We start from the raw sequence: 1143551 nt of genomic DNA, 5'->3' as shown, positions 1-1143551 counted from the left end.
CCAACCTCCTAATGTATCCCTCTCCCCCATCTTTCCCGTTTGCTAAGCATAAGTTTGTTTTCTAAGTCTCTGAGTCTGTCGCTGTTTTGTGAATCAGTTGATTTGTATCAGTTTTGAGATTCCATATGTAAGTCATATCCCATGATATTTATCGACGTCCATCTGATTTACTTCACGTAGAGCATCTCGAGGTCCTTCTGTGTTGCTGCACATGGCAGTATTTCCTTCTTTTTTAAGGCTGAGTAGTATTCCATCGTAGATATGTACCGCATCTTCTGTATCCAGTCATCTGTCGGTGGACATTTTGCTTGCTTTGGTGTCTGGGTTGTCGTATATAGTGCTGCCATGCACGTTGGGGTGCGGGTAGGTTTTCGAACTATGGTTTTCTCTGGGTGTTTGCCCAGAAGTGGGATTGGGGGATCAGATGGTAGCTCTATGTTTTGTTATTGAAGGAGCCTCCCAACTGTACTCCCCAGTGGCTGTACCAGTTGCATTCCCCCCAGCAGTGGAGGAGGGTTTGCTTTCTCCATGCCCTCTCCGGAATTTACTCTAGGAGACGTTTACCTGATGGCCATCCTGACTGGCGTCAGATGATACCTCGTTGCTGTTTTGATTTGCAGTTCTGAAGTAATTGGTGATCTTCAGCATCTTTTCATGTTTTTTTGGTTTTGTTTTCTCCTTGTTTTCCAATAGTGGGAGTGCAGTGTACCTCTTGAAATTGTCTTCTGACAAATCCGGCCTGTTTTGAATTCTTTTCAATTACCTATCCTAGGACATTTCTTGAGCGCAGGTGTTATGTTTTTAAAGCCCTGCAGCCCTTTGTGAATCCTAGTGCCCAGAAGCACCTGTTGCCAAGTTGTTGTTACAGGAATCATCCACAAGGCGGCGGGCTTCTTCGTGCCCATCTCCGGTCCCTGTGGCAACCAGAGCCTTAGCGAAAGAAAGTGGTGTTCCTGGGTTGTACCTTGGAGGGGCACGTGCCAGAACCAACACTCAAGGGCTTTTGTCTCCTTCCTTTCTGCCTGTTCCCCTCACCCCCCGACGCGTCGCAAGCCTTGTCAAAGTGCCACACTGAGGGACGGTGCTGAGGGTCCTCTAGTTGGTACAACACAAAGGCAGGAGGCTGGAGGTGGGAACCCCAACGCCAGGAGATGTGGAGACCAGGTGACGTTTCAAAGCTCTTGCAGCCCAGAGGATCCACCCTCCTTTGGGTGCACTAGGCTTGGTTGAGCTATAGGAGGGCCTGCCTGGATCTGGAGATTGTGGTCCCATTTCGAGTGGACCAGACACTGCAGGTCCCCGGGGGGCTCATTTGCTGGCACATCCTCCCCAGTCCCCTCAGCCCCCACGACAGGCAGCCTGGAGAGCCAGCCCGCTGAGCCTCCAGGGACGTGACAGCAGCCCAGGTCCCCGAGCCTGTGGAAAATCGAGTACACGTCCTTTATTTTCTCTCCTTCTTTTTCTTTAACTGCATTTTTCTTTCATTTTCAAGCAACGTGAGGGACCATGTTGTGCCCCTTGCAGGTGTACAGCGTTGTGATTTAGTCGTACATATGCATATGTCTCTGCTTTTTAGGATCCTTTTCCTATATAGGCTGTGACAAAGTGTTGAACAGAGTCCCCCTGTGTTGTAGAGTAGGTCCTTGTGGAGTATGTATTGTATTTGTTCATGTATACATGTTAATGCCAACCTCCTAATGTATCCCTCTCCCCCATCTTTCCCGTTTGCTAAGCATAAGTTTGTTTTCTAAGTCTCTGAGTCTGTCGCTGTTTTGTGAATCAGTTGATTTGTATCAGTTTTGAGATTCCATATGTAAGTCATATCCCATGATATTTATCGACGTCCATCTGATTTACTTCACGTAGAGCATCTCGAGGTCCTTCTGTGTTGCTGCACATGGCAGTATTTCCTTCTTTTTTAAGGCTGAGTAGTATTCCATCGTAGATATGTACCGCATCTTCTGTATCCAGTCATCTGTCGGTGGACATTTTGCTTGCTTTGGTGTCTGGGTTGTCGTATATAGTGCTGCCATGCACGTTGGGGTGCGGGTAGGTTTTCGAACTATGGTTTTCTCTGGGTGTTTGCCCAGAAGTGGGATTGGGGGATCAGATGGTAGCTCTATGTTTTGTTATTGAAGGAGCCTCCCAACTGTACTCCCCAGTGGCTGTACCAGTTGCATTCCCCCCAGCAGTGGAGGAGGGTTTGCTTTCTCCATGCCCTCTCCGGAATTTACTCTAGGAGACGTTTACCTGATGGCCATCCTGACTGGCGTCAGATGATACCTCGTTGCTGTTTTGATTTGCAGTTCTGAAGTAATTGGTGATCTTCAGCATCTTTTCATGTTTTTTTGGTTTTGTTTTCTCCTTGTTTTCCAATAGTGGGAGTGCAGTGTACCTCTTGAAATTGTCTTGTGACAAATCCGGCCTGTTTTGAATTCTTTTCAATTACCTATCCTAGGACATTTCTTGAGCGCAGGTGTTATGTTTTTAAAGCCCTGCAGCCCTTTGTGAATCCTAGTGCCCAGAAGCACCTGTTGCCAAGTTGTTGTTACAGGAATCATCCACAAGGCGGCGGGCTTCTTCGTGCCCATCTCCGGTCCCTGTGGCAACCAGAGCCTTAGCGAAAGAAAGTGGAGTTCCTGGGTTGTACCTTGGAGGGGCACGTGCCAGAACCAACACTCAAGGGCTTTTGTCTCCTTCCTTTCTGCCTGTTCCCCTCACCCCCCGACGCGTCGCAAGCCTTGTCAAAGTGCCACACTGAGGGACGGTGCTGAGGGTCCTCTAGTTGGTACAACACAAAGGCAGGAGGCTGGAGGTGGGAACCCCAACGCCAGGAGATGTGGAGACCAGGTGACGTTTCAAAGCTCTTGCAGCCCAGAGGATCCACCCTCCTTTGGGTGCACTAGGCTTGGTTGAGCTATAGGAGGGCCTGCCTGGATCTGGAGATTGTGGTCCCATTTCGAGTGGACCAGACACTGCAGGTCCCCGGGGGGCTCATTTGCTGGCACATCCTCCCCAGTCCCCTCAGCCCCACGACAGGCAGCCTGGAGAGCCAGCCCGCTGAGCCTCCAGGGACGTGACAGCAGCCCAGGTCCCCGAGCCTGTGGAAAATCGAGTACACGTCCTTTATTTTCTCTCCTTCTTTTTCTTTAACTGCATTTTTCTTTCATTTTCAAGCAACGTGAGGGACCATGTTGTGCCCCTTGCAGGTGTACAGCGTTGTGATTTAGTCGTACATATGCATATGTCTCTGCTTTTTAGGATCCTTTTCCTATATAGGCTGTGACAAAGTGTTGAACAGAGTCCCCCTGTGTTGTAGAGTAGGTCCTTGTGGAGTATGTATTGTATTTGTTCATGTATACATGTTAATGCCAACCTCCTAATGTATCCCTCTCCCCCATCTTTCCCGTTTGCTAAGCATAAGTTTGTTTTCTAAGTCTCTGAGTCTGTCGCTGTTTTGTGAATCAGTTGATTTGTATCAGTTTTGAGATTCCATATGTAAGTCATATCCCATGATATTTATCGACGTCCATCTGATTTACTTCACGTAGAGCATCTCGAGGTCCTTCTGTGTTGCTGCACATGGCAGTATTTCCTTCTTTTTTAAGGCTGAGTAGTATTCCATCGTAGATATGTACCGCATCTTCTGTATCCAGTCATCTGTCGGTGGACATTTTGCTTGCTTTGGTGTCTGGGTTGTCGTATATAGTGCTGCCATGCACGTTGGGGTGCGGGTAGGTTTTCGAACTATGGTTTTCTCTGGGTGTTTGCCCAGAAGTGGGATTGGGGGATCAGATGGTAGCTCTATGTTTTGTTATTGAAGGAGCCTCCCAACTGTACTCCCCAGTGGCTGTACCAGTTGCATTCCCCCCAGCAGTGGAGGAGGGTTTGCTTTCTCCATGCCCTCTCCGGAATTTACTCTAGGAGACGTTTACCTGATGGCCATCCTGACTGGCGTCAGATGATACCTCGTTGCTGTTTTGATTTGCAGTTCTGAAGTAATTGGTGATCTTCAGCATCTTTTCATGTTTTTTTTGGTTTTGTTTTCTCCTTGTTTTCCAATAGTGGGAGTGCAGTGTACCTCTTGAAATTGTCTTGTGACAAATCCGGCCTGTTTTGAATTCTTTTCAATTACCTATCCTAGGACATTTCTTGAGCGCAGGTGTTATGTTTTTAAAGCCCTGCAGCCCTTTGTGAATCCTAGTGCCCAGAAGCACCTGTTGCCAAGTTGTTGTTACAGGAATCATCCACAAGGCGGCGGGCTTCTTCGTGCCCATCTCCGGTCCCTGTGGCAACCAGAGCCTTAGCGAAAGAAAGTGGAGTTCCTGGGTTGTACCTTGGAGGGGCACGTGCCAGAACCAACACTCAAGGGCTTTTGTCTCCTTCCTTTCTGCCTGTTCCCCTCACCCCCCGACGCGTCGCAAGCCTTGTCAAAGTGCCACACTGAGGGACGGTGCTGAGGGTCCTCTAGTTGGTACAACACAAAGGCAGGAGGCTGGAGGTGGGAACCCCAACGCCAGGAGATGTGGAGACCAGGTGACGTTTCAAAGCTCTTGCAGCCCAGAGGATCCACCCTCCTTTGGGTGCACTAGGCTTGGTTGAGCTATAGGAGGGCCTGCCTGGATCTGGAGATTGTGGTCCCATTTCGAGTGGACCAGACACTGCAGGTCCCCGGGGGGCTCATTTGCTGGCACATCCTCCCCAGTCCCCTCAGCCCCACGACAGTCAGCCTGGAGAGCCAGCCCGCTGAGCCTCCAGGGACGTGACAGCAGCCCAGGTCCCCGAGCCTGTGGAAAATCGAGTACACGTCCTTTATTTTCTCTCCTTCTTTTTCTTTAACTGCATTTTTCTTTCATTTTCAAGCAACGTGAGGGACCATGTTGTGCCCCTTGCAGGTGTACAGCGTTGTGATTTAGTCGTACATATGCATATGTCTCTGCTTTTTAGGATCCTTTTCCTATATAGGCTGTGACAAAGTGTTGAACAGAGTCCCCCTGTGTTGTAGAGTAGGTCCTTGTGGAGTATGTATTGTATTTGTTCATGTATACATGTTAATGCCAACCTCCTAATGTATCCCTCTCCCCCATCTTTCCCGTTTGCTAAGCATAAGTTTGTTTTCTAAGTCTCTGAGTCTGTCGCTGTTTTGTGAATCAGTTGATTTGTATCAGTTTTGAGATTCCATATGTAAGTCATATCCCATGATATTTATCGACGTCCATCTGATTTACTTCACGTAGAGCATCTCGAGGTCCTTCTGTGTTGCTGCACATGGCAGTATTTCCTTCTTTTTTAAGGCTGAGTAGTATTCCATCGTAGATATGTACCGCATCTTCTGTATCCAGTCATCTGTCGGTGGACATTTTGCTTGCTTTGGTGTCTGGGTTGTCGTATATAGTGCTGCCATGCACGTTGGGGTGCGGGTAGGTTTTCGAACTATGGTTTTCTCTGGGTGTTTGCCCAGAAGTGGGATTGGGGGATCAGATGGTAGCTCTATGTTTTGTTATTGAAGGAGCCTCCCAACTGTACTCCCCAGTGGCTGTACCAGTTGCATTCCCCCCAGCAGTGGAGGAGGGTTTGCTTTCTCCATGCCCTCTCCGGAATTTACTGTAGGGAGACGTTTACCTGATGGCCATCCTGACTGGCGTCAGATGATACCTCGTTGCTGTTTTGATTTGCAGTTCTGAAGTAATTGGTGATCTTCAGCATCTTTTCATGTTTTTTTGGTTTTGTTTTCTCCTTGTTTTCCAACAGTGGGAGTGCAGTGTACCTCTTGAAATTGTCTTGTGACAAATCCGGCCTGTTTTGAATTCTTTTCAATTACCTATCCTAGGACATTTCTTGAGCGCAGGTGTTATGTTTTTAAAGCCCTGCAGCCCTTTGTGAATCCTAGTGCCCAGAAGCGCCTGTTGCCAAGTTGTTGTTACAGGAATCATCCACAAGGCGGCGGGCTTCTTCGTGCCCATCTCCGGTCCCTGTGGCAACCAGAGCCTTAGCGAAAGAAAGTGGAGTTCCTGGGTTGTACCTTGGAGGGGCACGTGCCAGAACCAACACTCAAGGGCTTTTGTCTCCTTCCTTTCTGCCTGTTCCCCTCACCCCCCGACGCGTCGCAAGCCTTGTCAAAGTGCCACACTGAGGGACGGTGCTGAGGGTCCTCTAGTTGGTACAACACAAAGGCAGGAGGCTGGAGGTGGGAACCCCAACGCCAGGAGATGTGGAGACCAGGTGACGTTTCAAAGCTCTTGCAGCCCAGAGGATCCACCCTCCTTTGGGTGCACTAGGCTTGGTTGAGCTATAGGAGGGCCTGCCTGGATCTGGAGATTGTGGTCCCATTTCGAGTGGACCAGACACTGCAGGTCCCCGGGGGGCTCATTTGCTGGCACATCCTCCCCAGTCCCCTCAGCCCCCACGACAGGCAGCCTGGAGAGCCAGCCCGCTGAGCCTCCAGGGACGTGACAGCAGCCCAGGTCCCCGAGCCTGTGGAAAATCGAGTACACGTCCTTTATTTTCTCTCCTTCTTTTTCTTTAACTGCATTTTTCTTTCATTTTCAAGCAACGTGAGGGACCATGTTGTGCCCCTTGCAGGTGTACAGCGTTGTGATTTAGTCGTACATATGCATATGTCTCTGCTTTTTAGGATCCTTTTCCTATATAGGCTGTGACAAAGTGTTGAACAGAGTCCCCCTGTGTTGTAGAGTAGGTCCTTGTGGAGTATGTATTGTATTTGTTCATGTATACATGTTAATGCCAACCTCCTAATGTATCCCTCTCCCCCATCTTTCCCGTTTGCTAAGCATAAGTTTGTTTTCTAAGTCTCTGAGTCTGTCGCTGTTTTGTGAATCAGTTGATTTGTATCAGTTTTGAGATTCCATATGTAAGTCATATCCCATGATATTTATCGACGTCCATCTGATTTACTTCACGTAGAGCATCTCGAGGTCCTTCTGTGTTGCTGCACATGGCAGTATTTCCTTCTTTTTTAAGGCTGAGTAGTATTCCATCGTAGATATGTACCGCATCTTCTGTATCCAGTCATCTGTCGGTGGACATTTTGCTTGCTTTGGTGTCTGGGTTGTCGTATATAGTGCTGCCATGCACGTTGGGGTGCGGGTAGGTTTTCGAACTATGGTTTTCTCTGGGTGTTTGCCCAGAAGTGGGATTGGGGGATCAGATGGTAGCTCTATGTTTTGTTATTGAAGGAGCCTCCCAACTGTACTCCCCAGTGGCTGTACCAGTTGCATTCCCCCCAGCAGTGGAGGAGGGTTTGCTTTCTCCATGCCCTCTCCGGAATTTACTCTAGGAGACGTTTACCTGATGGCCATCCTGACTGGCGTCAGATGATACCTCGTTGCTGTTTTGATTTGCAGTTCTGAAGTAATTGGTGATCTTCAGCATCTTTTCATGTTTTTTTGGTTTTGTTTTCTCCTTGTTTTCCAACAGTGGGAGTGCAGTGTACCTCTTGAAATTGTCTTGTGACAAATCCGGCCTGTTTTGAATTCTTTTCAATTACCTATCCTAGGACATTTCTTGAGCGCAGGTGTTATGTTTTTAAAGCCCTGCAGCCCTTTGTGAATCCTAGTGCCCAGAAGCACCTGTTGCCAAGTTGTTGTTACAGGAATCATCCACAAGGCGGCGGGCTTCTTCGTGCCCATCTCCGGTCCCTGTGGCAACCAGAGCCTTAGCGAAAGAAAGTGGTGTTCCTGGGTTGTACCTTGGAGGGGCACGTGCCAGAACCAACACTCAAGGGCTTTTGTCTCCTTCCTTTCTGCCTGTTCCCCTCACCCCCCGACGCGTCGCAAGCCTTGTCAAAGTGCCACACTGAGGGACGGTGCTGAGGGTCCTCTAGTTGGTACAACACAAAGGCAGGAGGCTGGAGGTGGGAACCCCAACGCCAGGAGATGTGGAGACCAGGTGACGTTTCAAAGCTCTTGCAGCCCAGAGGATCCACCCTCCTTTGGGTGCACTAGGCTTGGTTGAGCTATAGGAGGGCCTGCCTGGATCTGGAGATTGTGGTCCCATTTCGAGTGGACCAGACACTGCAGGTCCCCGGGGGGCTCATTTGCTGGCACATCCTCCCCAGTCCCCTCAGCCCCCACGACAGGCAGCCTGGAGAGCCAGCCCGCTGAGCCTCCAGGGACGTGACAGCAGCCCAGGTCCCCGAGCCTGTGGAAAATCGAGTACACGTCCTTTATTTTCTCTCCTTCTTTTTCTTTAACTGCATTTTTCTTTCATTTTCAAGCAACGTGAGGGACCATGTTGTGCCCCTTGCAGGTGTACAGCGTTGTGATTTAGTCGTACATATGCATATGTCTCTGCTTTTTAGGATCCTTTTCCTATATAGGCTGTGACAAAGTGTTGAACAGAGTCCCCCTGTGTTGTAGAGTAGGTCCTTGTGGAGTATGTATTGTATTTGTTCATGTATACATGTTAATGCCAACCTCCTAATGTATCCCTCTCCCCCATCTTTCCCGTTTGCTAAGCATAAGTTTGTTTTCTAAGTCTCTGAGTCTGTCGCTGTTTTGTGAATCAGTTGATTTGTATCAGTTTTGAGATTCCATATGTAAGTCATATCCCATGATATTTATCGACGTCCATCTGATTTACTTCACGTAGAGCATCTCGAGGTCCTTCTGTGTTGCTGCACATGGCAGTATTTCCTTCTTTTTTAAGGCTGAGTAGTATTCCATCGTAGATATGTACCGCATCTTCTGTATCCAGTCATCTGTCGGTGGACATTTTGCTTGCTTTGGTGTCTGGGTTGTCGTATATAGTGCTGCCATGCACGTTGGGGTGCGGGTAGGTTTTCGAACTATGGTTTTCTCTGGGTGTTTGCCCAGAAGTGGGATTGGGGGATCAGATGGTAGCTCTATGTTTTGTTATTGAAGGAGCCTCCCAACTGTACTCCCCAGTGGCTGTACCAGTTGCATTCCCCCCAGCAGTGGAGGAGGGTTTGCTTTCTCCATGCCCTCTCCGGAATTTACTCTAGGAGACGTTTACCTGATGGCCATCCTGACTGGCGTCAGATGATACCTCGTTGCTGTTTTGATTTGCAGTTCTGAAGTAATTGGTGATCTTCAGCATCTTTTCATGTTTTTTTGGTTTTGTTTTCTCCTTGTTTTCCAATAGTGGGAGTGCAGTGTACCTCTTGAAATTGTCTTCTGACAAATCCGGCCTGTTTTGAATTCTTTTCAATTACCTATCCTAGGACATTTCTTGAGCGCAGGTGTTATGTTTTTAAAGCCCTGCAGCCCTTTGTGAATCCTAGTGCCCAGAAGCACCTGTTGCCAAGTTGTTGTTACAGGAATCATCCACAAGGCGGCGGGCTTCTTCGTGCCCATCTCCGGTCCCTGTGGCAACCAGAGCCTTAGCGAAAGAAAGTGGTGTTCCTGGGTTGTACCTTGGAGGGGCACGTGCCAGAACCAACACTCAAGGGCTTTTGTCTCCTTCCTTTCTGCCTGTTCCCCTCACCCCCCGACGCGTCGCAAGCCTTGTCAAAGTGCCACACTGAGGGACGGTGCTGAGGGTCCTCTAGTTGGTACAACACAAAGGCAGGAGGCTGGAGGTGGGAACCCCAACGCCAGGAGATGTGGAGACCAGGTGACGTTTCAAAGCTCTTGCAGCCCAGAGGATCCACCCTCCTTTGGGTGCACTAGGCTTGGTTGAGCTATAGGAGGGCCTGCCTGGATCTGGAGATTGTGGTCCCATTTCGAGTGGACCAGACACTGCAGGTCCCCGGGGGACTCATTTGCTGGCACATCCTCCCCAGTCCCCTCAGCCCCCACGACAGGCAGCCTGGAGAGCCAGCCCGCTGAGCCTCCAGGGACGTGACAGCAGCCCAGGTCCCCGAGCCTGTGGAAAATCGAGTACACGTCCTTTATTTTCTCTCCTTCTTTTTCTTTAACTGCATTTTTCTTTCATTTTCAAGCAACGTGAGGGACCATGTTGTGCCCCTTGCAGGTGTACAGCGTTGTGATTTAGTCGTACATATGCATATGTCTCTGCTTTTTAGGATCCTTTTCCTATATAGGCTGTGACAAAGTGTTGAACAGAGTCCCCCTGTGTTGTAGAGTAGGTCCTTGTGGAGTATGTATTGTATTTGTTCATGTATACATGTTAATGCCAACCTCCTAATGTATCCCTCTCCCCCATCTTTCCCGTTTGCTAAGCATAAGTTTGTTTTCTAAGTCTCTGAGTCTGTCGCTGTTTTGTGAATCAGTTGATTTGTATCAGTTTTGAGATTCCATATGTAAGTCATATCCCATGATATTTATCGACGTCCATCTGATTTACTTCACGTAGAGCATCTCGAGGTCCTTCTGTGTTGCTGCACATGGCAGTATTTCCTTCTTTTTTAAGGCTGAGTAGTATTCCATCGTAGATATGTACCGCATCTTCTGTATCCAGTCATCTGTCGGTGGACATTTTGCTTGCTTTGGTGTCTGGGTTGTCGTATATAGTGCTGCCATGCACGTTGGGGTGCGGGTAGGTTTTCGAACTATGGTTTTCTCTGGGTGTTTGCCCAGAAGTGGGATTGGGGGATCAGATGGTAGCTCTATGTTTTGTTATTGAAGGAGCCTCCCAACTGTACTCCCCAGTGGCTGTACCAGTTGCATTCCCCCCAGCAGTGGAGGAGGGTTTGCTTTCTCCATGCCCTCTCCGGAATTTACTCTAGGAGACGTTTACCTGATGGCCATCCTGACTGGCGTCAGATGATACCTCGTTGCTGTTTTGATTTGCAGTTCTGAAGTAATTGGTGATCTTCAGCATCTTTTCATGTTTTTTTGGTTTTGTTTTCTCCTTGTTTTCCAATAGTGGGAGTGCAGTGTACCTCTTGAAATTGTCTTGTGACAAATCCGGCCTGTTTTGAATTCTTTTCAATTACCTATCCTAGGACATTTCTTGAGCGCAGGTGTTATGTTTTTAAAGCCCTGCAGCCCTTTGTGAATCCTAGTGCCCAGAAGCACCTGTTGCCAAGTTGTTGTTACAGGAATCATCCACAAGGCGGCGGGCTTCTTCGTGCCCATCTCCGGTCCCTGTGGCAACCAGAGCCTTAGCGAAAGAAAGTGGAGTTCCTGGGTTGTACCTTGGAGGGGCACGTGCCAGAACCAACACTCAAGGGCTTTTGTCTCCTTCCTTTCTGCCTGTTCCCCTCACCCCCCGACGCGTCGCAAGCCTTGTCAAAGTGCCACACTGAGGGACGGTGCTGAGGGTCCTCTAGTTGGTACAACACAAAGGCAGGAGGCTGGAGGTGGGAACCCCAACGCCAGGAGATGTGGAGACCAGGTGACGTTTCAAAGCTCTTGCAGCCCAGAGGATCCACCCTCCTTTGGGTGCACTAGGCTTGGTTGAGCTATAGGAGGGCCTGCCTGGATCTGGAGATTGTGGTCCCATTTCGAGTGGACCAGACACTGCAGGTCCCCGGGGGGCTCATTTGCTGGCACATCCTCCCCAGTCCCCTCAGCCCCCACGACAGGCAGCCTGGAGAGCCAGCCCGCTGAGCCTCCAGGGACGTGACAGCAGCCCAGGTCCCCGAGCCTGTGGAAAATCGAGTACACGTCCTTTATTTTCTCTCCTTCTTTTTCTTTAACTGCATTTTTCTTTCATTTTCAAGCAACGTGAGGGACCATGTTGTGCCCCTTGCAGGTGTACAGCGTTGTGATTTAGTCGTACATATGCATATGTCTCTGCTTTTTAGGATCCTTTTCCTATATAGGCTGTGACAAAGTGTTGAACAGAGTCCCCCTGTGTTGTAGAGTAGGTCCTTGTGGAGTATGTATTGTATTTGTTCATGTATACATGTTAATGCCAACCTCCTAATGTATCCCTCTCCCCCATCTTTCCCGTTTGCTAAGCATAAGTTTGTTTTCTAAGTCTCTGAGTCTGTCGCTGTTTTGTGAATCAGTTGATTTGTATCAGTTTTGAGATTCCATATGTAAGTCATATCCCATGATATTTATCGACGTCCATCTGATTTACTTCACGTAGAGCATCTCGAGGTCCTTCTGTGTTGCTGCACATGGCAGTATTTCCTTCTTTTTTAAGGCTGAGTAGTATTCCATCGTAGATATGTACCGCATCTTCTGTATCCAGTCATCTGTCGGTGGACATTTTGCTTGCTTTGGTGTCTGGGTTGTCGTATATAGTGCTGCCATGCACGTTGGGGTGCGGGTAGGTTTTCGAACTATGGTTTTCTCTGGGTGTTTGCCCAGAAGTGGGATTGGGGGATCAGATGGTAGCTCTATGTTTTGTTATTGAAGGAGCCTCCCAACTGTACTCCCCAGTGGCTGTACCAGTTGCATTCCCCCCAGCAGTGGAGGAGGGTTTGCTTTCTCCATGCCCTCTCCGGAATTTACTCTAGGAGACGTTTACCTGATGGCCATCCTGACTGGCGTCAGATGATACCTCGTTGCTGTTTTGATTTGCAGTTCTGAAGTAATTGGTGATCTTCAGCATCTTTTCATGTTTTTTTGGTTTTGTTTTCTCCTTGTTTTCCAACAGTGGGAGTGCAGTGTACCTCTTGAAATTGTCTTGTGACAAATCCGGCCTGTTTTGAATTCTTTTCAATTACCTATCCTAGGACATTTCTTGAGCGCAGGTGTTATGTTTTTAAAGCCCTGCAGCCCTTTGTGAATCCTAGTGCCCAGAAGCACCTGTTGCCAAGTTGTTGTTACAGGAATCATCCACAAGGCGGCGGGCTTCTTCGTGCCCATCTCCGGTCCCTGTGGCAACCAGAGCCTTAGCGAAAGAAAGTGGTGTTCCTGGGTTGTACCTTGGAGGGGCACGTGCCAGAACCAACACTCAAGGGCTTTTGTCTCCTTCCTTTCTGCCTGTTCCCCTCACCCCCCGACGCGTCGCAAGCCTTGTCAAAGTGCCACACTGAGGGACGGTGCTGAGGGTCCTCTAGTTGGTACAACACAAAGGCAGGAGGCTGGAGGTGGGAACCCCAACGCCAGGAGATGTGGAGACCAGGTGACGTTTCAAAGCTCTTGCAGCCCAGAGGATCCACCCTCCTTTGGGTGCACTAGGCTTGGTTGAGCTATAGGAGGGCCTGCCTGGATCTGGAGATTGTGGTCCCATTTCGAGTGGACCAGACACTGCAGGTCCCCGGGGGGGCTCATTTGCTGGGACATCCTCCCCAGTCCCCTCAGCCCCACGACAGGCAGCCTGGAGAGCCAGCCCGCTGAGCCTCCAGGGACGTGACAGCAGCCCAGGTCCCCGAGCCTGTGGAAAATCGAGTACACGTCCTTTATTTTCTCTCCTTCTTTTTCTTTAACTGCATTTTTCTTTCATTTTCAAGCAACGTGAGGGACCATGTTGTGCCCCTTGCAGGTGTACAGCGTTGTGATTTAGTCGTACATATGCATATGTCTCTGCTTTTTAGGATCCTTTTCCTATATAGGCTGTGACAAAGTGTTGAACAGAGTCCCCCTGTGTTGTAGAGTAGGTCCTTGTGGAGTATGTATTGTATTTGTTCATGTATACATGTTAATGCCAACCTCCTAATGTATCCCTCTCCCCCATCTTTCCCGTTTGCTAAGCATAAGTTTGTTTTCTAAGTCTCTGAGTCTGTCGCTGTTTTGTGAATCAGTTGATTTGTATCAGTTTTGAGATTCCATATGTAAGTCATATCCCATGATATTTATCGACGTCCATCTGATTTACTTCACGTAGAGCATCTCGAGGTCCTTCTGTGTTGCTGCACATGGCAGTATTTCCTTCTTTTTTAAGGCTGAGTAGTATTCCATCGTAGATATGTACCGCATCTTCTGTATCCAGTCATCTGTCGGTGGACATTTTGCTTGCTTTGGTGTCTGGGTTGTCGTATATAGTGCTGCCATGCACGTTGGGGTGCGGGTAGGTTTTCGAACTATGGTTTTCTCTGGGTGTTTGCCCAGAAGTGGGATTGGGGGATCAGATGGTAGCTCTATGTTTTGTTATTGAAGGAGCCTCCCAACTGTACTCCCCAGTGGCTGTACCAGTTGCATTCCCCCCAGCAGTGGAGGAGGGTTTGCTTTCTCCATGCCCTCTCCGGAATTTACTCTAGGGAGACGTTTACCTGATGGCCATCCTGACTGGCGTCAGATGATACCTCGTTGCTGTTTTGATTTGCAGTTCTGAAGTAATTGGTGATCTTCAGCATCTTTTCATGTTTTTTTGGTTTTGTTTTCTCCTTGTTTTCCAACAGTGGGAGTGCAGTGTACCTCTTGAAATTGTCTTGTGACAAATCCGGCCTGTTTTGAATTCTTTTCAATTACCTATCCTAGGACATTTCTTGAGCGCAGGTGTTATGTTTTTAAAGCCCTGCAGCCCTTTGTGAATCCTAGTGCCCAGAAGCACCTGTTGCCAAGTTGTTGTTACAGGAATCATCCACAAGGCGGCGGGCTTCTTCGTGCCCATCTCCGGTCCCTGTGGCAACCAGAGCCTTAGCGAAAGAAAGTGGTGTTCCTGGGTTGTACCTTGGAGGGGCACGTGCCAGAACCAACACTCAAGGGCTTTTGTCTCCTTCCTTTCTGCCTGTTCCCCTCACCCCCCGACGCGTCGCAAGCCTTGTCAAAGTGCCACACTGAGGGACGGTGCTGAGGGTCCTCTAGTTGGTACAACACAAAGGCAGGAGGCTGGAGGTGGGAACCCCAACGCCAGGAGATGTGGAGACCAGGTGACGTTTCAAAGCTCTTGCAGCCCAGAGGATCCACCCTCCTTTGGGTGCACTAGGCTTGGTTGAGCTATAGGAGGGCCTGCCTGGATCTGGAGATTGTGGTCCCATTTCGAGTGGACCAGACACTGCAGGTCCCCGGGGGGGCTCATTTGCTGGGACATCCTCCCCAGTCCCCTCAGCCCCACGACAGGCAGCCTGGAGAGCCAGCCCGCTGAGCCTCCAGGGACGTGACAGCAGCCCAGGTCCCCGAGCCTGTGGAAAATCGAGTACACGTCCTTTATTTTCTCTCCTTCTTTTTCTTTAACTGCATTTTTCTTTCATTTTCAAGCAACGTGAGGGACCATGTTGTGCCCCTTGCAGGTGTACAGCGTTGTGATTTAGTCGTACATATGCATATGTCTCTGCTTTTTAGGATCCTTTTCCTATATAGGCTGTGACAAAGTGTTGAACAGAGTCCCCCTGTGTTGTAGAGTAGGTCCTTGTGGAGTATGTATTGTATTTGTTCATGTATACATGTTAATGCCAACCTCCTAATGTATCCCTCTCCCCCATCTTTCCCGTTTGCTAAGCATAAGTTTGTTTTCTAAGTCTCTGAGTCTGTCGCTGTTTTGTGAATCAGTTGATTTGTATCAGTTTTGAGATTCCATATGTAAGTCATATCCCATGATATTTATCGACGTCCATCTGATTTACTTCACGTAGAGCATCTCGAGGTCCTTCTGTGTTGCTGCACATGGCAGTATTTCCTTCTTTTTTAAGGCTGAGTAGTATTCCATCGTAGATATGTACCGCATCTTCTGTATCCAGTCATCTGTCGGTGGACATTTTGCTTGCTTTGGTGTCTGGGTTGTCGTATATAGTGCTGCCATGCACGTTGGGGTGCGGGTAGGTTTTCGAACTATGGTTTTCTCTGGGTGTTTGCCCAGAAGTGGGATTGGGGGATCAGATGGTAGCTCTATGTTTTGTTATTGAAGGAGCCTCCCAACTGTACTCCCCAGTGGCTGTACCAGTTGCATTCCCCCCAGCAGTGGAGGAGGGTTTGCTTTCTCCATGCCCTCTCCGGAATTTACTCTAGGGAGACGTTTACCTGATGGCCATCCTGACTGGCGTCAGATGATACCTCGTTGCTGTTTTGATTTGCAGTTCTGAAGTAATTGGTGATCTTCAGCATCTTTTCATGTTTTTTTGGTTTTGTTTTCTCCTTGTTTTCCAATAGTGGGAGTGCAGTGTACCTCTTGAAATTGTCTTGTGACAAATCCGGCCTGTTTTGAATTCTTTTCAATTACCTATCCTAGGACATTTCTTGAGCGCAGGTGTTATGTTTTTAAAGCCCTGCAGCCCTTTGTGAATCCTAGTGCCCAGAAGCACCTGTTGCCAAGTTGTTGTTACAGGAATCATCCACAAGGCGGCGGGCTTCTTCGTGCCCATCTCCGGTCCCTGTGGCAACCAGAGCCTTAGCGAAAGAAAGTGGAGTTACTGGGTTGTACCTTGGAGGGGCACGTGCCAGAACCAACACTCAAGGGCTTTTGTCTCCTTCCTTTCTGCCTGTTCCCCTCACCCCCCGACGCGTCGCAAGCCTTGTCAAAGTGCCACACTGAGGGACGGTGCTGAGGGTCCTCTAGTTGGTACAACACAAAGGCAGGAGGCTGGAGGTGGGAACCCCAACGCCAGGAGATGTGGAGACCAGGTGACGTTTCAAAGCTCTTGCAGCCCAGAGGATCCACCCTCCTTTGGGTGCACTAGGCTTGGTTGAGCTATAGGAGGGCCTGCCTGGATCTGGAGATTGTGGTCCCATTTCGAGTGGACCAGACACTGCAGGTCCCCGGGGGGCTCATTTGCTGGCACATCCTCCCCAGTCCCCTCAGCCCCCACGACAGGCAGCCTGGAGAGCCAGCCCGCTGAGCCTCCAGGGACGTGACAGCAGCCCAGGTCCCCGAGCCTGTGGAAAATCGAGTACACGTCCTTTATTTTCTCTCCTTCTTTTTCTTTAACTGCATTTTTCTTTCATTTTCAAGCAACGTGAGGGACCATGTTGTGCCCCTTGCAGGTGTACAGCGTTGTGATTTAGTCGTACATATGCATATGTCTCTGCTTTTTAGGATCCTTTTCCTATATAGGCTGTGACAAAGTGTTGAACAGAGTCCCCCTGTGTTGTAGAGTAGGCCCTTGTGGAGTATGTATTGTATTTGTTCATGTATACATGTTAATGCCAACCTCCTAATGTATCCCTCTCCCCCATCTTTCCCGTTTGCTAAGCATAAGTTTGTTTTCTAAGTCTCTGAGTCTGTCGCTGTTTTGTGAATCAGTTGATTTGTATCAGTTTTGAGATTCCATATGTAAGTCATATCCCATGATATTTATCGACGTCCATCTGATTTACTTCACGTAGAGCATCTCGAGGTCCTTCTGTGTTGCTGCACATGGCAGTATTTCCTTCTTTTTTAAGGCTGAGTAGTATTCCATCGTAGATATGTACCGCATCTTCTGTATCCAGTCATCTGTCGGTGGACATTTTGCTTGCTTTGGTGTCTGGGTTGTCGTATATAGTGCTGCCATGCACGTTGGGGTGCGGGTAGGTTTTCGAACTATGGTTTTCTCTGGGTGTTTGCCCAGAAGTGGGATTGGGGGATCAGATGGTAGCTCTATGTTTTGTTATTGAAGGAGCCTCCCAACTGTACTCCCCAGTGGCTGTACCAGTTGCATTCCCCCCAGCAGTGGAGGAGGGTTTGCTTTCTCCATGCCCTCTCCGGAATTTACTCTAGGAGACGTTTACCTGATGGCCATCCTGACTGGCGTCAGATGATACCTCGTTGCTGTTTTGATTTGCAGTTCTGAAGTAATTGGTGATCTTCAGCATCTTTTCATGTTTTTTTGGTTTTGTTTTCTCCTTGTTTTCCAATAGTGGGAGTGCAGTGTACCTCTTGAAATTGTCTTCTGACAAATCCGGCCTGTTTTGAATTCTTTTCAATTACCTATCCTAGGACATTTCTTGAGCGCAGGTGTTATGTTTTTAAAGCCCTGCAGCCCTTTGTGAATCCTAGTGCCCAGAAGCACCTGTTGCCAAGTTGTTGTTACAGGAATCATCCACAAGGCGGCGGGCTTCTTCGTGCCCATCTCCGGTCCCTGTGGCAACCAGAGCCTTAGCGAAAGAAAGTGGTGTTCCTGGGTTGTACCTTGGAGGGGCACGTGCCAGAACCAACACTCAAGGGCTTTTGTCTCCTTCCTTTCTGCCTGTTCCCCTCACCCCCCGACGCGTCGCAAGCCTTGTCAAAGTGCCACACTGAGGGACGGTGCTGAGGGTCCTCTAGTTGGTACAACACAAAGGCAGGAGGCTGGAGGTGGGAACCCCAACGCCAGGAGATGTGGAGACCAGGTGACGTTTCAAAGCTCTTGCAGCCCAGAGGATCCACCCTCCTTTGGGTGCACTAGGCTTGGTTGAGCTATAGGAGGGCCTGCCTGGATCTGGAGATTGTGGTCCCATTTCGAGTGGACCAGACACTGCAGGTCCCCGGGGGGCTCATTTGCTGGCACATCCTCCCCAGTCCCCTCAGCCCCCACGACAGGCAGCCTGGAGAGCCAGCCCGCTGAGCCTCCAGGGACGTGACAGCAGCCCAGGTCCCCGAGCCTGTGGAAAATCGAGTACACGTCCTTTATTTTCTCTCCTTCTTTTTCTTTAACTGCATTTTTCTTTCATTTTCAAGCAACGTGAGGGACCATGTTGTGCCCCTTGCAGGTGTACAGCGTTGTGATTTAGTCGTACATATGCATATGTCTCTGCTTTTTAGGATCCTTTTCCTATATAGGCTGTGACAAAGTGTTGAACAGAGTCCCCCTGTGTTGTAGAGTAGGTCCTTGTGGAGTATGTATTGTATTTGTTCATGTATACATGTTAATGCCAACCTCCTAATGTATCCCTCTCCCCCATCTTTCCCGTTTGCTAAGCATAAGTTTGTTTTCTAAGTCTCTGAGTCTGTCGCTGTTTTGTGAATCAGTTGATTTGTATCAGTTTTGAGATTCCATATGTAAGTCATATCCCATGGTATTTATCGACGTCCATCTGATTTACTTCACGTAGAGCATCTCGAGGTCCTTCTGTGTTGCTGCACATGGCAGTATTTCCTTCTTTTTTAAGGCTGAGTAGTATTCCATCGTAGATATGTACCGCATCTTCTGTATCCAGTCATCTGTCGGTGGACATTTTGCTTGCTTTGGTGTCTGGGTTGTCGTATATAGTGCTGCCATGCACGTTGGGGTGCGGGTAGGTTTTCGAACTATGGTTTTCTCTGGGTGTTTGCCCAGAAGTGGGATTGGGGGATCAGATGGTAGCTCTATGTTTTGTTATTGAAGGAGCCTCCCAACTGTACTCCCCAGTGGCTGTACCAGTTGCATTCCCCCCAGCAGTGGAGGAGGGTTTGCTTTCTCCATGCCCTCTCCGGAATTTACTCTAGGAGACGTTTACCTGATGGCCATCCTGACTGGCGTCAGATGATACCTCGTTGCTGTTTTGATTTGCAGTTCTGAAGTAATTGGTGATCTTCAGCATCTTTTCATGTTTTTTTGGTTTTGTTTACTCCTTGTTTTCCAACAGTGGGAGTGCAGTGTACCTCTTGAAATTGTCTTGTGACAAATCCGGCCTGTTTTGAATTCTTTTCAATTACCTATCCTAGGACATTTCTTGAGCGCAGGTGTTATGTTTTTAAAGCCCTGCAGCCCTTTGTGAATCCTAGTGCCCAGAAGCACCTGTTGCCAAGTTGTTGTTACAGGAATCATCCACAAGGCGGCGGGCTTCTTCGTGCCCATCTCCGGTCCCTGTGGCAACCAGAGCCTTAGCGAAAGAAAGTGGAGTTCTGGGTTGTACCTTGGAGGGGCACGTGCCAGAACCAACACTCAAGGGCTTTTGTCTCCTTCCTTTCTGCCTGTTCCCCTCACCCCCCGACGCGTCGCAAGCCTTGTCAAAGTGCCACACTGAGGGACGGTGCTGAGGGTCCTCTAGTTGGTACAACACAAAGGCAGGAGGCTGGAGGTGGGAACCCCAACGCCAGGAGATGTGGAGACCAGGTGACGTTTCAAAGCTCTTGCAGCCCAGAGGATCCACCCTCCTTTGGGTGCACTAGGCTTGGTTGAGCTATAGGAGGGCCTGCCTGGATCTGGAGATTGTGGTCCCATTTCGAGTGGACCAGACACTGCAGGTCCCCGGGGGGCTCATTTGCTGGCACATCCTCCCCAGTCCCCTCAGCCCCACGACAGGCAGCCTGGAGAGCCAGCCCGCTGAGCCTCCAGGGACGTGACAGCAGCCCAGGTCCCCGAGCCTGTGGAAAATCGAGTACACGTCCTTTATTTTCTCTCCTTCTTTTTCTTTAACTGCATTTTTCTTTCATTTTCAAGCAACGTGAGGGACCATGTTGTGCCCCTTGCAGGTGTACAGCGTTGTGATTTAGTCGTACATATGCATATGTCTCTGCTTTTTAGGATCCTTTTCCTATATAGGCTGTGACAAAGTGTTGAACAGAGTCCCCCTGTGTTGTAGAGTAGGTCCTTGTGGAGTATGTATTGTATTTGTTCATGTATACATGTTAATGCCAACCTCCTAATGTATCCCTCTCCCCCATCTTTCCCGTTTGCTAAGCATAAGTTTGTTTTCTAAGTCTCTGAGTCTGTCGCTGTTTTGTGAATCAGTTGATTTGTATCAGTTTTGAGATTCCATATGTAAGTCATATCCCATGATATTTATCGACGTCCATCTGATTTACTTCACGTAGAGCATCTCGAGGTCCTTCTGTGTTGCTGCACATGGCAGTATTTCCTTCTTTTTTAAGGCTGAGTAGTATTCCATCGTAGATATGTACCGCATCTTCTGTATCCAGTCATCTGTCGGTGGACATTTTGCTTGCTTTGGTGTCTGGGTTGTCGTATATAGTGCTGCCATGCACGTTGGGGTGCGGGTAGGTTTTCGAACTATGGTTTTCTCTGGGTGTTTGCCCAGAAGTGGGATTGGGGGATCAGATGGTAGCTCTATGTTTTGTTATTGAAGGAGCCTCCCAACTGTACTCCCCAGTGGCTGTACCAGTTGCATTCCCCCCAGCAGTGGAGGAGGGTTTGCTTTCTCCATGCCCTCTCCGGAATTTACTCTAGGAGACGTTTACCTGATGGCCATCCTGACTGGCGTCAGATGATACCTCGTTGCTGTTTTGATTTGCAGTTCTGAAGTAATTGGTGATCTTCAGCATCTTTTCATGTTTTTTTGGTTTTGTTTTCTCCTTGTTTTCCAATAGTGGGAGTGCAGTGTACCTCTTGAAATTGTCTTGTGACAAATCCGGCCTGTTTTGAATTCTTTTCAATTACCTATCCTAGGACATTTCTTGAGCGCAGGTGTTATGTTTTTAAAGCCCTGCAGCCCTTTGTGAATCCTAGTGCCCAGAAGCACCTGTTGCCAAGTTGTTGTTACAGGAATCATCCACAAGGCGGCGGGCTTCTTCGTGCCCATCTCCGGTCCCTGTGGCAACCAGAGCCTTAGCGAAAGAAAGTGGAGTTCCTGGGTTGTACCTTGGAGGGGCACGTGCCAGAACCAACACTCAAGGGCTTTTGTCTCCTTCCTTTCTGCCTGTTCCCCTCACCCCCCGACGCGTCGCAAGCCTTGTCAAAGTGCCACACTGAGGGACGGTGCTGAGGGTCCTCTAGTTGGTACAACACAAAGGCAGGAGGCTGGAGGTGGGAACCCCAACGCCAGGAGATGTGGAGACCAGGTGACGTTTCAAAGCTCTTGCAGCCCAGAGGATCCACCCTCCTTTGGGTGCACTAGGCTTGGTTGAGCTATAGGAGGGCCTGCCTGGATCTGGAGATTGTGGTCCCATTTCGAGTGGACCAGACACTGCAGGTCCCCGGGGGGCTCATTTGCTGGCACATCCTCCCCAGTCCCCTCAGCCCCCACGACAGGCAGCCTGGAGAGCCAGCCCGCTGAGCCTCCAGGGACGTGACAGCAGCCCAGGTCCCCGAGCCTGTGGAAAATCGAGTACACGTCCTTTATTTTCTCTCCTTCTTTTTCTTTAACTGCATTTTTCTTTCATTTTCAAGCAACGTGAGGGACCATGTTGTGCCCCTTGCAGGTGTACAGCGTTGTGATTTAGTCGTACATATGCATATGTCTCTGCTTTTTAGGATCCTTTTCCTATATAGGCTGTGACAAAGTGTTGAACAGAGTCCCCCTGTGTTGTAGAGTAGGTCCTTGTGGAGTATGTATTGTATTTGTTCATGTATACATGTTAATGCCAACCTCCTAATGTATCCCTCTCCCCCATCTTTCCCGTTTGCTAAGCATAAGTTTGTTTTCTAAGTCTCTGAGTCTGTCGCTGTTTTGTGAATCAGTTGATTTGTATCAGTTTTGAGATTCCATATGTAAGTCATATCCCATGGTATTTATCGACGTCCATCTGATTTACTTCACGTAGAGCATCTCGAGGTCCTTCTGTGTTGCTGCACATGGCAGTATTTCCTTCTTTTTTAAGGCTGAGTAGTATTCCATCGTAGATATGTACCGCATCTTCTGTATCCAGTCATCTGTCGGTGGACATTTTGCTTGCTTTGGTGTCTGGGTTGTCGTATATAGTGCTGCCATGCACGTTGGGGTGCGGGTAGGTTTTCGAACTATGGTTTTCTCTGGGTGTTTGCCCAGAAGTGGGATTGGGGGATCAGATGGTAGCTCTATGTTTTGTTATTGAAGGAGCCTCCCAACTGTACTCCCCAGTGGCTGTACCAGTTGCATTCCCCCCAGCAGTGGAGGAGGGTTTGCTTTCTCCATGCCCTCTCCGGAATTTACTCTAGGGAGACGTTTACCTGATGGCCATCCTGACTGGCGTCAGATGATACCTCGTTGCTGTTTTGATTTGCAGTTCTGAAGTAATTGGTGATCTTCAGCATCTTTTCATGTTTTTTTGGTTTTGTTTTCTCCTTGTTTTCCAATAGTGGGAGTGCAGTGTACCTCTTGAAATTGTCTTGTGACAAATCCGGCCTGTTTTGAATTCTTTTCAATTACCTATCCTAGGACATTTCTTGAGCGCAGGTGTTATGTTTTTAAAGCCCTGCAGCCCTTTGTGAATCCTAGTGCCCAGAAGCACCTGTTGCCAAGTTGTTGTTACAGGAATCATCCACAAGGCGGCGGGCTTCTTCGTGCCCATCTCCGGTCCCTGTGGCAACCAGAGCCTTAGCGAAAGAAAGTGGAGTTCCTGGGTTGTACCTTGGAGGGGCACGTGCCAGAACCAACACTCAAGGGCTTTTGTCTCCTTCCTTTCTGCCTGTTCCCCTCACCCCCCGACGCGTCGCAAGCCTTGTCAAAGTGCCACACTGAGGGACGGTGCTGAGGGTCCTCTAGTTGGTACAACACAAAGGCAGGAGGCTGGAGGTGGGAACCCCAACGCCAGGAGATGTGGAGACCAGGTGACGTTTCAAAGCTCTTGCAGCCCAGAGGATCCACCCTCCTTTGGGTGCACTAGGCTTGGTTGAGCTATAGGAGGGCCTGCCTGGATCTGGAGATTGTGGTCCCATTTCGAGTGGACCAGACACTGCAGGTCCCCGGGGGGCTCATTTGCTGGCACATCCTCCCCAGTCCCCTCAGCCCCCACGACAGGCAGCCTGGAGAGCCAGCCCGCTGAGCCTCCAGGGACGTGACAGCAGCCCAGGTCCCCGAGCCTGTGGAAAATCGAGTACACGTCCTTTATTTTCTCTCCTTCTTTTTCTTTAACTGCATTTTTCTTTCATTTTCAAGCAACGTGAGGGACCATGTTGTGCCCCTTGCAGGTGTACAGCGTTGTGATTTAGTCGTACATATGCATATGTCTCTGCTTTTTAGGATCCTTTTCCTATATAGGCTGTGACAAAGTGTTGAACAGAGTCCCCCTGTGTTGTAGAGTAGGTCCTTGTGGAGTATGTATTGTATTTGTTCATGTATACATGTTAATGCCAACCTCCTAATGTATCCCTCTCCCCCATCTTTCCCGTTTGCTAAGCATAAGTTTGTTTTCTAAGTCTCTGAGTCTGTCGCTGTTTTGTGAATCAGTTGATTTGTATCAGTTTTGAGATTCCATATGTAAGTCATATCCCATGATATTTATCGACGTCCATCTGATTTACTTCACGTAGAGCATCTCGAGGTCCTTCTGTGTTGCTGCACATGGCAGTATTTCCTTCTTTTTTAAGGCTGAGTAGTATTCCATCGTAGATATGTACCGCATCTTCTGTATCCAGTCATCTGTCGGTGGACATTTTGCTTGCTTTGGTGTCTGGGTTGTCGTATATAGTGCTGCCATGCACGTTGGGGTGCGGGTAGGTTTTCGAACTATGGTTTTCTCTGGGTGTTTGCCCAGAAGTGGGATTGGGGGATCAGATGGTAGCTCTATGTTTTGTTATTGAAGGAGCCTCCCAACTGTACTCCCCAGTGGCTGTACCAGTTGCATTCCCCCCAGCAGTGGAGGAGGGTTTGCTTTCTCCATGCCCTCTCCGGAATTTACTCTAGGAGACGTTTACCTGATGGCCATCCTGACTGGCGTCAGATGATACCTCGTTGCTGTTTTGATTTGCAGTTCTGAAGTAATTGGTGATCTTCAGCATCTTTTCATGTTTTTTTTGGTTTTGTTTTCTCCTTGTTTTCCAATAGTGGGAGTGCAGTGTACCTCTTGAAATTGTCTTCTGACAAATCCGGCCTGTTTTGAATTCTTTTCAATTACCTATCCTAGGACATTTCTTGAGCGCAGGTGTTATGTTTTTAAAGCCCTGCAGCCCTTTGTGAATCCTAGTGCCCAGAAGCACCTGTTGCCAAGTTGTTGTTACAGGAATCATCCACAAGGCGGCGGGCTTCTTCGTGCCCATCTCCGGTCCCTGTGGCAACCAGAGCCTTAGCGAAAGAAAGTGGAGTTCCTGGGTTGTACCTTGGAGGGGCACGTGCCAGAACCAACACTCAAGGGCTTTTGTCTCCTTCCTTTCTGCCTGTTCCCCTCACCCCCCGACGCGTCGCAAGCCTTGTCAAAGTGCCACACTGAGGGACGGTGCTGAGGGTCCTCTAGTTGGTACAACACAAAGGCAGGAGGCTGGAGGTGGGAACCCCAACGCCAGGAGATGTGGAGACCAGGTGACGTTTCAAAGCTCTTGCAGCCCAGAGGATCCACCCTCCTTTGGGTGCACTAGGCTTGGTTGAGCTATAGGAGGGCCTGCCTGGATCTGGAGATTGTGGTCCCATTTCGAGTGGACCAGACACTGCAGGTCCCCGGGGGGCTCATTTGCTGGCACATCCTCCCCAGTCCCCTCAGCCCCACGACAGGCAGCCTGGAGAGCCAGCCCGCTGAGCCTCCAGGGACGTGACAGCAGCCCAGGTCCCCGAGCCTGTGGAAAATCGAGTACACGTCCTTTATTTTCTCTCCTTCTTTTTCTTTAACTGCATTTTTCTTTCATTTTCAAGCAACGTGAGGGACCATGTTGTGCCCCTTGCAGGTGTACAGCGTTGTGATTTAGTCGTACATATGCATATGTCTCTGCTTTTTAGGATCCTTTTCCTATATAGGCTGTGACAAAGTGTTGAACAGAGTCCCCCTGTGTTGTAGAGTAGGTCCTTGTGGAGTATGTATTGTATTTGTTCATGTATACATGTTAATGCCAACCTCCTAATGTATCCCTCTCCCCCATCTTTCCCGTTTGCTAAGCATAAGTTTGTTTTCTAAGTCTCTGAGTCTGTCGCTGTTTTGTGAATCAGTTGATTTGTATCAGTTTTGAGATTCCATATGTAAGTCATATCCCATGATATTTATCGACGTCCATCTGATTTACTTCACGTAGAGCATCTCGAGGTCCTTCTGTGTTGCTGCACATGGCAGTATTTCCTTCTTTTTTAAGGCTGAGTAGTATTCCATCGTAGATATGTACCGCATCTTCTGTATCCAGTCATCTGTCGGTGGACATTTTGCTTGCTTTGGTGTCTGGGTTGTCGTATATAGTGCTGCCATGCACGTTGGGGTGCGGGTAGGTTTTCGAACTATGGTTTTCTCTGGGTGTTTGCCCAGAAGTGGGATTGGGGGATCAGATGGTAGCTCTATGTTCTGTTATTGAAGGAGCCTCCCAACTGTACTCCCCAGTGGCTGTACCAGTTGCATTCCCCCCAGCAGTGGAGGAGGGTTTGCTTTCTCCATGCCCTCTCCGGAATTTACTCTAGGAGACGTTTACCTGATGGCCATCCTGACTGGCGTCAGATGATACCTCGTTGCTGTTTTGATTTGCAGTTCTGAAGTAATTGGTGATCTTCAGCATCTTTTCATGTTTTTTTGGTTTTGTTTACTCCTTGTTTTCCAAGAGTGGGAGTGCAGTGTACCTCTTGAAATTGTCTTGTGACAAATCCGGCCTGTTTTGAATTCTTTTCAATTACCTATCCTAGGACATTTCTTGAGCGCAGGTGTTATGTTTTTAAAGCCCTGCAGCCCTTTGTGAATCCTAGTGCCCAGAAGCACCTGTTGCCAAGTTGTTGTTACAGGAATCATCCACAAGGCGGCGGGCTTCTTCGTGCCCATCTCCGGTCCCTGTGGCAACCAGAGCCTTAGCGAAAGAAAGTGGTGTTCCTGGGTTGTACCTTGGAGGGGCACGTGCCAGAACCAACACTCAAGGGCTTTTGTCTCCTTCCTTTCTGCCTGTTCCCCTCACCCCCCGACGCGTCGCAAGCCTTGTCAAAGTGCCACACTGAGGGACGGTGCTGAGGGTCCTCTAGTTGGTACAACACAAAGGCAGGAGGCTGGAGGTGGGAACCCCAACGCCAGGAGATGTGGAGACCAGGTGACGTTTCAAAGCTCTTGCAGCCCAGAGGATCCACCCTCCTTTGGGTGCACTAGGCTTGGTTGAGCTATAGGAGGGCCTGCCTGGATCTGGAGATTGTGGTCCCATTTCGAGTGGACCAGACACTGCAGGTCCCCGGGGGGGCTCATTTGCTGGCACATCCTCCCCAGTCCCCTCAGCCCCACGACAGGCAGCCTGGAGAGCCAGCCCGCTGAGCCTTCAGGGACGTGACAGCAGCCCAGGTCCCCGAGCCTGTGGAAAATCGAGTACACGTCCTTTATTTTCTCTCCTTCTTTTTCTTTAACTGCATTTTTCTTTCATTTTCAAGCAACGTGAGGGACCATGTTGTGCCCCTTGCAGGTGTACAGCGTTGTGATTTAGTCGTACATATGCATATGTCTCTGCTTTTTAGGATCCTTTTCCTATATAGGCTGTGACAAAGTGTTGAACAGAGTCCCCCTGTGTTGTAGAGTAGGTCCTTGTGGAGTATGTATTGTATTTGTTCATGTATACATGTTAATGCCAACCTCCTAATGTATCCCTCTCCCCCATCTTTCCCGTTTGCTAAGCATAAGTTTGTTTTCTAAGTCTCTGAGTCTGTCGCTGTTTTGTGAATCAGTTGATTTGTATCAGTTTTGAGATTCCATATGTAAGTCATATCCCATGATATTTATCGACGTCCATCTGATTTACTTCACGTAGAGCATCTCGAGGTCCTTCTGTGTTGCTGCACATGGCAGTATTTCCTTCTTTTTTAAGGCTGAGTAGTATTCCATCGTAGATATGTACCGCATCTTCTGTATCCAGTCATCTGTCGGTGGACATTTTGCTTGCTTTGGTGTCTGGGTTGTCGTATATAGTGCTGCCATGCACGTTGGGGTGCGGGTAGGTTTTCGAACTATGGTTTTCTCTGGGTGTTTGCCCAGAAGTGGGATTGGGGGATCAGATGGTAGCTCTATGTTTTGTTATTGAAGGAGCCTCCCAACTGTACTCCCCAGTGGCTGTACCAGTTGCATTCCCCCCAGCAGTGGAGGAGGGTTTGCTTTCTCCATGCCCTCTCCGGAATTTACTCTAGGAGACGTTTACCTGATGGCCATCCTGACTGGCGTCAGATGATACCTCGTTGCTGTTTTGATTTGCAGTTCTGAAGTAATTGGTGATCTTCAGCATCTTTTCATGTTTTTTTGGTTTTGTTTTCTCCTTGTTTTCCAATAGTGGGAGTGCAGTGTACCTCTTGAAATTGTCTTGTGACAAATCCGGCCTGTTTTGAATTCTTTTCAATTACCTATCCTAGGACATTTCTTGAGCGCAGGTGTTATGTTTTTAAAGCCCTGCAGCCCTTTGTGAATCCTAGTGCCCAGAAGCACCTGTTGCCAAGTTGTTGTTACAGGAATCATCCACAAGGCGGCGGGCTTCTTCGTGCCCATCTCCGGTCCCTGTGGCAACCAGAGCCTTAGCGAAAGAAAGTGGAGTTCCTGGGTTGTACCTTGGAGGGGCACGTGCCAGAACCAACACTCAAGGGCTTTTGTCTCCTTCCTTTCTGCCTGTTCCCCTCACCCCCCGACGCGTCGCAAGCCTTGTCAAAGTGCCACACTGAGGGACGGTGCTGAGGGTCCTCTAGTTGGTACAACACAAAGGCAGGAGGCTGGAGGTGGGAACCCCAACGCCAGGAGATGTGGAGACCAGGTGACGTTTCAAAGCTCTTGCAGCCCAGAGGATCCACCCTCCTTTGGGTGCACTAGGCTTGGTTGAGCTATAGGAGGGCCTGCCTGGATCTGGAGATTGTGGTCCCATTTCGAGTGGACCAGACACTGCAGGTCCCCGGGGGGGCTCATTTGCTGGCACATCCTCCCCAGTCCCCTCAGCCCCACGACAGGCAGCCTGGAGAGCCAGCCCGCTGAGCCTCCAGGGACGTGACAGCAGCCCAGGTCCCCGAGCCTGTGGAAAATCGAGTACACGTCCTTTATTTTCTCTCCTTCTTTTTCTTTAACTGCATTTTTCTTTCATTTTCAAGCAACGTGAGGGACCATGTTGTGCCCCTTGCAGGTGTACAGCGTTGTGATTTAGTCGTACATATGCATATGTCTCTGCTTTTTAGGATCCTTTTCCTATATAGGCTGTGACAAAGTGTTGAACAGAGTCCCCCTGTGTTGTAGAGTAGGTCCTTGTGGAGTATGTATTGTATTTGTTCATGTATACATGTTAATGCCAACCTCCTAATGTATCCCTCTCCCCCATCTTTCCCGTTTGCTAAGCATAAGTTTGTTTTCTAAGTCTCTGAGTCTGTCGCTGTTTTGTGAATCAGTTGATTTGTATCAGTTTTGAGATTCCATATGTAAGTCATATCCCATGATATTTATCGACGTCCATCTGATTTACTTCACGTAGAGCATCTCGAGGTCCTTCTGTGTTGCTGCACATGGCAGTATTTCCTTCTTTTTTAAGGCTGAGTAGTATTCCATCGTAGATATGTACCGCATCTTCTGTATCCAGTCATCTGTCGGTGGACATTTTGCTTGCTTTGGTGTCTGGGTTGTCGTATATAGTGCTGCCATGCACGTTGGGGTGCGGGTAGGTTTTCGAACTATGGTTTTCTCTGGGTGTTTGCCCAGAAGTGGGATTGGGGGATCAGATGGTAGCTCTATGTTTTGTTATTGAAGGAGCCTCCCAACTGTACTCCCCAGTGGCTGTACCAGTTGCATTCCCCCCAGCAGTGGAGGAGGGTTTGCTTTCTCCATGCCCTCTCCGGAATTTACTCTAGGGAGACGTTTACCTGATGGCCATCCTGACTGGCGTCAGATGATACCTCGTTGCTGTTTTGATTTGCAGTTCTGAAGTAATTGGTGATCTTCAGCATCTTTTCATGTTTTTTTGGTTTTGTTTTCTCCTTGTTTTCCAACAGTGGGAGTGCAGTGTACCTCTTGAAATTGTCTTGTGACAAATCCGGCCTGTTTTGAATTCTTTTCAATTACCTATCCTAGGACATTTCTTGAGCGCAGGTGTTATGTTTTTAAAGCCCTGCAGCCCTTTGTGAATCCTAGTGCCCAGAAGCACCTGTTGCCAAGTTGTTGTTACAGGAATCATCCACAAGGCGGCGGGCTTCTTCGTGCCCATCTCCGGTCCCTGTGGCAACCAGAGCCTTAGCGAAAGAAAGTGGAGTTCCTGGGTTGTACCTTGGAGGGGCACGTGCCAGAACCAACACTCAAGGGCTTTTGTCTCCTTCCTTTCTGCCTGTTCCCCTCACCCCCCGACGCGTCGCAAGCCTTGTCAAAGTGCCACACTGAGGGACGGTGCTGAGGGTCCTCTAGTTGGTACAACACAAAGGCAGGAGGCTGGAGGTGGGAACCCCAACGCCAGGAGATGTGGAGACCAGGTGACGTTTCAAAGCTCTTGCAGCCCAGAGGATCCACCCTCCTTTGGGTGCACTAGGCTTGGTTGAGCTATAGGAGGGCCTGCCTGGATCTGGAGATTGTGGTCCCATTTCGAGTGGACCAGACACTGCAGGTCCCCGGGGGGCTCATTTGCTGGCACATCCTCCCCAGTCCCCTCAGCCCCCACGACAGGCAGCCTGGAGAGCCAGCCCGCTGAGCCTCCAGGGACGTGACAGCAGCCCAGGTCCCCGAGCCTGTGGAAAATCGAGTACACGTCCTTTATTTTCTCTCCTTCTTTTTCTTTAACTGCATTTTTCTTTCATTTTCAAGCAACGTGAGGGACCATGTTGTGCCCCTTGCAGGTGTACAGCGTTGTGATTTAGTCGTACATATGCATATGTCTCTGCTTTTTAGGATCCTTTTCCTATATAGGCTGTGACAAAGTGTTGAACAGAGTCCCCCTGTGTTGTAGAGTAGGTCCTTGTGGAGTATGTATTGTATTTGTTCATGTATACATGTTAATGCCAACCTCCTAATGTATCCCTCTCCCCCATCTTTCCCGTTTGCTAAGCATAAGTTTGTTTTCTAAGTCTCTGAGTCTGTCGCTGTTTTGTGAATCAGTTGATTTGTATCAGTTTTGAGATTCCATATGTAAGTCATATCCCATGATATTTATCGACGTCCATCTGATTTACTTCACGTAGAGCATCTCGAGGTCCTTCTGTGTTGCTGCACATGGCAGTATTTCCTTCTTTTTTAAGGCTGAGTAGTATTCCATCGTAGATATGTACCGCATCTTCTGTATCCAGTCATCTGTCGGTGGACATTTTGCTTGCTTTGGTGTCTGGGTTGTCGTATATAGTGCTGCCATGCACGTTGGGGTGCGGGTAGGTTTTCGAACTATGGTTTTCTCTGGGTGTTTGCCCAGAAGTGGGATTGGGGGATCAGATGGTAGCTCTATGTTTTGTTATTGAAGGAGCCTCCCAACTGTACTCCCCAGTGGCTGTACCAGTTGCATTCCCCCCAGCAGTGGAGGAGGGTTTGCTTTCTCCATGCCCTCTCCGGAATTTACTCTAGGAGACGTTTACCTGATGGCCATCCTGACTGGCGTCAGATGATACCTCGTTGCTGTTTTGATTTGCAGTTCTGAAGTAATTGGTGATCTTCAGCATCTTTTCATGTTTTTTTGGTTTTGTTTTCTCCTTGTTTTCCAACAGTGGGAGTGCAGTGTACCTCTTGAAATTGTCTTGTGACAAATCCGGCCTGTTTTGAATTCTTTTCAATTACCTATCCTAGGACATTTCTTGAGCGCAGGTGTTATGTTTTTAAAGCCCTGCAGCCCTTTGTGAATCCTAGTGCCCAGAAGCACCTGTTGCCAAGTTGTTGTTACAGGAATCATCCACAAGGCGGCGGGCTTCTTCGTGCCCATCTCCGGTCCCTGTGGCAACCAGAGCCTTAGCGAAAGAAAGTGGTGTTCCTGGGTTGTACCTTGGAGGGGCACGTGCCAGAACCAACACTCAAGGGCTTTTGTCTCCTTCCTTTCTGCCTGTTCCCCTCACCCCCCGACGCGTCGCAAGCCTTGTCAAAGTGCCACACTGAGGGACGGTGCTGAGGGTCCTCTAGTTGGTACAACACAAAGGCAGGAGGCTGGAGGTGGGAACCCCAACGCCAGGAGATGTGGAGACCAGGTGACGTTTCAAAGCTCTTGCAGCCCAGAGGATCCACCCTCCTTTGGGTGCACTAGGCTTGGTTGAGCTATAGGAGGGCCTGCCTGGATCTGGAGATTGTGGTCCCATTTCGAGTGGACCAGACACTGCAGGTCCCCGGGGGGGCTCATTTGCTGGGACATCCTCCCCAGTCCCCTCAGCCCCACGACAGGCAGCCTGGAGAGCCAGCCCGCTGAGCCTCCAGGGACGTGACAGCAGCCCAGGTCCCCGAGCCTGTGGAAAATCGAGTACACGTCCTTTATTTTCTCTCCTTCTTTTTCTTTAACTGCATTTTTCTTTCATTTTCAAGCAACGTGAGGGACCATGTTGTGCCCCTTGCAGGTGTACAGCGTTGTGATTTAGTCGTACATATGCATATGTCTCTGCTTTTTAGGATCCTTTTCCTATATAGGCTGTGACAAAGTGTTGAACAGAGTCCCCCTGTGTTGTAGAGTAGGTCCTTGTGGAGTATGTATTGTATTTGTTCATGTATACATGTTAATGCCAACCTCCTAATGTATCCCTCTCCCCCATCTTTCCCGTTTGCTAAGCATAAGTTTGTTTTCTAAGTCTCTGAGTCTGTCGCTGTTTTGTGAATCAGTTGATTTGTATCAGTTTTGAGATTCCATATGTAAGTCATATCCCATGATATTTATCGACGTCCATCTGATTTACTTCACGTAGAGCATCTCGAGGTCCTTCTGTGTTGCTGCACATGGCAGTATTTCCTTCTTTTTTAAGGCTGAGTAGTATTCCATCGTAGATATGTACCGCATCTTCTGTATCCAGTCATCTGTCGGTGGACATTTTGCTTGCTTTGGTGTCTGGGTTGTCGTATATAGTGCTGCCATGCACGTTGGGGTGCGGGTAGGTTTTCGAACTATGGTTTTCTCTGGGTGTTTGCCCAGAAGTGGGATTGGGGGATCAGATGGTAGCTCTATGTTTTGTTATTGAAGGAGCCTCCCAACTGTACTCCCCAGTGGCTGTACCAGTTGCATTCCCCCCAGCAGTGGAGGAGGGTTTGCTTTCTCCATGCCCTCTCCGGAATTTACTCTAGGAGACGTTTACCTGATGGCCATCCTGACTGGCGTCAGATGATACCTCGTTGCTGTTTTGATTTGCAGTTCTGAAGTAATTGGTGATCTTCAGCATCTTTTCATGTTTTTTTGGTTTTGTTTTCTCCTTGTTTTCCAATAGTGGGAGTGCAGTGTACCTCTTGAAATTGTCTTGTGACAAATCCGGCCTGTTTTGAATTCTTTTCAATTACCTATCCTAGGACATTTCTTGAGCGCAGGTGTTATGTTTTTAAAGCCCTGCAGCCCTTTGTGAATCCTAGTGCCCAGAAGCACCTGTTGCCAAGTTGTTGTTACAGGAATCATCCACAAGGCGGCGGGCTTCTTCGTGCCCATCTCCGGTCCCTGTGGCAACCAGAGCCTTAGCGAAAGAAAGTGGTGTTCCTGGGTTGTACCTTGGAGGGGCACGTGCCAGAACCAACACTCAAGGGCTTTTGTCTCCTTCCTTTCTGCCTGTTCCCCTCACCCCCCGACGCGTCGCAAGCCTTGTCAAAGTGCCACACTGAGGGACGGTGCTGAGGGTCCTCTAGTTGGTACAACACAAAGGCAGGAGGCTGGAGGTGGGAACCCCAACGCCAGGAGATGTGGAGACCAGGTGACGTTTCAAAGCTCTTGCAGCCCAGAGGATCCACCCTCCTTTGGGTGCACTAGGCTTGGTTGAGCTATAGGAGGGCCTGCCTGGATCTGGAGATTGTGGTCCCATTTCGAGTGGACCAGACACTGCAGGTCCCCGGGGGGGCTCATTTGCTGGCACATCCTCCCCAGTCCCCTCAGCCCCACGACAGGCAGCCTGGAGAGCCAGCCCGCTGAGCCTCCAGGGACGTGACAGCAGCCCAGGTCCCCGAGCCTGTGGAAAATCGAGTACACGTCCTTTATTTTCTCTCCTTCTTTTTCTTTAACTGCATTTTTCTTTCATTTTCAAGCAACGTGAGGGACCATGTTGTGCCCCTTGCAGGTGTACAGCGTTGTGATTTAGTCGTACATATGCATATGTCTCTGCTTTTTAGGATCCTTTTCCTATATAGGCTGTGACAAAGTGTTGAACAGAGTCCCCCTGTGTTGTAGAGTAGGTCCTTGTGGAGTATGTATTGTATTTGTTCATGTATACATGTTAATGCCAACCTCCTAATGTATCCCTCTCCCCCATCTTTCCCGTTTGCTAAGCATAAGTTTGTTTTCTAAGTCTCTGAGTCTGTCGCTGTTTTGTGAATCAGTTGATTTGTATCAGTTTTGAGATTCCATATGTAAGTCATATCCCATGATATTTATCGACGTCCATCTGATTTACTTCACGTAGAGCATCTCGAGGTCCTTCTGTGTTGCTGCATATGGCAGTATTTCCTTCTTTTTTAAGGCTGAGTAGTATTCCATCGTAGATATGTACCGTATCTTCTGTATCCAGTCATCTGTCGGTGGACATTTTGCTTGCTTTGGTGTCTGGGTTGTCGTATATAGTGCTGCCATGCACGTCGGGGTGCGGGTAGGTTTTCGAACTATGGTTTTCTCTGGGTGTTTGCCCAGAAGTGGGATTGGGGGATCAGATGGTAGCTCTATGTTTTGTTATTGAAGGAGCCTCCCAACTGTACTCCCCAGTGGCTGTACCAGTTGCATTCCCCCCAGCAGTGGAGGAGGGTTTGCTTTCTCCATGCCCTCTCCGGAATTTACTCTAGGAGACGTTTACCTGATGGCCATCCTGACTGGCGTCAGATGATACCTCGTTGCTGTTTTGATTTGCAGTTCTGAAGTAATTGGTGATCTTCAGCATCTTTTCATGTTTTTTTGGTTTTGTTTTCTCCTTGTTTTCCAACAGTGGGAGTGCAGTGTACCTCTTGAAATTGTCTTCTGACAAATCCGGCCTGTTTTGAATTCTTTTCAATTACCTATCCTAGGACATTTCTTGAGCGCAGGTGTTATGTTTTTAAAGCCCTGCAGCCCTTTGTGAATCCTAGTGCCCAGAAGCACCTGTTGCCAAGTTGTTGTTACAGGAATCATCCACAAGGCGGCGGGCTTCTTCGTGCCCATCTCCGGTCCCTGTGGCAACCAGAGCCTTAGCGAAAGAAAGTGGAGTTCCTGGGTTGTACCTTGGAGGGGCACGTGCCAGAACCAACACTCAAGGGCTTTTGTCTCCTTCCTTTCTGCCTGTTCCCCTCACCCCCCGACGCGTCGCAAGCCTTGTCAAAGTGCCACACTGAGGGACGGTGCTGAGGGTCCTCTAGTTGGTACAACACAAAGGCAGGAGGCTGGAGGTGGGAACCCCAACGCCAGGAGATGTGGAGACCAGGTGACGTTTCAAAGCTCTTGCAGCCCAGAGGATCCACCCTCCTTTGGGTGCACTAGGCTTGGTTGAGCTATAGGAGGGCCTGCCTGGATCTGGAGATTGTGGTCCCATTTCGAGTGGACCAGACACTGCAGGTCCCCGGGGGGCTCATTTGCTGGCACATCCTCCCCAGTCCCCTCAGCCCCACGACAGGCAGCCTGGAGAGCCAGCCCGCTGAGCCTCCAGGGACGTGACAGCAGCCCAGGTCCCCGAGCCTGTGGAAAATCGAGTACACGTCCTTTATTTTCTCTTCTTCTTTTTCTTTAACTGCATTTTTCTTTCATTTTCAAGCAACGTGAGGGACCATGTTGTGCCCCTTGCAGGTGTACAGCGTTGTGATTTAGTCGTACATATGCATATGTCTCTGCTTTTTAGGATCCTTTTCCTATATAGGCTGTGACAAAGTGTTGAACAGAGTCCCCCTGTGTTGTAGAGTAGGTCCTTGTGGAGTATGTATTGTATTTGTTCATGTATACATGTTAATGCCAACCTCCTAATGTATCCCTCTCCCCCATCTTTCCCGTTTGCTAAGCATAAGTTTGTTTTCTAAGTCTCTGAGTCTGTCGCTGTTTTGTGAATCAGTTGATTTGTATCAGTTTTGAGATTCCATATGTAAGTCATATCCCATGATATTTATCGACGTCCATCTGATTTACTTCACGTAGAGCATCTCGAGGTCCTTCTGTGTTGCTGCACATGGCAGTATTTCCTTCTTTTTTAAGGCTGAGTAGTATTCCATCGTAGATATGTACCGCATCTTCTGTATCCAGTCATCTGTCGGTGGACATTTTGCTTGCTTTGGTGTCTGGGTTGTCGTATATAGTGCTGCCATGCACGTTGGGGTGCGGGTAGGTTTTCGAACTATGGTTTTCTCTGGGTGTTTGCCCAGAAGTGGGATTGGGGGATCAGATGGTAGCTCTATGTTTTGTTATTGAAGGAGCCTCCCAACTGTACTCCCCAGTGGCTGTACCAGTTGCATTCCCCCCAGCAGTGGAGGAGGGTTTGCTTTCTCCATGCCCTCTCCGGAATTTACTCTAGGAGACGTTTACCTGATGGCCATCCTGACTGGCGTCAGATGATACCTCGTTGCTGTTTTGATTTGCAGTTCTGAAGTAATTGGTGATCTTCAGCATCTTTTCATGTTTTTTTTGGTTTTGTTTTCTCCTTGTTTTCCAATAGTGGGAGTGCAGTGTACCTCTTGAAATTGTCTTGTGACAAATCCGGCCTGTTTTGAATTCTTTTCAATTACCTATCCTAGGACATTTCTTGAGCGCAGGTGTTATGTTTTTAAAGCCCTGCAGCCCTTTGTGAATCCTAGTGCCCAGAAGCACCTGTTGCCAAGTTGTTGTTACAGGAATCATCCACAAGGCGGCGGGCTTCTTCGTGCCCATCTCTGGTCCCTGTGGCAACCAGAGCCTTAGCGAAAGAAAGTGGAGTTCCTGGGTTGTACCTTGGAGGGGCACGTGCCAGAACCAACACTCAAGGGCTTTTGTCTCCTTCCTTTCTGCCTGTTCCCCTCACCCCCTGACGCGTCGCAAGCCTTGTCAAAGTGCCACACTGAGGGACGGTGCTGAGGGTCCTCTAGTTGGTACAACACAAAGGCAGGAGGCTGGAGGTGGGAACCCCAACGCCAGGAGATGTGGAGACCAGGTGACGTTTCAAAGCTCTTGCAGCCCAGAGGATCCACCCTCCTTTGGGTGCACTAGGCTTGGTTGAGCTATAGGAGGGCCTGCCTGGATCTGGAGATTGTGGTCCCATTTCGAGTGGACCAGACACTGCAGGTCCCCGGGGGGGCTCATTTGCTGGCACATCCTCCCCAGTCCCCTCAGCCCCCACGACAGGCAGCCTGGAGAGCCAGCCCGCTGAGCCTCCAGGGACGTGACAGCAGCCCAGGTCCCCGAGCCTGTGGAAAATCGAGTACACGTCCTTTATTTTCTCTCCTTCTTTTTCTTTAACTGCATTTTTCTTTCATTTTCAAGCAACGTGAGGGACCATGTTGTGCCCCTTGCAGGTGTACAGCGTTGTGATTTAGTCGTACATATGCATATGTCTCTGCTTTTTAGGATCTTTTTCTTATATAGGCTGTGACAAAGTGTTGAACAGAGTCCCCTGTGTTGTAGAGTAGGTCCTTGTGGAGTATGTATTGTATTTATGTTCATGTATACATGTTAATGCCAACCTCCTAATGTATCCCTCTCCCCCATCTTTCCCGTTTGCTAAGCATAAGTTTGTTTTCTAAGTCTCTGAGTCTGTCGCTGTTTTGTGAATCAGTTGATTTGTATCAGTTTTGAGATTCCATATGTAAGTCATATCCCATGATATTTATCGACGTCCATCTGATTTACTTCACGTAGAGCATCTCGAGGTCCTTCTGTGTTGCTGCACATGGCAGTATTTCCTTCTTTTTTAAGGCTGAGTAGTATTCCATCGTAGATATGTACCGCATCTTCTGTATCCAGTCATCTGTCGGTGGACATTTTGCTTGCTTTGGTGTCTGGGTTGTCGTATATAGTGCTGCCATGCACGTTGGGGTGCGGGTAGGTTTTCGAACTATGGTTTTCTCTGGGTGTTTGCCCAGAAGTGGGATTGGGGGATCAGATGGTAGCTCTATGTTTTGTTATTGAAGGAGCCTCCCAACTGTACTCCCCAGTGGCTGTACCAGTTGCATTCCCCCCAGCAGTGGAGGAGGGTTTGCTTTCTCCATGCCCTCTCCGGAATTTACTCTAGGAGACGTTTACCTGATGGCCATCCTGACTGGCGTCAGATGATACCTCGTTGCTGTTTTGATTTGCAGTTCTGAAGTAATTGGTGATCTTCAGCATCTTTTCATGTTTTTTTGGTTTTGTTTTCTCCTTGTTTTCCAATAGTGGGAGTGCAGTGTACCTCTTGAAATTGTCTTGTGACAAATCCGGCCTGTTTTGAATTCTTTTCAATTACCTATCCTAGGACATTTCTTGAGCGCAGGTGTTATGTTTTTAAAGCCCTGCAGCCCTTTGTGAATCCTAGTGCCCAGAAGCACCTGTTGCCAAGTTGTTGTTACAGGAATCATCCACAAGGCGGCGGGCTTCTTCGTGCCCATCTCCGGTCCCTGTGGCAACCAGAGCCTTAGCGAAAGAAAGTGGAGTTCCTGGGTTGTACCTTGGAGGGGCACGTGCCAGAACCAACACTCAAGGGCTTTTGTCTCCTTCCTTTCTGCCTGTTCCCCTCACCCCCCGACGCGTCGCAAGCCTTGTCAAAGTGCCACACTGAGGGACGGTGCTGAGGGTCCTCTAGTTGGTACAACACAAAGGCAGGAGGCTGGAGGTGGGAACCCCAACGCCAGGAGATGTGGAGACCAGGTGACGTTTCAAAGCTCTTGCAGCCCAGAGGATCCACCCTCCTTTGGGTGCACTAGGCTTGGTTGAGCTATAGGAGGGCCTGCCTGGATCTGGAGATTGTGGTCCCATTTCGAGTGGACCAGACACTGCAGGTCCCCGGGGGGCTCATTTGCTGGCACATCCTCCCCAGTCCCCTCAGCCCCCACGACAGGCAGCCTGGAGAGCCAGCCCGCTGAGCCTCCAGGGACGTGACAGCAGCCCAGGTCCCCGAGCCTGTGGAAAATCGAGTACACGTCCTTTATTTTCTCTCCTTCTTTTTCTTTAACTGCATTTTTCTTTCATTTTCAAGCAACGTGAGGGACCATGTTGTGCCCCTTGCAGGTGTACAGCGTTGTGATTTAGTCGTACATATGCATATGTCTCTGCTTTTTAGGATCCTTTTCCTATATAGGCTGTGACAAAGTGTTGAACAGAGTCCCCCTGTGTTGTAGAGTAGGTCCTTGTGGAGTATGTATTGTATTTGTTCATGTATACATGTTAATGCCAACCTCCTAATGTATCCCTCTCCCCCATCTTTCCCGTTTGCTAAGCATAAGTTTGTTTTCTAAGTCTCTGAGTCTGTCGCTGTTTTGTGAATCAGTTGATTTGTATCAGTTTTGAGATTCCATATGTAAGTCATATCCCATGATATTTATCGACGTCCATCTGATTTACTTCACGTAGAGCATCTCGAGGTCCTTCTGTGTTGCTGCACATGGCAGTATTTCCTTCTTTTTTAAGGCTGAGTAGTATTCCATCGTAGATATGTACCGCATCTTCTGTATCCAGTCATCTGTCGGTGGACATTTTGCTTGCTTTGGTGTCTGGGTTGTCGTATATAGTGCTGCCATGCACGTTGGGGTGCGGGTAGGTTTTCGAACTATGGTTTTCTCTGGGTGTTTGCCCAGAAGTGGGATTGGGGGATCAGATGGTAGCTCTATGTTTTGTTATTGAAGGAGCCTCCCAACTGTACTCCCCAGTGGCTGTACCAGTTGCATTCCCCCCAGCAGTGGAGGAGGGTTTGCTTTCTCCATGCCCTCTCCGGAATTTACTCTAGGAGACGTTTACCTGATGGCCATCCTGACTGGCGTCAGATGATACCTCGTTGCTGTTTTGATTTGCAGTTCTGAAGTAATTGGTGATCTTCAGCATCTTTTCATGTTTTTTTGGTTTTGTTTTCTCCTTGTTTTCCAACAGTGGGAGTGCAGTGTACCTCTTGAAATTGTCTTCTGACAAATCCGGCCTGTTTTGAATTCTTTTCAATTACCTATCCTAGGACATTTCTTGAGCGCAGGTGTTATGTTTTTAAAGCCCTGCAGCCCTTTGTGAATCCTAGTGCCCAGAAGCACCTGTTGCCAAGTTGTTGTTACAGGAATCATCCACAAGGCGGCGGGCTTCTTCGTGCCCATCTCCGGTCCCTGTGGCAACCAGAGCCTTAGCGAAAGAAAGTGGAGTTCCTGGGTTGTACCTTGGAGGGGCACGTGCCAGAACCAACACTCAAGGGCTTTTGTCTCCTTCCTTTCTGCCTGTTCCCCTCACCCCCCGACGCGTCGCAAGCCTTGTCAAAGTGCCACACTGAGGGACGGTGCTGAGGGTCCTCTAGTTGGTACAACACAAAGGCAGGAGGCTGGAGGTGGGAACCCCAACGCCAGGAGATGTGGAGACCAGGTGACGTTTCAAAGCTCTTGCAGCCCAGAGGATCCACCCTCCTTTGGGTGCACTAGGCTTGGTTGAGCTATAGGAGGGCCTGCCTGGATCTGGAGATTGTGGTCCCATTTCGAGTGGACCAGACACTGCAGGTCCCCGGGGGGGCTCATTTGCTGGCACATCCTCCCCAGTCCCCTCAGCCCCACGACAGGCAGCCTGGAGAGCCAGCCCGCTGAGCCTCCAGGGACGTGACAGCAGCCCAGGTCCCCGAGCCTGTGGAAAATCGAGTACACGTCCTTTATTTTCTCTCCTTCTTTTTCTTTAACTGCATTTTTCTTTCATTTTCAAGCAACGTGAGGGACCATGTTGTGCCCCTTGCAGGTGTACAGCGTTGTGATTTAGTCGTACATATGCATATGTCTCTGCTTTTTAGGATCCTTTTCCTATATAGGCTGTGACAAAGTGTTGAACAGAGTCCCCCTGTGTTGTAGAGTAGGTCCTTGTGGAGTATGTATTGTATTTGTTCATGTATACATGTTAATGCCAACCTCCTAATGTATCCCTCTCCCCCATCTTTCCCGTTTGCTAAGCATAAGTTTGTTTTCTAAGTCTCTGAGTCTGTCGCTGTTTTGTGAATCAGTTGATTTGTATCAGTTTTGAGATTCCATATGTAAGTCATATCCCATGATATTTATCGACGTCCATCTGATTTACTTCACGTAGAGCATCTCGAGGTCCTTCTGTGTTGCTGCATATGGCAGTATTTCCTTCTTTTTTAAGGCTGAGTAGTATTCCATCGTAGATATGTACCGCATCTTCTGTATCCAGTCATCTGTCGGTGGACATTTTGCTTGCTTTGGTGTCTGGGTTGTCGTATATAGTGCTGCCATGCACGTCGGGGTGCGGGTAGGTTTTCGAACTATGGTTTTCTCTGGGTGTTTGCCCAGAAGTGGGATTGGGGGATCAGATGGTAGCTCTATGTTTTGTTATTGAAGGAGCCTCCCAACTGTACTCCCCAGTGGCTGTACCAGTTGCATTCCCCCCAGCAGTGGAGGAGGGTTTGCTTTCTCCATGCCCTCTCCGGAATTTACTCTAGGAGACGTTTACCTGATGGCCATCCTGACTGGCGTCAGATGATACCTCGTTGCTGTTTTGATTTGCAGTTCTGAAGTAATTGGTGATCTTCAGCATCTTTTCATGTTTTTTTGGTTTTGTTTTCTCCTTGTTTTCCAACAGTGGGAGTGCAGTGTACCTCTTGAAATTGTCTTCTGACAAATCCGGCCTGTTTTGAATTCTTTTCAATTACCTATCCTAGGACATTTCTTGAGCGCAGGTGTTATGTTTTTAAAGCCCTGCAGCCCTTTGTGAATCCTAGTGCCCAGAAGCACCTGTTGCCAAGTTGTTGTTACAGGAATCATCCACAAGGCGGCGGGCTTCTTCGTGCCCATCTCCGGTCCCTGTGGCAACCAGAGCCTTAGCGAAAGAAAGTGGAGTTCCTGGGTTGTACCTTGGAGGGGCACGTGCCAGAACCAACACTCAAGGGCTTTTGTCTCCTTCCTTTCTGCCTGTTCCCCTCACCCCCCGACGCGTCGCAAGCCTTGTCAAAGTGCCACACTGAGGGACGGTGCTGAGGGTCCTCTAGTTGGTACAACACAAAGGCAGGAGGCTGGAGGTGGGAACCCCAACGCCAGGAGATGTGGAGACCAGGTGACGTTTCAAAGCTCTTGCAGCCCAGAGGATCCACCCTCCTTTGGGTGCACTAGGCTTGGTTGAGCTATAGGAGGGCCTGCCTGGATCTGGAGATTGTGGTCCCATTTCGAGTGGACCAGACACTGCAGGTCCCCGGGGGGGCTCATTTGCTGGCACATCCTCCCCAGTCCCCTCAGCCCCACGACAGGCAGCCTGGAGAGCCAGCCCGCTGAGCCTCCAGGGACGTGACAGCAGCCCAGGTCCCCGAGCCTGTGGAAAATCGAGTACACGTCCTTTATTTTCTCTCCTTCTTTTTCTTTAACTGCATTTTTCTTTCATTTTCAAGCAACGTGAGGGACCATGTTGTGCCCCTTGCAGGTGTACAGCGTTGTGATTTAGTCGTACATATGCATATGTCTCTGCTTTTTAGGATCTTTTTCTTATATAGGCTGTGACAAAGTGTTGAACAGAGTCCCCTGTGTTGTAGAGTAGGTCCTTGTGGAGTATGTATTGTATTTATGTTCATGTATACATGTTAATGCCAACCTCCTAATGTATCCCTCTCCCCCATCTTTCCCGTTTGCTAAGCATAAGTTTGTTTTCTAAGTCTCTGAGTCTGTCGCTGTTTTGTGAATCAGTTGATTTGTATCAGTTTTGAGATTCCATATGTAAGTCATATCCCATGATATTTATCGACGTCCATCTGATTTACTTCACGTAGAGCATCTCGAGGTCCTTCTGTGTTGCTGCACATGGCAGTATTTCCTTCTTTTTTAAGGCTGAGTAGTATTCCATCGTAGATATGTACCGCATCTTCTGTATCCAGTCATCTGTCGGTGGACATTTTGCTTGCTTTGGTGTCTGGGTTGTCGTATATAGTGCTGCCATGCACGTTGGGGTGCGGGTAGGTTTTCGAACTATGGTTTTCTCTGGGTGTTTGCCCAGAAGTGGGATTGGGGGATCAGATGGTAGCTCTATGTTTTGTTATTGAAGGAGCCTCCCAACTGTACTCCCCAGTGGCTGTACCAGTTGCATTCCCCCCAGCAGTGGAGGAGGGTTTGCTTTCTCCATGCCCTCTCTGGAATTTACTGTAGGGAGACGTTTACCTGATGGCCATCCTGACTGGCGTCAGATGATACCTCGTTGCTGTTTTGATTTGCAGTTCTGAAGTAATTGGTGATCTTCAGCATCTTTTCATGTTTTCTTGGTTTTGTTTTCTCCTTGTTTTCCAACAGTGGGAGTGCAGTGTACCTCTTGAAATTGTCTTGTGACAAATCCGGCCTGTTTTGAATTCTTTTCAATTACCTATCCTAGGACATTTCTTGAGCGCAGGTGTTATGTTTTTAAAGCCCTGCAGCCCTTTGTGAATCCTAGTGCCCAGAAGCACCTGTTGCCAAGTTGTTGTTACAGGAATCATCCACAAGGCGGCGGGCTTCTTCGTGCCCATCTCCGGTCCCCGTGGCAACCAGAGCCTTAGCGAAAGAAAGTGGTGTTCCTGGGTTGTACCTTGGAGGGGCACGTGCCAGAACCAACACTCAAGGGCTTTTGTCTCCTTCCTTTCTGCCTGTTCCCCTCACCCCCCGACGCGTCGCAAGCCTTGTCAAAGTGCCACACTGAGGGACGGTGCTGAGGGTCCTCTAGTTGGTACAACACAAAGGCAGGAGGCTGGAGGTGGGAACCCCAACGCCAGGAGATGTGGAGACCAGGTGACGTTTCAAAGCTCTTGCAGCCCAGAGGATCCACCCTCCTTTGGGTGCACTAGGCTTGGTTGAGCTATAGGAGGGCCTGCCTGGATCTGGAGATTGTGGTCCCATTTCGAGTGGACCAGACACTGCAGGTCCCCGGGGGGCTCATTTGCTGGCACATCCTCCCCAGTCCCCTCAGCCCCCACGACAGGCAGCCTGGAGAGCCAGCCCGCTGAGCCTCCAGGGACGTGACAGCAGCCCAGGTCCCCGAGCCTGTGGAAAATCGAGTACACGTCCTTTATTTTCTCTCCTTCTTTTTCTTTAACTGCATTTTTCTTTCATTTTCAAGCAACGTGAGGGACCATGTTGTGCCCCTTGCAGGTGTACAGCGTTGTGATTTAGTCGTACATATGCATATGTCTCTGCTTTTTAGGATCCTTTTCCTATATAGGCTGTGACAAAGTGTTGAACAGAGTCCCCCTGTGTTGTAGAGTAGGTCCTTGTGGAGTATGTATTGTATTTGTTCATGTATACATGTTAATGCCAACCTCCTAATGTATCCCTCTCCCCCATCTTTCCCGTTTGCTAAGCATAAGTTTGTTTTCTAAGTCTCTGATTCTGTCGCTGTTTTGTGAATCAGTTGATTTGTATCAGTTTTGAGATTCCATATGTAAGTCATATCCCATGATATTTATCGACGTCCATCTGATTTACTTCACGTAGAGCATCTCGAGGTCCTTCTGTGTTGCTGCACATGGCAGTATTTCCTTCTTTTTTAAGGCTGAGTAGTATTCCATCGTAGATATGTACCGCATCTTCTGTATCCAGTCACCTGTTGGTGGACATTTTGCTTGCTTTGGTGTCTGGGTTGTCGTATATAGTGCTGCCATGCACGTTGGGGTGCGGGTAGGTTTTCGAACTATGGTTTTCTCTGGGTGTTTGCCCAGAAGTGGGATTGGGGGATCAGATGGTAGCTCTATGTTTTGTTATTGAAGGAGCCTCCCAACTGTACTCCCCAGTGGCTGTACCAGTTGCATTCCCCCCAGCAGTGGAGGAGGGTTTGCTTTCTCCATGCCCTCTCCGGAATTTACTCTAGGAGACGTTTACCTGATGGCCATCCTGACTGGCGTCAGATGATACCTCGTTGCTGTTTTGATTTGCAGTTCTGAAGTAATTGGTGATCTTCAGCATCTTTTCATGTTTTTTTGGTTTTGTTTTCTCCTTGTTTTCCAATAGTGGGAGTGCAGTGTACCTCTTGAAATTGTCTTGTGACAAATCCGGCCTGTTTTGAATTCTTTTCAATTACCTATCCTAGGACATTTCTTGAGCGCAGGTGTTATGTTTTTAAAGCCCTGCAGCCCTTTGTGAATCCTAGTGCCCAGAAGCACCTGTTGCCAAGTTGTTGTTACAGGAATCATCCACAAGGCGGCGGGCTTCTTCGTGCCCATCTCCGGTCCCTGTGGCAACCAGAGCCTTAGCGAAAGAAAGTGGAGTTCCTGGGTTGTACCTTGGAGGGGCACGTGCCAGAACCAACACTCAAGGGCTTTTGTCTCCTTCCTTTCTGCCTGTTCCCCTCACCCCCCGACGCGTCGCAAGCCTTGTCAAAGTGCCACACTGAGGGACGGTGCTGAGGGTCCTCTAGTTGGTACAACACAAAGGCAGGAGGCTGGAGGTGGGAACCCCAACGCCAGGAGATGTGGAGACCAGGTGACGTTTCAAAGCTCTTGCAGCCCAGAGGATCCACCCTCCTTTGGGTGCACTAGGCTTGGTTGAGCTATAGGAGGGCCTGCCTGGATCTGGAGATTGTGGTCCCATTTCGAGTGGACCAGACACTGCAGGTCCCCGGGGGGGCTCATTTGCTGGCACATCCTCCCCAGTCCCCTCAGCCCCACGACAGGCAGCCTGGAGAGCCAGCCCGCTGAGCCTCCAGGGACGTGACAGCAGCCCAGGTCCCCGAGCCTGTGGAAAATCGAGTACACGTCCTTTATTTTCTCTCCTTCTTTTTCTTTAACTGCATTTTTCTTTCATTTTCAAGCAACGTGAGGGACCATGTTGTGCCCCTTGCAGGTGTACAGCGTTGTGATTTAGTCGTACATATGCATATGTCTCTGCTTTTTAGGATCCTTTTCCTATATAGGCTGTGACAAAGTGTTGAACAGAGTCCCCCTGTGTTGTAGAGTAGGTCCTTGTGGAGTATGTATTGTATTTGTTCATGTATACATGTTAATGCCAACCTCCTAATGTATCCCTCTCCCCCATCTTTCCCGTTTGCTAAGCATAAGTTTGTTTTCTAAGTCTCTGAGTCTGTCGCTGTTTTGTGAATCAGTTGATTTGTATCAGTTTTGAGATTCCATATGTAAGTCATATCCCATGATATTTATCGACGTCCATCTGATTTACTTCACGTAGAGCATCTCGAGGTCCTTCTGTGTTGCTGCATATGGCAGTATTTCCTTCTTTTTTAAGGCTGAGTAGTATTCCATCGTAGATATGTACCGTATCTTCTGTATCCAGTCATCTGTCGGTGGACATTTTGCTTGCTTTGGTGTCTGGGTTGTCGTATATAGTGCTGCCATGCACGTCGGGGTGCGGGTAGGTTTTCGAACTATGGTTTTCTCTGGGTGTTTGCCCAGAAGTGGGATTGGGGGATCAGATGGTAGCTCTATGTTTTGTTATTGAAGGAGCCTCCCAACTGTACTCCCCAGTGGCTGTACCAGTTGCATTCCCCCCAGCAGTGGAGGAGGGTTTGCTTTCTCCATGCCCTCTCCGGAATTTACTCTAGGAGACGTTTACCTGATGGCCATCCTGACTGGCGTCAGATGATACCTCGTTGCTGTTTTGATTTGCAGTTCTGAAGTAATTGGTGATCTTCAGCATCTTTTCATGTTTTTTTGGTTTTGTTTTCTCCTTGTTTTCCAACAGTGGGAGTGCAGTGTACCTCTTGAAATTGTCTTGTGACAAATCCGGCCTGTTTTGAATTCTTTTCAATTACCTATCCTAGGACATTTCTTGAGCGCAGGTGTTATGTTTTTAAAGCCCTGCAGCCCTTTGTGAATCCTAGTGCCCAGAAGCACCTGTTGCCAAGTTGTTGTTACAGGAATCATCCACAAGGCGGCGGGCTTCTTCGTGCCCATCTCCGGTCCCTGTGGCAACCAGAGCCTTAGCGAAAGAAAGTGGAGTTCCTGGGTTGTACCTTGGAGGGGCACGTGCCAGAACCAACACTCAAGGGCTTTTGTCTCCTTCCTTTCTGCCTGTTCCCCTCACCCCCCGACGCGTCGCAAGCCTTGTCAAAGTGCCACACTGAGGGACGGTGCTGAGGGTCCTCTAGTTGGTACAACACAAAGGCAGGAGGCTGGAGGTGGGAACCCCAACGCCAGGAGATGTGGAGACCAGGTGACGTTTCAAAGCTCTTGCAGCCCAGAGGATCCACCCTCCTTTGGGTGCACTAGGCTTGGTTGAGCTATAGGAGGGCCTGCCTGGATCTGGAGATTGTGGTCCCATTTCGAGTGGACCAGACACTGCAGGTCCCCGGGGGGGCTCATTTGCTGGCACATCCTCCCCAGTCCCCTCAGCCCCACGACAGGCAGCCTGGAGAGCCAGCCCGCTGAGCCTCCAGGGACGTGACAGCAGCCCAGGTCCCCGAGCCTGTGGAAAATCGAGTACACGTCCTTTATTTTCTCTCCTTCTTTTTCTTTAACTGCATTTTTCTTTCATTTTCAAGCAACGTGAGGGACCATGTTGTGCCCCTTGCAGGTGTACAGCGTTGTGATTTAGTCGTACATATGCATATGTCTCTGCTTTTTAGGATCCTTTTCCTATATAGGCTGTGACAAAGTGTTGAACAGAGTCCCCCTGTGTTGTAGAGTAGGTCCTTGTGGAGTATGTATTGTATTTGTTCATGTATACATGTTAATGCCAACCTCCTAATGTATCCCTCTCCCCCATCTTTCCCGTTTGCTAAGCATAAGTTTGTTTTCTAAGTCTCTGATTCTGTCGCTGTTTTGTGAATCAGTTGATTTGTATCAGTTTTGAGATTCCATATGTAAGTCATATCCCATGATATTTATCGACGTCCATCTGATTTACTTCACGTAGAGCATCTCGAGGTCCTTCTGTGTTGCTGCACATGGCAGTATTTCCTTCTTTTTTAAGGCTGAGTAGTATTCCATCGTAGATATGTACCGCATCTTCTGTATCCAGTCATCTGTCGGTGGACATTTTGCTTGCTTTGGTGTCTGGGTTGTCGTATATAGTGCTGCCATGCACGTCGGGGTGCGGGTAGGTTTTCGAACTATGGTTTTCTCTGGGTGTTTGCCCAGAAGTGGGATTGGGGGATCAGATGGTAGCTCTATGTTTTGTTATTGAAGGAGCCTCCCAACTGTACTCCCCAGTGGCTGTACCAGTTGCATTCCCCCCAGCAGTGGAGGAGGGTTTGCTTTCTCCATGCCCTCTCCGGAATTTACTCTAGGAGACGTTTACCTGATGGCCATCCTGACTGGCGTCAGATGATACCTCGTTGCTGTTTTGATTTGCAGTTCTGAAGTAATTGGTGATCTTCAGCATCTTTTCATGTTTTTTTGGTTTTGTTTTCTCCTTGTTTTCCAACAGTGGGAGTGCAGTGTACCTCTTGAAATTGTCTTCTGACAAATCCGGCCTGTTTTGAATTCTTTTCAATTACCTATCCTAGGACATTTCTTGAGCGCAGGTGTTATGTTTTTAAAGCCCTGCAGCCCTTTGTGAATCCTAGTGCCCAGAAGCACCTGTTGCCAAGTTGTTGTTACAGGAATCATCCACAAGGCGGCGGGCTTCTTCGTGCCCATCTCCGGTCCCTGTGGCAACCAGAGCCTTAGCGAAAGAAAGTGGAGTTCCTGGGTTGTACCTTGGAGGGGCACGTGCCAGAACCAACACTCAAGGGCTTTTGTCTCCTTCCTTTCTGCCTGTTCCCCTCACCCCCCGACGCGTCGCAAGCCTTGTCAAAGTGCCACACTGAGGGACGGTGCTGAGGGTCCTCTAGTTGGTACAACACAAAGGCAGGAGGCTGGAGGTGGGAACCCCAACGCCAGGAGATGTGGAGACCAGGTGACGTTTCAAAGCTCTTGCAGCCCAGAGGATCCACCCTCCTTTGGGTGCACTAGGCTTGGTTGAGCTATAGGAGGGCCTGCCTGGATCTGGAGATTGTGGTCCCATTTCGAGTGGACCAGACACTGCAGGTCCCCGGGGGGGCTCATTTGCTGGCACATCCTCCCCAGTCCCCTCAGCCCCACGACAGGCAGCCTGGAGAGCCAGCCCGCTGAGCCTCCAGGGACGTGACAGCAGCCCAGGTCCCCGAGCCTGTGGAAAATCGAGTACACGTCCTTTATTTTCTCTCCTTCTTTTTCTTTAACTGCATTTTTCTTTCATTTTCAAGCAACGTGAGGGACCATGTTGTGCCCCTTGCAGGTGTACAGCGTTGTGATTTAGTCGTACATATGCATATGTCTCTGCTTTTTAGGATCTTTTTCTTATATAGGCTGTGACAAAGTGTTGAACAGAGTCCCCTGTGTTGTAGAGTAGGTCCTTGTGGAGTATGTATTGTATTTATGTTCATGTATACATGTTAATGCCAACCTCCTAATGTATCCCTCTCCCCCATCTTTCCCGTTTGCTAAGCATAAGTTTGTTTTCTAAGTCTCTGAGTCTGTCGCTGTTTTGTGAATCAGTTGATTTGTATCAGTTTTGAGATTCCATATGTAAGTCATATCCCATGATATTTATCGACGTCCATCTGATTTACTTCACGTAGAGCATCTCGAGGTCCTTCTGTGTTGCTGCACATGGCAGTATTTCCTTCTTTTTTAAGGCTGAGTAGTATTCCATCGTAGATATGTACCGCATCTTCTGTATCCAGTCATCTGTCGGTGGACATTTTGCTTGCTTTGGTGTCTGGGTTGTCGTATATAGTGCTGCCATGCACGTTGGGGTGCGGGTAGGTTTTCGAACTATGGTTTTCTCTGGGTGTTTGCCCAGAAGTGGGATTGGGGGATCAGATGGTAGCTCTATGTTTTGTTATTGAAGGAGCCTCCCAACTGTACTCCCCAGTGGCTGTACCAGTTGCATTCCCCCCAGCAGTGGAGGAGGGTTTGCTTTCTCCATGCCCTCTCTGGAATTTACTGTAGGGAGACGTTTACCTGATGGCCATCCTGACTGGCGTCAGATGATACCTCGTTGCTGTTTTGATTTGCAGTTCTGAAGTAATTGGTGATCTTCAGCATCTTTTCATGTTTTCTTGGTTTTGTTTTCTCCTTGTTTTCCAACAGTGGGAGTGCAGTGTACCTCTTGAAATTGTCTTGTGACAAATCCGGCCTGTTTTGAATTCTTTTCAATTACCTATCCTAGGACATTTCTTGAGCGCAGGTGTTATGTTTTTAAAGCCCTGCAGCCCTTTGTGAATCCTAGTGCCCAGAAGCACCTGTTGCCAAGTTGTTGTTACAGGAATCATCCACAAGGCGGCGGGCTTCTTCGTGCCCATCTCCGGTCCCCGTGGCAACCAGAGCCTTAGCGAAAGAAAGTGGTGTTCCTGGGTTGTACCTTGGAGGGGCACGTGCCAGAACCAACACTCAAGGGCTTTTGTCTCCTTCCTTTCTGCCTGTTCCCCTCACCCCCCGACGCGTCGCAAGCCTTGTCAAAGTGCCACACTGAGGGACGGTGCTGAGGGTCCTCTAGTTGGTACAACACAAAGGCAGGAGGCTGGAGGTGGGAACCCCAACGCCAGGAGATGTGGAGACCAGGTGACGTTTCAAAGCTCTTGCAGCCCAGAGGATCCACCCTCCTTTGGGTGCACTAGGCTTGGTTGAGCTATAGGAGGGCCTGCCTGGATCTGGAGATTGTGGTCCCATTTCGAGTGGACCAGACACTGCAGGTCCCCGGGGGGGCTCATTTGCTGGCACATCCTCCCCAGTCCCCTCAGCCCCACGACAGGCAGCCTGGAGAGCCAGCCCGCTGAGCCTCCAGGGACGTGACAGCAGCCCAGGTCCCCGAGCCTGTGGAAAATCGAGTACACGTCCTTTATTTTCTCTCCTTCTTTTTCTTTAACTGCATTTTTCTTTCATTTTCAAGCAACGTGAGGGACCATGTTGTGCCCCTTGCAGGTGTACAGCGTTGTGATTTAGTCGTACATATGCATATGTCTCTGCTTTTTAGGATCCTTTTCCTATATAGGCTGTGACAAAGTGTTGAACAGAGTCCCCCTGTGTTGTAGAGTAGGTCCTTGTGGAGTATGTATTGTATTTGTTCATGTATACATGTTAATGCCAACCTCCTAATGTATCCCTCTCCCCCATCTTTCCCGTTTGCTAAGCATAAGTTTGTTTTCTAAGTCTCTGAGTCTGTCGCTGTTTTGTGAATCAGTTGATTTGTATCAGTTTTGAGATTCCATATGTAAGTCATATCCCATGATATTTATCGACGTCCATCTGATTTACTTCACGTAGAGCATCTCGAGGTCCTTCTGTGTTGCTGCATATGGCAGTATTTCCTTCTTTTTTAAGGCTGAGTAGTATTCCATCGTAGATATGTACCGTATCTTCTGTATCCAGTCATCTGTCGGTGGACATTTTGCTTGCTTTGGTGTCTGGGTTGTCGTATATAGTGCTGCCATGCACGTCGGGGTGCGGGTAGGTTTTCGAACTATGGTTTTCTCTGGGTGTTTGCCCAGAAGTGGGATTGGGGGATCAGATGGTAGCTCTATGTTTTGTTATTGAAGGAGCCTCCCAACTGTACTCCCCAGTGGCTGTACCAGTTGCATTCCCCCCAGCAGTGGAGGAGGGTTTGCTTTCTCCATGCCCTCTCCGGAATTTACTCTAGGAGACGTTTACCTGATGGCCATCCTGACTGGCGTCAGATGATACCTCGTTGCTGTTTTGATTTGCAGTTCTGAAGTAATTGGTGATCTTCAGCATCTTTTCATGTTTTTTTGGTTTTGTTTTCTCCTTGTTTTCCAATAGTGGGAGTGCAGTGTACCTCTTGAAATTGTCTTGTGACAAATCCGGCCTGTTTTGAATTCTTTTCAATTACCTATCCTAGGACATTTCTTGAGCGCAGGTGTTATGTTTTTAAAGCCCTGCAGCCCTTTGTGAATCCTAGTGCCCAGAAGCACCTGTTGCCAAGTTGTTGTTACAGGAATCATCCACAAGGCGGCGGGCTTCTTCGTGCCCATCTCCGGTCCCTGTGGCAACCAGAGCCTTAGCGAAAGAAAGTGGAGTTCCTGGGTTGTACCTTGGAGGGGCACGTGCCAGAACCAACACTCAAGGGCTTTTGTCTCCTTCCTTTCTGCCTGTTCCCCTCACCCCCCGACGCGTCGCAAGCCTTGTCAAAGTGCCACACTGAGGGACGGTGCTGAGGGTCCTCTAGTTGGTACAACACAAAGGCAGGAGGCTGGAGGTGGGAACCCCAACGCCAGGAGATGTGGAGACCAGGTGACGTTTCAAAGCTCTTGCAGCCCAGAGGATCCACCCTCCTTTGGGTGCACTAGGCTTGGTTGAGCTATAGGAGGGCCTGCCTGGATCTGGAGATTGTGGTCCCATTTCGAGTGGACCAGACACTGCAGGTCCCCGGGGGGGCTCATTTGCTGGCACATCCTCCCCAGTCCCCTCAGCCCCACGACAGGCAGCCTGGAGAGCCAGCCCGCTGAGCCTCCAGGGACGTGACAGCAGCCCAGGTCCCCGAGCCTGTGGAAAATCGAGTACACGTCCTTTATTTTCTCTCCTTCTTTTTCTTTAACTGCATTTTTCTTTCATTTTCAAGCAACGTGAGGGACCATGTTGTGCCCCTTGCAGGTGTACAGCGTTGTGATTTAGTCGTACATATGCATATGTCTCTGCTTTTTAGGATCCTTTTCCTATATAGGCTGTGACAAAGTGTTGAACAGAGTCCCCCTGTGTTGTAGAGTAGGTCCTTGTGGAGTATGTATTGTATTTGTTCATGTATACATGTTAATGCCAACCTCCTAATGTATCCCTCTCCCCCATCTTTCCCGTTTGCTAAGCATAAGTTTGTTTTCTAAGTCTCTGAGTCTGTCGCTGTTTTGTGAATCAGTTGATTTGTATCAGTTTTGAGATTCCATATGTAAGTCATATCCCATGATATTTATCGACGTCCATCTGATTTACTTCACGTAGAGCATCTCGAGGTCCTTCTGTGTTGCTGCATATGGCAGTATTTCCTTCTTTTTTAAGGCTGAGTAGTATTCCATCGTAGATATGTACCGTATCTTCTGTATCCAGTCATCTGTCGGTGGACATTTTGCTTGCTTTGGTGTCTGGGTTGTCGTATATAGTGCTGCCATGCACGTCGGGGTGCGGGTAGGTTTTCGAACTATGGTTTTCTCTGGGTGTTTGCCCAGAAGTGGGATTGGGGGATCAGATGGTAGCTCTATGTTTTGTTATTGAAGGAGCCTCCCAACTGTACTCCCCAGTGGCTGTACCAGTTGCATTCCCCCCAGCAGTGGAGGAGGGTTTGCTTTCTCCATGCCCTCTCCGGAATTTACTCTAGGAGACGTTTACCTGATGGCCATCCTGACTGGCGTCAGATGATACCTCGTTGCTGTTTTGATTTGCAGTTCTGAAGTAATTGGTGATCTTCAGCATCTTTTCATGTTTTTTTGGTTTTGTTTTCTCCTTGTTTTCCAACAGTGGGAGTGCAGTGTACCTCTTGAAATTGTCTTCTGACAAATCCGGCCTGTTTTGAATTCTTTTCAATTACCTATCCTAGGACATTTCTTGAGCGCAGGTGTTATGTTTTTAAAGCCCTGCAGCCCTTTGTGAATCCTAGTGCCCAGAAGCACCTGTTGCCAAGTTGTTGTTACAGGAATCATCCACAAGGCGGCGGGCTTCTTCGTGCCCATCTCCGGTCCCTGTGGCAACCAGAGCCTTAGCGAAAGAAAGTGGAGTTCCTGGGTTGTACCTTGGAGGGGCACGTGCCAGAACCAACACTCAAGGGCTTTTGTCTCCTTCCTTTCTGCCTGTTCCCCTCACCCCCCGACGCGTCGCAAGCCTTGTCAAAGTGCCACACTGAGGGACGGTGCTGAGGGTCCTCTAGTTGGTACAACACAAAGGCAGGAGGCTGGAGGTGGGAACCCCAACGCCAGGAGATGTGGAGACCAGGTGACGTTTCAAAGCTCTTGCAGCCCAGAGGATCCACCCTCCTTTGGGTGCACTAGGCTTGGTTGAGCTATAGGAGGGCCTGCCTGGATCTGGAGATTGTGGTCCCATTTCGAGTGGACCAGACACTGCAGGTCCCCGGGGGGGCTCATTTGCTGGCACATCCTCCCCAGTCCCCTCAGCCCCACGACAGGCAGCCTGGAGAGCCAGCCCGCTGAGCCTCCAGGGACGTGACAGCAGCCCAGGTCCCCGAGCCTGTGGAAAATCGAGTACACGTCCTTTATTTTCTCTCCTTCTTTTTCTTTAACTGCATTTTTCTTTCATTTTCAAGCAACGTGAGGGACCATGTTGTGCCCCTTGCAGGTGTACAGCGTTGTGATTTAGTCGTACATATGCATATGTCTCTGCTTTTTAGGATCCTTTTCCTATATAGGCTGTGACAAAGTGTTGAACAGAGTCCCCCTGTGTTGTAGAGTAGGTCCTTGTGGAGTATGTATTGTATTTGTTCATGTATACATGTTAATGCCAACCTCCTAATGTATCCCTCTCCCCCATCTTTCCCGTTTGCTAAGCATAAGTTTGTTTTCTAAGTCTCTGAGTCTGTCGCTGTTTTGTGAATCAGTTGATTTGTATCAGTTTTGAGATTCCATATGTAAGTCATATCCCATGATATTTATCGACGTCCATCTGATTTACTTCACGTAGAGCATCTCGAGGTCCTTCTGTGTTGCTGCATATGGCAGTATTTCCTTCTTTTTTAAGGCTGAGTAGTATTCCATCGTAGATATGTACCGTATCTTCTGTATCCAGTCATCTGTCGGTGGACATTTTGCTTGCTTTGGTGTCTGGGTTGTCGTATATAGTGCTGCCATGCACGTCGGGGTGCGGGTAGGTTTTCGAACTATGGTTTTCTCTGGGTGTTTGCCCAGAAGTGGGATTGGGGGATCAGATGGTAGCTCTATGTTTTGTTATTGAAGGAGCCTCCCAACTGTACTCCCCAGTGGCTGTACCAGTTGCATTCCCCCCAGCAGTGGAGGAGGGTTTGCTTTCTCCATGCCCTCTCCGGAATTTACTCTAGGAGACGTTTACCTGATGGCCATCCTGACTGGCGTCAGATGATACCTCGTTGCTGTTTTGATTTGCAGTTCTGAAGTAATTGGTGATCTTCAGCATCTTTTCATGTTTTTTTGGTTTTGTTTTCTCCTTGTTTTCCAACAGTGGGAGTGCAGTGTACCTCTTGAAATTGTCTTCTGACAAATCCGGCCTGTTTTGAATTCTTTTCAATTACCTATCCTAGGACATTTCTTGAGCGCAGGTGTTATGTTTTTAAAGCCCTGCAGCCCTTTGTGAATCCTAGTGCCCAGAAGCACCTGTTGCCAAGTTGTTGTTACAGGAATCATCCACAAGGCGGCGGGCTTCTTCGTGCCCATCTCCGGTCCCTGTGGCAACCAGAGCCTTAGCGAAAGAAAGTGGAGTTCCTGGGTTGTACCTTGGAGGGGCACGTGCCAGAACCAACACTCAAGGGCTTTTGTCTCCTTCCTTTCTGCCTGTTCCCCTCACCCCCCGACGCGTCGCAAGCCTTGTCAAAGTGCCACACTGAGGGACGGTGCTGAGGGTCCTCTAGTTGGTACAACACAAAGGCAGGAGGCTGGAGGTGGGAACCCCAACGCCAGGAGATGTGGAGACCAGGTGACGTTTCAAAGCTCTTGCAGCCCAGAGGATCCACCCTCCTTTGGGTGCACTAGGCTTGGTTGAGCTATAGGAGGGCCTGCCTGGATCTGGAGATTGTGGTCCCATTTCGAGTGGACCAGACACTGCAGGTCCCCGGGGGGGCTCATTTGCTGGCACATCCTCCCCAGTCCCCTCAGCCCCACGACAGGCAGCCTGGAGAGCCAGCCCGCTGAGCCTCCAGGGACGTGACAGCAGCCCAGGTCCCCGAGCCTGTGGAAAATCGAGTACACGTCCTTTATTTTCTCTCCTTCTTTTTCTTTAACTGCATTTTTCTTTCATTTTCAAGCAACGTGAGGGACCATGTTGTGCCCCTTGCAGGTGTACAGCGTTGTGATTTAGTCGTACATATGCATATGTCTCTGCTTTTTAGGATCCTTTTCCTATATAGGCTGTGACAAAGTGTTGAACAGAGTCCCCCTGTGTTGTAGAGTAGGTCCTTGTGGAGTATGTATTGTATTTGTTCATGTATACATGTTAATGCCAACCTCCTAATGTATCCCTCTCCCCCATCTTTCCCGTTTGCTAAGCATAAGTTTGTTTTCTAAGTCTCTGATTCTGTCGCTGTTTTGTGAATCAGTTGATTTGTATCAGTTTTGAGATTCCATATGTAAGTCATATCCCATGATATTTATCGACGTCCATCTGATTTACTTCACGTAGAGCATCTCGAGGTCCTTCTGTGTTGCTGCACATGGCAGTATTTCCTTCTTTTTTAAGGCTGAGTAGTATTCCATCGTAGATATGTACCGCATCTTCTGTATCCAGTCACCTGTTGGTGGACATTTTGCTTGCTTTGGTGTCTGGGTTGTCGTATATAGTGCTGCCATGCACGTTGGGGTGCGGGTAGGTTTTCGAACTATGGTTTTCTCTGGGTGTTTGCCCAGAAGTGGGATTGGGGGATCAGATGGTAGCTCTATGTTTTGTTATTGAAGGAGCCTCCCAACTGTACTCCCCAGTGGCTGTACCAGTTGCATTCCCCCCAGCAGTGGAGGAGGGTTTGCTTTCTCCATGCCCTCTCTGGAATTTACTGTAGGGAGACGTTTACCTGATGGCCATCCTGACTGGCGTCAGATGATACCTCGTTGCTGTTTTGATTTGCAGTTCTGAAGTAATTGGTGATCTTCAGCATCTTTTCATGTTTTCTTGGTTTTGTTTTCTCCTTGTTTTCCAACAGTGGGAGTGCAGTGTACCTCTTGAAATTGTCTTGTGACAAATCCGGCCTGTTTTGAATTCTTTTCAATTACCTATCCTAGGACATTTCTTGAGCGCAGGTGTTATGTTTTTAAAGCCCTGCAGCCCTTTGTGAATCCTAGTGCCCAGAAGCACCTGTTGCCAAGTTGTTGTTACAGGAATCATCCACAAGGCGGCGGGCTTCTTCGTGCCCATCTCCGGTCCCCGTGGCAACCAGAGCCTTAGCGAAAGAAAGTGGTGTTCCTGGGTTGTACCTTGGAGGGGCACGTGCCAGAACCAACACTCAAGGGCTTTTGTCTCCTTCCTTTCTGCCTGTTCCCCTCACCCCCCGACGCGTCGCAAGCCTTGTCAAAGTGCCACACTGAGGGACGGTGCTGAGGGTCCTCTAGTTGGTACAACACAAAGGCAGGAGGCTGGAGGTGGGAACCCCAACGCCAGGAGATGTGGAGACCAGGTGACGTTTCAAAGCTCTTGCAGCCCAGAGGATCCACCCTCCTTTGGGTGCACTAGGCTTGGTTGAGCTATAGGAGGGCCTGCCTGGATCTGGAGATTGTGGTCCCATTTCGAGTGGACCAGACACTGCAGGTCCCCGGGGGGCTCATTTGCTGGCACATCCTCCCCAGTCCCCTCAGCCCCCACGACAGGCAGCCTGGAGAGCCAGCCCGCTGAGCCTCCAGGGACGTGACAGCAGCCCAGGTCCCCGAGCCTGTGGAAAATCGAGTACACGTCCTTTATTTTCTCTCCTTCTTTTTCTTTAACTGCATTTTTCTTTCATTTTCAAGCAACGTGAGGGACCATGTTGTGCCCCTTGCAGGTGTACAGCGTTGTGATTTAGTCGTACATATGCATATGTCTCTGCTTTTTAGGATCCTTTTCCTATATAGGCTGTGACAAAGTGTTGAACAGAGTCCCCCTGTGTTGTAGAGTAGGTCCTTGTGGAGTATGTATTGTATTTGTTCATGTATACATGTTAATGCCAACCTCCTAATGTATCCCTCTCCCCCATCTTTCCCGTTTGCTAAGCATAAGTTTGTTTTCTAAGTCTCTGAGTCTGTCGCTGTTTTGTGAATCAGTTGATTTGTATCAGTTTTGAGATTCCATATGTAAGTCATATCCCATGATATTTATCGACGTCCATCTGATTTACTTCACGTAGAGCATCTCGAGGTCCTTCTGTGTTGCTGCACATGGCAGTATTTCCTTCTTTTTTAAGGCTGAGTAGTATTCCATCGTAGATATGTACCGCATCTTCTGTATCCAGTCATCTGTCGGTGGACATTTTGCTTGCTTTGGTGTCTGGGTTGTCGTATATAGTGCTGCCATGCACGTTGGGGTGCGGGTAGGTTTTCGAACTATGGTTTTCTCTGGGTGTTTGCCCAGAAGTGGGATTGGGGGATCAGATGGTAGCTCTATGTTTTGTTATTGAAGGAGCCTCCCAACTGTACTCCCCAGTGGCTGTACCAGTTGCATTCCCCCCAGCAGTGGAGGAGGGTTTGCTTTCTCCATGCCCTCTCCGGAATTTACTCTAGGAGACGTTTACCTGATGGCCATCCTGACTGGCGTCAGATGATACCTCGTTGCTGTTTTGATTTGCAGTTCTGAAGTAATTGGTGATCTTCAGCATCTTTTCATGTTTTTTTGGTTTTGTTTTCTCCTTGTTTTCCAACAGTGGGAGTGCAGTGTACCTCTTGAAATTGTCTTCTGACAAATCCGGCCTGTTTTGAATTCTTTTCAATTACCTATCCTAGGACATTTCTTGAGCGCAGGTGTTATGTTTTTAAAGCCCTGCAGCCCTTTGTGAATCCTAGTGCCCAGAAGCACCTGTTGCCAAGTTGTTGTTACAGGAATCATCCACAAGGCGGCGGGCTTCTTCGTGCCCATCTCCGGTCCCTGTGGCAACCAGAGCCTTAGCGAAAGAAAGTGGAGTTCCTGGGTTGTACCTTGGAGGGGCACGTGCCAGAACCAACACTCAAGGGCTTTTGTCTCCTTCCTTTCTGCCTGTTCCCCTCACCCCCCGACGCGTCGCAAGCCTTGTCAAAGTGCCACACTGAGGGACGGTGCTGAGGGTCCTCTAGTTGGTACAACACAAAGGCAGGAGGCTGGAGGTGGGAACCCCAACGCCAGGAGATGTGGAGACCAGGTGACGTTTCAAAGCTCTTGCAGCCCAGAGGATCCACCCTCCTTTGGGTGCACTAGGCTTGGTTGAGCTATAGGAGGGCCTGCCTGGATCTGGAGATTGTGGTCCCATTTCGAGTGGACCAGACACTGCAGGTCCCCGGGGGGCTCATTTGCTGGCACATCCTCCCCAGTCCCCTCAGCCCCACGACAGGCAGCCTGGAGAGCCAGCCCGCTGAGCCTCCAGGGACGTGACAGCAGCCCAGGTCCCCGAGCCTGTGGAAAATCGAGTACACGTCCTTTATTTTCTCTCCTTCTTTTTCTTTAACTGCATTTTTCTTACATTTTCAAGCAACGTGAGGGACCATGTTGTGCCCCTTGCAGGTGTACAGCGTTGTGATTTAGTCGTACATATGCATATGTCTCTGCTTTTTAGGATCCTTTTCCTATATAGGCTGTGACAAAGTGTTGAACAGAGTCCCCCTGTGTTGTAGAGTAGGTCCTTGTGGAGTATGTATTGTATTTGTTCATGTATACATGTTAATGCCAACCTCCTAATGTATCCCTCTCCCCCATCTTTCCCGTTTGCTAAGCATAAGTTTGTTTTCTAAGTCTCTGAGTCTGTCACTGTTTTGTGAATCAGTTGATTTGTATCAGTTTTGAGATTCCATATGTAAGTCATATCCCATGATATTTATCGACGTCCATCTGATTTACTTCACGTAGAGCATCTCGAGGTCCTTCTGTGTTGCTGCACATGGCAGTATTTCCTTCTTTTTTAAGGCTGAGTAGTATTCCATCGTAGATATGTACCGCATCTTCTGTATCCAGTCATCTGTCGGTGGACATTTTGCTTGCTTTGGTGTCTGGGTTGTCGTATATAGTGCTGCCATGCACGTTGGGGTGCGGGTAGGTTTTCGAACTATGGTTTTCTCTGGGTGTTTGCCCAGAAGTGGGATTGGGGGATCAGATGGTAGCTCTATGTTTTGTTATTGAAGGAGCCTCCCAACTGTACTCCCCAGTGGCTGTACCAGTTGCATTCCCCCCAGCAGTGGAGGAGGGTTTGCTTTCTCCATGCCCTCTCCGGAATTTACTCTAGGAGACGTTTACCTGATGGCCATCCTGACTGGCGTCAGATGATACCTCGTTGCTGTTTTGATTTGCAGTTCTGAAGTAATTGGTGATCTTCAGCATCTTTTCATGTTTTTTTGGTTTTGTTTTCTCCTTGTTTTCCAATAGTGGGAGTGCAGTGTACCTCTTGAAATTGTCTTCTGACAAATCCGGCCTGTTTTGAATTCTTTTCAATTACCTATCCTAGGACATTTCTTGAGCGCAGGTGTTATGTTTTTAAAGCCCTGCAGCCCTTTGTGAATCCTAGTGCCCAGAAGCACCTGTTGCCAAGTTGTTGTTACAGGAATCATCCACAAGGCGGCGGGCTTCTTCGTGCCCATCTCCGGTCCCTGTGGCAACCAGAGCCTTAGCGAAAGAAAGTGGTGTTCCTGGGTTGTACCTTGGAGGGGCACGTGCCAGAACCAACACTCAAGGGCTTTTGTCTCCTTCCTTTCTGCCTGTTCCCCTCACCCCCCGACGCGTCGCAAGCCTTGTCAAAGTGCCACACTGAGGGACGGTGCTGAGGGTCCTCTAGTTGGTACAACACAAAGGCAGGAGGCTGGAGGTGGGAACCCCAACGCCAGGAGATGTGGAGACCAGGTGACGTTTCAAAGCTCTTGCAGCCCAGAGGATCCACCCTCCTTTGGGTGCACTAGGCTTGGTTGAGCTATAGGAGGGCCTGCCTGGATCTGGAGATTGTGGTCCCATTTCGAGTGGACCAGACACTGCAGGTCCCCGGGGGGGCTCATTTGCTGGCACATCCTCCCCAGTCCCCTCAGCCCCACGACAGGCAGCCTGGAGAGCCAGCCCGCTGAGCCTCCAGGGACGTGACAGCAGCCCAGGTCCCCGAGCCTGTGGAAAATCGAGTACACGTCCTTTATTTTCTCTCCTTCTTTTTCTTTAACTGCATTTTTCTTTCATTTTCAAGCAACGTGAGGGACCATGTTGTGCCCCTTGCAGGTGTACAGCGTTGTGATTTAGTCGTACATATGCATATGTCTCTGCTTTTTAGGATCCTTTTCCTATATAGGCTGTGACAAAGTGTTGAACAGAGTCCCCCTGTGTTGTAGAGTAGGTCCTTGTGGAGTATGTATTGTATTTGTTCATGTATACATGTTAATGCCAACCTCCTAATGTATCCCTCTCCCCCATCTTTCCCGTTTGCTAAGCATAAGTTTGTTTTCTAAGTCTCTGAGTCTGTCGCTGTTTTGTGAATCAGTTGATTTGTATCAGTTTTGAGATTCCATATGTAAGTCATATCCCATGATATTTATCGACGTCCATCTGATTTACTTCACGTAGAGCATCTCGAGGTCCTTCTGTGTTGCTGCACATGGCAGTATTTCCTTCTTTTTTAAGGCTGAGTAGTATTCCATCGTAGATATGTACCGCATCTTCTGTATCCAGTCATCTGTCGGTGGACATTTTGCTTGCTTTGGTGTCTGGGTTGTCGTATATAGTGCTGCCATGCACGTTGGGGTGCGGGTAGGTTTTCGAACTATGGTTTTCTCTGGGTGTTTGCCCAGAAGTGGGATTGGGGGATCAGATGGTAGCTCTATGTTTTGTTATTGAAGGAGCCTCCCAACTGTACTCCCCAGTGGCTGTACCAGTTGCATTCCCCCCAGCAGTGGAGGAGGGTTTGCTTTCTCCATGCCCTCTCCGGAATTTACTGTAGGGAGACGTTTACCTGATGGCCATCCTGACTGGCGTCAGATGATACCTCGTTGCTGTTTTGATTTGCAGTTCTGAAGTAATTGGTGATCTTCAGCATCTTTTCATGTTTTCTTGGTTTTGTTTTCTCCTTGTTTTCCAACAGTGGGAGTGCAGTGTACCTCTTGAAATTGTCTTCTGACAAATCCGGCCTGTTTTGAATTCTTTTCAATTACCTATCCTAGGACATTTCTTGAGCGCAGGTGTTATGTTTTTAAAGCCCTGCAGCCCTTTGTGAATCCTAGTGCCCAGAAGCACCTGTTGCCAAGTTGTTGTTACAGGAATCATCCACAAGGCGGCGGGCTTCTTCGTGCCCATCTCCGGTCCCTGTGGCAACCAGAGCCTTAGCGAAAGAAAGTGGAGTTCCTGGGTTGTACCTTGGAGGGGCACGTGCCAGAACCAACACTCAAGGGCTTTTGTCTCCTTCCTTTCTGCCTGTTCCCCTCACCCCCCGACGCGTCGCAAGCCTTGTCAAAGTGCCACACTGAGGGACGGTGCTGAGGGCCCTCTAGTTGGTACAACACAAAGGCAGGAGGCTGGAGGTGGGAACCCCAACGCCAGGAGATGTGGAGACCAGGTGACGTTTCAAAGCTCTTGCAGCCCAGAGGATCCACCCTCCTTTGGGTGCACTAGGCTTGGTTGAGCTATAGGAGGGCCTGCCTGGATCTGGAGATTGTGGTCCCATTTCGAGTGGACCAGACACTGCAGGTCCCCGGGGGGGCTCATTTGCTGGCACATCCTCCCCAGTCCCCTCAGCCCCACGACAGGCAGCCTGGAGAGCCAGCCCGCTGAGCCTCCAGGGACGTGACAGCAGCCCAGGTCCCCGAGCCTGTGGAAAATCGAGTACACGTCCTTTATTTTCTCTCCTTCTTTTTCTTTAACTGCATTTTTCTTTCATTTTCAAGCAACGTGAGGGACCATGTTGTGCCCCTTGCAGGTGTACAGCGTTGTGATTTAGTCGTACATATGCATATGTCTCTGCTTTTTAGGATCCTTTTCCTATATAGGCTGTGACAAAGTGTTGAACAGAGTCCCCCTGTGTTGTAGAGTAGGTCCTTGTGGAGTATGTATTGTATTTGTTCATGTATACATGTTAATGCCAACCTCCTAATGTATCCCTCTCCCCCATCTTTCCCGTTTGCTAAGCATAAGTTTGTTTTCTAAGTCTCTGAGTCTGTCGCTGTTTTGTGAATCAGTTGATTTGTATCAGTTTTGAGATTCCATATGTAAGTCATATCCCATGATACTTATCGACTTCCTTTTGATTTACTTCACTTAGTTAGAGCATCTCGAGGTCCTTCTGTGTTGCTGCACATGGCAGTATTTCCTTCTTTCTTATGGCTGAGTAGTAGTCCATCGTAGATATGTACCGCATCTTCTGTATCCAGTCATCTGTCGGTGGACATTTTGCTTGCTTTGGTCTCGGTTGTCGTATATAGTGCTGTCATGCACGTTGGGGTGCGTGTAGGTTTTCCTACTATGGTTTTCTTGGGTGTTTGCTCAGAAGTGGAATTGGGGGATCAGATGGTAGCTTTCTTTTTCCTTCTTGCAGGAAACTCCAAACTGTTCTCCCCAGTTGTTGTACCAATTTATATTCCCTCCAGTAGTGAAGCAGGGTTGCGTTGTCTCCACGCCGTGTCCAGCATTTAGTGTTTTGAGACTTTTTGCTGATGGCCTTTCTTACTGGTTGAGGTCTTACCTCATAATTTTGATTTGTATTTCTCTAATAATATGTGATGTTGAGCATTTTTTCATGTGTTTTTTGCCATCTGTATATTTTCTTTGGAGAATTGTCTAGTTAATTCTTCAGCTCTTTTTTTGTTTTATTGTTTACATATAGAGCTTCCTGAGCTGTTTCTGTATTTTGGAGGTGAATCCCTTGTGGGTTGCTTCATTTGGACATGTTGATATTTTCCAGCATTTTGACGGTTTTGTTGTTTTGTTTATGGTTTCTTCTGTGCTGAACCGTTGAAGTTGAATTATGTCCCATTTTTGTTTGTTTTTACTTTCATTTCTGAAGACGTGGATCCAAAAACTATTTTTGCTTTTTATGTCTAACAGTTTTGTGCTTATATTTTCCTTTAAGTGTTTTAGAGTATTTGAACTTACACTTATCTTTAATTCATTTTGATTTCATTTTTATGTTTGGTGTTAGAGAATGTTGTAGTTGCATTCTTTTACGTGTAGCTTTCTACCACTGTCCTTGAAGAGACTGTCTTTTTCCATTTTGTATTCTAGCCTCCTTGTCGTAGTTTAAGTAACCGTATTTTGGTGGGTTTATTTCTAGGGTTTCTGTACTGTTTCATTGATCTATATTTTTGTTTTTGTGCCGTACCATCCTGTCTTGATTACTATATCTTTGTAGCATAATCTGAAGTTAGGAAGTCTGATTCCTCCAGCTCCCGTTTTTCCTTCTCAGGATTGCTTTGGCTATTTGATGTCTTTTGTTTTGGACCCTGCCTCAAGCCTTTGCAATTTTCTCCTGCTATCAGGAGCAGAGTGGGTGGTATAATGCATGGTAAATAATGATTTCCCTTCTGCAAACTCAGGGTCTACATTGGTTTACTTCCTGAAGGACTCTGTCTTCCAGCTGAGGAAGAGTGTTGGGTTTTCATCTTGTTTTTGTGTAACTTCTTGGACTTCATGATTTACAGGTTTCACCATATACCTTTTCATTCCTTCTGATACACAAGTAACATGTTTCATCATAGCCTGGCCTACATGATCCTCATAGTCCCAGTGTGGCTCATGATCTTGCATTGTGTTACCACTCACTTGATAAATTTGGTGGTGTGGATTGGTGGTCAGTAGGCCATGTGTGTGTTTTTTGTCCTTTTCAGTATACACTCCATGTCGTTCAGGGTACAGCAGTGGGCCAGAATAACTATGATATCCTACCAGGTCAGGGAGAGTGTTAATCCCAGCCTGATAAATTTGTCCCTAAGCTTTTCAGGATTCTCTGAGAACCTGCCAAATCGCTCCTTACAGATTTCTAGGTCCCGCAGTGAGAAGGGGACGTGCTGCACTTAGTAATTCTCCATTCTCATCAGTTTCTTCCCAGAGGTGGTAAAAGCCTGGTGGGGCAAAAGTGGGGGCTGCCTTTGAGCGCGATTGGAGCCCCACTGGGGAAAGCCCCGGGGCTCTGATTTTGTGGTTTCTGATTTGATGGGGTAAGGTGGGGGTGCGGGGCTGAAGACGGTGAAGGGGCAGAAACGGGAGATGGAAAAGGTGGCTCAGTGTACTGATGGCTAGTGGTGGTTGAAAGAGGGGTCTGGATCTAAACCTTCTTGGAGAGACACAGAAATAGAGGCTAAACACACACGACAGGAATCCCTCAGACCAGAGTCTTGACAGAGTTTTATAATGGCCTGTGCTTGTGGGACTTCCCCCATTTTGGGGCCTGTTTAAAGAACAGGTCCAGTTGTAAAATGGTGTAAAGTCAAGGGATTCATTCTGTGGCCACTTTGCCGGGTCACCCAAGGCACATTGGGGTCATTCTGTGTTGAAAGAGAAAACCAGCTTATTCTTTTCTAAACCGCCTCATTTAAATCGTACCCAGTTGTTAAGAATGCAACCCCGAGGATAGTCTTTTAGGATTCCCTGGGTGTTTTTCATGTTTACATATAAATTTGGGGCTAAAACTGGAGCTCCCAGGGGCCAGATGGAGCTGAGGCCTTGCGTAACCACCAAGGGGGGTCACAGAATTTCCTCCCCAGAGTTCGTGACACAAAGAAGGAGTCCCCAGGATGAAAGGAACAGGAGTGTAGGTGTAAGAATCAAGGGAGTGGTAAAGGGAGGAGGGATAGAAAAGACAGAGAGAGAGAGATTGCCGTTTCAACCTGTCCCCAGCAGGTGTCTATTTAGGCACCAGTCTGCGCACTTTCAGAAAGGGCCAGTGAAGGAGGGAGCACCCTGTCCACTGCCCACTGGGGTGATTAATCCTGGGAAACAACCATTTGTACGTCTCTGTGGGATTGTGATCCACAGGTGGGACTTCTATGCATGCGTACAATTTATACATCATACGTAGGACTCTAACCCTCAGGTAGGATTTGCACCCACAGGTTTTCATAGAAATCTGCCTTGGCCCTTTCCTGATGGGATTTCTCTTGGCGGCAGGAAAATAAAGGTGAGGATATTGTGATGATTGTACTTGCAAAAACTATAGGATATGAGGGTTGAACCTCTATCACTCTCAGAAATCTCCTGTCCGGGAGAGCCTGCTGGACCAAGACCTGCACTGCTTGAGGCGAGCCTCTCCCACCTCTGTTTGTCATCCATCAAGGTGAGTCGTTGTTGGCCAGAGGGAGCATGGTCTCACAAGCTGAGAGGAGTGGTGCTGTAGCTGCCCGATGTCCACTCTGTTGGAACAAGAGGACAGAGAAAGGGGAAGTAGAGAGCTATCAGGAGAGGGAAAGGGAAAACCATGAGGGAAAAAGGACAAAGGGGAGGGGAAAGCGTTGCCTGCATGATGGTACTGAGACTCTCAGGGGCCAGGAAGGCAGACTTACCAAACGTGGTTATGCTGAAACAAGAGGTTCAGGCGGCAGCTTGTCACCTACGGGGAAAGTGCGTTTGTTGGTTCCAGAGGTGCCTGGATTCTCTCCCAGGGAGGGGGCAAACGGCCTCATGGGTGTCCGGTGGAGTTGCCACCACGTACGTTACCGACCCAGATTCTTGGGACTCTTCAGTGAACAGAAATTGATGAGGCCAGACGAGAAATTCAGGCAAGGCTTTATTGGGACTCATGCCGCAGCACACGGGAGCAAAAAGAACAGGTTGCCTTGCTTGCTCCCTGAAGCGGGGCTGGGGGGTGAGTTGGTCCTTTAAATGGGGTGAGGGTAGGGTCAGATCCATGGTTCAGGCGGTAGGGGTGGCTTAGGTGGTCTGCCCACCCTCTTGGTGGTGTCGTGGGCAGGAATCGTGAGTAGAGCACTCCTTTTGCTCCCAGCAGTTCAGAAGTGGCAGTTGGGTTTTTGGTCTTTTTGTATATTGTTCATAATTTGCCCCATTTGCAGGTGCATAGTTATTTTTAGTCCCTTATGGTTTCTTTGTATTCTTTTGCTCAGGAGATGTTTGTCCAGGTGTAAGCACTGCACCAAAGGGTGCCAGGTCCCACCCTGTCTCACTAGTTCTTGCTGTATGGCCTTGGACACCTCCTGGAAGTCTCAAAACCTATTTATTTTAAGGATGCTGTGGTGAGGATTAAAGGTGGTTTCCATGTGACTGAGTGGATTCTGTAGGGCCTTTGGGGATACTGACATGCATAGTACACTTAACCCTTGAACAATACCAGCTTGAGCTGTACAGGATCCACTTACATGTGATTTTTTTTAATAAATAGTACTACTGGATCCCTGGTTTGTTGAATCTGCAGATACGGAACCATGGTTACAGAGGGTGGGTGAACTGTAAAGTTGTATGTGGATTTTCCATTGCACAGAGGGTTGGGATCCCTAACCCCTATAGTTATTCAAGGGTCAACTGTATATTCTGGATGATATAATTTCTGGGCTAAATGCTATGAAAAAAATAAAATTGGGTGATGTAGAAAAGAATGTGAGCAGAAGGCCTCACCGAGGGGGTGACATTTGAGCTAAATGAAAAGGAGTCAGCCATGGGAACATCTAGTGAAGAACATTCCAGGTGGGAACAGCCAGTGCAAAGGCCCTGAGGTGGGAACAAGCTTGAGTTTGAGGAATATCAAGAAGGATACAGCAGAGTGATGGATTTCAGATGTTTAAGTAGAGCCTAATGTCTTGCTTTGGCCCATTTGGGAAGGAGGGGCACAGGGGTTCAACAGCAGAGGGTGGGTCCTAAGCTGGACCACTCCCTCTCTAAGGGCAGGTGGTGCCATGCATCCTCACATGAACTTGTGTGACCTGTACTCCCTTATGGAGAGAGGAAGGAGGATCAAAACTTTGCATTGGCCTAAGTGCTTCAGACACGTGCTTATATTTTCATTCTCATGTGCACTGTGCCAGGTAGGAACCATTGTTATTCCTGCTTTACAGATGAGAAAACAGGTCTGAAAGGGAGCATTCCTTTACCCAAAGTTGTAAACTTAGTAACAGAAGTATCAACCTTCAACCTATGTTCCTTCAGGTACCAGCATGGGTACCTGCAGGTATTGGGGGTGTCTCTGTCCCCTTTGGGGACTCTCAGAGCCCTCAGGGCACTGGGCTCCAGTTGTCCATCACTCCTAATTCGTGATGCCAGCAGATCAGTGGTGGGTGCTTGTCCCACATTTGCTAGATGAACCCGCTGTGGGTAGGAGTCTTCAGGGGGTGGAGGGGTGGAGATGCACAGGGCTCCCTTGCATGGGCTTGCCATGTGGGACATCACTGGAGGTGAGCCTGAGGAGGCTTGTCTGGATGAAGACACCAAGGCCCTGCAAACATGAGTAGCAGGGTTCCCAGGGTACCGCACTACTGGAGGTGTGCTGTTGCCTGGGCTCCATCACCAGGTAGATCGTCTAGGCTGGTCCATGTGGGTCACTCTGCTCCTTCCCATGGCTGGGAGGTGCCCCCTCTAAATATAGCCCAGTGTGCTGAGCTCACGCCTATTTTCAGCCCAGGTTGGGAGGCAGCCAGGCCTTCCCCAGGCTCTCAGAGGAGCCACTGCTGCGTCTATCTGGTCCTGGTACTAGGCACTCTCATCGACCCCCTGCCTGCCCAACACCCACCATGCCGGAGGAGGCCCAAGAAGGTAGGAAATGACTGTGAGGGAGGGTAAGGCCCCAATGCTGTGACCCTGTGGACCATGGAGAAACCTGGCCCCTTTCTTACTGACCTCACTTGAGTAGTCATCAGTCACCGTGTCCTAGGTCAAGTAAAAGTACTGGCCCCCTATGTGTGAAGGAAGGGCCTACCATGCCCCGAATGCCTCCTCACCTCATACCTGTACCCCCTGCTAAGGACACCAGGGAGGGGTTAGGGGCAGGGGAGGGTCAACTACAGGCTGTGCCCAAGTGGGTATGGGCTGGGCAGGCTGGCCAGTTAAGCTCTTCCTTCAGGGAGGGCACTGGGACTGGGGGCAGGCAGTGGTTTTGCAAAGCATTTGGGCACATGACCCAGGGACTGGGATTGGATAGGTTTCTTGCCTCCATTGTGGGCCTGTGTGGCCCCAACTGGCTAAAGGTTGGGGTCTCTTGGCCTGGCCGGACTGACTTCTAGTTAAAGACTTTGGTGGCCACTTTCCTAATTGACTCACAGCATGCAAGATGTATGGAGGCTCAGAGGCGCCAGAGCAGGGACCTGGTAAGCTTTAGGTACAGTGCTGGCCAGGATGCAGGACCAGCTGCACCAAGGCTCCAGCTTGGCCCAACTGGTCAACTCCCCCCATCACATTTTTGACATTTTATACTGAATGGGAGGGGCCTGGCCCTGGGTGTGGGAGTGTTTGCTTCCTTTTGAGGGCTTTTTTTTTTGAATATTTATTTATTTATTTTTGGCTGCGTTGGCTCTTCGTTGCTGTGCGTGGGCTTTCTCTAGTTGCGGCGAGTGGGGGCTACTCTTCGTTGCGGAGCACGGGCTTCTCATTGCGGTGGCTTCTCTTGTTGCGGAGCACGGGCTGTAAGCGCCCGGGCTTCAGTAGTTGTGGCTCACAGGCTTTAGAGCGCAGGCTCAGTAGTTGTGGCGCATGGGCTTAGCTGCTCCGCGGCATGTGGGATCTTCCCGGACTAGGGCTTGAACTCGTGTCCCCTGCATTGGCAAGCGGATTCTTAACCACTAAGCCACCAGGGAAGTCCCTTTTTGAGGTTTTAAGGATGGCACTTACTATGTGTTCTTCCTGGAACAGAAAGAACTCAAGATCAATTTAAAAGTGGGGAAAAACACAGCCAAGTGCAGAGAATTTAATGCGAACCCCAATCCACCACCACCCAGACATAACGACAGACAGCACTGGTTTTTGTTTTACACATTTTTGAGCATGTCAAAGGTCAGTTTCAAGCAAATCATGAAGGTTAAGGTACTATTCTGAAAGTGTTAGACCCAGAGAGCCCAATCACCCTTGAGTCTACCAGGAGGTATCCCGCCAATGCCCCTGAATTTGTTATCTAGCTTCCAGCTAGGCATCTGGAGATCTTAAGGGGCCAAGATTTTTTTTTTTTTTAATTTGGCTGCATCGGGTCTTAGTTGCGGCATGCGGGATATAGTTCCCTGACCAGGGATCGAACCCGGGCCCCCTGCATTGGAAGTGCAGAGTCTTAGCCACTGGACCACCAGGGAAGTCCCAAAGGGGCCAAGATTTTAAGGGCAGGGGTGGAAAGCACCACCAGAAGAAAATATAATTTTTAGAAATCACAAAATAAATACTTCACTGGGTCCAAAAATAAGTAATTAAAATCACAAGAATGGTACACAGCCCCAGTGACTAAATGGGCAGAGGCTGTGAACTAGGAAGCCACACAGATATTGGTGAGGCTCCCCAAGCAAAGACCCCCAACAAAATTGGTCAAGAAAGGCCTTTTCTCATCTCCCAACTTAGCAAGTATATATGTGCACACTTATGTACATAAATTTTTTTCTATGGAGATGCCTGTTGGTGGCGATATTGTACTCTTTTGGAGGCTGTGGACAACTACTCCAGAGGACAATGTGATGATAAGTTAAAAGAAAAAGTCCCTGCTGTTTGACCCAGTAATTCTGCTTCTGGGAATCCATCCTTAATAACTATTGGGAAATTGGGGGAAAGCCTTTATACTCCATGACGCGTGTCCTTTTCCAGGGGTTATTAATTTAGGAAGGGGATTGGAAACAACCTAAATGCCCAGGCAGCCTCGAAGAGATACCTGAGGGGAGACCTCAAAGGCAAGTGGAACAGTTTGCTAACAAAGACGGGTCTCCGCTCATGATGTTGAGTGAGAACAGCAGGGTTCACAGCAGAATCACACTTAGTATGTAAAAGGAGGCAGAGCTGAGGCCAGGAGCAAAAGGCAAAAAGCTGGCTAGAATAGGGCTGCTTCTGCTGGGGACCGGGAGAAGGCCCCAGGCACAGGGTCTGCAGGGAAAACTGATAGCAGAAGCAGGAATGAACTTCATGGGCTGTGGGTCGAGTTCTCCAAGACTGATAAATTCTCTAGAAACGAGCAAGCAGAGAGGAATGCCTGAAAGTCCCTGAGGTACTTGGAAGGAAACAAATGTAAGTCAAGCAGCACCTTCTGCTACTGTGGGTGAAACAGGTGTACGCAGTTTTCACATTGTCTTGCTTCCAAATCACGGGTCACTCCTGAGTTGGTTTTAGGGGATCAGGAGCCAAATGCCCCTGCTACCTCTTCTGAGCCCCTGCTGCTGCTCGACGCCATCTAGAAGGGAGGGCATGACCTGCTGGCTGAATCAGCCCCACGCTGCCCCTGCAGACACCGTGGCACCGACAAGGAGCAGGGCACCACTGGCTCCTAATCATGTGCAGGAGGTTCGCCTACACCGGGTGGAGTCCATCAGCGATCTACACAGTGGAGGTGAAAGGGTGCAGGGGGGTGGGGCCCATGGACTGGGAGAAGGGAGGAAAGCAGGCGCACCTGCCGCCCTCCTGATCCCCCGTTTGCCCTGCAGGTTCACTGTGGCCCTACCTGGCCGAGGAGGCGCAGCCATGGGATGAGCTGCTGGGCATCCTGCGTCCACCGATGTGTACCCAGACCGGCTGCAGCCCCGTGCACAGCCGCGGCAGCTTCCTGCTGCTGCTTGCACTGCTCGTGCTCACCTGCCTGGCGTTGGCTGTCCTGGCCGTCTACCTGAGTGGTGAGGAGGGCGCAGGAAGCCAGTGGAATGGAGAGACCGAGGCAGTGAAGGGCTGGGAGGGTCGGGTGTTGTGGGGTTGCATGTGGTCTGATAATCCCCCCGTCTTAGTGCTGCAGAGCGAATCCCTACGTGTTCTGGCACACACACTGCAAACGCAGGAGGAAATGCTGCTCAAACTCCGGCTCGCCAGCCTCAGCCAGCTGCGGAGGCTCAACTCGAGTGAGGCCCGAGCACCCAGTTGAGATGCCACTTGGACCTGGGGCCTGGGGGTATGTGCAGGGGGGAATAAAGTGGCCGCTGGTAGCTTTCCCCTCTCCCACTACTGCTCCACACTACTTCCTTAGTGAGGTTTTCGTATAAGAGCCTGATCTGACCCCGCAGCTGTCTGCCTTTCTTGCCTTCTCAAGCTAGGCCTAGCCAAGCCTTCTGGTGCCAGAGCCCCACTTGGTGTGGCCCAAGGTCAGAGGAAGCGACACCAGCCTCCTGGCTCCTCTTGGGGCCTGTCAGCACCCTCTGGTGTCCTCCAGATAGCAGGTTCAGGAGTCTAAAAATAGCTGCCTACCCTGGTCACCCAAACTCTGCTGGGCCTCCCAGTGGGGGTCCAGCCTCTGCTCTCGAAAGACAGGCTGGGCTCTGAGTAGGGGGAGGAGGGCCCCTGGGGAGAGATTATTTTGGAGAGCAAAGGTGAGATGGAGATAGGGAGGCCCAGCTGGGCCCAAGCCTGGGTTGGTGGATAGGGAGGGCAGGCAGAAACACCCAGAAGCCAGGGCCACAGAAGACTGCACATTGTTTAATTATCTCTAAAATCTTTAAAACTCAGCATATAAATCCACTCCAGGTAGCCTCACCACCCCACGTTGTAGTGGCAGTTGTCCAGATACTATCACCTCCCCCCCGAAAGTGGGTCATCCCAGGGGAGCAAGGCCCGAGAAAGGGACAGCCCTCTTCTGCCTGCCCCACAGCCCTGAGACAGGGCAGGAAGTGGCCACAGGGCCGGCACAGGGGCAAAGCGTGAAGGTCCCAAGTGGCCTGGCCACCAGCCACCCACCCCCATGTCTGTTTTTGGTTTTGTCATTAAAAAAATAAAGCGACAATGCCTGGCAGGGACCAGGTGTTGCACTGTCTTCTGTTAAAAATACAGGCAAGGATGTGGACAGTCTCCTCTTCGGCTGGTCCTGCCTCACAGGATGTCTGCCCGCTTGTCCCGCACGCGGCTGCGCGCCTTGGTCCTGGCTTTGAAGGCAGCAGCGTTGTACAGGTGCTGGGGTGGGACAAAGAATGAGGGTCTAGTGAGCTGGGAGGAGGCAGCCCAGGGCTTCTCCTCCAGCCCCTGCAGAGCTCCAGGCCACAGGAATGGAGAGAAGACAAAGGGGCAAACCTTCTCAAAACGTGAGATTTTGCAGGCCTTCAGGGCAGTGGCATCCAGCACCAGCACAGGGCCCAGACCAAAGATGTCACGGAGTAGCTCGTTGTTCTGGGGGCAAAGAAGGCAGTGAGCTCAGGCCAGTCTGAAACAGCCAAGCGGGGTACCCCTTCCCCGTCCGCTTCCCCACCTGGAGGTGGTGGTGCATGCCGGAACCCAGAGCGTCCTTGAAGGCAGCATAGACCCGGCGCCGAGCCCAGCTGTCCACATAGAGCACCTCGAGCCCGAAGCGGACTGTCTCCTCCTCACACTCGCCGCCCTGCAGGGTAGAGGGGCTGTGACTGGGCTTGGCGGCTATGCCTAGGGGTGCACCCTCACTAGGACGCATCCCTTCTCACACGTACCTCAACAGAGTGCAGCACGGCCCGGAAGGTAGAGCGTTGGCGCCGGCGGTCAGCCTTGGCCCGATACTTGTTGCTGTCAGTGGCCAGAGTGCGCAGCGCGCTGCAGAGGGCCTCCATGTCCTTGTAAACAAAGTCCTCCTGCAGTGGGAGGACGTAGGAGCAGAAGCCTGAGCTCTGTTGGCTTTTAACGCAGTGGGGTCACCCAAACCCTTCCTTTCACCAAGAAAGTCATTTTCTTCTCTGCCTGACCCTCTCCTGCATCCCTTCTTGGCCCCTGCCTGCACTGGACACCTCCGCTAAGGGGCCCCATCAGAGCACCTGGCCTCTGTGTTGGGGCTACTTCCCCTCCATAATGACCTAAGGCTACCTTGTTTTCTGTGGCATCCCCTGCACCCAGCCTGATACGGGCAGGTGGTATCAGCAGGCACCCTCCCCTGCGCCCCCCCACCCCCCGCCATCTCTCACACCTCAAGGTCCCGGGTGAGCTCAAAGAGCAATGCGATGGTCTCGCCGGCAGCCATCCGCAGGTTCACACTTTCACTGGACAAGAGCTGGGGCAGCCGGGGCAGCTGCCTGGGGAAGGGGCAGGCTGAGCCATGTGTGTGGGCTGGGGGCCTTTCACCCTTCCCCTCCCACTCCCAGTGGGCAGTCACCCCTACCTGTCCAGGATGCGGCTGATATGGGCGCTGGGGCAGATGGTGAGTAGCAAGGCCCAGGCCTGCAGAGCAGCACAGAGCAAGCCCTGAAGGCTGACAGGGACCACTGGGGCTGTGGAGCCACCCACACCACAGGACCGGCTGAAAATGCCTTCCAAGCAGGTGAGGCAGGAGACCAGGTCCTAGGGGCACAAGGAGGCAGGGGAGTGGCTCAGGGGCAGAGCTAGGGCCTATGTGCTCTACTGCCTGTGCCTGAAGGCCACTTACCTGTACATCGGTGGCAGCCACGTAGCAGCCCAGGCCAAGAGCAGAAGCGCACTGCTGGGAGGAGGGCAAAGCCAGGCCGTGGTCAGAGGGTGAGCCTGGGTTCCCAGCCACGGGGCTCACCCTTGGAGCAGGGGAGCCTAGAGGCAGGTGGAACCCTTGTCTCTGCTTAGGGATTAGGTGAAGGAAGGGTGTCACAGGGCAAGGAACACTCACGTGGAGCCGGGCAGCAGGGCTAGCTGTGCTGTCACTGAGCACAGAGACCAGCAGGGGCTGCAGGCTGTGGAATAACTCCTCACCCTTGGGTCCAGGACCCAGCTGAATGCACAGCAGGCCTAGCACAGCAGCGGCAAGGGCCTGTTCCTCGCCCTTCCCTGCAGGGATGCCTTCCAGTCAGTCAATGCAGCAAGGGCCAGTACCCAGCCAGTTCAGGCCCCCCAGGTGCGCCCCCAGGCCCAACCTTTCTTGAGGCACTTTTCCAAGGCATCAGCCAGTGTGAGGCGGCGCTCCAGCCAGAAGTCGGGGAGTAGGTGCGCTGCTAGGGCCAGACGCAGGCTCTCAAGAGCACCCTGCCGGGTCTTGGCACTGGGGGAGGAAGAAAGGGGTTTTGTGGGCCAATCCTACCTGGGTCACATTTGGCATGGGCTAAGCAGGGACACAGGGGAAGGGATTGGTTGGAAATCAGGGGTACCTCTTGTCTGTGAGGCAGTCCACATATTCCTTCAACTTCTCCTCAAGGTCTTCCTGCTGACCCTGCTCATCCACGGCATCCCCCCCTGCAAGGCCAGCTCGTCATCCCCGCTTCTTGCCCTAGCCCACGGAGCCCCACTGAGTCCCTGCCATATTCCCACCCACTCTCACCAAAGCTTTCCTCTGCTGCGGTGCTAAGAAGGCTGGGACATTCACTGGTGGTGCTGCGGGCCTCACTGGCTGCCTCATCCTCACTGGAACCTGAGTCAGCTTGGGTACTGCTCCGGGCACCTGGGGAGGGTGGAATGGGGCACATGGTCTGCCTTCATTGATGAGCGACGGCTGGGGTTACCTCACCCGGCCTCATGACCCCACAAGACAGAATGCTGCCCTTTCTCAAGGCTGGAGTGGGAGGCACAGAGGCTGGTGCCGGGGACTCTGAACCAGGAAGCAAGAGAAAGGGAAAGAAGTCTATCTGCTGGGGAGAGTCACATGCCAGGCCCAACCTAGGATATCCTGGCAGGCTTGGTGAGCAGATCCTCCCTGAGACTAGAGCTTGCTTTAAGAAGGAGACTTAGAGGTGGGCAGAGGTGGAAGGGGCTGCACAGGCCCTAGGCCTCTGGCTCAGCCTGCAGTGGGGCATATCCAGGCGCTCCTGGGGGAGCTCAACCACCAGCCCAGATTACTCCCCAAAATGGCCAGGGCAAGGGTCAGGGAAGTCTGACAGAACCGGGGTTCAAATCCCAGCTCTACATCTTAACAGGGGTGTAACCAGGTCAGGTGCCTACTCTTCAAAGCCTCAGTTTCTCCGTTGCAAAAGAGATGAGAAGCACCTCTTCTGGGCAAGGTTAAGTGAAGACAATGACTAGACAAGTGACTAGTTACACTCTTCCGTGGGCCAACAAGCTCATCAGGTCACCCATCAGCACTGGGGGCAGAGGCCCAGCTCCTAGTGGATGTAGGTGAGTGCACCAGGCCTCAAGCATACTGTCTCCTGAGCCCCACTTGGTCCACTCCAGGCCTTCAGCCCTGGGTGGATGGACACACAGGCTCCTCCTGACCCTGGGAAGTGCAGAAAGCTGAGTGGCCCCTGACTTCATGAGCCCTTGAAAACAGGTGAACACAGGGGGCTGTGAGGGTCAGCAGAGCTGGAACACTTATGTGTAAGGGCAGCTGCTGCAGCAGGAGCCCCAGGCAGGTTCTGGTCACCAGGCTGGCCCTACTTCCAGGAACTACGTACATACTCCCTGTGCCTGCCGGACAAAGTCCATTACACACTGTTCACTCCTCTCTCACTACCCTAGCTGACCAAAGCAGCCCAGCCTTCCCTCATTTGTTTCACCATGCCATGGTCCCTCCAGATATCAGGCCCTCGCCCAGCGTGTTGCCACTAAATAGTGCTCTCCTCTTCACCTTCTCAAGACTCACCCAGAAGCCCCTCCCCTGAGGCTTCCTTGGTTCCTGTCTGGGACTGACACCACTCCGTGAACTTGTCCCCCAGGACTAGGCCTTCTGGAGTATTGCTACTTTCTTCAATGTCCCCTTGTAACCAAGCAGGACCCTATGGGGTCTTCCTGGGACAGACCCCTCCACCATATCCTCTGTTGTAGTTCATCTCTTAAGTTCCTAGACAATAGTATCAGATGCACATTTCCTGAGTTGTTTTAAAGGTGCCAAAACCACCACCAAATGGAAGAAGTTAACTACGTGATGACCATGAGCACGTAGCCCCTACACCTACTGGCGCCTAAGGATTGATAATGTTAACACCATGACACTGCCCTGTTACCTCACCATCGACCAGTCAGAGAATTGTGCACGAGCTGATCACATTTGCTGGGACCCCTCTCCCTCACCTCGCCTTTAAAAATGCTTTATAGGGACTTCCCTGGTGGCGCAGTGGCTAAGAATCCACCTGCCAATGCAGGGGACACGGGTTCAAGCCCTGGTCAGGGAAGATCCCCCATGCCGCGGAGCACCTAATCCTGTGCGACACAACTACTGAAGGCCACGCGCCCTAGAGCCCGTGCTCTGCAACAAGAGAAGCCACCACAATGAGAAGCCCCCGCTTGCCGCAACTAGAGAAAGCCAGCGCGCAGTAACGAAGACCCAATGCAGCCAAAAAGAAAAAAAAAAAGTGCTTTACAGAAACCCTTCAGGGAGTTCAGGGTTTCTGAGCACCAGCCACGGCTTCTCCTTTTATTGGCGCCTTACAGTAAACATTACACTTTACTTCACCATAACCCAGTGTCACTGATAGGGACAGAGTAAAAGGACAAAGCAAGTAATTAAATAGTTAATTCCAGTAAGGGATTATAAGAAAAAAGTATGGGAGACCCCTGTAAGTTAATGATCACTCAAGAAAGCAGGTTTGCTTAACCACAAACCCATGCAACAGAAGCATGAGACATGCTCCAAAACAACACAACAATGGTGGAATGTGACCCATATCCTGCCCAGTGAGCTACATAAATTAATGATTCCCAGGACACACTCCTCTGCATGCACTAAAAACAAAAATATAAGCAAAGGTTGACATTATACTAAAACTTGAAATGAATTATCATATTTTATTATACATTACTGCCTTTTTGCTCATTTCCATTGCACCATGACAGTCCTGCTTTGACCATGTAATGACAAAAAAACTCCTCACATGGAGGAGGAGCTGATGATGGAAGCCTGATGTCTACTCAAGGATGAGGAAGCAGGTGGTCTTCTCCCCCTCCCCACTCTCCCTTTGATTATAAAACTGTAGCCCACTAACTTGTACCCAATTAATTTGGCTATATTTGGTAAAAATGGTTATTTTAAAGAAAAAAAAATTTTTTCACGCCTACAAAAAGTTATGTTTTAATAAATATTAAATTTTAGTTTTGCTAATTGAGGTCAGTATCTACTGTCTAAAACTCACTTTTCAAGACAGGATTAAGATGGCAGAGGAGTAGGATGGGGAGCTCACCCTCTCCTACAAAGACATTAAAAATATACCTACAAGTGGAATGATTCACACACACCTACTGAATGCCGGAGGAACACCTCAGACTTCCAAAAGGGCAAGAAAACCACGTAACCGGGAAGGACAAAAGGAAAAAGAAAGGGAATTCCCTGACGGTCCAGTGGTTAGGACTCCACGTTTCCTCTGCGGGGGGTGGGGGGGGGTGGGGGGTGTCACAGATTCCACCCTTGGTCAAAGAACTAAGATTCCGAAGCAGTGAGACTCGGCTTAAAAAAAAAAAAAAAAAAAAGGCGGGGTGGGGAAGGAATCTAGACACTAGGAACCTAGTGCCCCAGGGAAGGAGCAGTGAAGGTAAACATATTCCAGCACCCTGGGAAGCCTGATCACTGACAGCAACCTTAGCCTAGACAAAGGGGAAGGTCCAGATCCTAAGAAGACAGTGCAGCAACGTGTGTGCAATGGCAAAAGGAGAGTAATCTGCACGTAAGGTAGGCACCTCCACCCTGTGCAGCACCCTGTGCACCAGAGCCTGAGACGCTCCTCTGTTGGTGGGGGCGGGGTGCTGAATATCAGGCTCCAGAAGTCAGACCAGGGTTGGCTGTGTGGAGACACTTGAAGAGGCTGGACTGTGGCAAATGAGGGTGTACTCCTAAGAAGCTTAGGTCCGGACTTCCCTGGTGGCGCAGTGGTTAAGAATCCTCCTGCCAATGCAGGGGACACAGGTTTGAGCCCTGGTCCAGGAAGATCCCACATGCCACAGAGCAACTAAGCCCATGTGCCACAACTACTGAGCCCGCGTGCCACTGAAGCCCACACACTTAGAGCCTGTGCTCTGCAACAAGAGAAGCCACCGCAATGAAAAGCCTGCGCACCACAACAAAGAGTAGCTCCCGCTCGCTGCAACTAGAGAAAGCCTGCACATAGCAACGAAGACCCAACGTAGCCAAAAACAAACAAAAAAACGCAGCAGCAGCCTAGGTCCACCAGAGAGGGAAGGCACAATTACTTGGGGGGCCGGGGGGGATATGGGAAGAGGGGTGGGAAAAATTAGGGGGCTGGGATTAACATTTACACATTAATATATATAAAATGGATAATCAACAAGGACCTGCTGTAGAGCACAGGGAACTCTACTCAGACCCTGTATCTGATAAAAGGAACTTTCCTGGTGGTCCAGAAGTTAAGACTCCACGCTCCCAACACAGGAGGGCCGGGGTTCGATCCCGAGTCAGGGAACTAGATCCTGCATGCCACAACTAAGACCCGGTGCAGCCAAATAAATAAATATTAAAAAAAATCTGAAAAAGAGCAGATATATGTAAATGTGCAACAGAATGACATTGCTGTACACCTAAAACAAACACAATATGGTAAATCAACTATATGCCAAAATAAAAGAAAAATTCAATTAAGAAAGAAAGAAAGGGGCTTCCCTGGTGGCGCAGTGGTTGAGAATCTGCCTGCTAATGCAGGGGACACAGGCTCGAGCCCTAGTCTGGGAGGATCCCACATGCCGTGGAGCAACTAGGCCCGTGAGCCACAACTACTGAGCCTGCGCGTCTGGAGCCTGTGCTCCGCAACAAGAGAGGCCGCGACAGTGAGAGGCCCGTGCACTGCGATGAAGAGTGGCCCCCACTTGCCACAACTAGAGAAAGCCGTCACACAGAAACGAAGACCCAACACAGCAAAAATAAATTAATTAATTAATAAACTCCTACCCCCAACATCTAAAAAAACAAAACAAAACAAAACAAAAAAAATTGGTTGAAAAAAATAAATGCTAAAAAAAAAGAAAGAAAAGGAAAGAAAAAGAAAAGGAAAGAAGGAAGAAAGAAAGAGGGAAAGAAATCCCTACTCTATTCCCCTCAGGCCTCAGGGACCTAGGCTGGAGTCACATCCATGGAGCTTAAGCAGGTTGGGTCCAAAGGCAGGACCGCTGTGGGCCTGAGCGAGCTGGGGAGGATGTGCCAGGAGATGAGCCCTCTTGGACCTGGAGTGCCTGGTCCCTTCTGGATGAGACAAAATCTCCAGATCAAGGCGGGCCCTCCTATAGCTAAACCAAATATAGTGCACCCAAAGGATGGTGGACCCTCTGGGCTAGAAGAGCTTTGAAAAGTCACCTGGGGGCTTCCCTGGTGGCGCAGTGGTTGAGAATCCGCCTGCTAGTGCAGGGGACACGGGTTCGATCCCTGATCTGGGAAGATCCCACATGCCACGGAGCAACTAAGGCCGTGCGCCACAACTACTGAAGCCCATGCGCCTAGAGCCTGTGCTCTACCACGAGAGAAGCCACCACAATGAGAAGCCCACGCACTGCAACGAAGAACAGCCCCCGCTCACCACAACTAGAGAAAGCCTGCGCACAGCAACGAAGACCCAACACAGCCAAAAACAAATAAATAAAATTAAAAATTTTTTTAAAATAGAAAAGAAAAGAAGTCACCTGGGCTGCACATCTCCTGGTGGTGGAGTTCCCACCTCCATCCTCCTTCCATAGAGTCCCCCACCAAAGTACGCTCAATACCCTCAGCATCGTGGTTTTACAGGGGTTGCGATTTGTCTGGAGGGTGAAGGGTAAGAGGGAAGAAGTAACGAGACACAAACCCTTGGGTGTTTCTTCTGGCACATTCTACTCTCAGTTACAACCCAGGAACAGGACTGTCTTTAACTAAGGCCCTGGTTGCCCTAAGACCCAAAGTTGGGCATGCATAACCCTGCCACCATGTGGCAGTTAAGAGTAACAACAGGGCTTCCCTGGTGGCGCAGTGGCTAAGAGTCCGCCTGCCAATGCAGGGCACACGGGTTCGTGCCCCGGTCTGGGAAGATCCCACATGCCGCAGAGCGGCTGGGCCCGTGAGCCATGGCCGCTCTGCAACGGGAGGGGCCCCAACAGTGAGGCCCGCATACCGCTAAAAAAAGAGTAACAACAACTCTAAAACCAGTGCTTCTGGATACTTAATATTCACAAGGCCTGTGGGGCTGTAAATAAATGATACCTGCCCTAGAGAAATGTCTGGGAGTAGGTAATCAAATGCACATTTGATTAGGTATCAGATGCACAGAATTCAAACAGAATTTTGATTAGGTATCAGATGCACAGAATTCAAACAGAATTCAAAACAGGGCTGACTTTCAAAACCCGATTTAAAGAGGTACATTTTACTCTCACTGTTTCAGAAAAAAAAAAAAGCACACAAAAACATACTCAGCATCGCTAATTATTAGAGAAATGCAAATCAAAACTACAAGGAGGTATCACCTCACACCAGTCAGAATGGCCATCCTCAAAAAGTCTACAAACAGTAAATGCTGGACAGGGCGTGAAGAAAAAGGAACCCTCCTACACTGTTGGGGGGAATGTAAAAGGGCACAGCCAGTATGGAGAGCAGCAGCGAAGTTCCTCAAAAAACGAAAAATGAGCAATCATATGATCCGGCAATCCCACTTCTGGGCGAATACCCAGAAAAACACCATAATTCCAAATGGCTCATGCACCCCTACGTGCACTGCAACAGTATATACAATAACCAAGACAAGGAAGCAACCAAAATGTCCATCGATAAATGAATGGATAAAGAAGATGTGGTACATATATACAATGTAATATTGGCCACAAAAAAGGACAAAATAATGCTATTTGCAGCAACAAGAAGGACCTAGAGATGATCACAAACATCTTATGATATCACTTATGTGTGGAATCTAAAAATTGATACAAATGAACTAATTTACAAAACAGACTCATAGATTTAGAAAAGAAACTTATGGGTAATTCCCCATGAGTCCAGTGGTTAGGGCTCTGAGCTTTTTTTTTTTTGGCAGTACGTGGGCCTCTCACTATTGTGGCCTCTCCCGTTGCAGAGCACAGGCTCTGGACGCGCAGGCTCAGCGGCCGTTGCTCACGGGCCTAGCCGCTCCGCGGCATGTGGGATCTTCCCGGACTGGGGCACGAACCCGTGTCCCCTGCATCGGCAGGCGGACGCTTAACCACTGCGCCACCAGGGAAGCCCAGGGCTCTGAGCTTTTACTGTCAAGGTCCGGGTTCTATCCGTGGTCACGGAACTAAGATCCCAGAAGCTGCGCGGCATGGCCAAAAAAAACAAGAAAAGAAAAGGAAAGAAACTCATGGTTACCAAAGGCGATAGAGGGCAAGGAGGGATAAATTTGTAGGTTGGGATTAACATGTACACAAGAATGTATATAAAACAGACAATCGACAAGGACCTACTGTAGAGCACAGGGAACTCTACTCAACACTCTCTCATAACCTTTATAACAAAAGAATTCAAAAAAGAATATATATATATATAACATTCTCTTTTTTGTACATGTGAAACTAACAAACACTGTAAACTATACTCCAATAAAAATTTAAAGAAAAAAAATAACAGGAAAAAAATTGTAAAAAACATAAACATGTGGAGGTTAAACAATATTTTACTAAACAACCAGTGGATCACTGAAGAAATCAAAGAGGAATTCAAAAAATACCTAGAGATTTCTGACGACAATGCTATGAGATTGGAAATCAATTACAAGAAAAAAACTGTAAAAAACACAAATACATGCAGGCTAAACAGTGCGCTACTAAATAACCAAGAGATCACTGAAGAAATCAAAGAAGAATAAAAAAATACATAGAAACAAATGACAATGAAAACAGGACGACCCAAAACCTATGGGACACATTGAAAGCAGTTCTAAGAGGGAAGTTTACAGCAATTCAATCTCACCTCAAGAAATAAGAAAAATCTCAAATAAACAATCTAACCCTACACTTAAAACACCTAGAGAAAGAAGAACAAAGAAAACCCAAAGTCAGTAGAAGGAAAGAAATAAAAGATCAGGGCAGGGGATTAGGGAAGATGGCAGAAGAGTAAGTCGCGGAGATCAACTTCCTCCCCACAGATACACCAGAAATACATCTACACGTGGAACGACTCCTACATAACACCTACTGAACACTGGCAGAAGACCTCAGACCTCCCAAAAGGCAAGAAAGTCCCCCGTACCTGGGTAGGGCAAAAGAAAAAAGAATAAACAGAGACAAAAGGATAGGGACGGGACCTGCACCAGTGGGAGAGAGTCGTGAAGGAGGAAAGGTTTCCACACACTAGAAGCCCCTTCGCGGGCGGAGACTGCGGGTGGCGGAGGGGGGAAGCTTCGGAACCGCGGAGGAGAGCACAGCAACAGGGGTGCAGAGGGAAAAGCAGAGAGATTCCCGCACAGAGGATCGCTGCTAACCAGCACTCACCAGCCCAAGAGGCTGGTCTGCTCACCCGCTGGGGCGGGCTCGGCTGGGAGCTGAGGCTCGGGCTTCGGTCCGGAGTACAGGGAGAGAACTGGGGTTGGCGGTACGAACACAGCCTGCAGGAGGTTAGTGCACCACGGCTAGCCGGGAGGGAGTACGGGGAAAAGTCTAGACCTGCCGAAGAGGCAAGAGACTTATTCATCCCTCTTCGTTTCCTGTTGCGCGAGGAGAGGGGATTAAGAGCGCTGCTTAAAGGAATTCCAGAGACGGGCGCGAGCCGCGGCTAAAAGCGCGTCCCCCAGAGACAGGCATGAGACGCTAAGGCTGCTGCTGCCGCCACCAAGAAGCCTGTGTGCGAGCACAGGCCACTATCCACATCCCGCTTCCGGGAAGCCTGTGCAGCCCGCCACTGCCAGGGTCCCGGGATCCAGGGACAACTCCCCCGGGAGAATGCACGGCACGCCTCAGGCGGGTGCAAAGTCATGCCGGCCTCTGACACCGCAGGCTCGCCCCGCGCTCCGCGCTCCGTACCCCTCCCTCCCCGCCGCCTGAGTGAGCCAGAGCCCCTGAAGCAGCGGCTCCTTTAACCCCGTCCTGTCTGAGCGAAGAACAGACGCCCTCCGGCGACACACAGAGGCGGGGGCCAAATCCAAAGCTGAGCTCCTGGGAGCTGTGAGAACAAAGAAGAGAAAGGGAAATCTCTCCCAGAAGCCCCAGAAGCAGCGGATTAAAGCTCCACAATCAACTTGATGTACCCTGCAGCTGTGGAATACGTGAATAGACAACAAATCATCCCAAATTGAGGAGGTGGACTCTGAGAGCAAGATTTATGATTTTTTCTCCTTTTTCTCTTTCTGTGAGTGTGTATGTGTATGCTTCTGTATGAGATTTTGTCTGTACAGCTTTGCTTCCACCATTTGTCCTAGGGTTCTATCCGTCCTTTTTTTAAATAATTTTTTCTCAATAATTATTTTTTATTTTAATAACTTTATTTTATTTTACTTTATCTTCTTTCTTTCCTTCCTTCCCTCCTTTAGGCAACAAATCATTCCAAATTGAGGAGGTGGACTTTGAGAGCACGATTTATGATTTTTTCCCCTTTTAGTCTTTTTGTGAGTGTGTATGTATATGCTTCTGTGTGAGATTTTGTCTGTATAGCTTTGCTACCACCATTTGTCCTACGGTTCTATCCGTCCATTTTTTGTTCGTTTGTTTTAATTTTTTTTCTTAACAATTATTTTTTATTTTAATAACTTTATTATATTTTATCTTTATTTTACTTTATCTTCTTTTTTTCTTCCTTCCCTCCTTCCTTCCTCCCTCCCTCCCCTTTTCTTCCTTCCTTCTTTCTTTCTTTCCTTCTTTCTTTCTTTCTTTTTTTCTTTCTTTCTTTCTACTAATTCCTTCTTTCTACTTTTTCTCCCTTTTATTCTGAGCCATGTGGATGAAAGGCTCTTGGTGCTGCAGCCAGGAGTCAGTGCTGTGCCTCTGAGGTGGGAGAGCCAACTTCAGGACACTGGTGCACAAGAGACCTCCCAGCTCCACATAATATCAAACGGCAAAAATCTCCCAGAGATCTCCATCTCAACACCAGCACCCAGCTTCACTTAACGACCAGCAAGCTACAGTGCTGGATACCCTATGCCAAATAACTAGCAAGACAGGAACACAACCCCACCCATTAGCAGAAAGGCTACATAAAATCATAATAAGTCCACAGACACCCCAAAACACACCACCAGACGTGGACCTGCCCACCAGAAAGACAAGATCCAGCCTCATCCACCAGAACACAGGCACTAGTCCCCTCCACCATGAAGCCTACACAACCCACTGAACCAACCTTAGCCACTGGGGACAGACACCAAGAACAGCGGGAACGACAAACCAGCAGCCTGCAAAGAGGAGACCCAGAATACAGTAAGATAAGCAAAATGAGAAGACAGAAAAACACACAGCAGATGAAGGAGCAAGATAAAAACCCACCAGACCTAACAAATGAAGAGGAAATAGGCAGTCTACCTGAAAAAGAATTCAGAATAATGATAGTAAAGATAATCCAAAATCTTGGAAATAGAATAGACAAAATGCAAGAAACATTTAACAAGGACCAAGAAGAACTAAAGATGAAACAAACAACGACGAACAACACAATAAATGAAATTAAAAACACTCTAGATGGGATCAATAGCAGAATAACTGAGGCAGAAGAACGGATAAGTGACCTGGAAGATAAAATAGTGGAAATAACCACTGCAGAGCAGAATAAAGAAGAAAGAATGAAAAGAACTGAGGACAATCTCAGAGACCTCTGGGACAACATTAAACGTACCAACATTCGAATTATAGGGGTTCCGGAAGAAGAAGAGAAAAAGAAAGGGACTGAGAAAATATTTGAAGAGATTATAGTTGAAAACTTCCCTAATATGGGAAAGGAAATAGTTAATCAGTCCAGGAAGCACAGAGAGTCCCATACAGGATAAATCCAAGGAGAAATACACCAAGACACATATTAATCAAACTGTCAAAAATTAAATACAAAGAAAACATATTAAAAGCAGCAAGGGAAAAACAACAAATAACACACAAGGGAATCCCCATGAGGTTAACAGCTGATCTTTCAACAGAAACTCTGCAAGCCAGAAGGGCCTGGCACGACATATTTAAAGTGATGAAGGAGAAAAACCTGCAACCAAGATTACTCTACCCAGCAAGGATCTCATTCAGATTTGATGGAGAAATTAAAACCTTTACAGACAAGCAAAAGCTGAGAGAGTTCAGCACCACCAAACCAGCTTTACAACAAATGCTAAAGGAACTTCTCTAGGCAAGAAATACAAGAGAAGGTAAAGACCTACAATAACGAACCCAAAACAATTAAGAAAATGGGAATAGGAACATACATATCGATAATTACCTTAAATGTAAATGGACTAAATGCTCCCACCAAAAGACACAGAGTGGCTGAACGGATACAAAAACAAGACCCATATGTATGCTGTCTACAAGAGACTCATTTCAGACCTAGAGACACATACAGACTGAAAGTAAGGGGATGGAAAAAGATACTCCATACAAATGGAAACCAAAAGAAAGCTGGAGTAGCAATTCTTGTATCAGACAAAACAGACTTTAAAATAAAGACTATTAGAAGAGACAAAGAAGGACACTACATAATGATCAAGGGATCGATCCAAGAAGAAGATATAACAATTGTAAATATTTATGCACCCAACATAGGAGCACCTCAATACATAAGGCAAATACTAACAGCCATAAAAGGGGAAATCGACAGTAACACATTCATAGTAGGGGACTTTTAACACCCCACTTTCACCAATGGACAGATCATCCAAAATGAAAATAAATAAGGAAACACAAGCTTTAAATGATACATTAAAAGAGATGGACTTAATTGATATTTATAGGACATTCCATCCAAAAATGACAGAATACACATTTTTCTCAAGAGCTCATGAAACATTCTCCAGGACAGATCATATCTTGGGTCACAAGTCAAGCCTTGGTAAATTTAAGAAAATTGAAATTGTTTCAAGTATCTTTTCCGACCACAACGCTATGAGACTAGATATCAATTACAGGAAAAGATCTGTAAAAAATACAAACACATGGAGGCTAAACAATACACTACTTAATAACTAAGTGATCACTGAAGAAGTCAAACAGGAAATAAAGAAATACCTAGAAACAAATGACAATGGAGACACGACGACCCAAAACCTATGGGATGCAGCAAAAGCAGTTCTAAGAGGGAAGTTTATAGCAATACAATCCTACCTTAAGAAGCAGGAAACATCTCGAATAAACAACCTAACCTTGCACCTAAAGCAATTAGAGGAAGAAGAACAAAAAAACCCCGAAGTTAGCAGAAGGAAAGAAAACATAAAAATCAGATCAGAAATAAATGAAAAAGAAATGAAGGAAACGATAGCAAAGATCAATAAAACTAAAAGCTGGTTCTTTGAGAAGATAAACAAAATTGATAAACCACTAGCCAGACTCATCAAGAAAAAAAGGTAGAAGACTCAAATCAATAGAATTAGAAATGAAAAAGGAGAAGTAACAACTGACACTGCAGAAATGCAAAAGATCATGAGAGATTACTACAAGCAACTCTATGTCAATGAAATGGACAACCTGGAAGAAATGGACAAATTCTTAGAAATGCACAACCTGCCAAGACTGAATCAGGAAGAAATAGAAAATTTGAACAGACCAATCACAAGCACTGAAATTGAAACTGTGATTAAAAATCTTCCAAAAAACAAAAGCCCAGGACCAGATGGCTTCACAGGCGAATTCTATCAAATATTCAGAGAAAAGATAACACCTATCTTCTCAAACTCTTCCAAAATATAGCAGAGGGAGGAAGACTCCCAAACTCATTCTACGAGGCCACCATCACCTTGATACCAAAACCAGACAAGGATGTCACAAAGAAAGAAAACTACAGGCCAATATCACTGATGAACATAGATGCAAAAATCCTCAACAAAATACTAGCAAACAGAATCCAACAGCACATTAAAAGGATCATACACCATGATCAAGTGGGGTTTATTCCAGGAATGCAAGGATTCTTCAATATACGCAAAACAATCAATGTGATAAACCATATTAACAAACTGAAGGAGAAAAACCATATGATCATCTCAATAGATGCAGAGAAAGCTTTCAACAAAATTCAACACCCATTTATGATAAAAACCCTGCAGAAAGTAGGCACAGAGGGAACTTTCCTCAACACAATAAAGGCCATATATGACAAACCCACAGCCAACATCGTCCTCAATGGTGAAAAACTGAAAGCATTTCCACTAAGATCAGGAACAAGACAAGGTTGCCCACTCTCACCACTCTTATTCAACATAGTTTTGGAAGTTTTAGCCACAGCAATCAGAGAAGAGAAGGAAATAAAAGGAATCCAAATTGGAAGAAAAGAAGAAGTAAAGCTGTCACTGTTTGCAGATGACATGATACTATACATAGAGAATCCTAAAGATGCTACGAGAAAACTACTAGAGCTAATCAATGGATTTGGTAAAGTAGCAGGATACAAAATTAATGCACAGAAATCTCTGGCATTCCTATACACTAATGATGAAAAATCTTAAAGTGAAATCAAGAAAACACTCCCATTTACCAGTGCAACAAAAAGAATAAAATATCTAGGAATAAACCTACCTAAGGAGACAAAAGACCTGTATGCAGAAAATTATAAGACACTGATGAAAGAAATTAAAGATGAGGGCTTCCCTGGTGGCGCAGCGGTTGAGAGTCCGCCTGCCAATGCAGGGGACGCGGGTTCGTGCCCCGGTCTGGGAGGATCCCACATGCCGCGGAGCGGCTGGGCCCGTGAGCCATGGCCGCCGAGCCTGCGTGTCCAGAGCCTGTGCTCTGCGGCAGAGGAGGCCACATCAGTGAGAGGCCCATGTACCGCAAAAAAAGAAAAAAAAAAAAAAAAAAAAAAAAAAGAAATTAAAGATGATACAAATAGATGGAGAGATATACCATGTTCTTGGATTGGAAGAATCAACATTATGAAAATGACTCTACTACCCAAAGCAATCTACAGATTCAATGCAATCCATCTCAAACTACCACTGGCATTTTTCACAGAACTAGAACAAAAAATTTCACAATTTGTATGGAAACACAAAAGACCCCGAATAGCCAAAGCCATCTTCAGAATGAAAAATGGAGCTGGAGGAATCAGGCTCCCTGACTTCAAACTATACTACAAAGCTACAGTAATCAAGACAGTATGGTACTGGCACAAAAACAGAAAGATACATCAATGGAACAGGATAGAAAGCCCAGAGATAAACCCATGCACATATGGTCACCTTATCTTTTTTTAAATTTATTTATTTATTTATTTATTTATTTATTTTGGTCACCTTATCTTTGATAAAGGAGGCAGGAATGTACAGTGGAGAAAGGACAGCCTCTTCAATAAGTGGTGCTGGGAAAACTGGACAGGTACATGTAAAAGTATGAGATTAGATCACTCCCTAACACCATACACAAAAATAAGCTCAAAATGGATTAAAGACCTAAATGTAAGGCCAGACACTATCAAACTCTTAGAGGAAAACATAGGCAGAACACTCTATGACATAAATCACAGCAAGATCCTTTTTGACCCACCTCCTAGAGAAATGGAAATAAAAACAAAAATAAACAAATGGGACCTAATGAAACTTCAAAGCTTTTGCACAGCAAAGGAAACCATAAACAAGACCAAAAAGACAACCCTCAGAATGGGAGAAAATATTTGCAAATGAAGCAACTGACAAAGGATTAATCTCCAAAATTTATAAGTGGCTTATACAGCTCAATAACAAAAAAACAAACAACCCAATCCAAAAATGGGCAGAAGACCTAAATAGACATTTCTCCAAAGAAGATATACAGACTGCCAACAAACACATGAAAGAATGCTCAACATCATTAATCATTAGAGAAATGCAAATCAAAACTACAATGAGATATCATCTCACACCAGTGAGAACGGCCATCATCAAAAAAATCTAGAAAGAATAGATGCTGGAGAGGGTGTGGAGAAAAGGGAACACTCTTGCACTGCTGGTGGAAATGTGAATTGGTACAGCCACTATGGAGAACGGTATGGAGGTTCCTTAAAAAACTACAAATAGAACTACCATATGACCCAGCAATCCCACTACTAGGCATATACCCTGAGAAAACCATAATTCAAAAAGAGTCATGTACCAAAATGTTTACTGCAGCTCTATTTACAATAGCCAGGAGATGGAAGCAACCTAAGTGTCTATCATTGGATGAATGGATAAAGATGATGTGGCACATATATACAATGGAATATTACTCAGCCATAAAAAGAAACGAAATTGAGCTATTTGTAATGAGGTGGATGGACCTAGAGTCTGTCATACAGAGTGAATTAAGTCAGAAAGAGAAAGACAAATACCGTATGCTAACACATATATATGGAATTTAAGAAAAAAAAATGTCATGAAGAACCTTCGGGTAAGACAGGAATAAAGACACAGACCTACTACAGAATGGACTTGAGGATATGGGGAGGGGGAAGGGTAAGCTGTGACAAAGCGAGAGAGAGGCATGGACATATATGCACTACCAAACGTAAGGTAGATAGCTAGTGGGAAGCAGCCGCATAGCCCAGGGAGGTCAGCTTGGTGCTTTGTGACCGCCTGGAGGGGTGGGATAGGGAGGGTGGGAGGGAGGGAGACGGGAGAGGGAAGAGATATGGGAAGATATGTATATGTATAACTGGTTCACTTTGTTATAAAGCAGAAACCAACACACCATTGTAAAGCAATTATACTCCAATGAAGGTGTAAAAAAAAAAAAGATCAGGGCAGAAATAAATGAAATAGAAACGAAGAAAACAATAGCAAAGATCAATAAAACTAAAAGCTGGTTCTTTCAGAAGATAAACAAAATTGATAAACCTTTAGCCAGACTCACCAAGAAAAATTAGAAATGAAAAGGGAGACATCACAACTGACACCGCAGAAATACAAAGAATTACAAGAGACTACTACAAACAACTATATGCCAATAAAATGGACAACCATGAAGAAACGGACAAATTCTTGTAAAGGTTCAATATTCCAAGACTGAACCAGGAAGAGTTAGAAATATAAACACACTTATCATAAGTAATGAAATGGAAAACATAATTAAAAGTCTTCCAACAAACGGAAGTCCAAGACCAGATGGCTTCACAGGCGAATTCTATCAAACATTTAGAGAAGAGCTAACACCCATCCTTCTCAAACTCTTCCAAAAAATTGCGGAGGAAGGAACACTCCCAAACTCATTCTATGAGGCCACCATCACCCTGATACCAAAACCAGACAAAGATACTACAAAAAAAGAAAATTACAGACCAATATCACAGATGAATATAGATGCAAAAATCCTCAACAAAATACTAGCAAACAGAATCCAACAACACACTCAAAGGATCATATACCATGATCAAGTGGGATTTATCCCAGGGATGCAAGGATTCTTCAATATATGCAAATCAATCAATGTGATACACCATATTAACAAACTGAAGAATAAAAAGCATACGATCATCTCAATAGATGCAGAAAAAGCTTTTGACAAAATTCAACACCAGTTTATGATAAAAACTCTCCAGAAAGTGGGCACAGAGGGAACCTGCCTCAACATAATAAAGGCCATATACGACAAACCCACAGCAAACATCATTCTCAATGGTGAAAAACTGAAAGCATTTCCTCTAAGATCAGGAACAAGACAAAGATGTCCACTCTCACCACTATTATTCAACATAGTTTTGGAAGTCCTAGCCACGGCAATCAGAGAAGAAAAAGAAATAAAAGGAATACAAATTGGAAAAGAAGAAGTAAAACTGTCACTGATTGCAGGTGACATGACACTGTAGAGAGTCCCAAAGATGCCACCAGAAAACTACTAGAGCTAATCAATGAATTTGGTAAAGTTGCAGGATACAAAATTAATGCACAGAAATCTCTTGCATTCCTATACATTAACAACGAAAAATCAGAATGGGAAATAAAGGAAATAATCCCATTTACCATTGCAACAAAAAGAATAAAATACCTAGGAAGAGGACTTCCCTGGTGGCGCAGTGGTTAAGAATCTGCCTGCCAATGCAGGGGAAACAAACAGGTTCGAGTCCTGGTCCGGGAAGATCCTACGTGCCGCGGAGGAACTAAGCCCATGCGCCACAACTACTGAGCCTGCGCGCCTACAGCCTGTGCTCCGCAACGAGAGAAGCCACCACAATGAGAAGCCTCTGCACCACAACAACGAGTAGCCCCCTCTCGCGGCAACTAGACAAAGCCTGCGCGCAGCAACAAAGATCCAAAACAGCCAAAAATAAAAATAAATAAATTTATTTAAAAAAAAAAACCCTAGGAATAAACCTGCCTAAGGAGACAAAAGACCTGTACTCCGAAAACTATAAAACACTGATGAAAAAAATCAAAGATGACATAAACAGATGAAGAAATATACCACGTTCTTGGACTGGAAGAATCAATATTGTGAAAATGACTATACTATCCAAAGCAATTCACAGATTCAGTGTGATCCCTATCAAACTACCAATGGCATTCTTAACAGAATTAGAACAAAAAATTTTACAATTCGTATGGAAACACAAAAGACCCCAAACAGCCAAAGCAATCTTTTTTTTTTTTTTTTTTTTGCGGTACACGGGGCCTCTCACTGTTGTGGCCTCTCCCGTTGCGGAGCACAGGCTCCGGATGCACAGGCTCAGTGGCCATGGCCCACGGGCCCAGCCGCTCTGTGGCATGTTGGATATTCCCAGACTGGGGCACGAACCCCTGTCCCCTGCATCGGCAGGCGGACTCTCAACCACTGTGCCACCAGGGAAGCCCTGCCAAAGCAATCTTGATAAAGAAAAACGGAGTTGGAGGAATCAGGCTCCACACTTCAAACTATACCACAAAGCTACAGTAATGAAGACAGTATGGTACTGGCACAAAAACAGAAATATAGATTAATGGTACAGGATAGACTGCCCAGAGATAAACCCATGCACATATGGTCACTTAATTTACGACAATGGAGGCAAGAACATACAATGGAGAAAAGACAGCCTCTTCAATAAGTGGTGCTGGGAAAACTGGACAGCTACATGTAAAAGAATGAAATTAGAACACTCCCTAACACCATACACAAAAAGAAACTCTAAATGGATTAAAGACCTAAATGTAAGACAGGACAGTATAAAACTCTTACAGGAAAACACAGGAAAAACACTGTTTGACATAAACCACAGCAAGATCTTTTCTGACCCACCTCCTAGAGTAATGGAAATTAAAACAAAAATAAACAAATGGGACTTAATTAAACTTAAAAGCTTTTGCACAGCAAAGGAACCATAAACAAGACAAAAAGACAACCGGCAGAATGGAGAAAACATTTGCAAATGAAACAAAAGACAAAGGATTAATCTTCAAAATATACAAACAGCTCATGCAGCTCAACATCTAAAAACCAAACAATCTAATTAAAACATGAGTGGAGGACCTAAACAGACATTTCACCAAGGAAGACATACAGATGGTCAAGAGGCACATGAAAAGAAGCTCAACATCACTAATTATTAGAGAAATGAAAATCAAAACTACAATGAGGAGTCACCTCCCGCCGGTCAGAATGGCCATTATCAAAAAATCTAGAACAATAAATGCTGGAGAGGGTGTGGTGAAAAGGGAACCCTCTTGCACTGTTGGTGGGAATGTAAATTGATACAGCCACTATGGAGAACAGTATGGAGGTTCCTTAAAAAACTAAAAATAGAACTACCATATGACCCAGGAATCCCACTACTGGGCATATATCCTGAGAAAATCATATATTTCAAAAACATACATGTACCACAATGTTCATTGCAGCACTATTTACAATAGCCAGGACATGGAACCAACCCAAATGTCCATCAACAGATGAATGGATAAAGAAAATGCGCCACATATATACAATGGAATATTACTCAGCCATAAAAAGAAACGAATTTGAGTTATTTGTAGTGAGGTGGATGGACCTACAGTCTGTCATACAGAGTGAAGTAAGTCAGAAAGAGAAAAACAAATACCATGTGCTAGCGCATATATGGAATCTGAAAACAAATGGTACTGATGAACCTATTTGCAGGGCAGGAATAAAGATGTAGACATAGAGAATGGACTTGAGGACACAGGGTGGGAGGGGGAAGCTGGCAGAAAGTGAGAGTAGGATCGACATATATACACTACCGAATGTAAAATAGTTAGCTAGTGGGAAGCACAGGGAGATCACCTCCATGTTTTGCGATGACCTAGAGGGGTGGGATAGTGAGGGTGGGAGGGAGGCTCAAGAGGGAGGAGATATGGGGATATATGTATGCACACGGCTGATTCACTTTGGTGTACAACAGAAACTAACACAGTATTGGGAAACAATATACTCCAATAAAGATCTATTAAAATATATATATATAAAGAGAAATGACAACAAAAACACCACATCCAAAACCTACGGGATGCCACCAAAGCAGTTCTAAGAGGGAAGTTTACAGTGATACATTTGCTACCTCTGAAAACAAGAAAAATCTCAAATAAAGAAACAACCTACACCTAAAGCAACCAGACAAAAACGACAAACAAAACCCAAAATTAGTAGAAGGAAAGAAATCATAAAGATCAGAGCAGAAATAAATGAAATAGAGACAAAGAAAACAATAGGAAAGATCAAGGAAACTAAAAGCTGGCTCTTTGAGAAAATAAACAAAATTGATAAATCTTTAGCCAGACTCAACAAGAAAAAAAAAGGGAGTGGGCTCAAATCAATAAAATTAGAAATGAAAAATGATAAGTTACAATGGACACCACAGAAATAAAAGGGTCATAAGTGACTACTACAAACAACTATATGCCAATAAGATGGACAATCTAGAAGAAATGGACAAATTCTGGGGCATTCCCTGGCGGTCCAGTGGTTAGGATCCTGAACTTCTACTTCCAGGGGCCCAGGTTCATTCCCTGATGGGGGAACTAAAATTCCACAAAATGTAGGGTGTGGTTATAAATAAACACTTTAAAAAAATTGTTTTAATTAAAATAAAAAAGAAATGGACAAATTCATAGAAAAACACAACCTTCCAAGACGGAACCAGGAAGAAACAGAAAATATGAACAGACCAATCACAAGTAATGAAATTGAAACTGTGATTAAAATACTTCCAACAAACAGGAATTTCCAGGTGGCATGGTGGTTAAGAATTTGCCTGCCAATGCAGGGGACACGGGTTCAAGCCCTAGTCCAGGAAGATCCCACATATCGTGGAGCAACTAAGCCCGTGCACCGAAAATACTAAGCCTGCACTCTAGAGCCTGTGAGCCACAACTACTGAAGCCCGTGCACCTAGAACCTGTGCTCCGCAACAAGATTAGCCACCGCAATGAGAAGCCTGTGCACCGCAATGAAGAATAGCCCCTGCTCGCTGCAACTAGAAAAAAGCCTGTGCACAGCAACAAAGACCCAATGCAGCCAAAACAAAACAATACAAAACAAAATGTGGTACATATATACAGTGTTACTCAGCCGTAAAAAAGAATCAAATAGGAATCGGAACCAAGATGGTGGAGTAGAAGGACATGCTTTCACTCCCTCTTGTGAGAACATCAGAATCACAACTAGCTGCTGGACAATCATCAACAGGAAGACACTGGAACTCAACAAAAAAGATACCCCACATCCAAAGACAAAGGAGAAGCCACAGTGAGATGGTAGGAGGGGCACAATCACAGTAAAATCAAATCGCATAACTGCTGGGTGGGTGACTCACAGACTGGAGAACACTTATACCACAGAAATCCACCCATTGGAGTGAGGGTTCTGAGCCCCAGGTCAGGCTTCCCAACCTGGGGGTCTGGCAATGGGAGGAGGAATTCCTAGAGAATCAGACTTTGAAGGCTAGTGGGATTTGATTGCAGGACTGCGACAGGACTGGGGGAAACAGAGACTCCGCTCTTTGAGGGCACACATAAAGTAGTGTGCACATCAGGACCCAGGGGAAGGAGCAGTGACCCCACAGGAGACTGAACCAGACCTACCTGCTAGTGTTGGAGGATCTCCTGCAGAGGCGGGGGTGGCTATGGCTCACTGTGGGGACAAGGACACTGGCAGCAGAAGTTCTGGGGAGTACTCCTTGGCGTGAGCCCTCCCAGAGTCTGCCATTAGTCCCACCAAAGAGCCCAGGTAGGATCCAGTGTTGGGTTGTCTCAGGCCAAACAACCAACAGGGAGGGTACCCAGCCCCACCCATCAGCGTCAAACGGATTAAAGTTTTACTGAGCTCTGCCCACCAGAGCAACAGTCAGCTCTACCCACCACCAGTCCCTCCCATCACGAAACTTGCACAAGCCCCTTAGATAGCCTCATCCACCAGAGGGCAGACAGCAGAAGCAAGAAGAACTACAATCCTGCAGCCTGTGGAAGGAAAACCACATTCACAGAAAGACAGGCAAGATGAAAAGGCAGAGGGCTATGTACCAGATGAAGGAACAAGATAAAACCCCAGAAAACAACAAAATGAAGTGGAGGTAAGCAACCTTCCAGAAAAAGAATTCAGAATAATGATAGTGAAGATGATACAGGACCTCGGAAAAAGAATGGAGGCAAAGGTCGAGAAGATACAAGAAATGTTTAACAAAGACTTAGAAGAATTAAAGAACAAATAAACAGAGATGAACAATACAATAACTGAAATGAAAACTACACTAGAAGGAATCAATAGCAGAATAACTGAGGCATAAGAACGGATAAGTGACCTGGAAGACAGAATGGTGGAATTCACTGCTGCGGAACAGAATAAAGAAAAAAGAATGAAAAGAAATGAAGACAGCCTAAGAGACCTCTGGGACAACATTAAACACAACAACGTTCGCATTATAGGAGTCTCAGAAGAAGAGAAAGAGAAAGGACCAGAGAAAATATTTGAAGAAATTATAATAGAAAACTTCCCTGACATGGGAAAGGAAACAGCCACCCAAGTCCAGGAAGCGCAGAGAGTCCCATACAGGATAAACCCAAGGAGAAACATGCCGAGACACATAGTAATCCAACTGGCAAAAATTAAAGACAAAGAAAAATTATTGAAAGCAGCAAGGGAAAAACGACAAACAACATACAAGGGAACTCCCATAAGGTTAACAGCTGATTTCTCAGCAGAAACTCTACAAGCCAGAAGGGAGTGGTATGATATACTTCAAGTGATGAAAGGGAAGAACCTACAAACAAGATTACTCTACCCTGCAAGGATCTCATTCAGATTCGATGGAAAAATCAAAAGCTTTACAGACAAGCAAAAGCTTAGAGAATTCAGCACCACCAAACCAGCTCTACAACAAATGCTGAAGGAACTTCTCTAAGTGGGAAACACAAGAAAAGAAAAGGACCTACAAAAACAAACCCAGGCCCACGCACCGCGATGAAGAGTGGCCCCCGCTTGCCACAACTAGAGAAAGCCCTCGCACAGACAAGAAGACCCAACACAGCCATAAATAAATAAATAAATTTAAATCATATGGGCTTCTAAAAAGACCTCTGCTTAAAAAAAAAAAACCAAAAGAATTAAGAAAATGGTCATAGGAACATACATATCGATAATTAAATCTTAAACGTGAATGGATTAAATGCTCCAACCAAAAGACACAGGCTTGCTGAATGGATACAAAAACAAGACCCATCTATATACTGTCTACAAGAGACCCACTTCAGACATAGGGACACATACAGACTGAAAGTGAGGGGATGGAAAAAGATATTCCATGCAAATGGAAATCAAAAGAAAGCTAGAGGACTTCCCTGGTGGCGCAGTGGTTGAGAGTCTGCCTGCCAATGCAGGGAACACAGGTTCGTGCCCCGGTCCGGGAAGATCCCACATGCCGCGGAGTGGCTGGGCCCATGAGCCATGGTCGCTGAGCCTGCGCGTCCGGAGCCTGTGCTCCGCAACAGAAGAGGTCACAACAGTGAGAGGCCCGCGTACCGCAAAAAAAAAAGAAAGCTAGAGTAGCAATACTCATATCAGATCAAATAGACTTTAAAATAAAGAATGTTACAAGAGACAAGGAAGGACACTACATAATGATCAAGGGATCAATCTAAGAAGAAGGTATAACAATTATAAATATATATGCACCCAACATAGGAGCACCTCAACACATAAGGCAACTGCTAACAGCTATAAAAGAGGAAATGGACAGTAACACAATAATACTGGGGGACTTTTAACACCTCACTTACACCAATGGACAGATCATCCAAAATGAAAATAAATAAGGAAACAGAAGCTTTAAATGACACAACAGACCAGATAGAATTGATATTTATAGGACATTCCATCCAAAAACAGCAGATTACACTTTCTTCTCAAGTGTGCATGGAACATTCTCCAGGATATATCACATCTTGGGTCACAAATCAAGCCTCAGTAAATTTAAGAAAATTGAAATCATATCAAGCATCTTTTCTGACCACAAAGCTATGAGATTAGAAATGAATTACAGGGAGAAAAACGTAAAAAACACAAACATGTGGAGGCTAAACAATACATTACTACATAACCAAGAGATCACTGAAGAAATCAAAGAGGAAATCAAAAAATACCTAGAGGCAAACGACAATGAATACACGACGATCCAAAACCTATGGGATGCAGCAAAAGCAGTTCTAAGAGGTAAGTTTATAACTATACAAGCCTACCTCAAGAAACAAGAAAAATCTCAAATAAACAATCTAACCTTGCACCTAAAGGAACTAGAGAAAGAAGAACAAACAAAACCCAAAGTTAGCAGAAGGAAAAAAATCATAAAGCTCAGAGCAGAAGTACATGAAACTGAAACAAAGAAAACAATAGCAAAGATCAATAAAACTAAAAGCTGGTTCTTTGAGAAGATAAACAAAATTGATAAACCATTAGCCAGACTCATCAAGAATAAGAGGGAGAAAACTCAAATCAATAAAATTAGAAATGAAAAAGGAGAAGTTACAACAGACACCACAGAAATACAAAGCATCCTAAGAGACTACTACAAGCAACTCTATGCCAATAAAATGGACAACCTGGAAGAAATGGACAAATTCTTAGAAAGGTATAACCTTCCAAGACTGAACCAGGAAGAAATAGAAAATATGAACAGACCAATCACAAGTAATGAAATTGAAACTGTGATTAAAAATCTTACAACAGAAAAAAAAAAATCTTCCAACAGGGGCTTCCCTGGTGGCCCAGTGGTTGAGAGTCTGCCTGCCAATGCAGGGGACATGGGTTCAAGCCCTGGTCTGGGAAGATCCCACATGCCGCGGAGCGGCTGGGCCCGTGAGCCACAACTACTGAGCCTGCGCGTCTGCAGCCTGTGCTCCGCCACGAGAGGCCACGACAGTGAGAAGCCCCCGCACTGCGATGAAGAGTGGCCCCCACTCACCACAACTGGAGAAAGCCCTCGCACAGAAACTAAGACCCAACACAGCCAAAAATAATAAATAAATTAATTTTAAAAAGCTGATGCAGCCACAGATAAAATAAAAATAAATTAAAGAAAAAAAATCCTCCAACAAACAAAAGTCCAGGACCAGATGGCTTCACAGGTGAATTCTATCAAGCATTTAGAGAAGAGCTAACACCCATCCTTCTCAAACTCTTCCAAAAAATTGCGGAGGAACACTCCCAAACTCATTCTGTAAGGCCACTGTCACCCTGATACCAAAACCAGACAAAGATACTACAAAAAAAGAAAATTACAGACCAATATCATTGATGAATACAGATGCAAAAATCCTTAACAAAATACTAGCAAACAGAATCCAACAACACATTAAAGGGATCATACACCACGATCAAGTGGGATTTATCCCAGGGATACAAGGATTCTTCAATATACGCAAATCAATCAATGTGATACACCACATTAACAAATTGAAGAATAAAAAGCATACGATCATCTCAATAGATGCAGAAAAAGCTTTTGACAAAATTCAACACTGGTTTATGATAAAAACTCTCCAGAAAGTGGGCATACAGGGAACCTACTGTATAATACAGAGAACTCTACTCAATATTCTGTGATAACCTATCTGAGAAAAGAATCTGAAAAGGAATGAATATATGTATATGTATAACTAAATCACTTTGCTGTACACCTGAAACACATCATAAATCAACTATACTCCAGTATAAAATTTTGTAACGTAAAACAAACTCCCAAAAAACTCTCACTTTTCAAATAGCTCTTTGTTGCTATGTTATATTATTGTAAAGGTTAATTAAGTTATTAAAAAGATATTCTAAGCTTGTTTCTAAAGCTGATCACTGTAATCTATCCTTGGATGAAAATTAGATGCCCATAATGTATAACCAGGGGATTATACATACAAGGAAAAAAAAATCATTTAGAGCTTCCCTGGTGGCGCAGTGGTTAAGAATCCACCTGCCAATGCAGGGGACACGGGTTCAAGCCCTGGTCTGGGAAGATCCCACATGCCGCAGAGCAACTAAGCCCGTATGCCACAACTACTGAGCCTGCGCTCTACAGCCTGCGAACCACAACTACTGAAGCCCGTGCGCCTAGAGCCTGTGCTCCGCAACAAGAGAAGCCACCGCAATGGAAGTCTGCACACCAAAGTGAAGAGTAGCCCCCGCTTTCTGCAACCAGAGAAAAGCCTGCGCGCAACAACGAAGACCCAACGCTGGCAAAAATAAAATAAATAAATTTGTTAAAAAAAATCATTTAAAAGAATGTGTCCAACCCAGATAAAAGGCCTCTTATCAGGTATTCTTAAGTACATCAGGCACAAAGAAACTGAAGAGAATCAACTTCCAAGAATTAAGGTACTTTTACCCTAATTACTAGAAGTGCCCAACGGAGGACTTCCTGAGCACTGATGTCAGTCTTCCCCTCCTCCGATCCTTACAAGTGCTGACCCTTTATTTCCAGTTTGCAGCAAGACGGTTCACCACTGGGGACACCTTCTGCACTACTCCTTTGTGGCAATTTCTCTGGCATTAACACCTCGTTGGGAGACTAGTTTAGAAGAGATAACATCTAGGGACTTCCCTGGTGGTCCAGTGGTTGGGACTCCGTGCTCCCAATGCAGGGCACCCAGGTTCGATCCTTGGTCAGGGAACTAGATCCCACATGCCACAACTAAAGATTCCGAATGCAGCAATGAAGATCCCACGTGCAGCAACAAAGACCCGATGCAGCCAAATAAGTAAATAAATATTAAAAAAAAAAGAAGAGGTAACATCTAAAGTTGTAAATCTTGATTAAATTGCACGGTGGATTTTGACAGGGAAACGAAACTTTTAGATAGCTAACCATTGCTCCAGTGGAAGCTGCTGTATCCTTGGAAATGGCTGCTCCAACAAGGGCTATCTTACAGGCGGGAGCCATTCCTCCAGCGGAGACTATTATCCCAGGGAAAATGCACCCAAGGGTAAGGAGAGACCTCCGATATATTCAGGAGCTCCTCTGTACTCCAAGTTACCCAGGGGGCCCATTTTCAGTCCAGCTAGCACCTGCAGAGGCATAAGTTACTAACCAACTGCCTCTAGGGTTCTGCCTCTAAGAGAAATTTATAATAAAAATCAAGAAACAGGGCTTCCCTGGTGGCGCGGTGGTTGAGAGTCCGCCTGCCAATGCAGGGGACACGGGTTCGTGCCCCGGTCTGGGAGGATCCCACATGCCACGGAGCGGCTGGGCTCGTGAGCCATGGCTGCTGAGCCTGTGCGTCCGGAGCCTGTGCTCCGCGACGGGAGAGGCCACAGCGGTGAGAGGCCCGTGTACCACAAAAAAAAAAAAAAAAAAACTATAAAAAAAAAAATCAAGAAACAACAATAAGAGGGCTTCCTTGGTGGCACAGTGGTTGAGAATCCGCCTGCCAATGCAGGGGACACGTGTTCGAGCCCTGGTCCGGGAAGATCCCACATGCCACAGAGTGACTAAGCCTGTGCGCCACAGCTACTGAGCCTGCGCTCTAGAGCCCGCGAGTCACAACTACTGAGACTGCGTGCCACAACTACTGAAGCCTGTGAGCCTAGAGCCCGTACTCTGCAACAAGAGAAGCCACCTCAATGAGAAGCCCGCACACTGCAAAGAAAGGGTAGCCCCCGCTCGCTTCAACTAGAGAAAGCCCAGATGCAGCAACGAAAATCCAATTCAGCCAAAAATAAATAAATTAAAATAAATAAATTTTTTTAAAAAAGAAACAATAAGAGTTCATGTGCTTTTTTTCAATGTCCGATTTAAGTCTGGCAGAAGTTGGAAAGTTTTGCTGAGGATTCTAAGCTTTCCACAAAGAAGTTTATTTGGTTAATGATCTCACCAGGGGGGATTTACAAATCTTATCCTACTGCTGCACCCCAGAGAAAGAACAGCATATAATACTGGCAGCCTGAGACCAACAGGGCCACACAGTGTACCGCCTGCGGAACAAAGCTGTCCCCGAGGCAGACCCACAGTGGAATTACTAAATAAATTCTATTCATAGGGATAGATGGGACCATATGATTAATTATTTAATAAAGGCTATAAAATTTTTTTCAGTAAAACCTGTCAATTACAAAGAAGTAAAAAAAAGTCCAACAGGAATTAAACGAAAATCTGACAGTATTTCAAGAAAGGTTAATAGAAACTTTTGAAAAGTATATGAATGTGGATCCCTCCTCTCTGGAGGGACAGGCCCTTTTGGCTATGCATTTCATAGCCCAGTCTGCCCCAGACATCAGGCACAAAATTCAAAAAGCAATGGCCGGACTTCCCTGGTGGCACAGTGGTTAAGAATCCATCTGCCAATGCAGGGGACATGGGTTTGATCTCTGGTCCGGGAAGATCCCACATGCCGCGGAGCAACTAAAGCTCCTGCGCCACGACTACTGAGCCTATGCTCTAGAGCACACGAGCTACAACTACTGAAGCCCACACACCACAACTACTGAAGCCCGTGCACCTAAAGCCCGTGCTCTGCAACAAGAGAAGCCACTGAAATGAGAAGCGTGTACACCACAATGAAGAGTAGCCCCCGCTCTCTACAACTCGCGAAAGCCCGCGTGCAGCAACGAAGACCCAATGCAGCCAAATAAACATACATTTTTAAAATAAATAAATAAATAAATATGTGGTAAAAAGCAATGGCCGGTCCTCAGACACCTATAAGCGACTTGCTCCAATTGGCTTATTCAGTTTTCAATAATAGGAATATAAACTAAAAGATTAAATGCACCCAAAGAAATATACAAAAGGCCCAAATGATGGCAGTAACTTGGTCCTCTGAAAAACCACTAAAGGGGAGGCTGGGCTTTCTGGGCCTATCTGGCCATGGTAAACCACAGGGCCCGTGGGTACCGAGACAGTGTACCCTACATGGACGAGGGGGCACTGAAGGAAAGACTGTCATCAATGTACCCTTTGCAAATAGCCAGGGCACTGGCAGAGGGAATGCCCCAGATGCCAGAAAGCGACAGGGATCCCTCGGCCTTTGATGGTTTTACAATCGAAAGACTGAGGGGGGGGCCCAAGGCCAAAAGGGGATCCACCTAGAGATACCATCTACATAACTACTGTGGAGCCTCAAACTTCAGGTGGTAATTGACGTGGTGAGCCACTTGATAAAATTTCTCATAAACACCAGTGCAACCCTTTCAGTCTTAACCCAAGACTGAAAGCCTTAACAACCATAGGAAATATGTAATTGGAGTGTCAAGAAAGAGACAGGGGCACACTTCCCTGGAACCCCTTTTGCGCAACATCAATGGCTGGTCGTTTTTACATTCCTTTTTGTTTGTGCCTGATTGTCCTCTCTCTTTAATGGAAGGAACTTATAACTAGATTAGGCGACACTTTGTTTCTCGAGGGACAAGGAAGCCACCCTTATCACTAAATGATATTAACCAAAAAAAAAGAAAAACAGAGTAAATCTATAACTAAAATAAAAGTCTCGGGCTTCCCTGGTGGCACAGTGGTTGAGAGTCCGCCTGCCGATGCAAGGAACACGGGTTCGTGCCCCGGTCCAGGAGGATCCCACATGCCGCGAAGCGGCTGGGCCCGTGAGCCATGGCCACTGAGCCTGCGCGTCTGGAGCCTGTGCTCTGCAATGGGAGAGGCCACAACAGTGAGAGGCCTGCGTACCGAAAAAAAAAAAAAAAAAGTCTCAATAAACCCCTAAGTATAAAACATTAAGGTTCCGGGCCTAGCCAAAAGCAAACAGATTGAGGCCTCAAGTAACTGCCTTCCAGATTTGTAAAATGTTTTGAAAAAATGGTTTGGGTCTCCAAGACGGTGGCTACAATCTCTTTTAATAACTCTTCTAATGCTTATTGCTGTATTTCTTTCTTTTTTTCTTAAATAAACTTATTTATTTTATTTATGTATTTAGTTTTTTGGCTGCGTTGGATCTTCGTTGCTGCACGCGGGCTTTCTCTAGTTGCAGAGAGTGGGGGCTACTCTTCATTGTGGTGCACAGGCTTCTCACTGTGGTGGCTTCTCTTGTTGCGGAGCACGGGCTCTAGGCGTGTGGGCTTCAGTAGTTGTGGCTCATGGTCTCTAGAGCGCAGGCTCAGTAGTTGTGGTGCACGGGCTTAGTTGCTCCTTGGCATGTGGGATCTTCCCAGACCAGGGATTGAACCTGTGATCCCTGCCTTGGCAGGCGGATTCTTAACCACTGCACCACCAAGGAAGTCCCTGCTGTATTTCTTTCAATTTGTATCTTTTATAAACTCATCCACTGATGCTTAACGTCCACAAGGGCTAAAAGAATAATGTTAATGGGCTTCCCTGGTGGTGCAGTGGTTGGGAGTCCGCCTGCCGATGCAGGGGACATGGGTTCGTGCCCTGGTCCAGGAGGATCCCACATGTCGCGGAGCGGCTGGGCCCGTGAGCCATGGCCACTGAGCCTGCGCCTCTGGAGCCTGTGCTCCACAATGGGAGAGGCCACAGCAGTGAGAGGCCCGAGTACCGCACAAAAAAAAAAAAAAAAAAAAAAAAAAAAGAATAATGCTAACAGGAGGGGCATTGGCTTCTGGTTCTTCCAACAGAGAAGGGACAGTCAGCCAGGTGTTTTACTTCTTCCCCAGGCAGGCCTACATTCCATCTCAGCAGAAAGTAGTTAATGATAGGTTGTCACCCATTACCCCCCTTTAAGCATAAAGGGTAAACACCTGGAGGGGGGAATGATACGGACAGAGTAAAAGGACAAAGTAGGTGATTAAATAGTTAATCCCAGTAAGTGGTTATAAGTAAAGAAAAAAGTATGGGAGACCCCTGTAAGTTAATGATCACTCAAGAAAGCAGGTTTGCTTAACCACAAAACCATGCAACAGAAGCATGAGACATGCCACAAAACAACAAAACAATGGTGGAATGAGACCCACATCCTGCCCAGTGAGCTCAGGTTAATGATTCCTAGGACACACGTGCACTAAAAACAAACATATAAGGAAAGGGTGACATTATACTAAAACTTGAAATGATTTATCATATGTTAGTGTATGTTACCGCCTTTTTGCTCATTTCCATTGCGCCATGACAGTCCTGGTTTGACCATGTAGGAACAAGAAAACTCCCCACCCGACTTGGAAAAGGAATTGATGATGGAAGCTTGATGTCTCCTCAATAATGAGGAAGAAGGTGGTCTTCTCACCCTCCCCATTCTTCCTTTGATTATAAAACTATAGCTCACCATGTTCTCCAGATGGCACCCTCTCACCCACCCCCTTGTAAGCCTCTCAAGTGTCCTACTCTAATAAGTCACTTCTTATCTATCACTTTGCCTCTCCCTGAATTCTTTCTGCTCTAACGAACGGGAGCTACTCGGACCACGCACACCCCACCCCCAATGCATTTCTGCGGTTTCATCAGTAGATTGGCTTTACTGCTCCGGGGCAAGCAGACCCACGTTTGGTTCAGTAACACCCTCACCCAAGCCCCACTGAAGTGGCGGCCAGGTCTGAGCTGTGCCTAAGAGGCATCCCTTCCCTACAGAGTAAACACATGTGTTTACTGCACCAGGACATGCTCCTCTGGTAGACCTGATAAGCGACTCTCTGGACTGCCTCCGGCTCCAGGGCTCTCATCAACCTTCTAGGTCTAGGCAGTCAAGGCCCAAATTTTGCAGCTTCCCAATCATCCCCTCTCTCAGTTCTCCGGGATAGCCCAGGCCTCCGGCCAACTTCCTAGTTCAGTCCAGGCAAGGATCAGGGCTTGGGGAGGGGGCTGGCTTCCTGCTCCGTCTGGCCTGTTTGTCCATCACAACAGACAACTTGGGTAGAGAGGCAATGTGGAAACCAACCAAGGCCGGGATGTGCGGACCAGGTGCGGGCGGGGAGCGAGGGCTCCGGGCAAGCGGTCGGCGCACTCAAGTTAGGCGCACACGTGGCCGCAGACTCCTTGGGCATGTGCAGGTCACGGGGAGAGTTGCGGGTGGCACCAGACCGGCCGAGGCTGGAGTCTCTACCCCAGGACTCTTAAGGACACCGACGGGAACCCACACAGGGCCCCAGCTCAACGTTCCTCAGTTGCCCAGAGCCCCCCACTTACCTCCTCCGCTGCGCTTGCCGCCTCTGCGGGGCGCGCTGCCTTTTCGGGCGCGGGGCATGCCGGGAATTGGGCGCGGCGGGGCGCGGGGTCAGGGACCCGGCGGGTAGGGGCTCCAGACCAGCGAGTCGCCGGCCAATGCGCTGAGTTGAGACTTGGGCAGACGACGGGAGCCACACGCCGCGCGCGCCACCATCTTCGCGAGGCGCCCCGCCCTGCCGAACGTGTCGAAGCGCCCCACCCTGCTAAATGGGTGGCCGGGAAGGCGAGTTCCTGGTCTCCCGGTTCATGGAACCTCTCCATGCGGCCGAAACTACTATTCCCAAGGTGCTGCGCGCGGATTACCGCCCCCCCCCCCTCGCTGGGCGCAGAGCACCTTGGGAATTGTAGTCAGCTCCCGGGACCCACAAGCCCACGACGCTCTAGCTGAACTATGCACCCACAATGCCTTGCGGCGTTCCCACCCCCTCGCCCAACACGTTTAGTCGTTAACTCTGTAGCTGCCCACGACGCAGGACCGGCATCTCTGGGTACTTGCAGCGGGACGCTCGCGACAGGAAGAGGGTGGGTTTCGTAGAATTGGGGAACAGCCAAACCTCAGGCAGTGAAAGAAAAAGTAACTTTATGATGAAAGCAGATTACAGACAACAGCTTAGCACTTAAAGACCTTAGCCAAGATCTCCTCAGGGGCCCACCTGCCCCTGGACGGGTCTCCTGTGACCATTCCATGGACGCAGTGAAGTGTAGAACAGAGCCCTGGGCTGGCAACCTTAACCTTCTGGAACACCGACTCTTCCTGGGGCTGCTTTCTTGTCAGGAGGGATGAGGTGATCTCAGAGGGCGTCTAGTTTTAAAACAGTATGTTTTTTTCTGGCCTCTTCCACTCCCCAGGGATCCCATGGGAAGTGGGGTATGTGCATGGGAGAAGTGACTGTAAGCTAAGTAGAACAAGAGTGGGACAAAGTCTTCCCTCCAGGACTGGAAAGATGGCAGCAGGAACATGAAGGTCAGAGGCAGGTGACTCCTGGCTTTGTTGCTTCTTCAGGCCTGGGCTCCTGGCAGGTAGGGCCAGCCCAGCCCGCATAACAACGGCAGCTGAAGGACTCCCAATCTCCAGGGCTGCCATCTGGCTCCAGGTGCAGAAAGACTTCCAGTTGTCCTGGGTCTTGGCAAGCACATCGGCCATGGCCATGGCACCGCTGGTGACTGCAGGCCATGGCTGCCCTGGTCACGTTGATCACATAAGGGCCCAGGGTGCTCACTAGGTAGTCATGGAGATGCCAGCACTCCTCCTGAGGAGAGGGAAGGGATGTATCAATGCTTCTGCTCCATGGCCCTGACATGGTCTTTCCCCATCTCTGGGACCCCAGCATGGGCTGTGTGGCAGGCTGGAGGGGGCAATGATCACCTCAGAACTGGAGAAGCTCAGGTCCCCCCAGAGCACCACGCCGGCTGCCCCCAGTGCAGCGGTCACACCAATGGTCTGCACAAGTTCATCCTGGAGGCAGAGAGCTGCTAAGCCAGGGCTGGGCTGGCCAGCTCCATCTGGCCCAACCTCCACCTTCAAGAACTTTCATGGCTCACTGCCATGATCCGATTCCACCCCTAGAGGAGGGCCCCTTGGCCCTGAGCCTCTGAGTGGCTTCTCAGGCCCTCAGAGAATGTCATGCCTCCCCAGTCAGACCCCTAGACTTCAGTTTTCACTCACCTGGGACAGGAACCTCCCAGAGCTCCGGTGTGTGAGGCGGGCATAGGCCAGGACAGGCAGGGGATGTGGGTGCCCAGCGAGGGCCACACGGAAGGCCTCCTCCAGGCGGTATCGGACAAATGCGTGGTGGTGAGCAGGTGGTAACCTGGGTGGGAGGTATATGCTGGGGAAGAGGGCGCTGGAGGCGGCCCAGAGCCAATGCAGTTGGGTATTGCGGGCAAGGGTGGCTGCATGGCAGTGGCCCGTGTAATTGGAAGCTGTACCATGCCAGCCATTGCCACAGGCTGGGAAGCGATAGAAGCCCCAGAGCCCATGGGGCTGCAGTGCCCGGCCTAGCCGCAGTGTGTCCTCCATCAGTGCACGGGCTGCCTGTTCAAAGCCGATACGGGCCTTGTAGAGCTGCTCCTGGGGGTCCAGGTTGGGGAATACCCGCTGTGCCCAAGCCCAGGAGGCTGTCTGGTAGACCTGGCGGCGGCCCCAGTTCCCAGACCAGAGTGGACACCATTCCTCCCAGTCCAGTACTGCCAGGCCAGCAAAGCCAGGTTGCAGGCTGTGGCGGATCTGATAGGCAGCCCGTGCCAGGTGGCGGTCAAGGGGCACAGCCTGGGGGATGCCCCCGTTGTGAGCTGTGCCCCTCGGCCCAAGGTAGGGATAGAAGCCGAGCTGGTTCTTGTAGAAGATGGTGACATTCTGGCCGTGGAAACGCTGGCCACGGTTGGCTGCAATGCCCAGGGCCTCTAGTGGCAGGTGCACGCCAAAGCGGGCCTTACAGTGTGCTGAGGGCACATTCCACAGCACCAAGAAGGGGCGTTCAGGGGCTTGCAGCAGGGGCTGGCCACATCCCAAGCACAGGGCCACCCCTAGCACCAGGGCCAGGCCTAGCTGCATGGTCATGCCCCAGGGATGGAAACCTGCAGGAGAGAGGGGGTGTGAGCTTAGACTCCATGGCCATGGCCACACCTTCCACACAGCAGAGAAAGCTGGGAAAACTCCTCCAGCTCCTCCTCACAAGAAAGGGAGGTGCGTAAAGCCTGGTTCCCAAGGGGTCTCATAGGCCTCTCAGAGCAGCCACAACCCAAGCTGGCTTGGGCAGCTCCCCTTCTGTATTGTCCATCTCTGCCATGGCACCACCGTGCCCTCTGACACCTCCCCCACCTACAGCTTTCACAAGTCCCCTTCTTTTCTCTGCCCATTTTGTTTCCTGCCCCAAGAACACTCAGCCCCCACCTTGCCTGGCTTAATTTCTACTCAGCACTCAGGTCTCTGCTATGGCATCACCTGCCCTGGGAGGTCTACCAGATCTCCAAGTGGAGTGAGGAAACTTGAGCTCCCACTGTCCCAGCATGGATCCTGCCACAGTATGCCTGCCCTGTCCCTTGGGCTGAGACCCTATCTGTCTAGTTCCCCACTGCCTGTGCCCAATCCAGGGCCTGTAATACAGCAGGTGCCCAGTGAATGGTGATGAGTGAATGTCTCCTTGTCCCCTGGGCCTGGCAGAGTGAGAGAGGTAAAAGGCAGGTGTCCCTCCACCCATGGCCCTAAGGCCGAGGTGGATCTGAGGGCCCCTGCAGGGACAGAGGACCTAAGACAAGGCTGGGAGATGAGGGTGGGGGTCAACAAATACACTGTCACAACCACACCCAACAGAAGCCTTTATTCAGCCACACTGAGAGCTCTGAGCCACAGCCATGGCGCCATCTCCACTGGCACTCAGGAAACATGCCTAGGCTGAAGCTGCCCTCGGGGGATAGAAGCTGAGGGATGGCCAGTGGGCTGAGGCTGGTACTGTCCTGGGCAGTCAACTGACCCAGAAAGACAGCATCTTGCCCTGGGTAAGCCCTCAGATGTCTTTCTCCATCCAGAATATGGGGCGTCTTCTCAGGTCTTGGTATTGAGTCTCCAGCAGGCTTTCTGGAGGGGGCCCTCCTGGAGGTGGGGGTAGGGTGGTCAAGGGCTCAGGCAGGGGTGGGGGTGGCGGTAATGATGACCCCTTGGGGGCTCTTGGGGCAGCTTGGGCAGTCAGGCTAGGGGCCCTGCAGGGTGGCCGGGGAAAGGAGGCCCTGGGGAAGGCACTGAGCAGGGTGGCAGGCAGCCACCAACTGGTGAAGACCAGGCCCTGCACAGGCTCACCCAGCTGGTATCCCAGGTGGGCGTAAAAGTGCATTTGGTCATGGGTGGTGAGGTGTAGCCGGCGGAAGCCCCGGGCCTGAGCAAAGGCTTCAAGGCCCTCCATGAGGCAGCGGCCAAAGCCACGGCCCCTCAAGGCTCGGGCCACCACCACCGTCTCCACTAGGAGGCTCTGGGGCCGGTCCAGCACCCGTGACAGGCGGGCATGGCCCACCACAATGGGGTCTGCCTCCGGCGTGGGACGGGGGCTCAGCAGCATCAAGCAGAGGGGGAAGGCATCTGAGGACTGGCCCAAGGAGTGCAGGCGGGAGGCGCGGCTGCGGGGCCACTGCTCATTGATGAGGTCGGCACAGGCATCCAGGAGCTCAGGTCGGCAGTGCACAGGCTCCAGGGTCAGCTCAGCCAGGTTGGGGGCTGGGGTCTCCTCTGGCTGGCGTGCGGGATCCAGGGTCAGCTCAGTTGAGCCAGGACTGAGGGTCATCTCTGGATGGCATGCAGAACCCAGGGTCAACTCAGCTAGCCTGGGGCTCAGGGTCAGATCTGGCTGGTGTGTAGGATCCAGGATCAGCTTGGCCAGGTTGGATCTCAGGGTCACCTCTGGCTGGCATGCAGGATCCAGAGTCAGTTAGGCTGGAGTGGTACTCAGGATCAGCACCACCTGGTGTATAGGGTCTAGGGTAGGAGTCAGCTTGGCTGGGCCAGGGCTCAGAGTCAGCTCTTGCCTACATGTGGGATCCAGGCTCAGATGCCAGGCTGGGAGCCAAGGTCATCTCCTGCTGGGTTCCAGGTGGCTCAGTGCCAGGCTGGGGGTTAAGGCCACAGTCTCCAGGCAGTGGTATCTCCTGAGACCAGAAGGGTGCTCCTCCTGTGGACAACAGCCATGCTGGGTTGTGCCAGAAGGGAGGATGGGGCTGGGGCAGGGAGTGGCTGACAGAGTGCTAAGGAGGGCCACGCATCCTGGAACTGGTGGGCTGCACCTTGTCCCCATACTCAGCTGATGGCACAGGTGACCTGGAGGATCCCATCCCCTATACCTGGGGGACCTGACTCAGGTGGAGAGCAGAGGGGATGGATCCTGGGTGCTCTGCCTTACACTGGATGGAGGCTGAGGGCTAAAGGCTAGGGCAGAAATCAAGACTCCAGGCCCCAGCCTTCTCTGACTACCGCTTTGTCCTCCCCAGGAGAGTAGATCCAGCCCTACACCATTGCAGCTGGCTGGCCATCAGACAGAGCATACAAACTAGACACCATGACCCCCTGCTTAAACGCTGTATTCCCTTCGGAGGGAACACAGCTTCCCTAGGAACTCCCCTAGGGAAGTTCCCTGTCCCACCCTTCTCCCTACTCCAGGTCCCCGCCTTTTTGACCACCTGGGCCATGCCTGCCACCTAACCGATATTGGGGTGCCATTCACCCACCCATCAGGCTCAAATTTCCCCTCCCTGGACTGCCTTCCCTACCAGGGGCACAGAGTCCCTGGCTCCCTCCCCAACACTGCCCAGCTCAGGACACTTTGACTGGGCATGGACCCAACTGCCCCTCAGAAAGGGCCCGGCTCACACAGCAATGTGGCTCCTGCAGGCCTGGTTCCCCACTGGCCTGTTTCGTAGACACCCTAGCTAGATAAGAACCACGGCTTCCTTCCTACATCCACAGGGGTGTCCAACGGCTACCAGGTTGGGGGCTCAGACCTCCTGACCCCGAACTCCATTGTGTGCCCATCCTACCACAGGCTCTGCTGGCAGAAGGGTCAATGCTCGGGGATTTCTAGCGATAGGTGGCCGCTGGGCCCCACCCTTCTACCCACCTGTTCCAGAGAGGATGCCCTGGCTCCCCTTCCCCACCTCCGCAGGAAGGCCCCGTGAGCTTGAGGCCAATTCCACACTGATCAGTAACAGGTAGCCCCCTCCCCTCATACCACATCCCACTCAGAGGGCTATAAGCCCCTCACCTGCATCAGCCACCTCCGCAGCAGCTGCACCCCTGGACCAGGAGAGAGGAAACCCCAGGACCGCCCCTGAGCCTGGAGCCCCAGACTTCCCCCTCAGGCTTAACCCTTTCTGTGCCAACCCCACCCACTGTGGGTGGGGCTCCCGGGTCCACAGAGAGAGGCGACAGTCTCTCCTGCCTCGGTTCTCCCCTTCCTCCCACTGGGTGACAAACCGTGGAGTTTGGGGGTGGGGGCTTCGGGAGCTTGACTCCGGGCGGCTGTGGCTCGGCATGCTCTGGGAGGGAACGACAGACGCAAAGAGGGCGTGCGGGGCGGCTTAGTCACTTGAGAACTGTACGCGCGGAGCGGACGGGGAGAGCGGGGGACAATGAGGACGAATACGCCGCGCATGGGGAGGGGGGCAGTACTGACATGCTGACGCCTGGCTCCGGGACGCTCCGTGTCCTCGCTCCACACGGATCTGTATCTCGCTGTCTCTGGCTCGGACTCCTCCGGCACGCGGCGCTCGCACCCTAGCGGTGAGGCGGACGCACTGCAGCCGTCACGGCCCGCGGCACACCACCGGGTCCCGGGTCTTCGGGGCGGCCAGCCCCCGGCCCCGGCCCCTCGCGTCGTAACACAGACCCGACGCAAACTGGATCTCTGCCCTGGTTCTACCTCTGCCCCTCCCGCCCTTGCTTATCCAGGCCCAGCTCCCAGTGAGCGCGAACCGAGCGCCAGCTCCATTACGGGTGGGCTGGGCTTCCATCTCGCCCCGCCTCGCCCCGCCCCAGACTCAGATAGGTCTCCCCCCAGTTCAGCTTTGTTTCGGCTCACGTCAGCCTCCTGCCCAGCGTGGAAACGGTCAGGTGGAGCTTCCTCCCGAAATTTGGGCCCAACCCTGAGAAGCAGCCGCCCTCGGACAGATATCAAATCTGAGCAAGAGAAAAGAATTTTCCTGTGCCCTCTGGATCCCAGCGCCTGCACGTTTTAGGTGCTCAATAAACAGCTCTTGAAGTTAGAATCATGTCTGCTTTATTTGTGAGGCTGTTACCTCTGAACGGATTCAGGCTGCAGTACAGGGCTGATTACCGTCGACATATAGTAGGAGCCAAAGGGCTCCATCGCTATAGAGGTAGAGGTAGAGGGTAGAGATTCAAACCCAGATTCACCTGGGTTTGAATCTCAGCTGCTCTATTTTCTGTCTGCAACCTTGGGTAAAGTGCTTACCCTCCCTGTGTGTGCCTCAGTTTCCTCATAGTGTCATGTTAGGATTGCACAATTAAGTTAGACTACTTAAAATGCCTAGCACAGGACTCGGAAAAAGTAGGCACCCAGTGAATGTCAGCTTTCTTCCTTCCTTCCTTCCTCCCTCCCTCCCTTTCTTTCTTTCAGCATGAGGGATCTTAGTTCCCTGACCAGGGATCGAACCCCCGCCCCCTGCAGTAGAAGCACGGAGTCTTAACCACTGGACCGCCAGGGAAGTCCAGAGCGTCAGTTCTTGTGATTGCTGCAGTTTAAAGACTGGCTCAATGTCTCTGGAAGAAATATTTTTAACTCTGCTGGGTGGGTGCCCAAGGCTCTAACACCTTATGCAACTATCTTGGTCTGTAAGCAGGTGTGAATGGGCTAGCATATGCTCATGACAGTGCCTGAGTGTACTTCTGACTGTGACCATGACTCATGTGACTGTGCCTGTACTTGAGAACGCTGTAGCCAGGTCCAGATTGCATTAGGTACTCAATGTGCGCATGTGCCAATCACCACATGCCTCACTGCTCACACCATGTTCCCGTCCACCCATGGTAGCAGCGACATTTGAACTCCACAGCCAACCGATCCTTGAGTGAGAGGGCACCTCGGAGGGTCAGAGGCCCACCACCAGGCGTGGACTCGATGGAGAAACTGGTGGGGCTGAGGATGAGGCGGGCCTCGGGGTGACTGGGGCGCCGAGCACAACGGCCATGGCCAGAGCACAGGACTTGACTGCACAGAAGAGCCCCACTGGTCACATTCAGGATGAAGGGCCCCAGTGTCATGTCAACATACTCCTTGATGGCCTGGCAGGATTCCTAGGTGGGAGGGGGAGCGTCAGGACACCACGGCCATGCACGGGTCCACCTAGGGCATTGAGGCACTCACCTGCTGGTCAACCAGGACTGCAGGGGTAAAGGGTGGGCCAGGGTCTCCCCAGTCAGCCTGGAAGCCCCACTCCTGCCCCCACCCTCACCCCCATCCTGGGCTTGAGCTCACCTTGGTTCTTGTGTTCTCCCAGCTCACCCAGAGCACCACTCCTGCTGCCCCCTGGGCTGCACTCTCCCCCAGGCTGTGCTCCAGCTCCTCCTGGGGAAAGGACAGCATAGCTCTGTGGGGCCTCCCTCCGTCCCCACAGCAGCCTGCTGTAACACTATTGCATGGGACAAATAATTCATAGCCTGCTCTAGCTGTGGTGACCAGAGGCAAGCCTGCTCTTACTCTAGCCTGTGAGTGCCATGCAGGCAGGGATGATTTCTTTCTGAAGAATGCTGAATTGTCTGTGCCTAGCACAGAACTTGGCACACAGTAGGTGCTCAAAGAATGTGAGAGGGAATGGATGAAAGTGTCCCAAGGCTAAAGTGCCCCAGGGCTATGTGGCCTCACTTACTGGACTAATGCCTGACAATGTAGGTTACAAGGTGGGTGGGGTCACAGGAGACTCACCAGGGGCAGAAAGCGGTTAGTCATGTCGTAGAAGATCTGGACGTAGGGCAGCACTGGCAGATCAGGGTACCCTGCACCCACGGCCAAACGGAATGCCTCACCCACACGGTGCTGCACAAACATCCGTGCCTTCTTCGTGCCCTCCAGTGCTGCAGGCAGGTAGATGCTGGGGTAGAGGGCACGGCTCTGGCCCCACAGCCACCCCAGCTGGTCATTCTCGGCACGGATGCCTGGTGGGCACTGGCCAGTGTAGCTGGGATTTTTAAAGTCATAGTTATAGCAATCAGGGAAGCCATAGAAGCCCCAGAGGCCAAGAGGCTGCAGTGCTTGTCCCAGCCTGAGGGTGCCTGCCATCCAGGCCCGCGCAGCCCCCTCAAACTGGTCCTGAGCTGCTGCCTCCACCCAAGGAGCTGGCCAGTCAGGGTGCTGCCCCTGTACCAGTGCCCGTGAGCGCTGCCGGTAAATGTCCTTGGTGTCCCAGTTGAAGGCCCAGCGTGGGCGCCATGCCTCCCAGTCAATAACTGCCAGCCCTGAGAAGTTGGATGCAGGCATGGCAGCCAGGATGTCCCGGAACGCGCGGGCCAGGTGGACAGCCAGGCTGGCATTCTGGGGCAGGCCACCGAATACGGGTTCCCCAGCAGGTGTGTAGTAAGGGTAGGTGCCCAGCTGGGAGCTGTAGAAAATGGTCATGTCAGGGCCGCGGAAGGTCTGCCCCGGGTTGGCCACCACATCAAAGACACTGACATCCACGTCCACGCCATGCCTCTCTAGACACCACTGGGTGTTTGCATTCCAGATGGTGGCGAAGGGCCGGTTGGGTACCAGGGGGTCCCTGGAGCCTTTGGCCATGCCGAGCAAGTTCAGGAAGAGGGTGCAGATGGGAAGCAGGTGGGCTGCCGTGGCACAGGGCAGGTCTAGAGAAACCTGGCCAGGGGAAGCAGAGCTGAAAGCAGGCCTTGAACTCTGACCCCTACTGAGGGCAGGCAGGCCAAGTCCCTTATTAATCCACCTCTGTTCTGGCTTCAGGTAAATATTGACCTGCAGGGTTCAGGGAAGTCAGAGGGCAAAGGAGAGGCATTGAGGGGAACATGGCCACTAGAGGGCACATCCGAGTTGCCTCTTGGGCCGACCTCTGCCCTCTGTCTCCCACAGGTCTTGTCCTGGCTTGCCCGCCCCCTTTCCCCAAGGGCCACAGAAGCCATGACATCTGTCTTGAGAAGAGTGGCTGAGAGCCAGGCCCTCAGCCCCCAGGCTGGCCGACTGACGGAGGCGGGGGCTTCCCTGTCTCTTTCCCCAGGAATCCTGGCCACCCATGCAGGAGGGCATGCTCAGTGACGCAGGAAAGGTCAGCCCAGCCCTCCTGCACACCCGCCAGTCTGCCCACTTGTCCCTGCTGACCTCAGGGCTGAAAGGCCTCATTCTCCAAACTTCCTGACCTCAGGGTGAGGGCCTATGCAGGGCTCAGCAAGATTCTGTTCCTTAACTCTGGCCTCAGCTGCACCGAGACTCTTGGAGGAAGAAGCCGCTGCTAGAAACCCTGAGCTTTTGTAGGGGTCACCCCACCCAGTCTGGGGGCGGGCTGAGGGGCGGGCCCTGGGTTAGAGGGCTGGGCCAGACAGCAGAGCCACCTCTGCACTCCTAGCAAAGTGCCCTTGGTAGGAGGTGGGGCTAGGCCGGAAGTGGCCCCTCCCACTCTGTCAGCACTGGGGCTGGACTTTGTGGCTTTACTTGGGATGGTGTGGGGATGGAGGCAGTGCTTGGGGGCCGTCTGGGTGGCAGATCCGACTGGGTGTGATACTGGAGTGTGGGTGCCTTCCCCACGTGCCTGCATTATGACACCTATGGGCCCTAGGCACTTTCACCTTTGCGGACCCATTCCTCAAAAAAACATTTTAAGGGAATGGTTAGGACTCTGTGCTTCCACTGCAGGGGACACGGGTTCGATCCCTGGTCGGGGAACTAAGATCCCACATGCTGCGCGGCCAAAAAAATACATATTTTTTTAAAAATATATTTTACGACTATACTGGCATAAGGACAGATATAATCCAGACTGAATTCATTATTTTATATTCATTATTCCTGTATTTTTTCTTCTGATTAAAAAAGATTAAAATTAAAACATTTTTGTGGGCCCGTATAAGTATTGTGGCCCTGTGCCTACAGTGCCTAGTGGATAAATCATCCCCCCTTTAGGGACCTGTGTCTGAAAGGAACTGTGTTCCTGAAGTCAGGGCTGCGGTGTCACCCTTTGTATATGTGCTGGATCAGTGACTGTGTCTGTGTAAAGCTCCAGTTAGTGGACATTTGGGACTCTCCACAAACTCCAGTAGTGTGTATGTGCAAGTGTGGGACCCAGTGCCTGGGACTTGGTGTGTGTGAGACCCTGTTTTATGACCATGAGACCCCATGTTTGTGTGACCACGGGTATGAGCATGAGTGTATCAGTGAAGACGCGCTTGTTCATTCCTTCGTGATTTTGCTTGTTTGCTGATTCAGACGCTAGCAACTGAGACCTGCTAGGTGCTCAGGCCCAGGCTTGCCTGCCAGAGTGGGGTGAAGGAAACATCATGTTCCTGGCCCAGGTGAAAGCACTGAACAGCCCAGTCTGAACCTGAGCTCATAGCCAGGTCACAGCTGTGTGGGTCAGGTCACAGGTATGTCTGGATAACCTGTGTGTTGGCAGGTTACAGATGTGGGCAGGGTAGCTAACAGGTATGCATGGGTCACATCTGTGTAGGGGAGGTCACAGCTGTGTGTGGGGTCACAGTTGGGTAGGGGAAGTCACAGGTGTTGGGGAGATAGGTCACAGCTCCTCCTTCCTTGCCCTCCCTCTGCTGGCTCCATCATCTTATGGCCTTATTGATCGACACCTGAATCTACTCTCCAGCCGGCCTCTCCCCACCTTGGTCACAAGCAGCCAGGACACAAGCAGCCCTACCCCCACCATGTGATTTGACATCTCCCTCCCAGTGCTACCACCCTCTCTATTCTCTGCCATCAGCAGCCAGAGGGATGAAGGATCACTTTACAACCTGAATCAATATCGATTTGGTGAGGATTGCTTTTCCAGGCTCTAACCACACAATCCCCTTGCCTGTATGCCTCTGGGGAGCACTCTCCACTGTCCAACATCTGACTTGGCCTTGGCATCCAAAGTGCATCTCCCTTTATGCTGTCATACCCCTGAGGATGGCAGTCTTTGCTGGTGTGGTTCATGGGTGCATCCCCAGCACCCAGCCCAGCCCTGGCACATGTGTGTGTTCAGTGTGTTCACTGAACAGGTAGGATAGTCACTATCATCAGACAAAATCAGGCCTGGTGCCACTCTAGGGCCACCTGCAGCATAACCCTCTGTCACACCCAAGCCTCAAACTCTGTCTCCATTTGTGTTCTGTCTTCCTCCAGCCTTTGCCCATGCTTTGTTCCCAGCATCAAGTTTCCCCCCCACCTTTCAAAACTCAGTGTAGGGACTCTCAATGTAGGGACTTCCCTGGCAGTCCAGGAGTTAGGAAACCGTGCTTCCACTGCAGGGGGCAGTGGTTCGATCCCTGGTCGGGGAACTAAGATCCCATGTGCCGTGCATGGTACGCCCACCCCACCCCCCCAAAAAAAAACCAACCCAACCTCAATGTAGAAAGCACTTCCTTGAGGCTACTTCCCGAGTCCTTGTGGCTGGGGTGCCCTCCTCACTGCTCGACAGTTTCTTGAGTACATCTCGAGCCGGTATTATCTGAGGGCAGGGGATCAGTCATCACTGATAGGGACAGGAGGAATCCAGGTGTGGGTCCAATGGCTGAGGGGAGGGGCAGGGCCCCACCCAGAATAACTCACTTCAGAAGCAGAGGAAGTGAAGCAGGTCAGAGCTGGTATGACAGCTCTGGCTGCTACTTCTCTCCCCTGGGACAGCTGGGGACAAGCTATGCTCTCCCATGGCCATTACAGGGCTGACTGTTGAGGATGCCTCCCCCTCACCCCATCATGCATCTCTGCAGTGGGACAGGGACTGGACCTCATGATTCAGGTCCCAATGCCCTGCTTGCCTCCCCCTGACCATACCCAGTGGAGGACTCTGAGCTAGATGGGGAGAAGTGCGTGTGGCTGAAGTCCACTGTCCTTGGGACTGGGGAGTGGAGGAGCCGCCCTTGCCTGTGAGAACAGCAGGGAGGAGTGATCTGGCTACCTGCCCAGCCAGGGAAGATCAAACATCCGCTTTCCCCTTTCTCCTTGGGTGGGCAAGGCGAGGCGACTGGCACCAGCCCAGCTGGGGATACAGTACCAAGTAGGAGAAGCACAATGAGCCCCACCCCTCACAGAAGGTTGTACCCAACTGCTTTCCAATCAATATGGATAAAGCAAGGTCCTTGGTGTTGGGGTAGACTGTGAGTCCCTCCACTCCCAGTGGCTCCTGCCCTAGCAGGACAGCTAGAGTGGGAAGCTCTGGCCTGCAGATCCCAGTGAATGCCTTTTACAGATGAGAAGTCGCCAGCAGAGAGTCTCACAGAGACAGAACTGAGCTCAAACCTTATATGGAAGACCCTGAAATCTCTCTCACATGCCCTGGCCCAGGCACAGACAGTCCAAGCAAAGAAGCAGTTGTTTCATATTTAATTTACAAAAGAGACCCCAAAATAATAATAATAAACTATTCAGGGGCAGGGGAGTAGGGTCAGGTCCTCCCCGGCCCAGCTGTGCCCCTCTTCCTCTCTGGCAGGGAGAGAAGGGGCCTCCCACGGGACTGTCCCTCCCCCTTAGAACAGGGGGTGGGAGCTGGTACGGACACCCTACTGGGCATCCCAGGGGGTTCTGCCCCTTCAGACTCTGGTTTGTCCACCCCTTGTGGGCTCCTACATGCCTAGCAGAGCCCTTGTGGCAGAAGCCAGCTTGCCTGGCAGCTGCGTGAGAGACCCTTACAAAGTCCAGGTGAGGGCCAGGACGGCCACAGCCAGCAGGCTGGTGAGGTGGGACCCAGACCAGGCCCCACTGGCACCCCCAGCTGCCCGCCTGCGGTCCCACTGGCATTGCTCGCCGCCCCAGCCTAAGTAGCACTGGCAGCGAAAGTGCGTCTGCAGGTGGTTGCGGTCGGCCCAACTGAGTTCCCCCTCTGGTCGCAGCTGCGGCTCACCAGGTGCGTGGCTAGGCACTAGGCGGAAGCTGCTGGCACTGAGGTGCAGGAAGGTATTAGCACTGGGGTCACGGCGCACACAGCGCCCGTGGCCGTGGCACTGGGCCCAGCTGCAATACTGGGCAGCCCAGGATACATTGACGACGTAGGGTACCAGCAACCGGGTCAGGTAATCCTTGAGGTACTGGCAGGTCTCCTGGGGGCAGAGGTCAGGGATCAGGGTCAGCTGTCTCAGCCCACAGGCCCAGATGGAAGAAACTCTGTTTACACTGTGGTGACTGTACCTTCTTTTAACAATGCACACACACACACACACACACACACACGCAAGCATGCCTGAGCCCTCACTGTTCCTATTCCTTCTAAGAAGGGGGTGGGGGCAGGGACTGGAACCCAGCAGGGCAGATGGGGCAGGGTGGAACTCAACAGCTGGTCAGGACAGCAAATCCCCCTTCCTGGGAGAAGGGGAGGGACTGTGTCTTCTCTGTTGGGACTGGGGCTCCTTGGGTGGGGGACAGATGAGGGGACCACTTTGAGGTTTGCAGCCAAAAGCACAGACGCTCTGCCTGTCCCTGCAGACTCAGCTCCAGTAGGCTGGGTGGGTCTTACTTACCATGCTGGTGGTGTACCCCGCATCACCCCAGAGGATGACACCAGCTGCACCCAGGGCTGCACTCTCGCCAATGGTGGAGATGAGATCCATCTGCGTGGGAAGGAGATGGTCACTGGGGAATACTGAGACCACAGGGTGAGAAGGACAGACAGTGTGAGAAGGCCCTCCTTCTCACCCCTAGGCAGCAGGTGTTTCACTTTCTCCTTAAATGTTTAAGCCGTTTCCACCCCCACTTCTGGCCTCCCATTCCCAAGCCAAGGGCCCACTTGAGCCTAGTATGTACCTATCAGGATGGACCGCAAAGTCAGAATACTAGGCCCAAGTCCCTGCTCTGCCTGGATTTGCTGGGAAGTTCTGGGTAAATTTCTCAGCATCTCTGGCCCTCAATTTTTGTATCCACAAAATGGAGATAACAATGCCACCCTTTCATAGGGTTACAGAGATAATGAGGTGAGGAGACGTAGAGTAGCCAGTAAGCTTGGGGGCAGGAGGCCTGCAGTGGTTTCCCAAGGACGAAGGCAGGGCCCTGGGAGGCACATACCTCGCTAAGCCCTGTGAGTCCGCGGCTATAGGTGGGCCTCGTGAAGACGTAGACCGGGAGTGCATGGTTGGCATGGTGGGTGTGAGCCACGCGAAGGGCCTCCTGAACACGGAAGCTGACAAAGTTGCGGCCATGTGTGGAGGAAGCGAGTGTCTCTTCCAGGTATACAGAGGGGAAGAGGGCCGTGCTCTCGGCCCACAGCCAGGCCAGCTGGTCATTTCGGGAGACCTCAACATCAGGGCAGCGGCCTGTATAGGTCTCCCAGTTCTGCACATAATCATGGTTGTAACAGTCGGGGAAGAGGTAGAAGCCCCACAGGTGCCGAGGCCGAAATGCCTTGACAAATCGCAGTGTCTCCAGCATGAACTGGCGTGCAGCAAATTCAAACTCATACTGCGCCTGCTTCACTATGCGGTCTGGTGGCCAGTCAGGGTGGCGACTGGCCACCAACTGGCGTGATAATCGGCGGTACATGTCCTTGTCCTGCCAGTTGCGTACCCACACTGGCCGCCAGTCCTCCCAGTCGATGACTGCCAGCCCTGCAGGCTCCTGTGTACGAATGTAGCGTTCCACATGTCCCTTTAGCATCTCCAGGTGTACCCAGAGGCTGCCATTCTGTGGCACACCACCATGCACAGACCTCGCCACCGAATCGAAGTGTGGATACATGCCCAGCCGGTCACGGTAGAAGATGGTGATGTTCTGGTTCACGAAACCCTCATTAGGTGAGGCCTGCACATCAAAGGCCTTCATGTCCTTTGGGTCCAGTGGCACCTTGTGGCGTGGGCCACAGTCTTGTGTGGGCACATCCCATGCTACCACAAAGGGCCGGCCTGTGAAGATGGGTGGTGCTGTGGGCTTCAGCTCCGTGGCCCATGCCACCGCCAACACCAGGGCCAGTGTGACGGCAGGGCCCAGGCCTGCCCACATGCTGGGGGCTGCAGGAAGACAGTGTCACCTGCCTGGCACTAGCTCAGGAACTGGGGGAAAGGTGGGAGACAGCAAATCAGTCTATAGAATCCTGGAGGTGTCCACCCCAAACCCATCCATACTCCCAAAGCCCATGCTGTGTAGGGCACCGTGCCCAGGGTTGTTCAGACCCTGTTATTGGCTATAACAGGTCTGAGAGACCACAGACCACTGAGGCGCAGGAACTCACTGCCAGGGCTCCTTCCTGGAGCAGGTAGCCTACAGCTGGGCAGGAACTTGTTAGGTCTGTGACCCCTCTGAGAACTGGATGAATTGAGCTATAGACTCACTGCCCAGAGACTCACACATGGCTGAATACCACCCAGGACAAGGTTTCTGAGAGCCCCAAACCGAGGCCCAATCTACCCTGTGAAGTACTCTTGGTCCTGAGAAACCACAGCATTTGGGTAAGGCAAGGCACAGCTGATGAAGCAGCTAGGAAGCTGTAACAGCCCCAGAGCTGGTATCTTTTTTTGCACCCGCCCAGCAGCAGAGCGAGGCTAATAGACTTTGTCTCAGCGCAGACACTCTCCCAAGCTTGGTGGAGGCCCCGCGGGGACAAAGGGGTGGTGGATCTCCCACGGTGGCGCTGGCAGACCGGCATTTCCCTCTACAGCTACCAGAAATGATCGCGCCCGCGGGCCAAGCGGTCCGGGGTAAAGCCCACTCCACCTGGCCTTTGTCCGGGACCCCGCCCCCGCCCCGCACGTGGGGGCTGAACCCGGCCCAGAGTTGGGGGGGGGGTCCTGGGCCGCCTCCCTGGGGGCTCAGAACAGAGCCCGCGGAGAGAGCCGCCAGGCTCGCACTGCCCTCCCTCACCTCGCGCAGGGAGCCGCCGGGACCTGCGCCATGGCCATCGCCATCCCCGCCCCAGCCCGGCCCGCTCCGGCCGCTCCACCAGGCACTGCCCCGGTTCGGCGCCTCTACTGGCTCCGCCCCCCCAGCCCGCGGGCCCTTTAAGAATTCAGCGCGGAGGCGGGCCCTGCGCAGGATTTGCGGCGGGGTCGGAAAGGTGTGCCTGACTTTCGGGTAGCCAGTGCTGCGTTTTGGGCTCCAAGGTCCCCAGATCCTCTGCCGAGGAATGTGACCATCAATCTGGAACCGTGAGACCCCTCCAAATGGGGCTTTCTTGTGGAGTCTCAGCCGTGAGGGCCAGTCAGCCCCAAATTCCCCCCCGCAGCCTGCGGCCGGTGGTACAGTCCTCGCTGCTCTGCGACGCGGCCAGCCGCTTAAAGGGACAGCATAAAGGACGGGGGTCGGGGAGGGAATAAAGGAGGTGGCGTTCCGTCACCCGGCCAGAAGGAGGTGCTGTGGGACCCCGAGGCCTTGGCCGGGGGTAGTAGTGAATCTGGCTCAGCATCCCTGAGCGTAGTCTCCAGTCCTGGGGCCCCTTTGTATGGAAAGGGGGACGGTGACCAGAGCCGACCTCTGGTCTCGCAGGACAGTAATGTGCCGCCCCCTACGGATCAGGGCTCCCTTCCCCCGACCCTGGTCTGAAGGGAATCCCCGCCCCCTGCCAGACTTGGGGAGGGGGCCTAGCACCCGCGTCTTAGCTCTTCCAGGACTGCGTGGAGGCAGTGGTTGTCCGGGCAACACGAGCTGTGGGTCGCAGCTAGGCCCGCCCGGCTGGGGCCAGTAAGCCCAGCGGGCCCTGGGGATAGGGCGTCCCCCTGCCCCCGACCTGCATCAGGCACAGGCCAATCCCTGGGCTCCCATCGCCTCCTGTCCAGTCTCTGGGGGGCCTGTGGGAGCCCCCAAGGCTTCCTTTCAACTCTGAGGAAGCTGCCACCCTTGCAGAAGTTCCTGGACAGATGGCAGAGAAAGCCGGCCCGGCCAGAGGGTTTCCCCTGGGCCCCTGCCCAGTATCCTAAGTCCTTTGGTCCTGTAAGCCCCTCCCTCTGGGGAGCAGGCTTGGAGCTGGAATGGGGGGAGTATTCCTTGCCTCTTCCTAGATCCGCTCCCCCGGGATCCTCAGCTCCCCAAAGGGCCCGGGTCTGTATGGCCAGCCCATTCCCCGCCCGCGCGACCGGGAGGAGAGGCAGGGAGCGCTGCTGTGAGCGCATGTACCAGGGTGCAGACCAGTCGCCTGCCCTGGGCTCACCTGTGTGGGAGTCCGTCGGCCCAGTAGGTCGGCGGCCTCCCTCCTTCCCGGGGTAAGTCTCCAGAAAAGCTACTCGCACCAGCTGCTGCCCTCCGGGCAGCCCGCCGGCAGCTTGATAAACCCCATCCCTCCCACCCGCTCCCGCCTCCCGCCCCGGCCCTTTCTCCTCACTTCCTGCTGCCCCTCAGAGAGGAAAGGGCCAGGAACATGCGCGGGGGAGGGGACCGCCTTGACCGTTTCCCTCCGGCGTGCCCTGCAGGCTGGCTGCCCGCCCCACCCTTCCCCTGAGTAGGCCCTGGCCCAGCAAACTGCACCAGGTGACAGGAAGGCTGGGAGACCTGGTTCAGGTGCCAGCCTCCCCCATGCTGGCAGCTTCCTTAACACTGAAAGCTTTTCTCCCCAACCTGCCCTTAAGGTTGAGGCCCATCCTCAAATCCAGCAGCTTGTGAGTGGAGAGGCCCTGGTGGTGGCGTTTTGGGGAGTCAAACTACTTGGGGGATGTTTGGCAGATGATCCCCCAAAGCAGGTGGTGAAGAAGAGAACCAGCCCTGGGGTGGGGGTGTTGGGGGAACTTACAGGAGCTGAGTCAATTTTTTTCCACTGAGAGCGGAAGCATCCCAAGTGTGACAGAGTGGACAATGTGTTGATGTGGGTGACTGTTGGGGGGAGGGGCAGGGCCTGGGAGGGTTCTGCAGGGTGCTCTCCTGCCAGAGGATGTTCCTGGGTGGATTTCACTAAGATGCTGCAGAGTAAGGGGCTCCTTACCACATGGGTGAGGAAAGGGGTGTATTCCTGTGGGAAGGGGGTGCCCATAACGTGGCTAGCTCCCAGGAGGGCTGCAGCAGGTCCCAGCAGACCCCTCCAGAGGTACAAATCTGCACACCCTCAAATCACCCTGAGCCTACCCGCCCCCCGACCCTACCAGCCCACCTCCTTCATGCCCAGGCCCTCTCTCCTAACAGAAGGCTGTGTAAGACTGGGGGACTGGGGGAGATGGGAACATATCCTGGAGTCTACCCTGATGACCAAGGAGTCCAGGACATGGCATGGGAGGGTGGTGTCCCTGGACCCCTGTGCTGGCTCCACAAGGGACACAGGCCTTAAAAGCTCCAAGGCTGGGGGCCCCTGGGGAAACAAAGGCCAGACCAGACTGTCCCAGGGCAGGGACACTTCCTCAGGAAGGAAGGAAGTGAGCACAGCCCAGTAGGAGGGAGTGGGGAAGCACAGCCATGACCCCCATTGTTTCCAGCTTTGGGGTCAGCTAGGGCAGGCCCAGCACAGGGAGTTCCCCCACACTGGGACAGTGGTGATGGGCTGCCACCCAGCATGGCAGAACCCTGGCCTTGGGGCAGTCAGTGGGAGGGACAGTGGAGGACGACGATAGGGCCTTATGCCTGGCATCTTACTGGGGAAACGGGAAGGTGCCCAAAGAAAAACTACAAGTCCAGGCTGCAGAGGGTGATCCTGCTTCACACTTGACAAGTTTAAACCTCCAAAAGACAGGTAGGCCAACTTCCCAGACCCAGCAGCCCATGTCCTTGAACTCCCTCCTCCCTTACTGGGAGATGGGCTGATGGCCAAGGGCTAGGCCTAGTAGAGAACCAGCCTCATAGCAGGACCTGAGAAGTGTAGGCCAAATGTCCACAGGGAGCAGACTGCAGGTGAGAAGACAGGGCAGAAAGGACCAGAGGAAGTATTGGGTAGCTGAGCTTTACCTGCTGGAACAGAAGCCCCAAGCCTACTCTCCTGGTAGTGCAAGTAGGTTTGGGCTGCAGAGCCTCGCAGTAGGTCAAGGGCAGTGGTACCCACTTGGCTGCTGTCCACCTAAGGCTGGGCCTTGGAGGTCCATGGGGCTCAGGCTGTGACCTCATGTGGCGTCAGCTGGCACAGCTGGGGGCAGGACAACTGTTCCAGACCTATGTGTGGTCACACTCTCACCTCAGGTCAGGCAGATGGGGCCAATCCCTACTGAGGTACTCCAGGGCCTTCCAATTCCAGGGGTCCCTGCTTATTGAACACAATACACAAGTATGAATGGCTCTCCATCCTGAGGGGGTCTGCAATGAGGTCTGTGTGAATACACTGCCACCTGCTGATTGTAGCTGGAATGGCCGCAGGCTAGGCTCATGCTCACTCTGGGCCTCGCTGGAGATGTGGGCAACAAGAGTCCCCCACCCAGGCCCACCTACTATGCCCAGGTGGTGGTCTAGATACTGGGTATCAAGCCTCAGAGATGTCATTCTTGTATGCAGGGTCTACAAATAATTTTATTGAACAAATAACACAACAGCCTTCCTAGATTGAGGGCTACCCTCCCTAAGCCATTTCTCACACGCTTGAAGAACAGAGTTTGCACGGTAAGGAATTAAAAAAAAAAAGTCATTTTTATGTAGAAATCAGACTCTGCCCCAACATCATGGACTAGACTATTTACAAGCTTTCACATTTTAAGTATTCCTTTATGATTGTTCTCTCCTTTCTGTCCCTACCCAGGGCTCCAGTACTTTTCTCTTACTGATCCTGAAGGGATGGGTATACTGTAGGGGAATGGGTGGTGGGCTCCTCAGAGCTACTGGCACCAGCCACAGGGTGCTGTTCCTTATCACAGGGTGGTGGATGTGTAAGGGCAAGGGGGATTAGACACAGTAGGTGGGATGTGGCAACACCCCATAGGCACAGGCATCCAGAGCCCTTCCTGATCCCCATCCTATGCCCTCTCAGTTGGGGTAGGGGTCAACAACTAGTTGCAGTGGGGAGGGATCAGCCCAGCCTGGGGTAGAGGGAGAAACCTCCCACACCTATTAACAGCCAGCAAACTGTCCATCCATCTGGGGGTGGGAACAGATGGGCAGGTAGGCAGGAAGAATCAGGCTTGTTCTGCCCCCAGCTTCTGTCCAACACAGGAGGAATCGAGGTAGCAAACGGCTGAAATGCTCCAACGAGAGGGTGAAGGAAGTGAGGGAAAGGAAGTTCCCACTTGTGTACAGCTCCCACAGCCCTGGGGCTGGAAAAAGGCAGACCTTACTTGTAAAGTGCTGTAGCCTCCAGCAGGGCTGGGCCCTAGGCAAGCTTGGAAGAATGCAGGCCAGGCAAGGGCACAGGAACCAGGCATTCCTGAACAGCATATGCCCTGCCATGCTCCTTGTAGGGATTGCTGGGAAAGGTGGACTGGTAACTCCGCCATCAGCCCTTGCCAGCCACCAGCCACCTCTTGTCCACATACAAACCAACACCCAACCAGCATTGTAGGACTGCCCTGCTCACAGTTGAAGGTTCCGGGCCAGTGGAATTTATTCACGGTTGTGGCCCCAGCCTAGGTTCCTCAGTGGAAGCCACACCTTGAGCCGGGGGGTTTCTTGCTGGGGCAGGGGGTGTTTATGCCTGCCACCCCCCAGGCTCACACCTCATAGAGGATCACAGGGAAATCCACGTGGATGCGGGGGGGATCCAGCTTCACGATGCCCTGCCATGGAAACAGAGGCTAGTGAGGGCCAGCTCAGGGCCCCTACTCCAGGAAGCCTTCCTGTTCCTCCCAGCTCCTCCCCCAAGAGCCCCCACCATAAGAGCAGACCCCATCTGGGTCTACCTCCACACAATCAACATAGGCTCTATGACCACTGCCCAGCCCCTCACCTGAGGAATCAGGTTCTTATGTACCCGCCTCAGCTTGGCCCGCTTCTGCCCGTTCTTGGTGACGATTGTCTCCTCATAGAACTCGTGAGCCAGATCCCCATCCTCGTCATAGAACATGGAGCTGTGCAGAGGGAGAGGGGAACGGGCTGGGCTGGAGCCCCAACCTAGTCATGGCAAATGCCACAGACCACAGGGAAGTATGCCCTCCCCCAAATGGGGAGGAACAACCTTGGTGGGAGGAAGGGAGGTTAATATGCCTGGAGAATCCCTTGCTTAGTATCTGGGGTATACCAAAAGGAAGTGGGGAGTGGGGTGGTGGCCAGTGCTACTCTGTCAGATTATGAGAAGAGAGGCCATACCAAAAAATCACTGGTTTGTTCAGCAAGAGTAGCCGTTCCATCAGGCCCTTGCCTTCACCCAGGGCTTCTAGAGTGGGCAGGATGGTGGCCTGGGCATGTTGGTCTCACTCCAGAAGACACTGCTGGCCCAGGGCCAAAGCCTGAGATAGCAGATGCCTGAGCTAGGAGGGAGCCTAAAGGGAAAAAGCCTGCATCCTCCCCCATCCAGGTGGTTGATGCAGCCAAACTGCCACTGTTGGGGTCCCCCTAGTATCTACAGCCAAATCTCCAGCATCACCTGAGTGTCACTCCCCAGGGCCCATCACAGCGAGGCCAATCGAATGCTCCTGTCTGGGCCGCTTGGGGGAGGGGGGAGGTCAGTGCTCCAGATCTGGGAAACATACCTGGGTGAGGGTCTTTTTCCCCAGGCCCCATCCCCAACGCTGGGGGCCAGTCCTGCTTTCCCGGCCACTACCCAGAGAGGTCCAACCCCACCACTGTGGGGAATGTAAACAGACAAAACAGAGGGTCATTCTCCCCGAGAGAGAACTGGAGGTGAGGGAGGATAGGAGCCTTCAGCTTGCAGGCTGGGATGGATGGGATGAAAGGAAGAGGTTCTGAAGTCTCAGGGAGGCCCTATCTTAGCTTCACCGTGAGGAGGGCCTGCCCAGGGACAAGCCTCAGGCCCACTCTTCTCCTCGGGAGACCTTCAGAGCAGCCAGGCCGCCAGGAACCGACTGCTCGGCTTTCCCCACCCCTTGTTCCTCTGGGAGCCTGAAATATGGGAACCGTCCTGACTCGGGTGTAGGGGGTACAGCGGCGGGAGCGCCCCATGACGCGGGGCACCCAGCCGCCCGTCTGTCCTCCCGGGGGCGGAACCCCACGCCCTTACCCGCGGCGCGTGAATACGAAGGGGGGCACGACTCGGCCTCGCGGTCGCACCAAAGCTTGCTCAGCGACAGCCGCCTCCGGGCCGCCGCCCCCCGCCGCCGAGGCGAAGGGCCACAGGCCCCGAGCTTTGGAGCCGCTGGCGCCCATGTCAGGGCCGCCGGCGCATGGCGGGCCCCGCGGCAGCTTCGCTCTCACAGGACCGTCCGCGCCGCCATGCCCCGCCTAGGCCTCCGCTCGCAGGTGCCGCCGCCGCCGCCTTCCGCAGGCTCCGCTGTCTCCACGGAAACCTCACTTCCGCTTCCGAACACTGCGTATGCTCCTGCCTCTGATTGGCTGCTTCTCTCGTCGGTCCGCGGGGCTGGGCTAATAGCTGCCCTCAGATGCTATGTATCCCAGCATGCACTGCGAGACGTCAGGTCCCAGCAGGCCACGCCCTCTCCAGCTGGGGCAGCTCAGTCTGGAAAGCGGTGGCTGTGTCCTCCACCTGGTTTCTTCGGCTTGTACTGCGGCTCCGAAGTCCCCGACCCCCAGAGGTCAGGCTCAGCGAGCCTACCCAACCAAAGCAGCACTTTAGGGCCTGACCCTAGGCCAGTTTGGGCAGTGCCCGTCTGCCCTCATTCTATCCCCACACCGTTTTTACGATCCCCACTGTGGCACGTGGCAAAGAAACTGAACCTAAGGAAAATTAAGGAATTGGCTTAATGTAGTTGTATATCTACATTCAGGGCTGAAGAACTTCAAATTCAGAATTCTTTCCAGATCCACCAGAAGCCATGCTTCATGAAGGCAAGAGTTAACATATCTGTACCTTCGGTGCCATGAGCAGTGTCTGATCCACAGTAGTTATCTCAATATTTGGTGAAGCGCCTTCCACAGCTTGGAGTGTGTGGTTTCCCTAAGCTCTGGCTGCAGCCGATGTTCTTTCCCCCACCACGACCTGAGCCCCGGGGTTTGAGTGATGACTCAGTACATATCCATACACCACATCCTTCACAAATTTGTCCCATGGTCCCACTTGAAAAGGTGCTCTGAGCCTGTCCATCAACCTCGGCAGCCACTGGCATGAGGGGCAACTGCAGATGAGGGCCCATAATAAAGAATCCAAAAGCAGGAGAATTCTTAAATCTTTATTTAGCCAATTCTCTCAGACCCCAGGCCCTGATGACTGTCACCCCCACCCCTTCCCCCACAGGAGGCATTCAACTGAGGCCACAAAATATTACATACATTCGCACACATCATCAAAAATACCCAAGGGAAAGACCCTGGCTTTGACTGGCAAACAAGGCACAGACCTGGGACAGTGCCCACACTCACACAGACCCTGGCACAGGGACATCCTCCTTGGAGGAGGCAGAGGCACTGTTGTTGCACCATGAGCCAGCACTCCCTGACCCCAGGGTGTGTGAGGAGCCAGAGGGTGCTGTAGAGGGAACCCTAGACTCTTTCTTGATGCCTGTCTTACCTTAAACACCCACCCTTGGTTCTGATAGGACTGTCCTGAGACCCCATCCAAGACCCGAAACACACAACCTTTCACCATAGGTGAGGGCCCTCATCCCTGCAAACATGACCCTATTCTGTTTGTAGGGTCTCCAAGATTCTCATATCTGAGACACAAATTAAGGAGACTTCTGTCTCCTCTACCCCTGCTGCAAGCTTGGAGCAGCTTCCCAGGGCAACCCTGGCCCACCATGACCCAGTACACAAAGGGCAGAAGGATGTAGAGCCATGCTCTGCTACACCCACTGGTGGACACAGGGGGCCAGCTCCTTCGCTGTTCTCTGGGCTCATTCCCCCAGCAAGAGAGGGCTTCCATGCACACTCATTCCTCGGGCCACATGGCCCTTTGCACACTCACACGGCACGCCCTTGGCGCTGCCTACTCTCCTCCTTCCACCCAGGGGTACGAGAGGTCACCCCAGGGGGCAGGCATGCAGGGCTTCCTGGATCTTCTGGCGGCAATACGAGTACTTCTGCAGGATCTGGCGGAGATGTTCCTCTTCCTCCCGCTGCAGGATGCGTAGGAAGTTGTGTAGCTCAGGCATGCTGAAAGCATCCCACTGTAGGGGGAGAAGGGAGACACAGGCTACAGCAGGCCACTGCCAAACCAGCAGGCTCTCCCCAAAGAACACCAGTGCATCCCGATCACACAACTAGGATGGGGCTTTCTAATGTCAGGTTCTTGCCTGAATGGTCTGTGTTAGGATTCCCAACAACAATCCATATAGAAGATGGGCCCCACAAAGTAGGGCAGTCACCTCGTGGACAGGCAACCAAACCAAACATTCCCTAGTTACTTTTGAACAGGTCATGCCCACTCTCTCTGAGTTTGATCTCACTCTGAAGAGGCACTACCTTGGAGCTGTACAGCTTCCAGGTAAAAGGTTCTAATGCCTGAAGCGGGTGCCTGCATGTTGTCCCGTGCCCATCTGTGTGGCTTTGACCTGGCCTGAGATCAGAATGCCATCAGATGGACTCCTGCATCTCCTGAGGACTTTCCACAATAGGAAAGAGCAGTGCGCCAAGACAGTTCTTCCTGGCTTCTTGGGACAAGCCCTAGACCTTGGCATGAGTTTCCTGGAAGCCTTCACTTTAGCTATAAGGCTCATGTATTCCTGGAGAGGCTTTGCAGGGCTTGTCTGCAGCCCTATTCCTCTTTCAAGCCTGCAACCCACCAGTCCTGCCCAGTCACAACCAAGAAACTAAGGAGGGCTGTTACTCACGTTCACCTCCCCAGAGTCATTCTCCTTCAGGACAAAGCTTAGGGCCTTCTCACTGGGCCCTGCAAGGAGCCGTAGCCGTAGGGGCTGCTCATCATCTGACAGCTTCCGGAGGTACACTGAGAGCCAGGCAGGGGGAAGGGAGTGTTTGATTAGAGGCAGACCCAGCCCCCTCAGCTCCTACGTGCACAGGCACATGCATATATACCCTCACACATGGTGGGGTGGGGTGGGAAGCCCACCTTGGCCATGGCGCTCAGCCCGCTCAAAAAGTGCAAACTTGCGGGGGTCATCCACCACCAAGAACTTGCGCAGCAGGGCCTCGATGACCTCGCGTGCCCGTGTGCGTGACAAGACATGCAGGTGCTTGACAGCATCCTTGGGCAGGTAGAAGGAGGTGCGGCGTTTCACAGCTGTACCCCGCCCTGGGCCCCGCCGGGCATCCTGCAAGGAGGGTGGCTTCTTGCTGGCGGGAACTGAGACAGGGCGCACCAGCTTCAGTTGAACCTTGATGAAGCCTGTGTAGGAGCCATCCTTGTTCTAAAGAGGAGAAACCAAACTATGACTAGATGCCAGATGAGATGGAACAGACTTGGGCACTACCAGTCCACTTGGGGCTAGGCTGGGTGTGAATAAATCACTGCTAGGGTCTACCCAAGAATACCTCAGCTGTGACCCTTTGGGCATCAGGCAAACAGTTGGGTTCCTGTCTCTCTCCAAAACAGGCTGTCAACTCACCAGGCTCATGAACAAGTTGCTGTTGATCTGGCCATTGTACTCCTTGATCTTCTGCTCAATCTCAGCCTGAGAAAGGTCAGGTGTCTCCCACTCCACGGGCTCATCCTGAAAGATGGGCAAGCATGGACATAGGATCCTTATGAAACCCATTCCTCTGCAATGCATGTCACGGGCAAGGAGGTAAGCCCTGGGTGGACCACTCTGAAAAATGGCCTGTGGGAAGCCTTTGGAAACTGACAACAAAGTTTGAGGCCTGATGAGAAGAACCCATCACTGCCCTTGGTTCTGCATGCTATGGATGGAGACAGCCAAGGCAGAATCATTTGGCTTCTCTGCCACCTGCCTGGAGCCTCCTCAGCACTGGGTGAGGCCCTAAGGATACCTTAAAACCAAGGCAACGAAAAACACAAGGCTAGGAGCCAGGAAAAGATTGGGGACTCTGAAAAGGAACAGCTTGATCCCAGCACCCTAGTTGGATGGGGTCAGGGTGTACCCTGGAGAAGACAGTCCACTTTGCCAGTCTGCCCTGGCCATGGCCCACTGCAGGGTGAGAGGTATGGGGAATGGTACACACCAGGAGCCCAGCCACCAGTGGGCAGGAGGAGAAGGGCAACATCTACAACCTTAACCTCCTTGGTGGGGGACTTGGGCCAGCCCTGCATGTCTCAGACATAGTGAGGAATCCACTATGACATGCCATTTGATCTTGACCCAATCTGCACAAAAGGCAGCTTCAGGCCAGGCTCCAATCTGCCAGAAGTTGGCATGGGCAGCCTCCTGGTAAAGCCTGTCCCACAACTGCCAAACAGGGAGGCTTATGTACCTCCTCTCTGCTGTCTAGAGGTTTAGCCCAAAGGTGTTAGCTTTACCACTCAGCCCTTCCTCTGTTCCTCCAGGGACTCGATTCTTGTCTGAAGGGTGGAGTATGGGCCAGGGCTTCTGCCAAACTCCCTTGGTCCCATTGCATCACCCTTACCTCCTGTTGACGTCAGATAGGCCCTAGTAGGAATGAGAGTGTCACAGACACAGCTGAGATCATCACTGACCAATGCCTTGTCCCAGGGGAGCTCCCATCAGAGGGTCTCCTGCAGAATAAGCTTAACCTTGTGCTCAGCTCTGAGCCCAGGACAGCCAGGCTTCTTCCTGACTACTGCCTTGGAGCGCCCTAAGCTTAAACCATCTCAAGGGGACAACAGGAAGGACAGATGAGGGGTTAGGGTAGAGTCCACAGCCTTTTAGCAGTATGCTCTTTATCTAGAACCTGCTGCTGTTCAGTGGCCAGCAAGTACATGGCACTGAGGACTGAGACTGGGGGAGGGGTGGGAACTGCACCCTATTTGCTTCGCCAAGTTTCCAAAAGTCTCCTAGATGGAAAAGAGCATTGAGAAGTGAAAACTCTAGGGACTTCCCTGGTGGTCCAGTGGTTAAGACCCCACGTTCCCAATGCAGGGGGCTCAAGTTCCATCCCTGGTCAGGGAACTAGATCCTGCATGCTGCAACTAAAAGATCCCGCATGCTGCAACGGAGATCCTGCGTGCCACAACTAAGACCTGGAGCAACCAAATAAATAAACAAGTAAATATTGAAAACAAAAGAAAACAAAAAAACTCTAGCAGAAACCTTGTTGGAGACAGTGGGAAACCCTGTAGGACTAGTAAGAACAAATGGTCTGGACCCTGGAAAACAAGGGATCTGGGAGGTAAAATAAGGGCTGGAGGTTGGGAATAAAGGGTGGATGTGTTTGTTCAGGCCCAAGGAGAGGGCCTGAGACAGGAAGAAGTACCCCAGTGGGAAGGAGTGTCAGGATGGAAGGGGTGCTAGGGGCAGGAGGAAAGCTGAGCAGACTAGTGCCAGGGCAAAAAGGAAGAGAATTCTACTTACACAACAGGGTGATCAAAGAGATGGCACTAACTCATTCCCCTTCCTTGTGATGGCTCTGAGCTCTAGCCTGGGTCCTTCCTCTTCCCTTCCTGGGTTATCCAGGAGCCCTGAGCTGGGATGCAGTGACCTCAGTTCCAGCCCCTTCCCTTCTCCAGGTGAACCTCCCTCAGTATCTTTATTCATAAAACAAGGGACTTGGACTGGAGGTACTGCACTGTCCTCCCAGGATTCTAGAGGAGTAAGAGTATCTTTTTCCATTTTCCGAAGCTGACTGCTAGAGGAGGATTCCAACAGCTGTCCCAGAGGGATACCATGGAATTTCCCTTCTGCGACACTATAGCCACCCACCTTCTACTCTGCCACTGTCCATAGTGACTGATGGTTTTATTTTACATACAACTTGGGACGCCCCAGCCTCCTTTTCAATTGGTTAGTGTCTTGTGGTTTTCTCACCTTTCCACAATGGAAGATGGCTCAGGCCTGAGTGACACACGGACAGTCCCAGGGATCCACACTCAAACCTTGTACCCAAACTCTGGGCTCAGCTTTCCAGGTATAGAATTTTCCCCTAAAGAGTTATCCACAACTCCCTTTTCTTGACTCATGTAAGGAGTTCTGCCCCACTGCTGCCAGGTATACTGAACTTTACTTCATGGTCCCCATCTCTCTTTCCCGATGCCCTGACCAGGGTGCTCTTCTGAGGTGTACCATCTCCGGAACAGTGATCTGAGCCTGGCGGCCACACTCATGGCACACATCACAGAGGTCTCTGATGATGGGGACACCTGGGAGACTCCGAGAGGCACAGCTGCTCCAGCACTGCAATTTATAGTCCTGGATTAGTAACCCCTATCTCTCTTGACCCCTCTCAGGGCATTTTACAATCTAGCCTTCCCCACCTCTTGTGGATAAAGTGCTCCTGGATGCTTACAGTCCAGAACAAGGCTTCCTTCCCATCCATTCCCAGATCCCCTTTCTCCAGGTCCGCTCTAACTTTACTATATATGCTGCCCAAGCGAGCACTCCTGGTCCACTGCAGAGGAGGGGAGGCTCAGAATCTTCCACAGTCCAGTAGCTGGTGACAGGCCAGGACCGGCAAGAGATGGGGACCACGCTGCCTCCATCCAGGAGTGCAAACGGAGGGGCCTGGACCTTCCCTTGCCTCTCTCCTAAACACCCTTCTCAATTCCCGGCGAGGACTCCTCCCCCTCCACTTCCTCTTGGTCCCCCAGAGAGGGGGTGGGAGCGCCCGCACGCGGAAATAGAGGTGTTAGTCTAGACTGCGCAGTCAGCCTTAGTAATCGGTGGATAATGCCTGTCCCTGGTCTACCCCATGCCACTTAGCTGCTTCCCCTGGTTCAACCGGTCTGTGACAGAAACAGCAAGGCCTCAGCTCTCAGTACCGACGCGCTGAAAGCCCAACACACGGTTCCGAGGGCTGGCCCACGCTCACGGCAGGCAACTCGACCCAAGGGCTGCCCACAAGTTCTCGACCAGGCAACTTACTGGGGAGGAGCGGAGTCCCAGCGACCGCCCCCAGCCCGCTTCCCGCAACCCCCGGCCCCCACCTGATCCCGGCGCGGCCTGCGCGCCAGTGAGGTACGCGCTGTGAAGTACTGCTCGAGCTCTGAGTCCGAGTCCTCCTGGCTGCAGTAACCACTGCTTGTCGTGCTACTCCAGGTCATCTCGAAAGAGGGAGTCCCCGCGTCCGCCTCGCCCATCGCCGCGCCCGCCGGTTCCAGTGCGCCCGTAGCCTCCCACCACCGCCCCAGGCGCGTGTGCGCGTGCGCCGGAACCAGTGTCCGCGCCGGAACCAGTGTCCGCGCCGCAACCGTTAACACTGAAACGTAGACAGCGCGGATCTAGCTCTCATCTCGTTGGAGGACGAATGTCGAAGGGCGGGGCCACACGCGCCTCGCCTCCAGGAATGATCTCATCGCTCTGGCAGCTCAGCTCAGCTTCGCCTCGCAGGCCCCACCTCCCACAGGAAACTAGTTGGAATGTGTGCGCATGTGCACCAGCGTGGCCTCAAGACCGGATGCGGCTGTGGGAAAGTGCGGAAATTGTGCTAGCTCGGAGCCTCGGTGGCTCCGGGCGGTAAGGGCCGAGTCAGCACCACCGGCACCCCTTCGAGCCCGCGCGCAGAATTAGCTACTCTCTGCCGCCAGGAAGTCGGCTATCAGAACGTTCATTGCGCGTAGCGCCAGGCGGCCCTAGGGAACGCCTGCAGTGTGGCCCGCTCGTCAGCGCATACCTGCCTTGCCTGTAAGCTCCCCGGTCCCGCGCTCACCACATTCGTGTCCCGCTCCAGCGCCGGTTCCCAGCCCAGGTCCCGGGGTCCGCAGCAGTCTAGGCAGACGAGCGCGCGGCAACGGTAGTGGCAGGTGAACTTGCAATCTGCAGAGAGGGCTGGCCGTGAGGCGGAGGAACCCCAGCACCAGCTCGGAGAAGCGTCCCGAGGGCAGAAGCGAAGCCCCGGGGTGAAGGCCGTTGCTCGCGGTGTTCTGCATGATCGGCCTTTTTTCAGGCCCCGTTACCGCCCACTGCTACGCAGATCTTAGAGTTGGTCCCCCGGCGTCTTGAAACTGGCGGGAAGGCCTCAGGCGGTTAGGGATCCAGGCCTGCTCAACAGTTGCATTTCTAGAGCCTAGGGCAGAACTTCCCCCTTCCTCATCAGCGTCCCTCCCTCCGCCCATTTACTTGAAGGGAAAAAATTAAATACTTTTAACCCAGTGGCCCCCCTCTAGTTGTCATTTGTTTCTACTCCCCTCACACCAAAAACTTACCAACACTGGTCTACAAACACTCTTAATTCCTCGCCTTCACCCTCTACCCATTCCGGTCAGGCTTGCCCCTCCCTCCAGGAAACTCCTGCGCACCGCCGAATCCGGCGGTCCCGTCTCCGTCTTCACCTCCTCAGCATCGTCTAATGCTTGCTCCCGGGGGCCCCCATTACCCCGGTTTTCCTCCCACCCCCCTGCAGCTCCTGCTCAGCTCCTTTAGTTCTGTTTCAACTTCTAGATCTAATGGTGGAGTGTCCGAGGCTCAGTTCTGATCGCTTCCCTTCTCTGTGTACGCTGACCTACCCCAGATCCAAGGCTTCCATCACTGACCTCCCCACTGAGATCAAATCCTATGTGTCACTATCTTCATTTGGATGTCTAATAAACATTTCAACCCAACATGCCCAGAATTTAACTCACTTTCCTACCCCTTTTAATTCTTCACTTTTCCTCACTCTTACCCTTGCCAGTGTTCCTCAGCTCACCAAAAGTCGCTACCATTCTCCCAGTTGAGGCAAAACAAAACCAAACCACCTCAACTCATCCTTGATTCCGCTCTTGTTTCTGCCTCTGACACACACCCAAATTGTCCTGTTTTTCATTTCCATGGCCACTTTATTTCTCCTTGGGAACACTGCTGTATCCGAGCCCTTGTTCATGCTTTGTGTTCTGTCACAACTCCTGTGCTCCTCCCAGCTAAATAAAGGACAAACTCCTGTACTAGATGAGAGGGTCTCCAGGCACACACAGGCTTGGGACACCTTCCTTAAGTTCCTAAATGGGCCAGAGCAGTGATTCTCAACCCAGGCTGCACATTAGAAGGATCTGTTTTTAAAAATTGCTGGTACACTCCCAGTGATTGAATTAGCAGGTCTGTGGTAGGGTCCAAGCATTGGAGGGCTGTAAAAGCATTCCAAGTGATTCTAGCTGGTATATAGCCAGTGGTAGAGCAACCTCTGCTTGCTGGTGATTCCTGGGAGGGCAGAAGCACCAGCTAGTGTGTGGCTGTGTTTCATGTTTTAGCACCTGGTTGACTGAACTTGCAATAGGTATCTGCTAAATACTCAAAACTCCTGCTTGCAGCGGGCCCACCCAAGGTTCTGACTTTTTCCAGGCCTTCTCCCATAGGTGAGTAAATTCCCTTCACGGCAAGGATTCTGCAGCAGGACTTGGCGAGTGAATCTTTGGGAAGGGACGGGTGTGGGAATATGAACTCAGAGACTGGTAGGCACAATGCCTTTCTCAAGAAGGGCCAAGGCACCCTTTAAAATTGAAAGCAGCACCTTGTTATTCACAGGCAACAGCCTCTGCCTATGTCCCAGACACAGGTGGAGCTTGGCAAGGTTATAAACCATCGGCCCGCACTCTCTTATGCTATGGGGTAAAGGTAACGGACCTTGTCCGTGGGAACTGAACCCGCCAACCCCCTCCGTCCCAACGGCCCTCAGCGACGGTGCTGCCCCTTGGCCACCCGTTTGTCTCCCGCCAGCGCACAGGGCCGCTACTCACGTGCGCACTGCAGGCCCTTGCGCACGACGCCCCAGATGAAGTCGCCACAGAGGTCGCACCATGTGTGCGTAGTGGGCCCCGCGGGCTGGAAGCGGTGGCCGCGGCCTGGGACCAGCTGCCTTGCGGCGTTGCGCGCTGTGCCCGGCGCGATGCGCAGCGCGTTGGCACGCTCAAGCCGGGTGCGGCCCGGGGCGGCGCACCGCGCGGGTGCCAGGTCCCGCAGCTCAATGAGCTCAGGCTCAGCGGACATGGCCCTCTCGGGCCAGGAGTCCCGCCGGCTCTGGGCTCAAGCGAGCGCGGGGCGGGCGGGGCAGCGGGGCGGGCCCCGATGCGGTGCCGCCCCCGGGATTCAGGCAGAGCGGCGGGAGAGCGGAGGAGAGAGGCGCAATGGAAACCTGGGCGCCCGGGCTGTGTCGGCCCGCAGGCGGAGTGGGGCGGCGGGCTCAGCGAGGGGCTGCTCTCGCGGAGTCCCCGCCCTCCGTTTCCTATCCTCCCTTCATCTAGCGAGCAATTCCCCTCCCCCTAACAACCACGACGACCTCAAAGGGCCACGCGGAAACAGGCGTGTTTCTGGAAGCTAGCTTTACTGTACTGGAGGAAGAGGGTCCTCACATCCGATCCTTGCCCCCGGCCCAGGCCTCCTGCCCCAGCTTGCTGAGGCTGCACCCTAAGCCTACCCGCCGGATGGAGCAGGAAGTGGCGAGCGCTTTGCTGGGGGAGATGGGTCAGCAGCTCTTCCCGTCTGCTATCCTCACCACCTGGGAGGCTGGGGCACTTGCAGAGGCCGGACTGAGATCCAGAGGTTCAGGGGCACGGGGTTGTATGGCATGGGTGCTCGGCCCTCAGCAGCTGCAGCCTTCACTTGGCTCTGTCACCCTGGGCTGCCGGGACACAAGCCTTTCCATGCTTCTCCCAGTGCTTGACTTGGCACTCCCTGCAGGCAAATGGGCCGGTGAGGATGCTGTGCTATGAGAGGTATGGCAGTGGGACTCAGGGGTCCAAGGTCCTAGGATACCCTCACCTGCTGCAATACCACTCATTCTGGCATCGTGAGCAGCGCTTGGAGGCCTCTGCATTGCAGTAGGCACAGCGGGGCTGCTCTGGAGCCACTGCCTCTAGCACGTCCAGTCTGTAGGTCTCCGCCCACCTGGGAAAAGGGTCAGGAGGACTTGGCTGGACCTGGTGGGTGGGTGGACGGGAGCAGCCCTACCCACATCCATGTCTTCTGCCTCCCTTCTACCCTTTCTGCCAGCTCAGCAGGCCTCACCTTCGTGCCTGCAGCCTCAGTTCCTGCTCCGAGGGGCTGAATACATGCCGCAGCTGATGCTTGGCAATAGCCTGCCACTTGCCTCTGTTCTCTCGCTCTAGCCGCTCCCAGATTTCTGGGATCTGGGGAAGAGAAGTGGAGAGTGGCAGGGAGGAGCTGGTAAAGTGGGCAGTGGTCCTGAACAACTAACTACCTAGTGCCTACCTGTTCCAACACCAGGTCCTTCTTAGGGGGCTGGGCTTCGGTCAAGGCCAGGTGGGCCAGGAAACCCTGCAGGTCTGCCAGGTTGGGCAGCTGGTCGAGAAGTGTGTCTGTGAGGAAGGCCCGAAGCTGCAAGAGTGTCCAGGGGAGGCCAGTGTGAAGCGGTGCTGGTCAGAGGGTCGAGGAACAAAGAGGGCCTGAGCTGGGCTGAGCTGAGGGTGCCAGTGGGATCCATGCCCTACTAGCTGCTGTGTCACCTGAGGCCCAAGGTGTGGAGAGAGGGCTGGGGCTGAGGTGAGTGGGCAAAAATAAACATCAAGGGAGGCATGGGGCAGTGCTGGGGCGGTGGTGACTGGTGTGGGAGGAGTTCCCTACCTTGAGTAGCTGTCCTTTGGCAAAGCTTGTGAGGCAGTAGCGGGCCCGGGCCTCAGGGCTTAGCAGCAGATTGTACAGGGCGATCCACACCTGCCCATCCAACTTGCTCAGCTTTTGCTGCTCCGAGGGGGACACTGTCTGCCAACGGCCGCTCTCAAATTGCTGCAGCTTGCCTGGGGAGAGGAACCAGCATACTGTGTGCAGGTGTTGCATGCTCTGTGAGTGAGCCAGCTGTGCGGGCTAGGGACTGACCACTGTCTGGGCACAGAATGTGCCCATGCTGGGGCGCTGCTCACTTCAGAGCAGGGTGAGTCCTCAGTGGTAGACACACAGGCCCTGCCTGCTGCAGAGTCCAGGTCTAGGCCCACTTTGGGTGAGGCATCCTGGTATTCTCTGTGGTCAAGGGGGCAAAGTTTTCTGCCTGTGTGCAAGCTGCCCACCCCATCAATCCTGGAGGATGTCCTGGAAGCAGTGAACTGGGGCTTAGGCAGGTGGAGGAGGACCTTACCGCCTTCCTGCCGGCTCCAGGGACTGTGCTCCAGCAGTTCCACCAGGAGACAGGGCAGATTGTGGGTGCTGAGCATGCGGCTCAAGGTGCTCAGGGAAAGGCTAGGGACGTGGATGGAGAGGTGAGCTGAGGCTACAGGCCCAGGCTACCAGCCCTCCACTGCAGGCCCCAGCTTAGCAGGACAGCCCACCTGTCCACACAGTCTGTGATGTAGCGCAGCACTGAGAGGGCCTTTAGTGCGATCTCAAATTCCATCAGCTCTGCCTGCTTCTGCAGCTCCTGGGGTGGGGCACATGGTGTTCAAGCTAGGGGAGCCTGGGTCTAGCCCTTGCCAACCCCCGGAAACCTCAGCCCACCTGCATGGGGGTGCCATACTGGGACTCCTCCTCCTCAGGGGGGCCACCATGGCCACTCTGGGCGACCAACAGAGTCAGTTTGCGGTGGCAGTAGTCCACCAGGTCCAAGATGGTGTCCTCTGCTGACTCACACACCTCCTGAGGGGCAGGTGGAGGGGAAACATTCTGCCTCTGATGCCCTTCCCAAACAGACACAACCCCCCTTGCTGCCAGACCCCGGCCTAGGCTAGCCAATGGGCAGGGCTGGTGCCTCACCTTGTGGAAGAATACTGTCTCCAGGAGGTTGATGATGGAGGCCTCATGGTGTAACTGTCAGATAAAGAGGAGGACAGGGCCCTGGGCTGCTGAGAGAGGGATAGGGGCTACCAGCTACTCTCTCTAGTCCAGGGCCCTCTGAAGGGGTGGGAAGGGGTATGAACCGATGGCTCACCACCATGTAAATGGGAAAAGTGTTTGGGGGCTTGAAGTCTTCCAGCCTGCACAGCACAGGGAACACCTTCTGCTTCCACATCTCCACTGCAATCAGCTCCACCACCAGCGTCGGGATCTTTGAAGGGGAGGGGAAGGACAGGGATGAGGTGGGCCTACTTAGCCTGGCAACCCTCCCATCTCTGGCTCAGCCCAGCCCAGCCCTCCTCAAACTCCCCTGGGCTCCAGACTCTCCTCTGCTCCATGAATTCCTTCCCGATCTCTCCTGCACCTTAGACCTTCATTTCCAGCTGCCTCCGACATCTCTGTGGGGGCATTCCCCAGGCTTCCTATTACTGGCCCTTGCCTTGTCCCCAGGCTGCCATGCTCCCCCTGCACCTGAGCCCTTGTCAGGTCCTCCCCCATTCAAGTGTACCTCTCAGGCCAGCCCTCCTGCTCATTCCCTCTCTTGTCCCTGTCCTTTCACTCTTTTTTTTTTTTGCGGCTCGCGGGCCTTTCACTGTTGTGGCCTCTCCCATTGCGGAGCACAGACTCCGGACACGCAGGCTCAGCGGCCATGGCTCACGGGCCTAGCTGCTCCGCGGCATGTGGGATCTTCCCAAACCGGGGCACGAACCCGTGTCCCCTGCATCGGCAGGCGGACTCTCAACCACTGCGCCACCAGGGAAGCCCTTGGCCTCACTCTTATTCAGGGCCCTTCACAGTGCCCTATTCCTACCTCACACCCCAGTAGGGCGCTCCACCTTTTCCTTGCAGAGGAATCTTTCTGTCAAGTGATATTTCAGGTCATCTACTGGTGCCACCTCCTGGCTCACATTCCAGTTAAGCCAATCCCTGGTTTCTAACTCCCTCTCTCTCATGCTGGGAAGGTTGCCTTCTTCTATGCCAAAGTCCCACCCCACTTTAGTGGGTGCCCCCCTCTAGCCCGACAGTCTATTCAGTAATGCCTTTAGAACTTGGGCCCTCCCCCTACAGCCTAGGCTGTTCTAGGATCCAGGATTATCTCCCTAATCAACTCACATCCTACACCCCACCTGGCATGCCAGGGTCCTGTCCCATAGGGCTGCAAAATCAAATGTGTAACACACTTTTCCTTTTCCTTTGGGGAGGACAGGGGTGCCAGCCAGAGGGAAGTGCAGGCACCCAGGGTGTTCCTGAGGGGTAGACTGGTGGGGATGGGGGGTGGTGAGAAGACAGGAACCCTGCCTGTGACTCCAACCTACCTTCCCATGGGTGACCAGCAGCTCCTGGATGGGCTCGCCCTGGCTGGCCGTGGCATCAAGGATAGCCTGCATGTTCAGCTTCTCGAGATTCTCGTGCTGCTGGTTCCACCTGCCCAGACAGGGTGTGCGTGCATGTGGGTGCACATGTGTGCAGTAGGAGTGGGTGTGGGGGCTGGGTCCTACTGAAGCCTAACCGGGGTCCAAGGTGGCTCAGGACCATATAACCCTGTCTCGGAGAGCTTTACCTCCCCACCGAGGGGCCCCTCCACGCCGGGCAACCCCTCCCCCCAATGTCAGGTCCACACTCCTTCACTCAAGGACTCTGACCCCATGACTCCACCTGACCCCGGATCCAGCTGTCTCACCCTCCGGAGCCCATCTCGCGCAGCTGGAAGCTGCGCAGTCCCCGCACTAGCACGTCAGCCTCCCCGGGCAGCAGCAACTCCAGGTCGCCCATGTCGGCTCAAGGGACAGGAAGCGGGAAGGTGGGGTTCGGCTGACCGCGAGCAGCGGCCTGCGCTGAGATGTGGATGCTGACACGCTTGGGGACCACGGTCTCCTGCGGGCCCGAAGTCTGGGGCCCTACAGTTGTAAAGCGGTTGCGGAGCGTGAGTCCTCGCCGCCATGGAAACGGTTAGCTCAACGCCTGCGCACTGCGGCCTGGGTCCCGCCCCTGCTGGCGGCCCGCGCTGGGTCCCGTCACGCCAGCGTCTGCCTGCTTGCCAGGCTACGGGTAGCAACCCTCCTTAGATTCCTGGAGCTTTCTCCCTCACAACTGGCTGCGGCTCACGGGTCTCCCTGAGTTACAGACTCTTGCGTTCTAGCTTCCTCCTCGGATGGACGTCAAGTCGGCCCGCCCCCCACCAGCTCTCCCTGTAGCTGCTCCTTCTCCGCCCACACGGATGCTCCTCTCCGTGGCCTCCTCGCTCCAGTATTCCTCGCGCGCAGCTCCACCTTGTTGGCTCTACACCCGAAATACTGCGCAGGGCTCACAGCTTCTGTCCATCCTAGGCCAGGCTGCCATCACCTCTCATGAGGTAACTACTGTGGTCTTTTTACTGGACCCATTTCCACCCTTGACCTTCCTGAGTAGCCAGGAGTCTTTTTTTTTTTTTTGGCCACGCCACGTGGCATGTAGGATATTAGCTCCCCGACCAGGGATTGAACCTCGGCCCTCGGCAGTGAGAGCCCTAAGTCCTAACCATTGGACTGCCAGGGAATTCCCACCAGGAGTCTTTTAAAGGTGTATATGAGACGTTACTTCCTCACATGAGTGTGAATCTGGCTGCCTCTGGCCCTCAAAATACTATGTCCAAAGCAGCTTACCAGCAACTCTGCAGAATCAGGCTCTTGTCCCCTCTCCTACCTCGGGACTTCATTTCTTCCCCCTCTCCCCCTTGTCTTCTACAATATGTTCCAGCCCCACGGGCTTCCCTTGGCTTCCTCATACATCCTAAAGTGGCTTTTGCTTCAGGGCTTTTGCACCTGTTACCTCTGTCTGGAATACTCTTCCTCCTTCAGAGTTCAATTTAAGTCAGTTCAGCTAGGCCTTCCTTGAGAATCTGATGCAGAGCAGCCTCAGCTCCCATCCCAACTCACTTTTCATCTCAGCTTCCCCATTGATTCTTTCTGGCTATTTATTTCAGTTTATAATTAGCAGGCACTTTTACATGCCCATTGTTGGTTCTGGCCACCAGATGGTGCTCCAGGGCGTCGGACCATGGCTATTTCTTTCACTGCGAGTTCTCTCTGGTGGCTGACTCAGAGGCAGTATTCAATAAAGGCAGGTTGAAATGGATGACTTTATTTATAGAAATGAGGGTTAACTTTGAGACAGTAATGGACTAGTTTGTAGGTCTAGTCCTCATGCACCAGGCAGGGCTTAGGAGGAGAGAATAGCCATAGCTGTGTGCCTGGTCCAGCCCCCACCAGCCTCACTTCCAGCAGATGATGATGTTGGGGTCATTTTCCAGCCGTTCATCCAGCTCTTGGTAGCTCATGCCTGGGTGGTGTGGTGGAGGTGAGGTCAGAAGCGTTGGCCTGGCCACCCTGCCTTGACCCCACCTCAGTGGTCCTGCCTGCCTCTACCTGTCTTGCAGCAGATCTCATCGTAACTGTGGCAGCCTGTGTAAAGCCTGGCAGGGTGGCTCCGCTCCTCCCGAGACACCCGCACGGGATACTTCTGTAGTCGCCGGATGAGGTTCTTCATAAGCCCGAACTGGATCAGCTTCCTGGGGTGAGGGTTGAGGAAGAAAGGGGTGATGCTCTGGCCAGGCCTCCTTCTAGCCAGGCCAGTCTCCCCTCCAGTTTTGTTTCAGTGACCAGACTGGACTTCAAACCCATCACCTCCAGGAAGCCTTCCTGGAGTAGCAGTGCCACATGATTCTGCTCATCAGGAATCTCCTGCTTTCTCTCTGACCCAGGGCTCGGGAGAGACACAGAGAGTGTACCTGCCCTCAGGCAAACCTTCCATGCCCCAGGGGATCCCCCTCTGACCGTTCATCAACGTGCTGCAGCTGTTGGGGGTGGCGGCCAATGAGATCTCTCACAGTAGTGCCAGGGCTCAGGCTGCAGTACAGCTGGAACACATCCCGGAGACTGGCCCTCTTGTGCCCTGTAGGCATCAGGGATCAGCTCTCCAGGTGGCCCTGCCCTCCCTGAGATGGCCTCCCCCAGAGCCTGCTAATACCTTGCTTGGTCACGTAGGATAGACACGCCTCCTGCAGGGACTTGTCATCTACTAGGTCCTGGACCTTGGGCGTCGGGCAGTACACATTGGAGTACTGGAGGGTAGCAGGAGGCACAGGGGCCTGAGTGAGGGGCTTGGAAGTCTGACACAGCCCCAATTGGGCTCAGCCACATGATCCATTCTCCATTTAATCAGACCCCAGACACACCTACCTGGAGGATGGACACCAGTGTCACAACGCCGTAGTACCTGGGGGAGATAGCTGTGCTCAGCTTCTGAGGGCCATGCCTTCCCAGCTCCCACACTCAGGGCCCCTGGGCTCTTCCTGACTGGCGACCCTGTCCTGAGTGTCACTGTTCCCCACTCACAGCAGGTTCTGGATGGCGATGCGCACTAGGTTGAGCTCCACGTCTGCCTCGGCTGAGATCTTCTGGACGTGGCGGAAACCATCAATGTAGGGCAGGATCTGGGCAGGGAAGAGCAGGGTAAGTAGGGGTGGGATGAGGCCAGGGCTGTGGCCAGCCGCAGGTCATGATAGCCAGGGAGGGCTAGCATACCTGTTGTGTGGTGAGGTCCCACTGTGAGTTGAAAAAATCCTCCTTGTCTTTGGTAAAGACAGGCACATCATACTCCTGGGCCACAGGAGGGTCAGGCCGCTGCTCAATGACCTTCAAGTGGATGGTGTTAGACTCATCTGCAGGGAACCCCACCCATATCCTCAGTGCCATCTATTCCAAGAGGCCATCAATTACCATCCAGTCCTCCCAGCCACCCTTGAGGCAGGCAGGTGACTCTGGGTAGGGCCATCTTCCCCTTTTATGGAGCAACAGACTGAGGTCCATACAGGGGAAGGAACACGCCCAAGGAGCAGAGCTAGAGAGCTCTACTGGCCTCCCCCTCTCCAGCCCCATTACGCACTGGGCCCTGGACATCATCAGCTCAGCTCATGGCTATTTCCTGGCCACCAATTTGTTCACGAGTCTTGTCCTTGACTGGGCTCACCTTCCCCTGACACTTTCCCATCCCTCCTTGACCCCTCTGCTGTCCTTACAGAGGCTGGGCCATACCGATGGGCAGAGTGCACCGGCCTGAGGCATTTAGCTCCTCCAGCAAGATGGTCATGATGGGCACCAACTTCTGTTTGCTCTCCTCCGTGGACACGAAGCTGCTCTCTAGCTGGATGGAGCATGGACAGCATGGTGGGCACACCCCAGGACCCTTGGCTGGCATCCTACTCTGGAAGGTTCCCGGGTCTGGAGGGCTTTGGAGACATGCGAACACCTTCCCTAACTCTGCCTGCCCATCCACCCAAGCCCATCCACCCAAGCCCATCGTGTTGCATACTTCCAGTGTGGTCAGGTAGCCAGCCAGCTTTTTGACGATGGGCTCAAGGGCACAAGTCTTGGCCTGGGCATCACACACGAAGCCTAGGTTGAAGAGCAGGGCATTGCGGCTGTACTTCTTGTGCTCGATGCACACGGGGCAGCCAATCAGTTTCTTCTCCATGGCTGTGCTGGACGAGGGGAACAGATGGGAACAGAGTCAGGCTCCTCTCACCCCCAAGTCTTTTCACTCCTCCTGGGAACCCTCCCAACCCCCCAGCTAGGGCCTCACACAGTGATGAGCTTATTCTGCAGCTCTGGCTTGGTGATGATGTACACCTGGACGGTGTCAAACAGCTCCCGGGAGATGAAGTCCTCGGGGACCTGTGGAAGGGAGTGCCAAGAATCCCCTTAGTGGACCTTATAACTAGGTGGAATACACAGGGTGAGCCCCAAGACCTAATCCCTCTTCTCCAGGGTTTCTCCTCTCTCCCATCTACCCAGGCCCACTCTTTTGTGTTTCCAAACACACATTATGTTCTCACCTACCTCCTGGCTTTTGCATACGCTGTACCCTCCACCTGGCACACTCCTGCCTCACCTAAATTCCGATGCATCCAGGGATACTAGTGGATCACCACTCACACCTCTCGTAGAACCTGGCACCTCCCCTGGGCCCCCACATCCCGATTTCCCACAATCACTGCCTATGTGAATGTTTGTTTGCCTTGCCACACCGGGAGCCTGGGACTGGGTCTGAATATACTCTTGGTTCACGATTTTCCGCGAATGAAGGGGTGGCGTGCCTGCGTGCAGCACGGGGCACTGGGTTCCACCGCTTCCAGGCATCTGGCTGAACTCCCCCGAGCGTCCCTCTACCTTGCCTCCCATGCCCCGCGAGCCCGGATGGCACCTGATAGGTGATCTTCGGTCCCAGCGTGGGGTGGAACTCGCTGAAGAATATGCATTCGATGCGGCAGCTACTGCCCATGGCGCTAGTGGGGCCGGGGTCCGTAGCTGGCGCCACTGTCCCTGGGAGCACCTGTCAGAAACAGCCCGGAGGTTTGGGCCGCCTGGTCAAGCACGCCTGCGCACTGAACACCCGTGAGGCCATCTGCTCAACAGCGCCTGTGCAGCGCGACTCAGCCGTGTGGCTGCGGGGGACTGTCCCAGGAAGTCCCGGATGGATAGGCGTCGCACCCGGAAGTTAAGAGGCTCCGCGACGGAGCGGCAGGGCGCGCGGCAGAGCCCCGAGTAACCCACTTTCTCGGGAGGGAACCACCTCGTCAGGTCGGCGCTGCGGGTGAGGCAGGCGAATCCCTAGCGTGTAGGGGAAGCAGGCCAGCGGCAAGTGGGGAGGCTGTGCGCAAAGGGACTCAGGCCATAATTTCGACGCAACTGGGAACTACAATTCCCGTAGTGCTTCACGCCCTTCCAGCAGGCGCTCCCGCCCGGCGACGGCGTGGTGCACGCTGGGATTTGTAGTCTATTACACGGCCTTGCCTATCTTACCTGGAAGGTGGGCCAGTGATCAGTGCCAATTCAGATGCGGGTACACGCTGACAGGCCACCAGTCCTCGACTATTCCTGGTGCCTGCCTTAGTACTGTCCCTGCCTACCTTAACTTTTTGGAAGAGAGTGGCATTCCTGCCCCGCAACCCTTGCTCCAGTGAAAGGAGTGGACAGCGGGCACCAGAGACCCTTGCTCACTCTGCTATGCTTTCAGGCTACAGCCGGCCTGGTTGACCATGGCCCTTTCTGTGGAGACCGAGTCGCACATATACCGAGCTCTGCGCACTGCATCTGGGGCTGCTGCCCACATTGTGGCACTGGGCTTCACCATCTTTGTGGCTGTACTTGCCAGGCCTGGCTCCAGTAAGTAGAATTCATAATTGACTTTTGGGAAGGAAAGTGTCACTTTTCCTGGGGAGCAGGGGCAATAGTAAGCCTTGGATCTGACTCCTGGGAAAGGCCTGGTTGGCTGAGGGACATTCTATGCTGGAGGAATAAGTGGGGTGGAATAGATGAGAGTTGGGGCTCTGCCAGCTTGGCCAGGTCCCATAGAGTACCTGGCTTCTCTTGTCTTGGTGCTCCACTTAGCTGCCTCTTGCAAAGTGCAGGGGGAAGGAGGGAGGACTGCCAGAGGAGTGGCAAAGCATGGCTTCTGATCCAGGGAGGGTCCAGGAAGAGATGATAGGTATGGGGTCAGTTTGTTGCAGCAAGAAGGGGCTTGCATTTTGGCAGCACCTCCTTGGGCGATGAGCTACTCATACTCCTCAGCCCGTGGGGATTGGCGTGGCTGGGTTCTTCTTGCTTCAGCTTCACGAGGCTTCCTCTTCTCATTCCAGGTCTCTTCTCCTGGCACCCTGTGCTTATGTCTCTGGCTGTAAGTAGTGGGCCTGTCCAGCTCTTAGGGATGGGAGGGAGCATAGCTATGGGTGGTGGTCTTAGCGCCCTCTAAATGTTAATGAACACTTAATATCTGTTTGGAGTAATGGGATGTGGGGTTAGATGCACTGTATGCTCCAACTCTTGCCTATAGTTTATATCCCACGCTTGAACTAGAGTATTCGAGATGCAGGGCAAATGGGTTTGTCTAAGCACAAAATGAGGCTTCGTCCACCTCCAGGCAGGAGGCTTAGAATATGCATTTGGGTATACCTGTGTCCCTTTTCACCTTAATTTATAGTGATGCACCTAATTTTCCTGAAACAGTGCACCCATGTGGCCAACTCTTGCCAAGAAATTGTATCCAGTCCTGTGTCAGAAAAACAAAGCTTGTGAATCATTTATAACTGCCACATCTCAAACCTTGTGTTTGCTGGGTAGCACAGCAGAGATGACATTTCAGAATAGCAGCTAGAAGCAGTGTGGAGAGGTACCTCCTGCTGGTTACTCAGAGCAGATGTTCTGTCCTAGATGGAATTCTCCACTCTTGTGCCACCAAATAGATACTCGTTAGTGGGGAGAGAATGAAGCGGAATCTGCCCACACTAGCTGGCAGCTTAGGTTATATCTAAAGCTTTCTTCCCTTCTGCTGGGCAGCACTCTCATTTAGTGTCCCATCCCTGTCTCCCCAGTTCTCTTTCCTGATGACCGAGGCACTGCTGGTGTTCTCTCCTGAGAGTTCGCTGCTGCGCTCCCTCTCGCGGAAGGGCCGAGCACGCTGCCACTGGGTTCTGCAGCTGCTAGCCCTGCTGTGTGCACTGCTGGGCCTGGGCCTTGTCATCCTTCACAAGGAACAGCTTGGCAAAGCCCACCTGGCCACGTGGCATGGGCGGACAGGGCTGCTAGCTGTGCTGTGGGCAGGGCTGCAGTGCTCAGGTGGGGTGGGGCTGCTCTACCCCAAATTGCTGCCTCGATGGCCCCTGGCCAAGCTCAAGCTGTACCATGCCACTTCTGGGTTGGTGGGCTACCTTCTGGGTAGTGCCAGCCTCTTGTTGGGCATGTGCTCACTCTGGTTCACTGCCACAGTCACTGGTGGGGTCTGGTACCTGGCTGTGCTATGCCCTGTCGTTACCAGCTTGGTCATTATGAACCAGGTGAGCAACGCCTACCTGTACCGCAAGAGGATCCAGCCATGAGCTTTTCCCAGAACTAGGGGAAGCCTGGATTTGCCCCTCAGTGTGGTAGCCGGGGCTGAGACCTCCTGGACTCTCTCAGTTGACTCGGTCACGGGACACCTCAGGCCCTGGTGCGGTCACGGGTAGCCGGAGTCCTTTGTGTGACACTATTACTTGCTCCTCATGCTGGAGTACCTCTCCTTTCCTTCTTTTTCTGCCATCCCAGAGGAGTTTATGGATCATGTGTCTGGATGAAGTTGGGTTTCAAGACTGCCCCCTGCCCACAGCAACTCAACTTGTGCTGGTATGTCCAGAAATGAGATAAGAGAAAAAAGTAAAATAAAATTTTAAAAGAGACTGAAGGGACTTTCCCGGTGGTCTGGTGGTTAAGACTCCGCACTTCCAATGCAGGGGGCGTGGGTTTGATCCCACGTGCCGTGAGGCGCGGCCAAATATATATATATATATTAAGACTGAAAAGACTGGATGGGAGGAACAGTCCAAAGCTGGGGATAGTTCTTGCTAATGCCATCAGCATGAAAAAATGGGCAGCTGGGCAAGATGGGGACCCGTCCCTGGCTGCTCACTGAGGGGCTAAAGCTCTCTTGGCACACTAGCCCCCCGGATCTGGCTAAGCACCCCATGCCACTCAGGGCCCTAGCAGGCCCGAGGGCTGTAGCTGTGAATGGTGCGGCTGTGTGTATTTCAGTCTCCCAGCTGCTCATATGTTGGAGTTTCTAGACTGTGGTGGTCAAATCTGGGCAATGACAGGATGGGAACTGGGGATGGGCTGCCTCCCTAGATGTCAGGCCCTGAGCACTCTGTCTTGGAGGTGAGTCATGGATAAGAACAACTCCTTATGATAGAGAGGCGCTTAATTATCAGGTCCTCCAGGCAGGGCCTCCTTCACCAGGTAGTGCAGGGAGGCAGAAAGTAAGTAAGAGCCTGAGGTGACAGCTCTGGGAAGACTGCTTGACAGTGGGCATGTGGTGGTGAGGCAAGGGGGAGTGTGACGGGGGGAAGGGGATGAGGGCAATGGGCTTTTTATCCAGCTGGAGTAGCTTTGGTGACCAAGCCCTTGAACCTAGAGTTAAGTCCCTGTCTAACTCTGCAGTTGAGCATGATGAGGGGGCTGCACAAGGTGGTCTAACAGAGCCCAGGAGCCATACCTCAAAGAACTGCTTTATTGATACTGCGAGGCTGGGCTTGGCTGCCCACTCAAGTGGTCCTGTAGAAAATACCTGGGAGCTGTGACTGTTCTGGCCCAGAAGCAGCTATGGCCACAGCAGAGGGAATCAGAAATCTTGACATGAATGTAGTCTCTTTGTGGGCGGGCAGGGATGTACAGCCCTGCACTGGCTCCTGCACTGGCTGGACCCCCAGAATGTTTTTGGCAAATCCTTGCCTTGGCTCAGGGCTCTCGGCAACCAGTATCAGGTGTGAGGGTTGGCTTAGGAGCCATGGCACCAGTGCCCCTGCAGCCACTTGCTTGAGGCTCCTTGCTGAGGTACAGTCTTACCTCAGATGGCCTGGGCTGGCTGTGCTTCAGAGGCCCCATGCCTGGCATAGTGGTTGTCTGGAGTTGGAACCAGGTAGCAAGAATCCTGGGTAGTGTTGGCGAGAAATAGCAGAAGTCTGTGGCAACCCCCAGCAGGCCTTCTTCCCTCTCCTCAGAGCAGTCAGTGCCCTGGAGTAGCTGAGAGTGTGTCAAGGGGGGCTTGGGAGAAGAGGTGCTACACTCAAGGTGGTCTAGAGTTACAGCTTTGGGGGAGCTGCCTCAAAGGTTATCAGGCTGGATTCTGGGACAGGCCCCTTCCCTGGGAGCGTGGGGGCCTTGTCTGACGGCAGGGGGCTATCCACCTTGGCCCCAGCCTCCTCTTCATCGTCTTCCATGCTGGGCCAGACGGACTGGTCCTCCACTCGCTTCAACCGCTCGTTGAGGGCCTTCAGAGCCAGTTGCCTGGGGCCAGGGGAAAGATGACAGGTCACTCAGGATCTGAACTTGGCTCATGCCCTGCACTCTCTCCCCCAGGAAACTGACATGCCGTACTGCTCACACTCCTCTCTCAGAACCCTATGGGTTCTCCTTCCCCATACAGGGCCCAGGGCTCCACAGGGATTGAATTAGGGCACACTCTGCCATCAGAATGAGGACCCAAAGGCTGTAGGGCCTTCCTTCCATAGCTGGGGCACCTCCAGGCTGAGAAGGCCAGCTGGGTGCTTGCCAGCCTGCCCACAGGCCAGCCCCAGGAATGGTTCTGAGGATGGTGCCTAAGGTTGGGCAAAGCTGGTGTCCCTGGGCAGACAGGTGGAAGGGCAAGTCCCTGGACATGTGAGTTTCTGCTAGGCACTGGCATCACATTCAAGGCATTACTTCTCCCCCCTCTCCTTGTTAGGAGTATTTTGAGCCTCCTGGCAAGGGTCTGTGGGGAAGTTTGGAACTCAAGCACCTGCCTTGGCTCTCAGCCTGGGAAGCAGGGCCAACCTGGGTCAGCTCACCCCTCCTAACTGACTCTAATATTCTCCTTCCGAGAAGAATCTCCAAACCCACCAGGACCTGTGTTAGAGCAGGAACACACAGCGTCCTAGCAGAAGGAGAGGAAGGAGAAACAATCCATGTGGGTAGGGCACAGGCCAGAGCCTACTGGTTTCACTGGGCAGACCCCTGGAGACCCCACTCTGCGGGGAGGTGGGAAAGTTCGCTAGAAGAAAGTATATACGTGCACTTGGGACCCTGCCCACCAGGAGTTGGGATGCCCATGCTGCCAGGTAACACTTCTACTAGTGGTCACTGTGGACCCCTGATGCCTCCAAGTCTGTGCCACCAGCATGGGGGACCTGTATAGCCTTCCATGTTCCAGCAGAAAACCAAAATCTCCACCATGCCAGGGAACATGACGAGAGGGACAACAACAACATAGGCACAGAAAGCCCCAGCACACTTCCACCCTGTCCTCCAGCCTGGCACCATGGCAACTTGGCACAGACAGGATGCTGCGACCCAGGCTCCCATTCTGGAGACTGCCTTGTCAATTCTGTTTAAAGCCTGCCAAGGTAGAGAGATGGTAGCATGCTAATCACTCCCTCACAAGGGTCAAAGGTAGGAACCCCTGCCTCCCACTATCACTAGCTCTTGGGTCAGGGAATGGCATGCAGCAAGATGTCAAACTGGTTGGTGGAGTAACCCCCACCCCCAAGCAAGGTAACAACCACAAGACTATGCCAAGAACCCACTTCCTGACACCCCCCACCCCAATCTGCCTCCACCTGTCCATTTTATTGGGGCTGCGTAGAGGTTTTTCGAATGTTCAGCCAACCCTAACAATCCCAGATCTCCACTGGGGGAGGGGCCACCACTGTGGCCTGGGATCACCTGAAAGCTCTGAGGACAGCTCAGTTTCTACCAGGCCCAGCCCTCCTGACCGCATCGCCTCCACTGGATAAGGTTAATAGAGACCTCGGTCTTTAGGATTCATCAGCCACAGAGACACAAACTGTAGAGCCCACAATTAAGCTCTGCAGCATGCCGTGTGTACTTTTCAACACCTGCCATCTTGGACCATAGTAATCTGTGGCCTTCCCCAGCTGGAAACTCCTTCAAGAAAGGGGTGTGGCCCACACTCCACAGCCCCAGTGGAGAGTAGGCACAGGGACAACTCCAGCTGAATTCATAAAGCTGCCTGCTAAGAACTCATTACACAGGTGAGCAAAAACAGAAGGCTTTGACAAATGCAGACAGTATGAACAGAGCCTGCTCTAAATTTCACTACTCAAGTAACTGCATCAAAAAAAACACTCAAAAATAATGTTGAGGGGGCTTCTGGTGGCACAGTGGTTACGAATCCGCCTGCCAATGCAGGGGACACGGGTTCGATCCCTGGCCAGGGAGGATCCCACATGCTGTGGAGCAACTAAGCCCGTGCGCCACAACTACTGAGCCTGTGCTCTAGAGCCCACGAGCCACAACTACTGAAGCCCATGCGCCTAGAGCCTGTGCTCTGTAACAAGAGAAGCCCGCGCACTGCAATGAAGAGTAGCCCCCGCTCGCCGCAGCTACAGAAAGCCCGCGCAAAGCAATGAAGACCCAACGCAGCCAAAAATAATAAATAAAATTAAAAAAAAAAAAAAAGAATAATGTTGGAAACAGAGCTGTGACCACTCTGGTAAGTCCACAGACCTGGGAGAGACAGAAAGAGATGGATTAAAAAAGATCTGTCCTGCCCTGGCCAAGGTGCATTCAGTGAATAATTCAGTTGGGATTCCTGATGGTGCAGATGGCTTGGTTTACAGATAATGAAAAGGTTGTCTCCACTTCCTGGTGTGGTCAGCAGGCTCCCTCGGTGGGTCATGTGGCTGTCCCCTGGGTTTGGTGACACATGCCTGCCAGAGTAGGCGGGGGTGGTGGGGGTGAGGGGGTGTGTCTAAGTCTAGTTATACCCCAGGCTTCCCTCTCAATAAATAAGGGGCAGAGAAGCACAACATCTGAATTAAGGCTCAGGAAGAGGGTGTAGTCCAGCGTTTGGAAACTAGGGTGGCCCAGACCATCTCTTAAGGATCCCATGTTTCCTTCTCTGTCCCTCTCTCACAGGGGAAGAAGGACCAGCAGGTTGTTTCTGGTTCCCACAGGACCAGTGTCTAGGATTTGGAGATTCTGAGACAAGGCCAGGGTTACGTGTACCTGGCTCTCCATTTGCCCCTCACACAGCTCAAAAGGAAGCAGGGCATTTCTTGAAACTTAAGCGGCCTGAGTGGTGAGAAAGGCCACTTTTACTCCCTAATTTTGGAAAGCACCTCCTGCAGCCCAGACACTTAAATGCTGAGCTCCAGGCCACAAGCTGGCTTTTCTCTTTCTGAATCCGCCCCAACATCTGACTGTAGGCTGCCAGCCTACATACAGCAAGCACCTCAACAGATGGAATGTGACTTGATTAATAATACTATCCTAGCTCGACAAGGTTTTGTAAGATTCCACAGTACCTTCTCCGCTCTGCGTCTTGAGGGTCTGTGCCTGGGAGGCTGATGGTGATGGAGGATGGGGCACCCACATCATAGCGCTTCACTGTCTTCTGGCATATCTTTACCTTCACCAGGAGGCCATGCACCAAGTTCGCCAACAGCCCCACCACAGGCTGCAGGATCTCAGGGAAGAAGGTGGCAAAGGCAAAGTGGTCGGCCATGTCGCCTCGGCCTCGGCTATGGCGCTGGTAGAAGCGAAGATACACCCAACTGGAGATCAGTCCAAAGCCATAGGAGGCCAGCGCTGGGCTCTGGAGCAGTGTGGCCAGCCGCAGCAGCAGCAGCAGCCCCAAGAGCAGCATGGGCACCACACTGACACGCACCTGAGGCACTCGCAGGACCACACAGTCCCCCATGGTTTGCTTGAGTGCCACCAGGACACCACCTAGGAAGCCCAGGGCGCCGTGGATGCGGACAGTGAAAAGGTACACCAAGTTGAAGGAAGCCATGTAGGTGAGGAGGTAGGCGAAGGCCCCCAGTAGCCCCACAGACACGTTCACCACTGAGAAGAAGATGAGCAGCTCCAAGGCCCCCCAGAGGGGCTCCAGCAAACGTCCAGCCACCACCACTGTGGCCAGGCTGATGGCCACATCCCACACATGCTGTTCCATCAGCCCATGGGTGGCCAGGGTCCAGATCCAGAAGTTGGGTGGAAAGAGGTACCCTGGGGTGACCGCCAGGCAGCCCGTGTCCACGGCGAAGGACAGCAGGTAGAGGAATAGTACCGCAGCGCACAGAGCCTTCACCACCACGCTGGCGCTGGACAGGATGGCCCCCAAGTGTTGGCGGGCGCCCGGTAGGGCGCGCTGCATCTTCCTGGCGGGCGTCGGCCTTAGGAAAGGGTTTAGTGGGCTAGGGGCCTCCCCGGGGCCTCGTCCCAGTCCGGCCCCGACGGGAGGCCCGGGTCCGACCTAGTCACTGGCCTATGGCCCCGGTGAAAGGTCCACTTCCGGTCGGGTCGACTCCGGTCCCAAAGGGCAGAGCCGGGCCTGGTCGCGGGGCCGGGGCCTAGGCCCCTCGCCGGGGATCTGAGGGAAGACCCTGGGCAGCTTAGGCACGCCTAACTGCCTGCTCTGTGTGGCCACCGCGCCGACCGGAATGGCGGTGATCTCAGGGCTCAATCTTCTCCATCCACTCTGGGGCCCTACGGTCGACGCGGGACTGGAGGCTGGTTCTGGGTCGGAGTCAAGTCTGGTCAGCTCCGCCTCGGCCTCGGCTTCGACCGTACCTCCTCCCTTCTCAGGCGCCGACAAACAGCGGCGCTGCGCCTGCGCGCTCGGAGAGGCTGCAGGACGCCCTCTGAACGTCGGCCTTACGGTTCCGCGGCATGCTGGGACATGGAGTCCTCGGCCGGAGCCGGGACCAGCGGATCTCAGGGTTCTGGGTAGAACAACAAGTCCCAGGAGGCTGTGCGCCGGAAGAGGAGAGTGTGCTTGGGAGTTGTAGTTCTCAGGACCGTTTCCGTCGGTTCTCCAGAGGTGGGGGAGGGTGAACGGGCATCGCTAACCTCTGGAGAGCAGCGGGTACCAGCGGCAGCACAGCTGCAGGCCACGCGCGTGCTGAATGTCCCGGAAGGATTGGCTCAGTGTGTGCCTGTTTATCTGAGTGGGTGTGTCCTAGTGGGCAGGTGTGCAGGTAGGAATGTTGGATGGTCCAGGGGGCGCGAACTCCTGGAACTTCCGCGGTCTGGTGTGTGCCTGACCCAGGTTGGAATTCTTGCTCTGCGTTTTGGCGGCTGTGTGACAATGGCCAAATTCCCGAACTTTGTTGAAACCCAGTTTCATGGACAGTAAAATGGGGATGATGACAGGACCTACCGTGAGGATCCAAGGGGACTGGCGTGTACAATGCCAGTCCACCCTGGGTGCTCAGTGAGTGTGTTGCCCAGGCTGCCCTTGTTACAAATGAGGTGGAGCCCATACCGGAACTCGGATCTCCAGCCCCCAAAGGGGTGAGACTGGACTTCTCTTAGTGACTCTCTTCCTCACCACAGTCGATCGCTGATCCTGATGAAGAGAGGTCTCTCCACAAACTTGGGTCAGGCTGGCCTTGGGTCTCCACCTCACTGCAAGGGTGGCTTCAGGTAGGTTGTGTCCTGTGCAAAACTGATTTTTGTTTTTTGTATATTGAGTTTTTTTTAATATGCATATAATTAAAATAAATATATGACAAAGTACATTTATAAAGTGCAGAATCCCTTCCTTTCCGCCACTGATCTCAGTACAACTGCCGACGTGTGCGCAGCCTTCCAGATCACAAAAGGTGTTGCTTTCCTTTACCTTTGGGCTCTGGGTTCCTGCTGCATGCCACCCCAGGGTAGGGTTGCCAGATATAGCAAATCAAAATACAGGGCGCTCAATTAGCATTTCAGTTAAACAATGAATAATTTTTTCAGTATAAGCATGTCTTCAATTTTTAGCATAGTTATGTCCCATGCAATGTTGGGAACATACTGAAGAATATTCATTGATTATCTGAAATTCCAAATTTGATTGGATGTTCTGTATTTTACATGGCAGGTCTACCCCAGGACCTCTGGGGCTGTTGCGGAGCATGGGAGCTGCCTCAGGGGTTGCTAGTTAGGCTTTGCTCTGTGGCCAACCCTTGCAGAGGGTGAGGAAAGGTGTCTTCACTAAGACCTGGAATGCCCTCTTTTATTTATTTAGCATCCAAGGTCCCCAAGCCACAGGCCACCTCATTTCCAAAACCTTTGCTGGTTTCTTGCATCTGGGAGAAAGGATTTCTCCTAAGTCTCAATTTGCTGATCTGCGGTATGGAGATAAACTAATATCCAACTCTAATGTGTGGTAAGTACTCAGCACAGGGTGAGTGCATAGTGTGGAGTGTGTACTGTAAGAGAGCAAGTGTCAGTAGTACTGGGAAATCTCTGCACTGGTGGTTATAAGTCTTTCCCGTTGAAAAGAAACTCGAAGGTCACACAGAATAGGATTGACTATTAAGAGAGTTGGGATTAAAATGAACAAGGGTGTAGGGCTTGCCAGAGGGAGGCCCGAGATTTGCTGAAATGGACTCAGAGCTGTGTTCCAGCGTGAGCAGCAGTGGCCACTGACAGCACCAGGCCTCCTCTGGGCTGGGAAGGAGCAGCCATCATGCTTGTGGGTGGGCCAGACCTTGGCCTCCTCTGGACAGCAGCACTGGCCCTCAAGCACAAAGTCATGGACTTGGGCCAGGTAGTCACTCTTTGCTCCACCTGGAGGACCTGCGTATGCCCTGGTAGTCTGATCCTATTGGCTAGAAGCCTGCATCTCACCTCCATCTTCTTTCCTCCACAGTCTTGGCCTTGAGCCTCTGGGAGACTTTTTTTTTTTAAAGACAGTTTTTCCTGGAGGCTTTTGATAAGATTATACAAGACAAAGGATGTCAAGGATCTAGCACTTAGGAGGCCTGGGAAGCGTCATGCCCTCCACCCACCAGAGACCTGGATTGCTATGGCCTTCACTCCCAATTAAGTGGTAAGTGGGGCTCTGAGGTCATGGCCACCTGTCTTCAAGCCACCCAGTCCTCACTCCAGGGCAGAGACAGTGTATGGGAACCATTTGAAGTGAAAATATGAACATTATTTAATAACTGATCTTTTGTAATAAACCATTTGAAAATATTTTACAAGGAATCACACACACAATATTTTACAAAGTTTCTTGACTTTTTTGTCGCTGTTGTTTTTCTGACTTGTCTGTACAAAATAGAACAACCAAAAAAAAAGGGCAGATAAAAGGAAATGGCCCCCCAGTCCCCCACAGATCCCCCGAGCCCGAGGTTAGGGGACAGCCAGGTCGGGTGGGTGATGAGAAGGATCAGACCCAGCTGGGGGTTTGACAACTACCTGATGGGGATTGCTTTGTCTGCTTTTCTGTTTTTTAAACTTAAAATATATATTAATTTATCTGTATATGTTTCTTTCTTTATTTTTATATTCTCCATTGAGCACCTGACTACACTACAGTTACACACACGCCCCTGCAAGACATGGCTGGCATCTAGGCTGGGTGTACAGCATGGGTGCCCACCCTGGCACCAGCAGTGGGCATGGGCCATACACACACACTGAGAAAGCGACAAGCAACGTGACATTAATTAACGGAGCCATTAATTAATGTATCACCCTCCCCCCTCCTCCCAGTCCATCTGAGCCCTATGGCCATATCCCCCTGCCCTCAGTCCCCCAATGGCCCCCAGGCTGGGATGCCTTTGCAAGAAATGACCAGAATGAATGGTGTGAAGAGATGTTCCCAGGCCCAGCCTGTGTATGTGCACAGAGTGTGTATATGTATGTGCAAGTGTGTGTTCAGCAGGGAGGAGCAGTTTGGCCAGGGAGTGTGTGAGTGGGAAAGAGACAGGCCTGAGTGTATAAGGGGCAGATTGGGGGTGGGATGACCCAGCTAGGAGTAATCAAGTCACCCCCGCTAAGGCAAAGGGTGATGCCTGGTGAGAGTTCCTCTGCTGAGGGGTGCAGGCAGTGGCATGTGGTCCCACTGGGGGCCTGACACTAGTGAGAAATGGTTACAATGAGCACCTGGCAGGGTCAGGGGCAATAAGGGGACACTGGCGGCTAGGTCAGGACAGAGGGGTCTTCACCCTTTGCCCCAGCATTTGGCACTGTTTGACATTCAGCTTTAGAGATGGGGGACCAGCTGGGTTACAGGTCACGTAAGAGGCGGACGGTGAGCAGGAGATGGAGTGTGCACATGCCAACCTCCCACCAACCCCTCACCCCGTATAAGGCTTTGTGAGCCCCCACCCTCACCCCACTCCAGGGTGTGTGTGTCTGTGCACGTCTGTGTTTGTGTGTGTGCCCTCCTGGGTATGTCGGAGTCCAGTTTCTGCCCTCAGGGCTCCAGGTGTGTATGGGGTTGAGTTTTAGCCGGTGTCACTGTCACTGTCCTGCCACCTGCTGGGCTTGGGGAGGGACAGGTGGCTGTAGGCCTGAGAGAGGCAGGAGCTCATTGGGGGCTGCCCCAGGACCTCTCTCCTGCCAGGACTTAAGCTGGGATGCACAGGCCTCAAACTGCCCATCTCAATTTCCTCCATTATTCCCAGATTTAGTCCTGGGTGTAGCAGAAGGGCCAGGTTAGAGGAGTCCAACTGGGGCAAGACCTCGGTCTTCCACACAAAGGGAGCCTCGGGGCAGGGCGGGCTGTGGAGGCCTGGTTTGGCACCAGTACTGTGGCCTCCCTGGCCCAGCCCTCCGGGGTGGGTGAGTCCAGTGGGAATGAGGGGTCTGGGGACACTCTGACAGTTCAGCAGCCAGACGTGGCTTGGGGGCCAAAGACCTGCGGCGCCTTCCTTCGGGACCCCCCCTCCCCCCAAGACGCAGATTCTCGGGGCCAGACGCACTCAGGTCCTTCAGTGAGGGAGGGGGGCGAGGCTCTAAGGTGGGAAGTGTGGGGCGAGGGAGCAGGGGAGCGGTGGGGAGGCCTGGTGGGGGGAGGGGCACTCAGAGGCGGCGAGAAGGGTGGGCGTGGACTTGAGGCTGCGGCCGGGGAGGCAGGCTCAGGAGGAGTAGCAGCTGCAGGGACACCAAGACGCCCAACGACGGTGGGAAAGAGGCCCCGCGGCCGCAGTCTGAGGTATCTTCCTGTGGAAAGAGACAAGGAGCAGCCGGTCTGCCCGGGCTGGGCGGGCAGCGGGTGCGCAGGGCCGCACTAGCCCTGGGGCAGGGGAGCTGCAGGTCAAGGCCGCCGCCCCCCTCCTCACCGTGGCGTTGTAGTCGAAGCAGATGTGTGGGCCTCTCCGGTATCGCGGTCTCTGCACCAGTTCACACTGCTCCGGGCCGTCCGCTGGGCATGGGTGGGGAGTCAAGGGGGCGGCGGCACGGAGGGAACGCGCTGGGCGGGAGGGGCCGGGGAGCAGCGCGGGAAGGATACAGTGTGTCTCCTTCTGCAGCAGCCGGCCAGCCTCACACTGGCTGCACAGCGGCTTCTCTGCCACCACGAAGAGAAGGTTGGTGTGGGTGAGTCTCTGTGCGTGGAAGAGCCTGGAGGCAGCACAGAAAGGCGGGGCGCTGAGGTTCGCCCCACCCCGCCGCCCCTCCCCTCCCCTCCCCTCCCCTCCCCTCCCCTCCCCTCCCCTCCCCTCCCCTCCCCTCCCCTCCCCTCCCCTCCCCTCCCCTCCCCTCCCCTCCCCTCCCCTCCCCTCCCTTCCCCGCTGCAGCCCCGGCCGGCCCGGCCCCGCCCCTCTGGCCTGCTCAGCGCGCGCACCTGGAGCAGTTTCCGCAGTCGATGATGGCGTTGTAGGCGGCGTTCACCGAACCGAAGTAGTACTGGGTCTGTTTCATGACGCAGCTGCTCTCGCGCACCTCGGGGTTCCCCTCGGCCTCCGCGGGGTCTGCGAGGGTCCAGAGCCCCTCAGCTGCACCCCTACACCCTGAGCCTCGCTCAGCCGTAAGCCCCGCCCTCCCTTTGGAGTAGGTCTCAGATTGGGGAGGGGCTTTGAGGAGGGACCTCCAAAGCCCTACCTACCTGCCTGGAACCAGCTGTGGTAGATGAGACCATAGAGAAGTTGCTGGAACAAAGACCTGCAGGGCATGGGTCACCGAGTGGGAGTGGTCAGCGAGGCCAGTACCGTGCCCCATTTCTTTCCAGCCCTCCTGCCCAGGGAGCACCCTCCCTCTCCCATTTCCCCTGGGGACTCACCAGGCCGCAGCAGAGGTCCACCAGGCTAGGTTAAGGAAGTCTGCAATGGTGGGCTGCAGTGGAGAGAGTGGCATGGGCTCCCACTGCTGCCCCTGGACCTGGTTCACCCCCAGCTTTCTCGTTAGAGGTAGGGGGTCATCTCTGTGGGCAGGTCTCCCAGTCCCCCCATCTGCAGGTCAGGCATTGCTGGGGCTCACCACAAAGATGCCCCGGGGTGCGGCACCCAGGTTGCCCGGGGGCAGGGGGGCACAGGCTGCCTGATAGTCGTAGGACTCCTTGCGGGTGTAGAAGGAGTTATTGTAGAGTGCCAGCATCAGGTTGGCATCCACCTCACTGAAGAATCTGCCCACCTGGGGATGCCGGGAGGCAGTGGTAGTCACAGGGCTGGCAGTGCCATATCCCCAGAAGGCTCAAACCCAGACCCTCTCCTTCCACCCTCTTCCTGACCCTCACCTGGTCCCACTGATGGTTCTGGTTTGACAGCACCAGGAATCCCCCATCATCAATGAGGACACAGAGCAGGTCCTGAGAGGTGGGAAAGGGGGAGGAAGATGGGGAGGGGCTCCAGCCCAGCCTTTCCTCCACAGACCCTGGCAGTCCAGTAGCTGAGTGGAGGGGGCACCATTCCCCCAGTTCTGGTAAAGCTGTGAAGTCAGGGTGGGATGTTGAGACCCACTGGCTAAGGGATGGGATGGACTAGGAGCTGCATTTGGGACTCAGGTGTCCAGGAGTGGGGTAAGCTAGGGTTCAGGGCACACGCACCTCGTTGTTAACCTCGCAGTCCATCTCACAGTGGCTGTTGGGGCCGCACTGCTGGGCAGAGAGCAAGGACCGTAAGTGCCCACCAGTTTTCCTCCTCCCATCACCCTTTATACATCGGGGACCCTGCCTCCCCATAGGCACCAGAGCCACTCTGAGTGGGAGGACTGGTAGGGGTTCCTGGGGACTCCAGAATGGGTGCTTCTGGGCTTACTGCCCTCATCCCTGACCAGATACCTTCTGAGGCTGGTCCTGGTGGGTACGGTTGCTGGCTAGCACCTTGAACTTCTCAGCCCAGGCCTCTAGGTCCAGCTTAACGCCTACCACTGTGGGGGAGAGCAAGGGGCCATCAATGCCCACCTACCTGGGCAGCACACTGCCCATTTTCTCTTTCCCTACCTCCGCCCTGGGTATTCACCTGCTGGCCTCAGTGTGCGTCCACCTAGGCTGAGCTCCACAGCCGTGCTGACGAGGATGCCCACCGTGTCATTCTCCAGCTCCAGCGGCCTTAACCGGGCTGGGGGTGGGTGAGGTGGGGTGGTCAGGAGTAGGGGCTGGCAGCCACATGACCACTCTGTGCTGGGCCCTGGGAGCCCAGGAACCCAAGGCATGGCTGACCTCAGCCTAAGCACCGGGCACCCAGCATAGCGTCTGGCACAGCCTAGCCCTCTCTTTATCTGCCCCATCTCAGCCAGCCAGCCTCGAATCTGAGAGGGACTTCAAAGAGCAGAGCCTCGCCCTGGCTGAACAGAGAAGCCTCAGCTTCCCACCTGCTGCTGTGCGCCTGGGAGGACACTCACCATCCTGTTGTGGGGGCTTGAAGACATAGCCATGGTTATCCAGGCTGCGGCGGTAGAAGCTGGCATTGAAGGGCTCAGGGGTCTCTGTCCAGTCCTCAGCTGCCCTGGTCACACAAGAGGTTGGTGGAGGGGTGGCTTGTGGGGGCAGTGGTCTCAGCAGATGAAAGAAGGCCTCTGGGCAGCGGGACAGGCGGGGTCCCAGCAGGGGCAGGGTGTCGGATAGTGGGGCAGGTCACTTACTTGTTGGGGAATACGCGAGTGATGCCACCATCAGTGGCGGCGAACACGGCCAGAAGGCTGTACCTGGGGGCAGCAGGGAGGTGAGGTCACAGACCTACTTTCTGCAGGGCACGGCCAGCGCCTCTGGGCCCATCCCAGCCTCCTGCCCCCACAGGCTGGGTGGTGCCTACGTGTTGAGATCCTGGTCCCGCCACACGCGCTCCACCAGCTGCTGTGTGATGCCCGTGTCCAAGATCAGGTTGTGCAGAAGGAAGTTGTTGCCTGGAACAGGAGGGTTGGGGTGGAGGGAGGATCTTCTTGTGGATCCCTGCCCACTCTCCCCGCTACCCCCAAGGCTCCGAACCTTCCCCATGACCTGGCCCAGGACCTGCCCTTGGTTTGGGCCTGCATGTTTCCACACCTGCCCAGTCTCTGGGTTCCTCTGGGCTGCCCCCTTGCCGTCTGGCACTGCCCAGACCCCGCTGCCCCACCAGTCACTCACACTGCTTGGAGTCTGGAGTCACTTTCTCCATGAGCTCAATGAAGTTCTTCAGGAACTCAGTGTTGTTGTCTGAGGCATTCAGTTCCTTGCAATACTCTCTGGGGGTGGGGAGGGGCAAGAAGAGTGGGCTTGGGGGAATGCACAGGGCAATAGGGTTGAGGCTTCCCAACAGGCCTGCCTGGCCATTCGCTGAGAAGCCCAGGCCTCAGGGAGGGGCATGTGTATTCTTACAGGCTGCAGTGACTATACGCCCAGCAGGTAACCAGGTCTGGACAGGGGCAGAACTGACCTGCTTAAGTGCAAGAAGCAGAGAATGAGGGTCTGCTTCCACCACCCAAGCAGGTTCTCCCTTCTGGGCATGGCCCTGCAGAGCCTCTCACCTCTCCTGTGTAGCTGGAGCTAGACGGTGCACCTGGGAGGCCCCAGGAAATGCCTCATGGCTGGCTCGTCGAACTGTGTGCCATAGCGTTCCGTGGGCACAGTGGGTGGAGTCCTGACACTGGCTTAGTTGGTCTGAGACCTCATCCTGCTGCTTCCTGGCTGTGTACCTTTGCGCAACTCACTCAAGCTCCCTGAGCCTTAGTGTTTTTCATCATACCACAGAGGGTGTCACCAAGTCAGTGGGAACACGTGGCTCCTTGGATTGGCTGTTCCCTCTGCCCAGGGTGCTCTTCCCCCAGAGATGGACAGGCCAAATCCCTCACCTCCTCAAGGTCCTCTCTGGGCTCAGAATGTGGGTCCAGAGAACGTAGGGGCTGAAGGGAGCAGGGAGATCTGCTTGGGGTTTTGCTCCCCAGGAAGTCTTGGCAAGCAGTCCTTCTACCCTGGTACATGGAGCTATCTTTCCTGCCTAATCCCTCATCCATACCCCTGCCACCAGAGACCTCTCACTGGCCTGCATGGCAGCAACTTTGTGGGAAATTTTTAAATGCTCTTCTTCCCGAGGCTATGCTAGGGCCCAAAGCTTGGTGAGGGCACCTGGGACTGAATCTCAGTCCCCACTTGCTCCCAGGGCCTTTGTGCAGTACACAGCCTGCACTTCTGTATGGGGGAGAACACACCTGATACACTTAGAGTGACACCCATACAGCTGAACTTGGGATACAAGTCACCTGCAATCCCTCCCCCTCACATAGTATGTACATTTACACTCACCCAACACATATTTATTGAGCTCTCCTGTGCCAAAGATACAGAGGTGACAAAAACAAACATGGTCCCTGCCCTCAGAGCTCCCTCAGGGTCCTGTGGGCCACACAGGCCTTTCCATACATTCCCACAGTCACCAATGCACACGGCCACCCCACATTTACACTTGGACTCTTACAAATGTACATGATGACTCACAAATACAAACACACATCTACAGAGAGTCACAGCGAACTTTGTGGGTGCATGCACGCACGTGCACACACATGGAGGTTAGGAGTGTCCAGAGCCCCCGTGTGGTAACTGAGAGTGCCCATGGATCTCTGTCAGTTGCACCCACCTGCCCTCATGCAAAGCCCAGGCCACAGGGGAGGGCTTCACCACCCGGCGGCCTGCTGGCCTCCTCAGATGTGGGCCAACAGACAGAGGGTGTGCACACGAGGGTGCATGCCAAGGATGGTCCAGGCCCAGGCCTGTGCTGGGCCCTGATCCCTTACTTTCCAGAGAGCTCTTCATAGTCCCCATCCCCTCATCCTCCTCCCGTCCTCAGTGAGCCACCACACCTAGATGGGGCACTGCCGACAGGGGCTCTGGCTGGCTTGGTCACCACACCCACACAAACACTGACTGACACGGGACAAGGACAGGTGCAGGGTGGGGGTGGGGTGGGGAGGGCGCCACAAACCAGAGCAGCAGCTGCCCAGTGAGGGGCGTGCTGCAGACAGCCGGCGCAGGGCAGAAAGGGCTCCTTCCTGGTGGCCTGGGAGGGCAGGGAAGGTCAACAGAGAGTCCAGAGCCCTCCCGTCCGAGGCCTGGTGGGAGCTGAAGCTATGGGCACTGGTGCCTGGTGTGCCTACATGGCCCAGGTATGCACACGGCCACACATACAGGGCTGTGCATGGCAGGGTGACACTGCACAGGACACAGACACATAGCTCCAGGCAGCAGTGCAGGAGGTGGGCCCAGGGAGGTCAGGTTGGGGGAGGACACCTCAGCAAGGCCACACGCAAGCTACCTGGGAGCAATGAAAACATGTCCTTCAGACTCAAAGCTGCTGGGGAGCAGGAACTCAAAATCTGCAACAGAAACGGGGGGTTATCCGGCGGGGGCTGGGGAGGCCGGAGGCCAGGGGGTTCAGAGCTGACGGGGCTGGAGGGACAGGGAAGAGGGTGGCTTGAGGGAGGGAGACACCAGCAAAGAGGAAACCCGCCACTTCCATGTTCAAGTTCGAGCCAGAGAGAAGAGGCGGGCGGGGAGGGCCTGTGGAGACTACAGCATCGCAGGAGGAGGGCAGTTATAGCCAATATGTTGCCCAGGCCTGGTCCTCTGTCGGCAGTGAGTCCCTTGGCGTGGCTGTATATGCTTCCATACGGCTGTATAGCACATATACACGGACATACACACACACATATATATACACACACTGCTATATATATGCATGGTCTGGGGGAGTCACCAGTCTCGCTCTTATCACATCCATAATGGAAAAAACCGCATGCTGAGCTTCCTTCCTCCAAAGAGACTCTGAGGAATGGAACTGGCTTTTGGCTGCGGATTTTTATCTCTCTTTGCTGTAGCTGTTTGCATTTTGGTAGGTCTTGCTTTTATTCTGTGTCAGGCATCAACATGGCCAAACCGAGGGGGTTCCTCACGGGCACAGACAGTCCAACCAGAGACAGTGTGGGCAGCTGGGGGTGGGCTGCAGTGCATTGTGGGGGTCCAGTGGTCTTCCCTGGGGTAGGAGGCTGGGTGAGGGGAGATCCTTGAATGTTCCCACACTGTGAGAGGAGAGTCTGGGAGCTGGGAGGGCACAGAAGCGCTGCTCAAACATGAACACCCTCTTGGGCCGGGGGCATGAGGGCACGTTCTGGTCTATCCAGCAGGCCTGTGTCTGGTCTATCCTTCCGGGGACGTGTCTGGGCTCAGAGCAGCAAGGGAGAAGCTGGGGGCTCCAGAGAAGGCATGGGGTGCTGTTGAGAGATCCACCGACTGGGCCTGTACGTGTGTGAGAGTGAGCACATATGTATGAGCGTGTATGTGCATGTGAGAGCACGTGTGTGTATGCATGAGTGTGTAAGCATGTGTGCATGTGTGCAAAGGTCCCTGTGTGGGTCTGTGAGTGAATCTGGGGATGTGGCTACTAGGGCTCCTCTGGGGCCTCTCCCTGCCCAGCTGGGCTGGCCACCTTGCTGGTCTGAGTCTGGGAGGTGTCCCTCTGTTCTCTTACTCTGGGCAATGCACCTTCCTATCCTTTCACCCAGATTCCAACCTCTTTTTTTTTTTGTTTTTTTTTTTGCCACGCGGCATGTGGGATCTTAGTTCCCCGACCAGGGTTCGAACCCACGCCCCCCCCTTCATTGGAAGCCCGGCATCTTAACCACTGGACTGCCAGGGAAGTCCCAGTGCTTTATTTTTGCAGAAGAGGGGTCTTCCCTGTTCCAAAATACTCCCACAGTGCACTGCAAGATTCTGGGGAGGGGGACTTTGGGTGCCTGGAGGAGCTGGGCAGTCACTGGTTGGACTGTTGCTTTCTGATAGGACTGTGAGGCGGGGTTTGGACACAAGCCAACAGGGAAGGGTTGGGGTGGGGAGAGGAAGAAGAGGAGAAAGAAAAAGAGGTGGGGGGAGAGGAAGGGAGACTATGCTATGGTTGTCATTGTTATCAGGGCCCTGCATTTCTGGGGTCACTGGGAGGGATGTAGGAGGGGGAGACAAGACAACTCAAGCTAGTGGGAGTAGGGTACGTCCTCCACCTCCACCCAGGCCAGTGGGGGCAGCTGGATCCCCTTTGCTGGTCTAGGCTGGACAGGGCCACTAGGGCTTCTTAGGGAGGCCCTACTTCCCCATGCGGACTGGGGACAGGACATCTCCCCATGGCTCTCCATGGCCCATCTGCCTCGGTGTTCCGTGGGGGGGCCTCTCTGTGCACCAGCGGCAGAGACCCTTGTGTGCTGTCCTCTCTCACTCTTGTTCTTTGCCAGGGCCTGTGAGTTCACTGCCTACCTTTTCCCGAAGTCTCTGGCTTAAGTACCTCTGAGTGCCAGAATCTTTTTCTTCACCCCCAGCCTGATTCCCTCTAAGCTCCTTTGCTGGCCCTTGGGGTCCAGAAAGATCCCCTTCTGTTCCCAGCCAGGCCCAGGGGCCCTGAGTCTGCCTTTATTTCCCAGGGGAACACCTTCTATACCTGACCACTCTTCCCAGGAGCAGCCAGCACCCCAGGGCAGGGCTGGGCCAGTGGGCCTTTACAAAGTCACCAGGAGTAGCAGGGGTGGCAGGGGACAGGGGTTTCAGCACCTAGGCCAGCGTTGGGTCTGCCTTGCTCTCCTGGTGGCCTGGCTGCTGCCCTATCCTGCCCCTGGGCCCCTGGGTCAGGGTGTGGGGCTTCCAAAGCCTTCTGTCTCCCCTTGGGAGGGCCGCCAGCTTGTGGAGAGAAACTGGAGAGATCTGAGGAGGGAGAATATCCCCGAGGAAGCCTCACATAAGCCCTTTTGAGGACTGATCTACCCCCTACATCTCAGGCCCCTTGCCCTAGTGGGTGGGAGGTGGTAGAGAGGCATCTAGCCCTGTCCCCACTGTTGAGTTGTCTTGGAGGGACAGAGAAGGTGGGGTGGGGGGCAGAGGCCTGCCCAGAGGGAGCCAGGAGGATGAGGAGAGGGCCTGAGCTCTCAGAACACGCCGGAGACCACCCTGCAGGCAGGGCCAGGGGAAAGGGCTGCTGGCTCTAATAGAGGTTTAGGGATCAGAGGAAAGGCAAGAACTAGAGGAGCCCGGGGGATGCTGGGGGGGGAGCCCTGGAGAGCAGGGGTTTGGCTGGTCCTGGGCAGGGAGGGGGGCAAGCAGGGGCGTGAGGGCAGGGGGTGGGGTGGGGAGAGGAGGGTGCACTGGTTCTGAATATACTTGCCCTTCAGTTTGCTGATTGGCACTGGGACAGTCCACCAAGAGAGAAAGCGAGGAAAACAAAAACAACACAAACACAAAAACAAACGAAAAGGGGGAGGGGAAGGGGAGGGGCACAAACAATATTTTATTCAATGGCTGTTTGAATGAAAATATTGTGTCTCATCATCATACCGAAAGGAAACTTCTTGCAAAAAACGACATGAGAGAGAAAGAGAGAGCGAGAAAACTCAAAGGAGATGAGCCCCAGTCAGCCAGGCAGGTGGGGGGCGCCCGGTGGGGCCGGAGCCCCAGCCTCCCTCCCAGTGACCTAGGGCGGTGGGCAGGCGGGGCCACGGGCTCCAGAGGCCTCTGGGGGAGGCCCAAGGTGAGCAGGACATGCAGGGATGAGCCACAGGCAGAGGAGCAGGAGAGGGAGGGAAGGAAGGAGGAAGGGCAAGAGACAGGGAGGGTGGGGGAGGCAGGGATGAAGGCCCGAGGAAGGGAGCAAAGGAGGGGAAGGGGTAGGAGAGAAGATGGAGAGAGGAGAGTGTGAGAGGAGAAGAGAGGGGGAGAGACTGAATGGGCAGTGGGAGGGAGGGGATGTGGGAGAGAGAAATGGAGGGAGTGAGCAGAAGGAAGCGGGAGGGAGAGAAGGTGCGGGTGCAGGGAGGGGAAAGGAGGAGGCAGGAGGGCGAGAGGGAGCGGGAGGGAAGGAGGAAGGGCAAAGGGAGAGAGTGAGGGGGCAGGAAGGCGATGGAGGCAGAAGGTGAGAGAAGAGGTGAGGAGGAAAATAAGGGAGGATGAGCGAGGGGGGACAGAAGATGGGGCAGGGTGGAGAGAGACCCGGGGGTGGTGCCACAGCGGGAGAGCGCTGCGCAGGGAGCAGGGGGCAGGAGGGATGAGAGGAGGGGGTGTCTTCCAAGAACTCAGCCCCCAGGCGTGTGTGGGGGAGGCAGGCTAAGGAGGGAAGACACGGAGGAGGAGAAACCAAAAACAACCTCAATGGAAACCATGAGAGAATGGTCTGGAACCAAATCTGAGAAAAGGCAAGCATGCAGAGTTCCACAGACTTTCCGATGGCTGGTGCCCCAGCCTGCGGGCGCCTGGGGGGCGGGCAGATTGGGCAGGAGGGGCCGCCTGGCCGCAAGCGGCTGGCTATGCTGCCTGGGGCCAGCCAGGGTGCGGGGCAAAGGCGGGGGTGCAGGGCGCAGGCAGGGGCCGGGCCACTTACACTTGACCTGCAGGATCTGGTCACTGAGGTTGGCTTGGAGGTAGAAGGTGCTGTAGGGCGGGAGCACTAGCCCTAGGCTGGGGAGGAGGGGATGGGAGGAGCACAGGTCACTGCTGGAGAGAGGCGGGCCCCATTGGCACCCTCCTCCCCACGGCTTTGGAGCTGGGTGAGAGGCCCAGGCTGTGGCATCCCCTCCCCCGACCACCAGGGACACCTCTCCCTGGTTAGCTGTGAGAGATTCAGGGCCTAGGGGCCTGGGTCCTCCACTTCCCGAACTCTCCTGGAGGCCTCAGAACTCCCAGCCCCAAAGCAAATCCCCATCCCACCCCTCGCCCCAGCGGCCTCCCCCAGCACACCACCTGCCCAGCCAGTCTCCTCCAGCTGGCCAGCAGCAGAGTCACAGGGGCAGAATACTGTCAGTGAGCTAGGCTGTGGGGATGGGGGTGGGGGTGTTGCCATGAGAGCGGGGTCCATAGTCCCCAGAGACTCAGGCCATGTGAGAGCCAGCTAAAAGCAGGGCTGGCACTATCACAGTGAGGGGCAGTCATGGGCTGGTGCTGGAGTGTGAAGGAGACCAGCTCTTGGGGCACGCAGAAGACAGTCAGTACACTCTCTGAGGCTGTGACAACTGCTGAGAGCAGGCCGGTGAACGTGCTGAGGATGACATCCTGCATGCACACATCCAGGGATACAATCCAAGGCGGGAGGGATGTAGAGAGGGTGGTGGGGAATGGGGAGGCATCAGATGCACTGTCGTGTCTCCACTGTGCGCTCCCAGGAGATGCTGCTTGTTCATGAAGGGCCAGCGAGGGACCCTTGGGACTGAGCACCCAGGAGTGAGAAGTAAGCAGCCCTGGCTGCTGGGGCCCCACTGGGATCGTGGTCACAGCCGCTGAGAACTGGCACACGGGGGTGGGGGAGGGAGGGGCAGCTAGGGCTCTGGGGCTGCCCTGCCCCTCCCTGCCTGCCCAGCCTGGCTCCACTCACCTGTAGTTGGTGCTCCTTATAGGCACCCAGGTGTAGTTCCGCATCACCTCGTCTATGTACCTCTGGGAGAAGAGGCTGGGTCAGGTGCTTGGGGTAGCAGGCTGGGGTGGAGTGGGGGGTAGGAGGGTGTCCACCCTGACCTTCTGTCCCCCTTCTGCCACCTTCTCACCTCATCCAAGGACTTGACCAGTGTTCTGATCTGTTTGTGGCCCTTGTTGCCATCGATCATGCTCCGACGGATCTGGAAGGGTCAGAGACGTGAAGGGTGGGGCCCCTACCCTTTCTGCTCTGGATGCCTGCCCCCATCCCTCCTCCTCTTCTTCTCCTTACCTCCTCCTTGTTCTCATCCTCCAGCTCTGCATCCAGGAAGTCCAGGGTCACAGGCTCCCGGAAGTTGGTGGTCTAGGGGAGGCAGGGCAGGAAGTCAGGACCTTCTCTCACAGGGTTTACCCCCCATCTGCAGGCTACCCATCTGGCTCACCTGGGGCTTGAGGTTGGGGTGCAGCAACACGTAGCCATTCAGGTCAATGGCAAACACGTAGCCGTTGGCTCCAAGCTGGGGGTATAGATAGAGGGGCTTAGGGCCTGGAGGGTTGGGCAGGGATTTCCTGGGCTCCAGAGCTCTTCCTCATCCTGCCTCCCACGCTGCTGGGGGGTGCCATCTGCCTTCCTGGGTCAGGGACCCCAACATGCCGCTCGGCCCCAAGCCTACCTCTCAAGCCAAGCCCAGCAGGCTGGTGCCCCTCATGCACTAGCCCTGGCCCATGCTGGCCAGCTCTGTGGGACCTTAATGTGATTTGGCCTTCTCAGCCCCTCCCCCGGGTTCTCATGGCGCTATCAGTCAGCGGAACCTCTCCACCTCCACTGGCCCCACAAGGCTGCTGTTGCCCTCCCCTCCTCTCCCCACTATGGCCTCTTCTTGGTCCCCATCTTGGTAGACCGCAGGGGGACGAGTGTACCCTTGGACTACCTGGGGTGTCCCTTCCAAGTGTAAGGGAAAGAAAAGCAGGACTCTGGACTCACCCCTTAGCTCTCTGAGGCAGTTTTCTCACTGCACATGGAGGCCAAAGACTTGGGGCCTTCATGTGGCTCAGGTTTGAGCATGCTGGCACGCATCTCCCAACCTTTTCACAACCAAGTCCCAAACTCTCTTTGCCATAGGCCCTGGGTCAGCCACATTGATCTGGCCCCTTCCCTGGCTTATGATTCTGTTTTTCACCTTCAGGCCTTTGCCCAGAGAGTTCCCTTTGCCTCCAAGGTACGCCTTCACCTCCTTTCTACCCAGGACACTCCTGCCTATGTGACGGACCAGGGGTCGACAAACTAGGGCCCATGGACCACATCTGGCCCGCTGCCGGCTACTGTACTGCTGTGAGATAAGAATGGTTTTTACATTTTTAAATGATTGAAAAAGAGGGATTTCTATTTCATGACTTGTGAAAATTATTTGAAATCCAAATTTTAGTATCTACAAACAAAATTGTATTGGAACATAGCCATGCCCATTTATTTATGTTTTGTCTCTGGCTGTTTCCTCAATGCAGTAGAATTGAATATGAGTATGAGTATTTAGGCTGGCAGAGACTAAAATATTTATAATCTGGCCCTTTACAGAAGTTTGCTGATCCCAGTTCTAGGCCCAAGATCACCTCCTCTGGAAGCCTTCCCTGACCGCCTGAACTCGGAGAACTCCACAGAGGTGTGGGAATCCCCATCAGCCTCTGCTGAGCCTGGCTTGTGTCCACAGGAGAGGCGGAACAGGGAGATGGGCAGGTAGACACTCACCGTGTAGTTGGGAGTCAGCCTCTTGATGTCATTCAGAGCCACGTCAATGCCCATCACGCCCAGGATCAGCTGGTTCTGGGAGCAGAGGCAGGGGGTCTGCAACAGGCTCAATTCCATGGGGGGAGCCACTGTGCCCAACTGCCCATGCCCATGGCCTCAAGCTGCTCTCAAGCTGCTGCCCCTGTCCAGTTTAGAGGCCTGCCTATCCACGCTCCATCCCAGACCTGTTTTGGGCATGCACAGCTCTCCCCAGGCATGACTAGCCCTTCCCCAGTGGGGAACCTCACCTTCTTTTCCCCAGGGCCATCCTGCGTCAGGTTGAAAACAGGGAGGGTCCCTGTCACCACCAACCCCAGCCCCTGAAGGGAGAGGAGGAGGATGGGTCAGACTCCTGTGGCCAGCCATGCCCCCACCCTGAGTGTTCAGAGCAGGGGTGTGGGGACAGGCCACCTCTCTTTCTCCTCTGTTTGGTTTACCACCATAAGGGGGCCCGCATGGGACCTGACCCTGTGGGCACATCCTGGGGGGAAGGTCACCAGCCCCACCCCTTCCTTGCCCCGAGGCCTTACCAGTGCATCCTCGTACACGTTGGTCCATTGAACCTGCTTGGCCTCCTTGCCCGCCAGCACCATGGGCCTGCCCAATACATCTAGATATTCCTGGGGAGGTGGTGGGGGCAGGGGTGGGGCGTCATGAGTCTGCCCCTCCCACTGTATCTTCCCTGTCCTGCCTCCCCATGTGTCAATTAGCCACCAGGGGGCGCTCTCATCACACAGCAGCCCATGGTTCCCACGACCCAGCGAAGCAAAGACAAGGGGCTGGGAGGAGGGGCGCCCCCACAGTCTCACCTGCGTGTTGATGCGAATGGCACCGATGGAAGGGATCTCAAAATAGTAACCTGTGAGGGAAGGGGAGGCAGAGGTGGGCCTGGGTGCTGCTTGGGATCCATGGCACAGGAGGCCCTGTACCCTGGGGTGTGTCTGCAGCCCTGACTGGTCTCTTAGGTTCCCTCTCTTTTTGGTGTCATTTCCTCTGAACTCATGTTCCTTTAGTGCTCCCTGCCATTACCCTGTGAATGGGACCAATGACATGGAAGGGGCTGTGAGTGTAGGGGTTTAAGGAAGCAGAACTGGGATGAAAGGAGGAGCCTGAGGCCTGAAGTCCCTCATTCTAGGATGGCAGTGACATTCAGAGTCCACCTGGAGGCCAGGCCCAATTGCATGGAGAGTTGGATTGACCAGAAAACAGATGCAGGAGCAGACAAGCTAGGGACAGATGAACAATGGACAGTCAGATAGGTGGAAAGAGGCTGGGTCAGATGGACAAGTTAGCCACATAGAGAGATGACCAGTCACATATACAGAAAGACAGACACTGGATGAACAAGCAGCTGGAAAGCTGGACATATGAAGGACACGTGGACAACCAACCCAATGGATTGGCAGAACACGGCAGGCAGGCCCTGGGGCAGTGACACCCGGACAAGGTACCTTTGTTGGTGCAGGCCATCCACTGCAGGGGTGTGACGTCATAGTTGTGCTGCCCCACGGAGAAAGTAAACACGCGCACCTGTTTGGGGCTTGAGGTTACTGCCGTGGCTGCCAGAGGACAGCCCTCCCCTGTACCGGGCCAGGTCAGGGCAGCCCCCACCTGGGCTGAGCCTCACCGTCCGGTTGGGCCAATTGTACTTCTCAAAGACGTCCTGTACGCGGTCCTCACCGCCGTCCGTGAACATCATGATCATCTTATTGCAGTTGGCACGAGTGATGTTGGACTGGGCAGGAGTAGGTGTGGGGTCAGGCAGCTTTCAGCCCCTCCCTGGTCCACAGGTGGGTCTCCTTCCCCGGAATGGGCCTGGCCCTCTGGCTCCCCTACCCCACAGTTGACAGTGCTATCTGCCCAACCTACCTGATGGGTGCTAACAAGGTCATCTATCTGGATTTCCCTGGTGTCACCAAGCCTGGGCCCTTGCCTGTCCCTGGCCACCCGTTCGCCCACCCAGGGGGCTCACATTCTGCAGCTGATCGAAGGCATACTCAAAGCCGGCCTTGTAGCCTGTGGTGCCCTTGGCCACCATGCCCTGCACAGCTTCCTTGAACACCTTCTTGTTACGCACGTTGGCCTGAACCAGGTGTGTGAAGCATGACACAGGCTGTGCCTTTTCATTGAACTGCAGGGACAGTGAGAGTGGTGAGTGGCCTCAGGCTGGCCTGGGCAGGCAGGGGTTGCATGGGGCAGGAGGGAGTGCCCGCCTACCGCCCTTGCCACTCACGGAGGCAACGTTCACATAGTCATCATCAGAGAGTGTGTCCAGCATCTCACAGACAGATGTCTTCATCAGCTTCAGGGTCAACCCGCTCACGCTGCCACTCCTGGGGGGTGGGTCACGGAGGTGCCTGGTCGGCCTCAGGTGTTCTCCTGCTGCTTCCCCATCATGTTCCCCAGAAGCAGATTCTAGTCCCTAGCCCCGCCCCCACCCCACCCGCCAGCATCGCTCACTCACACATCCACGATGATGACCATGTCCTTGGGCGACGAGGCCCCCTGGATATACCTGCCCAGGAGAAGCCTCAGTTAGGGCCAGCCTCACTGAGACCTTGTGGGTTCTTCCTTCCTTCACCCACGTACTGATTCAACATGTTTCTTTTTTTTAATTTTTTTTTTTTTTCCGGTACGCGGGCCTCTCACTGCTGTGGCCTCTCCCGTTGCGGAGCACAGGCTCCGGACGCGCAGGCCCAGCGGCCATGGCTCACGGGCCCAGCCGCTCCGCGGCATGTGGGATCTTCCCGGACCAGGGCACGAACCCGTGTCCCCTGCGTCGGCAGGCGGACTCTCAACCACTGCACCATCAGGGAAGCCCAATTCAACATGTTTCTATTGAGCATCCATGGCATGGGTCAGACAGGGTTCTAGGCACTGAGGACACCGCATTTAATAAAGCAGACAGTCCTTGCCCATGGCATGAGTGACCTGGTCCCCCAACATGTGAACAACCCCAAGGAGGGGTAAGCAGGTGATCCAGAGAGGCTAGGAGGCCTGTTCCATGGCCTCAGTGGCTTGTCATTTCCCCTGGCCCAGGCTGAGGCACCAAGGGCAGAGTCATAGCTGCGTATGGGATTGAACAGGTGGCAGAGGAGGAGGCCAGGGAGTACTGCAGGAGAGGCAGAGCAGAGGGTAGGGGTGTCTAGGGCTCAGATGGGTACAGCAGGGGCTGGCCAAACCCACGGAGGACATACCCACCCTCAGGAACCCCCACTAGCCCAATCCCTCAGTCCCGAGGGGGTGGAGTGCCGGGCAGTGGACGGGGGGCAGAGGCAGCTGGGAGGCCTGCCTGGGTGATGGGATCCATTTTCCAGTGGCAACGATGTGTGAAATGAAAATTGGATAGAGCTGGCTGCACCCTGCTTGGAGGCCTGGTTATCGGGATGGAGGGGAGCAGGCGGGAGAGCTGAGGGGGTGTCCCTGCCCAGCCCCTCCTTGCTTGCTCACCAGGGTCTCCTTCGGACATCGTACAGGTCGATTTTCTTGGGGGCTCGCCATGGGGTGGCTGTGGGAGGAGAGGAGGTGACTGGGGACAGGCAGGGAAGGGCCTTGGGCTGGTAGCAGGCCTTGCAGCAGTGGCCAGGCCACCCTGCAACCAGCAAGGTGACCGTCCCGCCCCATGCACCCCAGGATGAGGGGGCGGGGAGATGGAGGAGGGTGGGGTGCTGAGTGGACTGGGGAGATGGGCTAGTGCTCACCTGGATAATAGCGAGTGACTCCCGTGGCACTGCCGAAGACCTGCCACAGGAGTGTGGGGTCCTGCCTGCGGTTCTCAATGAATACATTCTCCAGGGCCTCCGTCCAGTTGAGCTCATTGAGGATGACGGTGGCTAGGGGGGAAGCAGGGGGCTGGGGTGGGAAGCGCTTCGGCTGTTCCCGCGCTGAAGCTCATCACAGCGACACCCATGCATGTGCCTCTCACTTAGAAAGCCTCACCTGCTCTCTGCCTACCCAGGTCTCCCTCACTTCCCAGGGCTCAGCTGGGGCTGCACCAGCTCCTCCAGGAAGACATCCTTGTTCTCATCCCAAGAAACAGCTCAGCCTGCCCTTCGGCCAGGCTCCACATGATCAGGCAGGGCAGCTGTGGCCTGTGGCCCCTGCGGAGGGGCCACCCAGGTGGCAGGGAGCTATGAGCTGGGATGCCCATCCAGCCTGCTGCCTGGAGCTTGCGGCTGGTCCCCTGGGAGCTCACCCACTCAGCATGCACTCCGGGCTGCAGCCACAAGAAAGCAATTAAGGGCTCGATGATGGTGCTGGAATTATTCAGCTATTAAGGTACCTGATAAGCTGGAAGCCACTCAGCTCCATGATTAATCAACTGGGGCCAGGAGCAGGCAGGGGTGGGGGCGGGGGCTCTTGGAGGGACACGGGCTGTGCAATGATCCTGCTGCAACACTGGCACGTGCACTCACACACACACACACACACACACACACACACACACACACACACACACACACACACACACACACACAGCCTGCGCTTGTATACTGCATGCAGGTATACAACAGGTGTACCTACATCTAACCTCTGTGTTTCCAGCCGGATGTGTCATCCCCTCACCCCCAAACCTACCTGCCCAGCAGCCTCACTGCTGCCATGGGCACAGGGTCACACATGCTCATACCTACACACCACTCTGCCCTTACAGGAGGACACCAATGGGTCCTGCTTTCACAACCCCCCACCACAAGTTACCCCACCCTCCCCCTCCCTCAACCTCTGTGGCTGCACAGGTGTGACGCCCTGGCCAGACCTAGCCCCCCACACACAGAGCAAGGCTTCTCTCAGATGGATGGACTCCATCCATCCGGCAACCCGGGCAGAGACTTGGGATGGCTTAAGCAGTATGCAGCCCCCCAACTCAGGACAGCCCTAAACCTGCCCAATGTGTGTGTGTGGCACATGTTCTCACATGTGCAGTGTACCTGTCTCTGCGTGTGGGAAACTCAGAAAAAACAGCAGGAGTTGGATACCTGCTACTGCCAGGCCTCTGTATCGCACCCCCTCCCCTGGGGGCTACTTCTTCCTCCAACTTCTCCCACCTCCTTTCTTTCCGGGTGGAGCCCTGACACCATCACCTGTCCCTGAAGATCCACTCCCCAAACGGGAACCAGAGCACGTCTTCCAAAGGCTCTGCTCTTCTTTTCAGAGAAGAAACCCTTAGAACAGATGAAGAGCTGTGATTTATTTTTTACTTTATTTTATTTTTTGGCTGCGCCGCCTGGCATGCAGGAGCTTAATTCCCCGACCAGGGATCGAACCCGTGCCCGCTGCAGTGGAAGCGCAGAGCCCTAACCACTGGACCACCAGGGAATTCCCAGAGCTGTGATTTAAAGATACAAATGCTCCAGGCTCGGCCCACAGCCTAGGGGGTGACAATATATTCTGGGGCATTCTTCCCTCTGCTCTCTCTCTCCAGACTGGGGGGCCTCTGCTGTCTTGTCTGCTGCCTAGTCCTCCCCCTCTGCTCTCACTCCCTTCTCTCTGGCCCTGCAGCTTCCCTTAACTGACCATAATGTGAAAACAAAACACATTTCTAGCATTGGCTGTGCCTACTGAACAGTATGTTATGGTCCCGTTCCTAATTTAGAAACTTAGTGAGTTGTACAATTTCTATTTTTCTCTTTAAGGAAAAAATAAAGTCAGGCTCTCAAATGTTTCACACAGTACTGTCTGCCGTGGGAGAGTCTGCCTGGCAGGTCCCACCCCTCACTGGACCTCAGTTTCCCCATCTGCACATGAGAGGCTTAGAGCAGACAGACCATTCTGGGAGCCCCTCTAGCTGCTGCTGGCAGAGGGGTGTCCCTGACTCAGGTCAAGGGCCGAGAGGAGACCTGGCTGGGCTGTCCCTTCAGGTAGCCATGACCACATGCACGCTCACGCATACACTGTGAGACACGCTTGTGCACACACTACAGCCCCCCACCTGGAAAGGGCGTGCTGCTCAGCCCTGTGACCACACACACACACTCATGTGCCCACACCCTCAGATCACACTGAGCTTGGAAATGGGGACCATGCCCCCCTCAGGCAGGCGATTACAGATTTAATTAAAAGTGACACAGTAAATAAAAAACATATAAAATGTAATTTGTGTGGGTAGCGAGGGGTGACTGGGGAGGGCGGTGTGGTTCCTGTTTTAATTAGCGTGCCTGCCTGTGATAGTGCCCCTCGACTGGCTCGGGCAGGTGGCCTGTGGGTGGCCCTTGTAGGGTGTGGGGGGCATCCACCCTCACTCCTGCCTGAGGCTGCCCAGAAGGCCCAGGAGGGGCCTCCCTGAGAACCCTGGAGGATTCCCTGCTTTCTGAAGTCCACGCAGAAGTTCTGGGACCTTTGCTTCAAGAACCTCCACCCAGTGGGCCCCTTGGATTCTGAGGTTACCCTGTAGGTGCCCACAGAATTGTGTCAGAACCAAGAGACTCCGGGGCCTTAAATCCTGCAGCTAGAGTTCCCCATTCAGTGTTTGACTCTTGGCCTCTTCTCCCTACACCTCCCAAGTTCTTCAGGAAGTTCATCCTCATGTCTGACTCAAATCCTTCTAGCTGTAGTGACCTGGTTTCCCCACTGTGCAAAGCTATACTGTTCCTGGAGCTTGGCATCTCAACCGCCCTCTACTCAATCCCCCTGACCTCCATCTCCACCTCCCCCTGCTCACCAGGGAGAAGGAGGGAGGTGTTACAGGGTTGGTGTCTGTGAATGAGAAGTTGCTCCCTGTCCTGTGCCCATCTGATGTGGTAGGTCCTCAACCCTTCCTGCATGGGGCCAGGGAATGGGAGAGGGTAGGGAGGAGCTGCTCTGGGGACAGGTGGGGACTTGGCCCAGCACGTGGGGGAAGAGTTGTGTGCATGCATTTGTGTGAGCCCATAGGGGTGAGAGGCTCGGTGTTTTGTGTCTTGCTGAGAGTTAGCTTGAGGCTGTGCCTGAGAGTGGCTTGAGGCCTGCATGTGGGCAGGTCTGAGAGGTGAGTGTGTGTGACCCTGGGTGTAGGGGGCTGAAGGTGGATGGGCACCTGGGACCTGGCAGTGCCCAGGCAGTGGGCCTTGCCCCCATGGTGGGTGGGAAGGGCTGCTCCCGATCACTCTGCACACTCACAGCCTTTGTAGATGTCCGTGGGGATCTGCACAGCCGTGTATGAATAGTTGACCTTGTTCTTGAAGTTTGAGTCCTCAACGAAGTCCAGCCGTAGGGTGCTGGCCTTGGACCCCCTTTCCACATCCTCACTCTCAGGGTCGTCCTGTGGAAAGGGACCCCCCAACCATGGCAGTGTCAGGGCTGGGAAATGGTGGAGTGGGGTTGGATAGAACTGCAGGCAGGGGGGGCCAGAATCTAGGAGATAGGGGCATCTCAGAATCAGAGACTACTGCAGAGACAGAGAGATGGAGAGACACAGGGACAGAGAGACATGGGGTATGGACCCCTTACCTGGAAAGCCCGTGACACCCACCTGCCCCACCCACCATCCCCACATTTGCTAAACCCAAATTCCAGAGCCAAGACCAAACCAAGCCCTTCCTCACATCCTTGAAAACCAATTATCAGCGAAGGAGGCAAATCTTGCAGCTAGAGAGGAGTGGGCTGCAGACACCCTGCTCATAAGGACTTGCTCTGTGTAATCACAAGGCGGCCTCAGCACCCCATCACAGGAGCTTTGCAACATACACCCCACAACTTGGTCCCACCTATCCCCTGCATGGAGTTCCTTTGGCACCAAGGAGAGGGCCCTAGCCCCGTCTGGGGGAGGGGCACCACCCCCTGCAGCAGGGTGGCTCTAGGGGCTGAGTTGGAGAGCGGGGAGTCCGTGGGAGAGCTGGGCTCGGGTCGGGGCTAGCACTGAGACCTGGTAACATCCAGAAGGAGGGTGTGTGGTGCCTGCTAGCAGAAGGACTATAAAGGCCCCCACTGACTTTCTAAAATGAGTTGCAGCCGTCTGACAGGTGCCAATTACAGCATCTCTCGGCCAGGCAGGCTGGGCATGCGCCGTGCGCCCCTGCCCACCACCACAGGCTGGCAGGAGTGGGTCTGCGACTATAGTGTTGATGCCGCAGCCGAGGTGGGGGGTGGGCAGGCACGGGTGCAGGTGTGCAAGGGGGAAGGGAAGATGGAGGTAGAAAGTGAAGGGGAAGATGAAGAAAAGCCGGATGGGGAGGCAAGGAGAGATGGAGAGCCACGCGAGGTAGGCGCAGAGCTGGGGGTCTTTGTGCCCTGGGAGGAGGGAGTATAAGCAGCTGAACCAGCCACATGTTCCCTCGCTGCCCCTCAACGCCCCTGTGACCACCTTCAGCACCAGGCTCAGCTCATTTCCTCTCCCCAGTGGATCTCACGTGACGGCCGACCCCACTGCTCACTGGGTCCTGGTCACACCCCTCATGTTCCTGCCGCCAGGCTGTCTGTCTGGGGAAAGGGTGATCGTGCCTCCCCACCCAGCCAGCTGTGCTCTCCCCACCCAGGGAGTGCTCTGGGTGCACCCTCAGGCCTGGGGAATGAATTACTGCCTGGATGGTGGGTGCAGCTGGCTGGAGGGCCTGCAGCAAACACCCTTTTCATCTATCTCTTCAAGATTGGATTTTGTAACAGCAAAATCCAAGCCATCTACTGCCCTGCCATTGCCCCTCACCCAGTGTGCCACCCCTCTGCCCACCTCGGCACACCCTAGCCTCCTAGAAGCTCCTGGATGCTGGGTAAAGCTGGGGCAGGCAGCTGCTGAGCATGGAGGCCAGAGCAGGGAGCCGGCCGCCCCTGAGGTGTGAGCCACTCACGTTCTGCTGGGAGGAGGGGGAAGTGCGGAAGAAGAAAGCCCCCGAAATGTCAGCGGCAGATGAAGGGCGCTGGAAAATTTAATCTCCCAACTTTCCCAACTAATGTGACATTTGGATTCTGTTCTGATAAGCTATCAGCTGGCGAACTTTTTCCTTCCTTCTTTCCCTCCCTACCCCCACCTTCTGGCTGGTAATTTAAAAGTAAATGGTCTAGAAAGATCTCTAACTGTACCTCTGGCAAAGATTAAAAAAACAAAACAACGTAACAGACAGGAGAGTTGGGGAATGTGTGCGTGCTGATATTTATACTGGGGCTGGGAGGGCTGGGATTTTGGCCTAACTGACCCTGGCCCAGCCCCACCCGGGGTGAATCTCCCTCCCTGTGCTGTCCCTAGCCCCCAGCAGATGTCCAAGGGGCTGGGGGCAGGGAGTCAGTGATTTAGAGCCAGGGGTTGGGGGCTGCTGGGAGCAGGGAGTCCAGGGAGGGGGCTGGGCACCAGACTGGCCAAGGAGACCCCTCAGTGTCACCCCGACGCCCAGGGGCTTTGTACGGTGGGCAACTGCAGTCTCCTGGTTTATATTTAATGCACTGATTGCTAAAATTACAGCCCGCTGCTGAGGGGGGTAAGGAATTAGATTCAGGGTCTAATTAAAGGTTTGTTCTTCATTTGAATTTCAGATTCCAGCTTTAATTTTAGCAACTTCTCTGGGAGCCACGGAGGCTCAGCCAAGGGGGAAGCACACCTGCTTTAGCCCACCCACCCCGCCTTCTCTGCGGCCCTGCCTGCCTGCCCTCCTGACGGCTCACCAAGGCCAGCCTGGCACCACAGACCCGCTGCAGGAATCCCTTCCTGCCTGCCCACCTCTTGGTGCCACTGGATACCTCCTGCTCGCCCCAGGCAACCCCCCAGGCCAACAGGCCCAGGAGTGGGAGCCTAGCTGTTGGGTCTTCTGCACCAGTCAGCACAGGTGGGGCCCCAGAGACTGAGTTGTGACACCTCTGTTTACAGAGGAAATAACCAGGTTCAACTACTTTTGCCTCAAAAGCAGGCAGATGAATTTGGGCCTTGACAGGTTCACCAAAACAGTCTGTTCCATGTGCCCTGCGCCCTCAGACACTCTTGTCTCCTCTGTAGACCCCCTCACACCCCAAATGGTCACACTTTCACGTGAGTCCTCTGGTGACAGGGACCTCTCTCTGTCACAGGGCCACCCAAGCAGACGTGAACCAGTCAGTGAGGCAGAAGAGCAGTGTAGCTCTGGGTTCTCCAGTCAGTCCCAGCGCCACCACTTCCGGGGTGGTGACCCCTGATGAGTCAGAACCCTCTCCTTCATCTGAAGAACAGGCACAGGGACTGGGCTGCCTCTACAGCTGGGGTGAGACTGACTTAGCCCAGGGCCAACACTGATCATGGGGCCAGGCTGTGGGGTGGTCAGCACGCGGAAGCCACTTTCCCCGCACCACAGGGAAGGGTACCTGCACTCACCTGAAATACACCTGCATCCCGGCCCCGCCTGCCTACCTCCAGGAAGCCCTCGCCACCTGCTCCCTCTCTCCCCTACTCTCGCAGCACTCAGCATCCCTCTGTCCTCCCGATGCTGGTACTTGAACTGACCTAGGGGAGGAGGTCCAAGAGCCTCACCACCCTGCCCAGGGATGGGGCTGGGCCCGCCCCACACTGTACAGTGAAGCTGTGCCCCTTGGTGCCACAGAGACACGGCCCTGGAGGGGTCAGGGCCTCTAGGGAATTGTGGGAGGTGTAGGGCGGGGACCTGTGCAGCCACAACTCTGCAAGGCCAAGCTCAGAATGCTGAAGAGTGCTGAATCCTAACACTCATTTTACAGCTGAGGCCATGAGGTCCCAGAGAGGGGGGTGTGGCTCTGGCAGCTCCCCATCCCTGCCAGCATGGGTGGGGGCACTTACCAGCTCAGCGTCGGCCTTGGCGTCATAGTACACTATGTCTTCCTCCTGGTGGGGAAGAGATGCCTCATCACTCATGGTCGCCTGAGGTGCGGCCAGGACCCCCAGCTCTAAGGCCTGGAATGGCCCCCTCAGATTCCTCTGGGGCAGAGACCGCCCCCTTACCCATCCAGAGCTGCCATCCAGGGAGGGCTGGATGAGGCAGGCTGGATGCCCCACCCACACCCCAGCCAGACCGTCCTCAGGAGCTCTCACAGGCACCAGGAGGATGTGGTACGCCGGGTCGGTACCCCTGGGGCTCCCTGACTCTAGGATCAGGGTCTCTGCACTGCAGCCCTGCTGGGAGGTAGGGTTAGAGCCAGCCTATCTGCAGAGACTCTGGCTGAGGCAGTACCAAGGGAGAATTGAGGAAGATGGAAAAATAGAGCCGAGTCTGGGAAAGAGTGAAATAATGACTCGACACCACATCTTCCAATTTCTTCTATTAAAAAGCCTGCTCATTACGAGCATGTACTTATTAATTATCTGTGATTTGTTGTGAAATGCAAGGGGGTTTACACAACAGGAGCGGGAGAAAACAAAGCCCGGCCCCTGTGCCTGCCTCCCAGCCCTCGCCTGCCTTTGCTAGCACCGCGTGTCCTGGCCTCGCCCGCCTGCCCGCCGCCTGGGTTCTCAGCCATCTGCACATCATAATCACCGGCCACCCCAGGGACCCGTAACACAAATGGGCTAATTTCATGTTTAATGATCTTTAATCAGAACTGAGCATGGCTGACAGCGGCTGCCAGAAGGTAAATCTGGTGCCATCAGGTGCCACCCGCTCAGGAGGGGCCACCCCACCCCTGCCTTGATAGGCCCTAAGGCCAGGACACAAGATAGGGCCACTGTCCGAGTCACCCTCCCCTGGTGCTCCTCAGCCCTGTTTTGTACAGCAAAAACCTGCAGCATGGCCCCGGAAGTCCCTTGTTCACTGGGAGCCTGTTTCTTTGTGGTCTGCAAATGGGGGTGATGACCAAGTGTGCTCCCAAGGGTCTGGCTGTAAAACAGCAAGCACAGAGCCAGCACTTACTCCATGGTGGGCCTCCCCTTGCCTGGGCCTGGCTGGGCCCCATGTGCTGTGTGATCGCAGGGCTGCACTGTTCCCTCTCTGAGCTCAGGCTCCTCATGGAGGGAGGGACTTAGCCTTGGTGACTGTCCAGGCGCTGGGTCTGAGGCCACGGTTTGAGGTGGTCGGTACCGGGGCTAGTCGTGGGGAACAGTCATGGGTTCTCTCCCACCAGAGGTCTGGGGGGTGCAGGCCACTGGCTGGACCTATGGGTATAGTCCAAGCATTCTGGAACATTGACTACAGGCCTGGCGCCATGCCTGGGCAAGACCACACCTCCTGATGACTGAAAGACCAAAGTTTCAGTCCTGTGAGGTATCTGCTGTGTCCAGCTAGGCCTCACACGCACTGCGGTACAGGGTTCTCCCAACAGCCCTATGACCCCGTTATACAGATGAGGAAGCTAAGGCAGGGATAAAAAAGGCGTTGCACCCCGGCTCCATTCTGCCTTCTCGACTCATCTCCAACCCCTCCCACACCTGCCCAACCACCAGTCCAGAGAGACTGGAGCTCAGGTGGGCCTGGGGTGGGGGTGAGGGCCGGGGCCCAGGCTCCAGGGTGCTCAGCCTTTCCCTGGGCCCAGCTCTGACCCAAGCGCGTAATGAAAGCTGACATTACATCAAACACAATAAGGAGTTTCGGTTGATGAAGATCATTCCTGAACACACAAACCTATTAAACCGAGGGGAAAAAATATCAATTCAACACAGTCGCTGGCGAAAAGAAAATGTGATTTGTTATCTAAAAGGGGGTTATAAACACGGCTCTGATGCTCTTTCCCTCTGTAATGAAAATAGGCAGGCACAGTGGGAGGACTGCAGATTAGAACATAGGGCTTCACTCACCAACTTTTTAGGCACATCTTCTGCAAGGGCGGGAAAGGGCATGGGTGATGGGTAGGGGTCGGTGGCTCTAGGCCTCCAGAGTGACCTTCACAGTGACCCTCCTCTGGGCTCTCCTCACAGACCATGCCTGGGTCCTGCCTGACCTGGGCTGTCCCTGGGACACCTGGCATTCACTTGGGCCACCCGTCCAGCTACTCCAATGGCTCCCTTTGTCCTGCTGTTTCATGGACTCAGTGGAGGATGAGATGTTGGTGGCATCAGCGACACAGGGGGAATGTATCACACAGAAGGATTCTAGCCCCCCCCTTCAGACTGCAGGTGAGGCTCAGGAATCTGTATGCAGTCTTGGTGCCCCAGGGACTCGGATACACGTGGGCAGGACTCCTCCCTACCTCTCCCATCTTGAGAGGGCCCATGTCCCTTCCTTGGTAGAGAGTGGCATTAGCTATGGATGGTGGCAGGCACGGTCACATGTGTGAAAATACATTGTAAACCCAGCTGTGGTCACTATGTTTGATATGATGTGGAGCTGGGGACGGGGCAGGATGGGACCATTAGGGTCTGGTAGGAGGGTCCCTGGAAAGGCCTCTGTGTCTGCTTTGGGCTGCAGGTGCCCCAGTGTCCACCACTAGTGCCCTGTCTCTGGGACACAACAAAGAGGTGGTACCACCTAGCGATTATGTGCAGGGGACTTGGCAAAGGGTCCTGGCCTCAAATCCTGACCTGAACATGTGAGCTCTGGGATCCTGAGCAGTGAGTGAAGACTGAGGCTGAAGCCTCACAAGTCCCTGTGGCCCCTGAGGACTCCTGGAGGTCACCTCTATCTCACCGATGAGGCAAGGGTGCTTGCTAAACCCTTCAGCCTCAGTAAGGCTTTACCTCAGGGTTTTGACTTTCCACTTGTAAAATCAGAATGATGATGCTAGGACAGGGAGTGAGGCCTCTCCAGAGGTTTGGGACAACCCAACCCAACCCATGAGTGGCCCCCTTAAGCTTGTAACTTCACAGGCCCGGGAGGGGTCTGAATGTGGAAGAAACCCTCTGGTTGGGGTGAAACGTGTGTCCTTAACGTCCAGGGTACACACCTCTGACACCCCCTCCATTACGTGGTATTTTAGGGGCCATTTTGCACAAACTGGGCAGGGAGTGGGGGGAATCACCCCCTCTGAACTCACACACATGCCTCCCCGCAAAGTGGATTTCTGTGCATATATGACACATGAGGAGTGGGGCTAGGGGGCCCACACGGCCCTTGTATAGATGACACACACACTCTCCTTAGCTGGAGCTGAGCCCAAGAGAGAGCATGAGGGATGCTGGCAGGTGGGCAGCAGGGTGAGGAAGTGAGAGTGGGGTGAGCATGGGGAATAGCAATTGGCAACTACGTTTGGTGCCATGGAAGGCGGCTGCTGTGGCTTGGTCAGACCTGACTGCCGCTTGCTCACCAGGCCCCTGTGCAGGACCCAGGCAGCTACCCGGCTGAGGATGCTTGGCCTTCCTGCCCTGGCTCACTGCCAGCTCAGCTCAGCCAACAGGACTGTTTTCTGAGAGAGCCGTCTGTCGCCGGCTTGGCAGAGAGGCAGGCAGCAGGCCCTGTGGCTGGGGCAGACCTCGGGCCGGGGAGCCACCTGTCCTGTCCAGCCGGCTCCTTGGCCTGGCCCAGCCTTCGCAGCCTTCTCTTTAGGTTCCCAGGCAGAGCTATGTCTCCCATTAGACTCCCAGGGCAGGGCTTTGTCTCCTGCAGGCCCTAGGGCTGGCACTGAGGCCCTGGAACCAATGGCCTCTCCTGCCTCCCCGACCCATGCCCTGGCCCAGTTCCTCCTTGGTGGCCGTCTAGATAGCAGATAATGCTGGCACAATGAGGTGCTGGCACCAGGCACAGTGTCCGGCAGGCGGGCCATCTTCATCCACCCTAAGTGTTATGGGCACCAAAGCACCTGCTGCCTGTCTACAGCGGCCATGGGAGGTGCTGCCTGCTAACAAGGGCCGTGGTGTCCAAGGGCTGCAGCCAGGGCTGTGGCTACAGGTTCGCTACCCTTGCCATGGCAAGGAGTGTGGGGTCATGACCTGGGAGTAGGGAGAGGAGCATGGCTTCACATCCAGATATTTTTCCCTCACTCTCTTGTCTCTCTTGACCTTGCAGACTCCAGGATCCCCCAAGTCCCTGGGCTGGTGTCAATGGTGTGATTGTGTGTGTGTGTGTGTATGTTTGTGTGTATGTGTGTACACCATTGCCCGTTTCTCAGAGGTCTGCACGCAAACCTACTGTGTGCTATTGACACAGGCAGGGCCACACCCTACTGATCATGTAGTGGATTCCAGTCTGGCCCCATGGGTCAAGGGTTTCCTCTGTGCCCAGAACTGCTGACTGCCATCCTCCCCACCTCAGAGATAAGAAGACTGAGGCCCTGGTCACTCTGTCCACAGGGCACCTGGCTGGGCACATGGACAGGTGATAGGCAGCACTGAGTCAGGCTCAACTGCTTCTGGCCAAGAGAAGCCAGATGGGGCAGACAGATGAGCCCACTGGGCCATTGGCCTGGGGGAGCATGCACTGGGAACCATCTGTGATGGGGGCACCAAAGGCGGGTGCTGTGGGCAGTGGGGGCTAATCCTAGAGTTGTGGCCAGAAAGAGGAGCTCTAGGGAGTTAACTGCAGTGGGAGGTGTTGCCCTTCTGAAGGAAGTAAGGGTATTCCTAAGAAGGCCTGGCTTGTGTAAAGGGCCTGAGCTTGTCACTGGGTGTGCTCCTGAATGCTGGGAAGGAACATGACTCCTTATCTGTCACCTCCTGAACGTTGTTGGCAAGGACATAGTTTCAAGGGTGGGTGGTATGCCTTCAAGGGACAAAACACCATCCTTTCTGCAGCCTGAAGTCCCCATATCCCCCCTGGCATGGACAGTCTGCACCCTGGCAGCTCTCCCTGGCAGCCCAGGCAGGGCTGGCTGGCAAGTCAGCTAATGGGCATCATTAGCACTGATGCCTTTTAGCCCGGCTGCTGGGCAGCTCAGCACTCCTGGGGAAGAGAAGGGCCCTGACCTTGCAGCTGGAAAGGAGGGGGCGCCTACAGCTCCACTCTGCCCAAGATACCTGTAGGACAGACAAACAGGCAGACTAATGGACTGGTGGGGGTGGGCAACAAGCATCAGGCAAACAAGGCTGGGCCCAGCTGGCCCTGTGGTCACACCCATAGCTGGGGGCATCTCAGGTCAAGCCAGGGGATGGGGCCAGCAGAGTCCTCTCCTGCCTTAGGACAGAAGCACCCAGAGCCTATGGGCTGGTGTGGCCAGAGATGCACCCGTACCATCACCAACTTGCACCTACATGGCCTGATGTGTGGACCGACCCTTTCACACATCACACCTGAGCTGACAGATAGCCCCCGACACCAGCTGGTCGTTTGCCAAATGGGGAAACTGAAGCCCAGAGAGGGGTGAGCCCTTGCTGGGTCCCGCAGGGACTGTGACCCAGTGTGCAGGGAGTGGGTCCTCAAGTAGCACCGTGTCAGCATCTCCTGGACACCCTGAGACCTGGGCCTTCCTTCCCGGTAGGCCCCCGTGGTGCCCACTCGGCCTGCGATAAGCCGTTTCTGTCTTGGAGTAGCTGAAAATCAGGGGTCAGGGGTCCAGTAGGATGGTCCTTGGAAATCTTGGGTTTTCTGCAGAGTCAGGGAGAAAAAACAGGTTTGGGGCCGAGGCAGCCTCTTCGTCTTCCTGTTTGGGGCCTACACTGGGAGGGAGAGAAAGCCAGGCTGAGGGCTTTCATTCCCTTATTTCCTGATTCCTTCATTCCCTCTCCTGTGCCTGCTCTGCGTGTCTGTCCTGGGTGGGGAGGGGAGGAAGCAGATACATCAGAAACAAAAGAAGGGACAGAGCGGGAGCCAAGGGTTCTGGATTCCCAGAAGGTGGAGGGGCTGATGGGCTGGGGAGCAGGAGCAGCCTCACTGGGAAGAGGTAAGACAAGCTGGGCTTCAAAAAGAGGAACGGGGGCTTCCCTGGTGGCGCAGTGGTTGAGAGTCCGCCTGCTGGTGCAGGGGACACGGGTTCGTGTCCCGGTCCGGGAAGATCCCACATGCCGCGGAGCGGCTGGGCCTGTGAGCCATGGCCACTGAGCCTGCGCGTCCGTGAGAGGCCCGCGTACCGTAAAAAAAAAAAAAAAAAAAAAAGAGGAACGGAGGGCATTCTGGGTGGAGAGATCAAGAATGGGCCTGGAGTGAGGTGTTCGGTGTGGCTGGAGCACAGGAGGGGAGGGAGGAGGCAGGTTGACGAGAGAGGCAGGGACAGCCAGATCCTGGGGCCTTGAGCGCAGGCTCAGGCTGGGCATTGCAGGGAGTTGCCAGGGTGAGGTTATTTGCAGGTGGGGGCACATCCAAGTGGCCAGGGAGTGCAAATGGAGGCTGCTGTGTGTATTTCTGATCAAGAGGCTGAGGAGGCACGGTGGCCCAGGGATGGGTTTGTAGTGCTGGAATGGGGAGCGAGAAAAAGCCCAGCCCCCAGCTCCCAGGGAGGGAGGATCGGTCCAGGAAGTCGTTAGTTCATTAATGTGTTCACTGTAAACAATCATCTGTTACCCACAACTCCATGTGAGCTCCCTGAGGGCAGCACCCAGCACCCACCAGGCAGCAAAGGAAGAGTGCTATGGTGTGCGCTCAGGGTGGCCTGGGGGGATGGGGACTGGGGAGAAGGAACAGGTTTAGGGGGCCTGCATCATAGGCATGCACCCCCTGGCACCTGATGGCACAGCTGTGAGACTCTGCCCCCAACAGGTGACCTCAGGTAGGTCTAACCACTCTGTGCCTCAGGGTTCTCATCAGTTAAGTAGGGATAATAATCCCTCCTGCCTCCTAGAGGTGCCAGGCTCAGAGCTGGAGTGAGTCAAGGCCTCCCCCGTCCCCCTTATTGGCCCCTGGGTGCCAGGGGGCAGCTCTTGGTGCCTCTCCCTGCATTTAGCACAGAGACCACTGGGAGGCGTGGCCCACATGCCTGAGTGGCTGTGGAGGACACAGCGAGCCCTGCCAACTGGTCTGGTCCCCGAGGGTTCCGTCATCCTTGGCATCGGGGGTTTCCTGAGTCTGGGAGGAACGCTGCCTCAGTCTCTCTTCTGGTTTACTGTTATCCTTTGACAGGAAAGGTGCAGGTGTGTCCAGTCTTGCCCAAATCAAACACACGCTACCTGAATATGTGAGCCACCTGGGTGTGAGGCTGGGGATCAATGAGGCTTTCCTTCCCTCCCCCACATTCTGGGCCCTTCTGTCCTCAAAAAGAGTCCTGCTCCCAGCTTCTCACGCCGCCACTTGCTCCGCGCCTGAGCCCCTTCTGAGCTTTGCTGGCGGAAGGAGAGGATTTAGTGGCTGTGACAGCCTGGTCCCCGATCCCAGCCTGGCAGCCTTCTGGAAGACAGGCTGCTGCTCGGGGAAGTCTGGGAAGGGGATAGCGTCCCTTTCCCCCAGCATCTCTTTCAGGTCAGTGTATTAAAGTCTGGGAAGTCCTGGAGTCAAGAGGCCTCTCTGCCCCAGGGGCTGTCCAAGGAGTCTGTGCACCTCCTTAACTACCAAGGGGATGCCAACTTTGGGGAGCATCATTTCAGAGCAGCCTATGTGCTCATGGGGGACTCCATAGCTCCTCTGGGAGCTGGGAGTGGAATGAGAGGTTCATATCTGCACCCTGTGTCCCAGCACCAAGGGGAGCCTCAAATGTTTGCTGAACATTGGGCAAAAGTTCCCGGCTCCACCCCACAGAGCCCTTGGTGCCCTTCCAGTGGGTCTGGGCAGCCTCCCTCTCCCTCTTCCCCTGCATGCACATCCACCCTTGCTGCGGGTGGGCAGGTCCTAGGGGCTGGGGAGGGCACTGCAGTTCTTACCTTGATGTTGTCCTGCCAGCGGTGGGCTTTCTGGAAGTTCTCTGCAGCGTCAGCCAATCTCTGAGGGACAGAGCACAGGGAGGTCAGAGACTGAGGAAGGTCTGTGCCCAGCCCAAAGCCTTCTCCATCCCCAGCAGTCCCTGGGGCCAGACTGGCTCAGGGACTCCCTGGACATCGTGCCAGACTCTCAGAGATTCCTTGATCCCAGACATTCTCCAGCTTGCTCTGTGGGCCCTTCCCCCACCCACATCGGGCTCCTACAGGAAAGGTGAAGCCTGCACAGACCTGAGTGGCATCTCCATGGGACTCCCTGGACTTCAGCTCAGCCACATTTCCTGCCCACAGGAAGGCAGGGGGACCCCTGAGGCATATTAAGACCCAGACCCTGGAGCCAAGCCCACTGACACTCTCTACTAGCTACAAACCAGTGTCACCCCAGCGTCAAGAGGAAGGCCTTCCCCAGCCAAAGAGGAAATGCCACAAGTGACAGAGTGCCTCGCTGATGCACCTTTGCCCCCGGCTTGCTCAGGGCCCAGAAGGAGGTGCCCACAGCCCACCTCTGCCCACCCAGGCCTGTCCCCACTGTCCCTGTCCTGGCTTCCTGAGCCCCCTCCCAGCAGGGCTCTCTAAGCCTTCTGTCCGCACAAGCCTGGTCCATCCTTTGGTGCTGGTTCCTGTGGCCTCCTCCACTGAGGCCCCTGTGCCTGTGAGCACAGCTGCGTCTGTCCATCCCACACCTTGTTACCCAATACACCTAGTGCCAGACTGTGCTGATGTGTGGAGATATGGCAGAGCCAGCCCTGCCCTCCCACAGTTCAGAGGAGAAAACAGACATAACCAGGCAGAATAACTAGGGCAGGACTAGCTGAGGTGCTTTGGGAAGCTCAGCATTGTGGGAACTTGGGAGGTCAGGGAAGGCCTCCTGGAGGAGGTGCTGGAAACTCGCTACCCTTTGGGCCTGAATCCTGACCCAGAGATTCTTACTTTGTGCCTCCGTAGATCCTGTCCCTTTAGGAAGTCTTTTTTTAAAATTAATTAATATTTATTTTGGGCTGCGTTGGGTCTTCATTGCTGCGTGCGGGCTTTCTCTAGTTGCAGCGAGCGGGGGCTACTCTTTGTTGCGGTGCATGGGCTCCTCATGGCGGTGGCTTCTCTTGTTGCGGAGCACGGGCTCTAGGCACGCAGGCTTCAGTAGTTGTGGCACGCAGGCTCAGTAGTTGTGGCTTGTGGGCTCTAGAGCACAGGCTCAGTAGTTGTGGTGCACGGGCTTAGCTGCTCTGCAGAATGTGGGATCTTCCCGAACCAGGGCTCAAACCCTTGTCCCCTGCATTGGCAGGCAGATTCTTAACCACTGCGCCACCACGGAAGTCCCCCTTGAGGAAGTTTTGAGGCTCCTGAGGACAGGACTGAGCCTGGCCCTCTAGGGTCTCCTGCAGAGCTGAGTGCAGTGAAGTCCTGTTCATCATAATGATGACTGTCACCCTGAACTGATCATCTACTGCATCCAAGCCCTCCCCCAGGCCAGGGACACATCACGTGTACCTGTCACCATTCACAACGTGCTTGACGTGTCCTCCTCAGATGAGGGTACCCGGCACACAGGTGGTGAGCAGCCTGCCTAAGGTCACAGAGGGGCTCTGGGTTGGGCTGGGGCCCTCACCACCAAATTTGCCTTGCCCAGCCCATGACCAAGGTCCGAAGGTATGCTCCACAGGGCCCACCATGCCTGGGGAGGAAAAGAGTAGCTCTTGGTGTGGAAGGGGCTCTGGTCCCCAACTCCCCGCCCTATTTGACCCCATGAGTGGAGCAGTAGGGTCCTGCCTTCTGGCCTCCAGCCCCCACTCAGAGGGCCCTGCCCCCTTGGTATTCAAGACAAACACTCCCATCCATCAGTCCAGGCCTGATGGCTTGTGGGCCCAAGAGGGGAAATTCTAAAATAAAGCCTGGCAGCTGCCCATCGGGGGAAATGGGAGACCAGCTTTTCCTCCCTTCTAGCGTGGAACAGTGTGGTGTGGCCTGGTGGGACTCCCTGTAGAGCCGCAGCCTCCACTCGCTGGGTAGGATGCCACCTCTGGCTGTTAGAAGGGCTGTGCAGAGCTATCCCTACTCCCGCTGGGCCTGGCTCCCCCTCCTCCTCAGGGCAAAAGCACTGAATGCTGGGAAGGCTATGAGGCTGGGGGACCTGGGGGCAGGGTGGGAAAGTCAAACTCCCTCACTTCACATTGCTGAGACCCTCCTGCCACCCCCACCTGTCTTTTTTGCAGGTTTTGTCCTCTGCCCACCTGTTACTGCAGTGACTGCTTGGGTGGGCCCTACCCCAATAATCCAGCTTCAGGAACCATAGGCCTCTCTTCTCCTAGATGGCTCTCAGGTCTTGCCTCCAATCCTGGCCCCTCCTGAGCTCCTGGATACCTTTCTGGGGTAACCCTTAGGCCCACCAGAGCTTACAACACCCCCTCTTAGAATGAGCCCCTCCACCCTGTGACCACTGCCCCTACATCCCACCTTAGTGTTCTTCACACCACCTTACTGATCATCCCCAGCCCAGGCTCCTGCGTCCTCTCTTGCTCTTCGTCATCCTTCTCCACACAGCAGCTGCAGCCTTCAAAATGTGGATCCTGGGGCTTTCCTAAGGCCCCAGGAGCCCCCCTGTGCCCAACTCCTGCCCCTCCCTTTCCATCCTGGGTCCTCCTCTCAGCCTAAACCACAAACACCCCCACCCGAGCCCGACCCCCTGATGGGTCCTGATTCACAAGCTGGCAGTGCCCTTCCGCAGAGGACATTACTGTGTGACACACACGGTTAACAACACTTGTCACTCCTGTTAATGGAGCACTGACCATGCGAGCTCGGCACCAGGCCTGGAATGGAGTGTGGGAGCCCAGGGAACATCCCCTGGGGCTGCATCTTGAGGGGTGAGTCTCAGGCAGTCACTGGATACCCCTTTTCCTTGCCCAGTGGCCCAACACCTTCCCAGGGATCCAGACCCTTCTCAGAGTGGGCCTGGAGCCATTGCCACTTCATGGACGATGAGGCTGGGACACATGTGGGAACAACCGGATCAGGTCCCTTGCCACAGAAAAGCCACACGGTTGATAGGGTTGCAAACACCAAACAGACACTAGTTGAAGTCTCCAAACTGGGCCATGGCCTTGAGGAGCTGTCCTCTCCAGCCCCTACCTCCCCCGCTGGCCAGCGGATGCCAGCTCCTTCACCCTTCAGGACTTAGGTCTGACCCTGGGATTCACAGGCCTCAGGAACATGGGGGCTGATGGCCCCTCAGGCTCGCTAGCCTAGTGGCCAAGGTGAGGGAGACCAGAGAGGGAGACCAGGGAGGGAGGGCCCCAGCCTCCAGCCTCCTTGAACTCATGGAGTCCCATGGGCTCAAAGGCCCGGGTCAGCCCGCTGACTCGTGAATAACGGAGTTGCAATAGCCACAGCGAAAGGATTACTTTTAATCCTCAGTAATGATCAAGCCATTATTATTTTTTCGGTGTTACAGATCAATCAGTCCGTCCCCAGGCACCGGACGTGTGGAAACTGCTAAATCCACAGGCCTGGTCGTGCGGGAGGAAGGGCTGAGGCAGCTGAACGGGGGGGTGGTGGATGGGGCAGTCTGTGGCTGCACGCGGTCCCTCAGGCCTGAGGGTGAGAGGGAAGAGGACGGGAATACACATGGCACGCACGAGGGGCCCCAGGTGGGGATCAGAGCTTGGACCCTGGAGCCTTGGGTTCAGACCCCAGCTTCCCCCTCCAGCTCTCAATTTCCTGCCTATAAATTAGAAGTAGTAACCTTACCCACGCAGAGGGTAGTTAGGTTCTTGGCAGCCCCCTTGCTCCAACTGCCAGTAGCTGTCCATAAAGCCCAGTGCCCTGGTGTTTCACTTGCTGGCTCTAAGCACACAAGCCTTTTGCCCACCTCTGGGCCTTCCTGGCATCCACTCTTTCTGCTTGGGATGTGCTCCCCATCATCTCAGTCAGTGCTATCAGACTGTCACCTCTCCTGGAAGCCTCCTATTGCCCTTGTCCTGTCCATGGGCTCCCCTCCCCTCTGCCAGGCACTCAGACTTGTGCTCCTGTCTTCACAGAGCCCACAACAGTCAGGCCTGCTCGGGGCTGGCTGGGAGACTGCTCACAGCCCTGCCTCTGCCTCTGCCCTGCCCCGAGGTTCATCCTCCTTGCGCTTCCCTCCCACCTCCCCCAAGTCCTCCTGATGGCCTGGGGGAGACAGGATGGGGAAGGACACTGAGATCCAGAAGTAAAGGGAGAACCTACAAAGACTCCTAGCAGGGCAGGGGCAGCAGTGGGAACATGGCTCACTTCATCTCAGGGCTCCTGCCTGCCTGGGGGAGATGTGCTCTGTTCCCATCCCTGACCCTGAATACTTGTTCCCTGGGACCAGCTCCCTGCTCGGGCTCTGGGCTCTGCTCTCAGAGCCAACTGCAGTCTCTGGCTCTCCTGCTACCAGGCCCCTGCACATTCCGCTCCCTCCTTGTGCACTCCTGCCCAGACTCCTCCAGCCTGTTTCATTCCCTCACCCTTGAGGCGTTAGCTTAGACCCCATTCTCCTCCTAACCACTTCCTGACCCATGGCAGGCTCCCATCTCTCCCCATCATGGAACTTAGAGAACCCTCTGCTTTTCCCCTTGAGCTGAGCTTGGTGGGCACTGTATCTGGCAGCTATCAAGTTTACAGTAACCTGGCCCCTGGCACGTAGTAGGTACACAATGAACATCTGATAAATCAAAGTCAGAATGTCTCTGATCCTGGGTAAAGGCTTGAGTCTGGACCTGCCTGGTCAGCTGTGTGACCCTAGGTGTGTGGTTTAACCTCTCTGAGACTTTTTCTTCATCACATCCTGGAGGGTGAGGGCTGCCTATGAAGGTGATGCTACGAAGTTGCTGATGGTGGCTTGCCTGGCCTGCGGTGTCTCCATCAGGGCCAAGGCGTTGGAGGGAACTGTGGTGGGACTGCTGAGCAGGGCTGCTCACGGCTAAGTCAATTACGATAACAGCGGGCATTTCAGAGGCAATTATCAGAGAGTTTCACTTAACAATCAATTTCCCTCAGCTCCGGAAACTGTTCTTACGGGAAAGGGCAAGAAAGAGGAGGACTGGGCTGTGGACAAAGCTCCCCTGGGGGAGCAACCCCCTCTACAGACACCTTTGAATTTCACTAAGTTCAAAGTCTCTCAATTGCTCTGGAGCTGAGATAGACCATGACCTAAGATAAGGGACCTGAGGCCACGGTGGCTGCCTCTCAGAGGCCAACACCTGGAGGATAAGGCCCCCCTCTGGAGGAGCGGGGCTTGGGCCTGGTGGGTTGGAGCCCTCAGGCTTCTCCACTCCATCCTCTTTGAGGTCCCACTCCTCCCCCCAGGTTGGTGACCCCACTTCTCCTTGGCCTCCTCCCTTCATCCCCCTCACCTGGAGCCCCCCCCACCACCCAGTGCTGGCCTAGCCTGAAAGGGTCTGGGGAGTAACTACCCATCAAACAGGATTTGTTTTGTGCAGCCCAGAGGGAAAGATTGAATGAGTTTTTTGGTCTTAATTGGTTATAGCTACTTTCTCTTCCAAGAGGTTATGAGAGGCTTAGGATAAAAGGCCCTGAACCCATGAGGCACAGGATATTGAGATATGTGCCAATGGGGGCTGAGCCTGGCAGAAGCTGTGATGGGGGCTCTGAGGTAGAGGTTGGGGGCAGCAAGCCCAGAGTAAAGTCCTAGCACCAAGTAGGTGCCCCAAGAACACCGCCAGAGGGTTGCAAAGAAGGTAATGATGACAGGATGATACCAGACACTGCCCCTGTAATTACCCTGAGCTGACTGGTGCAGTTAATCCAACGGCAGGTGGAAGACTGTACCTCTTCCTCACCCTCCCCACCCCACCCCTAGCAAGACACCTAAGAGGTGGCTTTTTTTTTTTTTTTTTTTGCGGTACGCGGGCCTCTCACTGCTGTGGCCTCTCCCTTTGCGGAGCACAGGCTCCGGACGTGCAGGCTCAGCGGCCATGGCTCACGTGCCCAGCCGCTCTGCGGCATGTGGGATCCTCCCGGACCGGGGCATGAACCCGTGTCCCCTGCATCGGCAGGCGGACTCTCAACCACTGCGCCACCAGGGAAGCCCGAGAGGTGGATTCTTTTGTTCCCCGTTCTGTAAGGGGACTGAGCATTAGTGCCACTGCCCCAGGCTCCTGGTGAGGAAGTGGTGGAGGGGGCATCAGTAGGCCTACCAGCAGTGTTGGATGCCGAATGTTCCAGGGACGGATCAGGTCTGGCCAGGTGGGGCGTGGCTGGTTGGGCTCAGGTGTTCCTTACCTGCTTCCCAGAGTGGTTCCTTTGCCCTTTCCCCAGGAGAAGGGATCAGTAACTGGACTCTCAGATGCTGTTCTGAGCCAATCCCCCCCATCCTTGGTGTCACTGGACCCAGTCCCTGGGAAGGGGTAAGCACCAGGGTGCCCAGAAGCCCCTGCCCAGCACAGCACTGCCACCACTGCTACCCTGCTTCCCTCCCCACCTGTGGGCCCTGTATTAACTCTGTATTGTGTACTGATAGATACTTAATGCAGATTTCCAATTTTCAGAGCAGTTATGGTCTAATGAGTAAATAATATACATATTTCAAACTGTCTAAAAAACATATCTGCATAATCAAAATATCTGCATAATAATGAAGCAAGATGCAGTTCAGCAAGGAAGGCACTGGAGCCCTAGGGCTGACAATAGGGCAAGATGCACAGGCAAGTGAGGAGTCCTGGTCCTGTGGGTCCATTCTTCCTGCCACCTCAGCCTGAATGGGTGTTTGTCTGTCTGTCTACTGCCTTCTTCAAGCAGGTTCACCCATGGTCAGGGACCAGGAGAATCCTAACTTGGCCCTGTTCTTGCACAACTTGTGCCTGGGGAAGGTGCACATGTGGGCAGACAGTGCCTGCTATGTGAGCGATGGGTATCCTGATGCCTCTGACCGCTCAGAGCTTTATGGGCACAACCTCACTCACCACAACCTTCTGAAGGCGGTCCTGTCCTGATCCCCATTTTGCTGGGTTCTGAGGGGTGAAGAGAAGTGCACCAGTGTGGGCAGAGCAGGCTGACAGGACCCATGACTTTTGTATGGCAGGTGATGAAGAGGTTGGTGGCTTTGCCTTCCGGTCAAATGTGCTGCCGACACTGGCACCTCCTGGGCAGCACCAGCACTCAGCCTTCTGGTGAGCCCTCCCACCTTCTCCACCCCTTCTCTCCAAAGTCCCTTCTTTCACCCGCTTCCTGCATCCATCCACACAGGACACACCTGGCTCCTGTCCCACAACACATCTGACCTACGCTTTCTGTATTAACCGTGCTTCCAGCTTAAAGATGAAACAACCACCGGAACAGATGAAAAACAAACAAACAAACACCCAAAACCCGGACCAAAATTCTAGCAACCGAAACTGCAGGGAAAACAACAAACACTCCTAGCTGCAAAGGGCGCCTGGTGGAGGGGGGAGCCATCACGTGAGGCCCACGCTGTTGTTAGCAGCGACAGGCGCCCTGACCTTTTCCCTCACCAGCCACACGTGTTCTCCACGAGTTGATAAAAAAATTAAAATGGAATTTTTTCTTAAAAAAAAAAAGTCAGAATACATGTAACAGGGAAAAACTCATTCGAGTTGTTCCCCTCTGGAAGGGGCACCCATCTCTCCAGCCCCGGGCCTGGGCTTGCTCGCTCCCTGTGGGCACCCTGGCCTTGGTTATCGATTCCTGTGCCCCCTCTGTCCCTGCCTGCAAGGGGAAGCCTGTGTTTTAATTTCCCAGGAAAAATATGAAGAAGTGAGGGGTGGCTTGTGATGAAGATGGAGATGCAGCTGGGGAACCTGGTGTCCAGAGGCTTGAATTTCAGACCAGACAGGATCATTCTGCTCAACCAAGGGCAGCTGCTAGCTTATATTTTGCCATGGGAGGACTTTTAAAAAATCCACTCTGTCCTATTACTGGTATGTAACCCCAAAGTGGACATTTTCACATCAGGAAAAGGAAAGCCATGTGCTCTGAGATGCTCCTTCCCAGGAAGGAAAGGAGGTGAAGCCACACTCAGGTGATGACAGAAATTCCACTGGCTTCAATGGACACTTTAGCTTTCAACAGGAACCGTGGTCAATACAAAAACGTGTCTACAGGGCAAGGGGTGAGGCAAGGGGCTCTGGAGGCTGGGCAGGACATTCGCAGGGGCCAGCCTGAATTTACAGAGCAGTTCTCAGGAGCCACAGATGAAGTCCTCTCTCAGGAGATTTCAACTCTGGCATCAGGCTGCTTCAGGAGGGGATGCATGTGGCCATGCACGGCCTCATGCTGAGGGCAGTAGGACAGGCCCGGCTCTTGGGGCCCTGCCCTGCCAGGTCACTGCTGCTGCTCCTAGGTCCCCCAGTGGGCACCTTTGAGAGGTTCCTTGATGACAGATAAGCCAGTAAGTCCACGTGCCGCATCAGGTCCGTGTTTGGGCTGTGGCCCCGGAGCCCTGCCATAGGGAGGCACCTTGGCCTTGAGGAGCCCGAGCCAAGGGCTGGGCCATGTGGACTCCAAGGCTGCTGGGACTCCTTCCAAGGCACTGCCCTGCTCAGCACCGTCCCTCAGGGTCAGAAGCCGCCAATCCAGCGGGCACCTCCTCAGTTCCCAGCATGAAACCTGCACATCTCCACAGTGAACCAGTCCCTGGTGACCCAGGTGAAATTTCTCATAAATTTGCCAGTTTTTTCAGTCTTCCTCCCTCTTTGGTGTAATTCACCAAAGTTTCTTTCCTTTTCACCCTTTTAAAAAACACACAGAGAGCATCACGTGAAGGTATCAGGCCCAGGGCTGTTGGCCACTCTTGAGATAGAGGAGCAGGCAACACGTCATTTGTCTAAGTGTACCACGGAACACGTCCTTTCCCCTCATCAGGCCACGTTCTAGAGACACACATGTGTGGGCATGGGTGTGTGTGTGCCTGTGTGTGACAATGCCCCTGCCACTTGGGAGGCCCGAGCTCCTAGGGCTTGGTGACTGGCCCAGCATGTACTTTGGGAAGCATTAACCTCTTCTCTCTGGACCTCAGCTTCTCAAGTCCATAACAGGCACCAGAAGCCCACCCGGCCCTCCCAGGGCTGTGGAGATGTGAATAAGGTATGGACAGAAGACAGGATGTAGACTCACCCGCGAAACTGCAGATACAGTCCCAGGGAGTGGGTTGCCCCTTCCCTCCCCTCAGCTTCACCCCAGGGGCCTACTGACTGCTCCCCTTAACCTCAGCTTTTCTCTTGGGCCTTCTGACCTTGGCTTGACCTCTTCCCCTCTGAAGCTCATGCCAACTGACTGTCACGCTCCTCAGCACCACCTTTGTCCACCGCCCCCCAGCACCCTGGCCTGGCCTTCAGCCCAGCCCTGCCCTGCCCCAGGAAGAGACCAAGGTCCCATTTCAGTGTCCTACTCAACCAACCCCATCCAAGCTGGGCTGTCCCTTCCCTAAGGTCACCCCTTAGAAGCTGCTCCCCTCCAAAGCCCCCTATTCCTGTGCCTCCTTTCTCCCTTCCAGACCAGACCTCTCCAGAACACCCCCCTCCCCTGCTCCAACCCAACTTCACACTCCCACCCAAGCTGCTTGGCATGAGCTCATCTGCCCCAGGCCCTCACACCTTCAGGCCTCCCACACAGACCCCTGTGTCCCCAACCAGTGCTTCCTAGATGCCCTGACCACTCTTCCCTTTCCTGTTGCCATCCTTTACAGGGCCCTGTGTGGCCTGGTCCCACCAAACTCGTCACCCCCACCATGCTGACCTTGAACTCTGCCCACCTGCCATGCTGAGGTTCCCTATACTTATTTGTGCTGTGCCCTGAACCTGGACTGCCCTTCTTGCCCCCTCCCCTGGCAGCTCTACCTCATCCGTTAGGAGTCAGTGCCCATCTACCTCTTCCAGGACGCCTGGTGCCCTTGCCAGGCTGGGTTTCCAGAATCCCCTGTGGTGTCTCCATCACTGTTGCATCTGACTCCCTCCCAGATGCGGTCTCTAGAGGGCAGGGACTTGATTCTTGGATTGGTGTGGCCGCAGAGCTGGGCACAGGCTTCTACCATGGCCAGTGGGGTGGGGGGGTGGATCAGGAGGTGCCCTTAGGGACCTGCCGTCTTGGAGGCCCTGGATTTCCCTGGGACGGAGACTCACAGACCAGGCCAGAAGCAGCACTGACAGAGCACAGGGATCCAAGGTGGTGCCGAGATAAAAGTGAGGGCAGGGTGAGGCTGAGTCTAAGTATGGGTCACACTGGGCACACCATGTTGAGGGGCCAAGGGGTTGCCTCAGGGGTCTGAAATGCTGACGTCTGCTCTCTGGGACTCCGACTCCACTCTGGACCTCATGAAAATGTTATCTACCAGTCCCACCCAGCTGCTGCCAAGTCAGTGATGAGGTGGTATTGAAGCAGAAGCCATAGGGGCCCTGTTGGAGTAAGAGGCTAGGGGGTGATGGACATGGGCCCCTCATCTGGCCAGGTCAGCCAGGAGTTGGGTCCCTGGGGAGTTCAGCACCCCCTGCCTGGGCCCCAGACGACTGCGTTCTCCTGATGTGCTCCAACATCGTCCTCCAGGAAGCCTTCTCGGATGCCTCTATGCCCCACCATGGGAGGGTGGTAGTTCCAGTGAGAAGGCTTTGATGTGACCTTCCTTCTTTCCTGTCAACAAATGTTTATTAAGCACCTACTGTGTGCCTGGCCTGTGTTAGGCATGAGTTAGGTCCGTGAGTGGTACAGACACGGCCCTGCTCTCATGTGATATACCATCAGTAGGGTCTTCCCTATCTTCCCACTACAATTCAGTCTCACTGTCCTGAGCACAGAACTTGATAGAGGCTTCTGCAGGAAGAGCTGCCTGGGGTGGCGACTTCACTGGCAGAATTTAAGGGTGCTAGGAGGCCTTCCTGCTACGAAATGTATTTCCACCTGAGAGCCTGAGCGCCCCCCACCAACTAGAACAGCAGAGCCTGAGCCCCTGCCTGTGAGGATAGCAGAGCCCAAGCCCTTGCCCAGCTGCCATGCTCCCTTCCCTTGATGTTATTTTTATACTTTTTCCTAAAACACAGCCTGAGCGGGCCCTTCTCGACTCTATTAACATTAGGAATCTAATCAGTAATCAGGCAGCTCATAATTTTCTGATTAGCTCTGATTAGGCCCAACCTCGGGGGGAGAGGCAGTGGGACGGTGAGGAGGGAGGCGGGCCCAGAGGGGCACGGGGATGTGCCTGAGGGGGCACTGGCAGGGCTGGAGGTGGAGGGCAGAGGGAAAGAGCCCCTGGTCCCACTGTCATTTGTCCTGGGGGAGGGTATGGGGTGAAGCCTTGGGTTGCACTGGGTCAGAGAGGTTGCAGGGGCCAGAGAGCAAGGGCAGCAGGGAAGGGGCCCCAGGCTCACCTTGCAGCAGGGACCCCAGGGCAGTTGGGCCGGGATTTTCAGGGGCCTAGCTTGATGATCATCACCTTCAATGTGGAGACAATGAGGCTGGGGCCCCTACTGCACAGTGGGGGAGCCAATGCCCAGAGGGACTGCCCAGGTGATGGTGCCAGTTAGGGGCAGAGCCTGGACCTGTACTGAGGCATCCCAAGCCAGGGCCAGGCCTCCCTTTTGCCTGAGGCCTGTTTGTCACCTTCCCAGCACATACCCAGATGGAACCCATGACCATGGAACCATGGTCATCCCTTGCTGACCATGAAGTCCCTCATCCACTGGACTTTCCCACAGGCCCAGATTTCTTGGTGCCACACCCTGGAGCTCTGTCAGGTCAGGGTCAGAGTGGCCTTGCCCCTGGCCCTGGCCTGGATCACAGGTCACCACCTGTTGTTGAATGCAACAATCCAGATGACCTCTGATGAAATGCACGAGCCCACTGGAGGAGGTGTGTACAGCTAATGCCATGCAAATTGGCATGGAGGCAATCAGCCTGACTCTAAAAGCTGCCCTACGGGCCGCAGGCTGGCTCATTGTCTTTTCTGTCAATTTGCATCTCATTACCCAGAAGGCTGTGCTCACTGGAGGTTAAAAGAAAAGGAGAATCAAGCAAGCCCCACTGCGTCCTGCCTCCAGCTAGGGCACAGCCCACATGTGGGACAGGGCTGCCTGGTGGACTCTCCCACGAGAGATACTCCACTGGAAGCCTTGACAGCCCTGTAACCCCATCACCATCACCACCGTTACCTCTGCCCCCACCAGAGTGTTTCTCTCAGCACTACCATCACCATTACCTCCATCATCACAACTGATCCCCACTTAACCACCATCAACATTCCCATGACTACCGCCAACATTCCTCATCACCACTGCCAACATTATTCCATCACCACCACCACTGCGACCCCTATCACTATTGCCAACATTATTTTTATCACCCTGGCACCACTCCCATCATCATTGCCAAAGTTATTCCCATCACCATTACCATTGTCATCCCCAGTGGGACTCCCATCACCAATCAGCAGTATTACTCCCATCACCGTCACCACCATCACCAGTAGCTCCACCATCGCTACCTTCATCCCCATCATCACAGTCACCAACACCATTACTGTCACTTCTACTACCATCACCGTCTACCACTGACTCCACTATCAACATCACCTCCACCACCACCACAACCGTCACTAGTATGGCCATCACTCCACTGTGGTACCTCCGCTAGCATCGCACATCTCCTTGTGATCACCACCACCACCACCTGCCCCATCACCTCTGCACCCCTGAGGAAAGTCTGATGAATGGGCAGAGACTACTCACTCTTTACCTTTCTCTGCCCATCACCCTCAGCATCCCTGGAAGGCTAGGGAACCTGTAAACAAATGATTCAGTGATCACAGACCTCATAAATCAACCACCCAAATCTGGCCTGGACACTGGTGCTTGTAACTGGGTGTCTCAGGAAGGAAGCCCTCACGGCCAGGGGGTGGGATGGGGGTGCACGCCCTCTCTGGCAGAGTCCCTGGGAGGTGGGGCTTACTTTACTCCCCTGATCAGCGGCCACAGTGCCCCATGGGGCGGAGCCAGGAGCTTTGTGTGTGACATGGGCGACTGATGCTAGTCCCCCTCTGAATCTTGACTACTTTGTCTCTAAAATGAGGCTTCTAATAGTCCTGACCTCACTAAGGCTGTGCGAGGATGAAGGCAAACAATAAGAGAATGTTGAGTATCTAGGACCCACTCAAAATGTCACATAAAACCTGTGGGAGAGGAGTGTGGTTAGATCAAACTGGGAGGGCTTCCTGGAAGAGGGAACAGCAGGCCAAATTTGAAGGCCAAGGCCAGATAGAGAAGAGGAGGAAGGGGACTCCAAATGGGAGCCTCAGCTGCGCACAGCTGTGCGGAGAGGAGGGCGGTCTCAGCCAGGGAAGCTGATGCAGGCCTTTGCTCCTCCTGAGCCTCCTTCCGTCCAAGGGTGTTCGTGGTCTCAGTGTGGCTGAGCCTCTTCCACAGGACATGGTGATACACACCTTGCTTCACACATATGGTCCATTTAAGCCCTATGAAGCCCAGTCATCATTCCCATTACACCAACAAGGACACCAAGGCTGAGAGATGAAGCCAAACCAAAAGGAAGTAGGGGCTCCCCCACAGAGGTCACCCGGAAGAGTGGGAATTAGAGCCACATCTTTCCACTCGGGCTGCCGTTCTGCTGGGTGTGGACGCCTGAGACTCCAGCCCATCGCTGCCCACCACCTTTGGTGGTAGCAGCGTGGGCACCACCTGGGACACAAAGCTGGGCACTGGTTGGCCCGGGGGCGATGCTGGGGGCCTGGGCAGAGGCGACAGGCAGACAAAGGCCTGGAGGCGGAGGGTGGGGTGGGCACAGCCTGGCTGCCAGGTGGAAACGTCCAGGGTAAAAGCTGCTCTGAATACTGGCTGCATCCCGCTGCTCCAATCAGCCTCGACACTCGGTTATTACGAGGAGTAAAGGCGGCCGGAGGGACAGCTGGAGCCTTGGCGACAACATTTAAGGCGTTTGTCAGAGCCGTGGGACATGGGCTGCCAGGCGCTAATGGCTTCTGCTCGCTGCTGCCAAGTGAGAGGAGGGCGGGCAGGTGAAGGCGGCCTTGCTCCTGCCCAGGTCCCGTGCCCAGCCCACACTGCGCGGCTGCTCCACAACAGGTAGGGCCCACCTGGGCCTTACAGATGCCTAGCAATGGCCACACAGCCACGGTGCCAGCTGGGGAGCGTGGGGCAGCAGCCATGTAGCACGTGCCTGCCTATTTGGGGCATCTCTGCCTCCACACCCGTATTCAGGCTGCAGCCCCTCTCCCCTGGGACAAGGGTCTGGGAGTCTGTACTCTACCATGCCACCTCCCAGGAAGGAAGCCCTGAATCCCAGCTGGCTAAGGCCACCTCAGCCCCTTATCTTTTCAGCCCTTTGGGTTGGACTTTGTGTGGGAGAGATCCTTCTAGTGATGGACCCACAGTGGACTCAGATCTATCCTGATTGGGTGATTTCAGTTCTCCAGGCAGGCCTCAGTTTTCCTCCTTGTGAAATGGGAAAATGGCACCATCCAGCATCACTGCATCAGTGAGAAAACAGGAGAATGCTGAGTGCTGGCCACATGGAGCCCGGTGGCACTTGGGCTTATTAGGAAGGGCCAGTAAGAGAGTCAGATGTCACCAGGAAAGGGGGAGTGTGGACCTGGGGCTGCCTGAAGAAGGGAGTAGCTCCTGGAGGGGGGCCAGAGCAAACTGCAGGGAAGGGCCAGGAGTTTTCCAGGGAGGAGAAACCCATGGCCAGGTGATCAGGTGGGGCTTTGAGTGTTCCTGAAATATAAATGGTTGGCAGGGAATTCCTGCACCTGGAAATGCACTTGTAGGACCTGTGCTTCACATGGACCTGTTGTCACGGCCACACCACTGAGCACTCACCGTGCCCCAGCACTGTTCATGAACCCCTACAAAGCAGGTCCCATTCCAAGCCCATTTTGCAGATGAGGAAACTGAGGCTCAGAGGGGGTTACTCAGTTTGTCTGTAGTCACGGCTCTTTGAGGGCAGGGTGGGGGCTTGTCGCTGGGACTGTGTAACTAAACCTCCCTCCCCCACTCATCGATTCACCCACGAGACATCCTCAGCCCCCTCTGAGACCCTGAACCCCCTCTGAGGAGGAAGTGAGCCTTTGGCTGGCTGTGGATCACAGAGCATGGGATGGGGGCACACTGTGGGGCTGGGTGAGGGACCCAGGGGACAGGAGGACACCTGGGTGGGCCTGAGCTCATCCTCAGCTTCACGGCATGACCTTGCACTTGTCATACTGGGTGGCCTTGGAGTTCTTGCCCCTTTCCCAGGGCACAGACTGAGGCTGGAGAAGATAGGAGGGGTGCCTGAAGAAGGTGGGGAGTGTGTGTCCTTGAGGTCACTCAGTGAGCTCTGGCCCCCAGCAGCCCTCTTCCACCTGTGGTCAGCCTCTGGCATGGCTGCCGAGCACAGCCTGTGACCCTCATGGCATCAGGGCAGGAGTGCTGCTGTGGGTTTATGTTCATCATTGTTGAGCTTAGTGATCCTCTGGGGGCAGCTGTGCTTGGCTCTGCCTAGATCTGAGGCTGTTGCCTGAGCTAAGGGCCTGGAGAGGGAGAAGGCCGGGACCAGTCCATCCCCCAGAGGAGCAGACTCTGAGTCCTGGGCTGGCTGGATTGGCCCCAGGGCCATCCTTTCATGCCCATCAGGGCAGGACCTCCACGAGCCATCCTCATCCCACTTCACAGGTGGGATCAAAGCTCAGCAAGAGGTGGGACTCCCCTAGGGTGGGGGTGAGCAGTGAGGCTAAGTGTAGAACTTGCTCACCATCCTCGGGTCTGTTTCCCTTCCCTGAATGCAGAGCCAGGCACTCTCTGGGGCTGGGGGCCTCTTTGTGTCCTAGTGCCAGCCCAGCCTCACCAAGGTACTCAAAGCCTCCAGGCCACCTGATTCCCAGACTCCTGCTGGCCCACTCTCGGGTCCTGGCCATGGGGGCTTTCCCTCCCCAGCATTTTGGAGCCTGATGTCATTCCCTTGCCCTGCCCCCACCCCAGAGCCTCCTAGTACTCTCCTACAGGAAATGGGGGGGCAAGTGGGACTCCTGTGACTGAGGACTCTTGGGTCTCCACTGAGAGAGGTCTGCCAAGCAGGAGGACTGTAGGGGAGAAGAGGCTTCAGTAGCTGATGGGAGAAGAGGTCTCTTCCATTCGACTATGTGGTCAACAGCTTTGTAATTCTGGGGGTGGAGGGCTTGGAATTAGAGAAGGAGGACTGTGTGCATTTGCACTTGAATGTACACACACGAGTACCTGCATGAGCGCATGTGAACACAAGTGCAGACATAAAAAAATAAAAAAATCCCATGTATGTGAATACATGTGCATATGAGCATGGGAACACGTATGTATATGCATGCATGCATGCAAACGTGTTCAGGCCCATTTGCACATGGTAGGTGGTTCCTCACCTTCATGTCCTGAGCTCACCTCCTAAGGCACAGGTGGGGCAGGGCTGCTTCCTGCTGTGGCTGGGCGTGAGGTAGCTCACTGGGCCCATGGCTCCTGGACCCACAGGGCCTACTGCTTGCCATGCATGCCTGGCCAAACAGGCCCTCTGCTTCATTTTGCCACCTGCCTCATTCACACCTAGTGATCTGCTCCTCAAATATGCCCTCAATTTGTCCATTAGTTTACCTTCCTCCCATCCCTCGCCCCACCTGTGATCACTTTGTTTTGTGTTATCTTACCCCAACTAACGCCACAGTATGGAATAAACAAAAAGGAGATGCCCAGGGCCCCTCCTCTTTCTTCTTTCAGCAACCATGTTCATGGCCTGTGCCTGCGCCAGAGACACAGGCTGAATGAGACTCGGCCTCATTCTCACAGAGTTCACAGTGGAGGGAGGGGCTTCCACTTGTCTCCATGCTCACCCTGCCCCCACCCCGCACTCAAGGTACAGCCAATACTAGGCTAGACACATACTCGGAGCAAGGAAATCCTGTGCACCAGTCCCACACCAACTCCCCACCAGGTGCTCTTGTGACTACAGTTATCACTTTTGGGGGCCTACAGTCCACTTGTGACCAACACAACCATGGGGGGTGAGGTTGGTGCTACTGGTTCATTTTCCAGAAGAAGGAGGCTCAGAACAATGTGGTTGAGTACTCCATGGCCACAGAACTGGCAGGAGGTGGGACCAGGACACACGCCTAGGTCTATTCAGGTGCTGAGCCCAGGCCTAAAGCAATGCAGCCTGTGTGGGCCACACCTGTGCGACCAGTGATCCCAGCACTGTCAGCAGCTCCTGCCTGTAATCCCTGGCAAGGAACAGATGGGGATCTGAGGCCTGGGGAGGAGGGACATGCTCAGGACTGGAGCCCAGGTGCCAGCTCCCAGACCCTGCTCCTAGTAAAGGTGGGAGGAGCTGAGGGGCACATCGTGAAAGTCTCCCGCAAACACCAATCCACGGGAAGCAAGACTTGGCTTCTGTGGGGAGTTGATCTAAATGTCTCATCTCTTGTGGTTAGAACACAGGGTCTCCCTTTTTCCTTTGGCTATCAGGAGGCTCAACTAGACCAAGCACCTGGTCCTGAGGTTGTTTATCTTGGCTCTTTTGTCTCATCCTTATTATTCATATTCTATGTTTTAAAAACCCTGTGCTTTGGTGAAGAGCTGCTCAATACTTTGCCGAATGAAGTGGGAAATAAACTAAATTAAACTGTGCTCCTCACCCCACCCATTCTCTACTCTTCCGGGAAGCAGCTAGACCCATGGGAAGGAAAACTGTCCAGGGGTCAGGAGGCCTCAGGGCTCTGTGGGGTGTCACACTCTCCCCAGTTTGTTTCCCCCTTCCTGGACCCATGTCTTCACCTTCCGCACCCCACAAGCCAAGGAGAGTGAGTGGCTCTGTGAGGCTAGACCGCCTGACGGGGGGCGGCAGGTCCCTGCTCTGAGCCACTGCCCTGCCAACGGGCAGGCCGGCATCTGGCTGGCAGGCACAGCCGTCTCCCTGGCAAATGAGATGCTTCTTACTGAGATAACGAATCGCTCCATTTAGATCCAAATTAACCTCCCCCAATTACCCCTTTTCTATCACATTTCACCAGATAGAAATCCCCTTCTGCCCGCAGACTGGGCCCTGCCCCTCCTCTCTCCCAAAGCCACAGCCAGGCCACATTCAGCAGCTCCAGAAGGGCTGGCAGTTGCATGGTCCTTCCATGGCCACATTTTTCTTTTCTTCCTTTCGTTTTTTGGGGGGTGGGGCGAGGGGGGAGGAATGGGAAGTTTCATGCAGCTGCCACTCTGAGGAGTGGGAATTTTTATTTTATTTTTTTAGCTCATTCTTTGAAATAAGGATGCAGTATGGGATCAATTTTTGATGACAGTGAAGTAAAAGGGGAAAATGGTAGCAATTTTCTCTTCTGAACATGCCCTATTTAATGGAAGGATGTCACAGTGGAGTTTTATCCAGAGGAGAGAGAGGGCCTGGTTCCCAGGGACACACGGTCAATCAGAGATGCATGGCAGGATCTCAGCCTGGGTGTGGCTGGGCACGCCCTCCCCCGCCCCACCCCATTAGGGTGGCTGCCAGGGTTCAGGACTTAAGGTGGGGAGAGACTGAGGCCACAGGCCTCCCGCCTCCCTGTCATCTTCTGGGGCCCAGCTACAGTGACCATCTGCCCTGACCCAGCACCAGGGTGGACCCTCCCTGCCTTGTGCTCTGCTGGTCTTGGCCTACATCACAATTCTAGAGCTGGGACCCCAGGGAATCCAGTGTTAATCAGGGTTATAAAATCCTGCCCAGCTGCTGCTGCTGCCTTCATGCTAACCTAGGGAGCTGAGCTTCAGTTAGCCTGGAACTGGGGGTGGGTGGAGAATAGGGGTGGAAGCAGAGAGGGGGAGGGTGTCGGACACCCAAGGATGGGGAGAATAAAGCTGAGCTGGCTAGGACTGGGGGCAGTCAGGGCACCCAGCCTCTTGTCTTGGGCTCAGGAAGGGGTAAGGAAGGGGGCAGAGGTGGGGGCTTTCTCACTGGGGGTGCTTCTCAGGGGATACTGCAGGAGGAATTGTCCCCTCCCAGCGTCAGAGGTGAAATGGAGGCAGACACGGGCTGTGTGGAGTCAGGAGCCCTTCAGAACCAGTCCAGCAGGAATCTTGGGTCCCCTGCTAGGTGTCAGGGGACCTGCCCCTGCTCCCCTCCTCTAAGTTGCCCCAGGTGTGAGGTTAATATCCCTGGGCTAGATGGACTGGGAGGCCAGGGGCCTGGTTGCCAGGGCCACATCTCCAGAGACCAGGAAACCCACCCCCAGAGTCCATTCACCACAGACCCCGTGAAACCCAGGGCACCCTGACAGTGGCTGAGCAGCACCCTGACCAGCCTTAGCCCACCCCTCCTGAGGTCCAGTCCCCTTGGCCACCTGTCTTCCAAGGCCTCCCTCTCCTTGCAGTGCAGGGACCAGGATCAGAATGAATTTGAGCTGTACCTCGAAGGCCTGAGCAGCTCAGCCACAGACGTCTCATTCGTAGATACATGCAGTCACGCCAGGCGGCTCGTGACCCGCAAGCACAGCACACAGTCACGCCAAACCCCTACGTGACCACACAGAGCCCACGGTTGTGGGCCCACGCAGCCACACGCCTGCGCAATCAGGGCCCCCGCCCAGGTGCGGTCCTTACAATCAACAACTTCGGCTTCACACAGTGAGAAGAGCACCGGCCTCTCTGGAGCCTTTTCCCGCTCACCACCCATGACCCACAAGAAATCCAGGGCTCCCAAAGTGACCTTACAAAGTCCTTACTGTGAGGCCAAAGCAGTTCTGGCAAGAACAGACCCTGCTGCCTCCTCCAGGTACTCCACGAAGCAGAAACCAAAGGGCAGGGCAGCCCCTGCCCACAAATGTCTGCAGGTCCCGGGAGGGGAGTGGGTAGGTGGTGGGCTGGGCCTAGCATCCCAGTGCCCGTCTGTTGACAGATGCCACCCAAAGCCGCACCTGCCACCTCCCTCCCCTCCTCGGCTGTGGCCCGGCCTCTGAAATAATTAGCAATTCTGCTCGACAAAACGCTGGCCCGATGGGATAATAAACTCCAACATCTGTCAGAAGAGCGAGCTCTTATGGAATTGCCAAGAGAAACATTTTTCTCCTCATTCAGTTCACATTTAAATCGAAAACAACCCCTCCAACTTTGCGCCAGGCTGGCGGCGTGGGGCTCCAGGAGCCCACAAGCTGCTCCGAGCCTGCAAAAAGGCTCGGACGAGTGGCGATCACTCACTCAAATTAACAAATCATTTTATTTAGAAATGAAGAGAATTTATAAGTGACGGATGGCTTGGGAGCCCTGAGGAGGAACGGAAGCCAGCCATCAGCCCTGCTGCTGTGCCGGGGGGCAGCCCCATGTCACCCCCCCTACCGCTCCCCCCCCACCCCCCACCCAGGCAGAGAGTCCCCCGGAGAGATTCGGTCACGCGAGCCAGCACTCCCCATCTTCACAACCACCCAGTGTGGTAGGCAAGCCAGGAGCTACGCTGCCATTCTGTGGTGGGAACTGAGGCTCAATGAAATGCCCAAGGTCCCCAGTTGCCCCTGCCAGCTGGAGAAGGACACAGACCCCACTCTGAGGGCACTTAGCCCAAAGCAGCCTCCTGGGCCTGCAATTCTACCTCTAGGCTGCAGGAGCTGTTGCACAGGGAGCACTGAGTCCTGTGTGAGTCCAGGGCTGGTTCTAGCTATGGACAATCCTTGCTTTATCCAATACAACTACACTCTTGAAAAGGAACCACGGAGACTTGAGTTCCGGGCCTAGGGCCTCCGATTCACTGTTTATACCATGAAGGATATAGACTTGGACTGCCAAGGGCCTTTCCAGCTATGAGGGCCTCTGAGGACCTGGTACCAAGCACTGATAAATGAAGAAAAAAAAAAAGGCTGACAAATAAGCCCCAGTTCTGGCCAGACCCTTCCTTGGGGGTCCCACAATGCCCATATGTCTTCCATCATACTCCTCCGATGCCTGTGTATCCCCATCAGTGCCTGCGTGCCCTAATCAAGGACTTCACTGCTCTGTCTATAATTTCCCAGCAGACTGTTCTTTCTCTGAGGCAGGGACAATGCTGGTTTTTTCCATCCCAGTGGCCCTAGTACCCAGCTCTTGGTAATTATTTGGTGAATAAACAAAAGAATGAATGAATGTCTAGCTGCACAGCCACTCAAAGGCATGAGACAGGGGCTCGATAATGCCTGGTTATCATGACACTCTCTCACCTCCATGCTTTTGCACCTGATGCTCCCTCTGCCTGGAACGCCATTCTCCTCCTCCTCTGCCTGGACAATTGTCTCCTGCCTCTTAATGCCCGGCTCAGTTGCACTCTGTGCTGGGCCTCTTCCTGCGTAGCCTCTCACAGTCATGGTTACCGTAGGGCAGGCGCCAGTCTGGTTTACAAGGCTGGCCATCCTGGGCCAGGTTCTCTTGAGGTCACAGTGGGGTCTGATTCCTCCTGTGTCCCCCCAGGGGCCAGAGCTGGGTCTGTGGGGGCTGAGGGCACGGCCGACCTCTGAGAGCTTCTCAGATTGAGCAGCTTGACAGGAGCTGCTGAAACAAACCCAGAAATACCCCTGGAGGGTAGAGGGGAGTGGGGAGGGGTAAGAAGACAGGAGGCAGGGCCAGAGGGACAGACAGGAGAGGAGAGAGTCCCGGGACGGCGGCGGGGGACAAAGTGCTGCAGCTGGTGATAGAGGCCTGGCTGAGACCTTTATTTCTCCTGTAGGCCGGCCACCTCTGTGCGTGAGGCCCAGAGGGAAAAAGTTTCTCCTCCCCATGACGTTACGACCATGAGCTCAGAGGCTCCATTGTGGGGAGACCCTGGATACACCTGCTGATTTGGCATTCCTCACCATGGGCCTCAGGGAGCCCCTTTCGAGGGGAGAGCAGACAAGAATGGGGGTGCACTGCAAACCCCAACCCTCTGTCCTGGACCCCATGGGTGCTGCAGGGGAGTATGGGGGAGACACTACACAAGCAGTAGGACCATGTCAGACTTAGATGGGATCTTGGGAGACCTGGGTCCAAGGTGTAGCTGGTGAGTCTAGGGCAAGTCCCTCTTCCCTTCTATGCCTCAATTTCCCCATCTGTAAAATAAGATATTCATCCTGGGCCTGCCTGCCTGTTGGTGCAGTGGTGCGGGGACTGGAGAGAGAAATGAGAAGGCTGTGACGGGGCTGCGTACCAGGAGTGACAAGGGCTTTCTAGGCAGGAATGTGTATGTGCGTGTGTGTCTACCCGCTACACACAGATAGATATCACATGTGGGCAAGCATGGGCCAAGACACACACTTATACATGTATTACCTGCACGAGTGTGCGCACGACTAACTGTAGGCACTCACGTCAGGGCCTGGGCCTTGAGTGTGCTCCTGTGGTTGTAGACCGGGAGATGGGACACGGGCACACGGTTTTATACACACACACACATTTGTGGGTGCCTGAAGCACACCCACACAAGTGCCTACAAGTGAGACGGGCCATGTTGGTGCAGTAGAAACCTCGAGGTGGTAGAGCTCTCTACTCCCTTCCTACCCCAGCTCTTCCGACTCTTCCAGCACACACCACACACGTCTCTTACACCCCCATGCACACAGGCTCTGCCCCAGAGAGTCCCGGCATCACCCCACTGGCCATACACATGGGCGTGCATATCCATCCAGTACCAACCCTGATGTGCACATGGGGCATGTTCCAGCCAGACACAACCCTCCATGAGCAGACACATATTCCACTTGTCTTTTGGCCTTGGGTGGGTCCCCCCATCATTGCTGTGAACTCCAAAGGGCACTTGGAGTTCTCTTTTGCCGACACCAGCAGTTTCTCAGGGTGGCCTGTGGCTGGGCAACCCAGGAAGATGCAGCACTGCCTGCCGTGCCCACCCTGCTTGTCTCACCATCTGCACAGAGGCCCTGCTGGGCACAGGCTGGTGTCTGCAGAGCTTGGGGGATGCTCCTGCCCACTCAGACTCCCAGCAGGGGCACGGGAGACCCCACTGATGCTCAGGAAGCTGTGTCCCTGGCAGGGAGATGGGGCTCCACCCTGAGCCAGGAGGAAGGGCTGTCTCCTCCTTCTCACTGCCTTCACTCCTGCTCACGCTCCAGGTTTGCATTTGTGGAGGGGGGCAGGGGTGCTGACACATGCCCCTGGCCTCCATGCTGTGATTGTCCTCTGACACCCCATTACACATCCTCACATTACTTGTCTACCCTCTGCCTTCCATCTGGACCACAAGGTCTCAGAAGGCAGGACCAGGTTTGCCTCTGTCACTGTGAAGTTCCCAGCAGCCAGCACAGGGCCTGGCGTACAGTAGACACAGGTGTGTACTTGGGGAATGAATGCATGAGTGGAGCCTGGCATGACAGGTTCAGGGAGCGTTGAGATGTGTTGTGATGGGAGGAAAAGCCCTCCATCCCTATCTGTATCAGCTTTGGAACTGAATGGGTCCTGTGGAGAAGCAAGGCAGGAGGAGACGGCAGTGAGAGGCAGGACCATACTTTTGCTCCTATTAGCCGGAAGAGGCTATACCACCCCTCATCCCCCTGGCCCGTGGGGGATGCACAGCCTCCTCCCCTAAGGTCACCCCTACTCTGCCATCCCAGAGCCACAGAGCATCTGTAGGGGAAGTGGGCACTGCCTGGGGGCTGGGTCAGGCCACAACACAGGCACTGGCACAGAGCAGGTGCTCAACATATGCTGTAAAGTGAGTAATACCCGTCTTACTCAAGAGGCTGCCAGGGCTTCCGGTGCCTGGGGTCTAGATCCCTATGCCTGGGGTTCGAGGCCTCCCACTGCCATTTCTACTTTGCTGGCCCTGCACTGCCCCCACCTGCAACCAGTCCCTGCTCAGAGCCCCTTCCTGCCTTTGCTTATGTTGTATCCCCATCTGGCCTGCCCACCCCTTCTCCCAGCCAATTCCCCAAATCCTGCCATGGCCCCACCCACCACTGTGGGGATGTCTCCCTGAGTGTTCCCAGGGTCGGTTGGCGTGGCCTCCAGGTCTGTGAAGCAGGACACATGCAGGGAGTGTCAGGAGGGTGCTGAGGGCAGCCCAGGAGGCGAGTGTCCTAGCCTCTCAATGCCCTCATCGCAGCCCCTTTTCTGGGGCATCCTGATGACCCCATGAAGGCCAGTGGTGTCCCCTGCCACTGCTGCAGGCTGGAGTGGGAGAATGAGGTGAGAGGGTGTGGGGTGGGCCCCATGGAGGCGCAGGCCCAGCTAGCGATGTCCCTGCTCCTCCCCTGGCTCGGGCCTGGATGGAATCCCTTGGCCTTTGGGGGCTAGGTGGGAGCCTGGCCTCTGGAGGTGGGAGAGGTACAACCTGCTGTGGCAGCATCTCAGGATGGGACGTGGGGGTGTGCCTGGAGGAGGCAGTGAGTTTATGGGAGGCTTTCTGGGCTGGGCCTGGAAGCCCTAAGATGGAGGCCCTCACCTGCAAACAAGTTGGGAGGTGACAGGAACATGGGGAGTTGGGGATTCAGTGTCTCCTGGGCAAGGGAGGACTTACGGACAAGGAGGTCTAAAAGTTCTCTAGAGGTGGAGCCAAGGAAAGGGTTCAGCAAGAGGGATCATGTCTGACACAAGGAAGAACTTCCAGATATTAAGAGGGCTCCAACTCTGAGATGGGAACCTGAGGACATGGTGGCATCTCCCTCCAGAATCAGGGTGAGGCTACTGGGCTGATGCCTGGGGCACGGGGGACAGGCCAGCCCGTCTCCAGCCCCCTAATTAGAGAAGCTGTTCTGGTTCCCTGACATCAGGGATCTGTGTCCTCAGCATCCCTCGGGCCCTGATCTTGTGAATCAGGACCTAAACTTGTACCCCTGAACTGAACTGGGAATTTGACATATGAAGCACCTGTGACCCAGTTGGTGACCCTGAGGCCCATGACACAACCCAGGGCTGCAGCTCACCTGATGAGTAACCCTGTGGGACACTTCCCCGACCTGCGACCAACAGAGCTCACAGCACTCTCACAGGAAAACAGGGGTGCCTTCTACTTACTGCAGTTGGGCATGTGCTGTCGTAGTCTTGAGTGATTCTGTGGGATGTGGTAGGAGTGCACAAAGGGCCCTCGGGAGCTGGTGCCATTCCTCAAATCTGGCTGCGGCACCCAGGGTTGGAGCCCTCAGAAATGCCTCCCTTGGCAGAGCTGGGAAGCCAGGGAGGGTGACACAGGGCAGGGGGCAGCCAGTAGCCTCCTCTGGGCCAGGCCTTGGTTCTCCTGGGTCCCCCATGGAGACCCAGGAAGGCCTGGCCTCCACTGCTTGCCCTCTGCCCCCTTCCCCCATCTCTCCTTCTAATGGGAAAATCACAGGGAAGCAAACCTTGGGGGGAGAAAGGAGAATGTTTTTAATTAAAAGTTTAAGAGAATTCACAACCCGAGGGAGGCAAAGCAAGAGAAGGCAGGGAGACAGTGGGGGTCGGGCACAAGGGAAAGTAGGCCACACCAACTGAGGGCTCTGAGCCCAATCCTTCCAGCCGCCCAGAGTCTACCGCTGCAGCAGGTTCTGAGCCACTGAGAGCTCTCAGTGCAGATGAGGCCTCGGAAACCTCTGGTTTTCCATCTGGGAATGGGTGGGGGAGGTGGGGGCAGCGGGCTCAGCAGAGATGGCTCCCTCTGTGCTGCTCCCTCTGCTTGGCCCTACCTCTGGGGCCAGGGAGGGAGGATGTTCTGCTCCCAGGGATGAGGTTGAGGCCTGGTACCCCACCGGTACCTCCCTGGCTGGAGCTGTCATGCTGGGTCAGGGACAAGGCCTGGGCCACATGTGACCCACTGTGGGTCTCCACATGTGCCCTGTCCACAGTCCACTGTTCCAACAGCCCCCATCTCACAGCTGGACCAGATCCTGGCTGGGGTGGGTGAGTGGGAGTGTGTGGGGGCTTGGGGTAACCCACCCTCTGTGTGACCTTGTCTAATGGGGGACAGTGGGCAGATAGGTAATAACGAAAGATCACTGGGGTTCTTATTAACCAAGTGTTTGCTGCACACCTGGGGCTCAGTCCGTCCATGTATGGCCACGTGTGCCAAGCAGAGGCCATGTGGCATCCTGCCTCGTTCCTGCCTACTCACCTCCAGCCTGCCTGCCATATACATGTCCACCATGGGCAAAGCCACTTAGTAGCTCATTAGTCTGAGCCGAGCTTGGGCCTCAGCAGTCCCTGGGTGTGAGCAGTAGTGCACAGGTGCCCTCAGGGCAGGGCTTGGTCAGGCCTGCATCATCCTTTCCTCCTGACACAGGAAGGGCTCTGCTCACTGACCTCCATCTGCTCACCAGGCTCTGGGTCTGGGATGTGTGTTGAGGGGGCCTTGTGCATGTATCGGTGCATGTGGGGGGCCCTGTGTGCAGGGAGGGGGCAGGGCCAGAGCTGACCCATGAGGTGTCTCCATGCCTAGACATCTTCTCCGTCCCTGTCCACTCCTACCGTTTACTGGGAGAAGGAAAAAGCAAGGGGAAAATATGACACATGCAATATTTTGCAAAATGAGCTAATTACACAGCCGTCACCCAGGGAGATGAGATTAGCGAAGAATATTTGATAAAAGGAGGCCTAGGTATGCACATGGGTGGTGGGGAAAGGCCCGTGTCATCATTGGGAGATTGTGGAGCTCTATCTCACACACACACACACACACACACACACACACACACACGCTCACACTCATGTGCTCCTCCACTACTACCCTCTCCCCAACAAGCTTGTATCTTTGGGTTGGGGCTTGCACTTGTGGTGGGGGTCCTGCAGGTGAACATTGGAGACTCAGAGGGTCTCAGCCCTGCTTCCCTACCCCAACCTAATCCAGCAGCCATAATGGACTCTGCGTGTTCTTCCATCCCCACCCCAGGGCCCCTTCACGCTGTTCCCTTTCTCAGAATGCTCTTCCCTGCCCTCTGAGAGGCAAATTTCTCCATCCCCCCAGCCTCAGCCTCAGTGCCACTTCTCTGTGCTCCCAGGTAACTGGGATGCTTTTCCATGAAATCCCAAAGTGAGGTCAAGGGACGGGGGTCTTCCCTGTGGCCCAAGCCCCCTCCCTGTAACAGCGATAACCCCATGGCACGCACATGTTTATGAGCTGGCCAACTCTCACCTCAGACGATCCTCTCGGCAATCCCGCCGGGTGGACTCTTATCACCCCATTTTTTTTATTTGGCGGTACGCGGGCCTCTCACCATTGTGGCCTCTCCCCCTGCGGAGCACAGGCTCCGGACGCGCAGGCTCAGCGGCCATGGCTCACGGGCCCAGCCGCTCCGCGGCATGTGGGATCTTCCCGGACCGGGGCACGAACCCGTGTCCCCTGCATCGGCAGGCGGACTCTCAACCACTGCACCACCAGGGAAGCCCGACCCCCATTTTATAGATAAGGAAATTGAGACTCAGAGAAGGGAAATCACCAGCAAAGGCTGTGCAGCTGATGCATCAGTGCTGTAGCTGAGACCTCACTCAGCTCTTCTGCCTCTTGATCCAGCTGCATGGTTCATGCCTCAGAGACCTCTTGTCTCCTGGGTGAGTCACCCTCAAAGGCTCATTTCTGGAAAGCCTACTGATGAAGTGGGTGGGGGTCTCATTCAGAAGTAAGGTTTAAAGGTTCAGCTCTGCCATGTGGCCAACTGACCAGGCCCCCAGGTGGTGGGACAGCCTTGGTTGAAGGGTGGGAACCCGAGTTCTCCCCAGGCTCAGGGCAAGTCGCTCCCCCTCTCTGACCTCTGTTCCCCTGTCTGTCTCTGACAGGCACCCCTCAGTACCAGCCACCAGCTAAAGGCTGCTCATCTCTGCCCTCCCCAGAACTGTGGCTCCCCCACCTTCCCACGCCTGCACAGTTCACACACGGATGTCAGCTTGCCTGGCTCAGGCCCCCTGAGTCCTCTCCTGGAGTTCTGATCCCCTGCCTGGACCCTGTCTCACTGCCTGTCCAACCATCTGTCCATCTGCCAGACTGTTCAGGCCTCCTCTCCTCTGACACTTCTGGATCTGATAACTGGGAACCCAGGGAGGAGAGGGCTGGTGCTGGGACCCGGGAGGTCAAAGGGATTCTCCATAGGGGGTGGAGAAGCCCCAAACTTAGCCTTCAATGGCTTGAAGGCTGACTCTGCCAGGAAGTCCTCCTGAGCTGTGCCAAGGGGAGACTGTGCTGGCCCATCCTAAGTCCCGTTCCCTGCCTGGGGCTGCCTTTGCTGCTTCCAAACACCTGCCCAGCCCAGGCCTGGCAGTCCTGGGGGTGAATGGGAGCTGCCCACTCACCCACCCACCCCAACCGGCCAGGAAGGGGCTGGAGCCTAGGCACCTGGGCAGCTGGTGGATGGGGCCTTGTAACCTCGGCTCTCTTGATAACTAGGCTCCAGCTGGTGTTGACACAGCAAACATGCTGCAACTCCCATTCGCCGAGGCATAGAGTGGGCAAACACAGGACGGCTGGAACAAAGGGCCTGGCAACCGTGACCAGCCTCTCAAACAAGGGCCCCAAGGCCTGTGCCAGGAGGCAGGAAGCATCGAGCAGCCTGGACATTGCGGCCCACAGAGGTAGGAGCTGGGGACTGGCCCTTGATGAGGCGATCAGAGAGGGGAGGATTGGCACGAGGTCCTACAGTCGAGGCTTGGCCCACATGTGGGGCGGAGCTGAAGGAGCACAGGTCAGTCTTGTCCGTTGGGGCCTGACCCACATCATACCCCCATGAGCGTCCCTTGCTCAGTTGGTGTCACCAAGGCCTGGGCATAAACTCTGATGACAGATCTGTGAGGCTATGTTTGTTGTTCTACTATACAGGCAGGAAAACCGAGGCTCAGAGAATGTGAGTTGCCAAGGGCTCGGTGCCACTCAAGTGTAGCGTGGGGGCCACAGCACTGCAGAGGGTGAGGCCCCTAATTCTTGGCCACCTCTTGGTCACATGTATTATGTGCCATGTTGCACCTTTCTGAGGGGGACTCTTGGCCAGAGGTCCTTTTGGGGGTGGTGTAAGGTCAGGACTGTGCAGGTTGTGGTCACTAGGTGAGGTCTCAGCTAGACTCCAAGGAACGACACCTGCGCTGGGCACAGCCCATTCCCACCTCTGCCTCAAGGCCCACCTCACGGTGCATCTGTGCACACGCTCTGCAGAGCCGGGCCAGCAGCGAGGCCCTCTGCCAGCACATGCATGCAGACGCCCGAACATGCCAACACGCACACTCTCTCTCTACCTCTGGCCTTTGTGCTTTGCTGTGCTTTCTGCCTTGGACCCTCTTCCTTACTCTCCTCTGCCTGGCTGTGTCTCCAGTAACCCTCCCCTCCCCCCAAAGTCCCCTAGGCCTGGTCAATATCCACGGGCTCACCACCCCGGCTCCATACATTGTGGCATGGGTCACATCACTGTCACCTTGAGCAAACTGTATTCCTCAAGAGAGGCGCCCTGCAGGTACACTGTCCTTGTACCTAGTAACCTAGGATGGCACTTGTACACAGCAGGTGCTCAGCACTCAGTAAACAGAGGCTGAAGGAAGCAAAGGACACCTGAGGCACTGGTATCCATGACATGATGAGACAAGGTCGACCTTGGGGGCCCCTGCCCAGGGTCACCATGGTACTGGGGGCTGGTCCAGCCTTCAGGTGTGGGCTTAGAGAGCTGAGGGATCCATGAGGGGCTTGAGGGCCTTCTCAGCACCCCAGCGCCCCCCACCCTGGGGCTAGGTCCAAGGCACTGTGCTCTCCCCACCAGCACCCCCACGACTCACTTCTTCTGCCACAGCAGAGGCACTGCTCACTGTGTATTTTAAGCCACAGAAAATGGGCTGAGAGAGGTGACTGGCTGCTCCCAGGACTGCCTGTATAGCGAAGGGGCCAGGCTTGCAGATACAGCGACCACTTCAGAACTCAGGCGATGAGCCCTGCCCCCTACCTTTGTCACCTTCCCATCCTCTCTCCCCACCAGTGGAAACAGTTATGCACAGGCTGCACCTTCCTGGCTCCCTTCCCAGCCCACAACCCTTATCTCAGCAGATTCAGCCTGAGTCACTTCTGCTCCCTCTCACTGTTAGGCCAGGGCTTAGTGCCTTCCTTCTTCCCTTTCTCCAGCTTTGGAAATCCCGGGCATCCCCCACCCCAACCTTCCAAGGCTCAGCTCAAACGCCACCTCCTCCAGGCTGTCTTCTTAGACTTGCCCCTCCCATGTCAGCTGATCTGCACACTGACCTCGTAGCTTGTTGTCTGTCTCCTCGAAGTCTAAGATCCTGGAGGGCCACTGGCTTACCCTGCCTTAGATGCACACTACCTCCCCCAGTCCTTGTACACAAGGATTTCAGAACAAAGGGCCAGACGCTATTAAAACTCAATTAAATTTCTCACTTCTCTGATCCTGAATTAGACTGGCTTGTCCCTGTGGCACCTGCAGGCCCTTTACTCTGCTTCCTAGCATCTGCCCCCCATTGCCAGCTAGGACTCCCAGGGAGGTGGACAGAAGCAGGAGAGGATCCTCCCTCAGTGCAGGCCTCTGGGGAGTGGAGTCCAGTGAATCACCCTTGGTCCCAGGGTGATTTTTCTCCATTTGGCCAAACCCACCCCCCACGCCCTAGATTCCCCCTCCTGTGGTGGGCAGGGTACAGGGGTATGAAAAAGGGAACTCACGGCAGTGATTCCCAGCCTGCATCTGTAGCCCTCTCCGTCCCAGCCACCCTCACCAGCTGTTCCCCAGGGTCCTCCAGTCGAGGTCCTGCCCTTAGGCCCTTGCTAGTGCTCTGCCCTCTGCCTGGCAGACCCTCACCTTTTCCCTTCCCAACCCTGGGCTTCTTCCTCTTTGCCCCAGCCAGCATGGTTCTGCTTTCTCCCAATCCCTGGGAGCTCTGGGAAGGGTGGGCACACAGGCTCAGGAGCCAGGGGAGCAGGGGGAATCGTGACCTTGTCTCGGCCAGGCAGTGGCTGGGCTGGCATTGTCTCTGAGCCTCTGTTTCCTCATCTGTAAAATAGGAATTCTGCCCCACAGTGAGTGGAGAAAGGCACCACGCCTAGGGTCAGGCTGGGAGCAGAGAAGGTTTGCTTAACAACTGAGTGAGCAAGTGAATGACAGGGAGACTAACTGCTGCTCCCAGGGGATGCACGTGGCATCAGGAGCAGGGCCATCGGGCAGGAGAGGCTCAGACACCCCCCCTTGGGGTGAGACTTGGGCCTGAGGTGCCTCAGCCATGCATCCCACAGGTGGTGGGCGCTGTCGGTCAGGGTAAGCAAGATGCCTGATGTGGCTGCAGTCAGCCTTTCCCCCTGACCTTTAGTCATGGGGGAGAACTGAGCAGCAGGGTGGGTGGGTGGGTGTAAGGCTGATCCACCAGGCTCTGTGGGCCTCAGGGACATCGCACTCCAGGCCCCTAGACCCTTCGTTCGGCTATAGTGGATGTGAGGAATGACCACAGCTCTTCTGACCCCTCCTGAGGCCCCTGCACCTTGGAGGAGGAGCCAGGAGAGGGGCCTGCTCCACAGGGGCAATCCCGGGACCAGGGAAGTCCAGCCCCAAACCCACAGCTCAGCCCTTCCTGACCCCCACTAGCTCGGGCAGGTGGGCAAAGAGGAGGGAATGACATATCTTCCCTGAGGATCCTCGGCCACTCCCTAGACGCGCTCCTCCTGCATTGTCTTCCTTGTTGTTCCGGGGAGGCCAGCTCCCTGTCCTGCCAGCTCAGCCGGGGGGACTTCGAGAGGTCTCTGGGTTCTCAGCCACCTGGCAGGGATGCAGGAAGGGGAGGCCGTCCCACATGCACGTCCACCAGCTGCTGGGAGTAGCATCTTTACTCAAAGCTCATGATGAGCCCCAGGACCCTGGGGTGTATGGAGAGTGGACCCAGGCAGGCAGGCTCCTCCAAGGGGCTCCCTCTGACCCCGATTCCTGAGTGGTCGCTTTCAGGCAGTGGTGCCCAAGGGCTCCCACACAATCAGCACTCAGTGGATGCCCATTCACTAATTCAACACTCCCCCATCCCTGGGGGCCCCAGCTGGCTCCTCTGGGTGGCGGTGGCACCTTGCCAGGATGCGGAGACGCTGTTTGGGTGAGGGGAGAATAATCAGCCGTAAACGCTGCAATCAGGGAGAAAAGGCTGCTCAGGCCCTCAGCGCCCACGCGCACGCCTAATTGGCTCCACGTGTCTGCAGCTCCTTTCAAGAGCAGGAAAGTGGAAGGGTCAAGATCTCTTAATGTTCGTAATGGAGAGGGGGCAGAAGCCACCGCCAGCCCCACATAAACACCTTTTAATTGCCCAGAGAAGGGTGGGTGGAGGCAGCCAATGCTAGAGAATTTCCTGCCTGTCTGTCCACCATTAGTGTGCCGTTTAGAGCTTCCCTGGTCTGGAGTCAGACCCCAGAGGCTGACCTCCAGCCAGAGCCTGGAGCCACAGCCCTGGCATCTGTTCTACAAATGTTCATGAGGCTCCTACTCTGGGCCAGGCCTTGGCAGCAGGTGATACCCCTGGCCATGTCTTCCCAGGGCCGATCTACTTGTCCAACCCCCATCAACGAATGCATCTGTGGATTCAGCTTTGAACTTGCCTCCAGCTGCCCCCAATGCTGAACTTTTCCCCCAAATCCTTGATGCCTCCTCCAGGCAGCCCCAAGCTTGCTATTACCCCCTTGAACTGAAGGGATCTTCTTCCTGCTAAGCCTGCTCTATTCTGTCTGTACCTCTCTGAGGTCCCCAATGTCCCCCTGCTTATGGCGCTTCTATTTAATATAGCTGCATCTCTCTGTCCCATTAGACCTGTGGTTCTCAACCAAAGGGCACTGTGCCCCCAGGGGACATCTGGCAACATTTGGAGACATTTTTGGTTCTTATAACTGAGGCAGTGGTGTACTACTGGCATCTAGCAGGTAGAGGGCAAGGATGCTGCTTAACATCCTACGATGCATAGGGCAGCCCCCCACAACAAAGAATTATCCTGCTTAAAATGTCAATAGTTCCAACACTGAGAAATACTGCATTAGGCGAAGCCTGAGAAAGGAAGCAGCGAGTAAGTGGGAGCTAGGCAGAACGTTCTCCCTCCTGACTGGGGTGGGGTGGGGGGCTCTGTCCCACAGCCCTGGCCCCTTGGCTCTCTCCCTCGCTCATTCCTCCTGCTCCTCTAACACCCAGCCCAGAGCCCAGTTCCTGAATGGACCCAGCCACTGCCAACAATGCATCAGTTTAACTGGGTTAAGTAGCCATTAGTGGCAAAAGCAGGGTGGCTGTGTGCAGAAGGGTTTTTAATTTTACTCTTTAAATGATGCTTGCTCCCCAGAGAGGCCACTGATGGTGGGAACGCTGCCCACTGGAGCCCCCAGAACCAGAGCCACAGACGTACCTCCCCCTGTCCCATCCATTTGGGCAACATGGGGGTGGGCTGAGAGGGCTGCTCAGTGTCTTGTCTCCACTGCCCAAGGAAGATGCTGCAAGGGTAAAAGGACTTGCTCAAGGTCACTAGGTCATCCCAGAGCAAGCCCCTGCCAGAGGGGACCCATCTTCTCTTCCTTTGGCCCTGTCCCCCTGTGGGTAGCAAGTGCCATGTGGCCACTAGCGGTAGCACGGAGGAGGGCAGTGTCGAGGGGCAGTATCTGGGGTTTGGAGCCCAAGTGCCTGGATCTATAGTCTGGTTTTGCTGTGAGACCTGGGGCCAGTGGTGTAACCTTGCTGGGGCTGTTTCCTCAAATATAAAATGGGGATGAGAGTTGTGTTGTAGGGAGGATTTGCAGAGTTCTGAAGTGTTCTGGCTCATCTTAGGCTGCACACTTGGTAGGCACTCAGAAAGAGGCCAGTAATCGTGGGAAGGAATTATTTCTGCCATTTTAGGGGAAATGTCCTGAGCTCTGAATCTACACTGAATCATCTGCGGACCACTGAAAAATATTGAAGCCCAGCCCCACCCCTACAGAATCTGCTATACTTGGTCTGGGGTGGGGCCTGGGCATCACGATTTAAAAGTCCTGCAGGCGACTCCAATGTGCCAACGGGGTTAAAAACACTACATGGACAGAGAACAGACTTGAGGACACAGTGGGGGAAAGGGGAAGCTGGGACGAAGTGAGAGAGTAGCATTGACATATATACACTACCAAATGTGAAATGGACGGCTAGTGGGAAGCTGCTGCATAGCACAGGGAGATGAGCTCAATGCTTTGCGACAACCTAGAGGGGTGAGGCTCAAGAGGGAGGGGATATGGGGATATATGTATACATATAGCTGATTCACAACACTGTAAAGCAATTATACTCCAATAAAGATATATAAAAAACAAAACAAAAACACTGCATGAAGGCAAAGGTGCAAAGGCATGGCATCTGGAAGGGTCTTGGCCCCTGGGACAGTGAGAAGTAGCTGAGGTGGAGCATGAGAAACATGGGCATGGTGGGGAGGGCAGAGCTCAGGGGCCAAGGTCTCTGGGTCCTGGATCTCAGCCAGGACTCTTCACTGCCTCTGGCTTATTTGAGGTTGGAGGTGAAAGGGTATCCCTGAGTTCAGGCTTCTAGCTGCCACACTGATGTCCCTTAAGAACCTGCTCTGGCCTGGCTGCTCTGGCCCTGGGCTTCCCATTCTCCAGGAACCAAGCCCACTGAGCCACATTGCCCTTGGCCTTGTCCTCTGAGAGCAGGCTGGAATGCCCCACACTGGGGTCACTCCTCACCTCCTCCTCCTATGGCCTCTCCCCCGAGCCACACAGCAGGGGTGCCAGGAATGGTGCTGAAGGTGGCACAACCTTCAGAGACACTGTTTTCACTGTGGCCTTTATAAATGATGACTCCTGGAGCTGTGAAACCAGAAGTACTGGGCAGGGACAGTCTCCTGTCCCCATTTTACAGAGGGAGAAACTAAGGCCTGGGATGGGATGCGACTGAGAGCTCCATGAAGATAGGAACAAGGCCTGTCCTTTCCCACTGCATCCCCAGCACCAGCCTGGCACACAGTAGGCCTTTAGTGAATGTTGAAGAATGGATGGAGGAAGGAATACAACCAAGAGATGACTTTTCTGAGAAAGGGGCTCTGAGAGAGGCCCCAGCTAGGAGGACAGGAGAGTCCTGATTTGGGCCCAGCTCTACCTCCAATGTGCTATAAGAACTTAGGCACCTCCTGGGACGTCCCTGGTGGCGCAGTGGTTAAGAATCCGCCTGCCTATGCAGGGCACATGGGTTCGAGCCCTCATCTGGGAAGATCCCACGTGCCGCGGAGCAACTAAGCCCATGAGCCACAACTACTGAGCCTGAGCTCTAGAGCCTGTGAGCCACAACTACTGAACCCACGTGCCACAACTACTGAAGCCCACGTGCCTAGAGCCCATGCTCCGCAACAAGAGAAGCCACTGCAATGAGAAGCCCGCGTGCCACAAACAAGAGTAGCTCCCGCTCGCCGCAACTAGAGAAAGCCCGCGCGCAGCAACAAAGACCCAATGCAGCCATAAATAAATAAATAAATAATTAATTAAAAAAAAAGAACTTAGGCACCTCCCTACCCCTCCTGGGACTCAAGACCCTAACAGAGCAGGCCTGGCTCAGAGGACCCATCTGCCTGGATAGCAGAAGTTCCTAGCAGGTTCCCTCCATATTTCCTAAGCTGAGACCCCAGCAGGTTTCCTGGACTTGGGGATGATGGTTGCCTGTGTTGCAAAGTCCCTGACCTGGCCTGCTCTGCCTGATTCTTGGCCTGGAAAAACACTCTGTGTAGCTTGGAGAAACCTGTTACAAACATCTGATTATCCCTGATAAGATGAGACAATGAACTTCCGTCCCGCGCTGCTCAGTTCCCTCCTTGCAAGCCCCACATTAAAATTCCAGACCAGAGCAAGGGGATTTAAGTTGGATTACTGGATGGGGTCTAGGGAGAGAGGGACACTGGAGTGTGGAGGGGTCCAGACCCCCAACATTCCTCCCTCCATATGTACTCAGGCTGCAAACAAATATGGGAAAGGAGAAAAGAGCCAGAACTTGATTAAAAGCAAATTTAAAACATAATTAAGACCAAAGCTCATCTTGAACAATTAGGACCAAGGCAGGAAAAGGACAGTCCTCTCCTTCGCCTAGGGATATGGACAGGAGCATCTTTTGGGCACTGGGGGCACTGCAGTAGGGAAAGCTCACTGGCCAGGAGAGTGCTGGGCTCCATGCACACCTCCGGACTAATGTGGGCAGTCAAGGGCCTGGCTCAGGGTCAGAGTGATCTGGGTTAAAATCCTGGCTCTGCCATGTCCTGGCCTAATGCATGGCAGGTCCGAGTCTCAGTGTCTCTCTCAGGGGGCTGCTGTGAGAATGACGTGTGACAGACTCAGCACACGCTGAGCACCTAATCAGTGAGTGCCTTTTCCTATCATTCCTCCCTTGAGAACCAACTGTGTACCAGGCCACGGGTGCCTGGGCTGCAGACTCAGTGGGAAGGAAGCAGACATCTGCACTGCCTCACCGGGCAGAGTCTGCCATGTGGGGTATAGGGAGAGAGTTCAGGTCGGGACCCCGGGCTTTGGGTTCTCCCACCCTCAAGCTGTCAGGATTGCCTGTTCCTCGAGGAGTGGGGAAAGAAGCTTGGGGAACGACTCCAGCCCTGTGATGCTCAGAGGGGATGGGCAGGGGCTGGGCCCTGGGCTCCATATGGAGAGGGCAGGTCGGGCATCTGTCACTGCCACCACTCGGCACCCCCTGGCAAGGCAACTCGTCCTGAAGCTGGGGTGGGAGGCAGGCCTAAAGGCATGAAGGGTGCCCCTTCCCAAATCTATCAGATGGTTTCGACACAAGTTCAGGGCTGGTGGCCCTGGGCTGGGGAGTGCAGCAAAGCAAGGAAGTAGTGGGCAAATAGGGGGTCTGGAATGAAGCAGGGAGAGAGAGACTACGAGACAGAGAACAAGAGAAAGGAGGGGAGAGTGTCCAGGTGGTGCCCAGTTCTAGGAAAGGCAAGAAGGTGGAACATGGCGTGCTGGCTACGTGAGGCAAGCAGATGGTTCCTACAACCAGGGGGACATTGTTGGACCCCCACAGGGACGGCCGGCCCAGCTGAAGGTTTGGCTTTGCCTCCTCCCCATGACAGTTCACTCCCCCAACTGTCCCCACCTGTGACTAGGAGATCCCCAAGGTCAGGCTGGGCCCAGCTCTGGGTCCTCCGGCTCCACACTGGGTGGGAGGCCCTCAGGGCCCACCTCCTCTGGTCCCAGGAGGCCAGCCTTTCCCTAGTCCATGATCCCAGGTCACACAGGGGCAGGCAGGGGATCTCAGGGGGACAGTAGGGCCCAGTTCCTGGAGAAGGGGGTCACAGTTCCCTCCCTGGGCCTGGATGTGGTGGGGGTTTGGCTGCTCTGACTTGACCCTGCCAGGCCTCTGGCCCAAGCCTGGGCATGGCATGTGAGGCTCTGCTCATTTAAAAAAAAAATTGCTTTACTGAGATACCGTAATATTCACCCACATAAAGTATACAATTCAGTGTTTTTTTTAGTGTATTCAGAGTTGTGCAGCCATCACCACAATCTAATTTTAGAATATCTCCATCACCCCCAAAAGAAATCCTGTACCCGTTCGCAGACACTCCCTATGCCCTCCCTTCCACCCTAGGCAACTACTAATGCACTTTCCGTTTCTATGGATTTGCCTATTGTGGACATTTCACGGAAATGGGATCACACAATAGGTGGTCTTTTGTGACGAGCTTCTTTCCCTTAGTGTAACGTTTTCACGTTCATCCATGTTGTCATGTGTATCAGTACTTCATTCCTTTTAAATGGACTCATCTCTCTGACACAGGCTTGGGCAACAGCAGTTATGCCTCTGATCTGAGGGAAGCTTGAACCCCCCTCCTTTCCTTACTGCACAACTTGCCCAGGGCACCTTACATCTCCAGAAGCCCTTTCCCACTTGCTCTCCCTGGGGTGGGTTGAGTACCGGGGTCTGTGGGCTTCAGAGACCTGGTCAGGGTGGACCAGCAGGTCCTGTAATCTCACAGGACCATGGTGCCTTGGAGCTCACAGGCACACTCAGTATACATGGGCAGACTAAGGCCCAGAGGGAGGTGGAGAAATCGTGGGCAGAATTGGAGCTCCAGCTCCCAGCATCATGTGGCCTTAGCCTTCTCTGCAAGGCATTCAGGGCCCTCCACACTCCGTCCGCCTCAGCCTGCAGCCCACCTTCCTGACAGAAGGGAGAGGTGGGGCCTGCCATCATACCCACACAGGGCCCCCGAGGCCCCAGGTCACCACTCACGCAGCCTACTCCAGATGAAACTATCCTGCTCCTGCCGCAGCTGCCCACAGTCCACATGGCACATTCTGCCAGTGATGGCCCAGCCTGAATTCAGAGGGCCAGGAGGGCTGTGTGTTCACGGTGGGTGGGGACATTGCCCTCACAGCGCAGGCCACTCTGCCTGGTCTTCTCTCAACCTAAACAACCGCACCTACCTTCAGGGCCTGCACCTTCCTGTCCAGCAGGCTCTCAATGTCCCCCGCCACCTTCTCCACCAACTTCTGAGGCTCATTCTCCTGCACCTCAAACAGATTCCTGTTGTCTTTGTAGATCTGGAAAGAAGCAGAAGCCTGGGGTGAGGCCAGGGTGGTCCCACATTCCCATGTCATGGTGCCCATATACCCTCTCTGCATAGCTCACCACAGAAAGTCCTCACCCCCACCTCAACCCTGGCTTTGGCCACTGAGAGAGAACAGGGAGGTCTGGGGTTAGGCCCAGTGCTCAGATAGACTTGGAAGAAGTGCAAGGCCATGAGCTCCACAACTTGCACTGGTTGTGTGTGTTTGGTGGGACAAGGTTGTCGCCACCTTCTCTGGGACTCAGGGTTCCTCCTCCAGGGGCCATAAGCAGCACCTCCCTGACCAGCTCAGGGTGGCTAAGAGCAGCAAAGTGGGGAGGGTGGGCTGGATGGGAGGCAGGGTGTCCGGGGGAGATGGAGCCAACAGACACACGTTGTATACCACATACCAACAAGAAGATGCTCTCACGCCCACGTGTGTACATAAACCCACACGCTCACACATGCATCACACACACAGCCACCTCTCCACACAGGCTCAGGAATCCATGCCCCCTTTCGCTGGTGCTCCCTCAGGGCATTTGCGGAAACTACTGCAGGAGCTCTGGGTGCCCCTAGGGGCTCCTCTGTCATTCTGGGCACAGAATATGGGGGCAGGGACCAGGGAGGAAGAGGCATATGGGGGGAATGAATCTGCCCCCTCCTCCTTCCTTGGGGGGGCGGTGGGGTCAGCCTGTGCACACATGCACTTGGGGGTGTAAATCTGACAGTCTGCATCTGCATGTGTGAATGTGTGTGTTATGGCTCAACGCACATCCATCTGTGTGCACGAGCCTGAGTATTGGGGTGGGTGGGGTTAGGGCCACTAGATAAAGCCTGGGGGCCGTATGGGAATTGTAGAAGCAGGTTTCTGTGGGCGTCTTTGTTCATGGCTGGGGTCTTGGGTGTGCGCACGTGCATGTGTGTGTGCACGTGCATGCGTGTGTGCATATGTGTGTGTATGCATTGCACACCCCTGCATGTGCCTCTGAGCCTGAATGAGTCCATGTGTCCATCCAGGTTACCCCAGGAAGTCTGTGCTGCAAGCTGGCTCCTTCACCAGAGGTCACAGGCTGGTCGCCACAACTGAGCTGCTGCCACCAGACTTTGCCATCAGGCTGTGCAGAAGTGGAGGGATGTGCAGAGACACAAAGAGGAGGTGACGAGGAGGAGATAAGGAGGTGGGAGAGGCCGCTGATGAGAGACAGACAGGCAGGGGAGATAAGGTCGGTAGAGTGACAGCCAGATGAGGGGAGATAAAGGCCTCTGGCATCTGACAGAGGGAGGAGGTGGGGGACCAGGTGCCTCCAGAGCCCTTGCTCTGCTGCCCACCCAGCACCTGGCAGTGCAAGGGTTAAAGCACCGCTCAAAGCTGGCTCAGGCAATCTCCTCCTCCCACCGCCCCCCATCCCTCCGGCATCTCTTTTCTTTTTGTCCTTCTCTTGGAACAAAATAATTTGTGGTGAAGTCGCTCCTTCCCACAGAGAAGCAGCGATTACAGGGCGAGTCGCAGGCCTGGCTACACGGCCAGGGAGGATGGAGGCCCTAAGTAGGCACCAGGCCAGGCTGTTCCCTGGGCCCCCCAGGGCCTGCCTCAGGACAGAGGCCCCCGGATGGAAGACAGCGATGGAGGCCGAGGCCAAGGAGGGGTCAGACCCTGGGGATCACTGAGAAATGCAGGGAGCCTGGTGCCTGGTGCCCACAGTTGGGGAAACCGAGGTTCAGAAATAGGAGAGGACAGGTCAAGGCCACACGACTGTGAGTGGAAAAACCAGTCACCCATCCTCCCTGACACCTTCTTCCCAGGTTTCAAGACATTAAAAATACACCCTTTCCCAATCTTGGACCATTGCCCCTGGGTGTGTTGAGGCCTCGTCTCAGCCACATCGGCTGAAACCTCGGCTGAGCACACCGCGGCCCACTGGCGTCAGCAGGGGGCGCAGCCACCTGGCTTCTCAGGGCAGGGGATAAAGTTTCCATAACTGACTCCCCTGTCAAGGTCATTCCCAGGTGCCCCAATCAGGGCTGTCCATAGTGACGGCAGCCCCAGTATTGGAAGCTGGACCATGCAGCCTCCTGACAACTCTCCTTAGGGAACCTGGGGGTCCCTCCCCTTTGGGTCCAGGATGCCCGTTGCAACCTGGCATGGTGACTGAACCAGGGCTCAGGGGCTGCAGAGGGAGTGGGTTTCCAGGTGGCAGGGTCACACCCGAGGACCCTGACAGTTGATGCAAGGGCTTGGAAGCAGGGACCCTGCTAAGAAATACCCCATCTCTGAACCTCAGTGTCCGATCTATTAAATGAGAGAACGGCAGTCCTCCCCTCACAGGCGGACCAAGGACCAAAAGATTCATGCCACGAGGAGCCTATACTATTGTCACTACTGCTATTGTTTAGGATCACCAGAATTTTGCAGAAGGAATCACAGTCCCCTCCCTGCCTCCACTCTCTCCTGGCTAGATCTGCACACCTAGGATCCAAAGTCATTGGCTCCCATTCCTGGGCAGGCAGCCTTGGCCTCCCTGGGTCTGTCCCCCTTCAGCCCCACCCAGGGATTCCTTGGACAGCACCCCCTCCATCAGCTATCCTGTCTTTGTCCCCAGCACCTTGGCCTCGGCCCTGGTGGTGATAACAGGGGAGCCTAGACACAGGATACCATGGATAGTGTACAGCTATGGCCAGCTCCCTTCCATCTCTCCCCGGGCAGCAGGCCTGTGTGCAGTGGACCCTCAGCCAACGCATATGCCCAATTCCATGTTCAGGAGCAGAGCTCTGGAGCCAGTGTGACCTAGGTCTGACTCCACCACTTTTGCCTGCAGGTGTGCTGTCCCTTGGAGCCTGGGGCTGCATCTGCCATGCTTTCTTCCTGGGTCTACCCAAAGACCCACCATGACATCCTTCTGCTGGGCCCTGGTGCCAGCATTCGAGGCCTCTCCAGCTCACTGACCTGGCACTTGCATGCAGGCCTCTGGGTCCCTAGCCCATGCTGATTCCCACTGCTGCACCTTTGCTTATACTGTGCCTACTTCCCCTCCGCCTTTCCCCGCTTATCTAAATCCTCCCTAGAGCGAGGGTAGGGAAATGGGCTAGAAGAAGCTTCTGGTGAGATGAGGGCAGAATTCCAGAACTGCAGAGGCTGGTTGAGCTACTAGCCAAGCCTGTCCCCCAATCCCAAATGAGCCCTTGAGATGTAACAGCCCTCGATCCTTCCATGCCAGGTGCCTCACCCCTCTCAACATTCCCCCTGACCTGCTCCAGTTGTCCCTGTCCCCTGGGCTGGGGCCCTGAGCTGAACACTGTGTCCCAGAGATCCAAATGACACAGCCCAGCAGATGGTCCCACCCTGGGGGATAGGTCATCTCTCCACTGATGTGGTCCTGGGAGGTGCTTTCCACCTGCAGGTCCAGGAAGAAGCCCAGGAGAGCCCAGGGCAGCTCCAGGGCATAGCCAGGGCTGGTTCCCCTCAACCCCAGCCTCTAGCCTTGGTCCCTGGGGTCAGCTTGGAAGCAACAGGAAGGCCAGGGTGCACCGGGGGCAGGACCTCAACAACCACAGCAGGACTGCATGCCCGCTGGTGTCCTCGGCCCAGAGAGGCAATTGGAAAAACCCAATGGCCCCCACAGCAGCGCAGCCTGCGTGGCCCCCGGCTCTGCACAGGCAGCCGGACCAAGGAGAGAAACGGGAGCCCACAGGTCTACAGGTTGTGACAGCTCCATGGCAGCCATGAGAGAGGAGATGGGGAATGGTAGTGGCACAGGGTAGCAGACTAGGGGAGAGGCTGGCTGGAGCCAGGTGGACACGTGGGGTAGGGCAGGAGACACAGCGACAGAGGGGCTGAGGAACAGGGAGAGCAGCGGCAGCTGAGGCCCCGAGGGATAATTCAGGAGACCGTTTGCAGCTCCTCGTTCCCAGGAGTTCCTGGCTCCCCCATCCTATACCGTATACCTATGGCCAGTGCTTGCCCGGGCATCCTCCTCCCCTTGAAGGCACCCCCTACCAGTTATCAAGACCTGTCCTTCCATGTCTCTCATCTCCCCCCCACCCACTTCCTGTAACGACCCCCCCCCACCCCCCGCCCCCCGGCAGTGTTGGCCCCATCCCAACCCTCTCTCAGCGCTAGTAATTCTTTTGTTAGGCAGCATGTCTGGCCAACTTGCCTTTTGGCCTCGGAATTTCCAGGGCCTGTGGGGGCCAAGGCCTCGTCAGGGGCCCCAGGCCCTCTGCCTAGCCTCCTGCTTCCATAGCTGTCCCTACATAAGGGGGAGGTGAGCATGGAGGACACTTGGAGGAACAGTTACCTTGGACAGGAAGCTTGGATGCTTGATGCTTGCAGGGGCAGATGGAGCCAGCCTCATTCTCACAGCTCTAAACAGTTCTGACTGGGAGGGGAATAAGGTCTGAGGCACCTGAACATAGAGACAGCCACCAAAGGAGACAAAAGGCCCCAGAACCAGTGACCTGGACAGGCCCCCATCAGACTGTTGAGGCATTTTGCTAAGTCCCAGAAGGTCGGCAGCAGTGGGGTCTGGACCTAAGCCAGCACCTAACCTGCCCAGGGAGAGGAGGAAGGTGGGAGAAATGGAGACGAAAAGGAGGGCAAGGACAGCAAGGGAGAGGAGGGGGAAGGAGGGAAGAGGGACTGTGGAGGCTGCAGATACAGCCCTGTTTGCCAAGTGATGGCTCTAGCCACCCAAGGGCAGGTGCTTCACAAACTTGACCTCGCTGATGTACAACCCCTGAGGAAAGACCGCTCTGATCACACCCGTTTAGCAGATGGGACACTGAGGGCCAGAGAGGATATGTTACACGGCAGAGCTCAGATAAGAATAGTCTGTCTTATCCAAAGTGTTTGCTTTAGGTCACACTCTGTGCAGTTCTCTTCCCTGCATTTGTCCCCAAACTTGAAGGTGAGGCACAGGGTATCAGCTGGGAATTTGGGGGGCCTGAAAGGGGCCTGGGGGAACCAGAGTGATGCTGAAAGCCTGAGGCCTGTGGAAGGCAGGAGGGCCATTCTGGAGGGGAGGAGGGGGAGGACCAGCAGAACCAGCCTGATCAACTAACCAACCACCCAACCCTGGGAGTAAAAACAGGCACACGTGCGAGGCTCCTCTCTGCAGCGAAGGTGAACGGGCCCTAATCTCTGGAAAATTAAATCAGAAAGAAAATGGAACGAGAAAGATTTGATGCAGGCTGGGCCCTGCTGCCGCCGGTCTCCTCAAAGGCCCAAGCTCAGCTGGGGGTTCATCTGGGTGCTTCAGCATCCTGCCCCCTTCCCCTGCCCAGGGTGCTGAGCAGGGCACAGGAAGCGTGGGGGGAGCTGAACCCCATGATATGACTTTCCTGGGGGATTTGCTCTTCTCCAGCCCCCTTTAGCCATGTCTCAGTGCCTGGTCCCTGGTATTGAAAGGAGCAGCTGGTAGGGGTTTTAACTGCCCAGCCCTCATGTCAACAGGTCTCTAGAGATGGTGGGCTGGCCTCCCTAGGCCGGCCTGCATGGGCAAGCACTGGAGTGGCCACAGGATCTGGAGACAAGGGCCAGCTGCTAAAAGGGGTACACTTGTGCCAGGGATCAGGGGAGCCTTAAGTGGGAGGATAGGGGGCTCATGGTGGCCCAGAGATCCTAAGCTGGGCCAAGAGGGAGGTGGAGGGATGGAGGGACTGGTAGTGACAAGCTCAGGGACCCCAGTCAGTCAGGGCAATGCTGGCCCCTGCCCTCCCGCCAGGCTGCTGCCCCTGTCTCCTGCCTTCGTGGGGAAAATCAAGGGTATTGACATAGCTGCTAATAATCACCCTCGAAGACCACAGGGTGGATGGAGTAGCCTGGTACCTGCAGGCCCTCCCACTGAGAGCACTCAGGTCAGATCCAGGACAGGCTGCACATCCTGGATGCTCCCCACACCCAACCAACCTTGAGCCCCACAGCCCAGTTCCTTTGGGGCCACTCACAGCAGGTGCACGAAAACCCTGACCCCGCTGCTCTAGGGACACACCAGGCCCTGGACTGTGTGTGTGGCAGAAAGTTACCTGGGGCAGGGGTTGTGGCTCTTCTCTGGCCCACCTGGTGTGGGGCTTACAGTAGGACAAGGGCAAGGGGTCCCCAGAGCCCTCAGAGCACACAGTTGGCACACAGGCAGTGGGTTATGGGCCACTCGGCTGCATGCTTCATCAGCTGCTGACAATCACCAGCTGCCACGTTAGGGTCCCACATGGCCATGCCACCCTGCCACCATCCTGTGGTGGGTTGGCTCCACAGTTAGTTAGCTGTATGTGGTGTCACGTCACAAGCAGGGTTTGTATATTGTGATGCTGGCTGTCACATTATTAATAACTAACCTTCATATTGAATAGGGATTTCCTAGAATGAACACTCTGTTTAGAGAGGGTCACAGATGCCTACCCAGGCCATTACACTGTGGCCCATGATGGGCTGTGACACAGGACACAAAGGCAGTGTTGACCTGGCTTTCAGGAGCAGATAAGGATGTGGCCCTCCTGGGTTGGTGGCCCATAAATGGCCCCATCTCCTCCCCACCCCCATCCCATGTCCTTACATCCCCACTGGGGCACTCATGTTCATGCCACAGGATCTTGTTGGGGTCTCTTGAGGCTGGGAAAGCAGAGATGGACCAGACCTTGTCCCTGCCCTCCTGGGACTCACCACCAGAGGGGACAGATGTCTATTTGGACTGCTAATGGCAGAGGGGTGGCAGTGGGGAGAGGAGTGCAGGAGACATGTGGGAGTGAGACTGGCCTGCTTGGGGAGGGCGGGGGCTGGGAGTGTGAAGGAAAAGACTGAGATGGCTTTTCAGGGGAGAGGCTATCTAAGCAGAGTTTGAAAGGCTGGGCAGGAGTTTGCCAGACATGGGGGTGACTGGGGTATAAGGGACTCTAGGCAGGAGTAATGGCAGGTGCCCTTGGGCTGGGGGGAGGGAATGGACTGCTCAGTGGCAGGAGCACAGGGGCTTGTGGGGGGGCAGAAGGGAAGCTGGGGGGACAGGTTCTGAAAGGAAGGGAGGTAGATACCCAGGTGGCTGGGGGTGGACTGGGGGGTGGTCCTCAGGGACGGAGGGGGTGTAGCCTAGATCACAAGGTGGGAAGGCCCTGGTGGCTCTATGGCCACTTGGCCCCTAAGAGGAAGCTGCTAGGAGTTTTCACCAGCAGATTCCCTTTGAAAAACTCACAGGGGCACAAAGCCCCCACCTCCACCCCCAGCAACGCCTCCCTGTTTTTAAAGTTAAAGTTTAGTTGACTGTCATCCATTACTGCAATTAGTACATTATGTCTAATTATGCAATTAGTGTAAAAAGTGCACTTGCTGCTGAGAATGGGAAATTACGCAGCCTCGTTACACTGTAAAATCCATGTCATAAAAAGGCTCAATCCCTTGTTTTTCAAAAGACACACAACCCCGTACAAAACAATAAACCAAATCCTCCCAGTTGAGCTAGGGCCAGTCTGTGCCAACCTCTCTGCACTTGCCCCCATGCAGACCCCCCACCTCTGCAAGGCCCTGTCTCACGCTGGCCCTGGGGCAAGGTAATGACCCACCACAAGGGAGCGCTGATGCGTGGCCCACTCCTAGGCGTGGTCAGTTTGCTCCTCTGAAACAGATGTGAATTTCTAAACTGACTTTAAAACCGTGGCAATCCTGATTATCCACCTGTTATTCCAGACCTGATTGGAACGTGGCCTCTAGTATTAAGGCTTGTATATATTAGGTGAGAGTGTCCTGGCCTCTACCCAGCTCCGAGAGTGAGAGGCAAGGTTCCTGAGGGCAGTACTCTGAGGTTCCTGATGGTGCCTGTGGGGAGAGAGGCATATTCCAGCTCAGAGGAAACTGGAGGAACTTTCTCACACTCGAGGCTCTCAAACTCTTAAGAGCATAGTCTGGATAGATAGTGAGCCCCCCATCACAGGAAATATGCAAGCCCACCTGTCAGCGATGCTGAGAAGGGATTCACTCACGGTCACCCTGCACAGTAGCTGGACTCTAGGCTGCCATCATTAAATAACAGCATTCCCATGGCTGTGTGCCTACATGAAGCTTGCAGTCTGTGATTCTATCTTCCCCAGGTTCTGGCTCCCTTGGTGGTCAAGGGACTATTTGGGGACAGGTGGGAGGGGAGAAAGGAATCTGACAGGGGTGTCTCCCTCCCACACGGGTGACAATGCCAGATGGCCAAGTCCACGGGAGCTGGGGACGGGGCACACTCTCGTGTACTTCAAAAGCAAATGCTTCACAGTCAGGTCTCCATCACCCACCGCCCAGCTCCAAGGTCAGAAGTTAAGGCTCAAGCATGGGCTGCTTAGTGGCTACCTAAGAAGCCCTCTCTCTGAGCCCCTTCTTTCAAGTTCCCAGCACTCCTTGAATCCAAGGTGCTTGACCCAGGCCTGGTGGTGGGGTGGTGCAGTGTCACGAAGACTCCTTCCCAGCCAAAAGTCTGCCCTGACCTCATGGGGAAGGTGCATGCAGCTCCTGCAGCTGCCACTGCCGAGAGCAGACAAGGCATTCCCAGAGCAGAGAAACTGAGATGTGGAGCCCCCAGCATCCCGGGGCCCCTGGGGCACTCGGAGCCCTGCAACAGCTCCCACCTGCGATGTGCACACCATCAGTCCTGGGTGTCCTGAGGTGTCGGTGCTGTGTACACCCCAGTGGGAAGCACTTTCTGAGAAGGAAGCCAGATTTTGGGGAGGGACAGGGGCCTGGACCCCACTAGAGGGATACCTGTTGCCTACACTCAACAGGGTCCCTGGACAGTCCCGGCCTTCACGCCTTTGTCTACTCAGGTAATCCTGGACAGCAGGGGAACTGTGTCATGGCCCGGCCAGGTGGACCTGCCATGGAGACTCTCAGGGCCCCCTGTCCTCTTGATTTACTCCAGGATAGCATGAGGATTGGGGAGGGGGTGAGCCCAAAGTGAATCAAACTACAGGCGAGATCCGGGGGCCCCTGCTTGCTCCCCCTCCCTGATCTGGGAGCCGCCGGCTGTTGAGGCAGCTGGGAGGGAAGCTGTGCCCAGCATGCCAGCTGGCACGGGGGAGTGTGAGTAAACATACCCGCACTTTCCCAACTCACAGAAGTCGCTGGGTGTTGCCGGCTGGTGTAGGCGCCCATGTTTACGGGAAACAGATTGTTTGTGCCTGTGTCTGGGCCCCCTCACCGCCCACCCTGGCTCGGCTCCCTCCTGCTGCCTCCCCACCCAGTGGCCCTGCCTTCCTTCCCTCAGGACTCTTCAGCCTCTCAACGGCAGAAGGACGAGGATGGTGATGACAGGCACTCCCAGGCCCATGTGGTCAGACAGGGCTCAGTGCATAACCCACTGAGTCATCCTCATAACAATCCTAAAAGGCAGGTACAATCACTGCCCTCACTTTACAGCTGAAGAAAGCAAGGCTCTGGCAGGCGGGGGAAATGGCTGGAGACTGTAGGCAGTGAGTGGAGGAGCTGTGACACCGGAATCCTCAGACCCCTGTCATCAGTTCCAGGCTCCAGGGTCCCTCAGTCTCACGCCCCCTCAGACAAGCCCAGTCTGCCCTTTACCTGGGTCACTACCTTGAGCAGCCCTGGCCCAGCGTGGTCCTAGACACAGACCCTGCCCACTCCCTGACACGACAGCTCCAGGAGCGAGTCCAGGGCCTGGGCACTGGCCTGCCATCTGGCCTCTTCAACCCCTTCACCTCTGAGGCTCTGTCTTCGGCTCTGTAAGGCCTGGTCTCTCCACTCTCAGGAGCGAGTGCTGGCAGGGTGGGGTGAGGGCTCTGGGAGCCAGGGCGGACAGAGGCTCCAGCAGACCCCCGGTGGGCCAACGAGGGCTCCTACTCATTTCACAGAGCCGGCTGTCATCAAGATCTCATCTAAGATGACTGTCCTTCAGCCCAGACCTGGCAGAAATTTACCCCCATAAACACCCTCATGATATGGATTTGAGGCTGCGCCTGAGGCACTGTTCCAAAGGCCAGGGAGCAAAGGACAAAGTCGGCTTCCTCTGTTCGCGTCACCTCCATTCTACCCCTCCTAGCACTGATAGCCCAGCGTGGGCAACCCTCTTCAGGGGCTGGGGTAGGGCTCTCAGGGACTCCACAGTGGCCAGAAACCAACCTTTCCTCAAGAGTCCCCAGGGAGGTTTCCTGGGTGGGGGGACCTCATCAGATTTTTCTTCATCCATCTCCCTCCCTTAGCTGTGACAAGGGCACCAGGAGGGCGCCCTTCTTATCTCACAGATGAGGAAACTGAAATACCACAAAGGTCCAAATCTGTCCAAAGGGGAGACCTTCCCACCCCCGAGTCCCCTGCACTCACAGCTGAGAACTGGCTAAAAAGCCGCGGGTCTGAATCCCCACCCTGCTCTTTACCAGCCATGCGGCATGGCCCGAGCTTTCACCCTCAGTGCCCGCACAGCCCTGAGCTGCCTCAGCCAGGCTTTGTGGGGTGCTCCTCAAAGATGAAAGGTCAAATGCAAGGTGCTGCTGGCTTCTCATGGGGCCTCCTTCCAGGGCTGCTGCCGAGGCCTTGAGAGCGTTCCCTGCCCCACACTGTCCTGCAGGGCCTGACTTTCCAGGCCTCATAGGCTGGAAGTCTGCCCTTTGCTGCTGAGATTTGCTGCTGAAGATGTCGCCAAATAATGACAGCGCCATTCACAACGAGAGGCCCTCGGGTTGGCTGCTCTCGTGAAAACACCGGATCTTGGCATGTCAGGTACACAGGATAAAGGCAGAGATGGAGGTAAGCCTGGGAGCGGCTGCAGCCTCCCATGGTATCAAGGGCCCCTTTGGGGGCAGAGTCATCCCAGGGCCCTACCTGCTACCCATGTGCTCATTATAGTTCCAGGTACATGTGCCTGACCTCACACAGCAGCTCACGCATCAACCTCACCACATTCATACCCAGTGCCCAGGAAGTCGCCTGCAGATCCTGTCCATGCTTCACACTTAGGGTGCCAGAAAAAGCACCACAGCCCAGACGGCCCTATCCACTGTCACTGGATGCCCAGCAGCCCCAGGCCTCGGTGAGTCTCTGTGGGTTTCCATCTGCACCTCAGAAGGTGGTCTGCAGCCATCGGAAATGTTTTAAGCAGTGAGATTTTTCTGGCCCCAGATGGTTGGGGCTACTTGAAGGTCGTGGCCCTAAATCTTCCTGTTGGACGTTGCACTGGAGAAGCTCCTAACAGCATGAGGGCTCAGGGGCTTGCTGGGGGGAAGGGTATGGCCTGACTGACAGTGGCCTCTGGATCAGCATCCCCAGGAGGGCTGGGCTCCCTCCTCTGGTCACAATGCCCAAGTGTCAGGTGCTGACAGGCAGTGGGGACCAGAACCTCGCTGGTGGTGAGTGTCCAAGCGAGTGTACGAAGGAGCACACCCGCACCTGGGCTATCTTGCTCACTTCCTCTGTCGGCATCTCCCAGGTCTATCTTAGTCCTTCTGCTAGTTTTTCTTTTATGTTTCTCCTACTTCCAATTTATAGGCTTTTCTTGAATTTTGTGTAACCTTGTTAAGTGCCCTTAAATCTTCTGCAGGATAAGTTGGAGGCATAAATAAACAAACAAACAGGATGAAGACACTGAGGCCCTGCACATGCTGAAGATACACTGGGGACACGTCAGGGACATGCATGCACTGAGGACACACACATGCTGGGGACACACACCCAGAGGGAACCCACTCTCTCCCACCATTCACAGGCTCTCCTGAGCCCTCATAGGAGAGTTGGAAAACTCCAGGGCGGTGACCACACAGGGTTTCCTAGAGCTGGGAGGCTAGTGATCCCCACACCCACTCCCAGCTGGGGCTCCTGGGCAGGCCCTGGTCCCTCTCTGCACCTCAGTGTCCCCTCACCTCACTGTGGGGAGAGAGTGACAATCCTTGGCATCCCCAGCTCCAGGTTCGCTCTCCATGAATGCAAGAACCTCAGCAGCCAACATTTATCTTCACCGTGACCATGCTCAGTGTTCACCATGCAGATGAACTGTGCAAACAGGACCCAGTGCTTGGCCACGCCAGTGAACACCGCGAGGGTCCTTGGTCTGAACAGCCATGAACTTCAAAGTCAGCGTGCTGTGCTCAGGGGAGGCAGAAACACTGCGCCTGGGCTCACACTCCAGGTGGGCCACCTCCTCACTGCCCAGCTTTAGGGGTTGCTTGATGGGGTGATGACTGCACAGGAATAGCTGCCAACAGCAATGGGGCCCAAGTGAGCTTCCGTGCTAGACGTACACAGTACCAAACCCTTATAGTCCCCAGTCATCATCCCCATTTCACAGACGAGGCAACTGAGGCAGACAGTAATTGGTGGAGCTGGGATTCGGTGACACAGACTAACCACATACTTGAACACAGACCTTGTTCCAGACCTCCGTGCCCACCCCTCAGAAGCTTGTCTCCATTCCATGGGATCCTGTGACCTTCCTCAGCCCCAATGCTGCCCCAGTCCCCCTCCTCTGGGAAGTGGCTCTGACTGCCCCCTTAGTAATGTCTGTGGGGCCGCGTGCCCCCAGGGCTATGAAAGTCAGTGGGGGTCAGCTGAGTCTGGTGTTTGCAAACCTCATCCTGCCTTGAATGTCCCTGAACAGCTCATCTCTCAAAGACATCGGCCCAGGCCGATGGGTATCCTGTACCCATCAGGATACAGATGGGTAAACTGAGGCCCAAGAGGGAGGGGTAAGCAGCAGGGCAGGGCCAGGAAGTCCCAGGCTCCAGCCACTGGCACTTCCTCTGTGCTCGGGAGGTCAGGGAAGACTTGCCAGAAGGGGGCTGTGAATGGATGGGTCGAGAGTGCCTACCTGGCAGGGGAACAACAGCAAAGGTGATCGTCCAGGCACAAGGGCCTGTGAAGAAAGCTGCCTGGGGTGGGGAGGTCCAGTGGCAGGGCAGAGGCAGCTCCGACCCCAACCCCTCACCAGGGCCTTGGGGGACGGTCTGCTGGTGTGAACTCTCTGAGAACCCATGGAGTCATCTGGTGGGCTGGGGGCAGAAGGCCTGGGTCCCTGCACATGGAATGACCTTGTCCCCTCTGCCCCCCACTTTCCCAGGCCTAGGCACCTCAGGTCTTAGCAGCAAAGATGCTCTGGGCTCCCGCGTCCTCTGCTCAGCAACCTCCAGCAGGAGGGAGTGATGCCTGAGCTTCCAGCTCTGTCGAGGGCTCCCTGAGCAAGAAGGCAGTGAGGGCAACGATGCCAGGAGGACAAGAGCAGAACAAACTGCCCCAATTATGTAAGGTGGCCCTACTTCCTCCTTAGCAGGGAGAGAACTGGAAAACTATGTTCCTCCTACCCCACTCCTACCTATGCCACTGCACCTGCTGGGAGATCCCTTACAGGGGGCCTACTGAGAGGTTCCCCCCAAGTAGGATCTCTGAGCCCAGGTCATCTGAGGTACTGGGGAAGGATCTTGGGGATGGACTCCAGTTGGCCCTCTTCCTGTGGCCTGCAGGGTAGGATCAGGGCAAGAGGCCTGGGTCAGCCCTGTTCAATCATTGTTCCTTGAAGGTGTCTGAGCGTACCCTAGCCCCTCTGGTTTTCTTGCCTGTACACTAGGGTAGGCAGCCTCCCTGCCTGCTTGCCCAGAACTCCCCTGCCCCAGACACCAGGGAGCCCTGGGGCACTCTGAGCCTCTCTAGAATGCAGCTATGGTCCCTGCCCTACCACATCCCCACCGGAACATGGCTGAGCTCTGCTCTTTCTGGTGCCTCGTAGGGGTCCAAGCAGGAAGGCCCTTCCTTCAGACCCAGAACCAGGCTAAGATGTCAGACCAGCCAGTTCCTCATGGCTACAGGACTGTCCCTGCCATATACACAATCTAGCCTCCAACCTGACCCCAGGGCCTGGACCCCTCTGAGTCGCTGTCTCTTTCCTGCATCCTAGGGCCTCTGGGGAGCACTGGAGATGCCTCAGGCCAAGGCCCCAACATGGTGTCCTGCCTCTCGGCCCCTGCCTGGCACAGGCATTCCCAGCATAGGTCCCTTTGCCAGCTGGGCCTGGGTATACTCTGCCCTGGAGGGCTGGCCTGCAAAACTGGCTGGGAACCCCCTCCTATATGGTCCCATGCTTTGCTGGGCTGCCAACACGCTGTGAAGACCTGGCTATCAGGCTCTTTGAGTTTATAGAGCTAGCAGTTTAGGGCTGCTAAACTGCACATTTTTCTCCTGCCATAAATCCAGGTGATGCCAGTGTATGTGCCTGAGTGTGTGTCCATATGTGTATGTTGGGAGGCATCACGTGTAGTTTACAGTGGGGTTTGTGTACACAAGTGTTCACCAGCCTGCACATGGGAAGGATGATAGTGTTGCTGTGTGTGTGCAATGCATGCGCAAACACGTGTCCTGCTGTGTGTGTCCAGGCACACGTGCGTGTGGGCGGAAAGCTCGCTATGAATGAGGTGGGATGCATCCTTCCCTGAGTGCAGCCCCGAGTCCCCTGCATCCCTCTGCTCAAGTGCAGCACACAGTAGGCCTCAGGAACATCTATGTGCATGTGACAGGCCCGGGATGTCCTTGAGCAGACCCAGTCCCCTACCCATCTTACCATCGTCTCAGAGGGACTGGAGCCCAGCACTGGTCACACATTCAGACTCAGGCCGGCCATACTGGGCTGGTGCCTCCTGCCAGCCACTGACCCCACAGACACAGAGACCCCTCTTGACGACGATGCCAGGCTGCATTAGAGAGAGCTCCAGGGCACACATTCCCTTCTGTGTGCGTGGGGAGGGACGATGGAATCAGCAGACAAGGCGGTCCTTCCTGCCCACCCCCACCCACAGACAAGAGGATGCTGAAGCACCACGAAAACAGTTGATCTCCTTACTGATAGTGGGTGAGAAAAAATTATCTTTCTCTGAACACTAAAAATAAAGCCCAGTTTTCCTGAAAGCAGGGCCCTTCTCAGCTCATGGCTTAGAGAGGCTTTGTCACTAACTCCAAACGTAGATTTGTTGGAGAAGCCAAGAGCCACTAAACCCTCAGCTGCCTCACCCAGGGGCTCAGCCTTGGGGCAAAATCGTGCCCCCAAACCCGTGCCACAATACAAACCGGAACTGGGCTGTGCAGTGAGTCCAGATGATGTTGTCCGAGGCAGGCAGAAGGAGGGCAACAGGAACCGGGTCCATATGCTACTTGTGCCCAGCTAATGGGCTGACAAATTAGCAGGTCTCCCCTCTAAAAGGTGATGAATGAGCAGCTGCCCAGGAGAGCTGGGGCACGGGCCACCTCCCCACCTCCTCCTCAGGCTCAGCTCTGACTTGGCATCTATGGGGTGCCCAGCCCAGTGCCGAGATTCCCCAGGGGTGGGGGCTGGGGGTGACTGTGGGTATGGGCAGGGGGAGGGCAGAAAGGGCATAAAAGGGCAGCCCCAGCCTTGGAAGACATCCCCAAATAAACCCAGGCGGGAAGCCTGAATTCCCTAATCATCTGGGCTGCTGTCACGCTGTCCGAAGGGTGCCACTGAGGAGGGAGGTCGAAGCATCGCCCTCCTGACTCCTCCTTGAGACCATCACCACCACACACACAACAGCCTGAACGCCATACAGAAAGAAGTGGCCGGGCTCGGGGGAGGCCTGTGGCGTGGGAGCCTGTGCCCTAAGGACTGACCAGGACGGGGAGGGACCTGACGCTGGGTTTCGGGGGCCACCCATGGAGGGGGCTCTTTCTCCCACACAGCTACAGGACTGTAGCCGCCTAAGCTCGCAAGGGCCATGGAGGAGACCCGTAGGCCAAGTGAGAAGCCAAGTCGAGGAGAGGTCCAGGAGCCTGACTCAAAGCAAAGGGCAGCCTCCAGTTAGTGAGTGAGCCCCCCCTCACAGAGGGGGTCAACAGAAGTTGGCCCCCAGGTCTCAGAAAGTCCTGTTTGGTGAGGGGTTGGACCAAATGGTCTTAAGCGTCCTTTCTGACCTGAAAGCCTGATATCCTCAATTTGTCCCCAAATCATTATATAGTTCCCCTCCTCCATGTACTCAGGACATTTCAAATGGGGCAGGATTTCCGCATACTGACAGAGGATTGGCCTGGCTCCCTTCGAGAGCTGTCTGGCCAGGTGAGGCAGGCCCTGACCCAGGTCCTCTGAGGACTCCCTGCTCAAACGGCCCCAAGCCCCCTGCTTGCACTGCCACCCCATATCCCCTCAGCCTGCCCCCCCCACCCCCCGTGTAAATAGAACCTGCGCGCTTTCTCCCAGGGGCTGATAATTCCTTGCCAGAACTGCTCGGACGTGAAATTGGAGTGAGACAATGTGTGTTTAAGGAAATGAATCTCGCATCTTAAGAGCCTCCGGGAGCCCGCCCTGCACTCCCATCACCCCGCCCACCCACCCAGAGCCAGGGAAGGAGCACTTGGCATGAGGGAGGAGAAAAGCGGAGGTGACACTCAGTGCCAAATTAGCAGCCGCCACAGCCAAATATTGTACTTGCCTCCAATCTTCTTTTATTTTTCAAAAGAAAAGGCTTTTACAAAGTGAAAGAGGCTGTTGGAACACTAAGGCTGATGATCGTTTTAAAAGGCATGCCCGCCACGCGCATGCCCATCCCAGACGTTCTCTTCCTCTCTGCTTGCCATCTCCTCCTTGCCCTCAGCCACAACTCCAAGGTGCCTGCCCCCACAGTCAGGCCCCAACACACCAGCCACACAGCTGACATCATGGGTGTTCTTGGCTAACGTGACCCAGGGTCTCTGGCCCTGGGCCAGCCCTGGACATGGGAAGGTCCTCTGAGCCATCTCCCAACCTGCATGGCGCCCCTGCAAGTGAGGAGTCATTTTTGGTGGGCCCAGAGCCACCTGGCCTACAGAGGCCTCAATAGAAGTGACCAGCTCATGGCCTCTGCAAGGTCTTCTCGTCCATCGCCTGCTGGCCCTTAGTACCCCCGCCAGCCATGGACAGCCACGCTGCCTCTGCTAGTCCCCATCATCGCTTTTATCCCCCTCTGTTAGATGCCTAATGGCACCTACTCTCTGGTCACTTTGTTGAACAAATAATACCTGTCATCCTGGAGTCCAGCCCCCAGAACCCAGGCTGCCTCCATGTGCCACTAATTTATTGACTCACCGAATAGGCTGAGCAGACAGCCTCTGCTTGTCCCTTCAGAGGAAACAGCATTTTCACCCCTGAGCCCCTGACCAAGTGCCGGGTTGATCTCAGTCATTGCCAGGAGCCAGTCAAACTTGATGAGGTTTTATCAACAGTGAAGACTTAGCCCACGTTTCCCATTTCTCCAAACCTGGGCGGCCCCAGGCCTTGGTTTCCTTGTCAAGGGAGAAGGCGGGGAGCCTGGTGGCTCCAGGGGTTGGAGGTCCCTGAGCTCTGAGCCCCCACTTGGATGGTGGCTGGCCCTGGCCCTGCCACACGTGTGTAGTCTTGGTGCTCTCACCGATCTGAGCCACCCGCAGATCCCATCCCTGAAGTCCCAGGAGGTGGGGGCCTGGCAATGCCCCGTTTACAGGAGGGGCACTGGGCTCAGAGAGCTCTTGGGACTTGCCCAAGGTCTCAGCTGGTAAGAGGATCCGAGGTGTGAGGCACCACAACGTGGATGCTGTGGTGTGCCGCCCAGACCCTCCCATCGGGACGAGGCCCTCACTCCCCCAGCAGCCAAGATGCTGCCTGCTGACGGCTCTCAGCTGAGTCCCCGCCCAGGCTATGGCCTGAGCAGAAGGGAGTTGCCTCAACCGCGCTCTGCTTGACACACAGGTCAAGTGGAGGAGTACAAAGGTCCACCTCAATCAGGGATGATTCTGAGGGGTGAGGCCACTCCAGTGCTCAATGTGGAATTGGCTGAGGCCTCTGTTACAGCTTTATCACAGCCAAACTTCTCCTGCTGCCCAATCCTGCCTGCTTTATCCCTCACAGGTGTGGTCCCTGAGAGTACTCCACCAACCAACACCTGCACACAAACCTCCATCTCAGTCTGATTCCAGGGACCCGACCTTGCTACAGCTGGTGCTGGGAGTGGTCCCAGGAAGCCGATTCTTAAGTGGGAGCCATCCTAATGGCACTGAGGGCCTCACCACAGTGGTCGGTGGAGTGCTGACAATCCTGGCGTGTGATAAAGGTACAACTGATCAAATGTTCACACATCGTGAACTGAAATGGGATACCTGTGGATGGGTGCAATATTTCAGGTTTTGAGAATTTCAGGGAAGTGTAATTATAAGGACTATGGAGGAGGATGGCTGTTGCTGAGGGCTATCAGTGCTTTGGAAAGAGATAATGAAAGGCTGAGTGTGATTAATCATGAATTTAAGGTGAAGTGTGAAAGTTAGAAGCCCCCTTGGCAGGATATAAAAAGACTCTCATCTCTTGCAGCCAGAGGCAGCAAAAGCTGAGGGTCAGGCACAGGACTTAATTAGAAGAGTGGCAAAGATTCAGAGGGAGTTACAGCCTCAATCTCAGCAGGTTGGCTACCCAAGGTCAGGACCCTGATTGGGAAGGAATGGGTCCCTCCCTGAGTTGTCAGGTGGGGGCATCAGGGTCACTGCACTTGAGAACCTTGAAACCTGCCTTAAACTCTCTGAGCCTACAGAAGTGGCTGCTCCTCCTTGTTAAAGGCTAAGACCCCCCTTGCTTAAAGATGATGAAGAGGCCTCCATGTTACAAAACAACGCACTCCCCTCCTTCCCACCCACCAGACCAAAAACTAGGATCAAATCACAACATAACCAACCCACCAACCCCAGGAAGCGCTGGGCCTGCTAAGGAAGAAAAAAGGACTATGTCCTGAAGGTACTGTAGTATCTAGCCAACAGCAGGACTGGATCCTGAGGTTGCTGGATCAAGGACAGTAGAAGATAAGGTTGGATATGGGAGAGGTAATTGGTATAAGAGCACTTTCTCATGATACAGAATCTAACACCCCAGAAAGGACCTGAAGAGATGCTGGAAACCTGAAAAAAGCAATGGCCCACACTAAGAGAAGTTGAAATGCCAGAACTCCCATAGCAAAGTTGAGAAAGGGATCAAAGGTTTAGACAAGTGGACGTACCAGAGTAGTTCTACCACAAAAGGCCAGAAAACCTCTCATGACCATGTTCCGTGGAAGGGCCCAGAGGACACTGTTTACCGAAGTGAGAAGGACTGTGTTGGTGAGAAGGGCACAAGCATCGGAGAGGAAAACATGCTACTGGCCTGTCACTTTAGGTTCCTCAGGCCAAGAGAGCAGCAGTCATGGAACAATAATTGATTCTCATTATCAAGAGATGCTGGGACAGGGAAAAATACGTTGGACACCCAGGTGACTCACTGGGGCATCTCTTGGTACTCCCCTGTCTAGTTTTAATGAAGGATGAACAAGGGCATAAGCCATGGCCCGAGAAGGGCATGATGGGCAGGGGCTCAGACCCACCAGGGATGAGGGCCTGGGTCAGGGTGAAGGGAATCTAGGATGGGTGGTAAAGGAAGGAGAGGATGCATACCAATTGTGGCCTCTGTGTTGGAGACCATAGCTCATCCTACTATTCTTCCTCTTGCAAGTTTCCCAGGAAAAGGGAACAACCAGAATTCTAGAGCAAGTGAGCTCCCACATGGACAAAATTTACTATATGAAGCTCGGGGTCCAGGTGACTCAAGAGGTGGGCTGTTGTGGGTACTGAACGTCCCCCTTCAGGATTAGTACTTATTCTCCAATTGCCAGATGCCGATGGCCCACAGCTGAGCCTATCTGGGACTCTCCCCTGACTAAAGGGAGACACCCCCATGCATGGTTATGCCCCCTCCCCAGGAGCAGCCTGCTCCAGTGACCAGGTAGTGCAGGGTACAAAAGCCAGGACCCCTGGCCTCAACCTAGGACAGCTCTAAGGAGCCATCCCAGCCCCAGAGCTCTCCACAGGGCTTGCTGAGACCTCCATTCAGCTGCATTGTGGTCAGCTTCTTTCCCTGCCCAGGCCTGCTCCACACATCCCCTTAAAAGTGTTTCTCAGAGCAGCGCCTCCCCCCAAAATAAACCTTCTGTGCGCAGATCCTAGCGTCTCACAGTCTGTTTCCCACGAACATGACCTAAGACATGCTGTCTGCCTCCACCATTGCCAAACCTTTGGCCAGGCTACAGAGGCTCAAGAAAGCCCTGCTGTGGTGGCTGCTAGACCTCTGGTCCCCCTGCCCCCCACCGCCGGCCTGCCTTCACATCCCCTAACCTCCGCATTCAGGCCCCACCCCCTTCAGGTGGGGGCGGCCCTGAATGCGGAGGTTAGGGGATGTGAAGGGCCTACGATTATTAGGCCCTTTTAAAGGTGAAGAAACCAAAGCTTTAGAGGGGAACTAGCTCGTCCAAGGACCTAGAGGTGGGAAGGGGCTGATCAGAATTTGAACCCCAATCTATCCCAATCTCCTCGACCACCATCCTGGTGACTTCTGTATTTTCTGGCAGAGTGAGAGGGGCAGCAAACATGCTCTGGGAGCTTGGAGGATACAGCTCACCTTGGCCTGGAGAGATGGAAACAGACTTCATGGAGGAGTTCTGGCAGGCAGATGTGCAAGGAAAGGCTTTGCAGGAAGAGGGAACAGTGAGGGAAAAGGCTGAGAGGCAGGCCTAATGGCAGGTAAGGAGCCCTGGTTTGGGAGGATAGGTCAGGAAAGGGAGGTGTGATCTGTGTGAAGGTGGTGGTGGACACAGACCAGGCACGGGTCCTGCATCTGTTTTGCCCTGCCCCCGCCTCGCTGTGTCCCATCTCCCCCCACCCAGGTTCTGATGCCTGCTCTGAATGGCCAATGAGGCCATCTGATTGGCTCATCAAGGGCAAATAATAGCTTTTGCTGAATTCAGCTGCAGCCAATCAGAGGCAATCAAGCACACAAGAGGCCTGATGGGCCACACGGGCGGGCGCCCCAACAGGCACCAGAGCTGGCCCCTCAGTCAGGTTCCGGAAGCTCCCCTCCTTGTGTGGGAGCACTCGAGTGGGGATCAGGGAACCAGGAGGCCTCAGTAAGAGAAGGGGAAGGGACCCAGCTGGGCTCCATGGCATTTACTTGGCACCTGCTGTGTACCCAGAGCTCTGGAGAAGCTGTGCACCGATGTGGGAGACCCAGGCAGAAACTACACTCACACCAGCACCCGCTCTGCAGAGCATCCAGCTCACGGGCCCCAGGACAGGGCCTCCTAGGAGAAGCTTTTCTGAACCCCAAAACAGCCTCCCAGCATTTGTCCTTCAGCTGCCCCCACTCCCAGCCCCCGCCCTCCCAGGTGTCTCTGTGCCGAGCGAGTTCTTGCCTCTTCCCTGAGGAGAGCCGAACGTCCAATCAGACCCTGGGAAAGCAATTTTTCAATCTCCAACTGCAAACACTAATACCGCTGAAGCTAATTTTACAGATTTCCACTCCGAGGCCTCGCCTTTGTCCCAGAATCCCTTAGCCCAGGAGATTAGTAGTTTAGAGACTGGAAAAAATAAGGTATTTTAAAATTCAGCATAAAACTCTCTCTTAGACTCAGTGAGCTAAAAAAGAAAAATTTTTTTTTGATTGGAAAAGAGCCTGTTAGTGAGCGAGGAGCCAGGTCCAGTCCCTGCCCTCCCGGGTGGCTGAAGGAGAGGTGCTATTCCAGCCCCCAGATGCCTACAGCCGCTGCAACAGGCTCAAACCTGCAGCCTAGGGAGGGGCAGAGAAGGGGGAAGAGTCAGGTGCCCGTCCTCCGTGCTGGGAAGCCACGGGCCCTCCTCTCAAGCCTCTGGGATGTGTGTACCCCTTGAAGCCACCCAGGATTTCTCTGATCCCAATCTCAAAGCCTGCTGAGCTGTAGTGAAAAGCGTTGGCCCCTCGGATAGAACAGGCCACAGGCACACTGTCTACTTTGCCAGTGAGGTTGATTCCATTCCAAAGCAGACTCCCTCTGGGCCCGGTTTTCCCATGGAACCAAATGACCAAAGTCTCTGGCCATGTGGCCCACCTAGCTCCATGCAGCCCAGCACTGCATCCTCTCTGCACATGCACATCCCAGGCCACACTCGCTTGGACACTCGCCCTGGTACAGGTAGGCGTGGGATGCGTTTGGTGGACCTCATTCCACGAGCACCTCTCTATGGCATCTCTCACAGATGGACAGCGTAATCACTCCGGCTCTCTGGGGGCCACAAGCTCAGAAACATCCTAATGAAAAATAAATGTATTTACAGGGAGACATCCAAACTGCCAGGACGAGTCAAAGTAATATGCCTGCGACCAGCACGCGGACTTTTATTTCTTCCCCCTCCACGCTTCAGAGCTGCTCCTGCGGCGTAGAGAGATAAATATTTTAAATAGCGACACTTTGGCGATGCACAGTTATGCAAGACAAGGAATAATTAGAAAATAAATTACTTTTTTTAAACACAGCGTTACAAACATCGGGCGCATCAGATTACTGGTTTCCACAGTCTGGGGCCGTGCAGCTCTGGAGGCCAGCGCAGCAAGGACCTTGGGGAGCAACAGCGCACCAACCTGTCCCCACAACCCCCAGACAGTGATGTCCCCTCCCGCCTGCTTGGGGAGGCTCCCAGAATGGAGTTGAAGACCACACTTGGCAGCTTCCAGAAAATCTCGGCGAAGGAAAGGCTTCCTCCGGCGTCTCACCAGCAGTGGCGCAGACTAAAAATAGTTTAATCTCCTTGAAAGCAAAAGGAGCAATCAGCAAAACAGACACTCGGGCCCACATGCTCCCCCCACCAATCCTCACCACACTCTGCCCCCATCTATCCATGCCTGTCACCAGTGCCAAGCATCCTCAACTTCTGACTGACCCCTGGGCAGCATCCTACGACCCTGCCCAGGAAGGCGGGTCTCACCCATCATCCAGGTGGCCTTATGTCTGTAGTCCCGACCGAGTTACACACATGGTATGTGTCCTTTAAACCTCACGATGCCACAGGAGGGAGGCAGGACAAGGAATGTTATCCCTGCTTTACAGATGAGGAAACTGAGGCACAGTGATGTGGAATCATTTGCCAAAGGCTAGAAATGATGAAGAAGGACTAGCCTGGGCTGTGTGCTGATGGAGGGGGCTCAGCTTCTGCAGAAAGGAGGCTGGTGGCTTTTAATTAGCACTTAACCTGAATCTCTGTGGTTGGCTCCCAGGAAACAAAAGCTGCCCAGGGCAAGAAGGGGCAAAGTTGGTAGGGTGGGGAATGGGAGAGGCTCACACATTCAGGGGATGGGACTAGCTCCTGGAAAGGCTGAGTGAGTCTGTTAAACAGATGTGTCTTGCCCACTGCAGCCAGGACGACATTGTTATTTCACCATTTTCACCCATTGGCCTGGGATGGGGTGAATACCTGTGTTCTGGCCTCAGCTCTGCCACCACCCTGCTGTGTGTTTGAGGGCCTGTCCGTGCCCTCTCTGGGCCTCTATTTCCCCCAGCGATTGGCTAAGATGATCCGAGGGACTGAGGACCTGCCAGGAACCCTGATGCGCTCCCAGGCTTGCCCCCTATACTCTGCCCCTCCTCACTCAGTCCTTTGTCCACCTGCTGTGCCTACCTGCCCCAAACCAGAAACATGGACAGTGTCCTGTCCCCCTACCTGGTTTTACATGAGAAAACTAAAAAACAGGCAGGGAAGTCACGTGCCCAAGATCACCCTACAGAGGTCAGAGGAGGCACAGCCAACACCGGGACTTGGCCTCTGATCCAGTCCCATGCCCTTCACGACATTCTTTGTAGCCTCCCCAAGAATGCTGCAGTCTCAGAGTTCTGAAGGCCTTCTGTGCCCTTTCCCCATCCTTCACAGAAAGAAGCCAGGACATAAAGCAATAAATTGGGCTCTGGCAGGTGGTCCAGCTCACCCAATCTCCCAAAATGCCAGCAGGGAAGTTGGGACTGAGGCCTCCTTTCCTGCTAAATATCTTTCCTGGTAACCAGCGGCTGTCTGCAAAAAGTTACTCTATAACCTTCCTCGGAGCTTTTCAAAAATAGCCTGTGGGCCCACTTCTAGAAGGCACTGCACTGCCCAGTCTTTCCTGGCCCCCCAGTCCATCCATTGACCCCTGGTACTCTGGTCCAGTCCTTGCCTCCTGCTCTAGCCTTTGGCCCCCAGTCTCGTCCCCGGCCTCCAGCCCCAGTCCAGCCTCTTGCTCCTGCAGCTCCATGTCCCTGTGTTGCTGCCTCAACATACAAGGGGTTTGGTTTTGTTACCTGCAGCTACTTCACATCCTTTTTTATCTCAACGTGACCCTGAAGGCAGAGACAACTCTCCCTCTTTCACAGATGAGGAAACTGAGGCCCAGGTTACCTGATTTGTGAGGGGGTTTCTTTTGGTCTGATTGCTCCCAAACCCTGCCAGGGGCCCATTCCCCCAGTCTTGGGAGAAGGAGCTCAATTTCAGTGGGCTGAAGTGAGGACTGAGGAAGGCGTCCCAGGCAGATGTAACAATGAGGGCAAGAGCATGGCCCTGGGGAGGCTCAGAGACCTGGGACTGAGCTGAAGAGAGGACCCTGACTCGCTCAGAACAGGCTGGGCTGTGTCTTTGGGAGCCACCCCAAAGGGATATGCCCTCAGCCACCAGCCAGATTCAGGGTACTACTCTGCCCTGGTCATGGGTGGCCTAGGTAACCCCACTTGCTGGTACCTACTGCCCAGGTAACCCCATCTGAGTGCAAAGACGGTGCTGTTGGGGGGCCACCCAGGGAGTGGCTGGCATGTTGTCAACCAAGTCAGAACTTTATCAGCCAAGCTCTTCCCCACTGCTGGCTGTGTCAGCCAGCCCAGCTGGGGCTTCCTACCACACAGATAGGGGAACTGAGGCTCAGGATGAAGGGCACCTGATTACAGGGAGAGACCCAGGCTACTCAAGTTCCTTGTGACGTTGGTTGAGTCCCCCACCTCCCTAATCCCCCCTCCTCTGTTCCCAGAGGCTCCCTGCTGCTAACCCCAAGCCAAGCCCTGGGCTTGACACACTCCCAGGCACAGGGCAGCAGTTCTCAAACTGTGTTCTCTGGAGCCCTAGGCAGTAGGCAGGGGGCCCCTGGGCTTGTGTGGAAGGTCACAGGTAGTGAGAGGGAGGTCAGGAGGCCGGCCCTGGCTTGCCACCTCCCTCAGCCAGAGAACCTCCTGTTCATCTATTCGCTGGCCGGGGCCCTACATGTATTTCGGCGAACAAATGGTAAGGGCTCAGTTGCTACAAGGGAGTGAAAGCAGTGGTGCCAGGTGGATTAAATTTTCATTCTTTCTCAAAACTCCCTGAAACAAAACTAAAGGGCTATTCAAAATGGTAAAAACCCATGGGCCAAAGAACATGTGGAGGAGGCACCAGGAACATTTTGGAAGCTAGAAGCAGATGGACCATGGGTGACTGACTCAGCAGGCTGTGGAAGGCTTACCTCTGCTGGCAGTAGGTTAATGTTGGGGAACTCCTTATTTGTACTGAGGTGGATGGACCTAGAGTCTGTCATACAGAGTAAAGTAAGTCAGAAAGAGAAAAACAACTACTGTATGCTAACGTACATGTATGGAATCTAAAAAAATGGTACTGATGAACCTAGTGGCAGGGCAAGAATAAGACACAGACGTAGAGAATGGACTTGAGGACATGGCGGGGGGGCGGGGAGGGGAAGCTGGGATGAAGTGAGAGAGTAGCACTGACATATTTACACTATCAAATGTGAAATGGATGGCTACTGGGAAGCTGCTGCATAGCACAGGGAGATCAGCTCGGTGCTTTGTGACCATCTAGAGGGGTGGGATAGGGAAGGTGGGAGGGAGGCTCAAAAGGGAGAGGATATGGGGATATATGTATACATACAGCTGATTCACTTTGTTGTACAGCAGAAACTAATACAACATTGTAAAGCAATTATACTCCAATGAAGAGATTTAAAAAAATGTTGGGGAACTCCAAAGACACAGCCCTGAAACCCCAAATAGGAGACTGAGAGAAACTTCTCTGGGGAACCTGCAGCTGAGGAGGGCAACATGGCCAGAGTACCCACGATAAACCCCAAGGTTCCCCCCACCATGCCTAGACTCCTACCTCCACCTCAGTGCTCTGTACATTTTGACTTGAGGTCCAGAGGGTTGTTAATCCCACTCCTCAGCTCCTATCACATTATCTTCTCTGTCTGCTTAAATATGAGCAGACGATTTGGAAGCCCAGACACTGGGGGGAGACAGGCCCAAAGAAGTCAGAGACCAAAAGAAACAAACAAAAACCTGAAGGAACCTGGGCTACATGGGGAGATGGAAGTGTAAAAAAAATGCTATAAATTGTGTATACAAGGGTTGAAGAAATAAATATATTGCAGATAATGAGAACTGGATTTCTCACTGTTGGAGAAAGCAGTCACCAGAAAGGAATGGAGGAAGACATCAATGAACCCTTTTGTGCTGGAGTGGAGTCCAAGGTTTCAGTATAGACTCATTGTTGTAAATGTATATACAGATAGACAGATAAAGATGTGATTATAGGTATGTGTGTATACATGGGCTATACATACACATATTTCCTAGTTCTCCTTGTGAGAGAGTCTAGAAGCACTGACATCCCACTAGCAGTGAGCACACTCAGCACCCAGATCTTGATTTCTAAATACCATTCACCAATAAATGGAACCAGAACTCCTTGAGAAGTGGCTGATTCCAGGGAAAATACAAGATGAGCTGAAGATCTTGTGGTAACAAAAAGTAAGGAAGTGATCAAATAAGGACAGGGGCATGTCAAAAGGGCACAGGAGCCAACCTAGAAGAACTCCCAATGCCAAAGCTAGAATAATTTGGGCAAGAAAATTATAATATTGAATTACCACCCATAGAATAAGTATTCATGAGTCCAAACTGACATAAATAAATAATCAAATAAATAAATAAACAAGGGAGAAGGGACAGTTCTTCCTTACAGAAGAATGCCAATTAATAAATGTAGAAGAATGAGAGAAATAGAAAAGTACCATGAGACCACTGCAGTAATAATTACTGCAGGCAAGATCTACCAGTGGATGCTAAAATTAATGGGCAAAGGTTTGAGAGAAATGGGATATTTGCATAGTCTCAAAGTTTCCCCCAAGAAATGTACTGATTACAAAGGGAAAAGGAGAACCAAGCAGATACCAGCTTAACCAAATGATCAAAGTTAACATCACCAATAATAAGATATATTGACATTATGTTCTCCCTGATATGATGCACTGAGAAAGACACATTATTTTCTATGGTGTACTTCCTAAAAATGCATAACCTCAGTCAAATCATAGGAGAACATTAGACAAACACAAATTGAGGGACAGTAAACAAAATAACTGACCAGGACTTTTAAAAAAGTATCAAGGTCATGAAAGACAAGGAAAGACATAGAAACTGCCAGAGATTGGAGGAGATTAAGGACACATGACAACTAAAAGCAATGTGGGATTCTGGATTGGATCATGGTTTAAAAAAAGGAGGCTAGTGCAAAAACTGGTGAAATCCAAATCCAGTTTTCACTTTGGTTAGTATTAATGTACCAATGTTAATTTCTTCATTGATATTTGTACTGTGGTTATGCAAGATGATAACTTTAAAGGAAACTGGGTGAAGGGTTAGGGAATTTCTCTACTATTTCGGCAACCTCTCTGTAAATCTAAAATTATTTCAAGACAAAAAGTTTTTTTAAGCTATCATCCTCACAGAGCTGACAGAATCAATGGCATCAATGAAATATGAGCAAGACGTTATTTTTTAAAAGGACCAAGAAGAGATCCTGAAAATTAAAAATATGGTAACAAAATGTAAAACACTATAGAAAGGTTGGAAGATAAAATTGAGAAATCTGATAAAAAGACACACAGTTGGAAAACTGGAGAGAAAACAGAAAAAAAGAAAAGGATCTGAGTTAAAGGTTCTAGAAGGAGAACAGAGAAAAGGGAAGGGAGGAAATAGTCAAAGAAATCATTCAAGAAAACTTCCCAGAACTGAAGGACACAAGAATCTAGTTTGCAAATGTCCACTAAAGGAATGATAATAAACCCCACCAAGGTATATCAGGGTGGAATTTCTGAATTGGCACAGGGAAAAAATTTGCAAGTTTCTAGAGATAAAAATCAGGTCACACAATGGATTGGGAATCCGAACCATACTGGACCTTTGCATAGCAACTCAGGAAGCTGGAAGGAATGGAGTGCTGCCTTAGAAATTCTGAGGCAAATCGTTCCCACCCTGGACTTCCACACCCACCTAAAATCTCTGCCAGGTGTGGGGGAGAGGGTGGGCTTTCTGAGACATGAAAGTCCCTGAAGTCTGGCTCCCATGTACCTTTGCTCAGGATGCTAATTGAAAATGTTCTCTACGCACCAAGGGAGAAAATCAGACACCAAGGAAGAGGAGTCTACAGTATGCAGAAAAAGGGACTCCAACTCAGAAGAGAGGTGAAGGAAATCCCTGGCACATGTCCGAGCCACAGGCTCTGTTCACAGGCACAAGTCAGGAGGCTCCAGACAAGACTTCTCTGGGCAGTGACCCAGAACACCAGATATACGTGCATGTATGAGAAGAGGTCAGATAGAAGGGCAGGGAGTTTGGGGCAGAATTAGTAAAGGTTCACAGAAAACTAAGCAAACAAACAAATACCAGACAGTTGTTACCTGCAGGAAAAAAATGTAAAAATTGTACCCCAAAGTGTGCAGTACGAGTCACAAAGTTCTGAACAGCATTTGCCCCATCAGTACAATGTTAACACTGAGTCCTGACCTGCCATATCACAATATGACACTGGGGTGGTGGGTGGTGGTGGAGGAGAGCTATGTCCTCCACTCCCCAGTGGATGTCCATGGATAATGCCTAAAACTGAACAATCATGAAGTAGCGACATAAGTATGTCATTTAGAGGTATGGAGCTCTGAGATTAGAAAGCGACAGCCTCTGGGGAGTTGGAGGTGGAGAGGAGGGGGCTGCTGTGCTCCTAACACAACATGCCTGGTAAAACTATGACTTTTCACCATGTATGAGTGTGATGCTGATTTACAAACCCTGACTTTAAAAATCCATCTAGAAATGTAAGAAAAAGGAAAAAAAAAATAAGAAAGGAAGAAAAGAATTGGTGAGGGGGAGAAGGATGGGAGGGAGGGAGAGAGAGGGGAGAATAATGAAGACAGAGGAGTCAGGGACAGGAGACTGACTCCTTTGACTCCAGCCTCTGGCCTGCAGACAGGGACCCCCAAAGGGCAGCAGCTGACATTATGCTCTGTTGACAGGACTGTCATCACCTCTGTTAACTTTTACCACAAATGAAGACAGTTCAGTGCTTCCATTCCCTCATCAGCGGAGTACACAAACCAGGGTCCTTAGACTAAAACACCAATTCGGCATTGATGACACCTCGCCCCCACTCCTCCACTTCCCCAAAGTTGGCAGCAATCAGAAAGCAAGTTGAGGGCCAGCAAACCACAAGGGTCTGGGAGAGAATGCCAAGCATCCTGGGGACAGTGGGGGACTGTGCTGGGTAGGGAGGAAGAAGCTCCGAGTCTTCCACAACGTCTATGAGGCCATGGAAGCACTCACTCCCTTTGCATCAACCTCTGCTGAAGCCTGTGCCAGGGTCATGTGGTCCATCTCATACAGAGACACAGACAGCCATGCCTGGGGAGGGGTGGAGAGAGAAACCACTACCTGAGAAGTGGGCCGGGTGGGCTACCAATGTCTTTGCCAACCTCACACCCTCCCTGGAATCCCAAATTTTCCAGGAAACACACAAATCTGTGATTCCTTCCAGTGGCCCCCTTGCACTGAACAAACATCCTGCCCCAGGGGCCCCTCAGTCCCAGGGAGGGGGATGACAAGTGTGAAGTCTGCACCCACCAGCCTCATGCAAAGTACAAGCTCAGATGAGAGTCCAGCTCAGTCTGGAAGAATCCCAGAGTGTTTGGCTCTCTTGGTGGGCGGGGGCCCCCAACAGATCTTGTGTCTCAAAAGGGAAGGTGGAAAGCCAGGTGAGTACCCAGGAGAACCCTGTCCATCACTGAGGTCTTGCCCAGGTCCAGGAACCTTCATGCCCCTACATGCCTCATTGAGATCTCAGACCCTTGGGGACCCAAGAACTCGCTGGCGCCCTAGCGTGTGGTGTTGCTCCAAAATTCACCCTTTTGTATCCCGAGTTCACTGGGCGCTCACTGCAGAAGGAGCCCCAGGGTCTCCAGGAAGCGAGGGGTGGTTCACCCAGTCCCACAGATCGACATAACATTTCCAGCTCTGCCAAAGGTTTCTGAGGAGGCTGTGTGGGCAAATATGCTGCTGCTGAAACTTGTGCAGGTGGGAGAAGCATGCCTCCCTGGGCAGCAGAGGGGCACGTGTCCTACCCCGGAAGCCCATCGGAGGAGGGAGGCAAAGGTCCAATCTGACGTCCCTGTCCAGTGAGGGAGCCCACCTGGCCTTCAGTCTGCTGTGGGGTGCAGCCACCACCCTCACCAAGCTGTGCTCTGGGGCAGAGACAGTGCAAGCCCCAGGGGGCCTAGCCTAAGCTGGGAGGCTGCCAGACCCTCCCTGACACGGATCAGTGAGTTTTCAGGGCCAGTCTCCTGCCTTTCCCCAGAAGCCTCCAGACCTCCGTTCCCCTTGAGCAGCTCCTCCACCACTTAGCAACAGAGACAATTTACATAATGCATCGAGTGTGAGAGCAATAATGGCTGGGGAAGCAAGGTGCCCGTTAGTGGCTCCTGGGGAGGGAAAATACCTGCTCCCACATCACCACTTCCTCCCTCATGGAACAGGGCCCTGAGGCTGCCGGGAAGTAGGTGCCTTGAAGTGCTCAGCTGCTGCCAAGAGGGGCCCAGAAGGGCCATGCCAGCCTCGGAAACAGAGCAACCTCAGGACAGAGATGCAAGAGGGAGAAAATTTCAAAAGCACCTGAGTTCTGAACATAACTCCCCCCAGCCGTGCTCCCGGAGCCCGCACCCCCGCGGGGCCGGGCCCTGCATCCGCAGCCTTCTGGGAGGAGGAGGCGCAGGCGCTCCAGCAGGCGGTAGGCTGTAGCCAGGAGGCCGGGGAGCCAGGCTGCAGCTGCCCGGGAGGCGGTCACGTTCAAACACAAAGGCGGCGAGGGAAGGGAGAAAATACATAAAAATTACAGGCACGGTAACTGCTTTTTATATAAATGTTCTTATAAAAAGTTTTCCCCAGTGTGAAAGTCCCTTTTTAAAAAGAATAAATTCACGGCACACCAATTTATTCCATGTCTGTAATGGAGCATAAGGAAGGCTCCTCTGTCAATACCTGATCAGGAGGCAACTGGCCGCTACCTGACCCGGCTTCCAGGTCTCCTGCACGACAAGGCAAACAGCAGTAGGCCCCTGGGGTCTGCGAGGGGCAGCAGGAGTGGGTGGCAGGCCTGCCTGCCAAGAGTCAGCATCAAGTGAGACTCTGGGCCTCAGGGCCAAGCCCGACAAACCCCATCGGTGCCCCAGGAGCTGCGCTCGAATGGAAGATTCAGAAAAGAGGCAGCTACAATCATGCTGATGGGGAGGCACACGGGGCTACGGGAGCTGGGGAGCATGGGGCTCTCCCTTTCTAGGGACAGGAGAGAGAAAGCAGTCAGCAGGCTGTGGGGTGGGAGGGATGAGGCCCCTGTGCCTGCCTGCAGGGCCTGTGGAGGAAGCTGGCTGGTGACAAGGCACCTGGGGGTTGCAGGTAGGAGTGGCCTGTCCTGAGCTGTAGGAAGCTCCCCGTGGACTCTAGCTCAGCTCTAAGCCTACAGGCACCCATACTCTTCCCCCTGCCCTGATGAAGGCAGCACTTCAGTGGACCCCAGCCCAGGGCAGAAAGGGCTGCTCCCCCTCACCAGGAGGCCCAGAACCTGGAAATGAGGCTCCTGCCCAGTGCCCCTTACCAGCCACAGCTCTCTCATCTGTGAAACGGGGACAAAGTGTGGGCGGCCTCACCACTGACTGGGGGCACTGAGGACGGACAGCTTGCACAAAGCTGTGCTCTCCACAGGGGTCACTTGGTCCAGCAGCCCAGGGCACGGATACACAGGGGTGTGAGGACACAGATCCACAAGCGACTGGCACCTTGCCCCCCTGCAGGGCTGCTGGGCACAGTGTCAGGCAGAGCGACTTGGGGGGATGTGCACTGTGCATGGGGACATGGTGCGTGCACGCACGCGCGCGCATGCGTGCATGCGTGTGTGTGTGAGCTCCTCACCCACAACTGAGATTTCTCAGCTTCACTAATTAATCGGTTAAGTAGTTCTCGCCTGCTCGGGTGACAGAGCTCGCGGCACCTGCCTCTCCGCAGTCCCACCCTGGCCTGTAAGCGTGCCTGCTCACACCTGCACACAGAGCATGCAGAACTCTGCACTCACCACATACACACGCACGTATATGCTTGCCTGGTCACACATCCCACAAAGCACACATGCATGTGGGATCACACGTTCTCACACACACACATAAACACACGTGCCTGGTCATGCCCCTACATGCAGCATTTCGTGCAGGCGCAGCCACTCCCTTCCACAGACACACAAACCTCACCTGCTCACGCTCCCGCTGGCAGCACACGCACACACACACAGGTTCACGTGTTCTCGCCTACATGTGCACATACATTCCCACACGCAGCATCACACTTCTCTCGTCTCTCTTCCACACCTGACCAGCCACATCCCACCTCACAAAGCCTCTGCAGGTCAGAGACTGTGTCTCCCAGTGAGTCACGGGACCAAGAATCACCAGGGGCTACTTGCCTTCTAGGTCTGACTGCCTGTGTTCAGGTGGACTCCTGTGAGGCCCGGGCATGATGAGCCTGCCCTTCTGGTCATGGTCTCCCTACCTCATATGATGGGAAGACTGAATTGGGCCCACCAGAGGTCCCTGGCATCTCCTGCCTCCTATGTGTACCCGAAGGATGCAAAAGCAGAAGGGAGGGGAGCATGGGACACCACTGGCCTCAGCACTGATCTGGAGGGCTTCCTTGGGGAGGGAGCTGTGGGCTGGCTTTAAAACTGGGGAGAGGCCTGGAGGGAAGGGGGATGAGTGACGAGAGAGGCAAGTGGAGTAGGAGGAAGAAGCTGGGAAGGCTAGTGGGGGGGCGGGGAGCACACACGGACGGCTGGAGGCCTAAAGGCTCCTCCTGCCCAGGCCACATACCTTGGCCAGGCCTTTGAGTCACTCCGGGAATAGCCCAGCCTCCCTCACCCCAGCCTGACATCTGAGTGCCAGAACACTGTGCAGCCAGCTCTTCTCCTGCGCCCTCCCCCGCAGCCCCTGCACCCTCCAGTCCCTCACAAAGAGCAGTCAGGGACCCTCTATGTGGGCCAAGCCTGGCAGGCCCTATGCAAGTTTACTTCTCTCAGGGCATCTGGCACTGAAGCTCTACCTTTTCGGTGCACTGGGCCTCAGTTCCCCTAGGTGGTCTGGATGGTTCCCACTGTTCTGTGGGGCGGGTTAGACCCCCAGTCCCTCCCTTCTCAGTCCTCAGATGCCTGCCCCTTTGCTAAGCCATCCACTGAAGAGTTACTAGCTGAGCACCTACTCCATGCCAAACCTTGTGGACCACATATCACATATATGTATGTTTGTACACTGCAGGCATGTATGTATATGTGCACCCTGTGTGTGTGCACAGCCTGTTTCTCCACCCAGACTGCACATCCTCTCAGGTGGGGGCCCAGCCCCTGCCTCTGCATCCTGAGGCTAGGGCGAAAAAGTCCTAAGGTCAGTCACTTGGCTCCCTGACTCTTGGGAACCCAAGGATGGACGGGGAGGGGGCCTGATGAGTCTGCCCAGGATCTACCCCCTGTCCTCATCCCCCCTAACCCCCACCTCCAGCCAGCCAGCTCCCAGCACTGAGAGAGAGGTATAGGAAAGATGGGGAGTTTGGGGCTCTGTAACCTTCTCCAAACACCAGATCTGCACTCACAGGAGAGGGGAGCCATGCTCAGAGAAGGTGGAGGGAGGCCAGGCTGAGCCTCCATGTCCTGCCTGGTCATGGTAAATGCTGCTCATGTTGCCCCTGGGGCCAGCTGTGGTTTGTCAGAACCAATTACTTCTCTGCCTCTGCCAAATGCTTGGGGCTCCACGGATCTCAGGCAAGTGTCCCCGTGGCTGCCACTGATCCAGCCATGGATGGGGGTGGAGGAGGGCGGAGGAATGCAGATGGGGTCAGCCATCCCTGGGGGCCCAGCAGGGAAACCCATTCGGTCCTCTACTCCATCCCCCATCTCCCACCCTTGATTATCCAGTTGAGCCTCCGGCTCTGGACATGCAGCTCCATCACTCTCCAGAGGTGGATGCAGAGGCCAGGGGAGAAGGGAGTACACTCTGGCCTCTCCTCAACAATCTGCAAGCACTTGGTCCCCATCGGAGCTGACCCCCAGCTGTTCTGCTGCAAGGTCAGCCTCCCTGGGGACCCCAGAAGAGAGCCAAGGTGTTTATCAGAACCCTTGCCATGGGAGGTGGGCCTTGCCTTAGGAAAGTTGGACAAACAGCCCAGATTCCCAAGACGGAAGGATTGAGGGGCATCCACTTCATGGGAGGGGCCTGCAGCAAAGCCACCGGTTCTCAACCAAAACTTCCAGAAAGAGCGGCGCTGTCCGCTGGTACGGTTCTGATCATGCCTCTGAGATCGTCTCTTTCTTAAACTGAGAGACCTCAGTCCGAGAGCTGCCACCCTCAAGACCCCAGAGCTTGGTGGCTTCCTACCACCCCTACTCCAAGGCCAGCCCAGCCCGGTGCCCTTCTCTGAGTCCACAGGGCCTGGGAGACAAGCTGCCGACTGGGTGACTGATTTGAGAAACAGACTCACAGGCCTCTTCTGGGTGCAGATGCCCTTCCCTTCACCCCCACCTGCTTCCTCCCCAGGGGGTGCCTCTGCAGCTGGTTCCCTTCCGTGGCCCATAGGCCCTGTTTCTTCAAGCTCTTGTGGCCTTTGTGTCTCTCCCAGTAAGGTCCCCCAAAGATGTCATGGTCAGAAGGTGCTACAGATTGAATGTTCATGTCTCCCCCACAGATTCATATGTTGAAACCCAGTCCCCATTGTGATAACATTTAGAGGTGGGCCCCTTAGGAGGTGATTAGGTCATAAGGGTAGAGCCCTTGTAAATGGGATTAGTGCCTTATAAAGGAGACCCCAGAGAGATCCTTCACCCCTTCCACCACGAGAGGACACAGTGAGAAGACAGCTGCCAGGAAGTGGGCTTTCACCAAACACCAAATCTGTTGATGCCTGGATCTTGAACTTCCCAGCCTCTAGAAACATGAGAAATTTCTGTTGTGTGTCAGTCACCCAGTTTATGGTATTCTGTTATAGCAGCCCAAACAGGACTAACAACAGGGCAGGGAAGAGGAAACCAATTTCCAAACTCCTGGGCTTCAGCAAGCAAAGGTGACACTTTGGGCACCTGAACTTTCTAAAACTATAACTAACTCCTGGAAGGGCAGGCAACTGATAGTGGAGGGGGTCACAAAAGCACCCCCACATTTGCAGCGCTCTGTCTGCAGCCCTTCCTTGCCCCTGCTCCCTTGAGGACAGGGGCTCGGATCCCCATGTCACAGATGGGGGAACCAAGGCTCAGAGAGGCAGGACAACATGTGCCAGGTCCCACGGTACGGGGAGGCCCAGCTCTGCCATTGCTCCCCACTTCAGTCTTTCCTCTACCACCCACCATTCAGTGTGGCCCACGGCACAGGCTCCAGGTTCAAATTCTAGTTCTGCCGCCTACCAGCTGTAGCAGCTCAGAAGACATAGCTCTTCTCTCCTGCCCTGAGCCATTCTCTATCCTCTGGGAGATGACCTCAGATGTGGCCCCACGGTGACCTCTTGGCACAAGGTGGAAGCTGCTGGCCCCTCTCCCGCGCCTGTATCACCAGGTGTGGGTCTGCTGATCCCACGCAGAGATGCCTCTCCCATGGACCTGTACCCTCCGCACCGACAACCTCCACAGGAACCTGGGCAACAGCTCTTTGCTGAGGCTGTCCCAGAACCCTGAAGCCTCCTAGCAGGGCTCCCTGCCCCTGTCTTCCCCTGCAAGACTCCAGGAGCAAGGGGCTCTGAGTTAGCCAGAGATGCGACCACCCGGGCATGCCCCTCTGGGGACCTTGCTGTCACCGTATCCTCCACCTGCTGTGAGGCTGTTCTGACCTAACACCCTCACACTCTGGGGAGGAGGAGGAGAGGCCTTGGGAGGGGCAGGGGCTGAGAAGGGCACAACTACTGGCTCAGCTTAGCAGCCCCAGAGGAGCCATCAGCTTGGGGGTGGCTCCAGGCAGCTGGTGCCCATGGAAGGCATGGCCAACGTGAGCCAGGGCCCCTGGGCCAGGTGTCTTGGGGCAGCCCTCCCCCAACATTGACCTCCCCGTGCCCCCTCTCTGGTGGGGGACATGTAGAAGAGGTGTAGGAGACCAAAGCCAGTCAGTTGGCTGTCAGGCAGGAGCTCCTGCCACAGACGAATTGGCTTTTGAAAAGCTTCTCAAAAATGGAATTTTCTCCTTCAGGCAACAACGGAGTATGTGCGGGGAGGGGCAAGCAGGAGGGCAACAACCACCCTCCATCTCCCCGCACAGGGCTAGGGAGAGAGCATTCCCAGAACTTACAGTGGGGAGGTGGTGCCAGAAGAGGCCACCCCCAGGGCAGGACATGGGAAGGAAAGAGGTGAGGAGCAGGCTGGGCTAGGGGGACAAAGAGGGGGTCCAGGAAGGGCTTCCGCCAGGCTCCAATGGCTCTGCCTCAGTATATCCAATTACGCTCACGTGGCAGCCTCACCACGTTTCAGACGCCCTCCCAGGAGCCCCCCCTCAGTCCCATGCATCCCTGCTGGGTGCTGAGCAAGAGGACCATATGGAAGGAATAATAAGACAATTAACTTTCCATTAAAGAACAATATATGTGGGTTTTTAGAGAGGCGAGCGGCAGCAATCTCTACCCAGCGGCACACTTCACACCCGCACCCCGCCCACTCCCTCCTCACGCACCCCACACCCCAATCATCTACACTAGGAGAGAGCAGGGTGCCGCTGGGCCTCAGCGGGAGGTGGCTGGAGGAGGGGGGTGCTGCACCAGGAGCAGAGCCCCCAGGATGATGGTTTGGAGGTTCCAGTAACCCTGGGGAGGGAGTGTGATGGGCCTGGGTGGGTCTCCCTCACCACCACTCTCCGGACTGAGCACATTAGCTGGGACAACTGTGCATGTCCTGCGTGAGTGCAGGTCCACCTGGCCAAGGTGGACTGACTCTTGGGACACATGTGAACCACAGTGCTTTGATAGAAGGACCAACTGTAGGTCTGGGGGTCACAACAACTTGAACTCCCATTCTGGCCCTCTCGGGGCTGCTTCTGTCCCCTGGCACCTTCCCCCACCCCAGCTTCCTTCATCCTCTTCTGCTGCCCCTCTGGCGTTCTGAGCTTCCCTGGCACTCCTGGACATTGCTGATCCCACTTGAGATGCCCAGAGAGGACCCCTTACCCCGAAGGGGGGCCAAACACAGCTCTGGCAAGCACCCCCTGAGCCAGTGTGTGACAGCGCATGTGTTTCAGGAACTGGCGGTACCAGCGGAGTGTGGGAGTGGAGGAACGGGGAGAAGGCTGTTTTTATTTATTTATGTGGTTGCACCGGGTCTTAGTTATGGCAGGCAAGCTCCTTAGTTGTGGCATGTGAACTCTTAGTTGTGGCATGCATGTGGGATCTAGTTACCTCACCAGGGATTGAACCTGGGCCCCCTGCACAGGGAGCGTGGAGTCTTATCCACTGCACCACCAGGGAAGTCCTGGGAGAAGCCTGTTTCAAGGGCACCTGCGGAGGGCCCTGTTCCTGCCTCCCTGAGCCCCTCAGAAAAGGGGTCCTCAATGAGGCCAGATTTTGGTCCTTGCCTGGAGCCAGCTCCAGATGTGGCACTCTGCAAATATTAATTACACATTCCCAGGGAGCACTGAGCAGACACGGTGTGGGCATGGCCAGGGGCAGACAAGATGGGCTAGGACTATGGTGCCGTCACTGGTTCAAAAATCCCATTTCTGGCTACCCACAGAAGTGGGGACACATGACAACATTTGTCTGATTCACCATGACTGTCCAGAGAAGCACAGCCGTGGGGAGGGGAGCAGGAGACTTGGGGTCAGGGATCTCTGAGTCCTGGGGTCTCGCTCTCTGTGGATGCAGCTCAGCAGTCCAGGGCAGGGACCGCCCCAGGCCTGCACCTCTGCCTTGATAGTTCTCACCAACCCCACCACTACCCAGGGCTAGCAAGTCAGGGCTCCAGGATGGGACTGGTGGGTAAAGACAGTCAACCACACCTTGGTTTCCCCACGAGTGACTAGCGGCATAGAGCCGGGCTAAGGCCATCACGGGGGCGGAAGCAGCCAGGGACGTAGGCAGGGCTCTGAGCCACTTCTGCCCTGAGACACGTGTGGGGGTTGATGTGGACTGAGAAATGCTCCCACAGGTCCAGACTTGGATTGAGCTTTCCCAGAGGATAGCCTGTAGTCCACAGACATGACCATCCCACGTCTCTGCTCCCATACCAGCTCTAGCCAGACAGACTTTCCTCACCCCCGACCCCCACCCCAGACAGAGGATCTTCTCACTTCCTTCTGTAGAGACCCTCCACGGAAGGTGCCTCACCGAAATCAGGAATCCGTCCCAGGGCTGGTGCACCTGATGAGCCACTGGTTCTTCCTCCTGTCTGACTATAATTTGTCCTGCTTTGCTTTCCCACAAGGTCCCCAGAGTTGTTCCCTTTCTACCCTGGACACCCAGTCAGAAGGGAATAGGTCCCTGGCTGTACCCATCAGAGTGACCTGGGCTTCAGAGTGGGGAGACAGGCTGTCTCCACATGGTCCCCCGTGCACCCCCAGGCACCTGATGAATTATTCTGATCAACCTCATTATGTGAATGAGCTCAGAGCCCAAGCATATGCTCTCTGCTGTCCCCCCAAAGGATGACAATATGGTGCTGATGGGCGAGGGTAGGAAAGGGGTTTAGGAGACCTCGCTCAGCTTCTACGGGCCCTGGAGGGGGCAGACTGCAGGAGAGCCCATACTTCTGTGGCCTGTTCACAGCAGGAGTAAGCCAGGGCTGGCGGGGCTGGGTTTACCCGGTGGGGCACGGCTCAGGAGCACCAGGCCACAGTGGGCACTCCTACTCTGTGCTGGCCCTGGGTTTAGATGAGGAAATGTGACATGGTCTTTGCAGACAGCCCCCACACTCCACCAAGGTGTGCCATGGTGTCCAGCCTGTAAATGGGCCACAGTCTGCACCCAACCACACCCCCATGGGGTTGTGGTGAGGTCGGGAGGAGGAAAGTGCCAAGACAAGGAAAATGCTCCTAAATGCCACCGTCTGCAGTTTCTGAACTCTTGCAGCTGCCAGCTCTATGGCACCCAGCTTCTGCGGGTCGGGCTGCCTCTAGGACTGGGGCTGGTGGAGAGGGCAGCCATGTTGGGGAAGAAAGCCAAGGATCACCCCAGTGGCAAGGTGTTTGGGGGCCCACCGAGGAAGCATGGAGAGGGGCGGGCCTAATGGGGACTGAGGCCATAAGCTTGGCAGAGGTGGTACCAGGGTCCACGGAGCATTGCAGCTGGGTCAGGGCTTCGATGCATGTGTCCTCCTGACTCTCAGAGCCTGGCTCTCAGGGCAGGGGCTGGCCACATGGGCCCTCTCATATGCACTTGAAGGAGAGCTCTGGTGGCTTTGTCAGGGGTGCCAGGGGTTGTGGGGAAGAGGGGCCGGTTGGCTCCCTCCTGCTCTCACAGGGTTGCCCTTTTCCTCTAGAACTCTTCACCTGCTCCCCGGCTGCCCACCTCACAGGGGTGTCCTGTGCCAAGAAGCAGCCCCAGAGCTGTCAGTGGGAAACAAGAGGCTAAGGAAGCAGGTGAGAAAAACTGGAGCAGGACAGAGAGCCACTGGAGAGCTGGCAGCCGTCGACAAGCAGAGGGATGCCAGAAGGAGCCCGGAACGCCAGGTCAGCACTTCTCTGCCTGGCCATAGCCACACCAAACCTGGCCCAGATCCCCTCTTTTTCAGGCTCATCCTGCCCACCCCAAGAGGGAAGGCCTAGCTAGAGGAGAAGCAGCGCCCTGGGACAGGAGTCAGGAGCCCTGTGTTCAAGCCCCAGTTCTGCTGTACCTGGCTGCGTGACTTTGGTAACCACTGGGAAGGTGGGAGTGGGGAAAGACGTGCTCATTGGTGAAAGTGTCTGGAATCACTCAACTCCCATCAGAAAGGAAGGGAACAACATATCCTGGGAATGAAAATGATCAATGAGGGAAATTCAGATTTGATTTCTAGAAGTGTATCTGTGTCAGCCTGTCCCCTGCCATTCTTAACACCTCATCCTCCAGCCAGATCTCCCAGCCACGCCATGGACCAAGAATGAGGATCAGAGAGGGTCTAGGACTTGCCCAGGAGCACACAGTGGGTATGCTGAGCTGGATTCCATCTCTGGTCCGCACCATCCAGGAAGCTATGGCTCAGACAGACCTGAGTCTCAGGCATGAAATGTGTATGTTATTTCCCCACTGGCAAACTTTTAGGGTCTGAGTGCCCACGACTATAAAATAAGCAGTATCCTTGAGCTGAGGATTGAAAGTACGGAAGATTCTTGACTGGAAGTGCATGGTTAACTCCTTATGTGGGGTACATCTTATGTCCCAATATGAAGCTCGGAGAGGCACATTACACACATTCCAGGGAACTCTCATTTCTTCATTAACCTACACAGCTGCACTCTTGGCAGTGCCCACTTAGAACCTAGTAAGTGCTGGGTGCTATTCCTGAGCATAAATTGACTTCTGTTCCGGAACAGCTTTTCCTACAGTGCCTTCTCTGGAAAGCTCTGCCGGCCTCCAAGTGTGGCTGAGTCATTGAAAGTTCACAGGAAGAGAGTACGATGGGGGTTACTGAAATTCAAGCCCAGTAACCAGGGAAGGGAGATTCAGAGAGGCTGGGCCACTGGGGTTGGGTGGAAGGACCCCCAGCAAGTTGATGGCTCAGACCCCCACCCGGACTCCCCCTCCTAGCTATGTTACCACCACATTAGCCACCCCTGATCAGCCCCATCCTGTGCCAGAGGTCCTACATCCACAGCCAATGTCAACACATTCACTGCCACCCCCATTTCCTGGGTACCTGCTACAAGCTAAGCATGGCGAAAGGCCCGAGGACACCACCTCATAGCAGCTGCCCCACAGACGTACCTCTGCTGACCTGGCCCTGGCCAAGAGAGACACAGGAACACAGTGGCGTATCTAATCGCCAAGCCGGGGGCCTGGACCCCCAATAATAACTCCACTTACTCTGCTGTGCCCAAGCCCACCATCAGTACGAGATCCCCATTAACCCCCTGTTCAGTTCAGGTTGCACTTTCTGGCCCAAGCCTCCAGTAAGAGCTCCTTAAAGTCCAGCACGTACCTGGGAGCCCCACCCCAAGCACTCCAAGAGCTCAGCTCTCTAAGCCTCTGCGTTTCCACGTAAAGAGCGACAGCTCAGGAGCCTGTGGCCCGACAGCGACACATTTTGCAGCCTTCTGGGGGTGACGGATGGCCTGCTCTTCACATCACTATTTCAAATATTAACATAATCTCCCAGGATGAATGTGGTCGCTCGCGTCTAATCAATCACCCCTCCCACCCCCGATACCTCATCTCACCAAGCACTCGCTTGCCACTTGTCTCGTGCTGCAGCTCCTTGGGCAGGCAGCACTGACTGCTCTCCGGGGTTGTTTGGCCTGGCCACCCCACTCATTGCGAGGACAGTCTCTCTGGCTTCCGTGCACAACTACACCCACAGGACCCTCCAGGACCTGGACTCCACTCCGTATGCTGCCTCAAAAACAGATCTCACCCTCCTGAAAAGCCTGACACCTACCCATCAGAGCCGACTAAGTACCACCTCAACATTGTGACCTGGGGAAGAGCAGGCCAAGACCCGAAGGAATCACTGTGTCTCTGTTTCCCCACCTGCCCCCATGAGTCCACAGTGTCCCATCACGCTGGGTCCTCAACTGCACCAAGCTTTCCTCACTCCTTATTGCTGAAGCCCTTCCCCCACTTCCAGCTGGAACAGGGTCCCTAAAGGGAAAGCCAGTGGCACCAGGCTTACCTCACGGAGCTGCTGCACACCCCCAAAGATCCGCATCACGCCATCAATCTCCTGCTCCAGGCGCCGGGCCCAGTGCTGCATCCTGTGTGCAGAGAGGAGAGGAGTGTCAGGAGGACCCGCCTGGGGCTGGAACAGCCCCGCCCCAGCCACCGAGAGGTGACACGCAGCAGCCGCCCCTTCAGAACCCAATTTTCACTAGAAGAGAAACAGAGGCTGGGAACCAGAGCGTGCCTCTGATTCCCTTTGAAGTCTGGACCCGGTGGCCCAGGCTCTCCTCACGTACTGTTGGACAGCCAGGGAGGGGAGCAGATTATAGTTTAAATGCACTGAGGGAGTCCAGCGGCTCCAAGAAGCCTGCAGGGAGACTATTTTTCACTGTGAAGAGCCAGCCCTTGATGCTGCTGCTCTGAACATGGGGACTCAGGATACCAGGGAGGAGGGGACGTGAGTGAGCCTGGTGTCTGCTGGATCTCAGAGCCTTCTGCCCCAAGGCTGGGTGGCACCTAGGCAAGGGGAGGGAACATGAGAGCTGCTGCCACCACCAAGTCACTGTGTAACCTGGGGCAGGCCCCTGCCCCTCTGGGCCTCATTTAAACAGTGGACATGGAGAGCTTCCTGCTCAGACGGCCCTCGCCTTTCCAGTACCCTAGTAAACAGAGGCTCATCACTAGATGCCCCATGTGAACTGTCTACCCACAGGTCCAGTTCAGACTATCCCACACCTTTCTGGGGGCCTGGCAAGCCCCATGAGCCCTTCACCAGAGCCACCAGCCTGAGCAGGTCTCCCTTGCACTGGTGCCACGCTGAGCTCGCTTTAACCTATCTGGGTCTCACTATCCTCCTCCAGAAAGTGGGGATAATTTGGGGCCACCTTGTAGGGTCTGAGAAGAACACATGGGAACTGGAGGGTCAAGGGTGCTGCACAGGGATCTCTGTGAGGGGACAGGATGGATAGGTGGTCACAAGGTCCTGTATTCTCAGCCCACGCTCATGAACAGGGATGGTGTCTGGGGAGAGGGCTGGCTTGGGTTCTAACCTGTGATCCCACTTTAGGCAGTGCCAGATCAGGTGAGCAAAATCACACCAGCGCTTGCCAGGGCCTGCCGGCCAGAGAGACACTCTCCACACTGCCAAAAGCACTTTCTGCTGTGACCAAAGCCCCTGCCCTAATGCATCTGAAAGGCATCTCAACTTCCCCTTCCCACCAGACACAGAACAAAGCCTTCCCCGGGAGGGCTCATAGGAGAACTACCACACAGACTGAAATATGCTCACAGGTTAATAAGCACATCCCGTGAGGCCAGGTAAGGGTGGGGTGAAGCCAGCCCCCAGCTTCTGGAAGGGTACCCCAGGAGCCATGGGATCCGGGAGATTGAGTCTGGCCCCAACTCCTGCCCTGGGCCTGCCACCTTCCCCACCACCCCTACTGCCACTCGGGGCCAGGACTCTTATAGCTCCCTGGGTCAGAAAAGCTAAAGTCTTTACCCCAGCCCCCTGCCCCATATCCCTGTGGCTGGGGGCTGGGCCCTTGCCATTGTGTGTGCCCGCATCGGTTGGCATGGGAACTCAGATCAGGAAGCGGGCGGATCACTAATTGCAATTTGCCAAGCTGAATGTCAGGACCGTGATGGAAAAAAAAGTCAACATCAAAAGAAAGAGGTATTGGGCTTCCCTGGTGGTGCAGTGGTTAAGAATCCGCCTGCCAACGCAGGGGACACTGGTCCAAGCCCTGGTCCGGGAAGATCCCACACGCCATGTAGCAACTAAGCCCATGCGCCATAACTACTGAGCCTGAGCTCTAGAGCCAGTGAGCCACAACTACTGAGCCTGCGAGCCACAACTACTGAAGCCCACATGCCTAGAGCCAGTGCTCCGAAACAAGAGAAGCCACCGCAGTGGGAAGCCCGTGCACCACAACAAAGAGCAGCCCCTGCTCGCCGCAACTAGAGAGAGCCCGTGTGCAGCAACAAAGACCCAACGCAGCCAAAAATAAATAAATAAATAAATAAATAAATAAATAAAATCTAGTTTTTAAAAAAAGAGAAAGAGGTATCAGCTTCAGCTTGTTGCTGGCTGAGACACAGCCTGATGCCCACCTCTGCTCCCCACTGCAGGGGAAAAGCTAACCCCAAGCCCAGGTGGAGGCCAGGCTGCAGGCCAGGCTATGAAGGGTGATCAGGCCTCAACCACCAGGGGAGGTTTTTTGCTGGGGGAGGGCAAAGTCCAGCAGAGAATGGAGAGCCTGCTTGTCCCCTGGCTCCAGGTCACCAGGAGCTGATGGCTTGGCCCTGGCTGAGCCATAAGCACCTGACAGTGTGTCAGGTGGCTGTTTTATGCTCCTGAGACAGAGCCTGGGATGCTGCTATGGGCCACAGGGACTGGCCTACCCCTGACACATCAGAACAGGCACACCCTCCTGGGGTCTAGAGGTGGCTCTAGCCCCTGGTCTGGCACGGTGGGTCTGATGGGTAGACCCCAGGCCCCAGCTGCAATGCCCACCATCACGATGCCAGGGAAAACAAGTTATTCTGATCATTCACCTAAACCAAACCCAACTAGGAAGGCAGTATGTGTCCAAGAGTTTAAAAGAACGTGATAGATCATTCATTTCATCATCACAGAGACATGAATTTGTGGGTTCCAGAGTTTGGCTGGTGTCCCAGTGCTGGTTCCAAGGGGTGACACATGGGACCCAGGAGGCCAGGAGTCAACTATGCACCTGCAGTGTTCTTGCCCAGAGGCAGGAGAAACCACCCACCAAGCCCGTACTAACCCTGGCCAGGCACAGTCATACTCACACCAACAGAAGGGCATGGGGGCTTTGAAAGGATGGGGGATGCATCAGGATTCGTGGCGCCACTGGGTCAAAGGCAAACTGACCAAATGCTGCCTGGGGTCCCATCAATATGGACCCAGGTGCCTGCATCTCCCATTGCTCCCTGGACAGACAGTGTGGCCCATGGGTCACCCGCCCCCCCCCCCAACAGGGTAGATCCCCCTGCTGGCTCCCCGCATCCCTGTGATTTTCCATGCGATTCATTGAGATGACACTGCTTATCTCCAAGTGTCTCTAAGTGCCAAATTAGCAAGACAGTGAGGAGAGAGAGTGTCTGGGAGGAGGCACGTGCAGCCGGGGACTGCAGCCGGCATGATGTCTGGTGTGGCCATGACAGCCTCACACCATTATGTCCTCCAATGTGCCCAAACCTAGTGGGGTGCAGGCACTGAGCCCCCATTTCACAAACAAGAAAACTGAGGCCCCTGACAAGGATAGGTGCGGAGCCATGTTCTACAGAGAGAAGCCAGACTTGTCTTCCTGGCTCCATCAGCTCCATGACCCCACCCTCCTAGGACAATGCAGCCTCTGGGAAGCCTAAGGGAGAGGCTGCCTCTGTCAGCTGTGTGACCTCGGAGAGTTCTTGCCCCTCGGAACCTCAGCTTTCTGGTCTATAAACAGGGAAGATAATGACTGGCTGAATACCTTTCAGGGCCAAATCCACACGGAACCTTGATGGGCAGTATTATTATTGGGCAGTCCCCTGAGGGCTAGAAGCTCATCAAATCCAGCCCTTCCTCGCTTCCCAGTGCTCAGAAAATCTTCCCTGAATGCCTGCTGGGGGGAGAGAGCACAGAGGGAGGGAAATGTGGAAAGGGTTTCCCTAATGGCTCTCTGTAACCCCCTGCTCCCCAGGCTGAGAGAGGCCGGGAGCAGGCACAGGGCAAAGATGTGTGTGTCCCAGGGCTAGAGGGTTGAGGGCAGCCCAGCAGGAAGATGACACCAGCTGCTGTGGGACTCCAGGTCTTTTAGTCTCCAGGGCATGTTTCAGAACCAAGAGGAGTACGTGAGGAAAGAGGAGGTGTCATCATTAGGCAAGCGAGCAAAATCATCCATATGTGGAGCGAGGAGCTGGAGCTGAGGACCCCCTTTAGCAGACAGAACTATCAAGACTCCCACTAGAAGGCTGGGGAGGCCCCAGGTCAAGCTACAAGAGCAGTGAAGGCCTCCAGCTCCGAGGCCAGATACACAGGCTCCCCCAGACAGGGAGGAAGAGGTAGGGAAGATGGGAGAGGGGAGGAAGGGAGGGGAAGGGAGGGGAGGAGAGGGGAGCGGAGGGGAGGGGAGGGGAGGGAAGAGAAGAGGGAAAGAGGCTGTATACAGATGCAACAGCATAGTTTAAACTGTTGCCAGTTGTTAATTTTATACGTGAAGTTGTTGATCAGAATGTGATTTAATTGTACAGTATAATCCAGGCTTTTGGAATAAATTATGCAGAAAACTCATCTATAATTAAATCAAAAAAACAGAGACAGGTGACACTGCACGTTCACCCTCAGAGGGCAAGGGTAGGTGTGGGCAGCTGGACCCTGCAGAGGGACGAGAGGGAAGGGGGAGGGCTTTGTTCAAGAGCAGACAGGGGAAGGCCCAGGAGAGGCTAAGGCCCAGTAGGGGCGAGGATCTCTGGACCCCCACCTACCTCTGCAGGCCTTCTCACCACTCCCAAGGAGGCGTTTTCCTTGCCATCAAAGACTTGCTACAGACTTCCTCTGCCAGGCAGACTGGGGGCCTAAGAGCAGTCTGCAGCTCTCCCCTCAGCTCAATCAAGGCAGTCATCGTAGAGGGGGAGATGCCGAGGGTAGAACAACAGGTGAGGTGGGAGGAGTGGAGGGCAGGGCAGGGCTAGGCTAGGGCAGGTGAAGGGTGCAGGGGAGCAGTCACAGGGGAGGCCACTTGCTGCCAAGGGTACTATGAGCCAAACTTGGCAATGGTGGGGGCCCACGGGTCTCCTGCTTCCCTTGTGACGGACTGGCCAATTATTCTTTCAACTCTGGGGGAGGCAATGATTTCAAATAAAATGCTATTTAATTATTCTGATCATATTTCAGCTGGCCTGCCACCTCCCACCTTGGTGCCCTAGCAGTCTTCTGAAGGGGAAAGAAAGATAGAGCAGGAGGCGGGGGTAAGAGAAAGACGGAGAGACAGAGAGACACAGACATGAAGAGAGCCCAAGAGAGCTGGTCTAGAGGGCCTGGGTGTCAGGTTCACCCCGTCTCAGGGGATTACTGGTGGATGGGCAAGAGGGCCACTCCCCATTCCAGCCTGGAGAGGCCAGCAAAGCTCAGAGAGCAGTCGTGGCCCCTGCTGAAGCAGGGCTTGGGACATGGCCAACCCCTCCCCAGGCCACAGTCCTGCTGCAAACAGCAGGAAGCTCAAGGCTGCACCCCAGGATCGTGGTACCTCCAGAGCCACCTCCCCCGAGGAGTCCTCCCCGACCACTCTGTGGATATCCCTCTCTACCTAGACTGAGTGCCCAGACTCAGCTCTGGCTCTTCCGTGACCTTAGACCAGATGAGCCCTCTTAGGCCTCAGTTTTCCCATCTGGAAAATGGAGATAAAGCTCACCACTTGTCTACCTCCCAGGACCCCAAACAGAAGCAGGTGGAAACCACTGCCTCATGGAAGGGATGACTGCCCCACACACTCATGCACACACAGACCCATCTGAGCGGCGGGGCCGCTCTCTCCTCAATCCTGTCCCCTTCCTCAGACCTGCAGCTCATTAAGCATGGGATGGCTGTACCTCCTCCTTGGACTGGGGCCTCTAAGTGGGCTGCAGCACTCCCTACACTACCTAAGAGACCCGACACAGGGGAGACTCCTTGGGAAAGGTAGGGCCTCCGATGACCAGAGCATCCTTCGTGCTTGTCTGCTCAGGAGAGAAGACTCTTGGCCTCAACATCTTTCAGGACTCAAAGCCCAGGGTAGGGCCCCCAACCTTGATTTGATCACAGCCTCCCAAGAAGAGAGGGCAAGTCTAGCCAAGGTCATTCACTCTGCAGAGGCCAAGTGGGCCAAGCCACTCCAGACCATTGAGATCAGAGTGCCTAGAGGCACGGAGACCAGTCAGCACTGACCTGGCACTGCACAAACCACAGTGGGGTGGGGGATGCACAGAGGCCTGGAGAGAGGGGAGCATGCTGGCTCAGCCAATTCACGTGGAATAAGGCTCCCCAGTTAGCCATCCACCACTTTACAAGCAGGGAAACTGAGACGCAGGACTCAAAGGGACAGGCTCACCGTCAGTGGATTTGTGATTCTGCTTAAGGGGCTCCTAGTGTAACATGGGGCCCCCAGGAGCATCGTCCCCACCCCACCCCCACCCAACCCATGCACACAAGGACGAAGGTAGCCCACTTATCACAAGGGATCCTCAGAGATCCCCTGGTGCTGGGGAGGGGCTGGTGCTGCTGAAGCTCAAATTAGTCCAAATCCATCGGCCTCGACTATGTGTGTCTTGGGACCCTGCCCAAATACTGCTCGTTAATGAGGTTATTAATTATGGGGCTGTCCCTTCCCTTTCTTTGTCGGGGGCGGGGGGGGAACCCTTCCCTTCCAGTGGGCTCTCGGCTGGGAGGCAGCAAGCCTGTGCCTCCCCGCTTAGACTAACAGTGAACAGTCATCCACTTTAATTAGGGCGCCAGGTCCAGCCCAGTATTTACTCCCAGTAGCCTGATAGGGGGAGGGGACAAGGCCTGGAACAAGGGAGCAGCTCAGGGCTGGGGAGCTGGGCAGTCCATTTGGCCCAGAGAGGGATGGAGAGTGTCCCAGGCGCACACAGCACTCTGCCTCACTCCCCACCATCAGTGCAGGACTGAGGGCCCATAGGGACACCAGCAGTCAGGGAAGCACACAAGGACTGGGGCAAGCCAGGGACATGCAAGCTGAGAAGGGGAAGGAGGTTTCCCAGGGGAGATGAGGAGGACAGCATGGAAGGCCCACCTGAGCCTGATTTCTGTTTCTGCCATGGTTAGCTGTGTGACCTTGGTAACATCCTTTCCCCTGTTTGGGCCTCAGGTAACTCATCTAGAAAGTGAACTGCAGCAACACAGTACTGTGTCAAGACTGCCACACCCAGAGCCACAAGGTTCCTGAGCAGTCCCTCAGCAGGACCCTCCTCACCAGGCCTGGTCTGGGGTTTCCAGCAGCAGGAGAAGCCCATAAGGGGCACTGCTCCAGCTTCCACGGGAATGAGTTCTGCCCAGCAGTCCCAGGAGAACCAGGAGAGGGGCTAGAGAAGGCACCAGGGAGCCGGGGAGAAAAAGGAGGTGTGCAGCAGGAAGGAAAACACCGTTCTGCAGGAGAGCAGGGGACTGACTGTGGCCCAGACCCAGGCTGGAGGGCTTGGCCAGGGTGGGGATGGGCCCTGGGGCCGAATCTCCTCCAGCCCCTGCCGTGTACCAGGTCCTGCTCTGTGGTCCACACCCAGCTCTGTGGTTTGGACTCTCCAGGTCTCAGCTTCCCTCTCTGCTCAAGGAGGGGTGGCCTGGGGCCTCCACAGGCCATGTGGGGATTTGTTTCCCAAGGGGTCTGACTGGGGCCTTCCTGCCTGCCTCACTGGGTCTGCACCAGTGAGGCCAGGGCTCTCAGTGCACTGCCTTAATTATCTTCACAGCAGTCAGATCATCCCCAGTCCTCAGAGGGAAAACTGAGGCACACAGCAATTGAGTGATGTGCCCAAGGTCACACAGCTAATGAACACCAGTCAGGATGATACACACCTCTCTTCAGACACCAGTCTTAAATGCCCAGCTGCGGCACGGCATGTCCACTTGGATGCCTAATGGGTCTCTCAAACTGAATGTGTCCTAAACCCAGACACGGACCTCCCTCTGGATCTCCTCCTCCCTTTTCTCTGCATCCCCTGCCTCCCCTGGCTCAGCTGATGCCAGCTCCTTGGTTCAGGACCGAAGCCTCAGGGTGACCTGCAACCTGCTTTCTCTCGCACCCACATCCAATCTCTCAGCAAGTCATGTTGGCTCCACCTTCACAGTCTGCCCACTGCCCTCCACCTCCCTGGCCCCCAGCCTGGCCTGGGCCACCATCATCTCTCTCCAGGACAAGTGCAGTCACCAGTTCACTGGTCTTCAGCTTCTGTCCTTGCACCCCCTCCCCCGGGCTGTTTACCTCCACACGCAGCCAGAGCCCCCTGTTAGAACAGTGTCCCTCCTCTCTCAACACCAGGCCACAGCTCCATGACACTAGAAGAAAGACAAAGCCCGTCCAGGGGCCATACTCTCAATGGCCTCCTTGATCTCGCTCCTCAGGCCACACTGGCCTCCTCGTTGTGGCTTGAATACACTCCTGCACTCCCTGCACAGCCTTTGTACATGCTGTTCCCTATGCCTGGATCAGTCTCTCCTCAGAAGTCCTCAGGGCTCCCCTCTCACCTCCTTCAGTGAAGTCCACCTTGCCCCCCATTTTAAGTTGTAGCCTCCCAGCAGCAACTGATCTCAGGTGCCCTCCTGGGGTTACCGGCCTCCTGGGCTGTGAGCCCTGAGGGAGGAGGCTCCTGCTCTCCAGCCTGGAGGAACAGGCACTTGGCTGAGCAAGCGCACCTCCCCAGAGGGGCCTGATCTCCCCGCCGTCCTGCCCAGCCTGCATGCTGCCGGCCACAGGAGCAGGCAGGTGGGTGTGCAGTGGCAGCCTGTGGAGGGGCTAGAAGGGCCGTGGCTGCCCCAGGGACAGCCACTTTCCCCGGCTCCTCTCTGTATGAATTATTAAAGCTCATTTATGATGGGCCTGCCCAGGCCTGTGGCTTCCGTGCATAATTCATGGCTCTCCCAGGAGGGCCGGGTGCTGGAGCAGCCACTTCTTCCCAGAAGCAAGGAAAGTGCAGGCACGGAATGGCCCAGACCCAGGCTGTCCTCCCCCCATCCCTTTCACCCTGTCCCGATCTCAGATAGCCCAGTACCTCTACCCACCCTGCCCCATCTGGGATTCTGGACACTGGGATTCTGGTTCAGTGCAGACTCCCCTCTCTGTGCCTCGGTTTTCCATCTGTGGACTGACGGAGTTGGTGGTTTTCAAACTGCAGGGAGAGCAGAATCATCTACCTCCACTCCCCAGGGGGCCGAGGACCATGGGTTCCCAAGGTACCAACACCCAGGTGTCATTGTTTGTGAATTTTCCAGCAATCTAGACCTGGGACTTAGCAATGAGCAAGAGGAGCTCAGGAACTAGTTAAGGCATCCCCAGAGAAAAGCAGAAAGTCCAGGCCAGGGACACAGGGTATGGAACAGTCAGTCACTCTGCCCAGGATCCACCATCTGCTCCCCAGGCCTGGAACCACCTGCCTCAGTCACTGACACAGATCATTAACATTTGGGGTCTGCAGAGCCTCCTTCTCTCCCCAGCATGTTCCCCAGGTAGTCAGGTACAATGCAAAAGTAACCCCTGCCTAGGCCCATTTAACAAACTTGTAAACTGAGGTTCAGTGAGGCTGGCTCTTGGAGGCAGGGGTAGATATGTTGACACAGCCCCTGTGCCCAGCCAGGTGCTGTGATGGGAGAGCCACACCCAAGCCTGGTCTCAGGAGGTGCACAGCAGGGTTGAGGCACCCGTGGAGGTCACCAGGAGAGTCAAGGAGGAACCCAGGGGTTCCAGCTCCCTGTTCTTGCCCCATGCCAGTAACTGAAACCTGACTGGAGGTGGCAAGATAGGCCCTGTCCATGTGTCACCAACCACTCCAGCCAGATTCTATGATTCACACATCCCCACCTCCCCTCCTGTACATCCTCCCCACTCCCCAGCATGAGTCAAATCCTCTCTGAGCCACAAATAGCCGTCCTCCATGTGCGTCCTCGACATGGCCTCCTGCTGTGAGGAGGACAGAAACCTCTCTAGGGATCCTCTATTTCTCCTCAGGGTAGAGATCCCCCAGGGAAGCTGGCAGTGTCCCAGAGGACACACTGGGTGCAGAGGAGAGGTGAAGCAAAGACCAGAAAAGAACTCAACCCATCAGGGCAAGCTTTGTTCTCTGGCCTTGTCCCCCGCTACCTGGCCAAGTCACCTCTGCCGGAAAGTCTTCCAGGATTTCTCTCCACCCCTTCCCCCAAACCCACAGTCCTTACTCCACTTTACCAACCCTTGCCTTAGGTTGGAGCTGCAGTCCGGTCCCATCATCAAGCTTCCTGCAAAACTTAGCTTGCAGGATGGCAAAGAAGAGTCTTCTGGAAATGCTTGGGGATAGATTTCCCTGAATATCCTCCCATCACCAGACTGGTACCTGCCCTGTCCAACCCCCTCTGCAGTGGGAGAGAGACTGGAGGGCAGGGCAGGGAAAGGGCTTCTAACTTCAGCAGGTAGCAGAGCACCAAGGAAAGGAACAGATGATTCAGAGTACCCATTGTGTGCTGGGTGCTGGGTGTGTGAGGCCACTGAAGTCACACAGCACCCATGGCTAGGTGCTAACTGATTCAGGCCCACTTCGTGGATGAAGACGGAGGCCTAGGCGGTGAAGCAATGCACTCAAGGCCACACAGCCAGTCTGTGCTCAACCAGAAATTGAACCCAGTAAAGGATGGCTCCAGAGCCCAGGTTCTGTCCCCTAGGCAATTAGGCTTCCTTAATCCCAAAGAGGACTTCAATGGCCAAGATTCAGGAAATAGGGTGCAGGTAAGGGCCACCCCTCATTTATGACCTTTTCCAGCTTTGCGAAGGGATCTACTCCAAATCAGGGCCCTCACTGCCTCCCCACGCAAGCCAAAGCTGGGTGCAGTCAGAGTCCTTCCTTTTACCCCACCAGAGCTACCCTGCTGTAGGAATGTTGTCTCAGCAGTGCAGAGCCCAAGCTCCCTCAAACCCCTCCCATGACGGGGGGTGGGGTGGGGAGGGGGAGATGCCCACTTCCTCTGGGATTTGCTCCTCACTAGTTAGCTCCGGGCTTCTCAGCGCAAGCCAAGCTGCATGTAAATCAAATGTGAGTACTCGGACCACCTTGACTCTCCATGCTCTATGGTGAATCCTTTAGCAATGCAAATCCCCTCTGTGAGCTGCAATGAGGAGGGGCCTTCAGGTGCCACCCCAGCGGCCCCACCCCTTCTGAGAAGTCCCAGGTTGGTGGCCAGAACAAAAGGAGCCACTGCCTGGTGAGCCTGTGTTGTCCTGAGAGATGGCTTGACGAGTAACAGGTTGGCCAAACCCAGTAGGGCTATCACAGACAAAATACTCTGCAGATGTTGCCAGCCTTCTATAGATTCCCTACTAGCTCCCTCACTCCCCATTCATTCATTCATTCATATAGTTACTGAGGCAGGCTCCAAGCTAGGCACCGTGTCTCCAAGGGACACAGTGGTGAGCAGGGCAGATGCAAGCCTGCCCTCGGAAGCTTGGAATTCAACCAGAGCAGACAGCTGATCTGATCCAGACTCAGTAAGTGGAGGGAGGAGGAGTCCGGCGAGCCTTGCGGGGGTGGGATGCACGGCAAGGGGCCTGACCCAGCCTAGGGGTCTGGCCAGGTAAAGGTGGCACTGCAGAGCAGCAGGGCAGTTCAGACAGAGGGTACAGCACGTGCAAGGAAGGCTCAGCAGTGAGCTGTGCGCACGGTGATGCCCTATGAACACCCTCAGACTGACTATGGGCATAAGCAGGCTGCTCCCACACTGAGGCCTGCAGCGCTCCATCCTCAAGGACATGGTGAGTGCCTCCATGTGACGGATGGTGAAGGACAGTGAGCTTCTGACACTGGGGAGATGAGGAGAGCGGGCGCAGTCAGTGGCTGGTAAACTAAGGGTTCAAAGAGCAGGGCTCTCTGCTCAGTCCTCGGCACCCAGCCTGGGAAGGCACAGCTCCACCTGGCCCTCTCCAGAGGCAAACATCTAGCTCTGACAAATCTCCACTTGGATGCCCTAGTCTGCATCTCAAATTCAATGTGTCCAGTACCTGATGGTCCCCTGGACTGACTCTTCCCCAGCCTCCTCCAGCTTACCTGGTGAAAACTCTGTCCTTTCAGATGCTCAAGCCAAACCCCTGGGGTCTCCTGAGACCCCTTTCCCTTTCTCACACCCAGACCATCAGCAGGTCTCACCACCATCACGGCCATCACCCTGGTGCTCCTCTGTTCACACCTCTCCCTGGGGGCCCCCACTTCAAAGTCATGCTAATTTTTTTTTTTTTTTTTTTTTTTTTTTGCAGTACGCGGGCCTCTCACTGTTGTGGCCTCTCCCGTTGCGGAGAACAGGCTCCGGATGCGCAGGCTCGGCGGCCACGGCTCATGCACGGGCCCAGCCGCTCCGCGGCATGTGGGATCTTCCTGGCCCAGGGCACGAACCCGCGTCCCCTGCATCGGCAGGCGGACTCTCAACCACTGCGCCACCAGGGAAGCCCCAAAGTCATGCTAATTTAATGGCCCAGGCTGTCCTGGTCCTAGCTGCCCTCTGCCCTCCTCTCCTCCCACTCTCCCCTTTTTCTCCTGCTCTAACCACTTCCCACCTCAGGGCCTTTGTGTTGGCCGTTCCTCTGCTTGGAACACTCTTCTCCCAGATACCCATGTGGCTCCCACTCTCCCCTCCTTCCAGGTTTTGCTCAAATGTTTTAGTGAGGCTCACTCTGACCTGCCTCCTCTAGTTAAACCCTCCCCCAAATTCATCCTGTCCCTTCTCCATGGCATCTGTCACCTTCCAACATAACATATCCTCTGTCTATATCACCTCCCCAGACTGTTGTCTGCCTGTCCCGTCAGTGCCTGGCACATGGCAGATGCTCATGAGTGTGGAGAGAATGAATGAATGGCAGGTTGTGGTGAGTGCCTGTGGAGGGAACAAATGTGCCCACAGTGGGGGAGGCACTGACTGGAAGAGGATGAACTGAGTGGGAGCCTCAGGTAGGACCAAATCCATGGGCTGTCCCACAGCCATGCGTCCCCCTCGCACTGACCTGTGGGCCACCCTTGCCCTGGCATTTGATTTGTTCTATGTTCACAATCATAAAATACAGGAAATATGATCCCATTTTAGAGTCCTTTTTTTTTAAACTTTAATTTTATTTATTTATGTTTGGCTGCATTGGGTCTTTGTTGCTGTGTGCGAGGGCTACTCTTCATTGCAGTGCATGGGCTTCTCATTGCGGTGGCTTCTCTTGTTGCGGAGCAGGGGCTCTAGGAGTGCAGGCTTCAGTAGTTGTGGCACGCGGACTCAGTAGTTGTGGCTTCTGGGCCCTAGAGCGCAGGCTCAGTAGTTGTGGCGCACGGGCTTAGCTGCTCCGCAGCATGTGGGATCTTCCCAGACCAGGGATCGAACCCGTGTCCCCTGCATTGGCAGGCGGATTCTTAACCACTGTGCCACCAGGGAAGCCCTATGATCCCATTGTAAAGGTTAGAAAACTGAGGGACAAAATGACTCATGGTCACATATGGGGCTCCAGCTCCTCCCCTCCTCAACCCCCGTACCCTGGACCATGCTTTCTAGCAAGCAGCAGGCGGACGGCGCAGTGAGGCCACCAAAGCCCACGGCTCTGGGTCCCTCTAGACGGCCCCGTGATGTCCCCACCCTTCTCCATTTTAGAGTCATGGCCTCCTCCATACGCCACCGGTCTGGAAACCACCTGTGAAATATATTTCCCCCAGCGCTGGCTCGGGAACCATGTAAATCACTCGGCTTAATGTCCTCTGGGATTGTTCCCCACCACCCCTCCCCAGCCACTCTGTGCCGGTGAATGTGGGGCGGCAGGGCATCAGGCAGGTGGGGCCCCAGTCATGGGCTGTGGGCAGCCCAAGGTACCCCAGGTGCTAGGAGGCACTGTGCAGGGGTGCAGCAGCCTCAGGGAGCACGTCAGCAGGAGAGGGATGGGGCCTGACTGGAGCTTCGGGAACTGGGGCTGGATCCATGTAGGCAAGCCTCTCCCCCACCCCACCCCTGCCCCTTATCCTTGTCCCCCTGTCAGCGGCTTACTCTCAGAGGAAGATGGGTCCTGATGCTCTCCCCGGGCCCCCACAGCCCTGACCAGGGGAGGCCCAAGGCCTTAGGAAGAGCTGGGGACCCTGAGAGGGCCTGTCAGAATTCAGTCTGGAGTAGGGGCTGTGTCTCATCACCACTTGGATGCTGCCTAGAGCACCAGTCATGTGTGGTTATTATTTATTTGGCCTCACTTCCATTTCTTCCTTGCTGACGATCTCTCCCATGGACTGTGAGCTCCCCGAGAGCAGCCCTGGCACACAGCTAAGGTTTGGAGAGGAGACTCAGGCGGGGCAGGGGTCGTCAGGAGGCGGGTCCTGAAACATGGGAGGGCCATGGAGCAATCAGCAGTGTGGATGAGGCATAAGCAAGTGTCAACACAGAGGGGCAGTTGGGAAGGAGTAGGGCAGCCGGCTGAGGAAGCCTGGCGATCTCCCTGGAACAGGCTGCAGACTCTGGCCACTGGCCACATGTACAGGCATCTATGAACAGCTGCCCCCCAACAGGTACAATGGCCAGAATACTCCCCAGAACCAGTACACTGGTCCCCACCCCCTTTCTCTGGAAGCCTCAGTTCTCCTTGCTGGCAGAGCAGCGCAGGGGGAGGGGTCCTATGTTCACCTTCCTATCCTCTATGGCCTTGGCTTTCCACCTTGGCTCACCTGAGTGGCTCTGGAAATATCCTGATGCCCAGGCCCTGCCCCACAAAATTAAATAACACAGCCCATGGGGCCCTGGACCCCACCTTCATCTCTCTCCCCCGAGCAGCCCTTGGAGGCAGCCTCTTGGCTGGGGCATCCCTTGTAAGAGAGCCGCAGGAAGGTGTGTGGGGTGGCCTTTGTTCTGTCGCACCAGCAAAGCCAGGGCCGTGTGGGACCCTGTCCCAGAACATGTAAAAGCTGTTCCAGCTTTCAGAGACGTAACCAGCTTGGCCTGTACACACCTGTGCTGACTCTCTGTTTAGCAAACATTTTTTTAGCACTTGGTGTGCGCTAACCTAGAGCTCAAGCCAAGGACAGGTGGTCGTGACCCCTGCCCACCCTCCAGGCACACAGTCTGGAAGGGGAGGCAGCAGGTCTACTGCAACACAAGAATAGGAGTGACTTCAGGGGGCCTAGGAAGCCCCTGTCCCACATAGGGAAGTCAGGGGAGGCTTCAGGGAACAGTGACTCCCAGTCAAGCACTAAGGGACAGGCAGAGGTCAGCCAGACCATAGGCAGGGTCCTGCTTGGGACTGGCAGGGCCCTTTGCAGCCCACCCAACCTCTCCCCTGCTTACTCAACTCTCAGTTCATAATAGGTGCTTGTTAAGCCCCCATGGACGGAGATGGCTGCTGCCCCGGTGCTGCCGGTCCTGAGGGCAGAGATCCCCTCCTGTGCCCACCACCATGCCTATCAGAAGCAGCCCCCTTGGCCATGGTCTCCATAGCACCAGCTTACAGGGCAGGACAGAGATGGCAGCTATGCAGATGGGGTGACAGAGGAGCACCGTCATCAGCTGCAGAAGAATCCATCACTCTAGAGGGTCCTGGGTATGATGAAGACACTGAGGCTGGAGGAGGAGAGCAGGTGGCTTGCCCAGACTCCCACAGTAAGCTGGAGACGGGCCAGGGCTAGAGTGGAGTAGTAAGAAATTGAGACAAGAAGGGTAGAGGGACAGATGTGATGGAAGAATATAGGAGGGTTGGGTACCCTGAGGGTCCTGCGGTCAGGAGCCTCTCTGGAGAAGGTGAGCTGCAGAAGGGCTATGTACAGCAGTGGCTGAATGCTCAAACCCAAGCACTGGGGTGTGAATCCTCCCTTCACCACTCACCATCTGTGTGATTTCAGCATCACTTAGCCCTGCTGAACCTCAATTTTTCTTATCTGTGAAATGGGAATAAAAATGGACTGATCTCATTGGACAGCATATGTGAAATATAGCACCCGAGGCTCAGATCACAGTGATTGATGATGTAGTTAAAATTACTTCCTTTACAAATGTTTCCTTGAACATGGACACTCTCCCTTTCCTTTCCCTCCCACCTTCTTCCTCTTGTCAGGCCTCTTGTCTGACCCTGAAGCACATCCTGCCTCCTCATTCTCCATCACTCCCCCTCTTCTCGCTAACAAAACCCAAGTCTGCAAGAATCTCTCCCACCTCCAGTCCCAAGGTGACCCCATCCTTAGCTCAAGGGTAAATCCTTATTAGCCTGAGCCAATCACAATGCACCTTCCTGATTGCCAGTGATTGGTTTAGAGTAGACATGTGACCCAGTGCTAGCCAATGAGGTGTGAGGGGAAATTGGCTAGGGGCTTCTGGGTGAGGTTTCCTAGCCTCCTTTTAAGAGGAACCCAGAGAAAACATCTCCTCTTTTACTCCTAATGTCTGGTACATATGATGCCTGGAGCTGTGGCAGCCATCTTGTTGCCATGAAGGACGTCAGTCAAGGACAGACAGCCACACCAAAAGTAAGGCCAGCCAGGCAGAGTGCAGGTGAAGGCTTGGTCCTCAATGACAGCCTATACGTACCCACCTCTGAGCTCCCTGCCAGAGGGCCTAACCATGATGAAAAAAATTAATGTGCTGGGATTTCCAAGGGGTGCACAGAAGCAGCCTCTTTTCCTTGCAGCCATTCCTTGGACTCAGTTTTTGAAGGATCAGTAGTCAGCTCAATGCCTACTCCTGGAAAGGCCTCTACAAACTGGGCACAGAGCTGGGGGAGAGGCACAGGGTGATAGGAGAGGCCCACAAGGGGTAGGGAGCCAGAGGAGGGCAATGATCTAGAGGGCTTCTTGGCCCAGTACTCAGGCTGAGCAGGCCAGCCTGGTATAGGGAAACAGCCAGAAGGTGGAGAGGTCAGAGCTCCTACCAGGACTTGCAAGTGGCTTGGCCTGGCTGGAGTCTAGTCACAGAGCTAGTGGCCAGAGACCAGAGCCAGCCCAGGAGGGCCGTCAAATGCCAGGTGAGAAGTGGGGCTCTGCCCATGGCAGGCTTCTGGGGTGCAAGGTCATAGCTTGCCCTCAATGAGAGATACTGCAGCATGCCTGGCAGGTCCGGGAAAGGAAGGGAAGACGCCTAGGTTCTCACCATGCCCACCTTAGCCTCAGCTCACAGGGAGAAAGGAGAAACGTCCGTCTGTGAGAGCCCTCAGTGCAGAGGCCTGTTCTGCCAGCTCATTTCTCTTTTCTAATAAATGAAGTTGTGGGGGCAGGGCTGAGGTGGGTTGTTTTGTTGTTTGTTTGTTGGAACCGGCAGCAGCACCAGGCCTGACCTTTAAGGCTTCAAATGTAGCATTTCAGGCAGCGCCAGAGGGAGGAGAACATAGGCTGAGCAGAGAAGTTATCAAAGCTAAAATGCCACGTCAGCCATGTCAGGCTGGAAACTCGCAGCAGAGCAGGGGCCTCTACCCATCTGAGGAACATTCCAACCCATTCGTGTCCACCCGGCGACAAAGCTGTCCTTTCCATGGGTACCCTGAAAGCCTCACTGACTCTAAAACGGCAAAGGGCACCAAGGTCTGCCCCAAAGAAACACCAGAAGCTGGGGGCCCACACCACAGGCACCTTGCTCTGCAGGGTTTGCCAAAGGAGGCCTCAAATCACTCCCGCATCTCATGGCAAAAATGTTTTTATTTAAGATAATCAGTTGTACATCATAGTGCAAAGACGGCTGAACGGGGAGCATCCTTTGAGCAGCCTGTACTGAGCCCTGGGTGGGGGACTGGGCCCTGCCCGCAGAATGTATGTAGCCAGCAGAAATGTGGGGCCTGAAGGCTCCTTCCCGCCACTCAGACATCAATTTCCCTGTCTGTACAACGGAGGTATCTAGGTCCCCAGGGGCTTCTGTGGCTGGGATATTCCTTCCCAAATCAGGGACCCAGGCAAGGCCCATTATTGCCCAAGGAGATGGTCGCACTCGGGCTCCCTGCCCCCATAGGGACTCTCACAAGCCCTGTAGGTGCCCAAGCCCTTTGCAGAAGTCCCCTCCCGAGATACCTAGGATGCTGGGCCATCCTAACACTGACAACACACAGGCCCTGAGAATGCCGGGAAAGCTCTCAGACATCAGAACCCATCAGCTCAGGGCCCACAGAGCCAAGGGCCAGCACCCAGCACAGGGCACTCAGACAGCCTTGTTTATGAAGACCCAGTAGGCAAAAATTCATCCTTGAAAGGAAGAGCTTTGCTGGAGGCATCCCAAATAGAGGAACATGAGGGCATCATCAAGCTGAAGCTTTTATACCCAAATTATGCCTGCAGCTGACTGTACAAATGTCTTGCTAGGAGCAAGAACCCCAAACCTACAGCAGATGCTTCAAGGGATGCCAGTCTCCCACCCTTGAGTGTGCAAGTGAGAAGCACACACTCCAAGAGAGAAAAACTGCCAGGCCAAGGTCACACAGCAAGGGTTTCCAGATTCCACATCGGAAGGGCTGTTAGCAAAGATGCTTTGTTTCACAAAGGACTCACCAAGCTTCGCAGAGTCCCAAGTCCTCTGGCATATCTAAATACCATTCTATTTGCAAAAATTTGAATTACAAGGATGCAGCCTCTGTGTGTTTCCCTTGCAGACAGTCATCGAGCCAGTTGGTAGATGATCAAACTTCCCAGCTCAGCCTTAACTCAGGCTGTTCTTGACATAAAAGTTTGTGAAACATTGGTCCTAACAAACAGGTGGCTTTATTTCCCACTGCCAACATTTGCCCAGCTGAGCCCTGGCATTAACTTCAAAGGGGGGCTCAGAAGGTGAGCACTGGGAGCGCATTCTGGGTGCAGAGATAAACCGTACATATGCCCACACATACATATGCACACCCACGCACAAGCACACACCCACATTCGCATTCATAGGCACACACACATGCACATACCAACACCTGTGTATACACATGCGCAGGCATGTACACACAACCTGCACATATACATGAAGCACACTCACACACACAGGCACACACATTTACATGCACTCACATAAGCACATCTTCATATACAAATGGACACTCACAAGTGTGCACACAACGTGAACATATCCAACACATGTGCACAAACACATATAAGAGCACAGACATATAGACACTTCCACACACAAGCTTACATGTGCACACAGGCCAAGGCAAGGACCAAGCACAGGAGGAAGGACCCAGAAACCACAATGGAGTCTCAGGATCCTGTAGGGCCTGGCTGGGTGGCAGGCGCTATGGGCAATGGGACAGGTGCCTGGCACTCAGAGTACGGGCCCAGCTGGACTGAGAACCCTCATAGATCCAGTCAGAATCCACACGCCCTTGTCATTCATCCCTCATGACCTTTCACACCCCAACCCAGCGAGGCAGTGTGATCAAGGGAACCCTGTTTTACAGATGAGGCCCCAAGACCCAGAGAGGCTGAGGAAGTTCCCAAGGTCACACAGCTGGTGAGAGGTGTGGCAGAGTCTCAGTGTGTGTCAACAGGGGACTCATTCAGAAAGGTTTGTCCAGCAGGGAAGGAAGGCACCAAGGCGGGAACAAGGGGCCCAGGGTCTAAGGGAAGTGGGAAAGAGGGGCAGAGGGGGTGACTTCTCCCCCTTTTTACCCACTCCTTTCCCCTTTGTTTAATGAGTCACTTCCAAGGTAGGGAGAGATGCTTAATAATCAGCAGGAAAGACTTCCCGTGCCCCTCCCTCTCTGCTAAACAATTAGGCTGATCAGAGCTCAAAGTGGGTCACTCTGAGAAGCAGCTTTGAGACACCCAAGGTGTGTCCAGAGGCCAGTATGGGAGGTGCAGGCTCCTCACACTGGGGGAGATGGGGCTCAGCTGGGCTAGGGTCAGGTCTCACCTCACAGCTAGAGCAAAGTGTGGAGAGGAGCAGGAAGACCTTGGACCTGTCTTCTTAGGCGACTGCAATGTCAGAGTCACAAGGTAATGGAAGAGAGGAAACTGAGGCCCAGAGAGTAGAGGAGACTGTCCAAGGTCACCACCATGCAAGCTATCAGCTGAAAGGACTGGGTTGGGACTGCCTTTGACAGAGGCCCTCCAGAGCCAGGCCAACCCAAGGTGGGGACGCTCAGGTCTCCCATGTGAAGATTTCCCACCATGTAATCCCAGCTAGACAGGGTTTTCTGCTCTGTAAGGCCAGATCCCTCACAGGCTCAGTCATCAGAACCAGCAGTGGCTAGGGGTCCAGCAGGCTGGACTAGCCCCAGAAGGAGGGTGAGGTGGGAGGGGAACTAGGTGGTCCATGAGCAGGACCAGGGCCAGGGACACCAAACCAACGGCCTGAGTCCCACAGTGGCAGGGCAGGGCTTGGCTGAGTGCTGCCCCAGCTCTTGCCTATGTGGACCTAAGTGACAGCATCCCTGAGTCCCTTGCAAGCCCCACATGGGCATATCAATCCGCATGGTCACTTGCACCGCCAACTCCCCCGCAACTCTTAGCCACAGGCAGCTCAGAAGGCTCTTCAGGTTATACAGGACAAGAGAGGAAGTGAAAGGAAAAAAAGCAGAAACCACACATACACCTCTCTCTGGGAATACGAATATTGATTCTGTAGCTCCTTGTTTAGACAGTAGGCACCAGGAAAAAAACAACAACCTGACACTAAGAGAAGCTCCCCAGTTGGCTGAAGGGATGCAGCCAGGGGTGGGAAAGCCCCCCACACTTGCCTTTAGAGCACCCTAGGCCTCGGTCTCCCTCCCCAGGCCTGAGGCCCTGAGCCCTCACGTAAGGACAGAGGTCACTTGTTCCCGAGGCAGATATTGAATCTGGAAGCCAGCGAGGTTGGAACTGGGTGGGGGGAGGAAAAGAGACCACGCCCCACCCAGAGACAGCACCACCCTCCAAGGCAGGGCACACGCCACATGCCGGCCTGCTTTGACTCCCAAACCCCCAGCTGCCCCCGTATAGTTTCCTAGCAAATAGAACCCTGGTTCCCCAGCCCCCCAGACCGCTCTTGTCCACACAACATGAAAACCCCAGCACCTATAAGGTCCAAGCCCTCTGAAATCCCCTCGGGCTTGAAAAACCTGCCCCAGGACTAGAGCACCCGGCCTCAGGTTTCCATGAACAGCCTCCACCCCCACGCCCCTGGCCTCTCTCTCTGGAATCCTACTGGAATCTGGAGGGGGAGATGGCATCTCAGAGTCTCAAGATGAAGTCCCTCTTGCCCACCCCTGCACGGCAGGCATGCCCGGCACATGACTCGAAGCCTCTGAAAGGGGGAAAACCTGGACTGGGGGGCTCCATGATCGCCTGTGTACACGTGGGAGGGGGGTGGAGGTAGGCACAGGGCCTATGAGCACCGGGCTGGCAGGGTGGCCATGGGCCAAGAAAGGCCTCCTCAGGGTTGCCTGAGACCCAGAAGAAGGCAAAGGGACAGAGCAGGAAAGGTTACAGTTGGGAGCCTAGGCGTCCCTCACATGTCTTAAGCCTCTTCATTTTCTTCCAAACACCCAGGCTTTGAGCTCCTACCCCAACTTCTTGGTCCCCTACCCAGATGTGCCCAGCCCCCTGGCAGGACAGCTAAGTGTCTGACAGATTAGTCCTCTCCCTGCCCTGCCCCTGGTAGCTGTGGGGCTTTGGGCAGGTCCCTTCATCTTTCTGAGTCTCAGTCTCCCCATCTGTGGGATGGGCATGACCATGGGGTCTGAGGGCGTAATGTGGACAAGGGGCCTGGCCTGAGCTCAGTGAGGGGAGGCCATCACCAGCCTGGTGACATCCCCCACCATAGTCAAGCTGGGCTTCAGGGAATGGATGAGGGAGGTGGCCCAGTGCTCGTCCTCACGGAGCCGATATCCCTGCGGGTGGGTACAGCCTGAGCTAGTGGCACAACCCAGAGGCCTCTGGAAGGTGTGGGTATGAGACCCTGAAGGAAGGATCTAAACTCCTGAGAAAAGCACGCAGTGATGAGGGGACAGCGTAAGCAAAGCAGAGGGATAGGAAGGCGCTCAGTCCATGGGAGGAATGTGAAGAGATTGGTGGATGGGGGCCCATCAGGCTGTAGCATCAGGGGTTGTTAATGTTATCGATAGCTGCCATGACTCCCACCCATGGAACCCTCCCTGCTCACCTGAGGTGACACCCTCTCCCACTAATTCTCACCACCAGCCTCTTAAGCAGATTCTATTATCTTATTTGGGGAAACAGAGGCAAGGTCATCCCAATGGGGAGGGTCAGCTCTGGAGACCAAAGCTTGAGCCTGCAGGGCCCACACCTGACACCCACCATGTCCCCAAACTGCCTCCTCCCAGGAGCTGGCAGGGACAACCTGCACACAGGCATAGGGGAGAAGGAGGCACTGAGGGCAGAAGTGCTCACTCCACTTGTGAGTCAGTCTCTCCCCGGAGACACCAGTGTGACAAAGAATCTGGAGGGAGACTCACCCGCACACTATGAGGGGGCTCGTCTTAAAACAGGCTACTCCCTTCTCAGGGGCTAGCTTGACATAGTTGGCCCAGTAAAGGTGGGTCCTGCAGGGGGAAAGCAGACAAGGGTCCGCCAGCCCCCATCCTCAATGCTAGGAGAGATGTGAGCCAGTTGTAGCAGCAGCCGGCCGTAAAGCCTCAGCCTCCTCCTCCTTCCTGTAAAAGCTGTTGGCAGGTTGTTGGGGAAATGGGGGACCCAGATGCGTGATGTTGCCTCCCTCTAACACGGAGAGCTACAGGGAGGTGAAGACGTGGGCTTGGAGGCCCAGACAGACACACGTCACCCACCATTAACCATAGCTATAGTGACGCATGCCCTGTCGTGGACACTCAGGAAAAGGCGCACGTACTCTGGCTGTCATTAATCTGCTGGGGGCCCAGACCCCTCGGGCTCCTTTCTGCTCCCCACCCACCCACCTACCCACTCCCAGAGGAAGGGAGGTACTGGCCAGCACCATCACTGGGGAAGAGTGGGGCTAAGAGGGTGCAGCTACCCAGGCACCTCAGCAGGACCCCACAGAGGGGACAGAGAAACCCAGGAATGCTGGAGAACAGGGGACAGAGGTGCAATAGAGATGACAGAAGAGGTGGGCAGGGCAGAGTGGACACAGAGAGATGAGACGGATGGGCAAGGAAGTGGGGGGAGGGGGATGGGAGAAGAGATGAGAGACCAAAGAAGGGGGCAGGGAGGGGGAAGGCAACTGACAGAATTGGAAAAGGCGACTGACAGAAAAGGAAAAGGCACAAGGAGAGGCAAAGCAGTGAGGGCTGCCCCTCAGCCAGCAGCAAACAGGAAACAGGAGGAAGCAGGTAAAACGGAGAGTGTGTGCTCTGACTCCGTCTCCCTCTACCTCACCCCAGACACATGAGTGCACATATGCACACACATGCGCCTGTGCACACGTGGCCTTCCCTTGTTTGAAAACCTGATCCAGGTCCAGGTGGGGTGAGAGGGCACAGCCCCCAAACCAAAGGTCTGTCCTCCCTCCAGCAGTAACTCCTCTGCCCTCCTCCACACCTGGAGGAGGTGGCAAAGGGTCTGCTTTGCCTGGTGGGCAGACAGCCATGTTGCCAAAGCGATTACAGAAATAACGGCCACCGGACCCTAAACCCACACTTGCTTAAAACCCAGCAGCTTGCAAAGCTGGGCCCTGTCACACTGCCAGACACTAAGGAGGAAATGACTTTCCCATCAAGGGCCCTCTCCACTAAGGGGTCGTCACCCTAGTGCCATGAAGCTGAGGGTCCCACTGCCCACCTCAGAAAGCCACCTGTACCTGTATCAAAGTCCCTTCCTAGCCTGGCCATGCTAACCCAGGAGAGTTCAGGGAGGCCACTGGCCCCGAACAGCCCCAGGGCAGCAGCCTCAGCCTTTCAGGTCAGCTCTACAGAAGTCCCAACTCCAACTAAGCATGGTCATGCAGGGGAATGTGGGGGAGGGACCCCCACTCAATTCCTCCCCCTTCCTGCCTCCAAGGATCAATGGGCGTTTGCATAGGCGGGACCAGGGCAGCTGAAGGGCGCTGGCTGTCGCCGCCAGCCCTGCGTGTTGTCGCACCGTTAGTCACCTCCCCCTGGACTCTCGGAGCTGTACAGCCCCCACCCCACCCCCACTCTCATTCTCTAATTATGGTTTTCAAGATGTGTCCCAAACCCTGAAATTAGTTCCAACTATACCGACAAGAGAAGAGCGTCCAGCTGAAAATGTGCCACTGCCATCACACCCGCCTCCCCATCTTCTGGCTGGGGACAGAGGGACAGGTGTCCTCTCTAGTCAGGGTATCACAAATGTAACATGCAGGCTCGGCAGCCATCTGACCCACCGCAGGTTACAAGGAGAGGGAGCAAGGTGGGAAGAGGTGAAAAGAGACGTCTACTTAAACCTTCACTCAAGGAGCTACGAAACGGCAAGAGGAAAAAATAACTGTGTCTTGACTTTGAGGAAAAAAGAACAACAAAAAAATAATGCTTTTGCTCTTTTTAAACACTGTGGCTTAAGTCCATTTTCATCACAGCAAATGAAAGACAATAATGCACCCACAAGCCTTGAACTTCCACAGGATTCTCTTCCCCCTGGGCACACCCCACATACACACACGAAAAATCCAGACAGCTGACAGAGGACACGTCCGTGTAGCACCTGTAATTTGCCTACTGATCACCCGCCTGAGCACAGCCAGGCTGTTTGAGGAGAGAGATGACAAGACGGAGAGAGACTCAGGCAGTGCCTTTCCTGAGTTTGATTTTTCCTCATCTGGGAGAACCTACAAGCTGGAGTAGGCAGAACCAGGGGCCCCTACCCTTGGGCAGAACTGGTCTAATGACGCAGAGCCAGCCTTTCCCTTTCCATGAGGACAGACCCTTCCTCTTGGCCACTAGCAGCCCGGCTACTCATTTCCCAAAACCCCTGTGTGGTCACTGGTGCAGGAGTCCAGGGACAGGTGGCTCCTCAGAGCGAGAGACAAATAACAGACAGCAAGGTGGTCACCGTGCCCCAAAGCCACAGGGGTGTCTGGGCACTGACATAAGGCTGGGTCATGGTGCCCATAGAAACAGCTGCTGTCCTAAAGGCCACATGCACTGAATACCCATTTGCAGCCCCAGATGCATCTGGCCAAGCTCACCCAGAGGAGGAAGCCCGAGTTTCCAGGCTCCTGGGGAGGGAGAGAAGGCTCAGAAGGACCACGGAGAACCAGCAGAAGCTGGCAGGGCCAAGAGATGCTATTACCCTGTTGGCAGGGGCAGGCGGGGGTCCTCCCTGCCATTCACCTTCTGCCTCCACCCCGGCACCTTCACCTCCCAATTGGGCTCTCCAGGGGACCCTTCCCCCAGGTTTAGTGGCGGGGGCAAGAACAGGGGACACTGACCTCTTCTGTGGCACTGGCCAAACAGTAAGGTGCTCGCATCCTCTGCTTCCAGCCCTCCCCCTCGAAGGAAAAGGCCAATGAAAACAAGTGTGGAGGTGCCCCCCACCTCTGGATCTAAAGCGCCAGGTTCCTACCCGGGAGGAGACAGGAGGCAGACGCTGGGCTCTGACTCCGCCGGGCAGAGGTCGTTGGCCGCCCCCTCACCCAACCCCAGTTTTCCCTCTCAACCCGACAGCGGCAAGGAAATCAGCTGGCAAGCTCGGACCCCCCAGAGATCTCGCTCTGTGCGGTTTGGGGGATGGGATGGAGAAGGGGCACCGCGGGGAAGTTTCGCGACGCAGCCAGAAGCGCCGGGACCCCGGCTGCCCGCCCTCTGGGCTTGGGGCCGCCGCCCCCGGTTGCGGCGGGCGGCGGGACCCAGCGCCCCGGCCCGGGCGCGGGCTGGGGGACGGAGGGGGGCTCTGGGCTCGGCCGGGGTCCCGCGGCCGGCCGAGGCCACTTACGTGTGCTGCTGAGGAAAGCTGTAGGCAGAGGCGCCGGGGGCGGCGAGCAGCGGGAGCAGCAGCAGCGGCGGCAGTAGCAGCGACAGCGGGCGCGGGGGCCGAGCCGCCGGCCGCCGGGCGCTGAGGCCGGGCCGCGAGCCGCGGCCGGGCCAGCTGAGCGCGGTCCGCGCCGGGCCGGGCAGAGAGGCGCCGCAGGTCCGAGCCGGCACCGCCATGTTTCCATTCAAGATGCGGCGCCGCGGGGAGGGGTGGGGGCGGCGGCGGCGGGTTGGGGGGGCGCGGGCGGCAGGCGGCAATCGCCTCTCCTCCTCCGCCGCCTTCTTCGCGCGGGGCCTCCGGGGCTGCCCGAGCCGCAGCACCTCTGCGGGCTTCGTGCTCGATCTCTCCGCCGCGCTAGCTCTAAGCGCTCTGAGCGCCGGGTCCCGGACTAGCGCTCAAATAGCGGCCGCCGCCAACCTGCCGGCGCCGCCCTCCCCGCTCCCTCCCTCCCTCCCTCCCCAATTCCCCGGCCGGTCCGCCCCCGCGCGCCCCCGTCGCGGCCACGCGCCCGCCGCGGCCTGCGCGCCCCTCGCGCCTCCCTGAGCCGGCCCTGCTGGCCCGCGTGGCCGAACCGAGCCGGGGCACGCGCGTCTTGAGCCCCAGCCAAGTCCGAATTTCCAATGTGCGCCCTGCCCCACGCCTCAGACTGCGAAGAGTCCCCGGCAGGCGCATAATGGCCCTGCTGGGGGCTCGACCTTCAACAGGCTTAAGGCCTGGAGTCACAGGTTTAATGGTAGAATGGCAGGCTTCAGCAGAGACCACTGTAGAGGGCAACGGAGCTGAACTCATACCACCAGGGGCTCCAGCTACCTTCAAGAGCCCTCTCTGGGGGAACTTGGGTCCCAAGGCTCTGACAGAAAGAAAAAGCCTGGGTGGGAACAGGTCCAGTTGCACAGTTGTGAGGGGCTGGGAATGGATGCAGCGCTCCGCAACCACTCATTTCACTTCCCTGGGCTAAGCGGGCACTGTGTGCAGACGAGCCCCAGCCCCCGAGGCTTGCACAGCCTCTATTTAAACTCCTCCAGTGCCAGTAAGCTCACCCCTGCACAATCCAATCCCTTCTGTCCTGGAGGCTCCTGGCTCTCCCTTGCTGCCGGGAGAAGGCTGGGCTGGTGTCAGTTCTGACTCTGCGGCTTGTGGGCCTCTCAGAGTCTCAGTCTCCTCCCTTGTGAATGCTTGTGTGGGTGCCCACCCCCATTTCCAGGATAAAGTGAGAATGGAAGTGAGTTGCTTGGTAAATTGAAACACTCATGTTTGGGGGAGAGTATCCCTGAGATTCCGCTGAAGTTGCCCTGGGGCCCTGCTCTGCGCCTGGCACAGATAAGATGGGAGAATGCTTCCTACCAGCCTGGAACAGAGCAAGACCCTCTAAGCAGTAACTGCCCACAGATTCGGTGCCTAATATGAGTGAGGGCCAGTAACCACCTGAGCAAGAGCTCCCCACATTATGATATCTGGGTGAGTCTCCCATCACCTACTTACAAGGCAGCCTAAAGAGGATTTGCAGTGGAGGGGGAAGAGTGGTAACCCCTGGACTGAGGAGGGCAGAGCTACCCCTCTCACCCAGACAGCGGCAAGGGAATAGGGCTCAGGACAACCTTTACTTGCTCCTTATTCCTGCCTGGGCAGTCCTACCCCTGCCTACCCTCACAAGGCAGGGAGACAGCTTTGGAGTATCCTCCTTCTCTGACCTGAGTGAGTCTTCAGAGGCCACACTGAGGCTTGCCATAGGTCCCAAACATATTGTTAAATGAAGGCAGTGCCCTGGGCCCCAAACCCCTGATAGGCCTTGGGGGCTGGTGAACAGGAGGGGCATAGTGGACTCTGGAAGGCCAAGCCAGGCCAGTTCTGTGGAGGACAAGGCAGATGCCTGATTGTGCAGATGTCCCCACCCCCACTTCTGGGCAGGGCAGTCCTTCCACCTGGACAGAATGATGGGGGCAGGGTGCGTCACAGAAGAGTCAACAAGCTTGAGCTAACCTAACCAGCCCCCTCCTAGCCCCTCCTACTGACAGTTGTCTCTAGCACCTCTATCTCCCCCATGCCTAGGGAAGGGCTGGCCCATGGTATCCTCACCCATCTGTTTGCTGGATAAATGCCTGTGCTTATGGCCCCAGGGAACCAGCACAAAGGGTATCACCCCTCCTGGGTGCCCTCTGGGGTTAGGTGGGCACCTTCTCAAGGCCAGCTCTGCAGGGGCTGAGTGAGAAATGTCAGGGGCAGCCTCCCTGCCCTTTGACACCAGGATGGCAGCACTATCCCCAAAGAGTGCCCAGGTCATCAGGTACCTGTACCCAGGCTGGGTGCAGCAAGTGGGCATTGGTAGTTGGGCATCTCAGTTCCAGCCTCCACAGATGGGCACCTAATTGAGGCTGCTGGTGCCGAGGGAAAGGCGGGAGATTTTGGTTGACAGGCCGTTAAAGGAAGACAAATAAGGAGGGGAGGTAATTAAGAGTAAACAGGTAGTAAGAGTCTACACACTCCAACTTCAGAGGCTCACAACATCCTCGGTCTCCTGGCTCCTGGCTCCAGCCACAGGTTAAAATCATGGGAAGAAAAATCAAGACTTCCTAGCGAATAGGGGGACTTCCTGGGCAGGAATATTGACAGGTTTGGCAGCTACCCATCTGGCCAGATGTGCCTGTGCTAGAAGATGTAAGGCAGCAGGGGCAAGTAAAGGTGCAGCCAGCAGAGAGAGGCAGGGGGCCTGGCAGGTGCCAGTTCTGCATGTGGGCTGAGGGGAAGTCAGCTAAGCAAGCCAGAAGAGACCGAGAGGTCTTTATGGAAAACCTACTATGTGCCAAGCAAGTCCCGAGGGACGAGGAAGCCTATCAGGAATGTCCAGGACACCTGGGGCAGCAAGATCCCCACTTCAACCTGCCCACCTTCAGCCTCCCTGCCATCACCCTTTTGCTGCTCTATAAGCCAGTGGGTTGGAGAGCTCCTGGCTTTCTTAGAGTTTTACCCCTGCAGTTCCTTCTGCCTGGAACACACTCTCTCATCTCTACCACTTGAACCCAGAATGTTTATGAACCCATAAATACCACTTATGCCAGGAAGCCTTCCTGGACCTCCCCTCAACTAGATAGGCTTCCCCACTCCAGTCCCTACTCTCCTGCCCCCTCCCTCCTGCCACACACACATGCAGCAGCCTCTGCCTTGGGTTCAGAAAAACACCTGCACCCAAGCTGGGACCCCAAGTCTCCCTTGTCCCTGTCACCACCTCAGGGCCCCACACAGAGCCTGGCCATTGGGAGGGCACAGGAAGTGTTGACATAAGGACTTTTGAGTGGCATCTCCAGGAGCCTGGGGCTATGCCCAGGAAGAGTAGTCTGGCCTGGGCATAAGGAGTGATAGCTTTGGCCTCAGATATCACAGGTTATATCAGCAAATCACTTTGCCTCTCTGAGCCTTTGTTTCTTCGTCCATATAATGGGAGATACGGTACCTGCAGGGATGGTCTGAAGACCCAAAGCATGTAACACGCTAAGGGCAGGACTTGGTACTCTGCAAGGCCTTAATGAAGGGAGACCACAGAGAGACTCAGGCATCCCCGGGAAGGGGTTATGGTGAGCAAAGAGACTCAGGCTCCAGACTGAGGTCGAGACTCTGTCCTCTGTGCCCCCTCCCAGGCACCGGGGCCCTCAGAGTCCTCAGAACTCCCCTTGGGAGGACTCTGACCTGAACATCTTCCCCAGGGGAGTGAGAGGCCCCTCAGTGCCACCCCTGTGTTCTATACACAGTGATGTGTATGGCACAGAGACCCAGATGCTTGGTTTGTCCCCTCCCCTGAGCCTTCATTCCACCGTGGCAAGAGAAAACGAGGACAAATAAAAAGGAGAAATTCTCCCCTCAGAAGAGAATTAGGTGTCTGAATGGCTTCCAAATAAATAAAAGTCTCCTCAGAGCCCCTGGCCAGCACTGACAGCAGCTCTAACTCTCCACAAGACGTGTTTTTCTGCCTCCAGGTGGAAGTGAAGAGTGTCAGCGGTGGGCGAAGTCAGGGTCTGAGGAGGCGGCCTTCCATCACCTCCTAACACCCCATCAACACCTCAGCGGAATGGCCACGGCAAATTGCCTCCTCTGATGGCCGCCCCTCCAGGCCCTCAGAGAGCAGAGAGAAACAAGTGCTGGCCTCCCCCACCAAGGCCAGGAAAGAGCTTCCCGGTCAGCTCCTGTCCCTGCGCATTGCTGGGATCCAGTTGTCAATTCTGTGAACCACCCCTCCCTAACTTGCTCATTTTGCAAATGAGGAAACAGAGACAGAGGGCTCTGGCGACGGTGAATGAAACCAACAAGCCAGGGATGTGTCCCTGAATGAGTTAGCTCTGCTCGATGTGAGGGCAGAGCGAGAAATGTTTCCTGAGAGGGGCCTCTCCGAGCGCAGGTCCACACCTCATGCTATCCGCCTTCCCCTCTGCACCTGAAAAGGCAGGAGAGATCAAGGCTAGACCCCAGGAAGTACCTCCTCGAGCAATGGGCTAGGGAAACACCCTGAGGAAAGTCCTCAAATCTTCTGCTTTTCTGCTAAAAGCATCTCTTGGCTTTGGCCCACTAAGCTTTTAGAGGATTAGCCTCTGCTAGGTGGTTGAGGGGAGGACAGGACCTGGCTCCACCATTACTTAATTTAACTGATGGCTGCTGCTCCTGTGAGGGGCAGTTAGCACTTCATTTGTCGAGCCTGGAAGACGGATGAGGCTAGGTGTTCTTCAATTACTGAAAGAAGTTGACGCTGTGGGAAGTGGCAGCAGGGCCACTAGGAGCAGTGCGTGGTGAGAGCCTAGGTGGCCCAGAGGCTGCCCTGCCCCCTTTCATGAGGCCCCTGCCTTCTTGGGGTGATGCCAGCACTCAGGACCCTCCCCCTGAGTTCCTTAGACACCAGACAGGGAGGAGAAGGGAGGCTTTCTGCCAAAAGCCAGTCCAGCCTTTCCCATTAGCGCTGGATATGGGTCTTTCTGCTCCCTGAATCAGGGTGCCACTGCAGCCCTTGCTGTTCTCCCTGGGTCAGGGCCTTTGAGATCTCATCTCCGGGGCCTGAGGTGAGGTGAGGCAGGGAGCAGGGAGGAAGGAGGCATGGACTCCTCCCCTACTGGTTGGAGTGGCCTGGAGTTGGAAATCCTGAAGGACCCCCTCTTGGCCTGGAAATGTTGTCCCTGAAGCCAGGCCATTAGCCTCAAATACAATCCAAGTGCACTTACGATTCAGCAACTACCCAGGCCCTGGGAGGAGAAGGGTATTTTCCAACCCAGTCCCCCATGAAATCTTCCTTGGCACTGACCCAAGGGGGAATGTGTGAGCCACTAGGATCTTCTGAGGAAGGTCATGCTGGATTGGAGGCTACTTTTCTGCCTAGGGGTATGGGGGAGGCTGGGGACACTCAAGAGAGATGGGCCTAGACTAGGCAGGCAGCAGGGCTGGGAGCTCCAGCTCCTGAGCCCACATGAAGGGGCAAAGCAGACAGGGCTGGGTGGAAACACACTCCTTCCTCTCCTCTGCCAGCATGAGGTAGTACCGGGTTAGGCAAATGAAGGGAGCATCTGGTCTTGATAGAAGGCACAACCTGTGAGGTATGGCAGGAAACAGGGGCAGGGATGGAAGTTAGGGGGGCCAGCAGAGCAGAGGCTGTCCTGGGACCATTGTACCCCAGGTGGGCTAGCTAAGAGAGAGACATCACTGCCCAGGTGTGGGGTGGGGAAAGGGAGGTTGTTTAGGGCACAAGTGCTGCAGGTGACCATGGCTTGCAAGGATTCTGGATCCCTCCCCAACTGGTCTAGGCAGTTGGGAAACAACCTGGATGTTCTGGAGACAACCAGGCCCCAGAATCTCTTTCAAAGGACAGCGGGAACTCTGTGGACACCCTCACTCTACTCTATAAGTTGACAAATTGAGCCTCAGGGATGCTCTGGGCCGGGCCTAGTGAACAGTGGCACCTCTGAGACCAGAACCCAGACCCCTTGAGTCCTTGCTTAGGGCCGTTCATGGCACTCTCTTATGGTCAGAGCTGGCCCATATCCCCATCTTGGGTGTCGGTTTTCTACTTGCTGATTAAGGGCCAGTACTGTGGCCAGCAGAGCAAGGCAGGTACCAGGACAGATACAGAGAGCACAGAGCCCCTCAGTGGCCTAGAAAAAGACCCTGGAGGTCTGGGAATTCCCAAGGCAGAGCCAAGCCCTCTTCCTGCAGAGTAAAGCTATCAGAGAGCTTCGCTGGGCTCCAGGCAGGCAGAAGGGGGTGCTTGGGAAGCTGCACCCAGGTAGGCCACTGAGAGTCTGGCGGAGGATGGAGAGGCTTCTGTCTGCTTATGTTCCCACCAGCTGGACGGCCTCTCCCCCTCACCTACCGCCACGGCCTCCCTGATCCCAGTCTGGCGGCTCCAGAGCACCATCTTGCTGAGGTCTTAATTTCTAAAGAGTGAGGAGGAGCTTTGGAGAGGCAGAGGCGGATGGAGAGACTCGCTGAGAGAGACAGAGAGAGACCTCGGGGAGGATCAGGATGTGGACTCAGCATTTTGCCACAAGCCACTTAGGCCTTGCCTTCGAATCCAAGCCAGCTGCCGTGGGGTGGCTGGGAGCAGGCCATGGACAGGAAACACCAGTGATGAGTCAGGCGTGGGGCAGGGCTGGGGGATGGTACTTAAACCCGGGGGGCAGTAGGTATGCCAGGCATACTCAGGCCCCTCGGAAGATAGGGCATTATCAAGTGTTGACGAATGACTAAATGACTATGTAATAATATATCATCTCCATCATGCTGGGGTCTGGGATGGGAGCCATGGGACCCCTGCAAATCCTGCAGATCAGATCCCTGGGAGTGAGATGGACCCTGCCCTCACAACTCCATATAACCTCCTCCCAGGTTCCTGTACTATTCTCCGCCAGCCATAGATCTCTGATGGGACTGAGGATTCCCCACAAGCCCCAGCCACTCAGTGCCCCCCACCCCCATACACACACTGTAGTGATTCTGCTAGACATTGCAGGGCAACTGCTGCCCTTGCAGGCTGGCCTCAGAACCCTGGCCTAGCTGCTCTTATAGAAAGCTGGGCATGTCTGGAATCTCCTCATCCCAGGCTCTGCTGATCCCCTAGCCCTCTAGACGTGCTTGGATCTCACTGAGAGTCTTGCTGCAGCTTCCTGGAAAATAGGCCCTGAGAGAGCTCAAACTACCCCCCACCCACTGGAGTGCCCCCACTCCCAACCTCCCCTGGAGACTAAGAACCTTATAGTCACTGTACAGAGAAAAAGGACTGACCCTGGTCACTGTGGCTTTCCTGTGATTTCCAAAAGAGAATTCTTTTTTTTTTTTTTTTTTCCAAAAGAGAATTCTTGATGAAAGTGAATGAGAATCATAAGCCCCATCATTATTCCTCCCTCTCCCCGAGCTTCTCCTTCCCCATTACACACCAGACACGGGGCCCAAAGGATGCCTAATTCTTACAGTAGCCTTTCAAGTAGATAGCATTATCCCCATTGAGTGGATGAGAAAACTGAGGCTCCAGTGGTTCCGAGTGAGTTGGTCCATCTGGCTGGGAAGCAATAGAGATGGGATCTGACTCCCAATCCAGCTCCTCCTTGGTTGAGGCACGAGGAGCATATTGTAATCTTTAAAAAAGAATTTAATAAGTCCATCTTATCTCAATATGCAAAGCTATGCACAAGGCATGCAAATGAGTACTTCCTGTCCACTCCCAGGGTAGCAGTGCAGCCTTTGGGTTTGACCAGCATTTAAAAGGCCTCCTCTCTCTTGCTTGGATGGAAACTCGCTGCTCTGCCTGCCAAACCCAAAGTACCTCTGGGCAGAGCTTTGCAGAAAGCAGTTGGGGATCTGTCCCCACAAAGCCTGTGAGCATGTATCGGATCCCGCGGGTAAGGCAAGGACCACCTGCCTCATGCCTTCCCCTTTCCCTCCATGGAGCCCCAGGCCCAGCAGAGATGAACATCTGCACTTCGGGATGCTCAAGGACGGGAACTGCTTGTTGCTGCGGGAATATGGGAAGGCTCTCTAGAGGTAAAGGAGAGGACATTCCAGGTGAAGGGAATACTGGAGAATTAGTAAAAGGTGTGAAGGTAGGATCCGCTCCGGGGAAAGCCAGTGAAGCATTTAAGGTCTGCTCTGTTTCCAGAAGTGAGGCTTCTCCATGATGAAAGAGCACATTGCACTGGAGCAGGAAGGCCTGGAAGCCGGGAGGCGGGTGGCAGGGCTGGCTACAGGCAGTGGTCACAAATCATGGGAGAAACGTCCCATGAGCACAGGGTGGAAAGGACAATCATCCAGCGCCTTGGCCTGATTCATGTCTGGGAGGCAGCGGACATCCACTGGGCCCAGGTAACCTTGAGTTCATTACCCAATGTCACTGCACCTCACTCTCCTTGAAGGTAAAATGGGTTTAATAAGCCCCCTCATCTTCCTCTCAGAGCTGCTGGGAAGCCACCGGGGGCTTGATGCTTTGATGCTGAGTCACAAGCTTGCATAGCAGGACTGCTCCCATGGTGTCCACCAGGTCCATGGAAGGAGGAGGGGCAATAGTGCCACCCCGTCCCTACATACTCCACCCAGTTGAGGCAATGAGCCAGGCCCAGCACACACCAAGCCGGGGGCAGGACTGGGACTGGAGCACAGTGCAGAGTGACGAGTCAGTGAGGTTGGGGCAATGGGCAGAGGCCTTCCTGCAGCTGCTGAGGTGCACAGGGAGAATGGGGTGGCCTGTGGAGGAATGTGACAGTTAGGGACAGGAGGTGGCTGGCCCAGGTCAGTTTAGAAGCTTATCTTCTCTTGGAGAGGTCCCGGGAAGGATCCCAGGGACAAAACTGATCTGCCCATTAAATGGTTCGGGGGTGGTCCATTGAAGTTTTGGGGGCCTCTTCCAGGACACTGGGTTTCCAACTATATTTTGATGAGCAGGAATTCATTTTAAACTAAATTTGATCAGATCCCCCATTTATGAGAGATTGAAGTGGGACTGCTCTGATGGAGGATGGCAGGGGTTGGGGGCTTCAGAGGCTCCCAGGACAGAGTTCCAGTGCACACCCCATGCCAGAGCTTGGCATAAGGAGGGACAGGAGCTGGGCACAAGGCTTCAGCTCTAAACAGGGTCTGGACTCGTTTCAACCCTCCTTGGATGACCTTGGGAAGGCTTTTCACAGCCGTGGGCCTCAGGCTCCCATCTGCAGAATGGGTACCTCTTAGCACCTTGCCCTCAGTTGTGCTCCTGGGCGGCCCTCCATCATGGAGAGGAGGCTATTTATTCATCCTCCTGAAGCGCTGAGGTTTTGCGAACTCATCTGCCGCCTGGCTCAGCTAATTGGAATCGCTTTCCCCCTTCTCCTCTGCCTCTCAGTAAATTATGCGAATTGCCCCAGTCAGAGTCCTGGGTGATGGACAGCCCTGTCACAGCAGCCTAAGTGTTTAAAGAGCAATTGTTCTAGGGAAGGCTGCCATTCCTCAAGCCTGTGCTGAGCAAGGTGCCACGGGGAGAGCCAGCCTGGCCCTGCCTGGGTGGCAGCCCCTGCTCCACCCCAGCCCAGCCACCACAGCCTGCTCTGCCTAGCCTGCCAGCTACTGGTTTCCAGTATGTTATCCTTGTCATAACAATCAGAGCAGCCGAGAGGTATTGCACTTAAACCCTCAACACACATTTTTATAACCTTTCTGTTTAATAAGAAAGAGACAGCTCCAATTAGCTGGGAATATTCTGCAGAAACGGGATTATTTTAAAAGCTCTGGCAATATTATAAAATAGCTTCAGTAAGTGAACAGCTGTTGCTGAGTCCCACCCGCCATGCGCACTGCACCACCCGCACTCTCTCACCAGGCAGGGGGCCTCTCTCCCCTCCCCAGTCGCCCCAGAGGCCCTGAGAACCCTGCTCTGGCTGGCAGTCACAGACCCCTCTTCTGGCAGCAAGATGTAAGCTGTGAGATGTAGAGCCGGGTGCTCTCTCTTCTGGGCTGGAGGAGAGGAAGGAGTAGCTTAGATCTACCTCTATGGTTGGACCATGGCCTTGCTGGAGTCCTGCCTTCCCTGGGAAAGCCTACGTGGGACATCATCTCTAAAGGGCCTCCAGTCCCCCACAGTTGCCCCATGACCTGGACATGTCCCCTGCTATGACAGGACTCCCATCCACTCAGGCTGGGCTCAGGTCTTCCCAGCCTCTCCGTCTCCCCAATCAAGGGGGCAGGGCAGGGTTATCTGGCAGCTCCGGTTCCAGTTACTGTGCGTTTTCTGAGTCCGCTCTGCCCAAGACCGCACCAGGGCCAGGTAAGCATTTTACCTAAGGGTTCCCTGCTCCTCCTTCTTGGGGCCAATTGCCATCCCCTCTTTGGAGCTTCCTCCACTCTCACCGACAGGCTGCCGTTTTCCTTCTCTCCGGGAGTCTTCTCTCTGTTTCTTTGCCCACCCCAGCTGGAAGTCTTATCAGTAACAGAGTCTAAGCCCCCAAAGCTGTGGGCAGGGTCATGGGGGTCCTGTCCTTTCTCTCTCTTCCCATGTCTGTGGTAGAACTCTGTAGAAAGGGCTTCTCAGCTCCCCCCTCCCAAAGCTATGGGGTTATATCGTACCACCAGCCTCCACATCGGCAGTCAGCCCCACCTGGGCAGAAGCTTGACACCACCTCTTTCCTGGAGCCAGCCCAGCCTCTGCGAGGAGGGTCTAGGGGTAGGGACTTCAGGGAGGCCCTTGGTCCTCTTTGGCCTGCTGGGCAGAGGGGCAGAGGGCTCTGTGTTCCTGCCCCCTCTGTCTGCTTGCCCCTCAGCGCACAACAGTGATCCCCATAGTACTAGGTGCCCCTCAAGATTCAGGCTGAACAGCAGATCATATTTGAACACCCTCCAGGGAAGGTTAAACTTGGAAAGGACCTCAGAGTTTGGCCCATGGAGCCTGTCACTGTATGGTTGGGGAAACTGAGTCCAAATGAGAGGAAGATCCAAGGCTATATTCTAAAACAGGATGGGAGGCAGGATCCAGGCTATCTGCCTCAGCCCTCGAATTTGACCTTTGTGGGCCCCGGCACAGCAGGTAGTGAGATTTGAACCCTTGAACCAGAGATGGTGGGCTGGAATGGGCCCTGCCTCAATTGCTCAGGTGACAATAAGCAACTCCCTCCCTCTCTGTGAGTCAGCAACTCAGTGAGGCCCTGCCTCTGAAGGCAGGACTCCTGGGGCTGAGGGGGGTGAATGCGACACCAGGGCAAGCTGCTGGGCAGAGCTGGGGTAAGAACTGAGTCAATGGGGCTCCTTGGGGTCCCCAGGTGCCCCACTCCTCCATCCCTGCCAAGTCCCCTCCAGGCCTGACCAGAGAGTGTGGGGCCTCAAGGTCTCTCAAGGCTCCTGGGAGAGCAGCCTCATGGCCAAGGGAACACCCACATGATGGGCCCCTCCCAGCACCGTGGCCCCAGCCTCGGTGACGCCCAGGTCTTGGGGTCACTGCCTGGGGAATAGGAACAATTTGGGGGCATCCTTGGGAGGAGACCACAACCCACGAACTGCAGCACAATGCAAATGCACCATGTGCTAAATGGGGAAAAAATGAATTTTACACCCAGACAAAGTGACTTTTATCATGTTAACGACCGTGGTTTGCTCATCATGTCTGCTGCAGTGAAATGGGGCCTGTGGATGTTTTTCTTTTAGTTCTGCTTTTAAATGAAGGCATTTCCCCCCTGTAGCAGACAAGCCAAGCCCCTCAGATTAGGATGACAGAAATGCCGATTCAGCAAAAACAAAACGGAGGAATTAAAAACAAAATCTTCATCTGTGCTTTCCAGCAAAAATAGAGCTCAGAATGAGGAGCTCGGGTGTGGCGTGAGGAGCCCTGGCCTGGAGGTGGGAAAGTGATTCTAGCCCAGCTCACCTCCAAGTCCCTGTGTGACCTGGGACATACCTCACCCATTCCTGACCTCAGTTTGCCCAGTGGTACCAGGAGAGCTGCTCTGCCCTGGCCCTTGAGCAGATATCCATGTCAAACTCGTCATGCTCAGTCTAGGTCCAGAACTGCCTCTTCCATTAGACTGGGACTTGCAGAGGGCAAGACAGGGCAGCGTCATCACTGAGTCCGTGGTGCCCCCAGTGATCAGTATAAGGCCCTGCATGGAAGGGGCACAGATGTTTGCGGATGGAGCCAGGGCTAGTTCCCTGACACCAGCAAGGAGTGTCCAAGTAGATTCCGTGAGCCAAGACCCTAAGAGTTCCCCCCACCAGCCCTGCACCCTGAGCATGTCAATGACACATGACAACTCCATATTGTGCTCATCAAGAGTCAGGAAAACACCATCTGATGCTTTGTACAGCTGCCCAGCCCGGCACCCAGCTCCCATGGAGGAGCCTGTGCTGCGCCCAGTGGGGGAGTGCTCAGCTAAGGCAAATGAAGAGGACTTCGGGGCTGGCATATCTGAGAAACCTCTGCTCTGACACCATGCAGTTCTGCTCTGGAAGGCAAGCCCAGGTCAGGCAGGCAGGGCATTTGATGAGCAGAGATCGGTGGACAATTAGCCAGCCCCAGTGGAGGTAATTAATCAACGTCTGAGGCCTTCCATCTGGGTCTGCTGTGATCACTGCAATGCCTATGCCCTGGTGGAAGTCAGGGCCTGGGCCAGGCTGACAGGAGTGGTCTTGATTGCTGTCAACATCGCCTTTGCCAGCACAAACACCACCATCACCACTGCCTCCAGCAGCTCCGTGTGGCCGTCACCATCACAGTTAACCATCACTCTCAGCCCCCTACAGTAGCATCATCACCCAACCAGGGATGTGCTGTCACCAGCTCCGTCCACACTCACCTGTGCTTATTCTTCCCGACTCAAGATGCTTTCCCATTGTCTCCTCATTCCATTCCTCCCAGTCTCGAAAGATACACTGGTGGCTCGCTGGTAGGGAGACCGAGGCGTAGAGAGGGGAAGGGCCAGGGTGGTTAAACCAGGGTGAGAATCTGGCCTCCTGGCATACAGCCTACCGTCACTGCCACCCCCTCCTCCGTTCTCCCAGTACCACCTACTCGCGCAGCATATACTTTCTCCCCACATCAGTCAGAATGGATTAAATCCGGCTTCAGTAACAACGACCCTAAAATCTTAGTGGCTTAAAATAATGATTTATTTCTTTTTATTGCTACTTGTTCTTCATAGGTCAGCCAAGGCTGTGCTCCATGTCATCCTCACACTGAGACCAGGCTGACTGCAGAGCCAAAGTCTAGAAAACAGTTATGGCAGAGGGAGAGAGGGCCTTGAAAGGTCTCACACCAGCGATGAACTGTTCTGTCATGGAAGTGTTGCTTCCGCTTGCCACTCATTGGTGAGAACCAGACCGCAGCCCCACTTGACCACCAGGGGGCAGGAAGGGGCAATTCTACCTTTAGCCTGGAAACAGGGAGAACAGGGGCATTTGGCAATTGCCCACAGTGGCTCTCAGATTTCCCCTTCCTTCTCTCCCTGCCTTCACCTCCCCGCCCCATGCGCCAATGTTCTCCAGCCTCCTGGCCCAGCAGGACTTCAAAGGTTGAGATGAAACTTCCTCCGTCTGCCTGGTATCCTGCTGAGATTCCTGCTCCAGGGAAGGATGACAGTGGGGATGAAGCTGACTGAGCCAGGAGGACCTGGGAGCCTGCCCTGTCCCAGTGGAGCCTTGTGGAAAGGGAGAGAGGGTCTGAGCTGAGCTTTAGGCAGTGACTCTGGCCACAGGTGTGGCGATGGTTGTAATGGGAGAGGCTCAGTCAGAGACCAGATAGTAGAGTCTTGCGAGGATTCAGAAAGAGAGAGGACGGACCAGCTGAGGGTGAGAGCCTCAGTGGAGAGGCCAAGACAGAGGAGAATGGTGAATGAGGTGGCTCTGGGTGATCAGAACCCAGACTGGTTCTGGCTGACTGGTTCTGGGGCTGTGAGACTCCTGGTCTGTGTAGGTATTTATATAAGGCACCATTTGGTGCACCCTAGTCACACACTGGTCCTCCAAACATCTACCTTTGCAGCCTGGCCTCCCAGGGGTTGGGCTGTAGGAGCAGAGATTGGGGGAGTGGGCTAGTTAGGGGCTCTGGAGATCAGGTCTGGAATTCTGGGGTCCAGCGCTAGGCTCCAGATTCCCAGTTTGGTGTTCATTTTGCTCCATTCCCATTGGCCAGGGCTAGAGGAGGATGGTGAGGTAATGGGATAAGGAGAGTCTGCATCTAAGCAAGGCCATATCCGATTCTCCCGGTGCTGGGGTGCTGGTGCCAGTGCAAATGTGGCTCTTTCCACATCATCCATCACTGGGCTACAGAAGGCTGGTCATGATCAATAAAACAACAATTATCCCGTCATTACTGATTGTGAGCCTGGGGCAGGAGCAGCAGCGGAGTGGGGAGCACTTGGGGTCTGGGGGAGCTTCAGATGAGGACAGTCCACGTCTAGTGTGTTGGCCCAGGTTGGGGGGTGCAGGGGCTGAGGATTGTGGAGGCTGCCAGGCAGGGCCGCCCAGCAGTTGGGGCAGGGCCCAGAACCTGCAAAGCAGGGGGACTGAGCTCCATCTGAAGGAGGTGGGAGGCGGGCCAGTCTCCACCAGACTGGGAGAGGAGGCAGCTCTAAGTGGGCTGACTGGCCCCTCTTACCCACTCTCCTCCTTCTGGTGTCTCTCTCTGTGAACAGCCCAGGCTTGGGGAAGGTAGTAACTGTGAGCAATCCCAGCCACCAATTAAGAGCTCTCCTCTGCCTGCCTATCCTTCTCCTGCATCTTCAGATCTTCAGCACTCAGCCGACGTCTTGGCTACCCAGGCAGGGCAGTGTCCAAGGCAGTGGGGATGGGCCTGGCTGCTCGGGTGGGAGGAGGGGGAGCAACCACCACTCTGGAACCTGTGTCCCAGCTCCTGAGAGATGCTGGGCTTCTGGCCGTGGAAGGAACCTGAGCTCCAAGCCCCTCGGAAGGTGGAGCAGGCCCATGGCCCGCTGACTCGGTGGAGAGGAACCAGGGCTGCACAGCCATGGTCACCTCAGTCCCCCCAGTTCTGTTCCCTGTCCTATTCCCAGCCTCACGGAGGGGAAATCTCTCTCCATCAGAGGGAAGGGATGAAAGGAGAAGTGATTTATTATTCTATTCCATTATGCCTGTTTCCAGAGAAACTAATTATGGTGCATTGTTGTATTAGATACTTTCAGAAAGATTACATTTTCTTACTTTGGCCGATAAAAAAAATTAAATCCATCAGTTTTCCTAAACACATTACAGTAAAGACAGACTTGCTCCTTGTAATTATTAATCAGTCGGATTTGGGGATGCAAAGCATTTGACTTAAGTCAATACAGTCACGAACAATGTCCCAGGATCACATTTGGTATTGAAACAATTTTTCAGTTTATTAAAAAGTCATTAATGTGGTTGGGGTGGGGGGTGCAGGGAGCTGGGCTAAGCCACTGAGTCAGGGCTGTGGATCTGGGGGGCGGTGGTTTGCCAAGGGGGCCCTGCGAGCAGGAAGAGACCCCAGGACTCTCTCATTCCTAAGCCCAGCTCTATGAAAGGGGTCTGTTCGGGGTGAAACAGAATGCTGAGAAGTCCGCCCCTGCCCGCACCCCAGCAACCCCATCCTATGCCTGTCCGGCCGTCCAGAGTCTGCCTTTCCAGACCGTGAGCTCCATCGGACAGAGCAGTGGCAGTAAAGGGTCCCTCTGGGAACAGTTTGGCTACTGAGCCTTGAGCCCACTTTCCGGTGGTCCCGCGCCGAGAGCTGAAAGTCCGCCTGACTCCCATAAGGCTGGGAGACAGGCCCCTTCTACCAGCTCAGGCCCTTGGAGCCCCCAACCGGGAACATGTGGCTATTTGGAAGGACACCTGGTGTGGCTGAGTGCCTTGTTCCAGTCACTGACCCTGCTCACTCAATCATTTAATTACTCCTCTGACACTTCCTACTCCCAGGAGGGATTTGCAGGGGTTTAGGAGGCTGGCGAGCTACAAGCTCAGCTTAGCCCGAGTCCTGGCCAGGGTGGGAGCTGAGGAGTGGCAATAGGATCCGGGCTCAAGTCACAGCTCAACCACAGGCAAACTCTTGACCCTGGACAAGTCAGTTAACCCTGCTACGCCTCAGTGTCCACTACCAGAGAAAGGGAGTGCTGCTGCCCGTGTCCTCACACGGGACAAGGGAGGTCATAAGATCTTGTCTGTCCTTCCTGAACTCTGTCATGCCACCCCTCTGCCCCTCCGCCCTCAAGGCCAGAGTCCTGGCTCCTCCCTCAGCGGCTACTTCACACATGTTGTTCCCTCTGACTGTAATACCTACCCCCTTCCATGGACCTAACTTCTGGAGAATTCCACTCACCCTTCCTTCTGGCCTCTGCTTTAATGACCTTCCACAAATCTGAATCGGGCCTCTGGGTGATCCCATGGCTCCTGGGCGGCTCCCTCTCATCACGTAGTGCCCAACCAGGATCTCATCTGCCCCCACTAGGCAGGGACCCCAGAAGGGCCAAGTCCTGTCCCTGACATCCATCGGCAGAGCCCAGACCTTGTGCCCTCCCTCCACGCGAGGCCCACCCTGAGCCAGCCTTGGACCTTGCTGCACTGGGCTGGCCGTTCCTTCCCAGAGCCAGAGGACCAGACAATGCTGGACCCTCTTAGGCTCTCTTGACCCAGTGCTGAGAGACCCTATCCAGCAGCAAGACCTCTCAGCTCTGTGCCGACCTCACCCCAGTGCCCTGCTCTGGATTTGCTGCCAGGGAGGGAGCCAGGCAGGGAGGCCAGCCCCACTCTCAGGAAACTCAGGATGAGGCAGGGGTTGGGGCCAGGACTTGCACTGCTCCCAACTCCTGGGTGGCCTTGGCTAGCTCTGCCTCTGTGTGCCTCAGCTTTCCCCATATGTATAATGTCCCCCACCCCATTAGCTGAAGAGAGATGGAACTGGGGATCAAATATCCAAATGGAAGGGAAGACTCCAGGATAAGAAGAAAGACCTGGGAGCAGAGCTGGGGTCTGAGCATCAGCATAACTGTGGGTGACTGGTGAGGTCGGGGCTGGGTCTGCTGCACAGGGTTGGGTTCCAGGCCTGTCCTACTCCCTACTGTTATGGGCCACAGGCCACAGAGAAGGAACGCTGGGTGCTGGGCACCCTGCCCCCCTCCCTGTACCTCTCACCTGCAGGCAGGTGGAATTGAGCGTGTTCCGGACACTCCATTTCCCAGGAATTTATGGAGGGCTTTATCTTCCCTCCTTGATCAGTGGTGAAGGAAAGGAGAGGGCACGCTGGACTCCCTCCCCGCCAGAGGGGCAAAGAACCGCAGCCTGGCCACCCTGGAGCTTGGAAAATACTATCTAAATCCCACCTCAGCAAATCCCCCTTCCCCCTATGGGGCCTCGTCAGGGCCAGGCGGGTATGGGGAGGGGATGGCAGCCATTTAAGCTGTCACCAGCTCCATCAGAGGATTTAAGTCACTGACACAGAGTAACAGCGCTGTAGATTACAGTGCAGGAGCCATGCGGGCACAGCACAGCAGAGGCGGAGGAGGGGTGGCAGGCGAGTAAGGAGGTAGGGGCTGAGAGAGGCACTGCCCTGGCACCTCAGCTGGGGGGCGCTCTACAGCTGAGGCGGGCTCAGCAGCAGGGAGTCCCTGAGCACCCTGCCTGCCCCTCCACTCAGACCAGACACCCACACACACAGAAGCCCCCACCCCCCTGGGCTACTCCAGGGCCCTCCTCAGCTGGGGACCCATCCTGTGTGCCCTCCAGATAATGGCTGGGATCGCAGCTCATGTCTCTCCCAGGTTCCCTGTGGATCTTGGACCCAGAGGCCTCACAGCCACGGGCACCCCTGTGAGTGGGTGGGGGCAGGGGGCTGGGGGTACCTGGCAGGGAGCCTGCCTGCTCCCTGTCACAGGCGCCCAGCCATTGTCTTTGATTGCACGGTATTAGCCGTAAATTACAGCCTTTGGGAGGCCGCATGTAAAAATAAAATAAAATAAGTGTCAAAAGACAGAGAAAATATTGATTCTTCAGGGAGAAGAAAGGATGCCTTGGTTAAATTAAAACTTTGAGAGGAAGGAGAGTGTGGAGAGGTGGTCCCCAGGACTGGAGAGCAGCCCAGGGTGTGGTGGAGGTTGCCTGGGAGACCATGATTCAGTTTGTCAACAAACTCGCTGGTCCTGAGATCCTGGCCTGTCCAGGCCAATGTGGAGGAGACATAGGCAACATGTGACAGCACTCACTGGGGAGACAATAGACCCTTGAGACTCACCAGGAGGGACCCCAGGCACTGATTCATAGGCAGAGTGGCATCTGGGCTCCGGCAAGGGCCTGGTCAGTGTGTAGGAATCCTCCATGGTGCTGAGGCTCATCTACTAAGTGATCCTTCCCTCCGAGCACAGGAAGAATCCCAGGCCCGCCCCACACACACCCTCTGCCTGGGTCTGAAGACTGTAGGGAGGCCCACATTAGAGCCCAACTTGCCCCACCCATCCAGTTCTCCCTCCACAAACACTCCTCTTCTGGTCTCCCATCACCCTCTCCCACTGAGAAGGACGAGGAGATTTCCCAAGGCTGCCTCAGTAAGGGCAGAAACAATAGAAAAATAGACTGAAGGAGAGACAGAGGCCCTGTCTGGCTGATTGCGCATGTCCACAACGACATTTCTGCAGCAGGCAGTACTTCCTACTGGGGTTTGATACAGATCCCAGACCTATAGCACCTTAAAGCCAAGGCTGGGGGGACACAAGAGCATGCGGGGTGTCCGGCCCAAGGGGACAGACAGGAGCCCCTGGAAGCACTGGCTGATAAGGACAGGAGCAGCAGAAAGTGCCCCCCGCCGCTCATCAAAGATCGCCTAGACCTCCAGGGGGCCCCCCTTGAAGAAACCAGAACAATTCTGAGGCCGCAGCTATTTTTCTAGAGGCCCCTGGACCTCAGGTTGGGGGACTCATTTGTTTCTTCAAGGAGCAAAATTCACTAAAAGGACAGCCCACTTGCAGCAACAGCCTTTGGATCCTTCACTCATCCACAACAGCCTTGGGAGGAGGGAGACTCCAAGCTAGCCCTGCCAAGCTCCCTTTCCTGTTCTGAAGGGGGTCACAGCAGGGGAATCTGTAGGGTGCTTGCCATAAGGAACAGAAGAACTGGGAACAACGAGGGCTGGGCATCTGGACAAGGCCTGACCTGGCTCCTGCCAGGGGTAGGGGAGAGGTTCTTGCGGGTGAGACACCTCATCACCAGGGACACCTGCCTCCCCTCACCTGCAGCCCCTGGCCCCACCCATCTAGCTGCTCCCACTTCCCTAGTCCACTGCCCAGTCCTTCTTGACCTCAGAGTATGGCAGGATGGGACACTGAAGCAGGTTGGCTGAACAGGTCCTGGCATGGCCTGCATCTGACACCTGCTCCCTATCACCTGTTCCCTGCCTGGGAATACCTCCCCTGGTGAAGGTGCCCACCTGACACCAGGCATCTGGGGTGAAAGATGCCTGCCTTCCTGAAGTGGGGAGGGGTGCCGCCTCTGGTGCCAGAAACTCCCTACCCATCTTCCTGCTCATCAGTCCTGAGGCTGGCCATGTTTTGTCCTCCATTGGCACTCAAGGCCAAAGCCTAGCCCGGGCCTCCTCTTGCCACTTAGGCTCCCCAGTCCTGTAGCCCATGTCCTGCCGCCCTGGACGCTCACACTGGATGACAACTCCACGACTCAGGAGGTGCTGGGGAGGTGACCCCTTAAGGGTCCCACCGGGACTGGGCCTAAAAGTGCCCTCCTCAGTGCTTACACCCTCCTCAGCAAGTCCCTCCACCTTTGGTGTCCTTGAACTCGTCCTCCCCTCTCTGCAGCTTGGCCCCCAGGGTGGCCTTTCTCCTCATCCCTCCTTCCTCAGGCTCTGTCACCCCAGAGCCTCTTTGAGTACCCTCCTTCTAACCCCTTCCCCCCACCCCAAACCCCTCCCCTGACCAGCCAGGGCTATGCTGGTTGATTTCACCTTGAAGCGCCCTTATCACAGTCTCCATCTCCTGCTGGCCTTAGCTGGAGCAAAATTGTTTTCTTTGTGGCTGCCCTGAGCAGTGAGGCCAGAGTGGGTGCAGGGATGGGAATGGGCTATGGTGGGTGGAAATTCAAGTCCTGAGATCCAACGGTCTCCTCTGCTTCCTCTCCCTGCACCCAGACCCTATCCCTGCCCCATCCCCACCCCTAGACCCAGGTACAGGCCTGGCCTACCTTGATTTGTTGCTCATGCCCACACTCACTTACCCTTCTCACCCGGGCTGAGCTGACCTAGCGGACCCTTGGGATGCTCCCTCCCCCGTGTGAGCACACTCCTCCAGCCCCATGGGCTGGGACCCACACAAGCACATGCCCACATTCCTTTGGACTCCCGTTTTGTACTTGTGCTCCCCTTTGGGCATGCACACACTCTGCCACAAAAACATGTGCCCACTTACTTGTGCATATGCCTAACACAGAGCTCCAGAAGGTCAGAGCCCAGAGAAGCCCAGCAGTCTTCCACTCCCCTAACCCAGTCCAGACACCTTGTTGTACAGATGGGAAAGCAGAGGTCCAGAGGGGTGGAATGGAAGCAGACATCCTGGGTTGGAGGTGGGGTTGCAAAGTCTCAGGGAGGGGTTAGGGGTCCAGTTGGTTTCCCCTGAGCTTTGAAGAAAGGCCTCTCTGTTGGGCCATTCACCTGGAGACATTCTTTCTCCAGGCTTTTTTTCCTGCCCAGAGCAATCAAGATCTCAGTGCTCTGCCCTGGAGTACTCCAGTCCCCCATGTCTCTCAACTCCTGCCCTCCACTCTCTCCTCTCTAACTCAGCTTTCTCTCAGAGCCACCTCCCCATGAGGAAAATAGTCTCAGGCCCCAGCCATGCTCTGGAGTCCCAGCTCCAGGATCCTGCTGTGTGACCTCAGGCAGGTCACCTCACCTCTCCGAACCTCCATTTCCTCAGCAAATAGGGATGATAAAAAATCTGACCTCACAACCTCACGTGATCTTATGAAACTGAAAGACTCACCTGGAAGGGACTTAGTGCAGGCAACAGGGTCCTGTACCGATATAGTAACAGCAGTGATAAAAACAAAGCTGCTGCCCTTCCCTGCTCACCCTCCCCGGCCTCACCCTCAAGGATTTTTTTCTTCTCTATCAAACTCCTTGCAAGAGTTGCCTGCACCCTAGCCACCACTTCCTCTCCATGCACATATACTCCTAAACATGCATGCCCACCCATGGGAGTGTGCCCCTCAAATCCACACCCCCATCTAGTACTCGCACATGCTCACACACATGCACACACAAATGGTAAGCAGAATATAATTCATTTGTAAAGGAGACTCCAGTCGTGCCATCCATCTTAAGCTAAAATTCAATACTTCCCAGCGTGGCCCACCAGGTCTTGATGAATGGAGAGGACAAAAGGCTCCATCCCACGCACCCCATTCTCTGGAACAGATGCCAGCCACCAGGGGCTGGTGGGATGGAGAGGCAGGGCAGCGTCCCAGCCATCCAGAGAGGTGGTTCTAACAGTCTAGCAGCCCAGCTGGGGCCAGAGCAGGAACTACTCCAACTTCAGCCTCCCATCTGTGGCCTCCCAGGGGTTCTCTGATTCTACTTTTTTTTTCTGGACCCTTTGGAGCCAGTGCAGCCTGACCAGAGGGTTGGCTGAGGCCCTCCCAATTACCTGGATGCCAGCTCCCACCTCCATCCCCAGCACCTCTTCCTCCCTCAGCCACCCACTCTGAAACAAAAGTTCCCCTTCCCTGCTTGCATCCACCTCCTTAGAGCCTGTGGCTACTTCCCAAGTACTCCTGACCTTTGCATATACTGTCCCCCCACCCCAAATTACCATTCCTTTTCTTCTTAACCTGGAGAAGTTCTCCACATGATTCAAAGCCCGGTTCAAATGCCCTTCCTCCAGGAAGCCAGAGCCCTGACCCTCCTGGGAACAGCTAACTCCCAGGCAGTCAGGGTGTCAGAGCCATAAGGCAGGACAGGGTGAGGGAGGGTCCACCATGCAAGTCCCTGCAGGCCAAGGAGGGGGCTCAGATGCAACGCAGACAATGGGGGGCCATGGAAAGGATTAAGGGGCAACACCATGGCCAACGTGAGGTGCCTGGGTGTGGCTTTAAAAGGACGATGGCTCAACCTTTCCCCACACTAAGCCTGGGTGAGGAGCCCGGCCTTGGCCTCTGCAGTCAGGGTCCTGCTAGCTATGCGAACATTCCTCCTCCGCTGGGGGAATTTTATGGCCTGCGGTGCTTCCTCCGCAATGGCCTGTGCTGTTTACGAACCCCTCTCCGGCTTGGAAATAGACTGCCTTTTCTGAACGATTTTCTCTTTTCACATTTACTAAACATTGATTTCCCCCCTCCTGCGCCTCTAATAGAGCAGAAACCAATACGTCTTTGTTTGCTTTTCTTGCGCGTTTGGGGTGCGGGAGGCGGCGGCAGGGCCAGGCGGCTGCCCCGCGCATGTGCATCCCTCCAGGTGGCACTGCCCACTGCTGGCGCTCCGGCTGCCCCAGTACTGTTGCGCCCCGCCCGCAGGGAGGGTACCAAGTCTGGGACACTGGGTCGGGGCACACCGCAGGCCAACAGAGCAGACCAGGAGCCTGAGTCTCCGAGGCTGCTGTGAGGACTGGTAGCGGGGGTACCAGGAAGGCAACCGGTTCCGGTCGCCTCCCAACTCTGATGCAGTCCCATCAGCAGTGCCTCACCTCCTCCAGAGCCTCTTGTGAAGTCCAGGTGCTTCTGGTTGAAGGGCCCATAGGGTCTGGGGCTACACTCAGTAGTGGCCAAGTGGGGATGGGGTGTTCATTCCTTCTTCCCTTCATGCATTCAGTCACCAAAGGTATCTGAGCCAGGCCCTGTGCTGGGGGCTTGGCAGGGGGGACAGTGAGCAAGACAGGTGTGGTTCCTTTGTATCCTGGTGCTGCACTGCCCCTCGCACCACTGAAGAAGCAAACAGACCAAGGCAGGGAGGAAGGATAACTGGGTGTGAAAAGATCTCAGTCACCTGTGACCACAGCCCAATTCACACATTCCCCAGGGCAGCAGGCTGTGCAAGCCCTCCCCCCCATAGTACGGGAGCCCATCTTTCTGCCAGACAGAGCCCCTGATAGACCGGGATTCACAGGTGACCTTGGCAATTTCTTCCTTTTCCGGGCCTCATTGTCTCAATCTGAAACATGGGTCCAGCACCCAGGTGAGCTAAAACTGCTGGTCAAGGCCCGTGCTGCCCATCCCTACCTTCAGGAGCACCCAGGCTCACCAGCACCCAGTGACCCATCCCAAGACAAGCTGCAAAGCCCTATGTTCAAATCATACTCTGCCCTTATTAGCTGTGAGATCTTGGGTACTTCTCTTCCCTCTCTGGGGCTGTTGATGGTCCCTACGTCATAGGGTTGTTCTGAGCATCAAACGGCTTGAGGAAGCTCAGCTGCTGAAACCCAGTAATGACTCCACTGAGGGAGAGGGTAGAGGGGCTCAGAGAGGGGAAAGTGGGCCTGGGGGAGAGGTCCCAAAGGATGGGGAAAAACAGCCCCTGGCCTCTCTGTCCACTCAGAGTGGACATGTGGTTACATGTCCACCCAGAACTCCTATGAGCTTCACAGCAGCCCTGTGAGGGGCCATTTATAGATGATAAAGGTGGGAGCTCAGAGAAGGGAAGGATCTTGCCAAGTCACACAGCAAGAGAGTGGCAGCCCTAGGACAGGGCCCAGTCCTACTAACTGGGTTGGGAGGTGTGTGTGTGTGTGTGTGTGTGTGTGTGTGTGTGTGTGTGTGTGTGTGTGTGTGTGTGTGTGTGTGTGTGTGTGTCTGTAGTCATTGGATGTGTCAAAGGAAAGAGAGGGCACATCCGGCAGGCATACCTGCTGGGAGCAAAGGCCTGGAGGCAGGAACATGTGTAACACAAGCTGGGGGAAATGGAGATCAGGCTCAATTTCCAGACTTCCCGGGAACTTGGCTCTGACTTGTTTGTGGCCAAGTGAAATGTAGAAGAGGCCTCCACGGAGTTGTGGCTTATGGAGAAGGGAAAACCAGAGGCCTTATGGGCAGACACCAGGGGAAGGAACCAGGCTAGGGCAGGTGCAAAGAGAGACTTGGGCAGACGGAGGGGCAAAAAATCAGACTAGGAGACCCACTGACAGGCTGGCAAGTAGGCAGAGAGATGGGTAGATAGAGGGGATGCACGGATAGATAGGTAGATGATGGGCAGATGGATAAACAAGTGGACAGACCAATGAACAGTCAGAGAGCACTGAGCAGGATTCAGCAGAGCCAAGAGGAGGAAAGGCATCCCAGGCAGGAGTACCTGTGTGAACAATGGATCAGAGGTGAGGCTGAGAGTGACCTCTGGGCTTTGGGCAGTGGGGGAGGAGGCTGGTGTCCTACTGCGGTAAATCTCAGAGGCCCAGGGCCATGAGGAAAGCAGGGTGGGCTGGCCAGTTGTTGGGAGTTGGGAGAGGAGGTGATTGCAGTCCTCCCACGACAGGGCAAAGTCAAGTTCTCAGGGGGGTCCTGTCATTTATATCCCCCTAGGATCACTGCACTCACAGCCCTGTACCCTTAGTGCCCAGTGTATGTCTGGACGATGGACCCAGATCAAAATGCCTTCTCTGCACCAGGCGTCAGGTGTTTGGGTCGGCCTCTGGAGCAAGGCTGTGACCACCCGGGGCCGACTGGGGAAGGTGGTGGGCAAGCTTTGGCCACTCTGAGGAAGCCAACTGCAGCCACAGCACAAGGATAGGGGCCTGGACCAATTAGGAAAGAAAGGGAGGCAGCAATAATTAAAAATTAAAATCCAACAAGACAGCAGTTTAAAAATGGAAGGGGCGAGTAAAAACAATTAGCAGAGATGAGGCAATAGGGCGGGCACAATACAAATGGAGCTGAGCACAAAGCACTAATGACATCAGAAACCTAATTTTTACAGTGTCAGGGCTTTGTGATGAAGCACTGGGTCTGCTCCCCTAAACCAGGCCTCCAGCTGTCTGAGGGCCGAGGGACTCCATCTCCCTCCACACAGGTCCCTTTCAGAGAGGCCTGAATGGAGGGGTCAGGAGGCAGAGGGCATGGGCTGGTGGGAAGGCTTGGAAGTAGGGGGGCCAAAGGGACAGTGCTGGGAGGCAGAGCTGGGAGGCTGGGAAACCAAGGCATGAGTTCGTGGTGGGGGGCAGCTATTGCCCCCTCAGTTTCCCCACCAACCAGGCAGCAGGGGTGAAGTCACAGTCCTCCGCAGCATCCCGTTGCCACAGAGACCAGGCGACCCTCCTGGCAGAGGGAGGCTGAGTCAGTTTGAGTAATGGTGGAGAATGCTGCCACTGATGGGGAAAAATGCATCTTCATAACAGGGTGAACCTTTTGGAAAATGGAATAAGTAAAATAATTGAGAGAAAGAAAATTGAGTTTTTATTGCTTTTTAAGTGTTTAAGTGGAGGTTTCATTTAGGGAAATTATCGTTGCTTTTATTTTTAGCCACCCGGTGGGGTGAGGTGGGGCCTGGGGGAGTTTGATTCAGGGTGGGGCTTGGGTCTCCCCCCACCTCCCCAACAGGAGCCGCAGGGGCAGCTGCATCTCACAAAAGAGAGAGGAAGCTAAGGCTGAGGTCTCGCTGGAGGGCCGCCTTGCCTCCTGTGTCTCTTGGGTCCTGCCATCTGGCTGACCACTCGCCTCCTCTTTTGTTGGTCCCCTGACTGTGTTGGAACACCCCCTTCACCTCGACAGCTCTTGCCACACACTCTCAAGTGGGACTGGTGCCTCCCCCTGAGCTCCCTTGCTCCCCTTGTCATCTCTGACCCCTCCTGAGTGTTCCCGTGTCTCCTGTCCCCAGTCCTGTATGGCACCACAGTGGAGGAGGAGAAGGGGGCTCAGTGAACCCTTACTGACTGGCTCATCTGCTCCATGGGAGGCGGGGGTTGGGGAGGGACTCAGACGGTCTGTGGACCTGATGCCCGGAAGGTGCTGGTTGAGCCTCTCCAACACCTCCTGCCAAGCCTGGGTGTCTACAGTCTCATCCACGCTTCCTATCCCCATTCTCTCCCCTGTCCCAACTCTGCTGGAACCCTTCTATACCCTGAAATGGCTCAGGTGAAGGCCACCAAAGACCCCACTGAGCAGATCACACAGTGGTTGGGGTGGCCTGCCTCTCCAGACCCCACTGCCCCCTACCCTGTGTCCCATGACTGGTCTGGCTGCTACTTGGGGTAACACCCTGGGTCTAGTCCTGCACTCCCTCTTCCATCTCTGCGATTGGTCTCTCCAAGGCTCCAGTCTTCCAAGGATCTCCCCGATGCCCTCCTGAGCCCCAGATGGAAGTCCCTGCTGGCTGGTCTTCACTCTTCACTGGCTCCACCATCCTCCTTTGCTCAGTTCAATCCCTGATCCATTCTTTCCACAGACCCTCTCATTTCTCTCCAGAACAGCAGCTTCAGCGTTCCCTGGTCTCCTGCCTCCATGCTTGTTTTCTCTGTCCCAACAGCTTCTTTCAATTTCTCAACAGTGTCAAGCTTTTCTCGACCCCATGGCCTTTGCTCGTGCTACTCTCTGCTGAGAAAGTATTTCCCCCTCACCTGACCTGACCAAGTACAGGGGGCACTCTCACCCTTAAGGTCATGAATTAGGAAGCACAAACCATGATTCATGTTACCTCAGTCACAAAACAGAATTTACTGGCACAAGTAACTGAAAAGTCCAGGTCTATGAGCTTCAGGCATGGCTGGATACGGGTGCTCAAACATTATTACCAGAACACAACCTCTCTATCTTGTACTTCCTTGAGTGTAAACTTCATGCCCAGTCAGGCCCTCTCATGTCCTGCTGCCTCAATGTACCTCATGCCCTGCCCCTAGCCCTAGCATCAAATTCACACGACCATCTCAGAAAATCAGTATGGTCCTGGAGATGAAGGAGGCCAATTGGCCAGGCCTGTGCCAAGACAGAGAGATGGGGGAGGGCACTTGCTTATCCCCAATCCATGGAGAGAGAATGAGGGGGTCAGGGGTTCCCAGGGACAACTGGGAGTGAGCATGTGAGCAGGCCCGGCCTCTGTTGAACTTACACAGTGCCTTAACTCCCCTTTCCTTGATTAATTCCTTGAGGAGTGAGCCTCTTCTTGTCTGGCCCCCTCTAGGCTGTGAACCCAGAGGGAGTACCAGGCTGTCTTGCTCACTATGGGATTCTCAGTGCCCATGAGGGAGGGGGAGCCCCTCATATTACAGATGGGGAAACTGAGACAGGGACTTGGCCAAGATCACACGTCTACGTTCATGCTAAGGTGCCCTATGCTCTGCTCCTCATCTCCATCACTCCCTCCACCAACCCCTCCTCCCACTGTTCCCACATCTGTCTCCCCCACTTAAACCATCCCCATTCCTGCCTGTGGCCTCCAGCTCTTCTTATCTGTCTACTCATCTCTCCAAAACTCCTTCCCTGGTGTCCACACTCTGTTCTTCACCTCCTGCAGCCTGACTCCCTCCAAGGCCCTTGTGGCCCCACTGACTCTGACATGCACACAGCAGCCCCTCATCCGCATGCAGCTCGTCAGCGACGGCTCTCTACATCACACACCTGCCTCCCCTCCTGCCCCCTGGCCACACTGTCTCAGGCCCTTTAGACATGTCTTCTTCTAGCTGCCCCTGGACCATGGCTGTCCCCACGGATTTGTCCCTTGCTGCTGGTCTCACACCTCCTCTCCCAGGCCATCCCTGCCTGTGGCCTTATTCCCATCCTGGGGCCTGGTGCATATATTGTACTCCTTGGTCCTGACCTCTGCCTCCAGTCACCCCATGGGACAGCTCCACGGGCATCCCTTGAATGCCTGGAGCTCAGGGTCTATCCCCAGACGTGCTGCCCCCACCCACATCCAGTTCATCCCTCTTCCTGGCCCTGAAGCCCCTGCAGAGACCAGGTTACAACACGCTGTCCTGGACAATCCAGCCTCCAGATGGACCTTGGCTCCCTATTGTCCTTAGAACCAGCCCAAGCTCCTCAGTGGGCCCCCAGGCCCTCCCACTCCCACCACGCTGACTTCTCCAACACCACCTACATATCCTTACTCTGGCCCCTCATCCTCACAGATAGACAAGGTGCCATCTCTGGAGGGTGTTCTTATCAGCCCTCTGCCCGTGCCCCTGCCATCCCCCATGCCCAAGCATCTTCCCTCCCTGACCTCCTCCTATGCCACTCCTGTCCCTGGTTAATCACTCTTATTCTCCAGCTTTAGCTCAGGGGTCACCAACTGCAGGAAGCCTTCTGGGCCCCTCCCCCGAGCCAGACTCCTGAGTCTCCTCCACAGCTGTAGGATGCTGATCCGTGTATGCATTGTCTCCTGTAGTACTCTGCCCCCTCAAGGGTAGACAGTGGATGACTCCTCTTGGTATCTGTTTTGCCAAACCCTGAGCCTGGTGTGCTTAGCACACATCACTGAATGAATGAATGAATGGATGGATGGATGAATGACTTTCCAGTGATAGGGGCTTTCACACACAGGGCCAGGTCTCCTGTGTGCAAGATGTGGCATGTCAAAAAGACCCCCTGGGCACCCTTGGCAGAGGCCAGGACCAGCATTGACACTGGAGTAGGATGTGAGGTGTCCTGGAAGCTGGATGCTATGTCTATATCTCGATGGCTGGCCCTGCTCCCCAGGAGAGGACCCCTGGGAAGCTGAGAGGACACAAGTGCGTCCTCCTGTCCACCTTGGCTCTCCTTTCCATCCTTTCCATTCTCTCTGCCACCACCCAATCCTGGTCTGGCCCCTTTGGTCAGTGACCCCGTCGTAGTTCTTTTCCCCTCCCCTTGGCTTCTGCTCTCCTGCCCAGGGTGCATTCCACAGCTGGCTCTGGCAGCCACCCCTCCCTCCCTGCCCTGCCAGCTCCCATCCCCTCCCTGCAGCCGCCACAGCCCCCATCTCCCACGGCACTGCCATCCCTCAGCTGGTACAGCTGCTTTCCTCCAAGAAGTTAAGTTGAATTGAGCTGCTGTTTAATGACCTGATGTGTTCATTGCCCACGTGACACGTTGGCAGAGGTGGCTGTGGTGGTGGGCAGGCAGACACCTGCCTGCCCACCTGGGAGCGCAGCAGTGCAGGTGTGCTTCCCAGAGAGGCCAGGGCAGCAGGAAAGGAGTGCACGCACCCACCCACCAGCACACACACACACACACACACACACACACACACACACCCCTTGCTGAGTCTCCACGTGCATAAACACATGCACGCAGTCATGTCCCCACACCCACATCAGCTTACAGTGCTTTCAGCTGCAGCCAACAGCTGTTATTACCACCACTCCTGGGCCTGGCATTCAAGGCCACCATGATCAAGCCTCAGCGGACCACTCCAGCCACACCTCCTCAAGGTGTCTCTGGACCCAGGGACAGAGGAGGGGAGGCTCTTCATCTCTGTCTATTAGTCTCTCTGTGTCTGTAGTGGTGTTTGTCACTCTGAGGGAGCCCTCAGGGCAGACGCTGTACAGGCACATTCTCTCTGAGCCTGAGAAGGGGCACACTGTCCCCCCTCCCCATCCATGTCCTGGGCAGCACCTGGACTTGGACTTGTCCGGAGCTCATCCTCAGCACTGGAGGAGGTAGAACTCAGAGGAATGAGCCCTCACTGAGCACCTACTCTGTACGGCGCTTTCACACCGCTGTTGCCTCTGGTCCTTGTCACAGTCCTACTCCCTGCCCACACACCTTCCATTCCTCCTCCTCTCACTGACAAGGAATGAGGTCCTCAGGCAGTGCCCTTCCCAAGTCACACCCAGCCTGCCTAATTCTCTCTGGTGTATCTTGACTGTTTTGCAGGGTTGAGGATAAATCCTGGTTGTATCTCATCTCTGGGCCAGGCAGGAGCTGGGGGTAGGTGGGAGCATGGGCATCATTGTCCTTTTTGCCCACTGCTGGCCTGGGTTCATCTTGCCACATTCAGCTGTGATACTCTGGTCCTGCCTCCTATGATCAAAGTCCGTGTGCCAGGCAACTCCTCAGGTCCTCACATGCCCTGCAGCAGAGGTGTGACTCACGACCCCATTTTACAGATGGGGAAAGTGAGACTTTGAGAGTTTAAGTGACTTGCTTGCGAGGGAGCTCACAGGTAAGAAGGGGCTGAGGTCTGAATTGACCCTGGGTCAGGTCATCAACTGGGCTGGCTGACACCCCACCCCTTCGATACAGATGGGAAGACTGCAGCCCTGAGGCCAAGAAAGAAAGATGCATGGTGGCCCTGAGCACTGCAGCTGCGGTACTCAGTGCATGGTGTTCTTTCCGGAACTAGAGGACAAAGCCGAGGATTTCCTGGGGATCGGACTCCAGATTGCAGGGAGCATGTGTCTGCTGCTGGGGTTGGAGTACAGACGCTTCCAGGCGGCAGCTCAGATTTGCATCCGTTTATGTGCTCTTTACTAGGCCCTCCAATCTCCACTGTAAAGCAGCCCCCAGGGGCCTCTCTTTGTAGGGTGTCATTAGCTGTTCCTCCCCTTTGGAGGGAAGTGGCCAAAGGGTTCTTTGTCAAGTGGCCCTTGAAGGTTGACCTTGGATGAGTGAGTACAGTGGCCACTGCCCACAGGCCCCCAACTCCTTTGTTTCCCTAAGAGAGGGCATGGCAGGGGAGAGGAAGAAGGAGGGAGAGGAAGTGAAGGGGGGGCGATTGGGAGGAGGATAAGGAGGCTGAGGGGGAGGGAGGGGAGGAGAGAGGGAAGGAGGAGGAAGGTGAAGAGAGGAGAGGAAGAGGGAGGGGAGGGGAGGGGAGGGGAGGAGGACAAGCCAAGCTGACCCGAAGAGAGGCTGGAGGGAGGGGGAGGCAGGCCGCAGGGGAGTCAGCGATGGCTGCAGTAGACAGATAAGGCTGGGGAGGAAGACGCGCTCCACCGAGGGGAGCGCAGGGATTAGGGGCTCCAAGGGCCTGTCCTGGGCCTGTGAGTGGAAATTCAGGAAGAAGGGAAGCTGCGCTAATGAGAAGGGAGGAGAGAGAAGAGTGATCCCACTTCAGGGGACCCCTGTGTCCTTTGGGAGCAATGAAAAAGGCCCCACCCCCACTCCACCTCGGCTGGCTGCTCAGTGAACTGTCTAAGGGGGGCCCAGGTCTCTGGCCCAGGCGGGGCAGCATGGAAGATCCCCTGAGCTCAGCGCTCTCCCCCAATCAAAGAAGACAAGTCATGGCTATGGCCCATCCTCTTCATGCCACCCTGACATGCCCGCACCCTGGCAGGCGTGCGTGCCAGCCCATGGCCGCAACAAGGACTGTCCCTGTCCTGGTGGGGTTTGGCTACGCTTCACACGTGTGTCCTATACAGCCGTGTCCTCACACACTCGTGGCCATGCAGATCTCTGGGGTTCCTATACTCTGCTTGGTGCCTGTGGCCTCTCACCTGGGGTAGGTGAAGGCACGCCGGTACCAGCCGGGCTGGGCCCAGTGCCAAGTGAGGGAAGAGCCTTGCATGGCATGCTGTCATTCTCAGGGCTAGATTCTGAGGACACCCCTGTTCTCAGCCCCTGAGGCAGGCCCCTTGTGGAGGGCCCTGGGCTCCCAGACCCCAAGCCGGAGGAGCCCAGGCCTGAGGCTCCCTGAGCTCACACTGGTCGTGGGGCTGGGCCTGGGAACCAAGTCCCTCCTGGCCAGCGGAACAAGCTCTGTGGGGGTGGGGGTGGGCCTCTGGCCTTGCTTGCTGTGCTGTGCCCAATTCCCAACCCATGTGGGCATGCAGTGGGGCACTCACAGATATCTGGGGTGCATGCATTCTGAGCTGTTAGAAGCTCAGTCTCCCAGGGGCTTGGTGGGAAGGGGTCCCTCTTCTAGGCCCTTTTATTTTTTATTTATTTTTTAACATCTTTATTGGAGTATAATTGCTTAACAATGGTGTGCTAGTTTCTGCTTTATAACAAAGTGAATCAGCTATACATATACATATATGCCCGGATCTCCTCCCTCTTGCGTCTCCCTCCCACCCTCCCTATCCCACCCCTCTAGGTGGTCACAAAGCACCGAGTTGATCTCCCTGTGCGATGCAGCTGCTTCCCACTAGCTATCTATTTTACATTTAGTAGTGTATATATTGTCAGTGCTACTCTCTCTCACTTCGTCCCAGCTTACCCTTCCCCCTCCCTGTGTCCTTAAGTCCATTCTCTATGTCTGCGTCTTTATTCCTGTCCTGCCCCTAGCTTCTTCAGAACCTTTTTTTTTTTTTAAGATTCCATATATATGTGTTAGCATATGGTATTTTTTTTCCCTTTCTGACTTCCTTCACTCTGTATGACAGACTCTATGTCCATCCACCTCACTACAAATAACTCAATTTCGTTTCCTTTTATGGCTGGGTAATATTCCATTGTATATATGTGCCACATCTTCTTTATCCATTCATCTGTCGATGGACACTTAGGTTGCTTCTGTGTCTTGGCTATTGTAAATAGAACTGCAATGAACATTATGGTACATGACTCTTTTTGAATTATGGTTTTCTCAGGGTATATGCCCAGTAGTGGGATTGCTGGGTCGTATGGTAGTTCTATTTTTACTTTTTTAAGGAACTTCCATACTGTTCTCCATAGTGGCTGTATCAATTTACCCACCAACAGTGCAAGAGGGTTCCCTTTTCTCCACACCCTCTCCAGCATTTATTGTCTGTAGATTTTTTGATGATGGCCACTCTGACCAGTGTGAGATGATATCTCATTGTAGTTTTGATTTGCATTTCTCTAATGATTAATGATGTTGAGCATCCTTTCCTGTGTTTGTTGGCAATCTGTAGATCTTCTTTGGAGAAATGTCTATTTAGGTCTTCTGCCCATTTTTGGATTGGGTTGTTTGTTTTTTTGATATTGAGCTGCATGAGATGCTTGTATATTTTGGAGATTAATCCTTTGTCACTTGCTTCATTTGCAAATATTTTCTCCCATTCTGAGGGTTGTCTTTTGGTTTTGTTTATGGTTTCCTTTGCTGTGCAAAAGCTTTGAAGTTTCATTAGGTCCAATTTGTTTATTTTTGTTTTTATTTCCATTTCTCTAGGAGGTGGATCAAAAAGGATCTTGCTGTGATTTATGTCATAGAGTGTTCTGCCTATGTTTTCCTCTAAGAGTTTGATAGTGTCTGGCCTTACATTTAGGTCTTTAATCCATTTTGAGTTTATTTTTATGTATGGTGTTAGGGAGTGCTCTAATTTCATTCTTTTACATGTAGCTCTCCAGTTTTCCCAGCACCACTTATTGAAGAGGCTGTCTTTTCTGCACTGTATATTCTTGCCTCCTTTATCAAAAATAAGGCAACCATATGTGCGTGGGTTTATCTCTGGGTTTTCTATCCTGTTACATTGATCTATATTTCTGTTTTTATGCCAGTACTATACTGTCTTGATTACTGTAGCTTTGTAGTATAGTCTGAAGTCAGGGAGCCTGATTCCTCCAGCTCCGTTTTTCTTTCTCAAGATTGCTTGGGCTATTCGGGGTCTTTTGTGTTTCCATACAAATTGTGAAATTTTTGTTCTAGTTCTGTGAAAAATGCCATTAGTATTTTGCTAGAGATTGCATTGAATCTGTAGATTGCTTTGGGTAATAGAGTCATTTTCACAACGTTGATTCTTCCAGTCCAAGAACATGGTATATCTCTCCATCTGTTTATATCATCTTTAATTTCTTTCATCAGTGTCTTATAATTTTTTGCATACAGGTCTCTTGTCTCCTTAGGTAGGTTTATTCCTAGGTATTTTATTCTTTTTGTTGCAGTGGTAAATGGGAGTGTTTCCTTAATTTCTCTTTCAGATTTTTCATCATTAGTGTATAGGAATGCAAGAGATTTCTGTGCATTAATTTTGTATCCTGCTACTTTACCAAATTCATTGATTAGCTCTAGTAGTTTTCTCAAAGCATCTTTAGGATTCTCTATGTATAGTATCATCATGTCATATGCAAACAGTGACAACTTACTTCTTCTTTTCCGATTTAGATTCCTTTTATTTCTTTTTCTTCTCTGATTGCTGTGGCTAAAACTTCCAAAACTATGTTGAATAAGAATGGTGAGAGTGGGCAACCTTGTCTTGTTCCTGATCTTAGAGGAAATGGTTTCAGTTTTTCACCATCGAGGATGATGTTGGCTGTGGGTTTGTCATATATGGCCTTTATTATGTTGAGGTAAGTTCCCTCTATGCCTATTTCTGCAGGGTTTTTATCATAAATGGGCGTTGAATTTTGTCAAAAGCTTTTTCTGCATCTAGTGAGATGATCATATGGTTTTCCTCCTTCAATTTGTTAATATGGTTTATCACATTGATTGATTTGCATATATTGAAGAATCCTTGCATTCCTGGGATAAACCCCACTTGATCATGGTGTATGATCCTTTCAGTGTGCTGTTGGATTTTGTTTGCTAGCACTTTGTTGAGGACTTTTGCATCTATGTTCATCAGTGATATTGGTCTAGGCCCTTTTAGAACTGTGAGGGACCTGCCTAAGGCGGCCTTGTCCCTGGGGGAGTCCATCTGCTCAGACCAAGAGTCAGGGAAGGGCTGCTTAGTGTCAGTCCCACGGGATGGAGATAGTACCTGCTGGTGGAGAGCCTGGCTGCTGGGAGCAGCTGATGGAGATAAATGGTCCTGTCCTGGGTGGGGTCAGGGCTGGGTAAGGTGGCCTTGGGTCTGATGGAAGACTCAGGGCTGTCCAGGAAGTCGAGGATGCCTCCTGCAGTGGATCTGTCTGGGCAGCAGGAACCCGGTTGTCCACAGCCTTCCAAGGTCACCTTCACCGGGGCTGAGAGTTTGGGAGAGGGGAGGGGCTGGCCACACCCTGTTGCATGTGTGGAAGCTGAGGCTCTGCTGAGCCCTCAACTGCCCAGTGGACCAAGCCCCATCCTGGGCAGGAAGTGGGTTTTCCTCGGTGTCAAGTAGACCAAGACTCTCCTCACAAAGACCTCAGGGTGAGAGGGCTGGCCCACTAGAGGCTGGTCCCAGGCCTCAATTTTTCTTCGTTCATTCATTCATTCCCATGCCTGCCCCTGGTATCCTTTCTGGACTGCTATAAACTCCTTTCCACCCAGGGAGGCCAGGCCCTCCCCTCTGCCCTGGCATCTCTTTGCCCATGTCACTCTCCTTCTGCTACATTGGCCTATTGGCTGTTTCTTCAGGAAGACTCTGGACCTTTACTTTTGCTGGTGTTTATTTATTTATTTACTTACTTATTTTTCCAATCTGGAACCCTCCTGCCCCAGGTGTCTGCACGGGCAGCAACTCTTGACATTGCCAGTGCTTCAGGTGCCCTCTCCTCCTTGATTGCCCCTCTGAAGTTGTCCCCTGCCATTGTCTATGTCCGTACAATCCTGGTTTGTTTCCTTCAGAGCCTAAACATACTTTGTTTGCTGGTTCATCTGTTTATCATCTGTCTCTCCCAGGCATTGGGAGCCCAAAGGAGAAGGCACCTCACCAAGCCCTCCCCAGGAGCCAGGTGCCAGCTGCTTTCTTTAGTGCTTTCCATGAGTGCTCAAGTCCCCAGGGCTACTCAGGTCAGTATAAGGTAGGACCTCTTCACAGGCCAGTAACAAGACTGTTGCTAGAGCAATGGGCTGCCCATTTCTGAGGGTCCCATTTAAAGGATTAAAACTTTGGATCCAGGTTGTCAGACGGAGAGCAGGTGTCCAGGACCCCAAGGACCCTACACACCCAGAAATCAGGTTCCCCAAGCCCTGCCTGGGCTAGGCCCTGTGGCTGAAGCCTGGAGAGGATGCACATGAAGATTGGCACCAAATCTGGGTACCTCTGCCCCCAACGTGATGGAGGTAAATGAGAGATGTCTGGAGCTGTAGTGGATGACAAGGAGGCTGGTGTAGCCTGAGTGATGCAGAGTTTGGGGAGGGGGACAAGGCAGTGGGAGATGAGATGCTGGTAGAATCTATAATCCCTCTAAGACACCCACTGCCCTCTGTGGAGAGGAGGGAAGATGTGCTCCACAGGTTGCGGTGGTGTGGGGTGAGGGGGGGATGACTTCAGGGCCCATTTCAACCTCAGCCCACAGAGGGGCAATGTCAGAGCCTTTAATGCCACCCTGGTTCTGAATCCTGGGTGGGGAACCAGCATGGGGCCATGGAACCCCACCCAACAGTCGTGGCTCCTCTCCCCACCTACTCCACCATCTTCTCTCTCCCTCTACACTCCCAGAGTCCTCAGGCTCCAGCAAGGGTCTTCCTGGTTACTGTCTAGGGATCAGTGGGCCTGGTGTGGGTGTGGCTGTGGGTGTCTCCAGTAGCCTAGTTCCTGAGTACCACCCCAGTCTCTGTTCTACCCAGCTACTACTCCAACAGCCCCCAGGGGAGGTGCTGGGAAAGGAGTCAGGGCCACAAGCCCCTCATTTTTTTGAGATGGAAGGGGGTCCTGTGGCTTGGAGAGAATGTGGCCCCATCTTTCCTCAGCTCCTTGGAGCTCTGGGGCCGCTGGATAACCTCAGGGTCTCTTGGAAGGATAAGTCCATAGCTCCAAAGAGAAAGGATGGAGTGGGGCTGAATATGGCTTCCACTGCTGCCACCTGATGGCCGAAAGAGGCAAAGCATCTGCTATTCCAATTCCCAGAAGGAGGTGGAGGGGACACTCATCAGGGTTGGGGGCAGAGGAACAGGTAAGACATGCACCCCCCCACCCGCGCCCCGTCTCCCACTAGCATCATGGTCAGGAACCTGGGCCTTCACTTGCTTTGCATCAGAGCCTCCCCAGGTGCTATCTGACATGTGCCCACCAGAATATTCCAGAATGTCTTCAAAGCAGATCTAGCGTCAGAGGTGGCCTGTTTGGCCTCCACTGTATTAAGGGAGGACCCAGGGCCTGAATGACATCCAGGGCCATGCCTGATGGGTCTTAGTGGCAAAGAAGAGGGGGAGGAGTGGGAGCTGGGAAGGAAGTAGGGAGCAGGGGCAGCAGGGAGATGGGTGCAGCCCAGCCGAGCCCTGCCTGTCCTGTCCTCGCTTTACTCACAAATGCAGCTGGTTCTCTGTTTGCAGGACCTGAAGTGAGTCCCATGAGGCTCTCCAGCACCCTGAAGTGCCCTACTTGTGTTGTAATAAACCCCCTCCCTGCTCCAGAATGGGGGGTGGGGTGGCTTGCTCAGGATCCACAGGCCTCGGCCAGCTGGTCTCAGCAGAGGGTCCTTGGGAAGGAACAGATTTCCCTTCCTGCTACTCCTCACTTCCCCACCACTCTGACTGCATCAAGGTGATGTCAAGGTCACCAAATCTACTGAAGGAATTATGGTGTGGCAGGCAAAGTTAAAACTGGATACCAAAAATGACCTTCTTAGAGTCCAAGGGAAAAAAAATCAAATGCATCCCCTCAAGTGGACTTTCTTCTCCCTTTTCTCAACCTCCAGGAGGCACGTGCCACCCTGCCATCCTGTCCTCCTGGTCTCTCTCTCTCTACCTGCCACAGAACATGCTATTTCCCCAGTGGTACATTTCCTAAAATCTCCATGATTCAGTTAAGAATAACCTCCAAGAAAAGATGATGTTGAAATCGCTGGATGATAACCTGGGGGAAAAAAATTAACTTGGCTCCCTACCTTACACCTTAAAACAAATACCAGGCACTTCCCTGGTGGTGCAGTGGATAAGAATCCACCTGCCAATGCAGGGGATACAGGTTTGATCCCTGGTCTGGGAGGAACCCACATGCTGCGGAAGAACTAAGCCTGTGCAGCACAACTACTGAGCGTGTGCTCTAGAGCCTGCGCACCACAACTACTGAGCTTGAGTGCCGCAACTACTGAAGCCCACGCACCTAGAGCCCGTGCTCCACAACTAGAGAAGCCACTGCAATGAGAAGACTGTGCACCGCAACGAAGAGAAGCCTCCACTCACCACAACTAGAGAAAGCCTACTCGCAACAACAAAGACCCAAAGCAGCCAAAAAAATAAAATTAAAATTAAAAAAACCAAAAAAACAAATACCAATTCCAGTTGGACCAAAGCTAGAGGGACTAAAGAGTGAAGAACAAATTCCTAGAAGAAAACAAGGGGATTTTTGTACAGCTTTTATTTGATATGACCTTTTCTAAGTATAACAAAAAAGCAGAAAAGCCACAAGAGAAAAAGTTGGATACATCTGACCACATAAAAATCAAACATTTCCATGTGGGGAAAAGAAAAATCAAAATTTAAAGACAAACAACAAGCTGACAGAAAAAATTACAAATCATATATATATACAAATATATATATGTATGTAGATATATATATGGGCCCCTATAAATCTGGAAGGAAAAGACCAACAATTCCAGTGAAAACTGCATGGACAGAAGAGAGGAACGTCTAGTCACACCAAAGGAAATCCAGAAGACTCACCCACTGAAACCATGCTCAACTTCCTTCCTCTGAGAGAAATGCAAATTAAATAGGCACAGCTGTGAAAGGTTGATGCACATTTCTGGTAAGCACAAGGGAAAGCAGAAACTTGTAGTCTGTTGCTTGTTAGAGTATAAATTTTGTAACCTCCGTGAAAGCAATTTGGCAATATCTATCAAAATTTAAAATGCACAGATCCTTTGGCCTAGCACTGACCACTTCTAGGAATTTATTCTGCAGATAAACTCACACACATGTGAAATTACACCCCAGGGTGTTCGCTGTGTGATGTTTCTAAGAGTAATCGATTGGAAACACCCTACCCTGAGTAGCCTGGCTGAGTAAATATGGAGCACCCTCACCATACATTCTATGCAGCTATTAAGACGATGAGGGCAAGGCAGTGCCACATGCGGTGTTGTATGAACAAGGTGTATATGTATAGGATGTTAAACTCATGTTTTTTGGGTTTTTTTTTTTAAGGCTTGGGATTCTTTTTTTTATTGAAGTATAGTTGATTTACAATATTGTGTTAGTTTCAGGTGTACAGCAAAATGATTCAGATATATATATATGTATGTATTTCAGATTATTTTCCATTATAGGGTATTACAAGATATTGAATATTGTTCCCTGTGTTATACAGTAAATCCTTGTTGCTTATCTATTTTATGGATGTAACAATGTTTTTTTAAAAGGAAAAGAGTAAGTGTTCTGGAACCCTGCTAGTACCCTCCAGACCTCTCAGCCCCCATTCCCCGCCGCCCCCACCCCCACCCCCCATCCCACGAGGTTGAGCTGCGTGGGTGGCATTCACTTGGCTCTGCCCTCTTGGTGTTAGGTCTGGACAACGGGAGCCCAGCAGGAAGTTAGCAGGCAGAAGCAGGAGGTCATGTTTATTCCCATGTCCATGTTTATTCCCCTCCCAGTCCATCCTCCTCTTGATTTTTCTGAACAGAGATCTGGTCACATCCCTCCCTGTTCAAAACATTCTGTGGCTCACCACTGCCCTCTGGATAGAAGCCAGATTCCCACCACAGACCATGGACCATGGACCATGAGGCCCTACCATGGCTTTTGAGGGTCTGCTCCTGCCAGCTGTCCATTCTCTATACTTCCAAACCTCTCCCAGACCCTGGTCTCAGCATAGTTCCCTCTGCTTTCAACACTCCTCCCTGCCCCAGGGGACAGCCTCAAAGGACCTCCTTGTCTTCTCCTGGCTGCTGTGCTCCTGCCCTGAAAGCAGGGAGCACTCTTCCCTGCATCCTACCTGTGCTCCTGGAATGCAGTTTGGCTAAATGGACAGAGGTTCCCCAAGGTTCTTGGCCTCTGAAACTCTTCGGAGTCTGTTCTGCTGCAGGGCCCAACTCTGGTCCTTCCAGATTTGGGGAAGAAGGTGGCCTGCTTGACTCACCTCTGGGAGGCTGGACCAAAAGAGGCCAGAGAGGACCCAGGGGACTGGAGACCAAGGCTCAAGGGAGAGGCCTGGTAGGACAGGCTATTGGTTGGGGCGGGGTAGGAATAGGACTGTGTACAATCAGTAAGAAGCCGTGTTTTTAAAAATAACTCTGCTGTCAGCAGTGGTGAAACAATATAATAAATATGAGAAATAAATCTCATTACCATGTAATGAGCTGCCTTATTAATGTGTTAAACTTGTAAGAAATGCTTAAGTGTATAATTGGCACCTAATGAGGGTGCCAATTAGGAATCATTATACATTTCTTTTAAAAAAATCCTAATTGGCAGGGGGGCATTTCAATCAATGCCACAGAATTAGCTCTGCAGGGACCCCATCCTGGAGGTGCATCTGGAAGCTGTACCTGCAGGGCCACACATTGGTGGCTAGCCCCACTGGAGCCCACAGCAAGGTCAGGGCCACCTGGGTTCGATGTGCCCCAAACCCACCAGAGACCAGGACTCAGTTTCTCCTGGGCCACCAAATCCTGCTACCGATTAAAGCCCATCTGAAATAGTGCCTCGTCAGGAGGTTTCCCTGTTGCTCCAGCCAGATGGGGGCACTTGGTCTGTCTTGAGGCTTCCAGAGGCCAAGGGCTCACTGAGCACAGTGACCATGGCTCTCCTCCAGTGCCCGGCACACAAAACCTCAGCATCCCTCACTCAGCTAAATCTCATCCTGGCCACCTTTACAAGCAGCCCCCATCTGCCTGGCAGGGCCAGGGGGAGGTGGGCAGGCAATGGAACTCAGAGTGGATTCCATCCCTCTTGCCTCCAGGACTCAGCCTCCCTTCCCAGGAAAAGTAAAGCCGAGCAGATCTACATTCCAGGCCAGGCCGGCAGAAGAGAAGTGTCCTGAGCAGCCGGAGCATGCTTAATTACCAAATTAATGACCACATTAGTCACTTGGGTCATTGCCAGAGGGCTGGGAGGAGGGCAGGGAAGGGGGTCCACGAGGGGCAAGGCCCAGTCCGGGGCAGGGCGGTGGGGAACCCTGGCCCAGGCAGTGGGCAAGAGGGCAGAGACAGAACACTGGCTGCAGTCTGAGCCGATGGCTTGGGCAGAATGGGAAGCAGTAGGCTGAGAGTCTTGGAAGCCAAACTTGGGGGTTCCAGAGTTCAGGGAAGACTTGCAGGCCTGAGAGTGGAGGATAGAGGGGCCACGGAGGCAGTGGCAGGTGGGGATGGTGGGAGCTTGGCTGGGGTGGCTGGGAGGTCCAGGAAAAGATGGCCAGGTGGACTGTGTATAAACTTGGAGGGAGGGAGTTAATTGGCCTTGGGGGCTGCAGGCCGGGGGAAAGTGCCAGTTTCTTGCCTGGAAACTAGGAAGGAAGTCGACATCTCTGAACCCGACAGAGAATGAGATGAGGCAAGGGGCCAGCCCCTCCCCTGCGGCCTGTGGACCCCCAGGCCTCCGGGGCCCTGACCCTGTGACTCTTGTATTAGGAGTGACTGGGGAAGGGGCCAAGTAGCTTCTGCCACCTGCTGATTTTCAGGAACTATCAGGAAACTGAGGGATCCCGTCCTTCCCGATGGAGAAAAACACAAGGCCACTGAGTGGAGCCAGTTAGAGGGCTCTCTGGCCCCAGAGCTCAGGCCCGGCCCTATTTTTCCCTCCTGGCCCAGCTGCTTCCACTTACCCCTCCCAGGCCAGATCCCAGAGGCTGGGCTGTGTTTACAGGAGGCCCCAGGTCAGGCCAGGTGTGGAGCAGGAGACTGCCCCTTGACCCTGCTGGAAGTGGGGGACTTGGTATCTCTGGGGAACTGCCTTCTTCAGAGAGAAGGAGATGGGGGGACATGAATTGGTGGTTAGTTTCTGAGTTTTACCAAATAAAGTAGAATCTAAGAGGAAAAAACAGTTGCTGGGTAGAGGCAACTTTAGATCTTGAGCTCCTTGGGAGAGTTCAGAGGGCAAGACCAGAGTTTGAGCCAGGAGGTACAACCCGAACCAGGTGGACCTGCAACCCCAGGGGGCTGGAAGGCTGAGTCTATACGTGATTCAGAAGTTCCCACTTCTGTGAAGGCCTGTACCCCTTGGACTACCGTTTGGATCTTTAGTGTGTTATTTATTTAACAAATTATTTACTCAGTGTTTCCTATGTGTCAGGCACTGTTCCAGGCCCTCTACAAACATGAACTCTTCTTTTTGTTCAGTTATAATGTGCTTTATTACTTATCATAGATCACGACTTCCTTTGTTAATCATCAAATATGCATTCATGGCATCATTTTCTTCTTTTTTAAATAAATTTATTCATTTATTTATTTATTTTTGGCTGCGTTGGGTCTTCGTTGCTGCACGTGGGCTTTTCTCTAGTTGCGGTGAGAGGGGGCTACTCTTCGTTGTGGGGCGTGGGCTTCTCATTGCAGTGGCTTCTCTTGTTGCAGAGCACAGGCTCTAGGCACCCGGGCTTCAGTAGTTGTGGCTCGCAGGCTCAGTAGTTGTGGTTCACAGGCTTTAGAGAGCAGGCTCAGTAGTGGTGGCGCACGGGCTTAGTTGCTCTGCGGCACGTGGGATCTTCCTGGACCAAGACTCGAACTCATGTCCCCTGCATTGGCAGATGGATTCTCAACCACTGTGCCACCAGGGGAGCCCCATGGCATCATTTTCAAAGGCTTCTGTCCATTCCCAGCGCAAAATATTAATCCACCCTCCACTGCTGCCTTTGGTTTATTTCCAAACAGATCTGTGATGTAAACAACTTTATGCTCTGGATTTTTCGGGATATGGAATCTCAGCTCACCTGAGGACAAGTGGTCATGCCCTGCTCCCAGGTAGTCCTGTGGGTAAAGTGGGCCCTGAGAGGAGAGGGGGCTAAAGGACCTAAGGACTAAGGGTACCTTTGGGTAGATTTCTAAGGGTGACCTCTAACACAACCCTAAACCCACCATGTGGGAACTTCCTGGTGGTCCAGTGGTTAAGACTCTGCACTCCCAATGCAGGGGGCCTGGGTGCGATCCTTGGTAGGGGAACTAGATCCCACATGCATGCTGCAACTAAGACCCAGCACAGCCAAAATAAATAAATAAATAATAAATAAATAAATATTTAAAAATAAATAAATAAACCCACTGTGTGATTTCCACCAACCCAGCAGCATCTCCCGTAGGCAACAGCAAGGCCGCACCTATTCCAGGAGGAGCTCAGCCCCTAGGAATCAGGCCCAGGGAACCTGCGCTTCTGGAAGTTCTTAACCCAAACCTTCACGCTACTCAGTGGTCTCAGGTGTACTCTGACTGATAACTCTAGCTCATTGCTACTGGATACAGGTCTGAGAGAGTAACATCTGCACCAACAAAAACTTATTGAAGATGCCATTTCGTGAGCCCCACAGGAGAATCATAACTTAGAGTGGGGTCCTGATTCCCCCCAAATTTGTATGCACTTTAAAACTTTGGAAGAAATGTTTGCTGCGTGGTTCCCATGCAGTTTCCCATTAGTATTACATGATGAGTATTTAGCAATAACATCACCTGTGCCCTCCCCACAGAGACTGTCTATTGAACTGGGTGGGAGTATCCGCGTTGTTTTAACTCCAGGTGATTCTAAGTTTAGGCCCGGTTTAAGCACGAGGACTGCTGGGTACAGTGGTGAGAGTTGCTGCCTGTCTTTGGTCCTTTTGCCTTTGGGGAGGCATCAGTGTCTGCTCTACATGGGATTGGAAGGGGCAGGGCAGTGTGGCCCAATTACTCTATGCTGTAGCAGAGTTTTTGGACATCTGTGTGAGGGGAGAGCATGTGTAGGCAGGAAAGAAAAAGCTCATAGCTTGTTCTCCATGCAGGAGCTCATTGTTCCTGAATCTCTTTTTCATACAAACATGAACTCTTAATCCTATCAAGTATCTCTTTTTCATACAAACATGAACTCTTAATCCTATCAAGTAGGACCTGTTTTATACTTTACAGATGAGGAAACTGAGGCAAGAGGTTCAGGGATTTGCCAGGGGTCACATGGTGGCTGAGCTGGGATTCAGACCAGCTGGTTCCTGCAGCAATGGGCATTCAGGTGAGTCCAGTTGTCCCGGGCGGGTGCGGGGGGTGGGGGGGTGTCTCTGGGACACCTGGCACCAGCACCACAGTGGAAGGCAGAGCTGATTTGCCATTAGTTATACCCCTCTTCATAGCTGAAGGAGGGCCTGGGGCCAGTTACACCACCTCTTCTTCAGAGTCAGGCTGCCTGTGGCACTTTATCATCAGTAACCACTTTGCGGGAACTGCTTGTTTCCTGCTATCTGCCTTGTTGGAGATGATGCATGCGGATGAGATGGTGCAGCTCCTGCCCTTCCCAGCCATATAGCTTAGCTGCCGCAGGCAGCAAATGCCCCATCTCATGTGTTCACTCATGGGGATGCAGGAGATAAAAGGAGGGGGACTCTCGGTGACGTACCCAGGAACCCACCTAAAGTCCAGTCCAGAGCAGGACCTGCCATGGGGGAGACAGGGATGAACCAGACCCATTCAGAGTGTGACCTAGGATTCCCACAGAGCTGGGTTCAAATCCTTTGTGACCGAAGACAAGTCACTTAGTCTTGAAACTCAGCTAAGGTGGGATAGCTAATTGATCTCATAAGAAATCAGTGGCAAGAAGCCTCCATAATGGGGGGAGGGGAGAGACGGTTTTCGTTTTTCTGTGTGATACCCTGGTGGGCACTGATCTGAGGTGGGAGCTAGGATTTGAGGTAAAGATGGGATAGGAATTTACAGTAGAGATCCCAGGGCAGGCACATGTGGCAGTAAGAAAGTTCCAGGATGGAGTGACCTGCGGATACCATGTGCTTGGGCCACGACCACTAAAGGGCATGGCCCCCAGCCTCACCCCTGCCCAACCTCCAGCAGCTGAACCTGTCAGCAGGCCAGCCCGGTCAGGGACAGGAGAAGGTTGGCTTTCTCCCCTGCCTATGGAAAATGCCTGGTGAAGTAGAGGGGGCCCCAGTCCCTGTGCCACCATCAGGGTTTGGCACAGACCTTTCCTGTCTCCAAATGCCCACAAGAGCTGCTCTGCTGAATGGTGAGGCTTTGGGGTTCAGTCTTTATCCCCTGCTGGGAGAAGCTATCTAGATACCAGGACAGGGCCCACAGCTTAGACTTTCCAAAATGGGTGGGGACCATCCATAATAAAAGTTCAAAGAAGTGCACACATTTATTGAAGTCTTTCCACGTGCTTTTTATATATTAACTCATTTAATTCTCATGAGGCAAGAACCACTTACCAATCCTCTGTTCATTGAATAGCCCTGAGCACCTACTAGGTACCAGGCTCCATTCTGGAGGCTCAGGACACAGCCATGAGTAGACATTCTCCGTGACCCAGTCCCAGTCTAGACCTGCTCCTGGCAGGAAGGAAGCAAACAGCTTCAGTGCATCAGCCACCCAGACTCCCAGTCTCCTGAAAAAGGGCTCAAGGCCAAGTTTCATCCACAGCACTCCTCAAACTGGCCCCACAAGCCAGGCCTATAATCTGGGCCTACACTGTCATCTGCTGGTCACATTGGGAAGGGCTCCAAACAGAGTACTCTCGCTTTCCTCCACCAAAGGAAACTGGTCCACTTACCCACTGAGGCTTGGGCAGCGGACAACTTGCGTGTGGGAACAGGCCTCCTGGGTCCCTCTGGCGGAGTGGAGGTGAGTGTGGTCTCTCTGGGGGAGTCATCCAGCAGCACTCTTGGCCTGGTGATCCTCACAGAGCAGTCTGACAGATCCACTCGCCTAACAGCACCGGCGTGAAGAAAGGGGGTATTCAGTAGAGAGGCAGAGAGGGTGTGGCACATAGGGCTGGCCCAGCACAAGGTAGGCGCCCCATGTTTGTGGGGGTCATCTCCATCGCTAGTGTCATGGCTGTGAGGAAGCCCATCGTCCCTTACACCTTTCCCCTGCCCAGCCCGAAACGTCCATTGTGACCTTGTGTCCAAACCCGGCACAAGGCCCGGCACAATGAAAGACTTGCCTTGCCTCTGGTCAGAAGTGATGTTGCGTCTCTTGTCACTTCCTAGAGAGGGGTGAGTTGTTGCTGTCATCATCGCTGTTCTGGGTCACAACGCTGCGTAGGACTCTTCTAAGGCCAACCCCTTCTGGGTGCCCCTCAGCCCCAGAGTCCAGCAGAGGGCCTGGTGTGGAGGAGTTAGGAATGGTTGAAGAGAATGAAAAAATGGTGAGAGGAGGGGGCAGCTCTTTCTTCAGAGAACATTCTTACCTTCTTTGGGAGTCTTGGGTGTGAGCTCTGGGGTTAACCCAACTGAGGTAAAATCCAGGCCCTGCCACGTGCCGTTACCCTACTTCTCTGTGTATCAGTTTCCCCATGTACAATATGAGGGCACGGGCTTCCCTGGTGGCGCAGTGGTTGAGAGTCCGCCTGCCGATCCAGGGGACGGGGGTTCGTGCCCCCCCGTCCGGGAAGATCCCGCGTGCCGCGGAGCAGCTGGGCCCGTGAGCCATGGCCACTGAGCCCGCGCGTCCGGAGCCTGTGCTCCGCAACAGGAGAGGCCACAACAGTGAGAGGCCCGCGAACAGTAAAAAAATAAAAAAATTTAAAAAATATGAGGGCACAACTGGTGCCCATACTCTGGGGTTGCTGGGGGATTAAATGGGTTCTGATTTTGCCTGCAAGTGCCGCGGGAGGTTCACACACACACTTCAGGTCTGAGCTGCCCACAGAGATTTACGGCAGGAATCCTGTCCTCCTCCTTCACCTGGGGCTTCAGAGCGTCACCTTATTGACTAGTTATTGAGCCGCTGCTAAGTCCTTTAAGTCTCTCATAATCTGGTGTTCTCAGCCTCCTCTGGGTAAAGAGCATCTGTGCGAGCTCTGCCAGAGAGAGGCCCACACTCCCCTTGCTTGGCCTTCTGGGGCCTCCAGCCTGCTGGCATGGGCGTGAGTGGTGGTGGGACGGAGGTTCAGTGTCTGCCGCCTGGGTCCTGACCAAGAGGGGCCTGAGTAGCAGGGCCAGGACTAGGATGAGGCGAATGAGGCACCCAGGGCACAGATTTGAGGAGACATTCACGTTCAGGTTGGTGCAAGTGTAGTATCAGTGCCCGAGTGGCTCCTGACATTTTGAACCCTGTGCTCCCTTTCACCTCACTCTAGTCCCTGCCCGGCCAGATGAGCCCCCATGTCAGGACCTGCAGTGTGAGGGCTGCACTCCATGCCACATGGGGGAAAGGCAGGGGAGGAATCCGAGGATGGGGCCAGAGGTGCACTTGGGGCCACCAAACGGGTGACTGGGCGGACGGTGGGGGACAGGAAGGCCACCTGCAGTGCCTATAGATGCCAGCAGGTGGCAGCACGGGAGCACATTGGAGGCTGGAAGGCAGATTGGGGAGCCAAGTGGGCCGTGCCTCCTGGGTGCCCCATCAGGCCCCAGCATCCTCCTGTTTCTAGGCCTTGTCTGACACTCCTTTCTCAAATGGCATAGAGGAAGAGCCAATCCCCTGCCTCTGAGCCTGATGACCCTAGTCTCTGGGTACTAGAGGTCTTCTTCTGTGAGATGGGTGACTGTATATTCCCAAGAAGAATACTGGGAATAAAGTGAGATTGTGCCGGGATCAGGCCAATCAAAGGTAGCAGTTACTGGGACCAGATTCTGGCCCTTGAGGTGGCCCAAGGCCCTTTCTGGCCATTGTCCAGCTCTGAATACCTGTGAATGGCAGTGGGGAACACTGACCTGGCCCTCCCTCAGTGAGCCGGTCCACTGTAACTGGCACGTGGCAGAAGCTCAATAAACCACACATCATTATTGTTACTGTTATTATTATTGACACTGTTATTACTGCAACCCCTTTATCTCTAGCTGCACTCCCAGGAAGTAGACCTGCCTACCCCTCCTAATGCAGGCCTCCAGGCCTCCAACAGAAGTACAGTAAGGGCTGGGTAGGTGGGAATGGCCAGGGTGAATGTCCCTCCTCTCCTGTTTGACCAGTGGCCAGAGGACAGGAGGCCCATCAACCCCAAGGGCTGGGACATCTACTGTTGTCCCCTCTCTACATTCTCACAGGTCAGATCCCAGAGGTGGCTGGGTAGGAGAAGCTGAGGGGATTGGCTGGGCCTTAGCCTGGATGTCACTGGGAGCACGGGGGAAGCTCAAGCAGGTGGGCACATCCATCCATGTTGCCATCCAGGAAGGTGGGAGCTGGATTAGTGGTGTGAGAGACTGGGAGACTGGGTGCTCCTTGACAGTGACCTGTGGGGCTTTGGCAGCCCCGGGGGGAGGTGCTGGTACCCAGCGACCATGTATTAGGAGAACAGAGGGGTGCAGACAAGGACATGGCCTCCCATTCCGCACTACATATGTACACCTGGAGGAAATAGGGCTGGGATCCAGGTTGTCACGGAGCCTCAAAGGGGACCTAGTCCTAGCCCTGGCCTTGGAAAGCTGGACTGAATCTATGGCCCTTTCCCCTGAAATACCTAGGCATAGGACGCAGGACATGCCCAGCCTCCTGTCAGGTCAAAGGGAGGTAGGAGCTTGGAGCACCTTGGGCCACGCTGGTAGGTGCAGGCTGTGTTGCTGTCCTCCATATCAAGGCCTGCCTGGGCCACATGAGCTGTGGGCTGTGGGCCCAGGATGTACCAGGTTCAAAACCCAGCCCCAGCGTGCCCTGCGCCAGCTGTACACGGAGCCCTGGGCTACTCTCCCCTGGCTCCTCACTGATGAAACAGGAGTGAGACAGCCCACCTCCCCCAGCCATTGTGGGTACCAGGATCTCTGGCCTTTCAAGAATGTCTTCTGTATGACCACAGATGCCCTGGCTGCACTTGCCCCCTGTCCTGAGCCCTCAGAGGCCAGGAGGGTGGGGGATGCTCCTGGGGTTCCCTCAGATATTCTCAGCCAAGGCCCCTCACACTGAGGCCTGCTGCAGGGTGCAGCTGGATAGGATAGGGTGGCAGTGTCTGCTCTCAGCCTCTGAACACCCCCAGGCACACTAGATCCTCTTCCTGCCTTCTTTTTCATATGGGTGTAGACTTAGAGTGTGTTTGTGGATACACTTGAAACACACACACACACACACTCTCTCTCTCTCTCTCTCTCTCTCTCTCTCTCTCTCTTTCTCATCCTTTCTTCCTGTTTGACATGTGTTTCCTCCCATCTCAAATGGCGATGCAGAGACTGGGTTGGTGCTGGGCCCCCTGTGGGGCTCAGTGATGTTTCTGGAAGGAACCCATTGCAAGGTCAGACTGCTCTACAGGAGTTTCTGTGCTCAACCCCACAGGAACTTTCCTTTACTTTCTGAAGGCGTCTCTGGCATCTGCCTGCAGCCAGGCAACAGGATTATTGTATTCACTTTGGCTCGAAGGTGACACTTCACTTGATTAAACAAGATGGCCTCCTCTGAAGGCGGCCCTCCATGTCCACCCTCATATCACCCACTGTAACCGCTGCAGCTTCTGCCCAAAACTCCGGTCGCTACCTGTGAGGAGGGGTTTCATGCATTGATGTGCGTACAGGGCTGGGGGCCAGGGGAGCAGCTCCCAAGGGCCCCTTGTAACAGTCACCACCAGGAGTAGTAATGGCAGGCGGGCAGCGCCGTCTCACCCCGTCTGCCTGGCTGAGGGCGGCGAGGAGCTTTCTGGTCAGTCCACCAGGCCCATGGTCACATGGAGGACACGTCACCTGGAACATTTTATCCCAATGTTTATTGATCCCACACTCTGTGGAAGACCTGGGAACTTTGGGGGGCATTTGGTATTCCTCCAGGAGTGAGAGAGAGCTAGAAAACAGAAGGTGGGTGGAAGGGAAGAGGGGGTGATGTGAGGGGACAAAGGAGGAGGAAGCGGCCCCCGTCACCCAGAGAAAGCTGCCCTGTGGCCATCACCTAGCCAAAGCCACCCAACCAGGACAGGGGTCTGGGGCAGGCAGTGGGAGAGAATGGGGACAGGGGTCCTCCTGGAGCCCCCATCCCAGGCTCTGGTCCCTGGGTGCCAACCTTACTCTCTGGACTCCATTTTTAGGGTCTCCCAGACGTTGGGTCCTCTGCAGCTCCCACATTCTGGGGCTGAGGGGCTATCCAACAGGATTGAGGTGCACAGCCCACACATCCCGTCTCCCCTCACCCTCAGAAATCCTCTGTCAGTCTGCTGAGGAAAGGAGACCCCTCCCCAAGACCAGGCTTGTCACTGACAGGTTCGGCTGTTTGACCCCAGTGTGGGAGGCCCATGGGGTGCTTGGGGCCCTCACTCTTACCCAAGGCCCTGTCCTGCAACCCCCAGGTCCAGCCCAGCCCTCCACCATGGGACTGGGGTTCACCCTCTCCTCGTTTCCACTTATGCTAGCCTGAAGGCTCAGTTCTTTAGCAGAGGGTCAGGATGTCACTTAAAGTCCTGGTTTATGAGATTTTCAATCCTAAAATTGTGCAGTCCTGGGAAAACTAGGGCATTAGGTCACAATAGTGACCAAACCCTCCAAACCCTTCTGAACACTGCAGGTGGGTTCCCCACACATAACCCTTGTGGCTTCCCAACACCACCCATCCCCTGCACCCCTGTGCTCTGGGAAAGACCACATTATTTTCTTCTCTTTTGTGTTTCACACCCAGCTCCTATGGGTCCTGAGGCACCGCACCTCCCCCTGGCCCTTGGGGCTCAAGCCCCCTCCCTCCTCCTGTCCCATAGGTCCTGTCCACTTGGCCTCTCCAACCAAGGATATGGCAGGCGTCGTGACCCCATTCCACAGCTGAGGCACGAGGCCCCAGAGCAGCCTTGAACTCAGGACCAAAGGCAACTCATTGGATAGATTAAGGAAAGCCAGCTGGGCTTCCACCTCATAGCTGATATCCAAGCGACCATCCCCCCCACAGCCCCTCACCCATCCCACCCCTCCTGGGGTTTCACATCCCCAGTGTCACAGGCTCACACTCTCTTTGTGTAAACGTCTTAATTACATCTTTAATGCTCTCACATGGAGATGCTATGAGTTAAATTACAGTTTCTGTGCATCCTAAATTACCCATAGCCCTCCAGTTGGCTCAAATGCTAACGGATTTATAGCATCTAGAGGAGGAAATAAATCCAGAACCTTCCCCATGAAGTCCTCCTAGGCCCTCACAGCCTGACACCTCGTATTTGCCACCCTCACGTCCCCGCCAACCAGCAGAGGACAGTGATGGCGGCGAGGCTGGGCACAGGGGTGTGTGTCTGTGCCTGCTCAGGTGCACATGTGTGCCCAGCGGAGAAGTGCCCAGCTCTTGGGGTCTGGCTTGACCCAGTGCCTTGCCCAGATGCCCCAGCCTGGCAGAATTCCTGCGGGGCATGGGGTGGGTGGACAATGGGTAGGTGGGTTGTGTGATCAAAATCCAGACTAGGTCTCTTAGGTCTGTTTTCCAAGGGGCTATCCCCACCCTGTTTCAGGCATTCAGAACTTCCCCTGCTAGCCTGCAGCTGGCGACCACCGCCCTCTGACCAATAGTCTCTCCCCCAACCCCAGGTCCCCGATAAACACCTAGACAGGGAACTGTTCCAGAAGCAGGTAACCTGGCTTTTAGAGCCCAGTGAAGGGATGTGGTGGGCAGTGGACCCTTGCCTTTGCTTCCCTCTCCCTTCAGTCCCTGAACACTGAAGGTGGAGAAGGTGGCCTACTTAATGTTCCTCTACACACCATGGGGTGGGGGGTGGCTTGGAGGGTGGAGCCAATGCAGGGGTCTCCATCCTGCCCCCTGTGCTGGGACAGGCATGTGTCTGCAGGTGGGCACCTTCATGCGCATGCAGGAGGCCTTCTAGCAGGCCTGGGCACTGCATCCCTCCACACCTGCTCCCCCACCTCCCTTCCCCCTCAGCTCTCATCCTAGCTTGGGCCCAGCCAATAGCCGACCACCACGGAGGGGTGGCTGGAAGACCTCATGCATCCCTGTAATTTGGACTGACCTTGGGTATGAGCAGCCCTCCTGCTGGCATCCTTGCCCACTGGGCAGTTTCAGCTCTATCCCTGAGCCTCTCCCAGAGCACCACCGTACCATGTGGCTGTGACCTGGGTGGCTGCCTCTCCCCAACCCCAGAGGAGACTCCAGATTCCAAAGATATGTCTCTCCCTGATGGATGGGAACCCCCCTACTCTCCTTCCCTTCCCCCTCCCATCCCACATCTCCCCCCATTTCCTCCACATTAGAGGAGCAGACCCTGATGTGAGGGGTCTGGGAAGGGCACAAGGAAGCCAGCCAGCATAAGGAAGGCTTATGAGGGATGCTCTGCATTCCAGGGCCCTCAGGTCAGGGGATATCAGTGGCCATATGCCCAACCTGGCCAGGGGCCTCTTTTAGAGCCTGGAGGGTCAGCAGCTGGGTCCTCAAAATAGCTGAGGCCTTGGCAGGGCAGGTCCTGAGAGGAGGTCCTAATGATCTCGGAGTTGGCAGCTGAGGGCACTGTGGCAGGTGTTTTCATCAGAGGTCCAGGCCTGTCCCAGGGTCCTCACGCGTGGATGGCATTGGCTACATCACTGAACACCAGCCGGCTGGGCCTCTGCATTGGGCCCTGAGAGGGGAGAGTGGTCTGCAGAGAGACAGTAAGGGGCATCAGGGACCTTGACCAAGGCCATGCACTCTCTGGCCCAGTCCCCTCCCCCCTCTGGTGCCCACGTGCGCTTGGCACCAGCTATGTCTTCTGCCTGGAATGCCCTCCCACAAGCTCAGCCAAGAAATACGACCTGGCTCAGGTGACTCCTCCCCCCAGCCATCCCCAGCTTGCCCTGCCACCTCAGCCAGTTGCAGCACTTAACCTAGGTCCCAGGGCCTGCATTAATTATGCATGTACCGACCTCTCCCAGCAGAGGGTATTCACCTCTGTACCCCCAAGCCCCAAAGCCCGGGCACAAGGGCTGGCACAAGGGAGATGCACAGGAAACGACCGTCAAATAGTCAGTAGTCCCAAGAGCTGGGTGGACCAAGGTTCTCAGCCCGATTTCCTGAATATCCCAAGGGGGAATGAGTCCTGATCCTGGCGACAAAGAACTGGTAGCAAAACCAGGGGACTCCCAGCCTGGACTCTTCCTGAGCCCAGTCTCTTAATTCTGCTGCTGTGGAGCCAGGTTCCCTAGCAACCTGTGCAGTCAAGGCAAGGAGGGATGCAAAGGGGCATCATGGGTCCGGGGGAGACCAGGCCTCCTCATGGTGCTCTGGCACCTGGGGATTTCAGGGACCGGTGGCAAGTGGCCAGGCAGCCCAGTGACTCTGGCAGGATAACCACACAGGTACCCAGCACTTTGGACATGGGAGGTGAGTCCGGCTAGGGTCTGCACCTGCCTGGGGTCTGCCAGCTACTAGGAACCCACCAATCTACTCAGAGGTGCCACTGCCCCAGAATCTGATGCCAGTCACAAATCACTCAGGACTGGGATCTCAGGAAGCAGAAGAACCCAGGGTCTCAGCCCCCCAACAATCCCTCCCGTGAGTCTTCTGCTTTCCCCCTAGTTTGAGGGGGCATACCTGAGGCAAGAATCAGGATTTTCACTTGCAGATGAGAAAACTGAGGCTCAGAGAGGCCAACGGAGCTTCCAAGGTGACCAGGCTATCAGGACAGAGCCAGGCTGGATCCCAGGGCTGCCCAGGCCTGGCCTTGTGCAGTGAGCCTGTGGGTGGCCGAGGAGCAATTCTACTAGTTTCTAAACAAACCTGACAAAATCCATATACCCGATAGCTGCCACTTGACCACATGGCAGGTGCTAGAAAGCTACATGGGAAAGGAGGGAGGGTGGGGGTGGAAGAGCCACAAACAGGCTGCAGGCTGGGTGGAGGAGCCTGGTCAGTGCTCACCTTGGCCAGCGTGGCCTGCACAGCGGTGGCGGCCTGCACGGAGGCAGTGTCCCGCCCGTGCTCCAGCAGCTCCCGCTCCAGTTCATCTTGCTCCTCCGTGGGGTCGAAGTTGTACATAGGCATGAGCTGGTGGCGCAGCTTCTCCAGCCTGGGGGGTGGGGGCAGAGACTGCTGCAGGCAGGGCAGGCCCTTCCGCTCCCACCAGCCCTCCAGGTGCTGCTGCCTGCTGACCAGCTGACACCACCATGTTTAGGGTCCTAAAATTTCCCCTGGGATTCAATGAAAGACATTTTTGCACATACAGTACTAGCTCTACCTCTTGGATGGGTGGCCTGGGAGGGATAGTTATCCACTCCTGGGACCAGATGGGGCCATGGGCCACAGAGCTGTCATCCATGAGAGCCATGGGGACTGCTTAAGCCAGGGCCTTGTGCGATCCCCAGCCTCTGAGGGGCTGGGGTGGGGAAAGGGGAGTCAGTGGCCATTAGCTCAGGGCAGCAGGGCAAGGGTGGCTCAGCCCTCCCCAGGGGAAAATGGTTACCCCCAACCCCGAGTGGGCAGAAGAGGCCCTGACTCCCTCACTAGAGAGAGGGACCCTCATGGTGGAGGGACTCTCCTTTCCCACCCACGTCCCCTGGAGTCCAGCCCGGCATTGCCCACGGGCTGGAGTCTTGGGTGGCAGATGGGGAGTTACCTCTTCTTCTTCCTGATGTACAAAACCTGCAAGAGAAGGAGCAGCATCAAATGGCCAGGAAAGGAGGCCCTAATTAATCCAGCAGTCCCTCGGGACAGGGGACATGCTGAGGCTGACGAACGGGAGAACTATAGGTCCCCATGTCCTCAGCGACCCCATCCCAGGGACACATACATCCTAAATTTGTGCTTCCATTTGACGTTTATTAGATGCTGACAGTGCCCGAACTCAGAGGTGGGGAGAAGGCCAGCCTGGGAAGACCACACAGGTAAGCCTGGCCTAGGGACGCGTGGGCCCACCCCTGCCAAAACTGACTGTGGTTCCAGCCACTCAGTGCCTGCCTCGGACTCCTCAGGGCTGAAGTGGTGGTGGTGGGGACTTCAGCATACCCCCTCCTCTCAGCTGTCCCCAGGACCAAATTTTCTCCCCGTGTATGGGCAAAAAGAACAGAGGATAGGCAGCGGGCAGACTCTGCAGGGCAGTGGCTCTAGGCAAGGCTCTGGGCTGGCTTCCTGGGGTTTCCATGGGAGGCTGATGGCCCTCAGGGGCTGAGGAGGAGGGTCTGAGCCCCTGGACATCAGCCTAGACCACACTCCTGAACCCTGATGCTGGAGGAACCTAGGAAGACCCCTGGGTCCTAACCCCCATCATAATGACTTGAAGATAAAGGCCTAGGCAGCCTGAGAAAACATCTGAGACCCAAGAGCTCCTGGCTAGAGCAGGAAATCCTGGTACAAAGCACTCAGGGGAGGGAGGAAGGGGGTGAGACTTAGGGACCTCTGCAGGACCTGGAGCGGGAACTCCAGAGACCTCTGCCACCATCTCGCTCATCCCTCAACTGGTGTTTTTTGACTACCAGGAGCATGACTTCTTCTGCTTGGGGGAAAGCCATGTCTCTAGAGTCTGTCCCAAACCCCCTGTGGCTCCTATACTCTTTGTGGCCCATTCACAGCTTGAATCTGGTTTGTTTCCAGCCTGACCCAGAGCTCCTCCTGCTGCTCATTCCTGGGGGACCCCAAAGGCGGAAAGAAACTGCAGTGCCCCTTGCTCCCCCATCCCCTCCAGGAGGTCACATGTTGGCATGCCCCTTGCTCTCTTGTGGGTGGGATGCAACAGGAGCTCCAGGTCTCTGGCATAGCCCCTGCCTGCCCTGAAGCAGCAGCTCCAGCCCCAGCACACTGTACTCCCTCGCCTCTCAGCCCTCCTGCCTGCCCTGTGATACAGAAGGATCTTTAAGAGAGGCTAGAACCAATCTCCACCCCTCGCCCTTGCTGCTCCCTCTGCCCCAACTACTAACACCCTCCCCGCAAATACCTTCCTTTCCAAATCTTCCTTACCCTTCACTGTCCAGCTGCAGCCCCACCTCTTCCAGGAAGCCCTCCCCCACTGTTCTTCCTACATGAGGCACACGGCCTGGCACTGATTTGTTCCTCCTTGCACCCAGCATGGCCTGGCTCAGGGTTGGCATGAGGGGAGAGGAAGTAGTTCTTAAGGAACATCTCCAGACCTGACCCCTGCCCAGGAGCTGTTTCCTGCCCTCCACTGCCTTTGCCCCATAACTTCCCTACCTCTCCGTTCTTGGTGATAAGGCCATCCACCGCGGCCCTCCGAATATTCCTCCAGAATGAAGAGTAAGGAAGTCTTCCCAAGTTCCCAGGACAAAATCTTTGGCCAAGAGTGACAAAGGCAGTTTCTAGGCCCTGCTCTGCCCCTGAGGTTAGGGTGTCTCAGCCTGCTAAACCACCACATGGGTGCCAAACACCGGTATTCTGCCTCACCCCTGCCCCAGGAGACTGCTCAGGCCCCGGCCTCACTCTGTGTGTTGCATCCTGGCTCTGCCCGCTGGCCAGCCGTTGTTCCCTGGCAGCAATCCGGAGCCTGTGGGGCCCATATGGTGACCCTGTTTTACCAGCAGCTCCAGCCATGAATGGATCATCCAGCCCTATTTGTCACAGCAACATGCTCCTGAGTCTAAGGCCAGCCATCAGAGCCTGTGAGGGGCAGCAGGCAGAATGCCACCATTGCCGGGCCTGCTGGGGGACCTCAGGTACACCTCCCACCCTTCCAGATCTCAGTCCTCGCAATCTCCAATGGGCCCTCGGTGACATTCTGAGTGTCCATGTATCATCTTAAGAGGAGAGTCCATATCTTTTTTTTTTTTTGTCCACGCTGCACAACTTGTGAGATCCTAGTTCCCTGACCAGGGATTGAACCTGGGGCCACGGCAGTTAAAGCGCTGAGTCCTAACCATTGGACTGCCAGGGAATTCCCAGGGGAGAGTCCATATCTTCAGAGGTAGATACCAGATCTGGAAGCATCATATCCACTCTCAGGGGACACCTGGAGCCCTCATCCCAGCTCACCTCTGCCCTGATGTCTGCCCAACTCTGCCCTTCTCATGACGCTGGGGCCAGGCCTCCACTGTGATGTAATGTCTTAGCTGTGATGTCTTAGCTCTGTGATGTCTTAGCTCTAATGTTGCCTCCTTAGTTGTCCCTGACCACCCAGCCTAGGAAGTCCCCTCAACTCCCACCCAGTTCCCTAATCCAGTCCCTACGGGCTTCCCTTGGCACCCTTGGTTTTACCTATCTCTCACTCCCTGTAAGAACTGCAGGGCAGGACTTTTTCTCCCTAGTCCCTGGGGTCCCGAAGGCTCGGTCCGGGGCAGATGCCCAGTAAATAATTGCCAAGTGAATGAATGAATGAATGAATGAATGAACATTGCCAGCAGCCTGCCATACCCAAAGCATCCCATTCGGACTCTACAGCCCACGATCTATCCCAATTGCCTGCTGGCCTCTACTCCTATTGCATCCCCACACTCACTTGCCTCACTGTCCTGCTTGCTGCTCACAGATACCTCCTGTCTGCCTCCGAACATTTGCCCATCAGGACCCTCCACCTGCAACACCCTCCTCCCCAACTCCTACGTGGCCTTCATGGCCCAACTCAAAATGCCATGTATTCCTCAGAACCTTTTCTGGTTCTTCCAATTGGAGGCAGCCTCTCTGGTCTCTGGACCCCAATAAACAAATCTCTGGGGAAGGAAGGGATTGTACTATCACTAACAGACAATTGTGTTCTGATTAGATCCTCTAAAATCTGAACAGTGATCGCCCTCTGCCAAGTGAGGGCCATCTGGGCCAGCCCCAGCCTGCCCCAGCTCTCACCATGGCCACAGCCAGGCCAATCACTGTGATGATCCCAAAGGACAGAAGCATTGTGCCCACGCCGGCTGTGCCACCAGCCACGTCAGGGATTCTGGTGTCATTAAAGCTGGTGGCTTCTGGGCTGAGTGTGGTGGTCTCGGAAGCTGGCCCATCTGTGGCAGGCTCCAGGTCAGGTTCAGAGGTGGGTGGGTGGCTGCTGATCCAGCTCCTAGCAGATGGGATCCTGGAGTCCATGCTGATGCTGAGGGACTGCTTGTGGTCAGTCAAGCTGCTCACTCACTTCTGACATCAGGGGTATCCCAGCCTGTGGCCCCCACTACCCATACAGGGGGCCACGTCCTTGGATAAAGAGAGCTCCCTGCCTCCCTGGGTGTTGGAAAGGAAAAAATAAAAAACATGAGGCTGAGGATGGGACTCTGTGAGGAGATGAAGTCCCCCTAAGTTCTGAAGGCACAGGGGAAATAAAAGTTTGAGGGCAAGGGCAAGTTCAGGGAACATGAGGACATGTGCTTTATCTATCTATGGATCCCATGTGGATTTAGGAACATGAAAATGAAGCCCTGCCCCCTCTTTGTGGGTAAGATGATCATAGTGATCATACTTGGAGGATGTGAAAAGTAGTGGGGAGGTTTGAAAGAAAAAGTTCATTCCCCACCCCCAGCCCCTACTCCCCACACTGCTCACCTTCTTACTTCCTGCCCCCCACATCCCTCACCTCCTGCTTGGAGAAAAAAATACTGCAGCTTTTTCCTTTCCTGGAGGAAAACACTTGCACGAAAGTCAGATAGGCTTGTCTTTGAATCCCGGTTCAGCCACTTAACTGGGTGACCCTAGGCAAGTCACTCCACCTCTCCATGTCTCAGTTTTCCTGAGTCTAAGGTAGGGGTATTAAGAACACCTCCCTCACAGAAAGGGTCATAGGGTCACTGAAATATCAGAATGAACAAGTTCCTAGAAATGACTTAGCTCAGTACAACCCTCATCCACAGCAAGTACCCAATAAATGTTAGATTTTCTCCCTCTGGCCACTCCAGTTGGGAAAGGGGAGCCCCAGAAGCCCCTGGACCCAGCCTGCTGTGTGGTCCAGCTTGTGCTTGGAGTAACGGCAGGGACATGTGTGGCAAGACCAGAAGACAGGAAGGAGAGAGAGGCCAAAGTCAGGTCCTCTGGTGGGCTTTCTCTGTAGGCTCTTGGGTCATTGAACTCCCTATAGGGGCTGCCAGGGACTAGGAGAAAATCAAGGGGAGCGTATCTTCAGAGGCAAGGATGGAGCTCCCACTCTGAGATGCCTTCTCTTCCCCTTCCCTCCTCCCCTGGGAGCAGAGGGTGGGTGATGTGCCCAGTCTAGGCTGTGACTTTGGCCTTCCCAGGCCAAAAGGCCCTGGGTAAGGCAGGGTGGGGAGAGGTCCTAACCAAACTGCAGAAGGGAAGGCCGAGGGATAGGAGAGATGCACAGCTCATGGCTGCATACACACCTCTGCGCTAGCTCACGGGTGTATGTGGGATGCCTCCCTGTGCAGGTGTATGGGTGTGTGTGAGGTGTGCACACACCAGTGATGGCCTCTTAGGAAGGAGCAAGGCTGGCACAGAAACATGGGATGGGAGAAGCTCATCGTCCCTCTCTGTCCTCCTCCTCTAGCTAGGCTGGGCACGTCAGGAGTCCCAGGTTCTTTCTTGGCTCTGCCGCTGACCCCAGATGTGACCTTGGGCCAGACCCTTAATACTTGCTCTGGGGCTCTGTTTATTCTTCCCTCCAAAGGAGAGAAAGGGCTCTGCTCATCACTGTTCAGGAATGCCTCATGGTCCAAAGGGCAAGAGAAGGAAGCCAGAGAGAAAGGGGTGGGCACCACCACCTCCAAGAACCCGCATACCATTCTCCACCAGGTTCATCAGTCCTCCCTGCCCCAATCCCCAACCCCACCTTCGCGACTCTGTGAGTCCTCCATTCTTGCACAGAAGCGGCGACCTCAGCACTTACTTAATCCTCTCTGGGGCGCCGGACTCAGCGGGAGAGGCTAGGGGTGGTGGCGACTGGCAGGAGGCCGGGGCAAGGTGAGGGGGACCCCCAGGCCCCGGGATTGGGGGCGGCGGGTCCAACCCAAGGTCCGCCCTCCCTGGGCGCCCTGGGAGGACCTCCCTGGGCTGGGCCAGCGACGTCACACCGCCCACAGCCGAGAGTGCCTGTTCTGCCAGCCTGGACAGGGACTGGCCGGCCGGGACCCACCTCGGGGGTGGGGCTGAGGCGAGCAGCCTCGCGGCTCCGCGACGCTCCAGCTCCTCTCCTCCCTGCCAGCTCCGTGCCCCCGGCCCCGGATTGGCTGTCAGGCCCAGAGCCTGCCCTGCATTGGCCCGCTGGCCTGCCGCTCGGATCTGGCTCTGCCCCCAGCAAGAGGGGGAGCCAGGTCGCAGTTCTTGGAGACCACTCCTCACTGCCCGTGGGCTGTGCCAGAGTCGGGAGGGGGACGGTGGGTGGCCAGGCCTTCCTAAGGGCTACAACTCTGGTCTCCGGCTACTCTGGGCTCCATCTCCGCCAGGACAGAGTCGGGCTCCGCAAACGCAGGTGGACACAAATTTGCGGAGATCACTAGACTAGGAGTCCTTGAGTCTGCATTGAACTCCGGTTCGACCCTCCACTAGCTTAGTGACCTAGAGCAAGATGCTTCTCTTCCCTGGGTCTCAGCTTCCTGCTCAGATGGGCTCTGGTGTGAGGGCTCTTGTTAAACGATACCCATCCCAGGCTAGAAATGAGACATCTTCAGAGAAGTTGGGGGGCGGGATGGTATTTTTATTACAGGAGTGGTATTATTGGACACCTGGACCCAAGCAAGCCTACATACACCCCTCCAATCCAGAGCTCGATCATCTCTGGAGAGGAGCCTTCTAATCCTCAGGTTTTTAAAGGAGCTTATGGGGATCACCGGAGTAGCTTGTTACAAATACAGATCCCCGGGTCTGGGATGGAGCCCGGGAAACTGCATGCTTCATAGTAGTTTAGTCAACAGTGATCTAGTTAACAATAGATTAGGGGGCGAGGGCGTGGCATTGGCAGGCCATACTTTGCGAAACACTGCCATGAATTTTATTGGAGCGACTGAGGCCCACAGAGGGGCACATGGACAAAGCCTCACGATGAGTCAGGATTCAAACCCTGGTCTACTACTTCCAGTTTCGAGCTCCCTGCTCGAAAATGGGAGCTAGAGGGTCAAGAGCGGCCCTGGGGTCCAGTTGCCACCTGAACCCCAGGTCCTGGACACTGGGTGCCCGCCCCCAACACTGGGATCCGCCCATGTGCCGCTCTACCAGCACACAGCCTACGTTAGACCAGGCCCCTGGGCATCGCGCCCGAACTCTCGAATTCAGAGCCGGCTGGTGACATGCCTCCGTTCGGGCTGGCTACACACCTCCCGGCCGGGTACCCAAACGCCGTCTCGGAGCAGTCACCGCAGGCTTATCCTTGCCTCGACCTTCAGGAAGACCGTCCGGTCCAGGCCCCCGGGGAGCAACCCTACTCCCAACCACGCACTTTCCCGCCAGTGGGCCTTTGGACGTAGTGGGCGTGGCGTTCATAGCCCCCACTGGCCGCAGGGGCTTCCGGGGTGGAACACATCGGCTCTAGGAACTCTGGAGCTGGGCGACGCGGTCCGCCCGAGCCCTTCCTCAGTTGCGCCAACCTCGGAAGCAGAGCGTCGGAGGGAGCTTACCGCGGGTCACGCATGTCCGGGCGCCGAGCCTGCGGCAGTTTCTTCAGGCTGGCGGGCGAGTGGGGAAGCTTCTCAGGCAGGTATGCGTAACACCCTCGAGACCTCGAGTTCGTCAGAGCTCTGGCAGCCTTCCTTAAAACGTCTGTACCCCCGTTGTACAGATGGAGAAACAGGCTTGTGGAGAGGCGACCTCGCGGTGCGAAACTGAGAGGGAAGCTGCGGCTTTGACTTCAGGCCTCGGCTCCTCCCTGGGCGGCGCTCTGGTAGACAGAGCTGCCTCTGGAGTCCAAAGGACTTGTGTCTTGACTGGGACAGTACCTAGCTGGGTGACTTTGGCCAAGTTGCTTCCAATCTCGGAGTCTCATTTTCCTCTCTGTTTGTCTCTGAAGAGCGGCACCTAGCAGGTGTTCAGTAAAGGCTAGTTTGAACCCTGGTCTCTGTAAGAGGAAAGGAGACCACTGGTTTTAAACCTTCAGTTAAATTTGTTTGTGATAACTTACATATAAAATTAACAGAAATTGTCAGTTTTTTACCTGGAAGTTTATGCTGGTGTTTAGGACTATGGGTTAAATTGGGTGGAGGGGTGATTTTCAGCATACAGATCAATGACAGTGCATGCAAAATGTCAAAAGCAAAGCTCCCAAGCAAGGGCAGTCTCCTCCTCCTAGTAATATTAGTCAAGAGCATATAAAATTGAGTTCCTCTATGTGTTGAGCTGGCTCCCAGGCCCTTGATATTCATTGACCGATGCACTGCTCACCGTGGAGTTTGTGTTATTTTCCACATTTTATGGACGAGGAAACTGAAACACAGAAATAATGACTTTCCCGAGGTCACACCCTCTGGGTCAGATAGATCTGTCCAACCCCCAATCCTGGGCCCTGATCCACACCAGCCCATTTATTAGTAGGGACTGAGCTATGGGTTACGATCACTTGAGCCAAAAACATGAAGAAAATGTCACTGACCAAGACAAGAAAACTCAGATAGGTGGGTGAGGGTCTAAAATGGAGTCAAAGAGGCGACAGAGCAAGAGCATGCCCTCTCTCAGGCAACAGGTCAGAGAGGAGTGGGTCCCACAAGTCTCAGCTACTCTCCTGGTTCTCCTTCCCTATTCTAGGGCAGCCACATCTGAGGAGCCAGAGCCTGTGACCTTCTGCATCTCCATCCGGCTGAGGCCAGCCACCATCCTCAGCAGCTGACATCACGAGAAAGATTTGGGGACCTTGGGGAAGTACCCAAGGGATCCTTTCCCTGAGATGTGGGACATGGGGGCAGAATGCTGAGGGCCCTCCTATCTGGCCTGGGGTGGAGGGGAGGCATTTGGGGCTGCACCTTCAGCTCACGGCAACCCCATCTGCCTCCGGCTCGGTTGTTGAGTGCCACAGAACTGGTCAGCCACTGGACAGTAGTCTTTGAGAAAAGGGGCATCCCTGAGGCCCGGGAATCCAGTGAGTACATCGTGGCTCATGTCCTGGGAGCCAAAACAGTTAAGTGCAGTGTTGTCAGGAGGGCAGGAAATGGGGGGAGGGAGGACTCTGGGGAAGAGACATCCAGGCTTTTCCATTCCACTGAGAGTGCTGAGCCGAGAATGATGGGATTTTTCTGGAGGAATGTCTTAGGCAGATACTTATTCATTCATCCAACAAACTATTACAGTGTGTGCCAGGCACTAGGGGTTCAGGGATCACCAAGGTGGCCAGTGTTGGACCCACTGGCATTGTCTACAAAAGAAACCTGGGTCAGGGGAGCCAGCCACTCACATTCTCTGTGGTGCAGTTTCAGAGCCTGAGGCCAGGACTTTGGACCCAGCCCCTGACCCCTTGGCAGTTACAGTATGTCCAGGAGCTGAGTAGCTACCGATTGCAAAGGTGAGCACCATGGGCCAAACCAGAGGGCTCTGTGTGGGGAGCAGGGTCCAGCTTCCTTCAGCTCCACCAAGTTCATGGTCAGGGAGGAAGAAAGTGTCCAAGGACTAGGGAGGTGTTGGGATGAGAGAGTGATGAGAGAGGGGTCATGGTAGTAAATAGGAAGAAGGGAGGGAAGGAAGGTCTTGGCTACGAGTTATGGGGCGTAGGAGACATGACCCTACCCGACACTTTTGGCCACAAGTGGTATCCCAACCCAGACATGGTCTTGTTGGTCCAGGTGCTGGCACTGATGATCACCCTGCTGCCCCCTCTGCAGGATGCCTGTGCAGTACATCCTTGGTGAGTGGGACTTTCAGGGCCTCAGTCTGAAGATGGCACCCCCAGTGTTTATCCCTCGGCCAGAAACGGAGGTAGGTGTCCCATCAGAACTGGGCAGGATGGGAATGAAGGGGGCTCAGGGCACCTGTCTTGTCCCAGAGTTCCACCAGGGGGCGCTGGAGCCCCATGACTGCTGTCCTTTAGAGGCAGCGCCCTTCCTGGCTGGCTGAGTAGGTGGGGCCAAGAGGAAAGAGGTCTCCTGCTCACCTCCTTGACTATCCTCACTTCCCAAGCCACTGCCCCAGCCCCTAGGCTGGCAGTGGCTCAAGATGCCCCAACTAGTGCTGCCCACCAAGTACTCAGCCGGTTCCTGTCATTTCCCTAGGAGCTGCCCCATGGGCCCATAGCCTACCCAACCCATGGGAAACAAGTGCCCTCCTCTTCCTCAGGAGGCATGGGCAAAGTGGAGAGGGCTGCAGCTGGACATCTGGAAGCCTGGTACAGCTTTGTGACCTTGGGTAGGTCACTGCCCCCTCTGGGCCCAGATGATGAGAGGGTTGGGCCTCCAGACCAGGGAACTGGTTGGGACCTTTTACCTATTACATCCACTATCTAGTCAGGTAATCACCTGTGTTTCTCAAATTACTAGGACTGGGAAGTGTATGGTCCCAGCATGCTGTGTGTAGGTGCGACACCCTAGTCTTGGGAGAAATGCTTTCTATGGCCCTTCTTGGGCTTCCCCATGACCTTGTAGGTGGCAGGGCTGGGAGCCAGAGAGAGCAGAGCAGGTGGAGGGGTATGTGGGTGGGGGCTGGTGGGCAAGCCAGAGGGCACCGGGTTCTGAGAAGGGGTGTTTCCAGAAGGACACACACATTCTTGGGAAATATCAGGCCTCATCCACCTGTCCCAGCCAGGGACCCAGAGCCCCTTCTCACTTTCCCAGCCTCTCTCCCTCAGCCAAGAAGCCCTCTGACCCCACTTGCCCCCTGCATCATGTGGTTGGGAGGCCAGGTCCTTGCCTTAATGCCCAGTGTCAGGGCAGGGACAGTAGGGAGTCTGAGACCTTGCTGAAGTCACAGGGATGTCAAGGCAGGGAGCATGGGGGCAGCACTCAAGACATCCTGTCTCCTGCGTCAGGGCCCCATACCTTACAAGGGGCTGAACCATCTGGGATTGGATGTGCTGGATAGGTGCAGAGACCCAGAGCAGGATATAGCCTGCTACCTGCAGACTTTTGGGAGGCCAACCTGTGGCCCCTCCAAGCATGCGACCTCTGGCCAGGAGGTCACTCACCATCCCCTGAGGCTGCCAAGGGTCAGGGCATGGGAGGGAAGCTACCGCGATGACCTTTGAGTGCCCTCAGAGCTGACCTGGCACCAACCATGTGTTCCAGGGTTCTGAGTGTTGGGTGTGGACTTCCGGCTCCCATGTGGGGGCCCCCCCTTTCCTGGGTGGGTCTGGGCCAGGAGAGCAGCTCTGCTATAAGGGGTGGGGGAGAGGAGGGAGGCTGCGGTTGGGAGGCCAGGTCCTCGCCTCACTGTACAGACGTTTCTCAGAATTTGCCAGGTTGCCCCAATGTGAAGCCGCATTGGGGAGTGCCTTACCAAGAACTTGAGAGGACGTGGCCTGTGGTGGGGAGTGGGGAGAATTAGTGCAAGGGAGGGACCATGGAAAAAAAAAAAAAAAAGGGAGGGACCATGGTGCTTGCGTTCTCTCCATCCATTGAAGGGTGGTTTCTGATGATGGGTGCAGAATTCTGAAATGCAAAGTTGTAGGCGGTGTGTGGCCTGACCAGTTGGGTTTTCTCTGGGGATGGGGAGGTGGCTCAGTCCCCGGACTGGCAGTGTGTACAGTGGGAAAACCAAGGTTGGAAGTGTGAGCCATTCTTGCCCAGCTTGGCGAGGTGAGGCTCTCTGAGGTGTGGGAGGCTCAGTGCCTTGTCTGTGATTAGCTTGAGGGAGGCAATGCTGCCTTCTTGGGGCTGCCTCATCAAGAATGTAATCCTAATGAGGGTCCTTATGGCACTCAGGTCCTGCTGAGGCCTTGCGCCAGCCTCTTAAGGGGTGTGGAGTCCTGTTGAGGCAGTGGCTCCAGGCAGAGCCGACAGCTGCCTGCTCTTTGCCTCCTTCCCACGTTCCCCTCTGCTCCGACCCTGCAGTGTTCTTGGATTCTCCCCTTGTTCACCTGGGAAAAGTGCCCTGGGCCTGTAACCAGCTCGATTTTCAGCTTCCCCCAAGGAGCCACCAACTCTAGGCTGAGGAGACTCTTTACTAGGTGAGGAAGAGAGTTTCTGGACTTGCTGGGAGTGGTCTCCATCCCTACCCCGCCCCCCCCAAAACCTGAAGTGGTCCTATAGCCAAGATAATCTTCCCCGGATCTGGAGGGTAAGGGAGAGGCCAAGGGGCACTGGTGGCAGTGGGGGCCTAGTCTCTCATCTTCATGCCCTGACCAGGGTAGCCATTCACACATGTGGTGTGTGTCTCTGATGTCAGGATGTCTCTCTGAGGTGGCTGGCCAGTGTGGTTGACTAAGGGGTCATTCTCCAGCCAGGGTAGGTCTGTCTGTGGTCAGGAAACCAAGAGAAGTTCATGCCCCTGACAAGTTTCAGCTGGCCAGCTGGCCACTTAGTATGTGGCCTCGCCGCTGTGACCGCAGGCTCCAAGCCACAGCCCTAGACTGCTGGCTCTGTGCTGGTCCCAGTGCTGTGGGCGCAGCTTGCTGCCAGCACTCCAGTTCTCCAGTGGTGCCTGGTACAGGCCTGGTGGGAAGGAGTGAGGGGAAGCCCTCTCTGGCTGGAGAGGGTCTGTCTCACTCATAGGCAGTAGCTTGTTTGGTGCAGAAGGGGCTTGGAACAGAAAAGGTTGGACCCACTGGCCAAGTTCCACCTGCCTTGGACTACCCTGGGGACAGGTGAACTTTGCTCCCGGGTTGGGCTGAAGGATGAAATACTTTTGGGGACTCAGCACTGAGCAGCTTATGCGGAAAATGAGTCTGAGTGATCTGGAGCCCTCTGCTCTATCGGGGCCTAACTGTTGACACTGGGGCTTGGGGGAAGCTGCGGGTCTGAGGCTCAGGGTAGCTTCCTGTGGCCACTGAGAGCTTGCCCAGGGCTTGGGAAGTAGCCAAGAGGCCGCTCTGTGGGCCAAGCCCTGCCCGTGTGGGACATGCCATGATGGGTTAGATTCCTGGTCTTCACGTCATGGAGCATTCAGTTTGGTGGGAGAAGCACACCCCATCCTAGATCTTAGGCCCACAGTGAGGAAGGTCATGGTAGAGAGAGCCTGGAGGAAGTAGATCTCTTTCAGATGAAGGAAACACCTACTTCCTGACTCTTCCCCTCATTCCCTGAGCCAGCCCTGCCTGGAACCCCAGGAATCCTCAGCCTCCAGGGGGGCCTTTCCTGCCCTCATCCAAAGGGCAGGTCCCTTTGAGGGACTGCCCTTTCCCTGCTCCATGGCTCCATGCCCTTTCCCTGGTTCCCTGGCTCCATGCCTGGCTACTTGGGCCCCCACTCTACTGCTGTTTAGAAACATTTTGGCCAATGCACAGCAGCGGCCCTCCACCCTCACCCTATATTGGCTTCCATGCACAGTCTTCAGGTGACAGATGGGTGGGTGAGACTTGAAACTCTGTTGTTTCTAAAGTGACAGTGTCTGAAAGTGTCCCCCTGCCACCAAGGCAGGTACAGTGCAGTTAGGCACCTCTTCCCATGCCATACCCACTTACCCCATGCCCTGTGTGTGCCACAGCCCCCTTCAGATATGGGGCTCAGGTAGGGCTGTCATCCCCCTGCCCCTCCATGGAGGGAACTTCCTGTCCCTTTGACCTGGGAGCCTCTCTGGGGGGGCTGTGAGGAAGCTGGGGACACACTGGCCCCTGGTTCTTGGCCACCATGAGCTGCAGGCCAGGTTCCCAGTGGGGCCTTGAACCCTGGACCTCACTTTCCTCATGAGGGTCTAACAGATTAATACAGGGAAACCTCCGGAAGCAGGGCCAGGCACAGAGGGGTTGGCCAGGGACCATTAAGTATGATTCTTAACATTGCTGTAAGCACAAAACAAGAGGATGTCTGTAAAAGGATTAGCTGAGGCTTACTGAACACTTACCATGTACCAGGCATGAGATCAGTGCTTCATGAATGTGCTTCTGTTAAATCTCCACCTGCCCCCAATGAGGTGGGTTATTCTCAACTGTGCTCAAGTTTACAGATGGGGAAGCGGAGGCATGGAGAGGCAGTGTGACCTGCCCATGGCCGCAGCTGACAACGAAGTTCAGTCTGGCTTTAACCATCCCCCTTCTACATTCACACAGGGGCTAACTATGCTTGGGCCTCTGTGCCAAGACCCACAGGAGTCAGGTCAGTACCAACTCTGATCACGATCTATCTCCCTTGCAGGAGCTGGTTGAATGGGTGCTGGAGGAGGTGACCCAAGGGCCCCGTGTGGTGGGAGCTCAAGGTGGCCCACTCATCCTGGAGGTGGGCTGTGGATCAGGAGCCATTTCCCTCAGCCTGCTGAGCAAGCTCCCCCAGGTGAGCCCCCTATGCATCCCTCCACCCCACCCTGGGTAGACTGTGACTGGCACTTACTGTCCTTCCTGCTGATCCCTCCCCAACCCACTCTGCTAGAATTACTTGAGAGGAAATGACTGAAAACAGGAGGAAGACAGAGCTGCCCCAGCCCACCATGGTCATAGCCTTTAAGTCCCATCCCCTTCCATCTGGCCAGACCCTGACCGCAGAGGAAGAAAAGCTACTGAGTATTTCCCTCCTCTTCTAGCAGAGGGTTGGAAGAGGGCTCTGGTCCCCAGGCCTGGCCTTTCCAAACACCCTGTCTCCCACGTACCCTTTGTTTGTTCTTGGGGCAGAGCCGAGTCATTGCTGTGGACAAGGGAGAAGCCGCCATCTGCCTGGCCCATGAGAATGCTCAGAGGTAGGGGGGCTTGGTCAGGGTAGGGGGAGTCAGACTTTGGGGCCTGATCTCAACCTCTATCCAGGTATCAAACCCGCCAATGTCCACCCTCAAGAAGGAGGAGGCAGTGGGGGAGGCCTGGCGTAGGTCCCACAGGGTTACAAATGGACAATGGACACCAGGTGTCTTGCTGGTCCAAGAAGGGTTTATTCTCCCGTTCTTTGTAGCCAAGGGTAGGAGTCTGTTCCCACCCCTGCTCCCACCCCCTCTCCCCCTCCCCATGCTCACCTTTACCTTCCTATCTCTCCAGGCTTCGGTTGCAGGACAGGATTCGGATCATCCCCTTCGATGTGACCTTAGGTACTTTCCCCACCCATCTTCCCTGGGTGGGGATCCTGGGTCCAGATGCTGATGGGTGGATGAAGCACTCTGCAGAGATAGAGGGATGGCTTACACACACACACACACACACACACACACACACACACACACACACACACACACACACACACACACACACACACACACACACACACACACACACACACACACACACACACACACACACACACACACACACACACACACACACACACACACACACACCACACACACACACCCCCCACACACACACCCCTTCCCCACCCCCAATCCTTGCTGAGGACAGGCAAGTCCCTGTTGCCTCCTGGGCTGACCTGACCCATGAAGGGACCAGCCACAGGATCTTTCTTACCTTTCGTATCCCCCATAATTAATGAATTTAACTAGGGCTTGTTTGTTGTCAAGAAGTAAGCAGAAGCTCAAGAGATAGCCTTTGGGACCAAAATACTTGAGTGTCTGCCCGCCCCCGCCTGGCCCAGGCACAGCATGACTTGGCTGCATCCTTTACAGAGTGCCCGCAGAGTTCTGGCTCCAGCTCTGGCTCTATCACATGCCCACAGCATCCTTGAGCTTCATGTGCCCCCTCCATGGAGTGTGATACCTGATGCAGGGTGGGGCCAGTAAACAGAGCCACTAGGAATCAACTGACTGAAGCCAGGCTTGCCCTCCATATACTCAGTCCATGTTGGCTATGAGGCAGAGTGTGGCAAGGCCAGCGGGGTGGCAGAGAACAGAGGCGCTTGCTTTGTCAGGCAATCAGAGATGGCTGCCTGAAAGTGGCACTTGATCTGAGTCTTGCTTATTGAGGAGGTTTTTGATAGGAAGAAGAGAAGGCAAGGACACTCCAGGGGGAGAACTGCCATGTCAGAGCATACACACTCCCAGCCAGGCTGCTGGCTGGGGACACTGGGCACTAATCTAGAAGTCTAGTTTATTGGGTCCAGAGATAGGCCTAAGTTGTGGTTTGGGGAGAGGGATTACCCAAGGGACATAGCAGTGCGTGGAGCTTCCACCCTTTACCTCCCATTCTCTGCTGTGTGTTCCCTTTGACCACAGATGGGAGCTGGGCACATCTTCTACCCTGGGGCCCTGTGGACCTGGTCGTCAGCAACCCTCCCTACGTCTTCCACCGGGACATGGAGAAGCTGGCCCCTGAGATCCTCAGGTGTGGGGTAGACCAGGGAGGCCAGGCCTGAGAAGGCCTAATGGGATGGGTCTGCCCTGGAGGACCATACTATCGGGAGGGATGGGGAGACCGGGGGGGCTGAACGGGGCAGTGGTGTTGAAAGAGAGGCTCACTCTGGAACCCACAGACCTACTTTGGTTCAGCATCTGCCTTCCCACTTAAGACCACTGAACCTCTCTGAGCCTCAGTTTCCTGCCTCTGAAAGGGGAGTGGTAGAGCTTTGCCAGGCCATGGGGAGGACTCACTAATGACTAAAATATCAGACTACAGTATACAACACATAGAAGGTGGTCAGATGGGTGCATCATTTTCCAGAAGACTGAGGCCCAGAGAGGGAAGGGACCTTGTCCAAGATTGTGTGGGGGCTTAGCAGGAAAGCTGGGACTAAGACTCTACTCCAGGCTTTGCACTGAACCATCCTGTTCTCAAACGGTCTGAGAACCAGGGGTAGCCCAGCAGCCTCTGGATGAGGCAGTGGTAGTGAGTGTCAGGGTGCTGGCTTCCAAATTCCTGGCTCTCAGGAGTGGTCAGGGCCAGCTCTATGCCTCCCCAAGCCAAGAATAGGAATATTCTTGTTGTGGGGATACCCTCATGCCCTGGGGGTAGTCAGTCAATGGGATTCGCTGAGCATGCCCAGCACTGCCTGGTAGGTGGCTGCCTGTAGGAGGTAGGGGAATCGGAGCTGCCATCATTCGGGGTCCTCAGACTTTCTTCTCAGCCCAGAGTGTAAGTTCCACAGAGCCTTCTTTGTGGAAGTCCTGGTCAGCTTCTCCATACTTTTCAGATACCCCATCCCAGGCCCTTAGCTCTCACTGTTTTCCCCTTCAGCTATGAAGATCCACTAGCCCTGGACGGTGGGGAGGAGGGCATGGACATCATTACCCACATCCTGGCCCTGGCACCTCGGCTCCTGAAGGACTCTGGGTATGGATGGGGTGTCTCCTGAGTCTGACCTCAACAGCCTCCTCCCCTCCCCGTATGTACTGGGCCTGCCCTGGGCGTCATTCTGCCTCCACCCCTCCCAGCTGGGACAACCCAGAAATGCAGGTCCAGCCTTGCCCAGCTGAGCTGACCCATTTCTCCCCCACCTAGAAGCATCTTCTTGGAAGTGGACCCAAGACATCCAGAGCTCGTCGGCAGCTGGCTTCAGAGCCAGCCTGACCTGTCCCTCAATCTTGTGGCTGTGCGCAGGGACTTCTGTGGGAGGTGAGACTCTACCCTCCCCCCAGTCCCCACAGCCATGCTGGTCCTTCCACTCAGACTATCACAGCTCTGGCTGTGGGGCAAGCATGCGGTTCCCACCCCCTGCTCATTCCCCAGGGCCCAGGCAGTAACTGGCCCCTTGTCCCTGTCTCCTTAGGCCCCGGTTCCTACATATCAGGAGGTGTGGGCCACAGCATGGTTGCCCTGTGGATGCCTGGCCAGGGCCCCAACCTGCCAGAGTGCCTGGCTGACATTTCTACCTGGAATGCTACTTGGAGGGAGGTGGATGGTGCCTTCCAGAACCCCAGATGTTTGTGGCATTTCCCATGGCTCTGTGATTCTCCATGCTCTACATTTCTAGGAGACTTGGGAGTAGGCACGAGGGCGGGGGTGTCCTTCCTGGGCCAGCAAAGAGCAAGAGCACCCACAATCCAGCTTAGGAGCTCAGCAGACTGGATTCCCAGTCTGGCCCCATCGGGTCAGTGTAGCCAAGGCAGGTTGCTTTGTCTCTGTGGGTGGAATTGCTCTAGGGATGTTGGGAGATACGGCCAATAAAGTGGCGAGAGACCAGCAAGTGGTGACCTAATGTTTTGTTATTGTGATTTGTGGGTCCCCTGACCCCTTGCCCTTAGGCAGTGCTGGGGGTAAGAGCTTCCTTCTGCCTTTGCAGGGCTGGCTGGCAGGCCCCAGCTGGTGGTGTGGGGAGCAGTGTAGAGAAAGGCACATGGTTGCTCCTTCTGGCCTTGGAAGCCAAGGTACTTGGCACTGATCAGCTCCCTCACAAGGGCTGGCGTAGCACTCAACACACGCCCCTAACTGGGCCTAAGCTCTGAGCGCAGGAACGTCGTCTGAGCTTGAGCTTGGGGATGGCAGCCTACTTCCTGGTGGGGATGGGGCTGAGGGGCCTTGCACAGTTCTGGGGTCACATGTCCACGTTCATTTAAGTGAAAGCTTGAGCCAGTGAGGGGTGAACAGGGCTTGTGTTTACTTTTTATTCCCATAGTTTTGAGCTAAAACATTCCTTCCAAGCCTTGGGGTTTCTGAAAACCCATCTGTCCCTGGTAGGAGCTGGGGAGAGTGAGAAGCTGAGACAGAGTGGGCACCAGGTTTTGACCTCCACCCTAGCTCTGGTCTGCAGGCTGGTGGCTGCCGGGAGGCCCAAAGGCCCTTCTGTCCACAGAGACAGGAAACCTCTAGGTTGGCAGGTGCTGGTGTTAGCCTGCATCAGGGTGGGTCTCAAGGAACATGGCAGACTAGGCTGACTCATTCTGTTGGTCTCCCCTCCCATCCCCCCAACCCAGCACTTTCAGAGGCCTGACCTGGTGATGCAGTGGCCAGAGGCAGTGTGTGGTAGACAGCATCCTCTGATGGAGCCAGGATGCTGGGTTCTAGAGCTGTGTCTTGCAGTGGGACCTTGGGCAGCTCCCTTCCCTGTGAGAAGCTGGCTTTTCTGGCTCCAAGGCCAGTGCAAGATGGCAGCCTCATTTTAATCTCAGTCAGTCAGGTAAAGTATGTAGCTGGTATTCAAGGGCCCACTCCCCAGGCAGGGACTCCACAACAGAAGACATGGCCTGCCTGAGGTCCCATGATGGGAGGAGGCCAAATGGAGATAGGAAGTTAGGTCCCTGCCTTGGGAGAGTCTATTGCTGGAGTTATACCTGGCCTGAGCTACTCCCTCGCTGTGTTTGGGGGTTGTATTTGCCTTAGCAGAGGCCACATTGCAGTTCCCAGGGCTACCGTATCCTGCTCCTTGCCCAGACCCAGCTGCATGGACCTCAAGCCGCCCATGGCTTCCTTTGAGGAGGAGCCAGGGACTCCCAGCCATGGCTGTTCCAAAAGGAACCTGGAAAGGCGGCGTGGGCTTTCAGAGCCCCCGTTTGCTCTCAGATCTTGGCCTGCCTCACCAGTATTGCCCTTCCTCTCCTACCTGTGTCCTTGGGCTCTTGCTCTCTTCACAGCATCTCAGGGTAGCTGCCTTGACCTAGCAGTCTGTTGTCTCCTTGTCCCACACCTCAACCACTGATGGCTTCCCTGATGGTCTCACCCTCCTGGCTTCAGGCCTTGGCAAGCATGTGGATATGGCTCCCCAAGAGTACATAATAGTGGGGAGTGACAGTGTAGGCATAGTTGGGGTCACTGAAGCAGGAGGCACCCTTGGGGACAACTTCCTCCCATGAGGCCTGACTCCCCTGAGAAAGAGGTGCAGGCCAAGTGGACTGGCAGGGCCGGGCTTCAAGCCTGCAGCCACTGGCTTGACTGGGGCTTGGACGTTAAGCTCCAGTGTTGAGGCTACACCAGCCTGGGTGCAGATCCTGGCATCTGCCCCTCACTAGGGTATGTCCTTGGGTAGATGACTTCAACTCTGTCAGCCTTGGCTTTTAAGTCTGAGAAATGGGACCAAGTGCTTTCTTTATCTTAATATGATGATTTTGAAGAGACCATGGGTTGCACCTTTCATGGGGCACTGTGAACGTTTTCACTGCTTGCCTTGGAGGGCAGACATAAGGAGGATGCTGTACCCTCGTGTGTGTCTTGTGGTTGGCACCAACCCGAGTCAGGCAGAGACATGGCAGTCTGGAAAAAAGGGAAGGCAGGGATTTCAGTCTTGGGCTGTTGACTTCTCTCTGCCCTCTGGAGATGGAGCCACCAAGAGGCTGGTAGACTGGCAGCCAGATCTCCCCTCAGTCCCTCCTTTCCCTCTTCACCAGGGCCTGAGTGCCCCAAGGTCCAGGCCAGAGCAGCCTGTGGCTCCAGCCCAGGGAAAGCCAGTCTCACCTGCCCTGTCTCCTCCCTCCTTACTGGGGCTGGAGCAGAGATGAGCTGCCTCCTTTAGCATGTGTCATGGAGCCCAGGAGACAGAACAGCAGGAGGATGTGGGGCTGATGGTGGAGTCCAGGCTCTACAGGCCCTTGAGGTCTTGAGGGATGTGCCTGATGTCCACCCAGCCTCTGTCAGCTGGAGCCCCAAGTGTGGGCAAAGGGTGTAGGAGTCCCTGATGGATGTACTCTGGAAGAGCAATTACATCTCTTCTGACAGTTGAGGAAACTGACACTTTGCCTCAAGTTGTATGCTTTTCCCAGCTGCCCATGGCTCTTTCCATGGGGCCCATCTAGCTGCTTTATTGACATGTACCCTTTCTGTTCTCCCCTAACCCCACCTGGACCCTGGGCCATTAACTTCTCCCAATTCCTGCTCTAAACGCTTGGCTGGCTCCCCATGACCTGAATGTGGTCTCCGTGTCCTGCAGAGTCCAGATCTGAAGAGGTAGGGGAGGATGACTATGGGAAGGGTCTTGGGGAGCCCTCCCAAAGCCTCATCAGTACTCTGAGTAAGCTTCCATCAGAGCAAAGTATTCCACTGCTGACTGGCTTTGAGAACTGCTTTAATTTACGTAGGCCAGCATGTCCCTCCCTGTCCATCTTTGGATTCTTTCTTCCACTGCCCTATACTCCAGCTTCCCTGCAGAGCTATCCATTCCTCAAACACCCCTCCTTCCCTTTGACCAGGCTGTGCATTCATCAGAAATGCTTTTGCCCACCACTTCTAGTCTAGATAATCCTCTCCTTCAGGCTCCAACACAAATGCTCTCTCCTCTGGACCACCCCTCTGACCTCTGGGTTCTCCCCACCAGACCCTAGCCCACTTCTTCCAGTAGCAATGACATTCTGTCTCATGCATTTGGAAGCCTTCCTGTCTCTGTCTTCTCTCTGGGGTCCCATGTGGGTCTAGCATACACTAAGCTCAGTAAATGTCCACCAGTAAGCCAACAGTGTATGCGTTTTCTAGAATGGAGCTGGAATTTCCCATGTGGCTCATATCGTACCTGACAGCAGCTCTCACATATTCTGGTCAGCAGGGAGAAGAAGCTACGAGGGCTTAGCCTCCCACCCGAGCCAGGCAGCAGTTCAAGTTGAGCCATAGCCACTTCTTGGGCTACAGTGCACCTGATCTCTGCACAGTGGCCACACCGAGTACAGGCCGTCCTTTCTGCAGCAGGGGCAGGTGCCAGGTTTCCTGGAGCTCTGGGCGCCGGCCAGCCCCCAGCCAGCCCCCAGCCAGCATTGGCCAGAACAGCAGCCTGATCCCCCCTCATGACCCCCCAGTCCTAGGACAGGCCATCTGGGCAGGGATTGGGACTGGTAAAGCAATCTTCTCCCTCCTGTAGTAGGCAGAATAATGGCCCCAAAGATGCCCATGTCCTAATCCCATAAACCTGTGAATTTGTTACCTTACATGGCAAAAGGAACTTTGCAGATTTAAGGATTTTGAGATGGAAAGATTATCCTGGGTTATTCAGGTGGGCTCAGTATAATCACAGGGGTCCTTATGAGAGGGAGGCAGGAGTGTCAGAGAAGGGGATGTGATGGTGGAAGCAGAGGTCAAAGCGATGCCATTGCTGGAGGAAGGACCATGAGCCACGGAATACAGATGGCCTCTAGAAGCTGGAAGAGGAAAGGGAATGGATTCTTCCCTAGAGCCTTAAGAAAGAATGCCAGCTTGCCAATATCTTGATTTTAGCCTCTTAAAACTGATTTTGGATTTCTGACTTCCAGAACTGTAAGATGATACATTTGCGTTGTTTAAAAACACTAAATTTGTGGTCATTTTGTTGTAGCAGCAATAGGATACTATTATGGATTTTGGTACCTGAAGTGAAGTGCTGCTCTAACAAATACCTAAAAATGGAAGTGGCTTTGGAATTGGAATTTGGAAATAGGCAGAGATTGAAAGATTTTGAGGTGCATGATAGATTGCTTTGAACACTTTTCCTCTGAGCAGTGAGGTGGGTGGGGATGGGGGTGGGAAACCCTTCACAACCTGGAGACCTGAGCTGCCCAGGCTCCCTAGAGCTGACCCTTTCTTGGAGTGAGAGACTAGAAGACTGCCCAGGGTGGGACCCAGAGAAGCTGCCCCAGGCACTGGGAGCTGTGGGGAATGGAACTGGGATCAGGGGGAGAGAGCAAAGCTGGCCTCCATGGTCTATCTCCAGTGGTATGGGGGCCACCAGGCCCTCAGAGGGACCTCAGAGACTGGATCCGAGCCTGGTCCTGACTCCCGTGGAGTCACGTGGCTGACCCAGCACCCCTGGAGTGTGTGATAATGAACAGGGTGTGAGGGTGAGCAGGTACTGTGCCTGAAATGAGTGCAGCAGCCCCTGACTCCAAGGTGATCCCTCCATGTAAGCCATGGCGGTTTGGCTCCTTCCAGCCCCCAGGCAGTGCCCAGCTTCTGCTACAAGCCTGTGCTGGGCTGTGTGGCTGGGCTAGAAGTGGGTCATTCCTAGGATTCTCAGCTTCATGATCCCCAGCGCTGAAGTGGCTACCTGGAACCTTCAACCCTATCCCTGATGTCAGCCATATTAGCCCAACTACAGCCTTGGGTGTGAGGACAGATCTGGGTCTCATTTGAAGCCCTGATGGTAGTTGTGAGGAGAGCAGGGGTTCCTCTTTTCATCCCTCCCTGAGAGAACTGGTTATGCACCCTGCCAAGGAACCTTTAGCATCTTTGGCCTCATAACCAGGAATCCGATGTGTAAGAGCTTCAAATTCTGGGACCACTCCCCTTCCAAGACACTCCTGTCAATCATCCTATAGGGAAACAGTGGGGAAAAGCCAATTTTACAGTTCACAGAGTAGGAGAGGCAAGGGAAGCTTACGTCAGCCTCACTGGGAGCCCTGGACTGAGCTGGCTTCCACCTGGCCTTGGCCATGACTGAGCGGAGAGGTGAGGTGGCTCAGAGCAGCTCTGCACAGCGGAAGGCAGGCCTTGTCTGGTCGCTCCTTCTCAGAGGCTGGGGTCTCTCTCAGAGACTTCGCCTTTCAGAGCGAGGGATTCCACTGTATTGCCCCCTGCTATGCTGGGTCTATAGCCCTCTCCTGGGGCATGCATCTAGGGGAATGGAGGGGTCAGGTCTCCCAGCCTACTGAGCCCCAGGAGCAGATTATTGGGACTTGAAGCACCCACAGAGATCCTTGTGTGCAAATGAGAACATTAAGGCTCAGCAGGCCAGGGCTGGGGCTCAAACCCAGGTCTCTTCTCTGCCTCCCAGCCTCCAGCCCTTTATCAGCTGCAGACCCCCAACCTGCCTTGCTTTCCAGGTATAGTCTTGTCTGCCATTCCTGGGAGTCAGTGTGAGGCCAAGCTACGTGGGCGAGTAGAGTGAACCCCGAGCTAGAGCTGCTTGGGCCTTGTTTGCCCTTAGACCTTGCAGCTGAGTGAAGTATCTGGGCAGCCCCCTGGGCCTTCCTCCTCCTCCTCCATCTCCTTGCCATCATTTCTTGAGCTCCTGCTGGGCACTAGGCCCCAAGCAGCTGCTTTACATTTATTGGTGTTAATCCTCACACAACCCCACAGACTGGGTTTTTAATCATCTCCGTGATGAGGAAACCAAGGCTCAGCAGGGTGCAGTCACGGATCAGGTCTCACCGCTGGATTGGAAGGGAGGGTGAGGCCACCATTGGTGCCCATTTGACTGGTCAGAGACTGAGGTCAGCATAGCTAGGTCCTGGGCTGCCCCCTGCAGAGCTTAGTGCAGCGGTCCACCTGGGCCTGTGGATCCTCAGAGCAGGAACAGGGGTTGCCCGGGTTGTTCCCAGCGGGCTTTCCAGAAGCCCAGTGCCTACCCTGGTGGGCCCTTCTCCTGGGGTGTGTGCAGCATAGGCTCAGGCCTCTGTCTCCCAAGCCCTACTATGTGCCAGGCCCCGGGGAGATGATACCAGTCAGAAGAGCTTGTAAAATTTGGAGATTGAATGGTGCACCCTGAACCAAGTGCTTCTGGGATTATCTTATTCACTCTCAAGACATCCCATAAGGCAAAGTCAGTGAACCCTCCCATTTTACAGACGAGGAAACTAAAACTGGGAAAGGCTAAGGAACCTGCTTATATGCTGGCTGAACTGGGATTCCAGTGCAAGCCTAATGACCCAGGGCCTGAGGCCTTGGTCATCACACCTGGCTTGAAGAGGGTAGGGTGCAGGACAGGGATAGAGCAGGCCCAGAGTGAGGACAGTCCGGGCAAAAGCCTGGATGCCTGAAGGCACGTGGAGAGGACTATGTTGTGGTGAGGTGGTGGTGGGTGCCTTTGGATGAGCTCTGAATGCATTTCTGGGTACCAGAGCCTAATTTAAGGGTCTCAGGGTGAGTTACAGGGTCAGGTAGGCATTGAGGATATTCTCTAGCTGCCAGGAAGAGGGGACTGGGGCAGGAGGCTGCAACTGGGCCAGGATCTAGAGGCCGCTAGGGGCTATAGCAATGGCATATAGCAACAGGCCTTCTGGAAGAGAACCAACTCACATCCATTGCTGAGGGATTGGATGTAGGGTGGGGGGTGGCCAGGACCACGATAGGGCCCAGGGCTCTGACTGGAACCTGGGGGCCCTGGAGCCACCCTGAACTGGGCACTGGGGTACTAGGGACAGACAGCTTGAGAGAGTGGGGTGCCCTCAGGCCATCCCATAGGCAGTGTCAGGGGCAGTGGGCAGGGGTGTCTGGAGATCCAAATGTGACCATGTGGGGACATAACCTAGAGGCAGCCCTTTAGATGGAATTGTGAAGACCACCCTCCCAGGCCTGAGCTCTGTCAACAACAGTAACTGGGCATCTCCATGTGTAATGGTGCCCCGTGCTGCACACACTTTATCATAAATCCTCTGTCTGCACATGAGGGGAGCCTTCCTTGGCCCACTAGACAGATGAAGCAACTGAGACTTAACCGGTGCAACATCACACAAGCAGGAAGTAGCCATGCTGGGCTTTGAACCCAGTCCTCTGACATCCCAGCTGGAAGGGGAGTGAGCAGGCCACAGAGGCCAGCTGCAGCCCGGGGCCCGGATACCCAGCTGGGGTGCCCCCAGGGCTGACATGGGCTTCCAGGGCAAAGAGGAAAGTGGTGAGTCAAACAGAAAGCACCAGATGTGGAGTGAGCTTCCTCCCCTCCCAGCTGCCCCTGGTGCCAAACTTTCAAACCCCACAGCAGAGGAGCGCATGGGGGAGGGGAGGGCAGTGAAAGTGGCTGCTGCTGAAAGGAGGCTCTGATGTACTCCGGATGTGGGGTGGGACTGACAGACACCCAGACTCTGGTTCCCTGCTGACAGGTGGGTGAGGAAAGTGAGTCCCCTCGCAGCATAAGGAAGTGTAAAGCCTGCCATATCAGGCGGAACGTTTCAGGTCCCCAGGCCTGGGAGGTTCTGGGACAGGGTGCAGGTGGATGTGCCTAAAACCCTTCTTGAAGGCATTCCCACAGCTCAAGAACTGACCAGGGCTCCCCACTCTCTCTGCTTGCACAGAAATCCTCTGTCTCTTGTCATTCTGCCCAGCCCTCCTGCCCAGAGCCCTAGAGCTGTAGAGTTTGTTCTTTCAAACCAAGTTTCACGTGGAACTCAACTATGTAGTTTTTAAAAGATAAAAGCATCATTTTAAACATAAATGTATTTTATAAGTTCAAATTCTCAACACTTTCTTAGCATTAAGTCCATCAAGGTGAACAGCGATGAGCACTGACGTTTGAACTGGGGGCTAGGATGGGAGTTGTAGTCTTATGTCAGCCTCAGCGTTCAGTGTCTTTTCAGTGTTTGGTTTTGGTGGCACAGGACCAAATGACCCCACCAAGTGATTCTCACAGATAAGTGGTTACAAATGGTAGCATGTTTCTGAAGGGCCCCTTGCAGTCTCTTTCATTTGCAGGGGCAGCAGGAGAAGGCTCATGTCCAGCTCAGCCCAAACCTGGGTCTCTGGACACATGGGTAGGATTCTAACGTATCATAGTTTGGTGTTGTGCCCATTTGAGTGTGTGTGTGCTTTTTAAAACTGGGCTTTTTCCAATAGTTAAAAATATGAACGAAAGAGGGAAAGAGGGGGAAAAAAAGGAAAGGAGGACGGGAAGGGAGGGCAAGGAGAAAGAAGGAACTCACGTGGGGCATCTGAGGATGCCTTCACTCAGGTTCTTGGTGAGGGCAGCCTCTGTCTCTCCTGGGAAGCCCACCCTGACTGCTCCACCCCTACCTGTCCAGGAGGTTCCAGTGCCTCCTCTCATTCAGCATCTGTCTCAGCAAGTGAATCTGGGGCACATACTTCTGAAAAGTCTCAGGAGTCCACGACTCCCTCCTGGCTCTGGTGTGGACTTTCCACTCAGTCCCTGGTTCTGGGGCAGGGAAGAATGTCCCAAGGAGGGGACAGGGACTAGGGGCTTCCCCAGGCCCTATGTGGGATCTCCAGGGGTGGGAGGACTGGGGAACCCAGTGCCCCTGAGAGCCTGGGGTTTCTGTACCTTCATTTCTGGGAACTTGCTATACTTTAGGAAGAGAGAAATGAGAAGCAAAACCCTAGGGCCCCAGCACCACCAACCCCCCTTCCTGTCTTCCTTCCGCTGAGTCATAGCCAAGAGCACAGCACCTCTGCCTCCTTTGGGGCCATCTGGGTGGGGTGGAATTCAAAGTCGTGTGAGGACACAGCATCTGGACAAGTCCTCTTTTCCTGCCAATATCTGTGAGGGACCCAGACTTGCTGAGGCCTGAAGCTACCTCCCAAGTTTGGAGAATGGGTGACTGAGGTCCTTAGTGTCCTGTCTCTCCCCCATCCCCAGCCCCACTGTTCACCTGCAAGCACTGAGCACCAACTGTAAGCCAGGTAGGGTGGTTCAGATGGGGCCCTGTCCTTGAGGAACTCATGGATTTGGACATGGATGAATCCTGACAGGCCCCTCATGACTGGCTGGGTCCTTAGGCTTGCTCTGGTCAGCAGTAGGGAGGCAGGCCACATCACACATGCCCATCATAGAGACCTGCACACCCCTACACAGGTACCCATAGATATGTGCATGTGCACAGGTGTGGGACTTGAGCATGTGGGTCCATGTCCATGATGACAGGTGTGTCCACGCAGGGCTTCCATTGGATGGGGGAGCTCCAGGCTCTGGGAACCAGTTCAGGACCTTGTGTGTGTGGCCTCTGTGAGAGGCCCCAGGTTGCTGAGGGCCGAGGCTGCCTTCCATACTTGGAGAAGGGGCGACTGAGGTTCTTATGAGGTATCACCCTGTCTTGGAGGCCCAGCTACTGTCTCTGAGTTATGGGAGCCCATGGGAGCTTGAGTACCGTGCCCCCATTTCATGGAAAAGAAACCTGAAGCCCAGAGAGGGCCCATGACTTGCCCAGGGTAGCACAGCAAGTTAGGGGAGATCTGGGAGGGGAATGGGCCAGACCTGGGCACCTGTCCACATCCCTGACCTTTCTGGCCTGGCATTTGGGGCTTGGCAATCCCTGATGACCACACTGCATCAAACTCTGGGTTGATTCTCCCAGAAAACCCACCTAGGGACCAACCACAGGGTCCTCCCAAGCCTTGCCATTCCTAGGAATTTCCCCCACACTACACCTTTGCTTGGGCTGTCCTAGCTGCCTGGAATGCCCTCTCTCAATCAATCTCTGTCTATCTCTCTCTGATTCTGCAAATAAAATCCAAACTTCCAAATTCTGTTTAAATGGTTTCTATACCTTCTTTGACCCCCTGGAACTTTCCCCTGCCTCTAGCCTCCCTCAGCCTCTGTCCCCCTCACTCCCACCCATTTTGCACCCACCTACTAAACATAAAATTGACCCCTAGAGCCCTAGGCTGGGTGTGAAGGGTCCTTTGAGGCTGAGACAGTGAAAGCCACACTCAGGCCAGCCCAGCCCTCCAGACTTTGCCAGGCACTGGGGTGGGCCCTGGAGCTAGGAGAGGAAACCGCACCTCTGCTAGGGCTCACCATCTGCCCCCAACTCTGCTCCTTCCCTGAAGGCCCAGAAGCCTAGAGCACTGTACTCTAGGCAAGATTGATCCCTTGGAGTTTACCATTCCAGCTTTTGTTTATTCCCCCACACCCTGAGTACCCCTCAACTGGGGGCTAGGCCTGTGTTTGGTGGGTTGGAGGGTGGGGGTTGAACAAAGAGTAGAGAAGCTTCAGATTTGTTGGGTGCCGCCCTTTCATTAAATGGCCCTGGACAGAGCTGTCTGCTCCTTTCCAGAGTTCTTCCCTTCCACTTGGTCTCAGGAGGTGGGCAGGGAGTCTGCCTTTGCCCCATGAGGCAGTGAGCCCCATCACTGCCTGGCTATCCCCTCACTCCCCTACACCCCTAACTGGGAGCCTAAGATTAATTGTCAGGCCTACCCTTGGTGCTAGAGTATGAAGGAAAAATTGACAGACACTGCCCATAAGGAGTTCATAGCCTAGTGGAGGACAGAGGCAAGTAAACAGGTCCTTATCCTTGGCCCATGTGGCATGCATTTGATCACTGCTCGGCACTGTGCCAGGCACTGGCCGTGGGCGGTATTCAGATAAGGCCCCGCTTGCATGGGGCATATCCCTTCCCACTCAGGTTTCCACACAGCAGTTACAGTGCTCAGCTTGAGGCTTTCTCTATGGCAAAGGCCAGCTTGGTAGGTGAAATAGGCAGGGAGTTCACCCCCTGGAGCAGCCCTAAGCCAGTGAATAGTGGGAGTTGGTGGATACACATGCCAGCTTCCTTACCTCTCGGGTAGGACAACCCTGATGTGCGTTCTACACTATCTCTCAACCGAGGACTGACCTCAGTTGCCCACAGAGAGAGCACACTCATTAACACACCTGCTTCGGCTTCCTTTCCTTCCCTGTCTCACTTCCCCTGTCCTCTATGTCAGGAACTGGGAAGGCTCTGAGATTTCACCCAACTCACAAGCTAACAAGTTGTCATATTCCCGAGGATGTTGGCAGAAGACACAGATTCCTGCTTGAGAAACAAAGGTCAGTTTACTTTCTACAGTAACAGTAGACAGAGTATCAGCATTTTCTTGTACCACTTCCCTGAACCCCAATTCCTGCAGAGTGACCCAATAAGGGCCAGATGATGCCTGTGCATGCAGTGGGTTGACAGGAGAGGAACCCTGAGATCAGGGAACCCAAATCTTTTATAATAGACTATAAACAAACCTGCCCACCCTTCACTCCAGAGGCAGATATTATCTTTATTATACTGGACAATAAATCTGCCTTTTTCCCTGGAGGGAGATGCTATCTCTGTCTTCTAAGGCTGTTCACTGGAATAATCACCCTTGAAAGTATTGTTTGGAACAAGGGCAGTCAGTGCCTCTACCAGCAAGTGTACAGAAATGGGAGACAACCAGGAAAAATTGCCTCCCTATCCTCTACTGGTGCTTCTTGACATCACCTCTGAAATAAGCTGTTTGTGTTTGGATCCTTGTCCCTGAGCCTGCCTCTGGGGGAAACCCTCCAAGACTGGGAAGATGACACTAAATGGGCAGTAATGGATTTCTGGTGTGGCTCTCATTTCTCCAGACCTGTCCTGCAAGTAATGCAGGGGAGCCACATGAAGGAAGAAGTTTCCTTACCCAGAATCGATACTGTTGTGACTCTTAGGGAGGTGCTCTAAAAGACTCTTAGGGTGTCATTTTTTCATGTTTAAATATTTAGTCCATCTAGAATTATTGAGATTTCCCTGTGTGAGGTAGACATTGGACTTCATTTTTTTTCCCAAATCAATATCAATTATTGGATTGATATTGGATCAATATCATTTATTGGAAATTGTGCCTGGTCTGTCACCACTCTCTTCTAAGCTGCTTGGAGGCTGTTATTTAGAATGTATCACAAGCACACAAATGATCAATTCACAATAAATGGACTAAAGAACACATGGGCATCACCATCACTGGGGATTTGACACTCAGCGGTGGCACAATGTGAGACAAACCCAACACCCACTCGTGATGACACCATTCAGACCCCAAGGAAATGGAGGGAGGCTGTGAACCAGCTTTAGAGTTCACAGGGGATTTGAACACGAATTGGGAAGGTTTCTTTCTATAAAAATATTTAACAGTTAATAAAAATTTCAAAAAGTTGAATAACATTTTAGTTTAAATCTTTTTGACTTAAATTTTTATATCAGTTCCTTATAACTTATAGTTTGTATTTTGCCTTTTAATTTTACTAATTTTGATTATTTAAAAAATAACTTTTTGGAATGTATTTTAAATACTTCCAATTTCTAATATTTTAAATTTAATTCATATTTTTGTGCTCTTTGAATATAATATTTTATTTTAGTCTTTTAAATCATTGCCAATAGAATAGTAATTATGTGAAAATCTTGACTATAACAACATAATCAATAGTTTTACTGGAATTAAAGCAAGAACAGTGAATGTTACAGAATAAGTATATAATACCTTATGAATTAGGCATGTCTTTATCTTCTTACTCACTTGGTATCAGTGAACACCTGAACATAAGCAATACTCATTAAATTGAATCATCTTTGATATCTGACTTTCTGATATTTTTATGACTTTCAGACATACAAAAACCACAGATTTACAGATTTTTTATTGTTTTGAAAGTTTACTTGTTGAGTAGGAGGATAGCACGTGTTTTATTAGCAGTTTGTAGCTTGACTTATGATTTTAAATATTTAGATTCTGTAGTGTGGGCCTCCATTTGTCCTTTTGCCCGGAGCACTGCAAATGTCAGGGCCTGTGCTCCAGTGGGAAGAGCAGATGTGTCCATAGTTCTTCCTGTTGCAATAAGGGCCAAAGAAAGAGTGCTTCTGGGGCTCTTGTCTACTTGGGCCTATGGTCAAGGGGGAGCCAGAGGGGTGGATTGGGACCAGGGAGGAGACCCCAAGGAGAAAAATCACCAAACATATTTACTCCTCACCAGGATTCTGTAAGGTAAGAAGTCATGACTGGCTCAAGTCATGCAGAGTGCCTGGCTCTGGAGCCACCTATATAGAGCAGGGCACCAGTGTCCTCTGCAAACCCACTATGTGCCACCTAGCAGCTCTTCCCACTCAGGTCGGGTGGTTCCAGGTCCAGTCCTCCCATGGTATCTTCCCAGTCAAGGCCAGCCTGACCTGGGTGCAGGCGCCAGGGCTGCTAAGTGGTGGAGAATGCAGCACTACGCTGCCAGCTGCCTCAGGTAGCCCCAGAGAACCAGCACTCCAAAGCGCAAGCGTAATGGTGAACTATGTCCCTAGGGTGCCCCACCATCTTCCTGCAGGGGTCAAAGGGCCTCTCTGTCACAACCCTGCCTCACAGCCCCCGCCTGGGCACTGAGTCTCAGCCCTTCTCAACCCCAGGACTGGCCTCTGGAGGATGGGCTGGGGGCCCCATCTCTGTGACATGTCGGGGGGGGTGGGTAGCAGGCTTGGAGCTGTGCTCAGTGAGAGCCAAGGAGTGACCTGAGGGCATGAGGGGAGAGGCAAATCCCTGCCCACACCTCTGTCCAGCCTTAGCCAGGGAGCGTTCTCCATTCTTCTGAGGGCAAACAGGTCCTGAGTGGTTAAAAGACTGCCCCAAGGTCACCCAGCTAGAGAGGGAGGCCCTTACTTCCCCTCTGTGCCTGTCTAGACATGCCCCCCAGCACCCCTTCAAGACCCCTGCTGTCCCCAGGACCCTGTGATGGGAACACTCATGGCTACTCCCTCAAAGTGTGACTAGGTCCCAATCCAGTCCCAGAACCAGGTCACAACCTGCACAGCCGTCCTGGGGGCCCTGCAGCTTCTCCTCTTCATCCTCTAAGTAGGGAAACTGAGTCTCCACAGGCCAGATGTGTGCTCAAGACTGCACAGCTGGGCACTGGTGCTAGGACCATACCAGGTGGCCTGATGCTGAGGCTGGGACCTGTACCCCAGCTGTGGGACAGGGATCTGAGGGGAAAGACCCTCTAGGGAAAGACTGGCCTGAAGGAGAGACAGAAGTCCTGGCCAGAGGTTTCCCATTCATCAGCAAGGGACTCAGTGAGCAGGGCCTGCCACTGCTGATCCCACCTTGCTCGCCCTCCTCCTTCCCCTTAGCCTTCGTAGCCCTCACTGCTCACCAGCCTGGGCAGTACACTTGCACCTAACATCCCACTTTCACCTGTGCCCCCTCACCCGCCTATTGCCCCTCCTCCCAGGCACGCACGCCCGCTTTTTCCCTGTTGTTTCTGGTTGTCCCCTCGGTGCCTATCCCTGGGCTGGATGCTGGGTACCGCAGAGGTTGTGCCAGACCTGAGCCTGTCCTGGCAGAGCCCTTAGAGGGACCCTGCAGACTCAGTGCTGAGAGAGGGGAGTCTAAGGAGGCACCCACAGTCAGGGAGGGCTTCCTGGAGGCAAGGATCCCAGCTGTGGCCTCAGCACCCCCTCCCCCTCACCTAGGTCACTGCCCCTCCTGTGAGCCTCTCTCTGTGGAGTGGCCAGCGGGTTCCAGGAAGCGTCCCCTCGCTCTGCAGTGCCGATTCCAAGAACTGCGGCTCCTGGCAGCACTTGCTCAGGATCCTTTCCTAGAACATAGGCCTCGCCCCACCCAGGCTGCTGGGGTCTCATTGGGCAGCTGGCAGAGGGAATGAAGGAGGGAGTGCCCTGGGCGGGGTCCTCTGTAGAGTCCGGACGCTGGGAGGTGGGCCTAGGCTGTCAGCCTGGAGAGGGTGGCCACACTAGGGTCGGGGGACAGGAGGTCAATGTGTGTGAAGGCACTTTGACTCCCAGTCAGCTAGGGGGCGGGGTAGGCCCAGTGAGTTCAGCTCACAGCCTCCCTGCACACACAGGAGGCTCACCCCTTGGACCCAGAACTTGGGCTCAGCTTGCTACACTCCATCCTCGATCCCCTGACCCCCGTCCCAGGGTCCCATCTCATAGGCAAATGGCACAAGCCTTACTCTGGCCCCAGAGCAGGCCTTCATCAGATAACCTCCAGAGGTATAGGCCAGGGGACAGAAGTGGCAGGTTCTGAGCAGTGAAGGGGGGATGGGACAATTGGTCCTTGGAAGGACATGACACCTGTATTATTAATCTTATAATTTCACCTTGCCTGATTATGATGGAGGAAGTCACCCCATCCAACACCCTCAGCAAGGTGGGTGGGGGTTGGGGGTGACAGGCCCTGATTCATGGGCAAGGACAGGGCCTAACTTCCTTCAAGGTCACTGGGCCTCCCACTCTGGGGCGTGTCCTCCACCCCTGCCACCTCTGAGCTGGCACCAGGCCTGCCCGCCCGTCTGGGAGCTGCCAGATCATGTTGAGCAACCAGTTCCTGAGAAGCGTTGAAGGCTGTTTGGTTTAAAATTAACTCCCCGCTACCCCTCCCCTGCCTGCAGGCCTCCTCCGAGTTCTTGGAAGAGGCGCTCTGCTCTTTCTTCCTGGGAAGAGGCCTCTAGCCACAGCTGCTGCGATTCCAGCAAAAACACCTCACCCAGGGTGGGGGTGGGGGGTGCCCATTCCACGCCTTTTCTGCCCTCTAGTTCTCTGCCCTCTGTGAGGCCCAGGGATACTCCTGGAGCCTAGCATGCCCCAGTTCATCCACTGAGACCCAGAGGAGAAAGGGGGTGACTGTCCGGGTGCTAAGAGCAGGTGCTACTGCCCCAAAGCCCACAGCTCCGCATTCAGGCACCTGCTGGCTCTGAAGAGAAAAAGGGCTATAGAGACCCAGTCTGAGCACCTCTGGGGTAGAGAGAGTATGAGCTGATCGCACTGACAGCAAACCCAGGACTTTGGTCTACTTTAAGACATGTATGGCTCAGGGAGATAAAGCAATCTGCCCAGGGTCACCCAGCTTTGCCTGCCTAAGCTCAGCCTGCCCACTAGATGCCAGGCTGACAACACTGACCTTGCAAGGATGCCCAGAGGCCAGACCCCGCAGGCACTCACACTGGCATTAGAGCTCTCTTTTTCTCTTACCCACACTCCTCTAACTGCTCCGGAAACCCATCTCCTTCTGGATAAGCCTGCATTTTCTAGTGTTTCCTTGGGCTCCATGTTTCTATGGTTTTGGAGAAAAGGTTTCCTGAGAACCTGCTCTCCTAACAACTCCTCCTACCATGGCCATCTACCCAAAGGAGCTGAGAAATACAAAGGAATGTTGGCCAAGTGGAAAGGTCAACACACACACACACATACACACACACACACACATTGATGTTGCTCAGAAGTAGGGCTGGTGGGGGTGGGGAGGGGAGAAGTGCTTCTTAGGAGAAGGCTGAGAGGCGAGAAGCACTTTTAAAAACAAAGCTTTGGCCCAACCCAAACTATGAGTGAAGTCCTCACCTCTGATGGAGGAGGAGCCCGGCTCTGGTGACAGGAAGGGCCCAGTCTGGCTCATCGGTGCTGGGTGTGGGGAGTCCCTGGAACAGGGCTGTGCCTGGGGAGCATTTGCTGGGTGCCACTCCCCTTCCAGCCACACCATCAGAGTGTGGATCTCCCTAGTGGGGACTGTGCAGTGAAACAGTCCTAGAGGACTGCCTGGAGGAGTTGTGGCCATCCCAAGTTCCCTCAGCCCTCAGAGGCCACTTCTTGCACTCTGGGCCCTGCCTGCTTCAACCAGGCCTGAGTCATGGAAGCAACTGCCTTTCCATTGAGCATAAAGCTTTGGCCACACAAAAAGTCTCCTCCTGCTTTGGGCCTGCCACATCTCCTGCTCAGAGATGAGCATCAGCTTCTAGTCACCCCGTATTCCCCCAAAACTAGGCATAGCCACTCTCCAACCACCCTGTGGCAGGGCACTTCCACTATCTCTGTTAGACAGATGGGGAAACTGGGATTTCCCTGGCAGTCCAGTGGTTAAGACTCTGCGCTTCCAATGCAGGGGACGTGGGTTCGATCCCTGGTCAGGGAACTAAGATACCACATGCCATGCGGAGTGGACAAAAAAAAAGAAAAAAAAAAAAAGAGCTCTTGGCTGTTTGTGCTCCAAGGAGGAGCTGTGGAGGAGGCAGCTGCTTGGCTGGGGAAAGAGGGAGCCAGAGCCCACCTCACCTGTGACTCAGCAAAAAAAAGACATGGGGAAACTGAGGCTCCAAGAAGCTAAACCATTCGCTTAAGATCCTACAGTGATTTGGGAGGCTCTGAAATTTGAACTCTGCCTGAGTTCTTTCCACTTGGCTAATTTGCCTCTTCAAAGACATCCCCAGGAGACTTTCAGGGGAAGCATGGTGTGTATGTGTGAGAGAGAGAGAAATTTAGTCAAAAAATGGCTGTTTTGAATTTGTTATGGAAAGTATGTTTTCTCCTCCCCAGGCTGAAGAGACCTGGGAAAACTCAGGCTCCAGGGAGATTCCCTAGGATGCAGTGGGTGCCCAACACAGGCATGAATAAATGCAGGAGAAGCTAAGGAAGACTTCTCAGAAAAGGAGCATTTGAGTTGGACTTTGAAGGGTGAGTAAGAGTTTGCCCTGGCACAACTGAGGAAGAGGACATTCCAGGATGAATGATATCCTGGTATGTGGAGGGCTGTTTGGAGGGAAGCAGAATGAAATGGCTTGTTGGCAGTTTGGGAATCCATGTCTTGGAGCCTGGGGTAAGGCACAAGCAAGATATGAGGGGAGCCTGTGAATATCACTAAATGAGGAAGGCAGGACAAGTTTGGGTTTGCAAGCCCCTCACTCTGGAGATGGTGGTAGGGCTGAGGGAGCCAGTGAGGAGGCCATCAGGATGGTCCATTCAGGTTGGTGAGTGATGGTAAGGCTAGATCTGGGCAAGGCAGCCATGGGGAGCAGCAGGAGAGCAGCTTGAGAAGGACCAGGGGCAAGGTAGACGGACGTGGAGATCAACAGGTGGGGGGTGCATGTGGGGGTTGTGGAGGCATGATGGGGGGAGAGTGGAGGCATGTCTAGGGGACAGTGAAGAGTCCAGGTCTGGACAGGGGGAGTCTGGAGGGCCTTGAACCAGGCTGTCCATGTTCCTAGTCAGAAGGCCGCAGACTCAAGTTCAAGAGTTCTAGGGTGAGGGGGACAGGCCCTGACCTGGGATTCAAAGCCCTGGGCTCCAGCCCTGTATGGCCACTTCCTCTTTGGGTGACTGTGGACAAGCTAGCCTGACTCTCTGGGTCTCAGGCTTGCAGCTTTGAAATGGGACAGACCCAGAGGTGCTACCCAGCTCACCTCCCTCACCTGTGACTCACCTCTGAGGGCATAGACCACCGAGGGCGTGGAAAGTAACAGGCCTGAGGGAGACCCATCCTCCAGGTGTGGACAAGGGTAGCAGATGGCCTAGTCTCTACTGGAGCTGCAAGGGAAGTTGCTAGAAGGTTAGGCTGGTCTAGCCTCCACCAGCCCATGCAGAGACCAGACAAAGGGTCTATTCACCACGACTGGAACCCAAGGCCTTGGTTGGCAAATGATGCCTGAAGGTGGAGGGCTGGGCTGGCAGGGCAGCATCAAAGCTGGTGGGGTGAGAGGCTGCTTATAGCTCCAGGGAGTTCCAGCCAGCTCCCCTGTAGCTCCCATGGGGACCTCAGGGGACATCAACACCTGTTCGGGGACTTCCCTGGTGGTCCAGTGGTAGAGAATTCGCCTTCCAATGCATGGGATGCGGGTTTGATCCCTGGTGGGGGAACTAAGATCCCACGTGCCATGGGGCAACTAAGCCCACATGCCACAACTACTGAGCCTGTGCGCCTCAACTAGAGAGCCCACGTGCCGCAACTACACAGCCCACGCACTCTGGAGCCTGCATGCCACAAATACACAGCCCACGTGCCCTGGAGCCTGCGCGCCACAACTAGAGAGAAGCCTGTGAGCTGCAACGAAGAGCCCGCATGCCACAATGATGATCCCACATGCTGCAATTAAGACCCGATGCAGCCTAAAAAAAAAAAACCCTGCCCTGCCCACCTCTCAAATGGGATTAAAACAAGGGACAAGGAATAGTTACAGTGACAGCTGCAGCAGCTGCCATGTTGAACCCTCAGGCTCTCCTCAGTATCAACTTATAAATCCTCCTGGGCCCCCCATGTCCCCTCTGAGAGACCTGCTGTCACTCTCCCCATTTCATAGCTAAGGAATCTTATGAGGTTCAGTGAGGTTGAGGGAAACAGCCCCCCCCAAACCAAGTGTACAGCACGTAATCCAGACTGGAGGGGAGGTAGGGGTAAAACCAGGGTTGGAGGGAAAAGATAGCCAGGAGTAAACCTCCAGGGACCTCCTGTCTTAAGTATCAGATGTGGGAGCCCCAGCCTGCTGCCCCAGAGTGACCATTGGAATGGCTCCTTGGGTGGTGGCTGTGCAGCCTGCCTAAGCTGGGGAGGGGGCCCATACCCTGCAGTTGGCGTGGGGAGGACACCTTCACCAGGAGAGGCTGTTGAATTTCTGGCAAAGCTCCAACCTGCTTTATATTAAAACTGGTCTAACAGGTTGGTATGAAAGGTCTGCCCAGGCCTGTGCAGGCTCCACTTCTCCTGAAGAAAGAGGGCCTTTGTGAGGTCCCAGAATCCTCTTGCCTTCTTGATTAGGACTTATTTCAGGCTCTTGGCTCCTCTGTTTCACTGTGGAGCTGTGCTGGGTGGGAGGGTTCCCATCTGAGAGTGGAGCCAGCCTGGCCATGTCCCCAGACCTGTTCAGACCCATGTTTGCCCTTGATCCAGCAAGATTTGCTCAGTTGGCAGATTAGAAGCTGGGCCCAGGTGCAGAGACCCCCGATGGTTCAGGGCGTGTTAGGACATTCGGTGATCACGGGTGAAGCCTCCCAGCAAGACCTCTCATTGACTGACAAGAGAAACCTGAATGGCCTAGTGGCATCTCTGTCCCAGAATTTTTCCAGAGGGGCATCATGAGTCCGAGGATGGACACCACGTAGGATCAATCTGCAAACCCACTTCCCCGTGGCCTGACAGAATCCTCTAGGGCAGTCCCCAGCCCCCCTCCTCCAAAAAGCCTTTCTGAATTGCCTGGCCTTCTACATGTCCCCAGTGCCTTGTGAGGGCCAAGGCCTTAGCATGCCAGCCCCTGGGAGGCAGAGCAGAGCAGCAGTTTATACAAACGAGGTCTTGAGTCAGGGTTTGAACCCCGGCTCTGCCCCTCACAAGTTGTGTGACCCTGAAAAAGCCACCACCTCTCTCTGAGTCTTACCTCTTCTGCTGTAAATGGGGACAACCTCTGCTGGTGTGCAAGGCTGCAGTGAGAACTTAATGGGGCACGAACCACACCCAGGATCACCTCGCCTCCTCTGCTCTCCACCACACCCTACTCCTCCATATCCCATACCTCTCAACCTCCTTCTGGCCTCTGGCCCCCAGGCCCTTGTGGGGCCATCCCCCCCACCCCCAGCTGACAGGTTCACTCCTTAGAACTGAGCACTGGATCATAGCTTGTCCCTGCTAAACACTGAAGGGGCGCTCCACCACACCAGAGCACAATCCATGTGCACCCTCTGCCCTCTCCACCCGCCCTCTGTCTCCTCAGCCCTCCTGGGCAGCCAGCCATCTTCTGGTCACACCAGGTTTGTTCCTGCCTCAGGGCCATTGCACTGGAGCTCCTTCCACCTGGGATGTCCTTTCTCTAAGTTGTCTGCATAGCCAGTTCCTGCTCTTTGCTCGGGTGTCCAGGCTCAGTGCCACCCTGCTCCAGAGCTTTCCCCGACCCTCTCATCGGCAGCAGTGTCCCCACACCCAAAGTACTTTCTTCCCCGCCTCCTGCTTTGCTTTCCTTTCACTCTCAAAACTCATCCTGAGTGCCCATTTGTTTACTTGTTTATCTCTTGCATACCAGCCCATGAGTCCCACAAGGATGGGGAGTGTGTCCATCTTATTCCCTGCTGTGTCCCCAGGGCCCAAATGGAGTCTGGCCCAGTTTGTGCCCAAAGAGCATGTGTGCTGGTGAAGGACTTAATTGGTAAAGGGTTACCATCAGTTATTGTTTGTATGTTGTGCCGGGTCCTGTGTGCCCTCCAGTCAGCTCCTTTCTTCCTCCTCGGTCAGTGCTGGTAGGTGTGCTCCTTTCACCAGCCCAGAGCCACCCAGGGGTGATTGCAGTGACCAGAGGATTTTCAGCATCTGTTAGGCTGGGACTCTGACTTGGGTCTGGGGCCCGATGACGTGCTCTCCACTGATCCTGTTCTAAGTAGGCGTCACTCACTCCCTTGGTAGGGAAACATGAAAATAAGATTGAAGCAGATTGGGACTTCCCTGGCGGTCCAGTGGTTAAGACTCCGTGCTTCCAAGGCAGGGGCTGTGGGTTCGATCCCTAGTTGGGGAACTAAGATCCCACATGCTGCGCAGTGCAGCCAAAAAAAAAAAAGAAAAAATTGAAGCAGAAAAGTATCAGGGGTCAGAAGTAGCTGGTAGGCCCTCCTCAGGCAAGAGCTGGACCCTGGCTTGGGCTGAGGCGACGGGGAATGGGATAGGACCCTTTTGGTCAGGCCAGTGGCTCCAGAGACCTTAGCAGGCAGGAACGCGAGGGGATAAAGCCAGCATCCAAGAACAACTCACCTGAAAGCTGCCCCCCTACCCCAGCTGCCCGTCCTCGCCACCTCATGTAGCAGTGCAGGGGCAGGTGGGCAGTCAGGACCCCTCAGGCTTAGCTCTGCTCTGTGCCTCACCTCCTCAGCCAGTCCCTTGTCCCCTCTGGGCCTCAGTTTCCTCATCTGTGAAATATGGGTAATATTTAGACCTACTCCCAGGGTTGTGGTGAGCATTACATGAGGTGCAAAGCCCTTGTCTGTTGCCAGCACCCGGTGGGCACCCTGAGACGTGTCCCCTCTGTGGACAACGAAGGGCTTCCTCCTGCTCCAGCACTTTCTGTCTGGGTCATGGCACCAGGTGGTGAAGAGCCTGCCTTTGGCCCTTCTGTGTCTGCTACCTACCCACTGGGTGACTCAGATCTCGGGGTGGAGCAGACAGAGGGGTCACCTCAGGTATTTTGGGAGTCATCAAGGGGCTGGGATCCAGGCTGAAACAATGAGGAACTGCAGACATCCCTGGCAGGGTCATGGTGACCTGGAGGAGGTGTTTGTTGGGCCCTGCAGCCAGCAATGGAGAAGGCACCAGGCGGGACACGTGGGCCTGGGCACCACTCCGATAAAGACAGCCCTCACCCACTTCTTGTTCACTCTCACCCAACATCAGCTCCATTCTTTCCCACAACTATCTCCGTGCCCCCAAGGATCTGTGCCTCCATAGTTCTTGATTTATTTTTCTTGCGATACGCCGGCCTCTCACGGTTGTGGCCTCTCTCGTTGTGGAGCACAGGCTCCGGACGCGCAGGCTCAGCGGCCATGGCTCACGGGCCCAGCCGCTCCGCGGCATGTGGGATCTTCCCCGACCGGGGCACAAACCCGTGTCCCCTGCATTGGCAGGCGGACTCTCAACCACTGCACCACCAGGGAAGCCCCATAGTTCTTGATTTTTATCCTTTCCTGCCTCCTCCTCGTCATCAACATTGTCACTCCTCACACCTTCCTGCCTTCAATCTGCCGACATTTGCCTCTTCTAATCTGCAGCTTTTAATTGTCTAAGGGCTAAGAAGATAGAAAGGTTAGAACTGTTTCTAAAATAAGGGTTAAAGGCTATGAATGAGGTTCACAGGAGCATTCCTGTGAGTTACTCAAGTAAAGGTGCAGAAAATTTCAGGACATAGTGGGATTCCAGGTGCTGAAGTGCTCCAAAGGCAGACCATCAGATGATGGAGAGCGTTTTCATTTTAATTGCTTTTTCACCTACTTCTGATATGCAGGACCCTGAGTGAGAGAGTACCCAAACCCCAATCAGCCTAGACCAGAGCCCCATTAGCCCCATCCCAGGCCAGACCCTGCCAGCTTACTGGCCACTATCCACAACTCAACTGTTCCACCCCACTGCACAGAATGACCCTTCCCCAGGCCTCCTTGTGGTCAGGAATATAAGCTTCCCAGTCACGCCCTGGTGCCTTTGCATGCCCTGTACCTTCTCCTTGGAATGACTGGCCCTGACTTCTCTGATTGTTGGTCTCCTCATCTCATAAGACGCTGCCCCCAGGAGTAGTCCACAGTCCCCATCCGCCTAGTATTCTCCACTTTCAATCTTTAATTGACATCACCTGTTTACACATCTCTCCTACCTGGTGCTCCTCTGCCACCACCCCCCACCTGACACTGGGCAGTGACCCTGCAGGCAATCCAACTGGCCTTCATCTCCTGCATCCCACCCTCCAAGGGGAAAATAGGGAATGAGTGGAGAAAGGCTTCTCGCTATCCCCTCCACTCTTTACTGGGTGCCCTAGCAGGGCCTGCTCTGCCACATAGGTCTCTGGGCCTCTGCTGACCCAGATGTAAAGTGGGGGATAATGATAGTAAGATCAAAGGGGACAAACTGTGTACAACTCAAAAGAGGCCCCACTGAGGGCTCCATAAATGAAAGGTACAATTTTATTGTCATTACAGAAAAATCAGTGAAAAAAAAATGACTACCAAACTGTGGGTTTTTTTTTTTTTTAGAAATAATTATTTTATAAAGTCTTATCAGATATGTATTTTCTTTCCCTCTTTCATGTGCAGGCACCTTCCTGGGCAGGAAGCAGACCCAGCAGAGGTGGAGTGGCAGTCCTCAAACTACCATGCCCCTCCCTGACACGGCACCCACACTCATGCAGGGCCTGTGCCCCAGCGAGACCAGCTCTGTGCAGACAGGGCTCTGCCCTGCAAGGGGGTGAGTAGCAGGCTCTGCAAGGCGCTAACACTTTGGCTCTCTTTTCTTGTTTATTCACCCATCCTCCCAAAACAGGGCTGGAGGCAAAAGAGGGTGGACACCTTCACAGGTGGGTGGGTCAGCGCCAGGACACCCAGGACTGCCTTGGGTCCAGCAACACATCTCAGGAAGAGGCTCTCGGCCGGGAGGAACCAGAGAAGCTGAGGCAGGGCTGGGGTCTCTGGAGCACTTAGGGCTCAGGCAGAGAGGTGGGGTTGGCTCTCCAACCCAAGGAGAATAAATAAATAAATACTATATAACTGTGCCGTCCCCCAGCCTGGCCTGCTCCCGCAGAAGGGGACTGTCAGTGTCAACCTCAGTTCCTCTGGCTGCCATCCCCCCTGAGACAGAGGCTGGCTGAAAGGAGGGGGCCTGCCCCACCCTGTGGACTGAGAAACCAGGGCCGGCCAAGTCTACGCAGTTCAGGAGGCCACAGCAGGTGAGTTGGGGCCTGGGCCCAGCCCACAGGGTGAGACGAGGTCCTGCCAGTCCCCTCTTCTGTCACATGGCCCACCACAATGGAGCCACATGGGAGCTGGGGGCGCTGACCTCCAAGTCGTGTGACACTCCTCCCTACCCCTCACCCCCAGCCTTGTTCCTGCAGACCCTTCCTGGTCCAGCTGCCAGATGCATGTGGCACCAGGATGACTGGAGGAGGGATAGTGGGAGCCCAAGTCCAGCTGGAGCCGGTGTCCCCTCCAGGGTCTGGCTGGGTGAGGCTAGGCGGTTGCTTGGCTGGGTCAGAGCTGGAAGGGGTACTGTCGGAGGTAGTCAGCCATGCGCCGGGGTAGTGGCAGGCAGTCCACATCGGCCACCAGACGGTTGATGACGAGGCGGCACAGGTGCTGCAGGCTTCGGGTGCTGCTTTTGTGCACAAAGGGCTGCACCAGTTTTAGGTGTACAGCAGTAGCAGGCAGTGCTGGGTCTCCAGGTGCATCTTCCTTAGGGGTAGGCGGGGCTTGGGTGGTTGCAAGGTCAGGACTGTCACTTCGGGTATCTGCAGCACAGGAGGCCACATAGTGCTGCACAAGGCTGACCACATCTGGGAAGGCCAGGATGCGCGGCCTGGACAGGCAGTTGGAGTCCAGGCGGAAGCTGGAGTCGGCGTACTCAATGCGCACGTTGGTGGGGCCACGGGTGGTTTTGACCGACAATGTGAACAGGTAGCTGGGGTGGGTGCTGTCACGTACTAGGAATGTGCCCTCTGGCATCTTCTGCAGGTGTTGCCGGGCCTCACTGGCCGTAATGGAACCCCAGTACCAGCCTAGGCAAGTGGAGAGGGGGCTAAGAGACTGGTCACAGTGGAAATTAGTTGGGTGCACCAACCCAGGGCAAGGCAGGGCTCAGCCTCTCTCTTCACACCTCCCTGGGGAGTGCTGTACCCCTTCTCTCCCATCAGACTCTTCTGGCCAGAGCCATGCCTTTCAAATTAGACACAACAGGCAGAGCTAAACTTTCCCCATCAGACTTCAAGACAAGTCCTGCCTCCCTCCTCAGACTCACCAGATTCCCGAAGGTACGAGAAGGTCTTGGCTATGCACAGCAGATCTTCTTCGGGGTCCAGCACCTTGGGCTCACCCTCTGGCTGGGCTGGGGACTCCTCTGCTTCTTCCTCCAGGAAGGCGCCAGCAGGTAAAGGCTGCATAGCTGGTTCGGGCAGCTCCAGGGACTCGGGCCACAGGGGCCGCTGCCCGATCTGCTCCACAGCGAGCAAAGGACAAGGTCTAGAAAGAGGTGGATGGGCGCTGAGTGGAGGCCCTGTGCTCTCCCCATTTCCAGAGATCCCCTCTGCCCCAGACTGGCTATGTGACCTCTGGCCAGTCTATCTCACTATGAGTCCTAGTTTCCCCTCTGCCCACCCACGGGCTCAATGAGACCAGTACCCCACCTCCCACTTGTCATCACAAAAGGCCCCTTGATTACTTCCCCCACATATGAACCCTCTTCTGAAAGAGACTTCTCCACCCTCCTGCATTTATTAAACAGTAATTACAGTCATCCCTCAGTATCTGCGGGGGATTGGTTCTGGGAGCCCCCGTGGATACGAAAATCTGTGGATGCTGAAGTCCCTTATATGAATGGCATAGTACAGTGAATACTTTGGGCCCTCCATATCCATGGGTTTCGCATCTGCAGATACGAAGGGTCAACTGTAATCTCTCTATTTTGCACCAACCAAATACACTTCATTCTCTATAGGCATCTCTAGCTCACAGTGGCCAGTTGGTGTTCTCACCACACTGACAGGATCCAGTACAAAGAGGCTTCACAGTGGTGCCCTCCTGGCAGTGGTGGGCCAATTGGCACTTGTCCTGGTTGAGCCGAGGGATTGGTCACATGCTACCTCCCCATAGATAGGAGTATCTGTCAGAGGGACCTAGGTCCACACTGGCCAGGGCTTAGGGGCTGGAATAATATCCCCAAACAGGTCAGACACCAATCCTGTTCTCTCCTCCTCCCAGCTGAGGGTATAGGATAGACAGTGGCCTCTAAAGGCACTGACAAGTCCCACCTCCCATAAATATGAGCTCCCACCAAAGGGCAGGGTACTCATCCCACATTCCAGATCCTACCCTGACGAGCCTGCCCTACGAGGCACTATGATCTTATGCAAACACTGTTCTTCACTAGACGTCAGTTTCCCCTCCTCCTCGATGAGGGGTCCTACTAGCCCAGACACTGAGGGGTTTGGTCACACCATATTTTCAGATGGCTAGAGTTGGGTTGCTGAACTGGCCCCAATCTGAGCAGTAGCTTCCCTTTAGGGGAAGCCCACCCAGCATGGTGATCCCGGGGCTTCCTGGGATTGAGGGGCATGGCCCTGGTTCCCAAGGAAGAGACTGCTGGTCCTCTCCCACTCATCACAAAATAAATCCTCGGGTCTTGGGTCTGGTTCTCCGCTGGCCTCAAGACACCAAATAATGAAACCCTGGGCCCTACCCTAAAGGAGAACTCATAACCCAAAGTCATAAAAGCAAAGAATGTTAGGGGGAAGTCAGGGTCTGCCTGTTCCTGAGCTGAGTCTGCCAGGCTAAAGGAAGGAGTAGCGGGGAAGGCACCGCAGGCTGAGATGATGGTATGGGTAAACACTGACAGGTACTGCTTACGAGGCAGGAAGAGGTGGGCAGGAACTGGCAGCAGGAGTCAGGCAGAGGAACCAGATCTGACAGTGTAAGTTATACAGTGTAGGTTATAGGTGACTCTTAGAAGATTTTAACAAATCAGGGGCCCGTGACCACTCAAGAGAAGGGGCCATAAGACCCTAGCATACCACAGCCTGCTAATACTTTTCCACCCCTACCCTGGCTGTACTACGGGAGCTCTGGAATCCCTGTTGGGGAGCTAGAGGCTGAGTTTCAAGGAACTTGTTGATGGCCTGCCTGCTGGAACTCAGAGCTCAGCTCAGGCCCAGGAGCCTTCTAGGAGTATGGGAGGTGTCATTGTCGTGGCGGTGGCTGTTATGTTCCAGGTGTGGGTGGCCAGTATGTGTGTGTGCCTGCTGTGGAGCCCAGCCTGTGAGTTCTGCCTGGGCACATAAGCCAATGAGGCAAACTCAGCCCTAAGCGGGGATCCCTCAGCAAAGCTGACAACCCATACCTACAATTGGGAATCCCTGCACCCTACCTCAGGAGGGCACCAGCTGGTTTGTGGCTGTGTGTGTGTGTAGGTCTTAAAAATCTTGCTTTCCCTGCTGTGGAGCACCCATTCACATCTTCTTTCATTCTCCCTGGAACTTTCTGAGCTCCTGTCAGATCAGTTTGGAGAGCATCAGACCCTTGGTTGAAGGGGATCCTGAGGCTCTGGCCAGAAGGAATGTGCCAAGAATGCTCAGCTGAGGCCAAGACTCTGTCTTATCAGTCCCCACCCCACCCCCACATTTTGGGAAACTTGGAGAAGGGAGGCAGGAGCCAAGGTCCTTCTCACATTGGGATCCCATTTTGGGCTGAGAGGAGGGCTGAGGACATTGTGGGGGTACCTCAGGCAGGACTGGGCCAAACCTAGGCTCTCCCAACAGCTGCTTGTTCAGCAGGTGCCAACCAGGGGAGAGGCAAGGATCTCAGGCTGGCTTCCCAAGAACAGCCTAATTGCTAGCCGAGGCAGGAGAGTGGATGACAGGACAGAGAAGGGCAGGGGCTGGCCCAAGGTCACAGTAGACTGTTGGGCCAGCAGGCTAGGATAGAGCGCTCCGGGCCCAGACGGCTGGGCAGGTGAGCCACGCCTTGGAGGACGCGCTGCCTGAGGCGTCTACGTTCTCCCACGCTTAGCCCACCCTGTTTCTCCTGTCGCCAGCCAACCCCCAGTTTCCCTACCCACAGTGCCAGTAGAGGTGGTGACGATGTTGTCACCCTTCCCTGTTGTCTTTCTCGAGGTCTTTCCGCGCTCGATCATTTCCGACCGGTCAAGCCCTCTTAATGCTCGGCAGCTAGCACGAGGCCAGTACTCTGCCGCGTGCCGGCGCAGAGCTGGGCGGGGGCGGAGAGCCGCGCTTACCCCTGAACGCAGAGGACCATGTCACGTCAGCGGCAGCGGCTGCTCCGGAGCTGGGGCTCGGCCTGACGGCGGCTGCTGGAGGGAGTCAGTGGGCGCGGGTCGCGCTCGCAAGGCAGGCTCCTAGGGCGCACGAGCGGCGGGTCGGGACTGAGAGGTGGCGGCGCGGGCCGGCCGGGAGGGCGCGTGGGGCGGGCCGGGAGGGCGGGGCGAGCAGCCTAATCTTTTGTCCTCTGTGTCCCAGCCCTTCCCGGAAGCGACGTCTTCCTAGAACCGCCGGCTGTGCGGCCGGGCGGGGAGGGGTGCAGGCGAGGGAGTCGGTTCTCTGGTCTGCGGCCGAGGGCCGCTAAAGGAAACACCTTTGACAGATTTCCAAGAACTTTCCAGGAAAAAGGGGCGGGGCTCCGCGCGCCGACCAATCGCAGCGCAGGAGGTGGAGCCGAGTGGTCACGCAGGGCCAATTACAGCGCTTGGACCCGAGGCTGACGTGACCAAGCCGGGTTGAGAGTGACCTAGAGAACATTAGGGAAAGTCCAGGTTGAAGAGGGCTAGGGAGGTGCAGGTGCTCTACCTACCGGAGCCCAGATTTCTTTCGGGCACTCCGCTTCGTTGGGAACAGGCCCCCTTATCTCTCTGTAGAACCGGTGGCAGCACGAGGGCGCGGTCACCGGCCTGTCCGCCCAGCTAGCGGCTCCTCCAAGGCGGTCTGTCTGGTGTGCGGGGGCCCCCTGTGGGCTGCACTTGGACCCCTGGACTCTGTTCCTGGGGAGGTGGGTGGCAAAGGGTGTGGTTTGGAGAGGGACATTAGGGGAGGGAAGGGGTACAGAGGGAGTACTCAGATACGCGCAGCTTCACGGGGGTCAAGCCTGCGACCACCACAGCCAAGAGGATCCAGGCGAGAACGTTTTCACTGAGAGTTGGGGGAGAAGGCACCATCCCAACCTTTGCACCAGGCAGGGCCATCCAGTCTCGGCCCCAGCCTGTCCTCTGGCCGGCCCTCCAATCAGGGAAGAAATGACTACCGACTTGAGGGGCAGGCAGGCCCCCAGCTCACCCCACAGGACAGTTCACATGTGTCTCTGGGTTGGTGGGTTCCCTAAAAATGTGGGAGAGAGACCTGGAGCTCCAAACACCCAGAGATAAACTGAAGGTGGGGGGTAACGGTAGAGAGAAGGATCAGTGACACCCCCTCCCATCTACATGGAGCACTTGATACATTTGATTCTCAACAGCTGGTATTACCCCCATTATGCCGAGCCCCAGGGAACAAAATTCAGAAGCCCATGCTCCTACCCTTGATCCTCTCCACCTTTTCCCAGTTCACTGGACTCACCAGGGAACATCTTGAAAGACCATAGGGGCTGCACACACCTCCTCTAAACCCTTGGACCAGAAGGAGAGGGAGAGAATTGGAGAAGTGGCAGGGTCCACTCCCCCCTTCCAACTTCCCGGTGTGTACCCCCAGGTTCCCCAGAAAGAAGGTAAGCTTCAGATCCCCTAGCAGGGATGACAGACTCCTGGCAGGGTCCAGAAGCCTAAATGGCAGTATCCAGGTTTTCCCAAGGCAGACAGGGCTGAGCTTGCCCTGCCTGGGAGGGGATGGAAGACAGAGGGGGTCCAAAAGCAAAACCCCATGAAACAGGACAAAATGACAAAATAAACTGGTTAAGATAAGAAATGACTTCAGGAAACCCACTTCTCTGTAAATTTCCTGAAGGGAAGTTGAGCTTCAGTGTCGCCCCACCAGTCCTCCTGAGTAGGCCAGAAGCTGCTTGCATGGGGTGGAGATGGGTGTGGAGACCTCATTACCACTTTGATGGCTGGGGCACCTGGAGAGCCCAGCATGGAGCCCCTGTATAAGGTGCCGTTTCTCCAGTAGGAACTGTCTACTGCTCCACATTACTAATGAAGACAAAGGGGCTTCACAGCTGCCAAGCAACAGAGCTGGATTTGAACCTTGGTCCCCCTGGCGACAAATCCCAAGCTCTCTACCCCGAGATTGCCCTTTCCCTCTAACTGTGATTACTTTACTGAATGCTTACTATGTGCCAGATGCTCTCAGCAATTTCCAGCCCCATTTCATTGCCTAACTACTACATATTGTCCCCTCTTTACAGGTGATAAAAATGAGGCATAGAGAGGGTAAAATATACCCTAGATCTCACAGGCCCAACCCCATCCCCCACTTCCTCTCTAGGCTCCTATTATAAGCCAACTCCTAGACATCCTTCAGGATCCAACTTTCAGGTCCTCAGTGAAGCTTCCCTGCCTTCAGGACAGTCAACATCAGGGCACCACAGGTGTCCCCTTGAAAGCGCCCCCTACAGAAGTCAGTGATTGTGCAGTTCTGTGTGTAAACTAAAGGACCCAAGGGTTTTGCCCTCCAACTGCCCTTTGTAAATTTGACAGCACTATGCACCTCCCCTGAATACTGGGAAGAGTGGTGTGCCTTTGTTTTACCTGAGGTGCCTGCCTCTGGCCATCTAATTGTCACCTCTCCTGCCCTGATTGCTGGGCCCACACTGCCACCCAGTGGCAATTCCTCTCATAGTTTCATGTGCCACATCTCCATGGATTCTTCCTTCCAGAAAAACCCCTCCCGTGCACCCGAGATTCTTGCTGCAGGATCTCTCTGCCCTTCCCCACCCAGAACAGACACAAAATGGGTCACAATAATATACAGCAGTGCCTTCCTCAAGGTCTGGCTCATTTAGTCTGTAAACTTTCATATGTGCAGCCTCTCCTCTCCCCAAAGAATAGTCCACACGTCTACGTGTGTGTGTGTGTGTGTGTGTGTGTGTGTGTGTGTTGAGAGAGTGGTTTCAGCTGCCCCACCACCCCACCCAGGCACTCACTGGATTCCTTGGTCACTGTAAGCTGTTCCAAAGTTCTCAGGCCTCATCCCCTTGGACATACAGCTCTCATGGAGAGCTGTGTGGCAGAGTTTGCCACCATGTACCCACCTGCCCTGGCCCAGCCATCCCCAATGCTGAATCCTCCCATCAATTTGCAGGTGGCAGATGCTTGCTGGAACATGAGCAGCGAGGGGAAACCATGCATTCTGACTCCCCTGGGTCAGTTGCAAAACACGTGTCTATGATGAACCCGTGTGGGGAACGTGTGTGCTTGTGTAAGCACTGGCCTTGGTATGGACACTGCAAGAGGAGAGACATTGTCATTCCTTACTTTTTACATTTCTATATGGTTCGAATTTATTATAACAAGCAAGTTTTGCTTATGCAATTAAAATTTTTAATAAAGAGAGACCAGTTTAAAAAATACAGATAGAGTGCGCAGGCCACGTCGGAGCCAAGCCCAGCTGATCAGCCATGATCGTGGATGTGCAGCTGGCCATCTTCGCCAACCTGCTTGTCGTTCTCTGTCACTACATGGCCATCAACAGTCCCAAGAAGTAGGAATGAAAGTGGCGCTTTCTCCACCTCAAGTTTCCAGGACATAGTCTGAGGCAATATGGAGCGTGTGAGGGGCCTTCACCCTTCACTTCGTCCCTTCTACCCATCACAATATACAAAGCAACTACACCTGGATTTGTCGAAACAACTTTTATTTCCTCAAAGTCTTCCTTAACCCTATGGCACAAAAAGCTGCCACTGAATAGGGCCCAGTATAGGGGCTACTTTCTTTTCTACTCCCTCCCTCCAATATAAAAATATAGATTTTTTGTGGTCAAAAAAAATACAAAATGTTAGAACAATTGTAATCTAACTCCATTTTTAGAAAATAAGATAGCTCAGAGATCACAGCACGCAGAGATGACCTTGGCTACGACAAGTGGCCAGCCTCCACCCTCAGCTCTCTAGACCCCTGCTTATGAGTGGGGCCTTGCTTGTCCAGAATGAGATCTTGCTCAGCTTTGGGTTCACCTAGCTCAAACCAGTCATCTCCATAGGAGAAGGAGAATCCTTCTCTAGTCTCCAAGCCTTCAAGCAGTGGTAGCTTCTGGATCACAGGGCTTCCTGCAAGGCTCTGAGATCTTGGATCAGATTATCAGGTGGGGCTCAAGGACAGAGGTCCTGGCTCCAGCTAGGCATAAATGTGTGTGTGTTGTGTGCATGTGTATGCCTGTGTATCTCTGTGTGCATATGTGCACATGTGTAAAGGTGTGATTGCATGTGTGTGAACATGTGTGAGAATGTGTACATGTGGATGTGGGAGTGGGGCAGGGAGGCACAGGAGAGGAAGGCATAGTTTGAGGGTGAGAGCTGGGCCCTGGAGTTGTTCTTTGGGGGTTGGGATAGGGGCTGTGCCATGGTAGCTACTTACCTCAGGCAGGTCTCTTGACCTCTCAGGGCTTGTCACTCGTGTGTCTGGTGTAGGCTGCACAGGATTGGTACTGCCTTCCCTCCTCCGGTCCCAGTGCGATCATGGGGTGCCCAGATAGAGCATCTACCCAGTGTCTCGTCCAAAAGAAGAGCTCAGTACGCTTAGTTGAGGCTGTCATCTGGGCTTCTGCTTTACTGAACCTTCCTAGCTTGAAGGTCGCCTCAAGGAGAGAGGGAAGAGCCCCTCACACCCTCGTCCAGCTCAATGCCTGCACACAGAGGGTGCCTGTTCTCCTGGAACTTCTGGCCAGTCATCCACGTGCATCCACATGCATGTGTGTGTTGGGGCTTAGGGGCAGGGAGCTCGCTGGGCCCCAATTCCGAAGCCAGAAGATACCTTTGGATACTTAGGTATACAGAGGAGTTACCTACGGGTGGGAGAGAGGCTGCGGTTCCTGCAGTCCTGCTAGTGGCCTGTAGATGGCAGCAGAGGCTCGCACAGGGATCTTGCCCCAAATCGCATGTTCCCTGTCCCAAGTGAGCCACCTCTTTCGGGGCTGTGGGGCGAGAGGGAGGTGCAGGAGTAGTGCAGATTTGTCCAAGGAGACAGCCACACACTCTGCAGCTCTAGACAAGTTGTTTCCTCTAGGGGGTTCTCCGCTTCCTCATCTGTGAAATAAGAGTTAACAGTCTGTGATGGGAAAACCCGTTCGCAATATATAAGGTAATCTAAGATGGGCTCAGAGTAGAGACCTAAATGTGGAAGGGAAAACCACTTAGCTAATAAAGAATATCTGTCACTGTGGTAGGAGGAGGAGACTTTTTAAACATGACACCAAAAGCTCTAACCATAAGGTGAAAAGTTGATGGATCTGACCAAAGGGGAATTCAGGATTTCTGGTCTTAGGACGCTGTATTCCAAGGGAATATGAGCAGGAGATGCACAGAAGGGTGGAGATGCCAGTGCTAGAGAGACGCGCAGAGCCACCAGGAGCTAGAGAGACACGAATCACAACAAAATTCTATTTCACTCTTGCGCTGTTGGCAAAAATTAAGACTTTAGATACGCTGGCGGTGGGCCACCACTAAGGAAGTTGCAAGCCTTACAGATTATACTGGAGGGCCTCCTGGCAGCGTGCAGAGAAAACACCCGACTCAAGGGGCTACCTGAGACTCCAAGAAAAACAAGACTTCCTGTGCTGCCACTTCCTTGGTGGCTGGTAAAATCCGCGGCTCGCACAGCCCACGCGGAACCCGGCTGCGCTAGCGCTGGGGTCTCCCCGGAGGCTGGCGGAGCCTAGGAGATTTCTGCACCCTGGAGAAGCCACGCCCCCTATTTCTGCTTCAGCTCTGCTTCTCGCCCCGCCCCGCCCCGTCCTGCCAGGGCCCGCCTGGCCCTTTAAGGCTGACCAAGCCCGGCCTCAAGCCGGGGACGCGCGGGGGAGGGGAGCAGTCACGTGGGCAGGCGGCGGGGTGACTCTCAGCTCTGGGCGCTCGCGGCCGCGAGCTTCGGCGACCGCCGCGCCTGCCCCTTACCGGCGCTGCAGCCAGGTGCGCTGCCGTCAGGTGCGCCCTCGCCAGGTACGCCCTCCCTGGGCCCCCTCCACCTCCCACTCCCGGGACCTCGCGGCCCTTTCCCCTCTTGACAGGTGGCCGGGCAGGACTCGCCTGTGCCCCGCTGCGTGACCACCTCCCCCTGCCGCGGGTCCGTACACTGCGGCAGTTCGTTCCTCATTCCCAGCCCTGTCCCCCACCCGAAGCCCACTCTGGCTCAGGGCCTCCAAGGCTGGGGTGTACTGAAGAAGTCTGAACGGAACTCACTCTGCCTCTCTTTCCCAGGTGGCCCTGGACGCGCCAGGCTGGGGCCTCCTCTAAGCGCCCCGCGGGGGCCATGGATGTCGAGACAGCAGAGGAGCAGGGGGGCCCTGCGCCCCCACCAGGTGCACCCTGCGAACCTTGCTCAGCCGGCACTCCCGCCCTTGTGGGGCGGCGGGAGCCCAAGAAGTACGCAGTGACCGATGACTACCAGTTGTCCAAGCAGGTGCTGGGCTTGGGTGTGAACGGCAAGGTGCTGGAGTGCTTCCACCGGCGCACCGGGCAGAAGTGTGCCCTGAAGGTCAGTGACCCCTCACTGCCGCGTGGGTGACCCGGAGGGCCCAACAGCAAAGACCTGTGGGTACAGGATATGACCAGGGCCACTGTTAAGCTTCTTATGCTCAGAATTTCATCTTCTTACTCCTCTGTAAGGTTGGACTCCCGGTTCTCTCTGCTTTACAGATGGGGAAATAGGCTTAGCCTTGCTAAACTCCGAGTGTCCCAGGGAGCAAGGGGTCAAGGGGTGGAGTCAGTGTGGGTAGAGCCTGCTGTACCCGGAAGCAGGGAAGGAGGGGCTTCTGGCTCTGGGTTTCAGGCTGGGCCTATGAGTTTGGGCCCAAGGGGGACCCTCACTCAGCTTGGCTGCCCCTTCAATGAGAAACTCTTCTGACTGGAATGGGTCTGAGTTTCTTTCTGCCTGAGGCTGTGTTCTCATGAAAGCTTGGGGTGGGGCTACATTCTCTTGGGTCCCCTGCCTGCCTAGGCTGGAGTGGGAGCCTCCCGGGGCTTGCTGGTGGGCAAGGCTGACGCCCACTGCACCTGTGGGCAGGAAGCTGCTGACGGGCTCCAGATGAGTCACTAGACCCATGTTGAGAGGGGGTGGCCCTGCTCCAGCTCTGACCCACCCTGTTTCCTGGGCAGAGGGCAGCCAGCCATCTAGCCACGTCATACCATAGGCTCCCTATAGGCCTGGTTAAGACCTCACTGATACATGTGGAGCCCAGGGAGTCCTGGAGGTGGCTGATCTAGCCATGTAGTTCTGGCTTAGGTCATATAGTTCTGGGCCCAGGACCCTGGCCCGTACCTAGAAGCTCTTGAATCTGTCATCACTGAGAACTTTACTTAATTGCAGCCTGTAACACTGGCCACCTGGATAGGTAGAGTATGGCAAGGAGAGTGGCTCCTGGAGGTTAGAATACAGCTAAGGATCTCCTCATTTTACAGACATTGTAATTATGAGCCCAAGCACAGAGTCCTGCAGATGTAGCTCTAATCTTTGGCCTGCGTTTGCCAGCTCCATGACCTTGGACTAGGTCTTGGACTCTTGAAATCAGGTTTCTCTGCTCAAGGGTTGATGAGAGTTGATGTGAGCTTGGAATGAGATGATGCATGTAGAGTAATTGGTACAGGGCCTGGTGCAGGCCTGGAGAGGCTACAGGAGTTATTTAGGGCACAGAGTCTGCAAGTATCTGAGCAGGGGACCTGGGCCCAGCTCCCTGTGTCTTTCCCAGTGGCCCTAGGACTGATAGAGGGGGTCATCTCCCCAGGGTGGTCTTGGAGGGGATCATGAGGATGGGTCTGGAAGATGCTTAGGGCAGGGCTGGTGAGGCTGGGTCTCAGGCACAGCTTCTTTGCTTGTGAACCCAGCAGTGGAGTGGGGTTGGGAGGCCCTTTTGGAGCCCCGGGCAGGGGATTCTCTGAGTCCTTCAAGGGAAAGGAGGCTCTTCTGAGGGGAGATGGGGCTAAAGAAGTGAGAAGTGAGAGTCTTCATTCTCTCCCTCAGCACCATCTTAGCCCTTTCACTCCTGCTAGGGTCATGGTACAGTCTGGATGGGCAAGGGGACGACAGAGACCTCTTCTTAATACCAAGGTTTTGGCCTTGTGAGCCAGGGCTGAGCTCTGACCACCCACTGTGGTACTCTAGATGCTGTGAGTGAGGCAGGGGTGGAGTGAGAGGCTGGAGTTCATGGGCCCAGGCAGAACTGGCTTTAAGCAGGCCTGGGCCTAGGCCTTTCCCCGTAGGTGCTGTGTCTGACAAGTGACTTGGGGGGACTTCTGTCTGCAACAACTTCCAAAGCACCTCCTCTTGAATCTAGGGCCTCAGTGCTCTCTGTTCTGGACTAGGAATTGGGCAGGCCTAGAACAGATGCCCCTACTGTACCCCTTTAGGCTTCATGGGTGAGCGTGGCTAGGGCTATTGGCTTGGGACCTTCAGGACCTGGTGCTAGGTTAGCCCTCAAGGGGGACATGGATTAGATGTGCCCCCACCCAGCACTTTCCTGTTCTTGCCAACCCCCCCCCCGCCTCCAGTGACCAAGTCCCCACCCAGCTAGGTAGGGTCTCACCATCTTCCAGGATGGGATGAGCACAACCTCTAGCACGTTGTACCTATACTGTGAGTGATGGCTCTAGCCTTGACAAGGTAGGTGGCACCTTTATGCTTATAGCCTCTGCCCTCTGCCCAGGAGGGCCAGGGCCAGGAGACCTCAGCACATGGCCTGGCTTGGGCCCCAGGAGCTCAGCCCGTCCATGAATGGGTCTCAGCCCTCTCTCTGCCTCTGCCTAGCCCTGTGCCTTTCTGCTTCCCTGGACCTACGTCCTAGGTTACCAGGCTGGCCTGTCTTTGTCTTGTGGTCTGGATCTGTCCAGGCCATCTCTGCCATTCTTGGTTTAGGCCTGGTGTCGTGGCCTCTCCCATATCTGTCCTCTTGGCCCTGTTGCTTAGGGTGGTAGATGGTGCTTAGCATAAAGCCTGGAACACAGCAGGCACTCATAAAACAGGAAGAGCTGTGGTCGATGGCCCTGTAGCTGTTGCTGTTCTTTGGAGGCCCTAGAGAAGCAGGCTTCTCCTTCCTAGGGGGCTGGGCCACTTCCCCTTTCCCTCAGCCCCTGACTGCTGGCTTGGTCCATCTTGGCCTCACTCATACTCAGGAACTCTCTCCCAAGGCCAGCTTCTGCCACCAGTGCTGTCATTCCACTCTCCATTCGACCCTTAGCACTTCTGCTATCCCTTTGGCAGGAACTAGAGGTCTGCCTGCCAAGTATCTGGGGCAGGGGACTGCCTCCTACTGACCTCTTGCTTGTGACCCCTTTCAGGCCTAACTTGTTAATTGACACCCCTTATTTTCACTCCTAACTGGACACAGCCACCCCATCACATTAGACACCCAGCCTCTCAAACCTTATCCCATATATGAAAGTCAGGACCTGGAGTTAGTGGTCAGAAGTCACGTGGCTTGATTGGGATGGGGGATTATAGCAGAGGCCTGAATCCCCTCCTCTCCTGACTTCCTGCCAAGCCGCCTTGTCGTCCTCGGCCTCCTGGCAGGCAGAAGTGACAGTGGTACTTAGATAAATAAAAACAAAGCCTTGAGGAGACTGAGGGGGTCTGCAGTGGGAGTCTTTCCTAGCCCTGCTCTCTGGGCTCTGGGTCCACTGAAAAGTGTTGGAGGCCCCTGGGGCTTCCAGTGCCCTCATCTTCCTGTCTTTGTCAAAGAGTAGAGTGGTCGGGTGCTGGATCCACATGCCCAGGAGATCCCTGCATTGCTCCATGGGTGGGGCTGGCCTGTTGGAGCTGGTGCTGTGGAGCTGGATTTGAGGCTGGGTGGGGCTTCCAGGCAGGCCAGGTACTTTCTCATTTGGAGCTGCTACCCCTTCACCTACCATCTCCAGACCGGTCAGATCAGCCTCTGCAGGACCTCTTGTTTACTGAGTCAACAAATCAGGAAGCATGTGGAGGGCTGGTGGCCTTGTACAACAGAGTCCCCAGTAGTGGTTTTACTGTACCCAAGCATCTCTTCAGGCTGCCCCTCTCCTGAAAGGAAAGAATCTGAGGAATTCAAGCGCTATGACACTCAAGTGGAGCCTTCTGAATTGCCAGGAGTGGGCAACTTGCTTTTTAAATGAGGATCCTAAGGAGAGCATCAAACTCTATAAAATGCAGATAGTGAGATTTTGGGGCAGAGGGGGATTGTTTGGATATGCTTCACATCCTGCCCAGCTGGCCTCGCTCACAGCTCTAGAAGCTGTGCTCATAGCCTACTGTCAGGATCCCCTTTGTTGGGACTTCCAGAGTCTTCTTCCCACCCCCACCCCCCAGGAACTGATGCCATCTCTCCAGCTTCAGGCCTTGGTGGTATGGAGTCTAATATTCTTGTGAATGGCCAATAGTTTTGCAGAGCGTTCTGTCTGGCAGGCCCTGTCCCAGTGTACAATACATGTTATCTTCCCTAACTCTTTTCATTCCCACTTTATGGATGAAGACACTGATATTCAGAGAGGTAAACGACTTGCCCAAGGTGTATAGCTGGTGAGTGGCAGGGCTGGGACGTGAATCCAGGCAGTTTGATGCCAGAGTCTTAGCACCTAAGTCACCTCATGCCTCATGCAAGTCTACGGGGACATGGGAGGGTCTCTGAGGCTTGGCTCCTGGAAAGATGGTAGCAACGTCCTCCATGACTCCACTGGGCCCCACGTGATACTGCTGGTGTTTGTCTGTATCTGCCCAGCTCTCCTCACTATACAGGACTCTATGCCTGTAAGTGGACAGGTGTTAGTCCCGCAAGGCCAGTGCACCCGGACCATGATGGCTGTGGGACTGCCTCAGAAAGGGTATATGGTTCATCTCAAGCCTTGTGAGTCTCAGACAAGCCCAGCCCAGCGAAGTCCAGGGTGCCACAGGGAGGAAGTCAGGTTGGTGAGTGGGCGAGAGGAAACTGTCAGGACTGGGCCAGCCAGGGGAGGTTTCCTGGAAGAGATTGCCAGCTTTAATGGAGGCCTCTGGTCTGAGAAGGATGTGGATGACAGAGGAGGGCACTGGGTGTATTGTGACAGCATGCCTGGTTTGCACAGTTCAGCACTTGTTGTGGAGTACCACTTCCCAACTCCCAGTCTTGTGTCCTGGTAGGATGTGGCTAATCTCAGCAGGGCTGGTGTCCAGGCCCTGACAAACTCTGGGGAGCCGTGGAGAGACCAAAGGGCCCTGTGGAAAAAGAGGCATTTACGTAGGGTTTAAAGGATGGGGGAAAGTGGTCAGCGGTGACTCTCCCTCTCCATTTGCCCACAACTGAGATTCATACCTCATCCCACCAGAGGCCTCTGTCTGTCTTTGGTGCCCTCCATCACTAGGTGGGCAAAAATCCTCCCTCCTTCTCCCAGAGGTTTCTTTCACAGCATCACTGGGACCCTTGTGGAGTACTATTGCCAGGGGTGCTGTAGGGGCTTCTGGGTCACCTGAGTTGTTGTTCAGTTCAGGGCCTGGTCTCCACGACAATAGATGTCTGTTCTGTCTCTGCCTGTTCCCCAGGTTTGCACTTGGGGAAGCTGGTTTTCTACTTGGATCCCTCGTCTTCCTCTCCCAGGGCCTCCTTGGGACACCATCATGGGAGGCCCCTGAGAGGGTGCGGCAGGTGGAGCATCTGGCTGTGCAGCCCCCCAGCCTCCTTTGGTCCCAGCCTGGCAACTGGCTGCCACGTGTCCATAGGTGAAGGCCACCAGGCAAGAGCTGGGGACGGTGGTTATACCTAGGCGAGGGCGCCTTCCCCACACATCTGTGCTGTAAAAGTGCACACCAGGCCCTACCTGGATAAGTGGGTCTACTGCTCTCAGGGCAGGGAGACCACAGCTCTAGTGGGCTCCCACAGGCTCCCATGTTTTCCCAGGAGAACTTTTGTTCTGCTGCCCTCCCTCCCACCTGTTCGAGGTCTTGTGTGGCTCCACATGAGAGGCTGCCTGGGGTTGAGAGAGGAGCAGGGCTCTGGGCTTGAAGTCCTTTCTGCTACTTTCTCCCCAAGTAACCTTGGAAAAAGGCAGTTCCGGAATTTTTTGCAAAACCATCGTCTTTGTGGTGCCGTTGAACGCAGGGTTTGAATATGTGGTGGGAAGCAGGATTCAGTCTTGGTAGCTAACTATCCCCAGGTTCCTGCTGTGAGACAGCTGGGGCCTGCAGGCACTGTGAGAGGGCAGAGCTCTCCTTTGGGGGGGCCTGGGTGCATTTTTTGGTGGCACATTATTGGCCTTCATGAGGACTCACTTGGGCTCACCCTGCACCTGGGAAGCCAGCTCTTCGCAGGGTTTGAAAGAATGGTGTGAAAGAAACCACCCCCCCACCCCCCCCACCCCCGCCCCCCAGCCCTTTTGGAACTAAGTAGATTAGGGCCAGTGTAATTGTAATTAAAATTCTGCTCTGTGGGAACCGTGGGGGTGTGTTTAGGGCTGTTGTACCAGGCAGCAGCCGGCTGTTTGTGGGAACAGGGAGCCTCAGGAGGCCTTTTCAGCACTGGACAGACCAGAGACACTGAGAAAATTGATTTTGGGTTTATTTGCGGGTTTGGGATTAGGGTTGCCCTTTTCTTTAGACTACGGCTTTGTCCTTGCTACTTTCTCTTTGTGTTGCTCTCCCTTTTCGGTCTTCTTTGCCTCCTTGTCCCTCTCCTTTCTTCTTTCCCATCTCTGTTTCTCCTGCTGTCACTCAGTCCCTCCCCTCTCGGGCCCTGCCACTCTGTCTTGTGGGTTTTGGGCAGGCAGAGGACAGATGGGGGCTGGTCAGGTGCTCGGGACTCATCCTAGTCACCCTGAAAGTCTGCCCCACCTCCTAGGGACAGGGTGGGGGTAGGACAGGAAGCAGGAGCACGGCCACGCCCATGCCGCTCACAGTGTTTCCTCCTGCTCCTGGCCTCGACCAGCTGCTGGCTGCCTTTGCCGCCAGAGCAGTGGAGTCAGGAGCATCTGGGCCAAGTCTGTAACCTGAGGCATCCCCCTGTGGAGTGTGGGAGGTCAGCCTTGGCTGTGGCCTCTGCCTGTGGGTCTCCTTTTACGGCTCAATGGTCTGAGCCTTTTGCTTGGGACAATGGTGCAAGACCAGGAGCACTGTGACTCCCAAGGATTCCTGGGCTGAGGTGGGGGAGAGAAGGGGCTGGATCCAGCTGAAGGAGCCCGCAGAGGGGCTAGGAGGGCTTGAGATGCAAGGTGCAGCCTGTGCAACTGTGTGCTGCCCCGCACTAGCTGGGAGAAGCACCCCAGAGCAGCTGGCTCTTTAGCCTGCACCCTGCACCTGCCCTCACCCCCACCTCAGCAAAACTCACAGTCTGTTTTCAGAAGCATGAAGGATCAGAGCCTTGACCTGCCACATTCATCGCCGCATTCCTAAGGGTTCAGCCTCTGAGGACTCATAGCTTGTTCCCTAGCTGTTTCCCCAACATAAACAAGCCCCCTTCTCAGGATGTGTCAGAGGGACTGGCCAGTGCTCTCCATGCCCTCTGGCAGGCAGCAGCATAGTGGGTGGGGATGGGGATAAGAGCACCCACTTATCCCTTGAATGCTAAACACAAACACAGCAGACTCTAAGAATGGGTTGTGATCACCCCCATGTCATGGAAGCAGAGACTGAGATTCATAAAGGCGAAGTAACCCTGGAACCCTGGCCTGTCTGGCAGCCAGACGGTGCCTCTCAGCCATCCTTCCCTGTGTGCCAGGCTCAGTGGGCATCAGGAGCTGGGCCCCTCTCCCAGGCCAGTCTGCCCCTCTGTAAGATGAGGGGCTGGGCGCTCTGTTTGACAATGGCCACCCCTTCTGGCTGTGAAGACCCTTTGGGTGGGCAGTGACTGTGGGCAGTGCCAAGCAAGCAGGCAGGTGGTGGGGCCCCCCTTGCCCGCTGCTGGGGCCGCTCTTGCAAGAGGACAGGCAGCATGGAGGCTGACTAGAGGGTGCCCCAAGATGCCTCTCCTGAGCCAGCTAGCAATGGTATTGCCAGGGGAACCTGGTCATCTGTGGTGACACCACCAGCAGGGTATGTGTTCTGCTAGGGACAGGAGCTCAGGGGGTTATGACTCAGGTTTGAAGACCCCTCTGCACTGCGCTCTATGGCTGGGTCAATCCTTGAGTCAGCCGAGCCTGTACCAGGGTGTGTCCTTACCCTAGAAAGGCCTGAGAGAGTGAGGGTGAGTCACTGCAGTCCATTCCCATGGCCGGAGTGTCCCTCAGTGCTGGCTGGCTGCCACCCTGGTCTCCCAGAGGGTGGGGCCTTCCTCCCTCTTCCACTTCCCCTTCCTCACAGCTACGGCTCCAGAGACAAGGAGACTTTCCCAGGAGCCAGCTGGGTGTCAGAGGCCTGGGAGCCTTCTAGCTGAACAGGAGCAGGAGAGAGAAAGGGACCAGGGGCCAAGGTCTGCCAGAAGCTTGGGCAGCCAGTTTCCCTGCCTCCCCTGGGAGGAGCCTGAGTAGGGCGATGGCTGCCGGTGCTCACCCAGGCCTGTGTGGGGAGCTGCGGGGACGTGGATGAAGCCAAGGGAAGCGGGAGAGATGCAGAGCAGATAAGATATTGGCTTGGGGAAGAGCAGGTCTGGGGGGTGGAGTCAGAAGGTTCCCAAGGGTCTCTGCACCATGTCTCTGGGGGTGGTGCGGTCCATCCTCCCACCCCCCCCCACTTCTTATTCCTTTGTCATCTTTGTAACGTCTCCTCCAGGGGAAAGAGACCAGCTGTCATTCTTCTGAGAGCTAGAGTGTGTTGGGTCCCCTCTCCAGAGCTGACCACAGGCATGGCAAGATGGGTGCCTCAGCAGGGGTCGCCTGGGCATGGCCTCACTCGCCCTGGTCGCTGCCTGTCCTCTGTTACCCTGCGCGGGCTATGCGGGCATCACTGCAGCACAGCTGGCCGGTTGGGGGCACAGACTCTGTGGCCAAGGTGGGGTCTCCTCATGAGGAGGGACCATTGAAGAGACATTTTTGAGATTAGAATAAAACACTTATGTTTGCTAAAAATTGTCCAGTCTTATGAGGAAGATGTCTTCTTTTTATACTGTCACAGAAGAAATAGAACCAGGGTAACATTTCACCAATTATGTAGCTGATTTTGACAGAAAAATTCTTTTTTCCTCTAAGAAGTTAGATGATAATAGAAGCTAGACCCTCTGAGTATGCACTCAGGGGGCTCGCAAGGCACCTGTGTGGCCTTTCCTCAGCCCCCTGTGGGAAGGCTGTGGGTAGGATGCTGGGATCTGGCACCTGCCTGGGGCAGAGGGAGTTCTGATCCTGCCACTTACACACTGTAACCTCCGGGAGGGGGAGAAGGTTGTAGCTCTTTCTGGGCCTCTTTCCTTGCCTGTAAAGCAGGTGCCGATAGTCTCAGACATGCCTGCCCCTCTCCCTTCGTTGCCATGGGTGAGGAGAGTGCATATCCATTTCACAGATGAGGAACTGGGGCTCAGGGAGATATTAGGGGACAGGTCCAAGGTCACCACACACTTTGCAGAAGGGGACATTGCCCAAAAGGATGCATGGAGGAGTTGAGGATGTAAAGGTGTTTGCCACCTGGGAGAGTGGGGATGTGCCCTCTCCTCCAGTCTGCCAAAGCTGAGGGCTGGGTTAGTTCCCTGGCTTAGGTCCCTAGCTCTCAGCCTTGCTTCCCATGCCCCAGGGTCCCTCCCCTGAGATTAGCCATGATCTTCCCACCCTGGAGGATCTGCCCCTCCTCATTGAGCCTTTCATAGCAGCAGTATCCATAGACTTTTGATTCTTGGTCTACCTCTCAGGATCTGAGACCATTTCTGTGACCTGCTGGATTGGAGGGAGTCTGCCTCCCTGGGTCCTAGAGTTTGCACCTGAATATCCCCAAATTCTGGAGAATAGGGAGGTGAAGAGTGTGAGACCACCTCAGGGCAAGACCCAGGGGAATCCTGAAGCCAAGCAAACCTCAAAGCCCATCTCCACTCAGTGTGCACTTGGCACTGTGCTAATCTGAGCTCTCTGTGTGTTCTCATTCTGTCCTCGTGGCCACCCGGGAACATGAGTACTGTCACTGTCCCCATTTTCCGGATTGGGCCAGTGAGGCTCAGAGAGGTTGAATGGCCTGCCCAAAGCCGCAGGTGAGTGGAGGATGGAACTGGCCTCTGCATCTGGCATGCAGGTCTGTCTGACCCAGAGCCCTGTGGCCACAGCTGGTCTTTCATAGTGCATGGACCCTGACCTGGGGCACTGGGACCTGGGCCTGCTCCAGCTAGCACTCATGTTCCCACTGGTCCTCTCCTTCCCTGCCTGGGAGCCTAGCTTAACTCCTTCTTTCTGGAAGCATTCTTCCCCTCCCCCACCCCTCCCTATTCCTCCCCAGACCTGGCACTTCTGCCTTTGTTTCCACGTTTTCTGGGGCTGGGAGGAAGCAGACAAACTGAGGCCACCAAAATTTGGCAAATTGAAGGAGTTCTTGTGTTCCTGAGATTTGACAATTTCAAAACGCGTGTTGGCTTTCCTGCTGGCAGAGCCTCCTAGAAAGACGTTGGGCCTAGAGCCCCAGCCACTTCCTCCCCTCCCAGGACTCTGGTGGGAGGTGATTAGGGAGGCTCCCAGCCAGTCAGCCACTTCCTCCTGGTCCCCCCACCCCTGCCCCGGCCATCAGGTACCCCACCCTTGGCCTGGAATGGGAGCAGCTGTTTGGGGGCCCTCCTTCTTCCCGGGGCTGGCCTTCTCCATCTTGCCTGCTCTGCCAGGTTCTGGATCTGGAAAGAAAGGAGAAGGGAAGAGAAGGAGCCAGGCACAGTTCCCTAGGGCCTACATCCTCATCAAGCATCCTAATTGGCAGCAACTCATCCATAGACCCCCAAATCCTTGAGTATGGAGTGCCTGTGACAGCATTCCTAGCCGCAGCTCCAGGCCTGACCCCCAGGCAGGGCCAGTAAATGTTTGTAGGGGTCAGGAAGACATCTGTAAAATGTGCAGTCCTCCCTGGGCATGAGGGTTGAATCCTGGTGTCCAAAGGACTCCTGGACTCGGAGGTGGCTGTGTGTGAACCATGTGACCCAGAGAAGCTATAGAATATCCTTGAGTCTCAGTCTCCTAAGCTGAAAGTGATGGTCAGTAATGCCCTTTTTTTTTTTTTTTTTGTGGTACGCGGGCCTCTCACTGTTGTGGCCTCTCCCGTTGTGGAGCACAGGCCCTGGACGTACAGGCTCAGCGGCCATGGCTCACGGGCCCAGCCGCTCCGCGGCACGTGGGATCTTCCCGGACCGGGGCACGAACCTGTGTCTCCTGCATCAGCAGGCGGACTCTCAACCACTGCGCCACCAGGGAAGCCCCAGTAATGTCCTTTTTGAAGGGCAAGAGCTAACAGGTGTGTAACATGCCTGGCAGATGGCAGCGGCTCTGTGAACATCCACCACCGTTGTAATGACCGCCAAGGGGCAGAGCCTGGTCTAGCCCCAGGGCTGTGGGGCCAAGCTTCACACATGAAAGGAACAAAGCAGCCACCTGCATCGCCCTCACTGCCTAGAAGCCAACAGGTCTGGATCCAAGTTTTGACTCTCACTACCAAGCTATGTGACTTTGAGCAAGTCACTTAACCTCTCAGAGTCACAGGCTCCCCACAGGAAAAGGGTGATGCTGGTTCTCCTCAGGATGTGATGAGTACTGAATGAGGCGATATCTGTGACCAAGCACTGTGGCCAACACAGCACTGGCCAAACACCAGGGAGGGACGGTTGTTATGAAGGGTGTGGTAACCCTGTCCTGACTCCATCAGTCCTTAGGCGTTCAGCTGGGGCCTGGGCATTTGGGGTCAGTAGATCATGTGAGCCGACATCCCTGGAACTTAAGCTGCTGAGGAGGAGAAGTGAACAGACAGGGTGAGACGGAGGACAGGATATGGCCAGAACTTGACGAAGCGAGGTCTGATCTGGCATGGGGCCAACTAATCCATAGCTGCAAAATCAGTTCCGTTAGCTCTGTTAATGAGCTATGAAAGCTGGGGAAATTAGTGCATGAGAGAATAATGGCACATGTCTGAGGCTCTAATTTGAAACCAGGGCTAAAAAGTTAGATTTGACATGACCAGCAACTCTCCGAATAGCACTGGTGCCCTTGTGGGGAGGGAGAGGGTGAAGTCAGTGATGGGGGCGGGGGTGGGTACTGAGGCCTTAAACAGGAAACTCCTGCTTCAAACCCTGAACTTGAGGTCAGTCTCTACCACCCCATCCCGAGGCTATGGCCTCTGCTCTAAGTAGGCAAAGCAGCCAGCAGGGGGTCCCACTAGCTGGCCAGGGGCAAGGGTGCAGAGTACTAATAACCACCTGCTGCTAACAGCACAAGGCAGGGTGGTCTCAACAGCTGGCTGTAAAATGAATCCTGCTCTTCCAGCGATGTCTCTCATAAAATTAGAGATATGTTCCCATGGGAAAATAATCCCAAATAATTACAGAACTGGGAGCCAGAAGGGACCTCAGATATGGCTGAGTTGAAAAACTCTTAACAAGGAGGGAGTTTAGTAAATTCAAAGTGCTTTTTCTCATCTATAACCTCCCTCTGTAGAGAATTGGGGTTCTCCACAGTGAAAAAAATGAGTCGCAAACCTAGATTTTCCCATAATATTCTGTTCAGTTCCACTGCCTGAGTGTTTGGCGCTGAGCGTGTGTAACTGTGGTGTAATCGACAGCCCGGAGATGCAGCTCCTGAGTGTTCCAGCCTGCCCTTGCCTGAGGCTGGGGTGAGACCCGCAGGGTGGGAGAGAAGGTGTTGGGGGACACAGCAGTCCTTCCTGCCTCTCTCCTCTGTATCCTCTGGCATCAAACCAAGCTGGAATCCCAAGAAAGTGGAAATAATGGGACTTTAGTGGCCCACAGAGCAGTGAGAGGAAGTGGATCCCTGGCCTCCATGAGGTTCCCTTTGCTGTAGGGTTAATAATGTCTCTTGGGCTGTGGGCTGTCATGAAATCCAGAGTTCATATTTTTTAATTTGCTGCTGCCTCACTGATGGGAGAGACTATAAACCAGCTGTCTTTCCCTGGAAGGAGTGGGTGTTCTGGCACAGGCCACAGCAGTTTGGCCTGGGCTGCAGGTTCATTGGCTGGGAGTGTGGAGGTTGGGATGGAGTGGGAGAGGCTGCTTGGGGCCCCGGGGCCTTGGGGCCTCGTGTGTGTGTGTGTGTGTGTGTGTGTGTGTGTGTGTGTGTGTGTGTGTGTGTGACAGGTACTGTGAACACTTTTACTTGAAAAGAGCCCATCCTGGGGTGAGCTGGATGTGGACACTGGCTGTGTGGGTGGGCATGTGGGCCTGGGAAGAACGGTGAAGAAGGGTGTTGGGGGCTGGTCCCAAGGCTGTGTCTTACAGAGTCACTGCAGACATCCCAGCTCTGTTTGATGCTCTAGGAAGGCAGACAGAGTACTTTTACAGCTCTGGGCAATGTGAGGTGATGGCTCCTGCAGTGGAGATGAGGCCTCAGTGGGAGAGGAGGTCTGAGCAGAGGGTCTAGGCTTGGTCACCTGCCCAGACAAGGCTGTCACAGGTTGAGTTGTAGCAGCAAGACCCCCAGTCTTTCTTTCTTTTTTTTTTTTTTTGCAGTACGCGGGCCTCTCACTGTTATGGCCTCTCCCGTTACGGAGCACAGGCTCCGGACGCACAGGCTCAGTGGCCATGGCTCACGGGCCCAGCCGCTCCGCGGCCTGTGGACCAGGGCATGAACCCGTGTCCCATGCATCGGCAGGCGGACTCTCAACCACTGCACCACAAGGGAAGCCCAAGACCCCTGGTCTTTCTTGGGCACCCCTCTGTGCCCAGTTCTCTGCTAGGCACTTTAGAGAAATACAAAATATTGCACAAATAAATGGACAGATGGATGGGCCTTATTCTCTGAAGGGATCAAAATCAACATCACAGAGTCTGTAGACAAAAACATACCATGGCCCACACACTGACACACATTCCCCAGCCCCATACCACATACACCCGTACACACCCATGCACACACCCCTTATGTGCATGTACTCACGTGTACATTTACCCATGTTTCCGTGCACACATACACACACCTACTCACATCTCTGCTCGTGCACACACCCGTGCACCTATGCACACATTTATTTCAGAACAAGTTTCCCAAGTCTTGCAAGTAGTAGTTTTGGCCAGTGCCTCTCTGACTTGGGGCCACCCCCTCCTCTCATTTCCCCTCAGGGAGGGGTTGTCTGGATGCTCTCTCAGGAGTCCTGTTCTCCTCCCTGTCCAGCCTTACCTTACTCCATCCTGGTGGCCCCAGGGCAATGACTTCATCCTCCAGAGCCTCTTTTTCCTCACTCTATAAATTGGGGCTGATGGTCCCGCCCTACTTGCCTCACAGGGTGGCACCAGCATTCCCATGAGATAAGGGAAAAGAGTGTTTTGTAAACTGTAAATTGTTTTCCAAACAGTCAAATGATGCTGTTGTTTTCTCAGCTCCCGAACTCAAGAGTTCCTCCACCTACATGTAAACCCTGTGCTTGGGTGGAAAGGGACACAGCGTGGAGGTAGGGAGGAGGCCTGGCCAGTTCTGAGGCTCCCATTCCACCTGGAGGGCTGGAGGGGCGTGGGCCCCTCTGCCCTCAACCTTTGCTGGGGTCCACTGTCTGGTGGGGTTGGTAGGGGTCTCGGCTGTCTGGCTACGGGCTCTGGGGGTAGGTGAGAGAATTTGGCAAAGGAGAGTGAGGGGAGAACGGAGAGGTGGAAACCACATAATCAAAGACTGAGGCTACAGCATTGTCATTTGATCAAAGAAATATGGTCTCAAATTCGATGCTTGTGTAACTTCAGTGGGGGCCCACAACTCAAGGAGAGCTGGGAGCCCTCCCTTAGGAGGAAGCCAGGGTTCCATCTCACAGGCGTATAAGGGAGCCTGCTGGGCACTAGCTGGAGCTATGGAGCTGTCCAGGAGCCATCACAGACCCTCCAGCTTTGGTGGACCCCTGGGGGGCTCAGGGGATGTAGGATGGGAGTGAGGACAGGGTACGGATGTGTTGCGTTGTCAGAAGGCCACCCCATCTTCTTTTCTTCCCAGCTGTGGCTGGGGACCAAGACACCGGGTGGCCCCCAGCAGCTTCAGGCATTTGAATATGGGGTCATTGGAGACCAGAGGCTGCTCCATGGGGACAGTGCTGTGGGAGTGGGACTACTGACCCCACTTTGCAAGGAGCCCCTGACCAGGGGTCCTCCCTGTGGTTCCCATCCCCCCCAAGTCTAGCCCAAGCCCTGCATCTTAACACAAGGGAAACAGAGACACAGAGAGGCAAAGGACCAGCCCCAGGTCACACTGAGAATAAGAGTAGAACCTGGGGCTCCTGTCTCTTAGCCCTGTGCTCATTCCCATGCCTGGGAAGATGGGGCTTTTGCTGGGGGACACCTTTCGTGAAGGATAGTGAAGCCTCATATACTTGCATGAATGAAGCCAACTTGTAGCAATGGCCTTGTGGGCTGGAGGAGTCAGGATGGGCTCCTTGGAAGAGGAGGTAAAGTTCACCAGAGAGGGTAGGTTAGGTACAGTGGGGACGAAGTCTGTCCAGGTTGTCATGTCTTTCATTTGTTGAGCCTTCCTGGGTCCTCCATTTAATCTTGTTCTCTCCTCATGATGGGTTGTGAGGGTTTCTTCCCTTTATCCCCACTTTATAGATTTGTTCATGAAATCTACAGATATTATCTGAGCCAGTGCTCTGTGCCAGTACTGGGACCCAGAGGTGACCAGGCAGACTGGCCCTGCCCTTGTGGGTCCACAGTCTGAGGCCAGAGGCAGCACAATGCCAGCCTGACTGGGGAAACAGCTGCATGATCTGGGGCCGGTTATTTCACCTCGCTGTGCCTCAGTTCCTCAGCTAAAGAATGGTGGTAATAAAGTCCCTTCCTCCTAATGTTTATCAAGTGCTCAGAACAGAGCCAGGCATACTGAAAGTGTAACATCTATATGTGTGTGTTTGTTTAAAGAGTTATCAAAGGAACAGGTTAATTGTAGGTCGTGAGCAAGTGATGCACAGGAGGGAGGAAAAAAGGGTGATGATGCGGGAGCTTTCTGGGGAGCTGGCAACATTTTCTGTCTTGATGGGGGTGTGGGTCACAGGGTGTATGCAACTGTCAAAATTCATTGAACTGGACTCTTGAGATCTGTGTATGTAAAGTATACCTCAATAAACAAGCATATATAGAAAGAAAGTAAAATAAAGGATGAGGGGAGAGTAAGGACCCTCGAGGTCCTCTTTAGACAGGTTGTCAGGGAGGGCTTCTGAGAGGAGGTGTCTTTGGGGGTACTCCTAGGAGAGGAGAAGACTTTGGCAAGGGGGAAGAAAGATGAGAACACTGAGCCTCTAAGAGGTTTGGGGCTGCACTCAAGGTCACCCTGAGAGATCAAGAGAGACAGCCCTGGAGATTTCTTGGCAGCTGGCCCTGCGTGGGCCCAGGTGCAGGACTCTGTAATCTCCCCTTTAGAGAGACCTGGCGGCATTTATTGTGTTTTCTAGGGGCAGTTCTCTCCCCACCCCTGTGCCTGTTCTCAGAGCCTTGGCACTCAGAGAAGGACTATTTTAATCCATGTGGTAAATGGGATCCTAAATATGGACTGAGTAGGGTGGGAGGCATTGAGAGGCTCCAGCTCAGGACAGCTCCACCTGCTTCTCCTCCTCAGCAAAGCACAAGGTGCAGGCTCAGGCCATCCATCGTCCTCCTCCCTTCCCTTTCACACCCCTGTCTCCTTCCAGCCCCATGCCCATCATCCCATCCTTTGTTTGTTCAGGAGCCCAGTGTTTTCTGCCAGACCCCAGCCGGGGACTCCCAGGTAATCCCGACCTGTCTGTACCTTCAAGCTGCTTCCAGCCTGGTGGAGGTACAGAGGCCAAAACCACTGAGGGAGGTGCTGGGAGCACTTTCCAGAGGAGGAGACGTCTGAACTGACACCAGAACCTTCCTCAGAAAAAGGGAGTTAGCCCAGTAGAGGAGATGGAGCAAGAGTGCACCTGGTGTAGGCAGAGAGTGAGGCCTATTTGGGATCAGAACATACATCACTCTGACCAGAATCAAGTGCTCTGGGGCCAGGGTAGCAGGAAATGAGCTGAGAGAGGAAGACGAGCTCTGGATGCCAGGCGAGGAGGTGGCCTTTATACGGAGCACTAGTGGGTGGGGATAGGTAGTGAAGGACCAGAGAGAAAGAGGTAGGGCTGAGGACCCCACCGAAAGCATTTCAGCTGTGAGCTTGGGATTTTAGGAGAGAAGAGAGAGGACCCTGATATCGGGGTCGGGTGCCAGAAACAGGGCAGAGTGAGGAGAGGGTCCAGGAGCCTGCCTGGGGGCCCTGGCAGGACATGGTCAGGTGGGCTAGGGAGGAGGTGGCAGGAGGCAGGGAGAAGTGTTAGGAGGCCAAGCAGAGAAGGGGTGCAGAGAGGACAGAGCAGGCAGGGAGGATGGTGCATCTTTGGTCCTGTGGCTAAAGCCTGAGGTGCCCGTGGCTTGAGTCACCTCAGGACACAGTGTGGTGGGGGGAGCTGATGTGGTGAGTGGGGGTGACCAAGCCTCTACCCACAGTGCTGTTAAGTAAGAAGCCGGTACATGGGAGCTGTGTGGGCAGAACAGAGGAGGCAAAGGCAGCACGAGCAAGGGATCCATGGTTTCCAGGCTGGGAGTGTCTGCCTGCAGCCGTCTCCATGCACACCCCCATTCTGGACTGGTTAGTGGAGAAGGAACCCCGGAGCTGGTGGAGGGGCTTGCCCAGCTCCTTGCACCCCACACTAGGGTCAAGCTCCAGAGACCAAGGGGCAAGCAGATGCAGGGATTCGTTTCCGCCCCAGTTGATCTTTGCCTAGAGAGCTTGGTCCCAGAGCCTGCCCACACATGCCCTGGCAGCGGGGAAACCATCCTGCAGAAGAAGAAAGCAAGGCCCAGGGTGGCCCAGGGTCCGGCGCGTACTGAGCAAGATGGAGCTGGTCTGAGCCTATCTTGGGTTCCAGCCCTGGTCTTCAGCCCTGTTCAGCCAGGAAGCAAATGTGAGCAGCCTTACCTGGGGGATGGCTTGTCCCTGCTCTCCCCATTCTGGGCCACCTCACCCTGCAGGCTGACGTCTCCACCCCCTGCACCTCCTCTGAGCATGACCACTTCAGGGTCTTGCTCATTTCCGGTGATTGGCTGTAAGGTTGACAGCCACAGCCCAGGGCTGAGTTAACCTGAACAAGGATCGTGACGCCCACCCACGTGCTGCCTGCCTTGATGTGATGTATCCTGTGGGGATGACTATTATTACTCCATTTTACAGAGTTGTGGGCTGTGGCTTGGAGCTGTGAATGTTAGCTTGAGGTCACAGTGAGTCATTGGAGGAATTTAGCTCCAAGCCCAGACCTCACCCCGCCAGGCAGTCACTTCCCTCGAGCAGGGTCCTCCTTGCTGCCAACCTCTACCTCTGGTCCACAACCCTCATGCCGTCTCACTGTAAATGAGGCTCTGGCAATGTGTGGCTCCTGGCCTGGGGTCTCACAGGTGATGTGTGATTTGACTACGAAGTCCACTCAATTTCCACCTCAATTGCTGTCCCCAAGAAGGGAGGCAGGGGCTTCTCTGGCCTCTGAGTCCTTCCAAGCTTTCAGCTACTTTCCAGGGCTTCCTGAGCTACCAGCTAAGCTGCTTGAAGCTGACCCTCAATCAAGTCCAGAGGCTCATTGGACCACCAATCAGGAAAACCTGGATGTGAATCCTCATTTTGCCCTTCATAAGCTGGGGGACCTTAGGCAGGTCACAGGCCTCTTTGAGATTACGTGTCCTTGTCTGCAAAGTGAGGGCAGTGGCACTTCTGGGTGGCTCCTGGGGAAGTGGATTTTAGGCCTGACAACTTTCTGTGCCTACCTGCCCTCAGCTCCTGTATGACAGCCCCAAGGCCCGGCAGGAGGTGGACCACCACTGGAAAGCCTCAGGCGGCCCCCACATTGTGCGCATCCTGGATGTGTATGAGAACATGCATCACAGCAAACGCTGTCTCCTCATCGTCATGGAATGGTATGCTGGCCCACCCTGCCTCAGTGCCTCATTAGTACCCCTGTGGCCCCCAGGCTCCCACCATTCTTTAGGGGCTGTCTCTGTTCTTCAGATAGCATCTCCGGGAGGCCCCCCGCCAGCCTCTGAAGGGTCGCGGACCTGCGCAGCTGGCCACAAGGGCCTTCCTGCAAGGGTGGGAAGGAATCCACAGGGACTCTAATGTGGCCTCCCTGGGTATGATTTCCACTCTGTGAGGAGGGGCTGGAAGAGCTGAATGTAGGGGGTGGGGGAGAGATGTGGGGAAGAGTGGGAAGTACACTGTCCCCTCAGCTTTCTCCTTCCCACCTGGATTGGTGCTCCCACGGCCCCACCAGGTGCTGGGTGATCAGGGCCTAGATCCAGGAGCCAGCGGCTTTCTCCACCCTGGGCTTCTTCCACGAGCACTGTGGCTCAACCCTAACCTTCCTCAGACCCTGGGCCCTGTGTCTTGGCCTCCAGCTCCTCCCTGTCTGCCTTTAAAGTTCCCCCTCACCCCTCAGTGTAGCAGCTCTTGAGTCAGATTTGGGGTTCAGATCCTGGCTCTGCCACCCACTAGCTGTGTGACCTTGGGCAACTGCTAACCTCTCTGAATCGCTGTAACTCCCATGTAAAATGCGGAGGGAGATCTTGATGTAGCATTCACCCTGTTCATTCTAAGTGCTCTATGTGTATTGCTGAATCAATCTTCACAACTCTGTGAGGTTGGTGCTATAATCCCTGTTTTACAGAAGAGGAAGGTGAGGCACTGAGAGATGAAGGGACCAGCCCAGGATTACACAGCAGTGCACACAAAGGGTTTGCCCAGGGCGCAGCACACAGTAGGTGCTCAGAAAACAGTGGCCATGATGATGATAACTGACATCTCCTTCCTCACTTGGGGAAACCTGGATGAGGGTGGGGCTACCAGGTAGGGTCAGTGCCCCTGGGGACACAGGTGCTCCCTGGTTAAGATACTCCCCTAGTTCTAAGAGTTGAGTTCAACCCACCCAAGCCAACAGCCCACCATTCACCAGGCTCTGCAAGGCACAGGGAGGCTGAAGGTGACCGTTCCCCAGGAGAAGAGCAGCAGGGCTGGAGGCCTGAGCCCATGACTTGGGGTGGGGGCAGGTTGATGCCTGATTCTCCACCTCCCTGCCCACTTTCTCTAATAGCATGGAAGGCGGTGAGTTGTTCAGCAGGATTCAGGAGCGTGGCGACCAAGCTTTCACTGAGAGAGGTGTGTACGTGCAGCTGCACTGGGGATTTGGGCTGAGATGGCTCACACAGAGTTTCTGTGTGATGCTGGGCAAGGCCCTGCTCCTCTCTGTGCCTCAGTTTCCCCAGCTGAATAAGAGGGGGTGGGACAGAGTGTTTATCTCCCAAGGGGTTCTGTGAGTCTGTGACACTTTGCCAGAGATGGGCTCTCCATGGCCTTGGGATGGAGGACTCCATGCCTCTTGGTGCCAACCAACAGTTGAGCTGGGGAGAGGTAGCCCAGGCCCGCTGAAAGAGCCCCAAATGAGATGAGGCCATCCCCAAAGGAAACTAGGGTGACCAGGGTGTGGGTATGGGATGGAGGCCCTGGGTGGGAGGAGTGCACCACCTTGTGCTTTCCCAGGAGGGATGATGGGTGGGGCCCCCTAGGCTGCCTGACCCTTGACTGACATCAGTGACCCTCTCCTCTGTCTCTGTCTGCAGAAGCTGCAGAGATCATGCGGGATATTGGCACCGCTATCCAGTTTCTGCACAGCTGGAACATTGCCCACCGAGATGTCAAGGTGAGGCTCCAGGATCCAGGTTCGGAGACCAGGGAAAAGAGTGCCATCCACAACCCTCAATGGTCCCAGCATCCACTAGATGGAGGCCACGTTCCTTGGTTGGCATTCAAGGCCTCTTCCCCCTGGCCAAGACTGCTCTCCTCAGCCTTTTCTCCCATGGTTCCAGCATATTCATTCTGCTCTAGCCAGATGGGTCTCCTTGTTTCCTTCAAACACTGTATAATCCCAATAGCCATAAGAATAATTGAATGCCTACTTCAAGCCAGTAGTCCTGATAAGCATCTCGTTTAATCCTCACCCAGCCCTGTGAGATGGGTGCCATTACCCATTTGACAGATGAGGAAACCGAGGCTCAGAGAGAGATTGTCTTGCTCAAGGCTGTGCAGTTGCTGCCCTGGGATTCATGCATTCATTTGTTCATTCAGCAAGGATTTTGTGGTGACAATATGCCAGGCCTCAGGAAGTGGCTGCCTTACAATGTTGGGGCTTCTGTGAAGTAACAGCCATAGTTTCCATAGGTGGAGCCCTCTAATGTCAGCATTTTAGGGGAAAGAAGCCATGTGCTGGGCACTGGATGAAGGAGCAGAGGTAATCCCAGTTGCTGGACCTGCTTGCCCTTCCAGTGGATGGGCTTGAGAGATGTTCTCTCCAAACTTCCTATCCAGGGAGGACTGACTCTTACAGGTGATCAAGATCAGATGGATGAAATGCAAATCGAGGCAGCCTTACATACACACATGCACACACTTGTATGTGCCAGCCACCATCAGAGTAGAATCTGCAACTCCTGGGCCCTCAGGCCCACACTTAGAGCATGACACCCCCAGGCTTATTTCCTCCTAAGACTGGGCAGAGGAGACCTGAGGGCCCAGCTGCTGCATCAGGTTCTTCCTCTGGCTGACTACTGCCAACCCATACAGTTATTCTTTGATTTTGGATACACGGGGAGCCGCAACAGTCTCACCTTTGCTTTATTTTGCAAAATAAACCATTGCTTTATTTTGGCCCTGGCTTCCTTTTTTTCTCCCAAGGGGAGAAAAGCCTTCTGCTGAGAAGATTCCTTTGTATAGATCAAAAGTGCTTCCCTGTTTTTAATCCCAGTCCAAGGTTGCATCATCTCAAACAGGACCTGAGAAATAGCTTTCACTGGCTCCAAACTGGAACTCCATCTAACACCCATCCTTCTACCCCAGCTCTGCCGCTCCTGTCCATGGGCCTAGGTCCTACACATTCATTAGAAACCAGCTTCAGGGCTGCCTCCTCCATGCAGATTCCCCACTGCCTTCATCCCTCAGACTCTCTGTGCTCTGCAACCAGGAAAGATGGCCTCTGTGCAGCTCCTGGGGTCTTAGCTCCCGGAGCAACCTCAGGGGGGCTGTCCTGCAGGCTCATTCTGGGCTGGGTACAGGCTGTGTGCTTGGCAGCACTGGCTCGCTTGCAGCCCACCTTCCCCCGGACCCCTCATTTTGGCATCTCAAGGCAGCATCACCAACTCAAGCTCAGAATTTCCTGCCCCTGGGCTCTCCGTGGCACTCGGTTATCTGCAGCCTTTGTTGAACAACTGCCTCAGTTTCCCCTCTGTGAGATGAGGTGTCACCTCTCAGCCACATTAGTCTCCTCCATATTTGGCCCGTGTTGTTGTTTGCCAAGACCCAGGTCTTTTTAGTGAGATGGACCTGGCTCCTCCTGCATCAATCTGGATGAGGGAAGATTCTGCCCCCACCTGGTGCCTAACTCCAGACTAATGTTTTCTCTTCCTGGCCCAGCCTGAAAACCTGCTCTACACGTCCAAGGAGAAAGATGGGGTACTCAAGCTCACTGACTTTGGCTTTGCCAAGGAGACCACCCAAAATGCCCTGCAGACTCCCTGCTACACTCCCTATTATGTGGGTGAGTCCTTGGGATATGGTTTGTACCTCTTTACCACACCCGCCTCACCCTGCTGTGGTATGGGGCAGCCAGTGGGGTGCAGAAGCCAAAGGGTTAAAGCCCAGTGAGGAGGGAGGGGAGGATTCTGTCTGCGAGGAGGCGGTGACTGGGGGGCCGGAGGTTGCAAAAATATTCTCCCAAACTTCAGCTTCTGCTTTTGAAAATAGATCCAGGAAAATTCTGGCTGTGGCCTGTGAGCTGAATGACATCACAGCGGCTCTAAATATATACGTGATAAAAGGCTGCCATCAGCTTGGGATGGAGCCCAACTGTGGTTGTTTTTCTCTGGTTTTTATCTTCCTGAGAGTCATATTCAGAAAGTGGGCAGGCATTTCCTCCTACATTAGAGGGATGCAGGGTACCAGCCACCTGCCTTGTGGGAGAGGGTCCCTTAGGTGAGGGCATGGATGGGACCCGGGGTTGTACACATACCCATGCTTCCTGGAAAAGCTCCCTGCTCCTCTGTGAGTGGGCAGCCCCCAGATCTGGAGAAGCCCCTGCTGAAAGTGCCCCTTCCCAGAGAGTGGGGTGATGACTCGTTTTACAGAGAGCTCTTCTCCCTCAGGATAAGCCTTCCAAGAGCTGTTTAAGGGGTGGGAAGCCCCCTGAGACAGCTGGAATGGCACTCTGTTTACCAGAACATGTTTTGCAGTATTTTGACTTAGAAATCTTCCGGCCTACCCATCTCATTGAACAGATGGGAAGACCAAGGCCCCATGGGATGGTAGCCAGGCTGACAGTGGAACCCAGAGCCCTGGCCGTGGCCCCTCCTTACCCATGACCTTGGCTGTACATTCAGGAGGCAAGGGACACAGGGCAGCTGGTGGGCTGAGGCCCTCTCACCTACGGCAGGACCCCATCAAACCCCAGACTGCCCTCCTCTCCCTCTCCTCCCACACCAAGACTGAGATGGCCCAAAGTAGCTAGGAGGCTATCATTTCTTACAGCCCAGTCTAAATTGGGATTATTTTATCTGGGAGCTGCTTTTCCTCCCGCAACTTCACACACATGCCGCCTTCCCAGAAGGTGCCAGACGCCAATCTGCTCTGCCCCATCCCCCAGCTTGGGCACCTGCTCTCCACCTTGTCCAGGATTTAGGCTCCTGCCTGGGCTTGAGGACCCTTGGGACTGAGGCCCTTCCTGTGCTCTCTGCCCTGGTAGCTCCTGAGGTCCTGGGTCCAGAGAAGTATGACAAGTCATGTGATATGTGGTCCCTGGGTGTCATCATGTACATCCTGTGAGTACCATCCATCTCCTGCAACCCCGTGTACCCTCAGAACCACTTCTGTCCCCGCCATCCTTGGTGAGGGGCTTGAGCAGGTCACTCTTCAAGGAGGCTGCCCTTCCCTTCTGGTCATGGGACACCTCTTCTTCAGGCTCCCTGGAGGCCTCCCCATGCCAAGGGCAGATGGTGGTCCTGGGATGAACACCAGAGTTCTGAGGGCTGGTATTATTGCCTTGGTGTCTGGCTGCCCATCTGCCCAGTCAGGGTCGTGGGGGAGGAGAATGGGTCCACCCTGGCGCTTCCCCCACACCTGTGCCGAATGACCTCTGCCCTCCCCTAGCCTGTGTGGCTTCCCGCCCTTCTACTCCAACACGGGCCAGGCCATCTCCCCGGGGATGAAGAGGAGGATCCGCCTGGGCCAGTATGGCTTCCCCAATCCTGAGTGGTCAGAGGTCTCTGAGGATGGTGAGTGAATCTCTGCCCCATCTTGCTCCACTGGACCCCATAAGCCTTCCTTCTGGGAGAGAACACTTTGGTGTCAAACCGACCTGTATTCAGATCCTAGCTTCCCCAGCATCCCAGCTTTGTGGTCCTAGGCAAGTCACCTAACCTTTCTGAACCTCAGTTTCTATATCTGCCAAATGGGCTCAAAACCTGCCTCCTCAAAACTTCCTCTAACTCCTGTTCATATTTTCCCTTTGGAGACCACAAACAAGTCTGCCTCATATCAATTATCTATTGCTGCCTAACAAATTACCCCAAACACTTAAGGCCTTAAAACAAGGAACGGTTATTAGCTCACTGTTTCTGTGGGTTAGGAATTTGGGAGCGTGTGCAGAGCTGGTGGTCTCTGGGAGGGGGGGACTGGCTCTGAGGAACTTCGCAGCCTCACCACTCCCCTCTCATCACTAGCCAAGCAGCTGATCCGCCTCCTGCTGAAGACAGACCCCACAGAGAGGCTGACCATCACACAATTCATGAACCATCCCTGGATCAACGTGAGTGCCACCTCGTTCTATGGTGGGCGGGGTGATGAGCTTGAGCAGGGCTGCCAGAAGAGTGATGGCTCCGGAGTCTCTGCCGTGGGCCACAGATGTGTGGTAGTGCCCCACCTATAACCTGCCTTTGCCACCACTCATGTCAGGCTCCTTCACCTCCCTGAGTCTCCGTTTCCCCATCTGAGACTGGAAGAAAGGGGGTGGGGTTGGGCAGCCAGTGTTGTCCCGGGTGCCCGCAGGGTCTGATCCACGGGCCTGGGGCTCCTTCCAGCAATCGATGGTGGTGCCACAGACTCCACTCCACACAGCCCGAGTGCTGCAGGAGGACAAAGACCACTGGGATGAAGTCAAGGTGGGTGGACTCTCCCTCAGCCTCCCTGCAAGTAGCAGGGTTTTGGAAAAAGGGACTCCACGGTGGTGACCACCCAGAACCTGGGTCTTCGGTCCCCTCTCGCCTTATGTCAGTGACTGCAGCCGTGGTCTGACCGTGGCACTTGGAGCACTGGGCTGCGCTACCCCATTCAGGGTGGTGCTCCTGGCTCACGCCCTCGGTGAAGGGGGGCTTTGGGGTCAAACCGAACAAGCTTTGGCCATAATCCCTCCTATGATTTGCAACATTTGGGAGGGTGGTCAGCCTGCTTTTAGACTTAGGGGAGGCCAGATTTGAGCCTATGGGGCAGCAGCTCAGAGCCTGGGGCAACCAGGGCACAGTCTTCAGGCGCTGGTGCCCTGGGTGCACAGCAAGACGGCGTCCCCTGCAGGCCTTGTGGTTCTGAGCAGGTGACATTGGTCCAAGTCCCTGTCCTACTTACCCTTGGTATGGTCCCAGGGAGTCACTATACTTTCTGTGCCTTTTTGGATAAGCCCAGTGTCTACCACAATGGACTAGAGTGAAGCTCATATGAGGCAAAGGGATGGGCCCAGTGCTGGCTACACAGGGGGCTCTTGGGCAGCATAGATGGTCACTGCCATCACTGATATTATTAAGGGGCTACTCAGGCAGGAGGTGATGTCTCTTGAGGTCAGTGTACCTGCCCTCCCCCCACATCTGTCCCCAGGAGGAAATGACCAGTGCCCTGGCAACCATGCGGGTGGACTATGACCAGGTGAAGATCAAGGACCTGCAGACCTCTAACAACCGGCTCCTCAACAAGCGGAGGAAGAAGCAGGCAGGAAGCTCCTCGGCCTCTCAGGGCTGCAACAATCAGTAGCTCATGCGGCTGTGGGGGAGCTGGGCCTCAGCCTGGAGGACACACTGGAGGGGCCTGAGGCCCTGACCCAGAGGGCCCAGGCTCATGGTTTTTAACAAAAGGATTATTTTTGTTATGTTTTAATTTGTCACTTGGAACTTCAGGATGGGGGGACGTGACCCTGATCCTTCAGAATTCCAGCCCAGGTTCAGGCCCTAGACAAGGGCCAAAACCTGGGGGCTAGGGAGCCACCTGCTGCAGCTGCAGTGCCTTTGACCAGAGTGGCCTGAATGAACTGTGACTTTGTCCTGCCCTGGGCATGGCCTTAGACTTCTAGGCCACTGGGAGTTGTGGCTGGGCGTCCCTTCTTCTGTGGAAACAGCTCCCTGGAGGGTGGGCAGATGGGCCTGGCCTTGGGAAAGGCATCCGGCCACTGGTTGTCATGGTGACCAGGGACAGAGTTGCTGTCTCTGAATGCTGAGTGAGTGAGCAAGGGAGGGAGAGGGGCAAACGAGGGTCTGCGTGCCTTCTTGGGGAGGCTGCTCTCCCTCACGCTGCATGCCTCTCTCAGGCTCACCCCTCTTTGGTCTCCCTGAGGCTGCAGGGTCAGTCTGCCTGGCTCTCTGGGTGGTCCAGCCCTGTCTTGCTGCAGCCCCATCCCACAGGGTCCTTGGAGTTCTCCTTGCACAGAGTCCATGGGCCCAGCATCCTGTTACTACCCCCCACCCAAAAAGTAGCCTCTCGTCTCACTGCGAGTGGGAGGTATTTTTAACCCTTTTTTTTTTACTTTGGAAATGTCACTGTGACAAAAGCTAAAACAGTTACCCTGCCCCTACCTGCTCACCAGATCCCAGGCAGGAAAGCCTTTCCTTAACTTTTCATCCTCTACTCTGTTTTAATTGATGGCAGGGGTTGTCTCTTGGTGCACTTTTGCGAGAGTGGATAGCTTGGGGCAGGGCCAAGGGCTCCCCGTTAACCAGGGGTCTCTTTCTATCCTCCGGGTCAGACCCGAGGCAGCGGAGGGCTGCTGTGTGACGCTTAGAGGGTCTGGTCCTGGCTTTGGCAGAATCAGAGCAGAGAGTGCCCCTTCCTTGCTGGTCCAGGCTCACCCAGCCCCACACTGCCCAGGCAGCCTCAGGGTGCTGAACCCCTGATATGGGCCTGGCAAGTGCCTGACCCCCGGCCTGTTTGCTGGTTCCTTACACTTCTCTCACGGGCAGGGAAATCCTAGACCACGTCAAATAGGGTGGTCACACTTTTTGTAAAACACTGCTGGGTTTTACATCCAGATATTAGTAAACAACATTTTGACATTTTCCCCTTGTTTCTGAGTCTCTCTTTCTCTATATGAGTGGACAAAAGTGGCCTAAGGGCATGTCCTCACACCTACTAGTGATTTCACTGCTGCTGGACAGGGCGCCTCAGGCCTGGTAAACATGCCAGACTGACTCCAGGTCCACCCTGGCCTCACCAGGCATGGGAAGGTCATGGGAGCTAAGGGATGGCAGCTGCCCCGTGCCCCCAGCTCTGTGCTGCCCGGTGCGCTACGTGTGTGACAGCCACCCCCAGCTTGGTGTGTGCCAGCGTCTGCCCACAGTGGCCACCCCCAGCTGTGTGCCAGCCTGCTGAAGGGCGGGCAGAGCGCCTGCTGCAGCGCTGAGCTATTTTCAGAAGCTGCCAGATTTCATTTGGCAGCGAGGATGTCGGGGAGGGGAGGGGGCGGGACGCTGGAGACTCTTTTGACTACTCCAGCGACGGAGCACCCTCAGCCCTCGGGAGCCCTTGCAGGCAGCCTCGAGGGGGACCCTGACTGACATATTCCCCCAGCTCCTGTCCTCTCCATTTCCCAAGAGCTCATCTGACACCTGCAGCACTCCTCCCCCCACCTCCCTTCCCCTCAGGGTGTCGGGGAGGGTGGGAGATGTTAGAAGGCAGGGACAGGCAAGCCACCTGAGCTGAGTGCTGCTTCCTAGCCTGGTGACCTTGGACAAGTCTCCCCACTTTCCCGCCTTGATTTCCTCACCTGTGTATTGGCGTTGATGATGTCCACTCTGGGGAGACATCTGGGGGATTGGACAGATGATGTGTAAAGTACTTAGTGGGGTGCCTGGTGCGTGGCTCGTGTCCAGCACCCGTTTGCCACCCCAGCATCCTTAGCTGTCAGGAAGGAGAGAAGTACCTGAAATTGCTCAAGGGAAAAGCAGCCCAGCCCCCAATCTACCTCTGGGACTTTCCACCCAGAAAATCAGGCTTTCTCCACCCATGGGCTCTCACTCCCAAGGACCTGCTCTCCAGAACAGCATCATATGGGCTTCCTGGACCTTGGTTCCAGCCCTGGGCTTCATCCTTGAAGGGGTGGCCCACCCTTCTGAAGGACCCCTGAGGTCCCCAAATGAATTCTGGGGGCCTCACAGAGCCTGTGGTTCAGACCAACCCTTGTCATGTACTCTGCCCAGTGAAACGCTCGCCAGCTGCAGAGGCAGGTAAAGTCTGTCTAGTCACAAAGCTGCAGAGGTGCAGATGGACTCCTTCACTTGGCTACTTAGTGCCCACTCCCGGAGACCCTGTGCTGGGTGCAAGGAAGGCAGCAGTGGAAGCTGAGGATAGAGTCTCACCTCGGGGAGTTTACACACATGAGGGAGAAGGACAAAATATCACACAAATACATGTTGAATCATGGACTTGATATTTTCTATGAAGGAAAGACGTGGCTTGCGAAGGAGGTGTCATTGTGCAGTTTAAGCCAAAGAGGTAATTTATGCCCCAGTGGCTGGGGAGGGTGCCTGGTAGGTTGCAAGGCTGAAGGCAGAATCGCAGGACCAGGACCTTAGGGACAGAGAGACTCTGTGCGCCCCTCAACTTTGCCTGTCTGTGCTTCTCTCGGGGGCTGGCCCTGATCTTCCTTCTGTACTGCCTTCTCCACATGCAAGACCAGAGCTTCAATAGTCCTAGCAGGGAGGCATCTGCTCAGCTGTCTGCATGCCGTTCCCAGGTTTCTTATTGGCCATACTTGGCCCATTGCTGTTGGTGGGGGCATGCCCCCTCCTATGACTAGGTGGGGAGGGGTGCAGCAGAGGTAATTAGCAGAGGAGAGGATGGAAGGATTGCCCGTGGATCTCCCATATCTGTGTGGCCACTTCCAAGAGTCCCTGAGGAGGCTGGCCCAGCGACACCTAGCCCAGGGCCTGGCCCCCTGATCTCTGGCATCAGGTACAACTCTCACAAGCCAGGGTTGGGAGGCTGGATGCCTGGCCAGATCACACTCTTTGGGCCTCAATGTGGCTGTCTGTGAAATGGTAGCAAATCCTGACAATTAGCTGGTATCAGGTGAGCTAAGAAACCAAGGGGCCACATGTTCACATCATCCTATTCAGACACATGCATTTGCCCGGGCTTCATGTGGTTTCCTGAGGTGCTTTCAATAAAGAAGCCATAAGAAGTGTATTCACATGTGTGTGCGTGTGAGTGCACGTGTGTGTGTGTGTGTGTGTGTGTGTGTGTGTGAGAGAGAGAGAGAGAGAGAGAGAGAGAGAGAGAGAGACGTTTCTTCCCAGTGGTGCTCCCCCTGACCCAGCTGACAGCAGTGTTCTCTGTCTTACAAACCTGGTGCTGGCCGGCTTTCAGCGGCCTGGCTCATTGCTATTCCACACCAGCCCCTCTGCGCCCTCGATTCAGCCCCTCCACTGCAGCGGCGGAATTGAGCCTCCAAATGCAGCTTGCCGCAACCTCTGCAGGGGTCTCGATGCTTCCAGGGCTGCTTGAAACTCTCTCTCTCTCTCTGGCAGGCGTGGGGAGGGGGCACAGGTCCCGGGTAGCTGTCTCCGAACCTGGCTGTCTTGGGCTGAGCCTTTGAATCCCTAGTGGGTTCTTACAGCTGCCCCCAAACCCAGCAGGATAAAATTCTCCCCTTTGTTCCTCTGGACAGCCAGCATGTTCACCCCTTGGAATTGAGGCCAGCAGGCAAGGAAGGATCTGGGAAGCCCACCTCCCACCCTGTGTGTGGAGTGGGGTGGGCTTATTTAGTTTGGAGCCAGGAGATCTCAGCTCTGGTTTACATGAAGCCTTGGGCAAAGCTATTCCACCTTTTGAGGTTCCCTATCAGTAAAATGAGACATTTATTAATCCGGGCCAGATCCTCCCTGCAGCCTTGGTAGACATGCTGCCACTAGTTGGTGGATTATGAGAATGCTCTATGGTCTCAGGCAGGTAATGCACTTTGCTGGGCCTCAGTTTTCTTACCTCTTAAATGGGAGTAATTCTCACAAGGGTGGGGCAGGACTGCAGTGGAAGAGGGGAGGGGTGGCCAAGCCACAAAACCTTGGTCACCAATGCAACGCAAGTGTCTGCTACCAGACATTACCAGGACTCTGCCAGTTCTGCCCTCTCTCTGTTTCCCCTGACCAGGAGAAGGCAACCAGTGACTCAAGGGAACCAGTTTCCTGGGATTCAGAGGAGCTGGTCAGGACAGGTTAGTTGGGGTGTGGGGCCACCTGCTGGTCACCTGGTGAGTATTCAGTAGATGCCTACTGTGTGCCAGACCCTGAGGCAGCTGTGGTTCTGCCTAGGTGGAGGGGGAGACCACAACATCATAATGAACAGCTGCCATTTACTGAGTGCCTATTGTATGCCAGGACTATGTGGGGGCTTTACCTGGATCATCTCACTTAGTCCTCACAGTCCCATCTCACAGATGGAGAAACTGAGCCCTCAGACTCTTAGCTGGAGGAGGTCAGAGGAAGGGATGCTACTTTTGGCTGGGGACAATCATAGAGGGCTTCCAAGAGGTGGTGACACGTGAATTTGAAGGGCAAATTTGGATAGACAAAGATTTGGGAAAAGCGCATTCCAGCTGACAGGTATGGGGGAGGCAAGGCGAGGAGGCAGGAATGGGATGTGAAGAATGGAGAACAAGTCTGTTTAACCGGTGAGAGGCAGGAGGTTGCTCATTTCCTCATCCCATCTCCTGTAGGTAGTCAGGGTGGGGACTTTAGGGGTGAGACAGTGGGTACCTGGTGGCAGCTTCTCTCCCTTAGTGCTCCCAGGCCAATCTCATGTGTGGAGGATGCATTCCCTCCTCCCCATATCCACATCTGCCTCCCCTAGAGATACACCCGGCTCTTGATGCTGGTTTGTCCAACTATCTGTCCACCTCCTCTTGCTGGTATGGCCTTTTCAGGTGGCTCCAGAGTTGGATCTTTTCACACTGGGCTCCCTGCACCCTCAGGATGTGGCCTCTGCTTCCAGCAAAGCTATTTTGTGTACTGGATTTTCTCCTGAGATTTAATTTGAACAAGAGTTTATGTGCTTTAAAAAGGTTTATGGACCGTTGAACTAGACGCTTAACATTTATCTCAAATCGTGCAGTATGATCCCATTTTACAGACGGGAAACCGAGACTCAGCATGACTAAGTACTTGCTGGGATCCATGGCTGGGCTCTGATATGAAAAAATGGCTTCAAGATTGTCCTTTCTCCCACTGTCCTCAAAGGGTCCAGACTTCATGCAGACAGGCAGAGAAGAGCCACCTGCACGGTCTGATGGGCTGCAACAGGTGCTAATAAGGAGAGCAGAGATGATGGGGTGATCGTGGCTCTCTTAGGCAGGGTTGTTTTCCTCTTTCTGGTGGGGGTTTGAGAGAAAGTTGGGACAAAGAGGAGGTGATTGGGATGGGGAGGTATTGGGGAGGCACTGGGGAGTCTGCCTCATCCCCAAATACCTGCCCCTGATGCAGCGGCTGTGTGGATAAAGTAGATTATGCCCCCAGATCCACTCCCAGCCTTCAGCTGTGGTCACATCAAGCCAGAGAGACCAGCAAGCCGATCCACCATCAGACCTGGAAGAGATCCTCTGTGCAGAGCAAGGTAGGCCCTTCAGCTGCCCTCTGGAGTAGCCCCCCAGTGTGGTGAACCTCCCTAGTGCAGCCTCACTTCCAGTTGATGGGACCTCGACTCATGGGCCATGTGTCCCCACCAAAGAAAGGCCCAGTGAGTGAGGGGCTGGGCTACCCAGCTCTGGGTCTGGCCTGCTCCAGTTACACACTGGAGCCCATGTTTTGAGCATCTAGAGTGTGCCAGGATGTCTCATACGTGACCTCCTTCACTTTTCTGTCCTTCCAATAGCTTTCTAAGCAGGGATTATGCCCATCTCGCAGATGAAGTCACTGAGGCTTGAGTAGCATGGGGATAAAGTGCCCAGTTTCCTCCATGTGGTGAGTGGCAGGGCGGGGGGTCTGAATCCGGGAGCATGGGGCTCTAAGATCCCCTCCCGAACAGAAATGCTCTCCCTGCCCAAAGAATCCCAACCCTGCCTGACCCTTCCCTGATATTGTATGTCCCTGGCTGCCAGAGGAAGGGCCCTTGGTGGGGGGCTCCCATGCTCTCTGGCCCCCAAACCTGAGTAGGGAGTGCCAGGCACCTCTCAGCATGGTTTAAGGTCAAGGCATTTCCCTGTGGCTGAGATGGAAGTTGAGCTGGGTCACACAGCCTGGGGCCCCTTCCAGCTCTGCTCTGTGACCATGGACAACTCCCTTAACTCCTCTGAGCCCATCTCCTCATTAGAACATGTGGACAGTGACACCTGCCCCCTGGACCATGAGACTGTGAAAGGTGAGGCACGATGCCCTGAAGAGCTCTCAGCATATCATAGGTCCTAGAAAATGTCGCTTCACACAAAAGACTGTAGGGTTTGACGGTGTATGGGGAAGTATTGAGTGGAGGCTGAAAGCCTTCAGAAAGGAGGCTGTCTTCCCGGGAAAAGCTGCAGTCAGGGCCCCTGTCTGAGTGAGCTGCCCACCTGCCCTGGGGACCTCTCTCTCTGAACGTCCCTTTCAGGCCAGGGTCTAGTGGGCTGTGCAGCAGGGCTGGCCAGGGCTGCTGGGGAGACAGTGAGGCAGAGGAGGCAGCCAAGGCAGGTCCGAAGAACTACTCCGCACAGGGTCGTGAAGGTATCCAGGGAATGTGGGGCACAGGGCTAGTCACCACGCCAGCCAGATGAGGGGATGGGCTGACCTAGAGTGTCTTCTATGGGCAAGCCTCCCTGGACCATTGGCTGGGGCAACCTAAGCAGACAGAACTTCTTTAATGACAGAGTCCATAGCCAAAGTGGGGTGACAGACACGGACAGGAAGGTCAGGGAAGGTTTCCGAGAAGGGGAATTCAGCTGAGGAAGAATGACCAGAAGAAGTTGCTGTAAGAAGAACAAGAGGAAGGGTATCGCAGATGGAGGGAATAGCAAGTGCAAAGGCCCTGGGGCTGAAAAGACCTTCAAGTATCTGAGGAGCAAAAATGAGTGCAACATGCCTGGAGAGTGCTGCTCCAGCCTCTCTCGGACAGAAGTGAGTATGTGGACTGCCTTATGGGGCCCCAGGAAATTGGGCTTTTTGGAGTGCCTTTCTATATGCTCTGCCACTGACCACCCAGAACAGGGTCCAACCTAGGGCTCAGGGCAGCTTGGCCAGATGTGAATCAACCCTTACGTGGCCCTTGACTCCCCAGATATGGCTTTAATATCTAATCGTTGACGATAAATTGAACTCACTAAACTGTGGATGCAAAGCTTGCTGGAGCTCTTAACATCAGCAAAGCCAGTAGCTGTGTCTATTTCCACACAGAGAAGATGCAATAAAATATAACTCACCTCTGGAGATAGATTCTGTAGAGCTAGGGCTCTGCCCTCTGGGCCCAGGAGAGAGGGGATCAATTCCTCTTGGTGAGCTCCTATAAATGGGGTTCAAGCTTATTGGAATTATGTGAGTGCTCGGGTGGGAGATCCTAGGGTGCGGGGTGTGCAGAGATTCTTGGCAATGACTATGTACTATAATATAATCTCAGTCAGCAGGAGACAAGGCCCTCCTCTCTCCAGCACATGAGTCATACAGGCCAGGGGCCTGGGTTGGGAGCACTGTCAAGGGATGAGTGGGCCTGACCCGGAAGGTTTTCTTTCTTCTGTTATTCTGATGGTCAGGTGGGTTTTCTCAGAGAGCTAATTCTGCGGAATAAATCCTGCCCACCTGAAGCTGGGAGGGGTGCCTGGAGTAGGCAAAGATGGCTGTAGATGGGAAGAGGTTTGGGAGAAAGACAGGTACCCAGGTTCTGCCCTCCGGAAGGAAGGTGGTCAGAGGTCAGCTGATTTGCCCAAGGTCATACAAGGTTAGTATAGTAATGGAGCTGTGAACAAAAGAAAGCTCCCTGGAGATGGCCCTAAATTGGGGGGTAGAGGAGGAGGGCATCAGGACTGGAGGGGCCTAGAAGAGCTTGCGGGTTCCAGCTTCAGGGCTTCTGATGTCTCCTCTTCAGAGTACAATTACCTCGAGGGAAAAGTGGTAACTCTTGGGCCTCTGCACTTTCTCCCCTCTGTGTGTGACTTCCTGGACCGGCCAAACCCAGCCCTCCAAGGATGGGAGTGGATCCTGAAGCAGTGAAAATCAACACAGGTGTGGTTCTGACATGGCTTTGAGAGCTGGAATGGATGAATAGATAGAACCTGGGAAGGTCAGAGCTGGAAAGTGCCTTACTGCATTTAACTCCCGTTTTATGAGTAAATAGAGGCTCACAAGCCAGCCTCTCAGCCTAACTGTCTGCCCCCCACATGAAGTCGCCCTATCTGCTAGCTTCCCTGGCCTCAGAGTTCCCTCTCAGGTCTTCGTGGCTCTCACCTGCTGCAGAGCTGTTTTCCATTTTTGCTTGTTCCTAAATAGGACTTTATCAGTGACTGTGCCTGGGGCCTCCATGGCTCTTAATTAGGCTTCCTTGAGTTTCCTTTGCAGAGGCCTTTGGGTGAGGGGAGTGTTAGTGCTTCCAGTGCATAGAGAGCCTGGAGGCGTGAAGGGTGGGGCTTTCAGGCCCCATCTCTGCCCTGTGCAGGTCTGCTGGAGCCCAGGGGGCTTCGAGTCTGAGACCTCTGGCTCCTGGCTGGCTGCTGCTGTTCCCCCTTCTGCCTGGACTGGGGCTGCCTGAAGGCTGGACACACACAAAGGATTTCCCGGCTGTGCCCTGAGGATGGGGAGGGGCTGCAGCTGTGGAAATGTTGGGAGCCATGGCCCATTTGATCTGGAATCCCCGCTCTCTGGCTGGAGATGTGACTTCTCTCTCCGGCTCCTTCTGTTCTTCTGGGTGAAGACCAGGATGTCGTCACAGAATCAGGGCTGTGGAGGTCATGAGAGGAGAGTCGGGGCTTTGCTTGGTCTTGGGACTCGATGGGACTTCTGGAAGGTCAGAGCCAAGAGGGCACGGCATGGCCCTGGGAGGGGTCTTGCGGCCTCTGTGGGCTGGGGATGCAGGGTGCGGCTGGGGATGGGCGGGGGGGGGGGGCATAAGCGCCCTGCCTAGGGTGGGATAATAAATGCCAGGCTGAGTGCGGACACTGCTCTAGAGACGTCAGGGAGCCATTGGAGACCCTTGGGCTGAAGGGAGGTGACAAGCTGGGAGGTTTGGAGCAGCTTCACCTGGGGGTTGGGAATGATGAAGCAGGAGTGGAGGAACTCATCGGACCCTCTCTCCCAGGCTCAAGTGGCATGGCCTCTGGGCAGGCGCCCCTCTGCAAGGGTGACTGGGACTGTGGCTGGATGCTCAGGGACAGCTCAGGGTGACTCCCATGTAAGTCACCGTCAGTTTCTGGATCACACCCACCCTTGTTTAGAGTCTTCTCAACAAGCTCTCCTTGGGACATTCTTAAACGAGTCCCAGGTCAGTTGTCCAGAAAAGCGGAGCAGTTCTCATGCTGCCAGCCCTGTGGGTTGCCCCTGCCCTGGGATTTCCTGTCCTGTGGAAGGAGGAAGAAAAACTCACATTACTGCCACATGGATGCCAGAAACCTCAGTTCATGTAACCCTGGCAGCACTCCCGAGAGGCAGGTGCTCTTCTACCCATTTTCCAGCTGAGACCTCCCTGATGACCCAGGTCTGTTCAGGATCCACAGCCCATGCTAGTCCCATGACCCCAGAGTTCCTCTGCCCCCAGCCCTGTCAGAACTTCCCTGGGGCTTCTACCTTGAGAACCTGCCTCAGCGTGAATGGCACCTACTTTACTACAGGCTCCTTGTGTGATGCTGCTACACAACTTTATTTGGGGACCTTGGCCCCAGCTGGCTACCCCTAGTGGTCTCTCACTGGCAGTGGATGCCAGCCCCATGGGGCTACCATGGCTTCCCCACTGCTCAGGAAGCCCTCAGGATTCTCTCTGTGTCTAGAAAAGAGCTCAGAAAAGTAGGCCATATCCTTGGGGTAGAGGGAGAGGAAAGCCTCCCCTACTGCCCTCTCCCCCAAAGTATCTTCCATAGCTTCCACACTTATCTCCATGGATGTCACGGTCCTAGATCTGGCACTGCCTATTCCAGGTTCTGCAGAAAGTTGAAGGTCAGCCCCTCTTTTCCGGTATCGAGAAGGGCTTTTGGTGTCAGGAAACACCTGGAGCTGGAGCTGGCGTCTGGCTGCTGTGCATGATCTTGGACAAGTTTCTTCCTCTCTTTGGAATCTCAATTTCCTTGCTGTAAAACGGCCACAGTGATGCTCACAGGGTTCTCAGGAGGACTCAGAGCCTGCTGCTTCGAGAGTTGAGGTACGCCAACTGAGCTGGAGGGAGTGGTGGGCCCTGGACCATTTATAGTGTGAAGAGGGTAGTAGGAGGTGGAGGGGAGGAGGCATTTGATCTGACACAGAGGGTCGGGGCAGCCAGGAGGCCAGAGGCTCCTATGCCCTGCCACGGCTTTTGCAGTACAGACATTGAAGGTTGTCTGCCACTTATGCAGAAGAGTTTCTAAGAATCAAAAGTTTAGGGTCCAGGGAGCCAGAAGAAAACAGTGTTGGGAGGCCAGCAGCCAGCCTGGAGGAAGGAGAGTACAGGTGGAGGAGGAAGGAGATGGATTCCTTTTCTCCAAAGGCCACACATGCACTCCTGAACATGTCATCCCTCAGACTTTGGGTATTGGGAAGTTATTCTCCCACCGGCTGCCTCCAGGACCAGTTGACAGGGATGAGAAAGCTTCAGATTTGGTGAGGGCCAAGGGCCACCTCCCAAGCACAAAACAAACCCTCAGGGTACCACCTGGTCCTAGGCCCAAGGACAGAAAGCCTTCAGCTCCCTGTTCCAGCCTCATCCCCTGGTAGTCTTGGTTCATCTGCCCAAGCATAGCTCTATACCTACTCCTGCTTTCCAGGGCTGAGACTCTGAGTCCAGTAGTCAAGGCCTGGCTTGGACCTGATGAATGAATCAGATCAAATACATGCAGTTTTCTCCCAGGCCTGATTTATCCAACCCCTCCAGACCACATCCACATTGCATCTGAGTCCACACCTTGGTTTCCATAAGGAACAGCATTGGGTCTATGATGGGCTTTAAGAACAGACCATAGGTTTGTCAATTGGCCACCATTAGAGTCAAACAAGTAGCTCCCAAAGTTTGATTCTTTGGTATAATTTATATAAAGTAAAATCTTAAATGTAAAATTAGATAATTTTAAACTAATGTATATACCCATGTAACCAGGATCCCAGTCAGGATATAGAACATTTCCATCACCTCAGAAAGTCCCCAGTAACCCCCCATCACAGAATGCTGATCTGATTTCTATCATCATAGGTAAGCTTTGCCTATTCTAGAAGTTCATATAAATGAAATTATACAGTATGGAAGTAGATAGCTTTTTTGTGTCTGGCTTCTTTTGTTTCATTTGCGATTCATCCATGTTTTTGCAGTAACAGCTCTTTCCTTTTTATTGTTCCTTTTTATTGCTGTAGAATATTCTATTTTATGACTATACCACAGTTTGGTGGTTATTTGATTCCAGTTTTTGGCTATTATGAGTAAAGTTGCTATGAACATTCATGTACAAGTTTTTGTGTGGACATTATGTTTTCATTTCTTTTGGGTAAATACTTAAGACAAATGGCTAGTTAATACCTAGTGAAATTTCTGGACATACATTAAGTGTACATTTAACTTTTTGAGAAACTGCCAGATTTCAAAAGTGGTTGTATCATTTTACATTCCCACCAGCAATTTATGAGACTTCCAGTTAATCCATGTCCTCATCAACATTTGGTATTATCAGTCCTTTTTAGCTTAGCTATTCTGATGTATATGTAGTGTTATTTCATTGTAGTTTTAGTTCGCATTTTCCTGATGACTAATGATGTTGGGGACTTTTTCGTGTGATTATTGGCCATTGACATATCTGTTCAAGTCTGTACCTTATTTTCAAACATTGGGTTGTTTATCTTTTTTATTATTGACTTGTGGGAGTTCTTTATATATTCTGGATATATATCCATTGACAAAGGATATGAGTTGGGAATGTTTTCTCCTACACTATGGCTGACCTACTCATTGTCTTACGACTTTTGATGAGCAGTTTTAAATTTTTTTGAAATTCAATTTATCATTGTTTGCTTTTATGATTAGTGTTTTCTATGTCTTCTTTAAGAAATTTTTACTTATCCCAAAGTTGCAAAGATATTCTTCAATTTTTTTTCCTCTCCTAGAATCTGTATAATTTTAGCTTTTACATTTGGGCCCATGAGCCATCTGTAATTGATTTCTGAATATGGTGAGAGCTCAGGATTGAGATTTATATTTTTCCATATGGATATCTAGACAGCAGCATTCTTGAAGAAAAATAAATATTTCTTGCTATGGCACTCTTAGAAAAAAACACTTGCTTGTATATAGTTCTGGACTCTGTTCTCTTTCATTGATTGTCTATATATTTGCCAATACCATACTGTCCTGATTACATTCAATCCATCAACATGGCATATCTTCCTATTTATTTAGGTCTTCTTTAATTTTTCTTAGCAATATTTTATAGTCTTGCACATCTAACTTTATATTAATTTACATTAATTAATTAATTTACATTAATTTCTACCTAGTATTTTTAGTTTTTGGATTCTGTTGTAAGTAGAATTAAAAAATATTTAATTTCGCAATAGTTTATTACTATTTTATGAACAGTTTACAAAAATACAATTGATTTTTATATATTAATCTGTATTCTATGACAATGCTAAATTTTCTCATTAGCTCTAGTAGTTTTCTACATTCACAATAATGTTACCTGTGAATAATGAGAGCTTTACTTTTTTCTTTCCAATCTTTATGCCTTTATTTTTCTTGCCTGTGCACTGGCTGGGACTTCTAATACAATGTAGAATAGCAGTGGTGAGAGCAGAGAAAGACAGAGTAAGTAGCTGAGGCTTTGTTTCTTGGAAGGCCATTCTATTGACTGCAGGGATGCCATGCTGTGACTTACACTTAAAAAAAAATTCCTCTGGCTGCCTGGGAAGAATTGTAAGAGCAAAAGGGGAAGCAGGGAGACCAACAAGGAGGCTGCAGAATTCCACGTGAGAGAGAGGGGTGGTTTAACCTGCAATGATGGGAGATCTGGGATGTATTTGGAGTTAGAGCTACAGAATTCACTGTGGAATGGATGTGGGGGAAGGAGAGGAGAACCAAAGATGATGCTGGAGTGTTGCCTTGAGCTGCTGCAGGGATGGAGACGCTGTCTTTTTTTTTTTTTTTTTTGGTTGCGGCGGGTCTTAGTTGCGGCAGGCAGGCTCCTTAGTTGTGGCAGGCGGGCTCCTTAGTTGTGGCAGGCATACTCCTTTAGTTGCAGCTCTAGGGCTCCTTAGTTGCGGCTCACCAGCTCCTTAGTTGCAGTGTGTGTGCTCCTTAGTTGTGGCATGTGAACTCTTGGTTACGGCATGCATGCGGGATCTAGTTCCCTGACCAGGGATTGAACCCGGGCCCCCTGCATTGAGAGTGTGGAGTCTTAACCACTGTGCCACCAGGGCAGTTCCGGAGACGCTGTCTTTTGAGATGAGGAAATTGAGGGTGAGGGTGAAGCTTTGGCCACTTTCATTTCAGGATATTATTAGACACTCAAGGTCTCAGGAGGGCAGCTGGAATGATGGAACTTGAGGTACAGCTTTTGGGTAACATCATGATTTAGATGGAATCTAAAGCCACAAGACCAGATAAGAGAGGAGAGAATGTGGAGAAGGATGAAAAGGAGACTTAATTCTGGGGTAGAGATTGGGGAGGCATGAAGGAGCCAGGAGAGTAGACTGAGCGGGAACAGTGAGGTAGGAGGAAAACCAAAAGAGTACAGTTTTTTTGAAGTTTCTTGAAGCAAGTGTTCCAAGAAAGAGGTAGTCACTGTATTGGATGCTGCTGAGCAGGAAAAATAGGACAAAGACAGAGAAATAACCATGAGACATTCTGTCGCAAACATCCTTGGTGGAACCGCCCTTCGCTTCCTGCCCGGAGGTTTGTGAGAGGAGCATGTTTCTTTCCAATACATACCAATACGTCATTTAAAAAGAAAAAAAATCTTTGGTGACGTCAACATAGGCATTGCTGCGGAGTAATAGGGCTGAAAGCCCAACAGGAGAGGTGGGAGATGTAGATATGGAAGTAGAGGCAGTGAGCACAGAGAAGGGGAGTGGCAGCCTTTCTCCACGCACCCAGTGAGGAGCCTTGAGGACTCTAGGCATCTGCTGAGGGACCAAAGCCCTCACTGGCCACGTGGAAAAAGAAAAGTGGGCCATGTGCTCTGGAAGTTACGGCCTGGGCCAGCCAGGGTAGATGAGTAGATGAGACAGGCTGGGGAGAGTGGAGAGGATGAAGCAGGCACAGGAATCCATGCCCAGTGCTGTCACTGGCTCTCTATCACGAGTTCAGCTTCGAGAAATCCTCCATGTTCATCACCAAAAAGGATGAGCTCCAAGGAGGGTGGGAGGGTAGACTCGAGAGTGCTGCCCAGCTCCATGTCCTGCCTATGTGTATTATTTTCCTGAGAAAGCTGCACTCTTTATACAGGTCAGTTTGTCATAAAAGCAACACATATGCACTGAGAAATTGCAGAAAAGAGGGAAAGGTTAACTTCTTGGTATATTTTACTCTGGTTTGTTTCTATATGCAATTGTTCTTACATAATTATAACCATGCTGTGAACAGAGTTTTGGGCCTGATTATTTTTCACCGAATGTTACATAATAGACATTTTCCATGTTGATATATAGCTTTCGTTGTTGTTATTGGTTGCATAAAATTATATGCGCTAATGCCCCATGTTCAATTAGTTCATCCCCTACTGGTGGTCATTTGGGTTACTTCCAATATTTAGAGACAGTATTGCATTGTATATCTATGTGTGTGGAGCTTTCCCTGGATCCATTTTTCACAGAACTAACATTATTGGAGTTTGTGATACCCACTTGCCATATTGCTGGTCGGGGGTTAGCTAGACCCACCCCGCTGAGAAACACTACATGAGGCAGGCTACTCTCATATTCCTAACTGCCTACACCCTGTCATTTAAAATTTTTCTTTTTATTTGTTGGGCCAAAAAAGGGGTCTCATTGTAGCTTCAAGCTGTCTTTCTTGATGATTAGAGAAGATGCTCATTTTCCTATACGTTCACTTACTGGCTCTATTTCCCCTCACAGGAGGGAGCAGATCCTATCAATGGATCCACGCTTGTACTTTACAAGGTGGGCTCTCTGAATGGCTCTCCAGGCCCTGCCAGAGCCATCCCTACCCACTGCAGCAATCCTTAGTGTCTTCCTGGACTGTCCCTCCTCCCCCCACCGCCCCAACCAGTTTTCACAGTTACATTCTTCCTCCTGAGGGTCTTACATAGTTCCTGCTGCCCAGTTTTCACTGCCACTCCCCAGGCCAGACCCACATCCCCACATCAGGAACCATGGAATAATCATAGCAGCTTCTCAGCCTGCTGCACAAATTCTCCTCTAAGCCATCATCAGTTTTGCCCCTGGCCACTTGCCCTGGACCTGGCAGAGCCTTTGGGAAACATATCTTGACCAACTGACCAATCTTGTCTCTACTGACTGCTAGGAATTCTGTCATCTGCTTCCACCCACCTGCCACCTCCCCCAAGGAAATCTCAGGCTCTAGTCACACTGGCCTTGTTACTGCTTTCTACATGTCTTTGCTTCTCCTTTGCTCTGTGCCTTGGTAGGTGAAACCTCCATGAAGAGTGCCCCCCTTGGGGCTTCCCTGGTGGCGCAGTGGTTGAGAATCTGCCTGCCAATGCAGGGACACGGGTTCAATCCCTGGTCCGGGAAGATCCCACATGCCGCGGAGCAACTAAGCCCGTTTGCCACAACTATGGAGCCTGCACTCTAGAGCTCATGAGCCACAACTACTGAGCCCGCGTGCTGCAACTACTGAAGCCCGCGTGCCTAGAGCCCGTGCTCTGCAACAAGAGAAGCACCGCAATGAGAAGCCCAGGCACCGCAATGAAGAGTAGCCCACGCTCACCGCAACTAGAGAAAGCCCGCACGCAGCAACGAAGACCCAACTCAGCCAAAAATAAATAAATAAAATAAGTAAATTTATTAAAAAAAAAAAAGAGTGCCCCCCCTTTACTCCTGAGCCGTGTTCAATCAGACTCATCCTCTGTGATCTTGCCTCCTTAGCTGAGCCTTCCTGGATTTTTCTGGTCTACTTGGCCCCCCTGCCTCTGAATGTCTGTAGCATTTATAGTCTACAGGGGCTCTTTCAAAGGGTCCTCAATAAGTAGTCCCTTGTCCCCCACCCAGCTTCTGAAGAACTCGAAAAATAAAAACCCAGATGGAGGCCAAAGTATCACCTTCTTCACTGATGAAAGCTGGGGGGAGGAAGCAGCTTGGTGTGAGGACAAATGGGCCTGTGAACTGAGCCCAGAACTAGGCTGACCTCTTCCCTGTTCCCCAGTCTCACTTGCCCTGGGTGAGTGAGGACTGGGGTATCACAACCAGTGGGGACCCACACATGGAAGGAAGTGAGAAATCCACCCCTCCCCCACAGTCCATTCCCAGGGAGAAGTGCTAAATCTTGTCTTGAATTATTTTCTAGACACTTTCAGTGGATTTTGTTGCTTCAACTGCATGAGCTCCTCTATGCTAAGGTATGCATAACTTCTTATCCTTGCGGCGCCTTCAAGTGGGTGAAGAGGACTTGCTTTTAGCAAACCCCTCCTCCTCCCTTTACACACACCCCAGCAAAGTTTGAAATTCATTCTGAGGACCTCATTTCTCTATCAAAGCTGGCCTGAGTCGATGGAGACCCTATGGGAGTCGGCAGGGATGTAACCACTGTCATTCACTCAGGCCTCGGTCAAGAGAGTAACAGGCCCTTTCCTGAGGGCAGGCTTCCATGGAGGTGCAGGGCATGGAAGTGCAATTACTCTTGGTGGAATGAGTAGAGAGCCAAACAAGTAGTTGGGATGGCTCAGACATGATTTGCTTAACTCACAATTGTGCTAAGAGTCTCCTTTGGACGTTTACTGGACTGATTGATGAGTGATCGGATTGTCCAAGGTCTGGGGGTTTAATTATGGACATAGTCAGGTTACAAACCATGGCTCCATTGGCTACTGCTTTCTAGAAGAATTTGAGCCCTCACACAATTTGGAGCCCACCTGGTGATGCTTGGATTCCAGAAATGTGGGTGCACACACATCACTGCACCATGTAGAGTTAGAAAAAAACTTCTCTAAAAATAACCACCGAGGAATATTTAATTTGATAGCAAAACTGTGACTAATGCATGAAACAGAGAGAGTCTGTGTGACAAGACACAGTACAATAATGGGGAGGGATTCATGTTTGACCTTTAAACCAGTGCAAAATCAAACATACCTCAGCCTTGGCAGCTGAGGCTCTAGGGAAACTGGCTATGAGCAGGGGGTATGATGGTCATGGAGGAGAACTGACGGGATATGCGGTTCTCAAGTGTGTTGCATTATGGAAATAGCTCAGGGAAATCAATACCTTTTGGTGTTAAATAGAGAGAAGGGGCTGGGACTGAGCCAAGTGCTGGCTGGTGAGAGGCGGATGCAGGAGGCCAGCCCAGCTGGATGGAATCAGCTCTTACAGGCTGGCTTGGAGAAGAAGTAGGTTCCGCAAATGCAAGGAGACCCAGCATTTCCGGGAAGCTATCTGAGCTGATGGGGTAGGAGCAAGGTTCCAGTGTTGAGTGAACAATTACCCTCTGGTAGGCTCTGTGTTGAAAGTTTCCCACGGATTATCCTCATAAGTGTCCCTGATATAGAAGCTGTTATTATTCCCACTTGACAGAGGAGGAAACTGGGGTCACCTAGCTGGGAAATGTCTGGAGCCAGATGTGAACCCAGAGCCTTTAAACTCTATTTGCTGTTTCTTGGTCACTTACAACTTGAAAAAGCTCAAGGGCTGGCAGCAGCCTCGAGTGACAGGTTAGGGCTGGGGTTGGGCCAGGCTCAGTGTGGGTTGTGGTTTTGTCAGGGGCCACCTGGTGACAGGGAAAAATTGCCATGGCTCTTGGCATGGCAGGTTTCCGGGTCCGAGTCAATTCCATGATCGTTCCATAATTCATGACTGCATATGATAAATTCTTATCCATCACCTTCAGTGCTAATTGGAGAACAAAATAGTCTCCATCTCTTAGAGTTGTTCATCTTCAGTGGCAACACGGTGAGTATTGGTGCTGCTGCTTCCTGGGTCAGGATCTTGCACGTTCTGAGTACTCATTCAAGGTGTGCTCTCAGGAGAGAGTTCTTTAGAGGGTTTTTGTTTTTGTTTTTGCGTCCTCTTCTAAATGTTCCTCAAGAAAGAGATTAGAAGTGGTCCCTGATCAGATTCAGGGCCAGTTCTTCTTGGAATGTTTGGTGATATTCTTTCCCTAGACCCTCAGCATGCGCAGGGCTGTGGGGGACAAGCAAACTGTTGAGGTTGCAGTTGAAGCTGTGGGGCCCCTCCTAGACTCTGGGGAGTGGCTCTGTAGGAGGTAAGTTACTCTTCCCCTTTGAGCCTGGGAGATGAGAGCTGAGCCTCTGCTTAGGTGTGCCACCTTGAGAATTAAGGAAGGATTGGCTCAAAGAGGAGAGGGAAGCCTGGAGTGGTCCTGGGTGGGGAATGTTTCTTCACATCCTCTGTCGGGTACTCAGAGGATTGGGAATACACAGTGGTGCCTCTGAGCCCAGCACTCAAGGTGGTGGGCCTTTGCCTGGGTTTTCCCCCCAATAAGCCCAGGATCTCCTTGAGGGATCTTACATCTTTCATCTCTGCTCCTGACCCAAGGCCTGGCAATGGTTGGTACCCCAATGTCATGGGACCCAGCAGGGTCCCAAGGCCTGGCCCTGCCTCTCACTCTAGCCACATCTCTCCCCACTCTCCACTTACTTGCTTGCTCACTCATCACATCCTGGTCACACTGGCCTTTCCATTCTTCAGAGACATCGAACTCCTTCCTCACCTGACCTACCTCCCCAAATGCTGCTCCCTCTGCCTAGGGCACATTCTCTCCTACTTTACTTGGCTGATTCGTCTGAATTGTCAGGTTCCAGTTTAAACATCATTTCCTCCAGGAAGTCTTCCCTGACTTATCAAGCCAGGTCAGTTTCCTTGGTGGATGCTCCCTTTGTAAGTGTACTCTTCTGTCCTAGTACTTATGTCTCTAATTAGAGATTCGCTTGTGCGATAATTGGTTCAGTGTTTCTTCCCCCCAACTAGACGGTTAAACTCTGTGATGGGAAAGACTGAACATCTTCTGCTCTGGACCTGTTCCATAATAGGTGCTCAATAAATATTTGGTGGATGAATGATTAAAATTTCCCATACTTCAAGGTGAAACGTATGAGGAGCTGGTGGGAACAAAGTCTGAGTTCCCTTTCTAGCCCCAGCCCCACAGCAGTTCAGAGATGGGGTAGGTGGTGCTACACCAAACAAACAGGCTTTGTTTTGTGCTTAACTCAAGCAAAATGGTAAAGGCATTGCAGTTGGTTGCTTTTTAAATGTAGAGAAATTACCTCTGTCCTGATTTGCAATATCTGTACTATTGTGGGCTGTTTTTCTCTTTTGGGCCTATTTGTATTGGAGCAATAATTTCACCCTTTGGCTACACAGAAGTCCAATTAATATTACAAATACGGTCCCATAACATTCACTTCTTGACATTAGAACGTTTTGTTGCTAATTACTCCCCAAGGTTTTAAATTTCAAGTCCTCCTTGGTGACTTAGTGCAGAAATTCAAGAGCACAGTTATTTCCCCACAAAGGGAAAGGTGAACTAAGTGATGCCAAGCTTCTATCAGCTTGCTCCTCCTCCTGGGGGTATCTTGTTTTTGATTCTATCTCCTTTTACTTTCCTTGCCAGAAACAAACAACAAACAAACAAAAACCATATTGGAACAAAGATTTATATTTCTGGAAAAAACACTTATTCACTAATGCATTCATTCAAGCAATATTTACCTACTGTGTGTCAGATCCTGTGTGTAAGGCACTGAGGAAGTAAAAAAAAAAAAGCCTGTTTTCAGGTAGCTCACAGTCTTGAGTGGGCGGGAAGAAGGTGCTGAGGAGCCTGTGACATATCCGGAGGTGCTTCCTATGGTGGGGCTCGATAGCTACAGCCCATTCGGAAGTGCCATGTCAGTCTCCAGAGGTTGAAATCAGGGAAGCTTTGGTCACTTCTCATTTGAAAGACCCTGGCTAACTGCAAGGAATCTGCATTTTAATAATATTTTGAATGGGTTGGTAAAATAGGAACAGATGGTTAAAGTTTGTCTTTTAGGGAAAATAATGAAACATTGCATTGCCTAATCTGTCTCTTTTTCACACTCTTCCCTATCCCCTCCCCACTGCAAAGATATTCAGATGTAACACAATTTAAAGGAAAATACTAATAATATCTTAGTCACTTAGGTCTCTTCACCTGAAAGGACCCTAACTTTGTCAGCCATCTCTGTGTTAACCTATTCTGTTAGCCCTTTATTCCAGTGTTACCTCCTGAGAGAAGGTTTCCTAAAAAGTGTTGGTTTGGGGGAACATAAGAGGTGGCATGAAGTGAGGCTAGCTTGGGTGTCTTTCTGCCATGAAGGAAACCAGCTCTGTAGATGCTTTATTAACCAGAGCAGACCCATTCCTAGATGAACCCAGCAGGAAAGAGCTGGATAACATGTGTTCTGAGCCTCCTATCCACCTGTCCCTGTGCTACAGAAGGGCATAAGCTCTAGATGCAGCACCTCTTGATGAAGAGAAAGCAGAATGTCACTACTATCACCTGCATGTCACTTGGACTTGCCTCAATACCCACTGCATTTCTCTGAAGTTTTTCCATCATTCTGCTTGGACAGAGCACCAGATGAGATCAACTGATGTGAGAGGGAAGTGAGTGCTCTTCTGGCACCATGGCCAAAAGCTCTTGGGAGAATGAGCATCACGTACCACTTGCCTACTGCTTGCTGACCTCAGTCATGAGAGCCCCCATCCTGGATAAACATCATCTTTGTGGCCACACATTGTTTTATGAGCTGAGTCATCAGACTGGCTGACTCCTTAAATGCTGCTGTCTGATTCTCCAGGCAGGAGAAAACGAGGAGAGAAGATATGAAGCGTAGCTCATTGAGCTTTGTAGAGGGCCAGTCTCAATTGCCAAAGGTGATGGGGGAGTCATCATTATGGAGTTTGCTTATGTTAAAAAATGGTTGATTAACTTAAGTTCCACTTAGGAGAAAAAGATGATGCTGTCCACATTTCTTGTATGTTACTACAAAATCTGTTTGGTTATGGGCTAATTTTGATAGCCACCAGTCTTAAACAATATCCTGCTGAAAACTTGATTCCTTCACTCGTTTATTACAAGGCAATTTATTATCTGTGGTAATAAGTTCAACCTAAAAGCAATAGTGACATGTTAAGTCAAACTGTTTGCAGACTTCTCTATTTCTTAGGTAAATTACTCCACTATGTTTATCTTTTATATAGCTACTCAGCAACATGTCTCAATGAACTTTTAATTAAAGCCAATGTGCCTATATCAAAGAAATTTACCCCGATTAACTCAAGTTTCTGAATTTGGAGATTTGTGACTTCCTGAAGTAAATTCTCAGTTCTCTTTTCCATCCTATTTCATTATGGTCTCAGAAAGCATACAGGCAGATCATTCACCCAATAGTATATGCTGAATTCCTGTTAGGTGGCAGGCACTATGTTAGTCTCCGTGTGGGGTAAAAATAAGTGAAGAGCGATCTTTACTACTGAAGAAGGAAACAAATGTTTGTCGATGTGCAAGGTGGACATATTTGATCTCTTGGAGGAGGATGGGATGAGTAAGTGCTATAGGAAAAGCCCTCATGGGAAAGCAAAATCCCCTTTAGTCAGAGGCAGTTGGGGAAGATTTTCTGGGGAAAGCAGCCCTTGGATGGTGAGGAGGATCCATGAGTTTCAAGAGAGGAGAGTACAAGGGCTGAGGGATACTGTATGCAAAGGCCTAGCAAGAATCAGGGAATAGCATATGCTTATGTCTGGAGCTAGGATGGCCCTGGGGACTCTGGGAGAGCAGTTTCCTGGAAGTGACAGGGTCAGAAACCAGACCTTAGGGGACTGAGAGCCAAATAAATTGTGTTGAAATGAAGGGGTCTGGGGACTTCCCTGGTGGTCCAGTGGTTAAGAATTCACCTTCTAATGCGGGGGACGTGGGTTCAATCCCTGGTCAGGGAACTAAGATCCCGCATGCCTGGGGCAACTAAGCCCATGTGCCACAACTACTGAGCCTGCGTGCTCTAGAGCCCACACGCCACACCTAGAGAGAAGCCAGTGCGCTGCAACTAGAGAAGCCCGCGTGCCACACGAAAGATCCCACATGCCTCAACAAAGATCCCGTGTGCTGCAACTGAGACCTAATGCAGCCCAAATAAAAGGAAAAAAAAAGAAAGAAAAAAGAAATAAAGGGGTCTGGAGTGGATAATTCTCCTTTGGAGTCAGATAGAGAAAGGAGGGAGAGAGAGGGAATAGGGGATGAGAGTACCAACGGGGCAGGTGTACCTGGGACCACAGAAAGATCCTGTGGAGCAGAACAGGGTAAAAATGGGGGACAGGGAGCAACAATGGTGCAGGGGGTTCCTGGGGATACTGAGTGCCACAGGGGTGGTGGTGAGAACACATGGAAGAGTGGGTGGAAAGGAAGGGAGGGCAGGGCACTGAGGGTCCTGATTTTCAGAGGCAAGCTGGAAGTCAGTTCACATGCTGGGAGGGGTGTGTTTGTGTGGGGTGAGGGTAGATTGAGAGCCTTCTTCGTCGAGTGGACTGAGAGCCTGAGGAAGGGCTCAGAGCAGATGCTGTGGGTGTAGGAGAGCAGGTGCATAGTCCTTCTGAAGGCCAGCAACGTGTGCTTTGCCCTTTTGCTTCAACTCAAGACAACTTTCTAAATTTAGTGCAAACAGCAAGACTGCAGGAGTCTGGGACTTATCATGTTCTCTCCTTCTCACCTTGGCACCCTTTCTTCTCCCTTTGCCAGTTGGGATTAAAGCCCGCCCACCCCTAAGCTGAAGTGTGCAGTCATGGATTGGGATAGTCTTTGTATGGGGAAGCCATCATCTAAGATGGATTCACACAAGGAATAAGAGAGTAAACTTTGGGAAAACTAGTTCTTAGGCTCTGAGATTGTCATCACATATATCAGCCAATGGAGTGGAACTAGAAGACAAAATAAGAGCTTTTAAAAGCTTGTTCACAGAAGAACGGATAAGTGACCTGGAAGATAAAATAGTGGAAATAACTACTGCAGAGCAGAATAAAGAAAAAAGAATGAAAAGAATTGAGGACAGTCTCAGAGACCTCTGGGACAGCATTAAATGCACCAACATTCGAATTATAGGGATCCCAGAAGAAGAAGAGAAAAAGAAAGGGACTGAGAACATATTTGAAGAGATTATAGTTGAAAACTTCCCTAATATGGGAAAGGAAATAGTTAATCAAGTCCAGGAAGCACAGAGAGTTCCATACAGGATAAATCCAAGGAGAACACGCCAAGACACATCTTAATCAAACTATCAAAAATTAAATACAAAGAGAAATATTAAAAGCATCAAGGGAAAAACAACAAGTAACACACAAGGGAATCCCCATAATGTTAACAGCTGATCTTTCAGCAGAAACTCTGCAAGCCAGAAGGGACTGGCAGGACATATTTAAAGTGATGAAGGAGAAAAACCTACAATCAAGATTACTCTGCACAGCAAGGATCTCATTCAGATTTGATGGAGAAATTAAAACCTTTACAGACAAGCAAAAGCTAAGAGAATTCAGCACCACCAAACCAGCTTTACAACACATGCTAAAGGAACTTCTCTAGACAGGAAACACAGAAGGAAAAGACCTACAATAACAAGCCCAAAACAATTAAGAAAATGGTAATAGGAACATACATATCAATAATTACCTTAAATGTAAATGGATTAAATGCTCCCACCAAAAGACATAGACTGGCTGAATGGATACAAAAACAAGACCTATATATATGCTGTCTACAAGAGACCCACTTCAGACCTAGGGACACGTACAGACTGAAAGTGAGGGGGTGGAAAAAGATATTCCATGCAAATGGAAATCAAAAGAAATCTGGAGTAGTAATTCTCATATCAGACAAAACAGACTTTAAAATAAATACTATTACAAGAGACAAAGAAGGACACTACATAGTGATCAATGGATCGATCCAAGAAGAAGATACAACAATTGTAAATATTTATGTACCCAACATAGGAGCACCTCAATACATAAGGCAAATGCTAACAGCCATAAAAGGGGAAATCAAGAGTAAAACAATCATAGTAGGGGACTTTAACACCCCACTTTCACCAATGGACAAATCATACAAAATGAAAATAAATAAGGAAACACAAGCTTTAAATGATACATTAAACAAGATGGACTTAATTGATATTTATAGGACATTCCACCCAAAAACAACAGAATACACATTCTTTTCAAGTGCTCATGGAACATTCTCCAGGATAGATCATATCTTGGGTCACAAATCAAGCCTTGGTAAATTTAAGAAAATTGAAATTGTATCTTTTCCGACTACAATGCTATGAGACTAGATATCAATTACAGGAAAAAAATCTGTAAAAAATACAAACACATGGAGGCTAAACAATACACTACTTAATAACCAAGAGATCACTGAAGAAATCAAAGAGGAAATCAAAAAGTACCTAGAAATGAATGACAATGAAAACACGACGACCCAAAACCTATGGGATGCAGCAAAAGCAGTTCTAAGAGGGAAGTTTATAGCAACACAATCCTACCTCAGGAAACAAGAAAAATCTCAAATAAACAACCTAAGCTTACACCTAAAGCAAGTGGAGAAAGAAGAACAAAAAAAACCCCAAGGTTAGCAGAAGTAAAGAAATCATAAAGATAATATCAGAAATAAATGAAAAAGAAATGAAGGAAACAATAGCAAAGATCAATAAAACTAAAAGCTGGTTCTTTGAGAAGGTAAACAGAATTGATAAACCATTAGCCAGACTCATCAAGAAAAAAAGGGAGAAGACTACAATTAATAGAATTCGAAATGAAAAAGGAGAAGTAACAACTGACACTGCAGAAATACAAAGGATCATGAGAGATTACAACAAGCAACTCTATGTCAATAAAATGGACAACCTGGAAGAAATGGACAAATTCTTAGAAATGCACAACCTTCTGAGACTGAACCAGGAAGAAATAGAAAATATGAAGAGACCAATCACAAGCACTGAAATTGAAACTGTGATTAAAAATCTTCCAATAGGGCTTCCCTGATGGCGCAGTGGTTGAGAGTCCGCCTGCCGATGCAGGGGACACGGGTTTGTCCCCCGGTCCGGGAGGATCCCACATGCCATGGAGCAGCTGGGCCCGTGAGCCATGGCCGCTGGGCCTGTGCATCCGGAGCCTGTGCTCTGCGTCGGGAGAGGCCACAACAGTGAGAGGCCCTCGTACCGCAAAAAAAGAAAAAAAATCCAACAAAAAAAGCCCAGGACCAGATGGCTTCACAGGCGAATTCTATCAAACATTTAGAGAAGAGCTAACACCTATCCTTCTCAAACTCTTCCAAAATATAGCAGAGGGAGGAAAACTCCCAAACTCATTCTATGAGGCCACCATCATCCTGATACCAAAAACAGACAAAGGTGTCACAGAGAAAGAAAACTACAGGCCAATACCACTGGTGAACATAGATGCAAAAATCCTCAACAAAATACTAGCAAACAGAATCCAACAGCACATTAAAAGGATCATACACCATGATCAAGTGGGGTTTATCCCAGGAATGCAAGGATTCTTAAATATATGCAAATCAATCAATGTAATACACCATACTAACAAATTGAAGGAGAAAACTATATGATCATCTCAATAGAGGCAGAGAAAACTTTCGACAAAATTCAACACCCATTTATGATAAACCCCCCCCAGAAAGTAGGCATAGAGGGAACTTTCCTCAACATAATATGGCCATATATGACAAACCCACAGCCAACATCGTCCTCAATGGTGAAAACCTGAAACCATTTCCACTAAGATCAGGAAAAAGACAAGGTTGCCCACTCTCACCACTATTATTCAACATAGTTTTGGAATTTTTAGCCACAGCAATCAGAGAAGAAAAAGAAATAAAAGGAATCCAAATCGGAAAAGAAGAAGTAAAACTGTCACTGTTTGCAGATGACATGATACTATACATAGAGACTCCTAAAGGTGCCACCAGAAAACTACTAGAGCTAATCAATGAATTTGGTAAAGTAGCAGGATACAAAATTAATGCATAGAAATCTCTAGCATTCTTATACACTAATGATGAAAAATCTGAAAGTGAAATTAAGAAAACACTCCCATTTACCATTTCAACAAAAAGAATAAAATATCTAGGAATAAACCTACCTAAGGAGACAAAAGACCTGTATGGAGAAAATTATAAGACACTGATGAAAGAAATTAAAGATGATACAAACAGATGGAGAGATATACCATGTTCTTGGATTGGAAGAATCAACATTGTTAAAATGATTCTACTACCCAAAGCAATCTACAGATTCAATGCAATCCCTATCAAACTACCACTGGCATTTTGCACAGAACTAGAACAAAAAAGTTCACAATTTGTATGTAAACACAAAAGACCCCAAATAGCCAAAGCAATCTTGAGAAAGGAAAACGGAGCTAGAGGAATCAGACTTCCTGACTTCAGACTATACCACAAAGCTACAGTAATCAAGACAGTATGGTACTGGCACAAAAACAGAAATATAGATCAATGGAACAGGATAGAAAGCCCAGAGGTAAACCCACGCACATATGGTCATCTTATCTTTCATAAAGGAGGCAAGAATATACAGTGGAGAAAAGACAGCCTCTTCAATAAGTGGTGCTGGGAAATCTGGACAGGTACATGTAAAAGTATGAAATTAGAACACTCCCTAACACCATACACAAAAATAAAATGGATTAAAGACCTAAATGTAAGGCCAGACACTATCAAACTCTTAGAGGAAAACATAGGCAGAACACTCTATGACATAAATCACAGCCAGATCTTTTTTGACCCACCTCCTAGAGAAATGGAAATAAAAACAAAAATAAACAAATGGGACCTAATGAAACTTCAAAGCTTTTGCACAGCAATGGAAACCATAAACAAGACCAAAAGACAACCCTCAGAATGGGAGAAAATATTTGCAAATGAAGCAACTGACAAAGGATTAATCTCCAAAATATACAAGCATCTCATGCAGCTCAATATCAAAAAAAACAACAACCCAATCCAAAAATGGGCAGAAGACCTAAATAGACATTTCTCCAAAGAAGACATACAGATGGACAAAAAGCACATGAAAAGCTGCTCAACATCACTAATTATTAGAGAAATACAAATAAAAACTACATTGAGATATCATCTCACACCAGTCAGAATGGCCATTATCAAAAAATCTACAGACAATAAATGCTGGGGAGGGTGTGGAGAAAAGGGAACACTCTTGCACTGTTGGTGGGAATGTAAATTGATACAGCTACTACGGAGAACAGTACGGAGGTTCCCTAAAAACTACAAATAGAACTACCATACGACCCAGCAATCCCACTACTGGGCATATACCCTGAGAAAACCATAATTCAAAAAGAGTCATGTACTACAATGTTCATTGCAGCTCTATTTACAATAGTCAGGACATGGAAACAATGTAAGTGTCCATCTACAGATGAATGGATAAAGAAGATGTGGCACATATATACAATGGAATATTACTCAGCCATAAAAAGAAACGAAATTGAGTTATGTGTAGTGAGGTGGATGGACCTAGAGTCTGTCATACAGAGTGAAGTCAGAAAGAGAAAAACAAATACCCTATGCTAACACACACACACATATATATATAGAATCTAAGGGGAAAAAAATGATCATGAAGAACCTAGGGGCAAAACGGGAATAAAGACACAGGCCTCCTAGCGAATGGACTTGAGGATATGGGGAGGAGGAAGTGTAAGCTGTGACAAAGTGAGAGAGTGACATGGACATTATACACTACCAAACGTAAAATAGATAGGTAGTGGGAAGCAGCCACATAGCACAGGGAGATCAGCTCTGTGCTTTGTGACCACCTAGAGGGGTGGGATGGGGGGGGTGGAAGGGAGGGAGACGCAAGAGGGAAGCGGTATGGGAACATATGTATATGTATAACTGATTCACTTTGTTATAAAGCAGAAACTCACACACCATTGTTAAGCAGTTATACTCCAATAAAGATGTTAAAAAAATCAATTTCCTTTAAAAAAAAAAAGGTTGTTTAGAAGGTCTGTATAACTTGGCGTCTCTTGCTGGATAGCTCCTTGGATAAAACTTTGTGGGAATGTGGCTTCATTCCGCGGTAAACATTCCATGGTGGCCATTGGGCAGGGGTCTATCTTCCTGGAATAGTCAGCTACATAAATAAGGATTTGTCTTTTATTATGTCCTTGGATCAAAAAATATATATATCTAGCTATTGAGAAACTCAGTCATTTACGGAACATTTTCCAGGGTCAGGATTGGGCAGCCTTCACTGGTGGGAGGAGGAGTCTATAGGTCAGGAGTCTGTGGCAATAATCCAGGTGAACACAATTAGGCCTGGGAGGAGTTACCAATCATAAAGAATATTGTGAATGAAGAATCAACAATATCTGTTGATTACCAAGATATTCTTGTATCAGTCTTGCTTCCTATTCAACAGTGTGTGTCAGGTGCTGGGCTGAGTCCTGATGGACCAGAAAGGTGACTTTAGCCTGGATTTTGCCTTTTGGAGCTGACAGTCTTATAGGAAAAGTAAGGCACAAAGGCACGCAGCTTGAATCCCAGGCAAAAGAAGGATCCAGTCTGCCAGCTGCAGGATCAGGGAAGGTTTTCTGGAGGTGAGACCTTGAGCTGGGCTTTATAGAGTTGGGGTGTCCAAGACTGATAGTGAGGGATGACACCAGGATTTTGATTTGGTAGTGCTGGTGACAGAATTGTACGGATATGCTGGGATTAGGGCTAGGAACACCATGCAATCCAGATGTAGGTGGAAAGGAGAAGTCCTGCAGTTGCCAGGACTTTCCTGGTCTTTGAGCGGTTGACCTAGGGTCATAAGGTGATATTTGCAGGCCTAAGAGTGAATGGATTCTTAAGGAGGAGAGGAAGGAGAAAAGTTTCGGGACCGAACCGGAAACTCAGGATGGCCTGTAAGGCAGAGACCTAGGAGCAGCAGAGGCGGTGCCCAGGGCAGGTACATCTCTCTCCCGCTCCCTACTCCCCCTTCCCCCAACCCAATGAGCAACTTCTTCCTTACGAGGAAGCCTGCAGTGATTGTTCTGGCCCCAAACATTTACTACGCAGGCCAACTCAGCGAAACAAGAAGCAAGGAGGCGCTAGCGGCTTCGGCCTAGGAAGAGTCCCAGAGACCTAAGAGCGAGGGGCACGAGTATGCCCCACTTGGTTCTCCTGCGGCGACCCCACCCTGCGGGCCCGGGCGCTGCGGAGGGTGGCTCCTGGGGCCTTTCCAGGGATGGGGTCGTGACAGCGCCGTGGATGACACCTGGATGGGTCTTAAAACGGTATCCTTCCCTCCTTTCCCTGCTCTCCCCTCTCCGACCGGCGGATCTCGCGGGGATCTCGGCGTGCCTGGCAGGAGGCACTGGACGCCGAAGCCCAGGGGGTCCGAGGGCCTCCCACCTGCCCAGCCCCGCCTCCTCCAGCACTTGCTGCCGCCCGGGGCCTTGGGCCTAAGAGCCAGTCCTGACCCCGGCGGGGCCATTCAACCGCCTCTCGCTGATTTCCCTCCGCTGCCGCGCGGCGGCGGCGACACGTGGGCTCGCGCGCGGGCTCGGGCGGCGCGAGCCCGGGCAGTGCGAGCCCCCGCGCCGGGAAGTGGCGCATGCGCGGGCGTCCTGCGAGCCCGCTGAGGCGAGCCGAATCGCGGCGGCGCCGGGAGCCGAGCAGCGGAGCTGTGAGGAACGAGCGGTGGCGTGAGAACGCCAGGGACTGACAGGTGGCAAACCCTTGCCCGCGCTGATCGGGTTTGCTGGGGCGCCCGCGGAACCTGGCGGTCCGGGCGTGGCGGCGGTCGCATCCCGGACGGCCTGTGAGGGATGCGCCGCCCACTGCCCTGCGCCGCCTGACCGCCCCCGCCTCGCCTAGCGGTGCGCCACAGCCGGGCCCGCGGCCGTCCCCGCCGCGCTGTCGCCCGGCCGCCGCCGCGCCCGCGGGGTCGCGCCCGGCCCGGCCATGTGGACCCCCACGGAGGAAGAGAAATACGGCGTAGGTAGGTGAGGCTCCGGCCTGGCCGCGGCGGGCGTTCGGGGGACGCGCCCTTGCTCTCGGCCTCGTGCCGGCCCCGCCTCAATTCGCGCCCGCGCGCCTCCCGGCGCTGCCCGCAGGCTGCGCGGCCTCGACGCGGGGTGTGCGCGGGGTGGGGGCGGCGCGGGCGCGAGGCGCGGGGGTGGGATCGGGTCCCTGGGCGCGGGGAGGGCGGCAGGGGGCGCTGGCAGCGCGGCCTCGTCAGGTGCGGCCGGAGGGAGGGGTGGGCAGGGCCCCAGCGGCTCCCCGAGGTTTTTGGTGTGGGGCATACGGCAGTTTCACCCAAGAAGCCAGATTCTGGGAACCTGTTTTCTCCTTTCTCAAACCTCAATTTTAGTGAGTTTCTGCACCTGAGTTGATGGGCCCGATGACTATTTTTGGAGTGGAGCCTTAGAAAAAAAAGGGATAAAATACGTTGACATCATTTTCCCAGTTCAGAATTTTGCAGACATTTGACTGGAAATGTTTGATCCGTTTTAGTTTGTTTTGCCTTCAATATTATAAATAATTATTACTTAAAATAGGAAGTGTTTTTGCACATGTCCCAATGTTTAGTGTATATTACAGTTTGTTAAGAAACAAACGAACCTGTTTTTAGATGAGACCATTATTCCTCTTAGAATCCTCTTTTTATCTGTTACAAGTGTTAAACTCCAGAAGCTAAATAATTTTTATAATACTCAACTTCTTTAAAAGGCGTATTCAATAATTTAAGGGATTGAATATTAGTTTTACTTTTATAGTGTTAGTGCTTTGTGGCGATTACATGAGAGAGGAGTTCAGCCACACTGCATTATTGTAAGTCACCTGTCATTCAGTTAAAAACAGATAGAAAAATGAGTGTACAGTTTTTTTTTCTGCCTAAGTTTTAATGGAAAATTTTAGATGGGGAAATCTGTCTAAACATAGACTTTTGTTTCCCATGTTTACTGCAGCTCAATCAAGGTTTAGTTCACAGTTCACTACAAAATAACTTTTAAACTGTCAGTGGTAACAAACGTTTAGGAATACCATCAGGCAAATTATGTGGAAACTGAATGTATTTAAATTTAAGGACCTGCAGAGAGATCTGTGCTGGTAGAAAATCTTGTTTTGAAAGGTAACTTTCTGAAGTTTTTAATTAGCTACGCTCTAAGGGCATAATGATATAGGCTAGGATGGAAGTGATAAAAAGAGCCCTAGTGCTAGAGTCTCTGTTGAAATGGGATTGGGAAATGATGTGAAGAGCTAGGATTCACCTCTGGGAACATTTTAGCCTTTCTCTTAGAGCATTCCCTAAATACTAAATACATTTTGTGATGTGAAGAGTTGATGGTTTATCTTTTCTGTAACTTGCTCTCAGACCTGCTTAACTAGAATAACAAATAACTGATGTGAAAGTGGTCAACTGTCCAGTGGCACCTAAGTCATAATTTCTTTCCTGCTGGGTCGGAACCTCTGAGTAGTGGAATTGGCAGATTTCTGAGTCCTGGCTTCTCTTTACTGGTGTTGTGGGCAAGTTATTTAACATCATTTTCTTAATGTGTAAATTGGGGATAATATTTACCTACAGGGTTGTGAAAATCAAATGAGAGCATACCAAATGCTTAATAAATGTTAATTTCTTCTTTTCCCCTTAGTGCAGTACTTAGAGTAATAACAACACTAGGCATTTCCTCAGGTGTGTTGGTTCTGAAATGGAGGCAATGCAGGGTAATCAAGATAGGCATATGTGAATCTCAAAGCACTAGGATTTGGTGTGTGATTTACTCAGGAAGATGGAAGGAAAATTTTGCATTCCTTGGACTGTGAGTTTAGCTTTACAAAAATTTTTTCCTGTGGAGGGGTACAGCATTGGGCACAGGGTAGGACTTAAAATGCTTGTTAAATGAGAGAGACAGTTATTCTGAAGACATGAGCAGCTGTGATTTAGTGTAATTTATTTGCCCTTTCTGCCAAACAAAGAAAGTCTCTATCATCTTCTCTCACAGCTTTCTTCTACTATCCCTTCCTCAGCTATGGTCTAAAAGTTCTTGTGTAGATTGTTCACACTCAGAATATGTTTTTTCCATAAGCATTTCAGGGTTACACTCCTAGGCCTTTTCATAAAAGCCAGTTCAGTCTATAAAGAGCCTAAATATTGTACTTACAATGAGAAAAATAGTCAGTTAAAACTGGTATGTTAGCTGCATTGTTTAATTGTTAGCTTGAAAATCGAAACATTGGACTTCTCTGGTGGTGCAGTGGTTAAGAATCCGCCTGCCAATGCAGGGGACACGGGTTCGAGCCCTGGTCTGGGAAGATCCCACATGCCACAGAGCAACTAAGCCCGTGCGCCACAACTACTGAGCCTGCGCTCTAGAGCCCGTGAGCCACAACTGCTGAGCCCGTGTACCACAACTACTGAAGCCTGCACGCCTAGAGCCTGTGTTCCGCAACAAGAGAAGCCACTGCAATGAGAAGCCTGTGCACTGCAATGAAGAATAGCCCCCACTCGCTGCAACTAGAGAAAAGCCCACACGCAGCAACGAAGACCCAACACAGCCAAAGATAAAATAAATAAATAAAAAAGAGAAAATCTAAACATTATCATTATTCCTATGAGAAAATGTTTTAGATTTCAACTTTGATTTTTATGAGCAGCATGGAGCACAGATTTCTATCTCTGCTTGCTAACCCATAATCCTTACAGCAAGGAGGGAAAACATATCTTTTCCTCACCAATTTGTATAAATTGCTTGGATGTTGGTGAGGGAAGGAGTCCCCTGTTGCAGCAGTGCAAAGGAGTTTTTCCCAGTGCAACTGTTCATCTGTATTTGACATTGGTAAGGTTTTTGAGATCATGTAGTAATATCTTAATGCCTTTAAAATTTATGATATAAAAATTCTGTACAGGTTATAACACTTTCAAATTATTTGATTTATTTGCTTAGGACTAGGCAATATCTGAGCTTCCCTTTCCATTGTAATATTCTGTGATTGAGTTTAGAGGAAGGGGAGGAAACTACCCTTTTTTGAAGATCAATGATGGACCAGTCAGTGTGCTGGGGATTCTCACTTATGGTATACCATGTAGATCCCCAGAGCAGTCTTAATGTTATCTTCGTTACACAGATGATGAAATTTGATCTCAGAGTTTCCCTTAATTTTCTTCTTGGCAATGGGCAATATTTTGCCATATACTTGACTCTCTTACTGTCCTTCTCTAGTATCACAAGGAGCTGTTCTTTACTGAACCCTTTTAGCCTGTGTTCTGACTCCTTATGTCTCTTCCTCTTAGAGAGTCTCTGCTTTTCTTTCTGTTGCCATAAATTCTTGGAAAGTCCTTCATCTTACCATTCTTTATTTTACCTTTTCAAGAAGCTTCCTATTCTAGAGTGAATTAGGTGAGAAAAATCCAACCATTTTTGTGAAACATCTGTCTTTTCCCATATTGACTGCACCCAAACTACCAAATACAGAAACTGAAGACCAAGAAAATACTTTTCCCATCCTCTAACAGCAGCAGCAGTAAACACCACCAACAAATGAAACAAGAGTTTGTAAATTAAATTCCTTGAGTAGAATAGCAGCAGAGATTTGAGTACATGTGTGTTAGTTTGGCATCTTAGCAGTGAAAGCTGCTTCATAATGTCATCTTGTTTATTCTGCTGTCCTGAGGTAAATTTTGTAATAATTCAGAGCATTTATTGCTTATTCTTTTTTAATCCCCACTTAGCAGACCATGAAAAAATTTCTTCATTACCAACCAGATTACCTTCTATTTTAGTTTTGTAATGTCATATTTATTTTTTTCTGATTTAAAAACAATGCATATTTTCTGCCTTACTTTTACCTGATTTCCTTATGCTTGATTTTCCCCAGATAGGAAAAAAACCCCAAACAACACTTAAAAAAAGCCCTGAATCCTTAAAAGAAATTTAACTTCTAATGATCCTGTGGTGCAGAGGCATGTGAAGGTGGGAAGGGAATAGGTCCATGAAACCACATCTGAAAGAACCAGTGTTCACAAAATTTCACTAAATCTGTAGGTAAATGGGCTACAACTCAGTGAAATAGTGCGAGGGCAGTGGGCTCTTTAGTTACTTGCTCTGTAAGGAAATCCCAGCCTTTGAAGCCTTGGAAAAGGCCCTGTATCTTTATCTCTCAGAGGTAAAGGCATCCACTAGGGGTAGAGAAGATGTCATAAACCCAGGACTTTATTTTGCCCTGAAAAGTGAGGATGTGCTTGATGTTTTATGATCAGGGGTTTAGTGTTTACAGGGAACTTCCACATCATGATTCTGCTTGAGCTTTACACCGTAAAGCTCCTTTTTTTTTTTTTTTTAAACCGATGACAAAGAAACTTTAACTGAAAGAAATTAAGTGACTGATCTAAGATACTTAAGCCAACTAAGTGCTGATTTGAGATTTCAACCTAGGACTTTGGGATTCTATTCTAATCCACAGCTGCTTTCATTACACCATGTTGCCTCTGAAAAGAATTTGTCGGCAGTGTATGTCTCTGGCTCAAAAAATAAGGCCTTTTTAACAGACTTCAAATTTAAATTGGATATTTAAGGAATTTTATTTCTATATTAAGCATTTTTATAAGACTACATAGTATTTATCGTTCTGCTTCTGAATATATGATTTGCATTGCTGATGAGTACAGATTCAAGGCATGACAATTCATAAAGCAGGTTTTTAACAGCCTTGAGGAGTATGTTGGGTACTATTGCCCTCTTCTAAAGACATTGTTAGTAGGGAAGAAAGAAGTTGATATCAGCAAACATTTATTGAGTGCCTTCTTAAACCAAGATGGCTTTGTTTTGATCTGCCATTCTGTAAAGTAAGCAGGAAATAATCAGCAGGAAATGATCAATATTTTAACAGGGAAGTCAATATGCAACAATATTCTATAGACTATTCAAATGTTATGGTTAATTTTATCATGCAGTGTTATGAGAGAATATGCTTTAGAAACATAAAGCTTAATTGTAAACATGACACCATTTTCTATCATTTTTAGACACATTCTGAAGCATGATGTCTCAAAAGAATGGTCATTGAGGTTGGAAGTGCTTTATATTCATACCATACTTTTACATTGGTGCTGAATTTCAATTTTTAATAGTTTGTATTATGATTTTTTTTTGAATTCTTATGTCTTTATTCTTGAAGATAAGAATGATCTGAATTTATTCCCAATGTGTAAGCATTATTGGATATGCTATATTAGGGCTTTATTCCAATGTTGTACTTTTACCATAATGAACAAACCTGTTTATTATGTTTTGCTCTAAAGACTCTTGTATACCCTCTCTTGATAGATTTTGTATAGAAAAGAAAGATTTTTTTTCCACATAAAGGTTCTGGGAACTTTAAAATTTTTTTTATAAGTACGTTGCCAAATTATTTTAGCTGTGGCCCAAGTAACTGCAGTTGACTTGCTATATCACACATTAGGATACTCTAGTAAGGATAATTACTATGTTGGGAAATGTCATTCAGAAACTTCCTGTTTTTCTACTTATCTACAATGGAATAAAATCTCAACCTCTTGCTTCCATCTGTTTCTCCCTCTCTCTTTAGAACTCATTCATGAGCTCTTGTTGATTGATGAATGAGAACAAAAATTGATGGAAGAATTAATGTATGATAAATGCAGAACTTTTTTTTTTTTTTTTTTTTTCCGGTTCACGGGCCTCTCACTGTTGTGGCCTCTCCCGTTGTAGAGCACAGGCTCCGGACGCGCAGGCCCAGTAGCCATGGCTCACGGACCTAGCCGCTCTGCGGCATGTGGGATCTTCCCGGACCGGGGCATGAACCTGTGTCTCCTGCATCAGCAGGCGGACTCTTAACCACTGCGCCACCAGGGAAGCCCAAATGCAGAACTTTATATTACAGACTTAGTATCATACTTTGACCTTTCTTCAAATACATGTAGTGACAGTGCCCTCACCACGTTTTGAGACAGCCCATTTTATTGTTAGACAGCTGTGATGAGAACATTCTTCCTTGTTGAATAGACTCCTTGTAATTTCTTATAAGTTTGTGTTCTGTGTTTACATGTAAATAACTTCCATCATAGCCCTTCAGTAATTCATAAAATTTTAGTATTGTAAGGGATCTTAGAGATAATATGGTTTAAGGCTCCAGAGCTAAGTAAGACCAGTGGAATAGCTAACATTCATTAAGTGTTTACTGTATGCCCAGCACTTGCATGTTATGGCTCAAATTTGCTTTTTCACCTTCATCTGTTGACTTGCTTGTATTTTACACTTTAGCCAAACTGAACTTTCCCCAAGTCCTTCTGTCTGGACTTAATTATACCAGTGCTGCTGTGTGCCAGGACTGTTTGCCATCTATTAAACACTTCTTGTTATTTGCTGCATCATGTCTCTGTTCATATTCTTTCTATGTGGGGTGCCTCCCCCTACCCCATCTTCATCTCTCAGATTCTTTCCTATCTGTTAAGGCTTCTATCATGTATTACTATCTTTGTAAATCTTTTTCTACCTTGAGCATACCCCTTTCTTTTTCCAGCCAGATAGATTTTATTCTATGATACTTTATATCTTACAGTGGTATATTTATTCTATCCTCTTCCATTAGGTTAATGTCCTTCCAACTTTTGACTACGATCTACAATAAGAAATACAATTAAAATTATTATCTCGGGCTTCCCAGGTGGCGCAGTGGTTGAGAGTCCGCCTGCCGATGCAGGGGACACGGGTTCGTGCCCTGGTCCAGGAAGATCCCACATGCCGTGGAGCGGCTGGGCCTGTGAGCCATGGCCGCTGAGCCTGCGCATCCGGAGCCTGTGCTCCGCAACGGGAGAGGTCACGGCAGTGAGAGGCCCGCGTACCGCAAAAAAAAAAAAAAAAAAAAATTATTATCTCTTACGTGTGTATGTTTCTACTATACACACACATGAAAAAGTTAAAAGTTTCATGGTATAGTATTTTGTAGAGTGTACTCTGATGTTTCTATTCATTTCTATTTCATCAAAAAATATTGGTGGCAGCGCAATTGATTTTTTGACCCATGGTTAACTCTGATTTAGGCTATAAACTCCTAAAAAGTAGGGATTGTGCCATATTTACAGTTGACCCTTGAACAATGCAGGGGTTGGAGCGCCAACCCCTCACACAGTCAAAAATCTGTGTTCCGCTATTTCTGCCTCAAAAACAAAAGAGATGATAAAATGACTCACCCAAGGGCAGGAAGCTGAAACAGTTTGGATGGAATCAGAACTCAAACCCTAGTTCTTTTGGTTCCACATATTGTGATCTCTAATTAAATGCAAACTTTTCCCCACACTTAATTAATTTAAAGATCTGTAACATGAAAACACAGGTACTGTATACATTTATTGAAAAGAATTGTGTATAAATGGACCTGCACAGTTCAAACCTGTGTTGTTCAAGGGTCAGCTGTATCTTTGTGTTCTTGACAGACATAACTCAGTACCAGGCATATAGAAGGTTTTATACATGTATTTTAGCATTGAGTTGGACGTTTTTTGTTAATGTGGTATAAAGCCTGATATTCGGAGGCTTTTGAGCTGCCATTTCACACTAATTACTCATACTGGTTTTATAACAGCTAAACTCTAGATTTTACTGCATATTAACTGAAGTAAAGCTAGATCTCCGTCCTGAATGTGCGCTATTGATAATAAACATAAATGTAAAATTTTAGTTTCATTTTAAAAAGATTTTACATTTATTTTCATTACATTTCATTGAGGGGGAGCATATTTGGCTTGCCACTGTTGGTCTTAAATGGGGTTGGGCTCTCAGTATTTGGCTCATTAGTACAACTTGTCAAGTTTTTTTTTTTTTTTTTTTTTTTGTGGTACGTGGGCCTCTCACTGTTGTGGCCTCTCCCGTTGCGGAGCACAGGCTCCGGACGCGCAGGCTCAGCGGCCATGGCTCATGTGCCCAGCCGCTCCGTGGCATGTGGGATCTTCCCGGACCGGGGCACGAACCTGTGTCCCCTGCATCGGCAGGCAGACTCTCAACCACTGCAGCACCAGGGAAGCCCTTTCAAGTCTTTTTTGTAGCTTGAGTTTGTCTTCCCACATATCATCTTTTCCTTGAAGTTTCACCTACACAGTTGATAAACCTGTCTTCTGTCCTTTTCCAAGTGGCTGGTAAAAATGTTGAACAGAATAGTTTGAGGGAAGTGTCCAGTTTATAAAGGAGTAGATTTTGTTATGTTGTGTTTTGAATGCAAATTATCAGGATGACTTACTGAATGCTTCATGACAGTGCCAGCTGTGCCACCTTTGTGAACCTGATAGTGTTTGGGGTTAGGATGTGTTCCTGGCCAGACTGCGGTCTATGGCCAAGGAGGAAGGTTGCTGCTAAAGTCTGTGTGGCCTTACTTTTAAGTGTGGGGAGTGATAAAGGAATATTAGCATTAAAAAGATCTGAAATCCATTTTCATCTTCATGTATAGGAGGACGGGTGGCACGAAACTTTTCTTGAGTTTTGTTTCTGATGTTCTTTCCACATTCCCTACACTTTAGATATGCTGGACAACTCACCCTTTTCCAGACAAGCCTAAAACCCTCCTACCTTTGTCGCTTTGCTTGGTTGTTATAATATGACAGGAATGCAATGACTACCTTTCTCTGCCTGGGGAATGCCACCTTAAAAAGCTGAAATGTCATCTTCTCTTTGATGCCTTCCAGCTCTGCCCAATAATAAGCATTGCTTCTTGCTCCTACAGCAGTTGGTACCAACCTCTAGTATGGCACTTATCCCTTTAGGTCATGCTTAATTGCATGTCTTTGCCTCAGGGGATTGAGCTTCTCCAGGACAAGGAATTTTGTCTTTGTGTTTGTAACCCCAGGACTTAGCACATAGTGAGGGATCAATAAATGCTTAATTAGGAGTCCAACCTAATGAAAGTTTTATTTTGCTTTGTTAATCCTGATAGTATTTTATTTTTTAAAATTTATTTATTTATTTATTTTGGCTGCACTGGGCCTTCGTTGCGGCTCACGGGCTTCTCTCGTTGCAGCACGTGGATTTAGTTGCAGCATGTGGGATCTTACTTCCCTGACCAGGGATTGAACCTGGGCCCCCTGCGTTGGGATCGCGAAGTCTTAACCACTGGACCACCTGGGAAGTCCCCCGATAGTATTTTAAAAAGCAGTCTGTAAGTCTAATAATATTTAGTTGTTAGAAATCTGTGACATAATGAATACACTTTTTTTTCCTCAGCGTTTCTCTTTCTTCAGTCTGTTAGGAAGGTTTACTGCCTGTGGCTGAGTTGAGATGACTGATTTTGGGTGGGAGCCTTAGGATTCCAGTATGAATCTCACCTAGAGTTTCACAGTTATCACAACAGTGATTCAGGAAATTTGCAGCAGGTAATTGGGATGCCGCTTGAATTTACCCCAACAATACCTCTTTCGTTTGACACCTTTGGGGATGCCGTGTTTTGGATGAGTGACTTTTCCATAGAACTCAAGGTTAAACCTTTAAAAGCACCAAGAAAATATTTTTTTGTTGGACTTTGTTTATAGTAAAAGATAACATGTTCCATTCTTCCCTGTGGTGAATTCAATATGTTGAATACATCTGAGCTTTTTCTGTGTAACATTTCCCCTCTGATTACATAAGATATATATTCATTATAGACATGTAAGTAACTATAGAAAAATACACAAAAAAGAAAATAAGGGTGATATCTTATTTTTGTTACCCAGACATAACCCATCTCAACACACTGGCATATCTTTCCAGTCTTTTTTTCTGATGCAGGCATTTAAAATAAATTTAGGACTGTACTGTTTATATTGTCATTCAGTATTTTATTTTATTTTTAAAACTCAAGTAATTTATTTATTGACCATGCAGCATGTGGGATCTTAGTTCCCTGACCAGGGATCAAAACCACGCTCCTTGCAGTGGAAGCATGGAGTATTAACCACTGGACCACCAGGGAAGTCCCAACAGTCTTTTATTTTAAATCTGCTATACTATGAACATTTTCTTATGTCTGGAATGTCATTGTTTTAATGACTGCTGTTCCATTAGGTACTATATTAGGTACTATAATTTACCTAATCTCCTACTTCTGAGCAGTTGGTCATTAGAAATTAACTATTGCCAGGACAGTGAGGGTACTTGTTTCTCTGCACCCTTGTCAGTATAGGGCATTATTTTCTCCACAAATTTGCATCTTCAAAAATTTCAAACTTGATACATGCTTAAGAGGGATAAATTCTCAGGCATTACAAAAATAAAGTATCCTGTACTACCATTTCAACTTCTTGGGCATCATTTGTTTAATTGAACTTTCTGACTATTTGATATCATTAATAGAAATAAGTGATTATGACTTTGATACAGTGATACTTGTTTGCTTCCTCACTGAAATCCCTGGGAAGATCACTAATTCCAGTTAGTGGTTCTCTTGTTTGTTTGCTCCCTTTCTCATCTGGCTGTGATGCTCTCTGGGAATTTGGTGGTGGTGGTGGTGGTCGGGGAGGGGGGATATGTGAGACTCTTCCACTTGCTATCAGTGACTTGAAATGGTATTTTTGTTTTGTTTTGGTATTCTTTCTATCTCTGTACATTTCTGTTCTCTGTAGCTACTTCCAGTGTCATTCATTTCCTTTTCCTGTTTGCCAGCCACTCTTTGCTGTTTGCTTCTTTCCCCAGCCATACCTTTTCAAGCTAGAGCCGAACTGAACTTGTTCAAGGGAAACTGGGGTAATCAACTTTATGAAAAACTAAAGTGGCTCCTTTCCTTTCTATTGGAGTGAAATTCAGTGCCTTTTTGAAAAACTTAGATGTGTTAAAAGAACTTTCTGACTCATGGCCAGGGCTGGGCTCTGTAGGAATGCCTGGCTTTGGAACAGAGGCAGTGCTCTGGGAGTGATAGAGCCTAATGCAGATTTGCTCCATGCAGAGCAGTTTCCCCTCTGGGTGGCTGCATGTAGGTATGACGTCTGGTACTGCTGCAGCCATCTTGTTATCATGAAGAAAGCCAGGAAGGGGGAGGGGGATTTGTTTTGCTTTTTGGTATGGGAAAGGGAAGAAACACTTAGGGGTGCTTGGACCATTATGGATGGAGGGAAGGAACTGTTTGAAAAGAAAAACTTTTGATACATTTAAACATACTGAAATATTTAAGCTCTGATAAGACAATGGTGTATGATTGTAGGTAATGAGACTGTGGTTGTCCCACAAAGAACTCATTGTTTTTATTGATTTGCTTTCTCAGAAACCATAGCAGGTTTCTGTGTTAGTTATGTAGAGTAATGAACTGTTTTAATTGGTTAATTCTTCACCCTGATATTTACAATTTACCCAGATTAAGTGTACAATTTAGTGGCATTAAATACATTCAAATTGTTGTATAACTATCACTACTATTTATTTCCAGAGCTCTTTTTATCATCCCAAACAAAAACTCTATACCCCTCCCTGTAGCTCCAGGTAACCTCTATTCTACTTTCTGTCTCTGTGAATTTGATTATTCTAGATACCTCATGTAAATGGAATCATACAACATTTGTCTTTTTGTATTCAGCTTATTTTACTTAGCATAACATTTTCAGGGTTCATGCATGTTGTAGCAGGCGTCAAAATTTCATTCCTTTTTATGTCTGAATAATATCCCATTGTGTGAGTATATATCACATTTATTTGTACATTCATCTGTTGTTGTACACTTAGGTAGTTTCCACCTTTTGGCTCTTATGAATTAAGCTGCTATGAATATTAGTGTGCAAGTATCTGTTAGAGTCCCTATTTTCGGATCTCTTGGGTGTATACCTAGCATTGGAATTGCTGGATCAAATGGTAATTCATGTTTAACTTTTAGAGAAATCACTTATTTTCCACACCAGTTGTACAATTTTACATTACCACCAATAACTCGTGAGAGTCCCACATCCTTGCCAACAATTCTTATTTTATTTTATTTTTTGGCCACACTGCGCGGCATGTGGGATCTTAGTTCCCTGACCAGGGATCGAACACATGCCCCCTGCATTGGAAGCATGGAGTCTTAACCATTGGACTGCCAGGGAAGTCCAGCACTTCTTATTTTTTGATAATAGCCATCCTAATGGGTGTGAAGTGGTATCTCACTGTGGTTTTGATTTGAATTTCCCTAGTGATTAGTGATGTTGAGCATCTTTTCATGTGCTTATTGGCTATCTGTATATTTTCGTTGGAGAAATATTCCATTTTATGTATGTACCACATTTTGTTTACCCGTTCTTTGTTGATGGACACTTGGGTTGTTTCTACCTTTTGGTAGATATTGTGAATAATACTATAATGAACATTTGGCATCCAAGTTTCTGTTTGACTCCGTTTTAAATCCTTTGGATATATACCTAGGAGTGGAATTGCTTACCATTTGGTAATTCTATGTTTAGTTTTTTGGGGAACCACCACGCTGTTTTCTGTAGTGCCTGCACCATTTTACTTTGCCATCAGCAATGCACGAGGATTCCAGTCTGTTTACATCCTTGCTAATACTTGTGATTTTCTGTCTTTTAAAAAAATGTTTCTATAAATGGCCATCCAAATGGGTGTGAAGTGGTATTTCATTGTGGTCTTTAAAAATTTTTATTTATTTATTTATTTATTTATTTCTATTTGGCTGCATTGGGTCTTCGTTGCTGAATGCTGACTTTCTCTAGTTGCAGTGAGCGGGGGCTACTCTTACTTTTGGTGTGCGGACTTCTCATTGCGGTGGCTTCTCTTGCTGCGGAGCACGGGCTCTAGGTGCATGGGCTTCAGTAGCTGTGGCATGTGGGCTCAGTAGTTGTGGCTCACGGGCTCTAGAGCACAGGCTCAGTAGTTGTGGTGCACGGGCCTAGTTGCTCCGTGACATGTGGGATCTTCCTGGACCAGGGCTTGAACCTGTGTCCCCCGCACCGTCAGGTGGATTCCTAACCACTGCGCCACCGGGGAAGTCCCTCATTGTGGTTTTGATTTGCATTTTTCCTAATAATTAGTGATGTTGAGCGTCTTTTCATGTGCTTATTGGCCATTTATGTGTTGTTTTTGGAGAAATGTCTATTCAAGTACTTTGCCCATTTTAAAATAGATTTTTGTTGCGGTTGTTAGTTTGTAGCTCTTTATATATTCTGGATATTAATTCCTTAACAGATACATGGTTTAGAGATGTTTTCTCCCATTTCATGGTTTGCCTTCTCACTCTGTTATAGTGTCCTTTGATGTACAGAAGTTTTAAATTTTGACACAGTCTAATTTATGTTTTCTTTTGTCATTTGTGCTTTTGGTGTCATATTCAAGAAATCATGGTCAAATCCATCATGAGGCTTTCCCCCATGTTTCCTTCTAAGAGTTTTATAGCTTTTACATTTAGACCTTTGATCCATTTTGAGTTAATTTTTGCATATGGCATAAGGTAAGGGTCCAGCTTCATTCTTTTGTATATGGATGTCTAGTTTTTTCAGCATTGTTTGTTGAGAAGTCTGTCTTTCCCATTGAATGGTCTTAGCACCTTGGTTTGAAAATCATTTGGCCATATATTTGACGTTTTTTTTTGGGCCTCTGTCTTTATGCTGATATGTCTGTCTTTATGCCAGTACCACAGTTTTCTGTGCCTTTGTAGCACGTTTTGAAATCAGGAAGTGTGAGTACTCCCACTTTGTTCTTCTTTTTCAAGTTTGTTTTGCCTCTTTGGGATCCCTTGAGATTCCATATGAATTTTAGGAAGAATTTTTCTATTTCTACAAAAAGTGCCATTGGGATTTTGACAGGAATTGCAATGAATTTGTAGATTGCTTTAGGTAGTATTGTCATATTAACAATATTAATTCTTCCAGTCAGTGATCACGGATGCTTTACATTTACTTAGGTTGTCTTTATTTACTATTATTATTATTATTATTTTTGGCTGCGTTGGGTCTTTGTTGCTGCACATGGGCTTTCTCTGGTTGCGGCAAGCGGGGGCTACTCTTCATTGCAGTGTGTGGGCTTCTCGTTGCGGTGGCTTCTCTTGTGGAGCATGGCTCTGGGCGCGTGGGCTTCAGTAGTTGCAGCATGTGGGCCCTAGAGTGAGCGGGCTTCAGTAGTTGTGGCGCGAGAGCTCAGTAGTTGTGGCTCGCGGGCTCTAGAGCGCAGACTCAGTAGTTCTGGCACACAGGCTTAGTTGCTCTGCAGCATGCGGAATCTTCCTGGATTAGGGATCACCCGTGTCCCCTGCATTGGCAGGCGGATTCTTAACTACTGCACCACCAGGAAAGTCCTTGGAATTGTTTTCTTAATTTTGTTTTTGTATTGTTCATTGTTAATGTATTTTTGCCTGTTAATTTTATATCGTGCAACTGCTGAGTTCATCTGTTAGCCCTAACATTTTGTTGTTGTTGTTTTTTTGACTGCATTCTTTAAGGTTTTCTACATGTAAGATCATGTCATCTGCAAAGAGAGATCATTTTATTTCTTCCTTTCATATTTGGATGCCTTTTGTTTCTTTTTCTTGCCCAATTACTACTCTGGCTAAAACTTCTAGCACTATGTTGAAAAGGCAAAAGCAGTCATTTTCGTCTTGTTCCTGATCTTAGAGGAAAAGCTTTCAGTCTTTCACACTGAGTATGATGCTTGCTGTAGATTTTTCATATTTTTTTCTTTTTTTCTTAACAAGGTTAGTTTTCATTTCACTTAACACAAGCTACTACTTGTTCATGCCCAGACTGTGTGTTTGTTTGTATCTGTAAAAGTATGTATCTGGGCATTTTATCTCTTCTTCTTCTCAGTATTTTTTTGTTTTGAACTTTATTTATTTATTTGTTATACAGCAGCGTTTTATTAGTTGTCTGTTTTACACATATTAGTGTATATATGTCAATCGCAATCTCCCATTTCATCCCACCACCACCCCCTGCCCCCCACTTTCCTCCCTTGGTGTCCATACGTTGGTTCTCTACATCTGTCTCTATTTCTCCCTTGCAAACTGGTTCATCTGTACCATTTTTCTACATTCCACATATGTGCATTAATATATGATATTTGTTTTTCTCTTTCTGACTTACTTCAATCTGTATGACAGTCTGTAGGTCCGTCCACGTCTCTGAAAATGACCTGATTTCATTCCTTTTTATGGCTGAGTAGTATTCCATTGTATATATGTACCACATCTTCTTTATTCGTTAGTCTGTCAATGGGCATTTAGGTTGCTTCCATGACCTGGTTATTGTAAATAGTGCTGCAGTGAACATTGGGGTGCATGTGTCTTTTTGAATTATGGTTTTCTCAGGGTATGTGCCCAGTAGTGGGATTGCTGGGTCATATGGTAGTTCTATTTTTAGTTTTTTAAGGAACCTCCATACTGTTCTCCATAGTGGCTGTATCAATTTTCATTCCCACCAACAATGCAAGAGGGTTCCCTTTTCTCCACACCCTCTCCAGCATTTGTTTGTAGATTTTCTGATGATGCCCAATCTAACCGGTGTGAGGTGATACCTCATTGTAGTTCTGATTTGCATTTCTCTGATAATCAGTGATGTTGAGCAGCTTTTCATATGCCTCTTGGCCATCTGCATGTCTTCTTTGGAGAAATGTCTCTTTAAGTCTTCTGCCCATTTTTTAATTGTGTTGTTTGTTTTTTTAATATTGAGCTAATGAGCTGTTTATATATTTTGGAGATTAATCCTTTGTCCGTTGATTCATTTGGAAATATTTTCTCCCATTCTGAGGGTTGTCTTTTCGTCTTGTTTATAGTTTCCTTTGCTGTGCAAGAGCTTTTAAGTTTCATTAGGTCCCATTTGTTTATTTTTGTTTTTATTTCCATTACTCTAGGAGGTGGGTCAAAAAAGATCTTGCTGTGATTTATTTCAGAGTGTTCTTCCTATGTTTTCCTCTAAGAGTTTTATAGTATCCGGCCTTACATTTAGGTCTTTAATCCATTTTGAGTTTATTTTTGTGTATGGTGTTAGGGAATGTTCTAATTTCATTCTTTTACATGTGGCTGTCCAGTTTTCCCAGCACCACTTATTGAAGAGACTGTCTTTTCTCCATGGTATATCGTTGCCTCCTTTGTCATAGATTAGTTGACCATAGGTGCATGGGTCTATTTCTGGGATTTCTATCCTGTTCCATTGATCTGTATTTCTGTTTTTGTGCCAGTACCATATTATCTTGATTACTGTAGCTTTGTAGTATAGCCCAAAGTCAGGGAGTCTCATTCCTCCAGCTCCATTTTTTCCCCTCAAGATTGCTTTGGCTATTCGGGGTCTTTTGTGTCTCCATACAAATTTTAAGATTTTTTGTTCTAGTTCTGTAAAAAATCCCATTGGTAATTTGAATGTGTAGATGGCTTTGGGTAGTATAGTCATTTTCACAATATTGATTCTTCGAATCCAAGAACATGGTATATCTCTCCATCTGTGTTTGTCATCTTTGTTTTCTTTCATCAGTGTCTTATAGTTTCTTGAGTACAGGTCTTTTACCTCCTTAGGTAGGTTTAGTCCAAGGTATTTTATTCTTTTTGTTGCAGTGGTGAATGGGATTGTTTCCTTAATTTCTCTTTCTGATCTTTCGTTGTTAGTGTATAGGCATGCAAGAGATTTCTGTGTGTTAATTTTGTGTCCTGCAACTTTACCAAATTCATTGATTAGCTCTAGTAGTTTTCTGGTGGCATCTTTAGGAATATCTATATGTAGTATAATGTCATCTGCAAACAGTGACAGTTTTATTTCTCCTTTTCCAATTTGTATTTCTTTTATTTCTTTTTCTTCTCTGATTGCCGTGGCTAGGACTTCCAAAACTATATTGAACAATAGTGGTGAGAGTGGACATCCTTGTCTTGTTCCTGATCTTAGAGGAAATGCTTTCAGTTTTTCACCATTGAGAATGATGTTTGCTGTAGGTTTATTGTATATTGCCTTTATTATGTTGAGGTAGTTTCCCTCTGTGCCCACTTTCTGGAGAGTTTTTATAATAAATCGGTGTTGAATTTTGTCAAAAGCTTTTTCCGAATCTATTGAGATGATCATATGGTTTTTATTCTTCAGTTTCTTAATATGGTGTATCACATTTGCGTATATCGAAGAATCCTTGCATCCCTGGGATAAATCCCACTTGATCATGGTGTATGATCCTTTTAATGTGCTGTTGGATTTCGTTTGCTAGTATTTTGTTGAGGATTTTTGCATCTATATTCATCAGTGATATTGGTCTGTAGCTTTCTTTTTTTGTAGTATCTTTGTGTGGTTTCAGTATTGGGGTGATGGTGGCCTTGTAGAATGAGTTTGGGAGTGTTCCTCTGCAATATTTTGGAAGAGTTTGAGAAGGATAGGTGTTAGCTCTTCTCTAAATGTTTGATAGAATTTGCCTGTGAATCCATCTGGTCCTGGACTTTGTTTGTTGGAAGATTTTTAATCACTGTTTCAATTTCATTATTTGTGATTGATCTGTTCATATTTTTTATTTCTTCCTGGTTCAGTCTTGGAAGGTTGTACCTTTCTAAGAATTTGTCCATTTCTTGCAGGTTGTCCATTTTATTGGCATAGAGTTGCTTGTAGTAGTCTCTTATGATGCTTTTTATTTCTGTGGTGTCCATCGTAACGTCTCCTCTTTCATTTCTAATTTTATTGATTTGAGTCCTCTCCCTCTTTTTCTTGATGAGTCTGGCTAAAGGTTTATCAGTTTTGTTAACAAATTGTTTCTTTGTTTTATTTCATTTATTTCTGCTTTGATCTTTATGATTTCTTTCCTTCTACTATCTTTGGGTTTTGTTTGTTCTTCTTTCTCTAGTTCCTTTAGGTGTAAGGTTAGATTGTTTATTTGAGATTTTTCTTGTTTCTTGAGGTTGGATTGTATTGCTGTAAACTTCTCTCTGAGAACTGCTTTTGCTGCATCCCATAGGTTTTGGATCGTCATGTTTTTGTTGTCATTTGTCTCTAGGTATTTTTGATTTCCTCAGTGATCTCTTTGTTATTTAGTAACGTATTGTTTAGCCTCCATGTGTTAGTGTTTTTTACATTTTTTCCAATGTAATTGATTTCTCATCTCATAGCGTTGTGGTCGGAAAAGATGCTTGATATGATTTTAGTTTTCTTAAATTTACTGAGGCTTGATTTGTGACCCAAGATGTGATCTGTCCTGGAGAATGTTCTGTGTGCACTTGAGAAGAAGGTGTAATCTGCTGTTTTTGGATGGACTGTCCTATAAATACCAGTTAAATCTGTCTGGTCTATTGTATCATTTAAAGCTTGTGTTTCCTTATTAATTTTTTGTCTGGATGATTTGTCCATTGGTGTAAGTGAGGTGTTAAAGTCCCCCACTATTATTGTGTTACTGTCGATTTCCTCTTTTATAGCTGTTAGCATTTGCTTTATGTATTGAGGTGCTTCTATGTTGGGTGCATATATATTTATAATTGTTATATCTTCTTCTTGGATTGATCCCTTGATCATTATGTAGTGTCCTTCCTTGTCTCTTGTAACATTCTTTATTTTAAAGTCTGTTTTCTCTGATACTAGAACTGCTACTTCAGCTTTCTTTTTCATTCTTTTTTTTGCAAGATTAAATATATACTTATATTCATGATAAGTAAGTACAGAGTAACATTTCCAGTTAAAACTTTTTTCTCTTTGTTTCTGATACAATTATAGTACACAGGTAAACCTTTCCTTCTTATTTCCAGATTTCTGTAAACTTTTCTCCAGAATGTTTCTCCACACTGTAGTACTTGCCTTTAGTGCAGGAATGCAACATGAGTGGTATTTCTCCTGTGGGTCCCAGTAGTAAATGTAGCTTAACCAACAGTGAAATCAGTTCTTACAAACCACCTATGAAAACCATGCATTTGATCTCCATAAAATGTAGGATTGCCAACACTCCATAACAGGAATTCCATGGCTTCTTATAAATACAGTTCTTGAAGAAGTATTTGGGCAATTCCTGTAATACCATAGGCTGGCAAACCAAATGTTTAATCCAATGGTTTTATTACCCTCAATTTAACTTCACTCTGTTGAACACCTGATTACTTATGACCATAAGTCAAGAAATAAACAATGGGGCTTCCCTGGTGGCACAGTTGTTGGGAGTCCACCTGCCAATGCAGGGGACAGGTGTTTGAGCCCTGGTCCGGGAAGATCCCACGTGCCGCGGAGCGGCTGGGCGTGTGCACCACAGCTGCTGGGCCTGCGCTCTGGAGCCTGCGAGCCTAGAGCCTGTGCTTAGCAGCGGGAGAGGCCACCGCAATGAGAAGCCCACGCACTGCAACAGAGACCCAACACAGCCAAATAAATAATAAATAAAAATAAAGAAATAAACAATGATGTGGAGTAACCCCAAAGCAATAAAAATGAACACCCTTTGATAAACTAAGCAGAAATAACATTAGTGATGTCATGCAGTTTCTGAGATATCATAGAAAAATTGTTTCGTAATATTGATAGGAAAATTATGTATCAGTGAAAATGCAGGCTTAGAAATATAGTACTGAGAGTTTCAATTTGTGATGTCTTCACTGCTGAGGGAAAGTGGAATTCTTATTACTAAAGAGAGCTGATCTCTTGGGTGTTGCTGATGGCTCTGTAACTGAGCTTAGTGTTTAATGATGTTGTACAAATAAAATGCAGTGGGGGAAATATGAAATTCCAGCTCTCTTTTGATTTCCATTTGCATGGAATATCTTTTTCCATCCCCTCAGTTTCAGTCTGTATGTGTCCCTCCGTCTGAAGTGGGTCTCTTGTAGATGGCATATACATGGATCTTGTTTTTGTATCCATTCAGCAAGCCTGTGTCTTTTGATTGGAGCATTTAATCCATTCACATTTAAGGTAATTATTGATATGTATGTTCCTATTACCATTTTCTTAATTGTTTTGGGTTTGTTTTTGTAGGTCCTTTTCTTCTCTTGTGTTTCCCACTTAGAGAAGTTCCTTTAGCATTTGTTGTAGAGCTGGTTTGGTGGTGCTGAATTCTCTTAGCTTTTGCTCTTGTGTAAAGCTTTTGATTTCTCCATCGAATCTGAGTGAGATCCTTGCCTGGTAGAGTAATCTTGGTTGTAGGTTCTTCCCTTTCATCACTTTAAATATATTGTGCCACTCCCTTCTGGCTTGTAGAGTTTCTGCTGAGAAATCAGCTGTTAACCTTATGGGAGTTCCCTTGTATGTTATTTGTTGTTTTTCCCTTATTGCTTTTAATCATTTTTCTTAGCCTTTAATTTTTGTCAATTTGATTACTATGTGTCTCGGCATGTTTCTCCTTGGGTTTATCCTGCCTGGGACTCTCTGCGCTTCCTGGACTTGGGTGGTTATTTCCTTTCCCATGTTAGGGATGTTTTTGACTATAATCTCTTCAAATATTTTCTCGGGTCCTTTCTCTCTCTCTTCTCTGTCTGAGACCCCTATAATGCAAATGTTGGTGCATTTAATGTTGTTCCAGAGGTCTCTTAGGCTGTCTTCATTTCTTTTCACTGTTTTTTGTCTATTCTGTTCCGTGGCACTGAATTCCACCATTCTTTCTTCCAGGTTACTTATCCATTCTTCTGCCTTAGTTATTCTGCTATTGATTCCTTCTAGTGTATTTTTCATTTCAGTTATTGTATTGTTCATCTCTGTCTGTTCTTTAATTCTTCTGGGTCTTTGGTAAACATTTCTTGCATCTTCTTGATCTTTGCCTCCATTCTTTTTCCGAGGTCCTGGATCATCTTCACTATCATTATTCTGAATTCTTTTTCTGGAAGGCTGCCCAGCTCTACTTCATTTAGTTGTTTTTCTGGGGTTTTATCTTGTTCCTCATCCGGTACATAGTCCTCTGCCTTTTCATTTGTCTGTCTTACTGTTAATGTGGTTTTCGTTCCACAGGCTGCCGGATTATAGTTCTTCTTGCTTCTCCTGTCTGCCCTCTGATGGATGAGCGTATCTAAGAGGCTTGTGCAAGCTTCATGATGGGAGGGACTGGTGGTGGATAGAGCTGGGTATTGCTCAGGTGGGCAGAGCTCAGTAAAACTTTAATCTGCTTGTCTGCTGGTGAGTGGGGCTGAGTTCCCTCCTTGTTGGTTGTTTGGCCTGAGGTGATCCAGCACTGGAGGCTACAGGGCTCTTTGGTGGGGCTAATGGCAGACTCCAGGAGGACTCCTACGCCAAGGAGTAGTTCCGAGAACTTCTGCTGCTAGTGTCCTTGTCCCCACTGTGAGCCACAGCCACCCTACGCCTCTGCAGGAGACCCTCCAACATTAGCAGGTAGGTGTTCAGTCTCCTGTGGGGTCACTGCTCTTTCCTGCTGGGTCCTGATGTGCACACTACTTTGTGTGTGTCCTCCAAGAGTGGAGTTTCTGTTTCCCCCAGTCCTGTGGAAGTCCTGCAGTCAAATCCTGTTAGCCTTCAAAGGCTGATTCTCTGGGAATTCCTCCTCCTGTTGCCGGACCCCCAGGTTGGGAAGCCTGACGTGGGCTTTAGAACCTTAATTCCAGTGGGTGGACTTCTGTGTTATAATTGTTCTCCAGTTTGTGACTCACTTACCCAGCAGTTATGGGATTTGATTTTATTGTGATTGCGTCCCTCCTACCATCTCGTTGTGGCTTCTCCTTTGTCTTTGGATGTGGGGTATCCTTTTTGGTGAGTGCCAGTGTCTTCTTGTCGATGATTGTTCAGTAGTTAGCTGTGATTCTGGTGCTCTTGCAAGAAGGAGTGAGCGCACGTCCTTCTACTCCACCATCTTGACCTCCTCTCAGTATTCATGCCTCATTTTGCTGGTAGTTCTGTATCTTTTCCAATCTCGATTCATTTTTTTTAAAGATTTATTTATTTATTTTATTTATCTTTGTCAGTGTCAGGTCTTAGTTGCAGCACTCTGGGTCTTTGTTGTGGCATGCGGGCTTCTCTTCAGTTGTGGCGTGTGGGTTTCTCCTCTTTAGTTGTGGTGTGCAGGCTCCAGGGTGTGTGAGCTCTGTAGTTGTGGCACGCGGGTTCCAGAGCACATGGGCTGTGTAGTTAGTGGCACACAGGCTCTGCAGCTGAGGTGCGCGAGCTCAGCAGTTGTGGCTTCTGGGCTTAGTTGCCCTGCGGCATGTGGGATCTTACTTCCCTGACCAGGGATTGAAGCCGTGTCCTCTGCATTGTAAGGTGGATTCTTTACCACTAGAGCACCAGGAAAGTCCCTCGAGTCATTCTTTTTTTACCATATTTGTTAATACCGAAGATCAAGATATATGTAAAAACTTGTTTATATAATTTAAGAGTACTTTAAAATTACACAAGTTAACATGTGGTTATTGTTGGAAAAAATAGGTAGAAATGAATAAAAAGAAAAAAATTTACTTAGCCCAAATCTCACCAACCAGAAATATTTATTTCATGGTTCCCCCCAGACTCCCGTAGTGAAATGAAACTGATCTGAAAGTTGAACTTCAAGATGTTTTAAAAAATTTTATTGAAGTATAGTTTATTTACAATGTTGTGTTAATTTCTGCTGTACAGCAAAGTGATTCAGTTATACATATATATATATTCTTTTTCATATTCATTTCCATTATGGTTTATTACAGAATATTGAATATAATTCCCTGTGCTATACAGTAGGGCATTGTTGTTTATCCGTCCTATATATAATAGTTTGCATCTGCTAATCCCAAACTCCCAATCCTTTCCTCCCCCACCCCCCTCCCCGTTGGCAACCACAAGTATGTTCTCTATATTTGTGAGTCTGTTTTTTGTTTTGTAGATAGGTTCATTTGTGTTGTATTTTAGATTCCACATATAAGTGATATCATATGGTATTTATCTTTCTCTTTCTGACTTATTTGGCTTGGTATAATAATCTCCAGGTCCATTCATGTTGCTGCATATGGCATTGTTTCATTTTTTTTATGACTAATATTCCATTTATATATATAGACAAATATATGTATATATATATACATTACACACACACCCCACACAAGGTAGGTTTTTAAAAGTCGGTCTGATCTCCTTGAGTCAGCACATTAGAGTGGTTCTTAAATATACTTTCACTTAGGGTTGTTCTAGCTGGATATTCCCTAATTGTTCACTTCATAGAGAGCATGTAGGTTAAAATAAACTCCAATGTTGGGATAAAGAAACTCATGCAATTGTAGTGGTTGGAGATTGGTGAAAGCATTTCAAACATATTTAAATGAAGATATAAATTGATAGAAGTTGTTAAACAATTCAGCCCTGAAAATACAGAATTTGAAATTGTTTTCAGTTGTAATTAGGAGAGGGAGGATAATGATGGTGCTGAGATTACATGTTACAAAAATTGGCAAGACGGTATCAACTATAGTTTGTTGCAGGGACCACAAGATGGAAAAGAAAGTTAAACTTCGTTTCTTGGCAAGAGTGGAGGAGGAAGTTTTTTTGAGGTAATGGAAAATGGTAGTAACATGAAGTTAAAATAGAAGTCTAACTGGAAGGTTAAGGTACTTCATTGGATTCTTTTATTGATTCAGTAGACGTTATAGAAGATCTGGTATGTGTACTAGGCTCTGGGGAACAGTGATGGGAGAAGATACAGGTCTACGTACTTTCAAGACCTTTAATCTAGATGATTGTGAAAATTAGATTTGGGAAGTTGTATTTTATGAATATAGTAGTTGAAACAATGCAAGTAGACAAGAATTTTTCACTAAGAGTTATATATTTATGGAACTTTTTTTTTCTTTTTTTTAACATCTTTATTGGAGTATAATTGCTTTACAATGGTGTGTTAGTTTCTGCTGTATAACAAAGTGAATCAGCTATACGTATACATATATCCCCATATCCCCTCCCTCTTGCGTCTCCCTCCCACCCTCCCTATTCTGCCCCTCTAGGTGGATACAAAGCACTGAGCTGATCTCCCTGTGCTATGCGGCTCCTTTCCACTAGCCATCTGTTTTAGTGTATATATGTCCTTGCCACTCTCTCGCTTTGTCCCAGCTTCCCCTTCCCCTTCCCTGTGTCCTCAAGTCCATTCTCTACGTCTGTGTTATTTATGGAACTTTAGATCTAGAAGGGACCATAATGTAACACAATGTTCTTGTTTTTCAGATGGGATCACCAAGGTCAGAGACATATGGTAACTTGCTCAGAGTCACACAGTTTGGCTATTTGGGTCTTAAATTCAGATCCTGATTCCCTAAAAAGGCTTTTTTTCTACTATATGATTGAATCTTGGATAAAACCACCAGAAGATAGGAATCAGTCTAGAAATATTTATTGGATGCCTACTATGTGGAAGATTTTTTTTTTTTTTAATTTTATTTATTTATTTATTTATTTTTGGTTGTGTTGGGTCCTAATTGCTGTGCGTGGTCTTTCTTTAGTTGCGATGAGCGGGGGCTACTCTTTGTTGCAGTGTGCGGGCTTATCATTGCGGTGGCTTCTCTTGCTGCGGAGCACAGGCTCTAGGTGCGTGGGCTTCAGTAGTTGGGGCACGCGGGCTCTAGAGCACAGGCTCAGTAGACGTGGCACACGGGCTTAGTTGCTCTGCGGCATGTGGGATCTTCCCAGACCAGGGCTCGAACCCGTGTCCCCTGCATTGGCAGGCGGATTCTTAAGCACTGCGCCACCAGGGAAGCCCACTGCGCCACCAGGGAAGCCCTATGTGGAAGATTTAATGGAGAAAACTGGCATACTCCTGTTCTTGAGTATTCTTTCTTTTTTTTTAATATTGAATTATAGTTGATTTGCAATGTTGTGTTAATTACTGCTTTACAGCAAAGTGATTCATTTATACATATATATATATATTCTTTTTTAATATCTTTTCCATTATGGTTTATCATAGGATATTGAATATAGTTCTCTGTGCTATACAGTAGGACTTTGTTGTTTATCCATTCTGTATATAAAAGCTTACATCTGCTAGCCCCAACCTCCCACTCTATCCCTCCCCTAATCTCCTCTCCCTTGGCAACCACCAGTCTGTTCTCTGTGTCTGTGATTCTGTTTCTGTTTCATAGATAGGTTCATTTGTGTCATATTTTAGATTCCACGTATAAGTGATACCATATGGTATTTGTCTTTCTCTTTCTGACTTACTTTGCTTAGTGTGATAATCTTTATGTTCCTCCGTGTAGCTGCAAATGGCATTATTTCATTCTTTTTTATGGCTGGGTAATATTCCATTGTATATATACACCATACCTTTTTTATCCATTCGTCTGTCGATGGACATTTAGGTTGTTTCCATATCTTGGCTATTGTACGAGTGCTGCTGTGAACCTAGGAGGTGCTTGTATCTTTTTGAATTCTAGTTTTGTCTGGATATATGCCCAGGAGTGGGATTGCTGGATCATACAGTAATTCTATTTTTAGTTTTCTGAGGAACCTCGATACTGTTCTCCACAAGGATTCTTTCAATTATAATTAATAGAAGTCCATCTCAAACTGAAGCAGAAAGGAGAATTTATTGGTTCATATAACCAAAAAAGGCATGAATGCATCTGGCCTCAGGAGACTGGGTTCAGGGCCATAAGACATCAGAACATCTGTGTTTCCATTTTACATTTTGGCATATGCCTATGTGTTGGACTCATTTTTCCAGTCATTAACTTTAAAAAATTTACTGTTTTCATTATTGGGGAACATAGCTCCTGGTCGCTCTAGGGTTACGTCTTTACAGTTCATGATGGACTAGGAAAGAGCTAGTTCCTGTTGGGAAGACTTCAGGGAGTGAATGATTTGGCCCAGTCTGCTTTACATGCTCACTTGTGGTTGAGGGGGTCTGACTGGTAGCCCCACTGAAATCACATAGATTGGGAAAATTTCTGTAAAAAGTGAGGATTAGGAATGCTGGGCACACAGAACAGTAAGGAGATAAGACTGCCTGATGCATATACACTACATGTCCACAAAGCAACAGTTAATGTCAAACATGTGATAGCAGTAGAATGTGCCAGGGACTTCCCTGGTGCCGCAGTGGTTAAGAATCTGCCTGCCAATGCAGGGGACACGGGTTCGAGCCCTGGTCCAGGAAGATCCCACATGCCGTGGAGCAACTAAGCGCATGCGTCACAACTACTGAAGCCCGTGTACCTAGAGCCCATGCTCCACAGCAAGAGAAGCCACCGCAATGAGAAGCCCGTGCACCGCAACAAAGAGTAGCCCCCGCTCTCTGTAACAAGAGAAAGCCTGCGTGCAGCAACAAAGACCCAACACAGCCAAAAATAAATTAAAAAAAAAAAAGGCTTCTCTTAATCTACATGGTTAATTTCCAATTAAAAAAAAAGTAGAATGTGCCAGATGACTTCACAGACTGGGGGAAATAATTTCCAAGATTGAAAAAACGGAGTCTTGATGCGTGGATTGGATTTTTGTCAGTGAAGAGGAAGCATGAGAGGAGATCCAGGCAGTAGGAAACAGTGAGGTATGGACTGGAGACTTGTGCAAGGTATGTACTGGAGACTTGTTTTGGAGAACTGTGAATAGAACAAATCTCGTGTCATTGGGAGATGATCAGGAGGATAGGTTTGGCTGAGAGTGTTAAGGGCCTTGAATGTAGGAAGAAGGAATTTGCCTTTTATTCTGTGTGCCGTTGTGGGGGGCCAATGAAACATGTTGATGAAGGGAAAAAGCAATTTCAAGAATGGAAGTGGAGGAGCATAAGAGTGATTTTAGATTCAGAAAAACTAGATAAACGAGTAATAGAATTTATTTTCAGAGGAACTAGGCACTACTGTTCCTAACATGGAAAACCTACAAGGACTGTGAACAAATCACTTAACTGCCTTCTATTTGCCTCTTCAGTAAAATAAAATAAATATATTGTACTAATCTTTCCTTACATCAGATTAGAGTTAATATATAAAATTGTTTCAATAAGAAAATATTGTGTTGTAATAGGCATTATTGCTTTATAAATGACTTATTAACTTTTTTTTTCGGTACGCAGGCCTCTCACTGTTGTGGCCTCTCCTGTTGCGGAGCACAGGCTCCGGACGCGCAGGCTCAGCGGCCATGGCTCATGGGCCCAGCCGCTTCGCGGCATGTGGGATCTTCCCGGACCAGGGCACGAACCTGTCTCCCCTGCATCGGCAGGCGGACTCTCAACCACTGCTCCACCAGGGAAGCCCATGACTTATTAACTTTGATATGTATGAGAGAGTATTTTTCTCTGTGGTATTTGGAGATTATAAGTTGGAAATAGATTGTTGATTGAGGAGATGACCTTTACATTTTATTAGCTCATAAAGTAAATGGAACTAATACCTTGGGTTGCATTTTCTTTTAAATTATTTTAATTAGGTAGATGACAGAAACAAGTTCTGAAACTAAACTTTAGCGCTACGTGTTAATTTTTTTCCCTTCTAGTCATATATTTTTTTTAATTACTAAGAATTCTCAAAACTGCCTTTGTAACTGTGATTTTTGACACCTATGCCCTAAATCAGTGCTATAACTGCTATGTGCACTGCTTGCGCTCCTGGGTCTCAAATTCTTGGAGAGAAAGCTTCACCTCTTCTGTCTGTACCTCGCCCTAATAATTCACTGTCTCTTTGGCCAGGATGGGAGACAGACCCTTGCTGTCCTCTTCCATCTATCCTTCATGCCTCTACTCTTAGCTCCCCCATTTGCCATTCTGCAAACCACCTCTTTGAAATCTTTATTCTTCTCCTGACCTCACCAGACATTACATGCTCTCCTCCCCACCTCATGACTGAAACTCGTTTGGGACTCAGTTGGGGTACCTAGTTTATCTCTTACATTAAAGCATATTCACCCCCTTAAAAATTTCTCTTTGCCTGTAGTGTGTTTGAAACACATTTTTAAAAGATAGTTTCTGGGGCTCCCCTGGTGGCGCAGTGGTTGAGAGTCCGCCTGCCGATGCAGGGGAGACGGGTTCATGCCCCGGTCCGGGAAGATCCCAAGTGCCGCGGAGCGGCTGGGCCCGTGAGCCATGGCCACTGAGCCTGCACGTCTGGAGCCTGTGCTCCGCAACAGGAGAGGCCACAACAGTGAGAGGCCTGCGAACCCCCCCCCCCAAAAAAATGATAGTTTCTAACTTGAAGTGCTCTTTTCTTGAAGTGCAAAAAGATAACCCAATAGTTCTTAATTTATAAGCAGCTGGTTTTCATGTAAAAGAGGAAACTCTGAATTCTGTTCTGATGGCTAGTGTTTGTATTAAAAGATTTAGCAATGGTGGTTTCTTTTATTTCACATATAGGAAAGTAAACTTTAGTGTTGATTCTATGATATTTTTGTATTACTAGAGTTACACTGAAAAGAGTACAACTTTAGAGACATTGTGGAATGCTTATATAGATGCAGTGTGCTTATACATGGTATAGGCAAATACGATGGACTTAATTTTTAAAAATCCTTACAGCTTTTAAAAACTGTGGAAGTAATACTCAAAGCCTCTTAACTCATTTCCCCAAGTGTATCCCCACTTCTTCCCTCACCCAGCTCAGGTAACTGCTATAAATGATTTGATATTTCTTTCTATGTATATATAAATAAGTTATGTACATACTTTTAAAAAGTAACTTGTGGAATAATAATTTCAGACACTTACATAGTACTTTGTACCAGGTACTATTCTAAGCACTTAATGTATATTAACTGTAATCTTCACCATAATCCTATGAAGTATATGCTATTATCATCCCCATTTTTAAAGATGAGGAAACTGAGACACAGGAAGGCTGAGTGCCTGCCTTGTCCATTGTCACACAACCAGTAAGTTGTAGAGCCGAGATTCAAACTCAGGCATTCTGGTTTTGGAGTCTGTATCTTCAGCCATTATCTCTACTGGGAAGATGCATAACCTTTCTGTGGCCAGTAAGTCAGAACAAACCTACCTTTGTTCCAGAGCATGGACTTGAGAAACCAAATCTTGGTTTTGCTTTTTAAACCTTTTAAGTAAAAATTTTATTACGTATCAATTGTCTTTTATAGCTGTCATCTTTAATCTAGTGGTACTTTTTTTGGGGGTGAGGGGGGCAAGCGTCAAATTCCATTTTGAGAATATAATGAATGTTACAGATCATGTCTGCAGGAAGATTCACGTATGCCAAAATAAAAATTTACCAACCATATCAGAATATTTATGGACTTCTGGAAGCCCATCTTTGGATTCATTTAAGAACCACTACTTAAAACATTTCAGCTTGTCTTTTTTCTCTACATTGTGTATACATTTTATTTTTTTAGCCTGCCCTTAATGTTACTGACTTACTTTCTTTTACAGGATTGTTTCTACTTCTTGTTTTGCCATTTTTCTTTTTTTCTTCTTCATTTAGTATGATCACAGACTCATGGATTTTCATTTATTTCATATGATATAAACAGTCATTCTGATTGTAATTCTCAAATTGTCCTAATGCTTTTAAAGTTCTCCTGTGAGGATTTCCTCTGTAGAGACACCTGCTTTCATCTGCTTTGTTCTGATAATTGACAATATTTGGTCTTAGGTCTTAAAGTGTGTGCTATTTTTACTTTTTTGACGTAAAAGTCAGTTATATAAAATTTCCTTGTCTCCTGCAATTAGTTTTCTTTTATGTTTATTTATCATTGTTTGCATACTATTATTTTTCTTTTTTTGTGTTTAAAAAAATCCTTATTTGAGAGATAATTCACATACCATATAGCTCACCCTTTAAAGTGTACAATTCACTTATTTTTAGTGTATTTATAGAGTTGTGCGTTCATCACCACTACCTTAATCCCAGAACATTTTCATCACTCCAAAAAAGAAACCCTGTACCCATCAGCAGTCACTCCCCATTCCCTCTCTGTCACCCCAGCAACGTCTAGTCAACTTTTTGTCTAATGATTTGTCTGTTCTGGGCATTTCAAGTAAATGGAATCATACAATATGTGGCCTTCTGTGTCTGGCTTCTTTCACAGGGCATAATGTTTTCAAGATTCATCCATGTTGTAGCATATGTCAGTACTTCATTCCTTTTTATGGCTGGTAATATCCCATTGTATGGGTATACCACATTTTGTTTATCTCTTTACCAATTGATGGATATTTGAATTCTTTCCACTTTTTGGCTGTTATGAATAATTGTGCCATAAATATTCATGTACAAGTTTTTGTGTGAATGTTTTCAATTCTTTCAGAAATATGCACAGAGTGGAATTGCTGGATCATGTGGTAATTTTTAATTTTTTGAGGAATTGCCATGTTGTTTTCCATAGCACCTGCATCATTTTACATGTCCTCCAGCAGTGCACTAGGGTTCCACTTTCTCCACATCTTTGCCAAAACTTGTTATTTTCTGCCTTTTTTAAAAAAAATTTATTTATTTTATTTATTTTTGGCTGCATTGGGTCTTTGTTGCTGCGCGTGGGCCTTCTAGTTGCGGCGAACCCTTCTAGGGGCTGCTCTTCGTTGCGGTGCGCAGGCTTCTCATTGCGGTGGCTTCCCTTGTTCTGAAGCATGGGCTGTAGGCGTGTGGGCTTCAGTAGTTGTGGCACGTGGGCTCAGTAGTTGTGGCTCATGGGCTCTAGAGCATAGGCTCAGTAGCTGTGGCGCACAGGCTCAGTGGGATATTCCTGGACCAGGGCTTGAACCTGTGTCCCCTGCATTGGCAGGAGGATTCTTAACCACTGCGCCACCAGGGAAGTCTTTTTCTGCCTTTTTGATGATAGCAATTCTGGTGGGTGTAAGGTGGTATCTCATTGTGGGTTTGATTTGCATTTCCCTAATGGCTAATGATGTTGAGCCTCTTTTCATGTGCTGTTGTTCATTTGTATATATTTTTTGGTGAAATGTCTATTAAAATCCTTTGCCTATTTTTGAATTGGGTTTTTTATTTTTGTTGTTTATTACTTTCTTTATATATTTTTTAATATTTAAAGCCTTTTAAGAGTTGATTTGTAAATATTTTCTGCTGGTCTACAGACTGTCTTTTCACTCTCTTAATAGTGTCCCTTGCTGCACAAAAGCTTTTAATTTTGTTGAAATTCAATTAATGTATTTTCTTTTGTTGTTCTTATCCAAGAAACTATTGCCAAATCAGATGTCATGAGTATTTGCCCTATTTTTTTTCTGACAGTCTTATAATTTCAGCTCTTATATTTAGGTCTTTGATCCATTTTGAATTAATTTTGTATATAGTGTAAGGTAAGGATTCAACTTCATTATCTTGCATGTGGATATTCAGTTTTCCTAGCAGTACTTGCTGAACAGTTTTTTTTAAAATTTTTATTTATTTTATTTTTAATTTTTTGGCCGCACTGCATGGCATGTGGGATCTTAGTACCCTGACCAGGGATCGAACCCGCGTCCCCTGCATTGGAAGTGCGGAGTCTTAACCACTGGACCGCCAGGGAAGTCCCTGCTGAACAGTCTTTTCTTTCCCCATTTCTGGCTCTTAATTATATTCCATTGATCTATATATCCTTATGCCAGTACCACACTATTTTGATTATTGTAGTTTTGAAGTAAGTTTTGAAACTTGAAAGTGTGAGTCATCCAACTTTGTTCTTTTTTAAGATTGCTTTGGGTATTTGGGGCCTCTGGAAATTCCATATGAATTGTAGGATGTGTTTTTCTATTTCTTGGGGATTGTGATAGGGATTCCATTGAAACTGTAGATTACCTTGGGTAGAATTGTCATCTTAACAGTATCAATTCTACCAATCCATGAACATGGGATATCTTTCTACTTACTTAGATCTTTAATTTCTCTCAGCAGTGTTTTGTAGTTTTCAGTCTTGTACCTCTTTGGTTAAATTTATTCCTAAGTATCTTATTATTTTTGGTGCTATTGTATATGGAATTGTATAGCTGAAGGCTGTTTTATTAAGTTCTCCATCTCTTTTTTTCCCTTGCAGTGTTTTGTTAAAGAAACTGAATCTTTTGTCTCATGGTGTGAATCTTGCTAATCATGTTTCTGTGAATTCATTTAATATGCTCCTTTTTCCTGGTATTTCCTTTAAGTTGGCAGTTAGTTCTATAGGCGTCCCCATATTAAGGTTTGAGTTTTTTTTAAAATAAATGATTACTTTATAGATGGCATTATGTACTTTGTTTAGTAGTTACATAGTTTCTTGTTTCCTCTTTTTGTGATGTTAGAGCTATTGATGATCATTTCCTATACCCATACATTTATTGGGGGTTGCAAAATGGTGATATTCTACCTTTGCCATCACTTCTTTGTTTATTGTCTAGGATATTTTTTATAAAGAGAAACTTTTCCTTAACTACTTGGGTATTCAGAGGTATATAGTTTGTATAGGAAAATCATGATATATGTTCTGTTTTTTTTCCTGTTTTGCTAATTTTCACAGTAGTGAGCTGATTCCCTCAGCAATCTCTGAAAAGTGACCGTAAGCTTTTTTTTGAACCATTGTTATTATTAACTCAGAGATTTAAATATACTGATATACTATTCTTTTAGTGAGTAGTGGGACTCTCCTGGTGTTGAAAGTCCTTTTGACCTGACCATAGTAGTTTTTGACAGCTTCCTTGGTTTTTAGTATGACAAGATATTCTATGCTTATCTTAAGCATTTCCTGTCCTAAACTTGGCATTTTCCCAAGGAGCCCTGGTTCCTTTTAGTGAGAAAGAGTATATTTAGAAATCACAATTTCAGTGCTAGAGATTTGTCATTGTTTCTAGTGCCTTGTCAGGAACTGTGCATTGCTACATTGTCTTTACTTAACTTCATAAATCTTACATCTGCATCTTTCCTCCCTTAAAAACAAATTCCTAAGTAATTACTTACTTGCCTTATTCCCCATTACTCACACAACAGTCTTAGAATGGCATTACTATCACTGTATCAACAGTATGATTAGTGAAAGCAGATTAAGATTTTTTTGAAGTTCTTTTTATCCTTAGAATATATTCCATTAGGGATATTTGGTCAAATTACTTTCTTTTGACATTACTTGGAATAGTTCCTCTCTTTTTGGTTATACTACTAACTTGGCTGTACATCTAGGTTTATTTAATTCATTTTACTTTCCATTTTTAGGGCTTTTTTTTGTTGTTAATTTATAGCTCAGTTTTGCTATTATAGAGAACAGTATGCTGCAGATCTTGCTGCATATATATTTATTTACTTGATGGTTATCGAGTATTGATTTCTAGAAGTGGAATTGTGTCAAAGCATGTGAAATCTTAAAATGGACCCATTTCTACCACCTTTTTAAGAAAAAAATCTTACACTTTGTATTCTGGTCATATATGTGCACATCTTTATCAGCACTGTTTGGGTATTAATCTTTGACAATCTGATAAAAAAATAAAAATGATACTTTTTAGCAATCTTTGTTACTGTGGTTAATATTTTTTCATGTGTTTTTTGGCCTATTTGTATCTTTTGCCCAGTTTTCTTATGGGCAAAAAAAGTCTGTATTTTTCTTTTTGATTGTAAAAGCTATGTCCATACTGAATGTAGAACATTTTGATTCTTGCTGGCATTTTTCCATTTTTCTTTCAGAATTTTTAGATATTATATATGGACATCTAAAAAGTTTTACATGTAGTAAAATCCATTACTTGTTCAGAACAAACCAGTTTATAAGTTTGATGCAATCCAGTCAAAATGCCACCAGTACCGTTCACTGAATTTTATAATCATATTCTCCAGTTTGTCTGTAAGAAGAAACATAGGAGGGCTTCCCTGGTGGTGCAGTGGTTGAGAGTCCACGTGCCAATGCAGGGGACATGGGTTCAAGCCCTGGCCCAGGAGGATCCCACATGCCGCGGAGCAGCTAAGCCCAACTGAGCCTGCGCTCTAGAGCTCGCGTGCCACAACTACTGAAGCCCGCACGCCTAAGAGCCCGTGCTCCACAACAAGGGAAGCCACTGCAATGAGAAGCCCATGCACCACAACGAACAGTAGTCCCCACTCGCCGCAACCAGAGAAAGCCCGGACACAGCAGTGAAGACCCAATGCAGCCAAAAAAAAAAAAAAAAAGAAAAAAACAAACATAGGAGCTTAGTCTTAAAAGAGTAATGGGGGGAGGTACTTAACTTTACCATGTGAGGTAATAGCAATTAAAAGTGGGATATTGGGACAAGAATGATTGATACTTGAGACAGAATAATGTTCCAGAAATACATTCTTTTTTTTTTTTTTTGCGGTACGCGGGCTTCTCGCTGTTGTGGCCTCTCCCGTTGCGGAGCACAGGCTCCAGACGCGCAGGCTCAGCGGCCATGGCTCACGGGCCCAGCCGCTCCGCGGCATGTGGGATCTTCCCGGACCGGGGCACGAACCCGCGTCCCCTGCATCAGCAGGCGGACTCTCAACCACTGCGCCACCAGGAAAGCCCCAGAAATACATTCTTTATATTTATGAAACTAGTATATGATAAATGAAATATCTATGTAAACAATTAGAAAGAAGAAAACTAATTTAATAGTAAAGGAGACAGAATAATATGGGTCAATCCTGCAGTACAGTTCTTGTAGTGAGTATCTTTTGTTTGAGTTGGTGGGGGAAATAATTGAGTGGAAAGATGTAGATATTTTTCTCTGAGCCACACTGATAGAAAGTCAGTTTGGACTATGAGTCTATTACCATGACAACTCATTTTTGAAATCAGAAGAGATTTGATTTTGTAGCATTATATGGGTGGGCTGGTACAACAGTCCAAGATTGTATAGTGGATTTGCTTCAGAATGCATCTTTTGACCCTTCTTTCATGATCTAGCAAAGATTAAGCTTTCCCTCATGAGTGTGTGTGTGTGTGTATAGGTATGTATATAAAGGTAGAAATATTAGAGAAGTATGTATACACTGTAGACAAAGTAGGTAAGCTGAACAAGAGGCAAATAAAAATATTCTTATAACCTAGTTGCAACCACTTTTATTTGTATATCCCACAAAAAAATGGAATCATGGTATAAATATTGTTTATAATCTTTTTCTACTTGATACAGTATGAAAGATTTCAAGCTAAATATTTGTAAAAATTTTAAAATTAGTATATCTGTCTCTGTTAACATGTTTTTCAAACGTCTTCAATCTTATTTTGCCACTGATGAATTCTTAATTACTTGGGGATTAAGGTGGCACAAAACTGAAAGAATAATGGTAAAGGTCATAGTTGTTGTTGTTTTGTTTTGTTTTGTTTGGAGAATGGGCTGAGAAGGGGCACCTGTGGGTGTGAGCGATCACTTAGGAGGCCATTGCAGGAGTCCAGGCGAACTTGGATTCAAAAGGTAAAAAAAGGTTACGAAGCTGCAAAGAGCTGCTGTTATTATGTTTGTACTTATCTGTCGGGGTCTGGGCAGGAAAGAGATTGCACAGTCAAATGGGGTAATCTGAACAGGGTTTAATAAAGGGACTACTTCTGAAGGTGAGGCAGGAGCTAGGGAAACGAATAGGGTGCAGTACCCCGGTGGTTGGTTCCACCACTAGGACTGAAGGGGCAAGTGAGGGAACAGTTACAGAAACTCACAGGAGCTGTGGCCTTCAGCAGAGGGATGCAGCCAGCTCCCAGGGCCCAGCAGGAATAAACATCCCAACCTTATTGTCCGCCTGTTCTCCAGCATCTGGCAGTGTTCTCCACCGGATTTACCCAACCAGCCACGGGGCAAAGAGGAGGCTGTTGATGCTGCCCGAGAGGGCAGGCTCTCCGGGGTATAGAGCGAGGTGAAGGAGGGTAGAAAGTGGATCTCAGGGTCAAACAAATCTTGCAACATCATATGGATCATGCATTTTTTCCCTCTCATCTCACAGTCCTTCCCCTGCCACCACCAATGAAACGATAAATTCTTTATAGGTGGAGATTATTTTCTTTTTAAAAAATTTTTATTTTATATTGGAGTACAGTTGGTTAACAATTTTGTGTTAGTTTCAGGTGTACAGCAAAGTGATTCAATTATACATATATATGTATCTATTCTTTTTCTAATTCTTGAAGCTCGCAGTGACCAGTAACTTCTAATGTACCTGACAGACAGAGGAGAATAGAGTGAAACAGTCTATAACTAATAGGTTTATTCTTTGTGATAGTCCTGCAAACAGAGTATAGGCCTGAAAGTAGATCCATGATTACAGGGAGAAAGATCTGCTTTCTTTTGAGCCTCTTGCTTTTCTAGCAAATATAATTTTTTTCTTTTCTACTTATACATTAATTTAAAAAATCACTTGAAAGCCAGTCTTGAATGAAGATAGTTATTAAAGTGGAAAGTTTACATATGTTCTCTGAATAGGCATGAAACACCCAATTTCAAACAAGGAAAGCGGTTGGTAATTTTAATGTTCTTGTCAATTAGTGACAGAGGTTAGGAAGACAGGAGTGATGAACGCTTTGGAGATTGAAATAATAGCAAGGCCCTCGATAAAGAATTTGTTAGGGAGTACATAGAAGGTCTGGTGAAGTTAAATTCCTAAATGCTAATGCAATTCATTGTAGTTTTACTATAAGCCATGGCTCAGAGATTGCATACTTTTGACCTTAGGACACTTGTCTCATTGTTAGTATGTGGGTGCCTGCAAGGATTTGAGAGACGCTGGAACATGATTTTTTCTCCACTGTGATGAAGGGTTCAACCCAGTAAATCCTAGAGAAGACCATTTTTCCCCACGTGGTACTTAAAGGAGGATGCTGTTGAGTATTTGCTGTTTCTTAATATTTTCCAAATCTGTATGGCATTAAATGGTAGAAGTTGGTCTAACTGCTTTGTTATTTGTTTTTGTTCAGAATTTTGTTTTCCATGGGGAATTTACAGCAGAAGATTGAATAATGCTACTACTATTTAGAAATATAGCCAAATACTTTAATAAGAGCATACTAATTACCAATGTCTTAGTCCAGTTCATACTGCTATAACAAAAATATTATAGACTGGGTAGCTTAAATAACAGACATTTATTTCTTGTAGTTCTAAAGGCTGAAAAGTCTGAGATCAGGGTGCTAGGATGGTCAGGTTTGGATAAAGACCCTTGTCAGGTTTGCAGACTGCCGACTTCTGTGTCCTCACATGGTGAAAGGGGAGGGGGATCTCTCTGAGATCTTGATTTGTAAGTGCACTACTCCCATACATGAAGGAACCACTTTGATGACCTAATCACCTCCCACAGGCCCCATTTCCAAATGCCATCATACTGGGGATTACGTTTCAACATAGGAATTTTGGGGGGACACAAGTGTTATCTTTAGTAACCAGTAAGCAAATTTGATATCTTCAGTAGAGATTAAATATATACATATATATGTACACATACAAATAGGCTCATGCTATTCACACACACACACACACAATTTTATAGCTTGGGCTTTTTTTTTTTTTTAAACAATGGAAAGGCTGATATTAGGTAGTATATGTTCCTCTGTTTCATCCTTTACATTTTTATGCACATTGTAGAATCAGTTTATTGATTTCCACAAAATGTCTATTGGGATTTTGGTTGAGATTGCATAGAATCTAATGATCAATTTGGGGAAAATCTGTGTCTTTATACTGTTGAGTCTTGGAATTCATGAATAGGTTGTATGCCTTCATTTATTAGACTTTTACTATATCTAATGTCATATAGTTTTCTGTATAGAGTTCTTCCATATGTCTCTTAGATTTATAGTTACTTGACATTTTTAAAAAAATTAATTAATTAATTAATTTTGGCTGTGTTGAGTCTTTGTTTCTGTGCGTGGGCTTTCTCTAGTTGCGGCGAGCGGGGGACCACTCTTCATCGTGGCGCGCAGGCCTCTCACTATCACGGCCTCTCTTGTTGTGGAGCACAGGCTCCAGATGCGCAGGCTCAGTAGTTGTGGCTCACGGGCCTAGTTGCTTCGCGGCATGTGGGATCTCCCCAGACCAGGGCTCGAACCCGTGTCCCCTGCATTAGCAGGCAGATTCTCAACCACTGCGCCACCAGTGAAGCCCTACTTGACATTTTTGGTGCTGTTATAAATTGTATATTTCTAAAACATTTCATTTTCTAGTTGTTTGTTCCTGTATAGACTTAAAAAAATTCATATTGTATCTAGTGACCTTGCTACACATTGACATATTTTCTGTGTTGGTTTATGTCTAGGTTCTTCGGGATTTTTTCAGACCTGCAGATAATGATACTATTATTTCTTTGTTTCTAATCATTATACCTTTTATTTCTTTTTCTGCTTTATTTGCACAGGGTGGCCCTTCAGTGTAATGTTGAATAGAAATGGTAGTGGACATGCTTTTCTTATTCCTAACCTTACTGATAAAATGCTGAGTATTTCACTAATATATATGATGTTTGCTATAGATACATTGTACATAACCTTCATCATATTAAGGAAGTTCCCTTCTATTCTTAGATTATTAAGAATTTTAGGGCTTCCCTGGTGGCGCAGTGGTTGAGAGTCCGCCTGCCGATGCAGGGGACACGGGTTCGTGCCCCGATCCGGGAGGATCCCACGTGCCGCGGAGCGGCTGGGCCCGTGAGCCATGGCCGCTGGGACTGCGGGTACGGAGCCTGTGCTCCGCAACGGGAGAGGCCAAAACAGTGAGAGGCCCGCGTACCGCAAAAAAAAACAAAAAAAAAAGAATTTTAGTCACGAGTAGACGTTGAATTTTATCAAATGCCTCTTCTGCATTTATGGATATGATCATGTGATTTTTTTTCCCCTTTATTGATTTTTTTAATATTAAACCAATTGCGCTCTGGAATAAGCCCAAATTGGTCATGGTTATTCTTTTTATATATAGTTGGACTTGATTTACTATTTATTTATTTATTCATTCATTCATGCATGCATGCATGCATGACCACATGGCTTGTGGGATCTTAGTTCCCCGACCAGGGATCGAACCTGGGAATCATGGCAGTGAAAGTGCCGAGTCCTAACCACTGTGCCACCAGGGAATTCCCAGTTTGCCTTTTATTTTTATTTATTTATTTATTTATTTTTAACATTTTTATTCGAGTATAATTGCTTTACAATGGTCTGTTAGTTTCTGCTTTATAACAAAGTGAATCAGTTATACATATACATATATCCCCATATCTCTTCCCTCTTGCGTCTCCCTCCCTCCCACCCTCCCTATCCCACCCTTCTAGCTGGTCACAAAACACCGAGCTGATCTCCCTGTGCTATGCAACTGCTTCCCACTAGCTATCTATTTTACATTTGGTAGTGTATATATGTCCATATATACACTAACACTCTCTCACTTTGTCCCAGCTTACCCTTCCCCCTCCCCGTGTCTTCAAGTCCATTCTCTAGTAGGTCTGCGTCTTTATTCCCGTCTTGTCCCTAAGTTCTTCATGATGATTTTTTTTTTTTTAGATTCCATATATATGTGTTAGCATATGGTATTTGTTTTTCTCTTTCTGACTTACTTCACTCTGTATGACAGACTCTAGGTCCATCCACCTCACTACAAATAACTCAGTTTTGTTTATTTTTATGGCTGAGTAATATTCCATCGTATATATGTGCCTCATCTTCTTTATCCATTCATCTGTTGATGGACACTTAGGTTGCTTCCATGTCCTGGCTATTGTAAATAGAGCTGCAATGAACATTGTGGTACATGACTCTTTTTGAATTATGGTTTTCTCAGGGTAAATGCCCAGTAGTGGGATTGCTGGGTTGTATGGTAGTTCTATTTTTAGTTTTTTAAGGAACCTCCATACTGTTCTCCATAGTGGCTGTATCAATTTACATTCCCACCACCAGGGTAGGAGGGTTCCCTTTTCTCCACACCCTCTCCAGCATTTATTGTTTGTAGATTTTTTGGTGATGGCCATTCTGACCGGTGTGAGATGATATCTCATTGTAGTTTTGTTTTGCATTTCTCTAATGATTAATGATGTTGAGCATTCTTTCACGTGTTTGTTGGCAATCTGTCTGTCTTCTTTGGAGAAATGTCTATTTAGGTCTTTTGCCCATTTTTGAATTGGGTTTTTTTTTTTTTAAAAGATTTTCTATCTGTGATCATGAGACAGATTGGCCTGTAACTTTCCTTTCTTATAATGTCTTTGTCAGCTTTTACTTTCATGCTGAGTTAAAAATGAATTCTCTTTTCCCTATTTCCTAGAGGGACTTATTTGTGGTTGGCATTTCTTCTCCAGATGTTTGGGCAAATTCGCTGGTAGAGTAGTCAGGACTTGTTATTTCATTTGTGGGAAAATTTTAAATACAGATTCACTTTTGTTTAATAGATACAGGACTATTCAAGTTTTTAACTGCTCTGTCAGTTTTTGTAAAGTTGATCTTTCTACAAATTTATCCATCTATTCTAAATTTTCTAATTTTTTGTTATAAAGTTTTATCTAATGTCCTTTTATACATCATTTAATTATTACATTAATGTTTTTATTGGTGATACTGATAATTTATACCTTTTCTCTCTCTTTTTTTTTTTGATCAGTCTTGCTTACATGTCTATCAGTGTTAGTGTTTTCAAAGAACTAATTTTAGATTATAAGGCTTGATATATGATAGTGTACATCCTTTAAGATTGACAAGCCTTTTCTTGGTTCTTTGTATTATGTAAATTTTAGAATCATTTTATCAGCTTTCTAAAAATAAAAGTATGTGGGATTTTGATGAGTATAGATTTTCTCTGTTGTACATTTGCTTTTTACTTCATTAATTTTTGTTTTATTGTGGGGATTCTGTTTTTCAAAGCATAATCATTTATTTGGTGATCCTTTTAAAAATATCTATTTGTCTGTTTATAGTAGATAATAAGCTTCTAATGATCATTTTTTCTTAATTGATACATACTTGCCCAGAAAGAACAGGCAAACACAAGATATGCTGGGGGGGAGAGAGAGGGAGACTCTGTTTATAGAAATGTTTTCACATACATGCATGCATGCACACACCTCTAAGTAATAGTGATTTTGCCGAAGTATACCTCAGTGTTCTGAACCATTTAATATTACCTTTCAAAATATAGATTAAGTTGAAAGGGACTTACATATTTGAAAAATGAATTAGAAGGGAGAGTATATACTTAAGAAAATTTAGTGCTAACTTTCATCGACACTGACCCTGTCTCACTATTTTAAAATGCTAATTGACATGTTTATTCTTGTTTTTCTAGTGATATGCAGCTTTCGAGGATCTGTCCCTCAAGGATTGGTCTTAGAAATAGGAGAAACAGTCCAGATTCTTGAAAAATGTGAAGGTAAGTGGACCCATAAATTGTAAAACACAAATGGTGATCATTTTTGGCAGTATGATATGCATTTATTTTGTAGTATGAGGTTATAAGCAATCATTTTGAAGCTATAATTAATCACATTATGATACACTGCTATAAAATCATTCCTGATCTATGTTCAGCATAAAGGATGAGCTATTTTGGCTCTAATCTAATAGTGACAAATAACTATTGTTGGCTGTCAGAAAATGATTTTTTTTTTAATTTTTAAATTTTATTTTATTTATTTTTTTTATACAGCAGGTTCTTATTAGTCATAAATTTTATACACATCAGTGTATACATGTCAATCAGAACATGATTTTTACATACTATATCAAATGCTTAGTTTTGATTTCCTACAATCGAATAGGTAATATTTCGCTACTGATTATCTGCATTTGAATAGAATCGAAGTGTAATCAGTTCATTTTTATATTTCTGTCTGATTGGCTGGACATGATCAGTCGTAATTAAAGCAAGGCAGTAAATGTGCTCAAATGAAGTTTGGCCTGACTGTCTTCTTCTGTGACATATTTGGGTATTTCTGCTATAATATTTATGCATTATGGAAAAATATCACATTCTTCAAAATTATGCACTGAAGTCAGCAAGATATGTGGAAAAAATATAGTTCCGGAGAAATCACCCACAATCAGAGCATGGACAAAAACAAAATTGATACCAAAATTGATAGCAGTTCAGCATGAGTAGAAGCCACCTCAAATTATATAACAGAGTAGAAATGTTGCTATGTGGGCATGGAGATAGTACACATGGAAGTTGAACTCTGATCCAGTTACTGTTCAGATGGGTATGGGAGTAAGTGCAACCTACTATGACCCAGGATCCGTTTAAGTTGGGGAGTACACTTTTCTGGAAAGGGAACTCTAGTGCAGGATGCATTTTAATAATTTTAAAGCAGAAGTATAAATAAAAACCCCTTCATGATAAAAAAAACTCTTAGCAAAATAAGAATAGAAGGGAGTTTTCCTAATCTGATAAAGGATATCTAAAAGCCTACAGCAAACATCATTTTCAGTAGTGAAATATTGAAAGATTTCCAACTGACATCTAGAAATGAGACTATTATAAATTAAGACATTGTGGTTTGGGGGCAAAGACAGAATAATGAAACAGAGGGTCCAGAAATAGACCATCATGTTTATCATCCAGTGATATATGAAAAAGGTGGTATTGCAGTGCAGTGGGGAAATGATGTCCTTTACAATAAGTGATGCTGGGCTGATTGGAATGAAAAATGATGGCCTAGTCAATAAATGGTATTGGGTCAATATTGAAACCAATGAATCTTGAACCTAACTTCACAGCATATGCTCCAGATTCAACTCCAGATGGATGGTAGAATGTGAAATGTAAAACAATCATGCACCTTAAAGGAAGCATAGGAAAATACTCTTTTTAACCTAGGGGTAGACAAAGGTTTTTTATTGATAAGTTGTACTTTATTAAAATGAAGATATGTTGTTCAAAAGATATCATTAAGGAGAGGGAGAAGACAAGTCACAGAGTGAAAGAGCTATTTGGTAAAGGACATGTCTTCACATGGTGTTTGTCTTTCTCTTTCTGACTTATTTTGCTTAGTATGATAATCTCTAGGTCCATCCATTTAGCTGCAAATGGCATTATTTCATTCTTTTTTATGACTGAGTAATATTCCATTGTATATGTATACTACATCTTCTTTATCCATTCATCTATTGGTGGACATTTAGGTGGTTTCCATATCTTGGCTATTGTGCTGCTGTGAACATAGGGGTACATGTATCTTTTCGAATTATGGTTTTCTCCGGATACATGCCCAGGAGTGGGATTGCTGGATCATATGGCAACTCTACTTTTAGTTTTTTGTGGAAGCTCCATACTGTTCTCCATAGTGGCTGCACCAGTTTACATTCCCACCAACAGTGTAAGAGGATTCCCTTTTCTCCACACCCTCTCCAGCATTTGTTAGACATCTTTTCTGACTTCACTGGTATGAAATTAGGAATTAACTACAAGAAGAAAGCTGAGGGCTTCCCTGGTGACACAGTGGTTGAGAGTCTGCCTACTGATGCAGGGGACACGGGTTCGTGCCCGGTCTGGGAGGATCCCACATGCCGCGGAGCAGCTGGGCCCGTGAGCGATGGCCGCTGAGCCTGCGCGTCCAGAGCCTGTGCTTCGCAGCAGGAGAGGCCACACAGTGAGAGGCCCATGTACTGCAAAAAAAAAAAAAGAAGAAAACTGAAAGAAAAAAAAAAGCCCACAAACATATGGAGACTAAACAACATGCTACTAAACAATCAATGGGTCATTGAAAAGTCAAAGAGGAAATCAAAAATTACCTGGAGACAAGTGAAAATGGAAACACAGTGATCCAAAATCTGTGGGATGAAGATAAAACAGTTCTAAGAGGGAAGATCATAGTGATACAAGCCTACTTCATGATACAAGAAAAATCTCAAACAATCAAAATATACATTTAAAGAAACTAGAAAAAGAAGAACAAGCAAAGCCCACGGTTAGTAGAATAAAGGAAATAAAAGATCAGAGTGGAAATAACTGAAATAGAGACTAAAAAACAATAGAGAAGATCAATGAAACTAAGAGTTAGTTCTTTGAAAATATATACAGAATTGATAAACATTTAGTTAGATTCATCAAGAATAAAGGAGACAGGGCCCAAATAAATAAAATCAAGGATAAAAGAGGAGAAGTTACAACCAACACCATACATACAGAAGATTATAAGCGATTACTATGAACAATTATACACTAATAAAATGGATAACATAGGAGAAATGGATAAATTCCTGGAAACGTACAAATTCCCAAGACTGAATCAGAAAGAAATAGAAAATATGAACAGACTGATTACCAGTAATGAAATTGAATCAGTAATAAAAAACTTCCAACAAGCAAAAGTCCAGGACCAGATGGCTTCACAGGCGAATTCTACCAAACATTTAAAGAATAGTTAACACTTTTATTTTTCAAACTATTCAGAAACATCAATGAGGAAGGAACACTTCTGAACTCATTCTATGAGGCCAGCACATCCTTATAACAAAACCAGAGACATCACACACACACACAAAATTACAGGCCAGTATCACTGATGAATATAAATGCAAAAATCTACAACAAAATATTATCAAATAAAATTCAACAATACATTACAAGGATCATACACCATGATCAAGTGGGATTTATCCCAGGGTTGCAAGGATGGTACAATATCTGCAAATCAATCAAGATACACCACATTATCAGACTGAAGAATAAAAATCATATCATCTCAATAGATGCAGAAAATGCATTAGCCAAATTCAGTGTCTGTTTATGACAAAAACTGTCAACAAAGTAGGTATAGAGGGAACCTACCTCAACATAATAAAGGCCATGCATATATTAAATCCCACAGGTAACATCATACCCAATGGAGAAGTCTGAAGGCTTTTGCTGTAAGATCAGGAGTAAGACAAGGATCCTTACTTTCACCACTTTCATTCAACATAGTATTGGAAGTTATTGCCACAGCAGTTAGGCAAAAAAACAAAAACAAAAAAAGGAATCAGAATTGGAAAGGAAGAAATAAAACTGTCATTGTTTGTAGGTGGCATGATACTATATATAGAAAACCCCAAAGATTTCACAAAAAAACTTATTCAGGGCTTCCCTGGTGGCACAGTGGTTGAGAGTCCGCCTGCCAACGCAGGGGACACAGGTTCGTGCCCCGGTCCGGGAAGGTACCACATGCCGCGGAGTGGCTGGGCCCGTGAGCCATCGCCACTGAGCCTGCACGTCTGGAGCCTGTGCTCCTCAACGGGAGAGGCCACAACAGTGAGAGGCCCGCATACTGCAAAAACAAACAAACAAAAAAACCTGTTATTCAGTAAGTGAATTGTTATTCAAAAACTGACTTTAATAGGTGACTTCAGGAAAATTGCAGTATACAAAATTAATGTATAGAGGTCTGTTGCATCTCTCTATTTTAACAACGAACTATCAGAGGAATCAACAAAGTGATCCCATTTATAAATGCATCAAAAAGAGTAAAATACCTAGGAATAAATTTAACCAAGGAGGTGAATGACCTGTACTCTGAAAACTATGACATTGATGAAAGAAAGTGTAGACAAGACAAACAAATGGAAAGATGTACTATGTGCATGGATTGGACAAATCAATATCATGAAAATGACCATACTGCCCAAGGCATTCTACAGATTCAGTGCAGTCCCTATCAGAATACCAAAGGCATTTTCACAGAACTAGAACAGATAATCCTAAAATTTGCATGGAACCACAAAAGACCCTGTATAGTCAAAACAATGTTGAGAAGGAAGAACAAAGCTGGAGGTATCATGCTCCCAGGCTTGAAACTGTACTACAAAGGTATAGTAATCCAAACAGTATGGTACTGGCACAAAAACAGACACACAGATCAATGGAACACAGTAAAGAGCCCAGAAATCAACATATACTTGCATGGTCAATTAATCTATGACAAAGGAGGCCAGAATATACAGTGGAGAAAAGACAACCTGTTCAATAAATAGTGTTTGGAAAACTGGACAGCTACATGCAAAAGAATCAAACTGGACCACTTTCTCATACTGTATACAACGCCCCCCTCAAAATCAGTTAAAGACTTAATTGTAAGACATGAAACCATAAAAGTCATAGAAGAAAATGTAGGTAGTATGCTCTTTGACATTGATCTTAGCAGTATTTTTTTGATCTGTCTTCTCAGGCAAGGGAAACAAAAGCAAAAATAAACAAATGAGACTACATCAAACTGAAAAGCTTTTGCACAGCGAAGGAAACCATCAACAAAACAAAAAGCCTACTGAATGGGAGAATATATTTGCCAATAATAGATAAGGGGTTGATATCCAAAATATATAAAGAACTCTTAATACTCATTGTCAAAAAAACCCAAACAACACAATTAAAAAGTAGGCAGAGGACCTGAGTAGATATTTTTCCAAAGAAGACATACAGATGGCCAGCATGCACATGAGAAGATGTTCAACATCACTGAACATCAGGGAAATGCAAATTAAAACCGTAATGATACCACCTCACAACTGTGAGAATGGCTGTTATAAAGAAGACAAGAAACAACTAGTGTTGATAAGGATGTGGAGAAAAGGGAGCTATCGTGCACCATTGATGGGAATGTAAATTAGTGTAGCCACTATGGGAAACAGTATGGAGGTTCCTCAAAAAATTAAAAATAGAACTACCATATGATCCAGTAATTCCATTTATGGGTCTTTATCAGAAGAAAATGAAAACAGTGTTTTGAAAAGATATATGTACCCCTATGTTCATTGAAGTACTATTTACACTAGCAAAGATATGGGAGCAATCTAAGTGTCCATTACTCTGGGATATTACTCAGCCATAAAAAAGAATATGATCTTGCCATTTGTGACAGCATGGATGAACCTAGAGGGTATTATGCTAAGTGAATCAAATCAGACAGGAAAAACAAATATGATATGATGTTACTCATATGTGGAATCTAAAAAACAAAGAAGAAAAGAAACAAAACAAGACAGGAATGGGGCTTCCCTGGTGGTGCAGTGGTTGAGAATCTGCCTGCCAATGCAGGGGATGCGGGTTCGTGCCCCGGTCTGGGAGGATCCCACATGCTGTGGAGCGGCTGGGCCCGTGAGCCATGGCCGCTGGGCCTGCACGTCCGGAGCCTGTGCTCTGCAGCGGGAGAGGCCACAACAGTGAGAGGCCCGCGTACCACAAGGAAGGAAAAAAAAAGTACAAAAACAAGACAGGAAAAGACTCATGGATACAGAGAATAAACTGGTTGTTCCCATAGGGGAGGCGGTGGAGGGATGGATGAAATAGGTGAAGGGGATTAAGAGGTACAGATTTCCAGCTATAAAATAAATAAGTCATGGGGATGTAATGTACACATAGGGAATATAGTCAATAATATTGTAGCAGCTTTTTATGGTGATGGATAGTAACTTGACTTATTTTGGTGATTATTTGATAATGTATAAACATATGAAATCACTGTGTTGTATACCTGAAGCTAATATAATATTGTATGTTAATTATAACTCAATAAAACAAAATAAGACAGTTCAGTAGAAAAATAGGCAAAAGGCTTGGATAGGCTCCTCACAAAACAGATATTCTGATGGTTCATAAACATATGGGAAGGTATTTAGTCTCATTCATCAGGGAAATGCAAATTAAAACCACAATGAGATATCACCACACGGCACTAGCATGACTAAAATTCAAAACACTGGCAATACCAAGTGCTGGTAAGGAATTGGAACAACTGATACTTCCATACACTGCTGGTGGGAGAGAAAATGGCTTAACTACTTTGGAAAACTCTTTGGCACTATTTACAAAAGTTGAATGTACGGGTACCTTATGATTCAGCATGTCTACTCATAGGTGTAAATCCAACAGCAAAATACATATGTAAAATGTTAGCAGCAGTTGTATTCATAATTGCTCTGAACTGTAAAAAAACAAACTGCTCATCAGCAGTAGAATGGGCAGATAAATTATGATATATTCAGATAACTGAAAGTGACACAAGAAGGAAAATGAATGAGTTATTGCTACACAAAACAATACAGATGAACATCACAGATAGAATCTTTACAACAGGAGCCAGATGTAAGAGTTCATGCTGTTATGGTTTCAATGAAAGTACATAAAATACAGAACCAGGTAAAACTAATAGCTGGTGATGTTTGTCAGAGAGTAGTTAGATAACCACTTTTATATCTGGCTTTTTATTTTTTTAAATTTTTATTTATTTTTTTAATATCTGGCTTTTTAAATCAAGAGTGTATCTGTGATATCGTTGTGTGTAGCAGCAATTCATCCATTTTCCTTTATATATCACATTCAATTTGAAGGTGTGTCTGTGTGTGTGTTAGTGACGGGAAGAGACATGAGTGGCTTTGGGATGCTGCTCATATTTTATTTACTGGGTGGTGGGCATATAGGTACATACTCTTTGTAAATTTGTTTAGCTGTAGACTAATGATTTGCATACTTATGGATGTTACATATCAGCAAAAAATTTGCTTAAAAACAGGAGATCCTTGTAAAAATAGATAAAAATGTAGAGATAGAACAACATGGATGAATTTAAAAAATATTGTGTTGAACAAAAGAGCCAGATATAAAAGATTACATTCTGATTGATTGTATTAATATGAAAGAACAAGCAACATTACAGATGTATGGTCATGCAAATCAGGATAGTGATTGCCTCTGGGAGAGGATTGTCTGGAAAGAGACATGAGGGAACTTTTAGGGTGATTGAAAAGTTCTGTGTTTTAATGAAATATGGGTGTTATATGTTACGTGGGTGTTACATTTGTCAAAGCTCTGATTTGCATCACCAGCCCCGTAGGAGTAGGTATTGGGACCTGTTCTTAGTTTGATGTTCATCTCTGTCCTCAGCAAAGTGTGGGTCCCTGAATCCTAAACTGGCCTTGTCCAAACTCCCCAGGGAATGATGCTTGGTTTTTCTGATAGCGTGGGGGTAGAGGGATGTTTGTCTTACATTGTGGGCAGAATAAAGAAGAACTGCAGTGTTTTGACTATTTTTCTTAAAGAGTTTCAAGTAGTCCTTTTGTTTTCAACCCCATACCACACCTAGACCTTACATTTTCCCCTATTTCCCAGCTTTGTTGAGATATAAATTGATGTATAACATTGTATAAATTTAAGGTGTACAGTGTGATGATTCGATATACATACATATTGCGAAATGTTTATTATTGTAAGGTTAGCTAACAAATATTTTACCTCACATAATTACCATTTTGTGGTTATGGTGAAAACATTAAAGCTCTACTCTCACAGCAATTGTTTTTTAAGATTTATTTTTTATTTATTTATTTTTGGCTGCGTCGGGTCTTAGTTGCGGCACGCAGGATCTTCATTGAGGCATGTGGAGTCTTTCGTTGCAGTGCGTGGGCTCTTCATTGCGGGGCGCGGGCTTCTCTCTAGTTGTGGTGTGCAGGTTCTCTCTTCTTCAGTTGTCTCACAGCAATTTTTAAGTATACAATACAGTATATATATATATATATATATATATATATTTTGCGGTACGCGGGCCTCTCACTGTTGTGGCCTCTCCCGTTGCGGAGCACAGGCTCCGGACGCGCAGGCTCAGCGGCCATGGCTCATGGGCCCAGCTGCTCCGCGGCATGTGGGATTCTCCCAGACCGGGGCACGAACCTGTGTCCCCTGCATCGGCAGGCGGACTCTCAACCACTGCGCCACCAGGGAAGCCCCATACAATACAGTGTTTTTAACTGTAGTCACCATGCTGTACATTACATCCCTGAAACTTACTCATCTTATAACTGGAAGTTTGTAACCCCTTGACTAACATCTCCCCATTTCTCCTACTACTCAGCCCCTGGCAACTATTGTACTCTGTGTTCCTGTGAGTTTGGCTTTTTTTTTTTTTTAAAGATTCCACATGTAAGTGAGATCGTACAGTGTTTGTCTTTCTCTTTCTGACTTATTTCACTTAGCACAGTGCCCTCAAGATCCATCCATGTTGTCTCAAATGGTAAAATTTCCTTGTTTCAAGTGGCTGAATAATATCCCATTGTGTTTGTGTGAGATATATTTATATCTATCTCACATTTTCTTTGTTCATTCATCTGTCTATGGACACAGGTTGTTTCCATGTCTTGGCTATTGTGAGTAATGCTGCAACGGACATGGGATATCTTTGAGATAGTGATTTGATCTTCTTTGGATACATACCCAGCGGTGGGATTGCTGGATTGTATGGTAGTTCTAGTTCCTCAGTTTTTTGAGGAACTTCCCTATTGTTTTCCATACTGACTCTACCAGTTTACATTCCCATCACCAGTGCACCAGGGTTCCTTCTCCACATCCTTCTCAGCATTTGTTATCTCTTATCTTTTTGATGATAGCCATTCTAACAGGTGTGAGATGATATCTCATTGTGGTTGTGATTTGCATTTCCCTGATGATTAGTGATGTTGTGCACCCTTTTATGTACCTGTTGGCCATTTGTATGTCTTCTTTGGAAAAATGTCTATTCAAGTCCTCTACCTGATTTTTAGTCGGATTGTTTTTTGGTATTTGAATTGTATGAGTTCCGAATATATTTTGGATGTTAACTCTTTCTCAGATAATATGATTTGCAAATATAATTGACTCTTGAACAACATGGGTTTGAACTGCAAGGGTCCACTTATATGCCAGTTTTTTCAATAGTGCTTACTATAGTATTACACAATCCTTGGATGATTGAATTTGTGGATGTGGAACCACGGATATGGAGGAGCCACAATATGGAGGAACTGCATACGTGGAGGGTTGACTGTAAGTTACATGCACATTTTCGACTGCATGGAGGGTTGGCGCATGCCATGTTAAACCCCTTGATGTTCAAGGGTCAGTTGTATTTTCTCCTACTCCAGATGTTACCTGGACATTTTGTTGATTGTTTCTTTGCTGTGCAGAAACTTTTTCGTTTGATGTAGTCCCACTTATTAATTTTTGCTTTTCTTGTTTGTGCTTTTGGCACTGTATCCAAAAAATAATTGCTAACACTAATGTCAGGGTGCATTTTCCCTATTAGGAATTTTATGGTTTCAGGTCTTACTGTTTAAGTCTTTAATCCATATCAAGTTAATTTTTGTGAGTGATTTAAGATAGGGGTCCAATTCTTTTGCATGTGTATATCCAGTTTTTCCAACACCATTTATTGAAGAGACTGTCCTTTTCCTATTGAGTATTCTTCATTCTGTTGCCAAATATTACTTGACCATATATTCATGGGTTTACTTCTGAACTCTCAGTTATTCTTTTGTTTTTTGTTTTTTTTGCCTCCAACTTTGCCCTTTCTCAAGATTGTGTTGGCTATTCAGAGTCTTTTGTGGTTCCTTATGAATTTTAGGATTGTTTTTTCTATTTCTGTGAAAAATGTCATTGGAATTTTGATAGAGATTGCATTGAATCTATAGGTAGCTTTGAGTAGTATGTATATTTTATTAATATCAACTATTCCAATCTATTGACACAGAATATTTTTTCATTTATGTATGTTCTTGAATTTCTTTCCTCAGTGTCTTATAGTTTTTGGTGCATAGATCTTTTACTTCCTTGGTTAAATTTATTCCTCTTTTTTTGTTTTTGATGCTATTGTAAGTGGGATTGCTCCTTTTTTTTTTTCCTATCTTTAAAAAATTTTTTTAATTAAAAAAATAAAAAAAGTCTTTTATTGGAGTATAGTTGCTTTACAATGTGTTAGTTTCTGCTGTACAGCCAAGTGAATCAGCTATATGTAGACATACACCCCCTCTTTTTTGGATTTCCTTCCCATTTAGGTCACCACAGACCATTGAGTAGAATTCCCTGTGTTATATAGTAGGTTCTCATTAGTCATCTATTTTATACTAGTAGTGTATACATGTCAATCCCAAACTCCCACTTCATCCCACTTCCCCCTTCCCCCCTTGGTATCCATACTTTTTTTAAAAAAAATTAATTATTTATTTATTTTAGGCTGCATTGGGTCTTTGTTGCTGCACGTGGGTTTTTTCTAGTTGCGGCAAGCGGGGGCTACTCTTGTTGCGGTTTGTGGCCTTCTCATTGCGGTGGCTTCTCTTGTTGCGGAGCATGGCCTCTAGGTGTGCGGGCTTCAGTAGTTGTGGCTCGCAGGTTCTAGAGCGCAGGCTCAGTAGTTGTGGCGCACAGGCTTAGTTGCTCCGTGGCATGTGGGATCTTCATGGACCAGGGTTTGAACCCATGTCCCCTGCATTGGCAGGCAGGTTGTTAACCATGGCGCCACCAGGGAATCCCCTATTTTTGTTTTTATTTTCATTACTCTAGCAGGTGGATCAAAAAAGATCTTGCTGTGATTTATTTCAAAGTGTGTTCTGCCTGTATTTTCCTCTAAGAGTTTTATAGTGTCCAGCCTTACATTTAGGTCTTTAATCCATTTTGAGTTTATTTTTGTGTATGGTGTTAGGGAGTGTTCTAATTTCATTCTTTTACATGTAGCTGTCCAGTTTTCCCAGCACCACTTATTGAAGAGACTGTCTTTTCTCCATTGTATATCCTTGCCTCCTTTGCCATAGATTAGTTGACCATAGGTGCGTGGGTTTATCTCTGGGCTTTCTCTCCTGTTCCATTGATCTGTATTTCTGTTTTTGTGCCAGTACCATATTGTCTTGGTTACTGTAACTTTGTAGTATAGTCTGAGGTCAGGGAGCCTGATTCCTCCAGCTCCATTTTTCTTTCTCAAGATTGCTTTGTCTATTCGAGGTCTTTTGTGTTTCCACACAAATTGTAATTTTTTTGTTCTAATTCTGTGAAAAATACCATTGGTAATTTGATAGAGATTGCATTGAATTTGTAGATTGCTTTGGGTAGTATAGTCATTTTCAGAATATCGATTCTTCCAATCCAAGAACATGGTATATCTCTCCATCGGCTTGTGTTGTCTTTTATTTCTTTCATCAGTATCTTATAGTGTTCTGAGTACAAGTCTTTTGCCTTCTTAGGTAGGTTTATCCCTAGAATATTTTATTCTTTTTGTTGCAGTGGTAAATGGGATTGTTTCCTTAATTTCTTTTTCTGCTCTTTCGCTGTTAGTATATAGGAATGCAAGAGATTTCTGCGTATAAATTTTGTATTCTGCAACTTTACGAAATTCATTGATTAGTTCTAGTAGTTTTCTGGTGGCACCTTTAGGATTTTCTATGTCTAGTATCATGACAGCGGCAAACAGTGACAGTTTTAATTCCTCTTTTCCAACTTGGATTCTTTTTATTTCTTCTTCTTCTCTAATTGCCGTGGCGAGGACTTCCAAAACTATGTTGAATAATAGTGGTGAGAGTGGACATCCTTGTCTTGTTCCTGATCCTAGTGGAAATGCTTTCAGTTTTTCACCATTGAGAATGATGTTTGCTGTGAGTTTGTCATATATGGCCTTTATTATGTTGAGGAGAGTTCCCTCTACGCCCACTTTCTGTAGAGTTTTTTTTTTTTATCATAAATGGTTGTTGAATTTTGATGAAAGCTTTTTCTGCATCTATTGAGATGATCATATGTTTTTTCTCCTTCAGTTTGTTAATATGGTGTATCACATTGATTGATTTGCGTATACTGAAGAATCTTTGCATTCCTGGGATAAACCCCACTTGATCATGGTGTATGATCCTTTTAATGTGCTGTTGGATTCTGTTTGCTAGTATTTTGTTGAGGAGTTTTGCATATGTTCATCAGTGATATTGACCTGAAGTTTTCTTTTTTTGTGGCATCTTTGTCTGGTTTTGGTATCAGGGTAATGGTGGCCTCATAGAATGAGTTTGGGAGTGTTTCTCCCTCTGCTATATTTTGGAAGACTTTGAGAAGGATAGGTGTTAACTCTTCTCTAAATGTTTGATATAATTCACCTGTGAAGCCATCTGGTCCTGGGCTTTTGTTTGTTTGAAGATATTTAATCACAGTTTCAATTTCAGTGCTTGTGATTGGTCTGTTTACATTTGCTATCTCTTCCTGGTTCAGTCTCCGAAGGTCGTGCTTTTCTAACAACTTGTCCATTTCTTCCAGGTTGTCCATTTTATTGGCATATAGTTGCTTGTAGTAATCTCTCATGATCCTTTGTATTTCTGCAGTGTCAGTTGTTACTTCTCCTTATTCTATTTGAATTCTATTAATTGGAGTCTTCTCCCTTTTTTTCTTGAAGAATCTGGCTAATGGTTTATCAATTTTATCTTCTCAAAGAACCAGCTTTTAGTTTCAGCGATTTTTGCTATCGTTTCCTTCATTTCTTTTTCATTTATTTCTGATCTGATCTTTATGATTTCTTTCCTTCTGCTAACTTTGGAGTTTTTTTGTTCTTCGCTCTCTAATTGCTTTAGGTGTAAGGTTAGGTTGTTTATTTGAGATGTTTCTTGTTTCTTAAGGTAGGATTGTATTGCTATAAACTTCCCTCTTAGAACTGCTTTTGCTGCATCCCATAGGTTTTGGACCATCGTGTTTTCATTGTCATTTGTTCTAGGTATTTTTTGATTTCCTCTTTGATTTCTTCAGTGATCTCTTGGTTATTCAGTAGTGTATTGTTTAGCCTCCATGTGTTTGTATTTTTTACAGATTTTTTCCTGTAATTGATATCTAGTCTCATAGCGTTGTGGTCAGAAAAGATACTTGATACGATTTAAAATTTCTTAAATTTACCAAGGCTTGATTTGTGACCCAAGACATGATCTATCCTGGAGAATGTTCCATGAGCACTTGAGAAGAAAGTGTAATCTGCTCTTTTTGGATGGAATATCCTATAAATATCAATTAAGTCCATATTGTATAATGTATCATTTAAAGCTTGTGTTTCCTTGTTTATTTTCATTTTGGATGATCTGTCCATTGGTGAAAGTGGGGTGTTACAGTCCCCAAATATTATTGTGTTACTGTTGATTTCCCCTTTTATGGCTGTTAGCATTTGCCTTATGTATTGAGGTACTCCTATGTTGGGTACATAAATATTTGCAGTTGTTATATCTTCTTCTTGAATTGATCCCTTGACCATCATGTTCTGTCCTTCTCTGTCTCTTTTAATAGTCTTTATTTTAAAGTCTGTTTTGTCTGATATGAGAATTGCTACTCCAGCTTTCTTTTGATTTCCATTTGCATGGAATATCTTTTTCCATCCCCTCACTTTCAGTCTGTATGTGTCCCTAGGTCTGAAGTGGGTCTGTCGTAGATAGCATATGTACGGGTCTTGTTTTTGTATCCATTCAGCCAGTCTATATCTTTTGGTTGGCGCATTTAATCCAGTTACATTTAAGGTAGTTATTCATATATATGTTCTTATTACCATTTTCTTAATTGTTTTGGGCTTGTTATTGTAAGTCTTTTCCTTCTCTTGTATTTCCTGCCTAGAGAAGTTCCTTTAGCATTTGTTGTAGAGCTGGTTTGGTGGTGCTGAATTCTCTTAGCTTTTGCTTGCCTAGAGAAGTTCCTTTAGCATTTGTTGTAGAGCTGGTTTGGTGGTGCTGAATTCTCTTAGCTTTTGCTTGCCTCTAAAGGTTTCAATTTCTCCGTCGAATCTGAATGAGATCCTTGCTGCGTAGAGTAATCTTGGTTGTAGGTTTTTCCCTTTCATCACTTTAAATATGTCCTGGCACTCCCTTCTGGCTTGCAGAGTTTCTGCTGAAAGATCAGCTGTTAACCTTATGGGAATTCCCTCATACGTTAATTGTCGCTTTTCCGTTACTGCTTTTAATATTTTTTCTTTGTATTTAATTTTTGATAGTTTGATTGTTATGTGTCTTGGTGTGTTTCTCTGGATTTATCCTGTATGGGACACTCTGTGCTTCCTGGACTTGATTGACCATTTCCTTACCCATATTAGGGAAGTTTTTAAACTATAATCTCTTCAAATATTTTCTCAGTCCCTTTTTTTTGCTCTTTTTCTTCTGGGACCCCTATAATTCGAATGTTGGTGCATTTTATGTTGTCCCAGAGGTCTCTGAGATTGTCCTCAATTATTTTCATTCCTTTTTCTTTATTCTGCTCTGTGGTAGTTATTTCCACTTTTTTATCTTCCAGGTCACTTATCCGTTCTTTTTCCCCAGTTATTCTGCTATTGATTTCTTCTAGAGAATTTTTAATTTCATTTATTGTGTTGTTCATCTTTGTTTGTTTGCCCTTTAGTTCTTCTAGATCCGTGTTAAATGTTTCTTGTATTTTCTCCATTCTATTTCCAGGATTTTGGATCATCTTTCCTATCATTACTGTGAATTCTTTTTCAGGTAGACTGCCTATTTCCTCTTCATTTGTTTCGTCTGGTGTGCTTTTACCTTGCTTTTTCATCTGCTGTGTGTTTCTCTGTCTTCTCATTTTTCTTAACTTACTGTGTTTGGGGTCTCCATTTCGCAGGCTGCATGTTTGTAGTTCCCGTTGTTTTTGGTGTCTGCTCCCAGTGGGTAAGGTTGGTTCAGTGGGTTTTGTAGGCTTCCTGGTGGAGGGGAATGGTGCCTGTGTCCTGGTGGATGAGGCTGGATCTTGTCTTTCTGGTGGGCAGGACTACGTATGGTGGTGTGTTTTGGTGTGTCTGTGAACCTATCATGATTTTAGTCAGTCTCTCTGCTAATGGGTGGGTTCGTGTTCCTGTCTTCCTAGTTGTTTGGCATAGGGTGTCCAGCACTGTAGCTTGCTGGTCACTGAGTGGAGCTGGGTCTTAGTGTTGAGATGGAGATCTCCTGGAGAGCTTTCGCCGTTTGATATTACATGGGGCCAGGAGGTCTTGGGTGGACCAGTGTCCTGAACTTGGCTCTCCTACCTCAGAGGCTCAGGCCTGACACCCGGCCAGAGCACCAAGACCTTGTCAGCCACATCACTCAGAAGAAGAGGGAGAAAAAGAAAGAGAGAGAGAGGGAGGGACGGAGGGAGGGAAAGAAAGAAAGAAAAAAATAATAGAAAAAATTATTAGAAATAAAAAAATAAAAAAGTAATTAAAAAAAAGAGAGAAAGAAGAGAGCAACCAAACCAAAATACAAATCCACCAAAGATAAAAGTACTAAAAACTATTCTTAAAAAACCAAACAAAACCAAAATGGACAGTCATAGCTCTAGGACAAATGGCAAAAGCAAAGCTACACAGACAAAATCACACAAAGAAGCGTACACATACACACTCACAAAAAGAGAAAAAGGAAAAAATTATATATATATATACATATATATATATATATAAATAAAGAAAGAGAGCAACCAAATCAATAAAGAAATCTACCAATGATAATAAGCTCTAAATACTAAACTAAGGTAAACATAACACCAGAAACAAATTAGATGCAGAAAGCTAGCCCCAAGTCTACTGTTGCTCCCGAAGTCCACCACCTCAATTTTGGGATGGTTTGTTGTCTATTCAGGTATTCCACAGATACAGGGAACATGAAGTTGATTGTGGAGATATAATCTGTTTCTCCTGAGGCTGCTGGGAGGAATTCCCCTTTCTCTTTGCTGTTCACACAGCTCCTGGGGTTCAGCTTTGGATTTGGCCTTGCCTCTGTGTGTAGGTCACCTGATGGCATCTGTTTCCTACCCAGACAGGACAGCATTAATGGAGAGGCTGACTAGGGGGCTCTGGCTCACTGAGGCCTGGGGGAGAGAGGGGTATGGAATGCGGGGCAAGCCTCTGGTGGTAGACGTTGCAATAGCCTGAGGCACGCTGTGTGTTCTCCTGGGGAAGTTGTCCTTGGACCACGGGACCCTGGCAGAGGCAGGCTGCACAGGCTCCCAGGAGGGAAGGTGTGGATAGTGACCTGTGCTTGCACACAGGCTTCTTGGTGGCTGTAGCAGCAGCCTTAGCATTTCATGCCTGTCTCTGGGGTCCACGCTGATAGCTGCAGCTCGTGTCCGTCTCTGGAGCTTGTTTAGGCGGTGCTCTGAATCCCCTCTCTTTGTGCACCCTGAAACAGTGGTCTCTTGCCTCTTAGGCAGGTCCAGACTTTTCCCCGGACTCCCTCCCTCCTAGCTGTGGTGCACTAGCCCCCTTCAGGCTGTGTTCACCCAGCCAGCCCCAGTCCTCTCCCTGGGGTCTGACCTCTGAAGCCCAAGCCTCAGCTCCCAGCCCCCACCTGCCCTTGAAGGTGAACAGATGAGCATCTCAGGCTGGTGAGTGCTGGTCGGCACCAATCCTCTGTGTGGGAATCTCTCCGCTTTGCCCTCTGCACCCTTGTTGCTGTGCTCTCCTCTGTGGCTCCGAAGATTCTCCCCCACCCACTCCCCGTCCCTGCCAGTGAAGGAGCTTCCTAGTGTGTGGAAACTTTTCCTCCTTCACAGCTCCCTCCCAGAGGTGCAGGTTGTGTCTCTATTCTCTTGTCTTTGTTTTTCCTTTTTTCTTTTGCCCTACCTCGGTATGTGGGAGTTTCTTGCCTTTTGGGAAGTCTGAGTTCTTCTGCCAGTGTTCAGTAGGTGTTCTGTAGGAGTTGTTCCACATGTAGATGCAGTTTTGATGTATTTGTGGGGAGGAAGGTGACCTCCATGTTTCATTTCTCTGCCATCTTGAAGGCACCCCCTCAACTGATTTTTAAAATTGATTTTTGTGTCTTGCAGCTTCAGTGAATTTATTTCTTAGTTCTAATAGTTTTTTTTTGTGTGTGTGGAGTCTTTAGGATTTTCTGTATGTAGGATCATATTATCTGCAGGCCTTCTTGAACTCCTGATACCTTGAATTCCTGTGATTTGCTAGGGGTTTGTGTTAAGAATTGACTCTTGTTGGCTTCTCTGCTTGTAGATAGGTTTTAGTATTTATCTGTTTGCCTTCAAGCTTCCAAATGTTTAAAGTGATTATTGTCTGCTGGTATCTAAATTACCTTTTCCTAGACTGTGTAAGTTTATTAATTAATATACAGTTTTTTTACTTACTGTCATTTTACTGAGGTTTTGGGAGAGAGCCAAGATGAACAATTTTTTTTTTTTTTTGCGGTATGCGGGCCTCTCACTGTTGTGGCCTCTCCCGTTGCGGAGCACAGGCTCCGGACACACAGGCTCAGTGGCCATGGCTCACGGGCCCAGCCGCTCCGCGGCCTGTGGGATCTTCCTGGACCGGGGTACGAACCCGTATCCGCTGCATCAGCAGGTGGACTCTCAACCACTGCGCCACCAGGGAAGCCCCGAGATGAACAATTTTGATTAATCTACTTTTTAATGCTAAAACCTGAAATTTAAAATTAAATTGAATGCATATTCATTGAGTTTACTAATGGCGAAACTTCTCATTGTGTTCTTTAATTCTTCTTTTTAATTCATTGAGCATCTTTATGGCCATTACCTTGAACTCTTTATTGGGTAGACTGCTTATCTTTGCTTTGCTTAGTTATTTTTCTGGGGTTTTGTCTTGTTGCTTTGTTTGGAGCATATTTGTCTATTCCCTCATTTTGCCTAATTCTCTGTTTTTATTTCTATGTATTATGTAGGTTGGTTACATTTCTTGATCTTGGCAAAATGGTCTTATGTAGGAGTTGTCCTATGGGTCCCAGCAGCGCATTCCCCTCTGGTCTTTAGAGTTATATGCTCTAGGGCTGCATGGGCATTTCTTTTGTGGCAGGGCCGACTACTGGGGGGAGTGTGGTAGGCAGGCTGATCTCTGGCCTGGTTGGTTGCCAGTCCCTGCCTAGTGCAGAGGCTGCTGGCCTACTGGTGCACCTGGCTGTGTTTCTTGGGGGTCCTGCACTGGTGCTAGTTTGCTGGTGGGTGTTGATGGGTTCTGGGTCATCTGGCTCTGGGGCCTGGGGGTTCCCAGGTCCGGTGCCAGGTTGCTGGTTGGTGGGACTGGGTGCTGGTATGGCTGACTGTAGTGCCCGGGGTGTCCCAGGGCTGGTGCCAGTTGGCTGGCGGGAAGGTAAGCCCCCAATGCTAACAGGCTAGAGGGAGGACTCCAAATTGGTGCTTGCCAGCACCAGTGTCCTTGTATTGGAACAAGCTCCCCAAACAGGGTGCCACCCATGTCTGTGTCCTCATGGGGAAACTCAGTTGCTTCCTTCCTCTTTAGGAGGCTCTCCAAATCAGCAAATGGGTCTGACTCAGGCTCTTTTAAAATTTCTGCCTCTATTCTGGGTCTCAGAGCATGGGAGATTTTGCGTGAGCTTTTTAAGAACAGAGTCTCTGTTTCCTACAGCCCTCTGGCTCTGCCACATGCAAGTCCTACTGGCCTTCAAAGCCAGACATTTGGGGCTCATCTTTTTGCTGTAGGATCCCTGGGTTGGGGAAGCCTGATGTCGGGTTCGGATCCCTTGCTTCTTGGGGAGAACCTCTGCAGTTGTGATCATCTTTCTATTTGCAGGTTGCCTGCCCAGGAGTATGGGTCTTGACTGTACCACATTTCTGCCCCTCGTATCCATCTTGTTGTGGTTCTTTCTTAATATATTTTGTTGGGAAAATCATTTCTGCTGGTTTCGAGTTGTTCTTTCATTGATAGTTGCTCTGTAAATAGGTGTAATTTTGCTGTGCCTGTGGGAGGAGGTGAGCTCAGGGCCTTCCTGCTCCACCATCTTGGCCACTAATGGGATTGGTTTTCCTTTTCTCATCTTGTTCTGCTTTAATATTTAGACTGAGAATCAGTATCAGCATCAACAAAGGAATGTTAACTTTCTGATACACATATAGAAATGAAACATGTTTCATTACTTCCAAGGTTATTGAAAAATTGTATAATAAATAATTAAAGAGACTCCTAGGTTGGGTACTACTTTTATTAGTCTCTGCTGTACTTTGTTGGATAAATATTCCCTGTCACTTTCTAATGGCATGTAAAAATTTAAGTTTTATGGATAGTAAAAATTTTTCACCTTTCTGATAAGAAGAAAGAATTCTTATAATTATAAAGACTTCATTTTTATGAACTTTAGGAAATGATTTATGTATGAAAATTGTCACAATTTCAAATCATAGTACTTAGTGTACAGTTTTGTACACTATTTTGTACAATATAGTTCGAAACACTTAACAGCATTACTTTTAAATGCCTTTGGTTGATTTTCCATTATGCTTGCAACTTGATGTTTAGAAGTAAGAGTTTTATAATAAACATTTGTGGGACTTCCCTGGTGATACAGTGGGTAAGACTGCGTTCCCAATGCAGGGGGCCCGGGTTCAATCCCTGGTTGGGAACTAGATCCTGCATGCATGCCGCAACTAAGAGTTTGCACGTTGCAACTAAGAGTACACATGCTGCAGCTAAGAAGTCTGCATGCCACAACTAAGAGCCCATGTGCCACAACTAAGACCCAGTGCAGCCAAAATAAATATAAATAAACAAATAATAAATACATAAACAGAACTTATTAAAAAGTAGTCATTTGCTTTCTACCTACCATATTCTAGGTAATAGTAGTAGATATTGTACATTCGTTACTTCAGCTGATCCTCAGAATAACCATATGAAACATTATTACCTTTATATTTTAGTTCAAACTGAAGATCAGGAGGTTGAAGGGAACATAGGGGTATGTGGTAGAAAGAAGATTCTGTTTTTCCTGAGTATTAAGCTATTTGGCATTCAATGAGACTCTAGTTTTGGAAAAACCACTGTTTCTTGAGCTCCATTTTAAAGTCTATTGGGTTGTGTGGGACAGCTGTTTCTCCTAATAGATTAATAAGTGAATGAATGAACACTTAACAAATGTGTTTTCTGTTTTTGGACTTTGGAGCAATTCACGGTTTTCTGGTCACCAGGACAGTTTTCATTCGTGGAGTATTATATGAGAGTTTAAGTTAGCAATAGACTGTGGGTCATAGAAAATAAGCATCAGGGTTTGAAGTTTTATATAGACAGGTGTTTGCCTCTCCTGGGTCTTGAAGATGGCCTGTTTTGGGCAAGAGGAGGGTAGTAATTTTTTATTTTTGTAGTTTTGTGTACCTATTTGAAACAAGATTTGTTAGGGGTTCAGAATGATGCTGATAATCGTAGTCTCACATAGCCTTTGATGAATGGCCCCAGGCACCTCAAACTGCTGTATCTCTCCTCTTTGTATTTTCACATCCTACATATTCACTGCCATTTCATAGTGTACCTTCATCAGGATACGTCAGTGGTTTGTGGAGAGAATAATAAAGTGGATCTTGGGAAATCAGGGGTCTATCTCTGTTGTGGAAGGTTTATGACTGAGCATGAGCTTATGATTTCTCAAGTTCCCCTTTTATAAGATATGCAAGATAGCTATTTTTCCATGGAAATTTTAGGTGGATGAAATATACTTAGAGCTTATAGTAAGAAACCACAGTTTATATTTCAAATGAATGTAGCTTGGATGGTGTTTTTCATAATTTTTCCATTACAGTTTATTTGATTGCTACTACGAGGACTCAAAAAAGAATACGTCTTTGTATCAGATCTTTATCCTTCTTTTGATTTTGTTTAATATTAAATGTGACCATAAATTAACAAACTGTTAAAAAACAAATGTTATATACATCTAGATGAATTTTATCCTTAGAGTAGTAGACACCTTGACAGATTATATAATTATTCTAATAATAGTGAGCTTTTTTCAAAAAGTATTTGGAATACTCTTTAAAGTAAGCTTACAAACTCTCAGAGGATGAAAATTTGTTACCATCTTGAAAAGAATGTTGGGAGCTTTTGGGTTACCTTGGAGTATTGATTATCTGCATTTGGTTTTGCTTGTTGCTGAAACACTACAAAAATGAAAATACAGGGATTTAAAAATGTAGTATACTCTCAGGGACACAGAAAGTTGGCAAGGCGTTGGAAGAGTGGAAACTATGACTTTACAGCCCCAAGATATCTGAATCCAAAGCATGTAGTAGGAATATTTGGGAACCACCCTCATTTACACAGCAGATCCTTAAAAGGCATAGGAACTTATAGCACCAGATATCTTTAGAAATGAGGATGAAATTATATAAGTCTTCTCCCTTACTTCAGCTCATTTGGTGGCTGCTCCTTCTTCATCTGGTAGAAGTTTTGAGGTTTATTACAAAATAAAGGATAAATAGAGCATCTGTGGATTGAGAGACTTCATGCATGTTTTTGTAGGAAATAGGTTCTGTATTGAAAACTGGGTGATTAAGTCACGACATGCCTACAGAATATTGAATATGGAAACTTCTAGCCTTCATCTTCCACTTGGCCTTTGAAATCATGGCAGCCAGACATTTACCTTCCAAACAGGAGATTAGAAGACTTTTGTGAGCTATCTGAACATGGCAAGATGAGAGACCTAAAGATGCTGACTGTGCCAGTTATTGACTTTTTATTGCCACTAAGTTCCAAACCTGCCCTTCTTAGCCCTTCCTGTGATGCTGGAGCTGGAAACTCTGAAAACCACATTTCTTCTTTGACAGCGAAATCTGTGTTAGGCTTTGCCAATAAAGGGGCATTATAGGGAGACTGTTAGGCTGGAGGTTGAGGAAGAGAGTTAATTCTTCCTGTTTTTATTTTATCCCACTGACAAACTGCTCTGAAGGCAGTTGGTCCCTGCAGTATTCCTTATGGCAGGCAGTGGTCTTGGTTCTGGTGAATGGCGTCCAGCATTTGTCACTGTGGCTGTGGTTAGCATGTTTTGCTGCAGCACGCTCTTCCTCAGAGATCTGTATCTTAGCCTTTTGGGATCCCTTCTTTAAGTTTCTAAGCTTTATTTCTTTATTTCTTCTCTACAAAAAACAATAGTTTTTTGTAGTTGCTACCTTAGTTATATCCTAGAGTCCTCTTTTACATTTTTAATTACTTACTATCTTTTACCTACTTAATGATTCCTTTTTAAAAAAATCAAAGTATAGTTGATTTACAATGTTGTGTTAGTTTCTGGTGTACAGCAAAGTGATTCAGCCATATATATATGTGTGTGTGTGTTGGTGTGTATATTCTTTTTCATATCTTTTCCATTATAGTTTATTACAATATATTGAGTATAGTTCTTCTTGTTGTTTATCTATTTTATACAAGTAGTTTGTACATGCTAATCCCAAACTCCTAATTTATCCCTCCCCCCCTTCCCTTTTGGTAATCATAAGCTTTGTTTTCTGTGTCTGTGAGTCGGTTTCTGTTTTGTAAATAAGTTCATTTGTATCGTATTTTAGATTTCACATATAAGTGATATTATATGATATTTGTCTTTCTCTGTCTGACTTCACTTCGTATGATCATCTCTAGGTCCATCCATGTTGCTGCAAATGGTATTATTTCTTCTTTATGGCCGAGTAGTATTTCTTCTTTATGGCCGAGTAGTATTCCATTGTATATATATACCATGTCTTCTTTATCCATTCATCTGTCAGTGGACATTTAGGTTGCTTCCATGTCTTGGTTACCTAGTTAATGATTCTTTATATTAAAATTTTTCCTCTTTGAAAGGTTGGTGTGGTTTCTGTTTCCTGACTGGACTCTAGTAGATACCTTGATATCAGAATTTTCACAACAAATGTTAGTCAGATCTCCATACAGTGAATCAGAAGGTCAGCAAACTTCACACATGCATTTAGAGCTTCCAGTTAACTTTTTCTTTTTTGCTGTGCTTGTGGGATCTCAGTTCCCCAACCAGGGATTGAACCTGGGCCACAGCAGTGAAAGCCCAGAATCCTAACGACTAGGCCACCATGGGACTCCCCCAGTTAACTTTTAATTTACTTTCTTTTAAATTGAGCAGACAACCGAGGGTACGAGATATTTGAGGATGCCTCTAATATGAAAGATGGCTCCCTTCCTTCCCCCCAAAAAAGAAGAAGAAAAAACACCTTGGGGAAAGAGACTACATAGGGTGGGAAAAACTTAAACCTTATCATTAATACCACTCTGAGACATAAAGGAAGCCATAGCATCCATGGAACAAGAACAGGATACTATAAAAAAAGGAACATTCAGACAACAGAAAAGAGCTCTAGGAAATTAAAAACATGATAGAACATCATGAAACATGAAAAATCTCAGAAGAAGGGTTGAAAGATAAAGATGAGGAAATTTCCTGGAAAGTAGAGAAAAAATACACATCATAGAAAATTAGAGAAGATCAGAATATTGGAGGTCAGCTTCAAGAGATATATCACCTGGTGGAGATTCAGAAACATAGAAGAGAGAAACTGAAGGATAGAAATCAATGACGAAGTAATTCAGGAAAGTATTTCAGAATGGAAGGGTGTGGATTGATAGATTGAAAGTACCTAACACAAATGAATGAAAATAAGCCAATATCACTGTGAAATTTCACAATATTTCACAAGATTCAGCAAGCATTCAGAGACAGGAAAGAGCATAGTACATACAGAGGATTAGATTTTAACTATAGAAGCTAGAAGACAGTAGAGCAGTGTCTTCAAAATGTTGACAGAAAGTGATTTCTAATCTAGAATTTTATAACCCAGCCAAAGTATGAATTGAATATGAGAGTATACTAAATATATTTTATGCCATGCAAAGGTCTCAGTTTTCCTTCCATATAATTTTTCTCAAGAAGCTATTAGGGGATGTGTTCCTTTAAAAGCAGTAAATAAAGCAATAAGAAGACGTGGGATTCAGGAAACAAGAAAATCCAGCACATGAGAGATTCTTGAAGGTTATTTCCTGGATGAATGTAAAGGGTGATAATCAGGTTGATGTATGAGCACCAGATGTAGAAAGTAATCAGAACAAATTAAACCTGTGAGACTTGAGAGAGGGAGAGAAACAGACATATTGAAGGCTGTCATCACCATTTGCCTTGCTGCCATTATCCGCCTTTTAAATCCAAGGACAGAATGACCAGTTGAGCTTGCCCTAGAATATTACATGTACTTGACTTGTTTTGACAAGGTTCCTTGTTTTGACAAGGCGCCATACTCTTTTGCCTATATAAACAGAATACTCATTCTACCACTGCAAGCCTGTGTGTAGAAGGCAAGGAGAAGTCCAGAGAGTCCATGTAAAAAAGAACTGGCAGTCTTAGAAAAGCATTGCATCTGCGTGGGAGATGTAGTAGTGAAGAGCTGTACAGTAAGAGCAGGCGCTCTAGAGTTAGCTTCTTTTAATTTGGAGTTTTTCTCTACGTAAATGTAATTTGAAGTCCATAGTATTCTCTGACACTTAGTAATGTTGAAGGCATAGATTAATTGTGGCTTTAATGTTCTTTTTTTAAATTAAAAAAATTTTTTTAATCTGTATGTCCTTTGGAGGCTATGTGGAGAGATTCAGTGACTTCCATTATTCTGGGGCCAAGTGAAAGTCACCTATGCTTCTACTTTTAACTTTTATACATTCTTATGTTTAAATGTGTGTGTGTGTGTGTGTGTGTGTAGTGTGTAAATAGCACATAATAGGGGATTTCTTTTTGTTTAGTCTGAGAATTTGGATTATTTCATTTGCAGTTGATTTAATTATTATTATTATTATTATTATTTTTTTTTTTTTGCGGTACGCGAGCCTCTCACTGTTGTGGCCTCTCCCGTTGCAGAGCACAGGCTCCGGACGCGCAGGCTCAGCGGCCATGGCTCACGGGCCCAGCCGCTCTGCGGCATGTGGGATCCTCCCGGACTGGGGCCCGAGCCCGTGTCCCCTGCATCGGCAGGCGGACTCCCAACCACTGCGCCACCAGGGAAGCCCCTGATTTAATTATTGATCTAGCTAGGTTTAAGTCTGTCATTTTGGTCTTTGTCCATTAATTTATCTTTTCTTGCCTCAAGTTGACCTAGCAAATTCTATTTATTTTCCTCTATTAGCTTGTTGGTTTTGAAGTATTTTATGTGTCCCTTGGTGTTACCCTAGAGTTGAAACATACATCCTTGACTTATTAGAGTCTACCTTGAATTTTTACTTTTACACCTTCCAACAATGCATGAACTTTTACAGTGATTTAATTGCGTTTGCTCCTCTATTACCTTTTGTATCACTATTGTCATATATCTTCTGTCTGTATTCATTTGTTTGCCCACATTTTTACCCTTTCCAGTGCTGTTTCTTTCTTCTTTTTCATGGTTGCATCTGGGATCACTTTCATTTTACTGTAAGTACTCCTTTTAGTAATGCTTCTTTAGTGCAGGTTTGCTGCACATTCATTCAGCTTTTGTTTATGTGAATCTGTTTTTTCATTTGTCATCATTTTGAAAGATCTTTTCCCTGGGTGTAGTTTTCTACACCCAGGTGATGAATACTTTCTTTTAGCATTTTAAAGGTTTACTTCATTAACTTTTGATTTCCATCATTTCTGTTGAAAAGTCACTGTATTATTATAGTTCTCCTAAAGGTAATGTGGCTCTGTTCAACTCTTTAGCCTGTCAGCTGCTACTTTCTGCTGGGCTTCTTGGAACGTTGCCCTGAATTAGAACTGTAGGAATTAGGCAATCCCAAGAGTGGGGATTGTATCAGGTAGCTCTCAGTGTCAACCCTTTTCTTCTTACCTCAGTGGGACTCTCATTTTTGCTGGGATGTCCTCAGGGAAAATCTCAGCTGAATGAGGAGCTCGCTTTGATGTGATTCTCTTTTTTCAAGGATTATAGTGCCTTAGATCTTGTCTATGATAGTTGCTCTCCATTGCTCTTACACAGTTGTTTCATGTATTTTGTTCAGGTTTATATTTGTCTAATGCAAAGTGTTTTGCCAGGGCTAGAACCATAAGTTAGTAAATGTATTTTATATATATTTGAATTCTAAAAGAGTTTTTAAAATATCTTAATCAATGGCAATATTATTGAAATTTGTTTATGGTTCTCCCGAATGACTACTCTTTTTTTTTTTTTTAACATCTTTATTGGAGTATAATTACTTTACAATGGTATGTTAGCTTCAGCTTCACAACAAAATGAATCAGTTATATACATACATATATTCCCATATCTCTTCCCGCTTGCGTCTCCCTCCCTCCCACCCTCCCTATCCCACCCCTCCAGGCGGTCACAAAGCACCGAGCTGATCTCCCTGTGCTATGCGGCTGCTTCCCACTAGCTATTTACCTTACGTTTGGTAGTGTATATATGTCCATGCCTCTTTATCGCTTTGTCACCGTTTACCCTTCCCCCTCCCCATAACCTCAAGTCCATTCTCTAGTAAGTCTGTGTCTTTATTCCTGTTTCACCCCTAGGTTTTTCATGACATTTTTTTTTAAAATTCCATATATATGTGTTAGCATACGGTATTTGTCTCTCTCTTTCTGACTTACTTCACTCTGTATGACAGACTCTAGGTCTATCCACCTCATTACAAATAGCTCAATTTCGTCTCTTTTTATGGCTGAGTAATATTCCATTGTATATATGTGCCACATCTTCTTTATCCATTCATCCGATGATGGACACTTAGGTTGTTTCCATCTCTGGGCTATTGTAAATAGAGCTGCAATGAACATTTTGGTACATGACTCTTTTTGAATTATGGTTTTCTCAGGGTATATGCCCAGTAGTGGGATTGCTGGGTCATATGGTAGTTCTATTTGTAGCTTTTTAAGGAACTTCCATACTGTTCTCCACAGTGGCTGTATCAATTTACATTCCCACCAACAGTGTAAGAGGGTTCCCTTTTCTCCACACCCTCTCCAGCATTTATTGTTTCTAGATTTTTTGATGATGGCCATTCTGACTGGTGTGAGATGATATCTTAAGGGAACAATAACTCATTTGGAAGTAAAAGTTCTTAATTTTTAATGTACGTTTATTTATTGCCAATTATTGCCTTTTATACTTACTGCTCATAAATGAAGATTTAAAATAGGATTAAATTATTTTTTATGCAAATAAATACATAAGGTTATTCTTTAACAGTTTTCAATGAAAATAATGGAAAGTGTATTTTGAATGTAGACCTTTTGAGTAATTATGTTCCCCCACTTTGGGGCTGAATTATCTGTAAATTTCTTTTTTCATGTAAGTGGTTGGTACTTTGTTTCCTGCCTATTAGTTATATAATTGGAAAAAGGATAAAGAATTAGATGGGCTGTGCATATTTTTATTGATATACCAAAGAAAAATTAGTATTTTGGTCCTTGATTTTATAGTTGGTTACTTAAATGATCTCTAAAGTGGATCTACATGCAAATCTGCCCTTCATAATGAATGGTGATTTTTTTTAAACTACTTTTAATCACGATATGGAATGGAATAGAAATTGTGCTTGTTGTCTACCTGTCTCTACTTCCTGAGCAGCTGTTAGCCCTGGGATGGGAGTGGGGATAGATACATTTGCATTTTTTTCCTTTTGTCAGACAGTGAAGAATATGTTATACCTTCGAAATAAAAAGTTTGAAACTTCTTACTGAAGGATACTTTTTGTTGGACTTCATTTGGTACTTTTGATCTGGCTTGATTGGTTTGCACCCGGAATCTTTGTAAAGGATTGCTGATTGTTGACTGTCACAAGGCCTGAATTATATAGAGGCTTCATTCTTTTGGGTTAACACTGCTAACACTGTTCTGTAGCCTCTCTGTCAGTAGCAATTGTAGTGGTACTGTTGGCTCTTTTTGATAGTATAGCTTTACTTTCATTGGCAAGGACATTTCACAATCTAAATGATGATGCATATTTAACAAAGTGGTATTCAGCAGTGTTTTGGGATTGTAGATATGGAAACGCCTGGCACAGAGCATGGCACAGGGACAGGTGACCACTATTTTTTTTGTCTATATGTTTAAATAATTGTAGCCTTCAGATGAAGACTTTCATATATGTATTTACACACAGGATCCAGAATATTTTCCCAAACTGACTTTCTTCTTAATATGTAATTCCTTTCTTACTGATTGCTTTTCTAACCTAATGGGATTACATTTTTTAAAAGTTTTTGTTTTTTTAAAAAAAATCAGGCTTGAACTGACTTTTAAATTTATACACCAAGTGTGTTTATACACCAATTGTGGAAGGTGTAATCAATCCAGAGTTAAGTTGACAAATGTAAACCCTTATATCTGTCTCATTTCATTCACACGTTAAATCGTCACTGAGCACTTACTTAGTGACAGTAAGCACACATACACACTAGTGTGCTACTTTCCTACTTCTTTGACAATCCAGTATTCTCAGTTCTATTTTTGTACATTAATTACCTTTAAATAGTATATAATGTTTTCTCTGAGTTTTATTATATTTGAGAGTCTAGTGAATCCCTAGCTGTCTTTCTAAAATCTATAATTTGCTTCTTGCTCTTCAGTCTGATATGTTTATATTTTATGTAAAAATCTATTTTCTGGATTTTTCAATCTCCTTTGTGGAATAATTACTTAAATAGAATACACTTTGAATAACTCCTAAAGTGAACCCTCTTGCACTGTTGGTGGGAATGTAAACTGATACAGCCACTATGGAGAACAGTATGGAGGTTCCTTAAAAAACTAAAAATAGACCTACCATACGACCCAGCAATCCCACTACTGGGAATATACCCCGAGAAAACCATAATTCAAAAAGAGTCATGTACCACAATGTTCGTTGCAGCTCTATTTACAATAGCCAGGACATGGAAGTGACCTAAGTGTCCATCAACAGATGAATGGATAAAGAAGATTTGGCACATATATACAATGGAATATTACTCAGCCATAAAAAGAAATGAAATTGAGTTATTTGTATTGAGGTGGGTGGACCTAGAGTCTGTCATACAGAGTGAAGTAAGTCAGAAAGAGAAAAACAAATACTGTATGCTAACACATATATATGGAATCTAAAAAACAAACAAAAAAAGGTCATGAAGAACCTAGGGGCAAGATGGTAATAAAGACGCAGACCTACTAGAGAATGGACTTGAGGACATGGGGAGGGGGAAGGGTAAGCTGGGACAAAGTGAGAGAGTGGCATGGACATATATACACTACCAGATGTAAAATAGATAGCTAGTGGGAAGCAGCCGCATAGCACAGGGAGATCAGCTCAGTGCTTTGTGACCGCCTAGAGGGGTGGGATGGGGGGGTGGGAGGGAGGGAGATGCAAGAGGGAGGAGATATGGGGATATATGTATATGTATAACTGATTCACTTTGTTATAAAGCAGAAACTGACACACCATTGTAAAGCAATTATACTCCAATAAAGATGTTAAAAAAAAACTAAAGTAAAATCCCTAGTGATTTTAGTATAAAACAGGACTTAATATTGCATCTCAATTAGAAATTTTCATTTACTACCTTAATTTTTAATCACATTTTATAAAATGGCATTTTTAGAGTCTAAATTTCTGACATTTTTAAAGTAGACTTTTTGTATATACATTATTGAGTTTTCTAACTTTACTAGTATGTAATTTAAAAATTTATTTTAGGTAAAATTACCATTTTTAGTAAATGTAACCAATAACATTTAAGTTGATGAAATGAAAATGTGTCACTTTTTCAGTGGTCTTCACAAGTATTGTAATGTCACAACATGGGACTGTTTCTATATCAAATGAAGCCAAGACTGGAGGAATACAGACTCCATAAGGAAACATTTTTATTAGACATCTGTGCCACAGTGTCACTACACTACATGCTTTCACGAAGTCCCCAAAATCAAGTCTCATATTTCAGAGTCCAGTTAATACCTTAGAGCTTTTGGTTTTACTGTTGTTTTTCCACTTTAGTTTTCTGTTTTGTCATTTTCTATCTTATCTTGTGGACTTTCTACAATTTTTTCAAGTGAGATTATATTTGCATTGATGTATTTTTTTACGTGAGAGTACTACCCACATTTAATTTTTTTACTTGGTACTGGTTCTTTTCCTGGCTCTTTTCAGCATAGAACTTTTCTCAGTAGTGACTGTTACTTATTTCTTGTGTTGATAAATTTGATGTTATGAAGAATTTTTGTAAACCTAGCTAACAGGAAACCTAGTTTGGCTTTTCATGAAAAACTGTACACCCAGTAAAAAACTATGTAGACTAAGAAAATAAGCTTATTCTCTTAGGCCAGTCTGTTTTGGGACACTAAAGAGACATTTTGGTTTATTTTAGCTATCCTATTCCTAATTTACTTTCTACATTTTGTTGATTTTAGTAGAAATCTTACTTTAGGTCAGAAATATAAAGTCCTCCAGTGGATGGATAGCTCTAAATAGCATTTTGTATGAAGGTGAATTATAAGTAAAAGTCCATTGAGACAGAGCTATGGTTGTAAGCATGAAAGATTCAATGGTGGCTTTTTAAGAATAAAGGAATTGTGGCTAAAGTCATATTCGTCATTCAGGTTCTATTAGTGATAATTAATTATGGACAGATTATATGGTGATAAAGTCATTTTGGGCTTCCCTGGTGGCGCAGTGCTGGAGAATCCACCTGCCAATGCAGGGGACACAGGTTCGAGCACTGGTCCGGGAAGATCTCACATGCTGTGGAGCAACTAATAAGCCCGTGCGCCACAACTACTGAGCCTGCGCTCTAGGGTCCGTGAGCCACAACTGCTGAGCTCACACGCCTAGAGCCTGTGCTCCTCAACAGGAGAAGCTACTGCAGTGAGAAGCCTGCGCACCGCAGCAAAGAGTAGCCCCCGCTCACTGCAACTAGAGAAAGCCCACGCACAGCAATGAAGACCCAACACAGCCAAAAATAAATAAATAAAATAAATAAATAAATTTTAAAAAGTCATTTTTGTTTAATGTTGGAAGAGTTACTTTCCATGTGTTTGGAGGCCCTGCATACTCATTCTCTCCAGTTTTAGGTTCAGTGATTGTACTTTCTGTTGCAGTAGTAAATCTTCTCTGTACCAGTGTCTGTATCAACATTTTGCTGGTGAGAAAGGAGAACACGGGTATTAATTCATGCACTAATTTGAATCTCTGTTAGATAGGTAAGAGTATTTCTTTTTTATTTATATCCCTACTTTTTCCAGAAATGATTTAAGAGGGCCATTTAGGAATATATTTTTGGGCCGTTAATGTTTCTTAGAATGAACACCATTTATATTAAGAAACTTCTGACTGCAGGGTTTTTTTTTTTTTCCCCTATAGGCCCAGTCTTCTTTGGGGAGGTTTAGAAACACACTTTACAGTATTATTTAGCAGACATAGAGTTTTAGTGTGTCTTGTTTCTCTGTCATCCCCCGCCCCCCGCCCCCAGTAATTGAGTATGAGACATTATTCAAGGCACTTTACATATATCAACTTTATCAACACCACTTTCCAGTTAGGTATTATTAGCCCATATATTACAGATTTATTAATTTCTTTCAGTTACCAAATATTTGAGTGCCTAATGCTGATCAAGCACTCTTTCAGCTGGGACTCAGCTGAAAAGGATAAAACAAACTTCTCATTGAGAAGAATAAGGAAGGACAAAACAGGTAGAAGGAGATAGAGTGATAGTGTGCATTGGGGTGGGGTGGGGGGTTATGTTTTCTCTGTATTTATATAGGATAATCATGGAAGGCCTTTCCTGAGAAGATAACATTTGGGCAGAGAATAGACGGAAGTGAGGAAGCAAAGGAACCAATTCTGTGGTTCTCTAGGAGAAGAGCAGTCCAGGCATATGTGGCATGGAGTGTAAAAGTCCTGAGGTATGGGAGCTTGCTTAGTGAGTTGAAGGAATTGCAGGGAAACTGGTATGGCTGTAGGTGAGGGGTTGGTTAGGGAGGAGCAGAGAGCGTGATGGGAGATGCAATAAGCAGAGGTTGTAGTAAGGACTTGGGATTGATTTTATTTTGGCTGCATTGGGTCTTTGTTGCTGCCGTGGGCTTTCTCTAGTTGTGGCGAGCGGGGACTACTCTTCGTTGCAGTGCATGGGCTTCTCATTGCGGTGGCTTCTCTTGTTGTGGAGCACAGGCTCTAGGCGCGTGGGCTTCAGTAGTTGTGGCATGTGGGCTCAGTAGTTGTGGCTTGTGGGCTGTAGAGCACATTCTCACTAGTTGTGGCACACAGGGTTAGTTGCTCCGCGTTGCAAAGGTACATTGTCCAGGGTTACTGTAATAGGAAAAACAGAAATTTAGAAGATGTGTCATTGTACTAGCTCATTACCATATGCTAACACATATATATGGAATTTAAGAAAAAAAAATGTCATGGAGAACCTAGGGGTAAGACAGGAATAAAGACACAGACCTACTAGAGAATGGACTTGAGGATATGGGGAAGGGGAAGGGTAAGCTGTGACGGGGCGAGAGAGTGACATGGACATGTATGCACTACCAAATGTAGAATAGGTAGCTAGCGGGGAGCAGCCGCATAGCACAGGGAGATCAGCTCAGTGCTTTGTGACCACCTGGAGGGGTGGGATAGGGAGGGTGGGAGGGAGGGAGATGCAAGAGGGAAGAGATTTGGGAACATATGTATATGTATAACTGATTCACTTTGTTGTAGGGCAGAAACTGACACACCATTGTGAAGCAATTATACTCCAATAAAGATGTAAAAAAAAAAACCCAAAAAACATCTTTTTACTGTTGATTCTTAATGATGTTGCAGATATCTGAGTTCTTTGAATCTTTTATCTGAGAAGTTATGAACTTTTTTGTTCTGTATATAAAAGACATTAAAAGAATGAGCTTTTTCCTCTTCCTTCTCTCTCTCCTTTCTTATTCTTTCTTCATCCTCTTCAGTTCTGAATCTCTCATGGAATGATACCATTTGGCAAAATTTGTAGCAGATGTTTGGTTTTAAGAAAAAGTGATGGCTGAAATTCATTGAGCATAGTTCTCATGACCCTCACAATGGTGGCATTGAATGAAGATGATAATGTGTTTTTTTTTTAAATAAATAAATTTATTTATTTATGGCTGCGTTAGGTGTTTGTTGCTGCTCACGGGCTTTCTCTAGTTGTGGCAAGTGGGGGCTACTCTTCATTGCGGTGCGTGGGCTTCTTGTTGCGGTGGCTTCTCTTGTTGCGGAGCACAGGCTCTAGGCGCGCGGGCTTCAGTAGTTGTGGCTTGCAGGCTCTAGAGTGCAGGCTCAGTAGTTGTGGCTTGCAGGCTCTAGAGTGCAGGCTCAGTAGTTGTGGCTCATGGGCTTAGTTGCTCCGCAGCATGTGGGATCTTCCCAGACCAGGGCTCGAACCCGTGTCCCCTGCATTGTCATGCGGATTCTTAACCACTGGGCCACGAGGGAAGTCCCTGATAATGTGTTTTTGAAGCTACTTGCTATTCATCAGAACTGGTCTAAGTTTCCCTTTCTTTTGTTCCTCTGCCTCCCAACAAGAAGCAAGAGTTTATATTGCAATCTAATATGTATATTTCATTCATAAGGACACAGCTTTTTTTTAATAAATTTATTTAGTTTTGGCTGTGTTGGGTGTTCATTGCTGCGTGCGGGCTTTTTCTAGTCGTGGCGAGTGGGGGCTACTCTTTGTTGCAGTGCACAGGCTTCTTATCACGGTTGCTTCTCTTGCTGTGGAGCATGGGCTCTAGGTGCGCCGGCTTCAATAGTTGCAGCGTGCGGGCTCAGTAGTTGTGGCTCACGGGCTCTAGAGCACAGGCTCAGTAGTTGTGGCGCATGGGCTTAGTTGCTCCGCGGCCTGTGGGATCTTCTCGGACCAGGGCTTGAACCCGTGTCCTCTGCATTGGCAGGCAGATTCTCAACCACTGCATCACCAGGGAAGCCCAGGACAGAGCTTTTTGATAAACAATATTGTGAGAGTTTACTTGATGAGAAATGGCCGACCTCTGTAAACATATGTTATGTTATGTGATCAAGTGCTTACCTGAAATCTTGAGGTGGTGCTTAATCTGCATGTGATTTTATCCCAGTTATTCTCTCACTGTTGTTTTATAAAAACATAAAAAATTGGAACTTTGTTGTTGCTTCTGTGTGAAATTGTTTCTTAACCCAGGGTCATGAAGATTTACTCCTATATTTTCTTCTAAGAATCTTTGTCTTTTCAAAATATAAATATTTTTAATATCTTCTCTGGTAACTCAGAGCACCCCACAGATTTCTAAAAATTCCTCTAGAGTGAGTAATATCCCCAGTTCAATGCTGTTGTATAGGGGATAATATATGGGAGTAGAATTTCAGTGTCATACAATATGCAGATAATATTGCATTGTTTTTGAAAGTGGGGACCATTTATTATCGCCTTCACTAGCAGTATGTGATTGCTTTACATTCTCTTGCCAACACCTGATACTGTTAAAATTTCAAATAAAAATTCTAACCATTGTGGTAGATGTGAAGTATACTATTGTGTGTGTATTTATTTTAGTCAGGTTATTGAGGTGTAACCTATATACAGGAAGAGTCATCCTTTTTGGAGTATAGTCATAAGAATTTTGTGAATTTTGGCAAATGCATAATCTTGTAACCATTGCCACAATCTAGATATAGAACATTTTCACCACCCCCAAATATAACATCATGCTCCTTGTAGTCAAACTTCCCTCCCAACCCCTTCCTCTCAACCCTGGCAACCACTGATCTGTCCTTCTAGTTTTGTGTTTTCCAGAGTATCATATAAATGGAATCACACATTATATAGTGTCTGGCTTTTTTCACTTAGCATAATGCATTGGAAAGCCATTCATGTCATATGTATCTGTAGTGTGTTCTTCCTTAGCAGTATTTCATCATACAGGTTGAAATCACATTTTATTAATCTGTGCAGCAGTTGATGGACATTTGAATTGTTCTGTTTTTGATTGTTATGAATAAAGTTGTTATAAATAATGAGTATAGATTTTAGTGTAGGCTTTTTTTGTATTGGGAAAATACCTAGGTGTGGGATTACATATAGTAAATGCGTTAAAAAAACAAGACTTTATTTTTTAGAGCAGTTTTAGACAAAATTGAGTGGAAAGTACAGAGAGTTCCTGTATACCCCCTGCCTTCACACATGTGCAGCCTCCCCCAATATCAACATCACTCACTAGAATGGGTACACTTGTTACAATTGATGAACCTACATTGACAAATCATTATCACCCAAAGTCCATAGTTTACATCAGAGTTCACTCTTGGCGTTGTACACACTATTGGTTTAGATAAATATATCATGACATGTAACTGCCACTATAGTATTATACAGAGTAGTTTTACTGCCCTAAAAATTCTCTTCACCTATTTATCCCTCCCTCCCTGCTAACCCTTGGCAACCATTGATCTTCTTACTGTCTCCATGGTTTTGCCTTTTCCAGATTGTCATATAGTTGAAATCATACACTGTGTGGCATTTTCATATTGGCTTTATTCATTTAGTAATATGCATTTAAATATCTTCCATGTCCTTTTGTGGCTTGATAGCTCATTTTTTAAAAATCCCTGGATAATATTCCAGTGTCTGGATGTACCACAGTTTTATTTATCTATTAACCTATTGAAGGTCATCTTCGTTTCTTCTAAGTTTAAGCACTTATGAATAAAGCTGCTATAAACATCCATGTGCAGGTTTTTGTGTGGACATAAGTGTTCAACTCATTTGAGTAAGTACCAAAGAGTGAGTCTGATGGATCTTGTGGTAAAAGTACATTTAGTTTTGTAAGAAATTGCCAAACTGTCTTCCAAAGTGGCTGTACCATTTTGGATTCCCATCAGCAATGAAAGTTCCTGTTGCTCCACATCCTCATCAGCATGTGGTGTTGTCAGTGTTTGGGATAGTGGCTATTCTAGTAGGTGTGCAGTGGTATCTCATTGTTTTAATTTGTAGTTCCTGAATCACATATGATGTTGAGCATCTTTTCACATGCTTATTTGCCAACTGTATATCTTCTTTGGAGAGGTATCTGTTCAGGTCTCTGCCCATTTGTTAATTGAGAACAAACTTGTAGTTACCAGTAGGGAGAGGGGAGGGGGGAAGGGCAATATAGGGGTAGGGGATTAAGAGGTACAAAGTATTAGGTATAAAATAAGGTACAAGGATATATTGTACAACACTGGGAGTATAGGCAATATTTTATAATTATAAATGGAGTATAACCTTAAAAATTTATTCTTATATGGAGTGTGCTTAAGAAATCTTTGTCTAGCCACAAGATCACAAAAATGGTCTCTTGTTGTCCTTGTATAAGTTTTATACTTTTAGATATATTTTGAGGTAATTTTGTTTATAGTGCAAGGTATAGGTTGAGGTTCTTTTTTTCTTTTTGTATATGTATGTCTGATTGTTTCAGCACCATTTGTTGAAAGACTATCAATTCTCCATTTAAGTGCTTTTGTACCTTTGTCAAAAATCAATTGTTCGTTTATGTGTGGGTTAATTTCTGGATTTTACAATCTATTTCATTGATCTCTGTGTCTGTTCTTTAGCCAGTATTACACTCTCAATTATGGTAGGTTTATATTAAGTCTTAAAATCAGGTAGTGTGGGTCATTCAAATTTTTTCTTTCTTCAAAATTGTTTTGACTATTATAGTAGTCATTTGTCTTCCTTTTAAATTTTAGAACTTGTTAATACCCTACCAAAAATTTCTCTGGGATTTTGATTGGGATTGAATTGAATCTATAGATCATTTTAGGGATAATTGATATCTTAACAGTGCTAAGTTTTATAATTCGTGAAGATGGTAAACCTCTTCATTTATTTAGGTCTTCCTGCATTTCTTCTTTTCCGTCCTCTTCAGGGGCTGTTAGTTTTCTGGTTTTCCCTGTGAATGTGGGACTGGTTTTCAAGTTTAACACAGGGCTGTGGAGAGGGAGATGGGATAGGGCAAGTTAAGAGGGTTCTGACTGAGATTCAGATTTCTTGAATAAATACTCTTTGGAATATTTCAAGTCTTTAGTTTGCTTCTAGAGTTCTGAAAAAGTTGATATTGACAGTGTTTGCCAGTGTTATTATTGATTTTACTGAGGATAGGGTTTTTTTGGCAGTCCTTACTCTGCCATACCTGCTGATGTCATTCTTTATCCTGTTTAAGATATGGTAAAGTGTCACATTGGTAAGGTTATCACTTACCAAAAATAAAGATATTGAGACTCTCAAGTGTAAATTGAGTTATTCAAATTTATGATCTCATGTGTTGTACTAAACAGAAGTAAGGGTATTATTTTATTGTTTGTTATGATTTCAGGGGAGAAAAAGTTGATTGTTTTCCTCATGGCTTTGTTGTGGGACTTAAAGGTTAATACACGGAACAACTCAATTTCAGAACATGGAATTAAGGATAGTAAGCTCTCAGTTAATATTAGCTATCATCAACAATCTCCTCTTTCTTTTTTCTTCATATTCCTCCTTTAAATATAACTCTTAGCTTCCTCTTCTACTCATTGGAGTTGTTTCCCCTTAAACCCAAGTAGAGAAACTATAGCAACCCTCTGAAAATAATAGATTGGATTTAAGAAAAGTTGGTAAAAAAATTTCCTTTCTCTGAAAATTGTTTTTATTGTGTAATTTTAACTTTCATTGTTATTGCTGTTTATGAATGGTGAGAGGGAATAAATGAAGCACTGATGTCAACTTCAGCAACTGGAAAGCCAAGAAATGAGGGTGGTGTAGTTTAGTGCATGGGAGAGTCAGTGAGACCAGGAAATAGAAAGTCTGGGCTGTACTCCCTATTTGCCACCAAAAAAGCTATATGATTTTGGCATTTTCCTAACCCCTAACGGTCTCCTCTGGGAATTTTCAAGGAGTTGAATATATGTCCTCTGAAATCTTTTCTAATTTTTTTTTTTGTCTTATTCAGTTGAAAGGGATTTTGTACTTTTTGATGAAAATTGGGAATGTTGTATTTATTGTAAGATTATTTCTTTTGGAGTAAACTACGCTTAATAAAGGCATAAAGTGCCTAAAACTTACTAGAAAGTTTTGCATTAATTAATTATCCTAAAAATAATGTCTCTTACAGAAAGTGACAACAATATGATTTTAATATCTTTTGTATGCTTTGTTTTAGGTTGGTATAGAGGAGTTTCAACAAAGAAGCCAAATGTAAAGGTAATGAAAAGTTTATTGTTACCTTTTCTAATGTAGAAAGCAGCCTAAGTATATTTGTTTGATATAAAAACAATTCTTACTTGTCGGTCTTTGAATCTTTTACACTAACCACACTCATTCTTTCCTTTATAGAACTGTATCAGACTCTACTCTGTCTCAGCAGTATTAAAATGACCTTTTAAAAAGGACAGAAAAGGGTGTGTATGGTAATAGATGCAAAACTTATTTTGAAAAAGCCTATTTAGGACATTTAATATTTTTTCCTTAAAATAGTTGACAAAAGTACATTGACTTTTTCATAGGCCTAGTCCTGTATAGTCATGTGATTAGTTAGATGAGTTTATTTCTAAAATGGAAAAAACTTTAAAAATAATGTTCAGTTAGATACATCTCTGTTGATCATAATGTTCTTGTTAAAATATGAATTTAAATAAGACTTTTAAGTGCCAAATGCTTATTTTATGGACTAGATTTATGTGTTTATTCTATTACCAATTAATAGTAATTTGATCAAACAAAATATATTTTAATTGGTAGTTGTAATACATGTAGCAACATTTTTTTCCAGTAATGCATTTGCAAAAACTTCTTTCTGCTTTACTTTATATTATCAGTTTTTCTTATATATTTTTTGTAGGCTTAATATTTAGTGTATTATGCTTTTTCTTATGTAGAAAATACCAAAATTATCACATTACTTTTATTAAAAAATAAAAATTTTCAGAGTTGCAATCATCAATTTTGCCAGTAGAATCACTTGTTTCATTAGTTTTTAAGGTAGTGATCATAAGAAGACAATATCTTCATACTTTCATTCCTCATAGCTAGGGCTTCTTATCCTTGGCAATGTTGACATTTTGGGCCAGATAATTCTTTGTTATCTTGTACATTATAAGAAATTTAGCAGCATATATGACCTCCACTCACTAACATCTCCTCTCAAGTTGTGGCAGTGAAAAATGTCTCCAGACATTGCCAAAGGCCCTGGCCCTGGGGGGTGGGAGGTAGGTGGGGTGGTGGTGGTAACATTGACCCAGTTAAGAACCACTGCTCGTAGGTAATTTTTTACCTTGTGTCTCTAGTTTTAAGACACACTTTCAGGTGTTATTTCCATCTCAGGAAGGCTCATGTGGAAATAACTTCTATTTGTATTTTATGTTTGTTACCTTGATTTGAAATTGTCAAAAATTTAAAACTTGAATAAATGAGAAATCTTATAAATGATTGGAAAGCTGTAATTTGTGATATTACGTGCTATTTATTTATTTTTATTAATATTTGTGATCTTAGCCACCCCACCACCTTGCTTCAAATACTAGGGTTTGGGGATCAGTGTGGAGACAGTGGTCTTTGAAATTATTTTATTTTTGTCTTTAAAATATCAGTTGATGCAGAGTGTGTGGCTTGAAAACCTTGTTAAGTGGGACATTAATGATGATACCCTTACAATATTATCTATTGCTGTGTGGCAAAGCACCCCAAAATATAGTGGACTAAAACTAATCATCATTCTGTATAGGTGACACCACTTGTGGCTACAGTTATCTGTGGGCTCAGCTGGCTGGAATGTCCAAAAGGGTTTACTCACATATGTGGTATGTTGGCAGGGATGGCTGGAAGGCTGTCCTCTGCTGGATCACCAAAATAGCTACATGTTGTAACCTCAAGGTCTCTATCTTTCCATGTGGCTTCTCCAGCAGATTAATCAGAGTTCTATTTTAGAGTTAAGGAGAAGTGCTCAGAATCTCATACCTATTTTCCAAATTATTTTTCCTGCAACAAAGGTGTTTAGCGCCTGTGGGAGAGGCCATTTTGTGATTAATCTTAGCAATGATTTGATAAACTAATCAAAATGAGGGAACCAGATGACACTAATCTAAAGTGTTAGAGGGAATTCCCTGGCGGTCCAGTGGTTACAACTTGGTGCTGTCACTGCGGTGGCCCGGGTTTAAACCCTGGTTGGGTAACTAAGATCCCACAAGCCGAGTGGCGCAGCCAAAAAATAAAAAGAAAAAAAGAAAAGAAATGTTAGAGCTCATTTTGTCTGATCAGACTCCTTTAACTTTTTTAGTTTAGGCTAATGTAGTACTTTTGAGGTTGTGTATTTTGGTAATACCAACTCCATTCTAGAATCTTAGATTACTGTAGCATTTATTAGCGACATGTATATATATACCTCGTGATAGCTAGTATTTATATTCTTAAACTTAAAAAAATTAACAGATGGAAATACAGTATTAACTAAATTTCACCCTGTGGCAGTGGTATTTTATGGAACTATGTTGAAAATTCTTTCATGTTTGTAAAAGATAATCATTTAGTGATTTTACACACATAGAATGATTAAAAAATGCATCCCTATATATCTTTTATTTATCTTAATATTATGATCATAATAATTAGAAATTTCAATAGGTTTTTCATAGCTATTAGTGGCTAAAGAAAAATGAAAAAGTTTACTTATTAAACTATGTCTTTAGTTATGTACAATTTATACTAATAATAAAACTTGAAATAGCCCAAATAAAATAGTGTCTGAACTAGATAGCATTCAGAAATAATTAGTAAATGGTAAAGCATTTCTTTGTATAAAAAGTTTTACTATAAAATGCCCTTTCAGTTATATATTTTTGTGACCATATATTAAAATTGTACAGTTTAAGAGAAGTATAATATGCAGGTAATATGTAATACTAAATTTTGTGAATTAAAAAGTAGGAGAATAAGATAAAATTAAGGAAAAGGAGAACATATATTTGATGATAATTTTGTGCATTTTATAAAGCATATGCCCAAGAGAAAAGGAATGAAATTCAAGAGAATTTATATTTACTTTCATTTTGTGGTTTCAGGATCAGTTCTTATACAGGAATTGTCAACTGGATACCTAGAATTCTGCCAGATAGGAGCAGGACATTATTGAATGTTTTACACAGCAAAAACAGAGGTATAGAGGTGTGAAATTGCAAGGCATGTTCAGGGAATGAACATAGTCCAAAACTGGCTAGGGCATAGTGCCTGGATGAAAGTGATGGATGGTAAGGCAGGAAAGGTACATCGGATCCATATTTACAGAGTCTTACATACCAAAGACTGTAAGGAATCCTAAGGAATTTGGATTATGTCTCTTTGGCAACAGGCGTGTAACAGAGGCACAGATTCACTCTTGCCATACAGTATAACCATGAAATAGAGTTTATTGGAGAAATAGTAAGCACCTGTTAAAGATACATATTTAAGTACTTATGGGTAATTTCTGAAATTTGCTCTAAAGTATGGCAGTGGGTAAGAATATGTACGTGGGTATTAATTAATCAAGGTTGGCAAAACATTGATCATTGTTGAAGCTGGGTGGTAGGTTTGTGGAGGTTCAATATACTATTCTCTCTTAATTTTGTATGTAATTTGAAATGAGTGTAACATTACTTATCTTGTAGAATTGTTAGAAATCAATGAGCTTATATGAAGCTCTTAACACAGCTCCTAGCATATGGTAACAGTACAGTAAATATTTGTTTCTGTTGCTATAACAACAACTGCTATGATAACATAGGGCTGGAAATGAGACTTTAAAGACTGCCAGCATCTTGGAGGACAGAAAAAGAGGTACTAGCACATGGAGTTTGAGAACTGGAGGTCATAGCTGGCTAAGGAAAAGAAAGTTTTTAAAAAACAGAGTAATTAATGATTTCAAGTACTGTAGAGTAGTCTAGTAGAATAGAATGGGTACTGAGTAGGGGCCATTGTGTTTGACAGAAGGCCATTGGTGATGTTTTAGAGAATCCCATGTAGTCATAGGATGATAGTGGCAGAAAGCCAGAGTCTAGTGGGTTGAGTGCTAGAGAGAAGGTAGAGTAGTTACCACAGTAGGTTATGGGTGAAAGGAAGGAAGTAGATGTAGATTCTTGGGAATATAAATAAGGCTGTAGTGGTGATTTTGTGAGTGGAGGACTGATGAACATTTCAAATTTGATTTAGGTAAAATTCTGGAAAATGCTAGTAATTTATAATGCCTTAAACCAGTTACATGGTTGCCTGCCAATCTATCCCTGAAGAGAGGGATAGATTACAAAAAGATATGAGGAAACTTTGGGGGGTGATTCAAATGTCATTATTTTAATTGTGCCATGGTTTCACTGGTGTGTGTATATGCCAAAGCATCAAATTCTACACTTTAAATATGTGTAGTTTGTGGTACATTATCATTTCAGTCTCTCAACTTACTTTGTAGCTGTGATGGTTCATTTTAATACAGACTTGGTCATACACCAAGTCATAATGAGACCTAATCTAATGATTTTTTTTTAATGAAGGAAAGTGCTAATTATCATCAGTAGGAGCTCTCCTAACTGAAAACTTAAAAAAAAATTGACATTTTATCATGGTTATTCTGTACTGAAATGTGGGTTTGTGATCTGGAATTTACCTAATAGCTACATTTTAAGTGTTCTCCATTAATGGATCTTATTATTAGTGTGTTTGTGTTGTTGTCAGTGGGGGAGAAGATGGTGGGAGTTGAAGGAAGTGAAGGCTAGGTGATATTTTGTGTCATGCTTATTTGTTGTTGTGTTTGGAGGCCCTCAAGACCCAAAGACTTGAAGATTTGCTCTGGGGACCCAAAGGACTCATTATGTAATTGTACTCACAGCTGTGAATAATTACCGTGGAAGGATACAAATCAAAATAGCAAAGGTGCATGGGGTAAAGTCTGGGGAAACCAGGCACAAGCTTCTAAGAGTCCTTTCTCATTGGAGTCATACAGGAGAAGCTTAATTCCCCCAGGAGTATTGTGACAACACATATGAAATGTTGCCAACCAGGCAAGCTTGCTTGAGACTCATAGCCAGAGTTTTTATCAGGCACTGGTCCTGTATGCAACCTCTGTGTAGCATGTAACAAAATTCCACATTCCTGGAAGGAAAGCAGGCGTTCAGCAGCATAAACCATGTTGTTTGTAGAGATAGTTGAGGCACAGTGAGTACTTCTTATCAGTTAATGGTGGGAACCCAACCAAAATTAAGTATAAATTTAAGTATCGGACTTTCAATTGGTCCACTTTTTCAGCAACACTTTTTATTTTCAGTCTTTTTAATTTTAGACATTCTAATGGATGAGCTAGTGGTCTCTTGCTTTGCTTTTAATTTTTATTTCCCTAACGACTAAAGAGGTAGAACACCTTTTCAAATGTTTATTGTCCTTTAACCTCTTTTTTTTTTTTCTGTGAAGTGTCCATATCTTTCACCTATATTTTATTGGGTTGTTTTCTTATTGAGTTATATGAATACTCTACTCTGAATACAAGTCCTTGTAAATATATTCTTTCACTGTGTGGTTTGCCTTTTCATTTTCTTACTGTTGTGTCCTGAAGAATAGATTTTAATTTTGAGGAAGTCTAATTTGTCATTAAATTTTTTTTTGTTTTTGGTTGGGGCTTATAGTCTATCTTCAGTATCTTTGTCTAATGCATTCTCTCAGTTTTGATTAGTTGTATTTTGCAAGAGATTTTTCTATTTCAGTATATTTTTGAATTGTCCTAGATATTCATGCTATTTATTTTTTAATGTCTGTAAGACATTTAGTGATGATCCCTCTTTCATTCTAGGCTTTAGGGAGCTGTGTCCTCTATTTTTCTTGGTCAAATCTATTTAGATTTTTGTTGTTTTGATCCTCTCAACTTAACTTTTGACTTAAAAGGTTTTTTTTGGTCTGTTTCACAGATTTCTCCTCTTTATTCTATTCATTTTATTTGCTTTGGATTTACTCACCTTTATTTTTCAAAAATATTTTCATTGGGTATACAATTCCCTTTATTTATTTTCATTTTATTTTTAACATCTTTATTAGAGTATAATTGCTTTACAGTGGTGTGTCAGTTTCTGCTTTGTAACAAAGTGAATCAGTTATACATATACATATGTCCCCATATATCTTGCCCCCTGCATCTCCCTCCCTCCCACCCTCCATATCCCACCCCTCCAGGTGGTCACAGAGCACCAAGCTGATCTCCCTGTGCTATGCCGCTGCTTCCCACCAGCTATCTACATTACGTTTGGTAGTGTATATATGTCCATGCCACTCTCTCACTTTGTCCCAGCTTACCCTTCCCCTCCCCATATCCTAAAGTCCATTCTCTAGTAGGTCTGCGTCTTTATTCCCGTCTTGCCCCTAGGTTCTTCTGACCATTTTCTTTTTTTTTTCTTAGATTCCATATATATGTGTTAGCATAGGGTATTTGTTTTTCTCTTTCTGACTCACTTCACTCTGTATGACACACTCTAGGTCCATCCACCTCACTACAAATAACTCAGTTTCCTTCCTTTTTATGGCTGAGTAATATTCCATCGTATATATGTGCCACATCTTCTTTATCCATTCATCTGTCAGTGGACACTTAGGTTGCTTCCATGTCCTGGCTATTGTAAATAGGGCTGCAATGAACATTTTGTACATGACTCTTTTTGAGTTATGGTTTTCTCAGGGTATATGCCCAGTAGTGGGATTGCTGGGTCATATGGTAGTTCTATTTTTAGTTTTTTAAGGAACCTCCATACTGTTCTCCATAGTGGCTGTATCAATTTACATTCCCACCAACAGTGCAAGAGGGTTCCCTTTTCTCCACACCCTCTCCAGCATTTATTGTTTGTAGATTTTTGATGATGGCCATTCTGACTGGTGTGAGATGATATCTCATTGTAGTTTTGAGTTGCATTCCTCTAATGGTTAGTGATGTTGAGCATTCTTTCATGTGTTTGTTGGCAATCTGTATATCTTCTTTGGAGAAATGTCCATTTAGGTCTTCTGCCCATTTTTGGATTGGGTTGTTGTTTTTTTTGATATTGAGCTGCATGAGTTGCTTGTATGCTTTGGAGATTAATCCTTTGTCAGTTGCTTCATTTGCAAATATTTTCTCCCATTCTGAGGGTTGTCTTTTGGTCTTGTTTATGGTTTCCTTTGCTGTGCAAAAGCTTTGAAGTTTCATTAGGTCCCATTTGTTTATTTTTGTTTTTATTTCCATTTCTCTAGGAGGTGGGTCAAAAAAGATCTTGCTGTGATTTATGTCATAGAGTGTTCTGCCTATGTTTTCCTCTAAGAGTTTGATGGTGTCTGGCCTTACATTTAGGTCTTTAATCCATTTTGAGTTTATTTTTGTGTATGGTTTTAGGGAGTGTTCTAATTTCATACTTTTACATGTACCTGTCCAGTTTTCCCAGCACCACTTATTGAAGAGGCTGTCTTTTCTCCACTGTATATTCTTGCCTCCTTTATCAAAGATAAGGTGACAATATGTGCGTGGGTTTATACAATTCCCTTTAAATATGTCAGTTCATTGTCTTCTGGCTTTATAGTATTTCTAATGAAAAGTCTTTATTAATTCTTATCTTTGTTTCTTGTACTATAGTGTTTTTAAATATTTGTTTTGATTTCTGGATGCTTTTATGATTTATCTTTATCATTGTTTTGGGCAATTTGCTTATGATATATTTTGGTGTGTGTGTGTATGTGTGTGTTCATCCAAATTTATATCATGGAGTTTCCTATATCTGTGGGTTGTGTTTTTCATCTAATTTAGAAAAATTTTTAAATGATTTCCTGAAATATTGCTACTTCTCTTTGGTTCTCCAGTTCCACATATGTTACACTGTTTTATAATATTTCAAAGATTTCTACTTCTAATTTAATTTATTTTTCGGTCTTTTCCCCCAGGTCTGTTTGGATAGTTTTAATACTAGGTGTTAAAGTGTGCTACTCTTTCTTTCATGTATCTAATTTGCCATTAAACACCTCAAATGAACGTTTTCATTTAGATGTTCTGTTTTTCAGCTCTGTTATTTCCATTTTGTTCCATTTTGTATATTGATAGCACTTCCCTTATGTTTTCTTTTAAATCTTGGAGAAATTTTAATAGCACTGTAAACTTCTGCTAGTTCCCATTATATATCATTTTTGGTCTCTTGCTATTAACTGCTTTTTCTCCTGGTTATGGTTTAAATTTTTACATATCTGGAAATTGTTTTGTTTTCTAGAATTTTGAAGTTATATTGTTGAATTTCTTGATCTGAATTTTGTCATCTTTTAAAAAAAATTGAATTCATTTTTGCAGGCACTTAATTTACTTGTAATTCAGCTTGATCCTTAAGGTTTGTTAGAGTGTGCCTGTAGTAGCCCTTACTCTGGGGTTGTTTGACCTTACTTTTTTTTTTTTTTAAAGGATAATCAGCATATATACTTTTTAAAATTAATTAATCAATTAATTTTGGCTGTGTTGGGTCTTTGTTACTGTGCACGGGCTTTCTCTAGTTGCGGTGAGTGGGGGGCTACTCTTCATTGCAGTGCACGGGCTTCTCATTGTTGTGGCTTCTCTTGTTGCAGAGCATGGGCTCTAGGCCTGCAGGCTTCAGTAGTTGTGGCACGTGGGCTCAGTAGTTGTGGCTTTTGGGCTCTAGAGCTCAGGCTTAGTAGCTGTGGCACACGGGCTTAGTTGCGCCGCAGCATATGGGATCTTCCCGGGTCAGGGCTTGAACCCGTGTCCCCTGCATTGGCAGGCGGATTCTTAACCACTGCACCACCAGGGAAGCCCCTGTTTGACCTTACTTTTAATATGCAGTGTTACTGGATCTTTATTTGAAGAACCATGTGTTCACTGAGCTCTTTCCATTGTGGTCGATTAGAACTTTAATGTGTACCAGTCTTAGGTATGCTCTAGGAATTGTTCAGCTTATAGCTGTCAATTATTAGTTACTCTTTCCTTGGCCACATAGAGTCTCACTCTCTGTAACTGCAGCTTAGTTTTCAGCTAAATACTCAATGGAATCTCTCTGAAGAATTCTGTACTTCTTTCTCTTCATGATTCCCTTCTGTTTTCTGCCCCACAAAATTCAGCTCTCTCAGCCTTCTCCTACTGGTGTTTGGCTTTTAATCTTAGTGACAGTGGCTTACTCTGTGCTGTCACTCTCTGATCAATAAAGGCCTCCAGGCAAAAAGTGTTGGAAAATTGTATGACTCATTTAATTTGTTTCTCTTCTCCCAAGATCACATTCCTGTGCTGCTGGTTGTCTAGTGTCTAAAAACATTTGGCATATATTTCAGACTTCTAGTTGTTTTTGATGGAGACAGATCCTGTTGTTGTTATTGTTGAGAAATATTAAGTAAACATTCTATCATAAGGAATAGAAGAGAGTTTTATTCGAGCCAAGCTGAGGACCAGCCTGGAGTGCAGCCTCCACCAAAGCACTCCAGGGAAGCATGGTTTTCAGCACAGTTTTATATCTTGTAAGAACAAAGAACTGCATCAAACATGACAGGGCTCCATTCCTTCAAGGTTTCAAAAGAGACAAATTAGCTCGTACACAGTGAGTCAGTATGACCTTGGAATCTGGGAGGAAAACCTTATCTTCGAAGCAGTACTAGCATTGGTGTCATAAGAAGGGAGGCATTTATCCCTGTCTTCAAAGTGGACATTCTTTTTACTTCTAGATAATGCATTCTTTTCTTTAATGGTGAAAGCAGATATGCAATGTATGTTTGACAGACTGTAAGCCAGGCTGTTCTAGTTGACATAAATTTCAGGCCAAATCATGTATAAGCCAGAATGGCTTCCCCATACCCCAATATGCAAAAATTTCTTCCATTATTATACTTTATATTTTTGAGATGATTAAAGATTTATGTGCACTTATAATAAATAATATAAACAGATCCAGTGTATCCTTTGCCTGGTTTCCTTTATTGATAACATCTTAGAAAACTATAGTACCATATCAAAACTAGGATATCATTAACCAAGAATTCCAAGAATAGAGACCTGGTTGAGGCCAAAAAAAAAAAAAAAAAAGTTTATTTGGGGTTTGTTAGGACTGCAGCCCAGGAAGCATAAATCCAAGACAGCACTTGAATTGTATTCCACTGGACTACAAAATGGGGGAAGCTTATAAAGGCAAGACCCACAAGGTTACAGAAATTGTTTATCAAGAATTAGGATTGGACTGAAAGCAGCAGAGTACACATTCTTTTCAAGTGCACATGGAACATTCTCCAGGATAGGTCACATGCTAGGCCACAAAACAAGCCTCAGTAAATTTAAGAAAATTGAAATCATATCGAGCATCTTTTCCGACCACAATGCTATGAGACTAGAAATCAACTACAAGAAAAAACTGCAGAAAAACACAAATGCAGGGAGGTTAAACAATATGCTGCTAAACAACCAGTGGATCACTGAAGAAATCAAAGAGGAAATAAAAAAATACATAGAGACAAATGAAAATGAAACAGGATGATCCAGAACCCATGGGCTGCAGCAAAAGCAGTTCTAAGAAGGAAGTTTACAGTGATACAAGCTTACCTTAGGAAATAAGAAAAATCTCAAATAAACAACCTAACCTTGCACCTAAAGCAACCAGAGAAAGAAGAACAAACAAAACCCAGAGTTAATAGAAGGAAAGAAATCATAAAGATCAGAGCAGAAATAAATGAAATAGAGACTAAAAAAACAGTAGAAAACATCAGTGAACTAAAAGCTGGTTCTTTGAAAAGATAAACAAAATAAGTGAACCTTTAGCCAGACTCTCAGGAAAAAAAGGGAGAGGGCCCAAATCGATGAAATCAGAAATGAAAAAGAAGAAGTTACAACTGACACCACAGAAATACAAAGGATCATAAGAGACTGCTATCAACTACTATATGCCAATAAAATGGACAACCTAGAAGTGGACAAATTCTTAGAAAGATACAATCTCCTAAGACTGAACCAGGAAGAAAAATTTCTATTTCATATTTTCTAATGAACAGACCAATTGCAAGTGATGAAATTGAATAAGTTATTTAAAAACTCCCAACGAACAAAAGTCCAGGACCAGATAGCTTCGCAGGTGAATTCTACCAAACATTTAGAGAAGAGTTAACACCCATCCTTCTGATACTTCAGAAAATTGCAGAGGAAGGAGCACTTCCAAACTCATTCTATGAGGTCCGCATCACCCTGATATCAAAACCAGACAAAGATATCATAAAAGAGGAAAATTACAGGCCAGTGTCATTGATGAACATGGATGCAAAAATCCTCAACAAAATATTAGCAAACTGACTCCAACAATACATTAAGAGGATATACACTATGATCAAGTGGGATTTATCCCAGGGATGCAGGGATTTTTCAGTATCTGCAAGTCAATCAGTGTGATGCACCACATTAACAAATTGAAGAATAAAAACCATATGATCATCTCAGTAGAGGCAGAAAAAGCTTTTGATAAAGTTCAATATTGTTTATGATAGAAACTCTCCATAAAGTGGGCATAGAGGGAATATACCTCAACATAATAAAGGCCATATATGACAGACCCACAGCTAACTTCGTACCTAATGGTGAAAAGCTGAAAGCATTTTCTCTAAGATCAGGAACAAGACAAAGATGTCCACTCTCACCACTTTTATTCAATGTAGTTTTGGATTCCTAGCCACAGCAGTCAGAGAAGAAAAAGAAAAAAAGGAGTCCAGATTGGAAAGGCAGAAGTAAAACTGTCACTATTTGCCAGTGACATGATACTATGCATAGAAAATCCTAAAGATGCCACCAGAAAACTACTAGAGCTCGTCAATGAACTTCGTAAAGTTGCAGGATACAAAATTAATATACAGAAATGTGTTGCATTTCTATACTCTAACAACGAACTATCAGAAAGAGAAATTAAGGAGACAATCCCATTTATCATTGCTTCAAAAAGAATAAAACACCTAGGAATAAACCTACCCAAGGAGGTAAAAGACCCACGCTCGGAAAGCTGTAAGACACTGATGAAAGAAATTGAAGACGACAGAAACAGATGGAAAGATATATACCATGTTCTTGGATTGGGAGTATTAATATTGTTAAAATGACTATACTACCCAAGGCAGTCTAGAGTTTGAGTGCAATCCCTATCAAAATACCAATGGCATTTTTTACAGACCTAGAACAGATAAATTTAAGCTTTATATGGAAACACAAAAGACCCTGAATAGCGAAAACAATCTCGAAAAAGAAGAATAGAGCTGGAGGGATCATGGTCCCTGACTTAAGGCTATACTACAAAGCTGCAGTCATCAAAATAATATGGTACTGGCACAAAAACAGACACATAGATCAGTGGAACAGAATAGAGAGCCCAGAAGTAAACCCACACACTTACGGTCTGTTAATCTAAGATAAAGAAGGCAAGAGTATACAATGGAGAAAACACAGTCTCTTCAGTAATTGGTGCATAGAAAACTGGACAGCTCCATGTAAAAAATGAAATAACATTCTCTAACATCATGTACAAAAATAAACTCAAAATGGATTAAATGTTAGACTGGATACTATTAAAACTCCTAGAGGAAAACATAGGCAGAACACTCTCTGACATACATTGCAGCAATATTTTTTTGGATCTGTCTCCTAAAACAAAGGAAACAAAAGCAAAAATAAACAAATGGGACCTAATTAAACTTCAAAGCTTTTGCACAGCAAAGGAAACCATCAACAAAATGAAGATATCTTACTGAATAGGAGAAGATATTTGCAAGTGATATGACTGATAAGATATATGTTAATATCTCACATATATAAATAGCTCATACAACTCAACATTATAAAAGAAGTCCAATTAAAAAATTGGCAGAAGAACTGAATAGACGTTTTTCCAAAGAGGAAATGCAGATGGCCAGCAGGCACAACATCACTAATAATCAGGGAAATGTTGAGTTTGTCAAATGGTTTTTCCTCCTTTATTGAGATGATCATATGATTTTATCCTTCATTTTGTTAAACTGGTGTATCCTACTTATTGATTTGCATATGTGGAACTATCATTGCATTTGACTGATAAATCCAACTTAATAACAGTGTATGATTCTTTGAATGTCACATTGAAATTTATTTGCTTATATTTTGTTGAGAATTTTTTTGCATCTATGTTCATCAGAATAGTGACCTGTAATTTTCTTTTCTTGTGGTGTCCTTGTCCGGTTTTGATATCAAGGTAATGCTGGCTTTGTAAAATGAGTTGGAATTGTACCCTTTTATTAAGTTATTTTGGATGACTCTGAGAAGAATTGGTATTAATTCTTCTTTAAATCTTTGTAGAACTCACCAGTAAAACCATCTGGTACTGGACTTTTCTTTGTTGAGAGGTTTTAAATTACTGATTCACTCTCCTTATTTGTCATTGATTTGTTCAGATTTTTTCTGTCTTCATGATTCAGTAGGGTGTATGTTTCTAGGAATTTATCCATTTCTTCTAGGTCATCCAGTTTGTGGATGTATGACTGTTCATAGTAGTCTCTTACAATCCTTTGTATTTTTGTTGTATCAGTTGTAGTGTCTCCTCTTTTATTTTCAATTTTATTTATTTGATTCTTTTCTCTTTTTGTCTTTGTCTAGTTAAAGGTTTTTCAATTTTGTTTATTTTTTCAAAAAGTTAGGTCTTAATTTCTTTGATCTTTTCTGTTGTTTTAAGTTTATTTTATGTTTATTTTTATTATCATTTATTCTCCTCTGATCTTTTTTCCTAGCTTTGGGCTTAATTTGTTCTTTTTTTTTTATTTCCTTGAGATATACAGTTAGGTTGTTTTTTGAGGTTTTTCTTTTTTTCTTAATGTAGGCATTTATCACTGTAAACTTTCATCTTAGAAATGCTTTTCATGCATCCCATAAATTTTCATATGTTGTGTTTCCACTTTTACTTGTGTAAAGTTATTTTTTGATTTCTCTTTTTTTCCACATTCTCAAAAATATTTAATGATACAGAAATTCACATTAAGTGAAAAGAGCTGGATAGAAACCATACATACAGTTGGACACCTGTTTTAAAAAACACACACAAACACACATGTGCATTTTAGAAGAATACAGCATCACAGCATCAACAGTGATTACGTGGTGGTGGACTTCAGGATTGTTTCCTACATGGTTGAACTGGTCACACAATTTTAAAAGCAGTAAGTGGGGTTTACAAAAAACTCCCAGGAGCGGATGATCAGTGGAAGCCCTGGGACCTACGTCTCTGGAGCCCTGAGCAGGACGGGCAGCAGGAAGAACGATGTTAAGGTAAACCTGCCTGGGGGCTGCTGGGTAAGATGGTTTCAGATGCAAAAAGTTAGTTTCTGCTTTGTCCCAATGTGACTGTGAGGAATACAGTCTTGGTCCTGCCTTCTGAATTTACAACCCAACCAGAGACAGGCCACATGCTAAGAGTTACTGCTACGCCTGCCATAGACATGTCTGTTGCCCTCCTCATGCATGGACCCTGAGGGAAGTGCTATCCGCCCATCTTAGAGGACACAGGCTGATTTCTCTTTTGATTCCTGCTTTGATACATTGGTTTTTCAGGATGGTGTGGTTTCATTTCTACCTATTTGTTTATATTCCAGTTTTCTTCCTGTTAATTTATTTCTAGTTTCATATTATTGTTGTTAGAAAAGATACAATTTCAGTTTCTTGAGTTTGTTAAGACTTGAGCTTGCTTTGTGTCCTAACATGTTATCTCTCCTGGAGAATATTCCATGTGTGTAGGAGAAGAATGCTGCTGTTGAATAGAATGTTCTGTGTATTTCTGATCATTTGGTTTAAAGTATTATTTAAGTCTGATGATTTCTTGCTGATTTCCTGGTTTTAAAGTCCATCTGTTGTTGAAAGTGTGTATTGAAATCCCTTACTGTTTTTATATTGTTGTCTATTTCTCCCTTCAGCTCTGTTAGTATTTAATATATTTAGGTGCTGTGTTGTTTGGTGCATATGTATTTACAGTTTTTATATTCTCATGATGAATTAACCCCTTGGTCATTAAATAATCATTCTTTATGCTGTCTGGTTTTTGACTTGAAGTATATTTTGTCTGATATAGGTATAGCTACCCCTGCTCTCTTTTGATTTACATTTGCATGGAATATCATTTTCTATTTCTTAATTTTGAGCCTATGTTTATTCTTAATGGTGAGTTGAATTTCTTGTAGGCAGCATATAGGTGGGTTATATTTTTAAATTCTTTCAGTGACTGTATGCCTTTTGATTGGTGAATTTAATTCACTTACTAATGCCATCCTTTTGTGTATTACTGCAGATTTTTCTTTATGGTTACCATGAAGTTTACATAAGATGTCTTACAACAGTCTGTTTTATTACACTGATAACATCTTAATGTCAAACTCATATAAAAACTCTTCCCTTTTATTCCTCTTTTCCACATTTTATATTTATGTCACAATCTACATCTTCTTATGTATCTATTGACAAATTGTTGTAGGTATAGTTATTTTAAATTCTTTTGTCTCTTAACCTTTATAGTAAATTGATTAATTTTATTTTATTTTTGGCTGCATTGGGTCTTTGTTGCTGCACACGGGCTTTTCTCTGGTTGCGGTGAGCGGGGACTACTCTTTGTTGCGGTGCGCAGGCTTCTCACTGTGGTGGCTTCTCTTGTTGTGGAGCACAGGCTCTAGGCACGTGGGCTTCAGTAGTTGTGGCTCGCAGGCTCTAGAGCGCAGGCTCAGTAGTTGTGGCGCATGGGCTTAGTTGCTCCATGGCATGTGGGATCTTCCCGGACCAGGGCTCTAACCTATGTCCCCTGCATTCATAGGCGGATTCTTAACCACTGCGCCACCAGGGAAACCCCCTAGTTAATTGATTAATGTGTTGCCATATTACAGTATTAGAGTATTCTGAATTTAACTATATATTTATCTTTATCACTGTGTTTTGTATTTTCACATGCTTTGGTGTTACTAATTATGTCCTTTCATTTCAGATGAAGAATTCCTTTCATCATTTCTTATAAGGCAAGTTTAGTGGTGATGAACTCTTTCAGTTTTTGTCTTGGAAAGTCATTTCTCCAATTTTGAAAGACATCTTTGCCAGTATTTTTAGTTGGCAATTTTTTTCTTTCAGTACTTTGAATGTATTATTCCACTGTTTCCTTGCCTGGCATATCTGCTGAGTACTACTGATAGCCTTATTGGGTTTACCTGATAAGTTACAAACCTTTTTTTCTCTTGCTGCTTTTGAAATTCTCTTTATCTTGGATTTGAGTCAGTTTTATTATAATGTGTCTTGGAATTGACCTTTTTGGGTTGAATGTTGTTGGAGACCTAGCTTCATGAACTTGGATGTCCAAATCTCCCAAGATTTGGGAAGTTCTCAGCCCTTATTTCTTTAAATAAGCCCTCTAACCCTTCTCCCTCCGTTGTCTTTCTGGAACTGCAATACTACATAGACTGTTTCCCCTTATGGTATTCTGTAATTCATATGGACTTTTTTTGCTCTTTAAAATTTTTTCTTTTGTTCTCTTCTGACTGGATGACCTCAAGGTTCCTGTGTTCAGTCTCACTAAGTTTTTCTTCTTTTTGATCATGTCTGCTGTTGACATTCTCTGTTGCAGTTTTCATTAAATTCATTGTAATCTTCAGTTCCAGAATTTCTATTTGGTTCTTTTTTATGATTTCTGTACATCTTTTAAACTTCTTATTTGTGTATTGTTTCCTTGATTTCATTGAATGATCTTTCTGTGTTTTCTTGTGGTTTGTTGAGCTTTCTTTTTTTTTTTTTTAACATCTGTATTGGAGTAGAGTTGCTTTACAATGGTGTGTTAGTTTCTGCTTTATGACAAAGTGAATCAGTTTTACATATACATATGTTCCCATATCTCTTCCCTCTTGCGTCTCCCTCCCTTGTTGAGCTTTCTTAAAACAACTGTTTTGACTTTTTTTATTGGACACATCACAGATTCATTTCTTTGGAGTTGGTTACTGGAAAGTTGTTGTGTCCTCTTTTTATCATATCATGTTTGCTTTATTTTTCATGTTCCTTGAAGTCTTGCTTTGCTGTCTTTCCATTTGAAGAAGCAGTCACCTCCTTCATTTTTACTGACTCTCTTCGGTAGAGAAGTATCTTCTGTCAGCCCTGCTGGTTATTCTGAGGCTTTCTTAGACCTTTGCTATGTATGCACCTACTCCACACTTCTTGTTCTCTTTTTTGGGGTGGAATTTCTAAGATTGTATGCTTTTTCTCAATCCTGCAAAGTTAGGCTGGTTGCTGCCAGTCTCTTGTTTGCTTCACCTAGGGTGGTGCTGCATGCTTAAGTTTATGTGCTTTCTCCCAATTCTGCAGAATTGAATGGCTTTCTGCATGTGCTTAGTAGCCATGTACAAAGGCTTGCACTCATTACCACCCTTGGTGGTGTGCACAGGGAACTGGCCACAGAGTTAGGGAGTGTGATGGAGTGTGCAGAGCATTGGGGATGCTCATGGGCCAGTTGGGAAGATCTGCAGGTGTGAGGCATCTCCATTGGCTCATGGACAGGCTTCCTGATGGAGTCCATGAAGTAGTTAGTAGGATCCATGTCCCTTTGATGCCCTTTGATTCCTGGTTCTTGGTATGATGAGTGATTTTCAACTGAAGCCTGGACCTTTGGGTATTATGAGACTCTGTATTTTATTTAAACCTTCAATTTTACCTGGCTCTTTGTGACAGTGCTTCTGCAGAGGGAAGAGGGGTTTTACCTCATTACTGCCAAGGGGGTTTGAATCCCATGTTTCCCACTCAGCCTCTGTTGACACCAAAGGGTGAAGGCTCCTTGTTTTTCCTTGTGTGGGAATTCCAGCTTCCTACTAGTGTTCCACTGATTATTCACTGGTTGGAAGGCATTGTAGTACTTCCTTACTGCTCCCCATGTGGCCTTCAATGACACCAGGAGGAGGGTGGTGGTCTTGTTATTTCTGAGTGATGGTGAAAGTTTCAGCTCTCCCCTTGGCCTCTTCTTATACCAGCACAGCAGGGTGATGTAGGGAATCTCATTAATACTTGTTAGGGGTAGAAGTTCAGGTGCCCCCTGAACAGTAGTCTCCACTGCCAGAGTGCTGGTGGCTTATTATTGCCTACTGGCATAGAAGGTCTTGGCTCTCAACTTGGTTTTCTCTGATACTGTACCAGTTTGGGTGCCTCATTACAGCCTGATGAGGGTCAAAGTTCAGTCCCTCTAATTGACCTTGCTTGTGTGGGTGGGAGTTGGGCCATTGCTTTTTTTGGGTGGTATTTGGAAGCAATATAGTGGTTATTATTGAAAAGTTTTTTGTTTTGATAGGTGGATCCTTTCCTGGTTCTTAAACTAGAAAGAACAGGGTTTTTTAGGGTCTTTTTCTGTTTGTGCCTTTTGGTGTTTCCAGGTCTCCAGCTTTTTTAACTTCAAGTAGTGGATACATAAGGTAAAAGAAAATCTAGAGAGTTCACCACTGTGCTATTTCTTGCATCTCAACCCCAGTGGTTTGCCTTCTTCTCTTCACCTTTCAGAGTCTTCCAGTTTTCAAAAATACTTTTATGTCCATATATATATATATATATATATATATATATATGACACACATGTTATATATATGACATATGATGTATATTTTTATGTATATTTTGTGTATCCATATGCATGTTTTATATATATATATATATATATATATATATATATATATATATATATATAATGTCCAGAGTTTTACATTGTACTTAGCAGGAGGAATAGTGAAAAATATGTCTTCTTCCATCTTCTTAGAAGTATATGCTAATTCTGTGTGTTTTAAACTTTTTACTATTAATTCTTCCCTTACAGATAACCAGTTGTCATCATTTAGGTTTGGTTATATGTGGTTGTGTGTTTTATCCTATTTTCAATCCCATATTTTCACATATTAGATTTCTCTGTTGGCATAGGTTATAGTTTATTATGAGCCAATATATAAAATACATTACTGGTGGCTTTGATGTCCATGGTAACCACAAAGCAAAAATCTACAGTAGATTCACAAAAGATAAAGTTATGGGAATCAAAGCATACCACAGTGGAAGAATCATCAATTCATAAAGGAAGGCAGCAAGAAAGGAAGAAAGGAATAAGGGAACCATAAAACAGCCAGAAACAATTAATAAGGTGGCATTAGTAAGTCTTTACCTATCAATAATTACTCTAAATGTAAATGGATTGAATTCTCCAATCAAAAGGCCTAGAGTGGCTTGATGTATTAAAAAAAACAGGACCCAGCTACATGCTGCCTACAAGAGACTTACTACAGCTTTAAGGACACATGTAGCTTGAAAGTTAAGGTATGGAAAAAGATATTTCGTGCAAGGGGAAACTAATAGAGAGCCCAGGGAGCTATACTTATATCAGATAAATAGACTTTAAGCCAAAAATTAACTAGAGACAAAGAAAGTCATTACATAATGATAAAGGGGTCAATTTATCAAGAAGTTATAACAGTCTTAAATATATGTTCACCCAAAATGGAGCCCCTAAATATAGTAAGCAAATACTAATAGATTTGAAGGGAGAAGTAGATAACAATACAATAATAATAGGAGCCTTCAGCACCCCATTTTCAGCACTGGATAGATCATCCAGACAGAAAATCAACAAGGAAATGTTGGACTTGAACTATATTTTAGACCAAATATAACTAAGAGACATATATAGAACATTCAATCCATCAGCAGCAGAGTACATGTTCTTCTCAGTTGTAAATGGAACATTCTTTAGAATAGGTCATATAACAAGGCTTTAGCAAATTTAAGAAGATTGAAATCATACCATGTATCTTTTCTGACCATAGTGGTATGAAACTAGAAATCAGAAACAGCAAGAAAACTGGAAAATTCACAAATATATGAAAATTAACACATTCTGAACAACCAATGGACCAGAGGAGAGATTAAAAAGAAATCTCGACACAAGTGAAAACAGAAACACAGTATGCCAAAACCTGTGGGATACTGCAAAAGCAGTTTGAAGAGGGAAGTTTATAGTGATAACTGCCTACAGTAAGAAAAAAAAAAAGATGTTAAATAAACAACCTTACTTTACATCTGAAGAAACTAGAAGAAAGAAGAAGAAACTATGCCCAAATTTAGCAGAGTCAAGGAAATAACAAAGATCAGGGTGAAAATAAATGAAAAAGAGACCAAAAAACAAGAGAAAAGGTTAATGTAACTAAGAGCTGGTTCTTTTAAAAGATAAACAAAATTGACTGAGGAAATAAAAGACTCAAAATGAGAAATGAAAGAAGAGGTACTGAAAATGAAACCACAGAAATAGAGGATTATAAGAGACTACTATGACAATTGTATGCTAACAAATTGGACCACCTAGAAGAAATGGATAAATTCCTAGAAACTTACAACCTATCCAGAATGAATCACGAGGAAATAGAACATCTGAATAGTCCAATAATCAGTAAGGAGATTGAATCAGTAATAAAAAACCTCCTAACGAAGAAAAGTTCAGGGCCAGATGACTTCATTGGTGAATTCTACTGAACTTTAAAGAAGAATTAATACCAGTCCTTCTCAAACTATTCCAAAAATTGAAGAGGAGGGAACACTTTCAGATTCATTTCATGAGGCTAGCATTACTCTGATACCAAAGCCACATAAGGACAGTGTAGGAAAAGAAAAATACGTGTCATTACTCCTGATGAATATAGATGCAAAAACTCTCAACAAAATATTAGCAGTTTTAATAGCATATGAAAAGGGTCATACACCATGATTAAGTGGGATTAATGCAAGGGATGCAAAGATGGTTCAACATTCACAACTCAGTGAATGTGCTATACTGCATCAATAGAATGAAAGATAAAAATCATATGATCATCTCAATATATGCAAAGTTTTTTGACAAAATACATCCTTAAATGAATAAAACTGAAAACAAATTGGGTTTAGAAGGAACACACCTCAATCTAATAAAGGCCATATGTGATAAGCCCACAGCTAATGTCATACTCAGTGGTGAAAGTTGAAAACTTTTCCTCTAAGATGAGGAACAAGACAAGGGTGCCCACTCTCACCACGCCTATTCAACATAGTACTGGAAGTCCTAGCTAGAGCAGTCAGGTAAGAAAAGGAAATAAAAGGCATCAAAATGAGTAAAGAAGTAAAATTTTATTTGTTTGCATATGATATATAGAAAATCCTAAAGATTCCCCCAAGAAACAGAACTAATCAATACATTCAGTAAAACTGCAGGATATAAAATGAACACAGAGAATTTAGTTGTGTTTTTATGCACTATCAATGAAATATCTGAAAAAGAAATAAAGGAAACAATCCCATTCACAGTAGCATCAGAATAATCAAATACTTGGGAATAAATTTAACCAAGGAGGTGAAAGATCTGTACACTGAAAACTGTAAAATGCATTACTGTAGTCCAGCTGCTGATGGGTTTGTGTGGTATAGATTGAGTTTATTACTGATAGTGGTGTGGGCCAAAGAGTATTTAAAAAATACGCCATCTTCTGCTCACCCGCCGGGGCGGGCGGGTCTGGGAGCTGAGGCTCGGACTTCGGTCAGAGCGCAGGGAGAGGACTGGGGTTGGCGGCGTGAACACAGCCTGCAGGGGTTAGTGCACCACGGCTAGCCGGGAGGGAGTAGGGAGTATGGGGAAAAGTCTGTACCTGCCGAAGAGGCAAGAGACTTTTCCTTCCCATTTTGTTTCCTGGTGCGGGAGGAAAGGGGATTAAGAGCGCTGCTTAAAGGAACTCCAGAGACGGGTGCGAGCCGTGGCTAAAAGTGCGGACCCCAGAGACGGGCATGGGACGCTAAGGCTGCTGCTGCCACCACCAAGAAGCCTGTGTGCGAGCACAGGTCACTATCCACACCCCACTTCCGGGGAGCCTGTGCAGCCCGCTACTGCCAGGGTCCCGGGATCCAGGGACAACTTCCCCGGGAGAACGCACGGCGCGCCTTAGGCTGGTGCAACGTCACGCCGGCCTTTGCAGCCGCAGGATCGTCCCGCACTCCGTACCCCTCCCTCATCCCCCCCGCCACCCCCGGCCTGAGTGAGCCAGAGTCCCCGAAGCACCTGCTCCCGTAACCCCGTCCTGTCTGAGCGAAGAACAGACGCCCTCCGGCGACCTACACACAGAGGTGGGGCCAAATCCAAAGCTGAGCCCCAGGAGCTGTGAGAACAAAGAAGAGAAAGGGAAATCTCTCCTAGCAGCTTCAGAAGCAGCAGATTAAATCTCCACAATCAAGTTGATGTACCCTGCATCTGTGGAATACCTGAATAGACAATGAATCATCCCAAATTGAGGAGGTGGACTTTGAGAGCAAGATTTATGATTTTTTCCCCTTTTCCTCTTTTTGTGAGTGTGTATGTGTATGCTTCTGTGTGAGATTTTGTCTATATAGCTTTGCTTCCACCATTGTCCTAGGGTTCTATCTGTCCATTTTTTTTCTTTAAAAAAATTTTTTTTCTTAATAATTATTTTTATTTTAATAACTTTATTTTATTTTATCTTACTTTATTTTATTTTATCTTCTTTCCTTCTTTCTTTCCTTCCTTGACTGCTTCTTTCCTTCCTTCCTCCCTCCCTCCCTCCCTTCTTTCTTCCTTTCTTTCTTTCTTTCTTCTTTTTCTCCCTTTTATTCTGAGCCATGTGGTTGAAGGGCTCTTGATGCTGCAGCCAGGAGTCAGTGCTGTGCCTCTGAGGTGGGAGAGCCAACTTCAGGACACTGGTCCACAAGAGACCTCCCAGCTCCACATAAGAGCAAATGGCGAAAATCTCCCAGAGATCTCCATCTCAACACCAGCACCCAGCTTCACTCACCGACCAGCAAGCTACAGTGCTGGACACCCTATGCCAAACAACTAGCAAGACAGGAACACAACCCCACCCATTAGCAGAGAGGCTGCCTAAGATCATAATAAGTCCACAGACACCCCAAAACACACCACCAGACGTGGACCTACCCACCAGAAAGACAAGATCCAGCCTTATCCACCAGAAGACAGGCACTAGTCCCCTCCACCAGGAAGCCTACACAACCCACTGAACCAACTTTAGCCACTGGGGACAGACACCAAAAACAACGGGAACTACGAACCTGCAGTCTGCAAAAAGGAGACCCCAAACACAGTAAGATAGGCAAAATAGAAGACAGAAAGACAACAGCAGATGAAGGAGCAAGATAAAAACCCACCAGACCTAACAAATGAAGAGGAAATAGGCAGTCTACCTGAAAAAGAATTCAGAATAATGATAGTAAAGATGATCCAAAATCTTGGAAATAGAAGAGACAAAATGCAAGAAACATTTAACAAGGACCTAGAAGAACTAAAGATGAAACAAGCAATGATGAACAACACAATAAATGAAATTAAAAATACTCTAGATGGGATCAACAGCAGAATAACTGAGGCAGAAGAACGGATAAGTGACCTAGAAGATAAAATAGTGGAAATAACTACGGCAGAGCAGAATAAAGAAAAAAGAATGAAAAGAACTGGAGACAGTCTTAGAGACTTCTGGGACAACATCAGATGCACCAACATTCGAATTATAGGGGTTCCAGAAGAAGAAGAGAAAAAGAAAGGGACTGAGAAAATATTTGAAGAGATTATAGTTGAAAACTTCCCTAATATGGGAAAGGAAATAGTTAATCAAGTCCAGGAAGCACAGAGAGTACCATACAGGATAAATCCAAAGAGAAATATGCTGACACATATTAATCAAACTGTCAAAAATTAAATACAAAGAAAACATATTAAAAACAGCAAGGGAAAAACAACAAATAACACACAAGGGAATCCCCATGAGGTTAACAGCTGATCTTTCAGCAGAAACTCTGCAAGCAAGAAGCGAGTGGCAGGACATATTTAAAGCGATGAAGGAGAAAAACCTGCAACCAAGATTACTCTACCCAGCAAGGATCTCATTCAGATTTGATGGAGAAATTAAAACCTTCACAGACAAGCAAAAGCTGAGAGAGTTGAGCACCACCAAATCAGCTTTACAACAAATGCTAAAGGAACTTCTCTAGGCAAGAAACACAAGAGAAGGTAAAGACCTACAATAACGAACCCAAAACAATTAAGAAAATGGAAATAGGAACATACATATCGATAATTACCTTAAATGTAAATGGACTAAATGCTCCCACCAAAAGATACAGAGTGGCTGAATGGATACAAAAACAAGACCCATATATATGCTGTCTACAAGAGACCCACTTCAGACCTAGAGACGCATACAGACTGAAAGTAAGGGGATGGAAAAAGATACTCCATGCAAATGGAAACCAAAAGAAAGCTGGAGTAGCAATTCTCATATCAGACAAAATAGACTTTAAAATAAAGGCTATTAGAAGAGACAAAGAAGGACACTACATAATGATCAAGGGATCGATCCAAGAAGAAGATATAACAATTGTAAATATTTATGCACCCAACCTAGGAGCACCTCAATAGATAAGGCAAATACTAACAGCCATAAAAGGGGAAATCGACAGTAACACATTCATAGTAGGGGATTTTAACACCCCACTTTCACCAATGGACAGATCATCCAAAATGAAAATAAATAAGGAAACACAAGCTTTAAATGATACATTAAACAAGATGGACTTAATTGATATTTATAGGACATTCCATCCAAAACCAACAGAATACACATTTTTCTCAAGTGCTCATGGAACATTCTCCAGGATAGATCATATCTTGGGTCACAAATCAAGCTGTGGTAAATTTAAGAAAATTGATATTATATCAAGTATGTTTTCCAACCACAACACCATGAGACTAGATATCAATTACAGGAAAAGATCTGTAAAAATTACAAACACATGGAGGCTAAACAATACACTACTTAATAACGAAGTGATCACTGAAGAAGTCGAAGAGGAAATAAAAAAATACCTAGAAACAAATGACAATGGAGGCATGACGACCCAAAACCTATGGGATGCAGCAAAAGCAGTTCTAAGAGGGAAGTTTCTAGCAATACAATCCTACCTTAAGAAGCAGGAAACATCTCGAATAAACAACCTAACCTTGCACCTAAAGCAATTAGAGAAAGAAGAACAAAAAATCCCCAAAGTTAGCAGAAAGAAAGAAATCATAAAAATCAGATCAGAAATAATTGAAAAAGAAATGAAGGAAACGATAGCAAAGATCAATAAAACTAAAAGCTGGTTCTTTGAGAAGATAAGCAAAATTGATAAACTATTAGCCAGACTCATCAAGAAAAAAAGGGAGAAGACTCAAATCAATAGAATTAGAAATGAAAAAGGAGAAGTAACAACTGGCACTGCAGAAATACAAAAGATCATGAGAGATTACTACAGTTAACTCTATGCCAATAAAATGGACAACCTGGAAGAAATGGAAAAATTCTTAGAAATGCACAACCTGCCAAGACTGAACCAGGAAGAAATAAAAAATAGGAACAGACCAATCACAAGCACTGAAATTGAAACAGTGATTAAAAATCTTCCAACAAACAAAAGCCCAGGACCAGATGGCTTCACAGGCGAATTCTATCAAACATTTAGAGAAGAGCTAACACCTATCGTTCTCAAACTCTTCCAAAATATAGCAGAGGGAGGAACACTCCCAAACTCATTCTACGCGGCCACCATCACCCTGATACCAAACCAGACAAGGATGTCAGAAAGAAAGAAAACTACAGGCCAATGTCACTGATGAACATAGATGCAAAAATCCTCAACAAAATACTAGCAAACAGAATCCAACAGCACATTAAACGGATCATACACCATGATCAAGTGGAGTTTATTACAGGAATGCAAGGATTCTTCAGTATATGCAAATCAATCAACGTGATACACCATATTAACAAATTGAAGGAGGTAAACCATATGATCATCTCAATAGATGCAGAAAAAGCTTTCGAGAAAATTCAACACCCATTTATGGTAAAACCTCTGCAGAAAGTAGGCATAGAGGGAACTTTCCTCAACATAATAAAGGCTATATATGACAAACCCACAGCCACCATCGTCCTTAATGGTGAAAAACTGAAACCATTTCCACTAAGATCAGGAACAAGACAAGGTTGCCCACTCTCACCACTATTATTCAACATAGTTTTGGAAGTTTTAGCCATAGCAATCATAGAAGAAAAGGAAATAAAAGGAATCCAAACAGGAAAAGAAGAAGTAATGCTGTCACTGTTTGCAGATGACATGATACTATACATAGAGAATCCTAAAGATGCAACCAGAAAATTACTAGAGCTAATCAATGAATTTGGTAAAGTAGCAGGGTACAAAATTAATGCATAGAAATCTCTAGCATTCTTATACACTAATGATGAAAAATCTGAAAGTGAAATTAAGAAAACACTCCCATTTACCATTGCAACAAAAAGAATAAAATATCTAGGAATAAACCTACCTAAGGAGACAAAAGACCTGTACGCAGAAAATTCTAAGACACTGATGAAAGAAATTAAAGATGATACCAACAGATGGAGAGATACACCATGTTCTTGGATTGGAAGAATCAATATTGTGAAAACGACTATACTACCCAAAGCAATCTACAGATTCAATGCAATCCCTATCAAACTACCACTGGCATTTTTCACAGAACTAGAACAAAAAATTTCACAATTTGTTTGTAAACACAAAAGACCCGGAATAGCCAAAGCCATCTTGAGAAAGAAAAATGGAGCTGGAGGAATCAGACTCCCTGACTTCAGACTATACTACAAACGTACAGTAATCATGGCAGTATGGAACTGGCACAAAAACAGAAATATAGATCAATGGAACAGGATAGAAAGCCCAGAGATAAACCCATGCACATATGGTCACCTTATCTTTGATAAAGGAGGTAGGAATGTACAGTGGAGAAAGGACAGCCTCTTCAATAAGTGGTGCTGGGAAAACTGGACAGGTACATGTAAAAGTATGAGATTAGATCACTCCCTAACACCATACACAAAAATAAGCTCAGAATGGATTAATGACCTAAATGTAAGGCCAGAAACGATCAAACTCTTAGAGGAAAACATAGACAGAACACTCTATGACATAAATCACAGCAAGATCCTTTTTGACCCATCTCCTAGAGAAATGGAAATAAAAACAAAAATAAACAAATGGGACCTAATGAAACTTCAAAGCTTTTGCACAGCAAAGGAAACCATAAACAAGACCAAAAGACAACCCTCAGAATGGGAGAAAATGTTTGCAAATGAATCAATGGACAAAGGATTAATCTCCAAAATTTATAAGCAGCTCATTCAGCTCAATAACCAAAAAACAAACAGCCCAATCCAAAAATGGGCAGAAGACCTAAATAGATATTTCTCCAAAAAAGATTTACAGACTGCCAACAAACACATGAAAGAATGCTCAACATGATTAGTCATTAGAGAAATGCAAATCAAAACTACAATGAGATATCACCTCACACCAGTCAGAATGGCCATCATCAAAAAATCTAGAAACAATAAATGCTGGAGAGTGTATGTAGAAAAGGGAACACTCTTGCACTGCTGGTGGGAATGTGAACTGGTACAGCCACTATGGAGAACAGTATGGAGGTTCCTTAAAAAACTACAAATAGAACTACCATATGACCCAGCAATCCCACTACTGGGTATATACCCTGAGAAAACCATAATTCAAAAAGAGTCATGTACCAAAATTTTCTTTGTGGCTCTATTTACAATAGCCCGGAGATGGAAACAACCTAAGTGTCCATCATCGGATGAGTGGATAAAGAAGATGTGGCACATATATACAATGGAATATTACTCAGCCATAAAAAGAAACGAAATTGAGGTATTTGTAATGAGGTGGATGGACCTGGAGTCTGTCATACAGAGTGAAGTAAGTCAGAAAGAGAGACAGGTACCGTATGCTAACACATATATATGGAATTTAAGAAAAAAAAATGTCATGGAGAACTTAGGGGTAAGACAGGAATAAAGACACAGACCTACTAGAGAACGGATTTGAGTATATGGGGAGGGGGAAGGGTAAGCTGTGACGAGGCGAGAGAGTGGCATGGACATATATACACTACCAAGCGTAAGATAGATAGCTAGTGGGAAGCAGCCGCATAGCACAGGGAGATCAGCTCTGTGCTTTGTGACCACCTGGAGGGGTGGAATAGGGAGGGTGGGAGGGAGGGAGATGAAAGAGGGAGGAGATATGGGAACATATGTATATGTATAAGTGATTCACTTTGTTATAAAGTAGAAACTAACACACACACACACAAAAGAAATAGAAAAATAAAAAATAGGCCATCTGTGTTTTATTTCAAGGGAGTTTTATACACCAGGAAAAAGAGTGAAACATTGATTGGAAAACTTATTTGTTTTCTAAAACAATACATTTTTTATCCCTTAGGAATTGAAATCAAATTATGGCAGCTACCAAAGTGGAAACCATTTGGAAAGAGTAAAAGAAGAAATATTTATAAAAGCTCCCAGATTGATTTATTCTTGTGAATACAAATGTTACCCAGAATGTGAGAATTCTTTCTCTAGCTCAGAGCTGGATAATCTGTAAATTGTTTGTTAGATGATGATGTCTTTTTGTAGATACATGTCAAGCTCTGTACGTTAAGTCTATATCCTAAGAGTGATTTGATGAATATTTCTAAAACTTAAAGAAAATTGATTTTTGGTGGTTGCTTAACATCACAGTTGTTTTTTCCCTGAGGATAGACTCTGATTGCAAATGACAGTGAAATTCCTGTTGAATATAGTTTGTGCAACTTTGTATTCTTAATATGTAAAGTGGTTGCTACATTAAAAGATGTACTGTGTTGTTGATAGAGTAGTTCCATGCTGAAATCTGGCTGCTATTTTAGTCTATATGAGATGTTAATCACAAATTACTTTTTCTAATGGAAAACCTTTTCTCTTTTACAGGGGATCTTTCCTGCAAATTACATTCATTTGAAAAAAGCAATTGTCAGTAATAGGGGGTGAGTAGTTGGCTTTACTAAATTTATTTATAATTTTTATTGGTTGCAGAGGAAGGCTGTTTTCTTTTTGGTTCATAGTATAAAATATGTTATTGGCATGTTTTCCTGCAAAAAATATACCTGTTTTATCATATATAATTCTGAGGACATAATTTTATCTTAAAATACTGACAACTTTAACCTCTTTTCCTGTATACTGGAAAGGTGATTTGTTACAAATTTTAAAAACAATTATGCATGCAGCATGTTTTTTAAAAATGATGTACTATTTTGAGAATAGTCCTTGATGAGAGTTAGTGATAAATCTGTCATTTTGTTTCTGTATGTGAAAGTGAGGGAGACTTTTAAAATCTTTTCTTTCTGCAAATAGAAATTGAAAAAACTGTAAAGGCATACCTAAGGATAAAAGGACAGTGTAGAAAATGGGTATGTAGTTTGGTCACAAATTTGTGAAACATAAGCAATTTCTGAATAGAGGAGAGACGAATTGTAAATATATCAAAATGTTAACATTTGTTGTTTTTGCATGTTCAGATTTTGGGTGATTTAAAAAAATTCTTTACTGTCATGTCTTATTTTTAAAAGTAATAGGTATTATTATTGGATTGTGATTTTTTATTTTAAAATTCATCATTTTAAAATATAAAATTTAAGGTACTGTCTAACTATGTAGCTTTTGGTACTAGAAATTATGTTTTTGACCAGAGGTTGAGTTAGCATCAGAGTATCCTTCTGGTAAGTTAGGGTTTAGTCAGGAAAAGAGAAACTTATGAGTCACTTTATGAAATAGAATCTAATATAGGGAATTTTAGACACATATTTGAAGAGTGAAAGAAAAAAAGGAGGAAATACTGATATAACCCAGAATAATCACTGCATTAAAGCATTCTATACTCTAATGTCTGGGAATACAAAAGATAATAGGTTGGGGATACCGGAACCCAGGAACTGCTCAATATTTTAGTATATACATCTTAAGAAAAAGTACATTCTCTAACATAATCACAGTATAATTATTACACTCAGGAAATGTAACATTGATATAATAGTACTATAAAATATATAGTCCATATTCAGATGTCTCCCTAATTGTCCCATGAATGTCCTTACTAGCTGTTTTCGTTTGGTTGGTTTTTTGGGGGTCGGGGGTGTGTGGTCCAGGATCCAATCAAGAATTAAATATTACATTTTATCATTGTCATGTCATAAACTCTTTTAATTTAGAACAGTTCTCCAGCCTTGGTTTTCTTTTTTCTTTTCATGGCATTGACTTTGTTGAAGTGCCCAGGCCAGTTGTTTTGCAAAATGTCCCTCAATTTGTATTTGTCTGTTTCCTCATGGTTAGATTCAGCTTAAGCATCTTAGATAGCAATACTACATGGGTGGTGGTGTGCATTAAAATGGTCAAATTTCTCCTGGATATCTTCCCAATGCTTGGTTAGATCAGCAGGACTGGGACTTGGGGCTCTACCTTAGCAAATATCAACCAGGAGTTGAGGGCCTCTCAGTCAGAGAACATGCATTGTGTTTCTATCATGTACCTTCTTCATTGCATCCTGCCATACTCGGGAGCATAACTGTGCTCTCAGTGCTTCCTAGGGTATATCATCTGCTTCTTCAAAAACTTGTGCCATTTGTACTGAAGTACTTCTTGTTTTATTTGGTTGACACGGAGTGAAATTGCTTGAATAATCCATCTGTGGGAATGTTTTTACGGGAACTTTAAAAATTTTCATATTTTCAGTTATCTTTTAAAGTGTTTCTTCATATCTGGGTTTTCTCATTCTTAAAATGATTCAGGTATTGTTGCTACTTTTTTTTTTTTTTTTTTTTTTTGCGGTACGTGGGCCTCTCACTGTTGTGGCCTCTCCCGTTGCAGAGCACAGGCTCCGGACGTGCAGGCTCAGCGGCCATGGCTCACGGGCCCAGCCACTCTGTGGCATGTGGGATCCTCCCGGACCGGGGCATGAACCCGTGTCCCCTGCATCGGCAGGCGAACTCTCAACCACTGCACCACCAGGGAAGCCCTGTTGCTACTTTCTATACAGTTTCACTGAAAAACTTATACATTTGTAGTAAACTAGAGGATTTTAGGGCTGATAAAAGACACGACCATGAGATAGTAGTAGCACATAATGAGCTTTATTTAGGCAGAGCTCTGACAAGTTGCAAAGGAAATATGTCACAGCAGGAGACCTTTCAGAGACAGCAGTGCAGGGCCACAACCAGAAGGGGGAAAGGGTACTTGAACTCTGGGGGGAGGGGTAGCAGAGAGGAGACTCATGTGTCCAGATCATGTCACTCAGTTACAAGATGGGAATTCTCTGTTCAGAGAGCACCGCAGGACAGCAGCAGCTTGGAATCTTTTATAGCCCCAAGGTCTGTCTTATCTATGGCTAGCAGACATTGAGAGCAGTTTCATTAAGTATGTAAAACAGATAGGCTCTAAATGAAAAGCTAAGGTACTAGTTTTCAGAAAGGATAGCAGCTAGAGTAGCTCTGTGAATCTGGATAGCAAGACTTAGAGGACAGTCTCTTCAGGATGCTACTCCTGAAGTTTTACACTGTTTTCCATGTTTATGTTGCTCCTCTTGAGATTCACATTATCAGGAGAGTGGCAGAATGTCAGAGGCTGTGTTGTGTGCACCCAGGAGATTTAGTACATTAAATAAATATAATAGATGCAAAAAAACCCCCCATTTAATTAAATCAGCATTCATTTAAAATATGTATTTTTAGCCATAAGGCTGTCAGCGGTTTCACAGCAGAAGCCTAAGAAGCCAGGAGAGAAGGGGTTCTATATTCATAGTGCTGAAGGAAAAAATACCAGGAATACTTTACCTGGCAAAGTTGTCTTTCAGATGTGAGGGAGAGATAAAGACTTTCCTAGAAAAACAAAAGTTGTGGGGGTTCATAATCATTAGATCTACTAGATCGGCCTTACAGACAATGCTAAAGGGTGTTCTTCAAGCTGAAATCAAAGGATGCTAGTTAATAACATGAAACCATATGAAAGTATAAAACACTGGTAAAGGTAGGTATATAGTCAAATTCAGAATACTCTGATACTGTAATGGTGTGTGAAACACTTAACTCTAGTATAAATGTGAAACGACAGAGGTATTCAAAATAATGATAGCTATAATAATTTGTAATGGATGCACAGTATAAAATGTAAATTGTGATGTCAAAAACATAAAATGTAGTGGGGGGAGTGAAAGTGTAGAGTTTTTATATGGAATTGATGTTAAGTAGTTATCAGCCTAAAATAGACTGTTATAACTTTAAGGTGTTTCATGTAAGCCTCATTGTAACCACAAAGCAAACACCTATAGTAGAAACACAGGAGATAAAGAGAAAAGAATCAAAGCATACCACCAGAGAAATCCATCAAATCACAAAGGAAGTCAACAAGAGAGGAAGAAAGTAACAAAGGAACAACAGAAGAGCCAGAAGAAGATTAGTAAGATGGCTTTAGTAAGTCATTACCTGTCAATAATTACTTTAAATGTATATGGAATAAATTATCCATTCAAATGACATAGGGTGGCTGGTGGATAAAAAACAAGACCCCCTATATGCTGCCTATAAGGGACTCACTACACCTTTAAGGGTAAACGTAGGCTCAAAGCGGAGGAATAGAAAAGGATATTCCATGCAAATGGAAGCCAAAAGATGTCAATGACAGCTTTTCTTATATCAGACAAAATAGATTTTAAGTCCAAAACTATAAGGACAAACAAAGAAGGTGAATATGTAGTGATAAAGGGGTCAATCATCAAGAGCAAAAAACAGTTGTAAATATATGTCACCCAACATCACAGCACCTAAAGATAGCAAGTATTAACAGAACTGAAGGGAGAAATATACAGCAATTCAATAATATTGGATGTCTTCAGTACTCCACTTTCAACATCAAATTTTATTGTATTGCTCTCTGTTTGACATTTAAAGAAATAATACCAGTCCTTCTCAAACTCTTCCAAAAAGTTGAAGAGGACGGAACACTCCCAGACTCATTTTATAAGGCCAGTATTACCCTGATATCAAAGCTAGACAAGAATACTACATGAAAAGAATTATAGGCCATTATCTCTGATGAACATAGATGCAGAGTCCTCAACAAAATCCTGGCAAACCAAATTCAACAGCACATTAAAATCATTCACCATGATCAAGTGGGATCTATCCCTGGGATGCAAGGATGGTTTAACATATGCAAATCAATAGGTGTGATACATCATATTAACAGAATGAATGATAGAATCCAATAACTCTCTCAATAGATGCAGAAAAGGCATTTGAAAAATACAACATGCCTTCATATTTAAAACTCTTAACAAATTAGGTATAAAAAGACTATGCTTCACCATAATAAAGGCCGTATATAACAAGCCCATAGCTAACCCTCATACTCAATGGTTAGGAATAAGACAAGGGGATGCCACTCTCTCTAGTTCTATTTGACACAGTACTGGAATTCCTAGCTAGCGCCTTTGAGAAAGAAAAAATAAAAGACATCCAAATAGGAAAGGAAGAAGTAAAATAGTTTCTCTTTGCATATGGCATGATCTTATATATTGGAAACCTTAAAAACATCAGTTCTCTTATATTTTCCAGGAAATTTTTACATCCCCATTTTCATGTTCATATATATATTTATAAATTCATTTATTTTTGGCTGCATTGGGTCTTTGTTGCTGCATGTGGGTATTCTCTAGTTGCAACGAGCAGGGGCTACTCTTCGTTGCAGTACGTGGGCTTCTCATTGTGGTGGCTTCTCTTATTGTGGAGCACGGGCTCTAGGCACATGGGCTTCAGTAGTTGTGGCATGCGGGCTCAGTAGTTGTGGCTTGCAGGCTCTAGAGCATAGGCTTAGTAGTTGTGGCACATGGGCTTAGTTGCTCCATGGCATGTGGGATCTTCCCGGACCAGGGCTCTAACCCATGTCCCCTGCATTGGCAGGCGGATTCTTAACTGCTGCACCACCAGGGAAGTCCCTCCATTCTCATATTTTTTGTCATAAAGTTTTTTTATTGTATTTCTTAGTATACTTTAAAATCTTGACTGCATTTATGGTTATGTCCCTCCTTTTATACGGATATTGTTTTTGTGCTTTTTAAAATTCATTTTCACATCATCAATCTTTCTGAAGTTTATCTGTTATGATTTTGCAAAGAACCAGCCTTTTCACATGCTGATCCGGACTCTTGTCTCTCATTGTTTTCTGTTTTGTTAATGTATTTATCAATTTTCATAAATAACATTTTCTATTTTTTGTTGTTGATCTCTAGGTTTTTAAATTTTTAAAAAATTTAAAATTTTTGTCAGTTTTTAGGTTGGACACTTAGTGAATTTATTTTTAGTCTTTTCTAATACAAGAATTGGAGATTATAGAATTGTGTCCATATAATGCTTTAGCTATATTACACAAGGTTTTATCCTTAGTATGTCTTTCCAGATTGATGATATCTAGAATGTTTTCCCTTCTAGAGAAATGGAGAATAGTTTCATAATGTTTCTCTTTTGCTCTTCTATAATATGTGGATTGTAGTGTAAATGAAACCTCATCATTATACCCTTTAAAAGTAGGTGGTGATGCACATATGGTCACCTTATTTTTGATAAAGGAGGCAAGAATATACAATGGAGAAAAGACAGTGTCTTCAGTAAGTGGTGCTGGGAAAAGTGGACAGCTACATGTAAAAGAATGGAATTAGAGCACTCCCTAATACCATACACAAAAATAAACTCAAAATGGATTAAAGACCTAAATGTGAGGCCAGACGCTATCAAACTCTTAGAGGAAAACATAGGCAGAACACTCTGACATAAATCACAGCAAGATCCTTTTTGACCCACCTCCTAGACAAATGGAAATAAAAACAAAAGTAAACAAATGGGACGTGATGAAACTTAAAAGCTTCTGCACAGCAAAGGAAACCATAAACAAGACGAAAAGACAACCCTCAGAATTGGAGAAAATATTTGCAAATGAAGCAACTGACAGAGGATTAATCTCCAAAATTTACAAGCAGCTCATGCAGCTCAATATCAAAATAACAAATAACCCAATCCAAAAATGGGCAGAAGACCTAAATGGACATTTCTCCAAAGAAGATATACAGATTGCCAACAAACACATGAAAGAATGCTCAACATCATTAATCATTAGAGAAATGCAAATCAAAACTACCATGAGATATCATCTCATACTGGTCAGAATGGCCATCATCAAAAAATCTACAAACAATAAATGCTGGAGAGGGTATGGAGAAAAGGGAACCCTCTTGCATTGTTGGTGGGAATGTAAATTGATACAGCCACTATGGAGAACAGTATGGAGTTTCCTTAAAAAAGTGAAAATAGAACTACCATACGACCCAGCAATCTCACTACTGGGCATATACCCTGAGAAAACCATAATTCAAAAAGAGTCATGTACCACAATGTTCATTGCAGCTCTTTTTACAATAGCCAGGACATGGAAGCAACCTAAGTGTTCATCAACAGATGAATGAATAAAGAAGATTTGGCACATATATACAATGGAATATTACTCAGCCATAAAAAGAAATGAAATTGAGTTATTTGTAGTGAGGTGGACAGACCTGGAGTCTATCATACAGAGTGAAGTAAGTCAGAAAGGGGAAAACAAATACTGTATGCTAACACATATATATGGATTCTAAAAAAAAAAAAGGTTCTGAAGAACCTAGGGGCAGGACAGGAATAAAGACACAGATGTAGAGAATGGACTTGAGGGCACGGGGAAGGGGAAGGGTAAGCTGGGACGAAGTGAGAGAGTGACATGAACTTATATACACTACCAAATGTAGAATAGATAGCTACTGGGAAGCAGCCACATAACACAGGGAGATCAGCTCGGTGCTTTGTGACCACCTAGAGAGGAGGGATAGGGAGGGTGGGAGGGAGATGCAAGAGGGAGGAGATATGGGGATATATGTATAGCTGATACACTTTGTTATAAAGCAGAAAGTAACACACCATTGTAAAGCAATTATACTCCAATAAAGATGTTAAAAAAAAAGTAAGTGGGGAAAGGAAGAGGGAAGATATCAATGAAGTAAAATTTATAAGTATATATGATACAGCATGGAGTAATATATAGTAGATGTTATAGACATGTTTCTCTACTGGTTGCAGGTTGCATCAATAACTTCCCATCTTTGCTACCCATTTCATGATCTCTTCTTTTTAGCTAGTACCTCAGCTAATGGTATTTGAGCCCTTGGTAGTTCTGTATGTTTCAGGATGCTATAGTCTTCCATTAACTTTTAGCACAGAGCATGGCAGTATTAGGATGTTCCTTGAGGATCCCTTTGGCTGCATCTATACTTTTCCCCACTTTTTTTGTATAGCAGTAAGCCTGTTTCTTCTTGAGGACTAGTACAAATTAATCATGCCAGCCAATACCAAAAGTGCCTTTTTTTTGTTTGCCCAGTGGCAGGAAGAACCTAAACATGAAATGGCTTCATGGTAATCTCAGATTCATTGTAATTGAATAATGTTCTCATCTGGTATATTCATGCTTCATAATAATTCTGTATTAGCAGAGTCTGAGTCCTCAGAGATGGGAAGTTAAAATTTTACAAGTGAGTCATTATGTTTGAGAGTGAGAAGTGCCCCTTCCATCTCTATCTCTTCTTTTTCGAACCATGTATTCTGCCTGTGGGAGAAACATAACTCTATGTTGGTTGCTGGTTCAGAGCAGTTATCACAATATGTGGATAGTACCTTTAAAAAGGTGGCATAACAAAGTCTCTTATAGTTCTCTCTGTTGCTTTATACAGTCCAGTGCTCTGGGCGATGAAGTAATTAGTAATATCAGTAAATCCTGTGAGTATCAATTCCTTATTCTACTTCTTTTACTTTAAAGTGAGTTCCTACCTCATATTGTAGTTTTAAACATATTAATGTGATGGCAAATCAGGTATTCAGTAGTCTATGGAAGGTCCATTGCCAGAAATAAAGCAGGCATAGAAAGAAAATTCAAATCCCATCACTTTCATGATCAGTGGAGTCCACTGTAATGAACTTGTCTATCGGTGTTGGCTAATTAATCCACTTGGTGTATGGTACCATATCAGAGACTCAATGCTACTCAGTTCTTTTTTTAAAAGTTTTATTTATTTATTTAGGCTGTGCTGGATCTTTTAATTGCAGCATGCAGGATCGTTAGTTGCAGCATGCAGAATCTTTAGTTGCGCCATGCGAACTCTTAGTTGCAGCATGCCTGTGGGATCTAGTTCCCTGACCAGGGATCGAACGTAGGCCCCCTGCATTGGGAGCATGGAGTCTTATCCACTGGACCCCCAGGGAAGTCCCTACTGGCCAGTTCTGATTCAACAGTTATGGTACTGTTACTGAACCAAACTTTGGTCTCCTTGCCCACATGCAGTTAAGCCAGTCTGCTAACTCTGGGTTGTGATGAAGGAAAGTGCACCATTTATTGCAGGGCGCCAAGCAAGGAGTCCAGGTAGCAAGTGCTTAAAAGTCCTGAACTCTCTGAAGGCTTTCAGGGAAAGGTTTTCGGTTTTTTTTTTTTTTTTTGCGGTACGCGGGCCTCTGACTGTTGTGGCCTCTCCCGTTGCGGAGCACAGGCTCTGGACGCGCAGGCTCAGCAGCCATGGCTCACGGGCCCAGCTGCTCCGCGGCATGTGGGATCTTCCTGGACCGGGGCACAAACCCATGTCCCCTGCATCGGCAGGCGGACTCTCAACCACTGCACCACGAGGGAAGCCCAATAACTTCTATCTTTTACACCATATTCATCTTGGGATGGCTAGGAAAGGAAACATTGATTTCATGGAACACTGGGGTTAGTTGGTATAGGGCATAATGAAAACTGGCTTGCTCTGCAAGACAGCTCATCTGGGTGAGCCAATCTAAAAGTCTTCAAGCAAGGCAAGAACACTGTCATCACAGTAGAGGAGGGTCTTTTTCTGCTGCAAAGGGAGGTTTAGTAGCAGCGAAACTTAGGGTCTTCTGTGTTAATCCAGTGTCTCTATCTCTACCATTTTTTCCAAGTCAGTAGCCTGATTTTTATCTTAAAATATATAAAAGGCCATAAATTCAACTGACCTTGTAATTCAGCAATGATCAGGATCAAAAACTAGAGTATGGGTTTTGGCTATTTGAACACTAAAGATGAAAGAGAAGATTGCTCTGAACTCTTACACAGAGCATCAGTAAAGTGAGCATTCAGCTTTTTGCAGCCCGGTTTGTTGACTAGAGATTATCCTTCCAATTAGATATTACAGAGTATCAAATTATCTCATCTATCCATTCTATGTCTGCTAGATTTATTTAACTGTTAGTTTAGAATACAGGTAAAGGGAGAAACAGTAGCTCAGCAGTACCCAGAAGGTCTCTTGCTTTTTGATCATGTAGGCCAAGTTATCCTTTTATACTTGTCTTTTTTTAAAAAAATTGCCTTTGACATCATTGTTGGTCTGTTTTTCAAACTTCCCTTAAACTTAGCCTCAGACTTTCCCGCCAGGATGGAGCTGAGAAGATAGTGTTAGACTCTGCTTATAATTTTATGGATTTCTGTTGCATGTGTTCTGGGAACCTTGTTATTACCTTTACGACATATGGTTGGGGATCTGTGGCCTTAAAGTGGATAGATGAGAGAGGGAATAAGAAGGGAATCTATAATGGCATCCACTAAAGAAATATTGGGAGAGTTATTGAGAGTCTGCTGTCAAAGAACAGTGCAAAGGACGTGATCATCTCAAGGACTATGGGATAGAGTTGTGCTTTGTACAGTATTAGACAACTTAGAGAAAGACAAGCTTATGTCCTAAATTGTCACAGCTTGACATGGAATGAAAAGCAGGAACTTTCTATGATTACGCTTTCCTACCTGTGTTACTGCAATGCCTTCTAACTGCTCTCCCCACTTCTATCCATGCCCACCTACAGTTTATTCTCAGTATAGCTGCCAGAGTGGTTTTTTAAAAATACAAGATAGATCATGTTACATCTGTGCTTAAGACCTTCCAGTGGTTCGCATGTCACTCAAAGCAAAATCCTAAGCTCTTACAAAGGCTTACAAGGTTTTATGATGTGGCTTCTTGTCACCCCAGTGACCTCTTCTGCTGTCCCTTTTTCTCTGTCATCTTCAGTTACACTGGCTTCCTTGCTTTTATTCAAACATACCAGGTACGTTTCTGCCTTAAGGTTTTTGCTCAGGATGTTTCCTGTGCTTGAATACTGTGCCTGGTTAACTTTGTTACTTTCTTTAGGTCTTTTCTTAAATCTTCTCAATGAGATACACCCTGACTTCTGTATTTAATTCTGCCTCTTCCCCTCCCCTCACCAACTCAAAACTGGATGCTCCCGTAGGACATCTGCCTCTGGAAACTGAATGTACCTGCCAAGACATTGGTTTCTTTGTAATCTTTGCTGCTTTGGATAATTGGTTTTTTTTTTCTTTTTTGCTGCTTTGGGTCTTCGTTGCTCCACCCAGGCTTTCTCTAGTTGTGTCAAGCAGGGGCTACTCTTCGTTGCAGTGTGCGGGCTTCTCATTGTGGTGGCTTCTCTTGTTGTGGAGCACGGGCTCTAGGCGCGTGGGCTTCAGTAGTTATAGCGTGCGGGCTTCAGTAGTTGTGACTCGCAGGCTCTGGAGCGCAGGCTCAGTAGTTGTGGCATATGGGCTTAGTTGCTCTGCGGCATGTGAGATCTTCCCAGACCAGGGATTGAACCTGTGTCCCCTGCATTGGCAGGCAGATTCTTAACCACTGTACCACCAGGGAAGTCCCTGGTTTTCTTTTCTAAGTCTGGGGTGAATGGACCCCAGGTCATGAGCCTGTACTGTAGTCATAAGGAGGCTGAGAAGTCAAGTATCCATCATTTTCCACTTGTATAGTGGAAGGCAGCTCTGTCTCAACGTTAGGGTTTTTCTCAAACATAGAAGGGGAGTTACAATGCAGGACAGCTAAGGAAAAGAAAATCACAATTTTCTCTAACACTGCCGTTCTCTTCTTCTGGGATTTCTGTTAGGATTAGGTTGGAGTTCTTCCACCTCATCCCCATATCTCTTAAGTACTCTTTTATACATCTTGCTAGATTTTCTTTTGAGTTCTGTCTGGCCTGTGTCCTTTGTGTTGAGGTTTTTTTCCCCACTGCTAGTATTTTTTGTCATTTAAATGAGTAACATAAAATTTAGCATTTTAAACATTTTTAAGTGTACAGCTCAGTGGCATTAAGTACATTCACAGTGTTGTGCAACCTTCATCAGTATTCAACTCCAGAACTTTTTCCTCGTCCCAAACAGAAACTCTGTACACCTTAAGCAGTAACTCTTCATTCCCCCTTTCTCCCAGTCCCTGGTAACCTCTGTTCTACTGTTTGTCTGTATACAAGTAGAATCATTCAATATTTGTCCTTTTGTGTCTATCTTATTTCACTTACCATAGTGTTTTCAAAGCTCATTCATGTTGTAAAATGTATCGAATTTTCATTCATTTTAAAGATTGAATAATATTCCATTATATATTTTATATCTATCTATCTATATATCACATTTCATTATTCCATTCAGCCATAGATGGACATTTTGACAATATTTTTCATTTGCAAAATTCCTAGTTGGTTATTTTGCATATCCATTGGCTCTTGTTTTATTTATGTTTGCTTTTTTTAAAAATGGAAGTTACTCATTTCTCTAAGCATTGTAAATATTTTAAAATGTTTATCAGACTTATAAAATCCTGAGAAGCATTTTCATTTTATTTTTAAGACTTTGGACATCTTAGAATTTTGGTTTTCAGAAGTGGGAGATTTTGTTTTCCCCTTCCTTTTCTCCCCCTGAGCACATCTGTCTAGTACCTGTGTAGTTACCTCTACCTGCTTCCAAGGCCCCAGTGTAGAACCAAGTCCTACAATAGCATTTTAGATCTCCTTGCCCACAGTGACGTTGGACTTTTGGCAGATCCTGACCTTTGGCTGAGGGAAGGAGGGGACTGCTTCAGTCTCCAATCTATTTAGCCCTAGAGGTTTCTAAAAGCCGTGGTTTTAAGTGAGGTTCAGTAGCAGTTTTTGCTGTGCTTCATGTTGGCCTTCTTTCAGGGAGCTTCAAGTAGTGAATCAGGCCTTCATCCTCTTCTCACTTGGAGCACTTTTCATCCCTGTTCTCCCTCTACATCTAAGTTCCTAGATATCACTAGTAGCTTTTGACTCCAGAACCTAGAAGTGCTATGATTTCACCCTAGTTCACTGCTCTGTTTTTTTCTGTTCTGTTGCTACTCTATTGAGGTGTTAATTTTATTTTGGAGTTCAGAAATACATTTGGTTTTCTATTTCATATTTTCTCCGCTGGGTATTGGGAGGTTAGGAAATATGTCGAAGCATGAACGAATGGAGCTATTTGGACAAGAAGTCTTTGTGAAATATATTTTTAAAGTACAATATGAAATCTAACTCATTTTGACATTGTTTATTTTAGATATGCTTTGGCAATTTGTAAGTAATGAAAATTAAAAGATTAAGTAAGAGTGAACAATAGCTGCCATTTATTAAATATCCTGTATACTGGGCTTTGTAATTGACATTTTATACCCATTATATCACACTTGAGAATTCCAGATGAGAAAATGGGATTATTTGTTTACTTCACATGAGGTGGGCAAGGCTTTGAGGGTTAAATACCTTTGCCAACACATGGCAGGGAAGTAGGGAAAGTAGGAATTGAGGCCAAGTTATCTTACCCTAATGATCATGCTCTCAGCTACATTTCTGTGCAATATACATTGAATTAAAGGATCGTCTCTTTTCACTACCAAATTTCATTTCTAACAAACTCTTGTTTTTTTCCACAGGAACAGTAGTGTTTTATTTTTTATAAATTGCATGCACATCCATAAACCTAATAAATAGGTTTTCTCTATTTTTTTTTATACAGTAGGTTCTTATAGTCATCAGTTTTATACACATCAGTGTATACATGTCAATCCCAATCACCCAGTTCATCACACCACCCCCCCACCCACCTGCGGCTTTCCCCCCTTGGTGTCCATACGTTTGTTCTCTACAACTGTGTCTCAACTTCTGCCTTGCAAACCGGTTCATCTGTACCATTTTTCTAGGTTCCACATATATGCGTTAATATACGTTATTTGTTTTTCTCTTTCTGACTTACTTCACTCTGTATGACAGTCTCTGGGTCCATCCACGTCTCTACAAATGACCCAATTTCGTTCCTTTTTATGGCTGAGTAATATCCCATTGTATATATGTACCAATCTTCTTTATCCATTCGTCTGTCGATGGGCATTTAGGTTGCTTCCATGACCTGGCTATTGTAAATAGTGCTGCAATGAACATTGGGGTGCATGTGTCTTTTTGAATTGTGGTTTTCTCAGGGTATATGCCCAGTAGTGGGATTGTTGGATCATATGGTAATTCTATTTTTAGTTTTTTAAGGAACCTCCGTACTGTTCTCCATAGTAGCTGTATCAGTTTACATTCCCACCAACAGTGGAAGAGAGTTCCCTTTTCTCCACACCCTCTCCAGCAATTGTTGTTTGTAGATTTTCTGATGAAGCCCATTCTGACTGGTGTGAGGTGATACCTCATTGTAGTTTTGGTTTGCATTTCTCTAATAATTAGTGATGTTGAGCAGCTTTTCATGTGCTTCTTGGCCATCTGTATGTCTTCTTTGGAGAAATGTCTATTTAGTTCTTCTGCCCATTTTTGGATTGGGTTGTTTGTTTTTTTAATATTGAGCTGCATAAGCTGTTTATATATTTTGGAGATTAATCCTTTGTCCATTGATTCATTGGCAAATATTTTCTGCCATTCTGAGGGTTGTCTTTTCGTCTTGTTTATGGTTTCCTTTGCTGTGCAAAAGCTTTGAAGTTTCATTAGGTCCCATTTGTTTATTTTTGTTTTTATTTCCGTTACTCTAGGAGGTGGATCAAAAAAGATCTTGCTGTGATTTATGTCAAAGAGTGTTCTGCCTATGTTTTTCTCTAAGAGTTTTATAGTGTCCGGTCTTACATTTAGGTCTTTAATCCATTCTGAGCTTATTTTTGTGTATGGTGTTATGGAGTGATCTAATCTCATACTTTTACATGTAGCTGTCCAGTTTTCCCAGCACCACTTATTGAAAAGACTGTCTTTTCTCCATTGTATATCCTTGCCTCCTTTGTCATAGATTAGTTGACCATAGATACGTGGGTTTACCTCTGGGCTTTCTGTCTTGTTCCATTGATCTCTGTTTCTGTTTTTGCACCAGTACCATATTGTCTTGATTACTATAGCTTTGTAGTATAGTCTGAAGTCAGGGAGTCTGATTCCTCCAGCTCCGTTTTTTTCCCTCAAGACTGCTTTGGCTGTTTGGGGTCTTTTGTGTCTCCATACAAATTTTAAGATTTTTTGTTCTAGTTCCATAAAAAATGCCATTGGTAATTTGATAGGGATTGCATTGAATCTGTAGATTGCTTTGGGTAGTATAGTCGTTTTCACAATATTGATTCTTCCAATCCAAGAACATGGTGTATCTCTCCATCTGTTGGTATCATCTTTAATTTCTTTCATCAGTGTCTTATAGTTTTCTGCATACAGGTCTTTTGTCTCCCTAGGTAAGTTTATTCCTAAGTATTTTATTCTTTTTGTTGCAATGGTAAATGGGAGTGTTTCCTTAATTTCTTTTTCAGGTTTTTCATCATTAGTGTATAGGAATGCAAGAGATTTCTGTGCATTAATTTTGTATCCTGCAATTTTACCAGATTCATTGATTAGCTCTAGTAGTTTTCTGGTTGCATCTTTAGGATTCTCTATGTATAGTATCATGTCATCTGCAAACAGTGGCAGTTTTACTTCTTCTTTTCCAATTTGTATTCCTTTTATTTCTTTTTCTTTTTTGATTGCCGAGGCTAGGACTTCCAAAACTATGTTGAATAATAGCGGTGAGAGTGGACATCCTTGTCTTGTTCCTGATCTTTGAGTAAATGCTTTCAGTTTTTCACCATTGAGAATGATGTTTGCTGTGGGTTTGTCGTATATGGCCTTTATTATGTTAAGGTCGTTTCCCTCTATGCCCACTTTCTGGAGAGTTTTTATCATAAATGGGTGTTGAATTTTGTCAAAAGCTTTTTCCGCATCTATTGAGATGATCATATGGTTTTCATTCTTCAATTTGTTAATATGGTGTATCACATTGATTGATTTGCATATATTGAAGAATCCTTGCATCCCTGGGATAAATCCCACTTGATCATGGTGTATGATCCTTTTAATGTGTTGTTGGATTCTGTTTGCTAGTATTTTGTTGAGGAGTTTTGCATCTATATTCATCAGTGATATTGGTCTGTAATTTTCTTTCTTTGCAGTATCTTTGTCTGGTTTTCGTATCAGGGTGATGGTGGCCTCATAGAATGAGTTTGGGAGTGTTCCTTCTTCTGCAATTTTTGGAAGAGTTTGAGAAGGATGGGTGTTAGCTCTTTTCTAAATGTCTGATAGAATTCACCTGTGAAGCCATCTGGTCCTGGACTTTTGTTTGTTGGAAGATTTTTAATCACAGTTTCAATTTCATTACTTGTGATTGGCCTGTTCATATTTTCTATTTCTTCCTGGTTCAGTCTTGGAAGGTTATACTATACCTTTCTAAGAATTTTTCCATTTCTTCCAGGTTGTTCATTTTATTGGCATAGAGTTGCTTGTAGTAGTCTCTTAGGATGCTTTGTATTTCTGCAGTGTCTGTTGTAACTTCTCCTTTTTCATTTCTAATTTTATTGATTTGAGTCCTCTCCCTCTTTTTCTTGATGAGTCTGCCTAATGGTTTATCAATGTTGTTTGTCTTCTCAAAGAACCAGCTTTTAGTTTTATTGATCTTTGCTATTGTGTTCTTTGTTTCTATTTCATTTATTTCTGCTCTGATCTTTATGATTTCTTTCCTTCTGCTAAGTTTGGGTTTTGTTTGTTCTTCTTTCTCTAGTTCCTTTAGGTGTAAGGTTATATTATTTATTTGAGATTTTTCTTGTTCTTTTTTTAAAATTTATTAATTAATTAATTTATTTTTATATTTGGCTGTGTTGGGTCTTCGTTTCTTTGCGAGGGCTTTCTCTAGTTGCGGCAAGTGGGGGCCACTCTTCATCGCGGTGCACGGGCCTCTCACTATCGCGGCCTCTTTTGTTGCAGAGCACAGGCTTCAGATGCCCAGGCTCAGTCTTTGTGGCTCACGGGCCTAGTTGCTCTGCGGCATGTGGGATCTTCCCAGACCAGGGCTCGAACCCGTGTCCCCTGCATTGGCAGGCAGATTCTCAACCACTGCGCCACCAGGGAAGCCCTTTTCTTGTTTCTTGAGGTAGGCTTGTATAGCTATAAACTTCCCTCTTAGAACTGCTTTTGCTGCACCCATAGGTTTTGGATTGTCGTGTTTTCATTGTCATCTGTCTCTAGGTATTTTTTGATTTCCTTTTTGATTTCTTCAATGATCTCTTGGTTATTTAGTAACATAGTGTTTAGCCTCCATGTGTTTGTGTTTTTTACGTTTTTTCCCCTGTAGTTCATTTCTAATCTCATAACGTTGTGGTCAGAAAAGATGCTTGATATGATATCAGTTTTGTTAAATTTACTGAGGCTTGATTTGTGACCCAAGATGTGATCTATCCTGGAGAATGTTTCGTGCGCACTTGAGAAGAAAGTGTAATGTGCTGTTTTTGGATGGAATGTCCTATAAATATCAATTAAATCTGTCTGATCTATTGTGTCATTTAAAGCTTCTGTTTCCTTATTTATTTTCATTTTGGATGATCTGTCCATTGGTGTAAGTGAGGTGTTAAAGTCCCCCAGTATTATTGTGTTACTGTCCATTTCCTCTTTTATAGCTGTTAGCAGTTGCCTTATGTATTGAGGTGCTCCTATGTTGGGTGCATATATATTTATAATTGTTATATCTTCTTCTTGGATTGATCCGTTGATCATCATGTAGTGTCCTTCCTTGTCTCTTGCAACATTCTTTATTTTAAAGTCTATTTTATCTGATATGAGTATAGCTACTCCAGCTTTCTTTTGATTTCCATTTGCATGGAATATCTTTTTCCATCCCCTCACTTTCAGTCTGTATGTGTCCCTAGGTCTTAAATGGCTCTCCGGTAGACAGCATTTATATAGGTCTTGTTTTTGTATCCATTCAGCCAACCCGTGTCTTTTGGTTGGAGCTTTTAATCCATTCACGTTTAAGGTAATTATTGATATGTATGTTCCTATTACCATTTTCTTAATTGTTTTGGGTTTGTTTTTGTAGGTCCTTTTCTTCTCTTGTGTTTCCCACTTAGAGAAGTTCCTTTAGCATTTGTTGTAGAGCTGGTTTGGTGGTGCTGAATTCTCTTAGCTTTTGCTCTTCTGTAAAGCTTTTGATTTCTGCATCGAATCTGAGTGAGATCCTTTCCAGGTGGAGTAATCTTGGTTGTAGGTTCTTCCCTTTCATCACTTTAAGTATATCATGTCACTTCCTTCTGGCTTGTAGAGTTTCTGCTGAAAAAATCAGCTGTTAACCTTATGGGAGTTCTGTTGTATGTTATTTGTCATTTTTCCCTTATTGCTTTTAATAATTTTTCTTTGTCTTTAATTTTTGCCAATTTGATTAGTATGTGTCTTGGCGTGTTTCTCCTTGGGTTTATCCTGTATGGGACTCACTGTGCTTCCTGGACTTGGGTATATATATATATTTTCGACTATAATCTTTTCAAATATTTTCTCGGGTCTTTCTCTCTCTCTTCTGCTTCTGGGACCTCTATAATGCGAATGTTGTTGTGTTTAATGTTGTCCCAGAGGTCTCTGAGGCTGTCTTCATTTCCTTTCATTCTGTTTTCTTTATTCTGTTCTGCAGCAGTGAATTCCACCGTTCTGTCTTCCAGGTCACTTATCTGTTCCTCTGCCTCAGTTATTCTGCTACTGATTCCTTCTAGTGTAGTTTTCATTTAAGTTATTGTATTGTTCATCTCTGTTTGTTTGTTCTTTAATTCTTCTAGGTCTTTGTTAAACATTTCTTGCATCTTCTCGATCTTTGCCTCCATCGTTTTTCTGAGGTCCTGGATCATCTTCACTATCATTATTCTGAATTCTTTTTCTGGAAGGTTGCCTATCTCCACTTCATTTTGTTGTGTTCTGGGGTTTTATCTTGTTTCTTCATCTGGTACGTAGCCCTCTGCCTTTTCATGTTGTCCATGTTTCTGTTTATGTGGTTTTCGTTCCACAGGCTGCCAGATTGTAATTCTTCTTGCTTATGCTGTCTGCCCTCTGGTGGATGAGGCTATCTAAGAGGCTTGTGCAGGTTTCCTGATGGGAGGGACTGGTGGTGGGTAGAGCTGGGTGTTGCTCTGGTGGGCAGAGGTCAGTAAAACTTTAATCCTCTTGACTGCTGATGGGTGGGGCTGGGTTCCTTCCCTGTTGGTTGTTTGGCCTGAGACAACCCAGCACTGGAGTGTACCTGGGCTCTTTGGTGGGGCTAATGGCAGACTCTGGGAGGGCTCACACCAAGGAGTACTTCCCAGAACTTCTGCTGCCAGTTATCTTGTCCCCACGGTGAGCCACAGACACCCCCCACCTCTGCAGGAGACCCTCCAACACTAGCAGGTAGGTGTGGTTCAGTCTCCCCTGGATTCACTGCTCCTTCCCCTGGGTCTCGATGCGCACACTACTTTGTGTGTGCCCTCCAAGAGTGGAGTCTCTGTTTCCCCCAGTCTTGTCGAAGTCCTGCAATCAAATCCCACTAGCCTTCAAAGTCTGATTATCTAGGAATTCCTCCTCCCGTTGCTGGATCCCCAGGTTGGGAAGCCTGATGTGGGGCTCAGAACCTTCACTCCAGTGGGTGGACTTCTGTGGTATAAGTGTTCTCCAGTCTGTGAGTCACCCACCCAGCAGTTATGGGATTTGATTTTGCTGTGATTGCGCTCCTCCTACCATCTCACTGTGTCTTCTCCTTTGTCTTTGGATGTGGGGTATCTTTTTTGTTGAGTTCCAGTGTCTTCCTGTTGATGATTGTCCAGCAGCTAATTGTGATTCTGGTGTTCTCACAAGAGGGAGTGAGAGCACATCCTTCTACTCCGCCATCTTGGTTCAGGCCTCTAACAAACTCTTTACTCTGCATGAATCCAGAATTTCTTTGGAAATTTGCTTATTAATTCACTTTATTTGGTTATTTTTCTTAGTGTTCTGACTACATTCTACTTGGTCTGTGGAACCGTGTATTTATAAATAACACTGTATCTGAATTTTAAGAATTTTCAGGATACTGATTATATATTATAGACTAAGAAAAATACGTCAGTATTAGTATATACTTGGGTTAGCATAAATTGAGGTAAGTCGAAAGTTTTAGAACTTTAAAATAGGAACAGTGTAATTTTCCCATAGATCTCAGTGATTAAAGTAGCTGGAGACCTAGTAGGTGAAACTTTCAAGAAATTTTATTCCAGTTTATCCTATACAGCATTTCTGCTTTAATGTTACTAAAACACAACACTCTTACAGCATCTCCCATGTCTCTCTATTTCCATAGTGTCAAGTTTAAATCTCAGCCTTGCACTGAAAATTCACCTTATAAATTTGATGAATATGGATAGTGCTCTGGCATCATTCCAAGATGATTTTTTTTTATGTGCTGGAATAAATCACAGAAAATAAAAAAGAAAGCCGTATAGCATAATCAAGTAATATATATTCATTGATGTTCCATATTAATACACGGTCACCTTTGAACACAGTGGTGGTTTGTCAGCTGTGTAGAGAAATGATACTTAATGCTAATTTGTGAAATGAATTTTCCTTTGTTGCTTGCAAGTGGATGATGTTCTCTTTGGCTAACAAATTGGAGTATAGGTTCCATCTACCTCAGCATATCAGTATATAAAATCTTTGGTCCCAGAAAATATTTCATTAACTCTCAAAAGTGGCATAGACATAATAAAAATATTATCAAGTCATGCCCTTACTTTGAACAACCTTTCAGTATCGTCTCATTCATTCTCAATGCTCTGTGGTGACCTAAATGGGAAGGAAACCCAAAAAAGAGGGGATATATGTATATGTATAGGTGATTCACTTTGCTATACAGTGGAAACTAACACGACTTTGTAAAGCAACTATGCTCCAATAAAAATTAATTTAAAAAAAGGTCTGGTATCTTTAGTATCATTTGGAAAGGACCTGTGAGAACTGGCCTCAGTCATACCAGTCTTCTTTAAGTTCTTAGATATGTGAAATTCTTTACCATCTCAGTGACTTCTTGTATATTGTTTCCTCTGCAGGTGACACCACACCTGTCCCTCCCAACAAACTTTTCTGTCGTGACCTTTTTGCATCTTTTGGGCATTGCCATTTCTTCAGAGAAGACTTCACTTATCTTCTCTTCTTTAGTCGTGTCCCCCAGCTAAAATCTCTGATAGTACAATTTGGTTTCTTTCTTAGATTCATTGCTATCCATATCTGTTGTGATTATTTGTCTAATTCCCTATCCACAGTAAGAGCTCTATGAAGATAGGGACCCTGTCCATTTTTGTTCACTGATAAATCCTTGGCAATTAGCACAGGGACTGGCACCATAATGGATGTTGCTTACAAGGTAGTTGGAGAGAAACCTAGTACCTTTCTGTTTCCAGGATCACAGTTCCTCTACCAGACCCAGAACTCCTCAATGGACAAGCTGAGGAAACTTGTTTACATTAATTTAGTTCACTTATATTATTGCAGTATATTACTGCTAAACAATATGTATTCAATTAGATATACCTCTCTTTATATTTGCATGAATTTAAATTTGATTTACATGTGTTGAAAAGGTCAGTAGACAGTATTCTGGTATTTCATCAAAGATAATGGGACTGTTTGTTGTGGCTCTGGTTCTAGGCAGTATGAAACTGTGGTTCCACTTGAAGATTCTATTGTGACTGAAGTTACAGCAACTCTGCAAGAATGGGCCAGTCTGTGGAAACAACTCTATGTGGTAAGTAGTTTATAACTAGTTTACTAGATCATTAAAGTTAATTGTACCAAGTGAAAAAATTATTGTACTTGTGCCAGTTGCAAATTTATAGATTTCTGAATATTGAGTTTTTCAAATGTATGTTCCTAATATTAACTGAAACACAGTAGACTTGAGTTTTGTCCAGCCTGAAGAGAACACATTACTCATATACCTGCAGTTCTCTCCATCCTATTCCAGTCAATAGAATGTAAGTTCCATAACACCAAGGATTTTAGCTGTCTTACTTGTTGCTGTATCCCCAGAAGCTTTCACAAAACAGGTCTTCATTAAATGAATGAACAAGCCTCAGGGTTACGTTGTGAACCTAATGGTGGGTAAAGGCCAAGAAGCTGTATCAACACTTTCTTACAGCTAATAAGCTTAAAGGATATGTCATATATGATACTTTTTGCCAAGCCAACAATTACTAGGTTAATAAAACCTCAGTTCATATCCTCTGGAAACTTAGAGAGTAGAGGGTGATAGGACACAAAAAATATAGACTGAAAATAAGTGGCAGGGTTTGGGTTCTGAACAAGATGGAGTAAACACATTCTGTTTTTCTCCTACTAATCACAAAAATCCTGGACAAAACTCATGAAATACCCTACCAGAAAACTCTGAAAGTTAGGGAAAAGAAGGTGGACTATCTAAGGACCTTGAGACTCAAGGATTGAGTGAGTTCCCTGATTGTCTATTTTTCTTGCCTCCCGTATATCTTGGCCTGGGTTGTAGAGAAGTCTACAACCTGGAAATGCTAATGAGTGCAGACAAAAAAATAGTGCCAAGGAAAGCCTGTTCTCTCTAGCCAAAGGATGGCCCAGCAAGATAGAAACATCCTAACCTATCCCATCCGTTCTCTAGGAGAACATCACAATAAAATCTATACCCCCTCACACTCAAACAGGCATTACAGCAGCAGTATCCATGACCAGAGCTTTGTCTCACACACACCCTTCCCCCACCTGCAGTAACAAGGAGATGTCCCCCTCCAGTGGAGCCTGTGGGTCAAACTTTGACTTCCCCTCTTCCCTGCTAAGTAATGAGGCAGTCCCCTTCCTCAGCAGAGTCTGTAGGGAGGACTGTCTTCCACCCCACCAGAATTTACAAGGTGGCAACTCTCTTCAGCAGAGCCTGTGGGTGAGACCCTGGCTTTCACAACTACACAGCATTAACAAGATGGTGCCCTTACCCTGCAGAGTTTTGAGGCAGAACTCGACTTTCTTCCATGCTCTGAAGTAAGGAAGAAGCATTCCTCCACAGAGGAGCCTGTGGTTGGAGCTTTTGATTTCCACTCCCCTTGCAGTAATAAGGTGGTACCCTCCCCAACTGAGCCTGTGGGTTCATTGACTTTCACAACTCCCCACTCCCCTTCATATTACCCTATTTTCTATGCCTGCTCTGCTGAAATGAGGCAGTGCTTCTCCCCACTCGAGCCCATGCTGAGGATAATGGGGAGTGGAGTTCTGTCGTATAGGTAACATGTAAATAGAGAAAACCGAGGAGTACTGGAGAGACTTTATAAACTAAATTGACATTTGAAACACAGTCCACAAAAGTGAGCCTGCGATCACATTCAGAATCTAAACAGGTTGACCATTCACTAAAATAAAAGATTTAAGTAGGAATTAGAGTATGATAGTATAGTACTTAAAATGTCCAGACTACAACCCCAAATTACTCGTTATATGAAAAAATCAGGAAAAACTCAACTCTAACAAGAAAAGGCAATCAACAGAGGCTAACTTTGAAATGACACAAATGTTGGAATCATCAATAAGGATTTTAAAGCAGCTTTTGTAAAACTGCTCCAGTGAGCAATTATGAATTCTCTTGAAACAAATGAAAACATAAGAAACTGCAGCAAATAAGTAGAAAATAGAAAGAATCAAATGAAAATCTTAGAACTGAAAAATACAATAACCAAAGTTTAAAAATTACTGGTTAGACTAAATAGCAGAATGGAAAGGACAGAGGAAAGAGTTAGTGAACTTCAGGATGGATCAGTAGAAATTATATAGTCTGAATAATGGAGAGAAATTGAAAAAGTGAACTTAGACTCAGAGACCTGTGGGACAATAACAAAAGGTATACCATTTGAGGCATCAGAGTACTAGACAGAGAGGACAGGATGTGGAATTTAAAAAATATTTGAAGAAATATTGGCTTAAATCTTACCAAATTTGCAAAAGACATAATTCTACAGATTCAAGAAGCTGAGTGAACTCCCAGCACAATAAACCTAAAGATATCCATACCCGGACCCATTATAGTTAAACTTTTGAAAATTAAAGCCAAAGAAAAAATCTTGAAAGGGAAACCAAACATTGCTATTAGGGAAAGGGCAATTTGAAACAACAACAGATTTCCTATCAGAAATTGTGGAAAACAGAGGAAGTGCTAAAAAAAAAACAACAACCTGATGTCACCCCAGAATTGTGTATCCAGGAAAAATATACTTAAGGAATGAAAGAGAAATCAACACATTGTCAGATGAAAGAAAGCTAGCAAAATTTGTTGCCAGCAAATTTGTTGTAAAATAATGACTATGAAGGAGGTTCTTCAGACACAAAGGAAGAGATAATGGAAGGACAGTTGGGATATTAGAAATGGAGAAAGCAATGGAAGGGATAAATAAATCCTCTTCAGTTTAAAAAATTGTCTGATGATACAAAGCAAAAATTACTACATTTACATGATTCTCAATGTATATAGAGGTTATATTTAAGAAAACTGTATCGAAAGTGGGAAAGGAAAGGGACATAAAGTGTGGCAAGGTATTTGTGTTCCACTCAGGGTAGTAAAATGTTGATACTAGCAGGCTATAGTAAGTTACACACACACACACACACACACACACACACACACACACACACACACACTGTAATCTCTAGAGCAGTCATTAAAAATATTATATGGTAATTCAAAAAGAGTCATGTACCACAGTGTTCATTGCAGCACTATTTATAATAGCCAGGACATGGAAGCAACCTATGTGTCCATCGACAGATGAATGGATAAAGAAGTTGTGGCACATATATACAGTGGAATATTACTCAGCCATAAAAAGAAATGAAATTGAGTTATTTATAGTGAGGTAGATGGACCTAGAGTCTGTCATACAGAGTGAAGTAAGTCAGAAAGAGAAGAACAAATATCGTATGCTAGCACATATATATGGAATCAAAAAAACATGGTTCTGAAGAGCCTAGGGGCAGGACAGGAATAAGGACACAGACATAGAGAATGGACTGGAGGACACAGGGAGAGGGAAGGGTAAGCTGGGACGAAGTGAGAGAGTGACATTGACATATATACACTACCAAATGTAAAATAGATAGCTAGTGGGAAGCAGCCGCATAACACAGGGAGATCAGCTCGGTGCTTTGCAACCACATAGAGGGGTGGGATAAGGAGGGTGGGAGGGAGATGCAAGAGGGACGGGATATGGGGATATATGTATACATATAGCTGACTCACTTTGTTATACAGCAGAAAATAACACAACATTGTAAAGCAATTATACTCCAATAAAGATGTTAAAGAAAGTATTATATGGGGATATAATAAAACTATTGTAAATAAATGAAAATGGAGTACTAAAAATGTTCAAGTAACCTATAGGAACATAAGAAAGGGGAAACAGAGGAAGGTAAAATGGAGGGAACAAACAGAAGTACTAAAATGGCAGACTTAAGTCCTAACATATGAATAATTAAGAGGTAGGAAATGGTAGAATTGATCAAAAAAGACTGAACTGTGTTTTGTCTATAAGAAACTCACTTCATATGCAATGACACAGGGAGGTTAGGAGATAGAAAAATACATACCGTGCAAACACTAATCAGAAGAAAATTGGAATGGCTGTATTGAAAAGAGATAGTAATATTAAGTATGAATTATCTCTTCCTTAAATAAATGTAAATAAAAAAAACTTACTTTAGTAGAAAAAATTGATGTCAGAATAAAGAAAACTACTAGGAAGAAAGGGACATTTCAAAATGATAAAAAGATCAAAAAGATCAAGTCTTAAGTATGCATGCACCAAAAAACAGAGTTGGGAAATAAATGAAGTAAAACCTTAAAGGACTGAGTGGAGAAAATAGTTGAGACTAGAGAAATCAGATATTATACTTGGGGATTTATAACCCCTTCGCTTACTAAAGGATATAACTACTAAAAATTATCAAGGATAGGGAAGAACTGAACAGTGCCATCAACCATCAGGATCGAATGGAAATTTTTAGAACATTCTACCCAGTGAAATCAGAATAAAGATTGTTTTCAAGCATACATGGGACATTCACCAAGAGTGACAATATCTTAGGTCATAGAACAGCTGTTAACAAATTTGTAATAATTCATGTCATACAAAGAGTATTCTGACCATAATGGAGACAGCCTAGAAATCGATAACAGAAAGATTACAGAAAAATATCGAAGCACTTAGAAATTAAAGAAGCCACTCCTAAATAATCCATGTATCAAAGAGAAAGTCTCAAGAGAAATAAAAAAGTATATTAAAACTGAATGTAAATGAAAATGTAACGTATTAAAATCCGTGGGATGCAGCTAAAGCAGTGCCGAGAGAGACGTTTATAGCATTAAGTGCATATAACAGAAAAACGTGTCAAATGCAGCTCCTACTTCACGAATTTAAGTTAGGCGGAGAAAGACAAAGATAAATATCATATGAATATGATCTCTCTTATATGTGAAACCTTAAAAAAAGAAAAAAAAAAGGAAGCGCATAGGTATAGATAATAGAGGCAGGTTGGTGGTTGCCAGAAGTGGGGAGTCAGAGAAATGGATGAAGGGGGTCAAAAGGTAACAACATAAAAAGAATCTAAATTTAAGCAAGCAGAATGAAGGAAAAAAATAACAGAAATTAATGAAATTAAAAATAGAAAAACAGTAGAGGAAAAACCAATCACACCAAAAGCCAGTTCTTGAAAATATCAATAAAATTGATAAATATTTAGCAAAATGAGAGAAAATAGTAATTATCAATATATTAGGAGTAAAGAAAAAGATATCACTATAGATACCACAGATATTAAATGGGTAATAAGAGAATACTATAAACAACTTTGTACACGTAAATGACAGTTTAGAGGAATAGAACAAATCCTTGAAAACCACATATTATCAAAACTCACCCAAGACAAAATAGATAATCTGAATATCTGACAGCTATTAAAGTAATTGAATTTATAATGAAAATCCTTCTAAAAAAAGAAATGTCCAGGCACAGATGGTTCTAGTGGTGAATTCTACCAACGATCTAAAGAAGAAAAACCACCATATCGTATCAATTGATTCAGAAAAAGTATTTGAGAAAATTCAACTTTCATGATAAAAACTCTTAGCAAACTAGGAATATAAGGGGACTTTCTCACCCTGATAAAGGGCATTTATTAAAATGTACAGCAAACATCATACTTAATGATAAAAGTCTTCTTTGGGGAATAAGGTAAGGATGTCTGCTCTCAACAAGCCAATTCAACTTAGTAGTAGAATACTTAACCAATGCAGTAAGGCAAGTAAAGGAAGGAAGACACATGCGGATTAGAATGAAAACATAAAGGTGTTCGTATTCACAGACGATATGATTGGCTACCTTGCAAATCCCAAGGAATCCACAAACACTAGAGTTTACAAAAGATAGTTCTGAAAATAAGTAAGTTTTCAGTTGCAGGATATCAGGTCAAAATACACGCACAAACTCTCTCTCTCTCCCTCTCTCAATCATATTGCCACATATTGGCAGTGAACAATTGGAAACCAAATTTTAAAACATACATCGTTTACAGTTGCTCAAAAATGAAACATTTAGGTATAAATCCAACAAAACATACAATTTCTATATGCTGAAAACCACAAAAATGCTAATGAACAAAAGCAAAGACGACAATAAATAAAGGGACAGACATGACATGTTCATGGGTTGGAAGACTCAGATATTAAAAATGTCTGTTCTACCCAGATTGATCTGTATATTTAATTCTTGAAACAGTCCTAGCAGGATATTTCGTAAATATAGAGAAGGTGATTCTAAAATTTATAAGGGAGTACAAAAGAAGAATAAAGTTAGAGGAATCATGTTACCTAATTTTAAAGCTTACTATAGCTACAGTAATCAAGATGGAGTGGTATTGGCAGAGGGATAGACACAGATTATTGATTAAGGGAATAGGATAGAGAGTTCAGACATAGATTCAGTCAAGTAAGGGCAACTGATTTGTGGCAAAGGTGCAAAAGGAATTAAACAGAGGAAAGATGCTCCTGTCAACAAATGGTTAGGTGGAGTAGTTGGACATTCAGAGGCAAAAACAAAAAACTTGACTTAAACCTCATTTCTTATACATCATAGACCTAAATGTTAAACATAAAACTATAAAAATTTTAGGAGAACATATAGGAGAAAATCTTCATGACCTGCAATTAGGTGAAGAGTTCTTAAGCATGACACTAAAGGAACAGTCCATAAAAGTAAAGGTTGATAAATTTGACTTCATCAAAATGAAAAATTTTGCTCTTGAATGATCCTGTTAAAGGATGAAAAGATAAGTCATAGACTGGAAGAAAATATTTTCAAATCACATATCTGTTAAAAAACTTGTATGTAGAATATATAAAGAACTTTCTAAACTGAACAGTAATTCTAGCAGTAATTTCTAACCAGTTAGAAAATGGGCAGATGACTTGAATAGACACTTCATCAAGGAGGATATATGGAGAGTCAATAAGTACATGAAAAGATTTTCCATATAATTAGCCATTAGGGTAATTGAAATTAATGCATCTTTTCTCCCATTCTGAGGGCTGTCTTTTTGTTTTGTTCATGGTTTCCCTTGCTGTGTAAAAACTTTTAAGTTTAATTAGATTCCATTTGTTTATTTTTGTTTTTATTTTCATTAATGTAGGAGGTGGATCAAAAAAGATCTTGCTGTGGGTTATGTCCAAGAGTGTTCTGCCTATATTTTCCTCTAGGAGTTTTATAGTGTCCAGCCTTACATTTAGGTCTTTAATCCATTTTGAGTTTATTTTTGTTTGTGTACAATGTTAGGGAGTGTTCTAGTTTCATTCTTTCACATATAGCTGTCTAGTTTTCCCAGCACCACTTATTTTGAGTGCTTACCTTGTGCCTGTGCTTCACTTTTTACATACATTACCTCATTTTAATTATCACTACAATTACAATTATTCTCATCATATTACTGATTAGAAACTGATCCTTAGAGAGGATAAGGAATGTGCCCAAAGTCATATAAATAGTAAATGTTCAGCCAGACCCCAAATCTAAGTTCATTAGACTCCAGGGCTCTTAATAACTCATTATTTATCTTCTGAATTAAATTCTTTTAATATTGATATATCTCTCATACAATTTATGGTGATTTTAGTAGTTACTTATTATCATCTTCTGAAATGGTAGTTTCATTTATTAGAATGAAGATTATGTGGCAACAGCACCCCCTCCAAAATTGTAAAATAATCGTCCCTTAAACAAAATAGACCTTTATTTCTTTTTCAAGTAGGCACAGGCAGTCTGGATTTGGTATGGCAGCTCTACCATCATAAAGGACTCAGGCTCATTCTGTTCTCCTGCTCTATCTTTCTCATTATAGTGCTTCAGCTTTGTAGCCCCAAATGCCTAGCTCTAGTAGCACATCTGCACGCCAGCTGTAGGAAGGAGGAAGAGAAAGAAAAAAGACATGCTCTTTTCTTTAAAGGATAGTTCTTGGAAGTTGCTCAGAACATTTCTTGCCTACTTCCTGTTGGTCAAAACTCAATCACAGGGTAACCTCTAGCTGAAAAAAGAGGCTGAGAATTGGTCTTTATTTAAGATGGCCATATACTAGCCCCAAATCAGGCATTCTATGACTGTAGAAAAAGTGGAGAATGAATACTGAGGGACCACTAGCAATCTTGGCCACAGCAACTGTGAAAATTATTTTCCTGTAAACTTCTGTTGTGTTTTTCTTTTCTGCCAAATTTATTTGTGAAATAGTGGAATAATGCCTTCACCAACACTTTAATATATGTGGAGAAGTGAATTTTAGGTAAAACATGAAAAAGTAATGAAGTTGTTGGTAAGAATCATTAGAATCACCCAAGCTTGCCTTTGATATGTTTTGGTAACTTGACATGCATTTGTGAGGGTAAATATATTGTACCTAAAAGTTAAAATCATACAGATAACGATGTCTTCTTTTACAACAGCTCATCTTATTCAGAAATGTTCTGGATAAATTAGAGCTGCTATTTGATGCAGTAGTTTAGAACACTTAACATTTGAAAAATCTTTTAGGTGTGCTTTAAGGCTTATATATTTGCTTACCAATTTTCCAGAGATATGGAAAAACTTGAAAGTGAGAGGCTGTAGTGGAAAGAGGACTACTGCAAATCATGATTTTTATACTTTATACCCCAAATTTGAAATTTCCATTACAGTTTTTAAATTCACTTTTTGATGAATGGAATGTTGCCTTTCTTTGCCATTTTAACAAACTGCAGTGTTTCTGGTTAATTCTTTTTAATCTGTTGTTAATATCACAAGTGTCAAATGATTGTTCTTATTCTTTTATACAGATAGGAGGTCAGACATGTAGCCAGTTGAATTCAAAACAAATGAATACAAGTCTTTTCCAAATGACTTTCTACAAGAAGAGAATAAAAATCTGTAATGTTACCAAAATCAGAAAGCCAAACATTCTCCCTTTGTTTTCCCTACTTAATTTCAAACCTTATAGTTCTTTTCTTGATCTAACTTTACTAAGAGGCAGTTAATTACCTGGCTGTCCTCTGAGAAGTATACTTAAGAGCCCGAATGAATCTAGGTTAACAATGTCTAAAGTCTAATTTATCTGATTTTGAAAACAAAAGGAAAATAATTTAAATAAAAGACAGTAAACTATGAGAAACAAGTCTCAACATATGTGACTATAAAGATTAATATCTTAAGATGTTAAAAAAAAGATTAATATCTTTCTGTAAATAGAGTGTGTACAAGTCAATAAGAAAACCAGTAAAAACACTGCAGATATTCAGCAACGGATAAAACAAGCCATTCATAAAGCATTACATTAGGGAGATATTCAGTCTTACAGACAATCAAGGACATGGAAAGTAAATCAATGAAGTAATAAATTCTCCTTCAAATTAACAAGTAAGAAAGTGGAATTTATCCTCTGCCATTGAATTTTTGCTGAAATGAATACCTCCATATCCACTTTGCTGGTTGATATCAAGTTTTTGTTGACACATTTGAAAAATAGTTTGGGAAAAGCCTTCAGATTCTTCAGACCCTAGTAATTCTAATTCTGGGAATTTGTTTCAAGATAAAGTTAAATATGGAAGTGGGTTGAATTGCAGTCTCATAAATATTTCCATTAAAGCATTATTTGCAATAGCAAACATAAGTTTACTTTCCTGAATGTGCCAACTGTAGTCCAAGTAAGACACAGATAAGCTGGTGTTTACATCTAAAGAGCTGTTAGAAAAATTTAAATAGTATGTTACATACTGAAGTGAATATATGCAAAATTATAAAGTATAACTTCATCTATATTCTGAAAACGTATTTGGGGAAAAAAATGAAAAAAATTCACCAGTATATTAATGGAGATTAATTGAGGGGTTAAGATGTTAGATGTCTTCTTTTTCTAATCTTTGTTTTCAACATCTTGAATTGTGAATATATATTATTTTGATTGTTAGGAAAAAATAACCTAAAGCTTTCATCAAAACAATAATGATATTGTGAAATAATACTACCAATGTTAAGTGAATAATATGTGTATACAAGAGCTTAAGGTAAGACATGACACTTACCAATTTCTATGTTTAACTTTTATCATAGCATCAGCAAGTGTATGTTAAATTCTAGGGAAGGGGCTTTGGACCTAGGCTCAGATCTTGGCTTTTCACCTTCTATGTTAGTCTTCTTGTTGGGTCTTAGCTTTATAATACCCATTTATAGCACAGAGAATTATTTCAAAGGGTTGTAAGAGATTAAATAAAATTGCATATAAAGCTTCAAGCACTCAATCAGTGTTAATTGCATTATTCCGTTTTTGATATGAACTATATATCTCTCCAGATATGCATAACTGATGTCGCAGTTTGTCACTTAAGAACTATCTATACATAGAGAAATAAATAGACTCAATGAAATGGACTTCATTTGCATAATGGGGTATTTGGAAAAGAGTATATGTATACTTGAGCCAGGGTAGAAAAATCTTCATCTCTCTGAGGCAGTTAAAACCATAATCTCCTCATCCAGTAATCTTATTTTGATGTGAAAAAGATCATCTGAGAACCATCATTTGTGGAAAACAATGACATCATTACTCATTCCTGTCAAAAGCAAGACTGCCAAATTTTAAATAGATATTTATGCTACAGTACTTTTTTTTTTTTAAAACCAAAAGCACATTAGAAGTCGTATACAGAAGATACGTTTCTCCTTTTGCCAAGATAACAATTGAGGCCAGTAAAGCTAGAAAAGAAACTTACTACCCAGAATTATCCTTATTCTTCATCTCTAGAGTTACTACAGAAATGAGAAAAAGCGAAGTTTCCAACAACTAAGAAATCTTCATCAAAAAACTGTGTAGTTGTTTCTATTTTCCATGATAGGGTTTAACATCCAATTATAGTGTCTATTAAGATGACAGTAAAAACTAAATAGAACAGGCATGTGTACTTGCATTAATCTTGGACTATGAATTTTCCTTCATGTGTGTAACTGAAGGATTTTATAATTGTAGCTAAGTAGGTTTAATCATTTGTTTGTACTGTTTTAGGGTAACATTAGAAATTTTGCTTTTCTATTAAAAACTCACCTTTATTTAATTGGATATCTATGATGAAGCTTACCCTGTAGTTTACTTTTTCCTTTGTGATAGAATATAACTTAGTACAGCAATATTTTCATGTTATAGAAAGCTATTAAACATATTTCGACTAGAACGTAGTTACTGAAGATGATATGCTTTATAACAGTTCTACTTTGTATTGCTATAAGAGTTTAAAAATTTTTTTTCAGGAATCCTAAAAATGAATAATTTCTAGATTTTATTAGAAATAAGGCACAGTTCTCGAAATTCTGAATAGTGTCTTTCTAATCTTTGGAAGATTAAGTCTGTAAATGGAAGGCAACATTTCATATTGAGGCCCCACCTAAAGAACAGAAGATATAAAATTCATTTTTATGTTTGTCTCAAGAACATTGATTTGACAAACGTTAAGAACATATGTGTTTACGTCATCATATGTTTAGGGTGCGTATAAGAGGAATTCAGCAGAGACTGAATGCATAGGCTCTGGAGAGAGACTTCCTGAGTTCAAATTCAGATGCCACAACTCGGTAGCTGTGTGATTTTGTGCCTGTTAGCTTCCTCCTAGGAGATGATAATGGTATCTGTTTCCTAGGGTTACCATGTTGTTTAAATGAAATAAAAAACTTAGAACACCTTTTAAGTGCTTGAACGCTTACTTGTTATTTCATTTTTGTTGTTAGTAAGAATGATACTTGCTATTGTAAGCGTCTATTCCTTAACCAAGTTTTCCACTTGCTTTAGTCCTACATTTTTTCAAATATATCCTAGCCCCCATCCCATCTTACTCTTAAAATTTCAGTCTTTAAAACTGGCAAGCTCTTTTTCTTGCTGCATTTAAAAATAATTTTGTATATAACAAAATGATATTTTTAAAGGGTTTTCTCTCAAAATATGTTGTAAATCAGTATTTTAATGACTTAAGGCTTTTTGTTTTCAACTGAGCATAACTTTTAGTGTATTTTATTTTAGCTAGGTTTAAAATCTGAAAGAATATTTTGGCAGGCACCGTGTGGCTATCCAGTAGCTGGATTCCTTTTCTTCCTTGTTAAAAGAGCCAGAACTGTTTAGGTTGGCATTGTGTACAGCTAAAGTATCCATCTTTCCAGACTCCCTTGAAGTTAGGGGACGCCATGTGATGCATTTCTGGCCATAAATTATATGCAAAAGTTTCTACAAGGGGTTTCTGGGTGAGCCATTGTTTTTCTTGTAATAAGTGACTTCCTGTATTGGCATATGGTAGAGTTGCCATCTTATTACCAAGAGATGACGGTTATGTTAAAAAGTACCTTCCAAGGATGGCAGAGCACAAAGATGGAAGGTATTTAAGATATTGCTGATATTGTAGGATCACTGTAGAAGCCCTGGACTGTTTACTTTTGAATTTTTTATGTGAAAAAATAATCCTTGTTTTTGTTAACTCCTTTTATTATATGTGTTAAATGCAGCCAAACACAAACCTCATTGACTGATGAGATGTCACTGAAAGAATAGTGAACTTACTAATTAAATGATTGATTCCCACTACTTTTAATTTACTGATTTTATTTTTCTGTAAAATGGGGGCTTGCCTTCACTACTGTCTGTATCCATTGAAATGGAAAAATTGATCTTTGAATTGTTTATATAAAAATGCATATTTTAAAATGTACTTTTTCTTTCAAGTTGAAATTTCAGTCATTTGATCATTTTAATCTTAATACGAGACATATTCTATAGTTTGAAATCTTAATAGACTCCATGAAGACATAATAACTGTAGAAAAGATAACCTTAAGTAGTTGATATCATTTCATTTTATTTTACTGCCTTTTCCAGTCAGCTCAGTTTTCTTTGCGAAGTAAACTTTCATTTCAGTGTGCTTGAAAGTATTTGTTTGTAGGAGAAATGATTTATCACGGTTCTTAGATTACTTTTGTATCATCGTAGGGGAATTGTGTTAATAGAATAAGAATATTGGGATACTAGTATGGGAACAGAATGTTAAAACTGCACTGTTTCTGTCTTATATACACTCACATCCTATTATGAACAGAACTACCCTCCTGCCACCCACATGCAAGATATCCTTAGAAACTGTGAAGAATGTTTGGCTAGCATTAGGTCAATTTAATGAAATATGTGTAACACCTGTCCACTAAAACTACAAACCGTTGTTGAAAGAAATTAAAGAAGACCTAAATAAATGGAGAGATAATCAGTGTATAGTGATCAAGATAGTGTGGTATTGGGGGCTTCCCTGGGGCGCAGTGGTTGAGAGTCCGCCTGCCGATGCAGGGGACACGGGTCGTGCCCCAAGAAAAGACATGTACATCACTGGAACTGAACAAAGACAACAATTGACCACACAGATATGGTCAGTTTTTTCCATTTATTTATATATTTTAAATAAAGATTATATATAATTTAAGGTGTACAACATGATGATTTGATACACTATGCATAGTGAAGTGAATGCTAGAGTTAAGCTAATTAACATGTCACCTTCTCCTCACATAGTTACCATTTTTGTGTGTGTGATGAGTGCCCCCAAAATCTACTATCTTAAGCATATTTCCAGTAATCAATGTAGTAGTATTAAGTATAGTCATCATGCCTGTGTATTAGTTCTCTAGGCTTATTCATCCTAGATAACTGCTACTTTGTACCCTTTGACCAACATCTCCCCATTTCCCCAGCCCCTGATAACTGTTGTTCTACTCTCTGCTTCTGTAAGTTCTACTTTCTTTTTTTTTAAGATTCCACATATAAATGAGGTCATACAGTATTTGTCTTTCTCTGTCTGGGGCTTATTTCATTTAGCATAATGCCCTCCGCCTTTATCCACGTTGTTGGAAATGGCAGTATTTCCTTCCTTCTCATGGCTGAATAATATTCCATTATATATATATTACATAAGCATTAATATATATCCATTATATAATTATATATATATCACATCTTTTTTTATCCATTCATCCATTGGTGGACACTTGGGTGTCACTATTGTGAATAATGCTGCAATGAACAAGGGAGTGCAGCTATCTCTTTAAGGTCCTGATTTCATTTTCTTTGGGTATATACCCATAAATGGAATTGCTGGATCTTATGGTAGTTCTGTTTTTAGTTTTTTGAGGAATCTGCATGCTGTTTTCCATAATGACTTTACCAATTTGCATTCCCACCAACAGTGTACAAGGGTTCCCTTTTCTCCACATCCTCACCAGCATTTGTTATCTTCTGACTTTGATAATAACCATTCTAGTTACATAACATTTGTAAGCCAACAGTTTAGACAACCTAGAAGAAATGGATAAGTTCCTAAAAGCATACACCCTTTCAAGACTGAATCATGAAGAAATAGATCTGCAGGGACTTCCTGGTGGCACAGTGGATGAGAATCTGCCTGCCAATGCAGGGGACACAGGTTCGATCCCTGGTCCAGGAAGATTCTCCCTGCCTCGGAGCACCTAAGCCTGTGCTCCACAACTACTGAGCCTACGCTCTAGAGCCTGCGAGCCACAACTACTGGGCCCGCATGCCTGGAGCCCATGCTCTGCAACAAGAGAAGCCACCGCAAGAAGCCTGCGCACTGCAACGAAGAGTAGCCCCTGTTCTCCACAACTAGAGAAAGCCCACGTGCAGCAACAAAGACCCAACACAGCAAAAAATAAATAAATAAATTTTTTTAAAGAAATAGAACTATAGTTCAATGCATGGAATATCAATGAGGTGATATATCGTTGTTTTGACTCGCATTTCCCTGATGATTAGTGATGTTGAGCACCTTTTCATATATCTGTTGGCCATATTTATGTCTAATTTTGAGAAATGTCTATTCAAGTCTTGCCCATTTTAAAATCAGATTATTTCTTTTCTTACTATGAGTTGAGTTCCTTATATATTTTGGATATTAACCTGTTATCAGATGTATGGTTTGCAGATATTTTCTCCCATTGTGTAGATTGTCTCTTCATTCTGTTGATTGTTTCCTTTGCTGCAGAAGCTTTTTAGTTTTAGTCCCATGTATCTATTTTTGCTTTTGATGTCGTATATAAAAAAAGCATTACCCAGGCCAGTGTCAACAAGTTTTCCCCCATGGTTTCTTCTAATAGTGTTATGGTTTCAGGTCTTAAATTTAAATCTTTAATCCATTTTAAGTTTATTTTTGTAGATGGAGTGAGATGAGGGTTCAATTCATTCTTTCTAGGTAGAAAAGCAGTTTTCTCAAATGCCATTTTTTTTTAAGAGACTGTATTTTCCCCATTGTGCATTCTTGACACCTTTGTGGAAGACCATAAATCTGTAGACTTATTTCTGGTCATCATAGACACTGGTCTGTATGTCTCTTTTTATGACAGTACCATGCTGTTTTGATTAAGGTTTATAGTGTATTTTGAAATCAGATAGTGTGATGCCTACAACTTTGGTGGGGGTTTTTTCCCCCTCTCTTCAGATTGCTCTGACTGTTCACCATCTTTTGTGGTTCCATATGAATTTTAGGATTTTTTTTCTATTTCTGTGAAAAATGAAAAAAGGCCATTAGTATTTTTAAAAAAATAAATTTATTTATTTTTGGCTGTGTTGGGTCTTCGTTGCTGTGTGCAGGCTTTCTCTAGTTGCGGCAAGTGGGGGCTACTCTTTAATTGCGGTGTGCAGGCTTCTGATTGCAGTGGCTTCTCTTGTTGAGGAACACGGGCTCTAGGCACACGGGCTTCAGTAGTTGTGGCACGCGGGCTCAGCAGTTGTGGCTCACGGGCTCTAGAGCGCAGGCTCAGTAGTTGTGCATGGGCTTAGTTGCTCCGTGGCAAGTGGGATCTTCCTGGACCAGGGCTTGAACCCGTGTCTCCTGCATTGGCAGGCGGATTCTTAACCACTGTGCCACCAGGGAAGCCCCCCATTAGTATTTTAATAGGAATTGCATTGAATCTGTTGATCTGTTTCTTCATAATTCAGTCTTGGAAGGTTGTATGATTTTAGGAACTTATCCATTTCCTCTAGGTTTTCTAAATTGTTGGCTTACAAATGTTCACTATAGTCTCTTGTGATTCTCTATTTCTTTGGTATCATTTGTAATGTCTCCTCTTTCCTGGATGCATGGGCACTGACCCAAGTGGTCCTTGAGCCTGAGTCTTCCCAGGCCCATCTGGCACTGGGTTTAGCCCAGTGCCTGATTACACATGAATTGGCTTAATCCTGAGCCTGCAGGGACTAGCCTGGTACTGGGGTCCAGTATGGGCAGGCTTGATACCTGAGACCACAGAGTCATGCTCAGTGTCTGGGACTGTGGTGTTGGTGTGTGAGAGCTAGAGTGCTGTTATGATGAGCCTAGGGCCTTAATCAGTGGTGGCAGTCCTGGAGCCTGGGTCCAAGGATACTGGCCCAGTGCTAAGATCTACTGCGGCAGGCCAGGCCTGTGTGCTGGTTTCACTGGACCCTGGGGCCACAGGGTCTGGTCTTTTCTGGTGCTGGAGGGGCCCCCAAGGCTGTATGGTCTCTTGTGTTGGGGAAGCCCTAGAACCTTGGCCGTGGGAGCTAGTCTGGAGGCTGGTGCCATGGGGGTTGCCTTGGTGCTACAGCAGACCAGGAGCCTGGGTCTGTGTGTGCTGGCTTCAAGGTTGGATCCATGGGGAGGCTGGGACCTGGCTTGGCACAGGGTTGGGCCTGGAAGTTAGGTCCGTAGGGGTCAGCTTGGCACGGATTGGGGCCGGAAGCCTGGCTGCATTGGGTAGGCCTAGAGGTCAGGTTGACAGGGGCTGGTGTGGCACAGGGCGGGAACTGGGACCGTGGTCTGTGGTTGCCCACCTGGAGGCTGGATCCATGGAGGCTAGCCTGGCATTTGGTCCATGGGAACTAGCCTGGCACTACAGTGAGCCTGTGGCTGGTGATGGGGGAGGCCAGCATTTGGTTCCCTGAGAGCTTGCCTGGGGCTGCAGGGGTTCACTTGGCACTGGCTGGTCTTGTGCTGGTGTCTGCAGTGAAGTAAGGTGCTCACTTCACTCTTCTTTCCCTATGGAGAAAGTGTATCTCTCTGCACTGGGCTGCTGAGGCTTTTAGAAGCAGTGACAGGGGTAACATGAAATTGTCTTTTCTGTTCTCTTCAATGTGTCTTTTCTTATTTCTGTGCTACACCCAGGAATCCTTAGCTCTCCTGAAGGTATTTTCATGCATAGAAAGTTGTTCAGATTGAACTTTCTGTGAGAGGACAAGTGCTGGAAAGTCCTATACCACCATCTTGCTGATGTCACCTGTGGTCAATTAATTTTTGACAAAGATGACAAAGCACCTGAGTGGGGAAAAGGAAAGTCTTTTTAACAAATGAGAACAAATGAATATCCAACTGCAGGGGAAAATGAACATTGACCCTTACTTCATACCATACTCTACACCCAAATATAAAGCTAAAACTCTATCTAACACTTCACAGTGAAAACACAAGAGAAAATCTTAGCAACCCAGAGATAGTGTAGATTTCATAGGACATTAAAAGCACAAATCATAAAATAAAAACCTGACAATATCAGACTTCATCAAAATTAAAAACTTCTGTTCCTTGGAATGCACTGTCAAGAAAATGGAAAAGTAAGCAGACTGGGAGAAAATATTCTGTTACATATATCTGACAAGTGAATCACATGCAGAAAGAAGAACTCTTACAATAAGACAACCCAACAAGAAGAGGCAAAGTATTTGAATAGACAATTTACAGATGAAGAAATACGAATGGCCAGTAAACAATGAAAAGATGCTCAACATCATTAGTTACCGGGGAAATACAAATTAAAACTACAGTGTGATACCACTGTGCATCTATTAGAATGGCTAAAATTAAAAAGACTGACAGTATCAAGTGTGGATAAGGAAGCAGAGCAACTGGAACTCTCATACACTGTTGGTGGGAATGTAAAATGGTAGACCCATTTTGGAAAATGGTGTGACAGTTTCTTATGCAGTTAAATATACATCTCCCCGAGATGTTTACAATGACATGGAGATTTGTATACAGATTTTTTTTTTGGTGGTTTTATTTGTAACAACCAATACTGGAAATACCTTAAATATCCATCAGTAGAAGAATAATCAAATTTTTGTATGTCCATATAAGTGAATACTAAGCAATAAAAATAAATGAACTCCACTGGTAAATGCATCATTGATGGATCTTAAAAACATGCTGGGGCTTCCCTGGTGGCGCAGTGGTTGAGAGTCTGCCTGCCAATGCAGGGGACATGGGTTCATGCCCCGGTCCGGGAAGATCCCACATGCCGCGGAGCGGCTGGGCCCGTGAGCCATGGCTGCTGACCCTGCGCGTCCGGAGCCTGTGCTCCGCAACGGGAGAGGCCACAACAGTGAGAGGCCCACGTACCGCAAAAAAAACAAAAAAACATGCTGAATAGAAGGAGGTAGACTCAAAAGAGTACGTGTACTATGTGATTTCATTAATAAGTTCTAGAACAGGTAGAATTAATGTGTATTCACAGAAAGCAAATCAGTGGTTGTCTGGGGCTGGAAGTGGAATTGAGGCTTAAATGCAAACAGATAGGCTAAAAATGCAAAGAAAACTTTGGAGAGTGCAGAAGATATATGTCTTGATTGTTGTAAGAATTACATAGTATATACATTTTGTTAAACTCATTGAATTGTACACTTAGAATAGGTACAGTTTATTATATGTAAACTGAAATACTCCATTGAAATACTGTATTGTGAGAAATACAATTTCCAAAAAAATAGATGTTTGAGTTGGACACTTTTTCTAATCAGTATCTCTGTTTATTCAATCAATGCCACGAGTTAGGTACAACTGAATACAGTTCTAGTTAGGGAACCATTTTTTAAAGAATAAATTTGTATGTCATGTTCCAAACATTAAATATTTCTTTTACTGTTAGAAATTTTGAGAGTAATTGTATTTCTACCATTAGGGGATCATGAATTTTCATATTGCCCATCCATAAACCTTTATCTGAGTCAAAAGCAACCTACTTACTTTGATGTCTTTGATTCTGAATGAGCACCCATTTTTCTGTTGTGGTCTTACATTTGTAATTTAGCATACATGAATATATATCTCACATATACAGCTTAAATAACAGCAACAACAATGGTCCAAGCACCTATGCACCTTAAGGAGTAGAACCAGTTTGGAAATCTTTCAAGACCATTTAATACTCCCCTACAATCACATTCCCTTCTTCTGCACAGTTAATGACTGTTTGGCATTTTGTGTTAAATTCCCCCTGCATTTGTTGATATATATATATATATATATATATAAATAATATTTCATATATTATTGTATATAAATATATATATAAATCTTTATAGTATAATAAGTATGTCAAACCTAAATTATACACATTTGTTTGGGTGTTTATATGGATAAAATTACTGTGTACATACTTCTCTACAACTTCCTTTTTATTCCTCAGTAGTATGTTTTAGACTTATTCATGTTATTGTATTACTAATTGTTCATTTCATGATTATATAGTATTCCATATGATTATACTATATTTATTCATTCCATTGTTTGTTGACATTAAGGTTAATTCCATTTTTTTGCACGTGTTCTGTAGTGACACTGGTCTATAATTTGCCTTTTTCCAGTGGCCTTTGTTGGGTTTTAGTATGAAGATTATACTAACTTCATAAAATGAGTTAGAGAGTTTTCTTCTCTTTCTGTTTTTTTAGAAGAGTTTGTGTAAGTTTGTCATTACCTATTCCTTGAATATTTGGTAGAACTCAGTTGTAAACTATCTGTGATTGTGTTTTCTTCATGAGATGATTTTTTATATAACTGATTCCATTTATGTAATGGTTTAGAAATCATTAAGGATTTTTAAAAACAATTTTTATAATTTCTTTGTCTAGGAATTTTTCTATCAAGTTTTTACTAGGAAAGACATAAATTTGCCTTCTGTAGAATCCATAGTTATTTCCCATTTTCATTCCTGGTATTGTTTATTCGTGCCATCTTATTCATCTCACTCAGACTTGCCAGAGGTTTGTCTGTTTTAATAACTTGTTCAGGTAATATCTTTTGGTTTTATAGTTTCATTCTCTGTTTAGTTAATTTGTGTTCTTGTTTTTATTTCCTTCTACATTTTTGTGGGTTTATTCAGGTTTACTTATACTTTATTTTATTTTTTATTGCTCACATTCACTTGTTTTATTCCTGATTTTGGCAGGTTTTTTATTTTGAACTGATATTCTTTGGAACTCTAACTGTAGGAGTTTTTTAAAGGGTTAAAACATTTCTCAGAGAGGATTTGCATTTTGTTTTGCCAGGTTCTTGGGGTATTACCTACCTGGAAACACATTAAAGTTTAGATTAAGGTTCCTTAGGCTATACCAGTAGTATGGATTCCTTCCTCATACCCTTGGGAGTGCTCATTTGCAGTTAGTATTCCTTTTTGTTCCTCACCCCATCCACAACCAAAGCTGAGAAAGATACCTAATCTCAGTATCTCTCTGTGCTTGGTGGGATTTTTTTTTTTTTTTTTTTTTACCTAAGAGTACCTGCCTTCTAGAATTCTAGCCTTCTCGGGTTTGACCCCACCTCCCACCTAGCTCTGGCCTAAGATACTTGGCTAAAACCCAAGGATTGGCAGATGCCCACGGGGTAAGTGCTGATGCCATGACAGATTCTCCTTACTGTGATGTTTTAGTAGTTTATGGCCTTACTTTCCTACCCACTCAGCCATATATTAGGTGTTTTGATTTCATTTTAATGTCCATAATTTGTAGGTTTTATTTTATGTGAAGGGATTATCTCTGGTTTGTGATACTTCTATATTTTGTTCCATGCTCTTGAAAGCTTCTGTTTCTTTTTTAAAACAACTCTCTCCAAGGGTCATCTTCCCTTAGTAAAAAATGGCCATCATTTATTGATGTTATACTATGGACTCAACACTGTTTATACATTCCTAACTATTTTATACTGACAGCAGCCTTGTGAGATGGCATTGATATTCTCACTTCATACTCTGGTGAATCACACAGTGAGGAAGTGACCAAGGTGACTTGATAACACACTGCCTCCCTCTTTCTTCCTCTCCCATGGACCAGATTTTGCTGGATAGGAGTTGATAGGTGAACAAATCTGAGTTATTCTTTTTGCTCTAAACCTTGTCTCCAACCAAATCCCAGAAAGATTCACCATATTACTACATTGACTAATCATCTTCACCTCTCCATATTTGTCTTCATGTGAGTTAACAAATCAAAAACCAGTATCTTTTTCTCATATGAACTCTTTATGGACTACATAATAGCTTTTCTTTAAACCCATTAAGGGTCAGTATCAGAATTAAATTTATATAAATATGATCTGGCAAGCATTTGGTCCTGATCTATGTCAATAGAACAATGGATGTAAAAGATTATTTAGAGATGTATGATTTTGTCTAATTTGCTGTTAGAGTTTTTCTTTCATTCATATTAGGATCACTAAGACTGTTTTGAGTTGTCAGATAATTCTCTAATGGTTATCCATAATTTTAGCAAGAGTGTTTTTAACTGTTGTCCTGGTGTAAAATAATCTCGAGAGAGAATACTGTTCATGAAAACTATAAGAGAAGATTATACAATACTAAAATAAAGTTGAAAAAAATGGTATCTGGGACCTCACTACTGCTATGATGCCATAACACACTTGGGTTTCATTTTACTTACCATTATGAACTGTGGCAGTTATTCATTTTCAATATTCTGTAAAAATGAATTTTCAGTGAGAAAGGACATCCTCCTGTTTAAATGTATTTTGGGCTGAGTTATTAGGCTTCTTTCAAACACACTTTCAATAGAAATGTATTTAATATTTCAGGCAGATAGTGACAGATTGGCTGGGAAGCTTGAGTTCTCTCAGAGGCATCCTCAGCAGAGTTGCATGTCCTCTTACATTTCTGTGTAGAGCAATGGGCCAGCAAATTATACCCAAGGACATTCTTTCAATGAGACGTAACCAGCTCTGAAGCTTGCTTTGTAAATCTGAGTTATGAGAGCAGCGTATGTAAAAAGGTTAAAATATTACAGTACTTTCATAATTTCTGAGAAATGTTTTTACCTAACAGGAACTGAAAGTGATTGTTTCAGATAGGAACTGTTCTAAAGCTGTGGATCAAAAACATGCAGGAACATAGCAATGTTTAGAGATGGCTCAAAAGGTATAAATCTTTGTTTCTTCCCCAAAAGACTAAACTAGGGGCTAAGAAATTCTGTTATTATTATTCACAGAAAAGAGTATTTCCAAGAAAGCAGATGTCTGCTTTTCTCAAAATTCTCTCCTACAGAAGGGCACATTTTTTTAGAAACCTGCTTTTAGAAGCTGCATATATTTTCTTGCTTAATACATCTACTTATTAATTTTTCCTTACATAGAGTATTTAATAATGTTTCCCCAGATGGCCAGTTTCTTTTTGCTTCCAGGTCACAACTTCTACCCAGGAGAATCAGCCTCACTGGTTTCCATGACAGGTCCTAATTATCAAGTACAATACCAATTAGTTGCATATAGTAAGTGGTAGGAGTGGAAATTACATGGGCTTTGGCATTATACACCTGGGCTTGAATCTCAGCCCCCCAGGTTTCTAGCTTTGCGGCTTAGTAAAAGTTATTTAAACACTCTTGAGTCTTAGTTTTCTCATCTGTAAAACTGAGACAAGAGCTGGCACATGGGGTTATCATGAAGATAAGCAAAATAAATAATAGTATATACAGGCCCTTTATAAAGTATCTGCATGTAGGAGGTGCTAAAGGTTGATCATACTTAAGTGATTTTCTTAAAATGTTTGCTAATTGCTTATGAAAGTCTTCTTCCTTAGATGTCACACTTCCAAAAATCATTCTCTGGCCTAACTAGATATTTTTTAAAAGTTGATGCACATTCATTAATTGTTTCTTTGAAACTTGATTACTCTTTCTTTGAGAAAACATTCTTTTGAAATAAACAGAATGAAGCAATCTGTAGTGTAAAGAAAAATCTAAAATCTAATCTTAAAATCTAATTTTAAAAATTCAGATTTCTTTCTGTTTAGAAAACAGCATTTGATTTCCAGGATGGTCCACAGATGAATCTGGTTAACCTACTAAATTGCCCAAAACCAAAAAAGTGGAGAAGACATTGTATCTACATTAGGTAGTATTCTGAAATTGGATATATCAGAGCTTGTGTCCTTCCTGGTTTCCTAGAGAATCCTAGAAGAGTAGTGTGAATGATCCTATTTCACTTGCCACCCCCAGTTATACAACCATTTACATTAGCACAGTGGCTTGCCAATTGACAGCTCATTTCATAGAAACAGGAAAGTTTCATTCCCTGAATGACTAGAAATTTCTATTTCTTGAATGTCTAAAAACCTCTGGAAAATTCATTACATTGAATGTAAAATGCATGGGGGCATCTCAAATAAAGAATGTATTTCTTAAGAAAGACGACAGACATAAATGTGTAAGCAGATGTATGCATACACAGATGGGCTCTTCCTGGAATGTTTTGGGAAGAATGAGAGAGGTTATATGTTAAAGTTCATTTGACTGTCTTTTTATTCTTTAGGTCTCAGCTCACATTTTACCTCCTCAAAGAGGCTTGCTTTCGTCACCCCATCTAAAGAGCCCTTGTCTTTTCTTCCTTGTATATTTCTTCTTGTTAGCACTTACCACTGTATGTTATTGTTTGTGTGTGTATTTATTACCTGTCTTTACCACTAGACTTTTTTTTTTGGCTGCGTTGGGTCTTTGTTGCTGCGTGCAGGCTTTCTCTCGTTGTGGCGGGCGGGGGCTACTCTTTGTTGGTGCGCAGACTTTTCATTGCGGTGGCTTCTCTTGTTGTGGAGCACAGGCTTTAGGCATGAGGGCTTCAGTAGTTGCAGCATGCGGGCTCAGTAGTTGTGGCACACAGGCTTAGTTGCTCTGTGGCATCTTCCCAGACCAGGGATCGAACCTGTGACCCCTGCATTGGCAGGTGGGTTCTTAACCACTGCGCCACCAGTGAAGTCCACCACTAGACTTTTAGATGTATCAAGGCAAGGGGCCAGAGTTTCTCTTGTTTAATCTTGATATCTAGCACTTAGCATTGTGTCTTCGCATCTTCTGGGTTCATTCAGGATAAAGAAACCACATAGTAATTGGAATGGAGAAAGTGTAATATAAAGACTTACTCACTAAAACAGGGAACTGGAATAACAAGGGATTGATGATAAGAAGTAAAGAGATCTCTAAAGAATATAGGAGTAATAGAAGAATCAGCTACAACCCCTGGATTAGAGGATCCAAAGAAGAGGATCCCCTCCAGTGCAGAGATCCAGACTTTGTTGGGGGAGGGCATGGCCATGACTCACTGGATTGCAGAGAAGTTACTGTGGCTGTTCTGACAGAAATTGTTAGAAATCCACCCTCTTGGAACTTTGTCTTTTAGGACAGGAATTGGCAAGCTATAGCACAGGCTAGACACCTGTTTTTGTCCTTAATCAAGGACATTTATAATCAAAGACTTGGAAGTAGCACAAGGTAACCAGTATTATCACACTCACTTGATGCAATCTGAATCACACACAAAGAAAAATACAATGCAGTGCAATTGTAACAAAAATTAATATATGAGACCATCATTACTACTTTGAAGTACCTGGACTCCCTAATTTCAGAAGCTTTGTAGCATAGTTTGAAATCAGGGAACATGATACCTCCAGCTTTGTTCTTCTTTCTTAAAATTGCTTTGGCTTTTCAAATTCTTGGCGGTTTCATACAAATTTTGTAATAATTTGTCCTAGTTCTTTGAAAAATGCCATTGGAATTTCAGTAGGGATTGCATTGAACTGGTAGATTGCTTTGGGCAGTATGGACATTATAACACAATGTTAGTTCTTCCAGTCCATGAGAATATCTTTTCATTTATTTGTTTCTGTTTCTTTTATCAGTGTCTTGTAGTTTTCAGTATACAGGTCTTTTACCTCATTGACTAAATTTATTCCTAGGTATTGGAGGGGACAGAGGGAGATGGTAAAGATGGCAGCTGCTAGCCTTCTCTGTCCTTGGGGAGGATTACAGTCAGTCCCTAGATGTATACTAAATTAGCAGCCTGACTCTCAGGCTACAGCTTTCAAGCTATGCAAGAGGACCTCTTTTAGGGAAAGGCTAGAAGATGGACATTTCTGTTTGTTCCCTCTGTACTGAGCCCTGTGTGTGAGGGGTGGTGATGGGTGGAGGGGAATAGCCACAACAAGTTCTTGCAAGCTCGCTAAGAATTGTTTCTTTGTTTGCTATAGTCTGGTAGGTCTTGTGGACACAAGCCCTGTTGGCTTTCAGAGCTAGGTATTTTGAGGGTCCATCTCTCAAGTAAAAGTCTTAGAAGGTGGGGTGCCAGATGTGCGGTCCAAACCTTTCACTCCTCAAGGAGGAGTTAAGAGTTGTGAGTTTCCTCTCCGTTTTGTGTCGTTGTGCTAGGGGTGAGGTTTATGTGTCCTGGCCTTTCTTACCCATTTCAATGTGGGCTTTTTCTAATTCACTCAATGTGTAGGGGTCACTCATCTAGTTTCTGGGTTTCTTTCAGAGGAAATTGTTCTCTGTGTAGCTGTAGATTTGGTGTGTCCATGGAGGTGAGTTCAGGAGCCTCCCATGTTGCCATCTTTTAACAGAACCCATGCACTTTTTTTTTTTTTTTTTTTGCGGTTCGTGGGCCTCTCAGTGTTGTGGCCTCTCTGGTTGCGGAGCACAGGCTCCGGACGCACAGGCTCAGTGGCCATGGCTCACAGGCCTAGCCGCTCCGTGGCATGTGGGATCTTCCCGGACTGGGGCACGAACCTGTGTCCCCTGCATCGGCAGGCGGACTCTCAACCACTGCGCCACCAGGGAGGCCCACCCATGCACTTTTGATCCTGGGTAAAGTATTATGCCAAAGTTTATATGTCTCTGGTCCTTCAGGAGTTTATATTTTAAATGAAGTAGAAGATAGATGTAAACTTCACAGAGAGGTAGTTTAAGCAAATATATTTCTGGCATGAAGTATTTTGTTTCACATGCTTGCTTTTTTGCAGGTTGCCTGTGTGTGTTTTGGTGGGTTTTGGTTGATTTGGAAGGAAAAACAGCTCCAATTATTTGTTTAGGTTGCTTCAAAAATCATGTCACTGCCACATGTGAAAGAAAGGTCCTGTAACATTAAATGTGGGTAGATTCAGATGATCTTTATTAGCGTATTTGTCTATTGTGCATTTCTTAAGGAAGCTGAGTTTGTTATAAATGAATTAATCAATCCTCACTCTACCCCTAAGAGAGCTGGTTAATTTCTGTTTTAGTGGCAAGGGAGCTGACGTGTAGAGAAGTTAAATTACTTGTCCATAGTTATTTGCAGATGTGGAAATAGAATTTTGAGTTTATAACTCATCATGTAACATACAGACCAAACTGAACTTTCAAAAAATACATTTTTGCTTTTTGAGTTCTGATAAAAATGCTTTTTGCATTCTAATAAAACACCTAGATTCTAGTCCTGGATAACGTCTAATCCCTGTGACCTATTTCTGAAAAATAACCCCTCTTGTGATGAACAAGCCTCAAACCATTCTTTTACCTGGCTCTTGGAAAGTAAATATTACAACCTTTTTATTTACAGATTAGCAGGTTGAGTTTAGGTTAAAAGCATTTTCAGATTCCTGCCTTCAAATGAATGAAACTAAATTTTTGAATGATCTTTTAAAAAATCATTCTCACTTTTGTGTCCATCTTATGGAATCATCCATTTTCCTTAAGAAGAATTTAAATGTTTAAAGACATTTTTATATGATCAATATTTAGAAAATTTGTTGAGAGTTTAAGAAATATAACTTAGGCTTGCTGATTTTCTTGTGGATAATTATTGAACCACCAATCTGAGTATGTTAGATGAGTAGATCTAAAGAATAAATAGTACCAAACAACATATTATGGCTGCCAGTGGCACTTGACATGTCTGTGTATGAAACTCATACCTTCCCATTAGGCTTGAGGAAGGTTTTACTGGCTTAATTAGAGTTGACATGTCCTGCTAAGTAATTGGTTACATATAGTCACTGATTAAACATGCCAGCTATTGGCTTGATTTCTCTGGTGCTCTAAGTAAATTATAATAAAATTATAAGAGATAATAGATAACTATTTAATCTATTAATGTTAGAGTGTGCTGTGATAATAGAGAGATAGACTCTGATTTCAAGATATTTTCACTAGGTATGAGTTAAGAAGGACTTTTAAAAAGCTTTTTATATAAATTATCTAATTTAATACCTCTTCCTCTTAGAGACATGGTATTAACAATACTCTATATAAACAGAAGAAACAACTGCCTTTCAAAGAGGAAGAGTGCCTGACTCACAGTCATTTAGCTGGTTAATGGTAGAGTGAAGTCTTCAGCCTTGCAGACTACATAGACCCTCTGTCACATCATGAGACCAATGCCAGAAGTCAGGCCAAGCTGGTGGTTGGTTTAAGGTAACAGCGGCATGATACGCTTGAGATTTTGAAGGAGAAAGAGGTCATTTCTAAGAGGAGAAGAGCAGTGTGGCATTGGGGGAATTCCGGAAGACTCCAAATACATCTTAGCATTAAGATGGGTACTAGAGGATGGATGGAAGGGAGGTCAGCAGGTAGAACTGAGCTGTTCTCCTTGCTTCTGTTTTCAGTGGTTTTTATTAGTTGCCAAAAAGACCAAATGAACAACAGATTTGTGGGCAATGAGCAAAAATGGTACTTATTATCAAGTTGGTTGGTAAATACTCAAGTTTGAATGTTCTAGGTTAAATGTTTATAAATAATTGGACAGCATAAAGGTCAAAGTTAATTGTTGATGTTTATTTTTTAAAGCTATTCAACAAATATTCTAAAGCTGAGGTGAGGGAGAATCTTTATTTTCCCGGTGCCCGGCACCCAGTAGGCACTGGTAAATGTATGTTGAATTATTGATAAAAATTTCTAATATCTTTCTTAATTCACACTGTGAGGTTACATCCTTTGATGCTTTTTTGACCGGATTTACCTTCTTTAAAGTTTGAGAACCAGTAGTAATCTGCTTGCTTATGGACCACATCTCAATTCTCACTGTCTTGTTTACTCAATGTTGTTGCTGTCTTAAACTTGGAGACTGTTCAGTCTTATTTAGAATGTCTTGGTTTGAAAAGCAGTTGTCATTTGGTTCACACTAGTTCAGAGGACACCTACTATCTGTAACTCAGAAATGTGTAAGGAAAAAGTACACATCAAAGAAATAATGAAGCCAGGGAAACTAAAATAAACATGTTTTAGAGCAGGTGATGGTAATGTTAAGTTTACAGTACAGTAAAATAAAAAAAAAACTCTAAGAGAGTATGTAGATCAAATAAAGATCTTTTTCAAGTCTTTAACTCAAAGTTAAAGATAAGGGAAAAAAAGTTAAATGACTGAGAAGGAGAGGGTAAGGCAGCAGATACCATGCAGGTCTGTTTCTGAGGAAGATTGTCCACAGCCGCTTGTGATCAGGATCAGCTAATTACACAAACTGTGCATGTGACAAAGCAGAGAAACTTGGGGTTAGCATTGTGTGCGAGCACCAGGAGTGAAGTTTGTAATGTGGGAGCTTAGAAATAGATGAAGTAGGAGGATGCTACATGGAACAGTTGGGGAAATTGCTGAGATGTTTCATTATTTAAAGATGAAAGATTTGCCCCTCTTTTTTTTTTTAACATTTTTATTGGAATAAAATTGCTTTACAGTGTTGTGTTAGTTTCTGCTGTATAACAGAGTGAATCAGCTATATGCATACGTATATCCCTATATCCCCTCCCTCTTGCGTCTCCCTCCCACCCTACTTATCCCACCCCTCTATTTGGTTGCAAAGCGCTGAGCTGATCCCCCTGTGCCATGCAGCTGCTTCCCACTAGCTATCTATTTTACATTTGGTAGTGTATATATCTCAGTGCTACTCTCACTTCATCCCTGCTTACCCTTCCCCCTCCTCATGTCCTCAAGTCCATTCTCTATGTCTGTGTCCTTATTCCTTTCCTGCCCCTAGGTTCATCAGAACCATGTTTTTTTAAGATTCCATATATATGTGTTAGCATACGGTATTTGTTTTCCCCTTTCTGACTTACTTCACTCTGTATGACACACTCTAGGTCCATCCACCTCACTACAAATAACTCAATTTTGTTTCTTTTTATGGCTGAGTAATATTCCACTGTATATATGTGCTACATCTTCTTTATCCATTCATCTGTTGATGGACACTTAGGTTGCTTCCATGTCCTGGCTATTGTAAATAGTGCTGCAATGAACATTGTGGTACATGACTCTTTTTTTTTTTTCATGACTCTTTTTGAATTATGGTTTTCTCAGGGTATATACCCAGTAATGGGATTGCTGGGTCATATGGTAGTCCTATTTTTAGTTTTTTAAGGAACCTCCATACTGTTCTCTATAGTGGCTGTATCAATTTACATTCCCACCAGTAGTGTAAGAGGGTTTCCCTTTTCTCCACACCCTCTCTAGCATTTATTGTTTGTAGATTTTTTGATGATGGCCATTCTGACCGGTGTGAGGTGATACCTCATTGTAGTTTTGAGTTGCATTTTTCTAATGATTAGTGATGTTGAGCATCCTTTCATGTGTTTGTTGGCAATCTGTATATCTTCTTTGGAGAAATGTCTGTTTAGTTCTTCTGCCCATTTTTGGATTGGGTTGTTTGTTTTTTTGATATTGAACCGCATGAGCTGCTTGTATATTTTGGAGATTAATCTTTTGTCAGTTTCTTCATTTGCAAATATTTTCTCCCATTCTGAGAGTTCTCTTTTCGTCTATTTGTGGTTTCCTTTGCTGTGCAAAAGCTTTTAAGTTTCACTAGGTCCCATTTGTTTATTTTTGTTTTTATTTCCGTTTCTCTAGGTGGGTCAAAAAGGATCTTGCTGTGATTTATGTCATAGAGTGTTCTGTCTATGTTTTCCTCTATAGACATAGTGTGTTTGGCCTTACATTTAGGTCTTCAATCCATTTTGAGTTTATTTTTGTGTATGGTGTTAGGAAGTGTTCTAATTTCATTCTTTTACATGTAGATGTCCAGTTTTCCCAGCACCACTTATTGAAGAGACTGTCTTTTCTACATTGTATATTCTTGCCTCCTTTATCAAAGGTGACCATATGTGAGTGGGTTTATCTCTCAGCTTTCTATCCTATTCCATTGATCTATATTTCTGTTTTTGTGCCAGTACCATACTGTCTTGATTACTGTAGCCTTTGTAGTATAGTCTGAAGTCCGGAAGCCTGATTCCTTCAGCTCCGTTTTTCTTTCTCAAGATTGTTTTGGCTATTCGGGGTCTTTTGTGTTTCCATACAAATTGTGAAATCTTTTGTTCTAGTTCTGTGAAAAATGCCATTGGTAGTTTGATAGGGATTGCATTGAATCTGTAGTTTGCTTTGGGAAGTATAGTCATTTTGACCATGTTGATTCTTCCAATTCAAGAACATAGTATATCTCTCCATCTGTTTGTATCATCTTTAAATTCTTTCATCAGTGTCTTATAGTTTTCTGCATACAGGTCTTTTGTCTCCTTAGGTAGGTTTATTCCTAGGTATTTTATTCTTTTTGTTGCAGTGGTAAATGGGAGTGTTTCCTTAATTTCTCTTTCAGATTTTTCATCAGTAGTATATAGGAATGCAAGAGATTTCTATGCATTAATTTTGTATCCTGCTTCTCTACCAAATTCATTGCTTAGCTCTAGTAGTTTTCTGGTAGCATCTTTAGGATTCTCTGCGTATAGTATCATGTCATCTGCAAACAGTGACAGTTTTACTTCTTCTTTTCCAATTTGGATTCCTTTTATTTCTTTTTCATCTCTCATTGCTGTGGCTAAAACTTCCAAAACTATGTTGAATAATAGCAGTGAGAGTGGGCAACCTTGTCTTATTTCTGATCTTAGAGGAAGTGGTTTCAGTTTTTCACCATTGAGAACGATGTTGGCTGTGGGTTTGTCATATATAGCCTTTATTATGTTGAGGTAGGTTCCCTCTATGCCTGCTTTCTGGAGAGGTTTTATCATAAATGTGTGTTGAATTTTGTCAAAAGCTTTTTCTGCATCTATTGGGATGATCATATGGTTTTTCTCCTTCAGTTTATCAATATGGTGTATCACATTGATTGATTTGTGTATATTGAAGAATCCTTGCATTCCTGGAATAAACCCCACTTGATCATGGTGTATGATCCTTTTAATGTGCTGTTGGATTCTGTTTGCTAGTATTTTGTTGAGGATTTTTGCATCTGTGTTCATCAGAGATATCGGCCTGTAGTTTTCTTTTTTTGTGACATCTTTGCCTGGTTTTGGTATCAGGGTGATGGTGGCCTCGTAGAATGAGTTTGGGAGTGTTCCTCCCTCTGCTATGTTTTGGAAGAGTTTGAGAAGGATAGGTGTTAGCTCTTCTCTAAATGTTTGATAGAATTTGCCTGTGAAGCCATCTGGTCCTGGGCTTTTGTTTGTTTGAAGATATTTAATCACAGTTTCAATTTCATGCTTGTGATTGGTCTGTTTATATTTTCTGTTTCTTCCTGGTTCAGTCTTGGAAGGTTGTGCTTTTCTAAGAATTTTTCCATTTCTTCCAGGTTGTCCATTTTATTGGCACAGAGTTGCTTGTAGTAATCTCTCATGATCCTTTGTATTTCTGCAGTGTCAGTCATTACTTCTCCTTTTTCATTTCTAATTCTGTTGATTTGAGTCTTCTCCCTTTTTTTCTTCATGAGTCTGGCTAATGGTTTATCAATGTTGTTTATCTTCTCAAAGAACCAGCTTTTAGTTTTATTGATCTTTGCTATTGTGTTTCTTCATTTCTTTTTCATTTATTTCTGATCTGATCTTTATGATTTCTTTCCTTCTGCTAACCTTGGGGTTTTTTTGTTCTTCTTTCTCCACTTGCTTTAGGTGTAAGCTTAGGTTGTTTATTTGAGATTTTTCTTGTTTCTTGAGGTAGAATTGTATTGCTATAAACTTCTCTCTTAGAACTGCTTTTGCTGCATCCCATAGGTTTTGGGTTGTCGTGTTTTCATTGTCATTTGTTTCTAGGTATTTTTTGATTTCCACTTTGATTTCTTCAGTGATCTCTTGGTTATTTAGTAGTGTATTGTTTAACCTCCATGTGTTTGTATTTTTTACAGATTTTTTTCCTGTAATTGATAGTCTCATAGCATTGTGGTCAGAAAAGGTACTTGATACGATTTCAATTTTCTTAAATTTACCAAGGCTTGATTTGTGACCCAAGATATGATCTATCCTGGAGAATGTTCCATGAGCACTTGAGAAGAAAGTGTATTCTGTTGTTTTTGGATGGAATATTCTATAAATATCAATTAAGTCCATCTTGTTTAACGTGTCATTTAAAGCTTGTGTTTCTTTTTTTATTTTCATTTTGGGTGATCTGTCCATTGGTGAAAGTGGGGTGTTAAAGTCCCCTACTATGAATGTGTTACTGTTGATTTCCCCTTTTATGGCTGTTAGCATTTGCCTTATGTATTGAGGTGCCCGTATGTTGGGTGCATAAATATTTGCAATTGTTATATCTTCTTCTTGCATTGATCCCTTGATCATTATGTAGTGTCCTATTTTGTCTGATATGAGAATTACTACTCCAGCTTTTTTTGATTTCCATGGAATATCTTTTTCCATATCCTCACTTTCAGTCTGTATGTGTCCCTAGGTCTGAAGTGGGTCGCTTGTAGTCAGCATATGTACGGGTCTTGTTTTTGTATCCATTCAGCCAGTCTATGTCTTCTGGTTGGAGCATTTAATCCATTTACATTTAAGGTAATTATCGATATGTATGTTCCTATTACCATTTTCTTAATTGTTTTGGGTTTGTTTTTGTAGGTCTTTTCCTTCTCCTGTGTTTTCTGCCTAGAGAAGTTCCTTTAGCATTTGTTGTGAAGCTGGTTTGGTGGTGCTGAATTCTCTTAACTTTTGCTTATCTGTAAAGGTTTTAATTTCTCCATCAAATCTGAATGAGACCCTTGCTGGGTAGAGTAATCTTGGTTGTAGGTTTTTCCCTTTCATCATTTTAAATGTGTCCTGCCACTCCCTTCTTGCTTGCAGAGTTTCTGCTGAAAAGTCAGCTGGTAACCTTATGGGGATTCCCTTGTATGTTATTTTTGCTTTTCCCTTGCTGCTTTTAATATTTTTTCTTTGTATTTAATTTTTGATAGTTTGATTAATATGTCTTGGCATGTTTCTCTGTGGGTTTATCCTGTATGGTACTCTCTGTTCTTCCTGGAGTTGATTGACTATTTCCTTTCCCATGTTAGGGAAGTTTTCAACTATAATCTCTTCAAATATTTTCTCAGACCCTTTCTTTTTCTCTTCTTCTTCTGGGACCCCTATAATTCGAATGTTCCTGCATTTAATGTTGCCCAGAGGTCTCTGAGACTGTCCTCAATTCTTTTCATTCTTTTTTCTTTATTCTGCTCCCTGGCAGTTATTTCCACCATTTTATCTTCCAGCTCACTTTTCCATTCTTCTGCCTCAGTTATTCTGTTATTGATTCCTTCTAGAGTATTTTTAATTTCAGTAATTGTGTTGTTCATCACTGTTTGTTTGCTCTTTAGTTCTTCTAGATCCGTGTTAAATGTTTCTTATATTTTCTCCATTCTGTTTCCGAGATTTTGGATCATCTTTACTATCATTAGTCCGAATTCTTTTTCCGGGAGGTTGCCTAGTTCTTCTTCATTTATTTGGTCTTGTAGGTTTTTACCTTGCTCCATCGTCTGTAACATATTTTTTACTGTTTCATTTATACTGTTTGTTTTTGATGGGTAATGCTGTATTCCTGTCTTACTGGTTGTTTGGCCTGAGACGTCCAGCACTGGAGCTCGCAGGCAGTTAGATACAGCTGGGTGCTGCTGCTGAGATGAGGACCTCCAGAAGGCCTCACTCCAATTGATATTTCCTGGTTTGGACTTTGAGCTCCTACCACAGGAGCTCGGCCCCGACCTCTGGCTCGGAACTAAGATCCTGCAAACTTCTTGGCACGGTTAAAAAAAAAAAAAAAAAAAGGAAGCAAGAAAGAAGAAAAAGGGCAGTACAGTATCAATTAAAAACAAAATAAAATTAGAAAGATAAAAAATATATTAGGAAAAATAAAACTATAATTGAAACAACTGCAACAAGGTAAAATAAAACCACAGTAGAAAAGGGGGGGGGGCGGCAACAAGCCAAAAGGAGAGATCACTAACAAAGTATAAAGCATAAAATAAAATTAGAAAAATAAAAGACTTATTAGGAAAAATATAAAGGAATCCACAACAGTGAATCAACAAGGTAAAACAGAACCCCAATCTAAAAGAGGAAAAAAGAAAAGAAAAAAGGCGGGGGTAGGAAAAAAAAGCCTTTTTTTTGGGCCTAAGTTCCATAGGGCAGGAACTTAAGCAGGGGCGGGGTTTAGGGTGGGATGGGACCTAGGCGGGGCGAAGTTCAAGCATGGGGCGGGGCCTCTGCTCAGGGCCTCTGCGGAAGGGGAGAGGCAGCAGGTGGAAATGAGGTTCTCTGGAGTGTGGGATTCTGGAGTTTGGAGGTAGGGCCCTGAGTGAGGGTGTGCGGGTGGGGTTTAGGCCCAGCTCATTGGAGGGGGTCTCCCAGTGTAGAGGTAGGGCCCTGGGTGGGGGTGTAAGGGCGGGGCTTGGGCTCTGTGGGGCAGGAGGGAGACTCTGAGGGCAGAGGATTAGGCCTGGAAGCCCAACGGACGTCCCGGTGCCTAAGTGGATAGGGAAAGCACTGGCCCCTGTTCTCTTTCGTTCCTTTGTGCCCCTCCCCAACCGTCTCCCCCAGGGTTTCCCCCATCCGTGCTGGACCCATAACCGTATGTGGGTCCCACTGGGTGTAGGAACTCCTCCCCTCCCCCAGCCACCCCTCAGGTGTGCCCGTCCCGGAGGTCTGGCCTTTACTTTTGCTCCCCCTTCCCTCCCTCCCACTCCCTCAGGACCCGCACGGCTGGAGGGAGTCTAGGTGAGCAGAAGATCAGGCCCGGAATCTCAACAGGTTCCTGGGGGCCCAAGTGGGCGGGGGAAATCTGACCACACTCCCTTTTGACCCTCTGCCCTCCCAGTGGTTCCCCAATTTCCCCCTTCGGGCGTGGGATCCCTTCCCCTCCCTCATCCGCCCCTCAGGGGTGCCAGGGCTGTCCCGCCTCCACTTCTTCTCCCCCTTCACTCCCCCCATGCCCCACATCCTACCCGGTCACTGGGGGTTCCTCCCGTCCCCTTAGGTGTCCGTGGTCCCCCACTGGGGCCTAGTAGGTGCCCTAGTTGTGAGGAGATGCGAATTCTGCGTCCTCCTAGTACGCCATCTTGACTCCACCTCAAGATTTGCCCTGCTTGCTGAACTTTGAAACTGTAGGCACGTGTTTGCTAACAGAATGCCAGGGCATTTTGGTTTGGTTTGTTGTTTACACATCATCATTTGTGGTTTCTCATCCACATTTGGATTGTTTGGATCAAGGGGACTGCTTCTTTTGATATAAACAAATATGTTTGTGTTATGAGAACTAAGGAGATAAACTTGGAAGGCATTTACAGTATAGCACTTTTCCAACATGCTTTAAAGGGGGCATCAGATACTGCCTTTATTACATTTCCATTGTGTTGCAGTTTCTCCAGTTTGAGAACTCCAAACTCTAAAGCTTCACCAGTCTGTGCTCTGATTTTATTTGCTAATGATGAAGATACTTCTCCTAAGAAGCAGCTTCAGGGCCATTGGGTAATTTTCTAGCTCAACCATGATTTTAAATGTCCTTAGTTGTATCACCCCAGATCTTCATCTGAGATCTTAAAGTACAACTTAGGAATGATCTTCCCCACTTTTTCTTAAATAAAGTTATTATGCTGAAAAGAGTTGGACACAAATGTTCAAAAATGGCACTTGGCTATCTTTAAGTGTAATTCAGTGTTTGAAATTGGCAGCTTAAGTCTTCAAGATGAGGGTATAAATGAATCTATGTTGGAATGATTGTGCTCACAGTGTGACCAGGTGGCAGCAGCAGACAGGATATCTTGCCATAGTAACTTCCCAGAGTGCACAGTGGAGGCGAATGTTGTCAAAAGCTCTGCTCATCAAGTGTGTCAGTATCTGCAAGAGGCTGCTCCCCTCTCCTTGAGCCCTTGGGGTTTATGTTTCACATTCAGTCTTTATCGGCTTTCTGACTAACGTTATAGGCTTGGCTTTGTTTTGTCTCTTTGCATCAGATAAGTATAGTTCTTTTCTTGTATGGTGTAGTATTTTGTTTGTAATATTTTTTCCTTTTCTTAATTTTGCCTGGGATATCCAGAATCTGATGAATATCTGGAATCTGAGCTTCACATATATAACAATATTGGAAAGAACCTAGATTTTGGAGTTAAATATGCCTGGGTTCAAATCTTATTTAGGTCACTCACGTGCTCAGTGACCTTGATGTAGGTTTATAATTTCTCTGAGTCTCAGTCTCCCCACCTACAAAATAATGAAAACAAAACCTTTTTGATGGAGTTGCTGTACATATTACATTGTTTATATAAAGCACCCAATACAGTGATTGGCAGTCAGTGGTAGCAGTTGCTGTTATCCTTACTACCCACTGTAAGTGATGACTCTGATGTGTGTGTGCTGTTAGTTTCTCCAGGCCCTTTGAGGATGATGGCACTTGTGTTGCAAATTATTATCATTTCAAATCAGTATTTAGTCATTCCTGGGACTTTCCCTTCACCCACAGCAGAACCTGCCCTGACTGTGATCCTAACGTTTTACTAAGGACAACTGCTTCTTATTTGCTATGCATCACTTTTTTCTAAGCTGGTTAGTTCATCAGCCACTGTTCCATTTGTATTTCAGAATTTGTTAAGTTAACTGACTTTGCAGCATTCTGATGATATATCAAATCTATCTGAACTTCAAATTGCCTTTTATAGAAGGTGTTTTTGGGAATTATTTGAGAATAGGAAAAAGTCCATGATTGGAGAGCAACTCCAATTAAAAATAAAATGAAACTTTACTACTCATGGACTAGCTGTTAGAAGTTTCTATTGGTTAGCACAGATATTTTAAGAGCCACAGATTGTCAAATCTATACTCCCTGTGTCTTCAGCATAACTCCCTGTATAATTAGATCTTTTATCTTTACCTTGTGAGTCACAGAATGAATTGAGTTTAATTCATTTTGGCTTTTTGTGATACGACATTGAATAAAAATAAGCATCCTGGTATTTAATTTTTGAAATACAGGTTGAATTTTGGTAAAGATTATACCACCACATATTTGGTTGGAATGTTGCAGCTTGAGTGCTTGGCATCCATTTTTCCATTTTATCTTTGCTACATCCTAGAAGTTCGGCAGGGAAGATTGCTTTTTCCCTCTCCGTTTGTTTTATAGGTTAAGAAACTGAAGATTAGAAAACTGGAGTATCATAACCAAGCTGAAGGAGATAGATTTTGTCTAGTCGAGGAGGCAAAGCGGGACTGGAATTTAGGTTTCTTGCCTTGACTGCAAGTTTTCCATTCTAAGACAGGGGTCCTCAACCCCCAGGCCACAGACCAGTAGCAGTGCGTGCGGCCTGTTAGGAACCGGGCCACACAGAAGAAAGTGAGCAGCGGGCGAGCGGAGCAAAGCTTCATCTGCAGCTCCCCATTGCTCACGTTTCCTCCTGAACCATCCCCACCCCCCGGCCCCCATCCGTGGAAAAATTGTCTCCCACAAAACCAGTCCCTGGTGCCAAAAAGGTTGGGGACTGCTGTTCTAAGAGATTTAGACTCAATTAAATTGAACAAATTCGTAGTACTTGTTAACCACTAATTGTAAAGATTTTAAAATGGAAAAGTTGGTATCTTATATTAATCAATTTTTCATTGTAACATCTGGATAATGCTAATACACAGACAAATTGTAATATTGTCCTGAGCGTTTTTCTTTAATATTTATAAATTTGTTTCAAGTGTTTAAAATTTTAAGAAAATTTCGATACATGGTATTCCAAGTAAATAGCTGTTGTTTCAATATAGAAACAAACAGAAAGGAAATATCATTTAGTGAACGTTAGGTTTCATTTCCTCTTACTCTGTTAGCCTCCATAATCTAGAATTACCTAGTTGGCATTGCAAATCTTGGACGTCCTTAGGACTGCCTTACTCTGAAAATTACTCTGCTAATCTGTCAGAATTAGGGACACTTTTCTATTGGGTGCTACTATTATAAAAACAGAATGCCAGCTTCTTTTTGTTTCCTTATTCTGAGCATTTACGTAACAACACATTGTTAAAGTAGAACAATGTATTTCAGGCAAGGATTTTTTAGACAAATAACATTTCTGTTTACTAAATCTGTGGCTCTCAGGTATTTTAAGGAATGCTTACATGTTGAACACCAGCCAAAGTACCAGAATACACCAGATGGATACTTTCAGGTTTTCATCCAAAAACCTTCTGATATGTGACAGATTGTTTGTATTATTCTTTAAATGTCTTTATTAAATTTTAAGTATTTGTATTAAAACATAAAACTGAGCAGTGCGTTAGAATAATTCTGGTTTTTTATTTGTTCATTGACTTCACTAGGTTAATTTAGAAGGAAGGGTTCCTAAATTACTTAAATTACCTAAAGCCAAATTATCCATTCCATAATTTCCTACCTTTATTCTCTTTTTGTCTGTTTGAAAGCTTATTTGCAATTTAGTAGGGTTTTTTATTTTTGTTTTATGGCCTCTAATTTTTATTTATTTAATTTTAATTTTTTTTTTTTTTTTTGCGGTATGCGGGCCTCTCACCGTTGTGGCCTCACCCCTTGCGGAGCACAGCCTCCGGACGTGCAGGCTCAGCGGCCATGGCTCATGGGCCCAAATGCTCGGCGGCACGTGGGATCCTCCCGGACCGGGGCATGAACCGTGTCCCCTGCATCGGCAGGTGGACTCTCAATCACTGCACCACCAGGGAAGCCCTGGCGTCTAATTTTAAATTTATTTCTTAAAAATTGAAGTATAGTTGATTTACAATGTGTTAATTTCTGCTGCACAGCAAAGTGATTCAGTTATACATATATATATATACATTCTTTTTTATATTCTTTTCCATTATGGTTTATCCCAGGACATTGAATATAGTTCCCTGTGCTATGCAGTAGGACCTTGTTGTCCAACCATAAGAAATAGTTTGCATTTACTAACCCCAAACTCCCAATCCATCCCCCCCACCCCGCCCTTGGCAACCACAAGTCTGTTCTCTATGTCTGTAAGTCTGTTTCTGCTTTGTAGATAGATTCATTTGTGTTATATTTTAGATTCCACATATAAGTGATATCATATGGTATTTGTCTTTCTCTTTCTGACTTCACGTAGTATGATAATCTCTAGTTGCATCCATGTTGCTACAAATGGCATTATTTTGTTCTTTTTTATGGCTGAGTAGTATTTCATTATATATGTGTACCACATGTTCTTTATCCATTCATCTGTCAATGAACATTTAAGTTGTTTCCATGTCTTGACTATTGTGAATAGTACTGTTATGAACATAGGGGTGCATGTATCTTATTGATTTATAGTTTTGTCTGGATATATGCCCAGGAGTGGGAGTGCTGGATCATATGGTAATTCTATTTTTAGTTTTCTGCAGAACCTTCATACTGTTTTCCATAGTGGCTGCACCAACTTACATTCCTACCAATTGTGTAGGAGGGTTCTCTTTTCTCCAGAATTTGTTATTTGTAGACTTTTTGATGTTGGCCATTCTGACCGGTGTGAGGTGGTACCTCGTTGTTTTGATTTGCATTTCTCTAAAAATTAGTGATGTTGAGCATCTTTTCATGTGCTTATTGATGTCCTCTAATTTTTTTCCTGTAGATTTCTCTTCTCTTCTCTCTCTCTCTCCTGCCCTGCAGGCATCATATGTTTTCACACCTGTAGCAATCCTTCCTTTGATATATCTTGTAACTTCTCCTCTTTCTATCCAGTTCCTCTCCTGTCATCTGGAAATTCATCCTCTTTGATGAGATTTAGTTTGTTTCCTCCTCCAAACTATTCATCTCACTCTTATTTTGTTATTCCTCTACTTATAAGCTCTCCTTGACATAGTTGTCTTCTGTAGGAAGAATAGCTGCACATTCATTTCTTCTGTATATACTGCCTCTGCTCACTCATTTTCACGATTTCACAAAAATTATGATTCCCAAATTGTGATAAGCCAGATCACTCCACTAAACAGCATCCCCTTATTTCCAGCTGCCTATTGGCTTATTAGTCATAGCTGCCCAGATGTACTGCAGGTGGCTCAAGGCCAACATGTTCATTCCAGTCCCTGTGCTCTCTCATCTTTTATGTGTCATCAGGCTCTTGTGAGGATCAACTAGGATAATACAGATGTAAGTCCTGGATAATCATTGTTCAGGATGCTCTTATAAAAGGGTGTATGATTAATGGTGGGCAGTGCTTAGCATAACACAAGTTTGAAATTTGTATTCTCATAGATAATAATTCATTCAGTCATTCATTCAACAAATACTGAATGCTTTCAGTATTCAGTACATTACTGTGCATGCCCCATATTGCTGCTGGGGATTCAGCATTTAACAGAAGGATAAAGTTCCTGTCCTTTTGGAGCTCACTTTCTAGTGTGGGAAAACAGATAATAAACAAGAAATGTATTTAATATATTCTGAGATACAGGGTATTTCATAGTTCTGATTTCTATCAGAAATTGGAAAGTATCTTTTTAAAAACAGCTCTGTAATTTACATACCTTCAAGTTCATTCATGTTAAATACACAGTTAAATGATTTTTAATAAATTTACAGAGTAGTACAAACATTACCACATCCAGCTTTACACTATTTCCATCACCCCCAAAAGATCTCTTGTATCCATTTGCAGTCAATCCCCACTTCCACCAAGCCCAGGTGACCATTTATCTGCTTTTTGTCTTTGTAGGTTTGCCTTTTCTGGTTATTTCACTTAAGTAGAATCATATAATGTGTAGTCTTTTGTATCTGTTTTCTTTTATTTAGCATAATGTTTTTGAGGTTTATCCCTGTTGTAACATGCATCAGTAGTTCATTCCTTCTTATTGCTGAATTGTATTCCATTCTATGGGTATGCATTTTGTTTATCCTTTCAGTAGTTGGTGAACATCTGAATTGTTCGTATTTTTTGGTTGTTATGAATAATACTGCCATGAACATTTGTGTACAAGTCTTTTTATAGACACATGTTTTCACTTGGAGTGGGGGTAGATACCTAGGAGGAAAATTTCTGGGTCATAAGGTAAATTAATATTTAACTTTTTAAGAAACTGCCAAACTGTTTTCCAAAGTGGCTGCACCATTTTCCATTACCACCAACAGTGTGTGAGGGCTCCATTTTCTCTATATTTCTGTTAACACTTGTTATTGTTACTGTCTGACTTCTTTATCATAGTTATTCTGGTGGGTAAGAAATAGTATCTTATTGTAGTTTTGACTTGCATTTTCCAAATGACAAATGTTGTTCAGCATCTTTTCAAATGTTTATTGGTCATTCAGGTGTTTTTTGTTTTTGGTAAAATGTCTCTTCATATTTTTTTGGGCTTTTTTCATTGGGCTGTTTTTTTCATTGGGCTGTTTGCCTTCTTGTTGAGTTGTAAAAGTTCCTTATATATTCTGGATATAAGTTCTTTATCAGGTATATGATTTGCAGATATTTCCTTCCAGTATATGGCTGTTATTTTCATTTTCTTAACATGTATTTTGAAGTAGAGAAGTTTTTTAAAAATTAATTGTTTATTTTTTTTACAGTAGGTTCTTATAATCTTTTGATTTTGATGTCCAACTTATCCCTTTTTTATGGCTTTGTGCTTTTGTTGTCATACTTAAGAACTCTTTATCTAACCCAAGGACACTCTGTGTTTTCTCCTAAGAGTTTTATAATTTTAGGCCTTACAGTTAGACCCATGGTCCATTTTGAATTAATTTTGTGTATGATAAAACTCTAAATTAATCTTTTTGTATATAGTTGTGCAGTTGTTCCAACATCATTTGTTGAAAAGAATATCATTTCCGGGCTTCCCTGGTGGCGCAGTGGTTGAGAGTCCGCCTGCCGATGCAGGGGACACGGGTTCGTGCCCCTGTCCAGGAAGATCCCACATGCCGCGGAGTGGCTGGGCCCGTGAGCCATGGCCGCTGAGCCTGCGCATCTGGAGCCTGTGCTCTGCAACGGGAGAGGCCACGACAGTGAGGGCCCGCGTACCTCTCCCCCCCAAAAAAAGAATATCATTTCCTCCGTTGAATTGCCTTGGTATAATTGCCAAAAATCAATATAACAAAAGTATAAGGGAAAACTTTTGGACTTTTAATCCTATTGCATTGATCTGTATTTCTTTCTTTATGCCAATACCACATTGTCTTAATTATTATAGTTTTACAGTAAATTTTACTGTTGGGAAGTTTGAGTCCTTTAACTTTGTTCTTCTTTTCCAAAATTGTTTTGGCTATTCTGGGTCCTTTGCATTTCTATAATTTTGAATTAGTTTGGCAAAGAAATTGGGGAACATCTTACAACTCATGACTTCTTACAATTATAATTGGCACTTTTTTTCTTTCATAGTGATGTTACTTACATTGAATCATATCGTATATTCAAGGAAACATGGTAAAATATAATGATATGTGCAAAGGAGAGAAATAAAGCAGTGAGAGAAATAGGAAGTTCTGGAGTTGGTGTTGCATTGCTATTTATAAAACAGTGGTGAAAGAAGGTCTTCCAGAGTAGGTGACTTTTGAAAGAGAGTTGAAGAAGGTGAGGAAATGAATCATGGTGATTTCTGGAAAGTGGTACTGTCAGAGGAAGAACAAGTTCAAAGGCTCTGAATTAGGAACACATTGGGTTTTTTTCCAGGAACAAATACGAGGTCATAGTATGTGTGGCTGTAGGGATTTGACAGGGGAGAGATTTGTAAATGGGCTAAGAACTACTTTAGATTTTAGGTATCTTATTTCTCTGAAGATTAAATGAAATGACATTCAGTGAATATTTAGGGAGAATATGATTATTTTCTTCCAAAGGCAGTGCAGGCATTACATGATATAATTTGTCACTTTATCCACCTTGTTCACTCCTTTGTCTTATTACATCTCTGATCTGTTCACTATGATGTGTACGAAATGGCCCCACAATTGTAATTAATAGAAAGGAACTAGGATCTTTTAAATGTTCTCCCATCCTCATTTCTTATGGGGAAAAAATGCAAGCATAATCTTGCTTAGTCCATAGTGTACATCTACTAGAAGTCATTGAAATTATACATCTAACAAGAAGCATGTCCTTGTAACAAAAGACCTAAATGTATATTTTCTGAAAGTTATGGTTTATGGTGTATACTTGAGTGAAGTTTCCTCTGCTGATATCTAAAAAGTTGTTATTTAGTTTCCTGATCTTGGTATCAAAGTGACTCTTTCCACTTTTCACATATGCGTGAATCTTGTACTGAGGCATTCTTTTGTGTGAGGTTGTTTTTTCTCACTTCCTAGTTTCCATGCAGACTTAGAATAATATATGCCATGGGACACAGCTATATTCTTAGAAGGGGAAGAGCAAGAGTAACTGACACTACTTTTCTTTCCCACAGCTCAAATAAATCCATGTATGCTATCAATATTTAAACCAAATTATTTAAAAAACTCAGCAGGCTTGCAGGACAATACTATTACTATGCAAGGAGACAGTTAGATCCAGTGAAATCTGTAGCTCAGAGAACGTTGCTAACACCCTGGGTGAGCGTGAGCATACTGTTTTCCCCTCCTCCCCCTCCCCCTCATTCTCCTTCTCTTCTTATAACTATCTCTCTCATGAATATAGGAGATATAAGTGTTCACCTTATGATAATTCATTAAGCCATACATTTGGTTTGTGGGATTTTCTGTATTTGTGTTTTAGTTAACAGTAAAAATATTTTTTAAAAAGTTCATTAGAACAGCTGAATTTCAGAATGGATATAGCCAAAGAAAAAATTAGGAATCTGCAAGCCAACATCAGGGAAAATCACTCAAAACATACAACAAAAATACAAATGGAAACTATGAGAGAATTGTTAGAAAATACAGAGGACATATTCAAAGGATCCAATATCTGCTTAGTAAGAAATAAAAGTAAAAATAGTTTAAAATAATAGAACAAAATAATTCCTGTGCTGTAAACTTCAGACTGAAAGAGCCCCCTGAATGTCAGACAGAATAACCAAAATTATCTACCTACCTACCTGTCTGTATACATATACATACACACATATGTACATATATACATATAAATGTACAGGTCTTAAATATACATGTAAATATAATTACATTAAATAATTTTAATAAGACTTGATTTTTTTCAATTTTGTGCTCCTCAAATGTCGGAATATTTATAAGCCTTGTTATTTATTTTTTTATGTATGTATGTATGTATGTATTTTGGCTGCGTTGGGTCTTCGTTGCTGTGCGCAGGCTTTCTCTGGTTGTGGTGAGCGGGGGCTACTCTTCATTGTGGTGCACAGGCTTCTCGTTGCAGTGGCTTCTCTTGTTGCGGAGCATGGGCTCTAGGCGCGTGGGCTTCAGTAGTTGCAGCATGCAGGCTCAGTAATTGTGGCTCTCAGGCTCTAGAGCACAGGCTCAGTAGTTGTGGTGCATGGGCTTAGTTGCTCTGCGACATGTGGGATCTTCCCAGACCAGGGCTTGAACCCGTGTACCCTGCATTGGCAGGTGGATTCTTAACCACTGCGCCACCAGGGACCTAAGCCTTAGTTAGGTCCTTGTTAGGACCTTAGCCTTGTTATTTAAAATATCTTAAATGTAAATCTGCTGTTTCCTCAATCACTAAAAATTTTAAACTGAATGAACAGTCAAATGTTATAGGATGCATGTTAATTTTTACTGTTTTGGACATGTGCTTTTAAATTTAGTGAGTATTAAGAGCCCTTATTGTATTGCGGACTAATTGAAAATTATTTGGTAATTTTCAACTGTGCCTTCAAAATTGTCCTTTTGAGTAGATTTGTTGAAGAGGAATTTTTGCTTTTCAACAGTATTCTTCCACGTATACGCTTACCAGCGTGTCATATGAATCTGATTTTCTTCCCATATTTTCACTAACATTAAATATTTTTTTGTTTTCCATTTAATAGATGAAAAAGGTCTCTGGTGATTTTAACAGGGGCAGTATAGAGATACTTCACTTAGTTCTGATTGTACAACTTATCACGTTCATGGACTTTGAGAGAGCATATTTATTTGTTGAACTGGTATACGTTGTGTTACCATTTAAAATGACAACTCTGCCTATAGTCTATACAACTGTGATATAGAAATTATCAAGACAGGCCTCTATCATACCTAAGATAACCATTTTTTCCAAGTATGAATGTATTTTCAGAGCCATTGAGACAGACTATTTTAAATTCATTTAGTAAATCAGGGATGTTTTATTCCCATAATATCCCACTGACCCTCCTCCAATATTTTTTGCTTATCTTTTTTTTAATAATTCTTTTTGTCCTGTACCAGTGTAGCATGTTTTTGTTCTCTGTGCAGTCTGTCTTGTGCTTTCCTTTACTATATCTGTCTATTTTGTCTGTCTACTCCCCCAGTCCCCAAATATTTGGACTGTGAACCCATGATTCATTACTGCCAATAGCATACTTACTTGAAGAGTATTGGTCTGATTCAGTCTCTATCATTTCCAACTAAAATTTATTAAGAACCTACTATATCTCAGACCCTCCCTATATCAGGACCTGGGAAAAGAAAGATAAATGGCCTATATAGTCTTTATCATTAAAGAGTTTAAAGAGTGGTAGAAAAGGTAGATGAATAAACTGACTAAAAAAAACTATGTGAAAACTATGTCCACACAATAAATTGCACATGATTGTTTATAGTAACTTTATTCATAATTGCCATAACTTGGAAGCAATCAAGATGCCTTTCATTAGGTGAATGGATTAATAAGCTGTGGTAATCCAGACAATGGAATATTATTCAGTGCCAGAAAGAAATGAGGTATTGAACCATGAATCGACATGGAGGAACCTTAAGTGCACATTACTTTGTAAAAGAAGCCAGTCTGAAAAGACTACATACTGAGTGATTCCAACTATATGACATTCTGGAAAAGGCGAAACTATGGAGACAGTAAAAAGATAAGTGGTTCTCAGTGGTTATGGGGGAGGGAGAAATGAATAGGCAGGACACAGAGGATTTTAGGACAGTGACAACAGTGTGTATAATACTGGTAGATACCTGTCATTATACATTTGTCCAAACCTGTAGAATGTACAACACCAAGAGTGAACTGTTATGTAAACTGTGAACTCTGGATGATAATGATGTGCAAATGTAGGTTCATCGATTGTAACAAATGTACCACTTTGGTGGACGATTTGATTATCTGGGAGACTGTGCATGTGTGGGAGCAGAGGGTATATGGGAAATCTCTACTTTCCTCTGAATTTTGCTGTGAACCTAAAACTGTTATTTTAAAAAATGGTCTTTATTTTAAAAAAATGCAAGTGTGGAGTAACAATCTAGAATAAAATCCAATTATATTATGTCCATTCATTCCTCCTTATCATAAACCCCTTTAATCCTGTTTGTCTGAGTTTGTCTGTGACATGTATCTCCAAATGACAAACTACATTCAACTGTGAAGATGTTTGGCTATTATAAATGCCATGTCCAATATGCAAATGTAACAGAATCACACACACAGACACACACACACAGACACACACACAGACACACACACACACCACTGTATCCGCACTCATTACACAGTGATATGATCTTGGTACAGCCTGTCTTAGGCTGGCTCCCATTCTTACTAGAGTATCTTTTGGAATTTCCAAATAAACCTTATTACAGTTTGCATTGCCTTTCTGAGTGTTTTGAATAATCATATTCTTTTGGATTTTCTCTATTGAAAATCTAGATTTGTTCTTTCTACCTTACATCAGACATGTTTTATAGTTTAAAAGAATAGCATGAAAAATGTTTTTGAGAGACATTAAATTACGTAGCATAAAAACAATATACATACACATAGAACTCTGTATGTCATCAGTCTAAGCTCAGGCTTGTATCTTACAAGAAAGGGTGTTACAGAAGGATCCTAAAGTGGTTCAAGCATAACACTTTGATTTGTTGAGAAAAGTATCATTTTTAGGAGTAGCATACTGCTGTGGTCCTAAGGTACTGGAGCCTGGAAACTCACTACCTTGAAACCTCATAATAACTTTGCCCATTCTCCAGGCAACATTCTGCAATCTCCAGTCCATTTTTATGTCTTGGTGTTCCATCTTTTTCAGCCATAGAAATTGTAATGTTTTAGCAAAGCTTGCTTCTTATCTTTGTGATTACCTCCCATAAGACCACATGATAAGGGTTATGTGCATTTTTAATTACTTTAGTTTCCTTGGTCTCTTTATCAAAATACTGATTTTCTGCTGTTGAACACACATTGGTGGGATTGATCAGTTGAATCTGTAATGAGTGTTTCTTTTTACACTGATTAATATTTAGAAATTCTATTGATAAAAATAAAGAATGTATTCTAGGATTTATCATCCCTGATCTTTTAAAATTTAGTTTAATATATTAATAAAGGTAACTGGTAGTCATATTTTAAAATTGCCATGTATTGATTATTTACCTGATCTGATTTAACCCTTGCAACAGTCTATGAGGAAATACAATTATTTTCATTTTATAGAGGAGGATACTGAGGCACAAAAAGGTTAGATAGGCTGTTCAGGTCACCTTTGATCACTAACATACATTATGGTTTACAGGAGTGACTTTGAAATTTTTTGCATGCATCCTACAGTAAGAAATACATTTTATACTGCAACCTAATCCACATATATAAATGCACATACATACATATACATGGACACACCCATAGGCATACTGAAACAAGTATTATTTGATAAAGCAATATTTACTCCATTCAATGTACTCTGTTATGTCTGTTCTGGTATAATTTAAAGTAGTTGATGATTCCAACCCTCTAAATAGATTTTATGACTTACTAATGGGATGCATCCCACAGTTTGAAGAGTACTAATTTGTTAAGTGCTGTTAATGACATTATTTTATTTAATTTTAGTAATAACCTTTTACAGGTAAAAGAAACATGGCTTCAGAGGAAAAGTCTTACTTCAAGGCCACATAGCAAGTACATTGTGAATCCAATATTTCCAACTCTAAGTCCTGTGTTCTTATTTTTCCTTTCTTTCTCTTACCCCACTATCTCTAGTAAAAGGGAAAATAATTTTAAGTAAACTGTCATATTGTGGCTTTTTTTTTTTTTTTTTTTTTTGCGGTACGCGGGCCTCTCACTGTTGTGGCCTCTCCTGTTGTGGAGCACAGGCTCCGGACGTGCAGGCTCAGCGGCTATGGCTCATAGGCCCAGCCGCTCCGCGGCATGTGGGATCCTCCCGGACCGGGGCACGAACCTGTGTCCCCTGCATCGGCAGGCGGACTCTCAACCACTGCGCCACCAGGGAAGCCCCGTATTGTGGCTTTTTTGTGCAAGAATAAGCCAGGAAAATGCTTAGAGTCTTGGTTTAAAATTAATTTTCATACGGTTAAGGTTAAATAGAAGAAATACATTGATTTAAAGCTTGCTGTTGAATTTTCTAAGTAAGTGAACTAAAGTCTTAATGTTTCAAAATTCAGCTTTTTCAAAGTGATTTTTATTATCTTGCTTGTGTAGGAATAACCTCGTTGATTTATAGATTTAACTCTCATATTCAGAACTTAGAAACGAGCAATGAATTTTTTCACAGGCTTAATGTTAACTAGAATCTTGTATTTAGGTGAGACATACTATCGTTTTCATACTCATGGCCATCAAAGTAATGACATTTACTGACCGTTTATCCATAGATTTTTTTTCTTAGACATTTTTGTAAGTTGAGATTTTCATTTTATCTAGGTGTAGCCACCACATATTAGAATCAGAGATATATTTAGATGCAAAACAATAAAACCATACACATCATTATATGAATATATAATTTAATCTGTATGTTCATGTGATCATATTCAATGAAGATGAAAGGAAAATGATGATTTAAAGAAAAGTGAGAATGAAAATTAAAAGCAACTTTTATAAATGGAATTAATGTTAGTGTCATCTGGAAGTTTTCTGTTGTATTGCTGTTTACAACTGGTAAGCTCGCTACACGTTTTATCCAACACTTGAGCACCCACTGTTTGCAGATAACTTATACATAGTCCCTGCCCATAGGAAGCCAACGCTCATACTGGACGGACCAGCATGCAGCTAATAGTGCTATGAGATAAATGCTGTTTAAAAAGATATGAGGATAGGGCTTCCCTGGTGGCACAGAGGTTGAGAATCTGCCTGCTAATGCAGGGGACACGGGTTCGAGCCCTGGTCTCGGAAGATCCCACATGCCGCGGAGCAACTAGGCTCGTGAGCCACAACTACTGAGCCTGTGCGTCTGGAGCCTGTGCACCGCAACAAGAGAGGCCGCGTTAGTGAAAGGCCCGCGCACTGCAATGAAGAGTGGCCCCCGCTTGCCACAACTAGAGAAAGCCCTCGCACAGAAATGAAGACCCAACACAGCCATAAATAAATAAGTAAATAAATAAATAAGTCAAGCATTTGAAGCCCTTTTAAAAAAAAGAAAAAGATATGAGGATAGTGTCTGGCCTTACATTTAGGTCTTTAATCCATTTTGAGTTTATTTTTGTGCATGGTGTTAGGGAATGTTCTAATTTCATACTTTTACATGTACCTGTCCAGTTTTCCCAGCACCACTTATTGAAGAGGCTGTCTTTTCTCCACTGTATATTCTTGCCCCCTTTATCAAACATAAGGTGACCATATGTGCATGGGTTTATCTCTGGGCTTTCTATCCTGTTCCATTGATCTATGTTTCTGTTTTTGTGCCAGTACCATACTGTCTTGATTACTGTAGCTTTGTGGTATAGTCTGAAGTCAGGGAGCCTGATTCCTCCAGCTCCATTTTTCGTTCTCAAGATTGCTTTGGCCGTTCGGGGTCTTTTGTGTTTCCATACAAATTGTGAAATTTTTTGTTCTAGTTCTGTGAAAAATGCCAGTGGTAGTTTGATAGGGATTGCATTGAATCTGTAGATTGCTTTGGGTAGTAGAGTCTTTTTCACAGTGTTGATTCTTCCAACCCAAGAACATGGTATATCTCTCCATCTATTTGTATCATCTTTAATTTCTTTCATCAGTGTCTTATAATTTTCTGCATACAGTTCTTTTGTCTCCTTAGGTAGGTTTATTCCTAGATATTTTATTCTTTTTGTTGAAATGGTAAATGGGAGTGTTTTCTTAATTTCTCTTTCAGATTTTTCATCATTAGTGTATAAGAATGCCAGAGATTTCTGTGCATTAATTTTGTATCCTGCTACTTTACCAAATTCATTGATTAGCTCTAGTAGTTTTCTGGTAGCATCTTTAGGATTCTCTATGTGTAGTATCATGTCATCTGCAAACAGTGACAGCTTTACTTCTTCTTTTCTGATTTGTATTCCTTTTATTTCTTTTTCTTCTCTGATTGCTGTGGCTAGAACTTCCAAAACTATGTTGAATAGTAGTGGTGAGAGTGGGCAACCTTGTCTTGTTCCTGATCGTAGTGGAAATGGTTTCAGTTTTTCACCATTGAGGAAAACATAGGCAGAACACTCTATGACATAAATCACAGCAAGATCCTTTTTGACCTACCTCCTAGAGAAATGGAAATAAAAACAAAAGTAAACAAATGGGACCTAATGAAACTTCAAAGCTTTTGCACAGCAAAGGAAACCATATACAAGACCAAAAGACAACCCTCAGAATGGGAGAAAATATTTGCAAATGAAGAAACTGACAAAGGATTAATCTCCAAAATTTACAAGCAGCTCATGCAGCTCAATAACAAAAAAACAAACAACCCAATCCAAAAATGGGCAGAAGACATAAATAGACATTTTGCCAATGAAGATGTACAGATTGCCAACAAACACATGAAAGAATGCTCAACATCATTAATCATTAGAGAAATGCAAATCAAAACTACAATGAGGTATCATCTCACACTGGTCAGAATGGCCATCATCAAAAATCTAGGAAAAATAAATGCTGGAGAGGGTGTAGAGAAAAGGGAACACTCTTGCACTGTTGGTGGGAATGTAAATTGATACAGCCACTATGGAGAACAGTGTGGAGGTTCCTTAAAAAACTACAAATAGAACTACCATACGACCCAGAAATCCCACTACTGGGCATATAACCTGAGAAAACCATAATTCAAAGAGTCATGTACCAGAATGTTTATTGCAGCTCTATTTACAATAGCCGGGATATGAAAGCAGCGTAAGTGTCCATCAACAGATGAATGGATAAAGAAGATGTGGCACATATATGCAATGGAATATTACTCAGCCATGAAAAGAAACGAAACTGAGTTATTTGTAATGAGGTGGATGGACCCAGAGTCTGTCATACAGAGTGAAGTAAGTCAGAACGAGAAAAACAAATACCATATGCTAACACATATATATGGAATCTAAGGAAAAAAAAAAAAGGTCATGAAGATCCAGGGGTAAGACAGGAATAAGGACACAGACATACTAGAGCATGGACTTGAGGATATGGGGAGGGGGAAGGGTAAGCTGTGACAAAATGAGAGAGTGGCATGGACATATATACACTACCAAACGTAAAATAGATAGCTAGTGGGAAGCAGCCGCATAGCACAGGGAGATCAGCCAGGTGGTTTGTGACCACCTAGAGGGGTGGTATAGGGAGGGTGGGAGGGAGGGAGACGCAAGAGGGAAGAGATATGGGAACATAAGTATATGTATAACTGATTAACTGTGTTATAAAGCAGAAATTAACACACCATTGTAAAGCAATTATAATCCAATAAAGATGTTAAAAAAAGATAAGATATGAGGAAAAGAGTCTGGGAAGGAGAGAGGTGGGGGGGTACTTAACTGGAGGTGATAAAGAATAATACTAAAAGGAGCAGAACCTTGAACTATTTCATAAATAATTAGTAGCATTCTGACTAGTGGAGAACACGGGGGTAGTTTTCCAAGCAGAAGGAACAGGACATGAGAATGTGAAAAAATACATGGATATTCAGAAGGTTGAGTTTTTGTATGGCATAATCCTTGATACGTGAAGGGAGAAAAAGGAAGTTCATCATTCTGTTTAGATTTTCTGTCTGTCAGGAATAGACTCTCTCAGTTATTATTTTAAATAGTGGAAGTTCATTACACAGGAACCCAGTAAAATAAAAAATTCTCAGCCCTCAAAACGATTGGGAGTTTGGGATTCCTTTTGCCTCCAGAGTGGTTCTAGATTGGCTTTAAATATTGGAGTTCCTGAAGGCTCTGACCCATACTCCCTTTTCTTCTCTTCACTCTTCCTAGGTCATACCCACAGCTTCAGTATCTATTTACCAGTGTCTCCCAGATCTGTATCTCTGGCCTTGACTTCTCTCTGACCTTCAGACTGATATAGCCTGCTGCCTTCTTGCTACCTCTAAATGTAATAAGCATAGGTGTCTTATAATCTGTCTTATAACTCAAGTGCTTGTTCATTGTTTTGAAATTTTATTTGTGGAGATATTTTAAGGCATAGGGTAAAAAAGCCTTCCTCTAGAGAAAAATTTCATTTACTTCTGTAAATTTACTTGGAACCATTTTCAACAAAACTAAAATTGAGGTTTTCTGCACTACATCAGTGATGCACACTGAACATCAAATTTACGGAAAGAAACTGCAGTGGTGGTTACAACCTTTAGAGAAAAGGCTCCCTAATCCATCCCTTTAGCACTAGACCATCTCCTCAGACCCTTGGGGTAACATGATTTACTTCTAATTTCCCTTTATCTAGAGTGTAGCCCTTTGAGGTCCTATTTTAATATGGGAGTATCTCCAATTAGATTCTCCACTTGGGTGAGCTCTCACATCTGTCCCCCGTTGTCCAAAGAGGCTGTCAAACTGTGGTTTTGCCTAGATTAGCAGTTGCCTTTAGGGAAAAAGCAGATTAGGTCATTTAGCTTTTTTCTCTGGGTTTTTGATTTGTTTGAAAATTTGGCTTAATAATTCCTTACCATATTGTTGGCTCTTTGATGCTTTTCAGAAACTGGGTTTTTGAAATATTTTGTGTAGTACTTTTTAGATATTTTCAGCAAGAAGATTTAAATAACTTGGCCTTGAATAACTGGAAATGGAAATCTTCCTACTTATCATCTCCCTTGGATTGTCTCAAGGCATCTCAAACTTGGCACTTCCAAAATAAGACTCTCCCAGCCTCCTTTGCTCTTCCAGCTTGGTCTTTTCCCAGTGCTTATCAGCTTATTTTTGCACATGAGAAATCCATATGAGTTCATCACTTTGTTCTCTATATTTTTATTATTAAATATTTCTTTAATCTCTGCACCTCCATTGCTTCCATCCTGATCCACCATCTCTCACCAATACAACTATAATAGAATCTACACCTCCATTTTTAGGCTTCTATATTCTGTTCTTCAAACTATAGCCAAAATGACCTTTTAAAATTGATTTGATCATGCCGTTGCTGTGCTTAAAATCTTTTAATGGCCTCCCGTAACTTTCAGAAAAAACACCCATATCTTTATTATTGTTGACCAGGCCCTGTAGGGTCTGATCTGTGCTGCCTCAGCCACAAGGTCTTGGTAGTAGGTCTCTAAAATACATGACCAGAAATAGCTGTTGGTCCCAGGTTCTGAAGTTGCTTTTTATTTTTTAAGGCTGTGAGGAGCCAGAAGAATTTTTTTTAAGCAATGGAAGGATATAATTATCTGCTTTTGCAGCATTGATAGTGGAGTGGAGTGGCAAAGGTGAGGAACCTGTGAAGATGAGAAATAGTGTGAGCCTGAGCCCGGAGAATGGCAGAGGATGCAGGAGTTGCACACAAAAAAAGCTTTTAGAAATAGAATTAGTGAGATAGCAACTAACTGTATGTGGTTGTTAAAGGAAAAGGAGAAATCAAAGAAAATTGTAATAAAATATTTCACATGTAAATTTATCAAGCAGTTACTGTATATTGGACACTGTTATAAAACTTAAGTATATTCTCTTTTATTCCTTACAATCATCTTATGAGATAGGTATTATTTATATCCTCAGTTTTTCAGTAAAGGAAACGCCAACATAGATTACTTACTTTTCCCATTTCGAACAGCCATTGTGTGATTGAGATAAGACTTCAAACCTGGGCAGTGTGATTTCAAACCTGTGCTATTTCTTACTCGAGAAATCCAGTGGGCAGTAGTTGTGTTATCTAAGGTATAAAACATAAGATGGGGGCAGACTTTGAGGAGCAAGTCTGTATATGTATGAAGATGAGGAAGAAAGTGGGAAAATAGAAGATGAGCATTTCTGAATCCAGGAGGAGATATCCACACCCAAATGGGAGTGTGGGTGTGGATTTCCAAAGGGAGACTGGAGTTGGAGAACGAGGTTATGTAGTCATCAGTCAGTGATGTTTAGAGCCATGGAAGGGCCCAAGATTACCCAAGGAGTAAGTGTGACCTTGTATGAGGGTTCATAGGCCTTGTGTGAGGGTTTAATTACATGACATGTAAAGAGCACTTAGCACAGTGCCTGGAGCACTTTAAGTGATCAGTAAGTGTTGTCTATTATAATTATTATTGTGTAACATAAATAGAGAATAAATTTGAGAATGCAACAAAATTTTTGACATTAAACATATAAAGCATGATTTTCTTAAACCAAATGATGATGGTACCAGGTGTGTTGTGAAAGATCAAGCATTCTGTAGGAGATAAGTAACTCTGTATTCCTGAAACAGCAAAAAGGGTTTGGATTCTCATTGTTAGTGTTATTTTTTATATAGTGTTTTGCACTGATGTGCAGAACTGTTACTGTCACTTTAAAAAATATTCTCAGTAGGAAAAATGTTTCTCAGGTGATTAAATTCATTTGGAAAAGTCAGCTGATTTAAATAACTTCTGACATCTGTAATAAAGAACCTAAGCTAGGACTTCCCTGGTGGCACAGTGGTTAAGAATCCGCCTGCCAATGCAGGGAACACAGGTTCCAGCCCTGGTCCGCGAAGATCCCACATACCGCTGAGCAACTAAGCCTGTGTGCCACAACTACTGAGCCTGCACTCTAGAGCCTGTGCTCCGCAACAGGAGAAGCCACCACAATGAGAAGCCCTTGCATTGCAACAAAGAGTAGCCCCACTCGCCGCAACTAGAGAAAAAGCCTGCGCGCAGCAACAAAGACCCAATGCAGCCAAAAAAAAAAAAAAGAACCTAAGCTGTAATTGTCTGCCAGAGGAGTGACTGCTGATAGTTTTTGTCTCTTTAAACAGATTCAGGTATGGATTTTTTTAGCAGTTTAATCAATGCCACCTACAAAGCTTACTTAATATTTAATGAGGAGGCACAATCCTTAGCAATAAGGCTCTGAAATGTTGCTAGTGCACTGAAGTTCTGTTCATCTTTCACATAGCTGAAAAGGTGGAGGCCAGGTTACCAAAGAAACTACCAAAGAGCTACAGCATGAGATCTGCAGTTAGGGGATGTGGAAGGCATATTTTTAGGACTCAAATGAAGCAAATAGGATGGCTAAGCCATTTATAACCATGAAGCAACAGCAGGAAACAAACCGTTAGGTCTGCAGCAAAAAATTTGTCATCAGCCATCATTTGAACTCTTACTCCTCCAGGGTCTTAGTTTTGCAATTGAGGGAAAGGAATAGGATGGTGTGTGGAGAATGAACTTAAGTATAAAGTTTGGTCCCAGATTTCCAAGTACTTATAGACTTTGGGGAAGGAAAGATTCATAAATGAGGTGATAAAGGACAATAAAAATGATTCCTACTCCCTAATGAGTAGTAAAGACCGTGAGTGCTATGGGTCTTGAATGTTAGAGATTAGAGAGATCAACCAATCTCTCCACCTGCAAGGATCAGTTCAGGAAGGATGCTCAGGAAGAGAAAGTACATTTTAAAAATAGAAAGATTGCAAGAAGGTAGGAGCTAATAGGAAGGAAGTGTTCTAACCTAGAGAAGTTGGACAGTCTCATAATGTCATGCATTGGTCCTGTGAATAGGACTAACGTGGTACATATATTTAAGAATTGTTGAATTCCTGTTTGTAAGTCATTATCTTGACTTTTGTGATAGTCATTTCCGTGTTCTTTTGCTCTACAATTTTCTTCCTATGTGAAGACCTTGTGAGCTTTTCATTCATTCATTTATTCCAGAAATATTAATCACTTATTACATATCATACTTTGTTATAGGTTCTAGAGATGCAGCAGTTAATGAAATAGACATAATACCTGCCTTCATGAACTTTGCAACCTAGTGATAGAACTTACATTTTATGATTAATTTTATTAAAATACCTCTCAGAATCTAGAAGATTTATCGGATAGCATCATATCTATAGATCATTAAAAAAGTTTTTCTCCTATGTCTCATTCTTTTATTCATTTATCAAATATTTATTGTGTACTTAAAGGAACTGTGTTAAACTTTATAATTCAGTGGAGAGCAAAAACTGACAAGAGTCCCAGGCCTTATAAACATGTTGGTAAAGGAATCTGATTTTCTTTCTTGACGACAATTTACAGATTAGGAATGATTCCCCCAACTGTTTCAGCTTAGTTTAGCAGCATCAGATGAATTTGTCATATAAGTGTTAAGCTAAATCTTTATGTGCTATGGTCTAAATGTTTATGTCCTCCCAAAATTCATAGGTTGAACATCTGATATCTGATGTGATGGTATTAGGAGGCAGGGCCTTTGGGAAGTTCTTAGGTCTTGAGGGTAGAGGCCTCATGAATGGAATTAATGCTCTTATAAAAGACACCCCAAAGAGCACCCTAGCCTCTTCCACTATAGGAGGACACAACAAGAACTCTGCAGGTTGCACCTGGAAGAGGGCCTTCACCAGAACCTAACCAGGCTGGCACCCTGATCTTGTACTTACAGCCTCCAGAACTGTGAGAAGTAAATTACTATTGTTTGTAAGCCATACAGTTTATGATATTTTGTTATAGTAGCCCAAATGGTCTAAGACATTATCTTACCATGTAAAAGACACTGGCTTTTTTTTTTAAGAGGTAGTTAATTTTATTTATTTATTTACTTTTTAAAAAACTGAAGTATAGTTGATTTACAGTGTTTCAGGTGTACACATATTTATTATACATATACCCATATTATTCTTTTTCAGATTCTTTTCCATTATAGGTTATTATAAGATACTGAATGCAGTTTCTTGTGCTATACAGTAGGTCCTTACTGTTTATCTCTTTTATATATAATAGTGTGTATCTGTCAATCCTAAATTCCTAATTTATCCCTACCCTCCCTTTCCCCTTTGGTAACTATAAGTATGTTTTCTATGTCATTGAGTCTGTTTCTGTTTTGTAAATAAGTTCATTTGTATCATTTTTTTAGATTCCACAAAAAAAGTGATATCATATATTTGTCTTTCTCTGTCTGACTTATTTCACTTAGTATGAATAATCTCTAGGTCCATCCATGTTGCTGCAAATGACATTATTTCATTCTTTTTTTATGGCTGAGTAATATTCCATGATATATATATATATATAATATATATATATATATACACCACACCTTCTTTATCTGTTCATCTGTAGATGGACATTTAGGTTGCTTCCATGTCTTGGCTATTGTAGATAGTGCTGCTATGAAGAACATTGGGGTACATGTATCTTTTTGAGTTAGAGCTTTCACCTTTTCCAGGTATATGTCCAGGAGTGGGATTGCTGGATCATATGGTAACTCTATTTTTAGTTTTTTAAGGAACCTCCATACTATTTTCCATAGTGGCAAGACATTGACTTTTTATTATTCTTCCTTGTCTTTAACCACTGATGAACTTGCTGAAAGCAACAGTATTGAACCAACTATGTAAGTCAGTCATTTCTAAGACTGAATATTTATAAGGAAGGGAATTGGTCTAGGTAGGTGAAAAATAACTATAAGATTGCTAAAGAGAAGTAGTATTCTTTTTAATGTGGGAAGGAAGAGTAGCTCAGCATAGATCTCTTGAACTGTTGTTTCTTTTATCAAACCTGAAGGGAATTAAGAAGTTGGGCATATGTTGATTCATTGTTAATTATAGAGTATAGTGATAACAGGTTTGGGTATTAGTCACTGTTCTCCTAGTCTTTGACAGTAGCTCTTAATGCAGGAAGAAAAGGCTTTTCTTTCTTTCTTTTTTTTTTTAATAGAATTAAGAGCATTTCCAGTACCATTCCTTTGCATATGGCAGTGCCTTGGATTTGCGCCTTGAAATATTTAGCTTTAGCCAGGTATAATTCCAAAATAGACTTTTGTTTATTCTTCTTTGTATTTGAAAGTGATACTGCTGATGAATTAAACTTAGTTTTATGGATAATCATAACATGACATGGTTTCTTTAAGATGAATATAGATGGATTCTGTTATTAAAATAAGAACCAATAGTGATAATAATAATTCAAAGCTTATTATCATCTCTTGTACTGCTTCCTACCTAATAGAAATATAATTAAAATGACAACTTCATGACATTTAATATCATTTCATCTTACAAATTCCTGGTCCCTATTATTTCAGACTTTCAACTGAATGGGAACTCTTGATTTTCTGGCCATGACCCTTAAACTATGAATTAAAATTGCCATAAGCTTATCAAATGCTGATCAGACTTGAGGGTCCCATAAAAGATGTATACTGATTATTAAGAGAAAAGGCTTGAACTGGGGAGGAATTCATTACACTCGGCAAGTCAGTGACTAGGAAACGTCAGTAAGAGGCAATTCAGAGGCCATATCTAAGTTAAATGCTAGCTCTGGCCTTGTTACTGAACAAAGTTCGTATGCCCAACACATAGTGAGGCCAAACAAACTGAAATGTTGGAGTTTGGAGCAGAGAAAGGTTTATTGCAGGGCCTTGCGAGGAGATGGGTGGCTGGTACCCAAAAATCCCTGAACTCTCTGAAGGGTTTCAGCAAAGCACGTTTAAAGGCAAGCTGAGGGAGGGGCGTGGTTAGTTTCACACTTCTTGGTGCTGGAATCCTTTGTTCTTGCAGCTGTCCACTTAGGTCATCATGTCCTTGTAAACCTCCAACAAAACAAATGTTATTCTCTGTTTTGCAACTTTTTATCTCTATATGAATGGACCATTAAAGGCCAGAGCCCTGGGACTTCCCTGGTGGTGCAGTGGTTAAGAATCTGCCTGCCAGTGCAGGAGACACCAGTTCAAGCCGTGGTTTGGGAAGATCCCACATGCCGTGGAGCAACTAAGCCCGTGCACCACAACTACTGAGCCTGCGCTCTAGAGCCCATGAGCCAGAGCTACTGAGCCCACGTGCCACAACTACTGAATTCCATGCGCCTGGAGCCTGTGCTCCGCAACAAGAGAAGCCACTGCAATGAGAAGCCCACACATTGCAATGAAGAGCAGTCCCCGCTTGCCGCAACTAGAGAAAGCCAGCATGCAGCAATGAAGACCCAACACAGCCAAAAAAATAAAATAAATTTTGAAAAATTAAAAAAATATAAAGGTCAGAGCCCTAAGAATAGGCTATCCTGTATATTTCAGGCTATTGGCAACATTATTTGACAAAAGATGCAGAGCCAGCATAACCAAGCACAGGCAACAGAGCACAAAGGTTAAAGTAAAAGACACAGATCTGATATGGAGTCAGATTTGTTCTTCCCTATTACAACCTTAAAGTCAATAAAAGAAGGTAAAAATGAGGTTATCATCCCTAAGAACTTTTGAACTACGGAAATAAGTTTTCCCTTTGGGAGTTAGTTACAAAGCCAATATATAATTGTTCACAGCATAGTTGTAATTGCCTTAGAAAAGGAATGCAGCATACTGGACTTTTTAGGAACTAGCATGAATTTATCTAAAGGAAAGTGTGTCAGCCAGAAGAGTGATTTGTAAATGATAGAAACATTAAAAAAAGGAGAATCACAGAGTCAGATGTTAGTACTGCCCATCCAGATACTTTATAGGGAAAAGGGAGTCTTCTTTTTTTGATGTTGACCATTTTTAAAGTCTTTATTGAATTTGTTACAATATTGCTTCTGCTTTGTGTTTTGCTTTTTGGCTCCAAGGCATGTGGGATCTTAGCTTCCTGACCAGGGATGGAACCCCACACCCCCTGCATTGGAAGGCAGAGTTTTAACCAATGGACCGCCAGGGAAGTCCTGGAAAAGGGAGTCTTGTTAAGCTGGCCCTACCCTTTACATCTTGGGGGCACATCCCTCTGGTAAACTGGTGCATATATGTAATGGATTAGCAAGGTTCCAGGTTCTAGGCAGGAAAGAACTGGTTTTTCAGCAGTCAGCTATGAAGTAAAGTGCAATTTAAGATTTGAACCAGAAAAAGGTAAAAGCCAGGAACTGCAGCATAAATCACCTATTCAGAATAATCAGAGCCAGTGGAGATTTCATGAAGCCCAGTCTATAGAAGAAGAGGCATTTATACAGCAGAGAGAGATCTGGTTTCATTATGTTATAGAGATGCATGCATCAGACCATCTGACTGTCCTTTGAATATCCTTTGATGATTCATATGACACATCCATTTCCCCTTGTTAGAGTTCACTCCAAGTGTGTAGCCTTCTGATGTTTTGACTCTTTAGGTACAGTGTTGGTAAGGCCAGTGCCAACATCAGGCTCTCTTACTATTTTTCACTGTAGAATGATAACTTGGCATATTGTTTTGTTTATTATATTTTCTTTTGGTACTTAAGGGATGGTTGAGATATTTTTATACTCCCTGGTTCATGGCACACTATAGTCATAAGTACATTTAAGCCTCCTCTCTTACACCTTATTTTCCCCTTTATTCTCTTACTGTTGCTCCTAGTTTGCCTCCAGCTTCCTGCTGCTAGAAATAGTACTGTGATAAACATCCTATAAATTTCCTCAGGGACCTGTGTGAGAGTTTCTCTGGGATATCACTGGGAGTGGGATTGCAGCATTGTAGAGTATATGCCTATTTAACTTCACCAGATTACTCCCCCAAATTGCTGACTGGGCTGTACTTTCATGATTTTTACAATTCTGTTGGATATAAAAGTGGCATCTTATTGTCATCCTTTGCTTTTTTTCCTTTTTTAAGCTAGCAGTATTGGTGACCATTGCTTTATGTATTTCTTTTTAGGATTTCCCTTTTTGTTAATTATTATTCATATCACTTGCTATTTTTCATTTGGGATTTTTCTTTTTCTTGTTGATTTGTAGCAATTCCTTATAATTTTTTAATCTTTTTTGGTTGAAGTGTAGTTGATTTATTATATTAGTTTCAGGTGAACAACATAGTGGCTCAGTATATTTATAGATTATACTCGATTCAAAGTTATTATAAAATATTGGTTATATTCCCTGTGTTGTATAATGTATCCTTGTAGCTTATTTATTTAGTACACAGTAGTTTGTACCCCTTAATTCCCTACCGTTATCTTGCCCCTCCCCACTTCCCCCTACCTACTAGTTACCACTCATTTCTTCTCTATATCTGTGAGTCTGTTTCTGTTTTGATATATTCATTTGTGTGTTTATTTTTTTAGTTTCCACATATAAGTGATATCATACAGTGTTTGTGTTTCTCTGTCTGACTTATTTTGTGAAGGATAATACCCTCCATGTCCATCCATGTTGTTACAAATGGCAAAATTTCATTTTTTATGGGCAAGTAATATTCCATTGTATATGTACCACATCTTCTTTACCCATTCATCTGTTGATGGACACTTAGGTTGCTTCCATATCTTGCCTATTGTAAATAATGCTGCTGTGAACATTGGGGTGCATGTATCTTTTTGAATTAGTGTTTTCATTCTCTTTGGGTATATTGCCAGGAGTGAAATTGCTAGGTCGTATGTTAGTTCTACTTTTAGTTTTTTGAGGAAGCTCCATACTGTTTTCCATAGTGGCTGCACCAATTTTACATTCCCACCAGTGGTGTACTAGGGTTCCCTTTTCTCCATTCGTTCTCTCCAGCGTTTATCATTTGTAGACTTTTTGATGATGGCCATTCTGACTGGTTGAGGTAGTACTGTGCAAAATATATAAACAGCTTATACAAATCAATAGCAAAAAAACACAACCCAATTAAAGAATGGACAGAAGGGGCTTCCCTGGTGGCGCAGTGGTTGAGAGTCCGCCTGCCGATGCAGGGGACCCGGGTTCATGACCCGGTCCGGGAAGATCCCACATGCCGCAGAGCAGCTGGGCCCGTGAGCCATGGCCTCTGAGCCTGCGCGTCCAGAGCCTGTGCACCGCAATGGGAGAGGCCACAACAGTGAGAGGCCTGCGTACCGCAAAAAAAAAAATGGACAGAATGCGTAAACACATTCTTCCAAAGAAAATATATAGGCACATGAAAAAATGTTCAATAGCATTAATTATTAGAGACATGCAAATCAAAACCACAATGAGATACCACCTCACACCTGTCAGAATGGCTATCATCAAAAAGAACACAAATAGGGGCTTCCCTGGTGGTGCAGTGATTAAAAATCCACCTACCAATGCAGGGGATATGGGTTTAAGACCTGGTCTGGAAAGATCCCACATGCCGCAGAGCAACTAAGCCCGTGCGCCACAACTACTGAGCCTGTGCTCTAGAGCTTGCGAGCCACAACTACTGAGCCTGTGAGCCACAACTCCTGAAGCCCGCGTGCCTAGAGCCCATGCTCCACAACAAGAGAAGCCACCGCAATGAGAAGCCCGCACACTGCAATGAAGAGTAACCCCCACTCACCGCAACTACAGAAAGCCCACGCGCAGCAATGAAGACCCAACACAGCCAAAAAAAGCAAAAAAACAAAACAAAAAAAAACACAAATAAGCATTGGCGAGGATACTTTTTAAGGAATACATACATAAGTAGTTAAAACATGAAAGAATAAAAGGATACAAATCAAGACCATGGTTACCAGGAGGTTGACAAGGATTATTATTAGGGATGTGCACATAGTAAGATTCAAGGGCCAAGGCCAGATGTGGTGCCCTGGCAGGGGTGCCATGATCATAGTTTGGAAGCACATTTAGATGACTTGGTGTTGTTTGGTAGCCTAGTCCAGAGAAGAATGTCTGTTGGAGGGAGGGCAAGGAATGTATTGTGGTAATAACTTTACTCAAGAGAACTTACTAGGTTCCAGGTGCAGTTAACCCCTGTAATAACCCTAGATAGATGCTCCTTTTTTTGTTGTTATTGTTAAAAGGATGAGGTAACCAAAGTCATGCAGAGATTAGTAAATTTGCCTGAGGCACTGCAGTTTACAGAGTTGAGATAGAAAACTAAGCATTCTGACTCTAGAGCCAGTACCCTTATCACTATGCTGTATTGTCTTGATATTAAAGAATTATGAACCCCCCAGAGCAAGGGTCAGTAGTAGGAAGACAGGAGGCTGTTTGGATAAATTTCACAGATTGAATGTTTTTAATGGTGTTCAATATAAATTGTAAGAGTGGGGTGGTGGGGTGAAGTAAATTTGTGTTTTTATTTAAAGTTCCCAGCTGTTTTGTTTGTTTATTTCAATAGGTAAGACTAGAGCAGACAGGGTTAGGATTTGGCACAGCAAAATCCCTTTATGCCCTTGGAATTACGGCCTTGTGTGAAAGTACTGTTCATGAAGCATCTCTAGATAACTTGGATGCAAATGTGCACCTTCTGCCTTTCCCATTCTTTGCTGAAGCTGGGTGACTCATATTCTGAAGGGGCTTGCTTGGCAGGGTAGCTGCTATCATTTCTGCCCTGTATATACTGTCACCAGAGTGTGGAAGCTGTGAATGGACAGATGCTATGCTGCAGTCAAGAGACAAAGCTTTCTCAAGGGCATTTTTTCTGCTGTGGAATGTGTTTCATTTTTCATTCACTCTGGGAGTGAGATATATAAATGATCTAGCTTTTGTGGTGATTCAGCAGGGGATCATTGCACTTGTGCAGGTTTGGCTGCTTTCATTTGTTAATATTTAAAGTAATAAACGGCAGTGAAGGCTGAATTGAGACTGCTTAACTTTGTGACCCAGAGAAACACACTTGGTGTAGGGGATGGGGGAGGGGCTTTTATGTTAGGGGTTATTTAATTTCTTTTTTTAAAAAAAATCAAAGAAATATGTATATATGGGTTTTTAAATAATATATTAAAAATAACTAGGCCTTTAATGAAAAATAGTAGTTTTTGGCCCTATCTCTTCCATTCCTGATTTCTGTTCCATACTTATTTTATTCAGTTCTTTTAGCTATTTCTTCTAATATTTCATATTTCTAAATAATATTCTTTTAATGTACATCTTGATTTTTTCTATTTTAGATGTCATTTAATGATTTCTTACTATAGAAGATAAGAATTAAGCTCTGAATGTTCTTCTCCATACACGTATACTCTTTCCCTCTTCCAGTACTTCCAAAATAGTTATATCACCTTTTTTTTTTGGTTAAGTCAATATGCAGTTGCTACTATGTCTGTGTAATTACTTTTACTTCTGAGCCATATAGTGAATTAAAGTTACATTTCCTTTCTTTCTTGTGTAACTTTGTTTTTTTATATTAATAATTGTTTCTCTTTTCATTTGTTTTGTTTTCTCAGTTTTCCTTCTCCTAGATCTCTGGCAGAAATGAAAATCTTCTTTGAGTATATTCAAATACTTTAGGTATTTTATAAGTTTAATTTTTTTTCCCAGTGACATCCTGTATGGAGCCCTCCAACCTCCTGTGTTGGCCAGACAATTTTCTTTGCCCCCTCCCATGTTCCTTTGTCTCCTGGGTTAAACCAGTGTCACCTTAATTCTTGGTTTACTTCCTCATTTGATTAATTACTTTCTCAATAATTTCCTGAGAAAAATGTGTAGGAGAAATTTTTTTGATATTTTGCATACTTGAAATGTCTTTAGACTACCATTACCTTGATAGTTAGTTTAGCTTGATATAAAATTCTTGGTTACAAATAAAGTACAGAAGTTTTAAAGTATTGCTTCATTATTTTCTAGCTTCCAGTGTTGTTATTGAGAAGTCCAATGTCATTCTAGTCATTCTAGTCTTTTATTGACAAGTTGTTTTCATGAAAGATTTTAGGATGGTCTCTTTGTCCCCAGTGGTCTGCAGTTTTATAGCGATGTGTCTTACATGGGCTTTTTTTGTTTTTTCCTGTTGATTATGCTGGCTCCCCAGTGAGTTCTATCATCCTGAAAACTCATTTCCCTCAGTTCTGGGATATTTATTGTATTACTTCGTTTGCAGTTTCTTCCTCTCTGTTTTCACAGTTTTTTCTTCCTAGAACTCTTTTATTAGAATTGGACATCCTGGAATGATTCACCAGTTTTCTTATATTTTCTCACCCATTTATCCATTGTATTATGTTTTTTGTTTTACTCTCTGGCAGAATCCCTCAAAGTTCTATTCTATCATTATTACTGAATTTTGTTTTAAATTACCGCTGTCCTCTTTTTGCCTTCTGAAAGCTTTTTCGGGCTCTGGATCTTTTTCTCCTGTGTTATATCCTGTTCTTTTTTTCAGGGATGTACTATAATGTTTATGCTCTCATGAATGTTAATTATTATTTCTTTGGAATCTTCTTTTATTCCTGGAATTGTTTCTATTTCCTCCAATTTCCATTTTTCTGATTGCTTTAGGTCTCATTCCTTCATGTTGGAAGCTTTATTCATTATATGGTATTCTTTTCCATTCATACTTAAGAATGATGCAGTAAAAATTTGACAGAAAGCTCTGTGAATGGGGCTAGTTTTTACCGACTGGCGGATATTACTGTACAGTGATCAGAAGAGAGCCTGGCTTCTCATGGGAGAAGGAGAGCAACTGTCAGTATTTCTGGGTCTTTTCCCCTGGCTGAATTTTCCCAGTGAGGAATCCTTCATTCTCCTTCCTAGGAAGGCAAAAGTCTGGCTATCAACACTTCGGGAGCTCAGTGTGGGAAGGGCACCAAGGGCATCATTTATTACATAGTCTTTGACTTAATTTCCCTGTTTTAACATCATCAGCTCTGTTTGGTGCCCTGCAGTAGTTTAGACTCTATTTTAACCTCTGTAGAGAGTAAAACTATCATGTGGAAAAAGCCTGGCAGAATAGAGTAGGAGTGATTATCTGAAGGTCTTAAAGCCTTTTAAAAGACTTTTAACCAGTTCTCCTGTTTCCATTTCCCAAGCTCATGCACCAGATCTACCGCACTGGCACATGCACATATACATCTTCAGAGGTTCTTGGTACCTCCAGAGCCTGAGTCTTTCTGCACATAATGGGCTTCATTCTTATAGATTTCCTTCCTCTCCCCACCCCTCCGATCTCGGAGAGATAGCAGTGAGTGGTCCTGAAGAGAGATCTTAGTTCCCTGCCCAGGAATTGAACCTGGGTAGCCTGGATGAAAACCAGGAATCCTAGCCATCAGATCACCAGGGGCTAGAGGCTAGAAGCAAAGTGGCCCTGGCTCTTACCACGTTTGAAAAATGAATTTCTCAAGTAGGCAAAAACTGTAAAAAAAAGGTACAAAGTTTATCATCAGAGACACAGCATAACATGTGGGAGAGCACACAGACAGGCAGTTTGTTTATTTAAGGCAGAAGCAAGGCAGAAATACACACCTGGAGAAAAAGTGTGTGGGCTTCCTCTCTAATGAGGAGGAGTGCAGTAAAGAGGTGATTTAAATCACTTATATAGGACAGTTCTTCTGAGTCTTTGTTTACCTTTGGTCAGTTATCTTGTTTCTTTCTTCACACCTGACTGGTCCTAGGACCCTCCCCAACATGCGTGCACAACTTTTTGCTAAGATGGAGTCCACCGCAGAGGTCTGTGGGGGTATGTCCACACTTATTATGGGGTGGCGCTCCCTCCCTTTTTGACCCCCAAGGAGCCTTCCTGCGCATTTGCAGACACGGAAGTTTTCCTTGACCTCAGGAGTGGTCATCTTATCTCTTTACTTCAGCAAGCTCAGCTCTTGCCACTAACTTTGTCCTTGGAGTGTCTAGGGAAAACAAAGCTTCAGTTTTACTCCACTTGACAAACACCAGCTGTTCAGCCCAGGGTGAACGGGTGTGTATTTCTACCTACTACTAAGCCACCGGGCTTAGTTTTCAGTCTTTTATTTTGGCCCAGTTATCTACTTTCCAGCTTTCAACTTTAACATTTGGAGGAGGGGGTAATTGGGGCTGGTTTCTTATTGGTCTCTGTATCTAAAAAGAGGTATCTAGGGGAGACAGATTAAATGCTGCCTTTAAGTAGAGCTTTGTTCATTCTTGTGTAGAAGGGCTCTGAGCCTGAGAATGCCTCAGCTGTCCACAGCCCACTGTTAGGTAAGTTCACTGTGTTCAGAATCGTGAATGGGTGCCCTTGACATCAGCAACTGGAGCTTCCATTTTTCATATCACTGATATTTTACTTACCTTTCAGTTAGCTTTGATCCCTTCTTAGCAAGATCCTTATCTGCTCTAGGGAAAGAATATGATAGGCTTACTTAAACTAAGACTTTTAAGTCTTAACTCTCCTGTAAATATTTGTGTTGTAAAAGAGGATTGAAGCTATAAGTGGTATTATTTTGGTTATCAACAAGCCTGTGAGGGAAGATGTGTTTGGGTTGAGACTGGAGTGAGGAAGACATGTAGGCCTGTGAGAGGTGGAGGAGTAAATATGTATGTCAAGCAAAGAGAGTATATAGACACACCTCCATATTAGTGAGGAGTATTAAAAGAATTTCCACATTACTTATTTGCATTCTTATTTCTTGAAAATATATGCTTGAAGATCTGTGTGAAATAGGTTGGATTTACATCTCTTGTTTCACAGAAATTTCTCTTTTGAAAATCAGTTTCAAGCCTTGGCCAACTAAGTTGTTGAACAACCTAAAATGAAAGTTTAAATTCTTGGGCTTAAAGATATTTTTGGCAGAAAGTTCATTAAAATTGCAAGCACTGTAGTTTAGATATTTTTTGTATTATACTGGGATGAGTGCTAGAGCTTTGGTATATAATATAAATATTTCAAATAGGGTTAGTTTACTTCACAGTAAGACACTTGATTATTAATAGCAATTAAAGAAAGAAATACTGGAGAAGTTTGAATATATCTGGGTTCTTAATGGTTAATCTTTTAGCGAGAAATAAAAGGAGTAAATAAAAGAATGTTCAAAAGTAAAATGTAAAATGGAGAGAGATCTGGGAATCATCCCTTAACAACTTAAACTTGAGATGCAATGTTTAATTTCCATTAAATTGATTTTGACCCAAAGTTTTTAGTACTATGGCTCTCTTTGATGAGAGCCGTACTTTTGATGTAATTTTCTTTAAATTAGATTTTATAATCTTACATTAGCATATGTTAAACAATCTTTATGCATATATAGTTTTAAAATAAAGTTAGCATGTTTATGATGGATATTCTACAACTTTACTCATTTACTGACCCAGAGGCATCATTGCAGCACAATCTTTCTTGCAACACTGAGTTACAAGCAGTTTAGTAAAAATAATTTTTAAATCTGGCGTATTTCTGCAGAGCTCCGGAATTCTTTCACAATGATAAGGCAAATTCTACCTGGCTTGTACTGGCAAAGTAATTTAATTATTCTAAATGTATCATTTCTACTGATTCTTTGGTATACTTTCCAAATTCTGTGACCATTCTTGACAAATATTAGAGCTTTTGGAGAGGCTAAATGTGTTGCTAAGATTTCTTTTTCCTCGTCTTTAAAAAAATTTTTTTTAAATCTTTTTATTTTTTTTTAAATTTCTGACAGCGTTGGGTCTTTGGTGCATGCGGGCTTTCTCTAGTTGCGGCGAGCGGGGGCTACTCTTCGTTGCTGTGTGCGGGCTCCTCATTGTGGTGGCTTCTCTTGTTGCGGTGGACGGGCTCTAGGCGCATGGGCTTCAGTAGTTGTGGCGCACGGGCTTAGTTGCTCCACGGCATGTGGGATCTTTCTGGACCAGGGCTTGAACCCATGTTCCCTGCATTAGCAGGCGGATTCCTAAAGCACTGTGCCACCAGGGAAGCCCAAACTTTTTCATTATTGTATTTGTTATGGTGATCTGTGATCAGTAATCTTTGTTACTACTGTTACTCACTGAAGGCTCAGATGATGGTTAGCATTTTTTTAGCAATAAAATATTTTTCATTGAGGTATATACATTGTTTCTTTAGACATAATGCTATTGCACATTTAATAGACTACAGAATAGTGTAAAGATAACTTTTATATGCACTGGGAAACCAAAAAATTTGTGCAGCTCTCTTTATTGCAGTATTCACTTTATTGTGGTCATCTGGAACCAAACCCGCAATATCTCTTAGGTATCCCTCATATACTGTTATTTTGATCGACTAAGGAGTAGGTTTCTCGGTAGAAAAGGATTTTTCAGCCTGAGTGGGGTATTTAGCTGTCCTGTGGCATCAAGTGCTCTTAGGTAAATTGTGTGCTCTGGAGCCAGTCTCCGATATTGTTCAGGTTGAATGGCGTGTGTTCTCTTCTGCTAACAAACCAAAGAGTACCATGTGGTGTCAGAGCAGTGCTGGTGGAGCCTCTAGGGCTAGGACCTCTGGTCAAAGAGGCCATTAGGTTGGTCTGGAAAAAAAAATTAGCACCACATTGATTATAATAGTAGTGCTGCTTTCTGATGGTATCCATTTCATTCTTAGTGCAGGGTTAGTATTCCCAGCTTTATATAATTAGGAACAGTAACTGATTTTCTATTGGAAAAAAATACTGTACAGTTGTTCTGGTTATCTACATAACAAACTACCCCAAAGCTTTGTGGCTTAAAACAACTGTTTAGGGCTTCCCTGGTGGCGCAGTGGTTGAGAGTCCGCCTGCCGATGCAGGGGACACGGGTTCGAGCCCTGGTTGGGGAAGATCCCACATGCCATGGAGAGGCTGGGCCTGTGAGCCATGGCCATTGAGCCTGTGCATCCGGAGCCTGTGCTCCGCAACGGGAGAGGCCACAGTGGTGAGAGGCCCGCGTACCGCAAAAAAAACCCACAAAAAAACCCACTGTTTATTATATTTCATTCTTCTCTGGATAGAGTGAGCTCAGCTGGGCAGTTCCACATAGGGTTTCTCATTCTGTTGCAGTCAGATATTGGCAGAAGCTGTAGTCTTCTGACAGTGTGGCTTGGCTAGGTGTGGCATCTAACATGCATCACTCACACAGCTGGGACTGCTTAATGGAGTGTCTCCTTGTGGCCTCTCCACGTAGCTTGGGCTTTTCACCACAAGGCGGCTGGATTCTGAGAGGGAACCTCCCAAGAGCATGTATTCTAAGAGACAGGAAGCAGAAGCTGCCAGACTAGTTAAGGGCTATGCCTAGAACTAGCTCAGCTCACTACTGTAATGTTTGATTGGTCAGAGCAGTCTCAGGGCCTGCCCAGGTTTAAGGCTGTAAAGAAGTAGGTTCCAGGGAAGTCCCTGGTGGTCCAGTGGTTAGGACTCTTAAGCTTTCACTTTGGTGGCCTGGGTTCAGTCCCTGGTTGGGGAATTAAGATCCCCCTAGCTACAAGGCAGGGCAAAAAAAAAAAGGAAAGAAAGAAAGAAATAGGTTCCAGTTCATACCAGGGGAGTGTCAGATTCACATTTTTGCAGAAGAGCACTTGGGATGGGAGATATTGTTGTCATGTTTGGAAAATACAATCTGTTAGAAACTCTTGACTAAAAAAAATAAATAACCATATAATGCCTTAAAAGAGTATATTAGCATATTCTTGCATTGCTATTGTATGTGTGTGTGCATGTTATTACATAGATATTGTATGTATGTGAGTATATGTTATGTGTGTGCATGTATATATGCATACACACATGTATACACATACATATATATGTGATATTTCAGTATCAATATACTTCATTATATGTAGCTTTAAAAAAGACACAAAACTGCACTTTTAATTAGTGTTCACGAATCTCAAAACCATCTAACAGTTGAACTATCTTTCCCCTGATTTGTGTTACCACTCTCCATGAGACTTTTTAATGTCTTTTCCTCTGTTTTCAAACCTCTAACACCCTCTTCCACTCTACTCACTCTCAGCTGATGACTTTGCTTTTTATTTCCTTGACAATAAAGCAGCCAGAGGAAAAATTTAGTTCTATCACCAAGTCTCCCAACTATCTGTGTCATTACTCAGTTCTTTGCCCTTCCTCTCTGTGACAATAGAGTATCCTGGTTAAGCGAAACCTTACCCCCCCCCCACCTTTTAACCTGGGACCCATCTCTTCTTGACTACTTAAGGATTTAACACCTGCATCATCAAATTTTCCCTTCAACTAGATTATTCTCTTCTGTATACAAATAGCCTAAAATTGTGTTTCATTAAAAAAAAAAACCCTCCCTCCATAGCACAACCCTGTTTTGCTACATTTCTCTGCTTCCAGTTACTGAAAGTTCTACAAAAGAGTTGTCTATGCTCTGTCTCCATTCCCTCCTTTCCCATTACTCTTGAACTCACTCCACCCATTCCATCAGTGCTCAGTGATGGCCACCACAGTGCCAAATCCAGTGGCCAGTTCTCAGTCTATATTTTATTTAACCTCTCAGTGCATTTAACAAAGTTCTCCTTAAACCCTGTTTTCAATACTCTCTTGCTTTTCCTCTCACTTCACTGCTTACTTCTCAATTTCCTTTGCTAGATTCTCCTCACTTTCCTGACCTCTAAATGTTGAAACTCGGTGTCAAACTTAGCATGTCCTAATTGAACCTTGTTTCCCTCTTCCAGACATGCTTCTCAGGTTAGGAAAAAGAATGATCCTTGATTCCATTCATATTTCACATCTAATCTATCAGCAGATCTTGACAGCTCTAACTACAAAACATGTCAAAATTCCAAACTCTGAAATGTTTACCTTTACCATTCTTACCTTTGTCCAGTCAACCATCATCATGTGGATTGTTGCAATAAATAGTTTCCTAACTGGAACCCCCACTGTCCTCTTTGCCTTTTCATGATTTATTTTCAACAGAGCACTCAGAGTAATGCTTTCAAGACTTATGTCATATCACATCACTCTTCTATTCCAAATCTCCAGTGGCTTCTCATCTTGCTGGGAGTAAAAGCTAAAGACCTTAACATAATTTACAAAGGCCCTGCCTAATCTGGTCTGTGTTGCCTCTCTGCATCATCACCACTTTCCCCCTTGTTCACTTTGCTCCAGGTGCGCTGACTTCTTTACTCTCTGTGAATATGCCAAGTTCACTTCCACATTGAGGCATTTGCTCTTGCTGTTTCTCATGCCTATAAAATTTCCCCAGTTTTCCTAAATGCTGTCACTTTATTTCATTCAGGTTTCTACTTAAAGTTCAGCTCACAAGGAAGCCTTTCCCTGACCATCCTACCTGAAGCAGTAACTTCTCCTACTCCCCAGCCAATGCACTGTTGGCCACCCACTGTCCCTATCCTGCTTTAATTTTTCTTCTTAGAATTTTCACCACCATTATGTATTTGTGTATGGTCTATCTCTGCTCTCTAGAATGAAAGCACCATGAGAGTAGGGACTTTTTTTTTTTTTTTTTGCGGTACGCGGGCCTCTCACTGTTGTGGCCTCTCCTATTGCGGAGCACAGGCTCCAGACGTGCACGCTCAGCAGCCATGGCTCACGGGCCTAGCCGCTCCGCGGCATGTGGGATCCTCCCGGACCGGGGCACGAGCGCATGTCCCCTGCATCGGCAGGCGGACTCTCAACCACTGTGCCACCAGGGAAGCCCAAGAGAGTAGGGACTTTTGATCACAACGAAGTAATAGCACTCAGCAGGTGCTCCATAAGCATTTGTTAATTGAATGAATAAATCAATGCTTGTATATGTATGTAGTGGATTGTTGTGTATGGCTTGATGGGAAAATAATAATCATAACTTTCTATTTTAAACTTAGACAGGTGGCCCTGATTTATCATAAAGAAATGCATGTGCTGGAAACAAACACCACATTGCCTTTATTGCTTATCTCAAGATCTCAATTTTGCAGATGTAATTTGCTTAGGCTTTGTTGCATTTGAGCTGGCAAGAATTTGAGTTCTGCCCATCTGCCAGCATTGTGTACCATCAAGGTGCTTAAGTTTTCTTCATATGTTCATTGAGTGAAGAAAGAACAGCTTGATGTAGTTAGAGTGCATGATTTCTAATGTCTTCTAGTTAAAAATAATTTCTCTTGGGCTTCCCTGGTGGCGCAGTGGTTGAGAGTCCGCCTGCCGTTGCAGGGGACACGGGTTCGTGCCCCAATCCGGGAGGATCCCACATGCCGCGGAGCGGCTGGGCCCGTGAGCCATGGCCAATGAGCCTGCACGACCGGAGCCTGTGCTCCGCAGCGGGAAAGGCCACAACAGTGAGAGGCCCGCGTACCGCCAAATATTATAATAATAATTTCTCTTTAAGATGGACCTTTAAAAATCTACTGCTCCAGTGCTCCATTAGATGATTTCTAAGTAGTATCATGTTCCAAACATTTTAATCATAAGCTCAGAGCCACTTAAAAACATAAGCTGATTCTACTGATTTGTAATTTACTTCATAATTGTAATTTTATTTACAGTCACTTGAATCCAGCTTATTTTGACAAGTGTCTTTTTAGGGGAAATCTGGATAGAGATTTTACTAACACTATAGTAAAGATTGATCTGTCTTTAAAAGCATTCTTTATAGATTAGTTACATTCCAAGAATTTTAATTATCATATAAAATTGTGCTTCTCTATAATAAAAACAGAAACCGAAAGATTCCAAAATCAAGATTTCACTTGTGAGCAAATAGAACTTTAGTTCTTAAACCTATATTCTTTAGTAAAGATGCTTATTTTTGTTAAGCATCTACTGTCATGGCATTTACATTTTTTACTTGTTAAAACCACTGTGATGTCCATAATTAAGTTCATTAAGCTGTTTCCATTTAACTCTTATAAAGGTGACGCTTTTTTTAACATCTTTATTGGAGTATAATTGCTTTACAATGGTGTGTTAGTTTCTGCTTTTTAACAAAGTGAATCAGTTATACATATACATATGTTCCCATATCTCTTCCCTCTTGCGTCTCCCTCCCTCCCACCCTCCCTATCCCACCCCTCTAGGTGGTCAGAAACCACCGAGCTGTGACGCTTTTCACTGAACTGAAAAGAGTAGAACTCTATGACACTAGGGACACATACTGTTTTCAAAAGCTAATTAAAGCTAGATGAGGCCTGGAAACCTGGAATGAATCTCACTCCAGAGACTGTAGCTTTATGTTGAAACAGTTCTTTAAAATAGGGCAAGTGATTCTCTCTCTGCCTACCCCAACTTGAGTATCCTTCCTGGAGAAACCAGGGATGTTGCTGGATGGTTGAAATCTTTGTCATACATAGTAGCTTCTGTCAGAGAAAACCACTCTAGGCTCCTGTGTTTCTTTTGGTTCTGATTAAGTTTAGTAACTTACTGGAAAATTAATAGTTCAGGATAGAGTAGAGATAGACAGATGGTACTTTGCATAAGCCAGATCAATTATGTTGTTAGATGTCACTTTGTAGAGATTTTTAGACAGTAGGAACTAAGGACTTTGGTTTAAGATTCTTAAATAAGCCTCTCTTTACATTGCCTGTTTTTAGAGGTTCAGAGAAATGAGCACTTTTCATAGTTTAACTATTTCTCTTTTTTTTTTCATTCCCTTTCCATATCCCTTTTTTATTTCACCCAACACCAAAAATGCCCTTTCAGAAACATAAAGTAGATCTTTTCTACAAGCTACGCCATGTGATGAATGAACTTATTGACCTTCGAAGGCAGCTCCTGTCTGGTCACCTGACTCAGGATCAGGTGCGGGAGGTTAAGCGGCACATCACCGTGCGCCTGGACTGGGGCAATGAGTAAGTATGAATGTCACTTGGGCATCTCTCAGTTTCATTTATGATAACTTAGTCCTCATAGAGTTGTACCTGATCAAAGCTTATCTTTAGGGATTAAAGACGTTGTATTCTCCACTAAGCTTTGATCATTTTTACAATGAGTAGCCGTTTCTTTCAGTTTATAGCAAAGGACGTTCACTGGTTCTACTCATTGAAACTCTCTCAGCCTCTATTTTCACTTCCAGAAAATTAAATAATTGGACTACATTAACCTCTGGGGTTTCTTCCATCTCAAATTCCTTGATTCTAAACCTCAGTAATCAGAATACTCTTTTTTTTTTTTTTTTTTTTTCGGTACACGGGCCTCTCACTGTTGTGGCCTCTCCCGCTGCAGAGCACAGGCTCCGGACGCGCAGGCTAAGCGGCCATGGCTCATGGGCCCAGCCGCTCCGCGGCATGTGGGATCTTCCCGGACCGGGGCACGAACCCATGTCCCCTGCATCGGCAGGCGGACTCTCAACCACTGCGCCACCAGGGAAGCCCCAGAATGCTCTTTAGTTTCATCTCTTAGTACCTTTGAATTTGGTGTCCTTTACATTTTATAGCCATATAATGAATCCGAATAAGTATATACTACAAATGGGAACTGTCTACATCTGTCATCAGAATATTCTTAACTAATTCATTATTCAGAAATAGTCCTGTATTTATGCAGTGGGTATGACTATTTACTATTGCCATACAAGTAAAATTATAAGACTTTGGCATGGGAAGCTGGAGTAGATAGTACTCAGATTTTATTTCTTCCTAGATTTAATAATTGATACGATTCTCAAATGCTTTTGCCTCATTCTCTTAAAATCGGGTCCATTGAACTTTGAAGTGACGAGGTTGCTTCCTATTTAAGATATACATTTACCTTAAGTATATTTTAGAACAAGTCTTTAGCTCCTCTCCGCCTCAAGACATCATTGAAATGACAAAAAATAAAAAGAGTGGGAGGAGTGCAGCAATAAATGGGATATGTGAACCCATTTCCAGAAGCTGAAAAGTAGATGGAGGATTAGTAACAGAAGAAGAAGCCTGTAATGTATGGAGGAAACTTTAGCTAATGAAGGAGTTGGTCTGCCTTGCAGCTGCTAGATTCATGGGAGAAAGGGAGTGTGCCCTGGAGCTTAACAAAAGGAAGTGCTTAAAAGTATGTAAAGTAATAATTCACTACTTTTGCTACCATGAGTAGCAAACCTGGCAGCCAGGTGTTTCCCTTTCAGATAGACAAATACAAAGACCAATTGCCTAGGTGGAAACTGGGCAACAAAAGTTTGAACTGGGACTTTATTGCAAAGCCCTCCATATTGAGGCATTTAAGGGTTTCAAAGTGTAATGTACAAATCCCTTCCACTTACCAGAAAGAGAAGCTTGCTAGCCACCCACCCATGTACAAAAAACTCTTCACATTTCTAGTGCCTTTTAAATTTGAATGGACAATCAAGTATTACCAAGTATTTGAAGAAATCCTTTCACAGGGAAGAGAGGGAGACCAGGATAAACAAAATACCTGGCCCTAGAGAGAGTGAAGATTAGTAAAGAACTTTGAAAATCTCTGAGTACCCTCCAAGAGAATCAAGAAGATTCATTATGCATTATAAAATGCTATGAAAAAGGAATGGAGAGTAGGATTTCAAAAAAGAATTTAGGCGGAGAACAGGAAGATAATTTTATGTCATCTCTAGGAAAATAAAACAAAAAGATGGGAAATGGTTGAGAAAAAAACAACAGTACAGAGATTCAATCTAGGGGATCCAACATCAGACATTATATTTCCAGGAAAAGAACAAAGGCAATAAAGAGGAAATTCTAAAAATATGATAGAAGAGAATTTCCTAGAGCCAAAGAGCAGGTGACTTAAGATTGGAAGAGTCCATCAAATACCTAGTATAATGAATGGAGAAGAAAAACCAAAACCTACAGTGAGGCACACTAAGATAGTTCAATATTTGGGGCTGAAGAGAAGATCCTAAAAGGTTATCAGACAGAAAAACAGGTCTTCTTACAAAAGAATAAGATTCACACCAGCCTCAAAAGTTTTATCAGTAACACTGGATGCTAGAATATAATGAAGTAGTATCTTCAAATTTCTGTTGGGAAATGATTTGCCACCCAGAATTTTATAAACAACCAAACTATATAATCAAGTGTAAGGGCCAAATAAAGCCCTTTTAAAGTACTCAAGGATGCAGAAGTTAACCTGTCATGGCTCCTTTCTTAATAAGAGACTTGAGAATGTGTTCTTCCAGAAATAGAAGAGTAAATCAGGAAAGAGGAAACACGGGATCTAATAAACAGTGAATCCAACTCAGAGTGGTACTGTTCAGTAGAAAAGAAAAAAGAACAACTCTACATTAGTTATTTGTGACACCATCCTATCCTTGTTTGTTTCATTAAATTACAACCTCTCTTGACTGTTAATAGCATTGCTTGGCACACACCACAGACTCCTTGTATGATATAACATGAATTCAGATGTACGATAGATCAGGCAGTGTTCTTTAAATCTAACTTTGGGCAGTAAAAATCTTAGCAAAATGTAGTATGTTAACTTACAGTATAGCTACTGATCCTGTCTCCTCAGCTCCAAACAGTACTATATGGTATCATTGTACTTATTTTAAAAAATCAATAATGGTAGTAATTTGCAAACATAGCATCACTATGTGCCAAGCAAATTGTTACTTTTGAACTGATGACACTAATAGTTGCATAAATCATTATGTTGCAGTTTAACTGCACTATACATACCAGTAAATGAACAAGAGAAATATTTTATCAATACCTCTTTATGATAAAAGTTAGAAAACAGACCAATCAGATTTTGCAGTCAAATCTGAAAACTTAAAGATGATAGCTTGGAAAAAAGTTCAAATTATATTTGAAAAAGGCAAAGAACATTATAAATACCTGTCAGTAAAGTACAGAGCTGTTCCACCTACATTAATAACTTTTTCTCAACGAAGTGTGTATGTGCTTGTGTGTGTGTAGGGAGAGTATTTATATGTTCATTTTGATAAACAATATAAACCAGAAACATAGTTCCATTCCCCCCCACACCCCACTTTTTTCCCTTCTCCCTCCTTTCTCGAAACCCTGATCCTTCTCTCCTGGTGCTTCTGTATCTTCTTTCCTCCTTTCTCCCTTCCCTTCCACTTCTTTCTTTCCCCATTTCTTCTTCTTTCCATTTTCCCCTTTACTCCCAGTGGAAAATACAGTCACTTAAAAACTTAAATGAGAACTTTTTAGGTCTACTATTACTAAAGGAAAAAGACATATTGCCTCCCAAACCAATAGGACAATTATCTCTGGTTCTCACTCGAAGTAACCCTTTTAAAAATGTTCCTTCTTAATTTGAAAGAAGGGATGGTGTACTGCAAAAGTGAAGTCATTTCGTACCAATAGGTTAGATATAGGAGACTGCTCCATGCAACAGCTGAGCACTGATAACCGTATCCATTCTTCCCATTGTATGCCCTCATAATTCCACTCTTCTTGTTCCATGACACTTTTATAAATGCCATAAAATATTGATAAGCTTAGCATATGCTGGCATGTTTTGGGTGCACAATCAATATTTTCTGAATGTATTTTTACGTTGTAATTGATGTAATTAAATATTAATCCTATGTAATTTTAAACTTTATGCCTTTTTCTTTAGACTCTTAGACTTTATAGCTCTGCCTTTTCAAAACCTATTTCAGACACTGTTAATAACAGCTATTAATAGTTTATTGAGTACATCTACCTGTATCACTGTGGCAAGTGCATGATCTAACTTATCTGCACTGTTATAATGAAATGCGATTATGCTCTTCCAAGACAAGAGCTCTGTTTTACCTAATGAGGAAACTCATAAAAAGGCTCAGAAGAACTTTTTCCAATGTTGCATAGTGAGTGGTAGAACTGGTGTTTGTACCCAGAACTGATGCCAAAGCACATATAGTTTATGTAGGACCTTACTATCTTTATGATCATTTTTAAGTGTGAGTCTTAAAACCAGGAAAATTATTGTCAGTATCTGTAGTCTGTGGGTTATTTGATCTTTGTTCTGTTATCTATACCACATGTCTCATAATATATATATCTGCTTTAACACTGAGTTAGAACTTTCAAGGATAAAAACTAAACTGGTACTATACTCTTGTATTTAGAGTTTAAGTTAAATGCAGAGCCCTCCACATCTACATAACAACTATTTTAATTTTTTTCCCTGAGATTAGGAATTTTTATTTATTTGGCTGAAAATTTGAGGATTCTGACATTAAATTTACGTGGCTTATACTTGTTGGCCTCTTTGCCTATGTGCACGCTCATTCCATATGTGAAAATTATTAAAATTGTATTAGGTAGAAATCAGCATTTATAATATTGTGTTCTAAAATACAGGAAGGGCATAAAACAAGGTTGTATTCAAATTAACTAGCCATTATCTCTACTCAAGTCTCCTATTCAAAGATTAAGTCAGTTAATTACATCCCCTCCAAGGGAGATTTAAAATAATTTGTCTAGCAATGTAACTTTAATGTGTTAATTTAACATTTTTGACACCTTCCATAAAGATACAGAGAAAAGTTTCTTCTCAGTCTCTGCTATCATCACTACAGTAAATATAGCATAGATGAGTTAAAAGTTGTGTCAACCCAGGACTGACACAGCCTAATTGATCTTTGCCATAGAAAAATACCTAAGTAAGAAATACTTTACTCTTAGAATAATTTATAGGATTTTTGTACTTCTTCTTTAGGTAGAAAGTACAATTTGATTAAAATGTAAACATTTTATAAGCTTTTGTTGAATTAGAATAATGTTTCTATAGATTTCAAGTATCAAATGAAAAAATTGGTATCTTTTTATTGTGAAGTCTCATCATTTGAGACAAATCACCAATAAATGCATACTTTCTAGTTATTCTTTCTCTCCCTCTCTATCAAATTATTCCCTTCCCTTGCTTCTCTTTTGTACCTTCTCGCAGGTTTTCAAAGATCCAACCTACCCATGTCCCTTTCTTCCTGCTTAGTTTATGTTCCTTACCAAGGGAATTGCTCTTGGAGGAAGCAACACAAGCAGTAGTTTGAGTTATACTATGCAGAGAATACTGCCACCACCACCACCCCTGCCCCCAACCCCAGCGAGTTTCCTGTGAGTAAATTTTTAGCTAGGACTCAGAAAAGTTTATGGTTCAGTACTTTCTCTTTAAGGACATAGTGATATTTTCCAGCTTCAGGACATCTGAAATTAGTAGAAGCTTCCAATGCCTTCTTAGAGTTCTTCTGGTATAAGGTGTTGTACCCATCCATCAGTTTCTTGCCATACTTAAGAAGTCTGAGATAACTATGTTTAAACTATGCATGTGTCAAAATTCTTCTCTCAAGTTACCATGTTCAAATGATTAACTTACACACACACACTCATTCTTTGTGCATCTGTTTTGCTCATCAGCATACCCTGCAGTTAGCACAGTGCCTGCACTTGATAGGCACTACATGAATGTATCTAAGTAACAAGGTGGGTTTTTCTTATGCCTGTTGGCTACTCATTCATCAGTCTATGTTTGTTTCCTTCTGGATTGATGTATTGACACAAAATTATTCCTCCAACTATTATGACCAAATTGATTACAATCACTTATAGCCATTAGTATTTAACTTCATGGTTATTAGTAGAAAGGTGGCAGGTATAGTGGAAATATCATGGGTTCAGAGTAAGACAGACCTAGCTTGAGACAAGCTCAACTGTACTCCCTTAATAGGCTACTTAGTAACCTCTCTGGGCTTCAGTTTCCTCAGTTATAAAATGGGTCTAATACTGTGTACTTCCCATAGTGCTTAGAGGGGATATACATAAAATGCCTATTCCAAGTAAATGTTCAGTAAAAGGTAGCTATTATTAGTTATATCTTCTATTTTATTACTATATAAATATACCATGCTCTCATTAGTATAGTTATATCTATATGCTCTCATAGTATAAGTATCAGAAAAGGGCACTGCCCACAGAAAATCTTAGTATCTCTAGCCTTTTTCAACTAATTCTGGGGGAGAACTAGATCTTAAATGCCTTAAAACATCTATCATATATAATTAATTAACTTCAAGTTATTTTCTATGTTCTGTGGTTCAGATGAGGAAACCCAGAAGAAAAAGATACAATAGAAAATAGAACAGAATATGGAACATTCAAAAGACATGTAAAATTCAAAGAATTTGATAGAGAGAGAGATTCACGGTCTTTAGAGTGGTGCACCTAAAAGAATGCAGGAACAGAAATATGTCTTTTATTCACTGCTGTGTCCCTAAGTTCATCATGAGCCTAGCATAGAGTAGGTGCTAATATTTATTGAATTATTGGAATGAATGAATGAGTGATTAGTGACAAGTGGTGAGAGAAGACTATTTTTGTGAAGACTATTCACCTAAGCAGTTGGTAAGACCATTTTAAAAACTCAGCTCTATACTACATCTGTATGTAGATGTATATGTAGTTGTATGCCTCCTGCTTGTTTAGGAGTCTTTTTTCAGACACAGTTCTCTTTAATCACAATCCTTGTACTTTAAGTCATATTTTAGCTAACAATGTAACACATAATGATAACAGCAGAAGCAGTTCACAATGCCTGGCAGTGTACTGAGTGCTTTACATGGATTAATCCTTACAATAGCCTGTGACAGTAGAGAAGACAGTATTCTTGGTGGGAGAGCCAAGATACAAACTAGGCAATCTGACATCAGAGCCCATGCTCCTAACTACTCTGATGCGCTGCCTTCTTTTGCTGTGACGATAAAGAGACTAAGTTGACCATTCCCTGCACTTACTGTTCACTGTTCTTAGAATATGCCATAGGAAGAAATAGCCAGGAGCCTCTCTTACAGAGTGAAATTTTAGTGAACATGTGTTGTTTCTCACTGTGCAGCACCTCTGCCTTCTTCCAATGAGGACAGTCCTTCAATTTAGCTTTTGGAAACTACTCTTCATCCATTGAAGATGATCTTAGTAGAAGGAAATCAGTCTTCGGTTTTATTAGATCACCTGTTAATCATTTTCTTATTTCCTAAGGTAACGAAATCAAGAAACTAAAAGGTACTGTGTTTTAACAACTTCTAGGAGAGGGAAAACACTTTGCTCTTGGGAGAATTAACATGAGGAATATGAACATTTGCTTGACTCAAAACTGCTCTATTTCCTATATCCAGTACCATTGGTGGTACATGATAGATCCTCAGAGAGTGTCTTTGGGGTGAGTGGATGGGTATATGAGTGGTTAATTGAATGGACAAGCAAGCTAAGGGTGGCATAGTGCCAAGGTAGAGTTTGCGTAGATGCCATTCTCCAGACAAGCCACATCCTTGCGTGTAGTGCACTACTACAGAGCATATACTCTCAACCCTGGCCTTACTGACTTAGATCCATCTGGATTTTTTCTTAAGCTGTTGTACTGAAAACATCTATTTTGATTGGATTATTTGTACAGTCTTCTTTTTGTTAATTAATTGTAATATTTAGACTACCTCATATATTTTGTGACCATCAGTGGTTAAAGAATATGTTTGAAATTTTATCTCTTCATTTTTGTATTTAAAGAATTTTCAACAGCATGACTACAGAAAATTTGTAAAATATCTTAAATTGATAAATTGTTTAATTTCACTTTCCTTGTACAAATACTAATACCATTTTTGTGATCTTTCCACTGTTTTTCCACATACATGTAAAAGTATTCTAAATATTTGAGATCAAAACTGCAAAATTATCTTTCAGATGTAAATTGCTTTTTAAGATGAGAGAGGTGGAAAGGATGTGCTTCAGCTATATCTTGCTCTCCATGATACTACTGCCTTTACATGCTATAAGTATTAGAAGCCAGAGGCCTGAAATTATTTCAGGGAAATTAAGAATAATTAATAAGAGGTGATTGAATGGAGTACTTCTTTGATGTATGAAGACAGGAAATAAAATCTCTTATAGATTTAAGTGCATTAACATCAGTAATCAGATTTGATGTCATGGTTTTACCATTAAACTGTGAACTATTATAGGTAAGGACAACAGTGTATTACTGATCTTCTCATCAAGCAAAACTACGAGGGTTTTTTTTTTTCTGTATTTAATACCAAAAAATTATTTCCTCTTTAAAAATGCATATTTCTCTATTATAGAATAATACAAGTTATAGTAATAGGTAATAGAAAAATATGGGTTTTTATCCTTTAATAGAAAAATAGGTTTCTCCATTTTTTTTGCCTGCTAAAAAGTACACATCTAAATTTTAATTCTTAATCATAGTAATCATATTAGTCTGTGTGATTAGCGTGTTTGCTTATAACTTCTTCATGTAGGTTTGATTCCCCATTTTTATTTTATCAGTCTTATTACCATTTAACCTCTTCATATCTTTTCCTATAAAATAGGGTTAAATTGTAAGTAAAATAATTCTGCATTTTGGATGTATATGTGGCTTATTTTTTTTAATCTTTGCGGTACGCAGCCCTCTCACTGTTGTGGCCTCTCCCGTTGCGGAGCACAGGCTCCGGACGCGCAGGCTCAGCAGCCATGGCTCACGGGCCCAGCCACTCCGCAGCATGTGGGATCTGCCCAGACCGGGGCACGAACCCGTGTCCCCTGCATCAGCAGGCGGACTCTCAACCACTGCGCAACCAGGGAAGCCCTACGTGGCTTATTTTAAATAAGTGGGAATTTTATTCACAGAAAGAGCCTAGAGAATTAGTTTTGCTAGCATAGTCTAAATGTAGTTCATAATCTAGGTGAAGAAAACAATATATACACTTCTCCTTCCATCATCTATGGCATACTTTTTGCCAGGTGCAATAGTTCATAACACTCGCTTTAGAGTAGGGTGGTCACAGAGCAGCTCTGAAACCCTGATGAGAGTTATAGGCCCTCTCCTCAGAGAAAATGCATATATGAACACATGCACATACTTTTATATGTAGTTACAGGGATCCACAACTCCTAATTCCACTGACTCCAAGAGTCAGAGCTGTTGTTCTAGAGAGTGAGAAAGGGCGTAACATGTATGGAATATAAATTATGTACCATATTTGAACCCAAGAGTTCTGCCTGTCCAGAGTTATTTCCACTGTCTCATACTGCCTCCCAATCAACTATTAATCATTATCACTTATTCCTTCATCCCCAAGTTATACCAGATCTTCTAAGTATTGTTTTCTTTATTAATCGTGCTCCCTGGTTAAACTTCCATCTAAAGTGTCTTAAGGTATTGGCTAATGTGTGGTGAGGTCTTTACTATAACCCAGTGTCAGTATTAATTAAATTGAAAATGAGATAAAACTCAACCAAGACATAAGTTTCTTTGAGTTTAATATCTTTAGGAGGTGATTTTTTTTTTTTTGGCTGTGCCTTGCAGTATCTTAGTTTCCCAGCCAGGGATTGAACCCATGCCCGTGGCAGTAAAAGTGCAGAATCCTAACCAGTGGACCTCCTGGAATTCCCAGGAGGTGATTTTTATGTGTTTGACTTTGAATTACAAATCTACTTGGACACTGAATAATTTTTTTTATCCTAATGAAAGTAATGCATGGCTGAGCCTGTACATACTTGCAGGATGGGGGAAATTGAAAAATAAACACAACTTATTAATGATCTAAGAAAATCCATCCTTAGTGAACTCAAGCAATCTGTTATAAATGTGATACTGAATGAATCCTTTTTACCGTCACAGGGGGAACTACTTGATGACGAAAATTGTCACAGTCTTAAAATCCCTAGCCTCATTTATTTACCTGAAGGTGAACACAGTTAGGTTACTGGATAAAGGTATGTCCCTGCAGAGGCAGTGTCTGAACTTCTGTCCATAAGGTCATGGTTGGCATGGGCTCTCAGGCACATAAAGAGAGATGAGTAATTTGAGGACATGGCATGCTGAATGTGGTCTTTCTCTTTACTAGGCATTTGGGCCTGGACCTGGTGCCTCGAAAGGACTTTGAAGTAGTGGATGCGGACCAGATTAGTGTCTCAGATCTCTATAAAATGGTAAGAAATTATTACACAGTGTAGCTTGCTCCTGCACACTTAAGTTTTTCTCTTTTACTATCCCTAATTACATTATGAAACAATATTGCTAAAATCATTCCTTTGTCTTTGTTTCAATGTATTTAAGGGCTCTTCCTTATCTGGACAGTACCTATCACACTTGCTCTCTAAATGGAATTACTATGTAGGGCATTTGGGCCTACTGTAATGTCTAGCTGTCATTTCTCAGTTGGTTTTGCTGGTGAACAGAGCTCCTTCAGCCTGCAGCAGTTACTAAAATTTTGTCTCTCTCCACCTCTTAAGAAAAGCAGGTAGTTGAAGCTGAAAAGAGCCAGTTATTAATAATGTAATGATTAACCCTGGAAATAATGTACCAGCATTTCTTTCTTAAAACTTTTTTTATTGAACTATAGTTGATTTACAATGTTGTGTTAGTTTCTGGTGTATAGCAAAGTGATTCAGTTGTGTGTGTGTGTGTGTGTGTGTGTATTCTTTTTCAGATTCTTTTCCATGAGAGTTTATTACAAGATATTGAATATAGTTCCGTTTGTTGTACAGTAGGGCCTTGTTGTTTATCAGTGTACCAGTATTTCTAAGATAAATCCTTAACTGTCTGTTGGTTATTATAAAAGTGTATTGAGTTGACTGATAACCAAGATTACATTTTGCAGGCTGAATAAGAAGAATTAACTAAAAGGTACAGAATTTTAAAGTAAAACAAATAAACATAAGAAACCTTAGGTGACTATTAAGCTTAGACTAAAGGACTGGGTAAAACCTCACTTTGAGGAGTATATATTCAAGGAGTGTATATTGGTGAGAATTACAAGTTTTAGAAAGAATTACAAATTTCTCTTTAAGAAAATGTAATATTTTTAGGAAACACAGAGGATGCGAAGTATGTTGCCTGGTCAAGAACCATAGGAAATTTGCCTAAATCATATACAAATAACATATCAATTGCTTCTGTATATTTGGTTATGTATATTTACAAGTACAAAAGCATTTGTGTCCAGTTGCCTTAACTATGCTCTGTGTGAAGCGATATGTGTGAGATATAGAAATTAAAGATGGAGACTTACTCCTTCCCTTAAGAATATCACCGTCTATGGCTCAGTGGTTACGAATCTGCCTGCCAATGCAGGGGACAAGGGTTCGAGCCCTGGTCTGGGAAGATCCCACATGCCGCGGAGCAACTAAGCCTGTGTGCCACAACTACTGAGCCTGTGCTCTAGAGCCCGTGAGCCACAACTACTGAGCCCGCGTGCCACAACTACTGAAGCCCACGTGCCTAGAGCCTGTGCTCCGCAACAAGAGAAGCCACTGCAATGAGAAGCCCGCACACCGCAATGAAGAGTAGCCCCCACTCGCTGCAACCAGATAAAGCCTGCACACAGCAACGAAGACCCAATGCAGCCAAAAAAAAAAAATTAAAAAAAAAAAAAAAGAATATCACCATCTAGGGTATTGGTTCCTAACTCTTTCTGTATTATGGAGGATCGATAAAATTTCTCCCCAGGACGATACAAGTATGATTTTGCATACAAAATTTTATACTCAATTTTAGGGAATTGATAGTTGCCTCTGAACCCCATGCATGGTCCCCATGTTTAGAAACTACTCTAGTGGGATCAGATAGACCACAAACAAGAAGGTTTATGAGCTGCATGTCATAATTAAGATATACACTGATGCTGTTAGAGGGAGTAGCTGATTTCCTGGGGCTTTGAGCAATCAATGAAAGCCTCCAGAGGCAAGTAATGCTTAAGGTGAGTCTTGAGAGATGTGCAGGGCTTCATCAGGAAGACAAGCCATAAGGAAGGACATTCCAAAAATAGCACAGAGCATAGGGAAGTAGTAATTCCAGGAAACTACAAGATATTTGGTAACTTTGGCATGTAAGTATGTGTTAGCAATTGGGAGATAAGGCCAAGAAGAAGGCAAGAGCCAGACCACAAAGAGCTTTGTAATCCCCAAATTAGTAGAACTGCTAGTCTGATAGAACCATGGAGTGACATGATTGGATGTGGGTTTTAAATGCTGAGAGAGTATAAAATGCAGAAGACTGGAATCAGGGAGGAAAGAGACCACGGAAGTGATTCAGGCAAGAAATAATGGCTAGGCAACAATAGGAATGGAGAAAAAATGCAATAGACAATGTAGATGTTAATAAGTAAAAATGATGAATTTTGATGATCAATTAGATGTGGAAAGTGAAGGAAGAATGACAGTTTGAAGCTAAGAACTCCCCTCAGAATGGTGGCTTGGAGGATGATATTTTTGGTAAGGATTTTGCATTTTATTCTAAGTGTGACAGAAGGCCTGTGAAGGTATTTGAGCAGGGGAATTACATGATTTGGCTTACATTTTAAAAGGATTCCTCCAGCTGATGTGTGCAGAAGGACTGGAGTAGAGCAAGAATGGAAACAGGGAGCAGTCATTCAAACAAAAGATTTTGATTTCAGTATCTTGAGCTAGATAGGGTTGGAACAGTGGAAGTGGTAAGTTGTTGGATTCTGAATATGTGTTGAAGGATAGATCCAGTCAGAGTTGTTGATAGATTGAATAGGTGTGCGTGTGTACAAAAAAGAGAAAGGTCAGAGAAGAATGACTCCTATGTTTTGACATGCCCAACTTTGACCTGGGTGGAAATGGAATAGGAAACATTGCGGGAGAAGAGAGTAGAGCAGTGGGGATCAATATTTCTGGTTTTTCCTTTCAAGGTTTAAATGTCTTCTAGACCTCCAGACTGAGATGTTGGAAGTCTGGAGTTCAGAAGTGAAGTTAAGATATAACAATTTTGGAGTCATCAGAGTATATATGGTATTAAAAGCTGTTGGATAAGATGACCGCTGCTCTCCACAAACCTCCATACAGTGAAACCCAATGGTCAGCAGGTCCTACACAGCAATTCCAGACAGTCAAGCATCAACAGCCATTGGAAGAAACCTCCCACATGAAAGTTAAAGACCAAAAGAAATACTTATGAAAGAAACTTGGAAAAAACTGACAACTCAGTGGAAGAAAATGGTGATTGCTGTCTGCAAAGGGAAGTGAGACAGCCAGGAAGCAGAGCGGAGCAATCTAAGAAGCAACCCAAGGAGCTCTAGAAAATTACAAATGAGATAACTGGAATAAACTTGGTATAAATACTGAGACATCTAGACATGGCTAGGAACAAGGAAGTAGGGCAGACAGAGGCTGCCAGTATCAGTCATGCATTGGGAGCTACATGGCTCACAGTGGCCTGCTCTGCTTAGGATCCCAGCAGCCTTTGCTGCTGTGGACCTCAACAGCCCTTGTGGACACTGCAGAACCCCTCAGCTTTTATTACTGGGGACCTCATAATGGACCTCAGCAGATTGCTCCACAGAGGACCCCAGCATATTTCACCACTGAAGAAACCAGTAGCCACCACAGAACCCCTGCAGATTTTGCCATTAAGGTTTTCACCCCACAGGTATCTGCATTCACAGATGCCAGCCACCTGAGTCCCCCACCTCCCTCCGCATCTCTTGACAGAGCACGAGTTATGTAGCAGCCGTGGCCTCTGTGGTTGTGTGCATGTAAGACACCAGTCTAGACCCCTACAGCTGAACCCCACTGCTTTGTGTGTGCTCATGTCTAGCCTCTGCAGCTATGTACCTGCACGCCACCAGCCTGACTCCCAACACAGGCCTCCACTGCCATGCATACAACCACAGCAAGCCCCTGTAGCCATAGGAGTGTATGCCAACAGCCAAGGCCCCCACAGCTGCTTGTGGCCCATATCCAGCCTTGACTTGTCACTGGCCTGCAACCCTAGGCTCACCTAAAGGTAGCCCCTGCAGCTGTGCACCTGCACACTGGCCAGCCCAACTCCCATCCCTGCCTCCACTGCCATGCATGTGCTCATGGCTAGCCTCTACAACCTCATGAATATGTGCCAACAGCTAGGGTCCCTGCAGTTGCTTGTCAATCTGCAGTTGGCACCAGCCCTTTCTGCTAGTCCCAGCCCTTGCTATTATGTGTGTGTCTGCAGCTTCCCCCTCCCACTCTGCAGGTACCTGAAGCTGGACCCTGAAGCCGGACCCTGAAGCCATGTGTGTACACACTTCTGACTCTGCCCACCACTGCTGCCTGCCCTGGTCCCTAGCCACTGGACCTGGAAGATCCACTGAGGACCCCAACATCCCTTGCAGCCACTGTGGACCCTCCACAGCTTTCCCTAAGAATCACAGAATTGTTGATATGTGGACCTGTGTGGCCTCAGCCAATGAGACCTGCACCCTGAGCCCAGAGCTACGATATGCTCTAACCTGGGCACCCTGCACCATTAGACCCAGAGTCATAGCATACTCTAGCATCCTCACATCCATAGGTGAAGATCTTTCCTTACCAAAGCCAGTCCATAAAGTCTTGAAGAGATAACAGCTCTTCAAATGTGCAGACAACTATGAAAGGCTACAGGGATCACAAAAAATCAGGGAAACATGACACCACCAAAGAACACAGTAAATTTTCAGTAACTGACCCTAAAGAAATGGAGATATACAAATTGCCTGACAGAGAATTCAAAGTAGTTATTTTAAAGATGCTCAGAGAGCTACAAGAGAGCACCAGTAAACAGTTCAACAAAATCAGGTAAATAATACAAGACCAAAATGAGAAGTTCAACAAAAAGATAGAAAACATAAAAGAGAACCAAACGAATTTTGGAGCTGAAGAATACAATGACTGAACTGAAGAATTCAGTGGAGAGATTCAGTATTAGACTGGACCAAGCAGAAGAAAGAGTTAGTGAACTTTGGGACTTCCCTGGTGGTGCACTGGTGAAGAATCCGCCTGCCAACGCAGGGGACACGGGTGTGAGCCCTGGTCTGGGAAGTTCCCACGTACTGCGGAGCAACTAAGCCTGTGTGCCACAACTGCTGAGCCTGTGCTCTAGAGCCCATGAGCCACAACTACTGAGACTGCGTGCCGCAACTACTGAAGCCCACGTGCCTAGAGCCTGTGCTCCACAACAGGAGAAGCCCGTGTACCACAATGAAGAGCAGCCCCCGCTTGCCACAACTAGAGAAAGCCTGTGTGCAGCAACGAAGACCCAATGCAGCCAAAAAAGATTTTTAAAAACTCATAAAACAAAGAGTCCCTGGAATTCCCTGGCAGTCCAGTGGAGCCAAAAAAAAAAAGAGAGAATTAGTGAACTTAGAGACAGATATATCAGAATTTTTCAGTCAAAGGAGAAAAAAGTAAAAAGAATGAAGAAACCCTATGATATTTAAAGATTACCATTAAGAGAATCAATCTATAGATTATTAGAGAACCAGGAAGAGAAGAGAGCAGAAAGGGGCAGAAAGCTTACTTAAAGTAATGCCTGAGAACTTACCAAATCTGGGGAGAGAGATTTGAACATCAAGTTCATGAAGCTCATAGGTTCCCAAACAATTTGAACCCACAGAGATCTTCTCCACGACATTATAATAAAACTATCAAAAATCAAAGACAGAGAAAAAATACCATATGATATCACTTATATGTGGAATCTAAAAAAATCATACAAGTTAACTTATTTACAAAACAAATAGACGGACATAGAAAACAAACTTATGGTTACCAAAGGGGAAAGGGGGGGAGACAAATTAGAAGTTTGGGATTAACAGATACACACTACTATATATAAAAACAAACAAGGGGCTTCCCTGGTGGTGCAGTGGTTGAAAGTCTGCCTGCCGATGCAGGGGACGCGGGTTCGTGCCCCGGTCCGGGAGGATCCCACATGCCGCGGAGCGGCTGGGCCCGTGAGCCATGGCCCCTGAGCCTGCGTGTCCGGAGCCTGTGCTCTGCAACAGGAGAGGCCACAACAGTGAGAGGCCCGCATACTGCAAAAAACAAACAAACAAACAAAAAAACAAACGAGCAGCAAGGAGACCCAATGCTGCCAAAAATAAAATAAATAAATTAAAAAAAAAATGAAGATATAAAACACTTAAGTATATAGTCAAATTCAGATAAGTATATAGTCAAATTCAGAATACTCCAATACTATAATATGGCAGTATATTACTCTAGTATAAAGGTGAAAAGAAAGAAAAATTAAAAATAACTATAATTACAGTAATCTGTTAATGGATGCACAGTATAAAAAGATGTAAACTGTGATATCAAAAACATAAAGTGGTGGGAAGTGAGTAAAAGGGTAGAGATTTTGTATGGGATTGAAGTTAAGTTGTAATAGCTTTATCTAGAAGATTTTTTTTTTTTTTTTTTTTTTTTTGCGGTACACGGGTAGCCAAATGGATTAAAAAAAACAAAGAATATTCTGTTTATTAACAGACTCACTTTAGTGTTGAGAACATGCATAGGCTGAAAGCAAGAAACAGAAAAAGATAATCCATCCAAATGGCAACCAAAAGATGGCAGCAGTAGCTTTTTTTTCTTTTTTTTTTTGAGGTACGCGGGCCTCTCACTGTTGTGGCCTCTCCCGTTGCGGAGCATAGGCTCCGGATGCGCAGGCTCAGCGGCCAGGGCTCACGGGCCCAGCTGCTCCGCGGCATGTGGGATCTTCCCGGACCGGGGCACAAACCCGTGTCCCCTGCATTGGCAGGCGGACTCTCAACCACTGCACCACCAGGGAAGCCCAGTAGCTATTTTTATACCAGACAAAATAGGCTATTTTTTTAAAATAAATTTATTTATTTATTTTTGGCTGTGTTGGGTCTTCATTGCTGTCCACGGGCTTTCTCTAGTTGCAGTGAGTGGGGGCTACTCTTCGTTGTGGTGCATGGGCTTCTCATTGTGGTGGCTTCTCCTTGTTGTGGAGCATGGGCTCTAGGCACGTGGGCTTCAGTAGTTATGGCATGTGGGCTCAGGAGTTGTGGCTCACAGGCTGTAGAGGGCAGGCTCAGTAGTTGTGGCACACGGGCTTAGTTGCTCCGTGGCATGTGGGATCTTCCCGGACCAGGGCTCAAACCTGTGTCCCCTGCATTGGCAGGAATATTCTTAACCCTGCACCACAAAGGAAGTCCCAAAATAGGCTTTAATTAAAAAACTGTAACAAGTAAGAAAGAGGGTGATTATATAATGATAGAGGGGTCATTCATCAAGAGCATATAACAACTGTAAATATATATGCACCCAACTTCAGAGCACCTGAATCTATAGAGCAAATATTAACAGAACTGAAGTGAGAAATACACAAGAATACAGCAATATTAGATTCTTTAGTACCCCACTTTCAACAAGTGATAGATCATTCAGACAGGAAATCAATGAGGACATGTTGGACTTGAACTACACTTAGTACCAAATGGACCTAACAGTCATATTTGGAATATTAAGAATATTCTGTCCAATAGCAGCAGGATACACATTCTTCTCAAGTGCACACGGAACAATCTCCAGGATAGATCACATTAGGCCACAAAATAAGTCTTAACAAATATAAGAAGATAGAAATCATATGAAATATCTTTTCTGACTACAGTGATTTGAAACTAGAATTCAATAACAGGAAGAAAACTGGACAATCCAAAAATATGTTGCAGTTAAGCAACACAATCCTGAACGACCAATGAGTCAAAGAAGAAATCAAAAGGGAAATAAAAAAATATGTCCTGAGACAAGCAAAAATGGAAACACAACATGCTAAAACTTAGGGATGCAGTGAAAGCAATACTAGGAGGAAAGTTTATAGTGATAAATGCCTCCGTTAAGAAAAAAAGATCTCAAATAACCGAACTTTATACTTTGTAGAACCAGGAAAAGAACAAACTATTCCCAAAGTCAGCAGAAGGAAGGAGGTAACAAAGATCAGGACAAAAATAAATGAAATAAAGAATAGAAAAACAATAGAAAAGATCAATGAAGCTAAGAGTTGATTTTTTTTTTTTTTGAAAAGACTAGTTGGCAAATGTTTAGCTAGATTTAGCAAGAAAAAAGAGAACTCAAGTAAATAAAATTATAAATGAAAGAAGAGACAGCTGATAAACAGAAATACAAATGATCATAAGAGACTGCTATGAACAATTATATGCCAACAAATTGGACACCCTAAATAGAAACATACGACCTACCAAGACTAAATTATGAAGAAATAGGAAAACCGAACAGACCAATAACAAGTAAGGAGATTGAATCAGTAATCAAAAACTTCCTAACAAAGAAAAGCCCAGGACCAGATGGCTTCATGGGTGAATTTTATCAAACATTTAAGAAGAATGAATGCCAATCCTTCTGAAACTCTTCCAAAGAAATTGAATAGGAGGAAACACTCTTCAAACTTATTTTACAAGGCCATCATTACCCTGATATCAGAGGCAGATAAGGACACTCCAAGAAAAGAAGGCCAATATCCCAGATGAATATAGATACAAAAATTCTCAACAAAATGCTAGCAAACCAAATTCAAGAGCACATTAACAGCACATGATCAAGTGGGATTTATTTCAGGAATGCAAGAATGGTTCAGCATCTGCAAATCAATCAATGTAATGTGCCACATTAACAAAATAAAAGATAAAAATCGTATGATCAAAACCTATAATGGAAAAGAATCTGTAAAACATATATATATATACACATATATATGTATATATATATACATATATATATAAACTGACTCACTTTGCTATATGCCTGAAAGTAACACAACATTGTGAATCAACTGTAGTTCAATTAAAAAATCATAAGATCATCTCAATAGATGCAGAAAGAGCAATTGACAAAATTTCAACATCCTTTATGATAAAAACTCTCAAGAAAGTGGGCATAGAAGAAGCACACCTCAATATAATGAAGCCATATATGAGAAGCCCACAGCTAACATCATACTCAACAATGAAAGGTTGAAAGCTTTTTCTCTAAGATCAAGAACAAGACAAGGGTGCCCACTCTCACCATTCCTATTCAACATAGTACTGGAGGGACTTCCCTGGTGGCGCAGTGGTTAAGAATCCACCTGCCAAACCTGCCAATAGGTTTGATCCCTGGTCCGGGAAGGTCCCATGTGCTGTGGAGCAACTAAGCCCATGTGCCACAACTACTGAGCCTGCACTCTAGAGCCCGTGAACCACAGCTACTCAGCCTGCGTGCCACAACTACTGAAGCCCACATGCCCTAGGGCCCATGTGCCACAACTACTGAGCCCACATGCTGCAACTACTAAAGTCCACGAGCCTAGAGCCCACGGTTCGCAACAAGAGAAGCCACCACAATGAGAAGCCCGCGCACTGCAATGAAGAGTAGCCCCCGCTTGTTGCAACTGGAGAAAGCCTGCACACAGCAACAAAGACCCAACGCAGCCAGAAAAACCAACACCAACAACAAAAAACAAAAAAAAATCCCATAGTACTGGAAGCCCTAGCCAGAACAATAAAGCAGTTAGGCAAGAAGAAGAAAGAAAAGGCATCCAAATGGGAAAGAAAGAAAGAAAGAAACTGTCACTACTTGCAGATGACATGATCTTATACATATAAAATTTTTGAAGACTCCACCAAAAAACTGTTAGAATAAAAAAATTCAATAAAGTTTCAGGATACAAAATCAACATACATAAATCAATTACAAAAGTCAGAATATCCTCTGAACTATCTGAAAAAAAAATAAAGCAAACAATCCTATTTACAATAGCATCAAAAACAATAAAATACTTAGAAATAACTTTTCACTAAGTGAAAGATCTATATACTGAAAACTATAAGATATTGATGAAATTAAAGAAGACAAAAATAAATGGAAAGATATCCCATGCTCAAGAATTAGAAGAGTTAATATTGTTAAAATATCCACCCCTACCCAAAGCCATCTATAGATTCAATGCAATCCCTATAAAAATTCCAGTGGTGTTTTCCACAGAAATAGAAAAACCAATCCTAAAATTTGTATGGAACCACAATGGACTCTGAATAGCCAAAGCAATCTTGAGAAAGAAAAAAGTCTGAAAGCATCACACTTCCTGATTTTGAACTATATTATAAATCTATAGTAATTCAAAACAGTGAATGTTGTACTGGCATAAAAACAGACACATAGGGCTTCCCTGGTGGCGCAGTGGTTGAGAATCCGCCTGCTGATGCAGGGGACACGGGTTTGTGCCCCGGTCCAGGAAGATCCCACATGCCGCGGAGCGGCTAGACCCATGAGCCATGGCGACTGAACCTGCGCGTCCGGAGCCTGTGCTCCACAATAGGAGAGGCCACAACAGTGAGAGGCCCGCGTACCGCAAAAACAAAAACAAAAACAAAAAAACAGACACATAGACCAATGGGACAGAATCAAAATCCCAGTAATAAACCCACACATATACAGTCAAGTAATATTTTAACAAGGGAGCCAGTAATTTTCACTGGGGAAAGGATAGTCTCTTCAATAAATGTTGGGAAAACTGGATATGCAGAAGAACGAAACTGTACTCCTGTTTTATGCCACGCACAAATATTAACTCCAAATGTATTAAGGACTTAAATGTTAGACCTGAAACCGTAAATCTATAAGGAAACATAAGGGAAAAGCTGCTTGATGTTGGTGTTGGCAGTGATCTTTTGGATATGACATCAAGAGCACAAGCAACAAAAGGAAAAATCAGCAAGTGGGACTATATCAATTAGAAAAGTTTCTGTACAGCAAAATATACAGTCAACAAAATGAAAATTCAACCTGCAGAATAGGAGAAAATGTTTACAAACCTTATATATGATAAAGGGTTAATATCCAAAATATGTAAGGAACTCTTAAAACTCAGTAGCAAAATATCAATTATTCTGAGTTTTTAAATGAGAGAAAGATGTGACTTTTTTCCAAAGAAGTCATACATACATGAAAAGGTGTTTGATAATCAATGATCATCAGGGAAATGCAAATCAAAACCACAATGAGATGCTACCTCACACCTGTTAGATATTACTTCACACCTATTTGCTTATCATTAAATAAATGCTGGCAAGGATATGGAGAAAAGAGAACTCTTAGCACTTTTGGTGGAAATGTACATTTGTACGTTCCAAAATGCCAGTTCTGATGCCATTCTCTGGCTACCCATGTGGGGTGCTTTCAGACTAGGTTGAAGAGTTCTCCCCCAATTTTTTTTTTTAATTTATTTTTTTGACTGCATTGGATCTTCTTTGCTGCCTGCAGGCTTTCTCTAGTTGCAGCAAGCAGGGGCTACTCTTCTTTGTGGTGCACAGGCTTCTCATTGTGGTGGCTTCTCTTGTTGCAGAACATGGGCTCTAGGCGCACGGGCTTCAGTAGTTGCAGCATGCTGGCTCAGTAGTTGTGGCTCTCGGGCTCTAGAGCGCAGGCTCAGTAGTTGTGGCACACAGGCTTAGTTGCTCTGCAGAATGTGGGATCTTCCCGGACCAGGGATCGAACCCGTGTCCACTGCATTGCCATGCAGATTCGTAACCACTGTGCCAGCAGGGAGGTCCCAAGTTCTCCCCAAATTTGATGCCTCTGAAGTCTAGAATGATGTCTGTTATTGTCATCCAGGATGATTTACACTGAAATTAGCTGTAAACTCCCATATATAGTTATAATTGAACATTAATGTTTATGATTGGTAGTCATTTTTAAGAGTTAGTCAGTAAATTCACTTGAGAAGAATGCCTTAGTGTAGACCCTAAAAATAAAACAATGGAAAGAGTTGTAGGCCAGTAACCTTCCCAGTGGGATATAGGTCAGTAAACCATAGAAAGCTTGCTTTTTGTTTTTTGAAAGCCTGATTTTTTTAAAGCTTTTTTTTTTGTGAACTATTTTATTTATGAAGTTTTCTGTTGTACATAAGCCTTCTATGTGATGATTTCCCCAGCTGGTGGAGACCTGTTTTAATTATATTTAATATGTATCATGGGAACATATATTCCCATGGATGAACATTAATAGTCAATAATAATTAGCCAATATAGCTAATAATGCACATGAATATTTAATAATTAACTAATATAGCTAGTGAGATGCATTTAAATTAATATTTAATTGTACTTCAGTTTTATTTACGGTTAAATGTGTATACTTGTTAAAAGAATGAAACCATTCTACTCAGCAACCAGTCGTCTTAGCCATGTGATGTGGAACAGTTCACCAAATGAGAGCTGTCTCACAACCTGTAGGGGCCAAAAGGAGGCAGGATAGAAACTCTCATTTTCAAGTCTCCTAAGACCAGGGACTTGAAGAATGGTGAACACACCTTTCTTCCTGGCCGGGGTTTACTTCTAAATGTGACTGACTTTTCTTTAATAACTAATTATAAAAATAGAACAGCAAGGGCTTCCCTGGTGGCGCAGTGGTTGAGAATCTGCCTGCCAATGCAGGGGACACGGGTTCGAGCCCTGGTCTGGGAGGATCCCACATGCCGCGGAGCGGCTGGGCCCGTGAGCCACAACTGCTGAGCCTGCGCGTCTGGAGCCTGTGCTCCGCAGCAAGAGAGGCCGCGACAGTGAGAGGCCGGTGCAGCGAGATGAAGAGTGGCACCCGCTCGCCGCAACTGGAGAAAGCCCTCGTACAGAAACGAAGACCCAACACAGCCAAAAATAAATAAATAATTTAAAAAAAAAAAAAATAGAACAGCAATAATAAGAATACTAATTATAGATAACAATGATCAACCGCTTACAGTGTGTACTATGCTGAGTTAATCTGCACAAAACCCTATGAGGTTCAGCATGAAATGTTATCCTCACTTTACAGATGAGGAAAGTGTGAGTCAAGATTTAAAATTTTGCACTTAGGTCCCTAACTACTATATCTTGCTGCTTCCCATTATGTTATTTGAACCTTGCATTAACCTTGTGAGGAAGACAACAAAAACTTTTATTTCATTTTTATAGTTGAGGGAAAATGTCCCTTGGAGAGAGTAAACAATTTGTCTGGAGTTTCACAACCCATTTGCATGCAGCTGGGATTGGAATCTGCTTCTTCTAACTTTAGCCAGCAGCAAAGGAACAGCATGGAGAGATGTTTGGGAAGGAGCCACTTGTGGTTAAAGGCTATACCTTCTCCAGTGTGGAGAGCCTGAGGAAGCTGTGTCACGCAGTGCAGGATGTGATACATTGTGTGGAAAGGACAGTGGCAAAACAAAAATCCAGTAACAAGCACCCACCTGTGACTTGGCTGGTACTCTAAGCTAGAAAGGCCTGGGTTTGAATCCAGACTTTGCCACCTTCTTGCTGTGTGGGACCTTCAGCATTTCACTTCCTTACACTAAACCTTAGCTGGCTCTGTCAAATACAAATAACATTTGTCTAACAAGGTTATTAGAATTAAATGAGATCATATATGTAAAATATATATCAGAATGCCTAGCATATAGAAGGTTCCTGATAAAAGTTAGTTTCCTTCCCAATTGATTGAGTTTTTCTTTCTTTCCATAGCATTTATCTAGCCGGCAGAGTGTACAGCAAAGCACATCTCAGGTAAGCAACTTAACCAGGCCTCCCTCTCTTTTCCCTCAGTTCTTTCTTTTACACGATTATAAAATAGGGATGCACCAAGAAATTACTGACTTCTTTTTTTTCTTTTTGATAGTCTTTTATTTTTATTTATTTATTTATTTTTACCACTGACTTCTTGATTGTGACCTAAGGAGCCCTGACCTCCAAGCGGACTTGGCTACTCTCCACTCCTCTGTGCAAATTTACACAAGCACGGTTGAAACAAAGTAGACTGAGAGACTAAAATGAATCAGTCTGAGAAAATAAAAATGGTATTTAGAATGGTAACAGTTTATACTGTTATATCTGACAGTATAAACGAAATGCATCAGGGTCATGATAGCATCTCCAAGAAGTGACTTTGAAAATGGTTCTCTGGAGAATTTAGATGTTTGTGACCTGGTGGAGATTTTGAGTTCACTTATAAGTTGGAATTACTGTTCCCATATCTCCTTCACTCTGTTTACTTTTCCCAGCTGCATATTTGCCTACCTCAAATCAAGCATATTGACGCAACATCTGCTACTAGCAAAGAAAACACTTTCAATCTCCCTTTCTCTCCCTTCAGCAGTATGAGAAGAGTTAGTCATTTAGTTTTAATTTTACTTATGATCAATATAATGAATAACTAAAATATTAGCAATCACTGTTTTTTGCCTTCCTCATTAGGTAGATACAATGCGCCCACGACATGGGGAAACCTGTCGGATACCAGTGCCACATCACTTCTTTCTCAGTCTGAAGAGTTTCACCTACAATACCATTGGGGAAGATACCGATGTCTTCTTTTCCTTATATGATATGAGAGAAGGCAAGCAGATCAGGTAAAAGTTATTAGAAGCTCTGGTGAGGTTGAGACTCTGTATTAGAATGGTGTGTCCTAGATCATAGGCATCTCTGGACTTCAGAGAAGATAGATGCACAGAGGAGGCAAAACAAGATAAAGTGACCTCCTCTTATTTAGCTGAGAGTTTTGCTTCAAATCCCAGTGTACCCTGAAGTCATATATGGCCTCTTTTGTCCCTGTGCCTATTTCCACATGGAAGCTCAAACTCAATCTTGGCCATCACCACCTCAGGGAAAGCAAATGATGCGTCTATTCAATGCCAGAGGAAACACATAGGAGAAACATAGAACAAAGCAAATTCAGCAAAGCGACCCAGCTCTTGAATGCAGGAAGCCCTGGGCTCTGCTTTCCTGCATGTGGGATGGAGAGGGCTCACAAGGAAATAGGCTTATGTTGTCCTGTTTGAGGGCAGCCCTGGCCCTCATTGTCCGCCTAGCCCCGTAAAAGGAAGAGCATATTCTGGACAAAAGGGAAAGTTGGCCTGACTCTATCATTCCTCTTTGACTTGGATTGGAGGAGAAGCCACAGAAAGGGGCTGACATGCAGTAGACTGTGTGTCTTAACAGAGCAATGAGACCCTTAAGCATGAGCAACTGCAGTAGTGTTTTTCCCCTTGAAAGGTAGGGAGAAATCAAGGAGACATTCTAGGCTTCTCTTCCTCTAGATGTCAGCAAGGCTCTAAAAGGGTGAGAAGACCTTTGTAGCCAACTTGGAATTTTAGGGAGCCCTGGCTTTTCTCTGTGATTATCTTCCAGGTGGGGCAGAGAGAAAATAAATCTTGGGATACTTTTATGTTGCATGGGAACTTTCTGTGTTAAGACTGCTTTATGGGTTGTTGTTGTTGTTTTACTTAAGATTTGAAAATAACTTACTTTTCTAATTGCGTGCTACACGTGGGAAGATTTTAAATGGAAGTTGTAACAGAGTACAAAAAGAAAGCAGTTAATTTATATGTTCCACAGTGCCTCTAGTCTTGACTATCCCACCCTGCCCCCCCGCCAAATTAAAGCACTGTGCTTCACTTTGGCATAGGAGTAAAATGATATACTCACTGATGAGGGCATGTGGGTTTTCCTTGTCACCAGTGGCTCACAGTATGTGCTTCTAGGAAAGCTGTGGTGGTGAAGGCAACTACAGCTGCTGCACATAGGCAAGACTATAGGCCAGGGCTGCATGGATGTAGATTCTGACTGCTCTTGTTTTTCTACTAGACCAGAGGTTTGTAAACTTTCTTATTTACATTTGTGTGTGGAAGAGTCCTTTTTCTTCAAGCTAATTTTATAAGAAAGTTCAATAAATGAAACAGATAAAATAGAACTACTCTGCTGATGAAAGGGGAAATAACAGGAATCTCACAATGTCCCTGCCCCTACCTAGTAAGTACCCTGTGGAACCTCTGAAAGTACATGGGTTACAGTTTGAAAACCAGAGCACACTGTTTTGTCATCTCTGAGTGCCAGGGACTATGTCTTCTCTCTCCATGATCCTAGCACCACACACAGTGCCTGTGCCCAGTACATTCTTTATCGGACTTAATGCACAGAGAAGATGCAAGCCCAGTACAGGCACCCCATTGCTCTGGTTTGTAATTCATGCAGGATCATCAGTCCATGCAGTTGTTTTATCTTTGGACTTATTGTTTATAATTTAGTCTCAAGAAACAATAAAACATTTTAAAAAAAGAAATGTAAAAAAAAATTTTTATAGAGTTGCTGGAAATGATTAGGTCATTTAAAATCCCTACATATTAGAGAACTATACAACCTTCACATTCATATAATAAAACTGTAAGATTCTTAGTTGAAAATGTACACTTTCTTTAGTTTTAAGAGTGAATTAACAAGTAGAATTTTAGACATAGGTTTAACCAATAAATGTTCTTTCTTCTTTCCATTAGGATTTGTGTAGTGTGTAAGCCCTTAAAAATTTTAGGTCATTGAGCTGGTATTATCAGATAATTATGCTTTCATTATGATTAATTATCAAATTGGTCACATATTACTTTTTTGAAGCAGTTGTCAGAAGTCACAAAAGATTAGGGGGATGTATTACATCAGGTGCACAGAGAATAGATACAGAGCAATCAGTTTAATTGTTTCTTCTCCTCAAGATAACTCCTTGAGTGACTATTTTTCCAGTCAAATATTTGTAGTCTGGCCTCCAATCAAATGGTGCTAGTCTAGTGTTCAGTATTGCCAGGACACACTCAACCTCTGTGCCAAAGAACACATGTGAGCAGGGGAGCAAGCTAAAGAGAAGACCAGCTATTTCTCTACTCTAAGTCTTATTGCTGATTCCACAGGCAAACCTAGAAGGGCTAAAGTGAATGACAAATTGCCAACCCACATCATGCATTCTGATATATTTTGACTGATGAGTATTAGATGATCTGCTGGAGGGCAGAAGCAGCAGCTGGCAGGGCCTTGGTAGCTCTATTTTTTTGTTTCATTTCATCATTCCAAACAGAATCATAAATACTTAGCCTTGAAATCTAAATCTCTAATTAAGACCTCTCCCCTGAGCTTCAGGTCTCATTTCCTTTTTTCTACCAGACATATGCCCTTAGATGTCCTTCAGACATCCATCAACATTTCTAACCTGCATTCATTTTCTATCCTCACACATATACTTCCTCCTTAAATCAAGTGAAAGGCATTTGCTCAGAGATCCATATCAGAAACTTAGGAGTCCTCTTAGGCTCCTCCCTCTCTATATCCATCCCTTCTCAGTTAATCACTATATCTTATTAACTTCTATCTCCTAATGCCAATCAAATCACTACCCTCACTGTCACCCCAGATCCTTCACATTTCTCCCCAAATGTAGACTCCCTGAATCTGTCTTCCTACCCTGAGTTATCTTCCACACCACCACTATACTTCTCTTTTAAAAATACAAACCGTTCATGTCAGCTCCCACTTAGGCTAAAAGCCCTTGTTACTTAGCATGGCATAAAAGGCCCAGCATGATATAATTCTGCCTGTTTCTCTAACCTTATTTCATGCATCCTATTTTACTCCTGATGACTTATTTGGCTTTTTCTAAACATGCCTTGCTCTTTCATGCCTCTCTACCTTTGTTGGCTTGGTAAACTCCTTTTCATTCTTTACAACTCAACTTTATGAAACCTTCCTCATTCTGTTTATGAGTAGAATCAGCCCTGGGGCTTCATTGTGCACATTATGTCACCCTGTACCTAGCTTTATCCCATTACCAGATATTATACTGTAATTATACACATGCATATAGATTTCCCCCACTGGAATGGGAGCTTCCTCGTGTGTTTTTTGTACCATTTTCTCCCCAGTGCTAACCACAGGACTTTGGATATTGGAGCATTAAATAAATAGTTATTGAGTGAATGAATGAATAAATCCATCTATCAAATAAGTACCAGTCAGTCTCCTGTGAATCAAGAAATTTTCATTTAATTGAACAGTTTAGCAAGCATTTGCTGAGGGTTTCTTGTTTGTGGGCCCCTGCAATACCTGCTAGGGATTTAGAGTTAAAAAAAGAAATGTCCCTGCCCCTGAGGAGGTCTGAACAGGGTATTACAGAATTCCTAAAAGATGTGAAACATGTTATTCCCAATTTTAAGTACCAAACAAGCTGAGTGGAAAAGTAAGATGGGCAGATGTCTTATTGACATGTGGCAAGACTTTAAGCACAATAAGAAGTCAGGGAGGTGAATGTAAAATATTTGGCTGATGGGAAGCAGCAGCATAGCACAGGGAGATCGGCTCGGTGCTTTGCCATGACCTAAAAGGGTGGGATAGAGAGGATGGGAGGGAGGCTCAAGAGGGAGGGGATATGGGGACATGTGTATGCATATGGCTCATTCGCTTCGTTGTGCAACATTAACACGGTATTGTGAAGCAATTATACTCCAATAAAGATGTATTAAAAAAAAAAAAGTCAAGGAGGGACTTCCCTGGCGGTCCAGTGGTTAAGACTTTGCCTTCCAATGCAGGGGGTGCAGGTTCGATCCCTGGTTGGGGAGCTAAGATCCCACATGCCTCGTGGCCAAAAAACCAGAACATAAAACAGAAGCAGCATTGTAACAAACTCAGCAAAGACTTTCAAAATGGTCCACATCAAAAACAAAAAATCTTTTAAAAAAACTTCAGGGAAAAACAAACAAAAAATACAACCTATTAAGATAGAAACTTTTATAGAGCTTTTCAAGCTGAAAAAAATGAGAAGTCCTATCCAAATCCTGGTTGTTTTATATATTTTTTCTAATCAGTTACATTTCAGACTTTGCTTCATATTTAGGATTAAATTGTATGGTTTGGGAAAGAAATACAGTCAGCTTTGCAATGATATACTGGGAGAGATGACTTATCCTGTCATGGTGAGCTGGATCAGTTGTCACCAGGGTTTTGAATTCAACATTTGAAGGACTATTTTTTTTAAGAGGAAAAGAAGTCAGGGAAGAAAAGGGTCATTGAGAGACTGAGAAGACCTCAAGGGCTCTTGGAGAAAATGAAAGTAGTTGAAAAACAGTGGCCAGGATTCAGATAAGGTATTAACTCATTTGTTCAACAGATATTTATTAAGCATCTACCAAGTATTGTGTTAGGTGCTAGGGACACTGAGGTGAGCAAGAGAGAGATCTGCTTGTCTTCCTGGAGCTTATGATCTAGTAGAGAAACTAACTGTTTCTAGTAGAGAGACCATTAGACACATGATCACATGAATAAGCACATAGTTTAAAAATTGTCGTAAGTGCTATAAAGGAAAATCATGCAGTGTGCTGTGAAACCTCATGTAGATTGCAGTGCAGGGAAGGGAGATCTTATGGCATCCAAACTAAGGCTTAAAGTATGAGTAAGAAAAAAAGAGTGGATAACATGATCTAGGCAGAAGAAGGTCTAGATGCAGGGAAAAACTTTGTACATTCAGAAAACTGGGAGGTAGTCATTGCTGGGGGAATATAGTGAGTGAGGGAAGGGAAGGATATCACAAGAGGCAGTCACAAGAAGAGATAGTCAGGGACCAGATTATGCGGGGCCTTACAGCCATAGATAGATTTTGGATTTTATTGTAAGTTCAAGAAGAAGAGATATTCAAGTATGAAAAGTAGCAAAAGCAAAAGCTTGAGTTAGAAATAATAAAGACATGAATGCATGTGTGCAGGAAATTGGAAGAGGCTATTAGAGCTAGGAAAAAGTTTATGTTGACAGTAAACTCGAAGTCTTGAATCTGTTTCTTACCCATCTTTGTTCATAGCTCCTTGAACAAAGAAAGAGCTCAGTAAATGGTCAGAAAACAAGTACGAATACAAGATTGAATAGGTTGGAGATAGCCCTGAAAACCCTGTAGACTGATTGAGACTTGATATATTAGTTAAACTGTTCTCAATCCTTGAATGGGGGACTGTCATGTTGAACATGGTGATTTGGGATTATCCCAGTGGCAATATATAGGTTAAACTGGAAAATGGATGAGATGAGTTAGGAGCTGTTGCCGATATGAGTTGATAAGGCCTCAGGATAAGGGGACTAGTACTAAGATTAGAGAAGAAAGGGCATCTTACCATATAAGATGTGGTCCCAGACTCATCACCTCTATAATTTAATTTCCTATCATTTCCCGCCTTGATCACTCTACTTTACAATGACCTCCTTGCTATGCCCTAAAATCATAACACGTGTTCCTACCTTAGGGCCTTTCTTTGCACATGCTGTCTCCTGGATAGCCTCATGGTTCTTGCATCCTGACCTTCTTCAGGTTTTTCCTCAAATATCACCCTCTCAGGCTTTTCCTGGCCACCCTGTCTAGAACTGAAACCATCATTACCATCATCTCCCACATACACATGCATACTCTCAATCCTTTCCTTGCTTTATATTTCCCAAGCATTTATTACCATCTAGCGTACTAAATAGTTTAATTATTTACCTTTTTTATTGTCTGTGTCTCATCACTGGGCTGCAAGCACCGTGAGAACAGAGGTATTTTTCTCTTTTTTCTTTATTTTTTTAATTGAAGTATAGTTCATTTACAATATTTTTTTAGTTTCAAGTGTACAGCAAAGTGATTCAGTTAAACACACGTATATATTCCTTTTTAGATTCTTTTCCATTATAGGTTATTATAAGATGTTGAGTATAGTTCCCTGTGCTATATAGTAGGTCATTGTTATTTACCTATTTTATATGAGAACAGAAATTTTTTTATCTTATTCACTAGCAAATCCCTTGAACCTAAGAGAATATTAGCATTTGGTAGGTACTGAAGTTACTTATTGAATGAATGAGTAGTCAACTAGGTATAGCAACAAACTTAGTTATTCCTCTTATCTCTTTTCTCTCTCTCTCTTTTTAAAACATGTAACTCAATGTTTTTCTACCTTGGAGGCAAGGAGAGTGGTACTATAATTATTGAATCCAGCCAAGTGAAAGAAATGTTGAGTTCATTTTGGGCTATGTTGAGTTTGAAGTGATAGCTATACAAACCACATGCCGTATAGTGGGGGCATCTGGGATGCAGGTAAGGTGTCACAGATGAAGATAAGAATTTTCTTAGGGATAGTTCCTGTGTGCAGAAACAAAGCTATCCAAACCTATTTAAATAGCATGTGAGAAGAGCAGAGGGCAAAACACAGGGAATATTTCAGCCATTAGGAAAACATTTTAGGCACCTAACATGCAGCATGCTGTCAGGTAATATAAGAGTTCATTAAAAAAGCAATTTGTTGCATCTGACCCTTGCTACAACCTAAGAAGGGGCACAGTGCCTAGTGGAAAAAAAAAAAAGAGTTCATTTAAGATTGGGGAAAAAATGCCAGTAAAGGAGAAAACACAATTGAACAAAGCTGAAGGTATACACTTTTTTATTTCAAAATATATTACAGAGCTACAGTAATTAAAATAGGATGGTACTGGCACAAAAACAGACACGTAGACCTATGGAACAGCACAGAGAGCCCAGAAATAAACCCACACATGTCCAGTCAACTGATCTTTGACAAAGGTGCCAAGAATATACAATGAGGAAAGAATAGTGTCTGAAATAAATGGTGTTGGGAAAGCTGGATATCCATATGCAAAAGAGTGAAATTTTACCCTTACACTGTACACAAAAATCGACTCAAAATAGATTAAAGACTTAATGTAAGACCTGAAACCATAAAACTCCTAGAAGAAAACACAGGAAAAACGTTTATTGACATTGGCCTTGACAATGATTTTTTGGCTACAACACTGAAAGCATAAACAACAAAAGCAAAAATAGACAAGTGAGATTACATCAAACTAAAACACTTCATTCTGAACAGCAAAGGAAACAATCAACAAAATGAAGGCGGCCTATGAAATGGGAGAAAATTTTTTTTTTTTTTAATTTTATTTATTTATTTTTGGCTGTGTTGGGTCTTCGTTTCTGTGCGAGGGCTTTCTCTAGTTGCGGCGAGCGGGGGCCACTCTTCATCGTGGTGCGCGGGCCTCTCACTGTCGTGGCCTCTCGTTGCGGAGCACAGGCTCCAGACGCGCAGGCCCAGTAGTTGTGGCTCACGGGCCTAGTCGCTCCGCGGCATGTGGGATCCTCCCAGACCAGGGCTCGAACCCGTGTCCCCTGCATCGGCAGGCGGACTCTCAACCACTGCGCCACCAGGGAAGCCCTGGGAGAAAATTTTTGCAAACCAAAATAATATCCAAATCAGATAAGGAGTTAATACCCAAAATATATAGAGAACAAATAAAATTTAATAACATAAAAACAAACAATCCAATTTTATAACTGGCAGGAGAACTAAACAGACATTTTTCCAAAGAGGGCATCAAAGTGGCCAAGAGGCACATGAAACAATGCTCAACATCATTAATCATCAGGGAGAAGCAAATAAAAACCAAAATGAGATATCATCTCCCACCTGTTAGAATGGCTCAAGGATGTGGTGAAAAGGGAACCCTTAAATACTGTTGGTGGAAATGTAAATTAATCCAGCCACTATGGAAAACAATATAGAGGTTCCTCAAAAATTAAAAATAGATCTACCATATGATCCAGCAATTCCACTTCTGGGTATATACTCAAAGGAAATAAAAGTGGGATTTTTTCAATAAAAGTTAATTTTTTAAAAAGTGGGATTTTGATAAGATATATGCATACCCATGTTTATCACAGCATTATTTACAGTAGTCAAGGTATGGAAACAACCCCAATGCCTATCAGTAGATGAATGGATAAAAAGATGTGTTGTATATACACAATGGAATATTATTCAGCCATGAGAAAGGAGAATATCCTGCCATTTTCAACAATAAGGATGAAACTTGAGCACATTATGCTAAGTGAGTTAAGTCAGACAGAGAAAGTATTATATCACTTGTATGTGGAATCTAAAAAAGTCAAACCTGTGAAAAAACAGAGTAAAATGGTGGTTACCAGGAGATGGAGGAGCAGGGGTGGGGGATAAAATTGGTGGTGTTTAAGGGTATGAACTTATAAGAAGTAGTAAATAAGCCATGGGGATTTAAACACAGTATAATTAATAAAGGACAATAATATTGCACCATAATGATATAATATGCTAAATATTTCTTCAGTGGTAATCATATTACAATATATAAATGTGTCAAAGTAACACACTGTATACCTTAAGTTTATAAAATGTATCATGTCAAATTTATCTAATTTTTTAAAAAAGATAAATGTTGGGGAGTATGTGGAGAAAAGGAAACTTTTTTTTTTACATCTTTATTAGAGTATAATTGCTTTACAATGGTGTGTTAGTTTCTGCTTTATAACAAAGTGAATCAGTTATACATATACATATGTTCCCATATCTCTTCCCTCTTGCGTCTCCCTCCCTCCCACCCTCCCTATTCCACCCCTCCAGGCGGTCACAAAGCACCGAGCTGATCTCCCTGTGCTATGCGGCTGCTTCCCACTAGCTATCTACCTCACGTTTGGTAGTGTATATATGTCCATGCGTACACTGTTGGTAATGTAAACTGATGCAGCCACTATGGAAAACAGCATGGAGGCTCCTCAAAAAAAAAAGAAAATAGATGTATCATATGATCCAGCAATCCCACTTCTGGGAATATATCCAAAGGAATTGAAATCAGGATCTCAAAGAGATAGCTGCAGTCCCATGTTCACTGCAGCATTATTTACAACAGCCAAACAAGGAAGCAACCTCAGTGTCTATTGGTGAGTGAATGCATAAATAAAATGTAGCATATACATAAAATGGGATATTGTTTAGCCTTTAAAAAGAGGGAAACTCTGCCATTTGCAACAAGATGGGTGAACTTTGAGGGTATTGTGCTTCATGAAACAAGCCAGACATAGAAGGACAAATAATACATAATACCACTTATATGAGGAATCTAAAATAGTCAGACTCAAAGGAGGAGAGAGTAAAATGATGGTTGCCGGAGCCTAGGGAGAGGGGAAAATGGGGAGATATTAGTTAAGGGTAGTACAAACTTTCAGTTATAGCAGGTGAATAAATTCTAGAGATCTACTATATGGCATGGTGCCTACAGTTAGCAATACTGTATTGCACACTTAAAAATTTGCTAAGAGTTTAGATCTTTTGTTAAGTATTCTCATTTCACACTATAAGTAGATGATGATAATAATAGAATGGGAAGAAACTTTTGGAGATGATGAATATGTTTATGACTTAGACATAACATTGTGGTGATGGGTTCGGAGGTGTATATTTATCTCCAAACTCATCCAGTTGTATACATTAAATATATATAGCTTTTTATTTGTCAATTGTACCTCAATAAAGTGGTTTTAAAAAAAGAAATGCTGGGAGATGTGAATTTTCCTAGCAAGTGTTCACCTAATATAAATGCAAGACTTACTAAAATGTATATGTATTTTCTGTATCATCACATAACGAGTATGACAAACATTATGCAGATTTGCCCCACTTATGCTCTGAAACAGAATTTTCTAAGACAATCCATAATAACATTATAGGCAAATAAAATTGTCTTTTTTTGAAGTTAAAAAAAAGAAGAAATTACTCTCCTGTTTGTTTTTTAATGACATTTATCACCTTCTACATTCTACATAGTTTAGTCATTTATTGTGCTTATCACTTATTATCTGTTTCCTCATTTTGTGTTTCCTGGACAGAGAGGGATGTATTTTGTTCACTAAGGTACTCAAGTGCCTGGAACAGTGCTTGTCACCTAGTAAGTGCTCAATAAGTGTTTGTTGAATAAATGAGTGTAACTATCCAGAATGTTGCAAAGAGATAAAAAGGAGATGAAAAATATGAAAGAGAAATTAAGGAACATGGAGGATAGAATGAGAGAGGGTAATAAACATCTAATTAGAATCACAGACAAAGAGAAAAGAAAAAAAAGGAGAAGATATACACCAAGAGATAATGGCTGATAATTTTTCATCACTGATGAAAGACAAGAAGATACAAATATAAAGCTACTTATTTGCTTTTGCTCTCACAGGATTCCTCTTTGGGAGCAATGTACTCTCTGACTGTTGTCAGAGGCAAGCCAAGGTTGTTAAATAGAACTTGTCCTCATTTCCATCACTTCACTCTATGGTAATGGTAAATTTACGACATCCAAGGTGGGCCAAAATGCTTTACAATTTAAAAAAAAATTTTTTTTCCTTTTTAAAAAATAATTTTTCTGGCTGCTTTGGGTCTTCGTTGCTGCGCACGGGCTTTCTCTAGTTGTGGCGAGCAGTGCTTCTCAGTGCGGTGGCTTCTCTTGTTGCGGAGCACGGGCTCTAGGCCTGCGGGCTCAGTAGTTGTGGCTCATGGGCTTTAGAGTGCAGGCTCGGTAGTTGTGGCACACGGGCTTAGTTGCTCCGCGGCATGTGGGATCTTCCTGGACCAGGGCTCAAACCCGTGTCCCCTGCATTGGCAGGCGGATTCTTAACCACTATGCCACCAGAGAAGTCCCCCAAAAGATTGTATTCTTAACAAATATAGTATAACTTGGGAAAAGACATGAAGTCCACTGATGGTTTATGGTATCTTGATAAAAGAAGGTTTCACCACCAACAGCAACAAAAACACTTTTAAACTATTTGACTTTTGAAAACACTATAGCACATAGATTCAGTTACATTTTGAATGAAAAAAAAATAAAGGTATTCACAGAATAAATCCTTAGATTCTCTAACCCAATTTAGAGTCACATGTGAATTTAAATACTGTCAAGGACTGGCATTGACAGAGCACCCTTATGGAAGAGTCATGGTATAGCTGTTCTTTTGACTGCTTCCAAATACTGGCCTTTGTGGGCAGCTGCCCAAACATTGCCTGAGAGTTTGTCAGCAAACGGATGACTTCATGTGCCCCTTAATTTTTTGATTGAAGTATAGTAGATTTACGTTTCAGGTGTACAGCAAAGTGATTCAGTTGTATATATTTATATATATTCTTTTTTTTATAAGATATTGGATATAGTTCCCTGTGCTGTACTTGTTTTTTTTTAATCTATTAGTGTGTATCTGTTAATCCCAAATCCTAATTTATCCCTCCCTTCCCTTGCTCCTTTGGTAACCATAAGTTTGTTTTCTGTGTCTGTGAGTCTATTTCTGTTTTGTACATCAGTTCATTTGTATCATTTTTCTAGGTTCCACAAAAAAGTTTTACCATATGATATTTGTCTGTCTTTGTCTGACTTAGTTCACTTCATATTATCATCTCTAGGTCCATCCATGTTGCTGCAAATGGCATTATTCCATTCTTTTTTATGGCTGAGTAGTATTCCATTGTGTGTGTGTGTGTGCGTATATATGTGTGTGTGTGTATATATATGTGTATATATATATATATATATATATATATATACGTATATATACACACCACACCTTCTTTATCCATTCATCTGTCAGTGGACATTTAGGTTGCTTCTATGTGCTGCTGTGCCCCTCAATTTTGCTGCACATCTCCTCCACGTTTACACTCTGGTTGTCAACAAACCAGGTCATTGGCAAATTGCCGGCCCCCAAATAAAGAAAAATAAATGAATTATGTTTTCAGTTTAGGATGCTAGAAAAAGAAGAAGTAAACTTAAAGAAAGTAGAAGAAGAAAAATAATATAATTATAGAACTTAAAGAAATAAACAGTAGATACAGCAGAAACTAACACAACATTGTAAATCAACTATACTCCAATAAAAATTGAAATAAAAAAAGAAACAATAGAAAGGATCAATAAAATAAAAACTGATTTTCTGAAAAAAGAAACTTTAAAAAAGTAGACACACCAGTAGCAAGAGTAATCAAGAAAAAAGATAAACTATAAATACTAAAAATTATATGGAAAACATTTTTAAATTGAGGTAAGATTCACGTAACATAAAATTAACCATTTTAAAGTAAACAGTTGAGTGGCATTTACTATATTCACAATGTTGTTCAACCACCACCTTTGTCTAGATCCAAAACATCATCACCCCAAAAGGAAGCCATGAACCTGATGAACAATTGTTCCTCATTCTCCTCCCCACCCCACCCCTCTCCCTAGCCTCTGACAGCAGCCAGTCTCATTCCATCACTGTGGATATATCTATTCTGGATATTTCAAGTAAATGGAATCATACAATGTGTGACCTTTTACATCTGAATTATTTCACTTGTCATAATGTTTTTAAGGTTTACTCATGTTGTAGCATGCATCAGTACCTCATTTCTTTATATGGCTGAATAATACTTCATCTTATGGACATGCCACAATTTGTTTATCCATCCATTCGTTGGTAGGCAGTTATGCTGTTTCTACCTTTTGGCTATAGTGAATAGTGCTACTATGAACATGTATGTATGTGTACTTGTTTGAATGCCTGTCTTCTATTTTTTTAGGTATATATCTAAGAGTGGAGCTGCTGAATTATACAGTAATTCTATGTTTAGCTTTTGAGGAACTGCCAAACTGTTTTCCATAGCAGCTGAACCATTTTACATTCCTGCCAGCAATTTATGAGGGTTCCAGTTTATGCACATCCTCATCAGTGCTTGCTATTTTCTGGGGGTTTTCCCCATTGTGGTTTGATTTGCATTTTCATGATGACGAATGACGTGAGCATCTTGTCATGTGTTTGTTGACCATTTGTATATCTTCCTTGGAGAAATGTGTAGTCAAGTTCTTTGCCCATTTTTAATTGGATTATTTGTTTGTCTTTTTGTTCAGTAGTAAAAGTTCTTTATATTTCCTAGATACTAAACCCTTATCAGAGATACGATTTCCAAATATTTTTTTCTTCCTGTAGGTTGTTTTTTTTCTCTTTCTTGGTGATGTTGATGCACAACACTTTTTAATTTTGATGAAGCCTACAGTATCAGTTTTTTCTTTTGTTGCTTGTGCTTTTGGTATCATAGAACACATTTTTAAAATTGTGTATGTATACTATGACCAATCTGATACCAATAAACTTGTGCTCATATGTATAAGAATGTTACTTTTGTAATAGCAAATATTTTAAGGCAGTCTAAGTGTTCATAAGAAGAGAAATGACTAGATAAATAATAGTGTAACCTTTGAAAAATTGAGGTGAAAATAAGTGAGAGAGGGACTGAATTAGGTTTCTATTGTTGCATAACAAATTACAACAAATTTAATGGATTTTAAAATTTCCCATCTTTTAGTTCATAGTTCTGTAGGTTAGAAGGCATTTCTGGGTTCTTTGTTCACGATATCACAAGGCTGAAATCAAAGTGTCAACTGGGCTGTGTTTTAATTTAAAAGCTCTAGGGGAAAAGTTGCTTCCAAGTTCATTGGTTGTTGTTGGCAGGATTCAGTTTCTTACAGTTGTGGGACTGAGGTTCAGTTTCCTTGCTGGCTGTCAGCTGAGAGCTGCTCTTATCTCCTAAAGGCCACCTGCCTTTCTTGCTATGTAGCCCCCTCCATCTTCAGGTTAGCAATAGTGCAGTGAATCCTTTCCATGCCGTGAATCTCTTACTTCCTTTTCTGCAATTAGTGGGAGAAAATTTGTCACTTTTAAAGGACTCATGGGGTTAGGTCAGGCTCACCCACATAATCTCCCTGTTTTATGGTCAACTGTGCCATATAACATAACCTAATTATGGGATTAAAAGTCACCATACTTACAGTCCCAGGGATTATACAGCCCTGGGATTATTGGGGGGGAAATTTAGGGGACCATTTTAGAATTCTGCCTACAACAGAGACTATTTCTAAATACATAAACATGTTCTATATATGAAAGAAAGTTAATGAGATATTGTTCAGTGAAAACAGCAAGTTTACAACTGTATGTATAGTATTATTTTGTGGGGAAAAACTACATACATCTATATGTGTATAATGTATATATGTATTATAATTATTAATTTTTTAAAAGACTAAAATTTTTAAAAATAATCCTTGAACTGACAGATATTTGATGTTTTGGTAGTAATTCTTTTTTTTAAAGTAGCTGGCAACAATCTTAAGGGAAAGACAGTTATAAAAAAATACAGCAGGGCTTCCCTGGTGGCACAGTGGTTGAGAGTCTGCCTGCCGATGCAGGGGACACGGGTTCGTGCCCCGGTTTGGGAAGATCCCACATGCCGCGGAGCGGCTGGGCCCGTGAGACATGGCCACCGAGCCTGCAAGTCCGGAGCCTGTGGTCCGCAACGGGAGAGGCCACAGCAGTGAGAGGCCCGCATACCGGGGAAAAAAAAAAAAAAAATATATATATATATATATATATATATATATCTCAAATATTGGTTTTGCTGTATGAGGAGAAAAATAAGAAAAAAAATTTCTCAGTTATACTTCTCCCCTTCTTCAAGCCTTCTGGCTTGGCAATCCAGAATAAACATCTGCTTGCTTTTGAGTGATAATGGAGTAAGAAAAGGACAAAGCCTATAAATGGCTAGAATTTTAAATGTCCTTTATATTTTTTCCCTAATATCATGAATTCCCTTCTATAAGGAACTCATTGCCTTTGTTAAAAAATATTTTTCTGTTAAGAAAAAGAAAGAAAATATTTTTCTGTTAAGAAAAAGAAAGAAAATATTTTTCTGTATACACATTATGAGTGTTAACTGTTATCTTAATCTATTTAATAATTACCACCTAATTACCTCCTCAAAATCGTATAAAGAATATTCTTTTAGAAAAGAATTTGTGTTTTGATCTTTATTTGCTTCTATATGGATACTGTTATCTTTTATGTGAATTTCCTTTTTCACAGGAGGAGTATTATTGTTTAACTAATTTTCTCTATGCTACTGGTGTGCCTGTTAATATGCCTGATTCTCTCGCTGGCCCTCTACATATTTAGCAGAGTGCTCTAAAGCCTCTGGGTGCTAGTGATTGATTTTATCACTCAACCGGCTTTCCCTAAGGAGTCTTCAGTATGCCAGGTTTTTCTCCTAGGCCTTGGGAATACAAAGTTGCCCTCAGAAACTTAACCTCTCTTGATTATCATGTGAAAGCACTTACGTTAGCCATCTTTTCATGGATTCTGTGCAAAGCAAGCCAAAAGCTTCATTTCTAATTCTCCTGGAGTTTAGTCAGCATTCAAAATACCCTTGCGTAGAATGAACTTTTTCTTGAAAATCAGCTGCCTCTGTAATTGAAATAGAGGGTTCTGCCTGAGAGGCAAGCTTTCTACCCAAAAGAGATAATCTGCCTCTGAAAATCTCAGGTACCCCTAGAGAGAAATTTTCTTTTAAAATGATGGCAGAGAACTTTGTTAATTAAATCAAACAATTTTTCTTTTCTCTGCAAAAGAGGTCATGTCTTACAATGCAACTGGAGCTTATTTGTGGGAGCTCAGGCAGCCAGTGAAGGACCTGCACATCAGTCTTGGTCCTTCCACTCAGGGCCCCAAAGTTACACAGGTATGGTCTAACCTGTCTTAACTTTGGGACATAGACTCCAGCCCACTACCCAACATTCCCCCAAGGATTTTCTGTCACTCCCAGCAGGAATAAGAGAAGCTAATACCCTGACTCTGGTGATTATCAACATCACTTTCTTTTCCTACCCTGCTCTCATTGTCAATATGCATACCTTCCCTGGAAATTACAAAGATCTAGAGAAATTAAAAATTAGCTCACTCTCTCACACAAAGAAAGCCCAGAACGTGTGCCCTATAGATAGAGAAGCCAACGCGTGAATATTTAAGTGAAACCGTTTATAATCTATTGTCTTATAAGTTTTCTCTTTTATGAATATATTTTTCTAATATAACACAAAACTGAAAATATAGACAGAATGAATGCAAATGCAGTTTAAAGCTAAATATATTTCATTTCAGTGCCCAGGCTAACTCAACATGTTTCTACATACATGCCCAAGGTATCATATCTTGCTCTGAAACATTACAGTGAAAATCTGCTTAGAGATAGACAAGTTGAAACTTTCATTTTAGATATGTACCTTGGCCTGTGGTTAATGTGTCTTTTTTCATCTGAGAATAAGGTCAGAAATTGCTCTTCTGTATGTGCCATCGTTTCATTATGTTCAGAGTCTAAGTATCAGGCTGGGGAAATTTTTTAATACAATGTCCTACAGAGTCGGGACAAAAACAGTAAAAGAAGTGGTCAGGCTTCTTTAAGAAGTTCTTTGTTTACAAGAAATTTGCTTTCTACTCTGTCTAGACCATGACACACAGTGCAAAGTAGAATAGAATAACTAATGCTACTGACAGAAGTTTGGAAAAATCCTCTGCCTAGAGAGGAATGTGGAAAATTAAGGGGTATCAGAGGTAGAAGTTATAGTGGATTGATATAGTCAGATGTTTATTTTTCACCTATTATGTGCTCCCATTGGTATAGGCTCTAGAGACATGGCAGTGAGGAAAACACACAAAAATTCCTGTCCTTGTGAAACTTGTATTCTGGTAGGGGGAGTCAATCAATAAATATAACAAAGAGTAAATTGTAGAGTGTATGGAGGGATAAATGATATAGAATAGAAAAAGTTAAAGTATGAAGGAGGATTTGCTATTTTGAATAAGGTGTTCAGGGTAAGCCTTATTGAGCAGGTGAACATACCATGGGGCTATCTTCCAGGGGAGAGACCTTTTTTCTACCATCTTCTCATCCTTGGATCTCAAAATGACTTCCAAATTAATGAGGTGGACCAAGGGATGAAATTACAACCAGCCTTCTCACCCCTGGTCACTTAAAGATAAATTAGGAAACTAGATAGGAGGCCTTTGCAGTAATCCAAATGGGAGATGATGATGGTTTGGACTTGGGCTTTTTTTTTTTTGAGGTAGAACTGTGCTGGTTTCATTTCTGGTATGGTGGAGTGACCTCCTAACAGGCCAGCCCTCCAACACTTAACTATTAACAGTGGGTAAAATCCAGAAAAACAACCATGTTAGGGTTCTGCTGAATGAACAGAAGCAGCAGATTTTGGAGGGGTAAAAACTTGGAGAAAGGGACCAACACAGGGTGAGTGTCCTGTTTTTGTGGTTTTGGTCAGAGCTGTACTCTCAACATAGCATGGGGTAGCTAAAACTCTAATAGAAGCCTGCCATATTTTTAGCCTGAGGAACCAAGAGATGGAGCTTGGGGCTTGAAGGGAATCCTGGGAAAGATAGAGCAGGAGATGGAGAATCCCAGATGTTATATATCACCTCTGCCCATGTCACTGGCTGATCCCTGAATCACACATATGCAGGACAAACTCAAAGCAGCTAGCAACTAAGACTAAAAGAAAACTGAGGGACTTCCCTGGTGGCGCAGTGGATAGGACTCCACGCTCCCAATGCAGGGGGGCTAGGTTTGATCCCTGGTCTGGGCACTGGATCCCACGTGCATGCTGCAACTGAGGAGCCTGCCTGCCGCAACTAAAGACAACTAATACCTGGTGCAACCAAGTAAATAAATAAATATTTTAAAAAATAAAGAAAGAAAGGAAGAGAAAACTGAAGTTTAACCTGCCATCAGTCACAGGAGAAACAGATTACAGATTAAGTCTAACCAAGTTAATTTCCTATTAAAACAAAAATACTAACTGACCCTCTTCAGAAGACTAAGAGAATCCAGTGTCTCCACAGCATAACAACTACAATGTCCAGAGTACAATCCAAAATTATGGGACATACAAAGAACATGGAAAATATGACCCAATCTGAGGGGAAAAGACAGTCAACAGAAGCCAACCCTGAGGTAACTCAGATGTTGAAATTATCAGACAAGGATTTTAAAGGAGCTATTATAACATGTTCAGTGAATGAAAAGATAGTAAAAATCTCAACAGAAAAATAGGAAATACTTCTTAATACCAAATGAAATTTTAGAACTGAAAAATACAGCATCTATATTAGGGATATCAGGAATAAAAATATCACCAGATGAGATTAATTGAACCATGAAATGGTAGTAGAGAGAATCTTTGAATTTGAATATCAATATAAGTTATCCAATCTAAAGAAAGAAAAATATTAAAGCCAAACTTAATCAACAAAGCCTTAGGGTTACAGTTTCAAAAGGCCCATATTGGAATTTCAGAAGGAAAAGAGAGAAAGAATGGGGGAAAAAAAAAACATTTAAAGAAATGATGGCATGTAACTTCCCAAATTTTGTGAAAGACATAAACTTACATATTCAAGAAGCCTGTCAAACACCAAACAGATTAAATACGACACATGGTAGTCTAACCAGAATTCTTAAAAGTAGCTAGTAAAAAATGACACATTGCATGCATGGGAACAACAGTCAAGTGATCATGGGCTTTTTATCAGAAACTGCGGAGTCCAGAACATAATAGGAGAATATCTTTAAACATCTTTAAAGTATCTTTAAAGAAGATACTTTGTTCATCTTTAAAGAAGGACAAACAAACACAAAGTTACATATTTAATGAAAAAAATCTTTCAAGAATGAAGACAAAATAAAGACATTTTCAGATAAAGGAAAACTAAGAGAATTTGTCACCAGCAGAATTGCACTTTAAGACTTGCTAACGGAAGTTCTCCAGGCTAAAAAAAGAATCAGAGGGAAGCTCAGATCCTCAGAAATGAATGAAGAACATTGGAAATGGTAAATATATGGATAAATATAAAAGACTGTTTGTCTCTTTATTTAAAAACTACATGACTGTGTAAAATAAAAATACCATTTCCGGGCTTCCCTGGTGGCACAGTGGTTGAGAGTCCGCCTGCCGATGCAGGGGACACAGGTTCATGCCCTTGTCCGGGAAGATCCCACATGCCGCGGAGCAGCTAGGCCTGTGAGCCATGGCTGCTGAGCCTGCGCGTCTGGAGCCTGCGCTCCGCAATGGGAGAGGCCACAACAGTGAGAGGCCCGCATACCGCAAAAAAACAAAACAAAACCATTTCCTTTTTTAAAAAATTTTATTTATTTAGACTGCGTTGGGTCTTCGTTGCTGCGCGCGTGCTTTCTCTAGTTGCGGCGATCGGGGGCTACTCTTCGTTGCGGTGCGCGGGCTTCTCATTGTGGTGACTTCTCCTGTTGCGGAGCACGGGCTCTGGGTGCGCGGGCTTCAGTAGTTGGGGCACGTGGCCTTAGTTGCTCCACAGCATGTGGGATCTTCCCAGACCAGGGCTCGAACCCGTGTCCCCTGCATTGGCAGGTGGATTATTAACCACTGAGCTGCCAGGGAAGCCCCCAAAATACCATTTTCTTGAGGGTATTCTAACGTATATACATGTTGTACGTATGACAACTATAGCAGAAAGGATGGGGAAAGTGTTAATTTAACCTCTACAGTTGCAAGTTTTCTACATTTTTTGAAAAAATGGGAAAATATTAACTTGAAATTGACTGTGAGAAGTTAAGGATGTGTAAAATAATGCAAAGAGATACAGCTAAAAAGTCAGTAGATAAATGGAATTCAAAATCTACCCAATAACAGAAGATTCCTGAACTGTTTTGGTTCTTTCTTTCCTCACATTCTAAAGTACATGTTCATAGTGTCTGAGGAGCCAAATCCACACTAAGAGAGTATGATTTCAGGTATCATTCAAAACGGTAATGAGTTGCCTCAGTGGCTAAATTTAATTAGTCTTTCTTAGAAAATTGCTATACAGTAGAGATCAAAATTATCAAGACAGCAGAGAAGGGCTTCCCTGGTGGCGCAGTGGTTGGAAGGATTCATTCCAACCATCCTGATCCAACAGATCATTTAACTGCTTTTGTCTTCTCAAATACAACTACTGCAGATGGCAGTCTGCTAAAAACCAGTAGACAGTGTCTACCAGAGATGTCAGAGGCCAGGTTGGGATATCCACTGATCACCACTAAGGGCTTTAGTAGTGATCAAAATTATTCAGACACCTGTTAAAGACAGGCAGACTTTATTCAGGACCATTGCAATAGGTATAAGGACCACTACAGTACAGCCTGTCAGTAGAGGAGGGAGATTGGGCTCAACTGTGACTACAATAAGAGAAAGTCGGAATTTATAAACAAAGAGCAGGGTAGGAGTTAATGGGTTGACAGTTACTAAAAAGAAACATCAGGGGTTGGGGGGATTCTGACTAGACCAACCTAACAGGATTCTTGCTGAAGGCAGGCCAAGGTGATCAGATGTCACTTGAGGGTGATGGGGAGAGTCTGACTGATATTGAGGAGGGTCAGATATTGAAGGTGGAGGATTCTGGCTAAACCAATGTAGCAGGGTTCTTGCTAAAATTAGATAACGCAGAGAAGGACATTGGACTCTAAAAGTTCAGGTGTAGTTGAAAAACTCAGAGGAGCCTGACTAGAGTTTGGGCAAGGAGAGAATCTGTCAGCTTCCTTCTCAAAATGTACAGTCTGATTTTGGCCAAAGAATGTCTGACCTAGTACCTGTTGTGTTCCTGATCAAGAGAATCCCTGCCCTCAGAGAAGCACAACTGGTAAATGTGTAAACAAGACAGCTGCAGGTACTACTACAGCTAAGGAGACTGCTTTGTAAGAGGAAATTCCATAGCCCTGAGTATTCTGTGAAGCCTTTTTGAGCCAGGTGATGAACAAAGCTTCGGGAAATAATCTGTCAGGAAGCATTTAAAGGTGTGAGAGTGGAAGTCCCATGATTCAGTGAACTGACAGTAGGCTAACAGCCCTTTCTTCCAGAGAGGTGCGTAGACTTTTCTGTGCAAGGGGACTTCTACTTTTCAGACACATGTAGTGCCAGCTAGGGCCTGCTCTTTTCTTAGGCTATTGAAGGTTCCCTTCTTCTTGCTGCTCTTGCCAACTCTGATACCAACACAAACTAACTTCTTTTATCATTCTAAATCTCAGATTTGCAAGTACAACTTAAGATGTTCCAGAATAGTGGATGAAAGAAAATATGAAAAGATGAAAGAAAATACTGGATTGAAGTTTGCTGTTCCTTTCAAAAAGCTTTATTGTTGTTAAAATATATTTAGCTGGGAGAGATTTTAACTAATATGTGTTTCTCTGGAAACCAGATGATTAGAGAAACAGCTTAACTGTAAGACCTGTGGCTGCTGTCCTTAGAGTCACAATCCTGATGGATCTCTGAGGCTACGTGTCCTGAGACACACAGCGATTGGAAGTGTTTCTGTCAGAACTAGAGGCATTTCCTCACAAACTAGGGGTTATTTTTTCTGCCTTCACAAAGCAATGTAAAATATCTGCCTGGATTGATATCTGAAGTTATTAGAGATCATCTCAAGACAGACCAAGATTTTAAAAATGAAATCTTTGAATCCTCACATGGAAGTGGAAAAACACTAGGTGCTAGATTCTGTCAGCAGATCAGTCAGTGCATCAAGATTGTGTTTTGAAGGATGTGTTATGTGCTGTTTAAAAGCAAACAATTGAGACTCATGAGAGAGAATGGAAAACTGAGCATTGGATGTGTAGGCTTAGTGTCCATGGAGCAAGATGAATGGCTGTTGTTAGGGTAACTAGAAATCAGACACAAAGGAAGAGAAGAAATAGTGGAGAAATAGCACAAATGGGGAACTCTGAGACTGATTTGATCCTTTGCAGTATGTGGGAACCAGGAAAGTCCACACTTGGACTTACTAGACAAAGCTAAATGGTATGAGAGGAAAATGAAAATTTAGAATTTCAAATTCAAAATATAAACAGTTACAAGTTTTAAGAAAATCAGTTCTTTGGTAGAAAACAGTAGAGAATATTTTGTCACAACACTCCTGTATAAACTTACTTTATCTTAATATGGCATCTAAAGATGTGGCTGCTGCTTTCTGAGGGAACACTGCAAGTAGCTTTCCCTCTGAGCACGTTTAGAGCAGAGACTCATGTGGAAATAGATCCTGCTAGTAGTTTACCTTGAACTCAATTATTATTAACACTCCTAGCACCTTCCCCCAAAAGCCATATTACACTTTATATGGACTCTTCAAATCAAAGTTGTAAAACTCTATTAAATATCTACCTGATTGTTACCCTTCAGTTTTGAACCTAAACACGTTAAAAAGTAGGTTTTTCTTTCAAGGGCTTTTAATGGAAAATAGAAATATTTCGGTACCTCAAGACAGAATGGAGAGACACACCTAGCAGATTATTATATCAGTGATAATGAAGACCCAGGAACTGGAGCCTGGGCTGAGATGTCTATAGAGTGAAGTGGATGAGATGCTCGTTCAGAAGAAGGGAAGAGAACAGAGAAGAGAGATTCTAGCATCTGGAAAAATGAAAGCAAAGTTAGTTTATAAGTTTCACAGGAAAACAAGTCTTATAGTCATCCCTTGTTTATTGGACAAAAATATTATCCTCCTTTATTATCCACTTTTTCCAGACTTAGCTCTAATTACTTTTTGGAGTGACTGTTGAGTGTATGTTCAGGCCATTAACCACAGGAGGAAATAGAAAAGGAGTGGACAGGTTTAAGGGAACTGGTTTTAGACCAGTAGTTCTTAACATTGGCGGCACATTAGAACTAAAGTTCCCAATGCCCAGGCCACTCCCCACATTAATTAAATCAGGAGTTCTCAAGTGATTCTAATGTGCTGGGAAGGTTAAGAACCAATGCCTGGGACAGCCGAGTTTAAGGAACCATCAGATTTTGGGTAGAGCTACTGTGTGCAGAAGGCAGTAGGAGAGTGTTAGAAATAATTTGTTAGTAATGTAGTTACATTACTGATTTGAAAATTATTTACTTTTTATAGAGTAGATTTGTGGTTATAATTATACCCCTCTTGTTAATTTATTCAACACACATTATATAACTACACACATTATATAACTACACATGTAAGATATTGTTCCAGGTGGCGGGGAATCAGCACAAAACAAGACAGAAAATCCCTCTCCTCTTGTAGTTTACATTCTAGAGGGGGAAACAGACAATAAATAAATGTATACTATAAAACCAGGAAGATATAAATACTTGGAAGAAATTGAGAATCACGGAAATGAGATATAGCACTTTTAAAATTAAGGTGCATAAGGAAGGTCCCTATAAAGAGATGACACTGACTCCTCAGGTTATAAAATCACAGAACCTCTCAGGCCCCCAGCGATTGACGCCCTGCCCCCCAACAAATCCCCTTCACTTTCTGAGCTCAGAAGACTTCCTCAACCATTGATCTTTTAAAAAACCCATAACACGTTTGTCTTGGGCCCCAAATACTGTCACTGGAAGCTTTACATCACTCAAACTCTTAAGCTTCTCAAACATTTATCTTCATACCCCAGTCACTAATCCTCCCAGACCCCAGAGCTGCTCACAACACCCCTTTGACTATAAGTCAGACAGACTCTCCCAGTAATGAGACATTCAGACACCACAGGACCCCAAGTAAATCACTTAATCCACACAGAGGGCTGAAGGGAGGCTTTTAGAGGAGAGCATGAAGATAGAAGAGACTGCGATGGGGCACAGTCCTGCAGGGACTGGGGAGGAGGGATGGTAATGCCTGGAATCATAAATAGGTTGCATTAGGCTGTGGTAAATTGGAAGACATTCATATCCAGTGATTTTTATTTTCTTCTGAGGCTTAAGGGGAAAGGTAGAGGTTTGGCTTGGTCTCTGTGGGGAATGAGGGATAGAAAGAAACAGGAGTAAACACTCCTTGAGGGCATGTGATGTGCCAAGCCCCATGCCACGAGCTTTATATATGTCACTTAATTTAGTCCCTACATCAACTCTGAAGTCAAACAGATTGCTGGTTTCCAGTCCAGGATTCAAGTTCTGGTCTGCTCCCTGCTTTATTTCCATTACACCATATTGCCACAGGAATTCTTGAGAGTATATCCATGCATATTGCAGAATCGCAAGAGAAATCAGAACCTTTCAAGGGGACCTAATGGTCATAGTCATGGATTCCTGCAGCCCAGGGATCTGTATTTGGTGACTGCTCACTGTTCCTTCCAAAAAACAACAGGCAGGTTTCCCTACTAGCAATACTCTGAGATACAGATTCTTGATTCCAGAATGTTATATCACTGGAAGCACAGCAGGAGCCCAAATTTAGGAGAAAAGCAGAGGAAAAACCTTACTGAGATCAAAGTTAAACATTTATCTGCTTCAGAAACCCTGAAATATAAGTTGTTTGACTTAAATAGTTTGCCTTGAATTTTTGCACTGAAATATCTTTTTATTTCCATTCCAAGAAATTTGTGGAATATGTTAAGGCTCATACTGATAAGGCTGAGCACCGTATGAATGGCTGCAGAGGAACAGTTAGCTTAGTTTATCTTCATTGGTTAGTGGCATTTGTGTAGGGTCAGAAGTCAAAAAGTACGGTAATAGAGGAAATGGAGGAATAAGCTTGCAGTCAGCTTCCCACTGCCTGGAAGAGCATCCTAGCCTCTGACATGGTCCTGCATGATTCATGGATGTATGAAGACACAGAAGTAAACCAATGAGAAGAAGCTGAGGACCTTCTGATACTCTTCCCTTGGAAGATTGCATGTGCCCAGAGACACATACATGCCCTCTTTACATCCTTCTTCTGAGGGTACACAGAGCTTCTAAAACCTGTCTGACCCCAGGCTGAGAACTCTCCTTTAAGTTATAAAAGACCCACTCTGGAAATAGTCCCTTTGCTATTTTGTGACCTATGCCTTGGCATCCACCTCATCCCATCTACCTACTCTCGCTCCACACTCTGCCCCTCCACCAGGGTGTGGTCAGCCATGATCAGTCTGTGGCTTCATCCTCCTGCCCCTGAAGATAATTCAGTCCATCCATGGTCCATCCCCAATACCAGCCCTGCTTGAGATTCTTCAGCCTCAGCCCTGTAAGTCATGAGTACTCAGGATTCCTGGACTTGACCTTTGAGGTCTGTCCTTGCCCTTGTTGTAAGCTCCCTGAACTCACACTCCTGCTAGAGCCTACCTGCCTTACCATGGTTAGTGCTGCCAAATAAGCTAGGCTGCTTAACCCCTCTGTGCTGCCATTTCCTCAACTGTGAAATAGTAGTGTTAGTGTCTACATCATCAAGGTGATAATACGTGTCAAGTCCTTAGATTAAGCCCTGGTAGATAGTAAATCTCAATAAATATTCATAATTATTGTTATGTTGTTATTGCTAATTGTTATTAATAACAATAACATAATTATTGTTATTGTTGTTATTATATGCATTGAAGCTTTACTCTCGAGTCCAAACATCAGTGGTTTGTTGTTTTTTTTTTTTTTTGCGGTACACGGGCCTCTCACTGTTGTGGCCTCTCCCATTGCGGAGCACAGGCTCCGGACGCGCAGGCTCAGCGGCCATGACTCACGGGCCCAGCCACTCTGCAGCATGTGGGATCTTCCCGGACCGGGGCACGAACCCGTGTCCCCTGCATCAGCAGGCGGACTCTCAACCACTGCGCCACCAGGGAAGCCCAAACATCAGTGTTTTTGTGTGCTTCCTTCTAAAAGACAGGAAGGGCAAATATAGGTATGTCGCCACTGCAGTGGTTCTTCCCACCACAGAGGCCCGGCTTTTGCTGCGCATCTGGCAGGTAGCCTCCCCTAGGACCTCAAGTGACAGAGTCTCTGTTAGCTTTGTCTAGGTGGCGGGATAGCAGAGAGATTCCATCAAGCTAAAAAGTCATAAGAGCCCTGTGGCAGCAGCAGGCACATTCAGCATACTCATTTATTGCTGTGAAGCCCCTCGGAGCCTTTAAAGCAGGAAAAAGCTGTGTGTATATAAATAGGAACCTTCTTTGGGGAAAACTGCCCCTTTATTATTTTTCATTTTGCCCTCAGCTACCTTGGTATTTTAACTGTGTAGTCCTTATAAAGTTATTATAAGTCAGGCCTCTAGAAACTGTAAACTTCTGTGCTTGATTCTTTGAGGGTTGCAGAGATGTAGGAGGCACAGTCCTTGCTGCTTTACAGACAAGGACACTGGACTTAAAGGATGTGTGGAGATCCCCAGGACAACCCCTAGTGGTCATTCACTAGTAAGACTCATGGGACTCAGCATATAGTTGTACTCGTGGCTGAGATTTATTACAGCGAAGTAGTAAGGATACACCAGTGGCTCATAAGGAAGAAAGACACAGGTAGAGTCTGAAGGGGTCCACGCCCAGGCTTCCTTATGCTCTCTCCTTCCCATGAGGGGTCACACAGAGCACACATCTCCAGTTAAAATGCAGCAGCATGTGTGTGGTATTTTTGCTCTAGGAGGCCCATTAGAGATTCAGCAACCAACATTTATTGGGGCCTGTCACATAGGGACCCTCTGCTTAGCATGTACAAAATGTCCAGAAGGGAAGCAAGTGTTCAGCATAAACCATATTGTTCACACAAATAGTCTAGGCACAGTGAGCCACCCTTAACTGTTGGGAACACTCTAAGAGCCAATTCGCAGATGCCAGCCAAAGGCTAACCTTGCAAGCAGGACTTTCTAAAGATAGCAGTCTCAGGCCTGCTACATTAACTCTTTTCTGTACAGAAAAGGTGCCACATATGTACACAACTAGCTCTAATGCTACCCTATCAGAGTCACTGCCGTAAATGGTTAGATGTTAGAGAAGGAGCAGGTCCCTTCTGACTGATGGGTCATAGAAACCTTTCTGACACTGCACATTTGAGCTGGGCCTCAAAGGTTAGGCAGGGTTTGAGCAGCAGAGAGAAGTGGGGAGATAGGACGCAGTGGGCAAAAACAGAGTACTTTCAGGGAAAGGCAGGCAGGCCCATCTGACCAGAAACAAGGTATGTTGATGGAAGTTGGGGAACCTAGGAAGGCAGAGAGAGGACAGATGCCACAGGGCCTGGACTACTAGGTGGAGGCTTGTGGGCTTTATCTACAGAGATAGAACACCACTGAATGTTTCTCTTTTAAGAAAGGAAGTCATATAGTTCAAGCCATGTTTGGAGGAGATGTATCTTGGGGTATAGATATATCTCGGGATAGGCTGAGCTGAAGGTCGGAGTCCGAGAGATGGAAGGCTACTGAAGATACCTGGATATATTCCCAAAAGGCCCGGGCTTCAGAAGATGCTCATTTGTTTATGGTCCACCTTAATATATAGGAAATATGTAAAATAAATGGGGAAGGCAAACTCTGACTATGTCTGTGTTGTAGATTACCCTTTAGTACCTTGGCAGGCAGGCCAGAGTTGACTAGGCTTGTCTTGACATGTGCAGTGAATTTGTGCCTACTGCTGCAATGTTCTAAATGCAGAGAAGAGATTGTATTTACTTAAAAATAATGTACAACCTGTACTGATTAGAGTACTCAGAAACTGCCAAATCCCCAATTCAGGTCTGCACAAATATCTGGCTGTCTTGTCCCAGCCCTAAGCACAGGTAGAGCAGATCTTTTGTGAATCTGCAAGTTACTTTATGCACACATCTGGGTCTCAAGGCTGCCCCACTCTCAGCAAAAAGTTAAGAAGGGGCCAAAGGGCAGACCACATGGGACCTGCTCACTGGCAATTCTTTATATGCTATCTGACTTCCTGGATTCTTGTCCCAGATCCCTGGCCATTGACATGTGAGACTGCCCTACGTGGGCCCTATACTCCTGGCTCACAATTTTGATCCAGCTCATCTGTGTAGACTTCCTCATCTATGCTTTGATTGCTAGGTTTTCAGAAGTCTACTTGCCTATCACGTGCCCATTTCTAAGCCTTAGAGACCAAGAACGCCTGCCCAGAAGAGTACCATTCCTGAACCTGGCCCTCTGAACACCTTTCCTCCAACCCCCAAACCCCACCTGTGTATCCTGACCCTAGTGTTGACAGCATTATAATTTTGTGCTTTGGAACGATGCTGCTGTGCAGTAATACAGAGCTCTTTGTCTCAGTGATCACTCCCTCCCCTGACCCTAGAGAGCTGTGCTGTCTAATGGAACTTTCTAGGATGATATAAATGTTCTATATATGGCAGAAGATTATGGTCTGCATGGTAGCCACTAGCTACATGTGGCTGTTTGGCACTTGAAATGTGGCATGTGTGACTGAGAACTGAGTTACTAATTTTATTAATTTTAATTAAATTTAAATATAGATAACAACATGTAGCTAGTGGCTACCATATTATAATGGTACGGCATAGAACCTGGTGGGAGAGATCTGGTGAACTAGTTGTGCAGGGCCATGGCAGAAAGGGTAGACTTAGTCTGTGTGCACAGGATATCAAGAGGAGGGAAAGACATGAAGCAAAAGAGGAAAATTAAGGAGAAAGTCCTTTGTAGTCTCAGATCTATCCATTTGTGCACATTTCTAGGTATATAATATTTAGAGACATACTATTTTTAAATTGGTTTATTTTTGATCAATATTAAATCTTACTTTCACTATTTAAATATGTATCATGAAAGACAATTGACTACAGGAACTAGTACAGGCTTAATATTACAACTTACAGACTTAAGTTGAAGTCTTATCTCTATACCATGTTAGCTATGTTACTCTAATATTGTTTTTTAAATAATATCATCAATTTTTCAATATTAAGGGAAAGTAAGAAAGGTTTTGACATAGTGCAGTAGACACTGTTCCTATATCTTAAACTTTTAAAAAATTAGAATTCTTAAACCCTTCAAAGTTTTAGTACTTAGGAAATCTTTATTTGCTGTTTGTTCCCTGAGATTTTTCCTGAGCTTCTCAGTCATACTTTAAAAGCCTAGAAAATATCTAGTAGAATGTCTGACAGATATAAATATTTTGAGTTTTCTAGCTTCTGTTCAGGAAACAATCAAGATTTTTCTATTCTGTGTGTGTTTATTTTGGCTTTTGTAAGCTCTGCTCTTCCCATCAGGACTCCCTCATGACCTATTAAACAGCAAGACTTTGCTTCACCGAGGCACAGAAACAGCAGCAGAAATAGTGACAAGAACAAGCTAATAAGTGTAAATAATATGTATTCTGGTATCCTTAATCAGAGGATTTATGCAGTTACAACAGGCCAGATCTGTAGGGTGTGGGGTATTATGCTAAACAGAGAAAAACGTGAGTAAAGGAATGAAATTAAAAAGAACAGTAATGTTCACATCATGAACAACTGGAAATCACAGAACTAAAGATTAGCAATATAAGTGGTGAGTAATGAGGGAGGAGGGAAGCAAGATCAGAAAGATAGAATGAGAGCAGCCAAGGTGGCAGCTGCTGTTTTAACATTGCTGTTTTGACCTCAAGGGCTAGCATGGTTACTTTTCTAGAATACTTAAGACTGCTTGACCTTCAGCTGAGCAGTGAAGAAGTGTAGCATTTCTTTAGTCCCCGTAGGCATGATTAGCAAATCATAAAGAAGGCAGTGTCAATCCCCCTGCCCCCACCTTCCTCACATGGAGGTACACCTTCCTCAGAAGCATTATGGTTTGATGTTGGAGATGGCAAAGATGAACTGACTCAGCATTGTGCTGTCCTGTCAGCAGAGTCTCAGCCTCACTTCACCCCCATTTATTCATTTACATGCTTTTTATTGTTAGAATTGGAAGCCTGATCCTGGGGTGGGAGCATAAATCATTAGAGTAAAAACAACTGTTTGTAGCTCCCTGCATAACTGATCATTAAGTTACCATTTTGTTCATTTTCCTGATAAGTACATGATTTCTAAAGACCTTGTAGGGGCTATATAATTATAGCAATGCTATTGTAATTTTCAGAATATGTGATAACAGATTTACTCATGTGTCTCTTTTGCTTTAGAAAAAATGGAAAGAATCTGTTTTCTGGGATCATTTGTCATTCAGACAATTTTCTGCTTGTTCCAAATCAGACAAAGTATTCCCCCTCCCCGATCTCAGCCTTTTGGGTGGAGAATGTCATGAACCTCAAAGAGACTAGGTGCCACCAGCAGAGCTGGAATGGGGCTTGGCATGGCCTTTCTAATCAGTAGGGTCAGGTGCCCCATGTGGGCGATAGGGATCCTGGGGCTAGCTAGGTTTCATTCAGAGACACTCAACTGTGCATATCTAGGGCAAGATGTGGTTTGCAGCATTTTCCAGATATATTTGCCCAGGGATCCCCTCCTCCCTTCCACCACACACTTTCTTTTCCCAATGCTTATTTCATAAGATGAAATACAGGTAAAGCATGGGCTTTGAAGTCAAACAGCTTCAGATTTGAATTCTAACTGTACCACTCTACCTTTTTATTTCAAGTCAGAATCTTTGACTCTCAGTTTCTTCAGAGGCGAAATAACCGTTATGAGGATTAAATGCAATTAGGCAAGAAAAGAAACGCTTTAAACAATGCCTGGTACACAGAAGACACTTATTAAGGGGCCGCTGTTGCTGCTGCTATAGCAAGCTGATGAGTACCAGGGCTCTATCCACCCCCCACCCCACATCTTCCCCTGAGCTTCAGGCTTGGGCTTCCAGCTAGCTGGGTTTTTGTTCACCTACATGTCCCAGAGACCTCAAATCCAGTATGCACTTCTGAACTTTATATCTTCCTCCTTGTATCTTCTCTGGTTGACACTATCACATTCATTAACTGCTAAATCTGGTCAGCTTTGTCCCCTAAATACATCTCGCATCCATTCACCTCTCTTCGGTCCCAAAACTGCATCATAGCTTGCTGGGGCTACTCTGCTTTGTCTTTGGAGTATTTTCTATGTTACCAACCTGGCTTCCACACTGCAGCCCTAGTGATCATCCTAAAAACTTATGAGATCAACATTGCTTCTCATAGTTGAATTTTCAGATCTTCTGTAAGGCCCATAATGGGGTTTTCCAAACTTGCTAATCCTAAGAACCAATTCAGACCTTTTTAAAAATACAGATTCTTGGGCCCCCTCCAGGAGTCCTCTCCTCTAGAGATTCTGATCCAGAAGATCTGGGATGGGATACAGGAATCTGTACTTTTAATAAGCTGGGAGGTACTCCTGGTGATAGCCAAGCTGGGACAACCCTCACATATAATGCACTCCATGGGTTTGTCCACTCTACATTGCACAACACACCCCAGCTCTCCAGTGCCCTCTTAACTCATGATCTGAGCTTCTCTACCCTCAAGCTGCCTCATACTTAAGAGGGTCTGTACTTGGCATACACTTCTCCTGGAACTCCCTTCTCTTCATCTCTATCTACCCCTTACCAAATGCTAAAAGTCTAGCAAAATTGCAAGAATTTGTCCCAATGTCTCATTTAGGCAGCCTACCTTCATCCCAGTGGAGCTTGTCAGCCCATTTCTGTGCAATTAATTATAGCATTTTCACATTGTGTTGTAATTTTTGTTTTATCTGTGTCTCTCTCCCAGTAGACTCAGAACCTTTGAGGATAGGGACCATTTCATTTCTCCATTCCCAGCATCTTGTGTAGTTTCTGGAACATAATAGGTGTTCACAAATGCTTGTTGAAATAATAAAAAGGAGAGAGGAAGGCTAGAAAGAACTCTTTTTTTTTTCTTTAATAAATTTATTTATTTATTTTTGGCTGCATTGGGTCTTCGTTGCTGCGCACAGGCTTTCTCTAGTTGCAGTGAGCAGGGGCTACTCTTCATTGTGGTGCGTGGAGTTCTCATTGCGGTGGCTTCTTTTGTTGCAGAGCACAGGCTCTAGGCACACGGGCTTCAGTAGTTGTGGCGCATGGGCTCAGTAGTTGTGGCGCACGGGCTTAGTTGCTCCGCAACATGTGGGACCTTCCCGGACCAGGGCTTGAACCCATGTCCCCTGCATTGGCAGGCGGATTCTCAACCACTGCGCCACCAGGGAAGTCCAAGAACTCTTGAATTGTAGTAGGAGTCATAAAAATGTTTTTTGGAGCCCTGAAGTGTCTCAGGGACAGGTGGTGGTTAGGAGAGAGGCCTGAGTAGGGAAGATTCCTGCTCCTGTCCCTTCTCCCTGCCTCTCATTCAACCAAAGTAGCTGTATTTTTTTTCTTTTAAGCAAGAAGAAGAGGTGTCTTTTTTTTTTTAACATCTTTATTGGAGTATAATTGTTTTATAATGTTGTGTTAGTTTCTGCTGTATAACAAAGTGAATCAGCTATATGTGTATATATATCCCCATATTCCCTCCCTCTTGCATCTGCCTGCCACCCTCCCTATCCCACCCCTCTAGGTGGTCACAAAGCACCGAGCTGATCTCCCTGGACGATACAGCTGTTTCCACCTAGCTATCTGTTTTACATTTGGTAGTATATATATGTCAGTGCTACTCGCTCACTTCGTCCCAGCTTATGCTTCCCCATCCATGTGTCCTCAAGTCCATTCTCTATGTCTGCGCCTTTATTCCTGTCCTCCCCTAGGTTCATTAGAACCATTTTTTTTTAAGATTCCATATATATATGTGTTAGCATATGGTATTTGTTTTTCTCTTTCTGACTTACTTTTACTTTGTATGACAGACTCTGGGTCCATCCACCTCACTACAAATAACTCAATTTCGTTTCTTTTTATGGCTGAGTAATATTCCATTATGTATATGTGCCACATCTTCTTTATCCATTCATCTGTTGCTGGACACTTAGGTTGCTTCCATGTCCTGGCTATTGTAAACAGTACTGCAATGAACATTCTGGTACATGACACTTTTTTTTTTTTTTCCATGACACTTTTTGAATTATGGTTTTCTCAGGGTATATGCCCAGTAGTGGGATTACTGGGTTATATGGTAGTTTCATTTTTAGTTTTTTAAGGAACCTCCATAATGTTCTCCATAGTGGATGTATCAATTTACATTCCCACCAGCAGTGCAAGAGGGTCCCCTTTTCTCCATACCCTCGCCAGCATTTATTGTTTGTAGATTTTTTTTTAATTATTTATTTATTTATTTGCCTGTGTTGGTTCTTAGTTGCGGCACGTGGGATCTTCGTTGCAGTGTGTGGGGTTTTTGGTTTTTTTGTGGCACGTGGGCTCTCTAGTTGTGGCTCACGTGCTCAGTAGTTGCAGTGTGTGGGCTTAGTTGCCCCATGGCATGTGGGATCTTAGTTCCCAGACCAAGGATCGAACCCGTGTCCCCTGGATTGGAAGGCGGATTCTTAACCATTGGATCACCAGAGAAGTCCCTGTTTGTAGATTTTTTGATGATGGCCATTCTGACCGGTGTGAGGTGATACATCACTGTAGTGGGGTTTTTTTGTTTGTTTTTTTTGGTTTTTTTGCAGTACGCAGGCCTCTCACTGCTGCGGCCTCTCCCGCTGCAGAGTACAGGCTCCAGATGCGCAGGCCCAGCAGCCACGGCTCATGGGCCCAGCCACTCCATGGCATGCGGGATCTTCCTGGACCGGGGCACAAACCCATGTCCCCTGCATTGGCAGGCGGACTCCCAACCACTGCGCCACCAGGGAAGCCCTTCATTGTAGTTTTGATTTGCATTTCTCTAATGATTAGTAATGTTGAGCATCCTTTCATGTGTTTGTTGGCAATCTGTATATCTTCTTTGGAGAAATGTCTATTTAGGTCTTCTGCCCATTTTTGGATTGGGTTATTTGTTTTTTTGATATTGAGCTGCATAAGCTGCTTGTATATTTTGGAGATTAATCCTTTGTCACTTGCTTCGTTTGCAAATATTTTCTCCCATTCTGAGGGTTGTCTTTTGGTCTTGTTTATGGTTTCCTTTGCTGTGCAAAAGCTTTGAAGTTTCATTAGGTCCCATTTGTTTATTTTTGTTTTTATTTCCATTTCTCTAGGAGGTGGGTCAAAAAGGATCCTGCTGTGACTTATGTCATAGAGTGTTCTGCCTATGTTTTCCTCTAAGAGTTTTATAGTGTCTGGCCTTACATTTAGGTCTTAATCCATTTTGAGTTTACTTTTGTGTATGGTGTTAGAGAGTGTTCTAATTTCATTCTTTTACATGTAGCTGTCCAGTTTTCCCAGCACCACTTATTGAAGAGGCTGTCTTTTCTGCATTGTATACTCTTGCGTCCTTTATCAAAGATAAGGTGACCATATGTGCGTGGGTTTGTCTGTGGGCTTTCTATCCTGTTCAATTGATCCATATTTCTGTTTTTGTGCCAGTACCATACTGTCTTGATTACTGTAGCTTTGTAGTACAGTCTGAAGTAAGGGAGCCTGATACCTCCAGCTCCGTTTTTCGTTCTCAAGATTACTTTGGCTATTCGGGGTCTTTTGTGTTTCCATACAAATTGTCCAATTTTTTGTTCTAGTTCTGTGAAAAGTGCCATTGGTAGTTTGATAGGGATTGCGTTGAATCTGTAGATTGCTGTGGGTAGTATAGTCATTTTCACAATATTCTTCCAATCCAAGAACATGGTATATCTCTCCATCTGTTTGTATTGTCTTTAATTTCTTTCATCAGTGTCTTATAGCTTTCTGCATACAGGTCTTTTGTCTCTTTAGGTAGGTTTATTCCTAGGTGTTTTATTCTTTTTGTTACAGTGGTAAATGGGAGTGTTTCCTTAATTTCTCTTTCAGATTTTTCATCATTAGTGTATAGGAATGCCAGAGATTTCTGTGCATTAATTTTGTATCCTGCTACTTTACCAAATTCATTGATTAGCTCTAGTAGTTTTCTGGTAGCATCTTTAGGATTCTCTATGTATAGTATCATGTCATCTGCAAACAGTGACAGTTTTACTTCTTCTTTTCCAATTTAGATTCCTTTTATTTCTTTTTCTTTTCTGATTGCTGCAGCTAAAACTTCCAAAACTATGTTGCATAAGAGTGGTGAGAGTGTGCAACCTTGTCTTGTTCCTGATCTTAGGGGAAATGGTTTCAGTTTTTCACGAACAATGTTGGCTGTGGGTTTGTCATATATGGCCTTTATTATGTTGAGCTAGGTTCCCTCTGTGCCTGCTTTCTGGAGGGTTTTTATCATAAATGTGTGTTGAATTTTGTCAGTAGCTTTTTCTGCATCTACTGAGATGATCATATGGTTTTTATCCTTCAGTTTGTTAATATGGTGTATCACATTGATTGATTTGCATATATTGAAGAATCCTTGCATTCCTGTAATAAACTCCACTTGATCATGGTGTATGATCCTTTTAATGGTGCTGTTGGATTATGTTTGCTAGTATTTTTTATTCATTTATTTATTTTTAGCTGGGTTGGGTCTTCCATGCTGTGTGCAGGACCTCTCTAGTTGTGGCGAGTGGGGGCCACTCTTCGTTGAGGTGCACAGGCTTCTCATTGCTGTGGCTTCTCTTGTTGTGGAACACAGGCTGTAGGCATGCAGGCCTCAGTTTTGTGGCATGTGGGTTCAGTAGTTGTGGCTCGCGGGCTCTAGAGCGCAGGCTCAGCAGTTGTGGAGCATGGGCTTAGTTTCTCCATAGCATGTGGGATCTTCCTGGACCAGTGCTCAAACCCATGTCCCCTGCATTGGCAGGCGTATTCTTAACCACTGCACCACCAGGGAAACCCCCTGTTTGCTAGTATTTTGTTGAGGATTTTTGCATCTATGTTCATCAGTGATATTGGCCTATAGTTTTCTTTTTTTGTGAAATCTATGTCAGGTTTTTGTATGAGGGTGTTGGTGGCCTCATAGAATGAGTTTGGGAGTGTTCCTCCCTCTGCTATATTTTGGAAGAGTTTGAGAAGGATAAGTATTAGCTCTTCTTTAAATGTTTGATAGTATTTGCCTGTGAAGCCATCTGGTCCTGGGCTTTTGTTTGTTGGAAGATTTTTAATCACAGTTTAAAATTCAGTGCTTGTGATTGGTCTGTTTATATTTTCTATTTCTTCCTGGTTCAGTCTCGGAAGGTTGTGCTTTTCTAAGAATTAGTCCATTTCTTCTAGGTTGTCAGTTTTATTGGCATAGAGTTGCTTGTAGTAATCTCTCATGATCCTTTGTATTTTTGCAGTCAGTCGTTACTTCTTTTTCATTTCTAATTCTGTTGATTTGATTCTTCTCCCTTTTTTTCTTCATGAGTCTGGCTAATGGTTTATCAATGTTGTTTATCTTCTCAAAGAACCAGCTTTTAGTTTTATTGATCTTTGCTATTGTTTCCTTCATTTCTTTTTCATTTATTTCTGATCTGATATTTATGATTTCTTTCCTTCTGCTAACTTTGGGGTTTATTTGTTGTTCTTTCTCTAATTGCTTTAGGTGTAAGATTAGGTTGTTTATTTGAGATTTCTCTTTTTTCTTGAGGTAGGATTGTATTGCTATAAACTTCCCTCTTAGAACTGCTTTTGCTACATCCCACAGGTTTTGGGTCGTCGTGTTTTCATTGTCATTTGTTTCTAAGTATTTTTTGGTTTCCTCTTTAATTTCTTCAGTGATCTCTTGGTTATTTAGTAGTGTATTGTTTAGCCTCCATGTGTTTGTATTGTTTACAGTATTTTTCTGTAATTGACATCTAGTCTATAGTGTTGTGGTTGGAAAAGATACTTGATACAATTTAAATTTTCTTAAATTTACCAAGGCTTGATTTGTGACCCAAGATATGATCTATCCTGGAGAATGTTCCATGAGCACTTGAAAAGAATGTGTATTCTGTTGTTTTTGTTTGGAATGTCCTATATCTATTAATTAAGTCCATCTTGTTTAATGTGTCATTTAGAACTTGTGTTTCCTTATTTATTTTCATTTTGGATAATCTGTCCATTGGTGAAAGTGGGGTGTTAAAGTCCCCTACTATTTTGTTACTGTCGATTTCCCCTTTTATGGCTGTTAGCATTTGCCTTATGTATTGAGGTGCTCCTATGTTGGGTGCATAAAGATTTACAATTGTTATATCTTTCTTGGATTGATCCGTTAATCATTATGTAGTGTCCTTCTTTGTCTCTTGTAATAGTCTTTATTTTGAAGTCTATTTTGTCTGATATGAGAATTGCTACTCCAGCTTTCTTTTGATTTCCTTTTGCATAGACTATCTTTTTCCATCCCCTCACTTTCAGTCTGTATGTATCCCTAGGTCTGAAGTGGGTCTCTTGTAGACAGCATATATACGGGTCTTGTTTTTGTATCCATTCAGCCAGTCTATGTCTTTTTGTTAGAGCATTTAATCCATTTACATTTAAGGTAAATATCAATATGTATGTTCCTATTACTATTTTCTTAATTGTTTTGGGTTTGTTTTTGTAGGTCTTTCCCTTTTCTTGTGTTTCCTGCCTAGAGAAGTTCCTTTAGCATTTGTTGTAGAGTTGGTTTGGTAGTGCTGAATTCTCTTAGTTTTTGCTTGTCTGTAAAGGTTTTAATTTCTCCATCAAATCTGAATGAGATCCTTGCTGTGTAGAGTAATCTTGTTTGTAGGTTTTTCCCTTTCATCACTTTAAATATGTCCTGCCACTCCCTTCTGACTTGCAGAGTTTCTGCTGAAAGATCAGCTGTTAACTTTATGGGGATTCCCTTGTATATTATTTATTGCTTTTCTCTTGCTGCTTTTAATATTTTTTCTTTGTATTTAATTTTCGTTAGTTTGATTAATATGTGTCTTGGCGTGTTTCTCCTTGGATTTATCCTATATGGGGCTCTCTGCACTTCCTGGAGTTGATTGACTATTTCCTTTCCCGTGTTAGGGATGTTTTCAACTATAATCTCTTCAATATTTTCTCAGGCCCTTTCTTTGTCTCTTCTTCTGGGACCCCTATAATTGGAATGTTGGTGCGTTTAATGTTGTCCCAGAGGTCGCTGAGACTGTCCTCAATTCTTTTCATTCTTTTGTCTTTATTCTGCTCTGTGGTAGTTACTTCCACTACTTTAGGTTCCAGGTCACTTGTGCATGACTCTGCCTCAGTTATTCTGCTACTGATTCCTTCTAGAGAATTTTTAATTTCATTTATTGTGTTGTTCATCATTGTTTGTTTGCTCTTTAGTTCTTCTTGGTCCTTGTTAAAAGTTTCTTGTATTTTCTCCATTTTATTTCCAAGATTTTGGATCATCTTTACTATCATTATTCTGAATTATTTTTCAGGAAGGCTGCCTATTTCCTCTTCGTTTGTTAGTCTGGTGGGTTTTTACCTTGCTCCTTCACGTGCTGCATATTTCTCTGTCTTCTTATTTTGTTTAACTTACTGTGTTTGGGGCCTCCTTTTTGCAGGCTGCAGATTTGTAGTTCCCATTGTTTTTGGTGTCTGCCCCCAGTGGGTGAGGTTGGTACAGTGGCTTGTGTAGGCTTCCTGGTGGAGGGGACTGGTGCCTCTGTTCTGGGGGGTGGGGCTGGATCTTGTCTTTCTATTGGGCAGGGCCACATCCGGTGGTGCGTTTTGTGATGTCTGTGAGCTTAGTATGATTTTAGGCAGCCTCTCTGCTAATTGGTGGGGTTGTGTTCCTGTCTTGCTAGTTGTTTGGCATGGGGTATCCAGCACTGGAGCTTGCTGACCATTGGGTTGAGCTGTGTCTTAGCGTTGAGACAGAGATCTGTGGGAGAGCTCTCGCCAATTGATATTACATGGGGCCAGGAGGTCTCTGGTGGTCCAGTGTCCTGAACTTGTCTCTCCTACCTCAGAGGCTCAGGCCTGACACCAGGCTGGAGCACCAAGACCCTGTCAGCCACATGGCTCAGAAGAAAAGTGAGAAAAAAGAAAGAAAAATAAGTAAATAAATAAATAAAATTATTAAAATTAAAAAAAAATTTTTTTAAAGAGTGCAACCATACCAATAAACACAAATCCACCAGTGATAACAAGTGCTAAAAACTATACTAAGATAAACATAAAAATCAGAAACAAATCAATCACAGATAGCAAACCCCAAGTCTACAGTTGCTTCCAAAGTCTACTGCCTCAATTTTGGGATGAATCATTTTCTAGTCAGATATTCCACAGATGTAGGGTACATCAAGTTAATTGTGGTAATTTAATCCACTGCTCCTGAGGCTGCACGGAGAAATTTCCGTTTCTCTCCTTTGTTTGCACAAAGTAGCTATATTTTTCAATTTTTCATGTGTTGGTGAATAGTGTAAGATCTTGTTGTAAAAAAGGGAAAAGTTGATACTAAAAATAAATTTGAAAACCACAGCACTGATTTGCCTTAATGAAACCCCTTTATGCATTTCTACTCTCTGTGATTTAGAATGAAGTGGGAAAACTTGAAGAACTTGAGAAATAAAGCCAAGGATCTAAATTGGAAAATGCATCTGTGAGGAAATTATAATAGAGATTTCCTAACCTGTTGGGTTGTATAGTGTAGTATGGCCTTGGGGCTACTTGCTGTTTTCAAGCACCTGAGGGTGATCATGAGAGAGATGCTAAGTAGCTGGCATGCATCTCCACAGAGGCCCAAATTAGAAACATGAAGATTAAATGGAAAGAGATGGGAGAATCCTCTGCATTTATTTGAGGCGTGTGCTTATATTTCCAAACCAGAGTCTTCAGGAAATAACCTCCCTAAGGATTAAAGACTTTGTCTTTGCCTCAGTGCCTGGCATAGACTAGCACCTCATTGTTGGTCACCAAACATTTGCTGTAGGCATGCATGAATTACCATCAGTGGAGAAGTGTATGAAATGCAGTACCACCCAGGAATTAGAACTCTCATAAAAGCAAGTGATCTTAAAATTAAGACTCTATTAGACTTGTCACAGATTCAAATTATGGATTTCATTTGTAAGAACTTGCTCAATAATATGAAATTAATGTAACTTCATATACTGTTCATGCATAGCTCATCATAAAGACAAGTAAATGTAGAGCAGTTCTCTCATAATGTTGCTTATTGAAGAATAAGAATTTAACCATCTCTTTTTTCTCTTGAAATAATTAGAGTTTTCTTACCCAGAGTATTAGGAGAAAAACTGACCCGTTGCTCTCATATAGAGGTGTGGATGTTTGTAAAATCTCATAAATAAATTTTTTTCTTTGGCCACAGTTCCTTTCACACTTTTGGGATATATGAAAAGGAGTCGTGCCTCTAGTTGGCAAATAGATTCACTCAGCATTTATCAAATTGTATTTGTACAGATTCCATCGCCTTATGCAAAGGCAGGTTGTGGAGTCCAAAGTCACCTGTCCCATTGGTACTTAAACACATAACAACATTTTAAGCCTCTGAGAAGTCCTAGAGGGTAGAAACCTCTCTGTGTTTAATGCAATATTTCCCAGCAATATTGACCACTTCTTTTGCAGAACAGCTGTTGCCAAATTAGGAAACATTGGGTAGATGTTTGCCTTCAGATAGTTTGAATGTTAACAGAAAGCAGCATTTATTTCATACCCATTGGTGAAGCCAGCAAAACAGGAAGTAATTCAATTTGTACCTAGAGCCCTTTGAAATGAAACAAACAAACAGACAAAAAAAAAACCCCAGTTATTTTCAGTCTCACAAACTGTGAAGAAAGCCAGGTGATACCAGGAGTGTGATAGGCTCTAGGAAATGTGAAGCTCAGCTGGGCACTGGGAGAACCACCTTAGGGGCCTCCTTTTACTGCTGAGGAGAAAGAGAAGTTCTTGGGTTCTCATAGGGCCAGCAATACTGTCTACCCTGGAATTTGTTTTATCTACCCTTTTTTCTTTGGACCAGAACTTGGTGTAGCCCCTCCGAATAGCACCCCTTTCTCTAGTTTGGTAACGAGAAGCTCCAAATGGCAGCCTGCTTGGTAGATGTCTGTGCTTCAGAGATTCACTGAGAGAGGTAATGTGAGGGTGAGAGCAGTTGTATGTCTTCCTTCCAAAGAAGAGAACAGAAATAATAATAAATTCTCTTGAAAAGGCATAAACTTCTTGAAATTGTTTTTATTTTCATCTGTCAAGTTAACAACTAATTTGAGTGGTTATTATATGCATTTATATGTATTAAGATAGATCAACTTCTGTAACAGTTAGACAGAAAAATGCATAACAGCTCAAACACAATAGAAATGTATTTCTTGCTTGAATACTAATACCAGGTGGGTGAATTTGCAGTAACTAGGGTGGGACTCATCCGTACAATCATTCAGGGACTCAGACTAATAAATACTCTGTCAACGCCAGTACATGGCCCCAGCGTTGCCTTGGGGGGTCATCTCCACTCTAGGCATCTGAAAGGGGAAAGAGCATGAAGACAAACATGTAACCAGTGTTTAGGGCTAAGCCGAGAAGTGGTATACATCACTTCTATCTGCATTCAGTGTCTAGAGCTCATTATATGGCCACATCCAACTATAGGGGAGGCTGAGAAGTATAGTCTATCTGCCTGCCCAAGAAGAAACAGAGAACATGGATTTTAGTGAGTAGCTGGGAGACTCTGACTACCACAACATGCTTGATGTTTCTCAGTCTTTATCCACCAAGTTAGAAGGTTGGTTTGTCCTGACCATCTTGTTTGCTCACTGTTGGCTCATCCATGTTTCTGCATAGTATGATGGTGATGCTACCCATCCAGTTTATGGTGACCTTTGTCAGCAGGCTTCCACACACCACACAGCAATTCTTCATGGAACTTCCACCTTCTTTCATTCAACATGTATTGAGCACCTGTTGTAGGTTAGCCTCTTGGAAGTACTAGAGATACAGCAGTAAACAGCTCCCTTATTATTAGGGAGCTTATTCTCTCATGTAAGAGAAGGATAATAAAGAAAGAAAATAATTAGTTTGTGCCAAGTGCTGAAAAGGAGAGAGGGTATGGGAGGGGAGGGGTATTGCTCTTGCTAACATCATTGTAGTTGGCTTCCCTGGGAAACTGGCATTTGAACGAGCCACTTGGGCTGAAAGAACAGTATTCCAGGCAGAGGTAACAGCATGTGCAAAGGTCCTAAGGCAAGAAGGAGCTTGGCTTGTTCAAGAAACTTGTATCTAGGAGAACAGTGTATATAGAGAATAGCAAGCAAGAAAGGCTCTTGTGAGATGGGGCTCTAAAGATACACTGAATGTTCCACACAAGGCCTTGGAGACCTTAGAGATCTGATTTTTTTTTAACATCTTTATTGGAGTATAATTGCTTTACAATGGTGTGTTAGTTTCTGCTTTATAACAAAGTGAATCAGCTATACATATACATATATCTCTTCCCTCTTGCGTCTCCCTCCCTCCCACCCTCCCTATCTCACCCCTCTAGGTGGTCACAAAGCACCGAGCTGATCTCCCTGTGCTATGAGGCTGCTTCCCACTAGCTATCGATTTTACATTTAGTAGTGTATATATGTCCATGCCACTCTCTCAATTTGTCCCAGCTTATTACCCTTTCCCCTCGCCGTGTCCTCAAGTCCATTCTGTAGTAGGTCTGCGTCTTTATTCCCGTCTTGCCCCTAGGTTCTTCATAACCATTTTTTTTTTGTTCTTAGATTCCATATATATGTGTTAGCATATGGTATTTTTATTTTATCTGAGAGCAAGAGTAAGCCATGAAAAAGTTTGCTGTTGTTTGATTTTGCAACAACTTTATTAGATACAATTCACACACTATAGAATTCATCCATTCAAAGGGTACAATTCAGTGGCTTTAAGTATATTGGAGTTGTGCAAACTTTACCATAGTCAATTTTAAAACATTTTCATCACCCCCAAGAGAAATTCCATACCCTTTACAAGTCACCTCATTTTCTGCCAAATCCCCAGCCTTAGGCAACCACTAATCTATTTTCTTTTCCTATATATTTGCCTATTCTGGACATTTCATAGAAATGGGGTCATACAATATGTGGCCTTTTGTGTCTGGCTTCTATCACTCAGCATGATGTTTTTGAAGTTCATCTACACTGTAGTGTATATCAATACATCATTCCTTTTATGGCTAAATAATAATCCATTGTATGGATATACCTACCATATTTTATTTATCCTTTCATTTGTTGTTGGATATTTTGGTGGTTTTCATCTTTTGACTATTATGAAAAATGCTGCTATGAACGTTCATGTACTTTTTTGGGTGGCCATATATTTTCATTTCTCTGGGATATATAGTTAAGGATAGAATTGGTGGGTCATATGTTAAACTATGTTTAACCTTTTGAGGAACCACCAGACTGTTTTCCAAAGTGGCTGCACCATTTTACATTCCCACCAACATTATATGGTGGTTCCAATTTCTCCACCTCCTTGTCTACACTTGTTATTATCTGTCTTTTTGATGAAAGTCATTCTAGTGGAAGTGAAGTAGTGCCCCCATTGTGGTTTTGATTTGCATTTCCCTAATGGCTAATGATGTTGAACACCTTTTCATATCCTTATTGGCCATTTGTTTATCTTCGATGTAGAAATGTCTATTCGTTATTTTATTATTGAGTTGTAAGAGTTCTTTATAAATTTTAGCTACAAGTCCCTTATCAGATATATTATTTGAACATATTTTCTTCCATTCAGTGGATTACCTTCCCCTTTCTTTCTTTCTTTTTTTTTTTTTTTTGCGGTACACGGGCCTCTCACTGTTGTGGCCTCTCCCGTTGCGTAGCACAGGCTCCGGACGTGCAGGCTCAGCGGCCATGGCTCACGGGCCCAGCTGCTCCACGGCATGTGGGATCTTCCCGGACCGGGGCACGAACCCGTGTCCCCTGCATCAGCAGGCAGACTCTCAACCACTGCGCCACCAGGGAAGCCCAAAATTCACCCTTTTTAATGTATAGTTTGATGAGTTTTCACAAATTTATAGTTGTGAAACCACTACCATAGTCAAGAAACAGACATTTCATCACCCCAGAAAATTCCCTTATGTACCTTTGCAGTCAAACCCGTGCCCTCCTTCCTCAGTCTTGGCAACTTCTGATGTGATTTCTGTTCCTATAATTTTACGTTTCTAGAATGTACTATAAATGGAGACATATAGTATATTGTCTTTTGTGATTGACTTCTTTCACTTAGCATAATGCCTTTGAGATTCATCCATATTGTTATAAATCTTAGTAGTTTGCTTTTTTTATTGTGAAGTAATATTCCATTGTATGGGTATACCATACAATGGTATATCTGTCTTTTCATCTCCTGGTGAACATTTGGGTTCTTTACGGTTTCTAGCGATTATGAATAAAGCTGCAATGAACATTCACAATCAGGTCTTTGTGTGGACATATGTTTTCATTTCTTCTGAGTCAATACCTAGGAGTAAAATTGTTGGGTCATATAGTAAGTGCATGTTTGACTTTAAAAGAAACTGTCAGGCTGTTTTCCAAAGTGGCTGTACCATTTCACATTCTCCTCAACAGATTATTAGAGTTCTAGTTGCTCTACATTCTTGCCAATCCTTGGTATATTCAGTCTTTAATTTTAGCCATTCTAGTACTTGTGTAGTGGTATCTCACTGTGCTTTTAATTTACGTTTCTCTAGTTACTAATAATGTTTTCTTGAGGTTGTTTTCCATCCCTGTATATTCTTTGGTGAAGGGTCTGTTCAGATTTTTTGGTCCATTTTTTGAGTTGTTATTTATTATTACGTCTGAGCTTACTTTATATGTTGTCAATACAGTCCTTTCTTAGGTCAGTGTAAATATTTTCTTCCACTCTATAGCGTGCCTTTTCATTTGCTTATCAGTGTCTTTTGAAGAGAAGATGGTTTAATTTTATAAAGTCCAATTTATCATTTTGTGATTCATGTTATATGCTTAATAATCTGAGATCACAAAGATTTTTCTACTGTGTGCTAAATATGGAAAAACAAATGTGAACAAGATACACGAAGGTACTTGTCTCATTTTTCTTGTGTGTATTCTTACAGTTTTATAGTTTTAGCTCTTATATTTAGGTCTATGATAAATTCAAGTTCTTTTTTTTTTTTTTTTTTTTTTTTTTACGATACGCGGGCCTCTCACTGTTGTGGCCTCTCCCATTGCGGAGCACAGGCTCAGTGGCCATGGCTCACGGGCCCAGCCGCTCCACAGCATGTGGGATCTTCCCGGACCGGGGCACGAACCCGTGTACCCTGCATCGGCAGGTGGACTCTCAACCACTGCGCCACCAGGGAAGCCCCAAGTTCATTTCTTATAGGCAAGATCAAGGTTTAATTTTTTATATGGATTGTTCACCATTTGTTGAAACTGCTGTTCTCCCTTACTGAATTTTGATACTTTTATTGAAAATTAATTGAATATATGTGGGTTATCCCATCTTTAAACAAAGACCTCCCTCAACTCAACATGCCCATTTAACTAAAAGTTCATCACTTCCACATCTTCACCTCTTCAAAGAGGGGTCTAGACTCACTGTTTCTGCTTCCTTATTTCTTACTCCTCACACTAGCCTCTTTCACTATCATTCCACAAAAACGGTTCTTGCCAGAATCACCAATGATATCTGTTTTAACATCTGGTGGACACTGTTGTATTGTTGTCTCATGTGATTCTCAGTGCCCTTGGGCCTCCTTGACCCCTCCCTCCTCTTTCAGACACTTTTTTCCCTTAACTAACATAGCATCCCACCATTCTTCTTATTTCTTCTGTTTTTCTATTTGTCCCTACATGTCTACTTGGCTAGTTCTTCTTCTTTTACCTGTTTCTTAATTATCAATGTCTCTCAGGATTCTGACCAAAGCCCCTTTTTCTTCTTGTTCTGTGTATATTCCCTGCTTATTCCCATCTAATCTGCTGGCTGAAGCATCTCAAATTTATATTTGCCAGATTTATAAAAGCCAGATCTTTTCTGAGCTTCATTTCTGCACATTTAACTGCCTAGGAAGTTAAGCTCTAGGAAGGACCATGAGCTCTAGGAAGAAAAGTGCCCTATATATATTGTGTTCACATTTGTGTTCCTATGTTTAGCACAGACAACTTAGTAACTATCTGTTGACTAAATGAACAAATGAATATGTGAACAAACTAAGCAACCTGTGCAGCTGATATTATAACATATCTTATAATTCTAGTACAATATTTTAGTATTGACCTTTTTACTGATACCTAATATGTGTAATGAGTACATGACTCTGGGCACAGGAGAAGCAAATTACTTTTAGAATCACATACTTTGTCTTTGCCTTGGCTCAGTTTTCCTGTTACAATTGGTAGAGAACCTTGGGATGAGGAGATGGGAATGAGATCCTAGGCAGGGGCAGGAAGGAGATAAGAGAGAAAGGAGACATTTCTCCAGAATGTTGCAAACACTGTTTCTAAAGTTTTTCAGTCCAATAATTTCCTTCAAGAATTAACCTATATTGTTTGAGGAATAAAATATCTTAATGGCCCTATTAAATTCTGATTACAGCTTTAATTACAGTACATTATTTCTTTTTTACTTTTCACCCAAACTTTTATAAGTCCCTGTAACATTTTTTCTTGGCTCTAAAATGATTCTTAAATATTGTATAGGAAGATGTAAACTGGGTAATGTAGACTCTTTCGGACGTAGTGTGATGAATATTTTTATGATGATCTGAGTGTTCACATCAAAGAATGTATATGCTTCTTATGGACTTACTGTTATGCCCAGAGCTTTGAGGGTATTTGGGAAAAATACAAGACATAATCCTCATTGCTGCCCTCAGGGAGCACACAGCTTTAGGGAGGTAAGAGCCACAACTGGCAAGTAAACAGCAACACCTGTGAAGCAGTTTGTAGTCTCTATTGCATGTTGCTTGGCAAGAAAGATAGTCTCCTGCTACTAGACATGTACTTTTGGCCTTGCCTGTCACTATGGGCTGTCCTGAAAGTGTTTAGGGTTTCTCTATAAATGCCCTTTTTATTTGTTCTCGAGCATGCAGTCCCTTACATTTCTCTGTCTCTCTCTCCTACATTTCAGTGAGCGGTTTCTGGTGAGACTGAACAAGAATGGTGGGCCAAGGAACCCAGAGAAGATAGAACGAATGTGTGCCCTTTTTACAGTATGTGCAAATTCTATTTCCCTTCTCTGCTGTTGACTCTAACTAGGGCCCTGCTATGTGGATATTGTTGCCCTGGAAACAAGCATTTATTCTTATTTCCCCACACACTGGTGAGAATAGAACTTGATTTATGTGTCTATCAGGTTTTAATGAAATATTTAAGAAAACTGAAATTAGCTTCAGTTTTTAATTTATTAAAGAAATATAATCAAGTACCTTTTACTGATGTACATTTTAGAAGCTATTTAATATAATAGACACATAAAATTTGAGGAAAGTCTTTCTTACAATTCTTCTTCAAGGCCACTGGGAATTTCTCTGATGTGTAAGTATGGTTTCTCTAAAGGCACCCACCAAATTTACAGCTTTGCAGTTTTTTAATGAGTTTATATAAAGAGAGACAAACTAAATAGTCCTCCTCTTTCAAATACCGAACAGAGTCTTTTTGTGCCATGATTCATACTTAAGTTTTTTCTGAATAACCATGCTGTTATTCGTGGTCTCTGAGCTCATGGACTCATCAGCTCAGAGAAGGCTAGGTAACCTGCTTATTGAAAAGTGCTAAGCCTCACAATACCACATTGCCTTGTGTATTCTTCAAGCTGATTCTGATTTACTAAATTTTTTTTTACCCAGTTATAAAACTTAACTGCCCAGCTTTATTTATTTCAGTTAATTTATTTGCTGAAGAAGAAAATAAGACCGTGTCACAATTTTAAACCACTTTTGACTATCATGGATTCTTTGATGTGCTTCAGTGATACTGAGATACATCAAAACCTGTTGAGTGCAGGGAGGTATGATGGTGTCACAGTGCCACTGCCCTCGTTTGTGGTACATGATTGATAGGTGACAGGTGTCTCAAACCTTATGGTGTGCCTCTTAAACACAAATGGGATTTATCTAGGGCTCTGATATGTGACTTTCTCTGAAAGATAAAATTGGATTTGTTTACCTGACCTTTTTTGTTCATTTACTACAACTTTATCGAAATCTCAAATGATGTTACTGCAGGATCAGAAGCCACTTTTACAGGAATAACTTTTATTGAAATTGCTTCAGGTATGAAGGATTTACAAATCTAGCTAAGCTAACATGAAGTTTTGAACATCTTTGAGCTCAGCATTCAAAGCTTAGGAGATAATACAGGAAGAAAAAGCAGGAAAAGCAGATCCAGGAAGACGGCTAAGGGAATTGAGATGGTTTAGTCTGGAAAGATCAATGCTCTCTCTTCAAAAGGAGTCCAAATTGCAGGTAATGGGATGTAGGTTAGAATATTGGGGGAGAGCATCTGAAGTGAGACTACCTGAACACTGAGCTGGTTCTCTGGGACCACCTTCCTGAAACAGGATTAGAATGAGATGAGACACCCATCTGTCTAGAATGTCTCAGTGACCTTAGGAGTCTTTTATAGATCCTCGTGCTCTGATATTGTTTGGTTAAAGCAGCAAAAGAAATTGTCGATTCCTTGTTCTTTGGCACTGTGGGAACAGAGCTGTGTGTGTGTGTGTGTGTGTGTGTGTGTGTGTGTGCGCGCGCACACGTGTGCATGCATGTGTGCTGTCCTTGAATGTGATGAGTGTAGTCCTTGTCTCTTGAAAAATGAACTTAATTATGATATTTGAATGTAATTATACAGTAAATCAAAATTTCATTTAACAGCATTTTAATTATCTATAGGGGCCCAGAGGCCTAGGCTGTAGCCCCAGCTTTATAAATCAGAGATGCACGTAACACTTATGACGTGCTCTTGTTCTGCCACAATGAGAAGGCACAAGGCTGCTAAAAATACCCACTTTTGTAGTTCCCTTTGCAGTACAGCCCTGGATCTTTTTTTAAAGATCCCCCAAAAAAATGATTTGAGGAATTTTTTTCAAAGCCTAGAAGATTTTTGAACAAGATTGTTCTAGCCAGGATTTTCATGTTTTACTTTAAGTTTATACGAAATGATAATTTTGGTGGAAACTATTTTCTGGCTATGACTTGAGTTCCTCCTGTGAGCCAAAGGAGTTTTCCAGATTGGCATGTGTGTTACAGAGTTTTCGAGTAAATGCAAGAAAATGCAGGTACAGCTGTGGTCAGTGCCAGCATGTTAGCTTACCTTAGCATCAAGAAAAGGGAACCATACAAATGGAGCAGTTTTGCAGGGTTACTCAAGCTGACTTCAGAGCCACATTACAGACAGTCACATTATCCATGCACAATCTTGCTCTTGGTAAATCCTGTTTTTTTCTGACTATGTTAGATTTCAGAGCTTCCTGTACAAGAAGAATTTTATCCAAGAAGGAGGTGTTTCATATTTATGTAAATGTCTAATACAGTGAGGATTTTGATGACTTTCATGATTAACAATGGCTGTGTGGTATGAGCATGAGAGAGCATGTCTGTGTATTTGCTCCTTACTAGATATCCAGTGCCTCACACACAGTGCCTGGCAAATACTAATGATTTGTTACATAAGTAAATGAATACATGTTTATTTTCTATTATAGTTGAGTGATCAGCTCAGAGAATGAACTTGTGTTGTTTTCCCTGCATTAATTGGCATCATATTTTTTACATTTACTTTTTCACATTTCAAAATAGAATTTCAGGTAGTGCTTTCTTGGAATTAAGAATGAATTTAATTATTAGTGCAATAACATCATTTATTAAAATACTGCCTCCTTTTCTACAGCATAAGAATGAATAAATTGGCTGTGTTTTATATTTGTAAATCCTATTATCTCTACAGAAAAAGGGTAGTCCAGGCACAGGAAAGTGAATTGACTTTTCCATGTTTCAGATGAAATATTAGTAACTGAGTCAAGATGCTGATCCCTGAGTCACTGTCTTTTCTACCCACCAGGTAGTTGGGAACCAGCTTCCTAGTTATGTAGGATTGGAGGGTAAGGTCCAGTGAATAAATCTAAATTCAAACCCTGCTCACCAGTTGAATGGTGGGTGAGTCACCTCTCTCCCCACCTTGGTTTTACAGGTCTTGTGACATAACTCTATGGTAACTGTGTTTAACCATGCTCATATCTAATAAGATAGCCTTTACACTGAATTTTGACACTGAAATTATGTGGAACTCACAAATAATAATTTTACTTAAAATAGTTTCTGGTACTGATTATTGTCATCTTATTTTTACTGATCTCAAATAAATGCCACAGAATGTTCTGGGTACCATGTATAACATGGTAAGAAAGAGCCCCTATCCAGCCATTTAGAAAATACTATAAATTACATTTTAGGCTTCTTCCTTTCATTCACCTGAACAGAACCAAAGGAGAGATCCCATGGTCTTGTGTACAGCCCATCTGGTTAGTGTTTGATCATCTTTGGTAACTGGCTTGAATTCTCTATGTATATTGGGATTTATAATTATACTGGTTATTTGATAGTTTGGATTAACACAATCTAAGCTATGTAGAAGACCATTTCACTTTGAAATGTGTCAAACATTTACATATCTTTTAGTGATAGACATGTTTCTATCCCAAAAATTATATAAAAATGGTAATCTGTTTTTTAATTTCTATTTTTTAGTAGTCATCTTAATATTTAGCAAAATGTAGTACTGTTTGGAGGATATCATTTTAAATTAAAGGAATTATTGAAATGGAGTCTAAAATATCATTTTTCAAGATCAAAAGACAACTTTCATGCAAAAATATATCTTTGTGATTCCAGAGATAACAATTTATGTTAAATTATTTTGTAACCCATTTCATTGTAAGTATATTTCATTATTCCATCAAGAATTTGGCAAAATATTATAACCATCTAGAATCTAAAAGCTTCAATTTCGCCATTACAAATTACTTTTTAATGTCTCCTTTTCTTTCATATGTTCAGGACCAGTCTACAGGGCAGAGCTGGGATTATGGTGAGGCAAGCAAAGCGCAGGATCCTGAGAATGAGACCTTAAATTTTATATCTTAGATGGCTTGCTTGCCTCACCCTAGACCTAACCCTGCTACAGGGTAAACATAAACATAAAGCAAACATGGGGATTCTGGATCCAAAGCTCATTCAAAATCATGACTGCTGCTTGATTGTCCCTTTTCCTGCTTTATTGAAAAGAGATAAGTATCTGGGACAAATCAAAAGATGAAAGATGGGAAGGAAATGGAACTAAGGGACCGTTTCCTAGAAGCAAAAGGGAAATCACAGGAACCTGTCCCATTAAAGATAGAGGTTACTCCTTCAATCATCATTAATTCATAACAGTGGCTGGGAGTGAGCAGCAGTTGATGACCTGGTGAAAGTCTGAAACAATACATATTAAAGGAAGTTTTATTACTTCAAGTATAATGTGTTAAATAAAGTATAAATATATACTCAAACATTTTTTTTCAAAATGTGTTCTACACATAAATAATGTATAAAATTATTTTTATAACTCTAGTTTTAAAAGTGATTCTGGATGAGATTTGTTTACTTAAAGGAAGCCCTTAAAATTTTCCAGATAAAATTATTTTCAGCTTTATACTTCAGCATAAATGATACATATCTAAATTTAGAAATGGGAGATCTAATTATTGAGGTGTCACTAAAACCAAAGTAATTGCTTTTCAAGGGAACATATCTAGTGTATAATAATCATTTGTGGACAGCAGAATAAATGTAAAATTTGTAGAGAGTAAACTTTCAGAATTTCAGTCATTAATGAGCCTTTTGGTGTTTTCCCTTTTTTTTTCTGCATTGGAAATTTCTTTTGTTACAGAATGTTTTTATATGATTTTGGAATAAACATGGATAAGTCAATGTCATAGAGATTTCTAATGTGAGAACTTTCGGAGATAGGTGGTCTAAATAAGAGCTGGAAAAATATTGTCAACAAAATAATCTTCCAAGGGCACATAAGATGTCCAGGCTTTCACTGCAGGAATCTTATAAACACTAAACTGCTATGTGCTTTAATCCCCTTCCCCCACCTATAGCATATGCTAAAAGCAGCAAAAGCAAACCATTATGAGGTTCAAAATGAAATTTTAATTATTTTCTATGTATTCATTGCCTTAATTTATTTTTTCTCTTTTCTTAGGATCTGAGCAGCAAAGATATGAAGAGAGATTTATATATAGTTGCCCATGTGATACGAATAGGTACGGTTCACTTTATCAATTCACATGACTAAGACCACTCCAACTTGGGATATCTACTGTGTATGACCTTTGTCTTCTGCCTAGCTCTTCAGGTTTTAGGATTACTTCAGGTACTTCAGGTTTTAGGATTAGAGTCCAGCTTGTACTGGAGCTGTACCTTAAGCTCAGCTGCTACAATAGCTGAATTTGATAGAAATGAAAGCATTTTCTGCTTCCTATTTGTTTTTGGACCCATACTTTTTATTTCAAGTGGCCTGCTTTTTTACATTCTCTCCATCTAATGTTCTGCCTCTGTACCAGCCCTCTGCCTCAGAGATCTTATAACGGATTGCCAGGGTTGCCAGCTTAACAGGTAGTGAATGGCCTTTGCTGTGTTTTGTATCAAAAAGTATGTATCTATGCTATTTTCCACAAAATTAGAGTTAGTGTCATTACTGCACTAGATGGATGGTATCTCACTTCTACCCCACCCAAGATTTTTGCTACCTGTGGTTCGTTTGTCCAGTCTTATTTTAAGTTTATGACATAATTTGCGGGCCCATGACTAACTAAGTCGTCTTTCATAGTGGGTTCTGGCATATCCTGTACAGCAAAAGAGTTGTTTTGCCAACAACAAAACAACTCTTTTGCTGTACTTTTGGGGTTTTGTTTTGCTGTACTTGATAAAGCATTTGTTGAGGTTCCAGTTCTGCATTTGCAAGTCCTCTTGCCACTATAAGCACAGCCTTGGTAAGCAGGAAAATCAAGCTCCCATCTACTTTCTGAGACTCTTCTTGCTCCTACAGTGGTTCAGGAGCAGCTTTGGTTGGAAGAATTTGGTTGGAAGAATAGTACATTGTCCTCGTTATCTCTGTATACATAACTTTTACCTGTCAGCTACAATACTCAACTAAGAAGTTAAAATATATTAGCACATTGGTTTTTCTAAGAAATTCATGAAACCACTGTTTCATTCACATATGATTAATAAATGGACTGTTGGTGTTGAGGTGGGTAGTAAGGATGATTAATTGAACGTGGTGCAGGGGAAGAGCCCTGGCCAAAGGCCTGTTTGGCATTCCTCTACATAAATAACCTTGCATCCTTGGATGGCTCCCTTCATCTTCAGTCTTCCAGTTTAGAAAATCTCTTAAGATACCTATAGCTCTGGCATCCTTGGATGACAATTCGGTGGTGCTATAGAGGAGCATGGAGTTCTCAGTCTGACTGGTGTTTCTGCTGTACCCCAGGCCGGATGCTCCTGAATGACTCAAAGAAGGGCCCTGCTCATCTGCACTATCGGCGGCCGTATGGCTGTGCAGTCCTAAGCATCCTGGATGTCCTGCAGTCGCTCACAGAATTAAAGGAAGAGAAGGATTTTGTTCTTAAGGTTTACACGTGAGTAATGGACCTCAGAAATATTAATGATTTGCAACATAAGACATCCCAGCACTGCCCTTGAGAGCAGAAGTTCTCAAGCTTTGCAGGACACAGACTCATCAGGTTATGTAGGATAGGGAATTTTTTGAAAGTGCAAAGATTTCCTTCTAAAGGTTTGGGATGGGCCCAGGCAACTGTATTTTTAATAAGCTTCCCAGGTGATTCTGAAGCAGCTGAACTTGGAATGTTCTATTCTAAAGTAAAAGTCTGGTGATACACAATTCTTCTTCTCTCCAGGACTAGCCAACCTTATTACGTATTTACAGGAAAGCTAATAATCTAATTTCTCCTGTGTTTTGGCTGTAAAAGAGTCATCTGTGTCTAATACTTGCCCACCAGCTGTTGTAACTGAGCTGGCTACTGATGTAAATTGCTTCAAAGAATGATCACAAGTCAGGTTGCCCTGTCTTTGAAGAAAAGCCAGTTTTTCTGAGGAGCTAAGGTTTTACTCTTCATTTCTGCCACCACTGATCTATGTCACCAGCCAAGTATGGCATTAGTTTTAGTGTTCATCATCCAAGGACTCTGCCTTACAGAAGCAGTGCATCTCCTCCTGACTCTTGTTAAACAACAGAAAAAGAAAAGTAACACAGAATCCGGGTATATCATCTGTCTTTGCTTGTAGAGACTTAGGCATGAATCATAATGCTGAAAATATGATCAATGGTGAGTTTAGTGAGTTTTTAAAGCAAGTGTATTTCTAACTGTGAGAATTAAAAAAAGAAATCTCTCCCCTTTTGGTTTTAACCCAATATTGTTTTTTCAAATTAAATCTAATGCTGTCAATCACCAGGTTAATATATCTTTACCGTAATATTTGTGTGTATTTTTCTAAATTATCTGTTATCTGATTCAGGTATGAAGTAAACGTAATTCACAATTATGCTTAATTTGGACCTTTGTATAATCAACCACATTTTATTAATTTCAAAATAAAAGCCCAGGTATCCTTATTACCTATTTTGCCTTAAGCTTTGTTTTGTTCAGAGTTGTGTACTTGATGTGATGAGGATCTTCCTTTGAAATAATAACTTACAAAGGAAATTTTAGCAGGTTTCCTCTTCCTTTCATGCATCAGTCACAGCCTTTCTCCATTTACGAAATCTCTTCAATGGTGGGTGGTGGTACCTGCTTCTTTTTTTTTTTAAATAAATTTACTTATTTATTTATTTTTATCTTTTTGGCTGCGTTGGGTCTTCGTTGCGGTGTGCGGGCTTCTCATTGTGGTGGCTTCTCTTGTTGCGGAGCACGGGCTCTAGGTTCACGGGCTTCAGTAGTTGTGGCTCGCGGGCTCTAGAGCACAGGCTCAGTAGTTGTGGTGCACAGGCTTAGTTGCTCCACGGCATGTGGGATCTTCCCGGACCAGGGCTCAAACCCACGTCCCCTGCATTGGCAGGTGGATTCTTAACCACTGCACCACCAGGGAAGTCCCGGGACCTGCTTCTTGATACAAGATCCTTTCCTCCCTTTGAAAAGGACTAAATGTTAATCCAAAATCATCATCATTATCATCGAACTCCACTCTATCCTTTCTAAGAGCATGGAGTTTATAGATAGCACTCCAGAGTTGCATCTCTGCACATATCAGCTGTTCCTTGCTTCAGTGCAAATTCTCATTGTGGATAGGGGCTTGCACAGCATCTCTCTTGAAATCATGCTATCAAGCTTAATTAGCCTAATTGCTTCTAAAACAACAGTTTTCAGTTCTAACATGTCACTTTTCAAGAAGTGGGATTCATGTGTAGCTTTTTCTTAGCTCCTTTCTCTGAGTTGTGCCTAATATATCAGTTCTAAAAAGCCAAAGAAAGATATTGTTTTCAACAGAGAAGGTAGTTTTTTTTTAAGTTTTTTGAAGGACTAATAGAGTTAAAATGTAGGATAATTTTTCCACTTGATAGTATTAACAGACTTTCAAAGACACTTCCATGTTTGTGAAATTGATTTTGTGCACAGTACGGAATTCCTCTAGGGTTAGTGTTTTAAATCCACATCAGCACAGTAAATTCAGCCCTACGGAGAAGTAATATTTTCCAATAAATTTTAGGGGACCTGTTTGTTAGGTTTAATTGGAAGCTTAAAGGTTTTACCAATAGCTACTGATAGTGTTTTAGCCTTTGCTAGGACAGAATTTTGCAAGGATAAAAAAATCTCTTGTATAGTTTTAATCAGTGAATTAGCAAAATATCTCATTAGTTGTTGATCTTCTCATTGTTTCTTCTGTTATTCAGAGTCAGCCTCAGGCCTCAAGCCCCTGTATGTCTCTTGTCATGACCACTGCTCTGGCTTTATAGATATTTAATATCATGTGTGTTGGGAAGGCACCACATCCTTTTTAAAAAAAATCACAACAAGAAGCTGAGGTGTAAAAACTAGGTCGCTTTTTAGTGAGCCAGAAACCTTAAAAATCACAAACGAATAACCACTATGTGAAGTTCATTCTGATATAGATATCATGTTTGTTCTTGGCCAGAGGGACTGGACTCTCAGGCAGGCACAAGGCTTGCTGAATCTGGAGCCTAGGATGTGAAAGGAGAGGAATGCCAAGGAGCTAAAGCCAGCATTGGGATGGGTGGAGGGTGACCATAAATAGTACATATGACCAAATACAAGATGCCTCTGAATATGTGATGACCACTCTCCAAGTTCACATTGAAAAAAGTCCAAACACTTTTAGGCCAACTTTAATGAAATAAATAACTACTTAAAATATTAAATTTATCATTTTAGTTATATTTTAAATCATATTATATAAAATGTGTATTACACACTATGTACTCAATCACATATTATGTAAAATTGAGAAGTATTGCTTTTTCCCCACTTCCACATTTTATGAGAAGATTTTATTTGAATTCTTTATGTGCAACCATGCCGTTAGGTCTTTGTCATCACTATAGCCATATTCTGAGTCATCTGACAGTTTTCCAAGGCACATTATCAGGTTTGGTTTTGATACATCACTCTTTGAATCCTTAATGATGCTTTCACTGGAGATTTATCTTGAGGCCCAATAACATATTTGCTGAATAGTTGGACGCTTGATGTTTTTATGTTTTCATTTGTCATGTAGGCCTATGTATATGACCTTAATGATACAGCCACTTACTATGCTGCTTTTAAGGTGAGTTTTACAGTAGCATCCAATACTTCAATTTGGAGGTCATATCCAAGGATGATTACTAAATCTGTGTAGTTTTGCTCTTAAAAATTTTTTTAACCAAGATAAAATTTATAAGCATCTAAAACTTGCATTGGTAATAATGTATCTTATCCAAAGGATAATGTAACGTATCCAAACAGTGCTGTGATGTTAAAAATAAAGGGGTTCAGAGAATGCCCTATAACATGAAAGACTTTGTGAGGGTGGAAATACAAGGTGGCAGCCTCTTCTGTGAGTGATGCCTGGAAGGGAACCTCTCCTTGTATTTGGAATAGACACAGGCATTTCCTCAGAACACCACCTTTGGGTTCTTTGTTTCATCACTACCTTATCTATGAAACTGCCTTAAGTTGAGGGGACTTGTTTAGGAGCCATTCTTAAATGGAAGCTCATTCTTAAATGGGTAAAGGACCATTGGGTCACTCTCATTTTGGTACAGATTAAAGGAGTCTGATGTCTTTATATGTAATAACTCTAAATGAAAAATTCTGCTTCTCACTTGCAAGTCAGGTAAAGAAATAGCTCATATTTCTCTTTCTCCTAGCCTAGACCTTCTCAATTTTCAGTGGATCATCATCCACCCAGGACCATTATCTGCTGGGTCCATTATCAGTGTTCAGACATGCGTTGTTTGAGCATCTGCACCAAATGTCTTTTCAGGCCATACAAGGAAGACTCAAATCCAGTAGGTCTCTGTCCATGGAACTGCTCTATTTTGACTTCTAGTGCCCACTGTCTCTAGCCTCAGTGTCTAACTGGGTTTTTGTGTGTGTTAGTGCTGCTGCAAAACAGAACACGTTAAATAATGAACCAAAATAAAGAAAGTTAGCTCAGGATGACTCCCTGCTCATGCAGAGGTGAGAGGTTCACAACAGGAGTCTCTAACATGGATTTAGTGTTGGCACATGAGGTCCCAAGTATTCTCTGCCACAGGATTGAAAAAACAAATGTGCTTTCTCTTCCCTTCCTTTTCTGTTCTGCTGCTACTCTAGAAAGAGTGATATGAAAGAACAGTGGCTGTTTTCTGTTCTGCTGCTTTTCTGTTCTGCTGCTACTCTAGAAAGAGTGATATGAAAGAACAGTGGCTCTACAAGTATACAAACGTAGACCTGGCTTTGTATAACAACTTTAACTGACTTAAAAGTATGTCAGTAGTATGTATGATCCCAGATTGGTTTTTAAAAACATAGATATAATACTTTCATCTATTAGATAGATTAGGTAGATGAGATGATAGATAGAAGCTGTGAGATTTGGAAAAGTCATCCTAATTCCCAGAACTTTAGTTTCCTCCTCTAAAAAATTGGGGGTGGGAGGATGGAATAAGGTAATATAAGAGAGACAGAAAAAAAAGGAACCCATTTGAACTAGTGAATCAAACAGGAAAGAGGTGGAAAAATAAATGAGAGGATTGGTGGTTCAGGAAATGAGATATACCCAAATGATAGGTGTATTACATGCCATCTAAAAGGAGTTTCCTGTCTTTTTTTTTTGCTAGTGACTCTTGTTTATTGGCAAGTTCCACTTTCACATCTAAACTACAAATCCTACATAATTCCATCCATAGTATCTTAATTACTTCATGGTGGCCACATAAAATGTCACCTGTTTTCAATGGTAATATCAGTGTACATTTGTTTAGCGCTCTGTACTCTCTCAGAGCCCTTCTGGCTATATAATCACATTGAAACTTCATAACAAGCCTGTGCACTGAGTGGAGCTTCACCATCTTACAGAGGTAGAGGTGGTCAACACCAGTTAAGTAAGTGACTAAGCAAATTAATGACATTTCTTGGAAGAACAAAAGAATGGTAGTAATCATACTTTGATTTTAAATTAATTTTTCATTTAACCTATAATGATTCAAAAACAGCACCAATAACAAAAAATGCTAGGGATAGAATCATATCATGGGCTTTATAGAACATGTTATTTTCTTTTTAAATTTTTTAAAATATTTTTATTTATTTTATTTTATTTTATTTTTGGCTGCGTTGGGTCTTTTGTTGCTGCACGCGGTCTTTTCTCTAGTTGCGGCAAGCGGGGGCCACTCCTTGTTGCAGTGTGCAGGCTTCTCACTGTGGTGGCTTCTCTTGTTGCGGAGCATGGGCTCCAGGTGCGTGGGCCTCAGTAGTTGCAGCACGCGGGCTCAGTCGTTGTGGCTCGCAGGCTCTAGAGTGCAGGCTCTGCGGCATGTGGGATCTTCCCAGACCAGGGCTCGAACCCATGTACCCTGCATTGGCAGGCAGATTCTTAGCCACTGCGCCACCAGGAAAGCCCTAAACTTTTTATTTTAAATTGAAGTATAGCCGATTAACAGTGTTGTGATAGTTTCAGGTGCACAGCAGAGCGACTCAGCCATACATATACATGTATCCATTCTCCCCCAAACTCCCCTCCCATCCAGGCTGCCACATAACATTGAGCAGAGCTCCCTGTGCTATACAGTAGGTCCTTGTTGGTTATCCATTTTAAATATAGCAGTGTGTACATGTCAATCCCAAACTCCCTAACTATCCCTTGCCCCCATCCTTCCTAGAACGTGTTATTTTTTAAGTGTTTATTCTTCTTTATGGTCAACATTTAGTTTTTATGGCTATTGGGTTGTCATACCTTTTATTAACCAGTAATAAAGGCACAAATTAGATTTAAAAGCTGTATTAATATTTCTGTTAGTAAAAATTTAGACATTTCTATCCTGAAGGAAACCCTAATATAAATAAATGCAGGATGTATAATCATTCAGCACAAAGATGCATGTAAGAATATATATCATACAGTACAAAAGCTGCTGTAAGAGAGCATTAAAAAATCAGAAAGCCTAGAGCAAAGGACAGTAGAAAGCCCATATCAGTTATGACAATAAATATAATTGAGATGAAAGAAAATCCTATTAGGTAAAAATTCTTAAAATAGAGGCAAAGGGCTTCCCTGGTGGCGCAGTGGTTGAGAGTCCGCCTGCCGATGCAGGGGACACGGGCTCGTGCCCCGGTCCGGGAGGATCCCACATGCCACGGAGAGGCTGGGCCCGTGAGCCATGGCCACTGAGCCTGCGCGTCCGAAGCCTGTGCTCCGCAACGGGAGAGGCCACAACAGTGAGAGGCCCGCGTACCGCAAAAAAAAAAAAAAGGCAAAAAACAAAATTCATCTATATATTAGTGAGAGACTCACAAATATAATAAGAGAAACAAAAAGATTAATAACAAATAAGCTAAGTATAATAATAAAATACAGACAAAATGAAATGTAATATTAATGATAAAAAATAAATTCTAATGTAAAAGGTATGAAATGAATGTGCTGTGTAAGGAGTATCAGGGATTGACAGAAAAAGAAAACACACACAATAAAGTTAAATTTGGTTTCCTCTTTCATCCTCCAAGAATACATATCTCACGGGAAGCAAAATGGCTTCTCAGGGTAGGCACACACATAACATGTAATGCACCACTCACTCCCTCAGCCCTAGAATCCCCAGCAGAAGCAGCCCCTGATATTTGGACTCTGCAAAGTAGAGGGTGACTACTCTACTACCGTTAAATTAAGGGTTCACACTTCATTCCGGAGATATTTACTCAACAGTTCATGTTCTTCAGTTTAAAGAAACGTTGACCAAACATAGCCTTAACACACTCACCTTCTTAACTGGGGAAAGAAAGCAGAGTGAGAAGCCCAGGTGTCCTTGCCAGCATCTCTGCCTCCAGCTCACCAGTGTTCCAGAAAGCCCTTTTTTTTCCTTTACAGGGATAGAAAGAGCTGATATACTGATACATGGTGAAATTTATAGTGAAGGTCTAATTGTTGTGACCTTTGAATATAATAATGACTCAAAATTATTATGTCCAATTTATTATAAATATAAAGATAAAAGTACAGTAAAATCAAGAGATTTGTTAACATCCCTTTTGACATATAAGAAGACAAAAATAAGGATGGAGATAAATATCTAAATCAGATAAATAAATCTGACTTAGGAGAGAATCTGAATAAGGTTGATGTGACAGAGAATAACAGCATCATTGAGCACTCACCTGGGCTGTTATCTCTTTTTTACATATGAGGGAGACAGGACACAGAGTGGTGAGGCACGTACCTGAGCAGCCTTGTTAAGAGACCATACTCTTAGCTACTTGCTCTCCTACGTCTACACAGGGTGGCATAATTTATCATGTAAATCAGTACGTGCTGATAGTCAAATGGAGTGCTATTGCTTGCCAGGACAGCAGATGTAACTGGAGAATCCCAGCTCACCAGGCTGTATGATTCTTCCAGTGCTAAAAAAAAAAAAAAAAAAAAAAGATTTGTCCAACAAACAATACATCTTTTCCAGGGCCCATGGAACATTTTACAAAAATTATTCATAGAAAAAAATTTCATAAATTCCACATGGCACAAGCCACACTCTGATCACAGTGCAGTTAGCATATTAGTCATCCAGAGGGGAAAGACCTTACAATAATTCTGATATCAAAAAACATAACTTGACAAAGGTCAACCTTCATTCTCAATTATTTAACAATTTTGGCTTAGTAAACTAAGAATAAAAATGCTGTTTGTTGCAGTTTGAGGGGGCTAATGGATATCAGTAGATTGGTTTTGAGATCAGAATGTTAAGTGGGTGTAGATTAAAATGGATGTACCAATGTAGAGTCACATAGGTACATGTGGCATATTTTTTTTAATTTATAGTGTGTATATCTACTATAAATTTATAGTGTGTATATATATATAGCAGTATGGATAAATGTGACACCTTTATTAGCAACAAAGACAACCCTCAGAATGGGAGAAAATATTTGCAAATAAAGCAACCGACAAGGGATTAATCTCTATAATATACAAATAGCTCATGCAGCTCAATCAAAAAAACAAATAACCCAATCAGAAAATGGGCAGATCTAAATAGACATTTCTCCAAAGAAGACATACAGATGGCTAAAAAGCACATGAAAAGATGCTCAACATCAATAATTATTAGAGAAATGCAAATCAAAACTACAATGAGGTGTCACCTCACACTGGTCAGAACGGCCATCATCAAAATATCTACAAACAGTAAATGCTGGAAAGGGTGTGGAGAAAAGGGAACCTTCCTGCACTGTTGGTGGGAGTGTAAATTGGTACAGCCACTATGGAGAGCAATATGGAGGTTCCTTAAAAAACTAAAAATAGAACTACCATTTTTAGTATGAACTTGGACTTGTGCAGATAATCCAGGATAATTTCATCTCAAGATCCTCAACTTTATTACAACTGCAAAGACACTTTTTCCAAATAAGGAAACATTCACATTTCTAGGGATTAGGATATGGACATATCTTTTTAGGGACCACCATTCAACGCATTCTAACTTTTGATTAACATTAACTCTGAATTAGAAAGACTTTTAAAGTCACAGTCAATGTGGGACCTGTTGGTGCAGAGATTGTGTACTGTCTGCAAACAGGTTGCTCCCAAAAGAGGGAAGAGGCAGATCTGAAATGTTCATGTGTGGGTCCTTCTCTTAGAAGCACTGGCCAAAGAAGTCACTTCTTTTCGCAGGAAAGTGATGGAAGGGGTGGAAGTGTTACTCACATAAGTGTTTACACCACCTGGAAAGAGGAATAAAAATAAGTATTCTTGCTAAAGCACTATATATATATATATATATATATATATATATATATTTTTTTTTTTTTTTTTTTTTTTTTTTTTTGCGGTACGCGGGCCCCTGACTGTTGTGGCCTCTCCCATTGCGGAGCACAGGCTCCGGACGCACAGACTCAGCGGCCATGGCTCACGGCCCCAGCCGCTCCGCGGCATGTGGGATCTTCCTGGACCGGGGCACAAACCCGTGTCCCCTGCATCGGCAGGCGGACTCTCAACCACTGCGCCACCAGGGAAGCCCCCCTTTAATCCATTTTGAATTTATTTTTGTTTATGATGTTAGAGAATGTTCTAATTCCATTCTTTTACATGTACCTATCCAGTTTTCCCAGCACCACTTACTGAAGAGACCATCTTTTCTCCATTGTATTGGTATATTCTTGCCTCCTTTGTTGAAAACTAATTGACTGTAAGTGTACGGGTTTATTTCTGGGCTCTCTATCCTGTTCCATTGATCTCTATGTCTGTTTTTGTGACAGTAACATACTATTTTGATAAATTCAGCTTTGTAGTATAGTCTGAAATCCTCCAGCTCTGTTCTTCTTAAGATTTTTCTGGCTATCCAGGGTCTTTTGTGTTTCCATACAAATTTTTAAATTTTTTGCTCCAGTTCTGTGAAAAATGCCATTGGTAGTTTGGTAGGGATTGCGCTGAATCAGTAGATTGCCTTGGGTAGTATAGTCATTTTAACAGTATTCATCCTCCCAATCCAAGAATACGGTATATCTTTCCATCTGTTTGTGTGGTCTTCAATTTTTTTCATCAGCATCTTACAGTTTTCAGAGGACAGGTCTTTTGCCTCCTTAGGTAGGTTTATTCCTAGGTATTTCATTATTTTTGATGTCATGGTAAATGAGGTTATTTCCTTAATTCTGCTTTCTAATAGTTCATTGCTATTGTATAGAAATGCAGCAGATTTCTGTATATTAATTTTGCATCCAGCAACTTTACCGAATTCATTGATGAGCTCTAGTAGCTTTCTGGTAGCATCTTTAGGATTTTCTATGTATAGTATCATGACACTGGCAAACAGTGACAGTTTTACTTTTTGTTTTCCAATTTGGATTCCTTTTATTTCTTTTTCTTCTCTCATTGCTGTGGCTAGGATTTCCAAAATTATGTTGAATAAAAGTGGCAAGAGTGGACATCTTTGTCTTGTTCCTGATCTTAGAGGGAATACTTTCGGCTTTTCACTGTTGTGTATGATAGTAGTGGGTTTGTAATTTATGACCTTTATTATGTTGAGGTGTGTTCCCTCTATGCCAGCTTCCTGAAGAGTTTTTATCGTAAATGATGTTGAATTTCATCAAAAGCTTTTTCTGCATCTATTGAGATGATCATATGGTTTTTTTTTTTTAAAAAAAAAAAAAGCCTAGCATTTTTCTTCCCTCCATCTCTCAGCTCTGTCCTAGTACTTTCTTTCTTTTTAAATTATTTTATTTATTTATTTTTTGGGCTGCATTGTGTCTTCGTTGCTGCACACGGGCTCTTCTCTGGTTGCGGCGAGTGGAGGCTACTCCTTGTTGCGATGCACAGGCTTCTCACTGCGGTGGCTTCTCTTGTTGTGGAGCATGGGCTTTAGGCACGCAGGCTTCAGTAGTTGTGGCACACAGGCTCAGTAGTTGTGGCTCACGGGCTCTAGAGCGCAGGCTCAGTAGTTGTGGTGCACGGGCTTAGTTGCTCCGCGGCATGTGGGATCTTCCTGGACCAGGGCTCGAACCTGCATCCCCGTAAACAGCTGGATTCAGTTAGGAAAGCTGCATTGGATGTTGCTGTCTCCACACAGTTCACACCATTTATACAGAAGATGTGCTTGGTAGCAAAAACTGTGATGCACAGAAAAGACTGCTGGAATGTTCCTCCTTTACCAGTTGTCCAAGGTGGCCACTCATCAGGCGCTTCCCTAGGCTCCAGGGTGGGGAACACCAATACGGTAATCCCTGCCCTTGCCTTGAAGCTTCAGCCGAGAGGCTTGTCTGCTCGCCCGCTGGGGCGGGTGGGGCTGGGAGCTGAGGCTCCGGCTTTTGTCGGAGCACCGGGACAGGACTGAAGTTGGCGGCGTGAACACAGCCTGCAGGGCGTTGGTGCGCCGCGGCTAGCCGGGAGAGAGTCCGGGGAGGGGTCTCGATCATATGGTTTTTATTCTTCAATATGTTAGTGTGATGTATCACATTGATTGATTTGTGGATATTGAAAAATCCTTGCATTTCTAGGATAAATCCCATTTGACCACGGTGTATGATCCTTTTGATATATTGTTGGAGTCAGTTTGCTAGTATTTTGTTGAGAATTTTGGTGTCTTTGTTCATCAGTGATATTGGCCTGTAATTTTCTTTTTTTTATGATATTTTTGTCTGGTTTTCATATCAGGGTGATCGTGGCCTCATAGGATGAATTTGGAAGTGTTGTTTTCTCTGCAGTTTTTTTGGAATAGTTTCAGAAGGATGGGTGTTAACTCTTCTCTAAATTTTTGGTGGAATTTACCTATGAAGCCATCTAGTCCTGGACTTTTGTTTATCGGGAGTTTTTAAATTACTGATTCATTTTCAGTACTGATAATTGGTCTATTCATATTTTCTATTTCTTCCTAGTTAAGTTTTGGAAGATTGTACCTTTCTAAGAATTTGTCCATTTCTTCTAGGTTGTCCATTTTATTGGCATATAATTGCTCATAGTAGTCTCTTAAGATCCTTTGTATTTCTGTGGTGCTGGTTGTAACTTCTCCTTTTCCATTTCTGATATCATTGATTTGGGCCCTCTCCCTTTTTTTTCTTGATGACTCTGGCTAAAGGTTTATCCATTTTGTTTATATTTGCCAAGAACCAGCTTTTAGTTTCATCAATCTTTTCTATTTTTTTTTTAGTCTCTATTTCATTTATTTTTGCTCTGATTTTATGATTTCTTTCCTTCTACTAACTTTGGGTTTTGTTTGTTCTTTTTTCTCTAGTTGCTTTAGGTGTAGGGTTAGGTTGTTTATTTGAGATTTTTCTTGTTTCCTGAGGTAAGCTTGTATCGCTCTAAACTTCCTTCTTAGAACTGCTTTTGCTGCACCCCATAGGTTTTGGATCATCTTGTTTTCATTTGTGTCTAGGTATTTTTTAATTTCCTCTTCGATTTCTTCAGTGATCCACTGGTTGTTTAGTAGCATATTGTTTAGCCTCCACATGTTTGTGTTTTCTGCAGTTCTTTTCTTGTGGTTGATTTCTAGCCTCATAGCATTGTGGTTGGAAAAGATGCTTGATATGATTTTAGTTTTCTTAAATTTACTGAGGCTTGCCTTGTGGCCCAGCATGTGTTCTGTCCTGGAGAGTGTTCCACATGCACTTGAAAAGAATGTGTATTCTGCTGCTTTTGGATGGAATGCTCTGTAAATATTAATTAAATCCATCTGGTCTAACATGTCATTTAAGGCCTGTGTTTCCTTTTTGATTTTCTGTCTGGATAACGTGTCCATTGATGTAAGTGGGGTATTTTTAAAATAAATTAATTTATTAATTTATTTATTTTTGGCTCCATTGGGTCTTTGTTGCTGCTCGCGCAGGCTTTCTCTAGTTGCGGCTAGTGGGGGCTACTCTTCGTTGCGGTGCGCAGGCTTCTCATTGCGGTGGCTTCTCTAGGCACGTGGGCTTCGGTAGTTGCAGCACGCAGGCTTAGTAGTTGTGGCTCGTGGGCTTTAGAATGCAGCCTCAGTAGTTGTGGCGCACAGGCTTAGTTGCTCCACAGCATGTGGAATCTTCCCAGACCAGGGCTTGAACCCGTGTCCCCTGCTTTGGCAGAAGGATTCTTAACCACTGCACCAGCAGGGATGTCCCCTAAGTGGGGTATTAAAGTCCCCTACTATTATTGTGTTACCATTGATTCTTTCTTTTATATTTGTTAATATTTGCCTTATATATTGAGGTGCTCCTATGTTGGGTGCATATATATTTACAGTTGTTATATCTTCTTCTTGGATTGATCCCTTGATCATTATGTAGTGTCTTTCTTTATTTCTTATAACAATCTTTATTTTAAAGTCTATTTTGTCTGATATAAGTATTGCTACTCTGGCTTTCTTTTGATTTGCATTTGCATGGACTGTGTTTTTCCATCCCCTCACTTTCAGTCTGTATGTGTCTCTAGATCTGATATGAGTCTCTTGTAGGCAGCGTATATGGGTCCTGTTTTTGTATCCATTCAGCCAGTGTGTGTCTTTTGGTTGGAGCATTAGGCCATTTACATTTAAAGTAATTATTGATATGTATGTTCCTATTGCCATTTTAATTGTTTTCGATTTGTTTTTATAGGTCTTATTTTCCCCTTTTTCTTTTGCTCTATCTTTAGTGTTACATTTGGATTCCTTTTTCTTTTTTGTGTGTATATCTGTTATAAATTTTGGTTTGCAATTACGTCAGGTGTTTGTATAGCTGTCTTTGTATATACATGGTTGTTGTAAGTTGCTGATCTCTTAATTTCAGATGCATTTTAGATACCTTGCATTTGTACTCTCCTCCTCTCATGATTACTGTTTTTGATATCATATTTTACATCTAATAGTTTTGTGTGTCTCTTTAACTGCTTATTGTGGATACAGGTGATTTTACCACTCTTGTGTTTTAACCTCCCTATGAGCTTTGTTTGTGGATATTTTCTACCTTTACTGTATGTTTCCCTTTACCAATGAGCTTTTTCATTCTGTAATTTTCTTGTTTCTAGTTGTGGCCTTTTCTTTTTTACCTAGAGAAGTTCCTTTAACATTTGTTGTAAAGCTGGTTTGGTGGTGCTGAATTCTTTAGCTTTTGCTTGTCTGTAAAGCTTTTGATTTCTCCTTCTAATCTGAGAGCCTTGCTGGGTAGAGTATTCTTGGTTGTAGGTTCTTCTCTTTCATCACTTTAAATATATCATACCATTCCCTTCTAGCCTGCTGAGTTTCTGCTGAAAAATTGGCTGATAGTATTATGGGAGTTCCCTTGTATGTTATTTGTTGCTTTCCCCTAGCTGCTTTTAGTTTTCTCTATCTTTAATTTTTGTCATTTTGATTACAATGTATCTTGTCTGTTCCTCTTTGGGTTAATCCTGTATGGGACTCTGTGCTTCTTGGACTTGGGTGACTGTTTCCTTTCCCAGATGAGGGAGGTTTTCAGCTGTTATCTCTTCAGATATTTTCTTGGGCCCTTTCTCTCTTCTCCTGGGACCCCTGTAATGTGAATATTAGCAAACTTGATGTTGTCCCAGAGGTCTCTTAATCTGTCCTGACTTCTGTTCATTCTTCTTTCTTTTGTCTGTTCAGCAGCAGTGATTTCCACTACTCTGTCTTCCCAGCTCACTGATCCATTCTTCTGGTTCATTTAGTCTACTGTTGATTCCTTCCAGTGCATTTTTCATTTCAGTTATTGTATTCTTCATCTCTGTTTGGTTGTTCTTTATATTTTCTAACTCTGTTAAAAAAATTCTGACTTCTTTTTCTGTGCATCCATTCTTCTCTCGAGTTCTTTGATTATCTTTACGATAATTACTCTGAACACCTTGGGTAGATTGCCTGTCTCCACTTCACTTAGTTGTTCTTCTGGGGTTTTATCTTGTTCTTTCGTCTGAAACATATTTCTCGTTTTGTCTCAGTTGCTATTTGTATTTTTATGTATGTGGTAGGTTAGTTACTTTTCTTGACCTTGGAGAAGCGGCCCTCTGTAGAAGCGTCCTATGCATCCCAGCAGTTCCGCACTCCCGTCACCCAAGCTGTGTGCTCTAAGGGTTCACTCGAAGAGGGCTATGTGGGTCCTTCTGTTGTGGTGGGCTAACTGTGTGGGTGGTCTGATAGGCCCCTAGTCTGGTTGGTTGCCAGAACCTGCTTTGTGTGGATGCTACTGGCTGCTGTTTAGCAGGGCCTGGTCATGAGGTGGCTGGTTGCACAATCCTACATCACCCCCAGGGCTAGTGCTGGCTTCCTGGTGGGTGGAGTCAGAGTCCTAAAGACTCTGGGGCTGTTGCCCTCCCACTGGCAGGTGAAGCCAGATCCTGGGGTTAATGCCAGTCTACTAGCAAGCAGAGCTTGTTCCTGGAGTCTGGCTGCAGCCCAGGGATCCCAGAGCTCATTTCAGGTTGTTTTGTGGGGGGGGATGTTGGTTCCTGACACAGTTGGGTATGGGTTCTGGGGTGTCCTGAAGGTTGCATTGGCCTGCTAGTGGGCCAGGCCAGGGCCCAGCTGATCCCAGGGTAGGGTCTGCCCTGTATTGAGGGGTCGTAGTTTTCTTGCTTCTGGCGTCTGCCCCCTTGTGGATGAGGTTGGTCTAGAGGCTTGGTCTGGCTTCCTGGTGGGAGGGGCTCGTGCCTGTCCACTGGTGGGTACAGCTCCATCTTGGCCCTCTGGTGGGCTGGGCCATGTCTAGGGGCAAGCCCAGAGGTAGCTATGGGCTCTTTAGTCTTTAGGCAGCCTGTCTGCTGATTGTTGGCACTGTGTCCCCACCCAGTTAGTTGTTTGGCCTAAAGTGTCCCAGCAGTGCTGCCTAGAGGCTGTTGGATAGGGCCAGGTCTTGGAACTAAAGAGCCAAGATGTCAGCCGTCAACAGTGTTCCCCAGTATGTTTGCCACCAGTGTCTGTGTCCCCAGGGTGAGCTTCATCCATGCCTCACCTCTCTAGGAGACGCTCCAAAACCAGCAGGAAGGTCTGGCCCAGGCTCCTGTCAAATTATATTTTTTTCCCTATGTGCTGGTGCACATGAGCTTTTGTGTGAAAAAAAAAAAGGGAGCTTTTTTTACTCCCTTTAAGAGTGAAGTCTCTATTTTAAGTAAGCCCCACTGGTCTTCAAAACCAAATGCTCTGGGGGCTCGTCTTGCCAGTGCTGGGCTGGGGAGCCTGACGTGGGGCTCAGAACTCTCACTCCTATGGTAGAACTTCTGCAATATAATTATTCTCCAGTTTGTGGGTCACCCATCTGGAGATATGGGGTTTGATTATGAGTCTTCCCCTTCTTCTGGTCTCGTTGTGGTTCCTTCTTTATGTCTTTGGCTGTAGAAGATCTTTTCTGGTAGGTTCCAGTATTTTTTAACAATGGTTCTGCAAATAGTTGTGATTTTGGTGTGAGAAGAGGTGAGCTCAGAGTGTTTTTATTCTGCCATCTTGGCCACTCTCCAAGAAAGAATTTTAATATGGATTATTTGCACTAAATTAAGTTTTAAGCCATAGTCAAAACTGAATAGTTGCAGTTAGATGAAGGTAGGCAGAATGGGAATTCTGATTGGTGTCAGGGAGACAAGTACACTGAAGCCTGGTGTGGGAGTAAGGTTTTCAGGGTCACAGAACTCTGCAGCTTCTTTCTCTCTGCCCCTCCACCCTCACCCCTGCCCTGCTTTGGGTTCAGACAGACCTGTGTTTAGACTACAGCTTCACCTCACTCTCCTCATCTGTAAGATGAACATGAGAATACCTATCTTAGTGAAATAAAATATGGGAGAATATCCTGATCATTACCTACCTATATTAGGCATCCTTTAAAAAGCCGACTTAAAGATCTTACAAACAACTCTTTAAAACTTCTTGAATACTTTTTTGGGTTGCCCACCTTGGGGAAAGATGAGAAGAAAGTTGGGTGAATACCCACAGAAATCAAGAAGATAAGGAGGTAGTAGGGAAGAGGCAAATGGTAAAGTGTGCTCTAGTACATGAGTGAATAAGAACAGTATTCTGAACACTCTTTACTGAGCAGAATCTGCACACCTGCTCTGATGCTTTGGAATGCTTAGTGATCCCATGTAGAAAACCGAACACCTCTCACCCCTCTGTGTTAAACCTTGAGTAAAATCCCTGGACATGTAGTGGTTGAAGTGCTACTTCATTGCCTGTGCTGGTTACCTCCTCCGTGAGGAAGGTGTGCCACAGAGGCACACAGACCTGTTTTAGATTACAATCCCTTGTGAGTCTTATGATTGAGGGCAAACTATCAACATCAGTAATCATGCTCTAAATACTAATTTGATTGGATACAACATAATCATGCTTCATTATAATCATAACTCATTTGGCTAATAAATGCTTATTACATTTATATTTTTTCCTTACGAAATATCCTAGTGATTGGTTAAAATATGCTAATGATACCACATCCATTTAGTTTCAGATGATTTGAGTAGCTCCCTTGGCATTCTAGAAAGGGAGATAATTGAAAGGCCAGTTAAGAGGTGATTACACTGGTTTGGAAGAGAGGTGGTAATGGCTGAACCAAGGCCATGAAGAGGAGAGGTCAGATGTGACAGATTTTAAGATAACAAAATCTACAGGACGTGATGACAGCTGGAAGAGTTCTGGTTTAGTGAACTAGTGGGTTCTACTCAGAAGGAGTTTCTAGGAGCAGACGGGCGGGTAGGAAATGATAAGCTGTCTTGTGGCCATGCAGGTCAGAAACTTAGGGGTGAGTCTGGGCTGGAGACACTGCTTTGGGTCTTATCTGCTTTTGGTGGTGGTTGAAACCATGGGAGCAGGTGAGATTGCCCAGAAAGCTTATATGGTAGGAAAGAAATGGGCTTCAAATGCAGATCTCTGAATGCCAATGATAGTTAAGGGGCATACAAAGGGAGAGGAGTACAGGGGACAAGTCATCAGGTGTCTGGCATCTGAATTGTATGTGTCGGGTGGAAAAGTACATGTCAGTGAAATAATACACATTGTCACTGTTGATGTGGTTGATAAAGCACCAGCTCACTGGTTCTATACTGCCAAAGAACCAGTGAGTGTTTTATTGGAGAAATACTGAAATTATACCACCCATTGGAGAGAGGGAGTTAATTTTCAAGACTCTTTTTTTTTCCTTTTGGTTTTATTTATTTGGATTCTTTGTGTATGTATTATATATATATATATATATATATATATATATGTATATATATACTTGAGATGTATAGCGTGTTACCTTGATATATTTATATATTGTATTATGATTGCCAGTCAAGCAATATTTATCACATTGCATCATTATAGTACAATATTATTGTCTGTATTCATTATACTGTGCATTAGTCAAGACTCTTATTTTGAAGTGGGGGGGAATACACTATAACAAACTATAGTCAGATTTCTATTAAAGAATGTAACTACTGATTTTGTAAACCTAGAAAGTGACAAAAATCTGACAGCAAGACAAGTCTCAGTCCTCACCAGCTGGGCACTTCTCTGATGTATTGAGTGATTGGAAGAGCTGAGACAGTGTGCATGTCAGACAGGAAGGGCTAGACGTGCTGCTGCCAGCACCTCTCACTTTTGATTTCCAACTGAGTTGCTAATCACAAGTGATCATTTTAAAGAACACTCTCCCCCTTCCTTTCCTTGGAAGGATTTCTGTAAGCAGAAGTTATCCTCACAGCTCTGGACTTTGAGAACCTTATCTTTGACAATTCTTTGTAACATCTCTAAGTGAGGCTTATTTCTACTAAGGAGTCCGAAGAGCCACTGATTAAGAAAAATTTGTCCAGTGGCCAACCTCCTTTATCTCTGAATGGTCTCTATACAAACTCTTTTATTTAGAAACCTGTTGTGCTTCACACTGCTGGATGGCACCTGATATAACTCTTGCTGGAGTTTCCTCTTGCTGTGGCTGGACTACACACTTCTAAGTTACCATGGAAAGATCCTGTGTGGTTTCCTTTGTGCATGGACTCTGTTTTCTGGGGTCAGTGGGTTCTCCCTATCCAACAGGGGAAGGGAGGGGCCGAGGCTGTGGAGACTCTGGGTGTCACATGGAATTTTCAAGAGATGATTCTAATCTCATTTCAGTTGTTTCATCAAGATGTCTACATTAGGATGAGGAATTCCTTCCTAGTCTCTGTTCCTAAACCATACCAAGTGGTTGTATGACTGCAGCTTTCTTGGAATTTTCCTTTAGTGGGGAAGACTCTAAAAATGTCAGAAATTAATAGAGGTGCAGTGTTGTTCCTCCATTCTCTCTTTTCTCCCAATCCTGAAGTCCCTAGGAAAGAACTTTATCCTTACATATTTAGGCATCCAGCCTTCTCTACTAAGCCCTCCTTCTCCTTGACTACAGAGGATTTCACAGTGAACCAAGCCCACTACTCTCCCAAACTTTTCTTCTTATCGTGGTCTGGCTGAAATACAGCCACAGGCAAATATCAACATTGCCCTGAGCTTAGCAGGATTTTTCTCTGGGGCCATTACAGCAACAGTTGAATGACTGCGTAGAGCAAGTGTGACATGGAAGTTTGTAAACAGCAGTACTTGTTGAAAGGAACTGTTTTTTCCTCTATCAGGAGCTTTCCTCTAGCGCCTAGTTTTAAGGGTGTATAAGGAACTAAAAATGAAAAAAACTTGTCATGTGGGAAAGTGTTACTTCAGAGAATAGGATATTTTGCCACTCAAAAATATTTGCAGAGGTTCATTTTAGAGTTTCTACTATTTCCTCAAATATGAATCTTCTGTGTGCCTTACCAGAAAATGAGCCTTGTCTAATTTAGTAAAATATATGTTCATTTCTTTAGGAAAGTGAGTTTGAAGTATCCCTTCAAACTTAGTGTTACACATTGAACGTCAGACCAGATGTTTAAAACTGTTGAGAATCATAATGCCTGTCCTTCTGTTGCAGGTGCAACAACGAGAGTGAGTGGTCCCAGATCCACGAGAATATCATCCGCAAGTCCAGCGCCAAGTACTCTGCCCCCAGCGCCAGTCATGGTAACGTGCTTCTTTGGCTAGGAGACTTTGTGTTGCATTTGCAGTTGCTGATCATACACACCTTGGTTGATTTGTGCTGATCAGTTGCCAGATGTAAAGTTCAGTCTCCTACAGACATTTTTTCTCCTGTTCAGGCAATTTCTCTTTCTTTTTGTGATAATTTGAGACCTTCCCTAATTACTTTTTTAAAAAAATTTTATTGGAGTATAGTTGATTTACAATGTGTGTTAGTTTCTGCTGTACAGCAAAGTGAATCAGTTATACCTATACATATATCCACTCTTTTTTAGATTCTTTTCCCATATAGGTCATCACAGAGTATTGAGTAGAGTTCCCTGTGCTATATAGTAGGTCCTTGTTAGTTATCTATTTTACATATAGTAGTGTGTATGCATCAATCCTAATCTCCCAATTTATCCCTCCCCCCAACCCCCCCTAGTAACCATAAGTTTGTTTTCTATATCTGTGACTATTTCTGTTTTGTAAATACATTCATTTGTACCATTTTTTTTTTAGATTCCACATGTAAGTGATATCACATGATATTTTTGTCTTTCTCTGTCTGACTTACTTCACTTAGTATGATAATCTCTGGGTCCATCCATGTTGCAGCAAAGGGCATTATTTCATTCTTTTTTATGGCTGAGTAATATTCCATTGTATGTATGTACCACATTTTCTTTATCCACTCCTCTGTCGATGGATATTTAGGTTGCTTCCACGTCTTGGCTGTTGTAAACAGTCCTGCAGTGAACATTAGAGTGCACCTGTCCTTTTGGATTTTGGTTTTCTCCAGATATATGCCCAGGAGTGGGATTGCTGGACCATATGGTAGTTCTATTTTTAGTTTTTTAAGGAACCTCCATACTGTTCTCCACAACGACTGTACCAGTTTACATTCCCACCAACAATATAGGAGGGCTCCCTTTTCTCCACACTATCTCTAGTATTTATTTGTAGACTTTTTGATGGTGGCCATTCTGACCAGTGTGAAGTGAGACCTCATTGTGGTTTTGATTTGCATTTCTCTGATAATTAGTGATGTTGAGCATCTTTTCATGTGTGCTTTTTGGCCATTTCTTCTGACCAAAATACATTTTATGCTCTTTCCATGGTGGATTCCTTATGCTTTGATAAGTAACTTGAGTTCCAGTTTGAATCCAGAGTGAACAAAAGTGTTGCCGGGTTTGTCACATTGTGAAGTCTGTTTTTTGCTGAACAAAGGTTACACACCCAGCCCCCAAAAAAGACACACATAAATGTCACTTTTTCTATTCCTGTTCAGTGTTAGCATCACCAAGAAAGCCTGACGCTAATGAGAATCAATGATTAGTCTGCCAGTATCAGTCATTCTGGAACTAAAATAGAAGATCTTTATTTCAAAACAGCTTTCATCTTAGCTCAACTTCTCCTTTTCTTTTTCCCTCATTTTAAAACTCTGTTTAGGGCTTCCCTGGTGGCGCAGTGGTTGAGAGTCCGCCTGCCGATGCAGGGGACACAGGTTCGTGCCCCGGTCCGGGAAGATCCCACATGCCGCGGAGCGGCTGGGCCCGTGAGCCGTGGCCGCTGAGCCTGCGCCTCCGGAGCCTGTGCTCCACAACGAGAGAGGCCACAACAGTGAGAGGCCTGCGTACCACAAAAAAAAAAAAAAAAAAAAAAAACTCTTTTATTTCTATCTAAATCTTGATTAAGATTAATTTGATTACTGATTAAGAAAAATTTGTCCAGTGGCCAACCTCCTTTATCTCTGAATGGTCTCTGTGCAAACTCTTTTATTTAGAAACCTGTTGTGCTTCACAGCACATAGTACAACTGTACATGTTATATCATGTACAGTTGTACATATTAACATTAATTCTAAACTGAATATTGCTTGATTAAATTAGAAGCACTATTTAAAAGCCTATAAGATCTGAATAGACGTTTTTCCAAAGAAGACGTACAGATGGCCAGCAGGCACATGAAAAGATGTTCAACATCATTAATCATCAGAGAAATGCAAATTAAAACCACAATGATATATCACCTCAAACCTGTCAGAATGGCTATCATGAAAAAGGACGCAAATAACAAATGTTGGTGAGGCTGTGGAGAAAAGGGAACCCTCACATACCGTTGGTGGGAATGTAAATTGCTGTAGCGACTGTGAAAAACAGTATGGAGGATTCTCAAAAAACTGAAAATAGAACTACCATGTGACCCAACAATTCCACTCCTGGGTATATATCCGAAAAAAAAACCCACTAATTCAAAAAGATGTATAGATGTATACACCCCAGTGTTCATAGAAGCGTTATTTACAGTTGCCAAGATATGGAAGCAACCTAAGTGTCCATCAAAAGATGAACGGATAAAGAAGATGTAGTGTATATATATGTACAATGGAATACTACTCAGCCTTAAAAAAGAATGAAATTTTGCCATTTGCAAAAACATAGATGGAGTTGGAGGGTATTATGCTAAGTGACATAAGTTAGAGAAAGACAAATACTGTATGATATCACTTATATGTGGAATCTAAAACGTAAAACAAACTAGTGAATATAACGAGAAAGAAACAGACTTGCAGATATAGAGAACAAACTGTTGGTTTCCAGTGAGGGGAGGGACATGGGGAGGGGTAGAAGATTAAGAGGTACAAACTACTATGTATAAAATAAATAAGCTGCAAGGATATAACAACACAGAGAATATAGCCAATATTTTATAATATATATAAATGGAACATAACCTTTAAAAGTTGTGAATCACTGTTGTACAGCTGAAACTTATATAATATTGTACATCAACTACACCTCGATGAAATATATAGAATATATAAATAAAAGTAAAAGCCTATGAGCTTTTATATACCCTTGAAGATAGCTATCAAATTTACATAGAACTGTGTTTCTCCAGATAGTTTTTATTGAGTTGGCCAAAAAGTTCGTTTGGTTTTCCGTAAGGTGGCTCTAGTAGCGCTTAGTTGTCTTCAACTTCATTCGAAATAGTTTTGTTAGATTATATTGTGACAGCTGTCATATCAGCATGCATTTTAAAAAAACTTATCAAAATTGGTGATTTTTGTGTAGCCATTTTAATATTGAAGATGGAAGAAAAAAAGCAACATTTTCGGCATATTATGCTTTATTATTTCTAGAAAGGTAAAAATGTAACTGAAATGCAAAAAAAGATTTGTGCAGTGTATGGAGAAGGTGCTGTGACTGATCGAACGTGTCAAAGGTGATTTGTGTATTTTCATGCTGGAGATTTCTAGCTGGATGATGCTCCATGGTCAGGTAGACCATGTGAAGTTGATAGCGATCAAATCAAGACATTAATTGAGAATAGTCAACGTTATACCATGTGGGAGATAGCCAACATACTCAAAATATCCAAATAAAGCATTGAAAATCATTTGCACCAGCTTGGTTATGTTAATCTCTTTGATGTTTGGGTTCCACATAAGTTAAGCGAAAAAAACCTTCTTGACCATATTTCCGCATGCAATTCTCTACTTAAACGTAACAAAAACATTCTGTTTTTAAAACAAACTGTGACGGGTGATGAAAAGTGGATACTGTACAATAATGTGGAATGGAAGAGATCGTGGGGCAAGCGAAATGAACCACCACCAACCACACCAAAGGCCGGTCTTCATCCAAAGAAGGTGATGTTGTATACATGGTGGGATTGGAAGGGAGTCGTCTATTATGAGCTGCTTCTGGAAAACCAAACAATTAATTTCAACAAGTACTGCTCCCAGTTAGACCAACTGAAAGCAGCACTCGATGAAAAGCATCCGGAATTAGTCAACAGAAAACGCATAATCTTCCATCAAGATAACGCAAGACCGCGTGTTTCTTTGATGACCAGGCAAAAACTGTTACAGCTTGGCTGGGAAGTTCTGATTTATCTGCTATATTCACCAGACATTGCACCTTCAGATTCCCATTTATTTCAGTCTTTACAAAATTCTCTTAATGGAAAAAAATTTCAATTCCCTGGAAGACTGTAAAAGGCACCTGGAACAGTTCTTTGCTCAAAAAGATAAAAAATTTTGGGAAGTTGGAATTATGAAATTGCATGAAAAATGGCAGAAGGTAGTGGAACAAAACTGTGAATATATTCAATAAAGGTCTTGGTAAAAGTGAAAAAATGCATGTTTGGGACTTCCCTGGTGGTCCAGTGGCTAGATCTCTGTGCTCTTAATTGGGGGGGGGGGTGCAGGGAGGAGGGTTCGAGCCCTGGTCGGGGAACTGGATCCCACATGGCGCAACTGGGAGTTCGCATGACGCAACTGAAGATCCCGCATGCCAAAACTGGAAGACCCCCCCACCCACATGCTGCAACTAAAGATCCACGTGCTGCAACTAAAAGATCCTGCATGCTGCAACTAAAAAGTCCCGCATGCCTCAACGAAGATCCCGTGTGCCACAACTAAGACCCGGTGCAGCCAAATAAATAAATAAATAATAATAATTTTTTTTTTTAAAGGAAAGAAAAGTGTGTCTTTTATTTTTACTTAAAAACTGAAGGAACTTTTTGGCCAACCCAATACCGCTAAATTGTTTCATAATCTCTTTTATATAGCCTTCTTTGTTTTAACTTCCATAGACCTGTTGTAAATAAAAAGTTGCCCTTAAATGACAGTGTAAAGCCACTTCAGGGCATGGCAGTTCCCAAAGTTGTTGAAAAGAACTTTTTTTTTCTTTATCAGGGTCAACATATATTGAACTAGGAGGGTCCTCAGAGCAGCTCCAAATCAGAGGCTTCAAAGTTTGAGACTTCTCTAAAACTCTGTAGCATGGGGTTCCTCAGGGCCTTTTCCACTGTTTTTAAGTGCCTGTTTCCCCTTATATGTGCCTGGATGCCAAGGAGCTACACGCAGTGTGCTGGAAGGGGAAGGGAGTTCATATTCCTCACCTAAAACTAGGCTAAAGCAAGAGACAAATCTTGTTTTTAAAATACAGAGAAGTTACTACAATTTGGAAAACTGTTCACACCAATATTTATAGTGTTCTTTGCTTTATTTCCTTATTTTATTTATAAAAAGCTACCCTTGGCTACAAGTTCTTGGGATATGATGTGATTAAAACATGGAGAGGGGCTTTCCTGGTGAACAGTGGTTAAGAACCCGCCTGCCAATGCAGGGGACACAGGTTCCATTCCTGGTCCAGGAAGATCCCACCTGTCGCAGAGCAACTAAGCCCATGCGCCACAACTACTGAGCCTGCGCTCTAGAGCCTGCAAACCACAACTGCTGATCCCGAGTGCCACAACTACTGAGGCCCGCACGCCTAGCGCCCATGTACTGCAACGAAGAGTAGCCCCCGCTTGCCACAACTAGAGGAAGCTCATGCACAGCAACAAAGACCCAATGCAGCCAAAATTATATAAATAAATAACTTTTTAAAATAAATTAATTAATTTAAAAAGGGTTTTTTTTTTTTTTTAAAAAGAAACAACCAAAGTGCAGTTTCCACCATCACTTCACCAGGTTAAAATGCTGAATTTTGTCTCACCTCCCAGAGTGAGCAAGAAACCATGCCATCATCAGTGTCCGTGATTTTTGTCCAGAACTCACAGACACTGGCCACTTAAACAGTGTTAGAAAAGCACCCCATCCTCTGTGCTGGGGCAGCATAGACTTCAGAGAGCCTCAGGATGGCCGTAGTGAGAGGAGGTCTTCATGCTGTTGTGGGAAATCCAGGAGGAGAAATAGGCTGCTTTTCTTTGAAGCGTGTGTCTGACTGCTTCTTGGCAAGGCTTAACTTGGAAGCTGGTTGAGATCTTGGAAATCACATGTTTCAACTCCCTCATTAAATAAATGAAGAAACTGAAGCTCAGTGAAATGATTTAGTGGCTTAACCAGGGAGCCCAGGTTTCCATACTGCAGGCACTGGCCTTTCCACTCTGTTGTCAAAGCTTCTGAGCATGGGTTTTCCACTGCTGGTCTTCGTGTCAGAGAATTTCATAATTGCTCAAAGAATATTTCAGGTCTTTGTTAATCTCCTTAATTAAAGATACTTCTTTATAAAAAGTTAATTTACTTTACTGTAAACTCTCACCCATCTTTGTTAAACATCATGAACAGTTCATTGCCTTGGCAGTCTGTTTCAGAAGTCATTAGTGCTTTCCTGTCAAGTCAAATAATACAAAAATGCAGAAGGAGTTGCTATGTTGGTTTTTTCTTTTTAAGATTTTTTTCGATGTGGACCATTTTTAAAGTCTTTATTGAATTTGTTACAATATTGCTTCTGTTTTATGTTTTGGTTTTTTGTCCGTGAGGCATGTGGGATCTTAGCTCCCCAACCAGGGATTGAACCTGCAGACCCTGCATTGGAAGGTGGAGTCTTAACCACTGGACCGCCAGGGAAGTCCTACTATATTGGTTTTGAGTGCTGAGAATAAATGTGTCATCCAGCAGTAAATCTCTTAGGTGCAGCTTTAATATATGTGGCTCTTCATTTTTGTTATTGGCCTCTTAGATATGTAGCCACAAACCCAACTTTTAGCAAATAAAACAGTTGATGCCGTGGTTTTCTATGTATTTTATTTATTTATTTATTTTTATAAATTTATTTATTTTTGGCTGCATTGGGTCTTTGTTGCTGCACGTGGGCTTTCTCTAGTTGCGGTGAGCGGGGGCTACTCTTCATTGTGGTGCATGGACTTGTCATTGTGGTGGCTTCTGTTGTTGCAGAACACGGGCTCTAGGTGTGCGGGCTTCAGTAGTTGTGGCACGCGGGCTTCATTAGTTGTGGTTCATGGGCTCTAGAGTGCAGGCTCAGTAGTTGTGGCGCACAGGCTTAGTTGCTACATGGGACGTGGGATCTTACCAGACCAGGAATCGAACCTGTGTCCCTTGCATTGGCAGGCAGATTCTTAACCACTGTGTCACCAGGGAAGCCCTCTATGTATTTTTATTTTATTTTATTTTTTAACATCTTTTCTATGTATTTTTAAATGGCTATTAAGTACAGCTTTATTTACAAATCTTGGGCTAAGGTTAATTTGCATTATTAATCCTCATCTAGTTCTTCCACAAGGGATGCGGATGGCGAGGGGCCAGGGCCAGATTGCTGGCCCTCCAGTATTCCAAATAGGTGTCAGTTGTGTCCAGTAACGTTTTTATGGGGACAGCGTTTAACTTGAGGTTAAAAAGGCAGTTTTCTTGTGTCAGGGATCAGATTAACAGAGAACTTGTATAGACGTATTTACTGTCAAGTTCTTTGGCTTGAGAGCCAGATGATTGGTAGGTAGAATACCCAGAATTGCTAAAGGACTGGTTGTGTACTTGGTAGGTGAGTTGTCGTTTTTCTGAGTTATTCACAGAGGCTTTTCGGTCCTAAGGACCATGCCTTACCATTATTTGGCATGTGCCTCAATCACTCAGGGTTTCAGAACCAGAAAAGTGATCCAGAAGTTCTGGGATTCCAGCCCCTACAAAAGGGGATGGAGTTTTCCTCTATTTTCTTATTTCTTACTTGAAGTATTGTTGATTTACAATTTATATTAGTTTCATGTACACTATGAATCGCTATTTTCATAGCAATTCAACATTTTTATAGATGATACTCCATTTAAAGTTATTATAAAATAATGGCTGTATTTCCTTGTACTGCACACTATATGTTTATTGCTTATATATTTTACACATAGTAGTTTGTATCTCTTAATCTGAGTGATGGAATTTTTATAGCCTCCATTGGTGGTTTCTTTCATTCTTCATGTGCCTTTTCACTTGCTCTCTTGCATAAACTGAAGGCCTCTTAAATGTCATGTTTGGAAGAGGAGAGCAGCTACTCAGGATCTTTTTGAGTAGCTTGAAAGCTAGATGTGATTCTCCCAGCACCTTCAGTCTACATCCTCACAGGTTGCACTTCGCATATATAGGCCAATTTGATAGCTCAAAAACTGAGGAGATGAAAGGCAGTCAGTGGGTATTGGAATAAATCCTTGCCAATGCAGAACGGTAAGAGTGCACTCACTGATTTTTTTTTTTTTCCTTTGCCCTCCATCCACTATCTCAGATTCTGGAAACTGTTTCATTCTTAGCTATCTGCTCCAGGCTAGGCCATCTCCTAAGTCAGTGGATTTTTGTTCACCCAGAGGATGAGATGTAACGATAGCTGTGTAAAGATACTGCAGATAGGGCTTCCCTGGTGGCACAGTGGTTGAGAGTCCGCCTGCCGATGCAGGGGACACGGGTTCGTGCCCCGATCCGGACACGTGCCGCGGAGCAGCTGGGCCCGTGAGCCATGGCCGCTGAGCCTGCGCGTCCAGAGCCTGTGCTCTGCAACGGGAGAGGCCACAGCAGTGAGAGGCCCGCGTACCCCAAAAAAAAAAAAAAAAGATACTGCAGATAAATAAGCTGAGGTTGTGGGGGAGGGTGAGTACCTCACCAACTGCTGTCTTCTATAGAAATCAAAGGCCTTCAGCCTTTCAGGGTCATAAACTAATGGTAACTGAGTCCATCAAGTGATTAGGCTATAAAAAATTAATTTAGGGTGGCCGAATCTCAAACACTGATTATCTAACCAGAACGCCAACTGGAATATCATATGTCTGCTTTTCAGGGCACTGTGATCCTGGTGTTAATGACACCCGCGACTTCATATGTGTAATCCCAGGGTTTCTTGAGGGAGATGCGCTTAGCTGAAGCAATGAGATCATCTTGAGGTTCTGTCTGGGTGGCAGTAGAACTGTATTTCCTCCACTGACCCAGCAGTGAGAGTACATATTCCTAGTTCCTAGAATACTTTGACCTGCTAGATACAGTATCTGTGACTCTCCTGACTTCTCTTTCTCCACTTCTCCATCTCCTCTCCCTTCTCCCTTCCCAGACCGTTCTTATTCTACATCTCAACTTGTTACTGTTACTGTCTCCATTCTAACCACCACTCTTTTGATTGTCCTGATTATCATAACATCTTCCCTCATTTCTAGATATTCATCTTCTGCTCAACTCCCAAGTTTCCAGATTGACGAGGGTGCTTCCTGCTGACCCATAGATCAGCACCTAAACTCATCCTCCTACCAGCTAATCTCATTCACAGTGTCTCAGAGGCACTCCAAACTCCATCTAGGCTTGACTTCACAGACTCCTAGCCAGTGGCTGCAGTGAGGATCCTTGAGGACAGGGGAGGAGAGTGATTTCCAGGAGACTTTTGTTTTGTGCAAAACTCCTAAGGTACAAGTAATGAGCAAAAGTAATGAGCAAAACTCCTAAGGTACAAGTAATGAGCAAAAGCCAGATCACTTTAGGGGACATTGCACATACTCCCAAGTTCTGAATAAAGCCCCTGGGATCATCTGGAGGATCTGAAATTCTTAGAGTCTGAAGCAAGGCTCAGTTAGCCCCACAAAATATTCTTTCCTTTCCTTGCAGTGCATTGGTTCCCTGCAGGAAGAATGTGATGTCTGCTCTGCTGCCCTCTGTACAAGCCATTGCAAGGTTGAACCAGAAAATTGCATCCCGCACTTTGGCATAAAACACAGCATCTCTTAACCTAGTCGTTTCCAAATGGTGGGACACCCTCACACAAGGTCTTCTTTGGTTACACTTGTTTCTAGTCTGCCATTGTTTCTATAGACTTCTCTGGGTTCCTAAACTTACAGTTTATGTGAATCAACCCCCTCATTCAATATTCACTAAGACCCAGTCCGGCCCTGGGCTGGATGCTGGGGAACAAAGAGGAAGGCAACTTAATCTCCCAGACCTCAGTTTGTATTTAATAGAATAGTTCTCTGGATTTTTGAGATTATCTTGACTTAGATTCTTTTAGCTTTCTAGCATGTTTCTTCAGAATAATGTGTACTTTCTGCATCAAAACTTTTCTCAAGAAAAATGCTGAATTTTGCACATTTTTGCCTGAAAAAATGTGATTCTGTGTTTTCTAGGGTAGAAGTATGATACTGAGTAAAAACAATGCTTTTGTTTTTGCAGGTCTTATCATTTCTCTGCAGCTTCTTCGTGGAGACATGGAACAGATTAGGAGAGAAAATCCTATGATATTTAATAGGGGATTGGCAATTACAAGAAAATTGGGATTTCCTGATGTCATCATGCCAGGTAGGCAGAACTTCTTGGGGCTGGGGTGGGAGAAGGGTTAGGAGGATTGAGTCCAGTTCTCCCCTTGTGAGCAGGTGGTGAACTATGCTGTGGAGGAGACCTGCAACCATTAAAATCCTCTACAGCCGAAGTCAGGTTGCTGACTGCAGTCTGCAGCCAGTTGCTCCTTTGACTCTTGTTGGCATCTGTTCTTTTCCAGAAGCCCCCACATATGTTCACCAGTGCAGCACAGCAATGCAGCAGATGAGCTTTTTTGTCTCCTATGGAGACCGGATGGTAGGAATCAATACAGAACTTCTCATGAGGATGGATTTTTATACTCTTCTCTTCAATTACATTTCCTAGAGGAGAATCCCCTCATAGGAACATCCTCTTTAAGGAAAATAGTGCCTATAGTGTCAATGAATCCCAGTTCAGTTCATGTAGGAATAGCAGATATATTTGTATCAGAAAAATGAATCATAATGAAAATACCATAATGTATCAGAAAAATGGGTCAGGCAAATGGTATAAGTTAGGCACTGTGAATAGTACTATCTGGCCAGTTTCTCAGAAATTGTCTAACTCCTTTCATCTAATTCCTGATGAAGAGCCAGGGCAAAAAGTGGGAATGCATTGACTCTCAAGTGTGGTTCCAGCAGGTCAATCTCAAGTTCATGCTTCCTGGCCAGGGGGATGCAGACCAAGCTAGAGAAGTGGATCCAAACAGGCCATCAGAACCAAGGGGGCTGTAGGGAGTGAGGGAAGAAGGGTAGAGGCATGGCTCCGATGGATGGCAGGTGGTCTGATAACCAGAGAAGATGGGAACAAGGAGAGGGAAAGCAGACAGACTGTTTGTCTGGATGAATTATGGGAGGAGTAGTAGCCCTACCTTTTCCAGTGATTTTTTTTTTTTTTTTTTAGTGATGTGATTTTATTTTATTTTTTTTTAACATCTTTATTGGAGTATAATTGCTTTACAATGGTGTGTTAGTTTCTGCTTTGTAACAAAGTGAATCAGCTATCCATATACATATATCCCCATATCTCCTCCCTCCCACCCTCCCTGAGTTTTAATGTTCTGCTAAAAGTTTATTTGCCTTTGTTTAAAGGAGCCAAGCCAGGCTAGACTAAACTGATTGTGACCACTCTAAATATCACCTATTTGGAGTTCTTCATGGTGCTATAAAATCCTCTTGTTGGAAATATTTGCCAGCACATACCCAGAGGAGAGTATGGCCTGAGTATAGAGAAGGCCTGTGTGATGGATTCCAGCTGCCCTCCAACTTCCCACATTATGCCCAGACTTGTTTTCTGTTGCCTTCGTTCTCTGTCCATAGACACTGTGAATGCAGAGCAAGCTGCTGTGACAGCCTTTGTCTCCTGCTCATGCACACAGGAGGGTCTTTTGTATGAGAGTCCTAGGCCATTTAATCAATTCCTAATCAATTCTGTGTTTATCTTTAAATACTTAGGAGACTTCATGCTTATGAAAGGCCCCCATCTGACTATTGTAGAGGTGATGTCCTCCACAGGATGTTTCTTTCATCCTGTCCCGACACGTTCCTCAGCCCTCGATGACCCTGGTAATCAGGAAAAGAAGACCCCGGGCATAGTTCCTGGCTTCTTGGCAACATGTCACTGAAGAAATAATTAGTAGTTACCAAAATTGTTCTGGTGATCTTATTTTCATTAGGTATCCGGGCTCATGATGTAGAGTCATATATTCTAAAAAATGTACTTAAAGTTCTTTCTCTCTTTTAAGAACTTGTTTGGCTAAGATTTGGACATATCCTTCCTCTTAGCCTTCACACAGTCACAGAATCAAAACAAAGTGAGCAGAGACTAGAAAGGAGCAAGCTTCAGTCAAAAATTTTTAAGCAAACTTTAATTTCAGGAGTTGCAGTATCCAGACCTCATCTATGGAAAGAGATCTTTTTGTGGAGCACTCTGCATCTCTTTGTGTCATTGGCACACAGGTTTATAAAGGATTTCTGAGAATGTTAGACATGACCATGGAAATAAGCAGTATCAGTATCATTGGTGAGGCAAGCTGAGTTTAAGGGGAGTTTCCCTCCTTTGGGCAGCTAAGGAATCATCGTATGATGTGCCCTATAAGGCAGAGACGCTGACAATCCTGGGATGTCCAAACTGGGGCTGTGAGTGTGCTCTTCGCTGTGTTGTCTGCCCTTGAAGTACTGAGTGCTGGAGCTGAAAGTAAGGATTGATTCACAGGCAGGAAACAGTCCTTTATGCATCTGTCCTCTCCTTTACCTTTCCTTCCCCCTGAGGAAAGAATTTTTTGCATAGATGGCCACTCTCAGGACTGTGCACTAACAACTGACAGCCACCTTAATGCACCCCAAGGTATCATCAGAGTAGGTTTGCCATCCTTGGGCAAGGGGATAGGGCTAGCCCTGCAGGTCCTGCTGGAGCAGCAGGAAAAGTGTGCAGCAGTGTCTTAAATTGTGGTCAGCCTGTCTTGGGAAACCATGTCTGTGGCAAGAAGTCCCTAAGTGAGGTCACCCCTCCACCTGCAGCTGGTCCACTCTTCACCTGGGCTGCAGCAATCCCACACCTCACAGTCCTGGTGTGACCGAGTTAGAAGAAGTTGCGACTTCTTGATACATGGTCATATGGGAAATGAAATAAATTATGTTAGTAACTGTGAGCATTTCAACACTTAAGTCTGAGAAATTAGAGTAACTGGGGAAATTAGAATTATTCGTATACTGTGATTCTTATTTTGAAACTACCAGCATATGGCAGAAACCACCAGATACTAATCTGGAGAGGTCCTTTTTGTCAGATGGCCCAGATAGGTCCTTGTCAAAGCATACTGACAGAGCTTACAGCTCTGAGTTTCAGCATTTAGACAAGTTACAACCACACCAGTATCTAACATACCATTTCAAAAAAGGTCTTTCTGATGGTCTCCTGTTGCTTTCCATGAGTGTGTACACATACACCATGTGACTGGTGTGAACAGGAGATGTCCTACTCTTTGCCACAGCTGAGGCCCTGACTACACAGCCATCCAGCTGTGCTCATGACCCATGGTGGTGAGTAGGAGGCAAGTCTGCCATTGCTGGTGTTCTGGGAGGTCACAGAGAAGGCACATCAACCCAGGAAACGTCATCCAAGATTATAGAAGGATAAACAGATGCGGGAATTTAAACCTTACTTTGAAACTGAGCACTTAACAGACTTTTGTTGGTTTGTCACCATATTTCTATGGGTATTTCCTCCTTTCCTCCAAACTCATTTTAGTTGCATATGAAAGCTAATAACTCTATAGCACACTTTTACTCCTTTCTTAGATTTTTTTTTTTTTTTTTTTGCGGTACGCGGGCCTCTCACCGTTGTGGCCTCTCCCGTTGCGGAGCACAGGCTCCGGACGCGCAGGCCCAGTGGCCATGGCTCACGGGCCCAGCCGCTCCGCGGCATGTGGGATCCTCCTGGACCGGGGCACGAACCCGTGTCCCCCACATCGGCAGGCGGACTCTCAACCACTGTGCCACCAGGGAAGCCCTCTTAGATTTTTTTCAAGAAACTGGAGAGGAAATATTGGAGCAGGGCAGGTGTTTCAGGTGAATGAGGTGAATGTTGAAGTTAACATTGTTTTCTGTGTCTCATTTGTCAGAATTAGCCAAAATAAAACTTTAAAGAAAACTGTCTGCCAAAAGACTGTAAACTGAAAGGAATGATTTAAAACCACTTGCTCAAGAATGGTCTGTACCCTTCTCCAGACCACATCTAAGCCAGCAGAGATGTGCCACCAGCTTCTGTGTAGTTCTCTAACTGTTAGCTTTCCTGGAGAGTCTGTTCCCTGGAGTCAGTAGGAATACAGAGCTCTGTCATGCCTCTGTGGGAAATAAATATTTTAACTTGTTTTATAAACCTTGAATTTTTAAGGTTATCATTTACTGTGGACGTTATAGGCCAAGTTTCATGTTAGTTAAATGAGCTTCTCTCTTGTCAGAAGAAATCTGCCCTTTGATTTAGTATGTTCTAGCTGATGGCCAAGTTTTTCCTAAAGCAGTAGTTCTCTAACTTTAGTATATATCAGAATCACCTGCAGTGCTTGGAAAAACACAGATTGCTAAGCCTCTAACCCAAGAGTTTCTGAGATAGTAGGATTGGGGTGGGACCTGAGAATTTGTATCCCTCACAGGCTCTCAAATGACGGCGATGCTGCTGGTTTAGGACCCCCTTTGAGAACTATGCCCTAGAGAGTACTCTGCTTTAGGGATGCTTTGCCCTTCCCTGAGTCAGACCTGGCACAAGCTCGTCTCTGGGTTGCCCTGACCTTGCCCTTTAGAAGGCAGCTATGCTGGCATGGCAGCCCTCTAGGGGGCCCCCTGACTCTTGCCCTTGTGCTCAAAAATACACTCTGTCCTTTGCTTTGACCCCTGATAAAATGTGCATGCTTCATCACCAACCTGCAAGTGATGTTTTTTTTTCTCTTTTCCTGTTTGTCTTAATTGTTCTTGTTTTTCTCTGTGCTGTCCCCTCATTCTTGCCCCTTTGTTTCTGGTGCAGAGATGAAAATAGTTGGGTGTAAGTTCCTGCTTTTGTGTGTCCTGTCTGCTTTTGCCTGCTTTGTTTCCATCTTCATTTGTTTCACGGAATGTTATGCTGCAATACTGGGGTGGGGTGTCATTTACATTATTAATCCTTCATCAGCCTCACCTTTTGGGATAACTGACAAGACATTGGAGAAACTACCAGCCCAGCCTAGAGACTGTGTATTACTTAGGGTATTCATTAAGATCAGAGAAAACTAAGGACTTGTTGGAATGTTTAGAAAACCTTTAAAAGCCCTAGGTGAATAGATACAGGAAAGGATTTTTGTGAGACGGATCAGCTACTCCCATTGAAAAGAAAATGAGTAGTGCTTATCCCAAGCTACAAAGAATCAGAAAGGCAGAAAGATGCTCTTTTCAGCTCTGCTGGACACATCTCATGACTTTTGAAAGAGACACGACTTTTGAAAGAAAAGCTATTCTCAGCAGAGTGATGAAAGTATTTACCAGAAGTAGATTCATAGGACTGTGGTCAGTCTGAGTGTCAAATGAAGCTTTGGCAGTATCTCTAAGGGAGGGTTTAGGAATAATCACATCTGGTCCCACGACAGGTTGGAAGATGATCACATCCCTGATCCAAGAAGGGAATAATCGTATATAGTGATGTCACACTATGCCCATTCCTGTCATCCTGTTAGAGCAGAGAACATCACTGACTTCATAGCAAAAGAAACCAGAAGTGCTGACACTGAAGACATGGTTAGAAGAATAAGGAAGCTGTCTTTCCTGGATACTAAAGAAATCCTCCCGAGAGCCTTTTTTTAGTCTCTTCCTCAGAATAAGAATTACTACAACATAAAGCATTGGTCATGTGTCTGAAGGTGTCCATATTAAATGGTAGTTAACATCTCCACATCTCCATGAATGCTGTCAGGAGACTCCTATTCTTCCAAGAGACAGGATTGGCACCATCCCAAGCAGGCTGCTGTGTCTGCTGGGAGAAAGTTCTAGTTTTACATGGTCTTAAGGGAAAGAAAGCACTATCCACAGAAGCTCTTCCTAATCCTATCTAGAATTAGACAAGGTCTAAATAATGTATTTAATACTGTTATCCTTGAACCTAGAGCCTCCACACATGTGGTGTGAGTAACTTATACAGAAGGAACATGAATGTAATAAAGAATCCAAGCAAGTCTTAGTGCCCAGGGACTTCCCTGGTGGCACAGTGGTTTAGAATCCGCCTGCCAGTGCAGTGGACACGGGTTCAAGCCCTGGTCTGGGAAGATCCCACATGCCACGGAACAGCTGAGCCCATGCGCCACAGCTACTGAGCCTGCGCTCTAGAGCCTGCGAACCACAACTACTGAAGCCCGCGAGCTGCAACTACTGAAGCCCGTGCTTCATGCCACAACAAGAGAAGCCACCCGCAATGAGAAGCCTGCACACCACAACGAAGAGTAGTCCCCACTCACCACAACTAAGACACTGCTGCAAACCTGTGTAGGCTGTCCTGGACCATTTCTCCTGGCATAGAATTCTACACAGGCTGGAACTATGTGGCCCCAAAACTTCAAGTAAGGCTGGAGTGTCTGGCAAGAGACTATCTTGCTAACAGATGCTCTGGTACCTGAGCTGGACCTTGAAGATTCTGACACCTCTACGGAGACTGCTTTCAGAAGAGACCTGCAAACACGTTGTGAGCTGTTTCTCCAAAGTCATGCTAGGATTCAGGTCTTTGGATGATCAGACCTGGCCACTGAAGCATGCACTTTTCTCTCTGCTGGATGCAGCTCTGTCACAGTGCTCCTCAGCCCTCTGAGATTACTGGCAGCTGAAAAGCACTGTTTCCTTCTAAGACCTATCACTCTCTAAGGACCCCAGAACGTTTCACGCCAATCCCTGACACAATAAGATGGCCTCAAATTCATTACCTTGCTCCTTCCCAGCAGCTGTTTATTGTAGACTTCTAGGAATCTGGATTTTTGATGTGTAGTTGCAGCATAGTGATGCTGCTCTTGACCCTTGAACACTCCAATTCAGGTATCAGCAAACTATAGCCCATAGGCCAAATCCAGCAGCCTGTTTTTGTACTACCTACCAGCTAAGAATGGTTTTTTACATTTTAAAAGGGTTGTGAAAACAAAGAACATGTGACAGAGACCTATGTGACCTACAAAGCCTAAGATACTTACTATCTGACCTCTTAGAGAAAAAGTTTGCCAGCCTCTGCCTACTCTTAAGTCCCTAGTTCTCTGACATGCAGTTATACCAACAGCTGTCACTGGCTGCTGTGTGAAACTGTGAAAGGGACAAAGATTATTTATTCTGAAGCCCTCTTACAAGAACAACCTCATTCATTCATCTTCCCATTCAAGAAACTCTGTTGCATGTCAACTGAGCACTAAGCATTCAGAGATGTAAGGCATTGCTGATGTTGTTAGAGGCTCTGCCAACCTTAGGAAGCAGAGGACACCGAACAAATGGAGTCAGGGCTGCCCTCAACAGTATGCACTCCCACTCCCCGTGGAAAAGCCTCCCCCTTCCATACCCGTCCCAGCATTCCTCCATGCTGCCTAAGAGGTGCCCAGTCCCCCACCCTCAGCCAGACTTCACTAGTATCTTCCAAGCAGACCCCCACTTTATAGTCCCCTGATGTTAAACCCTGGAGAGCATCAGAATTACCTGATGATTTTTTTTTAAATACAAGTACACAAGCCCACCCAAGACCCACTAGAATCTCAAAGGGTGAATATTAGAAATCTAATTTTAACAAGCTCCCTAGGTGATTCAAATACAGTCAGCCAGGCAGTGGTCTTCAGACTAACCTCAGAAACCACTGTTCAGGACTTCTCTTTCCCATTCTTATGATAAGGTGCCTGTCCTCATCCCTCTCTTGGTAATATTTCTTGGCCATTGGTGCTAAAGTTTACATGAGCCTCCTGGAGACAGTACCTTAACCCAGAGGCATGATTCCACTTGTAGGCTTTGTGAACATGTAACATACAATAAGGATAGCTGAAGAGCAGGGACCCTGGGAAGCTCTCTGTAAGGCAGGCCTGGGTCATTACATTCTGGAGCTTTTCACATTTGTTTCTTCTAGTTCCTTGAGAATTAGTGGAGAGCTCAATTTAAATGATCCTCCAGAGAGCTTTTGACAAGAAGGCCCCAGCACCATTAACTATTAAAAAGTGCTGCTTTCAAAACTGAGGCCATAATTTGCAAAATTGCAACCCGTAAGGCAGCCTGATACCTATTCTGACTGAGAACAACCTTGGTCTAGGCAGGTCTGTTCTCTAAATAAAGAGCAAAGATCTGATGAAATCAAGCTGTTTCAGTGTGTAACCCAGAAGGTACAGTTGCTTGTATTTATAAATTTTCTCAGCTAGACGATCACCAAAGCATTCTGTTTAAATAGAAAATTTTAAAAGAATGAAAACTGTAGGAATGTCTAGCTCAGTCCTTCCATTTGAAATTGGCATTTTGGTTTAAAATACCCTGGAGGAGCTGCCCAGGAGCTATGAGCTCACTCTATAAAACCAAAATAGACCAAATTCTGTCATTGTCAATCTCCAAGACAATACCCAATTTAGTATTAGTATTTTATATCATATATTGCTAGGAAAAGTTTGAAATGTTCCATTTAAGGACATACTTATTATAATGTTAACTTTTGTATAGAGCCACAGAAATTTATATGTTTGTACAAGGTAGACTACTATTGCTGGTAGCCAACATCTGCTTTTAGGTCACGTGAATTATCTTGAGAATAACTGCCAGAGAGTGCTGACTTATACCACGGTGATTTTAAACAAAGCACCTATTCTTCAGATATTAAAATTCTCTAGACTATGCACTTTATGCCAAATCGTCCTCGAAATTGAATAATTACTTAAATTCCATAGAAAAGCTACTGTGTAACTGAAAAGCTTTTATCAGGAGAAAGCTCTGAGATGTCTGTTCCAGTTGTTAAAAATTTAAGGTGTAACCAACTCTGATTTATCCCATTATAATGGCAATAACCCATAGTAAAGTTCCCAGTTAATTTTGAATTCTACTTTCAAGGCTGATTTTATTCAGCCTCTGTTCTGACGGTAGCAAAGTAATGAATTTGAGTTTTCCTTCTCCTTCTGCTAGTCTTCCCCACCCTAGCTACACACCTATTAAAATAGGTGACCTGCTAGGAGGGCCCAAGCAGGGATGTTCAAAAGAGGAAGATTAAAGTGTCAAACTCATCAAACTTCAAAGGAGAGGTTCTACTCAACCCAGGAGGAAAGTCTATATGGACTGCAAGGATGGACACCCTGAAGTCTGTCCCACCTACCCAGCAGTTGCATTTGTGTGTGATTTTCAAGAACACATTTTCCTCTTCCCTTCATGGTAGCCTCAGGGCTATTTGTTTGGGGAAATAGCTTTCACACATTAGAGAAAGTTCTCTGCGCTTTCAGAGAATAATTGTTTCTCAGGGACTGCTCTTCCCCACTTGGGTCAAAGTGTTTTGAGAGTATTATGTGACCAAATAACCATGATTGCACTCCTACAGTAGGAAGGCAACCTGAATAATAGAAGGTCTGGTCATGAAGACCCCCAAAGCCCAAGATATATGCCAGTCCTGGTCTATCGCTGTTTCATATGTAAGAGACACTCGGACACTTCCACAGTTAGAGAGGTGGACAGTGCAGAAAAGGAGCTGTCAGTCATCATGTATCTGACCAAACCAGAAAGCTCAGTTGCTAACCAAAAACAAAGACTTATGTCATTGTGATTCCAAGTAATGAACAGATTTAGATGTGCCAGTTTTTCTAAAAACTGAAGGAGAAAGTATTTCTGGCTTCTGAATTGGCTTGCTTTGCAAGTTAATTAATTGTTCCGTTAACTTTTAGTTGATTTCTTCAGGCTCCTAACACATCTTCACTTTGACCTTACCTGGTTTCCTTTGTCATTTCATTCCTTTGAAGATTTTTTTTCCCACAGCCTTTACTATTTTTTTTGAAAGTCAAAAGCCCTTCTTTAGTTTGTGTTAAGTAAAATTCGTCATTTTATGGGTTTAGAAGCTTAGAGCAGCCTAAATAAGCTCCTTTTATGCATGAACAGACAATTCCTTCCCCCCTAAAAAAAGGCATTTGAGACTTAGGTCATTTCAGACTTGCAGTTTGAGCTACTGCTGCCCAGTCTCAAGCAGCAGGTATGGGCTAGAGTCAGAGCACGCAGAAGCAACAAGAGCACAACAGACTGTCGCCCCAGTCCTTTGGCACCTGGAGAGTCACCTGCTCCCAGAGCACTTGCTACAAAAAGAAGACAAACTGACAGTCCAGTGACCTCTGCCTGACACTCCAGCAGGGAATGGGATTTGGAGGTAAGCCTCCAGAAGGAAGTAGTAGTTTATCCTCTAGTCAGACTCAGAAGGATTGAGGGTTGCAAAAAGAAAACAAAGAAAAAAAAAGAGAAATGATTTTTTTGTTTTTTGGTTTTTTTTGAGGGAAAGGAGGAGGGATTAGTAGTTAAGACATAGACATGATTAAAATAAGTGTTATTCCTGTTGATTCTAAAATCTTTCCTCACTGGGGGACTTAGATTACAGCTATTCTCCTGGAGGGGAGAGAGACTGAGCAGACACCTGCAATCTGCCTTTTCCTACCCTAGACAAGCTGTGGTGAACAGCTTTAAGATTCAGACTTAGAGAGCACATGACTAACCAACCTGAGTACTGCTGCACTGATATTGGTAGAATGTCCATTGTTATTAACCAAGCTTGGAATGCCCTGAGCACCCACCTGAACCCTGGAGGATCCAGATGCTAGCTTTGTCCTCCATGCACATGGGGCAGAGTGGCTTCTGTGGTCATGAAGACATGACATTTCTTTCCCCACAGGTGATATCCGCAATGACCTGTACCTAACCCTGGAGAAGGGGGACTTCGAGAGAGGGGGAAAGAGTGTACAGAAGAATATTGAAGTGACCATGTATGTGCTTTATGCAGATGGAGAAATCTTGAAGGTAAAGTTTGCCAGTCAGTTTGGAATGGTGGCTAATCCTGTAATAATTTTAGTGCTTTTGTGGACTTTGTCCAGAGACCCATCCTCTTCAGGAAGAGCTGAACTCAAATTACCCCATATGCATTCTTCTCCGCCTTAGCCTTTCTTCAAGGAAATTCTACAGTATGCTCTGATGACTTGCAGTGTCATACAGCCTTTTTAGAAATTCTTCCTAGTATCTGACCTGAATCCTTCCTGTTCTAATTTAGACCTATTCCCTCTAGTTCTGTTCTACATGTTACTTTTTCAGCCACCTGTCTAGCATCGAGCTGCCTAGTTTTGGTAACTGTTATTAGGTCCCACGCTTTTTGTTCCTTGAGCTAATACGGAAAGTTATATTTTCCCTTTAGTAAAGGGTGGAACTTAGGTACCCACTTGCTGTTACCAAGTTATGTGGCAAGGAACAGCAGACTCAGGCCGTAAAAGATGATTTCTAGCCAGTGCAGTACAAGGATCCTCTGTCACTCTTCATTAAAAGAGAAGACCTGGAATGCTGTTTTTCTACTGTCATTATGTCAGTTTTTCCCTCAGTCAGTCATGGTCAAGTCCCTGGCAAATAAAAAGGCATTATTTTCATGTCACTTGGTAGAAGGCAAATCACTCTTTTACAAACCTTGCTTCTGTGTGTTGACATCAACCTTATGAGGTAGGCAGACCAGGAGTGATCGTCCATATTTTACAGAAGGAAAAAGGTAAAGTTAGTCAGTCATCTCCCAAACCTAGAAAGAAATGGAGGGTAATGTTGAAATGGTGGTAGAAACAATGATTTGTGTGTCATTTTAAAAACCCACCTCAAGGACTAAGGCATGTTCATTGTTTGTATGAATAATGCTGAGGTCAGCAGAGCTGTCAGCTGTTCACACCACCCTGTGTGGACAAGGAGCTGCTCCTGATTGTATTGTCCACAGCTTCCTGGCGGGCCTGGGACTGGGTTTTCACATCAATATTTGGGAACTGGGGTCAAGTTAAATCTGGTCTACCTTGTTTATATCCAAGGACAGTCAGCCATGGGCAACCTAAAATGCCAGTGCAACATTAGGCCAAAGATTAGAAAACAAGCTCCACTTTATTATTATTTAATTTTTTAAATTTAATTTTATTATTTAATTATTTTTCTGATCTGGAAAGTGCCATATACGGTTGACTTCTCCTATGAATTCGTTGTTTCCTTTCTTAATGAGGATGAGGAGCCTACCTTAGTGATTCAGATGCACCACTCAGCTTCTCTCATGTTTATTAAGCAATGAGTGTGGTTACCTCTGCCCCAAGGAAAACAAGGAGCATTGTGACTGCTCATTTCTTATACCATCTAGACAGTTGTTTCCAAAAGTACTGAATTTAAGTCATCTTATAGATTTGGCCTGATGGGAAAATGAGACCTGCACAAAGGAGAAAATGAAATGTCCTAGTGACATGGAAATCCAAGGGATCCCTCCAGGAAGATGGCACCTTACTTTGCTTCTCTCTTCCAGGATTGCATCAGCTTGGGTTCAGGAGAGCCGAATAGGAGTTCGTACCACTCCTTCGTCCTCTACCACAGTAATAGTCCTCGCTGGGGAGAAATTATCAAATTGCCCATCCCCATTGATCGGTTCCGGGGCTCCCACCTGCGCTTCGAGTTCAGACACTGTTCCAGTGAGTGAGACTTCTCTCCACATTCCTTTGAGGATATGAATATAACTCTTTCCTCTGGAACAGAAGTAAGAGAGTTCTTACTATTGGGGGAAGAAAATTAGGAGTTGTGTACTTAGAGATGGGATATCATCAGAGGCTGTCCTTTGGACAGTGATTCAGAAACATGGGATCTGGTATTGTCCTGTTGTAGTGTCTGACCTGGATGCTGGATAATTGCCAGGGTCATTTCTCTTTGGGGGTTTCCTTTGTATGTATTAAACTCCTTCTTAAAGAACCCCTGGTTTATCAAGACTAGCAATTTAGTTTCTATTTGAGTCTAGGTTGCCTGTGTACCTTGGGATATGAATGGAAACTCAGTCTAGTACATTTCTCATCATTCTTGCCGTCAGGTTGCTACCTAATTAATGAACAAAGTAAGGGACAAAGAAGTAAAGAGCATCGGTGATAAGCCAAAAGGGAATTGCTGTTGAAAAGCAAAGTGTGTGGCAAAACAACTAATGCTTGGCTCTGATTTGCAGCAAAGGACAAAGGGGAAAAGAAACTCTTTGGCTTTGCATTCTCACCCCTGATGCGGGATGACGGCACCACCCTCTCAGATGATATCCACGAGCTCTATGTGTACAAGGTACAGAGCCTGGCTGTCTCTCACCCTGCTGAGACCACTCTCACACATGGTTCTCAGTTAGGTGGTTTTCACTGAGCGGGCCAGACGATCCAGGGTAATGCACTGGTTGAGACAGCAGGACAGCTGTGGGCAGTCTTTTGTCTTCTAAATGAAGTGAGCTTCCTCCCATAAGTAATGCCAGCAGGGCCTTTGTTTTCCACCTCCTACTCCACTAGTCATGGAAATCTATTACCAACCCCTCTGTGCTCTTATGGCCTTGGCTTGTTCATTCGGCGACCTGCTATTTGAGATTGGGGTTCTGTCAGCTGTCACAGCATAGCTGGCACTCAAGGTTGCCTGCATACCAGGTAGAGGCCACGAGCCCCACCATGTTCTCTTTAAAAGGCATGTGAGCCGTTCTGGAGAAAGAAATGAAAAGCATTTTTAAAGTGCTTAGAAAGCACTCTTCTAAGAGGACCTGAGGTCCAAGGTCCAGCCTCAGGAAGATGAGAGTAAACATCAACTCAGAAATTCCCTGGGACCTGACTTTTTACAGGTGGCATGGTTCAAGAAACATTCTGTATTCTCTACTTTTGCCTATAGTGTGATGAGAATAGCACGTTTAACAACCATGCTCTGTACTTGGGCCTGCCCTGCTGCAAAGAGGACTATAACGGCTGCCCTAACATCCCCTCCAGCCTCATCTTCCAACGCAGCACCAAAGAGTCTTTCTTCATTTCCACACAGCTCTCCTCCACCAAACTCACCCAGAATGGTAGGTGATGGTGCCTGCAGCATGGTGCCCTCCACTGTTCTCTCTTGCTGGTCCATGTTGCTGATGCATGTTAAAAGAGACAAATTATTGCTTTTTCATGCCACAGTGAGGGAATTCTTTTCATATGTAATTGAAGAAATCATTCGGCAGTAGCAGCCTATGAGATTTTCCATGGTTTTAGCAGCTCCTGAATGACATTCAGACTTTACAGATGTGTCTTTAGCCTTTATCTCAGCACTCCAGAGGCTGTTATACTGCTCGTAGCTATTTCTGTCCTTCTAGGTCTCACCTGTCCTTGGCAGGGAGAGTCTGGGCTTTGCTTGTCCATGACGAAGCCAGGGTTCACTGTCTTTTGGGCTTGCTTCCTAGTGGACCTCCTTGCTCTGCTGAAATGGAAGGCCTTTCCAGACCGGATCATGGACATCCTAGGGCGGCTGCGGCATGTCAGTGGGGAGGAAATTGTTAAGGTATGGCTTCACACAATTCACACATGCTACCTGAGCAAGAATCTGGGCAGAAGGCCTCACTTCCCCTTGATTTCTGCCAGTAAGCCTCTAAGACCATTTCTCGAGGTATATAATTAGGTGAGTAGAAATAAAGGTATTTTTCTTTCTTAACTTCTTTTTTTTAAGTAGGTATCACATCAGGTTTATTACCTTTTAGAAACTACCTTTAAGTTTTAAGCCCTATTTTCTGCCTTGTTTTTCTTCCTAGAAAGCAAACTGGTAATTAAAGGGCAGTGATAAAAACACCCTCTCAGAAACAATCCCGGTGTGTGCTGCTGCCCACATGCCTTTAGGTCTCCTCTCCCTTCCTCTCTCTTCCCTTACTTTGTAAACCTTTACCACAAATCCAGCCTGATGTCTTCTTGGCTCTACTCTCTTGATTATCTACAGGAACTCTGAATACTCTCCATTAACTGTAACTGTTGATTTTGCCCAGTCTCTCACTAGAGTCCGTAATAGGGGACCCTTCCTTACTCCCTTCCTCAATTGCTTTTTCAAGTACTTTTGTGATATTTCCTATCTAATGGTCTGAGCAGGCTGACAGCAACACTACCAGACCCCAGTTGTTTTCCATAGGGCTTCTCCGCAGTGTGTAGAAGCCAGGTGTTTGCCCACCTGACTTTAGCTCAAGAAAACTCCCAGGCACTTCCTGATGGTGAAAGCCCGGTAGGTGGATTCTGCACAATGGACTGAACTCAGCTGAGGAAAATGGAAGTACTTTTGGTGATCAGCAAGGGCAATGGAATGTAGGATAGAGATTAAATGTCAAGAAGGCAACTTGTCTATCAGTGAGCATTCTTGGCTTTATCATTGCAAGTGTCAAATCTATTAGCATTGCACTGTCTGTACTTTCATTTTACAGCTTCCACTGACTCAATAATACACAACATGGTGTCTCCAAACAAGGAATAATTTTAAAGTCTGTGTATGGCTTTGTACTTTTTTGAAGTCTTGTATGAATTTTGTGTTAATCAATTGATCAGAGTATTATACATTTTTAAAAGAACTCTTTATACAAATAAGCTAATACTAGTTTTTGAAACTTAAGATAAATGCCCTTATACTCAGGGCATTTTTTGCCTTCTAAATATATGAAAAATTTAACCAGTAAAACAGACCAGGTATTAAGAAAAGTCTGTGATCCTTTTAAGGCTGAGTTGTTACATTCCCGACAAAAGAACATCCTACCAGCATTTCTGGTTTTAGCAACAGTATTTGTCTCAAGCCAGCCAGAGAGAATTAAAGAGATTATGCTAGCATTTTAATTAATTTTTACTTTTTATTGTAAGATTTCAAACATACCATAAAAAGTTGACAGAATAGAATAAATAACCATACATGTACCTATCCTATCAGTTACCCCTGACATTAGCCCATGGTCAGTCCTGCCCGTAAACTCCTCAGCCATGCCTTCTACCTTCTATTGTTTTGAAATAAGTTGTAAACATTATATCATTAAATTGCATTTTGACCAACAGAATATTAGATTTGATTTTTTAAAACTGGGAGCATCCGTGAGTATTTATTATTCTCTCTCTTGGTTTTTGCAACTTAGAAAGAAAAAGGCACGTGTTCAAAAAACAATGGTGATTCCAGATATTTTACCCTCTTTGACAGCCCTCATCAGCTGCATTCTCCCTTCTCCTGGAATAGTAATTTCTAGACCAAAGAATAGTTTCTATAGTTAAGGCCTAGCTTGCCACAGCCTCATCCAAATGTCCTCTACAGAGTTAGGCCATAGAGGAGAACAAGGGACTATCAAATTTTGGGGGACCCAGGAAAGTAAGCCCTTTTTCTCAAAATGGATTTGGCATCAGAATCAGTTAGATTGGGACTTCCCTGGTGGTGCAGTGATTAAGAATCCACCTGCCAAGGCAGGGGACACAGGTTCAAGCCCTGGTCCAGGAAGATCCCACATGCCGCAGAGCAGCTAAGCCCGTGAGCCACAACTACTGAGCCTAAGCTCTAGAGCCCGTGAGCCACAACTACTGAAGCCCACACGCCTAGAGCCTCTGCTCCACAACAGGAGAAGCCACTGCAATGAGAAACCCGCGCACCGCAACAAAGAGTAGCCCCCCCTGCTCTGAGGCGGGAGTGCGAGCGGGGGCGTCAGCGTCGGGCCCAGCGGCTGGAGGCCAGACTCACCACACACACCGGTCTCTTTTGAAAAGGTAAGAAAAAGAAGAGGAAGAGAGAGAAACTACAGGAATCTACATCAGCCGTGTGGATGAAAGGCTCTTGGTGCTGCAGCCAGGAGTCAGTGCTGTGCCTCTGAGGTGGGAGAGCCAACTTCAGGACACTGGTCCACAAGAGACCTCCCACATAATATCAAACGGCGAATATCTCCCAGAGATCTCCATCTCAACACCAGCACCCAGCTTCACTCAATGACCAGCAAGCTACAGTGTGGGACACCCTATGCCAAACAACTAGCAAGACAGGAACACAACCCCACCCATTAGCAGAGAGGCTGCCTAAAATCATAATAAGTCCACAGACACACCAAAACACACCACCAGACATGGACCTGCCCACCAGAAAGACAAGATCCAGCTTCATCCACCAGAACACAGGCACTAGTCCCCTCCACCAGGAAGCCTACACAACCCACTGAACCAACTTTAGCCACTGGGGACAGACACCAAAAACAACGGGAACTACGAACCTGCAGTCTGCAAAAAGGAGACCCCAAACACAGTAAGATAGGCAAAATAGAAGACAGAAAGACAACAGCAGATGAAGGAGCAAGATAAAAACCCACCAGACCTAACAAATGAAGAGGAAATAGGCAGTCTACCTGAAAAAGAATTCAGAATAATGATAGTAAAGATGATCCAAAATCTTGGAAATAGAAGAGACAAAATGCAAGAAACATTTAACAAGGACCTAGAAGAACTAAAGATGAAACAAGCAATGATGAACAACACAATAAGTGAAATTAAAAATACTCTAGATGGGATCAATAGCAGAATAACTGAGGCAGAGGAATGGATAAGTGACCTGGAAGATAAAATAGTGGAAATAACTACGGCAGAGCAGAATAAAGAAAAAAGAATGAAAAGAACCGAGTACAGTCTCAGAGACCTCTGGGACAACATCAAATGCACCAACATTCGAATTATAGGGGTTCCAGAAGAAGAAGAGAAAAAGAAAGGGACTGAGAGAAAATATTTGAAGAGATTATAGTTGAAAACTTCCCTAATATGGATAAGGAAATAGTTAATCAAGTCCAGGAAGCACAGAGAGTCCCATACAGGATATATCCAAGGAGAAATACGCCAAGACACATATTAATCAAACTGTCAAAAATTAAATACAAAGCAAACATATTAAAAACAGCAAGGGAAAAACAACAAATAACACACAAGGGAATCCCCATGAGGTTAACAGCTGATCTTTCAGCAGAACCTCTGCAAGCCAGAAGGAGTGGCAGGGCATATTTAAAGTGATGAAGGAGAAAAACCTTCAGCCAAGATTACTCTACCCAGCAAGGATCTCATTCAGATTTGATGGAGAAATTAAAACCTTTACAGACAAGCAAAAGCTGAGAGAGTTCAGCACCACCAAACCAGCTTTACAGCAAATGCTAAAGGAACTTCTCTAGGCAAGAAACACAAGAGAAGGAAAAGACCTACAATAACAAACCCAAAACAATTAAGAAAATAGAAAGAGGAACATACATATTGATAATTACCTTAAATGTAAGTGGACAAAATGCTCCCACCAAAAGACACAGACTGGCTGAATGGATACAAAAACAAGACCCACATATATGCTGTCTACAAGAGACCCACTTCTGACCTAGAGACACATACAGACTGAAAGTAAGGGGATGGAAAAAGATACTCCATGCAAATGGAAACCAAAAGAAAGCTGGAGTAGCAATTCTCATATCAGACAAAATAAACTTTAAAATAAAGACTATTAGAAGACACAAAGAAGGACACTACACAATGATCAAGGGATCAATCCAAGAAGAAGAGATAACAATTGTAAATATTTATGCACCCAACATAGGAGCACCTCAATACATAAGGCAAATACTAACAGCCATAAAAGGGGAAATCGACAGTAACACATTCATAGTAGGAGACTTTAACACCCCACTTTCACCAATGGACAGATCATCCAAAATGAAAATAAATAAGGAAACACAAGCTTTAAATGATACATTAAACAAGATGGACTTAATTGATATTTATAGGACATTCCACCCAAAAACAACAGAATACACATTTGTCTCAAGTGCTCATGGAACATTCTCCAGGATAGATCATATCTTGGGACACAAATCAAGCCTTGATAAATTTAAGAAAATTGAAATTGTATCAAGTATCTTTTCCGACCACAACACTATGAGACTAGATATCAATTACAGGAAAAGATCTGTAAAAAATACAAATACATGGAGGCTAAACAATACACTACTTAATAACGAAGTGATCACTGAAGAAACCAAGGAGGAAATCAAAAAATACCTAGAAACAAATGACAATGGAGACATGACGACCCAAAACCTATGGGATGCAGCAAAAGCAGTTCTAAGAGGGAAGTTAATAGCAATACAATCCTACCTTAAGAAACAGGAAACATCTCGAATAAACAACCTAACCTTGCACCTAAAGCAATTAGAGAAGGAAGAACAAAAGAACCCCAAAGTTAGCAGAAGGAAAGAAATCATAAAATTCAGATCAGAAATAAATGAAAAAGAAATGAAGGAAACGATAGCAAAGATCAATAAAACTAAAAGCTGGTTCTTTGAGAAGATAAACAAAATTGATAAACCGTTAGCTAGACTCATCAAGAAAAAAAGGGAGAAGACTCAAATCAATAGAATTAGAAATAAAAAAGGAGAAGTAACAACTGACACTGCAGAAATACAAAGGATCATGAGAGATTACTACAAGCAACTCTATGCCATTAAAATTGACAACCTGGAAGAAATGGACTAATTCTTAGAAAAGCACAACCTTCCGAGACTGAAACAGGAAGAAATAGAAAATATAAACAGACCAATCACAAACCCTGAATTTTAAACTGTGATTAAAAATCTTCCAACAAACAAAAGCCCAGGACCAGATGGCTTCACAGGTGATTCTATACATAGAGAATCCTAAAGATGCTACCAGAAAACTACTAGAGCTAATCAATGAATTTGGTAAAGTAGCAGGATACAAAATTAATGCACAGAAATTTCTGGCATTCCTATACACTAATGATGAAAAATCTGAAAGTGAAATCAAGAAAATACTCCCATTTACCATTGCAACAAAAAGAATAAAATATCTAGGAATAAACCTACCTAAGGAGACAAAAGACCTGTATGCAGAAAATTATAAGACACTGATGAAAGAAATTAAAGATGATACAAATAGATGGAGAGATATACCATGTTCTTGGATTGGAAGAATCAACATTGTGAAAATGACTCTACTACCCAAAGCAATCTACAGATTCAATGCAATCCCTATCAAACTACAACTGGTATTTTTCACAGAACTAAAACAAAAAGTTTCACAATTTGTGTGGAACACAGAAGACCCCAAATAGCCAAAGCAATCTTGAGAACGAAAAACGGAGCTGGAGGAATCAGGCTCCCTGACTTCAGACTATACTACAAAGCTACAGTAATCAAGACAGTATGGTACTGGCACAAAAACAGAAAGATAGATCAATGGAACAGGATAGAAAGCCCAGAGATAAACCCACGCACATATGGTCACCTTATCTTTGATAAAGGAGGCAGGAATGTACAGTGGAGAAAGGACAGCCTCTTCAATAGTGGTGCTGGGAAAACTGGACAGGTACATGTAAAAGTATGAGATTAGATCACTCCGCAACACCATACACAAAAATAAGCTCAAAATGGATTAAGGACCTAAATGTAAGGCCAGAAACTATCAAACTCTTAGAGGAAAACATAGGCAGAACACTCTATGACATAAATCACAGCAAGATCCTTTTTGACCCACCTCCTAGAGAAATGGAAATAAAAACAAAAATAAACAAATGGGACCTAATGAAACTTCAAAGCTTTTGCACAGCAAAGGAAACCATAAACAAGACCAAAAGACAACCCTCAGAATGGGAGAAAATATTTGCAAATGAAGCTACTGACAAAGGATTAATCTCCAAAATTTACAAGCAGCTCATGCAGCTCAATAACAAAAAAACAAACAACCCAATCCAAAAATGGGCAGAAGACCTAAATAGACATTTCTCCAAAGAAGATATACAGACTGCCAACAAACACATGAAAGAATGCTCAACATCATTAATCATTAGAGAAATGCAAATCAAAACTACAATGAGATATCATCTTGCACCAGTCAGAACGGCCATCATCAAAAAATCTAGAAAGAATAGATGCTGGAGAGGGTGTGGAGAAAAGGGAACACTCTTGCACTGCTGGTGGGAATGTGAATTGGTACAGCCACTATGGAGAACAGTATGGAGGTTCCTTAAAAAACGACAAATAGAACCACCATATGACCAAGCAATCCCACTACTGGGCATATACCCTGAGAAAACCATGATTCAGAAAGAGTCATGTACCAAAATGTTCATTGCAGCTCTACTTACAATAGCCCGGAGATGGAAACAACCTAAGTGTCCATCATCGGATGAGTGGATAAAGAAGATGTGGCACATATTATACAATGGAATATTACTCAACCATAAAAAGAAACAAAATTGAGCTATTTGTAATGAGGTGGATAGACCTAGAGTCTGTCATACAGAGTGAAGTAAGTCAGAAAGAAAAAGACAAATACCGTATGCTAACACATATATATGGAATTTAAGAAAAAAAATGTCATGAAGAACTTAGGGGTAAAGCAGGAATAAAGACGCAGAGTTCCTAGAGAACGGACTTGAGGTTATGGGGAGGGGGAAGGGTGAGCTGTGACAGGGCGAGAGAGAGTCGTGGGCATATACACACTAACAAACGTAGTAAGGTAGATAGCTAGTGGGAAGCAGCCGCATGGCACAGGGATATTGGCTCGGTGCTTTGTGACAGCCTGGAGGGGTGGGATAGGGAGGGTGGGAGGGAGGGAGACGCAAGAGGGAAGACATATGGGAACATATGTTTATGTATGACTGATTCACTTTGTTATAAAGCAGAAACTAACACACCATTGTAAAGCAATTATACCCTAATAAAGATGTTAAAAAAAAAAAAAGATGTGGCACATATATACAGTGGAATATTACTCAGCCATAAAAAGAAACAAAATTGAGCTATTTGTAATGAGGTGGATAGACCTAGAGTCTGTCATACAGAGTGAAGTAAGTCAGAAAGAGAAAGACAGATACCGTATGCTAACACATATATATGGAATTTAAGAAAAGAAAAATGTCATGAAGAACCTAGAGGTAAGACTCCAATAAAGAGGGAAAAAAAAAAAAAAAGAGTAGCCCGCACTCACTGCAACTAGAGAAAGCCCGCACACAGCAACGAAGACCCAATGCAGCCGATAAATAAATAATTTATTTTTTTTAAAAAAAGAATCACTTAGATTGTCTTTATTTCAAAATTACTGTTCTACATGGATGTCCTACGTTTTTTAGGTAATTGCTCTTTCCTTATAAGTTTATCACTTACCCAATAGGAAGAGCCTCTTTAAGTCTCTCTTAGGGCCCTTTGGGCTGTAAGCAAACCCCCCCAAGTCCACCTAGTTATTTCTTGGCTAGGCGGAGGTGGGATACTAGGTTATTTTTAAGTGGTGGTTTGAGATATTAGGAGATCTTTGACTTTGTTTACTGGGAAATAAATTCATTGGTGTATGGAAGTTTGAACATGTGTCCAAGGTCCAAAGACCTGAGCCCTCTGATTTTTATGCTGTTGCAGTTTCTACAGGACATCTTAGATACGCTGTTTGTGATTTTGGATGATAATACAGAGAAATATGGCCTGTTGGTGTTTCAGTCTTTGGTAAGTCTCACCCTTCCTGATTTTTATTAATTATTCCCGTCACATATTTTTTAAAAATCTAAGGAAAGCAATTTATTATAGTGAGTCAGCACAAGATGTAGATGTTTCCAATAGAAAAGGGACTGAGGAGTGTCACCCAAGGAAGACCAACAATCACCCTACCAGGCAGAGCCCTACAAGATCAAATCTGGACTTCAACTTTGTAGTTTTGATACTCAGTCTCACCACTGTTGCAGGGTTTCCTAGCCCCTGAAATAGTGACCTACACCAACAAAAGGCCCAGAGACTCATATAGGAAACAAGACAGCCTGTTTTTCCACTTACAAAAGTAGGATACAACCACCAGGAAAAGCAGAGACTCACTTGTGCTGGTGGAGCATCACACTCTCTCCCTCTATGCAGTGGTTTGGGAGCCAGAGTCTCAGAAGGTTGCTTAGTGTGCAAGGACAGTGATTTGGATGTTCAGTGCGTTTTGTTGAATATATCCAGTCCTACAGGAGGGCTGTATGTTCAAGGAGAACCAGATACTCTGAGTCTACCTGATAGATGAGGAGCAGAGGCAAGAGTTAGAATGGTACTTGCAAAGTTTGCTTCTCTGGCTTTTCTTCTTCCTTGTTTCCCTGGCCAGCCAACCCCATTTCCGAAGGGTACAGCCTTTCATAGGCTGGTTTGGCTTAGAGGACAATATTTTTCTCTCTCTCTTTTCCAAGTTTTTTGAGACAACTTAGTGTTTATGCCACCTACACAGGTATTGTTTTGTATTCCCTAGGTCCATATTGAACCACCTAGCATTCGTGAAGAGAGAAGCTCAAAGTAACACTGGCATTGACAAATGAGTCTCAAGTTTGGAATGGGAGGCCAGGGATGTTAGGAATAGAACAAATATGACAGAAATACAGACACAGAATGGAAATCCTACATTCACTGGGAACACTGGAGAAAACACTAGCAGTTTGCCATTCCTTGAAGAATCAAGAGTTGTTTCCTGCTGGGGATAGGTTGGAGGCCTCCAATTAATTCTGCTACCCTCCATCTCTCCCAGGTATTCATCATCAACCTGCTCCGAGACATCAAATATTTCCATTTCCGACCTGTAATGGACACATACATCCAGAAGCACTTTGCTGGAGCCCTGGCATACAAGTAAGTTGCATTTGGCACCATCATTAGGACTTGTGTTTGACTAGAAAGACGGGCTTTTAAAAAGTTCAGTGGCACCAACATTCGTTCAGCAGACCTTTTTTTTTTAAACTTAATTTACTTATTTTTTTAACCCTGGTAAAATACACATAGCATAAAACATATCATCTTAACCAATTTTTTTTATAAGGGTAACCTCTCTTTTTTTCTTTTTTTTTTAAAGAATCAATTTTATTTATTTATTTTTGGTTGCATTGGGTCTTCATTGCTGCACGTGGGCTTTCTGTAGCTGTGGCGAGCGGGGGCTACTCTCTGTGGCGGTGTGCGGCTTCTCATTGCGGTGGCTTCTCTTATTGCGAAGCACAGGCTCTAGGCACACAGGCTCAGTCGTTGTGGCACTCGGGCTTAGTTGCTCTGCAGCATGTGGGATCTTCCCAGACCAGGGATTGAACCCGTGTCCCCTGCATTGGCAGGCGGATTCTTAACCACTGGGTCACCAGAGAATTCCCTTAACCATTTTTAAGTGTACAGCTCAGTGGCATTAAGTATATCTACATTTTTGTACAACCATCACCACCATTCATCTCCAGAACTGTTTTCATCTTGCAAAACTGAAGCTCTGTACCCATTAACCAATAACTTCCCATTCCCCCCACCACCACCAGCCCTCGTGTAATCACCATTATACTTTTTGTCTATGGATTTGCTAATCTGGGACCTCATATAAATTGAATCATACAATATTTGTCTCTTTGTGACTGGCTTATTTCACTTACCATAATGTCCTCAGTGCTCATCCATGTCATAGCATGTGTCAGAATTTCCTTCCTTTTATTCTAAATAATGTTCCACTGTATATACCACATTTTGTTTATCCATTCATCTGTTGATGAATACTTGGCTCTATTTATCCACCTTTCAGCAATTGTGAATAATGCTACTATGAACATGGGCATACAAATATCTCTTAGAGACCCTGCTTTCAAGTCTTTTGGGTATATACCCAGAAATGGAATGGGTAGATCATATGATAATCCTATTTTTAATTTTTTCAGGAACCACCATACTATTTTCCACAGCAGCTGCACCATTTTACATTCCCACCAATAATGCACAAGTGTTCCAATATCTCCACATTCTCGCCAATACTTGTTACTCTCTGGGTTTTTTGTATTTTTTTTAATAGTAGCCTTTCTAATGGGTATGAGATGGTATCTTGTGGTTTTGATTTGCATTTCCCTAATGATTAGTGATGTTGAGCATCTCTTCATGTGCTTATTGACCATTTATATATCTTCTTTGGAGAAAAATCTATAAGTCCTTTGCCTATTTTTGAATCAGGTTGTTTGGTTGGTTGTTGCTGAGCTGTAATTCTGGATATTAACCCATTTTCAGGGATATGATTTGCAAATATTTTCTCCCATTGCCTTTTTAATCTGTTGATTGTGTCTTTTGATGCACAGAAGTCTTCAATTTTGATATAGTTTATCTAATTTTTCTTTCATTGCCTGTGTTTTGATGTCTTATCCAAGAAATGATTGCTTAATCCAATGTCATGAAACTTTTCTCCTATGTTTTTGTATAAGAGTTTTATCTCTTACATTTAGGTATTTGATTAATTTTAAATTAATTTTTGTTTATTGTACAACATAAGGGTCCAATTTTATTCTTTTGTGTGTGGATATTTAGTTTTTCCAATACAACTTGTAGAAAAAGAATATCCTTTTCCCATTTAATGATGAAAATCATTTGTCCGTATACATGAGGGTTTATTTCTGGGCTGTTTTATTCTATTGATGTATGTATCTGTCTTTATGCCAGTCCCACCCTGTTTTGACTAGTCTTTATAATCAAAGTTAAAGTTACTCTTTGTAGCTTTGTAGGACGTTTGAAATCAGGAAGTGTGCATCCTCTAACTTTGTTCTTCTTTTTCAAGATTGTTTTGGCTGTTTGGGGTCCCTAGAGATTCCATATGAACTTTAGGATGGATTTTTCTATTTCTGCAAAAAATGTCATTGGGATTTTGATAGAGATTGCATTGAATTTGTAGATCACTTTGGATAGTGTTGACATCTTAACCAAATTAAGTCTCCCAATCCATGAATGTGGATGTCTTTCCATTTATTATTAACTTCTTTAATTTCTTTCTCTTTTTTTTCAGCAACATTTTGTTTTCAAAGTATAAGTCTTTCACCCCCTTGGTTAACGTTATTCCTAAGTATTTTATTCTTTTTTGATGCTACTGTAAATGGATTGTTTTCTTAATTTTCTTTTTTGATTGTTCGTTGTTAGTATATAGAAAAGCAAATGATTTATATATGTTGATTTTGTTGCAGTGTTGCTGAATTCATTTATTAGTTCTAACAGAGTTTTTTGTGGATTCTTTAGATTTTTCTATATACAAGATCATGTTAGCTACAAACAAAGAGAATCTTATTTCTTCCTTTCCAATTTGGATGCCTTTTTTTTTTTTTTTTTTTTTTGGCAGTACGTGGGCCTCTCACCGTTGTGGCCTCTCCCGTTGCGGAGCACAGGCTCCGGACACACAGGCTCAGCGGCCATGGCTCACGGGCCCAGCCACTCTGTGGCATGAGGGATCCTCCCGGACCGGGGCATGAACCCGTGTCCCCTGCATTGGCAGGCGGACTCTCAACCACTGCGCCACCAGGGAGGCCCCAATTTGGATGCCTTTTATTGCTTTTCCTTGCCCAATTGCTCTTTCACTACTAATATGTTGAATAGAAGTGGCAAAAGCAGGCATCCTTGCCTTGTTTCTGATCTTAGAGGAACACATTTCAGTCTTTTACCATTGAGTATGATGTTAGATATTAGCTTTCCGCTGATGTTTTAAACTAGAGTTTATTACATAGTTGTCATACTTTTCCTTCTAAGAAATGATGGCAGAGCTGCTAAAAATATGTCTTGCTTCTTCAGTGAGAAACATGTGAATAGCTAACTATAGTACTGACAAATAAATATCAAAGAAAAGAAAAAGATAGTCAATAAAAGAGATAATATGAATAATAAACATGGGAAACACAGCTTATCTAAAACCATTAAAGCAATTTTTAAAGTCACCATATTATTCTATGGAATGAGTACAAGTTTTTTTTTTAATATATATTTATTTATTTATTTGGTTGCACCAGGTCTTAGTTGCAGCAGGCGGGCTCCTTAGTTGCGGCACATAGACTCCTTAGTTGTGGCATGCACATGGGATCTAGTTCCCTGACCAGGGATCGAACCCAGGCCCTGCATTGGGAGCACGGAGTCTTATCCACTGTGCCACCAGGGTAGTCCCAGAACAAGTTTAGAAAACAAAACCGAAGGGTTCTGAGGCTGTGGAATCACTGGAACTCTGACACTTTGATGTCACTTTGGAGAGCAGGCACTGCGCTGTGTACTTTACATGTGTCATCTGATTAGAATTCACAGTTTGAGATGTACTGTTGTTTCCTCTATATTTTAAATGAAAAGAATGAGGACAAAGGACCCAAATAACTTGCCCAAGGATGCAAAGCTAGAAACTGTTAGGCCTAAGATGCGAACTGTTATCTGACGAGGGCCTGCACTCTTGCCCTGTGTACTCTTTTGCCATGTAAATGTGAAGGCCTTCTGACCCTGTAATCCCATTCCACTCAGATGACTTGGTCCTAAGGAAATAAGATCATTGAGATGGCAAGGAGAGGCACACCGGACTATATACCTTTATTCAGAGTCTGTTGTATGTTCGGGAGACTTAGCAGTTTTAAACAAAACAAAACAAAACACACATCCAGTCCCAGACTTCGGGAAAACTTTCTTGTAATCAGAAAAAATGTGTGTCAGGGAAAGTGGGAAAGAATGATTATAATTGCTGATTGAAATGTGGCAACTCTTTTTGGACAGGGAGTGTTGTCTGGTCTTGGATGATCTAAAGATTCCACAGCTGTATTGGATCCATCACTCTATTCTAGCTCATTAGCAGTATATTATTTCCTATATGGCTAATTCAGGACTGCAAATATTTTAGGCTGCATTGCTCTTGGATTAACGTGGGGTTTCTGAAACTGTTCTTTTTCCTAGGGAGCTAATCCGCTGTTTGAAGTGGTACATGGACTGCTCAGCAGAACTGATTCGGCAGGATCACATTCAGGAAGCCATGAGGGTAATGTACTGAGCTTGCTGTACAAAAAGGGCCCACCCCTGCAGAACTTTGCAAGTAGCCTCAATGGAGTAGTGTGCAGGACAAGTGTAGACAGCCAGTACACTGCTCTGCTTTCAGGAATGACTGCCTTGATCCACATAACTGCCTTTTCCTCACTTTGATTTTGCCTTAAAAGGTCTTTATTCCTCATAATTTTATCTTAAAGCAGGAGGGAGGGATGATGTGCATGTGGCTCTGAGCCATCCTCCCTGCCTGGTTTCTACCAACAATGTCAGTCTTTGCTTCCACTGGCTAAAATATCATATCTCCTTCTAAGCCAGTGTTGGTGGCAACATTGATGAGAAATAAGATCTTCCAATACTTTTCCCTTCTTCAGTAGTTACTAAACATTGTTTTCTATAACTGTTTTAAGAATGCACTGTATGCAGATATGTTGAGAAGAAGATAATCTAAAAACCGTGACCAGGCAGCCCTTTGCCTTGCTGGACAGCTCCACTTTACAGGGGACTGTCCTCATTGTTAGTTAACTATACTTTCTGGTAACTTCTTTTCATGGCTACTGCTTCTACTGTAGAGAACAGCCTATGAGAATGTTGATCCCTCTTTTGCTCAACAGTTCTCCACATAGCTGTTTGAAGAAAACTGTCGTATCCTCTGAGAACTCATTTAAAGCAAGTTCATGCTTGCTTGCTTGCTTTTTTGTCCCTGTCTTTTCTTGTTCTTGAGTTACTCTCATTTTTTGGTTGCTTTTTAACCATGTCTTTCCCATCCTTTCTAGTTAGTAATAAAAGAAGAATGGCAGCAAAGTAGTTCTGCTTTCTCTTTGTCCTCTTTTAATATCCCATCATCTGCTCTAAGTACTTCTGGGCCTATGATTTTGTTATTCTTGTCCACGTGGTAACAGGTAAAACAGATGTTCCCCCAAGCATCATCAGATTAAAGAGGCAAAATCAAATCATAAATCCATATTTTCCCTGCCTCTTCTCTGCACATTCTTTAAAAATCTAAGGCCACAAGTCTCACTTCTGTCTTTCTTCACGCAATACATGTCAGCTGAGCAATCAGCATGTCATGGGTGCTAAGATGCAAAGAGTAAGACTGACCTCTCCCCTTGAAGAACACATCCCCTGTGTCCTAAGGGGAATCAGGTTCAAACACAAGTGTAGAGCAGGGTTCTGAGTGTAATGTGAGGGCAAGCACTGGGTTCTGTTTTTCTCTGAACCCCAGCACCTGTGAAGTGCCCTGCATAGTATTTGAGGGGATACAAGTTGAGTTAAATACAAAAGATTCTATGTGAGTTCATAAATTAATTGCTTAAGGTTACTGGAGATGCTATCTCAGAAGTTTTCCCCTAAGAGTCATTCATTCAGCCATTCATTCAGTCAGTATTGCTTGATACCTGCCATATGTCAGACACTGTGTTAACCACTGGGGATTCAGCAGGAGCCCAAGTAGAAAGGCTAGGCCTTCATAGCACTTCCATTCAAGTGGGGAAAAGGCAGATAATAAACATGTCAAACAGATAAATACACAAAGTAAGTGAGAAAAGAACATTGATGATGCTATGAGGGAAATAAACAGGATCTTGGGATGGAATGGCTGGAGAGGAGGGTTTACTTCAGATCAAGAGTTTAGGGAAAGCTTCTCTGACGAGGTGACCTGAGCTGAAATCAGTGTTAAGAACTGGGGGACACACATTTCAGACTGAGGAAACAGAATGTTTAAAAGCCTGGATGGGAAAGAGCTAGAGTTTTCAAGCAACCATAAAGTGGCTGATGTGACCAAAGCAGAAGCTTTCAAATGTTAGGTTGGATGTGAGAGGTGGCAGAAAGGAAGACCTGAGGGTGGTTCCAGGGGTCTGGCTAGATGAGCTGGGTTGATGGCAGGGTCACCTATGGAGGTACAAAATTCCTGGAGAATATCAGGCTTGGGTGGGGAAAAGGAAGAGTTCCATTGTGGGGGAGCACTTTTCTGGGGGTACTTTCATACTTGTTCTTACCATATCAAATGTATTTGAGTGGCATCTGATACTAATGCATCTAGCCCAACGGTTTTATCAGGCCATTTCCACTTCTTCATCAAATTTCAGTTTACAAGTCCTCTTGACCAAATGTGTAAGTCTCTATCTGATCCTAATTTCATCCTTATTCACAGAATGCATATGCTTCTGACCTGGCATTTCTTATTCCGGTATCATAATCTGTGGACCAGGAAACCTCCTCTTCTTTATTGCTCTTGATTCAATACATCTTGCTACTTACACATCATCTCTTCCTTTCCCTTTCAGAGTCATGACCTTCCAAAGTTATGCCACTAAAGATGAAAATAAAGAGTCTTTTATTTTCTTACTTGGTTACATTATTCCTGTGTGAGTGACTTACGAGGGGGTATCCTTGGTGGGTCTGAGGATGGCTTTTGGCAGGGCGTTCCAAAAAGGCAGCATACTTTTCACTGCTGAGCTGCATCAGGTTCTTACCAGGGAGCCAGGAAAGAGAAAGCACAATGATCTCCTTAGTGACAGAAAGGTTGTAATAACTTTTAGGATCTCTTTTCCCTTCAGGTTTATTAACTTAAGTAGAAAAAGACAGAGAAGCTGCTTCAGCCGTAGTTAAGGGTTCCATTGTCGCCACACAGGGTTGGGAACACCTGTAAACTTCAAACAACTTCCATAGGATCCACCCTCACCTTTTATCCCACTCTTCTGCTCTCCTCTCTTTACCCAGTTGCATCTGTCACAGGTGGCCAACTTTACCTGGTCCTGGCCATCAGCTGGTGCTGATGGTAAAAATCAAGAGGAGTAGGGAAAGGGGAAGTCAGGTAATGATGGATGACTAGAAGTGAGCTTGTTTTCCTTGCCCTCATCCAGGTTTTCACAGGCTGTCTTCGACAACAGCCTTGTACTCCTCTGCAAAGTGTTTTATATTTTAGGACTTAATGGAGGAACTGATCTCTCATACCCAGGAAGTGCAAGCGACTTTGCTGTCTGGTTCTGCCTCTCACTCTGAAACTAGTGGATGTTTTAAGCCACTCAGTACATCTCTTGTGGTAGTTGTTTCAAACTGAGAAAAAAAACACTTTCCTTTTTAAATTTAGCAGAGACTTTCCAGGTTCTTTACAGACCAGGCATTAAATTTCCAGATTATTTGTAGACCAGGCATTAAAAGACTACTGAAACAGAGACTGTAGCATTTATGGAGATGAGGCCAAACACTGTAACTTATTCTGCAGAATCCTCTGGTGCAGGCCTTGGAACACACATTTTTCTGAACTAGCCATTTTCCAGTGCCAACTGAGTTCAGCGTGGAGCACATAAACACACACACACACACACACTCACACACACAAAGTTGTGCTTTGCTAAACCTGACAGATGAATAGATCATGAAAGTAGCTTGGGAATTGTTTCCTGTTATATAGTTCAAGTAACTGAGCTCCATATTTCATCCTTGGATAAGTTTCTCCTCAGTTTTCAATGTCTCTGCCTTTCCAGTGTCTGGGAAATCATTAGCCTTTCTTTGATTAGAAAGTATAGTCTTGGATCTTGAATTCTCTTAAAAGAGAATTATTCAGCTCATAAGCATGGGCCAAGCTGCAGGGACTCCTCAGAATCAGATTCTGCTCCCAAAACATGTTATGGGAGCTTTGTCTTCTGTATTGTTCATGAACTATTGATGGCAGGTGTCCTGGTCTGGAAGAGGATGGAAAATGGGTGGGTTAGGTCCACCAGCTCCTGTGCAACTAGGGACAAGTTCTTCAGACTTGACCCCTGGTGAGAAGTCTGGCACCGTGTCCAGCTGTTTCTTGAAGATGCAGAAGACTCTTTAAAGGACTCTTCCTTCTTGGAATAAATTTAAGAGAGGTTCTTATATCATTGCCTTTGTAGCCTTTTATTTCCAGACCTGAGAAAAATGAGAGAAATTTAATTTTCTTTTGATTCTATATGGTCTTGAATTCAACTGCTTCCATAACAGTCTGTGGTTATACACTTCCATAACCGCATGAAATAATTTGATGATTCTCTCAGTACATAGACAGTTGCTGCTTAGTGACCATTGGAGTTTTGAGAGAAGGTTTAAAAACTTAAAAGTGCTTCACTACTAAATATAAAGTAGATTAATAATGACCTGCTATATAGCACAGGGAATTCTACTGAATACTCTGTAATGACCTATACAGGAAAAGAATCTAAAACAGAGTGGATATATGTATGTGTATAACTGATTCACTTTGCTGTACAGCAGAAACTAACACAACATTGTAAATCAACTCTACTCCAATAAAAATTTTTTAAAAATTAAACTACTTGTCTCCATAGTTGGAATTGTCCCCCTCCCAAGCTTGGTGTATAATTTTCTGGTACTCCACCCTTCATTCCCTCATATGTTAGTTTCTGGACATCTTTAACACCTCTCTATCCCTTTTTCCTCCTACACCTCCAGGCCTTGGAGTACCTTTTCAAGTTTATTGTGCAGTCAAGGATCCTCTACTCACGTGCCACCTGTGGGATGGAAGAGGAGCAATTCCGGTCCAGCATCCAAGAACTTTTCCAGTCCATCCGGTTTGTGCTCAGTTTGGACAGCAGAAACTCAGAAACACTCCTTTTCACTCAGGTCTGTGAGCTATAGCAAAGTTTTGCTGCTGGATTCTTGTCTGTCTTAGCAGGTGATTTCTTTGTCCTCTGGCTTCCAGAGTCAAAGAAGCCCTGCCAAGCTCCTATGTTTTGGGTAAGGGATGAGTTATAAGGAAATACCTTAATACCTAATAGAATAAAATGCTGCTTTTACTTCAAAGCCAGCTATGCCCCAGCTTCCAAATATAAGACAGCCCAGTGGCTTTATGGTGGAGAAGAAGCACAACTTTGCCCTCTTTAGACCAAATTTATTTAGCTACCATGCTATTAGTTGTTCGTGAACATCTTATTTATAGAGGATATTCAGAATGTATAGAGAATTTTATTTCCTAGCCACTGTATTAATTTTGAAAACCTCAGGTTAGTATTGGTCCATCCTAGCAGTTAAGAATGAAATAGGTTGAAAAACAGCAGAAATAACTAGAAAACTTTGGCTAAGAATTAGGATTAGATTCCATTAGAAATACCAGTGTGGGAAGCAAGTTGCTTCCTTATATTAAAAATGTCTGTCCAGCTAATCAGTCACCTTTTACATGCAACCTTACCCTAGAAGAGATCACGGATATTGTTCATTACCCCAGTCACAAAGGGGTTATTTTTGCTTATAAATAAATGTCAGAATTTTATCAGAATTTTATCAGAATTTCACTCCTTTGATTTTTCTGAAGCCAATTATTACATCAAAACCTATGAGCAAAGACCAGACAGCCTTTCTCATGTCCATTCATTCAGTCACTGCCAGGTCTGTCAGAGCAAATGTATGTTTAAATACCTCATTTAAGATTAGAATAGTCTGCTTTTTTTGTTTTCCACTTGCTTCTATGTTGCCCCTTGATGCCAGTTGCCCATAAGCCCCTTGGCCCAGAGAACAGGTGAGCAACTGGGGGATAGCCTCTATAAAACAGTGGAATACATCAAGGTCACCAGATATCTCTATAAGAAAGGCTCCTTCCATGGTCTCCCCTCCTGAACACCCCAAGCCAGTCATCTTTCTCCTTCCTTCCTCTCCCCCAGCCTATCTGTTCCTGCCAACCAGGGCCCAGGACACCTACTCCTCCCTCAGCGTGTGGAGATGTGGGGAGCTAGCAGAGCAAGCCAGATACACTTTCTGAGAACTCAGCAGTGCCCTGTACTCAATGGCATGTTCCTGTCACATCAGGATAAATAGCTTAGATGTAGTCTTATCTTAGACCTGAGTCAGAATCAGACCTGCTTCTTTGGTGCCAGGCTCATGTTTCACAGTTTCAGAACTTTCAGCAAGTATGCTCTTCAGTCAGACTTTATATCTTTGATTCTGACCACTAGGAGATGTTATGGTGCAAGTGTCCTTCTGTTCCGATGCCATAAGTATAGGAAATTTCACCATTTAAGAGAGCAAATCAGCTACTGTTTGTTGTTGATTATGAAATACCTGCTTTTCTGGGAATTTCCTAGCAGTCCAGTGGTTAGGACTTGGCACTTTCACTGCCGTGGCCCCAGGTTCAAGCCCTGGTTGGGGAACTAAGATCCTGCAAGCCACACAGCACAGCCAAAAGGAAAGGAAAAAAAAAAGAAATACCTGCTTTTCCCCCTTTGTCTTTTGTATCTAGCTGCTTATGATGATAGTTTTTGTGCTGGTTCTAATTACTGCAAAATGATCTCCTTGATATCCCAGGGAGTTATAAATCTGCAGATAGAATTCATAAAAGTTCAGTCCTTGGTCCTGGCCTGAACATAGACTGCAGTATGACAGACCCATTTCCCCAGGTCATAAATTTTCACTCACTCTAGGCTAGTGTCTTACTGCCTGTTGAAGCAATCAGGAAAAACAGCTCCCCACCCTGCCCCCCAAACTGTCACTTAGGAAGAGCGCACTCTCACCTCGTCTCAAGGTGACACTCCATTTCCCTTTGTAAATCTTGGCTTAATAGTGTAAGAGGACTGAGAAGTACGAAGAGCCTCCTTCATGCTGCTTCTGTTTAGACAAGAGAAATGAACAAGAGCCAGCATTTATTGAAGGCCTATTGTGTGCCAGGCAGTCTACTGGAAATTAATTTTATGCACCTAAACTTTTTCCTCATACCAATACGAGGAGATAAGTAATAGCATCATCCCCATTTTATAGATGAGAAAAGTGAGAATTTAGGTAGTAACTCACCCAAGGTTATGTGGCAGATAAGTGGTAACGCTGTGATTTAAACTCATGTCTGTCCAATTCCAAAACCCATTCTCTTTCTCCTAAACTATTCTGCCTCCCAAAGGCTCAGATTCTCAAGAGAATATTGAGAATCAGTTCTCAAGAGGTTACCATATGGGTCTGCCAGAGCTAAGATCCTAGGAGAGAATTCTCCAAACACACACATACTCCACTTGTCCAGGCCATCTAGGTCTCTGAACTCTATGCCAACATTATCAGCAGTCCTCAAGAGTTCATGGCTGACTAAATCCACACATTCTCCATCCTTCTGGATTTACACTTGAAACTGCCAGGCATCACACGTGAAGGAACTAATTTACAAAGTCTTTAGATTTCATGGTTTCAAATAAATGACACTATTCTGGGGAAATGGTCCAGTTTTCAGAGCTGGATTGCTAGCTGAAGGACTGTGAATGGAGTTCACCTAGTGCTGCTTGATGGTGCTCAGTTATCTTTGCCTACGTTCTTTGAGAGCTTCCTGGCTTGAATTTGGGACTGAAACTGGAAAATCAAGAGCTTGATCGTAGAGACAGACAAAAAAATTTAAATCCATTTTATGAGCAAAAACAGCTATAGATGTTAAGCCCTAGAGTTAATTTCTGTATATATTCCCTTCTCTTGCCAGCAAATGCCTTGGCAAGTTCTGAAAGCTTCAAGCGGCCTGAGCCCCGGTAAATTCTCTTGTTTTGGTTACCTTTTTGGTTCTTCCTGCTGCATGCCCTAAGAGTGCTGCAGGGTGGAGTCCAAGGCCAGGGAGGAGCACATTCGAGGCAGGGGTGCTGCAATGACTTCTCAACCTCTCACCACCATGTATCATTGTCTAAGCATGCAAGATAGATGCATACCTAACTCTGAGCTAACCAGACCTTCACTTGCTTCTGCAGGCTGCACTTCTCAATTCCTTCCCAACGATCTTTGATGAGCTGCTGCAAATGTTCACTGTGCAGGAGGTAGCAGAGTTTGTGAGAGGAACTCTGGGGAGCATGCCCAGCACTGTGCACATTGGGCAGTCAATGGATGTGGTCAAGCTGCAGTCCATTGCCAGAACTGTGGATAGCCGCCTATTTTCTTTCTCAGGTAAATCAAGTTGGGATGAGAGTCACACTCACCTTTCTTCCTTATCAGGGTGTTGGCCAAGTGGGAAGCAAAGGATCAGTTTCATCAGCCATCATGCAAGACACCAGTGGCCCTTCAAATGCAGAGTTTTTGGTAAACTCTGTTAGAGAATGCAGCCAGAACCTAGGCCTACTGCCTTACTCACAATTTATTCCTAGGGACCCACATGGGGTGGCCTGCCTCCAGGCCCACAAGTCTAGCCGGCTGCCAAGAATGGGGCCTGCCATAGCCTCAGCAGGATGAAAAAGCAGAAGGAAAGGAAGGGGAACAAGAGAGAAAGGTCTAGCCCAAGGGGATAGGATAAGTCAAGGAAATAAAAGAGACCCTGAAAGGGGGGCCCTGAGGACCCACTATACTTTTTTGGTTCCTGTCCTCACCAGTCAGATAGATTCCTCTCTCTGAAGGAGCTTCTAAAGATTAGACAAAGTGATGGAGAGGAGCCCTCCACACTCCAAAAGAGGTCAGGACAGCCTAACACATACCGTCAGCAGGCCAGACTGTCTTTCAGAAGGAACCCCCGGATTCATACCTGAAACCACATTGAATGTGATCAAGTACTCAACAGTCAGATGTTAAGATCAATGTGAGCCTGATCCTTTAAGCAGAATATCACTATTGTGGAATAAATTTCTAGGGCACAGGAATAAATCTGAAATGCTAGTAAAGCAATTATTATTAGAATTTTTATAATTAGAATTTTTGGGTAGTAAAATTTTTTAAGTTTGACTTTTAGAGTATAAGAACAATAATTTCTCAGCCCAGAGCTACACACATTTGCAGTACTAAATAAATACTCTCTTTAACTTAACTCTACCTGTGTAAAGTATTGCTGATGGTAAAGCTGCCACCAAGAAATTCAGATTTTCTCCACCTGTAACTTTTTATGGTAAACACTTTGCATCAGTTCCTGGATTGAAGATAAAATCAATGGTTTGGACATACTTTCATTGAAGCCACTGCATACACTCAAGCTTTGAGCACTGCTTAAAGCAGATGCTTTCTGAATATATGGGAAGGCAGACAGCAGACTGCCCTCATTGACATACGTTATTTCTAATACTTTTGCATGTACTTGCTGCTTCCCATAATCACTTAAGAAAAATTGTTCTTATCTGGCTGGAACTATGTAATTGGATATTGAGATAATAAGCCACGACCAAATTTTCACTTGCATCTCACTTTCATTGAATGCCTGAGTTGAAGCATCTTCCCTGAAGCAGGAAGACTTTTACCAGTGGTGTCATTAACCAACACATATCCTCAGAGCATATCAGTTTGGTTTCTTCATTAGCAGGTTCCAATAAAAAACTACTATTTTGTCTGCAGGCAGCTGTTGGTTGTTACAAACCTTGCTCTGTTGGTATTTTGGTCTACAAAATACAGTATGAGCTTCTCTTTTATCCAAGCATCCTTTTAAACATAGAATAGCTGTCATTCCATTTTTTTGAACATATTCTAAGTATTTGACAAGGCAGTCCCCAAAACCTCTTGTATGTCAGGTAGTTTGTCTTTTGCTGAAAAAGATTTTCATTCTGAATTTCATCTGGAATACTTAATTATGGTCAAATATGAATAATAAATCCCAAATGCCTTGGCTTGTTTGTGTTACTGGTAGTCTGACTGAATCATGCTGGCCGTGTGTCGTGGTACTTTTATCACACAGTCATTGACTACATTGGAGTGCGAGATACCAGAATCATGTTCACACTTGTATTTCACCTTCTCACCACACCTGTGAAGTCATAGGTGGGGGAAATTAAGCCCACAGGAGGAGTCAACCTGCCTAAAATCTTAGAGTGAATTAATAAAAGAGCTTGATTTAGGATTTAGCCTTCTTGAATTTGGAGTTCTAAATATAGTCAGCCCCTGATGAAAATATTATTCAGGTAACATTGAAGAGAAAAGAAAAGAAAAACATTTTAATGTATGCAGTAGGATTGACAATGAGGTTTAGCTGATTATTGCAGGCTTATGACAAGATAAAAGTCCTGCTTCTATTCCTTTCATTGCTGTGGATACATGTAGCATCCCACAAGCCTGAGGGGAAAAGGAGGCAGGCCTGATGGCTGATGCAAAGTGCGTAACTTACGGGGGTGCAAGTGCCAGGCCGCCATCCAGGGCATTGTGAAGAGGGACCATTTATAATCCATACCAAGTCTGCAAGTTCAATCAGTGTAGTTCAGGGCTTCCCTGGTGATGCAGTGGTTAAGAATCCGCCCGCCAATGCAGGGGACACGGGTTCGAGCCCTGGTCTGGGAAGATCCCGCATGCCGCGGAGCAACTAAGCCCGTGCGCTACAACTACTGAGCCTGCGCTCTAGAGCCCACGAACCACAACTACTGAGCCCACGTGCCACAGCTACTGAAGCCTGTGTGCCTAGAGCCCATGCTCTGCAACAAGAGAAGCCACCGCAATGAGAAGCCCGTGCACCACAATGAAGAGTAGCCCCTGCTCGTTGCAACTAGAGAAAGCCTGCACGCAGCGACGAAGGCCCAACACAGCGAAAAATAAATAAATTTATTTATTTTTTAAAAAAATCAATGTAGTTCATAAAACTGTGTCACTTAAATGGGGTTTTCACTGTAATCTGTGCTTTTAATTTGGAGGCTAGTCAGTAAAGAGATTTCATTTGGAAGCAGTCTCCTAACATTATCCTGAATAACATGCCCTAGATATTTAGGCCTGAAATGAGAAAGAAGGAACAATAGATAGAAGGATAATGCTGTGCAATGTCTTAAAATGTCCAGGAAGTGGGCTGTTAGGCCCACATAAGGGAAGGGGGTGATTTGCAGCTTGGCTCCAGTCTCAGCCCCACCTACTTTGAGACCAGCTGCATCCCACATTGCCACTTGCTTCCAAAGGTAGCTGGTTCTCCTCTGAAGGGCTTCTTCACCTTTGTGTTTTCTCTCTCAGAATCCCGTCGCATCCTGCTTCCTGTGGTTCTCCATCACATTCACCTTCACCTGAGGCAGCAGAAAGAGCTGCTAATCTGCTCAGGGATTCTTGGCAGCATCTTCTCCATCGTCAAGACCAGCTCTCTGGTAGTGGCCCTAGACCCGCTCCACTCCCCACCCAAAGCTCTGTCCCTCTCTTGTGTTACTTTAGCCAGAGGCAGACCAACAAAGATCACTCCGTACACTTCCCAGTCAGAGAAGCTTTCATCAGTGATGGGGATGCCCAAGTGAATGGAGGCCTCCCTGTGTGTGCCCAGCAGGCTTCTCAACACAGCAGTCTTGCTATGTTAAAAAATTGTACTGCCATAAATACACCCAGAAACATAGTTATCTGTAGTACCAAAAAGCCCAATCCTGTGCATGCTCTATTTCTGTCAAAAGGTATTACTTCTGTATTCCTGGGAGTGTTCTAAGGATACTCACGCACAAGCACAGGGAGGCAGGCCCAGGCTGAGAGGCAGCTTGCTCATTCAGACTTTTCTGGCAGCTTCCTGGCAGCTTGATTCCACCCATATGGCATTCCTATACCATGCCAGATGAGAGCAGGGTGTACGAGAGATAAATGTTGTCCACAAGAGTTCTGAGCCTCATGGGATGGTAGGGTTGTACTTTAGGGGTCAGGTTTCAACTACTAGTGCTTTTGCCTCTTTTCTTTCTTCTTTATTTTTATTTTTTAGAAGAGATCTGTGGTAGGGAAGGGAGGTAGGAAAGGAGGGAAAACGTATCAGGCATGAATAAGGGTAGGAATTTATTTTAATTATATTTATTTTATATATTTATGATAATGGAAGAAACGCATATTTCTTTTAGAAAATTTGGAAACTTATAGGAAAATATAAAGAAACTTAAAACAAGAATGAGTTTTAATTATGCTATCTTATTAAGTTGAGGTAAGGTTTTTGGAGAATAAAATTTCAAGTGCATTTAAAATGAATGCCAGTAGCCAAGTGATAGGAACATACGAGGTTAGGTTATCCAGGAAGATAGAGCAGGAGCTTGGCAGAGTGACTGTGATGGTTGTAGTGGCCCTTTTGTTTGATCTTAGCTCCAGGCAATGCCTAGCAGCTCTCTTTCCCATCAGGCCTCAGAGAAGCAACATCAGGCACATAAGGTGTACTGGTAACCCAGGGTCAGACTTGGGATGGGAGGCTTACTGCTAAAGAAAAAGAGAAATTGAAGGGGAAAAGAAAGGGTAGGGGAGGAATGGCAGAGGAATGGGAACAGGTAAAAACCTGAAGATGATCTGGTTGTGTTTGTGGGGCTAGAGAGTCAAGTGCAATTAGTTGCTTACAACTACTCGAAGAGCCATCACAGGTTTTAAGAGTGTTATGATCAGTTCAGCAAATGAGAAAGAAGACTTTGGTCCCAAGAGCTGCTCAAATTTTTCACATGGAATGGGGCTCAGTGTAACTATATTGAATGGATGGAGGGTGGGTGAAATTTAAGCTCCATGAAAGCAGAGATATTACCTTTCTTGTTCAGTTCTGTATACTCAGTTCTCAAACAGTGACTGGCACATGGTAAATACTTACTGAATGGTGGGTTGATGGATGGATGGACATTTGGACCAGTAATAATATAAAGAGACTGGAGAAGAGGCAATGGGAATCTCTTTGTGAGATAATGAAAATCAAGTTATAGGGTTTAAGATTGCATGTGAGAGGTCTATAAAAAGATAGCACAGACTCTGCCTAAATTCAGAACCTGGTGACTGGGAAGCAGCCCTTAGTGAGGAGGCGTGCTCCGTTGTTTTTGTGAGGCTGCCTGAAAAAGATGCACTGAGACCAGAGTCCTTCTGGTGGACCAGGGAATGTGAGCAAGAATGCCAAGGAGCTAGAAGTGGCATGTCTGGGCAGCAGTCAGGCCTGGCAAAAATTGAGGTCACTCAAGGAGAAAATGGTTCTCAGAAAGACTGAGATACTTCTGTGTGCATTAGCAATAGTAAAGGTGCTGCCACCACACCCCCTCGTGTGAATTCTTTACCATTTTCTCAAAATGTTAGTCAGCAGTGCTGTGCTTCCTCCTGACTTTCGTAGGAAAATCAAAGAAAACATTTAACTTAGAACCTTCACTTCTGCCCTGTATATTGAAATTAATGTATTTGTCTGAGGTTCAGAACTATAGGTGTCAGAGTGGTGCTGCGTTAGGGTAAGGCCCCAGCCACCAAACCAGCGCAACAGTGGCAGGTGTGCCTCACCTCCTTTCAGAGCCATTGTTCCAGGTTCCTTGACACTGCATACCAGTGAGGCCAGGAGCTCAGTGTTGAGAATTAAGTCAGAAGACCACTCCTGATGTGGCTGACTTAGTAAGTACTGCCAGCTGCACGTCAGCAGGTCTGGCACTAACTATGTGCTCTCTCGCTGCTCACTCCAGGAGGCAGATGTCATGGAGGAGGTAGAAATGATGGTGGAGAGCCTCTTGGACGTGCTCTTACAGACTCTGCTCACCATCATGAGCAAATCGCACGCTCAGGAGGCGGTAAGAGGGCAGCGGTGCCCGCAGTGCACAGCGGAGATCACTGTTAGTAACTAACATTCAGGTTTTCTTGCTTTCTTTTCTAACCTGGGGTTCCTCCACACCAAACCTCATCTCACCATCACACCACCTTCATCTCAGCTTCCCTTCCTGCCTGGTTGTCAGCATGCTGCCCCTTTTCCTTCTCGAGTCGTACTCCATCTCCACTCTGAAAGCTCTAGGTTCATACTCACAGGAGTCTGCTTAGGGGCAGATCCAGTGATGCTTCCTGTCCTGTTTTCCTGCACACCACCTCCATTGGCCTTTGCATTTGAGCCAAGTCATTTTCTATAATGTGGAATAAAGCAGAGACATAGTAAGAGGTTGAAGGTGAAAAATATAGACTATTCCTTTTAGGAGCAGGCTCTTGTAAATGACGTGCATGACAGTTATTTTCTCACGATTTGCTTGTACCTACAAATTAGACACTTTTGTCCATAGTGTTTGTATCTAAATGTCTAGCATCAGGAAAAATGTGATGAGGTAGAATTGGACTGGCATTACTGAACAATGATATCCTATGATCGAATTAGAAGAGAAACAGACTGGGAAAGCTTCTCAGGTTTGGCAAAGAGACACCCCCCAGAGCCCCCACCCCTATACAGAGTGGACTTCTTAGCCCTGATGTTGGAACATGATAAACAGATTGCTTGGAATCTTCTAGTTGGCAGGTGGAAGACTACAATGATCCCTTTGTAGAAAACCTTCTATGGGAGCAAGCCAAGCTCCAGCATGTTAGGGAGAGCAAAGAGCAGACATGAGTTCTGGAGCATTGGGCTTGGAAGGAATATCTGCTCTCTTAGGAACCCCTATTCAGGACACCCTCACTATAGGTAAAAACATGCACCCTGCCATGTCCTGGCAGCCCATCCTTCTAACCAGCAATGACACAGTGCTGGCTGTGGGCCAGATTCTGCTTTATGCACTCTACAAATATTAACTCATTAGCAATACTAAAGAAGTGATCTATTTTATATGGATTTAATGAAGATGATAGCAACAATTTATTGAGCACGGCTTTATGTAGTGAACTGTTTACTTAAATGCTTTATGTACATTAATGCATCTGATCCTCACAACAAATCTATAAATTATGGCTTATGTCCATTTTTTCAGATAAAGCTGAGGTTCATGCACCTGTATGTATTTTAAATACATGTATGTATAATAATTTCATGAGTCTAAAAAGGATCTGAGAGACTAAAAACCTGTTGTCAAATTCCCATGAGTTTAAAAACATTTGAAAACTGCCCAAATGAAGTAATTTTTCCTCCATCCCTTCTAAGGAGGCAACCTTGTAAGAGGAAGCCATGCTCAGCTGCCCTGTGCCAAAAATTTCCATGAGATGAGTCTTTGGAGTTCTTAAGGTGGGGTTTTCATCCATGTACCCCAGTTAGAACTTGAAGAAATTTTAAAGACTCATTTTTTTATCTTTAAATTTTTACTTAAAGCCATTAGCTCATCTTCTCATAAAGTTCAGTTTTGACTCTTCTGCTTTCCAGAGAGTTATGTTGATCCACTATGTTCCATCTGCCTGGTCCAGTAATCACATGTAAGCTCTGGGAGGTCCCCAAGGAGATCCTTGTAGAAGGGCTTCTCCAGCCCAGCAGGATAGGCAGAGTCCAGATTCTGTCCAGAGAAGGCTGAGAGCCCTGTTCCCAGTAGCCCCTCCAGACTTCTGTATGGTACCCTGGCAACATATAATGACAAAGGACTGTGAAGCCAAAACTTTCCTAGGAAAAAAGCTAGAATATCTGTCTTACTTGGCAGTACTTCTTTGTTATAGGTTAAGGTTTTTCAATTAGCCCCATGCTGCAGAGGTCTTATTAAAATTCCCAACCCTTCAGGCCCCCCTTAGCTGAAAAGAAAATTCATTTTCAGGGCCAGAGTTGTCACCTTCCCTTTCATGATCATTGGGGCCATCTTAGACCCTTCCTTCTCTCCTTGCCCTCTGTGGATTGGGGGAACACAGCTCTTGTCATTGGCTCTGCTAAGTGTTTTTTGGGTTGGTCCCCAGGGCGAGTATGTGTCCTGCCTTCTCTCATTGCTCCGCCAGATGTGTGACACCCATTACCAGCACCTCCTGGACAACTTCCAGAGCAAAGATGAGCTCAAGGTAGGCAGAAAAACATTGATCTTTCACCCGGGAAAGGAAGCATGCAGCTAAGACTGCCCAGGAGTCTTTCCCCTGCCAGAGGGTGAGTGCAAATGGCCAGTGTTGCCAAGGTATAAGATGTACCAGCCTCACTTTACATCTGACTGCATGGCTTCCAGAAGCTGAAAGCCAGCAATATTCCCATAGATCCAGACCCCAGTAACATTGGCAAGTTTTCCCTGACTGATAGCAGCCCTGTGACCATGTGCCTCTATGAGAGGCTACTCTGGGCTACACTGGTTGTCAGCAAACCAGGACTCTTCCCTTTCTTATGAACTCAACAGATGATTTGTAGATTGCTCATGAAACAGGCTTCACAAGACCTATCAATGTTCCAGCTGTCTTTTTGCAGAGTGATAATCTGATCTATAATTCATATGGAAATGTGAGGAACTCAGAATAACCAAATGGTCTTGAAAAAGAAAACAAAATTGGAGGATTCACACTTCCCAGTTTCAAAACTTACAACAAAATAACAGTAATCAAGATTGGTACTGGCCTAAAGTTAGACAGATAACAGTGGAATTGGATTGAGAGTCCAGAAATAAACCTTTATATTTACAGTCAATTGATATTCAATAATGGTGCCAAGACAGTTTCAATGAGGAAAGAAGAGTCTTTTCAACAAATTGTGCTGGGACAACTTGATACCTACATGCAGAAGAATGAAATTGTACCCCTACTTCACACCATATAAAAAATTAACTCAGAAGGGATCATAGACCTATTTGTAAAAGCTAAACTGTAAAACTCTTAGAAGGAAACATAGGAGTATATCTTTAAATCCTTGGGTTTAGCTGTGGTTTCTGAGATTTGACACCAAAAGTAGGAACAACAAAAGATAAAATAGGTAAGTTAGACTTTACCAAAATTTAAAACTTGTGTATTTCAAAGGACACCATCAAGAAAGTTAAAGACAACCCACAAATGAAAGAAAATATTGGCAAAGCATGAATCTAATAAAGGACTTGTATCTATTATATAAAGAACTCTTACAACTCAACAATAAAAAGACAAATAACCCAATTTAATAATGAGCCAAGGATTTTAATAGACATGTCCCCAAAGAATATATGTAAATGGTCAGTACACAGTTGAAAAGATGTTCAACATCATTAGTCATTAGGGAAATGCAGATCAAAACCACAGTAAGATACTGCTTCACTTTCAAAGTGGATATAATTAAAATGACAAGTATTGGTATTAATTCTAACTTAAACATTTGGTAGAATTCACCAGTGAAGTCATCTGGTCCTGTGCTTTTCTTTGTGTGAAGCTTTTCAGTTATTAATTTGATCTCTTCATTTATGATAGGTCTACTCAAATTTTCTGTTTCTTCTTTAAATGAATTTTAGTAGTTTGTATCTTTCTAAGAATTTGTCCATTTCATCTAGATTATATTATTTGTTGGCATGCATTTGGTCCATAGTAGTCCCTTATAAACCTTTCTAGTTCTGTAACATTAGTAATGATATCCCTTCTTTCATCCCTAATTTTTATTTATTATTTAGTTATTTTTAATTAATTTATTGGCTGCATTGGGTCTTCATTGCTGCAAGCGGGCTTTTTCTAGTTATGGCAAGCAGGGGCTACTCTTCATTGTGGTACGCAGGCTTCTCATTGCAGGGGCTTCTCTTTGTTGCAGAGCACGGGCTCTAGGCGCGCAGGCTTCAGTAATTGCAGCATGCGGGCTCAGTAGTTGTGTTTTGCGGGCTCTAGAGTGTAGGTTCAGTAGTTGTGGTACACAGGCTTAGTTGCTCCACGGCATGTGGGATCTTCCCGGACCAGAGTTCGAACCCATGTCCCCTGCATTGGCAGATGGATTCTTAACCACTGCGCCACCAGGGAAGTCCTATCCTTAATTTTAGTAATTTGAGTCTTCTCTCTCCTTTTTTTTCTTGGTCAGACTAGCTAAAATTTGTCAATTTTGTTATCTTTTCAAAGAACCAGCTTTTGGTTTCATTTTCTCCTCTATTTTCCTCTTCTCTATTTCATTTATTTCTGTTCTAATTTTTATTATTCCCTTCCTTCTGCTTACTTTAGTTTGTTCTTCTTTTTCTAGTTTCTTAAGGTGTAATGTAGTTTATTGATTTGGGATCTTTCTTCTTTTTAATATAGGCACTACAGCTATAATCTTTAGCTTCATCCCTTAAGTTTTGTTTTGTTTTGTTTTTTCATCCCTTGAGTTTTGATTTGATATGTTTTCCCTTTTTTCATGTCAAAGCTGTTCCTAATTTCCTTGTGGTTCCTTCTTTGGTGCATTGGTTATTTGGGAGTGTACTGTTTCATTCCACATTTAAAAAAATTTTCCTATATTTCCTTCTTGATTCCTTCTTTCCTTATTGATTTCTAACTCCCTTTCATGATGGTTGGAGAGCATGCTGTGTGTGATTTCAGTTCTTTTAAATTTACTGAGGCTTTCTTTATGGTCTAACATGGTCTACCCTAAAGAAGAGAATGCACATGTCCTTCTGTGTGCATTTTAGAAAAATGTGTGTATTCTGCTCTTGTTGGATGGGGTGTTGTATAGATGTCAGTTAGGTCTAGTTAGTATATAGTATTGTTCAAGATTTCTTTTTAAATATTTATTTATTTATTTGGCTACGTCAAGTCTTAGTTGTGACACGCAGGATCTTAGTTGCAGCATGCAGGATCTTTCATTGCGGCATGCGGACTTCTCTATAGTTGCGATGCACAGGCTCTAGAGTGTGTGGGCTCAGTAGTTGCAGCACACGGGCTCTCTAGTTGTGGCACGTGGGCTCCAGAGCACACGGGCTCAGTAGTTGCGGTGCGCAGGCTTTCTAGTTGTGGTGCATGGGCTCTAGAGCACGCAGGCTTAGTTGCCCCGTGGCATGTGAGATCTTAGTTCCCTGACCAGGGATTGAACTCACATCCCCTGCATTGGAAGGCAGATTCTTAACCACTGGACCACCAGGGAAGTCCCATTCAAGATTTCTTTTTCCTTGATGATCTTCTATTTAGTTGTTCTATACATTATTGAAAATGGTACATTAAAGCCTCCAACTGTCATTGTTGAATTGTCTGTTTTTCCTTTCAGTTTTGTTAGGTTTTGCTTCCTGTATTTTGAGGCTCTCTTTTAAGTGCATTTATGTTTATGTCTTCCATATCCACTGACTCCTTTATCACTATAAAATGTTCTTTTTAATCTCTATTAACAATTTTTCTTAAAGTCTATATTGTTTGATGTTAACATAGCCACACCAGTTTTCTTTTGGGTACTATTTTCATTGTATATATTTGTCTATCCTTTTACATTCAATATATTTATGTCTTTGAATCTGAAGTATTTATGTATCTTGTAGATAACATACAATTGGATCATGTTCATTTTTTAATCCATTCTTCCTGTCTCTGCCTTTTGATTGGAATGCTTAACCCATTTACATTTGTTGTAATTACCAGTAAGAGGATTTACACCTGCCATTTTGCTATTTGTTTTATATCTGTCTTATGTATGTTTCCATAATTTCCTGTTTCATTTCACATCTTATAATTTCTTTGTTGAAAACTGGACAATTTAAATAATGTAGCAAGTCTGGTAATCAGATTCCCTTCCCCCTGCCCACATCCCCAGGGTTTGTTGTTGTTTCATTTTTGTTGTTGATATTTGTTTGTTTAGTGACTTTCCTGGACTAATTCTTTAATGTCTGCATCTTTTGTTGTGTGCAGCCCCTGAAGTTTTCATTCAGTTAGCTTAATGATAAGCTAATAAGTAGACAGAGATTTCCTTAAACACCTTAAATCAATGAGTCTTCCACTTCACTAAGTGTCTCTGTGTGGGGTTGGGGCTCACCTTCAGTGCTTCAGCAGTTTACGTTGCTGCCTTAGCCTTCACTTCTTGCTTGCATAGAGCCTCAAAGTCAGCCAGAGGTGACAGATTAGGCTTCTTAGGTCTTTTCTGGGGATGTGTACAGCCCTGCACACATATGTGGCCTTCTAGATTCCTAGGAATATGTCAGAGCTTTTCAAAGCCCCAAGTGTATGTCTCATTACCCAGATTTTTCTTTTAAGTGTTTTGGCCACTCTCTTGTTTGTCCCAATTGATATGATTGCTTCGTGCAGCTGGGATGTTAAATTATTATGGATGATGTTTTCAACAGCTGCACTACGGATAAGGCTTTTCTCACTTAGTGAACTCTGAGTCCAGTCAATTAAGCCCTCTGAATGGGGCTTTCCCAGGTTGCTGCCTAACAGATCAAACAGTAACAATTCTCTTGGGATGGCACTTTTTGGGGAGCTCCAAAACCATTTTGTCCCTTCTAGTGACTGCTAGGGTGCTGGGTTTTACTACTACCATGGTTCTACAGCTGCTTGTTTTCAAGGATACCCTGAAGATAGGGAGAGAGAGGGGATGGGAATGAGGAAAGTTAAAACACAATAAAGCTCACTTTTCCTACTGAGATTCAACCATTTTTCTTAAATAACACTTCTTATTGTTGCAAGCCTTTCATTAACCAGTCTTTGTGACTGTTCTCATTGCTTTCATGGAGGAGCACATTTTTGGAGGTACTTACTCTGCTATCCCTAAAGTGCTTCTGTTGTCAATGCGTTCTTAACATCCAGGAAAGCAAGTTCTTACAGTCAAGTGCTCAGGGGTCATGCCCCAAAGATTGAGAACGATGGACTCTGGTGGATACCATTTCTGCTGGACCCCCTGTGCTTTGGTCGTTAGGCACTGGGCTGAGTGGGTATAGTGCATCTCTTCTACCCAGTTTGGCACTGGCCTATGAGAGTGCCCAGACCTCACTCTCATGCAGCCCTCTAAGAGAAAAGCAGCTCACAAAGGGAACCAGAGTATCACCTACTGGTCCCATACATTTTCATGGTCTAGAGGTCTGGAGAGCCCTGTTGAGGAAATGTCTGCTGCAGTGGTAGAGGTATGGTGTCTCACATCAGATTTTCCTCTTGGACCAGGAATTTCTGCTGAAGATTTTCTGTGTGTTCCGGAACCTGATGAAGATGAGTGTCTTTCCTCGGGACTGGATGGTGATGAGACTTCTCACAAGCAAGTGAGTGTGGAAGGGCCCTGCGCCAGCATCCACAGAACTGTTCCCAGACAAAGGAGAGTGTGTATATGTGTGAGAGAAAAAGCAAGTCAGAAATCAAGGTCAAAGCCATGGGGACAGAGAGGAGAGGGCAAATGTGAAAATGTTTGGAGACACAATCAGCAGGACTTGGCCATTTACCAAAGTTCACGGAGAAGGAATAGTCAAAGATAGTTTAAAACTGGAATCTAAGTGCCTGGCAGACGATGTCATGGTAAGGATAGAAAAGGAACTTTTAAGAATGAGAAATATAATACCCAGAGAAGGGTTCCTCCTTGAGAAGGGCCTGTTCATTGGCCTCTGTTGCTCTGTAATTTCAGGCAGTATCCCAAGGCCTCCTCTTGATTTGATTTGTGTTGTCTGCCAGACACTGCTTGCCTCCCACAACAAGTGCTAATTACCCACCTGAGACCTGGCTTTGAGGCTCTGTCTGACCACTTCTAATGCTGGCCACAGAATTCACTCTAAGGCTGACCCCAAATTGTCTGCCCCATTCATATTTCTACGCTGTGCTTCTAACTGACAAACCAGACAAGTAATGTGGGTGGTAAGGTGCTTGTGGGAGAAGGCCACTTGGCCTCCACTCTCTAGTCTACTGCCCGCTCCCTCTGATCTGCCTTTCATGTTGACCTTATGCAGTGTGGTGAAATTATTTATGTTAGCTATATTACCAAGGTGTCAGCATGGTCTTTCTACTTTGTACCTTTTATAGCACTCTTTTTTCTTTTTTCAAAACTGCAAACATTTTATACAGAACAGAAGAAGGGTTCTAAACAGAGTTGCACAGATATTTCCTTAAATAGTGGATTTTCCATTTGATCCCCTCTTGTTTCTCTTAGCTCTAGTCAGGCCCTCTCCAGCCCATTCTGCAGGAGCAGCCTCTTCCTTCAAAGCTTTTACTTTTCAAATTTGTTTGCTGGTAACTAGTCTCTCTAATGCACTGTTTTTGCCTTGCCCCTCTTCTGCACCAAGGCTTCGGATGTAAGCTCCTTTGCCAGGCATCCAACACCCTCTGTAATCAAACCCTTACCTGCCTGTCCCACCTCACTTTCTCCCTCCCTTGACCTGTGCCCTTGGTTCTAGCAAATCAGCCTCCCATTGCCCCTTAAATGTGCCCAGGTGAAAAGTGAAAGTGATATTCTAGATCAAAGGCTGAAATCAAATGACTTATACATGAAAATAATAGTATATGTTAAAAGTAGAGGTTTAATAACTATAAACCATTATTATCAAGTAAAATAATAGAATGCTACTCTAAGTCCTCTGGTGGTCATAATATATGTTCATTATCCAAGGTCCCCAAAATACTAGAATCACTCTTTGAACTGGAAGAAACCTTGAAGAACCATTAAACCTCACTCCCCTCCTTTTATAGGCAGGGAAACTGGGGCCCAGAGAGAAGTAGTACCAAGGCCAGGTAATGGCAGAGCTAGGTCTAGAACCAACTGGTGGGGCATTTCTCCAAGATGGGTTTTTTGTGGGGTTTGTGCCATCTCTCTCTCTCCTTTAAAGTCACATCTTACACGAGAGCTAGTTGTACTCTAGAAGTTTGCACACGGGCCATAGGCGGTTGATGCTAAGCCATAGGATGCCATCATTAGTCTTTTAACTCTGCCAACACCTTGTTCCCTTACTGCAGTATTATAGTCACTACAGTCCAGTACCTGTCTTCTGCACTGCACAAGAATTTCACAGAGACAGACTTCGACTTTAAGGTAGGAGCTCCTAAAACCCATCACTGTCTTTGTAATAACCCTAGAAAGCCAGAAACCAAGCTCACTGTTTCGTTTTTGTTTTACTTAAAACAACCATTTTATTTTGCTCACAAGTTTGTAGGTCAGGAATTTGAGAAGGATTCAGCTAGGTGTCTGCTAGGTGGCTGGGGGCTTTCTTAATATGTTCATAGTATCAAACAGTTTCCAAGCTTGCTAGTAATTAGAGTATGACCTAGAAGACCCCTGTTGGAGGTGTTGGGAGCCAGACATCCATGAGTTTGTTTTCTAGTCCAGAATCAACACTACTGGTTTCAGGGAAGTCAAGAAAGCGGGGGGTGGGGGGGAGTCCTGTTTGCAAAGATATTTTTTTAAAAATCAAGATCTTAACACTGTAAAATGAATTCTGTGCTACATGCATATATTTAGAATCTCTCCTTGCAAGGTTAAGGACTCAGGCTTTCACATATTTCCTCTTTCTCTCTCTCTCTCTCTAGGTGTGGAATTCTTATTTTAGCCTGGCAGTTCTGTTCATAAATCAGCCAAGCCTTCAGCTAGAAATCATTACTTCCACCAAGAGGAAGAAGATTCTAGATAAGTAAGCCATATGTCTCTTATTCATCTTCCTACCATGTGCCCAGATGGGGTTATGTTTCCATAAGGGGCTTCTTAAGAAGTCCACATGGTTCTCACTGAGGTAGCCTCCCAAGGAGCCAAGTATAAGAATTCAGCTGAGAGCCAAAAAACTTAGTATTTTGGGAAGCTTTAGAAACAGTGCTGAAGTACTGGCCTCCTGGGGTTTGTAGCCCCATCTTCCTGAACCTTCTCCCACTAATAGCTGGTTCCTGTGTTCTATTCCCAGGTATGGGGACATGCGTGTGATGATGGCTTATGAACTGTTCAGCATGTGGCAGAATTTGGGTAGGTCTTTTCTCCATATTTTTCCCTTACACATATTGCATAGCCAAATAAAAAGTGACAAGACTAATTACTTCCCCCAGGTTTTGTGAATGTTAATTCAGACCCAAGAGATCTTTACATATCTTTAACATAACACCTCAGATGGATGGTATAGTGTAGCACATGTGCACAAAGCCCTTGGCAGGGAGAGTTAAGCTGAGAAATAAGACCCCAGTAATACATATGCACAATCCCTTTTTTGAGAACAAAAGTCAAAAGGAAAAAAAGAAGATGAGGCTATAAGACTATAAGATCCTCTGTGCTCTTCATGTCCCAGTCCAGATGATACAGGCCCACAAGCATAGATCTTGGAGATAGCCAGCACATGAGCAAGGGCAGCTATTCATTTTAATAAAGATTGAAACACTTCTTGGGTCTCTGGTATTCAGGCATCCAGACGAGGTTCCTGCTGCCAATTGCGTGTAAGAAAGGAATTGCAGCCTCGGTGAGATTGATCTTCATCTCCTTTCTTTACAGCTTCTCTAAGATCCACTGGTTTGGATCTCAGATTGTCAGGTTTTGGTAGAATCCTTGGATTGCCCTGGTGACTAGGTGGGCCATCCTCTGATACTATAGGCTTCTTAGTGGCCTGTCAGGATGATTGAGAAGCTGCTGCTCTTCTTCCTAGTGAAGGCTGCTTTCAACTAAGCTCATGGCTCTGAAGTCTTAGGAATGATGGCCATAAAATCTTATCGTTCTCCATTAACCATCCCAGTCACAGCTCTAGAGGCAGCAGGCAAGGTGCAAGGCATTCCTGCCCACACTAGGGCCTTCCGTCCATGAATGGAGGTGCGTTTCCCCAAACCAGCTTTCTAGCTTCAGTACTCTTACTCCCTGCATCCGGCATGGTCCAGGTATAGATTTTAACCCCGAAGATGACTCTGAAATTCCCAGGAACACATGGGACTAGCAACTGTACCATATACCAAGATTGGAATATGCAGAATCTGCCTCAGAACTAACAGTTGCTCTTTAAATAGGCTTTTAACATGGAAGAAATCAAAAAACATGTCAAACTTGCCTGATAAAGCCATTCCTGCTTCATTGTTTTGGGTGGAAATGACATTTTCTAGTTCTACTTGACCATAACAGTCACTGCACAGGTCCACAGTTTGTCCCCTTAGTCTCTGAAGGACAGAAAGCAGAGCTCTGGAAGATGGTTCACTCGCTTTACCATTACAAAGAAAAGTTCTCCCATGGTCTTCAAGACTAGCCTTGGCTTCTGGGAGCATGCCCCAAATGACAAGCTAATCACAGGAAGAGTCACACCACACACTTCCCATGGAAAGGCCTCATTAAGAAAACTGAGGGGTGAGCCAAGCTGGTCTGAATAAATTTAACGCTACCATCAAAAATGCAGTGTGAAGACAAGGGGTGGGGGTTGGAGGGTGCACAGAGAGTCTCTCAGCCAGTCTGTCAGGGTAGGGCTGTGTAGGAGGCTCCTGGTAACTCAGGAGGGGGCCTCTTGGGCACACTTGAGCACAGGCAGTGAAGAGGCCTATGGATTTCAGATCACTAGTGGCTGGACCTGGGACTGAACATCCTTATCACTTAAATGCCCCTGGGCTAGAGGCAGAAACCCCAGGGATAGTGCATTGTGTTTAAGCAGAAATAGATGAATTTTCCTTGCTAAATAAACACTATGAACAGATTATCTGAAACTATTACAGTGTACTCAGAAATCCTATTCTGTCTAGAGTAGTGAACTCTGTTGCTTGACCTCAGAATGATTTTCAGATAGTTTGTAGAACCTCCCAGTAAATTCTTTGGAAAGAATTTGTGCCTGTTGAAAGTTTGTTTTAACTGTACTGGGCCAGTTTAATCCATGAACTCTAAAAAGCCAAGAGAAGCGGGTATCTCAGAAATCTATAGGGGAGAGCTTGCTATGCTCTCAGATGCTTCCAGTGAAGATCAAATCATGTGTTGTGGCCCCACTTGGGAAGCTTCTATGGAAGGAGCAAAGCAAGCATAAACTAATATCTGTTGGGTTTTGCTATTCAGGTGAACATAAGATCCACTTTATTCCGGGAATGATTGGTCCTTTTCTGGGTGTGACACTGGTCCCACAGCCAGAAGTGCGGAATATCATGATTCCAATCTTTCATGACATGATGGACTGGGAGCAAAGGAAAAATGGCAACTTCAAACAGGTAAGACAACACCTGGCAGTGTTAAGGGTGCTCTCCCCTGGAATGGACCCCTTTTGCCCAGGCACGTGATCCAGATGCCTGGCTATAGTTCCAGCGGAAGTAGGCTGTAACTTGGCCATCCTGTTCAAGGGTTTCCTTTACTTACTGGCCAGAATTGATTTGTGGATTTTCTTCATGAAGTTAGAGGCCAGAAAAGAATCAGAGGAAAGGAATTGAACATCATGTGAAAGGAACTTTCTGATCAAGGAGAGAATGACAGACTGTAACCTCCCAGCTTCATTCAGGACGAGGTCCTGGGAGTGTTGTCTCTTCTCTCTGGAGGTTCCCCAGTGTGTGTGGTCTGGGCATTTCTAAGGCTAGAGCCCAGACCAGATGACTTCTCATAGCCTAGAATTTCACAGACTCCTGCACAGAGGGGTGGGTCCATGAGGTGTAAGCCCTTGGCTTCTGACTGACTTCAGGTTGTCCCTCTGTGCAGTTCTTCTGCCACCCCTAAGGTGGAGGAGATGGCCCCTGCCCTTTTATCTAGAGCTCCAGGGAATAGGATTAGGAACAATAGGTAGAAAACAGTGGTAGAAAAGCCAATTTTAGCTAATAAAAGAAATAATTTGCTAGTAACAAGTTATTTACTGTAAGCTGGCCTGCTTTCAGAGATGGGGAGTTCCTCTTTGCTGGTGGTTCTCAAACAGAAGCTCCCTGTAGGCCTCGAGGAGAAATTTCTACTTTGGCTTGGGGACTATAACCAGTTCCCCACTAAGCTCCCTCCCAACCCTGTGATTCTGGGATGAACCAGTGCTCTTAGAGTGAGTGACTGTAACAGTGAGGAACAGACCAGGCAAACAGTAATTTTTAAATTTACAAAGAGTAAAATTCAGTCTTTGGGACTTACAACTCTGTAAATTTTGGTAAACACATAAAGTCATGTAACCACTACCACAGTCAAGATTTTTTTAATTGCTAAAAATTCCATCTTGCTGCCCCTTTGTAGTCAAACCCTTCCCTTCCCTTTAACCATGGCAGGCATTGATCTATTCTCCTTCACTATGTGTGCCTTTTCCAGAATGTCATGTAAAGGGAATCATGTAGACTGTAGCCTTTTGAGACTGACTTCTTTCACTTAACATAATGCCTTTGAGAGATTTATCCATTTTGTTAAATGTATCAGTTTTTCTATTGCTGAGTAGTATGCCATTGCAGTTTATTCATTCACCATTTGAAAGACATTTGGGTTATTTACACTTTTTGGTGATTATGAATAAAGCTTCTGAAAAACTTTTCTTTACAGGTTTTGTATGAATATATAGACTTCCATTTTTCTTAGGTAAATACCTAGGAGTAGGATTGTTGGATATTGTGGTAGATGTATATTTAACTTTATAAGCTATCAAACTGTTTTCCAAAGTGACTATACCATTTTGAAATCCCTACAGCAGTGTGTGAAAGTTCCAGTTGATCCATATACTCATCAGAATTTGATATTATCTCTTTGTTTATTTTAGCCATTCTAATAGGTGTGTAGTTGTATATCACTGTGGTTTTAATTTTCACTTCCCTAATGACTAATGATGCCGAACGTCTTTTAATGTGCTTATTTGCTATCTTTGTATCTTCTTTGGTGAAATGATTTTATTCAAAACTTGTGTTCATTTTTAATTGGGCTGTTTGTTTTCTTATTGTTGAGTTTTTAGGGTTCTTTATACATTCTGAACATAAGTCCTTTGTTGAATATATGATTTACCAATATTTTCTCTTAGCTTGTCTTTTCATTTGCTAAACAATGTTTTTCACAGAACAAAAGTTTTTAATTTTTATGCAGTCCAATTGATCATTATTTTTCTTGTATGGATCGTGCTTTTGGGATCATATATGAGAACTCTTTGCCTAACCCAGGACCATAAAATTTTTCTCTTTTGTTTCTTCTAGAAGGTTTATAATTTTACATTTAGATCTATGATCTGTTTTGAGGTAATGTTTGTATAGGTGTGAAGTATGGGTCAAGGCTTTTTATTTTTCCTTTTTCCATGTGGATGTCCAGCACCTTTTGTTGAAAAGACTATATTCTTTGTTGAAAATCAATTGACCATAGGCATGTGGTTCTCTTCCTGGACTCACTAGTCTTTCCATTGATCTATATGTCTAATCTGTCACCATACCACGTAGTCTTTATTATGGTAGCTTTATAGTCTTAAAATTAGGTTGTGTGAATCCTCTAACTTTGTTTTTTTTTTCAATATTGTATTAGCTATTCCAGTTCCTTTTCTTATAAATCTTAGAATCAGCGTGTCAGTATCTATAAAAATTCCTGCTTGGATTTTGATTGGGATTGCATTGTAATCTATAGATCGATCAAATTGGGAAAACTGATATCTTAATAGTACTTAATAAATACTTCTAGTCCTTGAAGACAGTATATCTCTCCATTTATTTAGGTGTTCTTTGATTTCTTTCATTAATGTTTTGTAGTTTCAGCATACAGATCTTGCACATGTTGTTAGATTTATATGTAAGTATTTTCTGGGCTTTTTGGTGCTATTATAAATTATTCTGATTTAAAATTTTAAATTTTCAGTTGTTTGTTGCTATTATATAGAAATACAATTGCTTTGTACATTAACATAGTATCCTCCACCCTTGCTAAACTCACTTATTAGTTCTAGAAGCTTTTTTGTAGATTCCTTGTGATTTTATATTTAGATAATCCTATCACCTGTGAAAAGACACAGTTTTATTCCTTCCTTTCTAATCTGTAAGCCTCTTATTTCTTTTTCTTGCCTCATTGCACTGGCTAGGACCTCTGGTCTGATGTTAAATAAGAGTGATAAAAGTAGACATCCTTGCCTTGTTCTTTTTTTTTTTTTTTTTCCTTGCCTTGTTCTTAACCTTAGGGGAGAGCATTCAGTGTTTCACTGAAGTATGATGCTAGTTCTAGGTTTTTCATAGATGCTCTCTATCTTGAGTAAATAGTAATTTAAGATAAGAATCCATTTTTAGAGTGTGAAGCTCTATTGCCTTCAGAACTTCAGGAAATAATAACTTCAAACAGAAAAGAACTGTTGCTTTTCTATGTTGGCACAACATGTGCCTTCTAATTGTGCAAAATGCACAACTGCCTGATGAGAGAACCTGGTTACCAAGAAGTAGATGACATTGTGGAACTGCACCATGGGTCATCTGAGTCTACTTAAAGAAGAGCTGGGCTGTACTTAACCATCACTAACACTGAATAAGGAAGGTTAGCTTTGTGGAAGACTAAGTTGGAGCTCATTTGGCTCACACATCAAGACTCAGCTGATGGGTAGCATTTTTTCCTCCAATAAGACTGTCATGAATAACTGATATCCAGCAAGCCATGTAAACCTCGTTGTCCCTGGTTAAAAAAATCTTGCTGCTGCTTCCCTTTGCCATTACATATTTTAAAAGAGTAGTCTACTCTTTTCATCCCCACATTTCCACTTCCCACCCTCCTATCAGTTCAGTCTAATGTATATTGTGCACCCACTTTTGTTGACATTGCTCTCTCGAATAACTTTTTAATCATTAAAGTCCAATTGACTTTTTGGTCTTGGTTCTAGTTGTGCTTTCCACAGCTTTGGCTCTATTAACTCCTCCCCTACTTCTTACCACCTACTATAAATACTTCTTCTAATTATAAAAACAATACTTATTTAATATAGAAAAATTAAAATGCAAATAAGCTATAGTGAAAAGATATAACTCATAATTGTACTGTTAGTAACTTGCGGGAGAGAGGGGCTAGGCACGTCTTTTTTTCCCAATGCATAGAGTTTTTTAAGTTAAAAAATGGAATCATTGTGTACATTGGTTTTTTTGGAACCATTGTGTATATTGGTTTTTAATCTCCCTTTTTTAGTAGCACCTTGTCATCACTATCCTTCATGTCAGTTAATGCTTCTCTGCACCACACTGTCAGTTTAGAGGCTACGTGGTATTCCACTGCATAGCTTGGACCACAGTGTATTTAATCAGACTCCTAGGTTTTGTGGGGCTTTTGGTTTTTTTTGTTTGTTTATTTGTTTTTTGGCTGTGCCCTGTAGCTTGAGGGATCTTAGTTCCCCAACCAGGGATCGAACTGGGGCCCATGGCAGTGAAAGCACCAAGTCTGCCAACTCCTAACCACTGGACCACCAGGGAATTCCCAGTCTCATAGTTTTAGGAACTTAGGTTCATTCCAAATTTTTGCTGTTAACATTACAAAAAACATATCCATTTTAAGTTACTTTTTTAGATAAATCTCTCACCTGTAATTGTTGTATCAAAGAGTAAAAACGTTTCTTAAGTTTTTACAGCACTATGTCTCTCTAACAACCTCTGTTGTCTGTAGACTACTCAGACCCCAGGCCACTTTCTGTGTGTGCCCCATCTAAGCACTGCCCATGCTGAGCTGTGTTAGCTGTTATCCCTGCCTCCTCTACCAGATGATGAGTTATTGGGGCCAGGACCATTTCTTGTGCTTTTATTTCTTAGAACCCATGCCTGAGACATGGTGGGTTCATGAAGATGAAAATCAAAACTAACATTCATTGAGCACTTCCCAAGAGCTAGGGCACAGTGACACTGAAGAGGAATGTTAACCACCATTACCATTTCATAAATGCAGAAATTTAGGCATAGATAAATATTTTGTACAGAAGTAGGCAGCTGGTTATGTCACAGGACAAATGTTTGTTGAATGAATAACAAGGTGTCACTTCAGGAATATTGGTTTTATAAAATAAAAGTAACTCCGCAGACCTGAAATCATCAGTATTACCAATTACGACATGATATATCTGAAGAACTTAGCATTTGTTTAACTTAGAGACATTGATTTTGCATACATTGATCTTCAGTGTCCCATTTTGGATTTCTCAATTTTTCTTAGTAACTTCTTCCTTTATCAGCACTGCAGGGAGTGAGGAAGTAATGTCCCTGAATCCTTCCATCACCAGCTCCTTTGCCTAATACGGAAGTTCTAACACTTGAATAGGCATCAGAACAACCCGGAGGGCTTATTAAAACACAGACTGCTGCCCCCCAACCCCTGAGTTTTTAATCCAGTGGAGCCTGAGAATTTGTATTTCTAACAAGATTTCTGGTGACTTGATGCTTTTGGCCCAGGGACCCATTTTGAGAACTCCAGGGAACTGCTGCACCCACATTTGCGCTGTTGTACTCTCTGCTGCTCCAGGTCCCTTCCCCAACTTTGCCCTGTTCTGGAAAGCACAACCTGTACCTGCGTGTGTGATGAGAAATCCCAACCTGACTTTACATGACCCCAGCAGGCAAGTCCCTGCTGGTGCCTTTTCTCCACACGGAGAAAGGCAGATGGCCTCGATCCCTAAGGACCTCTGATCTCAGACTTTGTATTTCCTCTGGAAAGTATATTCAAGCAGCTGACTGATTAGGCCAAACATAAATGTACAACAGTCTCCACCTGGCCATACCAGACCACTATAAAAGGGCCATATTTATTCATCCATTCTCATTTTCTGCTGATAGGGTTTCAGAAACCGTAACTGCCTTTGATGAATTTCCTAATTCAATTATTAATTTAATATTTCACCGTCTTAGGACTCTGGCCCTATGTGGAGTGAGAAAATGCTTTTGTTATAGCTCATTATTAAATGCAACCATGCCACTTTTTGTTTATATAAAAATCTGTATAAATAATTGCACAATACCACATTTTAAAGGCTAATGAACAGCTTAAAAGATTTTTATCTCACATCACTTACAACTAATTTCTCGCCTCAGAGTGTATGCATTGAGGCCTGATAGAGAAGTGGCTTAGCACTGTTGAATGCCTTGCAGATTAGTGAGGTAAGAATGAATGCAGTATTGCTCCTTATGGTTTAAGAATCCAATAACAAGTGCAGGGGGCCCCAGTGACGAGGCAGCGGCAGGGGCGGCAGCTCCAAGGGCTTTAGGTCCTGTGAGGACAAAGAATAGAGCCTTTTATCCTGAAGGGGACTCTCTGAAGGAAACACATCTCCCTCAGCCCAGACTAATGCCAGCCATTAAAGTGAGGACCAGCCTCCCAAAGCAAGCTTTCTTTGTGGCTGGCTGATAGAGGGTAAAGTTCTAACCAAATGTATTTTATACATACCAATTCCTTTGAATGGACATTTTTTAAGAAAGAAAAACACTTGACAAAGGCCTCTTTTGGATCCGAAATACTTCTCTCACCAGAGAGTCCTTGCCTTTTGCCCCTAGGGAAAAGAGTATCTGAGACGTATGTGTAAGTTCCAACTCATTTAAACCACTGGAGTGGGAGCCCTTCCTGATTGGGGAGGCAGGGTGGTTTCTCAGTGCTGTAGATGAGATCCTGCATTCTCTAGGATTTATTTGGTGCAAGGAAAAAATCAGGAAGCAGTTCCCCACCATCCTCACCTATCACAGGGGCTGGATTTCCCATCCTTCCTCTGAGGTCACTTCGGGTTTACAAAATCTCTGCTTCCCTCTAGGTGGAGGCCGAGCTGATTGACAAGCTGGACAGCATGGTGTCAGAAGGGAAAGGCGATGAGAGCTACAGGGAGCTCTTCGGCCTGCTGTAAGCTGCTTCAGCCCCAAGTACCTCACGTTGGGGGAGGGGGTGAAGTGGGCTAATGAAGGGTAGCGGTGCAACCTGCACTGGGCAGGCTTCAGAGTGTGGGTATCCGGAGAGACCAGGGTTGTTCCTGGTGGTAGCAGTGCTCACCTTCTGTCAACAAGAAAGTGACATCATGACAGCAAGCTCTCTCAGGGATTGCCATAGTTGACTAAAGATGTAGGGACAGGTGATAACTCTGAGCTCCTGGATTTGCTGATAGCAAAAGGATCATCGTATATCTTCATACCATGTACTGTATCTAGTTGGGCAAACAGTTCATGGGGACTCAATGAGGGCTCAAGGCTGACATTTCGGGGTGGGGGGAGGGAGGGAATTAAATCTCTGCTTTGTAAGAATGTACAATCAGCTTGAGAAACACTGCCATGAATTTTGTGACTTGAACAAATTATACCCCCTTCCAAACCAGTTTCCATTTGTGAAACAGGGTGGTTGTACTGACTGATGTCAAGGGTCCCAGGTCCACCAGTTGTGGCTTCTGTCTTGAGTTGATGGAGGCCAAGAGACCTTACAGGACTAGCCACAGGGCTAAGCCCAAAGGAAGGACTCAGGAGAGCCGTGGTCCTCCCAGAGAGATAGTAAAGTTGGGTATTTTATCTTCCTAAAAAACAAAATTTTAAGACATTTACAGCTCTAGAGCCCTCTCCTATCTCACTCATTATCTCTAGCTTTGAGATTTTCTTTATTTTAGTGACATTTTTAAGATAAGCCTGTAATATATTTTCTAATAATAATACTGTACATTTGCTTAGAACTTTACAGTGTACAAAATTTGTTGACATATCTGATTTAATCCTCACAACACACCTGTGAGGTGGGCAAGGCAGATATTATCCTGAGGAGTAGGGGTGATGACACTGAGCTCAGAGAAGTGGTAGCATGGCCTCAGTTGCATGGCCAGTAAGAAGCAGCTCTGGGGGTACAGCCCAGATATTCCAGTTTCAAGAGGGGGAAATCTTCCTGCTACACCCTGCCTACTTTGTTCCTTGATGAGTCATGCAATAAAATGTGAATTCATTTGAAATTTAAGTAATTTTAATTTGTGAAAATGAATCCATCCTTTAGTACTTCTCTTTTAGCTGAAGATGTTTCTAATTGTGGAAATAAGGAAGAGAAATCTCTTCCTAAGCCACTAACTGATGATTTTACTATGAAGGAAAAAGCACAAAAATAACTTACTATTAATAATTACCTGACCAAATAGTGTTACATAAACACTGTTCACGTCTGAGAACTGAAAGCCACTGATAACCAAGGAGCAGCATTTCCCAATTTGTGTTTGGGGAAGATGTTTGTAGGTATGCTGGGGGGAGGTGGGAGTGGATCATGGGCTAATCAATTTAGAAAAGACTCAGTTAAATAAAATCGAACAGGCCTCTGTATTATAGGACTTCTCAAAGCCTTTAATATTTAGAAAGATGTGAAAACTCTCTAAAAGGAAGGTGTGGTGATCAGCATCTTCCATGCTTTTTTGCTCACAGAACACCTCTCTCTGTCCTCCAGGACAGCAGAGCTCTGTAGAACGGAGTTTGGGAAATGTGAACACAGTGGTTTTTTCCACGCAGCTCAGAGGTGAAAGACAATGGTCCTACCTTCTCGCTCTAGTAAATGGGTCACATGGAAACCCTCACTTTCCCAGAAGCCTCAGCTCAAGTTAGATGCTGTGTGCAAGGAAGACAGTTGTCATCATTGCAGTGTTAACGGCAGTCAGGCTGTGGGTGTGAGTTCCCAGTGCTGGGTCCCTGGCTGAGCCTTCCACTCTAGGTGACTTTCATGACCTTAGGGAGCTAGGGACAGTGTACAAAAGGATCAGGAGTGAGACCTTGACCTGAGATAATCACTAGAGCAAACAGAAAGAGTCCATCTAGGTCATCATCCCCTAGGAGAGAACTGTGAAAAGGCAGAGGATCTCAGAAGCCAGGCTCTTTGGAGAAGTCAGAGGCTACCTGGAGGTGACAGGAGCCTGGGCTGGCAAGTGAGAAAAGCACCTGGGCATTTAGCTCTTGGCCCTGGCACATTTCACATGGGAGTATCCCATGACAGTGAAGATGACAGTGTAACTCCTGGACTCACTGTCCTTCACGCTGGGCCCTCAAGACTGGTTGGAATCTTTCCCTTGGTTTACATGAAAACGTTGGTTAGTATGTTTGCTGAGGATGGTTCTAAGCAGTGATAGAGGCAGCCAGCCAATTGGCAAAGCCAGGTCTATCCCTCAGTGGACTCTTACTCCGCTGCTTCTTCAGAACAGATCTCACAGTGTGTACACCTAAAGGGGCTGGGGCTTTGAAACCGCTCCCTCAGTTCGGAACTTGCACAGGAGAATGGAAGACGTGTTCATTGGTTGCTGGCCAGTTCAGTAATTGCTTTGTCTTTGCTTTCTGCTGCATGGAGTAGAACCCAGCTGTTTGGGCCCTACCCCAGGTAAGACTGCAGTGTGGTAAGTCTGCCGTCTCCAGATCCATCACAGGCCCCACGGGCTCTGGGACCTTACTCTGGTGCCCAAGGAAGGCTCATGCATTGTGCATTGTGTTTGCTTCCACCAATAGCCTGCTGGAGAAAGTTGAACAGGAAACATGGCGCGAGACCGGCATTTCCTTTGTAACCTCGGTCACCCGCCTCATGGAACGCCTTCTTGACTACAGGTATCTTCTCAGGAACCTACCTGACCTCTTCTCTGGTCAGATGCTCTCCCCAGCAGGAGGATCCCCTGACCTTAAAATTGAGACCTCGTGGCCATGAGAGGTAGGACTGTTCTGGTGTTGTGTGCCATCACCAGTCATTAGGAATCTCCTGATGGCCAAGGAGAAAGAGGAAGAAAGCCTTCTCCCAGGGGTAGGCCAGGGCTTCCTGGGCTTACCCCCGATACGTGGGCACGTGTATCCAGGAGGTATCCCAGGGACATGTAGCCTTCTGGCTTTTCATCCAGAAAAGTCAAGGCTCAGAGGAATGGGCACAGCAGAGAGGAAGAGAAAGGCTGTCTCCAGAGCAAGTTAGGTCCTTAGCGCAGACCTTCCTCAGAGCCATGTGGCAGATGGGCAGGAAAATATCACCTGGTACAGAAGTGTGACCCAGGAGGACTTTCATTTGGTTTTTCCAGGGAAGGGGGACCCAACTTTTCCATGCCTCCGTTCTTTGTGTAAAATGTGTTTATTTCTGTCCCTTGATCCTGGCCATGCGCAGATTAGAGGAGGCAGCCTGTGAGCTCAGAGATCTTTATGATACATTCAGTCTGGGAGTTCATGTGAAATTCATTTTTTCGTGAAAGCCTGCCTTCTCAGTCATATCATGGCTTTTGACTTTGCCTAAAAGTAACAATAATGCTACCATTGCAGCCTTAGTTATTCTGTCAGTAGAGTTCAGGTGATAGCTAAGAGTGCCTTTTGGGAACCTAGAGGAAGGTGATAAGGAATGAGGAGGAATGATAGAGGAAACCCAGACCCAAGCAATAGTTGTCTTCTCTGTGCTACATGTCATGCAGATGCCAAGGGAGAGCATCTGGGACTCCAGCTAGCTGCGTGTACAGGAAGCTTCTTGCTGGATTCACCAGTCTGGTTCTCATTCTCTTTCATCCCCTTGTGCTAGGCCTTTCTCCTCCCCAGAGGAGCTTGGCTTTGACCAGTCCCTGCCCTCCCTAGGCAAGGATTCATTCTCAGTGTTCCTGCTGTTCTGTGTCTGGAAGACCAGCCATGACCCCTCCTAAACCCAGCGCTACTCAGCATGAATGCAGCTCAGCTCTGGCCGAAGCTACCCCTAAATCAGAAAAAAAGCTCCAAAGCAACTGCTCCTAGTTAGAGGGGATTCCAAAGACTAGTGCACAGGAAGGACACTATAGGGAGAAAAGCGAATGAGATTATGTACATGGCAGTTATGCCGTGGTTGCTGTGGCCACAGGGTCCTGAAGGTAGGTCCCTAGAGTAGAGTGTCTTGGCTTCTATGAAACACTGTCCTACAAAATGAAAACTGCCCTTTAAGGAAAGCTCTGTGCCTCCCCTTTTGGAAACTTGAGGACTTAACCTTCTACTTTACTGACATACTCTTTTGTGCTGAAGGCATTGGTAGGTGTTACTTAATGCCCTGATATAGCATCTGGGCTCTACACTCTGCCACCAGAGCAAGGGGTCCAGTTGAACAGAGATCTTTGAACCCTAGGAGTGGGTCCAAAGCTTAGAGGGAGCTCACAGTACAGTCTCATCTGTGGAAGAAGTTTCTGTTGGAGAGCATCCTCATCTGGGGTTTGGACATACTAATGCCTCAGTGACACTGCAGGTCTCTGTGTTGTCCCAGAGGCACCACTTTGTGCATTCATCTGTGCTCTCCCTTCCAGGGATTGCATGAAAGGAGAGGAGACAGAGAATAAGAAGATCGGCTGCACTGTTAACCTGATGGTGAGAGAATATGGGCTCTTCCTCCTCTCTGCCTCGTAGTGTGGCTTCTGTCCTGCCCTGTGATTGGCCTGTCCTTTCTACAATACATGGCTATAAGCCTAAGGGGTTTTTTTGGTTTTTTGTTTTTTATTTGGTTGCTCTGGGTCTTAGGTGTGGCAGGCGGGCTCCTTAGTTGCAGCAGGCAGGCTCTTTAGTTGTGGCATGTGAACTCTTAGTTGCAGCATGCATGTAGGATCTAGTTCCCTGACCAGGGATCAAACCCGGGTCCCCTGCATTGGGAGCATGGAGTCTTAACCACTGTGCCACCAGGGAAGTTCCAAGCCTAAGGGTTTGAGTCAGGACATCAGCTCTGTTACTGGTATCTTGGAAACTTGCACCTTATCACTCACATTCCTACTTGGGAAAGGAATGAAATGAGCTTCTCTTTGGACAGAGCTCTAGCCTGGCCTCTTGGCAAGGTCCCGCCAACCCTGACATACTCTAATTTCCAGTCTTCCCTGGTATTCTTCCTCTGTCTCATCACTCAGGGCTCCTGCAGATCTGCCAGAGGTTTCACCCCCAGCAGGCGTACCTTCTGGCTGGTCCCTTCTCTTCCTGGTGCTGGCTACCTCCACGGCCTGTCTTCTCCCTCCTGTCCAGCACACCCAGGGTTTTGGGCAGCTGCCTGGAGTTCAGAGATGGCCTCCACAGGCAGCAGCCTCTCCCATCTTCATTTATATTTCCTTCTCTCTTACAGAACTTTTACAAATCTGAGATTAACAAAGAAGAGATGTATATCCGCTATATCCATAAGCTTTGTGACATGCATTTGCAGGCCGAAAACTACACAGGTAAGTGGGAAGGGGAAGCTACGCCTCCCCATGAGGACAGACTGGACATACATGCACAGCTGGCAGAGAAAGGCTCTGAGCTGGTGCCTCCCAGATTTTAGCAGAGTGTCAGGACCCATGATGCCCATCACCTCACTCCTTTCCCTCAACTCCTTTGTAACGTGGTGGAGAAAAAGCAGGTGGAACTTCCACTTGTGCCTTGCTGCCCAAAGCTCTTCCATTCTCCTTGCCTCCTGTTCACCCACTTTGAGGCCTCAAGGGTGACCTCCAAATTCTGGTGTGCCAGGTTCAGAGCATCCTGAGCTCACTGTCCCTCTTCATGAGCAGAACTTCTCTGAGGACCTTCACAGCTGGAACTAAGTGAGGCCATAACACAGGAACATCAGCCTAACCCTGGGACTTCCAGAACTTGCTGGCAGACCTGCCTTGCAGTCTGGGCTCCTCCCCTGCAAGTACACAACAGCCCCACATTGAGCTCCCAGTGGAGAGTATGGAGAATGTTCACCTTACTTTCTGACAGACCAGACAGGGACCCTTTCACTGTATCTACAATTTAATCCATTACTACGGCCTTTTCTAAAAGAACAAATTTAAAAGCATTTCAACATACCTGTCACACTCTGTTTACTGAGCGCCACTTTGAGTCAGGAAGATATGTGTACCCATGTGTGTCCTGCCTGATTACCTTGTATCATAGTTCCCCCAAAATAGCCACTTCTTCACTGTGGTGACCAGCCATCACATCTTAGCCCTTGAGCCATAGGACTTGAATTTGTGTGATAGACCAGGAAATTCAAGCTATTCTTGTCCACAGCATTACGAGAATTAGATGAATTTGTAGAAACACAGAATCCTCCTTCCTTATTTTATGTTAGATGTTAAAGAGTGTTTTGCATAGATTCCACCTTTCCTGACACAGCTTGGCAAGAATTAAATCTGAAATGACTGGGATGAACCTGCCATTCTCTGCAGCCACTTCCACCCATGATCCCAGCAGCCCTTTGAGAGGGCAGTGAAGTGATAGACTGAAAAGTTCCATGTATCAATAGAGGCATTTACTAAACTCCTGGAGGACTGGGCCATCACTGAGAGGCTATGTCAGGAATTTAGACAGAGAGAGGGTGCTGAGCCTTGCCTCTGGTGGCCTCAGGAATAACATCTGAAAAGAATATTGGCAGGGAAGAAAAGGATTTCACATGGTTTTCTGAGTTCTAGAGGGAGGCCTTGAGGGCCTCATGGGCTTGTTCCCAGTGAGAAGGGGCTTCACAGCTCCAGTGAGGAGGCACGTATATCCCTGGGCAGGAGGGTCCAGTAGCCAGAGCATAGGCAGAGCGCAAACGTGAGCAGGAGCCTGGAAAGTGGCTGCAGGCAACATACCTGGCTAAAACTGGAAGTGGGTCACTAGATAATTTGAAAAGAGATTCTTCATAGTCATGGGGAGCAGATTTGAATAGGGCCTTGAAGGCCAGGCAGAAGCTAGAACTAATTAACTTGCTAGTAGGAGATGCCCACTAAAACTGAGCAGATAGAACAGGAAAGAGCAGACTGTGTCATGGGACCATGAGCCGCTGCTGTAACTCAGTCTGACTGACTCTTTGGGATTTAGGAAGCTACAGCATTTAGCTGCGGTTGTTTTGTAAACCCTCTCCAACCGTTCCACATGTATGGGAGGTGTCACAGGGCCCCGCCCTGGGCCCAGCATCCACTTTAGCTTCCTCCAGGAATGGAGCCCATCACACAGTTATCACCGTACACACTCCTTCTCTCTGGTCCTTTTAGAAATGGTCAAGATAAGGAGAAAGGGTCATTCCCAGGGCCATGCTGAGCTCAGAAAATGGAGCTGGAGGCATTGAGGCTGGCTTCGGGAGGGCTGAGAAAAGCCTTAGTCAGTGCTTACCCCTCAGAGCCAGTTCTGAAAAGGTTGGAAAAGAAGCTCTAGTCAGTTGAGCAAAAAGGAACCCAAGAACTCTCTCTGACATGTCAGTGTGTCCCAGAGCAAAGCAACCTGTACACAGACCCCTAGGTACCTGAGCCATACTTTATCTAGCACCCAGAGCAGGTGACCAGGCTAAGGGAGGAAGGTGTCTACTAGGATCTTTGGTTCCTTCGTGCTGTGTTCACGGGCTATTCACTGGCTGGACAGCCCCTCTATCTCAGCTTTGGTATCCAGCAACCCTGATCTGGGCTGCACATGCCTTGCGCTGGCATGCTGCTTAGCCTGGTCCCTTGGCACCCGGCTGCCCCTGGACCTCCATAGCCCTTGTCCCCACAGAAGCTGCGTTCACTCTGCTCCTCTACTGTGAGCTGCTACAGTGGGAGGAAAGGCCACTGCGGGAATTCCTCCATTACCCATCCCAGACAGAGTGGCAGCGGAAAGAGGGACTGTGCCGCAAGATCATCCACTACTTCAACAAAGGCAAGGTGGGTGTTATTAGGCAAGGCTTTGAGCGTCTCTGCTTCTACTGTACTACATGGCATCTTAACGCTACAGGGATGGCAGCAGCTGCAGAGGGTACTGTGTGGGGTGGTGAGGGGGTGGAGGCCCATATGTGTGCGTTAGATATGGAGGCAGCATGACTTTCTCTGGGGAAAAAAAAATAACAGCTTAATTCTGTGGCTTGGAAGCCAATTCCAGATTGGGGATGTAAGAGACAACCCCACATACCAGCTTTGCACATCTGTAAATACTAATGCTCCAACAGCAAGGGCTTTGGGCCCCCTGCTTATATTTATTAGATTTACTTAAATTATTGTAGCTTTCTGCTCTGCTATAGAAAATGTGAGCTATAAAAATTAATGGATTCTAACCACAGCCAACGGAGGCCTGTACTGCCTCTTACGGGTACGTGTTCTTGTCTTGGATTTCCCTTCCTTACAGCATAGTCTGGGCTCCTCTCATTGGGGTTATTCTCTATTAAACTTGATTCTGTGGAATTAGCAGGCATTGTCAGCATTGGTTCAGACTTCCTTGGGACTTCCCAGCCATTCTGCTCCAATCTCTGGGAGAGCTCCTTGTGGGGCCCTCTGACCCACCTATGGCCCATACACTGGAAAGGCTGGACTTGTGTAACTTGTTGAAGCTGTTCTCTCATTACTCAGCTTTGAGCATGTTAAAAAGCTGAAACAGGAGTGTTCAGGGAACTATAGTGGCTGAACTCCAGACTTAAATGGAAATTGGTTTTTTAAAATAAGCTTTTTTATCATAAAAAAGAAAGATTTAAACATTAATAACTTTTGCCCATAAATCAGAAAACATTCATCAGTTTTACACAACATGAGAGACTTTTGTTTGTCAAAAACATTCACCCATGTAGGGAACACACTGGTAAGCAGGAACCTTTCCAAAACCTCAGGAGCTCTCATTTCACCTGGCCCAGAAAGGAGACCCATGCTTAGCTGTCAGCCAGCCACACATGACTGAGCCACAGTGCCAGCCCAAAGCCTCCTCTCCTTGCTGGTCCAGAGACGGACAGAGGGCCCCATGCCAGTACACTTTTAGGTCTGTCTTCCTGGCACCCAGCCCACCTGGAGCTGCCACCTACCCATATGCCCAGCAAGCCCTCCCAGCTCTGAGGGAATGGCATAAGCATGGTGTGAGTGTGCATAAGTGTTGTTAGTATATTAGCTTATTTTTCTTTCCATGGGCATAGAGTACAGAGTAGAGTTATGCTTATCTGATTGAGCCCAGCAGTGGGACACGTGAGCATTAATGGTCCCCTTTTCACCCCACACTACAGTAGTGTCAAGAAAGCAGGTTTAAAGGTTAGTATGAACAAGGGGAGGTAATGCAAAACCTGCCTGAGTATTGTGGATAAGCAGGAAGGGGAGAAGGACTGGGAGGCTCCGTAGGCTACCTTGTCAGGGATCTCCCTCTCCTTCTAGCAGCCCTGACTTTGGTGTGAATTGCTGGGGGAGCAGCTTCTGTACTGAGAACAGACGACTCAGTGAGCCCTTTCATGAGCTCATCCTCAAAGGGGTATTTATCACAACCATTCTCTTGGGCTCATACAGAAGGTCCAACTTTTCTGTTTCTGTACCTTCATACCTGACAGAACCAGTGGATAGGGCTAACCAGTTCTCTTAAAAGCATTCAGGGTTTTTTTTCTAATGGCTCCAGAAAAGCAAAACCTGTCTGATGCAAGAAAAGTGCTCCTGGGCTTCCCTGGTAGCGCAGTGGTTAAGAATCTGCCTGCCAATGCAGGAGACACGGGTTCGAGCCCTGGTCCGGGTAGATCCCACATGCCACGGAGCAACTAAGCCCATGCACCACAACTACTGAAGCCCACGTGCCCTAGAGCCCATGCTCTGCAACAAGAGAAGCCACCGCTATGAGAAGCCCACGCACCACAACGAAGAGTAGCCCCCGCTCTCCACAACTAGAGAAAAGCTGGTGCGCAACAATGAAGACCCAGCGCAGCCAAAAATAAAATAAATAAATAAATTTTAAAAAAAAGAAGGAAGGGGAGGCATGAAGATGGGAGCTGGTCCTTCATTTCAGGGAAGAGGGAGCAGACAGTAAGGGAAGCTGGGAGGAGGCCTCTGACCCCTAAAGCATACAGACCATCAGGACCGAACCAACCCTCCATGTGGGGGTGGGCTTGGGCTCTACTGCTGAGGGCTGCTATTGTCCACATTCCTTTGAAGGAATGAGTCTGGTGCTTCTAAAATGTTGTGTGTAGACAGAAGTACAAAGACTGACAGTCTGGAGTCCCAGGCTTTTGCCTTCCTTTCCAGTTTGAGTAGAGTGAGCCAAGTCAGTGCAACTTTTGTGCCATCCCTGTCAGTGGGGGCAACAAGGATGTATAAACACACATCTGCCCAAGCTGGTAGAAGTGATTGGATTTCAGACACTGGTTAGTAGTTGTGTAGTTGGCTTTGCCTCCTGCCAGAAGGAAGGAAACCAAGAGAGAAGATGTAGATGGGATGCATTGTATCTGCAGGGCGTTCCCTCCCTGTGTTCCGAGGTAGCTCTCAAAACCCCCAGCATTCCAGCACAATCCTCAAGGCTGACAGAGTGTCCTGGCTCACCCTTGGGGGTTGGGGGGGCAGGCTTGGAGCAGCAGGGCTACAAATTAGGGCAGAGATGCCAGCGAGGCAGATAAGCATTGATCCTAATAGAGTAGAACTGCTTTACTGGGAGCTACCGTCAGCAGACAAAGCGCCTTTAGCCTCACATGGGTTCCTCATCACCTAAATGAGCAGTTCCCCATGGGGCGCTCCTTACAGACTGGCTAGCAGTCTGCACACAGCTCAGCTGCTTCGCCAGCCCCCTTGGATCTTCCTGCCAAGCAGACCCTCCCGTGGGCCCTTCACTGAAACCTGCCCAAGCAGCACTTGGAGCCAGAGACAGGACAGACACGTGCCCCCTTAAAAGCTGTGATGTGGGGGTACAAGAGGCTTTCTAGCTCACTGAGGCAGAGGCATTGTATCGGAGCAGGGAGTCAGGGTCTATTTAAAATTCTCTTTGGTTTGTTTCAACATTTTTAATTGGTCCTGCAGTTCAATCCATATGACGTTAATTTCTTCAAAGGATAAGAAACACAGTCCTGGGCTTCCCTGGTGGCGCAGTGGTTGAGAATCCGCTTGCCAATGCAGAGGACACGGGTTCGAGCCCTGGTCCAGGAAGATCCCACGTGGCGCAGAGCAGCTAAGTGCATGTGTCACAACTGCTGAGCCTGCGCTCTGCAGCCTGCGAGTCACAACTTCTGAGGCCCACGCGCCTAGAACCCGTGCTCTGCAACAAGAGAAGCCACTGCAATGAGAAGTCTGTGTACCACAGCGAAGAGTAGCCCCGCTCACAGCAACTAGAGAAAAAGCCCGTGCACAGCAACGAAGACGCAACGCAGCCAAAAATTAATTAATTAATTAATTAATTAATTATTTTAAAAAAAGAAACACAGTCATGAATAAAACATGGAGAGTATTGTCCTTCTCCCTGATGCTATTTCAAATCTATTTTTTTAATATAGTCCTTATTAAACATTCATACTGAAATATTGATGGGTGAAATTATAGTATATCTGATATTTGCTTCCAAAACTATGGGGAGGAGTAAGTGGATGAGATATTTAATGATACAAGACTGGCCATGAGTTGGTCATTGTTGAGGTTGGGTGATGAGTACCTAGGGGTTCATACTTCCATGTTTCTATATGTTTAAAATTTTCCTATAATAAAAATTTTAATTAGTACTTAGAAGTTGGGGAGAAGAGCCTGGCTAAAATGTCAAGTAAACCTTTGATTCCCAATCTCGCCAAGAGAGAAAGCACTGTATTAAAAAGAGGAGGAAATGGACAATATTGCCCCTTAGTGAAGGCCACTGTTAGATGAGCCTGTCACCATAATAGGAGCCACACCACGGAAACAGCCCGAGACGTGATTAGGCAAGGATTATCTGAAGACTGCTCTAAGATTTGAACCATTTCTGTAAAGGAAATTATCAGACCTACTACCAAGCCCTTGGGTAGCTACTTCCTACTTAGCTTCCAGACTTGTTTCTAAGCTTAAATGATCTTAATTTAAAAGTCATTGTTTCCTTCATTAACTCATTAAATAAATCTTTATTGAGTACCTGCTCATGGCTGGCACTGTTCTAGGCTCTGAGGATATAGGATATAAACAGGATCCCTGCCCTCATGCAGCTTATCATCTAATTGAGACTAATACAACATAAAAGTAAATACTTTTTAGCCCAGAAATAAACCCACACACCTATGGTCAATTAATCTTCAGGCAAGAATATACAGTGGAGAAAAGACAGTCTCTTTAGCAATTGGTGCTGGGAAAGCTCGACGGCCACATGTAAATCAGTGAAGTTAGAAAACTCCCTCACACCATACACAAAAATAAACTCAAAATGGCTTAAAGGTTTAAATTTAAGACATGACAGCTTAAAGCTCCTAGAAGAGAATATAGGCAAAACAATCTCTGACATAAATTGTAGCAATATTTTCTTAAATCAGTCTCCCAAGGCAAAAGAAATAAAAGCAAAAATAAACGGGACCTAATCGAACATACAAGCTTTTGCACAGCAAAGGAAACCATAAACAAAATGAAAAGACAGCCTACGGACTGGGAGAAAGTATTTCAAATGATGCAACCGACAAGGGCTTAATTTCCAAAATATACAAACAGCTCATATAGCTCAATATCAGAAACAAACAAACAACCCAATCAAAAAATGGGCAGAGGGACTTCCCTGATGGTCCAGTGGGTAAGACTCCATGCTCCTAATGCAGGGGGCCCGGGTTCGATCCCTGGTCGGGGAAATAGATCCCGCATGCATGCCGCAACTAAAGATCCCATGTGCTGCCAATAAGACCTGGCACAGCCAAAATTAATTAATTAATTGTTAAAGAAAAGAAAAAACATTAAAACAAAACAAAACAAAAAACGTGGTTGCACCATTTTTAAAAAAAAGGGCGGAAAACCAAGTAGACATTTCTCCAAAAGAGACATAAAAGATGGCCAACAGGCACATGAAAAGATGGTCAGCATCACTAATTACTAAAGAAGTGCAAATCAAAACTACAGTGAGACATCACCTCAAACTAGTCAGAATGGCCAGCATCAAAAAGTCTACAAATAATAAATGCTGGACAGGGTGTGGAGAAAGGGAACCTCCTACACTGTTGGGGGCAATGTAAATTGGTGCAGCCACTATGGAGAGCAGTATGGAGGTTCCTTAAAAAACTAAAAATAGAGTTAGTTTTAGTTACATGATTCAGCAATCCCACTCCTGGGCAAATATCCAGAAAAGACAAAAACTCTAATTCAAAAAGATACATGCACCTAATGTTCATGCCAGCACTATTTACAACAGCCAAGGCATGGAAGCAACCTGTGTTCGTCAACATATGAATGGATAAAGAAGATGGCAAAGGGTGTATGTGTGTGTATGTATATATATTATATATATAATGTAATATTACTCAGTCATTAAAAAGAATGAAATACTGCCATTTGCAGCAACATGGATGGACCTAGAGATTATCATACTAAGTGAAGTAAGTCAGACAGAGAAGACAAATATTATATATCCATGTGGAATCTAAAAAAATTATACAAATGAACTTATTTACCAAACAGAAACAGACTCACAGACATAGAAAACAAACTTATTGCTACCAAAGGGGAAAGGGTGGAGGAGGGATAAAGTAGGAGTTTGGGATTAACAGATACACACTACTATATATAAAATAGATAAACAACAAGGATGTACTGTATAGCACAGGGAACTACATTCAATATCTTGTAATAACTACATTCAATATCTAGTAATATTGGAATCTGAAAAGAATATATGTATGCGTGTGTGTGTGTGTGTATATATATATATATATAACTGGATCACTTTTGTGTACCTGAAACTAACACAATATTGTAAATCAACCGCACTTCAATTTGAAAAAGTAAATACTTTTTTTATACAAGATAACTTCAGAGTAATGAAAGAATGGTTGGGGTAGTGCCTGTCCTTGACAAGGTAGTTAGGGAAAGGCCTCTTGGAAGTGGAAACATTTGAGTAGAAACCTGAAAACTATGCCTCAAGCCAGAAAACCAGTGCTATGTGTTCTCCACAAATTGGTTTTGAGCATATGTTCTTTGTGACATGCGATTTGCAGAAGGCCTTTGGTTGTGCCCTCTGATATGTTTGATGTGGGCTTGGGCCATTCCAAGGCTGCCTGAGGTGCTGAAGCCTTTTTCCTATTTCTGATGCAGAGTTGGGAGTTTGGGATCCCACTGTGCAGGGAGCTGGCGTGTCAGTATGAGAGCCTCTACGATTATCAGAGCCTCAGCTGGATTCGGGTGAGCTTTGCCCCTTCCCCCGCCCCAACCCTGAGTGGAGGTGCTAGCACTTTTCTGGCATCAACTTCTAAGGGAGCGTTTACTGTGGACCCAGCCCTTGGTTTAGTGCTGTGGACAGTACAGGAGAAGCAAAAGCCAAGGTTCCTGCTCTCAAGATGCTTGCATTATGGCTGGGGAACCAAAACAAACACATGACAAATGATTGTATGATCCAGACCCCAAGGGCCACTGGTGCTCAAGGAAGGGAGAAGCAGCATACACAGGATAGGATGGGGGTTTCAAGGAGGAGGTGGCAGCTCAACTTCATGAAGAAGCTTTTCCTGAAATGATTTTGTTCAGGTATGCTTCATCTGAAAACATTATAAGATCTTTCACTGCCTTGGCTTATGGTCAATACTGAGCACCCAAGTAAAGGAAGTTCTTCTTCCCTTCTTTGATGAAAAATATTCAAAATTAAGTGAAATGGACTTTGACAGTCTCCCAAATTTTTCCTAGTTGCCGGTGCTGGGTATTAAATCATAACAGGTCATTGGCAAAGAGAAGTCAGGAATCTCAGTTCATCCTCCTCCTGCACCCTTTTCAGCATAGCTAGCTCTTCCGTGTTCCCTGATCCTGATCAGGATTTGGGCCTATATAATAGATGTGGTTCTCTAGCAATAGCATTTTGACTGGTCTTTGAAGGCCGCTGCCCCCTGGCAGGCTGGCTTGATTGAGCGCATTAGGGCTGTCTTCCCAGTCAGATTTCAGTGAGTTTTTCTGAACCTGAAGCCAGGCCAGCCAAGACTAAAAAACTTATCGACCTTGGTAATACCAGACGTCATGGATATTAGTTCAACTTTTAAAGTTTAAAATCTCCTAAATTGGGACCAGTACGAGTGATGCTGGCAACTAAGCCTTCCTCATTCTGTTAGCATGGAGTCAGATGATAAATGAACAAGAGCAATGCAGATGGACTGATGGAAAATGGTGCCACCTATAAGCAACACTAGCTTATACTCAATTGGTGTAGTGAGTATCAGTCAAAACCAGGAATTCCTGAGCAAAAAAAGGAAGTCCATGTTAAATGTGTATCCCTGAAAGTACAGGAAGCCTGAGCCTCTTTGGGGCTGAGTCCACTCATTGGGAAGGACACTCCAAGCAGCCTCTCAGGGCTGCTTCACCATCAGGTGACAATGGAGAGTGAAGACTTCCTCTCCATCAGGCAGTTCCCCAGGGAGAGGTTGATCAGGGCTAGGGGCTCACTTTTTATCTAGACCAAGTCACCATGTTCTCTTTCCAAAAGACAGTGTCTGCTTAGGCCTGGGAGAACTTGCTTTGGACACCACTAGCAGTCAAGCCAACTGCCTTTCTCGTTCACAGAAAATGGAGGCCAGCTACTATGACAACATCACGGAGCAGCAACGCCTGGAGCCTGAGTTCTTTCGGGTCGGCTTCTATGGCAGGAAGTTTCCTTTTTTCCTTCGGGTGAGTCCATTCAGGTAGTCACAAGAACTTCTATCATATTTTACACGTAAGTTATTTATAACCTGTTTTTTTTAACCTTTTTCCTATTCTATTGAATACTTCTTTTTGAAGGAATGACCAGCCAACAAAAAGCATTTGACTTAATTTGACTGGACTGGCTACCAACTTTAGACTCTGTTTCTCTCTGCAGTACTGTTTTGTAGCTACCTGGAATGTATGAGGGTGGTTTTCTTACCAAATCAACCAAGTTCCTGCAGGAAATGACCAGGGTGTGAGAATGTCCCATAGGTATGTTTAGAAACCTTCCAACTTCTGTTTCCAGTGCCTGGAATTCTCCAGTGTGACTGTTCTCAGCCAGACAGGACCTCAGTACAGCCCTGACCTCAACAGTAGGCGGTACAGCCAGGGTGGAGAATTATTGATTTGAGAGATTTCAGAGGATAGTCCCCTTGCTCCTGGGGTTTGTGGGAGCTGCCAAACGTTGGATTTGGCTGTGGAAGGCCTTTCCTAGGCAGCCAGTTCTCTGGCCCATGATGATTACAGCCATTTTCCTCCACCATTGCTGGAAAGGCTGAGCTGGTATATAAACAGAGTGGAAGGAATGACTGAGCATAGACATACTGACACCAGTTAAACAGTTGCGATTTTTTTTCTCTTTAATCAGCACAACCCAGAGGCTCCAGGAGAAGTCAGCCTGGGCTTGTAGGCTGTAGCCCACACGGATTTGCTGTTCCCAAATGACCTAAACGAAGCTGTGCTGATGAAAGAGCCCTAGGGCTGCAGTTGAGACCTAAGAGTAGCTCCGATTGTCCCCAGTTCCAGTATCATACTAAGGTTCAGTGTCCAGGAAGCAGCTGGGAAAATTCATAGGATTCCCTTGATGTGTTTGGGATCCTATCTTACTGGGGAAATTGCTTTAGCCAGTGAGCAATAAGCTTGGTATCTCATCAAAGGTCAACTGAGCTTAATGGCTCCTTACAAAAAGCCAGTCTGCTAAGCAACAAAGTCCAGGCTGACTACATTTCAGATGTAAGGCAGGTCAACATGCACATTTCTTGGGCAGTAATCATTATAGGTTAAAATGAAAGTGATTTCTGCAGGAACTAGCAATAGTGATAGGGACAGCAAGCACACTCTGCCTGATCATGATCCCCAGAAGGCTCTAAGTCTATTGCACAGGAGTGTTTATAGTAGCAGAATGTGAATAAGTAGAGGATCTCCTCAGGAGACTGGACCTCCTTCATTCTCTAGGGACCATCCAGTCCAGGCATATCAGAAGTGGCATGTTTGTTGCCCCCATCAGCATAGATCGTACAACAGCAGTGGGGGTAAAGGTCAACAGAAGAGAAAGAAGGAACAAAAAGAAAGAAAGAAGGAATAGTACAAGAATTAGAAACCAAAAGCATCTCTAGAAAGCCCTTTGATAAGCTAATGATTATAGCCCTGTAAGTTATTTCTTTCGCATTTTATCTTTGCAAATTATGCTTGTCATTTTATTCTCCTTGTTTAGTCCCACAATTTGTATGTCATCAACCAGATTTTACTCCAAAACATCATTATTTTGAGTATTACAAAATCAGGCCCTGATGTTCCCCATTTCTGTCTTTGTCAAGCAGGAGGTCTCCATCACGGTTCCACCTGGCTCCCACCCCTCATGCTCATGTCACAGGGAACATCAGTATCTCAGGGCTCTCAGAGCTTTCTGACAAGTAGGACCTGGCATAGTACCTGCATCTGAGCCATTCATACAGTGTTCTCAAGTGACAGTCTAAATGTTCAAACATGGTGCCAGTAATGGAGGAAAAATAACAAGAGGTGTTAGGAAATATCATCCATCAGTCCGTCCTCATTTCCACACTAGGAGCTATGTTTCATGCATACAAATCTGCCTGGCCTGGCTACATGCTGCCTTCCCTTCCCTCAGCTGCTCAGTTCATCTGTGGCAAATGGAATAAGTCCAGCGGAGGTAGCCGTTTGCCTTGTAAATGGCAAGGGCAAAATGGAAAGCAATGGCAGCCAGATCTGTCTCATGTAGGGATGCTGGGGCTCTCGCCTGAGCAGACTTGAAAGCAGCAACCAGCCTCAAGGTCAATGCTCTGTGCCTTCCTCCTGCTGGGTCTTCCCCAGCACACTAGGCTACTCTTTCACCTTCCCACATAGGCCATCTATTACTCTAGCTCTGTCAGCTTGAGTTCTCTGGACCATCTGCCCATCTTGCCTCACAAATGTGATTATCTGCTAATCTGCATGGAGACAGGAAAACATCCAGCCCTCCCTCCTTGGGGGAATTTCTGTTTCTCTTCATTTGACTCATGAACAGACACTGGAGAGGATTGTACGTTTGTGAGTGGATATGAAAAGGCCAGTTCTAAACAGTTACCTTCTTTGTCAATTCTCCTTATCAAGCAAGGGACTTAGAAATGTCTCTGTCCTCTGTCTGTTCCACTGGAGAGGCCAGCCTGCTCCTCCTGACCTTGACTTCCCTTCCAGTGTTGCCTTTCATTCTGATCCATCTGGACATGTGGCCTAGCCTTAGCTGAGTTCTCCCATAGTAAGAGAAGAAGTGAAAAGTGGGCAAAAATCCTATTCCAAAAAGGCTGAGGTCATCCCCAGCCTGGCCTGTGATTATCCCTGTACTGGGAAACGTAGGGCTGGCCCTGTGGAACCTCTCTCTCCCCCTTCCTCTGAAGACGTGCCAAGAGGGGCTGCCAGTGCCTGACACCATTTGTCAAAGTGAATCTAGTGAGGCAGCTAGGCAGGCAGACAGATGTCACCAGAGAGCTTCAGAGGAGCCTCCTCCAGCCACTCACTCTTGAACAGCTGTGAGGTAGGCAGAGCAGCAGGGTTGAAGGTGCCTTGTCATGCCTTCCGTACACAAAGAGAAAAACTGAGTCCTAACCTGTACCAAATATGATGTAACATGAGGTTTTAAGAAATCTGTAATTGGGGACTTCCCTGGTGGCACAGTAGTTAAAAATCCACCTGCCAATGCGGGGGACACAGGTTCGATCCCTGGTCCAGGAAGATCCCACATGTCGTGGAGCAGCTAAGCTCGTGCACCACAACTACTGAGCCTGCACTCTAGAGCCCGCGAGCCACAACTACTGAGCGCACGTGCCACAACTACTGAAGCCTGCGCGCCGAGAGCCCGTGCTCCACAACAAGAGAAGCCACTGCAATGAGAAGCCCGTGCACCGCAACAAAGAGTAGCCCCCACTCGCCGCAACTAGAGAAAGCCCATGTGCAGCAATGAAGACCCAACGCAGCCAAAACTAAATAAATTTATTTTTTTAAAAAAAAGAAAAAGGGCTTCCCTGGTGGCGCAGTGGTTGAGGGTCTGCCTGCCGATGCAGGGGACATGGGTTTGCACCTCAGTCCGGGAAGATCCCACATGCCACGGAGCGGCTGGGCCCATGAGCCATGGCCGCTGAGCCTGCGCATCCAGAGCCTGTGCTCTGCAACGGGAGAGGCCACAACAGTGAGAGGCCCGCGTACCGCAAAAAAAAAAAAAAAAAAGAAAGAAAAGAAAAGAAAAGAAAAACAGAAAGAAATGTGTAGCTGGAATGATGTTCTGCTGACACAGTTGCAAAGGAATTGCTGCCAGAGAGGCTGACAAATGCCCACTGGACACTGGGCAACGTTTAGACTGTTTCTCCCAGCTAACAAAAGTGATCCTGGGCTTCCCTGGTGGCACAGTGGTTGAGAGTCCGCCTGCCGATGCAGGGGACACGGGTTCGTGCCCCGGTCCGGGAAGATCCCACATGCCGCGGAGCGGCTAGGCCCGTGAGCCATGGCCGCTGAGCCTGTGCATCCGGAGCCTGTGCTCCACAACGGGAGAGGCCACAACAGTGAGAGGCCCGCGTACCGCAAAAAAAAAAAAAAAAAAAAAGTGACCCTACGAAAGCACACACCTGATCACCCCCTTTTCTAAATTATTTGGTGGCACCCATAGTGATACTCCTTGGCACACACCTGCAGGCATGTTCAGTCACCCTCCCACCAGTTCTCCACAAGCACCTTCCTTCTAGCTGTGCCTTTTCCTGTCTCGGCTTGTGGCCCTGGTTGTCATTGTACCCACATAGATTGCCCCCCACTCTTCTCTACTGCGCTAACCCAGGTGGACCTTCCAAGGACTCTTTTCAGGCATGGCTATTTCCAAAATCTCACCCCGCCTCCCCACTTGCATCCCTTCCTGTGTGAGGAGCCCTCCCTCCCTCAAGCTTCCTGCAGCCTTTGCCTACCTCCCACCCCGGGCTGTCACACCACAGTGCAGTTCTCCCTTCTGCTGTCCCTTACCCTTCTTGACCATCATTTCCCTTAAGGCAGAGACTTAGTGCTGTGTCCATGCCTACCACAGGGGTTCCTAGGACACGTCTGTGGGATGAGGATGCAGGGGATGGGTGGCAGCAGGCGAGGCATTGAGTGTGCTCTCCCATTTGTGGCAGAACAAAGAATATGTGTGCCGTGGCCACGACTACGAGAGGCTGGAGGCCTTCCAGCAGAGGATGCTCAGTGAGTTCCCACAGGCTGTCGCCATGCAGCACCCCAACCACCCTGATGACACCATCCTGCAGTGTGATGCCCAGTGTATCTTTTGACACTTAGTAGGGGAAGGAGGGCTGGGATCCTGGGAGGTGAGGCCCACCCAGTCAGCTACCCCTCTGCCATGTCCTTGGCCATACAGGCCAGGTTACCTGTAAGTCCTGAAGCAGAGTGTGTTCTCGTTACTGACTGACACTTAGCAGGGCACTCGTGCTTCACAGAGGGGCCGTGGCATGCCCTTAGCCATGGGGGCCTGGTCATCAGCTGAACTTCAGGGGGACCTTTATCCCTCTGGTTGGCTGCTGCCAGCACCTGAGTCCCCACCCTGCCATATGAAGGGTCTGCCTAGGCAGCCAGCAGCAATCACTGTGGACTCTTGCTGCAGGGATACTCCACTTCTGTGTCCTGCTCTACTCCCACGTGCATCTGTTGTTACCCAGAGCCTTTGCCAGCAGGACGGAGGCACAGCTCTGTGGATGGGGGCGGAGACGGGGGGTCTGAGGCACTTGGAAGTCTGAATGCAAACACTGGCCTGCCCCTCATTCCCCACACACAGCTTCCTTGAACACCTCATGACGGTTGCCATGACTGTAGCAAGCTTGTTCCAGAGAGAGGAGGGCAGGTAGACTCCCATATGTTATCTCGCCACAGAGATCCCAAAGAGTACTTTGTTAAAATGTTGTTTTGCAGTAAATACAGTTTACCCACAGTGGGCAGACCCAGGCTCTTGCAGCTTTTTCATTCTGTGGGGTGGGCACCTGCATTCTCCTGACCCCTTTCCCTTCTTTCTTAAAGGGGCACTGGAGAACACCTAGCTGTTGACATCTCACCTTGGCTGCGTGCTCAGGAGACTGACTGCTGGAGCAGGGAGAGGGGCAGTTAGGGAGATTCGGTCTGTGTTTGAGTCTGATCTGCCTCTTGAAATGCTGCTGCTGCCAGTACGGAACAGGGGCTGTGGTGTTCCTCTCTCCTTTGGGGGGATGACAGGGGTCAGCCACTCAGGTCCATCTCTCTTTCAGTCTCTCTGGGTTTCTCCTTCACTTCCTGCCCAGACTTGCAGATCTATGCAGTGACGCCCATTCCGGATTATGTGGACGTCCTGCAGATGGACAGGGTCCCAGATCGCGTCAAGAGCTTCTACCGCGTCAACAATGTGAGGAAGTTCCGGTACGACAGGCCTTTTCACAAAGGCCCCAAGGACAAGGAGAATGAATTCAAGGTGAACAAATCTAGGGAAGTGGGGGCAGTGCTTATAGCGAGGCCGGGGCAAGCCCCACATTCTCAGGAGCTCATCAGTGTCTCACCCTTCGGGCAGGCAGGGCATGGTAAAAATCACTTAATGGCCTAAACCTACCTGTGCCTTCCCTGCAGAGCCTGTGGATCGAGCGCACCACGCTGACCCTGACCCACAGCTTGCCTGGCATCTCTCGGTGGTTCGAAGTGGAGAGGAGGGAGCTGGTGAGACACATTTCAGATGGGGCTCATTTTCACAGCTGCTTCCTCAGTTCTTGCTTTGGGGGCCTTTCTCTAAGGACTGAAGAGAGAGAAAGAGTGCTTAGGCCGCCTGCCTGGCCTAGGCTGCTACAGGCAGTCCTTTGCTGGAGGCTTTGTGCACCTTCGTTCTCTCATTTAATATTCACAACACCCTTAGGCACCACGTATTTTTTTTCTCACAATTTGTGAATGCAGAAACTATTCTCTGAAGTTCAGGAAGCCAGAGACCTCTGACTTCAGAACTGGTGCTCTTCTCTGTTTACTGTACTTCTAAGTGCCTACAGATTAGAAGAGGAAATTAGAAAGGGCTCAGGGAGTCCCAACTCCACAGGAACAAGGGCGGGGAATCAGAATCACAGGTCACAGATCCCTGCTGTCAGGACTGTGATGAGGGAGGGGTTGACATTGTGCCTGGGATGACACCATTGCTGTGTGCCCCCAGGTGGAGGTGAGCCCCCTGGAGAATGCCATCCAAGTGGTTGAGAATAAGAACCAGGAGCTGCGGGCCCTGATCAGCCAGTATCAGCACAAGCAGGTGCATGGCAACATCAACCTGCTCAGCATGTGCCTGAATGGCGTCATTGACGCCGCTGTCAACGGAGGCATTGCACGCTACCAAGAGGTGAGCTGGGGTCCCAGACTAAACCCTGGCTGGGAAAGCAGTTCTCAGGCGCCTCTCCTTGAGATTCCAGCCTCTTAGGGAAGCCTTCTCAACAAGCCCTCTCCTGGCTGTGCCTCAGCTGACCAAGGATGGTCCTGGGATGAAGCTTTAAGCTCCCTGCCACTCCCTGTTTCCATTGTTCCCCCTCTCTGATGGGGCCTTTTCTTCCTTTTTATTCTCTGAACTCTGACAGATGGGTAATCCATCTGATGATGGAAGGATATTAAGTGGCCTCCAAGAGGAGCCTGAGAGCCCAGCCCTTCACGAGAAGTGAGTTGTGGGCTCGCTAAGAGACTAGTCCCCTCACCCTGGCCACCAGCCCTGCCTGCCCTACCCAAGCCAGCAAGGCTCCGTGAGGGGCTGAGACCAGCATTCAGGCTTAGATTACTTGGTCACCTTTGGTCCTTCTTAAGACACAAAAAAACACATCTGTGATTGCTGGAGGTTCAAGCAGGCCAAGCTAGAGGTACGTTGGTGTGTGTACCTGCTAGGAGGCAGCCCGGCTACCTTTCAGGAGGCTCCTTCAGACTCTTAGTAGTAGCCCTGGGAAGAGTCTTCCTGACTTGGCCTTTTCTTTCACAGGCCTTCTTTGATAAAGATTACATCACCAAGCACCCAGGAGATGCTGAGAAGATCACTCAGCTCAAGGAACTCATGCAAGAGCAGGTATGTCTTGCCAGGGTTGGAGGCCAGTGTCTAGGAGGGAAAGGCTAGGCACCACACGATAGCTGGATAGCTGCAGCACCCAAGGTCTGCTCCTTGGCTAACGGAGTAGTGTTGTCTATCACCCTACTAGGTTCATGTTCTTGGAGTCGGGCTGGCAGTTCATGAGAAGTTCGTGCACCCAGAAATGCGCCCTCTGCATAAGAAGCTGATTGATCAGTTCCAGATGATGCGGGCCAGTCTCTACCATGTAAGCTGATCCCTGTCCTGTTCCTGCTGCAGTATCACAGGTGTCACTTCCTCCAGACCTGTGCAGCAAGCCAAAGGAAGTGGGGTGGGAAGAGGGGCTGGAGAGGCGAACATGAAGGAAAAGCTGTTCCTACCCCAGGATAGCAGGAGGCAGAGGTGGGTGCTCTAGCCAGGGGAAGGACACCCAGTATCCTCTTATTCACTTCCTCCCTAAGAAGGAGTCATAGTCAAGGACAGAGAATGTCCTTGAATGCACTGTGCTGGTGAAGAGAGGTTTTCATATGAGGAGGAAAAGTTTACGGCCCACATGCAGGGATCTCTTTGGAGATATTTTTCATCCCAAGAACCTACAGAGGTAAGGCATAGCCTGAGCCAGTCTTCTCTCCTCCCTCTCCCTCCTTCCCCTCTCTTTCCCCTGCCTCTTTAACCCCCTGCCTCCTTTCCCTCCCTCTTTCTCCATCATGTCTGTTGACCCAGGCTTACATCTGAGAAAGCCTAGGCTGGGCAGTACTTTTGTACTGGCCTCTCTTAGAAGGGTCAGGCAGGTTCTGGGGCTGGCCCAGGCCCCAGAAGATCTCCCTGACTCTGACCTGCCTCCTAGGTCTCCATGGCAGGGCTTGACCCAAGAACTGATGCACACAAGCAGAAGCAGGGCCTGTATTCCGGGGCTAGTTTCCCTCCAGGGGTCTTACAGGGAATGCTGTCTGGCTGAGAGCAGGCTTCAGGTGGTATTGAGCACAAACTTCTGGTCTCTCTGTGTGTGAACTTCCCCATCACAGCAGGTGAGCCAGGCAAGCTAGAGCCTGGCCACTGGGGGAGCTCTCTAGCATGCAGGCTGTCAGGTCACTGCAGGAAAAGGCACAAAATGCTCACCCACATACCTCAGGGTCTCCAGGGCATACATGGAGGTGTCCTCTCCAGCTGCAGAAGCACATTTCAGCCTTCTGCTTGCTTTGGAAGAAGGGAGTGGAAAACCTCCTGCTTCTTCAGGGCAAGCTCAGAAACATTCCCAGTGCACCTAAGGCCCACAGATTGTGAAGGACTTCAGGAAACCTGGACAGTTGTGCTTTGTTTCCTCAGAGTCACAAATAGGGACTCAAACCAATGTGCTGTCACCCAGGAGGATTTGGGATCAAAAGTTTCTGCCAAGATGTCTACATACTTAATTATTGCAAAAATAGAACTGTACTGTTTTCTAATTACTTGCATCAGGATTTTGTGTCCTGTCTCCCCATAGACTGTGTCACAGACAACTTAACCCAGGTCACTGAGAGCTGGGCCATTTAGCAATCCAATAAAACCCAACTCCAGTTCTTATGTAAGAGGTGTCCACTGTCTGACAGATGATAATCAGCTCTTCCTCTCCTGTTTCCCAGCTCTTGTTCTACTTTTTCTATAGTGATAAATGCCTGTTAACACACTCTTGTGAACTCAGACCAACCTCAGCCTACTCCAGATGTGCTCTTAGTGGGTTGACCTAGGCCTCACAGCCTCTTCCCCAGGCTGTGGTGTGGTTAGGAGGGTGCTTTGGTCGTGAAGGGGTCACTGCCCAAAAGAAGCCAGTAGTAGTTCAGGTTCAGCCAACAGTATATGATTTTTTTTTCATTTACATTCCTGCCACCAGCCTGCTTTTCCCTCTCACCTCTTAATTACTTTTTTATTCTTAATTATTTATTATGAAGGGGCATTCGTTTCTCAACAGGAGTTTCCGGGTTTGGACAAGCTAAGTCCTGCATGTTCAGGCACCAGCACCCCACGGGGAAATGTCCTAGCATCCCATAGCCCCATGAGCCCAGAGAACATCAAGATGACCCACCGGCACAGGTATGGCTTTAGGGCTGAGGAGGGTCCCCTCCACAAAGGTAAGTCTGAATGTCAAAGATCAGAGCAAGGAAGTCCAAAATAGTGCTTGTGTGTACGCACATGCCCTCTTACCCATGTGCACAGCAAACACACAGCTCCTGCTACAGGATCTACACTCTGCATCCAGTCATCCTGGGTGACAGAGGAGTATACATGGTATTGTGGGAACACGGAGGAGGGGGCATTTGGGGTAAGTCTTGAAGGGTAAGTAGAAGTTTGCTGCGCAGAAAAGAGTTGGTGTTAGGAAGGTGATGGAGCAAGATCCGGGCAAACTCACTAACATGTGCAGACACCTCAACATATGAGCAAGCCAGTCTGCTCAGCACTACAGGGAGAGCCAAGTGGCTGGAATGCAGGATTCCAGGGCATGGAAGAGGGCCAGGACCAGCTCTGGATGGGCTCGCTTCATTCAGGCCTTTGGACTTGATCCCAGGGTGAATGAGGATCACCAGTTGGTTTTAAGGAAGAGGACAACATGGTGATGTGAACATCAAGGCGTCCCTGCTCTGCACTCAGGAGTCCTGGTCGCCAGGGCTCCACTGGGGAGACTTCAAGTCTCCAGGGCAGGAAGCCCAGGCCAGGGGATGACCCTGGAGAGGAGCCCTCACTTGGCTTTGTTTTCCAATGTGAGCAGCAAGTCAGCACAGAGGGTACTCAGCAAATAAGAAGGAATGAATGAATGGGGGGCTGCCTAGAACTGATAGAAGAGAACTGTTGGCAAGCCTGTGGCCACAGAGATGGAAGGAGGCCAGCAGATGGTTCACAGCCAGCTATTTCGATAGCTTCCCCAAACCAGGAAGATACCCTGACCTAGGAGCAGATCCTATCCGGGTGTAGGTACTGGCTCAGGTAAACACCCCATAGCAAGGAGGACCTGGGATCCTTGACCTGATTCAGCGTATCTCTCATTCCTCCTGCGACACTGGTGATGTCATCAGACTGAGTGGCCATAAACCATTTAACTCTAGGTCAAGGCTATGCCAAGCTACCGTTGGCCCTCCCAGACTAGGGGCCTCTGGTGGGGTTCAGGACTGCTGCAGGCCTCAGATGGGTATGAGCATTGGCTATGGAACCATCCAAACCAGTGATGGCTAAGGCTTGGGGATGGCTGTTTTATACACACCCATGACTCTCCCTCTCACCACCTAGCAAAATGTCTCAGCTCCAGACCTGACTCCTCCCTATCTCCCACTCTTGTTCACAGCCCCATGAACTTGATGGGGACCGGCCGCCATTCATCATCCTCTCTCTCCTCACACACATCTAGCGAAGCTGGAAACGTGGTGATGTTGGGTGACAGCTCCATGGGCGAGGCTCCTGAGGACCTGTACCATCACATGCAGGTACAAGAACTGTCCAGGGAGAATGGGCCAGGGCACCATACCTAGAGGATTCACCTCTCTGCTGGCCTGAGGACTGGCATCCCTGCCTAGTTCTCTTGTTCCTGAATTCAGAACACCCAGAGCTATGGCAAAACTGCCTTCCCTCCACACCATCCCATGTTGCACTTCCCAGGCCTTCTTTCCCAAGAAGGAAATCTAGCTTCAGTCCTGGCTACTCTTAGAGATCCCATGGGAAAGCTCCTCTGACAGATTGCCTTCCTTCCTGGCATTCCTGATGGCTAAGTCCTGCTTCCTCCATGGGCACCATCACTAGAGTCTACCCAGCAGCCCTGCTTCTTTGGGGTTATAGGTGACCCTTAGTGCTGGCCATCAGCCGGTCCTCCATCAGGGCAAGGGTACAGTATCAGACACTGGGTCTGGGCACCTCATGGCATGAAGAAGCCAACTCTGGGCCAGTCTACAATCCTGGCCATTCAGACCTCTATCCTGCTAATTTTTCTCCCTTTGCAGCTCGCGTATCCCAACCCCAGGTACCAGGGCTCAGTCACCAACGTCTCTGTTCTGTCCTCGTCCCAGGCAAGCCCTTCTTCCTCCAGCCTGAGTTCCACTCACTCAGCACCATCCCAGATGATTACCTCTGCCCCTTCCAGTGCCCGAGGTAAGGATGGCAGGGCGCTGCTTGCAGAAGGGAGAGGAGAGAGCCTCATGGGCCCCACTTGTCCTCCTCTCATCTGTGGCTATGTCTTTGAAAGTGGCCCTGTGACTTAGAGAATGCTCACCTGCGCTTTTAGTACCAAGGACTCGAGGGGTCCTACCTCCAAATCTTTTTCTCTTGCTGGCCTCAGACCCTGCTCGGAGCAGTGGTTGCAGCTATGCTGCCACCAAGGTAGCTAGCCATCGCATCCCCACCTCAGTAAGAGGACACACAGCCTAGGGGAAAGCTCAGTTCTTTTCCATTGAAGTGTTTGCAAGAATAAAGCTCAAAGTTAAGGCAAAAGTGAGTTTTGTCTTGAATAATCAAACATGATGAAAAAGTATGAAAATTAAATTTGAAGACTAAAATTAACCCTGGAAAATATTATTATAAACGGTAACAACAGCCAAAAAATCTTTGTTCAGTTGGGAAAGTGTTAATCAGGAGAGATGGCTCTGTAAAAAGCTATTAACTTTGCCAGTTATTGCTTGATTTCTTCTTCAGTTGAATAAATATTGTTCTGAGCCAGCATCTTTTTCACATTCTGATTCTAATTCCTGCAGTAAAATTTGATTCTCTGTCCTTTTAGATAGAAGCATTCACAGTGGAATGGAAATTAGCTATGGTGACTAAAATCTAGCACTTCCCAGGGTTGGCTGTGCAGAATAGTAGCAGAAGAGAGTGGTGAGCTGGTCACTGGCTGTTGCTTCCAGGCTTCAGAGGGGTGGAGTCTCTTTGTTCTTCTCATTATTATGAAGATAAACAGAAATAGCACAAATGTATGACATAGAGGGTCATTGAGGGAAAAAAAAAACCTTTTCTTTCATAGCACGCAAACCTGAAAGGCCCACAGTAGCAGTGATGGAGAGAGAGATGCAGTGGCCAACTGGGAAAAGCCTCAGCAGACAGCAGAAGGGGGGTAAGGCTGCAACAGGCAGAGTTACAGACTTTCACCTGAAGCATCCAGCCCAACCCCTCATTCCCTGTGGAGGAAACAGGTCCAGTGAGAGGAGCTTAAGGCCATCCAACCAGTTTGTGGCCAAGTTGATTTTGGAGTTTGAGTCTTTACACTTGCCAGCCATCAGTCTGATGCCCATTCCACTTCCATGATTGCCTCCCTAACATGGACCAAGGCACTCAAAAAAGGGGAGCCAGCATTTGGAAGCAGGTATTTCTAGTGTTAAAGAAGAAAAATGATCCAACAAATGGGTGCATGTTGAAGATTTGTCAGTATGTGAGGGCTGCAAACATAGAGAAGCAACAGTGATTTGTGCTATAAAGAAGGTATGTCAAAAGATGGTTTGGAGAATAAAAAGGAAGGAAACCCTGATAAGTCAGCCATGACTTCTGTAGTGGAGGTTAGCATTTGCAGTGTCTTAAGGTAATGCTCCTGAATAGAGCTGCAGAAACAGATTTTGTAATCTAATCTGTTGTGTGGGTTTTTTTCCTAACCTGAACACTCTCTAAGATATACTCAGCCATATCTAAGTCTGTAGCTGGGTATTCTTGCTGAAGTCAGATCTCTGAACCATGATTATCGATAAAAACAGAGGCAGCAAAGGATGGACATTTTAACTCACTTCACTCTGACATTGCTCAGACACTTCCCCTAGGCAGTGCCTGGTACTCGGTGCCCTAAAGAGGACAAAGACGCCATCAGGGACCTCACAGTCTTTCTGGTACCACGTTTGTCCTTCCAGCTAACGATATACTAATCTATTCCCTCATCAAGCTTTTACGAGTGCTCAGTAAGAAGTCTGCGTTGCTCTTACACCCTCAGAGTTGAATAGAGAGAAGTTATGTTCTCCCTATTTGGAAGTGATCTCTTTTTATTTCAAATGGCTTGGTTATCAATTGCTGCATAATAAACCACCCACCAAAACTTAGCGGCTTAAAACCACAATTTATTATCATCTTGCGTGATTCTGTGGGTTAACAGGGCTCACTGAGCAATTCTCAGTTTGCAGTCTCTCATGAGCTTGCAGTCAGATGTCACTGGGGGCTGGAATCATCTCAAGACTCAACTAGGCTGGACATCCAAGATGCCTCGCTCACGTGGCTGGCAGGTGATAGTACCTGTCAGCCGGGAGCTCAGCTGGGGCTGTCAATCTGAGTTCCTACGTATGACCTCTCTCTGTAGCTTGAGCTTCTCACAGCATGCAACCGATTTTCCCCAGAGCAAGCATTCCAAGACACCCAGGCAAAAGCTGCAAGACTTCTTATTACCCAGCCTTGGAAGTCCCAGAACATCCCTTTTGCCACATTCTGTTGGTTAATCAAGTCACTAAGGCCAACCCAAATACCAGGGTGTGGAATAAGACTGCACCTCATGATGTGAGGAGTGGCATGTGCGTTTTGGGAGGGAAGGCATTGATGGTCGCCATCTCTGGAGGTAAGCTATCATGATGGTCAAACTCTAGAGTATCATATAATGAAAGGCTGATAGGAGCTCCCTCCTTTTCTGGAGTACATATGAAGTATAAAAGTGAACAAAATGGTTAAATAGAACTGGGCCCAAAGCGGGGAATCGTGATAAGAGCAGAGGCTATTAAGAAAGAGCAGGAAGTCACTTCTAGGCTACAACATCCGTGCAATCCATGTGTAGGCCCATCTGGAGAAAACCATGGGCCCAGCATGTGTCAGGCCCACATGTGAGAGAAGATACAGACTGTGACCTGGTGTCATACAGGAAGACTGATATTTTTAGATAAATGTGGGAGGTGAAGTAGTAGATGCACTGGGGTCACCGAAGAAACAGAATGGCCCACTCTGGGGTTTGTGTCTGATGTTACGGATGAGGGGAAGGCTTTCATGGAGAGTGTTCTGGAGACTCCTTTGCATTGGAGTCACTTTCCCCACTCCCAGGAGTGGTCATGTCACCAATAGCCTTCCTTGCCGTGCCCATTGACACTCTGCTGTGGTTCTTGTTGCTTTGGAAACCTTCAAGTTGAATGGCCTGCAAGGCATAGTCTAAACTCTTTACGTCCGCAGCGCCCCCTGGTGGTCAAAAGGCTGAGTGGGGCTAGGAAACATGGAGATTTTGATTGATCCTCCTTGAATAACTCAGTCATGCTGGGACTTAGCCCCCCTGGGGTTTACCAAACTACAACTGAAATAGTTCAAAAGTCCTGTGACACAAAAGCCCTTGTGGTGTTTAAATGTTTTCATGAAAAGTAGCCATCACTCTCTCCTACAATGGTATTGGCTGCCCAGGGAAGACAACAGTGGGCAGGAAGTAAGATGAAAGAGTTAGAAAATCTCGTGGTAGCACAGAGCACTCTTTTGTTTTCGCACCAGAGAGGCCTCCATAACATGGATACAAATCCTCAGCATAGCCCCTGGGGCCTGCAGGCTGCTGTCCCTCCATCCTAGCCCTGCAACATGTATCAGGATATTGAGTGTGCAGATCTGGGGTTGGCCTGGTGAGCCAGACTGTGAGCTCCATGAGGTGAGGGACCATGGCCAAGCTGAGCAAGGCGGTACACCATGTTCCAACCACATGCCTGGTGCGGGATGGGTATTAGATATGAGTTTGATGTAACTGAGTTGGTATAAAGGGGCTATGTCTCTGTGCACACCAAGCTGGGGGTACCCCTGTCCAGAGATGTGGCCAGCAGGACCCAGGGAGCATTCAGAGTTTCTTGCTGGAAAGGCACTATAGAAACCAGTGGGGTTAGGAGCCCTTTTCCTTTTTTCTTTACACAGCCATCTTTTTGAGGTTGCCTCAGAGCATAAGTTCTAAAAGGAAATATTGATGTAAGTGACAAAATCACCAAATAGTAGCAATTCAGGCCTAGTTTTTTAAAAAAGCATACTTTACTCATTCCCTTATCAGTGAAGGATATTTTTAAAACTAGGTCTTAGAGCCAGCCCTGAGGTTCTATAAACAGTATCGCTCAGACCAGCTGTGGAAGAAGTTTACTTAAATAATAATTGCCTTACTTGTTTTTAATATACTGACTTCTTCAACATATTTAAGCCTCATCTCCTTGGACTAAAATGAGTACAAGAGGCATATCTCAAGAACGCCTGGCTGCAGAAGACCTTTTTTAGTTGTACCCTGACAGTGCTTGGACGGCACACTCACAGGAAGGTTCAGAGACCCTGTTTTTCAGGGACACACAGCCTCCTGAGCTGCAGGTTCACCTCTCAGATGGAGCCTCACTAAGAAAACACCACGGAGAGGGGTTTCAACCACTTGAATCAGCCAGAGGCTGCCGAGCTGCCAGTGGGCAAGTAGGGGGCACTGGGATCCAGGTGACCCTCCCACTAGTTTGACATGGATGTGCTGGTGTTTGGCACAATTAGTGATACACGTTTGGAGGGCCTTCTAAATTATATCTTCCCAAGGGAAGCCTGCAAGTTTATTCTCACTACTTCTGTGGAAGGTCCCCTTGAGGACCATTGGTTGACAGGTTCCTGGGCCCATAGCTGTGGCCTGCATCAATGGGGACTAAGCCACACCACATCTGGTCTCCATAACAGCCCCTCAGGCCAGAGGAGGTCTCACAAGAGAAGGGCAAGAACCAAGTCAACTCAAGAGCCTGGGTTAAAGACCCACATAGCTCCATGACTCCCGAGTTCACTGAAGGGCAAGTCTTAGAAACCCTGGAGAGCCCCCTGTGTGCAGGGCCCTGGGCCCCCAGCCAGTCTGGCTGGGTCTGCAGTAGGATGGCCAGGAAGGCAGAGGCCAGGCACTGGAGGCTTGGAATCTGGGAAAAGGTGGTAGGGAGCCATCTGGGAACAGGGCCAGTGGTGTCTGGAGAAGGTAAGTGTGTAGAAACAGTGTGTCAAGTAAGAACTGTGCTGCTGTGTTATCTGAGTGTGTCTGTTTCTGTGTGATGGCTCCATTGCAAGCTGGCCTGGGCCCATTCCTGGGCCCCCTGAGAGAGCTCAGCATCCAGGCCACACCCATCTCCCAAGAGTGCTGGATGCAGAGGGCCCCTAGGGCCCCAGCTCCAGTCCCCAGCTCTCCTCATGATCTGCCTCTGAGCATGGTGAGGGCGCTGTCGGGAGTCTGCATTGCCCCAGGTTGTAGTATGTGTGCCTTGGCTGGGATGCCAGGTGCAGCCCCCGCCACCATCTAACCACCAGGCTCTGCTTCATTCCTCCTGTGCTTGCTGAGTTCATCCTCACCCCAACGGCAAGGGGACACCACCCTGGTTCCTTGGCCCCAAGGATGCCTGCCCTCTGGGCCCTCCATCTGTGGCTTGTCATCTGTGCGTGATTGTTCTCACTTGGTTACAGGCTCTCCCTCTCTGCCAGATAAGTACCGCCATGCCCGGGAAATGATGTTGCTGCTGCCCACACACCGGGATCGCCCAAGCAGTGCCATGTATCCAGCAGCCATCCTGGAGAACGGACAGGTAATGGAGCCAGCCTACTGACTGCCCTTTGCTGCAAGTGTGTTGGCCTGGGCTTCCCTCGTTGCACTTGCTAGGCTTTCTGCACTGTCCTTCGTGCCTCCCTCATTCTGCCATAAGACCCTCAGAAGGCTGCTGGGCTCCTAGATGGGAACTGCAGCGAATGTGAGGACCAGCAGTCCAGATGGAGTACAGCTGTGGGTAGAGTGGTGGCAGGGTTGGAACCACCATTGTTTGTGTGGCTCTCTATCCTTCTGGCCAGCCTCCTGGACTCCTCATCTATAAACAGTCTGGCAGAGAAAATTGGTTATTTTCTGTCCCAAGAAGGCAGTGGTGGACGTGGGTCTAGAAAATGGCCTTCTTCCCTGTGTGTGTGAAGGACATCCTCACTGGGGCAAACTCTGCCTCTTTCATCCATCCATCCATCCATCCATCCACCTGAAGCCCCTCTCTACCCGCTGGGACTACTCTCCACACCATTTGCACAGCTCTCCAAATATCCTATATGGGGCCCTTGAACAAGAAGCTGCAGGGATTAGCTCCTTCCCCTCCTATCCAGTCTTCCCTGCCCTTTTGTCAGGGTCCATGAAAGTCACCTCCAAACAACTGTTACCTAGTCCCAGAGTGCCAGGACTTTCCCAGCAGTACCTCTCTGTGCCTGGTCAGCCCTGCCAGGTGGAAGGAGCAGGTCTGCCTGGCAGCTGCCCATCAGAACAGTAGGTCCTGTCTGTGACTTTGGGCTTGAGTGCTTCCCTTTCCCTACCCTCAGTGCTCACATGGGCCTGTGCATGTGGGGCATCTCCAGGAGACTAAACCTGCCAGTGCTCAGGGGTGAAAGGGGTCCCTAAATCCTTTCTACCAGTGGGTCTCCTTGGCAGGACAGAAGGATACAGTTAGATACCCTCGGGTGCCTGTGTCCTTTTTCTTGGCCATGTACAGGACAACCTGGAGCCCAGGGAGACACTGGAGGGTGGACCCTCAAACACTGCACATGGCAGGACTCAGAGCCAGATAGCGTGGATAGTTTTCCAGCTGGCCTGATGTTCTCAACACATCTCAAGCATGAGCTGTACCACTGCTTTGATTTTTCCATCTGATCCTGGAATATCCTGGCTCCCGTGGCCCACAACACTGCCCCCAAGGTGTAACTGGTTGTTTTCACTCTTTGATGTTTTTCTCCTTCCCTCAGCTGCCAAACTTCCAGCGGGCCCTGTTCCAGCAAGTGGTTGGAGCCTGCAAACCCTGCAGTGATCCCAATCTGTCTGTGGCTGAAAAAGGTATAATTCCCTTTCCCAGGTGGCCTCATCCCATGTTTATCCCCATCCTGAGCGTCTGACTCTTGTCCCTGAGCACCAGCTGGCCAAGGCTGAGCCACACTGTAACGCCCAGGCCAGTCTATCTGTCCAGAGTCCTGACCAGTTCCTGTGTTCACTATTTAACCCACGTCTGGCTTGATGCTAAGGTTTGGATCCTGTTTGTTTGTATCTCTCCCTCCCCAGGGCCCACCCTCTGAGAAGCCCCGGCTGCCACCTGCCCTGAGCCCACCTTTACGAAAACTTGGGCTGCCGTATGCAAATGGTGGGCAGCCACTCCCCGGGGCTCCTCCCGACCAGCCCCAGAATTCAGCAGGCCCTGTGGCCCCTTTGGTCCCTCTCAACTTGGGCCCACGGGGACCTCTCCTTGTTGCTCAGAACAGGCCTGTGGCCAAGCATGTACCCCAGAATAATGGGAAGGACAGGCCATGGCAAAGTGAGTTTCCCAGAGACAGTCCTGTCCAAGGGACTTCAGTTCCTCCTATAGCCGCTCTGGCCTGCAGCTGCTGTGAGTCCATTTTTTACACATTGCAAGTCCAACAACTATACTATGAGACTAGGCAATACTTAGAACAGAGGCTGTTTATAGATAGTGGAGTTTTACCCTATGTTCTGCTCTAGCAAGCTGAAGGAAGAACCAGACTTGGACCCATATGACCCCGGCCCAAACATGGAGACCTGAGTTCATTTAACATAGAACAGTACCTGTGTGGGGACTATGCTAAGCCTACCTGCCACACAGAACCGGCCCATGTCAGCCCGCTCCCTGTAGGTTCCCCTCCCCTCTCCTCCATCTTTTGGAGTTTAGGGCACACTTAGTCCCCAGCAATACAACCTGCTGTCCCATCAGAACATGTCCCTCCAAAGCTGTTGTCATGTCATCATTGCACCTCTTCACCAAGTACTGTCTGCTGTTCTCACTGTCATTGTTCCTCCCTTGCTCATCATGGAGGATATGCCTCTCTGTCCTCTTTAAGGAGACCACGCACGGGGCCCATGACCTCAGTGCCTGGTAGGCATCGGCACCGGGTACTCAACCACAAAGGGCATGGAGATTCTGGCTGAAGATGCCTTCCTAGCCTCAAGGTTGCACATCCCTAAAACATGCGGCTTACCTGGACCCCTGCACCTGTGCCCCAAAACAGAGTGCCCTTTTGGCCTTGAGGGCCAGAATCCACAGTGGCTTCTCTTTACCTGAGTTGTGGAGCAATCACAGATCTAGCCAAAAGCACAGGTGGGCTCAGAGCTCAATTGGGTGCTGGCGGCCAGACCAGGACCTTAACGCCAACTGGACCCAGAAGAGCTTCAGGCTTCAGACCAAGCTGCAGCAAGAAGCTGGATATGCCCACCTCCCAGGTGTGGGAAGGAAAGAGGGTTGTCTCAGAACAAAGGCTGAGCCCAGAGCAAGCCCATTTAAGCCACAAAGCCAGTGCTCAGTGTGTAGCAAACTAGACATTTGCCTAGGGGGAACACATAGGCCAGAGTAATAACTCCCTAAGTCTCTACCTGGATCCTCCAGGGCAGGAACTGTGCATACTTGTCACCATTCTCTTGTCATCGGGATCTTGAGTCCCATGAGAACTCCACTTCTCACTTACATGTGTCTCTCTTTGCCAGGCAGTGACTCCCAGACCAGGCAAGCCTGCCCTCGAGGCTGTGGGCTGTGCACAGGGGACCTCAGGCCAGTGGTGGCCCATAACAGAGAGAGAGAGAAATGACCAGGACACAGTGGGGATTGCCCCTCTTCTCCTAGGATAGGTCTGTGCATCTTAGATTTTCCACTAACCCCAACGCACTTGTGCTGTATGGCACAAGTTCACTGGTCTCAGTGGTCACCAACAGCAGGCTACAGGGCGAGCTTGATGATTTCTGGTTCACACAGAGGGGCTCAGGCAGGTACCCTTTGTACACCATTGCAGCCTTGCCAGCTTTCTTCCCTCATAGCGTTCCTACCTGCAAGATCCTTTGGGCCCTTGTGGGTAAACTTTTGCAGTCCCACAGTTCTTCCGGGGTCTAGATGTGCACATGAGATCTTGGGCTGTCAGAGCCCCTTTGGGGAAGCTGCCCAGACCCACCTCCAAGCTTCTTATTCAGTGAGGTTTGGTGGCTTTTTATGGAGATGGAACTTCTCCTTTTCGGGAGAGGGAGGCTTAGTGCTGAGGACCAGGAAGCTTATGCTGCGTCTTGAGGAAAGCCTACATGAGAATAGGCCTGTTCAGTTCTTAGGGTGGCTCAGGCTCTCTGAGGAGGCCTTCTGGTGGAATCCACCTGGTGTTCACCAGAGTCAGAATCCTTTCCTCCCTTCAGTGGACAGTTGAGTGTCTGTCTACCCAATCACTGCCACGCCCTCCCTTCTGCCACCAGCCGTCAGCCATCCCATGAGACTGAGCCATGCTCCTCAGAGCTGAAGCTGTTGAGGTCATTGAGTTCTACCCTGTGTTCTGCTGCAAGCCCACAGCAGTTCTTGACCAGTGAGGAGGACTAGGGTGGACATCACCCATCACCTTATCCCTGGACCACCCGGGGCCCAACCCCTCCTGGCCACATCCTCCTCAACGGCTAAGCTCTAGCTCCTTCCCTCCCAGAGCCTCTCAGGTCCCATTAGGCCCTGGCATTCCCCACTCAGGACCTGGAGTGGGAAGAACCCAGACCCCAGCCTTGTCAGGCTCACTTTAGCTATAACTGCCTCAGAACAAAGCCAGTGGGTAGGCCGCTTCTCTCTCTAGGAGAGCCCAAAAGGGAATTGGTGCCTGTCTGGCTTTGTCAGAGAAAGGGCGTATTTCTTGTCAGTGTTATTTGTTCTCCAGGAGGAGTTGGCCAGTAGCATTCACATGCCCCCCTCCTGCTCCTGAGACCCCAAGGTCCAGCCATTCCTTCTCTCCTCTCCCCTCCTACAAAGTCACTCACCCCAGCTGTGGCTGAAGGGCCAGTATTCTGGCACTGGACTTCTTCCTTACCATAGGTGGACACCCTGTGTTTTCCCTTTGTCCAGGGCCCACTCTACCCTGCATCCATAGCATGTGGGTGCCAGGAACTGGGCCTCTCTACATGCCCCAAAGCACCCATGGGCTCCACAGCCCTCCCTCCTCTCTGGAAGCAGTGGTCCCTGCTGGACCTGGGCCATGACTCATGGGCTTTAGACTCTCCTCCAGCAGGCACAGTGAATACCAGTCCTTACCTAGAAAACCCCTGTGCCTCCCAAGCCCAGCCAGTGGGCACAGAAGCAACAGGGATGGGCAAAGCTTGTACTTACCACAGGCTCTTTGTGGGGCCAGCTTGGGGGCAGGACCCACTCCCTGGCCGTGCACCAGCTGTGGACGGAGGCAGTCTCTGCTGCCCGTCCATCCTGCTCCCTGCTTTTCCCATTGGGCCAGGGCTATGGGAGATCCCTGAATCCTGACCTTGGTAAGACTCTCCATAGGTGCGCGCTCGCACTCTCTCTCTCTCTCTCTCTCTCTCTCTCTCTCTCTCTTTTTGCAGTCCCATCAGCCTGTTTGACTCTCCTCTTCTCACCTCTTCTGTTGTCTCTTCTCCTCCTGGCAAGTCCTGGAGGCTGCAGACGCTCACTCCTTGCTGCACTTTCTCTCCGCTTACCGTATCCTGAGTACTCTTCAGACACCAGTTCACTCTGTTGCTATCCTCTTAAGTGGCTTCTGTCCTGACCACGGTCCCCTGTGGGCCACAGTGTCTTGCTTGGCCAGTGTTTTGTGTCTTAGGAGCTGGCGTGCCACTCCCACGTGTGCTGAGTACATAGTATGCACCTGCAGAAGCCATAGGCTGTAGAACAGGCTTCTCTCAGAGGGTGGCTCAAGAAGTAACCTCCCTTCATGCCATCTGTTTTCACCCTTCAGCGGTGCCAGCAGCCCCCAGCAGCTGGAGCCTGGATAGCGGAGCCCGAGAGGCCCAGCCCTTCCTGTCTGCCCACACGGGGTGCATCCTGGCCCCCCCAGTGCCTCCCCGAAGCCTGCTGCATGGTAAGAAGACTTCCAGCGGGTCCCCCAGATAGTCCCCAGTCTCAGATTCTACTCACGGGCAAGGGCAACAGCCCTCCAGGCTGAGAAGATGAGCCGACTCCGCCAAGGAAAAAACATCTCCACCGCAGGAAGGATCCTGCTGGGTTTTGGGGTCAGTGAGGTTTCCAAGCACAGCAGGTGAGCTCAGTGAGGCCTTTCCAACCATGGAGGCTGAAGACATCAGAACTGACCATGCCAAGCATGATACTCACCAGCCTGTCGTCGCCAAGCAGCAGGCTGAGAGCTGCCACTGTCTGCAGTCTGTTGTTCCATGGGCTCTGATGCACTCGACCTTCTTGACCTCCTATGTGGCATGGGTGTCTTTACTCCAGCAGCTTGTGTTTTGGAGAACTTCAGTGAAAAGAGAGGTTTTCCTGTGGCCTTCAATGCTGAGGGGTTGCAGGAAACTCACATCTGTCCAGTTGGCCCTGCAAGATATGCTGACGTGCAGCGCAAGAAGGGCCCAGCTGAGGCTCTGGTTCTGTTTCCTTTGCAGGTCATTACTCCCTACACTTTGACGCCTTCCACCACCCCCTGGGTGACACCCCCCCGGCCCTCCCAGCCCGGACCCTGCGCAAGGTAATGCACTAAGGTGACAGCCCCAGCTGAGAGGAGCCATCTCAGCTGCTAGAATCACCCCTGAGACACCTGAGGTCTACCTCTCCTGCTCCTGTCCCTGAGATCCCAGCCTGGCTGAAGCTGGGGGTGGCCGGAGCCACACTTGGGATGCAGATGACCAATGTGTCCTGCAACAAACGTGATGGGGGCAGGGAAGTCAGAGGGTCCTGGAGACAGCAACATATGGTACCCAGAGTATGTGAGCAACGAGCAGTGAGAAGCCAGGGGGTTCCCTGCCAACACCCAACTTATCAACACACCACAGTTCAAGACATAAAGAAACATTCCTGTGGTGGATCATAGAGCACTTTAAACTGGAGTCCACTCAAAGCAAGAAGCATCAGATACCAGACCTTTACGAAAAACTCATTAACTTTTCCGCAAATTGGAGAAGACTGTCACAGATTTTAGCAGCAGAATGCACTCATCTGGTCCATGGCCCACTAGGGTTCTTTCTACCCTCGCCAACTGGCCTGATGACCCAGTCCTTCTGTCTGTACCCCAGAGCCACAGCCAGCAGCCTGGGACATGGCTTCAGGGGGCACAACTGCCCAGCAGCCAAGACAGGGCCATTTTTTAGCCACAAAAATGCAGGTGATTCTGGGGCTCCACTGGCTTGGGGGCAGGGAAGAGCTAGGGGGTGATTGATGATGAAACAAGAAACATGCTGTTGATGAGGATTATTTTAAAGTTCATTAATAAGCAGACTCTTGGTCTTCTCTTCCCATGGTGGGCCAGCCAGCCTGTTTGGAAAGAGGGATTCTAACATTTTTACCTTTTCTTTTGCAGTCTCCTCTCCACCCTATCCCAGCCTCCCCCACAAGCCCCCAGTCGGGCCTGGATGGCAGCAACTCTACGCTGTCTGGCAGTGCCAGCAGCGGTGTGTCTTCCCTAAGCGAGAGTAACTTTGGGCACTCCTCAGAGGCCCCTCCTCGAACCGACACCATGGACTCCGTGCCGAGCCAGGCCTGGAATGCTGACGAAGATCTTGAGCCACCCTACCTCCCCGTCCACTACAGCCTCTCTGAGTCCGCTGTTCTGGACTCCATCAAGGCCCAGCCGTGCCGAAGCCACTCAGCCCCGGGATGTGTCATCCCTCAGGACCCCATGGACCCACCTGCGCTGCCACCCAAGCCCTACCACCCCCGCCTGCCGGCCCTGGAGCACGACGAGGGTGTGCTGCTGCGTGAGGAGGCCGAGAGGCCTCGGGGCCTGCATCGCAAGGCCTCGCTGCCTCCTGGGAGCACTAAGGAAGAGCAGGCTCGCATGGCCTGGGAGCACAGCCGAGGGGAACAATGAGGGGTAGGGAGGCAGCTAGGACACCACCCTCAGTGAGCAGCGTGCCCCACCACTCCAGGTCTGAAAAGCAAGTCCCCCCGCAGGGAGCCAGAGAGGCCTGGCACTCAGGAGAGAACCACCCCGAGTCTACATTCTACTGCCGTGAACTCGTGTGTTGCCATGTACAGAGGCCACAGCAGCATGAAGGGTTGTGGCTTCTCTTTTTATTTCATTTTCTACATTCCATTTCTATGGGTTTTCCTTTTTCCTTTGTGGAGTAGATGCTTTCTTCCTCCTGCAGTTCCAGACCATGTGGAGCTATATGGAGATATTGCATAGACAGAATCAATTGCTTTGCAGGGCCCAGCGGGGTAGGAGCCCAGGCCCTCCCTCCAGGGAAGAGATGCACAGAAGAATGGGAATTGCACTAGGGACCTCTTCCTTTGCTGTGTGGACAGAAGAGCTCACGGTTGTATTCAGGGATTGCAAGGACCACATTGACTACGTCACCGGTGGACAAGGGGGCTACAAGCCATTTTGCACAAATGTCTGCCCACTTGCTCCCTCTTCCATCCAGGAGTGTGCAACTGAGAGGCTGGCTAGGCCAACCTGCCAGCTCAGGCATGTGACCTGGCCTAACTGCATGCCCAGGGCATACTGCCAGGCTTCCATGGGCCAGCCCTGCCTCCTACTCTACCTTGGATTTTTCCCTCCATCGTTTTTATTTCTGACCCTTTGCCCCTCTCCACTCTTAATACACCCCGTGCCCTGCAGGAGCCCCCTTGGTGCATGGATCTGCAGTGGTTATCTCCTATCCTCTGGAGCTTGAGTGGGGGTATAGCGCCAGAGGGACTACCCTCGCCACCTTCCTCCCCAGGGCCCGGGCAGCCACGTGTTGAGAAACAAGCTGATACAGGAGTGAGGCTGGGTGTGGCAGGGACCGGAAATCCTCAAAGCTTTCAGAAGTGGCCAGAGTGCCTGTCATCAGCTCCTGAATCAGGGATTTTCAGCACTACCTCCAAGCAGTGGGGTTGGCTGCCCAGCCAGGCTTCTAAGGCCCGAGGACTTGTGGTCAGGCTCAGCAAGCTCCTGGGTAAAAAGGGTGGGAGGGATTCTCCTCTTAGAAGCAGAGAGCCACACAGGTTGAATTATCCTCTCCCAGTAGCCAAGTGCAGGGCCTCAGCTCCAGGCCTGTGGGGACCACCACTCAGGGTTCAGGGCGGGCAGGAGGGCAGTTTCTCCAGCCTCCCCAGTCTGTTGGGCAGAAGGTAGTGGTGTCTTTATAGAAAACTCTTTCAGGTCAGGGCACCGATTTTCCTCTTGGTTTATTATTTGGGGGAATAGGGTGGGGTGGTAATAGTATTTTACCAGGGTGCTTCTAAGTTACTTTAAAAAAGTCTACGAAACATTTATTTGCTTGCATTCACAACTGTGATGGTCCCACGGCTGCCTTCTCCTTGTTGAGCAGGTATGTTCTCCCCTAGTTCCTCTTCTGCTGGCCCATCTGACCTCCATGGTTAGGGTATTTTTCACTTGTAAACAAATGCCAGGTTGTTTAATAGGAATGCCAGCAAGTAACCTATGAGGAAAGATTGGGGGGCCGCATTAGCTTCAGGGCGTCTGGGAGTGTTTATCACCATTGTGGGTCCTTTCTGATACTTCAAGGGTGACTCCAAGCAGAGTGGGTCAGTCCTGGCAGGCCTGGACCATCTGGTGTTCACAAGTGTGACAGTCGGGGATTAGCTCTGGATTTCTTAGGTAGGAGGGCATATTTAGGTTTTAGGGCACTTCTGAACCTCAATCCCTGGACAAGGCAGTCCTCACATAAGAACATCTACCTTCTCCACCTGGTGGCATGGGAGGGTAGAGAGTGGAATGTGGGTTCATTTGGCCTTGCCTTATACAGGGTGAGCCCAGTTTGTTTTCCCTCTCCATTTTCCCTAATTCCATGAAAAGGACATGATCCAAATTCCTTTCACTGGAGAATCAGCCAGTCTGAAGGGAAGTGGGAGGCAAGAGATGAGAATCCTCTGAAAAGATTGTGAAATACTGATTTTCATTCTTTCAAGCTTATTTGTAAATACCTATTTGAATGCTGTGTATTTGTACAGGAATTTGAGCAAAAAATGTATAGAGTGTGATGTCCAATTGGTATTCAGCCCTACATAAATGTGTTTTTAACCTCTGGCATTCTGTGCTTATTTAAAATAAGAAAACTTCTAACCATTTCTTTTGTGTATTTATGTTTAAAATAAGAAGCGACTTAAAAATGGTCTTACCTGTACCAGAAAGCAAAGTTAAAGAAAAAAAAATTTGTACTGGTGTCCCAAAAGGTATTTTACTGTATATATTGTGGTAGCATGTTCTAAATCCAACAAGTAATGTGAATTTTAAATGTAAATATCTGCCACCTTATTTCCCCCCTTTCCCCACTCCTTTGACTGCTGTGATGTGAATTAAAGATGAATACCTGACACTGACCCGCTGAATTCACTGAATTGGGAGCAGCGCAAGTGCCTCTCTCCAACCCTTGCCGCTGGGCTCCAAGCCCTTTTAGCCCCATAGAAATCTCCTTTCTGCCCTGAGCGCAAAGCCAACCTTTCCCACGTCCTGCCTTCAAAGACAGGGAGCCAAACCCTGCCCTGGATATGAGGGCAGCCAAGGGCCCTGAGCGCTCAGTGGGAAGCAGGAGGCGGCGTGCCAGCCACCTCGGCCAGGCTTCCGAGGCTTGTGAGGAAAAGGGGGGCACCTCTTACCAGCGTGCGGGACAAGCCTCCGAACCCCCGACCTCCCCACTCTGAGGCGGGATGCTTCTGATCCCAAAGCCACGCAACCAACCCTGGCCCGGGTGCCTCTCTGAGTTCTGGGAAGGCAGCCCGGAGGAGAGCCTTTCCTACGGGCGCCCCTCCAGCCCAGAGTCTGTCCACCCCGGCCCGGGTACCCCTGACAGCCCGCACGAGGCGGGCTCCGGCTACCCGGGGCTCAAGCGGGTGGGTGCCTGAGCTGCTGAGGCAATTCGGACGTGGTCCGCCGGCCTCGCAGGCGCCAGAGCCTCCGCAGGGGCTCCCCAAAGTCTGGTTCCCCCCGCCTACGTGATCCTTTAAAAAAAAGGTAAAAGGGGGAAAAAACCTCTTCGGAGCCTCGCCTGCGGCCCCCCGCCGTCCCTGCCTTGTTGGGTTACGGCTGGCCCCAGAGCCCCTGACCTGCGCCACAATTCGGAGCCTGGGCGGGGAGGTCCGTGGGTTTTTCGGGCCGGCTTGGGGCCCAGAACAGAGGGTACGCAAGCCAACTCAGCACGCGCGGTACAGCGCCCAACCCGACTTCAGCCAGCAACACTCCGCCTCAGCCACTGCCGGGTCACCTACCCAAGATGGCGGCCCGAGCCGCTTCCGCCGCCTCCACGGCCGCTTCCTGCCGGCCGCCCTGGTTCAATCAGCAGCCGACAACTGTCTAGGGCCGAGGGCGGGCGACGCCACCAGCCAATGGGGAAGGGCAGCGTGGAGCCGCCCGTCTGGGCTCCGAGGCGCGTGGACCAATGGAGGCATGGTGTGTGGGAGGGCGCGGAGAGCACCCACCAATGGGGAGCCACGGCGCGCGGCCCGGACCTGGAGGAAGCGGGGCTCTGCGGGCGCGGTGTAGTCGGGCGGTGGCGGCGGCGGCGGCGGGTGGAGGAGGATGTGGGCCACGCACGGGCTGGCGGTGGCGCTGGCTCTGAGCGTGCTGCCGGGCAGCCGGGCGCTGCGGCCGGGCGACTGCGAAGGTGCTGCGGGGTTGGGGGTCCGTGCGCTGTGGCCCGCCTGGCGGCGGCGGTGCCAAACCTAACCAAACCACTGAGCGGCCCAGTGGCAGGGGCTGATACGGGCGGGGGCGGCGGGGGCGGCCGGCCCCAGAGGGGTCCGCCAGAGGAAGGGCCGACGCCGGGCCTCTTAGAAAACATTTCCTGGGCCTACAAAACATTGGTCCGACGAGAAGAAGCTGGGACTAGATCGTGCAGAAAACTTGGCCTGAAATTGAGATAACGCTGGAGTTTTGGTCCTTTCCCATCACTGGGCAGAGGCTCCCGGCCAGGGGGCTCCCGGCTCCATGCCGGCCGTGGGCACCGCGCCTTGTCTGATGGGGTTGCGAAGCCGCACCTCGGAGTTCGGTGTTGTATTTGGAAATGAGCAGCATTTGGATCGCTGTTTTCTTCGGCCTCCAGTTTGTCCATTTATGAGGTCACAGTGAGTCCATTTCAAGGACACGTGTTCAGTCTTGGCTTAAACTTTATGGAAAAAGCAGGGAGGAGCCTTTTTTGGGTCATTGGGTGATGCTCGTTCCCCGTATGCCCTGGGTGAACCAGGGGGCCCAGCAACCCGGAGCGCGGTTCTGTCTACCTGTGGGCACCTGAGAAAATCGGTGATGGAAAAACTCACCTTTCTCCGTGTCTCCTATTAAAATTGCTGACGGAGTTCCCTCCTGGCGAATTGCGGTGCAACTTGGTGATTGCTGAGCATCTCCCTTCCCTCTCTTTTCCAGTTTGTATTTCTTATCTGGGAAGATTTTACCAGGACCTCAAAGACAGAGATGTCACATTCTCACCAGCCTCTATTGAAAAAGAACTTATAAAGTTCTGCCGTGAAGCAAGAGGCAAAGAGAATCGGTTGGTGAGTAGCTGTCTGACCCTCCCCAAGCTGGCCCTGGCCAGTGTTTGACCCTCTGCTTCACAGGCCTCTCAGTAAAAGGCCCTGCCCACTTGTCTATTCAGGAGGCCAGATGTTCTGTCAGTTAACTAATGTGGGACTGAAGGGCTTTCTGTATTCTGCAGTTGTGATGTTACCCTCTTAGTACTGATTAAGCACCTACTGTGTGCTGGGCACTGGAAACCAGGGGAGAGCAATGACAGGCAAATGATGCAGTGGGATGGGTGTCATGCAGAAAATGGACCAGGATGGAATGAGTGGGTGCTGATTTAGACAGTAGTTAAGAATTCTTCTGAGGGCTTCCCTGGTGGCGCAGTGGTTGAGAGTCCGCCTGCCGATGCAGGGGACACAGGTTCGTGCCCCGGTCTGGGAAGATCCCACATGCCGCGGAGCGGCTGGGCCCGTGAGCCACGGCCGCTGAGCCTGCGAGTCCGGAGCCTGTGCTCCGCAACGGGAGAGCCACAACAGTGAGAGGCCCGCGTACTGGAAAAAAAAAAAAAAAAAAAGAATTTTTCTGAGAAAGGGTCATCATTGTGAAGGGGGAAGAGCATCCCAGGCAGAGGGAATAACCAGTGTGAATGCCCAGAGGCCAGAGTAATCTTGACATGTGTGAGGGTAGTAGAAGATTACAAAGTGTGCCCAGGGTAGGCCAAGGCTGAATTGAGGACAAGAGCCCTAATGAAACGATGGCTTTTGTAGCTTTAACTTCCCTGGCAGTCTCTGGTTTGTCTGTCTTTCTGTTTAAAGGTTTGAACCGTGGTGACTTTTAAATTCATCTGGTGTCTGTCGTCAGCTCTGGGACCAAGCGTGTATTAAGAGCCTGGGGTTTACACTGACTGAATCTGACTGCCAGTACAGGCGGGGCATGGGAAAATGAGGCCCTGGCAGAGAAAGAAGATGTTTTCAGATGTCAGTATGCTTTGGAGGAGACAGCTCTCAAGTGGCACCTCCTGAAGGCCATTGTCCTTTCTTGCTGCAGTGCTACTACATTGGGGCCACAGATGATGCAGCCACCAAGATCATCAACGAGGTGTCGAAGCCCCTGGCCCACCACATCCCTGTGGAGAAGATCTGTGAGAAGCTCAAGAAGAAGGACAGCCAGATCTGTGAGCTAAAATACGGTGAGTGTGGCCTTATTTAACCAACACCGAACCCACTCCTTGCTCAGGCATTAATGAAGTTTACTTTCTAGCTGGGGAAGGCACGTGATAAACTAGAGCCTTCACGAGTGAGTTATACAGCATGGTTGGTGGTGTTAAATGGTGGGGGCGGGGGGCAGTGCACAGACTCACCTTGCATCATGGTGGGTGGAGGTTAGAATAGGCCTCATCGAGGAGGTGACATTTCAGCAAACTTTGAAGGAGGTGGGGGATTAGCCAAGGGCATAACTAATGGAAGAGCATTTCAGGCAGAGGAAACAGGCAGTGCAAAAGCAACCAGTGGCATGACAGATGGGTGGGCAGGTCACAGAGGGCCTTGCAAGTTGGTGAAGATTTGGCTTTTAGTCTGAGGGAAGATGAGAATGTTGGTTTTCGGCCAGAGAAGGGACGTAGTCTGACTTGCCTTTAACAGGCTTGTCCTGGCCTTCCCTGGTGGCGCAGTGGTTGAGAGTCCGCCTGCTGATGCAGGGGACACGGGTTCGTGCCCCGGTCAGGGAAGATCCCACATGCTGCGGAGCAGCTAGGCCTGTGAGCCATGGCCACTGAGCCTGCATGTCTGGAGCCTGTGCTCCGCAGCGGGAGAGGCCCGCGTACCGCAAAAAAAAAAAAAAAACAGGCTTGTCCTGACTGCAAGCTCTGAAGGTCCAGCGATCTTTATTATTTTAAAAAAGAATGGCTGTGTCCCAACGAGAAGGCCCAAGATTATGGGCGCACAGCATCTCTTTTGCTGAATAAGTCTCTGGTGGGAAAAACAGTTCAGGTCTTCAGAAAGAGTCAGGGCCAGGAATCATTGTCCTCTTCTGTAAAATTTAAATAGCACCAACATATTTTATTGTGAATTGAGTGTCCAAGGGCTGTGTTCGCCCACTTGTGTCAAGGATAACTGGTCTTCTGAGAGTGATCTTGGTTCAGTTCTGATGACTCAGGGTCTCTCTTTGGGCATAAGTGGTCATGGAAGAGTAAGCTTCTAACTCAAGGGCCCGACCATGGTCTGTGTTGGGCAGTTGAGGCTAGGGGATCTATCTGCTCTGTCACCCTGGAGCTCTTATTCTACAGTGGTGTGGGCTGCACTGTGACTGTTTAAGAGGCACTTGGAGTGGGAGCCACATTCCTCCTATAAGGTTCCTCCTGTAAGGACCACATGGCCTCCATCCCTGTCCCTGGTGACACCTGCATGTCTGTGGTGGACATTGCCAGCATGAGACCCACCTTCCTGGTGAAGGGGCCTGGGCTAGTTCTCCCTCTTGGGGGCAGTGGGCACTGACACACTTGCATGTGTCTCCCTGCGATCAGTAGGGCTGCTTGTTTTAAGGGATGGTTTGGATGTGCGGGACTATTGGGGTCTGCTGTTCTCCCACCTAGCTGGTTATTCTCCCTGCTCTCTCCAGACAAGCAGATCGACCTGAGCACAGTAGACCTGAAGAAGCTTCGAGTTAAAGAGCTAAAGAAGATCCTGGACGACTGGGGAGAGACGTGCAAAGGCTGTGCAGAAAAGTCTGACTACATCCGGAAGATTAATGAACTGATGCCTAAATACGCCCCCAAGGCAGCCAGTTCACGGACTGATTTGTAGTCTACCCGATGCCTGCTGCACCTGAGGGGAAAAACACTTCATCTGTGTCTGTCCCAAACAGCCTTTTTGTAATTTATTTTTTAGGCAGGCTCCTGACAAAGTCAGGCTTGAAGCCTGGAGCTTTCCTGATGATGCTGGGTCCACAGCGCCCCCTTGGGGGGGATTCACTTTGTTCTGTTGCCGATTTACTCTAGGACTTCAAAGTATGTCTGGGATTTTTTTATTAAAGGAAGAAAATTTCTAGCTGTCTTTGAAGAATTAAAGTGAATACTGAAATTGGGTTTTACCCATAATGAAGATTTCACCGGTTTATGCTTTCCAGTTTATAAAGAGTTTTCAGGTATATTCACATTTGTCCCTCGACCACCAGTCAGTGCTGGAGATGCCAGGGGGACTGAGGCACGTGGGGTTGTGCAGGACCGGAGGGTCGCTCAAGGAGAATGTTGGGCTTGATACCCCCAGCCCACAGGGACTATCTTACCTACATGAGAGGGGCTGACATGGGGCTTGGCTGTGAGCAGGACTGAGGTTTAGTGCACTTTTCTGTGACGATGACTTCAATAACTGCCTATGTTCAGTACTGTCACATTTCTAAAGATGCTGATGGCCTGGCTACCTCCACCAGTCAGTGTCCAGATCTGGCCATCTACTTGCTCATCTGAGTTTGTGGTCTAGTGTCAGTCCTAAGTCTTTGGTGCCTAATTGGGAATTTGCAAGACTGGCAGGAGTTGGTTTGTACAGAGAGCCGATGAGAGGCTGCCTTTTGCCTTTGTTTACCCAAGATAAGCCTAACAGTTGAGGTCCCGAGAGCATGTCCCTGGAGTCTGGTTTTTTAGTTGCTCTCTTTGGGGTTGGTGCTTGGGAAACCCAGTTATCAGCATGAACTGTGACTCAGTGGAGACACCTCTGCTCCTCATGCCTGCAGAGACCACCTGAAGGGAAGGACTAAGAAGCAGTGCTTTCTAAGGAATTGCTCTGACTTTGGGTCACATCATTTGTACAGTTCCTAAATTCAGTTTACCTACGTAAAGGGCCCTCTCAGCTTGCTGTGGGGGTCCACTAATGCCTGGCAGGAGCAAGCAGGCCCAGGCCCACATTTTTCACCTCTACAGCACCATGTCTGAGAGGAAAGTGAGGTCGTCTCTTAGGCCAAGTGTTCCCTGTTTGGAGGAATTAGATGGGCTGTTAAGATCTGACAAGCAAAAAAAAAAAAAGATCTGACAAGCACAAAGTATCCTGAGCCCCCCTGAACGGTGCTGAGACAATCCATGGCTGGAGCCAGAAGTCTTTGGAGATGGAGCTGTTTCAGCCTAGCACCCTAGGTCTCTGTTCCTGTGGCCTTTGTGCCCTCCAGGCCACAGTGAGCAGGGAAGACAGCCCAACTACTACTACCCTAGAGCTGATCCCCAAGATTATCTGTGAAAGGAGACGTGGAATGTTAACAGGTGTTTCTTCTAAGACTTTCCTCTTGCACCTGCCTTCGCTGTTGCAGGAGCTCCTCCCACAGCGTTCTGGCCGTGGGAGGAGGGAAGAGCTGTGGTCCGCTCTTCCCCACTCCACGGTTTCTGTGGCCGAAGTTGGGTCCGGTTCTGCGAAGCCTCCAGCAACTCTCCATGGAGAATGAAAGCTTCCCCAAGGGGTTTGGCTCCTTGTCAGGATTCCCTCTCACCTCACCACCACGGAGGTGGACAGAAGGGCACTGGCCAGGGAGAGGTAAGCGTGGCAAACTGGGTAACCGCCGGGTTTGGTGTTCTCTTCGCCCTTGGCTTCACGGCCCTACCCTTATAGCCCTCTGTGTGCTCTAATGCCCAGAGCAGAGGGTGGGGCCCTGTGGCGCCAAGGAGACTATTCCCACTCTGGAAACCGCAGGTTTGTTTCGGATTTCTGTGCCCAGGGCCCAGACAGGTCGCGCCTTCTGCATGCATAGCCATAGTCCTCATGGCCTTTCGGGGCGGGGGAGAGGGGGAGCGCCGCTGTTGCAAGTGAACCTGAACGCAGGGGATGCTCGGGATATGGGGCATGGGTACTAGGGAGCGGCGTGTTTCGGTCCTTGGGGTTGTCCATGCTGGACCCCAGTCAGGAGATGCCGTGGCAGGGCACGGGGATCACCCAAGCCTAGTCCTGGAGTTGGGAATACCACGTAAAGAAGCCGCTGGGTCAAGGCCTGGGACCCACGCGCCGACAGAGGCTGCCACAGCCGCTGCCATCAGTGCGGGCCCCGTAGCCGGGAGCCAGAGGCCTACGTCCTGCAGCCTCCTGGGCTGGCTCTTTCGAGGTCTCCAATCACCGTGGAGCCCCGAGCCTCGTCCACGTCGGCCGCGCCGTGGCGCCAGAGCTCACATCCTGGCCGCGCTCGCCCACTTTGCCCCGGGGTCACGTGGAACGGGGGGGGGCGCAAACTGATGACGCACGCCCGGCGCAGCTCTCGCCCCGCCCACCACGGGGTCACGTGGCACGGCCGGCGCAGCTTGATAACGCTACGCCCAGGCCCTGGGCGCAGCTCCCGCCCCGCCGCCGCGCCGAGTCCTTTTGTCCAAGATGGCGGTGCCGGGGGCGCTGCCTCTTCGGCAGCCGCCGCCGCCGCCGCCGCTGTGAGGGGCCTGCGGGCCGCCCGCCCGCCCGCCGCGCCGGCGCCATGAAGAGGCAGAGCGAGCGAGACTCGAGCCCGAGCGGGCGCGGCTCGTCATCGTCGGCCAAGCGGCCGCGGGAGCGCGAACGGGAGGCGGAGGCGGGCGGGCGGCGGGCGGCGCACAAGGCCTCGGGTGGCGTCAAGCACCCCGTTCCAACGCGGGCCCGCGACAAACCCCGTGGTAGCGGGGGCGGCGGCGGCGGCGGCGGACATCGCGACGGCCGCGGCGCCGGGGACGCGAATCACCGTGCGAGCAGCGGCCGCTCCTCAGGCTCGGGCGCCGGCGGCGGCGGACGCGGTGCCAAGGCCTCGGGAGACCCGAGCGCTTCGGGCACTTCGCCCCGCGCGTCTCCACTACCGCCACCTCCGCCGCCTCCCGGGGCCGAGCCCGCGGGTCCCGGCTCATCAGCAGCCGCACCCGAATACAAGACGCTGCTCATCAGCAGCCTGAGTCCCGCGCTGCCCGCCGAGCACCTCGAGGACCGGCTCTTCCACCAGTTCAAGCGCTTCGGCGAGATCAGTCTGCGCCTGTCGCACACGCCTGAGCTGGGCCGCGTGGCCTACGTGAACTTCCGGCACCCGCAGGACGCGCGCGAGGCCCGCCAGCACGCCCTGGCCCGCCAGCTGCTGCTCTACGACCGTCCGCTCAAGGTGGAGCCCGTGTACCTGCGCGGCGGCGGCGGCGGGAGCAGCCGGCGAAGCAGCAGCAGCAGCGCGGCCGCCTCCACGCCGCCCCCGGGGCCACCCGCGCCCGCTGACCCGCTCGGCTACCTCCCGCTGCACGGCGGCTACCAGTACAAGCAGCGTTCGCTGTCCCCGGTTGCCGCCCCGCCACTGCGGGAGCCCCGCGCCCGCCACGCCGCTGCAGCCTTTGCCCTGGATGCTGCCGCCGCCGCCGCCGCCGTAGGACTATCCCGTGAGCGGGCCCTGGACTACTATGGGCTGTATGACGACCGCGGGCGACCCTATGGCTACCCGGCGGTGTGCGAGGAGGACCTGATGCCTGAGGACGACCAGCGGGCTACGCGCAACCTCTTCATCGGGAACCTGGACCACAGCGTGTCAGAGGTGGAGCTGCGACGGGCTTTCGAGAAGTACGGCATCATTGAGGAGGTGGTCATCAAGAGACCCGCTCGTGGTCAGGGCGGTGCGTATGCCTTCCTCAAATTCCAGAACCTAGACATGGCCCACAGGGCCAAGGTGGCCATGTCGGGTCGGGTGATTGGCCGCAACCCCATTAAGATAGGATATGGCAAGGCCAACCCCACTACTCGCCTCTGGGTGGGTGGCCTGGGACCTAACACCTCACTGGCGGCTCTGGCCCGGGAGTTTGACCGCTTTGGGAGCATTCGGACCATTGATCATGTCAAAGGAGATAGCTTTGCCTACATCCAGTACGAAAGCTTGGACGCAGCCCAGGCCGCCTGTGCTAAAATGAGGGGCTTTCCCTTGGGAGGTCCAGACCGCAGGCTGCGGGTGGATTTTGCCAAAGCAGAGGAGACTCGGTATCCCCAGCAGTACCAGCCCTCACCCCTCCCTGTGCATTACGAGCTGCTCCCAGATGGATACACCCGGCACCGAAACCTGGATGCCGACCTGCGGGTGAGGGATAGGACCCCCCCACACCTCCTTTACTCAGACCGAGACCGGACCTTTTTGGAAGGGGACTGGACCAGCCCCAGTAAAAGCTCTGACCGCCGAAACAGCCTCGAGGGCTACAGCCGCTCAGTGCGCAGCCGGAGTGGTGAGCGCTGGGGAGGAGATGGGGACCGGGGCCTGCCCAAGCCCTGGGAGGACAGGCGGAAGCGCCGGAGCCTTTCCAGTGATCGTGGGAGGACAACCCACTCCCCTTATGAGGAACGGAGCAGGACCAAGGGTGCTGGGCAGCTTGTGGACCGAGGCTCTGACCGCACCCCTGAGCGCAGCCGCAAGGAAAACCATTCCAGTGAAGGGACCAAGGAATCGAGCAGCAACTCCCTCAGCAACAGCAGACACGGGGCTGAGGAGCGGAGCCACCACCACCATCATGAGGCTCCAGACTCTTCCCACGGGAAGAAGACTCGGGAGAGCGAGCGCAATCATCGGACCACTGAGGCTGAGCCCAAGCCTCTTGAAGAGCCAAAACACGAGACCAAAAAGCTCAAGAATCTTTCAGAGTATGCCCAGACACTGCAGCTAGGTTGGAATGGGCTTCTAGTGTTGAAAAACAGCTGCTTCCCGACATCTATGCACATCCTAGAGGGGGACCAGGGGGTTATCAGCAGTCTCCTCAAAGACCACACTTCTGGGAGTAAGCTGACCCAGCTGAAGATTGCCCAGCGCCTTCGACTGGACCAGCCCAAGCTCGATGAGGTCACACGACGCATCAAGCAGGGGAGCCCCAATGGCTACGCAGTGCTCCTAGCCACACAGGCGACCCCCAGTGGGCCTGGCACTGAGGGGATGCCCACGGTGGAGCCAGGCCTACAGAGGCGGCTTCTCAGGAACCTGGTCTCCTACTTGAAACAGAAGCAGGCTGCAGGGGTGATCAGCCTGCCAGTGGGTGGGTCCAAGGGCAGAGACAGCACGGGCATGCTCTATGCCTTCCCTCCCTGCGACTTTTCACAGCAGTACCTCCAGTCAGCACTGAGGACATTGGGAAAGCTAGAGGAAGAACACATGGTGATAGTTATAGTAAGAGACGCAGCCTAGCCTGAACCTGTCTTTTCCACAAAAGCAGTTATTTTAAGATCTAACCCCCACCCCCACCCCCCGCCTTCCCCCCCACTCCAAAACTTACCCCCTTGGTTTGAATTCTCTGCTGCTTTATTTCGGTTCATTTGGTAGGGGACCAAAGTCCTCCCCCACCAAAACTAAATTCTTAGGTTTTGGGGTGTTTTTTTTGTTTTGTTTTTTTTTTTACAGTGATGAGAAAAATGAGAAGGGACTTCTGTCATGTTGGTTTCTAGTGTATGAGATAATGTCTGCTGTGTTCTGTATTTTTTTATTTTTTGACTAACTGTATGGAAAGTTGTCAGTAAAGCCTTTGTCAGAGGATGGATTTTTAATCCTGTTCAGAGTCCTGGTTTAATCAAGTTTTTTTTCTCAAAGGATGGAAGACTTCCCTGCTGCATGCACACAAATGCCCTACATCATCTTTCCACCACTGGGGTATCTCACAGTCCTCCTGCATTGGTGGCTCTCAGCCCCTCAGCTCTTAGGGCTGAATCAGGACTTTACTCACATTTGTTTTTTTATCTTGGCTGAGAGCAGGTGGGTTTCATTTTGGACCCTGCCATGCCAGATTGAGCAGAGCCCATGCACAGGAAGGGGTTGAGCCTAAGTCTAGCCAGCAGCTGTGGTAGTTTTTTGTTTTCTTGCCCTGAACAATGTGTGTGTCCATCAGTTTGAGCTGTAGCTGTTGAACAAAGCACCTAGTCTTCAGGCCTTTTTGAAAGCACGTAGACCTTAGCAGTTGTGTGGTCTTGTAGTCATGGGAGGAGCAGTGCAATATTGGGGTCTTGGTACCATGGATCCGTGGGGCCTCCTTTTCTTGTTCAGCCTCCCTTCTAGCCTTAATGCAGCAGCCCAGGGATACCCGGTTGGAGACAGCTGCCTCGGACTCCAAGGGACAGTGGAGGCCAAATGCTGGAATGGAGAGCGGGAGGCAGCTTTCCTTGGTTAATTCTTGAAACTTTCCCGGTGTTTGTGAATTCTGGCTTTTCCTTTGATTGTTTGGGGCTGATGTGTCAATGGAGTGGGCCTCTGCCCAGTCACTAGAGCTTTGTGAGAGACACTGAATCCTTGGCCTGAAGAGTTTTTGAGGTAGTACAGTGGGTTAGGAAAATGCTCTTGCTAACTGACATAACTTTCCCAGATACAAGTAGGCACTTATGCCTAGGCCTCTTGCCCTGATGTTGCAGAGGTGGGGACCACTGGGAGAGAGGTGCTTCTGTGGGGAAATGTCACAGTTGCCGAGGTGTTGGGCAGTGCTAGAGCTCTCAGCCATTCAAGCTGAGCTGCGGAGGAATGTGGAGGCATCAAGCTGGGAGGGAAAGATGGCTTGAAGTTCTGTGGCCACGCATCTCTACTAAGACAGTATGGCCAGCACTGTCAGGGACCAGGGAGGGAAATCAGTCACACAGCAGTTGTCACCATAGAGCACAGCCCAAACACTATTTTTCACAATGTTTGTGGCAGTTTAGATGTTTTAAAAGGATCATTGTCAAGGCTGAGGGAGAACAGAAGCTCCAGTAAGGGAAATGAGCCCCCAAATGACCAGGAACTCCGGATTCTGTTGACCGTGCTGTCCTCTCTCTAGGTCTGGTCCACTACCCTGGCTGGCACGAGGCAGCGCAGGTGACAGCTGGGATGTGTTGAGAGAGACAGTTCGTGAGATGGAGGCGGGGGCTCAGTGCGGACCTCATGGACAATACATGCCTCTCCACAAGGACAGTGAAAGAGGTGACTTTTTGAGACCTTAGAGATTTAAAATAAACAGGGCAAGGAAGGCGCCTGGGGAAGTACTGCACTAGGCTTCAGCTGGTACTCGTGAGAGAAAATGCATGTTCATAACAAACACAAGAAGTGTTAAATGTGTTTATTTGCCTGTTTGTACTTGAGCTTTGGCCACAACTGCCAGGTATCTGAGCAAAGCAGTGCGAGGCACTGTAGGCCACAGCTGCACCATTCCAGGCAGTTGGAACCACCAGAAGGAGGAATGGGCCTCATCTTGTTTAGAGCAGATGAGGTGGGGACGAATGCCTGGGTCACAGGCCAGAGCCGCCTTGCTGTATTAAGCCCAAGACTTCTCTGGGCTGTTCCTTCATAGAGTGGGTGCTCAGGACCCAGAATACTACACCTCCTAGTTTTCCCAGACAGAAACCTAGAAAGTCTGGCTGGAGAGGACACTTATCCCTTTCTTTGTTCACCTGTCTTGAGGGATAGGTGCTTTCTGGCCCCAAACTGAACTACAGAGTTTTCCTGCTGTGTGACCATCCTCCTCCTCTTTCTTGGACCCTCTTCTCAACTCCTTCCTTCCTCTCTTAAGACAGCAGCTTCTGTAACGTTTCTCAGAAAGGCCTTGGCCGGCACTAGCAAGGGTAGGTCAGGTGGTCAAGCCCCTGGTTGATTTATGATGCTGCCCCCAGAGAGAGAACTATTTAACTGCAGGCAACCTGTGCCTCCACCTGGGGTTCAGGTTCTATCTGAGGTGTGGCTTAAAGGCAAAAATCAACCTAAGGCGAAATTTGCCTCATTGGCGGTTTGCTACTATTCCGCGTGTTTCTTCCTAAGTGACTGAGATCATGAGCCCTGCCTGGCAGATAAAGAGAGCTGATGTTTCCTTAGCCTCTTAGGGCACTTCCCTAAGGGAGTGTTGTCAAGTTGAACAGGAGTGTGCTTTCTTATTGCAGGTCCCCATCTCCACCCAAGAGACCTGTGGGTGTTCCCAAGAGCTGCTGGCAGAGTTCAGGGAGACTGGCTCTGCTCAGTTAATGACTAGAATACAATGCGTTTAATGCTTCTTGACTTTTAACCTGTTTTCTTCTAATGCACCAGCAAACTAGTCCACTGGTTAGGTGTTAGCAGTCCATTTAAGCTGAGGCATGAAGCAACCTAAGAGCTGAGACCTCTGCTCTCTAGAGGACCAAGAGGTGCCTGTGTGTGACACAGGACCAACCACTTCAGTGTGTGTGATGAACTGTATGGTGCTCCGAAGCCCAGCAGGGCTTCACCAGCCCCTGGTGAGTTTTAGCCGTCTTGTCTTGCTTATTTACTTCACAAATTTGTCCTCTTAGCAAAGGGAGAAAAGTCTCTTTAGCTATAAATACCTATATGATATGATAGGAACCGGGCAAACTCAAAGGAAGAAAGAGACTAGGGTCTCCTATTTATTGTGGGTAAGAAGGGGGTGGGGTGGGGTGAGTGAAAAGGTAAAAGCATCTGGTACTTTCCCTGGTGGTAGCACAGTTTAACCACAGGCCAGTTGTAGAGGCCTGTGAAATACCTGCAAACCCAGCCTGACCAAGCCCTAGCTGCCCCTAAACTGCCAAAACTGAAGAACTGCCCAGGTCTACTGTTGTACTCCCTTCAGAAAACAGTAATGACAGTCAGTCACCCAACTACAGGGATGGCCAAAATGCTTTCACTCCCTAGCTTTGCCAGCTCATTGCTCCACAAACTCCCAGGACCCCTAACGTTCCAGCTCCACCAAATCTACTCTGGAGCTGCCTTCTTGCTTTAGAACCCAGGATAGAGAGAGGCGTGCGGAGTGGACAGTGCCCTGAGCACCTCCCTCTGCCCCCTGCCCAGTCCTCCTCGGGGCGAGCAGCAGACCAGGGTTAGATGCTGTAACTAAGCTGCTTTTCTCCCCAGAGTGCTTTATTTGGGCAGAACGTGTTCTCACCCCGTCCTGGGCTGCCTCTCTTGGAAGGCGTCTTTATTGCCTGGCTAGAGCTACAAGGAAAGGGACAGACCCCACTTTGGTAAAAGAGAACAGGGAAAGGCCATAAACAAAGAAAGACAGACTTGTAGTTTATTTTGTATTTTTTTTTAAATAAATACACTTTACATTAAAAGGCCTTTGATTTGTACTTTCCACATTGGGGAGAAAGGGAAGAAAAAAAGATTTTTGAAAAACTGAATCACAAAGAAAAATAGAGGGAGTGAACTTATATCCTAAGTTCCCTCAACTCCACAAAACCAATATCCACAATGACCTTGCTGCCCCACCCCCCACCAAACCATGAAGGTGGGTAAGCCTAGGCATTTACTCAGCAAACAAGCAGCACCTCCTCCCCACCTCTGGCACAAAGGAAAACAAATTAACCTGACAGCATATGAGGCAACAAAACAGGTTAAAAAAATCATATATTATATTTATAATAAAATATTCTTAATCCTTATCAATTTAAGAAACCACGGTTTTCCTTTTCATTTAAATACGTATGTAAAAATGCCTCTATTGTTATTTAGACATCATTTTCTTCCATAGAAAATGAACTGCAGGGACAAGAGACCTGGTGGATATAAGTTCATACCCTCAGTTATAAATGCCTTTTTTTTTTCTTTTTAAGTTTTATAAAAAACTATTTCTTGTTCTTTAAGTAAAGAACATTATACAAAGAAAATATATTGTGAAATAACCCCAGAGACGTGTTGGGTTTTTTTTTTCCCCCTTGAGGAAAGATATGTCCATCCTAGGAGAAGGGGGAAGCAGAATAGGGCCTAACCCCTGTTGTCTTTTTTTTGTGTGGTTATTGTTTTTAGAAGGACTCAGATTCCAGTGAGACTCTAAATCATAATCCTCTGAATGCAGGGCATGCAGTTCCTTAAAAGAGCCCTGGGAGAAAGGGAAGGGAAGATGTTTTGAATTCATTTGACTCAGTTTCTCGCCTGCCAAGAATCTCTTCCACGTGGTGATGGCTCCTCACTCATTTAGAGATAAGATGATGTCATCTTCCAAATCAGAGTTGTCAGAGCTGTCGGCTGAAAGGTAAGGAAAGGGAGAGACTAGATTACGCACTAGGCTTGTAGGAAGCTTTCAGGGAGAAAGCACCTGCATACACATAAATTTATGCCTGAGCATGGTTAATTACCAGTTTCCTGAAAGAAGAAAACATGTCAATTAACTCCTCAGAGCTGACTCTGGAAAATACACTGTTTGGGCAATGATGGTTACTCCTGGGACCTCTTGCTTGCTTACCTTTCAAAGGACCTGGACATGGTACCCTCTTGCTTCCTAGAGGTTCTTCCTCCTGCCTGAAAGGCCCTAAAGGGACCAGGCAAGCCCCCTCTGAAGCTTTCGCCCATGGTGCTTTGAGTGGCTGCAAAGGGGCAGGGCTGATAGGATCAGTGAGTGAGCCTGTGTAGTCCTTTGGCCTCTGGAGTCCCTCCGGTGGGCACAGGCCTGCCTGACCCCCACGACCACTAAAAAGGCAGGCTGAGCCCAAGCAAGGATGAGACTTCTCTTAAACTCGTCAGCCATTCTCTTCTCAGAAGACCTCATAAAGGCAGAGGTAGTCAACCTGGGATTCATTCCTCTGAAATTTCTAAATATAATCTGAAGGGAACAAATTCCCAAAAGATACAAGCCAGAGCTTGCAGCAATACGAGAAAAACTGGGCTGGAGGCCAGCAGGGAGTAGCTGTGGCACCCTGGAAGGTGGCACTGTGTCTGACCCTCTGCTTGACCATCTGCCTTCCAGGCAGTGAACAGACCACATGAACACCTCTGGAAGGATCCATTAAGAGGTGAAACTAGGTGGTAACAGAACCCTCAAAGTGAGGTAGATGCACCTGTCTGGATGACAGAAATCGGAGAGAAACATAGTACCTAGCTCTAGTATTTGCTGAGTGAAGGTAAAGGAAAAATTCTAGTGCCCATTTTGATCACTCTCAGCTTAGGAAGCTGTGAAACAATTTTAACAAGGTCCCCAGAGAAATGGGCCAGCAGGTCCTGAGCTGGAGCCCTGAAAATGCCCATAGGCCCTGGGGTTCCCATGAGGAGAGGGACAGCCACTGGTTCCAAAGAATCCCTCATCAGCCCTTTCCCACGTACCTGAGAGACTCCACTCGGGGAAAGCTGATGAAGAACTGCATGTTCCCAAACCTTCCATTCACTACAATCTCCTTTAGGAAGAAAACTGAAGTGGATAAAGTAAAACCAAGAAAAGCATGGCCGTGATAAAATGAAGTCCTGAAGGTAAGCAAAAGTGATGGCTGGAAAAACCAGTGTTCCTGGGTCTAACAGGGCACAAGCATGGCTTGACTTTATTGGTGAGGAGTAGGGAAAACAAGATGGAGATCAAACTAATACCTGACACGGCTAAACCACAAACTAAGCCTCATCAGCTTCCTTGCTGAAAGAACTCCAGGAGGAAGTGAGCAGGGAAGGGGGTGACTCAGGCACAGCACTGTGTCCAAGGCCCGTGGCAGACTGCGGAGAATCCCCTCATGCTCATGCGATCTATGAACCAACATTGCCACACCCACCTGCCTGAGACCTATTCTAGCCATCAGCTGTAGAGCTACTAAGAATTAAGAATCTTAACAACTTTGCATCACACCCAAGGACTGTAAATGCAGCTGGAGGAGGAGAACACAATCTTCCATAAGCAAATAATTGTCAGGCACAGGGTTTAACAGAACTTTCAGGGGTCAGGGGTGGTCAGGTGGCAGGACTCCCTTTCTCTACCTTCCTTAGCCTTTTCTCATCCTCCAAATGTTGAAGAGACCTGAACTCAGACCCTGGTGGGGACCTCTCCCTCTGAAAGGCCCTGGAAGCAAAGGCAGTCAGTGTTAGTCCCTACCATGTTTATTTAACCTGTTGTTCTACAACATACAGGCTTTTGGGGGGGGGGTCAGAACTGACTGGAAAGAGAAAGACCTCAGAGTCAAGGTGTCTCTCTTCCTAGGGCTGGGGTTCTGTATATGAAATCAATCATTGGATCTCTGGGATCTGGGGCTTATGCAAGGTTACATGGGGGCATGTGGGTGTGGTTTTCTATAGTTACAACAGCTTTCATCATATCCTAAAAGGGCTCCATAAACCCCGAAAGGTTAACAGCTAATACACCAGATGATTAGTGTAAGGCAGAATATCAGCAAACCAAGGATACGGAGGGTGGTCCTTGTGTCTGCTCTGTTTCGAGCCGCTATCAGTCTCTGTAAAACAGAGAAAGCAATAGAGTACATATGCTGCACATGCCACCACCTCAGTTCTAGAGCCCAAACTGACATGTCCTCAACTTGTCATCTATAATGGCACTTTTACATCATAAATATTCCCACCAAGTTAAAGTAACATTATTCTCTGATAGAATTAGGGTTTTCCAGATTACCTCTTGGGCTTAAAAGAATGAATTTCCTAGAATAACCAGTAAAAGGCTATAAAGGAAGCAGTAATTTTACAGGCCAAATACAAAATTAATTTATATTCAAACTGAGAATGGAAAAATTAGTGATACTCTTAGGTCGGGGGTACCAGCTGCTCCCCTAACCTACCTTATATTACTTATAATTGAAGGGAAACAGAACTTGTGCCCACGTGTCACAGGTGACAAAGAAGTTTAGTAAAACTTTTCTTTTTATTCCCATCAATATTGTCATGTTTCCCTTGCCCCTGAGTCCCTCTTACCCGGCTCTCTGACCATCGCTAGGGACAAAGGAAATCCTCCTTCAATGAATCATCTCAACCTCCAAGTACCAAAAAATGGAAGTTGGCAAACAGCAGATGGGCAGATACAAGGCAATCCCTCCCACCCCACAGAGCTTCCTCAAAATGCAACTTTGGCAAGAGGACTTAGGTAAGAAAGTCAGTCTCCCCTAAGCCAACTGCCTTCAATCTTGAGCTCTAGAAGCATGTAAAAGATTTATCCCAAAGAAAATGGATTTAGGTCACGGTGGAACAGGAGAATCTTATACATATATGCTTAAATATATATACTGCCACCCACCCTCTCCTCTCCTACCATACATACACACTCCCTCCCTCCCACTGCCCCCAACACCAAACACCAATGACTAAAAACCAAGCATCTACTCTGAAGAGGCTTCGAGTTTGCTGAGCTTAGGCCAATACAATAACATTTTCTGTAATGATGTAAATGTTCTATATCTGTGCTGTTCAATATGGTAGCCACATGTGGCTACTGAGCACTTGAAATGTAGACATGAAAATGAGGGACTGAATTTTAAATTTAATTAAAATTCTAATGGCCACAGGTGGTTACTGGCTACCATATTAGGCATAATACCTACCTTGGCTGTAAGAATGCTGGCCAGGTTAGCTACATGAAAAATGACTGAATATCACAGTGATTACTCCCCAGTCAGGCAGGGCAGCACTAGGAAGAACCAGGATCACAGCAAGCATGAGTCTGTCAACAGTGACACAGGTCACAGTGATGCTGCCATATATGTCCTCTTAAAACATGCAGAGTATAGCAGCAGAGCTCGCAGACTCTTAGAACTATTAGGTGATTTACTCAGGGTCCATTAGTATAGGCAGGGGACAACCTGACTTCAGAAACCTGTTCTAATGAGAAGGTACTGGAAAAACTGGAGCTTGTTCTTCAAAACTTGGAATAGGAAAGGGGGGTGGGGGGAAGGAACAAAACAGAAGCCAAAGAGAAACATCTGTTCCCTGGCCTTTAAGAGGGATTAAGCAAAAGCAGGCAGGAAGGGGCTGCAACCCACAAGAGGGCTTTTATTTCTTTACAACTTTAGAAAAGAGCAGGTACAGCACCCCCATGAGCAGCTGCATCTGATGATGTCAGCTCTGCCTCTTGGGAGAACTACACTTTTGCCCTCCAGTCTAAGGCTAATCCTCTGAAGCAGGGGTCGACAAACCTATGGGCCAAACCAAGACCCATGGGCCAAACCAAGACCACCAGCTATTTTTGTAAATAAAGTTTATTAGAACACAGCCACATCATTAATTTATGTCTTGTCTCTGGCCGCTCTCACACTACAAGAGCAAAGCTGAGTAGCTGCAAAAGAGACCATTCAGCCCAAAAGCCAAAATTATTTACTGTCCAGCCTTTGTAGAAGTGTGCCAACCCCTGTTTTAAAGAGATAATAGCCATTTGGTTACAGAGTCGTCATGACAGGAGCACTGAGGATGAGAGATGTGAAACTGCTTTTCCTCAAGGGCCCAGGTGGTGACTCTAGTTAATGGGGCACAGAACCCTGGTGTGGCTTGCCCGCTGGGCTGGCACAGGGAAGGGCCCTTTCCCTAGGTACCCAAGCCCAGCCTCGTGGTCAGCCCTAGACTTACTGTCCCCCAGGATCAGTTCCACTTCCTCATCTGCATCAGAGTCTTCATCTTCTCCGTCCTCTCCCTCCTCTAGCAGGTTTGCTAGCTCCTCATCAGAGGGAGAAAAGTCATTGTCGCCATCCTCCCCTGCGTTCTCATTGTTGTCATCCTCCTCCAACTCCGCCTCCAGCAACTGGTCAGTGTCAAGCTCATCTAAATCATCAGTGTCATCATCATCTTCATCGTCATCTTCTTCCTCCTGTTCTTCCTCTTCCTGGTAAGAGAGCATGAGGTCCATTAGGACAAACACAGAGACCCAGCCCATGTGGGCCACATGGGCAGTCTCTCTCCTCCTTCCCAAAGGACAGAGGAGGTAACAGTCAGTAGAGAGCATGGTAATCTAGGTTAGCACACACTTCATGGGCCAGCTTGACTCGTCAGTGGAGGCTGAGACAGGCACATACATGTCCCCCAGGACACTAAGCACTCCTCAGACAAGGACTACTGGTCACTCCACGAAGGCATTACTGGTCATGCAGCCCTTATCTAAGGAAATGGACAACACACTTCACAGAGGTCTCTGCCATCAACATTCTATGTTTCTAACTAATAATAAACCCCAAAGGGCTCTTCTCTCTATCCTCTATCAACCAAACCAAATGAAATCACTTGAGGCACCGGAACTAAAGCTTCTACCTGGAATCTAAAAAGCAGTGCTTTAATAAAACAGGAAGAACACAGCTGCTGAGTCACCAGCTCCTAAGCCCTTCAAATTCTTGTCCTTGATCTTATTTATAACCATGTATGTGGGTCAGCACCTCTGACGGTGCTATCACAAGCATCCAATGATCTGAATGTCCAACAAAATAGACTTTTACCACTAAAGAGATACTTGCATTTTCTGTTATAAGCCACACACACACCAAAAAAGTATGCTAGAGAAATTGTCCAGCCTTCTGTTCCCTCCAAACTGTTTCCCTTCAAGCAAGAGAGGACACGACGACATCTCTTTGCTTTCCTAAGAACGACAGGTGTTCCCAAGTTAAAGTGACCAACATTCAGTCACTAATCCTTCTGCTCAAACATCAACTGTCAGCACTGCCAGTAGCAAAAGGATTCTAATTCCTGCAATAATAAAATATAAAATTCATTTAACACACCAGCCTAATAAAAGTCAAGACAAAACAAGCCCTACATTAGCAGAAAAAATCTTTAAAAACATTTTGGAAGTGCTTTAAAAAAAAGGGGGGGGGATATCCCCAGTGGAACAGTGGTTAAGAATCTGCCTGCCAATGCAGGGGACACAGGTTCGATCCCTGGTCCGAGAAGATCCCACATGCCACGGAGCAACTCGTGCACCACAACTACTGAGCTTGCAAGCCACAACTACTGAAGCCTGTGTGTCTAGAGCCCATGCTCCGCAACAACAGAAGCCACCACAATGAGAAGCCCGCGCTCACCACAACTAGCAAAAGCCTTGGCGCAGCAACAAAGACCCAACACAGCCAAAAAAAAAGTGCTGCCGCGTGCCAATCACTTAAAAACCAAACACTGCTTATCCAGCCACTAGTGTTCATCAGCTGTAAAGTAAACTAGGCTCATATTCATCAGGGTAGCTCTGCTTTATGAACTTTTGATAATTTTGGAACCACCATTTAGAGGCTTTTTGATTTGCTGTTTGACCCACTGATTTAGACTTTCCAACAATTTCTGGCAGCTACGTGGGAATAACTGGCCCCTTTAAATACCCAGTATTCCTAATGCCTGTAAAAGTATGTGTCCACACCAGAGTTTATATGTGCGCGTGTGTGTGAACGTACCACCATGATAACCTGAGACCACTGTTCCACAGCCTGGCCACACATGACCTCCATGTGGACAGCTACTAAGCATCTGCCCACTGGAAAGGAACTGAGAATGCCTGAAGGCAGTAACAATAAACTGACGCACAGACAAGCTTCTGGCCCTACAAATACATCAGCTCATACAAATAACAAGGGGAAAGAGAGAGGAGTCAAAATTCAGGGAAATAATTCAAAGTATTTACCAGATTACAACTTTTGCCTCTTTTTTCCACACGTTTTCAGGGATCTGACCAAAATTAGTTCTAATTAATAAAGTTCCTTCAGTTAAAAAGAAGCACATTAAAAAGAGTATCCAGGGCTTCCCTGGTGGCGCAGTGGTTGAGAGTCCGCCTGCCGATGCAGGGGACATGGGTTTGTGCCCCAGTCTGGGAAGATCCTACATGCCGCGGAGCGGCTGGGCCCGTGAGCCATGGCCGCTGAGCCTGCGCGTCGGGAGCCTGTGCTCCGCAACAGGAGAGGTCACAACAGTGAGAGGCCCACGTACCGCAAAAAAGTAAAATAAAATAAAATAAAAAAGAGTATCAGCAAATTTAAGGAAGATTGTTCTTCATTTCTAAAAACATCAAAACTTAGCTGATCCAGGAGAACTAAGAAAAAGCTCCAAAGTCAAGAGCAATCCTAGAAAACAGGTCAACCAGGGTCTAAGGTTTGAACTACAGATACCATTCCAAATTCTTCCAGAAGCCTACTTTTACTTAATCTTGTAGCAGAAGAAATAATTTGTATTTATTCATCCCAGAAGGCCATGATGACATATGTGACAACAGGAGAAGGGAAATGAATAGGAAGGGGAGACCTACCTGAATCTCAAACACATCACTTCATCATTTATCCTCTGGATTTAATGACCAGTGGTTTAACATGTATTTTGTTACACATGGATATGGCCATAAACTCACTTTCTAAATTTTAAATCTGAAACGTGGAGCATGAAACAGAACAGAGGCTCACAAGATCTATCCAAAGTGCTGTGGTAGAATCTAATCCTTTTGGTTGAACCCAAAAGAGTCTAGGAAGCAATTTTAAGAGCATTCTTGCAGGTTTAAGTACCTGGTTAGTAACATGAGGCCCTCTCCTTCATATCTAGAGAATAAAGCTTCCACTAATGAGTGGTCAAAAAAGTGGTCCAAAAAACCAAAAATTATTACTTAATGAAAAAAGCAAATCTTGCTAGAATCCCGATTCAAGTCCAGCAACATTTAGATGTTTTGGAGCCAGGAATATTGATTTTTTAAAAATTCTCTAAGACCTCTCTTTTAGAGCTTAGAAACAGGAATTCAGGGCCACGCTGTTTTAAACTAATAAATTCTCCTACAGAAAAAATTCTAAAATTCTTCCCTTCTTGGTTCCATCTTAAGTCAATTTCATGGTTAGCCAAAGGCCCAAACACCTGCAGATAAATCAACCCACTCCTCTCCTGTACAGAGAACAGGTCAACTGGCATAAGCTCCCTCAGCTGCCCTCTGGTCCCTCACCACATCTAAACCTGACTTCAACCATAGTCTGAGGAAGAAGAAAGCCTTCCACTTCCGCTCTGGACCTCAGTCCACCCCCAGTCCTTATTACCATGCTGCACCTTCCTCATGCTCACTCACTCACAACCACCTTCACACTTGGCTCCACTAGCTTTCTTACCTTCTCTGAAGAAAGTCAGCTTCCCCAAACCTAACAACTTCTCAATCTACACAGGCTTTAAACTCCTTCCATCTATAGACTTTTGGGTAACCTGAACCCTACTCCTGGCCTACAAGTCCTCAGCCACCACTTGCTCATTCATCCACTCACTCTGTCTTCTATTCCTCTAACACTTGACGGTCCGGCTTCTGCCCACAGCACTCCACAGTGTAGCAGGTAATGGTATGTGCTCTGGAACCAGGCTGCCTTACAGGATCCAAACTCTGCAGACACTATGTTTACTTAGCCTCATAGGGTTGTTGATAGGATTTAATGGGGGAAAAAATGTGTATACATGTATGTATATAATCTCTTTGGAAAGTGCCTGGCATATACTAAGTGGTCAGATAGTCTGTTGCTCCTAATAACTGGAAGCTTCCTAAAGGAATATGAAGGCCTGAATGGCTAACCATGGGGCTTCTCTACAATGACTGACACTAACCAATCCTGGCTCCCACACTGGGCTGCTGATCTTTACCTGATCCCTTCCAGATCTCCTAGGCATAAAGGTTCCTACAACTTAAAATTTATTTCTGCCTTTACATTTCCTCTCATTCATAAATCCTGAACTCACATTAGATAACTCTACCCATCTGTACCACAGAAACTTCTAAAACTGAACTCAAAGCACCCCCTAAACCTAGCACCTTTCCCACACTTCTCCCAGTTACCAGATGAAACCTCAAACATCTTTCACTTCTCCCACTTTCACGGCTTCACACCCAGTTAGTTAATGTCACTCACAGACCTGGGGTGCCCAGCACTCCCCTCTCATTCCACTCACCTACTGCATTCTCCCTCCTCCTGTCTACCTCCAGTCTCTCCAACTGTCTATGGTCTTATCCCTTCCCAGATCAAAAAACCCAGGCACTCCATAATGCTGCCCACATTACAGAATTACAACAGAAGCAATGATTACTAAACAACCATTTAATGCCAACTTCTCTAAATCTTAATTTCTTGTTAAATGAGAGGATTTAATTACATCACTGGTTCCTACTCAGGTATGGCCATCAGAATGTGTATTTTGGAGCACTGGGAAAGTTCTCCAAAATACACATGCCTAAACCCCACCCAGGGTCCAGGCTGACAGAACCAATCTTTACAAATTAAGCTCCAACAGGAGGATTTTGGAAAGGTGCCCCAGGAATTGTGGAGTGCACCGTAATGAAGAACCACTGTACAAGATGACCTCTGGTTCTAAAATTCTACTCTCCTGTAATAATGTACCCTATCCAAAGACTCCCAATGACAGAACCAAAAAAGTGAATACAGGCACCCCTTGTTTTACTGCAATTACACTTTGCAGATACTGCGGGGTTTTTTGTTTTTGTTTTTGTTTTACAAATTGAAGGTTTGAAGCAACCCTGCATCGAGCAAATCTATCAGCACTATTTTTCCAACAGCATTTGCTCACTTCATGTCTCATGTCACATTTTGTAATTCTCAGAATTTCAAACTTTTTCATTATTATTATATTTGTTATGGTGATCTGTGATCAGTGATCTTTGATGTTATTATTACAACTCCCTGAAGGCTCAGATGATGGTTAGCATTTTTGGCAATAAAGTATATTTTAATTAAGGTATGTACACCTAATAAACTACAGTACAGTGTAAACATAACTTCTATATGCACTGGGAAACCAAAAAAATTCATGTGACTTGCTATATTGCAATATTCGCTTTAATGCAGTAGTATGGAACTGAACCCACAATATCTCCAAGGTATTCCTGAATAGTTATTACCACTGACCTTCCCTCCTATCAAACTATCTTGCTCTCTAGGACTTAATTTGATTTTCTTTTAACTAGTGCACCATTTGTTTCTAGACCATTCAAAATTCTTCTTGAATACATGTCTATTTTTCAAGAGAAACAGCTTTTAGCTTACACTGCCTTCAAAAATATAACCAATCTCTTAGAAAAACACCAAACCTCTCATCATACTTTAAAAACAGTTAATCTAAAAACTAGTATAGGGCTTCCCTGGTGGCACAGTGGTTGAGAGTCCACCTGCCGATGCAGGGGACACGGGTTTGTGCCCCGGTCTGGGAAGATCCCACATGCCGCGGAGCGGCTGGGCCTGTGAGCCATGGCTGCTAAGCCTGTGCGTCCTGAGCCTGTGCTCCGCAACGGGAGAGGCCACAACAGTGAGAGGCCCGCGTACCGCAAAAAAAAAAGAAAAAAAAAAACTAGTATAGCTTTTTTTAAAATGCAATTAAAACCTGAGCCTACTGTCTTGACATTTCAACGTCATATTTGCAAAATTTAAACTCTTGCTTCTCCTCCTGACACTTGTTCCTGTTGTTAACTATCCTTAAAAGCTATAGATTCATTTCAGGGTCATAAACACTTGTGCTTTTCTCTCCTCATCAGCAGAATCTAATTCACATATATTTTAAATTTCTTAGTTGGGAAAAAAAGGCTTTTCAGGAATCACTGACCAAGCTTACAGCAGGTGTGTAATCAGTAAAGACTCTTACCATCCGCTTCTAGGCAGTGGAGAACACACAGGAAGCACAGCGCACAGTGTGTCCCAGATTCCAAAGTGGAGTGGAGAAAAGAAAGATTATTCCCTTGTTTTGCTTTTGGTTTTAAAAGAAACTTAAGATTAACTATAATTAGTTGAAATGTATTGGCTTTTCAAAATCTAAGAACAATGATCAATTACTAATCTTTCGTTTTATAATTTTCCTAAAAGTTAACATCAAAGTTGACTGAATTGATTTTTAAAAACAACACATATACCAAAATTCCAATGGATAATGAGTTTTGATAAGTGCCTAGCTTTATCTCTGCTTTCACCAAATGCCTGAAGGCTGGCAGGAATCAAATATTATAGCTGTCAAATACATTGTATTATGTTTTCATTCAACAATACAGTGGTACAGTTCATCCCTTCTTGTTAATCTCCAAGCTTATTTAAACAGAAGGGCAAAAGACAACCATTTTTATGTATGTAAATTATATCTCAATAAAGCTTTTTCAATCAATAAAAACCATTTATATAGGCACTTTATGCTAGACCATCTTATCAGATGGCAGCTGACCATTCAGGATTCTGAGTTTATTTTGCTAAGGTGAAAAGGCAAATTCAAAGGTGTTGGTCACAGGTGCCTGCATCCCTGAGCCATGCAAGTCATACCTGGAACATCTGAGAAGACCTGACAGCAGATATCTGGACTAGGACAAAACTCTGACTAGCAAATGACTCAAATGAAAATGAAGTCTCCAGTTTTAAAATCAGGTGAAGCAAACAAAGGAAAGTAAGTTAAAAAAAAATCAAGCTGATACAGAGAAGAGGTGATGAGGAGAAATCTGATGAAGATAGTAAATACAGGAAAACACCACTGCAAGATACTAAGAGGACATGTGAATCAACAGAATTAAAGTTACAAAGGAAGCCTGCTTAAATAGATACAGTATTATCACACTGAAACATATCTGAATCAAAAACCAAAATGTCAAGGGCTTAGGGGGAAAAAACTTCTCTAACGGATGTCCTTCGAACATGAAATGCACCAGCTGATCCCTAAGGACAGTGGTATCAGTATGTGCCATGCAATGTGCCTTGACCCTAAGAAATCCAGAAACAGTGCTAAGTCACTCACAGTGCACACCTACACAGACACCTACTCCTCTTCCAACTAGAAACCTTTCAGGCCCTTCCACAGACTGAGCCCTAGGGCCACTCATTAGGGCCCTCTTGAGTCTGTCCCTCTTGGCCTTGGCCGTCTATGCCTCTATTTTTCCTTCCTGAACCAGAGTCAGAAGTCCTAAACACCACCCTACCTCTCTCTAGTATCTTTCTCCCTTAACCTCTCAAAATGAAAGTTAAATAGAACCACAGAAGAATGAACCAGTCTCTTCTCTGACCCAAGCCTCCCTGTAGAGGGTGGAATGAGAAGAGAAGAACACTTAGGGTGTTCCTTTATGGTGGTCTCTTGCTTCCACAGCCAGCCACCCAAGATTCACTTCTCACCCATCACTCCAAATCTGCAAGAAGAATGAGGCCAAACCCAATAATAGCCCCCCAGCATCCAAAATATCTAGCTTCTCTTTTCTTGACCTCCTCCTCAAAGACAGACACCAGGTATCACATGGACCCATGTGACAGCTCCCAGAGAAGACTGTTGCCCACTGCTTTGTAAACTGCAAGCATGTGGGAGAGTAGGAATAATGGTGTTGATAAATAACTTTAAATAAACCCAGTTTTTGCTTCAGATTTACAGTTCAACAAGTAACATCCAAGAAGCTTGAGACAAAACTGATATCTTGTAGTGATCTATAATGAGAGAGGTAGTGATGAATGAACCCATGGAGGATGAGACAGTCTGCAGCCACCTGTACCACTATAATATACCAACAAACAGCTTGACAACATCACCTTCTATACCTACTCAAGGATAAACTACATCTTGATTCACGACAGCTAAAGTGGAAAAGAGTATGCATTAAGGGAAGGTGGTGTCTAAGGAAGCCAAAGGCCACAAGAATAAAAGACCAGACACTATTAAGAAACTGACTCAAAGCAACTACATGATGTTTGGAGGATCTAATACCACTTGCAAGCTCTGGTATGAAGAAATACTAGCAACACATAGGAGTTAAACACTGCTGCATTCAAGAAAACATAAAGATCCATGTCACAAATAAATCAAAGATCTCAAGTATCCATCTGAAGACCTCTCCCTTTTACCCAGATCTCACAACTCACATGAGGTTTAAATACTGTGGGATCCTCTCACCCATGAAACCAAGGAAATCACTGAGGACTCTATGGGCCAAGCAGCCGGGAAGCATTAAAGGAAATCCCTTCTATAATAGGGATTTCCTAGCTGTATCTGGTGAAGTGGTTTAAACTCTGGAACCTAACCGTCCTTTATAATAAATACGGTATTTAAAAACCTATGGTACTGCTTCTGGTTTCTAGGCACATAAGAAGCTAGAAGTTGCCACTCCACCTTAACAAGTAAAAAGCTGAACAAACTAAAAAGATCAGTAACTCTTCTTAGATTCGACAGAGAAGTGGGGTGACAGGGCAAACCACTGCCCCAAAATTGGAGAAATACAGAGAATTGCAACTTGCCAGAGCATAAACCCAGAAACACAAACCTCTACAGGAACCAGTACCAAGGAGGAAAACCTGAACTGTAACTGACCAGTGGCTGGAGACAATTCTGAGCAAAGTCTGAGAGATAAAAACTTCTGAGGCCAGTCATCAGGGCCCCCACACATTTGTGAGTTTTACCTCTGGAACTTGACCTGGTTCTGGTGGTGAATATTGGAGAAAAATCCCCTAGTGCTTCTGGCACGGGGAAGGGAAAAGGTAACATTTTGAAATACATCACAGCATTCTGTTCTTAACAAGGGCTACCCTAAGGAGAAACTACTTAACCAGAGCTTGAACTGCTGAAGGAAGGGAAATACCCAATTCCAGCCCACTCTAGCCATCTATACCATCAAAAGGAGGTGGAAAAAAATGAGAAGATGTGTGAAGTTCACAGTACAGAGGTACAGACTCATTAAAAGACTAAGACCTAGTTATAAGACTAAAAAATGCTTCCCCTTCCTCCACATCTTACCACCACATTCTAAGGCCTACAACAGTTCCTTTTATCCAGCATATAATGTCCGGCTATCAAGAAAAATTACAAGGGACTTCCCTGGTGGCACAGTGGTTAAGAATCCACCTGCCAATGCAGGGGGCATGGATTCATCACTGGTCTGGGAGGATCCCATATGTCACAGAGCAACTAAGCCTGTGTGCCACAGTTACTGAGCCTGCACTCTAGAGCCCGTGAGCCACAACTACTAGAGCCCACGCACCTAGAGCCCGTGCTCCGCAACAAGAGAAGCTACCACAGTGAGAAGCCCACACACTGCAATGAAGAGTAGCCCCCGTTCACCGCAACTAGAGAAAGCCCATGCACAGCAACGAAGACCCAAGGCAGCCAAAAAGAAAGGAAGGGAGGAGAGGGGAGGCAAGGCAAGGGGAGGGGAGGGGAGGAAAAATTACAAGACATACTAAAAGGAAAAGAAAAACACAGTCTGAAGAGACAATGTAAGCATCAGAACCAGACTCAGATATGGGAAGGATTAACAGACCAGGAATTTAAAACATCTATGATTAAGATGCTAAGGGCAGGGCTTCCCTGGTGGCGCAGTGGTTGAGAGTCCGCCTGCCGATGCAGGGGACACGGGTTCGTGCCCCAGTCCGGGAAGATCCCACATGCCGCAGAGTGGCTGGGCCCATGAGCCACGGCCGCTGAGCCTGTGCGTCCGGAGCCTGTGTTCCGCAACGGGAGAGGCCCGCGTACCGCAAAAAAAAAAAAAAAAAGATGCTAAGGGCTCTCTAATGGATTAAGTAGACAGCATGCAAGAATAGATGGACAACAGAAGCAGAGAGATGGAAGTTCTAAGAACCAAAAAGAAATGCTAGCAATCAAAAATACTGTGACAGAAATGAAGAATGCTTTTGATGGGATTTCTTAGTGGATGGACACTGCTAAGGAAAGAATCTCTGAGCATGAGGATATCTCAATAGACACCACCAAAACTAAAAAGCAAAGAGAACAAAGACTGAAAGACACAGAACAGAATATCCAATAACAACTGTGGGATAACTACAAAAGGCATAACATACATGTAGTGGAAATTCTAGAAGCAGAAGAAAAAAAAAGAACAGAAGAGATACTTGAAACAATAATGACTGAAAATGTCCCCCAAATTAATGTCAGATACCAAACCACAGATCCAGGAAGCTCTGAGAAAACTGAGCAGGATAAATGCCCAAAAAGACCCCACACCTAGTGACATCATTTTTTAAACTACAGAAAATCAAAGATAAAGAATAAATCCTGAAAGAAACCAGAGGGGAAAAACATCTTACCTATAGAGAAACAAAGAAAAAAATTACACCCAATGTGTCCTCCAAACCAGGAAAGCAAGAAGAGAGTGGAATGGAGTATTAAAAATGTTGAGAGGGCTTCCCTGGTGGCGCAGTGGTTGAGAATCTGCCTGCTAATGCAGGGGACAGGGGTTCGAACACTGGTCTGGGAAGATCCCACATGCCGCGGAGCAACTAGGCCCATAAGCCACAACTGCTGAGCCTGCACGTCTGGAGCCTGTGCTCCGCAACAAGAGAGGCCGTGATAGTGAGAGGCCCGCGCACCGCAATGAAGAGTGGCCACCGCTTGCCACAACTAGAGAAAGCCCTCGCACAGAAACGAAGACCCAACAGAGCCAAAAATAAATAAATTTTTTTTAAAAAACCTCTATCAAAAAAAAAAATTGTTGAGAGACCAAAACCACCAACCTATAATTCCATACCATGTGAAAGTATCCTTCAAAAGTGAAGGAGAGCAACTTCCCTGGTGGTCCAGTGGGTAAGACTCTGCGCTCCCAATGCAGGGGGCCCGGGTTTGATCCCTGGTCGGGGAACTAGATCCCGCATGTTGCAACTAAGAGTCCGCATGCCTCAACTAAGAAGTCTGTGTGCCACAACTAAGAAGAAGTCCGCACGCCGCAGAGAAGATCCCACGTGCCACAACTAAGACCTAGCACAGCCTAAATAAATTTTTAAAAAGTGAAGGAAAAATACTTTTTCAGACAAACAAAAACTGAGAGAATTTGTTGCCAGTAAACCTGTTTTGCAAGAAATGTTAAAAGAGGGCTTCCCTGGTGGCTCAGTGGTTAAGAATCCACCTGCCAATGCAGGGGACACGGGTTCGAGCCCTGGTCTGGGAAGATCCCACATGCCACAGAGCAACTAAGCCCATGCACCACAACTACTGAGCCTATGTGCCACAACTACTGAAACCCACGTGCTTAGAGCCCGTGCTCTGCAACGAGAAGCCACAACAATGAGAAGCCCGCACACCACAATTAAAAGTAGCCCCCACTTGCCACAACTAGAGAAAGCCCGCGTGCAGCAAAGAAGACCCAACACAGCCATAAATAAATAAATATAGATAGATAGAAATGTTAAAAGAAATTCTTCAGAGAGAAGGAAAAAAGTTAGAAACTTTGAATATATTAAGGAAGAGCACTGGAGAAGGAATAAGTGAAGGTAGAATAAACATTTTATTTTTCTTATTCTTAACTGATCTTTGTTCAAAATAATAGTAGTTTGTTTAAAATAATACTACCAACAATGTATTCAATTATGTTTGCTTTTATATAAGTAAAATGAATGACAGCAATGAAACAAGGGATAGGAGGAAAGAATTAGGACTACAGATTTTGTTATAAGTTACTTGCACTATTCATGAAGAGATACAGTGCTATTTGAAAGTGGACTTGGATTACTTGTAAATGTACACTGCAACCTCTAGGGTAACCAGTAAAGAAAGTTTAAAAAAAAAGGTATAACTAATATGCTAACAAAGAAGAGAGGGGAATCCTATAAAATACTCAATTAAAACCACAAAAAGGAATTCCCTGGCAGTCCAGTGGTTAGGACTCTGTGCTTTCAGTGCCCTGAGCCAGGGTTCAATACCCGGTTGGGGAACTAAGATCCCGTGAGCTGCACAGCGTGTCCAAACAAACAAACAAAAAAACACAAAACGCAGAAGAAGAATGGAAGACAAAACAGGAGCAAAGAACAAATAGAAAAAGTAACAAATATGGTAGATGTTAATCCTACTATATCAATAATTACTTTGAATGTCAATGTTCCAAATGCATCAATTAAAAGAGAGACATAATCAGAGTGGATCAATAAATAAGACTCAACTACATGTTGTCTATAAGAAACCCACTTTATATATAGATTAAAACTAAATGGCCATGGGACTTCCCTGGCAGTCCAGTGGTTAAGACTTAACATTCCAATGTAGGGTGTGTGGGTTCGATCCCTGGTCGGGATGCTAAAATCCCACATGCCTCACGGCCAAAAAACCAAAACATAAAACAGGAGATATTCTAACAAATTCAATAAAGAATTTAAAAATGGTCCACATCAAAAAAAAATCTTAAAAAAAAAAACTGGACAGAGAAATCTATACCATGCTAACATGAATCAAAAGCAAGCCAGGGTAGGGACCTTCCTAGTGGTCCAGTAGTTAGGACTTCACAGTTTCACTGCTGAGGCGCCGGGTTCGATCCCTGGTCGGGGAACTAAGATCCCACAAGGCATGTGGTGCCACCGAAAAACAAAACAAAAAGAGAGAAAGAGAAAGAAAGAAAGCCAGGGTAGCTATATTAATTTCAGACAAAGCACCTCACACCAAGGAAAGTTACTAGAGATAAAGAAAGGCATTAGGGCCTCCCTGGTGGCGCAGTGGTTAAGAATCCACCTGCCAATGCGGGGGATACAGGTTTAAGCCCTGGTCCAGGAAGATCCCACATGCTGTGGAGCAACTAAGCCCGTGCGCCACAACTACTGAGCCTGCGCTCTAGAGCCCGTGAGCCACAACTACTGAGCCCACGTGCCACAACTACTGAAGCCCTCACACCTAGAGCCCATGCTCCACAAGGGAAGCCACTGCAGTGAGAAGCCTGCGCACCACAACGAAGGGTAGTCCCCACTCGCCGCAACTAGAGAAAGCCTGCGCGCAGCAACGAAGACCCAACGCACCCAAAAATAATAAATAAACACTAAATGTTAGTTCTTTTAAAAAAGAAAAAAAGGCATTATATGGGAAACAAAATGAAAAGACAAGCTACAGACTAGGAGAAAATATTTGCAAATGATGCAACAAACAAGGGCTTCATTTCCAAAATATACATACAACTCAATATCAAAAAAACAAACAACCCAATCAAAAAATGGGCAGAAGACCTAAACAGACATCTCTGCAAAGACATACACATGGCCAACAGGCACATGAAATGATGCTCAACATCACTAATTATTAGAGAAATGAAAATCAAAACTACAATGAGGTATCACCTCACACCGGTCAGAATGGCCATCATCAAAAAGTCTACAAAGAATAAATGCTGGCGAGGATGTAGAGAAAAGGGAACCCTCCTGCACTGTTGGTGCAGCCACTATGGAGAAGAGTATGAAGGTTCCTTAAAAAACTAAAAACAGGGACTTCCCTGGTGGTCCAGTGGTAAAGAATCCGCCTTACAATGCAGGGGACGCAGGTTTGATCCCTAGTTGGAGAACTAGGATCCCACATGCTGCGAGGCAACTAAGCCTGCATGCCACAACTACTGAGCTCGTGCACCTCAACGAGAGAGCCCACATGCTGCAAACTACAGAGCCCACACGCTCTAGAGCCCGTGTGCCACAACTACAGAGCCCATGCACCCTGTAGCCTGCACACCACAACTAGAGAAAACCCACACACCAACTAGAGAGAAGTCCACGCACCACAACAAAAGATCCTGTATGCCTCAACGAAGACCCGATGCAGCCAAAAATAAATTAAATACATAAATAAAAAATAAATCTTGGGCTTCCCTGGTGGCGCAGTGGTTGAGTCCGCCTGCCGATGCAGGGGACACGGGTTCATGCCCTGGTCCGCGAAGATCCCATACGCCGCGGAGCGGCTGGGCCCGTGAGCCATGGCCACTGAGCCTGCATGTCCGGAGCCTGTGCTCCGCAACGGGAGAGGCCACAACAGTGAGAGGCCTGCGTACCGCCAAAAAAAAAAAATGAATCTTAAAAAAAAAGAAAAACACCCTAAAAACAGAGTCACCGTGTGATCCAACAATCCCACTCCTGGGCATATTCAGAAAAGATGAAAATTCTAATTCAAAAAGATACATGTGCCCCGATATTCATTCATAGCAGCACTATTTACAACAGCCAAGACATGGAAGCAACCTAAGTATGGCCATCAAAAGATGAATGGATAAAGAAGATGTGGTACACATTTACAATGGAATATTACTGAGCCATAAAAAAGAACAAAATCCCATTTGCAGCAACACAGATGGACCTAGAGATTATCATACTAAGTGAAGTAAGTCAGAAAAAGACAAATATCATGACCTATCATATCACTTACATGTGGAATCTAAAAAAAGGATAAAAATGAACTTATTTACAAAACAGAAACAGACTCACAGACATAGAAAACAAACTTATGGTTACCAAAGGGGAAAGGGTGGAGGATAAATTAGGAGTTCGGGATTAATAGATATACACTACTATATAGAAAACAGATAAACAATAAGGAACTACTGTATAAGCAAAGGGAATTATATTCAATATCTTGTAATAACCTATAATAGAAAAGAATCTGAAAAAGAATATATATATATATATAAAATATATATCACTAAATATCAATGAATCACTTTACTGTCCACCTGAAACTAACACAACATTTTAAATCAAGTATACTTCAAAAAACCAAAGCAAAACTGCAAGACCTAAATTCCTTTCCACTCAAAAAAATCTTAAACCACACATTTTGATTGTTCAACTAAAGGAATAAATGTCTATTAATTTTTTAATTAAATAGTGAGACCACTACATATCTATTAAAATGACCAAAATTTGCAAAACACCAACAGCACCTAATGCAGGTGAGTACATAGAGCGACAGGAACTTTCATTCATTGATGACAAATGCAAAATGGTATAGCCACTCTGGTAGACAGTTTTGCAGTTTCTTATAAAACTAAACATACTTTTACTATATGATCCAACAATAACACTTCTTCGTATTTACACAAAGGAGTTGAAAACTGACGTCCACACAAAAACCTGCACACGGTACACAATATGTTGATTTTTTTTTTTTGAGGTATTTTTTTGAATTGATACAGGAGCTTTATTCTGAATTGCCAAAACTTTATTCAAATTACTCCAGAATATAATTGCCAAAACTATTCAACACTGCGATGAAGATGTCCTTCAGTAGGTAAATGAATAAATAAACTGTGGTACACCCAAACAATGGAATAGTATTCAGCATTAAAATGAAATGAGCTACCAAGTCATGAGAAGATACGGAACAAACTTAAATATATATTACTCAATGAAAGAAGCCCATCTGAAAAGGCTACATTCTGTATGATTCCAATTATATGACACTCTGGAAAAGGCAAAACTATAGAGACAGTAAAAAGATCAGTGGTTGTCAGGGGCTGAGGGGAGGGAGGAATGAATCTGTGGAGCACAGAGGATTTTTAGCGCAGTGAAACTACTATGTACAATACTACAATGGTGGATACACTTCATGTTTGTCCAAACCACAGAATGTGTAACACCAAGAATTAACCTTAATGTAAACTATGGACTCTGAGCAATAATGATGTGTCAATGTAGGTTCATCATTTGTAACAAATGTACCACTGTGCTGTGGGATGTTGATAATGCGGGAGGCTATGCATACAGGGACAGTGCATTTATGGGAAATCTCTGTACCTTCTGCTCAATTTTGCTGTGAACCTAAACCTGCTCTAAAAAATAAAGTCTATCCAAGAAAAAACAAAAACTATTGTACTGAGGATGTCATTTTCAGTAAAGTGCTTTATAAAATAATATCCCCATGGTATCCAACAAGGATCATGACTATCTTCATCTGTGTGTGAGGAGAGAGGGAAGACAGAGCTGGGAAACTGCCCCCTAAGAGGGCATCCCACGAGGGAAGCACTGGCACAGGATGCCTCTGGGTCAAGAAGTAAGCCCTGCTGAAGGCTCTGCTCTGATCCCACAGTGACCACTAACCCCAAATACATACAAGTCTCCTCTCCTCACTCTGCTCAGAAACCCATTTCCTGGGATTATGAATTATCTCTGAGCTCTAATAAAATGCATACTTAGCCAGTTAGAACATTCTACCAGAGACAGTGGCAATCAAGAGAGTATACACAGAGGACTGTAAGGTGAGTCTGTTTTAGCTTGTTGATTCCAGGTGACAGGGTTTACTCAAGGATTCAATTTAGAGGAGAAAGTAGAGGTTCATAACCTATAAAGCCCAATAGTGGAACACATACCTAAATCTCAAACTGGCAAAACAAATCACCCTTGCTTAGTCAGTACTAAGTCCTGTCAGAAAAAAACATGAGTCACTGGCCCATAGTATTAGACTTGCACAAAAAAAATACTTTTAAAATTATCACTTTCAAAAATTTTGCTCTTAAAAATTATTTTAAGTCTTAAGTACAAGCTGCTGGGGAAGAATGCTAACAGAAAGCTATTCCATTAGCCCTAACCACTGAGCATGATTTACCAAAGAATAGGGGAGAGGTGAGGATGAGAGAGCAATGGCAGGGCAAAAAGAAGAAAAGTGTGCTTCCTCTTGTCCTATGGTGGCCCCTGCCCTCACTCAGGGCACTTCTGTGCCCTTTAAGAGGATATAGAGCACCAAGACCAAGCAACACCATAGTGGAAGAAAAAACAGAAATGAATCCAAGATCTGGAAAAAAGATATTTTATCTGCTTTATTATCTACAACAAAAATGTAAAAACCTAGTCATTCGTTTTCAACTTTATATTACTCAGCAATAAACATTTCTCAGATTTGTCTAGAGAATTGGGCCAAGAGAGTATATGCTTAGAAAAAGAATGTGGTGTGAGCCTAGCAGACAGGAAAGATCTGCTGAAACTCAGAAGTTTAAGAACTCTTCATAACTGACATCAACTGACACACCACACAGACAAGCACCTAGCATAATGTGACCATAAATTAAAATCCCCTATAAAAAAGAAAAAGCTGGGGCTTCCCTGGTGGCACAGTGGTTGAGAGTCCGCCTGCCGATGCAGGGGACGCAGGTTCGTGCCCCGGTCCAGGAAGATCCCACATGTCGTGGAGCGGCTGGGCCCGTGAGCCATGGCCGCTGAGCCTGCGTGTCCGGAGCCTGTGCTCCGCAACAGGAGAGGCCACAACAGTGAGAGGCCCGCGTACCACAAAAAAAAAAAAAAGGAAAAGCTAAGATTCTGAGACATGATACCATTTACCCACATTTTATAAATGTTTAATTTCTCAAAAGCATCAATATCTTCTCTTTCCCTGTAAGCTCCATTCTATACTCTGAAAATAGACTATGCCATAAAACTGAGAAAATGCAAACCGGAACTTTATAGAAGTTAAGCCATTTCTATGATCCAGCTCAGCAGAGTGACTTTTTGGTTTTGTACTGACATTGAGAAAATGGCGGCCTGCTTATCCTGAAGCCAGACAGGGCACTGGTTCTGAGGGTGAGTACAAGGAAATCTCTAAAACAAAATCAGAGATTGCTGACCTGCAAATTAATCTATAAATGGAACTCACAGGACTATCAGATACTGCTTAAAGTTTTGTAATAATAAAAATCTGCTTTCTTCTGATCAGTTTCAGTGATCAAGGACACCTGACAGGCCTTCAGAATATGCTAACAGGTAGCAAACACCCCTATAGCAAAAATCTTTAAAAAAAAGAAAAGAAAAGAAAAGAAAAACCCTGTAACTAAAAGCAGAAATGCATAATTTCTAATAAAGCATTATTCAGCAGAAAGAAATTTCAAAGACCACTAACCTGGTCCTCCTCTTCATCCTCATCCTCTGCCAGACGCTGCCTGCCTACTTCATACAGCCTGCACACCGTGTCCATGTTCAGAGAATCCATGCTGCCTTGGTTCTGAAATAGAACACCCAGTCCACAAGAAGTTAGTTTTTAGAAGGCCCATATCCACACCTCAGCTATGACTGGCACTCACACACCTTGACCCTGTAACTATCAAAGCTTCCAATACCCAAAATTCTTGAACTGATTCTGAAAATGTTATGTCTAGGACACAGAGAGGGAAAGAAAAACAGGATGAGAAGGCCTGGACAGCAAGGGAGAGATCACCATCCCTGGGAACAACACTGTTCCGAGGATGCTCTAGAGAGAGACTGACTCCTCTAAGAAAGGGCTGACAGTGTGAGTCCAGGATAATAGGAGATGGGACGCTCCACAATGCTCTATATCAGGATTTTCCTACTTCTCTTATACTGTGTATCTCCCCATCAGATGAGTAGATTACCCTAATCTATCACCAGAAATGCATCATCTTTAGAACACATAACAGACAAAAATGTCTGGAGTATAAGTTGAAAATGATCTTAAATATCAGAATAAAACAGTAGGATTTCTTCTCACTCCCTTTACCTCGATGACAGCAAGATAGCAGTCTTTGGTGTCTGTACATAGGTCAAAAATGTTCCGTTTCACATCAATGGTCGCTGGAAAACAGAATGTGACAAGACTCAGGACTAGACTACTACCGTGATCTTAAAACCAGCCTTTCTGTTAAAGGAATTCAAGGTGACTGTTCATAAATATTTCCCTAACTCCTCTGCTTTTCAAAAGCAGAAAAATTATAATTCTCTCAGAAAATGGAGGATCTTAAATAAGGATCACCAAAACAAGGCAAAATCATCAATACCTGACCTTCACACTTACCTATAGGTTTGTAATCAGTTGCATTAAATGTTCGGAAGGATGATCCAAAAGGGCTTTTCATCCTCTCTTCCAGTAAGTCATCTTCATCATCTGCCTGCAACATAGCTAGTTGGGACAGAAAGGGGAAATAGGAAAGGGAAGCAAAATACTATTAGAATCAGAAACATCCCCTATTCACAACTGCAGAAAATATTAATGGACAATCAAGACTTCAGAGAGTTTCCCTGTAGTAAATTCCTCTCAAAGCATCCTCCTTGCATATCCAAACAATATCCTCAACCTCTCATCTAGCTTCCAACAACTGTTACAGCTGAAAGCGTACAAAAATCACAAGACAAAAAAGGTTTTTCTTGAAGTTCATAATGATACGCATGGTAAATTACTCATGAAATTTCTTTCTATACAAGATTTACTTGTTATCTTCAAAGCCAGTGGCCCTCCACTCTAAATCGACATTATTCTCATCAACAAATTTTGTCACCATTTGTACTATTATTTTATCTCTTATGTTACAACTTTGAAATGTTTTTCAATTCACATTTGACAGATATTTCTAAATAGGAAGTATCAAATTAAGTGAGTGGGGAGAGGAGGGAGAAAGAGAATAATGAAAAGTGAAAAGTTTATTACCTCCATACATCACTGTCCCCGTGTGGTTGAACACCACTCGACACTGATCTAGAGCAGGAACTGTGTGTAAAAGATGGAAAGTACGAAGGTCCCACTAGGAGGGGAAAGGTCAAGGAAAACTCTTTTCCCCAAAACTTCTTATTTAACCTCATGAGGGAAATTCTGAAATACCACTTTCTTTTCCCCTCCTTCTAGGTATTAATGCTTTAGAAGTCAACAAGATCAAGATAAAGCAAAAGCATTCAGAATGCATATTACTGAATAATGACCCTGAAAATCTCCTATAATATCCTCATATACATAAAAACTACATGAGCTCCCTCTCTCCCAATAGTAGCACTTCTTTTTACTCTTATGTGTCATTTCTATAGAGCAAAAGTAAAATCCTTCTGAAGACAGATAAAAGTCAATCTGACACCTGGGGAAGTGGGAGGGAGTAATCTGGTCACTTCCCAATACAAAGAAAACATGCTAGTAAAAGTCATCGATAATTACCAGTATCAATTGAATCCCCTACAGATTCAATAATACTTCAAACCAAAGGAAAAAAACCAGGTTATTTACCTGTGTGGATACTTCGACCAGGTATTGGTAGAAAGATAAATAATTTCTGCATTACAAACTAGGTAACAAATGGCAATTAAGACATGGGCATAAAGGATACAATCTCAGTATTAATGATGACCTCCAGCCCATTCGGATGGAAAACGCCACTGATGTTCATGTTGAACTTGTCAAACTTGTGGATGGCCTGTGCAGAGCGGACATCCCAGAGGACGCCATCATTTAAGACAAGATCATCTGTAGGATTAAAGGTGGCACAGTTCCTCTTGTAGTTGTTGGCAAGATCTGGGTTAAACAGAGTCAACAGCTTGTTGCCAGTCTGAATATCATAAATCTTTAGAGAAGAAGGGGTGGGAAGAGAAAAATCAGACCAATCCATCCACTGACGAATTCAAACAGAAGCTGCGTAAAATATCTCTCTCATGCTTTCCAAAGCCCATCAAAATTATAAAAGGCCTAACATTGAAAATAACTGGAAAATAGGAAGACCACACCCATACAAGCAAAGTTTATGTACTCTGGTTCCCATTCAAGGTTTGAAAAGTCTCTTTGCCACAAGTAAGAAAATGAGAAGTGAGACTGCAATAGGGATAAGAAAACCCTCTTCTTTCCCATCCCACTTTCAAGAAACAGAAAATGTTTCTAAGACTGAAACTGAGAAACTCTCCATGTGGACTAACCAACATTACTCACAGAATACTCTGACAGGTTACTTTTTGGAGAAAGGCATCAACGAAATGCCCTTTTCTCCTTAAAATATCCCAATATACTATCCAAAGTCTACAATGTGCAACCCATGCAGAGACCAGATCTTTCCCATCAGCTTACAGACATGCTGTAATATATCCAATCTTTTTAAAAAATCCTCCTTTAATAGAGGAACAAATAGGGAGACACCACAAGGAAACAAACAAATCCAGATTGTGGGACAAGACAACTAGCCTGGTCTCTTCAAAAGTCAATGTCATGAAAACTGGAGAAATGGTTCTTGGCTTTAAAACATTAGTGAGACATAACAACCAAATGCAATATGTGAATCTTGGCTGGATCCTGGTTCAAAAAAAAAAAAAAAAAACATTTGAAACCAAACACATCAGGAACAATCGGGAAAACTGAGTATGAGATGGATATTAGTTGATATTTGGGAATTACTATAAATTTTCTTATATTTGGTAACTGTGATTATGTAATAAAATGTCACTATTGCTAGGATATACATGTTATAAGAGTTAGGGATAAAATGTTTGCAACTTACTTTCTATAATTCAGAAAAATACACATATTTACACAGAAAGAAACTATGGCAAAATACTAAACTGATGAATCTAGGTGGTAGTTATGTGTACTACTATTTCAACTCTTCTATATATTTTAACACTTTCAAATTAAGTTTGGGAGAAACCCTCTCTTCACCACTCCATATCCCCCACCTCAAGCTACTATCCCCTCTTCTTTTCATTTTTCAGCAAAATACTACAAAAGACTTGTCTATACTCAGTGTCTCCACTTCTCTCCTGTTCTCTCGTGAACCCACTCTAATCAGATTTTTCATCCCAGTGCACAGAACTAGCTCCTGACATGGTTAACACTGACCTCCACATGGTTAGTCAAAGGTCACTTCTCAATTCTCATCCTTTTTTTTTTTTTGGCCATGCCACACAGCTTGCAGAATCTTAGTTCCCCGACCAGTGATTGAACCCCAGCCCTCAGCAGTGAAAGCCCAGAGTCCTAACCAGTGAATCCCCGGGGAATTCCCTCAATTCTCAACTTATGTAATCTATCAGCAGTTTCTGACTCAGGAGATCAATCCTTCTTCAAAAGAGTCTTCCCTTGCCTTCTAGAGCACATCTTTTTCCTGAGGTCTCCTGCTACCTAACTGGCCACACACTTTGTTCTCCTTCCCAAGTTCCTTCTCACATGGGCAACTTCTAAATACTAGCACATGCCAGGACTCTGTCTTTACACCACTCTTCTCTAGCCTCCTTAATGATCTCATCCAAGTTCACAGTTCATACTGTCGACAAGTGAACAACTCCCATATTTATATCTCCCACCCCAGACTTTTCTCCTGAACCCCCAATTTGTATATTCAACTGCCCATTCCCTATTTGAGTGGCTAAGAGAATCACAAACTCCATGTATCCAAAACCCCAGGGCCCAGCTGCCTCACTTCTCATTGCCTCCACCACGCCCACCTAGGCACAGCCCCACTGCGCTCTCACATATTAGCTGGCACAACACCCTCCTAACTGGAAAGCCTCCTCTTGCTTCTCTCACAGAAACCAGACTCACACTTTAGGAATTTTACATCCAGTCATGTGCTTTCTTGCTCACCCTCCAGTGTCTTCATCTCATTCAGAGGAAAAACCAAAGGTCTTAAACAACACATTGCAAGAGGCTACATGCTATGCCCCACCACTGACCTCAGCCTTCTTCCTCCCACCTCCCAAGTAAGGGCTTTTCCCTTGCCATCCCCCGTCTTAGATCACTTTTCCCCACACATCTGCATGATGCCCACACTTCCTTCAAGACGCTGCTTAAACATTACCCAATCAGTGACACTGATTTCCTAGATAAAAAGGAAGTCCCCCACACCACCACCAAGCACTTCCTACCTCTTACCCTGCTTTCTTTTCCTTGGCAGCACTTACCATCTGACATACTATATATTTGCTTCTTTATTCACTGTCTCCCCAGTGAGGCTCCATCAAGGCAGGGACTTTATTTCATCTAAAACTTAGTGTTTGAAAATATCTGCTCTGCTAATGAAATAGTTCTCAAATTGTCAGATAAAGTTCTCTTCACATTTTCCCATATAACTCAGAATTACTTCATTACACTTACAGATTCTATCTGGAAAGAATATCACAGAGTAATTTTTTTTTGTCACCCACAGGACTTAAGTCCTCACACTCAGTCCAGAAGATCTCAGTATAAACAAATAGACAAATCACTTGAAAGAAGTGGATTCTAAAGTACTTACATGGGCAATGTCTCCTTTTGTGCCTATGACTCGATCCTGAGAGTGCTTACTGAACTCAACATAGTGATCTTCTGTGAAGGAATGCCTATGAACAAACAACAGAAGTACTGATATAACTGACCTTTGGGACATAATTATTCAACTGACTGAAAACAAGGTGATCCTCAGTCTCTTGCCTGACTATACTCACCTAAAGATTCTAAGCTCCCAAAGAGGAAAAACTTGTACACCTAAGATTAAAAAGAAAATTCCCTCCACCAGTTTGTCCAAGCAGATCCAAAATAATTAATGGAAACTACCTGGTTAAAGAAATGGCTAACTGGGTACACGTGCCTTTGAAATATGCTCCAGCTAAGATAGCAATGTACGCATGTGAACATGTGAAAATACGTAGATGTGCCATTTTGGATTAGTGAAGGGTCTGCTGTGTGATGGGAATGTATATACCTACCCAGTAAGAAAACCCAGCAATTAAGAAAAATAAAATCTTATTAAACATGTACCACAGATGAGGAAGAGAGAAGTCAGCAATATGACTTATAGCATTCCTCTTTTTCCCAAAAGCCTTTAAGTCAAAGAATCAGATGAAGGGGATAAACTGTAAAACAGAGAGACTAGGTTATAAAAGTAGATACATACTTCATATCAAATACTGATTTCATTCCCCAAAGTGCAGACAGAGGCTGGCTCCAAGTAGCAGATGTCAGCAGCAAGGACCCGTCCTAAAAGAAGATGGGAGGCCCAAGGTGGGTAATCATGTGTTTATATAAATGCCATCTTCCATTAGCATTCTAAAATATAAAATATACTGTTGGATTATAAAGAAAACAGAAAAACTTTTAGGAACCAAGAAATGGTCAGAAGCTGCTAGGACTTAAGTAACATGTACCTCCTATGTCCTAAAAAATAACTAAATTTAAGAATATTAAATCCTCCTAAAATATAATAGTTCCAAGGCAGGGGGTGGGGGGATGTGACACTTGGAAAGATGTCAAAGATGGTTCCTCCTTTCTTAATATTTGGCCATATTTCTCCATCTATCTCATCTGAATTATCAGTCAACTGGAAACAGTTGTTAGACTTCCTAGCTAAGGATTCTTAAAGGTTTTTCAAAGAGAAAGCCCAATAAAAAGGTCAACCTCCTTTACTTTAAAATCAGGAAAATTATTCTTGTCATCTTAACAGTCTTGACTTTTAGAAACAGCAAAGGCATGAATTTCATCCATAGAATAGTGTTAATAAACTGTGAACTACCACTGGAATCATATGCTTGTTTTCCTAAAAATTCACAGTACTCTGAGATTTCCTTCCAACACAAAAAGAAAACTTTAGTGGTCATAGTTGATAATCTCCATTTCCAAATGAAGCAAATTAAAAATCTATCTATGTTCAGGTCTTAGAACAAGGGTTGGCAAACATAGGGCCAGATAGTAAATACTTCAGGTTTATGCAGGCCATATGATCTGTGTTGCATGCAACTACAGTACTCAACTCTGTCATGGTAGCATAAAAGTAGCCATGACAATACATAAACGTACGAGCATGGCTGTGTTCCAATAAAACTTTATGCACAAATACAGGAAACCAGTCAGACCACAAGCCCACAGTTCACCAACCTATCCTAGAACAATGATTGAGAATAACCTAGGAAGGGACCTTTACCCTGGAAGGTTCAAGGTGTGTGATAGCTGAGTTGTGACAGTTATAGCTGGCCTCCTCCTGTCCACTAAACACATTATAGAGCTTCAATTGCCCAGTGCAGGTGCCAAGCATCAGGAACCGCTCTCGTGCTGAGAATGCACAACAGGTGAAGCCACTCTCATCCTCATTGGCTTCCCGGAACACTGAAATAGGACGGAACCTAAGCAAACAAAAGAGAATCAGAGACAAAGAACAGGCAAGGACTCAGAAAAAGAAAACTCTGTTAGAAGGACAGAAGGAAAAACAAAACATTTATGTTTCAAATGGGTTCTTCCAAAATATCAGTGACCTTCAGTGGTTCATCTTCATTTTAAAAGAGAGAAAATGACCTTCACTTAAAAATTTTAACAATAACAAAAATTCCCATGTGTAAAACCTGGGATACCATGACCTTCACTTAAGATTTTTAAGGAATAAGAGGAGACAACTTGCACCAGCACAAAAACAAACTTGAGAGCCTAGTTAGGGACAGAGTGTTGCATGGGTTCTAGAAAACATACTAGTTATAGCAAGAACACAGAGTACCTTATCAATATATTGCCAATAATCACACGAGGAACCCATGGTTGACAAAAGGGGGTATAGTCACATTGCTCATGTATTCACACAGTGATAATTCCTAGTATTTCAGGCCAACAGATGGTTTTCTGGACTAATTACTTTATGCTGATATTACCCACATACTTTGACTTAAATAGAAAAATCATTCCAATTCCCAGGAAGTGAGGTAACCTCTCCTTACCTGCTAAAGATAAGGTGCCTATCAAAGCATCCGCCATCCACCCCTCCATACTTTGGAAATGATGCCCTGCGGTTTAGCCTTGAGGTAAAGTTTATTGGCGCTTGCCGCCTCTGTTTTGGCTCAGGACATTGGTGAGGAGTAAAGAGAGAGAAAGGTGGGCAGGTGGCAACTGGGTTCTTGCAGCGAGCATGCTGCTCTCTAAGATATTCTGTGATGATACTGTCCAGCGTAGGTGGGGAAGGAAGATGTCTGTCCAACTGCTTTTTTATGGCTGGGCTTTGGCTGTAGGCGCCATGGTCCGACTTCTGCCGCAACACTCTGATTTTCCTGCCATTGCAGGGTGATGGCCTCTCTCTGATAAAACTGATCCTACCAATCAAAGGAGAGTTGCCTGCATAAGACGGGCCAGGCAGAGCTAGTGAACCCTGGGAGGCCCGTGGCTGAGGATGAGCAGTGGGGGCAGAAGGGGCAGAGGCACCCACAGCAGCATGGCTGCCCAGTCGAGTTGCAATGCCATTGGCAATGCGAGGGGTACGGGGAAGAGAAACAGGAGAAGCAGCAGCAGTGACTGGGGTGAAGGCAGAAGAATGGGAGGCAGCAGTCATGGGCAGGTCAGCCTCTTTAGTCAGCACAGTTGCTGTCTCCCCAAGCCCTTTAGAAATGAGATGGTTTCGTATCAGCAGAAGCAGCTCTTTCTCAGGAAAGGAGATCCTTGACTGGGCAACAACATCTGCTTTCTGCAGTCGTGCCAGTGACACATCAGTGCCAATGAGAAGTGGCTTTCCTGACACCCGTTCAATGAGCTCAGCAGCATATTTGCAGAACTTGACATGGTCACTGCGTTTGTCCTGCAGCACAGGCTCTTTCATCAGTTGCTGGATTTGACAGCTGCTGAAAAGGGGCAGTTTGCTGATGATCTGCCGGACAGTGCTACTGCGAGACAGGCCCACCAGGGCCTTGCAGGCCAGGGCCCGGATCTGGTCTGCATCTGTGATGGGCATCTTGATGGAGAGTAAGGACAGAAGCACCTTGATGCCATTGTTGGACTGGACCACATTCCACATCTTGGCCAGAGTGTGCTCACTGCTTTTGGGAGTCTGAGGCAGCTTTCTCCGAGGAGTTCCAGAGATAAATTTGCCAATACTAGAAATTCTGTTATCCGGGCCACACACACAATTGATGATAATCTGAAGTGCTGACTTCTGAATTTCAGCATCATGAATAAAGAACTCACCCTCAGCCACTCCCAAAATAATGCTGATACCTATTGGAAAAAATAAACATTTTATATTATTACTCATAAAACTAATGGCCAACTTCAACGGTTATTCCAGAGTCAGAATTTAGAGTTCTATTCATTTTGTTCCACTTAAAAGAAAACTAGGGCTTCCCTGGTGGCGCTGTGGTTGAGAGTCCACCTGCCGATGCAGGGGACGCGGGTTTGTGCCCCGGGCCGGGAAGATCCCACACGCCACGGAGCGGCTGGGCCCATGAGCCATGGCCGCTGACCCTGCACGTCCGGAGCCTGTGCTCCACAACGGGAGAGGCCACAACACTGAGAGGCCCGCATACCACAAAAAAAAAAAAAAAAAAAAAAACTACACTTTTTTTAAAAAAAGTATAAGGAGGGTTTCCCTGGTGGCGCAGTGGTTGAGAATCTGCCTGCCAATGCAGGGGACACGGGTTCGAGCCCTGGTCTGGGAAGATCCCACATGCCACGGAGCAACTAGGCCCATGAGCCACAATACTGAGCCTGCGCGTCTGGAGCCTGTGCTCTGCAACAAGAGAGGCCGCGATAGTGAGTGGTCCCCGCTTGCCGCAACTAGAGAAAGCCCTCGCACAGAAACGAAGACCCAACACAGCCAAAAATAATTAATTAATTTTTTTAAAAAAGTATAAGGAATAGTTTGTATAAAATGAAATCAGTTCTATTACAGTGCATCTTTATGACATAATACCTTATATGTTAAATAGGGGAATGAGGTCAGCATTATGTGGCAGTCACCCAGGGTCATGTACAAACTTTCCTGGGTAAGTAGAGCAAAAATAGTGGGAATAAATAAAAACCTTCAGCAGGAAAGGAAAAAGCCCTCAGCCCGGCTGCTATAGTGGCAGCAAGTTAAAAACAAGTGGCTATGCCTTGGGCTTTCTCCCCAGAGTGGTACACCCTAGGGCCCACAGCCAGTCACACAACTTGCCATGCTCACCTTAGCAGTAGCCCTCATCAGCCCTGCTCTTAATAAAGGGTATTTTCAAACAAAGTGTATTTTCCTTTTGTTTTTGTGTATAATAGCTTCTATCCATTCTGCACTGCTTGGCAATTACTAATTTTGATAGGGCTCAGATTACAAAGTTGCTAAACTTTTTTACTGTCTGCCCCAATCTATTTTTCTCATAAATTCTATTTTTAGCACAACACTCTGCAGAGTACAAGGTTTCCAGGAATGCACATGTACAATTATGTATATGTATACATATGTATAGGAAATGCCTATACCACCCAGAAAACCTGAATTCACTACCATGACTCCCTTATATGAAACTGATGGCATGACTTATAAGACTTACAAGGTACCCTCCTCTACTACCTTCTGTTCTAATACTGTAAAATTAGGTCAGGTAAGTAACAACCAGAATAGCAAAGGAAAACAAAGACCACGTAATAACAAAAATGGCAAGGTACAACCTACCTACAGTGGAGACGGTGGAGCCAGCCTCATCCAGCACATCCACTGATTCTGCCAACTGGAGCTGAATTTTTGGCACAACAGTGAGAATAGCCAAGACATCCAAAGCAAAGCGCACAGTGTCATTCCTGGACAGGAAGAAGAATTAGTCAAAGGGAAACTAGGATACAGCCACAAGAAACAACAACAGCTAAAAGAGAGAGACAATGGATCAGAACTACTACTGATATAGTAGGGACTATGGCTCTGTCCCTAGCCATGGCATCAGGAGAGGGCCTGTAAGTCACCACAACTTTAATTTCAAAAAACACAGGGATGGAATTTTCACCTATCAGACTGCTAAGATTAAAAACAAGGGATAATCCCCAATGCTGATGAAGATGTACAGAGACAAATGCTCTCAAACTTTTGGTGGGAGTAGAAATAAGTACACTCTTTTCAGAAAATAATTTGGAAATATGAAACAAAGTTCTTAAAACGTTCATAACCTTTGGCCCAGGAATTTCACCTCTAGGAATCTGTCCTAAGGAAATAATCAGAAGTATTCAATACAAACAAGTATTTATGCATTAAGATGTCCATTAACACATCATGGACAGCAAAAGAATTAAGAAAACTTACACAGACAAAAGGAATATATGTGTTAAATTATGGTACACTCATATGATGAACTACTTTGCAGCTACTGACAATTATTTTCAAAGAACTCTAAAGGACAAATGACAGCTCTATTTACAATAGCCCGGAGATGGAAACAACCTAAGTGCCCATCATCGGATGAATGGATAAAGAAGATGTGGCACATATATACAATGGAATATTACTCAGCCATAAAAAGAAACGAAATTGAGCTATTGGTAATGAGGTGGATGGACCTAGAGTCTGTCATACAGAGTGAAGTAAGTCAGAAAGAGAAAGACAAATACCGTATGCTAACACATATATATGGAATTAAAAAAAAGTCATGAAGAACCTAGGGGTAAGACAGGAATAAAGACACAGACCTACTAGAGAATGGACTTGAGGATATGGGGAGGGGGAAGGGTAAGCTGTGACAAAGCGAGAGAGAGGCATGGACATATATACACTACCAAACGTAAGGCAGATAGCTAGTGGGAAGCAGCTGCATAGCACAGGGAGATCAGCTCAGTGCTTTGTGACCGCCTGGAGGGGTGGGATAGGGACGGTCGGGAGGGAGGAGATATGGGAACATATGTATATGTATGACTGATTCACTTTGTTGTAAAGCAGAAACTAACACACCATTGTAAAGCAATTATACTCCAATAAAGATGTAAAAAATAAATAAAGGACAAATGAAAAGGCTCAAAATACAACATCAATGAAATAGAAAACTAAGATATAAAATTTTAAGTCTGACAATACCGAGTATTGGCAAGAAGGAATAAAAATGAAAACTCCCATAGACTGCAGTAGGAGAAGAAGATAGTATGAGCATTTTCCAAGCAACTTGGCAACATCCACTATAGATGAAATGAAGACACACTACAACCCAGGTTATACACAACATATCCTCAAGAGAGACTCCAAAAAGAGGTTTGTGGTACCATTCATTTAACAGGAAAAAAAGAAACAAAAGACACTAAATGTTCATCAATAGGAGAATAAACTACAGTACAGAAATACAAGAGTTCAAATATCAACACATAAATCTCAAACACGTAAGGGTGGCTATATACCTGAAACTTACATTAAAAGAGTAAATAAATAAGGGTGAAAAAAGCAAGCTGCAAAAGACGTACACAGGATAATATTTTATATAACTTTAAAACATACAAAAGAGTAATATATTATTGTTTACACACCCACACATATGTATAGAATAAAAAAATGGAGAGAATGCACACCAAGTTCAGAAGACTGGTCACTCTCAGGAGGCAGAAAATGGAAAGGAACTGAAACAGAAGCAAATACAGCAACATGCCAACTCTGGGTATGGAGTAGTTGTTATATTATTCTCTGTATCTTTATGTATTTTGAGATATTTCATCTAAAAGATGAGTTTGATTAAATACTATAATCTCAAATATGTATATTTACATACATTATGGAAAAAAGACTATTAAAAAAGAAATTAACAGTGGCTAAGAATAATTTTCATTTCTAAGGTTTTATATATTCTAAGCAAAACAAGTATTTTATTTTTAAAGTTAAGCTTTTAAAGGACATATTTATATTTTCTTATGTAATCAAATATGAATTTACCCCTCAAAAAATGTATTTATAACCTTCCTCATTATCTTCTGAGTTTCCATCATCTTTAAAGCAATGTTCTCCAAGTAAATATAACCTACTTTAATACTCTAAAACAGTGGTTCTTGAAGTGTGGTTAGGGGACCCTAGGAGTCTCTGAGCCTCTTTCAAAAGGTGCTGATATAAAAACTATTTTTATAATAACACTAAGATGTTACTTTCCTTCGTCACTCTCATTCTCTCAAGAGTGTATAGTAGAGCTTTCCAGAGGCTTGTCATGTGTGATGTCACAAAAGGTTGAATATAGAAGCAGATATGAGATATTAAACCAGAACATTTTAAAAACTTGCTGAAATCACCTGGTTTTATTTTGGAAACTTTTCATAAAAAATGCTAGTAAGTAATGGATTCAGATTATTTTTAAATAAATAAATATTTTTATATTTTCTCAGTTTTAATTTCCAATATGTTAAATATCAAGATGTAAAAACGAAAGTTTTTTTGGGTTCTAATAATTTTTAATACAGTAAAGGGATCTTGAGACCAAAAAGGTTGAAAACGGCCACTCCAAAGGTATTCCTCTAGATTTAATTACCCTGGGATTTAGCAAACAATCTATATGCACCCTAAATAAGCACCTCTTGTCTTTATGGCAGTGGGTGGATAGGGAAAGGAGGTCAAGAACCACTGTTTATAAATTTTGTTACTATCTTCCCTTCAGACTCCATCTTTTCCAAAATATAGTTTTAATTCTTTTTACATCATCCTCAAATAGAACCTACCCAACCTCCTGATTCCATTACCTGTTTTTCCCTGAGCCTTGTCCCACTTTGCTGTTTTCAACTGAATGGTGAAAATCATAATAAGAGCAAAAAATACAGTTTTATGTGAAGGTAAGATAAATATTATATATGGTTGTCAAGCAACAGAGAGATGTTTAAAGTCTAAGTACCACAGAATACTGGACTCCAGTGTCCAGACAGGATTTCAACCCCACCTCTGCAGCTGTAGCCATGTAGATTATGTAACTTCTCTAAGAGTACAGATAACGATCCTTGCCTATTTTGCAGTATTTATAATCACCATGACCAAACACTCTATAAATTTAAAATGATATTATCATGCTTAATTATCATGCTTAATCTAGTTTCTCAGATTCAAGTCCAAAATTTCAATTCAATTCAACAAATGTTTGTTAAGCATACACTATTGTGAAAACCAACATTAACTTTAGCAAAAAGCAGACTTTTAACTTCATGGTCCCACCTTGCATAATAGGTCTTCCAATTACAAGCAATAGAAATAAGCTGCAACAAGAGTTGGACACAAGAAAGTTTGAGGAAGACTTCAGCTGGCTCCCAATATAGCTGCGCTGGGCCATATTCTATCAAAAACTCCATCATTTCCACAATCTGTTCATGAGTATATGAACATGCCTAAAAGGAGAGATACATATTATTATTTTTTTAAATTAATTAATTTATTTTTGGCTGCACTGGGTCTTTGTTGCTGCGCGAGGGCTTTCTCTAGTTGCGGTGAGTGGGGGCTACTCTTCGTTGCAGTGCGCAGGTTTCTTATTGCAGTGGCTTCTCTTGTTGCAGAGCATGGGCTCTAGGCTCGTGCACTCAGTAGTTGTGACTTGCAGCCTCAGTAGTTGTGGCACACGGGCTTAGCTGCTCTGCGGCATGTGGGATCTTCCCGGACCAGGGCTCGAACCCGTGTCCCCTGCATTGGCAGGCAGCTTCTTAACCACTGCACCACCAGGGAAGCCCAGAGATACATATTATTAAAGAACTCAATCTGCCTGCTATCTTCTCCAGCACAGCTCAGTGGTCAACAGATTTTAATAATAAAGCTAAGTAATAATAGCTTTCAAATCCCACACTTCTTGAGTCCACAGCCCACATGTGAAACAATGAATATATATAAATGTTTAATCTTTTATTTTATTTATAACTAGACTCATAATACATTTTGCCCAAAAAGGTAACAAAATGTTCAAATCATTGGTGCATATATTTCACAGCTTAAAAAGAAGCACCACGTAAAATAATTGGTTTCTTTTCAATTTGTGATTTTTAAAACACGCAGATACCAATCTTTGTTACAAAACATACTAAGTTCAAAAATGATAGTGAAGTGGAATTATAGATGCACCCTTTCAGAAAAAAAATTCCACACAGAAGAAGGTAGAATATCTAGTACTTTCCATAAAAGAAAGCCCTTTTACAGACCTCTCAGTTCATCTTTTAGTTCTAGTATTCCAGAGATAGAAACTTACAACTGGGAGCAAAATAAGTCCTCAATATACCCATTTTTTGTTTGTTTGTTTGTTTGTGGGTTTTTTTGGCCACACCGTGTGACTTGCAGGATCTTAGTTCCCCAACCAGAGATCAAACCCAAGCCACTGCAGTGAAAATGTCAAGTCCTACCGCTGGACCACCAGGGAATTCCCTACATCCCTTTTCAAGTATTCTGCCTCCACACAGTGCAAGTATAATCCAACAATGTACATCCCACGTGGACTCCACCGATATGAATGTGCATTTCAGGCCCAAGATGCTACAGACAGTGCTAACAACGTTTCCTTTTTAGACAAGGTTCTCTCACCTTGTAAGGGGGTTGAGGATGAACAAGAATGCCACCCTCAGTCCTCTGAAGTGACTGCTTCACTTGTTCCAATTTAATGGCCAGGTGAGCCTCAAAGTACTTGCGCAAGGCCATGCACGTATGTTTCCCAGTTTGGCGGCTAGCAAATATTTCATCATCACTCAGAAGTGCACCCTGATCTTCCAAATTTAGAATCTCCAAAGTACTGATCTATTAAGAAAGAGGCAAAAGAATGGGGCAAAAGAGGAGGAAGAACAAAGAGGAAGAGAAAAGTAAAAGGAGAGGAGAAAGACTTCAATCAACTTTTGTGCTCATGAAGATTGACAAACATCAAAGTACATCTGTCCATACAACATGCTAAGAGTAGCCATATGAAAGCAAAACATTAAACCTATATTGAAAAATTACATAGTTTTCAATCATGCTGAAAGACACAGAGGCACAAAACTTGCTTTTTAGAAGGATCAAGCAATTCCCCCTGTAAGATTACTATATTCAAGGCAAGTCTACAATGGTATAGTCCTCTTAAGAGGAAAAGAAACTTGTAAATGAAGGAGGAAAAAAGACTTCATCCATAAAAATGATAGCAAAATTCCTCCAGTCAGAAGCTTCCTCTCTTCAATGCCACTGACGGGCAGCCCAGACAAGCAGAACCCCTGCTCCTCACAAAGAGAAGCCACTGAAGAACCTCACCAAGTTCACCAGACGACGAAGACCATCATAGCGGTCAAAGAGTTCCAATACAGCCCGGAAGGAGAAGCAGATTGAGAAAAACATGGTAGCGTGGCAGCATCCTGAAGCATGAGAACATTCCATTAACCACAGTGTGTAGTTCACCACATCAGACAGAACATTGTGGGGATGCATGCAAACCTGCAAAAAATAAAAATAAAACGTAATTTTTTAAAATTTGGGGGAAAGGAACCTTCACAAAAGGGAAGAAAAATTCACAGTGTAGATAGATATCTTTGCAAAATACAATAATCACTCCTGGGCAAGTCATTCTCAGTTTAAAGCTTAAGTTACAAATGAAATTTTATAACAATCTATTCCAAGCCTGAAAACAACCTAAATTTAAAGAAATATTTAAATTCCACCTAAACATACTGAGTGCTAAATTCTGCAAATATTTATATCCTTTAATGCTCACAATGCTCTGTTACACACATATTAGTATTCCCACCTAACAGGTGAAGAAGTGGCTCACAGACATAAGGGACTTCCCCAGGCTCATAAAAGTGACTGAGCCTTCTGATACTAAAGTCTACAAGTTTAATATCCATTCACTCACTGATTCATTCACACACATTTTGTTGTCTCCTGTAAGTCAGACAATGAATTATGAAGCATTACCCAGGTTTGTTTGATACTTTTTTATCTTAACCACAATTAATTTTGTACATACACACACAGATTAGGTTATTACTCTCAAAAGATTACATATCCTTGCATAATGCTGAATCTTAAGGAGTTAAAAAAATTAAAATCAAAATATTACCCTATTAGTACCTATACAAAGATGAATAAAGACACCACCCAAGAAGAATTTACCAACTTCTCTCTACCAGAAAAGCCACACCACATAGAATATTAGAAAAATATTCCAGGCATAGAAATGACAAGAGCTTCCCTAGTGGTATCTAAGGACCCATTTCTTTTCAAATGTACAACCCACTTAAGACTTTTTTAAAAAATCACTAAATAAAAAGTCTGAGCTGGAAAAACCCAGAAAACCAGCTACCAGAGGGTAGCTGCCACGCTACCATGTTTTTCTCTGGAGCCCTGAGAACAACTGGAATGATTTTACTGTCTCTACCACGAACTATTTGTTAACACAAATACACAAAGCATCATCTGTTGTTTTTATAATAGATTGACTCAAAAATGCAAAATATAACTCCACTGAGGGACATCTGAAAAGAGCCTGAAAATAATTCTAATGCAGTAAAATGGCAAAAACTAAAAAAAAGTTCTGTGACCCCAATCCATCTTGGGTTTTTTGTTGGATCTTTTTCTTTCAGAGAGTCAGGAAAAAAAGGACTACAAAATTTTACATTTTGGACCTTTTCTAAAGAATTTTACATTTTTGGAATGCTCTGTAAAGATTCATGCTCCTTGCTTCTTTCATTAAAACCTAATCCACCTATTCATTTTTTCTTATCCAAAAGTTTTCCTGTGAATGTACTAAATATTCCCCACCCTATCCCATTCCCATACATCTGAATGGACTGGACTTACTCTTTCCATGGCATCCTGGTTGTAGGACAGGTAATACAAGCACATGGATACACCAGTTGCAGCCATAGAAGGACGAGGAATTTCCAGTAATTTCTGTACTCCACCATGTGCAACAAATTCTGTGGCAAACTTGTTATGGAGCAGGAGAGATGCTAGGTGCTAAACAAAGAGGACACATATCACCGTGGAAAAATCTAGAACAAATATCTCTTCACAGTTGCTAAACACAAAGACTCCTCTGAAGCAGACAACCACTCCCTCAAAACAGAAGTAAAACCAATACTGCTTAAGGGAAACAAAAAACAAAACAAAAAAACTCTAGGATTCCATAATATTCCCTCCTAATACCAAAGGATTTCATGAGGGTGAAAAATAAGAAATGAAGAATATTGCTGTACATAACGACATAATCCTACACCATTTTATTATTACATAGCTTCCCTAAAGGATTTTTGTTACCCTTCCCATTTTAATCCTTTAAACATCATCAGCTCTATGTTTTAGCTTTGGCTCAGTCACTGACTCATCATCTAATAAAATCCAAAACTCTGCTTTCCTTTAAATTTATCCTCAATATATCCCCAAAGAAAAGTCTTCAGTAAATTATCAAAATTTGTAAATTTTTAGAACTAATCAGAATGCACTTTAAAAAGACCTTTATTAATGAACTATTTTATTAAGTCTCTATTAGACAGGCCTTTGTTATCAAGTTTTGTTAACTTGCTGTTCAATTCTTACTAGCCTCTCTGGGTGGACCTGATCTTCTGGGCAATTTTAAGGGCAAGGAGTGCAATGCAAGCAGCAGGCTACTCAATGACTTTGAACCCAGGCCAACGTGGATGGGGCCTCAGGAGAACTGGAGCCTCCTGTTTCCGTTGGCCTCCTGTTTCTCATGTCAAGGTGTCTTCTGGGTGGTGATACAGGCAGCAGGTACAGACAAGACAACACAGATTTGTAATTACATGATTTGATACCTGTATAAATTTCACCAAGGTCAATGGCAAAAACAACATGTATGTACCCTCTTCAGAAGTTCTCTTAACACAGAAACTCAGACTAACCCTTATATATAATTCAAATCCCTTCACTCTTTACTTGGCTGATACACAAACCTCTACCACATTCCCACCAAGTCTTTCCCCAAGAAAGTAAACTATGTATGGTTCCCTCCCCAATACTTAGGCCACTGCACGTGCTTTTTCCAATAATGTCACTATCATAAAGTGGCAGTTCCACTGCCAGATCAGTAGGTAGGGAAACAGAGAACAAACAGGCTCAATCTTTACCAAGAACCTTAATTCTACTTGGCTCAGCATAGCCCATAACCTGGCTCACCTCACTCATGTGGGCAAAGATTCTATTTTCTCTTCTTGTATTGTACCTCCATATAAGGTTCTAGTTCTTTTTGTTTGTTTGTTTTTGTTTTTGTTTTTTTGCGGTACGCGGGCCTCTCACTGTTGTGGCCTCTCCCGTTGTGGAGCACAGGCTCCGGACGCGCAGGCTCAGCGGCCATGGCTCACGGGCCCAGCCACTCCGCGGCATGTGGGATCCTCCCAGATTGAGGCACGAACCCGTGTCCCCTGCATCGGCAGGCGGACTCCCAACCACTGCGCCACCAGGGAAGCCCTCTAGTTCTTAATTTACTATTTTATCCCATTTTGTTTCTATTGATCTATACGATCTTACAGAAAAACCAGAACATTTTGGCCAACCCAATACTAACTTCAACACCTGTTCCTTCTCCTACACAACTGAGACTTCCTTTTGAACAAAACAGTACACATAACTTTCTATACTTTTTATTTCCCTATAAGAAGGATCTCTTGTCTGATTTTTCCCTGTTCATCCTTATTTCATTTTCTTTAATCCCTTATATGAGTCTGCACAGAAAACAGCTGAATAATGACACCCATTACAGTTCCTCATACAAAGACCTACAGAAATAGCAACTGCCCAAATCCCTTCTTCACTATTTCCTTTTCAGGACAGGATGCTGCATCTGAAAGCAATCCCTTTGGGTCACTGGAGACAACTCTGACCTCCAGCTTCATCTCACTGTTCAAAGTATAATCATGAGTTTACACACTTTATACACACACACACACACACACACACACACACACACACACACACACACACTGCATCCCATACATAGGAATACATGTTACTCCAATTTATGTCTGACCTCCTCCAAACTTAAAATTTCTGGGGTCTGAAAGGCAAATTTCCTTATTTCTATTTAATTTCAATATACTCTGGAACTGTGCTGTCCAATGCACTAGTCACTGGCCACATGTGGCTAATTTAATTAAAATTTAGTTAAAAATTCAATGCCTCAGAAGCACTAGCTACATTTTAAGTGCACACATATGGCTAGTAGCCACTGTTTTCAACAGCACAAAGAACATCTCCATCGCACAGAAAGTTCTATTGGACAGCATGGCTCTGGAATATCAGGAATGAAATTGTAACTTTGAATAGCCAGTGAGAACATTACCTCTTTTTCAGAGGTCTTGTCTAGAAGCTACTAATTCTCAAGGAGAACAGACCATTCCTTCCTTTGTGCCCCATACTTTTTTCACAACATCTATAATATCTAAAAGAAATCATAGGCTTACATGCCTGTCTCTCTTAACCAAACAATAAACAGCAGAGACTTAATTTATTTGTCTAATATCGTAAACATCACAGAATAGTACTGTGTTCATTTAGTTACCTGTTGGGTAGAACTATAATAGCCACAAAATTATTCATTCCACTTAACCTCTCTCCCTTCAGATTACCTAAATTATCATGAAAAGGTATGGATTTGGTGGGCTAGACATACTTGCCCTCTTACATTTAGCCCCTTTGCAACCTAGAAAATCATTTACCTTTACTGAATTTGAGTATGCCTCTATTTCTTTACTCATTTTCTGCTTTATATTTTGTCCACTCTAAATAATCTAACATCATACAATATGTATATAGTTAATAACTGAGAAGAAGTGTTGTTGGCTGACAGAATACTTAAAAGGTAGTATGACCTAAGGTACTATACACTTAGTTTCTCTTCCTATCCAGTAACAATAACTGAGGCCACTCTCAGGTTTAGACCCACTTTCTCCTTTAACATTCAATCCTCTAGGACTGACCCCTGAATTTCTGTGGAGGCACTTGGTAAGCCTCATTTCTTCTATCTAAAAAAGAAATTTTCATTTGTCACGACTGACACATCTGGCAATAGAAACACCCTGGGGACTTCCCTGGTGGCACAGTGGATAAGAATCTGCCTGCTGGGACTTCCCTGGTGGCACAGTCGTTTAGAATCCGCCTGCCAATGCAGAGAACACAGGTTCGATCCCTATTCCAGCAAGATCCCACATGCCATGGAGCAACTAAGCTCATGCGCCACAACTACTGAGCCCACGTGCCACAACTACTGAAGCCCACGCGCCTAGAGCCCATGCTCCACAACAAGAGAAGCCACCACAAGAAGCCCACGTGCTGCAAAGAAGAGTAGTCCCCACTCACCGCAACTAGAGAAAGCCCGCATGCAGCAACGAAGACCCAACACAGCCAAAATATAATTAATTAATGTAAAAACAAAAACAAAAGAATACACCTGCCAATGCAGGGGACACGGGTTCTATTCCTGGTCCAGGAAGATCCTACATGCCACGGAGCAACTAAGCCCATGCACCACAACTACTGAGCACGCACTCTAGAGCCCACGAGCCACAACTTCTGAAGCCTGCACGCCTAGAGCCTGTGCTCCGCAACAAGAGAAGCCACCGCAATGAGAAGCCCACGCACCGCAACGGAGAGTAGCCCCCACTCGCTGCAACTAGAGAAAGCCCGCATGCAGCAACGAAGACCGAATGCAGCCAAAAATAAATAAATAAATAAAATAAATTTATTTTTAAAAAAAGCACCACCCTGAACAATAAAATCCAGAGATGCTACATACCAAAACATATAGGCACATCCATGTCAATAAAATGCTCAGTGACCTAACATTTTTAAGAACTTTACCTTGAGTGCCTCAAATGTAAGTAGGACATCGTTAGTCTGTTTCAAGTCAACATAGAACATCATCAAATCCCGTGATCCAAGTTGCATGAATATGGGAAGTAACTGAAATCAACACCAAAAACAAGTCTTAACATTTGAATTTATTTTCACATATTTCCTATTCCTTTATGAAGATAGAAGATTAAAGAAATGAGGTGCCTCTTCCCCCCGCTTTATGAAGATAAACATACAAACACACTTCGATCGAAAAGGCCTTATCAGGAGTGACCTCCATAAGACTTTACCAGTTTGAGGCAAAGACTTTTCTATATTAGTGTAAAAACACATCAATGTATAAAATGACACCACAAAATATCCCAGAGATAAACACAGTGGTCCCAAAATGTGAACACTACTCTTCCCAATAAGCTTACCTCCTGATATTCTCCTAAAGGGGTCAGATACTGGAGAATGAGTCGCTGCTCGATAGCAGGAGTCATAGGATAAAGGGTATAATTGGTGCCAATCACCCAGGGGGACATTTCTGACCAGCTGCTGTTAGACAGCTCAACAAACATGCGATCTGGATCAGATGATGAGAAACCCAACTTTTGCTTGGCTTTCCTAAAGCTCTCTCTGTCACCCTGTTTTGCTGACTTGTTTTTCCTCAATCCTCCTTCCTCAGGTTTAGTTGCTGAGTTCACTCTGCTACTGGTCTTGTGGGCTGAATCAAGATGAAAGGAGATCTCCATGTCTCCAGAAGCTTCCTCTTGTTCGCCATCCACTACATCTACAGCCATGTCGCCATAGTCCATATCCACAGCTTCTTCATCCAGAGGCAAAAGGGGTTCAGAGGAGAGCTTTCGTGGGCTAGGACGCTTGCTTTCTTGCCTCAAAGCTACTTCCTGAAGCTGTAGTTCCCTCAGTCTTCGAAGTACTATTGCCACCTATCAACAGATATTGGAATAAAAGGGGTTGTCTCTTCTGCATCTTAATTTAAATGATTCAAATAATTCTTACTTCCACTTAAGGATAATCATGCAATTATTTCAATGCCTGGTAATAGTAAAGATTTGATAAATATGTTGACTTGATTCCTACAGCTTGATGAAATAAATAATGGCTAAAAGTCTCATTCCCCATAAAATTTCCCAGAGAACCCAAACCAGAAGATCTGCACATAAAACACCTAATTCACAACATATCTGGCTGGATCAAACTGGGGTGGACCATCACACCTGAAGAGGCAGACACTAGATATATTCACAATTTTTAAAAGTGTCTGAAAATCAAACATGAATGTTTCTGAAACTTTTATCTGCCATAAGTTATATTCTGTTAAATACTGTCATCCACATTATACATAATTACATAATCTAATTTTCAAGTTCACCATTTATGTTTTACCTTTTCCTTTAAGTACTCATTTTTTGGGTCAAGCCTAAACTGTAGTATTATGCTTAGTTTTAAAAAGAGAGAGTGATTAGGTCTGCAATTTATTTTAATTTGCATTAAAAAAAAAGAATGGTGGATGGATATAATGAGGGGTGAATGGATGGATGGGTATTCATGAATATAAGTTTAGTAAAATATTCACAATCAATGTAAGTGGTGTGTATACAGGTGTTCACTGTAAAATTATATTTTGCTAAACGTTTGAAATTTTTCATAATCCAGATGTTGGGAAGGGAAAGGGAGTGGTACTATTTATCTGGTACAAAATATCATGATCCTTGACAAGATGAAAAACAGCTATTTTCTAGTAAAAAAAAAAAAAAGGTCCAATCAAAACTCTTATGAAAAGTAGTCTTGAAATACTGAAATTACAGTTATACTCTAGTACAAGGTAACAAATAAGATCTACCTATTCAAGTTCAGTAGCAAGAAAGAACGAGTGAATACACTCCCATCTTATGCAAAAAAAATCATTCTAACGTGGTCCTTACCAGCTGTGAATTTTCATCCCTGTAGTTGGCAGCAATGTCTTGATTTTCCATAGCACCTCCTAACAGACCAGTAGAATATGTCCTCAGTGGCTGATCAGCCTCTCGGGCCCATTTGAAAAGATTCTCAACAATTCCTTCCTATAGTAAAGGAAATGAAATAGCACAATTCAGGGGAAAAAAATTCATAATTAAAGATATAAGCAAAGACTTCAGTCTTATAAAAAAATTTTTTTAATAAAACATTTCAATATTGCTCATAAGATTAAAAAATCCAAGTGAACTCAATGTACAATAGTAGGTGGTTTAGTTAAAATATCTGTGCACTGTGAAACAGAATTCTATTTATCCACTAAAACTCAGGCTAAAGATCAACAATCACATAATGCAGTCCTACTTTAGCTGTTAAGACCCAAAAGGCTCCATGACCAAGTGGGGAGCCCTAAAAATTCTATATCTCTCTTTGAAGTTCACAATGTACAATTAACATTATCAGTGCTCTGAGAAGTCCTCCATCAAACAAGTATTTAACTCCACATATCCTACCCTTATTTTTAGTTTTTACTATGAAATAAAATATATAAACATGTACAGTCCAAAGAAAATGAAAATCACCTCTGTGATTTACCACTGAGTTTAAGAAACAGAAACCTCCCATGTGTCCCCCCTCCCTATACCACCCACGTCCTCCCTCCCCAAAGGGTACCTGCATTACTAAATTTTAATAATTTTCTTATAAGGCTTTTGTTAAACGTTATATGCTTTGAACTGTGTAAATTGTGTGGTGCCATATGTATTTTTCTGCAACTTGTTTCTTTTACACATTATGTTTTTTACATTCATCTATATGGTTACATGTAATTGTCACAAATAGCACTCAATATAAGACAGGCTTTACACATAACATTTAATCCTCATATCAACCCTATATGATTAGGTAAGTACTATATTTACAGAAGAGAAAACTGTCACAATGAGGTTAAGTAACTTACCAAAAGTCACAAAACTAGTAAGTGGCAAAGCTGGGATCTTATCCTAGGCAGTGTACCTCCAAATGCTCTTCATCTCCATATTCTGCTGCTGCTATTCTGTTGGCTTAACTATACTTATTTTTGTGCAAGCATGTCCCTAAAGTAGACACCTAGGAACAGTACTAAGTCACAGGCGTGTTTGCTCAACTTTACTAGAGGAGGCCAAACTATTTTCCAAAATGACAATTCACATTTCCTACAGGCAAATAGTTCTTTTTTCCTACATCTTTACCAACACTTGGCCACTATCAGACTTTTAATTTTTTGTAGTCTGGTGGGTATAAAAAATTAACATTTCATTTAACTTGAATTTTCTCATTTACTAATGAAGTTCAGTATTTTTTTTGTGCCTTCTGACCATTCATACTTCCACTTTCTCTGAAATACTCATGTCTTTTACCAGTGTTTCATGATAAGCACAAGTTCTTAATTTTTATATAATCATACTTAGCAATATTTTCTTTTAAACGTTGTGCACTTTATCTTAAGAAACTCTTCCCTAGGGTCATGGTGTCATTCTCCTATATATTTCAAGTTTTAAAGTTTTTTTTTTAAAAACTAACACTCTGAAAACACATTTTGAGAAATTTTGTTTTAAAATACTTATTGAGGGGCTTCCCTGGTGGTGCAATGGTTAAGAATCTCCCTGCCAATGCAAAGGACACGGGTTCAATCCCTGGTCCAGGAAGATCCCACATGCTGCGGAGCAACTAAGCCCCTTGCACCACAACTACTAAGCCTGTGCTCTAGAGCCCATGTGCCACAACTACTGAAGCCCGCGCACCTAGAGCCCGTGCTCTGCAGCAAGAGAAGCCATGACAATGAGAAGCCCAGGGCTTCCCTGGTGGCGCAGTGGTTGAGAGTCCGCCTGCCGATGCAGGGGACAAGGGTTCGTGCCCCGGTTCGGGAAGATCCCACATGCCGCAGAGCCGGTGGGCCTGTGAGCCATGGCTGCTGAGCCTGCGCGTCCGGAGCCTGTGCTCCGCAACGGGAGAAGGCCACAACAGTGAGAGGCCCGCGTACCGCAAAACAAAACAAAACAAACAATGAGAAGCCCACGCACATCAACGAAGAGTAGCCCCCGCTCGCAGCAACTAGAGAAAGCCTGCACACAGCAACCAACACCCAGCACAACCCCAAAAAATTAATTTAAAATAATAATAATAAAATACTTATTGATATGAAAATATATGTACCATCAATTTTAAGTCTATCATCCTTCCCTATTTCCAAACAGTATAAGAAACTTAAAATACTAACTTCAATTATTGCCTTCCATCTACATGTTACCAAGAATTTCTGTTTGCCCTTTTGCCCTCCAAAATTGTTTATTTTGGTCAATATTTCTAGGTTTACAGAAGTTCTCTGAAGACATTTTCTACTATTATCTGGTCTCTACTGATGCTGTGGCAAAGCATGCTATGTTAATTTGAAGGAATCTTTTATACTCTAGTTGCTTTTTATTACTATTTTTTGAGTGGTTTTGTTTATTTATTTATTTAGGCTGCGTTAGGTCTTCGTTGCTGCACGCGGGCTTTCTCTAGTTGCGGCAAGTTGGGGCTACTCTTCATTTTGTGGTGCATAGGCTTCTCACTGTGGTGGCTTCTCTTGTTGTGGAGCATGGGCTCTAGGCACAGGGGCTTCAGTAGTTGTGGCACACGGGCGCAGTAGTTGTGGCTCGCAGGCTCTAGAGCGCAGGCTCAGCAGTTGTGGCGCACAGGCTCAGTTGCTCCGTGGCATGTGGGATCTTCCCGGACCAGGGCTCGAACCCATGTCCCCTGCATTGGCAGGCGGATTCTCGACCACTGCACCACCAGGGAAGTCCCACTCTAGTTGCTTTTAAAATCTTTTGGTCTTTGGTATTCTTCATTGGGCTTTCTGAATCTGAGTGGTCATGTCTTTCATTTATTTGTAAGATCCTAGCCTCATCCCTCTGAATATTACCTTTCTATTTTCTTTTTCTTTTATATATACGTGTGTGTGTATATATACACACATACACATTTTTTTTTCTTTTTTGGCTGCACTGCATGCCATGCAGGATCCTAGTTCCCTGACCAGCGGTTGAACCCACACCTCTTGCAGTGGAAGTGCAGAATGTTAACCACTGGACCACCAGGGAAGTCCCTTCTATTCTCTTTTATTGAAATTCCTTTTAGATACATGTAAAATTTTCTAATTCTAGTCTTATTTCTAAGAGCTTCATTAAGGATTATCCTGTCAGATATTCCAGTTTATTAATTCTATCTTTAGCTGTGTCTAAATTTCACTCTATCTCATCTACTAAGTTTTAAAATTCAATAACTGTAATTTTTATTTCCAGTAGTTCCTTTGTTCATTTTCCAAATGGCCATTTTTTTTCATAGTCTTAGACTTTTCTTGGAGTTCTGATTCTTTCACATTCATAACTTTTAACTATTTTAACCATTTTTCAGTGTAAAATTCGGTGGGATTCAGTACATTCACAATGTTGTGTAACCATCAACACTATCTATTTCCAGAATTTCATTATCCTAAACAGAGACTCTTTACCAGAACTTTCAATAATGGATAGAACAACCGAAAAGAAAATCAATAAGGAAACAGAGGAGTTGAACAACACTACAAACCAATTAGATCTAAAAGACATATAGAGAACACTCCATCCAACAAGAGCAGAATATACATTCTTTTCAAGTACACATGGAACATTTCACAGAAGAGACTATATGTAAGACCACAAAACAAGTCTTAATAATTTAATAAGAACTGACCTCTTACAAATAATTTTTTCCAATCACAATGAAATGAGAAATCAACATCCCAAGAGAAAACTGGAAAATTCATATGTGGAAATCAACAGGCTTAACCAACAAAAGTGTCAAAGAAGAAATCACAGGGAAATTAGAAAATACCTTGAGATGAATGAAAACAGAAACACAACATACCAAAATTTATGGGATACCACAAAAGCAATGCAAAGAGGGAAATTTACAGCTGCAAGCACATAAAATTAAAAAGAAAAAAAGGTCAAATTAATAACCTAACTGTACACTTTAAGGAACAAGAAAGAGCAAATAAAACCCAAAGATAGCAGGAGTAAAAAATAATAATAATAAAGACTAGAATGGAGATAAACAAAATAGCAAATAGAAAAATACAGAAAATTAATGAAACCAAAAGTTGTTGCTTTGAAAAGATCAACAAAATTGACAAACCTTTAGCTAAACTGATCAAGAAAAAAAAAAAAGGAGAGAAAACAAATTACTACAATCAAAAATGAAAAGGGAAAACTTCCCCAGTGGTGCAGTGGTTAAGAATCCACCTGCCAATGCAGGGGACACAGGTTCAAGCCCTGGTCCAGGAAGATCCCACATGCCGCAAAGCAACTAAGCCCATGCACCACAACTACTGAGCCTGTGCTCTAGAGCCCGCAAGCCACGACTACTGAGCCCATGAGCCATAACTACTGTGCCCACGCGCCCTAGAGCCCTCCCACCACAACTACAGAGCCCACGTGCTGCAACTACTGAAGCCCACTGCCTAGAGTCCGTGCTCTGCAACAAGAAAAGCCACCACAGTGAGAAGCCCACGTACCACAACAAAGACCCAATGCAGCCAAAAAAATAAATAAATTTTAAATTTTTTTTAAAAAAGAAAGGGGGAACATTACTACCAATTTTACATGAATAAAAAGGATTATAAGGGAATTCCCCGGTGGTCCAGTGGGTAGGACTCCACACTTTCATGGCCGAGGGCCTAGGTTCAATCCCTGGTCAGGGAACTAAGATCCCACAAGCCACATGTGGCATGACCAAAAAAAAAAGTGGGGGGTGGATTACAGGAGAACACTATAAACAACTGTACACCAACAAACTGAGTAACTTAGATTAAACGGACAAATTCCTAGAAACACAATCTACCAAAATGGACTAATGAAGAAACAGAATAACTGAACAGACTTATAAGCAGTAAGGAGACTGAATCAGTTGTCAAAACCCTCCCAAAACAGAAAAACCTAGGACCAGATCGCTTAACTGGTAAATTCTACCATTTAAGGAATTAATACCAAGCCTTCTCAAACTCTTCCAAAAAATTAATGAGAAGGAGCACTTCCTAACTCATTCTATGAATCCAGCATTACCCTGACACCAAAGCAAGACACAAAGATAGTACAAGAAAACTACAGATATTCCTTATGAATACTGATGCAAAAATTCTCAAAAAATACTTGCAAACTCAATTCAGCAGCATACTAAGAGGATTACTGTATATACCACGACCAGGTGGATTTACCCAGGTACATACGGTTCAAAATACAAAAAGCAATCTATGTAACACACCACATTAATAGAATCAGTGTGAATTAATTTTTGTGAATTAGTAGAAAACCACATGACCATGTCAACTGAGGCAAAAAGAATTTGACAAAAGTAAAATCTCTTTCATTAAAAAACACTTAATAGGGCTTCCCTGGTGGCGCAGTGGTTGAGAGTTCGCCTGCCGATGCAGGGGACACGGGTTCGTGCCCCGGTACGGGAAGATCCCGCATGCCGCGGAGCGGCTGGGCCCGTGAGCCATGGCCGCTGGGCCTGCGCGTCCAGAGCCTGTGCTCCGCAACGGGAGAGGCCACAACAGTGAGAGGCCCGCATAAGGCAAAAAAAAAAAAAAAAAAACACTTAATAAACTAGAAATAGAAGGAAACTTCCTCAACATAATAAATGCCAATCATGAAAAAAATTACAGCTAACACTACACTCAACCGTAAAAGTCTGACAGACTTTCTCCAAAGATTAAAAACAGGACAAGGATGTCTGCTTTCACCACTTGTATTCAACATAGTACTGGCAAGAAAAAGAAATTAAAGGCGTCTGTGTTGGAAAGGAAGAAATAAAATTATCTCTGTTCACAAATGACATGATCTTATACATAAAAAACTCTAAAGTTTCCACACACACAGACACAGACACACACACACACACACACACACACACACACAAACACACACACAAAACAACCTGTTAGAATAAATGAATTCTGCAAAGTTGCAGAATAATCAATACACAGAAATCAGTTGCATTTCTATACACTAGTAATGAAAAATCTGAAAAGGAAACATATCCAGTCATTGTTTAATTGTTGACTCCTAATCATGGAGGATTATTTGCTGGGATACTTTGGAATTTTTTTGTGAGCTCACTTTTTGTGGAAATTGTTTTTTCTGTGAAAATCCCTTGTGGCCCGGATTGTGAAAGCTTCTCCTCCACTGGAGTTCTGTATTTGCTTTTGCCAGACAACCAAAGAATATCACTGGTCCAAAACAATTTTGTTTGTTGTTAATATCTTGACTTTGGGGTTCCCAATCAAAATAGAAATTTCAAACATTTACCCAAATAAGGCCCATGCCCAGATATTCTCAGGGGAGACTTACATGCCCATGCCCCTGCCCCTCAGAGTGGAGTCAGAGAATGAGAAATCTATCATCTCCCCACAGCATAAAGCAGATATTTTCCTTTTCCATTGTTTCAATGAAGGTCCTTAGGGAATCCCAGTTTTACGTGGAGGTCAGGGTCCCCATTCTAAACTCCTCACCCAAGATTTTGTCCCTGTCCTCAATTACCACTTTACTTTTATAGTTCCATATTTCTGGCACCTAGGGATTTCTCTAAGAGTTTATTATAGTTTACCCAAAATTTGTATTTCTGTGCAACGGGAGAGTTTGTAAGTTATCCTGGTTAGTCATCTTGATAGATCTGGGTCTTGTCCCTTCTGTATTAAAACCATTTGTTTTCTCTCTGATTCTGAAATACCATAGACTCATGGTTTTCTTCCTACCTCATGGGATGCTGTGAGAGTTAAATGATACGATGCAAATCAAATGCTTAGCACAGGCCTGGCACTCAATAAACAGTAGCCATCTACCTAACTGACCACATGGACATTTTCATCATAAAACACCTATTAACATTTTAGGGGAATCTTAATGTTCCAGAGTATAAAATCTTGAAAACGCTGGCTTGAAGGTTACACTTTCTGAGATTTCATTCTCTCCGATTTTATCCCTCTGACCTCCAATAATCTGAGACAACCTCAAAGAAAAAAAATGTTAAAACAGTACTCTTAAAGAATTAAGTCCCTAAAGGTCCTGTTCTCACTGGATTAAGAGCATATACTGATAAACGTAAACAGTATGAGAAACCTGGTACGTAAATATAAAAGTACTCCATTCTATAACACACTTAATATAATGAAAAAACTATACAGCCAAATAATTTTAAATAAAAGTAGAATTTAAAAGAATGATTAAGATGGCAGAGGAGTAGGATATGGAGCTCATCTTCTCCCACAAATACATCAAAAATACATCTACATGTGGAACAATTCTCACAGAACACCTACTGGATGATGGCAGAAGACCTCAGACTTCAAAAAGGACTAGAAAATCTCCATGTAACTGGGTAGGACAAAAGAAAAAAAAAGCGCAAAAGGAAATGGGACAGGACCTACATACCTGGGAGAGAAATGTGAAAAAGGAAAGGTTTCCACACACTGGGAAGTCCCCTCACTGGCAGAGAGAACAGCCGGAATGGAGGGGGAGCTCCGGAGCCTCAGGGGAGAGCGTAGCGACTAGTTTGCAGAGGGCAAAGAGGAGAGACACCTGCACAGACAGTCAGTGGTGCCACCTGGCACTCCCCAGCCCAAGATGCTCACTCTTCCACTGAGGGGGTCAGGGGCTGAGTGCTGAGGCTTGTGCTTTGAAGGTGAGAACCGGGAAGAGGACTGGGGCTAGATGCATGGTGACAGCCTGAGGGGGCTACGGTGTGGTGTGCTATAACCGAGGGACTACGGGAGGAAGCCTGGGCCCCCCAGAGGGGCAAGGCACCATTGCTGGGGGGCCCACGAGGAGATGGGTGGGCCTGCCACAGGAGCTTCTTTCTCCACGCCCTCTCTCAAGCGGCAGGGCACCACCTACACAAGCTCCAGGGGTGGGCAATAGCTGCCGCTGCCATCTTGGACTCCAGAGTCAGGCATGGATAGTTGGCCAATGGTCCCAAAACCTGGCACCAACCAATGCCCCCGCTTCCCCGGGAGCACACGCAGCACACTGGCACCAAGGGTCCCATGAGCGGGCTGCACGCCTGCATACCCCCTAACAAGGGGCTAATTGACCAGCACATGCTGAGGAAAGAAACAGCAAGCACCCAAACCAAAAACAGCCCTCAGACCAAAAAAATATTAAACCCACACAAGCTATGCAGGGACGCTCCCATACATAAAAAGCCCTCCAAGACTACTATAGGTATTTGTATCTCTTAAACTCACAAAGAGAAATATAAGCAAAATGAAGAAGCTGAGGAACCACTCCCAATTAAAAGAGCAAGAGAATTCCCCTGAAGGAACAAACAATGAAACAGACCTCTTCAGTCTAACAGACACCGAGTTCAAAAAGGAGGTAATGAAAATACTGAAGGAACTAAGAAAGGTTTTCGACAGAAATGCAGATTACTGTAAAAAGGAACTAGAAACTATAAGGAGGAGACAAGAAAAATTAAAATCTTCATTTGCTGAGGAGATATCTAAGCTAAATGCAACAAATAGCAAAATAAATAATGCAGAAGAAAGAATAAGTAATCTGCAAGACAGAATAATAGAAATTACCCAGAGGCTTTCAGAAAGATGGAGGAAGAGTAAGACGCGGAGATCACCTTCCTCCCCACAGATACACCAGAAATAAATCTACAAATGGAACAACTGCTACAGAACACCTACTGAACGCTGGCAGAAGACCTCAGACCTCCCAAAAGGCAAGAAACCCCCCACGAACCTGGGTAGGGCAGAAGAAAAAAGAATAAACAGAGACAAAAGAATAGGGACGGGACCTGCACCAGTGGGAGGGAGCTGTGAAGGAGGAAAGGTTTCCACCCAGTAGGAAGCCCCTTCGCGGGCGGAGACTGCGGGTGGCGGAGGGGGAAGCTTCGGGACCGCGCAGGACAGCGCAGCCACAGGGGTGCGGAGGGCAAAGCGGACAGATTCCCGAACAGAGGATCAGGGCTGGCCGGCACTCACCAGCCCGAGAGGCTTGTCTGCTCACCCGCCGGGGCGGGCGGGGCTGGGAGTTGAGGCTCGGGCTTCGGTCGGAGCACGGGAAAGGACTGGGGTTGGTGGCGTGAACACAGCCTGCAGGGGGTTAGTGCGCCACGGCTAGCCAGGAGGGAGTCCGGGGAAAAGTCTGGACCTGCTGAAGAGGCAAGAGACTTTTTCTTCCCTCTTTGTTTCCTGTTGCGCGAGGAACGGGGATTAAGAGCGCTGCTTAAAGGAGCTCCAGAGACGGGCGCGAGCCGCGGCTAAAAGCGCCAACCCCAGAGACGGGCATGGGACGCTAAGGCTGCTGCTGCCGCCACCAAGAAGCCTGTGTGCGAGCACAGGTCACTGTCCACACCCCACTTCCGGGGAGCCTGTGCAGCCCGCCACTGCCAGGGTCCCGGGATCCAGGGTCAACTCCTCCAGAAGAATGCACGGCACGCCTCGGGCTGGTGCGGCGTCACGCTGGCCTCTGCCGCTGCAGGCTCACCCCGCACTCCGTGCCCCTCCCTCCCCCCCAGCCTGAGTGAGCCAGAGCCCCCGAATCAGCGGCTCCTTTAACCCCGTCCTGTCTGAGCGAAGAACAGACGCCCTCCGGCAACCTACACGAAGAGGCGGGGCCAAATCCAAAGCTGAGCCCCTGGGAGCTGTGAGAACAAAGAAGAGAACGGGAAATCTCTCCCAGCAGCCTCAGAAGCAGCGGATTAAAGCTCCACAATCAACTTGATGTACCCTGCAGCTGTGGAATACGTGAATAGACAACAAATCATCCCAAATTGAGGAGGTGGACTCTGAGAGCAAGATTTATGATTTTTTCCCCTTTTTCTCTTTCTGTGAGTGCGTATGTGTATGCTTCTGTATGAGATTTTTGTCTGTATAGCTTTGCTTCCACCATTTGTCCTAGGGTTCTATCCGTCCATTTTATTTTTGTTTTTTTAATTTTTTTCTTTTTTTCCTCTTAATTATTTTTTTATTTTAATAACTTTATTATATTTTCTTACTTTATTTTATTTTACTTTATCTCCTTTCTTTTTTCCTTCCTTCTCTCCCTCCTTCCTTCCTTCCTCCCTCCCTCCTTTCTTCCTTTCCTTCTTTCTTTCTACTTCTACTACTTCTTTCTTTCTACTTTTTCTCCCTTTTATTCTGAGCCATGTGGATGAAAGGCTGTTGGTGCAGCAGCCAGGAGTCAGTGCTGTGCCTCTGAGGAGGGAGAGCCAACTTCAGGACACTGGTTCACAAGAGACCTTCCAGCTCCACATACTATCAAACGGCAAAAATCTCCCAGAGATCTCCATCTCAACACCAGCACCCAGCTTCACTCAACGACCAGCAAACTACAGTGCTGAAAATCCTATGCCAAACAAGTAGCAAGACAGGAACACAACCCCACCCATTAGCAGAGAGGCTGCCTAAAATCATAATAAGTCCACAGACACCCCAAAACACACCACCAGACGTGGACGTGTCCACCAGAAAGACAAGCTCCAGCCTCATCCACCAGAACACAGGCACTGGTCCCCTCCACCAGGAAGTCTACACATCCCACTGAACCAACCTTAGCCACTGGGGACAGACACCAAAAGCAACGGGAACTACGAACCTGCAGCCTGCAAAACAGAGACCCCAACACAGTAAGATAAGCAAAATGGGAAGACAGAAAAACACACAGCAGATGAAGGAGCAAGATAAAAACCCACCAGACCTAACAAATGAAGAGGAAATAGGCAGTCTACCTGAAAAAGAATTCAGAATAATGATAGTAAAGATGATCCAAAATCTTGGAAATAGAAGAGACAAAATGCAAGAAACATTTAACAAGGACCTAGAAGAACTAAAGATGAAACAAGCAATGATGAACAACACAATAAATGAAATTTAAAATACTCTAGATGGGATCAATAGCAGAATAACTGAGGCAGAGGAATGGATAAGTGACCTGGAAGATAAAATAGTGGAAATAACTACGGCAGAGCAGAATAAAGAAAAAAGAATGAAAAGAACTGAGTACAGTCTCAGAGACCTCTGGGACAACATCAAACGCACCAACATTCGAATTATAGAGGTTCCAGAAGAAGAAGAGAAAAAGAAAAGGACTGAGAAAATATTTGAAGAGATTATAGTTGAAAACTTCCCTAATATGGATAAGGAAATAGTTAATCAAGTCCAGGAAGCACAGGGAGTCCAATACAGGATAAATCCAAGGAAAAATACGCCAAGACACATATTAATCACACTGTCAAAAATTAAATACAAAGAAAACATATTAAAAGCAGCAAGGGAAAAACAACAAATAACACACAAGGGAATCCCCATAAGGTTAACAGCTGATCTTTCAGCAGAAACTCTGCAAGCCAGAAGGGACTGGCAGGACATATTTAAAGTGATGATGGAGAAAAACCTGCAGCCAAGATTACTCTACCCAGCAAGGATCTCATTCAGATTTAATGGAGAAATTAAAACCTTTACAGACAAGCGAAAGCTGAGAGAGTTCAGCACCACCAAACCAGCTTTACAACAAATGCTAAAGGAACTTCTCTAGGCAAGAAACACAAGAGAAGGAAAAGACCTACAATAACAAACCCAAGACAATTAAGAAAATGGGAATAGGAACATACATATCGATAATTACCTTAAATGTAAATGGACTAAATGCTCCCACCAAAAGACATAGACTGGCTGAATGGATACAAAAACAAGACCCATATATCTGCTGTCTACAAGAGACCCACTTCAGATCTAGAGACACATACAGACTGAAAGTAAGGGGATGGAAAAAGATACTCCATGCAAATGGAAACCAAAAGAAAGCTGGAGTAGCAATTCTCATATCAGACAAAATAGACTTTAAAATAAAGACTATTAGAAGAGACAAAGAAGGGCACTACATAATGATCAAGGGATTGATCCAAGAAGAAGATATAACCATTGTAAATATTTATGTACCCAACATAGGAGCACCTCAATACATAAGGCAAATACTAACAGCCATAAAAGGGGAAATCAACAGTAACACATTCATAGTAGGGGACTTTAACACCCCACTTTCACCAATGGACAGATCATCCAAAATGAAAATAAATAAGGAGACACATGCTTTAAATGATACATTAAACAAGATGGACTTAATTGATGTTTATAGGACATTCCATCCAAAAACAACAGAACACACATTTTTCTCAAGTGCTCATGGAACATTCTCCAGCATAGATCATATCTTGGGTCACAAATCAAGCCTTGGTAAATTTAAGAAAACTGAAATTCTATCAAGTATCTTTTCCGACCACAACGCTATGAGACTAGATATCAATTACAGGAAAAGATCTGTAAAAAATACAAACACATGGAGGCTAAACAATACACTACTTAATAACGAGTGATCACTGAAGAAGTCAAACAGGAAATTAAAAAATACCTAGAAACAAATGACAGTGGAGACACAATGACCCAAAATCTATGGGATGCAGCAAAAGCAGTTAGTTCTAAGAGGGAAGTTTATAGCAATACAATCCTACCTTACAAAACAGGAAACATCTCGAATAAACAAACTAACCTTGCACCTAAAGCAATTAGAGAAAGAAGAACAAAAAAAACCCAAAGTTAGCAGAAAGAAAGAAATCATAAAAATCAGATCAGAAATAAATGAAAAAGAAATGAAGGAAACGATAGCAAAGATCAATAAAACTAAAAGCTGGTTCTTTGAGAAGATAAACAAAATTGATAAACCACTAGCCAGACTCATCAAAAAAAAAAGGGAGAAGACTCAAATCAATAGAATTAGAAATGAAAAAGGAGAAGTAACAACTGACACTGCAGAATACAAAAGATCATGAGATTACTACAAGCAACTCTATGCCAATAAGATGGACAACCTGGAAGAAATGGACAAATTCTTAGCAATGCACAACCTGCCAAGATTGAATCAGGAAGAAATAGAAAATATGAACAGACCAATCACAAGCACTGAAATTGAAACTGTGATTTAAAATCTTCCAACAAACAAAAGCCCAGGACCAGATGGCTTCACAGGTGAATTCTATCAAACATTTAGAGAAGAGCTAACACCTATCCTTCTCAAACTCTTCCAAAATATAGCAGAGGGAGGAACACTCCCAAACTCATTCTACAAGGCCACCATCACCCTGATACAAAAACCAGACAAGGATGTCAGAAAGAGAAAACTACAGGTCAGTATCACTGATGAACACAGATGCAAAAATCCTCAACAAAATACTAGCAAACAGAATCCAACAGCACATTAAAAGGATCATACACCATGATCAAGTGGGGTTTATTCCAGGAATGCAAGGAATCTTCAATATATGCAAATCAATGAACGTGATACACCATATTAACAAATTGAAGGAGAAAAACCATATGATCATCTCAATAGATGCAGAGAAAGCTTTTGACAAAATTCAACACCCATTTATGATAAAAACCCTCCAGAAAGTAGGCATAGAGGGAACTTTCCTCAACATAATAAAGGCCATATATGACAAACCCACAGCCAACATCATCCTCAATGGTGAAAAACTGAAAGCATTTCCACTAAGATCAGTAACAAGACAAGGTTGCCCACTCTCACCACTCTTATCCAACATAGTTTTGGAAGTTGTAGCCACAGCAATCAGAGAAGAAAAGGAAATAAAAGGAATCCAAATCGGAAAAGAAGAAGTAAAGCTGTCACTGTTTGCAGATGATGTGATACTATACATAGAGAATCCTAAAGATGCTACCAGAAAACCACTAGAGCTAATCAATGAATTTGGTAAAGTAACAAGATACAAAATTAATGCACAGAAATCTCTTGCATTCCTATACACTAATGATGAAAAATCTGAAAGTGAAATCAAGAAAACACTCCCATTTACCATTGCAACAAAAAGAATAAAATATCTAGGAATAAACCTACCTAAGGAGACAAAAGACCTGTATGCAGAAAATTATAAGACACTGATGAAAGAAATTAAAGATGATACAAATAGATGGAGAGATATACCATGTTCTTGGATTGGAAGAATCAATATTGTGAAAATGACTCTACTACCCAAAGCAATCTACAGATTCAATGCAATCCCTATCAAACTACCACTGGTATTTTTCACAGAACTAGAACAAAAAATTTCACAATCTGTATGAAAACACAAAAGACCCGGAATAGCCAAAGCAATCTTGAGAATGAAAAACGGAGCTGGAGGAATCAGGCTCCCTGACTTCAGACTATATACTACAAAGCTACAGTAATCAAGACAGTATGGTACTGGCACAAAAACAGAAAGATAAATCAATGGAACAGGATAGAAAGCCCAGAGATAAACCCACGCACATATGGTCACCTTATCTTTGATAAAGGAGGCAGGAATGTACAGTGGAGAAAGGACAGCCTCTTCAATAAGTGGTGCTGGGAAAACTGGACAGGTACATGTAAAAGTATGAGATTAGATCACTCCCTAACACCATACACAAAAATAAGCTCAAAATGGATTAAAGACCTAAATGTAAGGCCAGAAACTATCAAACTCTTAGAGGAAAACATAGGCAGAACACTCTATGACATAAATCACAACAAGATCCTTTTTGACCCACCTCCTAGAGGAATGGAAATAAAAACAAAAATAAATGGGACCTAATGAAACTGCAAAGCTTTTGTACAGCAAAGGAAACCATAAACAAGACCAACAGACAACCCTCAGAAAGGGAGAAAATATTTGCAAATGAAACAACTGACAAAGGATTAATCTCCAAAATTTACAAGCAGCTCATGCAGCTCAATAACAGAAAAACAAACAACCCAATCCAAAAGTGGGCAGAAGACCTAAATAGACATTTCTCCAAAGAAGATATACAGACTGCCAACAAACACATGAAAGAACGCTCAACATCATTAATCATTAGAGAAATGCAACTCAAAACTACAATGAGATATCATCTCACACCAGTCAGAATGGCCATCATCAAACAATCTAGAAACAATAAATGCTGGAGAGGGTGTGGAGACAAGGGAACACTCTTGCACTGCTGGTAGGAATGTGAATTGGTACAGCCACTATGGAGAACAGTATGGAGGTTCCTTAAAAAACTACAAATAGAACTACTATATGACCCAGCAATCCCACTACTGGGCATATACCCTGAGAAAACCATAATTCAAAAAGAATCATGTACCAAAATGTTCATTGCAGCTCTATCTACAATAGCCCGGAGATGGAAACAACCTAAGTGCCCATCATCAGATGAATGGATACAGAAGATGTGGCACATATATACAATGGAACATTACTCAGCCATAAAAAGAAACGAAATTGAGCTATTTGTAATGAGGTGGATAGACCTAGAGTCTGTTATAAAGAGTGAATTAAGTCAGAAAGAGAAAGACAAATACCGTATGCTAACACATATATATGGAAATTAAAAAAAAAATGTCATGAAGAACCTAGGGGTAAGACAGGAATAAAGACACAGACCTACTAGAGAATGGACTTGAGGATATGGGGAGGGGGAAGGGTGAGTTGTGACAAAGCGAGAGAGAGGCATGGATATATATACACTACCAAATGTAAGGTAGATAGCTAGTGGGAAGCAGCCACATAGCACAGGGAGATCAGCTCGGTGCTTTGTGACCACCTGGATGGGTGGGATAGGGAGGGTGGGAGAGAGGGAGACGCAAGAGGGAAGAGATATGGGAACATATGTGTATGTATAACTGATTCACTCTGTTATAAAGCAGAAACTAACACACCATTGTAAAGCAATTATACCCCAATAAAGATGTTAAAAAAAAAAAAAGAAATTACCCAAACAAAAGAGTAGACAGAAAACCAAATGAGGGATATCCCTGGTGGTCCAGCAGTTGAGACTCCATGCTCCCAACGCAGGGGGCCCGGGTTTGATCCTCAGTCAGGGAACTAGATCCCACATGCCGCAACTAGGAGCTGCATGCCGCAACTAAAATATCCTGCATGGCGCAACTAAAAATCCCATGTGCCGCAACTAAAAAAAAATATCCTGGATGCCGCAACTAACACCCGCATGCCACAACCAAAATGAAGATCCCGCACATGGCAACAAAGATCCCACTTGCCACAACTAAGACCCAGCGCATCCAAATTAATTAATTAATTAATTTTTAAAAAAGAAAGCAACATTAACAGACCTATGGGATAATATAAACCATGCCAAAATACACATAACAGGGATTCCAGAGGGAGAAAAAAGAGAAAAGGGGATTGAAAATGTATCTGAAGAAATTATGGCTGAAAACTTCCCAAATCTAAAGAAGGAAACAGATATCCACATATAGGAAGCACAGAGGGTCCCAATCAAGATGAACCCAGACAGACCTACACACCAAGATATATGATAATAAAAATGGCAAAAGTCAAAGAGAGAGTACTAAAGGCAGCAAGAGAAAAACAAAGAGTTAATTACAAGGGAAGGCCCAATAAGGCTATCAGCTGATTTCTCTAAAGAAATGCTGCAAGCCAGAAGGGAGTGACAAAATATATTCAAAGTCTTGAAAGGGAAAAATCTGCAACCTAGAATACTCTACCCAGCAAAATTATCATTTAGAATAGGAGGAAAAATAACTTCTCTGACAAGGAAAAAATAAAAGAATACAGCAATACTAAATCTATCCTAAAAGAAATATTGAAAGGTCTTCTCTAAAAGAAGCAGGAAGATACAGGGAGATAGCAATTGGAGAGTAAATCACTTAAATTAGCTAGTATACAAATCAAAAAGAAAAAAAAACCACCACCTATTTGTGAAAGCGATCATAAATGCAAGGAACAGCAAAAGGATAAAGATGAAGATATAAAAAAAGGACATCAAAATCATAAAATTTGGGGAAGGACTAAGAAAATGTAGATTTTTTGTTTTTAGAATGTTTTAGGGCCTATATGACTATCAGTCTAAAGCAAGCAGAACTAGGAAGGGGTTAACATACTTGAAAAACAGGGCAACCACAAATCAAAAACATACAATAGATTCACAAAAACCAAAAACAACACAAGCATAAAATAAAATCATCAACCCCCAAAAAGAAAAAGAAAAAGGAACAAACAAGGAATATAGAAACAGCTGAAAACAAGGTTTAAAATGGCAATAAATATATATGTATCAATATTACCTTAAATGTCAATCGACCAAATGCTCCAATCAAAAACAAAGAGTGGCAGACTGGATAAAAAAAACAAGAGTCTACAAGATTCAACCTACAAGAGATCCATCTTAGGGCAAAGGACACACATAGACTGAAAGTGAGGGAATGGAAAAAGGTATTTCATTTCATGCAAACAGAAATGACAAGAAAGCAGGAGCTACAATATTCCTAGCAGACAAAACAGACTTTAAAACAAAGGCCAAGGACTTCCCTGGTGGTCCAATGTGTAAGACTCTGTGCTCCCAATGCAGGGAGCCCAGGTTCGATCCCTGGTCGGGGAAATAGATACCACATGGATGCTGCAACTAAACAGTCCACATGCCGCAACTAAGAGTCCTCATGCCACAACTAAGAGTCCAGTCCGCATGTCACAACCAAGAAGTCCACGTGCTGCAACTAAGATCCCACGTGCTGCAACTAACACCCAGTGCCGCCAAAATAAATAAATATTTTAAAAATTAAAAAAAGGCCATAAGAAAGATAAAGGACACTATGTAACAGTAAAAGGATCAATACAAGAAGATGATTTAACACTTCGTCAACATATGTGCGACTGATACAGGAGCAATCAAATACATAAAACAAATACTAACAGACATAACAGGAGGAATTGATGGGAATACAATAGGAGACTTTTAACACCCCACTCACATCAATGAAGAGATCTTCTAGACAGAAAATCAATAAGGCAACAGAGATCCTAAATGATACAACGCTTAGATTTAAATGATATTTTCAGGATATTACATAAAAAAAAAAACCAGAATACACATTCTTTTCAAGTGCACATGGAACACTCTCTCTAGGACTGACCACATACTAAGGCACAAAACTAACCTCAACAAATTTAATAAGAGTACAGAAATTATTTCAAGCATCTCCTCTGAACACAATGGCATGAAACTAGAAATCAACCATAGGAAAAGAAATGAGAAAAAAATGATTACATGGAGACTAAACAACATGCTACTACAAAGCCAATGGGTCAACAAGGAAATCAAAAAGGAAATTTAAAAAATACCTTGAGAAAAGCGACAACGAAAACACAATCATACAAAATCCATGGGATGCAGCAAAAGCAGTTCTTAGAGGGAAGTTCATAGTGACACGGGCCTTCTTCAAAAAACAAGGAAAGTCTCAAATAAACAACCTAACCTACCACTTCAAAGAATCAGAAAAAGGACAAACGAAACCCATAGTCAGCAGAAGGAAGAAAACAATAAAGATCAGGGTGGAAATAAATAAAACAGAGGTTTAAAAAACAAAAGAAAGGGAATTCCCTAGTGGTCCAGTGGTTAGGACTCCGCACTTTCACTGCCAAGGGCCCAGGTTCAATCGCTGGTCAGGGAACTAGGATCCCACAAACCACGCAGCGTGACCCCCCCCCCAAAAAAAGAAACCGAGAACTGGTTCTTTGAAAGGGTAAACAAAGTTGACAAACCTCTGGCCAGGCTCACCAAGAAGAAAAGAGCGAGAACCCAAATAAAATAAGAAATGAAAAAGGAGAAATCTCAGCTGGTACCATAGAAATACAAAAAAAAACATGAAAGAGTACTGTGAACAATTATATGCCAACAAATTTGACAACCTACAAGAAATAGACAACTTTCTACAAACATACAGCCCACCAAAATTGAATCAAGAAGAAACAGATGATCTGAACAGACTGATCACTAGAAGTGAAGTAGAATCTGTAATTTTTAAAACTCCCTACAAACAAAAGTCCAGGACCAGGTGCCTTCACAGGCAAATTCTACCAAACATACAAAGAAGAACTTACACTGATTCTTCTAAAACTGTTCCAAAAGACTGAAGAGGATGAAACACTCCCAAAGACATTCTATGAAGTCACCATCACCCTGATACCAAAATCAGACAAAGATACCACCAAAAAAGAAAATTACAGGCCAATATCTTTGATGAATATAGATGCAAAAATTCTCAGCAAAATATTAGCAAACTGAATCCAACACCACATAAAAAAGATCATACACCACAACCAAGTGGGATTCATCCCAAGTTCACAAGAATGGTTCAACATCTGCAAAGCAATCAATGTAATATACCACATAAACAAAAGTCAAAAACCATGTGATTATCTCAATAGATGCAGAAAAAGCATTTGGCAAAATTCAACATCATCCATGATAAAAACTTTTACCGAAGTGAGTATAGAGGGAACATACCTCAACATAATAAAAGCCATTTATGACAAACCCAAAGCCAATAAAATACTCAGTGGTGAAAAGCTGAAAGCCTTCCCACTAAAACCTGGAACAAGACAAGGATGCCCACTCTTACCACTTCTATTCAACATAGTATTGGAAGTCCTAGCCACAGCAATCTGACAAGAAAAATAAAAGGTATTCAAATTGAAAGGGAAGAGGTAAAATTGTCACTAAATGCAGAAGACATGATACTATATATAGAAAACCCTAAGGATTCCACACTAAAACTACTAGATCCTATAAAGGAATTCAGAAAAGTAGCAAGATACAAGATTAACATTCAGAAATCAGTTGCATAAATTTCTTGACACTAATGATGAAATATCAGGGACTTCTCTGGTGGTCCAGTGCTTAAGAATCCACCGTCCAATGCAGGGGACGCAGGTGCGATCCCTGGTCAGGGAACTAAGATCCCACATGCCGCGGGGCAACTAAGCCTGTGTGCTGTCAACTACTGAGCCTGCATGCCCTAGAGCCCGTGTACCACAACTACTAAGCCCGCACGGTCTGGAACCCATGTGCCACAAGTAGAGAGCTTGCTCACCACAACTACTGAGCCCATGCTCTCTAGAGTCCGTGCACCACAATGAAGAGCCCATGCGCCGCAATGAAAGATCCTGCATGCCACAATGAAGATCCGGAGTGCCACAACTAAGACCCGACACAGCTAAATAAATAAATATTTTTTAAAAACCAATGAAATATCAGAAAGAGAATGTATAAAAACAATACTTTTTAAAATCACACCAAAAAACATAAAATACCTAGGAATAAACCTGACCAAGGAAGTGAAAGACTTATATGCTAAGAACTATAAAACATTACTAAAAGAAAGTAAAGAGAATGCAAAGAAATGGAAAGATATCCCATGCTCTTGGATTGGAAGAATTAATATTATTAAAATGGCAATACTACCCAAAGCAATCCACAGATTTAATGCAATCCCTATCAAATTACCCATGACATTTTTTGCAGAACTAGAACAAATAATGCAAAAATTCATATGGAGCCATAAAAGACCCAGAATTGCCAAAGCAATCCTGAGGAAAAAATTCAAAGCAGGAGGCATAACTCTCCCAGGCTTCAGACAATACTACAAAGGTACAGTAATCAAAACAGTGTGGTATCAGTACAAAAACAGACATATGGATCAATGGAACAGAATAGAGAGCCCAAAAATAAACCTACACACCTACATTCAATTAATCATGGACAAAGGAAGCAAGACTATAAAATGGGAAAAAGACAGTCTCTTCAGCAAGTGGTACTGGGAAAGATGGACAGCCACATGTAAATCAGTGAAGTTGGGACACACACTCACACCATGCACAAAAATACTCAAAATGGCTTAAAGACTTGAACATAAGACATAACACCATAAACTCCTAGAAGAAAGCACAGGCTAAACATTCTCTGACATAAATCGTACCAATAGTTTCTTAGGTCAGTCTCCCAAGGCAACAGAAATAAAAACAAAAATAAAATGGGACCTAATCAAACTTAAAAGCTTTTGCACAGCAAAGGAAATCATTTAAAAGAAACGAGGGACTTTCCTGGTGGTCCAGTGGCTAAGACTCCACACTCCCAATGCTGGGGGCCCACGTTCAATCCCTGGTCAGGAAACTAGATCCCACATGCTGCAACTAAGAGTTCACATGCCGCAACTAAAAGATCCCACATGTTGCAACTGAAGATCCTGTACACAGCAACAAGGATCCCACATGTGGCAAGGAAGATCCCACACGCGGCAACGAAGATCCCGCACATGGCAACTAAGAACCGGCACAGCGAAATAAATAAATAAATGTTAAAAAAAAAAAAAAAAACCTACAGAAGGGGAGAAAATATTTGAAATGATGAGACCAAAAATGCTTAATCTCCAAAATATACAAACAGCTCATACAACTCAACAACAAAAAAAAAACAAACAACCCAATTGAAAAATCAAAAGAAGATCTTAATAGACATTTCTCCAAAGAAGACATGCAGATGGCCAGTAGGCACATGAAAAGATGCTCAACATCACTGATTATTAGAGAAATGTAAAACAAAACTAAAATGAGGTACCACCTCACACCAGTCAGAACTGCCATCATTAAAAAGTCTACAAATAACAGGGACTTCCCTGATGGCACAGTGGTTAAGAATCCACCTGCCAATGCAGGGGACACGGGTTCAAGCCCTGGTCCGGGAAGATCCCACATGCCGTGGAGCAACTAAGCCCGTGCACCACAACTATTGAGCCTGCGCTCTAGAGGCTGCATGCCACAACTACTGAAGCCCATGTGCCTAGAGCTCCACAACAAGAGAAGCCTGCGCACTGCAATGAAGAGAAGCCCCTGCTCGCCGCAACTACAGAAAGCCTGCGTGCAGTAATGAAGACTCAACACAGCCATTTATTTATTCATTTATCTTTTTTTTTTTTTTTTTTTTTGCGTTACACGGGCCTCTCACTGTTCTGGCCTCTCCCGTTGCAGAGCACAGCCTCCGGACATGCAGGCTCAGCGGCCATGGCTCACAGGCCCAGCCGCTCCGCCACATTTGGGATCTTCCCAGACCGGGGCACGAACCCGTGTCCCCTGCATCGGCAGGCGGACTCTCAACCACTGCACCACCAGGGAAACCCTTTTTTTTTTTCCTAAAGTCTACAAATAACAAATGCTGGAGTGGGTGTGGAGAAAAGGGCACCCTACTACAATGTTGGTGGGAATGCAAGTTGGTGCAGCCACTATACTGGAAAATAGTATGGAGGTTCCTCAGAAAAGTAAAAATACAGTTACCATATGATCCAGCAATCCCACTCCTGGGCATATACCCAGACAAAACTATAATTCAAAAAGACAGGGGTTTCCCTGGTGGCACAGTGGTTAAGAATCCGCCTGCCAATACAAGGGACACAGGTTTGAGCCCTGCTCCGGGACGATCCCACATGCCGTGGAGCAACTAAGCCCATGAGCCACAACTACTGCGCCTGCACTCTACAGCCTGCGACCCACAACCACTGAGCCCACGTGCCACAACTACCGAAGCCCACGCGCCTAGAGCCCGTGCTCTGCAGCAAGAGAAGCCACCACAATGAGAAGCCCGCACACCGCAACAAAGAGTAGCCCCCACTCGTCGCAACTAGAGAAAGCCCACACGCAGCAACAAAGACCCAACACAGCCAAAAATAAATAAATAAAAAGATACAGGTACCCCTATGTTCATAGCAGCACTATTCACAATAGCCAAAACATGGAAACAACCTAAAGGTCCGTCGACAGATGAATGGATAAAAAAAAGATGTGGTACATATATATAATGAAATACGACCCAGCCATAAAACAGAACGAAATAATGGCATTTGCAGCAACATGGATACAACCTGAGATTATCATACTAAGTAAAATCAGACAGAGAAAGACAAATACCACGTGATATCACTTATATGTGGAATCTAAAATATGGCACAAATGAGCCTATCTACAAAACAGAAACAGACTCACAGACATAGAGAACAGACTTGTGGTTACCAAGGAGGATGGAGGGAGGCAGAGGGATGGACTGGGAGTTTGGGGTTAGTAGATGCAAACTATTACATTTAGAACAGACGAACAACAAGGTCCTACTGTATAACACAGGGAACTATATCCAGTCTCCTGGGATAAACCATAATGGAAAAGAATATTAAAAAAAAAAAGAATGTATATATGTATACAAATGAGCCACCTTGCTGTACAGCACAAATTAACACAGCATTGTAAATCAACTATACTTAAAAAAAAAAGAGCAGCAAGCATAAACAGAAAATAAAACAAAATAAAATTTAAAGCTATTTCAACATCTGTGAAAGTACAATCCAGCAACTTTTTTAAACAGCAGCTAGAATACAATCAATTTAGTAACTTACAACCAGCTCTTAAAAAGAAATGAAATAGAAACTATAAGGATGCACTGCACAAAGGGTAAACAATGTTCAAGAAAACTCTGATACATATAATCTATGGGTTGCAATGTAAAACAAAATGTACCCAGCTTTTGGAAAAAGTAAAATGTGTAACTATCGGTTCAGAAAGTTTGAGAAACACTGCTCTAAAGCAGTGAATCTTTTTTTTAAATAAATTTATTAATTTTATTTTATTTATTTTTGGCTACACTGGGTCTGCATTGTTGCACGTGGGTTTTTTCTAGTTGCGGCGAGTGGGGGCTACTCTTCGTTGCAGTGCGCAGGCCTCTCATTGCGGTGGCATCTCTTGTTGCAGAGCACAGGCTCTAGAGCCCAGGCTCAGTAGCTGTGGCACACGGGCTTAGCTGCTCCGTGGCATGTGGGATCTTCCCAGACCAGGGCTCTAAACCCATGTCCCCTGCACTGGCAGGCGGATTCTTAACCACTGTGCCACCAGGGAAGCCCTAAAGCAATGAGTCTTAACTGTAGCTTTGTGAAACACCAGTTGCCAATCTGTCTAAAAATAATGATTTTGTTTTTTCTTTTTTTTTTTTTTTGAGCGGGGGGGCGGTCTGCACTGCGCAGAATGCAGAATCTAAGTTCCCTGACCAGGGATCGAACCTGTGCCCCCTGCAGTGGAAGTGTGGAGTCTTAACCACTGGACCGCCAGGGAAGTCCCCAAAAATTATGATTTCTGGCTCATTAATTTACACACTATAATTAAATGTTTTTAAAGAAGTAAAACATTGATTCACACCAAAAAATGTGCATAGGATATTTCTGAAAGGTAAAGAACATCATATGATCCAGTGGTAAGGTCTCACAAGGTTAAAGAGGTTTATAATCTACACTCTAGGACATTGGATTCAAGGCAATGTTATTTCCAACCTAATTATGATTATCTTTGAATAATTTACTTCTCTCGACCTAATAAAAATCAGTTATTAAGAAACAAACTGTTCTAGGACTTCCCTGGTGGTGCGGTGGTTAACAATCTGCCTGTCAATGCAGGGAACATGGGTTCAAGCCCTGGTCAAGGAAGATCCCACATAATATATAAATCTTGCATATAACAAATACACTGCTGTAAGTGCTTCATTTTCACCATGCTTTTCAAAAGAACTCACATTAAAAAAAAAAAGAATTCACATTAAAACATTTTTGACAGGAGATAGATTTTTTTGGTCTCCCACAGTGGGAGCTAATTAGAGATTTTTAAATCTAGTCTACATAATACTGCAAACTATAGCATTAATAACAATGTTATTCTCTAAAATACATTATGTGGTACAATTCTGTAATAAAATTTTCTTAAAAGTTAAGAAAATCTGTTTCCAGATCTTTCACTTGGCTTATGCATTTAACTATACTGAGACTTCCAGATTTTTTCAGATTAAATTTTTAGTGTCTTTAAAAGCAAAGAAAGCTATATAGCATACACAATTCACACTGCAAATTCTTAATGCTAAGAGACAAAATATCAACATTACTTCTAAAAACACAGCAACTAATTTTTGACAACTGAAATATACACAGTCACTAACAAATTACCATTCTCTGGTCTTCAAAGCACTTATCCTTACTTGAAATTATCAGTTTGTCTCTGTTCTTCCAAATATATATATAAATATAAGCTCCTATCTTGCTGACAAAATATTCTCAGCACATAGCATAAAACACAGCCCAGCACAGCCTTCAAACATTAACTAAGTGAATATTAAATACTGCCAAGAATAAGACAGCCTTCCTCAGAACAGAATGTCCTCATCACTGGGGAAGACTACTCATCATTAAGAATAAGAGTCTTAATTATTAGAGAAATGCAAATCAAAATTACAATGAGGTAACCTCACATCAGTCAGAATCACCAACATTAAAAAATCTACAAAGAATAAATGCTGAAGAGAGTGTGGAGAAAAGGGAACCCTCCTACACCGTTGGTGGGAATGTAAATTGGTACAGCCACTATGGAGAACAGTATGGAGGTTCCTTAAAAAAAAAACTAAAAATAGAACTACCATGTGACCCAGCAATCCCACTATGGGCATACACACAGAAAAAACCATAATTCAAAAAGATACATGCACCCCGATGTTCCCTGCAGCACTATTTACAACTGCCAGGACATGGAAGCAAGCTAAATGTCCACTGACAGAAGAATGGATAAAGAAGATGTGATACATATATGCAATGGAATATTACTCAGCCATAAAAAGGAACGAAATGTCATTTGCAGTGACGTGGATGGACCTAGAGACTGTCATACAGAGTGAAGTCACAAAGAGAAAGACAAATATCGTATAGTATCACTTATATGTGGAATCTACAAAAATGGTATACAGATGAACTTATTAGCAAAGCAGAAATAGAGTCACAGATGTAGAAAACAAACTTATCGTTACCAAGGGGGAAGGGAGGGTGGGATGAATTGGGAGAATGGTAATGACATATATATGCTACTATATACAAAACAGATAACTAATGAGAACCTACTGTATAGCACAGGGAACTATACTCAGTGCTCTTGTGGTGACCTAAATGGGAAGGAAATCTAAAAAAGAGTGGATATACATATATGTATAACTGACTCACTCTGCTGTACAGCACCCTAACACAACATTGTAAAGCACCTACTTTCCAATAAAAAAAAAAAGGAATAAGAGTTTGAATAAGATCATAAATCGTTAAATCCACAAATCCATATCTAAAAACATGATCTTAAGATTTTAAAAAAGACTACAGCACCCAAGCAGCAAGTACTCACTAAAATAGTTATTTAAAAATTTTTCTTATTGTCTTAATTTCTTAAGATTCTATAATATAGATTACTACTATAATAAGAAAAAACTATAAATTATTTTAACAAAGAAAAACAGATCAGCATTCAACTAAAAAATAAAATGTTGACTTTTCTTTTTAGTAAGTACCTTTTCTTGAAAGACGACAGCAGTTTCTAGCCCTGGCATGATGTCCAGTAGGAGTCTGCAAGCAGCAGTGTTTAAAGGGGGCTCTCGGCTTGTCATCACATATGCATTCACCAGCTGTAAAGAAAAGGAGTACATCTCATCTGAAATTCAACCCAATCAAATTAATAACGACTAATAAATCCTTAATACATTCCCATAGCTTGCCTAAAGGGTATTAAAGAAGACTATACCTAACATTAATTAAACCTGTAATTATTAGAAATAGTTATGATCCTGCTGAGCCATGATAATACCATATAATTTCTTCTGCCACTTTAAAGTCAAATCCCCCTAAAACAACTCAGCAACCATAGAAATTCAAGCTCAAGGGATATCACAAAGAAAACACTCCCATCCTCATATACACTTTTTCAGAAGGATAAAACAGGGCAAGATAAGCCTCCCCTCACCCTTCCCTGATTCTTGACAACAGTTAATGAAAAAATTTGAGTTTTATATTTTATATATATAAATGTATCAATAAAACTTTCCTTTTGGCACTCATCAAATAAATACTGGATCTCTAAGTGGCACTGTGTTCTATTGCTGGGTATACAACAGTGAATAAGACACAGTCCCACCATCAAAGGGTTCATAATACAAAAGAGGTGACAGTTGGAAAAACAAATATCGTAAGTACAGGATGCTACAGAAACCTGTAGGAAGCCATACAACTCTGCAAGGGAATCAGAGAAGGCTTTAGAGAGGAAGGGATTCCAAGCGAGAACATGAAGGACAAGCAGGAATAGCTAAGGAGGAGTGGGAAAGAGAGGAGGGCCAAAGGTCAGGAACAGAAAATGAGAGAACAGAGGCCATGAGATTGGGTTTATAAACCAAAATAAAAAATTTAAAATTTATCTTGAGAGCAATGGGAAAGCACTAATGGATTTTAAGCAAGAGAATGCCATGATCATTTTTTGCATTTGATAAAGATTTTCGGGATATAAGTAAAGAATGGGTTGGGACAAGATAAGAAGAGAAACCAATTAAGAGGCTATTGCAGTATCGAGAGATGGTGGTAGCTAATCTAAGGTCTGACAACAAGGGCAGAAAGAAGCGGAGGGATTTGTGAAGGTTAAGGGGGAGGGCACAATAAGACCTGTAAGTTCACTGAATAAGAAAGCTTAGAGGAATAAAGGATAACTTCCAGCTGGCTAGGAAAGGACACCATTACTGAGCTAGAGCATAAGAGAAACAGATTGTGGGGCAAACAATGAGACATGCAGAATTCAAGGTGCCTGTGGGAAATATCCATGTGGGAACGTCTAGAAGGCAGCTGGAAGTGATCTGAAGCAGAGAAGAGACACCAGTGATAAATAAAATTGGGAATTAATATAATACAGATAAAAATAATAGCTAATAATTACTGAGCCCTCATGTGCCAGGTTCTGAACTAAGTACTTTTCATGTTTAATTTCATTCAAGGATTACAAAAACATTTTAAGGTAAGAACTATCATCCCTATTTCATAGATTAGGGAAATAAAGCTTTGAGAAAATAAAGCTTGGAGAGGCTTAAGTTGCCTAAAGATCAAAATGTCAATGAAGAGTGGAGCTGCACTTAAACCCAAAACATGGACCCCAAAGCCCATGCTCTCAAGCATCATGCTATTCCACCTCCAAAATCAAACCTAACAGCCACAATTTATTAAATAATTACTATGTTCAGGAGCTGTGAGTAATACATACTTTTTTTTTTTTTACCCTCATTTACTCCTCAACAGACCAGAGTTAAATAAGGCACCTTCTCTCCCTCCACATGCCCAATGCACACACCCATAGTGTCAGTGCAGAGTCATACGGTACATATCACTCTTACTTTTCTATTCAAGAACCCAAGAGAACTCCTATATTCCCAAACTCAAAATCATCTCACCCCAGAATGAGCACAGATGCCTTGGGAACCCTCACCAATATTCAAGTGAACAAAGTACACACCAAAGAGAAAACACCTTGGCCACAACCAGGACTTTGGTAATAAAGAAGTCCATGATCAGTCTATTTCATTGAACCAATACCAAATTTAAAAAGCTACCCACTCTATTCCCAACTCTGTCAAGGCCTCAGGAAAAAACAGACTATTTACAAAAAAAAACAATAAAGGTACAGCATCTGCTGATGATAATCTCTAGAGAAAAGTAAGAAGCAAACCTACTGCATTCATGAAATCATCATTCTTGAAGAGTATTCTCAGCAAGTGGCCCAGCATACACTCTGGATCAGCTCGACCTACCAAAAGAAGAGGGGAGGAACAAACAAAGGAATGAGTAAGTCATCCCAGTCAAGCAACTCAAACCTCTGGAAAGGCACCTGGGTTGTTTTAAGTACTATTAAAAGGCCAGCAAAAATTAACAGAAACAAAGAAAAGATTCTTTCGATGAATCAGATTTCATAAGGAGCATTCTTTAAAATTAAAAATGACAATAAAAAATTTGAGACACTGCTCTCTAACATTCCCATCTCCCAGCATATTGCCTACACATCAATGCTGAATTAAATAAATGAGCACTAGACCCAGACCAGCATCACTAAGAGTATACAAGGGTCTACAAAAGAATCATAAAGGAGCCTAAAAGAATGAAAACCCATGACTTCCCAGACAAAGAAAGGAAGGAAGCACAACTTCTTTTGATGAGTGGCCTGGAGAAGATAGGCTCCAAGTCCAATCTCTCAACTATAATGCCAACAGCAGTACAAATGTGTCCTCAAACCTGTAATGAACACTCCAGGTTTGGGGGACAGGGGGAATCCCGCCAAGCAATCACCAATTCTAAAGATAAAATAAACGTGGTCATCTTAACTTCTGAGCTCCTGGGGAAAGAAAGGAGGCCAGGAACCTAGGATTTACTCAACACACAGCCTAAATGTAAAAGAATTACTTAATGGTTGGGAAAATTACTGGTTCGCTTTTAAAAGAGATATCATCAATTTAATTTTCCTTTCAGAGTGGCAAATTTAGTCAAAGGATACAATTTAGGATGAAGAAAAGATATAAGCTGCTGATATAAAGTTTTTACCAAGCTGTAATTAATATCCCAAAGTAATTCACAAAAACAGAAGTTAGAGAATGGTACTATAAAAACAAACGTGGACCTCATTACTTAACTTTCTCTCTTTATAAAAGATGAAACTGTGACCCTTATTTTTATTAATAGAAATTATGCCTAATGACAAATATGACTTAACATAAGAGTTAGGAAGGAAAAAAACTGTCTTTAAATTTCTACTGAAAAAAAAGGCATTCTTCTCTCCCTTCTTCCTCGTTACCATTTCATCCTTCCCAAGGCAATGTCACTAAGCATGATCACCTCTTGAATTCTTTTCACAATCCCATGAATTAACTTAGTTTCTTTTCACTTTCCTACTATTTCATGCTCTGATTGCCTTACTGAAGATGTTAGCCCAATAGCCATTCTCAAAGTCACAAGTGGGGATGTCTACGACAAGAGCAGCAGGTAACATCACATAAACAACTGGACACTCAATTTGAAATGCTTAGCTTACTTACATTTGGGAATAAAAGTCTAAGAAACAGAAATAAACCCTGGAACATTTGGGTGGATATACAATGTTCTTATTTTTGTAAGTCCCATTCATTCTCACTATCTCTCCACATACAAAATCTCAGACTCTTCTCTCCAAAAGGAACTCCTGGTTTTATAAAGAGAAAATTTATATGCAGTGTGGGCCCACATGACATAAGCTTTGCCCACTGGTAAGCTACCTTAGAGAGAACATAAAATAGCAGTCTCAAGTCCCATACAATTCTGTATTATAGCAAATTCCATGCCAAAGCAGGCTGGTTTGTCATGGCTCTAATTAAATTGGCCCAAAAGAAAACCACATTAACATGAGATGGCATATTTTAGCTGTTGGAACACTAAAGTAGACATCAAGAAATCCATTCATTCATTATTCAAGGTTCCAAGCATCAATTTCATAACTAAAAGCAAGGCACTGAATGCATTCTCAACCACATCTCCCCGTTAATAAAAGGATAATTATTGTTGTTAGAAAAATGAAGGCACAGAGGATAACATCTTTTGGTTTAAAAGTCAGAAAGACAGAACATTTTTCTCTTTTTAAATCTTTGTAATCATATCAACTGAGTCAATAAGGTATATCTATATAATTTAGTTCCTTTAAGTTAGCTTCTAGTAATAGTAATTTTCCATTTAATAGGTAAATATTAAAAGTATTTCCATTTTGCCAGGAATTTATTTTTCCTCTCTGCCCCCACCTTGAGCAATATTTTAACAAATAAATTCTATTTCAATTGAAAAATATTCCTTATATTAAGCAGTTTTCTTTTTTTTTTTTGCGGTACACGGGCCTCTCACTGTTGTGGCCTCTCCCGTTGCGGAACACAGGCTACGGACGCGCAGGCTCAGCGGCCATGGCTCACAGGCCCAGTCGCTCCACGGCATGTGGGATCTTCCCGGACCGGGGCACGAACCCGTGTCCCCTGCATCGGCAGGTGGACTCTCAATCACTGTGCCACCAGGGAAGCCCTAAGCAGTTTAGAGCCAGGCTTAAGAGAACACAGTCTCACCAGGATGTCGATCATCAAATGGGTCTGGATCCCCCTTACGATATTCTTCAGTTTCTTTTTCAATCAATTCAGACATCCTAGCACAAAGAGAAGACAGGGTCAATTCTAGACAAGCATACAAAAAAAAATGTATCACTACCTACAATAGTCAAACAATCAAGGTACAAAATAAAAGCAAAAAATTAGAAAAAGGGTATTTTCCTAACAAACATAAAGACCTAAACAACTATCTCATAAAACAGTTTCCACTCCCAAATCCATTCTTCTCTCCAACTCTCCTGTCTCAAATAATAGCACTATCCCCTCAGAAGCCAAAAACAAGGAGTCATCATTAAAACTGTCCTTTTCTCCCCATCCCCCACAGCAATAATTCCTATAAGCTCTACCTACAAAATATCTCCTGACTTCCATCATTTCCTTAAATTTTGACCACTCCTACCCTTGTCCAGACCACCTTTATCAACTTCTGGACTACCTGTAATAGACTTTTCCCTGGTCTCCTTGTTTCTTGCTTCCATGCTTGACCTGACACAATACACCTCCAACTTTCAATGACTTACCCTCAACTTAAATTAAACCCAAGCACTGCAAGGTTTACAGTAACCTGGCTTTTGTCTGCATCTATGACCACTTCTTGTACTCCTCCACCCCTCCTTTATTAAGCTACGGTCACATGGCCTTCCCTGCTCTTCAGAGTCCAAACTCGTAACTGCTCCAGGACCTTTCTAGGTGCTGTTACCTCAGCCTGTAACATTCTTCCACCCACCCAGGTTCCCACCCCTGCCCTAAGCAACCACTCACCTACTTTTTCTCACTAAAGATTAGTTTTGCCTGTTCTACAATTTCATATAAATGAAATCACATATACTCTTTTTTTTTTAATTTTATTTTATTTATTTATTTACTTTTGGCTGCGTTGGGTCTTCGTTGCTGCGTGCGGGCTTTCTCTAGTTGCAGCGAGCGGGGGCTACTCTTCGTTGTGGTGCGTGGGCTTCTCTTGCTGCGGAGCACGGGCTCTAGGCATGCAGGCTTCAGTAGTTGTGGCTCGTGGGCTCTAGAGCGCAGGCTCAGTAGTTGTGGCGCACGGGCTTAGTTGCTCCACGGCATGTGGGATCTTCCCGGAACAGGGATGGAACCCGTGTCCCCTGCATTGGCAAGCGGATTCTTAACCACTGCACGACCAGGGAAGCTCCACATATACTCTTTTTATGTTTGACTTCTTTCACTCAGCACGTTGAGTCATCCATGTTGTTGCACGTTATCAACTGTTCTTTTTTATTCACACTTTTTTTTTTGAAATAAGAAAAATCACTTTCTGAGTACCCTAAGGACTGACATTTTAACCTATTATAATGACAATCAAATAAAAGGCTCTCATGCTCTCCAGTATCTAGGATGCTCTATCCTAACTCAAATTTTCCTGCATGCTTTATTTCCACAAAACCATACTTCTAGTCTTAAGGGTTAAGCTCCCTGCAAAAATTCTTGCCCACTCTGGTATATTTTTCCCCATCAAGCCTCAAAAGTATTTCTACCTTTTCTACCTTTCCCCCTAAACTCTGAAAACTCTCTTTGCCACAAAGGATGATCACATAAAATGTATTTTAAATTACATATTATAAGATCTACTAGTATCTTCAGTGGAAACTAAGCAATATAGCACAGCAGAAGTTAAAAACATGGATTCTGGAGCCAGATGGCCAGTGTTCAAATCATATCTCTTCCCCTGTTTGTGACTTCGGTCAACTTATTTAACCTCTCTGCGCCTAATCTGTAAAATGAGGATAACAGTCCCTATCTTACAGAGTTTCCCTGAAGTAAAAGTTAATATATGTAGTCTGCTTAAAACAGAACTTAAGTCAGAGCTATTTAGGTGGTGTTGCTATGGAAACTGGGAATCAATAACAAATAGAAAACGAATTAATCTAAGGTAGATATTGATGCAATGGGGCAGGAGGGAGCCTTCTGGAGGTAGTACTCAAGTTCTATAATTTGATCTAGGTGATGATTTTGTAAGTAAACAATCCATCCCTCAGTATCCACAGAGAATTGGTTCCAGGACCTCCCAGGGATACTAAAATCCTCTAATGCTCAAGTCCTTTGTATAAAATGGCATAGTACAGTTGGCCCTCCACATCCACAGAGTCAAGCAACCGTGGGTGGACTATAAATTATATCTCAATAATATAAAAAAAAACACAAAACCTGGGTTAAGCTCATACAGCTTGGCGCAATGCCAGTCCTTTTTCACAGAATTAAGTCGAAGTCTTGATTATAATAAATAAAACAACATAAAAAATAAAAAGTCAATCAAGTTATAGAGTTGTACATTTTTCTTAGGAAAATAGCCAAAAGATCATTTTAAAAAATAGTCAGTAAAGGAGCATGTAGGCCTGAAATTCATTTGCTTTTCATGCAATACACCCAAACTGAAGCCAGTTTGCAGGGTGAGAGGGATGACAGATGTGAAGATACTTTAGGAAATAGCCAGTGAACTAACAGACCCACAATTTGAAGGATGGTAAGAGTTTTGCCCCTATCTAAAATAAACTATACTCTGAATTCATCCTACTGTCTCTTAAAGTCCCAGTCTAACCTTAAAGATCTTTTTAAGATCTTGCTCCATATAACTTTATCTTCCATTCCTACCTTATATTCACCCTCCACTCTGGCGGGGCCCATTTCCTCACTGCCACAAAAACATGCCCCAGTTCATTCTCCCCTAGATACATTTTTCAGTCACATTTGAACTTTTCCTAGAAAACCTTGTCTCTGCTTTCAATCAAGGTATATTCTACCAACTTTCAAGTCCCTGTTCCAAGGAACCTTTACCTCATCCTACACTGGAAAGCCCACTGGATTTGGAGTTAAAACCCAGTATTTTAACCTTAGCTTTCTACTGCCTGGCTATAGTCTTTTGGGTTTTTTTGTTTTGTTTTTTTGTTTGTTTTGGCCACGCTGGGTCTTTGTTGCTGCACGCAGGCTTTCTCTAGCTGCGGCAAGCAGGGGGGTACTCTTTGTTGTGGTGCACGGGCTTCTCGTTGCAGTGGCTTCTCTCTTGTTGTGGAGCACGGGCTCTAGGTACACGGGCTTCAGTAGTTGCAGCACACGGGCCCTAGAGCGCAGGCTCAGTAGTTGTGGTGCATGGGTTTAGTTGCTCCGCAGCATGTGGGATCTTCCCAGACCTGGGATCAAACCCGTGGTCCCTGCATTGCAGGCGGATTCTTAACTACTGCACCACCAGGGAAGTCCTATAGTCTTTTGCAAGCAGCTCAGAGGATGGCGGCTATCTTTTAACAATGTAGCTCTCACACTTTTAGTGACAAATGAAGAAGCTGAGGTTCAGAGAAGTGTCTCCTACAGTTCTGACACACAAAAGGTCCTCAAACATTTGTTGAATGAATAGAAGAAATGGACTCATTCAAATTCTTTCCATTCTCCTAACCCCTAGAATATTTACAAACCACACTGCCAATCGAGCACTTCATTATATGCTATTTTGTACTACTATGCATTTTTTGGAGCCATTAGTTGCCTCCCAGATGGTTATCTCCTTGAAGATAGGGTCCCTCCATTTAGGCTTTGCACTGCTGAATACCATAGCATAATGACAAAGTTCAGGGTCAAATATGATAATTAATATGAAATAATCCTGAAAATAAAGTTTTTTGGTTTTGGGGTTTTTTTTGGCCTCACCACGCAGCTTGCAGGATCTTAGTTCCCTGCCCAGGGATTGAACACGGGCCCCGGGAGTGGAAGCACCGAGTCCTAACCACTGGACCGCCAGGGAATTACCGAAAATAAAGTATTAAAAAATACCTTATATTTTATATCTTTTGAGCAATTAAATGAATCTACCACTAACACTATCATCCCCATTCATGACTCTCTCCTCCTTTCAAAGGTACATCAATCAATAATCCACACACGTTAAATGCACAATACTTAAGATTCTTTAATTCACTGTGGCTGCACTTCAAGTAGCTTGTGATTAATAGTTCTTAATGTCCAATGCCTCTACAAATGAAAATCCACTTTCCACCAGTCAGCAATAATCCTTTCCCTAAAAAAAAACTGTACTTTCACATGTTCCCCATCTATCAAGAGCAATTAAGAACAAAGCATTTATCCCTGTTTAAACTGTCATAAGATCATAGTTCTCTTTATCCCTAGAGAATAGATCATTGCATAAACAAAGTTTTTTTTCTCTGCTATGATATTACAGATTAGATGTTAAAGAGCCCCATGTTCCAGAGGCTTCCTGCTCAGAAAAACCATGGGCATCCCAACCCAGCCTTTTTTTTTTCACTTTCTCTTCTTCCTTAACACATTCATTCAATAAAATTATGTCCCACACAGTTTACTATGTACCAAGCATTGGGCAAGTCAGTGTCTGAGGCAACACAAGGAGACACCAATAAAAATGAGTAGTACCTGCCTTCAAAAAAGACTTACAATTTAGTGAGGAGACACATGTAAAAAGATAATTATAATACAAGTGGTAATTAAAATGGGGGAAAGATTTTTTTTAATTGAAGTATAGCTGATTTACAATGTTGTGTTAATTACTGCTGTACAGCAAAGTGATTAAGTTATACATATATATACATATACATACATTCTTTTTTCAAATATTCCTTTCCATTATGGCTTATCATAGGATATTAAATATAATTCTCTGTGCTATACAGTAGGACCTGGTTGTTTATCCATTCTATATATAAAAGCTTACATCTGCTAATCCCAACCTCCCACTCCATCCCTCCCCCAACCCCCTTGGCAACCTCTATGTCCATGATTCCATTTCTGTTTCATAGATAGGTTCATTTGTGTCATATTTCAGATTTCACATATAAGTGATATCATATGATATTTACAGACATGATTTTTTTTTTTTTCGGTATGTGGGCCTCTCACTGTTGTGGCCTCTCCTGTTGCGGAGCACAGGCTCCGGACGCACAGGCTCAGCAGCCATGGCTCACGGGCCCAGCCACTCTGCGGCATGTGGGATCCTCCCCGACCGGGTCACGAACCTGTGTCCCCTGCATCGGCAGGCGGACTCTCAACCACTGCACCACCAGGGACGCCCCAAGACATGATTCTTGAACTGCTTCCTGAAAGGACTAGAGCTTGCCAGGCAGATATACCAAGGAAAGGCATTTCAGGCCAAAGAAACAGCAAGTGTAAAGGCACACAGACACTGGAAAATATGGTTCTATTCCTCTCTGAAGAACAACACTATGAGGCAGAAAAAGGAAGTACAGACTAAATCATAAATGGCCTCATAGGCCACTCTAAATTACATTTCATTCTGAAGGAAAAGGGTGCCAGGGAAGAATTATGAGCTGAGGTATGATATATCAGAAGAGGGTAAACTGCAGACAGAGGGATAATGCACACTGCCTAATGAGCCAGTCAAGACACGATCAATACCTAATAAAGGAAGTGCGAATGGGGAAGAAGAGGAAGCAGAAACCCTCAGGGCTTGGTGACTAAGTTGTGCTAGTAAAGGAATACACTAGGGAGAATGGTTTTCAGTTTTTAGTTTATAACTATTTACACCAAGGCAGGGAGCACAAAAGCACAAACTGTGAATGAAGAGGGAGGTAGGATGAAGATGATAAGCTCTATTTTGAACACAGTATGTTTCAGGTGTCTGTGGTATAACCAGGTAAACATGTATACACCAATCAGCTGAGAAATGGGTCTGAAATTTTTAAAAAGAGGAGTCTGCAGTGAAAATAGAAATTTGAAAGTTAACATGAGAATAATTTTTTAAATCATGGACAGAGATGAAACTATCTAGGTAGAATACTTAGGGTGAAGAGAGAAGAGAACCACAAACAAAACCTTGGTGCTAAAACACTGGCAGGAGAAGAACCTTGGAAAGAGAATGACAACAAAAGGGCCTGAGAGGAAAGGGAAGAAATTTTTACAAGGTTCAAGAAGTAGAGAGATAAAAGACTAGTTCCGACAGGGAAAAAAAATGGATTGAGAATTCATGAAGTGAGCCTTCCTTCCTTCCTTCTGTCTTTCTGTCTCTCTCTCTTTCCCTCCCTCTCTCCCTTCCTTCCTTCCTTCCTCTCTCTCACTTTGCTTCATCTGGGTAGCCAGAAATTATTTTGCTCTGAGAAGTGAGAATAAACTAGAGAAAGTGAAAAGAGAAGAAAGAGAAGTACTGAAGGCCCATTCTATTCTCCTGAGAAACTATTTAATGGCCTACATTATGTCAATGCTTATGCAGGGTCTGAATGAGTGTTGTAAGGTCAGACCCAATGACCCCATTGATTTTCTGGCAGAGTATCTTTTCCAAGAACAATCCTGAAATGCAGTGAAACTTTAAAGATCTCGTGTCATATACTTTTACAGAGCTGGAGATGAGTTTAACATTGTAATTTGGAAAATTGCTTCAAAAATGCTTTTCTAGTTTTGGGGAAATTTTTTTCTTCCTGCAAACAAATATTTTATTAAGTAGAACCATTAAAAAAACTTCTATGGAAAAAAAACCAAAAAGAATTCACAAAGTGAAAATGTTCTATAACATTCTCCAATTTTTCCTTTTTTTTTTTTTGGCCACGCTGTGTGGCTTGCAGGATCTTAGTTCCCCAACCAGGAATTGAACCTGGGCCCACGGCAGTGGACTGCCAGGGAATTCCCAATTTTTCCTTTTTTTAAAAAAGAAAAACTTAATTGTTCATACCTGGTAAGGATAGGTACCATGTCCTGCCCACTGCCATGTTCCTTTTCCCACTGCTCCAGCAGGGTAGTGAGCTCAGCTTTGGAGTCCACGTGTACCGCTACTGTAGTCATGACTTGGCCTAAGGAAGCAAAAAAAAAAAAAGAAAAACACACACACACAAATGAACACAGGCAAATAAACTTGACATACTTCCTATGAAAAGAAAAGTGAGGAGGGAGGAAAAAAGGGATGCACAAGCAAGGGAAATAACTAAAAGCATGGGAAATTTAACCATTGGACCCTGTAGATAATTTTATTTGTGGTACAGTGGGAAACCCAGGATTGGGAGCCTGGATACTCATCAAGTCATGACAAGTCTTTTCTTCTCTCTCAACCTCAGTTTGCTAGACTGTCAAATGAGACAGGGTACTGGATCAAAATCATGATTCTTAACCTTTCTAGGATCAGGAATTACTGAGAATCAGACAAAACCTATGGTTCCTTTCTCCCCTCAGAAACACACATACAGGTATCCCTGCTTTTCAGAGAAGTTCGCTTTATGCCATTTCGTTTTTATGAAAGAACTACATTAGTATCTGGTTTCGTTAACGCAAAGAAATCTGAAGAGGACTTCTGCTTTTACGAAAAAAGGCGAAAAGCAAAAACAGCGTTGTGTTTGCTTTGCAGCGCCATTATAAATGCAGTGTGCACCCCAAGCAGTGAGAGTGGCCCCGCCAAGCTCCTTCCATGGGAACTACACTCAACAGCAAGCTGCTACAGCTTTGAATTGTGCCTGTGAGCATCTGTGCTTTATCTCAATTTCTGTACATCCGTTGAGCAAGATGTGCCCTAAGGTAATTGCCTCTTCAAGTCATTTCAGTTTACGAAAGGTTTCACAGGAACACTCTACAATCTGTACCCATACACCACATGTATAATAATCCCAAGTCTAGATCTCTGAGGTACAAAGCTTTGAGGCTTTTTTTTTTTAAATACAGAATACAGCAAAAACTACTCCCAGAAATATTTTGCTCTTGTAAGTCTTCAGGGAAAGTTCTATGACAGATAAGCAACACATTCCTGTTGATTCTTAACAACAGATCAAGAACTGAAGTGGATATCATTACCAACATGAAAGCTGAGAAAGAATATTATAAACCCATTCGTCCTTCAGCCTTCCTAATCTGTCTCACAGCTAGCTGATCTTCTGGAAGGATAAGAGGCTGGAGAAAGGCATAAAAAGTTGCTGGGTTGAGTGATCAGCCCAGGGGTACAAAAGGACAGGGACGTGAGACAGGCTCTGAAGGAGCCGCATGTGACATCCACACGGGGAAGAGAGGTTTATAAGGAACTCCAAAAGGAATAAATGAGACCCAAACGTTTAGATGGTTTACAGATCAACTTCTTTGCCAAAGCAGTCTTAGGATCAAAATGTCAAATCCTGCCATGCAAAATGTGTATTTTCACAGAAATAGCAACTGTTCTGTAAAAAGTTTCAGTCCACAAAGGCATTACTAGCTCATCTAGGATTATTGTTCACTCTTCTACCATAAGACCAAAAGATATATATTTACCACCAACTCTCAAAATTTTAAACGTTTATGTTTTAATCAAGTTGACGCAATTCTAATAGAAGAGTGATTCATGTCACCTGAGCTACCCCTTACTCCAAAGGATATTTCCAAAAAAGAAAAGAAAAAAAAGTTAAAATGCTTTTCTACAAAGAATCCACATTTTCAGTCTTTCTAGCCAAAGATATACTACAGATGTGACCAACTAATATGGATTTCTGACCTTAACTTGAAAGACCTAGGCTGTATTTCTGACTGCAATCTACTAACTATATATGCATTTTTTAAAATAAATTTAATACGAATAATTATAGATTTGTAAAAAAAAAAAAAGTTGCAAAGATAGTAGGGAGAATTCCCATATACCCCTAACTCAGTTCAGGTTTCCCTAATGTTATCTTATTTTATAGTGATATGGTGTCAAAATTAAGAAACCAAAAACTGGTACATTATCTTAACTAAACTCCAGACTTGATTCAGATTTCACCAGTTTTTCCATTCATGTCCTTTTTCTGTTCCAATATCTCATCCAGGATACTACATGACATTTAGTTGTTATGTCTCCCTAGTGTCCTCTGGTCTCTGACAGTTTTTGAGTCTTTCCTCATTTTTATGACCTTGCCAATCTGGAGGAGTATTAGCCAGGGGGTAGAGAGGGGCAATAATTTAACCAATTTTTTTCAACAGTAAAATTTTATGCTAAGGTAAGAGACCTAGAGACTGGGCAAAGTAGTTATATGTGGTAACAACAAAATTAATCTCTTAAGACACATCCTAAAAGTGCAGGAAAGAGATGGCTTTACTGGTGCATTCTACCAAACATTTAAAGAAGAATTAAGATCAATCCTCAAATTCTTCCAAAAATTGAAGAGGAGGGACACTTCCTAATTTTTTACATAAAGCCAGCATTGCCCTGACACCAAATACAGATTAAAACATCACAAGAAAACTATAGACCAACATCTTTTATGAAAATAGATGCAAAACTCCTTAACAAAATACTAGAAAGATGAATGCAGCAGCATATTAAGAGGATTAGATATCATGACCAAGTGGGATTTAACCCAGGAATACAAGGGTGGTTTGACATATGAAAATTAATTAAAGTGGGCTTCCCTGGTGGCGCAGTGGTTGGGAGTCCGCCTGCCGATGCAGGGGACACCAGTTCGTGCCCCGGTCCGAGAGGATCCCACATGCTGCGGAGCGGCTAGGCCCATGAGCCATGGCCGCTGAGCCTGCACGTCCGGAGCCTGTGCTCCACAATGGGAGAGGCCACAACAGTGAGAGGCCCGCATACCGCAAAAAAAAAAAAAAAAAAAAAACCCAACAGCTAACATTATACACAATAGTGAAAGACCGAAAGCTTTCCCCCTAAAATCAGAAATAAGACAAAGATGCCTGCTTTCACCACTTAAACACTGTACTGGAGTTCTAGCCAGAGCAATTGGACAAGAAAAATAAAAGCCATCCAAATTGGAAAGGAAGAAGTAAAATTATCTTTATTCACAGATGACATGACCCTATATATAGTAAATCCTAAAGAATCTATAAATAAAAACTATAGTTAATAAACAAGTTAGCAAAGTTACAGGATATAAGATTAACACACAAAAATTAGTTGTATTGCTATGTACGAGCAATAAACAATCCAATATGAAATTAAGAAAACAATTTCACTTAAAATAGCACTAAAAAGAACAAAATGCTAAGGAATCAATTTAAGCCAAAAAGGCACAAGACTTCCACAAGGAAAACTACAAAACATTGCTAGAATAACTTAGAGAAGACCTAAATAAATGGAAAGACAGCCTGTGTTCATGGATTAGAAGACTTAATATTGTTAAGAAGGCAATACTCTCCAAAGTGGTCAACCGTCAGTACAATCCCTACCAAAATCCCAATGACCTTTCTTGCATTAGTGCAAACATCAATCCTAAATTTATATGTAATTGCAAGGGATCCTGAATAACCAAAGCAATCTTGAAAAAGAAGAAAGAGAATTCACACTTCCGACTTCAAAACTACAAAGTTTGATCATCAAAATAGTATGGTACTGTCATAAGGAAAGACATACATACCAATGCAATAGAATTGAGAGTCCAGAAATAAAATCTCACATTTATGGTCAATTGATATTCAACAAGTGGGCCAAAACCAGTCAACAGAGAAAGAATTTGTTGAAACACCATTAGACCATTACTAGAAAGACCAATGTTCTTTCAACAAATTGTGCTGAGACAACTGGATATCCACATACAAAGGAATGAAGTCGGACCCTTGCCTCACACCATGTACAAAAACTACCTCAAAATGAATCAAAGACTTAAATATAAGAGCTTAAACTATAAAACTCTTAGAGGTAAATCTTCATGACTTTGAAATTGGCAAGGGATTTTCATTTGACATCAAAAGTATAAGCAACAAGGGAATAGATAAATTGGACCTCAACATTTAAAACTTTTGTGCGTCAAAGTACATTATCAAGAAAGTGAAAAGACAACCCACAGAATGGAAGAAAATTTTTGCAAATCATATATCTGATAAGGATCTAGTATCCATAATATATAAAGAACTCCTACAACTCAACAATGACAAAAAAAACCTGATTCAAAAATGGGCAAAGGACTTGAACAGATATTTCTCCAAAGAAGATATACAAATGGCCAACAAGTACATGAAAAGATGTTCAACATCATTAGCCATTAGGGAAATGAAAAACAAAACCACAATGAGATACCAATCATACAACTAGGATGACCAAATGCAAAAAATTAGAAAATAAGCACTGGCAAGGGTATGGAGAAACTAGAATGTACACTTCTGATAGGAATGTAAAATGGTATAGCAGCTACAGAAAACAGTTTGGTGGCTCCTCAAAAAGTTTAAAAAAAAAAGTTAAACACAGAATTACCATATGACCCAGCAGTTCCACTCCAAGTTACATACCCCAAAAAATTGAAAACAGATATTCAAACACTTGTACACAAATGTTCAAAGCATATTCACAAGAGCCAAAAGGTGGAAACAACCCCAAATGTTCACCAACAGATAAATGGATAAACAAAATGTGGTTATATTCATACAATGCAGTATTATTCAGCCGTAGAAAGGAATGAAGTACTGAGTCATGTTACAGCTGTGGATGAACCTTTAAAACAATACACTAGGCAAAAAATGTCAGACACAAAAGGTCACATAGTCTATGATTTTATTTATATGAAACATTCAGAATAGGTAAATCCATATACAGAAAGCTACCTAGTGGTTGCCAGGGACTTGGGGGAGGGGGAAATAGGGAGTGACTACTTAATGAATGTAGGGTTTCCTTTTGGGGTAATGAAAATGTCTTGGAACTAAAAGAGGTAATGGTTGCACAACATTGTTAATCTACTAAATGCAACTGAATTGTGCACTTTAAAATGGTTAATTGTTAATTTATGGTATGTCAATTTTACCAAAATTTTTTTTTTAAATGGGGGGAAAAAAGGTCCAGGAGGGAATGCCTCTTGGATAACTTAAGCAATCAGCCTAGTAGGGCTTATAAAGGCAAAGTTTAAAAGAAATACTACCTCTAACAAAGGTCAACTCAAGGGCATTAAAATAGTAAAATTTTAGGGCTTCCCTGATGGCGCAGTGGTTGAGAGTCCGCCTGCCGATGCAGGGGACACGGGTTCGTGCCCCGGCCCGGGAAGATCCCACATGCCGCGGAGCGGCTAGGCCCGTGAGCCATGGCCACTGGGCCTGCGCGACCAGAGCCTGTGCTCCGCAACGGGAGAGGCCACAACAGTGAGAGGCCCGCGTACCAAAAAAAAAAAAGTAAAATTTTAGAGTTCAATTTAGAAACACACATGTACTTCTGGTATCATTTTCAAAATTTCCAATTAACTATGCCTAAAAATAATTATAACTTTGGGAATATTCACTTGCCCAGGGAAAATATAAATTTAAAATAAGCTAAAATAATAGTATCAATGATAATTCATTTTACTCTCAATGAAAGATTAACAAAATGCAAAACGTGCAGTAATCTTGTTATAGACAAGACAGTGAAGGTACATTACTCAATTCACCATGTTCCAAAGTGAGTTCTTTAGGTGGTATGCAGAATTTATGGCCTGTCTAATAGTGATACAATAGTTACCAATTACTGAATATCTGTATGAGATAGACATTTGGTTTAAGTAATTTATTTACATTATTCTGAATTTTCACAACCACCCTGCCCTTATTTTACAGATGAGGAAAAGGGCTCAGAGAAGTCCCCAAGACCACTCAATTGGTACTTGGTAGAAAAGGGGTTCAAGCATTCAAATTCCAACTCTGTCAACATACCTGTGAGATCTTGGTCAAGTTATTTAACTTCTCCAAATCTCAATTTCCTTATCTGTAAAATGGAAATAGTTGTTGCGAGGGTTAAATGATAACACTGTCCATACAATGGAATAATATAAAGCCCTACAAAAAATATGTAGAGGGAATTCCCCGATGGTCCAGTGGTTAGGACTTGGCGCTCTCACTGCTGGGGCCCCGGGTTTGATCTCTGGTAGGGGAGCTAAGATCCCGCAAGCCAAGCACTGTGGTCAAAAAAAGTCTTTATCCTGAAGGATGCCTGCCAAAGTATTTAGGGGTGCTGTGTCTGCAACTTATTTTCAAATGGTTCCACAAAATAAATATATACCACATCTACCTACTAAGAGAAAGCATGGCAAAATATTAATAACAAGTGTTGAATCTAGATGGATAAGTATTCATTTTCCATTCAATTTCATTTTACACGCAGAATTTATGGTCTAATAGTGATACAATAGTTACCAATTACTGAATATCTGTATGAGATAGACACCTGGTTAAGTAATTTATTTACATTATTCTGAATTTTCATCACCTGGGCTTCCCTGGTGGCACAGTGGTTAAGAATCCGCCTGCCAATGCAGGGGACCCAGGTTCAAGCCCTGGTCCGGGAAGATTCCACATGCCGCGGAGCAACTAAGCCCATGCACCACAACTACTAAGCCCGAGTGCCACAACTACTGAACCCCGTGCACCTAGAGCCCATGCTCTGCAACAAGAGAAGCCACTGCAATGAGAAGCCCACGCACCGCAACAAAGAGTAGCGCCCCCTTGCTGCAACTAGAGAAAGCCCACGCGCAGCAACAAAGATCCAACCCAGCCAAAACAAAATAAAATAGGAGAAAACTAAAAAGAATTTCCTTTCCTAATTTGGACCAACTCTCAGTACACTGTCAAGTGAGAAAAGCAAAGAACACTCTTTGCTTTTGCGTGTGTGTGTGTGTGTGTGTGTGTGTGTGTGTCTGTGTGTGTCCCTGGAAGAATATATAAGAAACGGATAATAACTATTACTTCTGTGGCAAGTAACTGATCTTCTGAAGTATAAAGGTAAAAGATTTTTTTCACTATATGTTACTATCCTAGCTCTACCATTTTCCACTATTTTGTTACCTTTTGTAACTTCTGAGTTAATCCATAAAGCCTGTTCTCTTCTAATACACAATACTATATGGCCTATTTGGCAAAAACTATCCCAAAGCCTAAAAAAAAAGTTCACGCGGGGCTTCCCTGGTGGCGCAGTGGTTGAGAGTCCGCCTGCCGATGCAAGGGACACGGGTTCGTGCCCCGGTCCGGGAAGATCCCACATGCCGCGGAGCGGCTGGGCCCGTGAGCTATGGTCGCTGAGCCTGCGCGTCCGGAGCCTGTGCTCCGCAACGGGAGAGGCCACAACAGTGAGAGGCCCGTGTACCGCAAAAAAAAAAAAAAAAAAAAAAAGTTCACGTTAATGATTCCCATAAGGTTAAATTCTGAAACAAATGCCTGTAAGCACTCTTCTTTTAAAAAAAAGAAAGGGGCTTCCCTGGTGGCGCAGTAGTTGAGAGTCCGCCTGCCGATGCAGAGAACACGGGTTCATGCCCCGGTCCGAGAGGATCGCACATGCCGCGGAGCGGCCGGGCCCGTGAGCCATGGCCGCTGGGCCTGCGTGTCCGGAAGCCTGTGCTCCGCAGCGGGAGAGGCCCCAGCAGTGAGAGGCCCGCGTACCGCAAAAAAAAAAAAAAAGAAAGAAAGAAAGAAAGAAAAAAACCCACTGGGAAAAAAACCCAAGTTTGGAGCTTCAAGTAAAATTTACCTAATAATTAGTATAACATATTAGATCATGTATAACAATACTCTATTACTGTCCATGACCATGACAGAAACAACATTGGTAACAAACCAACTTCAATCACTTCAAACACGTGGTTCATTCCACCAGATTCCTCCTCAATAAAGTTTAACTACTGTACAGCAGATAACATAGTAAAACACTGTGCTCAGCAACTACTCAGGAAACGTTGATCATAAAAGGATTTCCTTCATAGTTCCCAAATTCTGTATCTATTATTTCCTTTACATCCAAAAATATATCACCACTCGAAAATGGATAAGTGTAATATACAAAACCCAAATCTTGACAGCGTCAAGAAGAATAGCAAGTCGATTCCTAAAAAGTCTAATTATGCAAGCTTACAAAAACCTTAAAAGTAAACTGAGACAAGATTACAGGACAACACTGCCAATGAACCCCTCACTCTGTACATTAACAAAGCGTTTAGAACAGGAAGATGCTGTTAATAATTAAAACTTGTAGACTAATTAAAAGGCTTCATTGAAAAGACAGTAAGGAAAAACTGAGGCCAACGTGACATAGTCAAGGACGAGTCATCTGGGACTCAAAAAGACCAAAACTACTTCTTCAGCACAAGCAAAAGCCAAGCGCTAACAGTGCAATAAGAGGAAGTGAGACGCAAACCGTCTAGGAAGAGGGAGTTAAGCAAATGCCTGACATCCAGTTAAAAACGACTGTAACCCCCGGAAATAGGATCCCGGGAAGCTTGGCGGGCACTCCAAGGTTTGGCTCTAAGCTGCAGGACCCGGACACCTCTCCTTCCACCCCTCCCCTCCATCATGGGGGCGGGGGGGGGTGTGTGGGAGGAGTGCCCAGAGAGCCCGTCCCCCCTCGCCGGACGAAGAGCCGGGCGGGTGCAAGGGGAGGTGGCACGCGGCCGAGGGAGGAGAGAGCCGGCCCAGGTGACTGGAGCTAGAGGCGGAGACACAGTATGGGAAGGGGGCCGCCATACGACATGGAAGATGGAGCCACCCACCCCCACCCCCCGGCCCGTACGTAACGAAGACTAGGAGGACTGAGAGATAAAAGGTGATGAGAGGAATGAAAGGCGCCCCTCCCCAAGACAGGGGTGGGCACACCCTTGCCCCCCAATCCGGGCGGAAGAGTTACTCTTGGAAAGCTTCTTTTGCGGACTATAGGAAGAACGTGGAGGCCCCGCCCCTGAGCCAAGAATCTGGAGGATGAAAAGTACTGTCAGGCCCCGGACCAAGCCTCCCGGGAGGCCCGGCCCGCCCCCTCCCAGCCAGCGGCCCAGGCAGGTGCCGCCCCTCCCCCAGCCCGGCGCCCACTCTCCCGCCCGACCATGCACCCTGTCTCCTCGCGCCCCTGCCACAGAGCCGTCTCCCTCCCTTCCCCACTCACCTTCCCGGGCGGCTCCGCCGCTCCCCGCTGACCCCGCCAGCCGCCACAGCTCACACACGCCGCTTCAGGTCCCGCACTCTCTCCCCCTCACTCACACACAACGCGACCGCGACTCCGGAGCGGCCCACATATTATGCGTCACTCGTTCGCTACGTACGCTGCGCGCGCGCGCGCGCGCGCATCACCCGACTTGGCGCGAGGCTTGCTGGCAGGAGGCGGGAGGAGAACGCTAGGGCGAGCGGAGGAATATCTACGAGCGCCGAAGTCGCGTGGAAAATGAAGTTCCGCCTCTAGGGGCGGAGCCCACCAAGTCTTGATTGGCGCGTGAGCAGTTTTGCCCCGCGCGTTGACTTCTGGGGTTTGTAGTTTTTAGTGTAAACGAGAACTGCTACGTACTCATTGGCTGCTCAGGAAGGCGGAAGCGAAAAGCGAGAGACGCGATTCTGCCAGCCCAAAGCTAGAACGGCTGGATACCTTCCCAGTACTTTATTCGGCCCTGTGTGACAGGGAAGAGCCGTTGTTTTATTCTCCCATTGGCCCCGTTATACCTAGAACCTACCAGGATCTAAGAAAATATTTCCCGAAGTGTATGAGAAATCACATCAGTCATTAAGCAGAAGGCTCTGGTCTTCCTGTTCAAGACCTAGCCTGTAGGATCAATAAATATTTATCCTAGGTATTACATGTGAGGCAGAGAAAAGGAAAAAATTAAAAGGACATAGATTAAGGCAGAGCTGACCTCAGAGGTAATCTAATTCCTTTATTTTACAGCTGGGAAAAGTGAGACCCGGAGAGAATGACTTGACTCACATCACACAACCAATTAGCAGCAGAACCAGAACGACTCCTGACTCTGACTTGGGGATCCCTTTTTGGAGACGTGAAAGGTAAACTCCACAACTGAGCAGAATCTCTCCCTGACAAGATCCTATCGAGCCTTTATCTCTGGGAGTCCTGAGCAAGTTTCTGTGCATTTTTACGGAGTCCTCACAGTCAGCACTTTCACATGGGGAACATGGGACACAGCAAGCCGTCTGCCATGCTCAGGTTCCATAGCTAGATTAAGAAGTTAGCCAGAGCCTGGGTGCTGGTCTCTTGATTCTGTTCCCCACCGGACCCCATTCCCCGCTTTCCAGAAAAGAGACTTCCCTCCTCTTAAGTATATAACTTGAAACAGGTGATACTCAGGCACAAAATTCTAGAATGTTGGGTGGCAGTGTGGCAGATGTGCCACCTCTCTGCAACGCTTTCACCTGCCACAACACATAGCTCTCTTCTCTGTGCTTCTGGGACTTTGCCTATAATGGCCACTACCATTACCTCTGACTTTATATAGCTCTGAGCCAAGTGTTTTAACCACACTTTTTCATATAACCCTCACTACCACCCCACAGGGTAGGTACAGTTTGCCGCCTACACAGATGAGAAATCTGAGCCCAGATTGGTGGCCCAAGGAATGGGGCCCAGGTTCATGGGTCCACAGGGCTGGACTGATAGATAACTTTCCTACATCGGTGCTACAGCAATCCTTCACCTGACTTTCCTGCCATGCCTCCCTGGGTCATGAACCCAAAATGCATGAGAATGGAGCACTCAAGCCTTAGATAGCCTCCCTTTTTCCATGATCTAGCCAGTGTGGTGGTGACTTCCCCACTGACTGAGGTCCTGAAATGCAGATCCCTTGCGGGAACCCAGGTTCCAGCTTGCCTTCCCCGGCACAGCCTCAGCCTGCCACCAGATGGCACTGCTCCCCTTCAGAAAATCAGCCTGGGGCCCTGGGTAAATGATGGGAATAAGGGGCATGCCAGAGGGCCTTTGGAGAAGCCAGGGCCCAGGAGGCTAGGGAAGCAGAACAGGAGCTATATAAGACCTGTCTAGCAACTGCTTCCTCCATAATCTCTGTTCTATAATGCCTGTGCCCCCCATACCTCTGCCAAAAGCCCCCCCACATACCTGCAGCCGCAGACCTGCAGGCACTTCCAGACTCCCGCTCTGGGAAGGGGAAAAGACTGCACTCAGATTTTCTGGGCTGCAGACACATTTCAAACACACTCACTGTCACATTTCGTAGGCCAAGGTAACGTGTGCCAGAGACACAAGCATGCACTCCCATGCACTGGCACCAGTCCTCACAGCCAACACTTTCACATCTAAGTACGTGCAAGTACAAAGCTACAGATAAATCAGGCCCCCACACCCATCTTGACCTGGCACATCACACCTGAATCATTGGATAAAGAGATTCCTTGGCCTCTTTAGAAGAACATTTCTGGACTCTGTCTCCCTCTGCTCTGCGTGTGCCCATCTCCCCTTATGGTATGCCTCAAAAAGCAGCAGCCACCATCCAAAAGGGCAAGAAGTCATGCTTGCAGGGCTGCCCAGTGGCAAAGGGAGAGCAAGAGCAGCCCAGCCCTGGTCCCAGCACGAAGGGCTACAGACTTAGGTATGCTCCAACCTGCCCTCATCCCCACACATGCCCATGCACTGGGGTAGGAAAATCAATAGCACCACGTCCTCTGAGCTTCAGGATGCTCCTCCTCTTTCCCCTATCCTCTGTCTCCCCCATCTCCCCCTCTTCCCTTTTCCACCACCCTTTCTTTCCCTTCACTTACTTCCAGGTTCACTGGACCCAGGTGCTCCCATTAGCCCTTCGCCACCCTGGTGCCACCACAACTCCTGTGCCTCGTCCTGTCCCACATCTATCCCCACTCTGTTTGCTGAGCAAGACTGCTACTGCAAGTGTCCGGGAGTCACAGGAGCCACCGAGGTGAGGCTTGGGGCTTCCAGGCTCTGGGGACCCCAACCTGGACAAAAAAGGGAATTCAATCATTCACTTGGTGCCCTCCCCCTTCCTGGGAGCCCCTACAGCCACCTAGAAAGATGGAACACTACCCCTGTTGCCCAAGAGGTGTGCAAAGCAACCACCCCGTATGACTGCATCCACATCCACCATTCTCATTTCACAGAGTGAGAAACTGAGGCTCCACCTCGTCCAGTGGCCACAGATGCTGCAGTCTCCAGAAGTCAGTACCCTCTCCTGCTCCCACAGGCACAAGTTCATAGAGGGGCCTAAGACTCAGGTGAGAAATGAAGCAGCGACCCCCCAGCCCCGCCCCAATTCCCACGTACCAGGATCCCAGCCAGAGTGAGGAGCCCCCAGAAGAGCCCCATGCAATACTGAGGACATACTTATATATTTTAAATTATTCTTTATCTGAAATTAAAATTGAACCGGACATTCTATATATTATCTAGCAGCCCCACCTCAGAACCACTGCTCAGCCACAGACCCCAAGGACTCCCCTTGATGGCCCCCATGGCCTCACTTAAATCACCTGCAAAATAGTTAGAAGTAAATCAGAACAGCTGCCTCCCAATGGGTCTCATTAAAGATTAGACGGGCCAAGCAGTCAAGGTTGCCTTATCCGAAAGCTGATCTGGGTAATATCAGGCTCAAAGTCCTCCCTTCTCCCCGTTCTCTCTTTAACCCTATCACCGATGGTGACAGATAAGAAAATAGTTTCTTTGCCTCTTTATTGGGAAGAGTTTGCAGAAGGAGATAGGTCAGCAGTTGAGTCAGCTTTGGAGGTGGACAGACCTGCATCCTAACACTAGTGCTCCTGTAATTGGCCTAATTACTTCACCTCTCGAGCTTCAGTTTCTCCAGCTAGAAAATGGGAATAATACCTCCTTTCTAGCATTGTTATGAGGACTAAGTGGAACCATGCCTGTAAAGTGCTTAGCTTGGGGTCTGCCACACAGGAGGTGCTAGCTAAGTGGTGGCTATTTCTATTGTGATTACTCTTGGTCTGTGGCTGACCCTATTGCTGTTCTTCAGGACTACCTCAGCCCTGGCTGATTTCTCTTTGCCCCCGGTACTACTGCCTGCTGGAAGAGTTCAAGCTTTCCTCATCAAAATGAGAAATGAGCTCCTTACCAGAAAAATCCTGGGGCACATTTTCAGACACACTGGGAAGTAGTGGAGTAAACACTCTTAGGGATCATCTGTCTACTCTCTGTCCCAGCACAGAACTAAAAACTGAGTGGGTCAGAGGGTGGATTTTTTTTTTTAACATCTTTATTGGCGTATAATTTCTTTACAATGGTGTGTTAATTTCTGCTTCATAACAAAGTGAATCAGCTATACATATACATATATCCCCATATCAGAGGGTGGATTTAAGAGGATCTGCTCCTAGGCCTCCTCATGCCTGAAAAGGCTGCCGTCAATCAAGGGTGAGGGCAGTCAAGGCCAAGGAGCTCCTTAGATGTGAATTCAGACATGTCGCCCTCCCTAAACCAGCCTGTCGACCCTGCCTCCCTGCTGAGATGAAGCCTGCATCTGGAACCCTGCCCAGAGTGCATTCACTGTTTTCCCTGGGGTCCTCTGGCAGGATGGCGATGTCACAATCAAAGTAGAGTCCAGAGAGGATGGCCAGAGATGGTGTCCCCTGGGCCACCCTCACAATGGACCCGCCCAGCACAAACGGGCTGGAGCATAAAAAGGCCCAAATTCTGCCCTCCATCTACTCCCAGGACCTGTCAGATCCCCGAGCCTGGCTGCCAGTTATCATACTTGCTGACTCCTGGGGCCCTGCTCTTCCCAGAGGCTATGCTCCAGGTAAGAGTTGGAGGTTGGGGAACAGGTACAGGGGAGGTAAGGAACCTCTTTTGCCTCAGGTTTTTAGAATTGTAAATCCTTCCGGGAAGAAACAACAGTGGAGTCAGCATTGGAGAGAGAAGCCCTTGGATTTTGACAATGCCTGTTTGTACGCACAAGACTTTTCTACAGGACTCAGGAATCTCTGGCCTGACCCACCTGAAGGTACTCTGGGGACTGCTGGAGTAGACCCTGAGGAAGACTCAGGTCAGATAAAGCTTCCCACCCTATCAGTTCTTTCACTTTGAAAGGCCTGGAGCAGAATGACTTTGATGGAAGGAAGCTGATCTGACCGTCAATTCAGATGTCAGCGATCCACCACCACCACCTGAAGTAATCACCTACTGCCCCACCCCCAAACCTGGCCACGTTGGACCTGGACCCCAAAGAGATATTGCCAGATATAGCCAGGAGTATCCAGTTAGGCCTGGGAGCCGAAGTTATCAAGGGGAGGTGTTTCTAGGTGCAGAGGGTGTCCTGAGCTCTTACTATGAGGCAGTTCCTCTTCATTCCCTCAGAGGTAGGGGTGTCTCTCCATGAAAAGTCACATGATGTTCCTGGGGGGAGCCCCTCTGCCCAGCTCCTGCTTCACCAGGCCCAAACTTGTCACAGGATAGCCTTTTGTGAAGTCACAAAGCTGGCTGCTTCCCACAGGACCAGGGACCGGGACAATCAGGGACTACTGGGCATGACTTGGGGAGATGGAAGGCTTCAGAAGTGGTCTTTGGACTCTGGAGAGGGGTCTTGAAGGGCTTAGGTTGTAGGGGGTGAAGGGATCTGTTGGAGACCTGGGGAAGAAGACAGTTTCTCAGATTCTGGTCATTGCCAGGAGGTGAGAACAGCTGGGGCTTGGGGCTGTGGTCTTTGGCTATGGGTTTGTCCCTCAAGACCCAGGGGGAGGGTGGGAAAGGAGGGCCCTGCCCCAAATGAGTACATATAAAGGTCCTTTTCACTGGTGTTCTGGATGTTCCATGGCAAAAAGAGGTTAAGACCTCTGTCTGAGCTGGGGACCAGATCTTCCCCTCAGCGCAATCCATCCATGATCATCTACTTATTGAATATTCCACCTGCTTCTTGGGCAAGCACATGCGGCCAAATTCTGTTGCATTAATAAGCAGCCCTGATGGCCTTTGGACACCTTCACCTGTTGGACTGCTCAGAGGAAGAAGGGATAAGACTATCAAGGAGAAGAAATGCAAGTCCCCAGCGTTCACTCTCTCCGGAGTGCTGAGATTCTCACCACCAAAGGAGCAAACCCAGGGGAGAAAACAGGAGGGAGGAGAAAGCTTCACTACAGAAAGTGTGGAAAGTCATCCACTGTTGTCAAAGGTCACAGCTGGTATGTGGAGGATGAGGAGAGCCGCTTGACCGGGAGGCCTGTTCTAAAAACCAATGAACAAAACTGTTTTCCGTGAAGTTAAGGATTCCTGTGCCTAGCCCTGTACCTGAATCCCTTGGACTGAGGAGGATGCAGCACACAGTGGAGATGACAGGTCCTGTCCTCAAGGGCCCATAGTCTAGGGACTGAGTGAGCGTGCCCAGCTTCCTCCCTTAAAGAGAAGGCTAATGTCCCAGGAATGTGGCCCAAAGTCCCAGGAAATGGTGGGGCCGCCTAGAATTCAGGGACCCCACCTCCCAGGCCAAGGCCTTACATTTCCCTGAAGGTAAGAACAGACTAGAATCTTGAGGGCTTTTGACAATTGACCAAGGCAGCTTCACACTGCCCTTCAGGGTCTGCAGGTCTGGGTCTTGGGGTCACTCATTCTTTTGAGAGTGACTCTTCCTCACGTGGCTCCTCTCTTGGCCATTTTTGTTGCTGCATTCAAGAAGGCCTCCAGAGAGAACCTCCTGCTGTCTGCTCCATAAAGCCAGTGGGTATGCTGTGGGGATAGACCTGGCCTGAGGGGTAAGTGACTAGAGGGTGACTCTGGGTAAGTTTCCCCATCCATTCCTCATAAGTTTACTAGATCCATGGTTTTCAAATTTTGATAGCATTATTTTAGCACAGAATCTTTTTATTTTAACGCAGTGAAATCTTGTACACCTGTTCATTAAGTAGATAAGAGAGCCATGTTGGTAGTTGCAGGACATGGTGTGTCAGAGTCCCTACCAATTCTGAAGAACCCCCTATAGTTCCAATAAACTCAGTTTGAAAACCACATGCCACATGGCTTCCAGACACTTTCAGGTTTGACCTGCCATGAATTTGTGGCTTCAAAGCCCAGACTTCATGGAGGATGAGAACAGGCCAAGGAATGCCATGTTTAGTGGCCCCCTCAGAGCACTGCCATGAGTACCTTCCCCCACTACCACTTCCAGTTCCTGGTTCTGACTCAGCTTATTTACAACTGCCAATGCATCCCCAAGCCCACCTCTCACCTGATCTTCTGCTGCCAACTTTGCTTCTCTCTTACGGGCTCTAAAATCAGCATCTAAGCTTCTGTGGCCTGAAGCCCACATAGGAGTCCTAAGTCAGGAGCACATCAGGCACCTTTCTGTAGCTGAGTTCAGTAGGCAGAAAACAGGAGACTCCCTTCCTTCAGGTAGCATTCAGCTTTGCTTGACTCTCTTCTGAGACCCTTGTAGCTTCCAGAATTGTCCTTGTCCTTTTTTTTAATACGGAACATTTTTGGTTTTGTGAGGCTGATAGCCTCACCTAGGAGCCAGAAAAGGCCCAGGGCAGCCTGGGTGGGGGACAAACCCTGTACTCCCCAGTTCTTTTCCCCTAAGATGCAGAGCAGAGAGGACCCAGGCAAGGTGGGCTCTCCACACCACAAGCCAGGGCAGGCCTGGATTCCAGGGGCTTTTGTTCCAGAGAATCTCTGAGAAGCATCATGGCCTTGGCTACTTTCAGGAGGACAATGAATTCAGGAGAGCAGAGTAATGATGCTGTAGAGCTTGTTACAGAGAAAGGCAGCTACACTGCAGCTGAGAACAGAGGCTGCTCTGCCTTTATGGCAGGGGAGGCATGGCAAAGAGCAGACACTCCCCACTGCCAGGTGAGCCGCGGTGAGGGAATGAACAAGGATCCTCAGTAAGCCAACAGGCTAATGTGAGGTTCCCAGGCTTGGCTGCACATTTGAATCACCTGTGGTGCTCTTCTGACCAACCAGTGCTAGAACCCTGTTCCAGACCAATTAAAGCAGTATCTCTACAGGAGAGGCGCAGCCATCTTTGTTTTCCGAAGCTCCCCAGGTGATTAATTTACAGCCAAGGCAGAGAACCAGTGGCCTAGGAGGAGAGATTAGCATTAAACAGGATGTGCGCATAATGGTCTTCACCATGAGGTGGGGCCTAGAGGCTTGAAATCCTGGAGGCCAAGTAAGCTGGGCCCTGCTGTCACTGGAAGCCATGGGACCCCCTCTTACCCACCTACCTACACAACCACCCACCCACCACACACAAACTAGAGCATCTGTTTTGGGGAAAACAGGACAGAAGTCGCAGGGATCCAGCTCCAGGGAAGGAGAGTGTGCACTCTGGTTTAGAATCTTGACCCTGCCCCTCTCTAGCTGTGTAGCCCTGACAGCCCTTCTGAGTCTCAATCCTCATCTGTAAAATGAGGCAATATTGCCTGTTTTGAGGGTGGTTGCAAGGAAGCACCCGGCTCACAGGAAGAGCTCCAGAGATGGGGCTGTTAGCAGCAGTAGCAGCCCAAACTCAATCTGTCAGCACAGGCAGGGCCCTAGTGATCACCTGTCCAATCCCTTGGTTTTTTACACAAAGACCTCAAAGTCCAGAGGGGAGAAATTTTCGCAGGCCATGCAGCCAGCCAGAACCATAATCTCCCTCCACCCAGGCAGCTTTGCATCATAGTGCCCTTCCTGTGTGTGGCTTTAGCTCCCCTCATCCAGCAAAACCCTGAAAATGAGTACTGGGGCTTCTGAAGAAGCAAGCAAAGATTTTAAAATACCTCTAGAATGTCATTTGAGATGCCTGGTTGATCCTCTTAGGGCAGAGGGTGTGCTCAGCCTATCTGGCTACTTGGCCCTAATGTGCTGTTTGTCTCCAGTCCCTTTTGACGTTCTTGGTACTTTGGTACCAACTGTGTGGCCCCCTGGGTATATAAGGACGCCACCCTGCCCCTGGAGCCTGGGCCTGGGGTTAGGAAGGGCAGAGAGGGCAGGGAAGAGGCATGGTTGGTTTTCAATATAAGCCTTTTTTGTACTCTGACTTTGAAGCCAAAGCATTACACTGAGCATGTACTACTTTGATAAAAAATAAAATTGGTATTGAAAAGTAAAACTCTGCATGTCATTATACATTTCTCAAAACCTGTAGAATGTACAAGCACCAAGAGTGAACCCTAACGTAAACTGTGGACTTTGGGTGACAATGATGTGTCAACGTAGGTTCATTGATTGAGAAAAAACGTACCTCTGTGTTGGGGGATGCTGATGGCAGGGAGGCTGTGCATGTGTCGGGAAAGGGGGTTTTAGGGAACTCTACTTTCCGCTCAATTTTGCTATGAACCTAAAACAGCTCTAAAAAGAGTCTATTTATAAACAAACATAAATAAATAAAAGTAAGACTGACAAATGCAGAGAATAGTACCCTCCTCGTGGTGTTTGCAAGGATTACATGATCTAATGGACATAAAGGGCTTAGCCTGACCCCGGTGATTGCTCAATATGTGTTGGCTTTCGTGTTTTATTCTAAAGCCATCTCCGTCCCGTGGTTCCCTCTCAGGTGCCACTCATGGGAGGAAGATGGGAGAAACAGGCCCTTCCCATCCTTTATCTCAGGATGCTGAGGCACCAAAGCCTTTGTCACTAGCTCAATCACATGGTTTAACTGGTGATGCAACAGCCAGGCCTCTGGGGACAGTTTCTAACCTCTGTTGGGGCTGAAGTTTACACTCAGTCCAGACTCCTGACAGGTACGGAGCACCTACTTTGTGCAAGGTCCTATGCTCAGCCCTTTGAAGCTTTCCCTCATCAGTCCTATGAGGTAGGCATCATGCTCCATTTTGACAGATAAGTAAACTATGGCTCAGAGAAGTTGATTAGTGCAAGGCTGCTCAGCTCTAAGGACAAAGAGAACAGAGCTGTTTTCTCATCCATTAGGAAAGGAGACACAGGAGGTGAGCATTCAGCCAACACACCAGGGACTTCTTGGCCTGTGGCACTCAACCGTGCCCTTCAGCAGCCTCACGAAGATGCCACCTTGGAGAACAACATCTTCTTCCCAGAGGGGCTGGAGCAGCCCAGTGGCCTCCACCAGGTGTTGGGACACCTGCCCTGAGGAGGGATGAGGAAGCATGCCAGTTCCCCCTCTTAGAGGGCCTGGGGTTGGAGGTGCTGGAGCAGAAAGCCTGATTCCCCCTGGCCTACCACATCCTTTTTAGGCAGCTCATGCCTCTCTTTGTGAAGCCCTTGCCTGCTGCCTCCTCCAGGTGAAGGGCAGATGAGGAGGAGGAACTCTCCTGGAGGTCCAGACCTTCAGTGTGGTAGCTGGGCACAATCTGGGAAGGCCTCCTGCAGGTGGTATGAGAAATAGGCTGCAAAGGAGGTTAAGAGAAATAGATGAAGGGAACCACAGGAAGAACCCAAACTCTGATTTCCCTCGGCCTCCTTAGAACTGCAGATGCATCTCTCTCTCCTGCTGCTCACTCGTTTGCTCATTCCTTCATTTATTCATTGAGCATCATGTGCTGGGCAGGAAACAGGGTCCTGCCTCATGTTCATAGGCTCTTAGGAGAGACAGCCACACAAAAAGCCTTACAATGTGACAAAGGCTACAATGAACATGTTCTGGGACCCCCAAAGGCTGCTTAAGAAGTTAGAGAATCCAGGACAGTTGACATGTAGCTCTTGAAAGTCCAGACTTATGTTTCTTAACTCCCAAATATGCTTACAAAGCAAATGAATGCTTTTTATAGGAAAAAGATGTTACTTTGATCTTAAACAATATTGAGTTCCCCAGTGTTGTGTTTGTAAGCCCCACATCCAACTATGGAACATTTTTTTCTGGATCCTAGTGGATCTTAGCTCTTTTTTTTCATTTTAAAATTGTGATAAAGTATACACAACATAAAATTGACCATCTTAACCATTATAAGTGTACAGTTAAGTGGTATTAAATACATTCATAACGTGTAACCATCACCACCATCTGTCTCCATAACCTTAAGTCTTTTCATCTTGCAAAACTGAAACTCTATACCCGTTAAACAATACCTCCCCATTCTCTACTCCCCCCCACCTCCTGGCAACCACCATTCTACTTTTCTGTTCTATGAATTTGACTAGATACTTCATAAAGTAGAATCATACAGTGTTTGTCTTTCTGTGACTGGCTTATTTCACTTAGCATAATGTCCTCAAGTTTCATTCATGCTGTAGCATATGTCAGGATTTCCTTCCTTTGTAAAGTTGAATAGTATTCCAGTGTATCTAAATACCATTTTTTGTTTATCTGTCTAGCTGTTGATGGATACTTGGGTTGCTTCCACATTTTATCTATTGTAAATAATGCTGCTATGAACATGGGTGTGTAAATATCTGCTTTTACTTTTTTTGGGTACATACTCAGCAGTGGAACTGCTGAATCATATGATAATTCCATTTTTAATTTTTTGAGCAACTGCTATACTGTGTTCCATAGTAGCAGTACCATTTTACATTCCCACCAACAGTGCACAAGGGTTGCAGTTTCTCCACATCCTTGCCAACATTTCTTATTCTTGTTTATTTCATTGCTAGCATATAGAAATACACAGTTGTGTATTGAGTTTGTATCTAATTTTCTGAATTCATTTATTAGTTCTGACAGTTTTTTGTGTGGAATCTTTAGTGTTTATCACATAAGGTCCTACCATCTGCAAACAGATTATTTTACTTCTTCCTTTCCAATCTGGATGCCTTTAATTTATTTTTCTTGCCGAATTGCTCTGGTTATCAATTTCAATACTGAAGTGGCAAAAGCAGCCATCATTGACCTGTTTCTGTTGTTAGAAGAAAAGCTTTCAGATTTTCACCATTGAGTATGATTTTTGCTGTGGGTTTTTCATTTATGTTTTTTATTGTGTTAAAGTAGTTTCCATCTGTTCCTAGTTTGTTGAACATTTTAATCATGAAAAGGTGTTGAATTTTGTCAAATGCCTTTTCTGCATCAATTGAGATGATCATGTATGTGCTTTCCCCCCTTCATTCCATTAATGTGCAGTGTTACATTGATCGATTTTAGAATGATGAAACATCCTTGCATTCCAGGAAGAAATTGCACTCGGTTGTGGTGTGTAATCCTCTCAATATGCTGCTAAATTTAGTTTGCTAGTATTTTGTAGAGGATTTTTACATCAGTGTTTATAAGGGATAGTGGTATGCAGTTTTCTTGTAGTGTCTTTATCTGGCTTTTGTATCAGGGCCTCATAGAATGAGTTAGCAGGTGTTCCTGCCTCTTCAATTTTTTGGAAAAGTTTACGAAGGATTGGTATTAGTTCTTCTTTAAATGTTTGGTAGAATTCACCAGCGAAACCATCAGGTCCAGGGCTTTTCTTTGCTGGAGATTTTTGATGACTGATTCAATCTCCTTACTAGTTATAGGTCTATTCAGATTTTCTATTTCTTCATTATTTAGTCTTGGTAGGTTTTATGTTTCTAAGGAATGTATCCATTTCATCTAGGTTATCCAAGTTGTTGGCATATAATTATTCGTAGTAATCTCTTACAATCCTTTTTATTTCTATAGAATCGGTAGTAATATTCCCACTTTCATTTCTTTTTTCTTTTTTAAGTACCAAAGATCTTTATTCTCGGGTCTGATACTGAATCTGTGGCTGCAGATAATGTCACTATTTTGAGAATTATCTTCATTCTTTGCAAGTCTTCAGCCACAAAGTTACACCTTATTCTCATAACAAGATAAGTGAATCAGGCTGGAAGGGGATTAAGGAGGTACACTGATGATAAAAGCAAAGGGGAACACACACTTTTACAAGCATATTGTCCCAGTTACCTTGAAAGTTAAATTTCAGATTAATTTACAAAAGTAGTGACAGTACCATGATTTAAGTGAAAATCAACACAAGTTATACCTTAAAAAATAAAAAAAATCAATTCAGAAATGCTAAGTCAGGCAAGCATGCAAAATTCAGAGTATTAAAAAATGCAACGGGTTGCCCAAACAGATATATCCCTCAGAAAAAGGGATATGAAAATGCTAAACAGAACTAAAGGAATTAGAAGCTGAATTAGCAGACCAATTCCCTCGTTTTATAAATGAGGGCAGACATTAACTGGCGAAGCTTACTCCGCTAGATTAAGGGTGTATACAGATCTAATTCCTGGTGCTATTTGCAACTACACATATCTAAAATACAAGGAGATAAATATCCGGAACACATTAGGCCCACTGATTTAAACAAAACAGTTCAAAAGTGGGGGTGAAGTTGTTATTATAGCATAGCAGCACATTATACATATGTAAGATATTAAATGGCAAGAAAGAATCTCTTAAGATTTTAATGCTCAGTTAATACACAATCAAGTTTCCATCCAATTTTCTGATGTCTAGCGAACTGTACTAGCTTAAAAAAAAAAGTACATTCTTCAGTGTTCTTCTACACTTTTTTTGGCCTATCTTTCAAAACTGAGCACTGGATATTTTTTTTGTTTGTTTTTTGTTTTGTTTTTTGTGTGGTACGCGGGCCTCTCACTGTTGTGGCCTCTCCGGTTGCGGAGCACAGGCTCCGGACGCACAGGCTCAGCAGCCATGGCTCACGGGACCAGCCGCTCCGCGGCATGTGGGATCTTACTGGACCGGGGCACGAACCCGTGTCGCCTGCATCGGCAGGCAGACTCTCAACCTCTGCGCCACCAAGGGAAGCCCAACTGGGTATTTTTAATGTAAGTAATGTGATGTTTTATATGTACATTCTAATTGCACGTTTTAGGAATAAATAAAATCCATATTTCAGTAACTGATAGTGTATTTATAAAATGAAAACCTCTATCAAAATACACTTTTCACTGGGAAAAATAAATAAAACAGACAAATGGATCTACACAAAGTAAAAATTAACTTTGGTAAATTTCAGTGGAGGACAGTCGATAACAAGCTTATTTGCCCTTACTCCCCCAGAGCTGATCATCTTCCAAGTTAAGATTTTAAAAATATTTTTAAATTGAGATTATTATGTTGACATTTGTTTCTCATTCCACATCATCTTCAGCCAAGCTCTGAGCACTTACAATTCTCTGACTAATTGTTGGGAGCTTAGTCAGAAGCCTCTGGAACACTGGTGGTGGAAGAGTTTGCTGCCACACTTGCAGTAACTACTGTGGCTGTCCACACACAGCAATTGCATTTGTCAAATGGTCCACACTCTTCTCATATTCACCTTGAGCTAGTAGCTCTTCACAAAGCTGTATTTCTTCAAGGAAGAATTTCGGAACGGCTTCAGAATCTTTAAGGTCAGGTAACTTGGAAAGTCCAGCTCTCTCTTTGGCAAGCTTCTGTTTCTTTCTTTGTTCTCGAAGCCTGTTCTTGAAGTTGGGGTCACTCCGTCTCCTGCGGTCGAAGTAAATGCAGTACCCAATGAAAAGGGCCCTGCACACGCCGGCAGAGATGGCGCTGTTCCGGCCCTCCATCTTCTCTCCAACGAGGCTTCTTTTCTTCCCGCAAAGAAGCTGTTGGCTCAGAACCCTCAGAGCAGACTCCCACTTTCATTTCTGATTTTAATAACTAGAATATTTTTTTTCTTGGTCAGTCTAGCTAAAGGTTTGTCAGTCTTATTGATCTCTCAAAGAACCAACTTTTCATTTCATTGACTTTCTCTATTTTTCTGTTCTCTATCTTCTAGGTCCTTACCTTGCTGTGGGTCCTTTCCCCAGAAAACTGTCCATACATATCAGAGTCTGCATACACATTCAGTCTTCACAGACCCCTGAAACCCAAGGAACTCCATTTACAAATTTTGGTGCTGAAGGGCTTAAAATTCCAGTGGTCCCTGAAAGATTAAACTGGGTAAAGAACGAGGCATAAGACAAGCAAAGGGACCAGCACTGACAACTCATCAGGCACTGAATCAGTGAGAGCCTCTTGAACTTTATTGTGGTAGGTTGGGTTGGGACCTGAGCATCTGCATTTATCAAAAGCTCCCAGGGAGGCCAGGCTGTTTGTTCTGGTCATGGTTTGAGCAATGAGACTCTAAACAACCACACCCCCTCTAGCTCTGCTTCTCAGGTAAGTTCCCCTCTCCATAAAAGGCATCCCCAGGTAGGCAGGTGTCAACCTTGACTCCTCCCTTCTCTTAACCCCATTTTCAGTTACCAAGACCTGAGATGCCATTTCCTAAACATCTCTGACTCCATTTGTCCATTTGTACCCCCCTCTTCAGTTTAGTTCACCAACGTCTCCTGCTTGGACCGTTGTAGAGGTCCTGTTACCCCCAGGTGTGATCCCCAACCTCCACCTGTGGTGCAATTTCAAATGTAAGTTGTCTTAAACTTTTCTTTTTTCCAAAACAAAAACCAAATTTATTCAGCAGACATTTTAATTAAGAAATCCTATAAATTAGGACCACCACAATTTCAGACACTCCAGTGTGAAGTGTATGTCAATAGCTACATCAGGAGAATGAACAAGACGTCGAATCTTTTTAAAAAATTAGTTTAACTCCCTTAAAGTTTGGGGGTGGCACCTTATTTAAAGTGCTTTCAAGTTTCATATGGGTAAAGCCAGAGGTTTCTCCTCTTGGAGAGTCACATTTAAGAAAACGGTTTCGGTCACTCACAAAGAGCTGGTGGCAGGAGGAAACTGAGGGGAGAGAACTCATGAAAGCTCAGGCCCAAAGCTCCATGGAGAGCCAGAACAGAGCAGAAAAACAGCCAGGGTCTCATCCATGCAGTGCAGACATGAGAAAGGGTGGAATACAAAAGGCCGGCCAGGAGGACAGAAGAGAGACTCGAGACTGTTTATGCCTGTTTCTGAGAAAGCTCATGGAACAGCCAAGAGTGGCCTCACAGGAAGAGGAGCAGTTCTGGATAGAAGGAAAGCACAGAAAAAAACAAATAACTCTCCTCACACAACCCTCTCCACCTATGTGTCCTCTGGAGACTCCAAGAGGTAGCAAAGTGCAGACAGGGCTCTTCTTGGAGCAAGAGAAAGAAAAGACACAGGGGTGAGTTAGCTCTCCCAGGAAGCCCACAGCCTTCCACCTAAGCATGTCTTAAACTTTTAATGTGACTTACAAGAGCCTGTGTGACCCTACCCCTGGTCATATTTCTAGCCTTGTTTCTTTGTATCTTACTCATGCATTTCCCTCCTCTTGGCCTTTACCTATCCTGTTCCCCCTACTCAGAATCCTCTTATCCATCTTTCACCCAACTCCCACTTCTGCTCCTGATCTGGCTTGCCTATTCCCTCCCTCCTTTCACCCCAATCTAGGTTGGGAGCCTGCCTGGCCAATCCTGTCTGAATTAGGGCTGTTGTGATGATATCCAAAGCCCCTGAAGCTCCTTTAAGCAAAACAAGGACCTGATTGTAAGGAGAGAAAGGAGGTGGGTATTTTTTGGACTCCACAGCCGGGAACCCTGGTCCTTTCTTCCCTTTCTCCTTTGGGACTCTCAGCCCAGTGCCCTCTGACTGTTTACTTCATAGCTCTCTGCATCTTTGAAACTTGACTCCAAGTTCTGGGGCCATAAAATCCAATTGTAATTAGGTATTCTCCCTGGGCCAATCAGCTACTGCTAGGGAACTGACACATAGTACAAACATACTCTATGAGCCTCATTCCTGAGTGGGTGGGCGGTTTTGGAAAGGGGAGTAATGGCTTAGTAGACACCAAAGGTGTCTCCTGTGACCCTTAGGGTATTTACCCTGTGTTTCCCTTTTGCAGTGGTGTAACTGCCTTCTATTGGTCTGCCTCCCCCAGTGGGCACAAGCTCTTAGGACAGAGGTCAAGTTGTATAACTCTGTCTACAGGGCTGAAACAGAATGGCCTAATAAGCATTTGTGGAATGAAGTGCCAAGAAAGCCCAAAGAAAGGACTGGCCTTCAGGTTCATGGAGGCATCACAGAAGAGGTGACTTTGGGCCAGGCCTTAAGCAGAGTAAGTTTACTAACTGGGAGTAGAGGTTGAGCAAGAGGGAATGGTGGCTCTGAGGCCTGAATTGGTGCAACCACATGTTACTGAGCACCCAGTGATGAACAATACATTGAGTGATGTTATGGGAATAGAGTTAGGCCTAGAAATGTGTTAGAAGTAGCTGAAGGGAAGATTAGACTCCTGGAATGTCGAACAAAATGTTTCCTCCTTTGAACCTCTGCTGATAGTTGGTTCTCACAGGAGTTAAGAGTGTACTATAGGGCTTCCCTGGTGGTGCAGTGGTTAAGAATCCGTTTGCCAATGCAAGGGACACGGGTTCGAACTCTGGTCTGGGAATATCCCACATACCGTGGAGCAACCAGGCCCGTGCGCCACAACTACTGAGCCTGCTCTCTAGAGCCCGTGAGCCACAACTACTGAGCCCACACGCCTAGAGCCTGTGCTCCACAACAAGAGAAGCCACCACAATGAGAAGCCCGCACACCACAATGAAGAGTAGCGCTACCCCGCTTGCCACAACTAGAGAAAGCCCGCGCGCAGCAACAAAGACCCAATGCAGCCAAAAATTAATTAATTAATTAATTTTAAAAATATATATGGTAATTTAAAAAAAAGACAGTATTATAATTATGTTTGTGTGTCTGTATCCTCCAGGAGCCTCAGGGCCTGTGTGCTTTTCATCTTTCTATAACAAATCCCCAGGGTTTTGTTTTGTTTTGTTTTAATTGAAACTGAATCCCCTCATGGCAAATGGGGGCTGTAGACAACTCTTAATATTCTGTTCAATACATGTTCATGGAACCCACTCCTGTACCAGACTTTGACGCTACTGAGATGGACCAATCTGGTCCCATCTGGAAGAGTCAAACACAATTCCAATAAGCATGAGGTAGGTGCTATCACCAAGATAATTGCAAAAGTGCATCTGAGTCTGGGGAATCCCAGCCGATCTCATGTAGAAGTAAGAGCTAATAATTCCTCTAGAAGGAGATGCTGGAATTGACTTAAAACAGCAAAGATGTTGGCCAAAATTTCTCTGAACTAAATAAACCTGCACATACGTTTAGCACTTTGAAAGTTTGTTTATAGCCATTTTTCTCATTTCTTTCTCACCATTGCAAGCATGTTATTCCCATTTTACTGATGAAGAACCCATCTCAGGGAGGTTAAGTGATTTGTCCAAGGTCATACAGAATGTGAGAGGAGCTGCCTCTGCCTCCCTACCACCAACCCTAAGGAAGAACCCCTCACTGCTTAGAGGAAGTTTCAGCCCCTCCCAGATACTTCCAAGTTCTCTACAGACCTCGGAGTCTGTAAGTGGGGACCATTCTTCCCACCCTATTCAGAAAAATGTGTATTGATCACCTACTACTTGGAAGGCATCATCCCTTCTCCCTTGTTGGAACCTACTCTCAGAAAAGCACCAGCATAACAGTCATTTACCTATAGATTAGTAAACACTTTGTCTTCTCACTGTGCAACGTGAGTGTATATATATATATATATATATATATATATATATATTCTTAGATCTGTGAATATATATATTCTTAGATCTGTATTCAAATTCTAACTCCACCAGTTATTAGCTATGAGATCTCATGTAACTCAACCTCTTTGAGCTTTAGTTTCTTTTATTTATTTATTTTTTTAAATCTTTTTTTTAAAATTTATTTATTTATTTTTGGCTGTGTTGGGTCTTAATTGCTGCGCGCCAGCTTTCTCTAGTTCTGGCGAGCAGGAGCTACTCTTCGTTGCACTGTGCGGGCTTTTTTTAAAAAAATTTATTCATTATTTTTCCTTCGTTGCTGTGTGCGGGCTTTCTCTAGTTGTGGCGAGCGGGGGCTAACTCTTCCATGCAGTGTGCGGGCTTCTCATTGTGGTGGCTCCTCTTGTTGCAGAGCACGGGCTCTAGGCGTGCAGGCTTCAGTAGTTGTGGCACGTGGGCTCAGTAGTTGTGGTGCACAGGCTTAGTTGCTCCGAGGCATGTGGGATCTTCCCTCCCCCGGGCCCGAACCCATGTCCCCTGCATTAGCAGACGGATTCTTAACCACTGCACCACCAGGGAAGTCCTGGTGTGCAGACTTCTCATTGCGGTAGCTTCTCTCGTTGCAGAGCACGGGCTCTAGGCACGTGGCCTTCAGTAGTTGCGGCACGTGGGCTCAGTAGCTGTGTCTAGCGGGCTCTAGAGTGCAGGCTCAGTAGTTGTGGCGCATGGGCTTAGTTGCTCTGCGGCGTGTGGGATCTTCCCAGACCAGGGATCGAACCCGTGTCCCCTGAATTGGCAGGCGGATTCTTAACCACTGCACCACCAGAGAAGTCCCTAGTTTCTTTTAAATTGAGGTAAAATTCATGTAACAAAAAATTAACCATTTTAAGTGAACTACTTAAAAAGAATGTATATATATATATATATATATACATATATGTATAACTGAATCACTTTGCTGTACAGCAGAAATTAACACAACATTGTAGTCAACTATATTTCAATAAAATAAACAACACAGTGGCATTTAGTACATTCACAATGTTATGAAATCACATATCTAATTTCAAAACATTTTCGTCACCCCAAAATGAAACCTCATACCCATAAAGTACTTATTCTCCATTGTTCTCCCCCCCACCCCTTTTAGCTCCTGGCAACCACCAATCTGCTCTCTGTCTCTATGGATTTGCCTGTTCTGAATATTTCATATAAATGGAATCATACAATATGTGACCTTTTGTTTCTGGCTTCTTTCGCTTAGCATATTGTTTTCAATATGTTGTAGTATGTATCAGTATTTCTTTCCTTTGTATGGGTAAATACCATTTCACTGTATGGATATAACACATTTTGTTTATCCATTCATCTGTTGATGAACACTTGGGTTTTTTCCACCTTTTGGCTATTGTGAATAATGCTACAATGAACACTGGCATACAAGTATCTGTTTGAGTCCATAGTTTCAATTATTTGGGGTATATACCTAGAAGTGAAATTTCTGGATCATTTTGTAATCCTATGTTTAACTTTTTGAGAAACCATTAGTTTTCCACTGTGGCTGTGCCATTTTACATTCCCGTCAGCAACACACAAGGGTTCCAATTTCCCCATATCCTCACTAACACTAGTAACTTTCTGGGGTTTTTTTTACATTATTATTTTATAATAGCTGTCCTAATGGGTATGAAGTGGTGTATCATTGTGGTTTTGATTTGCATTTTCCAAATGATTAGTGATGTTAAGCATCTTTCTATGTGCTTATTGACCATTTGTATATCTCCTTTGTATATCTTCTTCAAGTTCTTTGTCCATTTTTGAAGTGCCTTGCTTGTTTTTGTTGTTGTTGAATTGTAGGAGTTCTTTATATATTCTGGATATCAATTCCTTATCAGATACATGATTTGCAAATATTACTTCCATTCCGTGGGTTGCCTTTTCACTTTGTTGATAGTGGCTTTTGATGTACAGTGGTGTTTCATGAAGTCCAATTTGTCTATTTTTTCTTTTGTTGTCTGTGCCTTTGGTGTCATATCCAAGAAATCATTGCTAAATCCAAAATCATGAAGCTTTTCCCCTTTGTTTTCTTCTAAGAGTTTTACAGTTTTAGATTTTACATTAGGTCTTTGATCCACTTTGAGCTAATTTTTGTATATAGTGTAAGGAAAGGGTCTAATTTCATTCTTTTGGATGTGGATATCCAGTTTTCCCAGCATCATTTGTTGAAAAGACTGTCCTTTCCCCCACTGAATGATCTTGGCATCCTTATCAAAAATCATTTGACTAGGGCTTCCCTGGGGGCACAGTCATTAAGAATCTGCCTGCCAACACAGGGAACATGGGTTCGAGCCCTGGTCCAGGAAGATCCCACATGCTATGGAGCAACAAAGCCCATGTGCCACAAGTACTGAGCCTGTACTCTAGAGCCCGTGAGCCACAACTGCTGAGCCCGTAAGCCTAGAGCCCATGCTCCACAACAAGAGAAGCCACTGCAATGAGAAGCCTGCCCATAGCAATGAACAGTAGCCCCTACTTGCCACAGCTAGAGAAAGCCTGCACACAGCAACAAAGACCCAACTCAGCCCCAAATAAATAAATTTATTTTAAAAAATCATTTGACTATATGTGAGAGTTTATTTCTGGACTCTATTCTATTCCATGACTGTCTTTATGCCAGTACCATACTGTTTTGATTACTGTAGTTTTGTGTAGTAAGTTTTTAAATCAGCTTTGTTTTTTTTTTTTTCAAGACAGTTTTAGCTATACAGCGTCCCTTGAGATTCCATACGAACTTTGTGATGGATTTTTATATTTCTGCAAAAAATGTTGGGATTTGATAGGGACTGCATTAAATTTGTATATTGCTTTGGGTAGTACTAAAAATCCATGAGCACAGAATGACTTTCTGCTTATTTGTATCTTTAATTTCTTTTAGCAACACTTTAGAGGTTTTTTTATGTGTGTGTGTACTAGTTTTTTCTCTCTTTAAGTTTATTATCAAGTATTTTATTCTTTTTGATGCTAGTGTAAGTGGAATTGTTTTCTTAATTTCTTTTCATATTGTTCAGTGTTAGTGTATGAATACATAACTGATTTTTGTGTGTGGGTTTTGTATCCTGCAACTTTGCTGAATTCATTTATTAGTTATCACTTTTTTTAATTTTTTGGTGCGGACTCTTTAGAGTTTTCTACGTATAAGATCATGTCATCTGTGAACAGAAATAATTTTATTTCTTTTTCAGTTTGGATGTCTTTCTTTTTCTTGGAGAGAATGGAATTATTCTCTGTAGAAATTTTTAAAAGCATCTGTTTCTATGACATCTGTCTATTGTACATGGTCATTTATCAGGTGCTACAGTAAATCTGTGCTGCTTCCCTAGAAGTTGATCAGCAGTATCCTTCACACCCTCCCAGGACCACCCCTGAAATTGATCCCTTCAAGACCATGAGATCTGGGAGCAGAGCTACAGGCTACTTTTCCACTCTCCAGAGCAGTCATCTGGTGGTTCTTACCCAACCTTATGCTGCTCCTGAGCTCTGGTCCTTCTGCCTAGAATTGTCCTTCCCTGAGTCTTCACATGCTTCTCTCTAGCATTCTTGGCATTCAGATTTCAGCTCACAGGTCGCCTCATCAGGGTGGTCTTACCCAATTCTTCCCTCTCTAGACAGCCTCTCTCCCATACAGGTCTCTGGTTTTATGTTCTTTTCAGCACTTATTAGAATTTGAAATTATTTTTTACTATTTGTCTCCCCTATTTAGAAGGTAAGCTACTTTAGGGCAGAGACCTGTAATCTCTTGTTCAGTGCTAGATTAGCATCTGAAATACAGTTCGGGGACAACAAATGTCTGAATGAACATCCAGATGGGATGGGTTTTTATTAGTTTCACTTTACAGACCAGAGTACTCCAAGCTCAACTTTGAGTATAGTTCTTCACTTCAGTGCATGGTTATAAGAGTGTCCTGTACTCAAACCCCACCCCTTATGTCCCAGCTTCAGTTTTTCCATCTTTGAAGTGGGGTGACACTTACACATGCCTCATTATGTCGATGTGAGGATCAAATGCATTAATAGCTCTAAAATGCTTACATTTATGCTTGGCACGTCTTATTAGTATTCCCCAGCATCCAGCACAGTGCCTGGTACAAGGTAGGTACCCAATAGGTAATTGCTGAATGGGGAATTTTATGATGCAGCAGCTTTGTCAGGTCTTCAATAGATGCTGGGGTGGATTTTTTTTTCAAGCCTCCCAGAGATTATAATCTAGTATAAGAGAAACAGTGTACAAGGTGAAATTTAAAAAACATCCCAAGAATAGGATGGCTGGGCTTCCCTGGTGGTGCAGTGGTTACGAATTTGCCTGCCAATGCAGGGGACACGGGTTTGAGCTCTGGTCAGGGAAGATCTCACATGCTGTGGAGCAACTAAACCTATGCACCACAACTACTGAGCCTGTGCTCTGGAGTCTGCGAGTCACAACTACTGAGTGTGTGCACTACAACTACTGAAGCCCGCACGGCTAGAGCCCGTGCTCCACAACAAGAGAAGCCACTGCAATGAGAAGCCCGTGCACCGCAAGGAAGAGTAGCCCCTGCTCGTAACAACTAGAGAAAGCCTGCACGCAGCAACAAAGACGCAACGCAGCCAAAAATTTAAAAATAAAGAATAGGATGGCTGTCAAAGAAAGTAAAACAACTATCTGTCACCTTGGAACCTGGTTCAGAGTGATCATGTTTTTTGACATCCAGAAGTGGGAGTGGGTTGGAAATGTGGCTGGTGGAAGAAGGACTGGGCTGGTTTTCATGGAATGAGGAGGAGGTTAAACAGGTAAAAGGAAGAGGGTGTTTTTCCAGGTGTGGGTTCACAGTGATGAAGAAGGCCGAGCTATAGTTTCTGATTAACAAGTCACTGGTGAGTCTTCTCTAATCCCAGCAGGAAGACCCCAGATTTTTAAACCGCACTTGAAGGCAGAGCCATCAATAGGCAGCTATGCATGTAAATCACTCTAAGGATTCCTCCCTAATATAACCCACTTTCCTACTAGTGAATTGGGGGGTAGCATGATTCCCAAAGGTGATTGTGAGGGCATAACATCATTCAAGTTGTCAGAGAAGCTCCCAGAGGGCAAGGAAACAGTGATGTCATAGAAGGGCAATGGCATCTTGGGAGGCTTCCATCATCAGGGGAGCCAGCCCTGGCCCTTGTTGCTCAACCTCAGTAACAGAGGAGGCAGATAAGTGTGGGTGTCTCTGATAGTTGTGTATTGGGTCTTTTGGGAGAGAGGAGGGAGATAAACAATAAGACTGCTCTCTCAAGTTTCTGCCCAGCTTCACTGGTCTCTTTCTCCTCACTTTGGTCATCTTTAGGACTCTCACCTGAACCTACTTCGACACTTGAGACCAAATCTGCTTTATGTGTCACATGGGTAGTCCAAGCTAAGAGGCCAACTGGTGAAAATGTGGAGCAGGGAGGGGTCGGACCTCAGGTGATCTCAGGATTCTGAGAAAAGTGAACCAGCTTTTGAGGCATCCTTTGTCCTTTAAGATCATAGGATGAAGTTCCCTTACTTGAGGGAGCAGAGAGCCTCCAGAGGTTTTGAGCATGCTGCTTTCTATCTATGAACCTGCTGTTTCCAAATGGTTACCGAAATGTCTTTAGCCAGCTGAGCCCTTTCCTTCCAGAGGATAATGTAAATGGAAATCCATGTGTATACATGTGTGACACAGTGACAAAATTTAATTTAGGTTCAAGTGACTGATCTCAGAGCTTTTCTGGAAAGTCTCTTCAGACAAGGGAGAAGGGTATCAAGGTAAAATTTCCTGAGTCTCAAAAGCCAAGGGGCTAAGTGAGAATGGAAAATCTAAGGACATGTGAAAGCTGTGATACTTTTGGAGCACCTTCTGCAGATCTAAATTCCCATGGATAGTTTGGGAACACACACTTGTATTTGTATAACTTAATTTGTTCCAAAAAATAACTGATATCTAGAGGTGTGAAGGCCCAGAAGAAAAAGGAAGTGGGAAGGAGAAAGAATTTTAAAAATTCATTAATTAACTTATTTTTGTCTGCATTGGGTCTCCTTTGCTGCCCGCGGGCTTTCTCTAGTTGCGGCGAGCGGGGTAGCGCTACTCTTTGTTGCGGGGCGCGGGCTTCTCATTGTGGTAGCTTCTCTTGCTGCGGAGCACGGGCTCTAGGCACGTGGGCTTCAGTAGTTGTGGCACGCTGGCTCAGTAGTTGTGGCTCGCGGGCTCTAGAGAGCAGGCTCAGTAGTTGTGGCGCACAGGCTTAGTTGCTCCGAGGCATGTGGGATCTTCCCGTAACAGGGATCGAACCCGTGTCCCCTGCATTGGCAGGCGGATTCTTAACCACTGAGCCACCAGGGAAGTCTGAGAAACGATTTTTTTATCCTCTTGATTTTATGAGGAAAACAGAACCCACTTTCAGAATTTTTTCATCATCTCGTCAATGTTCACTTCTTGGGATAAGGAGGAGGAGGAGGAAGGGAACCTGGGGCTGCAGTGAAGAAAGCTGACACAGTTCACTCTTCTCGTTAACTGGAGCCCACATGGCAGTAATTCCCAACTTGAGGGAGGAGAACCTGCATCCTTAACTTCCCCCTGAGTGTCAGTGATCAGGAAAGCCCTTTCTTGTCTCCACTTTTTTTCCAGCTTCAGTTAACAGGAAACCGGACGGGAGGGGGTAAAACCTAGAGTTACATGGTGCGCATCAATTTCAGGGGTCCCTGAGAGTTGCGCCTAACCTCTGTAGGAGGCGATAGCAGTAGTAGCAGTCATCATTGGCAGCATCAGCAATGACCGATCCCCAGTGTTGAGCCCCATATCTCCGCACCAGGCACTTCCATCATCTCATCCAATCCTAACAAGCCTCCAGGGTTATCCCCCGGTGAGGATGAGGAGGAACCGAGGCTCAATTGAAGCACTGACTGGTCAACGTGCCTCTCTGGTGGCTAGCGGGGTGCAAACCCATTCTGTCGGACCCACCACTAAAACCATTCCTAGGTTTCCGGCCTGAGATTTCCGTGCTTCATTCATGCCTGAAAAAAGTTGTCTGTAGCATACACGGCTCTGTAGAGGGAGGAGGAATCGCTGTCCACCCGGCGCGGGTCAACAGCGGCCTCCGCTAGGCTCTCAGCGGAACTTTCCTGTCGGCGGCGCATGTTCCCGTCCGGGCGGCCGGGCGCGCGGGCCGAGAGGGGGACGCTTTCTGGCGCGGACCGCCAGCGGAGGCTGCGAGCGCCGCCGCAGGAGAAGACCGACGCTCAGCCGGAGCCAGCCCGCGGCGCCCGGGCCTGGCCGGCTGCTTCCCTCCACCCCAGACGCCGCTGCCGCAGGCACTGCCAAGGCGGGCGCAGAGGAACGCTCGGCCACTCGGCCCTGCCCGGCCCGGCGCGGCCCGGAGCCGCGGCGCGGGAGGTGAGTGCGGGTGCCGGCCCCCGGCTCCCTGCTCGGGCCGCCGGGACCCGCAACAATGGGGGCGGAGTGGAGACGCGGCCCGGGCCCCTGGCGCTCAGCGGCCTGGGTCAGCAAGCGGGTCCCGGCAGCCCAGGCCTTGGGGCGCTGGATCCGACCTAGGGAACTCCAGTGGCCGGAGGCTTGGCGGGGGTCTTCGCCTCCACCCGGGGCCGTGTTGGCTTGGTATTTAGAATTTTTGTAGCCGGGAAAGGGAGTTATAGGGGCACGGAGACTTAACTCTAGAGGCGTGCGCTCTTAGCGCCTGATGCAGACGCCCTGGAGGCTGGCCATAGCGGGTGGATTGGGGGGAGGATGCGTTTGGAATTCTAGGGGCCTTGATGTGCCTGGTCCCTAAGGCGAATCGAGATGCGTCTCTCCCTGCCCTCTTCCCCAACCCCTCCACGCCCCCAGGTCCGTGAACTTGGCAGACTGGGATCAGACTGGGGAGAAAGAGTATTGAGTATTTAGCTTCTCTGAGGTAATCGGTGATTAGTTCCTGGAAACGCAGGAGCTCAGCTGGGCACAGGGGAGTTGAGCAAAGGGCTGGATTCTCCAGGGCCCAGCATTCTGGAGTTGAGTGGTTCTCAGGTAGGGAACTTGTCGCAAGAATGTCTCGGTGAGTAGTGTTGGCTACCTTGGAGTTAGGGTGAAGCCGGAGTTGTGAATTGGAGAGTATAGAGTAGGGTTGGTAGGCTGCTGAAGTTGGAGAATTAGCTTTTTGTGGGCCATGGTGGTAGCAGCCTGTGAGACGAACAAGGGGCCTTTGCAGAGTGGGCTTTCTGATAGAGAATGACCTCTTACTGAGGGGGAGGGGTGACTCAGATCTTAGAATTCCTGTCCCTTGCTAGTGGATGTGGCTGACTGTGTTGGTGGCTGGGCACTGAGGTAGATGGTGCTGGAAGGAGCGTTTGGGGGCTGAATTGAGTTTCTTCCTGAATAAAAGACAGTGTGGACCATTCCTTCTTACTCCAAGTCAGAATGGTAGCTGTCATTGACAGTGTTTTAAGTAAAGAATTTCTTTGTGGTATTTGGATCCAAAGCTTTCCTCTGTTCATTTATTTTCTCCTTTGTTTTTGAATTGTGACTCATACTTTCTTTTCAGCACTATGGCTGTTGTTTATGATAGACAAACTTAGACAGTATAATATATATAAATTCTAGGGATTTTTCAGTCCAATTCTAAATCTACATTAAGAGCCTCTTTTCACTAATTTATGTGTCATTGTTTAATGTATGCAACTCTAGAGAGGGATGTGAAAACTCTAACAGTTCATGTTGTTAAAAGTTCTTTATATCCCTAAACTTCATTTTCTCCTACTACCGTGAAGTCATTACGTTAAATCTGTTAAATCTTAGTGACCGTCATTTTAACTCTCCCAGGACATTATCTTCACTAGAAGTGTTGTCTGTCTGGTCTGTACACTGTGTCTCATCTGTATCATTGAAAGGCAATGTGCAAACTCCAAATAGCTGAGGCCTGCATCTGTGCACCAGAGCTCTCTCTATGTAGTATTCAGGCAAAAGTTGGTGTGTTGTCTATAGATGAGATATCAAATCTCATATGAAAAAAAAGTGTCAGAATCATTGCACTTTCAGAGTTTGTTTAGAGTGTTAGGAGTTGTATTGCCTCATTGGAGTATATTAGAGTATAAATTTTCAGGTGAGATGTGAGGTAATTCTGACTATTTGTAGTTGTACTGATGGTTCTGGGGATTGTTTTTCCCCTTAATCTTTAAAAAATCATATATTTCCCTTGCACTGTATTATTTCTGTCTGTCTCTTTCTCTTAAGTTTTCTATCTTAAGTAACTCATTCTTTCATAAACCAATATCTATTGAATTATGCCAGGCACTGTGTTGGGCACCTCTACAATGGTGATGTTTTTCATGTTTTAATAGTAATAGTTCGTATTTCAGAAGTGGCTATAGGTCTATGAAGGAAGAAGTGATTCAGGCATATCAAGCTTTTAATCAGTAAAACCATTGAATAAAGTTTTTAAAAAGTATTGATTTTGACTAGTGACAATTGATTATCCTCATATATTTCCATGGGAAAAGTTCACAATGGTATGGGGTTGTTTTTGCTTTGTTTTATTTACATACACCTGTTAACTTTAAGTATGCCTGTAGACAAGCCACAAGGTAAACATTTTGTTGCTGTGTGTGTCTTGATGAGCTATGATTTACAAATACTGTATATGTGCTTAGGTTCCCCAGGAAGCCATCACACTTTCCTTCCCACTGTGGTTTTGGGAGCATGAAGGCGTTGCTTACTCCCTTTGTCTGGTTCACTGTATGTAGGCTGGGAGTGTCTGCTGATGTCTTGGAGTGCTGTCTCCTAGAACAGGAGGAATAAGATTGAGGTAAGGCTCAGCCTGTTTGAAATTCCTTGCCTCTTAATTATTACTGCATAAATTATATTTGAATGCTTTTTTGCTTTAATTGTTAATCTCCATTCCTATCTAGTTAAATGAACTTCTGTCCTTTGCTCTCTTCTCTATTTCTCTGTATGTATTTTGGCCAAAAATAAATGAAGAGGTTTAAAATCAAGACACTTAGATAATAAATAAATTCTTTGAAGTCTCTTTCATTTTTCCATCTGGAATATTCACTTGATCAAATAAAATGAAAACTTTATTTTGTTGCTTTGAAGGCAAACTGACTGCTGAAAAATGTTTTGACTACCTCTTAGTCAGATGGATAACCTCAGAAACTCTTGGAAAGAAAGCTTAGAGTGTTTGATTTCTTTGGAAAGATTCTGAGGTGTCTAGTACAATGGAAAGAGCATGATCTTTGGGGTCATCCCATCTCTACCTCTTGCTTGCTTTTTGACCTGCGTAAGCTGTTAACCTTTCTGAGCCTTGTTTTTTAATTTAATTTTTTTCAGTCTGTGAAATGGGGTTAAAATAACCTCTGCAGGTTGTAGTGAGGACTGGAGATGAGGGCCTGGTGCTTAATGGGTGGTCAGTGCTTGCTGTTAGTAGTAGGTTGTGTATATCATTATGTGGGAGTTACTGTTCTCAGTAGTATTAGTAATAGGCGTGTGGCTGGGTGCTATGCATGGATGAGAGGTTCAGTTTCCTTGTCTGGTGAGGAAGGCAGCCTTCTGTCTACACCTGTTGGCACCCTGGACAGGTGAGAGAATTGTTGAGGTAGTCTTTATCCAGTACTGGTGGCCGGGAGTCAACACTATAAAGTCCAAGGTCATTCCTGGCACTGGTAGGTTTTTTCCTGGCAGTTTCTATGCAGAAGCCAGGAGGTAACTGTTTGGCATGTCCTTGTTTTGGGAACAGTGGGCATCCCCAGTGACAGAGTGCTGGAGTATGCCAGGCAGCATATTCTGTGTGGCCCCTGATCAGAATATTTCTCTAGCTTTCTTCCGTTGGCATCATATACCTGACTTTGGTCTTTTTGCCTGGAAGGCTCCAGATGCTGGAGAGATTTGTCGTCTTTCTCTAATTTGGGCTAGTTTGATAGAATCTAGCACTCTGTTCAGAAATGTTTTTGATGAACAGAAGGTTCACAGGCTTTGTTATAGAATTGTTCAGTTTTATTTTTTCCCTGTGAGAGGGGGAAAAAAAAGTAGGGAGAAAAATAAGTATGAGCCAGACAGAAATGATTCAAAATAACTGGCCCTAAATCTCTTCCAGTCTTCCATAGTCAAATTCCCCCTCCATTTGGGATGGTCTTTAACTTCAGTTAAAAGTAAATAATACTCCCCTGGCCTCAAAATACACGAACATCTAGATCCTGATATATCTCTACTTCAACATCTCACAAAGACCTTTATGACCTGGCCTCTTTGGTATCTTCCTTTCTAGTCCTCTTCTGCCACAATTCCTCTGTCACTTTATTTTTTTATTTTTTTTTTTTGTACGGTACGCGGGCCTCTCACTGTTGTGACCTCTCCCGTTGCGGAGCACAGGCTCCGGATGCGCAGGCTCAGTGGCCATGGCTCACGGGCCCAGCTGCTCCACGGCATGGGGGATCTTCCCGGACCGGGGCACGAACCCGTGTCCCCTGCATCGGCAGGTGGACTCTCAACCACTGCGTCACCAGGGAAGCCCTCCTCTGTCACTTTAGGCTCCAGTTATAGTGAGCTCCTTGAATGTCCCAGCATTCTCAGGCTATTTCTCCTACTAATTTTCCTCCTGTTCTAGTGCTTGTTTGACTCTTAGGCTTGAATTTACTAGGAATTCAGGCACCATCACTTAAAACTCTTCCTTGATTCTTCCCAGATTAGGCTGAATGCCTTTCCTTTGTATGGCATTGCAATCTGTGAAAGCTTCTTTCATAATCACTGTACTCTTAACTTTGGGTATTTTTGTGTGTTTTCTGTGCCTATGTTGTGACCTACGTGAGGGCAGGACCTCGTCTTGTTTAACTCTATATCCCAGTATCTAAACATTTCTGATACAGAAGTAGCTACTCAATAAATGTTTAGTGAAGAAATGAATGACCTCTGCATGTAAAATATCATGAAATCATTCCTTGTGGAGCTGGTGATGTGATGAGAGTTCTTATTTCATGGGTGCCTCAGACCCTGGCTGAAGCAGTGCTTCTACCTTTGTATTTCCAGGTTGCTAAAATACATAATACGTAATTTTGCTGTGAAAATGTGTTGCTTATTCCATATGTTTATGGTTTTGATGCTGGGGAGCTATTACTTGCTCTCTTTGGGTCTTGGCAAAAGTTTCCCTTGGAAGAGAATGTGACAGTTCTTTATGGGTATTATCTAGATCTTCCACTGGCCATTTACTGCTCTGAGCAATTTGTCCTCGTGTGAAGAACAGTGACTAGTCAGTTTGGGCTACAAGGTCTCTAGACAGCTACTTCCAGCCTGGGTGTAGGTAATGGATTTAACACTAGGATGTTGTGACTTTTGTCAGCTGATGGACTTTTTGAAGATCCAGCTGAGCTCAATGTGGCCATATTCAGGATATAAGATCATTTGCCCAAACTTTATTTAGGAATTTGAACTCAGTGATTATGAAATTATCTGTATTAGTCCTTTGTTCAGCCTAATACTGTACTAACACTGAAATTGATATATTAGTTCTTTGTTAGGAAGCTCTGTGTTCTGAGTTATTAACCTAGAAGTAATGGAATTGTGCCAATTCATTTAATCACCCTCTTGGTTCTTCTTAGTGGTAAAATAACTTGAGAATATACTACCTAAATTACTTTGAATTAATTTTCATGGCTGATCAGACCACATAGGAATCCCACTGTCCAGGTGTAAGGAACTCTATTGAAGCCTACCTAATGCGGTTATTCTTTCATGTAGGTGACAAACATAACAGACTGAAGAAAAGGGAAGCATGAAAAGTAACTGTAGTTAAAGATAAAAATTGACATGAGATAAAAAGGAAAACGAGACAAAGCATAAGGCACTTTAAATGTGGCAAGCAACTGTTAAATTGAAGAAATTTGTGAGCAGTGTTGAAATCTTGTGAAGAAAATTGTTATATAGGTTAAAAGCAATAAAAACATGGACAATTTCAGCCAGCATAGGCACATTGAAGGTGCTAGCACCCATTTATGGTTTTATAGCACCATTGATGAAAGTGATATATAGGTAGAATTGAAAAGTGTTTGCTTTACTATGATAAGTATACGTATACCTTTCATATGTATGATATTATTGTTTCATAAAACACTTTGATGTACATTTTACTTTACTACATCCTCCCAGCAACACTGTTAGGCAGATATCCCCATTTTATAGATGAAGAAGCAAACACAAAGAGGTGAAGTGGCTTGCTTTCAAGTTCACAAAGACAATAAGAAAAAAAGGTGGGACTTGATGCCAGGTTTTCTAAGTTTAGGGCCTTTTTTAACGTCCTCATGAGATATTGTTAGGGCTTCGGTTTGGGGGTGACAGTCACTCCTTATTCCAGGCTTCTGGCCAGTAGAGGATACACACAAAGAAGGTAGTGCCACACAGGGAGTAGAGCTTCTGCTCTATTAACAGCAGCCTAGTAACTCTGCAAGAGCTGGGTGTGGGGGGAACCTAGATGGAGCCTCCACCTTCCTCACAGATCCCTTACGGGTTATGAGAAACACCCAAAACCAGGTGGAGAGTTTTTGCCCTTGAAGCCCAGTGACACAAATTGGGATCTTCCTCCTAATGTGATGATGTTTAGAAATTGGAAGAAAAATGGAAATTTGGGAAAGAATCCTTTAAGTGTGATTCTGGATTGAGCTTAGGCTCTTTGTTCTCATTGTGCCATCCACTCTCACTGTCTTCCCCCACCCTATCTCTCTACCTTTCTCTTCTCTACTATTTCACCCACCTCCCACCTTAGTTTGGATGCTGGTTTGCCATGGTCCACAGTTACATTGCTGCCCTCCCCAGGTCTGAGAACCTGCTTGAACCTTTGCACTCTGCCAGTTGCCAACCCTGAATTCTCTCCCCTGGCTTCTTTCGCTGCCCCTAGGCTGCCCAGTGTTTCTGGGGAGTCAGGAAAATGGGCTGCTTTGGTTGTCAGCAGTTCCCACTGCCTCACTTCAGTTGAGCTGCCTCTGCCCCTCCGGGTGCTCTTGTGTTGCATTCTCAGGGTCCCAGTTCCCACAGCAGCTGCTTGCACGTTTTGCAAGGCTGTTTTTCCCTCAGGCCCTAGACCTGCTCTCTGTCTGCCTTATTCTTGACCTGTGACTTCACTTTAGGGCTTGTGCTCACTAATTTTTTCCCCTTTCCTTTCTATTATGGCACTTTCATTACTCTTGCTTTTGGAAATTCCTTGACTTTTTTCCTGATTATGCAAGTAATATATGAGCACAGTAAAATTCAGGCATTTTTATTTTTATTTTATTTTATTTATTTTTTTAAAGTTTTTTCAGTTTACCCTTCCCCCTCCCCGGAGGCATTTTTAAATAAGGAAAGGAACCCATAATCCCATGTCTCAATGTTAACCACTATCATGAATTTGGTTTATATATATCCACACTTTTTTCCACCGTGTATGCTGACATGGATGTATTTGTGCTTCTGTATGTGTGTGAGATAAAGTAATTCCTTTTTACAGAAATGGAATAACAGTATATCTACTTTTCTATAATTTGCTGTCTTCATGTAATGCCTTTATTTTGGGCATTTTCCCATGTTTCGTACACATATCTATCTTTTAATAGTTACGTAGTTAATTTCTATCAATTTTCCTAGTCCCCTGGTGATAGCCATTTGTTTCTTTTTCTCTGCAGTTACAAGCATCCTTGTAAATATATCTTCGTATTTTCTGTACTCTGTATACTTCTTAGGATAAATTCCTACAAGTGGAGTTTCTGTGTCAAAAGTTATGCATGTTTAAAATTTTACTAGATATTATCACATAACTTTTTTTTTTTTTTTTTGGCGGTATGTGGGCCTCTCACTGTTGTGGCCTCTCCTGTTGCGGAGCACAGGCTCCGGGCGCGCAGGCCATGGCTCACAGGCCCAGCCGCTCCGCGGCATGTGGGATCTTCCCGGACCAGCCCGTGTCCCCTGCATCGGCAGGCGGACTCTCAACCACCGCGCCACCAGGGAAGCCCTGTCACATAACTTTTGAAAGATTATATCAATTTATATTTCTCCTCTAACACTGAACATTGTCAATAAGTTTAATCTTTGACAATTAAAACCTAGATAACTTTTATTTACATTTCCTTAAATGTAAGTGATGAGCATCTTTTCATGTTTTTGTTTCATATATAGATTGATTGATCAATTAATTGATTACTCAGTTATCTTCTTTCTAGCATCTTCCTATCCTCCCTCCCTCCCCTTTTTGTTTTTACCTACATACAAGGTAGAACCATGTAACTTGACCTCTCATGCCATCCTAGCCCTCTCCTTCCTGTCCCTTTTATCTAAAATGCAGTTTTACTGCCATTTCCTCACTACTTGCTTTATCTATATCTCTTAATCCTTTGTGGTCTGGCTTCTGGTCCTGTTTTTCTCCTGAATACTATCTCTGAGTGAATTCCTTGTTGCCCAGACAAAAATTTTTTTCTTGATGTTTGTTCTCCCTTGTTTTGACTAATTCCCCATTCCCTACCATCTTTGCAGGGAGGGAAGCTGCATATGAGTGGACTTTTTATTATGGAAAATTTCAAACATACAACAGCAGGGAGTATAGTATAATGAACCCCATGGACCCATCACTCAATTTCAATAGTGACCAATATTTCCCCAATTTTTTCTTTCAATTGTCCTTCCCACCTTTTTTTGCTGTTATTGGCATATTTTAAAGCTAAATCTCAGACTTTGTTACTGAGTATGTGTCTCTAACTAATAAGAATATTTTTTTCTTAAACACCATTACCTTGCCATTTTCTACCCTGATAAAAATTAACGTTTCCTTAATAGTGAGGACTTGATATATAATCCTGGCTCTGATACTTGCTGTTTAACTTGGGCAATTTTTAAACTTGTTTTCTCATCTTGAAATGCAGTGAGATAATGATGATAATGCTGCCTAATAGGGTGGTTGTGAGGTTACCTCATTTATTCTCATATGAAGTGCTTAGCACTGTGCTTTACCTACGTGGGGGCTCAAACATTTTTTGCATTTACTCTGTCTTCATCTATCCATTCATTCAGCAGATATTTATGGAACACATATCTGTCAGCTGAAGAGGAGACAGTGACCTTGGCTTCTAAGATTCTGCACTATCCTGATTCTCTGCCTGCCTCTCAGATGTTTAAAAACCCCTTCCTTTTTCCTCCTGGATGTGGATGTAACCCAGGTTTGTTGTTTTTCCTTTTCTATTCCCTCTGTAGCCTGACCCTCAGAAATCTAGCTCTTTCACTCCCACCACTTCAGGCTATCCAAGTGACTCAATTCTGTAACCCTGGTTTCTTTACCAAGCAACAAACCCACATTTCATCCTGGCTTTTAGACATGTCTTTCTGGTCATGGGAATGAGTGTAAAGTGCCCTGAACTGAGTCTGCCCACCAGGGCTTCACTCAATCTTGCCACTAACTCCATGGCTTGGGCAGTTCAGTCACCTCTCTTGATCTTGGTGTCCTCAGTCAGAAGGATGGTAGGGCTGGATTAGAGTCTGAAGTCCTGTGCAGCTTTAAAATCCTCTCAGCTGTGAGAAGGTGGTTTCAGAAATGTCTTGCTTAGCATATGTGGGACCACATGCATCATTCTACTCCCCAAACAAGTTTCTGGCCTTTCCCATCTGGCCTCTCTCAGGATATCCAGGCTTCATCCTATGGCTTTTCCCTTTCATTTGTCTTCAACATAGGGCCAGTTATCTTGTGGCTAGTTCTTCAGTTAATCCTGACTCCTGGCTCTTCCAGAAACATACATTTAGCACTTTTCAGCTTTGTGTCTGTATTCACATTGTTTTCTTTGGCTGTTCTATTCACATTGTTTCTCCTGAACCTGTGTTCTGGCCGATTGAATTTCTGACCATCTTTCTAGACTAAGTTCAGGTGACAGCTTCATCCACATTGGAAGTGAGTCCTCCCTCTTCTGACTCTCATGACTGGCAGTGCATCAGTAACATTTCACAGTATGCCTGGTGCTTCAGCTATTTGTGTGTGTAAGCTTTTCTTCCCTCCTAGTGTAATCTTCTTGAGGATGGGTACCACGTTTACACTGCGTGTAATTTTGCATCCTACAGTGTCCAGCACAATTCTTTGTACTAAGAGTTTGCAATAAATACTGATTGAATAAGTGACTGAGCTAAAGTAGACTTTGCTTCAAGTTAAGAACACTTAAGGAAATTTTTTATTTTATTTATTTTTTATTTTTTTATTTTTTTGCAGTACGTGGGCCTCTCCCTGTTGTGGCCTCTCCCGTTGCGGAGCACAGGCTCCGGACGCGCAGGCCCAGCGGCCATGGCTCACGGGTCTAGCCGCTCCTCAGCATGTGAGATCTTCCCGGACCGGGGCACTAACCCGTGTCCCCTGCATCGGCAGGCGGACTCTCAACCACTGCACCCCAGGGAAGCCCTTTATTTATTTTTTAATAAATTTATTTATTTATTTATTTTTGGCTGCATTGGGTCTTCGTTGCTGCACGCAGGCTTTCTCTAGTTGCAGTGAGTGGGGGCTACTCTTCATTGCAGTGCGCGGGCTTCTCGTTGCGGTGGCTTCTTTTGTTGCGGAGCACGGGCTCTAGGCGCATGGGCTTCAGTAGTTGAGGCACGCAGGCTCTAGAGCGCAGACTAAGTAGTTGTGGCACAAGGGCTTAGTTGCTCCACGGCATGTGGGATCTTCCCGGACCAGGGCTGGAACCCATGTCCCCTGCATTGGTAGGTGGATTTTTAACCACTGCGCCACCAGGGAAGCCCAAGGAATTGTTTTTAAACCTAAAAGGCCGAGCTTTTCAAATGGTACTAATTCCTTGACCTCAAAATTCAAAGAATCCTCTGCTTTCCTGTCCTATCTCAGAGTTGGGAAGATTTTCCAACTCTTTGGGTAATACAGTTTAGCTTCTCCAAAGCATAGCTGGTCATACTACATACTGTCATCATGGAGTAGCTAAAGGTAATCACCAACATTAATTGAAAGCTAACTTACTGTGTGCTAGGCAATATGCTAATTATTTTTTTCACTTAATTAAAAAAAAAATCTTACATATGTACTGTTATTCTTCTCATTTTATAAATAAAGAAATCTAGGTTTAGAGAAATTAAGTAACTTCTTTAGTATTCCTTAGATACAAAGTGGCAGTGCTGGGACTCTGACCCAGGCCATCTCGTCCCAGAGCCTTTATTCTTCCCTGGTGTGCTGCTTTCCTGTCCAAAGCATGTTTACTACCAGTTGGCTCTTTTATGTTTATTTTCTAGCACTTATCAAATATCTTGCATGGATTTTTTCATTTCTCCCCACCAAACCAGCTATCCCTCTACTGTTCTTTCTGATTTTGGTGAAGGGTATGACAGACTTCAAGCCTCAGATTCATATATAAGTTTTCCTTTTCCTTCCTGTGACTTTTCCTTGCTAATGCCTTACCCCTTCTCCACTCTTTCTGGTTTCTTTCCTCTTAACCCAGGGCCTTCTCTCATTTTTATAGTCCTTCTGAAAGCGTTGTCTATCACCCATTTCTCTCCAGTTAAAAATCCTTCTGCTTTTCCTGTAGCTGGGGTTCCTAAAGCCAGTTTTCAAATAGTGCTCCACATAGTTACCAGTGTTCTTTTTTTTTTTTTAATATTTATTTATTTGGTTGCATTAGGTCTTAGTTGAGGCAGGCGGGCTCCTTAGTTGTGGCATGCATGTGGGATCTAGTTCCCTGACCAGGGATCGAACCCGGGCCCCGTGCATTAGAAGTGTGGAATCTTAACCGCTGCGCCACTAGGGAAGTCCCACCAGTGTTCTTTTTAAATTGGGAATTCAGATGATGCCACTTCCCTGCTTGAGACCCTTTAGTGGCTCCCACTGGGGGCACATGGACTGTGGGAAGGATTGCATGGAGACAGATACTGAGGCCACTTCTGAGCTCAGCAGAGAAGGGCTCGATGGCATAATAGTTATGTCTGCCAGAGGTGCAGACAGGAGAGTGGTGCCAAGTGCCACATATTTGCCAATTTTTATATAGGACGAAGTTCAGACTCCTAAACAAAGTCCTCCGGAGACTGCTGGATCAAGATCTGGCCTGTCTACTTCTCACAGTTTCCCCATTTACTCCCCCAGCCTCTATTCCTATGGAACTGTACTTCTGCATATGTCATTCCCTCTCTCTGAATGACTTCATCAGTCTCTTCTTTTTTTTTTTGAATTTTATACAGCAGGTTCTTATTAGTTATACATTTTATACGTATTAGTGTATACATGTCAATCCCAATCTCCCAATTCATCACACCACTGCCCCACCACCCCCGCCACTTTCCCCCCTTGGTGTCCATACGTTTGTTCTCTACATCTGTGTCTCTATTTCCATCTGTCTCTTTTTAAGGAAAGAAGAGATTGTCCTTTGACGTTCAGATCTGTTGCCTCCTCTGAGAAGTCTTCACCAGCCTTTCCAGGCAAAATTATTTCCTTCTCTGTCCTGTAGAACCTTTTCCTTCCTCCCTCCCTCCCTTCCTTTGAAATATAATTCACATACCATAAATTTCCACCATTTTAAAGTGTTTTAATTCAGTGATTTTTAGTATATTCACAAGGTTATGCAACCATCACCACTATATAATTCCAGAACATTTCCTTTCTTTTTTTTGTTTTTGTTTTTTGATTAATTATTTTATTTATTTATTTTTGGCTGCGTTGGGTCTTCGTTGCTGCGCGCGGGCTTTCTCTAGTTGCGGCAAGCAGGGGTTATTACTGTTCGTTGTGGTGTGCGGGCTTCTCATTGTGGTAGCTTCTCTTGTTGTGAGCATGCGCTCTAGGCGCACAGGCTTCAGTAGTTGTGGCACGTGGACTCCAGAGCGCAGGCTCAGAAGTTGTCACCCATGGGCTTAGTTGCTCCGCGGCATGTGGGATCTTCATGGACCAGGGCTCGAACCTGTGTCTCCTGCATTGGCAGGTGGATTCTTAACCACTGTGCCACCAGGGAAGTCCCAATCAGTACTTACTGATGAATCATTTTATCTCCCTTTCCAGAAAACCAGACACTTTCTGCCTTTTCAGTGCATCTCAGATCCAAGTCATGACTCCTGTGTGGAATGTCTTCTCCTCCCCCCCTCACTTGTCTAATTCTGCCTTGCTTCAGGGGTTGCCTCAAGGTTTGCCTCCTCCGGGCTTCTCATTGCGGTGGCTTCTCTTGTTGTGAGCACACGCTCTAGGCGCGCAGGCTTCAGTAGTTGTGGCGCGTGGGCTCTAGAGCGCAGGCTCAGTAGTTGTCGCCCATGGGCTTAGTTGCTTTATTAAGTGCTTAATGCACTTAATAAAGTGCATTTATTAAGGCACTCAATAAATGTAATCTTACCTATGTCCTTAAGTAGATTGACACTAAGCCTAACAACACTAAGATTCCCTTTTTTCACTCCCAATAAAAAGGTGCTTTAATTTTTTAATGGAATTATAGCTAACATTTTACCTTGCTTAAATTGCAGAAGGAAGAAAAAGAGAGAGTAAGAAAAAATGATTGATTGACTGATTTTAATATTTATTTATTTGGCTGCACCGGGTTGTTTTTGCGGCATGTGGGATCTTCATTGCTGCTTGCGGGATCTTTAGTTGCGGCATGTGGGATCTAGTTCCCTGACCAGGGATCGAACCTGGGCCCCTGCATTGGGAGTGCAGAGTCTTAACCACTGGACCACTGGGGAAGTCCCCAGAAATAATGATTTAAATAGTGGGGTAATTTATACTCACCATTTTACTCCGTGAGTACCCAAAGGCAGTGGATGTAGTCAGTGCTGTTAGTTAATAAGATTGACAAAACTTATAAATGTAAAGAATTCTTGACCATTGGCAGAACAGAAATTGTTTAGGTGGTGTGGTGATGAGTTGGTAAGTATTCACCGGTGAGGGGATGGGGAGGAAAAATTGAGGGCCAATGAAGAATTGCTGAACTGGTCCAAGCAGCAAGATACATGAGAGGTTTAATTTCTGAATATTATATGCTTTTGGAAATATTTTTGGTATATACATCTACAGGAATGCATACATAAAACTATTCATACTGTATTTATATGTGGATAATAGAAAAGGCTTTTCAAGGGTGACTTTAACTATTGATGATCTTTTCTTTTTTTTTTTTTTTTTTGTGGTACGTGGGCCTCTCACTGTTGTGGCCTCTCCCGTTGTGGAGCACAGGCTCTGGACGTGCAGGCTCAGTGGCCATGGCTTACGGGCCCAGCCGCTCCGCAGCATGTGGGATCTTCCCAGACCAGGGCACAAACCCATGTTCCCTGCATCAGCAGGCGGACTCTCAACGACTGTGCCACCAGGGAAGCCCTGATGATCTTTTTTATGTGCTGCTTTAGGCCCTCATGTGAGCCCTGCCTAAGATGGGGTCCTTGTAATAGATACCCAGTGAACTTTTGTTGGCAGTGTGAGAGCTTGCCCTGTTGGTCACTGGATATGGCTATGGATAAAAGCAGTCACAGCCTGAAAAATACGATGCAGCTCAGGAGGGGGATGAGGTCAAACAGGATTTGTTCACTGATGGTTTGACTTTGTGGAGAGAGAATACATGTATAAAGATACTGATTTTACAGTTATAAAGTCCTATCTATTACTGTAAAACAAAAGAATAAAGAAGAAAGTAATAAGTTTTTTGGTAAAACTATCACTCAGATAAAAATGGTTAACCTTTTGGTGCATTTCTTTCTTGTCTTTTTTTTCCCCTATGCATATATAAATACTTGCACATGTGTAATTCTATTTTTGAAATTGGGATCTAAATATTTATAAGTTTTTTGCACTTTTTATACAACATTATATTGTAAAAATGGTCTTGAAAATCTTCCCCTGAATTGCTCTACTGTATCTATTTTATGTTCTCAGAAAGACTTTTCCTCTAATAGGTCAGAAACCTCTTTGGCAGAGCCATCTGTTTCATATATTAATAGATTTTTTCATGAACCTCACCAGGTCTGTCTTGCAAGCTCTGGTTAGGGCAAATTAGAATTCACTGATTGACCCAATCGGTGCTCTCAGTACAGATTCCTCTATCAGAGACTTGTGACCTGGTCTCATCTGTCAGCTGGGCCCTGTTAGACTTGCCCTTCATCTACTGACTCTGCAGTCAATATTTCAGATTAAACGTTTTTTTAAAAAAAAACATTTTAGATGTTTAGAGGACGGCTTGTGGGGTTTTTTTTGTTGTTTGTTTTGTTTTTAATCAAAACCATGTGCTCTGGCAGCATCTTAAAGAACAATTCCATGTCAAGGGCATTTTGGCAAGTTTTTCTCCTTTGAAGATTCTTTTCTGTTAATATTTCATAAGTGAAAGTAGGAAGTAATACCTTGTGACATGTATAATCAGTACAGTCCTTATAAGAAATCAAATGTGTGAAACAATAGCAGCATCAATAAATTAGCCTGTTGAAGTGGAAACTCTTTTTCACATTTACTGTGTTTGAATTTTGTCTCCATTGATATTCTTCCTTCCCCAGGTTATATCTCTCCAGCTGCCTAACCTCTCATAAGGAATCTTGAATCTTAAGCTGAATAGAGCATTTAGTTCATACTGCTTACATAAATCTTACCTTTGGCATAGCAGGGAGAATATCTATGTTCCAGATACTTTTCATTTAGTAACTTTGGTGTCTTACACTTGGTACCTTTTGCCTCACCTGACTGCTTCAGAACTGGTACATTCTAAAGCCTTCCTTGGTTCCCTTCTTGAACTATGGGTTGGCCTTTTGGTGTGGGTTATTCCGGCTCTCTCCATGTCTTTACTTCCCTACTATTTTATCCACTCATTGTTTGTAGACTTGGTTTATCCAGTTTTGTCTGGGAGGAATGCCTGTTTTCTGGGCTTGGGGCCAATTTTTACTTAACTTTTGGGTAAAACTACAGTATCCCAGCTGCTATTTCCAGAGATGAGCTCTCTGAAACCAGTTTTATTTGTTTAGAAACCAGATAGCACATATTATGGTGGAAGATGTTACACACATTTTAGAAATAAAAATAGGCTCTCCCTAAATGGGGCATCGGTTGCCTGTATGATAACCAACACACGGATGTGTATTGTACAATTTCAGCTACCAGGACTTCCAGGTGGGCTGGAGCTGTGATAAGGCTATAGTGTTTTCATGAGAGACACTGTAAAATAAGCTTCACATCTACATAGGATTTGTTTGTGTTGTGTTAAGTTATTGAGTCCTTATTATGTTACTGTTTTATATGCTGCATGAATACTTGCAGCATCTGAAGTATAGGTGTCATTACCCCAAATGAGGAAAAGGTAAATTTGCTCTGGTTAAATGGCACCATTAACTAGGGTCTCTCTTGACATCTAAGAGTTCCCATTCCATGATATATTTGTTGCCTTTTCAGCAGTGCTGATAGTAAAAGCTGGGCTATATTGTAGCATCTGGCCTCCAGTCTGGGTTGGTGTCTGAGGAGGAACTGACAGCAGCACCATAGGCCCTGGTTAGGGAAACCTGGAAGAGAAGTCTTATGTGTCTTTTTCACCTGAAGAATAGTAACCCACTAGCCCTGTTTATTTTACCTCCTAAATAGTTCTCAAATCTGGCCTTTCCTCTGGCTTTTTTACTGGCTATTTCCTGTCTTCTCTTATTCCATCTTACAATTTCTTCCAGCAAATATCTCTTCCAGACCATGTTTTGGATACTTACAATGTGCTAAATACTGAACTGTGTAATTTCACAGTACAATTTACATTTATACTATATTCCTTCACCACCTCATTCTCTTAATAATCCTTGAAGGTAAGGGGTACCTCCAATTTACAGGTGAGGAATCAGTGGCCCAGAGAGATTGACTTGCCTAAGGTCACACTGAAAAAATGAGTTGGGATTTCAGTTTGAAACTGCATATACCTATGCTTTTATATTCTATAACATTCTATGGTGCAGAGTGATCTTTATAAAAGACAGAGCTCGGGCTTCCCTGGTGGTACAGTGGTTGAGAGTCCACCTGCCGATGCAGGGGACATGGGTTCGTGCCCTGGTCCAGGAAGATCCCACATGCCGTGGAGCGGCTAGGCCTGTAAGCCACGGCCTCTGAGCGTGCGCGTCCGGAGCCTGTGCTCCGCAACGGGAGAGGCCACGACAGTGAGAGGCCCGCGTACCGCAAAAAAAAAAAAGACAGAGCTTATCATGTTATTTTGATCTTCCTTGTAGGATAATATCCAATCTCCTTAACATACACAGGGTGCTCCGTGATCTTTGCCCTGTTGCTTTTCCAGGTTCATTTTCTACTCTTCCCCCATACTCCCTACTTTACGCTCTAGTAACACAACCTTCTTGGATTTAATTTCACATTCTGCTCTTTCTTGTCTCTCAATTATTGTTCATAGAGTTCCCTATCTTTGAACTCTTCCCTCCTCTTCTCTATTCATCTCCATTATCTTGTCCCCTCTATCCCCTACCCAACTCCCCACCCCCCCACCCACCCTGCCATTACCTAACTCCGTCCAACTCTTTCTTCAAAACTCGCTTTGGGCCTCATTCCTCTTAATGCTTGATCTGACCTGACCTGTGTTTGCTCTTTATCTTTGTGTCCCCAGTAGATGGTAGTTGTTTAATATGTTTTTGTTCAGCTGAGCAGAAGTTTTGGAGGTATCACTCTCTAGAAAGAGACATTCTAGAGACCACCAAACTTTCTTCTTGGTGAGCTGTTTTGTCAATTTTAATAACTTAGAGTAGGTAATGGTCAATTTCTGACATGAGGGATGTAACCTGTTATTAAAAACGTTTTTCTGATTTTAGTACTTGAATGTATTAGAACTATCTTTGTGGAACCATCTTTTTTCTCCCTTTCTTAAAAAAAAAAAATTTATTTATTTAGGCTGTGCCGGGTCTTAGTTGTGGCACACAGGATCTTCGTTGCAGCATGTGGCATCTTTTAGTTGCAGCACACGGGATCTTTTCAATTGTAGCATGCAGGGTCCTAATTGCAGTACTCATGCAGGATCTAATCCCCTGACCAGGGATCGAACCTAGGCCCCCTGCATTGGGAGCGCAGAGTCTTACCCACTGGACCACCAGGGAAGTCCTCTTTCTCCTGTTTTAAAGTGGACTTCTATTGCTGTTCACTATTCTTTGTTGGCTAATACCCTGGCTAGGAGGCTGAATCCTTAGGTAATGGATTTGGTTTCATATGGTGTATGTGCTTTCCAACTATTGGTTCTGTCATCATCTCTTCTGTTCTTTCTCTGAAGCTTTATAGAACAGCCTGATTCAAGATCTCAGAGCCTCTTTATGTGCGGGTACAGAGAATATGCATTTTAGTAAAAGAACTTCTTGATTTCTAAGTCATGGTTTTTACACATCACCACTCCCCTGCCCCCTTGTGTTTATCAAAAATCACCAGAGTCAGCAGTTCGAATGTAGAATACCATGACATTTGCTTCATCACTTCACTGAGAAGCGTTTATTCCTTTTAAACTCTTTTCTGTGTGTAAGCATTCAGTAGTATCTTAGTGAGTTTTAACTGATTGTTAAGTCTGCACATAATGAAAGTATTGACTTTCCCTGACATTGGAAAAGGCCCAGATATGGGAGGATTAGTTATTAGGTGGCAGAGTATCAGCTTGTCCTCTACAGATCATGAAGTTCTGTCCACATAATTCTTTAGACATGCTATGGTTATTTTCAAATCTTCCTTAAAAATCAGTTACTTCCTGTTGTTTAGAGTCAGCTCAGAGGGAGACAGCTTTTGGAAAGCAAAATTAAATAATTGATTCAGTTACTGATGGGCTTTTCAGAGTTTGTCCACTGGCTATAGCATCTTTATCCCAGTGTTAATGCGTTATATAGATACAAGCCTTCTGAAGTAGTTGAAACTGCTACCAGGACCCGGTAAGAACTCAGGTTCTTACCACAGGTCAGGAGTATCTTCCCCAAAGCAGTGAAGCAATTTGTCTGTCTGCGTTACACAGGAAAACAACAAATGCCCACTGTGGTGTGGGCCCCAGTTAGCAGAATGCAGTAGATTTGGGGTCCTCCTTTATATGTAACTGAAGATATTGATTTGTTATCTAGGATGCCTAACCAAATATAGAGTAAGGACTTAGAAATAGAGGGATTACCTCAGAAGTATAAGTGGGGCTCTTGGTGTCTGCCCTTTCCTTTAATCCTCTAAAAAAGAGGCTAATTAATTGTATTAGGATTCAGTAAATCATAGATATATATGGCTTCTTGGGTAAACCAGATATAGCCTGTTGAAGAAACTAGGCCAGATGTGATGTTATAATAGGGAGAAAAAAGAATTTAAAGGGTACAGTCACAGCTTTGTGGGAGCATGTAGTATATGTTATTTGTATGTTTATAATAGGATGCTATTAAGAAACACATGAGGATCATGTGTTTGATTCCTTTTTACAAATCTAAATGAGGGAAGCTTTTTTTTAAATATTTATTTATTTGGCTGCACCAGATCTTCGTTGTTGGCATGTAGGATCTTTAGTTGTGACATGAGGGATCTTTTTAGTTGAGGTGTGCAGGATCTAGTTCCCTGACCCAGGATGAAACCCGGGCCCCCTGCATTGGGAGTGTGGAGTCTTAACCACTGGACCACCAGGGAAGTCCAGCGGGAAGCTTTATTTCTTCCCATTTTGTTGATGATAATGGAGGGTGTGGGACACCTGAAGGCAGTGTCTAGAGATGAGAACAAAGAGGACTTTTCAGTCTTGTACAGCACAGTCTGATTGCCAGTCTCAGATGCTTTGGGAAGCCTACATAAGTTGCCAGGATTGAGCTTCATGAACATGTATAAAGATTGAGCCTCCTCAGTCTCAGATTCTTTTCTGTTGAGATTCAGACCTTTTGTCTATAGGGTTGCTTAACACCAGTGCCCATGGGCCCCCCGTCTCTTGTTTTTAAGGAAAGGAGGCTTTTTTTTTTTTTTTTTGGCTGCTGTGGGTCTTCATTGCTGCACTTGGGCTTTCTCTAGTTGCGGCGAGCGGAGGCTACTCTTCATTGCAGTGCACAGGCTTCTCATTGCGGTGGCTTCTTGTTGCGGAGCACGGGCTCTAGGCACGTGGACTTCAGTAGTTGTGGCACGTGGGCTCAGTAGTTGTTGCTCGCGGGCACTAGAGCGCAGGCTCAGTAGTTGTGGTGCACTGGCTTAGTTGCTCCACGGCATGTGAGATCTTCCCGGACCAGAACTCGAACCCGTGTTCCCTGCATTGGCAGGCAGATTCTTAACCACTGTGCCACCAGGGAAGTCCCAAAGAAAGGAGGCTTTGAGGCAGCAGTACCATCAGTTTCCTGCAGCTGACTGGCCTTTCCTAGGAATAGTCCCCTTGTTGAGCACAGGCTACCGAGCAGAGAATAGCCTGATGTCCTTCTGTTGCATTCCTGCAAGAATGTTCTCCCTTCACAGTATAGGTAGATTTTTAGGAATCTGACCCTCTTGGCTCTTGCTTTTGTATGATTAGTCCCTCCTCTGTTTATACTTTTGAATTGTGAGCTCATCTTCAGTAAGGCTTTATCTTGGTGGTCCAGGTTGAGGTATATGCAAGAGATGTTTTACATTTATTTCTAGGCAACTAGGATGTATCACTTGCTTGGGGCCTCAGTTAATTTTGGTTAATTTCTTGAACCGCCTAGGTAAGTATGTATTTCAACCTCAAATTGGTTTGAGGGCAGACTTCTGGTTACAGACTCCCATTGGATGGATACCTTTTTTCTCCCCTCTGACCTAGATTGACACAAGATTTTATGTTGTCTTCTGTGTTGGTGGTTAGATTTTTTTCTAGACCACTCTTTCATAAGAGTATAACTCTTCAACGTCCTGGCCTTATGTAGAGGTCGCAGTCCCTTCTTTTTGCTTCTTTGAGCCCAGGGTATTATCTCTTTATCCCCCTGTCCCCCATCCCATCCCCTGCAAGGCTGGCACCCTCCTCTTCTCCTAGGACTGCTGTAGTGTCAGCAGTATTTGTTTGTGTTTTCAGTTTGCCTTTCATCATTGCTCCTTGGGGATTTCTCTTACTTTTTTTTGTGAAAGCAGTTGTGCATTTCGAATGGATACTTATATAATTTTATCCATATTTCTAGGTGTTTTTGCAGTGGGAGAATTTGCGGGGTCTCCCCCATTGCCAAGGGGCCAAGCAGGACACTCTTGTCCAACTTGTTAGATGTACTTTGTTCATTGTGGTGCTGTCTTGTTGGTTTCCACCAGATAGTTTCTAGAGCTGTTGATCTGAAATCTTAACTCTGGTGCTGTCCTGCCTTCATGACTCTGGTATACCCAGTATTCAAGTACTCACTCTCAGTTGATAATTTCTTTTGCAGATAATTTTATAGGCTTTTGCTACAAAAGTGGAATCAGTGGGGAAGCTATAAGTGGTGCACTTAATCTTGGTTTGTGTTCATTCTGAAATTTGAAATGGAGTGCATTTCATAGTTCTTGATCAAGATAACAGCAGTGCTAACAGCATTTGTAAAATTGCATGGGTTGTGTCTACCTAGAGGGGTGGGATAGGGAGGGTGGGAGGGAGACGCAAGAGGGAAGAGATATGGGGATATATGTATATGTATAGCTGATTCACTTTGTTATAAAGCAGAAACTAGCACACCATTGTAAAGCAATTATACTCCAATAAAGATGTTAAAAAAAAACAAACTGCATGGGTTCTTTCCATCCTTCTATGTGAGTGGCATTTTTTAGAAGCCTGTCCAAGTTCAAAATGTATAATTATTTTTAAAATATCAGTATTTTATTTATTATAAAGAGTAAAATACAGCTTGTATAATACTAATATCAAGTCAAAAATCTAAGTAGAGGCCTGCCTACTATATCTTATCTACACTGGTGCAAAAATAATGTATGAACTTCATTAAGAGCAGAACTATCTTAAAACAGAGACTTTTGAATGTGAAGAGGCCCACCTGTCAGAATTGTTTGTTATGGAAGGCAATATTTTTGTTTTTAGTTAATGGGAGAGATGATAAGGAGAGTCTGGAAATAGCTGTGTTGTGGGGGTGTTCAGTAGTTTATCTATTAGCATGGCTGAGTGGCATCCTCTAGCCCTGGGTTTATAACATTCTGCAGATGCCACCATTGACTTAGCTGGGCCTTTTGTTCAGCCTTACTCTTATATAACAATGAGTTGCACTCCTTATTCTTGTATGCTGTGGTGAGCAGGAGGGAGGATTAGCTCCTCGTCCTGTCATTTTTCTATTACTCTCCTTCTCTTTGGGGGGCATTTTTATTCTGCCTGCAGTGCTGGGGCAATGTCCACTTGAGAATAGGTCACAAGAATATTTAATGACTACTTGTTGACTGAATGACTAGAAGATTGGAACTTTATTAGCCCTCTTTCCCAAATGCAGGCCTGGAATGTCTGTCCTTGAGATTTGGCAGTTGTCTCTAGGTGTTCCACTTTTATTCTTCACTCTCAGTCAACTAGATTGTTCTTGGATGGTGGTTGCCAGCTGTTTTAGGTTGGCATAGTGAGTGCTGATGAGGCAAAGGTTTGGGGTTTAATTCCAGGGTACAGCCTCACCCTGGTTAAAGAGAAACCATGCTGCCCCAGACTATACTGTTAACTGCACTAGGGTGAATGAGTATCCTTGGGCACCAAGGGACCATGTAAGAGAGTATAGATGTGTTTAAGGCATAAGTTTATGTAGGGGAGAAAAATGCATCATAAATTTCCTAGTGGGACAATAATGTCATTTTTCATTTTTGTATTAGGGATATAATTTTAAATTATGATTCGATTTGATTTGGCATTTGGTATTTATTCAAATGCTACTGACATCTTTGGTGTCCAAAGATGAGTTTTGTTGTTTCTGTTTTGGAGACTTATGGCTTCTTGCTCTACATCTGAGTTTTCTTTCTTGAGGCATATATTTATATCACCCCCACAGTGCCTGGCACAGTGTCTTTATCACAGAAGGTACCTAAGCTTGGCCTGAATAAAATGCTAGCCCTTCTGCCTTTCCCTTTGACCATTCTTTCTCCAAATAACTTTCTTTTTTTAAAATTAATTAATTTTTACTTTTGGCTGCGTTGGGTCTTCGTTGCTGTGCGTGGGCTTTCTCTAGTTGCGGTGAGCAGGGGCTACTCTTCATTGTGGTGCACAGGCTTCTCATTGTGGTGGCTTCTCTTGTTGCAGAGCATGGGCTCTAGGGCCTATGGGCTTCAGTAGTTGTGGCACATGGGCTCAGTAGTTGTGGCTCTTGGGCTCTAGAGTGCACGCTTAATAGTTGTGGCACATGGGCCTAGTTGCTCCATGGCATGTGGGATCTTCCCAGACCAGGGCTTGAACCTGTGTCTCCTGCATTGGCAGGCAGATTCTTAACCACTGCACCACCAGGGAAGCCCATCTCCAAATAACTTTCAGCCACTTTTTTCTTTAAAATATTTCCTCAAGCTTTTATTTCATCTCAGCCTTTGCCCTTCATCCCCACTATCATGACAATATCTCCTGGCCATAAAACCCCTGTGTGAATTATTTTGGTCTCTTCATTATATCACGTCTCATTTGGTATATTGAAGTTTGGCTTTGTCTCTATGGAATAGCATCTTTATCTGAAGAGTGATGGGATGTACCCGACTGGGTATGCACACACACACAGGTCATCTTCCAGTCTTTGACAGATGGCCCTTTTTCCCAAAGGTTAGCATCCGTTATTTTCTGGTTACAGAAATGAGGTTTTCCTGCCGATCCTCTTCTTACTTGCAAAATCTATAGCCTGAGTTTTGTCCAGACTCCATATGCTTTTTCCCCAGAGACATTATAGGAGTATTAATTTGAAAGAAGAAGCCTTTTTTCTACTTTATTTGCTTTAGGTCAGGTGCACACATTCTTTCCCACTTATCTTTGCTAATATTCAGATGTCACTGGTTTCTTCAGTGTTTATGTCCAGTGATAGACTAGAGAGAGACTTACAGTGCAACTTTTAAGTTAACTCTCATGATTGGTTCAGCGGTATGAATCTTAAACTACATATTTTTACAATGTTGGAGAGAGAGAGAGAGAGAGAGAGAGTGTGTGTGTGTGTGTGTGTGTGTGTAAGAGCCTAAGAACTGGGCACAGGTTGAATAACCTTGGCCATAAAGTAACAGTGAAACACATAATCTAGATTGCTTACATAAGTTTCCTTGGAAGACTGTTCTAAACTGGGCCACATCTACACAAAGAGGGAGGGCAAGCCAGTGAGTCCACTTTCTACCTGGCTGTGGCATGCTATTTGTTTATGACATTGATCAGACCTAGAGCCTTCCAGAGGGAACCCAGGTGAGATTTGCCTCAGAGATGGATCCAGTTCTTGCTGGGCTCAGGGGAAGAGGGAGAGAAGTCTACTCCCTAGCAGGAGTAGACTGCCTGTTCATGGGGATGCTGGGAGGCTTAATTAGCCTTTTTAACCCTAAGTTATTGTGTCTTAAAGGAAAGGAATTTTGTTACTTATTTGTTACTGATTAACTAGGGAGAATAGTTAGCTAGGTAATCTTTCAAATCTGTACTTTGAAATAAGATATTTTTGTACTCGTTAAGTGTTTAAATCTTTGGAGAACCAGAAACATGATTTTATTCTAGTCCTTGTTAACTGTCTTTTAGAAGGTTATATTTTTATTTTTACCCCTAAATACTTCATGTATATCCTAAAGACATTTCCTTACATAACTGCAGAACAGTTCTCAAAATCAGGAAATAAAATACTGATACAATACTATTATCTAATCCATAGTCCATATTCAGTTGCATCAACTATTGTCTTCAGTACTGGCTTTTATAGCTATTTTCTTCCCCAGGTCCAGGACCTAATCCAGGATCCCACATTGCATTTAGTCTCCTTTAATCTGAAACAGTTCTTAGAGAATTGTTTTACATATGTGGTAGGATGTGCACAGTTAGTCCTAGGATTATTCCAATTCTCATTCTGATCCTGACTTCCTCATGCATTCTAGAGAAGGATGATGCCACCTTGAGAGTCAAGGCATTGTGTTTGAATGGAACTCATTAGTGTAATTCAATTCTTTCACATTTTAGTAGCTACTAATAGGTTTGGTTGTCGGAGGGGGTGTGTTGGCCAAGGGAGGTATCTAATAGACAGGTGATGGTTAGACTCTACGTATTTTATTAATTTTTAATTATTTTTTTCTATACGCATTTTAAATTGCTTAGGTCACTAAATGATCCTCCTTGGTTCTGCTAGTTTTTTCCTAAATTTCATAATCAGTTTTTATTTTTCATTGAAAATGTGGAAAGCGGTGTTAGAAACAGATTTGGTTTATCTGTGATTCTTTTCTTCCTTTGTGATTTGAGGAGGTGAACCCATTGTGGATTCCCATTTACAAATTTGTGTATCATGTAATTACTAATATAAGTCAACTGGAAATGTGACATTTAGTAGTTTAAAGGTACAGGTTACCTGTTGCATTGAAGTAAGTGCCACAATTTATTTTTGCATGTGGGAAGTCAAGAAATAATGGATCTTTAAATTTTCTATTCTTTGCAGATATAAATTTTTCCTGTGATTTGTCACTTGTAAATCCTTGTGGCATTGGGATGTTTTCCAGCATCAATAACCAATTCTCTGATTCTCTGTATACCAACTGTGTGTTCAACAATTTAATTCTGATACTAACTACCCAGAGTTAGTACAGACTCCACAGGTTAAGGACTCAGTCCTGCAAGACTGCCCTGACTTCACATACCAGTCACAAGTCCTTGACTACCCATACTTCTCACTGACAGACTATAAATCAGGGGTTCCTATGAACCTCTCTTTAGGTTCAAAAATTTGCAAGAATGACTCATAGAACCCAGGAATATACTTATGTTTACTGGTTTATTTTAAAGGATACAACTGAAGAACAGCCAAATGGAAGAGATGCATAGGGCAAGGTATGGGGTGGCAGGGGTTGTTGTGGAGCTTCAGTGCCCTTTCCAGGTTCCACCCTCCCAGCATCTCGATGTATTCACTGACCCAGAAGCCCTCTGAATCTCAGTGTTCAGGAGTTTTTATAAAATTTAATCTCCAGTTCCCTGCCCCCATCTTGGAGGCTGGTGGGTAGGACTGAAAGTTCCTTCTAGTCATTTGGTCTTACTGGTGACCAGTCCTATCCTGAGGCTTTCTAGGGACCCCACCCTAAATTACTTCATTAACATAAATTCAGGTCTGGTCAAAAGGGGCTTGGTACGAATAACAAAAGACACTCCTATCACTCAGAAAATTCCAAGGGTTTTGGGAGCTCTGTGCCAGGAACCAGGGGCAAAGACCAGATATATTTTTGTATTGTGCCATAGGCACCATAAGGGGTCTACACCTGACTAGCATTACCATTCATTTTAGAACCGTGAGAAGTGGAGCCATAAGAGTTTACCTATGTCGTTAAGGAGCTAAGTGCACAGAGTACCCATGTCACTGACAAAGCCAAAGTGAGAAACTTGAGTAGCCATAGAAATACAATTATGTGAATATATATTGCAAAATAGTAGTCATCCATTATTACTTTTATTTATAGTAGATACCAATTTAGGAAAAACCCACAGTATACAGCCTCTATATGATGTAGGTATAATTATTTTAAAAGAAATAATAACTGAAAATCTAAAGTGATCAGCAACAATTCAGAAAGTTAGTGGCTAGTTATAGTATAGAAGGATTCATGTCAGGGTCCCTGCTATAGTCTTATTTTTAAAAGCTCTGATTTGATGAAATGCTACTTGCATAGAGCTTTTTAGGATTGTGTCTCGTGGGTAGGTTGACTAGATACAGCGAAGTCTTTACCAAAGTTCATGCTGAATGTTTGCAGGGCTGTGAAGGGTAAACCATCCTCTCTGTGCACAGCTTGTAGTTGTCTGGGTTTGAAGCATCCAGACTGAACTCCGTGGTTTTATGATAGAACTCTTAGGAGAGGGAGGGGTCTCAGAGGGCTAGGGGAAGAGACTGGTGAGGGAAGTGGAGATGGTTGTGGTGGGGGAGTCGGATGGGACACCAAGCATGATTTGGCTTCTCTCCAAGCCTCTTCAGTCTCGCCATGTAGTAGATAAACCTGACCTGCTTTTAGGGTGATCTGGACTCAGGGCTGGCTTAGGCTCCAGGAAGCCTAGGGAAAGTGGGCCATCCATGCCCCTGCCAAGTTGGCCCTTATCTCTGAAATCCCTGTTTTAAGAAGTTAGAGCTGTGTGGAAAGAGATACAGGACTCACAAGTTGAATGGTAACATATTTAGCCAGAATTGCTTTTACTCTTGCCTCATCCCCTGTATTTAGAGATCCAGGGATCTTACCTTTTTTTTTTTTAACCACTCTCATATTACACAGATCTGATGTTTTAACATATGTGGTGTATGTGTGTGTGAGAGAGAAAGAGAGAGAGAGAGAGAGAGAGATTTTTTCAGAGCCCAGATTTCTCTGGGGAGCAGTGGCTATGTCGCACAGGCTTCTCATAGCCAAAGCTGTCATCCCTGCTTTAGCTCCCATCTTCCCAGCTCAATTGTTTATTCTCTCCCTCCCCCCGCCTCCTTCCCTCTTCTCACCCCTCCCTCTTCTTTTTTTTCAGCTGCCTCCATAGAGAATGAAATGAATCTTTCATTTGCTCCCCTCAGTAGTGGCCTTCTAGGGCTTTACTCCTACTTATTCAGAACTCCTGGGACTGGCTCTGCAGGGATGTGCTTCTCAGAGACCTCTTGGATGAAGGGCATAAGCCAGGGAAGCTTTACGAGGGGGGCAGTGTACACAAGGAACCTCAGCCCTTGGCTATTTTAAACAGGATGTGGATAGCAGAGATTCAGTGGTAAAAGTGAAAATTTGACTTTGCAAATGTAGTATTAACTTAAGTTATTGAGAAAATTTGCCCTTGATGGTTAATTACATTTATAAAATAACCTGTGTATATCATTTATATATCAGATTAATTTTGTGTTTTTTTATTTGAATATGGTATGGAGTATTTTATGATATTCATGTAAAGTGGTCCTCTGCTCGTTACATTAAAAAAAAAAAAACGCCAATTTTTCTTTCTTTGTGATACCTGAAAATTTGGGGGAAAAGACCATTGATCTTAGAGTTTTGTTGTCTTAGGAGAGCAAGTTCTCAAACTTACTCTTAAAAATTATTGAAGACCCCAAAGAACTTTTGTTTATATTGGTTATATTGGTCAATATATGCTGTATTAGAAATTAAAACTGAGAAATAAAAAAATATTAATTCATTTAAAAATAATAAAATAATTATGTTAGCATAAATAACCTTTTAAATGAAAAATAACTATATTTTCCAAAACAAAAAAATTAGAAGGGTATCATTGTTTTACATTCGAAAATTTGAAAATGTCTGAATAGAGGCAGCTGGATTCTCAGATCTGGTTCTGCATTTAGCCTGTTGTGACTTACTGTTTTGTTGTTGACTTATTGTATTGTTAAAGTACATGAAGAATGTAGTTGGAGAAGGGAGGAGTGTTTTAATATCCTTTTCAGATAACTGTGGGTATTCTTTGTTTTATTTATTTTTTATTTTTGGCTGCTTTTGGGTCTTCGTTGCTGCATGCGGGCTTTCTCTAGTTGCAGTGAGCGGGGGCTACTCTTCGTTGCGGTGCATGGGCTTCTCGTTGCAGTGGCTTCTCTTGTTGCGGAGCATGGGCTCTAGGGATGCGGGCTCAGTAGTTGTGGCTCACGGGCTCTAGAGCGCAGGCTCAGTAGTTGTGGCGCATGGGCTTAGTTGCTCTGCAGCATGTGGGATCTTCCCGGACCAGGGCTCGAACCCGTGTCCCCTGCATTGGCAGGCAGATTCTCAACCACTGCGCCACCACGGAAGCCCCACTGTGGGTATTCTTTGGTACTATACCGAAACGCCGAAAAATGGTAGTTTCTTCAAGGTTAATTGTTACAGAGACTTTGAAACCGTATCAAGGAACTTTTTGTATTCTGTTACATTAAAATCCATTGATCTATCTTGCACTTTGAATGGCTCTTTAACCCATGCATGATTTTGACTTTCTGGCTCCCTTGAAAGGGTCTTGAGGACCCTCAGGACCTGAGGGAACCACCCTTTAAAAACTGCTGTCATAGAATCTGGAAGGGGTCTTAAAGATGAACTCAGGCCCATCTTTCTTCTAGGCTGGAGTAAGAGGGGTAATGGAAGTTGTGGGAGAACTGATATGCCCAAGGTAATGCAGCTAGTTTCCCATTGAGCTGTGACTATAATTTAGGTTTCTTGACTGATTCTTTAAACTTGGCTTCAGTACCTCTGCTGTGCTTGGTGCTGGCCTCACTGCATTGCCTTTTGGGAGTTGTCTCCTGTGGCCCTGCTCCTTGGAGTCTTGAATGTTTGTTCACCTTTCCTTCCTTATTTTGTCTTAATTTTCTAATTGCCAAAAGTGTCTTTAGGTTTCTGAATAAAATATTTTGATCTCTTGTCAGTTTAGCTCTGTGGCTGCTTATGTGTATTAAATGTGTTTTTAAGTAACTGAAAGATAGTCAAAAGGCATTTAGGCTACGTGGAAGTTTGAAGTACACATCAGGTCTTTATCTTGCACAAGAAAGGTGTTTTGAAATAACTTTAGAGCTCCACAGTCGATCTCTCACAGCAGATTGGAAGAATCTTGTAGATACCCAGGCAGTACTAATATATATGAACTGAACTCTTTTTCCCCTTTGAATTAATTGTAAATTCTTTGACTAATGGGTTTCTTTGAAGGGGTGTTGCTTAAAGTTTTGGGCTGAATGTTTTCATGCTCTGAAAACTTTCCTCCCCTTGTAAATTAGCATAAGTGCATGGTTTTGTTTATATTCTTAATGGAAAAAAGGTGTGAGTGGCACTTGCTGTTGAATTGCTTTGAGATCATTTGAGGAAATTTAGTATTACTCAAGGTCACAAAAATTAATGAGGACATGGCAGTTTGGAATGGATTGTTTTTATCAAAGGCAGGATCAGGATGCTGCTGAGGAACACAAAGACATCTCTGAAATTTCACAGGCTGCCCTGCAATGGTGAAGCAGTGTGTGATTGCATTTTTCAGTGTGGACTCTCCAGGCTTGGGCTGCTTTGTGAACAAAGGCTGTGTGTGTGTGTGTGTGTGTGTGTGTGTGTGTGTGTGTGTGTGTGTGTGTGTGTGTGTGTGTGTGTGTGTGTGTGTTAATTTTTTAGTATTAGTTGTTTTATTTGTTTTTTTATACTGCAGGTTCTTATTAGTCATCAATTTTATGCATATCAATGTATACATGTCAATCCCAGTCGCCCAATTCAGCACACCACCATCCCCACCCCACCGCAGTTTTCCCCCCTTGGTGTCCATACGTTTGTTCTCTACATCTGTGTCTCAATTTCTGCCCTGCAAACTGGTTCATCTGTACCATTTTTCTAGGTTCCACATACATGTGTTAATATACAATATTTGTTTTTCTCTTTCTGACTTACTTCACTCTGTATGACAGTCTCTAGATCCATCCATGTCTCAACAAATGACTCAATTTCGTTCCTTTTTTGGCTGAGTAATATTCCATTGTATATATGTACCACATCTTCTTTATCCTTTCGTCTGTCGATGGGCATTTAGGTTGCTTCCATGACCTGGCTATTGTAAATAGTGCTGCAATGAACATTGGGGTGCATGTGTCTTTCTGAATTATGGCATTCTCTGGGTATATGCCCAGTAGTCGGATTGCTGGATCATATGGTAATTCTGTTTTTAGTTTTTTAAGGAACCTCCATACTGTTCTCCATAATGGCTGTATCAATTTACATTCTGACCAACAGTGCAAGAGGGTTCCCTTTTCTCCACACCCTCTCCAGCATTTGTCGTTTGTAGATTTTCTGATGATGCCTTTTTTTTTTTTTTTTTTGCGGTACGCGGGCCTCTCACTGCTGTGGCCTCTCCCGTTGAGGAGCACAGGCTCTGGACGTGCAAGCTCAGCAGCCATGGTTCATGGGCCCAGCTGCTCTGTGGCACATGGGATCTTCCCAGACCGGGGCACGAACCCATGTCCCCTGCATCGGCAGGCGGACTCTCAACCACTGCGCCACCAGGGAAGCCCCCTCATTGTAGTTTTGATTTGCATTTCTCTAATAATTAGTGATGTTGAGCAGCTTTTCATGTGCTTTTTGGCCATCTGTATGTCTTCTTTGGAGAAATGTCTATTTAGATCTTCTGCCCATTTTTTGGATTGGGTTGTTTGTTTCTTTAATATTGAGCTGCATGAGCTGTTTATATATTTTGGAGATTAATCCTTTGTCCCTTGATTCGTTTGCAAATATTTTCTCCCATTCTGAGGGTTGTCTTTTCGTCTTGTTTATGGTTTCCTTTGCTGTGCAAAAGCTTTGAAGTTTCATTAGGTCCCATTTGTTTATTTTTGTTTTTATTTCCATTACTCTAGGAGGTGGATCAAAAAAGATCTTGCTGTGATTTATGTCAAAGAGTGTTCTTCCTATGTTTTCCTCTAAGAGTTTTATAGTGTCCGGTCTCACATTTCGGTCTCGAATCCATTTTGAGTTTATTTTTGTGTATGGTGTTAGGGAGTGTTCTAATTTCATTCTTTTACATGTAGCTCTCCAGTTTTCCCAGCACCACTTATTGAAGAGACTGTCTTTTCTCCATTGTATATGCTTGCCTCCTTTGTCATAGATTAGTTGACCATAGGTGCATGGGTTTATCTCTGGGCTTTCTATCTTGTTCCATTGATCTATGTTTCTGTTTTTGTGCCAGTACCATATTGTCTTGATTACTGTAGCTTTGTAGTATAGTCTGAAGTCAGGGAGTCTGATGTAAGGTTAGATTGTTTATTTGAGAGTTTTCTTGTTTCTTGAAGTAGACTTGTATAGCTATAAACTTCCCTCTTAGAACTGCTTTTGCTGCATCCCGTAGGTTTTGGATCGTCGTGTTTTCATTGTAATTTGTCTCTAGGTATTTTTTGATTTCCTCTTTGATTTCTTCAGTGATCTCTTGGTTATTTAGTAACGTACTGTTTAGCCTCCATGTGTTTGTGTTTTTTATGTTTTTTTCCCTGTAATTCATTTCTAATCTCATAGCGTTGTGGTCAGAAAGGTTGCTTGATATGATTTCAATTTTCTTAAATTTACTGAGGCTTGATTTGTGACCCAAGATGTGATCTATCCTGGAGAATGTTCTGTGCGCACTTGAGAAGAAAGTGTAATCTGCTGTTTTTGGATGGACTGTCCTATAAATATCAATTAAATCTATCTGGTCTCTTGTGCCATTTAAAGCTTGTATTTCCTTATTTATTGTCATTTTGGATGATCTGTCCATTGGTGTAAGTGAGGTGTTAAAGTCCCACACTATTGTGTTACTGTTGATTTTCTCTTTTATAGCTGTTAGCAGTTGCATTATGTATTGAGGTGCTCCTATGTTGGGTGCCTATATATTTATAATTGTTATATCTTCTTCTTGGATTGATCCCTTGATCATTATGTAGTGTCCTTCCTTGTCTCTTGTAACATTGTTTATTTTAAAGTCTATTTTATCTGATATGAGTATAGCTACTCCAGCTTTCTTTTGATTTCCATTTGCATGGAATATCTTTTTCCATCCCCTCACTTTCAGTCTGTATGTGTCCCTAGTTCTGAAGTGGGTCTCTTGTAGACAGCATATATATGTGTCTTGTTTTTGTATCCATTCAGCAAACCTGTGTCTTTTGGTTGGAGCATTTAATCCATTCACGTTTAAGGTAATTATCGATATGTATGTTCCTATGACCATTTTCTTAATTGTTTTGGGTTTGTTTTTGTAGGTCCTTTTCTTCTCTTGTGTTTCCCACTTAGAGAAGTTCCTTTAGCATTTGTTGTAGAGCAACTGGTTTGATGGTGCTGAATTCTCTTAGCTTTTGCTTGTCTGTAAAGCTTTTGATTTCTCCATCAAATCTGAATGAGATCCTTGCCGGGTAAAGTAATCTTGTTTGTAGGTTCTTCCCTTTCATCACTTTAAGTATATCATGCCACTCCCTTCTGGCTTGTAGAGTTTCTGCTGAGAAGTCAGCTGTTAACCTTATGGGAGTTCCCTTGTATGTTATTTGTCATTTTTCCCTTGCTGCTTTCAATAATTTTTCTTTGTCTTTAATTTTTGCCTATTTGATTACTATGTGTCTCGGCATGTTTCTCCTTGGGTTTATCCTGTATGGGACTCGCTGCACTTCCTGGACTTGGGTGGCTATTTCCTTTCCCATGTAAGGGAAGTTTTCGACTCTAATCTCTTCAAATATTTTCTCTGGTTCTTTGTCTCTCTCTTCTCCTTCTGGGACCCCTATAATGTGAATGTTGTTGCGTTTAATGTTGTCCCAGAGGTCTCTGAGGCTGTCTTCATTTCTTTTCATTCTTTTTTCTTTAGTCTGTTCTGCAGCAGTGAATTCCACCATTCTGTCTTCCAGGTCACTTATCCGTTCTTCTGCCTCAGTTATCCTGCTATTGATTCCTTCTAGTGTAGTTTTCATTTCAGATATTGTATTGTTCTTCTCTGTTTGTTCTTTAATTCTTCTGGGCCTTTGTTAAACATTTCTTGCATCTTCTCGATCTTTGCCTCCATTCTTTTTCCAAGGTTCTGGATCATCTTCAGTATCATTGTTCTGAATTATTTTTCTGGACGGTTGCCTATCTCCACTTCATTTAGTTGTTTTTCTGAGGTTTTATCTTGTTCCTTCATCTAGTATATAGCCCTTTGCCTTTTCATCTTGTCTATCTTTCTGTGAATGTGGTTTTTGTTCCACAGGCTGCAGGATTGTAGTTCTTCTTGCTTCTGCTGTCTCCCCTCTGGTGTGTGTGTGTGTGTCTTTGTGTGTTTATTTCCTCCTGTGTGTCTCCCTGCCAGGGGTTAGTCTAAGGGCCGTGCCCACATGATTAATTCTGCTGATTCTTGGTCAGGCAACACTTTACAGACAGGTGTGGTCTTTTAATTTAGCAGGGCAGAAGACCCTTTTCCTTCACTCTCAAGATTGCTTTGAGAGGCTTGACTGGGATTGGCTGTGTGTTTCTTCGTAATTATAGCCTCCTTTTAGCAATCCCAATATATTAAACTGTAGAAATTAACATATTACTTAGGGGTTGAATATTTACCTTTCAGAGTGGTTCTGTTTGGAGTTCCTTTAAATAGCTAGTTCTCCCATTTCATTAAAATAGAATTTGAGTCCCAGAATTTGCTTTGTAGGAATATAGGTCCTTATTAAGGTGCAACACACCCATGATCACTCTCCTAGTATCTCTGTGTCTTAGAGGCAGAGCTTCTCTTCACTGGAGGTTGAAGCAGTGTTTCACATGGGATGAGGAGCAAATGGGGAGATGCATTTTCTTCCTTATCAACTTTTTTCTCACGTCTGTCTATCAGTTATGCTAAGAGCTAATTTTTTGAATCAGGGCTGCCTTCCCTGTGTTCTGAAAGGCTGTGCCCACATGGAAGTGTCTGTGTGGGTGGGTGGAACCCCTTAGAGACAAAGTTTAATTGACTGTGCTGCTGCCCCCCAAGATCAGCTTTTCCTCTGCCATTTTCCCTTTGTTGCTTTTCTGAAGGTGATCAGTAACAGCAAAACCTGCCCCTTAAGTAGTTTGTATGGTTCTAAAGAGCTGAGAAAAGAATTCATTGTGTCCTCTATGTAAAGAAATTTAGTGGCTCATGGAAGGGAAGGAAAGAGAAAAACCAAATTTGATGGGACTTAAGAAATCCATTACTTTCCAGTTTCTTCTCTGTTATGGGCATCTGATGGCCTGGGTACTATTTTAAAGTTTCCTCTGTTTTTAAAATGTTTTGAGAAGGGGGCTGGATCAATGTCTTTCATAGTGTAATATATGTGGTTGTTGAATGTTTAATTGATGTTTGCTTCTGTCTGTCAGGAGCTTGGGACTGAGGTTGTTTTGAAGATGTTTGTTAACTGGGGGTTTACAGGCTTTTCATTGTTATTGCTGACCTTTCAGTGATTGTTATTCTTCCATCACCACACAATTTCTTCTCTAAAATGACAGGAATTCAGATTACCTAAAGGTACTTGCTAATTAAAAATTGTTCTCTAAAAGCCACTCCATAATCAGCCAGGCTCACTGTAAGCAAAACACTTATTAAGCAGTCGAGAATGAAACAGGGGGTTTATGCTGATTATGAACATTGACTTCCAAACACAGAGTAGTTGCTGATGAATTTTCATTATACTAATATTTAGAAATAAATTTCACTTCTAAACCTGCTGATATTTAATTGATTTATTACTTCCTTTCTAAAGCCTAATGAACTAAAGATATAGGTTTCCTTCAGAGACTTGGAATCTGCTTTGTCAGTGAATGGTAGCTCAGCATTAGTTATATTTTTATATATATATATATATTTTTTTTTTTTTTTACTACTTATTTTATTTTATTTTATTTTTGGCTGCATTGGGTCTTCGTTGCTGCATGCGGGCTTTTTCTCTGGTTGTGGCAAGCGGGGGCTACTCTTCGTTGCGGTGCACGGGCTTCTCATTGCAGTGGCTTCTCTTGTTGCGGAGCACAGGCTCTAGGCGTGCGGGCTTCAGTAGTGTGGCACATGGGCTCAGTAGTTGTGGCTCACAGGCTCTAGAGCACAGGCTCAGTAGTTTTGGTGCATGGGCTTAGTTGCTCCACGGCATGTGGGATCTTCCCGGACCAGGGCTCGAACCCGTGTCCCCTGCATTGGCAGGCGGTCTTAACCACTGCGACACCAGGGAAATCCAGCATTATTTATATTAATATTTATTTGTGGATCACTTTTCTTCCCTGTACCTTAATGCCGTTTGTAAATGTTTTTGGAAGTGTGTTATTAATGCAAAAATTTGAATTTTATTTCAGCAGCCATGGCTCACAGGCCCAGACACTCTGCGGCATGTGGGATCTTCCCAGACTGGGGTGGTACAAACCCGTGTCCCCTGCATCGGCAGGCGGACTCTCAACCACTGCGCCACCAGGGAAGCCCTAACTGAGCAGTCTTAAACTTAAATTCCAGTTTTCCAAAATTCTAAAGGATCCAGTTTGCTTTGTTTTGTTTCTGTTTCTGTTCGGAAGAACATAGAAATTCTGTTTCAAATTGTGTCTGGACCTTAATAAGAGATTCCAGTTCTGGAATAGTATTTGTGTTGAATAATTAGAGACTTGTGTTTCCTTCTTTTTTTTAATTTTGGGAGATGAGAGGAATTTTAGGATGACCTGATTCTGGATGTGGTTGTCTACAACAGTTTGTCTTATAAAGGATTATTTATCTTGTGCCCTTCTCCCCCACATTTTATTATTAAAATAAAACAAGTATACCAAAAAATTGAAAGAATTGTTGAATCTTCATGTTAATATTTTGCAATATTTGCTTTGTCACAAAACAGTCCGTCTAACTTTCTTTGTCTTGTTTTTTCTTTCCACTCAAGAAGAAATGATCTTGCTAATATAGTAAAGTGGAGAGAGAAACAGACAGACATGCATAGTGCCTGACACATAGTAAATGTAATAGAGCTGGTTGGCAAGAGAGAGAGCGAATATGAATGAATGAATAGGACATGCTTCTAGGTTTAGGATACAAAGAAGCAATTCCCAGCTAAATCCCTGCCATTAGGGCCTTACTGTTGGGTCAGGAGGTGAGAAACCAAAGAAGGCAAACACTTTGCCAGGTAGCTCATATGAAGCCTTTGGTGAAGGTCAGCATGGTTAGCATGGCTACTGGAGTTCAGAAGAGGGAATATGATCCCAGAAGACTGGGGCAGTTGACAAAGGCTTCTTGGAAGAAATGGAGGTGGAACTGGGCCAAGAGGTAGGGCAGAGCCTGAGAACAGAGATGTGGGCACAGGGGTATTCTTGAGCCACGGGGAGCCTGAGGCTACCTATGTATTTGGGAGGAGTGACAGTGTGATAAATAGCCAGTTGCCTGTAAGCGCTTTATTCAGGTGATTGGAGAGTGGACCATCTTCCTTGTAGTGCTCCAAGGCAGGGCCCACTTCTTATTCCCTGAGCACTCCCAGTTACTCCTGCTCCAGGGCTCCGCCTTTGCTGCTCACTCTGCCTGGACTCAGTCCCTCCAGATGTCTGTGTGGCTCCCTCTTCCTTCTGGCCTCTGCTCAGTGAGAACTTCCCTGTTCCCCCTCTATAAAATAACAGCTCCTTCTGGCACACACTAGCCAACTAACACCCTCTAACATACTTTTTTCTTCTTTCTACTGTGTCCCCAAAGCCTAGTACAGTGCCTGTGATTATATATACATGTATATGTATATATAGAGATATAAAGAGTTGGTGCTCAGGGAACAGTTGATGCATGAACGAACGAACAAATGGGAATTCTGAGGTGTATAGGGCGTTTGGGCAAGAAAATATCTTAAAGGGACCAAAGAAGCAGCTAAGAGAAGCTTGAGCTGGGCAGAGAGTCACCAAAATATGTCTTACGGCCAGTGCCCTTGTGGGGAAGGTTGAGATTTGGGTATGGTTAGCTGACCTGCTTAGAAAAGCTCCCAGGGAATTCATCCTTGACATTTTCTCTTTGAAAAATTCATGCTCCTAAGTGAAGCCTTTGGTGATTCTGATGCCTCTTGTGCTCCTCCTAGGATCCCTGCAGTGGACCATGAGACGGTAATGTCCACTGAGGACCTCTGGGAGCCATGTCAGACGAATCCGCCTCAGGGAGCGATCCAGACCTGGACCCAGACGTGGAGCTGGAGGATGCGGAAGAGGAGGAGGAGGAGGAGGAGGAGGTGGCAGTGGAGGAGCATGGCAGGGGTGACGAGGAAGACCTGCTGGATGGTGAGTGACTCTAGTGAGTGACAGAGGTTGCCTTATCTTTATTCTAATAGAATTTTTGCTGAGACAACTTGGTGTTGGCAGTTGGATTTCTTAGGTCATCATCCATCATGAGAAGGCAAAGACTGGAACATAGCAACAATGAACTCATATGCTCTTCCCCAGGAAATAATTTGTTGTTCCTCTATATAAGCCTCACTTTAGTGCTGGAAGGACCTTTAGTATTCACCTTGTCTTTGATGATGTGCAGACTTAGGTCTAAAGATTTGAGACTGGAGCATGCTTGTTCAAGTCATGGAGGGAGTCAGTGGCAGAGTTCCTGTGGTGAGACAAAGAGGTGGTCTGGTGGTCACGGACCCATCAGGTGGCCACAGATGGGTGTGAGGATAACCGTGAGTGGTCTGTGAGTTTCCTAAGTTACATTCACAATCCTGCTTCTGTGAAGATGAGGAAGTTATCTGAGGAGAGATTATTAGATGGGTTCACAACTCCAGAAAGCTTATTGCATCTCCTGCACGGCTGCTCTGCCTCCTAGCTACTTCAAGTGACTATAAATTGCTCCTACTGGGAGAGAACTGCCCCTCTGTAGCTGGTGGACCCCTTCTGGGCTCCTATTTGGTTTGCTTGGCTCACCCTTCCTTTGTCCCCAACTTGCTGAAGTGGCATTGGACTTTTCCTTTTCATCATTAGTCTAAGGTTAGGTCATCTGGCCAGCCACACAGCTTCTCAATTAATTCTAACCTTTCATGGCATAGGATTTGTTTGTTTGTAAGCTTCCTGTTGACCTAGGAATAAAGTTTTTGTCTTTTTATAACACACCAGTATTCAGTTTTATACCTGAACATTGCACTAGATCGTCGTTGCTTGGATCTTCAGGAGCCTAGGAAGATGCATTCCTGCCATTCTCCAGGTTCCAGGAGAATGAGCGTCTGTCCTCTTCGTTTGCTGATGTTACTGTCTTCAGTTCTCATTCATCCTAACAGCTGCCATATGGTTCAGGGATCAATTTTCTGTCATTTAAACTGTCTAGAGGTTTCTACCCCATTTCCAGTTTACCTCTGGCAGGAAATTACCATTTCACTCCCCCACCCCCCACAACAGCATCTTCTGCTATCCACTGCCAGCTTGTTCAGCTGGAGTCTCCCCACAGCTAGTTCTGCAGTTCCCGTCTATATAGTAGAATGAGTAGAAATAACAGAAGATAGTGATGTGAGGGTATATCATCAGACTGTCTTGCTTGCCTCTCATGGTTCTTTTTTTTAAAAATAAATTTATTTATTTTATTTATTTTTGTCTGCGTTGGGTCTTTGTTGCTGCGTACGAGCTTTCTCTAGTTGTGGCGAGCGGGGGCTACTCTGCGTTGCGGTGCGCGGGCTTCTCATTGTGGTGGCTTTCTTGTTGCGGAGCACGGACTCTAGGCGTGCGGGCTTCAGTAGTTGTGGCACGCAGGCTCTAGAGCACAGGCTTAGTAGTTGTGGTGCACCGACTTAGTTGCTCCCTGGCATGTGGGATCTTCCCGGACCAGGGATTGAGCCTGTGTTCCCTGTATTCGCGGGTGGATTCTTAACCACTACGCCACCAGGGAAGTCTGCTACCCTTATTCTTATGGAGTTTGCAAGGAAAAGCCAGATGTCCCACTTCTTTTCCTCTGGTATTTTTTTACTTCATTACCTGTGCTGATTTCTCTGCTGTTTTCCCGGTTCTCCAGTAGGGGACTGTCCCTAGGAAATCACTGTTCTGCTTTCTGCCCTTGATTAGTTTATGTCTTCTAGAATTTTTATATAAATGGAGCCATATAGTATATTCATTCTCTTTCTGGGAGTCTGACTTCTTTCACTCGGCATAATTATTTTAAGATTCATCCATGTGTGGGACTTCCCTGGTGGCACAGTGGTTAAGAATCCGCCTGCCAACGCAGGGGACACAGGTTCGAGCCCTGGTCCAGGAAGATCCCACATGCCATGGAGCAACTAAGCCCGTGCACCACAACTACTGAGCCTGCGCTCTAGAGCCCGTACACCACAACTACTGAAGCCCGCGTGCCTAGAGTCCGTGCTCCGCAACAAGAGAAGCCACCACAATGAAAAGCACGCGCACTGCAATGAAGAGTAGCCCCTGCTCGCCACAACTAGAGAAAGCCTGCAAGCAGCAATGAAGACCCAATGAAACCCAAAATAAATAAATCTATAAAAAAAAAGATTCATCCACATGTATATATCAATTGTTCATTCGTCTTCATTGCTGAGTAGTATTCTATTGTATAGGTATACCCCAATTTGTTTATCCATTCCCTGGGTTTCTTTCTTTTGTGGGGGGAGTTCCTTTTTTTCTTTTGTTTTGTTAATACAAATAAAGCCACTGTGAACATTCATGTATAAGCCTTTGTATTGACATGTGCTTTTATTTTGCTTGGATAACAGATTCTGTCATCTCTATTGGCTATCCAAGTCATGGGGGACAATGGAATCAGAACTAAGAATAGAACCTGTTTATGTTTTGCTAGAGACCTCCCTTTAGATGAACCATTAACATCCAGCAAATCAGATTATTCATCTATCCGTGAATCCAAGTGACTATTCTCCAGCCCATAGACCACCGTTTATTTACAAGACTATCAGAGTAGACTTGGTCACATTCATTATCTGAAATCAAGGTCTTGTTAGAAAGGTACCTAACAGAGTCTGTTAGGAGTCAAATTTGCATAAAAAGCTATGTAGCCCAGTATTAGTGCCTAAAAGAATGGCAGGTCTCAAAAGAGCATGGGGCACCAGGAGAACAATACAGTATGTGAGAGTGGCAAGGGAAAGGAATGCATTCAGTAATTCAGTAATATTTATTGAGCTTCTACTCTTTGACTAGGCATGGTCATGGGCATTGGGAATACAGCAGGGGATAAAAATGCCTCTCCTCATGGGATTTTCATTTTAGTAGGTTGAGACATGATAAATAAGTACATAAACAGTATGTCAGAAGGTGTTAAGTGCTATGAAGAAAGGGGAATGTGGGATGATGCTTTTTTATGTCGACTGGTCAAGAAAGACTTTACTTGATTAGGTGACTTTTGAGTTGAGCCATGGAGGAAATAAGGGAGCTAGCCTGGTGGTTGTCTAGAGAAAGAGCATTCCAGGCAGATAGGATAACAAGAGCAAATATCCAAAGGCAGGAGCTTTCTTGGTGTGTGGAGAAAACAGCAAGGAGCCAGGGTAGCTGAAGCAGAGTGTACCAGGCTGAGGGTGGTAGAAGAGAGGCCGTGGGGTCAGACTGTGTGGGGTCTTATTCTGTGAGGTGGGAGCCATTAGAGGGTTTAAATGGAGGAAAGATCACACTGGATGATATGTAAGGAACAGGCTGTGAAGGAGCTGAGGGCAAAAGCAGGCAGGTCAATTAGGAGGATACTGCAAAATTCCAGGCAGGAGGGATGGTGGCTTGGTGGAGGTGGTAGAAGTAGTTGGATTCTGGATATGTTTTGAAGATGGAGCCAATAGAACTTGTTAATGAAAGCGATATAGATTGTGTCAGAGTAAGAGGGAAGGTAAGGATGGATTCCAAGTTTTTATTGAACAACTTGAAGATGCCATTTTCTAAGCTTAGGAAGATGAGGGGAGAGGTACAGATTGGGGACAGAGAGGAGTTCGGTTTTGAAGACATGTTAAGTTTGACATGTCTTATGCCTCCAAGTTGAGATGTCCAGAGGGCAGTTGACTATCAAATTGAACTTCACGGGAGAACTCTACATTGGAGGTTAAAAAGTGGGATATATCTGTATATGAATGGTACTTAAATCACAGGACAGGATAAGATTATTCCAGGAATAAGAGAAATTAAAGAGAAGTGGTCTGAACAACTAAGCACTTGGCAGCAGAGGCAGGGAAGGAATGAGGATGATCTAGGAAAGAAGATTGAGAAGAAATGGTCACTGAGGTAATAGGAGACCCAAGAGAAAAGTGTTATGGAAGCCAGGTAGGAAAAAAAAATCATTTCAAGGAGGAAGTGATCAACCGTGTTAGTTAAAGGCAACCAATAGTCCTGGTAGTATGAGGACTAAGAATTGACCGTTGGATTTAGCAGTGTGGGGGTCCTTGGTGGCCTTGATCAATTTCAGTGCAATGATAGGGACTCAAAGAAGAACAGGTGGAAAACAGGTTTTATCTTTTTAACTTTTTGCCAGTGGGACTGATCAGGTAGGGAGGGAGAAATTGATGGTGCAGGAGAGATTGGGGGCAGTCCACACTGGCTAAAGCCAAGCTGTAACTGTGGTCTGGGAAAGCCTTTGCCTAAGCACTTTAGTGTATGATAGAGAGAGGAACACCCCACAAGACAAGGCAACCATCTTCATCTAAATTTTGTGATCTTGGGCAAGTCCGTGATGAGCCTTTAGGTTCTTTTCCACAAAATGAAAAGTCTGCAACCTGAATTCTAGATCTGTTGTTCTCTTGTTCTGGATGAAGACGGAAGAATGGGCATGTTTTTAGGAACAAAAAGGAATCACCAAAACAAAAGGGCTATGAATCAGCCGGGGGAAGGGGAAGCAGTTAGACCTGTGACCGAATGCACTAAGACAGGCAAGACAGTGTTAATAGCATTCTATTGCATTTCAGCATTTTGTTCTCAACATAGAGGAAAAGCAGCATTCCTTAAATTACAGATTCAAGCCAGATCTTTTTTTTTTTTTTTTTGGCTGCGCCACACAGCATGTGGGATCTTAGTTCCCAGATCAAACCCATGCCCCCTGCAGTGGAAGTGTGGAGTCCCAACCACTGGACTGCAGGAACTCCCTCAAGCCAAATCTTTTTCTTTTTATTCTGTATTTCTCTCTTCCTTCTCCTCTTCCCCAGAAACTTGTGTCACTTTTTCCTGAGACAACTTGAATATCTGTTGTTGGACTGATTTTTCAGAATAGTGTATGTCAGAGTTTAGGGTGACCTCCATGTTAGAAATGAAGTAGTGCTGATTTTGATAATTGTTCCTGTCCTCCTTTTCTGTGTGCTAGGGTTAGGGAAACAAAGGGGCAGAGAGTTTGGGTGCACTGGGGGCCGAAGATTGTTTTATAAACCTGCATCAGAAGAGCATGTCAGACATTGACCCAGTTGTTCAGAGTGACTTTTTTTTTTTAATACATGTTACATTTTATTTTATTTATCTTTTTTGGCTGCATCGGGTCTTAGTTGCGGCACGTGGGATCTTTGTTGCAGCATGCAGGATCTTTCGTTGTGGTACGCGGGCTCTTAATTGCGGTGTGCAGGCCTCTCTCTAGTTGTGGCGCGTGCACTCCAGAGCACGTGGGCTCTGTAGTTTGCAGGATGCAGCCTCTTAAGTTGAGGCATGCGGGCTCAGTAGTTGCAGTGCACGGGCTTAGTCGCCCCGTGGCATGTGGGATCTTAGTTCCCCAACCAGGGATGGAACCTGCGTCCCCTGCATTGGAACGCGGATTTTTAATCACTGGAACACCAGGGAAGTCCCCAGAGTGAATTGTAGGGCCTTTAACATTCCTTCCCAACAATCCAGGGAGTGGGAGTATCTGATTGTGGTTTTAATTCGTATTTCCCTAATTACTTAAGGTGAGCTCTTTTCCACATGTTTATGATCATTTTCACTTTTGTGAAGTGCCTGAACTCATGTTTTTGACCATTTTTCTTTCTTCCACAAATTTCTTATTGATTTATAGGAATTCTGTATATCTGGATGTGAGTCTTTTTAATACACACACACACACACACACACACACACACACACACACACACACACACACACACACACACACACACACAGCTTTCCCATTTATATTGCTTGATTTTTCACTCTCTTAGTTGTGTATTTTTTGCAGTTTTATAATCTTTTTTAGATTGTATTTTTGATGATCTATAGATGTTTTAATTTTAATGAAGTGAAATTTATCATTTTTTTTCCCTTTATGTTTAGTGCTTTTTGGGCTTTGTTTAAGAAATATTTGTCTACCTCAAGGTCATGAAGATATTCTCCTGTTATCTTCTAGAAGCTTTAATGTTTTACCTTCACATTTAGGTCTAGGATCCATCTGGAATTGATTTTTTTTTTTTTTTTTTTTTTTGCGGTACGCGGGCCTCTCACTGCTGTGGCCTCTCCCGCTGCGGAGCACAGGCTCCGGACGCGCAGGCTCAGCGGCCGTGGCTCACGGGCCCATCTGCTCCATGGCATGTGGAATCCTCCCAGACCAGGGCACAAACCCGTGTCCCCTGCATCGGCAGGTGGACTCTCAACCACTGCACCACCAGGGAAGCCCTGGAATTGATTTTTGTGTGGTGTGAGGTATGGGTCAAGCTTCATCACCCCCCCACCTCCACCGATATGATTATCTAATTGATCCAGTATTCTGCATTACCTTTTTGTTTTACCCTTTGTTGTAAACGAAGGCACAGTATATATGTGGTTCTGTTTCTGAACTCTGTTTTCTTCCCTCATAACTTTCAGCGAAATGGGAGTAGAGGAGAGATTGTGCAGGGTGGTGGCTAAGAGCATGGACTCTGGAGCCAGATCAACCACCTGAGTTCAGATCCTGTCTTTACTGCTTATAGCTTTGTGAAACAAGTTTTTTCATCTGTAAAATGGGAATATATGTAGTATCATCTACTTAATAGGGCTGTTTCGAGGACTGAATGGGTAATATTTGTAACATGAATAAATCTAGCTGAAGGATAACAAGCATTGCTGGTGAGCTGGGCCCCAGTGCTTTTGGGAGCAGAGCTAGTGACTAGAGCAGTTTTGGATGGACTTGGGCATGACTGGGCATGGGGTAGGGTCCATATCTAGCAGGGCTCACCACAGACCTGTGCTGGGACTACAGCTATTCCCCAATTGCTGTGCCTGCCCTGACTTCGGAGTTACCCAGCAACCCTCCTGAAGAGAAGGTTTTTCAGTATTGTTTTAATCATCTTCTGAAGTCTTCAAATAATCTTTGGTCCAATATAGAATACAGAAGCATAATGTGCCAGGTTTGAATGAAGTTCCCTAAACAACATACCAAGAGAGACAGCAGCAGCTATTAATTTTCTCTCTGCAGCTATATTGATAGGCACTACAGCTTAGCAGTTGGGCACATACTAAAATAAAAAGGAAGAAACCTAGAGAGGGCTTTCTGGAAGCTAACCTTTAAGCAGAGACCCAAAAGAGAGTATAGGTTAGAATTGTCATTAGAATCTAAAACATAACTGTTAGATGAAGAAATGGGGAAAGACGGACACAGCCTCAGCCAAGGCCTAGAGACCTTGAGAGCACTGTGCTTTTGAGGCTAGAGAGCAGGGAGTGGAGGGTGTGTCGGTGCAGGTGGTTGGAGGGAGGTACTTGCTGGTCAGAAGGAAGGCTGGATACTAGCAATCAGAAAAAGCCTTAAGCATTTTAGATTTTATCCTAAGGGTAGAAAGAACATTTTAAGGTATTTTAGAAGATCCTGGGTGGGTGGAGACTGTGACATGATCAGATTCAGAAAGCTCTCTTTCTGCAGCAAGCAGCATGCATTGGAGGGGGAGTCATCAGAAGGCGGCAGGGTGACCCTTTGGAGGCTTGTGCCAGAATCCAGACCAGGTAGTACAGTGGTATGGAGAGAAGTAGAGTGGGATATTTAGGTAATTTCTTCAGGCACAGAATTTGTGATTGAACATGAGGAGATGAGAGGTTTTCTCCTTGATGGTGATCATATATGGTAGAGGTCTATAAAGTTTCCCTGTGGGGTGTAAGGTCCTGGTAGAGCCACTGCTGAATGCTCTTCCAGCTTAGAAATGTTGTACTTACGTTCCAGCCACTCTTTTAATCCAGAAGCAAAGACGCAGTGTGCTCTCAGATAGATGTATATTTTCTTTGCATTTTCTGTGGCCCTAAGGAAAAGATTTGTTTTATATCTAATGTGGTCAGTCAGAAAGGGCTTTACCTGTCTTTCTCTGACCAGAATTTACTCTCCAGCCTTTTGCATTCATAGAGTTAACATTTAAGGTTTCAATTAATGAGACAATTCAGGAGGTCGGTGACATGCAATCGTTTATTATTTTGCCAAGGCATGACTTTAAATGATGCTTTCTGGGGTATGGGAACTGATAATTGAGCCCTGCCCTCCACGGCATCTGCTCCTCAACCTACCTTGTTTTCTGCTCTCAAATCAGAAATTCTTATCCTCAGTAAGAGTCTGAAGGGATCATTTAACTGTTTCAGTTATATGTGAATGCATTTTGTGGAGGAAATGTTGTGCTGGAGGTATCTTTCTTCTCTCTTGCCTCCTGTGCTTTCCCAGAATGATATCTGATGCTCTGCTTGTGAAACCCTAGTCTTTGTGTACAGCCCTTTCTCAACTACTGAATCCTCCTGGAAATTGTGTGTGTGTGTGTGTGTGTGTGTGTGTGTGTGTGTGTGTTTGTGGTCGTAGCCTCAGTGCTTCAAAGCGTTCATCAGAAAAAATAAACTGAGTTGTGTTGATTTCCCCCCCCCATACAGGTTACTAGCATGCTTTTGTTTGTTCATAGGACCAGTGTTACTGTCTTCTACTCTCTTAGGTTAACAGATACAACAGTAACCAATTTTGGAAGATTATCACCTTAGTGTGTGTACCCAGGTCCTCTCTTAAATAAAAGCAGCAGAATTTGAGCTGTTGGTGTTACTCTTTACCCATCCCCTCTTAAAAGGGACAGCATTTGTGCCCTCCTAGTTTCCTCTTGCTTGTTGTGGACACCCTTACATGGGGCCCTAGTGAAGTTTGCGTGTTTTGCAAAGATTTGTATGTTATTCTGTGCTTCCATCACCGTTTAAAATGGATTTTCAGGTGGGAGAGTATGGGGCTTTACTTGCCTGAGCTCCAGAGGGAAGGACTACAATCCCCCGAAGCTGCAAGCAGGCTTGTTCTCTTCATTCCTCTCTTAAAATCTTCCCTTTGCGGGTGCAGAGGTCCTGTTAATTCTAGCCTCCTTGAGAGAGGCTGCCAGTTGGAGCCCTCAAGAAGAGCAGGAAGCCCAGCATAGATTGACATGGCCCTTGAACTAGTGCCAGCCCCGACACCTCTCTCAAGCAGTTGCAGCATCCGGTACAACTTTACTCCCTGTAGTGCTGAATGGCAGGTGGTGAAAGCACTAGCTCTTTAGTGATTCTGAAGTTTCTAGGAATAATTTGCTTGAGTTTTTAATCTATTTTTATTTCTCCCATATTTGGATCACTCATACTTTGGGAAACAAGCAAAAAATATTTCATTGCTTCTGTCTTCCCATTCATATCCCTAGCCTATTTCTTTTTTTTAATAGAGATGTAGTTGATTTGCAGTATTATATTAGTTTCAGGTATACAACACAGTGACTCAAAAATTTTATAGATTATACTCCATTTATAGTTATTATAAAATATTGGCTATATTTCCTGTACTGTACAATATATTCTTGTAGCTTATTTATTTTATATAAGAGGCTTGTACCTCTTAATCCCCTACCCCTATCTTGCCCCTCTTCTCTTGTCTCTCCCTCCTAGTAACCACTAGTTAGTTCTCTATATCTGTTTTTGTTTCTTTTTTGTTATATTCAGTAGTTTCTTTTATTTTTTAGATTCCACATATAAGTGATAATATATAGTGTTAGTCTTTCTCTGTCTGACTTATTTCACTAAGCATTATACCTTCCAGGTGCATCCATGTTGTTGCAAATAGCAAAATTTCGTTCTTTTTTATGCCTAGCCCAGTTTTTTTAAAAGATCTGTTTATTTATTTTTAAATTTTTATTTATTTATTTTTATTTTTTGCTGTGTTGGGTCTTTGTCGCTGCACGCAGGCTTTCTCTAGTTGCAGCAAGCAAGGGCTGCTCTTCGTTGTGGTGCGCGGGCTTCTCATTGTGGTGGCTTCTCCTGTTGGAGAGCACGGTCTCTAGGTGTGCAGGCTTTAGTAGTTGTGGCTCATGGGCTCTAGAGCACAGGCTTAGTAGTTGTGGTGCACGGGCTTAGTTGCTCCGCAGCATGTGGGATCTTCCCAGACCAGGGCTCGAACCTGTGTCCCCTGCATTGGCAGGCAGATTCTTAACCACTGTGCCACCAGGGAAATCCCCTAGCCCATTTCTTTAAAAAAAAAAAACACACATTACTAGGGAGTTGAGAGACCCTTGGAGAACTCTTGAGGAAACAGTGACCAGCCTGTTGTCTCTTTAGTCCCTTGGCAGAGTGTAGAAGGAAGGGCTCTCCCCACCAGGAAGCTGGCTGCAGGTTGCCAGGTGCCACAGTCACCAGGTGCCTTGGGTGGTGTGTTGTTTCTCAGTGAACTGCAGTCATTTCCAGATAGGAGTTGGCTCTTTCTCCACCTTCTGTTCCTTGGGCAGCAGTAAGGTTTCTCTTCCTTAATGCGTGATGATGGCTAGGTGTGGGGTTGCTTGTGGAATTCTGGGGGATAGAAGGAATGGGGGAAATCAAGCTGAGTAGGTGATTCAGTATTCATGTTTGGCATAAAACCATAGGATGTTAAGGATGATAGTGGATGTTTTCTTATGACTGATGGAATAATGAGTGATTAGAGAAAGCTGGGAAACACTTCAAGAACCAGCTCAAATTTCTCAAGTAACGATGTCAGTTTTGGCTATTTGTGGTGATGATGTTTTTCATATTTAAGTGTTCATATTTGTAAGTGTTCATATTCTGGATATACTAATCCTTTACTATTTATATTGTTAATAGCATCTAGTCTGTAGCTTATTTCTTAATGTTGCTCACAGTGCTCTTTATTGTAAAAAAAATCTGTAATTTCATTTTAGTCAGTTTAAGCAATCTTTCACATTGTTTGATAGTCTTTTATTTCATGAGTGAAAAAGTGAGAGGACATAGGAAAGGCATATTTTAAAGATTGGGGTGTGGTTTTCATCAGCATCTTTGGGTTTAATTTGGATTTTTAAAATTTTGATTTTGTGAAATTATTCTAGACATTACCTTGTCTGTAAGATTTTAGTGAAGCCAAGTATTCACTTTACATTTTCTCTCATTTCTTTATATCTTATTCAGAAATTAAACTAGAATCTTTCAACATTTCAGCCTTAGTCTGTCTTTTTTCCTTTGCTCAGAAGTTCCTACCTTGTGGCTGATTTGCTGAGAACTTGGTAATTCTTGCCTGTTGTTGCAGAGATGGCCAGAAATCTTCATCATCATGCTGAGCAGAGTCAAAATTAAATCTGTCTGCAGCAGAGGGCTAGAATTTCAGATGGGCTGAAAAGAGGTGTAGTTGTGTTTACAAATGACTGTTTCTTTAGTATTTTGGCCTTGATTGTGCTATAAGCAGTGGTTCTCTACAGGGATTGATTTTGCCCCGAGGGAGACCTTTGGCAATGTATAGAGACATTTTTGGTTGTCACAACTGGGAAGATGCTACTAGAATCTAGTAGATGGGGGGGGGGGGGGCGGGATGCTGCTGAACACCCTACGATGTACAGGAGAGCCTCCGACAACAAAGGATTACCCGATCCCAAATGTCCGCAGGGCCAAGATTGAGAACCCCTGTGCAGTCTTGGTATCTTTTACAAATGATTTGCAGTTGTTCCCCAGCCCTGTGAGAGCTAAGTGGAAAGCCTGGCCCTTTCTTTTCTTCATGTCTTAGGTTGTTTAATAAGTTAGTTAGAGTGATATCGGTCCCCTTGCTCTCAGATCTCACTTTAAAAGATGTGTTTAATTTAGAATTCTCTAGTGACTTTTAGCATTAATGCTGTGAAGAGTTATTTCTTCCCAAGGAGCAACTATGATGAGAATTTTTTTCCCTCTCAAACTGGCTTCTATGACTATTTTGAAGGTGAATCACATTTTGGTTTGTGTGAGTTTTTAACTTTTTAAGGCTTATTGGCAAATATATTGGCTTGTCATGACATATATTGAGTCAGGGAAAGCTCGGTCCACAGAGAACATCAATATGCACTCATAAATGATGATATATTGAAGATATTGAACATAAACATACTGAATAGGAACTGGTATACTTCAGTGGATTTTTTATTCATATGTGTTTTTCTCTAGTGGCAGTTTTGTTTAATAGAAACAAGCTCATTTTGAAAAATTCAACGTATATTTATTGAGCATCTGTTAGACAGCTGGCATTTTTGTTAGGCTTGAGGGATATAGTGGAGAATGAGATGGAAAGAATCCCTGCCTTCAAGGAGCTACAGTCTAAAAGGAGAGGTTCTTGATAAGAACCCTGTAAATAATAAAGAAAGGGAATAAGCCCCAGGGGTTGGGAGGAAGGGCCTATTTTAGCCAGTGTGTTGGTTGTGGCAGTGGTGGTAAGGCTCTCTGAGGATGTAGCATCTATGCTTCAAAGAATCAACTTATGGTTTTGCTTTTGCTCTTTAAAGTATGTTTTCCTCTGCTTTTTATTGTTTTCTTCCTACTGCTTTCTTTGGGTTTAGTTTCCTGTTCTTTTTCTAATTTTTTGAAAAGAAAATTTATTTACATCATTGATTTTCACTCTCCGTTTTTTTGGGTTTTTTTTTTGCGGTACGCGGGCCTCTCCTGTTGGGGAGCACAGGCTCCGGACGCGCAGGCTCAGCGGCCACGGCTCACGGGCCCAGCTGCTCCGCGGCATGTGGGATCTTCCCGGACCGGAGCACGAACCCGTGTCCCCTGCATCGGCAGGCGGACTCTCAACCACTGCGCCACCAGGGAAGCCCCACTGTCTGTTTTTTTTTGCTTTTGTTTTTTTGCTGCCCTTTGCCTCATGCGGGATCTTAGTTCCCCGAACAGGGATTGAACCTGTGCCCCCTATATTGGGAGCATGGAGTCTTAACCTCTGGACCACTCTCTGTTACTTTTTGACATTAATTTAAGGCTATGAATTTCTTTTTAAGAATAACTTAGCAATATCACACGATTTTTAAAAATCAACTTTATTATATAATTTACATAAAGTTCACATTTTTTTACCAGTGCAGGTCGATGATTGTTGACAAATGTATGTACCCATGTTATCATCACCCTAATCAAGATACAGAAAATATCCATTTTCCCAGAAAGTTCTCTCATGCCCGTTTGTAGTCAATTTTCCAGGCAACCACTGAACTGATTTCTGTCATTATAGGTTAGCTTTGCCTGTTCTAGCATTTTATATAAATGGAATTATACAATACATATTCTTTTGTCTTTGGCCTCTTGCTCAGCATAATGTCTGTGAGATTCATATGTATTGTTGCATATGATCATAGTTTGTTCTTTTTTTTACTGCTGAGTAGTATTCCAATTGCATGAATATATTACCCCTTGTTTATACATTTATCTGTTGGTGGACATTTAATCTTATGAATGAACCTGCTCTGAACATTCCTATAAAGTTGATTTTTTTAAAAAATTAGAGATATGTTTTTCATTTATTTTATTTTATTTTTATTTTATTTTTTTGGCTGCATCAGGTCTTCGTTGCTGTGCACAGGCTTCTCTCTTGTTGTGGCATGCAGGCTTCTCTCTAGTTGTGATGTGCGGGCTCCAGGGCACGTGAGCTCTGTCGTTGTGGTGCACAGGGTCCAGAGCGCTCTCTCGTTGAGGTACGCAAGCTCAGTAGTTGTGGCAATGTGGACTTAGTTGCCCCGCGGCATGTGGGATCTTAGTTCCCCAACCAGAGATCGAATCCGTGTCCCCTGCATTGGAAGGTGGATTCTTTACCGCTGGACCACCAGGGAAGTCCCTGTTTTCATTTCTTTTAGATAAAATATCAATAAGTGAATTACTGGGTCATATGGTAGGTGTATGTTTAACTTTATAAGAAACTGCCAAAATGTTTTCCAACATGACTGTACCTCTTCACACTCCTGTCAGTAGTACCATGAGAGTTCCAGGTGCCCCTCACCACAGTGAGACCAGCTACCATCCATCACCATACAAAATTGTTACAGTATTATTGACTATATTCCCTATGTGTACATTACATCCCCATGACTTATTTATTTTATAGCTGGAAGTTTGTACCTCTTAATCCCCTTCGCCTATTTCCTCTGTCTCCCCATACCCCCTCTGACAACCACCAGTTTGTTCTCTGCATCTATGAGTCTATTTCTGTTTCATTTTGTTTGTTCCTTTGTTTTGTTTTTTAGATTCCACATACAAGTGAAATATGGTATTTGTTTTTCTCTGACTTATTTCACTTATACCCGCCAGGTCGATCCATGTTGCAACAAATGGCAAGATTTCATTCTTTTTCATGGTTGTGCAGCATTCTCCACCTCTGGAATCTTGTCCCTTCAACTCCTGGTTGTCTCAGCATCTCTTCAATGCCTTCAAAAGAGTTGTGTTGTTGTTTGTTTGTTTAAATTTGCTAACATATTCCTAGCTGTTCTTGGTGCCACCTTTGGTTTGCCTCAAGCTATTCCGTCTTAGCTGGAAGCAGAAGCACCAAGCCAACATTAAAAAAAAAAGTGTGTGTGTGTTTTTGAGATATAATTCACCACTTTAAAGTATACAATTCAGTGGTTTTTAGTATATTCACAAGGTTGTGCAACCATCTCCACTTTCTAATATCAGAACATCCTCACCACTCCAAAAAGAAACCCTGTTACCTGTAAGCAGACACTCCTATTATCCTCTCCCTCAGCCCTTGGCAACCACTGTCCTACTTTCTGTCTGTATAGATGTACCTGTTCTGTGCATTTCTGTAAATGGAATCATACAATATGCGGCCTTTTGTGTCTAACTTTAACTTAGCATAACAACTAAGTCAACTCTGCGTGTGTGGTAAAATATATGTAACGTAAAATTTAGCATTTTAGCTATTTTTAAGTGTACAATACTGTGGCATTAAGTACATTCACATTGTTGTTGCAACCATCACCACTGTCTATCACCAAAATGTTTTCATCATCCCATTCTGAAACTCTGTACCCATTAAACAATTACTCCCCATTCCCTTCTCCCCCCAGCCCTTGCGAACCTTGAGAACCACGATTCTACATTCTGTCTCTATGATTTTAACTACTGTAAGTACCTCATATAAGTGGAGTCATATAGTATTTGTCTTTTTGTGACTGGCTTATTTCACTTAACATAATGTCCTGATTTATCCATGTGGTAGCATGTGTCAGAATTTCCTTCCTTTTGTAAGGAATAATATTCCATTGTATGTATATATCACATTTTGCTTGTCCTTTCCTCTGTCTGTGGGTACTTGGGCTGCTGTGAACGTGAATGTATAAATATTTCTTTGAGATCCTACTTTCAGTTCTTTTGAGTGTATATCTAGGAGTGGAATGGCTAGATCATATGGTAATTCTACGTTTAATTTTTTGAGGAATTGCCATACTGTTTTCCACAGCAGCTGTACCATTTTACATTCCCACCAACAGTGCATAAGGTTTCTAATTTCTCCACATCCTTGCTAACACTTGTGTTTTTAATAGTAGCTATCCTAATGGGTGTGAGATGGTATGTTATTGTAGTTTTGATTTACAGTTCACTAATGATTAGTGATGCCGAACATCTTGTCATGTGCTTTTTGGCCATTCGTATATCTTCTTTGGGGAAATGACTGTTCATATCCTTTGCCCATTTTTTAATCAGTTTTTTCTTTTGTTATTGAGTGTTAAGAGGTCTCTTTGTGTTCTGGGTATTAATCTCTTAATAAATACATAATTTGCAAATTCTATGTGTTGCCATTTCACTCTGTTCACAGTGTCTTTTTTTTTTTTAATTTATTTAATTTTGGCTGCATTGGGTCTTCATGCTGCACAGGCTTTCTCTAGTTGCGGCGAGTGGGGGCTACTCTTCGTTGCGTGGCGCAGGCTTCTCATTGTTGTGGCTTCTTTTGTTGCAGAGCATGGGCTCTAGGTGCACGGGCTTCAGTAGATGTGGCCTGCAGGCTCTAGAGTGCAGGCTCAGTAGTTGTGGCACATGGGCTTAATTGCTCCATGGTGGGATCTTCCTGGACCAGGGCTTGAACCTGGCAGGCGGATTCTTAACTACTGCACCACCAGGGAAGCCCTGTTCATAGTGTCTTTTGATGTGCAAAATTTTAAAGTTTTCATGAAGTCCAGTTTGTTTGTTTGTTTGTTTGTTTCTCTTTTATTGCCTATGCCTTTGGTGTCATATCTAAGAAATCATTGCCAAATCCAATGTCATGAAGTTTTCCCCCTATGTTTTTCTTCTAAGAGTTTCGTAGTTTTAGGCTTTACAGTTAGGTCTTTGATCCATTTTAGTTAATTTTTGTATATGGTAAGGGTCCAGTTTCATTTTTCTGCATGTGGATATCCAGCTTCCTGGTACCATTTGGCAAAGTAACTGCCCTTTTCCTATAGAATGGTATTGGCAGTTTTGTTGAAAATCATTTTGGCCATATATGTGAGAGTTTATTTCTGGGCTCTATTCTATTGCATTGATCTATATATCTCTATTTATGCCAGTATCACACTGTTTTGATTACTGTAGCTTTGTTGCAAGTTTTGAAATCAGGAATTGTGAGTCCTCCACCTTTGTTCGTTTTCAGGATTGTTTCTGCCTGTTTTTGTAAATAAAGTTTTACTGGAACAGAGCTGCACTCATTCACTCATTTGTTTACGTATGGTTGCTTTTGAGCTACAACAGCACAGTTAAGTAGTTGCAACAGAGACCTTATGGCCCACAAAATCTAAAGTATTTACTCTCTGACTCTTTATAGAAAAAGCTTGCCAATCCCTGAACATTAATACTCTTTGCTCATTTCCCCAGCTGTAGTGGATTATACCACAGATATGTAAATCAAAAGGAAAAATAATTCGTACAAGGGTGCTTATGCCAGTATAGATGTGAATGAAAAATAAAGTACAGCCCAAATGCCCAGCTGCAGGGGAATGACAAAATATTCTGTGGTATGCTGTTAGCTTGCATTAAAATGACATGTGGACTATATCAAAGAAATATTTATATATAAAACAAGTGATTAAAAGTAGAACACAAGGGCTTCCCTGGTGGCGCAGTGGTTGAGAGTCCGCCTGCCAATGCAGGGAACACGGGTTCGTGCCCCGGTCCGGGAAGATCCCACATGCCGCGGAGCGGCTAGACCCGTGAGCCATGGCCGCTGAGCCTGTGCTTCCGGAGCGTGTGCTCCACAACGGGAGAGGCCACAACAGGGGAAAAAAAAAAAAAAAGTAGAACACAAAATGATGTGTACCGCAAAAAAAAAAAAAAAGTAGAACACAAAATGATGTGTATTTGTTGATTACCAGTATAAAATAAATGTATATTACCAAATGTGGAAAAGTTGAGACCTAAATAGTTTAGAGGTTAGTGTCTGTTATTTTCCATTAAAACTTTAAAGTTAAAAAAACTTTAAAGTTAAAAAAACTTTCTATTTTCCATTAAAACTTTAAAGTTAAAAAAACTGTAAATTTTTTATTCTGGAAAATCTCAAACATAATAAAAAAATAGACATAGTTTTGTTGTTTTGTTTTGGGGTTTTTTTGCGTTATGCAGGCCTCTCACTGTTTGTGGCCTGTCCCGTTGCAGAGCACAGGCTCTTTATCATACCTAATTTTTTAAAATCAATAATTCCTTATATCATAAAATATCCAGATAATCCCTGATTATCTTTAAAAAATATTTTTACTGTTAATTTATTAAAATCCCTACAAGGTCTACATTTAGTTGATTTGTCTTTTAAATCTCTTTAGCATATAAACTTTTTAAGTACAGCTAAGATATAACCTACCTCTTTTTTGTTTTCTTTTTCTCCTTGCAACTTATTTATAGAAGAAAAGGATTCACTTGTTCTGCAGTTGCACACATTTCTAGACTTTGCTGATTGTACCCCTATGGTCTTGTTTATCAAGTTTAACATAGTCCTTTGTTCCCTGTATTTTTGCAAACTGGGAATGAGATATCAAGGTGTGTTCAGGTTCAGGTTCAGTGTTTATTTTATTTTATTTTATTTTATTTTATTTTATTTTTTTATTTTTTGCTGTACATGGGCCTCTCACTGCTGTGGCCTCTCCCGTTGCGGAGCACAGGCTCCGGACACGCAGGCTCAGCGGCCATGGCTCACGGGCCTAGCCGTTCCACGGCATGTGGAATCCTCCTGGACCGGGGCACAAACCCATGTCCCCTGCATCAGCAGGCGGCCTCTCAACCACTGCGCCACCAGGGAAGCCCAGGTTGAGTGTTTTGACACACATACATCATAGGTTGTCGTGCACATATTCTACCACATCACGTCGGGAGGTACATGGTAAGACTTGGAATCCACTGATCTTTGTTTATATAGATGAGATTGAGGAGGAAGAAGAAATGGAATAGCTGGAGAAAGGGCCCTGGAAGTGTTTGTACCTTATACCCCTAATGAATGAAATGTAGGTTTTTTTTTTTCAAAGCTACTCATTTGACTATCATATTTGTTGTGATGGTGTTCATAACTTGTTCCTGAGAAGCTTATGTAAGTGTTCATTGGTGTTTATATAACTCTGGTGATCACTGCTCACAGCTGGCTTGCATGAGGGAGAAAGTTCAGAGGTATCTGCCACCAGGTCTGATTCCATGATCCTGAACTTGGGTGGTAGTAGTCACTGACTTTTAAACCATGAAGACACTAATTTTCCTTTGTCAAAGCACATGTCTCTACCTCCTTGTTGAATCTTTAATCTTTTTTCCTCAGTGACTTTTGGTGGATTATACTCTAGAATTTTGGGGTGGGCTATTTTTTGAAAGTTAAATTAATTATTTCGGTTAGGTTGTAAATTCACATGGTTCAATATTCAGAAGGTACAAAAGAGCACAGTGAAAAGTTATATTTTGACTTAGGGAAATAGCAGTTGTATTATTAAGAATAGTTTAAGATGTAGTGTATATTATAATGTTATGTAGAAACCAGAAACTTCACCGTAAGCATTATGAAGCAGTAATGAAGCACTTGTAAAACACTGACTTACATGACAACAAATTTTAAATATTAGCACATCCATAAACTAAAGCCCCTTTAACAAGCAAATAGTAGTTGTTGAACACAGAAGCTAAGGATTCAAAGAATGCTAGGTGGTAAGGAGCTGATTTAGACCTGTATCCTGTATATAAAGGAAAGGGGAAACCTGTGTCTGAACTCAGTGTGCATGAGAATTGTATATACTGTTTGATCATTTAAAAATTACTACTGTGCTTGTCTACATTCAACCCATGCCAGACAGAAATTCACAGCCAAGCCTCACAAGTTGGAATGTCTGATAGTGAATTTGTGACATTCAAAGACTATCAGGTTTTGTTCTTCCTCCTCCCAGGAACAGCCCACTCTGCAAGGTAGAAACCAGAAGAAATAAATACAATAGTTGGCAACAAGTTCCCACTGCCCAACAGATCAAGTTCAAACCCTTTAGACCGACATTCAAGGCCTGCCGTCTATACTCTGACTCTGTTCTGCCTACTCTGTAGCCTTGCCTCCAGGTGTTCCTCCAAGTGGTTACTCAATAAATTTGCTTGTGAAATAGAAACAAAACAAAAGGCCTTAAGGCCAGGAGACCATCAAAGGTCATTATCTAACCAGGTCAAGGGACCCAGCAAAACACCAAGTTGAAGTGTGCCAACACAGCCCTGAGCCTGCTGTCTAGCCATCTATTCCTTTGGGAGGAAAAATTTGATGGCCTCCCAATTAGGAGGGAAGAATTCAGGGCTGTGAGTTAGGAGGAAGGTGACAATAGTACTATATGACAATGCTATGGAAGTATTAGCTCTTTGGAGGAGTGGGAGGCCTGAAGGAATGATAGTCTTTAAGGAAGACCAAGAGTTGCTGAGCTTTCCTCCTATAGGGCTTCAGATGGAAATGAGAGAGGACTGTTTAAGGAGGGTAGTGAATTTGGGAAGACAACTAGCCAGACTTGCAGTTCTACTTTGGAGCTTCTCTTTTAGTTCTCATGTTTGACTGGACACAGGAGCGATGGCACCTTGTCTCCTCAGCAGGTGGAACACGTCCATGAGCCAAGGCCACTTAACCACCCTGGACTCTGCTGTCTTTAGGAGGCCTTTTTATAAAATGCCTGCTGTGGACCTAGTGGTAATGGAGAGGGGATTGTTTTAACCTCTTGCTCCTGTTAATGATATTGCAGTGTCCCGTCATGAACATTCTTTGATGCCTCCCTTGACCATTTCCCCTTTGCTGTTCAAAAAGCAAAGGTTATCTACCTGAAATCTTTAGTGGTCTCTCCGTGTAAGAGTCAAGGAAGATGCTTCCAGTGCTGCTTCAGGGGAGTGAATCAGCCTGGGCATTCACATGTGAGTGTGTGTGTGTGCATGCACACAGGTCCACACCCACCATCTCCCTCCACCCAGTTTTTACAATGGCCACATTAGCTTCCCCTCCCTACCCAAACACCAGGCAATGGGATATAGAACGCTAGGAATAAAAGGCCTTGGAATTAGTCTTCCCTGGAACAGGGATTGACTTCTGTGCCAGCATCCAAGAAACTTGGCCTGTACCTCTGGTCTGTACCTAAGTTATCCTTGGACAAGGGGCTCCTGGGAAGAGACAGGGAAGTGGTTGTTGGGTTGGAAGGCCACTCGTGCTGCTATTTTGCTTAGTTCATTTTAGCCAATATTGAACTGCATGTACTTTCCTAACCATTCCACCTTGTTTAGAGTATTCCTTTTGCTTATGCTCTTCTACCTGTCTAGAATGTTCTTTTTTTCCTTCCTTTTCTAGCTGATGCCTACCCATTCTGTTAGATTAAACCCAAGTCTCACCTTTCCTGAGGAAGCGCCCCCATAACCAGTGATAGGCAAGACTAGATTGTGTCCTTTCCCCAAGTGTTATTGCTGTTAGGCATTCCACTGTATACGTATACACATGTTTCCCCACGTGGACCATTCCATTGTGCCTTGGCACAGGGCCTGATACATAGCAGATGCTCAAATGTATGTTAGGCTAAACTAAAAGCAGGGGATGGGAGAGGGAACAGTGTCTGGTTTGCGGCAGTCTCAAGTGGAAAGGTTTAGAATGTGGAGGGGTGTGTGCGTGTAAGAAACACTCATTTTGTAACAACAAAATGCTGTTTTCATATGTCATTTCTGCTTCTCCCTTTGCTTTCTTATTTCTGATCTTTGGTTAGGATATATAACTGAAGTTTGAGTTCTCCATACAAATAAATACTGCTACCTGGCATGGCTGACCAAGCTCCAGAGCTTTGTGCGCTGCCAGACTGTTGAATGTGGTTGTGGGAGTATGGAGTTTGGCAGACCAGGGTTTAAAGAATAATATTTTCCATGAGAGAGCTATTTACATCCTCATTTACACACGTAGGAACTATGGCTCAGAGAAGTTGAACCCATGAACATAGAGCTAGTAAGTGACAAAGCCAGGATTTAACACCAGGATTGCCTGACTACAAAGCTTATTCTCATAACTGTCTGCTCCTGTTTTCCTGCTTATTTCCTGTATACCCATAGGCAAATCTTTTTAACTTTTTAGGGCTTCAGTTTATCATATTTATTTATTTTTAAAATTTATTTATTTATTTTTGGCTGCTTTGGGTCTTCGTTGCTGTGCACAGGCTTTCTTTAGTTGCAGCGAGCGAGGCTACTCTTCGTTGTGGTACGTGGGCTTCTCATTGCGGTGGCTTCTCTTGTTGTGGAGCACGGCCTCTAGGCGCACGGGCTTCAGTAGTTGTGGCACGCGGGCTTCAGTAGTTGTGGTGCATGGGCTTAGTTGTTCCACGGCATGTGGGATCTTCCCGGACCAGGGCTCGAACCCGTGTCACCTGTATTGGCAGGCAGATTCTTAACCACTGAGCACCAGGGAAGTCCCAGTTTATCATATTTAGAATGAAGGGAGCAAAACTTACCTTGTAGAGTTATTGTAGGAAAGAAAGAAGAAAAGAAACCAAACCCATTCTTTGTACCTGGAATAGTGGTAGTCATAGTAAAAGCAGCAGCTGTTTTATACAATGTTTACTGTGTGCCAGGCATTGTCTTAGCGCTTTATCTAGGCTATCTCATATAATCATCACTACAACCCTCTGAGACTGAGGAATAACACTACAGTTGTTATTCCCTTTTCATAATTGAGGAACAGAAAGGTTATAATAAGGGGTAGAGTTGGTGTTCACACCCCAGCAGTCTGGCTTCAGTGTCTATACTGAACCCCTGTGCTCTGTTATCTCTTGCGAAACATTAGTTTCCAGCTCCATGTTGTTCTAGAATCTGACATTAATATGAAATAGACCATAGGGAACCCAGAATGGTAATAGGGCCAGGAGGGGCTACACCAAGCCATGGAAGGTGAGCAGTAACAGAATGTCTGGGACACTCATGATTCTCTGACTCAGCCACTGACTGGTGAGACGGCCCTTTGGTATTTTTTGGTGGTTGAGTGCATAGGATGATGACCCATGGTAAGTCTTTTTTTCAGCTTGGGGACATCAGCTTACTGGTTCACTCATTGAGGTCTGTGGCAGCCCTGGCCTCCCTTTACCAAAGTCTACAGGGTTGCATGTTTCTTCTTGAGTCCATACTGACATGTGTTTTTGTTTTGTTTTGTTTTTTGCGGCACGCGGGCCTCTCACTGTTGTGGCCTCTCCCGTTGCGGAGCACAGCCTCCGGACGCACAGGCTCAGCGGCCATGGCTCACGGGCCCAGCCGCTCTGCGGCATGTGGGATCCTCCTGGACCGGGGCACGAACCCGTGTCCCCTGCATCGGCAGGCGGACTCTCAACCACTGCGCCACCAGGGAAGCCCTGACATGTTTTTTTAAATGTTGAATATATAAATGAGGGAGAAGGGACAAATCTCCCTTACAGAAAAATTGCAGATAATAAATGTAGATGGAAAGAGGGAAATAGAAAACCACCATTAGAACACCACAGTAATAATTGCTCTAGGTAAGATCCACTGATGAATGTTATAATTAGTGGATGAAACTTTTAAGGATATTTGTGTTCTGAAAGCCTCAAATAACGCCCCCCCAAGCTTTTTTGTATGTGGTTTTAATATATGTCCAGAAATTCTTTGATGCCCCTCCCTCCAGGAAATGGAGCTTAATTCTCTTCCCCCTGAATGTGGACCAGGCTTAGTGATTGGCCTCTTAAGAATAAAATATGGAAAGGGAAACATAGTAATTTTACAGTGGAGAAATCTGGCAGACACCACTTCAAGGTTAATGTCACCAGTAATAAGTCATGTTGATATCATGTACCCTGATAAGATGTGATGAGAAGAGCACTTCACCTCTGTGGTATTCTTTCCTAAAAGTCATAACCCCAATCTAATCATCAGACAAACCCAAATTGGGGGACAGTCTACAAAACACCTGACCAGTACTCTTCAAAAAAGTATCAAGGTTGGGAGTTCCCTGGTGGTCCAGTGGTTTGGACTTGGCGCTGTCACTGCCGGAGCCTGGGTTCAAACTTAGGGAACTAAGATTGCACAAGTCCCTTGGTAGGGACAAAAAAAAAAAAAAAATCAACGTCATGAAAGACAAGAATAGGCTGAGAAACTGCTGCAGTTTAGGGAAGACTAAAAAGACATGAAAGCTAAACACAATATAGTATCCTAGATAGGATCCTATAACAGAAAAAGACACTAGTGGAAAACTGGTAAATCCAAAATAACAAACAAAAATAATACCAACAAAAAACAAAACTTCCTGAGTCCTTCCTGCCTGAGAGCCAAGTGGCATGGACTAGAGCACCTCAGTTTCAGCATTTCTGTTCTTATTCTGAATTCCTCTTACCTTTGGGAAAGACCTTTTGGTTGTGTAGTGCTTGTATCTGGGAGGCTGTGGCAGACTTGGGGACAGGTCTTTGTGATTGTCAAAGCCTGCCCATCCAGTGAACAGAATGCAGCTCAGCAAATGAGGAGAGGGATGTGCACATAGACCCCAGTTCTTGCTGGTGGTTGATACCACAAACGACATTCCCTCTGTCAGGAATTTCTTCCCCTTTTTCCCCTGTCCCCAAGGCAATAATACCATTAGACATTCTGTTCATCTTTTAAATTCTCACTTACATTTTACCTCCCATATAATTCCTTGTGTGATCATACCATGAAATAGTACCTTTCATAGCCCAATTATTCTTGGTTTAGCTAATTACCTTTGGCTGAAAAATGGTACCTTAAACTTTGAAGGTCTTTAGGTCAGTTTCCCTGCCCCTCTTGTATTTAGCACACCTTGCCTTATTATGTCTAGAAAACAAACTCCTTAAAGGGAAGGAATTTAGAAATATTCCTTGAAGCATCTAGGACAGTGCTTGCCATGTTGTAATCCCTCATTAAATGGTTGGTAAATTGAATGAATCCTTTAATACACTGAAGGGAGGAGTGGTCTCCCTGTTGGCAGATGAGACTCGCTTAGAGTCATACAAATGAGTGTGAGCTGTATTGGGAACTCAGTTGTCCCTTTCTGAGTAGTCTGAGACCATGACACTTCCTCACTCTGATCATAGTGCTAAATTATATCAAGAGTGATGGCTATCATTTGTTGTGAGCCTACTCTGGGGGCCAGGCCTGGTTCTAAGCATGCACACTATTTAGTCCTCACAACAGGTCTGCAGTGTGGACATTACTATACTCATTTTATAGATAAGTCCATTGAGGTTCAGAGAGATGTAACTTGCTTTATTGGATCACCAGCTAATAAGTTGCTGAGTTGAGATTTGAACCCTGGTGTGTCTGGCATCAAAACCCACTCTTCCTCCAGTAAAGGTTGGTCCCTGGCACCTCTTTCCCTTTGTCTCTTCAGACCCATCCCTGGAAGACATGTGTGGCACTGAGTGTGCCCAGCTGGGGGAAGATGGGCAGCGGCCACCGCGGTGCACTTCAACTACCTCATCTCAGTCTGAGCCTTCAGAGCAGCTTAGGCACCACCAAGGCAAGAGCCTTGCCTCCGAGGACCCCAAAAAGAAGAGAGCTCAGAAGCCCTCCCACATGAGGAGAAACATACGGTGAGCTATGCTCTGGGTAAGAGGGGAAGAGAGGGAATAGAAGTATTACCTTCATTTGAAGGCTGTCAGTAGCAAAAGGACTGGTTTGAGCAGGAGAGTCCGATTTCCCAAGGAGAAAAGTATAAGTTGTGTGCCCCAATTAATAGTGAAGATGCAGCTCAGGACCACTGGGTCTGGGCTGTCAGAGGATACAGGGCTGAAGTGGATGGCACTCGAGCACCCCTGGAGAGTGTCCCACTCTTTGGAGGCCCGGGAAGCAGCCATAGCATGCTCTGGTTGGACTCTGGTTTCTTCCTTTATTTTTTCCTTATGTCTCAAAATAAGAGGAGATAAAAGAAGTTGAGTTCTTATTTTCTTAGAACTCAACATCAGTTGGAAGACAACTGTCTGGTCCAAAGCAGGGCTTCTTCCTTGAGCTAAGAGATCAGCAGATGTGAACTTCCTTAACTATCCAAATCCCCAATAGTCCTTTCTTCTACCAATGACAATTTTGCTGTTGAAAGGAGCTAAATATTTTTTTCCTCCTACCCTCATTTTTTTTTAAAACATAATGATGACTTGAAAATTTACTTTAAGTTTGGGAAATAAGGATGTAGAATCATCCATAATCCTACTTTCCCATATAACACCTCTGTTTTTTATACTGCTTTCCAGCTTTATGAATTACATATTACTCTATTTCACTCTTGATCTGTTATGTGCAGAGATGATTCAGCAGGGGCACCTGTCAGGAAGTTAAATAATATGAAAAACATATTAGCCCAGAACCACCTGAGCCTTGAAGTCCCATTTATTTTTTTACCTTGCCCATTTCATGGGTGTAGTGGGACTGATATGGCTTCTCCCACCTCAGCTCTCTGAGCCCAGCAATGATGGTTTCCCTCTTTATCTTGACATTACATTGCCCAAATCTCAAGTGAACCCAAGTACTATCTCTTATTTAAATGTTTAGCAAGCTGCTCCGGGAGGATCAGTTGGAGCCAGTTACCAAAGCAGCACAACAGGAAGAATTGGAAAGAAGAAAACGCCTGGAACAGCAGAGGAAGGATTACGCAGCCCCCATTCCCACCGTTCCCCTGGAGTTCCTTCCCGGTAAGCAGTGGAGGTGGCAGGAAAGGCCCCGCGCTGCAGGGAGAAGAGATCCTCAGTGCACACTGTGGTCAAGGACAGAGCTGGAATAAGATGGTGGCCTCTCAGGAATCCTTTCAATCCATTCAGTTTCTTAGAAGCACATGATCAGAAGGATCTCATTTGAAAAGTAAGATGGATAAAAATGTACCTCCTCAAATTGATGTTATTTAGATTTTCATCCATAACTTTGGATGTTAACATGCCAAGGGATTAGGACATTTTCTAGTGGTCAGGTGAATACTAGGAAGTAAGAGCCAGTAGAGAAAAGGGAATTTGGGAAGAAGACTGGGGTTTTTCAGATGCCCTCTACTTGTCTTCTCAGGGGATAGTTCCCCAGAGAGCAACAAAGGAGGAGGATGGCAAATCATTTGGGAAAATATGTTTGAGCTAAATGTGGTTTTGACATTCCCTTCCATCTTTTTTTCCCCAGAGGAAATTGTCTTAAGAGCAAGTGATGGACCCCAACTGCCTCCTCGGGTCTTGACCCAGGAAGTGATTTGTTTGGACAGTAGCAGTGGCAGTGAGGATGAAAAAAGCAGTCGAGATGGTAAGATTGAGCCAGAGGTGCCCCTCCTTCCTCCTGACCCAGTGTTTGCCCTGAGAGATTGGCTGTACCTTTGAATAGAAGATTGTTCAGTCCTTCCTCATTCAGTCTGGGGTCTGACTGTGACAAATTTCCCTGAGTCTCCTTGGTAAATATAAGTTTTCCCCTTGTCTTAACATGAAGCTAAAAGAGAGAAATAATAGAAACAAAAATTTTTACAAGTGATAACAAGTTCTAACTTTGTTTCCATGCTCTCTTGTTTTAACAACGAGCAGTAAATTATCTCTGCTTCCTGAGTTTTTGTTTTGTTTTGTTGGCTGCCTCAGAGGTGATTGAATTGAGCTCTGGAGAGGAGGACACTCTGCACATTGTGGACAGCAGTGAGTCTGTCAGTGAGGAGGATGAGGAAGAGGAGAAAGGAGGCACCCATGTGAATGACGTCTTAAACCAGCGCGATGCTCTGGGGCGGGTCCTTGTCAACTTGAACCACCCTCCGGAGGAGGAGAATGTCTTCCTGGCCCCGCAGTTGGCACGGGCAGTGAAACCGCATCAGGTACAGCAAATCTGGACTCTTCTCTTGGTCTCCTTTCAGCTTCCTTGCTGTGGACGTCACCCGCATCACAGCCTGTGAAGTACTTGTTTGGTACCATGAGCAGCTATTGGAAAGGCCTGATTCTTCCTCCTAGCAGTTGATGCTTCAGGATTCCTGATGAATGGGAAGGGACAAGCCTGAGAGATGCCCTATCATGTAGAAGGTGCTAATCTTTTGGCTGAATAATCTTGAGCCTCCTTCTGTGAGATCTGAAAGACTGATTGAGATACTCTCTGGAGAGCAGTACTTTGATTAGGGAGTTGTGGCTCTGGAAGAGATGTGAGAACTCAGAAGTCTGAGGGACTTTCTGATAGGAAGGATCAGAGTAGTTTGTGTTGACCCAGAACCTGGAACCAGGACCAGTGAGTGAAAGCTCTGTGAAGGCAGAGGTTGACTCAACGTAAGAACTCTTAACAGTAAGAATAGCTCCTCATGAAATGGGCTGCCTTGAGGTGAGCAGCCAAGGTCAGCCAGACCAAGCCTAAGTGAAGGACCCAGTCAGGAATTTGGTACTCAAGATTCTTGCCTCAGATGGGCCACTATACCAGGGGAATGCTTTTCTGTGTTTTCTCCGAGAAGAACGTCACCAGCCAATAAACTAGTCAGGGTTCAGGGAAACTTCTGCAGCCATCCACACCAGCTCTCTGGTATAATGTCTGCTCATTTACTTAATTCTGACTACTTCCAAAGTAAGTAAACTAGACCCCTGGTCTTTGCCAGCCAAAGATATTTGTTTGTGTTTGTTCCCTGTCAGATTGGTGGGATCCGGTTCCTGTATGATAACCTGGTTGAGTCCTTGGAGCGATTTAAGACCAGTAGTGGCTTTGGCTGTATCCTGGCCCACAGCATGGGACTGGGGAAAACTTTGCAAGTTATCTCCTTCATCGATGTCCTCTTCCGCCACACGCCAGCCAAAACCGTCCTTGCCATTGTGCCGGTAAGTGGGAAGGCACCACTTGGTCACCCCTCTGCAGAGCTCTGGAGTAATGCCTTACTGGGCACTAAAAAGCCTTATGAGCTCAGCTCTGAGCTTGTTCCCTAAAACTCTCTTTTTGGACTTGACTTTCTGATAGGTTAATACTCTTCAGAACTGGCTGGCAGAGTTCAACATGTGGCTCCCAGCTCCTGAAGCCCTTCCAGCTGACAACAAGCCTGAAGAAGTCCAGCCTCGGTTCTTTAAAGTTCACATCTTGAATGATGAGCACAAGTAGGTGGCCTGCCCTCTCCTCTCTGCCCCTTTCCTTTTATTTTTTTTTATTATTATTTTAAAATTTTTATTTATTTATTTACTTTTGGCTGGCTTGGGTCTTCGCTGCTGTGCGCAGGCCTTCTCTAGTTGCGGTGAGCAAGGGCTACTCTTTGTTGCAGTGTGCGGGCTTCTCGTTGCGGTGGCTTCTCTTGTTGCAGAGTGCGGGCTTCAGTAGTTGCGGCACATGGGCTCAGTAGTTGTGGCTCACGGGCTCTAGAGCGCAGGCTCAGTAGTTGTGGTGCACGGGCTTAATTGCTCCATGGCATGTGGGACCTTCCCGGATCAGGGCTTGAATCTGTGTCCCCTGCATTGGCAGGCAGATTCTTAACCACTGCGCCACCAGGGAAGGTCCCCCCCTTTCCTTTTAGACTTCTTCCCAGGATCTGGATGTCAAGGCAGTCTATCTGGGTATGTGCCTGTCCTCCCAGATTCCTTTTGGTTTCTTGATGTATCCCCCTCTCTCTTCTTGCTACTCATTTTTTCTCTGCCTAGTTTTTCAGTAAAGTCAGAGTCATGTAGCCTGGAAAATTTCTTGTATTCTGCTTGAAGATGTTTTTATATCCTGAAAAATCTGTGTACATGGTCACGTTTTCCCACGTGTATAGTAATAAAATTCAACATGATAAAATGAAACTTTCCATCTCCTAACTTTTCACCTCTTACATTTATCTTTTATTAGAAACCTAATCACCAGTCTCTTCTTTTAAGCACCAATCTATATTTGACCTTTAACAGTACAACTTCCAGGCTTTGAAAGGTGCAAACCTTTTTTTGTTTCAGATTTAAAGAAAATTATTTATATTTCCATTCCGTAAATTCAACCTGGTTTCCAAAAATCTAAAGCTATTTCTTGATCCAAGCCAGCAATCCATGCTACCCTTTCCCCTCGTTGATATGGATAATTGAGAAGGTAGACTTTCTTTTCTGCAGAGACCACCTTTTGTGATGTTTGGTCACACACATCAAAATGAGGAGACTATGAGTGGCCCCACTGGTGGCTGATCACCTGCTCTTTCCTAGATTTCAGGACTGTCAGTCCACACAGCAGTCAATGAAATACAGCCAGGGCTCAATTGTTTAGGAGTAGAGGGACTGTGCTGAGTGGCATCCGGTCTCTGCTGTTCTTTTTCCTTTACTGTGCGTCCTTGGCTCTTTATTCACGAGGACCTGGGCAGGTGAAAGGCAGAATGTTGCCCTTGCTTTTACTACTTAGTATTCATTGTGGGAATAACTTGAAATTCTCCCTCAAATGTAGAATTGTAGTCATGAATGTACATCCAGGGAGGTTGTCACTTTTGCTTGTCTTGTGCCATTGAATTTCTGTTTTTTGTTATTTAACCATCATCAGTGAACCAGTCCATCCTTAGTACAATTAGTGTCTCTAGAATGGTGGGAAAGTCCTTGGGCAGCTGGCCAGCCCTGTGATGCTGCCACATGAAGTCTTTGGCAATAAGGACTTCTGAATGTACATGAACACAGCTTTGACTGTGAGGAATTTTTCCTGGGGAGCAGGGGAAGCAATAATACTTTCTTTCTGTTCACTCTTGCAGGACAATGGCAGCTCGTGCTAAAGTGATGGCTGATTGGGTGTCAGAGGGTGGGGTGCTGCTGATGGGGTACGAAATGTACAGACTCCTCACCCTGAAGAAATCCTTTGCCACAGGTAGACCGAAGAAAACCAAGAAACGTTCTCATCCGGTCATCATTGATCTGGATGAGGAAGATCGACAGCAGGAGTTTCGAAGAGGTGGGCAGCCTCTCTGGGAATACTCTAAAGGGTGATCCAGGGGAAAAGAAATAGTGTCTGCTATAGCACCTAGTCAAATGGGAAGCATTATTGATGTGAGTTGTATCGACATGAACCAGAAATCCTGGTCCCCGAGGTAGGTGGGATGACCTGCACTGGCTCTCAGAAGGTATTGCTTTCTCTGCAGGCAGTGGAATTCTGGGTACGCCAGGCCACAGGCTGGCATGGGGGAGACTCCCCTGTGTCTTTCATAGAATAGTTAGAAGAGTAACTGCTCCCTTCACCACTTCCCAGAGATGTTGTGAGATAGCATTAAGAAAATATAAAGTATTTAAATCGCTAATATACAGAGTAGTAATAATGTTGTTTGTGGATTTATAAAAGAAGAATTTATCCCAATTTTCTTGTTTTTTGGTGAAAGCCATTTTTCTCATAGTTCTAGTTCTGTTCCCTCTTCTATGGGGCCTTGGTCTATTTGGGGAAGAAAATTTTTTTTAAGGTTCAGAGGCTGTTTCATTTTATAGATCTCTTCATCTATGAGATTCTGTTTTTTGGGTTTGCTTCTGTGGCTGAATTTGCCATTTAGCGTTGACTGGCGAGTAACTCCAGGAAGACCTTGTCCTTTAGTTAGTTCCCACCAGCCAGCTCTCAGATGGCACCAAGACAATGGTGAGAGCCAGTGGAAGTGTCTGGATTATTCCCATCAAAATCATCCAGACTCATTTTTAATCCTAGGCTGGTACTCTGTAAAGTCATGCTGTCTGCTACCTAGTTGGTATAAGCCCTAGGAATGCAAGTCAGTTTTACTCTTAGCCTAAAGGGAAAAAAATTAAGGAAAGGAAAGAGGGAAAAGGGATATTTACTGCAAGAGTCAATAGGCCAGGTTAATGTGTCACACCAAATGCACAGGAGCTTGAATGGCTGGCTCCCTTTCACCAATGGGGGCTGACTCTTGCTTTCCTGCTTCCTTCATTTCTTCTGTCTCCTCCAGGGTGCACCCCTACTTCTCATATTGTTGACTAAGAGCAGACCCTCTCACCCTCTTACTCCGGATCCTCTTCCCTCCCTAGAGTTTGAGAAGGCCTTATGCCGCCCTGGCCCTGATGTGGTAATCTGTGACGAGGGACACCGCATCAAAAACTGCCAGGCCAGCACCTCACAGGCCCTGAAGAACATTCGCTCTCGCCGCCGGGTGGTGCTGACTGGATACCCCCTGCAGAACAACCTCATCGAGTACTGGTGCATGGTGGACTTTGTGCGCCCAGACTTCCTTGGCACCCGGCAGGAGTTCAGCAACATGTTTGAGCGCCCCATCCTGAATGGACAGTGTATTGACAGCACGCCTCAGGATGTCCGCCTCATGCGGTACCGGAGCCATGTCCTGCACAGCCTCCTGGAGGGCTTTGTGCAGAGGTGAGCCATCCTCAGGGCTCTGTTTTCTAAATCCTTGGAGAGCCCTGGTGGAATAGACATGACAAGGCTTTCCTGAAGGGGAAAGGTGGTAACAGTGGGAGGGCCCCTTTCTAGTAGGGCAATAGTACAACTTTCCTTTTACTGAATAGCTTTTCCTGAATAGCTAGCAGACGGTGGATATCCAATATTTCAATCTCTGAGTCTGGTCCAGAAGTGCTTTTCTCAGAAGTTAATCTTTGAGGTTACTAGGGATATCTGCCTTACTTGCTGAGAGAAGCAGGAGACAGCTACCATTCTAATGACTTGAGTGAAAGAATAAAGTGGTGGTTCTCAGGGGTATGGCTTCACCAGTTTCAGCATCTTAGAAGATGTAGGTTAGGCCAGTCTGAAGCATCTCCTTGTTTTTCCTTGTTAAGATGGCATGTGTGGAGAAAGCTTAGAGAAGCAGCCCTAGATTAGGGTAAGAACCTGGAGTTCCCAGGTCACTCTGCCTCTTTGCTTTAGTTTTTATACTCAAAATAAGTTTCTTGATGGTTGCTGAGCCAATCCGCATTATGGTAAGGCTGTTGTGAATGTTGAGATCCTAAAGAAGGCGGTGTGGCAGAAATGCAGGGTTCTGTTTTTATCCTGCACTGACCCCTCCTGGGCACACTGCCTTGTCAATTCTGATCTGTACCTTTGTAGGAGAGGCCACACTGTGCTGAAGATTCATCTCCCTGCCAAGGAAGAAAATGTGATCCTGGTGCGACTCTCTAAGATCCAGCGAGATTTGTATACACAGTTCATGGACCGCTTCCGGGACTGTGGTAGCAGCGGCTGGCTGGGGCTGAACCCTCTCAAGGCTTTCTGTGTCTGCTGCAAGGTGTGTTGAGGCCTCAGGGAATACTAAGACACAGACTAAGGATGCTCACAGTCCCAAGGGAGTTGTTCCTGCTGGGAGTCCTTGATAAAGGAAGAAGTTCACTGAATTGAGGGCTCCAAGGCAAGACAGTTCCCGGGAGTGCCACTCATAGACTATAATGTAAATGGTGCCCCTTGCAAATGTGCAACTTGTTATACCAAACTTGAGAAGTCACTTCCTTTCTCACTGATTTTTTTCACCTGAGAAATGGAGTGATGGTGGAACATCGTGGGACAAAATTTTTGACTGCTAGCGTAATCAGGATTCCAGAAATACATAGCATAGACACATTATTAGGGATACCTTCCATTTGATTCTGTATTTAATCAGATCAAGATCTCTTTCATTCTGATAATGCTTAAGATGGTTTGGGGACAGCAAGGCCTAAGTGTCTTTAGCACTGAGCCTCGTGAACAGGTTGATGGACCCTGACTTGTCTTTGACCTGGCCAGATGCTCTCTGTTGTCTCACAAAGGATCTGTTTCTTTGACAGCTCTCAACCAACCTGTTGGATATTATTTCCAATTGAGCACTGCTTTAATAAGTCAGCTGAAGGTGTGTGTCTGGGGACAGATGGGTTTCAAAATATTTCTTTTGTACCCACAGTCCTAGACCAGGGCAAGCAAGCTAAAGCAGACATGGTCTTGAGGATGCTGCGGTGCATACATACCCTTCCCACGCCCCCCCTCTCTTTCCCCTGGAATTCTCAACTCCTGCCACGAATAGTCCCTGAAATGACTTACGGTTGATCATCTGTAAGTTAGATACATTTGTCCATAGGGAGAGATTGGTCTTGTTTCATAGTTTCATACAGTAGTTGGCTGTAGCCACATGGTGAAACAGGAATGTTCTTGTTGTTGCTTAAATAAGAATGCAAGACTTGTGACACAGCCTTTTTGGTTGTGTACCAATCATTCTGGCATGCCTCCTGGTGTGAATTCTCCCATTCATGTATCATAGCAATCAGAGTTGGTTACTGAAAATGAATGTGCAGGCTCTTTGACCATGAGGGGGTTGGGGAGACATTAATTTTTGGTGTGACTATGTGCTGTGGGAGGTGTGTGTTTGAATAACTGCATGTTTCCAGACTCCCTGGGACACCCTTAGATTGTTCTCTGCCCTATGCTTCCTCCCCTTTAACTTGAACCTCAGATCTGGAATCACCCCGACGTGCTGTACGAAGCCCTTCAGAAGGAGAACCTGGCCAATGAGCAAGACTTAGACGTGGAAGAGCTTGGTTCATCAGCGACTAGTGCCCGCTGCCCTTCACAGGGAACAAAAGGCAAGAGTGAGGACAGCGCCTCAATGGGAGAGGCGACCAATAGCAAGTTCCTACAAGGGGTCGGCTTTAACCCTTTCCAGGAGCGAGGCAACAACATTGTCACATATGAATGGGTGAGTCAAGCAGATACTTTTGTGGCCATAAACCACTGCTGAGAAGGGATTGTGCAAAGCTTTCGTGGGGAGAGGGTGGGTCTTGCGCAGTGCACTGTACTGCTAAGGTCTGCAGGGAACTATTAAGGTTGTCCGTGAGCTGCTGCCTTTGAGGGAGAGAATTGTATTTCTAGTAATCTGGCCATGGACCTGCTCCAAGCTGCCTCATTTCCTCTCCTATAGGCCAAGGACCTTTTGACTAATTACCAGACTGGTGTCTTAGAGAACTCTCCCAAGATGGTACTGCTTTTCCACCTGATTGAGGAAAGTGTGAAGCTTGGAGACAAGATCCTTGTGTTCAGGTAGGAAGAAAAAGTGCCGAGTGTGTGTCTTTGGTAAAGAGTGATACAACCCCTGCAGAGTGAGACCATCCGGGGTTGCACCAGCCCCCTTTTATCTCCATGCCTCTGCAACCAGTGCTTCTTGTGAGGACCTTCTTGCATTTCTTCTCTTTCTTAGAGTTTCTTTTTTTATCCAATGCAATTTCTCTGCAAAGAACAATTTGAAACCTTAGGCTAACATTGGAGATCACAGTCTAATCCTTCAAATTGTGACGCAGGCCAAATATGACCTGTGGCCTGTTTTTGTACAGCCTGAGAGCTAGTTTTTACATTTGAAAAGAGTTTTTTTTGTTTTTGTTTTTTTAAAGAAGCATATGCAGGGAATTCCTTGGTGGTCCAGTGGTTAGGACTCTTGCGATCCCACTGCGGGGCACACGGGTTCGATCCCTGGTCAGGGAACTAAGATCCTGTAAGCCACAGGGTGCGGCCAAAAAAAAAAATATTAAAAATTAAAATTAAAAAAAGAGAAGCATATGCAGCAGAGACTGTGTGTGGTCTGCAAAGCCGAAAAATATTTACTCTCTGGTCCTGTACAGAAAACGTTTGCTGACCCCTGGTCTAAACTGCGTCTGTGCCTCCCCAGCCTTTTTTTTTTTTTTCTAAGCTTTGTATATAAGGCCAAGTAAATGATGTTTTTTGTTCCAAGTCACATTCTCAGTCTTGCCAGAGCTTTGAGTCCCATCAAGGCCTCACTCCTCAGGGAAACAGACGTAAAGTAGATTGCTTCTCCTTTGTTCCGACTAGATTATGCTCCAGTGAGAGCTAAGTGGCAGGAGCCTGGCTTGGGAGTCTCAGACTGAGGGTTCCCATGTGTAAAATACTTTGAGAGGAAAGCGGTGATTGTAACTTAGGGAGAGCCTAGTGTTACACTGCTTTTATGGACTGGCTCTCTGGATAACTTGGAAGCAACTTAAATGATCTATCTCCTTAGTAAGATCCATAATATTGCCTGTGGCCTATAATTAGATCTAAGGCATATTCATGCAGTGTTGGTTTTTAATGCTGATGCTATTTGTTACTCTGCACTGAGCTAAATCTCAGAATTTTTCAATCGAGGAAGTAATAGGATAGAGAATTTTTTAGTAGGGTGGTGGTAATAATTGTGTGGATGACTCTACTCCCTTATGAGCTAGGGTGGTTCTTTGTGGGGAGTAGGATGTGGGAGCTCCCACTGTCAGAGGGGAGCCTGCTGAGGTGGGCCTATTGGGGAACAAGATTCCCTTAGGTCCAGGAGCCTTCTGAACCAAATGTGTCCCTTTCAGCCAGAGCCTTTCCACCTTGGCTTTAATCGAGGAGTTCCTAGGCAAACGAGAAGCGCCCTGTCTACCTGGTGCTGAGGGGCAAGGAGTACAGAAGTGGGTTCGAAACGTCAGCTACTTCCGTGAGTTCATTGATGCTTTCTTCCTGGAGCCTTGGCAAGGTCTGCCTAAGAGTTTCCTTCCCCTCTCTCTCTTCCTTTCTTCTCCTACTCCATTCACCATCACATGAACAAGAATATCTGTGATTGACTAAGGAGCAGAGAGACACTAAGAGCGAGCTGCTTTGTGTGAGGCACTGTCCTGGGCTGGGGAGCTTAAGCCAGATAGGGGGAGCGCAGAGATGTAGAAGACATATGCCTTGTCATCATCTGAGGTGCAGCAACTCAAGGACAGATTCAAAGTAGCACTGATTGATTGCCCTCATGGGGGTTCTAAGGAGGACAGAATCATCATGGTGAGGATGGTTGGAGAAGGCTTCCTGGAGGAGGTGGGACTTGCACTAGACTTGCAGAGATGGGGAGAATTTGAATATACAGAGCTGGTGTGGCCCAAAGATCATCTTAGGCAGAAGGAACAAAGTGAACACAGCCTAGATCATGTATTCAAATTGGGGGAGATGATGTCCCTAAGGGGGTGAAAATTGGTTCTCGAGGAGACAAAAAATCTTAACTTTTTAAGAGTATAAAGCACAAATATGTATATAATGAATAAACATATACAGTATATCTGTGGTGTTAAAATTTTATGGAGGGCATGGTGATTGGGAAAAAATGTGTAAAAAGCCTCCTTAGTAGGGTGGTAATGAAAAAAAAAGTTGAGAAATATTGACTTCAGAGACTTATTGACCAGATATTGACATTTGGGCCAGTTAACTCTTTGTTGTAGGGGGCTGTCCTTTGCATTGTAGGATGTTTAGCAGCATCTCTGTTCTCTACTCACTAGATGGCAGTAGCATCCACAGCATTATAACAACCCAAACTGTCTCCAAACATTGCCAAATGTTCCCTGTGGGGTAGCAGGGTGGGGAAATCTTCTTGTTGAGAAGCCCTGGCCTAAAGGAAAGATTTAGAGAAATGGAGGTTCAGGGGGTGGTGATGAGACTCCAGCACAGGAGCTAGCCTGGATCCTTGTGTTGACTATAGGCTTGCCCAGTGAGTCAGTGCTGAGCTTTTTTGTGCTTGGAAATTGTGGGAACTCAAGTTGAAAGGTAGATTGGGGTGTTGATTGAGGGAGCCTCTAATACCAGGCAATTAAACTAATGCTTCCTACATTGGTAGTGATTCAGTTCTCCATGTAGTATTTCATACCCTTAGCTTTGCCCTTTTCTCTGCTTTACTATAGGTGGCAAATGTCACCCCTCTCTTCCCTTATTCATGCTTCTTAACTGAAGCTTACCTTTTCTCTTTCTTTTGAGCTTCCCTCTTTTCACTCATATGTCCCATCCCACTGCTCCAGTTCTATTTTTTTTATGTCTCCTTCGAGCAACTTCTTAGCCTTAGGAGCTTGTTAACAATGTGGATTCCTGCGTGGGGGAGGAACATCATCCATATCAAAACACAAAACCTTTGGTCCTTTTGCAGTCACTAGGATTCACAGGACTGAGGCAGAGCAGTTGCCTTAAGCCAGTGTTTGCCAGGCTTCCTTAACTAGGGTGATTCTTTTGCACTCTGAAGTCTAGGAACCTTGGCCTTAGAATTGACCCAAGATACTAAAGGGAAAAACACAGTTTATAGTCTTTGTTGCACATGTGAATCACTTGGGGGTATTTTAAAATTATAGATGCCTGGGTCTCATGGTAGATCCCCACGGAATGTCCAGGGTGTGGAAGCTGAGCACTGTAGTGTGTGTTTGTTTTGTTTTAAACACATTTGCCCATTGATTTTGCTGTATACCACTGCCCTCATCTGTCCATTTCTTGTGTATTTCCTTCTGTCCTAGGGCTAGATGGTAGCACCCCTGCCTTTGAGAGGGAGCGGCTCATTAATCAGTTCAATGATCCCAGCAACCTCACCACCTGGCTGTTCCTTCTCTCCACAAGGTGAGTGGATCCTGAGAGGGGAGGTCAGAGGACTGCATTCAGGGCATTTGACTGCATGGGCAGGTACCACAAAGGCTTGTCCAAGTTCTGTCAGAAGAAATCTCCTCAGGTTTGTGACTTGTTCTTGAGGTCAGAGAGGGGACCCCAGAAAGAAATTGTGTTAGAAGGGCAATTATGATAGTGTCATGAATTTCTTTGAGACCTTCATTCACAATGGTCATAATTATCTTTTCTCTCAGGACGGTTCTGAGGCTTAGATGATGTGATGAATGTGAAAGTGCTTTAATAAGTAGAAAGTGTAATATAACTGTAAAAGGCTGATGGCATTATTTGTCTCATGCCAAGCGACTTGCAGGCTGTGCTGCCTTCTGCCATCAGAATGCCCTCGATAGGGTATGAACCAGTCATTCTCCTAAGCTGTTAGACTAAACACATCAGAAACATTGGTACGCAGACATTTCCCCTCAGCCAGTGACATCACTCTGGGGCCAAGATATGGGCCTTTACTCATCACAGAGGGATGGGAGGGTGGGTTTTCTTTCTGAGCTGGTAGGTACTTCCATGTTGGACTTTCAGGGCATACTTTTCAGTGCTTGAGGAATGCACTGTTCATTAGCAGAATCATTCAGTATATTCTGCTTAGGATAAAGAGGATAATATCGGGGTAGGAGTCACAGAGGGTAAAACCAATTTGAAAACTATCTTTAAAACTAAAGGTTCTGTGATTATTGGCTTGTGTTTTAAAGGGCTGGGTGCTTGGGCGTGAATCTGATTGGTGCCAACCGAGTGGTGGTGTTTGATGCTTCCTGGAACCCTTGCCATGATGCTCAGGCAGTATGTCGGGTATACCGTTACGGCCAGAAAAAGCCCTGTCACATCTATCGCCTTGTGGCTGATTTCACCCTCGAAAAGAAGATCTATGACCGTCAGATTTCCAAGCAGGGCATGTCAGGTGGGCCATCTTCCAGGCTCAGAAGAGGCACACTTATACAGGCTACCACTCTAATTGTATCAAGAGTGGGAGGGGAGGGGGGCAGGATGTGGAAACACAGGCTTTCAGTCATAGAAAGTTAGCAGTTCCTTCCATCTCATTCTGATTCAAATAATTGCTTAAGAGGGAATTTACCTCAGATTGTTGAAGATGGGTTTAATGATAAGAGCTGAGCTGGTTATGCAATTTTCTCTTAACATATTTCTGTTTCATGAGGGTCTCAGACCTGCTGTTTGACTTTCAGATATGGGGTGGCCTGAGATGGTTTAGATATTGGTAACAATTATGCCACCCACAACCTTTCTTCCAATATTTGTAGCTATGCTTTTGCAGTTTTCTTTGCTGTGAACTGACTTTCTCCATGTCTTCTCCCTTCTAGATAGGGTCGTGGATGATCTCAATCCAATGCTGAACTTTACTCGAAAGGAGGTGGAGAACCTACTGCACTTTGTTGAGAAGGAGCCAGCTCCCCAAGCATCCTTGAACATAAAGGGGATCAAGGAGCCAGTCCTGCAACTTGCCTGTCTGAAATACCCTCACCTCATCACCAAGGTAAGACCCTGGTATGCATGTGTCCCAGTACTGCACTCTCCACTGAGGGAGGCTTGTCTGGCAAGCTAGTTTCCTTCATCCAAAGTTTTGTTTCATGCAGACAACTTGAATTCATCTGCTTCTTTTCCTTGCCCCAGACAGTCCCCCTCCCCTCTCCAAACCACCTATCCTATCCTAGTCTCATCCTAGGAGTGTGTGCTCAGTCATGAGAATAATTTGGCCGTTGTGAGTTTTCCTAGCAGAAAGAGAGGGGGAAAAGTTCTGAAAATATAGTCTGGTAATTCTCTGAACTCTCCCATCCTTTTGATATGGAAGGCAGACTTAGGTTGTCCAAAGCTGGTGCTAGGTTAGAGTTGAGAATTTATGCTGCTGACAGGAAGACAGTAAACCCACCTGTGTGTCTGTGAGCAGGCTCTTTGCTAAGTACTGGAGACAGCCAGCCATTTCTTGGTTTCAAAGTAAGGCTTATTGTATGTCACAAAGACTGGTAATTAAATCAACATCCTCCTGTGTCCCCAGGAGCCTTTTGAGCATGAGTCATTGCTCCTTAACCGAAAGGATCACAAGCTGACCAAAGCTGAGAAAAAAGCAGCAAAGAAAAGCTACGAGGAAGACAAACGTACATCGGTCCCCTACACCCGCCCATCATATGCTCAGTATTACCCCGCCAGTGACCAGAGCCTGACCAGCATCCCTGCCTTCAGTCAGAGAAACTGGTGAGTCACTGAAAAGGGAGGAAGATTTGCTGCTGGGCCAGGGTCAAGCTTTTCAACTGGTTCCTTTTTTAAATAAAGGGAGACCCTACAACTTGCTCTTTGGCTGCTGTGAACTGAGAGGTTCTGCTCTTGGATGAGGTGCTGAAGCAGTTCAGCAGCCCTGGTGTTTTAAGCAGCTCTGGCTGGAAGAGTGAGCTGCTGGGCTTGTGACTCAGGAGAGTCCCTCTGGACTCCCGAGGAGATGCAGCTTCCCATAACACAAATGCCCAGCCCTCCCACACAGCTGCTTCCTATCTGCAGCACCTTGGTGCTAGCCCTCACTTAGCAGCGAAGTTCAAGAGTGAAGGCCAGGTCTTCTGTGGGTCTTGGATTGCAGTCAGGGAATCCTGCTATTCCTAATGGGATTTCACTCTGTGTCCGCCTTATTCCTGAGCAAAAAATCTTTTTCTTGAGTACAGCTTCCAGAACTATTAAGAATAGGAACAGCATGGAAGCCAATTGCTAGGTGGGAGAAAAGCTCTTTGTAGGAAATTATAGAATAGTTATCTCTGTTTTTTTTCCTCATTACAAGACAAAGTGCCTCATAGCCTTTATCAGATCAGCTTCCTGATTGCCTGGTTTGCATTTTTACATTATTTGATTATCTTGAATTAAAGATAATTATTTTGAGAGGGATAGATTTAAGAATTGTTTCTTTTGACTATTCCATGTTTACAAAAAAAAAACTTGTCAAATGAGTTTCTAAAGGAACTGAAGCCATGTAAGATTTTATGTAAGACTAAATTTTGGTGAGTAAATTTGCTACTTTTTATGTATAAGATGCTTTCAAGTAGAAAATTGCCATGTTTCAAAGCCTTCAAACTTTATTTCTGTGTCATTTTCCAAGATACTGTTGCCTGAGTATGTTCTTCTCTGGTCCTCCACCCCTTTTATCTCTTTTCTGGGCTTTTCCTTGTAATAGCAGGAATGGACTAAGTCTGAACCCAGTAGGAGAAAAGCCATATGGAGGGAAGATGTGACAAATGAGCTGGGCTGTGAGGAGATTTCAGCTCCTTTTCTGGCCCAACTCTGGCCCTGTGGGAGGCATTGGCCTCCCACAGCATTTGATGAGCCATCCCATGATCCTGCTGATTCCTTATCCTGTCTGGGTACATGTGAGGAGGCCTTTCCGCCCAAATTCCTAGCCTTAGCCCCTGCAGAGTATGGGGCTTAGGCTAGATTCCTGTTACCCTTCTGACTTCTTATCCTGAGAAGAGTCCCATTGACATCTGAGCAGGGCCCCCAGCTCCTGCATAGCCACCTTGGGCAGGCATTGCGGAAGTGGGTCCCAGATCCTGGTGAGCTTGCCGTGCTACCTGGCCTATCTCGGAATGATGGCATCCACAGGGCCCCAGGGGTTGCCCAAAGGCAACCTGAGAGCAGTGTGACTGAGGAGACATGCAGACCTACTCCAGCAGCAGTGGTGTGTTCTTTTATGTGCCAGTCTTCAGTCAGATGAGGAAGAGCATACCAGTCCAAGAGGCTCTCTTTCTCTGAACTAAAGACCAAAGATGCAGACTTCAGAAAGCTTAGAGACAGGGGCTTTATTTCAGAAACCTTAAATAAGGAGTAGCTTTCTCAAGGTACCAACATCCAGTTGAAAGGAAGGTGAAAAGTGAGGAATGCATCATTGACCACAGGATAACATTTTGGCACTTTGGTAGTAAGAGATGCACAACCGGTACTCAGGCTGGCCATGGCTCTGTGCCATGTAGAAGCCCAACTTCTGTGCACGGCGTTTTGCCTGCTGCTGCTTTTGTGGTGGCTGTGACTTTAGGGGCACTTTGGGGATTGGCCCTGGGAGAAGTCCATTGAAAAGTAATTCAGAAGAGAGAGGTGTCTGCATTACTTATTGAAACTTGAGATTTCAGAGGGTAATGATGGTTAAAGTTGGATAGATAGTCTCAAGACCACCAGAACATGTGACGTCACATGGCCCTATTTTCTTGGGTTAGTGGGAAAATTCCACCCATCTATCTTCAAATTAGTATGCACTGTGTTCTGAAGAACTTCCCCCCCACTTAATGCCTCTTTGCCTCTACCTGACTTCCAAGGACGAATTCCTTCCAAGGACGAATTCCTAATTTATGTAGACAGTCCAAATTCTAGAGGAGCAGATGTCACCTCACATTTCCAAAAAGGCATTATTCCACTGACATTGATTCTTCTTAGACTCTGAGAGGCGTTATCCCTTGCTATCTCTGTCTCCTCTCTGTCTCAGCCCTGCCTCTAGTCTCCTTTTGAATTTACCATACCCTGCAGGTTCTTTTGATCCTTCTCTCAGCAGCATCTGAGGCTGTAGAATGGGGAAGTCTGGAGAGGCTCAGCAGTCTTTGCAGAAAGATAAGTAAGGGCTGTTCTGCCAAACTTCCTTAGTGTGCTTCTCTTTCTCTCCTAGGCAGCCAACACTGAAGAGTGATGAGAAGCCTGTGGCCAGTGTTCGTCCTGTACAGTCCACCCCAATCCCCATGATGCCACGGCATGTCCCACTGGGAGGTAGTGTAAGCTCTGCCTCCAGCACAAATCCAGCTATGAACTTCCCAATCAACTACCTGCAACGTGCGGGAGTCCTTGTGCAGAAGGTGGTCACCACAACAGGTTGGGAGCTCCTGAGTTCTCTTCCAGGGTGCTGTCCCTTTTAAAATTACTTTGTTCATTCAGGAAGTATTTATTAAACAATGTTTGCATTCTAGGCCATACTACATTGGCACTCTAGGTAAAAATAGAGAAGGCAGCAGTCCCTGATCTTGAAGAATTTGCATTCTAATGAAATGTCTTAAGAAGAGCAACATGGAACTGGGTTTTCTTGAATGTGGTGGGTGGGATGGACTCTGAACACTGCAGAGATTGTGGAAATGTCACTGGACATAGGGTTGGTCTTCAGAGAGAGGTGTGAATGTATTGAGTCCTGCCTGACTTGTAGGGTCAGGTGGGTATGAAGGACAGCTCTCAACCTCTTTAGTTAAAAGACCTAAATGTCGCTTGCTTCTTTCTTTGTAAGTTTAATGTAGATCGAGCATGATGGGCCAGTGGTAGGAGTTGGGCAGCCCATCCGTCCCTGCAATTGATTCTGTGGTTCAGGGTAATTGGGAAGGAAAGCATTTCATGATGCTGTTTTTCATCTTGTTATCTAGAAATACTCATAATACATTTTCATGAAAACATCTTAATTGGTTTTTTTGAGTATGAAAATAATAGCTGTTCATTGTAAAAAAAAGAAAAAAATTTGAAACAAATTAAAAACAAAGAGAGAGGCTCTCAGGACTTCCCTGGTGGTCCAGTGGTTAAAACTCCACGTTTCCACTGCAGGGGGTGTGGTTTCAATCCCTGGTCGGGGAACTAAGATCCCACATGCCCTGCGGCACAGCCAAAAAAAAGAGAGAGCCTCTCATAATCCTGTTTCTCTGCTGATTCTTGAAAATGCTCTTTCTCTTCATAGTGACAGGAGCAGCAGATACATGCAAATAGCTTAGGGAGGGAGAAACAAAAATAGAAATAAACATTTGAACTGAAACTTTTTCTAAACCAAAAACTCTATGATTTTTAAATTAAATCAAGGAAAATTGATCAGAAAGATGATCAGATTTCTAAAAAGTTTCTTGTTTTCACAGTATTCTTTGTTTAGACAGTTGTGAGAGGCCCTGCTGGTTTCAAAACTTCCTTGGTTCTGACCTCTGCTCCACTGAGACGCTTTAGGGAAACCATTGAGGAACAGGGGTGGATGTGGACTTTGCATTTTATTTCCCTCCTTCAGTCAGGCCCCATGTAATCTAAATCTGAGGTCTGTTGTCTCCACTAGATATTGTTATTCCTGGACTCAACAGCTCCACAGACGTACAGGCAAGAATTAATGCTGGTGAGAGCATCCACATCATCCGTGGGACAAAAGGTGAGAGCCTGACCAAAGGGCTTATTCCCTACCTTTGGTTGAGAGTGGTGGGCTGGCAAGCAAAATAAATACATATGGTTTGAGCTAGAGAGAAGATAGGAATCATCCTATAGGAGTGTAACACGTGGGGGAAACATGAGAAAATGACATTTCTAGGAGCTTAGCCGAGTGGGGTGGGCTCAAAGGATATCTGTCAGTGGCTTAAAAGAAAGGAGTTAGGGTCCCTGCATTCCTATATTTTGCCATCGTTTTTATGGAGACTCTTGGAGTGGGTTTGGATACACACAGTGTTTTGTATTGGTCTCAGCCTATCGATAGTATCGGCTAGGAATGCCTGGGGCACTCATCCAGTCCTGTAGTACTTGTGGCAAGCCCCCACATACATTTCCCCAGAGCCAGTGTTGTGGCTAGACCAGCCCTTGTTGTTCTTATTATGATTGCAAGATGCACCTCAGCAACAATCATCAAGGAACTTTGAAAAAACAAGGTTTACTACTCACAGGTCCTGTAGGGTACATGGCACACTCAAGGGCCACACAGGAAGGTTGGGGGGGGAGAGAGAGAGAAAGAGATTGTGGACCTGGGTCTCTGTCTTTATTAGGGTCCAAGAGTGGGGTGGCTAGGGTTTCGCAGGTTCAATCTTTATTGGTGAATTTATTTATGTTTTTGGCCACGCCGTGCAGCTCGTGGGATCTTAATTCCGCAACCAGGGATCAAACTTGTTCCCCCTGCAGTGGAAGCACAGAGTCCTAACCACTGAACCACCAGGGAAGTCCCTTTATTGGTGAATTTAAAACATAAGAATGGGAATTAGTGTGTGCGAAGGGAAGAGCGAGCTCACTCAAGGGTTAGTTACCTAGGTTACCTCAGGCTTTCTAAAAAGGAACTTTTCAAGGGAGGGAGCAGCCTGGTTCCTTACCTAGTAGTTTAGCTAGTAGCTGTGCCGTAAGGCTGGCAGTTTGTTTACCCAAGATGGATGTCTTTGAAATGGATGTCTGAGCAGTCAAAAGCTTAATGTCTAGCACTTACACTACACACAGGGAGGCCAGAATCAGAGGGAATGAGCTGTGGAATGGGTTATAAGCCAACCTGTTTATTGTTGTGCCGTCTTACCTACTTGCTTAGAGTGGGGTGGATGTCTCTGATTAGAAAATGTAGTGGGTGGATGAATAAGTATACCTGGGTTGCATGACAGAATTTTCCAGTGTGGCCATTTGAAAAGTCCACTGCCTCTGGCCTCCTTATGGAGTTCTCCAGATGAGATTGCTGGAGAAATCTGGGCTGGATGGTGTTAGGACACAGCTGAAGCCTATCTTTCATGTCAGCCTCTGCTGTGTGAGGCTCCCCGAGGGTCTTTGCTTAGTAAGGAGATTTTGCCCTAGCCTCTGTTGGGTTAAAGTACTTTTAGTTTCAGGGAAAAGATGCCATGAAATACATGACACCCAGAGAAGGTCATATGTAGCCCCCTTACTGGGTTCTTCCTGGCCTAGAGCAGGGGTATGCAAACTGTGGCCCACGGACCAGATCATGCCTGCTTCCTGTTACTGTACCTCTGAGCCAAGAATGGGTTTTACATTTTCAACCATTTTCAATTGGTTGAAAAAAAAAAAAATCAAAAGTATAGTATTCTGTGACGTGAAAGCGATATGAAATTCACATTTCAGTGTCCATAAATAAAGACCTTCGGAGCACAGCCACACCCAGCTGTCATGTTACAGCAGCAGAGTAGTTGCAACAGAGACCTTATGGCTAACAGAGCCAAAAATATTTACTAACTGACCCTTTAAAAAAAGTTTTTTGACCTCTGGCCAAGAGGCAGCCCTACCAAGAGATAGATCAAATGACATGCTCAAGACCAAGGAAAGGTTGACTAGTGCTGTGTGGGAATAGAATAGCCGTCTTGAATTATTCCTGCCAAGGGAGGGGTGTTATTGAGGAAATAAGGCTCCTTCCAGATCAAGAGGACCTGGGCCAGAACAGAAGGAGCCAGTTTACTCTCTTTCACAGCACCCTATTTATTTCCTCCATTGCATTTAACCTTTCCTGATATTTTCTAGTATAATTGTCTATCTCCCCCTCTAGAGTTAAGCTCCGTGAGACAGGGCCCTTTTCTGTCTTGTGTACTTCAGTGTCTAGAACAGTATCTGGTATATGGTAGTCACGCAGTCAGTGTTTGTGGAATAAGTGAGTAATATTGGGTCCACAGCTCAGTCATCCCACTCCTCATTTCAGGGATATTGAGAGAGGATGTGACACCAGTTTTATAGCTGTTTCTGAGCCCACAGTGCCCAGGCCTGGAGTTTCCCAGGGTTGGCTGTATTGCATGTCTGCTCCTAACAGTCTTCCTCATGTTTCTTCTTAGGGACATACATCCGTACCAGTGATGGGCGAATCTTTGCTGTCCGGGCGACTGGCAAACCAAAGGCCCCTGAAGATGGTCAGATGGCTGCCTCAGGTATAGTGGCTTCTACTTTCCGTTGACCTACATGGCATTTTTGGGGGGGGGGGTTGGTTTGTAATTAATTTATTTTTTGAATAGATAATGTGTGCATGGTTCACAATTCAAAGGGTACAAGAAGGGGTAAAGTGAAAAGTAAGTTTTTCTTCCCTCATACTTCCAGTCATCCATTGCTCCTTCCTGGAGGTGCTACTCCTGTTTTGTTTGGTTTGTTTGTTTGTTTTATAGATTTATTTATTTTTATTTATTTATTTTTGGCTGCGTTGGGTCTTTGTTTCTGCTCGCGGGCTTTCTCTAGTTGCAGCAAACGGGAGCCACTCCTTGCCACGGTGCATGGGCCCCTCATTGCAGTGGCCTCTCCCGTTGCAGAGCACGGGCTCGGTGCGCAGGCCCCAGGAGTTGTGGCATGCAGGCTCAGCAGTTGTGGCCCTCGGGCTCCAGAGCACAGGCTCAGCAGTTGTGGCACACAGGCCTAGCTGCTCTGTGGCATGTGGAATCCTCCCAGAGCAGGGCTCGAACCCGTGTTCTCTGCATTGGCAGGCGGATTCCCAACCACTGCGCCACCAGGGAAGTCCCTCCTGTTGTTGTTTTGTTTTGTTTTGTTTTAAAAGATATTCTATACATATACATGGTACAGGGATATGTATGTGCGCACGTGTGTATCTGTGTATATTAAAAAAATGTATATATGTATATAACTTTTCTTTGCATTTTTAAACAAATGCTAATTTACTGTAATATACCGTTTGATCTTTTCTTCATTCACTAGTGTATCTCAGTGCTTGTTCCTTATCCTTTCTTTAAATGTTCCTCAGTGAAGGTTTGCACAAGATGCAGTTAGATGGGTGTAATACAGTGCATTACCAAGTTCCCTGTCCCTGGACATTTAGATTGTTGTGCTCCACCATTACAGTACTGGTTCACAGTCATATGGGTGTATCTATAGGAAAAATTCCTAGAAGTGGGATTGCCAGATCAAAGAGTATATGTGTGGCACATTAACAATGTTAGGAACTCTTGCAAAAGTCCCCTCTGTGGGAGTGGTTCTCACTTATCCTCCCACCATGAGGTATGAGGGTATGAGAGCTAGATTGCTCTTGTTCCCAGCTTTTATCATGGAAATTGAGAGACATGCAGACAAGTTGAAAGAACAGCACTGTGAGCACCCATGTATCCTACAGCTAGATCCAATGACTGTTATCATTCTCATAAACTTTCTTCTCTCTCCTCCTTCCTATTATTTGAACTATTTGTAAGTTGAAGACATCATGTCATTTCATCCCTAAATATTTCAGCACACATTTGCTAAGATTAAGGACATACTCCTCCTAGTCACAAAACCATTATCGCACTAAAAAAAGTTAACAATCCCATAATATTCCCTACTAGTCAGGCCATTTTCAGATTTCCCAGTTGCCCTATTCACTTTCATGGCCATGGATTTTGTTTTGTTTTTAACCAGGATGGACTACTTTTTGAACTTCATTTTCCTCTTTTCTCCCATCCTGGTCACTGACCATCTTTGCCCCCAGAAGGAGTGTGACTAAAAGAATATCTTTCAGCATTTCATATCCTTTATTTCATAGGATCCACCTTGGTGGAGTTTTACAGGGAACTGGGGTACAGAGAAGTTACATGTCTTTGCATGGATAGACTTGTTTCCTAGATCAAAGGACTTCTTTCTTTGTGATTGGGAAAAATTGACTGGGTGATGTTGTTTGCACATCGAACTATTTGAATTTGGGGGACCACAGGACAGGATTTTTTTTTTTAATGGAATCTTGTCTTACACCCGCCTTCTCTCCCTGACCATTTCTGGTTCTCAGTTACCTACATTTCGTCCCCAGGTTCCCAGGGGCCTTCTCTCGAGTCTACAAGCAACGGCAGACACAGTGCCTCATCACCCAAAGCCCCCGACCCTGAGGGGCTGGCCAGGCCTGTCTCTCCAGACAGCCCGGAGATCATCAGTGAGCTCCAGCAGTATGCAGATGTGGCTGCTGCCCGGGAATCCCGTCAGAGCTCCCCAAGCTCCAATGCTGCCCTGCCTGGCCCCCCAGCTCAACTTGTGGACAGCAGTGCTGTTCCTGGGACAGCTCTTGGGACTGAACCTAGACATGGGGGTCATTGCCTCAATAGTTCCCTCTTGGTGACCGGCCAGCCCTGTGGTGACAGGCACCCAGTGTTGGACTTAAGGGGCCACAAGCGAAAGTTGGCCACACCACCTGCTGCCCAGGAGTCAGCCCGCCGGCGGTCCAGGAAGGGCCATCTGCCAGCCCCCGTGCAGCCGTATGAACACGGGTATCCAGTTTCTGGCGGGTTTGCCATGCCACCCGTCTCCTTAAACCATAACCTCACCCCACCCTTCACCTCCCAGGCTGGGGAGAATTCCCTGTTTATGGGCAGTACCCCCTCCTACTACCAGCTGTCCAATTTGCTGGCAGATGCCCGCCTGGTGTTTCCAGTGACTACTGACCCTCTGGTGCCAGCAGGCCCCGTCAGTTCCTCTTCCACGGCTACCTCAGTCACTGCCAGCAACCCCTCCTTCATGCTCAACCCCTCTGTACCAGGGATACTACCCAGCTACTCACTCCCATTCTCACAGCCACTCCTGTCCGAGCCGAGGATGTTTGCGCCTTTTCCTTCCCCTGTCTTGCCCAGCAACCTTTCACGGGGCATGTCTGTCTACCCAGGCTACATATCCCCACATGCAGGCTACCCAGCTGGCGGCCTTCTCCGGTCCCAGGTGCCTCCATTTGACTCTCATGAGGTTGCTGAGGTGGGGTTCAGCTCCAATGATGATGAGGATAAGGACGATGATGTAATAGAGGTCACTGGGAAATAGCTGGGGAGCCCCTCTGCAGCTCACTCGGGGCCCCAGCAGGTTGCCCACCAAGATGGAAGGCAGCAATCTGGGCTTTCTGAGAATAGGGCACTTGGCAGGAGGGAAAAGGAAGAGGACAAAGAAGGGTGGTTGACCATAGGTGGCAGGGCTCTGTTGCTGTTTAACAAAAGAGGCAAAAATAATCCAACAGAGCAGCAATAGTGGGAAATCAGGGACCTAAAACAGGAATGGAGAGGCAGGGCAGTCTGCCTCTCTTCCTGCCTGCCTTGCTTATGCTGTCTGCTTGCTTGCTTGCCCATCTGAGGGTAGATGCTCACATCCCATTTCTGTCTTTGGGAACATTCTCTCCCGAGAGAGCTGCCTTACTGGGTGATTTAGCTTGGCCTGGAGAGGGAAGGGGAGGGAGGGAGGGTAAGAGAAGAAGGGTAGGCAGACTGAGATTCCACGTGAAGTGGAATCCTTTTAGGGGGTGGGAAAGAAGCAGACCAGGTATGTGTGTGTGTGCCTGTGCGTGTGTGTTTATGTTTGTACTTACATGTATGTAACAGAGCAGGGGTGAAGGCGGGTGGGAAGGGAGGGAGGGAGGGACTAAAGGGGAAACTAAGAAATGAATTTATCTTTTGTAAAATGGAAATCAGAGTGTGGTGGTTCATGGCAACTATTAGTATGAACATCAGGGTGAGCCCAGGAGAAGAGCCATGGAAACCACAAGTTTCCTTCTACTTGGGTGAAGACAAGGCCCAGCTAACCCACGTCCCTGGTTATCAGAGCCAGACTTGTTTTAAAATTTGGGGGAAATTATTAGAGAAAATGGGCATTACCAATCTGTGTCTCTTTCCCCAGTGGCTGTCTCTGAGCAGATCTCCCTTTCTGGGGTGTGAGATTGTCTGTGTGCAGAGACTGGGAGGGAGAAGCATTGCAGTGTATGAGTGGGAGGTCATGGAGTTGTGGCCAGAAAAAACATTCTTCACAAGGTTGGAACTGAGCCCCCAGCTGCCTGTTCTGGTGGCCTTTCCTTTTCCTTCTCCATTAGAGAGCTCCATGTTAATTTATTTCTTAAGGGCAATTATTTATTATTTGGACTTTTCATGTGTCTTGGTTCTTTTTTGGGGGGGTGGGAGGGGAGGTTAGGGTAAGGAGGGTAGGAGATGGGAAGGGAAATTTTAAGATATCTCAGACCCCATAGCTGCTGGTGAATAAATCCTGGGTAGATGGTGAATTGACCAAGGAAAGAAAGTTAGGCTTGACCAAGGTTTACACTAAACAACTATGTTTTCAGGAAATGGCCCCTCAGGAAGATCAGGGAATCCTGTGACTGGATAGTTAGTGATGGTGAGACTCATTCCACAGTGCTTGAAATTTAGGATCATGGAGTTTGCAATTGGGAAGTAAGTGACCCCAAATTTGGAGCTGTGTCCTCCTGGGATGACCTTAGGGACAGGCTCTCTATGCTGACTAGTGAAGCTGTGTATAGGTGGCTGCTGGGTTGAGGGAACAGACTGTTGATTTCCTATTGGGAAATGTCTTGGCTTCCTCAACGTATTGGATGATCATTGTGGGCCTGGTGTCTGCTACCTCCATCCTCTTTGAAGGAACATGGAGGAGCCCTTCCTCTGTAGGAGACTTAAATCGTCTTAAAAGAATACATCAGTCATTCTGGGTCTCCGCCAGGGGCGAGGGGGCATCTAGGCGTTAAGCATAAACACTGGTTGTCTTCATATTGCCTTTTTCCCCCCTGCTGCTAAGACCTTGCTGGGCAGTTCTTTATGATGAACAAACCCTGTCTGGCTTTAGAGCTTTACCACCTACCCATGGGTCCCTCCTCACTGGGCAGCTGCTGCACCTGCCTCTGCCAAGCCCTGGAGGCAACTTAGCCAGCTCACCCCTAGTAGTATCTGCTTGCTTCTGCAACTCTTCTGACCAGCCTGTTTCCATTGTTGGGGATTCTTAGCACACTCTGGCATATTATCCCCAGAGAAGAGACAAGGAGATGGCTGATGGATGGGTGTGTGTGTGTGTGTGTGTGTGTGTGTGTGTGTGTGTGCACTGTTCAGTTACACCAAAAGTGGAACTTAGGGAGCTTGCTTTCTGTATTTTCATAAGCACCCTGTCAGACATTTAACTCTCCTACTTATAGAAGCCTTAGACCTACAATTTAGCTATGCAAATTATTTTAATAATTTAAAAACAGCAGTTCCAACCAGTGCTTTCTCTTTCAGATGCATCCCAAGAATGAATGATGAAGGGACTCAGTTAGAGTGGGCTCTCAGGTTGAGGCTGGTTAATGGGAGTAAGCTAGCCTGGATCTCTGATTTGCAGAGCACACTCACAACCTGGGTTACAACTGATGCCTCTAAGGCTCCGGAGCACTGGGATCCCAGAAATTGTGTGTGTGTGTGTGTGTGGAAGGAGGGATATTTCTATGTTCACCTCTAGGAAATCACAGCAGCAAGCTCTGAGAATCCAGAAACTATCCCAGCAAGGAACCAAAACCAGTCACTGGAGGGATGGGCTTTTGAAGGTACCAGGAAGTAATGGGTGTTCTGAGTGGCAGCATGTGCCTGCTCTCTACCCAGTGGTTCCATGGGCTGGGTCTTGCTTCAACTCAGGAGAGGCCATAGTTTTGGGAGGCTGACCTGGCTAGGCAAGATTTTCTTTGATATGTGCAGCTTATATTGTGTAAGGGGGTAGGGCTGGGATCATGGGAAATTAAGAGTGCTACTGGTTCCATGGTTTGTTTCGTTGTTGTTTTTTTTTATTGAACCTGAAAATACTTTGACTTTTCTGTCGTCTCTTTCTGTGTGCTGGTAGGCAAGCGTGCATGCACACCAAACATAAGCATATGTGTGAGGGTAGCAGGAAATGTCTCAGAGCCCAAGAACCATGTTTTACAGTTCCTTTGATCAGAAACACTTGGTGTTGATGTCCACGCACCGTCCAGGCCTGAGTAAGGGAAGGATGGTGATAAGGGGGAGGGCAGAAGATCAGGTCTAGGTATCTTGCCTCGCTACTGTCTTCCATAGAATGTTTTCAAGGGCCTTTCAAGCCCCATCTGTCTGGTTTAGCCTAAATCCTCAGCCTAGGGAATATAGTACAATTTAATAATTCAGGATTACCATTTGTAATAATGCTTTATTCCCTTTTCTCAGTACCTTTGTAGATAAAAATTCAACAGAGACAGATTAGCCATTTAATTGAGAAAGTAAGTGAACCATGTTGGATCCAGATATTTTTCTTCAGATTAGATATCTGCAAAGTTTTCACCCCCTTGAGTTATGCTTCTTAAGCATCTTTTGACTTAAGGATGTCTCTGGTCCTTGGAACTCTATTCCCTAGGAATTAGTGTGTGGAATCACTATATACTTGTGATTCACAACTAAATATGAAAATTTCCCACTCCAGGACATGAAGCAAATCGTTGGGGTAATATTTTGCTGATAGGTTGAAACACTCAACCAAACTTTAGCCGTCTGGGTAGGACTGTCACTCCCAAAGCACTCAGCAGAGCAAGGCTCTCTGCTTGTCTGTTCATGCCTGGCATTGCTCTGGAACTGAGTCCTCATCCCATGGGGAAGGTCTTCTGGGGCTTTACATTCCTTGTTCCTAGTGTTCCTGGCCATGACCCCCTTGTGCTTCCCAGTTCCCTGTGATTCCACAGAAGACCAGTCTCTCCTTTCTGAGCCATGGCCTCCTATGCACCCAACTCAGTGACTCTTCCCCCATCAAAACTCCTGAGAGAAGAGCTCCTTCCCCCATTAGTTCCCCAAGAGACGTTCTGGCCCTCTGCTGACTGTTCCCAAGAAATCCACACCTCAAGGTGTGCCTGAGAAGGTTATGCTCTCCATCAGTCACCTTCAGACTCTATTTCCCTCCTACTGACTCTTCTCTGCTGTCCTGTGTATTCCACTGTGACCCCTTAATGTCTGTTCTGTGCCACTGGCTTGGCCCTAGGCCTTTTATGAATACCCGAGTCTTACGATGAACTTCCTGAGCAGGCAGTGTCCAACTTCTTTGCTCTTCAGGGACCTTAGTCTGCTCCTTTCCTCTCTCAGAGGTCTATTTGATATAGTAATCTAGTGCATTGGAGAGAGGTAGCTAGACAGGCTGCAGAGTCTGTAAGGCTGGGGGCTGGGAGTGATTTGGGTACTCTCTGTTACCACTACTGGGATAATAATCAGAAAAGAGGGGACCTCATACTGTGACCTGACCCAGGGCCCTCCCCTGGAAGAGAGCTCAGCCCAGGTTTGTGTGTGTGTGTGTGTGTGAGAGAGAGAGAGAGACAGAGTGTATGTGTGCACACGCATGCCCTTGTGCACGTGGGTGTAAATTGTTATCTGGTTGTGTTACTCAGGGTGGGCTGGGGACTCACCAGAAGAATCCCCTCAGCCCGCCCAAGACTGTTTTTTTCCTGTACCCTCTCCAGAGGGGTCGGGGAAGGGGGTCCAGGTGGGTTGAGGGGGTCACAATGGATAACCACTAAGGCCACACTGCTGCCAGGAGGAGTGGGGTGGGGGAGAGATGAGGTGGCCCCAGGGACCTGGCACCTGGCTTTGGTTTTCCATCTTCTTTCTTCAGGACACCCCCTGAGGCCTGGGACCTGCGCCTGGCTTTGAGGAACATCTGTAGCTGGGTGTTCCAGCTGCTGGTGTGATCATGGGCTTCCCTCCTCTCTCAGCAGGGCAGGTGCTCCTGCCCCAGAGACTGGGCAACTGGCTGTTTCTATGACGTATTTATTTTTACTTGTGTTTCATGTCACTTTTTTAAAAAAGCAAACAGAACAATTGTAAGTCAGTATAACTGCCTATCAGTTTATTTCTCTTTTTGTAAAATAAAATTTAAACTGAAGAAGGCAGTGTTGTTTGATCAGGGAATTGTCTGAACAGCTGTTTGGCTGGGTGGTGGTGAAAGGGATATAACTTAGAGCATATTGGATGCTGAGATGGCACCTGTGAAGGTGGGGGGTGGGAACAGAGGGCAGACTGCTGGCAGGCTCTTTTTATGCAGTGGGGTTCATTAGGCATTTTCTGCCTTTGCTCACCTGAAGAGGACCGCATTTCCTGGCTCTAGAGGAAACAGCGAAGCTGACTCAGGGTGGCTTGAGGCTAGCTGGTCCCTCAGTCATGGCAAGTCCTGCAGGGGCAGCCCTAACTAGGCTGTGAGTGGCCAGGGATTGGGCACAGCATCAGTGCCTTCAGAGGGGGGGAGATGGCTGGTGGCAGGGTTTGCAGAGCATCTTACATTGCATGTGTGTTCTCCATTTGTCATCTGAATTAGAGGATCTAACCACTGCCTCAGAGAACTAACAAGGGCTTTGGAGCATGAAGAGGTAGGGAAGGAGGGAATGGTCTATGCTTTAGTTTCCCAAGTTTGGGGAAACATTCTCTGGAATTTACTAAGGGAGAGTTAAAGTGCTTCTGTAAGAATTCTTTGGACAGAGGAAGGCAGGAGGAGACAAAGGCCAAGTCTGGGCTCATGAGAGGAGAATATGTGCTATTGGGAGATAGGACTGGGAGTGGGGCATGGGTGAGGCAGACGGCTAGGTGATCAGCTCTGCTCAGACTTGCTGCAAGGGGTAGTGGAAAGTGCCTGGGCTACTGCCTCCTGGTGGCTAGTGGAGGCCTTGCAGGGATCCGGTGGAGATCAGGGCTTGCTTTGTTGGGAACAGCCTGCAATGAAGCCTGGGAAGCTGATGGCCTGCAGCCCCAGTCACAGGCCAACTCTACTTTCACCACAGAGGTGCTGAAGCTCCTAAGGCACGCCCTGAACTCTGACGTGGGGCTCTGGAGTTCCCCAACCAAGCTAAAGGAAGTGAGCAGACAGGACAAGTTATGAAAGGGCAGCTCCAGACAACAGTTTCGTGGGAGAAGCTCATAGCTTCTGAGAAGCAGAACTGACCATACAGAGGCTGTCTGTCTCTGAGGGTACTGGCCCTTCCTCGTCTCACAGGAAATGCTTCCAAGTGTATAGTCCTCTTGCCTGGGGCACCCAAAGGGTTTGATCACGTGCCTGATGTTCATCAGCAAAACAACTGCCACGACCCTGCTAGCCCAGCCCTGAGTGCCTCTGAGGAGTCAGCTACCCATTCCGCTAGTTGGCCCAGAGCCCTGTGGGTGAGGTTCAATCTTCCCTGCCTGTGGGCAGAACAAATGTGAAGCAGAAGGAAAGGAAACCAGCTATAAGTGCCTGTGTGTGTCCAGTCTGCCCTTTGCTAGTACAGTAATGGGATCCACAAAAAGATGATTCACCTCCCAAACATCAATCCTCTATGTGAGGAGCACCAAAGTAGCACTTGGCCCCGCCTGTCTTGTAGCCAATCTTACGAGCATAGTTGTCACCTCCCCCAGCCCCTCCACTGCAAGACTGGGCCTCTCAAGAGGGCGAGGTTTTATCTTTGGGGCCCGAGAAGAGTGCTTTGCTGTTTCTAGATCCTCAGAAATACGAGCTGAAGATTGAACCTGTCTTCAACGAACTTACAGTTGACTTGGGGGGTTATCTAGAATACTTAAGCTAGAAGGGCAGACCTGCCTCCCCCAGCTGCGTCTAGGGCACTGAGGGAGGAGCCTGGAAGGGGGGCGTTTCCCCGGTGAGCTCCAGGAGGGCGGGGCCTTGGTTTTGTTCACTTGGTATCCGCAGCCCCTAGAACTGTACTAGCAGGGAGCGGTACTCAATAAATGTTGGATGGATGAATGATCACCCTTGTGCTCCGTTTGGGGGGGGGGAAGGGGGAGGTAAGGGTGGAGTGTTGGAGGTAGGAAGCTGATATTTGTGCTGTCCGGAGATTGGATCCCGCTTCTTCCCTGAGCCTCAGCTGTAAAACGGGAGCAAGTGGCCATGCCTTGCCCGGTTCCCAGGTCTGTCGCGAAGCCTCAGTGAGAGAAAGTAGCAGTAACTAGGGTGGTACAAATGCCAGGCTTTTACTGCCGTGCTGCACTTCCCAAGCCTCTTCAAACGATCCTCTCCGGTGCCGCCTTCCGGGACCCCACACTGCCTCTCTACTTCCCCTCATGCCTGGGGTGCTCTCGACAACCCAGAAGTTAAGAGGTTGTTCCTAAATCACCATCTGCAACCCAGTAGTTTGTGGGAGGCACGAAGGTACGGGGCGGGCTCGGCCCCTGACAGGCTCGGCCCCTAACAGGCTCACGTTTGTTGCCCTGGATACGGGGCGGGGCAGGCCTCTGCCCATCGGGTCCCGCGCGCACGCGCCCACGGCCACGGCCACGTCCTGCCGCGAGAGGGGGCGGAGCGAGCGTTGCGGCGGGCGCGCGCAGGCTCCGCCGCTGAGCCCCGAGCCGCGTGCGCTGATCGGCGTCCGCGGCGGGCGGCAGCTGAGGTGAGGGCCGGGACGGGGAGGTGTTCACGCTGGGGCGGCTCCACGCGCGCCGAGCTCCTGGGACCTCCGTCCGCCCGGGCGCAACCTCAGGGCCTCCCGCGTCCCCACCGTGACCCCCCGCGGCCCAGCCGCTCTTTGCATCTCGTCTCGGCCACAGCTCGCCCTGGCCGGTCCAAGGGCCCGAACGCGACCTTGGACCAGCCTACTATCCCGGATCACCCTCTGCCTCGGTCACGGGTGCAGGGCACGCCCGGAGGCAAGGGAGCCAGGGAGGGCGAGGGGGTGGGGAGCACGAAGACTGAGGCTAGAACCGTACTTTAACTCCGCCCCCGTCTCCTGAGGCCGCGCCTCGAAGCGTTGGCTGCAAACTTTTAACTTCCTTTAAGTTGCAGAGGTGCCTGGGACCCCGTGAGGTCGTGGCTGAAAAGAAAAGGGCTGGGTAAATAGGCGAGGAGAGGGTGAGCAGGGGCTGGAAGCCGAGAGTGGAGGTAGCGTCCCGTCCTTCCCGCGCAGGCCCCTCAGACTCCACGTCTTCCCGCGCCCCCCGAGTGCCAAAGTTTTGCCTGCAGCGGGCGCTTTAAGGGCGAAGCCAGCCGCCGCGGCGCACGTGAGCAGCCTCGGGAAGCCAGCGCGGGGCAGCCCGCCCAGACGCTCCGCCTGGGCCTCTAACCTGAGGAGAAACCGAGGCCCGAGAGGGGTCACAACCTGCCCGGGGTCAGCGGCAGGGGTTGTGTCACGGCCAGGTGCGGTGGCTGGAGCCCTCCAGGAAGAGGGCTCTCCAAGAACAGGGATATGTGAGCAGGGTCTAGTGAAGAGCTGACATTTTTGAGGCGGAATTTGGCTTCTGATTTCCCTAAGGGGTCTGAGGACATGGTGGAGGGTGCAACCTTGTGGCGAGGAGAGAGTTCTTGTAGAGGCCCCTGTGGACTTTCCCTGAAAAGAGATCAGTCAGGGCAGGGTGCCCGGCTCAGTGGTTATTTTCTTTCTGCCCCCAGCCCTGGAGCACTTGGAGCGTTTGGTCCCTGCCGTGCTGGATGCCATGAGTTGCTAAAATTGAGCCTGGCTTTAGAGGTGAGCTTCCCCAGCCCTTCTCCTTCCCTTTATCTTGAGAAAAGGGGAAATTTCCATTGCCCTGCCTCCTTCCTGGGCTGACCAAAGCTCTGCGGCCCCCAGGTACCTTTCACCCCTCTTTTGGGCAGTTTAGGAGGTGAGAGAAATGTGGGAACTAAGCTCCTTTCAGGAGACAGGGAGTGTGCAGCTGAGAGGATGGGGGTAGGTCACAGTGAGGGCTGATCACTCCCAAGATGAGTGGGAGCCTTAGATGCTGAGAGCTTCCAGCTGAGAGCCTTGGGTTCAGAGATGTCCAACGTGGATTAAATGCTTGGGCTTTTCTGGAAGTCTTGTTCCCAGGGAGGAGAGAGAAAGTGGAAGTGGGGGCCTAGAATCAGACTACCTGGATTCCCATTGCCTGCATTTTGTCCAGGTGGCTCTATTTAGTACCTTTGTGACCTTGGGCAAGGCTCTTAATCTCTAACCACTTGTTTTCTGATCCATATCCACTTGGTTTTGAGGATTAATGAAGTATCTGTGTTTCAACGTTTAGACAGTGCCTAGCATATAGTAAGTACTAAGTGGAAGATTCATCATCATTATCATCAAAGAAAACAGGAGTGAAACTAGCTGGGGGCCAGGAACAGGGGTCAATGAGAAGACCAGTGTGAGACACCTCAAGGTCATGATGCCAAAGGTTTAGAAGTTTACTTTGCGTTTTTTGTGAGACAAACACTGTGTGCACATTGACTCCAAAGACAGTTTTTCAGCAAAAAATTTTGATACCCAGAACCCACAGGGAACAAATTATTCCATACAGCTGTTTTCCATAGGGTCAACATGTTGATTTTCAGCTCCTAAAGCTTTTAAAATTTTAAGTACTTGGGGTGAGAATGTTCTTCCAATGGGTCAGATGCTTCCATTCCTCTTTAAATAGTCTTCTCTGTGGTGCGATTTTTTTCCCCCCCTGGGTGACGCAGGTCAAGCCCTCTGTGTAAGAGGGTTAGTTTTCTGGCCCCAAGTTTCATGGAGTTCCAGGCAGTCTGTCTTGAATGGCTCATACACCAACCTATGTGTTGTGTCGCTAGGCCTGCTCTTTGATAGCTTCTCTGCTTTTTATTTTTTTCTCCCCTGAAACAAGTATCTTTTGCTTGTACCATGCAAATAGCAAATACGGGAAACAGGGAAAGGCCATTGAGGAAGAGGGAGAATTGTCAGATAAATGACATACACAAAAAGGAAAAAAGACACCCCTGCCCTGCCCCAGCATACCTACCCCAGGATGGCTTCCTGTAAACTACTTAGTACAGGAGGTCAGGTGGGGAGATCAGAACCACAAAAACTGAATTCCAAATATCTGGAGATGTTGGGGAGAAGGGAAGGAAGGGGGAAGGACAGGGCAGCAAGTGGACCCCAGGTGTGGCTCCCTGCCAGGCTAGCACCCCTCCACCATAGGATGAAATGCTCCAGCCGTGGGTAACTTTCACAGCTACCTGTTGTGTCTCCACTTCTAGCAGTCTTTTCCTCCTCCTTCTTCCTTGCTGTTTCTAATCTATGGACTGGGAAAGTGAGATGAAACTTGTTAGCACCGGTAGCTCCGCTCAAGTCTGGGAAGCATAGTGCTAGACTTTGTTCTGCCTGCTCAGGCTATTTTAACCTCGTCTCTCCTTTGGTTCTGGGTGGGTGAGCTTGTTGGAAAGCAGTATTTCACGGGCCAGATGTGCTTAGCAGAGGAGAGCTTCCTACAAGAGTCCCTTCCTGTGGCACATTTTTCCCCCTGACGTTTTGTTCCTTATGGTTTCCCTGTTTTTAAATACGTGTTTGGGCCCTGTGCTTGCCTGTCCTCCCTCTGGCAGTGGCCCATGAGGCTTGGGGAGTCTGGGCAGGCAGTGTGGCTCAGTTGTGGTAAGGAATAAGGAAGAGGCAATGTGGGGAAAAGGCAGGCTGGCTGACGTCTGGCCCAGCAGGGGTGGCTGGTCAGGGCCAGGAGTATGTCCCTGGCTGACTCACTCCTGTGCCCCTCTATGACTCAGCTACCCCAGGTGTGACCAAGGCTGCCAGCTGACAGAGCTGCTCTGAGAGCCTCAACAGTTGTGATTAAGAAATAAAGAGGCTTGTAGCTTCAGTCATCCTTTGTAACTCCATTCTAGGTCACTCTGTGTGTAAACACCTCTGGCTCCTGCCTCTCCCACATCAGAGCACCCAAGGCAGGGCTGAGGTTGGGCCAGAACTGGCTGGTGGGAAGGTGGGCACATTGGTCAGACAGGCTACCAGCCACCTCTTCCTTCTGTCTCCTTTGCAGCTGCCTTGGGGTGCGGCGTGGGGGGCACAGAGCCATGTCGGACCTGCTACTCCTGGGCCTGATTGGGGGCCTCACTCTGCTGCTGCTGCTGACGCTGCTGGCCTTTGCTGGGTACTCAGGGCTGCTGGCCGGGGTGGCAGTGAGTGCTGGCTCACCCCCCATCCGCAACGTCACCATGGCCTACAAGTTCCACGTGGGGCCCTATGGTGAGACTGGGCGGCTTTTCACAGAGAGCTGCAGTGTCTCCCCCAAGCTCCGCTCCGTTGCCGTCTACTATGACAACCCCCGCATGGTAAGGAGCCTCCTGGGCCCTGGCTGGGGTTCTACCCCATGGACAGACATGGGGCAGGGCTACTTGGGCAAGGGGTGTTCTGGTTTCTGGGGAGGGGTGGGAAAATCGTTGAGCTGGCTATGCACACCACCTCCTCTCTGAGCTTGAAGCTCCTTCCAGATTTAATCTGGACTTCTGCTCCAGATTTCTATATATGCTGGCTTTCTACTTGTCACGATATGCTGGCTTTCTACTTGTCACGATCTAATTTTCCTGGCTTGTCTCTGCCCATGGACTTCTGAGTGCAGGGGGCCACACCACTGTGAGTCCCTAGCCTCTGAGGGGGCGTTGGTCTGTTGCCTCCTCTTCTCTCCCTCCCTCAGCCCCATTTGAAGCCAGCACTCTAAGACCAGACCATTTCAGATGCTACCCTCTCTTTGAGGTCATATCATGTTTCTTTGAGTTCCCTCTTTCAGCTCTTGTGCTGAAAGAAGGTGGAATCTTCCAGCCATTATGGTGGCCCCTGGCCCAGGGATAAGGCATTTCTTTGGGCATCAAGCTGCCTGGTTGGGAGAGTGCTTTGGGGGCAGGTGGAGCCAGGTGAGCTGTCCAGAATGTCCAAGATGCTGGGGTCAGAGACTAACCTGACATCAGTGACACCCTGTAGGCATATGGCTGTATTTACAGCCTGTGGTGAATCGGGACTCACCAATATGGCCTCCTGCCATGCCATGAGGTGGTGCTGCCCACAGCTGCATTGGGCTGGCAGCTCTGCCAAGGGTTCTTCAGCCTCCAGCTCTGAGCCTTGGCACACCAGGCATTGAGAATCCCCAGCTCTGGTGTTCTTGCCTGGAGAGCTCAAGTGGGCAAGGCCTGTAGCCTCCATACCATGTGCTGAACAGGCCTCAATGGGGTACTCAGTCGAAACAAGGGTGTGCTGACTCCCTCTCTGTGCCAGGTTCTGCTTGACACCTGCACTCTGGAGATGAACAGACGTGGCCCTGCCCTCAGGAAGCTTTGTGTGGTTGGCAGGTCAGCCCTGTACAGATGCATCTCCAGCAAGACACTGTGTTCAGTGCTCACAGAACTTTGAGCGAGCTGTGGGTTTGCCTCAAGTCTGCCAGGGAGGCTCAGAGAGGAGGTCTTCTGTCATGAGTAGAATTTTGCTCTACTGGAAAGGGCCTCCTGGCTAAGGGAACTGCAAAGTGCAGGCCTGCAGATGTCGGCTGACAGAGGAAGTGTGGCAAGTAAACACGTGATGGGCGGAGAAAGATGTAGAAGGGTTTGCTGGGCCAGGTGGTGGGAGGTACAGTAGGTTGGGAGGAAAGGTACAGCACAATTTGCCACCTTTGATTTAGGAAACTAAGTGGATGGCAGGTGGAGGAGGGAAGGAGATGAGGCAGGGGGCCATCGAGGAGATGGGGCTGGGGCTGCGTGAGAGGTGATATGGCCTGGTTGAGGGATGAGTAGACATTGAGGTTTTGAGGTCACATGGCTCGGAGATGGCACTAACTGACAGTCAAGAACACTGGGGCCCAAGTGGGATGGGGCAGGCATTGGGCTATGGGAAGCTCCTAGACCAGATGCCGGGCCCCCACCCTTGCAGAGGTCTCTTGTGTAAGTCCCTTTCCCTCCTCTACCCTCCCCTGGACCCTGCCCCTCCTTCCACATCTGACCCAGTTGGAACCCTCTGCAAGACCTCAGTGGGAGGGATGAGGGTCCTTGCAGCTGCCTCTTTCCTCACCGGCATGTCCTGTTCCAGAAGCAGTACATCGCCTCTTGAGTTGGAGGTGCTAATTCCAGAATGGGAAAGGGCCAAGGCAGCACGGTACCTTTGGGTCATTGCTGGAGGCTGGTTCAGGGAAAAGTGAGATAGAAGAATCCTGGCATGGGACACTCTCCCTATGGCCTCCTGACCCAGCCACCTCCAAGCAGCCCACTGTACAGCTCTCCTGGAGGTGTGGTGGACTGTCTGAGGTGGTGGGACTTGGGTTTCCAGGGTTGGCTGGGCACAGCCCGACTTTGATACCAGTCTGGGGGCCCATGGCCTGAGAGGACAGACTCAAGGTTAGCAGTTCTGGGTTTTGATTCTGTCTCACCACTGTCCTGCTGTGTGGTATTGGGCATACCACATACCCTCTCTGAGCCTCCATTTCCTCATCTGCAGAGTAAGGTTAAAAATACCGCTTATAGGTAGGCTGGCAAGGGTTAAATTAAGTGACATAGGTGAGCCATTCACCCCAGTACCTTGCCCTCAAGAAGTTGTTGTAACAACAACAAAAAATGGGTGGAAAAAACACTCATGCTACTTAGGTGTGATGAGGGGTTGTTAGGCTGGGCACTCATAACCCAGGCTTAGACCCTAGGCCTGACTGTGACCATCTGGTTGGCACAGAGAATGAATATATATGTCTAAAAGTGGCCCCTCTGATCCTGTCCATCCCAGTCCTTGGTCACTCTGGAAGAAACTTGTGTCCCTATTCAGAGCTGGGTCACACCCTGGCACCTGCGATGGCTCACCTGCCTGGCAGAGATCCTAAAAGGTTCAGGGAACCCTGGACCCCCAGGCTTCAGGTGCTCATGGCTATCACAGACTATCTGGTCCATAAGGAACTGAAGCCTCTGGGTCCACACTGCTGATATTATAGAGGAGGAGACTAAGGAGCAGTTAGCAGGAGTTGTGGTACTATCTGAGTTTACTCATGCTTTTTTATTTTCATTTAGCAAATATTTGAGCACCCTGTCTGTGCCACTCTGTCCTGGGCACTGCTGCACAGTGGGGACCAAGGGGCCCAGCCCTCAGGCCGTCTCAGTGGGGGTGGGGGGTGTCAGGGAAGCCTGAAGGACAGGCCTCATCCAGTCCTGGGGAAGGCCAAGAAGCCAAGCTTTCTGCTCCCCAGCTGCCTCCTACAGCAGTGTCCAGCATGGGGCCCTGCATAATATGGTTCACAGAAGGAAGGGACAGGATGTAGGCTGAGCTGTGGAGTGTCCCATCCCCATTCCACCCTCCCCAGCACAGCACAACACAACAGGAGCCAGAACCTGCTTCTCTGAGTGTGGGAGGAAGTGAGGCTATTTCAGGTTCTGTGAGTGGGGCAGTGAGTGACCAGGTGAGAGGTGGCCATGTGCTCTGGGTGCTGCCCACCCCCGTGAGATATAGACTGACAGCTCCCCAGCCACACCCCTTCCAGGCCTTAGCTGGACAGAAGGAGGCTGGTTCCTGAGAAAGGCCTGGTGAGGCTCCCCTGGTCTGTCTCTGGGCTCAGGAAGTGACACAGAGAAGGGTACCAACAAGGCAAGATTGTGGCGATTGCAGTGGACCATTTCATATGAGATGCTGCTTGAGCATATATCCTGGAGATACATATGTATGTCTGTATGTCAGTTAGCCACGCAGCCCTATATTTTGGAGTTCTCATGGGATAAGCCTGTAAGATCTGGGCGAGTGGTTCTTGTGGTGCAGGAAGAGGGATTCCGTTCTTCATCCCTGAGGGCCTTGGTGGAGGTGGGGGGAAGGAAGGAAGGAGCATGTGGCAAGAAGTTGACAGACTCTGGCAGTGGCTCATAGGTGTCCCTCTCCTCTCCAGGATGCCACATTCATGGAGTGTGGCCATTTCCTCTTTTTTTTTTTAAGTCAATGATTTTTTTTTTTTTATATTTGTTTGTTTGTTTGGCTACACCGGGTCTTAGTTGTGGCACACAGGCTCCCAGTCTCAGCATTCGGGATCTAGTTCCCTGACCAGGGATTGAACCCTGGCCCCCTGCATTGGGAGTGCTGGGTCTTAACCACTGGACCACCAGGGAAGTCTTGTCATTTCCTCTTCTAAGTGCCAAGGGAAGGGGGTGATTCCAGAGTCAATCAAGGATCTGTCCCCACCTCTCCACCCGCCCCCTCAGCACACGCACAGACACACACACACAGATCCAGTTCTGTCCTGCCTTTGTATAGTTCTGCCCTCTCTCTCCTGCTTGGACAGTGACTTTTGCCTCCCCTCCTGGGCCTAGTTCCTCTGGGAGCCTTGGGTGTTGGGAAGGAGGTGGAGAGGACCCTGAGCACCTTATTTGATCCTAACCAGTTCTGGCCTGTTAACAGGCCCTAATGGCTGGGCTGCTGTTCCTGTGCCCATGGGCCTGTCCTGTCTGCCAGCCTGGCCCTCCTCCTCCTGCCCCACCCTCTGCTGCCACCGCCTCCGCTGCTGTGTTTGGGGCTTAAGTAACCTGCCTGCTTGCCTGCCCTTGTGGGGAGCTTGGCTGAGGCCGGTGGGGCATGGCAGCCTGTTCAGCTCACCTGGGGAAGGCCTAGGAGGGAGTGCTGCCTCCAGGCATGGAGGAGTTTGGGGAGGGGACTGGTGGCGGTTGGGTACTGCCTTTAGTGAACTAGACCACACTGAAGTTTCTTTTTCCCCCTAGTCCACTGAGAATCGGTTTACGGTCACCACGTCTGCAGGGGCTGAGGCCAGTAAGAGTTTTCTGACGTAGGCCTGTGCCGTACTTCCCCTTCAGTATATGTGGGGATGGTGCCCCCTGCTCTCCCTGGAGGCACTGAGGTCACATGGAGCCTGGGAAGGGGTGGGGTGAGGGAGTAAGATTTCCCAGGATTGAGCCCTCAACAAGGGCAATGGGAATGTGAGCTGAGCTGATGCTTCCTGGAGGCCCAGGCCTCCCCCAGGTACCCTGTGATGCTTTTCTGCTAGATGGAATCTAGGTTTCTGCTCACAGCAGGTTAACTGTGGGCCCCTGTGGAAAGGTGGGCTGGGTAGTCTGGCCAGGGAGGAGTCAAGGTATCCCTCTGGGTCTGGGATTGGCAGACAGTGCAGCTGTCCCAGTCAGATTATGCAGGTTATGGACCTGGGGTGGCCCATTTCTAGTGAACCCAAAGGCTGGGTTTGGTCTGGGCTAGCTGACACCATTTTTTTCTTCCTGGATCCTGGAATTTATTGATCTTGTCCAGTTTCCAGATTCAGTGAGGTCTTGGCCAGGCAGAGACCCTCTCTTCGCTATGGCCTCACACAGCAGGGTCAGCAAGGTACTGCAAGGCCTCTCCAGAAGGGGCAGTAGGGCCAGCTTGTACCCGGAAGCTGTAGGTTCCAAGCAGACTGTGCTCTTCTTAGAATGCTAGGACTCAAGAGGCCTCACAGCCTGAAGGAGATAACTCGGGTATCTCTTTCCTAGCACTTTTGCTCTGAGGGCAGATTCTGGATGGGCCTGCCTTACTGAAATTGGTGGTGGGTCTGGCCACTGCCCTGTCTCCCTGGTATGGTTCCTTGCTGGTGCTAGTTCTGGTCCAGCTCTTGTTCTAGTCATAGGTACCCAGAGAAATGACTGATACAGGGAAGAAAGGGAGAAGACAGAACTGGAAGGCCCAGCCTGCCCTTCGAAGATCAGGCCCAAATAAAGACATTGTATTGAACCAAGGTGGGTGGGGTTTCTAGCCATCAAGACACTCCTGCTTTCTGGGTGGGCCCTTGACCATCTCAGTGGGCCATTCCCCTGGAGGTAGGCCTGGGCTCTCCTGGGAGCCCAGGAAAGCCTTCCCCTGCTCTGAGACCAGCCTTGCCACTCCCCAGCCTGTCTTAGGCCCTGCCCCATCTCCTCCTTGCTGGTGCCTGGTTCAGATGTCTCCCAGCTCCCGCTTGGTATGGGGCTGCTTAGCAGGTGGTGGGCTTGCTGGGTAACCTCCGAGTCTGCCCCTTAGCCACTTGGACAGGGGAAGGGGCAGGAAGTGTTCTCACTTCTGGAATTGAAAAGTTGCTCAGGCAGGAAGGGAGTCCCTGTGCCCAAGATCTCAGGAGCCCTGTCTCCTTATTAGCTGCTTCCCTCCCCCATGACAAGAGTTCCTCCTTTTTCAAGGGAGAGGGAGAGGAGGTTTGCTCATGATGCAGAGCCTGTGCGAGCAGGTTTATGCATGCATGCCTGTACTATCGCTGAAGAACTTCTGTGCACAGGATCCTGGACCTTTCTGCCTAGAGCCCGGGAGTGGTGGGGAGGAGAGGCCACCAGTTACAGTGCAGCAGAAGACCTGCTCCCTCTGGTGGGCATTTTGGGATCAGAGAGGAGGAGCTGCTTAGTGAGGAGCAACAGAGGCTTTCAGGAGGAAGGTTGAGCTGAGTCTTGAAGGATGGTTGAGTTTCCCAGGCAGAAAGAACTCTGCAGTAGGGTTACGAGGACATTTCAGGCAGAGGAAGTAGCCTACGCAAAGGGAGGAAGCATGGGAGGATGTGGCATGTTTGGGGAGCTGCAAATAGTTCTGTGTGGGGGTGTGGTGGGAGAGGAGGCTGGTAAGGCTGGCTGGCCAGAGCCCGGATTTGTCTCTCCCTCTGCCACTCACATGATTAGTGGGCACCTGCCCACCTGGGTCTTGGCCCCTACTCAGGCCTAGGGATGCAGAAAAGGAGTGCTAGGTCAGTGTGTGGACAAATCCAGGCAGTGTGTTGTGTGGGCCACCCTGAGACAGCCTTGCATGCTGGCCTCGGAAGTTTCATCATAGAGGTGAATTGGGATCCATTGAGAGGTTCTAAGCAGGATGATCACAGGTGTTCTGGTGCCTTTGGGGGACTGAGAAGGATGTGGAGCTGGAAGGTCCGTGAGGGCTGCTGAGGTGATCAAGACCCTGGGACCCAAACCCAAGCAGGCCAGGTGTTGGAGAGGAGATTACCAATTGACCTTCCATCCATTTCTCTGTTTAACCTGTATTGGATGTTTCTTTTGTATAGCATAGGTCGCTAGGGTTAGTTAGGAACATGAAGATGGGCTTTGCCGCAGACACTGTCCTTTGGTCTGTCAGCAGGCGGCCTGCCAGAGCCACCTGCCTTTCTGGCCATCCTCAAGTCTTGGGTGTGAATGGGGCGGTGGCACCATCTAGAGACAAGAGGTGGTACTGCAGTGCTCTCCAGCGCCTCTGGGTGGGGTGGGAGGAGCGTGAGGTTGAGAGAACTGACTGAGCTGCAAGGTTGACTTGATCTGGGTAAGAGTTTACAGCACAGTATTGGAGTCTGTGGGGGTTGCCATTGAGCCACCCTGAGAGGCTCTCCAAGAGGGTGTTTGGACCTGAAGGATGGGCAGGGAGGAGCTACATGTTCAGAGTTTTGGGTAGATGGGCATCCTGGGCCAATGGTTACGTGTTTGGCCAGTGTCATAGCTACTAATAACTGACAACAAGTATGGAGCACTTGCTGAACCATGCTCAGTCCTCCTGTGAAGTATCTCACAATTCTGTAAGTTGGCATCGAGGAACTGGGGCTTCAGGAAACCAAGGGACTCATCCAGAGCACAGGACTCAAGATTCACACCCAGGCCTGCCTCTCTTCAGAGTTGTGGTCCTGACCACTGCACCGTATTGCCTGCCACGAGAGCCCTGAGTTATGCTTAATGACATAGGATTCAAGGGGACCAGGGCTGCAGAGAGTGGGAGGTGACCCCCAGGGACTACGCAGAGGTGGGAGTCAGTGCCCAAGTTTCAGGCAAAGTGAGACTCTGCATTGGCCAGGGTAGGAAGGCAGAGCAGGCCTGAGACACCCCTGGGGGATTGTTGACAGGACTTGGAAGGGGCCAATGGGAGGGCAGAGACAGGTAAGAATGACTTCACGGTACTGGGAAAGGAGGCTGAGGAGAAGAGCAAGTGGAGGTAGAAGGAGTTTAAATTTAGGGGTCAGTGGCCCCTGAGTAGGGCCTTCAGATTGAGGAAAACCTGGGATAGAGAGCAAAAGGTCTGTGGTAAGTCTTTTGGATTTAGGAAGAGATACCCCTGGGGGCTGGTACAGATTCAGGTGTCAGGAGGTGAGACAAACTGGGACCCCTGATACCAGAAGGAAAAGCAAGTGCTGGCCCTTTCAGGCCTGGAGTTAGGCCTAGGAAGTGTTGGAGACTCACGTAGGAGCCCTTACCTGGGTGGGGTTTGTGGGAGCCAGGGGAGGGAGGGGAGCAGAGTGAAGTGAAGTGTAGGTACTAGGGGTCCAGGGAGACTTACGGGGAACCAGCAGTCTCAGCTAAGAAGGGGCTTGGGAAGTGGGGCAGGGTTTAGGATAGGGTGTGGGTTGGAGAGGAGATATTGAGGCCCTGGTGATGATGGCTGGCCCTGCCTAAGAGCCTGGGGAAGAGGATCTCACACAGTTTGATCAGCAACCCAGAGTTCAGTTCTGCTTCCTGACCAGCCCTTCTGTGGCCCCTCCACAGCTGGCAGGAGCCTGCCCTGTGCAATGGAGGGACGGAGAGTCCTGCAGCGGGATGCCAGAGGCCGGGTTTCAGCAGGAAATTGTCATCTCCATTATGGTGTCTGGGGCTGCGTGGCTTGTTGGAGCTAGTGGTTCTGCCAGGCCCAAGCTGGCACAGAAGCCAGGAAGCAGGAGGTCTGTGGGCCTCCTTCCTTTGCCCAGCCCTGACACCCTGCTCTGCTTCCCCAGGTGCCCTCTGAGAAGTGCCGCTGTGCGGTGGGCAGCATTCTGAGTGAAGGTGAGGAGTCACCCTCCCGTGAGCTCATCCGACTCTATCAGAAATTTGGCTTCAAGGTGTTCTCTTTCCCGGCACCTAGCCATGTGGTGATGGCCACCTTCCCCTACACCACACCCCTGTCCATCTGGCTGGCTACCCGCCGTGTCCATCCTGCCCTGGACGCCTACATCAAGGTGAGACACAAGTCTGGTGTGTGTGTCAGGGGGCAGCCAGTCCTTTGAGTGGGTGCTGGGGAGGCCTGCCTAGCCTGGGAGGAAGAGGCTGTTTGGGGAGGGCAGCACCTCGTGGAGCAGGTGCCTGTGGAGCTAGGAAGATGGGCAGAGGCTGCTGGCATTTCTTCCATACACCCGAGACCTCTTGGGCCCCAAGCATCTCCCAGGAGTACGGGTAGTTTGTTCAGAAACCCAGTCTTGTCATTTAAGCTCTGACTTGGAACAAAGACATCCTTAGTGCTCAGCCCCCACTCCAGACCCACCCTGTCCCTATCCTGCTGGGCCCTGCAGAGCAAGGGCCCTGAGACAAACTTTCCCTGTTGTAAATTACTCCTCCTCTAAAACATTTTGTAAACTTGGGTGCTAGGGAAATGATCCCAATTTGGGCTTGGAAGTGATCGTTTATTCATCTGTTCAACTTGTATTTATTGAGTGTCTGTGCTAGGTGCTATGCTGGATGTGGTGTGACATAATGGTGCATGAAATAGGCATTTACAGTGAGGTGTGGAGATAGGTAATAACGTCAAACAAAAACGGGATACATGCTAGGAAAGTACAGGGTGAGAAAAGGCGGGGAACCAAGTGCACAGAGTGGTCAGGGACAGCCTCTCGGAGGAGGTAACTTCTCAGGCAAAATCCTAGAAGAGCCCTTGGAGGGGCGGTAAGAATGTTCTAGGCAGAGCTAGGGTGAGGAGCATGGGTTTGATCTAAAGGCAGTGGGAAGTCACTGCAGAGTTCCAGCCAGGATCCGAGCTGCGCCTTTGCAAGATGGGCTCTGCTGTCGTTGGGAAGGGTAGGGCTGGACCATGGCTCATGGGGGCCGGGTGGAGGTGCTTTGAAGCTGTTATGAATCCTGCCGTGCATGGCGGCATCTTGGGCTGGGGCAGTAGCTGTAGAGATGCAGACAAGGGTGGAGACTGACAATTTGTTTTGGAGGTAGAACTGATGGATTTGTGGATGTGTTGGATGATGGGCAGGGGAAGGAGTGGGAGGAGTCACAAGTTGCAGTCCCCTCTGGGCAGGGCAGGTGGGTGAGCGTGTAGTGGTGCTTTCTACTGAGGTATGCAGGGCGGAGGGAGGAACTGGTTTGGGGGGCCAGCTCTGTGGGCTGTGTCAGGGAATCTGCCTGAGGGACGTCTTAGATGGGGTGTGGAGTCCACAGTGATGTGTGTAGTCTGGAGTTCAGAGAGGATTGGGCTGGTGAATATGTTTGGTGACGTGAGCCTATTGACAGTATTTGCCCTGGAGGGTGGCTGAGGCAGCAAAGTGTACAGAGGGCATGGCCAGTGTGGCTGGGATCAGGGAACAGGAGAAAAAAGTTAGCAAGAATGTGAACTTGACGGTTTTGGAAGAACCTGGTGGCTTGTTCTCCAGAGCAGCTTGGGAAAAGGGACAGGGCCTTGGTGATGGAAATGGGAGTTCAGACACGACCTGGTTAAGTGTCTGGTATCAGGGCTTGGGAATGAATAAATGGGGCCCTGGGTCACCAGCTGTGGCCTTCGTGGGCAGAGACAGGAAGAAGAAACAGGAGGGCTGCTGTGGTAGGGAAGGGGCATGGGGAGGATGGAGGAGGATTTCCTTTGTGAGATGGAGGTTGGCAGCCAGAAGGGTGCTGGGCGTGGGGTCGGGCCGGAGGCTGAGGGGCAGGGTGAGGCAGGAGGTGGGGGAGCTGGCTGGTGTTGAGGGCAGGAAGAGAGACATCAGTGCCTAAGGCCTGCTCAGCATTTCACCCAAGGAAGGACTGGTGTGTGGTGTCTCTGGTCTTGTCTGTGTCATCCTCAGCTTCAAGGGCCAGTCTGGAGGAGCACCCCTGGGAAGAGACTTTCTGGGTTCCAGACCTCAGAACAGGACATGTGGTGTGGTGGCGAGCAACTCAGCCACCACAGCCTTTTCTTGGCTTCAGGGGTTTATTTTTAGACACCTTTGTCCAAATTTCCTGGCCCCTGACAGCTTCACAAGTTGCCTGGTTTTGACGTCACCTCTTTGATGAAAGCCCTTCCTCCTACCTCCTCCTCCCGTGGGAGCCTGTCAGCTGTGCTCTGGGCTTGATTTTCTTGGGGTTGGGGCTGCAGCAGGGGGCGTACCATCCTCTCTCCTGCCTGTGATGAGGAAGCCTGACAGGTGCAGGGCAATGCAAGGGGCTTCTCAGGGATGTCTGCGAGGCGTGCTGTGTGGGCCTGACCACCAGCTGGGAGAGTGAGACAGATGCCGGGCTGCCCTCAGTGGAGGCACGGCCCAGGTGCTCTGCTGGTTTTGGGGGTGAGGAACAAACCCAGGTGAAAGACGAGGAAGGGGCCGGTTCTCTTTGTTGGTCTCAGCCTGCAGTGGACAGGGGGTGGCCCTGTGCCTCTCTTGGCCTAGGTGACAGAGAGAAGAGAATGTAAGGCTCGCTCTTACACCTGTCCTCTTCCCCACTGCCCTGAGACCAGAGAAAAGAGGCTGCTAATGAGACTCTGAGCGCTTCTGACTGTCCCAACCCTGACAGCTGGCTGCCTTTAACCATGTGTGCGTGCGTGTATGTACATGTTACGTACATGTGCGCGTGTCTTTTTTCTCCACCGCACTGGCTTCTCTCTGGATCTGAGGCTGGGTCTGCTGTGGAGTTGCTTCAGATGCAGTGACAGCAGCCCGTCGGCTTTCTATTTCAGGAGTGGTGAGGGCGGCAGTAGCCAAGAGGAGGGGAGGGAGGGCTTGGCAGGCTCACCTGCTTCCCCAGAGGCTGGGGCGAGGGGTGGAGGTGAATGATCTCAGAGCTTTGGATGAGGGAGGTGGAGAGCAGCTGCTGTTCCGGCAGTGGCAGATGTCTGAGCCTGGGACAGGATTGGTCTCATGGGACAGCAAGGTCCTGGGGGTTCTCTGTGAGGAACCCAAAGACAAGCATTTGTCAGGGCTCTTGTGGGGATTCTGGAAGGATGGCTGGATCCCAGCTTTGTGGTCTGTGTGGCAGCCCCTGGCTCTCTGGCCGGGCTTCCCCAGCTTGGCAGCCTGGCAAGCTCTAGGGGCTGGAAGTCTGCCTTTCTCCACGTAAACCACTGGGGGCCCCAGGCCAGGCACTCTGGGACAGCATGTGTGTGTGGGGTCCCTGGGTTCTGTGTGACTATTTGTCTATGTGGAAGATGCCCCAGCTTTGTCAGGCCGCTTCACCAGGGTCCAAGGAGTTAGCCTCCAGGGCAAGAGGAGACCACTCCCTGATCCCCAGGAAGGGGGTTCTTCTGGCAGCTGAAGGAGGGAACTGAGCTTCCTTGAAATTGCAATGCCACAGAGGAGGTGGGGACCAGATATCAACCCAGAACAATAGGCAAAGGCCTCAAAATTCACCACAAGGTGAGACCAGTCTTAATGAGCGTCCAGGGAAGGCTTGGGGCACATGGAGCAGACCAGAGATGAGTGCGAGGCCTGGGGTCCCACGTATGGGATTGTGTGTGAGTTCCCTGAGCTCGGTACTTGGCTCATATCTGCAGTTGGTGAGGAGATCACTAAGAGTGTTAGATTGGCCAGCCAAGACCCCCGTGCCTGACTTCCTTTCAACAGGATCTATGATCTTTTCCATAAACCCCCTTCCCCAGGGTCTCTGCTTTCCCCAGGTTTTCAAGGGAGGTCTCCTTGTGATGTTTGGGCATCTCCTGAGTTTAGGGAGGGCATTGTCTGTGTGGAGGCTGGTTGGCTGGGTAAATGCAGGCAGACCCTGGAGGTCAGATAGTGGCTCTTTCTCCATAGAATTGGAGATGTGTGGTAGGCAGAGCAGGTATAGTGAGCCAGTGGGGGAACCTTGGTGGTAGAGTTCTGGGATAGCTGGGTTGATGGGGCTGTTCTACTAGGGACAGCTGTGAGCAGGGACCCCAGACCTTAGTTCTCAGACTGCTCTGGGGGCCAGAGCCTAGGGGCTGTGCTAAGGTACCCCTGTGGCTGGCAGCCAGTGATAGGGGGCTGCACTCAGACCTTTACTTGCCTCAGCTGGAGTAGCTCTGCCTCTGGGTTTTACACATCAGATGACCTCCTGAGCTTTTGTTTGGAGGAGGATGTTTGAGACTTAACTGGTTTGAAAACCTCTGTCCTAAGAGGGGGACACCATTGGGCAGATGCCTCTTCCACCCCTGGCCAACTGCATGTCTGTTCTAGATCCTGAGGACGCCGTGGCAGTTGCAGTGTGAGTGGAGCTGGGAGGTGCCAGGGCTCATCCCTTGTGCAGGCAGGGGCAGGAGGGGTTCCCAGAAGAGGCACTTTCTGGGGGAGCTGGAAGCTGGACCTGGAGGAAGCCCTGGGGAGTGTCACGGTGGAGATTGCCCTGGAGTGGATGTGACTGAATTCCTGAGTGGTGGGTGATAGGCTGGCAGTGTCAAGGGACAGCCAGCTGGAAACTAAGGAGCGGGGGACTCAGCTGCCTCAGCAGGGTGGCTACAGAAGTGGGTCATCCTGTTGAGCGTGAGCAGGGAGGAAGCTCCCAGCAGCATGGTCAGAGTCTGGGTCCTGCCCAGTGGCTCACAATCTCCTGTGTTTGTTTTCCCTCAGACTGTCTGGGTGACTTTGAGGGAGTCAGTGATGGGGGTGGTTTGAGTCCACACTGAGGCCAAAACACCAGTAGGGAGCAGGATGGTCCTGGCAGTGGGAATCCAGGTAAGGAAGCCCCCATAGAATATGAAATTTGGGGTCGTCTCTTTCCCTGCCCATCACCTTTGCTGAGCTAATTTGGGAGAGTTCCCGAGCTTTATTTTTAATAAGGAAGGCCTTCCTGGTATCTCAGCTCAGTCACTTACTCTGCACTTATTTACTGGGTCCTCTTTTGTGTGGCATTGTTTGGGGCATGGAGGAATGAGCTAGGAGGCAGGCATAGGGTCCTAATCAAAGCCAGCATCCCCATTGTTTTACCAGTAACAACAGTGAGACCTAGGGAGGGGAGGTTACCCAAGGTCAGGAGTTGAAGCAGTGGCCAAGTCCAGACTGGATCCCCTGGGCAGAGAATCACTGATGGCTACATGCCTTTTGCCACTCTGCTCTGTCCATGATTGGGGCTGGGGCCAAGAGGCTGAGGACTGTCATGAGCTTGGGATGCACTGGGAGTGGTACCCAGAGTGGGCCTGGGATAATAGCAGCACTGTGGCCTAACACCCACTTGACCCTCTGTCTCCAGCCCTGGTGGGCAGAGTCATAGGCTGAGGCTGTCGATTTGGGAGCCTGCTGGGGGAGCCAGAAGCAAAAGGCAGGAAGAGCCTGGCTGCCCATTTGCCCAGCAGGGACTCATTAAGGGTTACCTTGGCAGCTGTTCTGGGCACAGGAAGCAGCTGCTGCAGGTGCCTTATTGGTCCTCATGTCCTTACCCTCAGTGAGGTGGAGATGGCTCCAGGGCTAGCTTACCTGCCAGGGCTGCGACCTGCTAATTGGCCTGCCCCAGTTCAGGGAGGAGGGTGTGCTCAGTAGCACCAGGACCTGGGGCTGAATGATAAGCCCCCAGAACTCTTTCCTCCCACCATCTCTCCCAGCCACAGGGCTTAGCCTAGGGGGAGTGGGGTGGGGAGGGGAGAGATGGATTCACTGGGAAAGGCAAAGCAACCTTTGGGGGTGGGGAAATTTGGGCTGAGCCTTGAAGGATGGGTAGTGTTCTCCAGGTAGGAAGGCAGGTCAGGCAGAGGCATTGACGTGGACATGGCCTGTGTATCCATTGTGGATGGAGTACAGGGGAGGAGCAAGAATTTGGGCCCAAGAGATGAGGCTGGGTCCTGCAGGTTTTAGAGAGCCACTAATGGTATGTGATCAGATGAGTGACAGCATCCAGGCTGGCTTTGGAACAGGACTTGAGCACTGGGGGATGGAGAGGAAGAGCCAGAGGCCACAGTCCAACTCTGAAAGAGAGTAACAGAAGTTAGCAGAGAGTAGCAGTGACTCTCCATTCCCAGATTTCCCCGGGCCAGGAGGAGACCCCCCCCATCCCAATTCCACAAACACACACCAAGGCTTGGCTTCCCTGACTCCCCTTAGGAAGTTGCCCCTGGATGTTGAGGTGTGGGGACCCACACAGGAGGCTAAGGCTCTCCCCTCTGCCGGCCTGGGGCCCTGAAATTTGTTCCTCAGCCTCTCAGGCTTCACCCCTCCCCACTCCCCTATCCCAGTAATGAAAGCACAAAGCCAGCCTTTGCTGGGGCGGGCGTGGGAGCCACCACTCTCGAAATACCAGCTCAGATATTGTAGCTTGGCAGCCCTGCAGGACCCTGGGGGCTGAGGCTTGTCTGGATGGTGCTGTGGGCTTGGGCCATCACCAATCCAGAGAGAGCCTTTTTCCCCAGGCAGATGGGCCTTACCAAGGAAGGATTCTTTTGCTCTTTTCCAGAGAGCTTGGGATTTCAGGAACAAGGAAGGAGGAGAGATTCCAAGGAGGGAGATCCCTCCAGAGCAGAAAAACTCTGCCTTTTAGTGGAGCCCTCAGATCGGGAGAGGCTGTCTGTCTGCTTATGCAGACAGGAAACCTAAGGCTCCAGAGGGAAGGTCTTTCCTGAGCAGCAAGTAGAGGTACCAGTCAGAGATGAGAAATTCAGGGCCTTCTCCTCCTCCCTTACCTTCTGTCTTTCTCCCCACCTCTCCGTCCCCACTTGCCCAGCTGTCCTTCCCTCTGGCACTTCCTGATTCCTCTGGCTCCCAGGTGCTTGACTTCATGGCTCCATCTGCACCAAGCAGCCTTCCTGCTGCTGGATAATCAATCAGCAACATTTTCGTTGGCTTATAAGCCGAACTGGGCTCAAGGTCCTTGACTGCACAGATGCTGCAGACTAAGCGGCAGGATCTCGGAGAGGGATGGGCTATGGAGCCTGCCATGGCAGCAGCGTCGTCTGGGAGGCTGTGGCTCCCCTTCATTTGGAAGGGAGAGTGTTAGGATCCCAGGTCTGAGCCCCTGAGCTCCCCGTGTAGGTACTCACCCCCACACTCCCCAGCCCTCTGCTCTTGCTCCACAAGGGCTCAGAAGGCCAGAGCAGGGCTGAGCTGGGATTGAGTATTGGCTATCTGGACCCTGGGGAAAGGCTGGGCATGGCTGCAGATCAGGACCTGCCTGGCCCACCCAGGTATTAGGATGCTTAAGGGCCTGTGCCCCCTGTGCCTGCTTAGAGGGAACTACTCTTGCCTGCTTCTGCCCCAGCCCACGCTGGTCTCCACTGCTGCTGAGGCCCCCCTCTTGGGCTGCCCGGGAAGCCATGGCCTGGGTGAGAAGGAATATGAGCAGAGGTGTAAATTGCATGGCAAGCTGCCGGCTCTGAGGTGAAAATGAAAAGTCTTCAGGCAGCGGCGGCAGCAGGCACAGCAGGCTGGGGTGCCAGGCACAGCGCCCTGCTCTCCCTCACACCTTCCCCCTTCTGCAGTCTTCCCCAGACTCCCACCCAAGCCTTGCTTCTCTGCCATCCCCTCCCCTGCCATTTGGGGTGGGGGTGGGCTCCCAGTTCGGCCCTGGGCTAGACCTGACCCCAAGAGGGCCTTCATCTCTTTCTTCCATTATATCTTCTAACTGGCTGATTAGTGCACAGAAAAATGGGCTGTGCTTTTGTTAACTTTGTGAGCTTAATATTTTGGGTAGCTTCTCCATTGATTCTTTTTGGGTTTTTCAAGTGTACAATTGTCTTTAAGTAATGGGGGTTTTGTTCATATTTTCCAATTTCTCACTTATTTTAAGATCATCTATTCCAATCTCTTTATTTTACAGTTGGGGAGATTGAGACCCAGGGAGGGGTCAATAGCTAGGCCAAGGCTCTGGGCTCCTGCCCGGAGCTCTTTCTGCCACTTCCTTCCCCCTATGTCCCGTCCCTGGCAACCCCATCTCATTCCTTTTCTCCTTTGCCTCTCATTTGCAGAGCTTTGGGCTGTCCTGCTCCAAGGGAGAAGGGTACTCACCATCCCTTCTGCAGGCTCTCCCTTGCTAGCACTGCAGCATCCCCAGAGCTGTCTCCTGCTGTCACTTCCTGCCCCACAGACAGGCTTAGGTTTTGGTCCAGAGGCTGTTGAAAGGCCCATTGGGTATAAGAGGGAGCATGGGAGAGGGAAGTTGACGGAAGTTCCTGGGCAGAGTAATAACAATGTGCCACATTCCAGCAGCAGCCCCCGCTGCGCCTCCCCCATCACTTTGCACATTCGATGCAGACCAGCTGCCTAAGGGGCCTCCAGGGTCTGAGCCCCCACTTGGCAGGGACTGCTATGTGCAGGCGGGTGCACGTCAGTGTCTGTGAAATTAAAAATGAGCATGCCTCACTTCACCCAGTGAAGAGATGCCATCACCTTGGGTGGGATGCAACAGCTGTTTGCTGGCTGTGTGGCTGCCCAGCTCTCCAGCCTGGCGTGGAGGGACAGGTAGGACTGGTCCACTCAGAGTGAACAGGAAGACCCAGGGCCCCTCACTTCAGTGAGACAGGAAGTAGAGGGCTGTGATGGGGTCGAGATTGATAGAGCAGACCTCATCCCTTTCTGGGCCTAGAGCTCATCTAGGAGATGCATGACCCAGACCTTGGCCTGTACCCATTGCCTTGTCCTTTTGAGGATTTGAGGCCGCATAGCTCTGAGCAAACCCAGGCTCTGGGCAGCCTGGGAATGGGATCCACCATGTCTCCCCTGCTGGGCCTGACCTCTTCTGCACGCCACACTCTCCCCACCCCTAGCCCAGGCCAGGGCACAGGTTGATGGTTTGAGAGCAGAACACCAAATGAGAGTAGTTCAAGTCCTCTCTCTTTCTTCCCTCCTCCCCTCTCCTAATTCAGTAAGAACTACCAGGGGTGGCACTGTGGGTCCTGTGGGGAAACCTTGGCTCGGCATATGCCAATCTGGTGCCTTTGCAGGAGCCCTGAGCTGCACCCCACCCAGGACATGAGCTCAGCCTGAGGTGAGGAGGGAGCGTGTGGTGTGTTCCCAAGGTAGCCAGGTCAGTGGCACCATGGCAGCCTTTTGTGTGCTGCTCCTTCCCTTGTCTGCCGGCACCCCTGTGGGCGGTGTGAGCACCTGGTGTTGGTGCAGGAGTGGTGGGGGGAGTGCTGGTGGCTGAGGTCTCCTGGAAATCCCTGCATTATGGGTGGTGTACCAAGTCCACCTATTGTTTCTGTTTGTGGAAGCCCCAGGGGGGAGGGAATCCTTGGAGGTGTGTCTGAGGGACTGGAACTCTGGAATCCAGTTTCTAGCAGTTCCTAGTGGCACCTTGGCATGATTAGCTGACTTCTTCCTATTAGGCGGGGAGGATTATAGACATCTGCATCTCTCCCACCTTGGAGCAGGGCTTTGTGATCCCCTTGAGTCTGCGTGTGCGAATGAGTTGCCCTGGTTTGTGGCCTCATCAGGTAGCCCGTAGCTTCAGTGGCCAGAGCAGGTTCCCCTGTCCTGGTGATGCTTCCTCAAGCGTCTGGCTGTCTGGTCTGTGGGAGGGGTTGTGCCCAGGGCTGGGAAGACTCCAGGCCCATCCAGTCAGTCCCCTTTCCCCAGCAGTACCGGCCCAGTGTGGCATTGGCCTGGTGTCCTTGACAGTCAGTTCTCCAAGGGCTCCCTGAGGCTAGCTGAGGGAGAGGCAGCTGGCCTTGCCTTACTTCGATGATTTTCCAATATTTACCAGGTCATCAACACGCTGCCCGGGCCACAGCTCCTGCTGTGCAGAGAGGACCTGAGAGCTGGCCCATGGCTATCCTCTCTTCCCTCAGAGACTGCACCTGGCTGGGAGGGAAAGGGCTTGTTCTCTCTGCCTGATCACTTAGGGACAGGGCATATGGCTAGTCCTGCCCCCACCCTCCATCCCCAGCCCCCCACTGAACTCATTCTTGGTCAGTGGGCAGAGCGTGGAGAGGGATCTCAAGGAGAGGCTACAGGGACACTTATAAGCCCCTCCCCCTATCTATGGGCCTGGTTTGGAAGTTTCTGCCTTTGCCTTCTTCCTGCCCCTTCTCTGCCCCTGAGTCTGAATTTTGACAGGATCCAGCATGTGTTAAAATGATTTGGGCTGAGCCGTCAATGAGATTTTAATTAGCTCCATGCCTCTCTCCAGTAGGGAGGGCCAGGGTCCCCCAGGTGGCTTGGGTAGGACTGGGCTGGGCTCGGGTATTAGGCTGCCCCTCCAGGGGCCTGGGGACAGGCTTGGGCAGCTGGCATTCTCTGTGTGGGATGCTGTGAGGAGGGAGGGCTGGGCAGGGAAGGAAGGGCTGGGTAGCCCCAGGCCACAGTTTTCTCTCCCTCCTCTGTCTCCCCTGTTCCTCTGTTCTCCCGGATGGCTTTGAGATGAAGGCGACGGCAAGGATGGAGGATGCAGTTTCCATGGCAACGGGGCTGTCCACAGCCAGGCAACTTCAGAACCGGGCTCTCCGGAGGAGGCAGATGCACAGAGCAGCCACAGAGAGCTGCCTCCCGCCTGCCAATGAGGGGGCTGGCAGAGCAGTTGGCAAGGGTGGCTGCTTGGTGCTACCCACCCTGATGCCTGGCCTCCAGGAGAGGGTGGAAAGGGCACTGCTCCCTCTTATCATCCCTGTTACTTCCAAAAGGAAAGCTAGGCAGGTGGCTTGAGTGTTGGCGAGGGTTGTCCCTGGAATTTCTGGGTGGACACAGGCTCTGATTCCTAGAAGCATCCCCAAAAGCCGACTGTCTTCAGCCGTTGAGAGATGGGCCTCCGGGTAGCTGATCACCTCTCAGCAGCTTCCTTTTGGACCCTTTGAATGCCCGGAGTATGGAATGCTGGTGAAGGCCATGCCCTGATTGGGTTCGGGAGCCCTTTCCCTCTAGCTATCAGGGAATGACCTGGACCTTCTTCAGGGAGCCTCCCTGACCCTGGCCTCGTGACCAGTTCACTGAGTGGGGTTCAGGTTTGGCAGATGCTCGCCCCCAGGTGCTGGCAGTAGAGGAGCCCCAGAGCCTGGTAGCTACTCATTCCTGATGTTGTCTTCTTGTTCACCCTCCTCCTGAAGACCAGGGCTGGGGTGGGTGTGTGGGCAGGTGGAAAAGCAGAGGCAGCCATTGATGTGTTTGGAGATGGGAAGAGCTGGGGGCGTGGCCTTATTAGATGGCCAAAAGAGCCACCCATGTTAGCAAAGAAGGTCAGACTCAAACTATTAAAAATAATGACTTTCCTTCACTGCCCCTGGAGGTGTCAGGGCTAGGGTGTCCCACTCTGTTCAAGCTCACAGAGTCTTAGGACGAAAGGCCTTGCCTGGGTCACCCATGGAGTCAGAGGCTGAGCTGCAGCTAGACCTTGGGCCAGGACATCCACGCCCATGTGGCCTCCAGCCGGCTGCTGAGGGCCCTGGCTGGATAAAATAAACCTTCCTTCCCTCTCTCTCCCGGGGGCTCATTTTTCTCTCTCTTCACTTTCTTCAACTGGAGGGGGGTTCCTCAACCCTAAGCGTGGCCAGGCAGGCAGACAAGTGGAGTCCTGGAGTGGCTTCTCCCCACCGGGCAGTAAGTCTTTCATTACCGCTAAGTGGAAGGCTCATTTCAGAGCTCATGGTGAGAGCCGGACGGGTGCTATAAATAGCCGTGTTGTGAAGGCTGGCGGGTGAGCAGTGACAGGGCAGGGTCCTTGCAATCATCATAGTGGATAATTGTGCTCCATTGCGGGAAGAGGGCAGGCTCAGGAGCAAGATGCACTTGACCCCTGTTCTGGTTTGTCTGTCTGTCTCAGGGCAGCTCTGGCATGTATCTGTGCCCCTTTCACATACACTGGGGGCTACGGAGCACTGGGCTCTGTGTTCACGCAGAAGGGAGTGGAGTGCCTGTCTACATGTGGGGCCCTATAAGCTGGCACTTCAGCCCACTGGGGAGTTGGGCAGTGTCCAGTATTAGACCTACTTGTCTTGTCTGTTCCTCCAGCCTAGAGTCTGCCACCTCCCCCTTGGCTGAAACTCAGGACCCGGGTCTGAGAAGGGGTGGGAACCAACCACATCTGACAGTCTCGGAGGTTGGAATAGACCTGAACCAGCAGGGGAATGGGAGTAAGAGAGAGGTTTAGCTGGCCTGGAGCTCCTATTCAGGGTTAGTCAGTAACATGTCTGCAAGGGCAGGGGCTAGGGGCCTGAGAGTCAGGGGCACTGCCTCTCCTGATATTGGTGGGTCAGTCAGCATTGTCCAGGGCAGAGAGGAGGTCAGGGCCATGGGATCCTGAGATGGCAAGTCTGGCAGGTCAGACCTTGGCTTGGCTTGGGTGCCTGGGATCAAAGACTGTGGGGTCCCTGTCCTAGGGTATTCTGGGGTGCTAAGCTTCATGGCTCTGTGAGACCAGTGCTTTCTGGAATAGCGTTTTGGTCCCAGGATTAGCAGTGCCAGGCTCCTGGGTTCTTTTAGCACCTGTCCTAGGACTCCCAGGTCCTCAGACCACTGCCCCCTGGAGTATGAGGTCCTGCCCTTAGGATGCTGTGTGGGTGCCTTCGGGAGATTGGGGCAGGAAGCGGAGCCAGCCCCCTGGGAGGGAATAAATAATGGACAGTTCCTGGGGCCACTCAGGGACGTGTGGGTCAGAGGCCCTGTAGGGCTCATTCCGCCTTTCGCGCTCTCCCACAAGGAGCGGAAGTTGTGTGCCCACCCACGGCTGGAGATCTACCAGCAAGACCAGATCTATTTCATGTGCCCACTGGCACGGCAGGGAGACTTCTATGTGCCTGAGGTGAAGGAGACAGAACGGAAATTCCGGGGCCCTGCAGAGGCCAATGATGCCCAGGTGGATGGCACAGGTACGGGGCAGGGGTGTTGCGGGAGGAAGAGGGTGGGGCCTCCTCCCTGGCTGGGTCGCACTGTGGGTGTCCAGGCGAAGCTTCACAGAGGTGGAAGAAGGGACCCGTCTACCCACGTGCAGAGTTACTTGTTCTTAGACACGCAGATCCATGTAGGTGTGGCTTCACACGTTACCCCTGGCAATGCAGATACAAAGACCCTGCCTGGATTCCCTTCAGATGCAGCAGGAGTACCCTTGGAAACACAGATCACAGACAGCTGGATGCTCATGGGAGGGGGCTGAGGCTGCTCAGGAAAGGCATCACTTGGGAGGGCTCGTCAGGAAGTGAGATTGGCTCTGGATATGGAAGGTAAGGAGAGGAACAAGGTGTCCCCCAATATGGGGCCCCACCCAGAGCCAGCTGCTTTCTTCCTTCCGAAGAGGAACAGGGAGACTTCCCTGGTGGCCCAGTGGTTAAGAATCCACCTGCCAATACAGGGGACACGGGTTCGAGCCCTGGTCCGGGAAGATCCCACATGCCGCGGAACAACTAAGCCCGTGCGCCACAACTACTGAGCCTGCGCTCTAGAGCCCACGAGCCACAACTACTGAAGGCCATGTGCCTAGAGCCCATGCTCCGCAACAAGAGAAGCCACCGCAATGAGAAACCTGTGCACCACAACGAAGAGCAGCCCCTGCTCGCCACAACTAGAGAAAGCCCACGTGCAGCAGCTAAGACCCGATGCAGCCAAGAATAAATAAATCAATGAATCAGTCAAAGAGGAACCAGAGAGCATGCAGAGGGGAGCCAGGAGATCAGCACCCTGCCCCTTCCATCAGAGCCAGCCTTCCTACCCCAGGTCCAGGCCAGTAGGTTGCTTGCCTGCTCTCAGCCCACCCCCTTTCGTGACCTCTTGTAACCCTGAGCTGTCCCCAGGTGCGAGGGGACCTGCTGGTAACATCCCAAGTGGTCTTAGAGGGTCTAAGGCTTGGCCATGCTGGTGGAGCCTCATGTGACTCTGGAGGTCCATGACCTGTGGCAGTGGTACAGGGCTGGGAGGAGAGTGACTGTCCCTCTTCACCTCCTGCTTTAGGAGACTCTCTCTGTCCATCCAATCTTCAACAGCCAAGGTCACCCTGAGAGACATGTGTTGGCGGGGGCAGGGGGTGGGTACTGGGAGGCAGCCTTCACTCCCTAGGGGCCATGTCCAACACAGTTAACTTCATCTGCCACTTAATTACCTCCATGGGGCACTGCTTCCACCGGCCTGGTAGTGCCTGGCAGACACTCTTCAGTGCCCCTACTGTGGGCACAGGACATACTACAAGGTCAGCAGGCCAAGGCAGTCCCCAGGGCAGGAGGGGAGCACCTTGACCTTATTTCAACCTCCCTCAGCTGCCTGCACCCCTTTTCTTTTCCCCCCCACCCAGCTCCCCTTTCAAACACCGCCTGCCAGGGTGTTGAAGGACTGCTTGGCACCCACTACAGCTGGCTGCAACCTAGCTCCCACGCCCCCGGCTCCTTGGCCTGTCCTACCCACCAGCCTGCCCACCCATTCCCTGGAGTGGGGGCAAGGGGTCTGCTCTCCGCTGAAAGGGTCTGCCCTGGCACCTGGGGCGGACTCTGGGTGTCTGCCTGCCAGGTGCATGCCACTTGCGCAGCAGTGTGTGGTGGATGCCTGTCTGCCCAAGGCTTGGCCTGTCCCTGTCTGCCTCCCTGCTGTGGCCCCCGCTTGGGCTGGGAGGTGAAAGGGGGGTGATTAGCTGCCTTGCGCCTGTTATTACATTGATGTATTATTTAGCTCCAGAGAGGCAATGAATATTTGATCTTCTTGCACTGGCTCTGGGCAGTGGAGGAGAGAGGGACTGGGGTGAGGTGGCAGCTTCATTTTCTGCTTCAGCAGCCTTTGGGATTTAGGTGCTACCCTGCCTTGCCTGGCCTCTTCTGCCCTGGGACACAGACCCAGGACTCTGGACTTCCTCCTGTGCAGACCTTGATGGAGCTGGAGGGTTGCCACTTCCCTGCCTTGGACTCCTTTGCCAGAAGTGTCCACATGTACCCAGGGGCTGTCCTCATGCAGCATGCTGGTCCCTGGCCTGAAGGGGCACCCCTGGGCTCCTTCCTCTGATCATTCCTAGCCTAGGAACTGGGAGAGGGAGGAGGCAGCTAGCTGGCAAGCAGGCAGGTTCCCATACCTGGGTCCCGAGAGAGCCATTGGGTGGGTGGGTGGATTGAACTTAATGGGGCCAGGGAGAAATTATCCCCCTCCTTTGCTCCTTTCAGGCCTGCAGCCTCTGGGGCACCAGTCATTATTTAAGGCAAGAAAGAGGGGCTGGAGTCCTGCCCCAGGGTCAGAGGGAACCACCTATAATTCAGGGAGCAGTCCTGGCTCACTCTTGAATACCTCCACTCTGGGAGCCATGACTGAGGCCCCAGCAAGAAGAGGGCCCTGGGCCAGCAACCTGGCACTTACAGGGTTCATCTCACCTCTGTCAGTAGGTCCCAGAGGTCATCTTGGGGCCGAGGAGGCTGAGGGAGCAGATCCCACCCCATCCCACCCCTCACCCTGGGCTCCAGCTGAGGTTCAGTGAAAGTTCCAGGCCAAGTCCGAAACGCCAAGCAGTCCCCAGCTGTGCCGGGCTCGGGGCTCAATCACCATGGAGACAGGATCTGAGGAAGCTGGCCCACCCGTCACTTTCTGTGATGTTTGATAGCTGCCCCCTTCCCTCTCACACAGGAAGGGAAGCATATCCGCCTTTTCTCGATCTGGATTCCTACGCACAGTAGGCCTGAGCTCTTTGCTCCTCCTTGCTACCTCCAACTGCTGTCAGTGCCTCTGACCTGAGGAGGTGAATTGAGGGGCTGCTCCTGAGCAGGGCAGATGAACCTGCCCTGGAGGACGTGTTGGGGGTGGGAGGAGCAGGCTGGGAGACATCTCAGGGCACTCCAGCCACTTGCAGAGTTCTCCCATGGTCCCTTCTGCTGCTTTGTGGCTCAGGAGCCACTAGTGGTTGGGGATGGGTAAGGACTTCTCTGGGGTGACCCAGGCATAGAAGAAGAAAGTCCTTAAAATGCTTCGTCCCAACACCCTCCTCCCGTGTAATTGGTCGAGGATTTCTCAGGACTTCTCCATCCCACTCCTGCCCCAGCCTCCTCCTCAAACTGGGGCTCAGTGTGGGCCAGAGGCAGGGATATGGCTGCCCCTTGGGGAGCCCTGCATGGGGGAGGGACACAGGAGAGCAGGCCTCCTGGTCCATTCTCCTGTCCTCAGGCCTTATGGGCAGTGTTCTGGCCTTGGAGAAACCTCTCTCCAAGCCTGAAATAGGGGGTGGAGGAGGGGACACTACTTAAATCTCTGTCCTACCCTCAGCTTCTCAGGTTGGGGCTGAATGGTCCTTAATGGACTATTGGGTGCTGGGGGGCAGCAGGCTTTGTGGGAGTGCAGGGAGCTGAGGCTAATTCAGGGTAGGGAGAGGAGTATACAGCAGGCTGTCCTCTGTCCCTCTGCCCTGCCAGTGCAGCTCAAGACAGGGCAGAGGGCAGCTGGAATGAGCCTCTTGAGCCAGGGGCAGCTTTATTATTCATGAGCACACTGTGTATGCTGAGTTGCTGGGCTGGTGGGAGAACCTCAGTCCTCTCCCTGGAGGAGGGGGTGGGGGCCTTGGCTAACCTGTGCTCCCTCTTCCTCCAGGGACTGACACGATGAGTGACACAAGTTCTGTAAGCCTGGAGGTGGGTCCTGGCAGCCGGGAGACTTCAGCTGCCACACTGTCCCCTGGGGTGAGCAGCCGTGGCTGGGATGATGGTGACACCCGCAGTGAGCACAGCTACAGCGAGTCGGGTGCCAGCGGCTCCTCCTTTGAGGAGCTGGACCTGGAGGGCGAGGGACCCCTTGGGGAGGCAAGGGTCGGCCCTGAGGCTGAACCCCTTGGGGTTGCCAAGTGGCCCCGGGAGCCCAGTACCCCTGAGAAGGGCGAGGAGTAACCCACAGCCTGCACCTTCCTGTGGTGCAGTTGCTAAGGAACTGAGCAGCCTCTTCAGTCCTCTTCTTCCTCCACCTCCCGGGTTCAGGCTGGGGCCAGGGGTCTCAAGCGGACCTGACTTCTACTGCCCTGGGGCTCTGGCTAAGCCTTCTCCTCACTGCCCTCTCAGCTCCCAGAGCCAAAGGAGCCGGGACCGTTGGCACCGAGCCCCCGCGGCTGCCACCCCTGTTACATCTTTTTTTCAGATTCACATTGGAGCTTCCAGGACCCAGAATAAAGCAAATGCTTTTCTTTGTTTTACCTGGATTTGTACTGTGCATTTGTTTGTTCCACAATGGTTCTGGTTCTTGGGGACCCCAGAGTGGGCAGGAGCACCCCCAACCTGAGGAGAGGAAAGAACTTGGCCAGGTACCCTGGGGGGGGGGTGGGGTAGAGGGAATTGGAGGCCTTTCACTCCCTGTTCTTTGGCCCCACTTGACAGCTGCCCCTCCATTGCAGCAGCCCCAGAGGTTCCCCCAGGCTGCTGGAGAGCAGCAGATCAGGACAAGGGGTGTGAAAGCTGAGCATGGGGTGCCCTCTGGGGCTCAGGAGTGGGGAGCTCACAGCCTGCCTCAGTCTGCTTCCAAGGGATGCCTTTGTGTCTGTGGCTAGAGTGTGCCTGTGCTGACACTGTTATCTGTCCAGCCGGTGAGGACATCCCCGCTGTGCCTGCCAGTGGCTGTGTATCTGCGTGTGTGCATGCGAACACACGCATGCCTTTGGTCTTTCATGTGGTGGCTGTACCTTGTGTGGATGGCTATGTGACTCTGTGCACATGTTGCTGTGCTTAGTGTCTAACTTTGGTTGAATTATAGGGGTGTGAGGCTGGCTATCTGGGAGCATCACTCGGGGGGCTTTGTCCATATACAGCTGTCTGTGTGTAGTTATGTGTCTGTGTACAACTGTGTTTGGCGGGGTGTGTTCATGTGTAAAGCTGTGTGTTTTTCTGTGTCCATATGTAAAGCTATAGGTCTTTGCAGCTGTGTGTCCATGAGTATAGCTATATATGTGTGGACATGTTCACCTGTACAGCTACGTATATGTGTTCATGTGTACAGCTGTGTGTCCACATGTAGAGCTATGAATTACGGCTGTGTCTGTGTATGCAGTTGTGTGTTTATGTGTACTGCTATGTGTGTGGCTGTGTCCACATGTACAGCTCTGCATGTAAGGCTGGGTGTGTGTTTGTGCATAGCTGGGTGTGTAACTGCATGTCCATGTGCTGTCGCGGGACTGTGCAGCTCACTTGCTGCGGGCCATATAATGGCCACTTGGGCTTGTGCTGTGTTTATAAAGCCCCATGTCTTTTGTGAGGCTGCCTTGGTGAGTGGGCTGGGACTGCTGTGCAGCTCCTCTCACCTCAGAACCCTGCTACTGTCAGCCCCTCTGCTCCAGGGGCCCAGGCCATCACTCACCTACCCCAGGGAGCAGTTGCTCTGAGACAGCGGAGAGGGTGGGAACAGCAGGAGCTGGCAGACAGCATGTCTGTCTCTCCAGCCTTGTCTGACAGCTCTGTACCCTCATCCTGCTGCCACCTTGCCTCATATTAGCGATGGAGTTTGTTTGGGTTTGATGTCTTGGTCTGTTGTACAGCTGTGCTCTTTTCCAGAGCAGTGGAGCGTCCAGTTTCTGTGTCCAGGGAAAACGCCTGTCCTTCCTTGGTGACAACCCCCTGCCCCCGAACCCCCAACGCCAAGCCCATATGTAGGTGTGTGTACCAGAGGGACCTGGGATTAGCATGTGCTCATTGGCATGCATCTGAGCTAGCCTTACCTCTACTGACACCTGTGGAAGAAAGGGCAGCACCAGGGGAACATTTATAGATGCTGTGCCCCTTAGTACATGTTAGTGCGTGCGTTATGGCTCTGGGGCTAAATCTGGGTGCAGCCGCCCTCTCCAAATCCCTCAGTTCAGTGTGGCGATGCAGATTATCCACCACCCCTACCCAGGGGTATCCTTCCGCACTCTGCTGCAGGAGGGAAGAAGACTCAAGAACATCTTCTCAGAGCTGTCCTCCCTCTGCTCGGGCTCCAGCTCCTGCTCCCTCCTATGCAGCAGCCAGTTTCAGGAGCCTCTTCCCCAGCCCCCTCCCTCCCAGATCCCCCTGCCAGCCCCAGCCTGTCCCTCAGGGTTGACCCTGAGTCCCTGGTCCTGCAACCCCACCCCCCACCCCAGATTGGTATCTCTTTGCCATTAATGCCCTTTGCACAAGAGAGTGGAGATTAGTGGAGGGGTGTGGGGGAGGTCAGGGCTGGATGTGTGTGGGGTGTAGTGGTTTTAAAGGTCATCTGCAGGAAGGAAGAGAATGTCCCATCCTCCTCTGATCCTCCCACACACACACACACTCCATCTCTTCCTTCTAGTGACTCAGGCCCCAGCTCGCACTTGGGGCTGAAGACACATTCCCCCACCCCAGGCCTGGCATGTGGACGGAACTGCAGTTCATGGATACGGAGAATCAGTGTGAGGACAGGGATGCAGCAGGCTAAACGCTCCACCTATCTCCTACATGCCTCTTTACCTATCTCCCAGTGGACCCCACTACCCTAGGGCCAGCCCTCCCGCTCTCGCAGATGGGAACCCATAGCACTGTGCGCACCTCCCGGGGCTCAGTGACCTTCCCAGCCCAGTGCCTCATGCCCGCTGCTCTCTGGGACGCAGTCTGACTTGGGGTGGAGGGGGCCAAGAGGCAACTGCTCCAGCACAGGGTGGGAGGGCCCGAGGATTCAGCACCACGCGGCGGACAGCGCCGGGCCGGTGCGCCTGAAGAGGGGAGCGTTGGAGGAGTCTGGGGGGAGGCGGAGGCCCGGTTGGCCGCGGGAGATCTGGAATGGAGGAGGGGCTGAGGGCGGGCCGGGGCCGGGGGCGGGGCGGGCCGCGATTGAAAGCTGCAGGTTGAGCGGGCGGGCGGAGAGCGCAGAGCTGCCGAGCCAGCCAGCGAGCGAGCGAGCGAGCGAGCGCTCTAGCGGGAGCTGGAATCCCGCGCCCCCGGCTCCTCTCCGTTTTTCTCCGCGCCAGAGCCGGGCGCGCAAGGTAGGGTAAGCCTGGTGGTGCCGCGGCCGCCACCGACCTTATCGATCCTGACCCCACGTCCTGGGGTCCCACGGGCCCTCGAGTTCTGGGGCTCCTGGGGCTGAGACTGGCCAGGGCGTCCAGACAACGCTTGCCAGGAGCTCCGGGAAGCGGGAAGACAGCCCTAGACGTCCCGCCTTTCTTCCCCAAAGAACGCACGCTCTGCATCTCGATCCCTCGTTCTTCCTGCCCCTCCGTCCTTTGGTCAGTCTTTCTGTCTGTGCCTCTGTCTTTGTCTCAGCCTCCCAGGCTCCATCGCTCTCTCCCTGAATTTTGTGGCCCAGGCCCCCAGGCTGCCCCCTTCTAGGGTTCTCTCTCCCTTCAGGGTTCTGTCCCTTGTTGGAGCTTTGGTCCCAGCCACCCCTGTGGGAGGATCGTGGTCTTGACCAGTTTGGACCTCAGCCCCCATCTGGGTCCGTGTCCCCATCTGTGTTGGGCTTCATGCTTACCTCTCTCTCCTGTTTGCCTGCTTGAGCTGCTGCTTTCTGGCTATGCACAGGATCGCAGTTCTCCTGGCCTAGCCCCAGTGGCAGACTAACCCTGGGGAGCTGAGGGGGCAAAGTGAAGAGCCCCAGTCTCTGTGGCCAGGATATGGGGTCCTTCAACTAGTTCTGCCCTTCTTCAGGCTCAGTTTCCCTCTGCTAGCCTTCCCAAGCCTGTGTGATTGTGACAACCTGTGTGGGATGGGTGTCTGGGAGGGCAGCTGGGGCACAAATACAGGGTGCAGAGTGGAAGAGGGAGGCAGGGTCTCTGAGGGCTGGGGCCAGGATGGACAGGGCCCTGAGACCAAGGATGGGGAGTCGAGATGGTGACTTTCTCTGCTTGGTTCTGAGCTGAAGAGAAAACGAAAGCAAAAAGTCTCAAACGGCAGTCTATATAGTGCTAGCGTGTCCAAAATCTCACCTTGAGCCCTGTTTTGAGATTTTGACCAGGTGGACTGCCCCCCCCACCCCTGACACACACATACACTCACATCTACTTTCCCTGTTGACTTTAGGACCTGTGGTCACTTCGGTGTCCCTCTCTAGGGCCAGCCTCTCTACCTTGCTATCTAACTTCCAAAGCCTAGAGTCTCTATTACTTCCCCAGTCAGGGGGTGTTGGGGATGGCTTTTTAAGAACGAGAGGCTGGGAACCTTGGGTGCTCACCTGGGCTTCAGTTTCCTTAGAGGTTGGAGACTAACTACCCTTTGTTCTCAGCCAGCGATGGCTCCTCTCTGGAAATCCAAGGCTCAGGATAGGGACTGGACTCCCAAGTTTGTAACTGTGACCTTCTGCTGCAAAGCTGTTGACTTTGGGGTCCCGGGAGGTTTTGGCAGGGTGTTGGACATTCTTCTGGGTCTTCTGTTTTCTCTTTGGGCCTTTACTCTCTGTAATCCTCCATCTCTGCTAAATTTGGGATGGGCACAGAGCCCATCTCCAGCCACAGATCTGGGCAGGGCTGAGAGACAGGCCAAAGGGGTGTCCCAGGAGTTTCTCATCCTAGTTAGGAGCACCACCTCTCCCTGGCTCCTCAGTCCCTGGGAAAGGAGTTTGGGGGAGGCAGAGTCAGAAGGGGTAGCCACTCTCAGGTTCCACTGTTCCCTACCTGCTTGTCTGTCTGTCTGTCTGTCTGTCTCTCTCTCTCTCTCTCTCTCTGCAGGAGCTGGGTCCCTCCTCATCCTTTTCCTGTCTGTCCTTTCCTGGTCTATTTATACCTCTCTTTGCCTTTGCTGCTTCTGCCCTCACCCCCTGGAGGCCCAGGTCTGCTGGACCCATCCATCCCCTTTGGGGCCATGGGATCACTGCTTGGGTTCCTGGCTCTGCTGCTGCTGTGGGGCGCTGTGGCTGAGGGCCCAGCCAAGAAGGTGCTGACCCTGGAGGGGGACCTGATTCTGGGTGGGCTGTTTCCGGTACACCAGAAGGGCGGCCCAGCAGAGGAGTGTGGTCCTGTCAATGAACATCGCGGCATCCAGCGCCTGGAGGCCATGCTTTTTGCGCTGGATCGTATCAACCATGACCCAAGCCTGCTGCCGGGCGTGCGCCTGGGTGCACACATACTCGACAGTTGCTCCAAGGACACACATGCCCTGGAGCAGGCACTTGACTTCGTGCGTGCATCACTCAGCCATGGTGCCGATGGCTCACGCCATGTTTGCCCCGATGGTTCTTATGCCACCCATGGTGATGCTCCCACTGCCATCACTGGTGTCATTGGCGGCTCCTACAGCGATGTCTCTATCCAGGTACATGGGGGCTGTTTAAGTGGGGGCTGGGGAGGGAGGCCAGAGGTGGGGACCTGGAATTCCTGCTGAGCAGGGGCTCTGGGCTACCATGCATTAGAAGAGGGACTAGCAGCTTCCTTCGAGTAGCTTTTTACAGAAGACTAAGAAAGTGCCCCTGTGGCAAAATGGGAGTACAATTTTAGAGACTGTGCAAGGAAAGCATCCCACTTCCAACACATACGCACACACACATCTGATGTTATACAGCCCTAAGAAACTTAATAGGCGTTTTGAATCCTGGCTCTCCCACTTACTGTGTGACTCTGGACATTATTTCTCTCTTCTGTGCCTCAGTTTCATCCTTATAAAATGGGACTCATAATACTCACCACTCTTAGGGGTGTGGTGGAAATTTAATGAGGGGGCCTGGCAGATCGTAACGGCGTAATCAACATTAGCTGCTATTGTTATTAAGCCATTTCATAGATGAGGAAACTGAGGCTTGGAGCGAGGCAAGGCACAAGTCCAGGTGCTCACAAAGTGGAGACATGAACCTAGGGCTCTCAGCCAAGGACCTCCGGGACTGTCAGGTCATCTGTCTTTGGATTGGAAAGGGGTGGAAAATAGAAGCCAAGAGCAAACCAGAGAAGAGAAACAGGGGTTGGGGACCCAGAAGGAAGAGAAGCAGGATGTGTGTGGAGGTGAGGAGGAGGGTACCCAAGGGTCTTCAGTGGGTGTAGGATTTGAAGGGATGGAAAGGGGAGGGAACCAGGTCCTCCCTCCTCCTGTTCTCCCATAAGGGGTCAGCAGAGGGCTCAGCTAATGTCCCTTGCCACATCTGGCTGCTTTAGCCCAGGTGGGATCCTCCCTGTCCCTGACTGGGTTCCTCCTCTTGCTTGGACCCTTACCTTCCTGGTGCCTGACATAGGCTGCTGGAAGGTGAGGCCAGAGCTGGGATTGGGGTTGGGAGTGTTGCAAGGAGGGCCTTGTCTGGGGCCTCAGCTTCCTTTAGGAGGCCAGCAGAGGGCATTGCCATCAGAAGCAGGGCCAGGACCTCTGACCTGGAAGGCTTGTTTAGGAGAAAGGAAGCAGGAGTCTAAACCATGAAGGCAGCTTCTGGCCTGGGGTTGGGGAGGCCTGCTCATACCCCTATTGCAGGGAATGAATTACCAGTCCTGCTAGTTCCAGCTACTGGAAGTGTCCAGCAGTAGCTTGGACAGGTGTGGCTGTAGCAGCACCTACATCTGCAGCCCTGGGGGTGCAGGGGCAGGGATGGGTAGGCAGCCTCCCACCTGCTGATGTCTGCAGGGGCCTCTGGGGTGCTTTCCCAGCACCTGCTCTTCACAATTCTCTTCAGGGCCCCATGTATTCATCTCCAGGAGCCCAGTTACCTCTCTCCAACCCCAAGTTGCCTGCCTCCTGCAACAGGGCCCACACCTCAACATCAGTCTGCTTTTTCCTTGTCTGGGTCAAAGCAAAGCTCAGTCCTTTATCCATAGGCTGCACCTGCCTGTTAATGATTCCTCCATATTCTGGCCCCTTCTCTCTTGCCAAAACCCCTATCATCTTCCAGGCATTGTGGCTTCACATACATCATTTTTATCTGCTCATCAACCTTGTAAGGCAGGAATGAGAAACTGAGGCTCAGGGAGGTTTGCTAACTTGCCCAGGGGCACAGAGTTAGAAAGTACAGGGAAGGCATTGACACTGTCAGAGTAAAAACCTGTGTCCCAGTTGCAAATACAGGACCTAACTCCCGCTTGTGGAACCTGGGCCATGCCCTGCTCTCACCTACCCACCATCCCACCTGGTCCTTGGCTAGACCCCACTCTTAGGGGCAGGTCCCAGGAATCTGGGGGTGGGAGATCGGCTGCCAGGCAGGCAGTGGTAGGCAGGAAGCCTTGTTTATTTCAGGTTCAGGCATCCAGTGGAGACCAACTCTTGGGCTCTCAGGGCTATGGAGCCCTCAAATCTGGGTCTTCCTGGGGGAGTCTTTTCCTCCTTTCTCCATCATCCCATCAGAATTGACTCCGGGGTAGAGAGCTTAAGAGCCCTGAGCATCCCACTTGCCATCTAGGTCCTACTTTTCCCTGTGCAGCCAGTGGCCAACCTCTCTCCACCCAGGACTTGGGCCTTCCCTTAGCTCTCTCTCTTTGTTACTGCCATGAGTCTGAAGGGAGACAGGAGAGGGGTTCAGGTGTGGCTCAGGACCCTGGTGCCTTGGCCCTGGGTCTTTCTCAGCCCTTGGGAAGGGATAGAAAACTCCCTGCCACCAGGGGGAAGACACATCAAGACAAGATATAGGTCTTGGGCTTCCCTGGTGGCGCAGTGGTTGAGAGTCCGCCTGCCGATGCAGGGGACACAGGTTCGTGCCCCGGTCCGGGAAGATCCCACATGCCGCGGAGCGGCTGGGCCCGTGAGCCATGGCTGCTGAGCCTGTGCATCGGGAACCTGTGCTCCGCAACGGGGGAGGCCGCAACAGTGAGAGGCCCGCGTGCCACACAAAAAAAGAAAGATATAAGTCTTTTGGGAGAGGGAGACCTCAGGGCCAACCACATGGGCACTTGATCCCAAGGTCCAATAGCTGTGGGGGCACATCCGTCTCCAGCATTTGACTTGGTCTCTATCTTCGCCCTCTCTACCCCTCCCCCAGGTGGCCAACCTCCTGCGGCTATTTCAGATCCCTCAGATCAGCTATGCATCCACTAGTGCCAAGCTGAGTGACAAGTCCCGCTATGACTACTTTGCCCGCACGGTGCCCCCTGACTTCTTCCAAGCCAAAGCCATGGCTGAGATTCTCCGCTTCTTCAACTGGACCTACGTGTCCACTGTGGCATCCGAGGGCGACTATGGCGAGACAGGCATCGAAGCCTTTGAGCTAGAGGCCCGTGCCCGCAACATCTGTGTGGCCACCTCGGAGAAGGTGGGCCGTGCTATGAGCCGCACAGCCTTCGAGGGCGTGGTGCGAGCCCTGCTGCAGAAACCCAGTGCCCGCGTGGCTGTCCTATTCACCCGTTCCGAGGACGCCCGCGAGCTCCTCGCTGCCACCCAGCGTCTCAATGCCAGCTTCACCTGGGTGGCCAGCGATGGCTGGGGGGCCCTGGAGAGCGTGGTGGCAGGTAGTGAGGGCGCTGCTGAAGGTGCCATCACCATAGAGCTGGCTTCCTACCCCATCAGCGACTTTGCCTCCTACTTCCGGAGCCTGGACCCGTGGAATAACAGCCGGAACCCCTGGTTCCGCGAGTTCTGGGAGCAGAGGTTCCGCTGCAGCTTCCGGCAGAGAGACTGTGCAGCCCACTCCCTGCAGGCTGTGCCCTTTGAGCAAGAGTCCAAGATCATGTTTGTGGTCAATGCGGTGTATGCCATGGCCCACGCGCTGCACAACATGCATCGCACCCTCTGCCCCAACACCACCCGCCTCTGTGATGCAATGCGGCCTGTCAATGGGCGCCGCCTCTACAAAGACTTCGTGCTCAACGTCAAGTTCGATGGTAATGCTGCTGGCCAGTGTCCACCAGGCAGCTGGCCCTCGGAGGGTGAAAGGGAACAGGCCCTCAGGTTCTAGTACATGGCTAAGAAAACATAGCCCATAGCAAGTAAGGGCATTACCCAAGGGGCTGGTGTCAGAGTCAGAACAAGGACAGCCAGGCAGAGAGGACTCCAACAGGAGCCAGGACTAAGGTTCCACTTTCTGAGTTCCTTCCAGAGAGTAGATGTCTGGCCTGGTCCTTCACTGTGAGGATCTCTGGTTCCTGCTTGGGCCTTGCCCTTTATCTCCTGTCTCTTTATCATGCAGGGAGTAGGGATCAGGAGACCTCAAGCCCATTGTCAGGCAGCAAAATATCAGTGAGAGTCAGAAGGAAGGTGCATCAGGATGACACACTATTTCCCAGGAAAATTTCTATTCCTAATCTTGGTTTTCCACTCAAGGTGGCCACAGTCTCTTCAAACCAAAAGTTATTTTAATAGAAGTTCCAGCTTCAAGAAAAATAAATGCCTCAGAATCATCGTTGTGCTTCAGGAAGAATCACTGTGGGAACAGTGAGAGAGGGTGCCAGGGCTGACAAAGCTTGGAGTACTGGACCAGGATCAAGAGGAATAGTAATTCCAATAAGACTGACATTCAGAGTTATGGGAGAATCAGAGTGGGGGTTAGTGTTGCATTTGGGTCTGATTGGGTTGACATTAGAACAAGGCTGAATTTAGCCCGCTGGGCTAAGTGGAATTTATGGTAGGGCTCAAGTTGGATTTTGAGGACTTTTTTGGGTAGAAAGAGTAGGGGCTGCGGGGGACCTGCATTCAACACCAGGCTGCACCATTCACCACGGGGCCTTAAGTACATGATCTGCTAACTTGAACACCATTTCTTACTGGGACATGGGATAACAGGGGTACCTGCCTTCTGAGCCTGGCTGAGAGATGTGAGGTTCACAGGGGAGTGGGGATGGGGAGTAGAGTGATTTGTGAGATGCCTGCCAAGCATATTCTGGTGAACATTGGTGGTTCCAGGTGACCACTGAGGTTGGGATTCAGCTTGCACTGGGATCAGTGTTAGGACTGTCCGGGGCTGGAGGTGGGGATGTCATTGATGGGATTAAAAGTAGGACCAGGACTAGACCTAAGGTCGAGTTTAGCCTTAGGGGGTCTCCATGGTAGGTTTGGGGAAAGGGCTGTGGTGTGTGTTGGGATAAAGTTGGGGTCTGGGGTCTGGGTTGGAAGGTCTAAGGCTGGGTTTTGGGAGTCATAGTTGGGGATTGGTGTGGGCATTAGGTTTGTGGAGGTGCCTGGATTTTAAGGTTGGGGTTCTATTTGGGGCTTAGGGTTGGGGTTTGTTGTAGCCTCTCATTTAGAAAAATGGCTGGGGTTAGGCTGGCTTTAGTGCTGGGTTGAGGATCAGAAGGATGAGGGCTGACCTAAGCTTTGGGGTTTGAGTTCTATGTTAGGGTTGAGGTCACATCAGGATGACCCACCAATCCAACCCTCTCTTCCTTCCCTCCTCGACCCCAGCCCCCTTCCGCCCAGCTGACACCCACAGTGAGGTCCGCTTCGACCGCTTTGGGGACGGTATTGGTCGCTACAATATCTTCACCTATCTGCGGGCAGGCAGTGGGCACTATCGCTACCAGAAGGTGGGCTACTGGGCAGAAGGCCTGACCCTGGACACCAGCCTCATCCCATGGGCCTCCCTCTCAGCCGGGCCCCTGCCGGCCTCTCGCTGCAGTGAGCCCTGCCTCCAGAATGAGGTGAAAAGTATGCAGCCGGGGGAGGTCTGCTGCTGGCTCTGCATCCCCTGCCAGCCCTACGAGTACCGGCTGGATGAGTTCACCTGTGCTGACTGTGGCCTGGGCTACTGGCCCAATGCCAGCCTGACTGGCTGCTTTGAGCTGCCCCAGGAGTACATCCGCTGGGGCGATGCCTGGGCCGTGGGACCTGTCACCATCGCCTGCCTAGGCGCCCTGGCCACCCTCTTTGTACTGGGCGTCTTCGTGCGGCACAATGCCACCCCAGTGGTCAAGGCCTCTGGCCGGGAGCTTTGCTACATTCTGCTAGGTGGTGTCTTCCTCTGCTACTGCATGACCTTCGTCTTTATTGCCAAGCCATCCACAGTGGTGTGCACCTTACGGCGCCTCGGGTTGGGTACTGCCTTCTCCGTCTGCTACTCGGCCCTGCTCACCAAGACCAACCGCATTGCGCGCATCTTCGGTGGGGCCCGGGAGGGAGCCCAGCGGCCACGCTTCATCAGCCCTGCCTCGCAGGTGGCCATCTGTCTGGCCCTTATCTCGGGCCAGCTGCTCATCGTGGCTGCCTGGCTGGTGGTGGAGGCACCAGGCACGGGCAAGGAGACAGCCCCTGAGCGGCGGGAGGTAGTGACATTGCGCTGCAACCACCGCGATGCAAGCATGCTGGGCTCGCTGGCCTACAATGTGCTCCTCATTGCGCTCTGCACACTCTATGCCTTCAAGACCCGCAAGTGCCCTGAAAACTTCAATGAGGCCAAGTTCATCGGCTTCACCATGTACACCACCTGCATCATCTGGCTGGCCTTCCTGCCCATCTTCTATGTCACCTCCAGTGACTACCGGGTGAGCTACCTGCTCCAGGGTGGGCTGAGGCCTGGGGGTGGGTGGGGGGCAGGGTGGAGTGGGACACAGGACCTTCTATTTCCTAATATCTCATTTAATCTTCTGATAACTCTGAGGCTCCAACAGGTTAAATCCTCACCCAGGAGCACACAGCTTGTGGTGGCCCAGTTAGGAGTGGACCCCAGGGGAAGGTGGGAAGGTTGAGTGGGGCCTGGGGAAATGGCCATGGAGGTGGAGGAATTAGAGCTGAGAAGAGATTTCAGGACTCATGTTATCTCCTAACCTGGGTGGAGGTGGAGGTGCCGAAATGTGTCCAAATCAGCAGAGGCTCTACCCTGCTCCACTGAGGGGTTGGCTGCAGAAGGGGAGCCCTGGTCTCTGCTTTTGTGGAGCTCCCAGACTAGCAGGGTGATTGACCAAAGAGCTGCTGACTGGTTTAGGTTGACAAAAGGCCTCAGTGAGAATACAGAAGAGGGAGGTGTGTATGTGGTGGTGGTGGTGGTGTGTGTATGAGTGTGTAGGAAGTCAGAGAGGGCTTTTTGGAAGAGGGGTCCTTGAACTGGACTCTGCAGCACAGGCAGGTGGGAATAGGTAGGGTGGAGGAGGTGGGGAGGGCAGCCAATACGGAAGCTGATTGGAGCAGAGGGTCTGCATTGCCCTCCCCCTAGCCTGGAGTTGAGGTGGGGGGGGTGTACATGGTGGAAAGGTAGGCAGAGGTGAGAGTGAAGCAGGAATGGGAATGGCAGAGCTATTAAACCAGCAGCCCCAGAGGGTACAATGCTTTGATGCCCCTTGGAGCTGTGCAGTGTGGCATGGTGTCCCCAGAGCTGTGCAACTCTGGGATTGAGAGATGAAACCAGGGAGGTCAGGAAAGGTGAAGCAAAGAGGGGGAGGAGATCTGGGGTGTAGGGTTCAGGAAGGTCAAAGCAGGTGAAAACTGTACCCCAGTTGGTGGCTTCCTAGCAAAATTCCAACTGGCACTGAATGCTCAATGCGTCTCCTCAGCTTCAAGGGGCAATGGCTGCTTCAGATGGAGTGGTCAGGGCAGACCTCCCCAAGGAGGTGACAGGTGAGCTGAGCTCTGAACAATAAGAGGATAATCTTGGGTAATCCTCACAATTCTGGAGTAAATTCTGTGGCTCTCCCCGTTTTCCAGATGAAGAAATGGAGACTCAGGGAGGTTCAATTCCTTGCCTAAGGTCACTCAGCTTGGGAGTATAGAGCAGGGTCTGAGCTGACAATTTTAACAATTAAAGGAGCAGGAAAATTGAGGCAAGAGCCCCTGCAAAAGCCCTTTTCCTCAGGACAGAGGTATGGTGGGCAGTGCCGGTGGCCAGGGACGGCTGGGTGTGGGCTGCTCTTGCACCTGCTGGGCCACCTGCCTGGGCAGTGGAGGCCCGAGCTGGGGAGGGAATCTGCTCTGACTCAGCCTGCATTTGCATATGATTTGCATTTGCATGCCAATCATAGGTGGCTAAGGACTTACCTGGCATGTACACACACAGTACCCACACACACATGCGTGCACACACGTATCCCTACACTCACACACGTGCACATACCAGCACACCTGGCAAACATCCACATCTTCCCACACATCCATATACATGCATCCTATACTTACACACACAACTGCACACTCTCACCACCCCCTACACACACACACACTGTACAGATATTCATGCCCTTACATGCATGCACTCCATACCTGCAGCCCTACACACACCCGCACACACACACATGCCTGCACACCCACTCCCACATGCACTCTGTATGTTCACCCACACAGCTAGAACTCTGGTCATCCTGGAAGACGGTGCACTGGGGCTGATGCTGGGACTGTGCCCAACCTTCCTAAAAATTCTTTGGAGCTTGGCAGACAGACCAAGGTCCAGTGCTGGATGCTTACGGTCTCCCCTGCTCCTTACCCCACCTCCTGGGCAGGGCACCTGGGGCCAGGCCCAGGCCTGTCGGACAGACTCATCCTTGACCTCTCCCATCACAGGTGCAGACCACCACCATGTGTGTGTCCGTCAGCCTCAGCGGCTCTGTGGTGCTCGGCTGTCTCTTCGCGCCCAAGCTGCACATCATCCTGTTCCAGCCACAGAAGAATGTGGTTAGCCACCGCGCACCCACCAGCCGCTTCAGCAGTGCAGCTGCCAGAGCCAGCTCCAGCCTCGGCCAAGGTCAGCGTCCATCTATTTCTAAGACCCCTCTACACCTGTGCCCCCTCTCCCCACCTTAGTTCCTCATCATGGGGGCAACTCCCTGGGTTGCTGAGATTCCTTGGCTGGGGGTGAAGTGCCCCCTAAATGAGGCTGGACAGGAGAGGGTGTGTGGGGGATGATGGTGAGCTGCTCTCCACCGCCCTGCTTCCCTACTGTATAAGGGACCTTGGGACTGGCCCCAACCTTCAGCTTCCTTTCCCTAGGGTCTGGCTCCCAGTTTGTCCCCACTGTTTGCAACGGCCGCGAGGTGGTGGACTCAACAACATCATCGCTTTGAGGATCCCCACACTCCTGCCCCAACACGGCTGCTCCCCAGAAGCCGGCGCAGACCCGTGTCCAGGGCCAGGAGGAAGATGGCTGGAGCACTGCAATAATGCCAACCCCATGCCCGACCCCAGCGCCACTTACCAACCTATTCACTCAAACCCTTCAGAGTCAGAAGTCAGAGTCCTTGGTCTGGGAGCCTCTATAACGACCACCAATTGCCCTTGCAGCTGTGTTCCCTCCTTGCCAGGCCCAGGACTTGGAAGGGAGCAAGCCAGGGTCCACTCTGCACTGGAACAGGATGGATGAGGACTGAAGGCCCCAATCCCCAATCAGCAAAGGTGCTTCCAGCCCTGCCCCTCCCTCCTTCTAGGGCCTTTTAAATTTTTTATATAAGTTATTCTGGGATGGGGAGGGGGGTCAAAATGGGGGCCGTCGCTCCTCCTGCACAGTAGTTTGTCCTGTAGTTTATTTTGTATTATCTGTAAATAAAGTGTCTTTATTAAAAAAAAAAAATCTCTCTTTGCCTCTGATCCAGGGAGGCCCCTCACCCCCACCACAGCCTCTCAACCTTCATTTTGCCAGTATTTGTTCACTCTGCTCTGTGCCTATGCTAGGAGGATCTGGTGGCCACAAGACAGACCCAGTCCCGCCTGGTGGAGACACAGAAAATGAATAAGCCATCCTTCCTTGAAAGGAGCTGCTACAGACAGGCCAAGGCACTACTGGGGTGAGGATGGGAGATTTAAATGGACACAAGCTCACCTGGCAGTCTGGGGGAGGACGTGGACGATGTGGGTGATGGAGCAGGCGGGGAAGCTGACTGTGACCCTTGGGAACTGTGGGCTTTTCCATTGTCTGGCCTGCCTGGCACTTGGAGGAGCCTTTGGTCAGCTCAGAGCCAGGCTGAGCGTTTGGGGTGGAGGGAGCCAAGAGGAGGCACAGGCTGGAGCATCGCCTGTTCATGTGGTGCGAACAAAGCCAGGAAGAGGGCGTGAGGAGGGAGGAGGTGAGGTAGGGAGGGCAGTTGGAGAGACCATCTGCTGTCGGACCCGGTGAGAGGTGGGAGAAGGGGGCCTTTTTCCCATCCCTGGAGGCGCTCGCCCCGCGGTGGGATTGTGGAGCCCAGCGCCCTCAAGCAGCCCCCGCGTTTGCAGTCTGGGACTCACCAGCAGAGGGCGCCGAGGCACAGGCTCGGACTCGACTCAGCCAAGCAACCGCTGCCCTCCTGTGGCCTAGGGGGCAGAGGGCACGCAGCTACCACAGGAGCAGAGGAAACTGACGTTTTGGGGGTAGGCCCCAGACTGTGGTATCTTAGAGGGACGAGGTCCTGCACTGGGAGACGGGCAGACCAGGGACATTTGTTTTTTGTTTTTTAAATTCATTTTTACTTTGGCAGCGCCGGGTCTTAGTTACGGCACACAGGCTCTTCCTTGTGGCATGTGGGATCTTTTAGTTGCGGCATGCACGTGGGATCTAGTTCCCACCGGGCCCCCTGAATTGGAAGCACCGAGTCTTACCCATTGGACCACCAGGGAAGTCCCGACATTTGTGATTTTTAAGTGAATTCATTTGCATCTATAGGCTGGTAAGGCTGTGGAAATTTGGGTTAACAATTTAAGAAATGAAAACAGAAAACTGAAAAAAGAAAATTGCAAGAGTGGCTTTTCCTCTCCAGCCAATATTTGGGGTGTAGGGATGCCAAATAAAATACAGAATGCCCAGTCAAGTTTGAATGTCATATGAACAATGGAAACCTTTTTGGTATAAGTATATCTCATGCGATATTTGGGACATACTTACACTAAACATTTTTATTGTTTATCTGACCTTCCAATTTACCTGGGCATCCTGTATTTTCACTTGCTCATTTTGGCAACTCTACTGGGGTGTCTCTGCCCCAGATCCCTGCCCTGAATGACCCAGGCCTAGGTGCAGCCCCTAGTGACCAGACATCAGGGCGCTGCGCCCCATGGGAATTGTGGTGCTGTTCCCTGCTTCCAGTGTGGCCTTTTCTGGGTCTTCATGCTAAACTGGATCCAAGGAACATTTGCCCACTCTCCCAGGCCCTAGGCAGGCCAAGACAGGGCTTTGCAACTGAGCAACTCTGCAACTCCTCTTGCAACTGAAAAGCAATCCTCCTTCGCATGGCTCAAGTATATTTTCCTTAAAATGTAATAATAATAAGTTTTAAAAGGTAGTAATTAACATGGTTCACAGCTAAAAAGGTACAAAGTGTATTCAGTGAAAACTCTCCTATCCCTGCCACCCATCCAAGGAGAGGGCCCAGAGGCCTGGGAGCTGGAGGCAGGTGAAGACTTCCTAAAGGTCAGTCCTCAAGTCTATGGACCACATCCCTTTCCTTCCTCTCTTGCCATCCCCACTCCCCGACAGTGTTGAAGGTGGAGAAGCTCTTGTCCTTCACTCCTTAGCTCTCAGTCCTTATCACACATTACTAAGACCAAGCGCCCAGTTCTCCCCCCAATCTTAAGTGTTCTGGGTTTATGTCCCTGCTC

The 1143551-nt window shown here is 46.7% G+C and overlaps 25 protein-coding genes, 4 long non-coding RNA genes and 1 other non-coding gene across 100 annotated transcripts; 14 read left to right on the top strand and 16 right to left on the bottom strand.

The window, feature by feature from the left end:
* Positions 1-66009: 66009 nt before the first annotated feature.
* IFRD2 (interferon related developmental regulator 2) lies at positions 66010-105939 on the bottom strand. Of its 6 annotated transcripts, none has more exons than XM_060161782.1 (13): positions 105751-105939; positions 74584-74703; positions 74414-74498; positions 74183-74307; positions 73726-74096; positions 73462-73640; positions 73270-73375; positions 72803-72940; positions 72589-72717; positions 72414-72509; positions 70867-72296; positions 70453-70742; positions 66010-69083 (listed from the first exon to the last, which is right to left on the bottom strand). In XM_060161782.1, exons 1-11 carry the CDS (start codon positions 105806-105808, stop codon positions 72216-72218), a joined length of 1488 nt encoding a protein of 495 aa, XP_060017765.1. In that variant the 5' UTR covers positions 105809-105939; the 3' UTR covers positions 66010-69083; positions 70453-70742; positions 70867-72215. The 6 variants fall into 6 exon arrangements, with proteins under 6 accessions (XP_060017765.1, XP_060017767.1, XP_060017764.1 ...); XM_060161784.1 differs by having other exon boundaries at positions 66010-70742; positions 73726-73776; positions 73939-74096; XM_060161781.1 differs by having other exon boundaries at positions 66010-70742.
* Positions 67870-72175, top strand: LSMEM2 (leucine rich single-pass membrane protein 2). Of its 4 annotated transcripts, XM_060161789.1 has the most exons (5): positions 67920-68000; positions 68507-68551; positions 70654-70755; positions 70850-71035; positions 71144-72175. In XM_060161789.1, the coding sequence occupies exons 1-5, from the start codon at positions 67979-67981 to the stop codon at positions 71275-71277; spliced, it is 489 nt and encodes a 162-aa protein (XP_060017772.1). In that variant the 5' UTR covers positions 67920-67978; the 3' UTR covers positions 71278-72175. The 4 variants fall into 4 exon arrangements, with proteins under 4 accessions (XP_060017773.1, XP_060017772.1, XP_060017770.1 ...); XM_060161790.1 differs by lacking the exon at positions 68507-68551 and having other exon boundaries at positions 67870-68000; XM_060161787.1 differs by lacking the exon at positions 67920-68000 and having other exon boundaries at positions 68008-68551; positions 70539-70755.
* TRNAG-UCC (transfer RNA glycine (anticodon UCC)) lies at positions 69451-69523 on the bottom strand. Its single transcript has one exon. It is a non-coding gene; the product is annotated as a tRNA-Gly (tRNA).
* A 413-nt stretch (positions 105940-106352) lies between the features above and the next one.
* On the bottom strand, positions 106353-120515 carry HYAL3 (hyaluronidase 3). 4 transcript variants are annotated; one of them, XM_060161778.1, is made up of 5 exons: positions 120492-120515; positions 119951-120040; positions 107456-107600; positions 107156-107245; positions 106353-107039 (listed from the first exon to the last, which is right to left on the bottom strand). In XM_060161778.1, exons 2-5 carry the CDS (start codon positions 119971-119973, stop codon positions 106755-106757), a joined length of 543 nt encoding a protein of 180 aa, XP_060017761.1. In that variant the 5' UTR covers positions 119974-120040; positions 120492-120515; the 3' UTR covers positions 106353-106754. The 4 variants fall into 4 exon arrangements, with proteins under 4 accessions (XP_060017761.1, XP_060017760.1, XP_060017758.1 ...); XM_060161777.1 differs by lacking the exons at positions 119951-120040; positions 120492-120515 and adding an exon at positions 111945-112070; XM_060161775.1 differs by lacking the exons at positions 119951-120040; positions 120492-120515 and adding an exon at positions 111945-112059 and having other exon boundaries at positions 107456-108366.
* NAA80 (N-alpha-acetyltransferase 80, NatH catalytic subunit) lies at positions 109095-110190 on the bottom strand. Its single transcript, XM_060161779.1, is given in 2 exon segments — positions 109095-110159; positions 110161-110190. Coding segments are annotated over 2 exon segments (894 nt in total). The 3' UTR covers positions 109095-109295.
* LOC132526985 (hyaluronidase-2) lies at positions 112531-123683 on the bottom strand. 4 transcript variants are annotated; one of them, XM_060161772.1, is made up of 6 exons: positions 123562-123683; positions 120492-121471; positions 119951-120040; positions 114213-115136; positions 113766-113855; positions 112531-113584 (listed from the first exon to the last, which is right to left on the bottom strand). In XM_060161772.1, the coding sequence occupies exons 2-6, from the start codon at positions 121419-121421 to the stop codon at positions 113285-113287; spliced, it is 2334 nt and encodes a 777-aa protein (XP_060017755.1). In that variant the 5' UTR covers positions 121422-121471; positions 123562-123683; the 3' UTR covers positions 112531-113284. The 4 variants fall into 4 exon arrangements, with proteins under 4 accessions (XP_060017755.1, XP_060017754.1, XP_060017757.1 ...); XM_060161771.1 differs by lacking the exon at positions 123562-123683 and adding an exon at positions 122280-122391; XM_060161774.1 differs by lacking the exons at positions 119951-120040; positions 120492-121471; positions 123562-123683 and adding an exon at positions 115611-117792.
* Positions 123684-125806: 2123 nt separating this feature from the next.
* TUSC2 (tumor suppressor 2, mitochondrial calcium regulator) lies at positions 125807-128689 on the bottom strand. Of its 2 annotated transcripts, XM_060164025.1 has the most exons (4): positions 128425-128689; positions 127937-128029; positions 127195-127315; positions 125807-127024 (listed from the first exon to the last, which is right to left on the bottom strand). In XM_060164025.1, the coding sequence occupies exons 1-4, from the start codon at positions 128568-128570 to the stop codon at positions 126959-126961; spliced, it is 426 nt and encodes a 141-aa protein (XP_060020008.1). In that variant the 5' UTR covers positions 128571-128689; the 3' UTR covers positions 125807-126958. The 2 variants fall into 2 exon arrangements, with proteins under 2 accessions (XP_060020008.1, XP_060020009.1); XM_060164026.1 differs by lacking the exon at positions 127937-128029.
* An 847-nt stretch (positions 128690-129536) lies between these two features.
* Positions 129537-138351, bottom strand: RASSF1 (Ras association domain family member 1). 3 transcript variants are annotated; one of them, XM_060161769.1, is made up of 6 exons: positions 138058-138351; positions 136056-136162; positions 131885-131989; positions 131389-131686; positions 131150-131265; positions 129537-130486 (listed from the first exon to the last, which is right to left on the bottom strand). In XM_060161769.1, the coding sequence occupies exons 1-6, from the start codon at positions 138305-138307 to the stop codon at positions 130340-130342; spliced, it is 1023 nt and encodes a 340-aa protein (XP_060017752.1). In that variant the 5' UTR covers positions 138308-138351; the 3' UTR covers positions 129537-130339. The 3 variants fall into 3 exon arrangements, with proteins under 3 accessions (XP_060017752.1, XP_060017753.1, XP_060017751.1); XM_060161770.1 differs by lacking the exons at positions 136056-136162; positions 138058-138351 and adding exons at positions 134219-134584; positions 135334-135451; XM_060161768.1 differs by lacking the exons at positions 136056-136162; positions 138058-138351 and adding an exon at positions 135334-135605.
* A 316-nt stretch (positions 138352-138667) lies between these two features.
* On the bottom strand, positions 138668-142983 carry ZMYND10 (zinc finger MYND-type containing 10). The gene is made up of 12 exons (XM_060161766.1): positions 142782-142983; positions 142417-142525; positions 141195-141311; positions 141020-141073; positions 140765-140902; positions 140599-140687; positions 140409-140509; positions 139901-140073; positions 139529-139654; positions 139325-139446; positions 139079-139204; positions 138668-138991 (listed from the first exon to the last, which is right to left on the bottom strand). Exons 1-12 carry the CDS (start codon positions 142871-142873, stop codon positions 138916-138918), a joined length of 1323 nt encoding a protein of 440 aa, XP_060017749.1. The 5' UTR covers positions 142874-142983; the 3' UTR covers positions 138668-138915.
* Positions 142984-144199: 1216 nt separating this feature from the next.
* NPRL2 (NPR2 like, GATOR1 complex subunit) lies at positions 144200-147630 on the bottom strand. 2 transcript variants are annotated; one of them, XM_060161762.1, is made up of 11 exons: positions 147341-147604; positions 146720-146811; positions 146450-146618; positions 146173-146281; positions 145663-145799; positions 145474-145571; positions 145318-145354; positions 145106-145199; positions 144913-145030; positions 144505-144647; positions 144200-144418 (listed from the first exon to the last, which is right to left on the bottom strand). In XM_060161762.1, exons 1-11 carry the CDS (start codon positions 147416-147418, stop codon positions 144351-144353), a joined length of 1143 nt encoding a protein of 380 aa, XP_060017745.1. In that variant the 5' UTR covers positions 147419-147604; the 3' UTR covers positions 144200-144350. The 2 variants fall into 2 exon arrangements, with proteins under 2 accessions (XP_060017745.1, XP_060017746.1); XM_060161763.1 differs by lacking the exon at positions 146173-146281 and having other exon boundaries at positions 145663-145833; positions 147341-147630.
* On the top strand, positions 147480-150342 carry LOC132526982 (transmembrane reductase CYB561D2). 2 transcript variants are annotated; one of them, XM_060161765.1, is made up of 4 exons: positions 147480-147717; positions 148154-148302; positions 148776-148813; positions 149508-150342. In XM_060161765.1, the coding sequence occupies exons 2-4, from the start codon at positions 148176-148178 to the stop codon at positions 150009-150011; spliced, it is 669 nt and encodes a 222-aa protein (XP_060017748.1). In that variant the 5' UTR covers positions 147480-147717; positions 148154-148175; the 3' UTR covers positions 150012-150342. The 2 variants fall into 2 exon arrangements, with proteins under 2 accessions (XP_060017748.1, XP_060017747.1); XM_060161764.1 differs by having other exon boundaries at positions 147481-147730.
* An 818-nt stretch (positions 150343-151160) lies between these two features.
* TMEM115 (transmembrane protein 115) lies at positions 151161-156274 on the bottom strand. The gene is made up of 2 exons (XM_060164024.1): positions 154968-156274; positions 151161-151950 (listed from the first exon to the last, which is right to left on the bottom strand). Exons 1-2 carry the CDS (start codon positions 155816-155818, stop codon positions 151746-151748), a joined length of 1056 nt encoding a protein of 351 aa, XP_060020007.1. The 5' UTR covers positions 155819-156274; the 3' UTR covers positions 151161-151745.
* Positions 156275-159199: 2925 nt separating this feature from the next.
* Positions 159200-297589, bottom strand: CACNA2D2 (calcium voltage-gated channel auxiliary subunit alpha2delta 2). Of its 4 annotated transcripts, XM_060161761.1 has the most exons (39): positions 297375-297589; positions 271897-271978; positions 229855-229971; positions 191503-191562; positions 183697-183741; positions 180108-180249; positions 176711-176842; positions 176460-176517; positions 175474-175524; positions 175243-175342; positions 174982-175140; positions 174637-174744; positions 174461-174539; positions 173819-173868; positions 173540-173629; positions 173258-173329; positions 172971-173045; positions 171667-171741; positions 171516-171587; positions 171355-171426; positions 171186-171247; positions 170199-170275; positions 168990-169010; positions 166104-166164; positions 163940-164037; positions 163629-163719; positions 163459-163521; positions 163219-163322; positions 162837-162935; positions 162656-162744; positions 162422-162469; positions 162113-162184; positions 161857-162009; positions 161660-161712; positions 161486-161541; positions 161225-161351; positions 160892-161001; positions 160722-160804; positions 159200-160602 (listed from the first exon to the last, which is right to left on the bottom strand). In XM_060161761.1, the coding sequence occupies exons 1-39, from the start codon at positions 297587-297589 to the stop codon at positions 160462-160464; spliced, it is 3462 nt and encodes a 1153-aa protein (XP_060017744.1). In that variant the 3' UTR covers positions 159200-160461. The 4 variants fall into 4 exon arrangements, with proteins under 4 accessions (XP_060017744.1, XP_060017741.1, XP_060017742.1 ...); XM_060161758.1 differs by lacking the exon at positions 168990-169010 and having other exon boundaries at positions 162422-162472; XM_060161759.1 differs by lacking the exon at positions 168990-169010.
* LOC132526979 (uncharacterized) lies at positions 161225-184178 on the top strand. 2 transcript variants are annotated; one of them, XR_009542796.1, is made up of 4 exons: positions 161225-161290; positions 163110-163337; positions 172800-172958; positions 182451-184178. It is a non-coding gene; the product is annotated as an uncharacterized LOC132526979 (long non-coding RNA). The 2 variants fall into 2 exon arrangements; XR_009542797.1 differs by lacking the exon at positions 161225-161290 and adding an exon at positions 162452-162492.
* Positions 297590-346682: 49093 nt separating the features above from the next.
* Positions 346683-356873, bottom strand: C10H3orf18 (chromosome 10 C3orf18 homolog). Of its 4 annotated transcripts, none has more exons than XR_009542795.1 (6): positions 356650-356873; positions 354672-355037; positions 351502-351527; positions 350808-350955; positions 349299-349548; positions 346683-346778 (listed from the first exon to the last, which is right to left on the bottom strand). XR_009542795.1 is itself a non-coding variant. In XM_060161754.1 (6 exons), exons 2-5 carry the CDS (start codon positions 354903-354905, stop codon positions 350528-350530), a joined length of 504 nt encoding a protein of 167 aa, XP_060017737.1. In that variant the 5' UTR covers positions 354906-355037; positions 356593-356873; the 3' UTR covers positions 349469-349548; positions 350481-350527. The 4 variants fall into 4 exon arrangements, 3 of the variants coding, with proteins under 3 accessions (XP_060017739.1, XP_060017737.1, XP_060017736.1); XM_060161754.1 differs by lacking the exon at positions 346683-346778 and adding an exon at positions 350481-350623 and having other exon boundaries at positions 349469-349548; positions 356593-356873; XM_060161753.1 differs by lacking the exon at positions 346683-346778 and adding an exon at positions 350481-350623 and having other exon boundaries at positions 349469-349548.
* A 1391-nt stretch (positions 356874-358264) lies between these two features.
* Positions 358265-392904, top strand: HEMK1 (HemK methyltransferase family member 1). Of its 16 annotated transcripts, none has more exons than XM_060161739.1 (12): positions 358265-358452; positions 359493-359861; positions 360152-360243; positions 360560-360653; positions 364958-365092; positions 365428-365492; positions 365782-365831; positions 366909-367017; positions 367867-367962; positions 368134-368244; positions 386259-386396; positions 392487-392620. In XM_060161739.1, the coding sequence occupies exons 2-11, from the start codon at positions 359652-359654 to the stop codon at positions 386350-386352; spliced, it is 1056 nt and encodes a 351-aa protein (XP_060017722.1). In that variant the 5' UTR covers positions 358265-358452; positions 359493-359651; the 3' UTR covers positions 386353-386396; positions 392487-392620. The 16 variants fall into 16 exon arrangements, with proteins under 16 accessions (XP_060017722.1, XP_060017721.1, XP_060017719.1 ...); XM_060161738.1 differs by lacking the exon at positions 392487-392620 and adding an exon at positions 379891-379993 and having other exon boundaries at positions 358266-358452; positions 386259-386392; XM_060161736.1 differs by lacking the exon at positions 386259-386396 and adding an exon at positions 379891-379993 and having other exon boundaries at positions 358267-358452; positions 368131-368244; positions 392487-392904.
* Positions 392340-397340, bottom strand: CISH (cytokine inducible SH2 containing protein). 3 transcript variants are annotated; one of them, XM_060161750.1, is made up of 3 exons: positions 397168-397340; positions 394180-394400; positions 392340-393940 (listed from the first exon to the last, which is right to left on the bottom strand). In XM_060161750.1, the coding sequence occupies exons 1-3, from the start codon at positions 397185-397187 to the stop codon at positions 393417-393419; spliced, it is 765 nt and encodes a 254-aa protein (XP_060017733.1). In that variant the 5' UTR covers positions 397188-397340; the 3' UTR covers positions 392340-393416. The 3 variants fall into 3 exon arrangements, with proteins under 3 accessions (XP_060017733.1, XP_060017734.1, XP_060017735.1); XM_060161751.1 differs by lacking the exon at positions 397168-397340 and adding an exon at positions 396987-397136; XM_060161752.1 differs by lacking the exon at positions 397168-397340 and adding an exon at positions 396274-396383.
* MAPKAPK3 (MAPK activated protein kinase 3) lies at positions 392442-430442 on the top strand. Of its 3 annotated transcripts, XM_060161728.1 has the most exons (12): positions 392442-392637; positions 392953-393115; positions 403287-403563; positions 421869-422008; positions 423178-423242; positions 423704-423783; positions 425550-425673; positions 426874-426949; positions 427278-427402; positions 427850-427935; positions 428207-428287; positions 428994-430442. In XM_060161728.1, exons 1-12 carry the CDS (start codon positions 392457-392459, stop codon positions 429144-429146), a joined length of 1551 nt encoding a protein of 516 aa, XP_060017711.1. In that variant the 5' UTR covers positions 392442-392456; the 3' UTR covers positions 429147-430442. The 3 variants fall into 3 exon arrangements, with proteins under 3 accessions (XP_060017711.1, XP_060017715.1, XP_060017714.1); XM_060161731.1 differs by lacking the exons at positions 392442-392637; positions 392953-393115 and adding an exon at positions 402875-403028; XM_060161732.1 differs by lacking the exons at positions 392442-392637; positions 392953-393115; positions 428207-428287 and adding an exon at positions 402846-403028.
* On the top strand, positions 392980-400957 carry LOC132526977 (dolichyl-diphosphooligosaccharide--protein glycosyltransferase subunit 4-like). Its single transcript, XM_060161757.1, has 2 exons — positions 392980-393115; positions 400178-400957. The coding sequence occupies exon 2, from the start codon at positions 400494-400496 to the stop codon at positions 400578-400580; it is 87 nt and encodes a 28-aa protein (XP_060017740.1). The 5' UTR covers positions 392980-393115; positions 400178-400493; the 3' UTR covers positions 400581-400957.
* Positions 430443-432974: 2532 nt separating the features above from the next.
* On the top strand, positions 432975-445709 carry LOC132526970 (uncharacterized). 12 transcript variants are annotated; one of them, XR_009542794.1, is made up of 5 exons: positions 432975-434987; positions 435246-435334; positions 436213-438335; positions 438627-438719; positions 439459-440952. It is a non-coding gene; the product is annotated as an uncharacterized LOC132526970 (long non-coding RNA). The 12 variants fall into 12 exon arrangements; XR_009542788.1 differs by having other exon boundaries at positions 435626-438335; XR_009542790.1 differs by adding an exon at positions 445102-445709 and having other exon boundaries at positions 432975-438335; positions 439459-440699.
* Positions 445710-459667: 13958 nt separating this feature from the next.
* DOCK3 (dedicator of cytokinesis 3) lies at positions 459668-871883 on the top strand. Its single transcript, XM_060161726.1, has 53 exons — positions 459668-459705; positions 500621-500704; positions 538919-538959; positions 567649-567704; positions 588582-588678; positions 663234-663382; positions 673336-673420; positions 686764-686805; positions 687493-687647; positions 734405-734486; positions 739522-739582; positions 740812-740959; positions 760373-760461; positions 770393-770518; positions 780893-781017; positions 782528-782690; positions 783209-783315; positions 783898-784069; positions 784439-784536; positions 792425-792508; positions 793551-793651; positions 797714-797795; positions 802235-802405; positions 805486-805678; positions 808631-808758; positions 811045-811191; positions 813203-813301; positions 818276-818370; positions 820046-820121; positions 820616-820716; positions 820981-821039; positions 823080-823228; positions 829693-829778; positions 832230-832256; positions 832382-832477; positions 834160-834220; positions 834957-835050; positions 837323-837471; positions 843772-843858; positions 845218-845322; positions 849768-849909; positions 850917-851083; positions 851236-851322; positions 851801-851980; positions 852602-852685; positions 852816-852932; positions 854634-854755; positions 855999-856137; positions 856648-856795; positions 862079-862197; positions 863384-863471; positions 868017-868099; positions 868928-871883. Exons 1-53 carry the CDS (start codon positions 459669-459671, stop codon positions 869435-869437), a joined length of 6093 nt encoding a protein of 2030 aa, XP_060017709.1. The 5' UTR covers position 459668; the 3' UTR covers positions 869438-871883.
* Positions 848657-867932, bottom strand: LOC132526969 (uncharacterized). Its single transcript, XR_009542782.1, has 3 exons — positions 867733-867932; positions 851219-851398; positions 848657-848777 (listed from the first exon to the last, which is right to left on the bottom strand). It is a non-coding gene; the product is annotated as an uncharacterized LOC132526969 (long non-coding RNA).
* Positions 871884-873034: 1151 nt separating the features above from the next.
* On the top strand, positions 873035-877121 carry MANF (mesencephalic astrocyte derived neurotrophic factor). Its single transcript, XM_060161725.1, has 4 exons — positions 873035-873176; positions 873932-874059; positions 875075-875216; positions 876644-877121. Exons 1-4 carry the CDS (start codon positions 873092-873094, stop codon positions 876826-876828), a joined length of 540 nt encoding a protein of 179 aa, XP_060017708.1. The 5' UTR covers positions 873035-873091; the 3' UTR covers positions 876829-877121.
* Positions 877122-879412: 2291 nt separating this feature from the next.
* Positions 879413-886014, top strand: RBM15B (RNA binding motif protein 15B). Of its 2 annotated transcripts, XR_009542779.1 has the most exons (3): positions 879413-882130; positions 883758-883900; positions 884996-886014. XR_009542779.1 is itself a non-coding variant. In XM_060161724.1 (2 exons), the coding sequence occupies exons 1-2, from the start codon at positions 879464-879466 to the stop codon at positions 883797-883799; spliced, it is 2709 nt and encodes a 902-aa protein (XP_060017707.1). In that variant the 5' UTR covers positions 879413-879463; the 3' UTR covers positions 883800-886014. The 2 variants fall into 2 exon arrangements, 1 of the variants encoding a protein (XP_060017707.1); XM_060161724.1 differs by having other exon boundaries at positions 883758-886014.
* Positions 885946-979223, bottom strand: DCAF1 (DDB1 and CUL4 associated factor 1). 6 transcript variants are annotated; one of them, XM_060161719.1, is made up of 25 exons: positions 979085-979223; positions 969995-970112; positions 963295-963371; positions 960898-960971; positions 958705-958818; positions 932375-932512; positions 930863-931375; positions 930450-930551; positions 926436-926594; positions 924891-925070; positions 924198-924407; positions 922854-923023; positions 919377-919501; positions 916687-917950; positions 915906-916104; positions 914883-914965; positions 914244-914328; positions 911361-911594; positions 910697-910790; positions 910067-910171; positions 909773-909846; positions 909158-909259; positions 891215-891467; positions 887996-888080; positions 885946-886924 (listed from the first exon to the last, which is right to left on the bottom strand). In XM_060161719.1, the coding sequence occupies exons 2-25, from the start codon at positions 970102-970104 to the stop codon at positions 886912-886914; spliced, it is 4563 nt and encodes a 1520-aa protein (XP_060017702.1). In that variant the 5' UTR covers positions 970105-970112; positions 979085-979223; the 3' UTR covers positions 885946-886911. The 6 variants fall into 6 exon arrangements, with proteins under 6 accessions (XP_060017702.1, XP_060017701.1, XP_060017703.1 ...); XM_060161718.1 differs by having other exon boundaries at positions 887996-888066; XM_060161720.1 differs by lacking the exon at positions 887996-888080.
* On the top strand, positions 886675-931481 carry LOC132526967 (uncharacterized). 2 transcript variants are annotated; one of them, XR_009542780.1, is made up of 3 exons: positions 886675-886931; positions 888073-888139; positions 931114-931481. It is a non-coding gene; the product is annotated as an uncharacterized LOC132526967 (long non-coding RNA). The 2 variants fall into 2 exon arrangements; XR_009542781.1 differs by lacking the exon at positions 931114-931481 and adding an exon at positions 891288-892558.
* Positions 979224-992818: 13595 nt separating the features above from the next.
* LOC132528003 (mitochondrial import receptor subunit TOM20 homolog) lies at positions 992819-993337 on the bottom strand. The gene has a single exon (XM_060164023.1). The coding sequence runs from the start codon at positions 993335-993337 to the stop codon at positions 993023-993025; it is 315 nt and encodes a 104-aa protein (XP_060020006.1). The 3' UTR covers positions 992819-993022.
* Positions 993338-1004550: 11213 nt separating this feature from the next.
* RAD54L2 (RAD54 like 2) lies at positions 1004551-1091306 on the top strand. The gene is made up of 24 exons (XM_060164022.1): positions 1004551-1004718; positions 1006965-1007119; positions 1013338-1013483; positions 1041754-1041949; positions 1066572-1066773; positions 1067726-1067865; positions 1068335-1068451; positions 1068775-1069001; positions 1069795-1069977; positions 1070114-1070247; positions 1071840-1072036; positions 1073107-1073449; positions 1074134-1074311; positions 1075503-1075745; positions 1075968-1076086; positions 1077388-1077506; positions 1079323-1079422; positions 1080169-1080374; positions 1080793-1080965; positions 1081485-1081681; positions 1084119-1084318; positions 1085520-1085609; positions 1087972-1088064; positions 1089915-1091306. Exons 4-24 carry the CDS (start codon positions 1041808-1041810, stop codon positions 1090907-1090909), a joined length of 4398 nt encoding a protein of 1465 aa, XP_060020005.1. The 5' UTR covers positions 1004551-1004718; positions 1006965-1007119; positions 1013338-1013483; positions 1041754-1041807; the 3' UTR covers positions 1090910-1091306.
* A 6818-nt stretch (positions 1091307-1098124) lies between these two features.
* On the top strand, positions 1098125-1127446 carry TEX264 (testis expressed 264, ER-phagy receptor). Of its 7 annotated transcripts, XM_060161714.1 has the most exons (7): positions 1098125-1098239; positions 1099235-1099310; positions 1101592-1101883; positions 1110262-1110483; positions 1123013-1123181; positions 1124594-1124805; positions 1126855-1127003. In XM_060161714.1, exons 3-7 carry the CDS (start codon positions 1101626-1101628, stop codon positions 1126867-1126869), a joined length of 876 nt encoding a protein of 291 aa, XP_060017697.1. In that variant the 5' UTR covers positions 1098125-1098239; positions 1099235-1099310; positions 1101592-1101625; the 3' UTR covers positions 1126870-1127003. The 7 variants fall into 7 exon arrangements, with proteins under 7 accessions (XP_060017697.1, XP_060017693.1, XP_060017699.1 ...); XM_060161710.1 differs by lacking the exon at positions 1124594-1124805 and having other exon boundaries at positions 1126855-1127446; XM_060161713.1 differs by lacking the exons at positions 1098125-1098239; positions 1124594-1124805 and adding an exon at positions 1098656-1098678 and having other exon boundaries at positions 1126855-1127446.
* A 4295-nt stretch (positions 1127447-1131741) lies between these two features.
* GRM2 (glutamate metabotropic receptor 2) lies at positions 1131742-1141522 on the top strand. Of its 2 annotated transcripts, none has more exons than XM_060161708.1 (5): positions 1131742-1132481; positions 1135114-1135951; positions 1137468-1138543; positions 1140549-1140729; positions 1140975-1141522. In XM_060161708.1, exons 1-5 carry the CDS (start codon positions 1132032-1132034, stop codon positions 1141046-1141048), a joined length of 2619 nt encoding a protein of 872 aa, XP_060017691.1. In that variant the 5' UTR covers positions 1131742-1132031; the 3' UTR covers positions 1141049-1141522. The 2 variants fall into 2 exon arrangements, with proteins under 2 accessions (XP_060017691.1, XP_060017692.1); XM_060161709.1 differs by lacking the exon at positions 1131742-1132481 and adding an exon at positions 1133135-1133161.
* The last annotated feature ends 2029 nt before the right edge of the window (positions 1141523-1143551 follow it).

Source organism: Lagenorhynchus albirostris, chromosome 10 (assembly GCF_949774975.1).
Source record: "Lagenorhynchus albirostris chromosome 10, mLagAlb1.1, whole genome shotgun sequence".
In the NCBI taxonomy this organism is placed as follows: domain Eukaryota; kingdom Metazoa; phylum Chordata; class Mammalia; order Artiodactyla; family Delphinidae; genus Lagenorhynchus; species Lagenorhynchus albirostris.
This window is presented reverse-complemented; position numbering and strand designations above follow the sequence as displayed.

Excerpts from the sequence above, each read along its gene's own strand:
- TUSC2 (XM_060164025.1), bottom strand. The coding sequence starts at position 128,570 with ATGGGCGCCAGCGGCTCCAAAGCTCGGGGCCTGTGGCCCTTCGCCTCG. Across the intron at positions 128,030-128,424 it reads TTCGTATTCACGCGCCGCGG|TGGTGGGGTTGGACCTCTCT; the intron begins GTAAGGGCGTGG and ends CATTCCCCACAG. Across the intron at positions 127,316-127,936 it reads GGAAAAAGACCCTCACCCAG|CTCCATGTTCTATGACGAGG; the intron begins GTATGTTTCCCA and ends CCCTCTGCACAG.
- LSMEM2 (XM_060161787.1), top strand. The coding sequence starts at position 68,519 with ATGGAGGCTCAGAGGCGCCAGAGCAGGGACCTG. Across the intron at positions 68,552-70,538 it reads GGCGCCAGAGCAGGGACCTG|GGGATCAGGAGCCAAATGCC; the intron begins GTAAGCTTTAGG and ends AGTTGGTTTTAG. Across the intron at positions 71,036-71,143 it reads CCTGGCCGTCTACCTGAGTG|TGCTGCAGAGCGAATCCCTA; the intron begins GTGAGGAGGGCG and ends CCCCCGTCTTAG.
- MANF (XM_060161725.1), top strand. The coding sequence starts at position 873,092 with ATGTGGGCCACGCACGGGCTGGCGGTGGCGCTGGCTCTGAGCGTGCTG. Across the intron at positions 873,177-873,931 it reads GCGGCCGGGCGACTGCGAAG|TTTGTATTTCTTATCTGGGA; the intron begins GTGCTGCGGGGT and ends TCTCTTTTCCAG. Across the intron at positions 875,217-876,643 it reads GATCTGTGAGCTAAAATACG|ACAAGCAGATCGACCTGAGC; the intron begins GTGAGTGTGGCC and ends TGCTCTCTCCAG.
- DCAF1 (XM_060161718.1), bottom strand. The coding sequence starts at position 970,104 with ATGACTACAGTAGCGGTACACGTGGACTCCAAAGCTGAGCTCACTACC. Across the intron at positions 914,966-915,905 it reads CACACCTTGAACCTTCCAGG|GACGGGTCCTTGCTGCTGAC; the intron begins GTAAAGGTCCCT and ends ATCTTCTTTTAG. Across the intron at positions 911,595-914,243 it reads CAAAAGGAGACATTGCCCAT|ATTTATGATATTCAGACTGG; the intron begins GTAAGTACTTTA and ends TCTTCTCTAAAG.
- HEMK1 (XM_060161736.1), top strand. The coding sequence starts at position 359,652 with ATGCTGAGGGCCCTCCTATCTGGCCTGGGGTGGAGGGGAGGCATTTGG. Across the intron at positions 365,493-365,781 it reads GCCCATGAGAATGCTCAGAG|GCTTCGGTTGCAGGACAGGA; the intron begins GTAGGGGGGCTT and ends CTATCTCTCCAG. Across the intron at positions 368,245-379,890 it reads CGCAGGGACTTCTGTGGGAG|GAACTGGGAAGGCTCTGAGA; the intron begins GTGAGACTCTAC and ends CCTCTATGTCAG.
- IFRD2 (XM_060161783.1), bottom strand. The coding sequence starts at position 105,808 with ATGCCCCGCGCCCGAAAAGGCAGCGCGCCCCGCAGAGGCGGCAAGCGC. Across the intron at positions 74,704-105,750 it reads CGGCAAGCGCAGCGGAGGAG|GTGCCCGGAGCAGTACCCAA; the intron begins GTAAGTGGGGGG and ends CACCCTCCCCAG. Across the intron at positions 74,097-74,182 it reads GGAAAAGTGCCTCAAGAAAG|GGAAGGGCGAGGAACAGGCC; the intron begins GTTGGGCCTGGG and ends GCATCCCTGCAG.
- HYAL3 (XM_060161775.1), bottom strand. The coding sequence starts at position 108,349 with ATGACCATGCAGCTAGGCCTGGCCCTGGTGCTAGGGGTGGCCCTGTGC. Across the intron at positions 107,246-107,455 it reads CTGGGAGGTTCCTGTCCCAG|GATGAACTTGTGCAGACCAT; the intron begins GTGAGTGAAAAC and ends CTCTGCCTCCAG. Across the intron at positions 107,040-107,155 it reads TGAGCTTCTCCAGTTCTGAG|GAGGAGTGCTGGCATCTCCA; the intron begins GTGATCATTGCC and ends CCCTCTCCTCAG.
- NPRL2 (XM_060161762.1), bottom strand. The coding sequence starts at position 147,418 with ATGGGCAGTAGCTGCCGCATCGAATGCATATTCTTCAGCGAGTTCCAC. Across the intron at positions 146,619-146,719 it reads CAGAATAAGCTCATCACTGT|CACAGCCATGGAGAAGAAAC; the intron begins GTGAGGCCCTAG and ends CCCCTCGTCCAG. Across the intron at positions 145,031-145,105 it reads ATCCTACGTGACCAAGCAAG|GGCACAAGAGGGCCAGTCTC; the intron begins GTATTAGCAGGC and ends TGATGCCTACAG.
- TMEM115 (XM_060164024.1), bottom strand. The coding sequence starts at position 155,818 with ATGCAGCGCGCCCTACCGGGCGCCCGCCAACACTTGGGGGCCATCCTG. Across the intron at positions 151,951-154,967 it reads CAAGACGCAGAGCGGAGAAG|GCAACTGGCTCTGAAGGCCC; the intron begins GTACTGTGGAAT and ends CCCTGGCCCCAG.
- CISH (XM_060161750.1), bottom strand. The coding sequence starts at position 397,187 with ATGGTCCTCTGCGTTCAGGG. Across the intron at positions 394,401-397,167 it reads ATGGTCCTCTGCGTTCAGGG|ACCTTGTCCTTTGCTCGCTG; the intron begins GTAAGCGCGGCT and ends ACCTCTTTCTAG. Across the intron at positions 393,941-394,179 it reads CTCGTACCTTCGGGAATCTG|GCTGGTACTGGGGTTCCATT; the intron begins GTGAGTCTGAGG and ends CCACTTGCCTAG.
- DOCK3 (XM_060161726.1), top strand. The coding sequence starts at position 459,669 with ATGTGGACCCCCACGGAGGAAGAGAAATACGGCGTAG. Across the intron at positions 835,051-837,322 it reads GCAGGCCGAAAACTACACAG|AAGCTGCGTTCACTCTGCTC; the intron begins GTAAGTGGGAAG and ends TTGTCCCCACAG. Across the intron at positions 856,138-856,647 it reads ACCTGTACCATCACATGCAG|CTCGCGTATCCCAACCCCAG; the intron begins GTACAAGAACTG and ends CTCCCTTTGCAG.
- C10H3orf18 (XM_060161754.1), bottom strand. The coding sequence starts at position 354,905 with ATGGACTCCAGGATCCCATCTGCTAGGAGCTGGATCAGCAGCCACCCA. Across the intron at positions 351,528-354,671 it reads TTGGCCTGGCTGTGGCCATG|GTTTTGTACATCAGGAAGAA; the intron begins GTGAGAGCTGGG and ends CTTCTCTTGCAG. Across the intron at positions 350,624-350,807 it reads TGCAGGCCACGCTGGCCAAG|GCTCACTGCACAAGGCCAGG; the intron begins GTGAGCACTGAC and ends GGCCACCCACAG.
- TEX264 (XM_060161710.1), top strand. The coding sequence starts at position 1,101,626 with ATGTCGGACCTGCTACTCCTGGGCCTGATTGGGGGCCTCACTCTGCTG. Across the intron at positions 1,101,884-1,110,261 it reads ACTATGACAACCCCCGCATG|GTGCCCTCTGAGAAGTGCCG; the intron begins GTAAGGAGCCTC and ends CTGCTTCCCCAG. Across the intron at positions 1,123,182-1,126,854 it reads TGCCCAGGTGGATGGCACAG|GGACTGACACGATGAGTGAC; the intron begins GTACGGGGCAGG and ends CTCTTCCTCCAG.
- LOC132526977 (XM_060161757.1), top strand. The coding sequence starts at position 400,494 with ATGATCGTGGATGTGCAGCTGGCCATCTTCGCCAACCTGCTTGTCGTT.
- LOC132526985 (XM_060161772.1), bottom strand. The coding sequence starts at position 121,421 with ATGTGGGCAGGCCTGGGCCCTGCCGTCACACTGGCCCTGGTGTTGGCG. Across the intron at positions 120,041-120,491 it reads GACTCACAGGGCTTAGCGAG|ATGGATCTCATCTCCACCAT; the intron begins GTATGTGCCTCC and ends CTTCCCACGCAG. Across the intron at positions 113,856-114,212 it reads CTAACCGCTTTCTGCCCCTG|GAGGAGCTGGAGCACAGCCT; the intron begins GTGAGTCTCCTG and ends TCCTTTCCCCAG.
- RAD54L2 (XM_060164022.1), top strand. The coding sequence starts at position 1,041,808 with ATGTCAGACGAATCCGCCTCAGGGAGCGATCCAGACCTGGACCCAGAC. Across the intron at positions 1,079,423-1,080,168 it reads CTGTTCCTTCTCTCCACAAG|GGCTGGGTGCTTGGGCGTGA; the intron begins GTGAGTGGATCC and ends TGTGTTTTAAAG. Across the intron at positions 1,080,375-1,080,792 it reads TTCCAAGCAGGGCATGTCAG|ATAGGGTCGTGGATGATCTC; the intron begins GTGGGCCATCTT and ends TCTCCCTTCTAG.
- MAPKAPK3 (XM_060161728.1), top strand. The coding sequence starts at position 392,457 with ATGTATTTTCTTTCCCTCTTTCATGTGCAGGCACCTTCCTGGGCAGGA. Across the intron at positions 392,638-392,952 it reads GGGCTCTGCCCTGCAAGGGG|CCTGGCCTGCTCCCGCAGAA; the intron begins GTGAGTAGCAGG and ends GCCGTCCCCCAG. Across the intron at positions 426,950-427,277 it reads GGTGTCATCATGTACATCCT|CCTGTGTGGCTTCCCGCCCT; the intron begins GTGAGTACCATC and ends GCCCTCCCCTAG.
- LOC132526982 (XM_060161765.1), top strand. The coding sequence starts at position 148,176 with ATGGCCCTTTCTGTGGAGACCGAGTCGCACATATACCGAGCTCTGCGC. Across the intron at positions 148,303-148,775 it reads ACTTGCCAGGCCTGGCTCCA|GTCTCTTCTCCTGGCACCCT; the intron begins GTAAGTAGAATT and ends TTCTCATTCCAG. Across the intron at positions 148,814-149,507 it reads CTGTGCTTATGTCTCTGGCT|TTCTCTTTCCTGATGACCGA; the intron begins GTAAGTAGTGGG and ends CTGTCTCCCCAG.
- LOC132528003 (XM_060164023.1), bottom strand. The coding sequence starts at position 993,337 with ATGGAGGGCCGGAACAGCGCCATCTCTGCCGGCGTGTGCAGGGCCCTT.
- CACNA2D2 (XM_060161761.1), bottom strand. The coding sequence starts at position 297,589 with ATGGCGGTGCCGGCTCGGACCTGCGGCGCCTCTCTGCCCGGCCCGGCG. Across the intron at positions 175,141-175,242 it reads ACTATGTGAACGTTGCCTCC|TTCAATGAAAAGGCACAGCC; the intron begins GTGAGTGGCAAG and ends CTGTCCCTGCAG. Across the intron at positions 162,745-162,836 it reads ACGCACACTGAGGCCAGCAG|TGGTAGGCGTTAAGCTGGAC; the intron begins GTGAATACCCAG and ends TCTCCCCCACAG.
- RASSF1 (XM_060161769.1), bottom strand. The coding sequence starts at position 138,307 with ATGTCCGCTGAGCCTGAGCTCATTGAGCTGCGGGACCTGGCACCCGCG. Across the intron at positions 136,163-138,057 it reads CAAGGGCCTGCAGTGCGCAC|ATTGCAAGTTCACCTGCCAC; the intron begins GTGAGTAGCGGC and ends CCCTCTCTGCAG. Across the intron at positions 130,487-131,149 it reads ATGACTCTGGGGAGGTGAAC|TGGGATGCTTTCAGCATGCC; the intron begins GTGAGTAACAGC and ends CTCCCCCTACAG.
- GRM2 (XM_060161708.1), top strand. The coding sequence starts at position 1,132,032 with ATGGGATCACTGCTTGGGTTCCTGGCTCTGCTGCTGCTGTGGGGCGCT. Across the intron at positions 1,138,544-1,140,548 it reads TCACCTCCAGTGACTACCGG|GTGCAGACCACCACCATGTG; the intron begins GTGAGCTACCTG and ends CTCCCATCACAG. Across the intron at positions 1,140,730-1,140,974 it reads CAGCTCCAGCCTCGGCCAAG|GGTCTGGCTCCCAGTTTGTC; the intron begins GTCAGCGTCCAT and ends TCCTTTCCCTAG.
- ZMYND10 (XM_060161766.1), bottom strand. The coding sequence starts at position 142,873 with ATGGGCGACCTGGAGTTGCTGCTGCCCGGGGAGGCTGACGTGCTAGTG. Across the intron at positions 141,074-141,194 it reads CTTTTCCCATTTACATGGTG|TTACACCATGAGGCCTCCAT; the intron begins GTGAGCCATCGG and ends TTTATCTGACAG. Across the intron at positions 140,903-141,019 it reads AGACAGTATTCTTCCACAAG|GAGGTGTGTGAGTCAGCAGA; the intron begins GTGAGGCACCAG and ends CCTGCCCCTCAG.
- RBM15B (XM_060161724.1), top strand. The coding sequence starts at position 879,464 with ATGAAGAGGCAGAGCGAGCGAGACTCGAGCCCGAGCGGGCGCGGCTCG. Across the intron at positions 882,131-883,757 it reads AACACATGGTGATAGTTATA|GTCTGGTCCACTACCCTGGC; the intron begins GTAAGAGACGCA and ends TCCTCTCTCTAG.